Below are 1,153,433 nucleotides of genomic sequence, written 5' to 3' on the forward strand. Positions count from 1 at the left end.
GTACTGTATTACCTACACAAAGACAATTTCCTTCCTAAAAGAAATTCTTCTCCCAGCAGATTAAAAAAATTTTTTTCCTCTTCTGGTATAAATTGTTTTGACATGGGCGAAGAGATCTTGCACCGTGAGAGCACCAGGCACTCGGGAACAGGGAGATAGAAAGGGCAACTCAGAAGGAAGATTGGCGAGTAAAAAGAGAAAAAAGAATCTAAGGAGAGTTTGCCTACCTCAGTTTCCCTCTGACCACAGGCCATGTCACCAAACACATTTAAATCTGCCTAGGGTCCAAACACAGAACATGCAGCACAGGTATAATCTCTTCCCTGTCTCTACAAACTTTAAATTTTGCCTAACCTCAAAAGGCAGGATTTTATATCGTCTTGCTGCTTTATTTCCTTCTGCAGTTAAATATACTGGTATAAGCTGTGGGAGCAAAACCTGGTAATTTCATCTAGTGGTTATATCTGTGTTCTCAGTTTCTCCAAAATTAGAAATGTTTCTTGACATCGTCTTTGGGCTTGAACATATACACCAGCCATTTCTTTCCCTGCTTTATCCTCTATTCCATTCTTTTTTTTTTTTTTTTTTGCGGTATGTGGGCCTCTCACTGCTGTGGCCTCTCCCATTGCGTAGCACAGGCTCCGGACGCGCAGGCTCAGCGGCCATGGCTTATGGGCCTAGCCGCTCCACGGTATGTGGGATCTTCCCGGACTGGGGCACAAACCTGTGTCCCCTGCATCGGCAGGCGGACTCTCAACCACTGCGCCACCAGGGAAGCCCCCCATTCTTATTTAAGAAGAATATTATACAACTTTGCCAACTTGTGGCGGGTGGCAGGTGGGGGGTAAAGAAAACCTAATCTTTTAGGAGACCAGACCTGACCTGGCATTATCAAGGCTCTGCCTGTCTCATTTGCTCTGAAGTCTGATTAATGAAAATATCCATGTTCTTTCCACCTCCAACTTGCTGCAGCAGTATCCTCTTCCATATCCATCACTGTCTAATGGCTTACAGGATCACAGACACACAAAATCATTCCTTATTGTAGTAGAAATCTCTCCACCAAATGGTTTTTTTGTAGTAACTATGAAACATCACAAGTCTTTAAAATGGCTTTCACATTCTGCTCTGAGCTGTAAGAACCACCTTTTCCCAAGATTCTCTGCATGAATTTGCATTAATCCCCATGGCAAATAGGACCTCTGCACTGCTTACAACACTCTGAGAAGGTTGTTTACGTAGGCACAAGACATGGATGTAATGAGTGAGGAGGAACCTGGCATTCTTGGGGCTTCGGTTGGGGATGCCTGCTTGGAATTATTTCTTGTTCATCCATCTGAAGGACCCAAGAGCTCCTAAAATTTTAGGTGTGGAGTCTATGTTTCATTTTCTGATATGTGCAGAGTTCTCGATCTGATCTCAAGCAAGCATTTTCAAAAATGAATTTCGTTCCAGGCACTGGACTGCAGGCTTATTGTAGCAGGTCTCCAAATATGGTGGCCATCAAGTCCTTCCCATCCTGCAGGTGCATGTTGCTCCTCACTGGATGAGATGGGGCTTATCTCCCCTCCATTGAATCTGGCTGGCCCTTTGAGTTGCTTCAACCAACACAGTGTAGTAGAAATGACACTGTGCTAGTTCTAGACCAACTTTTAGTAGGTCTGGCAGTTTTTGCTTCTTTCTCTTGGGAGCCAGCTGCCAAATAGGAAGTCCAGCAGCTCTGAGACTATCATGTGGAAAGACAGCCCAAGTTCTAAAATGGTGAGGTGAGAGAGAGAGAGTGCTAGCTAGCTAGCTGCTGTATCATCCTCACCTGTTCCAGCCACCATGGGGTGTGAGATATGGGCTTGAAGAAGCCATCTTGGATGTTTCAGCCCCATGGACACCACATGGAACAGAAGAGCCACCCAGCTGAGCCCGGCTTAGATTGCAGAATCGTGAGAAATCATAAACCCTTCTTTTAAGTCACTAAGTTTCGGGAAGGTGTGTTGTGTAGTAGCAGATAATGGAAACAGTGCAAAATAAGTATTATTTCATTTAATCAGTATAACAACCAACCCTGTGAGGTATGATCTGCTTCCTCCATTTCACAAATGAGGAGACTGAGGTTTTGAGAATTACATAACCTGCCTCATGTCACACAGCTAGTAAATGGCTGAGCTGGCACAAGATCTCAGGCTTGCTTGATTCCAGAGTCTCACGCTTGACCAAAACGCCTCTCCATGGAGAATGAAAACTCCCATGTACGTGGTATATGATAGGGGTGTTCTCTGTTCAAAGGAAATCTCTTAAAATGCTTGGATTAACAGATGCTCTTAGCTCCTGACTACCCCTTCCCTTCATGCTTCCCTAAAAGAACCCCCCATGTCAGGCTTTTTATGACGATGGATAGCGGCCATGTGAACCATGTCTGGGGGGTGACAGCTGCTGACAGGGACACAGAGGACAAGAGGACAGCTGGGGAAGGAGGTAGCATTTGTTGAATAGCTACCATGTGCTGCTTGCTGTACGTGACTGACTGATTAAATCCTCAGGCAATCTAATAAGGATAGCATAATGATCTCTGCTCTACAGATGAGAAAACTGAGATGCAGAGAGGTTAAGGAACTTGCCCAAAGGAACCTAGAAGTAAATATCAAACATAGGATTTGACTGCAGTCTGTCCAGCTCCAAAGTCTGCAGTCTTTCTGATCCAATCAAAACTAAAGACTTGGACTTACACCATATGTACAACTTCAAGATTTTTCATGTTGGAGGTGAGGGAGTTTCCGGTTTTTATGATTTATTTTTCAATGTCCTACTTTTTTTTTTTTTTTTTTTTTTTTGTGGTACGCGGGCCTCTCACTGTTGTGGCCTCTCCCGTTGCGGAGCACAGGCTCCGGACACGCAGGCTCAGCGGCTATGGCTCACGGGCCCAGCCGCTCGGCGGCATGTGGGATCTTCCCGGACCGGGGCACGAACCCGTGTCCCCTGCATCGGCAGGCGGACTCTCAACCACTGCGCCACCAGGGAAGCCCCTCAATGTCCTACTTTTGTCAAAGCCAAAAGCCAACCCGGGGGGTGGGGGGTAAAATCAGAGGAAAAGCAGTGGCACATTTCAAAGAAAGACAAGTGAGAACTAACTGAAATACAAACCTATTCAGGAAAGCCAAAAACAAACAAACAAACTAAATAAATAAAATAAAATAAATTGCCACAAAAACAAAACAAAACAGAAAAACCTCTTGGTTCTGCCTCCTGCGATAACCAGGTGTAGCAGGAGTGCTGAGCAGGGGCTGACACTGGGCAGCAGACAGATGCAGCAGCAAGCTGTGAGGCCGCGGGCTCACACGTTTCTCTCTACAAACATCTTTAGCAGAGACTGCTCATTGCTGTAGTGGGTTTCTAAGGAATTCTAAATGCTTTGAGAAGTCAAAACCACCTCTAAAATTTGCCCCGTACACATTACGGCCCCTCCAAGGTGCAGCTGCAAAAATTCCGGGGTCCCCCAGAGCATCCAGGGCCCTGTGGAGTCACCTAGAGTTTCTGTCTACTTAAAGGAACGTTGTCACTGCCTCCTGGGACTTAGTCTGTCTGCCTCTGTGAAGGTGTACACACTCTCACACCTGACAGGGCTCACAGCATGCTGCCCCTATCAGCAAGCCAAGCACTGTCCTAGTTTCCCTTGGGTTCCCTGGTTACTTAGGAGTCAGCCTGGATAGCGTTTCTCTCTCTCTCTCTCTCTCTCTCTCTCTCTCTCTCAGAATACAGGCTGTGGTGACCACCTGAATATTGTTTGTGTTCTGTGCAGTCTACCGTGTGTGTTCTTGCATTCCATTTCCTCCTGCATGTGATCCCAACACACAAGGGACTCAGGCATCTTTGGAATGCTCCCCCTTACTCAGACACACAGCAGGTGTGGAGGCTCTGGAGCTCTGCACTGCCTCGGTGGGCTTGCCTTGGGAGGAAAAGCAAGACAGCCACCCAAGGGCTGTGTCTGGCCCTGGTCCTCAGCGTGGCCCTCTCTGGTCTCTGGTTTCCTCTCGTTACGACCAGGAGGCTGCAGCAGGACTCCTAAGGAGCCCTCCGTCCTCTGACATGCTAAGACCAGATAGTCTTTTTCCCATTAGCAGATTGCCACATTGGGGAGGACCTCTTCCCCTTCAGCTCCTAAAGGCTCAGCCCTGCCATGTTCATTTGGAGAGCTGTCCTCAGGGTCCTCCTGGGAGGAGCAGTGCATGGGTGTGTCTGTGAGCTTGTGTGGACTTTGTTCCCCATACACAGGACTCTCTGGCTATTTACACGTCAGTAGGTAAGCAGGCGCACATGTGAGGCTGGCTTAGTAATTAGATACATGGCTGGTCCTCTCTTTTTTTCCCAAGTAATTGCAGCATCTGGTTTTCCCCAAGAATAATTCTCCTGCTAAAAAGTAGAGGAGAGGAAAAGACCTTATCAACCCACCCACATGTGCTGGTCGAGCTGCTAGAGAAGAGGCAAATTAAAAGTCTCGCTCTGTAATTTTGTTTAAAGCAAAGCAGCAATAAGCACCCTGTTGCCACCCCTCTCCCCACCTCATAAATGCTTCTGGAAGCTTTGGACAACTGGGGCTTATGAGAAACTGACTGAAAATATTTTTGGAGCTATGAAGTCATCTGTCATACCACCAGGAGGATTGGATCTAGGGCTTCTGGCTCCATGACCGTGTATAACACCGTATCTTTCTTGCTTCTCTGCACACTGAGCTGTAAGATCGTGTTTATTGTCCTCTCCACAGCTGCCTGAAAATGATCTATGAAACTGTCTGAAGAGGTTCTTTGGTCGTCACTGCAAAGCAAGGCTCAGGTTACGGCTGAGCAGGCAGACACATTCTCAGGTTAAAAAAGATAATGAAGGGAAGAGAGAGGACATGGGATCAGTCATCAGGAGAGTGACTTGAACAAGTCATACAATCTTTCTGAGCCTGAGTTTTCGTGTATGGAAAATGGGAACAGGATATATATATATATATATATATATATATATATATACACACATACACACACACATACACATACATATATATATATATATATATATACACACACACACGCACACACATATACACATACATATATATATATTTGCCTTGCCTGTCTCACAAAGTTATTTTTAGGGCTCAAGTAAGGTAGACAAAAACAATGTGTGAGGTTTGAATTAGTATAGAAATATGAGATGCTGTTATTCGGCCCAGTCATATTACAAGGAGAATTCTCAGGATAAACATGGAGAAGAGCCTGTCTTGACTGGGTCGGCTCAGAGTTACTCTTTTAAAGACCCTGGTCTTAATGATCTTTCCCAAGGTATAGGTTGATTTATTTTCTTCCTCTGTAAGGAGAGAAAATGCATACCTAGGAAGGCTCATAAAACTCCTAGCCCTAGGTCTGTGAGAGGCAGAGCAGGGGCAGGAACATCTTGAAGCTCTGGCTGATTTGGGATGGTCCCCAGATGGCAGTTTTGGTGGTTTTATCTCCACTAAGGAGGAAGACACTCATGTGCAAGTGTCTTATCTCATTCTCAAAGTCATTCTTCCCTTATGCCAGTATACAATAGGTATTTGTTGAATTGTTTGATGAGACTCTAAACAGAGCAACACAAAATAAAAAGCTATTGGGAAAAGAAGATAGAGACCAAGTTTTAGATAAAGACCAAGTGTAGGGTGTTAGCGTTCTCCACCCAAACTGATGAATCTCATAAGGAGCTCATGCATCTTTGAAAGCAGAACTGCCTCAGATGAAAATATACTCGAATCAAGGCACTTCAGAGTTGGAAGAGTCTTCAGGGTCCCATTTCATAGATAAGGAAAATAAGAGGAAGAGATTTGGCCAGAATGACCCAGAAGATGAAAGGTGGAGCTAAGACAAAAACCCAGGTTCTCTATAACCATTATATTGCCAGTAAACCCAGGACTGTAACTTCTTCAAAAAGTGGCAAACGTTCCAGGCCCATATTTACAGTTCTTGATCCAGAACACCAAGCTATAGCTGATTTGTTGAGGCTCAGTCATACCCTTTCATCCAACCAGATCCCAGGGTCTGGCAGGGCAGACTACTGAGGCATCATAGGCAATGGAAATATATCACAAGGCTGGCAGGGACCTAGAAAGGCCCCGAAGAATGCAACATAGAGCCCGGACAGGAGGTAAAAGGACAGAATATCCAGGAAGAGGATGAACGAGTAGCAAGCTGTCTTGGCAGGAGGCTGAATGGGAGAAATATGGGAAGACAGAAGAGTGTCACAAAGGTGGCACAGGATGGGTAAAAATAAGAAAATTCCTGAGAGACTAAGGCAGGGTGGGGGGAGAAAGAAAGCCAAAGCCAAACTAGAAGTGGAGTGTAAAATATCGGATTGGTTCAAAACAAAACAAAACAAACAAAAAAAACCCCAAACCCAAAGGGATGCCCCTGGGACAAGGAATGGAGTATAAGGCCAGCACATGTCTCATGTGGGTGGAAGAGAACACCTGGCCTAGAACCCCATTAAATATCTTAGGATCCGGAAAGGACTGGTCTCAGAGTCTGGAGGTGGTAGTATGTAGCTCCAATCATGGAGTCTAGAAGACTGCAGGAGGTGAGAAGGCAAATGGGTCCCGTTCTTCTGTGTGTTGTACCCCAAAGCTATTTCATCCAGAGAGTAAGGAAATGAGACTAAAGGCAGATGAGTTCATGCATAAAAGTTTCTAAAACATTTGTGTCCAAAACACATTCTTTTTTAAAACTGAGAAATAGTGGCAAAAGATCTAAGGGCTGGGGCCCTTTTTTATAGACATTGCGCAGATAGTCCTACAGTGGACAGCAAGGAAGGGAAGGCAGAGCTCTAGACACAGCCCTGGTTGGCACTGGAGGAAAACCAAGCCACTAGGTCTCCTCCTACTTCCAATCCTCAGCGTATTTTTGGAAATACATGGTGTAGTCAAATGACCCATTCTCATAAAGATTTGAGCCTTGAAATCTTTGACTTTATTCACAGCTGGACTTGGGCCTAGGGTGACCATCGCTTAAGTGATTCCATGCCTCGGGGAGCCTAAGTTGGGGCTTTCATGTTCAAAGGAAAGGAAAGTCCATTGAAGACTTGGAATATGGACTTGCTCTGATCTTCATAGTCTTCAGTTCTCACAGCTGAAGCAAGGCTGACTTTAAAAAGGTGACTGTGTTATCTTCCTCTCTTCCCCCACCACCCATATTATCGGCTGTTCAAGGACGGAGGAAGATGCGACATAGGATGGAGGAGCTGTGGCCGCACTGGCAGAGTTTAACTCTTGGGCTTTCATAGATTTTCTTCTTGACAGGCAAACATCTCCTAAGACGTACTTTCGTCATGAAAAGCAAACCATGTCAGCTGAAGCTTTCAACTGGAGTCTGACGGTTAGACTTGAGATAAAAGAAAAAAGCTTTTGAACTTTGTATTCAGCCAGCATAGTCTGAAATTCACAATGTGCACAAATTCAGAGGAGGGTGCAAATTCTTTCCTTTTATTGAGAGAATAGTGGTGTTATTAACCATTGTCCCAGCTCAAGACATCAAGATGGGCTGGTTTAGTTTAGCCCAAGAATAAGTTCTAACATTTGGAGGAGTCACACTGGGCAAGAAGTATGTCTGCACCGCTGATGAATGGCATAACACTGCAGGGTAGGGAGATGGTGCAGACACAAACACAGTTATGAAAAATTAATTAACAGTGCTCCTTGTTATTTTGTGATAAGACTATGCATGTCAGGTGGGTGACATGAAAATATAGTTGGTCGGGGGGCAGCCCAGGAGGTCCTGGGGAGGTGTAACTAGTACAGACTCTTGAAGTTCACTCCCAGGGGAAGGGGAGCAGTGCTTCCTGTGGCAGAAGATGTGACAGAAATGAGAAGATTAAAGTCTAATTGAGCACTCACTGTGTGCTAAATGTTGTGCTAGGCACTTAGACATCCCATTTATGAACTAAGCAATGTTATTGCCTAGTTTACAGAAATGGAAACTAGTAGTTTAGAGAGATAAAGGACTGTTAGAGCTTGTATCCCCCAGCCCTGAAGGCCTGGAGCTCTGGGCTAGAGTTGCCAACCAGAAGTGTTTATGCCTTGCTCTGGGAAACAGCATTCACCTGCCAGCCTTTACCTGCCCAGATCAAGAATGCTGCTTTAACTTGGACAGAGAGTGAGAAGCTTCCTGTCAGCACCAAGCACCATGCCCTGTGGGAACAGCTGGCATAACTGACTCAACTGGATTGGACTGGCAGATGCCTGCTTCCAGGCCCTTGAGGTGAACTCACCGTGCTGCTTCTCTCCATGCCTGGCTTGGCTCTGCAATGTTGAAACGCTTGGGATTCAGCTCCTCTGCCTCCAGCATAGCAGCTTCTGTGCTCAACTCCTAAAGTCCACACCTTTCCGTAACCTCAAGAGTAACCTAGGGTATTTGCCTTAAGGGCTGCTCCTTCCCTCTTCCTGTATTGTCTTACAATTAAATGCAACACCTCTGTCCCCTCCCAACAAGTGGGACCTCTCACCTGTGGGCAGCAGTATATCCTGGGCCTTATTGACCTGCTTATGGGACACTCTGGCTTGCTGCTGGGCACAAGTTGGGCTGATGGTAAAAGACACCAGTGAGTGTGATCAGGAACCACTGAAGCAGAGGAGGAAGGGATGGGGTTCAAAGTGGTGGGAAACAGAGTGGTGAGGGCAGGTTGGGTCAAACCACAGACAGTGTGAAAGGCCAGATAGGGGATTTAGATATTCAGCAGGAGGACTTTATCAAAGGTGTGATGGTATTAGTATTACATGATCAGGCTGGAAGGGGGAGAGACTGGAGGTACGAGAATGATGAAGCAACTGACATAGCAACCCAAGACTGAGACCATGTGGCTCAGAACTAAGGTTTTCTTGTTTTGTTTTGTTTTGAATTAATCCCATTACCCTCTACTCCACCCAGCTCACACCAGTTTGTGTATTCCAACTAGTTTTATTTAAACAGTGTGTCACCAAATCTCTTGGATTCACAGCCAACAACTCCTATTTCCTTTGTCTCTGGAGGTAATTTGGTGTGATAGAAAGAATATCTCAAGAGTAATTCTTTGCACTGCCGTAATCTGACTGCTGTTTTTTTTTTAATTTTTTAATTGAAGTATAGTTGATTAACAATATCATGTTAGTTTCAGGTGTACAGCACAGTGATTCAGATATATATATATATATTATATATATATATTCTTCATATATATATATATATTCTTCAGATTCTCTTCACTTATAGGTTATTACAAAAAACTGAGCTGTGCTATACAGTAGGTCCTTGTTGGTTATCTATTTTATATATAGTAGTGTGTGTATGTTAATCCCAAGCTTCTAATTTGTCCCTCCCCTGACCTTTCCCCTGTGGTAACCATAAGTTTGTTTTCTAAGTCTGTGAGTCTGTTTCTCTTTTGGAAATAATTTCATTGTATCTTTTTTTTCTTTAGATTACACATATAAGTGATATCATATATTTATCTTTCTCTGACTTATTTCACTTAGTATGATAATCTCTAGGTCCATCCATGCTGCTGCAAATGGCATTATTTCATTCTTTTTTTATGGCTGAGCAGTATTCCACTGTGTATATATGCACCATATCTTCTTTATCCATTCATCTGTTGATGGACATTTAGGTTGCTTCGATGCCTTGGCTATTGTAAATAGTGCTGCAGTGAACATTGGGGTGCATGTATCTTTTCAAATTATGGTTTTCTCCAGATAAATGCCCAGGAGTGGGATTGTGGGATCACATGGTAGTTCTATTTTTAGTTTTTAAAGGAACCTCCATACTGTTCTCCAAAGTGGCTATACCAATTTACATTCCCACCAGTAGTGTAGGAGGGTTCCCTTTTCTCCACACCCTCTCCAGCATTTATTATTTGTAGACATTTTGATGATGGCCATTCTGACTGGTGTGAGGTGATACCTCATTGTAGTTTTGATTTGTATTTCTCTAATAATTTTTTTAACATCTTTATTGGAGTATAATTGCTTTACAATGGTGTGTTAGTTTCTGCTTTATAACAAAGTGAATCAGTTATACATATACATATGTCCGCATATGTCTTCCTCCCTCTGCTATATTTTGGAAGAGTTTGAGAAGGATAGGTGTTAGCTCTTCTCTAAATGTTTGATAGAATTCGCCTGTGAAGCCATCTGGTCCTGGACTTTTGTTTGTTGGAAGACTTTTAATCACAGTTTCAATTTCAGTGCTTGTGATTAGTCTGTTCATATTTTCTATCTTCGTGGTTCCGTATCGGCACGTTGTGCATTTCTAAGAATTTGTCCATTTCTTCCAGGTTGTCCATTTTATTGGCATATAGTTGCTTGTAGTAATCTCTCATGACCCTCTGTATTTCTGCAATGTCAGTTGTTACTTTTCCTTTTTCAGTTCTAATTCTACTGATTTGAGACTTCTCTCTTTTTTTCTTGATAAGTCTGGCTAATGGTTTATCAATTTTGTTTATCTTCTCAAAGAATCAGCTTTTAGTTTTATTGATCTTTGCTATTGTTTCCTTCATTTCTTTTTCATTTATTTCTGATATGATCTTTATGATTTCTTTCCTTTGGGGATTTTTGGTCTTCTTTCTCTAATTGCTTTAGGTGTAATGTTAGATTGTTTATTTGAGCTGTTTCTTGTTTCTTAAGGTAGGATTGTATTGCTATAAACTTCCCTCTTATAACTGCTTTTGCTGCATCCCATAGGTTTTGGGTCATTGTGTTTTCATTGTCATTTGTTTCTAGGTATTTTTTTGATTTCCTCTTTGATTTCTTCAGTGATCTCTTGGTTATTAAGTAGTGTGTGGTTTAGCCTCCATGTGTTTGTATTTCTTACAGATTTTTTCCTGTAATTGATATCTAGTCTCATAGCGTTGTGGTCAGAAAAGATACTTGATACCATTTCAATTTTCTTAAATTTACCAAGGCTTGATTTGTGATCCAAGGTATGATCTCTCCTGGAGAACGTTCCATGAGCACTTGAGAAAAATGTGTATTCTGTTATTCTTGGATGGAATGTCCTATAAATGTCAATTAGGTCCATCTTGTTTAATGTATCATTTAAAGCTTGTGTTTCCTTATTCATTTTCATTTTGGATGATCTGTCCATTGGTGAATGTGGGGTGTTAAAGTCCCCTACTATGACTGTGTTACTGTCAATTTCCCCTTTTATGGCTGTTAGTATTTGCCTTATGTACTGAGGTGCTCCTATGTTGGGTGCATAAATATTTACAGTTGTTGTATCTTTATCTTGGATCAATCCCTTGATCATTATGTAGTGTCCTTCTTTGTCTCTTGTAATAGTCTTTATTTTAAAGTCTATTTTGTCTGATATGAGAATTGCTACTCCAGCTTTCTTTTGATTTCCATTTGCATGGAATATCTTTTTCTATCCCCTCACTTTCAGTCTGTATGTGTCCCTAGGTCTGAAGTGGGCCTCTTGTAGACAGCATATATATGGGTCTTGCTTTTGTATCCATTCAGCCAGTCTGTATCTTTTGGTGGGAGCATCTAATCCATTTACATTTAAGGTAATTATCGATATGTATGTTCCTATTGCCATTTTCTTAATTATTTGGGGTTTATTATTGTAGGTCTTTTCCTTCTCTTGTGTTTCCTGCCTAGAGAAGTTCCTTTAGCATTTGTTGTAAAGCTGGTTTGGTGGTGCTGAATTCTTGTAGCTTTTGCTTGTCTGTAAAGCCCTTAATTTCTCTGTCCAGTCTGAACGAGATCCTTGCTGGGGAGAGTAATCTTGGTTGTAGTTTTTTCTCCTTCGTCACTTTAAATATGTCCTGCCACTCCCTTCTGGCTTGTAGAGCTTCTGTTGAAAGATCAGCTGTTAACCTTATGGGGATTCCCTTATGTGTTATTTGCTGTTTTTCCCTTGCTGCTTTTAATATGTTTTCTTTGTATTTAATTTTTGATAGTTTGATTAATATGTGTCTTGGCGTGTTTCTCCTTGGATTTATGCTGTATGGGACTCTCTGTGCTTCCTGGACCTGATTAACTATTTCCTTTCCCATATTAGGGAAGCTGTCAACTATCATCTCTTCAAATATTTTCTCAGTCCCTTTCTTTTTCTCTTCTTCTTCTGGGACTTCTGTAATTTGAATGTTCATGCGTTTAATGTTGTCCCAGAGGTCTCTGAGACTGTCCTCAATTCTTTTCAGTCTTTTTTCTTTATTCTGCTCTGCAGTAGTTATTTCCACTATTTTATCTTCCAGGTCACTTATCCGTTCTTCTGCCTCAGTTATTCTGCTATTGATCCCTTCCAGAGAATTTTTAATTTGATTTATTGTGTCGTTCATCACTGTTCGTTTGCTCTTTAGTCCTTCTAGGTCATTGTTAAACGTTTCTTGTATTTTCTCCATTCTATTTCCAAGATTTTGGATCATCTTTACTATCATTATTCTGAATTCTTTTTCAGGTAGACTGCCTATTTCCTCTTCATTTGTTAGGTCTGGTGGGTTTTTGCCTTGCTCCTTCATCTGCTGTATGTTTCTCTGTCTTCTCATTTGCTTAACTTAGTGTGTTTGGGGTCTCCTTTTCGCAGGCTGCAGGTTCGTAGTTTCCATTGTTTTTGGTGTCTGTCCCCAGTGGCTAAGATTGTTTCAGTGGGTTGTGTAGGCTTCCTGGTGGAGGGGACTAGTGCCTGTGTTCTGGTGGATGAGGCTGGATCTTGTCTTTCTGGTGGGCAGGTCCACGTCTGGTTGTGTGTTTTGCGGTGTCTGTGGCCTTATTATGATTTTAGGCAGCCTCTGTGCTAATGGGTGCGGTTGTGTTCCTGTCTTGCTAGTTGTTTGGCATAGGGTGTCCTGCACTGTAGCTTCCTGGTCATTGAATGGGGCTGGGTCTTGGCGTTGAGATGGAGATCTCTGGGAGATTTTCGCTGTTTGATATTATGTGGAGCTGGGGGGTCTCTTGTGGACCAGTGTCCTGAACTTGTCTCTCCCACCTCAGTGGCACAGCCCTGATGCCTGGCTGGAGTACCAAGACCCTGTCCTCCACATGGCTCAGAATAAAAGGGAGAAAAAAAAGAAAGAAATAAAGAAGAAGATAGAATAAAATGAAGTAAAATAAAATTATTAAAATTAAAACTAAAAAATAATTATTAAGAAAAAAAAATTTTTTTAAGGGATTAAAAAAAACCCCAGACAGAACCCTAGGATAAATGGTAAAAGCAAAGCTATACAGACAAAATCACACACAGAAGCATACACATACACAGTCACTAAAAGAGAAAAGGGAAAAAAAAAATATATATATATCGTTGCTCCCAAAGTCCACCTCCTCAATTTGGGATGATTCGTTGTCTATTCAGGTATTCCACAGATGCAGGGTACATCAAGTTGATTGTGGAGCTTTAATCCGCTGCTTCAGAGGCTGCTTGGAGAGATTTCCCTTTCTCTTCTTTGTTCACACAGCTCCCGGGGTTCAGCTTTGGACTTGGACCCGCCTCTGCGTGTAGGTTGCCTGAGGGTGTCTGTTCTTTGCTCAGATTGGACGGAGTTAAAGGAGCAGCTGATTCGGGGGCTTTGGCTCACTCAGGCCGGGGGGAGGGAGGGGTACGGATGCAGGGGGAGCCTGCGGCAGCAGAGGCTGGTGTGACGTTGCAGCAGCTGGAGGCGCGCAGTGCATTCTCCTGGGGAAGTTGTCCCTGGATCACGGGACCCTGGCAGTGGCCGGCTGCACAGGCTCCCGGGAGGGGCAGTGTGGATAGTGACCTGTGCTTGCACACAGGCTTCTTGGTGGCGGCAGCAGCAGCCTTAGCGTCTCATGCCCGTCTCTGGGGTCCGTGCTTTTAGCCGCGGCTCGAGCTGTTCTGTGGAGCTCCTTTAAGTGGCGCTCTTAATCCCCTCTCCTTGCGCACCAGGAAACAAAGAGGCAAGAAAACGTCTCTTGTCTCTTCTTCAGCAGCTCCAGACTTTTTCTCGGACTCCCTCCCGGCTAGCTGTGGTGCACTAGCCCCCTTCAGGCTGTGTTCACACAGCCAACCCCATTCCTTTCCCTGGGATATGACCGAAGCCCGAGCCTCAGCTCCCAGCTCCCACCCATCCCGGCTGGTGAGTGCTGGTCGGCACTGACCTTCTGTGCGGGGATCTCTCCGCTGTGCCTTCCGCACCCCTGTTGCTGTGCTCTCCTCCGTGGCTCCAAAGTTTCCCCCCTCCGCCACCCGCGTCTCTGCCCGCGAAGGGGCTTCCTAATGTGTGGAAACCTTTCCTCCTTCACAGCTCCCTCCCACTGGTGCAGGTCCTGTCCCTATTCTTTTGTCCTTGTTTTTACTTTTTTTTTTTTTTGGCCCTACCCAGGTATGTGGGGAGTTTCTTACCTTTTGGGAGGTCTGAGGTCTTCTGCCAGCGTTCAGTAGGTGTTCTGTAGGAGTTGTTTCACATGTAGATGTATTTCTGATGTTATTTGTTGGGAGGAAGGTGATCTCCGCGTCTTACTCTTCCACTATCTTGAAGCTCCTCCTCCGGAAATGCACTGCGATCGTCTGTACTTCAAAGAACTGGACTCAGCACACTGTAGTCACGTGGTTGTAGGTAGGAGGCCTCAGTTCCTTGCCACATGGATCTCTCCTTAGGGCTGCTTGAGTGTCCTCATGACATGGCAGGTGACTTACCCCAGGATGAGTGATCTGGCCCGCAGTCCCAAGGACTGTTGCAGCTTCGGCTGGTGGGGCCCCTCCAGAGCCAGCAGCCTCAGTGAGGTCGCCCTCCCCTAGGTCTCTGGGGCAGTTTAGTGACAGCGGAGGGAAGAGACCCCGAGCCAGGAGTTCCAGCTCTGCGGAAACGCAGGCTCCATTCTGGGCGCAGGGGGTGGGACCGCCTGTATTTCTCTAATAATTAGCAGTGATGAGCATCTTTTCATGTGCCTGTTGACCATCTGTATGTCTTCTTTGGAGAAATGTCTGTTTAGATCTTCTGCCCATTTTTTGATTGGGTCATTTGTTTTTTTGATATTGAGCTATATGAGCTGTTTATATATTTTGAAGATTAATCCCTTGTCAGTTGCATCATTTGTAAATATTTTTCCCATTGTGTGGGTTGTCTTTTCATTTTGTTTATGGTTCCCTTTGCTGTTCAAGAGCTTTTAAGCTTAATTAGATCTCATTTGTTTATTTTAATTTCCATTACTCTAGGAGGTGGATCCAAAATGATATTGCTGCAATTTATGTTAAAGAATGTCCTGCCTATATTTTCCTCTAGGAGTTCTATAGTATCTGGTCTTACATTTAGGTCTTTAATCCATTTTTAGTTTACTTTTGTGCATGGTGTTAGAAGAATATTCTAATTTCATTCTTTTACATGTAGCTGTCCAGTTCTCCCAGCACCACTTATTGAAGAGAGTATCTTTTCTCCATTGCATATTCTTACCTCCTTCATCATAGATTAATTGACCATAGGTGTGTGAATTTATTTCTGGGCTTTCTATCCTGTTTCATTGGTCTGTATTTCTGTTTTTGTGCCAGCACCATACTGTTCTCATGACTATAGCTTTGTAGTATAGTGTAGAACTAGGGAGCTTGATTCCTCCAGCTCCATTTTTCTTTCTCAAGATTGCTTTGACTGTTTGGGGTCTTTTGTGTTTCCATACAGATTTAAAAAATTTTTTGTTCTGGTTCTGTGAAAAATGCCATTGGTAATTTTTTTTTTTTTTGCGGTACGTGGGCCTCTCACTGTTGTGGCCTCTCCCGTTGCGGAGCACAGGCTCCAGATGCGCAAGCTCAGCGCCCATGGCTCATGGGCCTAGCTGCTCTGCAGCATGTGGGATCTTCCTGGAACGGGGCACGAACCCGTGTCCCCTGCATTAGCAGGCGGACTCTCAACCACTGCGCCACCAGGGAAGCCCCGCCATTGGTAATTTGATAGGGACTGCATTGAATCTGTAGATTGCCTTGACTAGTATAGTCATTTTGACAATACTGATTCTTCCAATCCAAGAACACGGTGTATCTTCCCATGTATTTGTGTAACCTTTAATTTCTTTCATCACGTCTTATAGTTTTTAGAGTACAGGTCTTTTGCCTCCTTAGGTAGGCTTACTCCTAAGTATTTTATTATTTTCGATGCAATATTAAATGGGATTGTTTTTGTAATTCCTCTTGCTGATCTTTTGTTGTTAGAGAACTAAGGTTTTTATACAAGGAGTGGAGAGGCAGAGATGTAAGCAAAAATCTCAGGAATAACACACAGCACTTGGCTTTTGACTCTGTAATAAGGAAAAGGGTTTTCTCACAGTAATACACTTTATTAAAACATTTCACGTCTTCAAAAAGGGACCATGCAGTGTAAAGTCACCTCCACCTTCAGGCAAGGCTTCACTCAAGTCATCCCAGACACAACTTTTTATTGCTAATATTCTCCCACCTCTCTAGAGGGTTTCAGTGTCTCCCAGCCACTGATAGCAGATGTTCTGATATTCTCCCTGCACAATGGAAGCATGTTAACTTTCTCTTGGCTACGATGTGGCTGCAGGAGGACTGCACATCACTTAGATAGGGTTCTGCAGGCCCTCACCACCAATCTTGGGCGACTTGTAGCCACTGGCTGGCTGATCCAGAGTTACAAAACCCCAGTCCCCTTACCACCAGGTGGGGCCAATTCTGTGGTTCAATTCACATTCCAGATCAGGGATATGGAAGGTCAGACTAAAGTGGACTCCAGCTGAGACCACATCTCTGCTTAGTTCTGCCCCACCCCCTTCTTCTTCCTTCACTCTTCTTTTCCTGAGAGCTTTCCCCCAATAAGTCACTTGCACAAAAATCCCCATCTCAGGCCCTGCTTCTAGAGAACTAGAATTAAGACAGCTGGGGTTCAAAAAGGGTTAATTCATAAGAACTGAATCCACACTATAGGTTGAAGCATGTCCAATTTACTAAACAGAAAACGTAACCATAACGAACCCATGCTTGTTGAAATCCACTGAGATTTTGGAATCGTTTTTTACACAGCAATATCGCAATATAAACCTAGCTATTAAGGCAACCTCTCCAAGCTTTGGTTGGTTTCCATCTGTAAAATGGTACCAACAAGTACCTATTTCTTGCAGACCCTAGCTCCTTGGAGCTCCTGGATCCATGGGTTTCAGAGGAAATAACTTCTCTAAAAATGCTATGCACAGTGCCTAGCACAATGCCTAACAGCAAGGGATTCATAAATGGTGGATTTATTAGCATCAGTAACATTAATACAAGATTTACCCACTGGGTCCTTTTCAATGACTATGGTATACACACTCCGTGGTGAGTTCTAGTTAATCTATGGCCATGGTTTTATAAAGCCAGATCCACATGACACCACAATCAACTGGGCTCAGATGATAATTGCTCTCTGAGCTGACAACATTTTAACTTGAATTTCCTTTAGTATAGCAAGTGAAGACTGTGTGAATTGCAGGTGCTAAAATCCATTACCAAATCACTCGGTCTGAGATCTGTGGGTCAAGGGAATACACTACCACGATCCCTACACATCATTAAAGAGCTGGTTTTCTCAAGAACATCAAGTGAGAAGAGTAAGTTAATGAGAGCAATAATAGGCTTCCAAATGAAAATTCAAGTTTTGAGAATTAGGTCATCCTAAATGGAACTCAGAAACCTGGATCTAAAAATAGACTAATTCCATGCAGGGTAAGAGATGAAGTTTTGGGGCCTGTGTGAGGCAGAAAGTTAGAAGTGAGACCCTTGCCTAAAGCCGGGATCCTCAGATATCCCACGCTCACACAGATGATTTGATGGTCATTTTATGTGTCAGCTTGGCTGAGTCACAGTGCCCAGATATGTTGTCAAATGTGATTCTGGATGTTTCTGTGAAGGTGTTTTCTCGATGAGAGCAACATTTAAATCAGTGGACATTGAGTAAAGCATAATATGAGTGGGCCTCATCCAATCAGTTGAAGACCTTAATTTAAGAACAAAGGTTGACCTCTGTAAGCAAGAAGGAATTCTGCCGGCAGATCACCTTTGGATTTGAACTGCAACTCTTCCCTCGGTCCCAGCCTGCCAGCCTTCACTGAAGATTCTGGGCTTGCCAAGCTTCCACAATCATGTGAAGGAACTCCTTAAAATAAATCTCTCTCTACATACATACACATCCTGTTGGTTCTGTTTCTCTGGAGAGCCCTAATACAAACAGTGAACTAGAGAAGGTCTACTTACCATCAAAGGAAAGTGACCAACTAGCTTAAATCTCTCTCAACTCTCCTCTGAATGGAAAATATTCTCCTTGGGAAATTTGCATCCCCGGAGTTCCAGCATATGGGGTCCAGGTTCAAATTTATCCCAGGATGGGACTTCCCTGGTGGTCCAGTGGTTAAGAATCCGCCTGTCAATGCAGGGGACACGGGTTCGATCCCTGGTCCAGGAAGATCCCACATGCCACGGGGCAACTAAGCCCATGTGCCACAACCACTGAGCCCATGCGCCTAGAGCCTGTACTCTGCAACAAGAGAAGCCACCGCAATGAGAAGCCCGTACACCGCAACGAAGAGTAGCCTGCCACTCACCACAACTAGAGAAAGCCTGCACGCAGCAACGAAGACCCAGCACAGCCAAAAGAAAAAAAAAAAAAATTTATCCCAGGAGACTCCAAACCAAAAAATTAATAAAAAGTGATCCTTGGTAGGAAACATCTCTGAGACGTTTGGAAAGAAGCAAAACTAAAACCCTTTGGGAGAGATTCCTCCTACCCCAACTTAAGCCACACAGGGCACCCACAGATGTAGCCCACCCAACCTGAACTTACAATTTCAAATTATAAAACAAATGCTCAAACAAAACTCCGTGAGCCATGATTCCATGAGGAGAATCAACCAACAGCAGATTTGGACCCTTAAGAATTTCAGATAATAAAAGCATCAAATTCAGAATATAAAATAAATATGTTTAAAAGAATTAAATAGAGACAGTATAATTTACAGGTTAACTCACTGAAAAGTTTGGGGCAAGTTATATAAAATCTCTGTGCCTGAGTTTCATTATCTGTCAGTGGATCCCTGAAATCTGCATTTTCACCAGATCCCTAAGGGTTCTAATGCATATTCTGTCTTGAGACCCACTACCCTATTCATACTGGATCGGGAGCTCCATAAGACATCAGATATTCTCCTGCCTTCAGGAGGGAGGGTCATCCTTTCCATTGCCTGACCCACCCTCCTCTCACCATGTACACAGATAGGAACACTTTCCCCTGAGTAGAAGAAGCAAGAGACTCTCTGTGGTACTTTTACTACATGCTTAATGCCACCAGGAAAGATGCCATTATGTTTGATAGGGGACCTTTGTTACCAACCATCTCTGCTTGAGGATAAGTGAAGGAGGTGAGCCACTGGATCAAGGGCACAGGTGGCCTTAGACCCAAGTTACAGGAAGAGTAGCATTTAATCACCACTGCTGCTTAGTACAGCAGGGACCTGACTAAATTATGTTACCATAGTAAGGTGCCAGGAGCTGCAAGAAGGGGACCAATTGAGGTACAAATTTGAGGACAATATGGCAAGAACAAAATGGTCATTACTGAAAGCCGCCCATGTAAGTCCTGACCCTTCAACAAAATATGGGGAAGAAGTGGAAGAGGGAACACCAACCAAGGTGGTTCACATTAGAAATAACCTGGTTATTTTTCCTAAGGAAGATGATGGGAAAACTGTCCCCATATGTACAAAGTTCAAGTGTAGGTGGGCTCATTTGGCTGGGGAGGGGATATGGGGAGTGTTTTCTGAGAAGGTGGGTCTGATGATGGACTCCCCAGGGATGGTAGCAGGAAAGTCAAATATGAGTTGGAAGAAGACGCAGGCAGCCACAAGAGAGGGTTGGGTCGGGGAGCCAGGGAGGCAAAGACTTTCCCATAGCTTCAGTTAACACCTGTGTGGTGATGTTGGAGCCTCATAACACTTGCAGGGTGACCCAGAGGTGAACAAGAGACAGAATAATGAGGAAATCACACCCTGGGAAACAAAGCACAAAGCGGGTGAGCAGTTCATCTAGGGGCCAGGCTAAGGCACACACCCAAGGAAGTCAGGGAGTCCCTCCCCAAGTAGTGGGTGGTGTGTCTACCTAATGAAAGGAATTCTGTCCTGGGGACACTGGGGACACAAACAGATCACAGGCAGAAGAAAAGGTAGCAGGAACTGATTATTCTACCTGGCTTTACATGTTGACAACTATTTCTCCTCCCTTTCCTTTGTCCCATTAGTGGGACACAATCTGCTCTGGGAGTGGAGGACACTTCCCACCTCCAGGATGGAAAGCACATATCTCATCACTTGCTGGCAGAGTTTGAAGAGCAAGCCCTCCCTGGCCCCAAGGAAAGGGGAACCAGTTTTTTGGTTGCTAAATGTTTGAGCTCTAGGTTTTGACGAGCCAACTTTCATTGTGGAAGAAAAGAAAATAGGGCTTTTGTATGGAAGAAACAAGAGTGTAAGTCGGAACCCAAAGGAAGACTGTGGGAATAGGAGCAACAAGTGGTCCTGGATGGGGTCTGGAAGCTCAAGATACGCCCTCTGAATACCGAGAGGAGAGGTGGGAGGGAGCTTAAGACCCCCAGTTTATGATGGTGGTTAGTGATGCCCTCTTTACTTTGGAGACATTACAGAATTAGTCCAACAATCCCCAGACCCTAGTTTTATACCAAAAGAAGACACCTCATTAGCCATTCCAGGATATGAATGACATGGCCATGATACCAGGGCAGACAATCTGTTCTTTCATAGCAGGTCACTGACAATATCTACGCTCAACCCAGGCTTGTCTAGGGGAGCGCATCCAGACGAATGACAGACATGAAACCTACTTGTAACTTTACCTCTTCAAAGGAAACAGCACAGTAAAATAGCATCGAATCCCATGAATCAACAATCACCCCAGTAGAGCCCATCAATACGCAGACCACCTTAGGCCTCTTGCACTTGCTGTTCCCTTTGTGGAGGATGTATGGTTCCCGCTCTCATTTCATTCCACTCTCTGCTGAAATCTCAGCTCCTCAAAGAGGCCTTGCAGGGCCACCCTATCTGAAATAGCACTACCCTCAATTCTTTGTTTGTTCTTGCTATTTGTTTATTTTCTGTTTCTCCTTCTAGATTAGCTTCAAGGGGGCAGAGAATTTGTCTATTTTGTTCACTGCTGCATCCTCATTATCTAGTACAGTGCGTGGCACGTGGTATAGTCAATATTCGGTGAATGACTGGTCCATCAGGATAGAAAAATTTAGCCCCTCCATAAATAATTCAGTTAAAACATACATGTATTCCAAAGGGGTTTATTTCAAGTCAGTAAGATATCATCCCAGGCTAGTATGACCCTCCACGAGCTAAAGAAAACCAGATTTCCCACTAAACCAGACTTCTTCTAGAAAAGAAAAAGTGGTCTGGGAGCCTGAATTACCTGTTGGATTACTCCATCAATTAATCTATCAGCCATGAGTTTCTCTTTGTGTGGTTGTCAGAGCTCAAGAACATCAATCAGCTGATGCCTGTCACTGTTCCACAGCAAGGAAATAGGGTTTGTCTTGTCAATTCTGTTCTTCCCTCCATTGTTTTCCTTCTCTAATTCAAATGTACTTTTATTTCCTTATTTTAACTTAAATACAAGTATAATGTAAAATATACTTAATGCAAAAGTGTATACAGTAAAGAGTAAATTTCCTCTTAACCTGGAAGACACTTGATCTCCCTCGTCAGAGACATCCATTGGCATCTCATTGTGGTTGCAGTTTTCATTACAATGAAATTAATCACCTTTTCATGTATTTTTGGCCATTTGGACATCCTCTTCTCTAAATGACTTGCCCAAGTCCCTTGCCTGTTTTTTCATTGGGTTGTATGCCTTTTTCTTATTGATGTATAGTACTTTATATTCCAGATACAAGTCCTCTGTCAGTTATATGTGTTCCAAATGGGTTTTCTCCCACTCTGTGGCTTGCATTTCCATGTCCTTAAAGGTAATTTCATGCTCTTAAAGGTGATTTTTATGAACAAGTTCTTAACTTTGAGTCCTGTTTAGTAATCTTTTCCTGTAGGTCAGTGTTTTCTATGCCTTGTTTAACCCAAGAGGTGTGAAAAGTTCACAATAAAGGGGTGAGTGGAAGAGCCAGGGAGGCAAAGACTTTCCCGCACTTGATTTTGAGTTTTGAAACTTGAGTTTGAAGATAAGTATACATCTGTGAAAGCATCACCATAATCAATGCCATAAATGTAACCATCACCTCTAAAAGTTTCCTACTACTGTTTTTGTGATAAGAACATTTAACATTAGATCTACCATCTTAACAAATTTCTATTTCATTAATTACTATGTGTTTCTCTATTATTTCCTTCCTCCAAGATAATGAATATATTTTCCTATATTATCTTCTAAAGAGTTTGTTGTTTTGCCTTTCACGTTTAGGTTTAAATCCATCTGGAATTGATTTTTGTGTATAGTACGAAGTAGGGATCCACTTCATTTTTTTTTTTTCATGTAGGTATCTCATTGTCCCAGCACCATTTACTGAAAAGTCTTTTTTCTAATCCTCTGCAGTGCCATCTTTGTCATAAATCAAGTATCTATACATATACGGGTTTGTTTCTTGGTTCTCTGTTCTGTATCATTGGTGTATTTGTCTAGATTTTTACCTTAGTTGTCTGTACCTCAATAATTAAACCTTTATAATAATTCTTGTCATCTGGTACAGCAAATCATCCTGATTTATGTTTTTTTCTTCAAGAGTGTCTTGGTTATCCTTTGCTCTTTGCATTGCAATAGAAATTCTAGAAAGAACTTACTAGTTTTCATGGAAAGAAAAAACACTCATATTTTGTTTGGGATATCAAATCAACAAAAATGGATGGCTTTTATGGTCTTGAGTCTTCTAATCTATGAACAAGGTATGCCTCTCCTATACATATGTATATATATTGGCATACATATATATGCCTCTCATGTACGTTATCTATCTATCTTATACATTACAGAATGGAAGGAAGAGCTGAAGAATGAGATTTCAAAGAGGATGGGAGCTAGGGCACACCAGGGATCTGGGGAGCAGGAAGTAATGTAGTTTTTACATTACTCTGTTCAGAAGTCACATTCCAAGGAGCAAGTATCTCATTTATGTCAAGTGCCTGCCTGTCTCTTGGCCAGGAGCGGGTAGGGCAGACTGGCTTCTCAAAAGCAAATTCAGAGGCTTTTATCAAAAGATTTGGGAGTAGATGCTGGGCAGACAAAAATAACAGATGTCTACTACAGATACACAAAGAAAAATACAGCAGGAGGGACACAGGAGCATGGAAGCAGAAGAGAAAGAAAGAAAAGAGGAAGGGAATGAAACAGGAGAGGTAGGTGGTTTGGACCAGTGTGAGCCATTTGAAACGGTAGAATATGCCAAAAATCAAGAAAAATAACTGAAGCTTTTCCTCTGCGCAAGGACAGTGTATGACTTTGTAAGTCTCCATGGGCCCCCTCCTCCATTAAAAAATATTAAAAATTATATTTTATGACAGTGCTGGTATAAAGACAAATACAAGCTGGATTTTTATTATATCTTTTTAATGATTATGTTCATTCTTTTCTCTGATCTTAGAAGAAATTCAAATTAAAACATTTTCGTGGGCCCCTAAAAGCATCATGGGCCCCAGGCAGTGGCCTAATACGTGAGTCAGCCCTGCCTCTACGCTTTTCTGACCTTCTTCCACCCCTCCTCAAGATGCAGCATGCATCGCATCTACCATTTCTATGCATGTTGACTGTAGCACCTGTGGCACTTCGCCTGCGGGCTCTCTCTGGCTTGCTGGAGCTGGCTTCGTCTGCGGGAGGGAGGGCTGGAGTTGCTGGGGATTTGACATCCTTATCCAGCAGCTATTAACCTATAAGTAATGGTGGTGTGTAAATACCCCAGCTCCTTACCCATCAGGCTGGAAACGCAGAGTCACTAAGGGCCCAAGCAGGATTAAGCTCTGGTGTCCCAAAGTGGCTACTTATTTGAATATGGATCTTTCATTGGTTGCTTTTCTTCCCTATTTTAATTCTCCGCTCTCTACCAGAGGTTCCTGGCGTGCGCTTCCAAATAAGCCATTCACACTCAAATTCTTGTCTGGGGGCCTGCTGATGGGAGTACCTGAATTGAGACACTGCTCTTCAGGGTACCTTGGATTTGGGGACAAAACTCACTAACATGCTAACCGTGCCACCAAATGGAAAGGGTTGGTGCTTTCACTCTGTAGAGAGGGAAAGAACAAAGGCCCACCAATTATTTTCTTACAGAGTGGCTACCTACTTGAGGGGTGGGGGGGCGCTTGGATATTTTCTTGGTTGACTGTAGTGAGAATATTATTCCAGAGGTTTTCTTGGTCATCACACTTTCTTAGCCCAGGAATTTTCTCTTGTTTCAATTTCATATAAAACCTTTAGCATTGGCCAAAGAATGGTAGACCATTTAATTCAATCAAAGCCTGGTGAAATCTTTCTTCCTGGTGTTGGGCTGACTGAATCACTTAGTTTATATAAACCAGAAGCAGCAGGGCAGAGCACTTTGACAATATGAAGGGTTATGGAAAGGCTAATTCATATTAACCATCTGAGTTATGTTTTCATTTGCTTTAATGTGGTGCATTTGGCCACAGGGGCAGGAGGCCTCATGACTGCCCTTCAGAATGAAATTTTAAAGGAATGTGTGTTTTTGGAAAATCACTTTTCTGTAACACATCCAGAGTTCTTTTAAAGATGCTTTAGCTTGCAAAACTTCAGTTGTAGAGCCATTATTTACATTATGAGCCAAGGCAGAGTGCTTGGGAAACTTTGGAAGAGACGAATCTAGAAGAATCATACACATTTTCATGGCATATTCACTGATGGAACTTTGGAACAAAGGTGCTTTATTCTTTCTTTAAAATAGCTCTTATGGTTTCCCCCACATTTGATACATCTACCGTTTTCCTCTCCAGTGTCCCTAAGAAGTCAGATCACACACAGCATAATGATTAATAACATAAGCTTCAAACTCAGAAAGATCCAGGTTTGAATCCTGTGTCTATCACTTATATGTGACCTTGGACTAGTTACTTAACCTCTCTGTACCCCAGCTTCCTGATTTGAAGAGTGGAAATAATTATACCTACCCTATAGACCGATGAGCTTAGTGTTAGGATAAAAAATAATGCATGAAAGTGCTTAGCAGGTACTAAATACATTATGTACTAAATATTATTATCTTTTGTTGCTTGTTTTTACCCAGTGTTTCCTTAACTTGAGTTTTTCTGCCCTTTTGATAACTCCTTTAGATCATTTACAATGTCCTCAGTGAGTACAAAGCTGCTTCCACTCAAGGCTGGGGTAGTCCTCTGTAGATGACCATCTGATGTAAGATCTGAAGGTACAAGATCTTGTCCACAGGTAAATTTCACCCAGAAGCCTGATTCCTTGCCCACCATGTCAGACACTCTTTGGGATGGCATGACTAGTGTGGGACTTGACCAGGTCAGAAGCTATGGTCTCTGACAGGCCACTGAAAGCATGAAAACGGGTAGCCTAGCTGGGATTTGAAGTTTTGCCTCGACCTTCTCACCTTTGTGAAGGCAAGGTAATTAGGTGAGACAATCAGCAGAGGCCTGAAGTACTGAGAGGCAGGAAAAGTAACCTTCACTTGTGGTCAGGGACCCCCAAATACACAAAACAGGGCACATGAGGTGAAGGCAAGGGTAGACCGTGTTCAGAGTGGTCCAAAGTCCAGTGGGATGACCATTCCAGGTGACTGTGAACTTCGGCATCCTAAATAGTCAACGCAGATGACCCAGAAGCTAAAAGTAATAACCACATAAATAGTATCACACTCCATTGGTCGTTTGTTGTATGGTTTGCAAAGCATGTTCATACCCATTACTCCCATACCTCACAGAGTGCTGATGGGAAGCTGTTGTCATGGTCACCAACATCCACGTCTGTTTCCTGGGCAGAGATGCCAAGGTAGAACGGGCATTTGGGAGTAAGAAAACCTGGGAGGGGGGTCCCCACCCCGGCTGTCCTACTTCTTAGGGAAGTGACAAGGGCCAGCCACACAGCCAACTGAATCTCAAAAGATTTATCTGTAAAGCGAGGACATAATAATGTCTATCACAGAGCTGTTGGGAGAATCAGTTGAGGTAGGGTATGTGAGATACTTCATAAACTTCATAGGGCTTTGTACATAGTCTGTTATTTAAGTGATGGTGCTTAGTCCAGGGCCTAGCATGTATCAAGATCTTAATATTGAAGTTTCCCCAGAGACAATGAGACAAAATAGTGTGAAATTCCAAAGCCAGATCCCTCATGTAAAAATTACAAAGTAGGGAATTCCCTGGTGGTCCAGTGATTAGGATTCTGCGCTTTCACTGCCGAAGGCAAGGTTTCAGTCCCTGGTCGGGGAACTAAGATCCCGCAAGCCGTGAGGCGCGGCCAAAAGAAAAAAATTATAAAGAAAATTGTCAACAATAAATGCCGGAGAGGGTGTGGAGAAAGGGAAACCCTCCTGCACTGCTGGTGGGAATGTGAACTGGTACAGCCACTATGGAGAACAGTATGGAGATTCCTTAAAAAACTACAAATAGAACTACCATATGACCCAGCAATCCCACTACTGGGCATATACCCTGAGAAAACCATAATTCAAAAAGAGTCATGTACCAAAATGTTCATTGCAGCTCTATTTACAATAGCCGGGACATGGAAGCAACCTAAGTGTCCATCAACAGATGAATGGATAAAGAAGATGTGGCACATATATATACAATGGAATATTACTCAGTCATAAAAAGAAACGAAATTGAGTTATTTGTAGTGAGGTGGATGGTCCTGCAGTCTGTAATACAGAGTGAAGTAAGTCAGAAAGAGAAAAGCAAATACCGTATGCTAACACATATATATGGAATTTGAGAAAAAAATAATGTCATGAAGAACCTAGGGGTAAGAGGAATAAAGACACAGACCTACTAGAGAATGGACTTGAGGACACGGGAAGGGTAAGGGTAAGCTGGGACTAAGTGAGAGAGTGGCATGGACATATATATGTACACTACCAAATGTAAGACAGATAGCTAGTGGGAAGCAGTAGCATAGCACAGGGATGTCAGCTCGGTGCTTTGTGACCACCTAGAGGGGTGGGATAGGGAGGGTGGAAGGGAGACGCAAGAGGGAGGAGATATGGGGATATATATATATACATATAGCTGAGTCACTTTTTTTATAAAGCAGAAACTAACACACCATTGTAAAGCAATTCTACTCCAATAAAGATGTTTTAAAAAAAGAAAGAAAGAAAGAAAATTGTCAAGAACTGGTTTCAAAACTCCTGAGTCTTCTCTCACCCACCACTCTACTATATTTTGTATAGAAAATACACAAATATAGTAGAGAGTGGGGAGAGAGAATTTTGAAGGGGCGTGTGTGTTTATTTTTGGAGAGAGCCGTTGCCATGACATGAGATGTCTCACTCCACTTACGGGAAGTGCTAGGAAGTGCTACTTTTGCCTCAAATGTAGTGGGGGGGTTTCCACGGGGCCACTCAGAACGCTGTGACATGCGTGGCCTGCATTGGGAAGTGTGGAAGGAAAGGTCAGTGTCTTACTGCACAGCTGAGAGAGACAAAGTGGCCCATGGCGGCAAGACTGAGGAGACAGAGTTGGGTGGAAGAGGGCTCTGCAGAAGAAAGAGTGGGGTTCGCTTGGGCTCCTCTGAAGAGAAGCCCCAGGAGCTGAGGGGGAATGCTGGATCTCTAAGGGCTGTGGAAAGAGCCTCAGCTGACTCTTGGAAGAGAGAAACATCTGTTTGGAGGGAGACAACTCCCAGTGCAGGGCTAGCAGGAAGCCTCCAAGGAGCCCACAAGAGCTCCCTGAGAAAAATGACCAGCTCCAGACATCTGCCAGGGCAAGAGAAGACAGATCTGGTCCTCTTGACAGTCAAGCGGGATTTCCTCTGCCCCCACTCCTCTCTTCTCCCACTGCTGACCATTAAACCAAGAGCGTTAAACCAAGCACGAGACCTTTCTGAGGGGGGAGTCTTGTGTAACTGCACGGGGCACACAAGATGCTGCTGCTGCTGGCCCTAAGGGATCTCTTCCGCTAGCAGGCACTCACAGAGGATGCTGAGATCTGACTGCCATTCACAGAGGTCTTCCCTAGGCTGCACCTCTCAGAGTAGGCTGAACAAGTGTCAGCCAACAGCTTTCCTCTACCTCCTCCAGGTGGGAAACTGAGACGACTGGTGCCCCTGGGAGCAGGAGAACCCCAGGAACACAGGAAGATTCTCAGCCCAGCAGAGTGGCCACGGGTCCCAGGGCAAAAAGAATTCATTGGCAAGATATAGCCTCCATAGAAGAGCCCAGGGATGGCTGGAATGTTCTTCAGTCATGGGAACTGCAGCATGAATCTCAGCTCACAGCATGGGCCGCTGGGCATAAACTGTTTAGGATTTTGTGGGCTGGTAGTTAAAATCCTGGCCAGATTGTTTGGGGAGGCAGCCATATCGCCTATGGGTAGACCATCCTCCTGAGAGGCTGAAAAGAGCAAGTCTTTCCAAAAGGTAAAAGAATTAGAAAAACAAGGAGTGAGCACCTCAAGGGGCCTCCTGCAGTGTCCTCTCCCCTTTAACTGCGCCTCCCTATGTGGGTTGACTGACAAGAGTCAGCTCAAGGGAGATGGTGAGACTAAATAATGTCATTTTGGCTCCTAATCCCAACTACGTCCCAGCAGCTCCCGAAGCAGAAGAAAGGCTCTGGTGGCTGGTGGCTGTGCTTCTCTTACCCCTCCATCATCCTGAAAATATGGCCTTGGAGGCAAACAATCCCATTACAGCAAGGAAGACCTGCCTGGCCACCCTGTACCCAATGGATGCATTTACCTGTCTAATGTCTGCGTTTCCCCCTGTTAGTACTCTCCACGATGGCATGGGCTGTGCCCATTGGGTTTCTCATGGTCTTGAGTGTACGAAACATGTCTCAACTGTCTGTTGAATAAATGGATGAATTTAAAGGAGACAGGTGGCAGAGAGCCTAAGTCCAGGATCCTTCAAAGGTCTGGCTATATCTCCACTTGTCTTAGGTTACCTTCCTGAGAAACAGAGCCTGAAAAGGTGATTGCGGGCGTGTGTCTTGAGAGTATGCTGTCGGGGGAAGGGGAGTGGGGGAGCCAGATGGAGCAGAGGACAGAGCAAGGAGGAAGCGTGCTCAGCTGGAGACTGCTTTGGTCTGACCCCGAGGGAGCTCTGGAGCATGAACTGCACCACAGACTTGTCTCACCCGGTGGTAAGGGGCCGGCCTTTTGTACCCCCATGCCAGTGGGTCATGGGCTGCCCACTGCCCCCTGATGGGGAGGTGTGACCTCCCAAGGGAGTTCTTTGGCAGAGGAAACAGGTGTGATCCTTTAGCAGCCAACACTGACAGTAGCTGAGAGATGGTTGCACCAGCCAGTCTCCATTCTCCCACCCCACGCTCACCCCCTCCTCCGGCAGGCATGCCTGGGCAGGTGGGTTCCAAGGTTTAAATTCTCAGAATATGAGAAAACTCTGCTTTGGTCCGCTAGCCTAAGCCACATTCACAGCCTTAGGGGTACTGGTGCTTTCCCAGTGATCACAAAAGGGATGCTTTGTCTTCCGTTTGGCTGCTATAGTCGTTTTGAACACAGAGGACTCTGTCCAAGACCCTGGAGGGGAGATGCGGGGAGTTGGAGGATTACCAAAACCTTACCCTCATTCCCTGTTAGATACTGCCCATGTGGAGAGCGAGAGGTATGTGATACAGAGAAGAGTCAAAGTGACTGAAAGGCTCAGCTGAGAGATGCCAGTAATGGATGTCAGCTCCCAGAGCCCCTGCCGAAACCCTCCTCTGACTTTGAGCGGCACTCAGATTAAAATCCAAACTTCACACAGCACACCCTGCCTCATCTGCTCCCTGCCCACCTCTCCCACCTCCTCTCCTCCCATTTACCCTCTGTCATACTCCAGCAGCCCAGCATCTCTTCTGTTTCACAAACGGGCAAATCCCGTTGCTGCCGTGGGGTCTTGGTGCTTGCTCTTCCCTCCACCTGAAGTGCTTTTCTTCCCGATCCTCTCCCTAGAGAGGCCAGTTTTTTTGTGTTTTTTTTTGTTGTTGTTGTTGATTTTGCGGTACGCGGGCCTCTCACTGTTGTAGCCTCTCCTGTTGCGGAGCACAGGCTCCGGACGTGCAGGCTCAGCGGCCATGGCTCACGGGCCCAGCCGCTCCGCAGCATGTGGGATCTTCCCAGACTGGGGCACGAACCCGTGTCCCCTGCATCGGCAGGCGGACTCTCAACCACCGCGCCACCAGGGAAGCCCCGAGAGGCCAGTTTTGATCGCTGTCCAAGGCAGTCCACACCCCTAGCCTATCATCACCTGACCCATCACTCCCTGGCATTTCTCATCTTCATTTATTATTTGTTTATTGCGTTCTCCCCTCCCCACCCCCTCTCCAAAATGCAAGCTCCATGAGAACAAAGATCTTGACTAACTTACCCACGGCTCACTCTAACTCCAGCAACTGCATATAGGAAAGTCAGGGAAGGGAAGTATTTGAGAGCAAAGGAGGAAGAATCATACATTATATTTGGTGGAAGTTGAGAAGTTCCAGCGAAATATGTGGATAGAAATGCCCAGGAGACAGCTGGAGAGGCCTGGCTAGACCCAGGGGAGAGTTGGAGTCTGGGATATATATTTCAAAGTCCTTCCCATAAAGCTAATACCTAAAGTCCTGGGTGTGGCTGAGAAGACCGCTAAGAGCAGAGCCTTAGGCAACACCTACATTCTGGAGATTTGTTTTATCGCTGCCTAGAATGTTCCTCCACCTGCCGTTAAGCATCCCTCTCTAAAAACTGAAGTTGCTGCTAAGAATTCCTTCCCTCTTTTCCCATGTTTATAGTCCATGCCCTGTTGCAAACGCTGAACAGGCACTGCAGGCCCTCTGGAAGCAGCCCTCTCCTTCCTGGCAGCCGACAGGAGGCTCTCAGGCCAGGCTGGCCCCTTGGTGCTCTGCATATGGAAGTTCAATTACCATCAATGGGAGGCCCATCTGTGGGGTAGGGGCAGAATACACAATGGAGATTGGTGCACCAGATAGGAGCCCGGATCAAAGAGGAGCCCAGAGTTTCTGAAGTCCTTTCATCCTTCCTGATGAAAGGTGATACATGAAGGCAAAATTATCATGATTATTTCATTGGGTTCCAGTTGGAGATGGGCTGTAGCTCACCAGAGTGGACAATAGCCAGCAGCCTGCAGGGGTATCTCTGTAATACATACAGACAGGCTGTACACAATCTGATGTGTGTGTGTGTGTGTGTGTGTGTGTGTGTGTGTGTATGTGTGTTCAATAATACCACCTAAACACTTTTTATGGTCAAAGAAGTCCTAAAGAGAATCACAGACTTGAATTCCCCGAGTCCTACAGATACAGACATACCATGAAATATACATATTTTATAAATGTGTATCAAAAAAGCCCTAAAGTAGGGGGGTAGAGGAAACAGTAAGGACATTTGGATTTGTCAGCGTCTCTCCAGAGAGAGCCCTGAGGATATACCATTCTTAGAATAAAGCTTTCATTTCACAGTGTATCAGTGAGAAAATTAACAAGCTCCCTTCGTCCTGTTCCATAATTCATTCTCTTTGTTTTAGATATTGAGCTTGAGCTGGTGACTTAAAACCATGAGAAATAGCTTTTAAATACAGATCTGGGCCTGGCAGTTTTGCCTGGCCAGTGATGGAAGACCAACTTGTCCTATCAGTAGCTGAGATGGACATCATGTCACTTTGTCATCCAAATTCCTTTTCGATTTAACTCCACGTCCTTCACTGGTGTCAGCTGTGGCGCGGCAGAGGACGTGGTTTCTGGGCTGAACATTCTTCCTGCCATCCCAGTGTTACTACTGTGGCTGGATTTAGAGGTCCTTAGCTTGAAGCCAGGATAAGACACAGCAGCGTGTGTGAGTCGGGGAGGGAAGAGCTTTTTCAGGCCCTGTGTTTACCTGACCTTCCACCCAGCTTTCCCTTCCTCTGGGAGAAGCTGACTGCTGTTTTTGGCAGCTCTGCTTGCCTGGGGAAAGTGGAAGGCCACAGGAAGGTGGCAGCTGAGGTAGGGCTATAACGGCAGGTCCCCAGGGTGGGTCATTCACTGGGCTGACAATCCAATTGATGGTTTGGGGCCTTGCATTAATTTGGGTGCTGACATCCTGGTGACAGCAGCAGAGGGAAAGTGAGCCAGAGAGCAGGGATGGGAAACCCTGAAATGACTCCCTTAAATGATGGTTGACTTGTTGTATGACATCACACCCCCAAGGCACAGGGATGCTGAGGTATCAGGTGGGTGGGCTGGGTACCTTTCTCTTTAGTCTATGGCAGCAATAGTATTGCACAGAGTCAGCCTGGTGGTTTCATCATCACAGGGCTTTGTCCTGCTGGGTCTGGATATCCATTATTCTAGATTCCGTTTTCCCTGCTTATTTTTTTTATTCCAGTAGAAATAGAGGGCTTTCTCCCCGCAGTCATGCAGGAGAGATACAATGCAGAGGTGTTGCCTCTCAAAGGACATATCAGACTCTTGAAGAGAGTATAACAGGTTTAAGTGGGTCAGATGCCATGCCTCAACAGCTTCTCCTTGATCCTCTAATCTCACTTCTGAAGATCAAGACCTAGCCAGGTTACCTGGGGCAGGAGCCCCACGGTACCAACAGGGCTTGTCTTCTGGAAGGTTGAATAATCCACCTGCCGTGCCATTCCACACTCAGCTTGAGCATCTGACCATGGTTTATAAGTGTGAGCTACTGTTTTAAGATCAACCAAAGTCATGCCAGGGAAATTCTGTCCTCTGGGAAGAGAGCCACAATGACCAGGCCACCACAAAACCCCATGAACACCAAGAACCCTCAAGATGAAAGAGTCCCATCTAAGTGAGTTGGAGGGAGCAAAGACAAAGAACACTACAGTTCTTGGGCTAAGAAGTGTAGGAGTGAGTTTTACCTCCATTTCTAGCAACTGCTACACACACACACACACACACACACACACACACACACACACACACACACACACACACACACACACACACACACACACACACACACACACACACACACACACACACACACACACAGTCCCTTCCAAAAATGCCATGGCTTCAAAGAAGAGACAGCTGCCTCCCTACCCCTTCATTCATCACCTGCTTGCTGTCCTCAGACTGATAAGACAAATCCAGATCAAATTACCTGGCAGCTGGGAGAGCTATGAGATAAGGAAATGCAAACTCAGTAGGAGTTCAATAGAGTAGCAAAGATCAAACTGTGTATTAAATTTTCTGGGAACTAAAACCTCGTTCCCTCTGCAAACCTAGGGGAGGCATCTCAAATCCCTGAGCACCAAATAGGGTTCTTTGGAGAAAAACAATGCCTTCAGCTTCTACTAGAGAAGTTAAGAAAACAGAGCACTGAGAGACCAGTCCATTCCCACTGGGCCAGATGATCAGAGAATGAACACAAAAGGTAGAGACGAACATTATAAAGGAGCTGAGTGGCCAATGGCTAAAGAAGCTTTGAACAGCAGAAAGAACACTGGACTGAGCAGGAAACTTGGGTTCTTGTTTTAGCTCTCTCACTCTCTCTCTCTCTTTCTCTTTCTTTCTCTCCCCTCCTCCTTGAAAATGCACTCAAACCCATCAGGGATTTAGTATTTTTTGTAAAATGGTGGGGTGGAGATCTCTTCCAGCTGAGATCCCTCTGACATGAAGATTTTTAAATTTTTGTTACCGTAATCTTCATAGGGTGTTCCATCTGATGGCTTACCCTTTTGACTAGGGCATTTTCTCAGCTAAACCTCAAGTTTTGGCTACAGAACACTCCAGAGGTGCTGTCAAGGATTTAACTTTTCTCATTCAAAACCACCAGCTTTGAAATTGAGTTATTTGTTAGTGAGGTGGATAGACCTAGGATCTGTCATACAGAGTGAAGTAAGTCAGAAAGAGAAAAACAAATACCATATGCTAACACATATATATGGAACCTAAAAAAAAAAAAAAGGTTCTGAAGAACCTAGGGGCAGGACGAGAATAAAGACGCAGATGTAGAGAATGGACTTGAGGACACGGGGAGTGGGAAGGGTAAGCTGGGACGAAGTGAGAGAGTGGCATGGACATATATACACTACCAAATGTGAAACAGATAGCTAGTGGGAAGCAGCCGCATAGCACAGGGAGATCAGCTCGGTGCTCTGTGACCACCTAGAGGGGTGGGATAGGGAGGGTGGGAGGAAGACGCAAGAGGGAGGGGATATGGGGCTATAAATAGCTGATTCACTTTGTTATACAGCAGCAACTAACACACCATTGTAAAGCAATTATACTCAAATAAAGATGTTAAAAACAAACAAACAAAGAAACCCTACCTGTTTTCTTTGGGGTGTAGCATCCAGACATGAGCTCTCAAAATAGCAGTGATCTAAGGAAATTTTGAAGCGTGATGAAGATACGCTGTATCTTATTTGTGGTAGTGGTTACACAAGTCTCTGCAAGTGGTAGAAATCATAGAAGTATACAAAAAAAAAGGTGAAGTTTTTGGTATGTAAATTTAAAATATATAAAGGAAAAATTGTCAGTGATCCTCCAACATTAAATCAGGCCAAATTCCTAGTGAGATGAGCTCTCCTCCTTTACCAAGAAGCAAAAAAAGAAGAGTGCAGGTGTGGTAGAGCGATCACATCTATGGCTCGAATACCTCACTCCTTCCTTCAGTCATGTACTTTGCCATGACCTCTGATGACCTCCCACTCTCTCTTCATCCAGCCATGTGACTTGCTTTATCCAATGGGATGTTAGTAGAGGTGACACAAGCAGATGCTTGACAGAGCACTTACACATTTCCGTTCTGCTTCTGCCTTTTGTCACCACCATGACAACATACCCAGACTAAGCCTGCTTCGGTTCTGTGATGCTTCCAGCTCCTTCCTGAGTCAGCGCCTTCACATATGCTCTTCCTTCTGCCTGCGTGATCTCTCTCCCACTCCTGCTCTTGATTCAGGCCACAGCTTAAATGCCACTCCTCCAGGGAGGTCTTCATGGATTTCCCATTCCGAAGTAGGTAACCCCACTTTTTCTTTCTCGTAGCATCATATTTTTATCTTCAAAACCATGATCATAATTGGTAATCACTTGTAATTATTTTTATTTGCCTCCCTACTGTCTGAAATCCCCACCAGACTATAAGGAACCAGTTCTGTATAGCATGGCACAAGACACACTGTAATTGTTTAATAACTGTTTATTGAATAAATGAATGAGGTTTGGAAACAAGGCAGGGGAAGAGCAAGACATCCCCTGGTTAGGGGAGTAGCCCTCTGGCCCCACATGGGCACCCGGGATGCAGGATGTGTGCCAATAGCTCGACTGCTGTCACACTACGGCCACTGCCTTTGTCTGACTCAAGGATGGGCCTGGGCCAAGTAGTTATGGTACGGCTCCAGAAGACAGGGGCACATCCTCCTATAAAGCCACAAAGGGCTAAAAATGTTAGGCTTTGAAATGTTAAATCATTCATAAAGCATTACCTGAAACCCTTCTTGTGCCCAACTCTACCTCCCAGTATCTGGTTGCTTTCTTCCTTCCTTGAACCCAGCTGTCTCGTCCCAGCATCTTACCATCCACATTCAAGGCAGCTGATGACTGTTAAGTGGAAGTTTCCAGCTAGAATGTTCATTGCTGGGGTCCTTCTTGCCTGGTTTCCATTCCAGCTTCCGGGCTCCTAGCCCTTGTCTCTGTCTGTGATTTTGGCCTCTCTCCTGTCTCTGGGACTTGTGCCGACACTAAGAAGCCTCACCTTGAACTTGGTCACTCCCTGAGGTCACCGCTGGCCTGGTCTCAGGGGTGAAACTGGCTGGAGCTGCCAGTGCGGCTCACCGAGGCTCTGAAGTCTTGTGCTGCGTTCCGGCCAACGCAGATGATGTCCAGCGCTGCTCCTGGCGGACCATCTGTACCAATGGTTCTGGCCTAAACTGGCGCCACTCTCCCTTCTGTCCCGTTCCTCTCGTGCGCCTCACAGTTCTGCCTTCCTTAGCCTTCATTAAAAACAAAAAGAAAGTGAAAATCAATGGGAAACCTTAGGCTTCCTAGTATATAGGTTTGTTTTATTCTTTTTTTTTTTTTTTTTGCGGTACGCGGGCCTCTCACTGCTGTGGCCTCTCCCGTCGCGGAGCACAGGCTCCGGACGCGCAGGCTCAGCGGCCATGGCTCACGGGCCCAGCCGCTCCGCGGCATGTGGGATCTTCCCGGACCGGGGCACGAACCTGCGTCCCCTGCATCGGCAGGCGGACTCTCAACCACTGCGCCACCAGGGAAGCCCTGTTTTATTCTTTTTATGCATTTACCTAGAGGTGGGAATGGCTTAGAAGCCTGGACCTTTCTCCCTGCATTGATCCTAAAGCCCTAGGTCTCAAATACTCTTCAGGTTGGGTTTGAGAGAACTGGAAGACAAGAAGACAATCTGAGTAACTTAGACTTAGTGAAATTGAAATAATTAAACATCGAGCATTGGCTAAGCTGCATTTTATGGTCAGAGAAAAATTGTTAGAGCCAGAGGGGCATTCGATAGTGAGAGACCTAAAGTGACTGCAGGGGAAAGAGCCTGGAGTTATCAGAATCCTTTTGGCCACCAGCAGCCTGGATGATGTCCTCTTCCTGCCTATCGGGAGCTCTCACCCTCTCACCCTGCCCACCTCTGCAGGGCTGAACTCAGGCACTTTGTAGGAAGACTTCAAAGACATTTTTACAAAAAGCGATATCATAGAGCCCTTATATTTCAGGAGAAAAGAGCTCCTCTGGAATTGTCAACATTTCACACATCTATGCAGTCACACTTAGGTACCAAAATAACAGAGCAACAGAAATAGAATTGCTGAACTGTGACCAACACAGAAAGTATCCATACTTTAAATACTGGACATTGGACAACTTCTGTGTTTAACTCCTCGGCTTAGACACTAGGAAATAGTCAATCCAGTGTGAGTGTGTTGAGACTGATGTGGAAGGAGGGTCTTCATGTTGAGGAAGTGAGAGGAACATAGAACCAGGACAAAAGAAGAAGAGGTCCCAGAGGAGTAGCCAGTAGACCCCCCAGGGGAGTGAAGTCTACATATATTTTGTAATTTGCCTACATGACTTTATGTATTTTAATTAGAACATAATAGTGAACTTAACATGTGCATCTGAAATAGAACTTTAAAAATAATCAAAGTAGAGTTGATTTACAGTGTTGTGTTAGTTGCGAGTGTACAGCAAAGTGATTCAGTTATACACATATATATATATATTCTTTTTCGTAGTCTTTTCCATTATAGGTTATTACAAGGTAGTGAATATAGTTCCCTGTGCTATACAGTAGGACCTTGTTGCTTATCTGTTTTATATATTGTAGTGTGTATATGTTAATCCCAACCTCCTCATTTATCCCCCCCCACTCCTCCTTTCACCTTTGGTAACTGTAAGTTTGTTTTCTATGTCTGTGAGTCTCTGTTTTGTAAATAAGTTCATTTGTATCATTTTTTAGACTCTACATATAAGTGATATCATATGATATTTGTCTTTGTCTGGCTTACTTTACTTAGTATGATAATCTCCAGGTCCATCTATGTTGCTGCAAAGGGCATTATTTCATTCTTTTTTATGGCTGAGTAATATTCCATTGTTTGTGTGTACCTCGTCTTCTTTATCCATTCATATGTTGATGGACATTTAGGTTGCTTCCATGTCTTGGCTATTGTAAATAGTGCTGCAGTGAACATTGGGGTGCATGTATCTTTTCAAATTATGGTTTTCTCTGGATATATGCCCAGGAGTGGGATTGTAGGATCATATGGTAGCTCTATTTTTAGTTTTTTAAGGAACCTCCATATTGTTCTCCAAAGTGGCTATACCAATTTATGTTCCCACAAACAGTGTAGAAGGGTTCCTTTTTCTCCACACCTTCTCCCGCATTTATTATTTATAGACTTTTTGAAGATGGCAATTCTGACCAGTGTGAGGTGATAGCTCATTGTAATTTTGATTTGCATTTCTCTTAAAATTAGAAATGTTGAGCATCTTTTCATGTGCTTATTGGCCATCTGTAAGTCTTCTTTGGAGAAATGTCTATTTAGGTCTTCTGCCCATGTTTTGATTGGGTTGTTTGTTATTGAGTTGTATGAGCTGTTTGTATATTTTGGAAATTAAGCCCTTGTTGGTAGCATTGTTTGTAAATATTAAGCAGAATTTTTTGAAGATGATGCTTTAGTGACTCCCAGTTAGTGGTTCCAAGTGTATGCAGTTCAAGCACAGCAGATGGGCAGTTCAGTGGGGTACTTTGGAAGTGGATAGTGTCTTACGCCATTCATTTTTTGTTTTTTAAATAATTGATTTTAAGAAGATATTTATTTATTTATTTGACTGCACCGGGTCTTAGTTGCAGCATGTGGGATCTTTGTTGCCGCATGCGGGATGTTTTTAGTTGCGGCACACGGGATCTTTTCAGTTGTGGCATACGGGATCTTTTTAGTTGTGGCATGTGGGATCTAGTTCCCTGACCAGGGATCGAACCCAGGCCCCTTGCACTGGTAGCACGGAGTTTTAACCCGTGGACCACCAGGGAAGTCCCTATACCATTCTTGATACCATCTCAGGGAAGCAGCAGCCTTCCAGACTGCTCCCGGATAGGGCCGACTGCTCAGAATACTGAATATCGCAACTGGGATTCGTTCACTGAAAATGCTAACCCCCTGTTCCAGGGAAGTTGACTTTCAGTCACAAGGGGTGCTAAGATCAGGGCCCCGTGCCAGGGGGAGAAGGGCCTGAGTGCCACGCATTCATCTGAAGGGCAAGGTCTCTGGAGGCCATTCCATGGGGCAGAGGCAGAGTCCTTGCTCGGGTAGGGGTCTCCTGAGCCACGGCCTTGTCTGGGACTTGGGTGCCCCTTCCCCCCATCCTGCTTGTGCCTTCCCTCCCCCCTCTCTTAGTCACCAGGCATCTAGAAAAGCTCTCTCCTTGTTTTATCTGGCAGAACCTTGGGACAATCATTGGACTGGGTTCAACTGGCCAGGAAACCAGAGCCCACAGAAAAATGCCTCATGACTCCTGCCAACCCCCCGCTCCCTGCAGGCCCAGTGCCGGACAAACAGCCCTGCCAGCCTTTGGATTTGTGAGGGGAAGGACATTATGTATGTGGAAGCCACAGAATGGAAGTTGTGTACTTTTCGGGGCCTGCATCAGCCAGTGCAGTGCTGCTCCCATTATGTGGCTCATGAAAGGGTTTTCACCTCCTGGGCTGGAAGGGAGTTGGTCCGTCTGCAACAAAGGCGTTTGCCTCTGTGGCTTTTGAAAAAGAATGTGTGTGCTTGTCAAAACAGAACTTTCCTGCATACTTGGAAGAGGGGGCCTGTCTGCCTGCCAGAAGGGAGCGAGGCTCAGTCTGGTTAAATAGGGAGAAAAATTCCACTGCGCAGGCCCATTAGCCACTGCCCGGCACAGCCTTCCTCTCTCACAAAGACAGTTGTTCACTGTTGCACAGCTGGCTTCCCCAGCAATTTCCCACTGACTCCGTTTGCCTCGGTCTGGAAGCTGGAGGGCTGATGAAGCCATGAAGCGTGAGTGTTTTCCTGACCACTGGAAGGAAATAAAACTTTTCTCCATGGTGGATGGGAGCCTCCAGGCTTAGGGAATTGTGAGTACGGTGTTGGTACTCACAGCGTACTCTTGCGTTGCTTTTCCAATCATTTTTTTCTCCAATGTGGGCTGCTGTTATCCCTGTGATAGTGGAAAAACTGAGACACAGAGATGACTTGCCCCAGGAGCTGGAGAAGGGCCCTGGAAACCTGCTCGTGGATTAATCAGCGGATTGTGACAACGTGGCCCTGCTCCAGAAGTTTGCTATGGATTCAGCCTCCCAGTTAGTCACCAGAGCCAAGTTCAGGGCCCAAATCAGGGATGTCTCTAGGAGCACCAATTTCAGTACCAATAAACAACACCAATTTCTTCTGTAAAGGTGATCTGACTTGGGTGTGATTGGCAAATATTCCCTTCCAGTGTCTGATAGCCCATTCCCTTGGGGGCTCCAGATTCCCAAGGGAGTCTTCATAAAACTCAAAATACATCCCGAAGAAGGATCCCAACTCCTCTATGAATGGATCAGGTTTCCATAAGACAGGTCTGCACAATAGACCGTTTGTGACTCCATTTGGATTCTGAGCCCCTGATTGTGAGATTTGCATCCATTTAATTTGAGAGGTTGGGTTAATTTTTCCTAACAAGTGAAAATTATCTCCCCAGGTCCTGAGTAGAAAGAAAGCAGGCAAGCAGAACTTGGGCTAATCTCACAATCGCCTCGTTCTCTGCAATTGCAGAAGCATTAGGCATTGAGATACCAGGGCCCTCGAATATCTGCCTGAATTTCTGGAGATGCGAATAAAAGTCTTAGCCGGATGGAGGACGTTTTTTGCATCTAGTTCCCAAAACTATAGTTGTGAGTTCTGGGACAATAATTAAGTATTATTGCAGCTAGGAATTCTTGGTAATCAATTTATGCAAACTTGCTTAAATGTAGCTGGGAATTTTTAACCAAAGCATGCAAGTTATTTATTGGTATCAATAACTTACATCTGTGAATGTAGTTGCTTTGTTTTTAAGAACATGGCTGACTCCCTACAGCTCTGAGGATAACTGTGTAACACAAGCACCTGGTTCGATGCCATGTACTATTTCACTCCAAGCAGAACTTTGTCATGGCTCCAGAGGTTAAAAATCAACAGCATGGCATAATGATAAATCTGGACAGTAAATGAAACTTAAGGGCTTCCATGGTGGAGCAGTGGTTAAGAATCCACCTGCCAATGAAGGGGACATGGGTTCGAGGTCTTGTCCAGGAAGATCCCACATACCACGGAGCAACTAAGCCCGTGCGCCACAACTACTGAGCCTGCGCTCTAGAGCCCGCAAGCCACAACTACTGAACCCGCGAGCCACAACTGCTGAGCCCGTGTGCCACAACTACTGAAGCCCGCGTGCCACAACTACTGAAGCCCGCACACCTAGAGCCTGTGCTTCGCAACAAGAGAAGCCACAGCAATGAGAAGCACGCGCACCGCAACAAAGAGTAGCCCCCGCTCACCGCAACTAGAGAAAGTCTGCGTGCAGCAACAAAGACCCAGCGCAGCCAAAAATAAATAAATTTATATTAAAAAAAAGAAACTTGAGGACAAGTCTCCTATGTTATACCTGCTGATCTCTAGGTGGTTCAGCTGTTGGGGGTACCCGGTGGTTTATCATGGTTCTAGGGCTAAATCTTAAAGTTAATGGTAAGAACCTACAAGTGGAGCCAGATTGTGATTCAAGAAAAGTATATAAAGTTTAAGAAACTTTATGTATTTAATAAGGATGTAAGCTAAGAAGTTGCCATGGGAATTATGTCTCCTCATATAATGCAGTTGGAAGTATACAAGAACATTCCCTAAGGAGTATTCTTGCCAGAAAGAATTAAACCTGGATTTAACCAAGCATCTGGACATAACTATCAGTTTATAGGAAATCCAGGAGATAGAGGAACTTTCTAAACAACATTACTGAAGAAGAAAGAAGCCCAATTTAAAAAAAAAAAAACAAAAAATGGGAAATTCTATGGGACAAAGGACTGGATTTCTCCAATATATAAATGACACTGAGAACATGAGAGAGGAGAAACTGTAATAGCTTAAAAGAAACTTAACAAACATATTTATGATCCAGCAATCCAGAAGAAGATACATGCACCTCAGTGTTCATAACAGCACTATTTACAATAGCCAAGACATGGAAGCAACCTATATGTCCATCGACAGATGAATGGATAAAGAAGATGTGGTCCGTATATGCAATAGAATATTACTCAGCCATAAAAAGGAATGAAATAGTGCCATTTGCAGCAACATGGATGGACCTGGAGATGATCATACTAAGTGAAGTAAATCAGACAGAGAAAGACAAAGATCACATGATATCACTTATGTGTGGAATCGAAAGTATGACACAAATGAACTTATTTATAAACAGAAAGAAAGTGCTGCAAGAGTTGCAGCTTTCCAGCAAGGGAATCTTGAAAGCTTGCGGCTGCCTTACTTTGTGATAAGGGGAGTGGGTGTTCGAAGCAGCAGAGTGAGCACAGAGATTAAGGCAGATGGGCGCTGCTGGCTCGTGAGGCACTGGGCAAGCCGCTACTGAGGGTGGCCTAAAAGGCTGATCACTGCTGAAAGACTAGCATCACAAGTCCAGAATCACTGCTGTCTCCCCCCACACTCCTGTCCTACTTCTCACCCTCCCTGCCACTCATCCTCAAACATATATTGAACACCCAACACAGTGTTTCCTGGGGAAATAGAAGGAGTAAAGCATATTGCCTGCTCTTAAGGAGCAGGCACCCTAATACACAGAGAATGGGAGAGTTACTTAAATAATGCAGACCCCTAAGCATCCTTGCCCACTTCAATCCACTGATCTTCCAGAGCGTATTAGTGGTAAATCATGGTGGCCACATGGAGATGTGAGGATAGGAGGGTCAGCAGTGTTCAGAGGGCCTGGGGACACTGACCGCAGCAGCTGCTTGGGAATGCCGGTCAGGCTGAGCTGTAGCTCCTTGGCCAGAGGCTCGACCTTGCTGGACTTCAGTCTGCAGCCCTGGGACCATGTAGTCCGGAACGGCCTCCAGCAGGCATGTGGCACACTCGTGCTGGCAGCAGCCATTCCTCGTGATGTGGCTCCACACTCCTGGTTGGCCGAGTGCCTTTGAAAGTATATTGCTATTGGCTCCTGGGAATAACCATTTCAAACCTCCCAACTCCATGCCACTGTTCCCTTCCTGCCTCCTCTCTTGACACAGGCACAGACCAGGTAACCTCTGTCCTTCCCTTTGCTGTTCTTCCAAGAACTTGTGATCACTTGCAGCTCAGCTTCGTATTGTCTCTCCCACCCCTTCTCTGTAATCGTTTTATTTGAAGGGCTCTAAACAATTGTTTGGGCTAATTGCAAAGGATATTTGAATGAGGATAAGTCTCTGGTGAAAGAAAAGCCGTGGTTAGAGAATGTTTTGTTCAGAAACAATCTTGTTCCTCTAAAGCATGTGCAGTTCTTCTACCTTCTTATCAGATAGCTCCAAATCTAGGTCACACCTGTCAGATGGGTGGCTTTCAAACTGGCCTCCCTGGCATCCCAGGTCTCTGCAGAGGTGCTGAGGGGCCAACACTGGCCGTGGAAGAGGGTCAGATGGTAAGAGGACATTTGAGCTTGCAGGGTCCCACAGCCCACCTTCACCTAAAAGAGCTCCCTTTCCTTCCGTTATGACTAAGACGAAAAAAATATTTTTTCCCTGTCTAAAAAAACAAAGTTCAATAGGTAAATATTCTGGCTCATTGTTGATTTACATACAGCCTTTGCTAAAGAGCTTAAAAAATGATTCCCTAAGGTGTCTGAACGTGCCGCCTGCATTTTTGTTTAATCTGTTTTGTTAGCAAACCTTTCCTTCATAGCTCTTATGAAGACAAACCAGCCCAGTCCTGTGTGATTTTATATGCATTTACAGAACTGGGGGACTTAAAAGTAATTACATTTTCTGTAGTCAGTCTTTTTCCCAAGAGGTTGTTCATTATCACCAATCAGGCTACCTTCCGTTATGGCATGCCCTTGTGGCTCACCGTGCCTGCCCGGATCCAGGATAGACATTAAGAAGCCACCTGAACACAGCAGGGACTGTGGGGGAAACAGTCTCTCATTGGCATGAAACCTGACCCATTTCCTACTGGAAATCCAGGTTGATAAATTCAGGTGGGCTTCCCCATGCCCTTCCTCGTTCCTCATACTCCAAGAATTCCCGCAGCAAAAGGCCAAGCAACCTTTGATAGTGACAGGAAAAGTGGCCACGCCATCGATCGTGAAGGAAATCCCAGGGAAGCAGTGGGAGCTGATCACTGCCTTCTTGTCACCATTTCCAATAAAAACGATGGCAAATTTACTGCCTCATAACCACAAAGTAACTTCACATTTCAGAGTGGATAGACGAATTGTGGTCGCCGCCATCTCTTTCTGTGGATTCTTTAAGACTTGAGGGGAATGTATTAAATGGAGAAGAGGACGCAATTTAGGGATGCAGAAATGACATTCTGACAACTGTGGTATTCCCAGTGAGGAATCAGACGGCCTCATCCCCTGGCCAACAGCTGGGGACAGTGTACTCTGTTTTATGTCAACAGATATTTAGGGAGCACCTGCTCCAAGCAAATTCCTGCGCTCTCACTAAGGAGCCACAGTGATAATGAAAGACGTGGTCCTGTCCTCACAGAGCTTGCAGTCTAGTCACAGAGCACAGTCTATTCAACAAGTTATAAAATATAAAGCATAAGGTGTTAATGCCATGAGGAAAAATGACACATGCACTAGAGAAGTGCTGAGGTTGGCACCCAACCCTGACGTCTAGACTAGAGGGTGTGAACCAACCACCATACCCCTACATTTGACTTGGGCCACACTGCTGGGACGCTGGTAATACTACAGCCCCTTCCATGTAAATGACAGCTGTGTAGGATGGAAGATATGGCTCAGCGGACACTGGAGGGGGCGATACAGACCACCTAGATGGTGGTTTACTGGTTCCAGGAAGTGCAGACAAGATGAATGCCACTTACACAAAGGAAGAAAGGACGGTGGTCTGCTTGGCCTGATTTTGAGACTGAATAAACTCTTGATTCCAAAATATCATTGAAATAAAAGATTTGTCCTGTAAAAAATAATACCTTTGTAAGGGTTAGCATATTGGATTGATTATGGGCCAATGGAACATTAACATGCACAGATGTATGGAGCTGGCAGGTTTGCTGGGGAAAATGTGTCACTCAGCCATCCCTGCTGCTCCCCTTCGCGACCTCATCGTGAACCTTAGGTCCCTGATTTCTCCATTTTCTTGCGTAAATCATTCTTTCTCTTCATATTCTGCATCCAGCTAAGGATTAGATGCTGTACCCAGGGGAGTTTACTAAAAGTTACAGAGAGGTCTTTTTTTTTTTAATTTGCTCCAAATTATTTTATTAGAAGTTTTATATAAAAAACAGAAGATACATGTGTGTTACATTGTATAATGCGTTGAAAATGTGTATGTTGTAAAGCAACTATACTCCAATGAAATTTTTTTTTTTTAATGAAATTTTTTTTAAAAAAGCATGTGTATGGTTGTAGTTTCTCTACAAAATTAACCAGCCATGATGGAGTTAAGAGTTAGAGTAAATATATTCATATTTTTTGAATACTTCAAAGTACAAAAACAGAGTTAATTTTTTTTAAAATTTATTTTATATTGGAATATAGTTGATTAACAATGTTGTGTTAGTTTCAGGTGTACAGCACAGTGATTCAGTTATACACATACATGTATCTATTCTTTTTCAGATTCTTTTCCCATTTAGCTTATTACAGAATATTGAGCAGAGTTCTCTGTGCTATACAGTAGGTCCTTGTTGGTTATCTTTTTTAAATATAGCAGTGTGTACATGTCAATCCCAAATTCCCAATCTATCCTTTCCCCGACCTTTCCTTCCTGGTAACCATAAGTTCATTCTCTAAGTCTGTGAGTAAAGCAGCGTTAATTTTTAAGTGCAAAGAAAGCTTATAATAAAATAGACTTTAAAAATTACAAATACAAATCTGTACATCAAGGATATTCCCAAAACAGGAAACTAAGTTAGGCCTGTGGGAAGTGAAGTCTTTAGGAGTCAGGGATATCTCTCTTTTTTTTAAAATTTATTTTATTGAAGTATAGTTGATTTACAATGTTGTGTTAATTTCTGCTGTACAGCAAAGTGATTCAGTTATACATATATACATATATATATATTCTTTTTCATATTCTTTTCCATTATGGCTTATTACAGGATATTGAATATAGTTCCCTATGCTATACAGTAGGACCTTGTTGTTTATCCATTCCGGGTATAATAGTTTGTGTTTGCTAACCCCAAACTCCCAGTCCACCCCTCCCTCACCGCCCCCCCATAGGAGTCAGGAGTATCTCATATCTTGCCTCTCTCCATATCTTAGGGACTGTGTTTTTCACCTGTGTTTCCTTCTACCCATCTTCTCCCTTCTCTCTCTGCAGATCTGCTTCTTTTAGCAATGGGTTAACTTTCTCATGGGTTAACTTGGGACTCTAGTCCCAAGTCTGTTGGGACTCCCAGTGCTCAGCAAAGGCCAATAATGTCCACCTCTCCATGTCTTTTGGCCCAAATCCCCAAAGTAGAGGTTTTGATGACTCTCCATGGGTTGATGGTGAGCCTGTAGTCAGGCCTCAGTTGGGTCAGGTGCCCACCGTGGCCTCCCGCCAAGCAGGGAGGTAAGATCACATGATCCAGGGACTTCCCTGGTGGTGCAGTGGTTAAGAATCGCATGCCAACGCAGGGAACACGGTCCGGGAAGATCCCACATGCCGTGAGCAACTAAGACCGCGTGCCACAACTACTGAGCCTGTGCTATACGGCCCACGAGCCACAGCTGCTGAGCCCACATGTTGAAACTGCTGAAGCCCACGTGTCTAGAGCCTGAGCTTTGCAACAAGAAAAGCCACTGCAATGAGAAGCCCACGCACTACACGAAGAGCAGCCCCCACTTGCCGCAACTAGAGAAAGCTTGAGCGCAGGAGTGAAGACCCAACGCAGCCAAAAATAAATGAAAATTTAAAATTTTTTTAAATCCTTTAAGAAAAAATAGATCACATGATCCAGTTCATACAAGAGCACATACTGACTATGTACTAGTCAGCTCAGTAACACAGAACAAAGTAACACAGACTAGGTGGCTTGAACATCAGAAATTTATTTTCTCACAGCTTTGGAGGCTGGAAGTCCAAGATCAAGGTGTCAGCAGGTTTGTTTCTTCTGAAGCCTCTCTCCTTGGCTTGCCCTTGGCGGCCTTCTCACTGTGTTCTTACGTGGTTGTCCCTCTGTCTGTGTTGTCTGTGTTCCAGTCTCCTCTTCTTGCAAGGACACCAGTTACCTTGGATCAGGGCTCACCCTAATGACCCCGTTTTAATTTAATTACTTCTTTAAAGGCCCCATCTCCAAATACAGTCACATTCTCCTTGCACTGGCTGCTAGGAAGAACTAAGGGAAATTTTGTTCTTTTTTTTTTTTTTTCCCTTCATTACACAATTTCTTCACATCTTTGATGTCCTGTACTGTAGGTGTTTGTGTATACCACTGCAAATCTGGGGTTGTTTTTTTCTTCCTTTCTTTCGCTTTTGAATGAGAAACGTTGCTGCAGATTCGTCTGTGCTCTCCAGCTTCAGCTGGCGGCTGTGATGCACTGATCTTTGCAGGCAACAGCATCCCAACCTCCTGAGATTCTCTTGGTTTTTCTACCTTGGAGTTTCTCCAAGGCCACCAGGGCTTACTCATTCCACACAAGCACAGCCCAGAGGGTTAGAGGGGCGGCGGGTTGACATCCCCAGGAGAAACCTTTATTCAAAGGAGGATGGGAATTGGTACAAAAATGTCCCATCCTCCTGTTGGTCAAGTGGACAGTTCTGAGGTGCATTCTACACAATTCCATAGAGAGTCCCCCGAAAGACTACTCCAGGTACCCACAAAACAACCAGTTTATATTTGCTTCAGTCCCTCATCTTTTATTGGCTTGTCTTCTTCCTCTTTTCTCAGCCTCCCTATTTCTTTCTACTTCCTGGAATCACCTTTCAAAAAAACTGTTAGCATGGAAGGCTCTGTTTCAGGCTCTGTGTTGGGGAGAACCCAAACCAAAAGAGAAATAAATAAATTACCCAAAAAAACCCTTTTTTTCTCATCCCGTTTTAGAAAATGTTAAATGAAACAGCATTATGCAAAAAAGAATGTCAATTCAATGTGTTTGGCTGTGAAAATGGCGTTGAGATTGTCCCAGCAGGTCCCCATGCCAGGCACAGGGATCGTACTCTCTCAGCAGTGAGGGGTGTGATGAGATCCTGGAGTGAGGCCAAATAGTCACAAGGGACAGTGGGACACGTCGCTGCCTGCTGGGTGCAGAATCAGACAAAAACCACTGAGGGTTGGATCTCCTTCTCAACTGCAGGCCTGAAGACACATGTATATATACATGCCACGCCATTCTACTAAGGAGAATTACATTAGAATAAATGGAAAACGAACAAATACGAAACTTGAAAGGAAATAAATTAGCTATTTATTTCCACATCTAGTCACTTTGTACAAATGTCTGGTACGATGTAACACTCTCCCTTCCTTTTCTATGAAGAAAATTTCCACAGCATTTATTCCCAATGGTGTGATGTACTTCCTGTTGTGATTTGTGAGCTATTCACACCAACCTGATGGTTTGCTTCCAATTACAACTTCCCTTTGCACCAGGCAGCAGCAGTTATGCCCTGTAGGATGGGATGGGATGTGACGGCTACCGGTGGGTGCCTCCTTGCTCTGAGACCATCCCAAACCCCCAGTCTCTGGTTTAGCCCTATGGACCCTTGAGCCTCAGAGATTTCAGTCAACACCCGGAGGCGTGCTCACCCCAGCACGTTTGGTGCTATGAGGGCAAAGGCCCTGCTCCTCGGGCAGAAGCGCAGAAAGTGGCTGCTAACAGGAGTGGGTCCTGAGAAGGACCAAGGCCAGACTTCTCCAGGATACGTAGCCAAGGCAGCTTTCCACATGAATAGAACACAGATTAAACGTGGCCGATGGAGTTTGGCTCCACATGATCTCGTTACAAAAAACGAAGGGAGGGGCTTCCCTGGTGGCGCAGTGGTTGAGAGTCCGCCTGCCGATGCAGGGGACACGGGTTTGTGCCCCGGTCCGGGAAGATCCCACATGTCGTGGAGCGGCTGGGCCCGTGAGCCATGGCCGCTGAGCCTGCGCGTCCGGAGCCTGTGCTCCGCAACGGGAGAGGCCACAGCAGTGAGAGGCCCGCGTACCGCAAAATAAAAAACAACCAAAGAAATGAAGGGAAGTTGAAATTGAGGGAAAGAGGAAGGAGATGGTCCAGGAAGAACCGTGGGCCTCTTGCAGGGGGTGCTGTGAAGCAGGAAGGAAAGCACTGCCAGCAGAGACCTGGATTCTGTCCAGGCTCAGTGTCCTCACCTGTCATGGCAGGGTTTGTACCAGTTCCTCAAAGTCCTGGCCCGCATCGCAGGGCCTGGCCCATGGGAGACACTCCAGGCTCTGACGCATAGATTGAGCCAAATCCGGCGTCACAGGAGGGTCAGTGTTGTTTGACTGTGGCCCTGGCAGGAGGCAGAGGAGGAGTGGGTGATGCAGGGCTCAGTAGGAGGGGCCCCCACTGGCGGCTCTGCCTGGCAAGCTTCCCCTGGATTTCCCTGGGGACTGTCTGACTCAGCAGTCTCCTAGGGAAGCCTTGCCTTGAAGAGATACGAGCAGGGGTTGTAGAAGGAGAGCCAAGGCTGTTCGCTGCAGTGAGCACAGAGGAATTGTTTCACTCCACCGAAGACAGGGCTTTCCATGCCTCCTACTGAGGCTCTGGCTTGTGTGGAATGAGAGGAAGCCCCGCCTTCTTCCCGCCTGTGGCTGGAGCCAGGTCCCACGAGGGACCCTCGACCTGACTCTGGGTCAAGCCGTTTGCCTGGCTGATGTGGCAACACACCCCAAGGTGAGGTTCCGCAGGGAAGGAGGGGTCTTAACTCCAGGAAGTTCAAGGGTGGCAGGCTAAGGGCTGGAGAACCCCCAGCAGAAACACCTAGAGCAGCTCGAGGGCAGTGCAGGAGAGCGAGGAGGCTATGTAGAGGATGGGGCTTGGTTCTGGGTAAGGAGGCACCGTTCGGCTTGGGGTGAGCGGTCTCCCAGGGAAGGAAGAGACCCAGAGCTCTTGGGTCACTGCAAACAGGAAAGGGAGGTGTTGAAATCCAGGCGGCTACCATCAGTGGTCATGCCCTGTGACCTTGAGAAAGCGGGTCACCATTCTGAGCCCCTGAGATTTCTCCCAAAGTAAAGGGAATGGCGATGGGTCACACAACTGCCAGGAGCCCACCTGTACTCAGGAGGGCAGGTGCCCGGGAGACGTGCTGCCTCCCGACAGACAGACAGACACACACACACACACACACACACACACACACAAGCTCCCTGGCGCACATACACACACACACACACACACACAAGCTCCCCGGCACACGCGCGCGCGCGCGCACACACACACACACACACTCTCTCCCTCTCTCTCTCTCTCTCTCTCTCTCTCTCTCTTTCTCTCTCTCTCTCTCTCTCTCTCTCTCTCTCTCTCTCTCTTTTCTCCCCGGCCAGCAGAGATCAACCACACAGCTCAGAGAGAGAGCAGCCTGGGCAGAGGTGGGACAGGACCACGAGGAGGCTGCATAGCCCAGCACGGAAGACCAGATCCTTGAAGATGTCAACCAGCCACTCTCAAACGCCTGCTTTAGTGGAAGGGGGTTGAAGCTTGAGTGATCTAAAAACCAAGTGGATAATCTAAAAACACCCAGCTATTTATATTGGAATTGTAAATTCAAATGCATACAATGTCTCTCTCTGTTCCTCTATCCGCATAAATTGCCATTCATCCCAGCCCCTCCCCCTTCTACTGTTGGAAGCCACCAAAAACGCATCGTAAAGTATTCACATAATAGGATGCTCCTCATCGAATTCCAGAAAATATGATCATCTAGAACTGAGTTTACCTCTGCTGCAGACATAAACTGTAAAACTCATCCTTGATCCCACTTCAGACATTTATACCTGCCGTTCCCTCTACCTGGGAAATTCTCCCCTCAGAGAGCCTTGTTCCTTCTGATTATTCAGGTCACTGCCCAAAATGTCACTTCCTCGGAGAAGCCTTCCCTGACTAGCCAATCTAATAGAATCCCTCACCAGCCCCCCAAATCTGGTCACTTTCTATCCCTTTACTTTTCTTTTTTTTTTTCATATGAATTCTTTTTGTTTTTTATCTGTTTACTTGTATATGCCTATCTCCCCCCACTTAGAATGCAAGCTCCAGATATATCATTTTATTCTAGACTTTTTTCCTTTAGCTCATTCATTAATACACCCATTCACTGAACAAATATATATTGTGTTCCAGACCCCGTTTTGTTTATCTGAACAGACAAGGTCACATCCACAGTCCTTTTCAAGACAAGTCTCTCTCTCGGTAGACTTAATCACTGCCATTTTGAGTATGTGACCTGCTGTGGGACATCACCCTTAAAATTTCTGAAAGCCCTTCTGTCTGGCTGAGTGGACTTACCAGGGATACCTTAATTTTTTCAGCATTTCATAACCACATCTTTGATTTGATCTTACCTTGAGGTCATGTATTAATTTGATCATCTTTTCCTCACTCAAGAGGCTAGAGAGTTGTAATTTTTCACATTAAGTCTTTCCATATTCCCTCTAAAATTGGCTTGCAAACTGGCCAGTTCTCTTTTGAGTCCATTTCTTTCTTGTGGTAACTTACCATGTATAGCTAGTAAGAGCCAGCTGACACTTTCAACATTCTGCCTGGAGATCCTTTTGGACGTGCCCAAAACTTCATTTTCTATCTTCCAGGTTAGCACAGGCATTTATCTGTTATTCTCCCCATGATAGGCACCCTACTGAGCCTTTTGCACAGCGTATTAGTTTCCTTCGGATGCCGTAACAAATTACCACGAAAGTGGTGGTTTAAAACAACAGAATTTTATTCTCTCACAATTCAGGAGGCCAGAAGTGCATAATCAAGTTGCTGGCGGGGCCACGCCCCCTCTGAAGGCTCTAGGGGAGGATCCTCCCTTGATTCTTCCAGTTTCTGATGGCTCTTGGCGTTCCTTTGCTTGTGGCAGTGTAATTCCAACCTCTGCCTCTGTCTTCACACAGTCTTCTCTGACTCTCTGTATCCTGTCCTCTTCTCATGAGACTATCAGTCATTGGATTTAGGGTCCACCTTAATCCAATATGTTTCATCTGCAAAGATTCTATTTCCAGATAAGGTTACATTCTGAGGTTCCCAGTGGACATGAATTTGGGAGGGACAGTGTTCAACCCTCTACCCATGAGGATTATTACATATCATTATTTCCCTTTCGTCAATAGGAAAGCTGAGATCCGGGGAGGGGGGAGATATTACTTGCCCGTAGCTTTCAACCGCCCAGTGGCAGTGCTAGGTTGTGGACTCAGCTCAGTCTGATGCCGTTGCATGCATTTTCTACTATGCCATTCTCCTTCTAGAAAACCAGTCTGCAAACTCAAGTCTAGAGAGTTATGGTATCAATAGTCATCTACCCATTAGCCCCAGACCTGAGGCAAAAGATCAGAATGGGGCTGTCAATTTATTTTTCATTTCAGATATGATATTAGTTCTAGGAGGACGATGAACTCATCCGTGTTTTGTAAGTGGAAGCAGTCATGCCATGTACTGCAGTTCTGTCCAACCAGGTCCAAGCCATCCAACCATCACACAGAGGTGGGATGCCAGGGACTGCTCTCCTTGGGGGGTCCCAGTTCTAACTGACCAGGTGACCTTAAGCAGGCTACTTTTTTGGGCCTCTGTAACAGAAGGGCTGAGCATTGGGAAAATGTCTTCACTGCTGGCGTTTTTCAAATGTATACAACACACTCATATAGTTACAGGAAAATGTCCTTGCCCGTATGTGTTAATATTTGCTGAAGTGTGGGCAGGGTAGTACCAAGAATGTGCTTACCATTGACTTTTCACCCCCAAGTTAATAGTTAACGTCTCCTTGTTTGACTCTGTTGCTTGTTAGCTTTGGTCAGAAAGAAAAATTTTGAAATACCAAATGGAGCAGCTATAACTTTCTTTACTTTTACTTGGTATGGTTCATTTCTGCCAAGTTAGTTTAGGAGAGCTTTTCAAAAATATGCTATTTCCAAAATACAGTATACCACTATGCTATTTACCATTTAAATCTTGGAACAGGTGTTATGTGTTCAAAACAGAAGACTTTTCTTTATATACTTGTGGTGTTTGTAAAAGTTAGAGACACCTTTTGAAGCAATCTAGAGAATCATTCTTTGTAGGTAGCTCAGTAAAGATCTGTGGCAGTGCTGTGTGCTGGGAACACCGTGAACTTTGGGGTCACATACACCTTGGTGTGTATTCATGTTCCCTGACCCACTGGTCGTGTAACCTTGGGCAGTTCACATAACCTCTGAATCTCAGTCTCATCTGTGTGCACCTCAAAATAGTCACTTTGTGAACTTATTGGGACTTTTTTTTTTTTTTTTTTTTTTTTTTTGGTGGTACGTGGGCCTCTCACTGTTGTGGCCTCTTCCATTGCGGAGCACAGGCTCCGGACGCTCAGGCTCAGTGCATGGCTCACGGGCCTAGCCGCTCTGCGGCATGTGGGATCTTCCCGGACCGGGGCATGAACCCATGTCCCCTGCATCGGCAGGCGGACTCTCAACCACTGCGCCACCAGGGAAGCCCTTTATTGGGACTTTTAAAGGAACATATACAAAAACCTGGCACATAGCAGGAGCTGAGTAAATGTTACCCTCCTGCCTCCTTTAATCAGCTCTTTTGTTGGGTCAGGGTCTGCCATTTTGTAGGAGTTTGAGATTAACAGATATACACCACTGTATATAAAATAGGTTAAACAGCAAGGACCTGCTGCCTAGCACAGGGAACTATGTTCAATATTTTACGATAACATATAATGGAAAAGAATATGAAAAAGAATATATATATATGTGTATGTGCAACTGAATCACTTTGCTATACCCTTGAAACTAGCACAACATTGTAAATTAACTATGCTTCAGTAAAAAAATTAATATTAAATAAAAAGGTCTACCATTTTAAAAATGTGGTTAGGACTTTAAAGTCCCTAAAATTAAATTCCCTTCTTTTCCAAGTCTACTAGTGAAATGGAAAAGGCCCATCTATTTTTCTCATTCCTGTTAGGCCTCAGGGCAACATTCTGGAGAAAACCCAAGCCACATAGAATGTTTCTTCCCCACTCAGGAACGTGTCTACGTCTGAATCTCTGAGTTTAATTCAGCATCTGCCTCACCAGTTACCTACTGTGCTCCTGAAACAAAAGGAACACAGTGAAACTGGCAGCAGGCTCACTGGATAAATCCTTGTTGGAACTGGAGGGCATTCTGTCGTGGAGGCAGCAAACGACCATAGCCTGCTCTGGTGTCCAGCTCAGATAAAGTGTGTCCTGTTCAGCGCTGTGGGCACATCTCCTCTTGGCCCTGCACAGAAGTGACAGATGCCCATGGTCGTGCACCAGGGCTTGGTCTGCCAGGGGAGCTTGTTGAGAGGGGATGAGACTGTGGAGGGAAAGCCGTCAGGGGATGAGGCACTGTGGATAAGGTCACTGTGTGTAGAATCCCAGATGATGCTGCTGGGGCAGAAGAATGGACCAGATCACCTTGGCAGGCCTTTCCAGTCCCAATAGCAGACATGAAACAAGCCTTGGTGGGCTCTCCCACATGCTAGCTTCTGTGCCTCCAGCTGGAGGAGTGACGAGAAACTAGAAACAGCTCCTCCCAGAAGGTTCCTATTTAGTGCAGGAGACAGCCTGGTAACCATTCAGTGCAACAAGGCAGAGCAGAGGCCTCTCTTGTCCATGGAAGGAGGAATGCATGGTCAAGGGCAGGGCCTCTGGAGCCTGACAGCCTGGATTCAAATCCTGCCATCACCACTTCCCAGTTGTGTGACCTTGGGCAAGTTAGCTGACCTCACAGAGCCTCAGTGACCCCGTCTGTAAAATGGGACGATAAGAGTACTTACCTCGTGGGGTTGTTAGAAGATTAAAAAAGTATTTTTAAAGCGTTTGGCACATCATGTAAGCACTTTGGTGTTAAATTGCAAATAATCCTCAGGGAATCCACTGTCATTATGGGCTGAGACAGAGACCACTTTTTCCAGTCTGAAATTCAAGGCACTGAATATATAAGCAGAGCTTTCACGATTTATAAGCATATACTCATGAAAAGTCTTACAGAAGGTAGAAACATTAAGGCATGTTTGTATTTAACAGATCGCCTTTCACAGACAGAATCCAAGTGTTTGATATTAGCACAGTGTCTGTTTTGCCACTGATTCCTTCTAGCAAAGGCTAACGGGGCCTCTTCCATCTTGGGGAGAGCTAGAAGCATCCCCAAGTCTTCAGCATACCTCCCCAGTTATAAGTAAGGATCGTGTAAGAAAGAACGGTGTGTGGTGAATCTTGGGAACAAAACTGGGAGACTCAGTGATACAGAGAGAGCCGCATGGGCGGAAACCAGTGCTTTCCCAGGCTGGCTCTCCCAGCTTCCGGGTTAGTCGGCTTCCTGTTCCTAATGTTCCCCTGCTTCCACTCTACCCGTCTTGAACCCCACACCAGCATGGAACACGCCCTGAGCACGTACGTGTGTATGTATGAGAGCATGCACATATGCTTGTGGGCATGTGGGCACACACACACACACACACACACACACACACACACATGACAGGGTTATCTTTCTCTGAGGAAATGACATTGCTTCTGACTAGATTTAAACAGTCCCCCACTGAGGCCCTGAGGTCTAGAAACCAAGCCGTATCTCCTACACACCACTGGTCCACTGCTTGCACGTTCTGACCTTGTCAGCATGTCCTTTTTTCCAGCCCAATACCCTCCTCCCTGACCAGGAGACAGAATTTCCCTGGGCTTCACAGGACACAGCCTGCAGTCACCCTCTGCCTCCATACTGGGAACCTGACCAAACCAGTTCTAACCATTGGGACCTCACCCAGGGTAGATGGCCAGGCAGCCCTGAGCACCTGTCCAGGTGAAGGGGCATCACTCTGCCCCTCTGCAGAATAGCCTCTCCTTAATCCCCACATTCAACCATTTTCCTCCAAACTCATTTATAAACAGCACTTACCCCTCCAGGGAAGCATCCCATGGTGTGCAGTGACGGAGGTATGGACCTTGAGTCAAAGACTGTTCTAGCTGTTGACACCTTGGGGAGGTCCATAAACATCTGGGTCTTGATTTTTCCCTGCACATGTTAAGTATCCTATAAAGTTGTATAGGAGGAAACACTGTAAATTTTAGGGGAAACAGTCCTTCTTTGCCCTTTCTGTTCCTAGACCTCCTCTTTTTCCACCCTTGCCCCTCACACCACTTACTCTCCGATTCAGAAACAATATTTTCATTAATCGTCAGTTCCTCTGGCCACGTATTTCTGGCTACTGATTCCACTGTGATAAGTTTATATGAGCAGTGAACGATGGAGAGTATGAGACTATGAGCTTCTCAAGAGCAGGACTGTGTGCTGACCACCCCCCACCCCCGTCCCTAGCAACGTACCTGGTTGAGTGAATGAATGAGCAAATAAATGAATGGATGATGGGTTTCCTGCTTAGTATGGGAAAGTCGTCCCACGCCAACCAGACCGAAGACTCTGTCTGGTAATGTGACTGCAGAATCCCACAAAGATGAGCTCCGTCGCAGAGACCGACAGAGATGGTGCGACGCAGAGATGCCCCTGCTTCTGCCCTGCACATTCTGACCCTTGCTGCCCTCTCCCCGAGCCAGGACTCTTCCCAGAGTCCACCATTATGGCAGGCAGATGCTCCAGTCAGACGTGAGGGTTATCTTCACCCACCTACCCACCATCATGGAGTCCTAGTGATCCTGAACACCAGAACTTCTCTCTCTCAACCGCTACCACTATTTTTAGCCATCATCATCTCTTTCCTTGTTCACTATACAGTTCTAGACCTCCCAACCCCTCCCTGCATTTGTTCAGCCAGAGTAATCATTTTACAGTGAAAGCAGGTCATGCCAGTTCCTTGCTGAAAATTCTTCAGTGACTTCCCACTACACTTAGAACTCCAGATAAAGTTTTTTTAAAAAATTTTATTTACTTATTTATTATTTTTGGCTGTGTTGGGTCTTCGTTGCCACACGCGGGCTTTCATCTAGATGTGGTGAGTGGGGCTACTCTTTGTTGCATTGCGCGGGCTTCTCATTGCAGTGGCTTCTCTTGTTGCAGAGCACGGGCTCTAGGCACGTGGGCTTCAGTAGTTGTGGCACAGGGGCTTCAGTAGTTATGGGCTGAGCTCTAGAGTGCAGGCTTCGTAGTTGTGGCGCGCGAGCTTAGTTGCTCCACGGCACGTAGGATCTTCCTGGACCAGGGCTTGAACCAGTGTCCCCTGCACTGGCAGGAGGATTTTTAACCACTGTGCCACCAGGGAAGTCCTGAGATAAAATTTTGAGAATAAAATCAAAACTCCTTTGTAGGGCTTCCCTGGTGGCACAGTTGGTTGAGAGTCCGCCTGCCGATGCAGGGGACGCGGGTTCGTACCCCGGTCCGGGAGGATCCCACATGCCACGGAGCAGCTGGGCCCGTGAGCCATGGCCGCTGGGCCTGCGCGTTCGGAGCCTGTGCTCCGCAACAGGAGGGGCCACAATAGTGAGAGGCCCACGTACCGCAAAAAACAAACAAACAAAAAAACAATTCCTTTGTACAGTGTCTAAGAGGAATGCTTAAGTGCTGTAATAAATGGAATAAAAATTATATAATGGTTGAAACACAAAAGAAGGTTACTTCACAGTACCATACCAGTCCATGGTGAATGGCCCTAGTAAGCCAGCAGCTATCCCCCAGGATTTAGGGACCAAAGTGCCTTCTGTCTTGCACTCCAGCATCTTTGTCTCAAAGACATCTGCTTCTAGCTGGAAAGATGGGAAAGAGGGCATATGGAGAAGGTGGACCTGCTTCTTCAAAGTCTTGATCAAGAAATGACGTGTATCATTTCGATTTGTAGTCGGATGGCCACATCTAAATGCAAGGGGCTTGGAGATCTAGTGGAGTCCTGACTGGACAGCCTTTTCCCAGGAACAAGTCTGTACTCTGGAAGCATGATCTTTGATGGGAGCTGGCCATCTCTACAACATGGGGCACGCGGGGCCACGAATCCTCTGGTCTGCTTTTCCTGCTTCATTTGAGGCCACCGACATACCTCTCACGCTCAGTGGCTACTCGTTTCCTTTGTCACCGGATCCTACTCTCTAGCTCCCTCAAAGCACACCCACCATGACACCCTCCCTTCAATTTCTTGAGCACACCAGCCTCTTCCTGCCTCGGGGTCTTCACACATCTTGATCTACTGCAGAGTTCTCCTCTTCCTTCTCCTTCCACCCTTCTGATTTTGCTGGGCAAACTCTAACAGTTCCTTTCATTTCAACTTCAATGTGTCTTCTTCAGAGAGGCATTCCTGACCTCCTCCACATACAGACTCATATCCGCCTATTATGGTGTCTCATGGGGCCCTGTTCTTCTTCTTCCTAACACACATGTAGCTAGAACTTTCTTCGTGTGGAGCTTTGTCAATGCTTATTTTCTCTTGCTAGACTCCCTGAGGGCAAGAACCTGTTAGATTTGTGCATCACTTGGGTTAAGCTTTGGTTATATACCCAAGGACCGAGGTCAGCACCATAATTACTTGTTGTATGAATGAGTGAGTAAATGCCTTGTTTTCAGGATTGTGAAATTAAATTAATTAAGGTCAGAAGACAGGGTAATCTTGTATTTATTTAGCATTTATCGTATGCCATCACTTAGCTAAAACCCTTACATTATCTAATTTCATCCTCAGACCAACTTTTCAAGAGAGGTATCTTTGGCCACTTTCTCTATGAGGAATCTGAAGCCCATGGTTCCCAAGCATTTTGCTGCAGTTCAGACAGCCAGAAAGTGGTGAAGCCTGAGTTCATGCCCACAGTACCAGCTCCTAAAGCCCAGGGATCACTAGGGTTTTAGAGGGAGTGTCCTGAAAGAAAATTTGACCAGCAGGAAGTTCAGATCAAGCAAACTGCTTTAGGACCAGAGGTCTTAGCCCACTCCCTGCCCTCTCAGCTAAATTTTCTTTCTTTCTGTGTAGGCAGGTGCTGTAGAATGAGTTTTTCTTTCTTTTTTCTTCTCTTTATATTTAAATATGTGCTGGTCAAATTTAAGTATTTCTATATTGCCACCCACTTCACCCACATAAACTCTCCCATCCATGTCTTTCATGTTCCAGGAAGTACACATTCTAACAGGACCTTTTGCTATGAAGTGTGTCCATTCAGAAAAGCAAGTAATAGACAGGCACAGGCTTAGGCATTGAGGCCTGAGCGCTGAGAGGCCAAGCAACTCTGACTCTGTGTCACGATTTCCCTGGGGCCCCAGGGTCCATACACAAAAGAGGCGCTGGCTGAGGGGCAGAAAAATATTACCAAACCCCAAAAGGAAGAAAGAAGGACCTGTGGCATAAAAGCAGTATTTTAGTATGAGTCATCCTGTGGGCAGCTGCTGGACAATGTTCTCCAGCAGTGAGTTGGTAGAGGTAGCTGTCGGGATTTAGAGTCTTCTCATCCTTTTTTCTTTTAGTCAATTAAGAAGCTAGAATCAAGGGCTTTCAATGAAATGCCAGCCTCAAGAAGGCAAGGTATATTCCCTTAGAAAAGACAACTTAAAATCAGAGACCCAGTTGGATGCTTCTGTTGGTACCTAGCAACGCTCATTCAGTTGCCTTGTACAGAGAATGCCTGAACACGTAGGCGTGGAGACATAGGGGCATGTTTTGCACTCAAGAAGTTATACTTCTATGAGTCTACCCCATATGCCAACCATAGTGGGATGTGGTAGAGCTCAGACTTCATTCATTAGTCCATGAATAGGTATTGAGTGCCCTGGGATGTGCCTAACATTTTTCTAGTGCTGGAATTTGATACTCAGTTTTCCAGAAATCACACTGAATGGTCTGGATACGGTAGTTCTCATAAGAATCTGTGACCCGTACAGAAGAGAGGTGTATGGGACTCGTGAGCTTGGCAATGGTACCCAAGCATACTTGAGGTTACAGTGGGACGGAATACTTTCAATGGCCATGATCCAGAAAATCTGTATGTATAGGCCATAAGTCAAATGTCTGATCACCCTCCCTGGCCAAATTCCCCTTACTTCCTTTCCCATAACCTGCCTGATGAGAAGTTTGAAAGGATGAAATAGCAAAGACACAGGTGTGCCCAGATCACAACTGGGCAAAGAGCCTGTAACAGGCCCTGAGAGTTTTCAAACAGACTTTTTACTGTGAAATATAGTTTACTCAACTACTAGATTAGATAGAGTCCAGAAAAGAAAAGGGGGGCACACTCAAATGGAGTAACTGAGGGGAGTGTAAGGAAGGATGGTTTTTGAGGGTGTGGACAGGGTTAGGAAGCCAGCATGGGCCGGTGAGGCACCGGAGGCTAGCAGCCATGGGAGCCTTTGCCTTCCCAGTCCCGAGGTGGCACAGGGAGGGGTGATGACCCGCACAAGAGCCGTGGCCTATGGAGGAGGACTGCAGCCCCTCAACCTCCCGTGCCTCCTACAGCGACAGCAGACAGAAAGCAGGGGTGACGGAGAGCCTGCTGTCAGGGTTGGTCTGCTGGGAAAGGCAGTGGAGACTGCCCAGCATACTTGCTAATCAACACCACCACCGTGGAAGACATTTGTGTTGCCTGATTGCTTGCAGTGTGGTAGGCTCTGTGCTGGGCGCCAGGAAATTCATTCTCTCATTTTATCCTAAGGTCAGACGGTTGAGTCCCATGGGCTTCTCCTCACAGCTTGTGGATAAGGATCAGATCTGAAAACTCTTGGAGCGCCAGAAGCAAAGCAGTGTTATGTCCATGGGAGGTAGGAGTAATTATTGTGGTCCAGCTATTGGAAAAATACAGGAGCCTCAGAAAAGAACATGGGACGTGGGGGGACACTGTTAACCAAATAGCTCTCCCTGTGTCACTGGCAGGCACAACCCCAGGCCTGGAGTCCTGGATTCTGGGCTCCAGTTCTGCCCCTAACAAATTAGACAACCTTAAGTAAATTATTTCCCTGACTCTGTGAGTTTATGAGAGCCCCATCTCCTTGCCCACCTAGAGGCACGCAGCATTTCAGTTCCCAGCAGTTCAGTTCTGTTGACAAAGAGTGGGTGAAATGAATTCGTGTCACTTCCCAGTTTGGAGTTTCCAAAATCATCACACTGTCGCAAGAGCTAAATTAGTCAATCAAAGTCCAAGTGAGTCATTAAATTAACACCCCATGAACTTATGCTCCTCACTTGATTCATTAGACAGTTTACAATTTTAAACACCATTCCTGGGGAGGAAAGCTAAAGCAGGGCTTGTCTAGAGATTTCTACATTACTTTCTGGGGTCACCTGACTGATTCATATACCCTGATGTTTTTAACACGTTGCTCCGTTCGCTGACCCTGTTGTCAGGCTTAGTAATTTGTGGTGGAAGTAAAGGTGACTTTCTGTAACTGGAATTCCATGCCTACATGGTATTAGAATTTGGTTACCCAGTTAGAATTAGGTTGCCCCTGGCACTGGATCTTTGAAATAGTGAAGGGCTGGAACTCAAATTCAGGGAAAGAGAGCTCACATGCTCCCGAGGCGGGGCGGGGTGGGGTGGGGGGGTTGGCGGCTGCCAGCCTTGTGATTCTCACAACTTGTGTTAAGTGACCAGAATCATATTCCTTCACCCAAAGGCTTGTTCTCATGGACAGTGCATGCAGTGGGTACCGGGCTCCCCAGGTGATGATTCATGAGCTGGACGGGGAGTTAGGAGTCCAGAGCTCTGCTACTGACCTGCTGTTTATCTAGCACGTGGGACGGGAAAGTCACTCCTGGCTTAAAAACCTGTTAAGTGTGCAAACATCATATGATATCACTTATATATGGAATCTAAAAAAAAAACGATACAAATGAACTTATTTACAAAACAGAAATAGACTCACAGACATAGAAAACAAACGATGGTTACCAAAGGCGATAGTGCAGGGGGCTGGGGGGTTGGGTGGGGAGATAAGTTAGGAGTTTGGGATTAACAAAACAAAAACAAAAACAAAAAAACCGAAAAGCCTGTTAAGTGTTTCCCATTGTGCTTTGGTGGGAGCCTAGCATCCTATCTAGCTTCGCTGACCTCGCTCAGTGCCACCTTCCACTGCCTTGCTCTGCACTGGGCATCGGATCTTGGCCCTCAGAGCCCTCCCCTGCCCTGCTCAATGCCACAAGTACCCACCATGCAAACTGTGCATCTTAGGATTCGTCCCCGCCTTGCTCTGCTTCGAGTCATGTCTCTGCATCAGCTGCATCTTCTTCGTGGGTCCAGCTCACATCTGGGCTCTGGCAACACCTCCTCTACCTTTGCTCCTCTGGCCCCTGAGGGTGATAGCAGCTTCCCTCTGTTGATGGTCTCTGGGCGGCCTCAGTGTCTCCCGGGTGCCCTTTCAGCTTTTCTCCTCCCTCTAGTCCCTGCACAAAATTCCTGGCATGGGATCTGTCTTCCTGTCTGGACCCTTCTGAGACACTGGCCTTCTTTTTGTTACTTAAATGGCTGTGCTACTTTCTCCTTCATTTGTCCCCTGCAAAGATCCAAATGGCCCTACACTTCTCGTCAAGACATCCCTCCTTTCTTGAGCCTGGCCAGCCCAGAGCTGCTTCAGATTCCTGGAGATGGGTTTCTTTCCAAATCAGGCAAGGCCCTGGAGCTTGAGCCCAAGGTTACATGGAGCCAGCTCGCTTCTACCTTCCTGAATTCTGAAAAAGCCCAGAGGTACCAGCACCTGCATGAAAGGTCACTGCTCATTTTTATCAAACCACATTGCTCTGCACGGCTGGACTGCGGCCTTCAGTCGGGATTTCCTGTGTGGCAGATTTTCTCTCCTCTTGGATAACAGTGATATTTGCTGCGAGTGTCTAATAGAGCCTGAAATTACCCTGGCAAGTTGTTTACCCTTTTCCAGAGTGGCACTAGGCTCTGTGTGCTGTTTATCTAGCACTGTTATTTTGTTTTTATTAAGTTAGCCCTGGCACTTCCAAAGTGTGTGATAGGCTCTGTAAATATTTTATTAGCCTTCGTAATTAGTTGTCACATCTCACGCCGCTGCTGGGAAGTGGGTCAATGTGACTAGTCCCCGTTTTACCACAAAGGTGGAAGAGAGCCACCCGGAGATGGGAAAGAGGACTTAAGTCTGGGGGCAGAGGGTGAAGCTCCTCCCTCCAATGAAAGGCAGGAACTTTGCTGGCTGGAGTTGATAGGGGTTTGATAGTCCAAATTGTGGACAATGAGAGTAACGCTCTGTCACCTGCAAAATGGGTCGTGATGCCTCTACAGGGTGTTGGGAATTGGGTGAGAAAATATAAGAAAAGCAGATGGTACACAGACAAGTCAGCACACAGTAGGCACTGATAACACCAGTTCCCTTTGCTCCGTCCTTTACTCTCTGCCCCCTTTCATTACTACCCCCAAGGAGGCTTGATTTATTCAGCAGTAGAGTGGACTGCAGGAGGGGGCTGCAGAAATAGCTCCAGTCTGTGATGCGTGTATTCTGAAAATGAAACCTGAAAAATCTCTTATTGAAGAGGATTTATTTTCTTTGTGGTCAAGTAAATGCTAAGTTTTAAACATGCTTTCCAGGGTAAAAAAAAAAAAAAATTATATAGAGCTATTAAATGAACTTGTTGGTTGTGATATTTAAATCCTTTCTACATTGCTTATTTTTAGGTCCTTGATATACCAAATAATGACAGAGTTGTAATAAAATCTACTATCATTGTGATTTTGTTAAGTTCTCCCTGTATTTCTAGGCATTTTTGTTCTATGTATTTTTAATTTTCTTTTTAAATACTTTGTTTTTCTGAATTAACAAATGCAAACTTTCCTGAGAATGTAAATAATGTTTATGTTTAAAATATTCATCATTATGTTGAATTTAATGTTATCTTAAATGTTCTAATTCAACCTAAAATCACAAATTTAAAACAAATATTTAATACACATTTTATTTTTGAGTTCCAATAAAACTTTATTTACAAAGACAGGTAGTGGGCTACATAGATAGATAGACAGATTAATAGGGATAGAGATATATACATGGATATATATAAATAGAAAATGTTAATACATATTTTAAATTTACGTTAAATTTGAGTTAAATTAGCCAAATTCTCATATTATGCATACCTAAAATGCCAAATATAAAATGATTCCCTAGTGGGAAGCAGCCGCATAGCACAGGGAGATCAGCTCAGTGCTTTGTGACCACCTAGAGGGGTGAGATAGGGAGGGAGGGAAGGAGATGCAAGAGGGAGGAGATACGGGGATAGATGTATATGTATAGCTGATTCACTTTGTTATAAAGCAGAAACGAACACACCATTGTAAAGCAATTATGCTCTAATAAAGGTGTTAAAAATAAATAAATAAAACCTGGCTAAGCACAGAAAAAATAAAATCAAATACAATGATTCCCTCTTTTTTTTTTTTTTTTTTTTTTGCGGTACGCCTGCCTCTCACTGTTGTGGCCTCTCCCGTTGCGGAGCACAGGCTCCGGACGCACAGGCTCAGCGGCCATGGCTCACGGGCCCAGCCGCTCCGCGGCATGTGGGATCTTCCCGGACCGGGGCACGAACCCGCGTCCCCTGCATTAGCAGGTGGACTCTCAACCACTGCGCCACCAGGGAAGCCCAAAATGATTCCCTCTTAACAAAAAAAAAATCAGTAGAGTGATTTTTATTCTCTTAAGCCGTTATATCCTTAATTCTAAATCTTACTGTGGTTTAAAGATGCCTACGTATTAAAGAAGTTAAATTCTGCTCCAGGTAACCAAGGTTATTTCTTATTAGAGATTTTTGCCAGAACATGAAACCTGGAGCCACAAAACCCAGCACAGTCCCTCTCTCTACCTGTCATATGGAGCCCCTCTTTAGTGGGTTGAGCCATATGAAACTGGCATGATGTCAAAGATGTTCAGATAGTAGTTCAACTTAATGAAGAGCTTTATATCATGGGCTTCAAAACACAAAGAAGCAGCATCCTTATAGCTCTTGTTACCTAATTATGTAAGAACCGTGTGACCTGGAGAATTAGGTAACAAGAGTAACATTTGAGTGACCTTGAGCCGTCTTTATGAAGTCACTTTCAGGAGGTCATTGGACATTCATTTTCCCCTGACCCAGGGTCAGACAGTACCTTCTAACTTTGGTGTACCCACATTTCTGTATTCTTTACTGGTACAATTAATGAATCAATAATAACCAATATGATAGCAGCGTGAGTAATGGGATCCAATAGACAATACGTTCTATCCCATTTACCTTCATATCCAGTTTTCAGTCCGGAGATATTTATCCTCTCCAGAGGTTATTGCTTCAGTCTTCCCTGGCTGCCCATGCTTGACCGTCAGCCTTCTGTGGAGGGCTGGGAGAGGAAGACTGTGGAGAGGTCCCCCTGCTTAGCACACACGCTTTCCCTTAATTCCCCTACCAACCTTGACTGTGTCTCGTGTCCTCTGCATTGAGTCTTTCTAAGTCAGCCTACCTAGGAGGAGGCAGGTTCCCACTGAGGGGGCTGTTCCGTGACACTGGCACGGAGGAGAGTATAGCTAATCTGCAGACATCTTTAACCGGCCCCCCTGGTTCCAGCTCCCAGGGCCTCCCTGCCCTTTGCTGTCCTTGGCGTTTTTGAGTCCAGATTCTGTAGAGTGAATTGGCTCTACCGTGCTTCACCCACATTTTGATTTCCAAACGTCTGTTGAATGCTTTCATCTGTTGCTGTTTCCTTTCCTGTTTCTTTGACCTCTTGGGGGGGTTTCTTTTTTAAAATTCATTTGCAGTCATTTCAGTGGGGTCACAGGAGAGAGAAGTAGTGTGGTCAACTTAAACTGGATGTCCATCCTTTTTTTTTTTTTTTTTGTGGTACACGGGCCTCTCACTGTTGTGGCCTCTCCTGTTACGGAGCACAGGCTCCGGACGCGCAGGCTCAGCGGCCATGGCTCACGGGCCCAGCCGCTCCGCAGCATGTGGGATCTTCCCGGACCGGGGCACGAACCCGTGTCCCTGCATCGGCAGGAGGACTCTCAACCACTGCGCCACCAGGGAAGCCCAGTCCATCCATTTTGATTTTACCCTGTGCATTAAAAAGAGTTCTTGCTCTCTGTTCTTTCTAATCCTCTCTTTAGATCTTTAGTCTCATATGACTTTCTTTTCGTGTAGTTCTTCCACCATGAATTCTTCTTAGATAGGATACTGAAAGAGCTTCCCATGCCACATGGTAAATAAGTGAAAAGAGCCTCATACCAATGTGCATCCTGTCAACTTATGTGAGTCACCCACGTGATGGAAAACATCCAGCCAGTGCCTAGGCCAAAAATCCAGGCTGGTCAGCGCCCCCTTCATCCAGGTCTCCCCTGCGATACTCAACAGCTGGTTCACACTAAACTCGCGGCTCCAGCCACGACACCTGTGTACGTCTGAAAATTCAGCTGCCTCGGCTAAGGCCACCTCCTCACCCCTCTTCCAGTCTTCTTTAAGGCCTGGCTCAGACTGTACCCTCAGCAGCGAGCCCCCTTTCCGTTCCCCTTATGGGGATGAGTCTCTCGCCGGCCCTTTTCCCCTCACTGCACCCCACTTTATGAGCAGAGCTGCCTCCGCCTCCTTGCTGGACTCAGGGCAGGAAGCACTGCCCACCCGATACACACACCCGTTAGCTAGCTGGTGCCTCACAACGCAGGGCTTGCTTCATAGTCTCGCTCTATCTCCCTTTGTTTCCCCTGCAGGTTTCTAGTACAGGTCTTGGCCCTTCTCTCCAGAGAACAATGGACATTCAGTCATCTGTCCGTGAAAGCTTCTCAGGAACGCTGCCTGGGCAGCCAGAGGGAAGGGTTGCCCCACCCAGTGGGTGACTCCAGCCTCCCACAGAGCCAGGGGCCCCCGGGTCTGAGCCACCAGCCTTGGACGGTCTGGAGACCCACAGACGCATCTCATGGGCCTGTAAAAACCAGACTGGCTGGGGATCCTTAACCCGCTGGGTGGGTCCACAGTGCAGAGCTCACCTCCTATCCACCATCCTGCAGGAATCATGAGAAAAGCAATGGCTGAAATGACACAGCAGAAAGAGAAGGGCCACACCAACCTTTGATTAATAAAATGCTCAGTAGATAATCAATTCCAAAGAAATTATATAAATTACCCTGCCCGGCCCCCTCCCGCCAGGCCTCTCCCAAGAATATTGCAATAAATCTTTGCAAAGTATCTAAGAAATTCTTCCCGGTCCCTGGAAAAATCCCTAAGTATAATTTCTTCTAATGCCAGGAGGATGGTTTCTGCAAAAATTGTAGGATTTGTTTCTCTAGGGGAGGGAGTCTCACAAGAACTCTGTTGAGTCTGATGGCTTTGGGGATGCCTGAGTGCTTGCTTCACGATTTAGAACTAGTAACCAATCCTTGAGGCAGGTATTATCATCCCCACTTTACAAATAAGGAACCCAAGACTCAGAGAAGTGAAGTGTCCCACCCAGAGTCACTGAGGATTGACGCTCAGAACCTGGGTCTCCACATCCCGGGCTCTTTCTGCCATCCCAGGCTGCTTCCATGATGGGTGAACAGAAGAGGAAGGAGAGGCCAGAGACTCTAGCTTTGCCCCGCCCGCCCCGCTACACTTCTCTGTGGTGGTTCTGAACTTCCAAAACACGTGGACCATGACGTGCACCTCTAGGGTACTTCACCACTGCCCTGATTTCTCCTGTGTAGAGCATTGGACTAGAGGCGTTGTTAGACCTTGGACTGTCCTGCTCAGGGAAGAAAATTGAAGGCCACTGCCCAGTGTGTGACATGGCTCCGGAGAATTTGTTTCAGTCCTCAGCTTCAAAAATTAAAATCTTCTAATCTGAGACTTAGCTTTTGACCTCTAACAAGGAGAGTAAATAAGCAAACCCAGACAACACAAGCACTGCACAGAGTCACAGAAGCCCAGTCTAGCATTTTAGCAATTAGGGGTACTTGTCCATAAAGCACTTAAAAATCCATTTAGACCGTCCAAGTCGGTTCAAGCTCTTTAATCTTGGATAAAGTAAACAAGACTGTTTTTAAGTTGGTTGGGGTTTTTTTTTTTTTCTATTTTAAAGCAAGGATACTGGGAGAGAAAAAAATAAGACATTCAAGGCCAGACCTTTGGACCCCAGTAATGTACAACAGCTGCAGAGGCTGGTCAGACCTCTTGGTGATATTTTCAGCCTGCCAACGCCAGCTCACCCTTTCATAGATTGAAAACAACACGTCTCCTTGAAGTACACTTCTCTTTTCATTTGTGGCTTGGAACTTCCTAAGGGCAGGGCCCAAACATTATTCTGCACCCCACAAAGTGTAGCTCAGCCCGTGGGGTCTCAGCAAATGCTTGCTCACAGGCTGACCGTTGGAAGCAGCAGGCTGTGCTGTCACCATTCATCACTGGCAATGAACAGATCTCACCATAGCCCGCAGGCACCCCGCTCTCCAGCCAACCAGCTCACTTCCAGTTTTGAAAAGCTTCAAGCTACTCCGTGCCCCTTGTTTTGCACACTTTGCTTCTCCACCTGGAGCACATTGTCAGCCTCCTGCCCCCGCCCCATCTCTCTCAGCTGAAGGGGCACCTCAGAGGAGCTTTTCCTGATCTCCTTGGGACTTCCCTGGTTTATCTTTCTGCTACCAGTCTCTTGGCAGTGAGTTCTGGAAGGGCTACTACGTATTTCTCGGCGTTGATCTGTTTAATGTCTGTTTTCCCCACCAAACTCCATGGAGGCAGGGACAGCAAGTGCTCTATTCCCTGCTGTATCCCCAGTGCCCAGCACAAAGCCAGCCAGCGTGGGGACTGAGTGGAGTAGAATAACTTAGACATCAAGAGCACCAGGTACACAAATCTCAGCCTTCTCCCTTCCAGTCGAAGGTCGCAAAGTATAACGTGCCCTTTAACCAACACGGCCCAGCCAACTGATAACTCAGCCAAGGCCACAGAACTCCCAGTTCAGAGGGTGTGGCTCGCAAGGGGCTGAGGAGAAACGCTGTGCACTCGTGGTCGGAACAAGGTGCACCTTTACAAGGGAATTCCTGAGAAGAGGAGGTGGAATGTGGCCAGAGGGTGGAAAGCCATGCCTATTGCCACTCGGAGAAGTTGTTCAACGGACCTGCAGTCACACCTTCACTCCTCTGAATTCCTGTTGGACTGCAGACATACCTGAGGAACGTTCCACCCAAAGGAGGAGAAGTTGGGTGTCTCTCTCCTGGCTTTCATCCTCCACAGGTTGATGTTGGCTCCGGAGGTTTTACCTCCTCACACTCGGAGGCTGTGCTTGTGCGAGGGCTCCCCGCTTCAGAGTTGGCGCCGTGGCAGGGACACGGGAAGATTCGTCTTGCATTTGAGCTGGATGTTGTCATGTGAGCCCACACTGAGTTTCCATCAGAGCTGCGGCTGAATCGTAGGTGGGCTGAGCGAGTGTGTCACAGGGTACCAAAAGCATCGGATACCACCGTACTGTCCCTCTGCATCTCCTGCTCCCCGCTGTGCCTGCAGGTGCAGTGATCACCAGTGGATCACCCAGAAGATTGATTAGTGAGTCTAGCCCAAAGGACGTTGGCATGGAAGGTAGCTGCCTTTCTTAGGGCTCCCTAAGGAAGGGACCGCCCTCTTCCATCTTCCTTCTGACCGCTACCTTTGTCGTATCCCCGCTCCTGCAGGACACTCCCACGTGATGGAGAGGAGAGTCAAGCTCAACTGGCCCCAATGGTAGAAGACAACTGCTGTGTAAGAGAGCATTTCGGGTGACCACCAAAGAAGGTGGCAGAAAATTCTCTGACCTTGCCTAGGATGTCTCCCCTGCCCCCCTCACCTGGTTTGCTCATACCCGGCCCTGGGTCAGGAGAATCCCCAGGCTGAGCTCAGTGCCCCTGTGCTAACCTGACTGGTGAACTTGTCACATGTGTCCCTGTGCATTCACTGGTCTATCCCCTGTGTGCACCAGGAGCTCGTTGAGCATCACACTGTGTCTCATTTCTACACCCAAGACATAGTGTCGTGCTTGGGACACGCGGGTTCTCTGCAAACCCTTGTGGAGGCAAAGCAGAGAAAGAGGGAGGGAGGAGGGAAGTCCGTTGCTAAGAGATAAAATGATTCACTAGTATCCTAGTTGCCAAAGATAAGTCATCTGACCCATGTGGGGAATTCCCAGAACTAACCATTTAAAGCAATACTTGGCTGAAATCTGTTGCAAAATACAGCCCTGACTTAGGCACTTATTTTTGCCTTTATTATTTTTTAAAGAAAGAGGTGCTCCAGGAGCCAGTGACTCAGACCTCCAGGTGACTTGGCTGTGGTTTCTTATGAGTCAGGCTTACCAGACAGTTGAGGACAGAGGTGAACAGGAAAGAGGCCGAGAAAAGCCAGAGAAGCAGAGAGAGTCAACACAGACGTCGAGGAGGCTTCCGGCAGCTCTCTCAGGCCAAAGGGCACACAGAGTGAGAACTCCAGACACTCACAGACAAAGGGGTACAGCTGATACCACTTCAGCTGGAAGATTCCCCTCAGGTAGCCACCCAGGAGGACGGGTTGTAAAGGCCCTGGGGTTATGGCCACTTCAGGTGGGCTGCTTCTCATTTATTTCTTCAGGTAAAGAGAAAAAACAAGATGTGAGCACCGATACTTTCATTATCTGTGGATTTTCCCTCCCTCCTCGGATCCCTGCATCCTTTCTCCCACTCTGACATCTTGACAATCCTGATATATGCCGAATATGAACTGATTAACATCACTACGTGAAAGGAGAGAAAGAAAAAGAAAAGTTGACTAAAGTGCAAAAGCACAGAGACAAAGGCAACTTTGAACAGAAGAAGCTGCCACAACCCTGTACCTCCGCCGAGCGCCCAGCAGCCGTCCGGGCTCGTGTGAGGTAGCCCTCGGGATGTTTACCATCTAACGCAACTGAGCGAGCAGAAATGTAAGAGCCTCTAATTGTACAAATTGCTGAGTGTTGCGCACAGGAAATAACATATTACCTTTGTAATTCTATGTACAGTGTACAAAGCACTTTCCCCACACACCCCACAATCTAACAATAATCCGGAAATTATTATTACTATTTACGGACACAGAAACTGAGACACAGAGAGGTTAAGTGACATGGCCTCATTCACACACCTATTACCAGGTGGATCCTGGCATTGAACTCAGGTTGTCTGGGCCCAAGACAAGTGCTGTTCCCTGGACCCTGCAGCAAATTCCCACCGGCTAGTCACCTATAGTCTCCCTTATCTCACCTTTGTCTCCTGAGCAGAGGTGTTTATACCGGAATCCCAGCACGTCAGTGACAATAGCAGATAATATGAAACTTGGAGAAACACCTGCCATAGCCAAAAAAGAGCCTGGTTCTGATAATTCTGTTTAACATCTAGAAGAAAGAGAGTGAACATTTTAGGTGGATGTATAAAAGAAGCTAGAAAGAACTTGGAGGTGGTTGGGTATTGCTTAAAGGTCACTGAACACACAATGCTAAAATTGGGAGAATAAAGCTCAACAAGGGAGATAAGGGCTCTTCCGGAGCTGGGAAGAGATCAGGACCAAAGATACAAGGATCCAGAAGCAGGTGAACCAGAAGACATCACGCACAAAGCTCCACGTGCTGCACTGGGTACTCAGCCCCTTCCGGTCCTCCTGGAGGGTGCTGGGTACCATGGGGCCTTTAAGAGGAATGGGGTCCTAGCTTAGGGCCTGGTGCCCCATGTTGGACTGTCCGTACTTACACAGGATTGTTGTGGAGAAGAGGAGGTCTGGTGTGCTCTAAGGCCACTACAGAGGCAGTATGAACGCATGCTGGGGTCAGCAGGGCAGCTGGGGCTCTACCAAGATGCTGGGCCAGTCAGCACAAGAAAGAGAGCATAAGGATGGTGTGTCTCTTGGAGGCTGGGACACCTAGCCGGCCGCTGGTTTTACACAGGCAAATGCCAACAACTCTCAAATGTCTGTTTCCAGCTCAGACCTCGCTCCCCAGCTCTAGACTCATTAGGTGACGTCACACACTTAGATATGTCATCAAAATCTCAAACTTAGGGCTTCCCTAGTGGCGCAGTGGTTGAGAGTCCGCCTGCCTATGCAGGGGACACGGGTTCGTGCCCTGGTCCGGGAAGATCCCACATGCCGCAGAGCGGCTGGGCGCGTGAGCCATGGCCGCTGAGCCTGCGCATCCGGAGCCTGTGCTCCGTAACGGGAGAGGCCACAACAGTGAGAGGCACGCGTACCGCAAAAAAAAAAAAAAAAAAAAAAAAATCTCAAACTTAATTTATTTAGAATGGAACTTGTAACCCATCTCTCTCAAATCGGTTGCTCAAGCCAGACTCCGGGCATTGTCCCCCGGTTTCTCCCTCCTCCTCCCTCCCACATTGAGTCCATGACCGTGTCCTATTGCGCTCCCAAATCCATCCATTTTTTTTCACCTCCAGGGCCATCTCCCTAGTCCTAGCCCCACCACCTCCCACTCAAATCATCTATTTCCCACACATATATACTCTGCTATCACAGAGCAGCCAGAAGGACTCCGACTCCCTCCATCTCTGCATATTTTGCTGCCCCGCCCACAGAGAAACAAGTAGGAACGACCAGGATTGGACAGGCACACGCTCTGATCAGTGGGGTGTTGCCTTTGGGATAAACCACTCCCACAGAAGCCCTCCTTGCTCTTCTACCTCGAGAGTGACCCTGGAAAGCCAGGGGACGGGGAGTGGACTTGGGCTTCTGAACGAGACAGGTGTCCTTTAATTCACAGCTTTGCCCCTCACTGTCTGGGTAGCTTTGTGCAATCTACCCAACTCTCTTGAGTCTCTGGTGCCACTAAGAAAGGGGTCCTGGTATCAACTTCATGGGGATTTTGTGGGCATTAAATAAAAATCACAGAAAGAAAGCCCTTCATTCAGGGGTCAGCCCATGGTAGATCCCTGTTGGTAGGCTTGGTATTTCTAACTTCCTGCCCACTGGGTTCTCAGGCCTGAGAAAGGAGACACTATAATTAGGCTGTTCTGCTGTGGAATTCCTCAGAGCCTCGTGCCTCTCTTTTTTTCCTTCTATTGTCTCTCCCTTCCTTTCCCACCCACGGTTTGAAGCTGACTGTTCTGTCTGCAGGAAGTGTGTTAAACGAGACAATGTTTGTGTTCTCGCCTCATCCCAGGGCTTTGCTGGCATTTCTTCTCTTCTGGTCCTTGGGGAACATCAGAAATGTGGTCAGATGTGCCTGTGGACCGTGTTAACAGGCACAACTCACACAGTTGTTAGAAGAGAAATTTCATGTGCAGAAAATAATATGAGTGATGTATTCACACAGGCATGGAATTTAGAGATGCGGGTCTGGGTCCACTTCCAGCATTGTTATTGGCTGTGAGCCCTAACCATGCTACGTACTGTCTTCAAGTGTCAGTGCCCTCATCCGTAAGACTTTCAGGATTCTGATTAGAATAATGAGAGATAGTGTTTTGAAAATTCTGGACAAGGTCAGTCACATTGCAAATGCTTGATAAATGAGCATCTAACATAGCACTTGGCATTGGAAACACATAGTGCACAGGCCCAGTCTAGCCCACTACCTGTTTTTATAAATAAAGTTTTATTGGGGCACAGCCACACCCATGCGTTTACATATTCTCTATTGGCTGCTTTCATGCTACAACAGCATATTCGAGTGGCTGCAACTTCCTGTCAGTTCCTTTGTTTTCATCTAGAAGCTAGAGGTCTGCTGCAGACCCAGGACACGATAGCTATGATGGTTATGGGGTACCTCCAGCAGCTGCTTATTTAATGTATCAGTTGGGATTAAATTCAACTACATTAAAAAAAATTATAGTGGCTTAAACATGGTAGAAGCTGACTTATCTCTCATATAAAAGCTTGAAGATGGGCAATCCAGGACTGTTCTTTCCTATAAAAGACTCAGTGACCTGGGCTCTCTCACCTTGCCACTTGCCCTAGAATGAGACCTTCCTTTTCACAGTCCAAGATGGTGGTTGAAGTTCCAGCCATCACATTCTCATTCCAAGTAGCTGAATAAAGAACAGGATAAAGAAAAAGGAGCAAAGTGTGTGCAACAATTCTTTTTAAAGACAGTTCCCTGCAGCTGCCACCTGACACAACTGCTCTCGTTGTTCTCATGGGCACACTTAGCTGTAAGGGAGGCTGGAAAATGGAGCGTTAATCCAAGTGACTATATGCCCAGATGAAAACTGAGGGGTTCTGTTTACTAAGGAAGATGGAGAGAACAGATATTGGGGGAAAGCCACGCGGTGTGCATCCCTTCGGATTGCTTTAGCTATAAACGGCCAAAGCCCAGCCTTCAATGGTTTAAGCTACTAGGACTTTTATTCTTTAATTATCAAGAAATCCAGAGATAGAGTGTTTAAGGTTTGCCTCAGGAGTTCCCCATATCATGAAGCACCCATGCTTCCGTGCTGCCTCTTCAGTGTGCTGGCTTTACTTCCCCGGGTGTGGTCTTCCGGTGGCAAGACGGCTGCTGCAACTTCAGGCATCAGATCCCCATACCCTGCCCCAAAGGGAGGAGTGAAGAGGTAGTGGAGAGGGCTTCCTTCATGTGTTGGAGTTCTTGTATTCCCCCAAAAGTTCCTAGAAGCTTCCCCTTCCATCTCCTTTGCCAGCCCTTGTTCTCATGACTACCTCTGTACCAATCACCAGCAAAAGGAAACGGGCTTGCCATGATTGGCTTACACGACCTGCTGCCTGAACAAAATTAGGACTCTGTTAACAAGGAAGAAAAAGGAAATGAGCTGTGAGTAGAAATGCACTAGAACGATCCACTATTATCTGGGAGGGGAGTGAAATATTAATTGTTTCCCTCCTGCCTCTAGGAACCTGATAATTTGATTCTTCCCAGATGAAAGGCAAGGAGTAAATTGAATGTGGATCATATTCTCAAGCTTCTTAGAGCTGCTGTTTATTATCAACATGTTTTGTATCATTACAAAATCTGGAATTAGAGGTGAAATCTGCTCCATAAATCTTTAGCTTTCAGCTTTCAGTTCAGTATGCTGCAAGGTGCTGCCTCCACAATGCTCAGAGCTATTTTCAGGTGGATGTTCTGGACAGAAAAGCAGCTTCCTAAAAATAGTTTTGCAGTGGCAATCCTACATCTCCTGGAAATGATGCACCTTATCTTGTCGATAGGGTCTGCAGTCTTAAGGCAGGGCCATCCACCCTAACCCTAACCAGACTGCTGGTGATCATGAGATTAAATTCCACTCCACTGAAAATAGTGCTCAGCCTTCCAGCAGAGCCGAAACAATACTTTGCAATGTTACCCATCAAGCAGGATAATTGAGAGGAGCAATGAGCAGACCACCCCTGGATTTGCAATGGAGAGCTGGAAGCTTAACATAATAGGCAAGTTGGCTCACTCAGATTTTATCCAGATCCTTCCCCCAGAGGAAAGAAAAAGGAAAGTGATGTTCCTTTATTAAGGTATAATTGACATGCAGTAAACTGCACATATCAAAAATGCAGTCTGGGGCTTCCCTGGTGGCGCAGTGGTTAAGAATCAGCCTGCCGTTCCCTGGTGAAAGACAAATATTATATTATATGCTAATACTTATATGTGGAATCTTAAAAAAATGATACAAATGAACTTATTTATAAAACAGAGGGCTTCCCTGGTGACGCAGTGGTTGAGAGTCTGCCTGCCGTTGCAGGGAACACGGGTTCATGCCCCGGTCCGGGAAGATCCCACATGCCATGGAGCGGCTGGGCCCGTGAGCCATGGCCGCTGGGCCTGAGCGTCCGGAGCCTGTGCTCTGCAACGGGAGAGGCCACACGGTGAGAGGCCCGTGTACCGCAAAAAAAAAAAAAAAGTGGTTGGACCAATTAACATCCCAACAGCAGTGTCTGTGAGTCCCATTTCCTTCACAGCCTCAGCAACACTTTGCAGGGTAGACTTTTTTAATTTGATACATTTTAATAGATGTATAGTTTTATGTCATTGTGGTTTTCATTCAAATTTCCCTAACAACTAATGATGTTGAGAATCCTCTGGTGTGCTCATTTGACATCTATACATCTTTTTTTGGTGAAGTGCCTGTTCAAATCTATTACCCACATTCGAATCTTTTGCCCACTTTAAAAAATTGTCTCATTATTAAATTATGAGACTTCTTTGTATATATGACATATAAGTTATTTATTAGAAATATATCTTGCAAATACTTTATACCAGTCTTTGGCTTGTATTTTTTTTAATATTTATTTATTTACTTGGTTGCGCCGGGTCTTAGTTGTGGCTTGCTGGCTCCTTAGTTGCGGCACATGGGCTCCTTAGTTGTGGCATGTGAACTCTGAGTTGCGGCATGCATGTGGGATCTAGTTCCCTGACCAGGGATCGAACCCAGGCCCCCTTCATTGGGAGCACAGAGTCTTAACCACTGCGCCACCAGGGAAGTACCTGGCTTATATTTTTATTCTTCCAACAGTATCCTTCTAAGAGCAGAAGTTTTTGGGTTTTGTTTTTTAAAAATTTTTGTCTATTTATTTATATTTTGGCTGCATTGGGTCTTCACTGCTACGCACAGGCTTTCTCTAGTTGCAGCGAGCGGGGGCTACTCTTCATTGCGGCACACGGGCTTCTCATTGTGGTGGCTTCTCTTGTTGTGGAGCATGGGCTCTAGGCATGCGAGCTCAGTAGTTGTGGCTTGCAGGCTCTGGAGTGCAGACTCAGTAGTTGTGGTGCATGGGCTTAGTTGCTCTGCGGCATGTGGGATCTTCCTGGACCAGGGCTTGAACATGTGTCCCCTGCATTGGCAGGCAGATTCTTAACCACTGCACCACCAGGGAAGTCCCTGAGAAGAAGTTTTTAATTTACATGATGTTAATTTTATTAAATTTTATTTTTTGGTGTCATATCTGAAACATCTTTGTCTATCTCAAGGTCAAAAAGATGTTCTATTTTTTTTCTCCAACTTAATATTTTTAGGTTTTTCATTTAGATCTATCATCCATTTTGAGTTCATATTTGTATATGGTACAAGGTATGGACTCAAGTTCATCATTTGTATGTCTGTGTGTGTTTTCCAATTGTTAAATACACTTTATTGAAAAGACTAATCTTTCTCTATACTACATGCACCTTTATTTAAAAAAAATCAATGGTCCACATATGTATGGGTCAGTTTCTGGACTCTCTCTCTCTTCTGTTCCATTGATCTCGTTGTCTAATTTGAGACCAATACCACATTATCTTGATAACTGTAGCTTTATTAAGTCTTGAAGTCTGGTAGTGTTAACCATCTAGTTTTGTTCTTTTCCAAGTTGTTTTAGCTATTGTAGGTTCACTGCATTTCCACAAGAATTTTAGAATCAGGATGTCATTTTCTACAAAAAGCCTACTAGAATTTTAATAGAGATTGTTAAATCTGTAGATCAATCAAGGAATAATATTAATCTTGACAATGCAGAGTCTTCCAACCCATGAATAAACTTTAGCTCTCCATTTATTTGGGTATTCTTTAATTTCTTTAGCAATGTTTTATAGTTTTCAACACACAGACCTTTTCACATCTTTTGTCAGATTTGTCCCTAAGTATTTTATAATTTTTGGTGCTGTTGTACATGGCATTTTTACTTCAATTTCCAATTGTTTGTTACTAGTAGATAGACTTACAGTTGATTTTTTATATTGATATTATACCATGCAGATTTGTTAAATCCATTTGTTAGTTCAAGTCGATTTTTTGTACATTGTTTTGGATAACCTGTGTAGACGATCATGTCATTGTGAGTAAAGAACATTTTATTTATTTTTTCATTCCAATTTACATCCCTTTTATTCCTTTTTTTTTTTTTTTGCCTTTTTACTTTGAGTAAGACCTCCAGTACAGTGTTGAATAAAAGTTGTGAGAGCAGATTTTCTTGCCTGCTCATACTTCTCTAGCTCTTTTTAATCTCTGGTTGCTCACTTTAGCTCCCATCTTACCTATCTTAACCTCTCCTTCTCCTTAGCCATCGTCGATCTCCTGGTGTTTGATTTGACCCTACCCATGATCTGTTACATTCCACCCTAATTTCTTTTCTAGATAGAACTTGACTCTCTACTTATGATACTGTTCCCATACAGACTATATTCCACATATCTTTTGTGTTTTGCCAGCATCCCAGACCTGATGTTCCACAGAGGAGAAACCCGGTATAGACAAAGCGGGACTCCAACAACTAAAAGTTTCCACCACCACTTTACAGGTTTTCAAAAAGCTGGAGGGGGCATATTCTTTAACAGGTCCTCCGAGAGTAAGGTGTAAAGCGAGAGCACGCCCTAATGCGGGTGTTTGTAGTTCAACTCATTCATTCCCTGTGAGAGGATCTACCTGGGAAACAAGTCATGAGGTTGCTTGTGGCAGGAAGCCAGAGCAAAGGGAGGAAATTAGACAGTAGAAATAGCCAGAACTGCAAGAAGCTGGCATACCTGTCGTAGTTGGATTCCCCATAGGCAGACCCTGAGATGAGGATCTGATGAGGGAGTAGGGGGTACAGGACCCAGAAGGGCAGGAAGCTGAGCTGGGAGTGATCTCAAGCAAGGTCCCGACCAAGACGGTCTCAGCCTGACCCCGCTGAGAGCTCTGGAATGTAAGTTTTGTTCTGGAGTGGAAGGGGCACCTCAGAAAAGAGAATGGGCTTGAATCCACCCACACCCATTAGTCACTGGCTAAGGGCCACGGTGGAGAAGCAAACTCCCAGGAGCTCCCAGCCTTGCCTTCGGGCAGGCCTGGTGGGTTGCAGCAGCCTGAAGGAGCCCTCCAGAAAAACGCTGCACGCCAGTGCAAACACAGGGCAGGCAGGGAGCACACGAGAGTGGTAGAAAGGGGTCTGAGGGCATGTGGACAGAGCACTGACGTGGTCCACATGCACTTATTCCAGTAGAGGGTACAGGCCCGAACTTACAGACGGCCTCCCATGACCAAGCATAGCTGCCAGGGCTACCAGCTCCCCACCTGTGGCTCTTTACTCCACCACTCCCGGTATGGATGTGGTAATGGGAGCTCAGCGCCTGCGTCTGTTACATTCCAGCCCTCAACTTCTGCTCTGGTCTGCTTTGTGTGGTCCCCACATCTCCATCAGAGTGCATTTACTGGTGTGACCTCACTGTCAGTGCATCAGAGTCAGACCCCCAAACCCGCGCCCCCAGGAAAACTCAAAAGGCCTTCTCTGTGTTGCTGCCACTGCCTCCTTAGGATCCTCTCTGCACCTGTAATTTGCTTGAAATATTTCAGTCTTTATCAACTTGGATGGAAAGCCAAGCTCCTTTACCCATTTCCACAAAGAGCCCACTGATGCCCAGGGCTCAGCGGGGGTTCAGCTGACCTAACTGACCTTGTGGGGAATACAGGGAAGGCGCCACAGTGCAGAGCATAGCATCCTGCCACTTCCTTTTCTTCTCTCTCTACTTCCGTCTGGGGATCATGGGTAAGTCCTATTTTGGGCCCTGCATGGCATATTCTGAGGCTTAAGCTTGTCCTTGGGCTCTCCACGTCACCCCAGTGGCCCATCAATATATTCCTTCCACATAAATACAGTGCTCGCGCTAGGAGGAATTATGGGGCATAACAAGCTTCTTTCCACAAGCCTGCTTCTTAAATGGATTCCTTTTTCTTATTTGTGTGTCTTACCCTGGTAGATTCTTGCCCCGTCATCATTATGTATGAATGTATTTATTTCCTTACTAATTTATTTTCATTTCTCTGTCATTGTTCTAGACATGTCTCTTATAAATCACTTATGTTTGGATCAACCTGGGACTCTTTGCTTTTATTTATTATCGTATTTGATATGAAGATGGACATAGTTGGTCTTATTTCTTTCATCCTAGTTTATGTAATCTCTTTGGGATTTTTATGCCTCCTTGCCTTTTTTTCTTCCTATCTTTGGCCAAATGTTTTGTGTGCTTGTTCTTTTTACCCAGCGATTTGAAAGTTGTTAATTCTGTTTTTAATGGGTTGATGGTTACCCTTATATTTCAAAACATAGTCGCTCCTATGTCCTTTTATCAGTGTCAGGAATGCTACAGGCCCTGCTGACCCTCTCCATGGAAAGTGAGAGACCTAGTACACTTGCCTATCTTTCCCACCTATGTCCACCTCCAACTTCCCAAGATTTTTTGGTATAACCTTGGCTTTCAAATCGAAGCTAATGATATTGTTTAATTATCAATCTTTTTCTTTTCACAATTATTTTTATATTTGCCTTGTTTCCTTACAAAATTAAATACTGAATTAATTATATTTAATATTGTATTTAAATATTTTATTAATTATTTAGACAATAATTCAACTTTTTTTCTATTAAGCAAGCTTCTTTTTTTCTTTGCCATTATATCAATAGTTTATTACAGGGCTTCCCTGGTGGCGCAGTGGTTAAGAATCCGCCTGTGAATGCAGGGGACACGGGTTCGAGCCCTGGTCCCACATGCCGCAGAGCGGCTAGACCTGTAAGCCACAACTACTGAAGCCCATGCACCTAGAGCCCGTGCTCCGCAACAAGAGAAACCACCGCAGTGAGAAGCCCGCACACCGCAACGAGGGGTGGCCCCCGCTCGCTGCAACTAGAGAAAAGCCCACAGGCAGCAACAAAGACCCAACACAGCCAAAAATAAACAAATAAATAAAATTTTTTTAAAAACCATAGGAAAAAGAAATAAAGTAGAGAATCACACTGAATGCTTAAAAAAAAAGTTTATTACATGATATTGAATATAGTTCCCTGTGCTCTGCAGTAGGACCTTGTTGTTTATCTATTTTATATATACTAGTGTGTATCTACTAATCCCAAACTCCTAATTTTATCTCTCTCCCCTTGTGGTAACCGTAAGTTTCTTTTCTATGTCTGTGAGTCTATTTTTGTTTTGTATATAAATTCATTTGTATACTTTTTTAGATTCCACATGTAAGTGATGTCATATCACATTTGTCTTTGTTTGACTTACTTCACTTAGTATGATAATCTCTAGGTCCATCCATGTTGCTACAAATGGCATTATTTGATTCTTTTTTATGGCTGAGTAATATTGCATTGTATATATATATATAGCACATGTTTTAACTCTATCATTGCTCACCCCATTTCTTTCATATTTTATTTTCCTCATGCTTGAGTTCTGTATTGTGATTTGTTTCCAAGATCACTGGACTACTTTTTGAGGAAACAGGATGAAGGAAAAGGAGTGAGTTACATCCTTCCGGAGACCTTGTCTGTCTGGAAATTCCTCCCCCATTTGCCTGGCCCCAGAATCGTTGAGTTGCTATCTGTAACATTGCTTCATTTGCTTCTGATCAAAATAATGAAATAATGTCAGCGTGATCATTTTGTTTTATCTACGTGGTTACTTGTAAGATTTTTTTCTTTATTCTTAAATTTTTAAAAAATGTTCCAGGATATTTCTAAGTGTGTGTTCTTTCTTTATTTTAATTTCTCTGATACTTGGTAAGCCCTTTTAATCTAAAGATTCTAGTCTTTCCAGCTCAGGAAAATAGCTTTTATTACACCTCCTGAACCATTTTTCTTGACTCTTTGCTCACGATCTCAATCTTTTTACACTTACAGGAAATCTTTGTACCTTTCTGAGTAATCAGATAATTTATCAAACCATCTTTCAGAATCAATGAGTCTCTTTTCTGCCTTATCCACTATGCTATTCATGCTGTCCGGAATGGTTTTCTAAATTAAAGAACTCATGTTTCTCATCAGAAAGCAATCTACCCTGATTTCAGATTTCCCCCTTTTCCACAGTGCAGTGTCCTCTTGACTCTTACTGAGAATGCAAATTAGAGGGTTTTGTGTCCTGGGGATGCAGTTCCCAGGTTGTTTTCAAGGCTGCAACTTGCCGGAAGCCTGCCCGTCTTTAGCCCCTGCAGGAGGTCTGGGGGTGCTTGTGTCAAACATGGCTGCCACTGTGCCCAGGAGATGGGGACAACCAGCTGGGGAGAGACGCATGCAGTGGGAAGGTTCACTGCAAACTGAAAGCTTCTGTTCACAACACCCAGCAGCCCCAAGTTTTCTGGAGTCCTCTAGTCTTCTCTTAGGACCGCTGGCAACCTTAGGCAACCTCATTTAATTAACCGTACCGATCACACACACGAGGGCAGGTGGTGCGCACCACAGCCACTCGCTCCATGTGATGGGCACTGGTAGTCTGCTCAATCATTCATTCATTCATTCATTCAATATTTATTGAGCACCTCTTTGTACCAAGTCTGGTTCTACACATTGAAAATATGATGGCAAAGTTGGTTCTATCCCCCCATAGTGCTTTTATTAGAGTGGGGAGATAGTGTACAATAAATAGATGATATAGTATCAAGGAATTATAAGTGCTATGAAAAATAAATCCAGAGTAAAAGCCTAGAGAAAGAAAAAGTGCTATTTTGGTAAAGATGGTCTGGAAAGGCCTTTCTTAGGTTTATTTGAGCAGCAACTAGAATAAAGTGAGGAAGTGAGCCCGGAGGCTGTCTGGGGGAGGAGCAGTCCAGGTGGAGGGGAGAGCAAGTGGAAAGGCCCTGAGGTGGGAGAGCAGTGGGTCTTCCTAAGGGAAAGCAAAGAGACCAGTTTGGCTGACACTGCACAAGGGAGCACAGGGACAAGTTGTGAAGGGCAGCATGCTACATGGTACTTGCTTTATTAGTCCCACGTGCATCTGGGCCATTCTTGGGCTTCTTATGAGAAGGCTACATCCTTCAAGATGCAAGGCATATCCCTTGGCCAATCAGGGACATGCCTTATAGCAAATAGCGTCTCAGCAGCTCAGCCCCAGCATGTGGGGTTGGAATTACTCCTGCTGAGCCGCAAGCGTGGTATCTGCTGTGATGAATCCTCTGGCCACCAAAGGGCCCCACCCCCCGTGTCAGCCTTTCACTCATAGCATCGTGTTGGGCCAGCCACCCACCCTCTGGTGTCCACACGCCTGGTGTTAAGCTTCAGGCTTCTTGGCCTGAGCCCTGAAACTGCTGAGGATCCACTACACCCTTGCTCTGGAGAGGAACCACGTGTGCTGTGCACTGTGGCTTCAGCAGGCGGTAGTTAGCTTGGTTAGTGGACTCATCTCCCCATGGGCTCAGCCCTCTCCAGCTTAGAGCACCACCTACTGCCTCTGCTCTTTTGGACTCTCCTAAGGTCTACCAAAGTCTAGGTCACCCTGGCAAGCCTCTTGCCCTAGAGTCCTGTCCTTCACCCCAGCCCTCATTCTTGCCATTCTTTCCTAGCCTTCTCTGCCTCCTCCAAGCCTGTGTGTCCCACTCCGAGCCAGCCTGAATTTCTACAACTGGGCACCTACCACCCTCACTCACCCTGCTCTGCATTCAGGCTGGGTGATATAAGGGGATGAAGCCACATCCAGATCTTTTATAAGCAAAGAAACTTGTAATTAAGGGGAAACACAAGGTAATTTTTTCAAAGGAGAGTTACTAGGATTGAGCAATCGTGTGCCTCCCTCTGTCCCAGCAGACCCAGCCACTGAATGACCTTTCTTAAAGGTCTGGGCCTTTCTGAAAGTTTTGGTTTATGTCATACAGAGGTCATACACACCTTGAAATTTTATAACTCCAATATTTGCTTGAGACTACTGTTGACAAGAGCTTACATCCTTTCTCAAACTAAATAGATGGATAAATATCTATTGATTTATATCAAGATAGATTTATGTCAAGAAATTCTGCCTTTGCACTCATTTTGCAGAAATCTATATGGATTTCTCATCAAAATCTTTTGACCAGTCTTGCTAAACGTTAGAATCTTTTCCAAACCACCTGGCATATTATCAAATGAGCAACACCTAGGTGAGTTTTAGGGTCAACATAGCACAAAAATTGTCATCTATAGTAATACAGAGTTTTCTCTTCTATGCCATTTTTAAGGAGAAGACAAGGTATTTCTATAGCTTACAAATAAACTGATTTGCTGAGACAAGTTTCATTACTTGCCACCCACCTGCACCCATATAGGCACCTGTCAATCAGCACAATCTACACTGTAAAGCCACACAGTTAATAGTATTAATTGATCATCCTGTAGGCTGCGTCTCAAAGAAGCTAAGTCCAATGTAATGTGAGACCAGCACGGCAGGTGGCTCAGGCACATCTCATCCGGCACGAACTAGTTGATCTCTCCTATGCCTTACAATCTGATATTGCCAGTAGCAACAACATAACGCACTTGCAGAGACTCAGAAGTGCCTTCAAGGTCTGTCTTGACTTTGTATCACCTTCCAGAAAGGATGGTCTTCATAATAAGTCCATTTGGCTTGAACTGATTCAACGATTGCTGTGTGTGGAAGAAAAGGATCTGAATCAAAGGATCCCCAGGTAGGCTGGAAACTTGTGTCTTGTGTTTGGAGCCAGCCCACCATGGATTATGAAAACTTAACCTTTGATGTCACAAACAGCAGCTGCTTTGACCAGTTAACTTTAGAAGATGAATTGACCCAGGATGTTCTAAAATTCACAACATAAGCAGTAATTTCTCAAAACGTTTTCTTGGTAGTAGAAGGGGCACAAATTATTAATATCCAACTTAAACAGCAGTAGTTCACAGGCTACAGATTCCATGTGTGAAATTTAAATCTCTGAGCAGTGACTGATGGTGCTGGGAAAAGTGCACCTTCAGTAATCCCACAACTCCAGCTGTCCTAGTCTTATTTAAAGCAGGGACCGTGAGAAACCCTAACTTAGCATGTGTTTTTGTCCCACTGAGGGCAATGTAAGCAAAGTGGAGATCCCAATAACAGCAATAATTTACATTTCAGTGGCACAAGCCTGCGCCTCGTGCAAAAAAATCTGTCCACACCCTGCTCCTCCAAACTGCAAAGGTCACACATATGCTCTTGAATAGTTAGTTGCCCCTTCCTCCTCTCTGGTCCCTTCATTGATGCTCACCAATCAGGAAGCCACTTAAAGGTGGTACCACCACTGCCTTCCTTCCAGGAGGACCCCGTTGTCTTCGTTTGGTTTCCCCCAGACAAGGATTCAAGCAAAATCCGAAGTGCCCATTCACATCTCTTGTCCGCTTTTCTATAACAACAACTATTTCTTCTTTTTTTTTTTAACATCTTTATTGGGGTATAATTGCTTTGCAATGGTGTGTTAGTTTCTGCTGTATAACAAAGTGACTCAGTTATACATATACATATGTTCCCATATCTCTTCCCTCTTGCATCTCCCTCCCTCCCACCCTCCCTATCCCACACCTCCAGGCAGTCACAAAGCACCGAGCTGATCTCCCTGTGCTATGCGGCTGCTTCCCACTAGCTATCTACCTTACCTTTGGTAGTGTACATATGTCCATGCCTCTCTCTCGCTTTGTCACAGCTTCTTATTGATCTGAAAAACACAGACACATATACACACACATACCTACTCTGGCTAATAATCCCTTTTGTATCAAATACGTTGCAAATATTTCTTCTGCCTGTAACTTTTGCCATCTAACTTTGTTTATGGGATTATTTTTATTGTTGTTCAGAAATTTTATATTTTTATAAGGTGAAATTTCTTTATTTCCCACTGCTGTGGCTTTTTGGAGTCTGTTTCTTGCTTATGAAGGCCTTCACCCAAGCACTGTTGGGTTATTTTTAATGAACTGTCCCGTGCCTTATTCTAATAGCATTACATTTTGTTAAGTTTAAATTCTTAATCCTCTTCACTTATATTTCTGTGCATGGTGTGGTGTAGGAGTATGATATTGTTTCTTTCCAACACCTTTACTGAATGGTCCAATCTTTTCGCTACTTTTCAGCAAATCCTATTACAGAAAGATTCAACTATAAGTATACACCCACACAGTGAGTCCCTGAATGTAGAATACTTGCAAACTATTCTGAAAATACAGTCCATATGTAAAGGCTAAATATATGAATACGTAACTAACATTGTGTAATTATTTCTTCATCTATTCCCCACCTTATTCCAGAAAGAATCGTGCCTAGGGTTGTGCATTAGAAGTGGCCAGTGGAATATACTAGCTGGGCTGAGTTTGCATCATCTCCAGCTCCTCCACCGAGCTCTTGTGTGTGAGGCGTTCTCAGAGGTCCTGCCCTGGGGGGACTTGAACTGGACAGGCTCTCATTGCAGGAACTTTCTGCTTGGCTTCCTAGTATATTCAGCAAGTGCATGGAGCAGTCACAGAAAAAGAGCCAAAAATGTGTCCTTGGCTGTCATTGGGTGAAGCAAGTAGGGGAAGGGCCGGGGGGACAGCAATTTCCTTTTCATTTTGCCGCATGGGGCTTTAAGGGTAGGAAAAAGGCTTGGAGCATGTCACACTGATCCAGGAGGCAGAAAAGAGAGCACACTGTGAGGCAGAGTCCCTGCTGGCTGAGGGTAAAGAACAGCCCAGGAATGCTTTTCCTGCCCTGGGCCAGCTGCACCTGCTATATTTGGGATCAGTCTTCTGGAGGCAATGCCTCTGCAGGATTCACCCAGGGAATTCCTGGGAATTTCCACCCACTTCCTCTCCTCCAAATGGCAGCAAGTGGCTTTTCACCCTAAGGGCATTTGTGTTTGCATTTGGGTTTAGGATACATTGTTAACTTGCCCAGGCTTCTCAGAGAATCCGCAGTCACAGCCGTCAGCGTCTTTTTAGGAATGCAAGTGAAATTTCCTTGAATGTTCTATTTTGTGTATGTGTGTGTGTGTGCGCGCGCGCGCGCGCGCTATTTTTTGTTTACTGTCGTTTTAAAAAAAAAATACCATGTTGAATGTTTGAGGGCAGTGACTTCGGTACTAATTGCAGACATATAAGAAAAGGAGAAATAGTCATGCAGACAAATGCACCTAATAGATGAGATGTTGGTGAGAGTGTGCCCTGTGGGGCTCAAAGGGGGAGGGAGGGAACATCTTCAAATTCACATTGGGAGGAGGAGTAGGGGGTAGGTCAGGAAGGGGGCTCTGAGGAGGTGATCTGGTCATGGTTCTCACTTCCGTTGTCTCTGCCAGGGAGGATGCTCACCCTGTATTTCCTGCCCTAGCAAAGCCTTTCCTGTTAATACCACCCTTTGTTGCAAGACTTGCAAGCAGACCGTATCTGCAGCCTGCGGCAGCCCTTGGGACATCTGAGCCCGCCTCCAGAGTGCCCCTGCTCTCCAAGCCTGCAAGACAAAGAGAGGTGCTCTATAACAGCTGTGATCATGAGATGAAGGGGAACATCCCTGACCCCTCGCTTCGAGGACCCCTTTGGCAACAGTGGAGGGAGCTTGAACTCTGAGGCAGACACCAACCAGGAGCTCAGCAGGAGGGTCAGTAATAACGGTTGGAAGGGAGGGGCCTAGGAGACGGCTATTGCATAAGCACACTGGGTAGGGGCTCTGCATTAAAGATCACTCAGAGGGTTGATTGCAAAATGAACAATGATAAATAAGTGTGCAGTTCAAATGCTGTGCCAGAAACTCTATAAATTCCCTCCGTTCCCCCATGCACTGTCGTTCCCATTTTACAGATGATGAAACTGGGATGCAGAGAAGCTCAGGGGCTAGTCAGTTTTGAATTCAAACCCATGTCTTCTCCCCACAAGTTCCTGCCGCTCTACTGCACGTGGGGATACAGGATTATATTGCAAACCAGCGGTTCTCAGCCTTTCCTGTGCCGCCACATCGTCTGCATTCCAAGGCTCGCACATCGGTGACTTCCCAGATTTCACACAGGGATTCCTCACCAGAAACGCAGAGAGGAGGCCGTGTCCCCACCTCCACCCCTCTGCAGGGAGGCCCATCAGATACAGAGGGGGCCGTGTGCCTGGTTCACACTCCCCAGAAATTCCAAACTACCCTCCAGGCCACTTGAGAAGCACTGATTCAATTAAGCTAATAGATACAGGGCAGGTGACTTAATTTCTGCCCACATAACGGCCATTTCCATTCCCAGGGACAATTTTGGATTAACACTTGACACTCCCCTCTGCGAGCTTTTATTCCTTGTTTCCTTTTAATGTGGGAATTTATCAAAGGACTACCTTTTCCATCTAGAACATTGACATTCAGGGCCAATGGAGGTACAGATAGTGGGGTAAGAGGAGACAGGGACTCTGGGGCTACCTGGGAACAGAGAGTGAAGAATTTAAAGACCGAAAAAGGTGTGAGTTGGGTTGGAGGCAGGCTCTGCCACAGTGACAGGAGAACAGGAGGGCCCCGCAGTAGATGATGATGGTGTCCCAGCCACATCCCCTCCAGTCCACCCTGGAGGATTCCTGCAGCCAGCTAATGGCCACTTGCTGATGGCTTCCTGGGCCTCTTGGCCTGAGGGCATCCTCTGTCCATAGGCATGTGCTGAGTCCACATTCAGATCAGGCAGGAAGGACTGGGGAGTAAAAAACACCTCAGAAAATCTTTCAGCCAAGGAGGAATGGGAGCTAGTGAACAGAAACTTCAGTTTCCTCTGCCTTGGTGAGAAATTCTGAGGTATGTTCTACACTGGTTCCCAGAGGTCCCCACAGAGGTGACATGCCATTAACACCCCCTGAATTGTCCTCTTTTCCTTCCCTGTATCACTTCCCCCTCCCACATAAGCCACCTGCACCCAGGTTTTTGTCTTAGAGTCTGTTCTGGGGAGACCCAAATGAAGACAGGCACCTGCTTCAACACTTTCAGCCCAAGCCCTTTCTCAGGCTTCCATTCCACATACCAGGTGCCTCCAGGACACCCCATCACATCCCCCCCAGACGCCTCATCTTGCAGTGGGAACTAACTTCTCCTTCCTCTGCTGAGTCAACTAATGGCATGGAAGTTCTTTTCTATGATATCACCTCCCCCTGACCTCAGATTAATTCCAGTGACCCAATTTGGACAGAGTGAAAGCTAGAATCGGGTCTTTTGCTCGTGTACTGGAGGAGAAAAATCTCTCCCTTCCAGCCCCAAGAAATGCTGGTTGCCATTTGTGAGGGTGAAGACAGGTCCCGCTAAGAATGGCTGATGCTGACCTACTAGAGAATGGACTTGAGGATACGGGGAGGGGGAAGGGTGAGCTGTGACAAAGCGAGAGAGAGGCATGGACGTATATACACTACCAAACGTAAGGTAGATAGCTAGTGGGAAGCAGCCGCAGCATCGCACAGGGAGATCAGCTCGGTGCTTTGTGACTGCCTGGAGGGATGGGATAGGGAGGGTGGAAGGGAGGGAGATGCAAGAGGGAAGAGATATGGGAACATATGTATCTATATAACTGATTCATCTTGTTGTAAAGCAGAAAAAAAAAAAAAAGAATGGCTGATGCTGTTGGGGCCCCCTTACCCCTTCATGGGCACCAGCCACTCGCCACTGCATCTCTGCCTATGGGCTTTCTCAAAAATCTCAGAAGACTGCATTCCCTGAGTGCCAGGGAATGAACACTCCCTATGAGCAGCCCTCCGCGGAAGGCTGGTGGAGTTGTTACCTTGCCCCTCGAGCAGGGTAGCACTGAAGTGTGTGTTCTGCATGGTTTCCAGAGCTTCTCAGTGGGATCCAGCTCCAGGCACCCACAGTGAGAGCTGGCTTGATGCCGCCCCTTTTTCTGGCTGTCTTCCCTTCTCTGTGTCACCTCCCCGCATCCCCACTTGTACTTCCTGCATTTCCCAAATGACATTCAAATCCCTGCCTTGGGATCTGCTTTGGGAGAACCCAAATTAAAAGGTGACAACTCCGAGGACAGAGATAAAATAACAGAAGGGGGGGCAAACCTATTCTTTGTCATCCTTTGAACTCTCGATCAAGCAGAGCCTGAGGCAATATGTTGCTTTTTATTTTTTTGCCTAAACAAATCTGATTTTGTATGTGTGTCAGTTGGAACACTGAGTCTAATAGATATATCTAAAGTCCTGCAACTGCCACTGAATATTCCAGATCCTTCACAAGGCGGTCCCAGCCTTAGGTTCTCCAGTGTTCTCTTCTCACCCTCCCCCATCTCCAGTCACAGACCAGACTGGGCTCCTTGCCGGTTGCTGAAAGCCTTCACATCCTTTCGGAAGCTAAAGCCATCCCAGCCACCCTGGTGCACGATCCCCTTCCCTGTTGGACCAAACACCACTCAGCTCGCAGAGCTCTGTTCTGAAGCCTCCTTTGCTCCCTCCTGCCAGACTAAAGCCTCCTCCATTTTCTGGTAGGATATGATTCCTCCTTCGTGGCCCTTTCCACGTTCCTCTCATGTTTGTAATAGGAAGAAAAAATCTGCTCATTCAATTAACCAGCTGTCTTAGATGGGGGTTCTGGGGTGCTGCTTTTTTTCTGTTTCTTGGTCTGGATACTCATCATTCACCTGTGTTCACTTTGTGAAAACTTGTCACACAGTAGGCTTCTAATGTGTACACTCTCTGCCTGTATGCTGTATGTCAACAAAAGAGTTTATTGAAAGATAAAATATCACAGCTCTCAAGTCCTCCTGGCAAAGAGAAAGTCCTTTTTCTCCTGAGGACTATGATACATTTCGTTGTACAACTTTGGGGTTAGGAGATGGGTGAATGACTCACCCGGAAAGAGGGAGAAAAGCCTTGGAGCTTCCCTGAATGGAGAAGGGGTGGTGAGAAGAGACAGAGTGGGAGGGGGACAGCCTTACTTCCGTAGTGCCACTGCTACTCAGCAGATCTCAGCTGTCAATGCACATCTAAGCTCGAAAAATGCAGGAGTGTATATTTTTCTGGACTGTGGTAAAGTGGCTTAATTCCAGGTGTCTACTGACACGGTGAAATGTGGTTAGCACACTTGGTTCAGTAGCTGGCAGTAAAGAGCCTGGAGAGAGAGTGCACTCTAGATTTAGCAGTTGTCAGTGGGAGGACATCGGTTATATGGGGCCAAGAAATTGGTGGTGAAGCAAGTTCAGTTCCTATCACAGGGGCATGGGCATAATATAGTTATCTCAGTGTGGCTTTTCTCCTTTATCGTTCTCTCAATTTCTTGAGGTTGAAGGCAGCAATTAGATGTATAGATCAGTGGATGGATGGATGGGTGGATAGATGGGCAGATAGATGTGTTATCTTTGTAGCTGCCCTCTTTCCTCAGCTCTAAGCATGCAGAAGGTACTCAATAAATTTCTTTTGGCATGAATTAATGGAAAATTGAAAAAGATGAGGGACTTGGGATTTCTTGGATAACCCAGAATTCTCCTACTGTAGAAACAGCCTAACAGTATATAGAGAACACACATTTTCTAATTGAAGAGCTAGGTTAAAATCTCAGTTTTAACACTTACCGCTAGTTATGCAACTTTGGACAAGTCACAACCTCTCTGAACTTCAGTTTCTTCACCTACAAAATAGGTGCCTGAGGAAAGAAGTACTTTTATAAATTGGAAAGTGCTTTTTTCAGATTTCTACGTTGGGAGGGTCGTTTTCAGGACCTTCCTTCTAAGATGACATAACTCACCTGAATGGTGTAAATTCTCTGTCCCCAGATGCCTCTCCCACCTGTTTGTTGGCTCTGGCATCATCAAGAGTGTCGAAATGCACATGGTCACTGATTTAAATTCACACAGAGGTGTGATTTGGGACAGATTCATTCATTCAGAAAGAGCAACTTTTCTTTGGTGGGAGGACACTGGGAATTTCATTGGGGGTGGGGAGAGGATGCAAGAGAAGGGCTTTATTTCAGACCCATCAAGAAAGGGAACTCACGGGGCTTCCCTGGTGGCACAGTGGTTGAGAGTCCACCTGCTGATGCAGGGGACACGGGTTCATGCCCCGGTCCGGGAAGATCCCACATGCTGTGGAGCGGCTGGGCCCATGAGCCATGGCCACAGAGCCTGAGTGTCCGGAGCCTGTGCTCCGCAACGGGAGAGGCCACAACAGTGAGAGGCCCACGTACCGCAAAAAAAATAATAATAATAAAAGGGAACTCACGCCTCCTTTGTTCTTCGTCACTGCTGCGTGCTATTGTCATTTGTGTTCCTATTTTGTTGAAGTGGGCAGATGTTACATGAATTTCAGAAAGGAATAAGCCAGGTGTGTCTTCTCAGAAGTAACGCCTGCAGGAGGAGCACCTGGGCCCCCTCCTCCAAGCCCTGCACAGTGCAGGGGGTGGGGGGCATGATGTTTGCCAGATGCACCCCCTCAGCCTCCCTGCAGGGCCCTACCCAGTAGTGGGCCGTTACAGTTATCCTGTAGATCAGGCCTTCTGGCTTGGCAATGGCTAAGAATTCCCTGACAGTTTTATCAAAAGGCAGATTCTGGTTCAGAGGGTGGTGGTGGGGCCTAAGACTCAGCATTTCTGACAAGCTCCCCAGATAATGCTGACACTGCTGGGCCATGGCCCCTACTTTGCTTATCAAGGCTGTAGATCCTTGTTAAATTAACAAATGAATACGTGAATGAATAATAATTTATCATATTGCCATTGTGTACATCAGCCCCCAGCTCTTTCATCCGCTAGGAGACGCTTACCTGTCTACCCCTCCCAGGAAATTGCAGCCCGTTCCTTAGAGCCAGCTGTCTGACCGGAAGCCAGGATCCGTCTTCAGCCACATGGTCCCGTCTCTGCTTTTGAGCAGCAGCTGCGTACCCCTCAGTCTTTCCACCCCCAGCCTGTTCCCTGTAACTCACCAGGTAGCATTTGATGTGAAGATGAAAGGACCAGCACACCTGGGTGTCTGCCCCACTCTTCCAGCTCCACTTCCTCAACATCAATCACTCCAACCTTCTCATTGATCCAAATTCAAAGCTGGGCTACCCAGCTCTCACTGCAACAAATTCTGGTTCGCAACTGACCCCGAGGCCAGCTCTGCTGCCCCAAGAAAAGGTGGTGGGGCCAGTCAAGTGGTCACTTCCCTCTGGGGACCAACTCAATGTCCAGCTGACTGTCATTTTCTTCCTAAGACCCCTGGTGCTGCATGGGGAGTATCTGGGAATGGGAAGGGGAGGACCCTATGCATCTTCAGGGTGTGCTTTGCAGTACACTGCCTGCCAGGTGGTCGGCCTCAGAGCAGCCTGCTGGTACGTGTTCTGTTCCCAATCCCTGGTGATAGGATACGTTACGTGTTGAGTAGTATCAGGCATGAACTAAAGGCTTAGCCTCTTGTTTTCAAAGCTTCTTACTGCACAAGAGCCTTCTTCAGAAGGAATTGCTGAGGCCAAGAACACCTCTTCATGTCCAACATCAACCAGATTTTCGTCTTTTGAGTTCCTTCTGCTGCATCCCCCTGGGCATGGGGAGTGCTCTCTTTCTGGAGGACTTTGGTTCCCTCTGAACACAACTGATGATTCTTGAGGACATTTGGAAGTCAAGAGTTCAACCCATATTTACTGAGCACCTAATAAGTCCCAAGGACAGCCATACTGCTGAGGATACAGTGGTCAAAAAAACGCAGACGCCCCTGCTCTCCTAGAGCACACATTCTACTGGGCAAGGAGAGAAAACAAACAAGTCATTAAATAAATAAGGTATTTAAGTTGGGGGGAGACACGATGTGACTTATGTTTTAAAGAACACACTGGCTGTTACATGCAGAAAGAATAGAGGGGGAGGGGCACAAAGACCAATGGGAAGGTCATTCACCAGAGAGCTGATGGTGGCCTGGACTAAGGGAAGTGGCTGGATTTAGACGAAACCTCCACTTGGTGGCAGCTTTATCACCCTACCCCCTGCAAAGATGCCTTAGTGCAGGAAGTTACCAGCCCTAGACCCTCACTGCCTAGAAGCTGGTAGCTTTTCCCAGCATCTTGACACTATGAGGCTGTCCCCCACCATCTGAGTGCAAAAAATCCAACCTCCGGCCACAATCCACCTTTCTCCTGGCTTCTTCTATTCAAACCAGGAACAACCAATAAATAAGCATCAAAATGCTTTATTAGCACTAAATATTTTGTCTCAGTCTTAAACTGCCTTAAAGTTTGTAGCTGAATGGGAATCTGCTATTTCCTAAAATGTATTCAGTCCAGTTTTTCCAGGTCTGGACCCTGAAGGTGAAGTTTCTGAGTGGAGAGCTGCTTGGCTTTCTCTATTCCTTTATTGTGTCATGTGACTGAAACCAGTGTTTGCTGACAGCATGTCATTTCTGTCCCTGCCCTTCATGACCACTGGGCTCAGCAATGCCACTGTTATTTACAGAGACCAAACCCCATTCCAAGTTTCCCTGGTGAGGCAGTCATTGTGAATGGTAGGAAAATAGTAAGGTGGGTGGACCTGTGACCATTTGTATTACTACGTTCCCTGATAGCTTTTTTTCTTGCTACTTCAGGATAAGGTCTGAAGGGCCAGGGGGATAACAGAAACTCTAAAGCGGAATTGCCACACCCTCACAACGGGGAATGGAAGTGTTTAAAACTGTGGAAGCCTTATCTGAATTGGAGTTAAATCACTTGAATGTTGATAAAGGAATTAATGAGGAAGATGGGATTTCCTGGAACTCTTGACAATTTTCCTCTTTTTTATAGACTCTTAGTTTTGGAAGGAATGAACAAGCCTGATTCTCTCATTTCAAGGAAGAGGAAAGAGAAGCCCAGGGAGAGAAAGGAACTTGCACAAAGTAAAACAAATTGGTGTCTGCCTTAGCCAAGTTTACTCCCCAACGCAGAACCTGGGGCCTGGGCTTGCACAGTTTGGGAAATGATCCTAAGAAATAGGAGTGGGGTGCTGGGAAAAGGGAAGGAGAGAACACCAGCTTCTGTCCCTGCTGGTCAAGGGTTTCCCTGTGGGATGCTCACTCCCTGTACTCCTGGCTGTGGGCATCAGAGGGGCTCAGCGGATATCCCAGCTGACCCAGAACAGTCAGGATGCCGTTGAGGAGGTGGTGAGGTGCTCCAGGGTTTCTCTACAACCCCTGACCATCACTGACCAATGGGGAAGCTGTGGCCACTGGCCATGTGCACAGGGTGAAAGGCAGCTTAGAATATGGAATTCAAATGCACAAGTATTAATGCTTGTTGTGAAATATTGCCTTTCAAATAGGACTGCCAGTATTCCAGACTATGGAAAGATAAAGTACATATTCAGCAATACACAGGAACATCGAAATGGACGATTTCAGCCATGACTCACTCCGTATCTCAGATATCTGTCTACTCACTGCTGTTCACTTGTTGGGGCACACTTCCCAAGGTTAACACTTCAGATACCAGGACAGAGCAATCCTTTCTCATTCTTTTCTTTGATCACTCAGAATAGGGGACTGATAGCCCAAGTAAGCTTCAGCAGAGTCCAACAGTCCTCCAACTTTTCTCAGCTCATAACCCTCTTCATTGGCATGAAGGATCCCCTCTCACCTGTCACCTCAGAAGATCCAAACAGAATAAATGAGGATGAAACTTCCTTTGAGAACTCACAAGCCCTTTCCTCAAACATCCACATCGTTATAATGATTTCATGAAGTTCTTAAGCACTCAGAATTCATCATCTTCAATTAACGGATGTGTAATAGGAATATCTGTAAACTTTTTAGGAATGGGTAGTGTCTTTTTATTTCACAGCTAATGGAGACTTCATTTTTGCCAACCAGAGGACACAGCTGACCTCACCCACTTTTCTCATTTTGCACTTGTCTCAAGACCTAAAATAACAACAGATAACTTAAGCCATTCCATCTTTTGCCAGTTTTGACCATGAGAAAGTTCTTCCTGTTACTGAACTAAACACCGTGACCTGGTTCTACCTCTTGGGGCTACACAGAAAAACTCCAGTGCTCTTCCCGCATTGGTAGCCATTTTCATGTCTGAAGGCAATCGCCGTATTCTCTGTTATCCTAGACTTACCTTCTTCTGACACAACCACCTACCAGGGTACCAGCCTATCCTTGAAAATCAATGCTACAATTGTTTCGAAGAAATAAAAGCCTTTTTTTTTTCTTTTAAATAAACGTATGTATTTATTTTTGGTTGCGTTGGGTCTGAGTTGCTGTGTGCGGGCTTCCTCTAGTTGCAGCGAGCCGGGGCAACTCTTCATTGAGGTGTGCGGGCTTCTCACTGCAGTGGCTTCTCTTGTTGCAGAGCACGGGCTCTAGGCACGTGGGCTTGAGTAGTCGTGGCTCGCGGGCTCAGTAATTGTGGCTCGCAGGCTCTAGAGCGCAGGCTCAGTAGTTGTGGCACACGGGCTTAGTTGCTCCACGGCATGTGGGATCTTCCCAGACCAGGGCTCGAACCCGTGTCCCCTGCACTGGCAGCCGGATTCTTAACCACTGCGCCACCAGGGAAGTCTGAAATAGAAGGTTTAATGGGGGTGAGCTTAAATATATTATATCATAAATTTGAGGTCTGAGAGCACTTCCTACATCCTTATTCCACCTTCCCACTCCAATGAAAATGGAGACTTGGGATGTCATTATGATGACATTGTGTGGTTAGCTGTTTGAGCAGCTGGTTTATGGTTCATGATCCTTTACGGTACAGTTTTGAATAATGCAGTTAATCCTAAAATGTTATTAAAACATCAGATTAGCTCCTGGGACAGTACAAGGTGACTTGGTCAGTTGTTGTAGCACAGAATGCTGAATGCAAAAAAAGAGGGCTTACTGCTGCCACCATGCAAGGGCTCTATATCAAACTCTCCTCTCTCTTTTAGGAGGTGTCAAATTTACTTATTTATGTATTGACCTGAGCCTTGCCCAGTTATAAGAAAACATTTTGCAGCAACTTACATAAATATATACATGATTTGAAATAATGTCAGTGAGAAGTGTGGACAAAGGGAAAAATCAGAAGTACCAGTGGGTGGGTCAGCGCAATGAGACTGACCCAAAGGCCAGTGAGACCTTTGAGAACCCAAAGGTCTTGTGCAGTTGAAAGGCCCTATGCAAATTGCACAAATTTGGGTCCAGATGTCTTGAGGTCAGAGGAAAGGGAATCATAGCCATTAAGGAATGTCACAGGCATCCCTGAAAAAAAAAAAAAGCCAAGGGATGAAAAACAGAACTACATATTGCTTATATATGCATATTGTTTAAATATATGCTATTTAGTTAAAGGGTAAAGACATAAATACATATGTGGAAATAATAACTACACAATGAAAGAGGACAGTAACCTCTAGAGGAGAGAGAGTGACAATCAGGGATTTTCTTGTGGAAACGTCAACTATGTTAAGAATATCTTATTTCTTACGTTGAATTATGGGTATAGATGTTTGTTGTGCTATTCTTTGTATTTTCCTATGAGTCTGAAATATTCCACAGTGTGTATTTTATTCTGACTGTTATGGAAGCAAGAATGGAGATAGTAAGATCACTAAGGAGGGTATTAAAGTTGTCCAGGGGAAAGATTAAAGGAAAATTGGACTAAACCAAAGACAGTGTTGTTATAAAGGAAGTGGACAGATTTGAGCTATGAATTTGAGGTAAAGCCAACAAGACCTGCCAGTGAATTGCATGTGGGGTATGAGGAAAAAAGAAGAATTGAAATTAACCAAGTTCTTGGCATCATAAACGCCATGGAGGGTAGTGACATGTGGTACTATGGGGATGACATAGAGGGGATATTTGGGACTAGGATGGGGGAGGGTGTGGTCACCAGTAGTTGTCTTTGGACATGTGAAGTTTGAGATGTCTAATAGACAAGCATGTGGAGATGTTGAGTAGATGGTTGAATATATGAGTCTAAAATTCAGAGGAAAGATCAGGTCTGCTCATTAAAATTTGAGAGTCATCAACACATACATTTTATTTACATACATAAGACTGGAGGAGACCACCAATAGATTATGGACAGAGAAGGATCAGAGAAAGAGCCTTGGTCATTCCAACATTTAGAGATCTGGAAAGAAGCAGCAGCCAACTAAGGAGACTGAGAAAGTGTGGGCAGTAGGATAGGAAGAACATAAGAAGAGTGTGTTATCTCAGAATCAGAAGAAGTCATGTGTCAAAGAAGAAGGGAGCAGTGGGGATGGATCAAATACCACTGAGAGGTTGGGTGAGGACAGAAAATTGGCCTTCACCTTTGGCAAGATGTAGGTCAAAGGCAACCTTAGTACAAGCCCTGTCAGTGTGGACTGATGAGACTGGGATGTGGCTGGAGTGACTGAAGTGAAAATGGGAAGAAAGGAATTTGAAAGATTGGTTTATACTCAAATATTTCAGTGAGTTTAGCTGTGACTGGGAACAGAGAAATGGGAAAGCTGAAAGGACATGCCAGATCAAGAGGGTTTTATCTGAGGAGGGAGATACTGAGGTATGTATGTATATGTGAGATGACCCAATTGAAAGGGAGAAAGTGTCAATGCAGGACAGAAAGGGGATAATAGCAGTATGCAAATCCTTGAGTTTAGAGGGGATGGGATGCAGGGTAGAATGCAGGGCTTAGATAGGAAGGGACCCAAGTTTTTCATTATAACAGTGAGGTACAAATACAGACAACATGGCAGACCAACAGGTGGAAGACAGAGTCGTTCACATCTAATTAAAGTTTTTCTCTGTGAAGTTGGAATTGAGGTCCTAGTTGAGATTAAGAGGTGAGGGGCTTTTGGAGCCTTGAGGAAAGAAGAGAAGAAGTAAAGCTTCTGTTTTTGAGGGTGGAAAATTACATTTATTGGGGAAGAGTAGTAGGAGTGTCTGGAAGGGTTGCGTGCCCATATGAGATCTAAGGTCATAAATTTAAAGTGATTTAATGTAATTTTCTCCAGTAATATTAAGCTTCCTGGGCACAAACATAGAGTAAGCATAAAATTGGGTTTAACCAGGTTGTTTTTCCAGGAGTAATTATGAAGGGAGTGAGGGACAAAGAGAGTTTACAAGGGATGGTCATACTGTGCCGTCCATGTAACTTAAAGTGGGTAGGGAGGGAATTAGGCAGTGAAAGATGGTGACAAAAGTTAATGTCAAAGATTTAGAAGTTTCAATAAAGTCAGATATTTTCTGCCGTGAGAGAACCAGAACAATGAGACAGAAAGAAAGGTGGTGATGATAAGATAGTTGGATGTTTAAAATGGAGAATTTGGTCATGATTCATTTGTTATGGGTGACAAATTCTAGACTAGAAAATGACCATGTGAGTTGGGTGGCTGAGGTTCAATGACAAAGAAATCAACAAAACTCACAGCTATCTAAAAAGGTATCGACTACTTGATAAAAAGAATAAAAATTAAACTTAAAGCGCTAAGTGATCTCAGCATGGGAGATTACTGCAGTGGGGTGGGAGGGAGATGGCAGAGAGACTAGGAAAATAAAAATATGCCAAAGTTATGTTTTTATTTGGAGAGAGGACATAAACATTTATGAACTTTAAATATGGATAGAAGAATATGTTTAACTATTTTTATTTAAAAAGTAAAGGTAACTACTAGAAGGTGAGAAATAGTATATAATTTCTCAAGTCTTTAAGATGGAAAAGGATCAAATAAAATGCAGTCACTCCACTTGAAACCAGAATCAGGGGAAGAGAGAACACATAAGATGTTAAATACAAAACTGAAATAAGATGGCAGGAAAAAGTTTGAAATTGTATATTTCAAATTTGTATCATCTACATTTTTTTCCTTGATCAGATTTGCCAGAGGTTTATCTTTTTGTTGGTGTTTTCAAAGAACAAGTTTAAGGTTTATTGATTATTCTTTTTTTTAATAATGAATGATATTATACTCTTTACTGTAAATTCCATATAGCCCATTGATACTCACAGAATGCTTTCATTGATCTAAAAAAAATTTTTTTTGAATTTATTTACTTGGCCGCGTCATGTCTTAGTTGCAGCACGTGGGATCTTTGTTGCAGCACATGGGATCTTTCGCTGCGGTGCGCGGGCTTCTCTAGGTGCGGCGCGTGGGCTTCTCTCTAGTTGTGGTGTGTAAGCTCCAGAGCGCGTGGCCCCAGTAGTTGTGGCACGTGGGCTCTGTGGTTGTGGCACGCAGGCTTAGTTGCCCCACGGCATGTGGGATCTTAGTTCCCCGACCAGGGATCAAACCTGCATCCCCTGCATTGGAAGGTGGACTTTTAACCACTGGACCACCAGGGAAGTCCCTTTATTGATCATTCTTTCTTTTGTTTTCTAGCCTTCAACTTCTTCTTTTATCTTTATTAAATTCCCTGACTTCTTTAGAACTATTTTGTAGAGCTGTTGTATAGTTTTCCTGGTAGTATGTTTTGTCATTCTCAATACTGCCTTCACATCAAGTCTAGTTCCCCATGTGGCTGCAAGATGGTGACTAATGGCCTTTGGGACAATATGCTTCCTTGTTCATACTCACCAGGAGAAAGTTAAAATACCTCTTTCTTTTTTTGGGGGGGGGCTTTAAAATTGAATGATTGATTGATTTTTAAAACTTTTTTATTGAAGTATAGTTGATTTACAGTATTGTATTAATTTCAGGTATATAGCACAGTGATTCATTTATATATATTATCTATCTATCTATCTATCTTTTCAGATTATTTTCCCTTATAGGTTATTACAAAATATTGAGTATAGTTCTCTGTGCTATACAGTAGGTCCTTATTTGTTATCTATTTTATATATAGTATTATGTATATATTAATCCCAACCTCCTAATTTATTCCTCATCCCTCCCCACCTTTCCGCTTTGGTAACCATAAGTTATTTTTTATGTCTGTGAGTCTGTTTCTGTTCTGTAAATAAGTTCATTTGCATCATTTTTTTAGATTCCACATATAAGCGATATCATATGATACTTGTCTTTCTCTGTCTGGCTTACTTCACTCAGTATGATAATCTCTAGATCCATCCATGTTGCTGCAAATGGCATTATTTCATTCTTTTTATGGCTGAGTAATAGTCCATTGTGGTGTGTATATATATATATATATATATACACACACACACATACATACCACATCTCCTTTATGCATTCATCTGTCGATGGACATTTAGGTTGCTTCCATGTCTTGGCTATTGTAAATAGTGCTGCAGTGAACATTGGGGTGCATGTATCTTTTCCAAGTATGGTTTCCTCCGGATATATGCCCAGGAATGGGATTGCTGGATCATATAGTAGCTCTATTTTTAGTTTTTTAAAGGAACCTCCATACTGTTCTCCATAGTGGCTATACCAATTTATGTTCCCACCAATAGTGTAGGAGGTTTCCTTTTTCTCCACACCCTCTCCAGCATTTATTATTTGTAGACTTTTTGATGATGGCCATTCTGACTGGTGAGAGGTGATACCTCATTGTAGTTTTGATTTGCATTTCTCTAATAATTAGCAAAGTTGAGCATGTTTTCATGTGTCTTTTGGCCATCTGTATGTCTTCTTTGGAGAAATGCCTATTTAGGTCTTCTGTCCATTTTTTTTTTTAATTGGGTTGTTTGTTTTTTTGGTAATGAATTGTATAAGCTGTTTGTATATTTTGGAGATTAATCCCTTGTCAGTTGCATCATTTGAAAATATTTTCTCCCTTTCTGTAGTCTGTTTTTTCATTTTGTTTATGGTTTCCTCTGCTGTGCAAAAGCTTTTAAGTTTAGTTAGGTGCCGTTTCTTTATTTTTGTTCTTGTTTCCATTGCTCTAAGAGACAGATCCAAAAAGGTGTTGCTGTGATTTATGTCAGTGTGTCCTGCCTATGTTTTCCTCTAGGAGTTTTATAGTATCTGGTCTTACATTTAGGTCTTTAATCCATTTTGAGTTTATTTTTGTGCATGGCATTAGAGAATGTTCTAATTTCATTCTTTTACATGTAGCTGTCCAGTTATCCTAGCACCAGATATTGAAGAGATTGTCTTTTCTCCATTGTATAGTCTTGCCTCCTTTGTTTTAGATTAACTGGCCATAGGTGAATGAGTTTATTCCTGGGCTTTCTGTCCTGTTCCATTGGTCTATATTTGTGTTTTTGTGCCAGTACCATACTGTTTTGATGACTGTAGCTTTGTAGTGTAGTCTGAAGACAGGGCGCTTGATTCCTCTAGCTGCACTTTTCTTTCTCAAGATTGCTTTGGCTATTCAGGGTCTTTTGTGTTTCCATACAAATTGTGAAATTTTTTGTTCTAGTTCTCTGAAAAATGCCATTAGTAATTTGATAGGGATTGCACTGAATCTGTAGATTGCCTTGGGTAGTATAGTCATTTTGACAGTAAAATACCTCTGTTTTAAATCTGATTGGACCAACTGGGACCACATGCCATTCCCTCGACTAATAATAGATGCCAGGGGCTGCATGTACTACTTGGAATGAATCAAGATTCCTGTATGGAATTAGGGGTTGGGAAAACTTGAACAAAATCAGGGTTCTGTTGGGAAGGAGGAGGAAGAGAAATGAATGATGAATAAATAACCAGTATTATCCGCTACAGTGATTGTAGCTATGGCCACTCACAGACAAACTGAGCCTCAAAGGGATTAAGTAAATTACCCAAGATCACAGAACAGTCACGTGATAGATAGGGTCTGTGCCATAGCCCACACACCACCCTGCCAAGCAACACTGAATACATTTTGTCATTCAGTAGCACAGTGCCACTCAAGTGGTTATCACCTCATTTCTCATTAATATTAACATGACAATTAGCTAATAAGGCAAAGTAGCAATGAACTTGCTCTGATCATCTTTCTGTGTAAGCAACTTCTGGTTATCTGTTATACAGAACACATTATGCTACTTTTCTCTCCCAACTTTTCCTTTTATGTTAAATATATGATTTTTATCCTCAGAAGGGGGATTATCTCAGAGCAGAACTGGCAAGGTTAAACACTATCTATAAAACACATTTCAGCTATGCCATGAAATGAATTACATAATATATCAGCCATCTACCTGGCTTTCAAAACCCTGCAAATGCATTACTGTTCAGTATGGGTATTTTATATTTTGCTTCCCTTCCCATGAAGGTAAAAATGACTTTGGTTCTTAGGAAGTGAAGATATATTGAACGGGTTAAGATCAACACAGTTCCATTTCATTTAGTCTCCACTAAAATTGCAAGGAGTGAAAATAGAGATTAAATTTATTTTACTATATATTGCCTCATTTGAACTTTAGTAAGGCATTAGCTTCTAAAGAAAACCCTCCCCCTTCCATAATCTCTTATTGATGGCATGTTAGGGAAATTGCCTTGGCTTTATTGATTCTGAGCTATGAGGTACAATGTACTCGGCAGCGTGTTAAACTGAGACAAGTGTGCTGGGCTGGCTGCAGCTGGAGGGATGGAACTTGCTGACACTGCGGCACTTTGACCTACCCAGCACCCACAGCCATTCCATCCAGAGGGCGAACTGATGGAATGTTGGCCCCGTCACAGCCTTCCCTCCACAGCCTTGCTTTAAAAGAGGGAGCCCCAAGGGCTTCCCTGGTGGCGCAGTGGTTCAGAGTCCGCCTGCCGATGCAGGGGACACGGGTTCGTGCCCCGGTCTGGGGGGATCCCGCGTGCCGCGGAGCGGCTGGGCCCGTGAGCCATGGCCGCTGGGCCTGCACATCCGGAGCCTGTGCTCCGCAACGGGAGAGGCCACAACAGTGAGAGGCCCACGTACCAAAAAAAAAAAGAAAAAAAAAGAGGGAGCCCTGCAAGTACAGGAGACTCGTGACATGAAGAGGAAACAGAAGGACAAGACCCCCCCACCAGCTGAGGCCCTCCAAGTATCCAGCTTCCTGGGGGGCAGGAAGCCCCTTCAGATGTCTCCCCAGGTGGCCCAGAAGATGTGTGTCCTAGCCAGGCTGCTTAACTTCTTGGAACCTCAGAGACTTCAGTTGTAAAGTGGTTGCAGCAGGGTGAAAAAGGTTATTTTGGCTGGCACCAGCATCCCTTTTACATATTTGTTCAGGAAGCGTCTGTGATGGGCCACGCTAGGTAAGGAGGGAGATACCCCCAGAAAATGGTCTGCATGGCAACAGTGAGGCAAGGTGGCAGCTAACACACCGTGCACCAAGAAGGTATCAGAAGTGTGTGGGGATGGAAGAGAATCACGTGAGCCGATGGAGATGGGACCTGGAGATGGGAAGAGAAAGGTGGTGGCTGGGCTGGTGAAGGCCGGGTTTTTAGGATCAGGAATATCCAGTATCATCTGATGTTGTTTGTAAGACAAAGCCATCTGCTGCTCCCAGACTTGGATAAAGTCTACCACTCCCACGAAAAGTAGTTCAAGGAGGGAGGCCAGGCATGGGGAAGAAGATGAGTACAGAGCACGGAGGAAGTGGCCCTGGAAGGCAAGTGAGGGTGAACACAGGAGTTCAGAAGTGTCATAAGCACCTAGGCCCGGGTCATCACAGACATCTCAGTAAGGGGAGTGGCCTGGCACAGGGGGAAAAGCATCTCTGTTTAGGTGTCAAAGGATAAACAGGTCAGTGGATATCTGGGCTATGCGGGAACATAACTCCATACTTTGCAGGGTTGAAGTGAGGCTTACATTTAATGACTGACTTTTCTGATTCTAACTCCCCCTCCCTGCTCTCCCACCTCTCATTCTTTTTGAAGATGGGTCCTACTGGGGGTAAGCATTATTCAAGAGCTGCCCAAAGCCAAGAGAGGCAAGATTAAGCTCCAAGGACACCATGGTGGCTACCTCATGATCACAGGAGTGAGTCTTCGATCGCTCTGTCCTGTTCCCCAGTCCTCACTCCTGTTCCTCTCCCTTGTACAAACTTCTTATCCATCTATTACACGTCCCCCGCGTCCCCCGCCCCTCCGCCACCCGGCTCTTACTTAGCCTCCCACCTAAAAATCCTCACTGAGCCTCCTGGTAACACTCTCCACCTCCGGCAGCTCAACCTGGCCCCCAGGACCCACCTCCCCTCTTTTGCCCCTGCATCCTCTGGCAACAGGCCCCAGGAATTAGTCAACAGCAACATGTACCCATCAGAAAAGCCCTACATTGTTACTATTCTGACTGATTCCCACTCAGTGCCATTGGGTCCTAAGGCCCCGGTGGGTACACAGCTTACCAGCTGCCTTCAGGGATGTATATTCAGAAATGAGAAGGTTTATCTTCAATTGAGGATGCCTTGGGCTGTCAAGTCACAGCTGGTCTAGAAAAGCTAAGTGTAGAATTGTGAGCACGCTAATCCCCCTCACTCCCCAGTTTTCATTTTCATTCCCTCCCCAGAACCTCCCCCTCGCTTGATAACCAAATGACCCAATGAAAGAAAGCACCATGGTAGACCCTTTGTCTATAAAGAGGGATTGTTACTTTTGTGAAAACGGACACAGAAAGGGACTGAAGGAATGACATAAAGGGTAGAGTATCTGCCACCTGTCTAGGACTATGCGTTTGGCATTGACAATGCAGACTGACCTTTACATGCTGCCCCTGCCAACCGTCTCCAAAAGAAAGAGAAGGCTCTCCATCACCTTGTATGTTCTCACAGCCCAGCCCAGTGTCTGGCACAGAGAAGAGTGTCAACTGTCCCAGACCATCCCAGGCTAGGGGGCCACCAGCTGCTGAATGAGTGTGTCTACCTCTGAGGACCCCCAAACCACGGATGATGCCTGCCCAAGCCTGACAGAAGGGCAGTGTCCCTTCCTTCTGAACATGATAATGAATTCACTTTTTCAAGACTGCGATCAGAGCAGAGGGACTGCCTTCCACGGCTGTACTCTGGGTATTGCGCTAAACAAGACATTCCTTTTTTCCCCATCTTAGCAAAAAGTGGAGGGAGTTGAGGTTGGGAATGATAAGGGTCAGGGAGAAAAGAAGATGATGTGGGCGGCAGAAAGCCCATCCTATCATGTACGTGTTCAGCAAATGGGTGTTGAATAAACTTCAACTCGAGGTGACACTAGACATTATATAGGTTATGGGCCAATGGCTCAAAGGCCTCCAGTGGAAGTGAGTGCAGCCGGCCAGTGAGATACGTAATGAGGGGCTGCTGCTCCCAGGAGGGCTCGTGCCCTTTCTAAGAGCAGTAGCCTCTCCTCAGCACCAGGCAGTCATTGCCAAGCAGTTATGAGAGTCCCCTGTGGCTAGATCTTCCTATTTTTTTCCCCCAAGAAAGGCCACAGGAAAATTCAGAAATGTGAATTTTCGTATAAAAATACCCATTTTGAAACATTGGAAGTCAGTTCAAAAATTTCAAACACTATACCAGTCAATACATCTTCTCACCAGTCTAGTCCCATTGTTTGATGCAGAACAGTGGTTCTCAAACTCAAGTAAGCATCACAGTCTGTCACAGCACTTAGTGAAACAGAGATTGCCGGGCTCCACCGCCGGACTCTCTGAGTCAGCAGTTCTGGGCTGAAGCCTGAAAGTTGATTTTCTAACAGGTTCCCACGAGATGCTGACGTGGCTGGTCCTAGGACCACACTATGAGATCCACTGCTGTTGTTGGTCACTAAAGTTGTCAGCCTTCCTTTCTGCCCCCGTGACGTCCTGCTGGCTGGAGGGGAAGGGACCTGCTCTCTCCTTCAGGGCCCCATATGAAGCAAGTTCTGTGAGCGACCTCTCTCTATGGAAAGAGGGTGTTTCGGTAGAGAGAAACACCCTCTCTCATGCTTTCAGGGCGTGTTTTTATTGTATCTTTTAAATTTTATTGAAGTATAGTTGATTTACAATGTTGTGTTAATTTCCACTGTACCACAGAGTGATTCAATTTTATATATGTATTCTTTTCCATATTTTTTCCATTTGGTTTATCACAGGATATCAAATATAGTTCCCTGTGCTATACAGTAGGACCTTGTTGTTTATCCATCCTACATATCATAGTTTGCATCTGCTACCCCCAAGCTCCCACTCCTTCCTTCCCCCCCACCACCTCCTTGGCAACCACAAGTCTGTTCTCTATGTCTGTGAGTCTGTTTCTGTTTCGTAGATAAGTTCATTTGTGTCGTATTTTAGATTCCACATATAAGTGAGATCATATGGTATTTGTCTTCCTATTTCTGACTTACTTTGCTTAGTATGATAATCTCTAGATCCATCCATATAGCTGCAAATTGCATTATTTCATTCTTTTTTATGGCTGAGCAATAGTCCGTTGTATACATATACCGCATCTTCTTTATCCATTCATCTGTCGATGAACATTTAGGTTGTGTCCATGTCTTGGCTATTGTGAATAGTGCTGCTGTGAACATAGGGGTGCATGTGTCTTTTTGAATTATAGTTTTGTCTGGGTATATGCCCAGGAGTGGGATTGCTGGATCAGATGGCAACTCTATTTTTCGTTTTTAGAGGAACCTCCATACTGTTTTCCATAGTGGCTGCACCAATTTACATTCAGGGCATGTTTTTAAACTAGGAGCACAAGGCTCTAATCTGGGGGCTCTTTCATTTCCTGATTATATTTTCCTGACGAGGTCTGCAGCCCAAGCATCACCCTGTCTTCTCTGAGTCTCAAACCAGAAGATGTTCTCCTGGAGAATCTTAAGAGCTGCGATGCCAACTGCATTTGATCATTATTAATATTAGATAAAATCCAATATAGGTCCTCTTGGTGTCAGGGGTTTTGCAAGGTTTCTCCAATTGCCTGGAGCTTAAAACACATTTTTAACCTGTTCTGCCTTCAGAGAATCAGTTCCAGCTAGGCCAGGGGAAATTTAGAAACCACTTGGGTTCTCACTGGCGCAGGAGGGCACATTTCTGCTAACTCAGGAGGCATGGAAGAAGCAGCACATGTTTATTGCTCCGAGATGACGTACTTACCCAGGATTTTCAGTATGACTTGAGTCTTTTCAAACCTGGAATCACAGAGCTGACCAGATCTTCTCCCCAACACAGGCCCTGAGTAGCAAGCAGTAACCCCCCTTCCTCCCATTTCTGTGGAGAGGTGCTAGATTGCTAGACCAAGTTTATAGGGTGGCCCAGAAAACTAGAGATGAGGAATCTGCTGTCCTAAAAGACCTACAGCTAGGGCCCCAAGATGACAGCTCACACGCACCTCTCATCATGATGGATCTAAGAACTTAATCCCCCAAGTTCCTAAGGCCCTCTCTCTCATCCCCAGTGCCTGTGTGTCTTGTCCTAGAAATCTCCCAACACTTCTTCACTGATAAATCATAAAAATGGAAGACTAGCAGGCAAGTCTTAGGGTAGCCATGCACATCAGTGGCATCTGGGAAAGCCTACCACCTAGGGCAGGATGTTACAGGGTAGGTGAGCATTCGCAACTCTAAATATGGTGGCTGCAAGGCTGGGCCTCTGAGTCTGGTGGGTTCGACTGGAGAAACCTTAGGCTCAGTTCCTCTAACTGAAGAGGGAGGTTCCTGGCCTGGACCTTTACGGATGAAATCTAGACCAGGAAGCGTGCATAGCCCTGCCGAGATCCTAATTTTGGCAACTTGCCACCGGTTCCCAGGCTTCCCGAATCGCTCACCTCTCACCCCTCCACCACCCTCTCTGGCCTTAGTTACGTCTCTGCCCCCTTTCACTTGGGGTCTGGGGCTTGTGTTTCTGGCATTGTTTATTGCACTGAATCCTTCCTGCTACATCTCAAGCTCATTCCCCCTGCCTGAAATCAGGAATGCTAGATTCATTCGAACTATTAAGAGCCCTGAGCCCCATCTGTAAAATGTGTATAGTGATAACTGAGGATTAAATTGGACAGTAGCCTCCAATTTCTTGGCAACCGTGAGTAGGTACATATCAGAAGATAGGCAGAGGGGAGGCTTGCTCTTCTAGAAACAGTGATGGAGTCACACTAACCAGCCACATCCTTGCCTTGTCGCCATTCCACTCAAGTGGCTCTCCTCCAAGGGTCTGAGATCACGGGATAGAGCCTTTCTTCTCCAGGTGTGGCAGACAGAGCAGCGGCCTGGACATCACCTGGACACTTCTTAGGAATGCAGACTCTGGAGCCCCTCCCCAGACCACTGACTCAGAACCCCGGGTGTGAAAAGCCCTAGGTGATCCCCGTACACACTGCAGCCTGAGAATCGCTGGGGAAGGCCCTTCCCTTTCCTGTCCTCCCCCAGCACATTCACTCACCTCCACTGGAACGCTTAGCACATTTGCTGCAAGATTTACACTTCATTTGTTTGCATCTAAGAAAAGAATGGTAGCCCAGAGCCAAGAAGGGATGTGGAGATGCACAGATCACGGATTGGGGCTTAAACCCAGCTGTGTCAATGACTAGTGAGGGGACCTTAGGCAAGTAGCTTCACCACTCTTTTTTTTCAATTTATTTTATTGAAGTTTAGTTGATTTACAATGTTGTGTTAATTTCGCTGTACAACAAAGTAATTCAGTTACACACACACACACACACACACACACACACACATATTCTTTTCCATATTCTTTCCATTATGGTTTATTATGGGATATTGAATATAGTTCCCTGTGCTATACAGTAGGGCCTTGTTGTTTATACATTCTATATATCACAGTTTGCGTCTGCTAATCCCAAACTCCCACTCCATCCCTCCCCCAACTCCCTCCCCCTTGGTAACCACAGTTCGGTTCTCTGTGTCTGAGCTTCACCACTCTTGAGTCTTTATTTCTCCACAATGAAGCAGATCATTTCCACCTCACAAGGTTGTTGTGAGACAAAGGAGTTAAAACATCTAACTCTGTGCCAAGCACACAGTAAGCATGCAAAAAAAAAAAAAAAAAAAAAAATCCCCAAAACGTAGCTTAGGGCTTGGCATGCAGTAATATTTAGGAAATTTAATTGAAATGAATTGAGCTGAAGTAGGTTGACTTTTGGTCTCCAACGAAACACAATGTCTGCATGAGGGGGAAGGAGTTGCAGAAACTTTGATCTCCCTGCTTGTTCTCGTTTCTCTTCCCCTTGATGGTTTTCACATCATGTCATCAGCTGTCCACACGTAGAAGTATTTTTCCCTGCCTTGCAACAGTCAAGGGGATGGATGGAGACGCACAGGGACAGAGAGCAGAGCCAGAGGCCAGGTGGCCTTGGCGTTTGGAGCTCACAGGCCGACCTCCAGACCTCCAAGCAAGTGTAGCAAACCAGTGAGGTGTGCCAGGTTCAGCCCTTGCTTCTGTTTTGTTTGGCCTTTACAGGGTTTAACTTTTAAAAATTACTTGAAGACTTTAAAAACTCTGCAGAATTTAGGGGAAAAAAATCTGACGTTCTGGCTTTTCTTAAAAATACTGGCATCAGGCTTCCCTGGTGACGTAGTGGTTAAGAATCCGCCTGCCAGTGCAGGGGACACAGGTTCGATCCCTGGTCCGGGAAGATCCCACATGCTACGGAGCAACCAAGCCCGTGCGCCACAACTACTGAGCCTGCGCTCTAGAGCCCGTGAGCCGCAACTACTGAGCCCATGTGCCACAACTACTGAGCCTGCGCTCTAGAGCCCATGCTCCGCAACAAGAGAAGCCACCGCAATGAGAAGCCCCCGCAACGAGAAGCCCACCCACCGCAACGAAGAGTAGCCCCTGCTCTCCGCAACTAGAGAAAGCCCGCGCACAGTAATGAAGACCCAACACAGCCAAAAAAACAAAAACAAAAAAAACTGGCATCCCTCAACTCCCACTGCCTGGGAACACTTGACTGGAGCTGAGATTGGCCGCTCTCCGGCAGGGCCTACCCTCTCCACTTTGTCACAGTCCACACCCTTCCCTCTGGTCACACTTCACCCACATGTGTCCCCTGTTTGGCCTCAACCATCTGTCTTTCTGGGCTTTGAATAAACTGGGTCATCCTCTTAAGGGTCAGATCCAATATTTGATGTCTCTCACTATTTGAGCACTTAGGGAATGCCAAGATTTTTGCATAATTTTATCCTTACAGTGGTTTTGTGAGGTGAGTCCCATCTAATGGATGAGAAAAGTGATGCTAAGAGAGGTATATATGTGGCCCCTAACCACACAGAGGGCAGAGCCAGGACTTAAACATGGATCTGGGAGACCCCGTGGTTCCTAAGCCCTTGGCTATAGGCTTAGCTTCATATATGTGCACATAGAGGGTTGCAAGATGTTAAACCAAGTGAGTCAGCTCTGGGGGAGGCAAGAGAATTCTTGGTTGAACCACAAAGTGACTGTGAACTATAGCCCTCCACACCCCACACCCCGGATCCCAGGACTGCCCATGGCTGCCTCAACGGCACCAACCCCCGAGGCACTGTGACACAGGTGCATCAGAAAGAAGCAGTGGTTTAAAGCGCTGTAGTTAAAATACCTGGCCTTTGCAAATTTTACAAAAACGTGGGAATGCTTTGTTAGGACCTCCTGTGGCATTGGAAGGGCTCATGTAAGTGGAGAGATCTAAAGCTTATGTTTATTTAGTTTCACAGCGATCAGCCCCGCTTCCAGCTGCAGGTGACAGAAAAGCCAGCTCAAAGTGGCTACAAAAACAAGGAACCTCACTGGCATACAGACCGGAAATCAGAAGCGGGTGGCTTCAGGGGTGGATCCCGCAGTACACTGGGGACCCCAGGGTCTTTCTGCCTTCCCTCTCTGCCTCCTAAAAATCAGCTTCATCCTATACCTGGATCCCCTCTGCTATGGAGATGCCGTCAGGGGCCATGTGGCTGTTCACCTCCTCTAAGAGTTTTCACAGAATCTGCAGCCACCTTCTCCTTATGGCTCACTGGTCCAAAATGGGTCACTCGTTGGTCCTAAACAGATCACAGGCCAGGCCACTGGGATTACTTGCCCCTGGAGTCGAGGTCAAGGCCCCAAACCTCATTGCTCCTCCTCCGTGAGGGTAGAGGCTTATCTTCAAGTGATTGCTGGAGTAAAGAAGAGGCAGTGTCCACCTCACTTTAAGGATAACTATACAGGATGATGAGGCAAATTGCCAAGCTTTTGGGGGGAAAACATGCAAATAGTTAGACCCAGATCAACCTTAGGTTAACAGTCAATCAGCAAGCATTATTGAACTCTTACTGTATGCTTAGATGAATACCATACCACCAATTCCTTTTTGTAAATTGTGGTTAGATATACATAACACAAACTTACCACTTTCACCACGTTTAAGTGTACAGTTCTGTGGCATTAAGTACGATCGTGTTGTACAACCATTGCCGCCATCCATCTTCAGAACCTGTTATCTTCCCCAGCTGAAACTCTGTACCCATAAAACACTAATCGCACTTCTATGAGGCACCTAGGGTCATCAAATTCACCAATTCCTTTTAAGCAGATGCCCCTGTTTACATATCACTGCTCACACAATAGAGAAACGAGCACAGAATTGACATTTTGATTCACTCATTCACTCATTCATTCATTCAAGCCAGCGTTCCTAAGCATCGACTACAGCAAGGGGCCCCAACCCCTGGGCGGTGCATCGGTGTTGGTCCGAGGCCTGTTAGGCACCAGGCCACGCAGCAGGAGGGGAGCGGCGGGCCAGCGAGGGAGCCCTACCGCTCGCATTACTGCCTGAACCATTCTCCCCCCAACCCCGTCCGTGGAAAAATTGTCCTCCATGAAACCGGTGTCTGGTGCCAAAGAGGTTGGGGACCGCTGGACTACAGAATAATTGCCTTCTGTTGCTTGATATGAACTATAGGGGGACAGGAAAAACATAAAAACGCCTCAGTAACTTCTGAGTTACATTTTTCACAGGGCTGTAGGAGAGCTGGCAACAAGGAGAAAGGATGTATTTTTGAAAGGATAAAGCCCCCTTATTATAGTATTACACAAAATTCCTGCTGCTACAGTTTCCTTCAGGAAAACTCCAGGCGCTGCCAGTACCGGCTAGGTAAAACAATGAAGACATTCTGAAGCCCTGTTTTCAAAGCCAAGAACAAGCTTCAGGAGTGTGAGGAAATGTCACCATAAAAGTCTGGAGAGATGGAGGCGTCCTGGAGACCACACCGACTGAGCTTTTATCTGAACTATTGTGTCATGCACACCCTGCCTGGCTCTCCTCAAAGATGGAAGGGGGGGCCTTGCAAGGGAAAATCCTTTTCCTACTCACTTCTTAAATGCCAATGGCTGTTTGACTATTGGACTGAAAACACTCAAGGTCAGGAATTTATAACACATTTTTCCGTGTGTATGTGAAACAGAGGCACCCATGTTGGTCCTTAAGTGTCCTCCCAAAAAGACGAAGTTACGTGGGTACCCAGCTTAAGTGAGATCTAGGACGGGCTTTCTCAGTCTCTGTACTCCTCACACTTGGGTCCAGATAATTCCTTTTTTTAAATAAAATTTTTTAAAAATATCTATTTATTTATTTATTTGGTGGCGCCGGGTCTTAGTTGCAGCAGGCAGGCTCCTTTGTTGTGGCACATGGGTTCCTTAGTTGTGGCTTGCCGGCTCCTTAGTTGTGGCATGCGAACTCTTCGTTGCAGCATGCATGTGGGATCTAGTTTCCTGACCAGGGATCGAACCCCAGGCCCCCTGCATTGGGAGCATGGAGTCTTAACCCACTGTGCCATCAGGTAAGTCCCGGGATCCAGATAATTTCTTGTTATGAGGGGCTGTCGCATGCATTCTAGGAAGCTTAGCATCATCCTTTACTACTAGATGCTGGTGGCACTGCCCTGCACCCCGCACGCACACAAGCTGCAGGTGTAGCAGCCAGAAGCCCCTCCAGTTGTTGCCAAATGTCCCCTGTGAGTAGGCTTGCCAGATTTAGGAAAGAGAAAGGGAGGAAGGGAGGAAGGAAAAAAGGAAAGAAAGAAAAAGGATGCCTAATTATATGTGAATTTCAGGTAAGCAAGGAATCATTTTATTATAATATTTGGGACATACTTATACTGAAAAAGTACTCATTGTTTATCTGAAATCCAAATGTAACAGGGCATCCTGGATTCTATCCGGTAACCCTACCTGGGGGGCAAAATCACTTGCAGTTGAGAACCACTGCTTAGGGTAACCAGCAGCCCTGGTTTGACCAGGGCTGTCCTGGTTTTAGCACTACAAGTCCACCATCCCAGGAAACCCGTCAGTCCCAGGCAAACCGGGACCGTTGGTCACCCTGGAAGCTCCACACTCAATCTTTTTTGCTGGTTTCAGCTTTCAGGCTCCCTCAGGTTCCCCACAGCCCTTGGGAGACGCCAGTGCTTTCGGTGGGTGGAGAGGCTGCACTGCAAGCCTGACAGGGCTCTCCATGGGAGCTACTAAATGGTCCTATTTCTGCTGAACTGTTGATTCGCAAACACATCCAAAACATTACCAATAATGGTTCGAGTCAGCCTTCAAAGTGGCCCATTGATTTTGATGACCTCAGAGTAGATTATTCTTCCCAGAAAAAAAATCCATATCCCAGACATTTCATCTTAAATAGCCCAATGCCCAGAGCTAATGGGACTTCCCCACCACCAGGTAGTGAGACTATAACTGTGCTTTGGTTTTCCTTTAAATCCTCAAGATGGAGTTTTTGTGGGGTGTTGTTGCCCTAATTCAGAGTTATATTGACTGGTCTTTCCCTGCATCCTGGGCCGTTACCAAACAACACAGATTTTTTTTTTTCCTGTCATTTTATGTTGGGCAAGACAGCAAAGTGAGGTAGGGGGAGGGGTAGAGGGAACAAGGGTGTTCCAGAAGATTCTTCTGTACTAATGTATCTACTGCCCCCCATGGTGTTTCTCAGTCCACTGCAGATCCCATACTCCACTCTTTATAATTTTTTTTCACAGAACTCTGGACTTTAGACAATATGAAAAGAAAATCCATTTTTGGTTTCTTGAGCCCATCAGGTTCCTAGTCACTATAATGGCCGCCTGACAACTGTGTTAGTTGGTGGTGTATGGGGGTAAAAATAAAGTGTTCTTTAAGAACTTGGAAATGAGGGCTTCCCCCAAGAATTTAAGTGAAAAAGTTTGTGTTCAATGGCTGTGACTAATTTGGTAAATGTGCTACTGAGAAGTCTGGGAACACCCCACACTCCCATCAGGACATCTGGACGTAGTCTCGGAGAGGCAGGATGCAGCGTGATCACAGTGGTGTCCTGGAAGCCACCCATACCAGTCAGGAGGAGCACTGTGCACAGCTCTGCCTACTGGTAGCTTGAAATCAGCCTTGGTTGGAATATTTATGCTGTGGAACTTGGGAAGTTCTACAAATCAAGACTTTCTTTCCTGGAGAGCCATGTGTTAAACACTTACTAGCTGCGCCATTGAACGGAAGGATAATTAATTCCTAGAGCCTGGCCCATTGAGTTTGACCATGTCTGGAGAAGCGTATTATAAACAGCCTGGAACTGAACTAGGAACTTTGAACCAGGAGGCTTGGCCATTTTCTTATCAGTACCTAGCCGGGGCCTCGCCCCTGAAGACACATGGCCCCATCCAGGTACCCGGGCTATCTGTTGATTTGCTTCAGGCTTCCTCAGGGACCTAGTGAATATAATTTGGCTTTCCAAATTTTGGGTTATAATTTGGGGTTATAATACTGGCCAGTTGTACTTCTCATTTTATTTTAATTAATTAATTTTAAAAAACATCTTTATTGGGGTATGATTGCTTTACACTGTTGTGTTAGTTTCTGCTGTATAACAAAGTGAATCAGCTATATGTATACATATATCCCCATATCCCCTCCCTCTTGCGTCTCCCTCCCACCCTCCCTATCCCACCCCTCTAGGTGGTCACAAAGCACCGAGCTGACATCCCTGTGCTATGCGGCTGCTTCCCACTAGCTATCTATTTTACATTTGATAGTGTCTGTATGTCAGTGCCACTCTCTCACTTCGTCCTTCTCATTTTAAATTAATAAATCAGCAGTCCAAGCCTGCATATCCATCTTGAGAGCATGAATATTTCCCTGTGTAGTAATCAGATGCCCAGGTGTTGGAAGGAGTCAGATATCCTGGATTTGAATCTCAGCTCTGTTACCTTCAGGCAGTGTCATCTGGAGCACATTGTTCTCAATGTCCTCCCCTCTGTCCGTCCCCCGATGAAGCCCCAGCTGTCCCATCTCCATGAAGTTTTTACCTACTCCAGCACACACTGATCACACCGTTCTCCAAACCATTTATTTTGTTTTATTTCTAGTCTTGTCTCCACCAGCTAAAGCGTATGATGCTTGAAGACAAGGACGGTGCTTTGTGTGACTCTTTTATTCCCAGAAAGACCTGTCCCTGTGCTGTCCATGGGGTAGATGCCTGATAAAAGCTCATAAATGGTTATTTAATTACTATAGATGCTTGGGGATGTGCCAGGTAGAGTACGAGGTATGTTTCACACCATCTCACTGAAAACGCCAAGCTCCCCATTGCCCATGGCATGCCCTTCCCTTATTTCTCACCTTAGTGGATGCTCTTGTCTCAAGGACATGACGACCCCCAACTCTATCAGTTCGGATGCTTTGGGATACAAAGAACAGAGAGCTCCAGCTCACCCATGGCTTCAACAATAAGCAAGTCCAGAGGCAGAATAGTCTGAAGTGGAAACAGATCAACTGCCAGGTGATACTGTGGTTAGAGACTGAGGGACCCTCCGTCTTACCACTCAGCCATCCTCGATGCCAAACTCTCCTAGGGGTGAGGGCCAGACAACACATCAGTACCAAGCGGTCCTGGCAGAGTCCACAAGGAGGAGGGCGCTATTTCTCTCACTGAGTCTCCTTCCTAGGAGATGGTACACCTTCCCCAGACACTCCCCCCACCCCATCCTCCCCACTCTCCATCCCACCTCAACAGACACAGACAGACGCACACGCGCGTGCGCGCGTGCACACACACACACACACACACACACAGGCTCTCCCTCATGTCTCATTGGTCAGAAATGGATAACATACCCTTTACTTAATCAGTCACTAGGCACCAATGACCCCTGCTGAACACAATTACCGCTCTTCCAGACTCTGCTGGCTCTCCCACCAAACTGGGGGAAACAACTTTCTTTTCCCTCATCTGTAAATCTGATAAAGTAGTGCAAAAATTCCTTTGAATTTTCAATGACAGGAAGTGTACAGACGCTGTCAGTGCCCTGTCAGTATTTTTTGGACCTTATTATTGCAATATATGACAAGCAACTTCAAACCCCAGTTTAGCTCAGGCGGGAGCTCTTCCCGGTTCCCTGCATCCTAAGCTTTGGAGCAAAAGTCACTCATGGCCACCTCTCCCAGATCATAACCCTCCCTGGGGCCATCCTGACACCAGGCCTCAATCCTTCATCCCCCAACTCTTGGGGTCAGGTGCGCTTCAGAATGTAGAATGTATTTTGGAAGGGTAATGTGGTACACATACCCCATCTTACACAGCACTCCCAGTGGGCTCTAGGACAAATCATCATCAGTGGCATTAATATTTTTGTAGCGGCATATATGCATATTCACACCAAATGAGATCCATAAAGTCTGTAAATAGCTTTCCCCGTGTGTAGGTCAGATATTTCTGGCAAATGAGATGTTAGGTCAGATTTTGCTGCCGTTTAGATTATAATTAACTTTTGGTTTTCAGAGCATTTTTGGATCTTGAGATTTTTTTTTTTTGCTCTACACGGGCCTCTCACTGTCGTGGCCTCTCCCTGTTGCGGAGCACAGGCTCCGGACGTGCAGGCTCAGCGGCCATGGCTCACGGGCCTAGCCGCTCCGCTGCATGTGGGATCTTCCCGGACCGGGGCATGAATCCGTGTCCCTGCATCGGCAGGCGGACTCTCAACCACAGCGCCACCAGGGAAGCCCTGGATCTTGAGATTCTGAATAAGAAACTACAGATCAATAGGAACAAGTTTTCACAGCAATATGTTAACATTTGGAAAGTAAGTGAACTCTGGCTCTCACTCGGGGTGAGACCTCACCAAGTCCTATTTGTGAGAGCTAAGGTGGAGCTAGAGCAGGCTGCACCCTGGGCTGCAACAGTCCTATGACCGGCTGTGTTACCACGGGGTTGAGGGGAAGGGGGTTCCCTGTGAAGCCAGAAACCACTGTAAACCAAGGAGTCAGCCCGCAAGAAGGTGACCAAGGCAGTCCTCACGGAGGCATATCAAGGGCTGCATCTTAGGGACAGGTATGGGGCCAGCATGGTCAAGGCTTAGGCTGGGAACAAGGCAGGGGTAGGAGGACTGGACATTCCTATTTGGGACTGGAGGCAGGTCATCTAGCTTGGATGGGTGAGCCACTGGCTAGACCGGACTTGCCTCCAGAAGGCTCAGTGAAGAGGGGCATTTATCGCCTGGACGCACAGGCTCTGGTCCTCTCCCATGTGAAAGGATTAGGTCATCAGATTAGCTAAAGGCAGGCCAGCCTCAGGGGACGGGAGAGTGGTTTCTTCTGCCTGAACCGCTCTTAGTGGCATATCCAGAAGGTATGTTTTTACACATACTGCAATCTCTTATCCATCAATTATTAAAAAGCTAAGTGACTTTACTCTCCAGCTGTCTTCTCTTCCCATCAGGATATAATTCAGAAGGTAGACAACTTGGGTTTGATTGTTTTACATCCAGGACTCAAACCTTAGCTTTCAAATCCTTGTTCAAATCCTGAGCAGCAGGGTGCACAGGGAGGCCTCCAGTGATGGAGCAGAGATAGAACAGAGATACAAGGCAAGCAGGCAGGTGGGGTCATGTCATCCGACCATCCTCAAGGCGACCCATTTACCTGGGGGCTAAGAACCTCCTGGCAAAGGAACTTGAACAATGCCAGAGTTCTGATACATAAACAAGGCATGTTTTGTGACCTGAAGGTGAGTCCCGTGAGGGCTTATCCACAGAGAAGCACCAGGCAGATTGCAGTTGTCACACCAATAATAATAGCAAACACACACACAGCCTCACTGGGGCCAGGTATTGTTCTAGTCATCTTACATAAGTTAACTCACTTAACCATTAACAACGTCCCAGGGAAGTGCAGCATATGTTTTGGGTGTCGCATCATGGCTCCTCATCTCACCCCGGATTTCAGTCCAGCTGTGGTGGGGGACTCCTCCTTGGACAGGACCCCTCGGGCGCATCCCCACACTTGACCTTCTCTACCTCCGCAACCCACTGAAGGACAGGATGGGGCAGGTAACCCAGAGCACCCCGTCCCGGCTCCGGGCAGCTCTCCACTGAGGGGGGCGGGGCTAGGAGCTGTGGATAAATGCTCTTGCCCCCCTCCTTCAGGAGGACAGTTCCGGGGGGCTCTGCACACTTCTCGGACCCCGATAACGCACCCTCATGATGGGCCTTCCCTCCTTCCCAGCTCATCTTCCTGCCCCCTCCCTCCTGCTTCCTGGCAGCACTTTCCAAACCAACAACCCACACCCAAGTCCCTGCTTTCAGGGAGATCCCAACCAAGACAAATAGATACCATTATTCCGTAGGTATTATCATTTTACAGATAATCATTCCACTCTAAATATTTGCTGCTGACCGAATGAATGAATGAATGTGAGGTTGGGATGGGAGGAGAATGATTTGAAGTGGGTGTGGCTTGTAGGAGTAACTAAACTTGCCCTCCCACTAAAATTAGACGATCTTAGAGGCGCAAGCAGCCTTGCTGCGCGTCCCCTGTCACAGAGCATGGCTGAGGGGAGCTAATCCTCTTCTCTCCTCATACAGTCAGTGGCCATGAGGGCCGGAGTGAGCTACAGACATCTGCTTCTGAAGGCCTCTCCTGGGGGAGGACCAGTGGCCCTGGAGGACCTTGGGCTTGAGAGGCAGTTGTGGTGGCCTTGGGGGACTGTGTAGCTGCAGGTGCCTCAGTCTGGCAGATGGGGGGCAGGTGTTAGAGGGGGGACTTCCAGTGCCACCAAGAGGGGCTGCCGGTTGCCGCTATGGAGAACTGTATGGAAGTTCCTTTAAAAACTAAGAATAGGGCTTCCCTGGTGGCGCAGTGGTTGAGAGTCCGCCTGCTGATGCAGGGGACATGGGTTCGTGCCCCGGTCCGGGAAGATCCCACATGCCGCGGAGCGGCTGGACCCGTGAGCCATGGCCGCTGAGCCTGCGCGTCCGGAGCCTGTGCTCCGCAACGGGAGAGGCCACAACAGTGAGAGGCCCGCGTACCGCAAAAAAAAAAAAAAAAACTAAGAATAGAGCTACCTTATGATCTGGCAAGCCCACTCCTGGGCTAATTCAAAAAGATACATTCACCCCTATGTTCATAGCAGTGCTATTCGTAGTAGCCAAGACATGGAAACAACCTAAATGTCCATCGACAGATGAATGGATAAAGAAGATGTGGTGTGTGTGTGTGTGTGTGTATATATATATATATATATATATACACACATACACACACACACACACACAATGGAATGAAATAATGCCATTTGCAGCAACATGGATGGACCTAGAGATTATCATACTAAGTGAAGTAAATCAGACGAGTATTGCATGATGTCATATACGGAATCTAAAAGAATGATACAAATGAACTCTTTACAAAACAGAAATACACTCACAGACATAGAAAACAAACTTATGGTTACCAAAGGGGAAAAGGGGGGAGGGATGAATTAGGAGTTTGGGATTAACAGATACACACCACTATATATAAAATAGATAGATAAACAACAGGACCTACTATATAGTGCAGGGAACTATACTCAATATCTTGTAATAACCTATAATGTAAAAGAATCTGAAAAAGAATAGATATACCTATATATGTATAACCGAGTCACTTTGCTGTACCTCTGAAACTAACACAACATTGTAAATCAACTCTACTTGAATTAAAAAAAAAAAAAAAAGAGGGGCTGCAGGAGAGTGTCCACCCATCAAAAGTCTGGATGGGAGCACTGGGGTTTCTTAGTGTGGCCAGCAGCACTGACAGCAGGCCTGGGCTTAGCAAAGGATGGTGACAACACAGTGACCAATAACCAATTACCTGGTCTGACTCATAATCCCACTAAGCTGTTTTTGGAGACGCCCGGGAGAGCCCTGAGATGGGGCTTTGCAAAAGACTGGAATTCCTATTAACAGTTAATGTGGCATAATTTTTCCCCATGACCAGTGAGGCCTAGGGACAGTCGGTTACAATGCTCTAATGTAAAGAAATACACCTTGAGGTCCTCACGCAGCCCTCATTGACGGAAGCGTTACCACTGTTTCAGAAGATGGGCTGCCTAGGCTAGAATTTCAGTTCAGCCACCTACTGGGTGTGTGTAGGGACATGTCTGCAATACATTTGCCTTTTTTGTAAAATTGATATAATATTCCTAATTGCCTGGGAATTTGTCATGAGGATTAACTGAGTTTCTGCATTTAGGGCACTTAGCACACAGAGTAATCGCTCAATACCTGTTAGAGAATATTCTTACCGTCAGCACCCAATTTCTCAATTCTGCCCCCAGTTTCTCAGTTCTCAACTAAAGCTATGTTAGTGGATTTTGATCATTTTATTTGGCCATCCAGTGTCTCAACCGCCTTTTTATTTGGGGAGTCTCCCACTTTATGAGTTCTCGTTGTCTTGGGTGCCTGCCACCCATTGTATACGATGACGGTGCCAGAAACTGGAATCTCCAGCAGACTTTGCAGTCAGGGCACAGGCCACCTGCAGGACCCACCAGCCCTGTGCCCACACTGGGCTTTGACTCAGGAGCTAGAAGCAGGAATGATGGAGTTCTTTCCCTCCCTCTCTGCCGCAGGTTCAAGTGTGTGGCACAGAGGTGGCAGCAGTGCCACCCAGGGTTCAATGGTAGCAGCAGAAGCTTCCCCAGCCCCCTTCTGCCCCCAGGCTGGGTGTTGCTCCAGGCTGCTTATCCCCCAGATCAGGCGTCTCCCTTCCAACGGATTTTCTAGCTGCCCAGTGTCCTTTCCATGAAGCTCTCTTCTGCTTCAGTCAGCAGAGGTTGACTTCTGATAGCCATAACTCAGAACCACTGCAGTGGAACCCAGCCACAGCCTGGCGCTCACGGCGCTTCTCCCCGTCAGTGCCTCACTGAGTCGCCAGCAGTCTCATATTTCTAAATCGCAAGCCATTGCAAGCCACGGCTCACGAGGCCCTGATGGCTTCTTGCCTGCGTTACTGAGACAAGTCTGCCCTCAGCCCAGCCTCCACACTACAGTCAGAGCAATGCTTACAGGACACAGATCCGGACCCACCACCCCTCCTTCACTGGCTCCTCAGGGTCTTCAAAGTACTAAGAACATCCAGTACGTCCACGGTCTGTTCTGACCACCTCTCCTTGCATCTCCTCTCCCCACCCAACCTCCACCCCCAGCGCACAAACGCCCACCTGGACAGACACACCATGTCCCACTGCCTGTATCTCACAGAACCTGCCAAGCACTAAGTTCTCCTCATCCTTTATCTGGCCGTGGATTAATTTTATCCTGAGATAACACAGGAAGAACACGGGCTTGGAATGAAAAGACTTGAGCGCAGATTCCAGCTCCACCCTTGACTTCTTTATGCAGAGGCTTCTTCTTTTACCTTCCAGAGATTTTGCAGTGATCAGCCAACACATCTGGCTCAGGGGAGCACAACAAGATACAACAGCGGGAGCTCAATAAATGCTAATTCCTTCTTTCCTCCTGGTGCAGAGTCAGCCCAAGCCTCTCACCAATTTCTTCTCCAGGGAAAAGGCCTCGTGGGCCCACCCAGGCTGGGCTGTGATGTGCAGCTCCTCATTAAGAGATGTAGAGAGGCTGGAAATAAAAAAGCTGCAGCAGAGGATACAGTGGGGCCGCCTCTCTTGTGTCCTTTGCAATCACACGTGACCGTGGGGAACAGCACCATGAACAGGGCACATGTGACAGTAACACAGGCCAAATGCAGATGCCCTTCCAGAAGTGCCTTAAGGTGGCGCAGTGGCAGTCCCTTCTTCTTCTCCTTTTTTTTTTTTTTTACTAATCGTGGCAAAGATTTGTCCAAAAAAAAAAAAAAAAAAATCACATAGCAAAGGAAGCCAAAGGAATGTTCATGCCTGTCCTTAGAAGCCACATATATCTATTTTTGGTTCCCAGTAAAGCCCAGTACACTGTAATTAGTATAATAACATGCTCTCGTCATAAAGACAGATGACACAGTTGACCCCTGGTCCCCATCTGGACACAGGACGTGTGCTGTGGGTTGTTTTGTCAGCTGTGGACTTGGATTACTTATCGGTACCCTCTCATCTAGTTTGGACTGGGCCCAGGCATTTGCACGAAGATAGGGAAAGATGAGTGCGGGGTCAGCTAGACCTCCGAGGAAAGAATGGGTACATGCGGAGTCTGGGGGCATCATGGGTGAGATTCGTATGGAATTTGGCCAAGGAGTCACTTCTGTGAAGACCAAATGGCTCCTGACCCCTTTAGGAATCAAACCCTTCACCTTGGCTTTTCCACCTGGGACTGGTGGACTCCATTCAGGCTCCCTCCCCAACTGCTTCCTAGTCTTGGGAGCTGACTTGCCCTTGGGGCCACCCTTCAGTACACTCTGAAGTCCAGCGTCCTGGTCAATGTCAAATATGTACTCTCAGGCCAGCCTCACTGAACACAGTAAAACGCAATTACCCATATGTGGGCAGCCATAGAACACTGTTCGCTGCTGCTCTTACCCCTCCACAGAATACGAGTCCCCAGACTCTTCTCATGCCTGGTTCTTTCTTACTGTTGCATCTTCAGGCATCATTTCCTTGGGGAGACTGTCCTGGCCACCTGGCCACCTGTCGCACTTTCTCCTCTCCCCTCTCCCTTGCTTGAGTCTTTGTGACACCACCACTGTCTCAAATTATTTATTTATTTGGTTGAAGTATAGTTGATTTACTATGCTTCAGGTATATAGCAAAGTAATTCAGCTATATATATATATATATATATATATATATATACACACTCTTTTTCAGATTCTTTTCCATTATAGGTTATAACAAGATATTGAATATAGTTCCCTGTGCTGTATAGTAGGTCCTTGTTTATCTGTTATATATAGTAGTGTGTCTGTTAAACCCAAATTCCCAATTTGGGAATGAACAGTGTGAGGACCCATCAAGAAGAAACGGTATCAGGTCACCTCAGGTGTAAAGCTTTCTGAATACTCTCCCTTGAAAATAGATAGCATTGTCCAGCCACCTGGAACCTTCCCTTCCTGGTCCCCCCAGCCTTCTTGATTGTCTCTCTGGTTCCAGTCTGCTCCCCTCCCACTTTGGACTGGTTCCTACCACCAAGTGATCTAGGCTTTCCAGTATTACATTTCAATGTTACAACTCTTTGGTCCCTGGCGACCCTTGAGTCATTTGTCTCTAAGCCTTAGTGTTATTTTGCCAGCCCTGGAGAAAGTACAAAGAAATCTCTTACCAAACCTCATTGTCCTCACTTGTAAAGGACAGATGATCTCTTAGGCCCCTTCAGGGCTAATCATTCCTCATCCCAAGAATGGCTCGTCCAACTGTGAGCAACCTGATATAAGCCTATCAACATTGGATACTCCTGTATGTGTGTCTGTGTGTGTGTTATGTATAAACATGTAGAGACAGTTATGTATATACACATAACAGCCATCTTCTATAAAAGCCATCGCAACCTACAATTATAAAGACCTTAGTCATGCACATTGTAGCATTCGGTCTTTATAATAAACTGAATATAGGTGGGCAGGTGTTGCTACTCACATCCAGATCTTCTGACTTTGAGGCAGTGATGTCTTTGTGATCCCACGTTGCATTCCTGGTAAGCAGAGGTGCTGGGAGTGTATGTGCCTCAGAGAGAACAGGTAAATGGGGCACTCTTCTCCCAAGTTCTCTGAGCTCATATATCCCTGTAGTTAAGAGCTCGGACTCTGCATCAGATAGATCTGAATTTGAATCTTAGCTCTGCCATTCAGTGGCTGTGTACTCTTTTTTTTCTTTTAATTGAACTATAGTTGATTTACAATGTTGTGTTAGTTTCAGGTGTACAGCAAAGTGATTCAGTTGTGTATATATATGTGTGTGTGTATATACACACACACACACACATATATTATTTTTCAAATTCTTTTCCATTATAGATTATTACAAGGTATTGAATGTAGTTCCCTGTGTTTACCTATTTTATATATATTAGTGTGTATATGTTATTCCAAACTCCTAATTTATCCCTCTGCCTCACCTTCCCTTTGGTAACCATAAGTTTGTTTTCTATGTCTGTGAGCCTGTTTCATAGATAAGTTCATTTGTGTCATATTTTAGATTCCACATGTAAGTGATATCATATGATATTTGTCTTTGTCTCTCTGTCTTACTTAGCATGATCACCTCTAGGTCCATCCATGTTGCTGCAAATGGCATTATTTCATTCCTTTTTATGGCTGAGTAATATTCTGTGGTATATATGGAGCACATCTTCTTTATCCATTCATCTGTTAATTGACATTTAAGTTGCTTCCATGTCTTGGCTGTTGTAAATAGTGCTGCTATGAACATTGGGGTGCATGTATCTTTTCGAATTATGGTTTTCTCTGGGTATATGCCCAGGAGTGGGATTGCTGGGTCGTATGGTAGTTCTATTTTTAGTTTTTTAAGGAAGCTCCATACTGTTCTCCATAGTGGCTGTATCAATTTACATTCCCACCAACAGTGTGTGGAGGGTTCCTTTTCCTTCACATCCTCTCCAGCATTTATTATTTGTAGACTTTTTGATTATGGCCATTCTGACTGGTGAGATCAAGTTACTTTACTTCTCTGAGGCTCAGTTTTATCCTCTGTGACGTGAGAGAATTGATTATATATATATATGTATGTGTATATATATATATATATATATATATATATCGCAATGTAGTTATGAGGATTAAATGAGTTAGTCCATGGAAGTGCTTAGCATAGACCTGGTACACAGAGCCCAATAACCAATATTATTATTATTATTTTTGTGTGTGTGTGGTACGCGGGCCTCTCACCGTTGTGGCCTCTCCCGCTGCGGAGCACAGGCTCCGGACACGCAGGCCCAGCGGCCACGGCCCACGGGCCCAGCCGCTCTGCGGCATGTGGGATCCTCCCAGACCAGGGCACGAACCTGCGTCCCCTGCATCGGCAGGCAGACTCTCAACCACTGCGCCACCAGGGAAGCCCCAACAATATTATTATTTTGATTAATATTGATATTAACATGTACTGATTCCCAAAGTGTTTCTTGCCACATATGTTCAGAATAGTTTTAATTTTTAAAATCCAGTAGCAATACATCATTCCTAGTGGAAAGTATGAATCTGAGGTGAGGTTAGATGAGCAAAATCAGAAAGGACATTTGAGAAACCTGATGGCAGGAAAGGCACCACCTCATGTAAAATTCTGTGGTCTTCCAGATTGTAGTAATGCCCATGATTCATGCATAACTAACACAGAGCAAATCGTGTGTCGATAAACAGAGCTGCCCACAGGAATAGTTGACACATCTCTTTAAAGGAGCACCAATCCATAAAAGGCCATAAATAAGAATGAACAATAGCAAGAACTTCAGCTTTCCACACAGGACGCATTTCCTGCACGGGGCCTGCTCTAAATACTTAAGGATCCACCTGGAAATGGCATCAGGCAGAAGCGGGGCCTGCAGCCATGTCAGTCCAAGTTACCTTCAACCCAGCTCCTTTGCAGTCAAAGGTTTGGGGTGAATCTCCTTCCGTGTCCCAGATAACCAGCTGCCTGGGCAAGGTTCCTGAGGGAAGACCTCTCCCAAGACCTGAGTGAGTGAAGCATTTGTCCCCACATGAAAGGGTTAACTAGAAGGTTCCCGATGGAATTCACTTCTCCAACGAGCCCACAGAGGAGTCTCAGTCTTTTGGGTTTGGTTTTTAAGTGACTGTTGAACTTTCATCTCCCACAGCCTCGAGGAGCCTTCTCTCTGAGACATCTGGTCCTTCCAAACCTACTGTATCTTTTAGATGTAAATGAGAGAGTGAAGGTTTAAGCATCTTAAGAGGAGATCCAAAGACAGACATAATGGACCCAAGTAAGAGCTCTGGCCCAAGACTGGGGAGCCCCGAGTCCTGACTTTGCCTCTTGCCTGAGTGATGTCTGTGACACAGCATCCACCATCCAGTCAGGGTTAAGGTTAGGGCCAGGGTTTGCAAGCTAGGTTGACCCTCCACCTGTGGATATGCTAAGGGAGAATGCAAGTTTCCAGGGAAGGGAGGGTTCAAGGACCCTGAAGCCCTTCATACCCTAAAGTTCTGCTTCCCTTCCCTTCCCCTTCCCTTCCCTTCCCTTCCCCTCCCTTCCCCTTCCCCTTCCCTTCCCTTCCCCTCCCTTCCCCTTCCCCTTCCCCTTCCCCTTCCCCTCCCCTCCCCTCCCCTTTCCCTTCCCCTTCCCCTCCCCTCCCCTCCCCTTTCCCTTCCCCTTCCCCATCTATTAAATGTGGAGCCTGGGCAGACCTCTCTAGGCCATGCATTCTCAACGGGAGTGCTATCACCCACAAGCGGGCAAAAATTAGTTCTTAAAGGGGGGCTTGAAAAAATTCTTAATCCTTATATATAAAGCACGGATATACATGCACTATGGAAATAGATGTGCAGTCCATAGCATAAGTGTTAATACCACACTTGCAGCCTGTTTCATTGCTTGGGGTTCCACAGAGGGTGGATAAAAGAGGTTCTCCCTTTTTGTAAAGCCCCAGGTCTTCATCAATCTAAGGGGTCACCAGACACCCTGACTCTCCCACCGAGTACTGTCCTTAAGCCAATCCTCTGCTCACTTCTTTAAAAAGTGTGCCCGGGTCACTGAATGCCCTGATGTTTAGCCCTGGAACTGGGAATGGGATCTGTCCACGGCACCACCCAGCGGAAGCCATCCACCATCAGACAGATAGGTTAACTCTGGGAAGACACACTTAGCACCTTTAGCAGGCAGGCTTTCCCAGGCAGAGCTCTGTCAACTCTAACCACTTCTGAAGCAGGGCCTTATACTTGGGGGTAGCCGTTTATCATCCAAACAAGGGTAGTTCTAAGAGTGAAAGTGGGTGCTAGTAATAAATACATCTGGACCCCAGGAGTTCCTGGGACCGTCCCAGGTGAACTAGGATATATGATCAGCATCCTGAAACATGTCAATGAAGGAGAGTCTACAACGATCTCATCATTCACCCAGGACAAGAACAGATGGCCCAGGTTGGCCATACATGGGGTCAGTTTTGGTTGTCACGTTGACCTGGGGGCATCCTGGCATTGAGTTAGTGGGGGCCAGAGATACCAAGTGCCCTGAAATGTACAAAATAGTCCCAGAAGACAAGGAATTGTCTGTCCCCAAATGCCAGTTACTACTGAGAAATGTTGATTGATACGGTAGGATAATAATAATTTTAAATAATAATAGAAAACTCAGGATGACAGTCTCAGATGCCTCCAGGGCCAGTCAGGGATTGAAGGATTTATGCCCCTTCCTAAGACATTCAAATTAAAGCCTTTAAAAGACACTATCAAACAAGATCTTTTAGGCACCGAACTTGGCACTGAATTTTGGCTTCTCTAGACTGTGGCCTTTTAATAAAAGTTTACTGATCAGCAAAGATGTTTATGATATATTAAGTGAAAACAAAAGGCTGCTAATCAGTATGATCCCATTTTACACATACACATGTGTGTATGTGCGTACATGCATACATACATGTATTATCTCTTCATGTATACACACATACATATATACGGAGAGGTACTCACACGTACGTATGATGTATATCAGTGTGTATATATGTGTGCATATGCAAAAATACTGGAAGAGTATGGAATGAGATAGAGGGTAGCAAAAAGACTAGATGACTCAAAGCTGAAGTGTTTTCCTCTTTAAAGTTTTCTAGAGGTCTGGGGAAATATGGAGGTTTTTAGCAGAGATCGGCAACTGCTCAGGACAGAGGTCCCCTGGGAATAGTCTATGAAAAGCAACAGCAGCCACAAGTGTAGGGTCTGTGCCTGCGATTGTCATCACGTCCCAAATGATTTTTCCTAACCCTCAATCTGACTTGTGATGGACGTCGGTCCACACCCCTGGGCACAGCCTGCTGGCCCACAAGAATTGGAGCAATATTGCGGGTGTGGGTGTAGACCAGTGGGGAGCAGGGGGGACCTGGCTGCAAACGAGCAAACCATCCCCCATGCACGTGCTCTTCTGCTAGGAAAACACGTGCCCGGGCCACCAAGACAATCACTTCTAGGCTCCCAAACAGGAAGAAATTCACTAAACACTACATCACCAGCACAAAGCACAGAGAAGGTTTGCCAAGAGCATGGCCCTGTCCTGACCAGGACAGCAGCAGAGTCGTTAAGGGCAGGACCCATGGTTTCTGGCCAGGGGCATGATTTCTGAGGCGGGGGTGGGGGTGGGGCTCCAGGGGGAACCCCCACCTGCCTCAGGCCTCCTCTGATGGCTCTAAGATAATCTGAACCCACGCCTGTAGCTAGCAAGGAGCACTGGGACTGTCTCCTCATTCACATAGGAAAAGACATCTTTTTCAAGCTCAGCTATGCTAGGCCCCATGCCTCCACGATTTCCCCCACCCTTCATAATGACCCTACAATGAGATAGGCCCATCACAAGTACTATCTCATTTAATCCTAATAGTGACCCTCTGAGGCAAGCATTATTGGCCCCATTTTACTGATGAAGAAACTGAGACTCAAGGAGATTAAGTCCCGGGACTTCCCTGGTGACGCAGTGGTTAAGAATCTGCCTGCCAGTGCAGGCTACACGGGTTCGATCCCTGGTCTGGGAAGATCCCACATGCCACAGAGCAGCTAAGCCCGTGAGCCACAACTCCTGGAGCCCATGTGCCACAACTACTGAAGCCTGCACATTCTAGGGCCCATGTGCCACAACTACTGAGCCCGCGTGCCACAGCTACTGAAGCCCGCGCTTCCTAGAGCCCGTGCTCCGCAACAAGAGAAGCCACCACAACAAGAAGCCCACGCAGCAAAGAAGAGTAGCCCCCGCTCGCCGCAACTAGAGAAAGCCTGCGCGCAGCAACGAAGACCCAACGCAGCGGGAAAAAAAAAAAAAAAAAAAAAAAGGAGATCAAGTCCCACAGTGAGCCAGTGTTAGGTTTCAGGTCTAGACATGTCACTGCCATGGTCCTTACCTTCCCATGCTCACCCATCATGGCACACACCTTCAAGGAGTGGCGGAAGGAGCTCAGGTGGTAGTGTTGTGGGTGGTGTAGCCATCGCTGCTGGTTCTCATTGGGGATAATGTCCAAAGATGAGAGGGGCTCTGGAAGTGAGCATTTGGAGACAGGATATAAACTGATCACCCAGTTTATCAGCTGTGCCACTGACCTAGACATGAGCCAGAAATTTTCCCCTGTAATGGCCAGTAAAATTAAGTTTAAAGGACAATGGCATTTGTTTGCAGTGAGAGCTAAGTGTGGGGAAAGGGACCCACATCACTTTCTCTGACTCTCAGATCCCATCCAACTTTGTTAAATGATGTATTAGTTATCTATTCCTATATAACCAACATCCTCAAAGCGAAGTGGCTAAAACCATGCCATTTATCTAGCTCACAATAGCATGTCCTGGCATTTGGGACTGGGTTCAGTGGGTGGTCCTTCTGGCTTTGGCGAGGCTCCCTCGTGCCCCTGCAGTCGGCTGCAGGTCAGCTGTAGGGTGGCTTTGCTGGTGGTCACTGTGCTCTCATATTTCTGAGGCCTGTGCTGGACGACTGGGCTGACTCAGCTCTTTTCCACTTGGTCTCTCATCATCCAGCAGGCTGGCCTGGGCTTGTTCACATGACTGGACAGGTTTCCAAGAGAGAAACATCCACAAAGCTTCTTGGATCCTAGCTTCAGACCTGTCACAGTGTCACTTCTGCCACTTTCCGTTGGCTGAAATAGGTCATGAGGCCAACCCAGATTCAAGAGGTAGGGAAAAAGGCGTCATCTCCTGATGGGAAGAGCTGCAAAGTCATTGCAAAGAGGTATGGTTATATAGAGAGGAATAATTATTATGGGAGATAATGTAGCACAACTGGCTTAGCATCAGCCCTGTTAGTATCCACGTCATGCTTCCCCAGGAAGGTGCTCACTCCTGCCCGTCCCTATCCAGTTCAGGTTATCCTGAAGAGCCCTAACCAGATAGATGCATGCAGTCCTCACCCCATTTTCTGCCTTGTATCTAATAGGCTTCTTCAATTCTTCCAGAAACTTGAGGCTAGGGACACTGTCTCTCTGCATGCACACCCAGCTAATCAGGGTAGGACAGCCCATTGCCTCTCGTTTGAAGGACCTGACCTCAGCTGGATCACAGTCTATTTCTTCATGAGCTCATTCTCTTAAAAAAACATTTATTGGGCCCCTGTGATATGCCTGTCAGTGTTCTGGCATCTAAGAATATAAGGAGAAAACTAGAGCCAGTTCCTGCCCTCATGGAGTTTACAGCCTAGTGGGATAAACAGATACAAACGAAGACCATTTTCTTCTGTTGGTTTAAGTGGAGTGAGAGAAATGAATGCAGGGCTGTAGTCCAGTAAGACTTGGAGGATAGAGGAGGTAGGGCAGGCTGACACCTGAAATGAATCCTAGAGGTGATGAGCTTTGGGAGGTGCTATGTGGAGAGGGAATGTCACAGGCAGTGAATAAAAGTAGGAACCAGCAGGATGTGGACTGGAAACCAGAGCTCTTCATCTCACTGGAGCACAAGGCACAAATGAAGCTGGAGCTGTGGGCTTTGTGGGCTGTGTTGAAGATGTTGGATTTACTGCTGAGTGCAAGAAGGCTGGAGGGATTTAAGCATGAAATAATTGGAATAATCTGTATTTTATATCATCCTGATTGCTGTGTAGGAAATGTGTTGGCATAGGAAGCCGGGAGGGAGGGGGTCACTTAGGAAGTGATGGTAGTAATTCTGTTGAGAGATGAAGTGACTTGGATTTGGGGAACGGCAGTGAGCATGAAGAGTTGCTCTTTCCGATACATACTTAAGAGGTAGCAATGGGCAGAGCTTGTAGATTGATTGGCTAAAAAGGCTGGAGGAGGGGAAGTCAGGTTGACAATGTTTCCAGCTTAGGGGAGTGAGTGTAACTACCAACAGAAGCACAGAACATAAGAGAAAAAGCAGGCTGCAGGAGATGGTGGTCGGTGTGACCCAGCGTGAGTTTTGAGGTGTCTATGGAACTTCTAGACGGAGGTGTTGAGGAAGCAATCGGATACCTTAGAATTGAGCTCAAGAGAGGACTGGAGTCATTGAGCTACAGAAGAGTATGAAACCAAGAAAGTAGATTAAATTAGGGAGAGGGTGCAGCATGGAAATAAAAGGAGTGTTTAGGAGGACCCTTAGGAACAGCAACATGTAAAAGATTTTTGGAAGAGGAGGAAGTCATGAAAGAAAATAGAAGGAACAGCTCATGAATGAAAAGGAAGAAGCAGCTGGAAGAGTATGAGGAGAACCGGGAGACTTCAGTGTCAGTGGATACCCAAGGACAGCAAGTTCAAGGTTATAGGAGTGACCAGCAGTTTCCAATGCACTCCGGTTAGATGAAGAAAATGCTCAATTGATTTGGCAGTTGGAGAGGTAATCAATGAATTTAATTAATAATAGCAAACAGTTATCCAGTGTTTCTGTGTCCTAGCATCAATCTAAGCCTGGTATATGTATTTTTCAAGTAATCTTTACCACAACGCTTCAATTAATAATTGGTAACATTTAGTAAGTGCTCGCCATGTGTCATGGATCAGCTAACTTAATTCTTACACCAATCACATGAGGCAAGTTCTGTTGTCATCCTCATTTTTTTTTTTTTTTTTTTTTGCGGTACGCGGGCCTCTCACTGTTGTGGCCTCTCCCGTTGCGGAGCACAGGCTCTGGACGCGCAGGCTCAGCGGCCATGGCTCACGGGCCCAGCCGCTCCGCGACACGTGGGATCCTCCCGGACCGGGGCACGAACCGGTGTCCCCTGCATCGGCAGGCGGACTCTCAACCACTGCGCCACTAGGGAAGCCCTGTCATCCTCATTTTTAAGTAGAGTTAAATAGGCTTGCCCAAGGCTACACAACTGGTCAATGGTGGGGATGAGATTCAAACCCAGATAGTTCAGAGAGGCCGCACTCTGAACCACCGTACTATGATGCCTTTCATCATAAATATCATCTGCATTTCACAAATGAGGACACTGGGCCCAACATCACAGATTTCATACATCGCATGGCCAGGATTTGAACCCAAGCAGGCCCACTTCACAGCCCACATGTTTGTTACTGTCATACTACACAGTGATTAGCAAGCTTCTGCAGAGTAGGGAAATAAAATCCAAACCACAGAAGACTTAGACGTTTTGGGAGGGTGAGGAATGGAACTATAAGAATATCCCCTTAGAACCCTCCTGCACTGTTGGTGGGAATGTAAATTAGTGCAGTCTCTATGGAAAAGTATTGAGGTTCCTTAAAAAATTAAGAATAGAGCTACCATATGATCCAGCAATCTCACTCCTGGGCATATATCCAGAAAAAACGAAAACTCTAATTTGAAAAGATACATGCACCCCAGTGTTCATAGCAGCACTGTTTACAATAGCCAAGACATGGAAATAACCCATCCACAGACGATTGGCTTAAGAAGATGTGATATATAGACATGATGGAATATTACTCAGCCATAAAAAAGAATAAAATATTGCCATTTGTAGCGACATGGATGGACCTAGAGAATACTATATTTAGTGAAGTAAGTCAGATAAAGACAAATACTATATGATATCACTTATATGTGGAATCTAAAAGATAATACAAATGAATCTATATACAAAACAGAAGCAGACTCACAGACATAGAAAACAAACTTATGGTTACCAAAGGGGAAGGGGGGGAGGGATAAGTTAGGAGTATGGGATTAACAGACAAAAATGTAGTATATTTATTTACTATACATAAAATAAGCAACGAGGATTTACTGTATAACACAGGGAGCTATATTCAATCTCTTATAATAACCTATAATGGAAAATCATCTGAAATACATATATATATATATGTATATGTAGAGCTGAATCACTTTGCTGTACACTGGAAACTAACACAATATTGTAACTCAACTATATTTCAATTAAAAAGAAAACAAAGAATGTCCCCTTAGAGTGACAAAGTATTGAAGACACAGAGAGAAATGAAGTGGGCAGAGCTCTTCCAGGTGCAGACACCCAGAGGGCTATGGAAAAGACGGCAGTCCAGTCCCTCTGGCTGAAACATAGGCTCACACATGTGCCTGACCAGGATGCCGGAGCATGAGGACGCAGCTCCTTTCCTCCTGCCAAAGACATTGACCTAACCTCTGAAGTGGCCTTGATGGGAAACCTTGCTGCTTCCCTCAAGGGCCAGGCAATGTCAGCTCCTTGTAGAGAGTAAGAAGTATGCGTTGGCTCTCTGGAAGTGTTCACCCAGTGCACCAATTTATCTTCATTGAGATTCGGCAGTTATTTACTGCACTCCAGCTCTTGCAGCGCCAGCTGGAGCCAAACTTGGTCATCATTTCCTGCCTTATCCTCAGCAATTGTGTGTTACATTCCAGCTGATGGTACGTACACCGATATAAATTGTTCACCAATAAACATGTCTCTTAAGAGCCTTATTTATCTTTGGGAAGCTTCATGATATAATCATACGGATTCATCATGTCATATTCTGCCCTTAGACTTTATAGAAGATTCCCCATTAACTTTAATGGGGAAGGTTGTTAGGTGTCTTTCCGCCCCTCCCTCAGCATAGATCAAGGTTAGTGCATGGATAATAAAAGACATATTTTTCAAAAGGCCTACTGGGTCCTTTCTTTCCACCTCTTCAGTGACTGCAAGAGTGTCTTCTCCCAGGATCGTTTCTCATGTTTTGCCTTCTTCACGGTGGAATGATACCCCCCTAATAGACTTTTGACCTCAGTCCCCACTTCCCAGTACACACTGGTTTCATGCTAGGAAAAGCTTTCTGTCTTAAAACTCCAGAATGCTTCCTCTCCTCCACCCAATGCCTTTCTACTCACTGTTACCAGTGCAAATTTGTTCCCACTGCGCCCACCTAAAATCACGGCTAACCTTCTGTAGGTGCTCCCAGCTACTGGGTGGCCGTTTGCCCTTGGTCTTCCTCCATTCTGTACTCACCTAAAGGGTCTGATCCTTCAGGCTTCCTTCCTCAGTTGGAATATGTCACTTTCTACCTTCTGATTTTCCACTGGTTCATTGGTTTGTTTTGGAACTGGCTCTTACGTTAGGGTAAAGTTTAAGCTGCTATACCAAAAAGACTCCCAAGAAACTATGGCTTGGAAAAGATTGTGTTTTCTCTCTCATGTAACAGTCCTGATAGAAGTGGTGGCGGGCAGCTCTGTTCCACCTGGTCATCTCAGAACCTCGGTTTCCTCCGGCTTATTCCTTCTCAGTTCCCGGTTCACGGTCACAGCCAAGTCATCGGCACATCTGACGTCAATGTTTGAGCTTATGTGGTAAGAGAAGAGGGAAAATGTCTTCTCTTCTGTGTGGTGCTCACCTCAAGGTGATACTTCCACTCACCTCCCCTTGGCCCACACTTGCTCCCAGAGATGCATCTAGCTGCCTTGTGCCCAGTGTGAATTCTGCTACTATATGTGAGAACAGGGGACCGTGGATTTTTGTGGACCTCTGGCACTCTCCCCAACATCTGTGCACAGTTGGCTTGCTCAAAATCAAACATAGTTAAATGGAAATCTTTCATCAGAGTAAGATCTGTATTGAAGAAAGAAGTATAAACCAAAGAGCTGAGTGGTGTCTGCCACCACGTCTCAAATCTTCCTAAACTAAAACACTTGCTTTAAAGTTAATATAGGAGTGGCCTTAATAGAAAGAGATCATCCTTGGCTTCTTTCTCCCACACAGCATACCTGATCCATCAGTAAATACTGTGGGTTCTTCCTGGGCTATGTATTCAGAATCTAACCCTTCCTTCACCTCCACTACCAATCCAAACAACCATCAACTGTCTCCTGGATGATTTCAAAAGCCTGCTAATGATTGGAATTCTGCCCTCCTACACTTATATACTCAACATAGCAGCCAGAGTGGTCCTTTTAAAACATAAATCAGAACATGTCACGTCTCAGCTCAAAATTATCCAATGACTTCCATCTCAAATCAAGAGTAAAAGAGAGAATATTTACAGTGACCTGCAAGGCCAATATCTGATCTTATCTCTACCAGTCTACCCCCTACCCATGCCATCTCATCACTTACCACCCTTCCGCTCCCCAGCCCCTCCAGATCTGTTTCAGCTGCACAGGCCTCCTTGCTGTTTCTAAAACATGCCAACCACAACTTGCCTCAGGACTTTTCACTGGCTGTCCCCTCTGCCTGGAATGCCTTTCCCCCAGATACCATAGGGCTCCTCCGTCACCTCCTGCAGGACCAATGTCACCTTCTCAGTGAGATTTTCCCTGACCAACCCACACAAAATGGCAACACCACGTCCAGTTGTGTGTTGACAAAAGTTTAACAACAAGCTGTTCCTGAAGCGTAGAATTTTATGCTTGTGATGTCAACACTTCCACCATGACCAGTTTCAAGCTGCCACTGTGAGGTCACTGGACACGGGCTGGGGAGGGATGCACACAGTTTTCAAGAGATGGTGCAAGCCAGCTCCAGAACACCATTGCCTACATTTCCCCAGCATTCTCTGTCCCTTTACCCTACTTTAGCTTTTGTTTCCTTAGCACTTATCACTGCTTGTGATATTACTTGTCCACTTGCTCACTTGTTAATATTGTGTGCCCCAGTAAACTGTGAGCTAGATGAGGGCAGAGATTATATTTTCACTGTCATATCTCTACCATCCAGAATTCCTTAAGCACTCAGTACTATTTGTTGGAATGAATGAATGCATGGATGAATGAAATGGCAAAGGATATAGACAACTCCCAAAAGAGAAAGCACGTTATAATCAAATGTATGGAAAAGTGTTCTTTACCACTTGCACTAATTGTCCGCATCCGTGCTTGCTATCAGGAGAGGGAGGGATGCTGTCCAGAGGGCACGGGACAGTAATTCCTTAATTGAAACAATTGGAGGAGTTGACGAGACAGAAAACGTGCCATGCTAGAAGAATCCAGAAGAGAACAAAATCTGGCAGGTGCCAGGGGCAGGCAGGGAGATTCTCCCCAGCTTTAGGAATCAGTGAAAACAGATTCAGGATTAAGTTGGAGGCTGTAGGGAGGTACTAGAAAGTTAAGGCCAGCAGGGCATGGTGGATCGCTAGATCTTCGTGGACTAAAGGGTCAGAAAGAGGGAGGACTAATCCAAGAAATGTGATTGAAACAGATATAGGATACTATAAAAATTAATAATACAAATTTGTATTGCAACTGCCAATGTGAGAGAAGTTGGGAAGGAAATGGTACCATCATAGGCAGCTGGTGACGTTGTAAATTAGTTCAGTCCTTTTGGAAGATGATATGTTTTAAGAAGATAAACAATGTTCATACCTTTCAATCCTGTAAGCCCATCTCCTGTACTTTATCCTAAGAAAGAATTTAATAGAAGAAACTGACTATAAAGACATTCATACAGCAGTCACCATCAGAGCCAACGCTGACAATGATCTAAATGTTCATTAATAGGGAATGACTAAATAAATGATAGTCTAGTAACTCAATGGAATATATGTCATAAAGCTCTAAAAAATAATTAGGAAATCATAGAGCGACACTAATGACGCTTATGACATGATGTCGAGTGAGAACTAGACTACAGGTTGTAGACTACTGGTTGCAAATCTTTAAAACTATATGTAGAATATGGCTAAGACTGAAGGAGAATATGCAAAAATAATTGTGTTGGTGGAAAGGGGATTTTTTTTCTTTCTCTAGAGCTGACTTTACTAAAATTTTGATGTTAATAAGCTTTTGATAAAAGAAAATTACGTTTACATAAAGATGGAGTGTTGAGGTGTGGGGAGAAGACACCTCTCTGGGTGGCGAGTGGAATCCACTAGAGCCAGGAATTGCTGAGGAACACTGGGATGCAGGCCTTCTGCCCACGGCACCATCCAGCCCGGCCACAGCGAGCACTCCCATCTGTCCTACCTCCCGGTCTAGGGCTGAAAACCACTGGGACGTTGGGTTTGGATGGCCGCTTGGGGTTCTCGTGCTCGTGCTGCATTTACTGCCTATGAACAAGGAGACCAGCTTGAGACAATGAACTTCATGAGGACACTACCTGCCTTCCAGGCTAAACACTGAACACCAGCCCCAGGCTCCAAGGCCCGGGCGGGAAAGAACCAGCTTCCTTAGTTAGCAGCTGAGGAACCTCCTGCTGCCAGAGGAGAGCTGGGGACTTCTAGCAGCTATTTCATTAGTCTCCGAGCCTGCCTGCACCTTGCTTCTAGAACAACTAGAGTGCAAGGGCCAGAGGGGTATAATGTCTTCCTTTTGCAACGTGTCTTTCTCAAGAGCTCACTTTTCCAAACTCCTCCACACCCCACGATGAGAGCCGCATAATCTCACAGAGACAACGCTTGTCCAGGTCAGAGCATCTATGTCCCTCATAGATCCCTATGTCATCTATGTAGCAAAGCTACATTTAACATCCCCCATGAAAATCATTGTCAGCAATGTCAGCTTTTGCTTGAATCTTATCTACAGAAAAATACTCTCCAACTTCCTGTGACCATGCTCATTTGGAAAGCAAAGCAGTGTCTCACAGCTCGATCCACCTGAAATTCCTACTAATTTAACGCTTTACTACACCACTGCGGTTATACCATCCACATTCCCTTTCTTCCCGTTAAGTGAAGCAGAAAGCAATCGCACGTCATCACCACTGCCTGAGCCCCCGTGCTATACGAGGCACTGCCCTAAGCTTCATCCACCCGTTTAAATCTTCACAGCAATTCTGTGTAGGAGATACTGTTATTATCCCCATTTAATCGAGGAGAAAACTGAGAAAGAGCAAACTAAGTAACTGGGCCAAGGTCACACCACAAGTGGCAGACCTGGGATTTGCACTACTTTAGTTCAATTCTGGGACCTGGCCGTATCACCAATTCCCTGCCCTCCTGTACAGAATTATTGACACTACAGAGGAGAAGCACAGCATTCACGATGGAAAAGCCTCCAAAATTCAATTTGCCTTCGAAAATATTTCTGAGTTGCTGAGAATTCACTTAAACACAACCATAAATTCCCACGGATCATCTGCCTGTCTCGGGGGAGGCTGAAAAGCTTCCAGCAATGTCTCAACCCAGCAAAGAGCCTCAAATCCAGCCCCGTGCTCTGGGAAGAAAGTGGGGGGTCCCAAAGCAAAGCAGAAGTTTGGTTGTGAACCTTACACTTCTTTAAAAACAATAAAATTTTCAATTTTTTTATGTTGTTATTGAAGTATACTTGATTTACAATGTTGTGTTAATCTCTGCTGTACAGTAAAGTGATTCAGATACACACACACACACACACACACACACACACACACACACATCCTTTTTTTATTTTCCTTTCCATTATGGTTTATCATAGGATATTGAATATAGTTCCCTGTGCTATACAGTAGGACCCTGTTGTTTAACCATCCTATATATAATAGCTTACATCTGCCAACCCCAACATCCCACTCCATCCTTCCCCCATCCTTCCCCCAACCCCCTCCCCCTTGGCAACCACAAGTCTGTTCTCTATGTCTGTGAGTCTGTTTCTGTTTCACAGATAGGTTCATTTGTGTCATATTTTAGATTCCACACGTAAGTGATATAGTATGGTATTTGTCTTTCTCTTTCTGACTTCGCTTCGTATGATAACCTCTAATTCCATCCATGTTGCTGCAAATGGCGTTATTTCGTTCTTTTGTATGGCTGAGTAGTATTCCATTGTATAAATGTGCAACATCTTCTTTATCCATTCATCCATTGACGGACATTTAGGTTATTTCCATGTCTTGGCTATTGTGAATAGTACTGCTGTGAACATAGGGGTGCGTGTATCTTTCTGAATTATAGTTTTGTCCGGATATATGCCCAGGAGTGGGCTTGCTGGATCGTATGGTAATTCTATTCTTCGTTTTTTGAGGAATCTCCATACCGTTTTCCATAGTGGCTGCACCAACTTACATTCCCACCAACAATGTAGGAGGGTTCCCTTTAAAAAAAAAATCTTAATTAAACAAAGACGAAGAGGAAGTTTGACAACCCAGTGATTCTTATGGGCCTGAGTCACCCTGCCATGGGGCCCTTAACAGGACTTAACACAGAGAAGAAGTAATATCCCGACAGGTGGGAGAGGGGAGCACAGGTGGTCTCTGTGGAGGCAGGAGGGCCACCTTCAACCCTGGAGAGCTGTGTGCCGGCCTGGCAGCAGGAAGCCGTGGAATTACCAGCAGGACCCTTCTCCTCAGGGTCCCCTGGGGATATCACAGGTGTGGTTGGATCCTTCCCTTCAGCAGGTGGGAGGGCGATACGAAATTACGGGAGCAAAACACAGGTTGCACTTTCATTGTAACTTCACTTATACGTACAGGCTGATAAGGAAGGAAGAATACCCAGTTCCAGTCCTAAAAAACAAAGCTAATCACAAAACTTCCTGTTCCAAGACCTCTGCTATTTCCCAGTAACCTACAGGATAAAACTCTGATTCCTCCACTTGGCACGCAGGGCCCTTTCTGGTCCTAATGCTCCCTCCCTCCCTCCCCTGCTTTGACTCTTGGGACTGCACACTTCCCCCCAACCCTGCCCAGGCTACAGGGCTCTGTTCATCCACAAATACACTGATCTCTGCACCTGTGCCCTCTGCACCCCGTCTAGAAAGCCTGCCTTTCCTTTCTCTGTCCTACTACTTATTTTCTAAGGTCTGCTAAGTTGCTGTAACTCCCCAGCTCACTTCTCTTAACTCACCTTCTGCTTTCTGCTCCCCAGTTAGTCATCCTTTCCTTTGAGCTCCAAGATACACAGCGCCCAGCTTTATTTAAACAATCACTGCAGGGTGTTATAATTGTTGGTTGCCATCCCCATCTACCTTACTCTAGCAGGAGCAACCAGAAGACAGCCACGCCTCTCTCATCCTTATCTCTCACACCCCTTCCTACCTCCTTTCCTTGAGGCTCTTGAGGCAAACCTACGAACCTGTGGGGAGGATTCTTAAATCGGTAGGCAAGGGAATCCTGTGTCTAAATCAACAAGAGGAGTCTTTTAGAAATCTAGATAGCAATAGATAATTTTGGAAGGCGAGGCATAAGATGCTGTGTGCTAGGTGACTCAGGGACAGGTGACCCAGGAAATGACCCTGAGTGACGGTTCCTGGAGTGCAGTGGACACTCTCTGAACGGTGGTTGAAACCAGATTTTCCATTGGCCCTGATTCTTGTGTTCCTACTTGCAATCCCTTCCTAAGGGGACTGTAACTGTAACAATTTCCCTAAATCATCCACGGAAAACTCCTTTTAGCATAAAGGTTAGTTTTTCATTCAAGAAACTGGGAGGGGCTTCCCTGGTGGCGCAGTGGTTGAGAGTCCACCTGCCGATGCAGGGGACACGGGTTCGTGCCCCGGTCCGGGAGGATCCCACATGCCGTGGAGCGGCTGGGCCCGTGAGCCATGGCCGCTGAGCCTGTGCGTCCGGAGCCTGTGCTCTGCAACGGGAGAGGCCACGACAGTGAGAGGCCCGCGTACTGCAAAAAAAAAAAAAGAAAAGAAAAAGAAGAAACTGGGAGAATTGGAAAATATTAACCGGCCAGGTTGTGTCCCCCATCGGTGTCCCCGGCCTTGACTGGGTCTCTGCCACCCTTGTGCAGCCCTCAGTCCCTGGTTCTGGGAGCACTCCACCCCTCCCTCTCTCCCCGCGCCTCCTCACTCTGCCAGGATCTGCCAGGATCACTTACTGGGCCGGTTAGTTCAACCTCCCTGGCCACATGATAAAGGACAGTGTTCACAGCACCAGCAGTTTCTACGATTCAGGTCACTTTACTGAGTCATCTGTCCCCGTGTTATCAAACACATCTCATTCTGGCGCACTTGTTTCCAAAAGTGTCGCGAGATATTCAGATTTCTAAAAGGCTCCTCTTGCGGATTTATTTTAGGGTAGACACAGGATTACCTGGCCTTCTGGCTTAAGGATCCTCTTCATACTTTAATAGGGTTTGATGCAGAAGCTTCAAGAAAAGAGATAGGAATTGGCTTTTTCTGTCTACCCCAGGATATTTGCTTCTCTTAAAATAAATCAGCCCTGGAAATCAGCCAGGAACATCAGTGGAAACTTGCTCATTTGGATTCAAAGGGGCCTAAATGCCTTCGTTTCCCATTTCAATTTGAGGCCGAGAAGATGACCAGCTTCGCTTAAACAGAGGTGATCATCGTGGTCCTCCCCGCAGGAATCCTTCGTCAACCTGGAAGGCAGGAATCACTTATGAGTGTTTGTGTCTTAGGCATGTCACCTCCAAGGAATGATCAGCAAATCCTTTATGATGCCTGTGCTATGTTTCTTAGCTCCACTAGGATGTATATTCTAGCAATAACTCATTGTGGAGCATTCATATGTGCCATTCATGGTTATTCATGGACACTACCCATGTGTGCTGTGGTTAACATTTTTATAGCCTCCATAAGTCACAGCAAAAGGAGGCTACCCCAGTGCTCTTCAAACCAGTAGCCAGTTTCCATGTGTGACTATCTAAACTTAAATGAACTAAAATTAAAAATGCAAGTTCTTGTCCACACTCACCACACTTTAAGGGCTCAGTAGCCACATGTGTCTAACTGGCTGCTGTGTTGGACAGGGTGTGTTAGAGAAATTTCCTATAATGGCAGAGGTTCTCTCGGACATTTCCTAAACTACTTCTCTTTGGACACAGAGAACCTTTGTGTCGTGTTACCTTTCCACAAATCAATTCAGATTTGGAATGATGTACGTCCTGCAACTGTACAGAGCTATACAGATTGCGGAAGGGCTTGTCTGTGCCCCTCCAAGAGAGAAAGGGTGGCTTCCTCCAGCACCCATAAGCCCAGGAGCTGCTGGGAAAGGAGACAGGATGAAGTCAACACTTTGGGTGCTCCCAGCCCCCTGAGCACAGGAGATGATGGGAACTTGTAGTGCCCTGAAATGCTTAATGCTGCCGGGAAGCAGCAAGGTGCGTCTGTCTTTGTAATTCTGTGTGCTGCAGAGTGGGAGCCCCAGTATTCCCTGACATATTGGGCTTTAAACCTGTCACAGTAAATAGTCAGAAATTAATACACCAACTCCCCGACTCTGGCAGTGCAATTTGCCATCTAAATTGTTACCTTCCGCTGAGCGGTACGTAAACAAAACGAGCAGGTCACAGGGACTTTGCAGCGCCCCTGGCGCTTACGGGGAACAGGCTCTTCCTCGAGAAGAGCGAGGGGAAGTCATAGGGCAGGGAGTTGGCATTTCACAGGTTCCTGCTGTGGGCCAAGCAGGGGGCCAGGTGCCTAGCAGGCTCTGCCTCTCTTATCTCTACAACTGCCCTGGGAGGGAGGAATTACCATTCCCATCTTGCCAGGGAGGACAGTGAAGGTCAGAGTCATTTGCTCAAGGTCACAAAGCTGGTGAGTTAAGGAGTCACCCTCAGCCTCGGTGGTTCTGGCCCAAGTTTCACACTCCCCCACTGAATCAGGTCTTAGAACAGTTCTGGGGGGAGGAGTCAACATGAGGTGTGGGAGCTGTTCATTCGTGAAGTGGGACCCTGGACAGAGCCCTACCCACCCCCAGAGGCATTCGTTTGATCCTTTCTGTGCACGCTTCCCCCAGCAGTGGGTTCCTTTGGTTCCAGCAGCCATACCTGCCTCTCCCTAGGGAGGACTGTCTTTGGGCTGCCGCGGCACTCTGCTCACAAGAGCAAAAGGCTCCAAGTGCCTGGAAATTTCTGACCTCCCAGGAGTCCCTTAGCCAAGGACTGACTGGGGGCTAGGAAAGCCCACAAACTGTGAACTGTGACCTTCCAGAGCTCTGCCTGGGCTCACAGCCCTGCTCCCCCATCCCTCCCTCTGGGAGCACCTCCCTAACAAATCAGTTTCCCACAGATCCCTGTCTCAGGGTCTGCTTCTGAGAAACCCACTCTAAGACAGAGCATTTCTTTCCTGAAGGCAGCTGACTTGGATGTGGGACAGAGTTGATAGAGCAGCTCAGGTCTCTCCTCCTTCATTAGTAAGTCACTGGAGGCTAATACTGCTCTGTCCGTGTCTGCCAGAGTGCCGGCATAAGAATCTTTGCCTGGCTGATGAGTACAAACTGATAAAACGTGTACATTTGGATGTGTGACAAGTCAAGATTTGAACCAAAATCCAAAAGTGCAGACTTTCTCCTTTTTTCTGTAGTGAAATATAGGTGACTTATAATGTTGTGTTAATTTCTGCTGTACAGCACAGTGATTCAGTTATACATATATATACATTCTTTTTTAATATTCTTTTTCATTATGGTTTGTCATAGGATACTGAATATAATTCTCTGTGCTATACAGTAAGACCTTGCTGTTTATACGTTCTATATATAATAGCTTACATCTGCTAATCCCAACCTCCCACTCCATCCCTCTCCCAACCTCCTCCCCCTTGGCAACCACCAGTCTGTTCTCTATGTCCGTGAGTCTGTTTGTTTCATAGGTAGGTTCATTTGTGTCATATTTTAGATTCCACATAAGTGATATCGTATGGTATTTGTCTTTCTCCTTCTGACTTATTTCACTTCCTATGACAATCTCTAGTTCCATCCATGTTGCTGCAAATGGCATTATTTCATTCTTTTTTATGGCTGAGTAATACTCCATTGTGTATACGTACCGCATCTTCTTTATTCATTCATCTGTTGATGGACATTTAGGTTGTTTCCAAGTCTGGGCTATTGTGAATAGTGCTGCTGTGAACATAGGGGTGCATGTATCTTTCTGAATTATAGTTTTGTCTGAATATATGCCCAGGACTGGGATTGCTGAATCATATGGTAATTCTATTTTAGTGTTTTGAGGAACCTCCATACCGTTTTCCATAGTGACTGCACCAACTTATATTCCATCCAAAGGTGTAGGAGGACTCCCTTTTCTCCACGCCCTCTCCAGCATTTGTTATTTGTAGACTTTTTAATGATAGCCATTCTGACTGGTGAGAGGTGATACCTCATTGTAGTTTTGTTTTGCATTTCTCTAATAATTAGTGATGTTGAGCAGCTTTTCATGTGCCTGTTGGCCATCTGTATGTCTTCTTTGGAGAAATGTCTATGTAGGTCTTCTGCCCATTTTAGTTAATTGGGTTGTTTGTTTTTTTGTTGTTGAGTTGTATGAGCTGTTTGTATATTTTGGAAATTAAGCCCTTGTTGGTTGCATCTTTGCAAATATTTTCTCCCATTCCGTAGGTTGTATTTTCGTTTTGTTTATGGTTTCCTTTGCTGTGCAAAAGCTTGTAAGTTTGCTTAGGTCCCATTTGTTTATTTTTGTTTTTATTTCTATTGCCTTGGGAGACTGACCTAAGAAAACATTGGTACGATTTAAGTCAGAGAATGTTTTGCCTATGATCTCTTCTAGGAGCTTAATGGTGTCAGAACTGCAGATTTTTTAAATCTCACCCAAAAAAGTTGTCCCCTCTTCCCAAAGGGATCTTAATACAACTGGTATGTTCCATTCAACCAACTTGGGGTACAAATCAGTCATATCTCTTGTATTCTTTAATCACCCAACTCCCACCTTCCCACCTTATGTGGAAGAAAATTCCTCCTCGGCACCTTCTCTATCTCTGTCTCCCAATATACTTGGGCCTTACAGACTTAAAGAGGTCAGCCTTGCCTTGAAATGCCTGGTGGAGAGAGAGTGAGAGTCTGCCCAGTGTTGTTCCTGGTATTGCTTCTGTGGCTGCCACATGGTGTCACTGTTGAAAACTGGTCCCGCGGAGCTGGATGGATGCCCCTCCATTGGGGTCAGAGCCACACTGCCCCGCCGCGCAGGCCGCAGCCCAGCTCCAGGGGTGCCGTTCTCACACACAGCCACGTGGCCATAGGACACAAATATGCCATCTGCAGCTGGTACAGCTGTGCACAGCAGCCTCGCTCACACAAGCCTCCGCACGGCCTGTGATGCCCCAGTTTGGGCTCCAGGGTTGCAGTTCTTTGATTTGCATTCGTATGCTCAGCCATTTCCATCTGTAGAGTTGGAGGAACGTCCAGCTGCAGCTCCCCTCCCCACCCCTGCTCTCCCCCCGACTCCTCACGCCCACACACGCCAGCCTCTAGACCGTGCTGGTGAGCCTGGGTCAAGAGCCCAGGCCTCCCTTCCTCTGTGGTGAGCTCACCTTTGGGCCCTTTGGTATCCTCTGGCCAAGGGGCCTCAGGATGACCCAGTGCCCCATGGAGGTTCTAACCTATCTGAACATCGGCAGCTTGGGGCACAAGTAGTAATCTCCCCTCCACTCCCTAGTCACTCAACTCCCACCTTCCCAGCCCTCCTCCCAGGAAACCTGTTAGAGACTGGATTTTGTCCTCCTCAAAATTCATATGTTGAAATCCTAATCCCTCGTACCCCATACTGCGACCTTTTTTGGAGATAAGGCCTTTAAAGGTATCACGAAGGTGAAAGGAAGTCATGGGGTGGACCCTACCTTAGTGTGACCGATGGTGTCCTTCCAAGAAGAGATTAGACCATAGACCTGCACAGAGGAAAAACCATGTGAGGACACAGGGAGAGGGTGGACAACTACAGACAAGGAGAGAGGCCTCAGAAGAAAGCAACCCTGCTGACACCTTTCTCTCGGACTTTTGGCCTCCAGAACTGTGAGAAAAAACGTTTTTCTGTTGTTCATGCCACCCAGTCTGTGGTACTTTGTTATGGCTGTCCTGGCAAATGAATAGAAAGCCCCTTGCAAACTTTCCCACCATCTTCCCTCCTGCCAGCTCTGCCCCTCAAGGGGTATTGGGAAGAGCCAGCCTTGTTCTGACACAGGAGGTGTCCACTCTCCCCTAGGACGACACTGACTCATCTTACGTTTTTCATGATACGGAGGAACCATTCTCATGTTCAAGGTGGCTTCCCGTATTCCCGAGCCAGAGAAGGGCTAGCGGCTTCTTCCTCCACAGAGTTTCATTACTATAATCAAAGCTACGCAGCTACCCCTACCAGCAACCCACTCCCCAACTCGGGTCTAAGAGATTTTGTCTTGTGCTGTGAATGAGCCTTAGTGGTCCCAAAGCGATAGCATGGTAACGACACTACTTACTGCTCTATTTCACCTTCCAGAATTGGAGAGGGAGTCTACGGGGTGTTATTTTTCCCCAAAAAATGTAGCTGCCTGGAAGGAAGTCACTGCTCTCACGGAAAAGAACATGCATATTTTCTCCCTCACATTTAGAGCTACCTTGAACGCCTAAGGGACTTCCCCCAGAGAGGCAAAGCAACACTGGACCCTGGAGATGGGAGTCACTGCTAATTTAGTTCCCTGGGTCACATAGAAATGGAAGGAGGTGGCGAAGGGAGAGAGAGGCTGGCGTTTCCTGTCCGCTCATAGGGCTGCGGTACACTTTACATATCCCAAAGGCCATAATTATCTCCTGGAGAAGAAATTCAAATGACCCAGATAGTTAATTCAGTGAGATTGGCCCAAAAAGTATTTACCTAAAAGGCAGTTTGGTTGAAAAGAACATCACAACACAGTCAGGGTTTGCTTTCATTGCCTGAAAAATACAGGTGCCAGTTCTAAGGCTAAAGCCTAATGCAGTTAGGGAGGGAGGAGCTTTGGGAGTCTGGGAGGCAGACAGAGAGAGAGAGAGAGAAGGAGGGAGGAAAGAAAGAAAGGAGGGAAAGCGGGGGTTTTCATGACCCGGGAGGGGCTGTCCACGAACCCCTAGATCCTAGGAGTTCCCTCTGCATGGAACAAAGTGGAAGCACAGGAGAAGCTTATGTCTGGCCACCTCCATCTCCTTTTCTGTGTCCATCTCTGGCCTCCTAGGACCCCCTTACCCTGCCTCCAAGGGCCCAGGTTCTCCCCACCCCCATGACTGAGCCTCAGTCCCACAATGACCCCCTTCTATTTCCCTTAGTACATGGAGCTCAGCTCTGAGTCAAGAGCGAACTCGCTGGTGGAATTAATTCCCACAGCAGCTACTTATGCCCAGCACCAAGCTCAGGGCCCCCGGATGAGGGAAGGCTAGACGTGAGCCAGGCTGTCATTGGACAAATAAGAACATGGGACCGAGGTGCTCTACAAAAGCACAATGCTATTGACATAATGTATCCGGTTTGATACCTGAGGCTGAATAAGCCTTAGTTTCCTCCTTGGCAAAACGGAAATAGTAGGACCTCAATCGCAAGGTTGTTTGCAAGGGCTAATTGACAAATGCAAACATCTTGTGGATGTTTTCAAGTTTAGATTGAAGGAATCAAACTTATGTGGGACTGAAGATACGGGGCAAAGGAATGAGAGTAAGGAAGGAGGCCAGAGACCACAAGGGGCCCATCTGAGAACTTAGTGCATTTAGTGCTACATGGAGGACAGTCCATGGGCCAAACCAGAATCCTTCTACAGCCTCCTTGGGGTTCGGAGAGTAACCAGCGTCTTCATGTGTGGTCTGCACCTTCCCGCACATCGGAGTATTATAAGCATAGATTGGGGTCAACAGGACCCCTGGTTTCCACGTGTCAGTCTGGTCTTCCCAGTTGGAACATAAGCTCCTTGTCTCGCACAGGGCATCTCTGTCAGACCTGGGCACAGAGCTGCTACAGAGCAGCCCCTCAATAAATATTTGCAGACTGTCTGCCAGGAATGAGGCATGACTTAGGCCAACCACGTCACACACCTTCTGCCACCTCTTGGCCCGTGGCTGCCTTTCAGACCTTGATGCCCCAGACGGAATGCAACTTCTACCAACTGTGGATGAAAGAAGCTTCTCCTTGGTCCTCTGAGGGGAGGAAGAGCTATGGCGGTGTCCGGAGGGCTGCAGGGCCACATCGAGAGGCCCTGTGTAAACAGCACCGGCTCGGCCCTTCCGGGGACGTGGGGAAGGGTCAGGTGAAAGCTGACTTTCCTCGCTGGCCGGGGTATTGGCACCTGAGCCGTTCGCAGCAGGGCCCACGGGAGAAAGAGCGGAAGGGAGGGCAGGAAATCCCAGCAGAGCCCCACTCTCTGCAGTGACGTGGTGCCCTGGCCACACCCGGCTGCTCCAGCGGGGAAACAACTTCCTTTTGTGGTCTGACCCTGGCCGGCCACCAGGCCTTCCACAAGAGCCTTGTGATGTGCACTTCTGAAATGTGTCGGTGGCGCGGAATGGCATGTCTAACTCGTGTTTGATGCCCGTCTGCGTTTACATCTCTTTCCCACGCCCACGGATGCAGACGGGCTGTGTGTGGGAGCCGTGGTGTCCGGCCATCCCGATGCCTGACCGTGTGGCCGGACACACTTCCTTTTACCCTCAAGCTGCCCTCTGTCAGGGGTGGCTCCCTTGGAGGAGGACAAAGAGAAGGCAAAGGGGGCTATACTTGATATCAGCTGTTGGACGTGCATTAAGTCATTTTTAATCTTCACGACAATTTCATGAGGTGTTATGGCCCCCATTGTACAGGTGAGGAAACTGAGGCTCAGAGAGGTTACATCTTTGGCTCAGTAAAGTAACACAGCCAGAATGTGGCGGAGCAGCGACTCGACTCCAGCCTGTGTCCTCCAGTGACCAAACTCTGCTCAGACACTGGCCCCTCTCTTAGGAGGATCATTCTTCCCAGAATCTTTCTCTTTAAGGATGGAGGCGGCGGCAGCCACTGTCCACATTTCTACTGTCTGCGCCCGCCTCACAGATCACCGTCGAAAGCCAGAGTTTGAGAAGGACCAAGATAGGCTGGGTCTGCTCACTCCAAGTTCAGGGTTTGCTTCAAGGGCCTTTGACTTCATTTGGGTTGTTAATTCTCAAAGTATGTCTGTCAAAGTGCAGAAATTCCCGTGCTTATTCTTTTACCATGATTTTCTTGTTTCTCTGCTGTTTCTTGATTAAGGCAGCTCCTGCCTGGCAGTCCTAGAGACACATTTTGACTCTAGCAAGTTCCCTGGGGGGGTCTCTGGGCGACCCAGATGAGAATGAGGTGTGACGCTTTACACGCTGGTCACAGAGCCCAGCCCATTCACAGGCACTGGGAGGAAACAACTGTAACCACACAGACCCTGTCTTGGAGAGGGGGGTCCCCCCAAGGATTAGAACTGGAGGGCACCTGGGCCACTGGGAGGCCACCCCAGAAAGCTGCAGGCGAGCAGTAGGTGCAGTGGGATAGGGAAGGAAAGACAGACGATACAGGGGATGTTGATGGACAGGTCACCTCTTTGGGCACCTGGGGTGCCCTGGGAAGCTGTGATGACAGGCCTCAGAGTTGTGCCATCCAAGAGATGAGGCAGGTGGAGTGCTTATCCACGGTCGTTGGCTTAGGTCTGTTCCCAAAGCCGAACGCACTTGTGGTCAGAGTCCTCAGGCAGAGAGAGACACACGTGTCTGGGACCAGAACCTGCAGCAGGGGGACTGGTGAGCGCTGAGGGGCCCCCATGGTGGTGCCGCGCCAGACACTAGGAATGCAGGACAGAGGTCTTGCCCTCTTTTCCCATCCTCCTCCTTATGGGTGCAGATTTGCAAGATGCTATAGGAGGTGCTCTTGGTCACCTGGTCTGTCTGCATGCTCACCTTCTCAGGCATCACGGGCCAGGGAAGAAGGAATCAGGGTTCACTTCCCTGTTTGGGGGAATCTGAGGGGGATATAGATGAGGCACTTGGCGTTGTCATCAATGAAAGGGAAAAGAAAGAGGGCTGATCCAGAAATCCCTCAACGCACTGGGCACAGAAGCTAAGGCCTTGGTTGACCACCTGCCAAGGTGGAGGTCTGCAGTGAAAGCCTACAGTTTTCAGCCTCCTCCTGGGGGTTGTCCATTAGAAGCAAAGATGTGACCACAAGACAAAATCAACCATGGCTTCTCTTGCAAGCGCAGTGAGGGGCTGGGGCATAGGAAGAGGGCATCGTTGCAGCCTGGGGGCCAGTGCTGTATCTCATTCCTTCTCATTACCCAGCAATAAATCCATTGCCGGTCTTCCTCCTTCCCTCTGTCTCTGGGTCTGTCTGGCTTCTCTCTGCTTCTCCCTGTGGGCTTCTGTTCCCATTTGCACTCTCTCTTTCCCTCTCTCTGTTTTCTCTCTCTCTGTCTCTCTCTGTCTCTCTCTCATGCTCTCACTCTGTGTGTTTGCATGTGTGTGTGTGTGTGTGTGCCACTGGGTGTCTAAGATGTTCATCACCATCTCCTGTCTCAGCCCTCTCTCCTCCTTCTCTTTCCACCTCATCCCATCTCCTTAGGCTGCTTCCCCCGCCTCCTTTGGAGACCTGTGTACCCCACTGGGAAGGCTTGGAGTTTCAGCACCGGGAGCTGCATAAGTAACCAGCAGGAGGGCACAGGGCATAAGTATCCAGGTGGCACGCTGCCTGTGCAGGCAGTGGACCTGGGCCTGACAGCCTCATCCATTGCCAGAGGCTGCTCCCAGCGTCAGGCACCAGCAGCCTTCCCCTCCACCCGCCTCCTTTTAGCCATGATCAACATTTCAAAAGCGAACACACAGGCCTACAGTAGGTTCCTATAATTCACCCAAGGGTTGCGCCTGCCTGCCACTGGGAGACAAGCCGCATTCTTCTCTCTGAGTGAGCTATTTTTAAGACTGCTTCCCCCCCACCCTCGTTTCCAGTTCCCATTTCAGTCCAAGCACTGAATTAGATTCTTTCTTCATTTTGTAGGCTCCCCCTCTCTGTTATTATATAAAACCATTTCAGCCCTTAAGGAGTTGGCATCTGACATCCGCAGCTTCTGAATCCCTAGAACAGAGAAGGGAAGGAATAAACAGTAGGGAGGGAAAGAAATGTTCTGTTTCCGCTCCAGCAACATGAATCGTCAGAGTTAAATAGCAACAAAGTATTTGGTGTTAATCTTTAATATTCCCAGGAACTTGTCACCTCCTTCTTCAATCCCGGAGCTGCCGTTCTCCAAGTGATTCTGGCGCCTCTCACAAGATATCACACCTTCTATTATGCTCTAAAAAAAGTACCCACCAGAGGGGAGTTCGTGGTGATTAGACTGCCAAAAAAAGGGGAAGGTGCTCATTGCTATTTACAAGGAAATGACTGAAAAGGATGAGCCGCGATTCCTTTGCCGTCAATCTCGCCTATTTTAAGCAGACCCTTCCTGAGCTCATCCTCTGATGTTCCTCAGGCTCCAGAGCCAGCGGGTGGTGTTTGACAAATATCTAGGGATGCAGGTGACATTTGGGGGGACAACTAGGAGTCTGCGCAAGCTGGCAATTACAGAGTCATGAGTACACAGGTAGAGCTAAAGCCAAGGGAGCAGATAAGATAAATAGTGTTAAGGTGATCGTGCAGATGACCGAGGAAACGGGGATGTGACCAAGTCCTCTGGCACTTCTACATTTAATGATGGATAGTGTGAGACTTCCCTGGTGGCGCAGTGGTTAAGAATCCACCTGCCAACGCAGGGGACATAGGTTCGAGCCCTGGTCTGGGAAGATCCCACATGCCGCGGAGCAGCTGAGCCCGTGTGCCACAACTACTGAGCCTGCACTCTAGAGCCCATGAGCCACAACTACTGAGCCCGCATGCCACAACTACCGAAGCCCGCGCGCCTAGAGCCCATGCTACACAACGAGAGAAGCCACCGCAATGGAAAACCTCGTGCACGGCGACGAAGAGTAGCCCCCGCTTGCCGCAACTAGAGAAAGCCTGTGCATAGCAACAAAGACCCAACGCAACCAAACAAATAAATAAAATTTATATTAAAAAAAATGATGGATAGAGTAAGAGGACCCCAAAAAGTAGACTGAAAACCATTGGAGGTGTAGCAGAATATTGTGTCACAGAAGCCAGAAAACACCCTGGAGAGCAATCCTCCACCAGTGAGGGACCGGAGTTCATGAATAAATGCCCCAACTTCCTCCCTGGTGGACTGAGCCCCACTTGCCTACAGAGGTGACCTGCTCACTTACTCACCCTGGATCAGCTGCCTTCCCTCCCCTGTCCTACTTTTCCAAACTCCTCCTACCTCGATCTGCTTTGGGGGCCCCCTACACTAAGACAGGGCCTCGATAAGCACTCTGAGAGTGTTATTATGATGCTGTTTCTATGACTCCACACTTTGTTTAGGGCAGGCTAAAGTTGGAGCCTCCCCTCAGGGCCCCAGCCGCAGACTGAGGGCTTTATTACAAAACTCATAGGCCTGTATTTCCAGGTCACATCGTCCACGCTCCTGCCGGCTCTGGCTATGACTGATCAGACTACTCCCTAAATTTAAAGCCCCGTTGAGCTATGACAACCACCACCAAAAAAAAGGGAAAAGAAGAAAGAAAGAGAGAGAGAGAGAGAGAGAAAAGAAAGAAAGGAAGAAAGGAAGAAAGAAAGAAAATAAGAGAAAGAAAGAAAGAAAAAGAAAGGAAGGAAAGAAAGAAAGGAAACTCACCAGACACTCCTAAGAAAAAAATAAAATCTATGTCTCTGATGGCGAGGTCAGGAGATATTTTATTTTCACACATTTATGCTGTACCTTCACAGGCTGAACCCATGAATCTTCGGTCTTTATCTTGAAATATATATTAAATGGACATTAAACTGAGCGATAGTGATCCCTTCTTACAAGCGCCTCAGGCCTCATTGGGAGGAAGCAATTGGGAATGCTGGGCCCACGAGGCAGGAAGGCAGCTCTCCTGGGGATGCCAGGGGTGCTGCCTCTGGTCCATGGTGCAAATCCCACTGAGCACCTGCTGCCTCAGTTGATCCCCAGGAAAATCAAGCCACACAGGGAGCCTGGCCTTTCACTCCTCACTCTCCCCAGCATTTAAAGGAAGCACTGTTTATTGGAGTTGCCTTCCTGGGGACAGACAGTGTTGAGGCAAGAAGTTGCTTTGAGGTTGAACTTTAGTGCTTCCAATATTACCTCAACCTAGATCTGAAAGTTTGGCTTACCACGTTAAGTCTGTGTCTGTGTTCTAGAAAGATAAAGCAGGACAGAGAGAATGATGACGAGCTAAAGAATAAAGCCTACTTCATCTTGCTGCCCATTTGTGTCAAGAAAATTTACAGTGATTCTTAACCTTTTTGGGGTCAATGACACCTGAGGCACTGATGAAAGCTCTGGACCTCGTCCCCGGAAACATGCACATTTACCCAAACACGGGAAGTGCCGCCTACTGGCCCTCAGATGAAGGACCTCCGCTAAATAAGGAGGAGGACGAAGGGTGAAAGTAAGAAAGAACAGCAAGAAGAAAGAAAAGGGGAAAAGAAGGGGAAATGCTTGAATGGCACTTTACAGTTTAAAATCACCTTCACATATGTTAACTGGTGCTCGCCACAGGAGAACTGTGGGCCGGGTCTTTCGGCCACAGGAGGGGCTCCCAAGACCAACCTGGGGGCGGAATGGCTCCAAGAATCTTGGAAGAGGTGCCTCCAAGGTGAGATCCCAAAAGAGGAATCCACCAACCAAGAGGGGAAGAAAGAGGACGCAAGCCTCAGAGACAAGCAGGTGGAAAGGTCTGGAGGTAAGAGAAATGGAAAGACAGGGTGGGTTAGAGGCTATTTAGGCTTTGTTAATGATTCGTGACTGAACGGTTAAGGCTGGGTGAGGGGGAAAAGGAACACCAAGGCTCTGCTTGGTCAGCTGAGTGTAGGATGGTCATGGTCATGATTTTATTTTTTTCTTAGGAGTGTCTGGTGAGTTTCCTTTCTTTCTTTCTTTTCTTTCTTTCTTTCTTTCTTTCTTTCTTTCTTTTTTTTCTTTCTTTCTTTTTGTTTCTTTCTTTTTTTTCTTTCTGTCTTTCTTTTTGTTTGTTTCTTTCTTTCTGTAAAATTAATTAGAAAAATATTTATGAATTTTATAAATATTCTCCAACCATAAAATCATGACCAGTAGGCCTAGAAGAGACTTCAGAGAGTGTCTCGGCCAGTATCTTCACCGTCACCCGAGCGAGGCTGTAAAAAAGGGGGCCCGTTTTCCATCCACAGGCAATGAGGTTGCAGAGGTAGGGACCAGCAAGGTTGTGGAGAGAGTGAGCCGAACCCAGATTCTAGGACGTTCATTCACCAATGGAGTGCTGGATGGACTGGTGGGAAAAGACTGAAGAAAGATTGCAGGAAGAATGATTTTCCTTTAAGCCTTGGGAGCCAGAAGAGACTCAGTCCGTAACTGTGGCCTTCTGAGGGTCACATCACCACTGTGGGACCCCGTTGCTACCTGTAAAAGGGGAGATCTTGACATTTGTCTCAGAAGTTGAATGAGACAGCATCTCAGTGCCTGGCACATAGTAGGTGCTTCATAAACACTCACTTCTTTGTGACATCCCCAATCTGCCTCGCCACCCAGTTCACCTCTGCCTTCCTAAGTTTCTATTACTGGAACCACAGCTCCATGCACAGTTTTTCCAGCTCTCTAAGCCCACCGTCTCCAGTCCCCAGTTCAATCACTCATAACCCTTCTCACCCCTTTGCTTTCCTCCACGGGGCCGCCGTGTCTGAGAAGCATATAAATGTGCATGGCCGGGGATGACAATGCGATTGTCTGACTGGACGTTTTCGGGTCAACATGTAGAAGCCTGTAAAGTCTGCCTCCCACCCCATTTTAAGAGGACACACTGGCTTGGATCTGTTAGGAAGACTCCTCTAATGTATTAATTACGGCCCCACTAATTACACAGGAGGGTTTCTGGCAGCATTATGAGAAGGGATGGGCACCGAGCAGCCAGGAAAAGGAATGATGAGTTCGGCTTTTGCCTCACACTTAAGTCCAGTCTGAATTTCAGAAAAGACTTTCCTTTATCCTCTGCATACAAGGGATGGGATTTTCCAGCCTCCGATAAAACAGGCTTCAGGAAGAGCCAGGGGAAGGTCACTCCCACATTCAATGTCCGCTTCCTATTGCAGGTGCATTGCAATGCAAAAGAAAAATGGTTTTCTGAAAATTAAGGAAATGTGGCATCTGCTTTGCACTCACAAAAGGAAGAGAGGGCTTGGAAGCCCAGAACTTGGGCCCAGGACGAGGACCCATTCTGCCTGCCCTCACTACCCCAGGAGCTCCCCTCTGGATCCAGGACCCCCGTATACCTCCAGAAAACCCATCAGGCCCAAACTCCAGAGAAGCCAGCCCACCCCCAGGGAAACCATTATCCCCTGGGATCAGCAACTGAAGCCTTCCCAGGAGTGGTCAGCGACCACCAACTGCCAAGGGAAGGCCCCCAGGTCACCTGATTGTCTGTGCAAAGTGGACACCCAGAGCCATCCAAGGACAATCCACACCCACACCCCACCCCTCGAGGCTTTGGCAACTGCAACCGAGACTCCCGTCTGCTGCCCTGGACCAGAGACTCCTCAGGGAGGATGAATCTGTAAAAAATACGTGTGGCTCAAAACCACGTGGCATTTATTTATAAGGTGGTGCCAACAAATAGCTCATTTATCCTGAGAAAAAATGGGCCACCTGAGTGGCTTCAGCCTATTTGAAATAATCTAATGGAATCTTTTAATATGTTTAATAAGATTTTTAATAATCTAAAGAACACATGTTCATGGAAAATGAAAATTAAGAACTCTTGCACATAAATGACGCACATGTCCACAAAGGCACATGCCCAAGAATGTTCTTTGCAACGTTGTTTGAGATAGTCAATAAATAGAAGCTACTTAAATGTCCAACAAGGTGGAAAGGGTTGAGTAAACTAAGGTCCACCCTTGCAACATGGAAACAGGTTATTGATAGAGTCAGATGTAGAACAATATACACGGTATGGAAAAATTACTTAAAATTCCATGGATGGAAAAATTACTTTAAAAGTTTTTATGCATTTAGCACTATTTACTATAGCCTGGACATGGAAGCAACCTAAGTGTCCACTGACAGATGAATGGATAAAGAAGAAAGAAACAAAATTGAGTTATTTGTAGTAAGGTGGATGGACCTAGGGTCTGTCATACAGAGTGAAGTAAGTCAGAAAGAGAAAGACAAATACCGTATGCTAACACATGTATATGGAATCTAAAAAAAAAAATGGCTCTGATGAACCTAGGGGCAGGACAGGAACAAAGACACAGATGTAGAGAATGGACTTGAGGACACGGGGAGGGGGAAGGGTAAGCCGTGACAAAGTGAGAGAGTGGCATGGACATATATACACTACTAAATGTAAAATAGATAGCTGGTGGGAAGCAGCTGCAAGGCACAGGGAGATCAGCTCGGTGCTTTGCGACCACCTAGAGGTGTGGGATGGGGGGGGGAGGGAGATGCAAGAGCAAGGGGGTATGGGGATATACGTATGCATATAACTGATTCACTTTGTTATACAGCAGAAACTAACACAACACTGTAAAGCAATTACACTCCAATAAAGATGTTTAAAATAAAGTTTTTATGCATTTACAAACAGAGAAAAATTGTCTGGAAAGAAACCCACCTAATGGATATATGTTACCCCCAAGGAGGAGTTAGGGAGGGGTGAGAAGAGTGGAAGCCTTTGTTTTAGCTTATATACATCTGAATTCTTTGAAAGTCTTACTTTTCTAACTCGAAGAAAATGAGAAAACCCACATTAGCAATAAATAAAGAAAAACTATGCATAATAAAAACCTAGAAATAACTCTGGTTAGTGCATATGTCCTCTTCTAAGTTTTACTACACAAATAAGATCGTCTTCATAGCTTAAATTTGCCTTCAAACAATACCTCATGCACTTCTTTCCAAGTCAGTAAGCAAACATATTTTTAGGGATCACCTCATAGTCCGTTGCGTATTTAAACAATTCCTCATTAGTAAACATTTAGGTTGTTTCTAATTTCTTTCTTTTTCAAACAAAAACAATGCAGTAATGAGCATCCTTATTACTAGATTGTTGCACATAATCACAATTATGTCCGTAGAACTAACTCCTAGAAGTAAAAATTGTTGGGTGAAAAGGCATGAGTATTTTAAGATTTTTTTTTTTTTAGTAAATTTATTTATTTATTTTTGGCTGCGTTGGGTCTTCGTTGCTGCGCGCAGGCTTTTCTCTGGTTGCAGCGAGTGGGGGCTACTCTTCGTTGCAGTGCGCGCAGGGGCTTCTCATTGCGGTGGCTTCTCTTGCTGCGGAGCATGGGCTCTAGGCGGGCAGGCTTCAGTAGTTGTGGCGTGCAGGCTCAGTCGTCGTGGCTCGCGGGCTCTAGAGCACAGGCTCGCTCAGTGGTTGTGGCACACGGGCTTAGTCGCTCCGCGGCATGTGGGATCTTCCCGGACCAGGGCTCGAACCCGTGTCCCCTGCATTGGCAGGTGGATTCTTAATCTCTGCGCCACCAGGGAAGTCCCTATTTTAAGATTCTTAATGCATATGGTAAAATTGCCCTCCAGAAAGGTCACAAGATCTATAATCCCACGAAAACTCTGAAAACTGTAAATGCTTTAATAAGTTTAACAACGAAACTCATTTGGTGGCTCACCCTGACCTGAATGGACACGAGGCTATTTATGGCTTTATTTGTCCCACTTAGTATGAGTATTTGTACATTTCATGCAGACACATAAATGTATATATTGCCCTAGTTCCTACAGGGAGTGTTATATAATTTATACATCGTGTTGCTTTTCAAAAATCTGAAAAATTCTAAATTCCAGCCCACTTCTGTCCCCAAGAGTTTCAGGTAATGGATTGTGGACCAGTGTTAATTTATGCTTCCCCCGGCGGTGTATGAGAGGGCCGTTTTCTTCATGTGTTCACCAATAAGTTGTTTTCATCTTTGCCAACCTGATTTTTAACAAACTTAAATGAGGTGGGGCACTTTTCCCGAGTTTTCGGACCATTTGAATGCCTCCTCGCTTAGCCTGTCAGCTGCTGTCAGTAGCTCTGAGCTCCTCGGCTCTGGTGCCCCTCGGGGAGGCCTTGGGCTTCTGAGCCTCTGCACATTCATGCTGCTGCTGACCACCTCTGCACACCCCCTCAGGGACCACTGGCCCAAACTCCCCACATCAGCTCTTCCTCTGCCTTTAGGGGAAGCTTCTCACCCTCTGCCTCCTGATGTCTGGTTATCACATCCAGCAGGCTGGAAGGGTCACCATTCTCTTCTAACTCATCCAGTTATTGGGTGGAGGAGTGGTCCCACAGCAGAGAGACAGGACCCCTGGTAACACTATTACTATAGGAAGTTGTCTTGTTTTCAGGAGGCCTACGTCTCTGGAGGGGGTTGCTGGGTCGGTGTCGATTCTGCTGAAGCCTCACTCTGACCATAACCCACACCTCTGTCACTGAGTCTGACCCACCTTACCAGAGTCATTCTGCACATGGGGTGATTTTTTCTACCACTGTCATTTATACCAGTCCAAATGACCATGAAATTATAGATAGAGCCGTTCAGGGAGACTGATCCCAGCTGTCTGGCCCCATCACCTGATATCGCTGGGGTCCAGAGGGCTGGAGGAGAGCCAGGAGGCTGGCTCAAAGGAGCACCTGGGGGGAGATACTGGGGACAAGGTATACCAGCAGGAACAGGACACTGATGTCCAGGACCATGGACCATCATAGCTGCCCCAGGTATCTAGAAGCTGATGGCTATGCCTGCCTCACTAAAACACCTTTGAAGCAGAGGATCAGCCCCTGGCTGACGCATGCAGATGCCTGCCTCCGGCCCAAGCCCGGAGCCTGTCATGGAATCACCCGCAGGCTAGACCAAGGTATCGGGAACACAATCGTAGGGGCTCCAGTCAGAGATGCATCCCAGAGAGCACTGCTCGAGCCTGGGGAAGGGACATCTGAATCCCGATAAAGCACGTCCCTGAGAACCTACAGAAGCAGCTGCAGCCAGTGTAGACAGGAACCACCAAAAAAAAAAAAAAAGAGTCTTGACGCAGAGCCTTCAAGAAGACATGTGCAGTCATCCATGCCCTCAGGACAAAGCGTATCTGATGGCCCAAGACCACGTAAGCAGGCTTTGGGAAGTGGGCCAACGGGATATGCGGGTATTTCTAAAAGCAATGTATTCTCCTGGCTCTTAATCTGGGATACTAACTGGGTTTATACATTGGTCCTAGCACTTCGGTAAGCTATGTAAATTTTCTGTGCCTAACTTTTCTCATCTATAGAGTGGGGATAGTTATTAGGGTCAAAAGAGATCGTATGGGTAAGATACGTGAAACAGTGTCTGGTGCGTAGTAAGTGCTCAATAAATGTAAGCTGTTGTTGTTGTTGTTGTTTTATTGTTACTTTGAGTGGTTATTAATATCATACTAGATGAAGAGTAAAAATGTCCTTGATCCGGAGCCTCAAAGCTCGCTATGGAAAGCAGTAGAGAAAAGAACAAGAAACAAAGAAGGTGTCATTATCAAGGCTGGAGTTCTGATTGCCAGACCACAGGAAATCTCTAATTTCTTCTGGTTAATAAAATTAATATGAGATGATACAGAAGAAGGGGTTGAGTCCCAAGACAACAGAAAGGGAATACACAGCAACTGAGGGGACTGCAAGGAAACCCACCAGGACCCTGGTGGCTGGGCAGGCGAGCCCTTAACCTACAGGTGGAACTGCTGCCTGCAATCCCGGGGACGTGCAGGGGGAGGGTTGCTGGTGGCATAGGACAAGCCATTAAGAGGGCATGAGCATATGCAAAAAAGAGTAAGTTTAGAATGAGAACTCTTCTCTAAAACTGCAAAAGTTAAAGGCACTTAGAAAAAGTTGGAAGACTGAAAGGTGTTAAAAGAGGGCAGAGAGCTGAGGCATCTCCATCTTGCACGGGAATGGTCTTAGTAGGTGAAGTCTTTCCCCGAGAGAAATATGGAAACAAAGATAAAATGGATTCAGTGCTCAGTGTATCAGTGAAATGTCACAAGTCTCCATAATTTTTGCCTCTCCATGGCCAACCCTGAGCCCCACCCAGAATGTGCCTGGGTTGGGAGGGCTGGGGCCTGTGGGCTGAAGCTTCCCCCATCATGGAGAGGCAGTCAGCCTGGAACCCTGGGGAGGGGGCTCAGGGAGGTGGGGGGCAGTGGTGGGTCTGGACCAGGAGGGGCGCAGGGCTTGTTTAATGAACAAGCAGCCACTTGATCAATTTCAGGTGTTCGTTCTCCACTCTGGGCAGCAGGTCTGGGCTCTGTGTGGACAGCCTTGCCAACCACCCTCACCCCATGAAAGCCGGCCACAGAGACAGAGGAGTGTCTGTGGCCCGCTTACCAATTTTATAAGCGGCAGGACTTGACTTGTTGTTCTATAAATGTCAATTATGCCCACCCTTGGTAAAATTGGTAAGAAACATAACACCACAAAAAGGAGGAGGCTCTGATTCTGAAGAGATACCAACAGTGGCTCCAACCCACCAATTTTAGGATATAAAAGACCTTCTTAGAGTTAAGGGCATATCATCGAAGAGTTGCAAAGGATTATTTCAGGTTAACAAAATCCCTTTAGGAATTTCCAAGCTAGAGTTCTAAAATAAAATGGTGGGACTTCCCTGGTGGCGCAGTGGTTGAGAATCCGCCTGCAAATGCAGGGGACACGGATTCGAGCCCTGGTCCGGGAAGATCCCACATGCCACGGAGCAACTAAGCCCTTGCACCACAACTACTGAGCCTGCGCTCTACTGCCCGCGAGGCACAACTACTGAGCCCGCGTGCCACAACTCCTGAAGCCCGTGCACCTAGAGCCTGTGCTCTGCCACAAGAGAAGCCACCGCAATGATAAGCCCACGCTCCACAACGAAGAGTAGCCCCCGCTCATCACAACTAGAGAAAGCCCGTGTGCAGCAACGAAGACCCAATGCAGCCAAAAATAAATTTATTTAAAAAATAAATAAAATGGCAAAAGGGAGAGGGACACAAAACATTACTACTTATTTTCTATGGGTGTGGGTGTACACATATAAATACATGCACACACAAATACCAAAGAGTGAGTATTTGCTGAACGTTAATTCAATTTGATCTATCACTATGTATATGAACACAATATATAGAGAAAAAGGACTCTGGGAGCAAATATACCAAAAATGTCAATAATGGGATTGTGCAAGGTAGGATTCAGGTGATCATTTTCTTTTTTGAATTTTTCTCCATTTTTCAAATTTCCAATGTTTTTGGTTTTGTTTTCGTTTTTTAGAGACAATGTTAGATCTCAATGCCCTTGACCTTGACCTTGTACCTATGTATCCACCTTGTCCCGAGCAACCTCACGTGAGCCATGTGTGAGGAAATACAGCAACTAAGCCCAAAAAAGTCCTGCCGTGTCTTTCTCCCACTCTGATTGCTCACAAAACAAAAATGAATTTTTCCATGGTAACCTACAGCTGCCTCGGTTAGACACAGAGGCCACTGGCAACTTTTAAGTAGCAGCTTCATGCCCTGCTCCTCTTCATGTATACAACTCGAGAGAAAAGTCGGGAAAAGGTAGAGCACACTGTTGTGACTACGTCGGTTCAAACTGGCCATGGTTATCTGGCTGGTGAGATCAAAGATGACTACTATCTTTTTTCTTTTCACTCTTGTTATAATATGAATTTTTAAAATAATAACATGTATTGGTTATAGAGCCATATGAAAAAAAAATAGTTTTATTTTAGGGGGGAGAAAAAAGTAAAACCTCGTTGCCTCTCTATGCCCTCAGGAGAAAAATTCAATATCTTGACACAGCTTATACGGCCCCACGTGATCTTGTCTCTGATTATTCAGTGACATTTTAAGTATTTGGTGGAACCGTATGACGTTGCAGTTTTTCTTAGTCAAAAGTGGTCAGTTATTGGCAACTTTATTTGCTTGAGCTCACCCAAGGCCCTTATTCTCAACCCGATGCTGCTTCCTCGGCCTGCAAAACCCAACCCCTGCCCACCCCCATCTTTCCCTACCTCCCCTCACCACTTCTGCCTTGCTAACTCCTGCCTTTTCTTCAAGTCTTCTGGTCTCTCTGTCATTTCTTCCAAGAAGCTTTGGATTCTGGATTAGGCACCCCTCCTATGGGCTTCCCAAGCATCTGTCCTCATTCACTCAACAGATCATTATTAAGCACCCATTACATGCCCACCGAATTCCAGGCAGTAGGGACACAGTAATGACCAAGTCAGTGACCCCCTAGTCCTACTGTACTGTAGTCCTGTCGGGTTCTTATTTCTAATCTCCACTAAACCCTGAACTCTTCTAGGTCAAACTGCATGTCTTGTACACCATGAAACAGCCACAGCTCCATGTACCTGACACATAATAATCACATACTCATTGAATGAAAAATAAATGAATTACTCAAATTTATCAAAGTAGTATTTAACTGATATTATTTCTCTTTCTGTTCCAGTTTTTTTTTTTTTTTTTTTAAGGTTATTGCTCTCACGATTTATCTTCTGACAAAAGGAAACAGCTGATAAAAGAAGCCCTCCTTTGTTCTGGATTTCCTGGCCGGGGTCGCGCAAGTCCTGTTTGTTTTGACCGCCTCTGGAGTGCTTGCTGGGTGAGGTCAGGGAAGGGAAGGAGAACGCCGCCCGCCTGTTGTTGGAGCCACAGGAAGCCAGCTGCAAGCTCCGCTGTGTGGAGAGGAGGCGGGGGTTTGGGAGAACAAACCCCAGCCTGAGGAGAAGTGTGTCCTTAATGCCTATGCCAGCCTCAGGACCTGCCCAGCAAAAGCAGGCCATACATATTCAGGTCCCAGAATTGGAGGGCACCAGGGAAATAAAGACAACAAGCAGAGTCAGCACTTGCGAAGATCACAGAGCCAGGCAGCAGCAAAGCTGAGGGTCCAGCCCTAACTTGCGACCCCAAAGTCCTTGCATTTTCCTGGAACAGAGCTGGGGGCAGGGTGGGGGGTGGTATCTAAAACTCATAGCTCCTGGCTGCCATTCAAACTACATGACTTTGGGTGATCAACCCACCCACCGTTATTCACTGAATACCTATTATGTTCCAACACCTGTCCAGGTAGGCTGTAGTGGGAGAGGCAAATTCCCACCCTTGGAAATCCCCACGGTGGGAGTGATACGATTTGTGGCGTCCGTAAAGTTATGCAACTCACCTGGGTGAATCAGAGTCTGAGGCTCTGGAAGCCTTTGAAGGGGGAGGTGGCCTCTTCAGCCTGCCCCTCCCAGAAGCTCTGAGTTCAGTCCTTCCAACCTGAAGCATAGGCTCTGCTCCCTGAGTCCCGCCTCCACATGGTGGAACCTTTTACTTGTCTGAAGCATGTAGGAGTCCTGAGAACCCAGACAGCAGAGCAGAGGGGAAGGGAATACCCCAGTTGGCCATCTACAGTGGGCCAGGCCCTGGGTCAAGGCCTAAACACGCTATGTCCTTTCATCCTCGATTCAGTTCTTTACTGATTAAGAGACTGAAGCTGTAAAGAGAGTGGAGAGGACTGCGTTCTGGAGTGTCTGCTGCGAGCCCCCCAGGACTGTATTGCTTCCTTACATTCATTATGCACTGGCACAGGGATCCCAACCACACCTTCTATAACAAGTGGTCCAAGGCACTTCAGTTTGTCCATACTGGACAGCACGGATTTTGGAGAACATTTCCATCATCTCAGACAGTTCTATTAGACAGCAGTGAACTAAGCCATGAGAGCAGGCAGCTCATAAAAGCCCTTTTCCACCCCCTGCATCTTCTACTCTCATCCCTTGCAAAAGTGGTCGTGGAGAAGGGGATGTTGCAGCTGCTCAATAAATATTTTCAGAATAAATGGGGAAGATCTGGTCTGAAAAGCAAGAAGGAAGTGGCTGAAGAGGTGTGAGTAAGCCCGATTTAATTGAGAAAGGCTCACTACATGGTGGAGAGCTTGGGCAGACCGAAAGGTCCTTCCTTCGTCACCCATGAAAACACAGTAATGAATGGTGACATAATTTATTGGAGCAATAAAGTCCATACCTACCCATCACTCCTTCAGATGCCTCATGTCTGACTGTGGGCATTTGCAGTAAAGCATTCCATCCGGACCAAAGGGTGGTTAGCTCTGATGTGGGCAAGAGGGCCTGGTTAAAGTGAGAGCTAGGATCCTGGAGTTCCTGGAACCCAGTTCCTTTATGCTACTGATGGGGAAACTGAGGCCTCATCTATGGTCACACAGCTAGATGGAGGCAGAGCTGTTCTCCTGCCCACTTGCCACCCGGAATTCAGGCCAGCGTGAGAGCAGACGCTCCTTGTCAGGACAAAGGAGAAGGAAACTCAGGTGGCCAGAGAGCCAAGACTGAGATCAAGTTGATGAAGAAACCAGGAACAAACTAAGACAGTGGGTTGGGAACAACCCCAGAGCGGTAGGGTCGACCAGACGCACGCTAAGAAGGGGACGGCAATTGGAAGGAAGATCCAAGTCTAGCAGCATCCAGTGTTGGTGAGGAGGATGGAAATGGTCACTCTTGTACACTGCTGGTGAGACTGCCTATTGGTGGGGCCCTTCAGAGGACGATTTAACATTGTCTAGTAGAATTTAAAATGTGTATCCCTGTGACTCAGAAACCTCACTACTTCTCTAGGGAAATATTTGCCCATGTGCACAGAAATAGACATAAAACTTCATGGCAGCATTTCCTACGATCATGAGAAACTAGAAAAAACTTAGATGTCCAACCACGGGGATGGATCCATCGAAAGCAGTGTATCCACGCTAAGGGAATACTACGAAGCAATTAAATAGAGCATGGAGGGTCCATCCAGGGCCACCACATCACACACCATATCTTTGAATGAATTAGAATAGTCAGAGAAGGAGAGCCTTCTCTTTGGGTTAAGCTAGCAGAGATGGGCTGGGTTTCAGCCTCCCTCATGCCCTCCAGGCTGTGTTACCAGAGAGCGAGCTCTGAGTTCAGTCCTTCCAACCTGAAGGACCAGGTCAAATGGAAAAACAAGTTGTAGAATAGTGTGCAAAACAGAATGCCTTTAATAAATTTAAACACACATTCTTTATATTTTCTATGGGGACATAAATACATAGCATGCATGTTGATGAGTAGAAAAAGAACTAGGGGGTACACGTCTTCCTGCAATAGCTATTACTTCTTTAGTGGGAGGGTGGCACTGTTTGTCAAAGTGGTCTGTAATCTTATCCAAAGTGTTTTGCTTTAATGTTTCACAAGGAGAATGCATTTCTTTATCATTTGTATAATTAACTTTTAAATCAAAAACTAAAAAATGGAAAGTTGGGAAGTTGGGTTTTTGGGACAGAAGAAGAAATGTATGTCATCCTAGGTGACACTCACACCACCATCACCACTAGATTTAAAGGCATCTTGCTCCATGGGCCAAAAACCCACACGAATCCCTTCTGGACCTCAATTTGGAACTCAAGTTTCTAGGGTAGAGAGTGACAGAGTGCTCACGTTGGATGAAAGAGGTTTTTAAAAATCAGAGAAAAGTAAACCTAGTGAGACTCTCTCTTTTAGGTATGCTTGCAGGCAACCTTGGTGAGTTCAGCCTCAGAAATCCCAGCTTTGTCCTCAAGACTGGAAAATAACTGGAGAAAGTGGGGGAAGGAAGTGGGAGTCTCCCCTTTCCCCATCTTCTCCCGGAAGCAGCATTTCCCCCAAAGCAAGGAGTACCTCTGTGCCCCGGTGGAAAATGGTGAGACAGTCAACACAGTCAACTTAAGCAAGATCAAAAGAACCATCCGATGACTTTGGGGGGCTTTATCACAGTGAAAAGAAGGTGAGGGAAGTTGACTCGTCTTGAAATTGTTTTTTAATGGTTTGATTTCACGGTCTTCTTGTTACTTAAGTACCATTCATCTTCCTTTAAATCTCTAGTGGGAGCTTCATATGGCTTGGCAGCTCCATTTCCTCTCAGCCTACCAGATGAGACAAAAGGTCCACCGGTCACTTATCTAGGCAAAGCATATTCGGAGCCATTGGAACCTGCATCACCTGGCAGGCTGTACTGAACCAGAGAGAAATCAAGGCCCCCTTACCACATGAGAGTTGTGTAAGTTGACCCCTTCTTCCCATCCCTCCCCTACTGCCCAGTGTAGACCAGCTAGAAACATGAGCGATGGGAAATAAGGGAAAGGAAGACCATGTTTTCTCTCCCTACTAGTCCTTTGAGCCACAAGTCTAGGCAGCAATGGCAGAGGAGAAATCACAGCACTGGATAGAAGATTGGTGTTTTTATTAGGACCTGGCTGTATTTAATCACTGAAAGTGGCCAGAAAGTTGTGGACTGTGCTAAGATAAATTAAAGATCAAGAAAAGCAGATATCACAGAGCACAGCAATGGGGAGGAAAAACATGTCTCATGTTTCTATCTCTACCACACTGAGTGTTCCCAATGAACCACTTACATTTGGATTCTCTTAGTTGACCTATTTTTCCTAATCCTTTTGAGCCATTCAAAGCTCATTTTTATGTATCTTTTTAGGGATGAGAAACGAAACCAGAGCTCTCTGTCTCTCCCTTTGCTTTGCTTATATCTGCTTGGTTCATTCTCTCCCACAGCAGACAGGCTTTCTCCGAGTGGTAGAGAATAAGGCCACCTTCTTCTTCAACTTCAACTCCTTTCTGATCCATAACCCCTGGGACAGGGCCCTTCTCCAACTCCAACCGAAAAGTCTCGGAGACGGACCCTGATTGGTCTTGCTTGGGTCACATGATCCCCCAGCAAGGGGTCAGAGTCTTGTAACTGTCACACCCCCTCCCAGGTCATGTGTTTGGAGTTGGGGATGTGCAGTTCGTCAGAGCAGGGATGGGGCATGCTAGAACAAAGTACTGAGCAGGGCCCACGTGATTCTAATGCGCATCTTCAGTAAGTACAGCCTCCATTCTTCTGACATCTTGGAATTCTTGTCTCTCTACTTACTTTAAAAGGATAGTTTAAATCATGTGAGAGTTTAAAAAAAAAAAACAACTCCTTTTAACAGAATCAGGTGATTATGAAACACAATAAAAATGAGTGATAGAAATTTCCATATTTTAGCTTCCTCCTCCCTAAAAGTTATAAAGGCCCATTTGTAACAAAAGAACCTCCCTTTTGCCGTCCTTTTTCTTTCTTTTGACAATAACCAGGGCTCTTAGAAAAGACTCATTCTCTTATTCCGTGAAATTTTATCCACTTATTCATATTTCAAAATATTTGGAAAAGTTAAATTTAAGTAATTTTCTAATATCTAAGCAGGACCTTAAAAAGAATCCATTGCTCTTCAGTCCATTCCATACCCCCAGAGACCTCAAGTTTGGTCTTTAGTGCAAGGTAGCAAAGATTAACTACTAGAACTTCAGGGACTTTGGAGATGTACAGAATAGCATATTGCTAAACATCCCTCTTGCTTTTTGCAAGACTGATCTCAAAAGCTATGTCCTCTCTGACCAGCCACCCATTCCAACCTAAGTGGAACTGATCACGCCCACTTCTGTGTCCCTACCATTGTTCTGAAGTCTACCAATCATAACAGGAAGACTATCATGGTGGAGATAATGGGGGCTATGTTTATTTATCCCTCTCTTCCTTCCAGGCTGTGCATTTCTTAGGTTCGTGTCTGATTCACCACTGTGTCCTCTACATGCATTTGAGGGTGTGGCACAGTGGCAGTCTCTGGGGTGGATGGACGGATGATGAAGTTCCTCTTGACGCCGAGAGTGTAGGTGATTCATGAGTATGTGAGCCTATGGATGTGCTAGTGATTCAGGCCATTTTGATGTGGCATTTCCCCAAGACCTACAATGAGTGAATAAGTGACGTCCCTGACTGCAGAGGACCCCATCATCAATCTTGTGCCTCAAGCCGGCTCTCAAGGAGACCGAGTCGCTCTGTCCATCTTTGCTTTAGTTGGTTGTACAAGGCACAGCTTGGAGTGTTTCTCTGTTTCCTCGGCGGCTGTGGACCGCACCCGCAGTGTTCACCTGTGAAGCCTCTGCTAGAGCAGAACCAGCGTGCTGCCCCCCCCCCAGTAGTGCCAAGCCTCAGGGAATGCTGCCCTCCTGTCTCCCGCCGACAGCCAAGGCTCTGCAGAGCCTCAGAGGCGAGAAAGCAAAGCTCCCCAGAGGCCCAGTGCTCCCCGGCAGGCATCCCCAGGGATTCAGGGCAGGCAGAGAATTGTCTCAGGGGCGGGCTTCCCTCCCACTTGACTGTGGCTCTGTGCAGGGCACGGAGAGGGAGTGGGGCACTGTGTGCAAGGCCGGGGAACCAGAGGAGGGCTGACACTCCTGTGAGACTGCTCGGCTCCCCCGCTTCCAGCCCTGCACAGAATCTCCACATTGCTTCTCCTCCAAGTTCTCCAGAAGCAGTGGTCTCAGGAGGTACAGCCTGGACACCCCCCCACACCCAAGGACCTCGGGGTGGGCGGTGCCCTGCCATGCTGAGGCCACGCTGATTTGTAACTCAGCTGAGTTGACATCAAAGCCATCACTGTGCTCATCTAAGTTTTCTCTCCCTGGGCAGCTCATCCACAGCTGGAACTAACCACCCCAGTGCAGACTGTACCCACTCTGAGCCTGCATCTTCAGGGAGGAGCTGCCACTGGGGCCTCCCACAAGCACCCCAAACTCAGCATGTCCCAAAGCTCATCTCCCTCAAACCTGCTCTTCATCCTGCCTTGGGCAGCGTCACGTTCCAGCCAGAACCGTGAGAGCTGCTCTCCCCACAGTCCCGCTCCTGCACCCAGTCATTCACAAAGCACAGCTGATTCTACCTCTCGACTCACTCATACGCCTTCTCTCCTCGTTCTCCCTCTCCATTCCTGTTGCCCTGTTTCGTCTAGGTGGGTCATCTCTTCCCTGAGCAACTGGGGAGTCCACTGCAGGTCTCCCTCACCCCCTGCCTCCTGCCTGACTCTGTGGCCCTCTACAGACACCTGTGGGTGTACAATGTCTTCCCTTGTGATTTTCCAGAAACGTAATTCTGATCCTGCCACCCTCCTGCTGAAAATCTTTGGAAGGCTTGACCTAGCTTCCAGAAAACTCCAACTCCTCTGTGCTGGGCAGAAGGTTCTATTGATATTTGACCCCTCCTTTTCTCTTGAGCTCACCTCTGGTCAGTCAAATCCCAGGGAGAATGATAATTAGACAAATCAGTCACAGGGAGAGCAAAAGCCTCTGGGCCCATGGCTTTGCCCATTTTAAAGGTCATCCAGGCAGAGGCAGCCGTCCATGCGGGGGAGGCTGGTCAGAGTTGAAGGCTCCCAGCTGCCACTTGAAAGGGCAATAGCATTTGCCCCAATACCCTGTTCATGCTCCTGCACCCCTCAGGAGAGCGTCTTTCAGGATTCCAGGCTCCCAGGAAGCCTTATGTCTCTCTCCTCTGCCCACATCTGAGTAACGGGCTAATGATTGGTGTTCGCTAAGCTCCTACCGAATGTTCCAGGTACCAGGCTATGCCCTGGCTCATTTAATCTTCACAGCACCCCTGTGACGCAGTACAGTCGTTACCCTCATTTTACAGATGACCAACTTGAGTCGCAGAGGTCCAGTTGCTGCCCAAGGTCACATAGACAGAGAGTGGCAGAGCCGGGATTTGTAATCATGGGTATGCCCTACACTGCCAGGCCATGATGTTTCTTAGGTTCAGGAAGCCAAAGCTCTTCCAAGAGCAGAACGGGGAGGGCGCTCTACAGCGTGGTGTTTTATTCTTTTGTGTATACTTCTAGCACGGGTAATCAGCAGCTGATTTGGCATCTCTTCTGAAAAGATGCTTTTGCCCCCTTTGTGGATTTAGGCATCCCGTTGAACAGAAAAAATGCAGAAGTATCTTGGTGGTGAGTTGCAGCTTGGCCTACTGGAAGATCTTGTCTTGGCCAAATTTGGGGAGAAAAAGAGGAAGCTCTACTTGGTCACTCTGATCTCAGAGGCCGCAGGCAGGGAACCTCAGTTCAGAAAGTGACCTCCCACATGCCCAGAAATGAGTTTGATTGTGGATTTAAACCCACTGCCGTGGTTCCACCAGGGACAGGAGGAGGTGTGCTCTGCATCCCAGAGATGGCAGCTGAGAAGTGTGTGTCCTGTGTCTCCCCTTCAATGTGAAGAAAGCCTCGTCATCTCCTACAGATGATAGGAGGTGAGACCAGAGCCCACAGGATGCCACAGGGGAGGTCGCGAGAAGCACTGTATTAGGCGTGAAGACCGGCACTTGGGAGCCGAGATGAGATTTCAGACGTGGCTGATCCCTTAAAAAGTGAATCTCTCAAGCTTCCTGTCTCATCCTTATGGCTCTTCTACATCGATTTGGCTTTGGATTTAAGGTCAGTGAAAACATACAGCATAGGTTATTCAGAAACTGCCTCTAAGGAGGTGGCTGCTTCCTTCACAGTGGAAACATGGAATTTGACCTGTGTTCTTATCCCATCCTGGGCAACGCAGAGGAGCCGGGCTTGAGGATTGGGGATGCAGGAGCGGACCCTAACTGCGGGGCAGTCCACGCAGGGTGGATGTGTATTCCTGGCATTCAGGAGAATGATTTATGACTTCATTTTATGTTTTAATGCTTTCTGTCAGAATTCCAAGAAGCCATAGTGACTGATGGGCAGCACAGAAAGAGGAAGAATGCTGTAGTGGAAACAGCCCAGATGAATGTTTAAAGTGAACAAGCAGTTGTTCAGCAAATGTCTGCTGAGCACCTACCATAGCCTCCTCGCTGATTCCCAGGGAAGCAGAGTTCAGAGCCACCCCCCCCGCCTTGAAGGACACCGAAGGCTCTAGCAATGCCTGACCTCTCTGGCAGAATGAAGGTTGACAATCCTTCTAACCGGGGTGTGGGGAGAGAAGAGCGTCTTAGAGGAGCCCTGGTTCATGCCAACCCCACCCCAACCAGCAGTGAAGCTTCAGAAAAACTGAGCCGATGAGCTCACCCAGGGCAGAGAGAGACAAGACACAGCTCTTTGCTCTTTCCGGGTTCCAAATCCTACACAGCCCCGAGCACACACCAGTTAGACGCGATTCTGGCCCCGCTGATGTCTGCCCGACCTCATCCCTCTGACACCAAGGTGTTCTCCCCACAGGCTACCCAGAGCCTCCTGCAAAACAGCCGAGAAGCCCCGCCTCGAGGAGCTTGGTGTCCATGGCGGGCCCTCCGCCCATTTCCACTCTCTACTCCAGCCTCTCCTTTGAAATAAATGTATTCAGTACAGCGGTACAAAATGGATGAAACAGTTGTTTTTAAATGATTTCATGCCCCTCCCAAAGGCACTCTTTTGTTCTTCTGTTTAATTTTTACATCACCTTGGCAATAACAAACTCGAGGGCGGATTCATCAAAGGAAACTGATAATTGCTAACTGTACATTTTATTTGGTTCATTATTTTGTTAACACCTGATTCCGAAAAATACTCCTTCTGAACAGGGTGGAATCTGAACAGGGTGGAAGTGGCATAAAAATGATTAGCAACAAAGAGCTCCTTTTTTGCATAGAAATAGGTTCATTACCTGCCAGCTGCAGTAAGTGTGTGGGACTTGCCTTGTGGCAGCCAACAACATCTATCAAGCACTTTCCACCTGCCTCCAGGTAAACAAACACCTCATAACCTAAGGGCTTGTTTCTGTTTTGCTTTGCAGAAGCGTACCCGTATTGTCCTGGTTGGGATTCCAGATGGGAGGAAAATAGTACAGTACCAGGGACAGGGGGTCGAAAAGTGGACCTGGGGCAGCCCCGAAAGGGCAACAAGGTGTAGGATGTCCTAAGGGTTGGTTGGGGGGAGCATACTGGGAGACCCCTGAATCACTGAGAGCAGTAGAAAGTGTGTGGGATTCATTCCACGTTTATGAAGTACTTCCTATGCTCACAGTCAGCAGCAGAATTCAAATGTATGTAAGTAGTGGGTAGTGGGTACCCGTGGATGCCTCCCAACGTTTTTCAATGCCTTTACTGTGTTTGGGGAAATTCCCTGGTTCATGACTGCCCCCCTCCCGCCCCCACCCAATGCAAGTGAGAAGCTATTTAGAATGCCTCTTGCCCAGCTGCTATTGCTTCTCAGGTGCAGGCACGAGATAGCCTTCACCAACCTGATACCCACAGGAGACTTCGATTGGGAAGCTAATGCCATGAAGAATTTGGTGGTGCGTGGAACCCATTCAGCTGAGCGAAGCGGCAGAGTATCCAGTTCCCTGTGACAAAGGTTCCAAGGAGCATCCCAGCCCCAGACTCGGGTACGTGAACGTGATATTTGTGTCCAGGGATGTATTCTATTTGTGATAGAATCTGGCCACTGTTTTTTGCCGCTGGGCGTTCAGGTTTGTTCCTCTGGACCTCTCAGATTCTCTGAGTTACCTGATAATGCTTGAACAAATTCCTTTTCTGCCGAAACCGGCTAGAATGAGTTTCTGACATTTGCAGTTGGGAACCCACTGTGCTCATAGCTCTATATGCTGCAAATGACAGAAGCCCAAAGGACATTTGCTGCGTTGTGAAACCGAAAACATCCAGGAGTATGTAGCTTCAGATATGGTTAGGATACATAGACTAGGTCCAACTACGTAATGTGCAAGGCCCAGCACAAAATGAAAGTGCAGGACCCTTTTTCAAAAAGTATTACGAATTTCAAGTTGACGATGTAAGAGCATTAAACCAAGGGTCCTTCTAAGTGCAGAGCCCTATGTGACCGCACAGATTGCATTCCCACAAAGCTGGCCCTGCTCCAGGCCCCCCGTGTTTCTCTCTCTACATCTTGCTTCTGTCAAGTCCCACCTGACCCCTTGCCTGCCCACGCACTCCAATTTTCCAGAGGGAAAGGCTGGATTCACACAGTTAAGACTCGGAGACCAGTTGTACCCACAGTGTGCCTAGGCACGCTAACCACCAGCACACGGATTAGCCGTGGTATGTGGACTCTGGTCTTAGGTCAGGCCCCTGAAAGTAGCCTCTGCTGTGAGGATCCCTGTGCAGGGGATTTCTAGAGGAAGTGCTCCCAGGGGAGACCTGTAGGGAAGCAGGGAAGGGGAGGAGACTAAGCAAAGGTGCGTTCCCCCGCAGTGACCCTCGAAGGGGCCTTGCCTCATCCCATAAGGCAGGGGTCCCCAACCCCCAGGCCGCGGACCAGTCTGTTAGGAACCGGGCTGCACAGCAGGAGGTGAGTGGTGGGCGAGCAGGTGAAGCTTCATCAGCCGCTCCCCATTGCTCCCCATCACTCACATGACCGCCTGAACCATCCCTCCCCCCCCCCCCCCGTCTTCCTTGGAGAAATTGTCTTCCAGGAAACCGGTCTCTGGTGCCAGAAAGGTTGGGGACCGCTGCCGTAAGGGGCTCTAGAGTGTGAGTGAGGCCTCAGAGTCGTCTCCACCTGGCATTTCAATGCTCCCCGTGTGCACCCATCAGTCATTGATTGAGGGCCACGCCCCGTGTGGGTGGGCACATCTCTTCCTAGGCACTGCTGGCTCTCTGTGCATACGGTTCCTATAGACTGAGGACCAGCTGCTAAAAAAGAAACACAGGTGCTAGCTCTTGGAGGTCAACACCAAAGTGAGGGGAGGGGTCCCAGGCATTCTAAAGCCCTGGATTCAATGACTTCCCAACATCCTGACCCTACCTGCAGCTGCCCTGAGAAAATGCTGAGGTACACGACCCCAGAATTCCACTGGGAATGTTTGTGTGTGATCCCTCCTGCCAGTGAATCAGGAAGTAGCAGGTGACGGGCAAGTGGTGACCAGAAGACTATGTGTATTTCTGAGCTTTTATTTACCCTAACATTTTAAAAATTAATCTTAGGCTACGTAAGTAAGTAATACAAAACTCAGATTCCCTATTTTGAAATGAATGAATTGCATAACAGTGTTTTGTAAGAACTATGTGAGCTTCTGAGTCTGTCACAGGAACAAATTTTGCACCAACTCTGCTCATCTATTTTGACACCTGCCCTTAGTCCCAGGTGATTCCTATTGGTCTTGAGAGATGCATATCATTAGATTCATTAAGGATGGGATCCTCTAAGAATAGGATTAATTATTAACAATCAAATATATGAATACAGTTTTATAACAGCTTTGTTGAAGTACAATTCACATACCATTCAATTTCCCTATTTAAAGTGTACAATTCAGTCATTTTTAGTATATTGATAAAATTGGGCAACAATCACCACAATCAATTTTAGAAAGTTTTCATCACTCCAAAAAGAAACCCCCATACCCATTAGCATTCTTTATTCCCACTAAGGATTTGGAAAAACCTTAGTCCTAAGCAAAAAATATTTAGGGCTGGTGGACCATCCCTCTCGTTCCTAATTTCAGGAACCATCCAGAAAGCCCTCTGGGAACAAATAGCTCTGGAAAATCCTCTGTTATCTACATGCACTTGGGAGAGTCATGACTTCGATTGCCTTTCTGACTGCCAGACTCAGGGACTGAGAAACAGAAGAAAGGGAAAGGCTATATCAACAGAAAGAAAGGGAAAGGCTATATCAACTCAATCAAGCCATGCCAGTAGGTCCGGCCCGGGTCCAGTCCAAGAGAAACGTGAACATTTGCATCCCCAGCTACCGTGAGAGCAGCAGTCCCCTCCAGCACACGAGGCAGAGTTATGGCCTGTTTCTTTCCTGAACACCGAGAGGACCTCAAGTCACTTCCTAAAGAGGTCTTGCATCTCCAAATTCCAGCTTGGAGAAAACAGGGCGTTCCTTACACAGGAAGCTGGCCATGATGGCTGACCCAGTTTATACACTTCTGTTCCAAAAAAAAAGCCGCCTTTTAGGAGAAGAAAAGGGTAACGGAGCACCCAGCTAAGCGTGTTAGAAAATCTTTAAGAAATAAATTGACAACGTTATTAAGGGATTTATGTCTGACAAAACATTTTTTTAAATTCTTGTAACTGAGACAAAGAGTTTAGAAAAAATTATCTATGAGCCCCAGGGTTATTAAGTCAATTAAACATATACCTGCATGTAACTTTGCTGTAATAAAAGTCCTGCCCAGAGTGTGGTGTTACCGAGTGAGGTACACTGAGTAAACACTCATTTGAAGACCTTTCCGCTGGAACATAAGAGTAAGGCAGTGAAAAGAATATATGTTCTGAACATCACATCGGCCCCATTAGGAGGGCTCTGTGATCACATTATTATGTGCTTTGTCTTCAGAGACTTCCCTGTCTTTTTCACCCATAAGCAGAAGAAGTCCTCTCCCTCTCATTATCAGGCTCCCAGGGCCCGTTCTCTCTGATGTGCCTCCCTCCCTCACTTTGGAGCTCGACTTCCTTGAGATCTGTCATTGTCACCTTTATTATAATGGAGTCTTACAATCCCACAGCTAGTGACACTCAGGGGAGGAGTATGCTGATGAGGAAGGTGGGGATGCCTGGAGGAGACGTCTGTGATGGAAGTTTCCACAGAGGCGACACTGCAAACAGGCAGGAAGAATGAAGGTCTGGTAGGGAGATGGGCACTCCACCGCCCAATTTTCCTCCCGTGGTCTCGTGCAGGAAAAAGGAAGAAAGGCCGTGGAGGGTATCCATGAAAGGGGACCCTGTGTTACTTTAGTTGCAGCAGGCAGGAATATTCTCTTCTCAGGTAGAACAAGCAGAGTCTGGTACACACAGAGGCAGATGAGTAAACAGACAGAGGTGATGCATTTTCTTTGTGGCATCTGTGGGCAAAAGGAGCTTAAAAGGCCCGTGGGAGGAAGGAATGATAGCTGGTTTCCTTTTCTCTCGTTGAATAGAGCCTCTGATTCAATGGTAGGACAGTTAACCAGGCCAATAGAACATGATGGGCTTCTTTCATTCCAAGAAGAGACTAGCCCTCCATGGGTGTTACTTAACTAGAAGAAGGTCAAAGATCACTGAGTATGATTCACCCACATTTAGGGGGCAGAATTGACCTAGAATGTCATAAAAAAGCACCAAAAGTGCAAGAGCAGTATTTTTAGAAGCACACCTAAGGGATGGCCAAACAGAAAGGCAGCAACACATCAAAAAAAAAAGGTTTAATCCTTCTAATTTGTCCACTTTGGCCAAAACAACAGAATTTAATCAAGTTCATATGCAGATGTGATTTGGGTGACTTATTTAACACTCTATAGATGAATACAGATCAGGTCTGTCTATCTATCTGTCTGTCGGTCTGTCTATTTTTGGTATTTTTCTCCCTAAGAGTGAATAATTATCAAGACAAAAATAAATTTAAAATGTACACCGCAACATCCCGAGTTGCAAAAGGACCCCACAGATTTATAAAATCGTTTGTGGCACTCTCAATCTTTTTCATTACTTTTCGAGGCTGCAAGGAAAAACACACCGCACTCTTGAGGAGACATCCGGTCCAATAGCGTATGAAAATGGCACACAAGTTGCTCTGCCATTTTGAAGAGAACAAAAGGGAAAAAATGAAGAGTTGTGGGAAAGGAAGAAAATGTTACACTATCAGATGAGATCAACTATGGGCTCAGTAAGAAAAAGATACAGGGGAGTTATTGCAGGTAGAAACAGCCTGCAGCGGGAAACTCTTCTGCTACTAAGGGTGGTAAAGGCCAACTTAAGAGGAAAGCCAAGAGATCTATAATCATCTACAAGAGGAAATAGGTTGGGGCAGTGAAATAGGACACCTCGCTCAAAGTAATCCAAGGGCAGTTTCAGGGTGATTGTGATTCTAGGAGAGATCACAGTGCAGGAGAAGCATGATGAAGGTAATAGTTGATGAATATCCACTAGGATAAATTCCAGTGGGTTAAAGATGCAAGCTAAAGGTTTTTTTTAAAGATTTATTGGAAAACATGGAATTCTTCTATAACTTGGAACGGAGGAAAGCATTTCTTACTATGACTCAAAATACAGAAGAGACAAGAGAAGATTGATTAATTTGTCTACATAAAAAGTAAAACTTCTGAATGGCAAAAAAAAAAAAAAAAAAGAGAAGGAAGAGAAGGAGAAAAGAAAGCAGAAAAACAGAAGAAAAAGGACAACAAACTGGAAAAAATATTCATATTGCAGACAAAGAGCTCATCTTCCTATTATGGAGTGATTTTTATAGAAATTGAAGAGACTAACAGACAAAAGATTTGACTATCAGTTCACAGAAGTAGAACTAAAAATAGCTCAAATGAATGAATATGTGCTCAACTTCACTCACAAGAGAAATGCAAATCCAAATGACATTGCAATATCATTCATACAATTCCAAAATTTTGATGACAGGCTGTTCAATTGGGTTCTCCCAGAAGCAGGCCCTGAGATGAATATTTCAGTGTAGTAGTTTATTTGGGAGGTGAGGGCAGGAAACACAGGTAGGGAAGTAAGGAGGAAAGGGAAAGGTGTTATGAAGGGCGTGTTCTGAAGCCAAGCCTGGAGCCCAGTTGGAGAACCGTGGGGGACAGTGCAGAACACATTCCACGGTTATCCCCTCTAAGAACGGGAAGCTGAGGTATTTATCCACCAACTCCCTTACCATCATTGGTTGATGGTTGCTTGTGGAGAATGAACTCTCAGGCCTTTCTGCCTTGTCCTTCCCCCAGGCTCACACACAGGTCAAGCCTGTTTCCTGGAGCCAGAAAGAAGCCCTGGGGCAGAGTGGCAGCTGGTCTAGAGAAGACCTTCTAGCGGGTGTGGGTCAGGCAGGGGAGCATCTTTCCCCACACTCTCCATCAGTGAAGCTCCCAGGGCACAGGCTCTCTCTCATTGCTGGTGAGAACAGACACTGTTACAACACCTATCTATGGCAATTGGGAGTGCCAACTAGTTATTGGGAATCTAACAGTACCTAGTACTGATTCCGCCCTCCCGGTACATATACCCTTTGACTCAGCAGTCCCACTTCCAGGAATTTATCCTACAGTTAAGATTTGCACCTGTCGTAAATGACACACGTGTAAGATGATTTATGCAGTGCTATTTGTAATGACAAACTCTTGGAAACAATCTAACGTCCATCGATGGGAAGGGGAGAGTTAAAATGCAGCTTTTTAAAAAAGTATAGTTGCTGTACAATATTATATAAGTTACAGGTGTACGATATAGTAATTCACAATTTTTAAAGGTTATACTCCATTTATAGTTATTATAAAATATTGGCTATATTCGCCATGTTGTACAATATATCCTTGTAACTTATTTCTTACATGATAGTTGAACCTCTTCCTCCCCTACTCCTATGTTGTCCCTCCCTGCTTCCCTTTCCCCACTGGTAACCACTAGTTTGTTCTCTGTATCTGTGAGCCTGCTTCTTTTTTGTTATATTCACTAGTTTGTTGTATTTTTTTAGATTCCACATAGAAGCGATATCATACAGTATTTGTCTTTCTTCAGCTTTAAAAACAATTGAGGCAGTTCTCTGGGTAGTGGATGTGGTGAGATTTCCAAGATACGTTGTTAAGTGACAAAAGTAAAGTGCAAGAAGATTATACTATCTTTTGCGTAAAAAGGGGGGAGGGTAAAAGGAAAATAACACAAGGTCATGTTTGTTTACATATGCACAGAGAAAGTGGCGGGATACGGAAGAAATAAGAGAGTTAAGGTGAGGGTTGTGGTGATGGTAACTTGTGGATAGGGTGAAATATATTTAAAGTATGTGAATCTATTATTTGCTTCCAAAATAAATTTAGAAATGCTGATGAACGTGGAAATCTGAGGGGCATGGAATTAGGTAGCACTTTTTTATTCCATGTTACATATTTCAGATTTGTTTGACTGTTGTACATGGTGCCTGCGTTGCTTTGCAATGTGAAAGGATACTGGAGATATAGTGACTAGATGCAAACTAGGGAGATAGATAGACAACAGTCAAAAATACATTATGGGGCTTCCCTGGTGGTGCAGTGGTTAAGAATCCACCCGCCAATGCAGGGGACACGGGTTCGAGCCGTGCTCTGGGAAGATCCCACATGCTGTGGAGCAGCTAAGCCCATGCGCCACAACTACTGAGCCTGCGCTCTAGAGCCCGCGAGCCACAACTGCTGAAGCTCGCGCACCTAGAGCCCGTTCTCCGCAACAAGAGAAGCCACCGTAATGAGAAGCGCGCGCACCACAACGAAGAGTAGCCCCCCCCCCGCTCGCTGCAACTAGAGAAAGCCTGCGCAGCAACAAAGACCCAACACAGCCAAAAATAAATGAATTTATTTAAAAAAACACATTACAATGGAAATGCTTATCAGAGCAAGTGTTGAACTTAAGGAATAGAAAATGACTGGCTGGCTAAAGCAGAAAAAGAATGTATTGAAAGGCTATTAGATAATTCACAGAATCACCAGGAAGGTAGAAGCAACAGGCTCAAAATAAAAGCTGAAGCCCAAGGAGGTGAGGAAACAATACCCACAGAAGCATCTGATGAGGTCACTGTTGTCATCGCCCTCACTGCTGTCCCTAGGGGAGCAGGAAGTCAGGCCAGAAGGTTCAAGTGAGCCACAAAGATATGACAATTTTTAAATGTCAGAGTAAGGTATGGGGCAGGTCACCAGGCAGAAATGTCAAAGCAGATGACCCAGAACTGAGCGTAGTGAGGACGTGAAAGGGATGAGAGATCGAGGTTGGAGGCAGATCATTGAAGAGAACGTCAGAGGGGCTGTTGTGGAGTCACTCTGTAGCCAAGGGAGTGGCAGACTGTTCTGGCGGGGGAGCTGCCCAAGAACCCTCAAAAATGTCCACAACAGGGCCACCTTTAATCATTGGCCGGGCCCAGAGAGCAAAAGCCAGTTGACAACAGTAACTAGTCTGTTAAGAAATACTACGTTCCTCTTACCTTTCCTCATGGCCGCAACCCCAGAAGGGTCAAAAACAGCAACTGGGTGGCGGGGAGGACATGACGGTGTGAGGCAGGAGTCAAGCCACCCTCCTCGCAGCCCTAGCTGGGACGAGGGGAGAATTTTTACCTTCGACTGAAGATGGAAGTGTTAAATTGAGACCGTGTTTTGCAACGTAGTGACCAGAAAACTTGGTTAGCTGACAAAGACCAGGAAAGTCACGGGCATTCATTTCATGTGGCATCCAATGGTAATGGTGGGACCACCCCTAAGAAGGAGGCTTAAGGGGGTGTCAGGTTGGGGTGGACAAAATAAAGTTGCTTTTAAGATTAACCATCGTAGATCCGGTAAAGTGACAGTTGCGTAGAAAGTGGACATTACTGCTGCAGTCACTGAAATAAGTAAATCTGCTTCTTCACGTCATGCGCTCTAGTTTCAAAGTCCCAAGCAGAGAATCTGATTGGCTGAGCTGAGGCATCATGCCCATGATCCAGCTCCACGGCCCATACGCTACCTGATGAATTCCCCTAATTTAGGAAAAGGGTTCAGAAAGTGGATGGATAAAAACTGACACATAGGCACTATAATGGGAAGCTGTGCATTCACATCTGATGGGTACGTGCTGGAGGTGGGGTGGGGGAGGGAGGAGAGGATTCCAAGAAGAGTAACATAGACCCTGCCCTCAATGAAGCGGAGTCCTACTATTATAGCAACTGCAACCTACAAGTATCTCACTTTCATCTAAAACTTTATAGTTTAAAAAGTTCTTTTATGTCTATACATTTGCCCTTGACAACAACACAGTGAGATAACTCCCCAGTGTTCAACATGGTGCCTGGCATGTAGTAGGTATTCAGTAAATGTTTGCTAAATGGATGGAAAAGTAAAGGAATGTATGAGTAAGGAAGATTCAAATCCAGTGGCAAAAGTACCGCCTTTGCAGTTGGACAGTCTTGTTCAGCAATGCCCAATGGAACCGATGATGGCTCTTTATTCATGCTGTGCAATATGGTAGCCAAATGTGGCTACTGAGTGCTTGAAATGTGCTAATGAGACTGAGGAATTAAAATTTAATTTAACCTTATTTTATTTTTTTTTTAACCTTATTTTATTTTAACTTTAATTCATTTAACTTTAAATAGCCACCCACAGCTAATGGCTACTGCACTGGACAGTACAGAGTTCAAATTCCAGCTCTGTGTATCTAGCTTATAACCTGAGCAAATGGATGTCACCATTTGGATTACTGTGACTCCCGCCACCACTGCTGTTTCTGCCACTACAGAGGGGATGCCAGGACTCAGAGAGGTTAAAGAGTCTGTCCAGGTCACTGAACTAGTGTACCACAGAGTGGGATTTGTGTTTCTTGTTTTCATTCCTGCAGTGGCTTCCTCATTACCAAGTTAAGCAAGGGCCCAAATACCCCAGAAGGGCATGAAGAATCGTCTGTGCACTGAAAAATGAGTCTTCCACGTATGTTTGTGATTAGTATTCACATTCATGTAGATTCCACAGTGATTAATAAAACATAAATTTGTTTAAAAGACTTACTGATTTTATAGTAGCTTTTTGTCATCATGCAGATTCTTAATCAACAGATACTAAAAGTACAGCGACTATCATGTGAGGTATCTCAGAATCTTTTGACATTGAAAAGGCATCCTCATCCTCTTTGTTGAAAATGTCATCAACACCCCCTTCTTTTATTTATTTATTTTTGGCTGTCAGGTCTTGGTTGTGGCACGTGGGATCTTTCATTGTGGCGGGCGGGCTTCTCTCTAGTTGTGGTATGCGGGTTTTCTCTTCTCTAGTTGTGGTGCAGAGGCTCCAGAGCACGTGGGCTCTGTAGTTTGCGGCACACGGGCTCTCTCATTGAGGCATGTGAGCTCAGTAGTTGTGGCGCTTGGGCTTAGTTGCCCCGCGGCATGTGGAATCTTAGTTCCCTGACCAGGGATGGAACCCGCGTCCCCTGCATTGCAAGGCGGATTCTTTACCACTGGACCAGCAGGGAAGTCCCCAACACCCCCTTCTTAAAACATAGTTAAAGAAAGAAATGGGATACATATCCACATACACAAAAGAGTTAAATACCAAGAGAAGATGGTGATGCAAGAGACCCCACAAACCAGTATATATTCTAGGTACATTTGCTAGAAACACAAATGGTGTTTTTTTTTTTTTTACCAAAGGGGTTTATTTGAACTCAGTTAATAGAAAAGATCAATGTGTAATTTCCAAAAGGGTCCTGCAACAGTCAGCAACTATGATAAATAAAGCTGAGGTTAGTTTTAAAAAACAAATTGCACACATTCAGAATAGATGAACAATGGTTTAAGGCAGATTTTGTGGAAGATTTCATAGTTTTAGAAGAGTGGTCCTGAATAGTGGGAATATAACCCAAAAGGTGCCCAGGAGGATCTATTGGGATGAGGAAATAAAATACTGCAACTCCTATACTGACTTTTTATCTTAAAAAAAAGAAGCCGAGCTTCATTGGTATTTCATATATGTATTGACAGCAGTACCTGTATATGATTTAAATAAATAGACATCTAGAGAGCATATGCTCAAAATTTTTTTTACTAACCAGACTGCATAATTTGAAATCTTTAGACATTTTTGTTTTAGAAGACAACAAGCTCAGGATAAACCTGTGGTATGATGTGATTATTAAAAACAAGGCAAAAGTTCTATCATCTTAGCTATGTTAGTTAGCTTTTCCCGTGTAACAAACCACCCCAGAGCAAGCTGGTTTACAACAATCATTTTCTACTATTTAGAACTTGCACAGTGTCCCTTGTTCTGATAATGTAAGAATAAGGGTTCTGAAAACTAAGTCTTACGAGGAAAGGTTGAGAGATTTGGCATCATGATGCCAAACATTCACAGGAAAGAGGAATATGTGTGTTAGACACTTACAGTCTTGATTTCTTATAGCTTAGATTCTAATACAGTTTATAGGGGAAGGGTAATATTTTGAATGGATGATCCCTTAAAGCAACAGAAATTAAAGCATTTTTTCTTTCTCTAATTGATTTCATAATTATAGAACTATATGATTTCACAGAGTTCCATTTGTGTGGAACGACACAGTCGACTAACATCAAAATTACTGGAAAATCCCAGAGGAGATGGATATATTCCATACTTATCAACTTTTCTCATTTTTATCAAAGAATTGGCTGTTTCTCCTCTTTTTATGAGAAAAACAATACAGCCTTTGTTTCTGTTTCTTTCCCCCCTAATTCAGATTCTATAATCATAAATTCAAAATGTGGGCAGATTTGAAAGTGGATTGTGAAGAAAAAGCTTTAGCATAAACAAAAGAAAGATGGAGTAAAATGTATGTCCGTCACTGCATGAGAAATGGTGTGACAAATACACGGTAATTTCGTCTAGAGAATGGTGGTAACTCAGAGCATTGCTGTCCACCTGAAAGAATATGTGAAGTAAAATATATTTAAAAGAAAACCCGTGCAAATGCAGTGTCCCTTCTGGATACAGCCGGAACAGTGTTCTGTTTGAATAATTTTATATCCTCTCCTAGAAATAAAATTTCTGCAAAGTTAAAGCAAAATGCTATTTTAAAAAATCTATGCATTGTTTAAGAAACTATAGATCTAATTTATTGTAAGATTTAGAATTAAAATTTAAGATCATCCAATAAAGTAAATTTGAATAAACAATATCCTTGAAAATTTAGATCAATGGTCAAATTTATATTTTTTGACTTTTAAACAAACAACAAACTGAGGCTGCAATGAAAACAGAAATGTCATTTCCTTCGGTAGTATTATTGGGAGAAAACTCAGAAATGACTATATCCCTATGCTAAGAGAATTTTTTTTTTTTTTTGGTCAAGTAGTTAAAAAAATCAATCTATATGTTCCTCCACTTTTCTAGGCTCAAAGTTATTTTTTGCTGAGTGGTGCAAAATGGAAAATGGACATTTGCTTCTGGCACTGTGACCTTCCCCAGGCCCTGTCCATGCTGCCCTGTCTGATGCGGTGTATTTCTGGAACACACTTGTGATATAACCAGCAATCATTCTCCATAAACACTCAACTTGACAGCAAGTGAGAGTAAAGAAAAAGTCTCTCTTTCACATCAATGAAGAGTGCCACACTATAAACACATTTCCTTTTTTTGTAAGAGAGGTGATTTTTTAAAAGATTAATCATCTTTAAAAGATGGGCTACAGCTCAACACTGTTATTTTCCTTCTGGCTATACACGTGGATACACTAATTTTGGTTTTAAAACCAATGGAGCTGATTTTTAAAAAGAAATCTATAGCTGTTCCATACGTTTTCCAGCTAAGACCCAGCATCAAACTTCCATATGTTTAAGAAAGCTATACCCTCCACCTGCGTACATACACACTCATACACATAAACACCCGATCCAACTCCACTGTTATCCACTGATGACTAAACCATTTGAGATAGGTTGGTGGGGGACAGGGGGGGAAGGGGCTGGGGAGGATTTTTTTTTTTTACAATAGGCACGCCTAATATTTACTGAACAAGACGTTTTGCTCTGTATTCTTTTAGCATGTGGGGGGACTCATCATTTTATTTAGACTTTATATGGCATGGGTTACTCAGTTCGCAGCAGAGGCACCTGCAGCAAATTAATTTGTTGTAGCACATTAATTATCTCATAGCTTCTATTTAGGCTGCAGCTGTTGCTATTATGTTAATAATATTTTTTATCACCACTGTATACAACAGGTTATGGCAATAATAGAAATATCTCTTTTTTTGCCCCCCCTCCCTGTTGTTTCCATGTTTCTGTGTCAGAAGGGAAGGCTGGGAGAAATTTAGGCAAATTAAGCCCCAAAGCACACTATAATTTTCTATTTCTGAACCGATTTGTGAGAGAATGGGTAACTGAAATTAGCAAAGAATCACCCCACACAAAGATGGCGCGTGCAGAATTTGTGAAAGCGAAAAAGAAGACGAAGGAGAAGCAACAGAGGGACGGAATACTGCAGTGCTGGGGTGGTGAGTGTTTGGATGGGGGCGGGGAAAATGCTGCAGTTTTCATGAAATAATAAGGTGGGGGAAAAAAGGCATACAAAGAGTAGGTTTTTCATTGTTTGTAAAATATAAACACAGATGAATTCTGTCTTTGGTTTGTTCATGCTTTTCACTCTGCACAGCAGGGATGTTCTTAAGAAGTTGCCCTCTGCGAAATTTCACTAAATGGGAACCGTGGACCCTGCATGATGGGATTATAATCACACCAGCCACTCCTTTTACATAATTTTTTGTTTAAGATCCAGTAAGACTCCCTGTTTTTAATATATATAAAGCAATAGACCTGGATATGTCGATAAACTGAGGGTTTGTGTCCCTATAGCCTAGTGCAAGCTAAAACAAAAAACCAGTGGTATCACATCTACAAATCTCAATGGATTCAAAAACAATATGAAAATTTTTAGCTGACAAGAACATGTCTGCTGCCTGCAGTCCCTGCAATAGCTCACCATGTTGCCTACTAACCGAAAGATCAAAAATTATCGATTTCATGGCGCTGCGTGCTCTGGAAAGAAAAAGCTACTTTAAAATTTGCATTGTTTAAGAAAGGAGTTAAAAGAAAAGAATCATTTTTTTCCTGAACACTTTGGAATGTGAAAATGGCTTGTTTTAATCTTATCCATGATTTACTATAATTCTATTATTTTTAGCAGCTGGAGTCTAGAAATGATTTTTTTCGATGAATTTAGGATTTTGTCGCAGTATACATCTGCAGTCCCAGAATCCTCCGGTAAGTTAATCCTTCTTTCGATGGGAAACGCCTTTAACCTTCTTGTGAATGAAGTATCTGCAACCATTTTGAAATTTTTAATAGGTGTGTGTGTGTGTGTGTGTGTGTGTGTGTGTGTGTGTGTGTGTGTATTTGTGTATGTGTGTGTGTATGTTTGGGGGAGGTATGTCTCCAAAGCATGATTTCTTAGCAATGCAGCGGTGTTTGCCTTAGTTCTTAGAAACATTGAGAAACATATACCTTTGTGCTCTTTGAATATGATGGACGATGTCTCCATTGCTTCTCCTTACACCTTCTATGGTAGCCATTAAAATGTACTTCCTTAGTATGGCAGAGACTCTTGTGTCAAGCCAATGAAGGCCTGGAGAACACATAACTCCAAGCATGAAAAGTGTTCCTGGCATAGCTGAAGCGGCCATGAACATAACTACCACTGCTGCTGCCGCCGCCACCACCATGGACATCGCCTCCCACCACCTTCACTGCCCCCCCTCGTGCCGCAGTGCACACCAGATGCAAGCTTTCCATAGTGGCTCTCCGCCGAATTTGCCCAGTGGGTTCCTAGATGACTTCTGTGTGTAAGAATAGCTAACCATGTAGTCTGACAAGAGGTATTTACAACTACTTAGTCTGTTCAGCTGGAAAGAAATCAAAAGATAACACTGAACCCTGAGATGATGGATTGCAAATCAAAAGCCCCAATCCATAAACAGCCCACTTGATGAACTGCTAAATGAAAAGCTGATTCTGATTTTTGTCCAGTGTTTGCAGGTTGTTGAAAAGAAATCTTTTTGAACGAGCCGAGCCTTCTTAGAGAGTCGGGAGTTATTGTTTATAAATGCATGGAATATTATTTAGTCTTACCTTTCTGCTGGGGGAGGATTCTTCCCAAGGAGATTCAGATTGTCCACAAGAGACCACACCCTCGTTTCACTGTTTTCTACTGTTTCTGTTTCTTTTCAAGGAGGGCTTCTTAACAATTCCAATTACACATTCATTTAAGGATCCTCATCAAAAGGAGCCAGGCATCCATTTCTCTCTAAAGGAAGCTCATTGTCTTAGTGTTCAATAAATGTTTAATTAGTGGATTTGATAGAGTTAACTGTCCCAAAAAGGAACGGGCCTTCTTTGCAATGCTGCCTTGATTAATGTTTCTGTCGGAAGTGCAAAAACAATCTGGGCATTTCTTTCTTTGCCTAAGGTGATTCAAAAGTATGTGTTTTAGTGAAGGGACGCTGTACCTTCAGGCTCCATGGAACCACTGCGGGATGTGCCAATGGTCTGAAATCATGACAGGTAATACTTCCTCTGTTAAACCAGCTGGAGACACTTTTGGTTTCCAGGAACACAGCCTGAAATTTAGAACCATTTGTCCTCTGCAGTTTCACAAAATGGATTAATTCACGTCAAACCCAAGTGGCTAGCTCTAGAAGGAAAAGGTGTAAAAAGATAACCAAGTGTTTTTTATGAACTATATTGCCCAAGGTCAATTTTTAAAAATCATTTTTACAAAATCACTTATTTCACTAACTCATCAGGTATTTTGATGCTTGTATTTCTTGTTGGTTTAATGTTAATATTTGTCTTCATTTCAGAGAAGTTATTCATCTCATATTTTTGGTGAGGCAATTGGAACAATTTCTATCTTGGGGATAAGCAAATAAAAATTTTGAGCAATTTGTTAAATTCAACTAATTCGTCTTAGAGCTAGTCACCCAGTAATTCTTCAGTACACTTAGATGTGATGGGAAAAATAGCTTGCTGCAAATTTTACATTTCCTTTACTAACATGTGTTTGCTTAAAGTATTAACTAGAGATTTTAAATATTAATTATAAATTTAGATTAAGATATCTAAATTATAGAAAAATGCTTCAATTATTTTGGCATCTAAATAGAGAAATACAAACCTAGAAGAGTTTTTATCCTTTCGATGTTCTAATGGTGCAGATATTTCTTAACCAGTTTTAATAGTGTGCCTTATTCAGCAAAACCAAACCAAACCTGAACACAGAAGAAGGAAACGTCTGTTAAAAAATTACTCTGATATTTATTAGTCATCTTATTTTAAATATATGACTTTAATCAAATCAACTGCATATTCTTTAACTGTGTACATAAACATTAAAATTGGGGATCAGTACCTGAAAAAATACCATTTACACTTTTAAGTTTATATTAGAAACACTGCTTTGATGAAGTATCTTTTTCCTTTCGATCTGTTCAAATTATGACCAGATGGTTAACTGCAACCATCCTCTACTCTTAATTCTACAGAACTACTAGCAAAGACACAAATGAGAAAGTCATTGTAGACAATGGATCTCACTGAACATCATCTTAGTCTGTGGACTTTTCCCACTGCAGGGCCCCACGTATGCTATGGTGATAGACAGCAGTTAACATTACCACGGTATATAATAAAAGATCTTTAAGATAGGGGGAAAAATTGAATTATTTAAAGAACATGTTGCCCCTGAAGCATAGCTATGCGTAAAACTACATAACCTACTCCATAAGTGAATGAGTAAGACGGTTTCCTGCCAGTACCTATGTATAAAGACCTATTGTTTGCATGCATTAATTACAGAGATAAAAGCCTCAAGATAACTTTGTTGCTTTTTGTACTCTCTCCATTGTTTTGGAGGAAAAATAAGCATACAACAACAGACTAGAGAAAGTGAATCGATCATAATTTTTTCAGCTTTGACAAATGCCAATCCTGCTGGATTACAATGGAGACATTTCCAAGGTAAATGAAGAACCAACTTCAACCTATTAAGACGAATTCGAAAATGTTTTTGAAGAATAGAAAATGCGTTTTTAAAAATTAGAAGCTGCCTAATCGATAGCTCTTTCCATAAACAACATACTTGGATTTCTTAAATAAGTGATACCCTATAAATGCACCTCCTCCAAAGAAAAATCCTCGCCACCACCACAAAAATCTATTGATACTTAGTAACAAAGTGGAACCAGATGAAAATGGAATCTGTAAGAATTAACCTAGTTGGCAGGGCTCTAGAGCTAGTCCATTTCTATCAGTCATTTGTTCACAGTAGGGACTCATCAGGACTTGTTGAATTGCGGGCTAGGCGCCTATCCTAACGCGAGTTCACAGCTTTCGGGAGTGGGGAGAACCGGCGGCTCGGCCGGGTACTTCATTTCCAGATTCGGGGTGAACAGCCGGTAGGAATGCGAGATCCACGATCCGGACCGTGGGGGGACTCTGGGGCTCTTGGCTCGCCTGCGAGCCAAGTCCTGCAGACAGCCTGGGGCCCAGACCGCAACTACGGCGGAAGCACGAACGCGCCGGGGTCCCCTGACCGGGAGCCGGGCGGCGGCGGCGCCCAGCAGCGCCCGGAGCGGGCGGGCCCCGACCTCATTCCCCGCGCCGCCGGCGCGGCCCCGGTCCCAAACTTCCGCCCTCCCGGGACCTGTGCCTCCTGGCCCGCTCGGCCCCAGAGGGCCTGGGTCCCGATGCCGCCTCCCGCGAGCAGCGGGCAGCGCGCGGCCAGCCCCGCGTCCGCTCTCACGGCCCGGGGCACGCGCGAGGCGGGACGTCGGGCTCGGGACAGTGGAGAGTACCAGCGTTCGTCCTCTCCCCAGCCTACCCCGGCTCGCGGGGGGCCCCCGGCCTCCCTGACTCGGACCACGGCGCCTTAGCAGGCCGCTCTCCCGTTCCGCACGGCGGGGCAGCCGCCGGCCTCTACCCGGGACAGCGTCCGGAGAGGACGCGTGCGCCCCGCCCCTGCCCCGGGCGCGCAGACGGCGGCGGGCTGCTCCGCAGAGCGGGGACTACTTTCCACCGCCCCCCCTGCGCCCCGCCCCTTGTCCTCGCGCGGCGGAACGCTTCGCGCTGCGCCGCTGGCGGCAGGATACAGAGGCTCCTGCGCGACTTATAAGAGCTCCTTGTGCGGCGCCATTTTAAGCCTCTCGGTCTGTGGCAGCCGCGTTAGGCCGGCCCCGGGAGCGGAGAGCGAGGGGAGGCGGAGACCGAGGAAGGTCCGAGGAGCAGCTCCGTTCCTCGTCGAGCCGCCACTGCAGGCCGAGGACGGTCGGACTACCGCGGCGGGAGGAGCCTGTTCCCCTGAGGTGCTTGGGCGCTCCTTTCCTTACCCTTCTGGGGCTGCTCCCACTCCCGCTTCGGAGCCAAACTTCGTCGCGGGCGCGCGGTCCCGGCGGCGGCTGGGAACCGGGCCCAGCGCAGCCCAGGGGCCCCGGGTGGGGAGCGGGGGTTGCGGACTGGGGACGCCGGAGAGGCGGCGGAGGCGGGCCGCGCTCGGGGGGTGGAGGGCGGCGGCCTGGCCCGGTTCCGGTCGCGCCGCTCCTAGGGGGCCCGGGGGGCACCGCTTTCGGGGAGGGGGCGCCGCGAGGGCGCGTCCTGGAGCTCGGATGGCCGGCGGGGTGTGGGGGGGAGTGCTGTGGTTTCTGTCCGGGGCTCCGGCCGTGGCTGAGTTTGGGGGAGGGACCCTGCGCCTCGGGATGCGCCGGGGTGGGGGGCGGGGTGGGGACGGGGGACTCCGCCTTCCCGGCCTCCGCGGGCAGTTGGGGTGCGGGCGCTGGGCCTGGGACGCCACCCGAGGTCCCATCTCCAGGTTCCCCCTTTCGTGCTTAAGGACGGATTGTTAGGATCGTTAGTATATATATTTTTTTAATGCCCTGCCGGTGTGAGTGCGCTTGTTTAAATCGAAGCAACTTTAAACCTTAGAGGATCCAAACTATTATTGCAGACGGTGCGATGCGCCAGGAGGGTTTGCACAGATAAAAATCCATATCTTGCACGTATATTTTCTTGTACGGTGCAGGTGGGTGAAAGCGGCGTGCAAGGGAGGTCCTGGGAAAAATAAGGGCGAGGGCGACTGGCTTACTGGCTCTTATCAAGTGACCCATGGGATTCAGCCTCTGACTGCTTCGAAAATTTTGTTCGTGGAAATTCTTTATTCAGATAGTTTCATGGCAGCTAAACTTGATTTTGAGAACACTTTCCAGCGGGTTGAATTTTACCCTCGCTACGAAATTGCCCGAAGGAAATTCAGGCGTTGCAACTTCGTTCCGTGTTTTGTCTGGGGAGAGGACTTGGAACAGAGACTTTCGAAGTTCAGTTCTTACAGCCCGCTTCTGAATCCGCTAAACTTGAAAGCTTTGGCAGTCGGATGTAGTTGTTTCCTTCGTTTTCTGTTCCCTGTTGGAGGGAGCATTGTCTCCTACTTTGTATCTTCCAGACATCTGTGGTCTCCCCTCCCCCCCGAGTTTGTGAGTGGTGAATGAAGGGAGACTGGCCTGCTGGTATGCAGAGGTCGGCAGAAGGAAATCGAGGAGTGGTTTTAGTGAAACGAGAGCTTTGTGTCGTGAACAGTGGTGGCTTAGACTAGACAGCAACTTGAAGAGACGGCTAGCCTTTGATAAAGTCTGGGCTGCTGTTTTTTAGATCGCTAAGTTATAAAGTATTTTGTCTGGAACTTGGGAAGCCATTTCATTATTGTCCCTTGGTGTACATTAAGTACCTTTAGCTATCTTCCTGTTAACTTGTCTTCGTCCTAAGAAATAGTGGACATAGCTTGAAATGTTATTTATATAATGCTGCTGTTTAGTATCTGCTTAAATTAGTGACGTAAACTTCTACTTGGGAGGCTCACCGCCCCCCCGCCCCCCGGTGTGAACTAAGGCGGCTGCTACATTTATTTTACTTTTACATTTAAACCCACAAATATCTGGGTTAAAAAAAAAAGTACCATTAAGGTTTGAGAATATCCTTTCACAAAATTTGATTAAGTTGTGCCCAGTATTCATTACTTTGACCTGGTCTTTGTTCTGAAGGCCATGTACAAGGCCCTAAAGTGATTGCAACAGTAGCTTGAAAAACTTCCAGAAGACTATTCTATAGGATTAAAGGAATGCTGAGACTATTCAAGTCTGAAGTCCTTGAGGGGGAAATTAAAAAACTGCACTAGAAAGTTTAGTATAGTATGTAACTTAGAGCCCTTGTGGAGTTCTAGGCCTGAGATTCTCCCAGAGGCTAGAGCAGTCATTTAAAATCACTTTCAGGAAAAACCAATTTAAAAAAAAAAAAGTGGTTAAAAAAAAAAAAAACATTTAGCAGTGTTCAAGTGTCAGTAAGTGTTCAATAATTTTCTTTCTTTTGAAATGTTGTCTATTTCCTTTACCAAGGTAATTATGTAGAAAAATGTAGATTCCCATATTAAAACTGAAACTGAATTGAGCTTCCTACTGTTACTAGTGATGAAGAGAATAAAAATTATACATATAAATGAAGTGTATTTTTGTTTTCATAGACACTTCCCTCCTCCACCTCCCCAAATGGGAAAGGGAAAATATGAAGTAGGCAAATTTCTCTAAGGGTGTTTTGAGATTTGGTTCTTAGGAAAACTTTATCTGCAGATATCCTTTTTTATTGTTGGGAGGGGTGGAAAGAGGAGCGTAAGTATTGTTGAAACTAGGAACATGGAGAATTCAAAAGTTTGAATCTCAGTCTTTTATAGTTACAAGTAGCAGTGAACTTAAAACCACAGAAATGGAGTATATGTAGTATCTTCAGCCAAATGAAACTTTTGTGTTCTTGAAATGAAACAATATACATCTGTCCAGTTATAATAAGCTTTTATTTCTCTTTTATGGTTTACTAGTTGCTGATAATAATTGTAGAGGAGGAGGTGGTAAATTTTAAGTTTGTACTTTGAGCTTGGTTGGAAGCGTGCTTGATTGCCAACCCAGGGCAGAAGGGATGAATGCATTTAGAGCAGGACAGACTTCTAATAAAAAGTATTGGCAACTCTTTCGTGCTACATGTTGACTTGTGACATTGGTTGTGAAAACATTAGTTGTGTTAACTTAGTTGTATTCTTGTAGCTCTCTCTTTGTTGGGAATATGGTATCTTTAGTTGAAACACCTTGACTAAAAACATTTTTATACCATAAAAGTAAATAGTAAAACATAGACTAGGAGCTACTGTTTGCTGATTAGTCCAGAGCATGTAGCTGTTGCCTCTTGTACCCTCATTGAGAGGATACTGAGTTGCAGAATCAGTTCTCATTCTTTAACAGACTATTGTTTATGTAATACTTTTCTAATTGTGGTGTGATAGAGTAATAGGCTAAAATAAGTACTTAAGTTTCATGAAAGGAAAATATATGATTTGTATTGCTTGCAAATGAGTAGGAGTTAACTTGTGTAGTTTTTCATCACTTAAACTCTGGAGAAAGTTCTTTATTTCCTCTGTTTACTTAAGAATGCTGTTTTTGTGTTTTACGCAAGTCTGAGCTTGACCAGGTTTGAAATCTAGATACTTCTGTTGAGGCCTGAACCCTGCCTGTATCCTTGAAGTATGTATTTAATCTGCTTTCTCCCTAAGGAAAAAGCAGCTCTTAATAGACAAAGTCAATCACATTAGGAACCCTTTTTAGAGTTTAACTATCTTTGTAAGTTTGTTAATTGTGGGCATCTCTTCTTTTAAGAGAGATTCCCTATCCCCAAAGTCTCCCTCAAACTTGATGCAGTTGAGTGAGAATAGAGTTAGGGCATGTTATTGCATGCTGCGGTCACATTGAGTGCCCTCCAGTGGATATAATGCCAGTGGTATTTTTTTCCCCATCAAGTTTGCGTGGAATATATTTACAAACGGTTTTGATGGGAAAGCATCAGTCAAGGAACGTTTTGAATTCTAGAATAGCTTATTTATATTATTACTGCTAATTAAAAGATTGTCTTGAGAACATGTCATCTCAACCATTATTTGCAGGAGAAAGGTCAAAGTTAAGTTTGGGGTTAAATTTTATTTGTTACTTAAAATAGGAAGTTCTGCTTAAATATATCATAATTATAAACCAAAAACTCAGTATAATTTTGGGGTAAATGATCCTCATGTCTAGCCATATTAATGAATTACAGAAACTAAAATTCTCAGAAGAAGTTAACAAAGAAGTGAATTGTCAATTTGTCTAAAATCTCTTATACAGTAGAACATGAGTAAGTCTTCAACTTGGTTTTATTTTCAAGGAATATTATGTCTGTGTTAAGAACTGGATATCAACAAAGCTAGTTGAGTCAACTTACGTGAACTCAAGAGCACAATGCCTAGTGACTATAGGCATTTGTGTAGCATATACATTTGTAAAGTGCTGTGATGCACAATACCAGTATTTTGACCTTTAAAACTTTCAGTAAAAACCTTTCTCCACACTCCTATGTTAAAAGTTCTTGCTGTTTCTATTAGTATCATTATTTTATGAAAATACTTGTTTTAAATCAGATTCTGATTAGTAACAGGAAGAAAGCCCATTTAAAAATAGCTTTTAGGGACTTCCATGGTGGCACAGTGGTTAAGAATCCGCCTGCTGATGCAGGGGACACGGGTTCAAGCCCTGGTCCAGGAAGATCCCACATGGCCGCAGAACAGTTAAGGCCGTATGCCACAACTAGTGAGCCTGCGCTCTAGAGCCCGCGAGCCACAACTACTGAGCCTGCATGCCCTAGAACCCGTGCTCTGCAACAAGAGAAGCCACCGCATTGAGAAGCCCGTGCACTGCAATTAAGAGTAGCCCCCGCTCGCTGCAAATAGAGAAAGCCTGCGCGGAGCAACGAAGACCCAGTGAGCCAAAAATAAATAAAAGCAAACATTAAAAAAAAAATAGCTTTTAGAAGTCAAATGGTCATTTTATGGAAAATTCTCAGTTTAGAAAAAAAAATTTTAACTTTGTATATTTTCCATAAATAGGTGCTTGAAATGAAATTTAAAAGTTGATTGAGTAGGGAGGGAAAATGACTGTTATCACTTACTGCTCTATTTTGCTCTTGGAATTTAGTATATTTTTGTGGAAACATTGATAATGATTTTTGACTATTTAAGAAATGTATTGTTATACTTTTTTTTAATAGATTTCAAAAAATTATTTATTTTTGGCTTTGTTGGGTCTTCATTTCTGCGTGTGGGCTTTCTCTAGTTGTGGCGAGCGGGGTCTACTCTTCTTTGGGTGCGCGGGCTTCTCATTGTGGTGGCTTCTCTTGTTGCAGAGCATGGGTTCTAGGCGTGCGGGCTCAGTAGTTTTGGCTCGCGGGCTCAGTAGTTGTGGCTCACGGGCCCTAGAGCGCAGGCTCAGTAGTTGTGGCACACGGGCTTAGTTGCTCTGCGGCATGTGGGATCTTCCTGGAACAGGGCTTGAACCTGTGTCCCCTGCATTAGCAGGCGGATTCTTAACCACTGCGCCACCAGGGAAGTCCCTGTTATACCTTTTTAAAAACATGAGGCAAGATTGCCTCAGCTGTTTTATATAAATGGTTATTTCAGAATGGGTTGTGATCCCTCATAAAGCATCATGTGTGGAATAAGTAATGTCTAAGTCCATAACTAGTATTTGCATCATTTACTGTCTGTAGGTCAAATAGCTTCTATTCCAGTTTTCCAAGATTTTTATGAGATGAGAGTAGATTTGAAAGTTCTCCTGAAAACTATGTACATCTTACTTAAAAAAAAAAATTCTGCCTGTTGAGGACCTAATTTATCTCTTGAAATAGGCTGCTTGTCTTCATTTATATAGCATGCAACAATTTGACATTCAAGATAAGTGACTAAAGTAAGATTGCTGTCACAAACCATATAGGATTGATGTTGCATCACAGTGGGAATAACTACTCAGTGTCTCCAGGGCCAGGCAGGTATGGACTAACTGGGACCCTGTGAACTACGACAAATTGGGGAACACATGTCCTATCTAAGCCAGTCTTCAGCTCCAGCCATTGTGTGGGAAAGTAGTTCATGTTTCCACATCATCTGAATTTTTTTTCCCCTAAGAGAAGCAGGAAATCTGGATTAATGTGCATCCCATGATTTGCACACATTGGTGAATGAAATTCGTGTTTTGAGACACTGTAACACAAATTAAATACACCTGTTGGCAGGATCTGCCAGTTTGTGACATCTGCAGTAGTCCATTTAGAGTATAGTTTTTTTATAATGATGATTCTACTAAATGATTGAAGGTAATACGATTCTCCGGGTGTGTATGCATCTGTATCTATGTATACATAAGTATATATATGTATAACTTAGGAAGTAAGATTTGTTAAACTATTAGGTTCATATTTGGCACTTGAAAAATGCCTTGTATCAATTGATTATAGATTAGGAACTTAAAACAGGTTCATATTACTAACTTTGTGAAATCTGGGAAACGTACACTTATAAGTTTAGGAATTAAGATGGGTTGGGTCAAGGAAAAGGAGGAGAAATAACGTGTTTATTACTTGATCATCTTAAGTATAGTTTTTTAAAATGTTTTCTTAAATGAGGTCTCAAAACTTAATATTTGAAGGTACCTAAAATGCTGGGCAAATTCTGGCTGTGTGTACACAATCATGTCAGCCTGAAATTTTATTGATGGCGTTAACTCATGTCCTGGTTTTCAGCCAAAGTCTGCATTTCTGTGATAAACTATTATCAGACTAGATTTAAAACTGAAAAGCAAAGTTTAGGTAATGAAAAATTAATTGAATATTAGTTTTATTTAAATTAATGGCTTACTGCTATTTGGTCAGAATAAATTTATGCAGGCAATTAAGTAGATACTGGTTAAATCTTTTGCTGCTAGGGCAAGGTTTTTCATTTCCAGAGTTTGGAAAGTTAGGTATTTAGTTTTCTGACTACATGTTTAAATGGCAGACTATGTCTGGGCTGAAAACGCAAAACATAGGCCAACATTGGTTTTAAAAAAAATCTGAAAATAGTGCTGTAGACTGCAATTGTTTTTATATGATATGGTATAGAATGCAAGCCAAACTGATCAGTGGACTTTTCACAAAACATTCATCCCAAGGTGTTCACCCCTTGGCCTGTTCCGCAATCCCCATATAACTTTACAGAGCCACTGTAAAGTTTCTCTTGTAATAGTCCAGAAATTTCCTGCCCCTGATTTCTTTTGAACTTGTTGAAAAGGCCTCCCCCGCAACCCCCCCCCCAAAAATAACAGTTTGAAAAGTATGAATAGCTGGATGATGCTGGTTTGAAACTGCTTCATGCAGTGCCATTTTGCTCCCGTTTCTTTCCATCTATTAATTTCTTCACTAATATTCCCATGGTTTTACTTGTGATTTCATAACTTACATGTTGCTGGACTGATATTTTCCTTTTAACTGATGTAACAGGTGTGTTAAACAATTAGTTAAAAAATTGGGGGTGAGGGAGATATTTTTAACCTGTTTCAGTTCTTTGAAGTTCATCAGTCCTCATGGCATACGAAGGATAGCTGTGATAAATCTTATCTTAAATGCTGGTAGCTGATCTGACTTGGAACAAAAAGATGTGCACATGTTAAAGGGTTAGTTAATAAGTTTCTTTTATTAACAGGGTTTTATGATAGCTGAAATAATTGTGATATTTATGTACACACACTATTGTACATTATCCATATAAAATTGTGAGAAGTTAGATTTACTGCAGACTTTCTCGGGAATGCATTTTGAAGATGATCTTAATGATTGTAATTTGCTTCTCAGGGAGGGGGTCGTAAAAGCTGCCCCCCTACTTTATAGTATAATTAAGTGGTTTGGGGGTAAGGGTGTAGGGAGTGAGTCTGTCTTTGAAGTCTTCTGTATATCAGATGAATGACCCATGTGTAAGGGAGGAACAAGGGTTTCTTGCAAATATTTTTCAATCCAACTAACTATGGAGGTTTCTAAGTGGAGTTCCATTCTATTGTGTAGAAAGTGCTGAGGTAGACACTTCAAATCTTTCCTGAGCAACTGAAAGAATGTAGCAATGTCAAACATTACTTTATACCCAACAGTTCATTTAGATACAAAAGTAGACACTACATAAATGTTATATAGGAAACATAGTATGCTGACATGGTACTCTTTAGATAGATTCTTATTAGTCTTTCTGGTACTTTGCTTAAAGTTGTTTTACCTAAAGTTTGTTTAGTTTTTAAATTATTTTATTTTTTTTTAATTTGATATCTTCTCTTGGAAAAGCCATATGAGATATGAGTGAGGTTTATATCGTTGTAGCTTGTACTTATGAATGTCCTCTGTGATCCATTTACAAGGTGAAACTCATATCTGATAGTTGTCCTCTATAGGTCACCGTTTCCTGCCTTAATTCTGCTGTCATTTTTCCTAGGTCCGAGTCAGAGTGCCAGCCAGTCTGTTCCCCATAGAATGAAAAGAGGCTAGAAAGTTTAACAGATTAGAAATCTGGGAGTCACTCATAAGACAAAGTAATGATAGTTAAAATACTAAAACTGGATCTTTTTTGTAAGAATACTTACATTCTTGAATCATGCTTGAAGAATGCCCTGACTATATGCCAAAGAGCCTTAGGTTTCTCCTTATTGCCGTTACACCCCAGATCATATTACATTTCTCTAGAAAGTGCTAAGACAGAAGACTGTTTAACCATCTCTTTGCTCGTCATACTAGTCCCCTTTTCCCCATCAGAAGCTAAATAAGTAGGAACTCCTTCACCTTCTTATCATCAATCTGCATGGATGGAGGGTCCATCTTTATAAAGGAGTAAGCATTATATTCTGGTCAGAGGTCAGTCCTAACACATGCCTTATGTAGGACTTTGTTTCTTTAGTTATGCCTCACTCTTCTGTATGTATTACCCGTATCCCTCCACATTTGAATCCCATTGCTGTTTTTGGTCTCCATCTCCCACATATTATCATCTCCTGAAGTCCATTCATTGTGCCTTCTGGAACTCATAGTCCTTAGCAAATCCTTTTTATTGTCTATCTGTTCTGGGAATGTTTCCTTCTCTTTCTTGCTCCAGCTGTAACCTAACCTCTCCGCTGATAATGCTACTGACTTTGAAACTCTCTGAAGTGGTAGATGTTTCCTCTTCTTGCACACCTTTTACTGGTGAATGAAGAGGTAGAGTAGATGTCTTCCTCATTATCACTTCTTGACCATTCTTTTCCAAAACTTTAAGCTTTGACTCTTATGCCATCAGATTATACCACCCACTACCCCTCCTCATTTCAGTCATCTACCAACTTTCCTGGGTCATTCCCCTACTTCCTTGAATACCATTATCTCCTGGCTCACTGTCGTCTTTATTTCTGTCATAATTCTTGGTTCTTGGTGATATCAATATCCATGTGGAGCAGTGCTGCTCAAAATGTCACCTGGTCTGTGAACTGTTTGTTACCAGTATGAATTGCAGTAAGGAGTTTGTGCCAAAATGTAACTCACCTGTGTTGCTAAGTTCAGTGTTTAGTTCAGCTGGCTTTTTTTGGTACCAAAACTTTTTTGATGAAGGAAGCAGTATGTTGGTTTATATAATCTGGCACAAGCTCCTTAGGGTGTCGTGGTCTGGTACTTTGAGTAACACTGATGTAGAGGATGCTTCCGCTGTTCTGACCTCTTAGTTCCTTGATGTCCTCTCCTCCAGTGATCTTATTTTTCCATCTGATTCAGCCACCCCAGTACTTCAATTCAAACAGCCTTTCAGCCCCACTGAAACTTACACTGTCTTTCTAAGCTTTTCAGTATCCCTCACCCTCACTTCTACCCAACTGAAATTTCATGTTGAATCATAATCACTTCCTTATATACACTCTCAACAACCTTGTCCCTCTCTGATTTCATGTCCAGTGGTCCTTGGTCTCTTAGTTCACCCCTCTTTATGACTGTATCTTTTTCCTCTCTCCTCAAACCTCCCCAAACCCACTCCCCCATCCTTGCTTTCATCTATTTCCCTTGCTTTCTATTTCACAAAGCATATTGAATAATTGGAAGAATTCCTGTATGCTTCCACATCTGTGACTGTGCCCTTTACCTTCTCCTCTGTCATCATGGACAAACTGTAGTGTTCAGAGATAAGGACAACCAGCTCATTTCTATACTAGATCCCGTTCCCTCTTGATCTCAAGAATACGACCCTGTCATTCTCCTTCTCTTGCATCATTGGTTTTTCCTTCTATGAGCATACAGACATGATATTATTTGTCCCATTTAAAACAAAAAAATCTTTTCTTCCTGTTTCCCCTTTCATCCACCCAGTCTGCTTCTTTTTCGAACAAGACACTTTGAAACAATTGCTTGGATACACTCTCTCCCCTTTTCTTTTCAGCCCCTACCAGTGACCACCATTTTATAAATCTCTAGTCCTCATCTCACTTAACCTCTCAGTAGCATTTGGTACAGTTGCTTGAGACACAAGTTTCCCTTGGCTTCTAGGCCACCGCATCTGCTAGCAGGTTTTATTTCTACCTCACTGGTGGTTCCTCCTTAGTCTTCCTTGCTTTTTCTGTCATCTCTGACCTCTATGTTGTAGTGGCTGAAAATTTAGTCCTTGGACCTCTCCTTTTTCATTGTGTAAATACACTCCAGTCTCATAGCTTTAAACATGGTATTTAATCTATTTGCTCATGGCTTCCAGATTTATATCCCTAGCCTGGATTTCTCCCCTGAACTATAGATCCTGATAGCCAACTTTTCCCCCAACATTTTGGATGTCTCAGAAGCATTCTCAAATGTAATATCTAAAACTGAGCTCCCAATTTCTCTTAAAGCTGCTTCTCTTAGTCTGTCCTAAATGGAACTCTGTCTTTCCAGTTACTCACACTTAAAACCTTGCTGTTCTTGACTGTCCTTATCGCACCCCATATCCAAACCCTGTCTGAGAATTGTGTCTGCTCTCCTTCTAAAATATGTCCAAAATCTAGGCATTTCTTACCATGCCATTTCATAGCCTTGCTGTCCTAATCTTTTGCCTGGATTACTGCACAGGTCTTCTAACTGGTCTTCCTGCTTACACCTTTGTTCCCCTTAAACGTATTCTCAACACAGTGGCCAGAATAATCCTTTTAAAGCAATAGATCATATAACTTCTCTGTTTGAAAACCTCCAGGGGCTTAACCGTCTCATTCTGTAGAAGCACTAACTCCTATGTGTTTGGACTACTCTCTTTATCACCTACTCCTTTCCTCCTCTCACTCTTCATAGAAATAAAACTGAAAGGAGATAAGAAAGAAAGAGAGGAAACCAGTAAAATAACTACGGCAATCATCCAGGTGACAGATGGTGGTGGCTTAGGTTAGGGTAGTAGCAGTAGGCACAGAGTAGCTAGATTGGAGGAATGCTTTGGAGTTAGAAACAATAGGCTCTGCAAACTCAGTAAAAGTGCAGTTCTTCCCCAACTTCCTATCTCCTATCTCGCTTTATGTTTTTCCTTAGGCCTCATCACTGTCTAACATGATAGATATTTTACCTTTTTACCCCCTTTTTCTTAGCCTCCTAGAACATAAGCTCTAGGAAGACAGGGATTATTGTCTATTTCCTTACTGTTTTCTTCCCAGTACCTAGAATAATAGTACATAACTAGATGATCAGTGAATATGTGTGGAGTGAATGACTTTTAAATCTTTTCACCTCATTTTGGATCTTTCCCAATAGCATACAAATATATTCCATCTTTGCAGAGGTGGTTCCTTCCTGTCATTTATGGCTCATGTCAGATTGAGTTCTTCCCTCTTCACTCATTTTCACTTTATTATATTCTTTTATTTAGTTTGTGGCACTTAATCATACTCTGAAGTAACATTTGTTTACTCGCTTGTTCTTTCCCCCATCACTGTCTTTTTCTGATTTGTATGCCTGGTACTCAGAACAGCATCTGGAAGTTGTAGGTGCTAATAAATACTTGTTGAATGGGTGAATATTCTGGAATTGGACGACCTTTGTTTTTTTCCAGCTAATGCCCCTTTAATTTCTCTGCTCCCTTTCATAGTCTGAAAGAGATATCCTATGGATATGGTCTTCATTTTTCATCTCCTATTCCAGTGTGTGTTCTGCTTTCATTATTTCAGTGAATGTGCTCTTGCTGAACTCACTGTTGGACCTCCATGCTGACCAGTCAAAGAGATACTTTTTACCTTTAGTCTTGCTGGATCACTCAGCATTTGGTGCATTTTTTTTTTTTTTAACTTCCCTCTGGAACCGCAGTGTCCAGTAGAACTTTCTGTGATGGTGGAAGTGTTCTCCATATGTGTGGTCTGATACGGTCGCCACGAGCTACATGTGGCTCTTGAGCACTTGGAATGTCACTGATGAGCTAAATTTTAATAAAATTTAAATGTAAATAGTCATGTGTGACTAACGGCTACTGTATTGGACAGCGCAGTTCTAGAAACGTTCTCCTTTCTTACATTGCACCAAACTCAGTAAGTATCACAACCTAATTGCTCGAGCCAAACACCTAGTAGTCATCTTTAATTCCTCTCATCTACTTTAATTTCTCTCATCTACTGCAATCAGTTCATCAACCAGAGACTCTTTTCTATCTCCAAAGTATTTCTCTAAGCTAGCTACTTTTTGTTCCTAGTGCTGTTACCCTAGCCTGAGCCACCACCATCTGTTACGTGGACATTGCTATAGTTGCTTTACTGGTTTCCCTTTTTTCTGTTCCCCTTTCAGTTTTTTTTCATTATAGCCAAAGCCAGTTTTGAAAGACTCAAATATGATCTTGTTATTCACCTGCTTGTAACCTTTTATGGACTTCCAGTGGCACTTAGAGTACAAAATACATTTTTTAACAAAGGCTGTAGAGCCCTACATGATCTGGCTATTTTCAGTCTCATCTCATTTTAATCACACTTTCCCACTTTAATCGAACCACCGTGGTCTTAAAAGATGATGGGGTCCTGATGATTGTGGGCTTCTGCACATGTTTTCTTGTTTCTGGAATGTTCCTGCTCTGCTCCTTACATGCTGGCTCTTCTGCATCTTTCTTCAGGTTTCAGCTTGAAAGTTATCCTCACAGCTTAAAGGTACCCTTGAAGGTTACCACAGAAGCCTGTGGCCACTCTGAGTAGGGCCTTGCACTTGTCCTAGTGTCATTTCCACTCCATTCTCCCACTTGTTACTTAGTTATACACTTATCACTCTTTGTAATTGTTTATTCAGTTGTTGTCTGTCTATCAAGCATGCAAAGACCACATCTATTTTATATCACCACTGTGTCCCCAGAATCTATTACTCTTCTTGGTATGTAGCAGTTGCATAACAAAATTTGAATATATGAAATCTTTACATTGCATTTATGCTATTGGTATTGCTATATCCTGGAACTATGGAATAAATGAAAGAATTGTGGGAGAGATTTCTTGTGGAACAGAAAATCTCTTGATTAAATCACAATTTGGTAAACTGAGAAGATAATATACCAATTGGGCATTCTTATATAGCTCCAGGTTATGACTTATTTATTGGTGTATTTTTGGACTCACAATAGAACAGAGATTTAGAGTTCCTTGAAGTTCTTTGTTTTGAGGTAATGGAGTCACATTTTGAAAATAAAAGTTTCCTAGCTTACCCTACTTTCTATAATATTCTACTACTCTTCCTAAATTTAAGAGAGCCTCATAATTAGGAGACCTACTGCTATGGTAAGGCTGTCAAAAGCAGCAAGATGTCCTTCTGCTTGGGAGAGTGCCGTAAACTTGATATGCGTCGTGTGGGGCAGAAGGTTGCTAAAGATTAAGTTAGAATATGTGCTGTCTTAATGAATAGATGCTTTGCAAGGAGCTGATGTTAGGGTTACTCTGTGGAGTCAGGTTTATGTTTTGGGTTTTTTAGCTTGGGTTACTGACTAATGTTATATATAGAGTTGAGTCATATAGTTTGTCTACAGCTGTAGCCCTTTGCTCTGAGGGTAGCAGCATCAGCAACATGTATGGCACTTAAAAAAATAATACGGTGCCAAGGTTCTATCCCAGCCCTACTGATAGAAAATCGTGGGGATGGAACCTGGTAACCTGTGTTTTTAAAGTTCCAGGTTAGAGCCTTTGGAAGGATCTGTTTGCCAGTTTAAAGGGCTCTACAAGCAAGCTTGAAGATCTTTTTAGTAAAACACAATTTTAAAGGGGGAAATTGGATGAAGGCAGTCAAAAGGTACAGACTTCCAATTATAAGATAGATAAGTACTAGGGATGTAATGTACAACATGGTAATTAACATTGCTTTATGTTATATATGGAAGCTGTTAAGAGAGTAAATCCTAAGTTCTCATCACCAGAAACAATTTTTTTCTATTAATTTTGTATCTGTATATGAGATGATGGGTGTTTGCTAAATATACTGTGATAATTGCTTCATGATGTATGTAAATCAAATCATGCTGTATATCTTATACAGTATGTATGTCCGTTATATCTCAATAAAACTGGAAGAAAAAATTATAAACTCTGGAAAAAAAATAAAAATAACTGTTGGAAGGTACCAAGAGAGCTGCAAAAGAAGTTTGAGGAGATGTGACCCATGAAAGAAGGGAAATACACTCCCTGGGTGACATCTATATTTCTAAGGCTTCTCTAATGAGAACAATCACCAGTGTTTCTGGTGCAGTACAACTAGAACTCATGAAGTATCAGACGATGGAGCTCAGGGTTGCCAGGATGGCTGGAAGTTGAGTTGGGGGGTAGGTAGATTCACAGTGGAGGGAGTCCCAGAGGGGAGCTTCAGAATCTGTACATAACTCCCTTCAGATCCTCGGCCTACCCCAGAAGTGTGTGTGTGTGTGTGTGTGTGTGTGTGTGTGTGTGTGTCGAGGGGTGGGGGGTGGCAGCTGCAGGGAACTCATTTTAAAGCAATACATGGAACACTGAGAAACATGAGCAGAGATTTCAGCTTCCACCCTCACAGTGAAGAAGAGTTTGGAGCTTGGTCCTGCCAAGTTAGGGGGTCTTGGTAAACACCTCATGCTTTTCATTTGAAACCAGAGAAGGGTCACACCTTAGGAGTAAAGACGTTTCCCAGGATTAAGGTAATTTACCCTAAATCTAAGGGTAAAATCTGAAATAGATTCCTCCTAAGAAAGTGTAAAACCAAGCTCCGTAAAATTAAGGTGATTTAACTGCCTTAAAGAAGAAAACTCAACAGTCTTTAGAAGACTCCGGAAACCAGAGTCTCCACAATATATCTAATACACAATCTATAATGTATGCAATATACAATCAATAATTACTAGACATGTGATAAGAAAAAGTCGCCCAAAGTCAAGAGAAAAAAAATGCTGAAATAACCCAGATGTTAGGATTTGCAGACAAAAGTAAGACAAGAGGAACAAGACCAGCATATAATTTATAACAGCTATAAATGAACAAACATGTTTAAAACAAAGACTCTCCAACTGGGTTAAAAAAGATAACACCCAACATGATATTCAATGTATGAGGCACATTTAAAACAATTAAAACAAAGATTCAAAAGGTGAAAGAGAAGTAGCAAAAATATATCAAATGATATATAAATAGCAGAAGTAACAGTATTTGTATCAAAGTCAGTTTGCTATAAGAAATTTAAATTCTTTGATAATCTGTACAGTTTTACAGAATTTGGTATTATATCTACATCCGTTGATATCTCTGTGATACATTGTTTAGTTAAAATGCTTTAGAAAACACATTTGGTATGAAGATATGTAGTACAGTAGACTTTTTTCTTTTTTTTTTTTTTTGCGGTACGCGGGCCTCTCACTGCTGTGGCCTCTCCCGTTGCGGAGCACAGGCTCTGGACACGCAGGCTCAGCGGCCATGGCTCACGGGGCCAGCCGCTCCGCGGCATGTGGGATCTTCCCGGACCGGGGCACGAACCCGTGTCCCCTGCATCGGCAGGTGGACTCTCAACCACCGTGCCACCAGGGAAGCCCCGTACAGTTGACTCTTGAAGAACACAGGTTTGAACTGCATACATCAACTTAAACACTTTTTTCCACCAATAAATATAGTGCCTGTATTTTGATTTTACAAATCTTTTAAGTGTGAGGAAAAGTTTCTGTTGGATTAGAGATCGCAGTATGTGGAAGAAAAAAACGAGGGTTTGAGTTTTGATTCTGTCCCATCCTTGGGCGAGTCATTTATCAGTTCCTTTGTATCTGAGGCAGAGATAGCAGTATGCAGATTTTCTACCATGTGGGGGCTAGTGCCCCTAAAACCCCTGTCGTGTTGTTCAACGGTCAGCCGTGTATATATCTTCAAAAGTGTTCATTGAGCACTTTCTGAAAGTACCAGGTGTGTAACTGTTGAAAAATTAGACTAAAATGCATAGAGAGAAAGTTGAAATTATTAAGACAGTAATATTCTTCATATTCCTCTGTATAAAGGTATTTATTAACTTATAATCAGAAAAAATATATATATATACACTATTGGGGGAAAAGTAGATGAAAAATCATTCTCTCTGTGACAGTAACACTAGAAATTGTTTCTAGAGAGTTAAAAAATAATTCTAGGTAACTCATAATTTCTGTGTCATCATAACATCCTCTGTAGACACTGTCTCCATTGGCCAAACGTGCGGGTCTAAGTGATATTAATAATGATCATTAATTAATAACAACAACAGTGGCTAACATTTTTTATGGGGGGAAGAAAAAGGCATATTGAAGCCATGTTCTAGTTTGGCATATACCTGATCTTAATGGCCTGATATGTTTTTCCCAAACAAATGGACTTGATGTGGCTTTCATATGTCATTTGGTCCAGTTTCATTTTTTTCACACAGCCTGCTTTTGAAGATACTCCTGGGAAAAAGGTGAGTGACTTCTCTTAGTAACCTAGTAGCCCACTTAAAAACCCTTTCTGTTGTTGATCTTCACATTTAGGTTTAATGTACTTAATTAAAATGTAAACTCACTTGCCTTTCGTTTGTACTTAGTGAAAGTAATAAATAGATGAAGGGTTGGCCAACTGCTGCCTTCCACCTGTTTTTGTATGGCCTGAGAACTAAGAATGATTTTTATACTTTTTAATGGCTGATAAAAATCAAAAGACAGATAATATCTCATGACACGTGAAATTTACAAAATTCAAATTTGCACTTTCCATGAATAAAGTTTTTGTTTGTTTGTTTTTTGCGGTACGTGGGCCTCTGGCTGTTGTGGCCTCTCCCATTGCGGAGCACAGGCTCTGGACGCGCAGGCTCAGTGGCCATGGCTTACGGTCCCAGCCGCTCGGCGGCATGTGGGATCTTCCCGGACCAGGGCACGAACCCGCGCCCCCTGCATCGGCAGGCGGACTCTCAATCACTGTGCCACCAGGGAAGCCCCATGAATAAAGTTTTATTGGAACCTAGCCATGCTCATTAGTGTGCATGTTGTCTGTGGTTGCTCTCTCACTACAATAGCAGAGTTGAATAGTTGCTACAGAGAGCTTAAGGCCTGCAAAACCCTGTAATATTTACTGTCTGGCCTTTAACAGGAAACGTTTGCTGACTTCTGTTCTAGATGGTATACGTTGTTCACAAATGAATCTTTCGTGTTCGTAAAGGCATTTAAGAAGTCTCAGGTATATATAATTGTTGGCTTTCTAAGCCTCTATATTACATTTTAGTTGTTCTGCCTACTTTTAGAACATTTTTCTTGTTTTTAGCACATTCAGTCCATCAAGTATTTAAGAGCTTAATGTGTGCTAAGCACTTTGGAAGCAGTGAGGAGCTAAAGGTACAGCCCCAAGACTTCTCAGAGTTCACATATTGAGCTTGCTTTTTCTTTTCTTTTTTTTTAAAGATCAGTGTGCTGGTATGGTGGGGAAGGGGAACTCTTATAACAAGTGGAGAAGAGGAAGGTTATTGTTATGGGGTAAAAAGCAATGCATTTAAATTGCTTCTGGAAGTCTTTGATTCCCTTCCATTAATTCTGCCTGTAGCCTGAATTTAGAGAGTAACATGTAGAAACTTCCTTGAAGTAAAATCTTCCATTTCTTTGGCATAATGTACTCATGTTTGAAAATCCTGCATTTTCTTGTCAGCATTTTTGCTAGGCACAGAGTCAAAATATGGAGTATGTACTGATTCAAATCTTAGAAATATTTTAAAATTTTTTTTTTTGCTGTGGTTACTGTTTAAAGAATGTAGTTCTTTAGTATTACTTATGATACTTTTATCTAAAAGTTGCTAATCCTTCTCTTGCACTTAACTGCAACAGTGATTGTTAAATACTAATAGTGTGTAACTTTGGGGTGGGGATGGGATAAATGATTTGATTGAAAGGGCATGTGACTGAGCTAAACAGACCTGGATATGAGTTTTAACAGAGCAGTTTAATAGCTCTACTCATATTAACTGCTGCTAGTCATTTTTTTCATCTGACGATTTGGGGGAATGTTATCTACTTTATGAGGTTGCTTGGGAAGATTCCATTACTTTGTGATGCAGTTGATTTTTAGAATATCGCCGCTTTAGTAGAATAAGAACTGAATGAAAAATCTGTTAGATTAAATTACTAAAAATAGAAATTTATTGATATAATAAAATGACATTTGCCTAAATATTTTAAAAACCTACAGTAAGTTTGATTTCTTTGCTTTTAGAAAACATTGGTTATTTTTCCTAAGAATGTCTCTTTTTTAAGCAATTTCTTTGTGCCTTGAGGTGCTAATGGTTGGCTGAGTAGTTTCCACATTTCTTTTGCAGAAAGTCCATTTTATAGGCCACTTAGCTTTTATGTTTAGAAACATTTACTTAATGCTGTATATCACTGGCTAACATAGAGTGGGCTAAATGATAGATATTTTCTTGGGCAAATATCGTTTCTAATACCGATGTATTATTTCTATACATTTTCTTTGCAAATGCATGCAAAAATGTCTATTAAAAAGTATGCAATGCCTTGCATATTAGATATATGTTGAATTTTTTCTATGTATTCTTTTTAACTTTTAACGGCTTCATAGTAATTCTCTAACCCTCTCAACGTGGATGATTTACAGTAGTCTCCTAACTCTTGTCCCTGCTTTGCTTTTGACCCTCGTGGTCTTTTTTTTCCATATAGACACTAGAGTGAACTTTAAAAATCCTAAATCACAGGTGTTAGTTATTCCAGTGGCTTCCCAGTATGTACCCTTATCCATCTGCTCCCTACCTCTTTTCATGGTTCCCTGATTTCTAGTTATACTGGTGACCTTTCAGTACTGTTTCCCTACAGGTCTTTCCTTCCTTTGCATTGGTTTTCTGCATGGAGTGTTCTGCCCCATCTTCACTTGGCTAGCTCCTCCTTCTGTGCTCCTGTCGCTTCCATCCTCATCACTCACTCTTACATAGTGTAGCCCTCCTCCCCAACTAAGTCACTCTATTCTTACCTTGTTTATTTTCTTCACGGCAGTTCTCACTCTTCAAATTATCTTGTTTTTATTGCTTAACTCTCTAATAGTAGAATGCAGGCTTTCCTAGACGTATGACCTTGACTCTCTCTTATTCACTGTTCCTGCAATGCTAGTAACGTAAAAGATACTTAAATATTTGTTGAAGAGATGAATATACATTCCATTCAATGGACACATTATTTTTTATTCACTCCCTTGTTGATGAGCATTTGGGTAATTTCCAGCTTTTTCTCTGTGAATGCGTCACTGTGCAGCCCCTTGGCATGCTTCTGTCTGTGAATATTCTGCAGAGTACATTTCTATTATAAAATTGGAATTTTTATGTGAAAGTGTTTACACTTATATTTAATGGATAGTGCCAACTTACCATCCAAAAAGTTTCTGCTAGTTTAACTATATCCATCTCAGCAGTCGGTATTATCTTTTCAGTCTTACCAGTCTGATAAGCAGAAATAAATGAGTTTAAACCTTTTGCATATGTTTATTGCTTACTGTCTATTTTTCCTTCAGTGATGGTTCCTGCCCTTTCTCTGCTGTACTTATTGTTTTCTCCTCAGTTCTTTGTGTACTATGGATATTAGCCTTTAATCATATTTCGCTTCTGGTGTCCAATATGTCATTTTAAAAATTACTTTATACATGGTGGTTTTTTGCTTGGGATTTTAAGGTTTTATGCACACACACAAATTATCCTATCTTTTTGATTTCAGAGTTCCAAGTCATGCTTATGTTGGGCTTCTTACCATGGTTTTATTTCCATATATACCACCCTTGTATAGACCATATTTTATCCCATTGGTATTTTTTTTTAACCTGTAAATATTTGGCATATGTAGGTTTAATTTTAATACAGTAAGAATGAAAAAATGGTATTTTATAAGGAAAAGTCCCTTTCTCCTAATACTATTAATCAAGGAATCCAGCTGTCTCCCACCAGTTGAAATATCACCGTTTACATTTATTAAATTGCTACATTAAGTCTGGGTGCTTACTGATTACTGTAGTCTCTTAACCATTCCTACCCCCTATAAGGTAATTGTTAATTGCTTTGGCTGTTGTTTTATAATGAATTTTAGTATCTGATAGAATTGGTCCCTTATCGTTATTTTAGTCTTTTTTCTATTATCTTCACACTTCCGTTCCAAATGAATTTAAGAATCATTTTCAGGGGCTTTCCTGGTGGCACAGTGGTTGGGAGTCCGCCTGCCGATGCAGGGGGCGCGGTTCGTGCCCCGGTCCGGGAGGATCCCACATCCCACATGCCGTGGAGCGGCTGGGCCCATGAGCCATGGCCGCTGAGCCTATGCGTCCGGAGCCTGTGCCCTGCAATGGAAGAGGCCACAGCAGTGAGGCCTGCGTAACGCCAAAAAAAAAAAAAAAAAAAGAATCATTTTCACTCCTAAAGAAATCTAACTGAGCATTTTCTTGGGAATACATTGAATTTATAAACTAAGAGAAAACTGGCATCTTTATATAGTACAAAAAAATTCTAGTCAAGGATAAGACAGCTCTCCTTTAATTTTGTATGTACCTTTTTTTGTTGTTTTTATTGTTGCAATTATGAGTGAACTCTTTGTGATTATGTTTTTCTGACTGTCCTAAATGTATATAGGAAACTAGTTTTTATATAATTTAATAACTTTCATTAAAAATTTGGTTGAACTGTGTTTTCTGTGCAGCTTTATCAGACTGTAAAATCCACTTAAAATGGGTATAAAAGTGTCTCTAGAATGTTAAAAAGAGTGTCCTCAGTATAAAAGTATTTAGCCAGTCATCATTTTGTGAACTTTGAGAAACAGAATTTTCAGTTTCAAGATGTAATGGAAACAGATCCTCCCACATAACTACAACCCCTAGCCTTTTAAAATAGACTTGTATGTAGGCTGTTTAGCTTTTGTGACTGCTACCTTTTCAAGGAGATGGACATGCTTATTTTATTCTCATATTCGAGACTTGAGTGTGTAAGGATTGGCTGATTTAACAAAAGTTTCTATAAAATATTCATGTTGTTTTTGGTAACTCCATTTTAATGAACTTCAAAAGATTAACATACAAAAGTGTTTTAAAATCATATTTGGAGTTTAAATTATTTTATCTGAAATATTGATGTATGGCTGTTTTCTTATTTTTATTTAGCTATTTTTGCTATGCAGCGTGTAGAGATTAATGTAATAAACACTCATGTACTCACCACCCAGATTAACAGATGTAATTTTGCTGTTTTTTTTTTTTTTTTTTTTTTTTTTTTTTTTTTGCGGTACGCGGGCCTCTCACTGTTGTGGCCTCTCCCGTTGCGGAGCACAGGCTCCGGATGCACAGGCTCAGTGGCCATGGCTCATGGGCCCAGCCGCCCCGCGGCATGTGGGATCTTCCCAGACCGGGGCACGAACCTGTGTCCCCTGCATCGGCAGGCGGACTCTCAACCACTGCACCACCAGGGAAGCCCTTGCTGTTTGTCTGATTAAACACACACACACACACACACACACACACACACACACACACACACACACACACACACACACACACACACACACACACACACACACACACACACACACACACACACACACACACACACACACACACACACACACCCCTAAAGAGTTGAAGCCATCTTTAATATCCTTTTGCATACTATGCCTTTTGCCCCTGAGTATTAAGAAGCTGGTGTGTATTCTTTGTACTTTTACTACATAAACAATATGAAGTGTTGGGTTTTTTTTTCAACTTGCATAAAATTATATTTGGAAATTATAAAAATGTGCCTGTGTCGATAAAGGCTATTCTGTATGTATTTTGAAATAGCTGTATTTTAAAATATCAATCTTACATGCACACCAGTGTTCATAGCAGCACTATTCACAATAGCCAAGACATGGAAGCAGCCTAAGTGTCCATCAGTCCATCAGCAGATGAATGGGTAGAGAAGATGTGGGGGGTGTGTGTGTTCGTGTATATATATATATATATATATATATATATATATATACACGAACACACACACACACCACACATACATACACAGTGTGTGCGTGTGTATATGTGTGTGTATATATATATATATATATATGCATGCAATGGAATATTACTCAACCATAAAAAAGAATGAAATAATGTCATTTGCCACACCATGGATGGACCTAGAGTTTATCATACTAAGTGAAGTAAGTTAGAGAAAGACAGGTATCATATGATATAACTTATATGTGGAATCTAAAAAAATGATACAAATCAACTTATTTACAAAACAGAAACAGACTCACAGAGATAGTTACCAAAGGGGAAAAGGGTTACCAAAGAGGAAAGGGGAGGGGGAGGGATCAGTTAGGAGTATGGTATTAACAGATACATACCACTGTATATAAAACAGATTAAAAACAACAAGGGTTTACTGTATAGCACAGGGAGGTTACAATATCTTGTAATAACTTATAATGGAAAAGAATCTGAAGCTGTACACCTGAAATTAACACAATATTTTAAGTCAACTATAGTTAAAAAAAAAGGAAAATTAAAAGAAAGAAATTAAATTGAAAAAGATCCGTCTTTTTGGTAGCTTATATTAGTATAAGCTGGAGAAAAACAGTTTCTACTTTTTGTAGTAATTTGTTCTTAGAGTGGAAAAAGTGAAAATTTGTCTTAAAACATTTTTTTTTCCCTGACAGATCAGAACTATTTTAGGATTGTGTTTATTGACCAGAGATGCTGTGTGCAGTTACTCATCAGTGAGAGACTAATGATGCATCATACATGTAAAGTATATTGCCATAATTGAATTATTTTAAAGAGTAAAATCATATTCTCAGACACACGTAGTTGGTTTAAATATACTATATCAGCAGTTATTCAAGTGACTTCTTAGGCATGACATATACATGTACTGCATAAAAATGTTAAAAGGACGACATAAAAATCTGGCAAGACAAACGGCTACAAGTAGGGGAAAAAATTAAGCATTCAGTCTTCTCAGAATTTGGAAAAACTTGTAGGGTGGGGTGGTGGTATATACATTAGATGGGTGGACATAGCTATTAAAAGTTGTCCGAGGGCTTCCCTGGTGGCACAGTGGTTGGGAGTACGCCTGCCAATGCAGGGGACACGGGTTCAAGCCCTGGTCCATGAAGATACCACATCCTGTGGAGCAGCTAAGCCCATGCACCACAACTACTGAGCCTGCTCTCTAGAGCCCTCAAGCCACAATTACTGAGCCTGTGTGCCACAGCTACTGAAGCCTGCACACCAGAGCCCATGCTCTGCAGCAAGAGAAGCCACCGCAATGAGAAGCCTGCACGCTGCAACGACTAGTAGCCCTCGTTCCTCACAACTAGAGAAAAGCCCATACACAGCAACGAAGACCCGGCGTAGCCAAAAAAGAAAAAAAAAAAATTGTCCAAGATAACAGTTGATGCTTGATAGGCCCTTGGTAAGGTGGTCACTAGTACAATGCCTTCTTTGAAAACTGTATCAATTTATGCTCCATCAGTATTTTGGAGCTATGTATCAAAAGCCTTAAAACTTAAACGTTCTTATTCTTTAACCCAGTAATTGAAGCAGTCCTTAGGTGGAAGGGAGGTGGAAGAAATTAAGAGAACTATTTATATGCAAAGATGTTTTTTCAGTGTTGTTTGAATAGCAAACTAAATAGGAAAGACAAACTAAATATTCAAGAATGGGAGGTGTGGTTAAATTATAGTATAGACCTATGATACAGTACAGATAATATTTGGTAAGGGTCTGCAACACAAGGAATTGGCTTTTATATTTTTATATTTAAAAAAAACACCTAACAGTAAATTTTTTTTTTTTTTTTTTTCCCGGTACGCGGGCCTCTCACTGTTGTGGCCTCTCCCGTTGCGGAGTACAGGCTCCGGACGCACAGGCTCAGCGGCCATGGCTCACGGGCCCAGCTGCTCCGCGGCATGTGGGATCCTCCCGGACCAGGGCACGAACCCCTGTCCCCTGCCTCGGCAGGCGGACTCTCAACTACTGCGCCACCAGGGAAGCCCCTCCTAACAGTAAATTTAACAGAATACCAAATACAACAATGTCATTATTATGGGAATGCCAAAGGAAAATACCATTTTATACTAAGCATATATTATTTTATGGATGAGGTAGAAGAGACACTAAAATGAAAGAAGGAAAATGATCAGGAACATCCTAATTTTCCCTAGCCGCAGACAGTTCAGATTTCTAATGGCCATTTTTGTACCTACATATTTAAAGATAATACCAGGAGTATCAATCTAGGTGTTTCAGAGGAGCGCAAGTGTCATTAAATGTTTGTTTTTTATTGCCCAGTTTGGGGAAGACCCCTCCCAGGACATGGACTGTCTCTCTCTCTCTCTCTCTCTCTCTCTCTCTCTCTCTCTCTCTCTCTCTCTCTCTCTCTCTCTCTCTCTCTCTCTCTCTCTCTCTCTCTCTCTCTCTCCCCCTCCCTCCCTCCCTCCCTCCCTCCCTCCCTCCCTCCCTCCCTCTCTCTCTCTCTCACACACACACACACACACACACACACACACACACACACACACACACAGCTGAGGAGTAAAAGCAGAAAGGAAACTGGAGTAAGTTGTGACTTAAAAGTGTTAATGTTGAATAAAAAGTGCTGAGACAGGAAGATTTGAGGAGACTATAAGTTTTTAAATGGCAAGGTATTAGTAGTGACAGTTAATAAAAATGCATATGTATGTGCTTTTAGATTTACAAAATAGACTTTAGTAAGAACTTTTTTTCTGATTCCTGAGAGTATATCAAGTTTTTCGTGCACTTTCTTACTAGATTCTTGGAAAAGTTAATTGTTAGCATGAACAGCCAGTAATCTATTATAAACTGGTTTTATAATCTGTTTTATAGCAAAGTTACTTCTAGTTAGTAGTACTCAAACTTTGAAATCCAAGGTAATTAAGATAATTTTGTGTTGATGGGTGATATCTATATTGTGTCAAGATTTCTCATGTAGATTTTGACTGAAGGCCACTTAAAATACAAAAGGTGAAGTAGAGCCCCCCAACAATCATTTTGAAGTTAGCTCTAAGGCTAATCTTTTATAATAATGTTGTGGTATGTAAGAAAATATCGTTACTTTTTATAGCCACATAATGTACTAATGTATGTAATTTATGTATGTAATTTACTTTAAAATCATTCTGTAGGAAGGCATCAGTATGGCACAATATTAATAATTGTTAAGTATAGGTGATGTGTGCATTATAAAGTTGTGTCCACTTTTCTTCATATTAGAAAAATTTCATAAGAAAAAAGAAAAACCTAGCATGCTTAAGTAGTCTTGTTAGAAAAGCTGAAGGAAAAATTACTCATAGTAATACCTCATAGTAATACTTTGAATAAGGTACGGTGTAGGATGAACTTTCTCCTTAGATTGAAATTATATGTAATGGATACATATTTTTCTAAACCTTATAGAGTTTAAGTCAGAAATAGATGAATTTTGAGGTGTTCTTTACAAAATATATAATTGGAAAAGAGTATATGTTAAGCAAAAAGAGAAAAATAAAAGGAAGTGTGCATGTATCCATTACCTCATTAGACTGGATAAGTTGGTGATCCCCCAGCACCCTGTTTCTTTGTCAGAGCACCACTTGGTGGTGATAAAGCTGTCAGGACACACAGCATTCTAAATGTAGTCTATAGTTGTGGTCACTTGCATCTGGGAACATTTAGTACTTCATTTTTTTTTTTTTTTAATCATTATACTCCCTTTATCTTGATTGGTACATAGTGGACTTTTCCTCATTTTTGTTTCTTATAATTCTTTTTGAAGTTGGAGCTTTGATCCCCTGAGTTGATCCTCTTGTTTCTTCTCTTGTATTCTGTGTGTCTTTCTCCTTTATCCTCTAGGAGTTTTTCTCAATTTCAGTTATCTCTTGAACTTTTTATTTATTCTCTCCAATTTTTATGAGGGCAATAAAGTGAAACATTTTGTTTCCCTCCCCACCTTACCCCGATTTTAAAGTTTTGTTTCTCTGGAGTCTGGTTTTCCTTAAGTCTTTGATAAGCCTTAGTTAATTAGGAGCTCTAGGCCCTTAATGTATGGCAGGGGGTAGTAGAGGAGAGCCAGCCCTTGGGCTGAAAGCTCTGCCAAGAGGAAGAATAAGGAAAGCTTTCCTTTGGGGCAAGATTCTGCCGTAGTTCTCTGGATAGGAAATTCAATTTCTTCAGTAAATATTTCTCAAATTTTAGGTAAATTTGGATTTGTCTGCAGATCAGTGTAGGGGTGAGTTGGTATATACTGCTGCTTATGTAGATCCCCATTTTCATTCCTACTTTTTACTTCTTTACTTGCTGATTGACACTTGGCCTCCCTCACTTCAGAGGGTTGCCGTGAAGAGCAAGAATAATTTTTATGTATGTTGCATAAGTTTGAAAGTGCTATAAAAAAATAATAGTACTAAGACGTCCCCAACATGCAAGTAGATATTGTAAGTTTGGAACATGAACTTGCTTTTTTCCATAAAATCATTATAATCTTGGTCAAGTTACTAGGTCAGCCCACATAAGTAGATTTTACCCAGTAATATGGCTAATATGTTTTGTCTTTGTCTCAACAAGGAAAAAAACACTATTTTTTTTTCTTGATGCCAGGTACATCAAAGCACTTGTTAAACAGCTGCACCTGTAGATGTGACTAGTTGGTTTTTGAGTCCTGTGGCATTGGCCAGAGGAGAAGCTCAGTGTAAAACATGTTTTAAGTCCCCTTCCCTGGAAATATATTGGGAGCTGGAGTGGGGAACCCATTTTTCAGAGGGGTGGAGAAATGGTTAAATAGCCATTCTCAAAGATAGGCAGAAGATGCGAAGTAAAATACAGCCATCAGTGGACAGAGAACCTGGGTTTCTTCCATCATAGTATTTCTCAGCATACGGTCTGCAGATCACTTTCTGCATCCTTAGAATGTTCATTAAAAGTGCAGGTTTCTACACACCCCTTCCCATCCTATTGAATCGAAACAGTAAACACATAATCCTACTTAGTACATGATTTTAAAATTCCTGTTGACAGGAATCACCTTTATTATTTTCTGTCCTTCACTTTGCCTTGTAAGTAAATCGTCAGTTGTTCCTACTGTGGACGATAAAACAATTGTGTCCACAACTCTTGTCAGCTTTAGGTGTCAAGTGATCTTCGTGGTTATAAAAATCTAGTTTTGGAAGAGCAAATCCAGGAATAATCAACACATGCTTCCTTTACATAGAGAAAATAGGACTTCAGAGTACAGTTTCCAACTGCATTGTATTAAACACATTTAAACTTTTTTGGACACTGATAGAAAACACAGTTCACACTTAAATATCTTAGTCCACGTTGGTAATTTACATCTAATTTTTAATTTGTAGTGCAAGAGGAACTTGTTTGGGGCAAACTATGTAATAAAGGAAGTTTTGTTATTAGGAATATCTAGAGACCATGAGCCCTTAAACTGGTCTCATTTGCAAATAGCTCCCTGTGTAATTCAGTGTTTTCCTGAATATTACACAAAAATGCCAAAATGCAGACATAAATTAGATGCTAAGATTTTTAAATATATATGTGAATGATTTTTACATTGATCAAAGCATTCACTTGTATTTATAATAAATCATTGCTATAAAATTGAACTTAGAAAAGTTTGATTAAAATGGTGCTTTTAATTTGTGTTGCAAACTTTAATTTGAGAAGTAATTTTACTTCTTAGTACAAAATCTGAAATCTACTGTTCTGATCCAGTCACCACACATAAAATACCTTATGAAGTTATTTTAGATGGCATTGTATTATATCAGAAAAGAAAATAGTAACAATTGACCCGTTAAATGAAAATTTGGTGTTTTTTTTTTAAATTTGGTGTTTTTAAAATCCCACTGGACCTCTATTGTCCAAAGAAGCCCTATGAATTTTTCAGTGAAAGAAATTAAAAAGGGAGAGGAGAGGACTTTTGGAACTCAAGGAGGAGTTGATTTTGAATAGCTTTTTTCCCCTCCCTGGCTTTCATTTGTAGAGTGCTTATGCTTTCTTTGTCATCTTCAGTAATTTTGCTTTTTTGACATCCTGTTTATCTGTAATTTATATTTCTCCTGAAAAGAGGTGCTTGTTAAAGAGAAGTTTTCACTTAGAAGTTTGGCAATGATAGAGCTGTGGTTGAAGTGTTTGGAGGAGACCATGAGGTCCGTGTTTCACTATATCACATGGTAAAAGACGACTTGGGGCTTTTTGTGGATGTAGTCCATGATGTTTGACAGGCCATCCTAGTGACTTACGAGTATTAAAGTCAAACAATTTTAAATCCTAATGACTTTGATTAATTCTTTTAGGGTCTCTGAAGTACACCATACTACGGTTTTGAAAATCTTGCGTGGACAATGGCTACCCAAGGTTTGTATCATAGTCTTTAGTTACTGAATTGGGGCTCTGCTTCATTGCCATTAACCCAGTCTGGCTCAGATTCCCCTGCTTTCCTCTCTCCCTGCTTACTTGTCAGGCTACCTTTTGCTCCATTTTCTGCTCACTCCTCCTAATGGCTTGGTGAAATAGCAAACAAGCCACCAGCAGGAATCTAGGCTGGATGACTGCTTCTGGAGCCTGGCTGCAGTACCATTCTTCACTGATTCAGTGAGTAACTGTTAGGTGGTCTCCTAAGAGTACAGAGTTTTCATCACTGAGCTGATCCTGGCCATCATTCTCTTATCCTTGGCTGTCTTTCAGACTTGACTTTATTTCTAAAAAGATTTCAGTGAGTCATATCGTAGATTTTTATTTTCTAATTAAGGTAACATTTCCCTGGTAGTAATACTAGTGCTGTTTGATTTTTATAGCTGACTTGATGGAGCTGGACATGGCCATGGAGCCAGACAGAAAAGCAGCTGTTAGTCACTGGCAGCAACAATCTTACCTGGACTCTGGAATCCATTCTGGTGCCACTACCACAGCTCCTTCTCTGAGTGGTAAAGGCAATCCTGAGGAAGAGGATGTGGATACCACCCAAGTCCTGTATGAGTGGGAGCAGGGATTTTCTCAGTCCTTCACTCAAGAACAAGTAGCTGGTAAGAGTATTATTGCCTTACTGAAAGTCAGAATGCAGTTTTGAGAATTAAATAGTTATTCTAATAAAAGTTAGTGTGTAATAGCTTAAATAAAATGGTGTGGTAAAGAGAAGGGAGTGATTGCAATATCACCTTGACTGTTTAGGATAGCAAATACTTGGTGAATGCTGAGCTGTGGATAGTGAGTGTTGAATTTACCTTTTCCAGATATCGATGGACAGTATGCAATGACTCGAGCTCAGAGGGTACGAGCTGCTATGTTCCCTGAGACATTAGATGAGGGCATGCAGATCCCATCTACACAGTTTGATGCCGCTCATCCCACTAATGTCCAGCGTCTGGCGGAACCATCACAGATGCTGAAACATGCAGTTGTAAATTTGATTAACTATCAAGATGATGCAGAACTTGCCACACGTGCAATCCCTGAATTGACAAAACTGCTAAATGATGAAGACCAGGTAAGTAGTGACATGGCTAGCTTTTTAATCTGCTTTGAAGGAAACTCCCAAGGAAGTAGTCTTATAATATCTACCCAGTATCAGTATTTGAAAACTGGAAAATGACGTCTCTTAATTCCTGTACATTATAGGTGGTGGTTAATAAGGCTGCAGTTATGGTCCATCAGCTTTCTAAAAAGGAAGCTTCCAGACACGCCATCATGCGTTCTCCTCAGATGGTGTCTGCTATTGTACGCACCATGCAGAATACAAATGATGTGGAAACGGCTCGCTGTACTGCTGGGACCTTACACAATCTTTCCCATCATCGTGAGGGCTTGCTGGCCATCTTTAAGTCTGGGGGCATTCCTGCCCTGGTGAAGATGCTTGGGTAAGAAAACATGGTCAGAATGCTCCAAGCTCAGAAGGAGAAGAGTGCAATCACAACATTTCTGATGAGACTTTTTTCTTCTTCCCAGTTCACCAGTGGATTCTGTATTGTTTTATGCCATTACGACTCTCCACAACCTTTTATTGCATCAGGAAGGAGCTAAAATGGCAGTGCGTTTAGCTGGCGGGCTGCAGAAAATGGTTGCCTTGCTCAACAAAACAAATGTTAAATTCTTGGCTATTACAACAGACTGCCTTCAGATTTTAGCTTATGGCAATCAAGAAAGCAAGGTAAAAGAATTGTACTGAATGTGGTTGTCATGGAGCATGGGAGACCCCCAATGTCATGTCCTTCTATGGATTTTGGCAAATTCATTGTATGCCTCACCCTTTGTATGTATCCTAGAAAAGTTGGACATCTCTATTTCTTTAAATATTTGAGTTGTCAGTATGTAATGCACTAATGCTAGGTGATAGGGATATAGCATGCATGCAAGCTTCTCTTAAAGCTTTTATTCTTGGGTGGAAGAGAGACACTGAAATAATACCCTAATTACTATTTAATTCGTGTGTTAGGAGGAAGTAAAGGGGCTATGAGAGCATGTAAATGAACCAGACCCTCTTTTGAGGGTTCAAGCAGATTTCTTGGAGAAAGTGATAGTTGAGTTTAGCTCTTGAGGATAAGATAGGATTGATTAAAGGTGAATGAAGGTTAGGGAGAGGAAATGGCATCTTTGACAGTTCTGCTGAGGGAGGAGCAGGGCAAGGTTTGGAAATTCAAGAAATGCAAAGAGTAAGGAAGAGGAAGTGTGTGAGGTGAGACTGTTGAGATAGGGCAGATCCTGCAGGGCTTAGTGGAACATGTTAAAAGAATAATGGGAAACAGTTTTTAGCAGAGGCCTGAAGTGATGAGATGTGTTTTCAGATCGGGGTAGAGTCAGGAGGTGGGGGTGTGCAGGGGAGTAAAGGGCAAGAATGACTATTTTATGCTGTCTCTTTTTGAGGTGGTTATGATTAGGAATAGCAAAGAGCCAGATCATTAAGAGTTTTTAAGTGCCCATTCTGGTTCACATTTTCAGTCAACATTGGCTTTGATGTAACTTGTGTATCTGGGCATTACTGTTTCATACCAACATGGTGTTTGGTTGTTTTTGTTTTTCCTTTTACTATGATCGTGTGGGAAGAAGAAAACTGGGCCAGAGTTTATATATTTTTGGGAGGACTGGGGTGCATGAATTTGAGTGAAATGTACAAGGAGGGGTTAAATAGGGCCCCAGTATGGGGGTCTAGCTAATGACGACCAGGAATATATTTAAGTCATTAAGCTGGCTGAAATTCTTGTATAATAAAATAGGTTGGTAATAGTAGCTTTTCTCAGGCATTTGATCAAGATTCCATGACTAACAATATATATGCATCTTTCTAGCTGATAATTTTGGCTAGTGGTGGACCTCAAGCTTTAGTGAATATAATGAGGACCTACACCTATGAGAAACTACTGTGGACCACAAGCAGAGTACTGAAGGTGCTCTCTGTCTGCTCTAGTAATAAGCCGGCTATTGTAGAAGCTGGTAAGTATACTTGTCAATTCTGGGTTCTCATGTTTGCAGCACGTGTAGTTCTAATTAGATTACCTTTCTTAGGAAAAGGGTGATAGAACTGACGTTAACAGGCTGAAAGTAGATGGTCCTATTCAGTTTGAAGCCAAAGTTGCATTCAGACAAAGTGTATGTTCTGCTAGACACCTTCTTTGGTGCTATGCAAGCCTAGTTTAGGCAGTGTTCATATTACCCATCAAAAATGATGGCTAGGGGCCTCCCTGGTGGTGCAGTGCTTGAGAGTCCGCCTGCCGATGCAGGGGACACGGGTTTGTGCCCCGGTCCGGGAAGATCCCACATGCTGCGGAGCGGCTGGTCCCGTGAGCCACAGCTGCTGAGCCTGCACGTCTGGAGCCTGTGCTCCGCAACGGGAGAGGTCACAACGGTGAGAGGCCCGTGTACCGCAAAAAAAAAAATGATGGCTAATACTTGGCTTGATAACAGCTATTCCAGAAATACCTGGAATGTGTGCAACAAATACAGACTTATTTAATCAGAATCCCTGGAGTGTTGAGGTGACAAGAGAGTCAGTAGGCAGCTGGAAATGTATGGGACTGGAGGCCTAGGAATCTTGATTTTTAGAAGTTCCCTAGGTTATTCTGATGCTCATTTGTTTATTCTGAAAATATTCAGCCCCTGTGTTTCAAGCACTGTAATAAGCACATGGTATACAATGGATAACAAAATAGGTATGGTCCCTGTATTTATTCTTATAGGTGGTGAAGGTGACAAAAATATGCAAAAAGATGGAGTGATCACATTGGAATGAATGTTACAAGAGAAATGAACAGCAAGCAAATAGTGATACAGAATTAATGGGGAGGGAAGGGGCTTCCTTGAGAGGGGGAGATGTTAAGTGAAATTGCAGAATGAGAAGGTGTAAGCTATATGAGAAGGATTAAGTGCCTTCCAGATGGTCCTGAAGGTAGGAAAGAAATTGTTGAGTTCTAGGTGCCGAAGAGAAAGTCTGTGTAACTAGAACCTAGTGAGTAAATGGGATGAATAGCTCAGGATGAGGGTAATGAGCTAGAGCCAGGCAGGGCTATATTGTGCAGGAGTTTCTAGGTCCCTGGAAGATGTTTATTCATGCTTTATTCCAGCTTTGGAAACACAGGTGTAGAATGCTTAGGTCAATTTGAAATACTAGGTGGGATCCAAATCCTAAAGGGCTCCTGAAGGTTATGCTAAAGCATTTGGTCTTTATCTTTCTTTTTTTAAAAAAATTAATTATTTTTGGCTGCGTTGGGTCTTCGTTGCTGTGCGTGGGCTTTCTCTAGTTGCGGCGAGCAGGGGCTACTCGTCCTTGCGGTGTGTGGGCTTCTCATTGCGGTGGCTTCTCTTGTTGCGGAGCACGGGCTTTGGGCGCGTGGGCTTCAGCAGTTGTGGTGCAAGGGCTCAGTAGTTGTAGCTCACGGGCTCTAGAGCACAGGCTCAGTAGTTGTGGCGCACAGGCTTAGTTGCTCTATGGCATGTGGGATCTTCCTGGACCAGGGCTTCAACCCGTGTCCCCTGCATTGGCAGGCAGATTCTTAACCACTGCACCACCAGGGAAGTCCCTGGTCTTTATCTTATAATGAGAAGCTATTGATGGCTGTTGAGCAGTGGCACAGCATCACAGTGAGGTGTTGGGAATATTAATACTAGCATCGTATGACAGTTCGAATGACCAAAGGCAAGCAGGCCAGGCCACTGGGATGTGTTAACAGGCTTCTAGGAATAAAGTCATTAGATATTAAAAATACATAGCAAAGGATGAATGTTATTTGAGTTGACATATTCAAAGTGACTAAAGATCAGTAGGTAGCTGGCAATGTATGCTACTGGAATGCAAGGGAAGACTGGGCTGGGATAGAGATTTGGGAGTTGCCCTCTTAATGTATATGAATAAGGGCTACAGGGAAGAGGCGGGGGTGCCTCTAAGCCATCTGCACCGGACTTTTACCCTGGGCATGCTGAATCAGAATGTGTGTGTTTAAGTCTCGCAGGCTATTCTGAGAGGCATCTGGAACTAAGATCCACTCTCTTAACAGTGGAGGGAGGGAATGAGATCTGAGGGGAATCAAGTCTTTTTTTTCTAAATATAATTTTAATTTTTTTAAAAAAATTATTTATTTGGCTGCGCCAGGTCTTAGTTGCGGCACGTGGGATCTTCGTTGTGGTGTCAGAGATCTTTTAGTTGGGGCATGCGGGGTCTTTAGTTGCGGCATGTGAACTCTTAGTTGTGGCATGTGGGATCTAGTTTCCTGACCAGGGATCGAACCTGGGCCCCCTGCATAGGGAGCATGGAGTCTTAGCCACTGGACCACCAGGGAAGTAGCATCAGCTTTGTGCTCTCTGTTAGCAGCTGGAGCTACTGTGAGGAATGAACGAGATAGGGATGATACTGTCTTACTGTAGGGGTGGTAGGCTAAATTATAGTTGTGATAAATGCTGTGAAGGGAAAAGTACAGGGTGCCGTGAGAATTATAGCAGGTAGACCTAACCTAATTGAGGAAATAAAGCAGACCTGAAAAGATAAACAAGGAGACAAGGGAAAGTACATCCCACTGCATTTAGAAGTGATGTCGGTAGCAGAGAGATGGTAAAGTTAAGCCAGTGTGTGGGGAGTTGAGCTTCCATTTAGACTCCTCTGCCAGCGTAAACGTCCTTCATTAGGGTCCTAAAATGATGGAAGGTTGTGAAACTTGGAAGCACATCTTTTGAGTCAGTGTCTTTTATACAGTCCGAGACATTAAGCATTCTGGTGCCTTCTTTTTGGATTGTTCTCACCCCATGAGTTTACGTAACTCCTTCAGGTCTTTGCTCAGATGTCACCCTCACACTTAGGTGACCTAATTACCCTACTTAAAAATGTAGCCCCCTCCTTTGTCTTGTGTTATGTTTTTTGTAGCACTTAACACCATTTGACACACTGTATAGTTTTAGTTTACTAGTTGTGTATTTGTTTATTGTCTGCCTCCAAGTAGACCATGAGCTCTGTGAAGGTGGGAATTTTAGACTGTTCTGCTCACTGGTATAGCTCCAACTCAAAACAGGGCCTGGTATTAAATATTTTTGAAATAATTGGATGAAGGAAATAAGTAATAGGAATATTACCTACAGGGGGACTGTGGAGAGAATGAAGGCTTTTTCCACACAGGGGAGGAACAATAGATATTTGACAGAAATTGTCACTAGGTGAGATGAACTGGAAGAGAAAGGGAAACTGAGCAGCATTGTAGAAAATGAAAGGAAATAAAGGACTTCGTGGAGGGGATAAGCTTCGGCAATAAAGAGGGACACCTTCTAAGACTAGAGAAGACACTTTGTACTGATACGACTTGTGAGCTAATAGCCATCGCCTTAGATATTTTTAAATCTTTTTAGGTGGAATGCAAGCTTTAGGACTTCACCTGACAGATCCAAGTCAACGTCTTGTTCAGAATTGTCTTTGGACTCTGAGGAATCTTTCAGATGCTGCAACTAAACAGGTAAATTCTGAGTAAACTGGTGCCTTAATGAAAAGAGTCAAGCTGAATATGTCCTGAGCGTCTGTTTTCATCTCCATAGGAAGGGATGGAAGGTCTTCTTGGGACCCTTGTTCAGCTTCTGGGCTCAGATGATATAAATGTGGTCACCTGCGCAGCTGGAATTCTTTCTAATCTCACTTGCAATAATTACAAGAACAAGATGATGGTGTGCCAAGTGGGTGGTATAGAGGCTCTTGTGCGTACTGTCCTTCGTGCTGGTGACAGGGAGGATATCACTGAGCCTGCCATCTGTGCTCTTCGTCATCTGACCAGCCGACACCAGGAAGCTGAGATGGCCCAGAACGCTGTTCGCCTTCACTATGGACTGCCAGTTGTGGTTAAACTCCTACATCCACCATCCCATTGGCCTCTGATCAAGGTAAATTGTCAGTGAAAGTAGAAGGTTGCAGAATTGAAAATGAACTGCCTCTGACTATTATTAGATGGCTGTCTAGGCACCGGGCATTGGTAAGTAGGAGTTGTATGCTTTAGTAAATAGGAAATATGTCTGGGATGGAGGTGAGGGTTTGAAGTGTTTCTGTAGTCAGTTTTACTTTCAAGTGATTGTGATAGATGTAGTGTGTTAGGAATTTTAGGGTAAGAAAATGGTTTTGTTGAGTTGTTTGCCAGTTCTTTACTCTTCCTTCTTTTCTGCAGGCTACCGTTGGATTGATTCGAAATCTTGCCCTTTGTCCCGCAAATCACGCACCTTTGCGTGAGCAGGGTGCCATTCCACGACTAGTTCAGTTGCTGGTTCGTGCACATCAGGATACCCAGCGCCGTACATCTATGGGTGGAACACAGCAGCAGTTTGTGGTAGGTGAATCTTAATAGTGACATCTGGCTATTTAAAAGGAATGCAAAAATCCATAAGATTCTGAACTACTGAGGTCATTGGCTCCCTCCATCCTCCTGCCTGCCTGAAGGGCTGCTTGCTATTGACTAAAAAAACTGACGTGTCTCTGTGGCTGCATAGAAGATAAGAAGGAGTAATGTGGCCCCTAGTGGTATGTCCTTTGACATGTCCTTAACATCGTTGCCTCCTCAATCGTACAATGGGGGTGTGGAGTGTGATTTACTGCTTTGGGGTCTCATTTAATCCATACAAAAGGTTCACATCCTTAGGAAGTAGCAGAGCCATAATTTGAATCCAAGTCTGTCTGATTTCAGAGTCTCTTATCCCCCACTGCAGTTCTACCTATAAATGTTTAACGTACCTTTTACTAGCTCTTCCAAGAGTGGTTTAAAACTATTTCCCTCGACTTAACGAATGCCAACAAATTACAAGACTAAGTAGTAGCATTTCTGGGATCTTTACCTATAATCTTAGCCTGAAACTTTGATGTCAAGTTTGCAGTCTTAAAACTAGCTTCATTACAAGTATCTAAAGACACTTCTGATTCCTCAGAATGTGTTTTAAGACTCAGACCTTCAAAGATTCTCTCGTATTTAATCAGGTTACTTTAGAGAACAAGACTTTACAAGAACAGATCTTGAGACTCTGATTGCTAGTTGTGATATGGATGCACTCATTAGGAGGCTTTGCCTTTCTCTATTCATTACTTTTGGTGTTGGCCTGTCTCCATGAGGTGGCTTAATAGAATGCAAAGGGTACCTTTTAAAATCTCTCTAGGAAGAAAGGAGCTTTTGTGTCCTTATAAAAATGAAGTTGAATATAAAAGCTGCCGCAAGTAGCAGAATTATGACCTTTTAAAAAACTCAGATAGAGGGAAAGGAGATTGTAGTTATATTTTGCAAAAGCTAACTTCCTTCTCCCGTATAGGCTATCAGTTGAATAGTCTTGGAGGGGGTGAGTGGATTTTCTACTGGCAGCTCAGTAGAATTTTAGCAGTTGGTGATAAAACTTTGCTAAGTTTTCACCAAATACACATAGATGTACAAAGATAGAGGGAGCATCTGAAGGAAAACACTGACATAGTCTGCACGTTACTTTCCCATCTTTGTGTATCTTTTCTTTATATATCCCTTTACCCAGAGTGATTGGTGCCCTGACTGTAAGAAAGTTATCTTTGGGATTCAGAGGTATATTGAAGCTGTGCTTTGCTGTGCACAGTACCGTGATGGGGGAGGGGTGCTGCTTGGAATTAGTGCTGACAAGAGGCCACTTTCAGAAAGTGACATTCAACTGAATGGAGTCCACCTTCATTCCTGAACTAATTAATTGCAAATTCGGGGGAACTTTGGGTTTATAATGTGAATAATCTAGTAATTGCTACTCAGAACAGAAAGCCTTTCAAGTATATAAACTTTAGAGAGGACAATGCCCTATTTATTAACCATATTTCTTTTGGTAGGAGGGGGTCCGCATGGAAGAAATAGTTGAAGGTTGTACTGGAGCCCTTCACATCCTAGCTCGGGATGTTCACAACCGAATTGTTATCAGAGGCCTAAATACCATTCCATTGTTTGTGCAGGTATGTTGCTTTTAAGTGAGGTGTTCTAGATTCTGTGTGTCAGTAGAATTTCAGGATTTTAAAGATAAGCAAAATATCAGGAAATTAGAGACCAAAATAGGGGCACCAGCATTTAATTTTTCATCTACTATCACCATTTCTAAAATGGCAGTACTGCCCATGCTTCCTGTTCAAAGTATAAAAAATAGAATCTCAGTGTGTCATGTCCTTTTAGTTGAATACATTTATGAAAAATTCCCTTCGTTTTTCTTGGGCAGTAGAAGGAGAAACACTGGGACTAGAACCTCAAGAAAGGAAGGAGACTTTCTACTCCACCTTTAGGGTTGCTCAGTTTTGAAGGGACGAAAGCTGGTCTGGGCTGCTAGAGCACAGGCCTCCAGCCACCTCTGGGTCTTCCAAGTTTTAGCTTGAATAAAACTCTGAAGAAAAGGTTCATAGCTAAAAATGCTCTAGAAAACCATTGCTCCTGAGCATCACTCAAGAACATAGATTTAGAGTTTATGATTTAATACAAGCGGTACAAGTACCGCTTACACTCTGAATTGGGAGTGTTTACAGTGCAGTGGGTGCTTGTCATGTTTTAACTTTAGGCTTAATTAGGTTTTGGGTGTATGTTTTCTCCTTAGCTGCTTTATTCTCCCATTGAAAATATCCAAAGAGTAGCTGCAGGGGTCCTCTGTGAACTCGCTCAGGACAAGGAGGCTGCAGAAGCTATTGAAGCTGAGGGAGCCACAGCTCCTCTGACAGAATTACTTCATTCTAGGAATGAAGGTGTGGGTAAGTAGGAAAGGAACCAGAGCCTTTAGCTTGTGTACAGTGACCCCCAGCTTCTCCTCAAGGACCTTTATTCCATCCTTCTCCCAGCAACATATGCAGCTGCTGTTTTGTTCCGAATGTCTGAGGACAAGCCACAGGATTATAAGAAACGGCTTTCGGTTGAGCTGACCAGTTCTCTCTTCAGAACGGAGCCAATGGCTTGGAATGAGGTAGGCAGCGTGAGCACGTTTATTTGGCTGTTTGCTAGAGCAGGTATAAGGCGGTTTGTGGTTTCCTCTCAAACCACTCAGTACACGTTCATTTGCACTGACTGTGTCCTTGGCTTGAATATTCATTCTTTACACTCTTTTAGCAACTGCTGTGAGGAAAAACTACAGCTTTAAAAACAGCCTATTCAGAACAAACAAGTTAGAATTTCCAAGGGAGACAGATGAAAAAGTTAGCAGATTAAAGAACATTTTTCAAAAGATTGTTAGGAAAGAGGCAGTCTATTAACCACTGTTAGTTGGAGGTCGGTTTATCAGTACTTCTTAAAAAATGCTCAATTTTTCACCTACTTTTCTACTTGAATTTCTATTAATTTGTTCAGTATTTGTCCTCAGTACAGTTGTTCATTGAAACAGTAGAACCACCGTGAAAGTTTTTTCAATTATGGTACATAGTCATAAAGTGAATTATATTTGTTGAATGAAAGGAGAAAGATCCTGTATATTGTTAGGTGGAAAAAAAAATAAAGCAAACTGCCCAATAGTGAGTAGTATGTTAGTTGGCTGTTTAATAGGCAATCTTAATATGTTCCATCTTGAGCTCTGAACTTCCTCACCCACTCCCTTTCTCCAGACCTCTCCTCTCACAGTTAATGGCAACTTCGTTCTTCTAGCTGCGCAGGCTCTAAAAGTCTTTTCATATAACATATCCTGTCAGCAGCTCCTTTTGGGGGTAGACACTTTGCCTGTTTTGTTTCCTGTTATATTTCTAGCACCAGGAACAGTGCCTGGCACGTAGTAAGTACTTAATAATGTATACTTGTGGAAAGAATAAATTAGTATTTTTAATACTGTGTGCAATGGGAAAACATGTTTCTCTAGGTATCTCTAGGTATCTTTGAAGGGTAGAGTTTGAAGTATTTCTGTATTGTATACATCTGTGTTTCAAAATAATTCTGCATTTTCTAAGTATTTCTATAATGTTTGAGTTCTTTATTCTTTTCATAATCTGAAAATAAGTATGTTTTCAAAATATTGGACAGTATGCTTTGAGTTGAGAATTTTCATTTTGCTTCTTTGCTTTATACCTGTTTATCTAGACTGCTGATCTTGGACTTGATATCGGTGCCCAGGGAGAACCCCTTGGATATCGCCAGGATGGTATGTGTCTCACATTTCTTGATTATCTCCAGATCAAGCTAAAGGTCCAAAGCTTTATCAAAAGAGCTGGTTTGCTCATCTGGGAAACCAGTGTTGGCAGGAAAGTAGTGGTAGCAATTAAAGGCAGTTCTTAAATTCTAGAGTCAGCAACAGTATCTTTATTGGAGCACAGGGAATTCTGAGCCACACACTGAGCAAGCAGTAGGATCACACCAATAAATATGTGTCGCTACTGCTAGGCCTCCGCAGTGTAGTGCAGGATGTTACAAGTCGCCTGGCTTTTTATTCAGTTTTTTTTTGTTCAGAGAACCCATAATACCTGTGTCTACAACCCACCCAGGAAGTGAGAGTATGGAAACTTCTGTCCCCAAGCTCAGCTCTGGGACGGGTATTTACATAGTTAGCTTCGCAGAAAACTCTTAAAAATACAATTCAAACCTGGGTAGTGGCGAGGGGTAGACCACTAGCAGCTGTAACTATTCATATTAAATTTATAATCTTACCTGGTTTCTCCTAGTTAATAAACCACTGAAGCTTACAAGCTTCTTACCTTCACAGGTACATGTAAGTGTTAACCCTTAATACAAAACATATAAAGCTTTCATTGGAAACTGGCACATTTTGTTTGTACTTTTGTGGGTGTCGCCTGGACTTTCTAACAAACAGATTACAGTTGCCGGACCTCCTTGTTATTGCCTTCACCTCCTGCCATGACTCCTTGATGCCTAGGTGTCACACACAGTAGATTGCTTGCTGCTGCTCCCCCCCTCAGGAACCTGTCCCTGCCTGGGTAAATGCCAGAGGCCCAGGACTAGAACCTGCTGGTCTGCCTCTGGTGGAAACGGGCTTTGTGTGGCCTCGTGGGTGGCCTGGCACTGGCACTTAGCTGAAGAAAGCCAGACGCTGAAGAGGTTAGACAGCAGCGCTTTCTGACAAGCTTGCTGCCCTTGGATGTCCCTAACCTTAGTGTTCACTTCTCTGTCTTCTCTCTCTCTCTCTCTCTCTCTCTCTCTCTCTCCCTTACCCATTTCGTTGCTACCCCTGACTCTCCTAGATCCCAGCTATCGTTCTTTTCACTCTGGTGGATACGGCCAGGATGCCTTGGGTATGGACCCCATGATGGAGCATGAGATGGGCGGCCACCACCCTGGTGCTGACTATCCAGTTGATGGGCTGCCAGATCTGGGGCATGCCCAGGACCTCATGGATGGGCTGCCTCCAGGTGACAGCAATCAGCTGGCCTGGTTTGATACTGACCTGTAATCATCCTTTAGGTAAGAAGTTAAAAAAGCCAGTTTGGGTAAAATACTTTTACTCTGCCTACAGAACTTCAGAAAGACTTGGTTGGTAGGGTGGGAGTGGTTTAGGCCTATTTGTAAATCTGCCACAAAAAAAGATACATTGAAAGGAGATGTCTTGGAACATGTGAATGTTCTCAGATTTCTGGTTTGTTACGTGGTCATGTGTGGAAGTTATTAACTTTAATGTTTTTTGCCACAGCTTTTGCAACTTAATACTCAAATGAGTAACATTTGCTGTTCTAAACATTAATAGCAGCCTTTCTCTCTTTATACAGCTGTATTGTCTGAACTTGCATTGTGATTGGCCTGTAGAGTTGCTGAGAGGGCTCGAGGGGTGGGCTGGTATCTCAGAAAGTGCCTGACACACTAACCAAGCTGAGTTTCCTATGGGAACAATTGAAGTAAACTTTTTGTTCTGGTCCTTTTTGGTCGAGGAGTAACAATACAAATGGATTTTGGGAGTGACTCAAGAAGTGAAGAATGCACAAGAATGGATCACAAGATGGAATTTATCAAACTCTAGCCTTGCTTGTTAAAATTTTTTTTAAAATATCTGTAATGGTACTGACTTTGCTTGCTTTGAAGTAGCTTTTTTTTTCTTTTTTTCTTTTTTTTGCAGTAACTGTTAGTTTTTTAAGTCTCTCATAGTGTTAAGTTATAGTGAATACTGCTACAGCAATTTCTAATTTTTAAAAATTGAGTAATGGTGTAGAACACTAATTCATAATCACTCTAATTGTAATCTGAATAAAGTGTAACATTGTGTAGCCTTTTTGTATAAAATAGACAAATAGAAATGGTCCAATTAGTTTCCTTTTTAATATGCTTAAAATAAGCAGGTGGATCTATTTCATGTTTTTGATCAAAAACTTTATTTGGGATATGTATGGGTAGGGTAAATCAGTAAGAGGTGTTATTTGGAACCTTGTTTTGGACAGTTTACCAGTTGCCTTTTATCCCAAAGTTGTTGTAACCTGCGGTGATACAATGCTTCAAGAGAAAATGCGGTTATAAAAATGGTTCAGAATTAAACTTTTAATTCATTCGATTGTGTCACCTTTTTTTCCTTGTCACTTAGTGGTTTGCGAGGGTAATAAGTTATTTCACTATGTGTCTTCCTCAGGATGAAGTTGAATAAACTTAAGTAATGATGGAAAGAGCCTTACTGCTAGTAGACGGAATTGTTTGTTTGCCAAGCCTCTTTAGCACTTACCCCTGGGTTAAATTGCACCAAAAGTGTTTCGGCCTTGAACGTTGATTCTGAGCTTGTGTAAGAAGAGGGGGGAGTCCATCGTCTCCAACTGAAGGAGTCTGGGCTTAGAGCCTATGGCCAAGACTCCTTCATCCTGGCTGCAGCCATGTGTATAATCCTGCCCACGTGACTAAAGGCATCTAGTTCTTCGGCTTTCAGTTTTGTCCTGTGTTGCCCAATAGGCATCCCCCACCCCAGACTCCATCACATGGTTTCATTCCTTTAAGGTAATAATGAAGAATTACTCACCTGGATTTGGACTTCAAGCACCTTCACAGAAGTGTGACTCATTTGGAGCGGGGAATTCCTTCAACTCCACTTTGAACTGATAGTTAAGATGGTTTACCTGCCGATGTTTATCTGAACATATCAGAGAGAACTAGAATGGGCCTTCTTCCATGCTCTCTGCCAGGTGAGCCTGTCATCCTGGTGGTAGGTCTGACAAGCCTAGTTCATCCCTGAGGGCAGAGTCAGTAGAGCTGTTCGTTAGAACTTGTGTTTTGGGCTTTAAAAAGCATGGAAGTGTTTTGTGCTTAGGGAGGGCTGTTTGTGATTTACTGTGTATTTAAAAACATGTATTCAGTACCTTTTTGTTGGATGAGGACCCTTTGAGAAAGCTTTATAAATTCTTCCCTGTGGTCTAAGATGTAATTGGGATTGGAGAGGAAACATTTGTGTACCTGGTGAGGGGGCAGTTGTGCCTCCAGTGCATGACCCAGAGAACCAAGGCAGCATTGCATAACTATTAGGTAGGCTAGAGCTATTGGTTAGAGTGAAGATCTCGAGAGAGTTCAGCTTTTAACATAAGGAACCACAGCAGGGTGGTTTTTTTTTTTTTTAAAACCAGAAAACATTCCAGAGCTTTGCCTAAAATCATTATCGTTTTGAAGTTCCATGTAAAAACTTTACATGAAGGTTAATCTGATTCAGCAAAGGTAGTTCTGCAATGCACTTAGAAGGACAAAGAGCCAAGAACGGCAGAGACACTTGTGAAGAATAAGATGACAGGAGGACTTGTTCTGTCAGCTGTCAAGGCCTAACTGTAAAGCTAGAGGTGGTTGAATTTACACTGTTATTGGCATGTGTGTAGAAGTATACACTAAGGGAACAGAATAAGATGAAGACAATAGACACTTTAAGGGTAGCATTGGAAGTCAGTGTGCAAAAGAGGGACTTTTTAGTAGAAGTGTAGAACAGTTAGGTAGCCATTTGGATAAAACTGAAATTAATGCAAGAAAAAATCCATGCTCAACAAAATATCAGAAGCCCTCACTGGAAGCCCACGTGGCCAATAATTTGCAAGAGAATGGCCGCAATGCAGTAAAAGACCACAGCTTCAACACAATAGTATGGGTATATCTCAAATATGATACTGAACAAAAGCAAGTCACAAATGCATGCCGTAGGACTGCACTGGTGCAAAGAGAAAGGCAAACTGTTTTAAGGAGATCATCCAGAGATAGTAAAACTAAAAAGCAAGAAAATTTAGATTACCACAAAAAAACAGAATAGTGGTTACCTGGGGATGGAGGTGCGTAGGACAGCTGATCCCATTGCAGTGACCACCAGTGAGCTGAAAAATGAAGCTTTTCCATGTTGGATGAGGTGTTCTAGACATGAGGCTTTGATCTGGTTATTGGAATCCTTGACAGTGAAAGATCTTGAGATAAATATGTCTTGATTAGTGTAATAAAAACGGAAGATCCGAATCGTGCCATATGGTTTGTAAACCAGCAGAGAGCTGAGTTGCTCCACTGCAGTTGTTTTGTTCTACTAGGTGAGAATCTAACTGCTTGCCTTGCTTGAGTGAACACCCATCAAATGCAATTAGAAAATAATGGGGGCGGGAGGCTGAAAAGGTAGTGCTTCCTTTTTCTTATTCACCAACGTCCTGTGTGGTGTCCACTCCACCTCCCCACCTCATGAGTAATCTACAGGGGGGTGACTGGCCTCCTCTGCCACCTCAGCATCAAGCCTCTGAGAGGCCAGAGGCCAGGTGTGAAAGGCCAGCCTTCTTCCAGGTCACATCAGGACTCCACACCGCCCTGGTCCTTATTCTGGGCCAAGGCTGGTGCTTGTTGCCCCTTCCCTCCCTCGGCCTCCTGGAAGCTTGAGGCTGTTGGGGCCAAAGCCTCCTGAAACTCAGTGAGTCTTGTCCCCACCCCACTCCAGACAGGTCTCCCCAGGGACCAAGCCTCTTTGGGCTTTTGTAGCTTCTTGCCGCCCCCTTCCCTACCAGTTCCCTCCTGAGGCTCCTACCTCAGCCCCTGCATAAGTCCATTTATCAGAGAGATTTATTTCTACATATTTTTCTGTTGTTGGAGGAGGGAGAATAAAGGGCATTTTGCTTCAAGTGGAGGCAGGAGAGACCCAGGTCCTCTCACTATCGCTCACTATGGACAAAAGCCTTAGCCACCAGAGCCTCCACTTCTGAGCTGTCCCACAGGGCTAAGAGCTGCCTTGCATTCACAAAATTGACCTCAGAACCTCATGAGGTAATAGGGGAAACCTCATGATACTATGGGAAACAGGAAGAGCTAGACAAGCCCAAAGAACCGTCAGTCAGTAAATTCTGTTGCTGCGTCCTACAGAGCCACTTGCTTAGCTGCCAGATGACTGTCAGTTCCTCTCAGGATACCCTCCAGGCCAGAGTCACCCCAGATAGATCGTCACAGAGGGGTAGCTCACTGGGCACCTACTCTCAGGCTGTAAGTTGAGGCAAGGTCTCAAAGCTTTGGGCCTGTTGTTAGGGAAGGAAGGCAGCCTGGTGCAGCCACTCGCTGGTCCGCTCTGCTCCGCTCCATGCAAGGCATGCTCCTGCTGCCTCCTTTGCCCCCTCACCCTGCAACTTCAGTGATGCCATTCATCCCTGGGGGGCTCAGCCGACAGACTGCATGTAGCCAATTAGCAAACAGCTAAAGCTTGGAGGTGGTGGGAAGAGGGCGGCCGGTAGTTACGTGGGTCTGGGCCTCTGGTCACTGCGAGAATCCTGAGAGCTCTGATGGGTGGCTGGGGCCCAGGGCTTCTCAGAACTGGAGCCGGGGAAGCCACAAAAGGGTATGGGCCTCTCATGTGGGGCAGGGAAGGGCACTGCTCTCCGCTTCCCTCTTGTCTACTCAGCCAGACTGCTCATGTCCCCTGCCTCAGCTCATTAGGATTGGGGGTGCTGCTTTCCATAAGGCACCTTTGTGAGAAGGACAAAAAGGATCCCGTAACTCCAGGAGGACACAGCCTCACGCCAGGGTGCAAAACTTGGCGTGGGCTAGCTTTAGCGCCTGTCACCCTGGGCTGAACACCCTTGGTGGGGTACTAGCCCTGCTTGGGACCATCTCCTCCTTGCCCCTTGCCTATTCAAATACGCCTTTCCTCAAAGAGGCGAGGCTGTGGGACTCAGGGCCAGGCACGGTCCACTTAACGTGGTTCTGGAATGTTAAAACTTTCCTCCTGTTTCACCTTAAGCAGCAAAGACTCCTCCCTGCTCAACTCAAAAGGGCAGAGAAAGACGAATTCGATGGCTCTGAAATACCTTCTGGGGGACTCTAGGTCCAGAACTCCAGGGTGCTTCCCCTAAGCGCTGAATGAAAGAGGAGGGAACAGATTTTCTGGGAAAACAGGGAGAACTGTGCCTGTTCCCTGGACCAAAGTGGCAAAGCAACAGGAGCTGAGGGCCAGGCCTCCAGCTGCTCCCCATCAGCTTCCCCCACCCCAGGAACAAATCCAGCCAGGCCAGGGCCACCTGGGCACACAGCCTGGTGATGGGCACATTGCCCAGCAGGACTTCCTGTGGGCAGTTAGGAGGCTATGAGAGCAAAGGACACTGCCTGCTCCTGGGTGGGGATCCCCCTTACACCCCTGCTACTCAGCTCAACTCTAGACGTCCCACTGGCAGACACACAGGCTGCGGAGTCCGAGTCCCGAGTTCAGCCCAGCAGTGGGGCCTTGGGCAAGTGGACTGGCTCCTCTGAGCCTCAGTTTTCTCACCTATGAAATGGAGATAAGAAGGTCTGCTTGGCAGGTGGTGAGGTTTAAATTAGGTAAGTGACATCCATGCCTTTGGCGGAGGGGGGCACGGAGCTGCTGTGTTCGTTACAAAGCCAAATGGAAGCTGGCACGTTCCCCAGATCACCGCGGCAAAGTGGGCCTGTTGGCGACAGTGTGCCCAGCTTCCCGTGATGCGGTAGGTGTGGGGCCGCCTTTGTGCCCCTGTGCCTCCTGCTTCTGCGTCCCCCGCCCATTCCCCCCACATAGGGGCTGCTGCCTGGGACAGAAGCCCATCGGCTCAGGCAGTGTGTGTCAAGGGGCAGATCCCCTCTCTCAGCAGCCCAGAGCACTGCAGCTACCGATCTAGTCGAGCCCTTTCATTCTGCAGGTGGGGAAACAGAGGACCCAGAGAGGAGGCCAAGGAATGTTCTCAACTTGCTCACCTGGTTCAAGCTGCCCACGGTCCAGCCCTCCCTCCCTCAGTACAACAGTCCCAGCCCCTTTCCGCAGTGTCCACCCAGTATTTTCACAGGCTTGACTCTTACACAGGGGGCACTAAGGGCATATGTGTGGGGAAGAAGCTGGAAAGGCTTCGAGGATAAGGGGGGGTCACTGGTAGAAGTTGGGGGTGTGATTCTACCTTGATGCCATCATCCCATCTAGATGAGCAGATCTTCAAGGAAGCCAGCGTTCCTTGAGCGTTTTGCATTCCTTTAGGCAGAGTTCTAACCACCTGTTCCTGTTAGTGCAGTCTTGCCCAGTTCTCCCCAAGATTCTTGGAATCACTTCATCCCTGAAATGAAGAAAAGCCAAGCAGGTAAAAGTAGGAGGACGAGAAGAGACTATAACTTCCAAAGGCTTGCTCTGGAGCTGTAGCTGGGAGAGCATTCCTGCCTAGTCCTGCCTGTTAAATCTTCTCCAGAGAAGAAAGATGCTTATAGACGCTGGCAGGCCTAGACTAGCACAGGCAGTGCAGGCTTTAGCAGAGGCCTACCTGGCCCACACAGGGAAAGAGCATTCTGAGAACAGCTAGCAAACCTGGGGTTCCCAGATGCATCACACATGCACGGAGGAGGTCCATTCTGAGTGGGTTTTCTAGGGTCTGGAGTTAGATCATCTCAGCCAGAGGTTCTGGGTTCAGCTGACTTTATTAGATCCAAATAGAGCTGTAGGTGCCACGTGGTGAATGTGTGTAGCTGAGGGTGGGTGCCGCAGAGTGGGCTCGTGCTAAATGCCTTCTTGCCTAGTGTCCAGCAGCTTGGAGGATCTCCAGGGCCAAGGAAGCCACTGCACTGTTGGCCGACGAACTGTGAGAAAAACCAAAGTAGAGACATTTAGGCATCCCCAGGGTAAAATGCTCTGTCTTCCAAAGGGGCTGGCCTCTTTTGCACCCGAGTACCTGATGGACCAGCTGCTTCCCAGAGCTGCCCCTAGCATCATCTTGAGAAGCAGAAACAGCGTTTGCAGGCTCCAGGGCCATGAGGTGAGGACCCCGAAGCCCACAGTCCCACAGGGGCTCAGCACTGGCCCTGCCACCCACCCCTCGACGTCTGAGCCCACTTTGGCCAGGTGCACCGATGCTGAGCTGTGAGGGCAAGTCAGGCGGACGGCAGCCAGAGCCTGCTGGCCCGAGGCCCACAGTGAGCCTGCCCGGCGCCTGCCTGCAGCTGACTTGTGCCATCCAGCAAAGATCCCAGCTGCTGACACTCCCTGCTCCATGCTGCCCCTTCCTGGCCAATCAGCCAGAAGCTTTGGGTTTCTTATTCTCATAGGTGTGGATGTGCAATTAAGAGCTTCAAATGGAAACTTCGTTATTGGAGCAACTTGTTTGAGACACATTTAAACCTGTGCCTTAACAACTGTCACCAAAGAAAAGAATGGCGCACAGCAGTGTGCCTTGAAGTATAAAATTAGCTGATAGCACACCCTTCGCTACACAGAAATACAGCTGTTGCCAAATGCCAGGGGGCTGCATAAAAGAGGTGGGTCGCAGGGGGACAGGACTGTGGTCGGAGATGGTGCCATGCATTCCTGCTCTGCGCATCAAAGGCCCCTTTGAGGGCTGAGGGAATGCACTTGAACTTGGCCTGCTCCCGGCTGAGACCAGGCTACCCGGGTGGAGCCGTGCTGCCCGCTCCGCCTGCCAGAGCAGCCCTTGGGGGCCAGTGACCGGCAAGGAGGACACACCCACCTGGCAGGGCCCCATCAGAACTGAGAATGCTGCCATCCAGTCACTCTTTGTCAACATGAGAAACCCTTTTTCTGGTGGGGCCATCCGAACAAAGCCCGAACAGGACAATTTCAGAGCAGCAGCCTGTCGGCCAGTATGAGATCTGCCTGGTGTAGACGTGTTAGTTGCTGGAGTGACACGTGTGGGTATGGAAGAGGCCATCAGCCTCAGGGAGGCTCGTTTTCACATGCTTGGTCCAAATTTGGGTCCAGCGCTCCCAAACTGGTACAGCATGAAGATGTGCCGGCCTCGGACCCAGCTGGGGGGCGGGGGAGTCCCACACAGGCAGGCCGTGGAGAGGAAGGGCTCTCAGCAGCTCCCCACTCAAGTCCATGCCTCCCGGTGGCTCTCCCACCCTCTGCCAGCACACATCTGCTCTGCTCACAGGGGCCTCATCTCAGCTGTCTGCACAAGGCCAGGGTCCCCAGGTATGGTCATCACCTGCTCCTCACAAAAACCAGGCTAGCGGAAGGCCTGTGGCCCAGCCCGGGGAGCCAGTGTCCGTGCCTCACACACCACAGGGGCCACCGGGCTGAGCAGGGGCCCCTCCCATCAAAGTCAGCCTGTCCTTCCCCTCAGCTCACAGTAACCACGGGTAAGAACTGACATCTTTGGCTTAAGCTACAGAGTAAAGGGGGTGGGGTAGGCCAGGAGGCGCTGTCCCCTCCCCACCCAATCCAGGATTAATACAACAAGGCTGCATGGAGCTGAGCCTTCGCAGACTCACCTTCCCAGCAATACCTCAGCCGCATATGCTCCTCCAACTAATACAAAACCCCAAACACCAGGAAGCAGATTCCATAGAACCTTGTGGCCCTGAAAACAAACTACCAGGAATGCCGTGCACCACCCCGCGTCCCGCACACCCAGCGAAGGCCAGGTACCCCTTAACAGGTGGGGCCTCCTCCCCAGGGCAGGGAGAGCAGCTGCAGCTCAGGGGCCACCACGCCCTCCGGCCGCCTCCCTCAGCTCTGGGGACAAGGCACTCACCCGAGTCATTTAATCAAGCCCCTGAACCGCCCCCAGAGCCCACCTGCCAGGCCCTGGCACTGTCACATGCAGTGAGCCATTACACAGCACACCGGCTGCCTAAAGGGTGGATACCTGGGGGCAGTTCTCTCTTTATTCCCATGCCATTTTTCTCTGGTCACGTGGCACTAACATTTTAAATGACTCGTCAGCCCTACCTGCCCCCCCCAACCCCGGAACCGCCTCTCCAGGGAGTGCAGGGGTGTGTGCGGCAACGGCAAGAACCCTCCCAGCGCCCTCACTACACCAGTATCGGCGTCACCGGGGGGCTGGCAGAGAGGCCGGTTCCTCCCTCCACAGGGTGCAGCGTGTTCCGGGTGACACGGCCGTCCTGGTCTCGGCACCTCACTTCCAGGATGCTCTAGACGTACTGACTGTGAAGCTGAGGACTGAGAGGCTGACCTAACCTCAGCTTCTCAGTGTCAAACTGTTCTAGGCGTTCAAGTTTTCCCTCTGACGGCAGCCGGGGCTGTAGAGTGGGCCTCCAGACCCTCTGCAAGGTGGTGGTAATGGGGCCTCTGGCCAGGCTGCTGCGGGGGGCACGTGTGCACAAACAGGTACTGCTTTTCTCATGAGGTTCATCAGGTCTCCCACCTGGTCATAATCTGCTCCCGTCGCCATCTGTAGATGGGAATACGGCCTCCCCGCGCTGCAGGGCCGGGATGCTCTTCTTTTCTCCCTCCCGTTACCTCTCCCTGCCTCCACAGTGGGGACTCCTGGGGGGTGGGGGGCAGAGTGGCCCATCCCACACTGGGAGGGAGGGATCTCAGTGGGCAGTGTCAGGCGGGAAGGTGACGGTCCCTGGTGTGTAGGGGAAACCGGGAGGCGGGGGAAGAAAGAAGAGCGGAGAAAAGGAATGCCAGGCTATTTGCTGAGCCCAGGTACGCTCTGTGCTGCTCCTCCCACAGCCCTCCTGGGCCTACGTACCCCCCAGCCGCAGCCAGCCACTCCAGAGCCCGCAGGAGGCTGCCCGAATTCTTGAGGCTCTCCAGGTGCTTCTCATTGGAGGTGATCTGCAAGGGAGGGAGAGGAAAGCGGTCGGCTGGCCCATCCCTGACCCATGATCCGTTGGACGGGCACCCTGAGTCTCAGGCCACCAGTGCTATTGGGCAGTGAGCGCTGAGCCCCAGTGCGCTGCTGACCACGGAGGCAACCCTTGGGGTGAGCAGGAAGGAGTCCTGCTGCAGCTGGAGATGCGCCAGGGGAGGATGGGGTGCCTCCCGTAGGTCCCTCAGGAGGGTCTGTGTTCTGGAAGCCTGAACATTTCAGTTAAAGCACATCATGGGTGAACAAACTTTCCAGTTGTCGGTTCCGGGACCCAGTGGGCCCATGCGTCCCAAGCCCGACACAACCTCTTTCATATGGACAGAAGGATGATGCTGGGCTCCCGTGATCTCAGGAGCCTGGGAAAAGAAAGAGGCACTGGGAATCAAACTGGTCACACCCTCACCCGCGTACCCTGGGAAGTGTGCCTCTGCCAACGGCCACCGGCCCGGGAGACACAGAGGAGGGACACTTGGGCACCAGAGGCAGAATCATCAGCTCTCAGGGCTGGAAGGGACTCGGATAGGTGCTGACGCAGCCCAGGCTCCTGGAGACCTCCTAATTCAGCCCTTCGGTAAAACGAGTCCATGCCCTACGAGGCAGAGAAGACTTCAGGAATGAACCTTGATTCTGCAATTCGACTGTTTCTCTTAATTCACCTTTCATGTCCTATTTTTATCTTTGATATTTAATAAATATTTTCTAATAAACACTTGTATGGAACTTCACATTTCAGAAGGCTCTGCAGTTTCCTGTACATTTTCTCACTTATCCCTTTCAGTAGCCTCACCTTGCAAGGTAAGCATGTAGTGTGTTTTATAGATGAGGTGACTGAAGCTTAGTGAGATTAAGGGACCAGTACGGCAGTACACAGGGAGCGTGACCCTAACGCCACATGAGGCTGGAACCAGGCTGGCCTCGGCTGTCCCCACCATTTTCTGTCTTTCCACTTGATCATAGCAACCAGGGCTGGATTATCATCTCTGTAGTTCTCAGGGAGAGGCTGAATATTTCTTAAGCACTCACTCATGGTGATAGGAAGGTCACAGGGGTAGTTAGACCTTCATGTGGCCTGTGAATTGCACGTGAATGAATGTGCACCTCCACTGAGGCCCTATCCCGCTTCCTGAGTGTGCCAGGCCCCGGCGGCCAGCTCGACTGCATCAGGTGTCATTTCTGCAAAGATTTGCATCTTAGAAGAGCTGTGTGTAAATTTGTTCTGAAATTACACCCCACTTGATGAGTTCAGAAGGCTGCTGTAGTTCAATTCTGTCTGAAGCAAGCACAAACTTACCCTGAAAGGGTCCTCAGTGAGGATTCCCATCTAATTTTTCTCAAAACCCTGCCTCATACAGCTCAGTTGAGCTACATCCAGACTCACTGCCCTGACCAGCCCTACCGTGGGATCGTGGGTAAGAGGCTGTGCTCCAAGTTGCAAAGAGATAACAAGACTACATTCACTCACGAGGCTAGTTGGAAGGTGCAAACAGAAGAAAACTATGTGATCAAAGGGAGAGACGAGAATAGCACCGTGTGCAGCTGACATAAATGCAAGCATAAACAAAGCCAAGAGAATTCATTGAAAACTATGTGATTTGGCCACTTACCTGAACTCTTACTAGCAACATCAACTGTTGTTCTATCAATATGAGTTAATTAGAAAATAAAAATTTTAAATAATATCAATCAGAGGTTCTAGTTCTGGGAAAGACAGAGAAAGCACATGCCACCCTTTCCATGTAAAGCCTGAACAGGATGCACAGCGCAGCTCTCTCAGAACACTGAAAAGTAAACAACACTGGCAGGTTGGGGAAGGACCCTGAAACCGAAGCGCCGTCTCCCCTCTCCCTCCAGTACAGACCACCTTGAACTCAACACACCCAAACCCCAGAAGTGGGGCACACGAGAGAGCCCCAGGAGAAGCCAGGCTTGAGGAATGGGAAAGGAAACTTGGAAAAGCTCAGAGAGATTAGATGAACCCCCCTTTCCTTTTCCTCAGTTCTCTCTTGCCCCAGGCCCCAGGCAATTCTGTGGTGGCAGTGGTGGCAGCAACAGGAGCCAACAGCCAAAACTCTTCTCTCTCTCTCTGTTCTCACAGTGTTTGGCCCCGACATGACAGTTGTGGAGGTTAAGCAGTCTGTGGCCAGACAGAAAATGGGAGACCAGGGAGCCAGAAAGTACTGGGGAGATAATAACAGGGAAGAGCTCAAGAAAGCAACCCCATAAAATTATTTATGAACTTCTAGGCTCACCTTCAACCTGTGTTGGTTAAAGTAAAAGGTTAAAAAAGATACACCATACAAACAGGAATCAACAGAAAGCTAGAGTGGCTGTATTAATATCAGGCAAAGAAAACTTTAGAACAAAGAAAATTATCAGGGATAAATAAAGACATAGCATCCTGATAAAAGGGTTCTCTCACTCAGAAGATAAAACAATAAATGTGTATGCATCTAACAACAGAAATTTAAAATACATAAAGAAAAACTGATACAACTGAAAGGAAAAACAGACAAGTCCACAACTGTAGCTGGAGACGTCAAATAACTCTTATAGTAACAGATAGGATGAGCAGACCAGAAATCAGCACGGATATGGAAAAGTTGAACAACACCGTCATCCAACTGGATCTCATTGGTATTCGTAGAGCACGAAGCCCACCAACAGCAGAATTTACATTTTCTCCCGAGAATCCAGGAACATTCACCAAGGTATACAATATTCTGGGTAATAAAACAAATATTTACTAATTTAAGAGAACTGAAATCATATAAATTATATTCTCTGATCATCATGGAATTAAACTAGAAATAAATAACAAAGATAACAAAAATATCTCCAAATCACTTGGAAGTTAAACAACACACTCAAATAATCCAAGGATCAAAGAGGACATCCCAAGGAAAATTAGAAATGATTCTGAGCTGAATGAAAATGTCAATACAGTATATCAACGTCTGTGGGGTGCAGTTGAAGTAGTGCTTAAAGAGAAATTTATAGTACAATACTTACATTAAAAAAGAAACGTCTCAAATCCATAATCCAAGCTTTCATGTTAAGAAACTAGAAAAAGAGCAAAACAAACCCAAACCCAAAGAGGGAAGGAAAAACAGAGCAGAAATAAGAGTAATGTGGTAGATGTAGGCCCAAATATATCAATATCTAAATTTACCAAGTACTACAAATAAAAGATTAACTAACATTGTTAGATTAGATATAACCAAAATAAAACACAACTACACGATGCTCACAAACATACCTTAAATATAAGAGCACAGAGCAACTGAAGTTTAAAGAACGAAAAAAGAGACGCCACACAAATTGTAACCAAAGGAAGTTGGTATAGCTAATATCAGACAAAGTCGACTTTAAGCCAATAATTATAACTAGGAATAAAGAGAGACATATCATATTTATAAAAAGATCAACTGGGCTTCCCTGGTGGCGCAGTGGTTGAGAACCTGCCTGCCAATGCAGGGGACACGGGTTCGAGCCCTGGTCTGGGAAGATCCCACATACGGCGGAGCAACTAGGCCCATGAGCCACAACTACTGAGCCTGCGCGTCTGGAGCCTGTGCTCCACAGCAAGAGAGGCCGCGACAGTGAGAGGCCCGCACACTGCAATGAAGAGTGGCCCCCACTTGCCATAACTAGAGAAAGCCCTCGCACAGAAACGAAGACCCAACACAGCCAAAAATAAATAAATAAATAAGTTAAAAAAAAAAAAAAAAAAGATCAACTGACCAGGAAGATATATCAAGTCTAAATTCTAAACGTACCTAATAACAACCTCAAAATCTGTAAAACAAAAAAATGACAGAACCAAAGTGAGAGTTACACAAATCCATAATCATTCTGGGATATTTTTCAATCTCTCCCAGTAACATGCATATGAAAATCAGAAGGGATATGGACGTTTTATACAACAAGATTAACAAACCTGACCTAATCGACATATATAGAAAAATTCATCTAACAACTGCAGAATATATGTTCTTTTCAAATGTCCATGGAAACTTTTCAACATACACCACATGCTGGGTCATAAAGCAAGTTCTGACAAATTTCAAAGATATAAATCTAACAAAATATGTCAGGATCTATATGTTAAAAATTATAAAATGCTGAAAAAATTTAAAAAAAACTAAATAAATGGATATAATGTGTTCATGAATTAGATGACTCAATATAGTAAAGATATTAATTTTCCCAAAATATAGGTTTAATGCAGTTTCTATCAAAACCCCAGCAGGATTTTTTGCAGACCCACACAAACAGTATCAAAGTTTTGACAAGCGTGCAAAGGTAACTGAATGGGGGAACATGTTTGAACAAATGATGCTAGAACAAATGGACATCCATATGCAAAAACATGACCCTAGGAACATATCTTAATACCTCAAATAAAACATCATTCAAGGGAATTCCTGGGCGGTCCAGTGGTTAGGAGTCCACGCTCTCACCGCCGAGGGCCTGGGTTCGATCCCTGGTCTGGGAACTAAAATCCCATAAGCCGTGAGGCATGGCCAAAAAAAAAAAAAAAAAAACATTCAAAATGGATCATGGATCTGAATGCAAAATGTGAAACTATACAACTTCTGGAAGAAAATATAGGAGAAAAGATGTGAGACCTTGGGTTTGTTCATGAGTTTTTAGATACAACACAAAAGCACAATCTCTGAAAGAAAAAAATGGACAAATTGGACTTTATCAATGTTAAAAACTTTGCTCTTTATATATGTATGATGGAATATTAATCAGCCATAAAAAGAATGAAATTTTGCCATTTGCAGCATGGATGGACCTAGAGATTATCATACTAAGTGAAGTAAGTCAGAGAAAGACAAATATATGATATCACTTACATGTGGAGTCTAAAAAATAGTACAAATGAACTTATTTTAAAAACAGAAACAGACTCACAGACATAGAAAACAAACTTATGGCTACCAAAGGGAAAGCGGGGGCGATAAATTGGGAATTTGGGATTAACAGATACACACTACTATATATAAAATAGATAAACAACAAGGATTTACTGTATAGCACAGGGAACGATATTCAATATCATGCAATAAACTATAATGGAAAAGAATAAAAAATATAGATATATACATATGTATGTATAACTGAATCACTTTACTGTACATCTGAAACCAACATTATTGTAAATCAACTATACTTCAATTTAAAAAATTAAAAAATAAATCAATAAAAATTTTTAAAAAGCCTTTGCTCTTTGTAGAAGATTGATAAGAGAATAAGACAAAGCACAGACTAGGAGAAAATATTTGCAAATCACATATCTGATAAAGGACTTTTATCCAGAATACATAAAGAACTCTTAAAATTCAGCAAGAGAATAACCCAATTTTTTAAATGGGCAGAAAATCTGAATAGACACTTCATCAAAGAAGGTATTATAGATGGCAAACAAGGACATGAAATGATACTCAATATCATTTGTCACTAGGGAAACACACATTGAAACTACAATGTAATACCACTACACACCTATTAGAATGCCTAAAAGTCATAAAACTGACAATAACAAAGGCCAGCCAGGATGCAGAGTAACAGAAACTCTCATTCATTGCTGTGGGAATGCAAAATGGTACAGCCACGGTGGAAGACACTTTGGCAATTCCTTATAGAATTGAACGTAGTTTTACCATACGGCCCAGCAATTGTACTCTTAGGTATCTGCCCAAGAGAAATGAAGACTTATGTCCACACGAAAACCTGTGTGCAAAAGTCTGTAGTAGCTTTATTCAAAAATCACTAAAAAGAAAAAGGAACCGAGACGTCCTTCAACAGGGAAATGGAAAAACAGCTAGGAAAGCCTTCATGCCTTACTTGGTATATAGGTCTGACTGGATTTTTAATGAGATATCAGTAAAGATAAGTCTGGATAATTTTTGAAAAGATAAGACTTTTAATTTGCCTTGCTAAATTATTTTGCCCTCTGACACCAATTTCCTAGGATTAGTCAAGCTTGTAATGTTAGGATTTTAAATGACTTTGAAATAATCCTTTGGAATGAGTGACTCCTTCCTCCCAGAGTCTGGGCTCCTCTTTGGCCACCAGAGGTTATAAATTATGATGGGTACCGACCTTCTTTTAGAAACATCCCACTGTATTTATCAGACAGTGTGGCCTTTACCCTTCTATTTTCTCAGTACTTAAACTTTGTTAAACAGCAAATTGTGGGTCTGCTCAAAAGTCATCCCACCTCCTCCTCTCCTGAGTTACCTAAGCAGAGAACGTTCTGGGCTCCCTGAGACCCGTCCTTCATGAGGCAGGAGGGAAAGTGACACTTGTCCACTGAGATACTGAATTCACGGCTGAACAACTGCTGGAGAATTTCTCGTGGCTCTGATGACAGTAGTCAAGAGCGAGCACTGCAGTGACTCTCTAAGAAAATAAATAATGCAAGAGGACACTAGCGAAGAGTGTCAACACAGTACCTTCCTCCTGTAGTTAATATTTTCATTAGAAGTCACTTCCATTAGCCAAGACAAGGAAACAATTTTATTTTGCAATAATGTTCTATAGCAGAGGTTCCTGGACCTCTAAGAGTCCATGAGTAGATTTTATTATTTCAAAACATCAAATGGCAGGTGTCCATTTCCTGAAAACTAAGCCATGCCTGCCTCACATTTTTCCTGCTCCTAAGACACCTGACTTGTAGCTGGATGGCTAAAGTCAATCAAAATGGAAACATGAATTATACTAAATACATGCAGTTCACCTGGTAGACAGGCATCCATTCAAAACATTGGGATCTTTAAGGGAAACACCATAAAAAGGTTGGGAATTTGAGCTTAGAATTAAGATCAACTTGGAAAGACAATTCCTCCATCTCTGTTTAATTGAGGGGATATGAAAAAGCAGATGATGGACTTTGGGTAAATATGCTACTTTATTCAACCTTCTGCTACAGTCCCTTGAACGTGGGTTGTGTCAATGAGCATTCAGGAATCACTGCGTAACCAAAACACTGAAAGGAGAGGCTGGTGTCCTGCAGAATCATCCCTCACGTTCCCACCAGGCTCACAAATCGTAAGGTAGTGGCTTTTTTTTTTTTTTTTAAACACACCCACCGTCCAGGACAGAGTGTGGGCTGGCTCCTTTCCGGATTTCAGCTTCCCAAACGCAAACTACCAAAAGAAGCCATCTCAAGCCCTCGGTAATGACAGGAGCCTGAACTTGGCAGCCTCCTCAGTGTGCCCGGGGGAGCTGAGGGGAGACTAGGTCTCCCGGGGCACAGTGGCCACCGGGGGACAAAGCCAGGCCTGGTGCCAACATTCCTCAGCAAAGGCCTTAAAAACGCGTTAAGTCAGAATGTACTTTACTTCGTATCATCGTGATACACTGTGAGTTTATGCCCATGAATCTGACTCACAGCATCGTCCTCCTGCAGCTCGTTAAAGCTCCGCTGCCAGCGTCTCTGGTTGGAAACGGTTTCACGTGTGGAGCTCCGTAGCCGTGAGTGAGGCAGGCACAGGCAGGCCGCCGGCCTCTGTTACGAGCGTGTAATAATACGTGTCTGTCTCTTCCCTGATCCCGAATGTGTGTGGCACGCCGCCGCCAAGTTAACCTTAGTTTTCTAATCGTGAGTTCCTCTAGACAGGCCCGGGCAACACGGACAGACCAGAAAAAACCCAGCAGACGGAGCTGACGAGAGCAAGCGTGGCCCAGGTGCTCCCCGGTGCTTGTTGTTACAGACACACACGGGAGGATTATTTTAATTCCGTGGCCTTCAGATCTCATAAATACGAGTAAAAACAAGCAGGTAACGATGACGACTCTACTTCAGAGAGTTTCAATTTCAAAAATAAACCTGTCCATCGAGCCCCTTTATTTTGTTCTCTTAACATATACTTTGTCTTCTCTTCAGTTAAGGTTTTTGTTACTTCAAAGCCATTTCTACCCCTTGCACATCGAGACACGCTATCCCCTTGCCGTCTGATGCCAGGCTGGAATCCGGGAAGAACCTCTGGTCGGCGTGATGGAATCTGGCCGTCCCTCCCCGCTTTCCACCTGGCGCTCACTCTGGGTGTCTCCAGAAATTTCCTGAGCTGCCTTTCACATCCACATGTAAAGCAAGACTGTATGAACACAAGCTGCTCCGCATCCAGGCCCGTGTGCGTCTTCCATGAGTTGCTGAATGCGTCCGGGGTGGAAGGGAGTAACTCTCGTGCACGGCCTTTGGCTGCCTCATGGCATCTGTACCTTCCCGGGAGTCCATTTAGAAATGTTATATTCCTCAACAAAAGGCCCCCTTCTGACCCAGGCTAGTAATCAGGTGGATGATCTGAAGGAAATCTAGAGGCATCCCTAAGAATGCCTGTCAGTAGATCTGCTGATCACCAAGGAGTGAGGGGGTCCAGCTGGAACCTACACCGGGGCATCTCGAGGGCAGAGGTGTGGGCCTGTGCATGAGGCAGGCCCAGTTCCAAAGCCTTAGTCACCCGGATTTGGCCCAGATCCTGTGAACTCAGGCTCTCTGCAGGGAGACCGAGACATTACACTGAACCTGGGTGGTATCGGGCCAGAAGCGGCACCATCTTTGCATCCAGGCGGACTGCTACGGAGGCGTTCTTCCACGCGCCGCATGGAGCCCAGTGTAGCTTTAACTCACAGGGAGACCCTGGCAGCACAGAGGCCCGGGAAGACGGTGGCGTCCGGATACAGTGATTCCTCAAGTTGAAGAAGGCTGAAGAGGAAGAAAATAGCTGAGCTCCTCTTGTTCAAAAGCACCCATGAGTTTCCATGCCGAGCATTCAAGGAGAACGGGGAGGGGAGAGGGTGGGAGGATGCGCAGGGCGTTCACCAACATGCACAGTCAGAGCTAAGAAAACCTAGGTTTCAGGTAAAAACTGTCGTGATTCACCTTTGTCTATAAAACTAACTGAGTCAGCAGGCATTAGAGCAAAAAGAGCTTGGAATTTGGTTCAAGAAAGGAAACCACCATTTCGGAGCACCTGTTATGTGCCGGAACAGAGTTAAGTGCTTTCAAATATGTGATCTTTCTGACGACCATGAAAAAGAAGTATTCCTAGGCTCACTTTACAGAAGAGGAAACGGAAGCCAGCAGGGCTAATGTGACTTGCCCAAGGTCACCTGGCCAGCAGGCAGTGGAACTGAGCTAAGACCCAGTCTCCCCACCTTCAAGATCCACGTGCCCTTCCAGAGAGTCCGTTCCATCCTCACGTCTGCTAAGCACACTGCTCAGCTGTTGGCCGACTGGCTGATTAATAACCATCAATGGCCGAGAGACCGATGACACGGTGTTTCACTTCAGGCTCCACTGGCTGCACGCCGGTGATCTAGTGTAAAGGCTTACCAACCGTGCTGCTTGGTGCCCCCTGCCACCCCGGTAGATCGTCTGGCACCCTTTGCTCCCCTCACTGTTGCTGTTGTTGATCCCCATCATTTCCAGTGGGAGCAGGGTCCACAGAATCGCTCTCCTAGACGGCGTCAGGGGTTCCAGGTCTTGACCGAAGGAGTCCCTGGATCATATGTACTTCCAGTAAACACATCCTGATGTGCAGACCACCACGCGCTTCACAGTTTCTCTTAGCGCCTGGCGACCAGAAGGCTTTTCTGCATCTCTCCTCACACCCTCAGGTGGAGGGCTGTCCCTGCTGGGGATGGGACGTGAACTTACAATTTGTGTACCATTATCTCCTGTTCTCTTCACAATAACCCTGCGAGGAAGGTCTTCTATGACTTCACATTAGAGATGGGGTGAGGCTGGCATGGAGACCCAGATCTGGCCAACTCGCTCCACCGCCCTCCCTGCCCCCGTCGCCGTGCTGCCCTTTGCCGCCCCCATAAGGGTCTGGCTGCAGAAGCAGCGGCACAGAGACAGCCAGTGGCCACTGGGGAAGGCGGGAGCTGACACCTTCCATGAGTAAGGAGGAGGCTGCCATTCTGGCCCAGGGGGAGCCAGCCCCGGCTTCCAGGAGCCCAGGTCCCGTAAGGAATGGCTTGGCCTGCCATGTTTAAGACTGCAGTCTCTAGAGCCGGGGTCAAATTGGGGAGCACTCTCCTCTCATCTGATCTTTCCAGATTTGGAAAAGCAGCAAAAGCAAAGGAGGACAGATGGTGGGCAAATAGTTACCAAGTGGCATGGGCGAGCTGACCTTAGTGAGAACACGCCAGTGTGGAAGGATTTTCTTCTCTCTGTTGACCTTTCCTTCCTCTCCTCCTGGGGTCTGTACGCTCCCCAACCTGGCCCGACACCTCAGTTCTCCTCTCCAAACTCCCGTCTGTACCTGTGGGCACCTGCTAAATCCAGAGCTCATGGAAATGACATGCTGAGGATGTAAATGCTTTTCTTTTTCACCCCGTAAGACACAGTTGCTTTCTAGAAGAAAATTATCCGTATCTGCCCTCTTCATTTTAGGCCAGCTAAATGAAGCTCTCTTCAGCTCTCTTCGGGGCAGTAAAAATGCCCTTAATGCTTAGAAACTGTTCATAATGACATCAGCTTCTGGCCATTCCATCCAGTAAGTTTAAAATGTTGAATATAAATATAGCTGGTTTGGGAAATCTCTTAGACCTGATCCAACTAACTACAACAGCCAAGTCCAAAATAAGTGAGGAAAAAGCAGTTTTAATTGGCAAAGAAATAGGATTGTGGATCTCTTGTGGATATAAGAATAAACTGTAAGTTGGCCCAAAGAAAGTTCTGGGGAAACACAGGATCAGACCGCACCATTTTCCCCAGAGGACCTGATCCAAGTGCTTAGAAAGGCAAACACGATAGAATACGTTTCCCAGTCAGTGGTGCTAGGATGTCAACTGCGGGATGTGTCTGGAATCAGTTCCTCACAAGAGAAAACACCCAAGATAGTAACTGTCCTGTGATTTGGTAAGTGTGAGAACTTAGGGTAGTAAGAAGTGAGGAACTATGTGAGGAGATATTATGGGACCTTGACCCAAACAAATCTCAGCTGATCCTCAGGAATGCTCTATGGGGTCACACTGAGGGGTCTATTTGACAACGCAGTCCTTGAATTTGTGGTGTGGGTAGGGTGTGTGTGTTAAGGGCGGGGCTTTGAGGTGGAGAAGTAGAGAGCGGAAGTGGCTTATTCAGTGCCTGCTTCCAGTCCTTTTTCTGAACTTTCTATTGGATGGTGGGGAAAGGGGCGGGGGCAAGTGAGTGATATCAGGTCAACAAGGCTTAATAGGTCCCCCCAGTTTCCTTCTTTCCCCAATTCCTCACTCGACCTAGTGAGGATACTGTCGGCCACTAAACCACGCTGCTGTGATCCAGCATCATAAATAAGAACCATCAGGAAAACGCACACCTTGTAATGTTAGGTAAAGAGCAGAAAATACAAAAGCAATGTGTGGATCGTGACTGCGATTATGTGAAATGACGATGGGGACAGGCTCAGTTTGAGGTCTCCAGCGTTACCATCCTCGCTCCCAAGGCCCTCAGGTTAGTGAGAGGCGGGCAGAGAAGAAATCACAGTCTGACACGAGCTGAATACACATGAAGGCTCTTTCTGCAGCAGTAAAGGGTCTGACAAATCTTAGTTAGCATGATTCTGTGGTCAAGAAGACAGGGTGTTGGGAATCCCCTGGCGATCCAGTGGTTAGGACTCTGCGCTTTCACTGCCAAGGGCGCAGTTTCGATCCCTGGTTGGGGAACTAAGATCCCGCAAACAGCATGGCGTGGCCAAAAAAAAGAAGAAGACAGGGTGTCTTGACCACCTGCTATATGCCAAGTCCTCTTTAGTTAGATTCTGGGGATATAGTGTAGGATGGGTGTCAAGGCAGAGCTTCCACTGTGAGAAACACAGTTAAAATGTAAACGGAATATACTTAAAAAACTAAAAACAGAGTCACCACATGATCCAGCAATTCCACTCCTGGGCATATAACCAGAAAAGATGAAAACTCTAATTCAAAAAGATACACGCACCCCAATGTTCTTAGCAGCACTATTCACAATAGCCAAGACATGGAAACAACCTAAATGTCCATCGGTTGATGAACGGATAAAGAAGATGCTGTCTATGTATATACAATGGAATAATGCTCAGCCATAAAAAAGAATGAAATAATGCCTTTTGTAGCAACATGGATGGAACCGGAGATGATCATACTAAGGGAAATAAGTCAGACAGAGAAAGACTAATAGCATATGACATCACTCACAGGTGGAATCTAAAAACTGATACAATGAACTCATTTACAAAACAGAAATAGATTCACAGACAACAACAAGCTTGGTTACCAAAGGGGAAAGGGCAGGGAGGGATAAGTTGGGAATTTGGGTTTAACAGAGAGAGAACCACTATTATATATAACAGATAAACAACAAGGACCTACTGTATAGCACAGGGAACTATATTCAAGATCTTGTAATAACCTATAATGGAAAAGAATCTGAAAAAGAATATACGTATGTATGTATGTATAACTGAATCACTCTGCTGTACACCTGAAACACTGTAAATCAACAATACTTCAATTAAAAAAAGAGTAAACAGGATAATCTGAGACAGCGGTGGGCGTCAGGAAGAATCAAGCAGGGGAGAGGGGAGAAGAGAAAGTGCGGCGGGCGGCCGCGTGCCCAGGACAGTCTCCCCGAGGAGACGACGCGTGAGGATGTGACGGTGAGAAAGAACCAGCCACGAGAAGAGACTGGGGACCCGTATTCTGCGGAGGGGAAGAGCAGCTGTCACGCGGGTCCTAAGCGGGGAAGGACCCTGCTGGGGACCTGGAGGTGGCAGACGCAGGGACCCGCTGGAAGCAGGGAGCCAGTGAGCAGGGGCTGCAGAACCGGCCCAGGGGGAGGCGGCAGGGCTCAGCGAACCACACCCAAGGACTCACCGGCCAGCACCCTCCCTTCTGCTGAGCCTTCGACTAAGCACAGACGAGATGCTGCCGGGCCTTTCGTCCCGGACAGCAGAGCCTGCACGTCAGCAGAGGTGAGGCGTGGGTAACCGCCGGGGTGAGGGTGCTGACGGACCTTTCCTCGCAGGCAAAGCACCTAAACAGACCCTTGGCGGGGAACGAGAGGAGAGTCTGCATCCTAGCCTCTATGCTATGGAAACAGAGCCCTGGAGATTTCTATCAGAAATAAAGCAATTCAAGGACTTTTCCGAGAAGAGGAAGGAAAGGCAGGCATGGAGAGCTTAGATCTGAAAAACTGCTAACACGGATTACATATTAATTCTCGGGGGGCGGGCATAAATTACTGACCATTACCAGCAAGCTTGTAAACAGACTTAGTAAACGAGTGTTTCATTTTTTGGTAAGTGACCACTTTCGAAACACACGGTGAAACTGTCACCTAAATGAGCGAAGTCTTCAACCTCCTCCTGAAACACACATGTCACAGGTGGGGGGAAAGGTCAGTTGGTCGTGGCCGGCTGTAATTTCTGCTTATAGTCACACGCTGCGCTGAGCAGAAGCCCCTTGGCTGCCGTGAATCCACTGAATTCACAAGTATAGAAGGAGCCTTGGGGTTGGGTCTAGTACCTTGTCACCACAGGCCCTCAGGGCCGCCACGACAGAGGACTCCAGAGGCATGGAGTTGGGATTTGTAAGTTCCGACAGAGGGTCTCGGGGGCTGGAGACTGGACCAGAACACTCAGCCTGGCCTCCAGCCAGGAAGGCAAGTGAGGGGCCGCTCAGGGCTGGCGGGCAGGTCTGCAGACACAGGCAGCCACGGTCAGCAAAAGCGTGGCCGCGGGGAGCAGCCTGCTTTCTGAGGGACTCCGTCACCTCAGCAGCACCCTCGACACCCATCCGAACAAGGCAGACACGGTCGGGCGGACCTAAGAGTCTACTTACTTCTTCTGCTGTCTTGCACTGTCCTCCAAACGTTACCTTATCCTCTGGGACTCTCTAAGGAAACATTAGGGGCTGCTGAAATTTCCTCGGACTGATAACACCAGGAGGGAAATGAAATGGGAAGGAAAATTAAAGCACATTTGGTTGATATAATTAAAACCATCAGGCATCAATTAGTCCAAATTTAGGCCAGACATTGACTGCTGAAAATTCCCCTGGTGGCTCTTATGTTTGTTGAGGGACTTGATCAAATACTCCATTTGGAAATATTTTACCGATGACCATTTTTAGAAAATGAGCAGCTCCTTTGAGATCTCGGGCTCCCCTCCCACAGGCCAGACCACCGCTGGAGGGAAATCTTTGTGAGGCCCTTTGAGAAAGGCTAGTCCCACAAGGGGGAAGGGGCCTGGTGAAGTTCCTGGATTTTCACCTCAGAGAGACAGGTCAGCCGTCAGCTGACCCCCAAAGCATCCGTTCTGCACAGCTGGGTGATGACAGGGTGTGTGCATGTGCGTGACAGGGGGTGGAAAACTCCCAGGAGAAGTCTGCCGACCCAAACATTCCCGCTCTGGGCGAACCTGATGGACCGCACAGGGCCAAGCAGAGTTGGTACGTGCAGGAAACAACTTCCCCGACAAGTGTCCAACTGGCCTCGGTTAAAATTAACTGAAACGAGGTCTTGGAGGCTTCCGGAGCAACATCAAAGAGCCTGGGTATTCCTCTACGGAAGGGTCTGGCAGGCTGAGGTGGCCGACCTCTGCAGGCTCCGCCCTCATCCTTGGGCGGCTGGGCCCCGGTGGAGGCGGGGCACGGGGACAAGGAGCCGGTGCTGGTGACAGGACAGGGTTAGGGTCCTGGACTCAAGGGAGCAGTGACCACTCGTGCGGCCTCCTTCCGGGTCACCCTGAGCACTTTGATAGGGACGCCAGAGCTGTGGTGCAAGTGAGTCTCTAGTGGGTGGAGGTCTAGAAAAGCCTCAGGCTCTGCCTGCGCGCCTTTCTAGAGCAGACGGGACACAGAAGGGGCCTCGCAGAGTCGGGCCCAGAGCTCTGTGACCAAGAGGGCCTCCCCCTCGACCCAGGCGAGTGACCGTGGGGGGATTCTCAGAAGTGGGTGGTTTGCCCACAGACAGGCTGGGCCGTGGTTTCTCCACGTTTTCCTTAATGGCTCCGAGTACAAGGTCAAGCTTCTTAGAAGCCAAAGAGCATCGCCCAAGAGGAAACCGTTCGGTGCTTTCAGATGAGGTTGAGTATTCATGACTTAAAGTGCCTCAAGGACCCTAGTTCAGAGGCAGAAGTATTCTAAGGAGGTTTTCACTGAGCAGAGACAGGAAAATAAACTGAGACAGAGAAAAGCGTTTCTTTCACTAGAGGGGAGGAGGGGGAAACTTGCTCAAGCGTCCACAGCGCTGAGGCTGAGAGACCCTGGGTTTTGGATCCTGGCTGAGGCGGATTATGCTGCCGTCTCAAGTTATGCTAGGATGTCTGAGGAAATTCAGGAGGTTACCTCTCCTTTTTTTTTACATATGAAGCTAGGTCTTGGACCAGCCTTTGTTGTGATACACAATGGCCTTCCTTCTGCGGTACCTGGGTCTGTGACCATCACTGGGATGTATCCCACCCGGAATGCACGTGTGCTGCAGGGCCCTCCCAGGCTTCCTAAGGCAGAGCGCCCCCTGGCGAAGCATCCTTGAAACCCCACGCTCCGCCATCCCTGAATGTGGCCCCAGAAAGTACAGCTTTTGCATATAGCTGCTGCCGGCCCAGCAGCAGTACCTCAGATGCAGCTCACAGAGGCCAGCCCCTGAGCTGCTCTCTGGACCAAAGTGCTCACCAGTTACACTGACTGACTCAACCAATCCAGGGGAGATGTTTTATATCCAGACCAAACCGGCACTCGGCTATCACTAGGTATTTCTTTTTTTTCCCATATGACCAACATGAGTGAGAGTTTAAGTTAAGCAAGCTTTATTATATTCCCCTGAAATTAGTTTTGTATGAGTTTTGGAATGGATCAGGATTCTGGAAAAAGTGCGACGGGCACGACGTTCTTATTTTGTATTTAGAGGATAATCACTCGATCACCATTCCAAGGTATCCCTTGGAAACGGATAATCCTCCTCAATTAGCTTCACTAATAATTTCAGTGCAAATCCACGAAAAGAATAAAGGCCACGGGCTGTAGGAATTTTCCATGCCACTCAACATGTCCTTTTACAGAAGATCCTAGGAACAGTTACTGGGCCTAGGATAGATAAATGAGTTCCAGGAATTGATGGCCCTCTGCTAATGCACAGTCTCCCATATCTGGATGAGATGGCTTCAGGGGAACATAGGCTCCCTTAATTTAGGGCTATTATGAGGCTACAGTCCATTTCACCTCATGACAGAATAGCACCACGATCCATTGTTACCTTGATGGGATGCTTTGGTTCATGATGGTGAAACATGAGTTAAGACCTCAGGGATTCTGGGACTGTTTTAAGGAAATGCAACTTTAGGCAGATTATCTACATACTGGACCTTCATAGGATTCCTTTAAATAGTACAATCTCCATGCCTCTTAGAGTTATTCAAATGGTAAACATTTGATTTTACACTTTCGTATAACGTTAAATTACTTAGTAAATAGAAGTATAGAGTAAAGCCCTTGAACATAACTGTAGCTGAAAGGGTGCTGGGGAACATCCTGGACTCTGCGGTGGCTCATCTTTTTTCCACCCTCAGTACTTTGTGATGACACTACCTCTAGTTTGAAGGTGCGATGAAAACACTATTTATCAGTATGAACTGTTATATGTGAAAATTATAGACTTTTCTGTACTAGGTGAAATATACATATACATTAGAATAAACACACATATACACATCACTGTCAGCAGCCCAGGATAATGACAGACCAGGCTGTTAGCTAACGTGGAGGCCAAGAGGTCACTCAGAGAAAAAAGGATCTGTACACAATAAAAACTACCTCTTCAAATAGCAGGCCCAAAGTCCAAAAAAAAGAGGTGAGGATGAGACAGCCAGAGGGGGGAGGGTCTGAGGGCCAGGACTGGACATTCAGGTAAGGTACTCACTCCACCCATCATACTGCACCCAGCTGAGGGCCCATGACCTTGACTGAGGGCTCCACCTCCCCACCTGTCCACTCCTCTCCCTACAGAACCCAAAGAATCGCTCTGCACTTCTGTGAGGTCTCAAGTCCTCAGAGTGAGAAAGTATAAACAAAGATCTTGAGCCCCTTCCCTTCCCTCCCTATGTCTTTTCTAACTTTTGTTATTTGTCTCTGAGTACACAGTGATGGGGGGGAATCAGTGCTCTAAAGCTCAATCTTCTGCTGGTCCTTCCGAGATCCAAGGTAGCCTTGTGGCAACGCCCTGTTAGTAGCAGCTGGTCATGGCAGGAGCGAACAAATACTGAGCACTTACTGTATGCCAGGTACTGCTGTTCTAAGAACTCACAAATGAATTAGCTCATTTAAGCTTCTAAGGGTTAAGTGCTATTAAAGTTCCCATTTTATACATGAAGCGATTTTGGCACAGAAAGTTTATATTTCTAAGGAAGCTATTAAAAACCTTAAATAGAGAAATAGAAATTCAAATCCATAAAAATGACAAAATCTGAGAATAGAGTGCATTTTTGTCTTCTATTTGTTTCTGCATTATTAAAACAACTGGCAAAATTTACTGTAATAATTTTTTTTCCCTAAAATAAACATCTTTCTAAATGGTTTCTTTTTAACCATCTGTATCACGTGCAGTTTTTACCTAATTGATATAGGACTTATAAAACTATTTTTTTTTACATTTTCTACATCCTTTTTCTATATTTTATCACTTTCATTCTGTCTGCACATATTAATTTTTAACAGCTTTACTGAGGCTTGATTGACATGATAAACTATACAAACAGAAGCTGTACAGTTTGTTAAACTGTACATATGTATACAGCTGTATATATGTGAGTATATAGTACATATGTATACAGTCGTATACATACGTGTATATGTACACGTGTTGTATACCTATGTGACGCAAACACCACAATCAAGATGGTGAACATACCCATCACCCTCAAAAGTTTCCTCCTGCCCATTTATAATCTCTTCCTTCTCCTCCCCACTCCCCCCGCCTTATCCAGGTGACCACTCATCTGCTTTCTGTCACAATATGCTACTTTGCACTTCATGAAATTTTATATAAGTGGAGTCATCTAGTACATATTCTTTTTTGTCTAGCTTCTTTTACTCAACATAATTATGTTGAGATTCATCCATATTGTAGCCCGTATCGCTAATCCTTTCCTTTTTATTACTTAGTACTTCATTGTATGGATATACCAGTTTGCTTACCCAATCACTTATTATAAAGAAGTTTTAACTGAGTTTTTCTTTGTCATTTGGGAACCAAAATAATCACACGTGATACAATCTACAATAACCAGTTAGAAAATAAAGAAAAGATGACAAATGCTATGAAATACCTAGAGAGGAAAAGTAAACTCACAAAAACTGTGCAAGACTTATTGAGAAAACTGAAAACTTCTAAAGGAGATTCAAATACGAGAAGAGAAATTACATGCTCAGGGATGAGAAGAAGATACAGAAAGACGTCAGCTCTCAGGGTTCACCTGAAAATCCAATGCAACCCTTATCAAACGCCAATGAGAGTTTTTTGGATGGAATTTGATATGATTCGAGGTTCGTCTGGAATAGAAAATATACAAAATACCAAGGAACCATCCCAACAAGCTCCTCCTCTCAAGTGTCCAGAGCAGTCCCCTCTCCTGACAGCCAGCAGCACACGCAGGCCATGGCCCCAGCCACATCCCTTCCAAAGTCCCCCTCAGAGAGCCACTTCCCAGCGCACCCCAGGATCATGGTCCTGGCAGGGCAAAGGCGTTAGGATCTTGGGTACAGCCTGTTGGGATGGGAGCAGTACTTTAATTGTCCAGACCGCTTTCTCTCTTCTGGACTTTTCTTTGGGTGTGGTTTGGATGAGGTTGATACCCACTCTTTCCTTCAGGTGTGGGCATACGACCAAAGCCTGTCTAAGAAGTCCCAGTGGAAGGTCACCCAAGCCAGGCCAATGAGATTCAATTCTAGGATACTGGCTGTTGGGTAGGACTGTTGTATACTGTCTTTCAGGGATCACTATCTTTCACTGCCTAATGCCCAGTGTCTTAAAAACCACTGTTTTATTGCTTATTATATACTGTTTATATATATCGTGTTGTTGTTTCAGGCGAGAGGGTGTATCATGTCCTATTCTTCCATCTTGCCCTAAAGTGGAAGTCCTCATGTACTACTTTGTAATGCTTACACATCCAAAATTTATCTAAACATTTCTCTATCGCTGGATACCTAGAACATGTCCAGTTTTTCCTTTTTTGTGTGCACATGCATTACTTTGCAGTATATTTTAAGGTTGTACAGCAACATGGATAGCCAATAATACACTGATGTTCAGTTACAGTGGTAACAGTTTTCTTCAGAAAGCACAGATTAATTAGCTTTTTCTAAAAAAAAAAGCTCTAAGGACTGACTCATGCAGTTAAAGATGCGTAGCAAACTCAGAATCTTAAATTCTTATTTGCAAGAATCTTTTGGCACAGATATAGCCAAATTAATTACAGGCCTTGGCCTAGACTACATGACTATACCTATACTGAACCAGAATAAAAATCCTGGTGGGCTTGATCCACTGCAGTTTGTTTAGACTTCTGACACTTCAGCAAGCAGTGCAGCCACTTACATCCCATGCAGCTGTGCTCCAGGCTGTCGGAATTCCTCTGCGCCCTGTATCTCATGGCTTCATGTGCCTAGGACTCCTACCTACCTGGTAGCAGGGAAGATGAAGGGTGATGGGAAAAGAATGCCTCTATCGTAGCTCTGCAACTCTGATAACCTGGATGCGGTGCCCTGTCCACTAACACTTCTGTGTGGGAGTGCCTGAGACAGCTGGGCCCTGCACTGCCCACTAAACTGCCTCAGAGGCCCAGAGTCCAATGGGGTTGAAGTAGGGTGAACTAGGTCAACTCAAAGCCCTCACAAGAAAGACATGGGCCCACTGCACAGCCTGTGGTGCTCAGTGAACGTCCTGCAAGAAGAACTTATATATTACTTCCTATAACGGATATTAGGACAGTGATGGGACAAAGCAGAGTGACTGCCGTGTCATTCGCTATCTGGACTTCCGGTTGGCGCAGCTCTGCTCTTCACCTCCTGCCAGGGTAGAAACAATTTGCTGGTTGCAAAGGACAATTTAATAGCGCTTTGTTAGGGGCTACAATAAAGCATGGGTATGGGTTCTGCTTTTGAAAAGTATTTGTCTTCTTTGACTTGATATTTAGGTGATTTTGAAGCAAACCATTAAGTACACAGAAACAAAACATTAGATCAAAAGATCAAACTTAAAAAGAATGCCTAGAAGATCAAAGCCTCCTGCGTATCTTCTCTTGCACGAGTATCTAGCAGAGGGAGAAAACATTTCTTTTGAGAAATACTCTATTCAAAGAAAGATTAGAATCCGGCTTTAAGAGAATGGCCAAAGGGCGGAGAGAGAAAGGGTGGGGAAGAAGCAGTAATGGCATTCGGAGCAAACCTTCCGGCTACTAGTTCAGACAAGTTGGTGTATCCGTCAAATGCTGGAAAGCTCAAGAGAGGATAACTCAGCTGCTGGTGAACCCGCTCAGAATCTTTCCCAACATTGGTGGGGTCCACGGTGATGCCATTTGCCCAGGAAACGTAAGGCTCTGCTGTGCCCACCGACCAAGACTGACTCAGCTGCTGCTGCCACCAGCCTACAGGCAGAGCAAGTGGGTAGCAAGCTGTCCTTGCTGGGCATGGGCCTTGCCACAGCTGTATTTTAGGAAGGGACCTCAATGCAGAAAGGACTGAGAACCAGCCCGATTCCAGGATTCTACAATGGCAGAATATGTAACAGGTGAGACTATCGTCGATCCACAAGAGCCTGGTTTAGTGTCTGGGGGGAGCAAGTGAGCTAGGGAAGGTATCTGTGAATGGCAGACACCTGCCCTACTGGCTGACCACACACTGTGGATTTCAACTCACTGACTAGGTGAATTCTCTCATTCTCCTACAGTTGTCTGATGATGGTAAGTGTGGAGCGGGCTTAGAACCTTTAACCAACCACAAGTGAACAAAAGACGCCCTTCCCAGAGCTCTGGGGAAGCCCTATGCTCAGTTACCTGGCCTTCAAGACAGTCCTTCACTTCAGGTGTCATCTGTGTTCTCCATCTGGTGCAAGGCTCAAAGTTTTAGACTTTCCCTTGCTTCTTTGGACCATCCCAGGTCAAAGCCCTAGCCCTTGCCACCTTCCCTTGGCTGACAGCGGAGATCAGAGGATCACAACAGGGGTTAGAAAAAGAATAAAGGCTCGAGGCAGACTCCCTGGAAGGTCAGAGCTGAACAGCACTTTGTCCTCCTCCTTTTTTTTGCAAAGAATTTTGACAGAAACTTGACTACATAAAATCAAATTCTGCTCGGAAACCACCAATACGAACAGAATCAAAAGGTAAACGAGGGACTTCCCTGGTGGTCCAGTGGTTAAGACTCCACGCTCCCAATCAGGGGGCCTGGGTTCGACCCCTGGTCAGGGAACTAGATCCCGCATGCCACAACTAAGACCCGGCACAGCCAAATAAATAAATAATTTTTTAAAAGGTAAATGAAAAACTGGGAAAATAGTTGCGACATAGTTCACGAAGAGCTCCTTTCCCTAGTAAAGAGCTCCTAGAAATCAATAACAGGGTCAACTTTTTTAAAAATGGGCAAAACATACAAAAACACAGTTCACAAGAAAGGAAACTCACATGGCTTTTAGACAGGAAACCGTGCTTAGTCTCACTTACAGTAAGTAAAATACAAATGAAAACTACAGCAAAATACCATTACCACCTCTCTGATTGGCAAAGATAAAACAAGTGGGGGGTGGGTGGGAAAGAGAGGTGCAGTGTGCAGAGTCAGCTGCCATTTGTGTAAAAAGGGAGGATGACGGACAGTCAACATTCCCCTCCATAAAGCATCTCTGAAGCAATGCCCAGAAAAATGATCATTCTGGCTGCCTCCAGAGAGGAGAGTCTAGTGATTGGAAAACAGCACTGGATGAGAGATTGTTCACTCTACATTCTTTTCATCAACTGAAATTTGAACCTGAGATTGCCTTAAAGCTGAACTCATTTTGTCAAGAACTAGGGAAAGAAGGTCTTTTCTGGGACCTCGTTTTGATGGACAGATGTACGTGCCATGCTGAACAAGACAGACTGTATCTTCAGAGATCGATATGGTACAATTTCCTTTAAAAAGATAATAGATCGGTGCATTATGGTTTGTGAAGGTCATTCATATGTTATCTTCTTGAATCCTTGAAATAACCCTCTGAGGTGGGCAATATTTTTAGCTCAGCTTTTCAGAGGGGGCGAGTGCGGCTCAGAGTGGCTTCCTTGGGCCCAAGAGGGAAGTTCCAGAACCTGGATTTGGCCCTAAATTAACCTGGAGTGTGGCTCAGAGCGGCTTTCTTGGGCCCGAGAGGGAAGTTCCTGAGCCTGGATTTGGCCCTAAATTAACCTGGAGTGTGGCTCAGAGCGGCTTTCTTGGGCCCGAGAGGGAAGGTCCTGAGCCTGGATTTGGCCCTAAACGTAGCCTCACGAGGCTGCATTTTTAGCTCTGCCCAGCCCAGGACCTCAGAGGCCACGAACCTGCCCTAAGCTGAGGCAGCAGCGGAAGGGGGAGCGAGCGAGGGCAGCTGGCTGGCTGAGGCGGTGACGAGCCGCAGAGGGTCCCGCTGGGGTGTAGCCCCAAGGCCCGTCCAGGCCTTCAGGAGAGGAGGCAGGGCCCAGGCAACACCTCAGGCTGCAGCCACAGCCACGGCTAGGGAGGCAGGGAGGCTGGCGTCTGGTGAAGAAAGGTGGCCCCGAACACACACTCAGAGCGGGGTAGGAGCACAGGTTTGCCCAAACTGCAGGGCATCTTCCTTCTACCCCAAGCTCAGGCCCTCACACGCTCGGGGCTGCCTTCTCTCTCCACACCAGCCCTCGCTGCCTCAGGCCTTCAGCCTCTCTGAAGACCTCAACCCTAGGAGTGACAGTTCATCCAGGAGGCTTTCCATGGATGTCCATCATCTTTACCCAACCGTGATTCTCCGGGGACCCAAGACAGCAAGGCCTGGACTATCTGTCTCAGGGTCGGCCTGCTGCAATTTCACCTGGTAATGCGCTGTTCACTGTGTGTGCAAACCGCTCACAGAAGATGGCAGAGGCCGATGCGCAAGGTACTCCCTGCACATCGAGGGCCTGGCGGTAACTCCAGGAGAAGCAAGAGTTTTTCTCTCAACCAAATCCTCCCAGTAAGAGCCTCAAACCTTCCTAGGATGATATTAACATCCGCCAGAGTCCAAATATATGAACGAGAGCCATCTGTGAACGGGAAGTTATTGCACCGGAACCAAAGTCACGTTTACTCATAAAGTTTAGTCCAGTGAATTTTATTATTTATCAGGGCTACACGTGGGGACATTTGGGGGCAGAGTATGTAAGTCTTGTTTTCTTAAACTAGGTTGGACCTTCAGTTGGCCAACAGATGCCATGAGTCTGTGTAACATAATGTGACTGGGTTAAGTGTCTTCAGAGTTACCTTCAGGGTGCTTGGAAAGACCTAAAGGGAACACAGTGATTTTTTTGGACAAAGATAAGAATTATACTAAAATTCAGTTTGAGTCTGGTTACTTTGTATGTAGCTTTGTGGGAAAACTCAACTTCAAGTGATTTCACAAACAGAAAAAAAAAAATTGAAATACAGCATGTGTGATCATAACAAAGCCAGCTTCCACTTTTCCCTTCCTAACCGAGCCTCCGGGGGACAGGAGGTCATTTCTGACTGTCTAAGTGAATCCTGGGAGCTGATCGATCGCCAGCCAGGACCCTGACCTGAATCTAGTCACTGAGACTTTAGGGCAAGTCTGCTGGGAGCTTCTTGGAAAGGGTCCCTTCTCTAAGACCTGGGCAGGAGGTGGTGAAACTCTGGAGGGTCGGTCTTGGTATGATCTGAAGCTGCGGCAAATGTCCTGCTACAGCGCAAGAAAGCAGCTCGTAGAAGGAGGGCAGCTGCACAATGAGGGGCAAGCAGAGCCTCGGAGCCTCGTGCAGCTCCGGACCCCCTTCCATGAGATGTAACACACCCACTCCCTGCTTGCACTGTTTGACTTGGGGTTTTGGGTTTTTTTTTTTTTGCGGTACGCGGGCCTCTCACTGTTGTGGCCTCTCCCGTTGCGGAGCACAGGCTCCGGACGCGCAGGCTCAGCGGCCATGGCTCACGGGCCCAGCCGCTCCGCGGCATGTGGGATCTTCCCGGACCGGGGCACGAACCCGCGTCCCCTGCATCGGCAGGCGGACTCTCAACCACTGCGCCACCAGGGAAGCCCTGACTCGGGGTTTTTGTGACTTGCTGATAACATAACTACTAGTACCTAATACATGACGCCGAGAACGCTTTGAGGGGCCTTAACTTATCATACCCCAAGGGAACGGCAGCCAAAGACCGGCCAGCCCCACTCACGCACCTGCCCGGTGGCTGTGTTTACTCGGAGAAGGACCCTCCTCAAAGTAATTCTCTGAGTGGCCATCATTTCCAACCTAGTCTTGAAATGTTGATGGTCAAACCTTTGGATTCCCCTTTGTTCTGGTTCACAAGAGAGCAGCGTCTCCCCAGCCGGGCCTCCCCATCTGACTGTCGGGGACCCACAGCACCAAACACACTGGGTGTGGAGGAGGCTCCGTGTCCGAGGGCACCGTGGGGGGAGCAGGTGAAGCAGCCAGGCCACTCCTGAGGCTTTCGACCTTTTGCGAGTATAGCTGCATCTGCCACACATTTACACATTTTTAGTTAACTCATTGAAATTGCTTTGTTTCGTTACGGCTGTTGTTATGGCAATTATAAACCACATACTTAAAATGTTCTTGCCTCTGGAATAATACACCATCATCTGAGTGCAAGGACCATGGAAAAATCATGGCTATTGCTTGCCGAGTTTACCGTTTCAGGCGTTTGAGGGAGAAGACACAGTGCACTAGAACGACTGGAATAAATGCTTAAATCCTCAAGGGCGACTCAATACTCAGAATTCTTAATTAGATTTTATAATCATCTGTACCCAAAAACCATAACAATAATCATCATCACTTCCACAAAATTCCCTCAGAAATTTAGCATTATTGAAAATAGCCACAAAATACAAAGTGACTTTAATATGACTTGGCGACTCAACACAAACACATTCTACTGACAAAAGGCCAAGGCTGAGGTGAACGTTCGCCAGGATGAAAGCCTGAGCGGTATCCCCTGGCACCATTCCGAGCCTCAGGTCGAAGGTGGCTGCAGGATCCAAGGTTGATAGAGCAGGAGGAATCTGGGGGCATATTCATCCAAACTCTCCTCGTTGTACAGAGGTAACAGAGCTCAGACTGGAGGGCAGAAGCCCAAGGAGGAGAGTGAGTCAGTCTAACACCTGGCACTGGGCCCCCGATGTTCACGTTCTCCGTTAATGCAACCTTACTTTGGTACAAGACCTGGTAAGGTCTCTGCCGTATGTTATTATAGGGATGACGTTGATGCCGGTTATGGTGGTGGTGGTGACGATGACAGCTAAGCTTACTGAAGATTTACTATGTCCCAGGCACTTTATACGTATGAACTCATTTAATCAGACAACAGTTGGATGCAGAGGCATGATTATGACCTCCATTTAACAGATGGGGAAACTGAGACAGGGGTCAAGTAACTTCCACCCAGCTGGAAAGTGGAGGAGTTGGGATTCGGACCCTCACATTCTGGCTTCCAAGCCTCTGCTCTTACTCTCTAGGTGATATTGCCTTTCGCCTAGGCTTCTGCCATCCTCCCTGGCTTCCACTCCTCAACGAGCCCTTTCTGGCTGCGTGGTGGTATTAGTGACCAGTGGGCTTGCACTGGGAACGGTTCGGGGAAGCCCAAGGAACTGGACTGAGTTCTGTTGCTGAGATACCGAGTGGCTGGGAGGCAATGTCATAAAGCACGTACCGGGTGCTGCCCAGGATTACTCGGGCTCCTCTAGGTCATGAGTTCCCTGTGGGGAAGGCCTGTGGCACATGTAGGCCATTTCCTGATACTCTGGACCATCGGTACCCTTCTAAGCTCTTGCCTGTCACAGCAGGGAACCCCAGAAACTACAATCGCCAGGCTCCCTTTCCAGCTGACGGCGGATTCGATTTTGGGGGTGAGATCAGTCAGGCCGAGAGAAGCCATGATTCGCTGGGAGCAGCACAGGTGGACGCCAGGGGATTAGCAGAGGGCAGGTGTGAGATGGGTGGAGAGGGCCTCATGGTAGAGGCGACACTTGATCTGCATCTTGAAGGATTAGATGCAGTCTGTGAGACGGACAGGAAGCAAAACGACTGTCTGTGGAGAGGACAGCGGGAACCAAGGCATGACAGTGTGAAGGGCGTGGTGAGTCCAGGACCATGGGGCCAGCTGTGCCAGGCTTCGTGCGCCATGTGAAGGAGCCTGTACCTGTCTCTGTGAGTAGGAGAGAACCATGAGAGTTTCGGGAAAGGAAGTGATCAGATTTGGTTTGTAGTAATGTGACTCCGGGTCAATATGGCCAGCAGCAGTGAAGGGGGGAAAGTCCCTCCTTTTGTCGAAACGCACTGAAACGCAGGGTAGCACACAACCAAAATGACGAGGAGACACAAAATTCAGTCTGAAAGAGAGGGAAAGGATTCCTAAAGGGTAGTGGAGAGCAGGGCGGGAAGCCGAACCCTCCAGGGATCTTGACCAGGGTGCCCACCACAAGGGCGGCTGTAGCACCAGCCTGGTGGGCGCCCGAGGTTACAGGCCCCAGACTTGCTAAACCAGAGCTGAGCTCCTTGGCTGAGCTGGGAGTCAGGAAGGTGTGTCCTGCCTCTAGAACAAGCACAGAAATCTCTGCCCAGCAGCGGGGGACCACGGCGGGGAGGCGGCCAGCTCAGTGCCATTGGCGCAAAGAGGAAGAAGCAGGAGACATGAGAGGCCTTTGCTGGGGGCTGACATTTACGCTGGGGCCTGAAGGAGAACGGGAGGCCGCCACACGAGGAGCGGGAGGAAGAGCAGGGCATCAGAGTGTCGTGAGCAGAGGGAACGCCGCGCCTAACGGCTCTAAGACCACAAAGGGCCTGAGCAAAAAGCCGGGGTCTCCACGGCCAGAAGCTGATCACTGCGGGGAGACGGGGCCCAGGCTGCAAAGGGCCTTGGGGTGACATCCAGATCGAGGCAGAACAAGCAGAATGGGGGTCACAGAAGGAAGGAGGAGGAAGTATCAGGTTGGGGAAACGGACAGTGAACATAGTGGTAAGACCTAATCCCCCAACTTTGCCCAAGCACAGGCCTGTCACGCTTCAGACCTCTGCAAATGGGGCCTGAGACGGTGAGGGGGCCATGCCCCAGGGGCTACCGTGTACCAGCTCCCTGCCGGGAAGGTGCTCTCTCCTTGCCTCACTAAAGCCCATCCATCCTGCAGGGACCCCATGTCTCCAGAAACTCCTCTGCCTCTTACAGCCTCCGTGAGTCCCTGCCGTGCTCTCGCCTGCACTTATTTGCTGTTTAGCTTTCCCGTGTGTGCTTTGCGATCCTGGATTCCTTCCGGACCCCTAGCTCCTGACTCTCTGTAGTCACTGACGCCTGGCACCTGCAGGGGGTGGCTGCTTCCCGCTACCGTCACTTGGAAAGCAGAACAGAGGGTGTGCCTCAGCTTTTTGATTCTGAGACTGATGCCACACCACAGAAGGGTCCCACAGAGTTTCCCAGCATCTTGCACTGGAAAGGAGGAGACCAAAGGCTGCCGACGTTGAGCCCTCTTTAAAGGATTGCCAGACCTTCCTTCCTCAGAACACAGGTCTAATCCAGGGGGTCTCAACCCTTGTTACACACCAGAATCACCTCCACAGCTTTGAAACACACAGGTCTTCAGGTTCCTCCAGACCCAGCACATCAGAATCTTCGGGGACTAGGGGCCAACACTTTCTTGAAGCTCCATAGGTTAACAGCCACTGAAATCAACTGAAGGCAAAGAAAAATTCACACTATTAACTGATGTGTTTTCTCCAACACCTGAGGTGCTTTCTGATGGACCACTGCTGCTTTGCAAAGCAAAGTACCTTGCCAAGCACAGCCTCTCGCACCGTAAGAGGCTGAGGCTGGCCAGGCCATCAGAAGTTCTTGGATGGGCTAATGCATTATCATATTGCAGAAGAGCACGAACTTCAGCTCATCATCCCAGATGCAAAGGACACGAACGATGCTCTCTTGGCAATGTAACGTCCACACCGGTAGCACCTATAGGTCGAAGGCCTAACACAAATCAATACCTCCCCAGTCAACAATTAACTAGGCAGAACTTCACCTTATGGGTTTACAGCAGGCAAAAAACGGCCCATCTCTACGGAGGACATTGCATCTATCACTGGATTCTGCTAATGAATGGAAGAATCAGATCCCAAAACGGTATCATACAACACATACAGCAAGCGATATTCAGCTTAAAATGCAATGGATGAAAAATAATATTTGGCTAATACAGAAACTTCAAACCAGAAAGCTGCTGAGATACTTTTAAAATTGAGCTTCTGTGTTTGCTGATGGATGAACTATTGAAGTTTTTCTGTCCATAAGGAGAGTGAACATTGGGACTCAAAACCCAAAAGTAGTGGCTTTTGCTAAGAATTTAAAGATAAAAACTGAAGAGTTTAAAAGCTTTCTATTCAACCCCATATTGGTCAGTCCCCAAAAGTCAGAGAGAACTTCAACACTATGCCCTGTCCACTCATGTTTTCCTGTCTTTAACATAAATAAATTCACCAGAATTGGTGCTATTTGGAAATATTTAGATCTTCCTATTCTCATTTCTCCCTCTTAAATCAAAAAGAAAATAAGATTTGATCTAGAAATAGGAAATAAGGGTCCCAGCTTCCATAGCTATGCCCTCTGTTATTGAAGATTAAATCAGTTAACAATTAGGTTCTCCTTCTCCAGACTGTATATTAGAGGAGTGAAAACACCGGGAAGGTTGTAAACTTTCATGCATATTAGGAGTCCTCCAATCAGAGAGGGTCAAATGGAAGAAATATTCAAAATACGTAAGAAATGGCATGGCAAGGGACTGACCAGCCAGGATGCACACCATGGCCCATCCCAAGTGGTGCTTGTTTGGGTGTTTGGGTGGGATCTCAGGCTGGAGTAAAACATCAGGTTTGGAATAGCTGAACTCTTTAGAGAATCACCGAGGGTTGGGAACCTCAACAATTCAATGAGTTGGTGGCACAGAACATTTACAAAAATGGCTGCAATGATTTTCCCCTCTGTATCTACACCCCCGACTACGTGACTCTGCAGCTCCTCCCATCAAGAGGTAGCGTCTATTTCCCGCTCTTGAATCCAGGTTGGCCTTCTGATTTGCTTTGGCCAGTAGGATGTGATGGAAGCCATATGGTACCAGTTCCAAGCCTAGGGTTCAAGAGGTTTTGCACACTTCCATTCTCCCTCTTGGACCTCTAAGAGAACAAGCCCGGATTAGCCCGCCGGAGAAGAGGTCACATGGGGCAGAACTGGCCCAGCTCTCCCAGCCAAGGCTCCAGATATGTGAGACAGCCCAACGGTCCTGCAGAGCCACCTACCTGACCTGCAGCTGAGCAGGGATGCACGAGAGGCCCCAGAAAGGCCAGCACCTCCCAGCCTAAATGGCTGACTTGCAGAATCATGAGCTATGACTATGGCTCTTGTTTTAAGTCAAGTTTCGGTGCGATTGGTTAATGCAACAATAGTTAACTGATGCAACTGGGGGTGGGGTCTCCCAGAAATTTAGATGGGGAGATTTTTATGTTCTGTGATTCTCTACTCAAGAGAAGTAGTTTGTAACTCTAGTGAACATACGCTTTTTCTGTTTCTTTTCTTCCAACCATTATAGCCCATACCTTTTCCCACATTGCTAACCTGTATTTATTATAGTAATTTCTGACTATAAAATACTGCACTGAAGGAGTATAATATCATTTATCTAATCATGCCCATGTTGACGGGCTTCTGGATTGCTTGTAACTTCCAAGAATTATAAATGATTTTTTACATAAAACGTTTCCCATGTTTTGGATGATTTCTTCAGGATAGATGCTTAGGGACAGAATTATCGAGTGCAGGTTATTAACAAGAGTACAGCCCTGAAACACGCCATCAGATCCTTTCCACAGGGGCTGAACCAATTTCCATTGACATGAGCAGGGTTTGAGCACCAGTGTCATCACACACTTGCCAAAACTGGATTTATTTTTAGGAGGTACACATTTAGCAGATGAAACATTGAAAACTGGGAGCTTTGGTTACATTTCTTTGAGTGGATGAAAGCCTGGGGCAACCACAGAGCTGTCTGATTTATATACCACTGGATAAATGAGGTTGGCATAAGATTTTGAAAATGCAGAGAATTAAGGAAGAGGTAAATGTTACTTAGATATTTATTTCTGGGACATTTACAGCAGCTCTGAATTGTGAGAACTGGTGGGTATTGGCGTTTCAAAAAATGAGTTTTTAGAGGAGGAAGCTTCATCGCTACAGACACAGTATTTGAGTATGTACGTATGTGTAACTTTGCTCTACATGTATGTTTTTAATGGGCATTATTTAACATAATCATAAGGATACAGAATCTTGCAATCAGTTTTCACTGATTTTTGTATTAAAATTATCCTGTGATTGCAGAACCCTTCCCAAATAACATGAGCACAGCTGGGAGAAGCTTTGTCTTAATTTGAGGATGTCCACACACAGCCACCAGACAGCCTGGTGAGGGCACTGGACACTTCCTCACCCAGATGGTGACAAGAAAGCACCACATAGGTCTCAGCTAGGAGAATGCTATGCTGACATCCTCCCAGGCATGATACAAGTGACTTGTGGCTAACAGTAGTTAGAGCACTGACATTTATAAAAGAATTAATTTTCTCTTCTTAGAAAACAGATTAGAAACCCAAGGTTACCACCTAGAAATATTACATTCACCTTCTTGCATTCTGGAAGGCTCTTTTGCATGGCAGATTAAGGGGTGGGTTATAGCTAACGCTCTAGGAACTCAGCCTAACCTTCAGCTTATCACATCCATGCAACAGCAAGGAAATCCCAGAAGATTCTGAGCCTGTGCACATGCCTCGCCAAGACCAAGTCAATACCAAGACTGGAAGGAAAAGTCAAATACGCTGGTGGACACGAGTCTGTGTGTCTAATAGGCATCTCAAGTTTAACATATTGAACAAGTGAACACCCCATCTTGCTCTCCAAATCTACTCTACCTGCAGTCATTTTTGTCTCCTTTCTCTCTCTCACGCTCCAAATCCAATCTGTTGGGAAATCCAGTTCTGTCTCCAAAACATTTCAAAAATCTGACCACTTCGCACCACCCCTGCTACCACCACCCTGGGCCGAGCCACGATTGTCTTTGTTCTTGAAACTGTAATAAGTGATCTGACGTTACCTTCCACTGTTCTCCTCCTCCCTCTCTCTTCTCTATCCACACTGGCCTCCCCTGGTGTTCCCTGAGCCCGCCAGGTTTCTTGCTGTTCCATGAACCTCCTGGTTTTTGAGTAAGTCAAGTACGCTCCCGTCTCAGGGTTTTTGCATCTGCCGTTTCCTCTCCCCGGGATTCTCTTCCAGACACCTACACGGCTCACTCCCTCACCTCCTTCAAGTCCTTACACAAATGTCACCTTCCTAATTGCAGCCAAACCCCTTCATACCTTATACTCCCATTCCTTTGTGAATTGCCCCCAGCACTTAGTATTTCCTGCTACATTGTAGAATTCATAATACACTGTATAATATAATGTCCTGTGCTTGTTGCTGTCAGCTTCCCCCCGACTAGAATGTAAAGTCTACAAGAGCAGGGATTTATGTCTGTTCTGTTTCACTGATGCATCCCCAGATCTTGGAACAAAGTCTGGTACATGGTAGATAAGTATTTGTTCAATTGACTTTTTTTCCTCCCCTTAATTTTAGACCCTGGGATCAGGGATAAGAAAGAAACTGTGAAACCTTCAACTCCAAAAAAGGTCCTGTTAATTTGGAGCCTTGAAACAATAAAAGATGGTATTACCAGTGCGACAATCCAGTGCCGGGCATGGCGCAGCACTTCTGGCCTCTGATGGACGATAGAAAAGCCAGAAGCTCCGGGACGCATTAACTGAACGTCAGTCCCAGAACAGTTCTTGAGCACAGATCTCACAATACCGACGGAACACTTTCTGGACTGAACATAATAAAATTTTGACCATCTCACGGATTTTAGGGGCTTCTTCTGACCTAGAATAGCTGGGATCCAAAGTCACAATAAGGAAGTAGCTGAACCCAGACTGAGGAGGAGGGTCTTGGAAGTACGTGGTGTGACTGGCTCAGGGACTTGCCCAAGGTCACGTCCGTACTGATGGAACAGGAGCCAGAAAGGGTCCGAGGAGGCTGCTGTATTTCACTCCGAAATGCAAAGGCGTGATTTCTGAATCATTCATTGCCCAGGGACCATCAGCACTGCCGGCTTCCTTCATTAGTCAACACTGTGCTGAGCGAAGTGGGGAGAAATTGATACCTGCAGGGATGGTGCCGCTGATATGAAGAATATTATACTAAGTAGATTTCTTCTCTCTTAACCAGTTGGCATTTCTTTTTCACTTTAAGTGAAATGCTATTCAGTCTTTAAAAATGAGAGGAAATGTGCATTTCAATATGATGACAATACAGTGGACTGAATCTTGCTGAGACCCAGGATACCTACTAATTAGCTCCGAGTCACCCACCAGGAACTGATATAACACATGATCACTAACTTATTTAATGGTACAGAGACAGCTGAAAAGATTTTACGCCAATCCTAACTTACTTAACTTTTAGCCAGACAACAGCTTAAGCACTGGGTAGAATGGTCGATCATGATGTTCTGCAGAAACAGGGGTGCTGTGTTTACAATACTGCAAAGGAATGCATCTGGGTAAACTCATTTTTAAGTATCTATTAATACAAATGAAAAAATGTGAAAAACATAAAATCAAGAGACTCGTTGCCATTTAATAAACATTGTCAGATATCACTAAAAGATCTCATAATCAAAATACTTATAGGGACAAAACATGTCTGTGAAAACTAACTTTGAATCCATGATGAATGTAACATCTGTTGGCAAGATGTACTCTATTTCTAAGAGCTATTTGATGTTGATTACCTATAGTAAAACTCAGTTCAAGGTTCTAAAACAATCTAGGCCTCTTGATTAATAAATATTTTTATAATATTAATTCATTAAAATTTCTATTTAAGATTGACACTGAAGCCCAGGCTTATCTGATGACAAATGGCCAGGCTGAAGATGTCAGAGTCAGAGCAAGAACAGAGGGAAATTAGAATCATTCAAAGCTCTTGGATGAAGAACGTGGGCATTTTGTGTGTTCTCACAGGAAACTTTTTTTGTTTTAACATCTTTACTGGAGTATAATTGCTTGACAATGTTGTGTTAGTTTCTACTGTACAACAAAGTGAATCAGCTGTATGTATACATATATCCCCATATCCTCTCCCTCTTGCATCTTCCCTCCCACCCTCCCTATCCCACCCCTCTAGGTGGTCACAAAGCACCGAGCTGATCTCCCTGGGCTATGCGGCTGCTTCCCACTAGCTATCTATTTTACGTTTGGTAGTGTATATATGTCCATTTCACTCTCTCACTTCGTCCTAGCTTCCCCTTCCCCCATGTGTCCTCAAGTCCGTTCTCTACGTCTGCGTCTTTATTACTGCCCTGCCACTAGGTTCATCAGTACCATATTTTTAGAGTCCATATATATGCATTTGCATGTTGTTTTTCTCTTTCTGACTTACTTCACTCTGTATGACAGTCTCTAGGTCCATCCACCTCATTACAAATAGCTCAATTTTGTTTCTTTTTATGGCTAAGTAATATTCCATTGTATATATGCGCCACACCTTCTTTATCCATTCATCTGTTGATGGACACTTAGGTTGCTTCCATGTCCTGGCTATTGTAAATAGTGCTGCAATGAACATTGTGGTACATGACTCTTTTTGAATTATGGTTTTCTCAGGGGATATGCCCAGCAGTGGGACTGCTAGGTCATAGGGTAGTTCTATTTTTAGTTTTTTAAGGAACCTCCAATACTCTTCTCCACCGTGGCTGTATCCATTTACATTCCCACCAACAGTGCAAGAGGGTTCCCTTTTCTCCACACCCTCTGCAGCATTTATTGTTTCTAGATTTTTTGATGATGCCCATTCTGACAGGTGTGAGGTAATACCTCACTGTGGTTTTGATTTGCATTTCTCTAATGATTAGTGATGTTGACCATCTTTTCATGTTTTTATTGGCAATCTGTATCTCTTCTTTGGAGAAATGTCTGCTTAGGTCTTCTGCCCATTTTTGGATTGGGTTGTTTTTTTGATATTGAGTGGCATGAGCTGCTTGTATATTTTGGAGATTAATCCTTTGTCAGTTGCTTCGTTTGCAAATATTTTCTCTCATTCTGAGGGCTGTCTTTTCGTCTTGTTTATGGTTTCCTTTGCTCTGCAAAAGCTTTTAAGTTTCATTAAGTCCCTTCTGTTCATTTTTGTTTTTACTTCCATTACTCTAGGAGGTGGGTCAAAAAGGATCTTGCTGTGATTTATGTCATACAGTGTTCTTCCTATACTTTCCTCTAAGAGTTTTATAGTGTCTGGCCTTATATTTAGGTCTTTAATCCATTTTGAGTTTATTTTTGTGTATGGTGTTAGGATATATTCTAATTTCATTCTTTTACAAGTAGCTGTCCAGTTTTCCCAGCTTCCCACTCATTGAAGAGGCTGTCTTTTCTCCTTTGTCAAAGATAAGGTAACCATATGTGCGTGGGTTTATCTCTGGGCTTTCTATCCTGTTCCATTGATCTGTATTTCTGTTTTTGTGCCAGTACCATACTGGCTTGATTACTGTAGCTTTGTAGTATAGTCTGAAGTCAGGGAGCCTGATTCCTCTAGCTCTGTTTTTCTTTCTCCAGATTGCTTTGGCAATTCGGGGTCTTCTGTGTTTCCATACAAATTGTAAAATTTCTTGTTCTAGTTCTTTGAAAAATGTCATTGGTAATTTGATAGGGATTGCATTGAATCTGTAGATTGCTTTGGGTAGTACAGTCATTTTTTTTTTAATTTTTATTTGTATATATATATTTTTGGCTGTGTTGGGTCTTCATTGCTGTGCACGGGCTTTCTCTAGCTGAAGCGAGCAGGGGCTACTCTTCGTTGCAGTGCGCAGGCTTCTCATTGTGGTGGCTTGTCTTGTGTACCACAGGCTCTAGGCATGCGGGCTTCAGTAGTTGTGGCATGTGGGCTCAGTAGCTGTGGCTCGTGGGCTTAGCTGTTCCACGGCATGTGGGTTCTTCCCAGACCAGGGATCGAACCTGTGTCCCCTGCATTGGCAGGCGGATTCTTAACCACTGTGCTACCAGGAAAGTCCCAATATAGTCATTTTCACAGTGTTGAAACTTCCAATCTAAGAACATGGTATATCTCTCCAGATGTTTGTATCGTCTTTGATTTCTTTCATCAGTGTCTTATAGTTTTCTGCATACAGGTCCTTTGCCTCCTTAGGTAGGTTTATTCCTAGGTATATTATTCTTTTTGTTGGAATGGTAAATGCGAGTGTTTCCTTAATTTCTCTTTCTGATTTTTCATCATTAGTATATAGGAATGCAAGAGATTTCTGTGCATTAATTTTGTACCCTGCTACTTTACCAAATTCATTGATTTGCTCTAGTAGTTTTCTGGTGGCATCTTTAGGATTTTCTATGTATAGTATCATGTCATCTGCAAACAGTGACAGTTTTACTTCTTCTTTTCCAATTTGGATTCCTTTTATTTCTTTTTCTTCTCTGATTGCCATGGCTAAAACTTCCAAAACTATGTTGAATAAGAGTGGCAAGAGTGGACATCCTTGTCTTGTTCCTGATCTTAGAGGAAATCCTTTCATTTTTTTCACCATTGAGAATGATGTTGGCTGTTGGTCTGTCATGTATGGCTTTTATTATGTTGAGATAGGTTCCCTGTATGCCCACTTTCTGGAGAGTTTTTATCATAAATGGGTGTTGAATTTTGTCAAAAGCTTTTTCTGCATCTATTGAAATTATCATATGGTTTTAATCCTTCAATTTGTTAATATGGTGTATCACAGTGGTTGATTTGCATATATTGAAGAATCCTTCAATTCCTAGGATAAACCCCACTTGATCATGGTGTATGATCCTTTTAATGGGCTGTTGGATTCTATTTGCTAGTATTTTGCTGAGGATTTTTACATCTATGTTCATCAGTGATACTGGCCTGTAGTTTTCTTTTTTTGTGACATCTTTGTCTGGTTTTGGTATCAGGGTGATGGTGGTCTCGTAGAATGAGTTTGGGAGTGTTCCTCCCTCTGCTATACTTTGGAAGAGTTTGAGAAGAATAAGTGTTATCTCTTCTCTAAATGTCTGATAGAATTCCCCTGTGAAGCCATCTGGCCCTGGGCTATGGTTTGTTGGCATATTTTTTTTTTAATTTTTTAATTTTTTGTGGTAAGCGGGCCTCTCACTGCTGTGGCCTCTCCTGTTGCGGAGCACAGGCTCCGGATGTGCAGGCCCAGTGGCCATGGCTCACGGGCCCAGCCGCTCCGCGGCATGCGGGATCTTCCCGGACCGGGGCACGTACCCGCGTCCCCTGCATTGGCAGGAGGACTCTCAACCACTGCGCCACCAGGGAAGCCCTGTTGGAATATTTTTAACCGCAGTTTCAATTTCAGTGCTTGTGATTGGTCTGTCCACATTTTCTGTTTCTTCGTGATTTAGTCTTGGAAGGTTGTACCTTTCTAAGAATTTGTCCAGGGGCTTCCCTGGTGATGCAGTGGTTAAGAATCCACCTGCCAATGCAGGGGACATGGGTTTGAGCCCTGGTCCGGGAAGATCCCACATGCTGCGGAGCAACTGAGCCCGTGTGCCACAACTACTGAGTGTGTGTTCTAGAGCCTGTGCTCCGCAACGAGAGAAGCCACCACAATGAGAAGCCCATGCACCGCAACGAACAGTAGCCACCACTCATCACAACTAGAGAAAGCCCATGTGCAGCAATGAAGACCCAACAGAGACAAAAATAAATAAATTTATAATTAAAAAAAATAATTTGTCCATTTCTTTCAGGTTGTCCATTTTATTGGCATATAGTTGTTTGCAGTAGTCTCTCATGATCCTTTGTATTTCTGCGGTGCCAGTTGTTAATTCCCTTCTTCCTTTCTAATTCTGTTCATTTGGGTCGTCTCCCTTTTTTTCCTGATGAGTCTGGCTAATGGTTTATCAATTTTGTTTATCTTCTCAAAGAACCAACTTTTAGTCTTATTCATCTTTGCTACTGTTTCCTTCATTTCTTTTTTCATTTATTTATTTATTTATTTTTGCGGTACGCGGGCCTCTCACTGTTGTGGAGGCTCCGGACACACAGGCTCAGTGGCCATGGCTCACGGGCCTAGCCGCTCTGCAGCATGTGGGATCTTCCCGGACCAGGGCACGAACCCGTGTCCCCTGCATTGGCAGGTGGACTCTCAACCACTGCACCACCAGGGAAGCCCTTGACATGATCTTTATGATTTCTTTCCTTCTGCTAACTTTAGGGTTTTTTTGGTTCTTCTTTCTCTAATTACTTTAGGTGTAAGGTTAGGTTGTTTATTTGAGATTTTTCTTGTTTCTTGAGGTAAGACTGTACTGCTATAAACTTCCCTGTTAGAACTGCTTTTGCTGCATCCCATAGGTTTTGGGTTGTCGTGTTTTCATTGTCATTTGTTTCTAGGTATCTCTTGGTTGTTTAGTAGCGTATTGTTTAGCCTCCACGTGTTTGTATTTTTTACAGTTTTTTTCCCCCTATAATTGATATCTAGTCTCACAGCACTGTGGTTGGAAAAGATGCTTGATATGATTTCAATTTTCTCAAATTTACCAAGGCTTGATTTGTGATCCAAGATGTGATCTATCCTGGAGAATGTTCTGTGTGCACTTGAGAAGAAAGTGTATTCTGTTGTTTTTGGATGGAATGTCCTATAAACATCAATTAAGTCCATGTGGTCTAATGTGTCATTTAAAGCTTGTGTTTTCTTATTTATTTTCTGTCTGGATGATCTGTCCATTGGTGTAAGTGGGGTGTCAAAGTCCTCTACTATTATCGTGTTACTGTCAATTCCCCCTTTTATGGCTGTTAGCATTTGCCTTATGTATTGAGGTGCTCCTATGTTGGGTGCATAGATATTTACAGTTGTTATATCTTCTTCTTGGATTGATCCCCTGATCATTATGTAGTGTCCTTCCCTGTCTCTTGTAATAGTCTTTATTTTAAAGTCTATTTTGTCTGATATGACTGTTGCTACTCAAGCTTTCTTTTGATTTCATTTGCATGGAATATCTTTTTCCATCCCCTCACTTCCAGTCTGTATGTGTCCCTAAGTCTGAAGTGGGTCTCTTGTAGACAGCATATATATGGGTCTTGTTTTTGTATCCATTCAGCCAGTCTGTGTCTTTTGACTTCAGCATTTAATTCATTTACATTTAAAGTAATTATTGATTGGTATGTTCCTATTAGCATTTTCTTAATTGTTTTGGGTTTGTTTTTGTAGGTCTTTTCCTTCTCTTGTGTAGGAAACAAATTTTATCAATAGAAGTGCTATGAAGAATGCTTGGCTAATGGAGAATTGAATAGACGTATTTAAAGAGTTTGAGTATCGGTTTAAAGTATGTTCAGCTTTCCTCTCTGAGATAAACGGAGTTTTCTCCAGCTCATGATTGAGTGGACACAAAATGATATTTGAATCAAGACTCAGTTGCTTAAGCAAGCTAGTACACAGGGATTTTCATATGTCTTGAATCCAGAATAAGAGAGGGAACAGGGATGACGGTGGAGGCCAGCCTACCATTGTGGCTTTTAAATGTCTAGTGGCCTTTTTTTTGGCCACACGTGGAATCTTAGCTCCCCTACCAGGGATCAAACCCATGCCCCCTGCAATGGAAGCGTGGAGTATTAACCACTGGGCCACCAGGGAAGTTCCCCTGGTGGCCTTCTGAAGAAAGAATATGCAAGAATAGCTGACAGGAACGATGCAGTGAGATTATTCTCTGAATAACCAAGTTTGTGATCAAAAGAGATAGTTTTATGAAAACTCAGCATGTTGTGATGAGCCATTTACTTTAACTATTTTCAAAGTACTTGAAATATTTAGAATACTGCTCTGTTGTAGCACAGGTTTATTTACTTCCCAATTATTCTGCCAGAAGTTCAGATTCCAAGTTGCAAAACAGTCCTTATTTAAAGTGAACATAGAATTTTTAAATGAAGAAAAATAATAAAAAGCTATGATTCTAAATTAAAAAATCATGATGAATGTCTGTTGGGGAATATGGATAATTTCAAACATTTCAGTGATTTACGTTAGCAAATCAGCTATCTTTGGCTCTCTCTATGTCAAACTTTAGATAAACAAGTTTATTTAAATATTTGAAAATCTAAATAATTTATCCCTAATTCAATGCAGACATCATAAGAGAATTTCATAATATTAAAGTGAAGTTTTTCTTAAAATGAAGTGTACTGAAACAGTCCATAGCAAAAGATTAGAAGACAGAATTATGCATTTATGTCAGAAGGACCAAAATCAGTATCGTATTCAAAATTCATAAAACGTCAAACATTCAAATATAAATGAGCAAATGTTATCATTATTCTTAAGTCATTACAATTTTTTAAAATGACAGCATTGGCTCTGATAATGATAATTTGGCTCATAATTGATTTTGACACTGTCTTCTTCTCAGGGTTCAGGAGAAAAGAGCTGCCTATTCTTGAAGAACATTTAAAGAACTTCCAGTTCAGGAGCTTACACTGTGATATTTTATTCTCCCTAAATCAAGATTAAATCATTGAAGATGTCATAGCAAGAAGTAAAAGTCTAGGGAGGCTATTAACAATTTAGCATTTCTAGTTCATGCTGGAGTGTTAATTCCACTTCCCAAAGAAAGCGGGAGAAGTGGTAATCATTCAGATTAAGATCCTGTGACTGCAGAACTGTGCCACCACATTTATATTAGAGCACATTTGGAGTAACGTGCAAATGTCTCTCCATGGAGGCAGTGAAGTGAGTGAGGTGTCAGCTTGATTTCTCCCTAAGTTATTTCTTCACACTAAAATACAGAAGTGATTCACAAACAGAAGTGAGTTTCTGCATATGTGTCTAGCAGTGTCCTCTGAGATAAGGGGTTCTCTGGGCCAGGGACCAGCGATGGTCTTTAACACCGCAGCTGTAAATGTGTCTTTTCTGCACTGTAGTTTCCTTCTGACATGCTCAAGTCTGTAACTCAGGGTCACCTTGGGTAGCAAGCTCTGTAGCTACACCTGTGCTCTGAGGTATGCCAAGCTGGGGAGGACAGCAGCCTGCAGAAGTGCCCGGGACTGAAATTGGGAGCTGCGTGGCAGAGAATAACGAGAGAGGTGACAGCCAAGAGGTGTTCAAAATCCCCAAGAATACCCAGAAATACCTGGGAGGGGGCCGGACAGCCAGTAGTCATGTCCAATGGATGCTCTGCTTGTATTTGTCACTAAAGAGACGGACACATTTGAAGGCCTGAAAAATGTGAGTAGGGGGTACTCAGTATCACGTGTAAAACGGTGAAACATCTGCCCGGGGTTTCCTTCTTCAAGAGAACGTGGTCTTGTTGGCTCAGTAGAAACAGGAACTTTGAACGTGGATAAATGTAACCCTTGGATTCTTCCTTTTTAGTAGCAAGCTGCCGAGATCAACCCTGGCTGACTTCAGCAGAGAAAGACATCGGGGCTCACGATTCTGGGGGGAGCTGGAAGCCTTGAGGCTAAGCTTTCAGGGACAAAGCTCACACCAATTGCCACCACTGCCACAAGGGACCCCAGCCTACACCACGTTCTCTGCTGAGTGGGAAGCTCGTTATCCTACAGCCATGGCTAGCAACAGCCCCGCTTCTTCTTGGCAATGCCACTTGTGCAGTGAGGGAGTCTGAGAGATAGAGCTGAAATCCCCACCTGCAGCCCAGCTGCAAGGGAGGCTGGAACAGGAGTACAAAGTATTAGCATTTGAGGCAGTCTTGGCAGCTTCCTGCCAAGAGTTACAAGGCGGGGAACATTCCCCTAATACGGAGAGGGGTGCACATGCTGGGCCATCAGAATGACAGGGCCAGGCCCAGGGGGGAAGATTTCTACAGCCCTCTGTAAAGGTGGGTCCCTTTGTTTCATTTAAATGAATTAATATTTTTCCTGATGATAAAGATGCCTTGTGAGAGACTTCCATTCCCAACGTTAAGGCCTAGACCAAAAATTCTCACACTGTAATAGCCTAGATGTGCTGATAAAATATAACCCACATTCCCTTAAATAAACAGCTGAACTAGCAAGGAAGTAAGGGAAATCCCCAGTGGGAAAACACAAGGAAGAAATTAAAACCTGGAACAGGGGTGGCCACCTGAGAACATGCTCATTTTGGTACACACAAGCTTGAGTTTCCACTTCCCTTCTCATATTTATCGAAGGTCTCACTTTCCATCCTCACGTGCTGAGCAAACTCAATCTCTTTATTAATCTCATTGTGAACTAAATCTCATTGTAGAGAAAAGTTCTTGGATTGGCACCAATCTATGGTTCATGCTTTGAGTAACACTGCATTTAGACTTTGTTGAAGTAACTATACCTGTTAACTATTTAAAGATGATTACTAAATAAAAGAAACAAAATGTATCTATTTTTCAAACCAGTAGAAGAAGGAAAAAGGTATATATTTATTTACTTCTCAATCAGTTTACTAGAAGCCAGGAAAAAAAAAGGGAAGGGGAAAGAATCAGAAAAATACAATAAAATGGCGGAAAAAATTAACTCTAAATATGATCACAATAAATGTGAACAGAATAAATGGACTAGTTACGAGACAGAGATTGCCAGATCAGATAAAAACAACAGACGCAAGAGGGAAGAGATATGGGAACATATGTATATGTGTAACTGATTCACTTTGTTATAAAGCAGAAACTAACACACCATTGTAAAGCAATTATACCCCAATAAAGATGTTAAAAAAACAACAACAACAACAACAAAATCTAACTTTATGTTATTCAAATGAATAACAAATGAAACCTACCTAAAAGCACAAAAGCAGAGCAAGGCTGAGAGTAAAACTAAAAATGAAGTAACAAGTATGATGGTAATTTATGTTTCAACTTGGTTAGGCCACAGTACCCAGACATTTTGTCAAACACTATTCCAGATGTTTCTGTGAAGGCATTTTTTTAGATGAGATTAACACTGAAATCAGCAGACTTTGAGTAAAGCAGATTACCCTCCATAATGTAGGTGGGACACATCCAATCAGTTGAAGGCCTTAGTAGAAAAAGACTGACCTCCCCAGAAAAAGAGGGAATTCTGCCAGCAGATTGCCTTTGGACTCCACCCGCAACTTCCATGGGTCTCCAGCCTCCTGGCCTACCCTGCAGATTTTGAACTCACCAAGCCTCCAAAATTGTGTGAGCCAATTACTTAAAATAAACCTCTCTATATACACATCTTATTGGTTCTGTTACTCTGGAGAACCCTGGCCAACACAACAAGCAAACAAAGGGTAAAACAAACCTTAAGGTAAAAAGCATTAGGGGGGACATAGGAATAGAGGACTAAGAGGTACAAACCATTAGGTATAGAATAAGCTGCGAGAATATATTGTATAAGATGGGGAATATACCCGATCTTTTATAATAACTATAAATGGAGTATAACCTTTAAAAATTGTGAATCATTATATTGTACACCTATAACTTATATAATATTGTACAGCAATGATACTCCAAATAAAAAAACAAGGATGAAGATGAGGAAGGCCTGAGCACATTGATAAAAGAACAGTTCTCTAGGAAGTTTGCCAGGAAGCTAACAACTGTGATGTGCATATACATAAACACTACAACCCTAAATATACGAGTAGAAATGAACAAATTATAAGGAGATATTGAAATCTACAATCGCAGTGAGAGATGTCTATCATGCAGACGAAAACATTGGGAAGATGATAAAGACAGGAAACGAACAGAACTAACAAGATAAATATACCGGACACACATACAATTCTGTATCCTTATAGCTAAAGCGTAGAGTTTTTTTCAAACACGTGAAAAAATGACAAAAATTGACCACAAAGGATAGGCTCAATGAATAGCTAACAACTATTATCAGCAAGATGGTATCTTCTGACCTATGATACAATTAAAATAGACAAAAATAATTAAAAGATACTTTAAAAAATCATAAATTTTGAATATTTAAAACATACTGCTAAATGACCAAGGGTGAACTCATGGAATACAGACTGTATTTAATGGAACACAGAACGTATTTAGAACTAAAAAAGAATAGAAGGACTACATTTGAAATTTGCAGTTTTTAACTAAAGGGCTACTGAAAGGATAATTTAAAGTCTTAAGTGTTTTTATTAGAAATTAAAAGAAATTTTAAAATTAGTGGGAAAGATGCTGAAATTATAAAGAACAGCAACGGAATGATTAACACAAAGCAAGGAGAGTGGTTACACTGAGGAAGAGAGCAGAGTATAGCACAAGGGATTCCGAGGGGCTGAAAATGTTCTTTTCCTAAACTGCATCATGGTTACCCATCTGTTTGCATTATAATTATTCTTTAAATTATGCAAATATGTTTACATGCCCTCTGTCTGAAAGATATTCTACAATAAAAGAGTTAAACTAAGAAAACATTTAAGTTAAAAGTGTAACAGAGAGTTATCCAAAGAATAGCGAAAAAACCAAAATCCAGCTCCATGCTCTTTATGAGATACTTCTAAAACAAAGGCATGGAAAGGTTGCAGGAAAAATGTGGAAAAAGACCAACCAGGAAAGTAATAATCAAAGAAATCTAGTGTAACTATATTAATTTAAAAAATAGACCTTAAGATAAAAACCATTATTAGGGATAGAAGAAGTTATTACAGAACAATAAGGTTTGAAATCACCAATAACATAAAACAATTCTAAACTCGAATGTACCAGTAAAATAGTGTCAAAATATAGGGAGCAAAAACTGATAGAACTAAAGGGAGAAAAGGTACAAATTTACAATCTGGCTGATAATCAGACAGATACAAAATTTAAGTATAGAATATTTCATCAAAATAATTAATAAGCTCAATTTAGTGAGTATATATAGAGCTTTACACCCAACAAGTGAAGCAGGCATATTCTCCTAATGCACATATAAAACATTAGTGATAACACACTAGGCTATAAAGCAAGTCTCAAAACTTTTCCAGAATTAGGATCCATACAGATAAGGTCCTCTGACCACAGGACAATTCAATTAGAAGTCAGTAACAACAAAACAACCCAGAGATTTGGAACTCCAAAACCTCACTTAAAAGTAATTCATGATCCAAAGAAGGGATTATAATAAAATTGTTAAAAAGTTTAGATCTGAGTGATAATGAAAATGCTATGTATCAAAACTTGTAGAATTGTGCAAATGGCCCTAGGAGGGATATTTATAGCCCTAAATGATTATATTAGAAAAGAAGAAAGGCTGAAAAGTAACAAGCTTATCATGAAAATTATTCAATAATAAATTAGAAGCAGAAAAGACCAAATCTAAAGAAAATAGAACTGTAGGAGCAAAGATGTATGAAACAGAAACAAACAAACACACAAATCAACAATGTCGAGAGATGGTTCTTAAAGACCAATAGAGTAGACAAACCTCAGGAGAAAATGAGAGAAGACAAAAAATACCATCAGGAATCAAAAGAGGTGCATAATTACAGATACAGCAAAGACAAATAGCAAGGCACTCAGTGGCTATGTGTCCCATGGGTAAATTATTCAACCTCTGTAATACTTTGGTTTCATCATCTGTCAATTAGGGTTACCTAAAGAACCAATCTCACATGATTGTTGTGAAAATTAAACTAGTTAATGTATGTAATATGCTTAGACCCATCCTTGGCAATAAAAGTGATAACAACTATTATATCTAGTGCTCACTAAACGTTAGGGGTTGCTCCCATTGTTGGTACTTACTTGTTATTTTCCCTTAGCCAGTTGGAGTATTTTATTAGTATTTTCTAAGAACATCTTTTGATTTTGTTGATCTTCTCACTTATTGCATTATTTTCTATTTCATTAATTTCCACTCATATCTAGCATTTCCTTCTGCTTTCTTTCAGCTTAATCTGTTATTCTTTTACAAGCTTCTTTAATTGAACATTCAACACATTTATTTTCAATGTTTCTTGTTTTCAAAATTTGTTTTTAATGCTAAAATGTCCTTCTAGCTAGCTAAGGCACTAAAGTACTGCCTAGGTTAAGCTATGTAATGTTATTACTTCAATCCTATAGTAGTTTTAAAACATGCCCAGGAGTTCTTTGATAATCCTTCTATCAAAAGATGGAGTCTAATTTCCTGCTTCCTTCAGCCTGACTGACTGAGCTCAAGTGGAGAGAAGTGATGGTGAGTGACTTCTGAAGCTAGGTCATAGCAGGAGATACAGCTACTGCAAGGCTCTACTGAGACGGTCATCCTTAGAACAAGCCAGCAGGTTCTGGGGAAGCCCAGGCTATGTGAAGAGGCCGTGTATAGGTGTTCCAGCTGACAGCTACCATCCACTGCCAGACACAAGAGTAAGCCTTCAGATGATTCCAACCCCCAGCCTTTGAGGTGTACCAGCTGATGTCCCGTGGAATAGAGGGGCAGAGACATATGACTTTACTAAGTCTAAGCCACACTACAGACCGGTCAACAAAATAAATGCTATATTTTTAGGCCACTAAGTTTCAGTATGCTTTGTTTTGTGGCAACAGACAACCATAACTGTTCTAAATATTTTTCATTTTAACATTATGAAATTCTTTTAAAGACATGAATTATTTAAGAACATGTATATTCCATAGTTTCCAAACAAATAATGGTAGTGGTGATGGGATGGTTTATTTTATTATTCATTTCTAATTTAATTTGACTGTGGTTAGCAATGTGGTCTGAGGATATTATTTATTTTAAATTTGTTAAAAAATTTTTTAATAAGCTGTAAGTGTAATTGTTCCATATGTCCCGTAAAGAATACATCTTTGCCTGGTGCAGGCTTTCATACATATATGTATTTGTGTGTGTGTGTGTGAATATATATATATATATATATATACACACACACACACACACACACACACACACACACACACACACGTACAAATATACACACACTCACACACACACATATATATATGAAAACACTGATCTAATGAAAATTATATGTAGGTCTACATTAGATGAGTAGTTTTCAAAGTTTTTGTTCTCAGGACCCCTTACATTTTTAAAACTGGAGGGCCTCGAAGACATTTTGTTTATGTGGGGTATATTTATCAAGATTTACTGTACTAGAAATGAAAGCTGAGACATTTAAGAAATATTTATAAATTCATTTAAAAATTATAATAATAAAACCATGCATATTAGCAAATGTTTTACTTAAAAATGCATTTTTTAGAATAAGAAAATTTAGGAACAAGAGTGGCATTATTGGGCTTCCCTGGTGGCGCAGTGGTTGAGAGTCAGCCTGCAGATGCAGGGGACACGGGTTCGTGCCCAGTCCGGGAAGATCCCGCATGCCGCGGGGCGGCTGGGCCCGTGAGCCATGGCCGCTGAGCCTGCGCGTCCGGAGCCTGTGCTCTGCAACGGGAGAGGCCACAACAGTGAGAGGGCCGCGTACCGCAAAAAAAGAAAAAAGAAAAAAAAAGGGTGGCATTATTTTACACTTGAAAATTCTTTAATGTCTGGTGTATTAAAAGACAGTTGTATTCGTATATCTGCTTCTGCGTTCAATCTGCTGGGATATATTGTTTTGGTCGAAGTACATGAAGAAAGTTCAGCCTCACACAGATACAAAATTGGAAAATGGAGAAGTATCATAACTGTCTTTCCAGGGAACTGTGAATATTCTTCTTTGATACTACTCCAAAATACAGCAAGTGTCAGTTTCTTAAGGATAACTGACATGAAATGGAAACCGTTATCAGTAAACTTTTCATACTCTATTATGTTGAAATTGATCAGTTTATCATGCACTTAAAATAGGTCTTTTACCACATAAAATTTTGTAATATCTTGTGCTTGTCATCTTGAAAATACTGTTCTACTGAGTTGTAAAGATATGCCCAAATGTTGACACATTTCATTGTTTAATATTAAAAAAGTCATACTCATTAATATCACCACTGATCTCATCAGAAAAGTCTTTAAGTATCGGGAGGCTGCCAAACTCTCAGTGGCGATTACACATTTCTAAAATTCTAACTTTTGCTTGAAAACTGAATTTTTTGGCAACAAATGTGTTGTCTTTTCCAAAGTGCCTGACTTCTTTCATTTTTGAGAAAATGACTGCCAAATGTTTGAGTCTAATCAGTTTGTCATTAGTTGTTCTTTGGAGTAAATATGGTATTCCTGACTTCCGGAATGGCAGTATGAGGAGCTCCATGGACCCAGTCCCAGCAAAACAAGCATAATTGGTAGAAATTGTTTTTTAAAGGTGTCTAAAATTGTCTTAAGGGCATACAACAAATGAAGAAACAATTATTAAAGAAAACCCCCTAATAGTATGAACAGTGAAAGTCTGTGGCATTTCAACCATGATCCACTTAATCTCTCACCCTTTCCACCTCAGTATGATGGAAACTCCACTCCAGGCTGGTGCACCAAGAATACAGGGCTCCCTTTCCTGCCAGTTCCCGCTTAAGGGCTATGATACTCTCCTAGGAGGAGCAAGCCACCTGTGTTTCTCATCCTGTCCAACTATGTGTTGCAGAGGCTAAACTCTAGACAAATACAGCTGAGAGGCTGGGGGCTCCCTTCCTCCACCCAGCTCCCACTCAGAGAGCAGATGCTCTAACATCAGGTGTGGCACACTGAGAATACTGGTGCCCAGATGGCCCTCACCCCTGTTTGTTCATAGGGCAGAGGATCCACCCTGGAATACATAACCTGAGAAGGCCAGAGACTTCAGCCCCCACCTGACGCTGCTCACAAAACAAGGGTGTCACTGTAAGAGAAACTGGTCACTGTCCCCTCCCCCAGCTCCAGATTTGTGGCTCAGAGATTTTGCCCAGGGGAAGAGGCAGGATTTAAGAACCAAGAACGCCAAAGCTCTTCCCACAGGAACTGACTTTATTTGGAACGGAGTGTGAGGAAGTTCAAGGCAAAGGATGCTCTCAAAAACAAATAAGCTTTTGGTAGTAAGCAAGCAACAGGACGTTAGTAGCTTCATCATAGCAACAACCTAAACTGCAGGCCAGCTTCTTTACCAGAGAGAACCAAGGAAAGAGACGGCTTAGAGGAGCCCTCCTGGGGTCAGAACAAATCTCAAGACCGGCCTCAAAAATTCCCTGCAAAGGGGCCCAAATTTAATTGGATCAGACTGTGAGCAATTTCTTCCCAGAGCATTTTGAAAACAAAGATAGGACGTGGCAATTAATAAAGGCTAACAGTTTGATATGATACCAAAAATGCAGACAGCTTATTGGAGAGATCAGGGAAAGAGATAGAGAGCCTACTGAAATCATGATCATCTCAGGGTGACTGTGCAATATATCCAAGGTTGCACTCCTGAGAAAGTTTCATGAGAGGCTCCATGCTGTTGAGATGGTGAGGAGAAACAGACTCCACTACAATAACTTGCCAGTCACTGAACAAATAAACTAGCAACAACAAACTCTGAGGGAAGGTGGACCAGTAACCAGAGTTGCTACAATATATTATCTTAAATATCCAGTTACCAACAATAAATTATGAACATGCAAAGAAACAGAAAAACATGACCCAAACAGGAAAAAAAAGGCAACAGAAACCGTGACAGGGCCCAGACACTAGGTTTAACAGACGTAAACTTCAAAGCAGCGTTATAAATATGCTCAAAGATGTAACAGAAACCATGATTAAAGAAGTAAAGTATGATGACAATATCTCATCAAATAGAGAATATCAATACAGATAATTTTTTAAAAAAAAATTAAATTCTGGTGTTGAAAAGTACAAAAATGAAACAGAAAGTCCACTAGAGACCCTCAACAGATTTCAAAGGGCAGAAAAAAGAATCTGTAAACTTGAAGTTATATCAACAGAGAGACTATGCAATCCAAAGAACAAAGAGAAAACAAGAATGAAGAAAAATGAACAGAGGACTTGACTGCCAAGAAGGGAGAGGAGAAAGAATCTGAGCTCACCTCCTTTCATGGGCACACCAAAATTACAAATATTTACAGAACAACTATTAGTGAAAAAGACTGGAACCTATGAGAAAAGATCTTCTACAATCAAAGATATAAAGAAGGAATCACAACAAGATGGGTAGGAGGGGTGGAGTAGCAGTATAGTCAAGACCCATAACCCCGGGTGGACAATACACAAATGGGAGAATAATTATAATTGCACAGGTTTTCCCCAAGGAACAAAGGGTCTGAGCCCCACGTCAGGCTCCCCAGCCTGGGTGTCCTGCATCAGGAAGACAAGCCCCCAGAACATCTGGCTCTGAAGGCCAGGAGGACTTACTTTCAGGAGACCCACAGGGCTGTGACAAATAGAGACTCCACTTTTAAAGAATGCACACAAAAATCTCACACACTCCGAGACCCAGGGCAGAAGCAGTCATTTGAAAGGAGCTTGTGTCAGAACTACTTGCTGATCTTGCAGAGTCTCCTGGAGAAGCAAGGGGCAACTGGAGTTCACCCTGGGGACATAGACACTGGCGGCAATGAATTTGGGGAGCTCATTCTACCACATGGACATTGGTGCTGACAAATGGCATCTTGGAATCCTCCCTCTGGCTTATTAGCCTCAGGACCCAGCACCACTCCCACCCACCAGTATGTAGACACCAGTATTGGGATGCCTCAGACCAAGCAACTAACTGGGTGAAGACAGAGCACCACCCACCAGCAAATAGGCTGCCTTAAGAACCCCCCTGAGCCCTTAGCCACTCCTGGACATGCCCTGCCCATGAGAAGGTCCAGGACCAGGACCTCCAGGAGCCAGCTACACAGAACTAGAATATTTTCCACAAAACTAGAACAAATAATTTTAAAATCTGTATGGAAACTCAGAAGACCCTGAACACCCAAAATGATCTTGAGACAGAAGAACAGAGCTGGAGGTATCAGACTCCCTGACTTACGACTCTACTACAAAGCTACAGTAATCAAAACAGTATGGCGCTGGCACAAAAACAGACACATAAATCAATGGAACAATATAGAGAGCTCAGAAATAAATCCATGCACTTATGGTAAATTACTCTATGACAAAGGAGGCAAAAATATACAATGGAGAAAAGACAGTCTCTTCAATAAGTGGTATTGGAAAAAATGGACAGCTATATATATATATAATAAAATTATAACATTTTCTAACACCATATACAAAAATAAACTCAAAATGGATTAAAGGGGCTTCCCTGGTGTCGCAGTGGTTGAGAGTCCGCCTGCCAATGCAGGGGACACGGGTTCGTGCCCCAGTTCGGGAGGGTCCCGCATGCCGCAGAGTGGCTGGGCCCGTGAGCCGTGGCTGCTGAGCCTGCGCGTCCGGAGCCTGTGCTCCGCAACGGGAGAGGCCACAGTGGTGAGAGGCCCACACACCGCAAAAAAAAAAAAAAAGGATTAAAGACCTAAATATAAGTCCAGAAACCATAAAACTCCCAGAAGAAAACATAGGCAGAACACTCTGACATAAATCACAGCAACATTTTTTTGGATCTGTCTCCTAAGGCAAAGGAAACAAAAGCAAAAATAAACAAATGGGACCTAATTAAGCTTAAAAGCTTTTGCACAAATATATAAACAGCTCTTATAACTCAACATATTAAAAAAAAACCAATTAAAAATGGGCAGAAGACTTGAAAAGACATTTTTCCAAAGAAGACATACAGATGGCCCACAGGCACATGAGAAGATGCACAACATCACTAATAATTAGAGAAATGCACCTCAAAATCACCATGAGCTATCACCTCATACCTGTCAGAATGACTACCATCAAAAAGACCACAAATAACAAGTACTGGTGAGGATGTGGAGATAAGGCAACCCTTGTACACTGTTGGTGGGAATGTAAATTGGTGTAGCCACTGTGGAAAATAGTATGGAGGTTTCTCAAATAATTAAAACTAGAAATACCATATGGTCCAGCAATTTTACTCCTGTATATATAACTGAAGAAAATGAAAAGTAATTTAAAAGGCTACATGGACCCCAATGTCCACAGCAGCACTATTTACAATAGTCAAGATATAGAAGAAACCTAAGTGTCCACCAACAGGTGAATGGATAAAGAAGATATGTTACACACACACACAAACACACACAAAAATGGAATACTATTCAGCCACAAAAAGAATGAAATCTTGCCATGTGCAGCAATGTGACTGGACTTGGAGGCTACTATGCTAAGTGAAATAAGTCAGACAAAATCAAATACTGTTATGATATCACTTACATGTGGAATCTAAAAAATAAAACAAACTAGTGAATATAACAAAAAAGAAACAGACTCAGAGATACAAAGAACAAAGTAGTGGATATCAGTGGAGAGAGGGAAGGAAGGAGGGGCAAGATAGGGGTAGGGCTGGGGTCCCCAAAGCCCTGTTAGGAACCGGGCCGCACAGCAGGTGAGCGGTGGGCGAGTGAGCAAAGCTTCATCTGCCGCTCCCCACTGCTTGCATTACCGCCTCAACCATCCTCCACACCCACTCCCCACCACTGTCGGTGGAAAAACTGTCTTCCACGAAACCGGTCCCTGGTGCCAAAAAGGTTGAGGACTGCTGGGGTAGGGGATTAAGAGGTACAAACTACTACGTATAGGGACTTCCCTCCCTGGTGGTCCAGTGGGTAGGACTCCGAGCTCCCAATGCAGGGGGGCCGGGTTCTATCCCTGGTCGGGGAACTAGATGCTGCATGTATGCCACAATTAAGAGTTCGCATGACGCAACTAAGAAGCCTGCATGCCGCAACGAAGATCCTATGTGCCACAACTAAGACCTGGCGTAGTCAAAATAAACAAATAAATATTTTTAAAAACCCACCACCATGTATAAAATAAATATGCTACAAGGATATACTATATAGCACAGGGAATACAGCCAATATTTTCACAGTAACTATAAATGAAGTATAACCTTTAAAAATTGTGAATCATTATGTATGCCTGAAACATCATATTGTATATCAACTACACCTCAATCAAAAAAAGATAGAAATCAAACTTCTGGTTACCAAAGGGGAGAGGGAAAGGGGAAGGGACAAATTAGGAGTGTGAGATTAAGAGATACAGACTACTGTGTATAAAATAGATAACCAACAAGGATATATTGTACAGCACAGGCGATTATGGCCATCATCTTCTGATAACTTATAATGGAGTATAATCTGCAAAAATACTGAATCGCTGTGTTATACACCTAAAACTAACGTAATATTGTAAACCGGCTATATTTCAATTAAAAAAACAAACAAACTAGTATGTGTGCCCCCTCCCCACAGCTGGTGTGCCAGCTCCATGAAGGCAGGACCTTGTCTTTTTTGGGTTCGTCATATGCCAGCATCTACAACAGCCTCTTGTACATAACAGGCACTCAAATCTTCGGTAAGTGAATGAGTTAACATCTTGGAATATTTTCCTCTTCTTTTGCTCTTCGCCCATATATTTTTCTTTGACATTTTAAAAACATAGTATATCATTTTCTAAAAACATTAATACTCTCCTTAAACATTCAAAGGTTTGAATGATTGAATATTTTAATGTAAAATAGGCAATTACATCTACTCTCTCAGCAATTCAAACTCGCTTCTGATTTTGAAACACTATCATTTCACTTTTTTGCTGTCCCTGTACAGCTGATTATTTATAAAGGTAAATAATCTAACACAAGGGTTTGCTAAACTTCTGTGATGGAAGAGGAGGTGACATAGCCCAGTTCCAGCCTGATGTCCCCCTCCCTCCCCTCACACTGACCAAGACACAACCACCATTTTTTTCTTGGTCAAATACACATCCTTCTAAATAAAAATTTACTGATTTTATCATAGTAGGTACCTCAGGATAAACAGCTGATGCCGAACAGAATTGCAATTCTGATGGAGAAATTTATCGAAATACTCCAGAATGTGTTTTGGTTTATCCTGCAATGCTATCTAAACCACAGACTGGGGCTCTGCCACTCACTAGAGTAACTTCCCATGATTACAGACAAGAAAGACTTAGTTTCTGGTCCTGAGGTTGGGAAAGCTGCTGCCAGCTCCTCTCTTTTGATAGCTGTTTACTGTTAACTCACACATGCTGCAGGGAATCGTCACTTGACCTCCCTTCTCCTGTGGATGTAGTTTTATTGACCTTTTAACTAATGGGTATATCCTTTGCTATTGTCCCAGGGGTTAAGGTAAATTATTAATGTTTTAAGGCAAAAATTGCTTACAACTCTTTATCTTGCCTCTTGAGCAAATCCTAATGAAGGAAAATATAGGTGAAAAAAGTAAGATGGACAAAAAAACCCTTGTTTTTGTTCTTCCATTCCATGAGTGATAAATGGTAATAGATGAGATTTTGTTTCTCTGGCATAGAGAGTTGAGAAGATATTTTTAAAATGTGGGTCTCAAAACATAATTTCAGTCTGTAGATTAAGTTTGAGGTTATAAATTAAGAAGTACACATCTGTTTGAACTGTGTTGTTAGTTTCTTTTTTACATTTTTATTTTATTTTTTATTTTTATTTTAACATCTTTATTAGAGTATAATTGCTTTACAATGGTGTGTCAGTTTCTGCTTTATAACAAAGTGAATCAGTTATACATATACATATGTCCCCATATCTCTTCCCTCTTGCATCTCCCTCCCTCCCACCCTCCCTACTCCACTCCTCTAGGTGGTCACAAAGCACCGAGCTGATCTCCCTGTGCTATGCGGCTGCTTCCCACCAGCTATCTATTTTACGTTTGGTAGTGTATATATGTCCATGCCACTCTCTCACTTTGTCCCAGCTTACCCTTCCCCCTCCCCGTATCCTCAAGTCCATTCTCTACGTCTGCATCTTTATTTCCGTCTTGCCCCTAGGTTCTTCTGACCATTTTTTCTTTTCTTTTTTTTTTTAGATTCCATATATATGTGTTAGTTTTTAAAAAATGGTTGTTTGCATATTTTCATAAAAATGAATACTTGGGTTTGGTCTTGAATTCAGTAAGTAGGCACAGTTATATTTAGTTTTTACTTCAAAACTGTAGCTTTTTAAGTATAAATATAATAGTACTACGAGAAATGCCACAAATGAAGATTTGTTTATAGCTACCTAATCCTGAAACACTTTAATGAGAATCTTCTCTGTAGTTAGGGTACTATGCACGATGCTGGTAGAAAGAAAAGTCCAGGGTTTGTGACGTGCCCCGAGGCAAATCCTGATGAACAGGGCCAGCCAGCCACCTGAGTCATCTCAGAGTGACAGCGGCAGGCAGTCGGCCGTGTGGTCTGCGTGGTCAGAGCAAATCTAGAAAAACTATTTGGACACTGTTGTTGACATTGTGTGTCCAACTGTGGCTTACAAAGAAAATGGGCAGCGTTTGGAATGAGGAGGTCTTAATCAGCGACGTCCCCGTAACTGGTAGAAGATGACTGATTCATTTAGAAAACTTAATTCCAGGATGTGTTAATTTTGTTCTAAAAAGAACTGTGTAGGACTCAGTACCACTGATTCTACTATGATGGATTTTGAGGAATAAAGGATCGCGTCTGAAAAGATATGATTAACAGTAACAGGTCTATGAAAATGAGTTTAGATAGTGCTTGTGGATTTCTAGAAATACATCCTTTTTTTTTTTTACTTAAATGCAATATTAAAACTAGTACAAGATGGCCCCAGAGACATTTAAGTGGCCATGTGGAGACTGAGGCAGCCTTGGGAACGGACCTGCAGACTGTTTCTGGTGTCTGTGGGCATCTCCTCTAGGGTGGGGTGTCTGTGGACTAGTACAAGGGGCTGCTTGTGACAGCAATTTATACTGCGAACCAGGTGATTTCCATCATAAGAGCTACTAGGACACCTCGTTTCCACTGAGCTCTCAATGGCTCAAAAGATTTAAAAGCGCTTTTCATGTCATATGCGCATGGTTTTCATAACTCAAGAATGAGCTAGCTATTTACAATAGCCAGGACATGGAAGCAACCTAAGTGTCCGTCGACAGATGAATGGATAAAGAAGATGTGGCACATATATACAATGGAATATTACTCAGCCATAAAAAGGAACAAAATTGAGTTATCTGTAGTGAGATGGATGGACCTAGAGACTGTCATACAGAGTGAAGTAAGTCAGAAAGAGAAAAACAAATACTGTATGCTAACACATGTATATGGAATCTAAAAAAAAAAAAAGGTTCTGAAGGACCTAGGGGCAGGACAGGAATAAAGACGCAGACGTAGAGAATGGACTTGAGGACACAGGGAGGAGGAAGGGTAAGCTGGGACTAAGTGAGAGAGTGGCATGGGCTTATATACACCACCAAATGTAAAATAGATAGCTAGTGGGAAGCAGCCACATAGCACAGGGAGATCAGCTCAGTGCTTTGTGACCACCTAGAGGGGTGGGGTAGGGAGGGTGGGAGGGAGGCAGAAGAGGGAGGAGATACGGGGATATATGTATATGTATAGCTGATTCACTTTGTTATAAAGCAGAAACTGACACACCATTGTAAAGCAATTATATGCCAATAAAGATGTTAAAAAAATAATAATAAAGCTTTACTGCCCCCCCCCAGAAAAGAATGAGCTAGATGTTTAAGTGCTATCAACCTGGGGAGAGCCCAGATCAAAAGGGAGAACCTGCAGGTCTGTGGCTCTTTCAAAATCTAGGTTCTATTAAACAAGGAGAAACCTTCGCAAACACTGTTTTTACTAGCCTAAATATATCCTGGTATGTGATCAAAGCAAGTACATCTCCAATCTGCCAAGGAAATGCCATATCACCGTATTCAATGTTTAAACATCTAACATTTATTGTTTACCATGCACCTGATACTTTTCTAAACACTTTTATATATTAGGTCACGCAAGCCTCCTAAAAGCTATATGAAATAGGTATTGCTATTGTACCCAATTAACAGATCTGGAAACTGAGGTCAGAGAGGTTAAATAAGTCTCCTTAAACCACTGAATTAATAAGAGGTGGAGCCGGAGTCACTGAATTAATAAATGCAGAGCCCAAGCTTTTATCTACTGATTCCATAATGGTTTCTTCATACATTTAGATACAAAACTTTCCCATAACTTAGTAAAACTCAGTAATGATATAAATACGTTATATTTCAAATGTTTAAGGGTTTAAACGAAAATAAACTTGAATTTTCTTTAAATTATGAAATAGGCCATATGTGATTAGAAAATCTGCTCTTTGAATTCTCATTCCAGCTCTGCTGCTTACTGGTTACGAAACTTAAAGGAAATTCTCCTAGTGGTTTTGAGCCTGTTTCCCCAACTATAAAAGTATAGATTTCTTGGGAGAATTAAGGGTCATATACATAAAGCCTCTATCTCATTGTGGGCACTCAACAAAAGGCAGCCATTATTATTATGAGATAATCTAGTGCAAACTCCTATGTAAACCATGCTATGTGAATCCAGAGGGTATCACTATCACTACCCTGAAAACGACGATGAATGTGATTATACAAGTCAACTGCTGGAATTACAGCCGAATTTTCAGTAACAGGGAGAGTTGTTGGGTCCCCTGGAGCCTCACGCACCTAGCGTAAATTCCTCCAGTGTCTGTGGGACAAAGAGGACACTCGCTAACCTTGCCCAGCTCCACAACCCAGGCTGGCCACTGAGAACAGCTTTCGCTGGCCACGGTCCTGGACAAAAATGCTTCTCAGTTGTTTTTTGGTATTTTTTTTTTTTTGCGGTACGCGGGCCTCTCACTGTTGTGGCCTCTCCTGCTGCGGAGCACAGGCTCCGGACGCGCAGGCCCAGCGGCCACGGCCCACGGGCCCAGCCGCTCCGTGGCACGTGGCATCCTCCCGGACCGGGGCTCAAACCCGTGCCCCCCATATCGGCAGGCGGACTCTCAACCACTGCGTCACCAGGGAAGCCCACTTCTCAGCTTTGAACAGGCTTCTGAATTGATCCTGAGGCCCATCCTTCAAATAAGGCATCTAGGCTGCTTCAGAATGAGTTTGAAGATTCAGTAATTTCATGCAATTATATCTCACTGCATTTTTTTAGGCCTGGAAACAGTCCATGGATCTTAACTGCCAGGTCTTCCTGGTTCTTACTTTTTCCCTTTATAATGCAGCAAATTCGGATCCTGGGAAGGTTTTTCCTCCCAAGATTTCACGATTCCATTACTACTTCAGGGGGCCCCTTTAAAATAAGATGAGAGGTAATAATTAGGGTCGTAACAGCCTCGGAAAACCCTTTTTTAGTCTCCAGTGTCCTTTAGAAACTCAGCATTAGTGTGCAAAGAGCTGGGGTATAAAATATTCAACAACTCCTGCATATATAGAAGCCTTGCTCCCTCCCACCCAGTGAGACTCCCACTCTAAAGGCTGGGTTGATGTTGCAGGTAAATTTTCCGTGACGCTCCCTTTGCTCTAAGTCCCTTATGTGAATTTTTGTGGACAGTGTTTCTTAAAGCGATGTACCTGATACAACTGGACCCACTGTAAGGTAGTAGCTCTCAAGGTAATAGCTACAGACCACCTGCATCAGAACCACCTAGAACTGGATAAAAAGCAGAGCCTGACCCCAGACCTAATGAACCAGAATCTTTGGTAGAGGTCAAGAATCTGTATTTGTTCAAAGCTCCCAGGTGATTCCCATGAACACTAAAGTTTGGGAACCACTGGTTAAAGAAATGACGGATGCTTCCTTCTGGCCAAATCAGCCAATGCTCAGCGTACTTGCTAGACTACATCACAAACATATTAAAACTCGAGTCAAAATTGTTGCTTCACTCAAAAAGAAACAGAAATAAATATATACCGAGGATTTACAGGATGACACTTTGAAAATTAAGGTGAGAAGGACACATTGTAGGTAGTTATCTATATGATCTGGATAAGGGAAAGAATTCTTAAGCAAGGCTCCGAAGGTACAAACCAAAGGCAAACAGCTGATATTTTTTTCTGGTTAACGAAGCACATCACAGGCAAAGTGAACAAGCATGACAGGCGTGGAGATAATATGTGCCATCTTTAGATCTAAATACCCAGAACATATAAGCGATACTTGCAAATCAACCAGAAAAGGCCAAAGATGCCAACAGAACGATGAGCAAAGGATAGAAATAGAAAATTCACAGAAGCACTTGTTTGCAGAGAAACACAAATTAAATTTACGATGAGCTATTACTTGACACCCGTCAAAATGGATATCAGTGCCCAGCAAACAGAAAGTTGGGTAATACCGAATCCCGCAAGGATGTGCAGAAGCCGAGAACCCTCAAGAGCCACTGTGGACGGGTTTAACCGGGTGCGGGTCAAACCTCTGTCAAATCAGGTCAAACAATCTTTCAGTACTTTTTGAAAGACAGCCTGCCCATGCCCTACGTTTGGTCCTGTAAGTTCATCCTGGATCTGTACTCCAGATGCAAAGAACTACAAGTACATATAGTAACATGAATGGAGTTTTAAAGTACAGCGTTGCGGAAAAAAAGTTTTTAAAAAAAACATTATCAATAGTACAGTGTCATTTGAAATGCACCCACATACATACACATAAAAGAGCTCTCTGTGCGTGAGTGGAGATTGGAGAAGGAGAAGAAACAACTAAATCCTGGCTCCTAGCTGAGTAACAGCAACAAACAACAAAAAAGAGTGGGGAAAGTAAGTCTCTCTAGACGGAGAAACTTTAAATTCAGCTCTGAGACAAAGAAATACACATTTTTGTTAACCAGGATTTACAGTATTGACTAAATACTCCAGCGGTCTCAGCACTCCTGTGCTATAGAAAGTTAATTCTCTATTGGCCGGCTAGGAGCTGACTGACATTCAGGGATCCTGCAGCCATGCATATGGCCCTGCCTACTTACTACCCACCAGGCAGGGCTGGCTGCACCTGCAGGTTTGCCGAGAGTCCTCTTCCCCCCAGCACCCCCTCCCCAATCTCACCCCCATGAGCGCTTGCAGGAGGTGTAAAAGGCAGATAAGGTGATGGAGAGGCATTTTTACTGTCAACAAAAAGTAACAAGCAAAATAACCGCAATTCAAGAGGGAACAGATGGACTTTAGAATTTAAAAAAATAGAAAAAAAAGAAAAGATTGGAAATGTTTCCCCTTTCCTGTGGGCGGTACAGGTTAGTTACTTCCCTGGGTTCCTAAAGCGGGGGAGGCAGCAAGGCCTACACCTGGTTATCTTGAGCTGCTTCATGATCCAGCAGCATTTCAGTTCTTTGGCTTTGAGGAATGATGACTGTCACTGCAGGTTTGGCTCAGCAGGAAGGCAGGCAAGCCAGAGATCGGGGTTCAGAGGCTGCAGCTATTTCATCTGGGGCCGCAGCATCAAGAAGGCAGTCCTTTCTCTTTCTTTCAATTCAGCAAGCAGGTTCTGAGAATCTCTGGTGTGCCTGGCCTGTGCTGGGGACACAAGGGGACACACAGAAGATGGAGGCCTGGCTGCCGGGGAGGAGATAGCTAGTTAGTGTCACTGTATCTCCTACTGTGCAACAGTCGTCAATCCCCTGCAGAATAAGAAGGCTAAGCTGAGTGAGGGGGGAACCACTGAACATCTTATGAAGATCCTTTAGCAAATTCAGTGCATTTACTGAGTATCTACTCTGTGTGCAGAGCTACACAGAGGCAGTGTGATATAGCAGAGCAAACATGAAAAGGTTAATAAGAACTCAATAATCAGAGACAACAGGGCACAGAGAACTACCATCAGGTACAGAGGATTAAGTGTCGGGGGAACAACCATTCAGTGTGCAGACAGCAGAGGAGGGGGCTGACAGCTATTGAGAGAGCAGAAATGGCAATGGGTCTTGAAGGATGGACGGGATTTGGGCAAGTGGAAAGAACAATGGGGGAACAGTAGGCGCAAAAGCAAAGGCTTGAGGTGAAAGGCACCCTCTGTCTCTGGGCCTCTACTCGCCAGCATTTTTCTCCTCACTTCATCAAAAGCAACATAAGGACATCTTCCTCCTTCACCCTGTGCACCGTGATCTCAGAAGAGCCTCCTTTGGTTTTCTTGTTTTCCAACCAGCATATCATGATAAACTGTGCACGTTTCCCTCTTGCGTGATGGAAATCTTTTTTTTTTTTTTTTGGCGATACGTGGGCCTCTCACTGTTGTGGCCTCTCCCTTTGCGGAGCACAGGCTCTGGACGCGCAGGCTCAGCGGCCATGGCTCACGGGCCCAGCCGCTCCGCGGCATGTGGGATCCTCCCGGACTGGGGCACGAACCCGTGTCCCCTGCATCGGCAGGCGGCCTCTCAACCACCGCGCCACCAGGGAAGCCCCGTGAAGGAAATCTTGTACTAAAACTATAGATCGGGAAAACATTAGCACCGCGAGAATAAAAACAAACCATCATCCTTCCAAAGGAGGTAATTACCCAGCCAAATGAGATTATCTACACAGGGAGGGAGAAGGGAAGGGCCAGCAGGGCTGGTCCTCTTACAGTGGTAAGAAAGTCCCTCATTTCTTCACAGCATAAACTATGATCTTCTGATGGCTTAAATGATATGCTTTTCATTAAAGAACCACTTGAACTGTACACTCAGCCCCTGGTGACTATAAGATGGCTATCGTGGCAATATTCTCCCAAGAATCCCCTAGGCAAAGCTCTCTATCCAAAAAGTGACAATATCAGTTTGGTCACTCAGAAAAATGACATCTAAAAGAAGCCCAGGGGCTTCCCTGGTGGCGCACTGGTCGAGAATCTGCCTGCTAATGCAGGGGACGCGGGTTCGAGCCCTGGCCTGGGAAGGTCCCACATGCCGCGGAGCAGCTGGGCCCGTGAGCCACAACTACGGAGCCCGTGCGTCTGGAGCCTGTGCTCCGCAACAAGAGAGGCCGCGATAGTGAGAGGCCCACGCACTGCGATGAAGAGTGGCCCCCGCTTGCCACAACTGGAGAGGGCCTTCGTACAGAAACGAAGACCCAACACAGCCAAAAATAAATAAATAAATAAATGATATTTTAAAAATAAAAAAAAAATAAATAAAAGAAGCCCAGGAGGTGGGAGTGTCCTGGGCAGCTGGAAGAATTAAGATGGACTACGTGTGGATTAGAGACAGAAACAACTTTTCAAACAATATTTATATTTAAATATAAATTATTCACTGGTTTCTTAGAAGAAAGATAAGAGTTAAACTCCAATTAAGTATAAAAGAGAAATCAGATTTTATGTGATGTTATGTAAAGCAGATACTTTCAATACAAATACTTATCCATTCAGTAAATTCAAGGATTTATGTCACTGTCTTGGTTGAAAATGATTTTCAGAGACACGGAAATTGCATGTGAGGAGCCAAGTTCCTAGAACTGAGAAGGTGTTTTTAATGAAACAATGGATTTTATTTTACATACTATACATACACACACACACACACACACACACACACATACACCCCTAATTGTATGTGTATACGTGCACGTGTGTATGTCTGTACACATCTATATAGATAAACGTATATATTTATATAGACATATAAAATAATGCTTTTATATATGTCATAAAGTAAAGCCAGGTCTTTATCATACTCCAGGAAAAATCACTGCACACAGTGATGAAGCTCCTGTACCTCCCACTAACTGGGACTGTTTGCTTCAGCACAGCTGGAGCTCCCCAAGAACACACTGCTCTGACCCGCTCTCTCATTCTTTCTGCAGGCAGCAAATTCACAGCATTCTGGTCACGAGAGGTACCATTATACCTCACAAATCAATACGGACAACTCCTCAAATTCGATTCCTGAATACAAGTTTGCAGCTAATTCCTGCAAGAATTTCATTATTAACTGAAGTGCACTTTAGAATCTGTGATTGAAACGCCTGCTGGCTACAATTCTCAATTCTCCTCTTCAACTAGATTACCCTACATTTGTTGGAAAATGTATTAACCTTAAGTTAAAGAAAGTTCCATTTGCGTGCTTGTATATACACAAGAACACGCATATAGTGGATTACATTATATCCTCCCTCCTGTGTTGAAAAAAAAGTAAAAAGAAAAATATTAGGTCAATGGCAGACTTAAGGCAAAGAAGCTTACAGTCAATAGGGTACATGTTTGGGGATTCTGGAATAAAAGAAAAGCTCACATGCAATCTATTGGTGGTCATGTGCGAAGTCCATTTGACAGAAGTTGTAAGCTGTTTTTAATGAAGTGTCTTCTTCTCTTTCTCCCTAAGTCACTTCACGCTGATGGGTAGGATGGACAGTTTAACTGCTTCAAGGTCATTTAGACATGGTCCTCTTTGACAGCGCCTGATGCTTTGGAGGGACACAGTAAAGGCCACAGAGGACAGGGGCACCATGAGCCAGACTAGCAACCAGAGGGACCCCTGCCAGAAGTCACATAACCCCTCTCCCCCCCGCTCATCCCATCAAGAGCAGGGCCTTTAGAACACACTGGCAGATGTTTTAGGTAAGGGCTCCGGATTGAATGCAGTCCCTTGACCAACTAGTTTAGCAATAACTATATAAAACAGCTCAGTGTTTGATAACACTGCATTTATATGTTAGGCTCTCTGACTTGGTGTTTCCAAGCTTTTGATAAGGTGGACCAGCATAGAAGTTTTGCTTTGGGGGCGGTTTATTTATTTTTGGTGAAATGAGAAAAAACAATTTTTGGAATTAAACCCCTGGTTTCTAGAAGGGGAAGAAAAAGGACAATCTAGCACCTTCTACCTTTATCCTCACATCCTGAGCAACCTGCTGGAAGAAGATGTCTTGCTGGACAAAGTCCACAGGGGACTTTGTTCAGAAGGAAATTGCACCAAATCCCTGGCCTATTTAATTTACCTCATTATAGCACGGGCACTTTTTAATCATGCCAACAAAGTGCTTCGATGATATTTCTTTTTTTCTTTTTTTTTACATCTTTATTGGAGTATAATTGCTTTACGATGTTGTACTAGTTTCTGCTGTATAACAAAGTGAATCAGCTAAGTGTATACATATATCCCCATATCCCCTCCCTCTTGCGTCTCCCTCCCACCCTCCCTATCCCACCCCTCTAGGTGGACACAAAGCACCGAGATGATCTCCCTGTGCTATGGGGCTGCTTCCCCCTAGCTAGCTATTTTACGTTTGGTAGTGTATGTATGTCAATGCTACTCTCTCACTTCGTCCCAGCTTACCCGTCCCCCTCCCCATGTCCTCAAGTCGATGACCATTTATAACTTGCTTTTCCTTGAGATATTTTTCTCACTTCTCTCTATGGAATCTCTACTTCCGTTCATAGCCATTTGCCCTCGCACTGGCACCGGGGCCCCGGCCACTCGCCTTCTCTGTCATCTCCAGCACACTCCCCTCCAGGACCCACTAAGAGAAGCTGCTTCAGAATTCCCAATTATGAACATAATTGACACCTTTTCATTCTGGAAGAGACCAGTAGTCACCTTTCAAGTGCAGCAATTATGGAAATAAGACACGCAGATGTGTAGTAATTTCATAATAACTACACACCTATGAAGTACCAGAGGAGGCCATGAGGTTTCCAACCTGCTTAAGTATGCAGTGATGCTAATTAGCATGATAACTTGTATTTCTGCGGCGCCATCCTGCCCCAGCCACCTAAACTGGCATCAAGGCGTACAGTTAACAGTCACCGATGAAGAGTGACAACATTCAGAACACAAGAGGGATCTTTTTGGAAAGGAACACAGGCAGAGGAAACCTTAGGGCATGCTGGCATTTCTTTTCCTGTGGAAAAGGCTCTCCCACCGAGTCAGAGGCAATGGGGCAGAAATGAAGTTCAGACTTCTCCCTTCTTCACGTCTTAGAGGATGAAGATAATGGAGATGAAGACTTGGCACGTCTGAGCCTGAGCGTGGGGAGAAAGGTAGATATGCCAGACACCAGAACACTGCAGGATGCAACGTGATCTGGATAATTCAGGATGGTCACCCGAGGAAGACGTAACTGAACAGGATAAATGCGGAATTCTGCAGCGAACGACAAAGGAACCCGCTCCTACTGAACAGGATGGGGAGTTGAGGCTTCACAGCGGCATGTGTAAAAAGGCAGTGTTTGCACACTTCCAGTCCACAGAGTGATACAGTTTCTACAGATGGAGAAGAAACCATCACTGTCACTAAATTAAGAACTGTTAGAATCAGCAAGAGAGTGGGCCAGCTCTGTTCTCTATTGTCAGACCACAGACGGAGAAGCACATTCACTCTGGGCCCTGCATTTTCAGAGGGATGCTGACAAACGAGGCAGCAGACAAAAGAGACCAGAGGGGTGGAGGGTCTGGAAACGAGCATGTAGCAGGATGAGCAAAGAAACAGTTCTGAGGAGGAGAGGCGGGATGCTGAGAGAGCAGAGATGTGACTGCAATATACAGAAGTTTCTGGAGTTTTAAGAGAGGTTGGACTTAGTTTTATTTTATTACCAGTGAGCAAAATTAGATTCCATTGGTGGAAGTTACAGAGAGGAAGTTACACAGAAGGCCTATATGTAAATCCAACATAAAGCCTTGAAAGATGCTGAGCTTCCTGATACGGGATTTACTCAAATAGAAACTAAACAATCCCTTATAGGTGGAGGAACTAACTGATCCTGGGCAGAGGTGAGGGTGAGGCTGCCCCTGGGACTCGGCCAAGGAGAGCGAGGCCTGCAGAGTAGGTGGATATATGGTGCTGAACAAACCAGAAGACCACAGCCAGGTTCTCAGGTGGGACGGACACACACAATCTTCCTTGGTTCCCCTTTATTTTACCTCTTTAAAATTTTTTTTAATTAACGTACAGTAAAATACATGTTTCTGTCACGGAGAATTTTGGCATGTAAATTGCACGTTTACCGTCACCACAATCAAGATATGGTACAATCCCATCACCAGAACTAATTCCCTTCTGCTGCCCCTTTTCCCAAACCCTGGTAACCACTGATCTCTTCCCCATAGCTCTGTCATTTTGAGAGTGTCAGATAAAGGGAATCCTACTGTATGGAACTTTTGGACACTGGCTTCTTTCACTCAGCACAATGCGCCTCGGAGATGTGTCCGAGTTGCTGTGTGTGTCAACAGTTGAAATTCTTAAACAGAGGATGCTGGGGAACATCCAGTGGCTATTTTGGCTACTTTGAAATCTCTGGTTTTTCAGGTTTTCCAAACTTCTTGGCTTAATCTGGGGAGCAGTGAATCCAGTTCAAGAAAATTATAATATCTGGTGCCTCTAGTGATCTTTTTCTTTCTACTGCTGTTTAATTTTGAAGGAACCTGAATTCTAAAAAAAAAAAAAAAGTCACATGCTCACTGTAAGAAACCCACATACTACAGATCAATTCATATATACATGGATAAGAAAAGGAAAATTTCCCTCTACAACTTTCACCTTTAGAGGAATACGCTTTAATAATGTAATGCCTATTCCTTATAAACTCTTTTCTAAACTTATTTAGTTACATATATTCAGTATTTATAAAAACGGAGTCTTACTAAAAATACAGTTTTATAACCCAATACCACAAACATCTCTTCCTATCAATATATATATTTCCACCTCATTATTTTTGTGTATTGCATGGTATTCTATTATACAGATAGACCAACATTGACCTAATAGGTCCCCATATTGATGAATATTTAGATTATTTCCAAGTTTTCACTAACGCAATGTAACAATAAACACGTTTGTTTATATATCTTCGGGTTTAAAACCATTTGAATGAAAAAATAAAGCTCTCCATGAGAAAGGGTATTTATTGGAAGAGCATATTAGATTTGAAAAATGGTATTGCATTAAGGAATAAAAATACAGAAACATACAGGATTATTAAAACACAGGCACCAAGATTAGAAGTTCCCAACGTGTACAAGCATGAAGATGTTTCAGATTAATATCCCATTACTTGGCCTCACCTCCACAGCCCCAGTGGTTTCTCTTTAGACAGTTAAATGTGCTTCTCCCCTGAAGCTGAGAGCTGTTTCCTGCCACTGATGTTACAACCCTGCCGTCACTGAGCTTTCTGGACTCAAGTGTACTAGAATCAATGCCAGAGACATTAGAATTTGCCAGCACAAGGATGCTCTGCATCTCTCGGATCCCTGCATGCCTATTTCCTCCTTGTTTCATTCAATCGACTTCTCTCTCCTCCCCACAAGCCTCCTGGGACTGCTTTTGCTTTCCCAAGGAAATGGATGCTATACTGACTTCTTTTTTTATGAGTTTCATGACTTATCTGACAATCTGAGCACATCTGGACCTTTCCCGAGGCTGGCCACTGCTCACACATTGTCCCAGTTCCTCAGGCAATGCTTACCTAGGCAGTTTTTATAGGCAAAACCAGTTAAGTAGGTCTAAGTATTCTCCTACTGTGCTACAAACCCATCTGGGAATGAGGGTTCAGGGACCACGGCTGGGCATGGACAAGCAATGATGCTGTAAGAAGCTTGTGGATCATCAAGGTGAGGGGTGACTGGAGAGCTAGAGGCCCAGAGCCAAGTCACAGGCTAAGAGACCCATTTACCCCTAAGGCATCTAAAAACTCCAAAGAACCCTTTGGCCCCAGTACTCTGTGGCTTAGAAGGACTTTTACGCCCATAATTTCACTTGGGCTCCGTAATAGTTCCAGGCAGCAGAGCTAAGCCTATGAAAGCAGTCCAGCCAGAGCCAGGGAAGGAGCCTGGAGTTCAGGGTTCTTACTAAGCCATGCTGTTATGCTCACAGTGGCTAAAAAGGTCATAGAGAAACGAGGTGAGGAGGCCAGAGGGAGACCAGAAGGAATGGTCCATCTGCCAGGCTCTGTAGGGAGTCACATGAGATCTGCAGCTTAGCACTTGGCATTGCAGTTTCCCAAAGACCAAGGAGTCTGCTCATGTAGCGCATGCACGCGTGCACACACGCATGCACGCACGCACACACACGCACACACACACACACACACGGGCTATTAGTAAACTCCATAATGAACTCTTTCAGGCACAGGCCGTTTGGGTGAAAGAAGGGAGTTGCCCCCAGAACGACTTAGGTAGATGTTAGTTCTGCAGGTCGGGCCTGCAACCATTCATTAGGGTAAGAGATCTAGTTAGTATGGACTGTGTCAGGCAAGACTGTCTACCGAGGGGCAGGGAGCTCCTCCGGGCCAACAGTCGAGGAAATGGTACAGCAGTGATGCATGTAAGGGACTCATCAAGCGAGCAGAAACATTTGGGCGAGTCAATTCAAACTGGGCATCTACTCCACGGTTCTTGACAGCTAATCTACTCCAATTACCTGAAGAAAATGGAGTGTTCTTGGGATAATAACATGCACAACTATAGAATAAAACCTGACTGTTTAATATTAATTCCTTGCCTTTAGATCCTTGGGAAAAAAGTAAAAACATGAGGAAAAATGTCTACCTGAGGTTATTCCTATGTTCTTCTTTTCTCTCCACATCCCCAACCCCAGGATAACAAAAGTGTCACGACGTCATTTAGGATTCCTCGGTTTCTCCTTTTTCTATATTTACTTACACACGTTCCTAAGTATTTTATAGATTCAAGGTGAAAATGAACTTTTTCTCTGCAATCCGCTTCCCTCATCATTAACACCTTTGCCAAGCCCACAGAATAGAGCTCTAAGGCTGTTTAAGGCAAATTTCTAAGCACTTTGTTTCATCCATTTGTATTTAATGAGAGATACCTAATAATGCAATTGGTCTCTGTTTGGTTGACTGTCAATAACTTCAGAGTCTTCCTTAGTGCCTTATATAGAGCAAGTGATCAGTGAATATATTTTAATATGGAATGAGTAGATATATGATTAGAAAGAAATACATCAAATTATAACCAATAATTTATCTGGGACTATGGTATAATTTTTCTTCCCTCTTAAGTGTCTTTCCAAGTTTTCTATAAGCTAAAATAAATAGCTTTTAAAGAGAAAGTAAGATGTAAGAAATATATGGGGTAGCAGTACAAGATAATAATTAAAAGAAGTAAGATCTTGGGATGTTGAATCTTAAAAGCTCACGAGTCTTTCTTCTGCACCCACCGGAAATCTGAGCATGACCACTATATGGCCTAGAGGACAAGGCTGATTCCTCCAGTAAGTACAGATTCTCCAGCCAAGAGGGAAAAAATAAAACACAAATCAACAAGCCTACATTTCCATTTCAAAGCCGATCAACTCCAGAGGCACCAGTGACAAAGCGGATCTGAGGGCCACATCAACATCTGTGAATTCCAGTCAAACACTCAAGTGATTTTAGGAAAAATTCTGGAGAACAGTCAAGTCCAAGCAAGAAACCACTTGATTTCATCATGATTAATGACACTTAGTGCTACAAAGCGACAGTATTTAGAGCTACCCATCTTCCCAACATCAGTCTTGGTCAGAAGCCAGAAGCCTTAGTTGCTCAATGGAATAAGCCTGTACTGTGCTGCTTCGGCAGGCCAGATGGTATATAGCAAGCAAGGTAATAGTTTAAGAGCCTTTCTTTAAGAAGGTTGGTATTAACCTTTAAACCAATTTTAATCAATCTTCAAAAAGATTTTCTAGTCATCTCAGCTGAAATTTCTGAAACAAATCTTTTTTTTTTTTTCTTTCTTCAAGCAAAGCATCGTGCATTGAGACGCAGAGGGCAGGAAGATAACACACTGCTGGATGACTTATGCATGGCCATGATAAATCCAGACAGCGTGAGAGAGAATCTTTCCTGAAGGTCCCATTTCAGACTGTATCAGAGACAGAATAAACTGTGAAGACATCATCCAGAAATGTTTCAGATCAAGTCACTAAATTGAATCATGCAGACAAGTGTGACCTGGATAATTTCAAACTGCAGACTGATTGCCAGTGGCATCTATGGAAATTAATGTTATAATAGTAAAACCCGATGGTGTACACAACCTCAACAGACCTGCATTCACAGAGGGGAACTGGTGATTCAGTCACCACTCATTTCTATTTGTGACTGTGACGCCTTTTACTTCCCTTTAAATGGAGATACACTAAAAATCATGGAAAAGTTAGTGCTGAGAAGTCGGATAGACAATCAGAATTGGGGGATCTGTACTGGGCCTCTGCCCGGGGAAAGAGTTGAAATCAGCAAATGTTTCATACTCACCTTGGCCTGCAGTACTGTTTCTTTGCCTCAGTGTCTGGTATTTTTAAAATTCTGAAATCTTTCATATCTTACCTAAGGGTAACTAAGGGTAGTGTCATCTTGTGATACTTTTCTTTTTCTTTCTTTTTTTTGCGGGGAGAAGTTGTCAGAAACAGATCCTGTAGTTTCCTTTTATCATTCAGGCAGTTTGAACTGAGCTGTTTTATTTTTCATCTATGTGCTGTAAAGGACATATAAACAGTTGGGATGCTGGCTATTCAGGTCACGTATAATATAAGATAAATCATGATTGGCAAACCTGGTAGCACCTCAGTGGAGAACATTAAGAATTCAGACTCCTGGGCTGACCAGAGATTGTGATTCAGCGGGTCTGGATTGGGGTCTAATTGACTCCAAAGCAGCTGGGCCATGGATTGGCACTTGAGAACCATTGATCTAAGTGAAATACATAGTGCCAAGTTATTAAAGCTTCCAGGCCTGGCTTTCCCATTTTAATGGCCAGGTGCTATTTATTATAAAATGGTAAGATCTTGAGAGAGAATAAAAGTGAACAGGATAGGAAAACTGAGGAAAACACACACACACAATGGCAAAACTGAGGGTAGGAGACAGTCACATTTGCAAAATCGCTTCTTCCCTTCTAGTTGTTTATTAGAAGAGTGTTGCTATGGTGATAGGAAGAGTGCGGAATTGGAGGTTTGTGAAAGGGGTTGCAAATTGGAGAGAGCTTAACCTATAGAAATCTTTGTTAAAATTATTGCTCTGAATTGGGCTGACAGGCTGCCTCATCCACTCTCATTTGGAGGTCTGTCAAGTCTCTTTCGGTTCTATTAGCCACTGTGTTCTTTGTTTTCCTCCGTTACACTGGAGGGACCCAAAGCCTTGGCTACAAAGAAAGGGTGTCCCATCTGATATCCTAGGTTCCTTTCAGCTCTAAATTCTTGGACCTCCATCATGACTTCGGGGGATTTTTTTCAAGGGCTGTTTTTCTGCGTAGACCATATATTTATATAAATATGAATAAATACAGACATTTTAAAATTGGTAAACCTGCTTTAAGCATCTTTGGAGGCTTCATGCTTGTCCATAAATATATATAACCATGAGCTGTGGAGAGTGACGCTAATGTGGGCTCTGCAGGTGCTTCTGTCTGCTACTCTTCCCTCACTCAACTTCCACATACTCTCCAAACAGGGTGGCAGGAAGTCCCCTTGTGTGGCTACATACCATTTAAACAAAGAAAAAGTTCTGGGTCTTTGAAGATTACTGCCTAAGAAAGATATCTGAGATGTGTATATTAGTATCAGAATGGATGTGAATTTTGTGGAAAAGAATTAACCACAAAAAAGTTTCACTTTTTTTTGTTTTTTAAACTTATTCATTTTACTTATTTATTTTTGCCTGTGTTGGATCTTCATTGCTGCACACAGGCTTTCTGTAGTTGCGGCGAGCAGGGGCTACTCTTCGTTGCAGTGCGTGGGCTTCTCATTGCGGTGGTTTCTTTTGATGCGGAGCACGGGCTCTAGGTGTGCAGGTTTCAGTAGTTGTGGCTCACGGGCTCTAGAGCACACAGGCTCAGTAGTTGTGGCACACGGGCTTAGTTGCTCCGTGGCATGTGAGATCTTCCCAGACCAGGGCTCGAACCTGGGTCCCCTACATTGGGAGGTGGATTCTTAACCACTGTGCCACCAGGCAAGCCCAAAAGTTTCATGTTTAGTTAACTTATGTTTTAATTCACCCTTTGAAGGAGTAAAGATCAAGATTCAGATAAAGGGGGAAGGAAAAACTGAACAGGGTTCTGGAACGTCACAGCTGGAGGGGAAAGGGACAGTCAAAATGATGACTCTTTTCCTAGGGACAGAGAATTTAAAGTAGGATGAAAATTTATAAAGTTGAGAGTGAAAGGTCAACAAAGGGAAATTGTTATTTACATGAAACTGATGGTTATACAAGTGACAGAAACAAAATTTTGACAATTCTAAATTGATTTTTTAAAAGGTACTTTTAACAATGGCACAAGATTCTTTCTTTATAATTGTGTTCTTTAGAATGAGTAATTAAGTTACCAAAAAAAAATAGTAGTTAGCTTACTTATTAAGAGTGGAGTTTTACTCCCAGCTAACAAAAGTCCAGGACCAGATGGCTTCACAGGTGAATTCTAACAAACATTCAGAGAAGAGTTAACACCTATCCTCCTCAAACTATTGCAAAATAGTGGGGAGGAAGGAATGCTTCTTCACTCATTCTATGAGGCCACTATCACCCTGATATCAAAACCAAACAAAGATATCACAAAAAATAAAATTACAGGCCAAGATCACTGATGAATACAGGTGCAAAAATTCTCAAACAAATGTTAGCAAACCAAACTCAGCAATACATTAAAAGGATCACACACCACAACCAAGTGGGATTTATCCCAGGGATGCAAGGATAGTTCAAAATTTGCAAACTGCTCAATGTGATACACCACATTCACAAACTGAAGAATAATAACAGATGCAGAAAAAGCATTTGACACAATTCAATATCCATTTATGATAAAAACTCTCCACAAAGTGGGTATAGAGGGAACATACCTCAACATAATAAAGGCCATATATGAAAGCCCACAGCTAACATCATACTCAACAGTGAAAAGCTGAAAGCATTACCTCTAAGATCAAGAACAAGACAATGATGTCCACTCTCGCCACTTTTTTTTCAACACAGAATTGGAAGCCCTAGCCTCTGCAATCAGACAAGAAAAAGAAATAAAAGGAATTCAAATTAGAAAGTAAGAAGTAAAATTGTCACTGTTTGTAGATGATATGAGGTATACACAGACAATCCTAAAGATGTTACCAGAAAACTACTAGAACTCATTGGTGAATTCAGTAAAGTTGCAGGATACAAAATTAATATATAGAAATATGTTGCATTTCTATACACTAATGAGGAGCTATCAGAAAGAGAAATTAAGAGAAACCCCATTTACAATCATATCAAAAAGAATAAAATATCTAGGAATAAATCTAACTAAGGAGGCTAAAGATCTATACTCTGAAAACAGACACTGCTGAAAGAAACTGAAGACAGAAATAGATGGAAAGATAAACCACGATCATTGATTGGAAGAATTAATATTGTTAAAATGACAGTACTACCCAAGGCAATCTACAGATTCAATGGAATCCCCATCAAAATACCAGTGGCATTTTTCACAGAATTAGAACAAATGATTCTGAAATACATATGGAAACACAAAAGGCCCATAATAACCAAAACAGTCTTGAGAAAGAATAACAAAGCTGGAGGTATCATGATCCCTGATTTCAAATTACACTACAAAGCTACAGTCAGCAAAATGGTATGGTACTGGCACAAAAACAGACATATAGATGAATGGAACAGAATAGAGAGTCCAGAAATGAACCCACACCTACACGGGCAATTAATTTACAACAAAGGAGGCAAGAATACACAATGAGGAAAAGACAGCCTCTTCAATAAATGGTGCTGAGAAAACTGTACAGCTACATGCAAAAGAAGCAAATTAGACTACTTTCTCACACTATATACAAAAATAAACTCAAAATGGATTAAAAACTTAAATGTAAGACTAGAAACCATAAAACTTCTAGAAGAAAACATAGGCAGTATGCTCTTTGACATCAGTCTTAGCAATACTTTTTGGATATGTCTCCTTGGACAAGGGAAACAAAAGCAAAAATAAACAAATGGGATTACATCAAACTAAAAAGCTTTTGCACAGCAAAGGAAACTATTGACAAATAAAAAGGGAGCCTACTGCATGGAAGGAGATATTTGTAAACAATATAACCAAAAAGGGGCTAATATCCAAAATATAGAAAGAACTCATACAACTCAACAGTAAAAAAAAATCCTATTAAAAAATAGGCAGAGGTTCTGAATAGACATTTTTCCAAAGATGACATACAGATGGCCAAGAGGCACATGAAAAGCTGCTCAACACCACTAATTATTAGAGAAATGTAAATCAAAACTACAATGAGGTATCACCTCACACCAGTTAGAATGGGTATCATCAGAAAATCTACAAGCAACAAATGCTGGAGAGGGTGTGGAGAAAAGGGAACCCTCTTGCACTGTTGGTGGGAATGTAAATTGATACAGCCACTATGGAGAACAGTATGGAGGTTCCTTAAAAAACTAAAAACAGAATTACTATATGACCCAGGAATCCCACTACTGGGCATATACCCCGAGAAAATCATAATTCAAAAAGACACATGCACCCCAATGTTCATTGCAGCACTATTTACAATGCCAGGTCATGGAAGCAACCTAATGCCCAACGACAGACGAATGGATAAAGAAGATGTGGTACATGTATACAATGGAATATTACTCAGCCATAAAAAGGAACGAAATTGAGTCATTTGTTGAGACGTGGATGGATCTAGAGACTGTCATACAGAGTGAAGTAAGTCAGAAAGAGAAAAACAAATATCGTATATTAATGCATGTATGTGGAACCTAGAAAAATGGTACAGATGAACTGGTTTGCAGGGCAGAAACTGAGACACAGATGTAGAGAACAAACGTATGGACACCAAGGGGGGAAAGCGGCGGGGGGGTGGATGTGGGGGTGTGTTGAATTGGGGGACTGGGATTGACATGTATACAATGATGTGTATAAAACTGATGACTAATAAGAACCTGCTGTATAAAAAAAACTAAATTAAAAAACTAAATTAAAAAAAAGGCAGCCTACTGAATGGAAGAAGATATTTGTAAACAATATATCCGATAAGGGGCTAATATCCAAAACATAGAAATCATACAACTCAATAGTAAAAAAAAAAAAAAAAAAAAAAAAATTCCAAATAAAAATTAGGCAGAAGATCCGAAAAGACATTTTTCCAAAGAAGATATACGATGGCCAAGAGGTCCATGAAAAGATCAACATCACTAATCATCAGGGAAATGCAAATCAAAACGACAATGAGATATCACCTCACACCTGTCAGAATGGCTATTATCAAAAAGACAACCAATAACAAGTGTTGACAAGGATGTGGAGAAAAGGGAACCCTCATGCACTGTTGATGGGAATGGAAATTGGTGCATCCACTATGAAAAACAGTATGGAGATTCCTCAAAAAAAAAAAAATAGAACTACAATACAATCTGGCAATTCTACTCCTGGGTCTTTATCCAAAGAAACAAAAACACTAATTCAAAAAGATACAAGCACCCCTATGTTCCCTGCAGCATTATTTACAATAACCAAGATAGAGAAGCAACCTAAGTGCCCACTGACAGATGAATGAATAAAGAAAATGAGATACATACACACACACACACACACACACATGCACTCATGTACACACATACAGTAGACTATTACTCAGCCATAAAGAAGAATGAAATCTTGCCATTTTTGACATGTATGGACCTAGAGTGTATCATTCTAACTGAAATAAGTCAGAGAAAGACAAATACCATACAATTTCACTTATATGTGGAATCTAAAAAAAGAAAACACAACAAACGTAACAAAATAGAAACAGAAGAGAACAAAGAGGTAGTTGCCAAAGGGAAGGGTGCTTGGGGGGAGGAATTAAGAGGTACAAACTTTCAGTTACAAAATAAATGAGTCAGAATATAAAATGCACAGTGAGGGGAATGTAGTCAATAATTACATTATGTCTTTGCAAAAAAAGAGATAATTTTTTAAAAAGACAGCTAAAAAACAAAACAAAAAAAGAGTGGACTTTTTAATTAGCTTAATTTGAGTTAGGAACTAAGGCTCAGGACGTTTAATGCTGGTTAACTCCACAGTAAGATGATCTGAGTGTAAAGAATTCCATTTCATGACCTGGGACAGGAGAACTGATGTCATCAGTGACTCTGAATATTCATCAATCTCTGTTTTCTTTTATTTAATAAATTCTTAAGTAGTTAAATGAGAATATCTTCATCTTTGTATTATCATCAAGTTTAACAGCATTGGAAATTACTAAAATATTTCTTGGTGGTAGCTGATGTTTCTTGGGGACAGACAAAAGATATACAAGAAAGAGTATCATAAAATGAAATACTTTTTCCCTTTTGCAAAGAAGTCACAACCACTAATGACACAAGATGTAAGAAAATTATGGCCTTATAAATTATTAGAAGGTGTATACGCAAAGAACTATTTTGTTAAGGAATACTGTACATAATGCTGACTTACACCATGGAAATTGGCAGTTACAAAACAGGTGTGTCTTGGAGGCATGAGGCATTTAAGAGAGTTGAATGTCACATGCATGAGGACAGAAAGAAAGAATGTATTTGGTCTTTGAAGAGCACCAATGTTCTTGTCTCACATTATTTCTTATTTTAGATAATTTTTAAATGTCCATTCTGAGCCTCTAAAGGAATATGCAAAAAATGAAAAGAACCCAAATAAAAAATGCTCTACATTCTTATAAAGAAATACTTAACCAGAAAATAGAAAAAAAAAACCCAAAAACCTTGTAAACCTTTTCTAGAACAAGGCTGAGAGAAAGAGAGAGAGAGGGATAAAGAGAGAAAGAGAGGTGCTACATGGAGGAAAGAGGGAACCAGTTATGCCAGCTGACTGCATAGTATTTGCCACAAAGAAGGTGAGCCTGTCCTCCACCCAGACTCACTCAGCTCCCCCTGGAGACCAGGTAGGGAAGGCGAGTGGGAGAATCAGGGCTCAGCTTGCTGCCCCTGTAACACGCAGCATCCCAGCCTCAGGCACTCCCAGCGGGACCGCCGTATTGTTACCAGGAAAACCCCCACTATAATGAAACTGCCTCTGGAGGACGACACTTTCTGTACAAAAGAAACTACCGACAAGAGCTCTAGGAAAATAACATGCAGTAAAGGGTCCTCCACACCAAGTTTAAAGCTTGTAAGAAAACGTAACAGAAAATGAAGGTGGGAGAACTTCAAGCCCCATCTGAAGTCCAGGGGTCTTGCTGGGCTCCAGCTTGAGAAAGACAAAGTGGTCAGAGGAGTGTCCTATGGATGTCTGTCCCATGTTGCTTCTGCACAAGCACAGAAGCCACTTCTCTTCACCAGCTCTCAAGGAGAAGTCAATGTACTGAAGGTTTAAGAAGTGAACTTGCCGGTACAGGCAGGTGTGGGGCTGGAGGAGAAACTGCTATTTCACTGCAAAGTCCACCCACACTCCCCTTTACAAATGCCCGTGGGCTGCCCCTTCTTTGGCCAGGCCACTAACTGCCCCAGGTAGGCGTCCAGCGTTTGCACTTACAGAGCCCAGCAATGGGTGGGACCAGGTAGGATGGGGTCTCCGGGGAGCCTGGGAGACGGGGAGTCAGGACGTCCCCGCCGTCTGCCTGCAGCCTGAGGGATGCCTGGCACAGGAAGCCGTGCGGCTACAGCCCCACTGCCAGTAACCTGCTGGGAATGACGGGGGAGAATGAAGCTCTGCTTGGACTTGAGGACACGGGAAGGAAGGGGAAGCTGGGGCAAAGTGAGAGAGTAGCATCGACATATATACACAACCAAGTGTAAAACAGCTAGTGGGAAGCAGCTGCACAGCACAGGGAGATCAGCTCGGTGCCTTGTGACCACCTAGAGGGGTGGGATAGGGAGGGTGGGAGGGGATATGGGGATGTATGTGTGTATGTGGCTGATTCACTTTGTTGTGCAACAGAGGCTAGTGCTGTATCGTGAAGCAGTTATACTCCAATAAGGATCTATTAAAAAAATATCAACTGGGGAGGGGCTTCACCACAGCTCCAAACACTTTATTAAAGACGCTGATGACATTAGCTCTGTGTGAGAAGTCCTCTCCAGGTCACTACGCTTTTCAAATGTCATCCTACTGGACTGTCACACAGTCTTTCTACTTGGGCCTTAGCCCCACTTTCCAGATGGGGAAAGGGAAGCTCCGAGACACTGCAGGCCACATAATGAGCCAACGGTAAATGCAGGTCTCAAATCCATGTCCTGTAACTCCAAATCCTGATGATGATTTAATTTTTATTTTGAATATTACATTTCTGGGCTCTAAAATTCTACTACACAGTATATATTTACTGTGTTTATTTAAAAATACGAAACTAGGCAATTTTGGGAAAATAAAATTGACACTGTTTTGACAGAGTCCTTGTATGGGCCTGGGGAGGGGGAGGGGTTTGGGAATAAGAGTAGCTGTCACCCCTCTCTGTCACTGGGGGTATCTGGAAGGGCCTGGGTGAAGAAGGGGGCTCCTACGTTCCCAGTTCTGGGGGGCGGGGTGCGGGAAGGGCTGGTATCTGAGGTCACATCAACACCAGCCATACTTGCCAGGATAGGAAAAACGATACACACACACACACACACACACACACACACACACACACACACGTGTGTGTGCACAGATGCAAACACAGCCATGCATTCACATAGAATTGTGAAGTCTTGAGGCCCAGAATTCACCACCATTATCACCACCAAGAGCTAAAATTTACAGTTTACAATTCCCCCTTCATACAATGTCCTCACTTCATAAGGTGGAATTATCAAAGCCACTTAGTCTGTCTCAACCCGGACAGTAAATCCAAATCTGGTTCCTCTCCCGCAGTATGGGCTGCGGCCCAGCCCCCTGGGTTTGCCATCCTAATAGAATCCCAGGACCTCCGGCAGCTCTGGATATGGCGGCCCTTGAAGTTCGGCGACTAGGGGACACAGAGAGCCATGGGGAGAATGTGTGAGCCTTTCTGTCTAGCCTCGTCTCTGAAAACCAGAGGGAAAGTTGATGAGGGCTAATCAAGTTCTCACAGCCCCACACCCTCTCTTCTCTCAAAGGCAGAGAGGATTCTCAAATGGAACAAAGCAATTTCTTTGCCAAGAAAGCTTTTATGTTCACCTTCAAAACAGCATTTCTGCTTTGCAGAAAGAGCCCATCAGAGAAGCACCTTCTTTGAGAGGGAGGAAGTAAATAAGAAGAGAGAGTGTGTCTGGGGCTCCAATTTTTCTCCAATAGGATCTGAGTGCCTCGACACAAGGGTACCCACACCCGGAATTCCAGTTTCCTTCCCCTGACTGTGCCCAGGCCTGTGGAAGTGGCAGGATGACCTGCTGGACACTCCACTGCTCCGAGATCAAGCTCGGAATGTGCTGGCCACGGCAAGGCAGGAATCACCACAGCATTCCTAAGATTTATAAGGAAATTCCCAGATGCTGGAGGAAAAACACCAAATCTTCATTTCTGGATTATGTGGGCTCCTCATTAGCTGGCCTTGCCCGTGAGGAGCTCTCTTGACCCAAACATCTTCCTCACTGGCCTGGCTACAAATTCCCTCCACGGCTCACCCCTCTGTTTAAAACTTGAAGACTGCTGTTAACATACCACTGTGATCTGATGGAATAATAACCCTTATGAAAGAAATCCCAGTTGCCTGGATAGGAAGCCCTCAAGGGCCCCAAGGGGACTCCAGGGAAGAGAGACCACGTGCTTTGGAGGAAGAGCAGCAGGCTGGGGGTGCCAGCTGGGGGCAGGGGCCTGGAGTAAGATTCCAGTAGACACATCCGGTGCTCTGCCCAGTCCCCTCGGGTCTCTTTTCCCAAGTCTGCAGAGCACACCCAAGGGCCTGCACTCCCAGTGGGCTGCAGTACCTGGGGAGTCACATCCCACGGGATACCTCTTGCCAATGACTGACTGGAGGGCCACGGACAAAAGCCCAGTCCCCTGGTCTCAAGTGGGGACCAATTCTGATGCACAACTTACATTCAGTGTCCCCTGTGGAATCAGGAGGAGACCACCCTCCTCAGAACTCTGCCTGAGATCCCACTGTTGTTTGGCTTTCTCCCCTTCCATGTCCTGTGTCTCCCAACCCCTTATAGGTTTCACCAGGGAGCACTTCCTCAGTCAACTCCTTGTACCCGAATCCTCATCTCAAGGTCTGCTTCTGAAGAACCCACCCTAAGACAGAGTTCCTGACTGCAAAGGACCAGTGGAATGGGGCTCCTCGGGTGAAGTGGGAGCAACACAACCTACATCCACTCTTCAATTTTCGGTTGGGGGCCCCTCTTAGAGCAAAGGTGGGAATTATACTTTGAATTTAGAATTCTCCAAGCAGCTAAAGGAAAACAGTCCTTTCTGAACACAGCAGCTTTGCTTAACCAGTGTATTTAATCACGTTCAGAGCTCAAGACCCACCTAGCGTCGTTGTCTAACACTTGTGGGCAGCAGGGCTGGGAAAGGCTGCTGGTTTCTCAACAGTGATTAATATTATTTGCATAAATTTGTAGAGGCACTTATCACAAAGAAAGTCTCCACCTAAGCAGTGCATGAAAATCAGCATAATATTAACCAGAAGAGGAAATTAAAAAGGAAAATGTCACCAGAAGTTTCAGCTTATCAATCTTCATTCTTCCCCTTTAACACTGTTTCACTGCTGCTTATATCACATTTGCATAATTAAATTGCTGGGAGCGTGGGTTTTAATTTGGATGGAAAGTATATGTTATTTCTACTGTGTAAAAATTATTTGATGTTTGGGTTTTTAATGCTCACTCTTCAAATTACTAAAGGCAGAAAAATAGTTTTGTTTTTCTGTGTTTTTTTTTTTCCCACAACCTATTTGACCGTGAGGTATTCAGATGTTGCTAGAAGGTTACAAGTACAGAAGTTAAGATGAAAGTAATGCAAACAGGCCTTGAGGAGGTGACATGGCGTCAGGGGAGCGCCCAGGTCAGCCTGTCCATACCCCAGCCCCTTATTTTGGTTTTGCCACGAATTTGCTGTGTGACACTGGGGTGGGGGCCATTTCTCTCTTTCTCACTCATCCATCCATCCATTCAAGAAATATCTACTGATGTCCACTCTGGGCCAACAAGGGGTTAACTAGACCTACATTGTAATATAGTAGTGACTAGCCGCATGTGGCTATTTAAGTATACATCTAAATTAATTAAAATTAAATACAATTAAAACTCAGTTCCCCTAGACACATTAGAAGTACTCAAGGGCTACCTATGACTAGTGGCTGCTGTATTGGACAGTATGACATAGAACATTTCCAACTGCAGGAGATTCTACTGGACACTGCTGAACTGCACGATTGCTCAAAGTCTTTACATTGCAAATGTTCTGTGATTAAAATGATGCGAAAATAAGCCCAAGTTCATACTGGTAACCACGCGCAGTGCAAGGCTGAAGTTTCTGCCATTTTCTAGGCGTTCCCTGGGAGTCTTTTATAGAACTGGATGGGGCTGAGGTGGAAACACAGGGGACAAAGGGACAAGTTTCTGCTCTTGAAGGACATCAGAGCCCAGTAGAGGAGACAGACACATGTACCAACGATACGCTGGGGTTGGGGGTAAGAGGATGGTTCCTAGGCTGAGAATAGGACCAGCCTCCTCAAATTTCCAACTGGAAGCCTGGCTGTTGTGTCATCCCGTCTGGGAACGTCCCAGGCTGGTGTCATAACTGGTGCTCCCTCTGGATTAAGAGCCTATAATTGTTCTTCAACATGTGAGTTCTTAATTCTCCTGCAAGTACTGTGGTTATACCATGAAGGTGTTAAGAGTCTTCAGCATAAGCAGCAAGAGAGGAACAAGGAGACTGATATGGGATTTACCTCCTGTGGCCAGGCCCTGTGATGGTGTGACAGTTTCCATTACTTTCAGCAACTATTCACTGGGCCTTGGCCATGCGACTTGATCTGGCTTCACAGTGGGTAGAGATATTTGTATCTCCTTGATTTGGGCCTTGACCATGTGACTTGATTTGGCCAATGGGATGTTCGTGGACGTGACACAAGCAGAGGCCGGGAATGTACTCGCATGGTTGGGTTTGGTCTTTTGTGCTTCTGCCACTGCCAGGAGAAGGCCTTGTTCCGACTGGTCCACTGGCCCTGAGGAATGGAGCGGGGCTGAATCCAACCTGTGGGCTGGGCCAGGCCTGGCTGAGCCTAGTCTAGATCAGAGAAACCCAGATGACCTGCCATCATGGGATCAAGAAATAAATGCTTATTGACGCAATGCTACAGAGTTCTGGGGTAGTGCGTTATATCACCGTGCTGTGCATTACTGACATAATAGCTGATCATTACAGATGGTGACAAAAGGCAGGGCTAGGCCCGTTTCAGAAAAAGTACAGAGAAAGTACTGTGATTTTGTTTGGGAATTGAGCTCTTTGGAGGAGCTGGCCTGTGGTACCACATTAAGCACAGACCAGGGAAGCTTGGACAACCACAGCCCCACAAGTGAAAGTTTACCTACGCCATGGAAACCTGCCCAAACCAGAACAGCAACCTAAATAAAGAGAGAAAGCCTGATGTTGGAACCATCACTATCACTATATTGTAACTTTGATTTCACAAAAGACAGAGGTGCCTAAGCCATGCTCACAGAGCACACTATATGCCTCTACTGCAAATTCTTTATAACTGACAGGGGAAGGGGAAACTTTAAAAATAACCTCATCCCTCAAATCTCCTTTCTCTCCTACCAACGTTATCAACAGGTATCCCTAGGGATAACATCACCAGCAAGTAGCCATGTCTGGCCCAGGAGAACAGATGAACAGACAGGTATGAATGGCAGTCATGAGCCACTCTCCTCACCCGTCCCACACTCTTGGTCCACTCCCAGCGGGGCAGGCACCCCTCTCATCTCTGTCCCTTGGGCTCAGGACTACTCTTCCTGAGAATCGCTGGAGGAAGTTGGCTGTATCTCCTGGTGGAGGCTACAAGGGAGAAGGACAAGACCTAAAGCATCTGCAAAATCATCTCAAATATCAGAAGAACATCTCCTGAAACATTTATAAACAAACTATATTAAAAGCTAAGAATGCACAAAAATTTAGCAGATGTGTTAAATTACGTAACTTTTTGGAGAAAAAAACTCAAACATGGTTTGTGGTAAGACGTGGATGAAATGGAAGAAACTGCCATGATGGTTTAGTAAGTTTCTCTGCCTCCTTTTCAGTTCTTGGTCGATGCTGAGTAGAGAAGCGTATGGGGAGAGGATGTTACTGAGGTGAGGGTTCAGAATGAAGCTTCTCCATTTGCGTTTTCGTGCATGGGGACAGGCCAGCGCACCCAGTCACATCAGATGTGCACGGCCACAGGCCACTTCACATCCCGGGGAAAGGGATGGGCGTGGAGAGGAAAAGGGCTGCCTGAGAGGCTAATGGACTTGCACCACAATCTAAAGCTTCCATCTCGACTTTCTACTGAGCTGAGGCTTCTCACAGCTTTTCCTTGTCTGTGTTGCAATCAAAGCTGATTTAGAGGCCCCTAATAATTAGGATGTTGCTACTGTTATTAGACCTAAAGTCATATCAGAAATACGCAAGCGGCTACTGTCTAATAAAGAGTCAGAGGAACAAAAAAGCAAACCACTGACAAGCTGTGGTCTTGTTTTAATTTGCATCCTTATGAGCTCCTGTCGCATTGTGATTGTCCGTAACAATGAAAAAGCCTCTGTCACTGTGGAAGCTTCTCCCATAGCCTAATGCTAATTATCTTTTTCTTTCCCACCCGGGGCCTCGTGAGATTACTGACGAGACATAAATGGGAAACAAGGAGCCGCAGCAGGGCTGATGTGCCCCTCTCTTTGGTCTTACACAGTTTACGTGAAAAACAGTGACTCACTTAGACTGTATTTTGGGCATCTTTATATTAGCTTTATATGTTTTTAAACACTTTAATCAAGATCATAGTGGTTAATGCCCAAATTTGATAAGCTTGTATATACTTTGCCACCCGTATTCTTTATTATAACAGCATCGCAGCAACTGTTGAAGTTGGGCTAGCTCTGGGTAGAGGGTAAACCTTACTTCAAGCAGCTCCTCAGAACAATACTAATGCTGAAAGTCCTCCCTCCCTCCCTTCCTCTCTCTTCATGTGAAAGAGAGAGAGAGACAGAGAGAGAGAGAGACAGAGAGAGAGACAGAGAGAGAGACAGAGAGAGCGAGCACGCCTGCAGGAATCAGAGGAGGGCAGCTCTGGGTGCTCTTCTGTGATTTGGGGCACGTAAGTCCAGAGGTCCTCAGTGTCCCTACACAAAGCACAGGCTTGATCCAACCATCCCAAGAGGAAGCAAGGTGGGTCCCGTGGGCACCTGTGTCTGCAGATGGCAACCTCCCCAGCCAGGTTTCTGCCCAGGGCGGCCTCCTCACCCGACCGCCTGGCCTCACCTGTTGGAGGCCCCTGCTCCCCGCGGACCCTGAGGTCTGTAGCAAGGCTTCATTCTCGTGCTCAAGAGCTGCCCTGAGGGGGTTCAGCACACTTGGTTGCATATGACTTGCACCTGTGTCGTATGCTTTCTCGTGCTGTATTTTTCATAACTTAGTACGAACCTCTCTTCCCCACCAAGCTGTGAGCTCCTTGCGGGCGAGGGAATTTATTTTTTTTAACTGATGCTTTATTCCCAGTGTCTGGCTCAATGCCTTGCAGGCATTCGATTCTCTCTCTTTCTTCTTCCTCCCTTCTTTCTCTCCTCCATTCTTCTGTCCTCCCTCCCTCTCGATGTCAGGGAGTCTTCTACGTATGGTCCATGCACTCTGCTAACTGCTAGTGGATGTGAACAAGACAGTTCCTCAAAGACCATCCAGTCTACGTGCAGAAACGAAACACAATAATGCCGTGAAATGCTACACTGGGGTAAGCCCAAGATGCTACCCAACTCGGGTTAGAAAAGGCTGTAAACTGAGCCTGCAGAGACAGCAGGGGTTTGCCAGGGGAAGAAGGTGAGTACAGGAGGTAGAGCTGGGAGGGAACAGAGCTCCAGGGACAGGGAGCAACTCAAAGGTGAACAAGAGTCCGGTCAGCGAGGGGAACTGTCAGTGGCCAGAGTAGCTGCAGTGAAGGTACAAGGAGGGAGGAGGGCGAGGCAACACTAGGGAGATGAGCAGAAGTCAGCAGGGACTTCAAAAGCCGAGTTCAAGACTCCGGGGTTTATCCTGAGCGCACTGGGGACCCGCTGATAGGCTCTCGGCAGGGCAGGAAGGTGCTTTCACGAGGCGCTCAACCAGTATTTACCGAGCGGATTGCCCCATGCACTGAGGACATGCTTTCACTGGGACGGTCCATACTTCTTGTCACCTTCAACATGACACACCGCTCACGTTTGGACACGTCATGACATCGGTACTTAATTTTATCAGCTTCTTGAAAGTTCGTATTGTCTCTTTCTTGTACGTGTCTCACAACTAGATTTCCTCTTCCACAGCATTGTTCCCAACTTTTTTGGCTACTGAAGTCCTTAGCTCTCCTTCTCTGCAGAAGGTGAGTTCCGCAAGCACCCACTCAGCGCTCCTTTTAGTGCCCGGAAAATGGGGCCCAGGAGGCGCATCTACAGCAGACGTGGGGAGGGAGCAGGGGAGGCTGAAAGGGGTAGAAGAATCCTGACATTGAATGGTTTCAGGCTTAGTTCAATACGTGCAAGCTTTTGGATGACGTTCATTTGCATCGTGGCTGACTTTTCGCAATAACCGCAAAATGAATAAGGAAGAAGTACATTTTCACGTATGCCGTGGAAAAGAAATCTTAGGTAAAATAATTGAAAAAGATGACAGCAAGCAGAGATGCTATATCCTTGAGTTCTCTTCTCCTAAAATAATTCACTTAGAAAACCATTTTCCAGATATTTTTGAGTATACGGCATTGAACGTGACAAGGGTGTGAGTCAGTCATGTGGATTTGGGGGCTCTGTCATGTATAGACTCAATGCTTTTTCTGATGAGCTTCCAACTTTTCTAATGGCTTAAAAATAACCTGTAATACATGAGTCATTACTCAGGATTATCTTCAAAGAACTCCAATTACAGAATTTAGTCACTGGAATCCCCCCTTTTTAGACACAGGGACAAGTATTTAGGTAAAAAAACAACAACAGCATAGGATTCACAAGTAAAGATTTATACTTTTTTCTGAATAGAACTAAATGAAAGTGCTATCCCTGCAGCTCTGGCTGAGTTCAAAGGCACACAGTATCGGCTTTAAAGTCTATCCCAATAGTAGATTCAGTCCAAAGTTACACATGTTCTAACTAGACTTGTGTGTCTACTGCTTTCAAGTCTTCAGCATGCAAAATGCTTCTTTATTTTTGGAGAAATCATAAAAGAGAGAATTCTAACTTTGCATATTTCTAGTTTAGAGTTCATAGTCTGAAAAAAAAGGGAGAATTGACAGCCTATAACATTGCAGGAGACAAGACATATTTCTCCCAGCTCTCAAAAATCAGGCGGTAGACAAACCCCTTCCAGATCAGGCTCTGATTCATCTTGGCAACTTCATTTCTTCCTCTTCCCTTTCATGCATTTAACACTCCATCTAGAAAAGGGAACCCTCCTACACTGCTGGTGGGAACGTAAATGGGCACAGCTACTATGGAGAACAGTATGGAGGCTCCTTAAAAAACTAAAAATAGAGCTACCATATGATCCTGCAATCCCACTCTGGGGCATATATCCAGAAAAGACAAAAACTCTAATTCAAAAAGATACATGCATCTCAATGTCCATCATCTCAATGTTCCATCTCAATGGAACCTAGAAAAATGGTACAGATGAGCCAGTTTGCAGGACAAAAGTTGAGACACAGATGTAGAGAACAGACATATGGACACCAAGTGGGGAAAACTGTGGTGGGGTGGGGATGGTGGTGTGCTGAACTGGGCGATTGGGATTAACATGTATACATTGATGTGTATAAAATTGATGACTAATAAGAACCTGCAGTATAAACAAACAAAACAACTAATACTAAACTTTCATTGGGTTATTTGTATGGAAATATGTTAATATAAATGTTTCAGACATCACATGAAATTTCTAAAACTCTTATATGTTCTGGTATAATGTTATAAGTCATAATTCTAGTTATTACTTTAAAATGTATATCTCAGAAATAACTAAATTTCCTTGTCAATTGCATTATTATGAACTTTCAACAAATCTTTAACCGTGGTCATTTTTAAGTCTTTTGTCATTTACAGACAGCTCTGGGTGTACTCTGATGCTTTTGCAAATATGTTCCTATAAGAGGGTTTCATCTCCAAGGAATTCATGGAAAAGACTCTGACAAGTACAGGTTTCTGGTAACTGACTGTACTGCTGAACTGAATGAATAAGCATTTTCAGAACTCTAATGAAAAACTGATGAACTCATAAAAGTGCTAACAAAAGATCAAGATAAAAAAATTAATTACATGGGACTGAGTGAACTGATGAGGATGATTATAATTTTTGTGACTTTCTGTTTGAATTAAAAAAAAATCCCACAAAGACTCAGAGGCAAAGAATATACAAATCAATTTTCACTGCAAAGTAAAGGAGCTGTTACAGTGGAGGATTCCTGGGCTGAATGTCAATATTATGACATAGTATGAGTGTGTTTCGTGTTTGGTAATTGCAATCGTTGCTTTTGTTGTGGTCATCCATTTACAATGCTTGGTGTCAGTCTATTTATCTCTTGTAAAAATAAAATACAGTGTGTGTGTATGTGTGTGTGTGTGTGTGTGTACACATACACACAATGGAATACTACTCAGCCATAAAAAAGAATGAAATAATGCCATGTGCAGCAATGTGGATGGACCTAGATATTATCACATTAAATGAAGTGAGTCAGACAGAAAGACAAGTATCAAATGATATCACTTATATGTGGAATCTAAACAGAATGATACAAATGAATTTACTTACAAAACAGAAATAGACTCACAGACACAGAAAACAAACTTATGGTTACCGAAGGGGAAAGAGAGGGTGGGAGGGATAAATTAGGAATTTGGGATTAACATATACACACTACTATATATAAAACAGATAAACAAGGACCTACTGTATAGCACAGGGAACCATATTCAATATCTTTTAATAACCTATAATGGAAAGGAATCTGAAAAAGAACATATATATGTATGTGTGTATATATATATGTATAACTGAATCACTTTGCTCTACACTTGAAGCATTGTAAATCAAGTATACTTCAATAAAAAAATTAAATTAAAAAAACCTCCATCTAAAACTTCCTTTCCTTCCCCCTACATGGATCTCCCTTTTCTGCCTCCATACTCTTTCTCATGCTGTTCCCTGTATCTGGAATGCTCTTCCCCCTATATCAGCACGCCTACATCATACATGAATGTTTCAAACTCATCTCAGATACCACCTAGTATCTCCAGGAAAAAAAGGAGGCCCTCGTCCCAATGGAATCATTGCAGCGCATGGACCACATGTTGCCTTGCTGTGCCACGTACTGTGGGCTCATTGAGGGCAGCGTAAACCCACGGTAACCCCTAGTGCAGAGGCTGATTTACCACAGGCATCAGTACCTGTTCCCTATATGAAAAATAAGGTATCAGAAAGTTATGAACAGGCAGATTTGCTGATTTAATACGTTAAAAAACTAAATGGGGATTGAGAGGAGGCAAAAAGAAAGACAAGGTCTCAAAGGCAAAAGGATGACGTTCTGGTACAGGTGTAGCACTGACCACCAGCAAACACAATGCGGCATTTCCGGGTCCCTACACAAGGTGTCCTGGAGACAAGGTAATGGCTACCACTGAGTGTGTCTGTGACATGCTGGGGTTTCTGCAAGTGTTTTCTTTACACTATTTTATTTATTTCTCAAAAACAATTCTAGAATGTACGTTTTATTATCTCTGCTTCGCAGAGGAGAAACGGGGGTCAGAGAGGCTATGTGAGCTCAGGGAGGTCCAAACAGCTGAAATTTCTTGTCCTCCAAAGCCTATGTCCCTCTCCTTATGCTGCCCCAAGATCATCATATTCTAAGAGAGAGAAGTGTAACTGAACACACACACCAAGCTCCAGGAAAACAAGGGTAAATGTACACATCAGGGCTTCCCTGGTGGTGCAGTGGTTGCGAGCCTGCCTGCTGATGCAGGGGATATGGGTTCGTGCCCCGGTCCGGGAAGATCCCACATGCCGCGGAGCAGCTGGGCCCGTGAGCCATGGCCGCTGGGCCTGCACATCCGGAGCCTGTGCTCCGCAACGGCAGAGGCCACGGCAGTGAGAGGCCCGCATACCACACACACACACACACACAAAAAATGTACACATCAAACTCTTCAGAGCATTGTTAGTTTTACAGCAGGAAAAATCACAAGAGGTCAACAGAAGCTCCTCACATTGGCATAATACATCACACTTCCCAGAGAGCTTCCTTCCATGCCCAGTAATCTACTCATCTATTACGTTCAGCATAATCTGAATTAGAAGGTATGAACATGGCTTGGCTGTGCCCTCTTGGTGCTCCTCTTACGCCAAGACTCAGAAAGCTTGCCGACTCCAGAGAAGAGAACATCTTCCGTAAGCTGACCCCGAACCAAGAGACCCAAGGAACCAAAGTGCCCTCCTAAAGCTGTGACCTGAGTGGTTCACTCTTCCCTAAGTCAGTCTCTAAGATACAGGTGCCAAGAGAGACGGGCCACATCTGGAAGACCAGTGGATCTCCAGGGGTCAGGCCATACCAAAGGCCACACGAGATGGAAGGCTGAACTCCTACTGAATTTACCTCATACCCGCCCCTAGTGTTATCATTTATAGAGCTTAGTTTTCTCACAATAACAGAACATCCCTCCATCTCTCGTCCATATCTAATATAGCTCCTAGAAGGCAGTCACAGACTCTTGTGACTTGACTGGGGCAAAAGAAGCACCGGCAGAATAATGCACGCTCAGAAGCTGCAGGTCTCTGGGGTCATCCTTAAGGAAGTCTGATTTTCTAGGTTGGTTCCTGAGAGCTGGCCTCTAAGTCCATTCAGCTTGGGATGACTTAAGCCAAACTCCTCTCCTCCCAGCCCCTATGCCTGAGTCTTCCTCAGGGGCCAGTATGGAACTTCCCCATTCGCCAACACCCAACATTTCTTGAGCAGACAGATGAGAGGGACCCGTAGTGGTAGTACTGGTAGTAGTATTACTAGTAGAAGTATTACTAGTCATATTAATAAGAAGCAGCTTCAAAGTCCTGTCCCTCATGTAGAACTGAACTCTAGGAAAGGCAAAGGCAGGCTTTAGAATGGCAAAACAGGAACAGGGTCTTTTCTACCCTCATCCCATTTATCAAATATAAACATAAGGCCAATTTCCCCTTGGAGCTCTGAGCACACATACAAGGCATACAAGTTTCTCCTTGGAGGGGTCTCGCTATGGAATATAGGGCCCAAGGTACTTCATCTCTACTTTCAATGAGACAGAATAATTTTCCTTTATGTTGGTTTTTCCTCCATAAAAGGAAGTATCACCATGGCACCACTGTCAAGGTCACACATATCCTTCTGAAAAGTAAGACCCAGATTACTTTGACCATCTTGCCATTATTAATATGGACATAAATTCTCTGTGCTATTTCATGGGTATATTTCCAGGCACATGGTATATATTTTATAATTTAGTATTACATTATGATAAATGTGATTTGAGTCATTCCTTCATAAACACAGATCTTGTCCATATTTTATGCAAACCTACTATTCATCATACTTAGCGCCCTCATATTTAACCTAAGAAGATAATGAAAGTGTAAGCTGAGAGAATCATTTTATAAAATTCTAACGTGGCTGTTTCTCTCTCCCCTATAGAGCCTGTCCTTGACCCTTTGTTTTCTATTTTATTTTTCTTGTTTTTTGTTTTAAGTCATGGGCCTTTTTAAGGCTAAAAGTCATGGATCCATTCTCCAGAAAAATGTGCATGAACAGAAACGCAAGAGTTTTCATGTAACTAGTTATATTTCATTGCAAGTTTATTTCTTTAAGATGAATACAATGTAGAAATAATCTGTATAAAGTATTATATATCTTTCATTATCCTTTTTATATGCCTATTGTGCATATAAACCAAAAAGTAATCCTGCTTCAGAATAAACTTCAGTTTGAAGGCTTGCTGTTATATTTAGCTTCAGTAAGAAAGTGAGATTATGGCAGAGTGTCTGATAGCCAGGGGTGTGTGTGTGTGCGTGTGTAGGTTTTTACAGTAACCAAATCTAGGCTCGCATCAAGCAACTCCAGAATTGTGTAGTATTCATGGCTCACTCTTTACTACGTCTTTCAAGAAGTGTCTCTGTGTTTGGCAAGGTCTGCCTCACTGGAGCTGCCCCTGTCATCACAGAAAAGATCCAGAAGTTTGAATTTCCATTTTAAAGTCTCAAAGGAGTTGGGTACTGTCGCCAGACGTCTGCAGATTTCTTTCTGTAGAGGAATTAACGAGACTTGGTCCTTTTGGAGGGTGAGCAGCAGGGCCTCTTCCTCCCCCACAGGGAGGTTCACGAGGTATCTGCCTCCACCCGGCTTTTCCACAATGAAAGCTCAGTCAAAAGAACTCAGCGTTTCTCAGGAGCATCAGTGATGGCAACCGTAGGACCTTGTAATGAAAGATTCCCCTCATTCATTTGGCAAAAGCCAAAACAAAACTTCTAAGTGTGTCACATGATCAATTTCTCCCTTCCAGATGGCTCTCAGAGTGAGCGGCCACCTTTTTCACTCCCAACAGGAGTGTTCTGGACGGAAGATGGGCCAAACCACCCAAGAGTTGTCATCTGGACAGCCAGCAAGCCTCTGGGCAGGAGAGGGGAACTTCACACCGTGTCACCACTTGACAAACCCCTTCAGAAGCTGGTGATTCAAGGCCTTGACTCTCCTAAACGACAACTTAGGCTGGCAGGAAATACTTCTTTGGGATTGTTGGTGGAAGGCCGGATACCAGAGCCTGTGGAGGCAGAGATTAATGGCCCTTCCTTCTTCGCACAAGGAGTCAAACCAGAAGCTCTTTGGTTGAAACCACATGCATCCAGTTGCAGCTGATAAAAAGTGGCATAATCGCCAATTTTTCCAGGATATATTTTGAAATAATTAGAAATTTCAGGCATTCCAGAGTGGATGGTATTTGACAGGGCACTGCTTCGTTCTTTCTCTTCTTATTCCAGCTACAAGCTGTAGACACGTCCCCACCTGCCACCCACGCCCCAGGATTGCTACAGGAGCCTTACGGACTGCCTAAAGATAAACTTAGGACATATCCAAGTTTCTGCCTTTTCAAACATAGCCAACTTCCGTACCACCTAGTGAATCTCCACGCCAGAGGGACAGGTGTTCCTCTGTGTCCAGCATCAGTCACCCAAGTGACTGCTGGGGTCACCCTATCCATGGGGTACAGGACCCGACCTTCCCTCCTCTATCCAGGTCACCTTCTAGGACATGCATTTTTACCAGGGCAATATTGCTCCCATAGGGGTAGAAATTGGCTTTTGGCCGGGGACAGGACAACACCTTAGTTATTACAATGATTCGTGTCCCTCCAAAGGACCACTATATATATATATATATATATATATATATATATATATATATATATATACACACACACACACACATATATATACACATATATATATACACGTATATTCGTATATATGTATGTATGTATATATATAAAATATCTGTGGTATTTAAATTTTATAGGGAGAAGCAAATAGGAAAAATGTCTTAAGTTTCCTTGGGTACAAAATGGCAAAAGAAAAAAAGACAAACACTGCTCCAGTGTATGTGAGGGGGTTGGGATGTCTCTAGACTGTTCCCATGTATAGCTATGTCCTCACACTCTTACTCGGCTGCAGGCATCCTCTGACTCAGCTCCTACTTACCACCTGGATTCGGGGACCACTGATTCCCTCCCCAACAAGTGCTCCAACGGTCACTGTAGCCACAAAGGTGAGATCACACCCCACGCTGCCCCTGCCAGGGTGCACACTGCTCCCACTTCCTTTATCCCTCCAGGCACAGCTTTCTTGAATAATATTTACAACAGTATTTACTGAGAGTATGAGAAAGGATTTGCCATTCAAAACAGAAGACTTAGGGCTTCCCTGGTGGTGCAGTGGTTAAGAATCCGCCTGCCAATGCAGGGGACACGGGTTAGAGCCCTGGTCCGGGAAGATCCCACATGCCGTGGAGCAACTAAGCCCGTGTGCCACAACTACTCAGCCTGCGCTCTAGAGCCTGCGAGCCACAACTACTGAAGCCCACGCGCCTAGAGCCCGTGCTCCGCAACAAGAGAAGCCACTGCAATGAGAATCCTGCACACCACAACAAATAGTAGCCCGTGCTCGCCACAACTAGAGAAAGCCCGCGTGCAGCAACGAAGACCCAAGGCCACCAAAAAAAAAAAAAAAAAAAAAAAAAAAAGAACACTTAGAAGTCTGTATCAAGTTTTGGTGTCCCTCTAGGGGATTTAGCTGGTCTCCTGTTAACCAGTGCTTTCCCTGCGCCCTTCATATCACTGGGACCCCTCTCTCTCAGGTATACGCTCATTCTCCCCATGCTCTGATTCCAGGCTCAGGACTCTCTGGCCACCAAGAAGAAGCCAAAAGTACTTAACACCACAGTAACCTCCCCTCCCAGAAAAGTGCTCTTTTGACTGGCCCAGCAGAGCAACTTAGCAGTCCTCTTTGCTTAACCTCCTCCTTTAGACTAGGTTCCCAGCCTCTGCGGAGCCCAAAACCCAAACAGGAAGCTGTGTGGCACGGAGGAAGGCAGATGACTCAGGGGATCTTACCTAAGGTGCTGGTTAACAGGGGATAAGAAAGCTCTTGAGGTCAGACAAGGCCAACTCACAAGAGAACAGGGTATATGCATTTTCCAGTCCCAAGCAAAACAGATCAGTAGCGTCTTCCACTGGGTCAGAATGGTGCCCATGGGCCTCGACATCTGCCTCCTACTCTTTCCTTCCCGTGCTTTTCCTCAACTGGACTTGCCTTCAAGGCCAGCAGTATCTGGTGGCCTTCCTCGTTGGGCTTAAAGAATCTATGAAACCATCTGACTTTGCCTCTCCCAGGTATACTGTTTCCTGCTTACTCTATGAAGTTCTAAGCTTAACACCCATTTTTGCTGAGTCTCCCCATCTTAGAAGCCTCTCTGGACATCAGGTCAGGTTCCCACAGGCTAGAACCTGCAGGGCCTGGCTCCACTAAGCAGTGACCTACTTCACTGAATACAAACCCAATAAGGCTCTCAGAAGGCCAGGGAAATAGGCACGCATCTCTATTGGCGTATTTGGTTAACAATCCGTTAATAAGAAGTCAAGCACTATGTGCCTCAAGTAAATTGGAATCATACACTATTTGTCCTTTTGTGTCTGGCTTATTTCACTTAGCATAATTTTTTTAGGTTCATCCATGCTGTAGCATGTGTCAGAATTTCGTTTCTTTTTAAGGCTGAATAATATTCATTGTAAGGATATACAGAAAAAAAAAGTCAATCACAACTAAAGCAAAACAACGTTCCATCTTACTTCCATAGAAGTAACTAACGTAATACCTACTACATTGGTCAAAATAATGCTAGATGAGGTAGCAGATAGTCCCTAACACTCTTTCACCTAAACCTCAGGGGCTTAACACCCTAGAAGTTTATTACTGTCTCCTTTAACAGTTCAGTGCAAGCTTCAAAGGTGACCTGATGCCTCCGAGGCACATGTTCCTTCCATCTTGTGGCCCCACTGTCCCACGGGGGCCTCACAGCCCTGTGTATCCAACTGGCAAAGGGGAAGAGAGGTGATGGAAAAGACACCTTTGCCTCCTAAGGAGCCTCAGCTCAGAGGCCACACCTGTGCTCACACCCCATTGGCTAGAACCCGAATGCAAGGGGTGCTGGGATATGTAGTCCAGTTGTGAGTCACATGAGAGGATGACTATGGCTGGCGCATCACTGGCTCCTGTCACCCTCCTTCTCCCGTCAGTCCACAGTGGCTGAGCGGAGGCTGTGCTGGGGTCGTGACCTCATGGGGAGGGGCCTTATGAGACCATGAGGACCAATGCCCTTTTATTGAAGGCTTGAGTGACTTAGCAGAGGCTGCATCCATTACAAACCAGCCTCCCTGGCTGTTTCCGGGATGTCCATGCTGAATGGTTTTCAACCAGCTACCTTTAGACCTCATTTGCAGGTAATTCTCATCTTTGTTTAACTGTTTCTTGATTTCACCTTCTAATTACAAACAATGTGTGGTAACAGGCCTCTTGCCTGTTAAGACTGGGAGCTCTTTGAGGTCAAGACCCAATAGAGTGCTCTTTTATTGTACTTTATCTGCTCTTAAGTGAGGGAACCAAAGAGAAGCTTAACCGAGGCCAACTTATAAAAGGGTCCTGGACGCTCAGGAAACGAAGGCCCCACTGTGAGACACAGCAATGAAACTCTGAGGGGTTCAGGCCAGCCCACCAAAGAACCTGTGTTTACTACAGTATAACTTGTTTTCCAAATCTGTATTCATGCAATTGCAGACAGGAGCTACCGTGCAGTGTTGTCTAGGTAAACACTTGCCTTCTGTTATACTGTGGAAATCCAGAATGGCTTGCTGACCCCACTCCTACCTTGTGGATTCCCTTATCCCCAGTGATCTGGATCATCTTCTTTCCTTTCCCCTAACACATGCATCAAATCACTGCCCTCTTCCTATTAGCTTCATCATTCTTCAAGGAGTTGTTCTCAGCTCCCTACCACGTTGGAAAGCCGCTAGAAAACTCTTATTTGCCAAGGAAGTAACAGTGCTAAGGGCAAACACAACACGTTTTCCAAGAGTGCCTGCCTATTAATGAGAGCTCGTTCCCCAAAGAAAGATCTCTAGTGGTGGAATTTTAGGAACTGATGATGGTTTCAGGGAGGACCTGAAAGGCAGAGATACTCTGAGGTGAAAAGGCATTCCTAATACTCTTCAATCACCCCCAAAACATGGTAGTTTTTGGTCCATCCACACCTAAACTTGCCCTGGAAGAGAGATCCAGCCCTGGGTTAAATCCCCACCTCCAAGCCCAAGAACGCCCTTGGGCGTAGCTAAAGTCCTGCAGAACCTGACATCTGCTTACAGCCCAATTATTGCACCCATCTTGAAGACTTGGTGATGTTTTTTGGTGTCATCATCGCTACGGATACATTCTTAATAATAGAGATTTTGGGGTAGAAAGTCTTCAGGGAAATATTCACAAATCAATCAGCACTTCCTTATTGTAAGAGAGCTGATTGTCAAGACTGTTGTTCGGGAAAAATATTTTAGAAGGTCTCAAATCAAACTGTATAATCAGCACTCATGTTTTATGCAAATTAGAAGATATATTCTTACACTGCATCATAGGAACTAATCTGAGCACCACAGCTCAGAGAAAGCATTTGCCACCCAAAATTTAGAACAATAATTCACAGTCCATGGAACGGCGCATCACCACAGATTAGACTTGTTATAAATTTATAATGATTTCATATAAAAACATTACATTTTAATAGTTTCAAGAAATGACAGGGTAGGGCTGGTATAAATGTTTAACTAGCAGTGTCTCACACTTCACACTTTGTTTATTTCATTACTGGGTATGCTAAAATGAAACCGCTAGCTTGAAAAATGTCATCAAATTCAAAACAGAAAACTTATGAACAAAAACTCTTGGTAAACCTGATTTCTAGCCCTGAGGATACCCCACAGCCTCTTTCAGGTAAACACCTGGATATTTCATTTAACTCTCCAGTAATTTTTCCATACAGGTAATTTTTAAAAATCATTCTTACTTGGGTAAGATGAATAATAGGCCATGGCCCTCGTAATTAAATTTATGTTCATATTGAAGGCTACCACGCAGGGGTCCTGTCCCTTCGTGTTCTCTGTGCCGAACTGTTCATTGGCTCTACTGTGACCTTACGTGTATTTCTATAAAGGAAAGAGGATCGCTCAAAAAAACATCAGGTCTTGTTAATAGGTGATTGAGCTGTGACAGTCACTGGGATGTGTCAGACACACAGACGAGACCTGAAGCTGCCTGGCAGAAACGCATCTGACTTGTTATTGTCGGGTCTGCCCTATTATCAGCTAGTGCCCTTTCTCTTGATACTCCCTTTTGAATTCTTAGTGGTTCTGACCTTTCTTTTCTGATACAATCACTCACAGAAGTCCGAGAATGCGGTGGTATTCCAAATCACAGCATGGTAAACTATACACTTGCTATTTATTAATTGTAGACGAACCAGATTTAAAACTCCACGCCATACCAGCCAGTGCAAAAGGGCAGCTGTGGGACAGTATGTTTAGTCGGACTCCCTTTTCTGGGATTTTTAACTTTCTTAGTCATTTCTGCAACATTTGAATGATTATGACTAAAGGTCTGATGTTACCTGTACAATCAGCAAATAAAATAAAATAAAGATTGAATTTTGTTAGCTAAGAAAACAAGAATGTTCCTCCAGTCTAGGTGGTCCACAAGGAAGATAGGGTCAGTGTGGAAGGTAAGGTGATACCAGGCAAAGCCCATGAGAGCCAGGAGCCTGAGGGGTAGCTTCAAGTGGCAAGGGCAGGTCCCAGGTAGGGGACAAGGCAGGAGCTGAAAAGAAAGGGGCAGGGCTTCCCTGGTGGCGCAATGGTTGAGAGTCCGCCTGCCGATGCAGGGGACACGGGTTCGTGCCCCGGTCTGGGAAGATCCCACATGCTGCGGAGCGACTGGGCCCGTGAGCCATGGCCGCTGAGCCTGCGCGTCCGGAGCCTGTGCTCCGCAATGGGAGAGGCCACAACAGTGAGAGGCCCGCGTACCGCAAAAAAATAAATAAATAAAGGGGCAGCGTGGGAAGTGGGATGCAGAGTAGAATATGGCCTACCGATTCAGGCAGCAGGTTGCAAACACCCCATTCTCCACCTTTGGGAAGCTGGAACTTTGAAGGTGGCTCAGGTCCAAGCTCTGAGCAGGGCAGGGAGAGAAAGGCCAGCAGCAGGCAGGAATTGGGGATGTAAGTAACCTATAAAATCGAAGCCCCCTCCACTTTCCAGGCATCCTCTGCAACCCTGGGGGAGTGCTGGACCCTATGGCATATTTTCCTTGGAGATTAAGGGAAATGGTGACCCTAAAAGCTTGGGATATGTGACGACATTTAGGTAAACATTTGATCCTCATAGTAGCCTACAGGCAGATGCTTTCATCTGTAGTTCATTGATAAAACAAAGAACGTTTACGGAAGTTAGGTAACTTATCCAAGGTTTCCCAATGGCATAAACAGGGACTTATACCTAGACTGGAAATGAAAGCCTTGTCTCCTCATGAACCATATCTTGGAGGGAAGCAGCTCTGAGCCAACTCTGAGAACGTCAGTGGTGTGTGGGCAGAACGTTCCTCTGAGCGTGGTGCACGGAGCTGGCAGGAAGACCACAACCGCCTTGGGGTGGGTGGGAGCCAGTGAGATGAAACCACAGACTGCATTTGGGCTACTTCCCTCACTGTCAGCTTCTCGGAGCGGGACGGCTCAACAGGGCAGGGCTGAGAGCTCCCTGGGACTGGAGACTTATCTGGGTTTGCCCATCATGCTTTGCCCGATGCCCAGCACAGAGCATGGTGCAGAGCAGGGCTCAGCGCGTTTGCTGAACACCTTTATGAAATGGGAGTGGCTTGGGTATCAGTCTGCAGACCAACGATCCAACATGCCACCCACTCTCCCTTACGTCGTCCCCCCGACAGGAGACATGTCAATTTGATGAATGCTCACTTAATTCAGGCTGCTGTGGCTGGTGTCACGGCAGATCCAAAGATAAATAAAAACAACAGAGCTGACACTTAGGTAGTACCTCGCAATGTGCTAGGCACTGTTCTAACTGCTTTTGCAGAAGTAACTCATCTGATCTTCACAATAGCGCTACACAAAGAGAGTATTATTAGAATCCCATGCCACAGATGAAGACATTGGGACACTGCAGGTTAAGGAACCTGAGGTCACAGGGCTAGTAAGTGGAGCTACGTTTCAAATGAGCGATTTTGGCTCTGGAGTCCTGGCTGCTTATCATTATGCCACGCTGCCTCTTACCCGATCTCTTGCCACAGGGCATGTGGGGGCAAACACACCACGAAGTAGTGGGCTCTGCAGGACAGCCTGTGGCTTGAGTCCAGCCAAGGAGGAACAGGTGCAATGTTTATAAAAACCATTCATTTATCCAAACAAACCACAGGCCCAGTATAATTCTGTGTGTGAGGGACACAGAAAAGATGCTAAAAACAGACCTCATAGAGCTTATATCTTAGTGACGGAGATAAGCAATAGAAAATAAACAAGCAAACAGACAAGACACCAGCAAACGATGAGTGTAATGGAGAAAAAGCAAGCTGGGTCAGGAGGCAGAGGGCACAGAGGCAGGGAAAGGGGTGTCTCGTTCACTGAGGCTGCCCAGGGAAGGCCTCTCGGTCCAGATGACACCTGAGTCAAGACCTGAAAGGAGGTGGGAAGCCATGTGGGATTGGGAAAGCATCTTCCAGAGAGAGAGGCCTTGAGGTACCAGCGTGGCTGGTGTGTTTGAGGAGCAGCAAGTATGTCTGGATTGGAGGCAGCAAGAAGAAAGGTGGCAGGAGGGATGCTGAGATGTGCCGGGAGTGGAGGCCAAACTGTGAGCGCCTTGCAGGTGAGGAAAGGGCTGTGACTTTCCTCTGAGACAGGAGCCGTACTTCACTCGGGCTTTAAAAGGATCGCCCTGACGGCTGTGTTGAGAACAGCCTGTGGGGCGGGGACGGGGACGGGGGGGCACTGGTAAAGCAGGAAGGCCCGTTCAGGCAGTTATCATAATTGACATGAGAGGTGATGGATCAGCACAGGGGAGGTGGAGGTACTGAAAAGATCAGGTTCTTGATCTGTGTGGACGACGGGGTTGGAGCGAGATGGGGAGAAGTTAAAGATGCCTTCACTTGTTCCCCTGCTTCCTTTGGGCCCCGCTCAAAGGCCGCCCTGCTGGAGAAGCACTCGTATAGCCTGTGCAAGGTCTGACCTGACACACCTGAAGCTGCCATGGCTGAGATGGGGAGGGTGATGGGGCAGCAGGCTTAGGGAAGGAAGGCCACAGGACATCTGAGATACCCGTGGTCGGCTGAGCAAAGATGGGGAGCTGGCTGCCGACGCCATCAGATTCAAGTTCAGGGGTCCCGGGGGCTGAGCTCCCTGAGAAGCAGACGCAGATGGAGAGGAGTGGGCTTAGGGCGGAGTTTTCAGCGCCGCAGTGTTTAGAGAGACCAGCAAGGGAAACCAAGAGGAATGGCCAGCGTGTCAGGAGGAGAAGCAAGAGTGTGTGGCGTCCCAGAATCCAAGGGAGGAGTTTCCTCAAGGAGCCACCAGCTGTGCCAAGGCCGAGTGAAAGGAAGGCCGAGAACTGCTGTTCACAAGCCACCATGCTCAGGGCTGTTTTGACGGAGGGGTGCGTACGGAAGCCTGACTAACTGGATCCCAAGGAGCTGTGCTGGGACGGGGAGAGAAATGCGGCAGCTAGGCAGAGATGTGGGTACAGAAAGTGTTTTCTCCTTTTTAAAGATGGCTGATGTGACAACGTATCAGTACACTGACGGGACTGACCCCGCTAAGGGGAACATTGTGATGCAGGAGATGGAAGGGGAACAGACGATGCAGGCACATCCTTGAGCAAGAGGGAGGGGACGGAGGCCTTGGCCTCCCCCGCAGAAGAGGAGGGAGGTGGCGATGTCGGGGTGGGAGCCTGTGGCAGTTCTCTCCAGATCTAATTTCTCAGCGAAGTGTGAAGAAAAATCATTAGCCGAGAGAGAAGATGGAAAAAAAAATGATGGGTTTGGACATCTTTTAAAAAGGTTTGAAAGAGAAAACAGTAAACTAAGAGTCGACTGAGAGAAAACCCTCATTTGATGAGATACAACTCAGGAAAAATAGACAAAATTATCAAAAGTACCAATTCCTTCTCCTGTTGTTTGAAAAGTGCTCTGGGACACAAATTCATCTTTTCCTGGGATCAGGGCTGACACGGGCCATCACCTAAGGATGCGGGCGACTGAATCCATCAGAACTTGTTGCATACACTCCAGAAAACTGCTTAGAAGCTGGAAAGCTGTACTGTTGAACATACATCATTATAAGGGATTATTTTATATTACAACATTACCATCAGTTTTCATATCCTAGTGTGATTAAACCTTTTTTCAAAGCAGCATCTTATTGGGTGGTGGTTACATGAGTCTTTATTATTTTGTTCTCCACACGTTTCTGTGTGAGTGTGTAATAGCAATAATGATAATAAAATGCAGCACCTTACTCAAATTCTGATATAATAGATGTGTATTACATGCAAGTTTCTGCCATAATATCTTTAAAGGTAGATTCTAATGCTTTGGAGTTGCTTCTAGGGAAGGTGGTTTATATTATGGATTTATATCATTATGAAGTAAGAGCTTCAGCCTTCTTGTAAAAAACAACAAAATAACTGAGTAAGCCTATACTTGGCGTTTCGCTGTTTGAAACATTACACAGGTCACTGTCTACTCAGAAAGGAGCTCAAAATAGTCAAACAGAGATTAATTTGTGTTTAGAAGAGTTTTGCTGATAAACATTCTCTTACTGCAGTCTAGTTTCCTGAGACACCATCAGTTGAATGCCTCAATGAACCAGAACAGCCCACTTCCTGGGCCAGAGCAGACAGCAGAGGGTTAATGATAGTAAGGTGATTCATTTCAGGTGTGAGGTCCTACAGGCAAAGACCTGTGGATTAAAGAGCATGAAAAATGCAGCCCCTCCAAGTACTGCTGCCTGAAATATACAGAAAGTTCCTAGGTATGACAGTGCTAAATTATTTGGGGATTTTTTTTTTTTTTGAGAAAAGACAATTTAAAGAGAAAAGACATTTGGGATTGAATTAGAGGCTGACATATTCAGGCTACTGATAAAGCAGAGATCAGTTAGGAAGAGTCACATCAGCAACACATTTACAAAAACAGGTCCCTGGAGGATTTTGCCCATTCTTCCTTTCCTTTTTTCAATTTTTAAAAATTGTGGTAAAATACATGTCACATAAAATTTACCATCTTAATCGTTTAAGGTGTACAATTTCTTCCTTATTTGCAGTAAATATAATACAATATACACTACTTATGATGGTTAAAGATGTTAAATTAAAATATCTGGATTCAAATCCTCGATTCCCCACATACTCACGGGGCCTCCTGTGCCTCAGTTTCCCCAACTGGGGAAATGGGGTGTTCCTATCTCCCCTCATAGGGTGGCTCTAATGTTTTCCAGGTCAGTGACTCAGCTTAGTGGCCAGCCGAGAAAACACCCAATACACGTTGGCTGTTATATCATTATGAAGAGGGTGGTCAAGACAGTAACTTTGAAGAAAACCGTTTCCTAGTCTTTAGAGTCATCTGATTAACAGTGACAATAACTGGAAGGTCCCTGCACTTAGCAGCAGAGAACACTCCAGCTTTACGATGGCTCAGAAGCTCCGGAGAACAGAGCCCCACTCTGGCTGCACTGTCCCTGGGAGGTTACTGTGCAGTGATGCAGAGTCCGCCAGCCCGCCAGCCTGCAGCCTTTGTAGTGGTAATGGAGGCCGCCAGCCCGTGCACCACCTCGCAGTGGACTCTCCCAGGAGTGCGGCCCATCCTCAGAATGCCCCGGGGCCACTGATGAGACCCATACCAGAGGCCCAGCTCTCAGGGGCCATGCAATTAAGCCTAACAAGGCACAAGGAGCTCCTTGGGGGGCACACGGAGATGCCCACAGTAATTGGCCACGGGCCTCTGGTTCCCCAGGGGTGAAGGATTACGTGCTGGCAGCAGGGAAGGGCCAAGGAAGGGTCAAGACCTTGAGGGAGGCCAGATGGGATCACCTCGCTTCATGCATAAGTCATGAGCAGCCCTGGTGACTGCTCTGTGCTTTCCTGGGCGAGACAGATCCCTAGTTCAGCGAAGCAGACGGCAGACGCCTTCCCTGTGCCGGGAGACTGCTGGGGCCCAGGCTTGCTTCCCCACAGCTGACTGTAGCTGCAAGAAAGCTGACTTCCGAGCTCTGGGTTCTTGCAGAGACAAGCAATGAAAACACGTGCGTCATGCGGTATGTGTTCTTATTCGGCTGCCGCTGAACCCCTCAGCAGGAGGTGTGTATCCCTGACAGGAAGGATGCATTCTCAACCAGAAAAAGCCTTTACTGAGCAAATAAGAAGGATGTGAGTGTACAATCTGGTAGGCGTGTATGCCTGGATCCCGGATATTTAGGAAGACACTTGCCATTTCCAAAATATGTATCTGTGTGTGCGCGCGTGTACGTTAAGTCTTTTATCGGTGGCTTTCTCTGTGCTGTGACAAGGGATGCACTGCACTATGATAAACCCTTTGCGTAACTATCTCCTGTAATCCTCTATTAAGGGCCCTACCAGGTAAATTAGCACTCAGCTCTGAGATGTTAAGTGACCTGTCCAAGGACACACTGCAGGTAAGGGACAGAGTGAGGTCTGAACCTGCCTGTCCATGTCCAAGTGTCTTCCCTTAATCCAGTCACTGGTGCTTGACTGTCTAAAAGGGCTCACTCAGTACCCCCCCGAACCCATGTCCCAGCCTCTGCACCTGAACTGATGGATCAGCAACAATGCTGGCCCACCTGCTCTCCGCCAGCCCCTAAGCTGGGCCCTTTGCCCTTGCTACTGCATTATTAATGCATTAGCCGGAGGATATTACCATTTTAACAGATTTTTTAAAAAACTCTCCTACTTTCCGCTAGCCTGTTTCACAGCTTTATTTAATCAGTATTCTCTTCCTGATATTTCTCTCCTGGTGTTGCTCCAAGTCTCTCCCCTTGTGAATTCTTTACTAGATAAAATAGCCTTTAGAGACAGAAACCCTGAACAGTTACGTCAATTTTGAATGTCATTATCATTTTCAAATAAGAGAAAAATTAAAATAAGAAATAAAAAAGATTTTTAGAAGTTGATGTCAGTAGGTCTTCCAGAAATAAATGGACAGACACAAATTAAGAGTTCCAGTCTCAAAAAACAAAAGAGTTCCAGTCCCCTTCCCAGCAAACATAACTGAAAGTATCTGGAATTGGCTAAAGACACACTGGGTTCTGAAAAGGGCATCTCTCAGACTCAAATCTTGCTTACGGCTCTGCTAACCACCCATTCTGGATTTTCAGAAGCCACCTCTAGACCATGCTAGAACCACCTCTAGAACCACTTGGGGACCACGTTAAAGCACAAATTCTGACTCAACAGGCATAGGGTGGGGCCTGAGATTCTGCATTTCAAATAAGCTTCCAAGTAATGAAGCTGCTGAAGGTCTGGGATCACGTTTTGAGTAGCAAGGGCCTAGAGGTCCTGTTAACTCCACCACACCAGGAAACTATGCCCAAGGTGGCACTTTTCAGTATTTTCACTAGACTCAGTTCTGAATCCAAAAGTGCTTTTTCAAAAATAAACAAATGGGACCTAATTAAACTTAAAAGCTTTTGCACAGCAAAGGAAACCATCGACAAAATGAAAGACAACCTACTGCATGGGAGAAAATATTTGCAAATAATATGACCTATAAGGGGTTAATATCCAAAAATATATAAACAGCTCATACAACTCAACATCCAAAAAACAAACAACCTGATTAAAAATTGGGCAGAAGACCTGAATAGACATTTTTCCAAAGAGCACATGCAGATGGCCAACAGGCACACGAAAAGATGCTCAACATCGCTAATTATCAGGGAAATGCAAACCAAAACCACAAGATATCACTTCACATGTGTCAGAATGGCTATCATCAAAAAGACCATGAACAACAAATGTTGGCGAGGATGCAGAGAAAAGGGAACCCTCCTACACTGTTGGTGGGAATGTAAATTGGTTCAGCCACTGTGGAGAACAGTATGGAGGTTTCTCAAAAAACTAAAAATAGAACTACCAGATGACCCAGAAATTCCTCTCCTGGGTATATATCCAAGAAAACCTCAAAACATTAACTGGTAAAGATACATGCACCCCAATGTTTATTGCAGCATTATTTACAATAGCCAAGACATGGAAGCAATCTAGGTGGTCATCAAAGTGTTCATCATGAATGGATAAAGAAGATGTGGTGTGTGTGTGTGTGTGTGTGTGTGTATATGTATATATACACATACACGCATGTATATGTATGTATGTGTATACATATATAATGGAATATCACTCAGCCATAAAAAAAGAATGAAATTTGCAACAACATGGAAGGACTTGGAGGGTATTATTCTATGTGAAATAAGTCAGACGGAGGAAGACAAATGCTGTATGACATCACTTATATGTGAAATATTAAAAATACAACAAACTACTGAATATAACAAAAAAGAAATAGACTCAGACATAGAGGACAAACTAGCGGTCACCAGTGGGGAGGGGAAAGAGCGGAGAGACAATCCAAGGGCAGGGGAGTAAAGGGTACAAACCATTATCACAAAACAAGCTACAAGGATATATTATACAACACAGGGAATATAGCCAATATTTAAAAATAACTATAAATGGAGTATAACCTTTAAAAATTATGAATCACTGTACTGTACACCCGTAACTTATATAACATTGTACATCAATTATGCTTCAATTTTTTAAAAGTGCCTTTTGCTGAATCATCTCGGTATCTGGTCTGGAAAATCTAGCTGTCCTACCAGGGCCTGTCGTGAGTGAACACTTCTTCACATCACAGTAAACATTAACACTTGCTTCATTTAAGACCAAAAAGAAGGGAATAGATATCCACTTAGGCACATACCCTATAAGCAAAGTGCTCTCCTGTGGAGGATGTGGGGAAACTGTCCACAACTGAGGGTTTCATCACCTTCTCTGTGCCAGGAGGGTGTTGAATGTGGGTGGATCATCAGACCTGCTAATATACTGTTCCCACGAAGAGCTGTGGGGTTTCCTGGACCCATCTGCCACAATTCGTAACATTTCTCTCACTCTGTGCTCAGAAAGAATTCTTCAAGTTGGTTTCATAAATAATTCACTTGGCTTTTGTCAGTTTATTCCGTTATTCAATCCCTCTACTGGGTTTTAAAACTGGAACGTCATGTTTTGTTTTACGGATGCGATAATCTTTGAAGTCTCTGTGAGAATACTAATTAGAATTTTTTTTTTAAGTCTTCTTTCTTATATTTTTTTTCCTGTGGCCACTGGCTTTTCTGGTTCACCTGTGGCCACTCTTTGGCCACAGACTTTCCTCAAATGTCCAGCAATTCTTCTTTGTCTGCCCATCTTTCGTAAAATGAAGATCTAATGAGTGAGGACTGGTACCTCAGGAATTTGTAAGATCTCACTTTGATTTCCTTGGGGAAGCTGCTCCTGAAGGATGCTGCTGAGAGCTATGGGCAGCCTTGCCCTGGGGTGAGTGAGAGAAATGTAAGAAAAATGAATGAAGACTTAACTTCAGAGAAGGAACAGGATGGAAGGTTGAGCACCCACTTTGGCGGAGGGCAGTGGCTCTGGAGGACCAGGGCAGCCCAGCCTGGAATTCAGTTATTCTTGTGCCCACCACAGGGCACCCTAGGGAAGACCCTGTGCACAGTGAACAGCTCCAAGGTGTGGGCTGGGCCTGGGCTCTGCCCTTCCTCTGAGCCTCTGCTGTTCCTGAGATTCTTCCAGAGCGTCTCAGCATTTCTGCTTCTTTCCCTATGGCGGTCTATGGTTTCCTAAATTCTGAATAGTCTTTCTGTTAAACTAATTGTGTCTTGTAGAAACTTCCCAAATTAGGCATCTATCACTGATACCTTTCCTTGTTTCCAGTGAGGTTGAGCATTTTCACTTATTTTTATACCTATTTTGATCATTTCAATGATTTTGGGAGGCAATCAAGGTAAACACATGAACTTTTTCACCATCATAATTTAAAATCTTAACTTGTTTAGAAATTGTATGTCAATATATGTGTATGTGTTTATGTGCATATGTATATACACATAGATACATATATGTCATCTGTGTGTCTAGAAAGAAATAAAACATTAACTATGGTAATGTATGGATTATAAGTTTAAGGGTGACCTTATTTCCTTTTTACTCTTATATATTTCCCAAGTCATATTCCTTTTTTTGGATGCCGTTATTTTTTATAACAAAGTCACGTATCATAAAATTCACCATTTTAAAGTGTACAATTCAGTGGTTTTTAGAATATGCACAAAGGTGTATAATCATCACCACAATAGGTTTCAGAACACCTTCATCATTCCCCCAAACCCCGTATCCATTAACAGTCACTCTCCCTTCCCTTTTCTCTCCAGCCCTTGGCAACCACTACTCTTTCTGTCTCTGTAGATTTGTCAATTCTGGTACATATTTCATAAAAATGGAAACACACAGTGTGTGGCATTTTGCATCTAAGTTCTTTCACTTAGCAAAACACTCTCACGGTTCATCTATGTGATAGCATGTACCAGTACTTCATTCCTTTTTATGGCTGAATAATATTCCATTGCATGGATATACCACATTTTATTTATCCATTCATCAGTTGACAGACATCTGGATTGTTACCACTTCTTATGACCAATGCTACTATGTATGAATTTCATGTGCAAACTGTGTATTACTTTTATAATTAAAAAATACTGCTTTAGAAAAATTACAAAAATATTTTTTCAAAAACAGTAAATAAGTCAAACTTTTCACTAATGTAGACTGGCTTTGTTCCTATTACTCAAAAGCATTTGGTTTTACTGTACTCTTAAGACCTGTCTAATACCTGCAAATACTTGGATTTAATAAATTATCTAGGAGTAAGCAGACATTCTTGCATTAACTGGTGGTCAACTGATAAGTTTACCCCTTTTTTTCAACATGGTGAAAGTACACTTATGTATGTTGACAACTTCTATGGTATTTCTAATCATTATATCAGAAGAGTAGGTCTTCCTTTTAAGAATACCATCTTAGAATATATTTCATTCTGTCACGTACAACATTCAGAAGGCAATACTTGTGCAATGAATTAAAAACCTGCCCAGACAGTGAAAAAAAAAAGTCTATGTTGCCGCCCACTCATGGAGTGCAACCTTTAGAAAGGGATTATTTCCATTACATTTTCATCAGGGACTGGCAAAGAAAAGTATATCATATTATTACAGAGCCTGGAAATGAAATGACTTCCAGGTTGCTAAGCAACACAGTAACGTTAAAGGCCCCAGGATCTGTGATCTCTAGAGACACTCTCAAATTTCATTAAAACCTTCTCATAACCATCACACAAAAAGTCCATGTGGAGTTTATAAACAGACTTTGTTTCTTGACATAATAATGAAGGAATTTTAAAAAAAGCAAATGGCATCAAAACTTCTGTGGTACTTAAAACCAAATATCTTTGTGACCCAATTAATGAAACCTACAATGCTTCTTGGGGTTTAAAGAAAGAAAGTACTATCAGTTTATAGTAAATAAAAGTATTTAATATCCTGAAAAAAATTATACTGTGTAGAACTAAAGAACTTTCTTTGACAAAAGGATAAATCTGTTCTGTGTATAAATCAAGAAGGGAGGCGAGGATAATTCGAAATGAGAGTCTCAATCATTATTTGCTTCCAGGAGGGTCATGACAGTGGCATGTTTGCAACTGAAATAGGAAAGCAAGATGCTACGGGAAATAATTCTCAGGAGCACTTTCAATACGTTTCCTTTAGCAATGTTGTTAGAAAAAGCTAATCCCCGAAACAGAAAAAGTTATGACAGGTCTCAGTAACAACCCCTGAGATACTTGTCTAGGATTTTTGGCTCAACTCCCTAAGATGTCAATGAGAATTGGTCTCTGTACCCCACATGTCGGCCACCTAACCTCCTCATCTATCTCCTGAAGTCCTAAGGAGAAATACTAGAAAGAGATCGTGTGGGTTTGCTCAGGCTTACTCATCCACCCCACAAATCAAAACACTGAAAGATCAAAGTAAACGTCTACTGACATAGATCAGAAGGGTCATTTATTGTGATGGTTAATTTTAAAGGCAAATTCTTAAGCAGAAACTATGCCTGAATGTGGGATCATCAGATTTGCTAAGCTGAAAGGGTGATTACAGAGTGGCAAAGGGTTCTTATTACCCAAATTTTTATTTTCAAAAACCCAGCCTCCAGGAGCTTGGGGCATGAATATGTTTACTGATAAACTGATGGGTGATTCTCTCTCATGTACACACATACACACAAACACACACACACGTGTTCAGCCAGGCCTAGGCACAATGTTTCTTGGTTTTTTTAATTAGCATATCTGTGATATAGAAATCAACTGCAAAGGGAAAATTCAAATCTTACAAAAGATATGGGATTTCATTAAATCATTGCCAGTAATAGTGGAAGAATTACATAAAGTCTCTTTTTTTAACACCTTTATTGGAGTATAATTGCTTTACAATGTTGTGTTAGTTTCTGCTTTATAACAAAGTGAATCAGCTATACATATACATATATCCCCATATCCCCTCCCTCTTGCATCTCCCTCCCACCCTTCCTATCCCACCCCACTAGGTGGTCACAAAGCACCGAGGTGATCTCCCTGTGCTATGCGGCTGCTTCCCACTAGCTACCTATTTTACATTCGGTAGTGTATATATGTCCATGCCACTCTCTCACTTCATCCCAGCTTACCATTCCCCCTCCCCGTGTCCTCAAGTCCATTCTCTATGTAAGTCGGAAAGAGAAAAACAAATACCATATGCTAACACATATATATGGAATCTAAATAAAATAAAATAAAATAAATGATTCTGATGAACCTAGGGGCAGGACAGAAATAAAGACACAGACATACAAAGTCTTTGAAGAGGGAAGGTCTGACAGATAGACAACACCGGATGGTCACCAGCTAAAGAAGAGAAAAATCTCTTCAAGTGTGAAGAAAGGGCAGGAACTTCAAAGGGGAATACTAATTTGAATAGCAATGGAAAATTAATTAAGACCTTAAACAGTTTTGCAAAAAAGACCGCATTTTATGATGATGCTGAGAAGGTTAGATATGAAGGCTGTTACAATGTGCTACCCTGCACTTTTGAGAATATGAAAGATGACACGCAAAAATGTCTAGAATTGCTGGTACAGCCCAATGTGATGGAGGAAAAGGGCCCAGCTACAGGCCGCCCTGGCAGGGTTCGGGTGGGTTCTGCCCACTCAGAGCAAGACAAGCCCTCTGTTGATTCTCGTGGGCAGAGAGACGTGGGGTCACCTCTGTCCTGGCTAGAGTCAGGAGAAGGCCCAGAGCTCTGCAGGCACCAGCAAGGTCCCTGCCTCCTGCTCACAGCCTCATGCATCCTGTGGGCGCAATCTCAGTCGGGACCAGTCTCCAGCACCCACACTTCATCCTAGTTTACCTTGATCACAATGCAGAGCCCAGGTCTCCCAGGTCACCCCTCTTCCCCTGGGCTCACACCCACAGTGCTCTGTACAGCCCTTTCTCGGGTTCCTTATTCACGGAGATGGCTCCGTGGTCCTCCCTGCTGCTTCCTGATCATTCCCCCCCTCTCCTCCATTACCCACCAGGTTTTTTGTTTGTTTGTTTGTTTTTTTGTTTTTTTGTGGTACGCGGGCCTCTCACTGTTGTGGCCTCTCCCGTTGCGGAGCACAGGCTCCGGACGCGCAGGCTCAGTGGCCACGGCTCACGGGCCCAGCTGCTCCGTGGCATGTGGGATCTTCCCAGACTGGGGCATGAACCCGCGTCCGCTGCATTGGCAGGCAGACTCTCAACCACTGCGCCACCAGGGAAGCGCCCCCCCGCCAGCTTTAAACCTAATGTCGCCAGAGAATACCGCTTGCTACTCTTCCCTGCTGCAGCTGTGGATCACTGGGTTCCCAGCTCACTGTCCTTGTCCCCAGTGCCACTCTTGTCACAGTGCCTGGTAATATGGCCGTCCATAGAGAGGGTCCTTCTAGTACCACTCAGGTCTCTGGCTTTCCTTCCCATGACCCTGTCTTCCTCCACACTTCAGACACTCACTCCTGTGGTTTTACTCTAGATCTGGTTTTTGCCATTAACTGGCAGCCTTCCAGAATCCACATTCAAACAGCCTATGTTCTGATGACCACCTCTCACCGTTTCTCCCTCCAGTCCAGACTTCTCTTACTTGGAATTCCAGACCTGTAGATCCAACAGCCAACTAGACATTCCCACTTGGATGGCTGACAGGCATCTACCCATAACCTGTCCCAAACACTGCTCGCGATTTCCCCTCTTCCCCCAGACCAGCTCCTCCTGAGTTTTGGCCATCTAGGTTTTAGGCTGGGCCCAAACTGGAATCATCTTTGACTACTGTTTGCCTCACAGCCCATATCCAATCTGCTGGCAAATTCTACTGGTTGTACTGTCAAGATTTATCCAAAACATAACCGCTCCAAGCCATGACCAGGACTCCCCAGGACTGCAATAACCTGTTGGCATCTCTCACCCCTCGCCCGCTTCAATGACCGCTCTCAGCGTGGCAACCAGATCGCCTCACCCTTCTGCTCAAAACCCTCCACAGCCTCTCGTCTCACTCAGGATGAAGGCCAGTCTTTGCAAGGATAACTTCCTCCCTCCACCAAACCCTTCTCTGTCATCTCCCTCACATCTTACATATCTATTTCTTGTTCATTTTGCTTTGGACACACTGGCTTCCTTGGGGTTCCTGGGTAGGCACCTGCCTTGCAGACTTAGCAAATGCTGTCCCCTGTCTAGTGTGTCTTGCTCCAAATCTCCCCCTGGCTTCCTTCAGGTCTTTACTCAGATGTCATCTCGGTGAGACCTTCCCTGGTCACATCATCCAGGGCTGCAGATGTCCCACTGTACGTCCTATCTTTCTTTCCTTCTATATGTTTCTTCTTAGTGCTTTTACTATCTAAAATATCAATAGTTTATTTAATAAATGCAGTTGTCATCTCACTCTCCCTGGTAAGCTCCAGTAGAGCAGGGATCTTAGTCTGTGTTGTTCGCAGCTCTATCCCCAGCACTGAACAGGCACTGCATAACTACTTGCTGAGCGAGTGGTCACTCTTAGCGAAGACTTTTTCCGCACAGGCTTACAAAATGCGAAGTGACCCATTATAAGAATGTCTTCATAATGTTATTAAAAGACAAAATCAATGCATTTAAATAAATTTCAGTTTTATTTCTTGAGATCACGCCCCAGCCACACATTTTTTCATTATTTACCACAGTTGTTAGGCGGCCAGTTTAAGTGAATTTACATGAAGTGGTGGTTAGTTTTCCAGTATTACTTATTCCATAACAAAAAGGAACCCCTGTGTTGCAAAATCATACACCTAAACTTGGTCAAGTATTTCTGTTGATCAATTTCAAAACACTTGCTTATACAAAACAACAATAAGAGGTCATAATTCACCTTTAAATTAAACTTTTCTAATGGCTTGAATTTAAAATACTCTCTCAGATAAATATGTAAAATATCAACTGAGAGATTTTTTTATCTTCAGCTTTTCCCATGATTATTTAAAAACTGAAAACCCAAAACCCAACTCTGGTTCTTTGTCATATACAGTATAACAACTTGAAAACAACCCTTTTGAGGAAAGGAAGATATTCCTATGAATATATAATGTAGACATTATTCTTTTAGCGGACAGAATTCATTTATTAAAATTGTTATAGATTATACAAAGGAAAATTGCATTTAAAATATTCTTTTAAATACAAAAATTAGAAACATTTAGTACAGGTCTTCCTAAGGAAAGGTCCTCCAGAGCAATTTTCGTTGCTCTCTGTATCCACAAGGAAGTAAACGTGTTCATCCTAATTTTTAACATGCTTTGAATGTCCACTATTTTAAGAATGGTTTTGTTAAAAGCATGTCATGGGCTTCCCTGGTGGCGCAGTGGTTGAGAGTCCGCCTGCCGATGCAGGGGACACCGGTTCGTGCCCCGGTCCGGGAAGATCCCACATGCCGCGGAGCGGCTAGGCCCGTGAGCCATGGCCGCAGAGCCTGCGCATCCGGAGCCTGTGCTCCGCAACGGGAGAGGCCACAACAGTGAGAGGCCCGCGTAACTCCAAAAAAAAAAAAAAAGCATGTCATTAAAAAAATCCCACATTACCAAGAGAGTCTAGAGCATTCTGCACAGCAACAGCTGCACAGTGGGCTTGATGATGGTCAGAATGATCACGAAGAATCAGGAAAAGTCCACAGTTACTTGTAATCACTATCACTTGAACCAGATAATAAGTACCTATAAATGAGAATATTCAAAGTTTGAATAAATAAATGATCCCTCACAGCTTCTTCCCCTCCTTGGTCATGAGGAGGATACAAAACATAAAACAAATTCCAAGGACCCTTAGCTGTTTACTTATAATTTACAATGGGTAGATTCTCAACAAACTAATACTATGCAAGAAAGCAGTAGGTCTTCTCTCTTTTTGAGGGATACCTGTTCTCAAGGATAGCAGATTGGTCCTTTCCACAGTTTAAAAATTAATGCTTAAAAATTAACTATTTCTTTTGCTCCATCACCATTAGCCCAGTTTTTATAGTCTTTTCTTTAAGAAGTTGTGGGGAATACAGATCTTCACACAGTGCCAAAGCATCTCTGTGAGGATTACTTAGTGATCGCGAAGGGAAACATGTATCTACCTGATGGAGAAGCAGAAGATAACCCCTTAGCCAAGCAATCAAACTTAGCATCACTGAAAGTGGGGCAGCCTAGCATCATATGCTTCCTGATGGGATACAAGATTAGGGGCCGTTACCAGTGAGATACTGTGACCAAAAATGCTGTGAGGAAATATTCATACTATTTCAGACTGTTGGGCATTCTATCAGACAACTGACTCAGACTCTCCAAAAAGTCAATTTCTTAGGGGAAAAAAAAGGCAGGAAGACTCTTCTAGATTAAAGGAGACTAAGAAAGCAACAAATTCAGTATGTGAGCCTTGACTGGAACATGGCTTTTTTAAAAAAAGCTATTAAGTCGTTTTTTAACTAGGAAAATTAAACATGAATTGGGTATTAATGATATTATGAAACGTTATTAATTTTCTTGGGTGTGATAATGTTATTGGGCCAAGTGTCATGATTCCTTTGCTTTCACATGATTTAAAACACACACGTAGAAATAAAAAATATCAGGGTGACAACATTTTGTGTGAATAAAGTACATACGGAGACTTGAAAAATATGGTGAAATGATAACAATTCTGAAAATAATTCTTGATTACACAGGTTCTCAATCATATTACTCTTTCAACTTTCGAGTGGTTTTGAAACCTTTCATAATAGAAAGGTGGATAAAGATACCATCCTTGGCAATGGGAACGGAAAGAGGAAAAAAAGACTCATGAGAGAACGAATTTTATCTGACAGAAGAATTTCAGGAGGCAGGTAGGGAGCTGAATCTCTTGAAATAAGAAGTCAAAACAGAAGGGAAATTATGCTGCCCAGGGCCCGCAAACATCAGACTGAGAAGGAGGACAGGAAGGTGCTCAGCCTGACCTTGAGGAACCTCCATGTGGGAAGGGGCAGGGGAGAGGGCAGATGCACACAGGAAATGTGCGCAAGAATGAGACATGTTCAGAGTGATGAGACATGTTGCACATCCTCAGGAAACCCACGGCAAAGATGCACATACTTCCTCTCTGAGGTGGATGTGGCTTCACTCACAGAAACACAGAAGTTTCGGTCTTGAGAGCGACTGGCTGTAAATGACCCTATCCCACTGGCCATAAGCTTCCTGATTTTATCTTGCTCAGAATCTCAGGAATGTTCCCTCAGGGAACTAAGGAAAAATTTTTCAGCAAGATGTTTCTTTTCTTTGTTGGAAAGATACAACCAAATTAATCGAAGAGTTCCCAATTAACTTGTGAGTCCTACGGCAATCGTGGGCATAGATGCTCATCCAGTGTAACAATAAACGGTGTGTGTGGATTCAGGGAAAGATCCCTCTTGGAAACTCCTAAGAGCATCCTCTCAGAGTCTCAGGAAAACGTTCTAAGGGACGAGATTTCACAAAACTTGATTACATTTGCTTTTTACTCCTTTGGGTACATAGTGTTTCTCTAAACATTTTCACTGGCTTCACAACAATCTCCCCACTGCTTTCCCTTTAGGAAAATAAGTCAAGAAAAGAAGGCCTTACCATGAGAAAAATAAGCTAGGAGGGAGAGGTATCATTTTGCCTTCTTGTTACACCTCAAGGAACAGTTCTTTACTTTTCTAATAGAAATTAGGTCCCTTCTAATTCTACATCTACAACTCATCCTGCTCCTAAAATAGAAAAAGAATGGCTGCAGATTTCCTAGTTTCCTCATTTGGTCTCTTCAGAGCTTTAAAAACTCTGTATGTGGAGAAATGCTATTACACTGATTTTCAGCAACACAACATCTCTGCTCTCATGGGGAAAATGGCAAGGACCAGGGGACCTACATGAGAATTTGGAAGAAAAATGGTGGCGAGCATAGCAAGATTTTCTGAAAGCGGCAGGGTAAAGGGTCCCCAAGGGATGGATATTTGTAATAATCTTTAATACTAATCACCCTCAGAGAGCGAGCCCAAGCCCCACTGCTGCCACCTCTGCTGTACCAGGTAGATGGGTGAGCGGGCAGGTGAAAGGAGTTAGCAACCTCAGCGTGTTATGACCACCCTCTGCTTTCAGAGAGCAGTCAGTTTTACAGAACAAGTTTGTGGTGGCTTGTGTGTAGTCAATATTTTGAGTGTTGGAGTAAAGCTAGCTTTAATTAAGTGACAAGCAGCTGATCCACGATCATTACCCTGAGAAAACTCCCACTGATATCAAGTTTAAGGGACAGGTAAACCTGGCAGCAACCGGAAGGATCTCCATCACATTTTTAAAGCCAGAGTACAAAGTATAATTATAAAACCACCAAACATCCTGGTAAATTACAGTACATAATTAAATTCTCAAGTTTCCCCAACATTTTCTCAGTGTTCTAAATGCAGACTAAATAAGAAAGAGCACCCTAGGGGCAAAACATATCCCAACCCCATCAGCACAAATTAAACATCTTATTTCTTTCATCTGTTAGTGAAAATTCTGCTTTTAGAAAGTTACAGTCACAAGATTGGGAGCTGAAACAGATATTTCAAGAAAGGGCCTTTTGTGTAACTCACAGGAAGGAATCTGCCACATTATTCCTAAGATGGCTCTCTAATAACCACAGTTTACCGGTCATGGACACGCTCATTACGTGGCCTTAGAAACTGTAGGGCAAGGGTATTTTGGGGTTGCCCTCTCTGAAATCATCCCGGCTTGCTCAGCTTTGGGGAAAGAGGCACTCCTCAATCAGGGCTTAAAAAGAGACAGTCTCACAGAGTAGAACCCTCTTGTTTTTAGAAATGCTCCAAAAGCGATTTACACATTCAGTGCAATCTCTATCAAAATTCCAATGGCATTTTTCAAAGAAATAGAACAAACAATCCTAAAATTCGTATGAAACCACAAAAGACCCCAAGTAGCCAAAGCAATCTTGAAAAAGAAGAACAAAGCTGGAGGCATCACACTCCCTGGTTTCAAACTATATTACAAAGATATAGTAATCGAAACAGTATGGTACTGGCATTGAAAACACACAAATATATCAATGGAACAGGATAGAGAGCCCAGAAATAAACCCATGCATATATGTTCAATTAATTTTTGACATAAGAGCCAAGAATATTCAATAGAGAAAGGTCAGTCTGTTCAATAAATGGTGTTGGGAAAACTGAACACATGCAAAAGAATGAAACTGAACCATTATCTTACAACACACACAAAAATTAACTCCAAATGGATTAAAGACTTGCACATAAGACCTAAAACCATACAACTCCTAGGAGAAAACATAAGCAGTAAGCTCCTTGACTCTGGTCTTAGAGATGATTTTTTTAGATCTGACACCAAAAGCAAAGGCAACAAAAGCAATAAACAAGTGGGACTACATCAAACTAAAAAGCTTCTGCACAGTGAAGGACACCGTCAACAAAATGAAAGGCAACCTACCTAATGAGAGAAAATATCTGCAAATCATATGTCTTATAAGGGAATAATATCCAAAATATATTAATAGAAAGAGCTCATACAACTTAATAGTAAAAAGGCAATCTGAATAAAAAATGGGCAGAAGACCTGAATAGACATTTTTCCAAAGAAGATATATAGATAGCTAGCAGGTACATGAAAAAATGCTCAACATCACTAAACACCAGGGAAATGCAAATCAAAACCACAAGGAGATGTTACCTCATGCCAGTCAGAATGGTTATTATCAAAAAGACAACCAATAACAAATGTTGGCGAGGATGTGGAGAAAAGGGAATCCTTGTGTACTGTCAGTAGGAATGTAAACTGGTGCAAACACCATGGAAGACAGTGCAGAAGTTCCTCAAAAAATTAACATTAGAACTACCATAAGGCCCAGCAATTCCACTTCTGGGTATATATCCAGAGAAAACAAAAACACTAATTCAAAAAGAAATATACACCCCAATGTTCACTGCAGCATTATTTACAATAGCCAAGATACGGAAACAATCTAAATGTCCAATGATAGAAGAATGTATAAAGAAAATTTGATACACACACACATACACACACACACACACACACACACACACACATACACACACACACACTGGAATATTATTTGGCCATAAAAAAGAATGAAATCTTGGGACTTCCCTGGTGGTGCAGTGGATAACACTCCATGCTCCCAATACAGGGGGCTTGGGTTTGATCCCCGGTCAGGGAACTAGATCCCACATGCATGCCACAACTAATAGTTTGCAATGCCACAACTAAGGAACCCATGAGCTGCAACTAAGGAGCCCACCTGCCGCAACTAAGTCCTGGTGCAAGCAAAAAAAAAAAAAGAAATCTTGCCATTTGTGACAACATGGATGGACCTTGAGGGAATTATGCTAAGTGAAATAAGTCAGACAGAGAAAGATAAATTCCCCATAATCTCAATTTTGTGTGGAATCTTAAAAGAAAAAAAAATGGAAAGTAAAAGCCAAGCTCATAGATACAGACAATAGATTGGTGGTGAGGGGTTGGGAGTGGGTACAATGGGTGAAGGGATTAAAAGGTACAAATTTCCAGTTATGAAATACGTAAGTCATTGGGATGTGATGTACAGTATGGTGACTATAGTTAATAATACTGTATCGTATAATTGAAAGTTGCTAAGAAAATAAATCTTAGAAAAAAATGTATAACTATTTATGTCAATGGATGTTAGCTAGACTTACTGTGGTGACCATTTTGCAATATATACAAATATCTTGTACACCTAAAACTAATATAATGCTATATGCCAGTTTTGCCTCAATTAAGAAAAAAAGAATTGCTCCCAGAAGGAGTGTGCACTTAATAAATGTCCTTTGAGGTAGGTCCTTAAAGAGCTTGTCTTTACCTCCTTAACTTCTTATAATCAGAAGGCTGCATCTAACAAGCCTCCTTAATCCAGTTACTGATTCAGGTAACAAATCCAAATTGCTCCCTGCCTCTCTATCAAGTCTGGCTCCCCCAGGCCACCGAGGAGAGCCTGAGACGCCAGCCCCCTTAAAATCACAGGAAATCTTTGCTCACATTCTTTCTATCTCCCAGGTTCCCATCCTCTATGCATCTACCTATCCAATCTCACCCCCTTCTAAGAAACTTGGCAGGGATAGTGTGGAGGGGACCGAAGCATCAGACTGGGGAACAACTAAATGCCTTTTAAGGTCCCTCTCATTCTCGCCTGTGCATCTACAAAGCACTCAAATGAGCTCACAATATACACTGAAGAGCAAAAATGAACAATTGCCAATAACAAAAGTAGAGATTTTATAGACATTTCTTACTCAGCTCAGTGGATACTTATTAAATACCAATTACATGCCGGGCACTGTGAGAAAGCTTTATTTCACCGTAAACATAATTTGAATTCAATTGAGATGCTACCACTGTCCTTTGGTTTCAGAGACCAGAACTTCCTAATTCTAACAACGGTGTCCGAACTCCAAATGTTTGGTACCCTCTGGCCTCTCCTGGTCCATTTTTTATGTCTGTCAGTCTAGCCCTGTGGATTTTGGGGCCATGATTCAGGACGTGCTTCTTCCCGGTTCATGCATGGATGACCAACACATCCTTCTACACACTGCTCAAACACCATGTCCTGGCCAATCTCCTCCCCAAAGGGAATGTTTCTGTGGAACTTTGCTGGCTCCTCTAGCGTGGCACTGATTGCATTCTGCTTTATAATGAAGCTGGCGTTTCTCGCTCGCTCCAGTTAGGGATCCCTGAGAACAGGCAGCAGGAAGAGCATATCCTACTGTCTTAGTTCCCCCAGTGTAGAGGATGTACATAGTAATAACTATTATTTTCCCATGAATGAAAGAATGAATCTCTTCGGTGCCTTCTAGATCGAAATTCAGTCAGGTTCAGCTTAACAAATGCCCTCAGAGTCCAGATCAGTCCTGGACAGAGCAGCAGCAAGGTGGCTAGCTACTTGGCAAAAGCACAAACTAGGATCAGGTCAGCTTGGCTGGTCCCAGCTCTGCCGAGTCCTAGTTGGTGGCCTTGCGAGTGTTACGTAAGCTCTTTGAGCCTTAGCTTGTAACCTATAAATGGAAGCAGTCACTGGAGCTGACGGCTAAGGTAGCTGTGAAGATTAAATGAGATAATTCACCAGAAGAACTTAACACAGTTAGAAGCATCATCTGCTGACCACCTTTCATGGGCTAGACACTATAACACGCTGAAAAAGACCACATCACTACCCTGAACAAGGGTAATGTGAAGGTGAGAACAGACGGTAAGCTGACAGTTACAAAACAATGGCAACCACGGAGGTGAGGACAGGAAGTGGCGAGAGAGAGGGGAAGGACCACATCAGTCGGGAGTGCGCGCTGGCATCATACAACTCTGGGTCATCTGCTGCTGTTTCTCTCCAAACGTACTGAACTCAGTACTAAGTTTAAGCAGAACCGAGCCTCAGGATAGGCAAGTTCAAGGCCCAGAATCCCTGATTGTGTGTTTTGCACCACTTGAACCCAACATTGACCCATCCATGGCTAATTTAGAAAGTTTTCAGAAGATTATATAAAGCACTTATCACAGATGGCTGGTAAACTTTATATTATGTTTACTTTACTACAATTAAAAAAAAAACAAGCAGATGAGCAGAACCAGAAACTACTTCTATTTTCACATACACAGATAAAGTCACTTGGATTCAACTTTTCTTCCACCAACAAAACCTACCTGGCCCTATATGTGGCAGGTCAGAAACTATAAGGAAATCATTTCAGACAGTAAAGTAAACTAAAAGATGGTGTAATCTGGTTACTTTGACCAAGTTGGGGTCTAACTGTTTCCTGCATGATTAAATTAACCTGGTTTTTAAAAATGATGTAATTTATTCCAAAGATAGGTCCATAATCTCTCTGCAATTCTAAAATCTAGAAAGCTCTGAAAATCAGAACTTTTTTTCTTAAGTTTGGTTCAAAATCATATTTGTTGGCAAAACCTGACCTAACCCACGTGGGGTCACATATAGTTTTTATTTACCCACTTGGTGTGAATGTTCATACACTTTGCAGCAGAAATATTACCATGCTTGACGACGGTACCACCCCAGGTGACTGCTGTGGAGTCATATCATATATAGTATAAGCACCATGCCCAAAAGATCTGGAAATTATAAATTCCAAACTAAATCTGGCCCTAACATTTTCAAATACGAGATGGTGAATCTCTATAAAATTAATTGTATCAGATGTGAGGTCAATATCCCCAAGCTTTCGTCATTCTGTGCCAAACACACGATTCTGCCACATGTACGTATCACTCATATTACCATATTTTCTAGTACTTGACCTCACATCGACTCACCAGTTTTAAATGAACAAAACTATTTTTTGAAAGAAATATCTTATCTCTACTGAAAAAGCTAGTCATCTGAGAGGCTTCCTCTCTGTTAAAAAGGGACATTCTGAAGGATTCGAGAGGTGTTAAAGACACAGTAGTACCAAATTGAGACTTTCCCCTTAAATCATCAGAAAGATCAAAATAAAATGGAAGAGGAAATATTTGCCTTACTACGTGATTCAATGTCATCTAGTGCTAGGTTGGAGTACCATGCCCAAGATCTACTTTCCCCAGAAGTATTTATCCTACACTTTGGGAGGCTCGCTTAGATTGTGTCATCATCCGGTTACTCAGGGAATGACTCCACTAGACAGGAAGCACTGCTGCGGTCGGGAGGTCTGGCCGTACAGAAGCATAATGTAGCAGCGAGGAGGGTAACTCCCTATCTCTGTTCTAGTTCTGTCACCCATAACCTGCTGTGTAGATTTAGCTGGGTCACGTACTGCAGCTGTCTATCAAACTAGCATAAAAACTGTCTTGAAGGCAACTCTCTGGAGCATCCATGGCCTCCACTGCCAAAGGACCCCTCAAGATAACTGGATCTAGAAGTGAACACAGACTGACAAGCCAGAACACGACACAGACTAACGGGACCTCCACTCCTCGACTAACTTCCACAACAGCTGCTGTAAATAACGGCCTTCGAAAGCAGCAGAACAAGATCTACTGGAAAAAGAAAATAAGTCAGTCTTCAAAAGTTCTTTCAAGTAAACATCCGCTATTTGTATTTTTTAAAATAAAATAAACGGGGCGATGGACTTCCCTGGTGGCTCAGTGGTTAAGAATCCGCCTGCCAATGCAGGGGACACAGGTTCGAGCCCTGGTCCGGGAAGATCCCACATGCCGCGGAGCAGCTAAAGCCGAGCACCACAACTACTGAGCCTGTGCCCTAGAGCCTGCGAGCCACAACTACTGAGCCTGCGCTCTAGAGCCTGTGAGCCACAGCTACTGAAGCCCGTGCGCCTAGAGCCCTGTGCTCTGCAACAAAAAAAGCCACCACAATGAGAAGCCCATGCACCACAATGAAGGGTAACCCCCACTCGCTGCAACTAGAGAAAGCCCTGGTGCAGCAACGAAGACCCAACGCCGCCCAAAAATAAAATAAAATAAAATAAATAAATAATAAATGGGCGAAAGGGAAAATTTTTCCTACAGTACCGTACTGGGGGTTAGAAACGTTACGAGTTTGAAAATCTCCCTTTTGCAACCATTAAAAAATTTAAAAATAACAACAACACATTGACTTAATGAAGTGATCAAAATTAACATCACCAGTAAAGGGCAAACAGACATCATAAGCCTCTGGATCTGATGGATTGAGAAGGACACAGTGTTTCTTCTGGGGCTTACCTGAATCCAATTGTCCAGAAAACATCAGAGAGACCTACATTGAGGGACAGTCTACAAAACATCTGGCCCGTTCTTCAGAAATGTCATGAAAGACGAAGAAAGGCTGCAGAACTATTCCAGATTAAGGACACACATCTACTAAAATACATGATCCTGGACTGGTTTCTACACCAGAAAACAAGCTATAAAGGACATTATGGGGACAGCGGACAAAACTGGAATACAGATGGCAGATTAGTAAAAGATTTGTATCAATGTTAAATTTCCTGGTTTTGATAACTGTAGTTAAGTAACAGAACATCCATTTCATTAGGAAATACACACTCACATACTAAGGAGTAAGCAAGAACAATGTGTCTAACTTACTCTCTCACAGTTCGAGAAAAATACTTGTACATGCAGATAGATATGCAGAATATGATAAATGTTAACAGTAGGTGACTGCGGGAAAAGGTAACTGGGAGTTCTTTAATGAAACTAGGTCGAAAAAAATGACAACTCCCCATCTACTGAGGGAGGCCACTGAGGCCACCCACCCAAGCCCCAGTTTCTGTGTGGACTCACCATTCTTCTGAGAATCCTCAACAGAAGCTTCTGCTCCTTCGGGTCCTCTTTGGACGTCAGTAAATTAGCAAAATTCTCTGCATTTTCGGGAGACAGGCTGTCTGGGTTTTCTCCTCCATACAACTGAACCAGTATAGACAGACACTTGGATGAAACTTCAAAAATTTCAGGATCCTCGTTAGGAAGCTGAAAATTAATAAATTGGATGACTTAAGCTTAACTGAAGATGGTGTAGGTATTCCTCAAGAACCACAGTAAAATTTGGCGTAACAGATAAAATGTCAGTCTGAGTACAAAGTTTAATTAAAGGAGTATTTTTTTGAATGGATCTTTTTCAAAATGCATACAGTAACTCAAACAAGGCTAACAGCACAAAATCAGAAGGAAATCCTGCAGTCCTTTCTTTAATCCATAGTGATGAACGACCTGTGACAAGCAAAGGACCAACATATATTTTATATGCATATGTATATATGCATATATTCATACAGGTGTATGTGCATCTATAGGTGTGGAAACACTTTGATTTTTCCGAGGCACAACACTTACATTCTTGTTTACTTGTTTAGGAAAATCCACTTTCTAGAAGATATTAAGAAACAGACAAGGTTGAACTTGTCTGTTTCCAAATCATTATTGACTAAACAGGCAGAGAGAAAGCATTGTTTCTGTATTAAAAGGTATATTATGAAGTAATAATCATACCATAAGCATTTTAACCTTTTAATGTTTTATTTTATTTCTAATAGCTTTGTTGAGCTATAATTCCTGTGACATACAATTCAGTCATTTAACATATATCTGCCATTCAATGGTTTTTAGTATTTTTCAGAGTGGTGCAACCACCAACAGAGCCAATTTTAGAATTTTTTCATTACCTGAAAAAGAAACCCTGTACCTTGTAACCACTAACTACCTTCACATCATCTCTTCCTCTCTACCCCCAGTCCCTGCCCAGTGCTAACGTGCTTTCTGTCTCTCTGGCTTTGCCTATTCTGGACATTTCAGATACTTGAAATCATACAAAATATGACCCTATCTGACTGGCTTCTTTCGTTTAGCATGTTCTCAAGAGTCATCCATGCTGCAGCATGTATCAGTATTTCATTTCTTTTTATTACGTAGTAATATTCCACTGTATGGATATACCACATTTTGTTTATCCATTCATCAGTTGATGGACATCTGAGTTGTTTTCACCTTTTGATTAGTATGAATAACACTGCTGTGAACATGTGTGCAAACGTTTTTGTGCAGACAAGCATTTGTTTCTCTTGGGTATATACTTAGAAGTGGAGGTGCTGAGTCATGTGATAACACTATGTGTAACTTTTTTTTTTTTTTTTTGCAGTGTGCGGGCCTCTTACTGCTGTGGCCTCTCCCGTTGCGGAGCACAGGCTCGGGACGCACAGGCTCAGCGGCCATGGCTCACGGGCCCAGCCGCTCCACGGCATGTGGGATCTTCCCGGACCGGGGCACGAACCCGTGTCCCCTGCATCAGCAGGCGGACTCTCAACCACTGCGCCACCAGGGAAGCCTATGTGTAACTTTCTGAGGAGCCGCCAGACTGTTTTCTAAAGCTGCCATTAGCACCAGCAATGCGTGAGGTTTCCAGTTTTCCCACATCCTCACCAATACTTGTTATTACCTATATTTTTAATTACAGTCATCCTAGTGCATGTGGAGTGGTAACTCGTGGTGGTCTTTCATTTGTACTTCCCTGATGGCTAATGATGTTGAAAATCTTTTCATGTGCTTATTGTCCATTTGCATATCGTCTTTGGAGAAATGTCTATTCAGATACTTTGCCCACTTTTTAAGATAGGTCATATGTCTTTTTAGAATTGAGTCTAAGTGTTCTTTATATATTTTAAATACAAATCCCTTAGCAGATATATGATTTTCAAAAATGTTTTGCCATTCTGTGGGTTGCCTTTTCACTTTCTTGATAGTGTCCTTTTTTAAAAAAAATATTTATTTATTTATTTGGCTGCACCAGGTCTAGTTGCAGCATGTGGGATCTAGTTCCCTGACCAGGAATCAAACCTGGGCCCCCTGCATTGGGGGCACTGAGTCTCAGCCACTGGACCACCAGGGAAGTCCCTTGATAGTGTCCTTTGAGGCACAAAATATTTTTTATTTTGATGAAGTCAAATTTATCCATTTTTTAAAAGATTCTTTTGATGTGGACCATTTTTAAAGTCTTGATTGAATTTGTTACAATATTGCTTCTACTTTATGTTTTTTTGAGTTTTTGGCCACAAGGCATGTGGGACCTTAGCTCCCCGACCAGGGATTGAACCCACACTCCCTGCATGGGAAGGCAAAGTCTTAACCACTGGACCACCAGGGAAGTCCCTATCTGTTCCTTTTATTCCTTGTGATTTTGGTGTCAAACCTAAGAAACCATTGCCTATTTCAAGGTCCTGAGATTTAAGCTTCTTCTGAGAATTTTTATAGTTTTAGCTCTTACATTTATTTTTAAGAACTTTATAGTTTCAGCTTTTACATTTAGGTCTTGATCCATTTTGAATTAATTTTTGTATATGGTATGAGTAGGCGACCACCTTCATTCTTTTGCAGGTGAGTAAATCTTATTTTGAGATATTTGCAGGTTCATATACCATTGTAAGAAACAATACAAAGAGATATCACACATACTTCACCCAACTTCCCCAATGGAAACACCTTGCATAACTATAGTACAAGATCACAATCAGGAAATTAACATGTATATTAGGGCAGCCACTCCTGCTTTTTAAAAATTAATATTTGCATGGTATATACTTTTCAAGCTTTTACTTTCAACCTGCCTGTATCATATTTGAAGTGAGACAACATACTGTTGGACCATGTTTTGTTATCCATTCTAGTCATCTCTGTCTTTTAATTGGTGCATTTAGACCATTTACATTTTTATGATAAATATTAAGATGCTAGGGTTTAAGTCCAACATGCAATTTTATTGTCTTCTATTTATTTCCCCTGTTTCTTATTTTTCTGATTCCCTCTCTCTTTTTTTTAACCTTCCTGTGGGTTACTTGAACATTTGTTTTATGTTTTCATTAAGTATTATTAAATTCTCTTTTATTCCCAATATTATTTTCTTAGGGTTGCCATAACAAAGTACCACAAACTGGGTGACATAAACAACAGAAATGTATTACCTCGCGGTTCTGGAAGCTAGAAGTTCAAAATCAAACAGCAGGACCCTGCTCCCTCTGAAACTCATAGTATGAATCTTCGCTTGCTTCTTATGACTTGCTGGAAACTTCTGGCATTTCTTAGTTTGCGGCTGCATAATTCCCATCTCTGCCTCCACCATCACATGGCTTCCTCCCCGTGTGTGTCTGAATTTACACGGTTGTCTTCTTACAAAGACACCAGTCATATTGGATTAGGGCCCCCCCCTACTTGAGTATGACTTCATCTTAATTAACTACATCTAGACCATCAGTATTTTCAAATGAGGTTTAATATTCTGAAGTGCTGGGAGTTAGGACTTCAACATATCATTTTTGTGGCGGACACAATTCAACCCATTACACTTCCTATCAACTTTCTTTTGTGCTCAGCTGTTTATTCACCTTGGTTTCTCTCCTTCTGGCTGTTATGCTTCCCCAAATGTCTGGTGGTCCTTGGCTTTCTAGTCTATGAATGAAAGATTGGTCAGATTATTATAGGCAGCTGGCTTCCATTTCCTTTCCATTTGTATATGTCTGATTCTTCAAGTTGCCTCCTCTGCCTGTGTTCTATGATTTCCTCAAGCTCCACAATGCTTCTCTCTAGGGCATAACCCCAAACTAGAAATCACATCAGATAGTTCATTCTCTTTACAGTGCAGTTCTTGACCTATTATGTTGCAATAAAGCAGAGCAAAATTAATAAGGGAAGGGGACTGACAGGCCTGCCTGTTCTAAATGTGCATCTTCAATTAGCCTGGTTAAGTGCCTAGGGCCTCCATCAGTTTTCCACTCTGAGTTTATAGATCATCTGCATCTGTTCCTACCTTCTGGTTAGTTTCTTCCTATGTATGTTCTGGGTGATAGGTTTCTTCACTGTATTTCGATTCAGTTCCATCTGCTTTCTATCATCTAGTAACTGCACAAAATTTCTTTTCCACTAACAGCTTCTCCTTCCATTCTCCCATGATTGTAAGATATTTAATCCTTTCTCTATTTTCATAGCTTTTGGGTAGTTAGTGAGATAGGAACAGGCATTCATGCTTCTATTTCAGTCTGCTTTAACATTTCTTCAGAGTTAGTTTTGCTTCACTGTTGAAATGATGGGAGGATGCTTATCATAAGTAATAATTTCAAAGATGGCTTATTTCTTGGATCCTTGTAAACTTGATAATGTTTGTGTTTTGTTTTGTTTTGTGTGCCCTGCCCCACCACTACCAAAAAGATTGTGATGGTATAAAAATCTTTCCATCTTCCCTGGACTAACAGGATAAGATTATACCCAAGTGCTTGCAAAAACAAACTAGCAGAAAAATACACGAAACAATGGTTTTTAAGACACTAGACTCAGGTAATGTAGGACAGTGATGCCCAAGGGATGGAGAACAATTGAGGTGAGCTCTACTCTTGTCCCAGGTCAGAGGCTTACGAGGTCACCAGGCCTAAGCACAGGGACGGCAACTGAGGTGGAAACCAGCAGATAAAAATTTTAAGTTGAGGAGACAGAGTGAAAAGTCTCAGAAAACCAAAGCAGCTAGAGTTCATAGGACAAAGTACCAGAGAGAAGAGAGCAGGCCAAAGCTCACTCTGAAGACACAGGTAACCTGGATAGCACTTTATCCATTAGAGAAAATGAATTTACGGTTAAAAACCTTCCTACAAAGAAAACTACAGGCCCAGATGGCTTTATTGGTGAATACCAAGTCTATACAAATTCTTCCAGAAAGCTAAAGGAAATGGAAACTTCCAAACTCATTCTATGTGGCCAGTATTATCCTGATACCAAAACCAGACAAACACATTCCAAGAAAAGACAACTTCAGTCCAATAGCCCTTATGAATATAGATGAAAAAATCTTCAGCAAAGTGTTAGCAAACCAAATTCAGCAACATATTAAAAGTATTGTATACTATGGCCAAGTGGGATTTATCCTAGGAATGTAAGGCTAATTTAGCATCTAAAAATCAATGTTAGGTGCAATATTAATAGAATAAAAGACAAAAATTACAAGAGCCTTTCAACAGTCATAGAATAAGCATTTGACAAAATTAAAACCCCTTTTAGGATAAAAAAAACTCAACAAATTATAAATAGAACAGAACCTTCTCAAATTGATAAAGGATATCTAGGGAAAAATCTACAGCTGACACCATACTTAATGGGTAAAGAGTGGATTCCTTCCCTCTAAGATCATGAACAAGATAGACGTCCATTCTTGCCAGGTCTATTCACCACTACATTGGAAGTTCTAGCTAGGGCAATAAGGCAAGGAAAAGAAATAAAAATCATCTAGAAAGGCAAACCCTATTTGCAGATTACATGATCTTACATACAGAAAATCCTAGAGAATCCACTTTTTTTACTATAAAAATAAACAAGTTCTGAAAGGTGGTAGAATAAGAGATCAACATACACTAATATGTATAAAATAGGTAACTAATGAGAACCTGCTGTATAGCATAGAGAACTCTACTTAATGCTCTGTGGTGACCTAAATGGGAAGGAAATCCAAAAAAGAGGAATACACGTATACACATAGTTGATTCACTTCGCTGTATAGCAGAAACTAACACAACACTGTAAAGCAACTATACCCCAATAAAAAAAAGCAATTGTATCTCTATACACTAGCAATGAAGAATTTGAAAACTAAATTAAGAAAACAATTTCACTTATAATAGCATCAAAAATAACAGAATATTTAGAACTAATGTCGAAAGAAGTACATAACTTGTACACTGAAAAGTGAAACATTCTTGGAAAAAATTAAACAAGGTACATAAACGGTAAAACATTCCATGTTCAAGGATTGGAAGAGTTAACATTATTAAGTTGGCAACATGCCCCAAACTGATCTACAGATTAAAAGCATTCAGAGTTGCAGCTGGATTTTTTTTTTTTTTCAGAAATTGATGATCCTAAAATTCATATGGAAATGCAAGGGACTAAGAATAGCCGAAACAAACTTACAAAAGAAGAATAAATTTGGAGGGATCACATTTCCCAATTTCAAATTTTGCTACAAAGCTACAGTAATCCAGTAAATGTAGTACTGGAATAAGGACATGCATAATGATCAATGGAATAGAATTTAGAGCCCCTAATTAAATGCTTACATTTATGGTAAGCTGATTTGCAACAAGAGTGCCAAGACAATTTAATGGGGGGTGGTGAGAAAAATGGTCTTTTCAACAAATGGTGCTGAGACAACTAGATATCCATACGCAAAAGAACGAACTTGGACCTGTACACCACACCACATCCAAAAATTATCTCCAAATGGATCAAATACCTAAATACAAGAGCTAAACATATAAAACTTTTAGAAGAACACATAGGAATAATTACACCTTTGTGTCCTTGGGTTAGGCAATGGTTTCTCGGGTATGACACCAAAAGCACAAGCAACAACCAAAAAAATTTTGATAAACTGGACTTCAACAAAATTAAAACATTTTGTGCTGTAAATGATACCATGAAGAAAGTAAAAAGACCACCCACAGAAAAAGGGAAAATTGCTATAAATCTAATACCTAATAAGGGACTTGCATACACACACAATATAAAAACTCTTATAACTAGTAATAAAAAGACAAATAACATAATTTTTAAAGTGCAAAGAAAATAGACATTTCTTCCCAAAAGGTATACAAATGGTCAATAACCACAGGAAAAGATATTCAACATCATTAGCCATCAGGGAAATGCAAATCAAAACCACTAGGAGATACCACTTCACACCCACTAGGATGGCTATAACTAAGAATACAGACAATGACAAGTGTTGGTGAGCGTGTGGGGAAACTAGAACCTTCATACATTGCTGGTGCTGATGGCAGCTTTGTAAAGCACTCTATTTCCTCAAAAGGTTAAACTGACTGATCATAGGACTGAGCAATTCCACTCTTAGATACATACTCAAGAGAAAGAAAGCACATTTACACAAAAACTTGTACACAATTGTTCACAGTAGCCTTATTCAAATTAGCCAAAAAGTGTTAACAACTCAAATGTCCATAATAAATGGATAAGCAACTATGGTGTATCTATATAATAGAATATTATTTGCCAAAACCAAGAACGAAGTACTGATACATGCTACAGACATGAATGAATCTTGGAAAAAACATCATGCTAAGAGAAAGGCCACATATTATATAGTTCCATATATAAGAAATATCCAGCATAGGCCAATCTATAGAAACAGAAAGTAAATTAGTGATTGACAAGGGTCTGGAGGGGAGAGAATGGGGAGTGACTCCTAATGAATATGAAATCCCTTTCTGAACATTCAGACGAAGATGTTCTGGAATTAGATAATGGTGATGGTGCACAACTCTGAGAAAATACTAAACAGCAGTGAACTGTACACTTTACAGGGGTTAAAGGTACAAATACTTCCTGATAAATCTTTTTTTGTTTGTTTTTTTGCGGTACGCGGGCCTCTCACTGTTGTGGCCTTGCCCGTTGCGGAGCACAGGCTCGGGACGCACAGGCTCAGTGGCCATGGCTCACGCGCCCAGCCTCTCCGCGGCATGTAGGATCCTCCCGGACCAGGGCACGAACCCGTGTCCCCTGCATCGGCAGGCGGACTCTCAACCACTGCGCCACCAGGGAAGCCCCTGACAAATCTTTTTTAAAAAAACAATAGCAACTCTGCACAAAGTCTTCAAGAAAAACGAAGAGGAGAGAATACTTCCCAACTCATTTTCTGAGACCAACATTACCCTGATACCAAAACCAGACAAAAACAGTATAAAAAAGTAAACTACAAAACATGAACACAGATGCACAAATTCTAAACAAAATTATAGCAAATCAAAGGATAATGATATTAAAAGGATAATAATAATAAAGGAACAATAAAATATTAAAAGGATATTATATTATCAAACAAAATATTAAAAAGATAATAAGACAATACATCCTGACTAAATAGAGTGTATCCTAGGAATGTAGGTATGTTTAAGGTTCAAAAAAATCAGTCAATGTAATAAATCATATGTATTAATTTCCCAGGGCTACCATCATAATAAAGGATCACAAACGAGGTGGGTTAAAACAACAAAAATTTATCTTCTCACAGTTTTGGAGGCTAGAAGTCTGAAATCAAGGCAGAGCCATGCCCCTTCTGAAGCCTCCAGGGGGGAATCCCTCCTTGCTTCCTCCAGCCCCCAGTAGCCCCAGACGTTCCTTGGCTTGTGGCAGCAGAACTCCAATCTCTGCCTGCATCGTCACACTGCATTCTCCCTGTGTCTCTGGCTCCATATGGCCATCTTCTTATAAGGACAGCAGTCATGATGGATTAGGGAGCCCTCACTATTCCAGTATGACTTCATCTTAACAAATTACATATACATGCAATGAGCCTATTTCCAAATAAGGTCCCACTCTGAGGTACTGGGGGGTTAGGATTTTAACACATATTTTTTGAGGGATATAGTCAACCCATAACACCATAATAACTAAAAAAGTAAAACTATATGATCATCTCAATAGAAAAAGTATTTAACAATATTCAACACCTATTTCTAACAAAAACTCAGCAAACAAGGAGTGGAAGGAAACTTCTTTAGCCTGATAAAAAATATGTCAGAGACTGAATGCCTCACCCTGAGATCAGAAAGATAGATAGGAACATCTGCTCTCGCCACTTCCGCTCAACATGGGAGGTTCTGGTCAGCACAGTCAGGCCAAAATAAATTAATAAATAAAAGGCATCCAGATTGGAAAGGAAGACTTAACTGCTTATTTGCAGAAGACATGATTCTCGATGTAGAAAATCCAATGGAATTCACAAACAATCCACTAGACCCCATAAATGAGTTTAACACAGTTAACAAAAACACTAAATGGAAAAGAGATACGTGCACTCCAATGCTCATAGCAGCATTATTTACAGTTGTCAAGATATGGAAGCAACCTACATGTCCATCAACAGATGAATGGATAAAGAAGATGCAGTAAATAAATAAATAAATAAAAATAAATATATGTACACACACACACACCCCCCCAATGGAATACTATTTGGCCATAAAAAGAATGAAATTTTGCCATTTGCAGCAATATGGATGGACTTGGAGGGCATTATGCTCAGTGAAATAAGTGGGACGGAGAAAGACAAATACTGTATGATGATACCACTTACACGTGGAATCTTAAAAATACAACAAACTAGTGAGTATAACAAAAAAGAAGCAGACTCACAGATACAGAGAACAAACTAGTGGATACCAATGGGGAGAGGAGAGGGAGGGGCAATATATCAATAGAAGTAGGGGATTAAGAGATACAAATTATTAGGTATAAAATAAGCTACAAGGGGGACTTCCCTGGTGGTCCAGTGGGTAGGACTCCGTGCTCCAAGTGCAAAGGGCCTGGGTTCAATCATTGGTCAGGGAACTAGATCCTGCATGCGTGCCGCAACTAAGAGTTCACATGCTGCAACTAGGAGTATGCAAGCCATAACTGAGAAGTCCACATGCCACAACTAAGAGCCTGCATGCCGGAACTAAGAAGCCCACAGGCTGCAACTAAGAGCCCGCATGCTGCAACTGGGACCTGGTGTAGCCAAAATAAATAAATAAATAGATAAATAAATAAATACTAAAAAATAAATAAATCATTTTTTAAAAATAAAGTAAGCTACAAGGATATACTGTACAACATGGGGAATACAGCCAACATTTTACAACTATAAATGGAGTATAACCTTTAAAAATTATGAATCACTATACTGTATTCCCATAACATTATATAATATTGCATAGCAACTACACTTCAATAAAATATAATTTTAAAAAATTTTAAAGGGAAATAATCACATGTGAGTATATCTGCATGTACAAAGTTATTCATTGCAATGCTATAAGTGAAAAAATTATGAACAGTCTAAATGTCCAACAGTAAATAATTATAATATGTACTCATAAAAAAACAATATCATGTACAATAACATCTAAAAAATTCAAAGATTTAGGGATAAATCTGACAAAAGATGAAAGATCTGTACGCTAAACCCCACAAAATACTGCCGAGAGAAATTAAAGAGGATCCATATAACTGGAGGGATATATCTTGTTCATGAGTGAGAAGACTCAATTTTGTTAAAATGCCAATTCTCCCAAAATTAAGACTAAATGTAATCCCAATCGAAACCCCAATAGGTTTTTTTTTTTTGGTAGAAATCAACAAACTGATTCTAAGTTTTTATATTATACATGTATATATTAGTTGAAAGAATAATATTACCTGATTTCAAGACATTATTATAATGCTGAAATAATTAAAACAATATGGCATTGGCATAAAGTTAGACACAGATCAGAGCCCAGGAACTAGACCCTCACAAACACAACTGAGTTTTGACAAAGGTGCAATGGCAATACAGTTGAGAATATAGTTTCAACAAATGTGCTCAAACAATATGCAGAAATATAAACTTCAATCTAGACCTTTTACCACGTACCAGAATTAACTCAAAATAGTTGATAGCATGTGTCAATTCTAGGGTTAGCTAAGGTAGCTCAGAACCACCAAGGAACATCCACAGTAAATGAAAGAAGCCAGAATCCTCAGGAATCCCTGAAACTCAGGAATCCCAGGTTCTTTAAAATATATATATTGATAGACCTAAATATAAAACCTACCCCTGTAAAATTTCTAAGAGAAAACAGAGGCAAAAACTTTGTTGACCTTAGATGTGGGAAAGATTTCTTACATATGATGCAAAAAGTGCAATTCACAAAAGAAAAAGAAAAAGGTAAAATGGACTTCATTTAATCAAAAACTTCTCTTTGAAAAACACTGTCTAGTTCATAAATGCTCAATAAGGGGTAGATAGTACCACCACCACCCCCATTGCAAAGGATTCCTTTAACGGAGACCCATAAAAAAAGTGTTCTTTCAGATCTAAAAACTAGAATATGTTTTTTGCCCCAAAGAACTCTCACCCCACTACTCACCCCACTTACTGGGCAAGGTACATCTTGTAAATGATTCTATTCTCATTTTTGTCTTGCAGCCAGGACTCTTAAGGCCAAAACCATGGCCCAACTTTAGCAATTATATTAGACTTCATATTTGTATAGAAACTTCACCCTATCTTACCTTCATTGTTTTCTTCACGTTTTCTACTTAGGATTGCCAGCCTTTTTTTTTTTTTTTTTTAAAAGGACACCCAAGTTAAGTTTGAATTTCAGATAAACAATTTATCTTTTTTAGTGTAAGTATATCCATTTGGCATCTTGTAATTTACCGGACAACCCTAACTTGATAGCAAACATTCTCATTAGCAAACTCAAATGCTTTGTGAGAGAGATAACAAATATAAATTGGATATATCTCAAAGTAAACTTATACTTCAACTTTAAAAACTGTTTTAAAACAACTGAAAATCACGGTTGTACTGTTTACTTCCCTTTACTCAACCCGCATAATACAATGCAGCATTTCAAAACCTTTCTCATATTATATTCTATTTTTAAAATATTGCCTAGTACAGTGTTTTGCCAAAATTATAAGGGAATATTTATTTTCAGAGAAGAGAATATATTAATCAAGAAAGCAAAAAAGGAAAACACTTAGTAATACAAGGTTTTCTACCCCTTTGATATTATTTAAACACCTGGAGAAAAGATTCCCTCTGTTTTACCAGGACATCTTTAACAAGATTTCACATTAGGCCATGAATCCCTGTTCCTCTTCATTTTAATACATCCCTCCTGCCCAAACTCAGCTGAAGAGGCAGCAGAAAAGAGCATTAAGCTGATGAATGGTGGTTAATTCCTTATGACAGCGCCCCGGAAACACTGTTGACCACAGCCTTGACACTGTCCCCTTCCCCTGAGAAATTATCCTTACTTCTTGGACACCCAGGCACATTATATTCCTACATGTGGAAATTTTGAGGGAAGAAAACCTGCCATTACCATTACTGATTCAGTTGTAAGTCTATATATCATAGACTAGAGTACCAGGGTTTTTAAAAAATCCAAAACTAAGTTGAAAGTCACTGGTAGGTCAAATCAGCATCGACTTCTGGGCCTCCTGCACTGCCCTGACTAGTTTCATAATAAACTTCACATTTTCCTCATCAATAACTAAAGAATGGGAAAACATAGCTCATTTAAAAAATTATAACCAGTCAATATAGAAGGAGATTTAACTAATTCTACTGAAGCACCAAAGTTGCAGAAACCATAGAGGGTAAATACGTCAACACCGACTGTTAAGATGCTAGGGTTCTGTGTAAAAGCTTTGGCCTGATCATATGTCCCTTTCTGCTATTTTTCTCTCTCTCCACTGTAGACATTCAGGTGGATTCTGCTTTTGTCATTGGATGACAGAAAGATGTTCGAGACAGATACCCAAGAAGTAACCAAATGTTCCATTATGCTTCCACTTGTGTTCCCTACAATTTATTTTCCACACAGAAGCCACAGTGATTTTTTTAAAAACTTTAATCAGATCATCTCTCCCTTCTGCTCAAAACCTCCGAAAACTTCTCAGCGCATTTAGATATAGTCCAAAGGCCTTGCTGTGGCTGACAAGACCCTGTCTGAGCAACGAGGCAGCATGACTGGAGTGAATGTGGTAGAAGAGGCTAGACAATGAGGCCAGAGAGGGCAAGATGGTGCAGAGCCGGCACAAACCTGAGTCAGATCCTCATTCACTGCTTGAACCACCATGGTCTTAGATAGTCTCGTGGTGATATTGTAGGTAGCATTACAGGATATGTGAGTGGAGTTCCAGGGACGGTCATGGCTAAAGATACAAACTTGGAAATCCTCCTTGTATAGCCACCACTGAAATCAAGGAGTTGAGTGAGATCACCCGGGGAGAGCGTGGTAGCCCAGCCCTACACTGCAGTGTGGAGCTTGGAAAGCTTCTCTTCAGGGAAGGCTCAAATCACTTCTACCACCACCCTCCTCAGAAAATTCAGGCAGGCGTTACTCTGGGGTACTGTCTGATTTCTTCTCAGCTTCGACTTCTTTAGGAAAAGTCCCGGCATCATGTTGGAGGACATGTACTAGGGCTACTTGGTCTTCTGTATGTGGAAATTGGAGAAAAGCGTAAGAGGGATCAAGTGCAGAGCTTTCCTCATACAGACTTTTGAAAACATCCCTATTTTCATCTCCTCCCCAGAGGCCAGAGATGCTGTGGGGTTTCAGTGGGAAGGCCAATTCCCACTACCCTGCTGGCAACCCCGCAGGGTGTTTTGGGGCCAGGCTTCCTCTGCCTGTTTAATCCTTCTACAGGCTTCCTTCTATCTCCTAGAAATATGTTGAAATCTTAATCTGCTACTGACTCCCATGTTCCCTTTCTCTTCATTGTTCTACCTTTATTCTTTCTTGAGTTCCTGCACTTTTCCTTTAAAGGCGTCTTGTGAGAGACAGGGGATGGACGTGTGAAAAGTGAGAACAGTGAAAAGAGACCTTCCTGTTCAAGATTTTCTTCGTAAATCTCATATTTATTCCACAGGACCATTTTAATGAAGTAAAGAGTGTGCATGAAATTATGATTTAAAATTACTTAAAATTTGTAGATGAGTTTGGGAAGAATCTGTATTTTTAAATCTTACCACCAGGTACCTGCATGTCTCTCCATTCATTCAAGGTCCTATCTTATGTCTTTGAAAATGTTACACAGTTATCGTCATATAACTTGCATTTTCTTGTTACATTTAGTTTTGGCCTTTTTGCGGGGGGCAGGGGTGTGGAGTTCTTTTCACAGAAAAACTTCTAACAGATTAATGCCAGTATAAAGAAAAGCTCTTGGTTTTGGGGTATTATGTTTTAAGCCACCAACTTACTGAAATTTGCTTTTAGTCCAACAAGTTTTTTATTTCAATCTTTTCTTCCCTAGGTATAAAAACCTTAGCAACTGAAAGTAATGGTCATTTTTAGACTTAATATTTCTCTTATCTTACAGCATTACCAACAACACATCTCCCTCCCCCCGCCACTGCTGACTACTTCGGGACAGTAGAAGACATTCCTCTTTATTCAATTTTTTTTTTTTTTTTTTTTTTTTTGCGGTACGTGGGCCTCTCACTGTTGTGGCCTCTCCCGCTGCGGCGCACAGGCTCCGGACACGCAGGCCCAGCAGCCATGGCTCACAGGCCCAGCCGCTCCACGGCATGTGGGATCTTCCCGGACCGGGGCACGAACTCCTGTCCCCTGTCCCAACCACTGTGCCACCAGGGAAGCCCTCTTTATTCAATTTTAATGAAAATGCTTTCAATGCTTATTTTAAATACTTACAATTAATTTCTAGAAAATAACTTTCAACATGTTTGGAAGATTCACTCTATCTTAAATGGAGTTTTTAAAAATGAAGACTGGTTTAGCTGAACTAATTTTTAGCACTGATTATTATGATCATGTTTTTATTCTCCTTCAATTTCTTAAAATATTAAATTATGCTTTTCGAGTGCTTGAACTATTCTTGAATTCCTGGATAAAAACCTATTTGGTTACAGTGGTCCTTTAATATACTGCTAGATCTGATATACCTTTTTGAAATTTTCTCACCTCTGTTAATAAGTAAAAGTGATCTTCATTTGTTCTGTACTATTTTAAAGTAGGTTATGGCATTAGATTTATTATAGCTTTATGAAAATAAACTAAAAAGCTTTCCATCTTTTTCTGTACTCTAAATTATTTAAGTAGTATAGAAGTTGTCTATTTGTTGAAAATTTAGAACTCACTTGTAAAACCACCCAGACCTGCAATGTTTTAATGATAGATCTTGTAGATGCAAAATATCACATTATTAGAATCTGGTTGTCTGGGTTTTTGTTTTTTTTTTTCTATATTTTAAGTTTTTTCTTTTGGTAGTAACTAATGCAATTCTAGTATCTACCCTTCAAATTGGCAGCCCTTCTAACTGTTTGTGAAAGAAATCTTAGCAGAATAATAAAGAGGAAAATGTTCCTTCTTTCCCTGCAGTTGCAGAAAAGGAGAATCTATTGTATATCATAAAGTAGTCCTTGAAAATATCGTTTCTGATAACGGAGTCTCATAAGACATCTAGAAGGCAAAGAGGGTGATCATGTCCTCTGTAACCAACGTGTAACTTTTAAAAAATAAATAATTCTGATTTTTACCTTACCTAACAACATTTGCTTTCGTGATAATACCTAAATTGACATCTGTGAATTTCTACATGGTATATACACTCATAACATCTCCGTTGGATTGCCATATCCTTCTTTTCCACATGCTTGTGGTGAAAACAAATTTAGACCTTGTGGATTCCTATTTAAACAGTTTGAGAGACATATTATTAGATGATCAAATTTACATCTTTTAAAGTTTGATATTTTTATCTATTCTGATGCCAATTTTGGTAATTTTTAATTTTCTATAAAATCATCTACTTCTCTATACAAAGTTAATGCCTTAATGTTACACACAGTTTCCATTTGTGTGGCTATATTTCCTTTCTCTTTCCCAGTGCTACAGCCATGGGATCCAAATTAATATAGTTAGTGAGACATCATTCTTACCTGTCAAATGGACAAAATTTTAGAAAGACTCAGAAGATGTAGTGCTGAAAATGTAGGAAAATGAGTATATTTATACACTTTTAATTAGAATATAAACTGCTAAAATCTTTTGGGAAGCCATATAGCAATTAATATTTATTAAAATTGAAAAGTACCTTTTAATCTAGCCATCTCACTTCTGGGTGCTTATCTACCAAAGGAAATACAGAAGTACCTAAACCAAAACAAAGATGTGTATTGTATTATGCTCCTAATAGCAAATAAGTGGAAACAACCTGACTGGCCATGCATCAGGAGATGTTTCAACTGAATAAACAATAGTACATTCACACTATGAAATACTGTGAAGCTATTAAAAAGAATGAGATCTTCTACTAGGCCACCATCACCTTGATACCAAAACCAGACAAGGATGTCACAAAGAAAGAAAACTACAGGCGAATATCACTGATGAACATAGATACAAAAATCCTCAACAAAATACTAGCAAACAGAATCCAACAGCACATTAAAATGATCACATACCATGATGAAGTGGGGTTTATCCCAGGAATGCAAGGATTCTTCAATACACGCAAATCAATCAATGTGATACACCATATTAACAAAGTGAAGGATAAAAACGATATGATCATCTCAACAGACGCAGAAAAAGCTTTCGACAAAATTCAACACCGATTTAGGATAAAAACCCTCCAGAAAGTAGGCACAGAGGGAACTTACCTCAACATAATAAAGGCCATATATGACAAACCCACAGTGAATATCATTCTCAATGGTGAAAAACTGAAACCATTTCCTCTAACATCAGGAACAAGACAAGGTTGCCCACTCTCACCACTACTATTCAACATAGTTTTGGAAGTTTTAGCCTCAGCAATCAGAGAAGAAAAGGAAATAAAAGGAATCCAAATCGGAAAAGAAGAAGTAAAGCTGTCACTGTTTGCAGATGACATGATCCTATACATAGAGAATCCTAAAGATGCTACCAGAAAACTACTAGAGCTAATCAATGAATTTGGTAAAGTAGCAGGATACAAAATTAATGCACAGAAATCTCTGGCATTCCTATACACTAATGATGAAAAATCTGAAAGTGAGATCAAGAAAACACTCCCAGTTACCATTGCAACAAAAAGAATAAAATATCTAGGAATAAACCTACCTAAGGAGACAAAAGACCTGTATGCAGAAAATTGTAAGACACTGATGAAAGAAATTAAAGATGATACAAATAGATGAAGAGATATACCACGTTCTTGGATTGGAAGAATCAACATTGTGAAAAAGACTCTACTACCCAAAGCAATCTACAGATTCAATGCAATCCTATCAAACTACCACTGGCATTTTTCACAGAACTAGAACAAAAAATTTCACAATTTGTATGGAAACACAAAAAACCCCAAATAGCCAAAGCAATCTTGAGAAAGAAAAATGGAGCTGGAGGATTCAGGCTCCCTGACTTCAGACTATACTACAAACCTACAGTAATCAAGACAGTATGGTACTGGCACAAAAACAGAAATATAGATCAATGGAACAGGATAGAAAGCCCAGAGATAAACCCACGCACATATGTCACCTTATCTTTGATAAAGGAGGCAGGAATGTACAGTGGAGAAAGGACAGCCTCTTCAATAAGTGGTGCTGGGAAAACTGGACAGGTACATATAAAAGTATGAGATTAGAACACTCCCTAACACCATACACAAAAATAAGCTCAAAATGGATTAAAGACCTAAATGTAAGGCCAGAAACTATCAAACTCTTAGAGGAAAACATAGGCAGGACACTTTATGACATAAATCACAGCAAGATCCTTTTTGACCCACCTCCTAGAGAAATGGAAATAAAAACAAAAATAAACAAATAGGACCTAATGAAACTTCTAAGCTTTTGCACAGCAAAGGAAACCATAAACAAGACGAAAAGACAACCCTCAGAATGGGAGAAAATATTTGCAAATGAAGCAACCGACAAAGGATTAATCTCCAAAATTTATAAGCAGCTCATGCAGCTCAATAACAAAAAAAAAAAACAACCCAATCCAAAAATGGGCAGAAGACCTAAATAGACATTTCTCCAAAGAAGATATACAGACTGCCAACAAACACATGAAAAAATGCTCAACATCATTAATCATTAGAGAAATGCAAATCAAAACTACAATGAGATATCATCTCACACCAGTCAGAATGGCCATCATCAAAAAATCTAGAAACAATAAATGCTGGAGAGGGTGTGGAGAAAAGGGAACACTCTTGGACTCCTGGTGGGAATGTGATTTGGTACAGCCACTATGGAGAACAGTATGGAGGTTCCTTAAAAAACTACAAACAGAACTACCATATGACCCAGCAATCCCACTACTGGGCATATACCCTGAGAAAACCATAATTCAAAAAGAGTCATGCACCAAAATGTTCATTGCAGCTCTATTTACAATAGCCAGGAGATGGAAACAACCTAAGTGTCCATCATCGGATGAATGGATAAAGAAGATGTGGCACATATATACAATGGAATATTACTGAGCCATAAAAAGAAACGAAATTGAGCTATTTGTAATGAGGTGATAGACCTAGAGTCTGTCATACAGAGTGAAGTAAGTCAGAAAGAGAAAGACAAATACTGTATGCTAACACATATATATGGAATTTAAGAAAAAAAAATGTCATGAAGAACCTAGGGGTGAGACAGGAATAAAGACACAGACCTACTAGAGAATGGACTTGAGGATATGGGGAGGGGGAAGGGTAAGCTGTGACAAAGCGAGAGAGAGGCATGGACATATATACACTACCAAATGTAAGGAAGATAGCCAGTGGGAAGCAGCCGCATAGCACAGGGAGATCAGCTCCGTGTTTTGTGTCCACCTAGAGGGGTGGGATAGGGAGGGTGGGAGAGAGGGAGATGTAAGAGGGAAGAGATATGGGAACATATGTATATGTATAACTGATTCACTTTGTTATAAAGCAGAAACTAACACACCATTGTAAAGCAATTATAGTCTAATAAAGATGTTAAAAATATATGCTATCTTGTGTTTAAAGAAAAAAATTTTTTTAATTAAAAAAACGAGATCATTTTTTTAAACATCTTTATTGGAGTATAATTGCTTTACAATGGTGTGTTAGTTTCTGCTTTATAACAAAGTGAATCAGTTATACATATACATATATTCCCATATCTCTTCCCTCTTACATCTCCCTCCCTCCCACCCTCCCTATCCCACCCCTCTAGGTGGACACAAAGCACGGAGCTGATCTCCCTGTGCTATGCGGCTGCTTCCCACTGGCTATCTTCCTTACATTTGGTAGTGTATATATGTCCATGCCTCTCTCTCGCTTTGTCACAGCTTACCCTTCCCCCTCCCCATATCCTCAAGTCCATTCTCTAGTGTAAATGCTGACTTGGAAAGATGTCCATACTATTGCGATAAGTAAGAAGAAAAGCAAGTTACAAAATATCTATCCTCTGGTACTATTTTTAGAAACGGAAGCTAAAACAATACAAGAGAAAAACAATGATACAAACGCATGTGATTGTAAGCAAAGTAAAAAGAATGCCAGGACACACATCAAATGTAAGCCATAGTTACACTGGAGGTAGTTCCTGGTTCGGGGAGGGGAGACTTTAGTTTTACTTCTATCATTTCTATATTGCTTGGAGTTGTTTTAATGGGCTGATGGCATATTTTGTAATTCAAATATTTGAAGTAAAGCTGTCTTCCCTACCCCAAAAATTTTAAAAAGGGGAAATTTCCTGGGTACCCTCTGTAATGACCCTCACAAACTGTCAAGAGGTAAACGCAAGAATCACTATGACGAACGATAATGGCTGGAGAAGATGTGAAGGGCTAAGGCTGCATTTAACAGTTCCTGCAACAGACCATCATGATTTCTTATGACTGCCAAATAATGAACAAAGAAACTCGAATTTTTTACTGTTTGGTTATAAGATTCAAAAATGTGGACTTCCCTGGTGGCACAGTGGTTAAGAATCCCCCTGCCAATGCAGGGGACAGAGGTTCGAGCCCTGGTCCGGGAAGATCCCACATGCCATGGAGCAACTAAGCCCAAGAGCCACAGCTACTGAAGCCCATGTGCCTAGAGCCCGTGCTCCGCAACAAGAGAAGCCACCGCAATGAGAAGCCCGCGCACAACACAATGAAGAGTAGCCCCCGCTCGCCGCAACTAGCGAAAGCCCGCGCACAGCAACCAAGACCCAACTCAGCCAAAAATAAATAAATAAATAATAATAATAATAAAAGATTCAAAAATGTATTACAGAATTACATGGATTAGAATTCTGCAAAAATTACTGTTTACTGAATCCAGGATATCAAAAAACACCTGGAGTTCTCTCTATGCTAAAATAATCCCTTTCTGAAAAGCTCATATCTAAATAATACAGGTTTGAGGTAGAGAATATACCCCAAAGGAAAATGTATAGGAGATAATACATTTATCCCTAAAAAGGGTTTTTATTTCCATTAAACGAATGGATATTTTATAGTAAAGTTACCAGGCTAATAAAATTAAAAAAACATTTCCTTACAGTAAAAAACTTATGAAACCAGGCAATTTTTTACAATTGGGAGAAGAAAATTCTCTGCATAAAATGGTTAATTATAGTTATGGCTTTATTATCTAGACATTAAGCATAAATTCCATACGGTAAAGTCTCAGCTTTACAACTAATGGTTCACTTATTCAAAGAAACTGATCCAGAATTAAAATAAAAGTGAGATTGTTTGTCTGAAGTTTTATTCTGTGGGACTTTGTTGCCCCCAAAGCAGCTTTACTGGGAGGCTCTGCCCCTTGTACCTTCGTGATCTGTGAGACACTGCAGGGCACACTCGCTGGAGATGAAGTGGCAGTTAGGGCAGCTTATTTTAGAGCTACAATGAAATTGTTGGAAATACCCCTGGGTACATTATTTCAGCACATTAATGAGGCTATTCACAAAGAGTTTATTACAATAAGAGAGATGTTTATTAGATCCGTAATATGATTACAGAACATGCTGTATGGGAAGGACCTCTGGGAGCTATAGGCAGGATAATTTTGCAGGCATTAAACAAAACAAAAAAGCCAAACACCATTATCAAAACTGCTAACTTCACTGTACCACAGTTACGGGTAAATATCCACATTATTTTTCTGCTTCAAAAATGATGCACCGGCATGCTTTCTGAAGTTACATGAAATCAAAGGGCTTTTTTCCGGGTGGCAAAAATAAAACAAATTCAGGGTGTTTACTGCTCATCTTAAATATGGTCTGAAGGCACCTGGGAATTGCATTTTGAGGTTGTAGCCGTAGGGGTTTTTGCATCGCATGTTATTGTACTACTGAGTAATAAAGATAATGCCGCCACCAGTATGGATACAACAGAGAGAGAAAAGCACACTGGTGGTGGGGGTTACTATGTGCCAAGTGCCGTGCCAACAGTTCTTCACACACTGTTCCTTTAGTCTTCCCAACAACCCCGTGTGGTGTTAAAATTTTCCTTTTTTTGACATGGAAATGGAGACTTACTAACTTGCCCAAGGTCTTTCATCTGGGCAACCAATGAAGCCAACACAACCGTAATTAAATTAACTGGTGTTCAGGACTTCCCTGGTGGCGCAGTGGTTGTGAAGCCGCCTGCCAGTGCAGGGGACACGGGTTCGAGCCCTGGTCCGGGAAGATCCCACATGCCGCGGAGCAACTGGGCCCGTGCGCCACAACGACTGAGCCTGCGCTCTAGAGCCCACAAGTCACAACTACTGGAGCCCGCGCGTCTAGAGCCCATGCTCCACAACAAAGAGTAGCCCCTGCTCGCCGCAACTAGAGAAGGCCTGCGCACGGCAATGAAGACCCAGTGCAGCCAAATAAATAAATTAATTAATTAAAAAAAAAAAAATTAACGGTGTTCAGAGGTGACCCAACTCCATCATGGAAATGCCACTGTGCCTTGCCAAACAGCCTCACATGGACTGTCAAATCAATCAGATATCACTGTTTTGTTTCCCCTTTTTAAAGATGTAACCATTTTCTTTTTGTTGCTGTTATCTATAAATGCAGAGCTCCGCGTTATTAGGCTATTATCCCTGTTGAAGACAAGTAACAGCAGTTTCCACAGTTTAAAAATCTAGCATACACTGTACGAGGCCGGGATATTTAAAGACCAGCACTGACAAAGTAAAACGCAATCAGTATGACCTTAAAGTAGACATAAAATACCTATATACAATACACACACACACACACACACACACACACACACACACACACATAAATATATATCTCAAGTTATCTGTTATCCATCAACACCTCGCAACTTTAAATGGAATTTTCTTCATCACCCCGCATGTCTTGAGTGTGACTGTGATTAACCAATGGAGAAAAGGTGTCTTTCCACAGAGGAAACCAGCTGAAAATGCTACTTTCTCTGGAGGATCACATAATGTAAAAGCAAGGCTCTTCTGTGTAACCCCTGGCAGGATATGTCAGAATAGCTCTCCTACTTGGAGGCTACTACTCACTTCCTTTTCTATGCTATAAAAGAATCACTATGGTTTCATCCCCTTCAGTTTTATTAGGAAAACATCCAATTAGGCCAAAGAGATGCTATTTTCATAGGACATGTTTTCCTATTATCTCTTAGGACACAAACTGCTCCCTATTATTTAATGATTGTGGCACAAAGAATAAATATAATCAATTATATTCAAAGAAATGGTATTTTCATAAGATATGCAGGTGCTACTCCCACTTATCTAATAATTATATGGCAAAGGATACAAAACAAAAATCTTAATAGTACTTGATGTTTGAAATCTTTTACAAATACACCACCCTGTAGATGTCCACCCTTCTCCTTACAACAAAATAATCCTGACTAAATCAAATATCTAAAAGTAGAAAACAAACAAACATGAAAGTACTAAAAGAAAATACAGGTGAATATATTTATAGTCTTGGAATGAGAAGGCCTTTTAAAAGATGACATAAAATTCAAAAGTCATAAAGAAAAACACTGATGGGCTTCCCTGGTGGCGCAGTGGTTGAGAGTCTGCCTGCTGATGCAAGGGACACGGGTTCGTGCCCCGGTCCGGGAAGATCCCACATGCCGCGGAGCGCCTGGGCCCGTGAGCCATGGCCGCTGAGCCTGCGCATCCGGAGCCTGTGCTCTGCAACGGGAGAGGCCACAACAGTGAGAGGCCCAAGTACCACCAAAAAAAGAAAGAAAAACACTGATAATGTTGACTACTGAATGAAAACTACCTTTATAGCTAAAGTACCAATAAAAATTAGAAATACAAAGAGAAAATAAAAAAGTATATTTGTTATGACAAAATTATAAACTTCTTAATATACAAAGAATTTTTAAAAATCAATAGAAAAAAACTAAATAGAAAATAAATGAGCAAAGATTACACTAAAGCAATTTATAGGAAAAAACACACAAACGGCTAACAAACCCACAAAAGATGCTAAATTAAATTTAAAATGAAATAAATACAAAACACCAAAGACATACAAAATTTCAACTATAAGAAAAGCAAATGATGTAATTTCATAAAACTCAGTATCAGCAAGGCTGTGGGGAAACAGGCAGTCTCTCTTTTAGTGAGAATGAAAACTGGTTCTCCACCTTTTAGGATAGCAATTTGGTAATATATATCAAAGTTTAAAATTTACAACCCTTTCAGCTAGTATATTAGACAGGATTCTCCAGAGAAAGAGCCAACAGGAGATATATAATTATGCAGAAAGAGATGTATTATGAAGGACTGGCTCCCATGGTTATGGAAGCTGAGAAGTTCCATGATTTGCCATCCATGAGCTCGAAGTTCAGGAAAGCTGATGGTATAGTTCTTCTCCAAACCTAAAGGCCCTGAAAACCAAGGGAGCCAATGGTGTAAATCCTAGTCTGAGTCTAAGACCCAAGATCCAAGAGTTCTAACATATGATGGCAGCAGATATAAGTCCCAGCTCAAGCGCAGAGCAAATTGACCTTCCTCTGCCTGCTTTACTGAGTCTACTGTTCAAATGCTAATCTCTTTCAGAAACACCTTCACAGGCACACCCAGAAACTACGTTGTCACTATAAGCATTAAAAACAAACAAACAAATGAAAACTCAGAAGGGAGCTGTTCTACCCATACATCAGGATTACCGTCTCATGTTTCATTTTTCATTTGCACTTTCTGGCATCATGTATGTGAGTTTCCAGCATAAAAACATAATACATTATTCTATTATTATTTTATATTTTGGTACTTTATATTTTCCCAGTGTTAATGCTCAAAATGTTTTGAACTGATTTTTAAACAATAACTAGTACAGGAAAGAAGAGGTTAGTTATTAAATATTCAATTTATTTTTCTCTCAGTGATAAATTAAGAGAAACTGATCACAAAGTTACACATTGAATTTTCTGTATTTGCAGTGTTCCTGCATGATGGATTTTGTAATTATCTGGGCCTCCACATTCCAAACAGCTTTGAGGTTTCATTTATGTGAAATGTGAGTTTCCTGTTTTTGCCTCAAGTGTATCTTTAATTATGTGCTAAACCACACTTACAAAAAAAGTTGTGAGTTGAAAATTTAACCCCTCCATTCACACTGACAAAAAGAAAGCCAGGAGAAGCTTAACCAAACAGTTTATACGCAAATCTACTTCTCTGTAAAATGAGTGTTTGTCTACTGCATTTGAAAGTGTATAGTCCAAAAGGCATGCTCTTGATGGTAGAATGATGACAGGAAATGAATTCTGCATGACAAGTCTTTAGTGATGTCATACTGTTGTTCCCGAAGATGGCTCAATTTCAAGGACAGACAGAAACTATGGAAACCTGACTACTAATGACCCTAGGGAATCGAATGAAAATAAAAATAAAAATACCTATTAGAAGGTACACACGTAGGCTTAGAATCCACACAACGATACACCAATTTCTAAGAAGTATGCTAATGAGTTCAACTCAGTCAAGGTTGATGATTCTCAATTTGTTTCACCAGATCATGCAGACATGGCCCCAAATAAGTCTAAAATTGCTAAGATTCTATGTGAGAATAAGTCATAACTTTGAACTAAATATGAATACAATTATCTTTTGGCTCAAGTGATACTTAAAAGTAGGAACATGGAACTGCATGTAACCAAGATTCCTTGAGAATTTTTTTCTGAAAAATACTACACCTTTTCTGATACTGATACTAGGTAGTTTTCATTATCTCTGGAGTGAATTTTAAAATGACAGAGATTGAAGGGACCAGCAGAGCTCTTCTGGTCCAACTCTTCTGACCTGTAGGCAAGACATGGTCATTTTAACTCCCTGGTGAACCTTTCAGATAAATTGGATGAAAAAGGTGCTTTTTACACACTGTGTCAATTGGCTGTGCTGGGTCACTGGAAAAGGACATGTTAGGGTCCATCTGCCCAAAATGGCCTGCTTGGGAAGGGGGACCAGGTAGTCATGCTCTTTGACAGTAATTAGAAAGGAGACCCAGGGGCTGCTGCTAGTGACACACCTACTCAGGAAGGGCATCAAGAATGGAATATTACTCTGCCATAAAACGGAATGAAATAGGGCTTCCTTCGTGGCACAGTGGTTAAGAATCCACCTGCCAATGCAGGGGACATGGGTTCGAGCCCTGGTCCGGGAAGATCCCACATGCTGTGGAGCAACTAAGCCCAAGCACCACAACTACTGAGCCTGCGCTCTAGAGCCCGCCAGCCACAACTACTGAACCCACGTGCCACAACTACTGAAGCCTGCGTGCCTAGAGCCCCTGCTCTGCAACAAGAGTAGCCACCACAATGAGAAACCTGTGCACCTCAACAAAGAGTAGCCCCCGCTCGCCGCAACTAGAGAAAGCCCACGCACAGCAACGAAGACCCAACACAGCCAAAAATAAATAAATAAAATAATTTTTTAAAAAAAAGGAATGAAATAATGCCATTTGCAGCAACATGGATGGACCTAGAGATTGTCATACTAAGTGAAGTAAGCCAGACAGAGGAAGACTAACATCATATGCTATCGCTTAAATGTGGAATCTTAAAAACAACGATACAAATGAACTTATTTGCGAAACAGAAATAGACCCACAGACATAGAAAGCAAACTTACAGTTACCAAAGGGGAAAGGGGGCAGCGGGGTGGTATAAATTAGGAGTCTGGGATTAACATATGCACAGTAGCATATATAAAATAGGTAAACAACAAGGACTTACTGTATAGCACAGGGAACTATACTCAATATTTTGTAACAACCCATAAAGGAAAAGAATCTGATAAAAGTATATATCTGAATCACTGTGCTGTACACCTGAAGCTAACACAACATCGTAAATTAACTATGATTCACTTTTTAAAAAATAGGAAAAAAGATAAAAGAATATTTTTTAAAAAAGAATTACGATTAGCAAATCATCACAATGAATGTAGATCAAAAAAATTTCATTTGCTTTTTTCTAAAAGAAATTACTATTCTTATCATTTCATGGATGTAGCACAGGTGCCCAGACATGGAACTTCCTGAGCCTAAAGTAGAAGAACAACATTTTAAAATTCAACATAAACTTTTATGCTCTACTGAGACATACCTAGCTGCTTATTTTGGAGGACCAAAATATAGTTTAGTATAGCATCACAGAGCGAATTTATTGCCACCGGAAATCCAACCAAATCGTTCTTCGTCTCCATTGAACAGAACAGTATGTTGACCCTCACTGGCAGAATTAAAGAGTGAATTCTGTTGTAGCAGCTACTGTGAGAAACTTAAGAGTTGCAGAGCTGGTGAATATTTATGAAGTTTTCCTACTGTGCTGGCCACTGGCAGAGATAGTGGGAGAGATACACGCTTCTGAATCATTCAAGAAGCATGGAGTACCCGTCAGATCTGACTCTGAGAATTCGAATCCTAAATTTAGAAGAAAAAAAAACCTCACTGTTTACTAAAAATAAGGTGTATTAGGAAAAACGTTCAAGATTCTGAAGCTAAAATTACAGTCCAGATACAACTCTCCACCTGATGGACAGAATGTCAGATATCTCTAGAGAGGAAAGAGCTGGCACTAAGCTGCTTCCTTGCTTTGCTTCCATGCCTTACATACTATACTCAGGGAAAAGCAAGAAGACCCCTTGGTTCCCACTGATGCAGGGTGAGAGCTGCCTCTGAGGCCAGCTTCTGGCCACTCTTGAGGGAAGAATGTTTCCAAGGCTGAGGCTGAATGTCACCTGTCCTGTGCCCTCTCGGGAGGATCCTTGCCCCACCTCATTACACTAAACCTTTCTGATTTATGACTCACACCCTAAATCAAAATTTTAATAAAAAATTGTCGAGAAATATCCTGTTAAGTCCTTGGTATAAATCACTCTACCCTCACTTCTTTTTGTGTCCTTTATACACACATACAAACAGCATGATATAAATCAGCTCGTATTACAATTTTGTAACTAGGTTTTGGCACTTGTTATATCTCATTCATGCACCCCACAATTATTTACTGAGAGCTTGTGATGGCCAACCACTTTGAAAGGGTGGGTAGTAAGGCTGGGAACTAAACAGACAAGTGACTTTCAGTCAAGATAGTATGTGACTTCAAATTTTGCACTACTACCTCCATAATAACTACAAGAAGAAAAAAAATTATACGATACAAATATCTTTGTGGACCAGAAATGAAACAAACACACGGAAGCTTGAGGTTCAAAAGCTGTTAGAAGTATCTATACCAACTAGGATCTCCAATACAACTGGGGCCACACCCCATGTGGAGCTAGGACAAAAGTCAGGCACAGAGTGTGAAATGCAGGTTGGGGTTCCTGTCCACAAAAGGAAGCTGAAGAAGCTTTTCCAGCCTTGGGGCTTCGGATAATAAATGAAGCTGCTCTACTGTTGAAAAGAGCAGCAACAGAACCTGTGCCAAATCCCCTGCAGGCTCGATGTCTGGATTTGTGGTAAATCCAGTATCATCATGATATTGGAATTTGGGGACCCAGAGCAGAGTCAAGGTAACCATAATATCACTAGATAGCAAGGGGCTGGTGCAGAGAAAAAAAACAGCAGCATCACAAAAATACAAATAACATCCACTCCTAATGAGCCTGACTAGGAAGGAAGCCTAAAATAGAGAAAGAGAACCACTAAACACAACGACTACCGGGTGAATTCATTCAGGAAGAAATGAAAATAATAGAGTAGCCTCAAAAGGACTTATTTTTAACAGTTTCCTTGAAGCATAACTGACATGCCAAAAAACTACACATATTTATTTATAACATACAGCAATCAAGGTAACAAACATATCCACAAACTTCAAAGGCATCTTTCCACCAATGCCTCACTATTTTGATTATAGTAACTTCATAGTACATCTTGACATCAAGTAGTGTCAACCCTTCAACTTTGTTTTCTTCCAAAGTTGTCTTGGCTATACTAAGGTTCTTTGTATTTCATGAACATTTTAGAACAAATTAAACAATTCCTACAAAAAAAAATATCATGCTGAAAAAATTCCCAGAAACACAAAAGCAACCAAGACTGAATCATGAAGAAGTAGAAAATGTGAAGAGAACTGTAACTAGTAAGGAAATGGAATTAGTAATCAAAAATCTTCTGCAAGTACCTCTGCAGACCACAACAGCACAGAGCCTAGGTGCTATCTCCTGGCACGCACATGGGGCTGGCTCCTCAGCTACACGTCAAACACCAATTCTGCTGCCCGTGCTGGATGCCAAGTGAGATAATGTGATTTTTTTAAAAAATAGTCTCCTATTTTCCTTTCTTTCATTTATTTATTTACTTATTAACATTTTTATTTATTTATTTGGCTGCTTAGGGTCTTAGTTGCAGCACACGGGATCTTTATTGCGGCATTCGGGACCTTTCCTTGCAGTGTGCGGTGTGTTCGTTGCAGCGCATGGGCTTCTCTCTAGTTGTGGCATGCGGGCTCAGTATTTGTGGCACGTGGGCTCCAGAGCGCATGGATTCAGCAGTCGCAGTGTGAGGGCTCTCTAGCTGTGCCGTGAAGGCTCCAGAGCGCACAGGCTCAGTAGTTGCAACACATGGGCTCTCTAGTTGTGGCGTGCTCTCTAGAGTGCACGGGCTTAGTTGCGCCACGTCACGTGGGATCTTAGTTTCCCAACCAGGGATGGAACCCACATCCCCTGGCGGATTCTTAACCACTGGACCACCAGGGAAGTCCCTACTTATTTATTAATTTTTTTGGCCACACCGTGCAGTTTGCGGGATATTAGTTCCCCAACCAGAATTGGAGGGCTTCACTGATGAATTCTGTTAATCATTTTAAGAAGAACTAATACTAATCCTTCTCAAATTTTCCCCAAAAATTGAAGAGAAGGGAACACCTAACTTGTTCTATGAGTCCAGCATCACCCTGATTCCAAACCCAGACAAAGACAGTATAAAAAATAAAACTGCAGATCAGTATCCCTAATGACCACTGACGCAAAAATCTTAAAATTCTGGACAACCAAATTCAGCAGCATATTAAAAGTATTAAACACCATGAACAAGTGGGCTTTATTCCTGGAATGCAAGGATGGTTCAGTATATGAAAATCAATTAATATAATACACAACAATAGTACCCAAAGCAATCTACAGATTCGATGCCATCCCTCTCAAAATCCCAATAAAGTTTTCTGCAGAAATAGAAAACCCCATCCAAAAATGCGTATGTAATTTCAAGTCACCCCAAATAACCAAAACCATCTTGAAAAAGGACAATAAAGCTGGACTCCTTGATTTTAAAACTTACTCTACAATGATCAAACCAGAAGAATGACATACAGACTAACTGAAGAGAACAGAGATTCCAGAAATAAACCCACACATATATAGTCAAATGATTTTTGACAAGGGTGCCAAGACCATTCAATGGGAAAGGATAGTCTTTTCGTCAAACGGTTCTGAGAAAACTGGATACCTACGTTCAAAAGAATGAAGTTAGACCCTTACCTAACACCATACGTGAAAATAAACTCAAAGTGAATGAAAGACCTAAGTGTAAGACCTAAAACTATAAAATTCTTGGCAGAAACATAGGGCAAAATCTTCATGACACTGCATTTGGCAATGATCTCCTGGATATGACACAAAAGGCACCAGGCAACAAATGAGAAATTAGGCAAACTGGACTTTATGAAAATTTTCAAAAAGTGTGCGTCAAAACACAATATCAACAAGGTAAAAAGGCAATCCACAGAATGGCATAAAGTATTTTAATAGCATATATTTGATAATGGGTTAATTTTCAGATTACACAGTTTCTAATACTCGACAGCAAGAAACCAAACAACCTAATTCAAAAATGGGCAAAGGATGTGAATAGACATTTCTTCAAAGAAGATATCCAAATGATCAATAAGCACGTGAAAAGGTGCCCAATATCACTAATAGTTAGAGAAAAACACATTAAAACTGCAATGAAATACCACTTCTATGCTAAAAGAAATAAGCCAGTCACAAAATGACAAATAATAAATGACTCCACATACACGAGGTACTTAGAATAGTCAAAATCACAGAGACAGAAAATATTGGGTTGGCCAAAAGTTTTGTTCATTTCCCCCCATAAGATGGCTCTAGCAGCATTTAGTTATCTTTAACTTCATTGGAAACAATTTTGTTAGACCGTGTGTGACAGCTGTCATGTCAGCGTGCATTTAAAAAAAGACTTAGCAAAATTGGTGGATTTTTGTGTAGCCATTTTAATATTGAAGATGGAAGAAAAAAGGGAACATTTTCGGTATATTATGCTTTATTACTTCAAGAAAGGTAAAAACACAACTGAAACGCAAAAAAAGATTTGTGCAGTGTATGGAGAAGGTGCTGTGGCTGATCGAACACGTCAAAAGTGGTTTACGAAGTTTCGTACCAGAGATTTCTCACTGGCCGATGCTCCACGGTCAGGTACACAAGTTGAAGTTGATAGCAATCAAATTGGGACATTAATTGAGAACAATCAACGTTATACCACACAGGAGACAGCCAACATACTCAAAATATCCAAATCAAGCGCTGAAAATCATTTGCACCAACTTGGTTATGTTCATCGCTTTGATGTTTGGGTTCCACATAAGTTAAGGGAAAAAAATCTTCTTGACTGTATTTCCACATACGATTCTCCATTGAAATGTAATGAAAACGTTTTGTTTCTAAAACAAATTGTGATGGGTGATAAAAAGTGGATACTGCCCAATAACGTGGAATGGAAGAGACTGTGGGGCAAGTGAAATGAACCGTCACCAACCACACCAAAGGCTGGTCTTCATCCAGAGAAGGTGATGTGTATATGGTGGGATCAGAAGGGAGTCCTCTATTATGAGCTCCTTCCAGAAAACCAAACGATTAATTCCAGCAAGTACTGCTCCCAGTTAGACCAACTGAAAGGAGCACTCGATGAAAAGTGTCCAGAATTAGTCAACAGAAAACACATAATCTTCCATCAGGGTAACGCAAGACCACATGTTTCTATGATGACCAGGCAAAAACTGTTATAACTTGACTGGGAAGTTCTGATTCATCCGCCGTATACACCAGACACTGCACTTCGGATTTCCATTTATTTAGGTCTTCACAAAATTCTCTTAATGGAAAAAAGTTCCATTCTCTGGAAGACTGTAAAAGGCACCTGGAACAGTTATTTGCTCAAAAAGACAAAAAGTTTTGGGAAGATGGAATTATGAAGTTGCCTGAAAAATGGCAGAAGGTAGTGGAACAAAAGAGTGAATACGTTGTTCAATAAGGTTCTTGGTGCAAATGAGAAATGTGTCTTTTATTTTTACTTAAAAACAGAAGGCACTTTTTGGCCAACCCAATAGAATGGTGGCTGTGTGGAGCGGGGAAGGGATAGTTACTGTTTAATGGGAATAGAGTTTCAGTTTTACAAGATGAAAAGAATTACAGAGGTGGATGGTGGTTATGACTGCACAACATTATGAATATATTTAATACTACTGAACAGAGCACTTAAAATTGATTAACGGGGTAAATTTTACGTTATGTTTATTTCATCACAACAAAAAAAGAGAAAAAATTCAAACAGCCCTTCTTCCTTGGCCCAAATCATGTAGTTAGTTATTCCCTCCACAGGGCCCCAGGGAACCTAGAAGCATAGCAAAAGAATTTCTATATTGTACTGTGGGATAAATTGGCATGTTTGCGTACCCAATGGCTGTTCTTTGATCTTACGCATGATGTTTATGAAGGTATACTGAGGATCCTGTATATTATTATCTGCAGAGTATATGCTGGATCTCTGTAATTCAATAACTTTTTGTCAGGAGGCTACAAGTTTACAGCCAAGAAGAAATGCCAAACACTTCACTAAAAAAAAAGTTATCCAGAGGATATTACAGGAGATCAACATAGGAGATGCTAGGTGAGGACTGCAATCCTACCCAGACTGCAGAGGGACAGCTTTCCGGTGGCCAAGAAAGGCATGGTTAATATGAAAAGTATAAGCCAGGCTGAAGACTGGCATCTTTGGCATATAATAAGGAAAACCTTAAAAACAATTCTCTCTCATAAATTTGAAAATACTTATTTTAATAGGGGAAAAGGAAGCTGCAGCGTAATTTTTATAGCAATTAATTATCTAGTTACAAAACTCATCTGGGATACATATCCTGGCTTTGTATTTTCTTGAAAAAGAAAATATTTAGGGGCTTCCCTGGTGGCACAGTGGTGAAGAATCTGCCTGCCAATGCAGGGGACACAGTTCCGAGCCCCGCAGAACAACTAAGCCCATGTGCCACAATTACTGAGCCTGCGCTCTAGAGCCCGCGAGCCACAACTACTGAGCCCGTGCACCACAACTACTGAAGCCCACACTCCTAGAGCCTGTGCTCCCCAACAAGAGAAGCCACTGCAATGAAAAGCCCGCACACCGCAGTGAAGAGTAGCCCCTGCTCACCGCAACTAGAGAAAGCCCGCGTGCAGCAATGAAGACCCAACGCAGCCAAAAATAAATAAATAAAATATATTTATTTTAAAGAAAAGAAAATATTTACATCAAACAACTACCCTGCTTTGTCTTTTCTTCAGGAGACATAGTCAACTTGTTATATATTTTATTAGCCATATTCTTACTCACACTACGGTTACCAATTGAGGGTTCAAAGAGCCCCTTGAAATTCTGTATTGTGTACAGAACTTTGCATATAGGTGAGTCTAGGCATTTTTCCCGGAGAGTCTAGATTCATCAGATTCTCTAAGTAGTTCACACTCAAGACAGACCGAGAGGACTTCCCTGGTGGCGCAGTGGTTAAGAATCCGCCTGCCAATGCAGGGGACATGGGTTCGAGCCCTGGTCTGGGAAGATCCTACATGCTGCGGAGCAACTAAGCCTGTGAGCCACAACTACTGAGCCTGAGCTCTAGAGACCACAAGCTACAACTACTGAAGCCCGTGCGACTAGAGCCCGGACTTCGCAACAAGAGAAGCCACCGCAACGAGAAGCCCACACACCGAAACGTAGAGTAGCCCCCGCTCACCGCAACTAGAGAAAGCCGGGGTGCAGCAACGAAGACCCAAAGCAGCCAAAAATAAATAAATTTATATTAAAAAAAACAGACTGAGAATCCGTCTTATACCCACAGTTCACTATGATTTTATAGTGTAAACATGGGTCATAAATTATGGGTTGACAGGTTTCATGCTCCCTGAAGGATAAGTATGCTTACTTTCACAGGACCCTATCTGGAAAGAACCTCAAAAGCTAACAAGTTCACCCTCCTTCCTTTAGGTAAAATACCTCTACAATTACCCAAGTCCAGTGAAAACTAAAAGTCTGCTTATTTTTCCCTGTGGGAAAGCAATTCCAGCACCTCATTCTGTAACTTATCACATTTTTAACAACCACTGTAAAAATTTATCTTTGGTCTGTATGTGCTCTAGTTGAGGCCCTCAATAGCCTTATTACTATTTTTCTTCACTGTATACACAGCTGTAAATGTGTATTAATCTTTTCCAGAGAAGACATATTGTTTGTCGCAGGCCATTTTTAAACCTAATGACTCCAGTGGTAAATGTGTATGTACACAACACAGTTCACACACTTTAGGCAGACATCTGGCCAATGTACTAGAACCTAAGTGTGATCAAGTTACTAGTAACAGGAGTTCAGAGTCCCAAAGGCTGGGGAAAATATCTCAGAGGATACACTGCAGCAAGAAGGGGCTCTCCAGCTATTTCTGGCAGCTATAGTGTAGGCCAGAAGTACGGGTGTCGTGGCATCCGGTGGAGGTCTGACCTTACCGGGGGCCCACAATATTGGGCCCCTCTGCAGCCCTCATCCTAGCCTGGCCTGTGATCACAGCTCCACTGCTCTCCCTAGTGGAGACTGTACATTCCAGGCTTTCCCGAGCACTGGCACCCCGACTCCCCCTACTTGCCTGCCTCTCTGGGTTCGTCTCCTGTGGTCCTCCCTACACAGACATCAGACCCTCCAGGCCTCCCACCACCAGCAGCGGCACCCTGCCACCCTCTGTGCGTCTGCCCACTAGCTACGATTCACCGGCACTCTCAAGGGTTGCTTCCTGCTTCCCAGGGATTGTGGGCGGGCTCTGGCCTGGGCAACCCAGCAAATTTGCCCACTGTCCTGTGGGCTGTAGTCACACCTTCTCCAATGAGGTCTGACCCACAGCCTTGGGGAAGAGGTATCCCCTTTCAAGTTTGTCCTTCCTGAGGTACTCTCCCTCTCCCTCAGCTTTCGGATACCCTACAGAGTTCTTTTTAAATCTTACATTTACTCGTCAGTTATAGCTTAATAATTCTTTATATTGAAATTCTTTTATTTAAATCACTATGTGGTTTGTCTTCTGATGGGACCCAGACTGACGCAATCACAATGTCTTTGACTGTGCTCATCGATATTTGCTAACAGTGTATTTTTATTGTTTTTATTTTTCCTTCTAGTTTAAGTATATTACGGTTAAACAATGTGGTCTATACAATTCTTACTTATTGGAATTTATTGATATGCTTTTAACCTAACGCATGGTGAACTTTTTAAAGTATTTCCAGAAAATTGAAAAGAAGGCACAGTCTCTATTTTCAGGGTAGAGAGACAGATATACTTCTATTAGATTAATCTTACTAAAGTTTTCATATCCTCTATACCAGGGGTCAACAAACTTTTTCCGTAAAGAGCCAGACAGTAAACAACACAGGCCTGTGGGCTACAGAGTCCCTGTTGTAACTCCTCAACTCTACCGTCAAGATGCAAAAGCAGCCATAGACAATTGTTTGTGTGGCTGTATTCAATAAAACTTTACTTACAAAAAGAGGCAGTGGGCCAGAGTTAGTCCACATGCCTTAGTTTGTCAACTCCTGCTCTATATCATCATTTTCATCCACTTGGGTCGTCAAGCAATGAGAAAGACAGGTTAAATCTCTTGATATTACTGTACTTTTTTTTCCCTATATGTTTTGGTCTTTCCCTGTATGTTTTGGTCCTTCTCTGTTTTTATAGTTCTATGTTCTGATATTTGACGCAAAAAGGTTCATAGTTATTGTATCTTCCTGTGGATTTTACTCCTTACCACTGTACAGTCCTTCTCTTTGTCCTGATAAAGGTTTTTTGTTTTGCATTAAACCTTACGTCTAATAGAGGAAAACATTTAGAAAGAAAATATACAATAAGACAATAAAATTAAGACCAAAGATAAGTTTAAGAATAAATCTAATTGGAATAAATTCAACTATTAAAGCAAATCTCAGGATGTGGCAAACACCAAAACCCTGTCTATAAGATACATATGTGAAATAGTGTCCTAGAAGTTTACCTGAAATAGATTCTTCAACTGCCTTTAAGCTTTTTTTATTGTTTAAATCTTATATGCTATTAATATAAGTGTTATCCTACATACCATATATTGCATCAGTTATATTTAATGGGGATGTTTTGAGTCTTTTATATGTCCTTAAAGAGTGCATGATTTGGTTAGTCTTTCCTCTGTTCACTGGAGCCCCATCTATGTCCTGCATATTTCCAAAATATACAAACAGCTCATACAACTCAATAACAAAAAAAATAAACAACCCAATCAAAAAATGGGCAGCAGACCTAAAAAGACATTTCTCCAAAGAAGACATATAGATAGCCAACGGGCAAATGAAAAGATGCTCAACGTTGCTAATTATCAGGGAAATGCACGTCAAAACTACAATGCGGTTCAGTTGATCCAAGTCTCCATTGGGTTCTTTTCACATACTCAGTAGTCTTGTGCAGTCTCATCTGTTTTCGTGTAATTTCACTTATTTCATTCTATTTCTATGGAGACTGTGGTGGATATGCTCTAGCTCTGTCTGCGCTTCTGCATTTCAGGGTAGTCCTGCATGCCAAGTAACCCTAAAATATCTTTTTGAAAGAGAACTGATGCCCACAATGGATTTCTTCTTCCTTCTTGGAATTCATTTCTTGATTTTCCTTTTTTTTTTTTTTAACCTCACATCCATTAAGAAGAATTTGAGGCTCTGCCTTACTTAAATATCCACTTAAATGAACGATTAGCCACCGCATATTAAAGTAGAAATTTAGTATTTCCAGACTAAATAATCTTCTGAAATTTCTTTTGGTTCTAGTTTTGAAAGGAATCAAAAGAGCATAGCAACTCAAGACATCATGAAATTCAAATAAAATCACTTCACCCTCTGCAACGACCTGAGACACACAAGCAGGTGTGTGAGCTCTTACCAGCGGGATAAGCAGGCTGATAAGGTCTGTCAGAGGCTTGCCGAGCAGCAGCAGGTCTTCTGCGGCCTGCGTGTCCCCTCCAGAGCCGGACTTCTGTGCCTGAACAGGGGGAGGAGAGAGGAAGGGGGTCTTGGAGATTAGTCAGTTTGGCCGTAGGAGACAGGTCCACCCAGTCCCAACAGATGACGGCGCAGAGGAAGCAACTGACCTCAGGCCCCTGAAGAGAAGTTATGCTCGGTAATCACGTGACAGAGCACACACACTGCCACCAGCTGAGGCCACAGAGGCGGATCTGGGTGGACCCCAGATAAAGCAATAACCAGGGCTGTCATTGGAGGGATGATATTGATGTTCACACACTGCGGGTGGTAAAGCACTTTATCTTCCCAACCATCCTGAGACGAGGTGCAGTTATCCCCATTTTTCAGGTGAGAAAACTGAAGTTCAGAGAGGTTGAGTAGTTTGTCTAAGGTCCCACAGACAATGGGTGACAAAGCTGGAGGATGAATCCAGGCTAAATGCCTCCAAATCACACAAGCTCACCTCTTCTGGGCACTGTTATACATACACATTATATGACGCAGACCAAATGCATTCTGCTGTGCTTTCCTTCTCTATATGCACACACCTGCTCAAATAACATCTAGAATATTTATCGAATGAACAGGCTTTGGACCACTGCATGAAGAAGCTTCAGATACAGGTCTATGTTGCTTAGGAAGTACACAATGGAAGTAAGAATTCACAAATGAGTGGCTTTAAGTGTGTCTTTCCCAGGAGTTTTATAGAACTGCCTCATTTCAGAGAAGATTTCTATCATAGAGATGAATAATTTTATACTGAGAGAAGGCACTGATTATTTACTGTATTTGCTATAGCACATACACATTTCATTCGCATACACCCTCTCTGTTTTTAATTTCACTCAGAACAAAACTACTTTTAGGTAATGACCTTTGCCAGAGCCTTTTTAAAGCAGGCTGCCCCGCCTTAGGTCACTAACCCTCTCATAAATGCCAAGGTTCCTTCTGCCTTCGGGCGTATGGAGAGAATTTAAGTGGCGCACTTTCCTTCGTTCAAAAGGAAAGAAAAAAAAATGGATGTTGTGGAAAATCAGACACCTTCCTTTTAACAGCTTGCACCTCTCTGCAGCCAAGGGGGACAACAATAATTGGTAGCTAGAAGTTTCCTCTCCCCTCTCCCCTCCCCTATCCCTACCTCAACCCCTGGCCTCTGTTAGAGAGGTGAAATTTCCTCCCAGAAAACAAACGCGTAGCACTACCCTAGGTCTGAACCTTTCTGAAGTTCAGCTGTTGATCCTGCCTTCTGAAGCACCATGTGAGGTGGAATATCGGCCTTTGCACATTAATATGTTATCCTTTAGAGTAGACCGACTGTCTCTTGGGAAAAATAAGGCAGTCTTGCAAACCAGCACCTAGGCAGGGAGGGGCATGGGGCCACTGCTTCCTTTCCAAACACACATAAGCAAGGAGACACGGCTACAAGCACAAGCACACACTGTGGGACTCTTCCCGCCAGGATATCCAGTGGGCCTCCAGACCCTCTACAGTCATTTGTTATTGTCACCAAGAAACAACCTGACCCAGCCCGCCAGTATTCGGGTACCACCTCCTTATAAAGATGCCAAGCGTTCCAGAAAGGGAATGCTATAGCTTGCACAAGAGGAAGGTGCACATCAGGAATGCATATGAAATTCAACTGTCCTCACAAAAATCCAGGCCCACAGCAGAAACTCTGTGCGCCAAGGGGATCACGTGTGGGTAGCCGAGCAATGAATACAGGGGCCTGGCCAGCCTCTCTCAGGGTCTCTCCAGCTCCCCAACGGTATACTCTCCAGAGTCAGCCTCTCGATTCCCAGATACCTTACGTGTGCATTCTGCAAGGGGCTCTTTCCACAGCAAGAAAACCCACCTCTGCCGTGATGTTGCTACGGTCCTCCCTGTCCAGTCCTCTGCCTTTGCCTCTGTCCCACTGATCCCTTTCAGCAACTCACTGCCCCAGTCCTTGCTGGCTGGTAACCAACCCCACTCCTGGCCATTCATGGTTCTTGGCTCACCCAGCTGTTACAGCCTGGGCAAGAGGAGAGGGCAGCCTGAGTTGGATGCTAGCAGTAGTGCTTGAGGCAAAATCTAAATTATTTGCTGACAAATTAAACGAGGAATATGAAAAAGGGAAATCTTAAGAATGACCCCCAGGTTTCTAGTTTGCACAGCAGGATGAGAGGGGCAGGAATTGCTGGCAGGGGAATGGTTTGGGAGGTGAATCCTGAGCTCCGCTTTAGACATGTTGAATTTGAGGGGACTGTGGGGCATTCTAGTGGTCACGTTTAGGAAGCTACTGAATATATTAAGTACGGATCTCAGACGAGAACTCTAGGTACAAATATAAATTTAATAGCTGTAAACATATAAAACATGGGCATGTCAACTTATGAGCCATATGTAATATTAAATGGCATTACAGCATTACCCAAAATGAGATAAGGAGATACAGCTAACTTCTTGGCACAAGAAGAAAGGCCAGGAAGAATATAACTCTATTACATCTACCACTGCTACATGAATCTAGTGCACAGGGGGCAGGTCCTCAACAGAGCTTTGTTACATAAACACAGAGGTACGGCGCCTATAGTGAACAAGAGTCAATTCCTCAGGCAGCTGCTGCCAACGTCCTAAGCAGGTTCAAGCACAACAGAGCACAACGTGCAATGGTGTGGCCTAGACAATTCAAGTCAACACTCAGTGCGCTCCCCAGACACCATCACCCACATGCTTGCCATGCACAGATGATACGACTCAGTCCCCACTCTGTAGAACCCCACGGTTTCATTAAAAGAATGGCGTGCTTTACGATGGAAAACAGTATGGAGGTTCCTCAAAAAACTAAAAACAGAGTTGCCATATGATCCAGCAATATCATTCCTGGGCATATATCCAGACAAAACTATAATTCCGAAAGATACAGGCACCCCTATGCTCATAGCAGCACGACTTACAGTAGCTAAGACACGGAAACGGCCTAAATCTCCATTGACAGATGAATGGATAAAGAAGATGTGGTACCTATATACAATGGAATACTACTCAGCCGTTAAAAAGAATGAAATAGTGCCATTTCCAGAAACATGGATGGATCTAGAGATGATCATACTATGCAAAGTAAGTCAGAAAGAGAAAGACAAATACCATATGATAGCACTTATATGTGGAATCTAAAACACAACACAAATGAACTTATCTATAAAACAGACACAAACATAGAGAACAGACTTGTGGTTGCCGAGGGGGGAGGAGTGGGATGGGGGAGGGAAGATGGATTGGGAGTTTGGGATTAGCAGGTGCAAACTATTATACATAGAAGGGATAAACAACAAGGTCCTACTGTAGAGCATAGGGAACTATGTTCGATATCCTGTGACAAACCATAATGAAAAAGAATATGAAAAAGAGTACACATATGCATAACTGAGTCACTTTGCTGGACAGCAGAAATGAACACAACACTGTATATCAACTATACTTCAATAAAATTTAAAAATAGAAGAAGAAGAATGGCAAGTTTTCAAATAACTGCACTAAAGGCAGAGTGTGAAAACTGCCACAGTGGAGGAGGGAATAGAGGAGCTGGGGCGGGAGTAGGAAAAGGTGACACAAAGTCACCGTTTGGATGGTGGGGACGAGGTCTGCAGGGAATGACGTGGACAGCCGGTGTTTCAGGTGCTGGAATCACGTGAGGAAAGGCCGGGAGTGATAAGGCACCGGATCCATGTGGAAAATGCCAAGGTGACTGTTTGGCGTGTGCATGGGCTGCGTGAGGGCTGGCGGACGAGGCTGGAAAAACCACCCTGGGGCTGATCATATGAGGCCTTGACCGTCTTGCCAAGGAGTTAGAAAATGATATGTAGATAGTGAGATGTCATCGAAGTTTTCAAGGGCAGGAGAGAAACGATGAGGACCACAGACTACAGCAGACAAATCTCACTTGCACTCAGCCACCAGACAGGGTAGCTCATGGGGGACAACAATAAGGGCAAAGTCTGAGGAGTCGAACTGGTAACTCCAAGGGATACTGAAATAGAGACTGTAGCCCCTACCCTGGCAGCCTTCACGTGAGTGTGAGATCAAAGACGACTCAGGGGCCACATTTCAGTCTTCCAGGCAATGCCGACACACCTGCCGACCAACAGCAGTTAAACCGTCCTACTACCAGAGTAATGTATCAAGCTGTCCCCCATCACTCCAGAAGTGAGAGACAAGGCCCAGATTGGGAAGTCAGGTGACCTGGATTTTAATATTGAATATTTTCTTTCCCTAGCCCCCAAACTTGGTAACATCCCCCGCCGCTGTTCACTCTGCAGGACCCTGTACCTTCCAGTGGTGAGGCATCGCAGTGTATTAAGATGATGATTTGCTCCACTATTTGGGTATTGACCGTCATACCGAAATGAAGCTCCCTGACACTTAACACCCTTCTTCTCTTGATTGCTGCCAAAATCACAGGTGCCAAGCCCTGGGCTAGGCTCACAAATGCAAAATAAAACCATAAATTTATACCTCGTAAGCCTGCTAGGAGTTAGTTCACTCCGTAGCTATGAACTGAGTGCCCTCCCATGTGCCAGGACACAGAAACGAAGAAATCACGGCCCCCGGGAACCCTCTGGAAACAGGAAGGGGAGGTGAGCACCTTTCATCTTGTTGCTATTAATAATACAGCAACCATTTATCGCTTACCTTCCCTGGGCCAGGTATACTTAAGGCACATCATATTTACATATCTTGTATTCTCTCATTTAAGTCCCCTGCTGAGTACTTAGCATGTCTACTTTACAGACAAGGAAACTGATACTCAGACAGGTCAAGTAACGTGCCCAGCGCCTCACAGGTAAAAGTGACGTGGCTGGGGGCTTCCCTGGTGGCGCAGTGGTTCAGGGTCCGCCTGCTGATGCAGGGGACACGGGTTCGTGCCCCGGTCCGGGAAGATCCCACATGCCACGGAGCGGCTGGGCCCGTGAGCCATGGCCGCTGAGCCCGCGCGTCCCACAACGGGAGAGGCCACAACAGTGAGAGACCCACGTACCGAAAAAGAAAAACAGTGACGTGGCTGGGATTCAAATCCAAGGTGTTCCAGCCTGCAAGGCCCAGGTGCTCCCACCACACCAGTGAGACCTGAGCATCTATTTGTCTCTGCTTCCACAACTTTCACACACAAACTCACAAGGTAGGTTGGGGATAGAGACTGGACTCCTAGCAGAGATTCTGACACCTCCCTCCCCTACTCCTCACCTTCCCAGTACACATTCCTGCATCATATCCCTCTCCTCCCTGAAAAAGAAAACCGCTTCATAAATCTAAGCACTATTACCATTTTAAACACTGGCAACACTCAGCTCTTCTACTTTCGAGAGGTTCCTGTTAAATGCAGACATGAGCTTTGAATGCAGAAGAATCCCAGGTGTGCAGACAAATGGAAGAGGTGACACGCTTTGGAAAGAACTTTCAGCTTAGTGTTCTAGAAGGATGTGTCGTTGGTGCCCACTCCATTTCTTTTCCCAACCTTTTCCCTAATTCAGTCTCAAGGACCCTACCTCTTTCAGACTGACACCAGGTATCATGTAGATCAAAGTTGGTCATCAAGGTCAAAAGCAATACTTGGCAGATATTATAGGGAAAGATTTAGAAAGATGAGAGCAGTAAAATACAAAGTGGTGCTGAGGGCTTCCCTGGTGGCGCCGTGGTTGAGAGTCCACCTGCCGATGCAGGGGACACGGGTTCGTGCCCCGGTCCGGGAAGGTCCCACATGCCCCGGAGCGGCTGGGCCCGTGAGCCATGGCCGCTGAGCCTGCGCATGCAGAGCCTGTGCTCCGCAACGGGAGAGGCCACAACAGTGAGAGGCCCGTGTAACGCAAAAAAAAAAAAAAAAAAAAAAAGGGGTGCTGAAAAAAATGAAAGAATAAAAAACAGTGATCTATTGGTACACTAACAAATTGAAAAAAATAATTAGAAAATATTTTGTACTAAGGAGTTTCCTTTTAAACACCCTACCTGATCACTTGAAATAAAAGAGGATTTCTATGTTCTGGAATTTAAAGAATTTTTAGACTTCTGATCCTTTTTATCCACAACCTACACAACCTTTTTTTTTTTTTTTTTTGCGATATGCGGGCCTCTCACTGTTGTGGCCTCTCCCGTTGTGGAGCACAGGCTCCAGATGCGCAGGCCCAGCGGCCATGGCTCACAGGCCCAGCCGCTCCACGGCACGTGGGATCTTCCCGGACCGGGGCACGAACCCGTGTCCCCTGCATCGGCAGGCGGACTCTCAACCACTGCGCCACCAGGGAAGCCCCACAATCTTTACAGATTGATATCATCAAAGCATCTTGTGAGAGTAACTATCAACGACACCTTGAAGAATTACGTAAAGCTACCACTGTGGAAACTGAAATAAGAAACAATGCTCTCGATAACTTAAAAGGACCAACTGTATAGCACAGGGCACTCTACTCAATACTCTGTAATGACCTACATGGGAAAAGAATCTAAAAAAGAGTGGACCTATGTGTATGTATAACTGATTCACTGTGCTGTATAGCAGAAACCAACACAACAATGTAAATCAACTATATTCCAATAAAAATTTTAAGAAAAAGAAACAATGCTCTCTGAAGAGACACTTATTAGAAAAGAGAGGGAAAACTAAGAGAAATCCATAATTCAGGATTCCATAAGTACTTAGCCAAGCTTTACTGTTCATTTAGAATATGTGCAAATAAAAACAGCAACGTAGTCCAAAGGCCATTTTCATCTACTGGCTTTACAAGTTTGGGTTAAAACTTATTGACTAACTATCATCTTGGTTGAGGGGATCTTGGAATTATTTATTAAAACACACAAGACAAGCTACATACTTCACCACCTTAACTGCGGGTAAAAGATAATGATGAATAACAGACACTAAACCGGGGTCTAGCGATTCATTCTTGGGTGTGCTACTGTGACTCCTGGCAAGGTAACAGAACAGTCTGCTTTCAACATCAACTTCTGCATCTATCCAAGCCAGGATGCTACCATTGATATACCATCTCTTGCAATTTTATTGGGATTCTAAATATAACAGTGAATTCATATTGGCTGTGTGCTATCCCATGATCTAAGTATCAGCTGACTCAATTCTTTAGAGAAAACATGAAAGGAGATAAGCATGTGGTGGTACCTAACAAAGAAAGTACTGCTCAGTGAACTCACATGCCCTTCCTTCCTCAGAGCACGATGCCAGGTTACAGTCTGGGGCTACCTGACTTTTCTATAGCCACTAAATATTGGGGTGGCCAAAAGATTCATTCAGTTTCTCCATAAGATGGCCCTAGTGGCACTTAGTTGTCTTTAACTTCATTTGAAACAATTCTGTTAGTGACAGCTGTCATATCAGCGTGCATTTAAATAAAAACTTATCGGGCTTCCCTAGTGGCGCAGTGGCTGAGAGTCCGCCTGCTGATGCAGGGGACACGGGTTCGTGCCCCAGTCTGGGAAGATCCCACATGCCGCGGGGCGGCTGGGCCCGTGAGCCATGGCCACTGGGCCTGCGCGTCCAGAGCCTGTGCTCTGCAACGGGAGAGGGCACGACAGTGAGAGGCCAGCGTACCGCAAAAAAAAAAAAAAAAAAAAAACTTATCAAAATTGGTGGATTTTTGTGTAGCCATTTTAATATTGAAGATGGAAGAAAAAAGCAACATTTTCAGCATATTATGCTTTATTATTTCAAGAAAGGTAAAAACACAACTGAAACGCAAAAACAGATTTGTGCAGTGTATGGAGCAGATGCTGTGACTGATCGAACATATCAAAAGTGGTTTACGAAGTTTCATGCTGGAGATTTCTCGCTGGCTGATGCTCTGCGGTCCGGTAGACCAGTTGAAATTGAGAGCGATCAAACGGAGACATTAACTGAGAACAATCAACGTTATACCACACAGGAGATAGCCAACATACTCAAAATACCCAAATCAAGCGCTGAAAATCATTTGCACCAACTTGGTTATGTTCATCGCTTTGATGTTTGGGTTCCACATAAGGGAAAAAACCTCCCTGACCGTATTTCCGCATGCGATTCTCCATTGAAATGTAATGAAAACGTTTTGTTTTTAAAACAAATTGTGATGGGTGATAAAAAGTGGATACTGCCCAATAACGTGGAATGGAAGAGACTGTGGGGCAAGTGAAATGAACCGTCACCAACCACACCAAAGGCTGGTCTTCTTCCAAAGAAGGTGATGTGTATATGGTGGGATCAGAAGGGAGTCCTCTATTATGAGCTCCTTCCAGAAAACCAAACGATTAATTCCAACAAGTACTGCTCCCAATTAGACCAACTGAAAGCAGCACTCAATGCAAAGTGTCCAGAATTAGTCAACAGAAAACACATAATCTTCCATCAGGGTAACGCAAGACCTCATGTTTCTATGATTACCAGGCAAAAACTGTTACAGCTTGGGTGGGAACTTCTGATTCATCCGCCATATTTACCAGACATTGCACCTTCGGATTTCCATTTATTTAGGTCTTCGCAAAATTCTCTTAATGTAAAAAATTTCCATTCCGTGGAAGACTGTAAAAGGCACCTGGAACAGTTATTTGCTCAAAAAGACAAAAAGTTTTGGGAAAATGGAATTATGAAGTTGCCTGAAAATGGCAGAAGGCAGTGGAACAAAAAAGGGTGAATACGTTGTTCAATAAGGTTCTTGGTGCAAATGAGAAATGTGTCTTTTTACTTAAAAACTGAAGGAACTTTTTGGCCAATCCATCACATCTCTAGCCCTCAAAAACCATCTTGCAGGGGGCCTGATTCCTCTAGCTCAAAGCTACAGTAATCAAGACAGTATGGTAGTGGCACAAAAACAGAAATATAGACCAATGGAACAGGAGAGAAAGCCCAGAGATAAACCCACGTACATATGGTCACCTTATCTTTGATAAAGGAGGCAAGAATATACAATGGAGAAAAGATAGCCTCTTCAATAAGTGGTGCTGGGAAAACTGGACAGCTACATGTAAAAGGATGAAATTAGAACACTTCCTAACACCATACACAAAAATAAACTCAAAATGGATAAAGACCTAAATGTAAGGCGAGACTCTATAAAACTCTTAGAGGAAAACTATGACATAAATCACAGCAAGATCCTTTTTAACCCACCTCCTAGAGAAATGGAAATAAAAACAAAAATAAACAAATGGGACCTAATGAAATGTAAAAGCTTTTGCACAGCAAAGGAAACCATAAACAAGATGAAAAGACAACCCTCAGAATGGAAGAAAATATTTGCAAATGAAGCAACTGACAAAGGATTAATCTCCCAAATATACAAGCAGCTCATGCAGCTCAATATCAAAAAAACAAACAACCCAATACCAAAATGGGCAGAAGACCTAAACAGACATTTCTCCAAAGAAGATATACAGATGGCCAACAAACACATGAAAGGATGCTCAACATCACTATCATTAGAGAAAAGCAAATCAAAACTACAGTGGGGTATCACCTCACACTGGTCAGAATGGCCATCATCAAAAAATCTACAAACAATAAATGCTGGCTGGAGAGGGTGTGGAGAAAAGGGAACCCTCTTGCACTGCTGGTGGGAATGTCAATTGATGCAGCCACTATGGAGAACAGTATGGAGGTTCCTTAAAAAACTAAAAATAGAACTATCATACGACCCAGCAATCCCACTACTGGGCATATACCCTGAGAAAACCATAATTCCAAAAGGAGTCATGTACCACAATGTTCATTGCAGCTCTATTTAGAATAGCCAGGACATGGAAGTAACCTAAGTGTCCATCAGCAGATGAATGGATAAAGAAGATGTGGCACATGTATACAATGGAATATTACAGCCATAAAAAGAAACGAAATTGAGTTAGTTGTAGTGAGGTGGATGGAGATAGAGACTGTCACACAGAGTGAAGTAAGTCAGAAAGAGAAAAACAAATACCGTATGCTAACATATATATATGGAATCTTAAAAAAAAAAAAAGGTTCTGAAGAACCTAGGGGCAGGACAGGAATAAAGATGCAGATGTAGAGAACAGACTTGAGGACACGGGGAGAGGGAAGGGTAAGCTGGGACAAAGTGAGAGAGTGGCATGGACATATATACACTACCAAATGTAAAATAAATAAAATAGATAGCTAGTGGGAAGCAGCCACATAGCACAGGGAGATCAGCTCGGTGCTTTTTGCCCACCTAGAGGGGTGGGATAGGGAGGGTGGGAGGGAGACGCAAGAGGGAGGAGATATGGAGATATACGTATACGTATAGATGATTCACTTTGTGATAGAGCAGAAACTAACACACCATTGTAAAGCAATTATACTCCAATAAAGATATTAAAAAACAAAAAAACAAAAAACCATCTTGCAATTCCACATTATCAGTCATAACGGAAAGCAAGTGTGAGGGTTTATGTGTTGCATATGCATGTATATGTATGTGTGTATCTATGCACATACAAACACATTATGTGTGCGTGTGTATGCGCACCTAAAACCTCAATCCGCTGCTGCTCGCTAGCTAATCCATCCTGTTGGGGATGGGCTGGACTGCCATCTCTGGACAGGAAAGACTACACTCCGCCTGGCCAACCTCACAGTCCAAATGATCTCTGGGTCGCCAGCAGTTCCCTAATGAGTACTCACCAATTCTTTGCTTGGGCCTCTCCTGCTTTCCTTTCAGACTTCGTGTTCAAATCACCTGTCCTTGACACTGGTCACCCAAAGATGGCTAATAAATATGGTATTCCCTCCCTATGGAATAATATGTTCTTTTCCAAAAATAAAGCCACATTCAAGGAAGATTAGAGAAAAGAGAAGGAAAGGGAAGTGGGACGTGGCACGGGGTTGTTCAAGATGGGGAGAAAGAGGTCCTCTACCTGCAGAGCCAGTCGCACGACCCCGGAGGTATAGGTCAGCATGCTGTGCAAAATATCCAGCAGGGAAAATAGCAGGGCGGCTGCCATCTCGTTGTTGTTTTTATTGTCCACATCCAAGCACAGTGTGGCAGTTTCAGTGAACAGGTTACAGACATGATGGACCAGTCCTGGGGGTAAATAGGAGAAGGGTAAAACATTCATCATAAAATATAAAAAAACGGGTCACGTAAACCCAGCAGAGCAGGCATACACAGTCTACGTTGCATAAACTCTAAACAGTCCTTCAACTGTATTTGTACCAGGTACACTTGGGAAAGGTTTCTAAAATGCAGGTTCCCAGGCCACACGCCCAGAGAGTCTGCTCAGGAGCCTGGAATGAGGCCTGGGAATATACTTGTTAAAAAGCTCCCCCGCTGATTTTGATGGAAGCGTTCCCCAAATTACACTCTGAGAAACACTATACTACATGGACAGGCTTCCAGGGATGGAAGACTCCCTGACACTGCACAGTGCTGTATGCAAACATCCTGTCCCCAGGTTCTGTTTAAAGGTACAGTTCTTCATGGGGTGGCTCAGAGACCACAAGTGAACTGGGGATCTATCAAGGATGGAAAAGTAATTGGGTCACCTCCAGAGGCTAAAGAAATGAAGTGATTGTTTTCACATGCATTCCAAAGTGTACGATAATGATTTTAAGCAATGTGAAATCGAGAAATTGCCAGGTCTGTCTCTGCAAACTTCATATTCACACTGTGGCTGGTCTTCATCAACTTGCACTTTTTTTTTTTTTTTTTGCGGTAGTCGGGCCTCTCACTGTTGTGGCCTCTCCCGTTGGGGAGCACAGGCTCCAGACGTGCAGGCTCAGTGGCCATGGCTCACGGGCCTATCCACTCCGCAGCATGTGGGATCCTCCCGGACCAGGGCACGAACCCGTGTCCCCTGCATCGGCAGGCGGACTCTCAACCACTGCGCCACCAGGGAAGCCCTCAACTTTCACTTTGATGTAGTTTGTTATGACCAATACATTTAAGTTGGCATTTTTATTATTATTGTAACTCAGCATTACATTTTGAATTCCCAAAATGATTCAGATGTAAACGTGGTGAAAAGACAACATGAAATGTTATAAACCGAAACGGTAAGGGGGTCCTTCAGTATCAACAGATCTCAATGTTCTAGAAAAAAGTGAATCTTCGACTATAAATATTTTACACAAGCAGATGGGGAAAAAAACATGGTAAGGAAGGAAGACATGTGTTGTAAGCTGGACCTGCAGTCCACTTATTTATTGGCCCTGCAATCCACTGGTCGCTAGTTCTCAGGACAATCGGATGGAAACTCTGCCAGGCACAGCCATCCGACCTTTGGTACCTTTCCCAGACACTGCACACGGTCATTTTCAGTAAACCAATCTAGTGTTCCTAGACAAGTGCAAAGTAATTAGACTACAAAAGCAATTAATTTTATCACTAAAGGCAGAGGGAAACCAAAATTACAGAGCATCATTCAAAGTTGTAATCCTTGCGGCAAAAACCGGTATAAGCTACAAAGCTGAAAATAAACACACTTGAAGGGAAAGTTGAATGAATTATTAGCAAAATTTCTCTATCAAGTGACAAGGTTTCATAGCACAAATCATCGATGACACATAGTAAAGAAAAGCAATTATTAGGACACATGCATTACACCGACAGGCGTTCTCTTCTGAGTTAGCATGCATCCCTCAAGTGCACTCTATGAATCGGCACTTGGCGTTTGTGAGCTGCAGGTAGGATAGAAGGGCTTTAAAACGTAGTATGTGGTAAACACATGCTGCAAGAGAGATGTTCTCTTTTGGGGGGTTCATGATTACTTTGTGACACATCATGCTGATGGTCAGAGGTGCAAGGGACCCAGCTATGTGAACAGCGGTCCTTCAGAAGGAGGAGGTGGACCCCTGGATACCCATCTACATGCTGCTTGATTCAGACGAAACAGCTGATGAACAACTGTGCTCTTCCTGATCTTTATTCAGTTTTCAAGCAAGGAGCACAAACAATGAACGCGATCGAATCCATGCTGGGCTGGCAAGCCTTTCCAGCCTGTGAAAAAACAGGCAACAAACACCAAGCTCTGACATTACACTTGGAAGTCACCTGCTGTCAGGGAAGGTGCTCATATGAGATTAGAAATGAAGTGCGACCTAAATATTTCTTCATAACAGTGAAAATGCCAGCAAAGTCCATTAATACGATGTTACATGGCCTAGCTCAGCCATATAGTCACTGCTCTTCACAGACAGAACTTTCACTTCAGATGAAAATACAAGTTTTTCTTGTTTAAACATTTTATTATGAAAACAAAGAAAGTCATGAGAAATTTCAGTAAAATGAATCCCTATCACCCTCTTTCATAATTATCAATAGTTTGCCAATATTGTTTAATTATCCCCATCTACTTTTTTTTTAGTATTTTAAAGCAAATTCTAGATATCATCTTATTTCTCCTGTAACTGCTTCTGTAAGTCTCACAAATACCTTTTTTTAAAAAACATAACCACAACGCCATTACCACCTAATACAACTAACCCTCTTCTTAACATACTCAATATATCATCTGCGTTCAAAACTCAACTGTCACCAAAAAAACTGTCTTTTTTTTACAGTTCATCTGTTTGACTCAAGATACAAAGCAGGTCCACACATTCCATTTGGCCACAGATCTTAAGTCTCCTTCAACCTCTAACAGCCCTCTTCCCCACCTGCAATTTTTCAGGCCATTTATTTGTTGGAGAAATGAGAATATTTTTCCTGCAGATGTTCTTGTTGCGTTGTTCTTATATCCCTGCATTTCCTGTAAACTGGTAATTAGACCTAGAGACTCAATTTAATTCAGGTTTGATTATTTTGGCAAGAATACTTGGAGCTGGATACTGTGTATATCCTGTTGCATTATATCTGGAAGGATGTACTGTCTGGTTGGTCTACTCTTAATGATGTTGAAATTGACCCATGGGTTCGCGGGTTGTTAGCCTAACTCATCCAGTAAAAACTTCCACATCAAACGTTATCTACTAATGACCAATGTCCAGTTGTATTATTTCTTTAGACATGGCAATACGGAATTTCCAAATTCCGTCATTCCTTGTATATTTTTTCATCTGCTTTTCTTCTATAAAGAACCTTCCTTTATGAATTTATTTTGCTATCATAAAATATGGTTTGTAAAGGAAAGGCAAGGTACATGCTTGATAAATGTTTCTTTGTTATCATTCACCAGCTTTCACAACAATGATTTTGGAGTGTTTGCAAGTCCAAATGGGACCGAGGTAGGGGGGTGGGGGAAGCTAGAAATTACCAAGGTTACTGATCAGTTCACTTTGGAGCATCAATGTGAATATAACAGATTTTTAAATAACATATTTTATGGATTTTAGTTGATTTCAATCACTATTATTTTTATGCTAAACTTGTTCCATCTTTGGCCACTGAGAGCCCCTTGAAAGTGACCTACCTTCTACTAAGATAATATGGCTCAATCTCATCTTATGAATTCCTGCCTAAGACTGCATTAGCTACCTCTCGAAGGAGTCCCGGCTTCTTTTAATGAGACTGGTATTTAGAGACCATGGTCTCAGCACTAGAAACACTCATTGCTACTGGGTCACTGATTCAGTGGACAGAGATAAGAAGTATACATCTTTCAGACAGAAAAAAAATAGTGAGTTCATGCAGATATTTCCAATTCCACACTCCAGAAATGGAACCTCATCTCTAAGCAGCAAGGGAAAAAAGACAAATAACATACAAGGGAACTCGCATAAGGTTAACAGCTGATTTCTCAGCAGAAACTCTACAAGCCAGAAGGGAGTGACATGACATATTTAAAGTGATGAAAGGGAAGAACCTACAACCAAGATTACTCTACTCAGCAAGGATCTCATTCAGATTCAATGGAGAAATCAAAAGCTTTACAGACAAGCAAAAGCTAAGAGAATTCAGCACCACCAAACCAGCTCTACAATAAATGCTAAAGGAACTTCTCTAAGTGGGAAACACAAGAGAAGAAAAAGACCTACAAAAACAAACCCATAACAATTAAGAAAATGGTCATAGGAACATACATATCGATAATTACCTTAAACGTCAATGGATTAAATGCTCCAACCAAAAGACACAGACTCACTGAATGGATATAAAAACAAGACCCATATATATGCTGTCTACAAGAGACCCACTTCAGACTGAGGGACACACACAGACTGAAAGTGAGGGGATGGAAAAAGATATTCCATGCAAATGGAAATCAAAAGAAAGCTGGAGTACCAATACTCATATCAGACAAAATAGACTTTAAAATAAAGACTATTGCAAGAGACAGAGAAGGACACTACATAATGATCAAGGGATCAATCCAAGAAGAAGATATAGCAATTATATATGCTCCCAACATAGGAGCACCTCAATACATAAGGCAACTGCTAACAGCTCTAAAAGCGGAAATCGACAGTAACACAATAATAATGGGGGGACTTTTAACATCTCACTTACACCCACGGACAGACCATCCAAAGAGAAAATTAAGGAAACACAAGCTTTAAATGACACAATAGACCAAATAGATTTAATTGATATTTATAGGACATTCCATCCAAAAACAACAGATTACACTTTCTTCTCAAGTGCGCACAGAACATTCTCCAGGATAGATCATGTCTTGGGTCACAAATCAAGCGTCAGTAAATTTAAGAAAATTGAAATCATATCAAGCATCTTTTCTGACCACAATGCTATGAGATCAGAAATGAATTACAGGGAAAAGAACATGTAAAAAACACAAACACATGGAGGCTAAAGAATACATTACTAAATAACCAAGAGATCACTGAAGAAATCAAAGAGGAAATCAAAAAATACCAAGAGATAAATGAGAATGAAAACACGACAATCCAAAACCTATGGGATGCAGCAAAAGCAGTTCTAAGAGGGAAGTTTACAGCTATACAAGCCTACCTGAAGAAACAAGAAAAATCTCAAATAAACAATCTAACCTTACACCTAAAGGAACTAGAGTAAGAAGAACGAACAAAACCCAAAGTTAGCAGAAGGAAAGAAATCATAAAGATCAGAGCAGAAATAAATGAAATAGAAACAAAGAAAACAATAGCAAAGATAAATGATACTAAAGCTGATTCTTTGAGAAGATAAATGAAATTGATAAAACATTAGCCAGACTCATCAAGAAAAAGAGGGAGAGGGTCAAATAAATAAAATACAAATAAAAAGGAGAAATTACTACAGACACCACAGAAATACAAAGCATCCTAGGAGTCTACTACAAGCAACTCTATGCCAATAAAATGGACAACCTGGAAGAAATGGACAAATTCTTAGAAAGGTATAACCTTCCAAGACTGAACCAGGAAGACACAGAAAATATGAACAGACCAATTACAAGTAATGAAATTGAAACTGTGATTAAAAGTATTCCAACAAACAAAAGTCCAGGACCAGATGGCTTCACAGGTGAATTCTAACAAACATTTAGAGAAGAGCTAACACCTATTCTTCTCAAAGACTTACAAAAAATTGCAGAGGAAGGAACACTCCCAAATTCATTCTACGAAGCCACCATCACCCTGATACCAAAACCAGACAAAGATACTACAAAAAAAGAAAATTACAGACCAATATCACTGATGATTATGGATGCAAAAATCCTCAACAAAATACTAGCAAAGAGATCAAGTGGGATTTATCCCTTGTATCCCAGGGATACAAGGATTCTTCAACATAAGCAAATCAATGTGATACACCATATTAACAAACTGAAGAAGAAAAACCATATGATCACCTCAATACATGCAGAAAAAGCTTTTGACAAAATTCAACACCCATTTAGGATAAAAACTCTCCAGAAAGTGGGCATACAGAGAACTTACCTCAACATAATAAAGGCCATACACGACAAACCCACAGCAAACATCATTCTCAGTGGTGAAAAACTGAAAGCATTTCCTCTAAGATCAGGAACAGAAAAGGCTGCCCACTCTCACCACTATTATTCAACATAGTTTTGGAAGTGTTAGCCAAAGCAATCAGAGAAGAAAAAGAAATACAAATTGGAAAAGAAGAAGTAATACTGTCACTGTTTGCAAATGACATGATATAATACATAAAGAACCCCAAAGATGCCACCAGAAAACTACTAGAGCTAATCAATGAAGTGGTAAAGTTGCAGGATACAAAGTTAATGCACAGAAATCTTTTGTATTCCTATACACCAATGATGAAAAATTTGAAAGAGAAATTAAGGAAACACTCCCATTTACCACTGCAACAAAAAGAATAAAATACCTAGGAATAAACCTACCTAGGGAGACAAAAGATCTGTATGCAGAAAACTATAAGACACTGATGAAAGAAATTAAAGATGATACAAAGAGTTGGAGAGATATACCATGTTCTCGGATGGAAAGAATCAATATTGTGAAAATGACTATACTACCCAAAGCAATCTACAGATTTAATGCAATCCCTATCAAATTACCAATGGCATGTTTTACAGAAGTAGAACAAAAAATCTTAAAATTTGTATGGAGACACAAAAGATCCCGAATAGTCAAAGCAGTCTTGAGGGAAAATAATGGAGCTGGAGGAATCAGACTCCCTGACTTCAGATCACACTACAAAGCTACAGTAATCAAGACAGTATGGTAGTGGCACAAAACCAGAAATATAGATCAATGGAAAAGGATAGAAAGCCCAGAGATAAACCCACATGCCTATGGTCAACTAATCTATGACAAAGGAGGCAAGGATATACAATGGAGAAAAGACAGTCTCTTCAATAAGTGGTGCTGGGAAAACTGGACAGCCACATGTAAAAGAATGAAATTAGAACACTCCCTAACACCATATACAAAAATAAACTCAAAATGGATTAGAGACCTAAATGTAAGGCCAGACACTATAAAACTCTTAGAGGAAAACATAGAAAGAACACTCTTTGACATAAATCACAGCAAGATCTTTTTTGATCCACCTCCTAGAGTAATGGGAATAAAAACAAAAATTAACAAATGGGACCTACTGAAACTTCAAAGCTTTTGCAAAGCAAAGGAAACTACAAACAAGACGAAAAGACAACGCTCAGAATGGGAGAAAATATTTGCAAACGAATCAATGGACAAAGGATTAATCTCCAAAATGTAGAAAAAGCTCATGCAGCTCAATATTAAAAAAACAAACAACCCAATCCAAAAATGGGCAGAAGACCTAAGTAGACATTTCTCCAGAGACTATATACAGATTGCCAACAAACACATGAAAAGATGTTCAACATCACTAATCATTAGAGAAATGCAAATCAAAACTACAGTGTGGTATCACCTCACACCAGTTACAATGGGCATCATCAGAAAATCTACAAACAACAAATGCTGGAGAGGGTGTGGAGAAAGGGGAACCCTCTTGCACTGTTGATTGGAATGTAAATTGATACAGCCACTATGGAGAACAGTATGGAGGTTCCTTAAAAAACTAAAAATAGGATTACCATATGACCCAGCAATCCCACTACTGGGCATATACCCAGAGAAAACCGTAATTCAAAAAGATACATGCACCCCAATGTTCATTGCAGCACTATTTACAATAGCCAGGACATGGAAGCAACCTAAATGCCCATTGACAGATGAACGGATAAAGAAGATGTGGTACATATATACAATGCAATTTTACTCAGCCATAAAAAGGAACAAAATTGGCTCATTTGTAGAGACGTGGGTGGATCTAGAGACTGTCATACAGATGAAGTAGGTCAGAAAGAGAAAAACAAATATCATATATTAACGCATATATGTGGAACCTAGAAAATGGTACAGATGAACTGGTTTGTAGGGCAGAAATTGAGACACAGATGCAGAGAACAAATGTATGGACACCAAGGGGGGAAAGTGGTGGGGGGCGGTGGTGGGATGAATTGGGAGATTGGGATTGACATGTATACACTCATATGTATAAAATGGATGACTAATAAGAACCTGCTGTATAAAAAATATAAAATTCAAAAACAAAACAAAGCCTTCAAAAAGGAACACAATTTAGATCTTTATTAAAAAGGCAAAAAAAAAAAAAGGCAATGTATTTTCCATGTTTTACTTAAATTATATTGCATTAGTCATTTGCAATCATAGTCGATATGGAATTTTCCTTTGGGGGTTTTCATGTTTGGGTTTTAGGAAAGGACCCCCAATATATGGCTAATCTCTGAATAAATATTTTAACATTCCTAAATAAATAAATAAAATAAAAATTAAAAAATAATTCAGATTTTGGCCACAGAAGTGACACTTGGCAACTGACAGTTTCTCTTAGCAAATGATCATGGGATAAATGGAATAAATGCGACATGGATGGTGTCAACTGACAGATGATGTGGGTTTTAAAACTCTCTTTCATGTATGTTGAACTGACCTTAAGTAAGCAATAATTGGAATAACTGAAGTCCAAATATCATGTGTATCACAAGTAGCCATATTTAGACACTTGCGCTGTCATGACAATGACAATCAGAGAGAGTGGTGGCATTATAAAGTTCCAGGGACACCAGTGATAAGGGAACTTATATCCAGAATACGTAAATGATTCCTAAACTCAATAATAAAAACCCAAAATACCCAATGTTTAAAATGGATAATAGACTTGAACACTTAGTTTACAAAAGATATGTCAGTAAGCACATGAAAAGTGTTCAACATCATTAGTCATCAGGAAACTCCAAATTTACAATGAGATACCACCACACTCAAACAGGAATAATTATAATGAAAAAACTGACAACACCAAATGTTGGTGAGGATGTAGAATGACCAGAACTTCCATATACTGCTGATGGGAAACAGATGGCATTTTTTTATAAATTTAAATACATATGTACTACATTTCCTAGCAATTCCACTCTTAGGGATTTATCCAAGTAAAATGAAAACATATGTCCACAGAAAGACTCATTAGACCTGTGTTCAAAATAGCCCCAAATCGGAAATAGCCCAGGTGTCCATCAACAGGAGAACAGATAAACAAACTGAGATATATTCATACAATGGAGTACCACTCAGCAACAAAAAGGAATGAACCACTAAATCCCATAATAACATGGCTGAATCTCAAAAACAGGGCTGAAAGAAAGACACCGGGAACAAAAAGAGGGTATATAAACTCAGCTGTATGAATACGTTTAAAGAAAACTCGTCTATGTTGATTGAAACAGAATAGTAGCCGCTTCTGAGGGAAAGGAAGAACAGAACTTTCTAGGGTAACAGAAATGTTCTATACTTTAACGAGGTGTTGGTTACAGGAATGTATGCATTTTTCAAAAATGACTGAACTGTATATATAACATTTGTCCCTTTCACTGTATATAAACCAAACCTAAATTTTAAAAGAAAATCAGTTGGGATAGACTGAGAGAGGTCGGAGGAAGTTAAGTGAAGCAGGAAGTGTGGTCTCTGCTGGGATGAGAGCAGCATTTACTGAGCACCTGCTTTGTGCCTGGCACTGGACTTTTACTTGGCCTTTTACATTTAATATCTCACCTGAATTCTCTAACAGCTCCAGGGGACAGATGCTAATATCTCCACTTTCTAGAAGTGAAAACGAAAACTCAGGGGATTTAAGTAACCAGTTCAAGGTCACAGAGTAAGCAGGAGTCACAAAGTGATCTGAACCTGCATATAACTCCAAGGTCCATTTCTGTCAATACCACAGAGCCTCTGGGAGCAACCAGTGGGGAACTGAGACCAGAGGTCAATGAGGAAACCTCTGCAGTTATGCCATGACCAAGTGCTGGTGAGGTGGGAAGAAAGGAGGGGGCAGAAACATCCCTCAGCAAGTGTGATTTGTGACTTCCTGGCAACAGTGAGGTGTGGCCAAAAAGCCTCAGTAAGAGACAGGAGAACTAGACCCTCACTGGAGGAAATGGGCAAGCGAGTTTCCCAGGAACTATAATGTACGTTAGTTTTCAAGACACACTGGGTTTGAGATAACATCCAAAAGCCAAGGCCCAAAGGCTGCTGGAGATAAAGGCCTAGAAACCAGCTAACAGTCAGATCGGAAAAAGGTGGGAGACGACTGGAGAAAGTGGAAAAGTTCCCGAGGACGGGCAAGACAGAGGCCCAGAGTTAAAGACTGAGAGATGAGTAGGTCCCAGACAGGGGAGGAATTTACAGGGGAGATGGAGGCAAAGGTGCCAACATAACAGAGAAAGAGCCATAATAACATAATGCCACAGACATCAACAAATGACCAGAATCAAACAGAAAAAGGGCGTCAAGGGTATCCAGCTGACACAGTTCAAAGCCTGAGAAAAGTTCACCGATTGGGTCACTTCCAGGTTACTGATGACTGTTGTTGGTAAAATTTGTTAGGTCCTGTGCCCTGAAGTCAGACTTCAAGTTGCCAGACCTTCCTTGTTACATTTTCCCACATACCATGTAGGTTTTGACATATTTGCTTCCATGCTGTCCAGAATTTCCCCATAGAGGGAGTTAGGAAATAGAGTTTCTTGGAAGGCAGGAGAGCTTGGACTGGCATTTGCATAAAGCTGACCACACCAGTTGTCCACATCCTCTGTGGGAGCAAAGGAGGCAGCCTGTTGGTCCCCTCACCTCACCCTACGGAACCTGAGGATTAGACTGTTCAAATAGGCAAAGCTCTGTGAATGAGCTAACACATGATGCATTTTACTAAAGTGAAGGCATAAATCTAAGGAGGTGGCGAAGGGGAGGAAAGGAAGTTAACATTCCCTATTTCTGTACTTTCACTCTCCCCAGTCAAGAGAAAGACACTCCACCTCCAAAGAGACTGAATGAAGTTCCAGGATACTGCCAGGCTGCGTTCTCCGGAGTGAAAACTTTCCAAGGGATTCACCTGTCAGCAGGCACGTGTGTATGGCTCTTTTCTACCTTCCCCTGCCCCTAAGAAGGCTAATGACAATACAGCAGAGGCAGAGGCCTGAGCTCCTGGGAAGGGCCCAGCCATTTCTTTTGTTGCTGTCTTGGGAGGGGGTTTCTGCTCCTCTTCCCTCAACCAGACCCAGTCTGAGATACACTAGCCACCTGTGGCTAAGGTCAGCTCTGCTCCAGACCCTCAGGGCAAATGCACAGCCCCTTGCTATGTGCCCTGGCCCTCCCCTCGGGCTAGCTGGCTTGCATCTGTGTGCAAGGAAGAGAAGGCTCTCCTGCAGGAGGGTGTTGAGATCCAAGAGTGAAGTTCTAACGCCGAGGCAAATACACAGGAATAGCAACAGCCAACTCTGTTTCTAGGCCAGCAGATGGACCTAGTATAGGAAGTGGGGCTAAGGGCGGTCCTCTATGGAGACCAGTATAATGAAAAGGGTTTCTGTGCATTGCTTGCCTGTCATCTCCCTTAGAGATGCTGTACAAAGACATTTGGGATAGCGTCCTAGTACTTCCCAGTCCTCTGGCCAAATGCCATCTTAATACTCCATCCCAGCATCTCTAAAAGAAATCAAAATTCATTAAGTCATAGAACACAAGAACTATTTTACATGAATCATAACCAACTCTTCAAAAAAAAATCCAAGAATTATTCTGTGTTAATTATAAGCAAATCTCTAAAGGGGTCATCCCCATAAGTTATTTTCAAGCGTTTCATATTCCAGAAATATTAATGTGCATGAGCTGTTCCCAGCTTTGGTCACTGTGTCCTTATTATAACACTACTTTCTCAAAATCTGTTGGAGCAGAGAACTAATATAAGAGTACACTTTGAAATTCCAAGCTTTTGAAAGTACTTTCCATTTCTATCATTAATGATTTGAAAACAACACTCTAAATCCAAGCATAAGCTCCCCAGATAGAGGCTTCCTTGCAGATAATTCTACTTTTACATCATACAAACATGTGGTCATTTCCACTAGGGTTCATTAGAGTCAACCTAAACAGACAATCCGGAAGAGGAGTAAAAAAGCATCTGTACAACTCGATGTGGGGAAATGGTTTTGTTTTTCCCAAAATGATCAACGCTTAACCACCAAAACCACCAAAGTCACATCACATCAGCTGAGTTAAACGTCTCCTTTTAAATAGAACAGCATGGAGGGTGAAAGGGGCAATGCTGTCCTGGATACACTGAAGGGTAAACGGAGGCACCTGTGAACGGCATGGGTCCTGAGCTTAGCATCCCAGCAACCATTCCTGGCCAAAATTAAGGAGCTGACACACACACACAGAAATGACCCCAAACGAAAACACATCCAAACATCTCTGAGGTTAAGAATTACTGAACCATCTTAGTGTCAGTCTTTGCCTCTGTTTTTCCAGCCCGTTTATCTGTGTCCAACCTGCCTGCACAGTCTGGCATAGGTGCTTCCTAAGAGGCCCTGGGTGTCCACACAGTGCCCGGTCCCAGCCCAACCCCCACCCCAGCCTTCATCCTCCTCCCGCCATCTGCTCTCCCAATTCTGTTTTTTTTTTCTTTTTTTTTTTGGCCATGCCGTGTGGCATGCAGGACCTTAGTTCTCCGACCAGGGGTCAAACACGCGCTCCCTGCAGTGGAAGCACGGAGTCTTAACGACTGGACCAGCAGGGAAGTCCCTGCCCTTCCAATTCTGCATGCCTCTGCCCTGAAGCTTTGGTGTCCACTCTCACCTAAAGCCCTCACCCTCACACCTGTCCCTCCCAAACACCGAGGGCCCATGAGAGTTTGGCTTTCCCCAGTCAGGAGAGGAACACTGAACAAGTCTTGCTAGATGAGGATGACTAGCCAATTCATAATTCTGTGCTCTGAAATTACTAACTCATTGAACCTGAAACGGAAAGTATGTCATAGGCTGGGACCTCTCAAATATGACAGACACTAATGTTTAAATGACATTTTTCTTCCGAAAACCTGAACGGACTCTGTATTCAGGGCATTCATTCTGAATTACTTTCCAAAGAAAACTTTGTCTATGGGAGTATCTTAAAAACAAACTCACTCCAGCTCCCCTGAGTCCACAACTCTCCCTGGATTCTCCTGTGACTAGCACAGAATCACTTAGTTCCACAGATAAAGAACACTGGACTGAATTATTCCAGGTGTATGATTTATCCTGGCCACCTGTCTCAGGGGCTGCAATGCCCTTTTCTGGTTTAACCAGAGGTCCTGAATTTTAGCAACACATAAACCTATTTCTGTGTGGCCAGAATGAGGCTCTAGTTGCATACTTGAGAGGTAAAAGTTTTGGACAGAACGAACTCAATTATAAAAACCATTGAAAGGAGCAGCTTAACACGTAAAGGATTTATGCACTGAAGATAACGTGAATTTTAATTACTCAGAGACAGCTAAGAGAGCATAGGATTAATTTAAACAAATATACCTGGAACAATTTTGGAAAGTGAGAATATGAAAAGTAGAAGTGGATGCTAATTTCATACCTGAAATTTATAATACAATGTTGTTTATGACTAAGTAAATTTTATTAACTCAAAGGTACAGAAACTTTCCAGTTTTTATCAGGAAATTAATGGGTAAAGAACAATGAATCATACACGTGCAACGCCCAGGAAAGCGCTAGAAGAGAGTGGAGTGGAGGAGCAGGGAAGGAAACCCTCCTGGGAGGGAGGGAGACTCCTCAGCAGCAACACAGCCCGAAGTCCACTCCCCAAAGCCTGGAAGCTTTGTCTAATTCCGTTCCGACTACAACGCAGCACTTGCTGAATTATGAAGGGGCTTCTGTGAGCTGGGCCCTGTGCTAGAGATGTGCTCTTGAAGGCCCAGAAGACCTTCAGTCCTTCCTTTTCCTTCCCCTGCCATCCATCTCCCAGCTGGTGGGTAAACGTTCAGGAGAAAACATGCGTCAGTCACTTAGCCAATGGTTCATTTGCAATATGCAGAGCTCATATGATGTACATTTCATAGTGCCAGACAATGGGGGAAAAAACTCAACAAGTGGCTCCTTCTTCTCAAGGCCCATTAAAAAGATATCCACATGGGATACACATCACAGAATAAAAGGTCAGCTTGGTGCTATCTGTCAGAGACCAATGATCGGTGGGAGGACAGGGGAAGGAGGGACTAAAAGTGGCCTTGGTAGGACATGAGGGTTTGGATAGGCAGGAGGGAGGCGGGGCTCACTAGTTTTGGTCAAGAAACACGAGAAAGATTTCCAGTTGGGATTTGAACATGCCGTGGTCAAGCAATTGTGTGAGGGCTAGAACACAGGGCCTGTGAGAGGGCGGCTGCAGTCAGATTCCCAAGGCAGAAGACCCTAAGTTTTATCCTATAGGCAATGCAAAGTGGCAAAGATTTCTCCCATTGGTTTCTTATTATAAAAGCGATATAGGGCTTCCCTGGTGGCGCAGTGGTTGGGAGTCTGCCTGCCAATGCAGGGGACACTGGTTCGAGCCCTGGTTTGGGAAGATCCCGCATGCCGCGGAGCGGCTGGGCCCGTGAGCCACAATTACTGAGCCTACGTGTCTGGAGCCTGTGCTCCGCAGCGGGAGAGGCCGCGGTAGTGAGAGGCCCGCGCACCGTGATGAAGAATGGCCCCCACTTGCCACAACTGGAGAAGGCCCTTGCACAGAAACGAAGACCCAACACAGCTATAAATAAATAAAATTTAAAAGCGATATATACTCATTATGGACAAATTCACATTTTGCATTTTTTTCTTACACTCTGTAAATATTCGAATAATACAGATATATGTATTTGTATATAAAATGTGTGACATAGAGAATTAAAACTCCCCAGACATTCCATTTCCTTAAAAATCACGATACATAAGGGCTTGCTATGGATTCTTTCGAGGCATGTGAAATATACATAAACACACACACACATACATGCATGGAACAGATTCTATGGCTTGCTTTTTTTCACTGAAGAATCTGTCAGAGACATCTTCCCACACTATATAAAGTGCTTACTTGTTCTTTTAAATAACTAGATAGTATCCCATTTTTTAAATAAAATTCCATGATAAAGTTAATCCCAAGAAGGAGAAGCCGGGAAGTTTAGATATCGCCTGGCCGCTGTATGCTCTGCGCAAGGTGACTGTGTCCCCAGCCCTGTTTTCTTCCCCTGGAGTTCCAGAAGCAGGGCAGGGAAGGAGAGAGCCACATCTCTCTGGGGAACACATTTTAACATTTGAAACAGGGGAGTGGCAGTGGTGATGCGTCATCTCAAACAGCAAGGATGCAGGGCTATAGCAAGAATGAAAGGGAAAGTGATGGACAGAAAAGAGAAACTGGGGGGAGAAGGGCTTCGGGTGTCACATTCGGGCCCCTGGTTCTAGCTGTTTCTGGGGCCCAGGAATGATTCTGCCTCGAGTGCCATCAGACACCCTTGGACTCGCAGACCTTCCACTTTTCATGTGGCTAGTTTGAGTCAAGCTTCTGATACATGCAGGTAAGAGTCCTAACCAACACAGGAGACTGGGAATTCTTGTTTTTAAGTCCTCTTTTAACTGGATAGATTAGCAGTTCCCCAACTGTCAATTTTCAAGTTACTCAGTCATCTTCAAAAAATCCTTTCTTGACTCCATGCGTTATCCCCGTCCTACTTCCCTTTCTTTCAATCTGCATTTATTTATTTATTTTTATTTTTGTCAGTCTATTGCAGCCCCAGGTCATCCTCCTCTCCGCAGAGGCAACTAGTTTTACTTGATTATTTTTTTATCTCTGTATCACTAAGTAACACACTTGCAGTTTTTTAGCTTTAGACATTATCTGATGACTTCCTACCACGCAATAATGAAGATGCAGGGCTTCCCTGGTTGCGCAGTGGTTGAGAATCTGCCTGCCAATGCAGGGGACACGGGTTCGAGCCCTGGTCTGGGAAGATCCCACATGCCACGGAGCAACTGGGCCTGTGAGCCACAACTACTGAGCCTGCGCGTCTGGAGCCTGTGCTCCGCAACAAGAGAGGCCCGCGCACCGCGATGAAGAGTGGCCCCCGCTTGCCACAGCTAGAGAAAGCCCTCGCATAGAAAACAAAGACCCAACACAGCCATAAATAAATTAATTAATTAAAAAAAGAAAATGAAGATGCAGCTCTCTTTCCCCACCCCAACTCACATGCACACAATTCCCACGCCTCATCCCCCACTATGATTATCTCTTACTTTTAATCAGATTGATGTTCAGTGATTACATTGCTATGACTGTAAACGCTATTCCTAAATAAATCATATAGAAAACTATGATTATTTTTCCTATCCTGGGAAATTTCTTGCTTTCCCTGGAGTTAATAATTTAACTCTTATTTTAATAATTTTAAATTTTTATAATTATTAATGATAAATTATTAATAATTTAATAATTAATTATTAATAATTTCAATTTTAATAATTTGACTCTTATTTTAATGGCATTTTGAGACTGTGGTAGGATAAATAATGCCCCCTCTCCCTAAAGATATCCACATCCTAATCCCGGCAAACTGTGAATATTACCTTATAATGGCAAAAGGGACTATATAAATGTGATTAAGGATCCTGAGATGGAGAGATTATCCTGGATTATCCAAGTGGGTCGAATGTAATCACAAGGGTTCTTAGAAGAGGGAAGCAGGAGATCGGAGATAGTAGTAGGAAATATGGTGACAGAAGCAAGAGGTTGGAGTGATGCAAGGGAGGGGCCACAAGCCTAGGAATACAGCAGCTTCTAGCAGCTCTTCAACTTGGGTTTTCAAGGCAGGAAAACAGAAACCTCTAGAAGGAACGAAGCCCTGCCAACAGATGGCTTTAGACTTCTGACCTCCAGAACTGTAAGAGAATACATTTTTTATGTTGTTTTAGGATGCTAAACCTGTCGCTTTGTTAGAAACTAATACAAGGAGGAAACAAAAGTAATTCTATTGGCTTAGTCTGTCGTCTTTACCAAGAAGTCCTCAGCCACTGTTCCTACTGATGAGACATACCTGCGTTTGCATCAGCTGATAGACCAAAACCTTAGAGAACCCAATCTGATAACATTAGAGATGTTCTATAGTCATTACATTGTTCTGTAGGAAAAGCTTATGAATTGGCTCATTTCTGGTTGGCCAAATATGGAGAGGGAGACTATATCATTCAAATTATAGCAGAGAAAGCACAATGGACTGACAGCCTGGAGACACATATCCTGGTCTCAGCCCTACAGAACCTAACAGAGTGACTGTGGTCAACTCTCTCCTTCTTACTGAGCCATAATTTCCTTACTAGAAAATGACGATGAAGGAGCACTGTGTGACACCTGAGGTTTCCTTTAGCTCTGATACTTTGTAATTATAAGTCAGAATGTGGCAAATGAATATCGTGTTCCTCTAAACCTACTAAACCGCTACATGGAAAATTATTTGCAGACACTTCAATAAAGATTCACGATAACAAACTGTGACTGTTAGTAAAATAAATAAATAAATAATAAAATAACATCAATACTCTAAACTAAAAGCTAGATATTAGAACTAGCCAGAGATACAGTAATAATAGCAAAAACCTAGATGGCTCTTATCACGTGCCAGGTACTATTCTAAGTGCTTTAACAGATATCTAACCAAAAAAAAAAAAAAAAAGTCTCCGTAACAGCTCCATTTCACAGATGATGAAACTGAGGCTGAGAAAGGTTAGATGCCTTTGCCAGGGCCATCTGGCTCCACAGTCTGTGCTATTACACACTATGCAAGATTGCTTTTCTGTAACTGAAATGACTGAAAAAGGAAAAAGAGGAAAATAAAACTATTCAGTCTAATAAGTGAATGCAAAAAAACCCCCAGATTTATTTTAAAAGATGTAATTAGGAAGAGATAAGGATAAGAAAGGTAATGGGGAGGGCTTTACATAGCAAGTTGAATCTCTCCCACTACTAGAGAAATAGAAAGGGCTAAAGAAGAAGTGTAAACAAAAAGAAGGGCTAGAAAACTGCCATGGCACCAAGACACTCTGCCTTGAAAATCAATCTACTTCATTAAAATCTTATTTTGCGGGCTTCCCTGGTGGCGCAGTGGTTGACAGCCTGCCTGCCGATGCAGGGGACACGGGTTCGTGCCCCGGTCCGGGAAGATCCCACATGCCGCGGAGCGGCTAGGCCCATGAGCCATGGCCGCTGAGCCTGCATGTCCGGAGCCTGTGCTCCGCAACGGGAGAGGCCACAACAGTGAGAGGCCCGCGTACCGCAAAAAAAAAAAAAAAGAAAAAAGAAAAACTCTTATTTTGCAAAAGCGATTTTGGCATTTGTACACAGCAGGTCTATTATCCCACAACAGTCTTCCACGTCAGTGACATCTTTCCACATTAGTTAATTAACAGATGCCACTCACAGAATGAGCCTATTCTAGCTGATGGTGCAGGAGACACAAAGCAATATTAGGTATTCCACACCAGTGCTGTCAAGTAAACGACAACAATCAGCAGGGAATGTATATCCTTTTCCATTTTCTGGTGGAGAAAATAAACATTAGGAAGAATTTCTTTTTTTTGCATTTTTAATTTTTTTATTTTTTATTGAAGTATAGTTGATTTATAATGTTGTATTAGTTTCAGGCTACAGCAAAGTGTTTAATATATATATATGAATATATATATTCTTTTTCAGATTCTTTTCCCATATAGGTTATTAAAAAATATTGAGTATAGTTCCCTGTGCTATACAGCAGGTCCTTGTTTATTTGTACTTAGCTTTGATGCTTAACAACTGCTGTGCTTGTCTTTATATGAAGCAAAATATCTTTACAATAGTATTCTGCATTCATGCCAAAACCCAGCACTGCCCAGCGATTGCTGCGGACTCTAAATGAAGAAACACTGAATGTCGAGCTTGCAAATGCAGTGTTAGGAAATATCAGCATTGTGGCAGCCATCACCATTCTCCTAGGTCTCCACCTTGAAATTCGGAGCTTAGCATGGATCCTCCCCCATCATTCTTTTCAAACATCTAATTGAATAAATTCATCAAGATTTTTCTAAACAGTTATTGGAATTTGTTCTTCTTAGTGATAGCTCTCACTAGATCCTCAACACCTGAACTTAAGTCCAAAAAAAAAAAATCCTTGAGCACCTGTCAAGTACAAGGCAGCACTCCTGATGTTTACAGAGGCACAGGCGGAGGGGTCCCTCCCTCTGTGGCTTGGGTAAGTGGCCACAAATCAGGGATGAGGAGACACTACACAAACACATCTAACCCAAAGCAGAAGATGTCAAATGCCACCAATGAAGTGACATGAGATGTGAAACCAGAGAGACTGCAGAGCCGGTCCAGAGGATCAGGGAAGGATTCTCCTGGGGCCATGTCTTCTTTCCGGCTGACTCTCATTACAGCCAGTTGGCCTCAGGGTTCCTTTTCACCTGTCTGGCCAAAATCCTCACAAAGAATTTTATATGTAGCTTTTATATATCGAATTTCTGAAAAATCTGAAGTCACATTGGAAATCAATTCAAGCTATAAAGGAACTTGCAAAAAACTCACTTAAATATTAATGTAAACGATGAAGCTGGCAGAAACAACCATAGAAGAAAATATATGAGGAATACTGGTTAAAAACAGAAAAACGTAATACTCATTCTTTACCTCCTTACACTTGACCTCTTCATGGCTCTTGACACATTTGACCTCCTGGAAATGCTGCCGCCTTCTCGGCTTACAGGATACCCCACACTTCTGGGTTTCCTCCCTGTTCACTCCTCAGTTTCCTGAAGCTCTTTTGTCCTTCACACCGCAATCAAGGTGTGTACTTATCTGATGAGTTGTCTGTCTTCCCTACTAGACCATAAATTCTACAAGAGCAGGAAACACATCTATTGGGGCTATTCCTATCTCACCTAAGCCTAGCACAGTCCCTGGCTCATACTGGGTACTCAACAAACTTGTGTTGGGTAACTGACATTACAACAAGATCAAAGAAGGGCTCATTCTAGAAATTCATAGCTGATTAATCATTAGAAAAACCATTAATAGAAGACACACTTAACAGTGTGTGGGAATAAACAAATATTACCCAAATGAGAACAAGCAGAGGCTATTCGGAGCTTGCTGTAGCAAAGGAGTCAGCTAGCATCACTTGTGTTTGGCAGAGAGTCAAAGGCAGGCAGGCAGGAGAGAGACAGCTGTATAGTGAAAAGACAGAATTCGCAAACACACTGATTGGAGGCTGTTGGCATGGGGAAGCTGGAGGTGGGTTAACTAAGAGCAAGGTACCTTGTCATTGTCTGGGGGAGCATATTTGACTTTCTGTGGCTGGTCCTGAGTTGGAAGCAGGGGAAAAAATTAAGGAAGCCGGCAGTTCCTGACCAAGTCCTGACCGATTTGGGCCAAATGCTACAGAGGTGATGGTCTGGCGTCCTGGAATGGCTGCTGCAGAGGTTGTAGGTCAGAAGTCTATTTTCATATAGGATCTGACCACTGTCCATTTATATAACTGGCCAATCAACAATAGAGGCATATGCATTCAGGGCAGGAACAAGGAGAGGATGCCCACTCTCACAATTTTCATTAAAAATTCTGTTGGAAAACAACAAGGACCCACTATATATACAGCACAGGGAACTATATTCAATATCTTGTAACAACCTATAATGGAAAAGAATGTAAGAATATATATATGTATATATGATTCAGTTTATACATACACACATACACACACACACACACATACACACACACACACATATAACGGAATCATTTTGCTCTTCACCTGAAACTAACACAATGTTGCAAATCAACTATACTTCAGTTAAAAAAATAAAAATTCTGTTGGACAATCTAGCCAAGGCAATAATAATAGTTAACTACTTTCATAGTTAAGAGGCTTCTTTAAAAGCCTATGTGGGGAGGGGACTAATGAGATTTGAAACCATTAAAAAAGATGAAGTAGAGCTACATGTACTGATAGAGAAACATGTCTACAGCATAGAATATGGAAAACCAAGTTAATAAATAATACATACAGTATAATAGCATATATACTACAGGCATTTAGGAGTAATTTTTTTTATTAAACACTTCCTAGTTTTTCAGCACAGTGCTGTTTTACACACTTTATCTTTACACACATCTCATCTAATCCTCCATGGTCATCCAGTTATTATTCCCATTAGTTTGCAGATGAGAAAGTGGGGACCTCCCAGAGAATTGTATAAGTAAGGCGTAAACCAAGGCAAGCTAACTCCAGACCTGGATTCTTCCTCACTGTCTACTTCTGCTGGGAAAGCTCTACGTACATGGATAACCCAGGTCACCTGGGTTTGCTTTTAACTTCATACACTTCCTCATTATATAAATTTTCATAATGAGTATATGTTACTTTTATGATTGGAAAAGATACAGATATTTTACATCTTATAAAAAATTAAATTGTAAATTGACAGCACTTTATTTTTTTTAATCATGATCTGAAACTTACAAATTTGTTAGCAGTGAGTAAGGCTTCTGTTCAGAGTTCAGTTTGAACCTTTGTAACACCAAGTAAACTTGTATTCCATTCTGACACTTTCGAGAGGTTTGTTCCACCTTGAAGAAAGTTTCAAGTGTCTCAGCTGTGAGGAAGCTTGATACCAAGAAAATAAATACTACTTGGAAGCTTGTGAGACATTTAAGTACTGGCTTTGCTTATCTAATTGGGATGGCTTTGGTACAGGAGCATGTGAAAGTCAAGGAGACAGAAAATGGAGCTGAGAAAATGACATACTCTGGTCATACTTCCTGGAGGTCTCAGAGCAAAAGCAGTCTCATTCCTACTGACACAACACTGTAAATCAACTACACTCCAATAAATTTTTTTAAAAAAGAGAGAGAGAGAAAAAACGAATGTTATGGGGGAAAAAAAAAAAGCAGGACTGCTATCCCATACACTTCTGCTTTCTCCAAACCTTCCACCCACTTCCCCCCCCCCCACTTCTGAGTTATTCAATTTCACTTAAGTTTCCTTCCTCTCTCCCTTTCATCTGTTGTTTTCAACTAAGCCAATTTCTCAATCCAAAGGAAACCTCCCATTGGCTTTGGCTTTTGTGGTCCCTCAAAATTACCATCCCTTTTTTGTTTTTGTTTCTTTTTTTTTTTTGCGGTACACGGGCCTCTCACTGTTGTGGCCTCTCCTGTTGCGAAGCACAGGCTCCGGACGCGCAGGCTCAGCGGCCATGGCTCACGGGCCCAGGCGCTCCGTGGCATGTGGGATCTTCCCGGACCGGGGCACGAACCCGTGTCCCCTGCATCGGCAGGCGGACTCTCAACCACTGCGCCACCATGGAAGCCCTATCTCTCTTTCTTTTACAGACAGTGTAGATAAGTCTGTTTCCTTCCTACTTTTTCTACTGTTAAAGTCATCAATAGAATTTTCAAAAAGTACTTCACTACAAGCACTTTAGCATTTGATCATCTATTTTCAACAATGGCTTATTTCTCACTGCCCTGCTGGGTTCTCTGTCACTCATCACCAGTTGGTTGGTAAGAGAATATTTCATTGGGCACAAGGGGACAGTTAACAGGATCTTTCTGAAGACTGGGAGTATCTAGATGGTAGGGGGTGTTATGCTTTCATTCTCTTGCTTGGCCCAGTGGTTTCACAATTAATAGGTGGGTCTCCTCTGGTAGTGGAGCCAAATCCTACTAATAACGTGATGACCCAAAAGCCAGCACCATCACCCTTCCTGGCATAATCTTTTCTCCCCCTAAGCCCCCCCAATACATGCTTTGCCTCTAAGCTTCATCTCCGTTGGCACTACGTGCAAAGTTCTTATTTCTAGTATAAGAAATGCATCTACTTTGCTGCTAAGTTTCCAAAGCATTCAGCACTAACACTCTGATATCCAGTAAACACAAGTTCTACTATGGAGGAGTTATTCAACTGATAGCTCTCAAAGGAGACTGTCCTTCAGATGTCACCTCCCACCTACCTTGGCTAGCAAAATTCTAATCATTGTATTCTAACTATAAAGACTAAAACATATAGTATTAATATCAATACACAAAGGGTATGACTAGGATTATTCTAACATATGAATACTTTCACTTCCCCAACTTTACATGTTAATTCGATTCAGAGGATAGGACTCCCTGACTGACATCTTTAGGAAAAGGTCAAAGGCATGATGAATTTTCCTGAGATTTGAAACCTTGGTAGCAAGGCTATCTCTTCCCTCTCCGCCCAAATGCCTGTGCCGTTTTGCCGTGTCTCTTGAATGACCCTGTATGCTACAGCAGTTCCTGTCCTGTTCCAGTTTTGGCTTGTATCACCACATATCTACAATTACTGTTTCAGCCTCCTGTCAGTTCTCTCTGCCTCCAATCTCCATCCCACAAGTGGGGCAGCCTAATCTTGGCTCAGTATCACTGACGTAATGTCCCTTCACTGCCAAGAGAGAGCCCGAGCACTGTGCCATCACCTACTTGACCAAGTCAGAGTCCAATCCAGCATTCAAGGTCCTCCACACCCTGCCTACCAACACAGACCCACCTGTCAAGCCAGGATGCATATTCTCGGCACCCTGCACCTCCTCCTTCACTCCTACCTCTGACCTCTGTTCCTGCTGTTCTTTCAAGCCAAGGTGGTCTTTCCTCCTCATCTTCCCAACAGCCTCCACTTCACTCAAAGTGCACACTTCCACTCACCTCCTTCTCCTTTGAGAGCTTCCATTTATGCCTTCCATTTTTGAAATATCATCTTGTAGTACTACTTATCTTTTCACGCAAAATGTTTCTCCCCAACTCGACAGCAAGTTCCTCAAAGAAAGAAATTATAATGGAATGAAAAGTACATTTAAAAAATATTGGAATATATATAGTTGAATTGAACAGGGTGCTTTTTTTGTGGGTCCTTTAATGCTTATCATGGTGTTTGAAATACATTCAGTACTTTCTGAACGAATAAATGAATATGTAAATTAATTTAGATGAGAGGGACAATAAAATCACTGGTGCTTGAGGGTATGGACTACATCTTCTGCATCATATACCCAGAGTCCATCTCAGTGGCTGACATCTACCAGTGCTCAACAGATATCTGTGTGACTGACAGTGACAAAAGTAGACAGAGACAGGGAACAGCGTTTAGATGAAGGTTATGAATATCACAGATTAAAATTTGTTGCAAAAAGAAAAACATTCAGTGTAAAAGAGTAATAGCCACTTAGAAGACGGAATTGAAGAGACAATCGCATTTACAATAGCAACAAAAGAAGATGAGATACTTAGGAATAAATGTAATGAGAACTCTGCAAGGTCTATGTGAAGACACGCTTAAAACACTATCAAGGGACACTGAATCAGACAGATAGACAAATGGAGAGTCATAACGTGTTTTTAGATAGAAAAACTCAAAATCATAAAATTTTGATGCTTAAATTAATCTATAACTTCAAAGTAACTGAGATAAGAATAAGCACTCAGTGTGTTTTCTGAAACTAGACAACCTAATTACAAAGTTATCATGGAAAGAAATCAAAATAGCACGGAACCTTTTGAAAAAGGTAAAGTAACTAGAAGCGAGAATTATCCCAATCAAACATTTAAATACATAACTAACAATACTACAAAAATTAAGAGTTTAGCACTGGCATGTGAGTACATAAACTTGGAGGGAAAAATGAAGAGGCCTGAAATCCACACAAAAATACACAGAAATGTAATATGATTGCATTTCAGATCAATGGAGAAAAGACGGAACATTCACTTAACAGTACTGGCACTACTGAGTATGCATAAAATAATAAATCCTACTCTCACAATTTAAAATCAAATAAATTCCAGGTGAATCAATGATTTAATAATCAAAACTGAATTCATAAAAGTAACAGAAAAAAATAAAAGAGAACTTTTAATTTAGAGTTGAGAAAGCATTCCTCATATAACACAAAACCCAAAAGCCATAAAAGATTTATAAGTAATATTTATAAAAATCTCATATTTCTGTACTAAAATGCAAGATTAACAAACAACATTAAAAGTCAAACAAGAAAATAGCAAATACCTGCATAACATATGGTGGGGTCAATGTTCATTTATTGTAAAGAACACTGACAAGCCAATAAGAAAACACTAAAAACACAGAAGAAAAGTGCTCAAAGGAAACAAACAGATATACCTTTTGAAGAGAAGGAAACACAAATGACTCGAATAAAGGATGAGATACAGATAATAAGTAAACTTCTAATTTAAAACAGACTGAGGAATCTGACATCCAGTCGTGATGGTATAACTGGTATCAAACTAGTCCTTCTACCATAAATAATGTTAAACCTAGACAAAATGAAAGACACAACTGTTTTTCAGATGTGAGACAAGTAGTACAGGATTCTGATTCCTGAAGAGAGGGAAAACGCATGAAATGAGCTCTATAATCACACTGGCATTCTTCCCAAAAGAACTTTCCAGACTAAGCACAGGGTGATGGGGCCCAAGCAGAGCATCGCAGACTCACTTTGCTGAGGAGCAGGAGACTGAAGCTAGGGTTTGCTGAAGCAGCTAGAATTTGCCAGGGAGACTAATGAAGAGGGTGGAGCTGTCCAGAAAAAAAGTTTCAGATCTGCAAGAATTAGGTCATTGGGCTTCCCTGGTGGCGCAGTGGTTGAGAGTCCGCCTGCCGATGCAGGGGGCACAGGTTCGTGCCCTGGTCCGGGAAGATCCCACATGCCGCGGAGCGGCTGGGCCCATGAGCCATGGCCGCTGAGCCTGCGCGTCCAGAGCCTGTGCTCCGCAACGGGAGAGGCCACAACAGTGAGAGGCTCGTGTACTGCAAAAAAAAAAAAAAAGTTTTAGAGACCTGCTTAGTGGTACCCTAAAGTCTTCAGCCAAATACTAAAATGTTCACTGGATGAGATTCCAGGAGATGTGATAGAGAACAGTACTTTGGAAGTTGTAGGTTGAATGGAGAGTGTGAAAACTGCACAGAGCTGGGAGACAAGGAGTTCTTGTCAGAACTCCAGAGAAAGGAGACCTTGTTAAACACACTGAGTATTCAACTGAGACCTTAGAAAAACCACACCTTACTAATAACCTGTGGTAACAAAAATTTAAAACAAGCCTTGAAAGAATCAAACAGAACCACCAGTAAATAAAATGACAGCCAGTACAGAAGTCAACATTCTCTAAAGGAAGACAACAAAATTCAGATTCACAATACAGCCTCCAGAACTGCCACCAGGCAATGAAAAATATGCAAAAAGTCATGGAAATGTTATCCATAACCAAGAAAAGATACATCAGAGACACCAAGATGACACAGGGTTTAGAGCAGCAAATAAAAACATGTTGAAAGACATAAAAGAAAATATGATCATAATGAATTAACAGTAAGAATTCTTTAAGAAATAAAAACTAGGACTTCCCTAGCGGCACAGTGGTTAAGAATCCACCTGCCAATGCAGGGGACACGGGTTTGAGCCCTGGTCCAGGAAGATCCCACATGCCGCGGAGCAAATAAGCCTGTGTGCCACAACTACTGACCCTGTGCTCGAGAGCCCGTAAACCACAACTACTGAAGCCCACTCGTCGCATAGAGCCCGTGCTCTGCAAGAAGAGAAGCCACCACAGTAAGAAGCCCGCGCACCACAACCAAGAGCAGCCCCCACTCGCCGCAACTAGAGAAAAGCCCGTGCGCAGCAACGAAGACCCAACGCAGCCAAAAGTGTTACGTAAGTTTTTAAAAAGTCAGATGCAAAAGACTATACTCTATTGTATGGTTCCATTTATGTGAAATGACCTGAAAAGACAAATCTCTAGAAACCAAAAGCTCAGATGGGAAATCGGGCCCAGCAAAAAACCTACCCTAAATCTCATGCCTCTGTATTATACTGTGCTATCAAATTTAATGACAATTTAAATATCAAGCTGAATTAAAAATGACTCGGTTACATGTTCTTACCATGGGACCACTTCATTCATCCATTCTCTCATTCTCTTGCTAATACTTTTATTGAGCAAGGAACTCAACTCTTACAGGTAAAGTGCAATTGAACACTGGTTTTCAAAATTTTTTTAACTGATGAAAACTCTTTTGCTATGAAATATCATGAAGAACCCTAATATACAAAACAGCTGAGAGTAGAGGTGCACTGTTGAAGAGAAAGATGTCTTGCTTGTGATCTATCCTTAAATGCCCCCTTCCAACCATGCACTTTCCCCTTCTGGTGGCCTGGGCAATTATGAGACGACTACATTAAAGTCTGAAGTAAATAAATACTTGCAAAACCTCTGAGGCATCACAGTGGAATACTAATGTTTCTTGGCAAGGGGCAGCTTTTTTCCTGTGTGTAGGACAATCCACTGCAAAATGCAAGGGGTAGGAGTTTAAAGATTTTTTCAGTTGTCCAGTTTCACTTTTGGCTTTAAATATCTGGCAATAAACAATTAATGTATTGAAATTTTAATTAATGGACTAATTCCACAAGAGCTTGCTAGCTTTATGTTGATGGAAATGGCACGTTCGTGGGGGACAATAAGATAACATCAGCACGGCACAGTAGGGTAAAGAACAAGGTTGTTTTTGACCAGAGACTCCCTGCCTACGAACCCACCACCCCAGTCCTACCCACCTGCGGCCAGAATGACCAAGTTCTCCAGTCCCTGTAACCCACAGTGTACCACGTGCTATGGCCCAGCGTCTCCTGAGAGGTTTCACCCATCTCTCTGCATAGAAGTTTCCTACATGGGGATTCAGCTCCCCACAGGAGCACCTCCAGACAAAGGTCCACTGGACGTTTTGTAGTTGCCTGACGTTGTTGCATAGCCCTATCTGCCTCTGCAGAAACGTTTAAGCTCTGATATTTGTTCTGCTAACTTTATTTTTAGCTTTGAACTATTTGCCTAACACTTATTAATTAATTCTTCCATTCTATTGCTGCTTTCATTTGAACTCCCTGAGTTGAATACATGGCCCATTTATCTTCATTTTTCTTATTTATTAACAAAAGAATTCAAACCCATTAACTTCAGTCCAAGAAGAGCTTAACTGAAAAAACAAAGTGTGAATATATCGTTTTTCCTGAGCCATTATTTTCTAAATAATCTGTCATTGTAGTTCCAACATTTTACTAGATTTTGTTATTTTGATGTAATCAAAATATTGGCATATAAATTATGAAGCATAATAATAAAATGCACACAAATGTTACACTGAACTTAAAAATTCACCAACTCCATTTAACCTTCCTCGATAATCCTCCACAGATATATCCACTATTCTGGATTTTGAATGTTCTATTCCCTTGCTTTTGCTTTCACAATCCTATTATTTATACGTATCCCTAAATGTATTGTTTAATTTTGTTTCTGAATTTTATAAAGTTGGTTATTATACTACACATAGAATTGTGCAGCCTACTTTTTTTCTCACTTAATATTTATTGGTGCATATAGCTAGGAGGCATTCATTTCATTGCTGGAAAATATTCCAGTATATGGTTTTATCACACTGATAAATCCATTTACCTATTGATGTTCATTTGGGTTGTTTCCATGCTGCTATAAATATTTTTGTACATTTCTCTGGGTTCACACATGCAAGAACTTCTCCAAGATATATCTGTAGGAGAGAAATTGCTCAAAGGACATACAAATATTCGATTTTACAAGATAGTGTAACTATTGTCCACAGTCGAGTCATGACTGTAGACACCCATACACAGTGCTCACTTTGATCCATTAACTTTAGCAGTAATCTAGAGCCAATCTAATAGTATAAAAATAACTCGTTGAGAATTTAATTTGTATTTCCTGATTATTAAAAAGACTGTTATTTTCATATTTATTTGCAATTTCATATTTATTAGCCATATATCTGTTCAGTAAGCACCTATTCATTTCTTTTGCTTAATTTTCTAGTGGACTGTTTGTCTTTTTCAATTCTCACTGAATTGTGGGAGTTCTTCATATACATGGGAAACTAATCCTATACCAATTAAGTACGTCAGAAACAGCTTCTGTTTATGCTTTGTCTTTTCACTTTGAATATGGTGCCTTACGATGAACAAATTTTTAAAACCTTAAGGCACTCAACATTTCTTCTAAAAGTTTTACAGTTTACTCGGTTTTCTTGTTCGTTCGTTTTTCTCGGTACGCAGGCCTCTCACCATTGTGGCCTCTCCCGTTGTGGCCTCTCCCGTTGCGGAGCACAGGCTCCAGACGCGCAGGCTCAGCGGCCATGGCTCACGGGCCCAGCCGCTCCGCGGCATGTGGGATCTTCCCGGACCGGGGCACGAACCCGTGCCCCCTGCATCGGCAGGCAGACTCCCAACCACTGCACCACCAGGGAAGCCCTAGAGTTCACTCTTTTGTATTTTAAATATATAAAACATCTGGACTTGATTCTTGTGAATGGTATGAAGCAGAGGCCCCATTTATTTCTTTATCCTAGGAAACTATTATCATAGGACCATTTATTGAATATTACATCATTTCTCCAGAGATCTGGAATGCTACTTCTGCCACAGAACAAGTAGGGCTCTATTTCTAAGCAACCTTTCTGTTCCATGGGTTTATTTGACCATATCTGAACCAAAACTCTGCTGTCTTAATTAGTAGAATTTGACTATACATGGCCTTTCTTCTTTGATATAAAGCTTGGAATCAGATAACCAACTTTCAAAAATCGAAATCAAAACACTGATAGTACACTTATTTTAACTGTACTGAGTTCATTGACCAATTTGGGAGACTATTAGTACCTCTGCTATAGTCAGGTCTTCTAGTCCATGAATAAGACAGATCTCTCCAACTGTCTTCACTAATGTCATTCAATAAAGTTTTATAATTTTCCACATAAAGGCCTTGCACATAGATTTTTAGATTAATATACTGGGACTTCACTTTTTACTGCTAAATATTATATTTTTATATATAGAAATAATTTTTATATATTAATCTTAAATTGAGCCAACTTGCTAATTCCCTTTATTTCTAATAATTTTCTTGTAGTGGCTTTCCATGTAGAAAATTATATCTATAAATAGCAACAATTTGTTTCTTTAAAATTGTTATACTTTTTATATTCTTTAAACATCATTCTGTGCTGGACAGGGGCTTACTGTGTCTATGGGCAATAATCTTGTTCCTAATTTTCAGAAGTAATGCCTCTTAGGCATTATCTTACAATTTAGGTTTGCTGGATATTTTTGGTAAATGCTCTATAGCAAGTTAAGGAAGTCTCCTTCTGTTTTTATTTGGCTAAGAGCTTTTTTTGGGGGGGTTCCTTTTAATCTTAAAGGGGTGTTGAATTTTATCAAATGGCTTTCTGTATCAATTGTATTTTTTTCCTCTTTAGTCTGTAAACGTGGTTAGTGACATTTTATAGATTTTTCTAATGCTGAACCATTCTTAGATTACTGGATTAAAACCTATATGTTTACACTGTATTTTCTCTTTCATATTTCACTGAATTCTGTTTGCCATTTATGTTCATACATGAGACTGATTTGTAATTTTTTGTTAATGTATTGTCCTAGGCTAGTTTCAGTATGAGATTAAACTGACCTCACAGAATGAGTAGGGGATAATGGAAGAGTGTAAAGTTGAAATTATCTGGCCTTTGAACTTTCGGTAGAACTCCCATGGAAAACCATCTGAGCCTGATTTATTCTTTCTAGGAAGGTGACTACCTATTCTACTTGGTCTGGAACACTACTGATTTACACATATTAAACAAATATTTTGAAAGTACTAGATTTGGATGATAAATTATATACTCAGTCTAGTTCTAATACAATTCAGACTTTCTACCTCTTGAATCAAGTTTGGTAAGTTATCTTTTTCTAAGAGTTTTTCTATTTTTCTATGTTTCCAAATTTATTGCCATAATATTTCCATAATATTCTTTTATTATTTCTTCAGTCACTGCTCTTTTTTATTCTTATCACTATTTATTTGTACCCTCTGTCCTTTTTCTGTTGAGGCTTTCTTGAGTTTGATCAATTTTATCAATCATTTCAAAGACCTATGAGTTGCCTTTGCTGATCTTCTCTACTGTATTAACGAACTTTTCTGCTTCATTAATTGCTGCTCTCGTCTTTATTATCACCTTCCTTTGGGTTTTTTCCTTTTCTTTTCTTTTTCTAACTTCTTAAGTTGAATCCTAGTTCATTAGTTTTCATCTTATCTTTTTTTTTTCTACTGAAACCATTTAAGGCAGTGGTTCTCAATCCTGGCTGACACCCTGATATTTAGAAAATAGCAATGCCAGGGTCCCAATGTACAATAACCCTAATTTCATTGGTCTAAGGTGGGGCCAGGGTATCAGCTTCCTTATTTTAGTCTTTTTATCTCTGGTGGTGGGAGGCAGGAGAGATGGTGTAAAGGGCAAGGAGAAGCCAAGCTGAGCAAAGGTAGGAAACGTTTCTTCAGGAATCAGGGAGATGGAGTGAGGGCCCTCATGTTCCCTGTAGCCAATCTCTATGATCAGGTCAACTCAGAAATTCCCAGAAGTGCTGGTGATGTCCCTGAACTCTCAGTCCAGCACATTTTTTAAAAGACGAAACTACAGACACACAGAAAATTAGCAGCTGCATGGGCCTGAGAGTGGGTGAGAAAATTCACTGCAAAGGGGCACAAGGAAACTGGGGAATATGTTCCATATCTTGATTATGGTGGTGGTTTCACAACTGTACACTCATCACATTGCATACCTAATTAGTGTATTTTATTACATGTAAATTATATCTTAATAAATCTGGTTAAACACACACACCAAATCTACGCATCGACTGCCTTAAAAATGCAATGCTTACTTTGCTGTACAGCAGAAACTGACACAGCAGTGTAAAGCAACTATACTCCAATTATAAAAAAAAAAAAAAAAGCAATGCCTTTTGACATAGAAATACACCAGACTGATAAACTAGCCTAAGAAGAAAATACCTGCATTTTTAATGGACTTTTCAATAGTTGCAGAAGTTCAGAGAAGGTATGGGCATGGTAACTAATCAGCTAATTAACGAAGAGAACAGAAAACACTTAGCCCCATATGACTGTGAAAAGGAATCCTACATACCGAAGACTAAGTTAGAATTATGAATGTCAGGTGCCCAGAGCCTCAGTCTTCTAGAAGCAAGGAAGCCTTTTCTCAGCAAGTCACCATTTAATTTTGTAACTCTCACAAGAAACCAGGTTAGTGCAACAAAATCTCAGGGAGCGGGACATCGCTTAAGATGTAATTGACGACCCGAAGGACCATCAGTGGCTCTGCCACAGGGAGCACAAAGGCAAATAACAAAGCCAACAGAGATCAAACTTTAGTTGTTAACAAACTAAATATATGTAAAACGTTTCAGAGATTATTTACACAAATAATCATGACATCAGCTCTTCTTTACACTGTGGGGGACACCAGAAGTGCTGGTGATGTCCCAGAACTCTCAGTCCAGCACTTTTTTTTCTTTTTTTTTTTTTTTTTTGCGGTACGCGGGCCTCTCACTGCCGTGGCCTCTCCCGTTGCAGAGCACAGGCTTCGGACGCGCAGGCTCAGCGGCCATGGCTCACGGGCCCAGCCGCTCCGCGGCATGTGGGATCTTCCCGGACCGGGGCACGAACCCGTGTCCCCTGCATCGGCAGGCGGACTTTCAACCACTGAGCCACCAGGAAAGCCCCCAGCACATTTTTTAAAAGACAAAACTATAACTGGTCTGGGGAAGAGGAAGAGGCATTGGTTTTAGAGCCTGCAGATCACAGCTGTCTCATCTAGTTTTGCAGGTACCCTACCTTCCTCAGGACCTCCTCACCGACACTAAGGAATCAGACTAGAAGAGCTCCAAAGGTCCTGTCTGCCCTAAAAATCTCAGAAAAATTCCTGCTAATGTCACAGGATAACTAATTTTTATTTGTTTGTTTAGAAGTCATTTATTTAGGTTAGAATGTTGAAAAAGATTAAAGACACTGAGTTCTGAACTGGCTAAAAAATTAACCTAAATAATGAGCTTTTCACATTTTATCTATCTATATGGCTGCGCCGGGTCTTAGTTGCAGCATGCGGGATCTAGTTCACTGACCAGGGATCAAACCCGGACCCCCTGCCTTGCGAGCGCAGAGCCTTAGCCACTGGACCACCAGGGAAGTCCCTTTTTCATATTATATTTAACTTAAAAATATAACATATATGTAATTAGTACACATGCTTTATGAATCATTTGGTTTTCTTTTTCTTTTCTGGTTTGTTAAGAAGAAACCTGATGATTAATAGTTGACATCTGAATGTTCTAAAATGACATAAAACAATACCGTGTTCTTCTGAAAAAAAATCTGAATTTTACTCATGACATAAATACATTTTATTTATTTATTTACTTACTTATATTTTTGGCTGCATTGGGTCTTTGTTGCTGTGTGCAGGCTTTCTCTTGTTGCGGAGCACGGGCTCTAGGCGTGTGGGCTTCAGTAGTTGTGGCTCGCGGGCTCCACTGTACTAGATGTGGCACACAGGCCTACTTGCTCTGTGACATGTCGGACCCTCCTGGACCAGGAATCGAACCCACGTCCCCCGCATTGGCAGGCGGATTCTCAACCACTGCGCCACCAGGGAAGTCCCTCATGATATAAATACATTTTGAAAGCAAGGATTCTGAAAAGGGGAGCTAGAGCTAGAAATACTGAATTACAGAGCCTCACCACTCACAACTAGTCATTTGAATCACTGCTTTGATTTCAGCAATAGGAAAGGCCATTTTGGTTGAGTCAAAATAGACAAAAACAAACAGAAGAAAAACACCCCATTGAAGTAGATATGTTTTTTAAATTCTTATTTTGGGTCATTTGATTTTGAATTAAGACCGAGGTATTCAGTTGGTCAGCTAGAGAATGCTCATCCCCTTCACAATGATATGATTTTCTCTTCCTTTCCTCACGTCTCTGCTCAAATGTCATCTTAAAAGAGAAGCTTTCCCCAATCTTCCTGTACACACTCCCATCTCGCACGTCCTACCCCTTTATTCATGTCATGATCTGACATATATTTGACACACAAATTATTACTGTCTCTCTCCTTTAGAATATAATCACCGGTAAGACAGGGGCCCTTGTTTTATCCATTGCTATGACTGGTGCCTAAAAAAGTAGTTGGAATTAGTCATTCTCAACAAATATTCAAATAAATAAACGTTTGAATGACTACATGAACGGAAATAAAAGCGATTTCTGTTATTTTGGACTATAAAATGGCTCAGGTCTTCCGAGTGATGTATGCAAATATGGAAGTGTAGAGCATAACTCTGAATTTCATTTTCCATCAATGTCTCATTACCTACTGATTAAAGCTGACAAGCTGCAAAGGGAGACAAATCATTATTAGATCCCAACCTATCATCTATAACAACCTAAATGTAACTAATGATACATTTTATTATACATAATAGCTTTTAGAGGAAAAAAAAATATGGCCACAATCTCACTGTAAAAAATTTTTGAATGAACTCTGCTCTGTATTTGAACATAGCTAAATATATGGCTATACTTTCATTTCAAAATGTAAATTATAAACGTACATTTAGACATACGGTTTCATTTGTAGAAAGGTCATCTAATCATGAGTTGTAATATAAAATTCCACTGAGTTGTTGCTTTCTATCATAGATATGTGTGTATGTGTACATACACACATACTTTTATATACACACACATATACATATATTTTTTTACACACATTCACACACACACAGTCCCTTAAAGGGAAATGATCATTTTCTCAGTGACATTTATGTGCCATATTAATTCTCAATATAACTAAACAATGATGATATTATCCCCATATTACAGATGAGGAAGCAATTCACACATGTGCCCTAGCTGAGTGCACAAGGTCACACAGCTATTATGTGGTACTATCAAATGACAAACCAATCTGACTTACTGAATCTAAGGTAGGCATATACTCAGTGTTAACCTACCATCTGTGTATACAAACAGTAATAGATTTTTTTAGAAAAACTTTTTATTGATATAAACAAAAAAAAAGTGTAAATATCATAAGTGCACAGCTAGATGAAATTTCCCCAACTGAAAACACCCATGTAAAGAGCCTGCAGCTTGAGAGAGAAAATCACCATTACCCAGAATCCTCTTATTCTTCCGCCAGACATTATTCTCCTCCTCAAAAGTCATTACTGCACTGACTTCCAATTTCAAGGATTAACTGCCTGGTTTTGTAGTCGGCAGAACTAGAATCACAAGTTATGCTCATGAGATCCATTCACACTGTACTAAGAGTAGTTGTAGTTCATTATTCTCGTTGCTGTGTAGCATTACAGTGTGTGAATATGCCAAAGTATATTTAAACATTCTAAAGTTGATGAGTATTTGAGTAGTTTCCACTTTTCTGTAATTATAAATATTGTACTATGAACATCCTTGTACATGCCTCTCAATAACATCTTATAGTTTTCAGTGTAGACATTTTGCCCATTAGACTTACTCCTAGTTACTTGAATTTTGGATGCTACTTATACACAGCAAGTCTTAAATTTTTGGTTTAAACTTGGTGGAAACATGATTGATTTTTTAATATTTATATCAATTGATTTTTATATTGACCTTGTCACTGGTAACCTTGATAAATTTTCTTATTAATGTCAATAGCTCAGAGATTCTTTTGAATTTTCTAGGTTCACATTCATGTCATCTGAAAATAACAGTACTTTTATTTCTTTCTTTCCAATTCTTACACATCTATTTCTTTTTCTTACCTTCTTGCACTGGCTAGGACATCCAATACAATGTTTACTGATAAAGTGATGATGATGAATATCTTTGATTTATTTGAATCCCACGATGAAATTCTCAATGTTCTAACATTGAATATGACATTTTGCTTTAGTTTTGGGGGTTTTTTTTGAGATATTCTTTATCAAACTAAGGTAATTCCCTTGTAATCTTAGTAAGCTAATGGTTTTTAAATTACAAATAGGTGTTATATTTTGTCAAATGCATTTCTGTAGTGTTATTCTTTTAACTGTCCACATAGTAAGAAAAACTAAACTAGAAATGCCTGTCTCCCATAAATAGTTTATTTTTCCTCTCAGATTAATTTTCTTGCCTTCCAACACTGAGTCCTTCATTATTGAATCATTTCCGTGTCTTCTGTTACTTAAGCTAGTGTTTTTGTTATTTTAGACCACAGGCCAAAGTGATCAACTGGAGTGTGACAAGAAATATAAGAACTTAACTTATAATTATTTTTACCAAAAAAAATAACAAAACTGGTATTTCCACTGGATCTATGCATCACTTTGCTGCACAAAGAGAGTGGCGCTTGGTTATCCAGAGGGAAAAGAGTGAGCTGCAGGACTCAGGGAGAGTGGGCAATCCCATGGGTTTTGTAAAATTCCAGGGACTGGGACATAATAGCAGTTCATGTGTATCTGGTTCAATGGATGCACCAACTATATTATTTAGTATTAAATTATGATCAAAAGGTAAAGTACTGGACTTCCCTGGTGGCACAGTGGTTAAGAATCCTCCTGCCAATGCAGGGGACACGGGTTTGAGCCCTGGTCTGGGAAGATCCCACATGCCGCGGAGCAACTAAGCCCATGCACCACAACTACTGAGCCTGCGCTCTAGAGCCCGCGAGCCACAACTACTGGGCCTGCGTGCCACAACTACTGAAGCCCGCGTGCCTAGAGCCTGTGTTCCGCAACAAGAGAAGCCACGTTAATGAGAAACCCGTGCACCGCAATGAAGACCCAAAGCAGCCAAAAATATTTTTAAAAAAAGGTAAAGTATCTCACTCCTGAAAAAAAGTGAACTTGAAGTTAATACTAATAATACAAACAAAAGTTCAGAACAATTCTGCTTCCTACACTTTTCCTCAGCTACAGTATGATGCTAAAAGCAATGACAACCTAATCAGTCCTGAAAAGAAGTCAGTTTAAAAAACTAAAATTCTGAAAGCTACTATAGCAACAAATCCTGCAATGTATTTTATCCTGATATTTTCGCTAGAAATTATATGATTATGTTAGTTATATTAACTCCCACCATCATTGGAAAGAACTTTATGCTAAGCACCTACAATAGAAAAATAAAACTGTTTCATGTGATTTTCAGTCTAGTATTTCTCAACATTTTAGGAAACAATGAAAGATATACAGAAGCCTCTTTGAGGTTTCATACTTGACAGTATTTGAATGTATACTATTTATGGAGCATGAACTTTGTACAAGACAACATCCTGACCTCTTTACGCTCATTCATGTACTATTTGCAACAACCCCTATACTGGACACTGTAATTAAACCTATTGTTACAGGTGAGGCCACTGAGGCACAGAGAAGTTAAGACTTGCCCAAGGTCATTGTGGATATAAGTTTCAGAACCAGGACTTAAACCCAGGCAACCTGGATCAAGAGAGCCCACTCTCAAACACTACGCCAGCGATGGGGTTAGTTTTTTAAAAACAACACCAATAAAAAAAAAAAAACAAGATCTTTAAAATAGGAATGTCTTTATAATATTTTGTAATGAGATGTATAGAGTGATCATTGTTAATGTCATGACCAAGATCTTAAAAGAGCTGCTAAACCTGAAAATGACTTACACAGTTTTTTCTTTATAAAAAGAAACTTGCTAAGATTTTGTGTGGTAACAAGTAAGTTGTCAGTATGCTATCTAGCAGATGATTACACACACACACACACACACACACACACACACACACACACATCCCTTCTTAACACACTCTTCACCTGTCCCTTCAAAGTGAAAGAGAAGTTTTAACATTGAGTGAAAAAGTTAACTACTATAAAGAGAGCATTTTGAAAAAGGATGTTTGAAAAAGTATACAGCATCATCTGATGGAGTTTTTCTATAGCATAATTTGTTCTAATATCTGCTGAAAATCCTCAGATATATACCATAAGAAAAATTAAACAAAGAGAAAACGTCTTTAAATGAATAATGCAGAAGATAAAAAATGAACCATGACCATTTTATCACACCATACACAAAGAGTAATTGGAGATGTTTCATAGGCCTACATATAAAAGGAAAATAATAAAGCTTAGAAGAAAGCATAGGAAAACATCTTCATGACTATGGCACAGGCAAAAATATTTCAACAAGGCACAAAAAGCATGAACCATAAAAATATAAATTACAGTAAGTCCCCTACAAATGGACCTTCAAGTTGAGAACTTTCAAAGATGCAAACGTGCATCTGGTTCCAGCAAGGAAGCAGAACCATCAACGTCAGGCATGAGTGAAATTGCAGCTTGCCCTCTGTCTCCTATTGCTATGGCCCTTCAGCTCTACCATCTCCCACCTCCTCTCCCTCCTCCAGTCAGCAACTCTTCTTGCCTGTTTACTCGTTGCCAGCCCCTGTTGTACTGTACTGTAAGATTAAGAATGTTTTCTTTATTTTTTGTTTGTTTTTTATGTACTATTTGTGTGAAAAGTATTATAAATCTATAACAGTACAGTACTATATAGACGATTGTGTTAGTTGGGTACCTACGCTAATTCTGTTGGACTTACGAACAAATTAGACTTACGAACGCACTCTCGGAATGGAATTCGTTCATATGTAGGGGACTTACTGTATAATTCATTAAGAACATTTGTTCCTTAAGTTTATCACTGAGGGGTATAAAGGCACACTATAGAATTGAAGAAATTATTTGCAATACACATATCCAACCAAGGACTCCTGCTTACAATATATAAAGAAACCTATAACTCAGTAAGAAAAACACAAGTCAACATTAGAAATGAGTGAAAGACATGCGAGGCACAAAAGAGGATATCCAAATGGCCAATCAATATATAAAAATGTTACAAATTTAAAACACGAGATATTACTACACACCAACAGAAAGACTAAAATTAAAAAGACAAAGACCAAATACGTAGAGCAACTGGAATTCTCTTACATTGCCAGTTTACGTACAAATTAGCATAACACTTGAGAAAACGGTTTGGCAAAATCTATTCAAGACTAACATGGCTTCCCTATGACTCAGCAATTCCACTAGTAGATGTATGTATGTAGGTATGTGTGTCTGTGTGGGTGTGCATGCGTGGTTCTGTATGTTTCTGAAACAAATGAGGGGATATGTGCACAATAAGATATGTACAAGAATGTTCAGGGACTTCTCTGGTGGCACAGTGGTTAAGAATCCGCCTGCCAACGCAGGGGACACGGGTTTGAGCCCTGGTCCGGGAAGATCCCACATGCCGTGGAGCAACTAAGCCCATGAGCCACAACTACTGAGCCTGCACTCTACAGCCCGCGAGACACAACTACTGAGCCCACGTGCCTAGAGCCCGTGCTCTGCAACGAGAGAAGCCACTGCAATGAGAAGCCCACGCAGGGCAACAAAGAGTAGCCCCCGCTTGCCACAACTAGAGAAAGCCTGCGCGCAGCAACGAAGACCCAACACAGTCAAAAATAAAATAAATTTATATATAAAAAAAGAATGTTCACAGCGGCTTTATTCATAACAGACATAAACTGAAAGCAAGCCAAATGTATAGCAGTAGGAAAAGAAAGAAGCTGTAATGCATTAGTACAATGGGATGCTAAACAGAAATTTTTTAAGTTAAAAAAAACACTTATAAAAGAACCAAGGTGGATGAGTCTCACAGAAATTATGCCATGAAAGTAGCCAGACACAAAAGTGGATATATTTCTATTTCTTTTATATGAAGTTCATGAACAGACTAAAGTAATCAATGGTGATAGAAATAAGAATACTGATTGGCCCTGGATATGAGCATGGGCTGGGAAGAGATAAGAAGGAACTTTCTGGTGTAGTAAAAATGTTCTTTATCTGGATCTATGTGTTGGTTTTATAAGTTTATACATATGTAAAAATTCATTAAGCTGTATGCTTAAAAATTATGTAGCTTATTACTACATGTTAAAACTCAGTAAAAAGTAAATGAGATAGGACCAAAAAATGGAGGCTATTTTCACACCCACTTAAATGTTTTCCAAGCAATTCTTATAGAAGAATGTGATGTGTTCCAATTAGTTTGTAAGAATAGGCAATGTTCTGGGAAAATGAAATTTTACTAGACGAATTATTTTTTTAATTAGTTGCATAACTGGCATACGGTTTTGAAAATAAGTATAATTTAGGAAGCAGAGTCAATGGTGCATTTTCTCCACAAAGATCTGTGCACTGTGATGAGGTTTACTTTTCAGCTGTAACAGCCATTAAAACCAAGTATCAAAACTAATCAAACCAGAAGAAAATAAAAAGATAAACCACAGACTGGGAGAAAATATTTGCAAAACACATATCTGAGAAAGGACTTGTATCCAAAATACGGGAAGACTCCTTAGAGCTCAACAATAAGACAACAAACAACCCAATTAAAAAACAGGCAGAGGATCTGAACACATACTTCATCAAAGAAAATACACACAGATGCCAAATAAGCATATGAAAAGATGCTCCATATCGTACATCATTAGGGAATTGCAAATTAAAACAAGACACCACCACAAACTTATTAGAATAGTGAAAATCCAAAACACTGACACCAAATGCTGGTGAGGATACAGAGTAAAAATAACTCTCACTCATTGCTGGTGGGAATGCAAAGCGGTACAGCCACTGTGGAAGACAGTCTGGGCCTTGCTTACAAAATTATACATAGGTTTACCAGACAATCCAGCCAATTCTGCTCCTTAGTGTTTACTAGAACGAGCTGGAAACTTAAGTCCGCACAAAAACCTGCACACAGATACTTATAGCAGCTTCATTCATAATTACCAAAACTTAGAAGCAACAAAGGTATTTTCAATAGGTAACTGGATAAACAAATTGTGGTAACCCAATGGAATACTGATAGACTATATATGGTAGGGACTTCCCTGGTGGTCCAGTGGGTGAGACTCCGCACTCCCAATGCAGGGGGCCCGGGTTCGATCCCTGGTCAGGGAACTAGATCCCACATGCATGCTGCAGCTGAGAAGTCCTCAGGCCACAACTGAAGAGCCCGCATGCCACACCAAAGATCCCATGTGCCACAATTAAGACCCGGAGCAGCCTAAATAAATAAATAAGGTAAATACAATGGAATGTTATTCAGCAATAAAAAGAAATGAGCTATCAAGCCACAAAAAGACACAGAGGAACCTTAAAATGTATATTGTTTGGTAAAAGAAGCCAGTATGAAAAGGCTGCATTTGGATGCTTCCAAACAGATGACATTCTGGAAACGGTAGAACTAGAAAGATATTACAAAGATCAGGGGCTTGGGGTGGGAAGGAGGGAGAGATGGACATGTGGAGCAGAGGATTTTTAGGGCAGTGAAACTATTCTGTACGATAATGTAATGGTGGATACATGACATCATATACCTGGCAAAACCCACAGAATTGTATAATATAAAGAGTGAACCCTAAAGAAAACTATGGATTTTATATAATAATAATGTATCAATTGGTTCAATTATAATAATTGGTTCAATTATAATAAATATAACACACTAATGAAAGATGTTAATAAGAAGGAAACCCGTACAGGGGAGATAGGGGAGGACAACATACAGGGGCCCCTCTGTCCTTTCTGTTCAGCTTTTCTATAAACTTCAAACTGCTCTAAAAACTAAAGTCTACTAATTAAGAAAGATAAACTAAATCACCAACTGCTCTATCATAAAATGCTAAATCACAATTTCAAAAATAATGGAGCATATTTGATTAAAATCTAAAAGGCATTTCATACCATTAAAATGAAGGAAATGAGCTTAAAATAATGTTTATTTTATTTGTATCTAATTGTAAGGGGATCCAAAGAGCCTCTCCCTTCCCCCAGCCCACCAGGACACACAAGCACCCCTGTAGGTCCAGACTGTCTTGGGGAGGAGTGGGAGCTGGATTTTGAAAAGACTGCAGAGTGATTTATGATCGGGCCATTTTAAACCAGAAAAGAATTAGGCACATTTAATTGGGAAGTCCACGTTTGAGGACTAAAGCTTCAGGGTTTTTCTGTGTGTGTGTGTGTGTGTGTGTGTGTGTGTGTGTGTGTGTGTGTGTGTGTGTGTGTGTGTGTGTGTGTGTGTGTGTGTGTCTCTCTCTCTCTCTCTCTCTCTCTCTCTCTCTCTCTCTCTCTGGTTTTGCTACACAGTTGTAATGGGGGCTTGTGAAAATGTTTACATTGGTATATATTTGTACATTTTTGCCCCTTCAACAATATATGAGTCTACAGCATCATTGGCTACATACGTTTTACCTTAAGACACTTCAACTTTAAAGTAAAATAACCCCTCAGGCCAAAACCAGGTTCCACTTTCATGTTGCCATTCTGAAAGCTCCTCCTATGGGCTCCCAGGATGTGGACGACTGGTTTTCCTCAAGGGACATTCACTTTGCCAGGTAGAGACCCTGATTCAGAGTTGTTCAAGGACAGACACCTTGGTCTTTAGAAAACATGCCATCTTGGGTCCTACATCTTATTACTGTAATTACTGTCATTATTTTTATTATTGGACCTATTCTCTCTCCTATCACCTGATCCTCTCACAAGCACACACCATATGCAATGATCTTTAATTTTCAAGTGCATTTGCTCATTCATTCTTTTACTGATTCATTTAATAAATATTTCTTGAGCAACAATGACATGCCCAGTGTTGTGCTAGAAAAATCTGAATGAGTATCCCTTTACCCAATAACAAATACCTGATCAAGCTGTCTGAGTCAAAACCCTTTGGATTGGCCACCCTGTCAAGACATGATTAGGAGGACTGAGAATTCCACCAACCTGCTTACTACTTCAATTTCAGAAAATGGACCTGTCCCCAAACAATTACTCTTTCTTCTTTATTTCAAATATAACAACTCCTCACTTTTTTGATTATTTGAAACCTATCTTTAAAGTAGGTATCAAGCTTTCCATACCAGTTACATATCAGAGAACTAGGGTGAATGCCATCCCCAGATAGAGAGCTCAGCTGGTGGAAGCCCAGGATTAAAGAATGCATGGCTTTATTCTCTGGGCAGAGATGTCTTTTCTTAACACTGGCCAGATATCTGTATCTATATCTATATCTATATCTATATCTATCTATATATATATATATGGCATGCCACTGGTCACCAAGGACATCAAGAGAGAAGATACTGACCCATGTCTTTAAAGGAGGACCATGAGTCATCAGTAATATTACCCTCAAAGAAAGAAGGCAGTGTTCCAGTCAATTTCATCAACAGCAAACAAAACTAAAGCAAAAGCTTGGTTCCAAATGAGAGGCAGAAGAAAATACCCAATGGTGCTTTGACCAAACACCTGCAGTTCTGAAGATGGAGGTAAGCCAGCCCTTGGAGAAGGCATAGGGAGCAAAGGGGCTCAAGTTACAATCTCTACGTCTCAGGGTCATCCCAGCTGCTTTCCAGCTTGGGGAGCCCAGGGCAAGTTTCTGCACCTTGTTGGCCTTGCTTTCATCATCCGTACAATGAGCGGTTTTTGAATAAATGATTTTCAGGAATACTCTATCTCTAAACCCTCTGTGATTCAAAAAAGGGTGACTGAATGAAATTGAAGGAAACAAAACCCAAATCAGAAGAATTGTTTCCAACAGGAACGAAGTCTTCTGGGCATGGTGCAGTGGAAGAGCTCTTAGGAGGGAGGGGGGGACAAACTATAATGCCCAGACTCAGTTACGGTAGAAATTGTTAACAGAATGAGAAACAAAAGCCCTATGATTTATTCAGTTATTTATACCTAATATCCAAGAGATACCTAAAGAAAAAAACTGGATTAAATCCAAAATTTGGTGCTTATATAGACAGAAGATCATACTGTCTGCCAATCACTCATTTATGTATCTGTAAATGGAAAGAGCTGATAGCTTACATTTTACTGAAAATGTTAACACTAAATCATTGCTCTTTGGGGACTCATTTTTTAATTGTGCAAAATTCTACAGGCTTTAACAATAAGATGCACATTAAGACATTTGAAATCTAAGTGATCTCTTGATATTGGACTGAAAGTCAAAGCAGTGGACCACAGGACAAATAGAACACTTCACCCATGAAGGTTGACTATTAGCTTTCTTTCATGGTCTGTAAACGAGTTATTAAACTCCTCTATAAAGTTTTATTACTGTTCTAATCCCATTAATAACTGTCATCACTTTCAATGGCCTACTGTTTGCTGAATATGTCAACAATGTGCTGCAATAATGGTCACCTGGCATTTGATTTTTTTCTCTAAAACTAAGGATATAAAAGAGAAGGCGTTAGACACACTGTGCAACACTGATTATATCATTTAAAGGAAAAAAGAAAGAGCCAGATGTTAGCTGTCTCTCTTTGTACAGGTATAACCTGCTTGACTCCACATTTTCGTCTTTAGTTCCTGAGTGTCAGCAGCCTAGACAGGAGGGAATAAAAGTAAATGTGTGTTTCAGCACATTGGGAAAGCACTTAACAGAGAAAACAATTTACATCTTCATAGTGTTCTTTCATTACGTTAACTTCTCCTCTGCTTTTCATCTTAGAGGTTGTAGGAATATTTGCAAACTACTGGCAAGTATAAGAAAGAATCACAGAATCTCTAGAGCTGTCAAGGGGCTCTAGAGGCCCTCAGCCAACCTCCCATCCACACTGGAATTGCTTATCTGTTTGGTCTCCCTTGAAGACTGGTGGCACTCACTTTGTCCAGAAGCCAACATCTTTCTACTTAAGTTTTCAGACCCTTGGACAGAACTGTCTTATGCTGAACAGGAAGTGGCTGCCCTGGAACTTTCCCTAGGACCCAAAGTCCTGCCTACTGGAGCAACTCACAACATGAACCTCCTCCCGTTTCCCAGGAGAGGCAGACACATTTGCAGACAGTGCTGGAAGCTCTGATTAATCATCTGGCTTACAAGCCAAACATCCCAGCATCCTCTGCACTCCTTAGAAGGAATGGTTTCCATTAGCCTCTCCACCATGGATGCCTAAAGCTAAGGAGCCTCTAGTTTTACCTGCAACGTTTCTTTAATGTTTAACCCAGAAGTAAACTCAACATTCTTCCTTATACAGACGAGTCATTTGATGCCCCACAGTTGGGCCATCAGACAGTAGTCCACCTGCTGAAAGCAATGTGGTCGAGAATTTGAAGTTGAAGCACATGTGAACATATGGGGAAAACAGGGACAGGAAAATCAAAGTACATTCATGGAAACCTTAATAATAAGACATGGAACAAACACAAACAATATAAGGAACACTTTACTCATTTTAAACATTTCATACACTATAATTAGTAAAATGGGAACTTTAATATTTATTTCTTTTACGTGGCTCATGTTTGATAAGAATTTTTCAGGATCTTCTGATCCTCCAGTTTCAAGGAAGTTACTTCCAAAGTGGAGTTAATATCTTGCAAAATACATACATACTAAAAAAAAATTTTTTTTAATTTAGTCTTTGATGTCACAATAGTTGCTATCTGCAAAGTATTTGTGCTCTTCTTTCCAAACTGTGGAATCTTTGCTGGAAAGTGGCTGCTCAGCCCGGCTCTCCATTCCCCAAACTCCTTGCGTCCTCACATAGCCCAGACACCAGTTCTCACCCATGGGATGTGAGCAAGAGGGACATGTGTTATTTCCAGCTGGATTTCTTTGTTGATTGTGGTAAAAATACATATATAACATAAAATCTGCCACTTTAACCATACAATTCAGTGACATTTAATACATTAATAATGCTGTGTAACCTCTGTCACTATTTCCAGACCATTTTCACCATCCCAAACAGAATCTCTGTACCCATTAAATAAAACTCCCCATTTCCCCCTTCTCCCAGCCCATGGTAACCACTATTCTACTTTCTGTAAAATATAAGTAAAATCATACATTATTTGTCCCTTTGTGTCTGGCTTCTAATATTTAGCATAATGTGTTCAAGGTTCATCCATGTTGTAGCATGGATCAGAATTTTATTCCTTTTTATGGCTGAATAATATTCCACTGTACATATATACTACATTTGTTACCCATTCATCTGCTGATGGACATGTGGATTATTTCTACCTTTTGGCTATTGTGAATAACGCTGCAATGAACATTCACACGAAAGTATTTGTTTGAGGCCCTGTTTCACTTCTTTTGGGCATATACCTAGGAGGGGAATTGCTAGATCACATGGTAACTCTATGTTTAACTTTTGAGGAATCACCATACTGTCTTCCACAGCAGTCATACCATTTTACACTGCCACCAGAAATGCATGAGGGTACCAGTTTCTCTGTATCTCAACAACACTTGTTATTTTCCTTTTTTAAAATAAATAGTTGTGATTCTAGTAAGTTCAAAGAAATATCTCATTATAGTTTTGATTTGCATTTCCATAATGACAAATAATGTTGTGCATCTTTTCATGTTCTTATTGGCTATTAGTATTATTTTTTGAGAAATATCGATACAAGTTCTTTGCCCCTTTTTCAATTAGTTGTTTGATTTTTGTTGTTGTTGAGTTGTAGGAGTTCTTTATATATTCTGGAAATTAATTCCTTATCAGATAGATAATTTGCAAGTATTTTCATCTCTAGCTGGGGTTCTTGAGAACCAGGTTGTCTTCTCCACTATATTACTCTTCTGCCTGTTGGATGCAGAGGATTCAAAGACCCAGGAGAATGACAGATGCATGAAATGGAATGAGATGAAAGAAAGCAGCCCACTGACCAGGAAAGCCACAAATTCTACTATTATACAACTGATATACTTCTTTTGTGTTAATCTACTGAAATTTTGGTTCTTTTTTTCCCACAAGCTAGCATTACCCAACTTAACAGTTGTCTGTACAAATGTTCACAGCCTACTTATATCATCTAAGAGTTAATTATCTCCATCTCCAAGATGTCCTCTCTATTAGTGCCTCTTAATTATGGTCTCAGGCCTTCCCTGATTAGCCTCTCTGTTTTTCAATTATCACAGACTAACATCATCATCATTTTATGTAGCCAGATTTATCTATAGTTCTGAAATTCCTCCATTCTTCTTTCTGTAAATGAGATATTTTCCATCCTAAGCTCTTAGGCACCCCTATTTCTTTGTAACTTCTTAAGAACTATAACTCTGAGTATAAGCTTCCAGTTATAAGATGAATAAGTTCTAGGGATCTAATGTACAGCATGGTAATTATAGTTAATAATGCAGTATTATATACTTGAAAGCTGCTAAGACCGTAGTACTTAAATGTTCTCGCCACAAGAAATGGTAATTATGTGGCATAATATAATTTTGCAATATATGTGTATCGAATCAACAGTGTATACCTTAAACATATACAACATTATATGTAAATTATATCTCAATAGAAAAGGAAGGAAGCAAGGGAGGGAGGGAGGGAAGGAGGAAGGAAGGAAGGATCCCACAAATAAATATTAATTATAAAAAAAGAACAACAGCCAGTCAGAATGGCCATCATTAAAAAGCCTACAAATAATAAACGCTAGAGAGTGTGTTGAGAAAAGGGAACCCTCTTACACTGTTGGTGGGAATGTAAACTGGTGCGGCCATTATGGAAAGCAATATGGAGATTCCTTAAAAAACTAAAAATGGAGTTACCATATAATCCAACAATCCCATTCCTGGGCATATATCCAGAGAAAACTCTAATTCGAAAAGATGCACCCCAATGTTCATAGCAGCACTATTTACAATAGCCAAGACATGGAAGCAACCTAAATGTCCATTCACATATAAAATGGATAAAGAAGATGTGAGATATATAAACACACACACACACACACACACACACACGCAAAATAGAATACTACTCAGCCATAAAAAAGAATGAAATAATGCCATTTGCAGCAACATGGACGGACCTAGAGATTATCATACTAAGTGAAGTAAGTCAGGCGAAAAAAGATAAATACACAATACCACTTATCTGTGGAATCTAAAATATGATACAAATGAACTAAATAAGTTCAAAACAGAAACAGACTCACAGATAAAGAAAACTTATAGTTACCAATGGGGAAAGGGGTGGCGGGATAAATTAGGAGTTGGGATTGAAAGATGCAAGCTACTGTGTATAAAATAGATAAACAACAAGGTCCTACTGTATAACACAGGGAAATATATTCAGTATCTTGTGGAAAAAAACTATAATGGAAAAGAATATGAAAAAGTATATGTGTGTGTGTGTGTGTGTGCGTGTGTGTGTGTGTATATATATATACCTGTATAACAATCACTTTGCTGTATACCTGAAATTAACACAACATTTTAAATTAACTATACTTCCTTTTTTTTTTTAAAAAAGGGCTCTGAGATCATATTTGTGAATTTTTCAATACACTGCATTGTAACCTACTTGGAGCAGTAAAGTTTAACTCATTTAAAATGCCTGATACTGTCTTAGAATCTAATATCTTATCTTGGGCTTCACTTTTCTCACTCTAATGATCTGCTTATATGGTCCCATGCGAGGACCACTCAGTTATTTTTAGTACTTATTTTTAAATACTTATGCTAAGTGTATTAATTATACATGACAAATCTACATATATGATCATTTAATCCTCCAAACACACATATGAAATAGGTACCATTATCCTAAAGAGATTAAGACCCAAAATATCTCACCAAATAAACTGTAGACTCAGGATTAAACCCAGCTATTTCAATGACCATACCATATTACTTTCTTCCACTCACATGCTAACTTCTCAAATTCTTCCCTAAATAATGGACTTACATATTTCCTTTTTCTGGGAAGATAACTTCAAACCTCTTTGAGTAGCTCTTTGAGATATATTTATAAGAGGTACAACTCATTGTATGCTATTTCCTGACACTATTATAGATTTGCACTTTCTATTATATGTCCCTCCTTCCTATTTTTAACATGCTTTTAATCTGACCTAGCCAAAGAGCTTGTTAAATGTCTTTTCTTTTATTAAAAAACTTTTTTGGTAAGTTATAATATGGCTTTGATATCTCAGAGTATTTCAGATTAAGAAGCCTAAGTGAGCACTGGTGACAAGACTCTTGGGAAGGGGAATAAAGACATTCCATATCAATGAAACATTAAAGAAGGAAAAGTGGACAGTTCAATCTATTTAACACATAGTTCTCCATATTTCAAGATTAAGGTCAGACAAAATGAAGGAAGCAAAAATAGAATCACTGCTTGTAAGTTTGCAGCTCCCAAAAACTGCTCTGCAAAATCCAAGATTATGTTCTCAGTTTCTACCAGTGGTTTTCGTTGTGCTCCAAAGCAACAGGATCTGCCCCTTGGAGATTAGTCAGCTGGATTCCAAAAGTGAGGAACTGGGTAAGACCTGGGTAAGCAGCCCGAATTTTAACCATTTTGGTGGCCTTAAAAGAACTCAGCTTCTACTGTCTTACGTATATCAGGTTCTGAATAAACATACGTCGAGGGAATAAATATATGAAACACATCACTGCAGATGAGGTCTGAAGTCAGACAACACATATGGCATAGGGCATACTGCGGCTGAGACTGTGGAACGTGAGCCCTACTCTTAGCCACTATCACTCACTCACTCACTCGCTCAGTGCATATTGAGCGATGACCACGCACCAGGAACTGTGCAGGGGATGCAACTGTGAATGGGACAGGCAGGTTCCTGTCTCCGTGAGGCTTTCATTCTAGCAGATGGCATGGACATTAACCAATTAATTACATAATTCATATTTTAATTAAAATTGTAATATGTGCAACAAAGGAGAATATGGGATATCAAAGAAGGCTTCCTGGAGAAAATGGTGTTTGAACTGAGCACTGAAGGAAGTAATAAGGTAAGAAGGGTGGGGAATGGTACGTGGGATGGCATGCGGTGGAAAGCAACACAGTACCTGACAGAACCAGAGACAAGGTGACTGTGGCTAGAGCACAGACAAAAGAGGGAAAAGTGGCTTGAAATGAAGTTGGTGAAATAAGAGCTATTGGTTATGTTAATGATTCCAGTCTTGCTCCTAAGAGCAGCAGAAAGCTAGCAGACGGAGTGATATGATAAAATGTGCCCCCTAAAATGATCATTCTGGCTGTCGCTACATGAAAAATACATCAGAGAGTTCTCATCTCCTTCTCCAAGATTCTTCTGTTCCAAGATCAGTCCTCCACAAATCATGAAAAAAATGTCAACATCCTTAACCTTTGGGGAAATGCAAATCAAAACCACGTGCGATACCACTTCATACCATTAGGATAGCCATAATAAAAAAGGACACTTAATAACAAGGGTTGGAAAGGGTGTGGAGAAACTGGAACCCCCCATAACACTGCTGGTAGAAATTTTAAATGGTGTAGCCACTTTGGAAAACAGTGTGGCAATTCCTCAAAAGATTAATAATAAAGTTACTATATGACCCTGAAATTCAAGTCCTAGATATATGCCAAGAGAAATGAAAACATATGTCCCCACAAAAACTTGTTCATGAATATTCACAGCATTCACAATAACTGAATGATGGAAAAACCAGATGTCCATCAACCGATGAATGGATAAACAAAACGTGGTATATCTATACAGTGGAATATTATTCTGCAAGAAATGAATGAAGTCCTGAGATATGCTACAATATGGATAAAACTTGAAAACATGATGCTAAGTGAAAGAAGCCAGTCACAAAAGACCACATATTATATAATTCCATGTATATGAAATTTCTAGAACAGGTAAATCAATAAAAACAGAATAGATAAATGGTTTCCTAGACAGAGGGGATTGGGGGGATGTGATGAATGACTGCTGACCGGCATGGGGTTTCTTTCTAGGATGAAAAAATGTTCTAAAACTGACTGCACAACTCTGTGAATACACAAAAAAAGAAAACCCACTGAACTGTACCATTTACATGGCTGAGTTGTAAGGTATGTCAATTAAATCTCAATAAAGCTGTTTTTAAAACAGTGACTAAAAGGTAGAGGGAGTCCAGGAACAAGCGACTATCATTCACCCAGACGCATCCTCCCCTTCCCCATTCTTATTCTTCCTTCTCTCACCTCTTCATCCTTTGAATGGACTTTCAAAGGGATGCCCAGTAGTGACCCTGGTAACAAATCAATGGCCAACCAGGAGTCCAGGAGAAAGTACAGGGAAAAACCATCAATACCACAGTCCTAAAATTGGCCCTCAATGCTCTCCTCCAGTCTTTCCTGATCGCCAAAATACTCAGGATTAGAGGTGAAAAGAAAACTGGGACCAAGTACGGAGTCCACTGGCCTGAAGTAGGCCAGAGACAGGAACACACCTGAGAGAGGAAGAAGAGCGAAGGCTGAAATAAAGAAGGCAAACCCAGGTGAAAGGTGGGACTGAGAACATCACCGGAAAATATAACAGGGTCCAAATAAACATTTTAGGATTCTGCAACACTGCTTCTGTTCTCTGCTGTGATTTATTCCATACGACTGTCCAACTGGGGCATCTGCGCCAACTGAGCAAGTGAAAGATTCTTGAGAGCCCCCCTCTGCCCCCCATCTCTTGTAGGTCTCATACAGGGCCTCACTGAGACCCAAATCCTACAGCATGGCTGGAGGGGAATTAAGACAGCATTGCCTATTCCTATAAACAAAACAGAATCCAAAACTAATTTTAGCTTCTCGATTAACTAACAAGAAAAAATGATCTTGATTCCCCGGCTGTATGTCTCCTGCCTCCCTTCCCAATCCACTCTCTACCCTTCCCCACCCAGCCCTGGGTGCCACGCAGGGCCCAGGAAGCTGTCTTTCAGGACTGTGGCGCTTATGTGGGGAAAATATATACCTTGCTCAGCCTAATGAGGTATATATTGCTTACCTTTGTATAAAATTCACAATATTTGGCAGATATATTTCAAAGGTTTTGCAATTTTTAAAAACTTCACTAAAAATGGAGTTGTACTTTTGCTCTATTTGGGTCTGGGAATGTAGATGTAAAATTAAAGTCACTTTTTTCCTATTACCAGAAACATTCAAAAGGGCCTTTAAAAATCAAATCTTTAATTCATCTAGCAAGTCATTATTATTTCCCAAGGATGGTACCAAATAGTGGTAATAATACAGCTATTTGTTGGGAGTCCTTTATTTATTAAGCACTTTACATATTGATACATTATCTCATTTAAATCTTACCAACCCTGCAAAGAAGATTTAAGCTCTATTTTATTGATGAGGAAACCAACTTCACGGTGCTACTGTAAGGACAGAATAGAATGATGGAATTTCAGATCTCCATAAATTTTCACTTTCTGAAAGGAAAATTAAAATAATGTACTCCCTCAGAGAGCAGGAGGTATAAATAACGATCAGACAGGAGACTGACCACAGCCCATAGACAGACATGCCCTTGAGAAGCACAGACTGGCACAGTCTAGGCTGGAGGTCACTTAATACTACTATACCCTGAAACCACTCTTCAAATGACTGCCTTCGCAGGTCAATGTTTTTTTATGATTTTCTGTTAGAGCTTAGGTCTAACTGTATACTTGAATTTATCAATGGAAATTTATAGACACAGGCATTTACGTATAAAGAATTCATCTTACAGCCCACTTGTTAGGGAGGGTTTTGTTAACTACAGCATCTTTCCTGACAGGTTTCAGAAGTCTTTAAGACTTCATTTACCTGCATAGTACCTGAATGAGTCAAGTAATACTACAGCCACTTTACAAGTAGGAAGCCAAGTAAATGCGGAAAAGGGAAAAGTATCTGCTTTTTCTTTGATTCACTCAGTACAGTAAACTGTTGGTTCATATGAGTGGCAAGACAAGAAATGAAAAGATACACTTCGTAGCAATAGAAACTGAAAGAGAACCTTGTATCTTACCTCGCAATTCCATTAAAGGAAAATATATCTAGTTCAATGAAGGCTTTTCCAGATACCTAGTTTTATATCGTACCCGCATGCAGCACTGAAAACTAATGCTGCAGTGTGTTCTTGTCCGAGAAGGAAGATATAACCTGAGATTTAAGTTGGGATCCTTGTTTTCCTCAAGTTTTAGCACAAGCCTATCTTTATCCAAGTATTAGCTTAACAGAGAAGGGTTCTCAAAGCATCTTTAAGAGAAAAGAAAAGCCAACTTGACATCCACCTTATACTATTCTTAAATGAAGTCTGGTAATATTATCTTACTGAATAATGTCATGTCAAATTCAAGAAATGCCCACTCTATGTTCAGCCTAAGTTCAATATTTTTGAGAGCATTCATATCTTATACATTTCCCCTATATTCACTTAAAATAAGAACAATTTTTAAAACTAAGAGCTGGATTATACCTATTCGTCGCATAAGAATTTACTTCAGATTCAAAACTTCATGTAGATATGTTTAAATACTCTTTGAAGCTAATAGGGGCAGTTTGTTAATGCAAAGTTTTCGTGATACCAAGGTAGTGAGAAATCAGAAAAGTTCAAGTACATGATGAAAATAACTGTTATTTAAACATACAGAAGTTTCTCAGGTGACAAGATTTTAAATTAGATTATTTGGGACTTCCCTGGCAGTCCAGTGGTTAAGACTTCACCTTCCAATGCAGGCGGTGCAGGTTCGATCCCTGGTTGAGAAGCTAAGATCCCACATGCCTCGCGGCCAAAAAATCAAGACATAAAACAGGAGGAATATTATAACAAATTCAATAAAGACTTAAAAAAAATAAATTAGATTATTTGTGCCTTTTCTTTTAACATTAAAATGTAAGCATTTTGCTAAGTGAAAGACGCCAAACACAAAGGCTTCATATTATATGATTCCATTTATATGAAATGTCCGGAATAAGCTAATCCACAGAGACAGAAAGGAGTTAGTGGTTTCTGCGGGAACGAACGAATGGGAATGACTGCTAAGGAGTACACGGGATTGTCTGAAGTCATGACAGTGTTCTAGAATTAGATAATGGAGATAGTCCCACAACCTTGTGACTACACTAAAAAGCAGTGAACTGTGCACTTTAAAATGGTGAATTTTGTGGCATGTGAATTACACCTCAGTGTTTAAACCTACACATTAAACAAGTGAAATTTCACTAAATACAGAAGAGTTAAGCATTTTCTAGAACTATCTTGGAGATAACATTAAAAAAAAAAATCAATCCTTGGGACTTCTCTGGTGATCCAGTGGATGACAATTCACCTTCCAAGGCAGAGGACGCCGGTTCGATCCCTGGTCAGGGAACTAAGATCCCACATGCCACGGGGCAAATAAGCCTGTGCACCACAACTACTGAGCCGGTGTGCTCTAGAGCCCGTGCGCCACAACTAGAGAGCCCGTGTGCCCCAACTACTGAGCCTGTGTGCTCTGGAGCCCGAGCACCACAACTAGAGAGCCCATGCACCACAACGAAAAGTCCACATGCCGCGACGAAGATCCTGCGTGCCGCAACTAAGACCCAATGCAGCCAAATAAATAAATAATTTTTAAAGCAGTCCTAGCTCCCCCATCACAGAATCTTTAGGCATGGAGACCACAGGAACTGCTGATAGGTAGAACAGGGCATTCAGAAAGATGAGGGTGCAGGAAACTCACGTGAAATGCTTGAGACCATTAAGGAAATTAAGCCATAGCAGTCAGGGAGTCACAGTCAGGGGCCCTTGTTTGGTAAAAGACTACCATGCTTACTTTGGTGACGTTGACCATGGCCACTGAATGCATTTAAGGATTGGGAAGACAACCCAGAACCAAGCAGAACTTTAGAAGAACCCAACTTCACTGGGGTCCACGGGAGTTACCCCAACTTAGGCAATTTGTTAATGTAAGAGTTTTCACAGCTTACCCTAGAGCTTAGCCCACAGACAAGAGAGTCAAAATAACAGATTTTTGTTTTTGTTTTAATTCACTGAGTTATGGGGTGGTTTGTAATCCAACAACAGCCAAATGAACTTGAAATAAACTCCATCTAGAATGAATAGGTATAATTGAATAAATCCCCTCAATAAAGGACAAGTAAAGTGAACACTGAAATCAAGGAACACCAAACATTGACAGATATGTTAACAAGGGATGCTATAAATAGTTACACAGGGTAGTAAAGAAATACACATGCCTCTTATCAATAGTTAGCTGAAAAAACTCAATACAATATTTCTGGCATCTTAAATGTAAAATATTATAAGATAGCAACTGTGATATTACTACAGTCTAAACTTTACTTGCATACTGGAAGGTATTTAATTCCTCCTATAAGTAACTGAAATAACAAATGGTATCTAAGGGACTTCCCTGCTGGTCCAGTGGTAAAGAATCTGTCTTCCAAGGCAGGGGACAGGGGTTCGATCCCTGGTCGGGGAACTAAGATCCCACATGCTGCGGGGCAACTAATCCCATGTGCCACAACTACTGAGCCTGCGCACCTCAACTAGAGAGCCTGCGTGCCGCAAACTACAGAGCCCATGCGCCCTGGAGCCCACGCACCACAGCCAGAGAAGAGAAAAAACAACCCACACGCCATAACTAGAGAGAAGCCGTGTGCCACAATGAAAGATCCCACATGCCTCAATGAAGATCCTGTATGCTGCAACTAAGACCCTATGCAGCGAGAGGGAGGGAGGAGGGAGGGGAGAGGGGAGGAGGAGGGGAGGGGGAGGGGGAGGGGGAGGAAGAAGGAAGGAAACAAATGTTGTCTAAGTAGTCCCAACAGGGAAAACTAGAATCAACTAAGGTAAAAATCACAGATAAGCCAGTTTTAGTTCAAGGTAAAGAAACACTTTCTAACAATTAGAATTCTTCAAAGGATGGAGTGTGCTGTTCCTGTGGAAAAAGCGCTTTGTAATTCCAGACCCATTCACACAGCAATCCCTCAGGGTGACAGCAAACAAGAGTCCGGCTCTGTGTGGGAGCTGAGTCTATACAGCAAAGATTTTCCAACCTGGGTTATCATTAGCCTCACCTGGAACCGTCCTCAGTCCCACTGCTTCCCAAGCTACTGGTCTAATCTTCACAAGTCAACCAAGATAGAGGGGTAAGTAGGTAGTCAGTAATTACCAACCAACTTCCTAATCCTCAGTTCAAATTGAACTGCAGTCTAGCCATGTTTCCAAACAGCTTTTGACAAAAATGACTCTGTACTCCCCGAAGGCACCAGCCAGTTCTGCTGGCTTTTCCGCGTGTCTTGCCCAGTGTTTCCTCTGCTGCGGCCACACTGGCCTCCCCACTGTCCCTCTGACCTGCCAGGCAGGCTCCCACCTAGGATTCACACCTACTGTTCTCTCCGCCCACCTTCCCTCAGGTTTATCCCTATGGCTGCTTCTTCACTTCCTTCCAGCTTTTACTTAACAGCCATATTCACAGTGAGGCCTTCCTTGGCTCCCCAAGGTAGGATGTCGACCTCACTCCCATCCAGACACCTCATTCCCCCTTTTTCTTTTTTGACTCCTTCAGTATTTATCACCGTGTAACATCTAACTTTATCTAATGTAAACTTCTTGTTCGTTTTTTTGGTTTGTTGTCTATTTTTTTCCACCAGAATGTCTGCCCCAAGGTAGAGGTCTTGCCAGTTTTGTCCATTGCATATTCCTTACACAGAGAACAATGCCTGGCGCACAAATACTTGTTGAAAGACTGGATGATCTAGATCAGGGTGGAAAATCATCTGTTTTGTAAATAAATGTTTACTGAAACACAGTCATGTTCATCCCTTTATGTATTTATTGTCTATGGCTGTTTTCCTGCTACAAGAGCAGAACTGTGTAGCTGCAACAGATTATGGCCGACAAAGTCTAAAATATGTAAAATCCGGCTCTTTACAGGGTAGTGTGCCAACCCCAACTGCGCCAGTCATGGTGTCATGTAACGCTCTGGTTCTAAATGTCTAGGTAACTATACTAAAGACGGCCATGGATTCATTGCGGCTCTTCTCATCAAAGACGGAGCCTCTTTCCCTATCCCTAGACCCAGGCTGGCTTAGTGATTTCCTTCAGTCAATAGCACGTGATGGAAGTGACAGAAGATTCCCGAGCCCAGGCCACGAGGGTCCTTGCAGCTTCCACGCAGACTCTTCTTGAATGCTGCCACCACGGGAAAAAGCCTGAGGGCGCCTCCTACACACACACACACACACACACGCACGCACGCACGCACGCACACACACACACACACACACACACGAGCGAGTCCAGCTGACACCAGCAGAGCCCAGACTGTGCTGCCGACCCACGGAAGAGTAAGCAAATATTATTTTAAGTCACTTAGCTTTAAGGGGTGGTTTATTATCTAACAAAGGCTAATTGACTCAGTAAGATGTATTTATTATGATTTTTAGACTAAGCCCTTAGGGCAAATATTCCACTTCTTCTTCACAAATCCTCACACTACCGTGAAGGCAGTGGCCTCTTTCTGAATATATTCATTTAAATGTAATTTTCGGTTACTTCTTAAGTTGAATCATAGTTTAATAACTGAATTTTACCAGTATGTTGATGTGAAAATTTCAGAGTAGTTTTGGGAGAGTCTGAGTTAGTTACTGTACAAGAGGGGTTGGCAAACCACGGCCAGTGGGCTGGCCACCTAATTTTTTAAAGAAAATTTATGGACACAAGGTCATAACCACTCATGTATGCATTCTCTGTGGCTGCTTTCCTGCTATACTGGCAGTATTGAGCAGTAGCGACAAAGATCATATGGTCCTACAAGCCTAAAATACTCACTATCTCGTCCTTTACAGGAAAGTTTGCCAACTCCTGCTCTGTGACATCATTTTGAATGTTATTCTTAAATATAAAGGAATCTAAGAGAGCTATCAAGTACACCTTCAAAGCCCAAACAGCTCTCATAGTGATTTTCTGGTCTCTTGAGGAAACACCGATTTAGGCAGTTTTATAATAAACCTAGCAAGAAATGAGTGTTTTGATTTCTGACACACCATAAACCAACAGGGACAAACAATTTCCTTAAATGCTCCTTTGGAGGTGCTACAGTTTTTTGGCTACTGCAGTGTGTCATGTACATCCATTATGCTGACAGCTCTGCTGGTAAAACTGAAGCTGGAATTAATATCCATTATCAAAAGGTCATTGCACCGAGATGAGCCGGCAGCCCATTTTAAAATGTTAATAACTCTAACACTTTTTTCAAATATAAACAAAAGGTCTTTGTTTTTTAATTCTTTCCCTAAACGTTTCATTTAAAAATGAACATGTTTAAGCAAAACACCTGAATTATACAATGCACCTGCATACTGGAGATGTGTCAATGACTCTACTTCTCAGAGTTTGCATACTTTGTGGGATGCCTACCAGGTGGCAGACGCTGTACGGAGGTCCTCACATATATTACCTAGCACACCTCAGTGAGCCTAAGATGCCAGTGATCAGAAGGAACAGTATTATTTTATGTACCACTAAGAACGAAAAAACGCTACCAATTACATGGCACACGCTTTATCACTTAGAACTTCGTCTTACACTCAATGCAAGTGCTCTGAGACTTATTTTGATATGAATTTTCTCATATATTGCCTTTATAATACATAAAAAAGGAAATCTAAGTAAAATTAATCGCTTGAGTTTTTCTAAAAAATTCTTCCCATTTGGAGGCTGACTCGTCTCATTTGTCAACTCGGAATCACCAACGTCCACGTTGCTCCGTAAGCTTTGTTCCATGAGAACACGGATGCAAGAGAGCACTGCAAAGCATCTCTCCTGAGGTCTCTGGGTTCACTTCCAGGGCACTCACACCCAGTCCACAAGGTTCAACACACACATGTCAGCAGCAAAAACTATATCAGGACTGCCATGTGGATAGCAATGGTTGAAGTACTTATTTCAGAGATATTAAAATGGGAGGGGCAAAAAAATGTATGCCTTAGAATTCATTCTACCACTGGATGTTAGTGTGTGGTCTGAGGATGAAAGTCAGTTTGACACTGGCCTAATACAGCACCGTAATGAAGCATTTCAAGGCAGGAATAATCATTTCTACTCCATCTGCAGTACAGCTCACTTATATTGGGGTGATTTTTTAAGGTATTAATGTTACAAGTTAACTATGTTTGGAAGAGGGAATTTAATTCCATATGACAAGTAATGAATACATAAACCAATGATTGAGCCAGAATTGATCCAAAATAAAAATTAACAAGAAGACTTCATTCAAGCCAACCATATACATTCAAGCCCATACAGTGGCAGATCATTAGTAACTCTTCATGTGGCCATGCTCCACTGAATCTTAATACACTCTGGGTTGGCAAACACCCAACAGCTCTTTTACCCAACTTTGGAAAAATCAGCCCACACATTTAGTAGCCAAAGGGTCTGGAAAGCAGCAGAGTATAACGGAAAGTCAGACCTGGTGTTATCTCTGGAGAATGAAATCAGACTTTCTGCAGCCACATGGGCCTCGCCTCTCCTCCCCTCTAAGCTCCCCTAGCAAGGGCCAGGAAGGAGATCCCAACCTCGGTGTACTCCTGGAATCCCACTACCCTTCCTCACCCCACCACACTTGCAGCCTGACCACCCTTCTCAGCCTTAAGACCACCTGGACTCAACATGCCCTCTGTCCCTACTCATGCTGTCACAAGAAGCTCAGGACTCCCAGTCACTCACAAATAGTAGAAACAGCAAGAGGATTTGTGCATCTCCTTTCAGAGGCCACATCCCATCCCTGCCCAACCTCTGAACCCCTTCCACTGTGATATTTGGAGCTCACAGTCAGTTATCAGCTAAATCCCTCAAATCATCCACTTCTCATCTATATGTACCTTTTATCTTGCTACTCTACCTGAAACCTGCCCCTTTTACAGCCTTGTCTCCTCAGCAGGACCTTCAAGTGATGGATACTTCTTTGTCCACTCTGTCCGCATTTAACACTGGGCCTTAGTGGTGTCGCCTTCTACCCTATTGCTGCTTCTAGACCAGATGTTGGCAAACTTTTTCTTAAAAGGCCCTGAGGAAAATATTTCAGTCTTTGTCTCAACTACTCAACGCTGCTATTATACGACAAAGCCAGCCATAGACAACATGCAAATGAATGGACATATCTATATTTCAACAAAAATGTATTTGTAAAAGTAAGCAGCCAGCTGGCAGGCTATAAGGTACTGAATCTCAGATCAAAAGTCTGTCCCACCTACTTCCCCTCCTCCAACTGCCATCATCCTAGATCACCCCTGCCGCCTTATTCTCTGAGCTCAATTTTACACTAACACTATTCTTCCCATAATTACTTTTGTGATGTCCACTCCACTCCACAAAACATGGCAAGGGGCTAGATATTATGAGAACTGAAGCTTATCCAGTTGGGGAGTGGGGATAGGCTGTAAGAAGAAAAAAACTATGAATGTAAACTGTCCCTGCATAAATGAAGGCCCTTGACACTTAAGCTTCGTGTTAAATCCGCCTGTGCTTCTTCCGGTGCTCCAAATCTAACAGTCCGCTGAACACAAAATTTCAGTAGATGCCTTCCATTGTCCTTCCATGCCTGACCTCTCAATTCCCTAAGATTCTGTCTTCTAGGATTTTTTCCTTTATCCTGCCTTGGCCATGCAATCCCATGCTTTCATGGGCTAGTAGCTGCAACCTCTGGAATCTCAATTTCAGGCACCTGACTCCTCATCCACTCTCTCAGCTGGCCAATAGGGCTACTAAGAATCTTACAGGCATTATTCCACAGTATCCTGATTCTCAGCCCACCTTAGAGAGGAGAATGTTTTGAAGGATTCATGGGTAGGCTTTTTGTTTAATGGAATAAACTTCAATAAGATTTACAGGAAACTAACAAAGTTTTTGCTAGAATTATAACGTCAGAAGAACCACCAGCTTGGATTAAAAAGGACAGGGATAATTCATTTTCAGAATGAAAAGAGGTATTGGGGCCCCCTAACTTCTATGCACAGGAATCAGGCTGAAAAACCTACTAAGCTATAAATACGGGTCATTCTTATGGAAAAGGAACAATGATTCAGATGTTTTAATAGTTTAAACAATTTTAATAGTTTGCCTTTCTAGAAATTGCATCTAAGTTATCTAATTCACTGGGATATAGTTAGTTTATAGTATTCCCTTAAAATCCTTCTTATTTCTATAAGGTCAGTAGTAATGACGTACCTATCCGCAAATTAGCTGATTCTTTCTTCTGCCATTTCATATCTACTGTTGAGAACCTCTCGTGAATTATTCATCTCAATTATTATACTTTTCAACTTCAGAATTTCCATTTGGTTCTTTTTTATAATGTTATCTCTACTGATATTCTCAACTTGTGCAGACATCATTTTCATGCTTTCCCTTTAAATCTTTAGACGTGGTTTCCTATAGTTCTTTGCATGTATTGATAACAGCTGATTTAAAATCTTTGTCTAGTTAATCCAACATATGGATCTCCTCTGAGATAGTTTTATTGACTGCATTTTTCCTGTATATGGGCCATACCTTCCTATTTTTTATTTTTTTGGGCATGCTTTGTAATTGTTGATTAAAACTGGATATCTTAGATCATATAATGTGTAAACTTTGGAAATCAGACCCCCCCCACACACACACACACTAACGGTTTTCAGTTACTGCTGTTTTGTTGTAGTTAGTTCAGTGACTTTCCTGTGCTAATTCTTTAAGTCTGTATTACCTGTAGTGTCAAGCCACAGAAGTCTGTGTCATTTAGCTCAGCACCCAGCTAAAGACTGGCCAGAGATTTCCTTAAATGCCTTGAATCAGTAAGTCTTCCACCTTTGCCAAGGGGCTGTGTGTGTGTGTTGGAGAATGCCTCCAACATTTAGGCACTTTACAGCTCCAGCCAGAGAGCCTTCTTCTCTTCTTATAGAGACTCATCAGTTTTTCTTGAATAAACATTCCTTACATTGTTGCAAGCCTATAGTAATTTGGTAATTTCCAGAGCTCACAAAGTTTACTACCAAACTTTTTTTTCCAGTGTTTTTGTTACTTTCATGGCAAGATAGGTTTATGGGGGTCATCAATGTACCCATTCTGGAAGCCTGCCTAGTAAGTTTTCTTTTAAAGAATTTCAGAGAAGAGGGAAAAAAAGATACTCTTTTCTAGTTAAGCCCTGCCTTGTATATTTTATTTCTTTCTGCAGATCTGAGTTTCAGTTTTCATCTGGTATCCCTTCCCTGTATCTTGAAAAGTTAATTTAACACTTACCATTAGGCAGAATATTCCCCTTCCTTTCATTTATCTGAAATGTCCATATTTCACCTTCACTTTGAAAGGATATTTTCACTGAATATAAAAATCTAGGTTGGCAGCTTTTATTATGTCAACACTCAAGGTATTTTTCTGCTCTTCTGGCCTCTACTGCTTCTGACAAGAGATCAGCCATCATTTGTATTGCTGACCTCCTTGATGTGTCATTTTTCTCTGAACACTTTCAAAATTTTTATCTTCAATTTTCAGAAGTTTGGATATTGTGTCCTTAGGTAGTTTCTGTTTTTCAGTCTTGCTAAGGGTTTTCTTAGCTTCTTGGCTCTATAAGCAAATATTTTCACCGAATGTGGGAATACTTTGGCCATTATTTATTTAAATTCTTCTTCTGCCCCATCATCCCTCTTCTGTTTCTGGGATTCCAATTACACATATATTAGAATGCTTGATTACTGTCCCGCAGGTCACTGACGTTCTTTCATTTTTTAAAAATCTTTCTCTTTGTTCTTCAAATGGGAAAACTTTACTAATCTTACAAGTTTAGTTACTGTTTCTTCTGCAGTTTTTGATCTGCTAAACTCCAGGGAAGTTTTCATTTCAGATATTATACTTTTTGGTTCTAGACTTCTACTTGGCTCTAGTTTTTCATAGATTCCATTTCTCTGATGAAATTCCCTACCTCTTTTCTCTTTGGCCTTGGATATATTTATAATAGTTGTTTAAAAGCCTGATCTACCATTTCACAATATATACACCTACCGAATCATCACACTGTATACCTTAAACTTACACATTGTTGTAGTTCAGCTGCATCTTTAAAAAGCTGGAAAAAACTCTAACCAAAAAAAAAAAAAAAAAAAAAAAGTGCAACACATGAAAACTGGTACAGATTCCTGGTTTTGAGCTTTTCAGAATTTGGGATGATTTTAGGAAGTACAAGAATGCCAAGACCACATGAAATCACCTTGAATAATACAGTGAGAGCATTACTCTCCTTTCAAATCTCCTGATTGTCAAGAAAGCATCAGTTGGGTGCTAGGGTTATCTTACCTCTCTATTATTTGCTAATAAACATTTTTAACAGATAGGAAAAAAGTGCCTGATCAGTAATTCCAACATCTGGGTGATCTTAGGCTTGGTTTGAACTGACATTTTATTATTATTATTATCATCATCATCATCATTATATCATCATCATGGGCCACATTTTCTAGCTTCTTTTTCATGTACATTAAGTTTTGGCTGTATACTTGTCACTGTGGATAATACGTTGTAGAGAGTGTGGGTTATATTGTCATCTCTTAAGTGGTATTTTGTTCTAGCAGGCAGTTAAATTCCTTGTGAATCTTTTGACCCTAAGGGATTAGTTTTATTATTTGTTAGGAAAGGTCTATAGTGGTTTAATCCTTAGTCCTAGGACATGGTCGAAACTCTATGGCAGGTCTAGAGTAGCCTTTAGTTTCAGGCTGGTGTAACTTTACTTAGGTGCATAGCAAGGTTTCTTCACTGGCTAGGATGGAATTCCTACATCTCCTATCACTGCATAATTTCTGCTAGGATGGAATTCCTGTATCTCCTATCACTGCATAATTTCTGCTATCTCAATTCAGTTCAAAAGAAGAGAGAAAAGAAGAGAGAAAACTTCCTTTAAAAAAAAAAAGAAGCAACATAGCAATGACACCAAAATCTAGCAAAAAACAGTATTTTTTAAAAAGAAACAGGAAACGAAACTACAGACCAATCCCACTTATGAGTAGCAATGGAAAATCCTGAATAAAAGATTAACAAAGAATTTAAGTAGCACAATTAAAGAATATTATATCACAATTAAGTGTGGTTACTGACTCAAATGCTGGGATGATTTAATATTAGGTAATCTATTAAATATAATCTGTTACATGAATAGATCCAAGGAAAAATCATTTGCTCATTTCCAGAGATGCCAAGAAAGCACTTGACAAAAGTCATTATTTATTCTTGATTACAAAACATAAAATTTAAATAGATACGTACTTCTTAAACAGAACAAAAGATTCTGAGGTAATACCAAGGTATCCTCTACCTCATTCTCTTTGAATCTTGCAGTTGGACAAGAGAGAAAAAGTAGAACTATAAAAGTTGAAAAGAAAGATGGTTACTAATGGTTATTATTATATAACCAGAAAGTAAACAGAATCATTTAGAAACGATTACTATGGAAAATAATAAGAGAATTAACCTAGGAACAAAGTGAATAAATAGAAATCAAAAACACATGCTAAAAAAAATAACTGAAAACTATATTGACAGAAAATTCCTTATTTCTAACAGCAAGCAAAAAAGGATGGGAAGAAACCTGGGAAGAGATTAACAGCAAGAAATGCATATGGCCTATATAAGGAAAACTATAAAGAAACAAAGTCAAACAAATGGGAAAACATAACATACTCTTAGGTCCGAAGACAACCAATCTCATGTGACTTGATGGAAGTACAAATTGGCATGTTACTTACACCACCTTGTCAATATCTATGGAAATTACAGATGCATATACCCCTTGATCCAGCTATTCTAACCCCAGGAATTTACCCTATAGATAGCCCTGCTCCTGTGTGAAGGTATGCATGCATAAGGTTATTCATTGCAGAACTATCTGTAACAGCAAAAGATTGGACATTACCCATATCCATTAGAGTACTGGTCTATTCTGACATACTCATAAAACAGAATAGGATGCTGCTGTATAAAAGAATAAATATTTCTATGCACTAAAATCCCTCAACTGTTGGCAATATTTATTACTACTGGGAATGTACATTTTTCTTAGGGGAGGAAAAAAATACTGCCAACATTTAAATATAATGACCACATAGAAACAAAACTCTAAATTCTTGGGGGAAAAAATCAGAACAGGGACTTAATGATCTTATCCACTGACTGATCTCATTCAAGTCTTATTTTTATGAACATTCAAATGAAAGATTTTATTAATATAAAAGTAGTAGACATTATGTTTAAAATGCAACAATATTCCCAACTTGATCTATAGAATCAATGCAATCCCAATCAAAGTCCAAGCAAGTTATTTTATTAGTATCAACAAACTGATTCTAAAGATTATATGAAAAGGCAAAGACCCAGAACAGCCAACACAATATTGAGGAGAAGAACAAAGTTGAAGGACTGATGCTACCCGACTTCAAGACTTACTATAAAGCTACAGACATCAAAGACAGTGTGGTACTGGTGAAAGAATAAGCAAATAGATTAATGGAACAGAACAGACAGTCCAGAAACAGACTCACATAAATATAGTTAAAAGATCTTTGGCAAAAGAGTAAAGGCAATACAATGGAGCAAAGACAGTCCCTTCAACAAATGGTGCTGGAACTAGACAGCAACATACACACACACACACACACACACACACACACACACACACACACATAAAACCTACCTTATACCTTTCACAAAAATTAACACACACACACACACACAAAACCTACCGTATACCTTTCACAAAAATTAACACACACACACACAAAACCTACCTTATACCTTTCACAAAAATTAACTCAAAATGGATCAGACCTAATTGTAAAAAATTCAAAACTATAAAATTCCTAGAGGATAACATAACAAGATGACATCGGGTATAGTGATGACTTTTGAGATACAACACCACAGACAAAATCCACAAAAGAAATAACTGATAAGCTGGACTTAATTAAAATTGAAAACTTGTCCTCTGCAGAAGACAATACCAAGAGAATCAGAAGACAAGCCACAAAACTGGGTGAAAATACTTGCAAAAGACGGATCTGATAAAGGACATTTGTTCAAAATATACAAAGAATTCCTGAAACCCAACAGTAAGAAAACAAATAACCCAATTAAAAATTAGGTTAAAGTTATTAGCAGAGATCACCAGAGAAGATATACAGATGGAAAACAAGAATATGAGAAAATGCTCCACATCATATGCCATCAGGGAAAGGCAAATTAAAACAATGAGCTACCACTACACACCTATCAGCATGTCCAAAATCCAGAATACTGACAACACAAACTGCTGGCAAGGGTGCTGAGGAACAGGACCTCTCCCTCACTGTGGGAATGCAAAACGGTACAGCCACTTTGGAAGACAATTTAGCAGTTCCTTACAAAATCAAACAGTTAGTGTATGATTAGCAATTGCACTTCTTGGTATTTACCTAAAGGAGTTCAAAACTTAAGTCCACATGGACATAGAGTCTGTCATACAGAGCGAAGTAAGTCAAAGAGAAAAACAAATACCGTATGTTAACACATATATATGTAATCTAAGGAAAAAAAAAGGTCATGAAGAACCTAGGGGTAAGATGGGAATAAAAACACAGACCTACTAGAGAACGGACTTGAGGATACGGGGAGGGGGAAGGGTGAGCTGTGACAAAGTGAGAGAGTGGCATGGACATATATACACTACCAAATGTAAAATAGATAGCTGGTGAGAAGCAGCCACATAGCCCAGGAAGATCAGCTAGGTGGTTTGTGACCACCTAGAGGGGTGGGATAGGGAGGGTGGGAAGGAGGGAGATGCAGGAGGGAAGAGATATGGGAACATACGTATATGTATAAGTGATTCACTTTGTTATAAAGCAGAAACTAACACACCACTGTAAAGCAATTATACTCCAATAAAGATGTTAAACAACAACAAAAAAGGTGCACACAGATATTTACAGCAGCTTTATTCGGAACTGCCAAAACCTGGAAGCAACCAAGATGTCCTTTGTTAGGTGAATGGATTAATAAACTGTGGTACATCCAGACAACGGAGAATTATTCAGTGCTAAAAAGAAATGAGCTATCAAACCATGAAAAGACATGGAGAAACCTTAAATAAACAGTACTAAGTGAAAGAAGCCAATCTGAAAAGACTACCTACTGTGTGATTCTAACTTTATGACATTCTGGAAAAGGCAACACTAGGGAGACAATAAAAAGATCAGAGTTTGCGGAAGGCAGGGGTGTGAAGAGGCAGAGCACAGAGGATTTTTAGGGCAATGAAAGAAAAGACACCGTGTAATACTGTAATGATGGATATATGTCATACATTTGTCCAAACACATAGAATGTACAACACCAAGAGTGAACCCTATTGTAAACTAAGGACTTTGGGTGACTAGGATGTCAGTGCTGGTCTATCTTTAGTAAAGAACATACAACTTTGGTGAGTGATGTTGACAATGGCGCAGGGGTTTTATGGGAGATCTCTGTACCTCCCTCTCAGTTTGGTTTTAACCATAAAACTACTCTAAAAAAATGAAGTCCTTAAAAAGTTTTTCATTTTAATATTACAGATATGCATAAAGTGCAAAGTAAAGCCACCCTCAATTCATCCAGTCTCATTTTCCAAGGTGCTTTTGACCATATATGCTTTCATTTTGATAGGCACAAATAAGTCTAAATACTCTGCTTACACTCTACTTCTTGGTTTCTCATCTGTAAGGAGTTTGTATTGATTTTGTGCCATGAAGGACAATGAATTAACTCAGAGAATCTATCACAATCTAACGACACTTTCCATTTTTGCTGGTAATGTAGCATTATTTGTACACCTTTAAACATCTATTTTGATTGATCAACTTTAAATAGCACTTCTTGACTCTCTACTAGGTAAAATGAGGAAACTTACAAATAGGCAAAATTCAACACAATCAAAAGATGAAGTCTAAGAAGCATTTACCTTGTTCATAAAGGAGCTTCATATTCAGATCTTTGCAGGTGACCAGATTGTTGAGCAATGCAACCACACTTTGCATGGTGTTACCCAGAATGTTCGCCTGATGTTCCTGCAACAGACCACCATTCCATCAGAACAGTACAGAAATAGCATTACATCATAATAAAGACAAACGATCAAACGACCTCCATCCCTGCATTCTTTTACAAGGTTGAATGATTATCTTTCTGCACTTGGGTGAAGCACACCCCTCTGTGGCAAGGCCCCATCAGTGCGTTAGGTGAGCGGGAGGCAGTACGAATCGCTCAGTGTCAGCACTGCTGCATGCGGTCCCCTGCCCACGCACTGAGGGACAACCACATAGCCCTCTGTGCTTTCAAAGGGCACCAAAGGAGTCAGAGAGATCAGAGACCAAGTACGTGGAACTTAGGAAACCACATGAAAGTGATTTTGAGATCACAGAAGAAAAACTTCTGAAAGAAATAATTTCTGCAGTTTGGAGAGTAAACTGCTGTTCTCCTTCTTTAGTCTTACACATTGCTGGTTATGTCGGATATGACTTATTGCATCACTGCTTCAGTGTAATAAACTACACTTGGGACCTGAAAAAGTGAATTTTGCTTTCCCTAACGCTTTGCATCATACAGCAGGGAGTAACTTCGGCCTTCATTTCTCATTGTAAAGACACAAAAGACAACTTCTTTGTAACTTTTAAGGGATCTTAAAAATAACTTGGGGCTTCCCTGGTGGCGCAGTGGTTGAGAATCCACCTGCCAATGCAGGGGACATGGGTTCGAGCCCTGGTCCGGGAAGATCCCACATGCTGCGGAGCAACTAAGTCCGTGCACCACAACTACTGAGCCTGCGCTCTAGAGCCCGCGAGCCACAACTATTGAACCCGCATCCCGCAACTACTGAAGCCCCCATGCTTAGAGCCCGTGCTCCGCCAACAAGAGAAGCCACAGAAATGAGAAGCCCGTGCACCTCAATGAAGAGTAGCCCCCACTCGCCGCAACTAGAGAAAGCCCATGCACAGCAACGAAGACCCAACACAGCCAAAAATAAATTAATTAAAAAAAATAACTTGCTTTAGTTTTGTTTCCTATTCACTCTTCTGAATTTTTAAAAAATTAAACAACTAGCACTGATTGTGATTGAAACTATAAAATTTCAAATACTATAAAAATAAAGTCTTTAAGCTCCAGGACTAGGGGAGGCAAGCCAGCTGCACAGAGTATAGAAAGAATGGAGGCACTCGCTCTCAGGACTGTGCCAATGCAAGCACTTGCTGGAAGTGAGTGCTTCTAGGCGGCTAGCTTGTCCCACACTAGCCCTGGCCCCGCCCCTTGGTCACTCTGTTAATAACGAGTCCTATCCTAAAGAGTTATGGGTGTATCAATTTAGTAGACTCCATCCAGACCCTTTCCTATTCATTTTCTCCCTCTCTCTCTCTCTCTCTCACACACACACACACACACACACAGAATACATGGTTTGCTCTGTTATCTAAACATAAGTTATATCATATTTATTAAGTCACTCAACAAATAACTAATGAAGACCTATTATGTACCTGTTCTAGGCACTGTTCTAGGCACCTGAGAGAACAAAACAAGGTTCCCTGTCCTCATGGAAAGAGACAACAAACAACAGGCACAGGGACTTCCCTAGTGGTCAAGTGGTTAAGACTCTGTGTTCCCAAAGCAGTGGGCCCAGGTTCGATCTCTGGTCAGGGAACTAGATCCCGCGTGCCCCAACCAAAGATTCCGCATGCCACAAATAAGACCCGGAGCAGCCAAATAAATAAATAAATAAATACTAAAAAAAGAAGAAAAAAAAGCAGGCACAGTAAGTAAGTAAACTGGACTACGTGTTAGAAGATAACAAGTGCTATGGTAGAAAAAGAAAAGAGCAGAGCAGGAAAGGAGGGTTGGGAGTTCGGCAGTGAGGCTGTCCATCATTTTACATGGTGTTGTCAGGGTGGGACTCATCGAGAAGGTGTCATCTGAGTGGAAATTTTATTTTACTTTTTAAATGCTGAAGGATCTTAGAATTCTTTGGACTTAGTTTTAATAAAATTTTCTTTTGACATAATTTTAGATTTACAGAAGAGTTGCAAAGACAGTGTAGAGAGTTTCCATATACCCTTCACCCAGATGTTCCCTATGTTAACAGCATACCCAACCAAGGTACACTGATCAAAACTCAGAAATGGGACTTCCCTAGTGGTCCAGTGGTAAAGAATCTGCCTTCCATATTTCACAGACCAAGAACAAAATATTTCACAATTTGTATGGAAACACAAAAGACCCCGAATAGCCAAAGCAATCTTGAGACAGAAAAACGGAGCTGGAGGAATCAGGCTCCCGGACTTCAGACTATACAACAAAGCTATGGTAATCAAGACAGTATGGTACTGGCACAAAAAGAGACATATAGATCAACGGAACAGGATAGAAAGCCCAGAGATAAACCCATGCACATATGGTCACCTCATCTTTGATAAAGGAGGCAAGAATATAAAATGGAGAAAAGACAGCCTCTTCAATAAGTGGTGCTGGGAAAATTGGACAGCTACATGTAAAAGAATGAAATTAGGGCTTTGCTGGTGGCTCAGTGGTTGAGAGTCCACCTGCCCATGCAGGGGACACGGGTTAGTGCCCCAGTCTGGGAAGATCCCACATGCCGTGGAGCGGCTGGGCCCGTGAGCCATGGCCGCTGAGCCTGTGCGTCCAGAGCCTGTGCAATGGGAGAGTCCACAGCAGTGAGAGGCCCGCGTACCGCAAAAAAAAAAAAAAAAAAAAAAAAGAATGAAATTAGAACACTCCCTAACACCATACACAAAAATAAAGTCAAAACGGATTAAAGACCTAAATGTAAGGCCAAACACTATCAAACTCTTAGAGGAAAACATAGGCAGAACACTCTATGACATAAATCACAGCAAGATCCTTTTTGACCCACCTCCTAGAGAAATGGAAATAAAAACAAAAATAAACAAATGGGACCTAATGAAACGTAAAACCTTTTGCACAGCAAAGGAAACCATAAACAAGACAAAAAGACAAGCCTCAGAATGGTAGAAAATATTTGCAAATGAAGCAACCGACAAAGGATTAATCTCCAAAATTTACAAGCAGCTCATGCAGCTCAATAACAAAAAAACAAACAACCTAATCCAAAAATGGGCAGAAGACCTAAATAGACATCTCTCCAAAGAAGATATACAGATTGCCAACAAACACATGAAAGAATGCGCAACATCATTAATCATTAGAGAAATGCAAATCAAAACTACAATGCGATATCATCTCACAGCGGTCAGAATGGCCATCATCAAAAAATCTACAAACAATAAATGCTGGAGAGGGTGTGGAGAAAAGGGAACCCTCATACACTGTTGGTGGGAATGTAAATGGATACAGCCACTATGGAGAACAGTATGGAGGTTCCTTAAAAAACTAAAAATAGAACTACCATTTGAGCCAGCAATCCCACTACTGGGTATATACCCTGAGAAAGCGATAATTCAAAAAGAGTCATGTACCACAATGTTCACTGCAGCTCTATTTACAATAGCCAGAACATGGAAGCAACCTAAGTGCCCATCGACAGATGAATGGATAAAGAAGATGTGGCACATATATACAATGGAATATTACGCAGCCATAAAAAGAAACATAATTGAGTTATTTGTAGCGAGGTGGATGGACCTAGAGTCTGTCATACAGAGTGAAGTAAGTCAGAAAAAGAAAAACCAATACTGTATGCTAACACATATATACGGAATCTTAAAAAAAAAAAAAGGTCATGAAGAACCTAGGGGCAAGACGGGAATAAACATGCAGACCTACTAGAGAATGGACTTGAGGACACGGGGAGGGGAAAGGGTAAGCTGAGACAAAGTGAGAGAGTGGCATGGACATATATACACTACCAAATGTGAAATAGATAGCTAGCGGGAAGCAGTCGCATAGCATAGGGAAATCAGCTTGGTGCTTTGTGACCAGCTAGAAGGGTGGGATAGGGAGGGTGGGAGGGAGGGAGACGCAAGAGGGAAGAGATATGGGGATATATGTATAACTGATTCACTTTGTTATAAAGCAGAAACTAACACACCATTGTAAAGCAATTATACTCCAATAAAAACGTTAAAAAAAAAAAAAGAATCCGCCTTCCAATGCAGGGGACACAGGTTCAATCCCTGGTCAGGGAACTAAGATCCCACATGCCGCGGGGCAACTAAGCCCATGATCCACAACTGCTGAGCTCACGTGCCTCAAGTAGAGACCCTGCGTGCTGGAAAACTACAGAGCCTGCACGCTCTGGAACCTGCATGCCGCAACTAGGGAGAGAAAACCCGCATGCCACAACTAGAGAGCAGCCCGCGCACCACAACAAAAGAGCCCGCATGCCTCAACAAAGATCCCGTGTGCTGCAACTAAGACTTGACGCAGCCAAAAATAAATAAAATAAATAAATAATAAATAAATAAATCTTTAAAATAAGAAACAAAACTAGGGACTTAACACTGATACAAAACTAACAGTGGAACTACAGACTTTATTCAAATTTCATATTTTCCACTAGCATCCTTTTCTGTTCTGGGATCCAATCCAGGATCCCATATTGCATTTAGAATTAACTCATTTTTGCAATACATATTTACTAAGTGCCCACTGTTCTAGGTACTTGGCTTATGTCAGTGAATAGAAGAGACCAAAAAAAATTTTTTTTCACTAATTTTTTTTAAGAAACAGCCCTGCCCTTGCGGTTGCCCTGTGGAGTTTACCTTGAAGCAGAGGGGGAAGACAACATAGTAAATAATTCCATGGTATGTTAAAGATGATACACACTACAGGAGAAAACAGAACAGGGTAAAGTGGCTTGGGAGTGCCGCGGGGGAAGGCTGCAGTTTTAAACAAGGCATGTAAGGCATACCTCCTTCGGAAGGCAGCGCCTGAGCAGGTTTGGATTTACTCTTTATGCTGCCAGGTTCTGTTAGCTAGTTTGTTTTAGGGTAGTTGAATCAATGTTCTTCAATGTTATTGGCCTATGAGTGACATCCTCATCTGATTTTAGTATCAGTTTCACGCTAGCCTTGTCCATCCATTTTATTCCACAAATAACTTATTGTGCATCTATTTCTGGGTGATGTGGTAGAACTCACTAATAAGAGCAACTGGGCTCAGTGTATTTTTACCGGTAGATCTTTAAATATTTTTTTGAAAAACATCTTATACTCAGGAATGTACACACTGACACAATTTTATTTCCATTTTCCAAGAAAATCACCTATAATGTCCAAGTTTCCAAGCGTATTGTAATAGAACCGTACACAGCAGTCACCAGTCTTCACCTGTCTTCTCTGAACCGACTGACATCACCTTTTACCTGCCTCCTCCCTCTTTCTTGTTGGTCAGACTCACCAAAGCCTTGCCTATTTTATTGGTCTTTTCAAGGACCCAGCTTTCCGTTTTACTCAAGAATCTACATTTGTGACTTCGAGTTAGTCATTACAAATGTACACGATTTCCCACTTCCCCCTCCTACATATGCAGGAGGATGACACTTCCCTGCCCCCTCATAATTCGAGATGCCCATAACTGGACTTACTTTGGCCAACTAGACTCATCTGGGCAGACGCTTTAAGGGTCAGAGAGGGCTTCGCTGTCCTGTCTTTCCTCTGCCCTTAAGACCAGTGATGGTCTAGACGGTAGAGGCTCCAGTAGCCCAGGTCTCAGAATGAGGACGTGCAGCAGAGACACCAGGACTCCCCTGATGAACACACGGCTTCCAAAGCGCACCAAAATACCAACACGGCATCAGGCTCTGAAACTGCAGTTAACAGACTTGTACATCCCACCAACAGGAGCCACCTGATTTCATGAGTCTTACCATCTATATCTTTAATACAAGCCAAAAGGTCTGCTTTCCAAATACCACTGGCTGAAAATTTATATTCTTTAGAAACACAGGCTTAAGAGTGGATGTTGATGCTTGATGCTATTAGGCTGTGAGTTTCTCTGTTTTACCTTTACAGATAGATACACAAAAGGTCATTGAAAGTATAAGTGAGGGAGAGACATCAGACGAGCCTAAACAGAAGACTTACTAGCTGCGGGGCTGGCAGCCGGGCCCGGGGGACAGCCGAGCCCGTCAGCGCCACGCCGGCCATTCCCCGACATGCTGACAGTGCCTTGCATTGTGGTCACCATAAAATAACTCTCATTGGCATCCAAGCTTAATAAAAACACCTTCATTCTGCTCAAAAAGGGCAATCGATAGATACGGAGAAGCCAAACTGAACAGCCTCAACCATATAAAATTCACTGACACCAGCTTAAGAATATTAATGTGGAAGCAATGGGCTGCCACCAATTTCATCTAATTATTCTTACAGTTGGTTGGAAGGAAAGGGTGATTAATAAGCACGAAGATGACGTGACATGTTACTCATGATAAAGTAACTAACGATACACAGGAAACCTGTTCTTGTGAAGAATAAAGACACTAACAAATCTCTTCTTTTGGTCCCATTTGGTAAAATAACACATACCACTCCTGGTTCAAAGGCCAGTCTGTCGGCAAATATAGGTCAGTTTTACTGGAGATAAATCCATTGTTCCTTCCATATACATGTTTTTATGATTAAATGCACCTTTTCTGTGCTCTTGGCAGTATTTCTGGCTCATTGCAAAGCCAATACTTTGGTTTTTCCTTGTGCTCACAGAGCGACAGCCACCTGCTGATGTAGGCATTTCCCTTAAGTACAAAAGCCAAGTTTCCAAACCTCCGTTATCCCTGAACACTAAGAACCCAGGACCGTACCCCAGCCAACCAGGTCCTGAGACTCCTGGCCTGGAGTTTCCAGAATCACTGCAGAAGGAAGGGCTCTGCCAGCCCCACTACTCAATCCGCAGAGGGGCATAAAGGTACACTCTGTCAAAAGCCCCCACTAACCTTATCACTGGAAACACTCAGGGCACCATATTTGATGCAGAGAATAGAGACCAATAATCCTACAACCAGACTGGGAGGCATGATTCCTTTTCTATTCTAGCCATTATTCAAAACACTGTTGTGTTTTAGTTTCTTTGTTGTTGATTTTCAGACCATTCATAGACTGAACTTTGTTCTAAATAAAGTAGGAGCATTATTAAGATTATATTATAAAATTGTACTTACTTCCTCTTCCTTCTTGTAGGTATAAATGTTTATTACCTAGTATGAGGGAGGGAGACCATGGAACAGAGTCACTGTTCCTGCTCAAGATGACAACATGGTTCTCTAGGGGGAACCTAGACAGTTATTGCTGTGGCCTAGATCATAACTTCCCCCAGAAAGAATGCTAAAGACAGGCGAAGAGTAGTTGAGAAGGTATAAATGTGAATTAAGCAATACTTCTATTATTTTCTATCAAATTGAATTATTTCATTTCTCTTAGCAACTTTATTAAGATTTGTTCTTGCTGTTCACAACCATATTCATGGCCCACAGGGGATAAATTATGCTTTGAAAAACATCATATTTACTTTCAAAGTCAGAGTAGAGAATTATATGAAGGGAGAAACCACCAGGGTAAACATGTGGGACAAGGGTTCTTCCTGGGCCCCTGGAAGACTGATGTAAAGAGGAAAGGGAACCACAAATTTGATTCAAAGACCTTGGGTCAGAGCTGGAGGGAAGGGAAGATGCTGATTAAAGGCTGTGTCTTCATTAGATGCTCCTCTAAGACAACCCCTCTCCCTACAAAGTCTACCTGAGCCCCAGGGTGAAAGGACTGTAAGAGAAGCCTAGGTAAAATCCTGGTGTCTTTTTTTTTTTTTTCTTTAATCCCCATGGCTCACTAATAAAGAAAGGGGTCCACACCACTGGCACCCCAACACATGGAAGAAAAGTGGTGTGCGGAGAGAAGGAAGCTTTTAATGACCTGCAACAGGGTCTCTGGCACAGGGTCTGGGGCCCAGGCACCAGCACCTTCTGTGCTGATTGAAGCAGAGCTGCCACGTGGGCCCGAGCCAGGACAAGGCAGCACTGACAATATACTGATAAGGTACTATGTGCCATGGCCTCTACCCCAAGCATTCTATCTCATTTAATCCTCACCAAAATCCTGAAGTGACTACAGTTCTCCCCTCTTTACAGATAAGGACATTGAGGTTAGCGAGATGAAGTGTCACTTGCCCAGGATCACCCAGCTCCTCTATTGTGAAGCTGGGATCCAGTCTGTAGGATGGCAGGGGTCCCTAATCACCAAGCGACGTTGCCTGGTGACCACATTAATGGAGCAGGAGAGCGGAGGGTGGGGTGTCAGGGTCACCAGTCAGCACACCCCCGGTTAGCCAACATGACCTGAGGACCCACGGACCTAAAAGAATCCAGAGGCAGGGGTGGAAAGAGGCACAGACATACTGATTTGGGGCCGCTACTGTAATGTTGCCCTCCGTCTTCGGCTACAATGTGACCAGCCCTGTGTCACCACCACTGGGAACTCCTGGCTTCACCAGAGCCCTTAATACAGATCATTTGCTGTAAGACATGCAACCCGGGAAGCAAGATGTGGGTATTAGGCAACTAAGGAAAGGGAAGAATGGGCATACTACCCCCAAGGATGAAATCACATACTGGCCCCACAGTCAACAGCCACATGATTGAGACGCTCAGTGGCAGTGTAGGCTTGACGGGTGAGAAAGAAAGCCGAGCTCACAGGAGAAGCCATCACTGCTGTCCTACAAAGACACCCAAGGCGATCCTACTGCACTTTAAGATTATGACAAAAATCTTTAACTCCTTCATCCACAGCCCAATAAGCAAGGCTGACCTAATTTGTGTGCCCAACGCCACAGTGTACGGACATTTAACAAACAGGGCACTTGAGAGTTCTAATAAAACATAGCATTTGCCAGTAGAGATAATTAGAATGGAAGCCACAAAATTCTAGTGTTTGGCAACATAGATGAAACAACTTCATTAAAATGTACAGCTTCAGCAAATGAAAGGTAGGAGAGCACTGGACCCTGAAGAATCAGCCTTCTCGAAACTAATTGCTTCAGTGCTTGAAGAGGACAGCTCTGCAACACCAAGGGCACAGCAAGGAAACACCACTAAAAAACGATCAGCCTTCCCAAAGTGCTTTCACTGTAAACGGAGCATTATACTTGACGCTAATATCTGACGATGGAAACGGCACTAGAAGACTCCAGATGTCCAGATGAAAAAGTGGGGCTGGGGTCTGAACAGTCCAGGTAGGAGATACCTTTAACGATCAAAAATAATAATGAACTGTGGCAACTCTCTTCCGCCCTTGGTGTGGGTCGGGATTCAAAAGACAACACATTAGAAGACAAGAACCGATCCTACAAGGTTAGAGAGAGCACCGAGAGAACGAAAAGCAGAAGCACACACAAGTGATGCACACGTGACATCCACGATCTCTTAGAAATAAACACACAGCATATCCCATTCAACACACATTCACATTACCTTTCAGGGGGAAAAACTTACGTTGTTCTGCAAGCTGCCCCTGTACTGCACATGTACTTGCACTTGGTACAGATGTGCTGCCCCAGGACGTAGTGGGGTGTCCACTCACTCTCCTTTTCATACGTTCTCCTGCGTGCCCAGAATGCTAGAGATCTGGAGCCTGCAGAATCGAGCCTTCAGAGCACCCAAACCACATGAGTACATGCATGCAGAAGAGGACACTTTCATGTTATTGATTTTTCACAAGGCTGTCCCACAGGCAGCTCAAACTCAGTGGAATCTAAACTGAACTCAGCTCCTTTCCCCTCACACTTTCTCCTTTTCCATTTTCCAATTCAATGAACGACCCTCCAATCTGCCCAGCCACCCAGTCATAAATCTTGGAATCACCCGGGACTGCTGTCTCTAGTCTCATCTCCCACATCCAATCAGCCATGACAGTCCCGTGGTTCTCCCCGAGCCCCTCCTGAATCTGTCGTCTGCTCTCCAACCCCATTGCCACTGCCCTCTTTGGCCGGGGCCACCACCGTCTCCTAAAGGTATCTCTACCTCCGGCCTCACCGTTCTGACTGCTAACCAGCTTCCTCTTTCTAAAGTGGCAGAGATTAGGCTCCACTCTCAGGACTGACATCGGGGGCCGCGAGCCTGGGGAGTGAGTGTGTCGGAGTCTACAGTAGATCCAGGGTGGAGGGAGGCCACTGTTTCCCACAGTCCAGTTTGTGTCCAAAGTCCCAGTGGGATTCCAAGGCCTGAAAGGGGGAGAAGCCACAAGAACCAGGAGATGACAGAGCAAGGGCACTGGAGCTCCAAGGCTTTCAATCCCAGAGGAGCATTGCATTATGAGTTCGAAATAGTCTCAAGACTTATCGAGACAAATACTGACCCCTGGGGGTGAGAAACAGGGAAGGAAACAAACTGGATTAAACGGCAAGGGCACAGAGTGATTTAAAATGAATTCACTCATAAATATATATATGGGATTTCCTGGGAAGAAAGGCCAGGATGTAGGGGTCCAAAGTGGGACTGTTTGGGGTATGAGGAAATTGGTGCTGGGGTAACCGCTACTGGGCCTTTGCTCTACCAGCTGTGAAGAAGTTAACCAGCTCCTCTGCCCTGTGGTCGGGGTTTTGTGGGGCTGAGCAGGCTCTGAGGAGACTCCAAGGGCCTGGAAATGTTCTTCTCCAATCTGTAGCCAAAAACATATGATGCTCTCACCCTAAGGGCCTAGAGGTATAAAATTAAGTCCTTTCTTTTATTTAGATCTCCCTCCATCCTTCTGGTTAAACACACAAGAGAAAAGAGTTTCAAATTGTTTTTAAATTTGACTGACAAACATGGTAGAGCCCCTCTGGCAGCAAACACAAGTTATTATCAGCAGTACATTCCAGCCGGCGCGGAAGGGAGCCTGGCTCGGCCGGTGCCACCTGTCAATCAGTGTGCCAGCTCGGCTCCTGAAGCCCAGTCCTGTGCAACACCCACGGCAGGGCACTGTGGATGCCCTTCCGGCAGGTTAACTGTGTCACTTGGCTTCCCCAGCCGTGCCCTTTCACACTATTTAGGCTTCCAGCAGGAAGCTTCCGTCCTCTGGCTCCCAGCAGGGCCCTAGGCCTCACGGCAGGCGTAGCAGGCCCGAGCCAACACTATTCAGGAGGGAGAACCCTGGCCGTGGAGCCGAAGGGAAGCTGCCAGGACCAGTGTCCCCAGGGATGGACTGTACCCCTTTCATGTGTCTGCCTGGAGTGTTGAAAGACAGGCCACTCTGGCCCACAACACACTCTCTGAGCTAAATACAGGCCTGAAATAGCAGGGACAGATGAGAAAGAGAAAATACAAGTGTGCATCCAGACACAAAACCCCTCCTGCCTTCTCTTAGCATCCCTGCCAACGTGCAAAGTAAGAACAACAACAACAGAGATGTGGATGGAGATGTGGATGGACCTAGAGACAGTCATATAGAGTGAAGTATGTCAGAAAGAGAGAAACAAATATTGTATATTATTGTATATTATTATATATAGTATATTATTGTATTATTATATATATATAATTATATATATTATTTGTATATGAGACAGTCATACAGTGAAGTATGTCAGAAACAAATATTGTATATTATTATATAATTATATATATTGTATATTATATTATATATATGTATATATGTATATACATATATATGTATATTATTATATATTGTATATTATTATATTATTATATATAATATAATAATATATTATATATTATTATATATATTATTTGTATATAATATACAAATATTGTATATTATCTGTGGAATCTAGAAAAATGGTACAGATGAACCAGTTTGCAAGGCAGAAATAGAGACACAGATGTAGAGAACAAACGTATGGACACCAAGGAGGAGGGGGGGATGAATCAGGAGATTGGGATTAACATATATACACTAATATGTATAAAATAACTAATGAGATCCTGCTGTATAGCACAGGGAACTCTACTTCACTGTACAGTAGCAACTAACACAACATTGTGGAACAGCTATACCCGAATTAAAAAAAAAAAGAAAAGGAAAAGAACAACAACAACAATAAAAAAACAACATTAAAGGCTTGGCAAACTCATATTCCTTCTTAAAAATTCAGGCCAGATGTTGTCTGCTGAAGCTGGGGTGCGGGCAGGCACGAAGGCTGCCCTTCTCACGTTGGACGGCGTTTCCATCACCTTCCCGTGCTTGCCTTCATCACAGCACCTACCACATCCCTTAACTGTTGTTCATCGATTCCTCGGCCAGTGCCAAGCCCCTTCAGGGAAAAATCAGGACTTTTAGCCGGGTCTCCAGAGCCTAGGTGCAGTGCCCAGTATGCAGTGGCCTCTGGTAAAATAAGGAAACGCTCAATGTCGCTTATACGAACACAGCTTGGGAAGGGATATACAGCTTGTGGGATGCTCTTTCGAGAAATGAACTTGTCAGCAACTAGAAACTGCCTTCAATGAAGCAATCAGTAAATATTTATGGAGCGCCTAAAGTTTGCTATTTAAGGGTATGAAACAGAACTACAAAAGGATAAAAAAAAAAGACTTTTCTCAAAACGTTTTCAACCAGTATCTATTTACATCTGAATAATGTTTGCAATAAGTGATGCATTCAGATATTTTGACTTAAAATGAAACACATAAAATCTCTCACCTGCTACATATTTGTCAAGTACTCATGAAGCACTTGAATCAGCATGGAAAATGTACACTCTAAAATTCTGAAAGACGCTGACAGTTTTAATGGGACCCTCCGTTAAAGATAACTGCTCACAAATATAAAGAAGTGTCCTATTCTAAAGAAAGAAAATATTACAGAAGGCAAAAATGAATGAAAAGATCAATACACAGAATTAGCACAAGACAGCTTTCAATTACAGCTATCGTGACTGTGGGAGTTGGCAGTTTTTGCAGTGGGAGTTCCCCAGGCGTTGGTACTCATGGTTCCAGTCCCAAAGCAGAACCAGTAAAACCTGCAGGAAAAAGATATTACCGGGAAACGACTGGAAGTTTACTTAAACCTAGGGTTGCAAGGCACATAAAGAAATGGTGCAGTAAGTGAAAAAAAAACTGGGCTGAAAAAAACATAAGAGCTCCTTGGCCTGCCCCAAAACAGCTGGCAAGCCTGGAGCAAAGCAAGAATCATACTACCAGACTTTGGAAGAACTGGAGAGGACTTTCTATGTCAATCATTTGATTTTAAAAATAAAGAAATCAAAGCCCTGAGAAGGGAACATAAGGAATAGGGCCAGGACTTCAACTCAGAAGTGCATCTTCCTTTTCCATTACCTCACTTTGCCCTCACGATTCTAAAATTCACATCAGGGAATGGATAAAGAAGATGTGGTACAGATACACAATGAAATACTACGCAGCCATAAAAAAGGATGAATAATGCCATCTGCAGCAACATGGATGCAACTAGAGATGATCATACTAAGTGAAGTAAGTCAGAAAGAGAAAGACAAATACCATATGATGTCACTTATATGCAGAACCTAATATATGACACAAATGAAACTATCTACGAAACAAAGAGAATCACAGATATAGAGGCAGACTCGTGGTTGCCAAGGTGGAGTAGGGGGGTGGGGGAGGGATGGATTGGGAGTTTGGGATTAGCAGGCGCAAACTATTATATACAGAATGGATAAACTAGGTCCTACTGTAAAGCACAGGGAACTATATTTAATATCCTGTGATAAACCATAATGGAAAAGAATATGGAAAACAATGTATATACATGTATAACTGAATCACTTTGCTGTACAGCAGAAATTAACAAAACACTGTAAATTAGCTATACTTCAATAAAAAAATAAATAACGATCATATCGAGGTATGCAGAGTCAAGGAGGTAACTTTAAAGATGGATACAAATTTTGTGCACACTGGAGTAGTGCTTTAAGTATTGCTCCCCAGGGCTGCAGACTCATTTGTCCTTAGCATCTTCTTTGATAGGTCAGCTCTTATCCCTGAACAGGTAGGTGAGATAGCGTTGGGGAAATGGGAAAACCTCAACATAATGCCTACTGACCCCCATGCCTGGGAAGCACATACTTTCTGGAGCTGACAGGATTTTTTCAACCAGTTTTTGTTGCAGAGGGTTATCTCTAAAGAGGTGATAGGAGAGCCTAGCCATCTCATAGAAATGTTAAACAAGGAGCACCTTTTCCCAATAAATGATTCTGAGCAGGTAACAAATCAGACATCAGGGGAACTGCAAACACATATATGTGATGTTTAAAAATCAGCAGCATCTAAGGCAGCCCAGATCTCTGTCACTCTCCCTAAAATTTGCTGCACTTGGTATTTTATGCATGATCACACTTTTGTTCTCAATCTCCATAATGGAGGGCAGTTTTCCTTTTCTTAGACTCTACTTAGATAATAACAGTTATATTTGTTGGAACGTTCGATAAGCTCATTTTTGGCCACACGACGATAAAAACTATAACATCTTGGAAAACAAACTGGCTGCAATGTGATAAAATCATCTCAGGAATTTTTCATTTCCTAGATGATATTTTGTGTTCTTACTAGTATTTAAAAAATTAAATGGAATTGGAAGATTCCCTAGATATAAGCATAAACTGGTCAATGTTAATGTGGTTCATGCTGGACAACCACAGGGGGGATCAAGGTGTATTTTGCTGGGAAAAGGTTTGAGAAAAAGGATCAATAAACCTGCAGGGCATGGGCTGGGCAAACAAGAAGAGTCACGAGACTGACCAACTTGACCATGGGAGAAAGTGACCATATACTTGCCAGGGTCCATTTCTGAAGTTGAAAAGGGAAATGACAGTTTAAATTAATTTCTTATGCCAAACGAGGCAGTATGTCTAAGAGCCTTGAGACATCAGTTGACCCTCCCCTTTAATATCTATTCTGGGACAAACACCCTTGGCAGCCTTGGCTATAGGTTAGGCATCCAAGACTCATCTATGGAGTGCCCATTTGGTCGCGGCACTGTTTCTGCATGAAACCAGCAGTCCCACCAGTTCCTGAAAAGTCCCTTGAGCTCAGGAATGAGCAAGTGAGGAGGAGGGAAAAGGGAAAGCTATGGTGTTTTCATATTTTTAACTCCTGTATTTCAATAAATGAACTTCAGCTTGAAGAGCTTAGATGTCAAGTTGGCATCATTAAATTTTCCTCATGCAGGTCTGAGAGAAAACCAGAAATCAGAACGAGTGCTAAGAATAAGGGGAGGGAGGAAGGATGGAAGGGAGACAGACTACGGAGGGAGAAAGGATGGGAAGGAAGAAAAGAGGGTCAGAAGGATTTTCCCCAAGAGGAAAAGTCAGCCCAGTAGGGCTGAGCTCAGGGAATAACCTCCCGTCTGCAGGTGCTGAATCAAGAGGTCTCTGCATCCAAGGCAGCTGTTCACCTCCGTCTGGAACGAAAAATGAGGCAGAGACCTAGCACACATCCAGCCACTGGGTGCCTGCAAAGAAATGCTGACCAGTGTTTCAGAGGGAGGTGCACACAGACAGAGCTCTTGTTCCTACACGGTACCACTGTCTACTGTCAGCCCCCAGGGGACCCCTGCCATTCTCAACAGTCAGGGAGCAGAAAAGCAAGAGGAAGTGCTTTTTAAGTCTGGGCACTTTAACTGTTCTCTTTAACTCTGGGCACTTCCAGCTGTTTCTGGATTCGTGGAGCCCTCCTTTTGGGTTGCTTTCTTGCTACCACACTCTCACCTGTGAGTAGAGTGATGGTGTCAGAGCCCCTCCTGCATGTGAAATTTTTTTTTTTTACTTTACATTTATTTCTTTTTTGGCTGCCTTGGGTCTTCCTTGCTGCGCGCGGGCTTTCTCTAGTTGCAGTGAGTGGGGGCCTGCATGTGAATTTTGATGAGCTGCAAATGACTAGATGCCTGGTCCCCTCGGGCTGACTGGCTGGCCGGGAATCCTTCCTCCTGTTGGGGTGCATGATAATGAATGGTGACGGCTGTCATGAGCTTGTGTTGGTGTGGGGTGAACACAGAAGGGGTGTTGATCCCTAGGCGATTGCCCTGAGCTTCACAGGCATAAACAGCCCACTCCCGGAGGACTGGACTTTATCATTCGCCAGTCTTATTGGCTAAACTTAGAATCTCATCTCTCAGGGCACAAGTAGCAGGTTAAGCAAACCAATCAACCAACCAAAACCTGTTGAGGAAGCAGAAGAAATAATTCACGTAGCTCCAGTTCTGAAACGTTGCACGTCTCTGTGCTCTGAAGTTCAACAAAACATGCGGGTTCTGCTCCCACCAGGGATCTGCACTCCACCAAAGAGAAAGGCCGAGAGCAATGCCTCTAGGCCACATCGTCCAACTCATTGTCACCAGATCCAACATGGGCAGAGAAAGAGGCAAAACCTCGGGCAGCTGGAAACACGTTGTCTAAAGCCATACAGATGACAGGGAGACTTTCCCCTACAGCAACTCAGAGGGGCAGAGCGGCCAGATGCATCATTTTGCATCAGCTGCCTTATCCAGGTGCAGGGCTGCGAGCTCCACTGGAAGCAGTAGCAGGGGTCTTTTGTGGCTGCAGAAATGGGTGCCCAGAGAGAAACGATCTACTTGGAGACTCAAGCTAAGATCCTTTTCTTCCCTAACATCCTTTGATGCTATACCCGATGCTGTGTCTTTCCCAAATGAATCTCTGAATGAGAGGTTAAACAATGTCAAATTACATAACAATTTCTAAGCTTTGTGACTATAGTTAAACGAAACTGTTCTGCACAGTCTCAAATATTTATCTGTGGGTTGTGGCAAAGATCACTTAAAAATAAGTTTTAGCACTAGATTGGTATCCCCCCGTCTACCCCTCCACAGAATGCTCACTGATCAAACCCAAGAACAATATAAAGTCGTGATATAATGTGAGGAAAAAAGTCCTCAGAATCCTGCCTTTCTTCAGCCCCCTAGAAGAACCCCAAACAGCAGAATCTAGCTGAGTTACCATCAATGCCAACCTCACCACATAAATTTTGGAAGGGAGGGAGAAAAAGAGTATGTTTATGAATTACTGTCTGCTGAATCACAGGGTTTTATAACATAGAAAACAAACTGACTTGGACAGAATAAATGGATGGCAGCTAAGACCCCACACTAAAAAAGCAAAAAGGTCTTAGTGTGAAATTGCATAAATTTAAAAACACACAAACACATACACTTGCACAGACATACACAAAACTCTTTACAAAGTACTACATGAACAATTTGTTAATTATTCATCACTTTCAGTAGTCTGCCCAACTGATACCCTGCTGTATTACAGAAAATAGAGTATATAATTTTGAAGAAGGTAAAAAATGAAAAATCTCCTCTGCACACAAGTGAATGTCACTCCTTCAACAATCTGTACTGAAGAACAGCACATGCCAGGCCTGCTCTAGATCCTGATGAAGCGCCCCAAACCTGCCCCGAGATACCTGCCATTGGGGAGCTTCCCATCCAGTGGGTGGGCGGGGCAGACAGTCAGAACAGGCTAAGGGGCAGCACAGCGTGCCAATCAAGGCAAGCCCTACTCTAAGTATCCCAGGGAATGAGACCTTGGAGAACTGAGATGATGAAAGAAGATTTTAGGAAGGAGACGGGAACGGACCTGGGAAGGAACCTGGAGAGGTCTAGAACCTGAGGAAAAGCAGAGACCCTGCAACTTAGGAACATGCAGTTGAGAGACAGAAGACGTTCCAAGGGCACACTGAGGCCGGTTACTCTCAACACTTGGCTAAGACTTTTGGAACCCACACTAAATCCTGGTTTATAGTAAATGCCCAGGATATTAATTTCTTGGGGATTCAGTGGAGTTGAAAGCAAACTAGACATCCACTGTCACTATGACTCATGGATCTGAGTTACATCATCTCCGCACAGAGTGGGCAGGAGTGGCACCACGTCACCCTCGTGGTCAACTCCACAGGGGTCACTCCCTGCCAACCTCGCTCAGCTCACCTCTGAGCAGCCTTCATCACCTGGCCTCCACACCTCCCTTACTACTTTTCACTTGGCCCTGCGGGCCTCTGGGCACTGACTTCAGACTGAGCCTGAATGCACTAGGCTCTACCTCTCTGGCTGGAAAGGCCAGTTCTCACTCCTTAGTTACAGCAAACAGAGGGGGCAAAAACTTCTGGAGGTTTTTAAGGCGTATGGATTCTTAACTATCCTTCTACCATGAGTAGAAGGCTAACACTGATTCTGTTATTATCTACAAATATGATGTAGCTGTGGATATCCTTGAAGGCAAAGGGCTAACCAGAAGGATTCTTAGGAATTCTCAGAGCCTCTGCACTTTAGGGACAGTCATCAGTAAGTCTTAGTTCTCTTTTCAACTATAAAACCAAACTTCTTTTGTATGAAAGCTCTCAGATAACGATACATACGGCTTTCAAGAGATGAGGTCAGAGGGCTCTCCTGGTGGCGCAGTGGTTAAGAATCCGCCTGTCAATGCGGGGGACACAGATTCGAGCCCTGGTCCGGGAAGATCCCACATGTCGCAGAGCGACTAAGCCCGTGCGCTGCAACTACTGAGCCTGAGCTCTAGAGCCCACGAGCCACAAGTACTGAAGCCCGCATGCTCTAGGGTCCGCGTGCTGCACCTACTGAGCCCGCGTGCTGCAACTACTTAAGCCCACACACCTAGAGCCTGTGCTCCACAACAAGAAAAGCCACCGCAATGAGAAGCCCGCACACCACAACCAAGAGCAGCCCCTGCTCGCTGCAACTACAGAAAGCCCAGAGGCAGCAACGAAGGCCCAATGCAGCCAAAAAAAACCAAAAACAAAAAACAAAAACATAACCACACATGGTGATTATGCCTAAAAAAATTTTTAAAAAAAAGAGAGAGATGAGGTTAGATGGAGGATATACGATACTCTGGATGTGAGATGCTAATATCAAATAGCAAAAATGAAAGAACAGCATATTACTGGCTATTTTTGTTTTTTAATGGAACTCACGGCTTCTATGTGCTCCCCAGAAATGCCTCAGACTTGTGCTGTGGCTGGAAGCCTAAATGAGGTTTCAGAAAAGATAATGGAGCTTTAATGGTGGAAACAGTAAGAAAATTAAATCTAATCATGTTCCATTAAGCATACTCCTAGCTCCCACTTTTACTGAATTATTTTATTATGATTTTACCTCTGTCTATTGAAACAACCTTTTACAGCAATTTGAGTTGCAAGCATAAACAAGTCTCATTTAATAAACCCAGTGGGATTAATAAGATGAGACGGATCATCTAAAATTTTACTCATTCTGCAATGAGGAAGTAACCATTCAGAGAGATGAATACTTTGTTTTATATTTACTTCAGAGGAAAACATTACACTCTGATTAGAATCCTGTTCAACAGTAACGTATTACCTGCTAGAGAGACTATCTCCAACCAGGCAGCTCCTTCTAGACCAGGCTTGAAAGGGAGTCACAGTCATCCCCACCTCAGCCGCTGGTGGGTTCCACACTACCAGCCACCTCACCTCCTCAGGACTTAGCCCCCATGCTTGTACTCCTCCTACGACTCTTTGATGGACTGGTACCATGTTCCGAGTGTTTTGTTACTACAAACTGGAACTGCCGGACTGTTTGCTTCCAGCAAGACGCTCCCGCATAGCCATCTAGATGTGAATCCTTGAGTACATGAGTTGTGAACAATCACACAATCTGTCAAGGGGCAGGCAAACGACTGTCAACAATCATGCGATCTCTCATGGAATGCCATAGAGGAAGATGGGAGAGGGTGTTCATTCTGGTCTCTGCAGAGGACCGGAAGCACCTGTCAGAATAGGTAGGTGGGGTTTTAGATATTCTTTCCAAAGCATGTTTACTTGCAAAACGTGTCAGGATGATAAAGCTATGAAGCTTAACTAGAATCACCATTCGCTAATTAAATGAGTCTCTGGGCCAAATCCTCAGGGAGGCTATTAAGAAATAAAGGACTTAGTAGAAAAACTCACATTTAGAAAGAATGGTACCAATGGGAAAAGAGGTTGGGAGGGTGTTATATGATGAACAGACATAAATCCGTACCAACTTTCCATTCTAACTTTGTATTAAGGTCTGAAGAGAAAGAAAAAAAATTATTATTAAGGATACACTTACGAAACAACTTTAACTAGAGATCATAAAATGTAATAAGTTCATAATGATTACTAATATATAAACGCCCAATAACACAGCACCAACTCTCAGAAGTCAGAAGAAGTGAAGAGAAATACATGAAACCATACTAATAATCGGGTACTATATACCACCTCCTTCCATCTGAGATAGCTTATTAGTATGGCTATGCATGATAACTGCTCCATAAGCCATACCTTAGAGATATGTGTCAAATTCTGACATATGTACACAGAGTGTACACAAGCATATATTCATGAAAATTCAACAGAGCAGACACAAAGAAAACATCAATAAATTTCCCCCAAAATAAAAATTCTTCAGTGCAATTATCCAATACTATTAAGTAATTAAAAAACCAAACAAGCTTTTCTGAAATGCTATTTTAAAACTCTTGAGGGAAATACAGATCCAAATTGCAAAGTTCTATGAAAATAAGGATAATGAAAACAACGCATTAGTATCTGTGGAATACTGCTAAAGTTATCAGAGGAAAACATATAGCATTAGATACTACAACAATAAAAATACACACTCAGTTTTTAAAAAGCTAAGGAAAAAATGAAGTTACCAAAAGAAAGCAAAAGGAAATTCAAAAAGATAAAAGCAAAGTATAATGAATTAGGACACTTCTGCCTCTAGTAGGATACAATGGGTCACACAGGCCAATAATACCACCTTACAACTAGAAAACTCCAGAAAAATTACAAAATCATATTTGTAGAGATAACAGGGGGCTCAAAAGCACCAAGAAGTAACTGAACTAAAATCCAGAAAGTAGACAACTTTTCCAGGGTGAACTGACACTTCCAAACATTTCCCCCACTAGGGAACATTAACCTGGTTGTACATCTCCATCAGAGCTCTTGGATAACTAGATGCATTGTCAATGAGCAGTACTATTTTTTTTTCAATGCTTTTGGGTATATATACATCTTTAACATCTTTATTGGAGTATAATTGCTTTACAATGATGCTGTATAGTTTCTGCTGTATAACAAACTAAATCAGCTATATGTATGCATCTATCCCCATATCCCCTCCCTCTTGCACCTCCTTCCCACCCTCCCTCCCTATCCCATTCCTCTAGGTGGTCACAAAACACCCAGCTGATCTCCCTGTGCTATGCAGCTGCTTCCCACTAGCTAGCTATTTTACATTTGGTAGTGTATATATATCAATGATACTTTTTCACTTCATCCCAGCTTACCCTTCCCTGTCCCAGTGCCCTCAAGTCCATTCTCTACCTCTGTGTCTTTATTCCTGTCCTGCCCCTAGGTTCATCAGAACTTTTTTTTTTTTTAGATTCCATATATATGTGTTAGCATACGGTATTTGTTTTTCTCTTTCTGACTTACTTCACTATATGACGGATGCTAGGTCCATCTACCTCACTACAAATAACTCAATTTCATTACTTTTTATGGCTGAGTAATATTCCATTGTGTATATATACCACATCTTCTTTATCCATTCATCTGTCGATGGACACTTAGCTTGCTTCCATGTCCTGACTATTGTAAATAGTGCTGCAATTAACATTGTGGTACATGCCTCTTTTTGAATTATGGTTTTCTCAGGGTACATGCCCAGTAGTGGGATTGCTGGGTCATACGGTAGTTCTATTTTTAGTCTTTTAAGGAACCTCCATACTGTCCTCCAGAGTGGCCGTTATCAATTTACATTCGCACCAATAGTGCAAGAGGAATCCCTTTTCTCCACACCTGTTCCACCATTTATTGTTTGTAGATTTTTTGATGATGGCCATTCTGACCGCTGTGAGGTGATACCTCATTGTAGTTTTGATTTGCAGTTCTCTAATGATTAGTGATGTTGAGCATTCTTTCATGTGTTTGTTGGCAATCTGTATATCTTCTTTGGAGAAATGTCTGTTTAGGTCCTCTGCCCAATTCTGGATTGGGTTGTTTTTTGATATTGAGCTGCATGAGCTGCTTGTATATTTTGGGGATTAATCCTTTGTCCGTTGCTTCGTTTGCAAATATTTTCTCCCATTCTGAAGGTTGTCTTTTCGTCTTGTTTATGGTTTCCTTTGCTGTGCAAAAGCTTTGAAGTTTCATTAGGTCCCATTTGTTTCTTTTTATTTCCATTTCTCTAGGATGTGGGTCAAAAAGGATTGTGCTGTGATTTATGTCATAGAGTGTTCTTCCTGTGTTTTCCTCTAAGAGTTTTATAAAGTCTGGCCTTACATTTAGATCTGTAATCAGTTTTGAGTTTATTTTTTGTGTATGGTGTTAAAAAGTGTTCTAATTTCATTCTTCTACATGTAGCTGTCCAGTTTTCCCTGCACCTCTTATTGAAGAGGATGTCTTTACTCCATTGTATATCCTTGCCTCCTTTGTCATAGATTAGGTGACCATAGGTGCATGGGTTTATCTCTGGGCTTTCTATCCTGTTCCACTGAACTGTATTTCTGTTTTCGTGCCAGTACCATATTGTCTTGATTACTGTAGCTTTGTAATATAGTCTGAAGTCAGGGAGCCTGATTCCTCCAGCTCCATTTTTCTTTCTCAAGATTGCTCTGGCTATTCGGGGTCTTTTGTGTTTCCATACCAATTGTAAAAAGTTTTTGTTTGAGTTCTGTGAAAAATGTCATTGGTAGTTTGATAGGGATTGCACTGAATCTGTACACTGCTTTGGGTAGTATAGTCATTTTCACAAGGTTGATTCTTCAAGTCCAAGAACTTGGTATATCTCTCCATCTGTCTGTATCTTAATTTCTTTCATTAGTGTCTAACAGTTTTCTGCATACAAGTCTTTTCTCTCCTTAGGAAGGTTTATTCCTAGGTTTTTTTCTCTTCGTTGCGGTAGTAAATGGGATTGTTCCCTTAATTTCTCTCTCAGATTTTTCATCGTTAGCGTATAGGAATGCAAGAGATTTCTGTGCATTAATTTTGTATCCTGCTACTTTACCAAATTCAGTGACAACCTCTAGTAGTTTTCTGGTATCATCTTCAGGATTCTCTATGTGTAGTATCATGTCATCTGCAAACAGTGAAAGCTTTACTTCTTCTTTTCCGATTTGGATTCATTTTATTTCGTTTTCTTCTCTGAGAGCCATGGCAAAGCCTTCCAAAACTATGTTGAATAATAGCAGTGAGATTGGGCAACCCTGTCTTGTTCCTATCTTAGAGGAAATGGTTTCAGTTTTTCACCATTGAGAATGATGTTGGCTGTGTGTTTGTCATATATAGCCTTTATTATGTTGAGGTATGTTCCTTCTATGCTCACTTCCTGGAGATTTTTTATAATAAACGGGTGTTGAATATTGTCAAAAGCTTTTTCTGCATCTACTGAGATGATCATATGGTTTTTCTCCTTCAATTTGTTAATATGGTGTATCACACTGATTGATTTGTGTATATTGAAGAATCCTTCCATTCCTGGGATAAAACCCACTTGATCATGGTGTATGATCTTTTAATGTGTTGTTGGATTCTGTTTGCTAGTATTTTCTTGAGGATTTTGCATCTATGTTCATCAGTGATATTGGTCTTTAGTTTGTTTTGTGACATCTTTGGTTTTGGTTTCAGGGTGATGGTGGCATCATATAGTGAGTTTGGGAGTGTTCCTCCCTCTGCTATATTTTGGAAGAGTTTTAGAAGGATAGGTGTTAGCTCTCCTCTAAATGTTTGATAGATTTCACCTGTGAAGCCATCTGGTCCTGGGCTTCTGTTGGAAGATTTTTAATTACAGTTTCAATTTCAGTGTTTGTAATTGGTCTGTTTATATTTTCTGCCTCTTCCTGGTTCAGTCTTGGAAGTTTGTACTTTTCTAAGAATTTGTCCATTTCCTCCAGGTTGTCCATTTTATTGGCATATAGTTGCTTGCAGTAATCTCTCATGATCCTTTGTATTTCTGCAGTGTCAGCTGTTACTTCTCCTTTTTCATTTTTAATTCTGTTGATTTGCATCTTCTCCCTTTTTGCTTGATGAGTTTGGCTAATGGTTTATCAGCTTTGTTTATCTTCTCAAAGAACCAGCTTTTAGTCTTATTGATCTTTGCTATTGTTTCCTTCATTTCTTTTTCATTTATTTCTGATCTGATCTTTATGATTTCTTTCCTTCTGCTAACTTTGGTGTGTTTTTTTTCCTTCTTTCTCTAATTGCTTTAGGTGTAAGGTTAGGTTGTTTATTTGAAATCTTTCTTGTTTCTTGAGGTAGGATTGTATTGCTATAAACTTCCCTCCTAGAACTTGCTTTTGCTGCATCCCATAGGTTTTGGGTCATTGTGTTTTCATTGTCATTTGTTTCTAGGTATTTTTTGATTTCCTCTTTGATTTCTTCAGTGATCTCTTGGTTATTTAGTAGTGTATTTTTTAGCCTTCACGTGTTTGTATTTTTCACAGTTGTTTTCCTGTAATTGATACCTGGTCTCATAAGGCTGTGGTCAGAAAAGATACCTGATACGATTTCAATTTTCTTAAATTTACCGAGGCTTGCTTTGTGACCCAAGATATGATCTATCCTGGAGAATGTTCCATGAGCAGTTGAGAAGAAAGTGTATTCTGTTGTTTTGGGATGGGATATCCTATAAATATCACTTACGTTTATTGGTCTAATGTGTCTTTTAAAGCTTGTGTTTCCTTATTTATTTTCATTTTGGATAAACTGTCCATTGGTGAAAGTGGGGTGTTAAAGTCTCCTCCTATATTATTGTGTTACCGTCGATTTCCCCTTTTATGGCTGTTAGCATTTGCCATATGTGTTGAGGTGCTCCTATGCTGGGTGCATAAATATTTACAATTGTTATATCTTCTTCTTGGATTGATCCCTTGATCATTATGTAGTGTCCTTCTTTGTCTCTTCTAATAGTCTTTATTTTAAAGTCTATTTTGTCTGATATGAGTGTTGCTACTCCAGCTTTCTTTTGATTTCCATTTGCATGGAATATCTTTTTCCATCCCCTCACTTTCAGTCTGTATGTGTCTCTAGGTCTGAAGTGGGTCTCTTGTAGACAGCACATATATGGGACTTGTTTTCATATCCATTCAGCCAGTCTGTGTCTTTTGGTTGGAGCATTTAATCCATTTACATTTAAGGTAAATATCGATAGGTATGTTCCTATTACCATTTCGTAATTGTTTGGGGTTTGTTATTGTAGGTCTTTTCCTCCGCTTGTATTTCCTGCCTAGAGAAGTTCCTTTAGCATTTGTTGTAGAGCCAGTTTGGTGGTGCTGAATTCTCCTAACTTTTGCTTGTCTGTAAAGGTTTTAATTTCTCCATCAAATCTGAATGAGATCCTTGCTGGGTAGAGTAATCTTGGTTGTAGGTTTTTCCCTTTCATCACTTTAAATATGTCCTGCCACTCCCTTCTGGCTTGCAGAGTTTCTGCTGAAAGATCAGCTGTTAACCTTATGGCGTTTCCCTTGTATGTTATTTGTTGCTTTTCCCTGCTGCTTTTAATATTTTTTCTTTGAATTTTTGATAGTTTGATTAATATGTGTCTTGGCATGTTCATCCTTGGATTTATCCTGTATGGGACTCTCTGTGCTTCCTGGACTTGATTGACTATTTCTTTCCGATGTTAGGGAAGTTTTCAATTATAATCTCTTCAATTATTTTCTCAGACCCCTTCTTTTTCTCTTCTTCTTCTGGAAACCCTATAATTCAAATTTTCTTGCATTTAATGTTATCCCAGAGGTCTCTGAGGCTGTACTCAATTCTTTTCGTTCTTTTTTCTTTATTCTGCTCTGCGGCAGAGAGGGATAAATTGGGAGATTGGGACTGAAATATACACACTACTACTATATATATATATATATATATATATATATATAAAATAGATAACTAATAAGAACCTACTGCATAGCACAGGGAACTCGAGTTACTCAATACTCTGTAATGGCCTGTATGGGAAAACAATCTAAGAAAAGAGTGGATATATGTATATGTACAACCGATTCACTTTGCTCTACACATGAAACTAACACAACATTGTAAATCAACTATACTCCAATAACAAAAAAAAAGAAAGAAAGAAAGAAACAACAACAAGTCAGGAAAAGCAATCCATTTCAAGCATTCAGATGGTCTCTCCCTTAAGATATTTGCCTTAATATGTTTGCATGTACATGAGGCATTAGATGTGAGAATGAGGCTGGGACATTCTGAAGCATAGAGCTGAATCTTCCAGTCTTACAGAGCTGAGGGGACAAAGAACTAAGAGGTCTCAGTCAAAACATCCAGGAAAGCCACACCTAAAGAACAGACTGTACCAAAGTTAGAACGGAGTCTTAATAAGACAGCCCTAACACAGCTTGCTTTCTGACTGGATTAAGTTGATCCACCCCTTACCCTAAATGCCTAAGAAAAAAAGGATCTCGCTTTGATGGAAAATATACTATCTGTAACCTCTACAGTTATTACAGAAACTACTGCTACAATGACCGTGCAAGTTAAAATCACACAAAGTGACCTTAATAATTAATGGGAAAAAAATATAATTGTTGCATGACCTTTAAAATTTGTTGTCGAAACATTCAAAACTCTTATTATCAGCTATGCATGTAGAGGGGAATTTTTAATCCCTGATATTTACTACACTGTCATTTGAAACTTTAGAAACATTGAGAATTAAAGTGTTTTATTTCATCGCTGTAAAACACCAACAAACAACAGTTTGAACAGTACTTGTGTTTTCCTCATCATATAACTTATAAACTGATCATCTCTTCTATGCTTTGGGGAATTGTCATACTCATTTTCTAACATTTTATCATTTGCCTTTCCATGTTGTGAAATATCTCTGAGAGCTCCCTTCATGCTATTGTTTAACTGATGTCACTTCCTCTGGGAGATCTTAACTCTTTTCAGCACAACCACCTTCCTCACTAGTGTCAATACATGCACCTTTGCTGAGTTCCTCTGGCTGCATATATAGACTTCCTGGAATGGCAGCAGGGGTCAACATTCCCACAGATTTTTATTCTCTAATTCCATTTACATTTGATTAAAATTTTATTTCCAGCATTATCACATTTCCTTTCTCTGCCGAACTTTTGTCTTTCAATCTCTTTTTCAATTATCCACATTTGTGAAATGTCCTGTGGGTTTATCACTGGAAGATGAGAAGGAAACACAACTACAGATTTTGCTGTCTAAGCCTGAACAGAAACACCGTGACAAATCACCAACAGACTTTGAAAGAAGCGATGTGATAGGCCACTCATTGTGATGTGCATCTGTTATTCACTTAGTGACTTGATTTAAAAAGCTAGCAGTGAACTGTATACTTAATGCAATTACTCACAGTTTATATACCATGGTAAGTGAAACGTGAGCCATGTTTCTAGGAAACTGGAGTTACTTAACTAAACCACAGTAGTTGAAATTCATGCATACTAGAACCACACAAAGAAATTTATTAGTTCATATCTAAAACAGAAACGATGTATAGAGAGAAAGACACATAGAAACAAACACAGAAATACACTAAATATTAACTATGATTATCTCTGGGTATGGGGTTATACCTAATTTCTATTTTCTTCTTTGGGCTTTTCTGTGTATTTCAGTTTTCATACAATGAAGATCTAAATGTAACACTTGTACAAAAAGGAAAAGCAATCATTATATTTAAAGGACAATACTAAGTTTTTTAAACTGATGATGTAGGCTGTTACCATTTCCTGGTGTAGAACATATATAATTTTTTTTTTTTTTCCGGTACGCGGGCCTCTCACCGCTGTGGCCTCTCCCGTTGCGGAACACAGGCTCCAGATGCGCAGGCTCAGCGGCCATGGCTCACGGGCCCAGCCGCTCCGCGGCATATGGGATCCTCCCGGACCGGGGCACGAACCCGCGTCCCCTACATCGGCAGGCGGACTCTCAACCACTGCGCCACCAGGGAAGACCAAACATATATAATTTTAAACTCATACAAAACACCGGAAATCAGAAAGTGCGTATTTTTTTTCACAGTTTTCCTTAGGTAAATACTGATCAAACGTCATAGGGACTATTTCATCTAAGTGCCAGCAAATATTTTCTAGTTCGTTTTGTTTTTCCTTTTCCAATGAACAAACTATCACATTTTCTTCCTTTTCCCAAGTTCTTTGACTCCTATAGCAGTGATGGGTTCTGTAAATATATTTTAACATTTAACCAGGGGGGAAAAGTCATAGCTCATTTCCCTAAATATTTACCTTATTAAAATTATTTGGCATAAATTATTTCTCCCCAACAATATAAGTGCAACGAGTTTGCCCAAGAAAATTTCAAAGGAAAAATGTTGATGTGTACATGTCAATAATTATGCAGATGTGTATAGAGTTTGTACACACATGGTGAAAGCACAAAACAACACAGTAAGTGAAACAAAAACTTGCACTACCCTTAGCTTGGCCTAGGAGTTTATCAAACTCTATCCATATATTATGTGAAGTGTTTTACCTTTGAATGGCCCCTTAACTTGAAACATAAAAGAGGAAATATTAATACATGCAGAAATAAGTGTATAAAATAATATTACCATTAAGTTGATTACTTACACAATTGCTTTCTGGTAGGCACATTAACATTCCCACCCTAGTTTTTTGGTGAGTGTATTTTTCTTAAGTGTATTTTTCTTAATTTTTCTTAAGCAACTAATAACTAATATTAATGACACACAAACTAACCACACACAGAAAAAATATATTCAGTTGACACTGAGTCATATAGAACCATACATCTGCACTGCAAAGTGTGAATGTTGCCACAGGTCACTAAAGTCCAGTTTTGTTTTCACTTTTCAACTGAACCCAAGCCATATATAATACATGCATAATACAAGCCAAATTGCATGACTCAGTTGACATTTTTTATTTATTTTTTAGGGGGGGTGGTTTTCAAGGATTAACCATTAGGACCAACAATTACTCCATATAAGTGGGAGGTTAATGTCTTATCTATTAGAAAACAATATGGGGACTTCCCTGGTGGTGCAGTGGTTAAGAATCTGCCTGCCAATGCAGGGGACACAGGTTCGATCCCTGGTCCGTGAAGATCCCACATGCCGCTGAGCAACTAAGTCCGTGCACCACAACTACTGAGCCTGCACTCTACAGCCCGCAAGCCACAACTACTGAGCCTGCACTCTAGAGCCCATTAGCCACAACTACTGAGCCTGCGTGCCCTAGAGCCCATGCTCCACAACAAGAGAACCCACTGCAATGAGAAGCCCATGCACCGCAACAAAGAGCAGCCCCCGCTCGCAGCAACTAGAGAAAGCCCACCCACTGCAATGAAGATCCAATGCAGCCAAAAATAAATTTTAAAATTAATTAATTTTTTTAAAAAAGAAAACAATGTGGTCCTCAAAGTAGCACATCAATTCCAAAGCCTCATCATAAGAAATCCATTACAAATATTGATATATGGAACATTCTATGAAAATACTCAATGGAAAACAGTCTTCCTGGAATGACATCATTCATCCCTAGGATATAAACCATTCTGTGGCTAGGCTGACCTAAAGAAAAGCATGCGGCATAATAAAAAAAAGGTATGGAATTTTATTTATAGATCGGTTTTGGAAAGATGCCATACATAATGCCAATCTCAGTAGAACAAAAGGTTACCCAGTGATATTCTCTCTATCTCCCTGCTCATCTTGGTTTCCAATGACTAGTGTTTCATATAATGGATGCTTCCATTTCTCTCAGAAACAATGGGTTACGTAACGATTCCTTATAAGAAACAATGGGTTTGTGTTACTAAACTTCTTCTTGTGGACCCAAATTGCCTAGGCTCTAATGAGGAAAGTTTTCTGAAAATAAAATCTCTGAAAGTCCCTGCAGAGAAGCCAGACATCTTGGTGCCTCTCCTAATCCATTCCAGTAGGGATGATAATAGCAGTGGAGGAGGAAAGGGTAACCCTGGAAACTCAGCATTTTTCTCTCCCCAAAAGGAACTGGCACGAGGGGATAGATTTCAATGCCTCAGCTCATTTGAGTAAAGTCATTGTTACTCATTAAATATGTAAGGCTAACAGAAAGGATACAAATGAAAATTAGAAAAAGAATGTGGAGACTGACACATTATTCTCATTTCTACATTTATAGCATAATTATTGAGCATCTATTCTGTCACCAGCCTTGTGCTAATCACGTTCACACTACAATTTCATGTCCAATGAAGACTCGACCTGCAGTGGCCGTAGAGCTGAGTCATCATAGTGTGAAAAAGTAATTCCTCATATCCCACTAAGAGTCTGTTCATGGCTCCTTATAATAAAGCCAGAATTTATGGAATTGAAACAACCTTAATAGAGATGGTCCAGTTTTTTATTTTTCTATAGAGTTGGGTTTTAGTAAAAATGTATAATGATACTAAAACACCTGAAGAAGAAGAATGAGGAAAAGATTAAATGAAAGTCTAAATTTTTAAGTGTGGTACTTTCACTACAATAGAGGTTAAAACAATTAAGCAGGTGAGAAAGTTTGCGAAGAGACCTGAGTATGTATATACCTTCACATCATGTTAAAAGTGGCTTTTTCCAAACAGTAGAGATGGATGGGCTACTTACAAAACAGTGCAGAAATGAATATTTAACAGTAACAGAGGTAGCAGACTGTTAATGGTTAACAGTACAAAACTCCGGAGCAAGACAGAACTGACTCTTACCATCCTGCGACCTTGGGCAAGTACTTAGCCTCTCCCTGCCTCTGCATTCTTCATGGTAACAATGAGGCAAACTACTTCATAAGGTTGTTATGAGGATTAGAAGTTAATATGTATAAAGCACCTTGTATATACTAAACGCCCTAAATATGTGTTAAATCATTAAATATTGGAGAAAGACAATTTCAGATCTTTATTTTAAATCATACTCCAAAGCAAATTTTAAGTAGATTCAAAAGTTCAATGTTAGAAAATAAGATCACAACCGTAAAAGAGAGAGAAATGTTGTTCTAATTAGGAGCAGGGAAATTATTTTAAAGTCTAATATCAAAACCAAAATCTTAAAGTATATAGATGTGACTCCAAAAGTATCTGAAATGTCTAAGATCAACAAATACGACTAAGAATCAAATGACAAACAAAGAAAACATATAGGTCATATGTGATAAATTTAATGTAATTAACATATAAAGAGCTCTTATAAATCACTAAGAAAATGATAAATATGTATATTGAAAAATGGGCAAGGCCATGAATAGGCAATCGATAGAAAAACAAATACAATTTCTAGTAATGTCACTCACTCTTCCAGGTGCTGGGGTTTCAGTGCTGAATGTGACAAAGAGGTCCCTGCCCTCATGAAGCTTAAATCTTACTGAGTGAAGACACAAAACTGACAAATAAGCAACAAAACTATCAAAAAGTATTAAGGGCCACATTAAGAATTAAAATGGTGTGATCTGATAAACAGTGACTAAGTAAATACCGGGTCAGTTGGGGGAAGCACCTCCCAGACGAGGTAAGATTTAGACAAACTTGAATGATAAGTGGATACCAGCCATACCAAGGTGAGGGGAGAGCATTCTAGGCAAATGGAACTTTACATAACGGTCCCAAGTGGATATCAGGTCGACAAGCTGGAGAAACAGGACAGCCACTGTGGCTGAAGCAGCTGATGGGGCAAGTGGTGAGGGGTGCAAGGAAGAGATGATGTGGACTTTGTGAATCCGAGTAAAGAGGCTTGGTTTTCTTTTCAGTGGGATGGCAAGCCCTGGCAGGTTTTAAACTGGAGAGGGATATATCATTTTCATTTTAAGAAGGTAAAATCTGGCTGCCATCTGGAGCACGGATAGTAAGAAAAAGAAACCATGAAGCAGAGAGATGAGTCAGGCAGGACACATCGCAGCAATCCAGGTGAGATATGACAGTGAGCTGGACAGGGTGGTGGTAACAGAGATGGAAAAAGTAGGCAAATGGAGGTATGTTTAGAAGAAGAAGAGAATATAATCTGGGATCGTCCTACATGGAGGGAGAGAGGTATATTTTACGGAGATGGAGAAAACTACAGAAGCAACAGTTTGGGTACGGGTGAGGAAGGGCAGTGGGCACAGAATCGGAAAACCTCTTTGCCTAGGTGAAGTTTGAGATACCTTTAAGACACCTATGTGGAGATTTCAAATGGGCAGCTCAACACAAGACTCTGGGCTCCAAATGAAAGACCAAGGTTGAACATAAGATTTGGAAGTTTGCAGCAGACACAGATAGTGTTATCAGATTACAGGTGGTGCACAGATGAGATGACACATGGCACACTCTAAAGGACTCAGCTGAAAACGCAGAGTGAAGGGACTCTCCACAGATGCGTAGGCAAGCTGGAGAGAGCCTGCAGGGGTGCTGAAGCACCCAGGGACCAGCAGTGGCTACTCTTAGGCCCGAAGTGACGAGGGTTAGGGATCGTGTTGCCACAGCCCCAGAGGAGCTGGAGCCACAGAGGAGGGGACCCCAGACAGGAAGTGCAGTTATAAAGGAATTCAGCCACCGCCAGGACGGCCACCAGGCGGGGAGGTGCCCTCAATCACGCCAGCACCTCCTTCTGGCAGAACCCCAAAGAAGCCAGAGGCTAAGGAAACCAGGTGATGTAGCTGGTTGGGTCGGCCTCCCGGGGCACTGAGCAGGCTAAAAATGCAGTTTGTTCGTCCTAAAAAGGGCAGTCAATGGAGAATTACTAATGCGATGGTATTTGAAGCTACGGACATGGATAGATTTACTTACGGCGAAGTATGCAGATAAAAAAGAGAAGGGGTCCCAAGACAGGCTCTGCAGCGCCCTGTATCTTCGAGGTCAAATACAGCTTGAGGAGTCTGCAAAGGGGCCTGCGAAGCAGGAGCTAGGGAGGTGGGAGGGAAACTGCAGAGGGTGGGGCCACAGAAGCCGAGGCCGAGAATGGTCTCAACAAGGGAAGGCAGGCAATTTTATCAAGAGCTGTTTTCAGGTCAAGGAAGTAACAACAGAGACCACGGGATGTGCAAGTGTGAAAGTCATTGCTGACATTGACAGGCACAATCTCAGTAAAGAAGTGAAACAAAAACCTACAGAGTAGCTGAGGAAACCGCCTAAGGTAAAAAAGCGAGCATCAAAGACAACTCTTTCAAGAAATTTAGCTATGAGGGTGCTAAGAGAAATTAAGTAGTAGCTTGCAGAGGAGTGTGGGAAGAAGAGCGTGTCTACTATTTCATAACAAGAGAGCCAGAGAAGACAACTGCTGAGAGAAAAACCTTACAAAGGCCAGAGGGGGTAGGCCCAGAACACAAGTCGAAGACTTGGTTTGCCATCGATAAAAGGAGGGTTATTCTAGTCATTCCACCAAGGGGACGGTGGGAGAGAAAGAGAAGGAGACGGGTGCACGTGCCTAGAGGTCGGCAGCTTTGGTGCTGGGTGAGCAAATGTTTCAATGAAGCTAAAGGCCGCTTGGTAGTGGGAGCTGTGGTTTGAAAGTGGGAACACACAGAGCACCACGGATTCCCAGTTGAGATTTAGTCAGTTAAAGAGAAACCGGTATAGTCAGTATGGTTGTGTTTTTCTCCAGCAGATTTTAATTTATCAGGTTAGGGTTGATGGAAAACAGGAAAAGAGTTGGGCTTAATAAAAGTCGTGGCTGTGACAGGTAAGGAATGGGGGGGGCGGTAAGGGAACTGGGGTCCAAGGGCATGAGACGGATACATCACGGAGCAGAGAAAGGCAAGTGAGGACATAAGGGACGGGCAGACAGTGAGAATGGCGGCATCAAGGGTCTGGACACCCCCATGAGGCGGAAGGATTCCTGAGAGAACCACAGTAGGTGAGCTGGAAGGACAGGAGGGGCAGTCAAAGTGGGCTGCTTGGAGTGAGACTGTGAAGGGAGTTCCCTGATGAGCGAGGACAAGGTTAGAAATGTGTCCCCCAGGCTGGACACACGAGGTATGTGCAGGGGATGGAACAGAACATCAGAAGTGAGACAGCTGAGGTATACTGATGGCCATCTACACGAAAACTGAAGTTACCAAGAATGATGACAGCAGTAGACGTGGGAAGGAAGAAAGTGAGCCAGGTTCCAGGAAAAGCTCTCTCAACGTGAGCACTACTGACATTTGGGGCCAGGGAGGTCTCTGTTGGGGCCAACCCTGTGTACTGCATGCTACCATGGCATCCCTGACCTCCACCCTCGAGACAGAGGTAGCATCCCCCCCGAGTGTCTCTTTGCAGCTCCCCGGGTGGGCGGCCAGGCCTGAGAACAGGCCACACCTGCAGAGTCCTCGATTAAGAGTCAGGGGTAAAATCCTCTGAGCGCCCCTGTTCGCAGGCAGCATGGAGGTGACTGAGAAGGGAAGTCCCACCCAGAGTGGACACCCAGATGTTCTGGTATCTCCCCACCCTCTGGTGGGGCACCGTGGAAAAGCCTTAAGGGACATATGTCCCCACGTGCCATCCAAAGCCAACCCGCGAGCTAACTCTTCTTCTGTAGCTGGGCCTTCCTTAAGGATTCTTGAGGCAACTCAACAGGATCCAAGAATTCTTTTCTCTGTGTGGACCAAGGGAGATACATTGGCACAACATACCACGTGGCAAAAAGGGAAAACCAAAACGTGCCTCTTGACATGTATTTCCCTAAATTAAAAAAATAATGACCACTTCCTAAAAAAAAAAAAAAAAACAACTCTTTTCTAAGCATTCCTTTCATTACTGGCAATCCCTGACTTCCCAAAGGACCCAAGCTAATAACCCTTAAGAGTTCTAAGGCCCTTGAGGGCTGAGTGGACCCACCAAACATTACAAGTATCCCCAACATGCAAAACCAATGAAAGCAGATTCGCCCTGGTCCCAGCTGACCTCAGCACCCCACGGCTGAGCAGCCTCCATCGCAGGGAGAAAGGCCTGGCCTGGCTCCAGCTGCAACCCCCGGCATCTATCTAAACAGTTTACAGCACTGCATACTTTCTCAACTAAACCCTCTAAAATATTAATTGTTAAAAAGTAGCTCAACTGGAGCTATGGAAAACTATAAAACATTTTATAGTGAAGTAAAATAAAATTCCAGTGATTCAACAGATACAGAGCCTCTCAGGAGACCAGACGGGGGAGAGAGACGTATGTGAGCAATCTCCCAGAGCACATGAGTAATATATTTCAAACGAAAGCCTGTCATGGAGAGCAAAATGAATCATTTTTACAACGAAACCTAGAAACTGCCGTAGTTATTTGGTGCGGCAGGAAGTATTCACGTGTGAATCATGTGGGCAGCATCAGAATAAAAAGAGGACATTTCTTCTGCTTCGACCAATTTAGATCAAGAATCGTAATGTGAGTCTTAATCTAAGAAAACATCAAATATATGTGGATATTTGTATCACTTACCAAATACACCAACACAAAAAGACCCAAGCAGATTTCCAAGTCAGTCTCAGTTGCTGCTTCTACAAAGACTACTCTGTGATGTTCCTCATGACTGTTTACAAGATAGGCTTATCATAAAATACAGTAAGCGGTGTTCCCTTAGTATTCCATTATTGCTGTAACAAATTAACCACAAACTTAGCAGCTTAACACAAAAGTATTATTTTACAGTTCTGGAGGTCAGAAGTCCAAGGCGGGTCTCACGGAACTGAAAATCAAGATGTTGGCAGGGCTGCATTCCTTCCTGGAAGCTGTCTCCTTCCCTTTTCCAGCTTCTGCAGGCCACTGCATCCCTTGAGCCCCACCTTCCGCCTTCAAAGCCACCCGTGACCGTGAAGTCCTGCTCACATCTCTGAGGACTCCTCCTTGCAGAGTTAAGGACCCTGTGATTACACTGGGCCCAGGGGGATAAAATCCAGATCATTTCCTTATCAGAAGGTCAGCTAGTTAACAGCCTTATTCCACCTGCAACCTTAAATTCCCGTTGCCCAGCAACCTAGCATGTGCGTAGGTTTCAGGAATTAGGATGTGGACATCTCAGTGGGTGGAGACAATATTCATAGGTAAAACCTCTCAACATCACTCCTACCCACAGCACAGGAGAGAATCGACATCAACATATAAAAAGACTGCTCAGAAAAGGCATTTTCAAAATGGGAAGGTTAGTGAATAATAACTACTGGTTAATATCTACAAAAATAATCTACTTAACACTGCTTGTTTTACTCACGTGTTGTAAAATGTGCTTTGCACACAAATGGCTCCCGGGTAGATACTTCTAAATTAAATTGAACCATGTCAGATCCTTGGTTAATATTCTTCTGAGACTCACAGAGGACAAGAAGCAGAGTCTGAACCCCTTGGCAGGGGTGTGGACCCCAAGCACCTTCCTTCCATCCACCACCACTCCCCCTTACACACTCACTCGACCGTGTAGGTATTCACTGAGCACCTACTATGTGCCAGTCGGTGATCTGAGTGCAGGGATACGATGGCGACCAAATATGACATAGTTCCTGCTTCACGAAGTCAGTAATCATGCGGTAGACTTTTAATCAACTAATCACACAAAACAAGCATAAAACTGCAAAATGACAAGTGCTATGAAGAAGGACAGGGTTTTGTGAGCACCTGTGACAAAGGCCTCTCACCTGGTCAACAGAGACCAGGTGATCCTCAGAAGCGACAGCTGGGAAAAGAGACGAGGACTCACTGCCAGTTTACCTTGGCAGGAGAAGAGAGTCATCCAAGCACAGGAAGGACAGGCACGCCTGCCCTTTGGGGAAGGGAGCAGACAGAACAAATACACACTTCTGCTGGTGAATATGGTCCAATGTGCAAACTGCAACACTTCTTGCTCAGCCCAAGTGTGCTTCCCTCCTGGAAGGGGCGCTGATCACCCCACAGCACGGAGTTGGCCCACTGTGTCTCTGTTACAATTTACACCATTCTGTGTTATAGCTTTCGAGTTATGTCTGCCTCCACAGTAAACTGTGAGCTCACTGAGGCCAAGATCTGTGTTTCATTCTCCTCTCTAATCCCAGCAGTGCCTGATGACCAACTGACTGAACAACAATGATGGTCACAGGTCACACCCCAAAACTCCACATGATACCACTTTCCACTTCTCTCCCTGACACACACTCAGGAAACAGATGTAGCTCAGGTTGATGCCTGTTATTTCTCAGAAGGAAAACTGATAAATGGATAAAAGCACTTAAATCAAGAGACCAGGACAAGAACAAAATAATTCTAATGAAAAGAGAAAAAGGGGGCTTCCCTGGTGGCGCAGTGGTTGAGAGTCCGCCTGCCGATGCAGGGGACACGGGTTCGTGCCCCAGTCCGGGAAGATCCCACATGCCGCAGAGCGGCTGGGCCCGTGAGCCATGGCCGCTGAGCCTGCACGTCCAGAGCCTGTGCCCCGCAACGGGAGAGGCCACAACAGTGAGAGGCCCGCGTACCGCAAAAAAAAAAAAGAGAGAAAAAGGAATGATTAATGATTTTTTTAAAATTAATGTAATAGAATACAATCAGTTGAATTGGTAAATAACCAAGACCTAGTGATTTGGGAAAAAAAGCATTAAACACTATCTTAATGCAGACAAAATGAGAGAAGTCACAAATATACCAAATTAGGAAGAAAGGTAAATGTCCAATATGAAAAAAAATATTTACACGATGTACTTTAATAAATAATGGATTGGATATTCTAGACAAATTCAAATTTCCAAAGTAAATTAAAGAAGGAAAAAAAAAAACCCTGAAGAGCCAATAACCAGGGGAGAAATTTTAAAGTTGTCAAAAAGTAATTAAATGAGGAGAAGAGATAAATCTCCTGTATAGAAAATTCCAAATAATTTACTTAGATACTCTGCCCTCAAGAAGGTGGAACTTAATCCCCAACCTCTGAGTGCCTAATGACTTGCTTCCAAAGAGTAAAGTATGGAAATGGGGGGAAAAGTAACTTTAGAGGAACCTGACAAAGTCCAACCACATAATCAAGGTTAACACACTCAGTGACAGGTCTTGTTGATTGCCTGTACCCTTGATATGATGTGATGAAAACAGCACCTTTCCTCTGTGGTATTCCTCCCCCAAGCCCATAACTATCTCATCATGAAAAAAAAATTGGACATACTCGAATTATGGGATATTCTTCAAAACACCAGTAACACTCAAAACTGCCAAGGTCATCAAAAACAAGTAAAGTCTGAGGAAATGCCACAGCCTAGAGAAGATTAAGGAGACATGATAAGTAAATATTCAAGTAATCCACAGGAAGGCAGGAGAAAGAAAACGGAGAAAGAACCAAAAACAAAAACAAAAAAGGAAAAACAGAAAAATAAAATGGCAAACTTAGTATCTAACATCAATACTTACATTAAATATAAAAGGTCTCAATAAATCACTGAAAAGACAGATTTGAAGAGTGGATTAAGAAATAAAAATGACCCAACTATATGCTGCCTACAAGAAACTCATTTTAACTATAATGATAAAGAGAGGCTGAATATTTAAAGGATGGAAAGGGACATACCTTGCAAACATTTATCAAAACAAAGCAGGTGTGGCTATATTGATATCAGAAAACACAGACTTTAGAGGAAAGAAAATTAAAAGGAACACAGATATTACATAATGACAAAATTATAATGATAAAATGACATGATGATTCAAATCACCAAGAAGACTTAACGATCCTAAATATGTATGAACCAAGCAACAGAGATGCAAACACACGGAAACACAAACTGGGAGATGAGAAAAGAGAAAGAAACAAATCCATAATTATAATTAAAGACTTCAACACCCTTCTCTCCTCAACTGATAAAATAACTAGAAAGAAAATCACAAGGATATAGAAGTCAACACCACCATCAACCAAAACAGTCTAATCAACATTTATACAACACTTCAACCAATAACAGCAGAATACATATTCCTTTCAAGCATCCACAGAACGTAAACCAAAAGACCATATCCTTGGCCATAAAACAACCCTCAAAAAATGTACACAAATTGAATGATGCAGAACATGGTGTACCAACGTAGATTTTCTGCTTTTCATACTGTACTACAGTTAAGTGTGCTACAACCACTGGGGGAAACTGAGCACAGTACACAGGACCTCTCTGTGCCACCTTTCCAGTTTCTTGTGAAACTATAGCTATATCCCAATATAAAGTTAAGAACAGTAGTAGGCCTGACATGAAAACTACAGACCGATTTCATACATTTACAAATACTTAAGTAAAAACCCTTCTACAAGTTCACGTATTAAATCTAGCACGACATTAGAAATAATAATGCATTATACCTTAACTATATAATAGAGCCACGTAACACCTAAGGCTACTCTGTGCCAGATGACAGGCGAGGCTACAGAGACAGGTGTGGCTCCTTATTCTCATAGTGCGGACGAGGTAGAGAGGTGTCTGAAATTCAAAGGATGAGATGCACTCAGCCATGCAAGGAGACGGGAGAAGAACATTCTGGGGAGAGGGACTAGTAGAAGCAAAGGTCCTGAGGAGGAGAAAAGGAGGCCTATGCGTAGCCTATTCAGTAAACTGAGCTGTCAACATGATGACAGCACAGTCAGGAAGGGAAAGTGAGGATGACATGAGGCGGGACAGGAAACCACAGTCAGATCATGCAGGGTTCGGAAGGAATTGGATCTCATGATGTAGGTGATAAGAAGCCACTACAAATAGAAATATGCGCTGAAAGGTTCTCACATAAGACACGGAGTGGTGTGACGTACACTTCCATATTACATGGAGGATTTAATTCTGAGACGGAAGAGAAAATGCAATGTCTGATGCCCATACGATGTGACATATAAAGATAGAGCATAAGTGTGCTAGAGATGAATAAAAATGGATGAAACGACCAGAAGATACCTAGTATTCACGAGTCATTAAACATATATAAGACATCTGGGCCCTAAATGTTCATGATACACTAAATATTAAACTAAATACTAAAATAGCAGATACCAATACATGAAGTTTTAATTAAGCCACACATTGGTGACATCTACTCAGGTGTGTTCTTTGCTTAAGAAACACAAATAAAACCCATGGATGGTCAGCAAGTTCACTGGCAAGTACAGCCAGGGCCAACTATACATGTCGCTCCAAGTATGTGCTGTTGGCCTGAGATACTTTCCATCGGTGGGAACTGTTCCTCAGACGCAACTCTGAGGAAGGCTGATGCAGCCTGGGGGTGCGGGGGGAGAGCATACGAACACACTGTTCCTCAGGATTCAGGTGGAGTGTACTTCACTCTGCTTGCACCCTATTAAAACGTGTTAATTTACCCTATGCCTTACTTCTCACTATACGCACTTAATTGGGTCAATAAATCACGTGATGTGAGTTTTTTTATTTGATCTGTGATCCCCTATGTCCAATGACCCTTGGTTACTTTGCCTGGTAGTATATTGGGAGGTAATCATTACATCAGGGTAATTACCTACATGATAGTAGGCAAACTGAGGTAAATTAAAGATGCATATTGTAAACCCTACACCAACCATTAAAAGGTAAAATACTCAACTGATATAAAAGATGGCTGGAAAAGACAGAAATAAATGAGAAAGAAGAACAGAAGATGCGACATGAAACTAGTAGTAAGATGGTAGATTTAAATATTTTTAATGAAAATGTTCTAAACACCTCCAAAAGAAGACTAATATTTTAAGACTGGATAAAGAGGTAAAATCAAAGTACATCTATCTCCAGGAAAACACCTTTAAATACAAAGATGTAGACAGGTTAAAAGTTAAGAGATGGGAAAAGATATGCCTACTAACACTAATCAAAGAAAGCTGCATGGGCTTCCCTGGTGGCGCAGTGGTTGAGAGTCCGCCTGCTGATGTGGGGGGTGCGGGTTTGTGCCCCGGTCCAGGGGGATCCCACATGCCGCGGAGCGGCTGGGCCAGTGAGCCGTGGCCGCTGAGCCTGCGAGCCCGGAGCCCGTGCTCCGCAACGGGAGAGGCCGCAACGGTGGGAGTCCCGTGTACCGCAAAAAAAAAAAAAAAAAAAAATTAAAAGAAAAAGAAAGCTGCAGTGGTGATACTAACATCAGACAAAGTGGGTTTTAGAACAAAGAATATTACCAAGGAGAAAGAGGAGCATCTCATAATGATAAGGAGTTCCATTCCTCAAAACGACACATAATCCCAAATTTAATTTTTACATGGAACGACAGAGCTTCAAAGCAGAAAACAAAAGTGATATAACTGAAAGGGAACTAGCCAAAGACACAATTTTAGCCAGAGACACTATTACCCCTCTCTCAGTAAGTGACAGACAAGTAGACAGAAAACCAGTAAAGACACAGAAGACTTGAGCGACACTAACAACCAACTTGACTTAATTGACATTCACAGGACATTCCAAGCAACAACAGCAGTTACACATTCTCCACAAGTATATAGGAAACATTTACCATAGACTGGGCCATAAAACAAGTCTGAAGAAATTGCACAGGATGCAAATCATACAAAGTATGTTCTCTAACCACAATGTAATTAAGTCGTAATCAATAAAAAATACATTTGGGCCCCAAATATGGGAAAACTAACTAACAGACTTCTAAATAATCCATGAACCAAAGAAGAAATCACAAAGGAAATTAGAAATTATGTTGAACTAAATGAAAATGACATAAAACATATCAAAATTGAAACTAGGACAGTGCTTAGAGAGATATTTATAGTACTAGGTGATTACAGTAATAAAACAGAGAAGTCACAAACTGATGACCTCAGCATCTCTTAAAAAATCAGAATAAGAGCAAAAAATGAAACCCAAAGGAAATAGCAGAAAAGGTGTAATAAAGAACAGAAATTAATGAAAAAACAAATAGGAAAAACAATCAATAAAACCAAAAGCTAGTTCCTTCAGAGGGCAAATAAAGGCAGTAAACCTCCAGCTAACTAAATTAGAAGGGAACTAAAAAGAGAACACTCAATTTTTCATCACTGTTCAAAAAAGCAGTATCAGAAATGAGAGGGAGGCATCACTATAGATTCTCAGACACTAAAAGGATAATAAGGTAACACCATAACAACTTCATGCCAATAAATCTCACAGCTTAAATGAAATATACAAATTCCTTGAAAGATACCAAAAGAAATAAACTGAATAACCCTCTATCCAGTAGTGAAAATGAATTTGTACTTTAAAAGCTTCCCACAAAGATAACTTCAAGCCCAAGTGGCTTCACCGGTTATTTTTACGAAATATTTAAGGAGAAAATAAATACCAATTCTAAAAGAAAATTTTTCCCAAAAATTTGCAGAAGAGGGAACATGTTCCAACTCGTTCCCTGGGACCAACACTACCCTGATACAAAAAACAGAAAAAGATTATAAGGAAAGAAAACTATAGAACAATATCCTTCATGGACATAGTCACAAAAATACTTAAAATTTTTACTAAATCAAATCCAGCATTATATATTAAAAAAATACAGCATGATCACATGGGTTTTAACTCCAGGCGGCAAGACTGTTTTAACATACAAAAATCAATCAATAAATTCACCATATTAAAAAATGTTTTAAAGTGATTACATGATGATTTTAAGAGATAAAGAAAAAAAATCCATCAGTGAAATCTCTCAGCAAACTAGGAATGAAAGGGAACTTCTCAACCTGCTAAAGGATTCTAACAAAACCCAATGGTTCAAATCAGACATAATGCTTTCTCCCTAGGAAAAAGTAAGTATGCTCAACAAAAGAAGCCAGGGATTCATTAAAAAAAGAAAAGAGTCCATCCCTTATTACTAGTTTATATAAAATTCTAGGAAATGTAACCTAATCTATAGAGACAAAGTAAATTAATAGTTGCTTGGGACAGGAATGGGGGTAGGGAGGGATGGGTTAAAAATAGGCACAAGGAAATGTTGGTGATGATAGGTATGTTCATTCATTATCTTGATTGAATATTTAGGTAAAAACTCATCAAATTATATTGATACATTTAATATATGCAGCTTACATATGTCAATACAGACAATAAACAAAATACAGTGAATGAATGATAAATATGGCATTTCAAGTCACCATCATGATGAATTACATCAACGAACACCACTGAAAGAATTTGGTGATGATGAGAGGGAGGTATGGGGAAGAGAAAAGCTGGACTTGTAGTCGTTCCTCACAACAAAGTTATTTTGGAGCAAAGCTTTAGGATTTAATGATAAAACCATAAATGTATAGAATAAAAGATGGATTAATACTTTATAACCTTGTCGAAGAGAAGTTCTTTCCTAACAGAAGCTATAAGCAAAAAAACTGATAAATTTGACTCTGATATTAAAAAGCACACGGGTCAAAATACAAACAACTGACAATTTAAAACAGCCGTCCCCAACCTTTTTGGCACCAGGGACTGGTTTCGTGGAAGACAATTTTTCCACGGACCGGAGTGCGGGGATGGTTTGGGGATAATTCAAGTGCATTACATTTATTGTGCACTTTATTTCTATTATTATTACGTTGAAATATATAATGAAATAATTGTACAACTCACCATAATGCTGAGGCTGAGCTAAGGCGGTAATGTGAGCAATGGGGAGCAGCTGTAAACACAGATAAAGCTTCACGCACTGGCCCACCGCTCACCTCCTGCTGTGCGGCCAGGTTCCTAACAGGCCAAGGACCACCGGTACTGGTCCGTAGCCCAGGGCTTGGGGACCCCTGATTTAAAAGACCAGTAACACTCAGTTGTGAGTATGGCAAGGCAGGTGTTGTTTTATACTACTGCTGCGTGGGGAATTTTATATTACCACTCCAGAGAGTAATATTAAAATACAAAAGATGTATATACTTTGGTGTAATATGCAACTTTTAAGAACGTATCCTATAGAAACTCACACAGATGTACAAAGATATTCTCTGTTCAGTGCTGCTCATATTAGCAGAAAGTTGGGGGGGTGGGAAACCTGAAATGTCCGTCAGTGGGGATTGGCTAAATAAATTGTGCTAATACAAAAAATATTATATGGCCATCAAATAGAACAAATAATACATATGGGTGTACATACATACATACATACACATACACACACACACACACACACACACACACACACACACACACACACACACCCTGCTGCCATGGACATTGTAAAGTAAGACAGATATAAAATATATTATTTAGTAGGGTCCCATTTTTTTAAAAAAAAGAAGAGAGAGATAATACATATGTGGGGGACTTCCCTGGCAGTCCAGTGTCTAAGACTCCACACTCCCAATGCAGGGGGCCTGGGTTCGATCCCTGGTCAGGGAACTTGATCCCACATCCTGCAACTAAGAGTTCACATGCTGCAACTAGAGATCCCGCATGCCGCAACTAAAGATCCCGTGTGCCGCAACAGAGATCCCACATGCTGCAACTAAGACCTAGTACAGCCAAATAAATAAATATTTTTTTAAAAATACATACATGAAAAACAATGAGGAAAATATGCATCAAGCTGTAGGCTGTGATACTATGGAAGAATTTCCCATTCTATCTTAGACATTTCTGTACGATCTGAACTTTTTACAAGCACGTATTGTTTTTGTTGTCAGAAAAAAATAAACCAAAAAATCCTGAGTAATAACTTGCCCTTACTGGCATCTCATCATAGTGTTTCTCCAATTTGGTACCTCTAATAAATCCAAAACGCAATTCACTTGCTAGAGCTATTTAAAAAGCTCTCCTTTCCCCATAAATCTGTAAACTGCTTTACTGCATCAGATTTCCTGGCTCAGCTTGAAAATCCTTTGCAGCGAGGGGGTAAGCACATAAATTCTGCTTTTTCTTGCTCATCCAAGAAAACAAACGCAAAGAGCATCAAAAGCAAATGCTAGTAGATGTTTGCTGCTTTAATCAAAACTAGTAACTTTTTACTGATATTTCCATATTCTCAAAAAAATGGGTATCTCAATAATTTTGTTCATGAATAAACTTATGGGGTCCTACATTACTGAGGAACTTTCAGATAACATAACATTCACTGGTCATATATTGAGAATGAATGATCACTGCTTTTAAACTTGGCTCTTCCAGTACCTCTTTGTATATACCACAAGCTACCTCACCTTGTTCTATCTATCAAAGGACCCCAAACACACAGGGCTTTGGAGTAGTGAGAATGGGCAAGGCCTGATGACCACAGTGGGCATTTTAACAGAAGCCTGAACCCAAAGTTGACCAATGGCCAATCACTGGGCATCCTCATATATTGCAGAGTTAGGAAAGAAGTAAAATTGAGTGGTATCACTAGTCATGGCCGAAATTCAGGGGAGCTACAACCACACTGCCTTTTGTGAGTACATTATACTGAAGAACACTGGCGCTTCCTACCGTTTCATCTTCCAATCCACCATCAAGGGGCGAAAGGTCAGCTGTGATTGAAGAAAGGGTCTAAATATAACAGCCATGCCTCACTTCCCTCACTTGTTCACTAATAAATCAAAACGTACTGAAAAACCAAAAGCAGGGAGGGCAATGTGCTGGGGACAAACGCGGTTTGGTTGTACATAGAGCAATTTCCTCCTAAAGCGAAAGTCACAATGTGACTGAGGGTACAAGACAGGAAATCACCTACTGCAGCACTATGCAACAGAAATATAATGCAAGCCACGTATTTTTAATATTCTGAAAGCTGCAGTAAAAAAAAGAAAAAGATAAAATTAATTTTAATAATATTCCATTTAGCCCAACACACCCAAAATACTGCCATTTAAACATGTAATCAATACAGGAAAATTAATCAGCTACGTTACACTCTTTTTTCCCTTGGAAATTTGGTATCTATTTGACACTCTGAGCGCATCTCAATTCAGACAGCCACGTTTCAAGTGCTTGTTGTGCTATATGTGGCTACTGGCTACCATATTGAAAAGCGCAGGTCTGCAGGAGAAATTTAATCAACAGCACAGGCAATGAGATGAGTGCAGGGGGACAGGCTCACATAAGTACCTAAGATTCACAGCCCTTCAAACAAGAACACCGCCTCTTCTTCCAGTACTATACTAATTCTTTCGCTTGTTCAAAATTTAATCCAGTGTTTGTTTTCTCTTGATTCTCCCTTATAACACCTTATTGGACCATGCGCCTCTTTTCACTGGTCTGTAACTCATTCTTGTTGAGGTTTCATTTATTTGCTATGCCCTAATTTTACACTTACTTCTTCACAAGTCTAATCCCACGATCAATTAAGAATAAAACCAAAAAAACACAAAAGCTTAACACTCTTAGAAAGTACATTATTTGACATCCTATCACTTTCTACTTCTACGGTTTGTAACTAGACCATCTCCTTACAGAGAAGGAAGAGGGAATAGTACCTGTTTCCTCAAAGTGAAGCCCAGGAACTAGAGCAGAACTAGAAACAAGAATGATGATGATATCATGCAAGATTACACTGACTTGGGAGAAGCCCTATGTAACACACTCCCAATATATGCTCTGTGATTGGCCAAAGATATCCTAAGCCCTGTTTTAGCATTTTTTCAGTGGATATAACATGTAGTTTTTATCTTAATACAGTCCATCTTCTTTCAAACCATTTGGGCTGATTATGCAGTAACTAGTCATGCTTGAGTCCAAGTATACTGATAGAAGTTAATTTTACTTAGCTTCAACCCATTTATTCAGCTAACCAGATAACATTGTATTGATCAGATCAAAGCCATTAGTTCAGCTGCTGTATGGGCAACTTCACTTCATTCAATCCAGTATCAATACATTGCACACTGGCCCCAGAGAGTTATTCTGTAAATATCAGTTTACAGAACAGATCTGCGCAAATCCATCTCCTTCCTCACCCCCACTGAACAAAACACTTCGAAGTACATACTTTAATGGCAGTGTGTTAGCAGTGTATAAAACCATCTTCGTATACACCAGGAATTGGTTATAGAGCTCCATCTTACAGTCTACAGAATCCCTGACAGGTATCCACGTAGACTGAAGATTCAGATTTATCCCCTGCATCCAGTAAGTACTCTTTGTGTAACTTTTAAAGTACCTTCCTGAGTCAAGCATTTTGAAATTTTAATCAAATCATGTTTTCTATTTTAGCAACTCATGCTCAAGTGCAGAGCAGCACTTATTAATGGCATATTGGACACAAGCATGCAGACGCTTAAACTTATAAGTAACTTGTCATTTTAACGCTGAGAACCAATTCACATTAGATGGGCTGCAACTAGAATGGAGCAAAGTAATTTTAGAAGCCTGATGAACGCTCAGGATTGGAAACATTCCTTAAATGTGATGAGGCTACCAGTCTGTACTACTTTGGTATTTCAGGGACTAAATCCTTTAGGTTCCAAAGGTTGGTAAAGAGGCTCTTTTCTAAATATACAGTTGACTTGGAAGATTTACTCAAGCTTGCTTCAACTGCTATCCTCGAGAACTGTTAAAACAATATAATTGTCAAACTCGTGTGCTGTTAATCCCACTTTTATTGTTAACATTTGCCAATGAGATTGCTCTTTAATTGTCTGCTCTGGAATAGACACATAAAATATCATGACAGCAATATTTTGGCACATATTGGAAAATCTGCTATGAATATAGATTTTTTTTCCAATAAAATACAGGTTGCCCATATTACTTGGCATTAAAATGATTTACGGAAGTAGGTCAAAACATAAACCACTGAAATAAAATGAAGAGAGATTAGAGTTATAGCAAAACCCAAAGGCTGATCCATCCAAATTCATACTTAAGACACATTTCAAAGCAATATCTACTCTTTGGAAAGTGGCAAAGGAGAAAGAAGAATGTTTTCCATCCTGCTTGCCAAGCAACTCTGCACTCAAAAATCAAGCCACCAGGTCCTCCTATGATTGACTTTCTCCAGGAGCCCACATTTATTGAGCAGATCCAGACTGCCTCAGAGTCATAGACCCTGTATGTGGGCTGTATGTGGGAATTGAGTCAGCTAAAATCAATGCAGGCTGCCTGAGCCTCCACTCCCCTCAACACAGCTGCCTTGTGCTGCCAGTGAAAATGCGGTGTCTGCCAGGGAAGCAGCACCGAGCTGCTGTGACAGCTCCCTTTTGTAAGCTATCAGCTACCTGGTTCTTCCCACCGCTTGGCCTGCCAAGAGTGGGGACACTTGCAGCTGGAACACAGGATTAAAAACATCCTGCCTGTTCTCTGGCCTGAATGTGGTGTTAGAACTCCTGGACCCTTAGATGAGATCTCTGAGACCGGCTCTATCTTTTAAGCTCCCTTCCCACAGTCCCTTTGGCTGATGTCAAAAGCCTCGCTGATGGAGTCCTGCGGGTGACTCCCAGAATCCAGCTTTCAACCCATTTCAAGTTTCCAGTATAAGCCCATGATCCTAATCCTGATCCTCTCCCAGACCCAACCCCAACGGCCAGGCAGCAGAGGGGCTCAAAAAGTCTTCTTTTAAATAGAGGATCCTGATTTTTTTTAATTTTTAAATTGGAGTATAGTTTATGTACAATATTATATAAGCTACAAGTGTACAAGATATTGATTCACATCTTTTCAAGGTTATACTCCATTTACAGTTATTATAAAATACTGGCTATATTCCCCATGTACAATATAGCCTTGCAGCTTATTTTATTCATAATAGCTTGTACCTCTTAATCCTCTACCCCTATATCGCCCCTCCTCCCTCCCCTCTCCCCACTGGTAACCACTAGTTTGTTTAGAGGACTGTGATTCTGAAGAGCATAAATTATTTGCAAAGCCAACAAATAAGAAAGAACCACAGTATAAAGCCCTGCGGGAATCTGGTCCCAAACTGCTCACTCCCTACCATCTCTCCACGGCCCTGGTGCAGGCACATTTAAGTACTCACCACCCCCAAAGCTGGAATGTCCCCTCTCCTCACAACAAGCCGCTCAAGGCCCTTGTTCAAAGGTTACTTCTTCTGTGAAACTCCTCTCCCTACACGGAGCAGAGCCAATCACTCCCTCCCCTGGAGTACACAGTATTCTCTTTCTCCCTTGAGAAACCTCCTACCAAACAGGATGACAAATTTAGAATTCTGCTGCCTTCATTTTCACCTCCCTCCAAGCCTGCAGGAAAGACATGGAAGCTGACTGCAATTCCTGCCCACCAGAAGAAACAGCTTTGCTTTGTAATGAAAAACATCTAGGAGAGGATGTCTTACACTGTGGGTAAGAGCGTATCATACGAGGAACTCTAGAAAACAACGATGTTATAAAGCCCACTATCAGGCTCTAAGTACATCAAACCGAAGATGGAAAACAGTTATGTGCTAAGAGTGAAGAAAAAAATCATCAAGAGGTCACAGTGGACCACCAGCTAAACGAGTCAAATGCTGTTGTGTTTTTTAATGAGTGGCTAAAAGACACAAACAGTAGCCAAAGGGTCTCGTACAATCTTTTCATTACGTCTCGTTCTGATCAAACCATTGCTAGAAGCTGCTATATATATACGCCAGACACCACCTAGGCCCTTGAACTTAGAAACCAAACCCAACTGAAGTATACACTGTGTTTTCTTGAATCCAGGAATCCATCAGTTCTAAAATACACCATTATTTTATCAAGCACTAAAGAAGAAAAATGCTGCCAATTAAACTATGGCATGGTTTCTTATTACTTAGAATTTTCATTTTATTTTTATTGAAAGAGCTCTTTTAAACTTAGACATATATTTTTCTAATATATCGTTCTTGGGCACTAATAAAAAGAAAAATAAAACTGAAGTGAATTGGTTAAGGCAATGACAACCAGGTCACCTGGCTGAAAGCAACAGTAAAATGTCATTGGTTTGGGAAGTATAACCTGGATTCAGAAATGTTAAAATATGAGGGGGAAAAAAAAAAAGTACAGCATAGAATCTATAAAATATTATGTCTAGCTCGGTGACAAAAATTTAGAAAGGACAAGGTAATAGTTCATAGGATAACTGCTACAAAGATACTTCATTGATTAAAAATGTATTTATACAGAGAAAGAAGTAGTGATCATTCAACTCAAGAAAGTCAAAAATAGAATAGAGATTCAATAATGTTTTTCAAATACATCAAAAGTCCTGTCCCAAAAAGCAGTGATTTCCAACTGTTTTTTTTCTTTACTTTTTCTTAGCAGCAGGACCTCTTTTCAAAATAAGGGCCTACAAAACACTTGAGCATGGAGCTGTTCCGGCAGGAGGAAAAGCCTCCTCCCAGAAATGCCTCCGAGGTCACAGGGCTCAGGACAAGTTGAAATCCTGACCTGGAAAGTATATGTCACTTCTGCGCACCCGCAACAACAGCTACAACACAATGACAGGGGTTTCAATGGTGGCATTAATCAGTTAAACATTTGCGCAATATGAAGCCTTGCTAGGTGCTTGTTATACAAAGATTCATCACGTATGGAGGGGTTTTGGTAACATACAGGGAAGAATTTTCCATGTGTGGGATTTTAGACCTTGAGATGATTGCCAAAGGCTGGGTAGAGAGCTTTCTATCAGTCACAAAAGGAGCTGTATTGACCTCAGCAGGTCAGAAGCCCTCCTGGCACAGCAAGGGGATGAGTCACATCCATGGGTTTAAGGTCCAGTCTAACTCCAGCTCTCTCTGTCTGCAGCACCAAGTCTCTTTTCAAGCGCAAGCCAGAGGTGGCTGAATGTGGACAGCTTTGGCTCCTGCCCCCTGCCCAACCGTGCAGCCGAACCCAACATTAACGGCACCCGTGGCCCTCCAAAAGCAAATCCAACTCCACAACGAATTAGCAAGTGATGTATGTCCTACTGAAGGTGGGAGATGCACATACCACTGGGCAAAGCTTAAAAATCCCCACTAGACAGCTGATGATCTCCATGGTTCTTCATCTCCTTTTCTCCCTTTCTTCTCCTGATACTGTCTCTAAAATCCCCTTTGACTATCTGAAGCAATACAATCCTCTCAGCATGGCAGCTCTGGGTCGTCTTGTTGTCACTTGAGCGTGCTTTGGGAATACTACGCATGCCCACCCCTACTCCCCGCCTAACTCAAATAGCTCAGCAAACCCAACAGCTCTCCACCAAAAAAAGGGCGATCTGCAGCTAAGAAAAATAATGTTTTTACCATACAGCCCTATCAGCACACAAACAACTTGTAGATTAATAATTTAGGATGATTAAACAGGGCTAATCTTCCATTGGCAGGGTTAGGGGACAATAACAGCTATTGCTCTACTGATGACCAAGGCAGGCTCGGCTGATCTGACTGCGGACATGTCCCCCTCCTTTGTCCCTTGCACTGTCAGTCAGCTATGGAGGGAAACATTTTGGTAAAGGGGGGACAACCCACTCAGGTACAAGAGAACACTTCTTTGGCTAAGGGCACTCCCTTGCTATAAGTACCAACTGAGTTTTCAGCCTAATTCTCAGATTTCTATTTAGTATAAATAGGGATTTATCAGAAGTGAGAAAAGCCAACCCTACGTCCCATTTTATTCTCTACACATAGGAACCAGAGAGGAAAGGTTTTCTTTAACAGATGGTTTTCAATCAAGTTGTGTTCTATGAATGGAAAAAATGGTGTACAGAAGCTAAGCTATTCTACGTTCTGAAGAAGACAACTTCTGCCCATAAGCATAAAATTGTTGATCTGACCCAGTGATGACAAAGTCAGAGAGCTTCATGGTGAAAATCAGAAAATTCATATTGAAGCACAGTGATCGTCATTCTGCCCTTCCTCCACAAACCAACCTCAGATACAGTATTCTTTCTATATTAGATAACATATTTTTTAACTTTATAGAAATAAAATGCAAAGGATTTTCAGAAAGAGGGCAGGTCATTAAACAGCATCCCTACACAATTTCAGAGCTGGACAAGAGCTCATACAAGGAAACTGAGGCCTAATAAGGTTAAGTGACATGATGGACACACAATCCTTCTGGGCAGAGTTAGGGTTAGAACCCAACCAAACAACGTGGTCAAAAAAACTTTAAAAACTTTTAAATTTCCCTTGAATTTCAGACGCACATTTCTTCTCTTACCAGAATTACATCAAAAATGCGGGGGATCAGTTTGCTTTCTTCCACAAGTCTGTTAAAAAATGAAAAGATAATTTATTAATTATTTTAAAATTATTTAAACTGCTACCCTGATATGGAGCATTGCAGCCCCATGTTTTATTGCTTAAATTCTGTGACTGAAAAATATTATGACTAAATACTCATTTTAATACACTGAACTACATCTAAACACAAGAAATATGAGGCTTCTTTGCAAATGACTATTAGCTTAGCCTCACTGGACTGTAGCAAGTAAAACCTCAGACTGATATTTATAAATGTAAAATTTTATTAAAGTTCACAATTATTATAAAGACTGTCAAAATAGGCAATGCCAGTTGAAATAATGTAACCAATCCTCCCTGTAGTTAAATTATTAGCATGCCACACTGTAATCTTTCATATATGCCTCATTAGTTATCTTCTCAGCCTTAATGATTTAATGTACAATGATTTTTAATGATCTTTAAAAAAGGTAGACATCAATCACTCAATAGTTTCTAGGCACTTTCTCTCATCAAACCTAGTTATAAATTGTCATCTGTTTGTAACAGAAGAATTTTTTCATGCTACTTAAGGGAAAATAGCCTTGATTCAAAAGTGATGGTTTTTTAAGGACAATACTTCAATCTCTAAATATTCCTTTATTCCAGGGGTCAGTAAACTTTTTTCTATAAAAGGCCAAATAGTAAATATTCTAGACTTTGCAGGCCACACAGTCTCTATAGCATCTACTTACCTGTCTCCATAATGTAAAAGCAGGCATAAATAATACATAAATGAATAGGCATGACTGTGTTCCAATAAAATTTTATTTATAAAAACAGGCAGTGTCCCATATTTGGCCCACAAGCTATAATTTTCTGATCCTGCTCCAGTTTAAAAAAAACAATCAGATTCCTTAACTTGATTAGAATTTACTTTGTAGGATAAACTACAGCACTTAAGACAAGCATGTTGTTTTCGTTGCATGTATGTGTTGTTTGTCTATTTCACAGAAAACGCCAGGAGGACAGGAAGGGAATTTATCGCCTGGCCTCCCTAGAGCTTGTTTGCCTATGATAATACATTGATGAAAGAAAAGCCTATGAGATTAGCCAAAAAAAAGATCACAGTGTTTTACAAATATCTGTTAAGGAAAAGTGAGATACAGAGAGAAGTCTCAGAGACTGAAGCACTTAGAAAGCCCTAGCTCAGTATCCAGCAAAAATAAACGCGATGATTTCTGTAGTCTCGACATATTAGAGGGAAAAGGTTTTGACTACAGATATTAAATTCATTTACATTCTCTCACTTTCCTGGGCAACTGAAGGCTCAGATGTGAGGATGGAGCTCCTTATACCACGCCTGGGCAGGACAGGAAATGCACAGACTCAGGACCAAGCGCAACTTTACGTCAGCACATTCTTAATCCTCTTCCTCAGCTTCCTAGATGTTAACCACATCGTTTGCTAAATAGGTCTTTTTCAATTTTTATGATATATACTTTTATTAGGCCCAGGCTGAAAGAGCCAAGCACATACATCTCCAAGTGGCCCTAGCAACCACAGCCAAGAAAGTCACAGGGACACAGGCACCACTGCCTCCCCAACGGTACCTAGAAGTGACAGCTCCCTGTATCACAGTCTACCCCAACATTCAGATCCAGAAGCAGCCACTCACAACACCAGCCTCTCTGTGATGGTATTTTAAAATACATTCTATTACTAACATATGATTACATAAACGACCTTAATTCTTTCTTAAAAATTGCAACTAGTTCGCCTCCTGGTCTCTGCATGACGAGCAGGCTGGCCTGCACTACCTCTTAAGTCTCCTTCAAGTTCTAACACTTCGATCCTCACATTCTTCTGAACACAATCAACCAGAAAAATTTCGTTCTTTGATTTGACTAACACATAATTTAGAGCCACATCTGGTAAATATAAAGGGAACTCAAGCTAAATAAAATCACTTTTAGTGAAAAAAAAGTTTTTTCTATGACATTTTCTGTGACTCGTGAACTAACCTCACACGTAATCCCAAAAGCACTCTAAAGCAGGTATGGGACAACGGTGGCTGCATACACTTACAACTATCTGAGGCAGCATTTTTCCAGACCATGGGAAGTGACTGATAAGTGGGCAATGAGTTTACTGGCTATCGAGTAGCATTTTCTTAATTTAAAACAATACAATAGAAAATATTCAAGGGTGTCACACACAGTATTGTCCGTGGCATTTTTATTTCACTTATGCGTCTGAATACATGTACTGGGTAGTGACATAAAATGCATTTTGTTTTATTGTGAGTTGTATATAAAATATCTGAAATCCACAGATTTTAGACTGCTTTAGAGACCATAGTTTTCAATATGTTCTTAAATTTTGATTTTAAAAAATACGTCTCCTTACTTTAAGCATCTCCTTTCATATCATCATAAGTCCAATTAGTAGCTCGGTTCTCAAATGATCAACCCTTGATATGCTCTGAGTAATGGAGCTCTCTTGCTCTGACCTGGTCCTCTGGGGAGCAGCTCCGGTGCTCAGGCCTCTGTAGAGCAGGGAGGAGGAGGCTTACCTCTAAGCAAAGTGGATGTGGCCGGTTCTCAGGGATTTATTCAGGCAGCAGGTCTTAAGTCATCACAGAGACTTTGGAAAATCATGACTCAAAAGGCTATCTTGGGCTTCCCTGGTGGCGCAGTGGTTGAGAGTCTGCCTGCCAATGCAGGGGACACGGGTTCGTGCCCCGGTCTGGGAAGATCCCACATGCCGCGGAGCGGCTGGGCCCGTGAGCCGTGGCCGCTGAACCTGCGCGTCGGGAGCCTGTGCTCCGCAACGGAAGAGGCCACAACAGTGAGAGGCCTGCGCGTACCGCAAAAAAAAAAAAAAAAAAAAAGGCTATCTTATCCGGGGGCTCTGTTGTGGTTGGCCCCCATGATTTAAATGACCAGTATCATCTTACTACGAGTCTGTTATTTCCTAAATTTGAAAAGAATGAAATTTCTATGGTTTATAGACAGCCTGAAGGACAGGAAGGGAAAAGATTTATCTGAATTTTTTAAACCAAAAACAAAGTAGAGATCTTTTTGAAATTATCCCAAATCTTCAAAGGATTGTGAAGCTAGTAACTGTAGCACAGTAAACTTTTCTTCCTTTATGTTAGCCATCTAAGCACACTGTATTTAAGTGATTCCAGATGATTAAATTGAAATATACTGCCCTTTCCAAATTCCATTCTTGGGACTACTTTACCTTGGGTTTTTTGTTGGGGAGGGGCGGTTCTTCTTCCCCTTAACAGTGTAATTTAATGATAAGATTGTACATGGTGAAAGAGTTTTCCGTAAAGGTTTTATTACAGGAGATTGACTGAGACTTTGTATATACGTGGTTTATGTTATTAACAAAAGAGGTGCTGTTTGAATTAGAAAATTTTGAATGAATTTATGAAAATCTTTAGGATACATTATTTGGCATTCTAACTCCCTCCTGTTCTTAATGTAAATGTTGCCACTGGTATTGGGAAATTTTTAAAAATCTATTTATTGATAAATTATTGATAATTTTTAATTGATAAATCATTTATTGATAACATTTTCATGTATTTATTAATGCTTGATTACTCATTTAAAATACCATGTATTTAAATTCTGATAAATACTTAGTTGAGATTTATCTCTGGAAGCTATGAGCACAAATTTTAAGAAGATTTTTTCACAAAATGTGCTAAATGATTACCAAAAAGATTAAAATGTATACTTTAAATAATAGGTCAACACTTTTGACGTAAGAAAGAACGATTGCGTTCGAGGTAAAGTTATTAGCAGTGACCTATGGAATCATGGCGGCCTTGCTTTTCTCTATTTTCTGGCACAATTACATTTCATATACTTTGAAAATAGGGCTAAATATAAAGTAAGCCTAGCAATATTTAGATATAAAAGACTAGTTGCAACACAGGAAAAATTGGTACAGGGAGATCACTCCTGTTCTGTTCAGAGAGCTATTAACACTTGGTTGGGTTGAATTTCAAACCATTATTAGCATTCTTTAAAATTTTCCTTTAAAACTTAGGAGAAGGTACAGGGAGAGGAAGGCAGAGGATCTCCACCTGCTCTTTGCTCAGTTTTGCAGGACAAAGAAAATGGTCCCCAAAATCAATAAAACAGGCCTACGGAGACATAGGGGTCTACCCATGGAGCTGCACTGTCTTGAGTTTGCTTCCTCGCTTGAAGTTTTTATCTACCCCTGGGGTAGTGACCATACACAGGAAGAAGGGCCACAAGTCTAGAGCCAAAGGTCCCAACAGTCAACCCTATCCATCAGGCACAATGTCCTCCCCAAAGGGCTTCTCCACACACTGTCTCTGCATTTCTGGAATCCATCTGGTCATACAGATCTTACTTAGTACTGGAGACATTTCTTCCTGGATACTATCTCAAGTTATGATTAACACTCTTGAACACTTGTCATGGGCTAATCTTATAACTCAAAATCGATGCCTTTAAGCTCAGTCAAGTCAAATAGCTTGACAGACAAATATCATATGATATAGCTAATATATAAATGAATCACCTTGCTGTACACCTGAAACCAACACAACATTGTAAATAAATTATACTTCAATAAAATTTTTTTTAAAAAATGGCTTGACATATACATAACCAAACATAAAAACAAAATTCAACTTCTTTCAGAGATATATGCACAGGACACAGAGGACTAGACGTGGGGAAAACCTAGTGAGCCCAGACTACTGAAAAGAGGTGCTCATCAGCCTTGAAAGACAGGGGATTGGCCAGCTGCAGTGTGTGGAGGAGCCAGGTGTGCCTACATGGATACAATGGTGAGGATAATCGGAGAAGTCTAACTAGTAAAGGGACAATGTGAAAGATGGAGCAGAATGATGTAGCCTTGACCGTCAGGCTTAGAAGTTTGAATTGCACCCTAAAAGGATGGGAAGACTGACGAATTTTAAGCTGAAGAATGACACCGTTGGATTTGCTATTCAAACTCCAGTCTGACAGTAATAGGAATAAAGGAACTGGTGAAGCAGTGCAGCCTAGAACATTGCTCCTCAAAGTGTGGTCTGCAGACCAGAGCCAGTCTGCAAACAGCCCACATCTATGACACTATAACGACAGAAACTGGAAAGATTAAGTTTTAATCTGTTGGATCTAATGATAAAAAATTTAAACTTTGTGGCAGCTTTGTAACAAGGCCCCAGCAACATATGATGACAAACAGAATACCTGCATAGTCTCAAAGGACCTATCCACAAGGTATTTACAGGGGGGAACCCTGGCAGGGAGCGCCTTCCCCAAGGAGCACGTTTCCCATCACCAGGAATAAGACATACTGACGTCATGTACACCCTGATATCACACACAAAGGAAGGCACATCATCACTTCTGGGGCACTCTTGTGAAAAATGCATAACCCTAATCTAACCATGAAAAAATTAAAGCAAATTTGAGGGGCATCTTGCAAAATAACTACCTGTACACGTCAAAAGCGTTAGTCATGAAAGACAGGGAAGGGTGAGAACTGTCCCATATTGGAGCAGACTAAGGAGACCTGAAAACTAAATGCACTATGGGGTCCTAGATTAGACCCGGGACCAGAGAAAGGACATTATTAGGAAAACTGGCAAAACTGGAATAAAATCTGCAGATCAGTTAACAATATTACATCAATGATAATTTCCTGGTTTTGACAACGGTACTATGGTTCCATAAGATGTTACCATTAGTGGAAGCTGGGTGAAGGGCATATGGAAATTCTCTGTAATATTTTTACAACTTTTCGATAAGGCTAAATTTATTTCAAAATTTAAATTTCTTTTTTTTAATGGCTCCCCAATTCTTCAAGTCTCCTCTCTTTGAGAAGTGGGGCCTGTATCCTCTCCTCTTGAATCTTGGCAGGTTTGTAACTACTTTGACCGACAGAGTAGCATAGCAGTGACACTGTGTGTTTTCTGCTTCTATTCTGTCCTTTTATAATTTCGCTTTCATAGCATTTTATTAAAATGTTTATTCTGGTTATCTGCTGCTGCATAACAAACCAATCCCAAATGTAGTGCCAGAAAGCAGTAAGTACTTTATGACACTCACTGATTCTGTGGGTCGTGAATTTGGACAGGGCACAGTGGGGATGACCTGTCTTTGTCCCCGATGTTTGAGGCCTCAGCTGGGAAGACACAAGGCCGGGGTTGACTAGACCAGCTTAGGGGCTGTAATTATCTCAAGGCTTCTCATTCACATGTCTGGCATCTGGGCTGCGATGACTCAAGGAAGGCTGTTAATTCCGTTGACTGGATCACCCAGTACTGCCCTCTCCATGTGGCATGGCCTCTCAAAGCATGGCAGCTGAGCGCCAAGGAGGAGCCTTCCTAGAGAACCAGGCAGAAGCTGCATGGCGTTTTCTAACAGCCTTGCAACACAGGGCATCACCTGAAAATGGTAAGAGGTTATAAGCCTGTCATTAAGGCCAGCCCAGACTCAGGTGGAGGAAACTAGAGCCTCCTGAGAGAGGGCGTGGCATGGTCACGTGACAGAAGAGCACAGGGACGGGAGATGTTTTTGCAGCCATCTGCACAATCTGCTCCGGTATTGGTCTGCAACACACTGGAATTTCAAACACTGTTTCTTCACCAGTTTGAGCAACACTGGTCTAGAAGCAGAGAGACCAGTTAATAGGCTACTACAGGGACGCAAAGGAGACATGACAGAGGCCTCATATTAGTTTTCTATTGCTGCATAACAAATGACCACAAACTTCATGGCTTAAAGCACACCTGCTGATTAGCTCAAAGGTCTGTAGGTCAGAAGTCTAGCTCAGCATGGCTCAGCATCTGCTCAGAGTATCAAAATTCTGGAATCAAGATGCCAGCTGGGTTAAATTCTCATCTGGAGGGTGGAAGGGATCCATTTTCCATCACTGGTGACAGAACTCAGTTCCTTGCAGTTGTAGGACTGAGGCCCCTATTTCCTTGCTGGCTGTCAGCTAGGGGTCCCTCTCAGGTTCTAGAGGCCACTCACACTCCTTGCCACGTGGCTCCCTCCATCTCCAAAACCAGCAACGGAGAATCTCCTCCACGTAGAATCCTTCTCAAGTTTCAAATCTCTTTGACGTACCTGTCTCTGACCTCTAGACCAGATTTAAATGGCTCATATGATTAGTCAGGGCCACCCAAATGATCTCCGTATTTTAAGGTTAACTAGTTTGGGACCTTAATGACATCTGCAATATCCCCTCACAACAGGACTAAGTTAGTGTTTAACTGAATCACTGGGAGAAGATGGGCTTGGAGTGTTGAAGGTCATCTTAGAATTCTGCCCACTACAAACTTGACTTTCCCCCCACCCCAATTCCATCTTACCCCCGCCTCCTTTTTTTTAATAATTCAGATTTCATTCTCTGAATTAAGCTGCTTCTGGCCAACTTGTGTACAAACCCAAAATAGATGCTGGACGTCTGTTAGCTTTCCAACAACGTTGGTTAGGAGTTTTAGATTTCATATTTGTTAATAACTGACTGCTAGACTACACACAAAGCTTTTTTGTTTCTTATGGCTCACCTAATTTACCAGTCTAGTGGACCAACAATAGTCATTTAAAATAAAAGGTCTCTAACATCAAGCTGAATTTCAAATTATTGGTTCAGTGAATCAACTTCAAAAGGAAATGGTTTCATAATGTTTACTTATGGCATGATATTATGTCTGTCTTGAAAGCAAGAATATTTGTAAGGTTTTTCCTTGAAATGTTTGCCTTTGCTTGCAATGCTTGCTAATCCTCTTGCAGAGAACTGCAGAAGTCTTACCAATAAAGGTACACGTATAAAGACTTATTTTTCCCCAAAAGAAGGGGCAGGGTTAAGATTTGAGCAGCCTTAGCACAGAGAATTTCAGATCTAGTCATTTTACCAACATCTACAGAATCCTCCTTAGGATAGGCATTCTACTTATTCCCTGAGGAAATTTGCACCCCAGTGGTCACAAAACATAAACAATATAAAAATAACTTAATCCAAGTTATAAAGTTGACTGCTTCATTTGCTGAGAAAGTGTCAGAATTAAGCTAGCACACGAGCTATACCAGAATGTACCTCTGATGTACAAAAATCTCCCACTGCCTAAAACAGCATGAAAAAGATATGAATTTCAGTAAGAGACATTTTGCTTATGTATAAAGCAAACATTTTCCAATAGAAAGGAGGTTTTAGGTGGAAATAGAAGAACTTTACATTAGCAACTTTCAAAAATGCTTTTCTACCTATTACCTCAATAGATGCCCAGTACAGCCCTGTGATAATCCACATCTGTTGAATGAATCCAGGCAACAGAATGTTTCTATCACAGAAAGTACAGAAGGTGAGAAGGAAGAACAGTAGTCAAGAGGCTCTCCACGCAGTGTATCGCTCATTGACAAGACATCTCTGACTCCTTCCAATTCTAGATGCTGTGATATGCCTGAAAGTCCCGTTCTGTCCTCAGCTTTACACAAACCGTCCCTGCACAGTCAATGCTCTTGTTAACCAGCCAAGGGCTTTGGCCCCGCCTCCCCACATCCAGCCCAGGGCTTTCTGTTCTGCCTGGGTCCTGAGCCCTCATCTTCTGTCTTTCTGAACCCCGTGGCTCTGCAGCTGGCCTCCTTACTCTAAAAATTCACTGAATCCTTGGCACTTTCTCCAAGACATGATTCTGTATGGGTCCCACAGCTCCACATGTTGAAACCACAGGTAAGAAGTGTGCTCATCCTTGCAGGACTTGGGAGGGGAAGGAACAGAAAGAAACGCAAGTCAGTAAGAGAAAGGATTGGCAGGAACACAGGTTCCTAAGAGGACCACTAGACTGTCCACGTGGCATTTCTTTCCTCCTATGGACATGAGCCCGGTACTAAAAAACAGTAATTGTATATAAGATATTTAAAGTTTATTTTCAATTTAATGAACCTTATTCTCTATGGCCCCTTTTTGTCCTGTTACTTAGTAACATGCAAGAGATTTTTGTTTTGGAATCCACTTAAAGTCAAGCTAAGATTTTTCCCTTTTCTCTCTCATTCAGCCAATAAACATTTACTGAGTACCTATTATTACTGAATGCAATGCATTGGGCCGAGAGCTATATCAAGTATTATAAGTGCTACGACAGATGTCTATAAAGGGTACAGAAGGGACAACAGAAATAGCCTCTTCTATCTGAGATGCAGAGTAAACGTGGATTGCACAATAACTATGTGAAAAACATGATTCCCAGTGCTGTCCATGTGCTAGCTCAGTGGATTCTAACAAAGAGAAACCATAGGGATGATGATGATGATTAATTCCTTCTTTTATTCAGATGAGAAACTGAGAGACAAAGAAATGATCGAGAGACAAGAAGTGGGGCTGACATATAAACCCAGGCAGCTGACATGAGTGTCCTCACTGCACAGAGTAAGTACTGCTCGAGCTGAACCTTGAAAGAGGAGTAGGTTATCTACAAGTAGTGGATGGAAGACAGGGTAGAAGGGGAGGGAGGACAGCTAAGAATGAGTTGTGCCCTGGGCAAAGGGAACAGCATGAGAGAAAGCAAAAACATGATGACTCATTAAGGACAGAGAAAAGGTGAGTTTATTGAATAAGTGGAAGAAGTAAGGAGAAGGTAACAGAAGATCAGGCTGCGGACTTCCCTGGTGGTCCAGTGGTTAAGAATCCATATTGCAATGCAGAAAACACTGGTTCAATCCCTGGTCAGGGAACTAAGATCCCACATACCGCGGAGCAACTAAGCCCGTGTGCCGCAAACTACAGAGCCCACATCCTCTGGAACCCACGCACCACCACTAGAGAGAAGCCCGTGCACCTCAACAAAGAGCCCGCACGCCGCAAGGAAAGATCCCGTGTGCCGCAACTAAGACCCAATGCAGCCAAAAATAATAAGTAAATAAATAAAGTCTGCATTAAAACATAATAATAATTTTTTTAAAAGATCAGACTGGAGGAATAAACCAGGGCAGATCACAAAAGATCTTGCTATCCATGCTGAAGAACTTCAACTTATTTGGTAAACTCCACCCTACAGGCCAAACCCTGCCACCAGCCAGTATCTGTGTGGCCCACGAGCTAAGAAAAGTTGTTAGGTTTCTAAATGGTTGGAAAAAAATCAAAAGAAGAATATTTCATGACATATGACAACTGCATGAAATTCAAATTTCAGCTTCCATAAATAAAGTTTTATTGGAACACAGCCATGCTCATTCATTTACATATTGTCCATGGCTGCTTTTACACCACAATGACAGAGTAGCTGCAACAGAGACCATATGGCCAGCAATGCCCAAAGTATTTACTACCTGGCCTTTTGCAGAAAAAGTTTGCTGAGTTAGCACATGTCCCTGCTCTAGGTGACTGGGTACCACTAAGAGAAGGATTAGGCAAAATGATGCCATCACCAGCTTTACCTTTTTACAATGATTATTCAGGCTACAGTGAGAGGATGGACAGAATGCAAAAAGGACTGGGAACAGGAAGGTCAGGTAGCTGCCAATGACCACTTTCAAGATAAGAGGTGATAAGAACCAAAGCAGGAGTAAATAGGAAAAGACCAACGAGGTTGTATCAACAGGACTTGAAAATCTATTGGATGCAGGAGAGACAGAGGAGGAAGGAAATTCAGAATGACTCTAGGTGCTTGACTTGTCCTACCTGGAGGCCACCGCCATGACCGCCACCAGAACAACAAACATCACAGCAAGGGATCTCATCTATGGAAGCTCCTATGCAATAATGCACTGGGCTTAGGGCTTCACCTCTTACTTAATCCTTACCTTGAGGTAGGAATGAGTAACCTATTCTATAGAGGAGGACACTAGCATGGAACCTTATCCAAGGTACACAGCTAATCAGTTTCAGAGTTCATGATTTTTAACTGCTCTAAGATACAATATTAAGCTAACGTATGGGGGAAAGGCTAGTTTGGAGAAGAAGTGAGTTAAGTTTGGAAAGAGGAGTAAGAAGTGAGCGGAGGACAGAAACCCATGGAACACCAACATTTAAAGAGCTAGCAAGAAAAAGAAAACCTGGAAGTCTCAAAAGTTCACAGGAGGTAGGAAGCAAGGACGTCAATGGGAGTGGAATGGAAAAGGGTCAAAAAGAACAGCTTAACACTCAGCTCAACCTCCTTGATGTTCAGACCTTCGCTTCAGTCCCAATTCCTATAAACTGTACTTTCATTACGCTGAATAATTTCAGTATCCCCAAGCTCATTTCAGGGGCTACTTCTAAGATCAATCCATGATACTATGGTACTAACAGACAAAAATAGAAAGTGACGATCAACTTGAAACTACTGAACCAAAGGCTACCTTGCTGACCAGAAAAACCGTAAGATGGATTAGATTAGAGACTGTCATTCACATTTTAACTTTTGATAAGAACCACCAGCCTGTGTCTCTGTGTGTATGTGTTTAACAAATGTATTTTTTCTTGATTATAGAAAATTATCAAAAACCATAATAATTGTATGTAGCTATTTATATAAAATTTTTTCTATAAAATATATAAATACGGAGGCATAAAATATAATACACTGAATGTTACGTTCGGGAGAATAGCAAAGCATTACAAATAAAATATTATAATGCCAGCACTCTAAGAAAATAATAAGTTTTAATGTATTATTTCCTTGTTTTTGGATTCATATAAGACATGGGACCAACCTCATCATGAAAATAATAGCTACCATTTCTTGTACATGTACTCTGTGTTGCTTGGACAGCCATGCCTTGTTTAATGTGTAATAACCATAGCTGAGTCCATTCTACAGAGGAAAACACTGATGCTTAGGCTAGTGAAGCAACCTGCTCACACTCACTCACAAGCCAACAATAGATCCGGGGTTAGAACTGGAATCTGCCTATTTTAATAGATCGTTAGGTGTATTATATCACAGTAGAGGATGAGAGAAAAACTCAAATCATCCTACATATATTGGGATTTTTTAAATGTATTTAAAACATTTCCCATGTTATCACATATTCAATTAAAGTATGAGTTCTCATACCTACATACTTTTTTTGTTGTTGTTATTAGGGTCAACTTTTTTTTCTTTTTTTTTTAATTGATGTACAGTTGATTTACAATGTTGTGTTAGTTTCAGGTGTACAGAAAAGTGACTCAGTTATACATATATATATACACATATATTTTATATATATATATATATATATATATATATATCCTTTTTTAGATTCTTTTCCCTTATAGGTTATTACAAAATATTGAGTATAGTTCCCTGTGCTATACAGTAGATTCTTGTTGGTTGTCTATTTTATATATAGTTGTGTTTATCTGTTAATCCCAAACTCCCCTCCTTTCCCCTTTGATAACCATAAGTTTGTTTTCTATGTCTGTGGGTCTATTTCTGTTTTGTAAATAAGTTCATTTAAATCATTTTTTTAGATTCCACATATAAGCAATATCATACAATATTTGTCTTTCTCTGTCTGGCTTACTTCACTTACTATGATAATCTCTAGGTCCATCCATGTTGCTGCAGATAGCATTATTTCATTCTTCTTTACGGCTGAGTAATATTCCATTGTATACTTTTCTACCCTACATTGTATTTAACGAGTCCTCTATTGATGGACCCGTTTTCCCCTTTTTTTTTTTTTTGCGGTACGTGGGCCTCTCAGTGTTGTGGCCTCTCCCATTGCGGAGCACAGGCTCCAGACGCGCAGGCTCAGCGGCCATGGCTCACGGGCCCAGTCGCTCCGCGGCATGTGGTATCTTCCCGGATCGAGGCACGAACCCATGTGCCCTGAATCGGCAGGCGGACTCTCAACCACTGCGCCACCAGGGAAACCCTGTTTTCCACTTTTTACTGGTATTCTTTAGGGAAAAAAACAAATGTAATGGTTAAGGAATCGTGTCAAATGAGTTCAACTTCTCATTCGATCTTCCTAGCTCTGCACACATAACTCCAAGCGTTACTTTCCTCCCGTGTGATACCACTGCCTACTTCCCTTCCTGATGGTAAGGAGCAAATAAGGTTGTGCCTGTGAAGCACCCAGCCCTGCCTGTTACATACAAAGCTCTCTGTAAAGACAGATACCAGCTGTCTTTACTAATATTGTTGTTGCTGTTTTAAATCATGTTTTAATGGACATTCTTGTATATAAGTATTTGTGTATATCTTGTACTATTTTCTTAGGATGAATTCCTAGAAGTGGAATCAAAGGCTACATTTAAGGTTTAATACATACTGTCAGTTTGCCTGTCATAAAAGATGTACCAATTTATGACAGTGTATGTTTCACTAGCCTCTGAAGGAGTGCTATTTTTTTAAAAAACTCTACCAGTTTGATGTTTTTTATCATCGTAGTGGAATTTTCTTTGATTACTAATGAGGGGGGCTCTTTTTTTTCATGTTTATTTCAAGTTCTTTGTCCATTTGCCCTTTGGGCCTACCCTTCTTTAGAATTTCAAGATAACTAATGAAGTCTGTCCGTAAAAGCTGACCGTTATGTTGACTTTGTAAACAGCTGGTTTAAGCAGGATGTATGAGTACAAGCAGAGAGATGCACACACAAAAATGGTGCATTCTGAGGGTACAAGGTATCTCGGAGGCATTTATCTCCTTGAAGAACCAGGGTTAGTCTCCTTCACTGCCTGGGTTGTTTTCCTCTGTAATCTAGCTATGGTAAAGAATACTAAGTAATAACACATGTTCGAGATGGTGATAAAAATGTGCCAAGGAAGTCGCAGAACATTATTTGAAACTCAGACCACTGTTTAGTCTGGCAGCTCTCATGCTCTTTAATTACATGACAAAGGCCCCGTCTGTACAGCAAACACTGTAATATATTCTGACCAATAACTGTCATCATATAAAATCAGAAGACCTGACAATGGAAGAGGGGTGGTGTTGAGACAAGAGGACTGAATTGGTAATCTGTGCTTTGTGCCTCATGTTACATTCCACTCGGTTGGATTTCACTTTGTTCTACAAAGATGACTGACAGTGACAGGTGTATGTGATGGATTCAGACAACGCCTGGCTTCATCAACAGTAGATTAACAACAACGACGAGTCTGCAGCATAAGTACATTGCTAATTCTAAAATGGTCCATTACCTTGGTAAATCACCAAAAGAAAGTGCAAACATGACAACAGAAATATGAGGCTAAATCTTGCCAAAAATTATCAAGGGACTTATTCTTTCAGACTTCAGAAGGTACACCAATCATATCAAAAGACTTTGTTTAGCTGTTATTTCTACAGTTAGGATGCCATGATGGTTCGCTGGCTGTAATAACCAAGTAAACAAAGGTTCCTAAATTAACTATGATTCATAAAGAGACCTAATAACTGTATAAGTATGAAATATAGAAATGTTTCATTGCCAATGTTATCTTTTCCCTTTTGCCACCGTTTTCAGTGCTGCACTTTTTTTTTTTTTTAAATGAAGGCTCTTTTAGTGACTTGGTGGGCCTCTTCAGCCAAGTCATTTTATTTATTTATTTATCTATTAATATTTATTTATTTGATTGTGGTGGGTATTAGTTGTGGCGGGCAGGCTCTTAGTTGTGGCACGTGGGCTCCTTAGTTGGGGCCTCTGAACTCTTAGTTGAAGCATGCATGTGGGATCTAGTTCCCTGACCAGGGATCGAACCCGAGCCCCCTGCATTGGGAATGTGGAGTCTTATCCACTGCGCCACCAGGGAAGTCCCCAGTGCTGCACATTTTAACACCATCTGAAGTAAAACAAATTTGTTTTACAAGTACAAAATAACCAAAAGGCATTAGCTGATGAGTCAAAAAAAATCAAAGACGCCAATAAGAAAAGTTGGAAACTCCCACCAAGCAAAGATAAATAAATGCATCAGTCAAAATAAACATATCATACATTAATATTCTGGTCTGAGGCCACTGGTTCAACTGTCATCTTGACATATTCCTTAACGAACCAATTAAATGAAGATGTTAATCTGATGGTAAATAAACAAATAATTTAAAGAGTACTCCTTTTAAATCCTAAAGATAATGATGCCTATGGTGGCTGGATAAAGAAATGGAAAACTGTTTAGTATGGTAAAGAATAAAGTAGATTGCTCTGATGGCATACCCTATGTGTAAATGAGAAATCAAGTGTTCCACTGAAGGATATCGATATTTAGACGGCAATGGCTTACGAAAGCTACTGAAGGTTTTGGGTTTACCAATGCCCACGACTGCCATCTAGCCATGGACACTGACACTCTCACCCTAGAACTGTCCAAGGGGAAGGTCTCATCTCTACTGGCACACAGGCCACTTAGAGCTTTCACTTCCTCATAGAACTGGCAGGAAAAGCTCACTGCGGACTCACACCTGTAAAACTGTTGGCACAAAACCCAGAGAAAGCTTTCTCTACGCGACTGACTCATTCCCTAATAATGACTGGTGAATTGAGGAGCCTGCCACTGAATTAAGCCCAGTGTTCAATTACTTGGGAGGCTTGGAATGCAGTCCCAGAATTCGCATTATGTTCTGACAGCCCAGGCTAGACTCTTGCGCTAAAAGAACTGTGGTATGTGAGCAGTACTATCTTCCCAGCGCTTTCATGTCATCTCTACTATGGCCACAGAGTCTGCAGAACAGTCTCTGGCTCTGTCTAGGGGCGTATGAAGCCTAAGGCTCTTGACAGTGAACAGCTGAGGAGGAGATGACCAGGGACCTATGGGCTGCACACACTGCCCACCACTCCAAGGTTCCATCAAGCTGCACCAGGGAAGACATGGAGAATCACAGGCCCAAACTGTGTCTCTAATGCTTAAGTCTGAGCAAGTAATGAGCAGGTGATAAAATATGGCCAAGGGCATAGTACACCTGAGATTTAACCAACATTCTGTGGTTAGATATGTTTCTAGGCAGAAGATATCTACTCTAGATAGAAGACCCAGGCTAAAAAACACCTCTAAGCAGGGCTCCAGAGAGGACTGAGCTCTGTCCTACCTCAAAGAGCTAAGAATAAATAGTAATTCTGAACATGCTTAAACAGTTTAATAAGGGAAATATAACGCATTTTCCATAGAGAAAATAATGTCTCAGTAATTTTTTAAAACGCAAGTATAAAAAGAGGAACTCATAAAAAATAATGACCACAATAATCACAGTAATAGTTACCATTTTACTCTCTATCTGAAAGTAGGAAACGAAGGATAGTAACAAATGGCAACAGCCCCAAACAGAAATATGTAGACAACATTGAAGCTTTAGTACAGTTCGTTTTTATAAATAGTCTAAAAATAGGAACACAGAACATAGTTTCCAGTTACCCAAATAAGAATTCAGTACCTTGACCACTCAATTCAATGACCTCATCACTTCCAAACTCTTTTCTAATCCCCCCTCAGGCACCCAGCTTCTAGACTGTTTTATGACTACTAATTGCACCACTTCAAAAGTCTCACTTTCAAGCATCCCAGAGGCAGAGCATCACTTCCTAACTTCCGGGCTCAATTACCCCTGCGCCCATGCACTGGATTCTAACACCTCTCCCTTAGGGAGCACTGCAGGGGCTACCCACCTAGGAGGCAAGGATATCAGTCTAACAAGGCACTGCTCACTCTGTTGCTTCATCAGTTTTACCCTTCCTATGAGATCAAGGGTTGGGAAATTGTTCCAGTTGAGGGCCAGAAGTAAATACTCCTGGCTTTGCAAGTCATGTGGTCTCTTTCAAAACTACCCAGCTCTGCCACTGTAGCAGCCACAAACAATAAATAAATGAATAAATAAATAAATGAATCAGTGTGGCTGTGTTCTGATAACATTTTATTTACCAAAGCAGGTGCGCTGGATTTGGCCCCTAAGCTGTAGTTTACCCACCTCTGCACTAGATCATCCTCATCAACACAGAAGCATCACTAAAATATTCAGAACGACAAAATTGCTTTGATCCTGTATCTCCCTCCAGCTCCCCATTTTCCAGCTCTGCTTTATAGCAAAACTCTCTTTAGAATTACTGATGTTCCCTGTCGCCACCTCATCATTCCCTTCTCAGTGAACTCCACCAGGCTTTTGCCCCTGAATGCCACCAAAAATAACCCCTAAGAAATCACTCCTCTTGCCAGCTCTAATGGTTAATTCTCCATCCTCATCTTACCTACACTCGCAGCAGCATCTGACACTGTTGTTATTCCCCTCAGCTGAAAGTTGCAGAAAATCAGAGGCTTGCTTCTTTAATAATGAAGCTAGCATTAATGCAGCTCGTCACCTCAATCTTGTATGTTGTCACCTTCCCAAAGAAGCTCGTTATTAACCACCCTCTTGAAAACAGCTGACCCCAGCCCATCACTCTCCATTCTCTAACCCCGCTTTACTGTTCTGTACACCACTTACATCACTAGCTGAAATCATGGGTTTTTTAAATTGATTTCCTTGTTTATTGTCTATTACCCCCATGCATTCATAAGCTCCATGAAAATCAGGACCGTGTATGTTTTGTCCAACTCAGAGAACACAACTATTTGTGAGGTGACTCAGTGAATGAACAAATAATACTAACTTTTCCTGTAGGTAGAAAAATATCAAAGCTGATTCTGCCCTGAAGTTCCATAATTCTACAATGGAAATGAACTGTAAACCTTCAAGAGACTTTGTGAAGAAGAGAAAAGAAACAAATGAACTTTCTTGTGGGCAAGTAAGGAACTACTTCAAGAGGAAACGTTAGGGGGCATTCTGTTAAAAATCCCTTAACGTCTATTTAAATAAAGAAGGAAGGAACTGCGAATTATTGTTGATTGTAGCCCCCAAAATGCCAGGGACTGCTCTGACCAAAGACTTCAACTAAATGCTGGCTTCCAACACGACAAGTGAGTGGCTCAAGCCCAGGCATCATGTGACCAAAGACACATCAGCATGTTGGGCTCTTGGCCAGGCCCTAGTTGCCACTCCATAAGGAAAGTTGTCACTGGTCCCATGAGAATCAGAGGAGGATAACTGGAGTGAGTAAGCCTCCAGCATACAGGGTTGCTATGGGAATACAGATTCAAGAGATTAAGTTGTTTCTAAGGACCGAGATAAACAGTCTCAATGGACCCAACTGATCCCCATACAGTAAGGTTAGGCAATAAAGTGTGTACCAAGTCACCAGGAACTTAGGGGAAATCTCTGTGATGATGAACAAGATAATAGAAGAAAATAAGCAGAAGTATTACTACCACTTGCACCAGGAAAAACTCACGTAAGAGTTTTTTATTTCCTGAAAAGATTTAAAAAAACATCAAAACAGATTTGGATCAATTACTGTTGATCTTCCTCACAAAGCACTAAGGAAAACAGAATGCCTTGGATCAAACTCCTAAGGCTTTAGATTGGTGTCCTTCCATAATTCTATCAGAAGACTGGGATGGATGGAGAGAATTAATTTAATACCTACTCCATGAGTGCTTACCTAAAGACTTACGTTAGGGGCTTCCCTAGTGGCGCAGTGGTTGGGAGTCCGCCTGCCGGTGCGGGGGACACAGGTTCAAGCCCTGGTCCGGGAAGATCCCACATGCCACGGACCGGCTGAGCCCGTGTGCCGCAGCTGCTGAGCCTGCGCTCTAGAGCCCACGAGCCACAACTACTGAGCCCATGCGCCACATCTACTGAAGCCTGTGCACTCTGGAGCACGTGCTCTGCAACAGGAGAGGCCGCCACAGTGAGGGGCCCGCGCACCGCAGCGAAGAGTGGCCCCTGCTCACGGCAAGCGGAGAGAGCCCGCGTACAGCGGCAAAGATCCAACACAGCCAAAACTAATAAATAAATAAATAAAAATAATAAATAAAATAAATAAGTTTATTTAAAAACAAAAGACTTACATTAATTCCTGTAGGAGACAGGATGATGCGTTATATCATAATTAACATAATAAGGAAGGATTTCAACCCTGTAAGTGTGGTTTAAGTCATGAGCAGAGGAGGGTTCAAAATCCAGGAGAGTGAGGGAAGGCACAGGTCAGCAACCAGGATATTACTAACCAGAATTGTGCCAAGAGCTGCCTCAATGATAAAAATAGAGAGAGAGGAGTGCCAGAACCTAACGATGATGGCAGAGGGAAACAAAGGAGAATCATGCGTGTGCTATTATCAGATCCACACGACACTGAAGACAAGTATGTTGAGGAACTGGACCACTCTTACAGGTAAATGTGACACAAAGAAACTTAAAACAATCCTATTTCAAAATCCACTGTGATATTCACTTGGGTGTCTTTTAAAATGTGGCTCTGCTGGATAAGTACAAACAACAGGGGACTGGGAGGTCTAGATCTGAAACCTGATCTTCTTAGCATTGACTACGGTGTCTGGGGCACACAAATTCCCTCTGGGGCCTCACTTTCCTCATGTTTACACATGAAGACATCGGCCCAGGATACTAATTATGTCTTTTTATTCTGTATTTTTGATTCTTTGACATCTTAAGATCTTACTAACTCTGGGGGGAAGGCCCCTCCCAGGGCCAGACAGTTCCCAGAGATAGCAAACTACTCTCCTTTGAGCTTGCCTTTCCTATGCAAGCCAACCAAACCCCCAACAGCCTCCTTTACATGGAGCTCTTAAACTCCAGGCCACTGTTTCCCTGCCCTGACCATCCCAGGGCCAGGTACCAGCTAAGCAGAGATAAACCCCACACCTCAGAGCCCACTGAAATGATTCAAGAAGCCACTCCTAAGCCTGCTCACCCACTCCTACCCTTGTCAGCTACAACAAAGGCTCTGGCCCATGTTCTCCTCTTCCTTCCTCTGCCTCCCGACTGCCTCTGTTGCTTCCCCACGTGGCTGCCCGTGGTGTGGTGTGCTCCCTCCTCTCAGAATCTGTGAGTGTAACACACCCTCTCTTTGAGGGCAGTCATTTCCTGGTGTGTTGATCTCAGCAATCAAGAGTAATTTTTTGTTAATGTACATTTTAATGATCTCCCCAAAGTCCCATACAGTGCTAATGTTCTAATATTTCTCTATTCTCATGAATAAAGACAAAAAAGTTGTACTCCTTCAGTTCAGCAGTCAGGAAACATGCTCTGAAAAGGGCTAGAAAGTATATCTTTAGGCTTTGCCAGACGCAAGTTCTCTGTGCCTCAAATTCGTCTGTGTCTGTAGGCTGCACAACTCTTTTTTTTTTTTTGCGGTACGCAGGCCTCTCACTGTTGTGGCCTCTCCCGTTGAGGAGCACAGGCTCCGGACACGCAGGCTCAGCAGCCATGGCTCACGGGCCCAGCCGCTTCGCAGCATGTGGGATCTTCCTAGACCGGGGCACAAACCCATGTCCCCTGCATCGGCAGGCGGACTCTCAACCACTGCGCCACCAGGGAAGCCCACTTAGGCTGCACAACTCTTTAACAGCATAACCCCCACTCTTACCTCACAGGCCCTGGCCCTGTGGGCCAGAGCTTGTGAATCTCTGTTTTAGACAACCAGGGAAAGCCTACAGATCAGGATGCCTTGTGAAACACAAAAAGCTTTACTGAACCCCTACTAGGATTTACCAGCACTCTATTGTACACAACTGGGGAACCACTACTTTTAAAGGTGTACAATAAACTCTAAGTGGTTGCCTTGTAAATGTCACACTAAAAAAGCAATCTGAAACCATACACTTCTGACCCCGAAATAGCTGCTAAGTATTCATGTAACCATGAATTCACATCTGTGTTGAAAGAAAACAATGAGAAAAGATTCCTTTGTTGAAATAAGCATCCTGTCTAAAGTCCAGGGGTCACAAACTCAACAGGGTCACAAATCAAAAAATCGTTTACAAGGAAAGCAGACAGACATCCTAATACGTGTGTATACACTCCGGATTTCCCTACAACCAGACAGTATAACATAAACACATCCATCTATAAAATCTTCCATAAGAATGTAAGATGTTTTACCTTCAAAAAATAGTTAACAACAGTGGGAGATCTATCAAGATGGCAGAGGGGGAGGATGTGGACCTCGGCTTCCCCCGCAAACACATCAAAAATACATCCACATGAGGAACACTTCTCACTGAAAGCTAACTGGAAACTGGCAAAAAAGACTTCTGTACAACTAAGGCTGGGATAAAGATCCACAAGTAATTGGGTAGGAAGGGAAGAAAAGCAATCAGGCTGGGGCCTGTGCCACTGGGAGGGAACTCAGAGGAGAGGGGAAGATACACGGGTGGAGACCCGCCCTGGGGAGGGAGTGCTGTGAGCCACAGATTGGGCCCCAACCCTGGGGTCCTACACAGGGGAGATGAGCCCCCTTGGCTGGCTGGAGGACCACTGGGACCGACAGGAGGGCTGTGGGAAGCCTGGACTCCACTCCTGCACAAGTGCATGCTGGCTCGTCCCCGAGGCAGGATGGAGAGTGCAAGCTGAGGACTGCTCTAGGGGAGTGGGCGGCTGTGAGGGACGAAGGGGACTTGGACTCACTGTGTCTGAGCAGAGCAAGGGAAGCAACTGCCGGTGCCTCTGCAGGAGGCGCACTGGAGACAGATCGAACCTCTGTCTGCAGCTGACATGAGCCAAAAGCCCCCACGGGACCCCTTACTTCAGCACTGCCTCCTCTGGGGCAAGGGTCCCAGGGCACAGAGCAGGGAAGGCACATGCTTAAAGGCAAAGAGCCAGCTCCGGCCCGACCGTTAGGGCCTCTGCTCTACAACCTGGGATCAGACCCTGCCCCTGTTAGGTGGTGATGGCCACTGAGCAGAGGGGTGGTCCTGCCTCACACCTGGCGCCAGCTCTAGCCCCTCCATCTCCAGCTCCACCCCCACCTAGGAGAGAGCTGCCAGCACTCACTGATGTGACTTGGGTCCACGTCAAATCCAGATCTCCCACGAAAGGCACTGGGCACGCGCAGTCTACACAGGGACACTCCCATATAAGGACAACACTTCAAGACAGCAACCTCTAAGTGTTTCACCTAAATTTACAGAGGCAGAGTAAGTTAAGCAAAATGAAAAGGCAGAGAAACAGGTCTCAATTGAAAGAGCAAAAGAAAACCCTCTTCTTTGCACGTTGTAATCACCTGGTGAGCTTCAAAAACTACTGATGTCTATGTCCAGCCTTAGCGATTGTGATTTAATTGGCCTGGGATATGGCCTGGGTTTTAGACTTTTTAAAAGATCCCCAGGGCTTCCCTGGTGGTGCAGTGGTTGAGAGTCCGCCTGCCGATGCAGGGGACACGGGTTCGTGCCCCGGTCCGGGAAGATCCCACATGCCGTGGAGTGGCTGGGCCCGTGAGCCATGGCTGCTGGGCCTGCGCGTCCGGAGCCTACGCTCCGCAATGGGAGAGGCCGCAACAGTGAGAGGCCCTGTGATGAAGCAATTCCACTTCTCATTATTTATCTTATCCATATATATACACACGTGATGAATAATTAATTCATTATTAATTGTAGCCTTGTTTTATAATACCAACAGATTAGAAAAACATAAATGTTCACCAAAAGGTGACTTGTTAAATAAACACAGAATATTCATAAAATGTAATACTATGTATCTGTTTTTTTTAAAAAGTACAGATGGTATGTGAATTATATCTCAATAAAGCTGTTATACATATTTTTGAAAAGAAGTATAGAATGGTGCAGTCAACATACTACCATATATGTGAAAGATAATATACACACACACACAAACTGGTCAAAGGGTGGCTATCTCCTGGGGTGAAAATATGCTTTTCTATGTAAACTCTTTCAAATACTGAAATTTGAAATGTGTTATATATTAACTCTTAAAAAATAAATTTTAAAAATTAAAATGAAACTTAAAATCAGTCTGGTCATATCATTCTCCAGGCAAACAGAATTTTTATAAGCTAACATTCAAAGGGGCATGAGGGAACATTCTGGAATGATGGAAATACTTTATCTTGATAGCGGTGATGGTTGCATGATTGTGTATGTTTCTCAAAACTCAGAGAACTGCGTACCTAAAATGAGTGAATTTTACTCTATGTAAGCTTAGAGTAATAAACCTGACTTAAAAAAAAAAAATTTAGGGCTTCCCTGGTGGCGCAGTGGTTGAGAGTCCGCCTGCCGATGCAGGGGACACGGGTTCGTGACCCGGTCCAGGAAGTTCCCACATGCCGCGGAGCGGCTGGGCCCGTGAGCCATGGCCGCTGAGCCTGTGCGTCCGGAGCCTGTTGCTCTGCAACGGGAGAGGCCACAACAGTGAGAGGCCCGCGTACCGCAAAAAAAAAAAAAAAAAAAAAAAAAAAAAATTAAAAGCTTACATGACAACCAGACCTTGTCAACAATGCTAGTAGGAATGTAAATTGGTACAACCAATTTGGAAAACTGCTTGGCAGTATCTACTGGATCTGGGCAAGCACAAGCTCTGTGAGACAGTATTTCCATTCTAGAAGGGATACACAATGGAGACACGTACATGGATTCACAAGTAGCATACAAAGTAACAGCCATGGTCACGCTACTCACGACAGCAAAAAAAAATAGGAATAGTGCAGACACTGTTAGAAGTAAAACGGATTAGTGCCCTGTAACGTATTTGTGCAATGGAAAGCCAAGCAGGAGGTGTTTCAGTTTGAAGGGTGGCATTGCCAAGACCAAGGACTGATGGCAAAGAACATGAGCAAAAAGCAAAATACAAATGGCCCTTAACCATATAAAGAAATATTCAACTGCACTCATGAAAAGGAAAATGCAAATTAAAATTACAATGAAATAACCTCTCATCACCCTGGCAAAGTTCCAAAGTTTAACAACAAATTCTGATAGCAAGGTTGTAGGGGGCCAGGCATCCTCAAACATGTCCTTTGGAGATGCAAAATGGTAAAGTCCCCACCATAGGGCAAGTTGGCCGAACCTGAAAACAAATTTTAAGTGCATTTATCCTTTGATACACAAATACCATATCTAGGGATTTAGCCTGTAAGACGTACATGCATACATACAAAATGAAGTATGAACATAAGATTATTCATTCTTTGCTCTATCACTAGATTAGAAAGAACTCAAGTCTATCCATTAGACATTAATGAGACAAAGTATGGTATATCTATACAATGGAAGAGTTTATAATTGTAAAACACAACGTGGAAGCTCTCTATGTATCGACATAGAAACAAAATTGGGGAAAAAAGTCATAGGGTAGAAAAACATACATAATATGCTATTTGTGTGTGAAAGGGAGAGATGAGAAAACACACAGTCACATTAGTTTGCCTTTGGACATAAAAGGAATAAAGCAGTCAGCCGTAAGGGATATAATGGGAAGATGAGGAAAGACCACAGTGGGGAGAGGAAGGAACAGGTCTTCTCGGTATTATCTTTTTATATTGTTTTTTTCCCCCAAATAGAAATGTATTACCCATTTTGAAACGTTGCACTTAAAATTCGTTTTTGAAAAAAAAGAAAATCCAGTTAGGGAAATAAAAAACTTCCTTTCCCCCACCCCCTGCTTCAAGGTATATGAATGGATTTTGCAAAATGCACACAGGTTGCTACGGCCTGTGGGATCTAGCACCTGCCTTTAGAAGGGGTTGGGGAGAAGAGAGCGGGTGGGTGGAAACAGGCCTTTAATGCTTTGCTCTTGACCTCTGGAGCCCCAGCCAAAATCGACATGGGACAACTCTCATTTTAATATCCTGTTTCAAGAGAAAAGGCAAACAGAGGAGAACAGTGAATACAGAAAGAGACCCTACAAAAGGCAAAGTGGTATTTAAATGGGGTTTGGGGGTGATAAACAATTTCAGTTTACAAAATTGTTAGGATATTTTTGTAGAGCAGTATTCAAAATGTATCTTGCCCTTTCAAACCCTTACATAGTTGTGCTTATTATAGCTATAACATAACTTAATTTTAAGACCATTTTTCTCATTTTAAAAATTATTTGCCTAGGCAGAAATCTTTGTGTATATATGAGTTTTTCTCTTGAACAGATAATTAGAAGTAGAACTGACAGTTGAAGGCTGTGAACCTTTTACTATTGAATTTAGTGAATAAATATTAAGAGGTTCGAGTTTATCAGTAGATAAGTGAATGCAAAATGAAATGAAATCCCATTTTCATCCGTAATTTTGGCAAAGATATTGCCAAGAGTGTGAATAAATACTGATACAAAAAGATCTTCAAATAATTTTGATAAATGAAAAGGCAAATTTCAGAAAAACACATACCCAATGATACTATCTATGATTTTTTAAAAAAACTGACCACCACAAAGCAAAGCTATTTAAATTCAGTATATACATACTGAATTTAAATAGCCCCCCAAAAAGTTCAGGAAGAACACTCACCAAAATAATAACAAGTATTAGCCCTGGGGGAGAGACCTGTGCAGCAGTGGTGGGGAATGAGGAAGCCCAGGGGACCTCTTGATCATAGTGTTGGAATTTAATACAAAGACAACATATTCAAGTATTAATTATGCAAGGAAAACAAAGAAAAAAGTTTATAAAAATTAATCCATTGAATTCTGCTTGTAAACTAAAAAAAATAATAAACTGACTTCTAAACCTAGTGTCTAACCATTTTAAAATAAAAAGGTTATAGGTCATCAGTTATCTGTTTCCATCTCACTAGGTTTTTTCCCTCAATATGAGGAAATTCAGATGAATTTAATAAAGAGTTGGCAAGAAGAGAAAGTAGCCTGAAAACATGCCACATCAATGAGCAAGAGTCAACATAAAAAAAAAGGAAATGCAATCTGTTCAATCTAATGAAAGGATAAAATCAGTATACATTATTCCCACTTGGTATCAAAGGTCCAGAAAAGAAACAACTATCTGAATTTGGCTTTAACTCCTAACACAGATTCACGCTTTAGACATAAACTTCTGTAGGAATAGAGAATGGTGCCTTCTGAGTGAGAAATTCAGAAGGCTCATTGGACAGACTTTTAAAAGACTACAGAAACACAGGATTCAGAATTGCCAACAATATAAAGGGTTAAGTGCTCCCCAAATTCTTTTGCAACCTGGAACAGGGAGTACAGGGTAATGTTTATATGTCACTCTCTGGAAACAAATGAGGCTGCTCACAGCAGGACATAGGCCTGAGAGCTGTGACAGGCCCCACACTGTGGCTGACCTGAAGACCCAGAGCACCGGGGCAGCCCTGCGACTGGGTCATGGCATACCCCGGGCCCTGGCACACCCCTTGCGAAGGTTGTCTTAGGTCAGCCTTTCACTCAATACAGATACTCTACAAATAGCCTTTCTTGTTCAGCACTAACAATATGATGCTGGCTCATCACTATGCAGGACTTGTAAACAGAAGACCAGGTGAAATCCAGGTGGTTGGGACTGTACGATTTAGTTCTCTGAGAAAGATCAAAGGGAAACTCTACAGGTGCACTGCACCTACAGGTACAGGATCCAAACCCAAAAGGTCCTCACACATCATCCATACAACCAAAACTAGTCTTCTTGTTTGAAAGCAACAACTCTTCTCTTGCCTTTCTGCAGAGTTGGGTGCTCTCTGACAAACCGTTCTTTGCAAGTGTGAAGCAGCTGCTGCTACCCTAGGCAACTAGCACTAAAAAATTTGGTATCATCACAGGTAGGGTCTTCAATAAAGACAAAAAGCTCTCCACTACACAATGAAAATATGTCAACTAAAAAAATAAATAAATAATAAGGACTTAACTGGTGGCGCGCAGGTTAAGAATCCGCCTGCCAATGCTGGGGACGCGGGTTCGAGCTCTAGTCAGGGAAGGTCCCACATGCCACAGAGCAATGAAGCCTGTGCACCACAACTACTGAGCCTGCACTCTAGAGCCCACGAGCCACAACTACTGAGCCCACGTGCCACAACTACTGAAGCCCGTGCGCCTAGAGCCCATGCTCCACAACAAGAGAAGCCACCACAATGAGAAGCCCATGCACCGCAACAAAGAGTAGCCCGTTCGCTGCAACTAGAGAAAGCCCACACGCAGCAACAAAGACCCAAAGCAGCCAAAAATAAATAAACAAATTTTTTAAAAAAAACATTAATTCTAAAAAAAGCAGAAAAATTATAGTCTATAAATACTACAGAGATTTAATAAATAATTGTTCAGTACAATGAGGTGAGAACTGACTTTTTAGAAGTATATGTGTTTATTTTTGTGTATGGTGTTAGGGAGTGTTCTAATTTCATTCTTTTACATGTAGCTGTCCAGTTTTCCCAGCACCACTTATTGAAGAGGCTGTCTTTTCTCCATTGTATATTCTTGCCTCCTTTGTCATAGATTAGGGGACCATATGTGCATGGGTTTATCTCTGGGCTTTCTGTCCTGTTCCATTGATCTATCTTTCTCTTTTTGTGCCAGTACCATACTGTCTTGATTACTGTAGCTTTGTAGTATAGTCTGAAGTCAGGGAGCCTGATTCCGCCAGATCTGTTTTTCTTTCTCAAGATTGATTTGGCTATTCAGGGTCTTTTGTGTTTCCACACAAATTGTGAAACTTTTTGTTCTAGTTCTGTGAAAAATGACATTGGTAGTTTGATAGGGATTGCAACGAATCTGTAGATTGCTTTGGGCAGTAGAGTCATTTATATAAAAATAAACTCAAAATGGATTAAAGTCTAAATATAAGGTCAGACACTATAAAACTCTTAGAGGAAAACATAGGTAGAACACTCTATGACATAAATCACAGCAAGATCCTTTTTGACCCACCTCCCAGAGAAACAGAAATAAAAATAAACAAATGGGACCTAATGAAATTTCAAAGCTTTTGCACAGCAAAGGAAACCATAAACAAGACGAAAAGACAACCCTCAGAATGGGAGAAAATATTTGCAAACAAATCAACGGACAAAGGATTAATCTCCAAAATATACAAGCAGCTCATGCAGCTCAATATCAAAAAAACAAACAACCCAATCCAAAAATGAGCAGAAGACCTAAACAGACATTTCTCCAAAGAAGATATACAGATTGCCAACAAACACATGAAAGAATGCTCTACGCCACTAATATTAGAGAAATGCAAATCAAAGCTACAATGAGGTATCACCTCACACCAGTCAGAATGGCCATCATCAAAATATCTAGAAACAATAAATGCTGGAGAAGGTGTGGAGAAAAGGGAACACTCCTGCACTGCTGGTGGGAATGTGAATTGGTACAGCCACTATGGAGAACAGTATGGAGGTTCCTTAAAAAACAACAAATAGAACTACCATATGACCCAGCAATCCCACTACTGGGCATATACCCTGAGAAAACCATAATTCAAGAAGAGTCATGTACCAAAATGTTCATTGCAGCTCTATTTACAATAGCCAGGAGATGGAAACAACCAAAGTGTCCATCATCGGATGAATGGATAAAGAAGATGTGGCACATATATACAATGGAATATTACTCAGCCATAAAAAGAAACGAAATTGAGCTATTTGTAATGAGGTGGACAGACCTAGAGTCTGTCATACAGAGTGAAGTAAGTCAGAAAGAGGAAGACAAATACCATATGCTAACACATATATATGGAATTTAAGAAAAAAAATGTCATGAAGAACCTAGGGGTAAGACAGGAATAAAGACACAGACCTACTGGAGAACAGACTTGAGGATACGGGGAGGGGGAAGGGTGAGCTGTGACAAAGCGAGAGAGAAGCATGGACATATATACACTACCAAACGTAAGGTAGATAGCTAGCGGAAAGCAGCCGCATAGCACAGGGATATCAGCTCGGTGCTCTGTGACCACCTAGAGGGGTGGGATAGGGAGGGTGGGAGGGAGGAAGATGCAAGAGGGAAGAGATATGGGAACATATGTATATGTATAACTGATTCACTTTGTTATAAAGCAGAAACTAACACACCATTGTAAAGCAATTATACCTCAAAAAAGATGCTTAAAAAAAAAAAAAGAACCATGTACCACAATGTTCATTGCAGCTCTGTTTATAATAGCCAGGACATGGAAGCAACCTACGTGTCCATCAACAGATGAAGGGATAAAGAATACGTGGCACATACATACAATGGAATATCACTCAGCCATAAAAAGAAATGAAATCGAGTTATTTGTAGTGAGGTGGATGGAGCTAGAGACTGTCATACAGAGTGAAGTAAGTCAGAAAGAGAAAAACAAATACCGTATACTAACACATACATATGGAATCTAAAAAAAAAAAAAAAAAAGGTTCTGATGAAACCAGAGGCAGGACAGGAATAAAGACACAGACGTAGAGAATGGACTTGAGGACGCGGGGAGGGGGAAGGGTAAGCTGGGACAAAGTGAGAGAGTAGCACTGACATATATACACTACCAAATGTAAAATAGATAGCTAGTGGGAAGCAGCCGCATAGCACAGGGAGATCAGCTCGGTGCTTTGTGACCACCTAGAGGGGTGGGATGGGGTGGGTAGGAGGGAGACGCAAGAGGGAGGGGACAAGGGGATATATGTATACATATAGCTGATTCTCTTTGTTATACAGCAGAAACTAACACAACATTGTAAAGCAATTGTACTCCAATAAAGATGTTAAAAAGAATAAAAGTATATGTGTATTTTCTCTTTAAAGAATTTATAATTTTAAAGCATAATGAATTCCACAGTATGCAAGCTCTAATAAAGAATAAAAATATGAGAACATGACCCAAAACACCACAGATGACAGATACTACAAACCATAAAACATGAAAATTTACCACTTTGGTAACTCAAACATAAGCCTTGTAGAATCTCATCATCTTTAACAACATTTTCAGAACACAGAAAACTCACTTTCTAGATGAGAAACAAAGAAAAGAAAATTTGAAGTGACAGTACCTGGTAAAAGTTGGGTTGTGTTCAGTCATGGCAACTAGCAGCTTCAGAGCATATGCTGGTACGGGGTCAGGCTCCGTGAGGATGTGCTCGTACCTGAAATGACAACGTGATTAAAAAACACTCAGTGCTTTTGTCACTTAACGTTTCCTCTGAACAACAGAAACAATATTCCATGTTTTAAACGTGTGGAAGAAAATAGATACTGAGATAAATGTAGGAGATATAGGACCGGCACTTGCCAATGGTGGTGATGAGACTGACCTACCTCACAGAGCAGGGATGTTGGGAAAATTCAATGAGACAATGCAGGTAAAATGATTAGTATTGAGCTGCACACACAGCAAGAGGCCCAGAAACATTAGGCATTTGTGTCGGGTGTCGCAAGACCACCCTCACATTCGGGGATTCTAGAGGACTCATGAGACTCACATACAGTTGTATTTATAGTACAGACTTTGTACAGCAGCACAGCAAGGGCACACAGCTGAGTCATAAGGGAGACAGACACAGGTGGAGGCTGGAAGATTCTACGTCCAACCTTCTTATCCTCTCTCCCTCCCACGAGCAGTCACACAGAGCACACTCTCCCCCCAGCCACAAAAACGCAGCATGTGTGCGTGATGTTACTGCCCAAGGAAGCCCATTAGACACTCAAGTGACCAAGGTATTTATCATGTGGGGCTGGTCGCATAGGCAACCTAACATGTATCAAAAATCCCAGACTCCCAGAATGAAAGCAGGCATCCAGCATAAACCATACTGTCTGCACAAACAGTCTGGACACTGTGCACTACCCTCATCAATTAAACACTGACTGGCAGCTCTCTGAGAGCCAAGTTCCAAGATGGCAGCCAAGGCCAACCTTGCAAGCAGGGCTTTCTCAGGAGAGCAGGCTCAGACCTGCTATGTCAACTCTTTGCTGAATGGCATTCTTATTAATACTTTAGAACCTGAAATGAAAAGTATTACCAGAGAGAATAAAACTCAAAATGTCTTCATCCAAAGTTTCCACTGCGCTCCCATGTTATTTGCTAGATATAGAGCTGGCCTGTATACTGTGTGTGACCTACTTAGGTTCAGCTATCCAGTAAACAACACCATGTAGATGCTCAATTAATAAGCACCAAATGAATGAATGAATAAATGGACAAACTAACCAATCAACTTTACGACTTAACTCTCCAGAACAACCAACTAACAAGGGAGCAGAACATCTCCAAAAATCCAAAATGTGTATTTAAAACTCCATGACACGAAGCAGATGTTTTATCCTCTAGAGAAGAGGGCCCCAGGCTCTCACTCAGAGCCTATTTAGTCTCATTTTGGAAATCATTACATAACAAGCTTAATTATGCAGCCTCTAAGCCCACAGTCCTTAAAAAAGGAGCCAATAAAGGGAGGAGAGGGACTATTACAGAAAGACAACCCAAGAATTACAAGAAGTGGGGCTTGAAAGCATAGGAAAAACAAAAGAAAGCAAACCCAGGAACTCCTAGCAGAAAGCAGTCCAGGGAGCATTTAACGCAGAGGAAGCAGCCGCTCATCCCCCAATGGGACCTGAGGGCCCATTACACACCATAATGTTCAAAACGGGGGTAGTGAGTCAAGAAAATGTTAAACTGGGTAGAACACTCTGTTTAAGGGGCCAGGAAGTACCATATTTTAGTAATTTTTCTGATGAAATATTTTTAAGTTACAGCAATTAAAGATTCACCCATGTACGACAAAGATAAAAGACAAAATACCAATCGTTACTAAATAAAATATTAACAAATAAAAATCAAATTGAGGAAAACCAGACATTTTATCATACGAATAAAACAAAAATCAAGGAACATCTTTAGAGGTGATAAAAATATATTTGTGAAATTAGCATACAATTTGAAATGTTTTTAAAAAGGAACAACTCAGCATTTTCCTTTTCTTAATAGTCTTATAAAATAAAAAGCTCTTATCATCCTCAATTGGGAGCACCCAAGACTACCTTTAGGTTCAATGATTTGCTAGACAGACTCACAGCACTCAGAAAAGCTGTTATGTTCCCGATTGCGGTTTATTACAGAGAAAGGATACTGGTTAAAATCAGCAAAGATGAAAGGCACATAGTACAGAGTCCAGGAGGGACCAGGCAACAAGCTTCTAGCTGTCCTCTCCCAGTGCAGTTGTGTGGACAGAGCTTAATCCTCCCAGCAACGAGGCGTGAAAACACGTGTGAAGTACTGCCAGCCAGGGAAGCATTGGCGTCCAGGGTTTTATTAGCGGTCAGTCCCTTAGGTGTGGAGTGCCTGTGTGGCTAACCTCTGTCTCCAGCCCCTCCGAGGGTCAAGCTGATATGGTGTGGCCCAATGCCCCGCCTTAATTCACACTGTTAGTGTGAATTATCTGGCATGGCTCAAGGCCCCAGGGATACGGACTCTCTTATCAGGAAGGATACTCCAAAGGCTCAGAAGGACTCTCCCAGAAGGGAGTCAAGAGCCAGTTTCTTCATAATGTGCAGGGTTTGAACCACCCCACACCTGCTGAGCTAAGCGTTTACAGCACACATCCTTAACAGGGAAACGGAGGCACTGCTGAGTTTATAGTGAGGCATTAAAGTCCGAGATGAGAGAAGAATGCACTCTTCCACTGATGACTGGTATTCGCAAATTGTCAGCCAGAGAATTTCAACAGAAGTAGGAGGAAGAAGCTTCTTTAGGAGTCACTCACATACCCCAGATGACCAGCTCCCCTCGTCCCCACCCCCAGACTTACTGGAATCACTGAGGAAAGGACCACAAAACTATGAATTTTAAAAAGCTGCCCATGGGATGTCCTTACTCACATGCTTGTATAGAAAGCAGAGAAGAATATATGGACAATTAGTTAGAAATATAATAGAGAAAACAATCTCCAGAGGACTGAAAAATATGAAATATTTTTAAAGGGACTTAAGAATATGTAGAACCTACATTTAAAAACAAAACACTGATGAAACTTTTACTGTCTGAAATACAAATGTGTTGAGGTCGTTTGAAGGTTATCTAACCTTGAAACAGGAGGGAAGGATGAAGCTTGTACCAGCCTAACGCGTAACAATTCTCCCAAAGAATATTGCTATGTTTTTCCCCCCTTGGAAAAAGGGCAAATTTTATAATGGATATGTTTAGAATAGAAATATTGATCTACTGAACATATTTTAGATAGGTTTCTAATGGTCAGCAAGAACTAGCCAAAAGAATGCTGTGATTTCTTAAGCTTGTCTTTCTCAAGAGAGAGAATGCAACTGAGCTGATAGTAATTGTATTTTGCACTCCTCTGAATAAGACTTGGCAGGAAAACAAAACAAAAAAGATAACGCCAGACTCCTGATATGGCTATAAAGGAGAGTGTCCAGTGAGGAACTGGCCCACTTGGATGGACGGAGGCTGGAGACGAGCCCTCCAAGTGCCCTGAGCCTGGCCAGAGACTGCGATCGCTATCGACATGAGAGCATGCTGTCCAGATAGTGTCCCAACACCCTTCTCTTCCACTTCTAGGATCCTCCCCAAATAAGGGATCTTTGCTAGGTCCCAAACAGCTGAAAACCAGGCAAGAAAAGCCATTAATACTAAATTCTCTATCCAAGAGGAGAGCAAAGTGCTAAAAATCACATATTCAGGGATCCGAGGGATAGACTCTTCTCTACCTCCTCAAGCGCCTGGAGTAACCAGTGTCAAGCAGGTAGGCTGGCAGAACATTGAAACAGGCTACCTAGATAACTCTGATTATTGTGAGGAGTTATTCTGGGGGTGTGACCAAAGAACTGGCCACATGGAAAGAAGTGCCTATTTCACTGAGGGAAACGGGAGGCACCATATCATGAAAAGGTCCACTCTGCTGGAATTAAACCCTAAACTCACTTTTCACATGTCAATGGAGTGTACTCTGAGAATCTGGGAGGAAAGAGTGATTCCAGGATATCCAAGGAATTTTTAAGGACAAATACAATGAGGAAGAAGCTGCTACAAGAAAAGCTAAAGTACTTTACAAAACCACTAGAATTGTTAAGTGTAGCGTGGGATCAAGAATAGACACACAAATTAAAAGGAAAGAAAGGTGACCCAACATTGGACAAGAAAGAGTCATCACAGAAAGGGAGACAGAATGGTCAGGCCATATCTTAAGAAAATGTGTCATCAATAAATTAAAAATTCAAGTACCAATTTTTAACTTTGTTGAAATACTAAAATGAGTAAATATTCACATATTCTTAGGTGAGAAGGCCTCTATAGCATGACAACAAAGAGAAATGAATCCAAAAAATATTCACAGTTTTAAAGTTTTTAAGTAGTAAATGTTTCTCAGTGGCAAAACCACCATAAACAAATCAAATGCAGGAAAATTTATTTGCAGAATATTGGTATATTTTATACATTCTTAATATATAAAGAGCTATTTGCAAACCAACAACCATCCCACCAAAAAAAAAAAAAAAGTACAAAATCCACCTAAGAAGAATATAAATGGCCAACAAATACGGGGAGAAAATTGTCAGCATGATGACTATCTAAAGGAATGCAAGCTGAAGCTACTAAGAGTACAGAAAAATAGGCAGTTTCATAAACAGAAGCTGGTAGTATACACCGTTTGTCATCTTCAAAAGAAAATTGTCAAAACATGTCAAATGCCCTTAACATGTATTTAATTTTCAACACAGTGGTTCCACATCTAGAGATTCAACAAAAGGAAATCAGTATGCACCCAAAGATGTAGCCCTAAAAATGGTCTTTGTAGCAGTACATATAATGGTGAAATACTGGGAAAATCCTACATATTTACTAACCAGGAATTGTTTAATGATTTTAAAACATTTATAAATGTAGGTATAGGTAAGGAGATTACAAGACAGTCAATAAAAGAGTGTTATATAAGTATAGATACAGATATTCACAGTATGATGTCTGGGGGTAGGAGGAAGACACAGGTTCCAAGGAGGAAATTTCAGAAAGTACTAAGTAAATCTCACCAGGAATGGAGAAACCGTATAGTGGAGAAGGCAGATGTTAACATAAAATGGTAGGCAAGAGGCAAAACACTGAGAGCCTTGAATGGCGGGGTAAGAACTATTAATGTTATTTTCTGCAACCTAAAGGTTTCAAGGTTTCTGAGCAAAGGAAGCTATGAGGAAGGCATTATGTTAAAATGCATTTGTAATAGTGCAAGGTGGATTCCAGGCTTAAAGGGTTTAAAGGAAGGAGATGTGTGAGGTTAGATAAAGAGAAGGCTGCCAAACAGCAAAAGCATGGAGGTGAAATCTACCTTCAGAGAAAGTTGCGGACTTTCCCTGGACTGCTATGACAAAGGAGAAGATAGCCTACTCTTTTGGGCATTTTCTGTACAGGTTCTTCCAAAATTTGCACTAGGTGATATCTTGAGTCAACTCCAAAATTTTATGAACTGAGAGAGGGCATAAATCAGATAAATAGTTGGTATCTTGAGACTTTCCAATCTTGTGTTTTTATGTGACCTAAGTTCTACACGACACTCTATTGTCTTGCATGGATGCATAGATACTTAGGCATATCAGTAGTTACATGGATACACAGTGGATGGAGAAATAAACAAATGGTGGGAAGACACATATATACATACATATATATATATATAATATTTTTTAAGTGAGAGAAAGATAAGTAAGACTTCAAAATAAGTATTAAATATAATTTCAGATAGTAAGCCCTAACGTCTGGGCTTCTTCGATAGAATCAACAGCAAATTTTCATTATGAAGGCCTGAAAGGCTAAAAAAACCAACCAAACAATGACTTCACTAAAGCAACACTTAAGGTTTATAAAATATTATCCAAAGAACTGGAGCACTAGAATTATTCTGATTCAGAAGGATGAAAGTACCTTTACCTTTACTCTAACTCCCAAATTATCCCAATTCAGATTCCCATAGGTTGTACCCCCAAAAGAGGAAAAATCACTCCACCTAAATGCACTGATTTAGGTACACACTCAAAACATAAAAGGATTAAGTAAAAAGAACAAAGTGGAACTTTCTTTTGGTGCAAAAATATTTAATTAAATATTATCTGCAAAAAAAGAAAACCTTATCTAAGGAATGGCCAAAAATGAAATACTCCTATATATTCTGATTCCCATCAAAGATGGTCAAGTTCATGCCTATTTTAACATAGAATACTTGTAGTTAAGGGAGACAAAGATGCAATACAGAAACATCTGGATGTCCTCTGAGCCACCAACACAGAAATCAGGTAGTGAAACTCATGACTTTTGCTGGATATTATTTCAGAGACATCAACTCTACAGTGTGTTGCAACTAACCAAATCCATTTATAAATTCAAATTTCTAAAAGGAAATACAATTCTAAGCTGTCAAGGATACAGTCCTTTCTGAGATTTTAAAAAACAAAGCCTTAATAATTTATGAAGTCATTATGGCCCTGATGATTGTACAGGTCACAAGAGAATTGTTAAAAAAAAAAAAAAAGAAAGACAGCACTCACTTTCCCCAGGAGAGAAATGCTGAATGTCCTACTGTCATAAAAACACTGTAAACACATTTATATCAGCGTGATCTCTTTTCAATACAAAACACTCAAAGCTAAAGAAAAAGATGAAAACAGAACAAAACATGTCGCAAAGTGGTTCCAGTCTACCAAAGGCAAATTGCTCAGCGCATTTTTTCCCCACGGCTTGCTGCCTGGCATAAAGCCTTTCCTGACTATGCTATTGAAATAAAATAAAATAGGCACTCCCTCCATTTCCCCTTGTCGATTTTTAAAAAAAAGTGTAACCTAGAAGTTGAGAATTATGTTTTATTTGGCAGACTTCTTGAGGACTTAAGCCTGAGAGGCAGCCTCTCAGGTCGATCTGAGGAACTACTCCAGAGAAGTAAGGGAGGAGCCAGGATATACAGGAGTTTTTGCAACAAAAACCAGGCAGGTAGTCGGAACATCAAAAGATTACTGTCAATTAAAGAAAAACCAGGCACCTCAAGTGAACGAATCTAGCACTTTTCTCTGTATGGGAAGATGCAAAAGTCTGGGCTGACTGAAATCATTCCTTTGATATGCACCTTAGCTATCTGGGGCCAGTGTCCTGCTTTTCTCCATCCTGAATCCCCCCAGGGTGCACAGTCTGGGGTGGTGGCAGTGGCTGAGGGCTTGATGGCCACAACATCCTTTGTTTACTGATACGGCAGGTGTCATTCTCTACCTACTTACCCCATTTTCTGTATTTTCTTCAGAGCACACACAATTAACTGAAATCACCTTATATATTTATTTACTGCTTTGTCTCACCCAATATACTGTAAGAACACCGAGGGGCAAGGATTCAATCTTTCTCACCACTGTATTCTGAGTTCCTGGCACATAGAAGTCACTTGATATATCATTTATATGATAAATGGGAGAAAGGAGGGAGAGGAGAGCAGAGAAAGGGTTTTAAACCTCCTGTGAACAATCACACAAGGTAGTTCAAATTACATTATTTACATTTGTAGGAATATTAGAATTTCCTCTTCCCCAAGAGTAGTGATGTGTTTCCTGAGTGGAGGATCTAGTCCTGTTTATAGCTAAATACTGAAAGAGCAATGCTCTCCCCTTACGTAACAAGTGTCAGAAGAAAAAGTTCAAACAGTCAGCAGAGGACTCCTTTCAATGTTAAGATTTCACTGATAATGACTTTGATATAAAACTTCTGAGAGATGCTGCTTTTAATTAATAAGGTCACTCTGGGCTTAAGTTCCATTAAATATTGCCTCTTCTCTTCTGCATGAACCTTTAAAATTCAATCTTATCTCTTTGCTGGAAAAAGTCACGGCAATTTTCTGAGTATATGTGGTTTATCTTTCTTCCCAGAAAAAAACTTCTCCTCATTAACCATACAGATAGCAGTTACGTTCCATTTCAACTATCTTGAAGAAAGGAGGAGAAATGGAAAGCAGGAAGGGGAAGGAGGAAGGGAGGGCACACACACCAAGTCAATGGCAGAGCCAAGATTTGAATACAAATACATTGTAATCACAAGATCCACATTACCAATGAACACTACTACCAGCTTCAATAAGCATATGGTTTTCTCAAGCTGGTGGCCAAAGAGGAAGTCAGAGTAATGGCAAGCATGAAGGGGATTTGACAAACCACTGTTGACGTGAAGATGCAGGGGCCACGTGAAAAGAATTACGGGCACCTAAAAGAACGTGAGGCAGCACAGAAACAGTGACTTTGGTCCTGCATCTGTATACTGGGATGAATGATGGCCCCCAAAAGATATGTCCAAGTGCTGACCCCCTGCGAATGTGACCTTATTTGGGAAAAGGGTCTTTACAGAAGTAGGTAAGGATCTTGAGGTAAGATCACCCTGAATTTAAGGGTAGGCCCTAAAGATAATGACAGATGTCCTTACAAGAGAGAGGCAGAGGCGATTTACAGATGTAGGTAAGGATCTCGAGGTAAGATCACCCTGAATTTAAGGGCAGGCCCTACATATAATGGCAGATGTCCTTACAAGAGAGAGGCAGAGGTGAATGTCAGGCAGACACACAGGGGAGAAGGCCATGCGAAGACAGACACAGACTGGAGAGATGCTGCCATAAACCCAGGATGCCCGGCAGCCACCAGAAGCTGGGAGAGATGAGTGGATCCACCCTCAGAGTCTCAAAAAAGAACTAACCCTGCTGACACCTTGATGTCAGACTTCCAGCCTCCTAAACTGTGAGAGAACACATTTCTGTTGTTTTAAGCCGTTAGCTTTGATATTTATTTAACTTATACTTAAACATTTATGACTTGCAAACTTCTACAGTTAAAAAAAATGATTAATTTATGAAATACCTGGCTCTACCAGACAATCCATTCCACAAAGGCAGAGGCTGTGCCTATCTTAGTCATTATTAGAAATATGCCCATGAAATAAGATGGATACAGTTAGTATCAGTGAATGAACGGGCTGATGAAGAGAGAAAACATTTTCTCCCAAGCTTATTTCACAGAACTCTCACATACAGGTTTCTGCTAGAAATAAGCTGGTCTGCTTACTGCCCACCACTCTGCCACTTCCACACCTCTGCTTACCCCATTCCTGCCTGGGGTAGCCACGCCTCTTCCATCCAATCATACCCAGGTTTCAAAGTCTAACTCAAATACCACCTCTCTATATGTGGTTATTACATAATCCTCCACATACAAAAGGCACTAAACAAATGCTTGTAACTAAACTTCATCTCTTTAGAAAGCAAAGCATGCACAGTGAGAAGGGGTAACAGTTCTTTGATATTCACAATTTATATAGTAAGCCATTCACTCATGTTATCTATGATAGATGGGGTGATGCGTCAACTTGACTGGGCCACAGGCCACCAACGTTTGATTACTGGTGTGTCACCAAACATTCTGGGTGTGTCAGTGAGCGTATTTCTGGATGAGATTAACGTTTGAGTCAGTAGACTGAGTAAAGCAGATTGCCCTCCCTACTGTGGGTGGGCCTCATCTAATCCACTGAAGACCAAAATAGAACAAAAAGACTAAGTAAGAAGGAACTCCTCCTGCCCCACTTCCTTGAGCTGGGACATGGGTCTTTTGCTGCCTTTGGTCTTGAATGGAAACATCAACTCTTCTTGGGTCTCCAGCCTGTCAGCTTTCAGACTGGTACTGGTAAGTATACCCTCAGCTCTCCTTGTTCTCAGGCCTTCAGACTCAAACTGGAACTATACCATTGGCTCTCCTGGGTCCCAGCCTGCACACTGCAGATCTTAAGACTTCTTGGCCTCCATAATCATGTGAGCCAATTCCTTATAATAAACCTCAATCTCAATCTCAATCCCTCCCTCTCTCTCTTTCTCTCTCTCTCTCTCTCTCTCTCTCTCTCTCTCTCTATATATATATATATATATATATATATATCCTATTTGTTCTGAGAACCATAACTAATACTTATTTTAATATGATATTTATTCTTACAACTGAATTTTCATTCATATCACACCGCAGTTCTGAAAAGCACCTGGAACAGAGGTATTACATGGTATTTAACAAAATTAAATTATTGTGCTCCCTGAAAATTTTGTAACAGCCATTAGAAAAGACATCCACTCTTTTCGCTAGAATCATCAACCAGGAGCCACTTAACCACCAAGTACAAAGAGCTTCTTTGAGAACAAAGCCACATAGATGTAGGCAGAGAAGAGATGGTAAGAAAGAGACATACACACAGTACTGTAGACATAATTCAAACCCCTGAATCCAGCTATATTTGACACCAGCACAAGTCTCTGACTTCTTCATTATGTGAGCAAATAATTACTTTGCAAATTAGTCTGAGTTAAGTATTACTGTTTGCAAATAAAATCGTCTTAACTGGGGCTTCCCTGGTGGTGCAGTGGTTGAGAATCCACCTGCCAATGTGGGGAACATGAATTCGAGCCCTGGTCCGGGAAGATCCCACATGCCGCGGAGCAACTAAGCCCGTGTGCCACAGCTACTGAGCCTGCACTCTAGAGCTCATGAGCTACAACTACTGAGCCTGCGTGCTGCAACTACTGAAGCCCGTGCACCTAGAGCCCGTGCTCCGCAAGAAGAGAAGCCACCGCAACGAGAAGCCTGCACACCGCAACAAAGAGAAGTCCCCGCTCGCCGCAACTAGAGAAAGCCACGTGCAGCAATGAAGACCCAACTCAGCCAAAAATAAATAAATAAAATAAATAAATTTATTAAAAAAAAAGAAATCGTCTTAACTAATACAACACTTACAGGTGAAAAGATTGTCACCTTGGCTTTACCCAAAGTATTTTTTAAGGTCAAAGAAGGATTAAAACTTTAACAAAATTAAAAGGATCGACGTTAATATGTCTATTTGCACATTGAAGCAGGTTTTATATAGCTCTTATAAACTCTAGAAACTTCATTATTCTTAAGCCATTATATGCACATACTCATTGAAGAACATGAATTTTCCATTATGAGCATTTCTAAACTTATTAATTACCAAGAGCTATCTTCAAAGACCAAATTCCTTGTCAAGGTTTCTAGTTTTCCAGTATCAAAGTTAAATGAATTCATCATTTGTATTTCATTTTTTTAAATTTTTTTACATAATACTTATTGAGCCCTTACTATATATGCCAGGTGGGCACAATCATCAGCTTCTATTTAATGGCCACTTCTATGAAGTATGTAGTATTACTATCACTGTACCATTACAATCTTCATTTTAAAGTTTAATAGGAGGGATTACAATGTTCCTAATAATAACAGTAGTGGTGCTACATATTTGTCAAGAACGTACTATAGGGGATTTCCCTGGTGGTCTAGTGGTAAAGAATCTGCCTTACAATGCAGGGCATGTGGGTTCGATCCCTGATCAGGGAACTAAGATCCCATGTGCTGCGGAGCAACTAAGCCCGCCTGACACAACTACTGAGCTTGCGCTCCTCAACTAGAGAGCCCACGCGCCCTGGAGCCCGCACGCCACAACTAGAGAAGAGAAAAAACAACCCACACGCCACAACTATAGAGAAGCCCGCATGCCTCAACGAAGATCTCGCATGCTGCAACTAAGACCCAATGCATCCAAAGATAAATAAAATAAACAATAAAAAAAGAATGTACTATGTCCCACTGTACGGAGTGCTTTACAAGAAGTATCCCACGTAATCCTCATTTCTGAATCTTTTAAATTAGGTACTATTATCCTCATTTTATAGATGAGGAAACTGAGGCTTAAAGAATTAAATGCAGAGCCAAGACCTGCACTTCACATCAGAATCAGTACACAAGGTTTGAAAACACTCCACACCACATCCCAATAAATCCCATAACATTATCCAAAGTGCATTTCAAATTGCTTAATCAAAACCTGAGCTCATCTACATTACATTTGTTCTTGAGTTGCCATGTGGTTTACATTTGTGTTTTCCTCTTTAATTCCTCATCTCTGGAAAAGGTAAAGATGCCCATTAAAGGAAATACATATTATTTATGATAGCTCAAATGAATAAAACAGGAGCACTAAAATTATAGATTCAATACTTTTTATACTACAGACTGTTCCATAAGTGGGCAGACTTTAGAAACGATGAGATTTTATTTCAAATGTGCATCAGTGCTAACAAACTATTGTTAAACTGAGAAGTCTTGCTGGAGGAAATCCTGTCCCTCTTGGGGGACATCTCAGGTCCTGAAAAATGCTTCAGCACAAGTCGTCGGGTAGCAGATAAGATGGCACTGATAGCATTAATTAACCCCATGAAACAAGATTGGAATCTTATATCTACCCACATTAAGTACAAACCACACATGCACACACGCATATATAACAAATGCAACCAAAAATATATTCATTGATAGTTTATCACTGAGAAAGCTCCACATGACAAAGTTTAATTGTTTTTCATTTAGATAATCATTTTCTTACTCTGAGTATCAAAAGTATTCTTACTGTATGTATTACCAGGAGTCTCCCTGAAGCCAACTGCAGAAGCACGGGAAGCAAAAAGAACCAAGGGGCTAGCTTGTGAATCAAGCCGTCACAGGTCAAGCTCCCGTCAGTCAAGACAGGCTCCCTCAGCTGGGAGAAGGGTTGTCACACGCTGGCTACACACTTCATAAAATATACCTTCCTAAGCCAACAAGGAGTGGTTGAGCTCTTCGGAATATAATTAGGTCTGGTTTCTATATTGCGCAAAAAAAAAAAAAGGTTTTTTAATAAGAACAGATCTTGAGAAGTTTAACAAATATCGGGGAGCATCTGGTGGAGCTGCCATCCTTGAAAACTTGCTGAACTGACTCAGACTGCAGGCCAGGCCCTGAGGAAGCAGGATCAGGCACGCGCTTTAATGCCTGACGCGCTTTCCAACATTTGTTTAATTTTATAAAAAATTTATTTAATAGTGATACGTGGCATGCACTTTTTTTAAGCTTCAATTTTTTTAACTTCAACTTTTTTCTTTGATAAAATTTACAGTGTTGTCTGAATTATAAGGTGCCATTTTAGAGCTTAACATATTTGCACTGGGTGCTCTTAGCAGTCATCCTATTATGTGTGTGCTGTGTGAACAATGGAGTAAAAGGAAAAACATACTCCCCTTCTGTTCATTAATACTCATTAACTGTTCTGCCAGCATCCCTCCCCCACAAAAAAACATTCTGTTTTTAACTCAACTTAATTTCCATTCCAAGAGTTTGGAGGGGAGGAAAGGAAGATTTCTTTCCATCTCTATTATTTCTGAGTAGGTCCAGGAAAAGTCCCAATTTTATGTTCAGGAGTCTTGTCATGTGGACCTTGAATAATAAACCTTATCCCTCTGGCCACAAACATTTTTAAATCTGCAAAACTCCAGTCATGTCCCCTGGAGAAAACAGATAAAGTTCTAAATGGATATTTTGAAGATGGACTGAGATTCTCCTGCATCCTGTGCAGCATAGTAGTTACTGCCTCTCTTTCTAGACCTCTTTTACAGCGAGTGCATAAGCCCCCGGACAAAAATATAAGGTCCCTGCGATCCCGAGCCCATCATTGGACCTCGTCTGCCAGAAGCATCCTGGGCACCCTACACTTCTCTGCCTGAGTGCAGTGCATGGGACTTACTGGGGAAGTAAGACATCTCTAATGAGAGCCAGAAGACTGCTGTCAGAATCGACATTCGCCTCCTTCTTGCCATCACCAACCTCCTGGTTCACGAGCAGAGATGTGGTTTCTGAGAGCAGCCGCAAGCTGAAGAGTCTCCACTCCACTTGAAAGAAAAAAAAAATGCCAAGAACGTGACCACATGGAGATAGAATGAAAACAGAATGTGTAACTGATGGAATTCTCACTGATGTGGTCACACTTACCATTCCCGCTTTGAACCAAGGAGACCAAGGGTGGCAGGATATAATCAACCACCTAAAAGGAAAGACGTAAAAGACTTGGTTCAAATCCCTACAAACAAAAAACTGATATTGTTAGCGAACTCAAGTCCGTGTGCCTGACACACAGTGAGGCCAAACAATACCGAAACATCAGAGTTTGGAGCGGACAAAGGTTTATTGCAGGGCCCCGCAAGGAGACGGGTGGCTCTTGCCTTAGAAACCCTGAACTTCTCGAAAGCTTTGAGCAAAGCCCTTTTACAGGAAAGGTGAGGGAGGGGCAGGGTTAGTTGTTGGAAGCTTCTTGGTGTCAGACCCTTTGTTCCTGAGGTCGGGTCACGATGTTGCTGTAAACGTCCATCAAACAAATGTTAGTCTCTGTTCTGACAAGAAGGGGCAAGATCTCAAGGCTCAACTTTCGCCCACCGAGGTCCAGGCCTCGTTAAGAGGAGGGCTCCCTGCGCGGGCCGGTCACCCTGCCCGGGAGCGCTGGTCCAGCACCCAGCCCGGGTCCTCCCGCCAGAGCCTAGCCCGGCTGAGGAGGCAGATCTCAGCTGGCGGCGCCCTCGGTGCCAGGTCCCCAGGGCCAGGTCCCCAGACCCCGCCCAGCCGTCATCCCTGAGGGAGCCAGGCGCCCAGGACCCAGCCGGCCCTCAGGCTGCCCAAATCAGGAGCCGTGTCCCACGCACTGCTACCCACGGAGACCACCGCGACCGCCATTAGGTCGTGGAGGCAGGGATGGGGTAGAAGTTTGCCGCTGCCTCGAGGCCGAGCCTGGACCGTGGGCGGCCTGGCGAGGGCTCTGGAGCCCTGCAGGACACAGTCCGCAGCCTGCCCCCAAGGCCCCCAGCTCACCCGCTCACCCCCAGCTCACCCAGAGGGCCTGGAGGGCCCCAAGGAGAAGCCAGCCACGATCCGTCTCTCACCGCACTCTCTGCTACACGCAGACCACTGTGAGGCTGACTGTTGGGGGAGCAGGACATCTAACCACCCCACTAAGGGTCACACGCTGTCACTCGCACCCGCTCCACCCCTATTACAATATCAACCACTACTCATGCCTTTTCCACTGACAGAATCATTAGTCAAAGGAGTGAAAAAAAAAGCAACAGCTAAATTTACCCAGGATTTAAACTCTGCATGACATTTAATAAACCACCAAGCTCATTTAAATCTGAAAAAGTCCTCAGGTCAAAATGACATTATGGTCATCAAGACAGTAGTTTATCAAAACCTTCAGAGTTTATGAAAGGATCTTTAGTATATAATACAAACTCTGGTTGGCATGGGTTGACATTGAACCGTCAAATAAAGATATGTAAGCTGGTGATAATTAGTCGAGTTTAAAGTAAACAACAATTAAAATGTTGGAGGAAAAGGAGATACATAATCCTCATGTTTTTGCAAATACATCAAAGCGCTCTGACAAGTTAATCTTGGTGACTTTTAGAAATAGATTCCAAAGATCTAAACCCATTACACAAACCACCTCTACGATTTTCTAGTTATATCAGACAGAGCACAATCAAACATGGTTTGCAACCTACTCCAAAATAACAAATTTACCCCCCAAATGAAAATGGATCATGAAGAAAGGACAAATCATTTCCACAGTGTAATTCTGAAAACTACTATCTCATTTGGTGAACTCTTTTGGTGACAATAAACAAAATTCCTGTTGTTTATAGCTGAACTGATTCCTGATCCTAAGATGTGTATTTGCTCTCCTCACCACACTGACAAAAGGGCAGGAAAAGCGGTCCATGGCCCAACACCACCCTCTTGCTGTCCAAACCAATGAAAGGATACCCTACACAGGTAAGGATCTCCACACATGGGTAGGGGTCCGTCAGTGTTACCCTGTTCTAGCTCCACTCCACAAAATAAGTTTACCGTAACATTATATCTAGATATTTGTACCACAACCCTAAGAACTAGGGATGTTTTGTTTACCCTCTTCCATTAAGTGACATCACATCACTCAAAGCATAGACATCAAGCTTCACTAAGGAATTTTTAGAACTCTAAACTCCCAGGTACATCAAAAGCAAAAACTATGCAAAGAAGAGAAATACATCCCACTATCAACCGCTATCAACACGCTCAACATCTATCTTGAAGGTTTAAGAGAACATATTAAGAGAGGAGTGGGACTGAAATTATCTACATGTCCAACTCAATAAGTTCGAAAACCAACAATTAGGCATGGTCCAAAAAGCAAGGCTGTCAGAAGATGAAGAGACAAAAATCAGTAGTTTTCCAATATGCCTACAACCACCAAATAACATAATTAGAAAAAGATACCATTTACAACAGTAATAAAATTCTAAGGTGTCTACGACATCATGACTTTCATAGAAATATATATATATGTGTGTGTGTGTGTGTGTGTGTATATATATATATATATATATAAAAAATATGTATGACAGCCATCGATGGACTTCTGAAAAACAGCTTGAAAGCTGTCACAACCACGCTCACAACAAGAAAAAAGACAAACTGAAAATCAGCAACTCTTCTCAGACATACCAGAGACTTCAAGTCACAGGGCAAACCAGCTGTCCCCCAGAAGTGAAGAGACAGGCAAAGACAGAGAATCATGGCTTAACAGGAGCAAAAACCACCAGCGGAGCCAGCAGCTGGAGCAAAAACATAAAGGGTAACTGACTAATTGCTGGTGTCTGAGCAGAAGAGAGAAAACCTCCTTCAGGCCCTGCGTGCACCTGCACCTGACAACGGGGAGGGGGGTGAGGTGAGAAGCACTTGTGAAGTTCACAGCCCAGGCACACATGCTCAGAAGAGGAATGAAACCAAATCAGAGGGGCTACAGAACCCTCCTGCCCCCACCTCACCACATCAATAGGGCTCCTGTGTAATAACAGGATTACAACAGAGAGCTGCTTTATTATAAAGACACAGGCTTTATTTCAGAAGGAGCTATTAGGGAAACCCAAGACAACAGGAGAGACAAAGTAAGGACATTATGGGGAATTTTAGCCTCTGAAACCTACAGCTACGGCAAACAGTAAACACAGCCTGGCTCTTAGCCAGATAAACATAAAACTTCACACTAACGGCTCAGTGATCTCAGTTCATTTTACCTGATACATCATGCTGGAGTGAAATATTTGAAGTGCTGAGAGAGAAAAAAAACACCACCCTAGAATTCTGAGTGAAATTATCCCTCAAGAGTAAAAGGAAAAATAAAGACTTTCTCACACACACAATAACTGAAGAAATGTTTTGCCAGTAGACTTGCCTTGCAAGAAATGTTAAGTTTTTCAGAAAGAAGGAAAATGACATAGGTCAGACACTCAGATCTATACGTTAGAGAAAAAATAAATGAAGGTAAAATATAGTAATTGATGAGAAGCCTCAGAGAGGTCAACTCTGTGCAAATTAATCTGTAATTCCAATAAAAATAAATATTCTAACGAGGTTTGCATGAACTCCTCATACTGATTCTACAATGTATTTGGAAAGGAGAGGGTCAGGAATAATGGAAAATTTTCCAAAAAGCATGAGGCATATTTGGTTCACCTTCTCAAGTTTCCAAGTTTACTGTGATGGAAATAAACATGATGGCACAAGCAAAGGGGGAGACAAAGAGATTCATGGAACAGAACAGAGAGCCTAGAAACAGATACATATGGGAACGCAGTCAGTAGCAGATAGAGTACTACCAACAGTGGAAAAACATATAGACTATTCACTGAAGGGATAGGTACAATTTAGTTGTCTATTTGGTAAAAAAAAATATCATAATGTTAAAAAAAAAATTACTGGAGGCTTAAAGATCTAACAGTTAAAACAAAAGCTCTTAAAGGAAAACATGAGAGAATGGCCTTTGTGTTATTAGAGTAAGAGAAGGCTTTTTAAATGATACCTAAAAAGTACAAACTGAAAGAAAATACTAACAGGGACTTCCCTGGTGGCGCAGCAGTTGGGAATCTGCCTGCCAATGCAGGGGACACGGGTTCGAGCCCTGGTCCGAAAAGATCCCACATGCCACTGAGCAACTAAGCCCGTGCACCACAACTACTGAGCCTGCGCTCTAGAACCCGCGAGCCGCAACTACTGAAGCCTGCTCGCCTAGAGCCCGTGCTCCGCAACAAGAGAAGCCACAGCAATGAGAAGCCCACACGCCGCAGTGAAGAGTAGCCCCCGCTCGCCATAACGAGAGAAAGCCCGCATGCGGTAACGAAGACCCAATGCAGCCCAAAATAAATAAATTTATTTTTTTTAATACTAATAAATTTGACATTGAAATGAAAAATACTCGTAGAAGATGAGTCCTCATAAACAAAATGAGAAGAAAAGCCATTGGCTAGGAGAAAGTTCTGCAATCCCTATACCTGACAATGGATGAATATGCAGAATACATGAACAGGGGACCCCCCAAAGGAGACTACCTAAATAGCCAGTAACCATATCGAAACTACTCAACTCCACTAATAATAATCAGAGAAATGAAAGGTAGAACAAAACAGATACCAATTTACACAAATCCAGTTAGAAAATCACATAATACCAAGACTGGGGGAAATGGGTACTCACATACCACAAAAAAAAAAAATCAGTAAATCAGTATTTAACTTGGAAGAACAATTTCACAATACCAACCAAAGCTGAACATGAACACAGCATACAACTCAGCAATTCAGCTTCTACGTGACATATTTAAAAACACTCACTGCAGATCTGATTTCAGGAGCGAAAAGAGAGTGAATAAATCATTACATTTATACTTCATTATTTAATGAAAACATCAACTTGCAAAATGATACAGGCAGCATGACACTGTGTATCCTGAAACAACACCTATAATCTTAAAATACATACTAAATGTAAATTTCTGTATTAAAAATGTATTTCGTAAGTCTTAAAAGAAGAAATCTATTTAATTATAATATTATTTAATTTTTAAATTAACACAGTATTCCTCTGAATAAATCAAGGCAATTATAATAGCATCCCAAGATGATACAAATGTAATCCTTCCAACTGAGAATGATCCTTGAGAAGAAGTAACAGGAGGGTGGTAATGGAAAAATAAAATGCTTTTTATAATACGTAAATGAAGAATACAAGAAGGTTTAGAACATTATCTGACTATTCACCTTTAATTCATATTTTTGGTGAGCAATGACAGTTGACTACTTTATCAAACGAAAGCTACCCATTAAGACATGAACTGAAAAATGAAATTACACTGAAAATATCTGCATGCTTAGCCAGTCAAACCAGGCAAAGGATATAAAAACTGAACAATTTCATTAGTTTTATTTATACTCTATTCAATAACTACAGAGACTGAAATAATAAATGGTGTTCAGGAAAAGACTGTTGTTTTTTAAATCCTCACAAGAAAAAGGAGACCAAATATCTTTTGGCAAAATGTTCACTTAAAGTTACATATACAATGATTCCAGCAAAAAAGACAACATGAAAATAAAACATTTAAAATGTTAGTTACTTCGGAGATGAGAGCAAAGAAACATCTTTAGTTCCTGGAGTAGCGTTTAAGGCAGAAAATGTAAAGAAAATGTAACAAAGGAAGTTAAAGAAAATAAACCATTTCAATAAATTCCCATACAAATCAGAAGGGTATCTACTCTCAATAAAATGCAGGAGAGGGCTTCCCTGGTGGCGCAGTGGTTGGGAGTCTGCCTGCCGATGCAGGGGACACGGGTTCGTGCCCCGGTCCGGGAAGATCCCACATGCCGCGGAGCGGCTGGGACCGTGAGCCATGGCCACTGAGCCTGCGCATCCGGAGCCTGTGCTCCGCAACGGGAGAGGCCAACAGCGGTGAGAGGCCCGCGTACCGCAAAAAAAAAAAAAAAAAAAAAGCAAGGGAAAAAAGTCTGTATAACTGACACATCCCAACATTTACAAACATTAATTGTGTGTGTATATAATACATATACATACACACACAAACATAAAATAAATGATTTAGATGAGCTCACAGTATGTAGGTAAGGGGATTTTTATCACCACCACTCTCAGAACTTAATAGCTACTAAGGGCCAGAAGGGAAATGAGCCCATTTACAAATATGTATACACATATGTATAAAGTAACTAACATTATATAAATTGGGATGTGGAGATAAAAGCCAGCGTTTCCTGGAAGAGGTTGGGTTGTATTTTATTGTTGCTGCCACTGCCTTTAAACTGAAGAGCTGCCAGAAGTTAGATTTAAAGGCCTAGAGATCCAGGCGATGACTTAGGCTTGCTTTCTTCTTTTTCTGAGATATTTAGAGTAATTTACTCTGAATTTAATTTGAAAACATTCACATGAGAATTAAAACAATCATCCAGACATACAATTTGCAAGATTCCAGTCAGAGATGAGAAAGGAAGTCTAAATTGAGAGACTGTCTCAAGATGACAAATGAAGCAAAGTTCTAGCCTCAGCCTCCGGCCCCAAATCTCTGGAGGTCACAGGTACTCGCTCACAGAAGGGGACTGCTGCAAAATAAAAGAGCAGCTCCAAGGGTGCTCGAAGTGATCTGGGGGCACAGGGGAGAACAAACACAGGAAAAGGCTCTTGCAACCACAGTAACGATGGTTACTTGGGCCCAGGAGCAGGGCAAATTTTTTTTTAAAAATATCCTGACAACTATATTTCAGTACAAATGGTTTCCTATATAACCCTGTGCATTTTATTTAATTTGCTTTATGCATTTAAAAACACCATTCTTAGAAGGAGTCCGCAAACCTCGGCAGACTGCCCAAGGCTTCCAGCATACAAAACACAGGAACAAATGAGTTCAATGCCAAGAACACCACTCGGCTGGGCTCAGGGGTTTCTTGAACCCTTCCAAGGGTGGGCCACCTGTACAATATTTCTAGCTAATCCACATCTCTTGCAAAAAGGACTAATTTCACCGAAGGAAAAAATCTTTCTAACAAAAGTATCATCAATATAAAGACACCTCACAAGTGTGAACTTCTGATCAGAGTTTTTCAAATGCTAACTAATCACCCCTGGAGGATGTATTCCTGAAAGTGTACTTCACATACAAACTGACCTCTCCTAGGACAGAGATTAAAAGTAACTCACGCAAACAGACTCACAGACACAGAAAACAAACGTAAGGTTACCAAAGGGGAAAGGGTGGGGAGGGATAAATTAGGAGTTTGGGATTAGCAGAGACAAACTCCTATATATAAAACAGATAAACAACAAGGACCTACTATATAGCACAGGGAACTATATTCAATATCTTGTAATAAACTATAAAAGGATCTGAAAAAGTATATATGTGTATGTGTGTGTATATATATATATCTGAATCACTTTGCCATACACTAGAAACTAACACAAAATTGTAAATCAATTCTACTTCAGTTAAAAAAAAAACTAACTCATGCATATAATTTCACACCTCTTGTGAAAGGTTAAGTAGTTTCAAGTAAATGACACTAGGTTTCTCAAAATAATACTCAGAGAAACCATAAAATGACTTATGAAATCGTTTCACACTCCTCTCCCTTTGTATACATGATTTTTTTCTGCCTATAACACCCACTCCTCCCACAGGAGCCCATCAGGAGTTGATTCCTACGTGCCTTCAAAATTTAGCTCAAGAATTGCCTCCTCTAAAAAATCATCTCCAGACCCTGTTAGACTGAGTAGGGCTCGCGGGATGCCCCATGCGTACCACCAACACAGTCCAATCAACTACGGCGGTCCAATCTTTGCTTTCCATATGGGTCCCTTCCTCTCAACCAACACTGAACCGATTCAGAGCAGGGCCTGATTCTAGCACCCCAGTGTATTCTCAGTGCTTCATTTAAACAGGTGGTTTGCAAAAGGCACTTATTATGAATATATGAGTAAACAAAATACTTAACAAAATACTTAAGTGTTTTCTGTGTCCATATTCTGTGTCATATTTATATACCTCTATTCATACTAATTTATCCTATTAATATGAATAGGATGTAAAAAAAAAAACTTTGAAACATAAAAGGTACTTGTCCTATAGAATGCTAATTTCTCAAAAAAAAAAAAACTCATTTGATTTTGTATCCTAGTTGTCAGCTGCCATCACCCCAAACTTTGAGCTTTAAAAGGAAAACCCTTAGCCCTGCAAGCTCTAAGAAATCTAGTATCCTCTCCAAGATTTATAGGAATGTGCAAGGGCTTATTTACTTTCCATGATTCATTGCCAATGCTTGAGTTTTTACCTCACTGACTCTAGTATTTTATCTGCTTTTCACCTTCTCCTAATGTTTGCTTCCAAGAGTCTGAATATACAAATGAACAGTGGTCAGACTATTTATGACAAAAGGACTCCAGCCGCAACCTGTGCAGGAAACAGCATGGAAGCCACATTGTAACAGCTGCAGCCATAAACTCAGAAGGGTGAGGACTTGGTCGATAACTGCCAGCCTCACTCTTTTTTGTACTGTGTCCCCTTTGACTCAAGACCAACCAGAGAAACCTAAATATGCTCTCCTATCCAAACCAAACTACTGAGCCTGCGCGTCTGGAGCCTGTGCTCCACAACAAGAGAGGCCGCGATAGTGAGAGGCCCGCGCACCGCGATGAAGACTAGCCCCCGCTTGCCACAACTAGAGAAAGCCCTCGCACAGAAACGAAGACCCAACACAGCAAAAATAAATTAATTAATAAACTCCTACTCCCAACATCTTCAAAAAAAATAAAAAGAATGATTATCGATTAATCATGCTGCAGAATGTGTGATTCAAAAATATCACTTGGGGAGTGCGGTCTGACCCATGATGAACCTCAATCTGCATTTTGAGAAGTCACATGAAAATGGTATGCTTTTTTTTTTGCGTGTATCTTTTTTTTCCATCTTTATTGGAGTATAATTGCTTTACAATGTTGTGTTAAGTTTCTGCTGTATAACAAAGTGTATCAGCTATATGTATACATATATCCCCATTTCCCCTCCCTCTTGCATCTCCCTCCCACCTTCCCTATCCCACCCCTCTAAGGTGGTCACAAAGCACCGAGCTGATCTCCCTGTGCTATTTTACATTTGGTAGAGTATATATGTCCATGCCACTCTCTCACTTCGTCCCACCTTACGCTTCACCCCCCCACACACTGTTTCCTCAAGGAAAATGGTATGCTTTGATGACAACCCAATGCCAAATGGCAATAAAATAGATAACAATGAAGAAGAAAAAAGGACAAAAACCTAAAAACTCTCTTTACCAAATCACTTCCAAGTCACAGTGAGGAATCTAGGATGACAAAAATCTGATACAGCTTATGACAGAGAAACTCTTCTAACCCTTTGAACTGGCATGGTTTGCTCATTGGTACTAGGTCTCCTTGTTAAAAAGAAGAGACTGGAACATCTGAGACAATAGACTGAGAGCCCTTTTGCTGCTGTGGAGTTAGATGATTTGTTCATCAGTGCCTTCCCCTTCTAGAATCTTCCACAGAACTTATAAACAACATGTACACCATTTAAATAAATACCACTGTAACTCTATGCAATGTCCCTGCATTAATGACTTTTCTCTATCATAAAATTCCACCATTCATTACTCTTTTTAGTTGCAGAGGTAATACACCTATATGGAGCAATCCAAGGAATTTTAATATTTAATGCTAGTGGTATTGCTTTCTTAAATAAAGATATTCATATGTGCTAACGGTCATTTCACGACATGTCATAAAAACAGAGTCATTCTGAACTCTTTTTGAAAATGCAGATTCCCAAGTCTAGGGACTTTTTTATTTCTGTGCTCAAAAACTGGGCCCCTCATTCAAAAAACATGTGTCTGCATATGCACATTAATTACTACTAATGGTCCTCAACAACATGGCTCAGAAGAAATGAATGTCTGTGAGGTAGGGATGCTAAAGACAGCTCTAAGACCTTCACAAATGCACTGAAACATGTAAATTACACTCACGCTAAACCATATTTCATTTGTTCTTAAGTAAAGCCACTGATGCCCAAGATGAAGATTTGTTTATAATTTTAAAAACTTCTTTTCCATTTTAAGAAAGGTTGAACATGAGATACTGAAGTTCAGCAGCTTTAAACTGTAAGTAACCATGTGCCCACATTTAAATTTTCTTATTTCACAAAGAATAAAGCAACAATCTTATAACCTATGGAAAGTGTATTTCTAAACCTTAATCATTTATAATGAAAGTATGCTTTATACTCTTATTTTTGTAGAGGGTGTTTTTTTCTTACTTTAAAAAAAATTTTACTGATGGAAGTAAATAATTTGAAAATGGAAGTTTACTATTCTAAGCACTCAACTAAAATTCCTATTCTACCTTTGAAAATTAATCAGCAGTTCCTTCATTTCAGCAGACCTTAAAAAAATCTGGTACATCTGACAGCACAACAATTACATGTTCACACCAACTGCAAGTCTCCTTACCCCACACAAGGCACTGTCAGGTGTCCAGGAAAAACGTGCCTAGAACATGACCTCTACCACTGCTAATGGCAGAGCAGATGATTCAGAAGGCCCCTTTTGAGGAGAACAACTAACTATAAAAACTAGACACAACACTGTTTAAATCTTCTTTACAATATTAAGTGCTTAAAAAGATGTTAAGGAATTCCCGAGGCCACATCAGGTTGGCAAAATTTCAAAAGTCTGACAATACACTACTGGCAAGACTGGGGAGAAACAGGTCCTCTGATCACTGCTGGTGGGAAAGCAAAATAGTAAACCCATGTGGAAGGGACTCGGGAAGTATCTAGCAAAACTACATACGCATTTATCCTTTGATCCCACAGTCCAGGAATTTGCACTGAAGAGACACCTCCAACAGAAGGAAACTGCACATGCACAAGGTTATTTGTTTGTGATTGAAAAGATTAGAAACTACCCAAATGTCCACACATCAGAGATGGGTTGAACAACCTATGATATACACAAACATGACGGAGTGCTACACTGCTCTTATGAAGAAAGAGATGGAATAATTTCCAGTATCCATACTAAATGAAAAAGCAAAGTGCAAAAGAGAAAATATAGTATGTTACTTCTTGTATAAGGAAGAAAGGGGAAATAAGAAAACGTTATCTCTACAAAAAGAAACACTGAAAGGACAAGCCAGAAAACTAGACTGGTTACCTATAAGAGTAGGGAGGGTATGATGGAATGGTGATGAAGTGAACAGGCTATATACCCGGGGGGGAGAGGGGAAGGGAGTGATGCTGCTCTGAATATGTCTGTTTTTACGGCTTTTACTTTTGGAAGCATGCTAACCTTCTACATATTCAAAAAATAAAATCAATGCGCTTCCCTGGTGGCGCGGTGGTTGAGAGTCCGCCTGCCGATGCAGGGGACACGGGTTTGTGCCCCGGTCCGGGAAGATCCCGCATGTCACGGAGTGGCAGGGCCCGTGAGCCATGGCCGCTGAGCCTCTGCGTCCGGAGCCTGTGCTCCGCAACAGGAAAGGCCACAACAGTGAGAGGCCCGCGTACCGCAAAAATAAATAAATACATAAAATAAAAAAATCAAATCAAATCAAAAAGCATAAGAAGGGAAGAAAAGAAAACCTAAAATTGAAAATAAATCAACTATATTTCAAATGAATATTATTCAATATGACCACACTAAAAGGGAAGACGGGGCACTAATCCAAGTATTGACTGTACACCCCAGCCTTGCTTGGGTGACATCTGGGAGGGGAGGGGAGGAGGAAATTCTGCAAACAAATCCTGATTTCATGAGGTTTGTTTTTGTACTGGTCTGGATAAAGCAATTCTGCAACAATTTCAGACATATTATAACATTAAGCAAATGAGGAAATGTGCTGATGTTGCTGGAAGCCAGAATTTTTACAAAGGAAGAAAGGACACAAAAAGATGGAATGGGGCAAGGCAAGAAAGAACCATGTGGGGATGAACTGGATTTGAAGACACTGGTGTGAACTCATGATTTCAAAATATGTTTATGTGTGTGTACATGTATATGTAAGTATGCATACAAGTGTGTCCTCTGTGTGTTCATACGTGTACTTACATGTATATATTTCCTAGCTCTGTTTCTTGGAAGGGTCTAGAAGCTAAGACATCCCAGGAGACAGGAGACATTTAGCGCCCTGATTGTGGTCTCTAAAGCCATTTCCCACAAAAGGGAACCAGGGCTTCTCAAAGAAAGGACTGATTCTAGAGCCAGGGCAGGTTAGTTACAAGCTGAGGCAAGAATACTTTGCTGTGACACAAAGTAAAAACTCACTCAAAAAATGAGAGGGTATGTCACAAGGACAGAGGAGCCAACTTGAAAGGCCAAATCTGATATAATTAGAGCACCAAAATAATTATAGTAATGAAGCCATCGAAAAAAATAGGAATTTGTGGTAGACAGAATGATGGTAGACAGAAAGATGTCCACACCCTTATCCCTGAAACCTGTTCATTTGTTACCTTACACAGCAAAAGGGATTTTGTAGATGTGATTAAGTTAAGGAACTTGAGGTGTTTATCCTGGATTATACAGGTGGGCCCAATGTAAAATCAAAGGTCCCTGACAAGAGGGCCAGAGTCAGAGAAGAAGATGTGACAACAAAAGCAGAGGGGAGAGAGAGAGAGGGGAGAGAGAGATTTGAAGGTACTACACTGCCAGCTTCAAAGATGGAGGAAGGGGTCACAGCCAAGGAATGCAGGCAGCTCTTAGAAGCTGGAAAAGCCAAACAAACAAACAACCAGATTTTCTCCTTAGATCCTCTAAAAGGAACACAGGTAGGCTGACATCTTGCTTGTAGCCCCAAAGACCCATTCTGTACTTCTGACCTACAGAATTCTAAAATAATAAATCTGTGTTTTTTTAAGCCACTAAATTTGTGGTAATTTGTTATAGCAGCTACAGGAAACTAATACAGAATACAAGTCCATGTCAATGATACATAGATATGCTAATTCATATCAGTTAACTTCATTTAAAAAATAGGCTTAAAAAAATAGGCTTACATTAAGCTCTAAACATTTTATTAGAAAAAATTTTCCATATCTATGTAAACTTTTTAATATAACACAAAGATGTACTAATCCTAAGTATATAACTTAGTTAACTTTCACAATATGAACACACTCATATTACCAGCACCCAGATTAAAAAAAAAAAAAAAAAAGGCACTTCCAGGACATTTTGGACAAAGCCCCCTTGTAAACCCTTAATTGCCCCAAGGGTATCCACTAACCTGACCTGTAACTGATTAGTTTTCTCTGTTTTTAAACTTAATGCAAATCGATCATGTTATTTCGTATTTGTTATCTTTGTCACAGATTAACTTTGTGAGATTTATCCATGTTCTTAAGTGTAACTACAGATCGTTCATTTTCCTTGCTGCATAGTATTCTATTGCATGACCAAATCATAGTTTACTTACCCATTAGATTGTTGATTGGCATTTGGATAGTTTCCCATTTGGGGCTATGAGCATCCTCTGTGTGTATATGGGTGAACATATGCTTGCATTTCTGTTGAATGTATATTTATAGGTGAAATTGCTGAGTCATAATGTATTTATGTTTACTTTCAGTAGCTACTACCAAACAGGTTTCCAAAGGAATTGTACCAACTTACATTCCCACTAGAAGTTTCTGAGAGTTCCATTTGCTCTACATCCTCACCAACTCTTGGTACTAACTCAAAACTTTAGTTTCATTCAAGTTAAACTACTCAATGTTTATTAGCCTCCAGCCTTCAGTTTAAAAACTTACAAAAGGACAGGCTTTTCATTAAAGAAGGTATTATGGCTTAGCTTAAAGCCATGGCTTAAACTTTTATGGTTTTTCAAGTTTAAACAGATTATATTTTAGGCAACTTATGTATATTACTGTTAGAAATTTCTAATAAAGAATCATCTTTATTTTCCCCTTTGCTATTAATAACATTTTTTTTGAAACCACCATGAATGGGAACAAATTCTCTGTACAAACCAAATCATTATGGTATTTCTAACTGCTCTGCAAGCCACACTGATAATTTCCAACTATGAGGCACTAAATGATCTCAACTATGGGAAAAAATGTGAGCTAACTATCTGTGCTCGGCAAGAATTAAATGCATGTAACCACTTCCATATAACAAAGTACTGACCAGTACCCTTGAAGACAGTTTGTGCTAACATTTCCAACAATGTGATGCCCTTTGCGGTGCTGGATCTTCAATTTCACGTGTTCCAGTCATGCTCAACAAGAGGTAATTAGAGGGTTTCCCATGAGTTACAGCATTAAAAAAATAGTTTTTAGGAAGTCCATGAGTTACAATGATAGCTTTCCTATAGTAACACAGGCTGTCCTTGCAATGATTATTATGGTAGCACTTCATGATTAGAAAGTAAACTAATTAAATGTCTAATATAAGTATAGACATTTGTAAATACTGGATCTTAACAAATTATCCATGGGGTTACTGCTCATTAAGGAAAAGAATCAATAAGCAACACTCAAGCAAGTAGTATCTCAATGGAAGACTGAGAAATCATTGCTAAGAAAGTGACCATAACAAACAGGCTTTCTGGCAATAGTGGGTATGATTATTTGGATTAATTCTCTCACTGAAAATTCACAATGAAAAATTGCCAGATAAAATATCAACAGACAAAACCTTAAAATATTTAAGACCTGAAAAGGCAGTGGGGGAGACTTCCTACCAATTTCTGAATGAAAGCCTTAACTAGAGAGTCGAGTAGAACATATGAGCATGGAACTGATAGTGCTCTGGAGGCATTTACCAATACCACAAACACAAGGCTCCAATGGAGGCCAGTGGGACCAGAGAGACAGGGGTCTGAGCTCACGTCTGCCCAGCGTGTGGAGTTTTGGGAGTCTTCTACACGGAGCTGGGCACTTTGGGGCGGGTGTGGGGATGATACCCTCAGAGTTAGGAAAACCAGAGCTAGTCACCAACCCCTCCACATAAATTCACACTCCCGGGAACTGCTGAGAAGGCTGCCCTGAGAAGTTATGCTCTCAGACCTACGGTCTCAGGAATTTTCACACTGGGTACAAATGACCGTGGTCTGAGGTAGCCCTGGCTGGCAGGGCCCCAACAAACATGAAGCCTCTTGGAGGAGGGAACATCCACACTAGGCTTGAGGAAATGCCCACAAACAGATTTCAAGTCCTATGACCAACATGCAGTAAACGTTAACAAGGTGTGCAAGAAAACAAGACGAAGTGGGTATGAGCAAGATATAACAGACACCACATCACAGTCTTCTGACACTGAAATTATGAGACACTGTAAAATAACTACATCTAACAAATGTGAATAAACAAAGCACAAACTGGGAAATAACTATAAGGAAGAGGAAATTATAAAAAGCAATACAGTAGATTGAATAAAACAGACAAGCAGAATTTCTAGTGACAACATAACTTCTACACATGAAAAACAACCAAAATTTAAAACATTGTGGATGTATTTGGCACCAGACTGAACACAGAAGACAGAAACAGAGCAAAATTAACCACAATATAACTGAGAGAGAAAGGGTGAAATATGCAGAAAGACAGTAAGAAGTATAGAAAATACAGTGAGAAAGTTTAATATACACGGGATCTGAGCTGCTAAAAGGAGACGGAGCAGGGGAGAGAGAAGATAAGCAGAGATGAGGGTTGAGAATTTTGCAACGTTGAAGAAAAAGGGACAATCCACAGATTCAAAAAGTACACAGAATCCTCAGCAGAATATACAAAAAGAAGTTCATATTTAGTTATGACCAGTGAGTGTATAGAAACCAAAGGCCCTCCCCCCTCCACCCCAGAAAAAGTCTTAGGAGGAAACAAGGAACAGAGAGACAGCTTATCTTCACAGGAAAAACCAACTATCAGTGAACTTCTCAATAGCAACAACCCAGAACATAAGATAATGAAATAGTATCTTCACAGTACTAAACAACAACAAAAGTAACTGCCAACCTAGAATTCAACACTCAGGAAAAAAAAAATCTCCCTCAAGAAACAATGACTTTGGGACTTCCCTGGTGGTCCAGTGGTTAAGACACCGTGCTCCCAATATAGGGGGTCTGGGTTCAGTCCAGGGTCAGGGAACTAGGTCCTGCATGCTGCAACTAAAAGGTCCCGTATGCCGCAACTAAGACCCGACGCAGCCAAATAAAATAAATAAATATTTGGGGAAAAACAAAAAGAAACAATGACTTTATCAGACAGAGTTTGCCACCAGCTCACCCACCAAAGCAAAGGAAAACTGTGAAGGATGAATGTCAGTCAGAAATAAGTGAACCCAGATGGAAGGACTGAGAAGTAAGAAAGAAAGAAAAGCAAGAAAAGTAGTAAATATGGGGGCAAAGGCAAATGAACATATTATAGTAGTAATAATGAGTATTCTTTTATCATTTCATAACAAAAGGGAGTTAAAAAGAGAGAGAAACAAGACAGACTTTAAAATATCAAAAAATATATATATATCAGGTAAAAGTTACATATATATCATGAGAGGACTAAATGGAGTTGAGTAGGCTACGGCCTGTATTTTACTTAAAGAAAAGATCATTTCTTTTTAAGTTCAGCTTTTGCTACCAACCTTACATAGAGAAAAATATGCAGAAAAAAGTTAGCCAAAAGAAAAGAAAGATAAGAAAGTAGAAGTAGGAAAAGAGAAAATATGTACGACAAAGCTTGAAAGAAGATGGTGGAATGAATCTAAATATACTAACAATTACAGTAAATGTAAATGGAGTACATGTTCCAGGGAAAAGTCAAATTAGATTTTTTTAAGTACTATATGATATTTACTTGACACTGATCTAAACATAAGGACAGAGAGATGTTGAAAGGAAAAGAATGAGAGAAGATGTATCAGGAAGCAAGCAGGTATGATTATATTAAGCTGGGATGAAACAGATCTTAAGACAAAAACATTACTAGAAAATAAAGGTCACTTTACAATGAGAAAAAGGTCAATTTCATAAAATGGCATAATAATTTTAAATTTGCATGCACCTAATAATATGGCTTCAAAATATATAAAACAAAAACTACAGAACTACACAAGAATAAACAAATTTATAATAGCCTTAAAGGAGATTTAGAAACACTTCTCTTAGTAACTTCTAGGACAAACAGACAAAAATTTAAAAAGATAGAAAAGATTTGAACAAGATAACTAATAAATTTAACCTAACAGACATGTATGCACCTAAGAATTGCAAAATACCTATTCTTTCCAAACACATACAGAACATCTACCAAAAAGTTTTGTAATGGACTATGAAGCAAGCCTTAATAAATTTCAATAGACTGAAATTAGAGTATTGCTCTAACTTCAATGCAATTAAGTCAGAAATCAATTATTAAAAAAAACTAAAAAGTGCCCATATGTTTGAAAATTTATTTATCTTAATAACCCATGAATGAAAGCAAATATTTTAACTGAAATATACCAAAAACGCTACATACCAACATTTGTGGAATGCAGCTAAAGCAGTATTTAGGAGGGAGACACAATCTTCAATGCATACGTTAGAAAGGAAGAAATATTTTTAAAAATCAACTATTTATCTCAAAAAGTTAGGAAAAGAATGCAGAATAAATCCAAAGAAAGGAGAAAGGAAGCAAACAGAACAGAAATTAACAAAATTAGAACAAAATTAAGCAAACAGAACAGAAACTAATAAAAGAGAAAAGAAACATATAGTATGTAGATTAGCAAAACCGAACACTGGCTGGCTCTTTGATAAAGTCAGTAAAACTAAGAAACCTCTAGTTAGATTGTCCAAGAGAAGAAAAAGAAGGAATAACAGTAAATAGCAAATATTTTTAAAGGATATATTATTAGATTACACAAACACTAAGAAAAATTGGCAAGAAAATACTATGAACTTCTTTATGCCAATAAATTTGAAAAACTACACAAGAAAACCAAAATCTTAGAAAGATGTGGACAAGCATGTCATAAAAGATTATTCCCAAAGGGCCAGTAAACAGCTGAAAAACCACTCAGCCTCATAAGTAGTCTTGACTATACAATTTAAAACTATGGTGACACATCACTATACACCCATTCATTTAAAAGGCTGAAATAACAAGAATTGGGAAGAATGAGGACATGAGGTCCTGCAGTGCTGGTGTGAAAGTAAACTGGTACCCCCTCTCTGGAAAACACAATGTCACTTTCTAGACAAACTGAGTTTGCATATTTCCTATAACCACTAATTCCGTTCCTATGTATGTACCCCAGAAATAATGCATGCTTATGTGGAGCAAAATACATAAACAAGAATATCTGTAGCAGTATTGTTTGTAAATTCCAAATACTAGACATAGCCTAATGTCTATCAAGGATAAATAAGTAAACTGTGATATTTCATATACTCAGGTTTCTACAATAGGACACTATACACTCATGAAGAATAAAAGCACAAAGATACTTAACAACATGGATGTTACAAACACTGAGCAAAAAAAGCAAGTCACAAATGAATACATACCGTATTGAAACAAACAGCAAAAGCAGGCAAAACCAGCCTATATTGTTTAAGAATGCAGGCACAGGCCCACAAAGGAACGCACAGGCATGATTACTATGAAAGTCAGGACAGTGGTCCCCTCTCCAGGGAGGAAAGGATTTGTGACTGAGGGGACTTCGGGGCTCAGAATGGTAACATTCTGTTTTGTTTTTCTTTTTTAACTGGGTGGTGATTTCTTGAGCACTTGCTTTACAACTAGTCATCAAACTACACACACGTTAATACACTTTTCTGTACTTTATATTTTATAATAAAATATATTGAAAAGAAAACAACCATAAAGGGCTGGTAGACATTTCCTACCCTCAAAAAATAATTATCCCCTCCCTCTCTCTTGAGAATGTATCATTAAAGTCCTAAGCTGCCATGTAAGAAGTCGGGCCACCCTGAAGTCTCCCTGCTGGAGACACCCACAGAGATGGAGAGAGATGCCTGCAGAGTCCCAGCTGGAGGCAGACATGTGAGGGAGTGACCTTCAGATGATTCCAGCCCCAGGCACCACTGACTGGAACCTCCTGAAAGACCCTGACTGAGAACTGCCTTGCTGACCTAAGTCAACCCCTAGAACCAGGAGAGAGAATACGAAAATGATTGCTGTGGTCCTCGTCTTACCTGGCTCCTTTTCTTGAGGGCTTTCTGCTGATGAGAACGTAGTCACAAAACTTTCCTCCCTCCTCTAAAGTCATCGCTCAGCTCACCTAAGGATGACCCTAAGGCATAGGTTCTCAAATGGGGGCAATTTCGCTGCCCAGAAGACATCTGGCAATGTGTAGAGACCCTTTCGGTTGTTGCAGCCGAGGGGGGCTGGACTGGGTGCTACCCTCATCTACTATGTATAGGCCAGGGATGCTGCTAAACATCTACAATGCCCAGGACATGCCCCAAAGCAAGGAACTGTCCATCGCCAAATGCCCATAGTCCAAGGTTGAGAAACTCTGTGCTAAGAGTCTTCGCTGTTGGTTACAACCAATAATCAGGCAAGGAGTAAGAAGGAGCACACTGGGGGTAAGGTGTGGACCAGAAGGGAAAGAGAATAATGAGCAAAGAACCACCAAAAACAAGTCAACAAGGAAGGAAGGGATTTCTTATGTTCATCCTGTCAAGGGGCAACTTTTCTCAATGGTTATTTCATGTGAGGAACACATACGAACCAAGCACATGTAAACTAGTCTCTTTATATACGGAATTACCAAGTAAACAAAGAAGTATCTTTCTCCAAAGTTGCCAGAACTGACCGTAGACCAATAGTCTTTCAATAAAACAGGATACTGTATCACTGCTTCAAAAGTCGACAGGGTGATCTTGATAAATTCTTCTGATGCCATCAGTCCTAGAAATACAGTTAATTATTATAGATGTTTATTTATATGTCCAGAATCATAATATCAGAATACCTCAAGTACAGATGTAAAATGTCGCATGGTCTACTCACCTACAGCTCCATCTATGTTAGTTTCTCCTGAGTCTACTGATTTAATATGACTCTGTAAAAAATAAAAACGTTAATAAATAGAGATTTTAAAATAGCTCTGATATAAGAATCATGCACAGAAAAAACTGAATATATGATCCTACAGATGTTCACCATGATGAACTCCAGGCAGTAGGAATCAAGTGATTTTTATCTTCGCATTATATTTGTCTACAGTTTCTAAATTTCATGGGATAAGTAGGCATTAATTTCTTTATCCAGAAGCAGAAAGATAATATTTTTAGAAAGTCTCTTGATGGAGTTAATGCACAAAAGTCATTAGAAATTTTTTTTAAAACTTGGATAATTCTACACTACACATGAATGGTAACTGCAAATAAATAATATTTATAAGACAGTCCTTAAAAAAACAGTAACATTTTGCCCAAAACTCTATATTCTTAATGAAATAACTCATAGAAGGCATTAAGTACTATATACATATTATGAACACTATAATCATAGCTTTGAAACATGATCATATGAATAGTATGTATACACTATAAACTATTATCATTTTTAAATATACAAATCACTACCAGTGAGACGAAAAGTTAAAATAAAATCAATAGCAATATAAGCACAGAAAGGTCAACCTGGTAAAGTGAGGATAATCCAGTTGACACATAAACCATTTCCAACGTGCCACACTTACTCACGCAGTACATTGGGACATTAGTGAGGATGGCACTGAATCAGGAGCAACAGTCATCTCAAAGGGAGGTCAAGCTTTAGCTACCCTGAGCATCAGTACTGCATCAAGATGCAGCAGTTAAAGGCCTGTCTTCAAAATTCACCACTGTTCTGAGACCCTCCTACATACTTTGTACCCCGACCCCAACTCCCTTAACTGTGCCCCACACACCATGCCCATGCCTCCCTGTGGGATGACCCCCAACAATGTTTCAGAGGCAGGCCTGAGCAGCTCAGCTGTGAACAACCTGGGGTGAACCTCCCAGACCCCAAGTGAGTGCTCCGAACAGAAGGGGTGCTCTGTGAACATGATGTGAATGAAACCATCACTGCCCCGGCTAATAACAGGCGGAGCACCTGTGCTGGTGATGCACGGAGACACTGCAGCTGAGTGCCTGCCTCTAGCTCACAAAATAATACATATATCATATTTTAGATACGATAACAAATAGCAAATAAAATATAAGATAGCCTTGGAATAAAAACTAATTATGTCAGCAATTAGCCTGGAGCGGAAAATATCAATAGATCTTATTATAATCCAATGATTTTCTTAAAATTTTTGGTACATATAAAAGACTATAGAGTGGCCTTGTCCCCATGGCGAACCAGAGCCACCCCCCTACTTCTGCAGGAGACCCTCCAACACTAGTAGCATGTGGGATCTTAGTTCCCAGACCAGGGATCGAACCTGCAGCGCCTGTACTGGAAGCGCAGAGTCTTAATCACTGGACTGTCAAGAACATGAGATTTTTTCCCAATCTTTAATGTGAGAACTAGGTAGAGCTTCTGGAGGTAAAACCCACAAAGTGTCCCCTACCTTAGACTGAGCCCCTAGGAGTTTTCAACTCTCAAGCTAGTTCATGCTGACTCTCCAATAATTCATCACAATCACTAAAGTGTTCCTACCAGTTTATTATGAAACACACAATCAGGAAATATATCAGTTTGTTTCCTTTAAAAAATGAGCTAGAGATAGCCTCATCCACCAGAGGGCAGACAGGAGAAACAAGAAGAACTACAATCCTGCAGCCTGTGGAACGAAAACCACATTCACAGAAAGACAGACAGGATGAAAAGGCAGAGGGCTATGTACCAGATGAAGGAACAAGATAAAACTCCAGAAAAACAACTAAATGAAGTGGAGACAGGCAACCTTCCAGAAAAAGAATTCAGAATAAAGATAGTGAAGATGATCCAGGACCTCGGAAAAACAATGGAGGCAAAGATAGACAAGATGCAAGAAATGTTTAACAAAGACCTAGAAGAATTAAAGAACAAACAAACAGAGATGAACAATACAATAATTGAAATGAAAACTACACTAGAAGGAATCAGTAGCAGAATAACTGAGGCAGAAGAATGGATAAGTGACCTGGAAGACAGAATGGTGGAATTCACTGCTGCAGAACAGAATAAAGAAAAAAGAATGAAAAGAAATGAAGACAGCCTAAGAGACCTCTGGGACAACATTAAACGCAACAACATTCGCATCATAGGGGTCCCAGAAGGAGAAGAGAAAGAGAAAGGGCCCGAGGAAATACTTGAAGAGATTATAGTCGAAAACTTCCCTAACATGGGAAAGGAAATAGCCACCCAAGTCCAGGGAGCGCACAAAGTCCCATACAGGATAAACCCAAGGAGAAACACGCCAAGACACATAGTAATCAAACTGGCAAAAATTAAAGACAAAGAAAAATTATTGAAAGCAGCAAGGGAAAAATGACAAATAACATACAAGGGAACTCCCATAAGGTTAACAGCTGATTTCTCAGCAGAAACTCTACAAGCCAGAAGGGAGTGGCATGATATACTTAAAGTGATGAAAGGGAAGAAACTACAACCAAGATAACTCCACCCAGCAAGGATCTTATTCAGATTTGATGGAGAAATCAAAAGCTTTACAGACAAGCAAAAGCTAAGAGAATTAAGAAACACCAAACCAGCTCTACAACAAGTGCTAAAGGAACTTCTCTAAGTGGGAAACACAAGAGAAGAAAAGGACCTAAGAAAACAAACCCCAGGGCTTCTCTGGTGGCTTAGTGGTTGAGAGTCCGCCTGCCAATGCAGGGGACACGGGTTCATGCCCCAGTCCGGGAAGATCCCACATGCCGCAGAGCAGCTGGGCCCGTGAGCCATGGCCGCTGAGCCTGTGAGTCCGGAGCCTGTGCTCCGCAACGGGAGAGGCCACAACAGTGAGACGCCCACGTACCGCAAAAAAAAAAAAAAAAAAAAAATGTGAAAAAAAAATTTAAAATACGGGAAAATAGTTATGATACAATGTTAAATGGAAAAAAGAATACAAATCTATATATACTCAACATAGTTTCAACCACATGTATTGGTATAAGTCATATACATATCTTATATATACATACGTAGATTTCTACACACAAATGCATATACATGAAAACACTAAGTAAACAACAATATGTTAACAATGGTTGTTAACGACTGATAGTTATAGGTGATATTTTTCTTCCAATATCACTATAATTTTCTACATTTTCTTTAATAAGCATATATCTTATAAATGCTTGAATTCTCTTTTTCAGTCTATAACTAAAACAAAAAAGACTAACAACGAAATAACATAATAAATAATAAAAAGAGGCACTGTAAGCTTTTCGTAATAATTTGGCTGAAATAATTTCATAAAATTTCAACATGGGCACATAACTTTGGCTGAATAAATATGGATTTGATGTTGAAAAGAGTTCATAAAAAGATGTCTTTTGACTTCAATAAATCTACTTAAATGTCAATAGCTTACTTAAGTAAAGAAAGAAGAGGGAGAACAGTGTTTATAGTATGATCTTTCTATATAATTTTTTAAAGAATATATAGATAATATACAAACATAGATGTGAACAAAAATTTTCGAGGAAGAAATCACGGGAACCACTCACAGAGGCTCCCTTTGGGGAGGACTACTGGCCCAGGAGGTACGCTTTCACTATTCATTTTCTGCTTTTCTGCACTGTTGGAATTTTCTAGCTATGCACATGCATTCATTTTTTTTCTGTTTTAACAGCGACAAGGGTTTTCTAGATGGTGAAACTATAGGGTTCTTTCAATTTATTTTCTTCCTTATACTTCCCCAGTTTAATTTAAAAAAGAAAATCCCTACTGAATGTTTCATTGATTTACCAATTTAAATCTCTTTGGATCTATTCCTTCTTTTTCATTCTCAGTGTAATAGGAATTAATCAGGTGAGAGTGAGGACAGGGCAGGAGGCATTGCAGATTCAAGGAGAGGAGGGAACGTATGAAGAGTCATCTAGGTGAGCGTGAAGGTGTATAAATTAGGAAAAGGAACTAGATGTCCCAGTCTGCAGAGAGGGCTTGTTTGAGATGAGCAGTCATGAATTTAAAGTGAGACCAGCTATTTTCGTCGTGTTTTCCTCTAGCCATACTTAGTCACTCAAAGCAGGGGTGGGGTAGGTAGAGAATTAAACTGAACGAGGACTTGGGTTTGCCAGAGGAGGACAACGGAGGAAGAGACAGGAGAGGGATTACGGGTGTGTGTGGCAGGGATAGGGGTTGAACCAGGGACTCTAAGGGGAGTAAAGAGAAAAGTCACTGGGCCCAGGGAGGGCAGGATGGTGAGTGCAAAGTGGTAAAAGGCCAATTTAAGTCTCAGAGGAATTAAAAGGCTGTTGGAGATGGGGAGCAGGGCTAGAGAGCTGAAAATTAGGTGTGGGAGCCAGAGAGCAGTGACGCTGAATATAAGGCCATGGGTGGAGGGAACTGAGGGAGGGAAAGACAAGCTCATGGGGAGAGAGGTGGTTGAGGAGCTGAGAGGCTGAGATGTTGGAAGGATCCTCCCTAGGGATACCCGATTCTCTAAGAATGACAGTGAGCCCAGTGCTAAAAGACTCTGAGCGAGAAGCAATGACCCAGAAAAATCTGTAGATGACCACAGTACATGGGGCATCTTCTAAGGGCGTGAGCTTCAAAGCTGGGAGTTTAGCAGGGGAACAAATAGGATGGGCACTTACTGTGGGGCAAAAAAATGGCCCTATCTAGAGAGAAAAAGGGAAAGCTGTGTCTCCAGGGCAGATCAGTGCCCTGCATTACTATCCAGTACTTCAGAGAAGCTGAGAATAAGCTCTCAAAGCAAGGTGGGTATATCAATTCGGGGTCTGTATTAAAAAAAAAAGAAAGAAAGAAAGAAAAGAAAAGAGAAAAGGAAAAAACCTTACAACAAGAACATTCGTGTGGCAATGAGTAAGTATATAGTCAGCAGAAACGAACACACCATTGTAAAGCAATTATACTCCAATAAAGATGTTTAAAAAAATAATTATATAGTATATTTTTAAAAAAATACAGGAGTACACTCTCTCTGCTTTATCTGCTACAAGTGAAGTCACAATCTATCAACAAAACAACATTCACTTAAAATAAAAATCTGCAGGGAATTCCCTGGCAGTCCAGTGGTTAGGACTCAGAGCTTCCACTGCAGGGGGCACGGGTTCAATCCCTGGTCAGTGAACTAAGATCCCGCAACCTGCACAGTGCAGCCAAAACAATAAAATAAAATAAATAAAAATCTGCAGAGGGCAGGAGTATGTCTTTTAATAATCATCCCAATGCCCAGGATGAGTGAAGATTTATCAATGACAGAGATTGTAATTATATTCTTATGTGAAAAATCACAATAATTTTATCATTTCTTTCATTTGAAAATCTGAATTTTGATGTCTTTTTGTAGAAAACTATAACCACCACACAACCACTGTACTTTTATAAACTGATGAGGCCAGAACTTAAGAACAAAGTCCTCTTCCTCAGCTCATTAATCAAGAGCACTTTCAGAAGGACACAAGAAACACAGTGAACATAAGGATAATACACATCATGAGTTCTCAAACAGATTTCCTTCCTGTCATTACTTCCTGTTTCTCAGCCCAATTCAACGGAGGCTGGAAAGAACTACAGTGAAATTAACCACAGAACTTCCTCATAGCACTTCCCTAGATGCTTCCCTGCTAAAAGTATCCCTAGGTACTTTTTTTTTTTTTTTTAAACTGGAGAGGGAGGCAGATACAATGGCACATTGCTTCTGCCAATAAGAAGTGAAAATAGAAATTATCAGCTATGTAGTTCTCTTTGGCCTGGACCCTTTGAAAGCTTAATAATGGTTTAAAAGTGCCCTGTTAAATTGCTTCCAAACACTTGCCTCTTTAAAACATAAGGAGACCAAAACTTCATTTTACTTGGGGAAGAAGAAGTGTTTACAAAAAGTTAATTCCTCTACTCATGCCTCCATCTAAGAAGTACCCTGGATTTTTCTACCAAAAAGATAAAAGATGTCTATAGGTTAACAGGCAAACCATGCCTGGTGCCAGTAGGAAAACTGAAGCCAATGGGAAACACAATTCCAGTGCCCCCTCCGGCCTGTGCCGTCAGGAGCCTTCTAATGAGGGGAGATCATACCACCTGAGGCAGGCCAGCAGTTCCTGGAGAGCTCCTTCAGCAGAAGTCCAAGTATACAGTTACTAAAGGTGGACCAAGCTTGGATACCTCAAATTAAGGTGTATTTTTTAAATATAAAAGGACAACAGGCCTGCCATAATACAGTAGCTACTCAACCAGACATATTTTGAGAAACACTAAAACTAATATTTACCTCCAGGTAGAACAGCAGGGCTTTCACAACACCGTGCTAAGTGTATACACATGAATGGTCTGGTCCCTCAGGCCACCAGGACGGGAGAAGCACTGTGCTCTGGCCAGTTCCACAAAGCCATTCTGCACACTGGCCTACAAACATTTATAATTGTGCAACCTTCCCACCACCACCCCCCCAGAAAAAACAAACCCAAAACCTCTCAAACAACTTCAGGAAAGCCTTGCCTATGCAAAATGTAAAGTAATTCTTTTAAAGCAGAAAACTCAAGAGGCTTTACTGTGCAAATGAACACCATGAACTTCTAAGGGGCTGTAGGCTGCCGGGGAGTTGCCTATGCCTCCGGCACCAGAGGGGCACTGTGACTTCAACAGTATTTGTGGCATCTTCTGAGTAGACTGTGAATCAACTCACAGAAGCAACATCTAACTCTCAACGGTTCATCATAACGTACACTAGAGCTGGGTGGGTAACTAAATCCAGGTCCTTGATTTTAGCCAATACTATTCTCCCTGGACTAGTGTCTCATCAGTGCCATCAACACCGAGTAAAGAAAGATGAACACACAGCTAAGGCCAAATAACAGATGAGGTAAGAAAAACAACAAAAGATTTCCAGGACTGGCCATGACTCAAACCAGGAAAATGGTCCAAAGAGAGCCAAAAGACCTTTTTCATTATGTGTATGAACTCGCAGTACTTGAGCGACATTATCAGGGAAAAGACTGCTAAAGAATTTTCAGTATCACAATTACCTTTGAACTAGGCAAGTTGTTTTCTATGCCCTGAAAGTGCTTTTGTTAAGAAAACCCATACAGAGCCCTACAGAACACCCCCAACCTTCAAAGGGTACACCCACCCCTGGGAGAAGAAGATGAGGAGGTCCTTTCTCAGTGGAAGCCGATGAGTTACATGGAGCAGATGAGGTCTCCCTAAAGTCCACAAAGACTTTTATATTGGAGGACTTTTATATTGGTAGTTCCTTGAAAACCTAAACTGTACTCAGTTAATGTAGGCCCAGAAAAGTACTACACATGAGAAAAAATAAGAGAATGAACACAATTATATCTGTCCCAAACGATCACTGTGCCAAAATATTCCAAGGTGGGCTACAAGGGCAAAATTACTCTTTTCAGGCATCAATATGTTAGTGCAGTGGAGTTACAAATATAGAATTATAGTTCTGTTAAAAATGATGCCCACACTGTCCTTTAAAACGATTAAAAAGCAAATTAAAGGAGGTGGCAGACAAAATTCTAATAATTTTCAAATTCATGAATGTACTAGGAAAATTATGTGCTTTGTAGAATTCAGGACTCAAGGATGATAACACTTTGAAAATGAGTACAAAAGGACCCGTACTGCACTGACTAAACACACTGCTTACAAAAATCAGTGACCTCTCTTCTCAACATTCATACTTCAAAACATCATACTTCACCGTATGATGACTCTTCTAGAAAACTATATTCTCTCTTGTGGGTGGCAATCATTTTTTTTTTATTCCAAACAAGCAATAAAATTGAGATGTTTACTTCATTTTAACTAGATACCTATATGACATGGCATTTTGAAAATCTCCGTTCACTGTTTATTATTAATATCAAAGTAAGACCGAAGATGCTGTGTGACCCTTTGTACAGCTCCCCATTTTATCAATAGTACATACTGTAACTATTCCAGGCAAGGGAAAAAGATAACATAATTCACAAGCCACAACTTGAACAAAGAGGCTATTTTTTGTGAGCAAAAATCAAAGTGAAAGATAATATGATGATTTGTTTTTCATTGTTACTCATCTCTTCAAAATTAAAGGCAAGATTAAATTGAGCTCAAAAAAAAAAAAAAATTGAGCTCAAGTTAGAGAAGTACCATCACAAAAAGAGATACTGCACAAAACTCAACAATGCTAGCCAAAGTAAATGACGATGCTATATTCCCAGAATTCCATTTTTTATATATGTATAAATCTGTTCTCTTTCAGATTCTTTTCCATTATAGGTTATTATAAGATACTGAATACAGTTCCCTGTGCTATACAGTAGGCCCTTTCTGGTTATCTATTTTCTAAATATTACTGTGTATATGTTAATCCCAAACTCCTGATTTATCCCTCCCCCACCTTCCCCTTTGGTAACTATAAATTTGTTTTCTATGTCTGTGATTCTGTTTCTGTTTTGTAAATAAGTTCATTTGTATCATTTTTTTTAGATTCCACATATATGCAATATCATATGATATTTGTCTGTCTGACTGACTTTGCTTAATATGATAATCTCTCTAGGTCCATCCCTGTTGCTGCAAATGGCATTATTTCATTCTTTTTTATGGCTGAGTAACACTCCATTGTATATATGTATCACATCTTCTTTATCCATTCTTCTGTCCACGGACATTTAGGTTATTTCTATGTCCTGGTTGTTGTAAACAGTGGTGCTATAAACGTAGGGGTGCACATATCAAAGTGTATCAAAGTGCACACTTTAAATATAAATATATTAAAATTTTTAATTTATTATTTTAAATTTTTTCATGATGTTTAATATTAAAATCTATGAAAATGTTTTCTATGGACTTATTTACGCTACTTTGGTCTGTCTCTGAACAAAGTGCATTATCAGGAGAGAATGTATTTTTCCTCCAAATGTCAAATTTTCTTACAGTCAACAGATAAAAATACAAAAAGGTCACTTCCCTAGAGACAAATAAATACCACTAAGACTTTAAAATTACCTCATTCTGACACCAAATCCCACAAACAGTAGACAGCCACATTTTTATTAGGAACGTGAAGAATTCAGCATTACTCACAAGAATAGTTCCGTAACTGAAAAGGAACTCTTCCGTTACAACTTGAGGTCGAAATACCTGTGTGACGAAAGTTTCCACAGATTAAATCCCGAAAGCCATGTACAAAAGAAAAATGAAAATGTTTTGTCTGAGTTGATGTTTCTCAGCTCCAGTTTACAAAGAAGGGAGTCACATTTATATACATTTTTTCCAAACAGGATGATACCTGAGACGTTACGAGGTGAAGCACTATAGGCATGAGGGGGAGACACATCTTCAGCTGCTTCGCTTGAACTGTGGATGGGTGTTTACGACCGGAAACGTTAGCCAAGGCGTTCAGAATGTCACCTGCGAAGCACACCCCAGAGCACACGTGAGGTTAGAGACCACAGATACTTAGGGACCACTGGTTGTGGGTTGAACACTAATGGGATTGCTGAGTGAGGCAATTAATCTCCAAATAAAAGAAGTGGGTAGAAGCTGCATTGTTTTATTCACAACTCTTGACATTACAACAGAAAGTTGTGGCCTCTGGGGTCAGGATGGATATAAAATTGATCTCTCACCTAGAAATTTAAAATAGAAATGATTTTTTTTTTTGCACTTGCCAAATTTCAACCATGAGCACTCATTACTTTTGTAAACAGAAAAAAGTTATTAAAAAATTACAAGTGAACAGATTATAGATCAGAATTTTTTAATAATAGAACAGGATGGTAGTTATAAGATATCAATTCCTAATACTTCTCATTGGATGGCAAGTCCAATAATAAATAAAACTTGTTTGTTGGATACCTGAATCCCTCATCTCCTAAGATAGGATGAGTCAGGTAATAAGAAACTCAACTATCAATTGACCAGCTCATGGCCTCTGGTTTGCAGATTTTAAAAAGGTTACAATCCAAATAAATTTTGAAATGCTCTATTTTCAGTCATTAACAGGCAAAAATCTCCCACAGTATTAGTAAGGAGCAAAAAGTTACTGTCAAATCTGCCATGAAGATATTTTCATTACTTTGACTTAATATTCTGAATTTCTGCATCTAAATATCTTTTACCGTAACGGGTTGGGTCAAATTTAACATTTTAAACATTTCTGGTTTATAGCTACATCTGCTGGAAAAGCATGGAATGAGATTTAAACTAAACGTACGCGTACGCATTCCTTAGATTATTTTCATGTCTGTAAATAACAGTGGAATAACCAATTTTGTTAGCTGTAATAAACATCCTTTGCAAATCATTATTACTTTCATCTTTTATTCAGACCAAAGAAAATTTCAAACATTGAACTTTAATATCAAAATTCTCTAATATTAAATGTTAATGCCTATGCATTTAAAATTTTTTTAACAAAAAATAAATTTGTGGCTATAACCTGAAGGAAAAAGCTTTTCTTCAGAATTATGCAGAGAGAAATCTTGAGAAAAGTTACCTAAAATGATAGCCTAAGTCCAATTTTAACCAATTAAAACGCTTTCCTTCTATTTTCCAAAACTGCGAGATGACACTCAATGTAACCGTTAGCCTGCTCATTGCCTCATTCATGTCACTGATACAAAATAATTATGAAAACAGATAAGGCACATTCAAATTTTGAAACTACACATTCAAGACAAAGCGTCATTGCACTCGCCTGAAAAAAAAAAAACCAGCAAGAACAAGAAAAGAACGGATGCCTAAATGCCAAGTCGCAGAAAGGTAAGCAGCAAGGGGCCTGAGGACGAGGCTCCAATTTACCAAGGATTCGTGGCAGTTCCTGCACGATGTGACAGGTGAGCAGGTCCAGGCATTTGGACAGGTACTCATTGCCGCTTTGCTGTTCCTTGCCTGGAGTGGTCTTTCTGCTGTCTCTCTCGATGTACATCACCAGTCTACACACAGCAAAATGCAAAAGATTACCTCTCATGATAAAAACAGTTGATAGCACCTGCCTGAACATGCCACCAAGGCAAGTGTTTCCAGGGGGCACAGTCCCCATCTTGTTGACATTTACATTTGGAGCAACTTGTCAAGCACAGTCTATTTTTGTCTTCGAAAAATCGAAACATTTATGCAGAGAGAAAATAAGGCAACTTTGAATCTCTCTGCCAATGTATTACAAAACAATGCCCTGACTTCATTTGCCTCCGGCCCATGAAAGGAAACCACATTCTTCAGATGACAGATGAAAGGCAAACAAAAGCGACTGGAGAGAAGAGGGCTTTGGTGTTCTGAAGATTCAAAGTAGAACCACAAGTTGTCTGCACTTGTGTTGGTCATCAGTCTTAAACTTGCTCTGAACCCCAGGCAAGTCACATAAATTCCAGTTCTTTCATTAAATTGTGTATATAAATCCAAAGAAAAAGTTTCATTTCAGCACTGGGTGATATAGATAGCAGACACTATCTGAACATCTGGATTTCACATGCCCTTTTGTCCACTGGTTTTATGAAATCTGTCTCAATAAACTTATTTCTTCTTCAAACCATTGGCATTTATTAAATATTAATCTCTGAACCAACTGCCTCCAATCCAGACTAGGGGACATACTGAACCATCAGTCTGGTTACTTAGGGTATTGTTGAAAAGTTTTAGGCCCACATTTCCTTCCCTTTGCTGGACCCACTCCCCAAGTTCCTAGTCCCCGAAACCCTAAAAGGCAATGAGTCCCCTGACTTCAAAGGCCCCTTTACAGCAATCTCCCTTGCTGGACTCCCTTGCCATTATCCATCTCTCCAGCTCTGTTGCAATCACTCATCCCATCCAACTTCTACTTCTCAGAACTTCCAAAAACTCCCACTATAAACCGGAAAGGGGTGGTTCTGGACACAATACACATACTTAACGTACACTGAAATCTTAACACTTAGCATTTACGTGGTTCTCTTAGTAGATTTATGCAGCCTTTTGCCTTCCTGCTTATTATTTTTTGGAGCCCTATTAGTAAAACACCTGGGAATGAAACCAAATCAGAAGTTTGGTTAGTTGACACCTGTTCCATCAGCCCAGCTAAGGAGGGGGACCAGAAAATACCATCTTCCTTTTCGGTTCCCCAAGATGGGTCGCGATATCTCCCTGCCCAGTCTCGCCATCTGCTGAACAGCTTTTCCAACATTAAAGATTCCGGCATTTAACTGCATCCCCTCCAAGCTAAGTATTACAAACATGCCCTCTGACCATAATCTGCTCTTATTCCTACTTGCACGATCTTCCACTGTGACAGTTCTTCAGCCTGCTGGGAACTTCCACTAATTAAATCCATGACATCTTCTCCCAATCCATCAGCACTCCTTCACTTACACCCTTGCCCTCTTTCTTTTCTTTGCACCCATGTAGCCAAATGATTTGGATGAATCCAATGATCTATACACTTTCTGTACATCTGCAGAGAGGCTGCTCAAGTTAAATATGGGGCAGATTCACTCTATTGTAAATGCACGTCACCAATACTCAGTGGCACTGGACAGTACCAGCGACCCAACTACATTTCACTGGTCGACTTATTCAGTCTATCTTCAAATTTTTCTTCTCTTTATACCCTGAAATTTCCATCCTCTCATGAGACTCTCGGTGAGTGCTTTTGCCTCCTACTGTAGAGAGAAAATAGAGAGCATCATGAAAAAACTCTTCTTCCTAATTCTCAGTTTACTGTGCGTCCTATCCTAGGCTCCGTTCCTCCCATCACAACTGCAGACCTCTCTCTCCTTCCAACTGTGCTTTGGATCACATTCCCTTCCACTTTCTCAGAACCTTAAAACTGCCAATTAGGGCTTCCCTGGTGGCGCAGTGGTTGAGAGTCCGCCTGCCGATGCAGGGGACACGGGTTCGTGCCCCGGTCTGGGAAGATCCCACATGCCGCGGAGCGGCTGGGCCCGTGAGCCATGGCCGCTGAGCCTGCGTGTCCGGAGCCTGTGCTCTGCAACAGGAGAGGCCACAATGATGAGAGGCCAGCGTACCGCAAAAAAAAAAAAAAAAAAAAAACTGCCAATTACTCATTTTCTGCTTTTATATATTCACTCTCTCCCATTTAACAGAACGCTTTTCACATCCTTCTACAAACTGCCCCGTTGCCTCTCTCTTCCCTTTCTCGGTAAAACCTCTTAAAAGAGAAATCTACACCTTGTATCTCCATTTTTCCTCCTAACTTCCTCAACCCACCACAATCTGCTCTCACTCCCACCACTTGCTCTGAGGTCACCAACAACCTCCATGACATCAAAGCCAATGGACACCTGTCTGCCTTCACCTGTCTGAACAATTCAGCAGGGTTCAATACACCTGCCACTCCTGCTTGTCTACACATCATGACAGCATACAGTTCTAGTTTCCTTCTCTGTGTCTTTTGTTGGTTCATGGTCCTAAATGCTCAAATCTATCAAAACTCAGTTCTGGGTCCACTACTCTTTCCTTTGTACCCATCTCACACAGGTCATCTCATCCCCACCCATGATTTAATTTACCACCTATCTACACAGACATTTTCCAGTCACCTATGTACAGCCCAAACCTGGTGTCTCAAGCTACAGACCTGTACATTCAACTGCTGACTTGACTTGACATCTGCTTTTGCTTGTCTCAAAGGCATTCCTAACTCTACAGATCCCCAAAAAACACCATTATCATCCCAACAAAACTGGTTGTCTTTCAGAATATAATATTCCACCATACAGCGCCACTCTCTACCAGCCAGACACCCAGGAGTCATCCTTCTCACCTCCCTTTCTCTCACTTCCCACACCAAGTCAATCATTAAATACTCCTTAAACCATTACACTTTTCCACTCCTCACCAAATGCAAGCTTCCAAATTCCCTTCTCCTTCTTCTCCGACCAGAGCCTCCTAGCTGGCCTACCTGCTTCTACTCTAACCCTTACACACCTTACATCTAAACTGATCTTGTCCACCACCTTGCTCCCATGTTTAAAACCCTTCAGTGGAACCCCACTCTTCTTAACATGGGAGTTCTTAACACTCCTTATCATAACTTACAACACTCTCAACTATCTCTCCAGCTTCCACTTGCTTTCTCTCCCCGGCAGTCATACTGTTCTTCTTACAGTCCCTCAAACTCAATACCTCCCCCAGCAACAAGGTACTGCCTCTCTGCCTGCATGGCTTTTCTCTCCGCTCCTTGCCAGTGAACTCCTATAATTTTTCATAATTCACTGCAGTTTTCACTGACTTCTTAAATTAAACCTATGACATTGTCTCATAGCATTAAGGCCCTTACCCAACTGCAATTTCTTGATATATTTTTTATTATCTGATAATGTTTGTCTTTCCAGTAAATTTAAAAATAGCCAAGGGCAAGGACTGTATCTGATTTTTCTCACCACAACATCACTGCACTTACGGGCATAGTTCCTGACACAAAATAAGGGCTCAATAAACATCAGCTGAATAGATACATATGGCTGTTGAGATTGCTGTAAGACTTTACCTAGTTCTCTACATCAATTCCTTGGTCCTTATTTCCCCCAAGGCCTTTTTCTTAATTCTACTGTTTGATTAGACTGCTGGATCACATAAGAAGTAAAAAAATCTTCTGCTTAGGAAAAGGTACCATGAGCAAAACCAAGAGACAAATAAGTTGGGGAAAAATATGTCCCCCATTTGGTCATCAATAGATAAATGGATAAAAAAAGATGTGGTGTATACATGCAATGGAATTATCATTGCTTTGCAACACAAGGATGGAACTTAAGGACATTATGCTAAGTTAAAATAAGCCAGACAGAGAAAGATAAACACTGCATGGTATTACTTATATGTGGAATCTAAAAAAAAAGTCAAACTCATAGAAAACTAAGAATAGAAAAGTGGTTGCCAGGGGTTGGGGTAAATAGTGAGAAGCTGGTATAAGGGTGCAAAACTTTAAGCTACAAGATGAATAAGGTCTGAGGGTCTAACGTAAAACCTGGTGACTATAATTGAGAACACTGTATTATACGGTTCAAATTTGCTAAGAGTAAAACTTAAATGTTCTCACCAAACACAAAAACAGAAAATATGTGACGTGACGGATGTGTTACCTAGATGGGAGGATCCTTTCACAATGTATGTCTATATCAAAGCACCACGATGTACACTTTAAATATCTTATAATTCTATATGTCAATTATATCTCAATAAAGCTAAAAAATTTTTAAGACAAATTGGGAAAAAACATTTCCAATTCCTATTAAAATACTTGTATACATATGACACACAGCAAAAATTTGAGGTGGAAACTGTCCAGCAAAAGGGGACTGGTTAAATAAAATACAGTCCACTGCTACAATGTAGCTACCAAAAAAATGAGGAAGCTCTACATATATTTTGGGAAAAACGCAAGGTACGTTAAGTAAAACAAGCAAAGTTCAAAATAGTATGCTGTTGTGTAACAAGAGAGGAATATAATCTATACTCACTTTTGCTTGGATTTAAAAAAAAATTCTGGAAGGATGAATAAACTAGTAATAATAATGCTTTATTTCGTATGGTGGTAATCTGGGGCTGTGGAGCATGAGGTGTAATTTCTTACTTTTTGAATTTTTCTGGATTATGAACCATGAGTAGGAGTTATCTATTCAAAACTTAAGCTAAAATGTTTTGAAAACATGAAGTAGTATCATTGTTCTACACAGCCAATTTTTTAAAAAAATTTTTAGGTGATGTAACGCTCAATTACACAGGATACGCTACCAGGTGATAAATGCTGAGTGCCCTGCAAACAGACTACCACTTTCTGTAAGAGCTATAGACCTCCATCTTCTCACTGTGCCAAGAGTCAGGCTGACTTTAAAAAAGAGGTAAATCAACAGCAATACCACACCAGTACCCCAAAACTTTATTACGGCCTGTGCCCCATTATGATTTCTAGGTTATTTTTCTCCTTTCCTCAGTAGGGTCATTCTTTTAACTTGATAATATTGACAGAGATTTCAACAAATCTGGCTATAATTCCCAGCCCTAGCACTTTCTAACAGCGTGATCTTGAACAAATCTCTTAAGCTCACACAGGCTCTGGGTGCGCAGGCTCTGGGTGTGCAGGCCTGGCAGCCATGGCTCATGGGCCTAGCTGCTCCACGGCATGCGGGATCTTCCCGGACCGGGGCACGAACCCGTGTCCCCTGCATCCGCAGGCGGACTCTCAACCACTGCGCCACCAGAGAAGCCCAAATTTCTTAAGCTCTTTAAAGCTTCAGTTTTCTAATTATAAATGGGATGAACTTATTTACAAAACAGAAACAGACTCACAGACATAGAAAACAAACTTACAGCTACCAAAGGGGGAAGGGGAGAGAGGGATAAATTGAGAGTATGGGATTAACAGATACACACTACTATGTATAAAACAGCTAAACAACAAGGACTCACTGTGTAGCAGAGGGAACTATATTCAGTATCTTATAATAAACTACAGCAGAGTTGAAAAAATATAGATATACATATATATGTATAACTCACTTTGCTGTACACCTGAAACTAACACAATACTGTAAATCAACTAGACTTCAATTAAAAAAAAAGAAATGGAACCTCAGATGTCCCACTTCACAACACTGCCAAATGGTTTCCCAAAATGGTTGTCCCAGTTACTCCCACCAGCAGTGTACAAGTCCCCCTGAGCAACCACCTCACCAATATCTAGTAGTATCCAATTTTTACTCATTTATATCTTGTGGTGTTAATGTGAACTTTAGTAATTATTAATATGGTAAGCATATTCTGTTACTTCTTTGTTGTTCATATTTTCTCTTTTGTGCAATACCTGTTCCGGTCTTTTGCACATTCTCCCACGGGTTATTGATCTTTTGTTATTGACTTGGAGGCATTATTTATATGATCCAGAACTGTCCCTCTTCCCCTTCCTTTTTTTTTTCTCTTCTTTCTCTTTCTTCTCCTTTGAGTGTCTTTCACACAGAAGTCTTCAATCCACTGGAAACCGATTCATCATATGGATTTCAGAAGAAATCTAATTCCACTGTTTTTCCAAGTAGATAACCACTTGCCCTGGTACCATGCATTGAAAAGATACTTCTAAAAACTAAGGGTGCAGTTATCAAGACAGTATGGTACTGGCACAAAAACAGAAAGATAGAGCAATGGAACAGGATAGAAAGCCCAGAGATAAACCCACGCACATATGGTCACCTTATCTTTGATAAAGGAGGCAGGAATGTACAGTGGAGAAAAGACAGCCTCTTCAATAAGTGGTGCTGGGAAAACTGGACAGCTACATGTAAAAGTATGAAATTAGATCACTCCCTAACACCATACACAAAAATAAGCTCAAAATGGATTAAAGACCTAAATGTAAGGCCAGAAACTATCAAACTCTTAGAGGAAAACATAGGCAGAACACTCTATGACATAAATCACAGCAAGGTCCTTTTTGACCCACCTCCTAGAGAAATGGAAATAAAAACAAGAGTAAACAAATGGGACCTAATGAAACTTAAAAGCTTTTGCGCAGCAGAGGAAACCATAAAGAAGACCAAAAGACAACCCTCAGAATGGGAGAAAATATTTGCAAATGAAGCAACTGACAAAGGATTGATCTCCAAAATTTATAAGCAGCTCATGCAGCTTAATAACAAAAAAACAAACAACCCAATCCAAAAATGGGCAGAAGACCTAAATAGACATTTCTCCAAAGAAGATATACAGAGTGCCAACAAACACATGAAAGAATGCTCAACATAACTAATCATGAGAGAAATGCAAATCAAAACTACAATGAGATATCATCTCACACCAGTCAGAATGGCCATCATCAAAATATCTAGAAACAATAAATGCTGGAGAGGGTGTGGAGAAAAGGGAACCCTCTTACACTGTTGGTGGGAATGTAAATTGATACAGCCACTGTGGAGAACAGTATGGAGGTTCCTTAAAAAGCTACAAATAGAACTACCATATGACCCAGCAATCCCACTACTGGGCATATACCCTGAGAAAACCATAATTCAAAAAGAGTCATGTACCAAAATGTTCATTGCAGCTCTATTTACAATAGCCCGGAGATGGAAACAACCTAAGTGTCCATCATCGGATGAATGGATAAAGAAGATGTGGCACATATATACAATGGAATATTACTCAGCCATAAAAAGAGACGAAATTGAGCTATTTGTAATGAGGTGGATAGACCTAGAGTCTGTCATACAGAGTGAAGTAAGTCAGAAAGAGAGAGACAAATACCGTATGCTAACACATATATATGGAATTTAAAAAAAAAAATGTCATGAAAAACCTAGGGGTGAAACAGGAATAAAGACACAGACTTACTAGAGAATGGACTTGAGGTTATGGGGAGGGGGAAGGGTAAACGGTGACAAAGCGATAAAGAGGCATGGACATATATACACTACCAAACGTAAGGTAAATAGCTAGTGGGAAGCAGCCGCATAGCACAGGGAGATCAGCTCGGTGCTTTGTGACCGCCTGGAGGGGTGGGATAGGGAGGGTGGGAGGGAGGGAGACGCAAGCGGGAAGAGATATGGGAATATATGTATGTATATAACTGATTCATTTTGTTGTGAAGCTGAAGCTAACATACCATTGTAAAGCAATTATACTCCAATAAAGATGTTTAAAAAAAAAATTTTTTTAATAAATAAATAAATAAAAAGGGATTAGATTTCAGTAAAAAAAAAAAAAAAAACTAAGGGTGAAGGAAAAGGAGCAAAAGTACAAATATTTGGCAAAATCTGATTAAAAAGTGTTTGATTTTTAGATTACCTCCTCTACCCAGTGAATCTAGGTGACTACTGCCAGACTTGCACACAGGTGGAAGTCTGGAGATGTATTCTCTAAAGAAAGTCAAACAGAAAGTTTCTAGACTAGGAGAAAGCAAACCAAGTCAAAGAGGGAGCCACCAGGGGAATTCCCCTTCGGTCCAGTGGTTAAGACTCTGTGTTTTCATTGCCGAGGGCACAGGTTCAATCCCTGGTAGAGGAACTAAGATTCCACAAGCCACATGGCACAGCCAAAAAAAAAGGAGGTGGCCACCAAACAAAACCAGAAGACTAGGTGAATTTCTGCACAATGAATACTAGAACTTCCAGCCGCCTTCCCCAGGGTGGCTCCCCAGACCCAGGCAGCCAGGTCCCTGCCCTCCAGGCTGACACCTGCAACGCACTTCGGTGAAACTAACTGGCCCAAGAGAAACACCCTAGAGATATTGATGCTAAAGTTCATGTCAAAATGCCCATAGAGATGATCTTGGTGTGAAGCTCAAAGTCAACAAAATCCGTCCATGCGTTGAGTACTTCTAGAACAGGCTGGCATTCCCTCAACTCTTCAACCACCAGACTAAATATTACCAGTTATCTGAGAGCATGCCTTCTTTGTTTGACATTACATTTGCAGATCTTCGTCTACATTCTTTTTCCTTGCTGTGTGGTATTCCAGTGTGTGAATATACCACAGTTTATTCATTTCACTGTTGATGGACACTGGGGCTATTTCAATTAATGAATATGGCCAAGCACTTCTTATGCTGAATGCATGGAAACATTTCTGTTGGATATATGTTTGGAAGTGAAATTGCTGGATCATAAGGTATGCCTAGCTTCAGATTAATAGGCATTGCTGATGATCAGTTTTCCAAAGTGATTAAGTCTATTTACACTGCAACAGGCAGGTATAAGAATTTCAGTTGCTCTACATCCTTGCCACAATTCTGCATTATCAGGCTTTTTAATTATAGCCATGCCTCGGGACATCCATTGGTATTTCATTGTGACCAAAGTGCATTTTCCTGATGATTAACATATCTTTTCAGGTATTAATTGGCCATTCAAAGAAAACCAATTCTGTAAAGTTCCTGTTCAAGTCTGTGCTCAGTTTTCTATTGGGTTATCTGCCCTTCAGTTGTTTATATAGTTTAGTTAAGAGCCCATGTCGATTATGTGTATAGCAGATACTTTTCCCTACTCTATGGCTTCTCTTGTTACTTTCTTAGTGATGCATTCTGATGAACAGAATCTCTTAATTTTAAGGCAATCCAATTTATCAATACTTTCCTTTATGACAGTGCTCTTGTGTCCTGCTAAAAACTCTTGGTCTACTCCAAGGTAATGAAGAAATGTTCATGTGTCTGATCTACTGGAAATTTTATTGTTTTATCTTTTTACATTTCAATGTGCAATCTACATGAATTAACTCCTTTGTACAGTGTAATTTAGAGATAAAGGGGTTTTTTTAATATTGATGCCAAAATGATCCAGCACCATTTATTGTTAAAAACCATCATTTCCCCACTGTTTTCTTCTATGTCTCTTCTGCTCTTCTCCATATTTTCCATCCTTTTGTCACTCTCCATTGATCCCAGATGATTTGAGTACAGTATATTAATTCTCTATTCAGCTGTGTCTAATCTGCAGTTAACCCAATCCACTGAGTTCTTCCTCTCAGTTACTGAACATCCACTTTGTTTGTCTTTATAGTTCTAATTGTCTACTGAAATTCTCCATCTTCCAAATTCTTTGAATATACTGATCGTAGTTATTTTAAGGTCTATATCTGATTAACTCCATTGTAACCCCTGGGGATACTGTAGTTTATCTCATTTGGTTTTTGTATCATATCATCTTATCTTCTCATACGTCTGATTACTTTCTGATGAGTGTTAGACTCTATCCACACAGTCTGTGAACAGTGGAAGGATATTTTGAGGCCTAGGGTTAGACTTCCCGAGACAGGATTTACATACAATCCTGGATCACCTTAACCCAACCAGAGATTGAGATGATTCAAAAGTGGTTCTTTCCCTATGCCTGGAAATCCTCCATATAAATAACAGGGTTGCCAGAAACAGAGGGCAGGGAAAATGGAAATGTTTATCTTTTGGAAATCAGAGTATACAAAAGAAATCCCATCAAAGTTTACAGAGTATAAAAAGTAAATTCACACTTGTCTCTAAGGAATCAATTTTTTCTAAAATCTGTATTATCTATTACAAAATTTAATAATGTGCTACTTAATTACAACAGTATGAAATACCATTTCTTTAAGGCAGAAACTACTCACTTTTCAACCACTAGCACAGACTGTTAACACATAAGAAAATATCTATTACCTCTGCTGGGAGAAATAAAAGACTGAAGGGATCCATATAATATATTATAAATAATATATTTATAAATAATATAAAACTCACTCTAGAATGATGCTTCATTTCTTCATGCCCTCCCTGACGCCTTCACATTACAGGATGTGTTTACACAGGCTATAGTAGAATAAATTGACTTTACTGACAGTGGAACATTAGTTAGTAAAAGAATTCACATTCTATGAAGGAAATAAGATGTGGAAACATTTGAGGGTAGTGTCCATAAACACTTCAAAATTGTTTTACGATGGAACTGCAAATGTTATTTCTTAGTGGTCTACAAGGATATCAAGTTAAAAAGATAAACAATCTGAACAGTAATCCAAGTATTATTGAGATGGGGGGAGTCTGGCAGTGGAAGTGGACTTCGGGAACAGATTTGGTTCGTTTATGGCAACTTGAAGATTCCTCTCGGGCATGCCATTGAATATGTTAAGATAATATAAGGCTGGAGTGTAGAGAGGTCATACAGGTGCATATCAATAAACAGATGGGATTTGAAGCCACTGGATTAGGTGAAATCACATTAGGATAGCAATGTAAGAGAAACAGAGGGCCCAGGAAGATGCAGAAGAGGGAGAAGCAGCAAAGAAGAGACTGAGGTGGGACAAAAGCAAAGAATGTATGCTAACTTCCTACCATGAGCCCTGTAACTACAGAGGCAAATTCTGGTTCAAGTTGGCCAACTGAACCCAAATATTATACTTCCCTTTTTTTTTTTTCTTCACATTCCCAAAGGAGATTCACATTATCCCGAAAAACAGGAAATTGCACCATTCATAGCCAGAACCTTCAAAGAATTTCCTAAGGATGATGGTGCAGATATAAGTGCATTAAGGGAAGGCCCAAGCTCACATGAAGGAAAAACGTGCCTGGGAAGCAAGGAGAACCCCAGCAGAACCCTAAGCTCTGAATGGCAGGGGAACAAGTTTACACTTCGAAGCTGATACGAAGAGGTGAGTTTCTCAACGCTATGAACCATTTTTTTAAAGGAACTAGTATCAGCAAACGTGGAACAAAGGCCATGGTAACTAAGAGGAGAGGGGTCACAGGGAGACTGAAGGAAAAAGCAAAGGAATGACGTCATGAAAGTGGCATTTGAGGAATATGAATCTGGTAATGGCACAGATAAAAGATGAGAGAGGAAGTCAGCCAGGAGGGCAATTAGGAGTTACGAGTATGCAGGTGAACAGGAGAAACAGAAGGGAGCTCAAGAGCAGAGAAGAGCTGGCTACCTGGAAATGGTGTGAACCGCAGACAAGACTCCACCAGTCTCTTACTGAGAGGATGGCACATTCACAAGGTGAGAAATCAATTATACGGGGTTTAAACATGAAGAAGCCACACCCCCTGCTTTACCTTAATCCAGGTTCCTCCAGGACGCCCTCACCCCTGCCCCACCCCCATTCCTACCCCCCTGAGACATCCTCCCTCCCCTTCTGGTCCTACTGGGCTCGGTGCCCATCAATGGACTACTCCACTGTCTATTTCTACTGCAGATCTCCCCATGTGCAGTATGATGCTGACATGAGATGCAAACTGTGGCTAATCTATCCCATTTGGATTCACCCTGGACCACCTCACAAACAGGTCCTTGTTGAGACCATATACCATTCCAGAAAATCAAGACACCATGCTTTTCTTTGCTTCACCTCAATCTAAACCCATTTTTATCTCTCTACTGCACATCCTTTAACTTTTAAGTGTATCTTCCCCCTTAAGGAGAAATTTGTAGTTTAAATATGGGATCTTGGGAGGGAGGGATAAATTTGGAATTAACAGATACAGACTACTATGTATAAAATAGATTAACAACAAGGACCTAATGCATAGTACAGGGAACTATATTCAATATCTTGTAATAACCTATAATGAAAAAGAATCTGAAAAAATATATATATGTATATATAAATGAATTACTTTGCTGTATACCTGAAACTTTGTAAATCAGCTCCACTTCGATAAATAAATAATAAAATATTAATAAAAAAATAAATATGGGATCTTCAGCAAACTCATCATCCAACACTTCTGTCTGTAATGAAAGCTACTGTCTCTTGGGTTATGATGGTCAGGCTAGAGTCAGTTTGGGCCCAAATTCAAATTACACTGACACACCACATGTATGGACCTACTCCATGCTTATTTCTTCAGCTCCTAAATTTATAACTGGAATAGACATACTTGGCAACTAGCAGAATCCACACATCGGCCATCTGATCTGTGCAGTGAGGGCTATTATGGTAAAAAGGGACAAACAGAAGCCCCTGGCATGTCCCCTCTCTAAAAAAAGATAGCAACCCATATCCCATATCCATAGAAAACCAAGTCATAGGAATGGATACCAACATCAAAAACTTGAAAGGTACGGGGATGATAAAATCTACCATATCCCCGTTCGCCTGTCTGGTCTGTGAAGAATCTTAGAAAATGACTGTGTGGATTATTCAAAATATAAACAGGTTGTGACTCCAACTGCAGCTGCAGTTTCAGGTTTGGTACCTCTACTGGAGCAAATCAACATCGCCCTGACGTGGTACTCGCTACCGACCTGGCAAAGGCTTTGCTCTATGTATGCATCTGGAAGAACCGCCAGCACGTGTTTGCTTCTTACTCGGGGCAAACAGTAAAGTTCACTGCCTTGCCTTTGAGCTATGCTGACGATCCTGCTCTTGGCCATCAAAACAGTCCGCAAAGATCCACATCCTCTTGATGGCCCACCAACATCACACCTGTACTTGCACACTAGCACTTTGATGACATGAGGCTGACTGGATCTGAGAAACAGGTAGCAGCAAGCACTTTAGCTGGCCTAGTAAAACATGTGAGAGACAGATAAACCCCATAAAAATCCATGGTCTGCTAGTCCTCAATGAAGTTCCTAGGGCTCAGTGGTCTACAGCATGTTGGGCTATCCCTCCAGGTCAAAGACAAGTTATTGCGTCTTCTACTGATTATGACCCAAAAAGTGGGCTTTGTGAACTTAGGAGGCAATACATACAAACCACCTTTGAATGTGTCCCTCTGACTCATTATCTGAGAGACTCATAAATTTAATAGTTTTTAATGGAATTGGAGTGAATAAAGACTCTGCTGCAATTCCAACTGCTCTGCCATATGCCGGGCCTTATGACCTAGCACGTCTACTGATATTCTCGGTGCCTGGAAAATAGGGGTGATGCATGGAGCCCCAGGGAAGCATCAATAAGTGAATCACAACCCTGATCTTTGAGTCACTATATTCTGAACATTTGCGTCCTCCCCAAAATGTACATTAGAATCCTAACACTCAATGTAAGGAAGGCTCCTCATCAACGATGGCCTAGATTCTGCCACTCCAGCCAACACGAGAAACCAGTGCTGAGCCCTCAGCCTGGCCCCATATCCTGGGGGGAACAGCCAGTCATCTAGCAACAGGTCGGTGTACAAAAGGGGCAGTAAACTCTCCTCGCTGGAATAGTTATACCCTGAATATGGACTCACTGTCCTTGCCACATGCTTCTGCCAGTGCCACTAAGTAGAGACTTAAGAAATACCTCATTTATCATCATGATAATCAATGTAACACTATATCTGATCAAGGAACTTATTCATAGCAAAAGAAATGTGTTAATATGCTCAAGCCCACTAAATCTGCTCATTAGCGAGTATACCGTCACCCAGAGGCACCTGGCTTGATTGAAAGGAGGAATGGCCGACCGCAAACTCAGTCGTGCTGCCAGCTGGGAAACAACACAACGAAAAACTGGGTCCTACCTTACAATAACAAGTGTATGCTTTGAACCAGTAAACAAAATATATGCTTTTGCCTTCCCCACAGTCAAAACACACAGGTCTGGTAATCAAGGGGTAGAAGTGGGAGTGACTGCCTCTCGGTATTATACCTAAGAGCCCACTCACAAGATTTTTACTTCCAGTCTCCATGACCCTGAGCTCTGCTGGAATGGGTCCAAGGAAGAAAGATTTCCACCAGAGGACATAGCAAAAATTCCATTTTGGGGGATGAAGAGGATTACTCTACTGATTAAGAGTGAGGGATTCATGATCACCAAGGGAATATTATGTTGCTGTCAAACAGTGCAGACTGGGGCTACCCAGGAGATTCTCTGAAGAGCCTCACGGTACTTCCACATCTAGAAGCTAAAGTTAACAAAAATCTAAGCAACCAAGAAAACGGCTGGTTCAGGTCCTTCAGGTACTTGACATCCCCAGAAAAGTACGAATCTGTGATTCAAGTTTATTTATAACAGTGGAACTTCTGAATCATAAGGATTCATGATACACATTTTTAAATGCCCTCAAAAAGGTAACCTCACCTACTGGCTAAAAGTTGCCCCTGTAACTGTACTTTGGATATAAGATAGTACTTTGGATATAAGACAGTGCAAGGTTTCTTCCCTTAATTTGACATTATGATGGATAGAAACAGTATTTGGTTATCATTTTAATTTGCATTTCTCTGATTAGACTTGAAGCTGAATACCTTTATGAATCTTTTTTACAGTACACAGATTAACTCTGTGTTATATACGATGCAATAATTTACAGATTTTCTTACCATGAAATTTTATTTATGATTTGCGGGGGATATAAAAGTTTCTAAACTATATATAGCTAAACTATCACTATCTCCTTTCATGGTTTCTTTCAACCCTTTTCTGCTCAGAAAAGCTCTCCTTGCCCATATGTAAACATATTTTCTTCCAGCTGTTTACAGTTTCTTTCTCATATATAATTCTTTAATACATCTGGAATTGACTTTTGTATGGTATAAGCTGAGAAAACATTTTCCCACACAGTTAACCAATTATACAAAGTAAACGTTTCCTTTTTTAAAAAAAAAATCTTTCTTTTAACATCAAAGCAGATATTTCCCCCACTGATTACCATATTAATAGCAATGCTATGGGGAAACAAACAAAAAAAAACCTCTAGGAAAACCTGATCCATCAGGAGGCATTGACATTGCAGGCTCACAGCAAACCTACACAATGAACTTACAAGACCATTCATCCCTCAAAGGGTTATCATTTCTAGAGACACACAAGACCCTATTTTATCTCCTGTCATTTTCAATATGAGTATGAAATCGTTTGGAGAAATAGGTGAACACTTGGGGGCTATTATATCATTTTTATCTAACCCTGACAGCTCAATTTCACTGCCTGTTGTACTAGATAGATTTGAGAGCTGACATCATAGAAACCGTGCTGAAATTTAATCCATAAAAGGCTGATGGTGATGATGGTAAGCAGGAAAAAATATCTACATAATGTAGCAAAGGTTATCGTGGGCTCCTGATATGAGGTTTCAGTTCTCCAGCAGACAGGCAGCATCACGGTTAGCTCGGAAACACAGCTGCTAGCGGAGTTTCAAGGCACAGGTGTGGAAGGGAGAAGAGGTTGCTATACAAACTCATCACAGAGAATTTTGACATCTCGCTAACCTGAAGTCTGCCTCCCTTTCGCATACCTTTATATTCAACATTGCATTTTATATGCACACTAGTGTAATACCTGGGCTGCAAAGCAAAAAGGAACAAATACCAACCATTCTTCCACAGTCTGGACTGGCTACCTATGTGATTTTGAAAGTAATTTATATTATTAATTTTAATCTACAAAGCCTAAATAAATCTGAGTTTTGACACACATATATCCCCATATCTCCTCCCTCTTGCGTTTCCCTCCCACCCTCCCTATCCCACCCCTCTAGGTGGTCACAAAGCACTGAGCTGATCTCCCTGTGCTATGTGGCTGCTTCCCACTAGCTATCTATTTTACATTTGGTAGTGTATACATGTCCATGCCACTCTCTCACTTCGTCCCAGCTTACCCTTCCCCCCACCCCGTGTCCTCAAGTCCATTCTCTACATCTGCGTCTTTATTCCTGTCCTGCTCCTAGGTTCTTCAGAACAATTTTTTTTTTTTTTTAGATTCCATATATATGTGTTAGCAATTTTGCTTCTTGACCCGTAAATCCTAAAACATTTACTCTCTGTTTCCAGGAGAAGTTTTCTAGTTCCTAACCTAGATCCATCTCAGCAATTCTAGGATCTCCCCAGTATCCTACAACAAGTAAAAAGCCAGATCGAGAAATAGGCGATAAACCGTATGTTCAAGAGCACGGACCAGACAGTTTCAAAAACGTTAATCGAGAAGCAACAAAGGATGAAGGGAGGGGCTTCCCTGGTGGCGCAGTGGTTGAGAGTCCGCCTGCCAATGCAGGAGACACGGGTTTGTGCCCCGGTCCGGGAGGATCCCACATGCCGCGGAGCGGCTGGGCCCATGAGCCATGGCTGCTGAGCCTGCGCGTCCAGAGCCTGTGCTCCGCAATGGGAGAGGCCACAACAGTGAGAGGCCCGTGTACCGCAAAAAAAAAAAAGGATGAAGGGAACCTGAGGTGCATCAGAACAGCTTCTCCTTTTAGAGGAAGGAGGTGAGACCCAGAGACAGTGAGAGATCTGCCTAGTCGAGAACCAGTCCATGTACTCCTGATCCTCGCTCTACCTCTTCCTCCGCTTTTCTAGGCTGCTCCTCTGGGCTTTCAGCTACTCATTCCAGAAGCTCAAACAAATCAGAACTATGACCAAACCACCAGTCAAGAACGCCTTGCAAAAATGTAAACCAAAACCAACTTTAACACCCTGCCTTGGACTGTACTCAGATCTAGGAAACTCCAAGCACTTCCCAACATCCTGCTTCAGTGTTTCCAAGCTGAGGTGACAAGTGAAACATTAAACCCTTGGAAAAATCTAGGAAAACAATTGTGAATACCAGGTACATAGGGGCCAAGAAATACTACTAATAAAACTAATAAACAGGGGTCAAATTGACATCATTGGTGAAACTGTCAGAGAAAATCTTACCGTGCTTGACAGCTGAGCAGCAGCATCTCGTGGTTATGAATCAAAATATACAGAAGAACCAGGAAGGATTTTGCTCTGATGGATGTCGAGGGGCTGTCCAGTAAACGGATAATTGTAGAGACAAAATCCTGTGGGAGATGTTAGAATATTTTTTGAGAAAACATGAAATAAATAGAGCAGTCAACTCTGAGGGTCAATAGACTGTAATAACCAAACAGATAGCAGAAAATAAAATAATATGAGCTATTGCTTTTGCATTTTTAATTTGTGCTGCTCCCTATACCAAGTTATTAATATGTATGATCTCATTTAAACCTGAAAAGAAGTTATGAAGAGTTGATAATATTATCCCTATTTTAAAGAGGAAAAGGAATCTTGAAAATTTAAGCACTTTGCCCCAATTCACAAAATTGAATTCAAATCCAGGCCAGGCAGATGACAAAGCCTGCTTCTTAACCCCTCCATCACACGACTAGAAGCGTAGCAATAAATAACTAGAACTGAAAGTCACAACTGCATGGAGGCATCAACTTCTGAGCAAACCTGCACACACAGAGATCACGTCTCTAGTCTACACAGCTGAGGTCCTACAGACATAAAATAAAAACAACAGCCAGGGCTTCCCTGGTGGCGCAGTGGTTGAGAGTCCACCTGCTGAAGCAGGGGACACGGGTTCGTGCCCCGGTCCGGGAGGATTCCATATGCCGTGAAGCGGCTGGGCCCGTGAGCCATGGCCGCTGAGCCTGCGCTCTGCCACGGAAGGGGCCACAACAGTGAGAGGCCCACGTACAGCAAAAAAAAAAAAAAAAAAAAAAAAAAAAAGCCAGTATGGGACACAAAAGAAAAACCTATATTTCTATAACATTCTTTAATTAAAGGTTTAATACAACACAGAGGAATAACTGTTGACAAGTATTAGTGTCATTTTCTAACAGACAGATTTGTACATCACTTCAGGTGCCTATTGATATGCAAAAAAAATGGAATACACACACACAGCGTTAATGAATGTAAGTAGGCAGAAATACGGAATCGTATTGTTAGCAAGATGGCTACAGAGAGCAGGAACGTTAAGTTCCCTAGAGTCCTTGACAGAGGTAAGCACCTAGCAGTGACACTGTGTGTCCAACGTAGATGTAAAAAGCTCAATTTTTTGCCGAAGTTCTTTCACATTGAGTGCTATATTGTCAGGCAGGAAGAGCTTACACAGCCAGGTATATGCTTCTATTTAAGGATGGAGATATACCTATACATCTGTATAACTATTTATCTGTACCTCTGCATCAGGCTCACCTAGATCCTGAACCAAATAAACTAATTCATCAATTGGAGTAAAAAACAGAATCAACACCAAGGTGCCTTTGAGTAACAGATCTGTTTCCACCTTTCCAGTCGACAGTAGAAAGCCCATTTCCCCACAGTCAGCTCCCAAGTTCTAATTTATACACTGTGGTCCAAGGACCCAAACCACAAATCTGTTTCCCACATTAACATTGCTCCCACACATCTACGTGCCTAATTCCAAAACCATTCAAATACCCACTAGCCATGGACTTAAAAACAGTTCCAGATTACAGAAGACTCAGAAAAGCTCTCCTCACTATAAATGAACAAAAAAGAATTGCATAAACAAGGTAAGATAATTGTAGCACATTTTACGGATAAATTGCTAAATTTCTTGATATATAAATATCACTAACAACAACACAAAAAGAACTAAGGGAAATGAAAATAACTAAGAGTCCTAGAGACAACTGAAACCTCTGATCTCTTCTACATGGAACATTATCCCAGAATAATTTAAGACATTTCAAAATGTACAGAACACAGGACGCAAGTTTCATATAAAGCTATTCTAAGAAGGCAACAAAAAGTGAGAATTAAAGTACTTCAGCCAATGAAGAGTCTCCAACACCACCCAAGCAAAACAAAAAAATGAAACAGAGGTAATCTGTAATATAACAGCTCAATCAGAAGGAAGTATCATTAAACAAGCATTTATAGACATAAAAAAGGTCCAAAACAGTTAGCTATACAAGAAAAGAAAGTATAGACACTATGCCTTAGGAACACAGATGCAAAAAAATCCTCAACAGAATATAAGCTGAATCCAGCAATATATTAAAAGTATAATACATTACACTCAAGTGGGATTTATCCCAGGAATTCAAGACTGGTTCGATATGTGAAAATCAATCAGTGTAATTCACCATATTAATAGATTAAAAAAGGAAAACCACACAATCACATCAGTTGATAACAAAAAAGCATCTAACAAAATTCAATATCCACTCATGATAAAATCTCTCACCAAACTAGGAATAGAAGGGAACTTCCCCTGTCTCAAAAACATCTAGAAAAAAACCTACAGCAAACTACTAAATGTTCAAAGACTTGAAGCTTCCTCCCACCCTGAAACTGGGAATTAAGCAAGGCTGTCCCATCATTCATAATTCAATATTTTGCTGAAAGTCATAGGCAGTGTACAATAAGGACAGAAAAGTAAAAGGTATTCAGATTGGAATGGAAGAAATAGTATCAGATATCAAGACAATATAGAAAAGCCCAAATAATCTTAAAAAATTCTAAATAAGTGAGTTTTAGCAAGATATGATATATCTGTATACACTGGAATTTGTACATTCCAGTCATAATGAACAACTGGAAAACAATTTTTTTTAAATAGCTACAACAACAAAAACAAAAGAAATATAGGTATAAACCTTAAAAAGTATGCCAAGAATCTGTACACAGTAAACTACAAAACAGTAAGAAAAAATTTTTAAGATATAAATAAAAGACATTATCTGTTCATGTATTAAAAGACTCAAGATAGTTAATATACATATCAATTCTCCCCAAACTGACTCATAGATTTAATGCAATTCCAATCAAAATCCCAGCAGGATTTTTAGTAGATACAGACAAACTAATTGTAAAATTTATACGTAAAGGCAAAGCAACTAGCATAAGCACAACAATTTGGGGGGAAAAAAGACAGGAGAATCACACAATGGTTTTAAGACATTTTAAAAACTACAGTAATCAAAACAATGTGGTATTGACAAAATGACAGACACACAGACTAAGGGGAAACAGTAGAGAGTTCAGAAATATTATAGTCAATTGGTTTATGACAAAAGTACAAAGGGAATTTTGGAAAAAAGTTTTTGCTATAAACAACTGGATATCCACATGCAAAAAAACTAAACTTCAACTCACACCTTGCACCATATACAAAAACTAACCCAAAATGGATCATAGAATTGAATGTAAAATGTAAAAACATAAAATCTTAAAAAGAAACAGAGGAGAAAATCTTCATGACCTTAGGTTAGGAAGAATTCTTAGATATAAACCAAAATTGCAATCCATAAAAGAAATAATTGATGAATTAAACTTAGAATGTCTCCTCTGGGGAGGACACTGTAAGAAAAGATAAGCCACATACTAGGAGAAAGTATTTGTTACCAGAATATATAAAGAACTCTCAAAACTCAACATTAAGAAAAGTATTTTTCAGGACAAAATATTTAAACAGACATTTCACCAAAGAATGTACACAGATGTCAAATAAATGCATGAAAGGATGTTCAACATCATAATCATTATAGTTCAACATCATAATCAACACAAATTAAGATCACAGGACACCACAACACATTTATTAGAAGGACTAAAATTAACAATGACAAGTATGTGGAGCAACAAGAATTCTACGTACACTGCTTCTGGGAACGCAAAATGGCACAATCATTCTGGAAAACAGTTTAGCAGTTTCATAAAAATGTTAAACACAGGGACTTCCCTGGTGGCGCAGTGGTTAAGAATCCGCCTGACAATACAAGGGACACAGGTTCGAGCCCTGGTCCGGGAAGATCCCACATGCCGTGGAGCAACTAGGCCCGTGCACCACAACTACTGAGCCTGCACTCTAGAGCCCGCAAGCCACAACTACTGAGCCCGCATGCCACAACTACTGAAGCCTGCGTGCCTAGTGCCCACGCTCTGTGACGAGAAACCACTGCAATGAGAAGCCCACGCACTGCAACGAAGAGTATCCCCCACTCACCACAACTAGAGAAAGCTCCGTGCAGCAACGAAGACCCAATGCAGCCAAAAAAAAAAGTTAAACACATATCTATCGTATATGCCCCAACCACTGCATATCATTTCACTTAATGAAAACTTATGTTCACAGAAAAATCTACATGTAAAAGTTGATAGCAACATTACTCATAAGAGTCAAAAATTGGAAACAATCCTTAAGTCCCTGAACAGGTACATGGATAAATAAACTGTGGTATATCCACATAAAGGAATAGTACTCAGCAATCAAAAGGAATGAACTAACGGTACACACAATAATACAGAGGAATCTCAACTGCATGATGTTAAGTAAAAGAAACCAGTCTCAAAAATTACATACTGGGCTTCCCTGGTGGCGCAGTGGTTGAGACTCCGCCTGCCGATGCAGGGGACACGGGTTCATGCCCTGGTCCAGGAAGATCCCACATGCGGCTGAGCCTGTGAGCCACGGCCACTGAGCCTGCGCGTCCAGAGCCTGTGCTCCGCAACAGGAGAGGCCACAACAGTGAGAGGTCCACATACCGCATATAGGATCCCACTTATATAACATTCTGGAAAAGGTAAAACCATACGGGCATCACTGAATGCCAGGGACTGGGATGGGACATGGTTTACCTAAAAAAGGGAGCAGCACAAGGTCATTCTTTGGGATGTTGGAATAGTTCTGTATCCTTCTTATGGTGGTGACAAGAGTCTATGCATGTGTTAATCCTCGTACAACTACACTCCAAAAAAATATGAATTGCATTGTGTATAAATTTTATATATAAATCAATACATATAAACACACAATCAGGCAAATTCAAGCAAAAACGAAAGCAGAAAGTTTGTTACTGATATACAAAGAATTACATAATGATTTTTCCTGATATATAGGGTAGAATTTAGGCCCAAAAGAAGTAAACAACATTTTTAATGCCGAAGGCCACCATTCACAACACATACACAACAGTATTGAATACAGTAAGGAAGGTTATGCCTCACATAGTATAGTGAACACCTTTAAAAAGTGAAGACTACAGGAGATGGAAGAAGGAATAGAAGACTTAATCACACTACTCTCAGTCCAAGACTGTCATGAGAACAAAAATAAGGATATAGAAGACCTAAATAACATAAGTAAAAGATTAGATATTATGGGTATGTATTAAAATTTAGACTCAAGTAATAGAAAATGTACCTTTTTCTTAAATATGAAATGTTCCTTTAAGGTACCTACATAATAGGTGATAAAGAAAACCTTAATAGAATCCATAAAGTAAAAAGTAATGACTGTAATGATCACAGTGCTGTAGAAGTAGAAAGTAAAAAAAAAAATCAATATCCAAAAGGCCCTTCTACCTGGAAAATTTTAAGACACTCTATTAAACAATCCTTGAGTAAAGGAAAAATGCAAACCAAAATTGTAGAACTTAAAAAAAAAATAGTAAAAACACTATATAGAAGAATCTATAGGATACAATTAAAGCAGTCATCAAAAGAAAATGTGACCTGCAAATACATTTGTAAATTAAAATGAAAGAAGAGTGTGAAATAAATTCCCAACACAAAAAGCTGTAAAAAGAACAAGGTAAAGCAAAATGAAGCAAAGGGAGAAAATAAAGATGCAAGCAGAAACTAACAAGGTAAAAGGAAAAAAAGGAAAATGATAAATCCAAATGCTGCCTTTGAAAAATATCAACAAAATAGATAAAGCACTCACTAAATTAATCAAGAAAAAGGGGAGGGCTTCCCTGGTGGCGCAGTGGTTGAGAGTCTGCCTGCCGATGCAGGGGACACGGGTTCATGCCCCGGTCTGGGAAGATCCCACATGCCGCAGAGCAGCTGGGCCCGTGAGCCATGGCTGCTGAGCCTGCGCTCCACGACGGGAGAGGCCACAACAGTGAGATGCCCGCGTACCGCAAAAAAAAAAAAAAAAAAAGAAAGAAAAGAAAAAGGGGAGACAGCAAAGATACACAAAAAGAAAAATTACCACTGCCTGACCTCAATTTAATGGTGTAAAAAGTCAGCTATGTTATGTATAGAAGTAGTTCATAATTTATTGCTGTATAATATTCCATGGTGTGAACACAGAAAAATGTATATACCCATTTACTCTTGGACATTTGGGTTGTTTGGAGTTTGGAACCACAATGAGTAAAGCTGTTATGGACATTCTTATACGTGTCTTTTAGTAAACACATAAATATGTGTTCTGAAAACACTGGATAAAATGAAGCAGCAGCTTAATATAGTGGTAAAGAACTTGTAATCTGGAGTCAAGAAACCTGAGTGTGAGTGCAACAGTGCTTGACAGAATAGCATGTCGGAGATGATTACACACACACATTTCATAGCCTTGACATAATGACTGAAGACGTTTGTCCAACTAGATACTAGAAAATATCATAAGGCATAAAGCTGCAAGAATTCCATTTTTGAAATTTGTATGGAAAATACAAATAAAACAAAAGAAAGAGCAAAGCATTCACAAGTATATTTAAGACTTCAGTAAATAAAAAAGATAAAGGGCAGACTATTCATCTAATGATATCCTTACTTTACTACCTTTACCAGAAAGACTCTCAACAGGTTGTGAAAATTTTAAATAACGGGGGAAAACAAACTTATGATACTATATATCTGTCAAAATAAATATGCAACCTTGGAAAAAGTATTTGAAATATTTGAAACTTTTTACAAAGAATCAATATCTTTAGGTATAAATAACTTTTACCAATATAACTTTTATGAACACTCTAGTGTAAAAAATTACAGAAACAAGCAAACAACAAATAAAAGAATTCTAAGCTGCCTACAAGCAAATAAATCATGTACCCTAACTAGTAGGCAAAGAAATACAAATTTAGAAAGAATAAGAATCTGTTTTAAAACAAAGCAGACTAGCAAAGATGAGCTGGCATGGTCATGGGTAAGTGGATAAATCTCAAATATAGCTCATATGAGAGTAAGTGTTCAACCTTTCCTCCAGCTGGTAGGAAAGTGAGTTGTTACTTCTCCAAAGCCTTAAAACTGTTATTTTCTTCTGACACAGTGGTTATATCTTAAGAATTTTAGCCTAACCAAGTGATGAACAAAAGAGCTTTGAGAAGAAGAATGCTCATGGTAGTACTGTTTATAAGACAAACAAAAATAGAAACCACCTTAACATTCCCAAAACAGGGAATTTGTTAAATCCCAATTGTAGAAAAGATTGCATCTACCCATATCCAGTTTTACCTTCTTTCATTACAAACACTAATGATGCATGTGGGGAGGGCAGGTGGAGAAGGAAAGGGAAGTCACCGAAGTGACACTACATGATTTCCAAAGCCAGCTCTGAAAGGCCATGCGGCTTCTGCCTGGTTCTCTTGGGACACTCTCTCTTGGAACTCAGCCACTACACTGTGAGGAAGCCCAAGCAGCCTTGAGGGGCCCATGTGGAAAGCAACTGAGGCTCCCAGCCCACAGCCCAGTAAGGTTCCCAGGGAACAGCGAGCACCAACTTCGCAGTCATCTGAGTGAGCCTTCTGGAAAGTTTATTCTCCAGCTCCCACTCAATCTCTCCCAACCTTGCCCAAATTACAGATTGGTGAGCAAAGTTAAATTACTGCTCTTGTTTAAGCCACTACATTTTGAAGTAGTTACACAGCAAAAGTGAAATATAGCTTAAGCATATAACAAAAGAGGAAATTTTTCCAGGCGCAACGAAAGTTTCGTACAGCAACGGTCATAATTTTAAAAACACAGACATGTCACTAAGAAGTGATGATAAGGTCTACCGTATTTCTTATTGACGGAGTGTTATGCAGCCATTACTAACAATCTGGCAAAACTAAAATAATGCCTATTATTTTGAGTGAAACAAACTAGCACAGCAAATACCCGAAGATAAAAGAAACTGCATACAAGATTTGTTTCTAACATAGTAATTCCAAGTCCCTTAGAAGATACAATATACTACAGACTCTAATTTTGGATCTAAACCTACAAGCATCTTGTGCCCTAAATAAATTCTCATTTAGTCATTTCAGAAAAACTAAATGAACAGTACTGACTGACTCCCTAAAACTAACTGCCCAGGGCACCATATTTAATCTTAAGCAACATGCACCAGACCTCTAGAACAGTATTAATCTTACAACACTGAGGAGGGAAGATTACAGGCTGCAGGCAAAGCCTAGTGCCAAGGATGAATAATCAAAGCTACTTCAGAGAACCAAAAATGACCTCGGGTCACTTCAGTTTGCAATCCACTATGTATTCAGCTTTGATTTAAATTCATCTTGCCATTTGGCTCAACATAACTAAATTTTACACGTGGAGAAAAAAAAAAAAAAAAACAGAAGCTGTTTAGGTCTATAGCCCAAACCACGGAACAACGAGTTCATGTCCAACATTCAAATGGTTCTTGGCAGTGATTTCAGAGCGGACATACCTACGTAATGTAAAGATGGCGTGATGAAATGTTCACAATGTGAGGAACTGGTCGAAATATATGAAGCTTCCATCACAAAGAAAATGATAATCTTGATCAAAAGTAAGCAAAAGGATAAAAACCCCTCCAGTACATATCATAAGGACAAAATTATGAGATAAATAAAAAATAATGATGATGTAGAGAACGTCCAAGTTATTTATTTCTCAAGAGGTAAAACTGATCTGTTTCAATCAACTGTCACAGGTGAAAATCAATGAGCACAGCCTGGCCATCAAATGATAATAGCCTCAAAAAAAAAAAAAAATCATGTGGATAATACACTGACACGATTTTCCCATTTAAGGTTGATGGAAGTGAAAAATGTACTGATTAAATCTAAAACTGTTTTTGGTTTACACTTTCCTTAAAGAAGTTTAGCCAAGTAGCTTAGTAAAATGTTTCTTATAGACACATTTATTAGCGTAGACAAAAAAATGTCAATACAAACTCATGTTATTAAAATGCATAAACTAATTACCATATTTTAAATTAGCAACCACTGAGTCAGGATGCCTAGTGACTTTGTGAGAAAAAAAAACCTGAGCTGAATGAGCTTTCAAATTTTTCAAAGTTTTCTATGCATGAAATTTCATAGTGATCTTCCATAGTACTTCCAAACAACATAAGCGGTCTGCACCTTCCGGCTTATTATTAATCACTGTTGTGCTACTTGGTCAAAACATGAAACCTGAAGCAACAGCTCCAGTCAAACTAGACTGCTAAAATAAAAATGGACAGCAGCTCCTGTCAAAACTAGCAAATAAGACAAAAATTAGAAAGGCAGTATCCGTAGTCAGTAACACCCAGGAGGAAATCATCTTACCAACGAGCATGAACAAACCCACCTGTGAAACACGGTATGACTTTAAAGAGTAATGTTTAAATTGTTAAGTGACCCCAAAGCATATGAAGTGCAATGTATGCATCACTGATTATGCAGTTACAAAGTACATTCAAGGTCACATACCTCAAAAATAAATAAATAAATGAGGCAGATGTTTGAATCTATGTAACTTGTAAAAAAGTTGATGTGAGTATACTATGCTCAATTAATTGAAATACAGCAGAGTAGGGTTCCCGGGGTTTTATATATTTTCAATTTTCTAACATCAAGAATCGGGCACTGGGTTGTTGTTTTTTTTGTTTTGTTTTGTTTTGTTCTCAGTACACGGGTCTCTCACTGTTGTGGCCTCTCCCGTTGCGGGGCACAGGCTCCGGACGCGCAGCCCCAGCGGCCGTGGCCCATGGGCCCAGCCGCTCCGCGGCATGTGGGATCTTCCTGGACCGGGTCACAAACCCGTGTCCCCTGCATCGGCAGGCAGACTCTCAACAACTGAGCCACCAAGGAAGCCCTGTTTTGTTTGTTTCTAATTTTTATTTTAATTATTTATTTATTTTTGGTTGTATTGGGTCTTCGTTGCTGCACGGCTTTCTCTAGTTGCAGTGATCAGGGGCTACTCTTTGTTGCGGTGCGTGGGCTTCTCACTGTGGTGGCTTCTCTTGTTGCAGAGCTCGGGCTCTAGGTGCACAGGTGTCAGTAGTTGTGGCTCGCAGGCTCTAGAGCACAGGCTCAGTAGTTGTGGCACACGGGCTTAGTCGCTCTGCGGCACGTGGGATCTTCCCAGACCAGGGATCAAACCCATGTCCCCTGCATTGGCAGGTGGATTCTTAACCACTGCGCCACCAGGGAAGTCCCACATTACTTGGTCTTAACTTACTCAAACATTTCTTGGTTGTCTAAAGCTCATCCTCTGACAGATTCCTCAGGAAGAGTTCATGGGAACTGATCTCTTCCATGTTCATACACCTACCTGTGGTCTCTGTAACAGAACACCCAAGATATTGAATATAAAATCCTTGATGAGAGACTCTGGGAGGAGCAGCTAAGATAGTGCTTAATTTTACTTAAAAGTTTATCCTAAAGGAATAATTACAGATGCCCATGTGAAAAAATTTAGCCATAAGAATGTTCTCCCTGGCAAAAAAAGGAAATTTTAAAATGTGCAGTAGTGAACTGCTGGAATGCATTGGGATAACTTCACATGATGGAACGTCATAACACTTTAAAAACAATATTGAAGAGTTATACTGAGTTAGACACACAATCCCAACATCACTGAATAGGAAAAATATGAACAAACAGTATACAACTGATCCAATTACTGTAAAAAGATGCTAGTAGCATGTGTATGTGGCAGCAGGGAGAAGGAAATTCGTGAAGGTCTGTGTATGTGTACACATATACGCACAATAAATATGAATTTGAAAGATATATATCAAAATTTTTAAAGAGATTATTTTGGGATGGTTAAGCAGTTTATTTTAGTCTTCTGTATTCTGTATCTCATATATTCTGGATTTTCAATACTAAACTCAAATTCAAAAAAGTTATAAACATAATCTGATAAAAATAAATTAAAATGGCATTAGCTACTTTAAGTTTGTAGATATTATAATTAAGGGAAATTGCAATGACCGCATCCAATACCTGTCTTCCTAGTAAAATGGCAGGAAACACCTTTATGCACTCCCAAACTCCTCCAGCCCCAGATCTTCAAGATCGAATATTTGTAGGACACATTAATAAGCTTGGAAGAATGAGAAAAATAAAACTACAAAGTAAACCAGGAATTCTTTTTAAAAAATCAGTTTACAGGGCAAAGATTAGTAAATAAACTCACACCTAACTTACAAGGTTTTCTCTTATGCCTGGTCAGGCCTTCCAGAAGCTTCTCGCTGAGAGTCACTCAAGTATCTGAATTGTGAAAAGGTTATCAATTCCCTACATCTAGTGATGATGCAAGAATTACTTACAAAGGACCATCTACCATGGGTACAGAAAGTATCCTTTTAAGAGTTTCATTTGTTTTTTCTTTTTTGAAAACAGGGTAGAAAAACAGTTTGTCACTTTTTGTTTTGCCCAATTTTCCTATTTACTTGAATATGCAGAACACATGATTTGTAACTCAAAAGAGTTCCCTTGTCACCATAGCTGTGAACACTTTTCACACCATCACAAGTAAATTGTACTCTCATCATCTACCTTTCCAGAGAACAATTTAGCATTGTCTATGCACAGCCTTCTCAGTGTGCATAACACCTGTGGTGATCTACTAGCAGCAGACACAAAGTTGTATGTAGGGCTTCCCTGGTGGTGCAGTGGTTGAGAGTCTGCCTGCCAATGCCTGGGACACGGGTTCATGCCCCAGTCCAGGGAGATACCACATGCCGCGGAGTAGCTGGGCCCGTGAGCCATGGCCGCTGAGCCTGCGCGTCCAGAGCCTGTGCTCCACAACAGGAGAGGCCCCAACAGTGAGAGGCCCGCGTACCGCAAAAAAACAAAAACAAAAGTTGTATGTAAACAGGATGCTTACTGCATCAGGGTGAGTGCAAACCAAAAAGTCAGAGGAAAACAGGTCAACAGTGGGAGAAGGGTTAAGTTACCATAGTGGCACAAAATGAAAAATTATATAGTAATTTTTTAAATGTTCCTATGGTATATTTAATGACATATTCATGAAAATGATAAATCGACACATTTTTATCGTAATTGTATAAATGTATGCATAAAATTCATAGACATACGGACCAAAGGCTAAAAAGAGATAAACCCACATGGCAACGGTAATTAGCTCTGGGTAGTGAAATTACAGTCAATTTTGTTTTCTTCTTTAGGTTCTACTACATTTTCTGCAGTAAATAGTAATTTCTCTTATTTAAAAGGAATGGCATGGGCCTCTTTTGGGGACTGAATTTCAACAACAAAAAAATATCACCATATAGAGGCATCAATCCCCCCAAAAAAACAGGCTCAGTTCTTTCTCCCTGTCCAGCAGGAAGCAATAAGCCTGGTATTTGTTCCTGGGTCCCTTCCTCTTTCACTCATTCTAGCCCATTAACAACCAAGCACTTGAAAAAAACACAATTAGCAATACTAACATTGGTAAACCTGCCCCTAAAACACACACCTATATACAAATATTTGTACTTTTCTTTAAGTAAAAATAAAACAAAAAACGAAACCCCTAAGGCCAGTATCACAGCCGTACATGAGCCGGGTCTTCTTCCTACCGCTCAGCCTCTTTCTATGTCCCCTCCTCACTGCTCACTGCGTTCAGCACTGCTGGCCTTCCTTCTCCTCCCAGGTCTCCCCATGACCCCTCACACCTCAGGAAAGCTGAACTACAAAGTTCTTCCTGCTGAGGTTCACACAGCACACTCCTTCTTGTCACTGAGGGCTCAGCTGGAACATCACCTCCTCAGAGAGGCCCTCCCTGACTTCCCTCCCAGCAAACGGTGTCTGGCTCCGCTCCCTGCACACTTCCCCTTGCAAGACACTCTATCAACATCATCCTGTGTAATGCTCTTCAGAGCGCTAACACTATCCAAAATAATTCTGTTTCCTTGTTTATTGCCTGGCCTAAGCATCAGCTTTAGCATTTATAAACTCCATGAACTTGACAAAATCACTCAACACACTAAGTCTCATTTGAGAACAACCCAGGGTTATAAGTCACTAAGTGTCTGGCCTATAATAAATGTTCGCTATAATAATAAATTGTTTTAATTAAAAAAAATAGAACCTTACCTTTTAAATGACAATTCACTGTATATTACTGAGTGGCCATAGGTACATTTTAAAGATTATAGGACAAGACAGAAAAGATGCAGAATGGTTAGAGGCCTCAGCACCTGAGGATCAATATATCACTGAGTTTGCTGGGTTTTCTCTCTGCCTCATACATCCCAGATTGGGTGCTGGATAATCCAGGAGCCAAACAGCACACAAACACAAATACACAGGAAAAATCAGCTCTCTCAAGCCAAAGGATCAGGAAAGGGGCAGCGTGGAAAGACCAAAAACATTAAGACAACAGCTACTCTACTCTAGCCGAACACCACGGAAAGACGATGGCCCCTTCAGCAAGGGGCAAGAGGAGTGACTAGCCTCCTACCCTCACGTGACTGTAACAAGGCACCCCAACACTCTTCCCTGCCAGGGAAATAGAAAGGACCAAGAGAGAGCTGGGACTTTCATCCCAACCCAGCAATAACAAGGCCCCCTGGCCCCAACCATGGTATCAGTAGAGATACTGATGGGACGCCTGGACCTCCACCCATTTATAGCAGCAATCACGTTCCCCTCCTTCTTTCTGCTGGGATGGCATCAGAGGAGGCAAGTGGGAAGCCTGCAACTTTACCACCTTCCACCAGGAATGGGGCGCCCACCCCTACCCAACCAGTGTCAGTGGAGGAATAATGAGGAGCCCTCCCCCTACCAGCCAGGGGGGCATAGGAAGAAGCCCAGTGGAAAGTCTGGATTTCCACCCTTGCCCTGCAGTAAGGAGGGGCTCTACCATACCCCTCGGGTGTCAAGAGAAGTCTACAGGGGAACCTGGACTTTCACCCCAACCTGGAAGGAACAAAGCATCACCATCCTTCCTCTGCCAGTTCGGTGTCAGAGGAGGCCTACTAAAACAGAAGATTTAAATAAAATCCAGAGTCTTAAAACATAACACCCAAAATATACAATGGATATACAGCTTCTGCTAAACAAGTTGACAGAGTTCTGGAGCTCTGTTTCACAACAATGTGAATCTACTTAACACTCCTAACTGTACACTTAAGAATGGTTAACAGGGCTTCTCTGGTGGCGCAGTAGTTGAGAGTCCGCCTGCCGATGCAGGGGACACGGGTTTGTGCCCTGGTCCGGGAAGATACCACATGCCGTGGAGCGGCTGGGTCCGTGACCTATGGCCGCTGAGCCAGTGCATCCGGAGCCTGTGCTCTGCAACGGAGAGGCCACAGCAGTGAGAGGCCCGTGTAACACCAAAAAAAAAAAAAAAAAAAAGAATGGTTAACAGTAAATTTTATGTTTTAACCACAATTTAAAAAAAGTTTTTAAGTGCCAATATTAGTTAAAATCAAAAGATTATTTCTCATTTAATACATGTAATTATTCAATCATTTATTTAAGATACATGGGACATTAAACATTATAAAACAAAGTCATATTAATTAGTGCATATTCTTTTACTACCTTTGTGAAATATCTTAAACTCAATAAATCCGAGAAAAATAAAACTCTCAGCCTCTCTTACCACAATTTGCATAGCAAAACTACTCAAGTGGTACTTTTTCTAATACAATGACTTGGAAAATTTAATAGCAAAAAATTAGACACAGACTATACTTTCTCTGAGGCTCAAATTTCTTCACAGAATTAAATCAGATTAATTAAAGGCAAAAAATGGATTGCTTTCTATTTTGACTTTCAAGATCAAGTTTATTATGTAAGCCTGACAATTATTAATTACTGAAATTTTTAGTTTTATAAAAAACCAAATTTAACGTGTTGCATTTCATGCAGGAGAAACATGGCAAACACTATATTTAAGTGGCCCCATTCCATACTTCCTAACAGTGTTACCTTCACCATGTTGTACAAAACTCCAATTTGACAGTTATCTCCCCTCAGAAAAAGGGTAATTGGTCCAATAAGTATAAAGAATACTGCATACTACACTACCCTCATGAAGGTTCATAATATACATGAGCACACGAAAAAGTGGAAAAGGTTGTACAACTGAAAATATGTCTGACTCATTGCTTTCCAAATGGGTATATAACCATGGTCCACTTTTTTCACCTGTTAACACCTCACTGAACACTAATGTTCAAGGGCAGGGATTCTCCAACCATAAAGTTCCAACAAGTCCTCAAGAGACCTCATTAAAATGTCAATTCTGATTCAGCAGGTGTGGGTGGGGCCTGAGGGTCTGTGTATCCAACACGCTCCCAGGTGATGCAATGTTTCTGGTCCAGGGATCACTCCTTAGCAGGCACTAGAGAAGACACTTTGAGGAAAGCTACTACAGGGACTTCTTTGTAGCTATGTAGTTTTCTGATACGAACTGAATACTTACAAACTCTACACTCCATAAAATAAAGGAATATCAAACGATTGGAAGGAGACTAAGTTAAAAACAAGAGAAAGGGAGCTCTGAAGGTTATGTGTACTGGCAGGGTATTAGGACAAGGAAAGGAATAAAAATGAATCAGGGCAAACAGAGAATATAAAGGGACCCCTCCTTAAGGCAGGCAAGGGATATGGGAAAAGAGATGACGGCTGAGGACAAGGAGGCATAAGAAATATTAGCATGTAAGAAGGACTCATAAATTTTCTAACTTTTCATTACTAAAATGGGACACGCAGGCAGATTTCTATTTTAATCACTAAAAGAGTTTATAACAACTTCAGATGAATGCCCTGTGGTACAGAGGTTTGGCAAAGTTCAAAAGGGCCCCTTGAGATGAAAAATAAATTCTACAGAGATACATTGCTTATTGAGCCACTAAAATTGTAGGAGAACACAACAATTTTTCAAATAGAGTAACAGGTCAAACCTTTTCTTGGATTAGCCTCTGAAGATGAATCCCACAGGACAGCATAGCACTGAATAAGGTCAACATGTACTGCTGGACTCTGCAGATGGCAGAGGCCAGGGAGTTTATTACTGAGGTCAGTCCCACGTTCTCAATAACATTCTGGAAGGCAGTAGGAGAATGGCGAGTGACTCTACACAAGGCCTGCAGGGACAGGAGAACAGATCCATCAGACTACTCCAAGCCCATGAACCAGTCTCCCGAATGAGAACAAATACTTCTGTGGAAAGGAGTAGAAGGTGTTTACCTTGCTCCTTCATTACTTACCTTGGCATAAGAAATTTGGGCAATTTCAACACAGGTAAAATTAAAACAATAATCCAGCTACCAATACTTAAGTTGCTGTAAAACATTAGAAACTCTTACAATGATCATATGCATTATGAGTTAACTAAAATGAGAAAATAATTCATGAGTCTACACAGAAAAACTTTAATAAAAAACATTAAGATAAGCCTTCTTTGTGCAGACACTAAGCTAAGGGTTGAAAAATAGTCATAAAAGTATTTGTTTATTGTTCAGTATGTAAAAAACATGATCTGAGAATATCTGAAGACTACCTCATTTAATCCTTCCAAATAACATACATGAAAGGTATTATTATTAACCCCATTTTATAGGTGATAAAACTAAGGCACAGAATATTTAAGTAACTTGCTCAAAGGCGTATAGCTAGTAAATGGCAAAGCTAGAATTCAAACCAAGGTAATCAGACCCCTGAGCTACTCCTCAACTGCTCATAGACTATCAAAGGTGAAACTTAAAATTAATAAACTAATAGAATTTAATGTGTTGTAACAGAAATGGGCTCAATTATGCTTGGAAAGGCAGGAAAAGCAAGTGAACAAAAGCTACATAAGGAAAATGATAATTGAGTCGGTTTTCGAAGGTGAGTGGGAAAGTAAGGTGAAAAAGTAAGTAAAGAAAATTCTAGCCAGAGAGAAGAGGACAAGTATTCACATGGAGACACAAAGAGCAGAGCAGGTTCTCAGAAGGGAAATTTGTCTGATGTATCTCTCAGGTGAAGGACAGAGAGTAGTAAAGAAGGGAAAATGATGACCCATCTATTGAAGAGACTGTCTTTTCCCCATTGTATATTCTTACCTCCTTTATTGAAGACTGATTGACCATAGGTGCATAGGTTTATTTCCAGGCTCTCTATTCTGTTCCATTGATCTATGTGTCTGTTTTTGTGCCAGTACCATACTGTTTTTTTTGTTTTGTTTTGCTTTGTTTTTGCGGCACGCAGGCCTCTCACTGTTGTGGCCTCTCCCGTTGCGGAGCACAGGTTCTGGATGCGCAGGCTCAGCAGCCATGGCTCACGGGCCCAGCTGCTCCGCAGCATGTGGGATCTTCTCGGACCGGGGCACAAACCCGTGTCCCCTGCATCAGCAGGCAGACTCTCAACCACTGCGCCACCAGGGAAGCCCACCATACTTTTTGATTACTGTAGCTCTGTAGTATAGTCTGAAGCCTGGGAGTGTGGTGCCACCAGCTTCATTCCTTTTTCTCAAGATTGCTTCGGCAATTAGGGATCTTTTGTGGTTCCACAAGAATTTTAGGATTATTTGTTCTAATTCTGTGAAAAATGTTGTATTTTGATAGGAATTGCATTAACTCTAATAGATTGCTTTAGACAGTATGGTCATTTTGATATTAATTCTTCCAATCCAAGAGCATGGGATACCTTTCCATTTCTTTGAATCATCTTCAATTTCCTTCAACAGTGTTTATAGTTTTCAGAGTATAGGTCTTTCACCTCCGTGGTTAAGTTTATTCCTAGGTATTTTAGTATTTTTGATGTGATTTTACTTTATTTTTTAATTTTAAATTTTTGGCCACATGACATGCAGGATCTTAGTTCCCCAACCAGGGATCAAACCTGCATCCGCTGCAGTGGAAGCTTGGAGTCTCAACCACTAGACCACCAAGGAAGTCCCTTGATGTGATATTTTTTTAAATTTCTCTTTCTGATAGTTCATTATTAGTGTATACAGAAGCAACAAATTTCTGTATATTAATCTTGTATCCTGAATCTTTACTGAGTTCACTTATTACTTCTAATAGTTTTTTGGTGAAGACTTTAGGTTTTTCTATATAAAGTATCATGTCATCTGCAAACAGTGACAATTTACTTCTTCCCTTCCAATTTAGATGATGCCTTTTATTTAATTTTCTTGCCTGATTGCTACGGCTAGGACCTCCAATACAGTGTTAAATAGAGGTGGTGAGAGTGAACATCCTTGTCTTATTTCTGAATTTAGAGGAAAAGCTTTCAGCTTTTCACCACTGAGTATAATGGTAGTGTGGATTTGTCATAAATGGCCTTTATAATGTTGAGATATGTTTCCTCTATACCCACTTCAATGAAAGTTTTTAGCATGAAGGGATGTTGAATTTTGTCAAATGCTTTTTCTGCATCTACTGAGATTATCGTGTGATTTTTATTCTTCCTTTTGTTAATGTGGTGCACCTTACTGATTGATTTGCAAACGTTGAACCATCCTTGCATCCCTAGAATAAATACAACTTGATTATGGTGTATGATCCTTTTTTCATACTGTTGGATTTGTTCTGCGAATATTTTGTCGAGAATTTCTGCACCTATGTTCATCAAAGATATTGGCCTGTTATTTTTTGTAGTGTCTTTGTCTGATTTTGGTATCAGGCTAACAGTGGCCTCACACCTGTCAGAATATCTATCATCAAAAGGTCTACAGGGACTTCCGTGGTGGCACAGTGATTAAGAATCTGCCTGCCAATGCAGGGGACACGGGTTCGAGCCCTGGTCCAGGAAGATCCCACATGCCATGGAGCAACTAAGCCCATGTGCCACAACTGCTGAGCCTGTGCTCTAGAGCCCTCCGGCCACAGCTACTGAGCCTGCGTACCACAAATACTGAGGCCCGCGCACCCTAGAGCCCATGCTCCGCAACAAGAGAAGCCACCGCGATGAGAAGTCCGCACACCTCAACGAAGAGTAGGCCCCACTCGCCACAACTAGAGAAAGCCTGTGCACAGCAACGAAGACCCAACACAGCCAAAGAAATAATTTTAAAAAAAGGTCTACAAATAACAAATGTTGGAGGAGATGCGGAGAAAAGGGAACCCTTGTACATTATTGGTGGAAATGCAAATTGGTGCATCTGCTATGGATGTTCCTCAAAACTCTAAAAATAGGACTACCACATGACTCAGGAACTCCACTCCTGGGTATATATCTAGAAAAAAATGAGAACACTAATTCGAAAACATAGATGCACCCCAATGTTCACAGCAGCACTATTTACAATACCCAAGATACGAAAGAAACCTAAACAACAGATGAGTGGATAAAGAATATGTAGTACATATATACACAATGGAATACTACTCAGCCATAAAAAAGAAGGAAACTGCCATTTGCAGCAATGTGGATGGACCTAGAGAATATTATGCTTAGTGAAATAAATCAGACAAAGACAAATACTGTAATGATATGACTTACATGTGGAATTTTTAAAAGTAATACAAACCGATGTGTATAGGAAAACAGAAACAGACTCACAGATACTGAAAACAAACTAGTGGTTACCAGACGGGAGAGAAAAAGGGGAAGGGGCAAGTCATGGGTATGGGATTAAGAGATACAAACTTATGTATAAAATAGATAAGCAATAAGGATACAGAATATAGCACAGGAAATAACAGCATTATCTTGGAATAGCATTTAATGGAGTATAATCTGTAAAAATACCGAATCACTATGCTGTACACCTAAAACTAATATAATATTGTGAATCAATTATATTTCAATTAAGAAAACAGATTTTATTATTTCAGTCAATATTATTTCAAAGATTATTCAATCCCTGGATTAAAAACAGTAAGAGCAGTCTAAACAGAGCCCCTAAAGATCACGCTACGATTAGAATTTTTCAAGGACATTTAGCGGTCTCCCTTAAACTGGCTTCGAGACAATGAACAGTAAGTCTCATTAGCACTGTAACAATTCTTAGAGAGGCTTGCACAGCACAACTGACTTCCTATTGATATAAAATCCCTACGCAATCATAATGGGGATGTTTCTTGATACAAGGTTTGTCCAGACTGCTTCTAAGTGTATTCAAAGCAACATGAGGGCAACTGGAAGTTCTCCTCTACAGAAAGCTGCTCAAAAGCCTAACCTACCTTCCATTTTGAAGAGCTCACGCAGCAAATAACTTTTAACCCATCACTTCTGCATATCAAACACAGCTGAAAGCTCACAGAAGCTTAAGAGCACACGAGGGCTTGTATTCTCCAAATCAAAAAAAAATTAAATCTCAAGATAGACCTTCAGTGATTAGGTTTTGAAATATTTACTTAATAAAATAGAGCTTGAGACTACATTTTAAAATTGGAAAGAACACTTCCAGTTCAAAATTCACTTCAAAATTTGCCTCCAAAAGGACATTGTGTTACCTCCAGAATCTGTGACCATCTATTTATTAAAAGCAACGTCTAAGAAAGAGATTAATTCAAAACTGAAGGCGGCATATCTATTAGAAACATGAACACAATCACCACGGAATAAGTTTAAGAACCATTTCTTTTCTGTCTTTTGAATGATTTTTTCATGTCATATGAAAATTACATTGGGAACTTTTTCAAACTAGACACACTCTCATCTGACCTCTGAGATCTTAAGACACATCAGAACAGGGGCAGGGGGTGGAGAGAGAGGAGGAAGTAGTCAGTGTTGTTGAAAAGCTCCCCTCCAACCCCAGTGAGAACCACTGCCCCGAAAAACTCTTCACTTTGTCACCTTTCCTCTCAGCACTTCAGTAATTATAATTAGCCCAGTAACCTCCCTCACGGGAGCCATTCTACTCAGTCTAACTCTAAAGGTTTCTCTCGTTCCCACTGTGGCTCATACAGAGATTCCCTGTATCCTAATCATTCTAGGAACCCTTTTATGCATTCAATACACTTCCCAAGTCAGGTCCGCTCCCTTCAACAACTAATCCCTAAGCAATGGATGCCACCACTCGTGAGCGGGAAGGATTCATTAGCCATCTTTCACTCCAAGCCAGGCCAGTGTTTTTCAAGAGCTCCAAGGTCTAGGGCAGTGGTTCTCGAACTTCAGCAGGCATTAGAAGCACCTGGAGGCTTGTTAGAATGCAGATTACTGGGCCTCTCCCCGCAGAGATTCTGAGTCAGCAGGTCTGGGTCAGGGTCCAGAAACCTGTGTTTCTAACAAGTTCCCAGGTGATGTTAATGCTGGTCATCTACATCACACTGGTCCAGGGGGACTCTATGGGGCCAAGAGATGACTAGGAGAAATGGGTCAGAAAATCAGTGACACAGGCAGTAGGCACAGACTGGTAACACACGGAACAAGGAGCAAGTTGGTGACTCAGCACTGATGACACCATCCTCCAGCCTTGCTCTTGCAGCCATCAAGTCAACGGATATCCACCGGGCACCTACCACACGTGCTCGGGAGGGAACAACGGCAACAGGGTCCCTACCTTCCTAGAACTGACCTCCTAACAGGATGTATGATGACGTGCATACATAGGTTGCATAAATACAGCTGTGTTGACTGCTATGACAGAAAATACAAAGAGACACGAGGGGCAAGAAACATCCTGATGAAAGAGGTAACATTTAAGCTGAGAACTAAAAGATGAAGAATCGGCCATGTGAAAAGCCGGAGGAAGGCATCCTGGGCACAGGGAATAGAAAGGGGAAAAGTCTTGAGGCCGAAGAGTGCTTGGAAATTCTTGAAAATATCAGAACATGTGTGTCATTGAAGCACAGTGAGTGAGGGAATGAGTGTTAGGAGATGTGACAAAAGAGGCAGGCAGAGGCAAAAATCACCCAACATCCTGAAAGTCACGTGAAGAATTCTGATCTTTATCACTAAATGGGTATGTTAACCTCCAGAGCACATTCCTGAGAGGTTGTTATCGGAAAAGAAACCAAAAAAGAAGTTCAGCTCTGTAAGGCGTGCTGGGGAAAATTCAACTGTCATCCCTCTAGGAATCTGTGTAAAGTGTCTTCAGGATGTGTATGTTCAGTTTCTATATCCTCAACCTTTAATGAATCTTCTTAAGGCAGGTGAAATTTTCTTAAGATTATGATGTTAGAATAACGTTGTTTTAGGATCCCCAAACAATGATCTCATACTGTATTCCCCATTCTATTATTAGCAGGACCTTTGTGGCCTATTTCCCCTTGTAGCCCAAGTAAAGAAGAACGTTTAATGTTATCAACCTCCTGCCCTCCACTCATGACGTGAGACAAGAGGCTCCATACCAACCTTTGCAGGAAAAGTCCAAACCTGCAACCAAAGACCTGGCTTCAAACTGACAGAAAGATGAACAAAACACAGTCCTGGCTTTCCAGGAGTTTACAGTCTATAAGGGATTATAGTAAAATAAGCTAGCATAACTGATTTACCCCACAAAATGTGCTAATTGCTTTAAACATTAAATTTTATCCTGAAACTCAAAGCACTTGCCAATTCTTAACTTCTACCTAGTACTCTGTAGTATTTATCTAGTATTATCGTCCTTTAAAAAAAAATTTTTTTTAAGATGCTGAAAAGTTTTAGCAGAGCAGTAAGAAGAGGAGATGTGATTTTATGAAGTTCACCCTGTATGCAAAATGGAACTAGTGGAGCAGCAAACTGGCCGTGGGAGACCAGTTAAGGCCACTCCACTGGTCTCAGTGAGAGATGGTGGTGGCCTGGATTATGGAGGCAGCAGCAGAGCTGCAGAGAGAGGCAGACAGATCTGAGCAGTATCTATGAATTAGAATCAGAGGACAGGTTGACTGGCTGGATGTAAACAGCGAAGGGGAAGGAATTAGGGAAGATAAAGCAACAAAAATGATACCTAACCCTTTGTTTTCCTTAGTCTATCTTCCCTTACCTTCCCCTCCCAAGGGCAATACATCAGATTCTGAGGAAAGAGGTCAGAGGGGAATGGGAGCACTGAGCACAAGTGGCTCAGGACACACTCGGCAGTGACACGGGAGAAAGAGAATGACATAGAGGCAGCAGCCAGAGTGGATGGAGTCTGTTACGCTGAATGAATAAATTAACTGATTGAACAGATCAGTAAATATACTGAGAATAACTGAAACCAGGTTTCTGTATGAGATTAGATTTACAAACACAGAAAATGGGAAGGCTAAAAAGAATCCTACGTATGGGATTCAAATTGGAAGTATCAATATGAATGCATGAGTTTTGTTCCAAATACCCACAATGATGATATAAGAACAATTCTATATGCGTGCGTATTATGAGTACCTATACTTTTTTCTAGCTCTGAATACTAAGAAGGCCTGAAAACAATAACACCCCATAGCAATAAGCACAGCACTCAGATCGTGGTTTCTAAATACCAAAGGTCCCTTGGAGAAATGATTGGTTCCAGGGCTGACAGAGCAAGTACAAAAGTAGCCCAGAAACTGCATGGTGTCAGAAAGTACGGAAGTGATCGATGACAGAAATAGGTCAATGGGGGCTTCCCTGGTGGCACAGTGGTTAAAAATCCACCTGCCAATGAAGAGAACACGGGTTCGAGCCCTGGTCCAGGAAGATCTCACATGCCGCAGAGCAACTAAGCCCGTGTGCCACAACTGCTGAGCCTGTACACCACAACTACTGAAGCCTGTGTGCCCAGAGCCCATGCTCCACAAGAGGAGCCACCTCAATAAGAAGCCTGAGCACCACAATGAAGAGTAAGTAGCCCCTGCTGGCTGCAACTAGAGAAACCCCGCGCAGCAATGAAGACCCAATGCAGCAAAAATAAAATAAATAAATAAATTTATTTTTTAAAAAAAGAAATAGGTCAATGTGACACAAAAGCCAGCTTGTAAGGCTTCTAGGATGATCTGAGCATCCAAACAATAAATAATAATAGTGGTAATAGTAGTATCACATTACAATTCATTGAATAAAATAGGTATCCATGGGGCCTCCCTGGTGGTGCAGTGGTTGGGAGTCTGCCTGCCAATGCAGGGGACACGGGTTCATGCCCCAGTCTGGGAAGATCCCACATGCCGCGGAGCGGCTGGGCCCGTGAGCCATGGCCGCTGAGCCTGCGTGTCCGGAGCCTGTGCTCCGCAATGAGAGAGGCCACAGCAGTGAGAGGCCCGCGTACCACAAAAAAAAAAAAAAAAAAAAGGTATCCATGATCATAAGGATATAAATACACACATACGTGTGGGAGAAGGGAAAGAGCTTCTTTAAAATAGAATTCCAACCAATACCAAAGGCCTGTTTTTGTACAGCTCATGAGAACAATGTACAATGGTTTTTACATTTTTAAAGTGTTAAAGAAAACAAACAAAGAGAATATGGAACACAGACCATATGTGGTCATCAAAGCCCAAGATACATATCATCTGGCCCTTTATAGAAAGTATTTGCCAATCTCTGATATAAAAGGAATGAAACAGATGGTCATCATATGGCAACCATCACAGAGGCATATGCTACAGGTAAGGGTCCTCAATGATGTTAAGGAGGTTTAACGGGAAAACACTATATAGACCCAAGTTGAGCCTTGCCCTACAAAAGACAAGCCCTGTGTCCTTTAAACCTGTAAATGACATGAAGTTCCCAGAAATGCTAGGGAACTGTTTCAAACTGAAGGAGACTAAAGAAATATGAAAACAATATATAACATATGATACTGAACATGATCCTGGAGCAGAAGAGACATTTTGGAGGAAATCGGAAAAATTACAGTCAAAAATTAATAAATTAGATGAACACTAAGAACAAAATATAAAAAGCCCAAGATCAAAGAGTGAAGCTTAATGTGTCAAACGAAGAAAGAGCTAGAAGGTGTGAGACTTGGGTGGGAACAACTGGAAAAAAATCTCTGCCAAGAAAAGAAATCATGCTGAGCATAAAAATGAAAATGATAATATAAACCCAATTAAAGCAAGGTTTTTTTTTTAAACGTCCAGGATTAAAACGAATGCCTTAAGATGTGACTCAAAGATGCCTTGAGAAAGTTCACTGGTGTTTTTAGGACAGATACCAGATAGGGTTGAAGAGAAAACAGGCCAGAAAGGAGCAAGCTTGTGGCAATAACCCTTTAAAGAAGTACGGCTGGGGTGGGGTGGGGTGGGGTGGGGGGGACAGGGGGAGGAGGGATGGAGGTACCTCCTAAGAAACTCTGGATATGTTTTTATGTGTGTCTTTTTATTTTTAATGTGGTAAAGAATACCTGAACACTGATTAGAAAGATCTAGTACACAAGGAGAAGGTAAGGATTTAGGAAAGAGCAAAAATAACCATTTGAGTTGAGACTCTCAAAAAAAGAAGAGATGGAAGAATCATGGACACGTTTGTCTCTGACAGGAGAAGGGACAGTTCATCAGCTGTAACAGGAGAGAAAGAACTGAGGCAGGATAGTTGTGGATGCAAATAGGTCCAAAGATGTGTAAGACAGACACTGGGATAATTCCCGCTGGATGTCTCCATTTTTCTCTGGGAAGTATTTACTGAGGGGGAAGCCATTTACTGAGGATGCAGGAGGGAAACCATGGGATTGGAGGGTTAAGGAAAGAGGATAAGGTCTGAAATTGGCACAGTGAGAAGCACAAGAAGGAGGAGACTAGAGAAATACAGGGAGGGTACCAGATAACGTTGAGAGTCCAGATAACACTGGTGATCAAAAAGAGTATATAAATAAATCACATGAGAAAGGCCTGTATCTGTTCAACCGACTATTAAATTGATACAACCAGGTTAACACATCTTCATACATAATTATCCTTTACATCAAGTCATTATAACCATGGAAGCAAAGCAGTAGACAACCAATCAAAATACAGAAACTGCAAAATCACAGATGCTTGAACATTAATATGAATTCACTTGAACCACATGATAAACCCATTTAACATAAAGTCTGAAAGAGGGAGCTAACAGGAAAAGTCAAGGGACACTAGAAATATACCAAACCAAATCCTGCACCCTAACCACTGTCATGGTTTTCCACTATCACCTCCAAATAGTTTTTGAAACTGTAATTCATGGTCATACAAGATCCTATTGGAATCTCCTGACAGTCCTCCTGCTTCAGGAGAAAATCAAATTACTGTTCTCACCAACTGTTACTCTGAGATTTCTACCTATCCAATGAAAGTTACTCTGTATCTAGCACAGTTCTTCAAGCTTGGTATTTAAATACATGCAAATATATCCCCAAAAGATGCTCCATCTTACCGATATTGCAGTTATCCTAAGAGAATCAACGGTAGAATGTTTGAATAGGTACCATAAAACAGGCCCAGTTTCTCCTGTAATAAAGCCCTGGGCCTGAGCAGAAAAGGTAGTGCAGACATTTTCAATAATCTTTGCTGCCATGTGATTCACAACACGTTCTTCCTAGAGAGAGAGAAGGAGTAGAAAACAATGAGAAAATTAAATAGGTATTATTTAGGATGAGAAATATATACACATCATTTCTTCATAATCACTGCTTTATAAATAAAGCCCTGATACCAAGAGTGCCCCTGGATGTGTTAGGTGTTTTAGGAGGTGTGGTCATTTTTTCAGGCTATTATAAAACGATTACATTTGGTTAATCACTAAACCTAGCATAACATAATTCTCCACATATTTCAATAAAAAGGCTGAAATAATCTGGAAAATACACAATTATAGCTTACAGCATAACATAAAAACTGGAAGATAATTTTAAAATCATAAGGAGTATGCAGAACAATCTTTAGAAATTACTCAGGGCTGGAAATAATTAGTGTACCAATAAGCTAAAGAACACCTGAATACAGGGCATCAAGGAAAGCCCGAAGAAAGAGATTGCACCAGTGGTGTGACCAAATTAACCCTTAGACTAAAGGCTGTTCTGGATTGTTCTAACGATGCTTAAAAGTCTCAAAAAGGATCAAGCTGTTTCCAGGTAACTTAAATGAGTCCAAGAAAAAGCACAAAAGTACTTAAAAGGCTGTAAAGAAACAAAAGTGCCCAACATAAAAATCACGACGTCTGACATCCAATTAAATTCACACACACTAAAAAGCAGGAAAATATGACTCATAAAAAGAAAATTTAATTAAGGGAAATGACACAGGTGACAGAATAAGAAAAAAGTATTTAAATGGCTACTATAAATACAGTCCATACACTCAAGAAGAAAGAAAGAAGCATAAGAAATAGAAAATTAAAAAATGACCCAAATCAAAGGGCTAGAGATTATAATGTCTTATATGAAAAATACACTGAAATGGATTAACATATTAGGCTCTGCAGACTCAATGATTAGTGAAGATTAGTGAAGACACAACACTTAACAAAAAAAAAAAGAAGAAGAAGAAGAAAGAAAAAGAAAAAAAAGAAACAACTATCCAAAATAAACACAGAAAGAAATAAGACTGGGTAAAAAAGAAAAAAGCATTGGAACATCAGTGAACTGTGGGACAACTTCAAACAACCTAATGTATGTGCAATGAGAATCCCAAAAGGGGGCAGAGGGAGGCAGAAAAAATATTTGTTTGAAGAACTACTGGCTGAAATTTTTTCAAATTTATGAAAATTAATAATTCACACTCTAAGAAACTCAATGAACCTCAAGTAGAAAAAAGAAAAGTCACACCAAGGTACATCATCATCAAACTGCTAAAAACCAGTAATAAAGAGAAACCTGTAAAAGCAGCTAGAGTAAAAAGACACATTATGTAGAGATTATCTAACACATAACCTAACAAAAATAAGGATGACAGGAGACTTCTCATCAGAAGCAATGAAAACAAGAAGACAGTGGAACAATCTTTAAAGTACCAAAAGAAAAAGAAAAAAGATAACTGTCAACCTATAAATCTATATCCAACAATAACACCTTTCAAAAACAAAGGTAAAGGGCTTCCCTGGTGGTGCAGTGGTTGAGAGTCCGCCTGCCGATGCAGGGGACGCGGGTTCGTGCCCTGGTCCGGGAGGATCCCACGTGCCGTGGAGCGGCTGGGGCTGTGGGCCACGGCCACTGAGCCTGTGCGTCCGGAGCCTGTGCTCCGCAACGGGAGAGGCCGCAGCGGTAAGAGGGTAAGGGACTTCCCTGGTGGCGCAGTGGTTAAGAATCCACCTGCCAATGCAGGGGACACGGGTTCAAGCCCTGGTCTCGGAAGATCCCACATGCCACGGAGCAACTATGTGCCACAACTACTGAACCTGCACTCTAGGGCCCATGAGACACAACTACTGAAGCCAACGCGCCTAGAGCCTGTGCTCCACAACAGGAGGAGCCACCGCGATGAGAAGCCCTAACACCGCGATGAGAAGCCCTAGCACCACAACAAAAGGTAGCCCCCGCTGGCCGCAACTAGAGAAAGTCCATGCGCAGCAACAAAGACCCAATGCAGCCAAAAGTAAAAATAAATAAATAAATATTAAAAAGTAAATTTAAGAAAGAAAGAAAAGGGACATTCTTAAAAAAACAAACAAAAAAAAAAAAACAAAGGTAAAAGTGAGGAAAATAGGGACAGGTTGGTAAAAAGGTACAAATTTTCACCTGTAAGATGAATAAAGTCTGGGGATGTAATGTAAAACAATGTGACTCTAGTTGATAACACCATATAGTATAATTGAAATTTGCTAAAAGAGAAGAATTTAAATGTTCTCACCCCAACCCCCCAAAAAGGTTAACGGGATAAAACATGAGACGACTGATGTGTTAGCTCAGTGGGGGAATCCTTTCACAATGTATGCATATATCAAATCATCACTTTGTACACTTTAAATATCTTACAATTTTATGTCAATCATACCTCAATAAAGCTGAAAAACAATTTAAATCCCTATCTCTGATAAAACAGACAAAAAACAATCAGCATCAACATAGATTTATATCTATATCTATCTATCAGATTAACAAGCTTGAGCTACTATAAGAAAAAAAGCACATCACCCAACAATGGCAGAATTCACCTTTCTTTCCCCCTAAGTACATATACATACTGAGCCATGAGAGAAGTATCCACAAATACCAAAGATTTAAAATCATACATATACCACTCCCTCTAACCACAATACCATTAAACAATAAAAAGATAAATAGAAAAAACATAGAGACAGGTATTAAATGAGAAAGAAACAAAAGAGGTGTAGAATTTGTTAAGTTTACAAAGCATGTAATGGGATAAAACAGTTAAAGGAACATGAAAATTTACAGAGAAACCGAACCAATATAAATCGTAGAACCCCGTGGAGCTTCCCCCTGAAGATTAGCTGCCGCAGGAGAAGAGGAGGTATAAACCTCACCCTAGCAGTGAACATACCATACTTTGTGCCTCTTAGCCCACCAAGTCTCTGGAAGCTGGTCTACTCCCTACTCAGTGCAAACTCAGGATCGCTTCTTTGTGCTATTCTCAAAGGTTTGCTTCAAGACACATTAGGTAACTCCATACTTAGTACTGCATCCTACTAATAACAGCATTCCTAATATTATGAATAGTGATATTAAAAGGAAAAACACAAGAAACCCTGCATCATTCCTATTCCACATACACGTTGCTCACTTTCACTACATAAAGGCGAGGAGAACTGTGCGTACCCACAGAGAACCCAATGTTGACGGCACACACATTCTTTATTAGGAAGATTAAACTTAAACTGTGACAGTTACAAAAACAGAAAATACAGCTGTACATTTTCACTTTTACCCAGTATCAAGAATTTTAACTTCTCTCTCATTTTCGTTAACTAGTGTCTAAAAACACTTCAAAGATAATACATATAATGGCTAACACCTCTATACATTCTAATTCAAGCCCCATCTTTTCCTAATTAAATACAAGCAATTTACCAATAGTTTTCTTTTTTAAAAAGCACTAAAACTGAAAGTTCAATTTCCTCTTAAAAGAATTTTGTTACATCAAAATTATCTAACAAGCTATTGTTCAGAAATGAATAATAAAGCCAACCATTTATGTTTTGAACCTCACATTTTAACATATGCCAGGTGTCAGTTCAGCACCCATAATTATATACAGACTATTATGCAAGCTATAAAAAAAAGGTGGTTGATTAGATACAAATGCATAAATTAATCTCCTCTAAACACGTGGAAACACTCTTGGTACTATTTCCAGCTTCTGTGCGCACTGTACAGGAGGCTGCTACCTACCCAGATAAAAATAACTACCTTCAAGAAAAGCCAGCTTTCTCAGCCTCCCTATTCCATTCACATACAGAACATATGCCATCTAAGTTCAATGCCAAATATTCCTGAGATCAATACAGCAATGATACCAAGGGGAGAACTGCTCTTTGCCATTGTCTACAATAGGTCAAAGCAATGGAATGGAAAGCTGTCAAAGAGGGCCCAAGTCAGAAGCATGTGGAAGATCAACCAACACAGGTACCTTTCCTTATACAAAACATCAGCTGCGGCCCCAGGGCTTGGCCAGTATCAAACTACTCAAGAGTGGCACACCTGGGACTGAAATCCACATCCTCTGACTCCCAGCTCAAGGTCTCCAAAATGCCAGCCCCAACTCTGAAACGATGACTCAGTGTCATCATGGGTACCTTTTCTTCTATACTGCCACACTCTTTTTAAAAGTTATACCAGATCTTCCTTTTTGTGTGTGTGTGTGTGTGTTCCACCTTAAGTCTCTCACTCTAAATACTTCCCCTCTTTCCACCTGAGCGTTTACATCTGTAACAAGATCAAAGGCATTTGACTCACATCTCTATTACCATTGTTAAAATTATAGAAATCATAACAGGTTGACCTGTTTGGAAAACAAGGTTATAATCTCTTAGGTAACCTTTTGAAAAAGAGAAAACCTACTGAAAACTATTTAAACAAACTCATGACAGCCCCAGTGTAAGACTATCTTCTTCTCCCTAAGTGGATCTCACAGCATGCCACAGGATAAGGTAGGTCTGTGGGCAAATAACTTTGAAAACATCGCATTCGATATGCGCCCATGGAGATTCATAATTAAAAGCTCTGAAAAAAGTAAATAAATAAATAAAAGCTCTGAAAAGTACTAACTACAAACAAACGAAACTATTCAACCTTGTTTAACCCAGTGTGTCCCAAGGTATTTGACTGGAAAACCCTTAAAACACGTCTGAATTTCCCATGGCAAAGCTAGTTATCTATGCACAATGAACAAAAACAATATGTATAATTTAAAACTAAAATTGTCTTCTAAGAAGTCTACATATCAATTAAAACAAAAAAGTAAAATTCCATTCCGCTTTTCTCTCAATGCACAGATTAAAGGGAGGAGAAAAGGGAGTACAAACCAGAATCAACGGCCCATGTCCAAAAAGGTACATTACTAAGTTTTGAAAGTGAAAAAAGAAGTCAATTAAGTTAGGCAAAAAAAATCTCAATATATTTAAGAACAACAGAGATGGCACAACAATGTGAATGTACTTATCTATATACTTAAAGGTTAAGATGGTAAATTTTATATTAAATATATATATTACCACAATTTAAAAACATACAAGAGAAATAGAACAGACCACATTCTTGATCTATACAGTAATGCAACTTTGTTATTGCAACAAAAGAAAAAAGAGGCAATAAAATCCCACCCACTTGAAAAAGTTTAAACCATCTCATAAACAACCCTGGACCAAGATAAAATTTTAAACTAGGGATTATCTATAAAATAACAATAACGGAAACACTACATGTCAAAACAATGGGATACAGCTAACACTAGGTTGAAAGTTAATAGCCTTAAATGTCTTAGTAACTACACAAGAAAGAAAAAGGAAAAAAAAAAGCAAATGTAGTTACAAAACAACAATAAATGGCATACTGAACCAGGGATAAAAAAAAATTTTCTTTCCGAATAAATGAAGATAGGGCAGTGTCTTAATCATTTTCGCCTTTCCTGTGTCCAGCCAGTACATAATATGTTTCATAAATGCTACCTGTAAAGAACGGGAGCTGTACATGAGAGAGTTACCTTAAGCAATGAATTAAATACATTAGCTGAATGTCATCAGGAATTCAAAGGAACTTCAATCATCTTATTCCAGTGTTTTCTAAACCAAATGTGTCATTCTCCTTTTAGTTTTCTCACTGAGTATGCCTTCCATTTTCACTAATATCAACCAATTCTCCTCAAATTTATTCATAGATATATACTCTCAATCAACATCCCAACAGGTGAACTTGCATGTAACTTTTAGAATCAACTTTTTAAGTAAAAAGGGACCAAAAAAGCTAAGAAACTCATGAAAAAGATTAAAATGGTAAGAAAAAACGCACCTCTATATTTTTAAATTATTAAAAATAAATACTATTAATTTAGACAGCATGGCACAGATAATAGGCCAACAGAACTAAATAAAGACAAGAGACATGCACGTTGACATGACAGAGGTACACTGCAGAGCCATGGGGCGAAGAAGGACTTTTAATTAAGTGATGCTGGGATAACAGATTATGTTTATTTTAAAAAATAAAACTGGATCCACACATAGCACCACACACACAAAACAATTACAAATAGATTAAACTTCTAAAGGGAAAAAGGAAAAATAAAACTTTTAGAAGAAATATGTAATAGACCATCTTAATGAAGTTGGAGGAGAGAAGCTTTTCTTGAGATATAAAAAACACAAATAATAAAGGGATGGATTGATAAATTTCTATTCAAATTAGGAACTTCTGCTTATCAACAGACACTGTAAAGAAAATGAAAAGACCAAACACAAATTAGAAAGTATCTGGGATACACATAAACAACAAAAAGTTAATACCCAGAATACATTTTTTAAAAATTCCTATGGGTGGAGTACCATGACATCTGAATTTTTTTCAAACAGTTCAGAAAATAAATGAATGAATGAATAATAAATACACACATATGGAAAGATATACACACACACATATTACAACAAAGCAAAGAGGACAAAACGTTAACAGTTGAACCTAGGTGATGAAAATAGAGGTGATCATTATAGTTTTCTTTCCTTTTCTAATACTTGAAACATTTTATAACAATAGGCTGGGTGGGTGGGAGGGTGGGAATGAAGGTGTGCAGAATTCCTACAAAGCAACAGAAAAAATTAAGACAATCATTTTCAAAACAGGAAAAACTACAGAAACCAAAATAAATAGAAAAAGATTGTCATTATCATTAGTAATCAGGAAAATGCATATTAAAACTACTTTGAGAAACAATTTAATGCCCACGAGACTGACAAAAACTTAAAAGTCTGACTATATCAAATGTTCAAGAAGATGTGAGTTAATGGATACTCCTATACACTGCTGGTGTGAGTATAAACTGATACACACGTGTGTCTCTGAGGCACACATCAACAACATACTATTCAGTGGTACAAACACTTTACACAATCAGCATGTACCAATCTCAACCTAACTTTAAGCAAAAAACTTAAGTCTCAAAAGAACACAGTGCCAGTCCATTTATAGAGTTCAACATTTAGACTCAATCAACGTAATATTTAGCAATACAATCAAAAAGGGAAACACTATAAAGAAAAACTTGGGAAAGTAAAAAGAGAAAACAATTAGAAAACCTTGGGAAAGTTTATCACCGAACTCAGAATAGTGTTTACTCTTTGAAAGAAAGTACAAATTGCAATCCTAGAGGGAGACAGAAAAATTCTCTAAGCAACCAGTGACTTTCCCTTGGCGTTTTTTGTTTGTTTGTTTGTTTGACTGCATTGGGTCTTCGTTGCTGCGTGCGGGTTTTCTCTAGTTGAAGCTAGTGGGGGCTTCGTTGCAGTGCACGGACTTATTGCACTGGCTTCTCTTGTTGTGGAGCACGGGCCCTAGGCTTCAGTAGTTGCGACACGCAGGCTTCAGTAGTTGCAGCACGCAGGCTCTAGGACACAAGGGCTTCAGTAGTTGTGGCCCACAGGCTCTAGAGTGCAGGCTCAGTAGTTGTGGCCCATGGGCTTAGTTGCCCTGCGGCATGTGGTATCTTCCTGAACCAGGGCTCGAACCCATATCTCCTGCATTGGCGGGCGGATTCTTAACCACTGCACCACCAGGGAAGTCCCTCCCCCCTTTTTTCTTAAATAGAGTAAGTGGGTCAGAGTGTGTGCTTTTAACCATACTCCTACATTTCATATACTCTTCTGTATATGAGATACATTTCACTATTAAAGAACCTACATTCAGAAATACCAGTAGGGGCTGGGAAAACAGTTTTCTACATTAAAAAAAATTTTTTTTTAATCACTGAAGTGGCTTAAAATTTTTTTACCTCAACTATGTCCTGAATACATTAGACAAATATGCTAAAGAACTGCTACAATTGAATTATTTTTGTAAGGATAGAAATCCTTTTTTAGGGGGGATGATCACCTCTGAATTTATTTAATAGGGACAATATTAGTGTACATGCTGCCAAAGCATACACTTAAATGCTTTTCAAACATATAAAGTTTTCATAAATTAGAGAGTTCTGGACTTTTCTCCCTCTTAAAAGTATACAAGACGTGTCATACATACCAAGACAAAAGGCAAGTGTGTATATTAACTATATCATTAGCTACATCGCTATTTTACAGTTATTATTTGTTAACAATACACATGTATATCAAACACTATTCTTTTTTTTTTTTTGCAGTATGCGGGCCTCTCACCATTGTGGCCTCTCCCGTTGCGGAGCACAGGCTCCGGATGCGCAGGCTCAGCGGCCATGGCTCACGGGCCCAGCCGCTCCGCGGCATGTGGGATCTTCCCGGACCGGGGCACGAACCCATGTCCCCTGCCTCGGCAGGCGGACTCTCAACCACTGCGCCACCAGGGAAGCCCTCAAACGCTATTCTTTACAGTATGTACTCAATGAAAACACAGGAGGGGGTGGGGAGGATATATTTAATAAAGGATACCACCTCATGGATTAGAATTGATCATCTTTTTACTAGGCATTAATCTAAGTTTTATAAATTAAAGACACAAAGTTTTAAAAATTTCTTTACACCATTTAAAAAATTCCTAGAAGACTCCTTTCTCCTTTGAGCTCCTGTATTTTATTCTTTTGCATGAATGTACTTGACAGATTCCACTTTATATTTTTATCTTAGCTCCCACAACAGGTAGGATCTGTGCATGAATAGAAATTCCACCTTCTTCATCCATGTGCCCCCAGGTGTGCCTAGCTTGAGGCCTTGAATGATAAATCCAAACATGTCTTTTGACTACAGATAAAAATAACTTAATTCTCATATTGTTGATAAAGTAAAGAATACTGGCTTCATTCACATCCCACAGTGACAAATGACTACACAGTTAACCCTACAGGCGGGTAAGTGTTCACACCTCCTTTCTGGATCACCAGGGGAAAACCTTGCAGAGATTTTTCTACACTTGGGACATCATTCCATTACCATATAACGCATGAAGTAATGAACTCAAAAGAAAGATGTTTATTCTGACATGTGTTTTTTTCATTCCTTAAGGAATGTTTTTAGCTTATGGCTCTGCCTTGGGTGAAACAATGTCAAGGTTTAAAGCAAACAGAAAAATGCCAACCTTCTAGGTCAGTCACTAAATCCTCTACACAATTACACACAGGAGCTACGTATTCAGGTTGGTTGTTTGGCCAGCTGGCTGGTTTTCAGCCATTAACAATAGCATGAGAAGGGATGCGAATAAATTGAAAAAGAAAAAAAAACCCACATCACATAATAATTACTACTTAATATTAAAATCAACAGATACTAGTGGCAGCTTCCCCGTTTCTGAACCACAAAATGGCAACCTGACAAGATAATCACAGGGATGTTGAGGTTCGCAGAAAATTCTCTGCATACACCTTGCCTGTTAAACTGTTGTATTGATAACTTTAAAAGAGAGGGGAGGATTAAGTATATGTTATTGAGAACTAGTTAGGTTGTTTATATTTGCTATCACCTCTTAAAAAGCAAGACATTTAACCGAGTGAATGAGAGTTGGTTCGTTTTTACACTTGATCCACTGTAGGTCCCCGGCTCACAGTGGCTTGTCGGCACTGCTTAAATTCAGGAGCAATACAGTGCTCGGTTGACAGGCTCCTGCACTGCTGCAGGCTACAATCCTCACACAGTGCCTGAAGGGTTATTACAATTGCAAGCGTCTACAGAGGACAACAAAGGAGGCTTACCCCTTCCCGAAGGCACCTCATTAGCACCGTGTATGCAGCCGAGGGAACAGCCCAGCATTCTCGGGGCTTCTTTTTTTTTTCTTCCTAAAATGAAGTGGAAGGAAAGGCAGTGAAGCTAATAGCACAAAAGATATTAACCCTTTCAAGAAAAAAGCTCGGTTTCATATATACAAACTTCCTAAAACTTCTTAACATTCTATTGAAAGTACAGCCTGACAATTATGACCTGATGAGGGGTCTTTTACTGCACTGTACATACAAGGTATTTCTTCTGTTTCTCATTATGTTGTATATGATGTTGATAAGATCCCCTCAGCAGTAGCTAGATGGAAAGAACTAAGAAATGACAGTATGATCTGGTCGATAGAGAAGCCATTCCACTGATAACTGTAGGTGATGATATAGCTACTCCTACCTAAAAGGTATGACATTATCTGTAACGATTTGAAAGCACAGAACACACAGCTTTGAGTAATATCTCCGGATAATCCACAGGAACTAGTAAAACTCAGGATGCTACCTAGCAAGACAAAGCTCAATAAAAGTCAACAATTAGGATTAGCGGGTACACTGATTTTAATAACATCAGGAAACATTCTTTCACAGAAGAACCAAATTAGAGAGATAACCGCAAGAACACTCCTGGAACCTATGAAATAAAATCACAAACTAAACCAGGGGCCACAGAGAAAGATGCAAAACAATAATCTCTTTATAGCAGAAGAAATTCAGCTCTGCTTAGAATGTTTTTTTAAGATTGTTCAAATGTTAGAGCTGGTACCTTACTGATCCAAAAGTATTTAATACCCATGATGAGAATCGTGACCCATTAAAACTGTACCCTTAATCATGGAATTCCACATACGGTCATAATCTAGACATTACCATCCAGAGCTGCTCCAGCCCAAAAATCGTGAATTCAGCACCCAATTCAACTTCCAAACAACTTTCCTCCCTTCCAGATCATTTATTCAGGAGGCCCACCACAACCTTTCCTTAACATCACTGGACCCTGCTCCCCGACTCCCCTCCCCCACCCCTTCTCTTTCCCCCAGTCTATCCCCTACCCTCCCTGACAGCCATTTAGATTCCTGGTCTATCATTTAATCACTCTTGCCAAAGGCCTGAATGACCTCACCCTCTGGAGTGCCCTTGTCCTGGGCCCGGGGAAACTCAACCTTAGAGGGAGCCAGTGGCTTGCTTTCTCCAGGCCAGCGCTCAGACAGCTGGGCTCTTGGAGGGGTGACACCAAGAACACAGAGTGCACAAAGGACCCAGGATCAGTTAAGCCCAGGGACCTTCCACGTCACGCTCCAGGCCCGTCTCTCTCTCTGACCAATTCCCTCTCCTAAAGGACCACAGTATTTCAACCCCGTGGCCCTGCCATCACTTCACCTACTTTTCCTCCTCCGCGTAGACCGTGGAAGTGATGAGAGAGGAACTACTACCTCACCTCCACCTGCAGCGAGCTGCTGCTCATACCCAGTGGTTACAGCAGGACAGGCTCCTCCACCCCTTCCACGTGGGCCCACGAGCCCGTTCCCACCCTGCTTTCTTCAGGGTCACGAGGGTCTGGACCATCCCTTATTGCTCCTAAGTGCTCGATGCCCTGTCTCCACGGGATCCCTTCCATTTCCACTAGAACAGACTCACTGTCATCTCCCATTTTCAGATGTGCTGTGAGAACTACATGTAGATGTTTTTCCTTTTTTTTTTTGGCTGGGCCACATGGCATGTGGGACCTTAGTTCCCCAACCGGGGATCAAACCCATGCCCCCGGCAGTGGAAGTCCCCTGGAGGTGTATTTTTGATGTCTTTGTGGGAGAAAGTGAGCTCCACGTCCTTCTGTTCCGCCAGCTTGATCTGGCCCCCTGTTGTCTCCCATTCTCAAAACAGCCCCTCGCCCCTCCGCTCTTTCCCACAACCATCCTAAGCTTTACGTTCACTTCCTCAAGTGTCCTCACCTCCCCCTAAATCCTCAACACGCTGCCGTCTGACCTCTTCGGCCTCACTCACTCCACATTAAATAAATAAATACACAAAACAGCTCTTGTTGGGTTACCGGTGACTTTCGTGTCACTCGAGACAGGGGACTCTGTGGTCCTCTTTCTTGGACATTCAGCCCTATTGACATTCTCTTTTCTGAAATGCCCACTCCTCTCCTAAGTTTGCTCCTGCTTCACTTACTCTCCGTTAGGATCCACACGCCTCTCTTACCATCCTCCAATCTATTCTCCGCATTTAAAGCAGAGTCATCTTTGTGGCACTTAAATCAGATGACACCCTTACCCTTCTTAAAACTTTATCGGCTTCCCCTTGCCCTCAGGATCAAGACCCAGGCATCCGACTTGGCCGAGGAGCCCTCCATGGTCACGTCCCTGCCAGTCTCTGCAGCCCTACTTCCTGCTCATTCCCCTCCAGTCCCATTGGCCTTGGTGCAGTTCGTGAGTGGAAAAAAGCACCTACTGTGTGCCAGGAACTCTTCTAAACAATAGCCACACAGCTGTGAGCAAGAAAGATAAACGTTCTGTCTTAATGGTATTTAGTGGGGGACAAAGTTTTTTTTTTCATTAAACAAAATAAACAAGTCAAGATAGTGATGAGCGCTATAAAGAAAAGCATAGCAATGGATAAACAAGGTCCTACTGTATAGCACAGGGAACTATATTCAATATCCTGTTATAAAACATAATGGAAAAGAATATTAAAAAGAATATATATATATAAAAAACTGAGTCACTCTGCTGTACAGCAGAAATTAAACACAACATTGTACATCAACAATACCTCAATAAAAAAACTTTTTTAATTGAAAAAAAGGAAGAAAAGCACAGCAGGCTAAGGGGTTAGAGGAAGACTGTAGTCAGAGGGGCTCCATCTCACATTGCTCAGGGCCAGAAGAAGGCTCTCTGCAGGGATCCACGTGAGCAGAGAGAAACTGTAAACATCTAGGGGGAAAACAATGCAAGCAAGAGGAACAGCAAATGCAAAGGTGTGGAGGCAGGATCAGGGTATGAGGGGTTTCATGGAACTGTGGGGAGGGCAGTGCGCCTGGGAGGCGGAAACAAGTAAGAGGGTCATGAGGGCAGAGGTCATATGGGGACTGGGGAGGCAGCTCACAAGAGCCCAGAAGGTAACTGGAGATTTAGCTGTGACAACCGGGAAGACAGGAAGCATGGGAGGGCTCTGAGGAGTGACAACGGGAGAGTCTCATGGGTTTAACAGGCTCACTCTGGCTGATGTCTGGGGAAGACTTCAATGGACACAAGAGTGAAGCAAGGAGATCATCTGGAAATGATTATGGGCTGGACAAAAAGGACAAAATATAAGAATACCTGGCCCCAATGTGATACGTATCCTTGACAAAAGTCAGAAAAAAAAATACGTAAACTATAAATGTGTTGCCTCATAATATCCTCGTCAGAATCACAGTCTGGTCTTCTGTTCTCATGCTTATAACCTTAGGGTGTTACTAGAGAATCAAAAGGACAGGACTTAGGTGTCTACATTATATACGATATGCATGTATGTACGTATGTGTGTGTGCGTATACATACATCACTTCAGGTCAGTCTCACTACGTCAGCACTGACCTGACATGTTAAGGTTTACCTATATGCTAAGTGACAACGCCACAAACAGCCTTATCTCATGAAATATTAGTGACTTGTGTGGGTCCAGGGACATAACTTCCTTTTCTGGTTTGCTATCATAAAATGTGGTCAAATGGCATGGCCACAGAACCATCCCTTTATTAAAACAGCCTAGCTTACATCCAATTAAAGTGAGAACGAAGGGAAATGATTCTCTAGATCTACTTTTAGAAACAAACAGAAATATGATTCTGCATTATTCCACTTATATAAGACTCTACAAAATGCAAACTAGTCTATATGACAGAAGGCAATCAGCGGTTGCCTGGGGGTGGGGAGAGGGGCAGGAGGGAGGGGTAACAAACGGTGCTGAGAAAACTTTTGCAGGCGATAGATATTTTCATTATCTTGACTGTGGTGATGGTTTCACAGATGTATACATATATTAGCACTGATCAAATTCTAATCTTTAAACGTGTGCAGTTTATGGTATGCCAATTATACCTCAATTAAGCTGGGGGGAAAGGTAAAAAAAATGGGACACATGCCCCCCCCAGAAATTGGACTAGACTCCCACCCATGATAAGATGGCAGACCACACTTCCTGTGGTCTGAGATACCTGACCTTTCTTCTAAGGAAAGCAGTTTTATTCTGTATCCTTAAAATGCCTCAGAGAGCTGACAAGAAATCAAAGAATAATCAAGCCAAAAATTAGCTGCAAGCGTGAAGGGATAAACAGAGCACTGAAGTTTGCTTTTATTCTGAGGGCCTGCAGAACTTGGTAAATTTGAGCTTTGATGTCAAGGCCTCCAGGGCCCAAGGTAAGAGTAAAGTCAATATAAACTCTCCAGCCCCGCCCCCGAAGAACTGCAAGGAAAACTGTCTTTCACAAAACTCAGCACACAAGAGAATGTTCCAGTGCAAGAGGAGGAGGGAGGGAGCTCTAAGTACTAACTGAGAAAGACATCCATATTAATTATTAAGAAATAGCTCCAGTGTATGTATCGCCATACACTGTTTTTAATACTGTGTAACTATTAAGTGAAAAAAGTTGCTCTACTTGCTATATAAAATGAGACAAAGTAAGAATCTACATTTCTAATCGCTCATTTGTGCAAAACTAATGCTGTAAATATAAGTAAGAAAGTAATCGTAATGGTTATTTATTGGGGAACTACACAGATGGGGGACAAAAATAGAAAAGAGACCCTTCTCTGTATACCTTTCTATACTTCCAAGTTTTCTAGTTTCATGAGTGTGTTATCTCTTCAAAATATAAAATTACCTGAGAATAAACTCAACCAAGCTAAATTTTGTACAAGCTAAATGTACAAAAGCTTTATGAGTGAAATATATTGGGTTGGCCAAAAAGTTCATTTGGGTTTTTCTGTTAAGATGACGAACTTTTTGGCCAACCCAATAATTTAAATGACTTAAATGAAAAATCTTTTAATATAAATATATGAAAACACCATTTTTGTGTGCATTAAAGCACAACATATCATAAATGTGCTAATACTTTCCTCATAGATGCAGTACAATCCCGAACATACATTAGAAGACTCAAAATCACAAAGACAGCAGTATTTCTGTATAGTCAATGCAGGGTTCAAAAGATGATTTCAGAACTGGACAATCTGATTCTAAAATTTATTCTGACATGTAAAGGGCCAGGAATAGCCAAGACATTTATGAAAACGAAGACTAAGGAGGTGAGATTTGCTGTACAGGCTATCAATACTAAGCAGGGAACTAAATGATTTTAAATACTGATGTTTTATAGTAATTAAGTTAACTGCCTTAAAATGATGATCATCCAGAAAGTCAATTTAGATACTAAGGATACTCAGGTTATATAACATTTAAGCAAGTTCTAGAAGCAAAACATAAGTACAAGGAGAGAACTTTTGATTAACTTGTAACTTACTGGTACTCATTAAAACACTCAGAGCATCACATGAAATGAATAACTCATAATTTATCTATATCTATTCAATATATTCCCAAATATAAGAAGTCAAATTCTGCAGTCACACATTCTCATGCCATGTTAAGAGCTATATTTACACATATTGTTTTAAATAATAATGGCGCTTGTACACTGGGAGAACCAACAGGACCCTCCTGCATGAAGGAGTCAAAGATGGCAGCAACCTAGGAAGTACTTTGGGGACTCTGGTCCACTGGTTTTAAAATACAGCCTGAGAATCTCCTACACTTTAAAGAAAAAGAGGCACTGGGGGAGAGGGAAGACAGACAAGGAGAGATAGAAGAAGAGTCAGAAAGACACTGAGAGCCTCTCTCCTCCAGAGGTAAAAATTTTCCTAAATTCCTTAGGTGTGCTCAAAGGGGCAAAATCAAAAACCTTTGATTTTGATATCCGCCATGATATGTCAGAACACATCAAAGAACAACAGAGTTAACCAGACAATCTTACCTGGATGGCTATAAGATAGATCAGCTCCCCCAGGGTTGGTAAAAGGCACTGTTTTAATTTGCTGTTCCTGAAGTTTTCCCTAATTAATTCGGTTAAGAGAGTAATTGCCTGAAAAGAGAGGGAAAAAGTCTATTATTTCACGTGTATCTCTTGGTTCTTTAGCCTATATGTAACAGGCAAGACACTCTACAAAATTCACCTTGCATTTTTAAGAACTGGTTTCCAAATTATTTTCAATATACAGGCCTTATTCCTGAAGGAAAAAAACAGGAACTCTCCCAGACGAAGATACAAATACACCCAGTGAAATAAACTTACAGCACTTATCAGGTTACCAAGCATTTTCACTATATCGCCAATCTTCTGTGAGGGAACCGTTGCTCTATCTTTAAAGCCAGAAAACCTAGGCTAAGAGAGTTGCAGCAGCTTGCCCCCAAGCCATCCAGTCCACTTGGAAACCAGAATCTGAACACAGATTTTCCCATGCCAGATCCCTGGGATGCTCCAGCGCACCCCAGTTTGAAAAATTCTTACACTGCATGAAACTTTTAAATGATTCCTTCAAAAATACAAGTGGGGCAACATTATACCAACATTCCACTATAATCCACTTTGAAATCCGGCAGCATGTTTTATCAGATCTAGTTAATTTCCTAGGACTCATGCTGAGAAAATCCCATGTGCTCCATGCCAGAATGTATGCCCCAGAACACAGGCTAATCAAATGATACTGTGACCATGAAGTAGGGTATAATGGTTTCAGAATGATACATATAGAATGAGATGGGGAAAAATTGCATATAAATAGTGTGAAGCATTGCTCCAAAACAGTGCATGCAACTGAAAACATGGTGCACAAACAAGATGATTTCTTACTGTGACAAGATATAAGTTTTTAAATTGAACATATATCAAAACATTAGGTCTTACAGCTAAAACTAATACAATGTTATATGTCAATTATATCTCACTTTAAAAATTAGTTAAGGCTTCCCTGTTGGAGCAGTGGTTAAGAATCCGCCTGCCAATGCAGGGGACACAGGTTCAAGCACTGGTCTGGGAATATTCCACATGCCACGGAGCAACTAAGCCTGTGAGCCACAACTACTGAGCCCACACACCTAGAGCCCATGCTCCGCAACAAGAGAAGCCACGGCAATGAGAAGCCCGCGCACCGCAACGAAGAGTAGCCCTCGCTCACCACAACTAGAGAAAAAAACCCGTGCGCAGCAACAAAGACCCAACGCAGCCAAAAATAAATAAACAAAAAATAAAATAAATTTTTTAAAAAAAGTTTAAAAACTGAAACTGAGCACTTTAAAACTTTCAGAGCAATTTGACAGATGCTACAACATCCCAGCATGTAATCACTGGTCCCGTATTGTAAAACAAGAGTGTGGACAACTTGGAGTTACACATCAGGGAGCCGCACAATAGTCACGCATGGGAGGAACACTTGTTGATGTGGGTTTTTATGAACAGCTTTATTGAGTTACAACTGACCTACAATGTGCTGCATTTTTTTTTTTTTTTTTTTTTTTTTGGCCATCCGTGAGTCTTGCAGGATCTTTAGTTCCCTGACCGGGAATTGAACCCAGGGCCACGGCAGTGAAAGTGCCGACTCCTAACCACTGGACCGCCAGGGAATTTCCAGAGCTGCATATATTTAAAGTGTACAATTAGATATGTTTGACATATGCACATCCCAGTGAAATCACCACCACAATCAAGACAGCAACACCCCCAAGTGTTTCCTCAAGTTCCCCTGGTAATCCCTCCATTTCACTAACTTTCTCTCCTCCCACTGACTTCCTTTCTGTCATTAGTTGGCATTTTCTAGAGTTTACGTTAATGGAATCATATACTACGTATTCTTATTTGTCTGGCTTCTTTCACTTAGCATAATGCATTTGAGATTCTTCCATGTTGTTATGTTTATACAGAGTTCATTCTTTTTCATTGCTGAGTAGTATTCCCCTGTACACGGATACCACCTTGTGTAACTCCCACTACCCACTGCCTTACACACAGTGAATCCCCCATATAAAGTGGTTGAGGAGGAAAAAGGAATCATATACATCACATTAGCCCTTGCAGGTCACTTCTACACACAGTCTTCCTTTTCCTTCAACCTTTACTGATCATCCACTAGTATTACCTTGAACCCGTCTGAAATTAACAATGTTCAGCCTTTTCCTTTTACCTACAAAAACAGCAATTTGTCACCAGCATACCTGTCATAAAAGAACGGAAAAAGGAAGTATTCTAAAGAGAAAGGAAATTATTTAAAAAAAAAAAAAGAACCTTGGAAAATCAGGAAGGAAGCAAAAACATGGCAGGCAAAAATACAGATAAATACAATAGGCTTTCCGCCTCCTATTAAGTTTTCTAAATTATGTTGGATGGTTGAAGTAAATGTTAGGAAAATGCTTGATTTGGTTCTAAATGTATTTAGAGGATATATTTAAGACAACCATATAAAAATGAGGGAGGTGAAATGTTGAAAAGGGAGGTAAGTTTTCTATACTTCACTTGAATGGGTAAAATGATGACACCACTAGACTGATAAAGTTATGTATAATATAAATATAAACAATGTTGTTTTTTAAAAAATCAAAGACAAGCTAAATAAATGAAAAGATGTATTTGTGTGTGTGTGTGTGTGTGTGTCTGTGTATTTTATTTTCTGTACAATATGATGCTTTGACATCTTAAAAAAACCTTTCTGGCTGGGGAGAGAATGACCCTACCCTCCCAGGGCCAGCCAATTCTTAGAGGTAGCAAAGGCCCAGGAGAGCATGTCTTTAATATGCAAACTCGCCAATCCAGAGCCATACCTCCTCTATCTGGCCCTTATACCTCAGGAGGCAATATTCTTCGTCTTCATCATCCCAGGACCAGGTACCATGCAACGAGAGACTCTTCCTATAGCCCAAAGCCTGCTGAAATTATTCAGACTAGCCAATTCTAAGGTGTTTATCCTGCCTCGCCTTTCCCGTGCAAACCCCAATAAAGACTATGGTTTAAGCACTCCCCTTTTCTGCCTCCTGACCACCTTGGCGTTTTTCCATATGGCCCTGTATGCCATGCCTGTCTCTAGGACCTGTAAACATAATAAACTTTATTTTCCTGAGCCTCTCCTCTCTCTACTCTTGTGGCCACTCCTGACTGACCATCTCATAAATGAATACAACAAGGAGATATACTATGTTCATATATAGTAAGACTCACGGTAAAGATGTCAATTTCCCCCAAACTGACAGCTTGGTTTATTGAAATTCCTATCAAAATCCTAGCAAGATTTTTTTGGTAGATATCAATAAGATTATCCTACAATTCATGTGGAAAGCAGAAGTGTCAGAAGAGCCAAAACAATTTTGAAAAAGGAGAATAAGGTGGTTGAAACTGTTCCACCTAATTTCAAGACTTATTATACAGCTACAGTAATCAAGACTGTGTGGCATCATCAGAGAAACAGGCACTCGGATCAATGGACCAGAAGAGAGAATCCAGAACTAGCTCCATACAAGTATGGCCCACTGACTTTTGACAAAGGTGCAAAGGCAATACAACAGAGGGAAGTCAATCTTTTCAAGAAATGTTGCTGGAGCAAATGGCTCTCCACAGGAAAAACAAAAAGGAAACATCAACCTAAGTCATCTGACACTTTATACAAAATATCAACTCAAAATGGATCATGGATTTAAATGTAAAACAGAAAACTAGAAGTAAAAAAATAAGATAAAGTCTTCAGAATCTAGGTAAAGAGTAGATTTGATACCAAAAGCACAGAGACATTGTACCAAAGAAGCTATACAACTGGCAGATAAGCACATGAAAAGATGTTCAACATCACTGGCTATTAGGGAAATGCAAATTAAAACCACAATGAGACATCACTACACACCTATCAGAATCGCAAAAATAAAACAGAGTGACACTACCACCTGCTGCTGAGGATGGAGAGAAACTGGATCACTCATACCATTGCTGGTGGGGATGTAAAATGGTACAGGTAGGCTGGCAGTTTCTCTAAAACACAAATGAACCACTGAACATGCAGCTACCAGAGAACCCAGAAACTCATCAGCATTTATCCCAGAGAAATGAAGACTTTCATCCACATACAAATCTGTACATCAATTTTACAACACCTTTATCTGTAACTAACCAAACGGGAAATGATCCAGGTATCTTTCATCAGGTAAATGGTTAAATAAACCGTGGTACAGCCATACTAAGGAATACTATTAAGCAATAAAAAGTAACACACTGTTGGGACTTCCCTGGCAGTCTAGTGGTTGGGACTTCATCTACCAATGCAGGGGGTGCGGGTTCAATCCCTGGTCGGGGAGCTGGGGTCCCACATGCCTCGCAGCCAGAGGACCATGACATAAAACAGAAGCAATGTTGTAACAGGTTCAGTAAAGACTTTAAAAATGGTCCACATCAAAAAAAAAAATCATAAAAAAAAAAGTAACAAACTGTTAACACGTGCAACAACCAGGATGAAGAGCCAGAGAATTATGTTAAGTGAAAAGAAGCCAACTCTGAAAGGTTACAGACCATACAGTTCCATTCATACATCCTCAAAGTGACAGAAGTACAGAACTGGAGAACAGATTAGTGGTCGCCAGGGGTTGGAAGGAGGGGCATGAGACAGAGGGAAGAGGGTGTTGTTATAAAGGGCAATAAGGGTGATCCTTGTGGGGATGAAACTGTTCTCTTCATTAACTATCTCAGCGTCAATATTCTGGTTGTGATATTGCACGATAGTTCTCCAAGATGTCACTATCGGGGAAAACTGGATGAAGTATACCCAGTGTCTCTCTGTACTATTTCTCACAACTGCATGTGAATCTACAATTATCTCAGACTAAAAGGTTTACTTCTTTTCAAGTCAACCTCATGCTAAATTTAAAATCCAGATCCAACTTTCTGCTTCACAAAATTCATAGCAGGGACATATAGCCTGTCTCCATTTTATCATCCACTGGCATTTTGTATCAGTAAGCATCACAGGAAATTAAAAACATTTTAATGCTGCAGACCCTTAAAGAGATAAAACTGAACTGCCTCCAGCATAAAAGAAATTGCTTTGGAGCTCAGTGTCTTGTAAATTGACAAACATCATATAATCTATGCCAGTAATGCCACAGCAACATGACATCTCACTTGCAAAAATTAACTTTGGATACCACTAAACAATACACAACAAATAATGTTTCCCTGCAATATTATTTGTATAGATTTTCCACTTGTTCTATAAAACTATAAAGAAATATTAATATTAAAAAGGAAAACTGTGGGCTTCCCTGGTGGCGCAGTGGTTGAGAGTCCGCCTGCCGATGCAGAGGACACGGGTTCGTGCCCCGGTCCAGGAAGATCCCACATGCCGCGGAGAGGCTGGGTCCGTGAGCCATGGCCGCTGGGCCTGTGCGTCCGGAGCCTGCGCTCCGCAACGCGAGAGGCCACAACAGTGAGAGGCCCGCGTACCGCAAAAAAAAAAAAAAAAAAATCCACCTGCCAATTCAGGGGACATGGGTTTGAGCCCTGGTCCAGGAAGATCCCACATGCTGAGGAGCAACTAAGCCTGTGCGCCACAACTACTGAGCCCGTGTGCCACAACTACTGAAGCCTGTGCTCCGCAACAAGAGAAGCCACCACAATGAGAAGCCCACACACTGCAACGAAGAGTAGCCCCCGCTCTCTGCAACTAGAGAAAGCCCTTGCATAGCAACAAAGACCCAGTGCAACCAAAAATAAATTTATAAAAAAAAATTTGCCTGGCCTTCTAACATCGAAACTAAAAGAGATTTAAAAAATGGGATATTCAAGTATTATGCTACTATTGTGTGCGTTTTTGGAAAACCTAAGGAAAATTAGGGGGTTGGTGGGGGGACTCTTATTTCTGGTATCTATGCTTTGAGGCATATCTACGCCATCACTGGTTCTATTACCCTAATAGAAACTATCCTTCTGCAACCACGGGCATGATGGGTTGCTTATTTCTAGTAATAATTTAAGATGGTAATGCTATTTCCTAAACTATTTTGAAATCAAAGCCCATTTTACAACAACTCTGACAAAGTGAAGCCAGGCCTCTTTTGGCTTTATCTGAAATCATCAGATCGACATTAAAAGGTCAAATGTGCTTCAATCTCACATACCCTGGACTGAGCCTCTTAGGCAGAAAGACAGGAAGATGATGAAACAAGAAGTTCTGCAGTTATAAAACTAATATTCTGAACTTGCAGAAAGAGTTTGCTTGCTCTTAACTCTCAAATTATAGTTTTTAAATGTCCATGTTAACGGTTATACAATTAACAGCTACAAAGAGAAACTGAACTAAACTCCAGACCCAGTGTTTTATTAGGCCAAAGGGACATTTTTGAAACCCTATACAACTATTCCCAAAGGGAGATACAGCAAAAGCCATCACAACAACAGAGTCTTCTAAATTAGATACTGTTCAGTACTCCTCCCCAATCCCTGAAGTAAGAGGCATTCCACAATCTCAAATGAACAGAGAATTCCAATTGATACCACTTTGCCCAGCCCTTTTCTTTCTTAGAACACCATTTTCAATGTCCCAAACAGAGCTCGGGCACATAAAAGAAGAGCCCCATAATTCTTTCTTCAATTTTATTAAATCTTAGATTTCTTTGGGTATTGCATTTCAGATCTGTAGACTTGAAACTTCAAGTTCTCATTTTCACAAGTGTTGGTTTAAAAAGTTTGAGAGAGAGAAAACACACTAGACAGAAGGAGAAGGCTGAACAGGCAGGAACAGAAAGATGGTAAACCTGTTTGAAGAAAAAAAAAATTCTGTATCTAATAACTAAAAATGTTGTTGCAATGTGGCAACACTGTAAGAAGTTCTCCTTGGTGATGTCTGGATATCAAAGTTTTAACATTAGCGTCTATACGAAAAGACAACCCTCAGAATGGGAGAAAATATTTGCAAACGAAGCAGCTGACAAAGGATTAATCTCCAAAATATACAAGCAGCTCATGCAGCTCAATATCAAAAAAAAAAAACCCAATCCAAAAATGGGCAGAAGACCTAAACAGACATTTCTCCAAAGAAGACATACAGATTGCCAAAAACACATGAAAGGATGCTCAACATCACTAATCATTAGAGAAATGCAAATCAAAACTACAATGAGGTATCACCTCACACCGGTCAGAATGGCCATCATCCAAAAATCTACAAACAATAAATGCTGGAGAGGGTGTGGAGAAAAGTGAACCCTCTTGCACTGTTCTCGGGAACGTAAATTGATACAACCACTATGGAGAACAGTATGGAGGTTCCTTAAAAAACTAAAAATAGAACTATCATACGACCCAGCAATCCCACTACTGGGCATATACCCTGAGAAAACCATAATTCAAAAAGAGTCACGTACCACGATGTTCACTGCAGCACTATTTACAATAGCCAGGACATGGAAGCAACCTAAGTGTCCATCGACAGATGAACGGATAAAGAAGATGTGGCACATATATACAATGGAATATTACTCAGCCATAAAAATAAACAAAACTGAGTTATTTGTAGTGAGGTGGATGGACCTAGAGTCTGTCATAGAGTGAAGTAAGACAGAAAGAGAAAAACAAATACCGTATGCTAATGCATATATACGGAATCTAAAAAAAAAGATGGTTCTTACGAACCCAGGGGCAGGACAGGAATAAAGACACAGACGTAGAGAATGGACTTGAGGACACGGGGAGAGGGAAGGGTAAGCTGTGACAAAGTGAGAGAGTAGAGTTGGCATATCTACACTACCAAATGTAAAACAGATAGCTAGTGGGAAGCAGCTGCATAGCACAGGGAGATCAGCTCAGTGCTTTGCGACCACCTCGAGGGGTGGGATAGGGAGGGTGGGAGGGAGACGCAAGAGGGAGGGGATATGGGGATATATGTATACATATAGCTGATTCTCTTTGTTTTACAGCAGAAACTAACAACATTGTAAAGCAATTATACTCCAATAAAGATGTTTAAAAAAAATAGCATCTATGGATGTAAACTTTAATCCCTAATTCTCTGCATGTTAATTGGGTAACTACGTGGCATCAAACTCCTAAAAGTAAATAATCAGGGAGAAGTAAGGACTGCTATCTTGTCACTTCCCTGTCAAGGCCTAAATGTAAACAAACAACCTGTAACTGATGGAATTTTTTCTCTTAAAGATTATGAACTGTCAGGAAAAGCAAATAAAATGCATAGTAAATTTCTCAGTCTTTTACAGCCGTAGAAAAAGTTTGGAAGTAGTAGGTACACAAACGTTATCAAGTTCCTGGATTTTTTTTTTAATTAGATGTCAACAAATTCCAACTGCAAAAGAATGTGTCATTTTTTTGGTCAACAGTCACCCAATCCCTCTTCCTAACATCACCCAACTTCCTTTTGAAGAAATACCTCTCCTGTACTGTGCTTGGTCTGTGGGATGACAAAGCAGGCGCTGTGTGGGAAGCCCTCCAAACATGGAACCTGCAAGGGCCCCTGGCTCCCTTCAGAAACATCTTTCCTCCCACAGCCAAGGCTCTTGCTCAGAAATCTGAACCTTGAGTCGGGTGACAGAGAATAAAGGAACAGCTGAAGTTCACTCATTCCTTCTAGCAATGGTCCCAAGCAAGACTCCAAGAGGGTCCTGCTCCAAAGGCCCTCTGGAGCTCCCAGGTCCTGACTGTTCCAGACCTCCTCTTGGAGTCTCTGACCTTGCTCATTTCCCCTAATAAATACCCTTTATGCTTAAGTTAGGCAGAGTCAACCTGCAAAAGCGGTAAACAGTACTTGCGCCGTCCAGTTCCCCTCCCTTCCTGGACACACAAAAATACTTCCCAGCTCCCCTGGGGTTGGGTGGGGCCATGTGAGTAGTTCTGACCAACTGGCTGGGTAGAAATGATGTATGTACACCTACGTGCAATTTTCCCTACTCTATTCCCCTGACCCAGGAAACACGAAAGCGTCCTGCTGAATGGAGATGCCACGTGAGCTGGAAGCAGCCTGGAATGCTGCCCTCAGAGCCACCTAGGCCTGCAGCAAGAGAATTTTAAGCCTCTGAGATTTTGATGGTCTCCATTACCATATCTTTAGCTAGTCATATCCTGACTGAGACACAGCGCTAATCATCCAATTCACAGAGACCACTCTAAGGATACATAGGAATGATAACGTTTTCCCATTTTAAAAGAATCACTGACAAAACAAGTCAGTAAACTACTGCACCCGTATCTTAGGGTAAAAGACCATTTGTGCGGCAGCTAAGATCTGCCGTCAACATTTATATCATGGAACTGACACCAGTGTCGCAAAGCACCAATCACCAGAAAAGCTGTGAATGAGAAGTATACTGAGAGATCTTGCTATACAGGTTAAGAAATTCAATGTCAAACTGCAATAAATCTGTAGTTCAAAACCTGATTAATCATTAAACTTCTTTTGTCCATTTCTGGCAGATGGCAGACAAAATATCCTAAAGATTCCTCCCATGGAAAGTAATTGGAAAATGCCAGATAAAATAGTTTCAAATATCCTTACAAAATGCATAGCTGAACTGGCAAAAAATTAAGGAAATCTCAAAGACAGAAACTTAAAAAATATTCAAACAGAGAGAAAACAAGAAAATAAAGAAATAGGTAAATATTCAAGACACTTTAACCCTGCAGGCGTGTAGGTGAATCTTTGTGACCTTGAAATGACCTTTTGAAATGGAACAAGACACAAACTCTAGGGCTTACACATGGTGTGCTATCACACAGGAAATCATTCACCTTAAGTTGGTACCCCAAGGATGTACGAATAAGAAGTGAACCAGCCTGCAGGAGAGGGCAGTAAGGAACCTCAAGACCTTGGTACTGAATGAAGCAGTGGGGAAAAAAAAAAAAATCTTCCCTGAGAATCAAAACAAAGCAGGTCTACAGGGCTTCCCTGGTGGCACAGTGGTTAAGGATCCACCTGCTAATGCAGGGGACAGGGGTTCGAGCCCTGGTCCGGGAAGATCCCACGTGCCAAGGGGCAACTAAGCCCGTGCGCCGCAACTACCGAGCCTGCACTCTAAAGCCCGCGAGCCACAACTACTGAGCCCATGTGCCACAACTACTGAAGCCCACACACCTAGAGCCCGTGCTCCACAACAAGAGAAGCCACCACAATGAGAAGCCCGCGCACCGCAACGAAGAGTAGCCCCCCCTCTCGCCGCAACTAGAGAAAGCTCGCGCTCAGCAACAAAGACCCAATGCAGCCAAAAATAAACAAATTAATTTTTTTAAAAAAGCAGGTCTGCAGCTCACAGTCACAATGCCTCTCACCTTGGAGGCCAGAGGTTCAAACACCTGGGAGTTTCCTAGCTTGACCAACTGAAATGTGGCCTTAATGATGGCCTTTAATTAATGAGGTCAAAACGCTAGGATTTCACCAGCATACTGCAGAGCACTGGTTCTCAACTTTTAGTATGCAACGGAATCACTGAAGAATCTGTAAAAACACAGAAGGCTGGGCCCTGCCCTCAGAGCTTCTCATGCAGTGGGCCTGGGGTGGGCACTAAGAATGTGCAACTCTAACGAGGGGCCAAGAGATGCTAATGCTGATGGCCTCAACCACACAGAGAATCACTACTGCAGGACTCCAGTGTCTGCACATTCGACTCACCTGTGAAGCTTTAAATACTACAGCCATCTGCATCCACCCCCAGAGATTCTGGTTTAACTGGTCTGGGGGATAGCCTGGACATGAGAATTTTTAAAGCCCCCCGGGAATTCTTATGAGCCACTAAAGTTGAGAACCACTGCTACAGAGGACAGAGTCTGAAAGCTCAGGGAACTGGAAACATTGGAATGGTTCTGCAAAGTGCAATCTGCCCAGCCATCCCCCTAAACCACCTCTCCTGGGAGGGCCTAAGAAACATGCCTTTGGGGGGGTGGGCACCAGCGCCTCTGAGCAGCTCTGCAGCGGGATCCTTTATAGGTCAGAAATGACAGTGGGAAGACACACTGACGATGGAATTGGGTCTGATCACAGAGGGAGCAAAGGAATTTAGGGATAGCAAAGACCAATGGCAGCACTTAACTGTACAAGTGCCACAGTGAGTCACAGGGCAATTTGGTGATCAGAGTATTCTGACCCATTAGAATCTCAGACAGTGGTAAACTGACCATCAAATCAGCCTACAAAGGTGATACTTGACATATAGTAAGAAAATGTCTGGGTCTATTTGGGCAGAGACCTAACAAAAAAACCCGTAACAAGGACTCACAGCCTCTTATCCAGATCCCACGCCCAAGCTGGTTCACAGACCCAGAGCTCCTGGACTAAGCTGAAGTCCCCTTGAAAGAGACGCCTACAAATTGGCCACAGGTAAATGCTGTGAATCTGTCCCAGCACTCTGCTTCCCCAGAGGGTCCTCAGCCATTTACCATGACTGAGCACTGGGGAAAGGGAAGTGCTCAGACTCTCTGAACTTATTAGATACTGGCTCTGAACGAGGGTTGACCTCTGAAGCCCTAAGGTGCCACTATACTCCAGGAGTCAGAGGAGGAGCTTATTAAGGCCTGGGGCTGCGTGGAGTCTTAACCAAATCCATCTCACGTCTGTCCAGTGGGCCCACACACCTAGCCCTGGTTATTTTCCTAGCCCAAGAACATACAGTGAAAAAAGATACTAATTAGCAGGATTCCCACAACAGATCCCTATTTAGAGTAGGAAGGACCAAAGTGGCAGCAACTAGAACTAGAAAACCTCCCCTGCCTGCCCACCTGATGACAGTAAACCAAAAGCAAATCATATCCATGGAGATCAACGAGTAGGGATCAGTGCCATTAAAGACTTGAGAGGTGTCGGGGCAGTGATTTCTACCACATGCCCATTTAACTTCCTGTTAGGCCAGGGCAGAGTCCACTTGGGTCATGCAGAATGACTACAGCTTTTGCAAATCTAATCAGATGGCAATGCTGATTGTAGCTGCAATTTTAGATGTGGCATCTTTACAGAAGCAAATCAATACAGCCCCTGGTACTTTCTTTTCTATGCCAATCAGTGTTAAAAAAAAAAAAAGTTGTTTCTACTTGCTGAATTGCCCCTATATCAAGTCTCCCACTCTGTCATAATACGGTCCAGAGGGACCCTGATCATCTTGATACTCTGCGGGACAACATGCTATTCCATTACACCGATGATATTATGCTAACTGGACCTAGTGAGCAGCACCCTAACTTACATGCCAGAGGGTAGGAGATAAATCCTGCCACAAGTTCACGGTCTATTAACATTGGTGAAGTTCCTAGGAATCCAGTGGTCCTGGAGCATGTGATTACGTTCCTTCTAAAGTGAGACAGAATTTGCTACACCTGGCACTACCCACCACGATTAGGAGGTCCAATGATTAGCGAGCCCATCTGGACTTCAGAGGCTCCAACCATTTAGTGATCATTGATAAGGCTGCCAGTTTTGAGAGAGGCCCAAGGAGGAGTTCTGCAGCAGGTCCAGGCTCTTCTGCCAGACCCAGCAGACGTGTCGTATCACTGTCAGAACTGACTGTGGCAGAAAGGGATGCTACAGAAAGCCCGTGGCAAGCCCCTGTAGCAGACTCATAGCACAGATGACCCAGATTTTGGAATAAGTCTTGCCCTCCCCTCTGCCGACCGTCATTCTCCATTTGAAAAGCCATTCCTGGCTTGTTGCTGGGCCCTGGCTGAGACTGAATGCCTGCCTCCAGATACTTCGGGACCTGATCTGCCCATCATGAACCGGATGTTGCCATAAAATTGGTTACGCACAGTAGCATCTTATTTTAAAACTGAAATGGTACATAGGAGCTCAAGCCAAGCAGTTTCACTCATTCACATTCCATATGCAGGCAGCTCGGACTCCCATGGTATCTGCTGTCACTGCTCAGCTGCCTCGCCCTTCCTCAGCCCATCCCCGTGACTTTCTAGGGAGTTCTACATTTCCTCCCTGCCAGGACGAAAAAGCATAAATAGACCTGGTGCACACATGGATCTGCATGGTACTTCGGCACCAGTACCAAGTGGATGGCCACTTCAGTGCAATCCCACCCAAAGGTGGCCCAGAAGGACAGTGGTGAAAGGAAATCCTCTGAGTGGGCAGGACTTTGTTTATGGTAAATGTACATGCACTGCCCAGAGAGAGATGGACTTAGGGATGCATCTGTACCAACTCAGAAAGCAGTAGTTAATAGGCCTGCCAGGGGGTCAAATACTTAGAAAGAAAACAACTGTACCAAAAAAAAAAAAGTCTGGGGGAGAGAGGTATAGATGGGCTCTTGGAATGGGAACAGAGTGTAAAGACATTCACAGCCCACCATATAAATGCCCACAAGAGGGCATCACCAGTCAGCTGGAAGAGCAGAACGATCCCGCGGATGCCAGGCAGCATCTTTCACCAGCTCCACTGGTGCTCGCTCAACGAGGCCATGTACAAAGAACGTGGGGGAAAGGACGGAGGCAATGCATAGGCTCAACAACATGGGCTTCTGCTCCCCAAGGCTGACCTGGCTACTGCCACTGCTGGGTGCCCAACCTGCCATGAACAGAGGCCAATACTGAGCCATGATACAGGTCCATTCCCTGGAGGGCCTGGCCGGCCGGCCAGCAGCAGGTTCACTACACTGGAACCCTCTGATCATGGAGGGGACAGCACTGTGCCCTCACAGGAAGAGATGCCCATTCCAGGTACAGATCAGCCATCCTTGCCCCTGCACTTGTGCCAACTCCACCATCCACGGTCCTGCCCCTTTCAATCAGCCTCCCAAACGCATCTCCTTCTGGGCTCCAGGAACCACATTCATCCCAACCCACTTTTTTTCTTTTTCTTTTTTTTTTTGTTTGGTCACACCACACAGCATTTGGGATCCTAGTTCCCTGGCCAGGGACTGAACCCAGGCCACAGCAGTGAAAGTGCCAAGTCCTAACCGCTGGTCCGCCAGGGAGTTCCCCAACCCACTTATTCCTTCGGGACCGAAAGGTGAGAACAATTCTACTATTACCAACCCTGGAAAACGGCACCATCCCTTGTACTCAATCACCCCTTTGTAAATAAACCATCATTGAATGATCCCAATTTGAGTGTGCCACAGGGTAGGGAGGGTGAATGGTAGTCCCCTTTGAAAAGCTTCACTTTCCAGTTTTTCCTTATCACCTTGTGAAATCAATTAATACTGAAAATGACAGGTTCACCCCAATAGCTGGATTCATCCTTTCCACCTTGGAAAGGAATGGTGGAACCCCATATCGTACACTTAGACTGACCAGTTAATAAGTTGTCAGGTTTCATTTTGGGCAATGGCCTTTTAAGCCTTCACAAACTACTGGTTTTATAGTTTTGAGTTAGTCTTACTCAAATTTTTTAAAAAGTGAAAGAAACTGCTGGAATCACCAGGGACACAGAATTCATACGTCATCTCAGTATCAGAGAATCAGCCTCTGAATCCCACTTCTTGACTACTCCTCAAGCATCGATGTACACAGATGGCAACTGGGTGGCAGAGGCTAAGGAGAGGGGTGCAAAGTAGACACTGGCAGCCTGCAGAGGCCTCCAGCGAGAATCTACCTACGGTGACGAGAACAGCAGTGCTGCCCTAACACGTGCCTTTTTACCAACATAGGGTACTACAGTCACAATTCTTGGCGTCCATACCAGAAAGAGAGGCATATACCCTCCTCCCACTCTTCTCTGCTTCCTTCTGGCGACCACAAACTAAACCTGACACAGACAGAGGAAGAGGCCATTCCAGGCCAGGCAGAAGAAACCAAGCCAGACATATATTCCAGGTATGGCCACACGGTGGCAGGTCCCCTCTTCTGTATCTAATGTAAGCATCTACTGGGGGGCAAAGGAGATATTTATTTATTTATTTATTTATTTATTTATTGAGGGTTAAATGACATTTTACTTGGGAAGAGCAGAAGACAATCATGCTCACGACATAAATGTTTCCTTAAGAGGTCAAGTTACCATTGTCCTTTATTAAAATTCTTTTCGATGTATAATAATTTAAAAGTTATGGCACAAAGACATAGCTCCAATACTGTAGTTCTGAGCTTGCTATATACAACTAGTATTATTTACTTGTCACAATATTCCTTTTTTTTTTTTTTTTTTTTTTTTTTGCGGTACGCGGGCCTCTCACTGTGTGGCCTCTCCCATTGCGGAGCACAGGCTCCGGACGCGCAGGCTCAGTGGCCATGGCTCACGAGCCCAGCCGCTCCGTGGCATGTGGGATCTTCCCGGACCAGGGCACGAACCCGTGTCCCCTGCATCAGCAGGCGGACTCTCAACCACTGCCCCACCAGGGAAGCCCGTCACTATATTCTTAATGTCATCTTTTCCACACTCCTCAAATAGAAATATAAGGGAAGCTCATTTTTAAATTGCATTTTTCTGCTTCAGGAATCAGCTCTCATTTCGTGTTCTCTGCAATTCTTTCCATCACCAATTCTCTTCCCATGTTTCTTTCATCTAACAGAAAATTAAATGTGATGCTTTGCTAGGTTCCCAAGGATTACTAAATTATATCACATTCAAATATATAAGCCTCACAACCGCTGTCCTAAAAATATTATAACAAAGGTATGTTCATAGTCCAGGTAAAATGAGCATAAAAATTAGTCAGAGCAGCAAACACAGAGGCTGAAAATTGTTCTACAAGATGTCAGGTAAGAAATTAAATGAATTCTATTATTATAAGAAATTAGGAAGCATGCCTTTTAAATATCCTTTGATGTGAGATGTTTAATTTGTATGCAAAAGTGATTCAAATATGGCAATTCCCCAAACGATACGCACTTCAGCACCATGGCTTAATATAATAAACCCAGAACGTTTCACTTCGTTCTACACAAAGGTATGAATATTATTCAACCCTTGCTTTATTATTTAACAAATTTGTCTCTCATGCTGTCCATAAAGTAACAGAAAAAGAAGTTTGTTTAGCAGAAAGTTACAAGGGCAAATTCACTGAAACTAACCACGAGGAAGAATTATAAATGAGAATCAGTCCCAGCTCAGGCCCTCAAACAAGCCAGAAACGGTGGCGCAGTGCCTGGTGTGAAAGATGGCGTCTTACAGCCACTCAGCACAGAAACTGCTGAGGATGCTACATGAGGCAGCAGTGGGGTACAAAGCACCCTGCGGGGCCATCTGATACCTGTGAAAAGGGGGGAAATATAAGCCCAACAAGGTAGAGGTAGTTTTTTCAGGAAAGCACCTAGCACCATCAACAAGAAAATCCTGCTCAAATGCAGGTTTTAGAAAGAAAAGTATTCACAAAAACATGGCTAACTAATTCATTAAGAGCTCTTCCCACCGGCAACATTTTGACTAGTGCTCTGTGTTTGGCCGTAACACAAACCCTCACACAGGCGGCACTGTTGTTAAGCGAGTCCTTATGGTGGGCCAAATTTATCAATAGCACTTTATCCAAAGAAGAGAGAGATCGTTTTCCCTGAGATTTACGTGGAAAACCTACGTCTCTCTCTGTTTCCTGTTGCCCTGCCAAGCAGCAAACATCCTTAGCCGAACTCAAAGTGTATTCTGAGGCTGGGTGAGGCTGCGTTCCTCCTCACTCCTGCTGATGCTCTCACACCCTCTGTCCTGACCAAGGGCCTGTGATTCTGAGTCTCCCATCATCTTATCACACTGTCCTCTCTCCTCAGTGCCCTTGGCTACTGACCCCCCTGTTCATGCTTCTTGTCCACTGAGGACACGGCTTCCTTCCTGGCTCACCACCTTCCTCCCCACCTATACTCCTGTCCTCACTTTCAGCCAAGTGGATGTCCCTATGGGAGACACACTGGAACCCTGACCACACAACGGTCCCTTGAGCTCATAACACTTGGTCCCTTGACCTGTTCCTCTACCACGACTCATCCACAGTCACACCCAGAACCCTCACAGTATCCCCAATACTTCTCCAATTCAGACAGCCTCTCACCTTCACTCATACCTCTCTCAAGCTTCCTTATTCAAAGCCCTTCAGCAATATTCCTTTAAACACCCAAGCCAATGATCCCACCACCTTCTCACAGTCTTTCTTTACATGATTTCCTACATAGACTGGGTTCTGAACAGAAAAGACCTAAAACTGTAAGGCCTTAGGCAAGAGGGTTTGGAAATGACCACTCTCTCCCCTCAACAGACTCAAGTCCTCCCTTAATTAAAGACCCAACTATCTTCTGGAGAACATCACACAACTAGGCAGATTGTGATAAACAATTTAAGGTGAAACAAACCAAACTTGGTTTCTGTGTAGCTTTATTCTCTTTCCCATTCTCTGAAATGACAACTTCATATCTTCTCCTCCACCTCTTTCTGGTGGTGACCTTGAGGTACTCCATTGTCAGAAGCCATTAGATACAAGATCCCTCATTCTCCCACCACCAATCATACCCCCCACTCCACCTCCATTTATTAATCCTTTCTTCCTGTGACAGTGAATTGTGTCCCTTCTGATTTAAGGACAATTACCCTGTTATCATTCATGCTATGTTGCCCATCTTGTACTTTCTCATAAAGCTAAGTAAACGTGATGCTGAGTAAATATAAACATATATCAATGTATATACTGTTATATATGTGTACATACACATACACACACACACACACACACACTAATATATGGGCAGGGTGGTGGCTGAAATCACCAATGAACTCATAGAAGCCCAGAGCTGTTTGGAGCGGAAGGTTTTTTATTAATGTATTCACACACATAGGGTTCTCCAAATTTTTCTGTCTTCTATCAGTTCCAGAAAGTTGTGTTATTCGGACAACTTGTCCATTTAAGCTGTCAAGTAAGTAGGCATAAAGCTATTCATATGACCCCCTTAGTACCCTGAGTGCTGGATCTACTCCCTTGCTGTCTCCCTTTTAGTCCTGACATGGCTTATTTGTATTTTCTCTTTATTTTCTTTTGATCAATTTGGCTACAAGTTTAATAAGTTTATCAACATATGAACTACCAGTTTTACTGGTTTTTATATACTTTTACTTCTCCAGTTCATTGACTTCAGCTCTTATTTTTTAGTATTTCCTTTATTTTAATTGCACTGGGTTGAATTTGCTTTCCTTTTCCTAAACTTTTTTTTTAATAAATTTATTTATTTATTTTTGGCTGCATTGCGTCTTTGTTGCTGCACACGGACTTTCTCTAGTTGCAGTGAGAGGGGGCTACTCTTCATTGTGGTGCACGGGCTTCTCATTGCAGTGGCTTCTCCTGTTGCAGAGCATAGGCTCTAGGTGCGTGGGCTTCATTAGTTGTGGCACACAGGCTCAGCAGTTGTGGCTCGTGGGCTCTAGAGCACAGGCTCAGTAGTTGTGGCACATGGGCTTAGTTGCTCTGCGGCATGTGGGATCTTCCCAGACCAGGGCTCGAACCTGTGTCCCCTGCATTGGCAGGTGGATTCTTAACCACTGCGCCACCAGGGAAGCCCTAAACTTCCTAAATTGGAACTTAGAACATTCTTGATTTCTCATATAGTGGTTCTCAAAGTACAGTCCTGGAACCAGCAGCAGTACAAAGTCATCTAGGAATCTATTAAGATACAAATTGTGCCCCACTCCAGTCCTACTGAATGAGAAACTCTGTAGGTGAGGTCCAACAATCTGCATTCTAACAAGCCTTCCAGGCAACTGGGATATGTGTTCGGCTTTTCATAGCTAGTGCTCTACTCTGAGCATTTAAAGCTGTGGACTATTTCCCTCTCACTCCCACTTCAACAGCATCACAAAACTCTTGATGTGTTAGGTGTCCATTATCATTCAGTTTAAAATTTACCTAAATCCTCTTCAGAGTTTTTCATTAACACATGAGTTACTGTTGGTGGGAATGTAAACTGGTACAGCCACCATGGAGGAGAGTATGGAGGGTCCTTGAAAAACTAAAATTAGAGTTACCACTGTGATCCAGCAATCCCACTCCTGGGCGTGTATCTGGAGAAAACTAATTCGAAAAGACACATGCAGCACTATTACAATTCACTGCAGCACTGCTTACAATAGCCAAGACATGGAAACTACCTAAATGTCCATCAACAGAAGAATGGATAAAGAAGATGTAGAATGTGTATACAATGGAATATTACTCAGCCATAAGAAAGGAATGAAATAATGCCATTTGCAGCAACAGAGATGGACCTAGAGATGATCATACTAAGTGAAAGATATGATATCGCTCATACATGGAATTAAAAAAAAAGATACAAATGAACTTATTTGCAAAACAGAAAGAGACTCACAGACATAGAAAACAAACTTATGCTTACCAAAGGGGAAAGGGGTGGGGGATAATTTAGGAGTCCAGGACTAGCATATATACACTCCTACATATAAAACAGATAACCAACAAGGACCACTACAGCACAGGGAACTATACTGAATATTTTGTAATAACCTATGAGAAAAGAATCTGACAAAGAATAGATATATATTATGTATAACTGAATCACTGTGCTGTACACCTGAAACACAACAGTGTCAATCAACTATACTGCAATAAAAATAAATCATGAAACTGATGGAAAAAGAGGGAAAAAAATGAGTTACTCAAAAGTATTTTGCTTAATTTCTAAATATTTGAGGGATTTTCTAGATTTCCTCTTATTAACTTCTAAATTCCATCGTCATCAGAGAATATATTCTAAATGATTTTAATCCTTTGTTGTTAAGATATGTTTAATGGCTGACTTTATGGTCTTAGTGAATATTCAGTGTGCATTTTAAATGAATGTAAATATTTTACAGTTGTTCAAATTAGTATTCTATAAATGTCAATTATTTCAATTTCATTCATATCATTCAAATCTTCTGTGTTCTGACTTTGTCTTGCTTGTTTAAAAATTACCCAACAATAACAGATTTGTCTACTCCTTTTAGTTCTGTCAATTTTCCCTTCATTTATTTTAAAGTGCTCTTGGTTGGTGCCTACAAATTCAGGATTGTTAATGTTTTCTAATAAATTGAAACTCTCATTATGAAACACCCATCTTTATCTCTAGTGTAACTCCCTTACTATATACTTTGTTATTAACATAGCCATGCAGCTTTCTTGTTATCAGTGTTTCCATGGTATATCTTTTTCCATGTTGTTAGTCTATCTTCATGTTTAAAGTATGGCTTATGTAACTACATATAGCTAGGTTTCTCTTTCTAATCCAGTATGACAATCTGTGCCTTTTGACTCAAGTATCTAGGCCACTGAACTTTAATGTAATTATTAATGTGGTATGGTTTAAGTCTATCATCTTGCTATTTGCTTTCTATTTGTCCCATTTGATCTTTCTCCCTTTAATCTTCCTTTCCTGACTTATTTTTGATTATTAATTTAGAATTGCATTTCATTTCTTCTGCTGACCAAATTAGCTATAGCTCTTTGTTTACGTTTTTACTGGATACTCTTCAGGTTACGATAGCATCCGTTAAGTAATCACATTTCACCTTAAATCAACATTACCTATTTCACATACAATGCAAAAACACATACAATGTGTACATACAACATAATATACACATAAAATATAGAATGAGATAGAAAAAAATTTTGATGGGATAATTGTGGAAAATTTTCCAAAAGTTTCTGAGGTCCTTGGCTAACTTGGAGGCTGTGTGTGTGCGTTGAGTGAAACTCCCTGGACCCCAGCAGAAAGTAGTGAGTGAGAGGTCAAAGAGGAGCAGGAATTTCAACAGTTGCTCAGTGTGCTGGGGAGATGGAGTTTGGAGGTCAAGTCCCACCAAGTTAAGTGGTGGGACTCAGTTCCTTGATCCAGGAAGACTGTTGGGTTCTACTTGAACTCTGTTCCCCTGTGTGAACTCAGAGCGCCTGCCTGAAGATAAGCCAGTTAAAAACACAGCTCACACAGTTTCCTTTCTTTCAAGTTGTGCGTCCCCCCTAGCTTCTACCTACTTCCGTTTTTATATTCTGTCCAGATTCATTATCATTATTGGCAGAAGCTTCTCAACCATGACCAGAACCAGAACTCCAACCCAGGTCTTATTTTTATGTTAATTTCTCAGTTGGGAAGAAGTATAAATGCATACTCCAAACATTAATGAACTCAAAAAACCATGGTTACAAACTTATATGAAAACTTTTTTTAACCTTTCTAGAGCTGAAGATAAAATCAACAAGCTTGCTTGTTATCTCCCCGTGTAGATAAATGGATTGCTCCTTTTTTTATTCTCCCTGCAAAATTCCCCTGTTACTACAGGGATAGCTCTTCAAGAGCCTTAGTTCCAACTAACGCGCACTGGGGAACCGAAGGCCTCATCTACTGTTCTCAGGTTCTACCAGATCTCAAAATTAACAGCAATAACCACCACCCTGCTCTGCCTCAGACAGCCTCAAAGTCTTACCATTTCAGATTTCAGCTCCCCATTTCTGACTTTCGAGAATTTCCCTTTCTTGTGCATCTAAGTATTTTACAAATCTTTTTGTTACACTTTATCCTGAATTTCTAGGTATTTATTTTGCTGTGGGAGGATTTCCAGGTAAGTTTTTATAATTAGAAAACCAAAGATTTCCCTTGTGGTCCAGTGGCTAAGGCTCCGTGCTCCCAAAGCAGGGGGCCAGGGTTTGATCCCTGGTCAGGGAACTAGATCATGCCGCACCTAAAGACCCCGTGTGCCACACCTAAGACCCGGCTCAGACAAATAAATAAATAAATAAATAAATAAATATTTTTTAAAGAAGAAAACCATACGTTATTTTATAATTAGAAAAAAGCATAATAAATGCTACATGGGGAAAACTCTAGGTAAAAACAATTTCATTTATGTACATAAAATACGTACATCCCCAAAAAGTGCAACAAGTATCATCTGTTCTTCAAAACAGCTGTAAGTTGGAAATGAGGACTGTGGAAAATAAGGACCATGACTGAGCTTGCCATGTGCAGTTGTTCCAGTAATGAAAAGCTACAGCATGCAAGGCGCCGGGACAGCGGAGGAAGTGGTGCAATTGTGCAGCTTAATAGAGAGCAAGAGCCCAAAGTGGAGCACGCTACACCACAACCTCTAAAACAGATGCCAGAACAGCCAACTGTCCCTAAATACAGTTCATCATGTCCCGTGTTTAGAGTTCCACAAGTACACAATGTTCAGAGAGAACTAAGTTGAATAACGCTTCAAATCACCATATATCTACTGCTTAACATAAAGTTCAAGTCTAAAACCAATTCAGGAGAAGGCTGAATAACAGCGTCAATATTCTTAAATCAAGAATTCAGAGATTTCATCTTTTGAGCAACTAAATCACAAGATGTGATTATCTTACCAAAAAAAAAAATTAGGACACAAAAAGCAAAATAAACTTGAAAATTAGATGAATTTCAAAACAGCAATGGCAATAATAATGTTGCATAGCACGATGAACTTAGTGAATTAATCTGTTGAAAATGAAATGAGAAAAACGCAATGGCAATTAACGACAGCTAATACATTAACATGTCATGAACTAACTAAAATTGTGTATTTCAGTTTAGAAAAAGGTTAAAACAAGCGAGTTACAATCTCTATAACTTCAAATTATTTCCTTATTGTATACTTAACTTGGCACTGAAAGTGACACTGCAAAGGAAAACGATGTAACTTCACAATGGAGATATACGGCATCACCTCTTTAATCACGTGATCCAAGTAAGTACAATTAATAGGGTACAAACACCATATGCTTCCTGATATGATGAAATATGAAGCACCCAACATCACCTATGATATAGTCTTACAAAAAAAAAAAAAAAAAAACTTTAACCTGAATCTAATCAAGCCTCCAAACCTAACTTACAGTTTATAGGAAATGCAGGAACTAGAAAATCAAGTTTCATGATACTAAGAAAAAGCAAGTAGACAAATGTGGAACATTCTACAAGACAACTGGCTTGGGCTTTTCAAGAACTCAATGTCATGGGGGGAAAAATGGGGAGACAAATCCAGAAGAAATATTAGCAAAAAGAATCCAACAGTGCATTATAAAGATGTTACTACATCATGACTCAAGTAGAGTTACTTTGAAAAATGCTAGGGTGGTTTAATTTTAGGGTTGCCACTGATATAATCCACCTATTAACAGAGATAGGAATAAAACTCATCAATCACCTCTATAGATATCATATAACCAATTCAATACTCACTCATGTTAAAAATAAAGAACTTGGTAGATAGTAATTTAACGTGATTTTATACCAAAACCAAGTATTAATGAGAATACAAATCACTGAAAATTCTCTTTCATTGGTGAAAGGATTTTAAGTTTATACAACTGTTTTGGAAAACAGTTTAGATTACCCTCTAAAGTTGAACATACACATACCCTATGACCTAGCAATTCTAACTCCTAGGTTTATCTAACAGAAAGTTCACATAAGTGCATCAAAATGTTTTTACAAGATTTATTTATAATAGCCAAATATGGCAAACAACTCAAATGTCCATCACTAGTGGTGTGATACTGTAAAGGAACTAGACACCTAAAACAAGGATGAATTTCACACATGACACGTAACAAAATAAGCCAGATACCAAAGAACACGTCATATGATTCAATTTAAATAAAATTCAGAAACAGGCAAAATAATCACAGTACCAGAGCGTATGGTAGTAGATACCTTTAGAGCAAAGCGAGAGACTAGCGATTGAGAACCAGAAGGTATGGTAGTAGATACCTTTAGAGCGACGGGAGAGACTAGCGACTGAGAACCAGAAGGTATGGTAGTAGATACCTTTAGAGCAAAGGGAGAGACTAGCGATTGAGAACCAGAAGGTATGGTAGTAGATACCTTTAGAGCAAAGGGAGAGACTAGCGATCGAGACAGGGCACACGGGGTGTGCTCGTGAGCTGGCAATGTTCTATTTCTTGAACCAGTGGCAGCTTCCTGGGTTTTCACTTTGTGACATTTCAGTGAGCATGAAATTTATGTTTTGTACACATTTCTGTATATTTGTAACTCTTCAGTAAAAAAAAGCATTACCATCTTTGATTCAAAAAGAAAGCACAAAGCAATCCCTAAATCTGTAATGCCAAAATATGTAATACAAATTGAAAAATATACATAATTATATATCATACTGGTGACAGAAGTACAAAGTAAAGAATTATTTGAATTGACCTGAAAACTCAGTATTTTGACTGTATATATCACCTAGTGGATTGTATCCCAAGGACCAAAAAAACCAAACCAAAACAAGAATATCTTAAACAGCACTTTGTAGTTTTACTGTTAGGAATAATATGGTTATTATTTTTAAACTATTTAATCTAAACTATAGGTTAAAGAAAATAGGCATGTTAATGTCATTAGCAGCTAAGACTTTCAGTTTATAAGAAATTAAAATTTTAAATAAAAAGGTAAAAACCATAATTTTAAATGTGAACTGGAAGTATAGGTACGAAAGAACTTGTGACTTTTCTCTTTAAGAAATATTTCCTAGCTCTCACCCACGAAAAGTTCTAAAAGAAACGACAATCCCAGCAGCAGTGAGCACCCCTACCCAGACTGCATTCTCGAAGCACCATTTTCAGCTAAAATTAAACAAGGTTCCTTACAGAATTGACTTCAGAACTAGGGCTGACTTTTCCCAAGAACAGTGAAATCTTGTTGACAGGAAGCAAGTAAAGTATCAGACACAGTAGTAGGCTCATGTAGAAAGTAGAGAGGAGCAGACTAGAACGGTCTCCCATTGGCCTGAGATGGAACAACTTTAGCACCCAAAAGACTAATGACTGCAACAGACTGAAATAAACATACATATGTAAATCCATAATTTCTTAATATAAAGAAAATCTCATTGGACAGATTAAGACAACTAAGGCACCAACTTATTATTCTGAATATTGGTCTATAAAGGGCAACAATCATTTATCCTGCCTTTGCTAAACAAACTGTATTTTAGGATAACCAATGAGCTGATATGGGAAAGCTCTTATGTAAGGAAAACTCCCAGCTGTAAATGAGAAAGGAATTACAGAACGAGAAAATGATCATTTTTGCAACCCTAAAGGACTAATGCAACTAAGCAATGATCATCAACGGATGCTAAAACTACTAAGTATGAGAGTGATGGGCAAGTTCATAACCACAGGGCTGACCACACCTGAAGCCAGTGAGCAATCAAACACCACCAGTAATAAGGAGGCAACCGGACATTATTATACACACCTCCCTATGAGGCAACAGGAAACACACAGCACCAGGTAGGGGGAATTCCTACCCTTCCTCCATAAAGCAACTTGAATCTAATCAAGGCTCTACACCTAACTAGCAGTCACAAGAAATACAGGTGAGAGAGAACCATGGCACCAAAAGGACAGAAGAAAGTTTCCAACGTTCCAGCTTTGGCTAAAACAAATGACGATTTGTCTTTGATAAATAAATGGCACTAAAAAATAATAGGAAAATGTTTGAAATTAAGGGACTTAAGAGTCAACGTTATCTAAATGCAGTATAGGACCTTGTTTCAATCCTGGTTCAATGATAAAATACAAAATGACATGTATGAGGGACTTCCCTGGTGGTCCAGTGGTTAAGAATCTGCCTTCCAATGCAGGGGACGCTAGTTCAATCCCTGGTCAGGGAACTAAGCTCCCACATGCCGTGGGGCAACTAAGCCTGTGTGCTGCAACTATTGAGCCCACGTGCTCTGGAGCCCATGAGCCATAACTAGAGAGAAGTCCACTCACCACAACAAAGAGCCCACGTGCCACAACTAAGACGCGACACAAAAAAAAAAAAATGACATGTGTAAGATCATCAAGAAAACATGAACACTGGGTATTAGATGATATTAAGAAACCACCGTCGATTTTGTTGGGTGTGATAATGGTATTGTGATTGTATTTTTTAAAAACCTTTTCTGTTAGATATATGTACTAGAGTATTTAAGAGTATAATATGATGTCTGGAATTTTTTTTTTAAATACTATAGCAAGGTGGTGGTGGAATTCCCTGCCAGCCCAGGGGTTAGGACTCCACAGTTCCACTGCAGGGGGCACAGGTTCAATCCCTGATTGGGGAAATAAGATCCCGCACACCACGTGGCACAGCCAAAAAAAAAAAAATTATAGCAAGGGGAAGGGAAAGGAGGAGGGGGAAGACAGAGGGAAAAGAACAGAGAGAAGGAATGGGATAGGGAGGGTGAGTGAGAGAGAGATAAGACAACAGACGAACAATATTAGTAAAATTCTAATAATTGTTGGAATTGATAGCTCATTATTTCAGTCTACTTTTATATATGTTGACATTTTCCATAATAAAAATGTTTAATGAAGGGATCAAACTAGAGTGTCTATTAATATTCCTTCCAGTTCTAAATTTTAAGGCTCTATATTTAATTTCATAAAATATATCCACTGCATGCTTAAGACTACATATATATAGGATAATATAACATTTACTTTAAATTATTACACACAAGAACCACAACAAACCACAACAGGGTGGTAAATGTGATATCTAGGAAGAAAAGTTTAAGAAGCTGGCAATATTCTTCTGTAGAAAAGACAAAGAAGAATTGAATAAATGCTTCTAAATATTCAATATATACAAGAGATCATGACCAACTCTTTTCTGTAGCCATTGATGATGGAATAGGATGGAAGGGACTTAAATTGTATCATAAGGATAGTAAAATGGATTTTTCTCCATCTCTTCTTGTCTCTTAGTAACAAATTATACTGCCACACTTTCCCACCATTCTTATAATCATTTATTAAATCCTTTAACACTGACTGAATATTACTTGGCTGGCTAGGCACTGTGGATTACAGTGATGAATAATAAAATGAGATCCTAGGGCTTCCCGGGTGGTGCAGTGGTTAAGAATCCGCCTGCCAATGCAGGGGACACGGGTTCAAGCCCTGGTCCGGGAAGATCCCACATGGCGCGGAGCAACTAAGGCTGTGCACCACAACTACTGAGCCTGCGCTCTAGAGCCCGCGAACCACAACTACTGAAGCCCGCGCCTGGAGCCTGTGCTCCGCAACAAGAGAAGCCACCGCAATGAGAAGCCTGCGCACCGCAACAAGGAGTAGCCCCCGCTCTCCACAACTAGAGAAAGCCCGCCTGAAGCAACGAAGACCCAACACAGCCAAAATTAATAAAACAAAATGAATAAAATCTATCTTTAAAATGAGGTTCTGGGCTTCCCTGGTGGCGCAGTGGTTGGGAGTCTGCCTGCCAATGCAGGGGACACTGGTTCGAGCCCTGGTTTGGGAAGATCCCACGTGCCGCGGAATGGCTGGGCCTGTGAGCCATGGCCACTGAGCCTGCGCGTCCGGAGCCTGTGCTCCGCAGCGGCAGAGGCCACAGCGGTGAGAGGCCCGCGCACCGCAAAAAAAAAAAAAAAAAAATGAGGTTCTATAAAAAAGAATGAAATCATGCCATTTGCAGCAACATGGAAAGACCTAGAGATTATCATACTAAGTGAAGTAAGCCAAAGACAAATGTCATATGGTATCGCTTATATGTGGAATCTAAAAAAAAGAAAAATGATACAAATCAACTTATATACAAAACAGAAATAAACCCACAGACATAGAAAACAAACTTATGGTTACCAAAGGGGAAAGAGAGGGAGGATAAATTAGGAGTTTTGGATTCATATATATACACTACCATATATAAACTAGATAACCAACAAGAACCTACTGTATAGCACAGGAAACCATTAATATTTTGTAATAACCTATAAGGGAAAAGAATCTGAAAAAGAATATATATGTATGCATAACGGAATCACTTTACTGTACACCTGAAAATGACACACTATATCAACTATACTCCAATAAAAAATAAAATAAAATTTAAAAAATAAATTACTTAAATAAAATAAAATAAGATTCTATGCCTTTAAAATGCCTACAGGATCTTCAACCATGAGTTTTATTGTCTGCTGGTAGTAAACCTACTGGAAAAATCAGAACGCGTCTCACACTTGAAATTTTATTAATGATTTACTGAAAAACTATGTATGAAGACACAACTGTGTTACAGAAAGCTGGTCTCAAGAGTTCTGAACCTAAGGCTCATCATAGGGCCTCCCAGGAGTCCAAATCTCCTGGAATGACTGCATTGCTCCGGAGAGGCTGTCATGGCTTTCATTAATCTCAAATGGTAATTATTGCCAATGGACTGGAACCATATTTCATGCAGCAGAAACTCCAAAAAACAGGGAAAAGATGAACACAGTACCAAATACCTGCCAAGCCTACTTCTGCCCGAAGTTGTAAAATAAATTCTTAACTTGAAAAACTTTGTTTCCAGTGTTTGAGCGCCCTCTAGTGGCTGTTTTAATTGTTACAGCCAATTGGTCATAGGAATTAATCAAGAACTAAAAAACGTTAAGTAGTAACAGAATAAAAAAAAAGATGGCATCACAAAGGAGCACCTGACACAATTTCAAGTTATTCTGTAAACTCGTCATTATCCAACAGAAAATAATTCACAGTATAGTATATTCATAATTCAAAAGTTTCCTAGGTAGTTAAATATACACTTGCTTTTTTAAATTAAGTATGATTTTTCCCAAGTTTCATTTCAAATTAATAAAACATCAGCAAACACCCAGAGAGGGAAAAGTGAAAGAACAGAGTACACAAGGACCTCAGGAATTAACACGCACCTCCTCCTCTCAATGGAGCATCAGGAATGCAATGGGTTTTTTTTGTTTTTGTGTGTGTGTGTGTGTGTTTGTGTGTTTGTGTGTGTGTTTGCGGTACGCGGGCCTCTCAATGTTGCGGCCTCTCCCGTTGCAGAGCACAGGCTCCAGGCTCCGGACGCGCAGGCTCAGTGGCCACGGCTCACGGGCCCAGCCACTCCGCGGCATGTGGGATCTTCCCGGACCGGGGCACGAACCCGTGTCCCCTGCATCGGCAGGCGGACTCTCAACCACTGCGCCACCAGGGAAGCCCAGGAATGCAATGTTTAATAAGGGACAGCAACAGGAGCTGGGGAAATACTTTGAGAACACAGAGTACCCAGTCTCTGAAGAGAAGAAAGCACTGGCCACAGAACTCAACCCGAGTGAGCACGGGGACAGGTTCAGCTCAAGAACTGCTGGGCCAAATGCTCCCAGTAGCCACAGCCGCAGCAGCAGCAATTTCCAGGGGGACCAGGCCACAGGCATGGAGCCAGGGGTGAGCTGATGCCTTCTGCCCAGACCTGCCCAGTTCCTGTGGCAGAATATACTATCCCATCAGAGCCACGGGAGTCCCAAGCACGAGGACTTGGGCAGCCTCTCAGCTCCAGCCCTGCCTTCTGTTCTGTCTTGCCCAGACTCTGTGCCTCAAGGCAGCCCTCATCTCCAGACCTTCCATGACTCCTACCTACGTATGCGTCTCCCTCATCACCTCTGGCACCGAGTGGGAGCTGACCCTCTAAACAAGAGCCATCACAGCCCCAGGACATTCCTGAATGTATAGATCAGTCTTGCCCAGGGAATGTCCTACTGATGTCTAGGCAAACTATCTATGACTGTGAGATTCATCCCAGCGTATTTCCCAGTGCTGAAAGGATGAACTCATTTGCAATGCTATGCAGCATTCCACTGTGGGAATGCGACATACTTTGCCGATTCTGCTGTTGATAGACACGTGGGTTGTTTCAAATCTCGGACTGTTACAAATCATGCTGGCAATATATATTCCTGTACATGTCACTTGTTACCCTGGGTTACAGGGTAGTGACGTGCTCAGCTTTCAGAGATCAAGCAGTTTCCCAGAGCGGCTCCGCCCATTTACTTTCCTCAGCAGCATGTGAGCCCTCCTTCTGCTCAGTATTTTCACCAACACTGAGGACTGTTAAGGCTTTTTAATTTTTGCCAGTCCAGTGCCTGTGTTGAAATTTCATTTCGGATTTACTTTTCATATTGAATACTAGAATTTATATTGGCCAGAGTTGGTTATTAACGTCTGCCTTCAAATATCATAGCAATCGGCAGATCTATCAACACTCTTCAAAATCTATCTGTGGAAAAAAAAAAAAAAAAACCTCGTATCCAGAATAAAATCATTTTTTACTCTTTCCACCACTACAAACCTGGTCCAAGTCACCACCACCATCCCTCATCTGAACTGCCACAGCCCCCTAAACTGGTCTGATTCCACCTTGCCCCCATCCTTGTAACAAAGTGATCCTTTCCAAACATCGGCCACACCACGGCACTCCTCTGCTCCAAATCCTCCAATGGCTTCCCATCTCATTCAGACTAAAACCCCAAGCTCTGACCATGGTTTACAACAAGGTTCTGGATGGCCTGGCCTCTGGCTACCTCACTAACCTCATCTCCCCCATCGGTATCTCATGCTCAGTTCCAGCTACATTTGCCTCCTCGTTGCTTCTCGAAACGTGCCAATCACTTATCTACCCCCAGTCCTTTCTTTTTTTCTTTTTACTTATTTTTATTGGAGTATAGTTGCTTTACAATATTGTGTTATACTGTACCGCAAAGTGAATCAGCTATCCGTATACACATATCCCCTCTTTTTTGGATTTCCTTCTTATTTAGGTCACCATAGCACTGAGTAGAGTTCCCTGTGCTCTACAGTAGGTTCTCATTAGTTATCTATTTTATACATAGTATCAATAGTGTATATACATCAATCCCAATCTCCCAATTCATCTCACCACCACCCTTTCCTCCTTGGTATCCATACGTTTGTTCTCTACATCTGCGTCTCTATTTCCACTTTGTAAACAAGATCGTCTATACCAATTTATTCAGATTCCACATATATGAGTTAATATACGACATTTCTTTTTCCCTTTCTGACTTACTTCACTCTGTATGACAGTCTCCAGGTCCATCCATGTCTCTACAAATGACCCAATTTCATTCCTTTTAATGGCTGAGTGATATTCCATTGTATATATATACCACATCTTCTTTATCGATTCCTCTGTTCATGGACATCTAGGTTGCTTCCATATCCTGGCTATTGTAAATAGTGCTACAATGAACATTGGGGTGCATGTGTCTTTCCCGTCTAGAATGTTCTTCCCCAGCTGAGGGAACTATTCCCTCAATTCCCTCAGGTCTCTGCTCAGCCTTCCCCAAACAGCCAATCTCTAAACCACCGCTGCTGCCACCTCATCATTTCCAAACCCTGCTACATCTTTCCCACTGAAGTTATCACCACCAAATTTTATACATTTATTTGTTTATTATCTCTCTCCTTACACTGGAACACAAGCTCTGCAAGAACAGAGATTGCCATCTATTTTTATAAAATAAGCACCTAGATAGCACCCTGTACATACACAGGTACTGACAAATATTTGTTAAGAATAAGAGTATCGTATATATGTCAATGCCACTCTCTCGCTTTGTCACAGCTTACCCTTCCCCCTCCCCATATACACTACCAAACGTAAAATAGACAGCTAGTGGGAAGCAGCACATAGCACAGGGAGATCAGCTTGTGCTTTGTGACCACCTAGAGGGGTGGGATAGGGAGGGTGGGAGGGAGACACAAGAGGGAAGAGATATGGGAACATATGTATATGTATAACTGATTCACTTTGTTATAAAGCAGAAACTAACACAAAGCAATTATACTCCAATAAAGATGTAAAAAAAAAAGAATAAGAGTATCAATGCCAAGAATGAAATGGATTATCAGTGCCAAGAATAAAACAGCATCTATGAATTCCTTCTAGAACAAGACAAGAACTTGCCTGGAACGACGGTCTTCCTGCAAGTAACACAGGCCATACCCACAAGAGGTACTCCGTAAGTGTTCAATTCGTAAAAGAACAAGAAAGAACTTGCTTTTTCCTTCTCCATTCCCTTCTCCCCTACCTTTTCAGACCCTCTAAAACAATGCAGAATTTACTTCCATGCTACTATTTTTTAAGAATATTTATATTCTTTTTCAAGAATCCATTCTTTCCAGATTATATTTCACAACAGTAGCAGCTATTATTTAGACTTACATTTAAATAGATTCATTGTTTTTATTTGTTTCTCCTTTACATTATCTTAAAACTTGGGTGGGAAAGTGGGTGTTGAGGTTGGCAGCTCCTCAAGTAGCTTGCTCAAGTAAATTTTTTTTAGAAATGTTGGTGAAATTCAGATTGAGTTTCTGAAAATGTCTTCTGGCCCCACAAGTAGGCAGTAAAATGGACGTAACAGAGAAATTTAACATCACATGACCTCCTAAGTGTCGATCCATTTCCACCATTTTCTTTATCTTCTAGCCTTTAGTGTTACAGAAAAATTAAAAGTAAGTCTAATTTGCTTTTATTTGCTTATAACCTGGGTTTTAGATTTTATTTTTATCTTTGAAATTACAAATTTCACCAGGATAGGTCTACGTATGCATTCTTTTTTTCAATGTTTTGCCTGACATTTGGTGAAAAACCTTTCATCTAAAGATGTGAGTCTTTCTTCAGCTCAGGGTGAAATTTTCTCCTATTATTTTTCATTTCTGTTTGCTTGGATCTCTCCTCCTGGAAATCCCGTTTGTGTTTATCTTAGTTAAGTGCTGTCCCATAGAAATAGAACTCAAGCCACACGGGCAATTTAAAATTTTCTAGTAGCCACATTAAAAAATAAAACTAAAAATTTTAATATTTATCCTAATATATCCAAAAATACTGTTTTAGAATGTAATCTTAAAAAGAGTGGATATATGTATTTGTATAACTGATTCACTTTGCTGTACACCTTAAACTAACACAACACTGTAAATCAACTATACTCCAATAAAAATTTAAAACAAAAATGTAATCTATAAAGAAAATTACAGGTGAGATACTTTACATTGTTTTTTTTTTTTCATATTGAGTTTCCAAAATCTGGTGTGTGGTCTCTACTTGCAGCTCATCTCAATCCAGACTTGCTGCTTTTCAAGTGCCTAGTAGCACTTTTGGCTGATGGCTACCATACTGGACAGTGTAAGAGATGTTCTGCAACTGTCTTCCGTGCCTTTTTAATTCATGATTCTTATCCTTTTTTTTTTCTTCTGAATCCTAAGAGAATTCATATCCTACTTATCTTCAAATTCACTAACTCGGCTTCTAAGGTACCCAGTATCTCCTACTTACTACTGCATCTACTGAATATTTTAATTCAGTCATATTCTACACCTTCAGGGGCTCTTTCTTCATGGCACACTGTTCCCTCCTATTTTGATTATCCAGGAATGTCCTCTAGAATGTCAGGACTTGGTCTTAGAATTTTCATCAAGTTCTCTCCCATCTCCTGCAGCAAATCCGTTTCATTGGAGACCCTTTGCTCTGAGTCATCAGAAGGAGCCTCCACTCCTGAGCTCCTAAGTCTTCTCCTCTTCTGCCTAAGTGTCACTGCCCTATCTGCTTGGTCTTTTAGATAAAAATCTAGTTTACAGATCTCTGATAGCCAAGCTGGGTACCATCAGTGATCATATAGGTCACAATTCATTTTTCTTGGTCACAAAAAGAAGGAAAAGTTTAGACTTAGTAACATTTTCTTTAGTAGCTCAGAGGTCTAATAATTGCAGGGAATGGGGACGGAATCATAAGCAGAGGAAATGCACAGAGCACAAATTAATCTCCCATTTGCTTCCACCTAGACAGCCCAGGACTAGTTGGAATACCATCCCAGCAACTGGCTACGGTACTGGACAGCACAGATACAGGACAGCTTCCTTCACCGCAGAGAGTTCTATTAGACAGTACTTGGCTAAACAATTCTTCTCAAAGCCCCAAAAACCAAACTACCAGGTCTGGCTCTACAAAAATCCCTTCTTTTTACCATTTTCTCCTTCCTTCAGGAGTTCTGCCCTTCCCCCTTAACAGCCTTGGTTTTTCTCACCTATTTTGACTCAACACTCTCCTAGTCCAAGGGATAAAAATCTACTGCCAGTTAAGTGCAGTACACATTAACAGGATAGATAGAAAGTAGTTTTTAGTGTTTAGGAACATTCAAAAAGGCAGTACAGGGCTTCCCTGGTGGCGCAGTGGTTGAGAGTCCGCCTGCCGATGCAGAGGACACAGGTTCGTGTCCAGGAAGATCCCACATGCCGCGGAGCGGCTGGGCCCGTGAGCCATGGCCACTGAGCCTGCGCGTCCGGAGCCTGTGCTCCGCAACGGGAGAGGCCACAACAGTGAGAGGCCCGCGTACCACGAAAAAAAAAAAGGGCAGTACAATGGTAGCATCCACTTCGTGGGACTTGGAATTACTGGTTAATTAATAAGGGCTTCCCAATATTGGTATTTGAAAGAAATGACTGATTCAGTTGTCCCTCAGCATCTGTGGGGAACTGGTTTCAGGAACCCCACAAATACCAAAATCCACAGATGCTCTTATATAAAATGGCCTAGTATTTGCATATAACCTATGCATATCCTCCCACATACTTTAAATCATCTCTAGATTATTTATACTACCTAGTACAATGTAAATTTTATATAAATACTTGCCAGTGTGCAGCAAATTCAAGCTCTGCTTTCTGAAACTTTCTAGAACTTTTCTTCCCCTAAATATCTTCAATCCACGACTGACTGAATCCACAGACTCAGAACCCGTGAATACACAGTGCCGACCACATTTGAAAATACCTTTAGTGCATGCCTGGCAGTTAAATACTGTCACTATTGTCAGAAATAAATGACAACTGGTGGGGATAAAAACACTAAATTCAATGTGAAAAACCCAAAAAAATTTTAATTTGAAGTTGAGCTGGGCTTCCAGTAGAAAATAGTTATAATAAAATGTTGAGCAGACCACATGAAAACTAGTAATGAAATAAACCTTATCCATAAATTATTGAAATGCAGTAATGATGACTAGAGTCCACAAGCCTTGTAATTCCACCACACCACCTTTGACAACAGACTACGCTGTAAACGAGCGGCTGTGCTGAAGTGTACAGGCCTACTGAGGTTATTTTATAACAACTGCCACAATTCCACACTTAACACCGATGAATGCTGCATGTTCTAAAATCAAGAACAATCTTTGCCATTCGTAACATTTCAGTAATAAAAGAAATTACCTCAATAACAGGTGTATTTTCCTGGAGCTCCGTTGTGTGCGAGGCCAGTAAACCAATCAACCGAGCTACCTTGGCCCTTCTGTAAACAGAGAGAAAATGGGCTCAGAAGTGGAGAGTTAGGACCAAGGAAACCAAGCCCAGTTAGTCACATTACACAACTGTAAGCATTAACATGAGATAGAAGTGGAATGAGACAGGGTGAGCAAACATTCCTGTACATATATGGTCCAGAGAAACGTTCCCTTGTGTACACAGGGAGACCTGAACGCAATGCCCTCCGTAGCACCATCTGTAACAGTGACAAAAACTGAACAAGTTGTGCTTTAATAGTGAAATTGAAAATAAAAATTTTTTAAAGTCTCTGCTTGTTTTTTTTTAACATCTTTATTGGACTATAATTGCTTTACAATATTGTGTTAGTTTCTGCTGTATAACAGAGTGAACCAGCTATATACATACGTATATCCCCATATCCCCTCCCTCTTGCATCTCCCTCCCTCCCTCCTTGTGCTATGCCGCTGCTTCCCACTAGCTATCTATTTCATATTTGGTAGTGTATATATGTCAATGTTTCTCTCTTACTTTGTTCCAGCTTATCCTTCCCCCTCCCCGCATCCCCAAGTCCACTCTCTACATCTGTGTCTTTATTCCTGTCCTGCCCCTAGGTTCATCAGAACCATTTTTTTTTTAGATTCCATATAAATGTTTTAGCATACGGTATTTGTTTTTCTCTTTCTGACTTACTTCACTCTGTATGACAGACTCTAGGTCCATCCACCTCACTACAAATAACTCAATTTCATTTCTTTCTGTGGCTGAGTAATATTCCATTGTATATATGTGCAACATCTTCTTTATCCATTCATCTGTCAATGGACACTTAGGTTGCTTCCATGTCCTGGCTATTGTAAATAGTGCTGCAATGAACATTGTGGTACAACTCTTCTTTTTTTTTTTTTGTGCAGTATGCGGGCCTCTCACTGTTGCGGCCTCTCCTGTTGCAGAGCACATGCTCCCAACGCGCAGGCTCAGCAGCCATGGCTCACGGGCCTAGCCGCTCCGCAGCATGTGGGATCTTCCCTGACCGGGGCACGAACCCATGTCCCCTGCATCGGCAGGTGGACTCTCAACCACTGTGCCACCAGGGAAGCCCACATGACTCTTTTTGAATTATGGTTTTTTCTCAGGGTATATGCCCAGTAGTGGGATTGCTGGGTCATATGGTAGTTCTATTTTTAGTTTTTTAAGGAAGCTCTATACCGTTCTCCATAGTGGCTGTATCAATTTACATCCCCACCAACAATGCAAGAAGTTTCTCTTTTCTCCACACCCTCTCCAGCATTTATTGTTTGCAGATTTTTTGATGATGGCCATTCTGACTGGTGTGAGGTGATACCTCACTATAGTTTTGATTCGCATTTCTTTAATGATTAGTGATGTTGAGCATCTTTTCATTTGTTTGTTGGCAATCTGTGTATCTTCTCTGGAGAAGCGTCTAATTAGGTCTTCTGCCCATTTGGGGGTTGTTTTTTTGATATTGAGCTGCATGCGCTGCTTATATATTCTGGAGACTAATCCTTTGTCAGTTTTTTCATTTGCAAATATTTTCTCCCAGTCTGAGGGTTGTCTTTTCATCTTGTTTATGGTTTTCTTTGGTGTGCAAAAGCTTTTAAGTTTCATTAGGTCCTATTTGTTTATTTTTGTTTTTATTTCCATTTCTCTAGGAGGTGGGTCAAAAAGGATCTTGCTGTGATTTATGTCATACAGTGTTCTGCCTATGTTTTCCTCTAAGTTTTATAGTGTCTGGCCTTACATTTAGGTCTTTAATCCATTTTGAGTTTATTTTTGTGTATGGTATTAGGAAGTGTTCTAATTCCATTCTTTTACATGTAACTGTCCAGTTTTCCCCACACCACTTATTGAAGAGGCTGTCTTTTCTCCATTGTATACTCTTGCCTCCTTTATCAAAGATAAGGTGACCATATGTCTGAGGGTTTATCTCTGGGCTTTCTGTCCTGTTCCATTGATCTATCTTTCTCTTTTTGTGCCAGTACCATACTGTCTTGATTACTGTAGCTTTGTAGTATAGTCTGAAGTCTGGGAGCCTGATTCCTCCAGCTCCATCTTTCTTTCTCAAGATTTCTGCTCTACTTATTAGTAGACCAATGATTTTATACGCAAGTAGTCAGTAATTAATATCAGGATAGTGAAGCATATGTGTATATAGTCACTTGAAAAGAAATTTTTACAAGTCTAACAAATCTTGTAAAAATACTTTCAGTGAGGTGCTTGTTTCATTACCCAGCAGAAAATGAAGTATTAAATTATAAAAGTAGTTTTATAACGAAATATAAATTATTAAATATCACTTCAGGTGATTTGGAAAAGTTCACTTCACAGAGAAAATTAGTTTTGATAAGACTTTTTTAATTGGAAAAAAAATGGTTGAGTTGATTATAACTGTACTCTTACTTAGTAATGCTTGCATTGCATGTTCCTCATCCAGAGAGCCTCTACTTTTCATATGCGTAAAATAAACTGTGCAGAACCCGTGGAGGGAAACAAATCACACTCAGAGAAGTACCACAGGTAAGTGTTCATGTTGTCAGAACTCTATCATACAGAGATAATTCTTATGGATTTCAATGCTTCTTGGATTAGCCATTTAAATCTCTAAACATAAACAGATTAAAGAAGTCCTAGGCATTTCTATGATTAGCATTCTGCCTCTGAGTAAGAAGATTATGTTTTAAAAGTAATGGTTTTGAAAAAGATTTGGCAGGACACTGGCCCAAAAGTTACAAGGAAAAGCTTCCAGTCACAGCTCTGTCACTGACCAGATACGGGACCACAGTCAAGTCAATTACACTTCAGTTTTGAATTGCTTAAATGTGTGCAGTTTAGAAGGTCAGATGGATTAACTTCTAAGTTTTCTCACAATGTAAAACAAATGCTATTATCAAAAACTCACTAATGAATTAAAGGATGCAAGGCAAAAACTTATTTATCTCAGTTCAAAGACAAGCTCAAAATACTTCAGAAACCTTGAAGCACTTTTTCAATCTACAAAATTAGATAATGGCAACCAGATTTATCCAACTAAAAGAAAAATGTATCAGGACATGCTAATTAAATATTTTTCCCATTCTCACGAGAAGCAATTCCTATCAGAACTAGAGAAAACACCCTCCTTGAAACTCCTACAGTTTTAAGTTGTAAACTATTTAAACTAATAGTGACACTATTTCTCAATTTATACCAAATACTTACATACAACTATATCTATATGTAATGTCCTCACAAAACTGGCTCTGTCTCATAATTCAGAATTCTTCTTAAAGGTCACCATTTCGGGTGCCCCTCATGACCCATTACGCTGTAGCTCAGAACATCCCACATCCATAACAGCACACAAAGCTGCAATGGCCAATAAACCTTCGTGCGATAACAGAAACATTCCATGTCTACATTGTTCAACACAGTATCCACCACATGCATGTGACTATCCAGCACTTGAAGTATGGCTGATGCAACTGAAGAAATATATATATGTATATGTATACCCACACACACACAAAATTTACTTTAAGGAACTAGTTTATTTTTTACTGAAGTATAATTGATGTATAGTATTATATAAGTTACAAGTGTACAATATAGTGATTCACCATTTTTAAAGATTATACTCCACATATAGTTATTATAAAACACTGGCTATATTCCCTGTGTTGTACAATATATCCTTGTAGCTTATTTTATACAAATTAGTTTGTACCTCTTAATCCCTTACCCCTATCTTGCCTCTCCTCCATCCCTCTTACTGCTGATAACCACTAGTTTCTTCTCTATGAGTCTGCTTCTTTGTTATATTCACTAGTTTATTTTTCAGATGCCACATATAAGTGATATCATACAGTATTTGTCTATCTCTACTTCACTTAGCATAATGCCCTCCAAGTCCATCTGCGTTGCTGCAAATGGCAAAATCTGGTTCTTTTTATGGCTGAGTAGTTTTCCATTGTATATATGTACCACACCTTCTTTATCCATTCATCTGTTGGACATTTAGGTTGTTTCCATGTCTTGGCTATTGTGAAGAGTGCTGCTATGAACATTGAGGTGCATTATCTTTTCAAATTAGTGTTTTTGTTTCTTTCAAATATATATCCAGGAGTGAAAATGCTGGGTCATAGGGTAGTTCTATTTTTAGTTTTTTGAGAAATATGGAACTAGTTCTAAATTTAAATAACCACATGAGGCTTCCCTGGTGGCGCAGTGGTTAAGAATCTGCCTGCCAATGCAGGGGACACGGGTTCGACCCCTGGTCCGGGAAGATCCCATATGCCGCAGAGCAACTAAGCCCGTGTGCCACAACTGCTGAGCCTGTGCTCTAGAGCCCGCGAGCCACAACTACTGAAGCCCCTGTGCCACAACTACTGAAGCCCGTGCGCCTAGAGCCTGTGCTCTGCAACAAGAGAAGCCATCACAATGAAAAGACTGCGCCCCGCAACAAAGAGTAGCCCCCGCTGACTGCAACTAGAGAAAGTCTGCATGCAGCAGCGAAGACCCGATGCAACCAAAAATTAAATAAATGAATAAATAAATTAAAATAAATAACCACATGCAGCTAGTGGCTACTGTATTAGAGCAGATCTAAAATGTTACAGTTACTTCTTTGTGTGTTTAATAAAACAGACTATTTATTATCCATCTCCCCCACTAGCCCACAAGGTCCATGAAGGCAGGCTGCGAGCACTAAGACAGTACCTGGCATGGTCCCTCAGTAAATGTTTGTTGAATGAATATAATATCAACATCAAAACAAAGTAACTAAACACATTAGTAGAAAATGGGTGGGTAAAAATATGACTGAATAAAGGTAAACAAAATTGGAGCAGGATTTTCAACGTAAATATCAAAGCAGAATTTAAGGCTAAAATCATTAAATGAGGAAATGATTGTTTGAGGACTAAAAACAGTATGACCTACAAAGGATGTAAGCTGTGAGTCATTACAAACCATATTAATAAAGAATACTAATATATATTATTATATTAATAATAATAAAGAATAAAAAGTAAACCCAATAGTAGTGGGAAACTCCAATCTACCTCTCTCCCAAGCACAGCAAGAAAGCCACAGTGAACACAAACATACAAGCATCATAGTAACAGATGTATATATCAAGCTCTACAATCTAAACTCGGACCACACTTACTCAGTGGGAGGCTGTATAGGATGGTGTTCAGGACTCTGGAATGAAATGTCCTGAGGCCAGTCTTGGCCCCATGGTTGGGGCGGGGGAGGAGAGGAACCCTGGGTTAGTCACTCCTCCTTCATGTGCCTGATGACTTCATGGTAACTAGGACTAACAACAATATGCACCTCACCAAGTTACTCAAAGAGTCAAAGATAATCCGTGTGAAGAAATTACCATGGTGTCTAACATTTAATATGTGCTGAATGGGCTAGCTATGATTACCACATTATCTACTACATTCATGACATTTTCTTTTTTTCCTGCGGTACACGGGCCTCTAACTGGTGTGGCCTCTCCCGCTGCGGAGCACAGGCTCTGGACACGCAGGCTCAGCGTCCATGGCTCACGGGCCCAGCCGCTCCGCGGCATGTGGGATCCTCCCGGACCAGGGCACGAACCTGTGCCCCCTGCATCGGCAGGCAGACTCTCAACCACTGCGCCACCAGGGAAGCCCCATGACATTTTTTTAATGATTTTTTTGTTAGAGCACAAAGATAAATTCATAGAATTCCCAAAGGCAGAAATTATACAGGACATATGATGATATAATAAAAGTGAAATAACAAACATAAACCAAAAATCCTAAACGTCTGTAAATTTAGAAGCACTTCTGTATAGCTTAGAGAGCAAATGAAAAATAAAAATGCCCATTAGGGCTTCCCTGGTGGCGCAGTGGTTGAGAGTCCGCCTGCCGATGCAGGGGACGCGGGTTCGTGCCCCGGTCTGGGAGGATTCCACATGCCGCGGAGCGGCTGGGCCCGTGAGCCGTGGCCGCTGGGCCTGCGCATCTGGAGCCTGTGCTCCACAACGGGAGAGGCCACAACAGTGAGAGGCCCGCGTACCGCAAAAAAAAAAAAATTGCCCATTAATCACAATCGTGTAAATAACACAAATCAAGAGACTGTCATACAGAGTGAAGTCAGAAAGAGAAAAACAAGTATCATATATTAACGCATATATGTAGAATTTAGAAAAATGGTACAGATGAACCAGTTTGCAAGGCAGAAATAGAGACACAGATGTAGAGAACAAACGTATGGACATCAAGGGGGGAACGCGGGGGTGGGGGTATGAACTGGGAGATTGGGATTGACACATATACACCAATATGTATAAAATAGATAACTAATAAGAACCTGCTGTATTTTAAAAAAATAAAATTAAAAAAAAAACTTTACGATAGCAGACGGGACACTGACACCCACTTTTCTGTTCCCTCAAGATTCTGCTAAAAGAAAAGAAGTTTATAATTAAATAACTGGAGACAGAAAGAAGGGCTGAAAGTAGACCAGAATGTTTGAGGAAATCCTAGATGACACACTTAGATGGAATTAGATAGAAAATGGAGAGAAGAAATTCCTGTCTAAGAACCACAGGTAAAGACAGGTCTTCCCAACAAGCCTCAGAGGCTTGGAATAAAGTAAAACAGAAAGCAAGGATGAGTCATAGACAATCATCAGATTAGAGAACTTCACAATGAACAGGTGAGCCAATTAGGTCCTGCCTCCTTCCCATCTCCCTCCCTGATACACAGAATAAACCCTCAGTTCTGGCCTCCAGGGTAAAAATGTAAAATTATCCCTGCAGTGAGCAATCTACTCTGGGGTGGGATACAAGTATGGATGTGGAGAACAGAGAGTGGTCCTCCCCACCAGATACTAGAGCAAGGAAGGAGGTTAATGGAGGAAAGCCAGCCCCACCCCAAAGAAAAACCCAACCTGGAAACTGACGAGGCCTCCAGCCTGCCTACCTGCTCCTTCAGCTAGGTGGGCTCCCAACATACAAGCCAACTAGTCAACAGGCATCATCCACTCACAGGCCAGCCCTTTAAAGAAGACGCTGTTGGAGAAACAGACTAAGAGAACCATAGGGGAAATGTGTACTGCCAGCTTCTATGCTGATCAATTTAACCATTTATTCATAATATAAACTAAGTACCAAAGATCACCAAGCATTTGAGGAACCAACAGCATTAAAAAGCAGGACCATGATGAAAACAAAGTGACCCACAGGTTAAAAAGAATAAAATTTTTATAATCCTAATGTTTAACCTTAAATATTAGTCACAATATTTAACCCTAACTTCTATTCCAAAATGGAATTTTTATAATCCTAAACTTTATCCTCAAATTCAAAAGTACATTTTAAATCAAATATAGGCAGCTAGGAAAAAGGACCAATCAGAGAACAAATGAACAAAAACTTGAAAATATGACTGCTGAAATAAAATAGATTCTCAGTAAAATGAGCAAGGATAAGTATCAAGCTTGAAAACTCAAAGGTAAAATCAGGGAAGAGCAGTAAAAGAGAGTTTGGCAGTTCTTCAAAAGGCTGAACACAGAATTACCATATGACCCAACAATTCCACTACTAGGTATGTACCCAAGAGAAATTAAAACATATGTTCACATAAAACCTTTATACACATGATCAGAGCAGTGTTATTCATAACAGCCAAATGTGGAAGCAACCCAAGTGTCCATTAAGAATGGATACATGAAATACGGTTTATCCATACAATGGAATATTATTCAGTCATAAAAAAGAATGAAGTGGGAATTTCCCGGTGGTCCAGTGGTTAGGACTCCCTGCTTTCACTGAAGGGGCCCAAGTTCGATCCCTGGTCAGGGAACTAATATCCCACAAGCCATGTGGCACAGCCAAAAAAAATGAAGTACTAATACGTGCTACAACATGGATGAACCCTGAAAACATTATGCTAAGTGAAAAGATGCCAGTCACAAAAGATCACATTTTGTATATTTATATGAAATATTCAGAATAGGCAAATCTATAGACAGAAAGTAGGTTAGTGGTTTCCAGGGACTGAAGGGAAGAGGGTAACAGGTACGAGATCTCACTGGGTGATGAAAAGTTCTGGAATTTGATAGTGGTGATACATGCACAATTTTGTGATTACACTAAAAACCGCTAAACTGTACAGTTTTAAAAAGTGAATTTCCATCATATCAGGAAACTAAAAAAGAAAAATCACATGATCATATCAATATATGCAAAAAAAGCATTTGACAAATTCCAACACCCATTCATGACAAAAACTCAGTAAACTAGGAATAGAGGGAACTTCTTTAACTTGATAAAGACTATCTACAAAAAAATACAGCTAACATCATATTTAATGGTGATAAACTCAAAATTTTCCCACTAAGATCAGGTACAGGGACTTCCCTTGTGGTCCAGTGGGTAAGACTCCATGCTCCCAATTCAGGGGGCCCAGGTTCAATCCCTGGTCAGGGAACCAGATCCCACATGCATGCCACAACTAAGAGTTCTCGTGACACAACTAAGAAGCCCACGTGCCGCAACTAAGAAGTCCACGTGCCGCAACTAAGACCTGGCGCCACCAAAATAAATAAATAATAGTTAAGGAAAAAAAAAGATCAGGTACAAGACAAGGACATCACCTCTCACCACTGTTCCTTTTGAATATTACACTGAAAGCTCCAGGTAATGCAATAAGACAAGAAAAGGAAACAAAAGGCATACAGATTGGGAAGGAAGAAATAAAACTGTTTGCAAATGAAATGACTGTCTATACAGAAAATCCTGAAGAATTAACAACAAAAAATCCTCCTGGATCTATTAAGTGATTACAGCAAGGTGCAGGATACAAGGTTAATATATAAAAGTCTTACCAGCAATAAACTTGTAGAATTTGAAATTAAAAACACAATATCATTTACATTAGCACCCAATAAGTGAAATACATAGGAACAAATCTAATAAAATATGTATAATATCTATATGAGGAAAACTACAAAGCGCTATTGAACAAAATCAAAGAAGTAAACAAGTGGAGAGGTATTCCATGTTCATGAATAAGACTCAATAGTGTCCTGATGTCAATTCTTCCCAAATTGATCTGTAGATTCGATGTGATTCCACATTGTCAGTGTGGATACTGACAAACTGATTCCAAGGTTTATATGGAGGCAAAAGATCCAGAATAACCAACAATACTGGAGAAGAGCAACAAAGTTGGAGGACTGATGCTACCTGACTTCAAGACTTACTACAAAGCGACAGTTATCAAGACAGTGTGGTATTGGCAAAAGAACAGATCACTGGAACAGAATCGAGAGCCCAGAAATAGACTCACATAATCAAATGATCTTTGACAAAGGAGCAAAGGCAATACAATGGAGCAAAGACAGTCTTTTCAACGAATGGTGCTGGAATAACTGGACATCTACAAGAAAAAAAATGAATTTAGACACAGACTTTACACCCGCTCACAAAACTTCAACTCAAAACAGATCACAGACCTAAGTGTAAAATGCAAAACTATAAAACTCCTAGAAGATAACATAGAAAACCTAGATGACCTCGGGTGTAGCAATGACTTTTTATACACAACATCAAGGGCATGATCCATGAAAGAAATAATTGAGAAGCTGGACTTCATTAAAATTAATAATTTCTGTTGTGCAAAAGAAATGTTGAGAATGAGAAGATATGCCACAGACTGGAAAAGAATATTTGCAAAAGACCCATCTGATAAAAAACTGTTTTCCAAAATATACAAAGACCTCTTGAAACTCAACAATAAGAAAACAACCTGATGAAAAAATGGGCCAAAAACTTGAACAGACACTTCACCAAAGAAGATATACAGATGGCAAATAAGCATATGAGAAAATGCTCCACGCCATATGTCATCAGGGAAATGCAAGTTAAAACAACAAGATACCACTACACACCTATCAAAATAGCCAAAATCCAGAACACTGAAAATACCAAATGCTGGCAAGGATGTGAAGCAACAGAACCCTCATTCATTGCTGATGAGAATACAAAATGGTACAGTCACTTTATAAGACAGTTTGGTGATTTCTTACAAAACTAAATGTACTCTTACCACACAATCCAACAAACAGGCTCCTCGGTATTTACCCAAAGGAGATGAATACATATGTCCACATGGATGTTAACAGCAGCTTTACTCATAATTGTCAAAACTTGGAAGCAATCAAGATGAGCTTCAGTATGTGAATGGTCAAATAAACCATGGTACCTGCAGACAATGGGATACTTCGCACTGAAAAGAATGATCTATCAAGCCATGAAAAAACATGGAGAAACCTTAAATGAATGTTACGAAGTAAAAGAAGCCAATCTGAGAAAACTACATACTTTATGTTTCCAACTACATGACATTCTGGAAAAGGAGAAACTATGAAGGTAATAAAAAGTTCAGTGGTTGTCAGAGGGATGAATAGGCAGAACACAGTAGATTATGGGGGCAGTGGAAATCCTCTGTATGATACCACAGTGATGGATACACATCGTCATACATTTGTCCAAACCCACAGAATGTACAACACTAAGACGGAATTGTAATGTAAAGGATAGACTTTGGATGATTTTGATGTGTCAATTTAGGATGTACCACTCTGGCAGGGGATAGTGATAATTGGAGAGGCGATGCATATGTGGGGGCAGAGATATGTGGGAAAACTCTGTTCCTTCCCCTTAATTTGCAGTGAACCTAAAACTGCTCTAAAAAATAAACTCAACAAAAACCAAGAAAAGGTGAATTTTTTGATATGTGAATTGTATCTCAATAGAAGAGTGAGAAAGCAAAAGAAAATTAAGTCAATAGACACTAAATTTGGGCTTCCCTGGTGGCGCAATGGTTAAGAATCCACCTGCCAATGCAGGGGACACGGGTTCGAGCCCTGGTCCGGGAAGATCCCACGTGCTGCGAAGCAGCTAAGCCTGTGAGCCACAACTACTGAGCCTGCGCTTTAGAGCTCATGTGCCACAACTACTGAGCCCACGTGCCACAACTACTGAAGCCCGCGCGCCTAGAGCCCATGCTCCGCAACAAGAGAAGTCACTGCAATGAGAAGCCCATGCACCACAACGAAGAGTAGCCCCCACTCGCTGCAACTAGAGAAAGCCCGCACACAGCAACAAAGACCCAACGCAGCCAAAAATATAAATAAATAGGCAAGCAAAAAAAAAAAGAGAGAGACACACCCATCCTACAGGAGTTTCAGGAGCAGAAAAAGGATGAAATAGAGATGAGGAAATCGTAAGGAAATAGGAAAGCAAAAGAAAGGTTGCAGCATTTAACAGACCGACTGGCAAAGCAAATTAGTAAAAAGGGATACCTAGATACATTCTAGTAAAAGTTTGCAAGCCTGGAATATAAAGAAAAATTCTTTTTTCACTGGAAAACAAAATCAAACTAGTCACATATAAGAGGAAGAAAAAGTCAGGTGGGTCCCTGAGTCTTCCAGAGCTGCAGCCCGCACACGAGTGAGCAACAAAGCAGCATGGCACAGAGGTGAGTGTGGCCTGAAGGTGCAAGAAGGTCTCATTCAGCCTGTTATGCCTGAGCCCCAAAACCACAGGCAGAAAGCTTCAAGGAAGGAGGAACTCCAGAAGCAGAGCCTGAGAGATATTCTATTTAAAAAACAAAACAAAAAACTACCAAATAATGAAATCCCATCAACCAAGAAGTGAAGTAATTCACAAATGGAGAAACTGTATTTTAAAAATTGACGATGAGCATTTACTTTATTGAAGTACCAAACTATACTAAAAATTAGAAAAATCCTTCCTAGAATATAAATATCAAAGGACCCTAAAATAAACCTGAGAAAGAACAAAGTTGAAATCACATATTCTGATTTCAAAACTTACTACAGAGCTATGGTAATCGAGACACTGTGAAACTCACATAAAGACAGATTTATAAACCAAGGGAATAGAACAGGGAGCCCAGAAACAAACCCTCAGCATATACAGTCAAATGATTATCAACAAGATTGCCAATACCGTTTAATGGGGAGAGGACAGCCTTTTCAACAAATGGTGCTGGGAAAACTGGATATAAACGTAACAAAAGAATGAAACTGGACTCTTACTTAACACTGTATTAAAAAAAACTAACTCAAAATGGATCAAAAACCTAAATGTGAGCTAAAACTATAAAACCCTTAGAAAAAAACAAATGAAAAGATTTATGACATTGGTTTTGCAGTGATTTCTTAGAACACTAAAAGCACAGGCAACAAAAGAAAAAATGAAAAACTAGGTTTCATCACAACTTAAAACTTTATGCAAAGGGCACTATCAGGGTAAAAAGGCAACCCACAGAATGGAAGAAAGTATTTGTCAGTCGTATGTCATTAATATCTAGAATACATATAGAACTCCCATAAATAAACGACACAAAACCCAGTTAGAAAATGGGCAAAGGACCTGAACAGACATTTCTCCAAAGAAGGTAAATAATGGTGCTCAACATCAGTAATTAGTGAAATGCAAATCAAAACCGCAATGACATATAACTTCATACCCATTAGGAGAGGTACTATTAAAAAAAATTGAAAAAAATAAGGGTTGAAGAGGATGTGGCGAAATTGGAACCCTCAAGCATTGCTGGTGGAAATGTAAAATGGTGCAGCCACTGTGCAGAACAGTTATGATGGTATCTCAAGAAGTTGAACATAACATTATCAAATAATCCAGCAATTCCACTCCTAAGTATATACACAAAAGAACTGAAAGCAGGGACTCAAACAGGTATATTCGCACCAATGCTCACAACAGCACTACTTGCAACAGCCAAAGGTAGAAGCAACCCGAGTGTCCATCAACAAATGAAAAGATAAACTGTGGCATATACACATATGGAATATTATTCAGCCTTAAAAAAGAATGAGTCTGATACATGCTACACCACAGATGAACTCTGAAAACATTCAGGTAAGTGAAATAAGCCAGACACAAAAGGACAAATGTATGATCCCACTTATATTAGGTACCTACAACAGGGAAATTCATAGAAACAAAAAGTAAAACAAAGGTTTTCAGGGACTGGGATGAGGAGGGATGGGAGTGACTGGTTAATGGGGAAGAGCTTCTGTTCGGAATAATGAAAAAGTTCTGGAAATTGACAGTGATCGTGGTTGCACAACATACGTATCACAATATACATAATGCCACTGAATTATACACTTAAAATGGCTAAAATGGTAAATTTTGTTACATATATTTTATAATAGAATTTTAAAATTAAAATATTATGCATTATCTGTGAATTATACCTCAATAAAGTTGATTGGCAAAGGCTATAAAATTTGATAAGTATTCACTGTTAAAAGTTCTAACAAAACAGCATTTTTACACACATTGACTGGGAATGCATGTTGATATCATGTTTCTATAGAGCATTTCAGCAATTTATGAGAAGTCACAAAAATATCTATTGCCCTCTACCCATTCATTCTAATTCTACAAATCTGCCCTTAGGGGAGAAAGGAAAAATAGGCATGAAGATTTAAGCACAAAATGTTCATCAATATATTATTTACAATATTATAATACTATCCAAAAATAGGGAGGGGTAAATAAAATGATCAAATATTCATAGCATATAAAAAGAGGCATACCATAAAAAAACTCAGACAAATTAATTAGTGACATTAAAAGAATACATGTTATAAAGTGGAGAAACATAAAAAGTTATATGTTATTTTATTTTGTTTTTCTATATACTGAACAAAGCCAAGGAATAAACATACATACTTCAACAGTGATTGTCCCCCAGCTAAGTTAAAGACCCTTATCATATGCTATCAAGGTGATATGACCCAGGACAGAGAAGGCCTCGCTGGAAGAAGTAGTATTTGAATGGAGAAAGAGAGTAAAAGAAGGCTCCAAGCATAGGGCTTATCTATCCATATTTTCCTCAAATAAAAACTGTTTTACAATTAAACTTAAATCTAAAAAATGGAAAAAAATAGTAGTACCTGGAAAGGATTAAGAATGTCTGTTTTTTAAAAATCAGCAGAGGGCACCCTATTCAAGGATATAATTTGTTTTAGCCGATGTGCTAAGATTTTTTTGTTGGTTTCTTTTACAGTGAGCATACCACAATCCTTCTCAAAGTTTAACATGCCCAAAAATGATCTAAAAATCCTATTTTGTAACGCCAGATTTTACCTTGAGAGAGTAACATTAGAAGATGCGTAGGAATAATTATCCAAAAAAGCATTTTGTGAACACCTATTGTTTCCCCTATATTTTGGCAGCATGGAAGAATAATTACTATCCTACCACTGGCACATTTTACAAAACCCCTTCACATTCAAGTTTTCACAAGCTTCTCAACAATAATACAAGATAAGTAGGATTGATAACACCAACTTCCAAACCCCCAAAATACACTGAGTACCCACTAAGAACCAGGCACCGGGCAAGGTATTTCATACACCTGCTTCATTCAAAATTTAATTGTAAAGAATATATAAAACTGAATCACTTTGCTGTACACCTGAAACTAACAACATTGTAAATCAACTATACTTCAGTTAAAAAAAATTTGATTGTTACCAAAAATCTATGAAGTTGATACACTATCCCCATTTTACAGATGAGTAAACTGACACTCAGCAGTTATAATAATTTGCCTGGGGGCAGATTTGCGATCTACACCCACATCTGTCTGAATCCAAAGCACTTTCATCATCCCACAAACAGTACCCCAGAAGCTGAGACTCGGAAAGAGGTAATCAATTATCTGACCAAGTCTCATTGGCAACCAGAGCACAGAGCCTTCTTACACTTTAATGAGCTTTTCACCAAGTATGCTGCCCTCATATAAGCAAGTACACATCCTTCCATCAGGAGTTTACAGAACACAATCTCATTAGATTTTGTAAACCATCTTAAGGAAAGATAAAGTGGCAAGGGAAAACGCCTTAGAAGCATAACTAAATTAAAACACAGGGATAATTGTAAAGTATTTGATAAAGAATATTCAAAAGAGTAATCATTAATAAAGCTTCCAGATGTAGTTTACATAACCTTGGAATTATATTTATAATATTAGAATAAAGACTATTTTGAAATCTTTTAAATGGACAACTGGGATGCCTATAGAAAGTGCTATGATTCAGGGTCATCATTACTTTAGACTATTTCGTGATAAGTATTTAGGACTATGTGCTTTTGATAAATATGTATGTTTTAACTACTTAATATAATAATTTATTAAGGTGTAAATATTACTTACCTATCCCAGTTTGGAGCTATTCGCAGATGCTGGGTTAGCAATTGGAACTAGAAAAAAAAATTAAGATGTATTTAATTCATGAAATGACACAGAAAGTGACCATGACCACTAAGTTAACAAATCAAACCAGTATACACATGAAATGCAAAGCCTGCACCAAGGAAATTAACTACATTCAGTGTTTTTGCATCTTTGTAAATATAAGATAAAAATAAAAACTAAGAATAAGAACATTCAGTTTCTCCAACTGAATTCTATTCCCTAAATATGCCTCTGCCCCTCACCCCACAAATACATACCAAGTACCAAATAAGGAACTGTAATACTATCCTGGAAGAAAATGAACTTAAATGTTTTCAAGCCAGTTCCCAAACAAAGGCCCACAAGGGAAAAGGCCCCAGACCACTGTAACTCCTTTCTGAGGACGACTTCAAAAGATCTGCCAAGTTCCCATGGTTTCATCGATGAATCAAGACGGTCCAAGAAATATCTCCAGGGGAAGAAGGAAAAAGAAAAGTCTTAGAGACTCAGTTCCCCGTTCAGTGTCACATCGGAAGCCTTGGAATTTACCAGGAAGACCCAGTAAAAAGAGCCCTTATTCCACGTGGGCAGCTCACTCCAGCAGCTGATGACAAGACCTCTGTCTTATGATTTCACAGATGAAAAATACCTTACAACTACTACAAATTAACGTAAAATGCAAGCTGAGTGTTACCAAAGGAGTTGTTCAAAATCACTGTCGATTCAACTGCTTTTAGATCTAAGCATTAAACAGAGGACAATTCTGGCAAACCTATCATCTTGATGAGTCACTTTTTTTCATTGTAATTAAATCATATTAGTATTTTAGCGCTTGTTTTAATCTCTACAGAAATAAAAGAGTTATGTGCAGAAGGAGAGCTGCAAGCCCGTGATAGGAGGAGTCTTTACTTCACGACTTAACTACGTACCAGGGGTGAGTGGAGGAGCCTGGTGGCCACCTCCCTGTGCCCGGCCACCACGCACAAGTAGCAAAGGAGATTCAGCTTGGCTCGGGAGGCCCCTGTGCTCTTCTCGGGGGAGTCGATCTGTGAGCACACTTGTTGCAGAAAGTCATTCCAATCTTGGTCTTCTAGAAATACTAATTTATCCACTGCAGAGGAAAGAAAATATTAAAAGTGGGGACCATGTGAAAAAGGACTGCTGAGAACATTACAAGAAGAATAAAATGGAACACAGAATTTCAATACCTAAGGGGAGGGCACACAGAAAATTATAAATTTACACTGTCAAAACCAAAAATACTCGAAAGACACCACTACTTTTATTTGCTCTTCTATGTTCATCTCTTTTTCTCCCCATGGAGACGGTTTGCACTATGTCAATGGAAACCTATGCTTAAAAAAAGAAGGTAGATGCCTAAATTTAGGAGAACGTTCTTGCAACCAAGAACATAACAAAATGCAAACTTAAATAAAACTGTACTATGGAAAAAACAAGATACCCTTTGCATAAATAAAGCAACCTAGCCTTGAAGTACTGGAAAAGCCAAAATTTCTACAGATGTTATAAGGTCCCAGTGAAATTACTAGTAAACATAACCAGGTTAATACAAAGCTGAAATCATCTGGGAGTCCCACCTCCAAACCCCTATACAAACAAAAGACAAAAACTGGGAAATGAAATGCCAGCTAAAATTAACATAGTTTCACCTAATCTCTATATTTAAACAAAATAAGCTATAACAATAATTTCCTAAAATAATTCAAAGTAAAGGGGGAAAGGGACGGAATAGTATTATTTTGAGATAATTTTCCTCTAAGTTTTCATAAATAGTGCTTCTACTTGGAACAGTTTATTTCAATTTGAACCTATGTTGTTTATTTTGAATTTACTTTGATTTGATTTCAAATCGTAGATTCTACTCTATGATGAAGAATTCTTCCAGATCTAGTTTAACAGCTTAAAATATAACTTATCAAACAAAATACATCAAAGTTTAAGGTATAAGAAAAATTCTTATACTCACCCTAAGTAAGACTCTGTTAGGGGAAAGGGAATGTAACAATCAACCTTTAAGTATCTCCAGTCCTACATCAACCCCACAAAAGTGAACCAACCATCTGACCCTGATCTCAACTGCCCCACTCCCTCAAGTAGAATCTCGATTCTTCATTGTGGTTTCCAACCTTCTGTACCCATAAAAGCACCATTAATGTTGGAAATTCAACTGGCTTTACAAGGGAAAGGACAGGAGGAGGGCCCACCCGTTCAACAGGAAAACTCGCCCAGTTTCATAGGAACTTTCCCACTCACAAGACTACTGAGCAGTCTACACCCAGCTGAGTAAGGTCAAACGCTGGCTCAAATGGATTACAGGTTGTTAATAATTTATACAGTGTCTCAAGAATATAGCCAGTTGGCAAGAAAATAAAAATTTAACTATTCATAAATAAAATATTCCATTTGCTATTAAATTTCATATTTGTATTTGTCCGCCATGAATCTATGTGCTTGATAAGCCCTTTATGATCCTACCTGAATGTGCTGGTAGATGCAATATTTTTGGATCATATTTAATTGGTGGTTGTTTCATTATCTGTGGTTAAAAAAACAAAACAAAACCTTTTAAGATGGGTATCTATCTCCTGATATGTCTCCTATATCAGATTATAAATCAATGAGGACAGAAAAGAACACTGTAAAATTTATCACCAAAAAGAATAAGCATTCAACAAAGCCCCTTCAGATTAAAATATACAAATATAGGTAATAATGCATAAAATAAAATCATTTCAATTGATATCTTCAATAAAATAAAGCATCATGGAAAAGGGTCACCCTATCCTGGCTTACTCTTAGGCTAATTTACCTCTAGGTTAGAAATTTATTTACTCAACAAATATTTATTGGATACCTGCTAGGGTGAGGCACTATGCTAAGTGGGATACAAAGACATGATCCTACTGCCACAGAGCTGACACACTGGTTAGAAAGATAAGACAAACATCTGTGAAACAACAGAAAAACATAAGATATTTAAATTAGAATGCAAAACAGGCGGGACATAATTACAGACAAAATACTTCAGAGAAATGTTTCTAAAAAGATAGAGAATCAGAAAAGACTTTAGGTTGATGTGGTCAGGGCAGGGTTTATGGAAGACCTGGAAAGTGGCATGAGGTCTTGAAGAGTGGTGAGGACTTGATGACTGAATTGGCAAAGATACAACTTCATGAATAGGAAAGCACACGATTTCCTTGAGCAAAGTGAGGAAAGTGTATAGCAGCTGGATCCATGAGTTTGGAATAGCTGGGGTACTTCAACATGACACTTTTAATTAAAAAATTCAACCATCTAACTTCCCTGGTGGCCCAGTGGTTAAGAATCCTCCTGCCAGTGCAGGGGACACAGGTTCAAGCCCTGGTCTGGGAAGATCCCACATGCTGCGGAGCAACTAAGCCCGCGAGCCACAACTACTGAGCCCGAGTGCCACAACTACTGAAGCCCATGTGCCTAGAGCCCATGCTCCACAACAAAGAGAAGCCACCACAATGAGAAACCCGCACTCCGCAATGAGGAGTAGCCCCCGCTCGCCGCAACTACAGAAAGCCCGCATGCAGCAATGAAGACCCAATGCAGCCAAAAATACTTAATTTAAAAAAAAATTCAACCATCATTTCTATGTCTAACTTCTCCAAAACCTCTCTATAGAGCATCTTTTAAACTTCTGCTGGTAGTATTCTCACCAAAAATGCATATCCTCATTCTAATCATGAGAAACACTTAGGCAAACCCAAATTGAGGGACATTCTACAAAATATTAATACCTGCCCAGTACTCTTCAAAGTGTCAAGGTCATGAGAGACAAGGAAAGAATATGAAATTACCACATGACTGTGAAGGACAAGGACAGATTGGAGCAAACTAAGGAGGCACAGAAACCAACTGTAGGGCTTCCCTGGTGGCGCAGTGGTTGAGAGTCCGCCTGCCGATGCAGGGGAAACAGGTTCGTGCCCCGGTCCGGGAAGATCCCACATGCCGCGGAGCGGCTGGGCCCGTGAGCCATGGCCGCTGAGCCTGTGCTCTGCAACGGGAGAGGCCACAACAGTGAGAGGCCCGGGTACCGCAAAAAAAAAAAAAAAAAAAAAAAAAAACCAACTGTAACATGAGATCCTGGAACATAAGAAGAAGGGCACTGGTGGCACAACTGATGAAATTCAAATCAGCTCATCAGTTAACAGCACTGTACCAATGTCAATCCCCTGGTTTTGCTAACAGTACTGTGTTCCTGTACAATATTAACACTAAGAGAAGCTGGGTAAAAGGTATACAGGAAGTCTACTATTTTGAACCTTTAAGTCTAAAATTAGTTCAAAATTAAAAGTTAAAAAAAAAAAAACTTCTAAGGTTTCCCAGAAACAACTAAGTCTGGTTATAAAAAGAAAGAAACACAGAATATGGTCAAAAGATAGCACAAATTGTTCTAGAAGTTCCACTGGGAAAATACCCTGTTACACATTAAATTTGGTATAATATACAGTTACTCTGCCAGATACCTGAATGCATAAAAAGAGAGCTCCATTATGACAAATAGCTGAGTAATCTATATTAAATGTTGTCTATCTAGTAAATAAACATTGATCTAAGAAGCCTTTTGTTCCAAACTATAGAAACTTCCCCAGTGAGATGAAACAGTCATAAATTAATAAAGAAAAAAACATTTTAAAAAAAGGAAGAAAATAAAAATGCATAATGGGTGGTGAAATGTGTGTTGGAGCTGGAAATCAACAGAAAACAGAGGAACTGAGAAATTAATTTCCTTTTCCAAGGAGAGTACTCATCATTCCCTAATACAGTATTATATTCCAAAGATGTGAAGCAATGAAAATCCCACTGGGTTAGAAGTGCATTGTAACCAAGACTCCCCAAGCTCCCCGTGTCTCCCCATCATCTGCCCTACAATCCTGACAACCTATGAGAGGTGTGGTCTCCCTGTGATCTGCCCACCCACCCCAGTCTGGTGAGCGCTGCTCCCTGACATCTGCCTTCACAGCACATCAGCGAGGAGAATGTCTGGAGTAATTCACCTAAGTAAGTATGGAGAAATGAAGGGACTGAGGCTAAGGTCTGAGGTCTAGAAGTCAGCAGCCACTCTCCAGCTCATGTACTCTCCAGCTCATGTACTGACAGGCAGAGCTGCTGCAAAGGGGGAAGAAAACTTACCCTTCCAGTGAAAGAGTGACGCAGGAAGAGGAGAGGGTTACAGAAGGGGTGAGGGTTAGGAATATAGACACGTGGCAAGAAAGAAAGAAAAGCAGACGACAACAAGAACAGGAGAGAAAATAAGGCAAAGGAGGGACTTCCCTAGTGGTCCAGCAGTTAAGGCTGCGCTTCCGGGCTTCCCTGGTGGTGCAGTGGTTGAGAGCCCGCCTGCCAATGCAGGGGACGCGGGTTCGTGCCCCGGTCCGGGAAGATCCCACATGCCGCGGAGCGGCTGGGCCTGTAAGCCATGGCCGCTAAGCCTGCGCGTCCGGAGCCTGTGCTCCGCAACGGGAGAGGCCACAACAGTGAGAGGACCACGTACCACAAAAAAAAAAAAAAAAAAAAGACTGCGCTTCCACTGAAAGGGGGCGTGGATTCAATCCCTGGTCGCGGAACTAAGATCCCGCATGCAGCATGGCCAAAAAATAAATAATTTTTTTAAAAAAGGAAAATAAGGCAAAGTATACTGGGAATGAAAACATCACCCAGATTTCAGCCCTCGGTTGTTAGGGTGCCTTCCCGCACCTTCGGATTGTCAATAATTGGGGTGATGACAAGATCTGAGTCTGTGTAGATAAGCTCTCTCATCCGGGTCTCCAGGTCCTGCTGACTCAGGTGTCCACTTGTAATCTGAAACAAGAACAAAAATTAGACCCAGTTTCTGTGACTAGTGAAAAGCTTTGAGACGGAGCTAGTAAGATGCTGAGTAGACCCCACTGAAAAAAGTCACCTGAATCAATGGACCTCCACTGCTATTCAAAACACTTCCACAGACAGTCTCATCTGATCTTCACAAAACTCCTAAATCTAGTGTATCATTATTCCCATTTTTACAGATGAAAAAAACAAGGCTCAGAGAAAGTAACTGACTTGCTCGTGTTTACCACAATGGCTGGTTAGAACTAAAAAACAGATCTTCTACAGTTTGATGTTCTAAACTATGATGAGACAAATTGGTCTTTCAGTTACCAGCAGGGTTGTTATATTTCATCGACCAAAAATCAGCTTATTTCTGCTTTACAGAATATTCAATATGAAATTTAAATTACAGCATAAAAAATTTCAAGCTGAAGTACTGACCTGTTATATAAGTATTAAACACCCACATCTTTACAAATCCTAGTTAAAGCGGAATTGACACATAATGAAAATGAATAACTAGATGTTCCCCATCAGTTATTCAATATGTTTCTTTGTGCTCTCCTTAAACTTTTTTTTTTTTTTTTTTTTTTTTTACGGTACGCGGGCCTCTCACGGCTGTGACCTCTCCCGTTGCGGAGCACAGGCTCCGGACGCGCAGGCTCAGAGGCCATGGCTCACGGGCCCAGCTGCTCCACGGCATGTGGGATCCTCCCGGACCAGGGCACAAACCCGCGTCCCCTGCATCAGCAGGCGGACTCTCAACCACTGCGCCACCAGGGAAGCCCAAAACTCAACTTTTATTCCTAGTGCTATGCCTTAGTATTTCACATCAGACAAAAAAAAAAAAAAAGAGGATTTATGCATTAAGAACTTCCACTGAAACTTTGACCGAAAAAATGCTAACCAGAAAATCAAATCAGTGAAGTGAAAGGTTAAGTAGAAAAGGAAATGATCCAAAACTAAGGTAAGGGACAGAATAATTAGCTAACAAAGTTCCTGGAAACCACAACAACCCTTCTTCAACTTAGAAGACAGACATATTAAAAACACATGAAGAATAAGTAAGGAGGAACTTTTGTAAAAAAATATGTTAAAGAAAATTTAAGAACATGGACTTTCAAAACAGATAAACTTGAAAGAAAAGCCAAAATGAAGTCAACTGAAAAACTTTTACAATAATCTAAAAATGAGTAAGGTAGACCAATTAGAAAATTATATGTAGAAATTAATTTCATATACATAAAGTGAATGTATGCACAAAAACAGGTTATAAAAATACAACATCCCATTCACAATAGCAAAAAATAAGCTGTTAAATAAAATGCTCAGGAATAAACTAATCAAAAATTGCAATGAGGGCTTCCCTGGTGGCGCAGTGGTAGAGAGTCCGCCTGCCGATGCAGGGGACACGGGTTCGTGCCCCGGTCCGGGAAGATCCCACATGCCGCGGAGCGGCTGGGCCCGTGAGCCATGGCCGTTGAGCCTGCGCGTCCAGAGCCTGTGCTCTGCAACGGGAGAGGTCACAACAGTGAGAGGCCCGCGTACCGCAAAAAAAAAAAAAAAAAAATTGCAATGAGGTCCTACATATTAAATGAAAAAATTAAGTCATAAAATTATGTTCCCTTGTTTATAAATGAACACATAAGGGCTTCCCTGGTGGCGCAGTGGTTAAGACTCCGCCTGCCAATGCAGGGGACACGGGTTCGAGCCCTGGTCCGGGAAGATCCCACATTATGCGGGGCAACTGAGACCGTGCGCCACAACTACTGAGCCTGTGCTCTAGAGCCCGTGCTCCGCAACAAGAGAAGCCCCTGCTCGGCACAGCTAGAGAAAGCCCATGCGCAGCAACAAAGACTCAACGTAGCCAGTAAACAAACTTAGAAATTTATTTTAAAAAATTACAAAACATAAGCTCCCTTATATAATTAGTGCTTAAATATTCTCAATAAAATAATTACATACACTCCTCCACAATAAACATCTGGCAGAAGAAATTCAACATCTGTCGCATTTCAGAATGCATTTTTTACTTTTACACTGATTTTCTATCTCACATATAACCAAACAATTATTAGCACAGTGAGATTTTATTACAACCTATTTACATTTCATTTCAATACAAAATTAAGTTTCACATGGTTCGAATGCATTTCACATTACATAAAAAATACAGCAACAACTGCAATAAGTACAATAAATGATAACTTGGCAAATTTTTTACTTCAAAATATTTCTGCATTCAAAAAAACTATGATTGAAAGGAATTAAAGAATAACTAAATAAATAGAAAGACATCCCATGTTTGTGGAAGAAAACTTTATATTGTTAGCATGGCGATACTCCTCAAATTGACCTAGAGATTCAACACAATTGCTGTCTCAATCCCAGCTGGCTTCTTTGCAGAAACTGACGAACTGATACTAAAATTCATATGGAAATGCAAGAGACCCAGAATAGCCAAAAACAAAAAACTCTGAAAAAGAACGAAGTCAGAAATCATACTTCCTAATTTCAAAACTTACTTAAAAAGCCACAGTGATTAAGACAGTGTGCTAGTAGCATGACGAAAGACATATCAATCAATGGAATAGAACTGAGAGCCCAGAAGTAAACCTTCACATTTATAGTTCATTAATATTCAACAAGAATTCCAAGACATTATTTAATGTCTTGGGAAAGAAGAGCCTTCTCAACAAACGGTGCTGAGGCAACTGGATATCCACATGCAAAACAAAGAAGTTGGACCCCCTACCTCATGCCATATGCAAAAATTAACTGAAAATGGATTACAGACCTAAATGTAAGAGCTAAGCATAGAAATAAACCTTTATGATCTTAGAGTAGACAACTGTTTCTTAGTTATGTCACCAAGAGTGCACAGGCAACAACAAACACACAAAAAAGAGAATTTGGTCTACATCAGAATTTAAAACCTTTGTGCTTCAAAGGACACCATCAAGAAAGTGAAAGGACAATTCACAGAACAGAAGAAAATGTTTATAAATCACATATCTGTAATATATAAAGAACCCCTACAACTCAATAATGGGCAAAAGGTTTGAATAGACATTCTTCCAAAGAAAATATACAAATGGCCAATAAGCACATGAAAAGATGCTCGACATCATTAGCCAACAGGGAAATGCAAATTAAAACAACAGTGAGATATAATTTCACACCTACAAGATGGCTGTAACCAGAAAGAGACGATGCAGCACTATTCACAATAACCAAAAGGTTGAAGCAACCCAAGTGTGCATCAAAAGATGAATTAATAAATTGGTACATACACACAATGGAATATTATCCAGACTTAAGAAGGAATGAAATTCCTGATACACGCTACAACATGGATGGATCATGAAGACATTATGCTAAGTGAAATAAGCCAGATACAAAAGGACAAATATTGTGTGATTCCACTTATATAAGGTTACTAGGCAAATTCATAGAAGCAGAAGGTAGAACAGTGGTTGCCAGAGGGTGGGGTTGGGGGGAGGGATGGGTAGGGGGGAATGGATAGTGGTGATGGTTACATAACAGTGTAAATGTACTTAATGCCACCAAACTGTACACTTAACAATGGTTAAAACGGTAAATTTTATGTAATGTGTATTTTACCACAATTTTTTAAAAGACATAATAACAAGTTTTGGTGAGGATGTGCAAAAATTGGAACCCTCATACACTGGTGCTGAGAATGTAAAATGGTACAGCTGCTTTGGAAAACAATTTGGCGGTTCTTCAAAAGGGTAAACAGTTACCATATGATACAGCACAGAACACACACCCACACAAAGATGTACACAAATGTTCATAGCAGCATCGCTCAGAATAGCCAAAAGGGGAAACCCGTCCAAATGTCCACAAATGAATGAATGGAAAAATAAAATGTGGTATATACAACAGAATATTATTGGGTAGTAAAAAGGAATATAGTATTGATACATGGTACAATTTGGATGAATCTTAAAAACATTACATTAAGTGAAAAAAGCCAGTCACAAAAGATCACATATTTCATGATCCCATTTATATGAAATGTCCGGGATAGGCATATTTATAAAGACAGAAAGTAGATTAGTGGTTGCCTCAGGCAAGAGGGTAGAGAAACTGGAAGAAAATAGGAGTGACTGCTAATGAGTACAGGGCTTCTTTGCAGAATGATGAGCAATCTAAAACTGACTGTGCTGATGACTGCATAGCTCTGGGACTATGCTAAAAGCCCCTGAATTATACACTTTAAATGGGTGAATTATATGGTGTGTCAATTATATCTCAATAAAGCTGTTATCAAAAAAACACCTATGAAGCACCTCTCTCTTAAGAGTACTTACTAGAAAAACCAGTGATAATCAAGGAAGATGACTCAGTTGTAAATTTGGCAATTAAAAACACAGTTCAGAGATTAACTTGCAATTATTCTTCTGAATCCCTGTATCCTACACAAAAAGAAAAAAGAAAATTCCATCTCTGCTTACTTTGGTCAAGGGAGAAGTCTTCTGTGGTGAATTCTGAGTCATAGCCTCACCAGGATTTAATGCCACTGCAGTGCTAGTTCTTGGAGTCGGACGAGAACTGAAAAGTACACACCAGTTAACATTACTCACATTTCAGAAACTTTATCCTGTTTACTATTTTCTGGGTTAAAAAACACATCTCATGAAAAACGGCAGAATATGATGATTCTATGTGACCTCGTTAGATTTTAAAAACTTTAAACTCTAATTTGTGTTTATGACACTAATTTTTTTAAACTGTTTTCAAAGTAATTTCCTGGGTAATTGTTTTTTTTATTTGGAGCTTCTATACTGTATACGGTATTTTCTGTTTTAACCAGAAACCTAAAAAAAAGATTTTATTTTTTTAATGTCTGCTGATCTAGGCAGGATTAACATAATAAAATAGAACAGATATTCTACAGAGCATAGACAAGGTTTACAATTTTATTTCATAAAATGTTTGAAATGGAAAATTACCTTGGTACCTACTTAAGCAACAAGTTATATTCTGTATCTATTTTTAATGATTCCTCCTACACTTATCGATGGCTGCCATACTCTGTGGACCACTCCATTACACCCACATCTCTGATTTTGAGTTTTCTGCATTTTAAGAAATTCTTCCATTCAGATCATTACGGTCTCTTTTAATGAATTCCTTCAAATTTCCAAATATCACCCCTTCTTCATCTACTTGCCTTTTTATTCATTCATTAAACGAGGACTTACTTAGGTCATAAAATATACCAGAGATTGTACAAAATTTTTTTTTAAAAACTGAATTTAAAATGCCTAAGATATATATAAATAAATTTAACATGCTTTATATTTAAATATGAGTAAAACAAATCAGGAAATTTTAGTTTATCATTATAACCCCTATGTCATGAAATTAAACTATTTCTCTATGAGACTAAAACTATAAATAAAATATAACACAGTATTTACACATTAATAGAATTTTAAATACACTGGTCTTAGTCACTTTAAATACCATTCTGATTTTATTATTTCAATGATTGCAAATATTGTTTAAGCCTCCCAGATAAAGCGACATTTAAATAAAATCACAACCTGTCCTTTTTCTATAAGTCTTTATCTAAATAAAGCTGGAGTTCTGAAATTTTAAATTCAATTTTATTTGAAGTAGAAGTACAAAATGAAAAAGTTTTAATTAACCCTTATAGATAGGAAAAATAAGGTGGTTTGGTTAAAATTTTTTAAAAATACGTAGCGACGTCTACATTCCATTGGCCAGCACTTAACAGTAACTTTGAAAGTAGAGAGTGAGACTGGAATTTGCATTTCTCCCTGTCCTTTATTTCTGTGTAACATGGTTTACCAGCCAGACAACAGACACTTGAAGAAGATTTCACTTTCATCTCCCATGGATCCCTTATTGCTCTGTCATTTTACATACCTGAGAAGAAACATGGACTCATTCAACTGACCCCCAAGAGTGCTCTTAGGCCGCAACTCAGATGGATTTTCTGTGGCAGGAAGATAAAACAATATCCATCAATGAACAAAAATATGAGCAGGGCACGATGAACACAGAGATTTAAAGAGAAAGGTAACGCAAATTAGGAACTCTCAGAAATAGCATTGAGTTCAAGAGTGCCAGATGAAAGCTCACCTAGTCTGAACGAGTGACTGAGCTGCTCACCACTCTTCTCCCCTTTTGCTTGTCCACAATGAGGGCTCTTGAGAAGCTCCTTGGAATCTTGTGACCCAGAATACTCCAGGTTTCTGCTGTTCAACGATAGAAACCCAACACAATCAAGCTTACTACTGAGCTTTCTGTAGAGTTTTCTCTGTCAAACAAGAGGTTGGAAAAGATACTTAAACTGCACAGGACATTTGGCAAAACTACTGAGTTAGAGGGAGTTCCCTGGTGGTCCAGTGGTTAGGACTCCACTCTTTCACTGCCAGGGCCTGGGTTCAATCCCTGGTCGGGGAACTAAGATCCTGCAAGCTGTGTGGCGTGGCCAGAAAAAAAAAACAACTAGCGAGTCAGAAAAGTAATATTTTTCATTGAGTAGCTAAAATGAGCACTTACTACATGGTAGGTATTGTACTAAGAAGCCTATAAACCTTATCCCTGAAAAATAAGTAACAGCAGGCAGATCGGAGAAGTAAACCAGAACTCAAGATATCAATGAACCAGTAGTGAGTTTCCCTTTTATTTTTTTCCCTTCCAGTATTGTTCGACCTGGACTCAAAAGCAGTGAGTAGAGACAGGAGCCCCAAGAGAAGCCCTCTATTTCTGTTCCAAGGAACAGGAAATGGGACCCCTAAGGGTCAGAGCAGTGGAAACACCCTAGTTTTTTGTTTGCTCTTTTGCTTTTGCTTTTTCCATTTTGTCCTTCCCCAGCCTGCAGGTAATCCTGCAGCAGCTACAGGGGACAGTAGCCGCTTCTGGCCAGTGCCTAAAACCCTGAAGGAGGAACATTCTCTTCTCTAGCCAGAGTTATGACCCCCAAGAATGTGAAGCAAATCCCTGTCGCTCTGTTCTCTTTTTTCTCCTCTCTCCTTGTCCTACTGCTACTTGGTCCCAAACACATCCATCAAGACATAAAAACTATAATACACCATGACTAAGTGGGGTTTATTGTGGGAAGGCAAGGCTGCCTCAATATATGAAAACCACTTTATGTAAGAGCCCATAATGAGAGTCTAAAGAAGAAAAACCACATGATCATATCAAATGATACAGAAAGAATGACAAAATTTAACATTCATTCAAACTGAAAAGGGGAAGCTACAAAAACCTTCAGCTCATCATATTTAACAAGTAAAGGCTGAATGCTTTCATTCTAAAATGAGAAACCAGGCAATGTGTTCATTTTCATCACTCCTCATTCATTACCTTACCGAAAAAGTCCCAGCAAGGGAAGTAAGGCAAGAAAAAGAAATAAAAGGCATACAGATTAAAAGGAAGATGACAAACTAAGGTGAAAGGTGTCCTGGGATTTGCTGACACTGATGGACCAGGTCCTAAGCCCAGGTTTCTGTACTTTTCAGAGTCTAATACAATGTGAAAACATAGTTGAAGCTCAATGGATCACAGAAACCGAAGTTTGGGAGAGACCTTAAATAGAATTCAGACTTCTCTATCCAATACACTGAATTTACAAGATCAAAATTAAGAATCAGACAACCACTTACCATCGAATGAATGGAGGAGAGGGGGAGTCAATTATCTGGACTTTGCCTCTATTCATCTACTTCTCACCTTCTTCTTTTCAAAATACCATCACTTTGGGACTTCCCTGGTGGTCCAGTGGTTAAGAACCCACCTTCCAACGCAGGGGACACAGGTTCAATCCCTGATCAGGGAACTAAGATCCCACATGCCGTGGGACAACTAAGCCCAGGCGCCACAACTGCTGAGCCTGTGCACCACAACTAGAGAGAAGCCTGCGCACTGCAACGAAAGATCCCACGTGCCACAACTGAGACCCAACACAGCCAAAAATAAATTAATTTTTTGAAAATACCATCACTTTTATAACTTTCCTGGGCTAAAAAGATTTTATAATAAAAGTGAAGTGGATTAGCCAGGATGAACTAGGTTATACTGTGGTAACACAAAATCCACAAATCCTAGAACTCAGAATCTCTTAGCTTTATGTCTCACTCAAGCACATAGCCACTGAAGGCTGGCAGGAAAGCTATGCTCATCATGGTCACTAAAGACCCAGCCTGACAGCAACTCCACGTGGACATTTCCTTCCCAATTACTTCATTAAGAGAAAGAAATGTGGCACATCCCACAGTGGCCCTTTGAGTTTCTATCCAGAAATAACACAGGTCACGTCTGCTCACATTTTATTAGCCAAAGCAAGTCACATGACTGCACCTAACTTGAAAGGGGAAATGACATCCTACCATGTGCTGACAAGGTGGGAAGCCAGCTGAACACAATGAACAAAAAATAATGACGACCATACTAAATCCCTGCCTGGATAAACAACTGACCAGAAAATGAGCAAAATCAAGAACACAAAATGTCATGACTGAACTCTTTAAGCAAACCTTAATTAAACACATGCTTGATTTTCTCCTATTATGAAGGCATAGAAATTCACGTCATTGATGCTGCAAAAATAGAATAGCAAGGGTACAAGTGTTTAATAACCATGCCCCACACACAAAAATAAGCTTATACTACCTGACACTGGAATCCTCGTTGCTTGAGTCCTGATCTTTTCTAGTGAAAGCATCCTTCCAAAATGAATGCTGCAGTAGTCCTGCCCAAGTTAATCTTTATAAAACATAAATGTTAAAAATCTATTTTAACATGATTTACCATGGAGAATTCCCAGGACATGCCCCAGTTACATAGATCAGATTTGTTTCACACATTCTTGTTGGAACTTCACTTTTAGAAGTTCATTCAGAAAGAAACAAGATTATCAACCTCATGACTATATCCAGAGTCACGCTTCTCTTTAGAAGTCAAAACGTTATCTAACTAGTTCACCCACTTTAAAATGACTTCAGGCCATATTTAAAACCCAGACTCACTAGCAAAGCATCAAATTTTACTACTAGTAGATTATACCTGAGGGGAATTCCCTGGCAGTCCAGTGGTTAGGATTCCATGCTTCCACTGCAGGAGGCACGGGTTCAATCCCTGGTTGGGGAACTAGGATCCCACATGCCGCAGAGGCGGCCAAAAAATAAATTAATTAATTAAATAGATTATACCTGAGGTATACTCAAACTCAGAATGATTAAGCTCGACTAAAATTTTAAAACAAAAAAGTAATTTGTATCTGATTCATTTAATCGTTCAAAATTTCCATACTGAAATAAAAACTACCTTGATCAAAATTAAAACACAAATGTAAAAGAGAGAATTTGCAACCACATATAATATTCCTTTTATACAAAGGGCTCCTAAAATTCACTATTAAAATTACCAATAAAATGGATTTTTTTTCATCCATTAGATTAGCAAAAATTTATAAGATCAACAAAACCCATTGTAGGTAACAATGGCGGGGGGAAGGAAATTTCTAATGCTGGAGGTATAAACCCACCCGTGTTCCTAGGATGCAGCAAATGTGTCAAACTTTTTACTGTTCTCAGCCTTTGGCCAGCCACCCCACCTTAAGAAAATTATCCAAAGGTGATAACTGCCTAAGTGAACAACAACAACAAAAATAGGATATTTACTGTTAGCAGTCAGTGTATATGATATTCTAAATCAAGAAAACTCTCAATGTTGTTATTACAGGTTATTACATGTACATTCAGCAGCCATTTAAAATAACCAAGCAAATATATAGAGAGAAAAAGACTAGATTATGGGGTGGTCTCATGTATGCAAAAAAGTATTTAATATGGGATATAAATACGTGGAAATGTGTCCTAAATAAATCCTAAATAAAGTAAGTTAAATTAAGTATATTTATATCTTATCCAAATATGTCTGGGAAGGTATCCACTAAAATAACGTTGATCCTAAAAGCATTCTATTGTAAGCATAGGAGTGTCTTACAACTTATACGAGAATCAACATTTTCTTCTGCAGTTTTTCGGTTATATTTAATGAAGATACATTACATGCTACACTAAATTTATTCTTCATTTTATACCCTGAAGCAGAGACCCCAAATGCTTGCCTAAAACCCCTAGATACCTAGTGGCAGAATCAGAACCTAGGTTCTCTTGTCTCCCAGGCCAGGGAGACCCCCTCTTCACTCCCCACTCCCTCCTGCCCTCCCCCACTCCACACCATAAGGATTTCTAACTTCCTGCCATCCCTGCAACACAGAAAATTCACACTGTGCCTATTATCCTGTCACTTGATATTCCCAGTATGACAGGATTATCATAAATCACATCGCATTGAAATATTGCTCCGTTAGTCGTTATTACATTTAGTATCTTGGCAGTGTCATCCCTAGTTGAGTAGGCTAAGACAGTTTTAGCCTGAAATCCACAACGGGGGGGCAAAAAAAAAAAATGTACCTCTTGGATTTGGGAGTTACAAGAAAATCTGTCAACCTATGAGGCAACTATTTGCTACATTAAAAGAGTTAAAACTCCTCATGATTAAAAACACCTGTAAACCGAGAGCAGCCACTCAGTGTAAACTCAGATTTCTTTTTTTTCAAAAAAGATAATTTGAACAGTTCTTTCTATATTAAGACCGGTACAGTGTTAGAAGTACACTAAAGGCAAAAAGGATTCCAGTCTCTATTCATGTTAAAGTACTACCCATACATACCTTTTCTGAGGATCTTTTTGAAGTAAACCATCAAGCAAATTAATAAAATCTGAAGAAGCTTTAGGACGAGAAGAATCTATACACAAAGTAATACCCAAAAAAGAAAAAAAGTGATAAGTAGCTGAAAACACACCCTACATCAACATCATAATAATAGTATTTTAAGCACATAAATTATTTTTAAGAGAACACTGAATACATAGTAACAATTACAGTCTTCATTTAATGCCAGGAGAGGGCTGGGGGGGGCAGGACACAAAAATTAAAAACTTTTCCCTGGACCACAAAAAATATGAATCTCAAAAACTAAGTTCTGACTAACCTCTAAACTTTCTCTTTACTGAACAACCCCAGTAAGGACCACCAGCTTGACAAACTCATACCCTTGGTCTTCAGCTATTAATTACGCCTCATTTTCTGACCATTTTCTCTTAACTTGACCAGCTTTGCTTTATAATATACTATGATTAGAGTACTTGCGATCTCTCTTTATTTTAAAGATTTTTTAACAGGAAAATAACCATCACAATATTATGACAATGTCCAATTCCATTAATCTCCAAGTGTTTTGTCTTTTTATATTAGAAAGATACATACCATGGTCAAATTATCAGTCTATCATTAAAAGAAGTGGTCATGAAGATAACGGCCAAAGCCATCAGAACAGATGGTGCTATCAGGCACTGTGGCCACAGTCTGATCAAGATCCCTGTGAAATAATTACGCTTAGGCCAAAGTGGTATCTTGACCAGACGTTTGATACCTTCATTCTCAGATTTCTCTTCCCTACATAAAAATCTTTAACTTATTAGGAGAAAACAATACTCAGTACTATGAGTACTTAAAACAACAGCAAAAAAAAAATCAGAAGTCATCATTACAGGAGACAGGAAGGACTGATTTCTACGAAAACTAAAACAAATAAAAAAGAAATGCTTTTTGTTTTAAGAAATATAGACCATTTTCAAAATATCGAGAGTTGTTTTTTTCACCAAGGATGATTCTTAAAATATTGAAAATATTCCGTATTTCTATTCTTTCCATTAATTACTGAGGATTCTTTTTTCTTTAAAAACTCACAACCTTACTTTTCATAAAGTCCTGTTTTCATCTTTGTGAATTAAGAGTCACATCTTTTGAGTTGTGTAGCAAAGTGTTTTATTATGTTTGTACCTTCTTTTTCTTTTCTTAAAATTGTTAATGGTAGACCTACATTAATTACACTTTGTATGATTAAATTGCCAACACTTTAAAAATACAACCATATCTAGCTTAAAAGACTTTAAAAGCTTATCTGGGTAGCATTCTGATTCATCAAGATAAGCACTGAGAAACACCTTTTTGTTCCTCTTCAAGCACTAAATAGAAATAACTACATGGGACATGACTACACATTAAGTAAATGGTACACACACATGAACACACCAAAAAAAGACATAAAAGTTTGAGTTTCTTAAATCTTTGAACCAGACTTCTTCTGATATAGGAGCACAAGATAATTTGTATTTTTAAATGAGGGAAAGTCTTAGTAGTACTTTGTTTTCCATTTCAGTATCTTTTCAAAAATAGCAAAAGGAATGTTAGCATTTCTAAAAATATCAATTTGTGACTATTTAGAAAATATAAATTTGAGGGGTTATGAATCAATACGAACACACTTTGGGGATAAAAGTGCACCTTTAGTCCACGTAAGGAGTATATTAACTGCATTTATAATAAAAACATCCTACCTTTTGGAATAGGTGGCAAAGGATCTTCATAAAAAATCTTTTCAACTAATTCTGAGAAACTTTCTGAGAAGAACGGAGGTTTTCCTGAAATCATGTGAAAACTTGCAAAATTAAACAACAGTTTGCTGTTACCAGTAATTCTTAATAAATCTCAACTACAGATAGTTCAGGATTGCATAATTTACAGGAAAAAATATGTATATAGCAATAACTAATTATTGAATGCCTAGTACATACCAGGCACACTGTCTATGTATTTTTATAGTTGTGTAATTCAAAATTTATCAACCTAACAAATACAAAATTCACTTATAGACAACCATGATCCAATGGCTACATGGGCCACTGGATACATCTGATAATTCAGTCACAGGTACCTTTACAAGACTTTCTACTAATAATCAGTTAGACACATCAGTTAGGCATATTTCAACATTCCAAGTGATTATCATGAAAAATACCTCCATGTCAAAAGTTCCTACAAATCTGCTTATGCCTAGACACCAAGCAAGTCGGTCAAAATCAGTACATAGAAAATCTTAGGAAAACTAGCTTTTTCACATCTTATAGGTAAACTCTTTGGAAACGCCAGATGTAACCTTTGTGTGTGTGTGTCCAGCTCTGATTTTAAACTGAACCAGAAAGTAATCACCTGAAAACATTTCATAGAGCAGGCAGCCCAAGGACCAGAGGTCACTGGTAATGGAGAAGTCAGTACCCCTCACAATTTCTGGAGCTGTATAGATAAGAGATCCTAAGAACAAGGGAGAAAGGACAGCTTTGTTAGGCGTTTGTCCTGTTCGCAACACAAATCTACCTAGGAGAGACCAGGTGAGGTGAAAAAAGATGGGAGAACACGCACATAAATATAATTTCATGCATATTTCACATTTTTTTAATGTTTTCTAATATTAAGGTCCCACTTCCCAAGACTATGTGAGAATATATAAAAATACAAAGATTTTGAATATTCACCTGAGTAAGAGGTGTGGCACATTGAGGTGCATTCTTTTTTTAAATTAACAATTCAAATAGCTGAAAGAAAACAACCTTTGATTGTAGTATTTTGAATAGGATAGGTTAAGTTATGCAGCAGTAAGCACCCCAAATTCCCACTGACTTAACCACACAGGTTTTCTTATAACTGAAACTACACATCCCTCACAGGTCAGCCAAGGGACCCCGACCCTCACAGTCAGTCCATCCAAGACCCAGGCTTCATTTCAACCATGCTTCCTCAATCACCAAGGCATGGGCAAAGAACGTAGCAAATTAAACACTGGCTCTTAAAATTCCCAAAGAGACTCGCATCACTTCTACGCACACTTGGTGAGCTTTGGCAGGGAAGATGCAACCCTACCATGTAACCAGAAGAGGAACAGAACAGGACCTATTTGGTGAACAGCACTAGTGTGTATCATGTACACTTGATACAGAGTTTAGTATTACATAGAAACACCAAATTCTAGAGACAGAAAGTTCCCTTGCTTACTTATGAGAGCAGCTGAAGCCTGGAAGGTACTCTAACGTCCTCTAAGTCACAGAGCTGGGCAGTACCAGAGCACTCGCCAAAACCCACAGCCTCCCGTCTTCCAATGAGAATGTTCTTACCGTGAAGTGAGTAATCACCAATCCCTTGGAAAAGAGGTTAATATGCGCCCATCATGGGGACTGTTCTTAGATTAAGCTCAGAAGTAATCGAGTGTCACTGCTAGAAACTGACATTTCTTCACAACACAGCCCTCTTCCCCTTACAAAAGGGGAAAATTGGGGGAAAATTTCAAATACACGTTCCTGAAACATCTTGCCCTCCTTGGTTTCTATATAAAAGCATAGTCCATAATACTCATTTTACTCATAATACTCATACTCATTTTCATAGGAGGCCACGGAATGATATTTGGGGATTTAGAAAGCCTTCTTCCTGGGCGTGAAATCTTACTTCAAGACTGGCCCTGCAAGTTAAAGTCCCTTGCTCATATTTATGGGGCCTCTGTTAACCCGCTGCTCCCCCCCACTCCCCACCCCTTTCCCTCATTCCTCTCATCCACGGCCATATGACCACCAAGCCCAAGGATGCCACTCTCTCTCTCAGTGCCCTTTGCTTCCTGGTGAGTGTACCAGAGCTTCGGTGGTCCAAAGTCTCAAGTACATACACCAGGAACTTGAGGAAAAGAGATCTTTATCACTTCTATCAAAAGTTCTGGTATAAGAAATATGACTTCACACTCTCCCCTCAAGCACAGCAATCTAACAGCCCAGGCCCCATCTCACTGACAAAACCACCTCCCAAGGACGCACCCTTAAAAATCTTCCTTACTTGCAGAAGAATATCAGCTGCTCAACAATGTTGAGTATCTCCTGAGCCACCAGTGTATGCCAGACACTGTTCTAAGTGCTGAGAATACAGCAGGAAGGGAGACAAAACCCCCCTCCTTATGTTCCAATGTTCTAAGGATAAGGCTTTGTCAGAGGTTCCCTGCGCCTCACACGGCATTAGAGCCACACGGAAAATGTAGGCCCTGGACAAAACCATCCGTAAATCCAGACTTCTCCTGATCATTTTTAATACATTTTTTGACTGGCAACATAAAAGGTGGACATATTATCTCCTAAACACGTGACTTGGGCGGCCCACAACTAGAGTTCTGACCTGGAAGTTCTCCACGTACCTTTGACTCTACTTTTCATGTTTTTCTTCAGTACATTTTCCCCGCTATCACCTCCTCCTTCTTCTGCTGCCACCAATGCAAAGAATTCTTCCAAATTTTCACCTTCCACTTTGGCCAAGCAAAAATTACTAAACTTCAGTGTGCCAGGCCCTTCCAAGAGTATCTATAAAGGTTAAAAAACAAATGTGTTTAGAAACAAATTCTATTCAATTTGCATTTCCATCCGTACCTCTTATAATCTCACTATAGAACTCTGAGTGTTGGTTTTCTTGCTTCATCACAACTTAGAAAATTAAATGCTTACAAGTTTTTAGAAAAAGAAGCCAAAGAAACATAAATCCAACATTTGACTAGTAATAGAATCAAATATTAAATTGTCCCTTCTCAGATGTAGATGAAAAACACATCATTTAACCAGAGGGAAACCTCAGTCTTTTGGGAAAGATAAAGAGGAAAGTATATGAAACAAGCTATACTCACCTATTCTCAGTGACAGTTGAAAGAGGATTTGGAAGCCCACTTGTCCTAGGGGTTGTTCATTCAAATGAGGACGTATGATTTAGGGTTAAGACTAGGGTGTTGAAGTTAGAGATCTAATTTGAGCCCTAGGTCCACCACTTACTGGCAGTCTGACCTGCAGACTTTACTTAACCTTTGTAAATCTGTCTCTTCACCTACAAAATGGAAAAAATGATACTTAACTCTTCGGACTGTTGTAAGGACTGAGGTTATACACGATGCAGAGGGCTTCTGACAGTGACTGGCGTGTGTTAAGTGCGCAAGTCTGCTAATATAATTTGTGATTGGAAGTTATCTGTTGATTGTTGAAATCATACCTTTATCTCTTCCTCCCTGGCAATGGATCAGGGGGCTTTCTTGGTCCTTAAAAGCAATTTAAGTTTACCCTCAGCTTCTAGTCACAAATACTAAGGATGTCAGTTAGTCTACAACAGTGATCTTTAAACTTCTTTTTTGAGCGCCTGGAGGCCTTGTTAAGAAAAACTACTAGTCCCTACCCTGAGAGTTCCTGATTCAACAGGCCTGGGGTAGGGCCCAAGAACCTGCATTTCTAACAAGTTCCAGGTAATGCTGATGCTGCTGGTACAGGGAACACACTTTGAAAACCACCGGCAGGGGGCAGATAAAAATTTTAAGTTAGTAAATATTTTGGACTTTGCAAGCTGTAAGGCTAGTGTCCTGACTATTCAACTCTGCAGCCATTGACAATACATAAATGAAAGGATGTGGGTGTTCCAGTAAAACTCCATTTACAGAAACAGTCATCCTGCCGGAACTCTGCCAACCCCAGTTCTGGAATAAAAGTAACCTTACTTATCAGCCTGAAGCTCCTAGGTTATAAAGAGCTGATACTAGACCTCACTAAAGAGCTCCCACACAGAGGTTGGTACGTTATAGCCTCTAGGCTTGTACAAGCATGAGCTAGGAGAGGTTTTTATGTTTCTGAACAGTTGGAAAAAAATGAAAATAAGCTAATATTTCTTGACATGTGAAAATTACATGAAACTGACATTCCAGTGTCCATAAAGTTTTATTGAAACAAAGGCACACCCATGCATTTACATATTGTCTATACCTGCTTTCAGGGCTGTAATGCAGTTAAGTGGTTGTAGTCTTGACACAAGTATATGAATATTTCAACAAGAACTTCTATTTGTTATACAGAATTTTTACAGAGCTTTTTGTAGGTTTAATTAGGGTCTTATATAGATGGCCTAGAAAAATGTTTAACAAGGAAATATTCAACTTTTCATTTCATTGTGTTCACATTAACAAAGGAAAAGAATTAGCAGCTCAGACCAGTAACACATACAATCCCTAAGAAAATGTCCTAAAAGTTTAACCTAAATATAATGCATAATCCTCACAATCTCCCTGAAATATCTACTTCCACACCACAGGCAAGAACACTAAGGTACAGAGAGAGAGAAAAGGTAACTTGTCCAGGGCCCACAGCTTCTAAATATCAGTGTTCATGTGGCTCAGGCTCGAAGCAGGTTTTGTGACTCTACTGCACTGAAGCACGTCTACTTATGGTTAATTAGTTTTACCAGAAAAGAAAAATATTTGATCCATTATATCAGGAATCATACATACATAACCAAGAATGTCATCATCAAACTAAAATAATGGCTCATAACTGTGTACTATAATTTAAGAGCGAGGAATCTTATTTTACAGACCTGTTGAGCTCATCATTCACCATATACCTCAAGAGCAATGATAATTACTCAAAGAACCCTGAAAGGAGGGGAGACTTCACTTTCTAAAAGCTACTTCAATAGGTAGCTAAATAGGAACCTAAAATATAGTACTATGTACTTCCTTTGGTTTAAAAAAAAATGTTAACTTAAAATTTCAAGATGTTCTATATCAAAATTGTATCTAAAAATAAAAACATCTTTGAGGAAGCCCTATGAATTGAAACACAAACAGGAAACCCAAACTTTCATGAATTACCTTCCCAGGAGAAATGTCACAAAAGAGAATGCCAAGTTGATGAAGATGATGTAATCCAGTAATCAGGTCAATCCCAAATTCTCTTACAACATCTTCTGGGAGGTTTTCGTCTTGAGCAATAACCATTTCTAAGGAACCACCTGCAAGTTGATTAAAATCACCCACTTTAACCCACCAATATTACACAGTGCCTCTGGGACGTTCCATGCTGGGACCTGAGCATTAAAACATGATCAAATCAGTATACCTGGACAGTCTGGCAGGGGAAACATACATGTTAACAAACAGTGGTCCAAGCACCGTAAATGGAAACCTCCACGCTCCAGAGCCAGCTCAGGGAGAATGACTGCTCAGACTGTAAGAATAGTCAATAAATAAGGCAGTGGGATGAAAGGAGAATCACTCTGGTGCTGTGATTTCCACTCCAGATCCCTCAGGAAAGAAACAGCTACAAAAATTAGTGTTAAATACTAACCTAAGCTGTGCACTTTAATCACACTGTGCAAAGTACAGTTATGTTTACTCCTGTGCAAAGTTAGGGCACATTCTACAAGAACTGCATAACAAAAAAAGGTGCTCTTCCTTAATAGTTAGAAAATCATAAACTCTGACGTACACCACTGATGAAATAAAAGGCCAATGGCAGACACACTGCAAATTCCATTTCTATACCCTACCAGGGTCCCACTCACATCTCCTATCATCTAAGTGCCAGAAACAAACTTTTTTTTTTTTTTTAGGGTCAAGATTATAACAGGAGTCAAGTTCAGAGAAAGTGAAGTCTTAGCTGGCATCTGAAAGTTCAATCAGAATTAGTGCGATGAAGGTAGGAGTATTTTGGGGTCTGTTCATTTTGTTTGGCGGGTGAGGAACCGTTCCAAACACAGGCATAAATTAGAGTTAGGCTATTACAATGGCCAGGGGTCACAAATAACAGCTGAAGCAAAAAGTAAAACAGGTTGAGTGCCCTGATTACCTCAAAAGTATGTACATCTCATGAAAGTAATTAAACCACAGACTCCTCCTACTGATTCAGAAAAATAAAAGGCAAATAAATTATTCCAAATAACCTCTTTAATGATTGCATTAAATTCTAAGTGCCAGTATGTAGGAGATTCATAAAGCTATAAATATATTTCATCTTAATATTTAATGATTTATTATTACTCAGTGTATAAATAGAAGTATACTAACCATGGTACTTGTTACATTTTTTCCTGAAGACACTGCAACTGAAAGCCCAGATAATACAGTATCTATGTATTTAGTCACCTTTCTTCCTGTATATAGTCCTAGAAAGTTATAGCAAGCAAGAGCTATAACATGTTATCTCTAATTATTGCTAGGTGGTGGTATTTGTTGATTCATCTTTGTATTTTTCCATATTGCTTAAGTTTTTAAGAGCAAGTATCCTTTGCATAAAAAGATAAGCACTTTATAAACTAATTAGCTAATAGCTAGTTGACCTAAAATACTTTGTTTTTACTGAATGGGAAAGCTTTTTTGATCAATAATCACTAAAAAATATTTCTAAGTGTTATATAGGTGATTTAGCATTATTTTATACCAAAGTAAAGTTAACCCCAAATTGAATTTTACATGTCTTCCTCTTACCAAACACCTTTACCCTTTTCCAGTCCCTAGTATCTATCAAGCAATAGGTGTTCAAGTTAACGTACTCAATAGTATCAACACTGCTTATATTTGTAATAGAAGAAAAATGGAAAATAGCAAAAACTATATCAGGGCTTCCCTGGTGGCACAGTGGTTAAGAATCCACCTGCCAAAACAGGGGACACGGGTTCGAGCCTTGGTCTGGGATGATCCCACATGCCGCAGAGTAACTAAGCCCGTGCGCCACAACTACTGAGCCTGCGCTCTAGAGCCCATGAGTCACAACTACTGAGCCCGCGTGCCACAACTACTGAAGCCCGCGAATCTAGAGCCTGTGCTCTGCAACAAGAGAAGCCACCGCAACAAGAAGCCCACTCACTGCAACGAAGAGTAGCCCCTGCTCGCCACAACTAGAGAAAGCCCACGCACAGCAACAAAGACCCAACACAGCCAAAAATAAATAAAATAAAATAAATTTATAAAAAAAAAACTACATCATATGTTTTTTCAAAACTATATATTGTGGCTACAATCGTAGCACTTCTTACATGATCTTACCTGTGCAGAGTTCCACAACTAGCCAGAGATGATTACTGGTTTCATACCATTCATGAAAAGTTACAATATTCTTGTGTTTAATTTCATGGGTGAGACGAACCTATAAAAACACACAGCATTCACACTAAAATAAAAAAGTTCTTAAATCCTTGCATCTATTAAGAAACACCTAAATACACAACTGGGAAATAAATAAGAAAACACTGGAATTTATTCAGTGGAATTCTATACAGACATTAAGAATGATGGTTAAGAAGGCTGGTGACATGGAAAAATGCTAATTCAATATACAGTCTTTAAAAACAAACAAAACCTTGTACAAAAGTTTTGTGTATTTGTGTAAATTAACATCACAAAAGAATATTCATAGGAAAAATGACCAGAAGGTATACATCAAAATAGCTGCCGTTATGAGAAGAATTACTCGTGTTTTTAAATTCTTTCTACTTCTCATTTTCTATCTCTTATATTAAGTACCCAGTACTTTCATAATGAGGAAAAAAGAAATAATTTTAAAGGAAACAAAAAAAACCTTTAAGTAAGAATAACCTAAAGGCTCAATAATACAATAATAGTTAAATAAGTTGTATATTAATAATTATTATTAGGCCAACATTAAAGTATTTGTTGAATTTTATAACATGGAAAAATGACGTTATAATGTTAAGTGAAAAAAGCAAGAAATAAAATTATGTAATACCATGATTAGAAAATTTTTTAAAAGCCCATAGAAAAAAAGACAAGAAACAAACCAAAAATAACAATGATTGCCTTCGGGTGATACAACAATGCTGCTCTTTCCTTCTATTCAGTTCTTTATATTCTCAAATTTCCTATAATGACAGTGTATTACTTTTTTCCTATAATGACAGTGTATTACTTTTACAATATTGAAAAGAACTCTCAAAGCCTTCTATTTTCTTTTTCAGCATATCCTTAGTGAATTCTAATGTTAATTCACCTAGATTCTTAAAAGAGGAATGATTACAATGAACATACTGATCTTAAAATGTACATTTCCATTAGATTATAAGAATACTTATGCACCAAAAACAAGAGTGAATTCAAAACTCAACAATAAAGATGCAAAAGCCTGTCGTTTAAAAACGCTAAGTTGCTTCTGGAATTTTTGCTTTCTCCCTTTAAAATTCCCATTAAATATAGGAACTAAAACCAGAAAAATGTATGCGAACCATCAAGACTCAGAATTGCTGATGACTAACTTACCAAAGTGCTTTGCACCCTTGCTTTCTGATTTTCTTTAAAAAAGAAAAAAAATTACAAATTCTACTGTCACGCAACACAGGCTAACGGGCCCATAATTAGTAGAAATACAGAGCTCCCTGTTTTAGAAATGGAATTTGGGGACCTCCCTGGTGGTCCAGTAGTTAAGACTCCATGCTCCCAATGCAGGAGGCCTGAGTTCGATCCCTGGTCAGGAAACTAGATCCCGCACGCCTCAGCTAAAAAAAAGAAAAAAAGATCCCATGTGCCGCAACTAAGACCCGGCGCAGCCAAATAAATAAATAAATATTAAAAAAAAAAAAAAGAAATGGAATTTGGCACACTCTAGGAACAATTAGGTGGGCTCATACTGTACCAAAAATAAAGGAGAATGAATCTACATGACTTAGAAGACAGATGAGTAGAAAACCAAGCATCAGAGTGACTAAGAAAGAATTTGAAGAGCACCTTGTAATAGATCCCTAATATAAGGCCAAGAGAAAATGTGGAGAACCCTCAGTGAGCAAGTTTAAAGGGATCTCTGCTGATTCTGGCACAGAAAAAGGAAGGTCCTAGTGAAAAAATAAAAGAGGTACAGAAATCCCGACAGAATTCAGGCCACAGCACACCCCTCCGGACCCTCCTGTACACTCAGTACATGCCAAGTACCCACTCTTCCAGACGCTGGGCTGCCAATCTCACCCTCCACCCTCACCGCAACCACCCATCTGCAGCCTGCGCTGGCCAATGCAGGAGATACAGTGGCCAATACTCACCACAGATGGCTACTGTGCTCTTTTGAGGAGCAGTTGGTCTGAGCTGGGACGAGCCCCAAGTGTAAAATACACACCAGATGCTCAACACTTAACATCAAAATTAGAAAAATATCTCGATAACTTTATACTGGTTGCACGCTGAAATAATAATACTTTGTATATACTGGATTACGTAATATATATTAATAAAATGAATTCCACTGATTTTTCCTTTTTCATCGTAGATACTATGAACTTTAAAATTAGATTTGTAACCACAAGGACTTCCCTGGTGGCGCAGTGGTTAAGAATCCACCTGCCAATGCAGGAGTCACAGGTTCGATCCCTGGTCCAGAAAGGTCCCACATGCTGCGGAGCAATTAAGCCCACGGGCCACAATTACTGAGCCTGTGCTCTAGAGCCCGTGTGCCACAACTACTGAAGCCCGCGCGCCTAGAGCCCATGCTCTGCAACAAGAAAAGCCACCACAATGAGAAGTCCGCGCACCACAACGAAGAGTAGCCCCCGCTCACCGCCTAGAGAAAGCCCTCACACAGCAACGAAGACCCAACACAGCCAAAAATAAAAAATAAATAAAAATGTCTGTAACCCCCATTATATTCCTACTGGACAGCATTGCTAGATTTTTTTCTTTTTTTTTTTTTTTCCGGTACGCGGGCCTCTCACTGTTGTGGCCTCTCCCGTTGCGGAGCACAGGCTCTGGACGCACAGGCTCAGCGGCCACGGCTCACGGGCCCAGCCGCTCCGCGGCATGTGGGATCTTCCGGGACCGGGGCACGAATCCGTGTCCCCTGCATCGCAGGCGGACCCTCAACCACTGCGCCACCAGGGAAGCCCTATATTTTTTCTTTTTACTGATAACTGTATTCTCTCCAAAATCTCTTCCACACATCCTAGTCCATGACCACCACTCACTCACTTTCCAGCTCACTTGCTCTAGTACTGCTATTCCAGTTCAATTCAACCCTCCACACACTCTGCGTACACCCAAGGCACTTAAGCAGACACAAACCACGCTGACTGAGCTACCTTCCACTGATGATTCCCAATCTCAAATGGCCCCAGCTGGTCTGTTCTCCAGGTGACTAATTCACACCTTTTCTTTACTCTTTTCTAGAACACTGCCTTCCCCTTCCCCCATCTCCTAACTGAAGACTTAGATTTTCACCTAAGAGAAATTCCTCATGTTCCCAGCTCCGAATCTACTAACTACTGTGCACCTTGCCCCCCATATACCTGTCTTCCCTTAACTGTTCACACGCCTTTCAAAAGCCAACACCTCCTCATGCACATGAGGATGGCTGTTTTAACAAACAAAAACCAAACCAAACCAACCAAAAAAAAAAAACAGAGAAAATAACAAGTGCCTGCAAGGATGTAGAGAAATGGGATCCCTTGCACTGTTGATGGGAATATTAAATGGTATAGCCTCTGTGGAAAACAGAGTGTATATTTCATGGGCTTGGACAAATACGTAATGACATGTATCATACAGAAGAGTTTCACTGCCCTAAAATCCTCTGTACTCCGCCTATTCATCCTTCCCACTCCTCCCCCCGCCCCCCAAACTCTGGTAACTACTCATCTTTTTACTGTTTCCATACTTTTGCCTTTTCCAGAATGTCATATGGTTGGAATCATACAGTATGTAGCCTTTTCCGATCAGCTTCTCTTACCTAACAACGTGCATTTAAGGTTCCTGTGTCTCCTTGTGGCTTGATAGCCCATTTCTTCTTATTACTGAACAGTATTTCATTGCATATATGTAGCAGTTTGTTTATTTATTCACTTACTGAAGGGCATCTTGATTGCTTCAATTTTGAATAAAGCTACTATAAACATGTGTGTGCAGGTTTTTGTGTGGACATAAGTTTTCAACTCTTTTTGGGAAAATACCAAGAGTTGATTGTTGAACTGTCCAGAACTGTTTCCATCTTGCAGAACTGAAACTTTATACACATTAAACAATGACTCCCCATTTCCCCTTTCCCTGGTCTCCGGCAATCACCTTTGTACTTTGTTTCTGAAAGGTACCTCGTATAAAATGGTGATGGCTACACAGCAATATGCATGTATTTAATATCAAACTGTATACTTAAAAATGGTTAAGATGATAAATTTTATTTTATGTGTATTTTACCGCAATTAAAAAAAAGTTGGAAAAAAAAAGCTAGACTTGGTCCAAGGAGCCTGGGCTGTAAAGTTGGTACAGCTATTGCAAACCCAAGTCACTCTCACCCAATGTCCTTCCTTTGGAAAGCTTCATAATCATATACTAAATTTAAAAGTAAGTGATCTAATAGAGTATATTTTCCCTCTTACAAAAACAAACAACAAAAACCTAAGTTGCTAATTACTTGGGTATGTTTATTAGTCATTATTCAGGATTGGTGGCACTACAGAGAAAAGGCTGCCCGCTCCAAATTGAAAATGTGCCATTTGCTATAGTGAGTTCAATCGCTTCTGTTTACATACTACTTATTCTATCTGATCATAACTCTGTCTTTTCCCAAAGGGAGGGAAACATACTTGACTTACCCAATTGGTTATTTCAGGCCTCTTGCACTTATCAGTACAGAGAATAGCTACAAAATTGATTGTTCCCTTCCGTCGCCCTTTGTAGACAACTGTCTTGCTTCCTCTGCCAATCTCTTCATACAGAATGAAGTTTTCCATCTCTGGGCTGACTTCTCACGTTTGATGAAATGGCAGCCTAATAGCATCTCTAGCTCCTAAAAAGTAAACAAAAATGGCACTTAAAAATGCAAGCTTGGGACTTCCCTGGTGACGTAGTGGTTAAGAATCCACCTGCCAATGCAGGGGACGCGGGTTCAAGCCCTGGTCTGAGAAGATCCCACATGCCACAAAGCAAATAAGCCCGTGCACCACATCTACTGAGCCTGCGTTCTAGAGCCTGCGAGCCACAACTACTGAGCCCGTGAGCCACAACTACTGAAGCCCACGCACCTAGAGCCCATGCTGTGCAACAAAAGAAGCCACCGCAATGAGAAGCCCACGCAACTAAGAGTAGCCCCCACTCACTGCAACTAGAGAAAGTACACACACAGCAACGAACACCAAATAACAGCCAAATAAATAAATAAATTTATTTTTTAAAAATGCAAGCTAGTTGCATGATTAATTAGCCTAAGCTATTTAATATGTAAATAAATCTAATAATTCTATAAATTCAAAATATTCGCCTACAAATGTTGAATACAAGTCTTTTTCATAGAATGAAAAAAAGAAAAAAAGAAAAGAAACAATTCACAAACTAATATTCAACGCCCTAGTCACAAGACTTTAATAAAAATAATGAAAATGACAGCTATTTCCAACACATGGAACAAAATCAGGGAATGAATGAGATTTCAGCCAGTGTATCTTGATACCTCTCTTACTTTCTCTGTTACACTGGAAAGCACTTTGTGTCAATATCTGTATAATGAATGGGGTAATATGCCCCACCTAAACCCAAATAATGAGAAATGAGACAATGTCTGTGAATACACTCCATAAACAAATATGGAATGATACTACATCTATCTAATCCGTAAGGACTGGCGTCAATCCAAATATTATTCGAAGCAAATAAACTACTGGCTGAGCAAATGACTGGCTCCTGGGCCAAATCCAGCCTGCTGCCTATTCTATAAATTAAACTTAGTTGGAACGTAGCCACACTCAATCATTTATATATTGCCCAAGGATGCTTTCAGGCTACTATGGCAGTGTTGAGTAGTTGTAACAGAGACCCTATGGCCTGCACACTCTCTAAAATATTTACTATCTGGCCCTTTACAGAAAAAGTTTGCCAACTCCTGTTTTAAATCAAGCATTTTTTTTTAAAAAACATACACATCATTATCAAGGATAATGAGTTCATTTTCTTCGCCAAGAAAAATCCGCTAATATTCATGAGTGAATAACAATTTGATGTAGTCTTTTACTAATCTAGTTTTTTGTTTTTTTCTTTTTTCTGCGGTATGCAGGCCTCTCACTGTTGTGGCCTCTCCCGTTGCGGAGCACAGGCTCTGGACGCGCAGGCTCAACGGCCATGGCTCACGGGCCCAGCCGCTCCGCGGCATGTGGGATCTTCCCGGACCGGGGCACGAACCTGTGTCCCCTGCATCGGCAGGCGGACTCTCAACCACTGCGCCACCAGGGAAGCCCACTAGTCTAGATTTTTAATTAAAACTGAAATAAAATAATGGACTTGATATATTAAACATATTTCCAACATAAAGTTATTTACTCAACCAAAAACATCTTTTAAAATGGCATCTCTTTGAGAGGATTATACATGCTCGACTACATAAAACTTCCCAGAAATTATTCAAGCAGTAAGATATCCTCTTTAAAAACAGCTTATGTTTCTGTATGGTACCCAGGAAGTCAGAACATAGCAAAATCCCTATGAAACAGAACATAAAAGAGCAATAAATTAATGGGTATGGGGTTTCTTTGGGGGCAGATAAAATGTTCTAGAATTAGATAATGTGGATGGTTGTATAACTTTGTAAATACACTAAAATTCAGTGAATTGTACAATTTTAAAGGGGTGAATTTTATAGTATGTGAATTTTATCTCAATATTTTTACTGAGGTATAACTGACATATAACAGCGTGTAAGTTTAAAGGGTACAACGTGTTGATACATTTATACATTATAATAGTGTTAAGTAATGCTATGATGGTAACCATCTCATCACATAATTATTTCTTTTTTCTGGCAAGAACATTTAAGATCTAGTCTCTTAGCAACTTCGAAGTACATAGTACATTTTTGCTATGCTCACGATGATGTACATTATATCTCCAGAACTTATTCATCTTTAGTTTATAAGCCATACAGCAACAGACAGAGGAGCAAGATTTGGCCGGTAGGCAATAGTTTACTGACCCCTATCTTGGTATAGGAAACCATTAATCTAAGAATCTAGGAATAACTCTATGATTCCAACTTCCAGTGAAATTAAAACTTACTGCAAGATGGGAAAAATTCTACTATAAAAACTTATAGGCTCATGGACTTCCCTGGTGGTGCAGTGGTTAAGAATCTGCCTGCCAATGCATGGGACATGGGTTCGAGCCCTGGTCCAGGAGGATCCCACATGCTGCGGAGCAACTAAGCCCCTGCGTCACAACTACTGAGCCTGCGCTCTAGAGCCCGCGAGCCACAACTACTGAGCCCGCGTGCCTTAGAGCCCGCGCACCACAACTACTGAAGCCCACACACTCTAAGGCCCATGTGCAGCAACTACTGAGCCCATGTGCTGCAACTACTGAAGCCCATGTGCCTAGAGCCCGTGCTCCGCAACAAGCCACCGCAATGAGAAGCCCGCACAAAACAAAGACCCGATGCAGCCAAAATAAAAATTAAGAACACTTATAGGCTAGTAATTACATTTAGTCGTTTGGATTATAAACCTGGTATCTAGATCAAATAAGAAATCAAACTATTAACAGCGAAATTTCTAAATTCTAAGTAGAAAAAATGTGGGACAGTTTTGAATTTAAATCAATCAAACCCAAAAAAGGTACAGATAATATCTATCTATTTTAAGAAACAGTTTTACTAAGTCCCTTTTACATTCCTCTCCTCCCTGAAACCCACTCATTAAAAAGAACTGTAAAAAATTAACAAACATGTATAACTGAATTACTCTGCTGTACGTCTGAAATTAACACAACATTGTAAATCAACTATATTTCAATTAAAAATTTTTTTTGAATTAATAAACAGAAACGCAGGAAGATAGCATCCACTTCCTAAAGCTTTTTGGCCTTAAAGGGACATAAGGTCACCAAAGAAAAACTACAATTTGCCCAAACCCAGGTTTGATATTTAGGGCATCTAATATCAGAAAAAGGGCTATACCTAGACCCAGATAGACTTCATGGCAGCCTACATTTCCCAAAACCAAAACTAAGCCCCAGCTGTGACGTTTTCTCAGGCTAGTTGGTTACTGCAGAAATTGGATCCCAAATTTCTCTTACTGCCAAATCTCTACATGTTTTACTCAACAATAACAACCTCAACCCCATCTTTTGAGAAGGACAAGACACAGCCTTCAAGGCCTTAAAATAGAGTTTGATGAACCTACCTGCCCTGGGCATCCCCATTATCATATTCCCTTTTTCTTTTTTGTATACGAAAAGGAAGAGCGTGCCCTTGGGGTAGTCACCCAAAACCACGGAGACCACCATCAGCCCAAAGGGTATTATAAACAGCAACTGGACCCTGTGGCACAGGGATACCCCTTTGCCTTAGAGCCATTACAGCCACTGCCCTTTGGTTAAGGCCACTGGGAAAATCATGCGGGATCCCGTTTAACCATCTGTACCTCATGCAATAGAGGCTCTCCTAAATTCTCATTACACTCAACGTTTATCAGCTGGCCTCCTCACCGCCTATGAAATCCTTTTGTTAACTGCCTCTCCCATAACTCTTTTATTGTTGTAATAACTTAACCTGGCTACTCTTCTCCCCTCCTTCACCAAAGTACCTCTCCACACGAATCACCTCATGGTTCTATAGGAAATTCCACTGGGTAAACGTGACTTCTCATGGTTCACTGATGGTTATTTTAAAGGTGACAATGGCAAATACTGTGCTGGGTATGCTATTGCAACTCCTTTTGATGTTGTTGAGGCAGCATCTTTACCTACGGCTAATTCAGCCCAACATACTGAATTATACACCCTTACAGGGGCTTGTAGTTTAGCCAAGGACAAAAGTGTCGATATTTACACTGACAGTAGATATGCTTTTAGAGTAGCTCATGATTTTGGAATGTTGGGGCTTCTTTACTTCCAGTGGAAATAAAATTTTAAGTGGCCCCTATGTTCAGGAATTATTGAATGCAATACTTTTACCTGCCGCTTTAGCTATTAAGATTCCAGGGCATTCTAAGCTTGACTCTCTGGAAGCAAAAGGAAATCACCTTGCTGCTATTTCTGCAAGGAATGCTGCCCTTAAAGGGACCAACGGCAGCCAAACCTTTGTCATGGTCCAAAGAGATATTTCTCCAAATGATAATTTAGAAAAACTGGCTAGAAAGGCCCAACAGTTGGCCTCAGAAAAGGAAAAAGAAGATTAGAAATTCAGGGTGTTCCCTGGTGGCGCAGTCATTAAGAATCCACCTGCCAATGCAGGGGACACAGGTTCGAGCCCTGGTCCGGGAAGATCCCACATGCCACGGAGCAACTAAGCCCGTGCACCACAACTACTGAGCCCATGTGCCACAACTACTGAAGCCCGTGTGCCTAGAGCCCGTGCTCCACAACAAGAGAAACCACCGCAATGAGCAGCCCGCGCACTGCAACGAAGGGTAGCCCCCGCTCGCGGCAACTAAAGAAAGGCCACACGCAGCAACGAGGACCCAATGCAGCCAAAATTAAATAAATAAATAATAAAAATAAATAAAAGAAAGCTGCCTGCTGACTTGAAAAAAAATTAGAAATTCAGCAACTGTTGGTTTGATAGAACAGAAAGCTCTGGTTTGAACTAAGTAACAACAGTCCTATGGGAGACCAAGATCCCCACTCCTCACCACTGTACATGCATTAAAGCATCAGTCTACTGACAAAATAAGAGCCTTCATGAATCAATATTGCTGCGCAAACATTAAGAACGCCACAAAAGGTGCCTCCCTCACTTGTCAAAATACAACCCATGTAGGCCTGTGCGTACTGCCCCGGGACATTTTCATCTGCATGATGGACCATTTGAGGTCTAGCAAATGGATTTCATAAAACTTCATCTAGTGAATAAAGTATGCTTTAGTCACGGTCTGTACATTTTCACTGGACTTCCCTTGCAGACAGCCTACTGCCTCTTAACGTGGCTAAAGTCCTTTTGGAAAAGAGTATCGCTACTTGGGAAACTCCTCTCAAACTTCATAGTAATCAAGTAACCCATTTCAGAGGCCAGGTGCTTCAACAAGTGTGCACTGTTCAGCTGGTTTTACAACACTTACACTTTACTTACCATCTTCAATCCTCTGGTTTAGTTGAACGTACTAACAGCATTATGAAGACTCAATTGGCAAAATGTGTAAAGACCCTCCAAACACCTTAGCCAAAAGCATTGCTGTTGGTTCTTCTAAATCTCAGATCCACCCCTTTTGGAATTCCGAAACTCTCAACCTTTGAGATCATCACAGGACACCCAAAGCACTTGTCCCCTGCTTCTTACTACCCACAATTAATAAAAGGAGAGATACTCCAACATTGAAAGGTCTAATTGTCTCCATTAAAAATAACCATGATGGGCTTCCCTGGTGGCGCAGTGGTTGAGAGTCCGCCCGCCAATGCAGGGGACACGGGTTCGTGCCCCGGTCCGGGAAGATCCCACATGCCGTGGAGCGGCTGGGCCCGTGAGCCATGGCCACTGAACCTCCGCGTCCAGAGCCTGTGCTCCGCAAAAGGAGAGGCCACAACAGTGAGAGAGGCCTGCGTACCGCAGGAAAAAAAAAAACAAACCATGTTTTGGTAGGGCGGTCTTTTTAAATTTACTTATTTATTTTTGGCTGTGCTGGATCTTTGTTGCTGCGTGCGGGCTTCATCTAGCTGCAGCAAACGGGCTGCTCTTCGTTGCAGTGTGCCAGCTTCTCGTTGCGGCGGCTTCTCTTGTTGCGGCTCACGGGCTCTAAGCACACGGGCTTCAGTAGTTGTGGTGCACGGGCTTAGTTGCTCCGTGGCATGTGGGATCTTCCCAGACCAGGGCTGGAACCTGTGTCCCCTGCATTGGCAGGCAGATTCTTAACCACTGCGCCACCAGGGAAGCCCGGTAGGGCAGTCTTTCTACCATGCACCCTCAGGACACGAAGACCTTAAGCATCACACCTTGCAACCTGGAGATTTCATTTACTGGAAAAGACACTTCCAGAAGAACTGTCTTCAGCATCACTGGAAAGGCCCCTATCAAGTACTAGTAACCAACCCTTATGCCACCAAACTCCAAGGAATACAACTCTTGGATTCACAATACATCTAAAGGAAGCACCGCACTCTGACTGGACCTGCACATCCTCTGGTGACCTGAAAGTAAAGATTTCCCGGAATTGAAGCAGACAGTTATCTGATGAGACAGCTTTCCCAAGATATCCAGATCAGAGCTGCTGGAAGGTTGCCACTGTTAGGCTGCACCCCTCAGGCCTGCAAGCCTTGTAGCTGCCAAGCCTCGAAGAGCCCAGACTCAGGGACAGAGACATAAATGGCTTACTGGACAGAGGATCTTACATGCCTGAAGCAAGGTCCTGGAGTGACACCCCACCGTGTATGGCAGACAGCAGACAGGACACGGCAGCACTCTTCACTACTCAAGGGAGGAGGAGGCTACCATTTATGGGGGTGGGAATTGACATCAGATGGGCTCATCAGTTACCAGGGACTAATTAACCTCTATAATTAAGATGATTGGATAGTCATGTGAGTGAAGCAGGGACTGGTCAAGCTGGGTGTGTACAGAGAGCAGAGAACAGCCATTTTGAATGGCCTAACCAGACAGTAGCCAAACCTTTGATGATGGCCTAAGACTTCAGAGGCTCGCCAATGTCTATCATCTTGACAACATATGGATTTTAGATTAAAAGTGCCTGAGAGTTCTCCCCCCTACCTTTCCTTGTTACTTGTGACCTTAATAGGTTTCCCATCTGTGCCCTTTCCCTCCAACTTGAGACACTACACCCAGGAAAGATACTTCCCGACACTGAGGGACAAAGAGCCCCTGAAACTAGAAAACCTGACTCTTGATCAGCAATGCTTTCAGAGAAAAATCTTGATCAAAATGGAGAAGTGTAAAAAACTAATAAACAGAAACCTCAATTAGAGTCAGAAGACCAGAAGCGGGGAGCTCTCATGCCCTGCAAAGATAGCAGAGCCCAACGAGAAGAAGAAAGATTCCTCTTCTTTGCTGGCAAGGACTCAACTCAATGAAAAGCCATGGATTCTTTGTTTATTACAGCCCTCCCAATTTCCTTTTCATCTCCAAAAAAGCTTTCGCCTTCCCTGCCATGCTGGGGAATTGCACGGGGGCTTGTCATGGTTACACACCCTGAACTGGGATTCCCTGCTGATGCCAAATAAACCCATCTTTCCTGGAGAAATGTGTGCCAGTCTTTTGGTTCAGGTAAACAGAACCAGTGCTGAGTCCTGACCCACTAAAATGCAGCCTTAACAGGAGTAATTATGTGGCAAAAAAAATCACCAGATACCTTAATTAAATGTTCACGAATTGGTACATTAGGATACATCAGAATAAGATGTTGAAATAATAAGTTTTTATGTAAGATGAGTAAGTGATTCCTTGAAAATAAGGTTTTAGGCCACAAAAAAAAAAAATCTTAAAATTTTGAATTTGAGTCAGGCCAAATTCACGTCCTCAATCTTTCACTGAATAGAGGCACCTGAGCAGAGCAGGCAGCTGAAATTAACAAAACACACCAATTACAAACTGGGTTTAGACGAGCGTTTATTACCTGCCGCACTTCCCGATTCTGAGAGCTCAACTTCCTTAGGCTAAAATAAGAATTGGATCAGATGGTCTTCTAAGTTTAAGTTATCTTCCAAATTTGAAAGCCCGTGACTAAGATTCTTTTTGACTCACTCCAGGGATGTTCCTCACCTTAGACTTCCTAATATGCATTTTTTTAACATTTGTAACCTCAACTTGTAAAATGAAACACAAATACAGAAAAACCCACAAAATAAATGTATACTTTAATGAATTATTGTAAGAGAGACATCCTCGTAATCATCACTCAGGTCAGGAATAGCACTTTGCCAGCGACCCCAGAATCCCTTCCCTGAGCCTAGGACCATAACAACTCCTACTCCCCAAAAGTAATCACTCTCCGGACTTTGATGCGTTTCTTTATAGTTTTCTCACTGTAGTGTGCATTCCCAGACACCAGAGTTTAGTCTTCCACATTTTCTAAAAGCATGGCGCTTTTTTAAGCCTCTTTTAATCTACAAGTTCACCTAGGTATCATCTGAGAAGCCAGAAGTCAGAGGAATTCACACATACGAGCAACTGAAGCATTTAAGATTCAGCGGACAGAGCCTACATTCAACAAACTCTGAAACGGTTCAGGTGGTAACAGCACGCTGGTAAAGACATGAGTGAACCCTCCTCTTAATCATCCCCACCTTCAAATCATTAACTCCCTCTCTAGCAGCAATCAGCAACACCAGGAAACTCGATAGAAATGCAGATTCTCGCCCTGGGCCCCTATCTACTGAATCAGAAACTCTCGAAACAGGGTCCAGCAATTTTGCGTTTTAACTCGCCGTCCGGATGCGCGCTACCTTTGAAAACCGCAGGCGAAGTCAACCTTTCCCGAGGGCACAAAAGGCGGCGGGCACTATGCTAAGCACTAAACAAGCGCTCCTCCTCGCAACACTTTTCGGACCAAATCAACTGCAAGCTTTGAGCGTGGTCTGACGTCGAAAGTGTAGGCTCTGAGTCTCTACGTAAACACCCTCTCCTCCCCACCCCAAGTAGATCGCGGCCAGCGAACTGGCGGCTTTCACTGCCTCCCCACATCCACCGACATCAGTCAGCGAGGCCGGCTTAGAACCCGGAAAGCTAAGTCAGCGTTTTAAGGTATAAAACTTCGAATACGGGGCGTCTATAAAGCGCGTCTCCCGAACCCAGGTCTAGAATAGGTGTCCCGCGTACCCTGAACCAAAAGTTGTGCGGGGTTTAACACAAACACAAAGCAGAACCCGAAGAGAGAGGGGGCGCTGAGGGCACAGGGTCCACGGAGGGAGGGAGGGTGGTGGGCAGCTCCCCTGCAGGCCTACAGTCTCTCCAACAAACGCTGAAAGACACAGGAACCCACATTAAAAACGGCACTACAGCTCACCTTCCAGCTCTGTGGGGGAGAAGCCGCAGGTCCACTGGAGGCCTGCCGCCAGTGCGCGCGTCTCGCCCCCGACCCCTTAGGACGAGTCCACTGGCCAAAAGCCAGGGGCGAAGCAATGGAGCAAGGCCGATAGCGTGAGGCCGTGCAGGTCTAGCACCCCTCTGTGTTTGCATTCGGCCTGCCCGTCTCCAAGGCAGCACGCAGAACGCCGGAAGGAGCGCAGGGCGCTGATTGGCTGAGCAGTTTCGCTTCCCATTGACTGGGGCCTGGAAGTGACGTCGCCTCGCGCCCAGCGTTAGGACGAGTCCACCGATCTACCCTAGGTCGGGGTAAAAAGTGCAGGGCTCAGAGCGTCGGCGACCGGCCTTGCGAGTTCTGCACCCCTCCGCGTTTGGATTAGCCCATCCCGTTTCCAGGGCAGCACGCCGAACGCCGGAAGGAGCACAGGGGCGCTGACTGGCTGAGCACTTTGAGTAGCTATTGGCTGGGGCCCGGAAGTGGGCGGCAGTGTTGGGGAGTCTGTCCATCCGAACTGTGTGTGGGGACTGGGGGCTTGGGCGGGTGGAGGAGAACTGCCTGGGCGGTAGTTGCATAGTTGGTGGCAGTGGAGTCCTGGGCCCTCGTCATTTCTTCCTGCACCCACTGTCCTCCGTTTCCTTCCATCCTTTTTCTTTCTGACGCCCTCCAGAGTTCAGGTGGACGTGACGACATAATCCGGATAACGAATGGCCCCTCGAATAGCTTCCTGACCCTTTAGAAAAAAGAAGGCTATGAATTACCTTCTTTCTTGTACTTGAGAAAACAGACCAGATTCCCTGATCTCCAGTTGGCTGCTTATGACTTTCAAAGCTCCACGTTCTCAAATTCCAACCACCAGAAACGTTAACACCAGCTCCTCTCTTCCATGCGAGTTAGCGCAGAGATTATCAACTTTGGCATCAGAATCATCTGGAGCGCTGGTTAAAACAAGCCCGCCCACCCACAGAACTTCTGATTCTGTAAATCAGGACGAGGCCCCTAATTTCGCATTTCTATCAAGGTTCCAGGTGATGTGGATATTGCCGATAAGGGACCACGCTTTGCAAACCTTTACGTGTAGGAACCGTGCCTCTCTCTGATCTCAAGTTAACCACGTCTCCTATTCTTTGACTTCTAACCCTTCTTGCCTTCTCAGGAGTCTTACATTAGCCATTATTGTCAGTTTTTTGTATTTAAGAGAATTGATGTAGAAAAAAATTCCTCATCTATCACTTCCTAGTTAATCAAGACATACAATGAAATATCAGCTAGTTTATTCCGAGTTTTGACAGCCTACGCGTTCATGTCAGAAACGATACCAAATCCTGGTGCTTCTTAGCCTAAGTTCTTTGGATGCCTCCAGGGAATACATAAATCTGCCAAGGCAGTTAAAATGTTGTGTGCATGTGCATTTTTCTGGGTGGAGAGTCCATGGTTTGATCAGATTCTCAAAGGTACCAATGACCCAGAAAAGTTTAAGAACTGCTATAGATAATTTTAAGACAATATCACAAACACAAGCTAGAGAGTACTTGAAGGAAAAACTCACCCCGCTCAGTGACAACCACTGGACCAAAAGTAGGACCTCAACAGGCATTAGTTCAATTTCAAAAAATAAAAAACAGCTGAGTGCTGTTTAGGTTCTTGAACAGGGCAGAGCTGAAACACCATGTTCTTAATTGCTTCGATTCCTGGGCACTTTCAGGGTGACCTTTGCCTTCACCTTAATTTTAGATTTTCCTTCTCATTATAGTTGGTAAGAATGAATCTGACATGAAGGATACCAAATGCTGAATTACATGCAACCTCTTCCTCTCAGAAATACCTTCTGCTTCCTCTTCCTACTGTCTAGATTATCATAAAGAATCTCTTCATTCAGTCACATACAAAGTTCCTTCGAACAAAGCACTATGTTAGACATTGCAGAGGAGAAAAAATCACTTATTGGTTATCTTTCTTCATTCGAAGAAGCGTGCAAAATAATAATACATGTAAAGTTAGGCAAAAAAAAAATTAGGGAAAGGGCAAACAAATTAAGAAAATTCACCTGGATCCTGGATAGAAGATACAACAACAAAAAAATACATATTTTGAAGGCTCTGAATGATGGTAAGTGTGCAGAATGGGCCCTGAAATGGGCTTTGTGTATTCTAGCTGCTATTAGAGAGAAAATCTTAAATCTTCACTGGCTACACAGTAAAAACAAACCGTTTAGTCAGGAAAAATTTATTCCTGAAATAAATGCATCCTCGACGTCTGTAACATGTGCTGTGAAACGCTGCACTGTTGTAAACACTATGAGTTCATAGGCGGATTCCTCTTCATGTTCGCTCCACATAAGCAGATAACTTTACCCCATTCAATGCCGCTGGCCTCTTCAGGAATGGGTATGCTTCAGGGCACTCAGCCCTCTTGGTCTGTTTAGTCTGGGGAAGCTTTCAGAGTAGAGGCTCAGCAGAAAATCTTCCATTGACCCTGCTACACTTAGGTCACAACTTTTAATGATAGAAGAGCTTTAAATCCAGGTTTATCTACCATGAAAAATACCTGGAGTGTAGTTTTTCCTTAAAGCCAGTTAAATATGCAGCACCTGTGTTGAAGAAGTTCACATATTCTGGGCTTCCCTGGTGGCTCAGTGGTTGTGAGTCCGCCTGCCGATGCAGGGGACACGGGTTCGTGCCCCAGTCAGGGAAGATCCCACATGCCGTGGAGCGGATGGGCCCGTGAGCCATGGCCACTGAGCCTGTGCGTCCGGAGCCTGTGCTCCGCAACAGGAGAGGCCACAACAGTGAGACGCCCACGTACCACAAAAAAAAAAAAAAAAAAAAAGTTCACATATTCTTATGACAACTGGGGAACCTGAGAAAGATGCTCCACTTCTACTCAGAAGGAAGCCAAACCAGGACACTTGTAAAAGGCTATAACTGTCCTAACAAAATAATTTGGACTCATGATTCAAGGAACTGAACACATGAATTTACTATGCAGCCTCCCAAATCCTCACTAAAATGACTGAATCAGAACTTAAACCAAACTTAAGAACAAGGAAAGAAATCATCATCAGATGGAAAATCTGAGGCTTTTCCATCTGGAACACAGAAAGCACTTGGCTTCACATAAGCAGAGGATCTATAGCAGAAGTAACCCCAACTCAGCCACTAACATGTGAGTCTCTGGGCATTTAATCCTCGTCTTGGTAGTGGATGAAAGGAATTCCACCTCTGCTACCAACTGACTCGAAACTCTGGGCAGTGTCTCTCTGCCCTTGCTTCTGCTTTCAAGATAAAAACTTGGAAGTACTTTGTTAATGACATGAATAAAGGACTTAGAGCATTAGAGGATAGAGAATGCCTTCTGAACCTTGTGGCCCTTCCTGACCAGAATGATGGCAGTAGCTAGTGTTCTCATCTTTGGTGCAAAGATTGGAAGGTTCCTTGCTGGGAAAAGAGATTTGCCCAAGAGAAAATACTGACATCTGGCTTAGGCAAGTTCTCCCAATAAAAGAGCTATTTCAGTGCCTTGACACAAAATGAAGCTTATTCATCAATAAACCCTCAAAATGTGCAATAAACACTGAATGAGCCTTTTAGTGCCTTACCCTTGCATGTGAACACATAGCCGGAAATATCATGATATACAAGAAAAGACTCTAAAGGCAAAGATTAAAATAAGCAAACGAATAAAGCAACTCAGAGGAAACAAAAACAATGCAGAGAGCAGACTAAAACTTCACAATTATAATTAATAGCCTTATAGACGTGAAAAGGTGTAGCATCCATAGTTTGCATTATCTTTTTTCTTTAAGAGATATTTAAGAGTTACGGTTTTGTTTGGTTTTAATTAACAAATTTTGCTGTTGTTGCGGTTGGCCTGTATGTTATTTGGCTTTGGGGGATTTTTTGAAATTTCCTTTGTTGTCTAATCAGTGGTTACTATTTTTAAATGTTCCACAGGAGTTTGAAAAGAAGATTTTATTTGTTGGGTTTAAAATTTCATATGCATATCTTCAAGCTTATTAACTGGCATGTTCAAATCTTCCAAATCCTCTTTTTACGTTGCTTTGTCCTGCTTGCTCTGCCAGTTCCTGAGAACCATTTTGAGAAGTTACTTGTTATGGTTGTGGATTTGCCAATCCTTTGTTGTTAGGTTTAGCTCAAGGACAGTGAGCTTAGAAAAATAACAACAAAATGATCCCCATGGAAATAGAAGGAAAGCATTAGTAAAGATAAAAACAGAAATGAGGGCTTCCCTGGTGGTGCAGTGCTTGAGTCTGCCTGCCAATGCAGGGGACACGGGTTCGTGCCCCTGGTCTGGGAACATCCCACATGCCGCGGAGCGGCTGGGCCTGTGAGCCACGGCTGCTGGGCCTGCACGTCCGGAGCCTGTGCTCAGCAACGGGAGAGGCCACAACAGTGAGAGGCCAGCGTACCTAAAAAAAAAAAAACAAAAACATAAAAACAAAAAAACAGAAATGAATGAAACAGAATGGGGAGGTGGGGAGGAATCCACTAACCAGGGATATAAACCGAGAGGGCAGGAGATGGTTTCTATGATGTTATTCCAGGTTGTCATTTCCCCAGAAAACTGGACACAGGCTGGCCAAGGTGTCATGGGGTTTCCAGCCCTCCCTTCAGGGAACAGATTCTCCTGGAGACAGAAGCTGGAGTCCTGGAGCCTCAGGACTGCTGCGCCCCATCACTTTGGAAGACCTGGGAGGGAGCATCATCATCCTTCCAGCACCGACTTATTCCTGAAAAGCCAAACACCACCTCCCTCTTGGATGGGGGATTTTCAACCTTATAATACTAACCCATTGCCCGTAAAATGTCTGGCCTCCTAGGATGTTTTTTTCCTTTAATAACAAAATTAATCACTCTAACATCCACCGCACATACTGTGGCAACTCCTGGATGAACTAGATTTCCAGTGAAAATGTATTTTTTGGTCACTTCTTGCAACAAATTTCTTAATGGTTGGTCCCTTCCGACCGTCTTATCTCCAGCACATCCTGTTCACCTCTGGCCCTGACTCCCCTCATGTACCTGACAGTGCTTTCTTCTTCTTCCTTCCCCAAAGCCCACGTTACTGTGTGAAACAGGTTTTACTGAAGTTGTGGCAACAACAGAGGGAGGTTACAACCCAGAAGGAGAACAACTGAAAAGTGTTAGAAACAGACTCACAGACATAGAAAACAAACTTCTGGTTACCAAAGGGGAAAGTCGGGGAGGGATAAATTAGGAGTTTGGGGTTAAAAGATACACACTACTATATATAAAATACATAACCAACAAGGACCTACTGTATAGCACAGGGAACTATACTTGGTATCTTGTAATAACCTATAATGGAAAAGAACCTAAAAAAGAATATATGTGTGCATATGTATGTGTAACTGAATCACTTTGCTGTGCACCTGAAACACAACATTGTAAATCAACTATATTTCAATAAAAAATTTAAGTGAATGTTAGACATGATGCTTATAAGGGTGTTAGAAAGCAGGCACCTTCACATTGCTGATGGGAGAGCGATCTGTCAATATCTATCAAAATAATAAATGCACATCCCCATTGACCCAGAAATTCTACTTCTAAAAATTTATCCAGTGGATATATTCTTACATTTGCAAAACAACGTACGCACAAAAGTATTCATTACAGCCTTGTTTGTAATTTTTAAAAATTGGTAACAGCTCAAATGTCCATCAACAGGAGACTGATTAAATTAGAAATGAATTTGCTCTTTGTGCATTGATATGAAAATATCTCCAAGACTAATGATTAAGGGGAAAAAACAAGGTGCATGACACCGAGTGTAGTAGACTACTATCTGTGGAAAGAAAAAAAGAGGGGCAAGAATATACGTCGCTCATATATAAAAGAGTAGACCCACCATCTCCTGAAAGATGGACGAGAAACCAGTAACTACTGACTCCGTGGAGGGGAAGTGGGTGGATGGGTGCAGGACTGGGTATAAGAGATGCATTTTGAACAGTTCTAATTTGGAAGCACACAACTGTACTACCTATTCTATCCGTACACCATGTAATTTAAATGAATATATGTTTAAATTATATTTTATATATGTGTGTACTTTATACATTTATAATTTAAATGGACAAAATGGAGTGTGGCCCATCTACAGCCTGCAAGTTTTCTTACCTCTTCTACTCATCCAGGACTTTACCTCCCTTTCTTCCTTGTCCTCAGGGGAAAATTGTAAGTCTTAGCATGTTATCTGTTGGAGCATCTGAGCTCTCTATCCATTACTCACCTCCCTCTAGACAGAACTAACCTAATCTAACCTTTCATCATCAGCGAAGTCATTGAGGAGTTTGCCTAAACAAATGTCGCCCACTCCTGACTTTTACCTTTAGCAGTGCAAAGAATATGCAGATTATTTGAGTTCAGATTTTTCTCTTACAAATTACTAGGTCAACCTCCCTAACAGTCTCTGATAGGGGAGAGGAGAGGCACACTCTCCTTGTCCAGAGTAAACGCCAGTTTCTTTTCCTCTTTCCTGATACATAGTTAACACTGAAATGAACATTTTTATACATCCATCTTGGTAAGTATCTCTGATTTTTTGCCTGAGAATAAATTCATATGTGATGGGGTGGTGCCAAAAGTTTAACACTTCCTTTGTGATTTTTAAAAAATTATTTTTAACCTTAGAAAGGCATTTCCCACATGGAGATTAGTTATTCACCTGTTTTTCTACTTGTTTCAGTTTTGGGTATCAGATTACTTAGTCCATCTGTAATTTGTTTTGATGAACATTGGTAAATTAGGTTATAACTTTATTACCCCTCAGAATAATTAACCAATTATCCTAGCGCTAAAATTCTTCCTTTCTTCGGGAATCTGTAGTGCCTCCTTCATTCCAGACCAATTTTTTAATAAGCACATTGAGGTTTGTTGCTAGCTTATTAAAGTTGCGCCATTGAGTTCTCCATTTTTGAACCAGTTGGAGATGGTTCTTAATCCCCTGGGTATTAAACGTTAATAATAGAGAAGAAAGAAAAGTTATCGCAGAGAATGAAGGGGCAAGGATGACAAAAGATACGGAGAGGGAAAATGGTTAAGACAAGGCAGTGCGGTGTGTGTGACTGGGGGTCATTTCGAGTCAAGGCATTGAGCTGTCTCACGGCCTGGCTGTAACTAAAGAACCTCAAATTATGAGAGAAAAGTCTGGCATCGTGACTGCCTGGAGTTGGCAATAGTCTAGGAGCAGGGTTAGAGGAACCATAGGTATCATCTGTCCATTCATTCAACAGATATATATTGAGGGCCCACTATGTGTCAGGTACTACATTATTAGCTCCTGAGGCTAAAGCAGTGAACAAAAAAATGGAATTCTGCCTCCTTGAGCTTACTGGAAGGAGAGAGAGAAAAATATTGTCCCTGGAGTAGGATATGTAGACAGTGGGGGTGATGCATCTTGTTTCCGTTTCTTATTGAGATAAGCATTGTAGGTGATTGTCAGTTTTTGACAGCTCAGAATATTAATCTCCTTCTTATATTTGGGTTGTTGATCACTCCCTTAGGTTGAGTTGCCTAGAAGTGGAACCTGAGAAGGGGATTCTTGTGCATGTGATTTACTGGGAAAGTGCTTGTAGGGGGAGGGCAGTGAGGGAAACAAGACAGGGCATGAGAAGAGCTAAGCAATGGAGACTACAATAGGCCTGAACCCACAGGGAGCCTGGAACCAAAATTTGCACCCCAGAGCTGGTCCCACCTTGAGGCAAGGGTGTCACTTTAGAATGCCTGTAGCAGTCAAACTGTGATTGCAGGCTACTAGGGACGGGCAACCTAATTTCCAGGGTTGAGGTTGTTACAGTTAAGGTAAGAGTAAATTTCAGAAGAAGGAAGTGAATGGAGGATGCGCACACTAGCCAGGCTAGAAAACCTGGGCGTGAAATCAAGAACATGTACTACATTCACCATATGAGCATTCCACTGGCTTTAACCCTAATCCTAAGTATAATGCTGGGACGTAGCCCTACCTCTGCCCTACGGCTCTTTGTCCTAAGGTTAACAAATAACCGAAGCCAAGCCCAAGCCTAAAACTCACTCTGTTGCAACCCTAGACCTAACCTTAACCCGAACTCTAATCTTTGCCCCAATTGTAACACTGGTGTTTATGAGTGAAATTATATGATGTCCGGGACTGGGATTTGCTTCAAAATAATTCAAGGGATGAAGGGATTGTGTGAGGATAGAGATAGATCGGCTCCACACTGATAATTCTTGAAGCTGGTGGTGAATACATCGAGCTCACTCTATGATTCTATTTTTTTTTAATATTTATTTATTTAGCTGCGCTGGGTCTTAATCACGGCATGCGGGAGCTTCGTTGCGGCATGTGGGATCTTTAGTTGCGGCATGTGGGATCTTTAGTTGTGGCATGTGGGATCTAGTTCCCTAACCAGGAATCGAGCCCGGGCCCCTTGCATTGGGAGCTTGGAGTCTTAGCCACTGGACCACCAGGGAATTTCCTTTGATTCTATTTTTATATTTGAAAATTTGTATAATATAACTTTTTTTAAAAAACGGCTGATTTTATTGGTGGTGGCTGTTAATCTTGGAATTTCTAAGGATGAAGTGAGGCCCCTAGGGATATATTATCAGGATCATCTCTTTAAAAAGAGGAAGAAGAGGGCTTCCCTGGTGGCTCAGTGGTTGAGGGTCCGCCTGTCGATGCAGGGGACACGGGTCCGTGCCCCGCTCCGGGAAGATCCCACATGCCGCAGAGCAGCTGGGCCCGTGAGCCACGGCCGCTGAGCCTGCGCGTCCAGAGTCTGTGCTCTGCAACGGGAGAGGCCACAACAGTGAGAGTCTCGCATACCGAAAAAAAGACGAAGAACTAAGAAGAAATTAGAGAAGACTGGAACACTTAGAGAAAAGTGGTTTTATTGAAAAGTGTTTTCTCTGATTTGTCCCAGGATTTTGCCTAAAACCCATGTCACAGTGGGCACCATAGGATTAATGAAACTTAATACAGTTTTCTTCCAGTAAAATAGTTTCTATTTGATTATCCAGGACCCTTAAGAATCTAGATTACTATAATGAGGGGAAAATAGTGTCTTGTTATCCATAAAACTAAAATCTCACAGATACATTATTCTGCTTTTCTACTCTCAGTTCTGTGCAATTTGTCTATTCTTATGACAGAAATAACCCCTTAATTACTGTCACTTTATGTCATATTTTGCTTTCTGGTCAAAATTAGTACCCCTTGATTGTTTTTTTAATTGTCATATATAGTCTTACGTATTTTTTCTTCCATATGAACTTTAGCATATATTGTCATTTCCTTAAAATAAGATTTCTTTGGCATTTGATTGGAATTACATAAAATTCACGGATTAATTTGGGGATAAATGACATATCACAACATCGAGTCTTTCCATCTGGTTAACTGGGCTAACGTGTAATTACTATCCGCAGGTCTTAGTCAGCTCTAATTAAACATGACAACCTTATATTAGCTGTGCTCAGGCAGACAGTTGGGGGGCCTCAAAGTGGCATTGGCTAGTGAGATCTGCAGAGGCAAGGGGCCTGCAATGGGTCATTTAGAGGCCCAGCACAAGAAGTGATGAGAATAATGGGATGGATTTTTGGAAAAAGTGAAGTTTTCAGGATCCTCAGGTTTACTGGGGGGAAGGGCACAACTCCTTGCACCCAGGCCAGATGTGGCCTCAGGTTGTATGTGAGCTGACTGAGAAAGGCCGGTGTACAGAATTTGAGGACACTGCTGCCATATTAACAGTCACCTGTGCTTTCTCTTTATTTTTTCTTTTCTTAACTTATTGTGCTTTTTTTTTTTTTTTGCGGTACAAGGGCCTCTCACTGTTGTGGCCTCTCCCGTTGCAGAGCACAGGCTCCGGACGCGCAGGCCCAGCGGCCATGGCTCATGGGCCTAGTCGCTCCGCGGCATGTGGGATCTTCCCAGACCGGGGCACGAACCCGTGTCCCCTGAATCGGCAGGCGGACTCTCAACCACTGCGCCACCAGGGAAGCCCCCTATTGTGCATTCTTTTGTTGTATTTTTGCCCTTCCCATTACTTTCAACTTTTTAAAAATCGTGTTCTCTTGGGTGTGTCTTTCATGAACACCAGAAAGTTGGACTTTGTTTTTTCACCCTGTCCGAGAGTCTTCTCTTTCTAAAGGAGGATTTACCTTTTAATGTTTCCTCTGACCATCGGTTACTCATTGCCCTTATTCTTGTCATATTTTGTTTTGACTTTATCACTGTTCCCCTCTATTGATCTGAATGTTCTACAGCTATACTTCAGTTTCTCTAGGAATAACCCCTAATATTTAAAAAAAACTTACCTTTCTCCATCAAAATCATACCTTACACAGGATGAAACCTTTAGACTGATCTCCTTTCTCTATCTTCTTCCGTCTCCCATAACGGTCCAGACTTTGCAGAAATTATATCTTAATTTCAAGTCATTCATTTTGTTGACATTTAAATAATACTGTTAATGGAAATGGCTGTTTAATAACCAATACATTAAACATTCTCATCACATTATTAAAAATTATTTAGACCTTAAATTATACCAATTTCAATGTTTACCACTATTTTTGAAGTAAACTTTTTAGTTTAAGATAGTTTTAGATTCATAGAAAAATTGCAAAGATAGTAAAAGTGTTCCCATATGACCAACACTCAGTTTCCTCTATTATTCATATCTCATATTAGTGTGGTGCATTTTTTTTTTAAAGTGTTTATTTATTTATTTTTTGTGGTACGCGGGCCTCTCACTGTTGCGGCCTCTCCCGTTGCGGAGCACAGGCTCCGGACGCACAGGCTCAGCGGCCATGGCTCACGGGCCCAGCTGCTCCGCGGCATGTGGGATCTTCCCGGACCGGGGCACGAACCCACGTCCCCTGCATCGGCAGGCGGACTCTCAACCACTGCGCCACCAGGGAAGCCCAGTGTGGTGCATTTTTCACAAATACTGATAATGAAAAAATATTGATACCTTATTAACTAAAGTCCATATTTTATTCAGATATCCTGAGTTTTTGTTCCAGGATCTTATCCAGGACACCACATTACACTTAGCTGTTGTGTCTCCTTAGGCTCCTCTTGGCTGTGATAGTTTCTCAGATTTTCCTTCTTTTTGATGAATTTGACAGTTCTGAAGAGTACTGGTCAGATATTTTTAGAATGTCCCTCAAGTGAGAATTTTATAATATATTTCTCATGATTAGACTGGGGTTGTGGGTTTGGGAGAGGATGACCACCGAGGCAAAGTACCATTCTCATCACATCATATCAAAATTACATACTATCAGCCTGACTTATCACTGTTGAAAACCTTGATTGCCTAGCTGAGCTGGTGGTTGTCAGGTTTTTCCACCGTACAGTGATTTCTTCCCCCTTTCTATGCTGTACTCTTTGAAGAAAGTTACTATGTGCAGTCCACACTTATGGACTGGGGAGTTGTGCACCACGCAGTTGAGAGTAGAGATCTACACACTTTATTTGGAATTCTTCTGCGTGAGAGGTTTGTCTCTGCCTCCCCATGTATTTATTTATTCAATCATTTATCTCTATCAGTGTGGATTCATGGCTATTTATTTTGTACTTTGGGTTATAATCCAATACTACTTTATTTTGTGGTTCATATTATTTCAGCTTTGGCCATTGGAAGCTCTTTCAGTGAACTCCTGTGCCCTTTGACATACCCTATCACTGTGGGCTGGATTGGGTTTTGTGTTTTGAGCACTTCTTACCTGCTGGCATTCCCAGATGCTCCAGGCATATATTGTATTTTATCATCATGTTTTGCGTGTGAACGATTACATTCTTTATTTGTGTTCATTCTTGTTTGTTTTCCTAGAGTACATCCTCAAGTAAGATGACGTCTTGTTTTAAAGAAATACAAATTTTTTAAAATTTTAAGGGTAAATATTAAAGAAATAGAAATAGTTTGCGAAGCTTTCAAACCCATTGAGAGGGGGAGGAAAAGAATCAATAAAATGTGTTCCATCCAACAAGCTTTTGAAATAGAGGGGAAAAAGGGAAACAATGACTTAATCAAGTTTCTTCGAATAGTGTGTCATTTTTTCCTGCTTGGCACTGGGATGTATGACCTTGAAGGCTGCTTCAAACAAGGTTTCTGAATGGAAGCTGACTCAAGTTTGACTTTTCAGGAAAAAGATTCACGCTTTCTTCAGAATGTCCAAGATGCTCAGACGTAGGCACTCCTGCACTTTGCCCTGGGCTTTGTGCTTTTGTTGGCAATAATGTCATCCCATGTGATGAGGTGGCTTTTGTGTCCTGTCCCGTGGGGTGATTCAAGTAAAATGAAAGGAATGAGCGTTTCGTTCCATTCCTGAAAGTCCTTCTTTGTGTACTCAGCTGACAGGCCTGGCATCTTCCTTTAAGAGACTGCTGCTGCTGCATCCTCCATTTAATTGGTCCATGAGGGGTGGGCTTGGGAGGAATAAGTTAAACTGTGTCTCGCCACCTTATTCCATCATTTAACTCAGCTGTGTCTTTGCCAAGTTAGTATACCCTACATGGAGTTAGTTTCTTTTCTTTTTTTTTTTTCTTTTTTTTGCGGTACGCGGGCCTCTCACTGTTGCGGCCTCTCCCGTTGCGGAGCACAGGCTCCGGACGCACAGGCTCAGTGGCCATGGCTCACGGGCCCAGCCGCTCCGCGGCATGTGGGATCTTCCCAGACCGGGGCACGAACCCGTGTCCCCTGCATCGGCAGGCGGACTCTCAACCACTGCGCCACCAGGGAAGCCCTGGAGTTTGTTTCTTATTGGTTCTTTATTCCCAGGGCCCAGTCAAAAAAACAGGAATCTATTCATATTGGGCCAATGGCTTTATTTTGCTAAATGCGATAAATTTAGTAACACCAGGAGGAAATTTTTCTACTTGATGGTGCTGAGCAGTGCAAGATTGTTACTTTCGTTTTCTTCTCAGAGACCTTGCAGTGCGGAAACAGCTGACCCTGCCTCTCCTCACCTCCCTTCTACTGTGACATAATCACAGAGTGGCTAAAGAATTTTCTTTGAGGCTCTTTTCTTTGCTTTGACGGCTTCCAATATAATCTGTTCTGAGCGCAAACACTAACTAATGTGCGTAATACTCATGGCAGGATAGGTGTCTTAGTTTGGGTTCTTCCAGAAGAAGATCCAGAGCTATGCAAGCAATTTATTTGGTGATCCCAGGAAACATAGGCAGGAGAGAAGAGAAGTGAGACAGGGGAAGGAGGATAGCCAATGAAGGATGTTTAATCAAGCAAAACTAACTGGAACTTAATCACATGGAGGGATTCTGGCAGCCAGCATAAAACATACATTGCCCTAAGGGACAGAGGAACTTCTGGTACAAGGTCATCGATTCCCCAGAACTTCCAGGCCACTGTACTGAGCAGAGCCGCCTTCAGTGCCCAGGGGAGGCAGACAGTGAAAGAGATGCAGGGGCTGGCAGCTGGTACTGGCTGCACGAAACTGTAGGGCCACAAAGGATGTGGCTGGAGCCCCAAGAGTGTCCCTCAGAGCAGGTTTTGCTCCATTCTTATTAACAAGAAATTATTTCAGATGTCATAACACAGTATGATGGTATGATGATGCTTGTACCTTGCCAGATCCTATGTACTGGCATCTTTCATGAGTAACAGACGGCAACCCTAAGTCCTTACAGTCATGTGACCGAGCTGGGCCAGTCATATAACTTCATGCTTCCTGGTGAAGCATAAAGTATAGTAAAACCATAAGCTAATAATTTTAACTGATGAAGCAAATTTTCTTGATAATTTTCAAAATAGCACAAAACAAATGGAATAAAAAATATATTTTGTGCATGTGTCCATTTCTCAGACCCCCCCCCTTTGGCAGAAAATGCTAGCTGAGCACCAAAATCTATTTTCCCCTTCTTCTTTGTTGTTCAGCTAGACTGTATTTCCCAGCCTCCCTTGCAGTTAAGTGTGGCTATGTCAGTAGGAACTCTGGCCAGTGAAATTTGAGTGGAAGTGGTATGTGTGCCCCTGCCAGGCCTGACTCATAAAACCTCCTCCACGCTCTTTACCCCAGCCCCTAACTGAGATGGCCAGGCCCAGGGTGACCTAAGACGGCAGAGCCAAAATTAGCCCAAGTCCTTTAATAAGGTATGAAACAATCTGGAATTACTCTAGGCTGTTACTTGAGCAAAAAATTGGCATTGTGTTCAGCCATTATAGTTTAGTGTTACCTATTATATCACTTTAGTCCACTCTAATATTAATTAACCCCAACACCTACCCTGGGACCCCCATGGACCCTGGATGAAGAATCCTTGTTCAGGGGAAAATAAAACAAAACATATACCCACAGCACTAGGAAACAAGCATCTAGGATAATATTAGCCACACTTAAAATATATACCAGAAACTCAGAAAGGCATATACATTTGAAAAGATTTAGATAGGAGCACCTAGAGAATTAAAATAGCAGAGGTAGTTTTCTACCAGGCTAAACCGAGATTAGGACTCTTTAGCTTAGAAAGAGGATTAGATGAGCTCAAAGTCCATGAAAGCCGGAGGTTTAGCCAGTGTCAACAGAGTCATCCAATGAAACTGTAGAGTCCTAGAACTTGGAGATAAGAAGTCCTTTTCTACCATAATTAGAAAGTAATGTGGGACATTCATTACCCCAAGGATAATAATGTAGATCTTGAAAACAAATACAATCTAGTAGGTTTTTGATAGGTGGTCACTTCACAGTGGGCTGTGAAAAGACAGCTAAGAATGTTCGGGACATATCCTCAAGATCTCTTAAGTTTGATATGAAAAACAAAAATTACTACATTTTCCACCCCGTAAACAATAAAATGTTGATCTTTGGTTAGATTCTGAAGGCTGGATCATTCAACAAATATTTATTGAGCAATTACTATGTTCTAGATATTGTGCTGAGGATACATCTGGGAATAAGTCTACCTCATGAATCAAGAAAGTGGAGATGGAAAATAAACAATAATAAATGTTATAGTATTTTTAAATGTGCTAAATAAGAAAAAAATAGAGCAGGGCAAGGGAAGTGGGATGCAAAGGGAATAGAAGTGGCATTATTAAATGAGATGGTTCAAGGAGGGGAAGGGTATTCCAGGCAAAGGGAACAGAGCCAAAGTGCTGAGGTGAGAGTGTCCCTGGCACGTTCAAGAAACAGCAAGGAGACCATTGGAATGAGTGAGTGAGTCGGAGAAAAGAGGAAAATGAGGTCGGGGGCAGACCATGTAGGTCTTATGGGCCATTGGGAAGACTCTTGCTTGTACTGAGAGCACTGGGGAGCTTTAGAGTTTTAAAAGAGGAAGGCTGGGATTTCCCTGGTGGCGAAGTGGTTAAGAATCGGCCTGCCAATGCAGGGGACACGGGTTCGAGCCCTGGTCCGCGAAGATCCCACATGCTGCAGAGCACCTAAGCCCGTGCGCCACGACTACTGAGCCTGCGCTCTAGAGCCCACAAGCCACAACCACTGAGCCCGCGTGCCACAACTACTGAAGCCTGCGCTCCTAGAGCCTGTGCTCCACAAGAGAAGCCACCACAATGAGAAGCCCGTGCACCGCAGTGAAGAGTAGACCACCCCACTCTCCACAACTAGCCGTGGGCAGCAACGAAGACCCAACGCAGCCAAAAATAAATAAATAAATAAATAAATAGATAGATAAATAGATAAAATAAAAATAAAAGAGGAAAGCCATGATTTGACTCACATTTTCCAGAACATTGGCTCCTGTGTTGACAATGGACTGTGGGGGAGATGGGGGCCGGGGAGCAAGCAGGGATTTAGGAGGCCCTAACAGGAATCTGGGAGAGGTGACGGTGGTTTGTAGTAAGACGGAAACAGTGACAGTGGTGAGAAGTAGATTCTGGCCTATATTTTGAAGGTAGAACCTACAGACTTGAGGACAGATTGGATGTGGGGTGGAAAAAAGAGAGAAGTTATAAATGATTACAAGGTTTCTGGCCTGAGCCACTGAAACCTAGGAGCCTGGAAGAGCAGAAATTGGGGAAAGACCAGCAGTTCAGGTTAGGGCATAGAAGGCTGAAATGCCTATTAGACATCCAAAGGGCAGCGTCAGGTAGGAAGTTTGTTTATAAACTTCTGGAGTCTGGAGTTCAGGAGGGAAAGTCGGGGCTAGAAGTATAAATTTGGAAGCTATCCATGCATAGCTGGTGTTTAAAGTCTCAAGATAAACACCAGATGCAATAAAGAAGCTATTGGTACTAATCCATTTTATTTTCCTTCTAAGGAATCTGTGAGCAATGCATCGATATTAATGTCTTAATTATAGGATTCCTTTCCCGCCCCAATCCTCACCTCTCCATTCTTCCCATCTTCCGAGACAGAGGTTGATTCTCCTTTATATGCAGGGAACAAAAGCAATGTGTTTAATTAGTCATAAGAGGCTAGAAACCTGGAGTGGATTCTGACCTTGTCAATTGTATGTGACTTTAAGTAAGTTAATTAACTTCTCTGAGGTTCAGTTTCTTTATCTATAAACTGCAGATGATAACAGCTACCCCACAGAGTTACTGTGAGGATTCAATGAGCTGTTATTATGAAAGCATTTAGTACTGTGCTTGGTACATATATGTGCTCAATAGATGTTAGATTAAAACCCCAAGATAAGACATTCAATGATAACGTGAATGTGGATATAAGGTAGTTGGACCTTTGCTCTCATTCTGGAATGGTGGCAGGTTCAAGTTCCCTTACCTAAAACTCTTCTCTTACCAAAACCATCACAGGCCCATGGTCTGGCTCTTCCTCAGAGCTCCAGCTATCGAGAGTCTCTGTTGCCTCTGGGTCTCTGTCTCATGCTGCCCCCTCCCCTTTGCATGGTTGGCTCCTATTCCTCTGGGTCTCAACTTAAGCGTCACCTCCTTAGACAGGTCCTCCCAGACCAAGTAATCTATCCTAAATCTGCCTACTACCTACTTCTAGTGCCTGCATCCTTTTCTTCATAGCACTTGTCACAAGCTAACTCAATGTGTGTATGTATCATGTTACCTGACACCTCCCCTAGACTGAAAGGTCCAATGAGGCCAGGACTATACCTATTTTCACTATACTGTCACCCTAGCCTATCCAACACCTGGCACAAATAGACACATACAGACACAAATTGTTAAAAAATGACTTATGCTCCTATTTTTTTTTACAACGTCTTCTATTATCAACCTGAGTTAGTATTTCAACCATTCCGTATGTATTGACTGGGCATCCATTATGAATCAGGCGCTGGGAAAGCAACAATGAATAAAGCAGACAAAAATCCCTGCCCTTAGGCTGCTTTTTTGCTGGTGAGTCAGCCATCATTTTATGCATGTATGTCCTGTGTCATACTTGCTTGGTTTACTTCTTTGCTCAGCAACCACTTGACCAATGAGAGGTAAGAGCTGGTGGATAGATGTATCCTCCTTTTGTCTTGCATTCTATGCAGTTCCTCAGAGGGCCCCCCAGTGGGACTGAGCTCAGTTGATCACAGAGGTGACCACCTAGATTAAGCACCCTTGGATGGGCTTTCTCTCCCTCTCTGTTTTGTGTGGTCCTGGTTCCTTTTCCCATCCCTGTTCCATGGGATCACTTACCAAAAGTGATCACTGCCCTCAAGCCCTTCTCCAACACTGCTTTTGAGGAGAACCCGAGCCTACAGAGTTAATAGCATTTTAATTCTTTTGTCAGATCATTTTCTACATTTCCATCTTGGGTCCTTTGCTGTATTTTGTGTTCCTAAAGGTCAGGGATCAGATACGGGGTTTTTTTTGCTGTTTGTTTTGTTTGTATTTTCCCCCAGTTAATAATTCAGAGCCTGGCAAATATCAACAAACGTGTTGATTTTGATTTGATTTGAAAAAAAGGAAAGAATAGCATGGCTTTCTGTGGCTCAAGGGAGGCCAGAGTGACCTTTTAAAAAAAATTTTATTTGCTTATTTATTTATTGGCTGCATTGGGTATTCGTTGCTGCGCACGGGCTTTCGCTAGTTGCGGTAAACGGGGGCTACTCTTCGTTGTGGTGCCCCAGCTTCTCATTGCGGTGGCTTCTCTTGCTGCAGAGCACAGGCTCTAGGCGCGCGGGCTTCAGTAGTTGTGGCTCCTGGGCTCAATAGTTGTGGCTTGCGGGCTCTATAGCGCAGGCTTAGTAGTTGTGGCACACGGGCTTAGTTGCTCCCAGGCATGTGGGATCCTCCTGGACCAGGGTTCGAACCCGTGTCCCCTGCATCGGCAGGCAGACTCTCAACCACTGCGACACCAGGGAAGCCCGGCAGGCGGATTCTTAACCACTGCGCCACCAGGGAAGCCCAGAGTCACTTCTGGTGCAGAGACCTCTGCTAACACTGGATGAGGCTGGGACCTACCAGGGCAATGACTGTTTTCTCTTCTGTGTGCCCATCCTGCCTCCCTCCCAGGGCCCTGCACCCTTGACTTGCAGCAGCGGCAGGTTATCAGCATCTCCAAGTAGCTCAGGGCCCATGGCTGGGGGGAGGGGCTCACTCACTCCAGGCGTTCCGCTTGCCACCTGTTTCCTCCAAGCTGGGAGTACTAGAGGGAGATTGGCGCCTCCTCCTCCTGAGCGGGATCCACATGTCTGCCATCTGGTGCTGGAAACCAAATGTCAAGACCCTGCTCCCACAAGGCCACTGTCACACTCCAAACGGGTGAATGAATGACTTCAAAATTCTGTACCAAACTTGACTAAATCTCATGGATATAGAGAGTGACAGGCAGCTGGTAAAGGTGCAGAGACCATTGCACATGTTCAGCAGACAAGAGTTGTAGTTATGGGTCTACCACTAATTTGATGCTCCTCTGGTCATGTACCACTTTTCTGCCCGCAGTTTCCTGAAAATGAGAAGGTTGGACTAGATGATCTCAAAGATCCCCCAGCTCTAGGATTCTTAAATTACAGAACTGGTAGGAACCTGATCTGTCAGTTATACTTCACATAGCCTTTTTTTTTTTTCCTTAAACCCTCGCTGTTGGTAACAGCTCCATGTCTGCTCTAAACCCACTAGGAGTCAGCTCCAGCACATTTGCTCTTTGAATTCCCAGGCAGCCATGCTCATCTATGTACACCTGGAATATGCTTGATCTCTTTTTGTGATTGAATTTCTTTTTCTTTTTTTTGGCCTTGCCACGTGGCTTGCAGGGGTCTCAGTTGAACCCTGGCCACAGCAGCGAAAGCCTGGAATCCTAACCATTAGGCCACCAGGGAACTCCCTGTAACTGAAATTTTCTTTTATTTTTTAAGAAGATGTTGGGGGTAGGAGTTTATTAATTAATTTATTTATTTTTGCTGTGTTGGGTCTTCATTTCTGTGCGAGGGCTTTCTCTAGTTGTGGCAAGCCGGGGCCACTCTTCATCGCGGTGCGCGGGCCTCTCACTATCACGGCCTCTCCCTTTGCAGAGCACAGGCTCCAGACGCGTAGGCTCAGTAGTTGTGGCTCACGGGCCTAGTTGCTCCACGGCATGTGGGATCCTCCCAGACCAGGGCTCGAACCCGTGTCCCCTGCAGTAGCAGGCAGACTCTCAACCACTGCGCCACCAGGGAAGCCCACAATTGAAATTTTTAATGGGATAATTGGAGATTCACATTCAGTCATTAGAAATAAAACACTTTGCCCAATTTCCTCAATGATAACATTTTGCAAAACCTTCATATGGTATCACAACTAGATACTGACATTCATACAATCGGCCTTACTCCATTTCCCCAGTTTTACTTGTACTTATGTGTGTCTGTGTAAGTTCTATATAAATTTTATCACCTGTTCTAAAGCCACAAGCTCTAAAACCACAAGGATCCCCTGTGTTGTCTTTTTATGACCACTTCTTGCCTTCCTCCCACCTCATCTCTTCTCCCACTTGATGGTTTTTCAAAATCTTTTTTTTTTTTAATATTTACTTACTTATTTATTTAGTTGCACCGGGTCTTAGCTGTGGCAGGCAGGCTCCTTAGTTGCGGCTCCAGGGCTCGTTAGTTGTGGCATGTGAATTCTTAGTTGCAGCATGCATGTGGGATCTATCTCCCCAACCAGGGATCGAACCCAGGCCCCCTGCATTGGGAGCACGGAGTCTTATCCACTGCGCCACTGCTCAAAATCTTTTTATTTGGAAATAATTTCAAACTTACGGAAACATTCCAATACGCCCTGTACCCAAATTCACTGATTGTTAGTATTCTGCCCATTTACTTTATCATTTTTCTATCAACATTTTTTTCCTTAATCATTTGAGGGTAAGTTGCATACAGAATGCCCCCTTACCCCTACACAATACTGCAGTGTGTATTTCCAAGGATAGGGCTATTCTTACACATGAACATAGTACAAATTATCAACATCAGCGAATTTAACATTGATCCAATACTTTAATCTACTCTCAGGATTCCAATTTTGTCCACTGGAATGTCCTTTACAGGGTCCCCTCTCCCCAAAAGAATCCAGTCTAGGACGAGGTATCACATTTAGCTGTCATGACTTTATAGCACTCTTTAATCTGGAACATTTCCCAAGCCTTCTTTTGTGACATTGACATGTTTGAGGAATACAACTCCTGCCCCCTTTTAATAGATATTCTTCATTTTGGTTTGTCTGGGGTTTCATTATCATTAGATTCAGGTTATGCATTCTTCCTGGAAATACTGCATAGGTGATGTGTTCTGAGGACAAGATATCCATCTGCTTTCATTAATGATGTCAGTTTTTTTTTTTTTTTTTTTGCAGTATGCAGGCCTCTCACTGTTGTGGCCTCTCCCGTTGGGGAGCACAGGCTCCGGACGCACAGGCTCAGCGGCCATGGCTCATGGGCCCAGCTGCTCCATGGCATGTGGGATCTTCCCGGACCGGGGCACGAACCCGTGTCCCCTGCATCGGCAGGCGGACTCTCAACCACTGCGCCACCAGGGAAGCCCAGTGATGTCAGTTTTGATCCTGGTCAAGGTGCTGTCTCCCTGTGCCTTTATATATTGAATATTTCTCTCTTGCTACTAATAAGCCTAAACCACCTATGGGAAAACACATTAATCCAGGCAAATGTCTGCTCCCCAGTAAAGTCTCCCCTAGGGTGAGTATCCATTGATGATTCTTGCCTGACCCAGTCTCTGCTATACACTGACTCTTCCAGTACTGGAAACCAGGTTTTCTATGGTTTAGTTTCCTTGGGTCTTCGGTTCTGGTCTGAGTCTTCTCCATGTCCTCCCAATGTCCTCTATGACCTTTGGCCAGGGACTAGCCCAACGCTGTAGACTCAGCAGCCTCAAGTGGAAATGAGGTCATGCGTGTTGTTCCCCGTTACACCGTCCACCGGTCATTTGCATAATAGAGTAGCCTGTGAGGACTTACTTCCTGGATCGTTTCCTGATCCGCCACACACCTGTCCTCCTCCCTTACCCTTTGGTGGCATTTTGTTCATTCATATTCCCCCCACCTCCCAGCTCTGTCCCACCCTTATTTAAGACTAAGGATTGCTTTCCTAAGGGACGGCCCGGCCTGCAGGAACGAAACGTCTGGACTTCTGTATTCTCGGCAAACAGCCTCCGCGTGAGTTCCACCCTGCCCTTAGACTGGCTGGACGGGCACGGAGAAGTGCTAGAAGTAAATAAGCGGTCGCGGCGGGGGTGGTGGTAGTGGTGGTGGTGGTGTGTGGTATCTTTTCCCGACTCGGGGTATTTCGCCGGGGACTTCTCCAGACCCAAAGTCGCAGGAGCGGGTCACCTGCCAGCGAGGTAGGAGGGGCTTGGCTCTGGGCCGCTGGGACGCGCTCCGCCCGGCGGGCGTCCTGGAGGTGGCGGCGCGGGCCGGCAGGCGGGGCCGGGGGAAGGGGAGGGCTCGGCGAGCGTCGGGCGGTGACGGCAGCGCGGAGGGGAGGTGCGAAGCGCCCGCCCGCCGAGAGCCATGGCGAGAGGCCGCGGCGCGGCGCCCGCATCAGTGCCCCGGTCCACAGCAGCGCCCCCGCCCGCCGCCCTGGGGCCCACCCGGCCTCCGCCCCCGCGCACCCAGAGCCCCTGACGGCCGCGCGCTACGAGCGGGACGCCCCCAGAGAGCGGCCGCGCGCGGGAGGGCGGCGCGGGAGGGAGCGCTGGGGTTCCCGAGCGCCCCGACGAACCCCGCGTCCGGAACCTCGTACCCCGAGCCCGGGAGCGCAGAGTCGGCGGGCGGGCAGAGGAAGGAGGAGGAGGCGCCCCAGCCGAGCCCGTCGCGTGCGCCCCGGTGCCGCCCGGCCGGCTGCTGCGGAGGGAACCGGAGCCGCCGGGCGGCCGGGACTCGGCCGAGGACAACGAAGAGGAGGCGGCCAGGAGAGCCAAGCGCCCGGGCAGCCCCGCGCCGGAGGCCCCCGGGATCACGCCTGCTACGGGGCCGCGCTTCGTGCGCCTCTCGAGGGTAAGCCCGTGGACCGCTGACCCGTGCCTCAGGCGCATCGGGCCCGGGGGTGGGTGGGGAAGGACACGGGTGTCCCGGGAGTGTGGATGCGTGGTGTGGTAGCGGCGAGAGGCAGGGACCCTGAGGGGGCTGCCCCCCTCTGGCATCGGCCGCACCTGCGGGAGGCCCTGGGGGGCTCAGGAGGGTGCCAGTAGTGCATCGTATCGGTCACGCCGCGTGGCCTGGATTCCGGGCTCCGGCACTCCGAAGTGACAGTGAGGCGACCTTCAAAGAGTCCCGAGCTGAGCGAGAGCTGAACCCCGTTTGCCACTCACCCGCAAAACGAATGTAAACTACATATTCTGAGAGTGTTTCGGTCGAGACAAATGGCTTTTAGGACTCCTCCTTTCCGTCCTGAGAGTTAACAAGTTCACTTTGTCACTTTTTTGACCTGAGTTTTTCAGTTCTTTTCGAATCTCCAAGGTCAGCCTCCTGCAGGTAACAAGAAACTTAATGAAATGGATTGCTGCTTCTTTTGTAACGTTGTGTTTAGGGAAGTACAGGTCAAAAGCCCGGCCCCGCTGCTCTTGGGGCTGGCGCTGGATGGCCCCTACCCGTTCAGTCTACGTGCTGTAGAACCCTTCGCTGCACTTGTTCAGAAACTGGAATCAGCGCCCACTTTGAGCGCCTCCTAAGTATGTCTAGGCCTCTGATTAAAAAATATTCTTTCCCATAAGCTTCCCTAGAACTTTGTTTGCTTCAAACAAATGTGTGGACGTTGTCAGTGTCTGCGAGTGTATAGGCCGGCTGGGTACCCTTTCCGTGGAACATCTTTTGGTTATGGGGTGGGGGGGAGACAAACCCCAGGGAAACTAGGAACAGGGTCCTTTCCGGTTTCCAACTACAAGAGCAGCAGAGAGGGAGGTGGCCGACTGAGCGGTGTGGGCTCTGGGCAGGCTGCATTGGGAAGGGTGTCCCAAGTTCCAGTGGAGGATGACAGGTTGGCTGGCAGGTTCAGAGTTCGACCTGGAGTGACAGATGGCACCCTCCTCTTGGTTTGGAAAGATCAGTCTTGTCTGCGCTTTGACCTCTGGCCCCAGCTTTATCACAGAGGTGCCCAGACAGTCATGGGCTGAGCCACCTGGAGCGCTGAGCCGGGCTCAGGGATGATGCTGAGCTGCGTAGAAAGCCCATGTCTGTGTGCAGCAGGTTTGGCAAGGGTTGGGTTTCAGCTTGGCCTGAGCACAAGCCGTTTCCTGTTTGATTTCCCAGGGACCTGTGGGGTTTGGTTTCCCATCCCCAGCTCTCCGTGGAGGGTGTCTCCACTCTCGCTGTGTTGCCCACACTCCTCTCTGGTGTGTTAAAAAAGGACATTGGCCTTGGAGTGGGGAACCTGAATTCAGATTCCAGCTCTTCTCTCTCTTTGCTGGCTGGGTGACCTTGGGCCCTTTTTTAACTTCTTTGACTTGGCTTCCCCCTCTCTGGGATGGCCCCCCTAAAACAAACAAAACCCAAACAAACCTCACTGGACTGTTGTAAGGATTAAAGAGTGTTTTGAATGAAAGTGTCTGTAAAAGTTTGAATGACCTGGGAGGATTTTCAGGTCTCGTTCCAACATGACTAGATTTGTGACTTGGGAACATTTTTGAGCCCTAACAGGGATAAGATAGCAGATATAATAGCGGTTATTTTCCTTCTTATAGATTTATTGTGAGGGTTGAATCAGATCCTGTAAAAGGACTTTGAAAATAAAATAGCATTGTTCGCATTCCGAGGAGTTCCTAAACTTTCAGTTTCCAAACTAGCAACATTTTACTGTTTGCCATCTGATGTGGACTTTCTTCTGAGCCCCTACCCCTGACTTTGCACATAGTAGGTCTCTGTAATTGTTAGATGAGGCTGGAATTAACCCTCTGGGCTTCCCATCTTGACTGCCTGCTCCCAAGATGGGCAGCAGACCTTGGGCTTTCTCTGCCCCATCAGCTGTTGGTGTTTTCGTACACTTGGTTATTCTTTGGCACCGTACAGCCTGGAAGACAGCCGAGGAAGGCAAGCAGGTTGGTGGCCGCTTTTCCTGAAGGGGCAGTTCTTTATTTCTCCTATAGGGCTCCAATGAGAAAGGCATTGGAGGGTGAAGAGTTCATTTAAACTCACTGAGGGTTGCAGATATTAAATCAAGCCTTTCACCTGTCTTGCAGCTTGATAAACTTGAGGATAATATTACAGTGGCCAGCCTGTTCAAATATACGATTATATGACCCTTGGTTTTGAAAATGAACCCTGATCTGTTTAACTCATCTGTATTTGGTATGCATCATGATTTTTGAGGGAGGACAAAGGGATGGTTCTTTTTTTTTTTTTTTTTTTTTTTGCGATACGCGGGCCTCTCACTGTTGTGGCCTCTCCCGTCGCGGAGCACGGGCTCCAGACGCGCAGGCTCAGCGGCCATGGCTCACGGGCCCAGCCGCTCCGCGGCATGTGGGATCTTCCCGGACCGGGGCACGAACCCATGTCCCCTGCATCGGCAGGCAGACTCTCAACCACTGCGCCACCAGGGAAGCCCAGGGATGGTTCTTTTAAGGAGATTCAGATGTTAGGGAGAGAACTATCTCCACCAAGCCCAAGGCTCATGTGTGTTCTTAGATTTTATCTTGGGTGAGTGTCTGTTGTATAGAGATATACTGTGAATGGGTCTTCTGGTTCCTCCCCCACTCTTTTTTCTTCTTTTTGAATAAATGTTCCCTATTTTGACTTGCCTTCTTATTAGGTGTATCCAAATGGAGGCCACCTGCACTGTTGAAAAATTCAAAGCTTTAGCAAAGAGACAGTAAATAATAGCATATGTGTCAATCTAGATGCCTCTGAGCTACATATAATACCAAATGATGTGTAGCTGATTAAAGAAAGGGTTTAACATGTGTTTATGAAGGGCTGTGTGGCTTCATTATTCATTGAGAAGCCTATTTAATTATGTGTTTGTTAATACTGCACCTGAGGTAGAAGAGGGTGGAACTGGGTGGGAAGCGAGCTCTTAAAATCCTTGTTTGTGCTTCTAGTCTGGCATTCTAGGAAAGACTGCTCCCAGACTCACCTGGGTGGTGGTGAGAAGCACTGTAAATCTCTCTGAAGACTATCTAGGGGCAGTGACCTTTCAGATGGCCACTCACAGCCTTGAGAAAGTCTTTTGGTTTCCGTGTCTCAAGCTAGGAAATGGATTCTCTTCATGCTTCGGAAACTTGCCCTCATAACCTTCAGGGCAAAGGAACCCTGGAAAGGGGGATGGGGGAGCTCAGCCTGAGATTTCCACGACTTTTCAGTGTTACTTCAGCAATTCCTTTTATTTTTGAAATTAATTAGTTAATTTAATTAATTAATTTATTTATTTTGGCTGTGTTGGGTCTTTGTTGCTGCTGGCGGGTTTTCTCTAGTTGCGGCGAGCGGGGGCTCCGCTTTGTTGCAGTGCACGGGCTTCTCATTGCCGTGGCTTCTCTTGTTGCGGAGCACGGGCTCTAGGCGCGTGGGCTTCAGTAGTTGTGGCACACAGGCTCAGTAGTTGTGGCACAAGGCTCAGTAGTTGTGGCACAAGGCTCAGTAGTTGTGGCACACAGGCTCAGTAGTTGTGGCTCGCAGGCTGTAGAGCACAGGCTCAGTAGTTGTTGTGCATGGGCTTAGTTGCTCCACAGCATGTGAGACCTTCCTGGACCAGGGCTTGAACCCATGTCCCCTGCATTGGCAGGCCGATTCTTTTTCTTTTTTAATTGTTTTACAGTGGTGTGTTAGTTTCTGTTTTATAACAAAGTGAATCAGCTATACATATACATATATCCCCATATCTCCTCCCTCTTGCGTCTCCCTCCCACCCTCCCTATCCCACCCCTCTAGGTCCTCACAAAGCACTGAGCTGATCTCCCTATGCTATGCGGCTGGCAGGCAGATTCTTAACCGCTCTGCCACCAAGGAAGCCCTCAGTGATTCCTTTGATGTAGAATGGAATGCAGGATTCATCTTACGTATTTTAGTATAAAAATGCTTTAAATTGCTGCCTTGAGTCAAAAAGCGCTCAGGGAAGATGCACCTTATTTTCCCTGGGGCTCTGGGGGCTCCCCACAGCATAAGCACCTGTACCCCAGTTTGACAGTCTTGGAGCTGGATTATTTCTAGGATCTCTTCTAGTTCCAGATTTTATGATACGCCAGGACACTTCACAGCAGAAGGTAATCTTCCCAGAGGAAATGGATTTTGTACTGACATCTGAAAAGGATGCTCCATTTTTTAGGGGAAATAGGTATATGAGTAAATTAAAGAACCACCAGAATATAAATTATCTGGATTTGAATGTTAAGGAAGACCCTGCTCGGGGTATTCAGGGGGCTTTGAAATCTTTTTTTAAAAAAAGAATTAGTTGAGGGACTTCCCTGGTAGCACAGTGGTTAAGAATCCGCCTGCCAATGCAGGGGACACGGGTTCGATCCCTGATCCAGGGAGATCCCACATGCCACAGAGCAACTAAGCGCATGAGCCACAACTACTGAGTCCACGTGCCGCAACTACTGAAGCTCGCATGCCTAGAGCCTGTGCTCCACAACAAGAGAAGCCACTGCAATGAGAAGCCGGCATACCACAACCAAGAGTAGCCCCACTCACCGCAACTAGAGAAAGCCTGCGGGCAGCAACGAAGACCCAATGCAACGAAAAATAAAAGAATTGAAAAAGAAAAAAAAAAGAATTAGTTGGAAATAACTGCGAACATGTGGAGTAAGTGATTTGACTTTTTCTGATGAGTATCCTTTAGCGTACCATTCAGAGCCCTTCCCTCTTTATTGTACTTCTCCTAATGCCTAGGCTTAGTTAGTAGATAGTGTGATTATGTTGACTAAAAAAATGCCACCGTTGTGCTTTTGCCTTCTGAGATGGCCCACACTCTGGAGTTTGTTTCTCTCTAAATAAATCCGCTTCTAACCTATCACTTTGTCTCTCACTGAATTCTTTCTGCGATGAGACATCAAGAACCTGAACTTAATTAAGTCCTAAAACCAGGTGTGTGACCTCAGTTAGAAGACTGTGGAGGGCTTCCTGGTAGTGCAGTGGGTAAGAATCCGCCTGCCAATGCAGGGGACACGGGTTCGACCCCTGGTCTGGGAAGATCCCACGTGCCACGGAGCAACTAAGCCCGTGTGCCACAACTAATGAGCCTGCGCTCTAGAGCCCATGAGCCACAACTACTGAGCCTGCGTGCTACAGCTACTGAAGCCCGCACGCCTAGAGCCCGTGCTCTGCAACAAGAGAAGCCACTGCAATGTGAAGCCTGTGCACCGCAACGAAGAGTAGCCCCTGCTCGCCGCAGCTAGAGAAAGCCCGCATGCAGCAACGAAGACCCAACACAGCCAAAAATAAATAAGTAAATAAATAAATTTATTTAAAAAACAAAGAAGACCGTAAAAAAAAAAAGCCAGTCTACTGACTTGTGTTTACACAGATTAGCTATTGGTAAATTCTACATTTGATAACATAGATGCAGGTGTATTTGCAGCTCTTAAAATAGGTACTGATTAGAATAGGAATATGAGATTTTATTTTTTCTTCTCTCTCCAGGTTTGGAGAGAAGCATCATCCATGCATATGGAGAACCAGAGGATTTTCGAGGTTCTCCATCAGTTCCTCTGATGTTTTGGTAAAGTCAAAAAAGTCCTTCCAGGCAGTTCTTTAATATCAACAGCATATACTGTGGGTGGGCCTGGATTTTTTTTTTTTTTAATGGTAGCATCCTGCAAGCTCTCAGTTTTTCAGTTTTGCAAAAAGTAGAGGAGGCATGATCTAGTGTATGCTCACCTCCTTTTATTATGGTCCTTCCCAAAAAATTTCCAGTTTGTGATGTGGCCAAAGCTAAAATGTCTCCCTAGAGTGTTGAAAATAGTTTGGCTTCACTTGTATTATTGAATCGTGCATTTTAGCCAAGAGGAGCAGGTAAGCAATGAATGCAGAAGCCGTCCTCGAGTTTCTGTTTGAGGACGATGGGGAAACTTTTCTTGGGGAGTGGGGAGCAAAAATTTCTTTGACCTCCAGGAGCATCAGTTGTCTTCAGTATGATGAGAAAAGCTGGGAGTGAGTGACTGCAGATGGCTTGGCTAATTATGCCAAAGTGACAAAGGGTCCAGATTCATGGTGGAACCAAGTGGCTGTGGCCTGGGTGGAGAATGGCAGTGGGAGGAGGGTGATGCTCATTAGAGGGAGAGCCTGACTGTTGCTGTTTCTGCCTGATTTTGGTCCCTGCTGTCATGGTTCCAGCTGATCGCAGGAGTGTAAGGCCTTATTATTCAATGTGTGGTGGGTCGGCCTGCAGCCTCAGCATCACCTGGGAGCTTGTTAGACCTGCAAAATGGCAGACCCTGCCCGGGACCTGCTAAATCTGAATCTGCATTTTAAACACGTCCCCAGGTGGTATTAATCGTTAGACATTCCTTCATGGTTACACAGAATGTTCTTTTCAGAAGCACAAGGCCAGACTTCTCGTATGTTGGGAAGAGTAAGTAGCCAGCACACACTTGCTCCCTGCGTTGCTGGGGAGAATTGGTGCTCAAAGCTGGATTCAACCCCTTGCCCTCCACTGGAAAGAAAGGGGCTGGGGTTTTCAGAAAAGATTGCTGAATCCACTCTCTTCCCAACACCCACCTCTTCCCTTCCTTCACTTGTATGCAATGAACTGTATAATCGGAGGACCCAAGAGGGAAGGGACAAAGTGTCATTCTAAATCAGTAGTGAGAAAAGCAGCCCAAAATTTAACCAGTGGTTTACCCTCCCTACCCCAACATTGGGAGGTGTTTTGAGTTCTTAAAAATATGCCAGAGCGGTCATAGGCAGTTCTCAAATTCTAGCCAAGTAGTTGAAATGTCCATTCACGTATCCATCCATCTATCCACCTACTTATCCACCTACCTACCCTTTGAAGAGTAAATCTTAAGTGCTGGCTCCTGTGTACTGTGAATATGGGAGACCACAAGAATGACAGAATGGGAGCCAGATGGAAGGTGAGTGGATCTGACCCCAGTATATGTAACTTTCTCCTCACCTTACCATCTTCCCTCCTGCTTCCTTAGCAGGTGCAGCGCCACGGGGCTGCCGTGCCCCTTCCATAACCTCCTGTGGGGTGTGGGAGCAGATAACCTATCTTTGCCAAATTCTGTTTTTCCCTTAGAGGTGCCCAAGTCCTCCAGTCTGAGAGATGAAGGGAAATCCCTAATGCAGTGACCATTTTTGTTTCTTTAAAAAAATTGTGGTAAAGTAAATATAACATAAAATTTACCATTTTAGCCATTTTAAAGTGCACAATTTTGTGGCATTAAGTACGTTCACATTGTTGTACAAATATCACCACCATCTATTTCCAGAACTTTTTCATCTTACCCCAGTGAAACTCTGTACTGAATAAACACTAACTCCCCATTCTCCCCCTCTCCTCAGCCCATGGCAAACACCATTCTACTTTCTGTCTGTTATGAGTTTGAATATCTAGCAACCTCATATAAGAGGAATCATACAGTATTTGTCTTTTTGTATCTGGCTTATTTCACTTAGCATAATATCTTCAAGGTTTATCATGTTGTATCACGTACCAGAATTTCATTCCTTTTTAAAACTGAATGTTATTCCATTGTTATGTATGTACCACATTTTGTTTACCCATTCATTCATCTTTGGACACTTGGGTTGCTTCCATCTTTTGGCTGTTGTGAATAATGCCGCTGTGAACATGGGTATACAAACAACTGTTAGAGTCCCAGCTTTCACTTCTTTTGGGTATGTATCCACAAGTGGAATTGCTGGATCCTATGGTAAGTCTGTGTTTAATTTTTGAGGAATCACCATACCGTTATCCTCAGTGAGTGCGCCATTTTGTATTCCCACCAGCAGTGCACAAGGGTTCCAATTTCTCAACATCCTCACTGGCACTTGTGATTTTCTGTTTTATTAAATTTTACTTTATGTATAATTAATTAATTAATTATTTTAGCCACACAGCATGTGGGATCTTAGTTCCCCGACCAGGGATCAAACCCATGAGCCCTGAGTTGAAAGCATGGAGTCTTAACCAGTGGACCGCCAGGGAAGTCCGATTTTCTGTTTTTGTTTTTGTTTTTTATAGTTGCCATCATAATGGTTGTGACATGGTTATTTCAAGTCACTTTTCTCCCTTAATTCTGTTATCCTCCCAGCACTAACCATGGTCTTTGCCTTGCTTTGAGCTGTGGGGAATTCCTGAGAAGTGGTTGGTAATAGGAGTTCTTGCTTCAGCCCTTGCTTTTGATTGCTGCTCTGGGAGCATCACATTTAATTTACTTAGCAAGTGTAGTGGGATTCAGGTTAATAAGGTTTCTAGACGCTACTAGTGTTTTAGGGTCTCTGTGTTTATGGTCTTTGCCTCCATTTTTCCCTCACCTTTTTTATTTTGAATGGACATTGGAGTGTGTGAGTTGGAGGACCAAAGAGGATAAAACAGAAGGGCAACTCAGGAAGACAATCCATTACATCTTGTGATTCTGAATACAGGGTTCAAACAGTGAATTTGGTTTTCCCCTTGGACCTTGACTTTCAGTGGGGGTGGGGTGTTGGTGGTCTGACACTGGCAGAAATCTGGCAGCACGGTTAGAATGGCAAGGGCCTTTTTTTTTTTTTTCTCAATTAAAAGAGGAGTCCAAAGATGTGGGCCTTGCTTTCATTGGAGAATTTCAAACCTGGGAAGAAAATTGGAGGTTTACTTAAACTAAAGGGACAGGCAGATTCTTGTCGAGTTACGAAATTGGAACAAAGTTGGAATTGGTAAGCTTTGTGATGGGGGATTAAAAACACCAAACAAACAAAAAACCAAACCTATGATTCTGGGATAGCAGCGTAATGATTTAGAGGAAAGGTGGGGAGCAGGAAAATGAGCAATTTGTTACATGTATGACTCACTGGTGCTCTGTGAGTGCTACATTTGGGTGCAGAATTTCTGAGACAACTGGCTTACTGGCTTTCACTGCAGAGAAGAAAAGATTGTTATCTGGACGGTGGGTATTTCATTTCAACCTTTGTATCTAGAATGTTTTCAATAAAAGGCTGAGTACTATGGGAATTGTAAAATTTTGCTTTATGGACCTGAGTAGTGTATAGCCTTGTTTTTTTTTCATTTGTCAAAAAAATAAAAACGTCCAGATTTAACAATGTGTCTGGATAAGCTACCATACTGTTGATGTGTTTGAAGCCGTGTTCCTTTTTTATTCCCCACTTCAAGATTGGTGCTTTGTCAGGGCTAGATACTGTTGAACCCAGCAAAGAACTGTTTATGATAGTGAGTTCCTGAATCATTACCTTATATGATAACCTCATATAGTTATTTAAGAGGGTCACATGAATTAATATGTACGCTTAACTCAGTAAGCATTTTGTGTTAGCCATTATTATTGTTGCTGTTATTGAACTCATTATGATCCATTCATCCACAGATAATTTTGGAGCACATATCTGTGCCACGCCCTAGGGGTGTGTGCTGGCCTTCATCTTTGCGATACTAACAGGAATAGCCCCCACGATCTAAGGCAGTGATGTAGGCTGTGGTTTTTGTTCATCTGACAACTGTCTTCCCTCCTTCAGCTGAGGAGAAAGGGTTAACTTTGCAAGAATCCCAAGGTATTAGAGAAATCCCTTTGACTTGATATTTGGACACAAATATCAAGACATTTCAAAGGTCTCTTAAAGGGAGAAGTGTAGTTTGGTGTTCAAATTTTGAGAAAATACCTTTCTATTTGAGAAAATACCTTTCTATTTGAGAAAATAAGCAGAATATTCTTATTACTACAACAGTAGATAAGGAATGACAAACAGATCATTGGGAAAATAGGCTAAAGTGCTGGCTAATGCAGTGGATGTGTTTATACTATACTTGCAAGGTAGGAAAATAGTTTGTATTATTAAACGAGGAGTTACTTTACAAGTACAAGAGGAATGTCATAGCAACTATTGAATGTTACCATGAAAAACTTTTTATTTTTTGAAAAGTTTTATTGGAGGGCTTCCCTGGTGGCGCATTGGTTGAGAGTCCGCCTTCCGATGCAGGGGACACGGGTTCGTGCCCCGGTCCGGGAAGATCCCACATGCCGCGGAGTGGCTGGGCCCGTGAGCCATGGCCGCTGAGCCTGCGCGTCCGTAGCCTGTGCTCCGCAACGGGAGAGGCCACAACAGTGAGAGGCCCGCGTACCACAAAAAAAAAAAAATTAAAAAAAAACAACAACAGAGTTTTATTGGAGTATAGTTGATTTACAATGTTGTGTTAGTTTCAGGTGTACAGCAAAGTGAATCAGCTATATACATGCATATATACACTATTTTTTAGATTCTTTTCCCATATAGGCCATTACAGAGTATTGAGTAGAGTTCCCTGCGCTACACAGTAGGTGCTTATTAGTTATCTATTTTATATATAGTCATGTGTATATGTCAATCCCAATCTCCCAGTTTATCCCTCCCCCCTTTTCCCCTGGTAACCGTAAGTTTGTTTTCTACATCTGTGACTCTATTTCTGTTTTGTAAATAAGTTCATTTGTACCATTTTTTTAGATTCCACATATAAGTGATATCATATGATATTTGTCTTTCTCTGACTTCACTCCATATGGCAATCTCTAGGTCTATCCATGACATGAAAAACTTTTAGCTGGGTAAGTCTCTTGATACTAGAAGAGAAATAATACTCCTATGGAAGGGAAAAAAGAAAATAAATATTCCTGGGAGTTTGGTTATCTTACAGTCAGACCTTTATCGTTTATGATATACTGGATTCTCTATTTGGCAAGAGGCAGCAAGACAGAGAATGACGAGGATAATCGAGTCTCAGAATTTCCCTCATAAACTCTGAAGCTGCAGCTACATTTGTTCACAAGGGCGGAAAAGGGATGCAGTTTGTAGACTTTCCTAAGAGCAAGCCGTGGCAGGGCAGGGGTGTCGTTTAGGGGAGGTGGCTGGCTTTCCCTTGGTGAATGTGCCCAGGCCAGCGTGTGGTCCCAGGCCTCATCCACCTCCTGGTTGACTGAGACCTGCAGTGAAAGCCCTGGCTTTACCCGGGGAGAGAGAGCGTGGTGACTTCACCTGGGGTCGTAAGTGATATTGTAGGTGGAAAGAAGTGGATTCCTTTGAGTGATGTTGAGGGGATGAGCCCTGCTCTTCGGGGAGATGGTGGTAGGATTTGGGGGAGGCGGGCAGAGTCAAGCCTGGGGCCAAGATTTCCACATTGGATTAGCATCAGTCAGTTGTGTAGGGGTGAAGTCCTGGAGGATCCTATTGTGAATGTGCTGAGTTTGATGTGCTCCTGAGATTTCCAAGGGGAGGTATTTAGGGCAGTGGGACATCTGGGGCCGATGCTCAGTAGAAAGATCTGAGTGTGAGGTCAGGGTCTGGGGGCTAACCCCGTGTGGACAGTGGGGATACCACATGTAGAAGCACTCACAGAGATTGACCAGGAGGAGATCAGAAATGCTGGGAGAGAGTGTTCTTGTGGCGATAGGTGGGGTTCATAGGGTCCCTCTGCTGTGAGAGGCCAAGGAGGATAAGGGCTAAAATGTTCTTTGGGTTCGTTTGTACATAATAGGTGTGCATTTACTTGTAGAGTTGTATCACTCGCTTCTCCATGGTTCAGGAGAGATGCTGGCTTGGCCTTGTAAACATCTTACAGTAACACGTTGACTGTAAGAATTCCTTTGGTCTTCATGAATGTGTTCAGGTTTCCTTGCCAGGCATCATGTGTGTTTGTCTCACATGTGGCTTGTGTCCATATTTTTATGACTTCCTGAAATAATGAGCTCTGAATTAGAGATTTTTCTGCGCTTTCTGACTCACGTACATCTTACTTGAGGTTTTCCGGTTTGTACTATTGGAGCCGTAGAATCGTGCTAAAATTGGAATTAGAAATCACTTGTTTTAGCAAAGATGCTTCTGCAGCCCCACCAGAATGGACAAAATAAGAAATTTGACAATATCAACCCCTGGTGAGAATGTGGAACAGCTGGAATCCTCATGCACCGCATGCAAAGAAGAACAAACATTGGGAACATTGGCAATATTTACTAAAGCTGAGCGTATATATTATGACCCAGTGATTCACTTCTGGGCATGTACTCAGCAGAAACCAGTGTTCTTTACTTAGTTCATAGCAGCTTTACTAGCAATAGCTCCAAACTAGAAGAAGCCCAAATGTCCATTAATTATTGCTGACTGTATACACAAATTGGTATATCCACACAACGGAGTACTACTCAGCAGTACAAAGGAATGAAATACTAATCCATGCAACAAATGGATGAAAGTTCCAGGCAAAATATTGAGCAAAAGAGACCAGACACAAAATTATACACTGTAGGATTCCGTTTTCAAAAGCAGGCAGGGAATTCCCTGGCGGTCCAGCAGTTAAGACTCCGCGCTTCCATTGGAGGGGGCGCAGGTTTGATCCCTGGTTGGGGAACTAAGATCCCGCATGCTGCGTGGTGCGGCCAAAAATAAATAAATGAAACAAAAAATAAAACCAAAAAAACAGGCAAAACTATCCTGTAATAAGGATCAGAATAGTGGTGGTTACCTCCGAGGAAGTATTGACTGTATAAGGTGTATATATGTAAGTAAAAATTAATGGAGCTGAATGTGTAAGATAATTAAAGATTCTAGTTAATTTGGCCACTATTAGATTTTAATGCAACATGATGTAAAATATTTATTCCACAGAATTTAACTGTGCTCGAACTTGTGGCTTTCATACCAATCCCCCGTCCCCTTGGAGTCATTTAGAACACACACACATACATACCCCTAGTAGATGGTCCGTAAGGCAGCTATTGTCCAGTCTCTGACAGGGAGCATGGGTGTTTATTCTGCTTCATTGGCTCACCCAAGGTGTATTGTTATTATTGTGGGCTAGGACCTCGGCTAAGTTAAAGTGACTGAGGCACTTGCCTACAGTACAAAATTTAAGGGCGGGGGAGTTGCCAAAAAATTTAAGTAATCAATATCAATAGTATTTTAGTGCAATATTTCAAAAAAAATCTAAATTAATGTAAAGAAATCAGTGATGAAAAAAATCAAAATTTTAAATAAAGACAGAATTGGTATTACTGAGTTTTCTTTTTGCCTGATGCCCAAATACAGCTTGGCCAGGTGTACTGTTATGGGCCCGAAGATGGAGCCAGGAGGAGTCCCTAAGACTTGAGAACCATAGACTTGACCTTGGATGTATAACCTAAAAAGAGTGAAAGTGGAAGGACAAGGTTGATAAAGAATATACTGATTCTGTTAATGCTTTTGGTGTTTTGCGAACGGAAACAACTCTTATTTTTGGAAAGGATTCTCAGTTTATTAAACATTTCAACAAAAGGGAATAATGTATAAAAGTGGCTTATAGTCCTTAAAATACCATAATTTTTCTTTAAATTTTTGTGAATTTTGCCATGTTAACTTATGGCAGGAGTGGCGTTGGTGTTATAAATCAAAACAGGAAGTTGTCAAGGCTTAGATAACTTATTCATGGCATTAACAAGGTATAAAACACTGTCTTTTGGTGTGTAACAGTGTTTAACAGTAGGAAAAGTTAATGATTGCCCACCTTTCAGCTAATCATGTGATTGCTGTTGATATAATTACCTGGTAGGCAGGGATAGAATCATGTAATTTGCTAGCCTCAGTACTGCGTGCTTACAGACATCCATGGTATTGTGTGTCCCCAAGCGCGGTTTCTGAAACGTGGCCTCCTTTGTCTTTTTCTGGTGAATAAGCCCCATGTATCATGTCCATTGGCTCCTCACTGTGCTTGGGATGTGTTGCTCGGACTGAGAGACAGAGATCGCAGATTTTTCAGCTTCTTCCAATTACTATGGATACGGTGTCAGGGCCAACTGGAGTCTCCTCTCTGTCAATTTCCAATAGGTTTCCCCTTAGAAGTTGAAATCCTTGCCCATCCTGATGCTAAGGTGCCCTTTGTTCAAGTGCCAGAGGGCCTTTAAAAGTGCACTGTGATGGGAATTGGTTTCAAAAAATTATACCAGCGAGGGTTAAAACTTCCCAAACTTGTAAAGCTTCACTTCTTTGTTCCCATGCCCCAGCACCCTCCTTTCCAATTTTGTGTGCATGGTTTCCTCCTAGTTACAGGCAGTGATGAGTGGGAAAGTCAAGCTGGCCGAGAGCCTCCCTGTCAGAGACAGTGAATCGCCAGAGATCCTGGAGGGGCCTGTACCCTGGCAGAAAGGCCCACGTGGTGGCATCCTGGCCTTTCCTTAAATGTGGAAAGGTTTTTCATTTAGGAGTTGCATTTCTTTAATAGATATTGGGCTTTTCAGACCTTTTCTTCCCTCTGGTGTTGGTTTTGGCAAGTTGCCTCTTTCAAGGAGTGTGTCCATTTCATTTAAGCTGTTGAATAATTTATTGGCATAACTATTGTGCTTTTAATGTCCAGAAGATCTGTAGTGATGTCCACCTCTTTTATTTCTGATATTTGCCTTTCGTGTTAAGAACCTCTCTGTTCCAAGGAGCTGGGGGAATCAGAGTAAGTTAGCTCAGGAAAACGGGTGGGGGTGATTTCAGGAAAGGGAGGGCGAAGGCAGTGGAGGAAGGAGAGCCTGGACGTGGGGGAGGGCAGGAGGCGGGCCTGGGCCAGCCCTCGGCCCCTCGTTTCCCCGGAGGAGCCTCTGAGGAAGGAGGGTCACGTGGGTGGTGAGCTCATTAGGCTGGGGACACCAGCTGTGCTATTATTAAGGCTTTTAAGGTCCCTGGCAGATGTTCTTAGGCGGAGTTCCAGCCTCTCTCACTTCCCACATATGGCATAATACAGTACATGGAAAAAAGAGCGACTCGGAAACAAATAGCTTTTCCATGAAACACATTATTCCTTTTTTCCCATGAACTTTTTCCTTTTTTTTCCCTCTCACTGTCACTCCCTCGGTGTCATTTTCTCTCTCTCTGCTGTTCCTTCTGTCTCTCTCTCTGTTTTCTCTCTGTGTGTCTTCTCTGTGTCTTTCCCCCTCCCTCTGTCTCTCTCTCTCTCTTTCTGTGTTGTTTTCACTCCCCTGGTGCTCCCTCTGTCCCTCCCTTCCATACTTCCTTATTTTCTCCTTTTAGGCCCTTTTATTTAACCCTGTGTGGAACTAGAAAAAGACACAGTAAGACAGGAAGAAAGTTTGCCCATGTTAGGGTAAAAGTGAACCTTGGCATTTCTAGAAAGTATAAGGAGGGCAGGTAAGTCCGAGGGTGAGGCTACACTGGAGGTTGTTTGGCCAAGTGTCCGTTTTAAATGCCCTCTTCATTCCTGTCGCACAGCGGTGGCTGCAGGGCCCCTCTAAGCCCGAACAGATCGATGAGCTGGCCTGGAGCACGGGTAATTTTTGTTTAGTTTGGCACACGATTTGTGCCTTGTTGGTTCTGCTGATGACCTCTCCTGCATTTCATTGACCAGCTTTTATCAGCCAGCTTCCACATGGCCCTTCCCCCTTTCCCTTTCTTTTTATAGTAACCTACATCTCAGCTTGGGATCACAAGATAGAATCAATATCAAATTGACTTAAATTATTGTTCTAGGAGCCTGAATTTCTGCAGGAAATGTGCTGTTATAGGATATGACCTCAATGTATATTCTTTAAAGCTCAGAGTGATGCAGGCTTCATTATAGAAGTTTCCTCGTGTTTATTTCAAAGTGTTGATATTTTGAAATATTTATATTAATTTTGTAGCTATGACACAGCATTATATTCTTATTTCAAAAATAATGAAATAATATTTTCGTACATTAGCATCTTTTCTTACTCTAACGATGGCTATAACTCTCAGAAGTAGATCTTAAGAAAAGTTTCTGTAACCTAGGCATTTTTCTTCAAGAGAGAGTAAATATAACTATTGTAGAAAAATACTTTTTTGAATTTAAAAAAGTATTTAGTTGCAAAAAAGGTAAAAAAAAAAAACCACACCCCAAACTCCAACTATAGAGTGAGATCATCATGAGAAAAGTGATACTGAACTGGGCAACTAATTATTCGCATTGATATCTCTGCCAATTGAGAGGATGGGAAAGAAAAACAGGAACAGTCTCTTTTCATTTTCCTAACTTTATCTGGAGAAGAGGAATCTTACAGACTGGTGGGTGCAGGTGCTGGAGCTCCGGGCTGTGGGCAGAGATGTGTACATGCCACATCCGATGTATTTGCTGAGTGGTTCACGTTTGCTCCAGAAAGGTGGTTGGTTCTGATTTCATCGGCCTTCTGCAGGTAAGAGTCACCTTTGGTTGGAGTGAGGGTGTTCTTGGCAGGGTAGGAGCTGGAGGTCTCCTTAGAAGAATGATTGCTAAGCATGTGTTGAGTGGCTTCTCTGGGCCAGACCTTGAGATTTGACAGTAAATAGACAGTCCAGGTCTGGGGCCAGGCGAGAGAGGCGCAAAGGTTGTGGGTAAGAAGAGACCCAGTACTGGTGAGGGGAGGGGAATGAGCCATGGGAAAATAAGGAGGCACAGAGTGCCAGGTAGGGCAGACAGCAAGCGCCCAGGCCTCTGCAAGAAGGCCAGTGTGGCTGGAGGGCAGCACCCCCCTGGGTAAGTGGACACGGATGGGGGATGGTCAGCACAAGCCTGCATCTCACTGGCCTTCCGGGCCCTGGTCGGGAATTGAAATGTTAATCCAAGTATGATTGGAAGGAAGCTGCTGGAGGATTCTGGACAGGCGAGTGACATGAATTGATTGACTTTTTTCACCGATCCCCCAGCTGCTGTGTGGAGAGCCAGGGTATGGGGGCAGGAGTGGAAGCAGGGAGAGAGGAGAGGTTGGTACAGGCCTAGGGAGAGTGGTAGCAGCTGAAGGCCAGTGGAAGGATGTGTTGTGGCCCGGTGGCTGGCAGTTCGGGACACCTGGCCCTGGGTGAGGGAAGCCACGAGCAAAGAAGATCTAGTGTGATGCCTTCAACCTTACATGTATTCTAAGTGGAATTTTTAACATCACAAAGCATTTACACAGTTTAAGAATCCTGGTGTTAAAAATCGTTACATGCAATTTGTTGGTCAAGTGGTTGGTAGGGGCACTGGGGTTTAAGTTTTCCCAACACCAAAGCAATGAGTGGAGGCATCCTCATCTCAAGCTGGAGCTAAACAGTGAGAAGGACGAGAATGCTATTTTCTTTTATGGCTGAGAAACGACGCTTCGTGGCAGAAGTCAGAAGGTGCATCTCAAATCAATGAGCATGAAGTAACCACTGAACAGATGACGAAGAGACAGAGGAGCAATATGCCTCAGAGCATAGTATCAATAACAATTGATGATTGTTAACCTTAGGAATATGGATTTTCAAAATTGAAAAATTTCCGGGATTCTTAAAGGGCTCGATAATATTGTCTCAGTGTAAGTACACATATTTGCTTAACCTGTGTCTGGAGACAGTGCCCTATTGGAACTTGACCATTTTATTTCTTATTTTTCACGTTTTTTTAATTGAAGTGTAGTTGATCTACAATGTTGTTAGTTTCTAACGTACAGCAAAGTGACTCAGTTTTTTTTTGTATATATATACTTTTTCAGATTCTTTTCCATTATAGTTTATTACAAGATACTGAATATAGTTCCCTCTGCTATAGGGTAGGACCTTGTTTATATATTTTATATATAGTAATGTGTATCTGCTAATCCCAAACTAATTTATCCCTCCCCCCACACTTTCCCCTTTGGTAACTGTAAATTTGTTTTCCATGTCTGAGAGTCTGTTTCTGTTTTGTAAATAAGTTCATTGGTATCATTTTTTAGATTCTGCATATAAGTGATATCATGTGTTATTTGTCTTTCTCTGTCTGACTTACTTCACTTAGTATGGTAATCTCTAGGTCCCTCCATGTTGCTGCAAATGGCATTGGGAAATTGACTATTTTAAAAATGCTTCTCTCATACATTAGACTGGGGCTATCTGAAGGTACGTTTCCGGTTTCCTTATGATGGATGTGGATGATAGCATTTTCCCCCCAGGGAGGATCATAATTTCAGGGGCCAGGGAGGTTAAAAAAGATTAAACAGCTGATCCAAGGTTTATCATTATCACTGTTGCTCACATCAGCAATCTGAGATTATTTCCCTCCCCGCAAGGCTGGCCTTGAGGCGTGGCACAGGGGAGAAACTAAACACAGCCACAGCTCCTGAGAAGTGAGGGGACTCGGCTGGTGCACCGCAGCCTTGGAGGGACTGAGCTAAGAATGCTTAGCAGGTTCCCTTGTAAAGCAGGTGCTCATGCTTCAGGTGGGTCAGAGGCTGAGGTTATGGGTAAAGAATTTGAAGGGTGCATTCTCTTGGAATCTGAAGTATTTGAGGACAGAAAATCATGCTGCTTTCTGGCAGAGTTGTTTTGTTTTTTTTTTGTTTTTTAAATCACCCTGAGACGGTGGCACCAATATTTTTTACCTCCCTAAAAAACTGTAGTAGGCCGCTGTCCTCCTAAAAATGAAGATCCATTGTCATTGGAATTAAAACGCTGGCTGCTTTGTTTGGAAGTGTGGGAAGGAAGGGATTTTTCCTGTTGAGTAGGGTCAAGTTAGCTCTTTTAGAAATATAAATTCCAGACTAGTGTTTCCTTAAAAACAGATATTTCAATGAGTTTATTCTGGAACTGTTAGCACATCATGTTCTGGGCTCTTTTTAATGGGCTCTGGGTAATTACTGTGGCCTTCCATCTCAGTGAGTACAGTGAGCCATTCAGGAGGACAGGTGGTCGCTTATTAGCCACCAGCGGGTGGCCCCTGACCCCCTCCTCCTCGGAGATGGTGTGAGGCGCAATTAGAGAACCCTTGCATGGGCATATGTGATTGCTGGGGCATAAATAATGCAATCTACCCTGTCTTCTCTGTGAATGTGGTGGGCACGAGCTGATTTGATGTTCAGAAGCCGGAACCTCATATTCTGGGTCCAGCACTGTGACCCTGGGCGAGTTCTTAGCCAATGAGCCTCGATTTTTCCATCTATAGAATAAGACTGTGTAGTGTGATTGCAGGGATTAAAAGAAGGGGATGTATAGGAAGGTTTGCCTTGTTCTTGCTGGTTGGCAGCATGTAGCAGGCATTCAGTGAAGAAGCTCTGAGCCCGTTCCTTTGGGGCTGGTGAGTTTCGGTGTATTATCCCCTCCTTCCTCCTTTCGGCTCCCGGCCTCACTGCCTCCTCCAGGGAAGACTTAAGCATTTGACTTCAGGTCAGCTTCCCCGACCTACTTCTGAATCATTCTGGATTCTGATGACTCACCTAGCACCTTGCCTGTCTCCCCTCCAGCAGTGGCTTCTCCACCCTGCTTTACCCACTGCCCCGGTCACAGCTGGACTGTGTCATCTGGAGTTATCTGTTCCACCTCAGATCCTAGGCGTAACGTCCCTGCTCTCTGAACTCCAGTCCTTCCAGCCTTTTGCACGCATTCCTTGCCCCCTCCAGGTTCCTGGCTTCTCCCCTTCCACCCTATCTTGTCTTCACTGAGTACCTGTTGTCCTTCCTTGGTGCCACCTGGCAGAACTCTGCCCCTGCCTTTTGGGGATGGCTGGAGAAATTATATAATCACCTGTCACCCAGCGTGATGACCGTGTAAAAGCAGCTTCAGCCGGGCCATGGGCTCTGCCCAGCGGTTCCCTTGTTGTTCCTTGGGCTTCTCTCTGCGTTTTGCTGCAGTGACTGATCTAGACTTCCCATGTCTCTTTCAAATACCTAAGTGCTTGCTTTCAGTAGATACTTTTTTTTTTTTTTTTGCGGTATGCGGGCCTCGCACTGTTGCGGCCTCTCCCGTTGCGGAGCACAGGCTCAGCAGCCATGGGTCACGGGCCCAGCCGCTCCGCAGCATGTGGGATCTTCCTGGACCGGGGCACGAACCCGTGTCCCCTGCATCGGCAGGCAGACTCTCAACCACTGCGCCACCAGGGAAGCTCAGTAGATACTTTTAACAGAGTGAGCAGGAGACAGCAGCCTAGCTGCCCTGCAGCCTTCATGCCCGGCCGGCCGTGGGAGTGCCTTTCTCTTGTCCTCCCTCCTGTCACGTGAGGGAAGGACCCTCTTCCTGCCTGAGGCTGATCTGTGCCCTCTTGTTGTATCGCATCCTCTCCCACCTACTCAGAGCTGGTGCTTGTTGATCGGCCCTCCTTTCTGTCTCTTAGGAGAGCATCATCTATCCGTGGACCCCACCCACTATCCTATAACATACTCAGTTCTCTGCCATCTTCCTAGACCCCATGTCTTCACCCCCATTCATAGCTTTTCTCTTCTTCGCTGCCAGTCTCACTGAAACGTCCTTTCCTCTTCTTTCTGGCCCTATTACCATTGGGCACCTGAGCCCATGATTCCACCACCACCAGCACAGTGAATTTGGTGCTAAGCCCGGAGCACACCTTCCAGTCCTGGCGTTCTTGACCTTTGACAGCACAGACTGCATTACTTGCATCGTTTCCATCCCAAAACACTCTTTTCCCTTGGCTTCTGGAAAGCTACACCCTCCTTCCGCCACCCTCGCCCTCCTTCCGCCACCCCGCCTTGGCGGGCTGCAGCCTCCTCTGCCCCCGTGTAGCCTTTCAGTGGTGGTGTCCTCAGGGTGTGTCACCTCAGGTGAGCACCTTGCCTTGTACTTTGCCCCTACAGGCCACCACACCTGTGGCCTCGGTTCCCATCACAACCCAAATCTCTTCTCCTGAGCTCTGGACCCATTTACCTACCGGCTTGCGCACCGCACACCTCCGTGTTAAGATGCACAGACACTGCCCAGCTCATTACCACCGCCAGTGCCACCACGTACTCCCCCTCGTGCTCGCCTTCTCCCCGCCATAAAAAGGGTCTGCCTAGTCACGTGGAGGGCACCACTGTTCTCAGCTGCTCAGGCAGGAACCTGGACCTTTTCCTGACTCTCCATTTCTGTTATTCCCTCCCTTCTGGGCAGTCGCCTCCCAGATCTCCCTTAATGCCCTGCTAAGGCTTGGCCGCTCCAGTATTTTCTCTACTCTGCTGCTAAAGTGACCTTTCTAAAGTGCAGATAGAATCCCATCCCTCCCCTGCTTCAAACCCATTCAGGAACTCCCCATGGGGCCAAAGAGGCTGCTGCCCCTCCTTCCTTTGCTGAAGCCATTCAGAGCTTTTTCAGTTCCCTAACTGAGCCATGCTTTCTTCCTCCTCTGGGACTTTGCCTCTGCTGTTACCTCTCCTGTAGAGGACCCCCCCGCCCGCCCCCCCCCAATCTCTGCACAGCCTGTTCTGGCAGCCTGGCTAATTCCCACTCACCTTTTCGTTCTGACCTGAGATTGGCCTCGGAAGCCTTTCCTGACACCAGGTTACCCGTCTGTATCAGCAGGTTTTTTTCCAGTGGCCTATCACTGCTGTTATTTTTGTCTGTGGCTCCTTGATGGTAAAGAGCATTGTGCAAGGCTTCAGTTGGACAGTGGAAGGCATGCAGACGTCTGACTCGGCATTCAGCTCTTGACCCAAAGGGCCATTCCTGTCTGTGTAGTATAGGGGACAAAACTTGCTGAGATAGTTACTCCCCACAGATTGCAAGTTCCACAAGGGCAGGAGTTTTTGTTGTATTCATTTTCTGCTATATTCCCAGGACTAGGGGGGCACATAATGGTGCCTGGCACATAATAGTTGCTCAATAAATATTTCTCGAATGACTGAAGGGCAAAAGTGAGCTTTCCAATCTTAACTCAGTTGGTTGTCATGGTGCTGGTTTAAGTTGCTCCGTCCCTCCGCCAGGGTGATAGAAGGGCATGGGTTTGGAAATAGCAGCCGGCCTCACAGGAGCCGACTTTCTCTGCAGCCTCCCTGTGCTCTCTTTTATCACACATTCACAAGTTGTAGTCACAAGAGCCATGTAACAGAATTCCTGGGTCATGAGATAGCCGTGGCTGCTCTGACTCATGTCGCAACTGGGAAAAATTGATGTGTTTCTGGTCCTGAGAATTAGAGGCAGTGTCTCCTCACTTTCAGGCCAGATCTGTCTCTGGCTATTGAAGTGCCTTTTAACCTTCTGGGGAGCTTATGCTCCTTTGAAGTTAACCTGGCAGAGTGCAGTAGATAGCGCTGTGGAACCATGGAGGAGAGCCGTGCTATTGTGGTCTGATACAAACAAAAGTTACTTTGATAGTTTTAGGAGTTAAGTAACTAATTAGAGAAGGGTCTTTGTCATTCTTTTGTTGGACAGATACTTATGGTGTGCCCATTTTTTGCCCATTTTCTTTCTTTCTTTTTTTTTGTGGCAGCGCCGCATGTGGGATCTTAGTTCCCTGAACAGGGTTCAAACCTGCGCCCCCTGCATTGGAAGCACAGAGTCTTAACCACTGGACCACTCTTGCCTATTTTCTTTTACGATCTTACTCACTGGTTTATGGGTTTTGTTTCCAGCCTTTCCCCTAAATAGAATGGAAGCTGCTGTAAGTCAGGGACGTCATATATCATGTGAACTGGGGATGCTCAGGAACTAGCAGAGTGCCTGGCACAGTGTTTTGTTTTGTTTTTTTCAAATAGAGACAGTTTTATTTTTCCTTTCCTACCCATGCGCCTTTCATTTCCATTTCTTGCCTTATTGCACTGGCTCAAACTTTCATCGCTGTGCTGAGTAAGTGTGGTAAAAGGTGACATACTTGCCTTGTTCCTGATCTTAGGGGGTGTGATGGTCAGTTCAATGTGTCCACTTGGCTAGGCTGTAGTCCTCAGTTATGCAATCAAACACGCATCTAGCTGTTATTTTGAGGGTATTTTGTAAATGTGATTACAGTCCATAATCAGTTGGTTTTAAGTAAAGATTACTCTAGATAACTGGCACAGTGATTTTGTTGAATGAATGGCAGGTACAATGCTGGGGATGGTGAACAGACACACAGACCTGCCCCCCGGAGTCTACAGTATGGTTGTGTACATGGACATAATGCAATTTCACAAACAAATGTGAAGTTGTAACTGTGACCATGAGGCCACTGTGCTTGGAGGGCTATCATAGGAACTTGTGGCTTAGGGAGTTTGGGAAGGCTCCCCTGAGGAGCCGAGAGCTAAAGGAAAAGTACCCAGTCAAACTGAGGGGACAGTGCCATTCAGGTGGAGGGAATAGCATGTTCTGTGTTGGGAGAGTGTGTTAGAGGAACCAACCCGAGCAAGATCTAGATAATCTCTTTCAGCCTCTAGAAGTGGGCTCTAACGCTTCTTCTTTCTTTTTTTTTTTGATGTTGGGCAAGGTATTTCATTTTATTTATTTTAATAGATCTTTATTGGAGTATAATTGCTTCACGATACCATGTTAGTTTCTATTGTACAACAAAGTGAATCAGCCATATGCATACATATATCCCCATATCCCCTCCCTCTTGAGCCTCCCTCCCACCCTCCCTATCCCACCCCTCTAGGTGGTCACAAAGCACCGAGCTGATCTCCCTGTGCTATGCTGCTGCTTCCCACTAGCTAACTGTTTTACATTCGGTAGTGTATATATGTTGATATTACTCTCACTTCGCCCCAGCTTCCCCCTCCCACCCTATGACCCAGCAATCCCACTACTGGACATACACCCTGAAAAACCATAATTCAAAAAGAGACATGTACCACAGTGTTCATTGCAGCCCTGTTTACCATAGCCAGGACATGGAACCAACCTAAATGTCCATCGACAGATGAATGGATAAAGAAGATGTGGCACATATATACAATGGAATATTACTCAGCCATAAAAATAAACGAAACTGAGTTATTTGTAGTGAGGGGGATGGACCTAGGGTCTGTCATACAGAGTGAAGTAAGACAGAAAGAGAAAAACAAATACCATATGCTAATGCATAAATATGGAATCAAAAAAAAATTGTACTGATGAACCTAATTGCAGGGCAGGAATAACGATGTAGACATAGACAATGGACTTGTCTCTTCGTTCTTTTTTTTTTTTTTTACATCTTTATTGGAGTATAATTGCTTTACAATGGTGTGTTAGTTTCTGCTTTATAACAAAGTGAATCAGTTATACATATACATATGTTCCCATATCTCTTCCCTCTTGCGTCTCCCTCCCTCCCATCCTCCCTATCCCACCCCTCTAGGTGGTCACAAAGCACCGAGCTGATCTCCCTGTGCTATGTGGCTGCTTCCCACTAGCTATCTATTTTACGTTTGGTAGTGTATATATGTCCATGTCACTCTCTCACTTTGTCACAGTACCCTTCCCCCTACCCATATCCTCCAGTCCATTCTCTAGTAGGTCTGTGTCTTTATTCCTGTCTTACCCCTAGATTCTTCATGACATTATTTTTTTCTTAAATTCCATATATATGTGTTAGCATATGGTATTTGTCTTTCTCTTTCTGACTTACTTCACTCTGTATGACAGACTCTAGGTCCATCCACCTCATTACAAATAGCTCCATTTCATTTCTTTTTATGGCTGAGTAATATTCCATTGTATATATGTGCCACATCTTCTTTATCCATTCATCTGTCGATGGACACTTAGGTTGTTTCCATCTCCTGGCTATTGTAAATAGAGCTGCAATGAACATTTTGGTACATAACTCTTTTTGAATTATGGTTTTCTCAGGGTATATGCCCAGTAGTGGGATTGCTGGGTCATATGGTAGTTCTATTTGTAGTTTTTTAAGGAACCTCCATACTGTTCTCCATAGCGGCTGTACCAATTCACATTCCCACCAGCAGTGCAAGAGTGTTCCCTTTTCTCCACACCCTCTCCAGCATTTATTGTTTCTAGATTTTTTGATGATGGCCATTCTGACTGGTGTGAGATGATATCTCATTGTAGTTTTGATTTGCATTTCTCTAATGATTAATGATGTTGAGCATTCTTTCATGTGTTTGTTGGCAGTCTGTATATCTTCTTTGGAGAAACGTCTATTTAGGTCTTCTGCCCTTTTTTAGATTGGGTTGTTTGTTTTTTTGTTATTGAGCTGCATGAGCTGCTTGTAAATTTTGGAGATTAATCCTTTGTCAGTTGCTTCATTTGCAAATATTTTCTCCCATTTTGAGGGTTGTCTTTTGGTCTTGTTTATGGTTTCCTTTGCTGTGCAAAAGCTTTGAAGTTTCATTAGGTCCCATTTGTTTATTTTTGTTTTTATTTCCATTTCCCTAGGAGGTGGGTCAAAAAGGATCTTGCTGTGATTTATGTCATAGAGTGTTCTGCCTATGTTTTCCTCTAAGAGTTTGATAGTTTCTGTCCTTACATTTAGGTCTTTAATCCATTTTGAGCTTATTTTTGTGTGTGGTGTTAGGGATTGATCTAATCTCATACTTTTACATGTAGCTGTCCAGTTTTCCCAGCACCACTTATTGAAGAGGCTGTCTTTTCTCCACTGTACATTCCTGCCTCCTTTATCAAAGATAAGGTGACCATATGTGCGTGGGTTTATCTCTGGGCTTTCTATCCTGTTCCATTGATCTATGTTTCTGTTTTTGTGCCAGTACCATACTGTCTTGATTACTGTAGCTTTATAGTATAGTCTGAAGTCAGGGAGCCTGATTCCTCCAGCTCTGTTTTTCGTTCTCAAGATTGCTTTGGCTATTCGGGGTCTTTTGTGTTTCCATACAAATGGTGAAATTTTTTGTTCTAGTTCTGTGAAAAATGCCAGTGGTAGTTTGATAGGGATTGCATTGAATCTGTAGATTGCTTTGGGTAGTAGAGTCATTTTTCACAATGTTGATTCTTCCAATCCAAGAACATGGTATATCTCTCCATCTATTTGTACCATCTTTAATTTCTTTCATCAGTGTCTTATAATTTTCTGCATACAGGTCTTTTATCTCCTTACGTAGGTTTATTCCTAGATATTTTATTCTTTTTGTTGCAATGGTAAATGGGAGTGTTTTCTTGATTTCACTTTCAGATTTTTCATCATTAGTGTATAGGAATGCAAGAGATTTCTGTGCATTCATTTTGTATCCTGCTACTTTACCAAATTCATTGATTAGCTCTAGTAGTTTTCTGGTAGCATATTTAGGATTCTCTATGTATAGTATCATGTCATCTGCAAACAGTGACAGCTTTACTTCTTCTTTTCCGATTTGGATTCCTTTTATTTCCTTTTCTTCTCTGATTGCTGTGGCTAAAACCGCCAAAACTATGTTGAATAAGAGTGGTGAGAGTGGGCAACCTTGTCTTGTTCCTGATCTTAGTGGAAATTCTTCTTTCTTAATGATAACAGTGGATAACATTTATTGAGCATTTACATGGATTATAGCATTTTATCCTCACAGCCGACCCCCCCCCCAGAGGTGGGTTCATGGAAACCAATTGGAGGTTGCCCAGCCGGCAAGTAGTTTTCTGCTTACTTTCTCTGGCTAGAACTTCCAGGACAGTGTTAAAGAGAGATGGCAAGAGTGGACGTCCTTGTCTTGTTCCTGATCATAGGGGAAAACATTCAGTCTTTCACTATTAAGTCTGATGTTGTCTGTACGTTTTTCATAGATGCTCTTTATCAGGTTGAGGAAGTTTCTTTTTATTCCCAATTTGTTGAATGTTTTGTCATGAAAGGTTGTTGAAATTTTGTGAAATGCATTTTCTGCATCTCTTGAGCTGGTCATATGGTCTTTGTCCTCTATTTTATTAATATGGTATATTACAATAAATGATTTTCAGAAATTGCCTCACTACGTTTTTATATTATTTTTCAGAACTGCCATTAAGTGAAAATACCTTTTCTTTTCAATGAAATAGACACTTCTTAAGAGAAATTGTGCTTGAAAAATTCTTTTTCATTGAACTAAAGTTCTTTGTCCTTTTTCTTTTGGAAAAAGAACCCATAAAAGTGATTGCTTCACAGTATATGTCCCAGACAAGGAATACAATTCTTAACTTGGATGGCGAAAGGGCTGTTCTACTCTCTAGGGCTGATTATGTATCCTTGCCACTGCTGTGATTACTGTCTTTAATATTGAAGTAGACCCTGACCTGTCATGGTCTGGAAGTGCTGCTAATTATACTGATCTCTTTGTCTCATCTTTTAAAAAGAATGATGATCCTGGGTTCTTATTACCAGAGGATGTTGGTCTCCTTTGTAAAGAATTCATTAGGAAGGATGCTTATGTGGAATTCGATCCTGGGAACTCTGCTTTACGGTTCTTGCTGACCTTTCCTCCCCTTTTGGGGTAAGGATTAGTGTATCGGTGGTTGTTATTGTGGGTTTATGGGCAGCAGCTTGGCAACCGTTTCATGGAGCTCAGCTGTCTCATTTTTTTTTTTTTTTTTTTTTGGCTGTATGCGGGCCTCTCACTGTTGTGGCCTCTCCCGTTGCGGAGCACAGGCTCCGGACGCGCAGGCTCAGCGGCCATGGCTCATGGGCCCAGCCGCTCCACGGCATGTGGGATCTTCCCGGACCGGGGCAGCATGAACCCGTGTCCCCTGCATTGGCAGGCGGACTCCCAACCACTGCGCCACCAGGGAAGCCCTAAGCTGTCTCATTTTGTCTTTGCTTTTAGTTCTCCTCGTGCCTGTCCTCTTCTCTCCCCTCTATCTCGCCCCTCTTCTCCTGTCTTTTCCCCATTTCTCTTCCTCCTGTCTCCTCCCCGTGGCCTCTCCTGCTGGTCCCTCCTTCATCCCTCCTCCTCTCCCTAGTTCCCTCCTCCTGACCCCTGCCCTCTCCCTTCCCCCTTTGTCTTGGGAATCCTTTGTCCTTGCTCTGACCCCAGCACCCCTGTAACTGCTCCAAACCCCCAGCCCTGTGGGCGAATCTCTCCAGCTTTAGATGGATGTTGTCTTTGGCTCTTTGCCTGTGGGTTTTACCAACGCGAGCCCCTGTGTCCTGTTTTCTCCATGGAGGTGGGGAGTAAAGGGGATCCCAGGGTCCATGATCTCAGACAGGCTGTGTCTGCAAGGTCTGGCCGTTTCTGAGCCAGTCCCTGGCTTTGCTCCCTGTGTCTCCGGTTCTCACACAGTGGCCTGCTGAGGGAACAGGAGCCCCTCCCCGCTCCTTCCCCAGGGGACTGGGATTTGGAAGAGGACAATGCTTTGGCCTCTTAGAGCTCTTGATAACTTGATGGACAGCCTTCTTCCTGGCCCTTTAAAATGCCTTTGGTTAGTGGGAGGCTGTATAGTTTAAATAAAGCAAAATGATGACTGTGATCATAGTTTAGTGTTTTGAAAATGGAAACGCGAGCGTTCCTTGTCGTCTGGTTGTGATTCTTTGTGCTGATCTCCGGAAGTGGATTGGTATGGGATGAAAAGTGTGGCCCGTGACCAGCTAGTTCTCTTGACTTGCTGGAGTCCAGGTGTCCCTGTCCCCTGGCTTGGGTACAAACCCACCTTTCAGGTGGCCCCAGGCACTGGGTTGTTGTAGATTGTGGACCATAACACTGATGCTGGAATTTTAAAATACTGCTTTTTCATTACTCCAGTGTCTTCCTCCGTCACCCCCATCTACTCTTAAGCCTGTTTATTTTTGTAAAAAAAACCTTTTTGTTTTATATTAGAGTATAGCCAATTAACAGTGTTGTGATAGTTTTTTATTTTATATTGGAGTATAGCCAATTAACAATGTTGTGATAGTTTCAGGTGCAGAGCAAAGTGACTCAGGCATACATATGGCTGAGAATGTATCCATTCTCCCCCAGATTCCCCTCCCATCCAGGCTCAGGCTGTTTTGTTTTTTTTTTAAAAAGGTCGTTTGCATCTCATTTGTGTTATGTGGAAGGAGTTTTTCTCTGTGTAAGAGGGCAACTTTCCTAGAAAGTAGAGTCGATAAATTGGATCTGCCAGTACAAGTTTCGTCTTGCGGTGCCAAGAGCTTGGGCTCTGGGGCCAGACCGCCCAGGTTCTAGCCCCCTCTACCCCTTGCCAGCCGTGTGATCATTTCCTAAGCTTCTAAAGTTGCGGTCTCCCGCTCAGTAGGACTGAGATGGGGTGCTTTGTTCATCAGGTAGTGAGGGTGAGGGGAGGTGCTACAGGTTCAGTGCTTATTAATAAATGCTATCTATTAGTTATTACAAATATTTAGTAGCAAAGGTCAGCTGGTCAGCCACTGAAACAGCTATGAGCCTGCTGCCAGTTTTCTTTCTGGGCTCTGTTTTTTCACTTGAATTACATGATTTCTCTGGATTTTTAAGTTAGCTCAGTTTAAGAAACTCAAGCCATAAAACCAGTTTCCTTGAAGAAAATAAAATCTTTACCAGCTGATGCCTGTGTGTTTCTTTAAAAAGATTTCCTGTGACAAAGCAAGAGAGTGGCACGGACATATATATACTACCAAACGTAAAATACATAGCTAGTGGGAAGCAGCTGCGTAGCACAGGGAGATCAGCTCAGTAGCACAGGGAGATCAGCTCGGTGCTTTGTGACCACCTAGAGGGGAGGGATAGGGAGGATGGGAGGGAGGGAGACGCAAGAGGGAAGAGATATGGGAACATATGTATATGTATAACTGAGTCACTTTGTTATAAAGCAGAAACTTGCACACCATTGTAAAGCAATTATTCTCCAATAAAGATGTAAAAAAAAAAAAGATTTCCTGTAAGATGTGGCAATTTTGAAATGTGATGATTAAAATTTCTCAAAGCAGAAACCTATTGCTACCATAAACTTCTGCTCATGAGAACACACTTTATAGTATATTTTATCTCTATAAATGTATACCTTTTCATTTTATAACCTTATTTAGAAGCTGGACTCATCTTCACGTACAGGAAACCCACTGTGGAAACTGTTCCAGGGTAGAAGTTTTAAAGGTGGAATCACATTGTTATTTAATTCATTTAAACAAAAGCTGAAGTTTCTCTGTGAGGTTGGGTAGTCATGGGTCTAATCTGGGATAAGGAAGATCAGATACCCTTTACCTAATGCTAACGCTTAAAGTGAAGATGGGGCCTCTGAGGCCCCTGGGCTCTCCATTCGCTGCCGTGGTTGGGCCCCAGACTGGGACCCAGATCTCAGCCCAGCCTGCGGTGTTCTGTGATCCTGAGGACTTGGCATGTGTTTTCCACTTAGCCGAGGCTCCTTCACCTGGAAGGGCTGGAAATCAGGCCGTTGTGCTTAATAAATTGGAACCCTGCACAGTGTACTCTTTATTTAGACGTTCTTCAGAATTGTCATAATGGCCCGTTACATATAAAGGTAATTTAAAAAATCTGTTTGTTGGAGCTTTTGGTTGTGTGAACTTCAGGTAATTGAACAGTTCAGTATATAAGCAGAGCACTTGTGCCTGCACACCTCTGAGCCTGCAGAGACTGGCCCTCTTTTCCTCCCTCCCTCCCTCCTGTACCAGGCTGGTATCTGAGCCAGTAATGTGTGTTCTGGGGCAGTGGTCTCCAAACTGAGTGGCAAACAGATAAGAACTGCGGACTCACTTGGGTAGCGTTGCATCACTGGAAGTGTGTGTTTTGGCTGAGCAACTGTTACAGTTTTTTTGTTTTTTAAAAAAATTTCTTTTATTATTATTTTATTTTTGGCTGTTTTGAGTCTTTGTCGCTGCACGCGGGCTTTCTCTAGTTACTGCGAGCGGGGGCTACTCTTCGTTGCGGTGTGTGGGCTTCTCATTGCGGTGGCTTCTCTTGTTGTGGAGCACGGGCTCTAGGCGCGCGGGCTTCTGTAGTTGTGGCACGTGGGCTCAGTAGTTGTGGCATGTGGGCTCAGTAGTTGTGACACAGGGGCTTAGTTGCTCCGTGGCATGTGGGATCTTCCCGGACCAGGGCTCCAACGCATGTCGCCTGCATTGGCAGGCGGATTCTTAACCACTGCGCCACCAGGGAAGTCCAGCTGTTACAGTTTTATTTCTTTTTATTGATTCAGATCTGCCATAGAGCACATCTGGGGAAAAAAAAAATCACACGTAAGTTTTGCACTAATCTGGAACTCCTAAGAGCCCCTCAGAAGGCCATAGCTTAGGAAGGCAGGCTGGAGTTAGGTGGCTCCACCGGCAGGTGTGGGTTCTGGTTGGTTGCTTCTGTGCTGCCTTGCCTGGCTGCTGGTACAAGACCTTCCTGCTCTGGAGGAGTTTGTGGCTCAGCTGACCAGCCAGGAGGATAAACCAGCTCTTGCTGGAGTTCCCACTCCTGCGAAGATGGAATTCAGAGGATGTCTACTGCATGCTTGGAGCCCGTCTAACGGGGGGAAGATGGGTCAGTGTGTTCACAGTTGTTATGCTTGGATTTAGGCTAGAAGGTGCAGTGTCTGCTGCAATTTACAGACTTGTTTTGGGAGGAAGAAATAGAAATGTTCTCCCTTAAAACTAACTGCCAATCATAAATCCATAAAGCACCAATGGGTCATATTTCTGGTGCTAATTGAGTAGTTTTCTCCTCGTTCCCAGTAAATGTATGCTTTTTGATTGTCAGTTCTGAACACTGAGTTTTGGTATTTTCTGAGGGTCTTAAAATAACTTTATTTCTTGTTCATCAGGATCGCCTTTTCCCCCTTCTATTCCTGTGTTCTCTACTGCCTGGCGACACCCCAGTGACTTATTTGGAGACCTTTTTGTGATTTGCAGCTGCGCTATGGCCTCGTGATACGATAGCTTACTTAGCGCGTGCCCAGTTTTTGAATTATTAGATCTGCAGGTTCCGTCAGAAGCAGGGAGTAATCATTGAAGTCCAAACTCACAAGAATTTAAAGGAGGTTACAAAGCAAAAACGCTCCACCCCAGGTAGGGCTCTGAGGGGCATGGCATCGGCCCTGTGCTGGAGTTCAGTGTGTTGGTGTCTTAGGGATGCGTCTGGCTTGAAATTAACCTTTTGGTTTAGAACAGTGGCCCTCCTGCTGGTCCCCAGCCAGCAGCGTCAGCTAACCTGGGAGCTTGTCTGAAATGCAAATTCTCGGGCCTTACTCCAGACCACAGAAACTCAGGCTTGGGACCCAGCAATCTGTGTTTTCGCAAGCCCTCCAGAAGGTTCTAGTGCACGCTAACTCGTTCAGATGATCTTGTAGACACACACAGAAAAGTCAGTTGTTGTGGGTTTGGGGTTTAGTCCCAGAAAACTTGGAAAGCTATCCCCTAGGGAGCCGTCATCTCACCTGAGGCTTCCTGAGGGAAATACCCCTGGAGCGTCACTGCTTAAGGCTGCCTATGCCATTGTGGAGCAATTTCAGCCTCTGATTTGGGAAAGTAGCCAAGTGGACCCAAAGCATGATTAAATCTGGAAGGAAAAAATAACTTGTCTTATTGTACATGATGTGAAGAACTAACAAGGTCTGTGTGTGTGGATGCTAGTGATAACAGCAGTTGGCATTCTGGGGGTTCCTTCCAGTCTTTATTCTGTGTGCATATGCTTATGAGATGTGTGTTTAACCTGGCTGAGCTCACACTGTATGCATTGTTCTCCCTTGTCTCCCTCTGACCCTCCCCCCCCCAATCATGCAAGAGCCGCGGACACCAGTGTGCTAAGGACTGGGGTGGTGAGGGGCCTCAGGATTTGAGTTCCCGTTGTCAGAGTTCCCTGCATCCTAAGCAAATCGGGGGCCAGGTGCACAGGCCCTCAAGAAGTCATTTTCCCATGGCATTTGGTGGTGTTGGTGTGCCTGGCTCCTCTCAAGCCTTCTGTTAAGGGGGAAAGGCAGGGGGAGCCGGCTGACCGGCCACTCCACTGCCATTTAGATTCCCTGACTCTGCAAGCTGGCTGAATGTTGCTTTTTCATGTGCTGCCTGGAATAAAGCCGTCGGATTCTTTCCTCCCGAACAATGGCTGTTTTTATGAGTTCTTGCTTCTCCCAGGCAATGCCCCATACAATGAAATCTTTTCTTTTCCATTTGTTTAAGCTGGTGGACCTTATGGACCCCATCTGCTTGACTTTTAGTGGACGTTTACAGTTTGTGTAGTGTGATAGCTGAGCTCATCCTTTGCACCTAGAGAAAGAAAAGGTGGATGATGACCACCCCCCAACCGCCCATCCCTGAAAAAAAAAAAAAAAAAAAAAAAAAAACCCGAACACTCTGCGAGAGAGAAAATACCACAGTCCCATTCAGAATTAGGGATCACGTTGGTGGCGAAGGAAGAGGGTAAAAGAGGACCCTTGGGGCAAGTGGCTGCTTTCGAGGGTCCTGCTAAGCCTCTCCTCTCCGTGAGGGAGCTGGGTGCACTCTGCTTGGCCCCCTTCTGTGGTGTGGTCTCCTTTCCTCCTGGACCCGGGTGAAGACTGGAGAAATCCTGTCAGAAGAGCCACTGCCTCCCCGCCGCCACCCCCAGGATCCAGGCCCACAGGAGCCCTGGCAGGGGCCTGCTCTGAGGCAAGTTCACACTGACCCTGCTTGACCTGCCTGGGCAGGTAGAGCAGGCCTCAACTGGCCCGAGCAAAGAGGTTCTCCAAATCCAGGGACACTGCCTTCCCTGCCTCCTTGATTTGTCTTTCCTGAGAGAAATGAGACCCAGTCCCTGTCTGCTGAGGGTCCCCTGTGCCTTTTCCATGACCAGCAATGGATTTACTGCTCGTCTCACACAGGTGGGAACCAAAATCTCTCTCCCTGAAGACAGCCTACTCTACCCTGACACTTAGGTAAGCTGTGACAGAGATATTGGGAAAGGTCTGCTTTCAATTTTTGTAGAATTTTCTCTAAACACTTGGGCTCTTCCTGAATCTTACCTCTGTTCTCTAAGACTGGTTTTGTGGGTGTTGAGGATACGGGGGAGGCAGACACCTGTCCTTAGGAAGCTGACGTTGGGGGGTGTGTGTGTGTGTATGTGTATGTGTGTGGAACTTGTGTGTCTATAATAGTAACAGTAGTAGGGGCTTCCCTGGTGGCGCAGTGGTTGTCTGCCTGCCAATGCAGGGGACGCGGGTTCGAGCCCTGGTCTGGGAAGATCCCACATGCCGCGGAGCAACTAGGCCCGTGAGCCACAACTACTGAGCCTGCGCGTCGGGAGCCCGTGCTCCGCAACGAGAGAGGCCGCGACGGTGAGAGATGCGCGGACCGCGATGAAGAGTGGCCCCTGCTCACCGCAACTAGAGAAAGCCCACGCACAGAAACGAAGACCCAGCATAGCCCCCCCAAAAAAAAAAAATTAGTAACAGTAGCTGCTGTTTATTGAGGGCTCATATGTGCCAGTTACTGCGCTGAGCACTGAGTCAGCGTGATCAATGATCAATCCCGTGGAGTGAATGACCTCCTTCAGTCTTCCTTTGGCTGCAGGGTCAGGCCTGGCTGGCTTCATGGCCCACGCTGCTGTCCTGCCTTGTCCTGGCCCCCAGCCTGGTACAGCCAGATACCTGCTGCACAGTGAGAGCCTTGCAGGCCAGAATCCGGAGCTTGGGTTTTATTTAAGCAATGATGAGAAGCTGTGGGTAGGTTTAAGCAGGAGTGTCTGAAATAACTCACCCCAGGTCACCTGCTCACCAGTTGTACAGCCAGTCCCACTCCTCACCTAGTGGCTGGAAGAAGCAGCATTATATCGGAAGACTCCATTATTTCCTATCAAAATGGCCTTCTGCTGTTTTATCACCATCATACCTGTTCCCAGCATGGTTGAACTGTTTGGAAGGGAATGTTACAATTTATGCATGGTGCTAAGTGGAGGTGACTTGGTTATTTTATTCGCTGAAGCAGATACAGCCAAGTCAGCAAGAGGTCAGTCATTCCCTGTCTTACAGACTAATCATTGACGTGATTATCTTTGAGCATTTGTTCATAATACGTCAACTGTGCATACCCAAAGCCATAGACTCATGGAAAAATGTTTATTTTTCACATTGTCATATAGCGAAATAGACTTTTTTCTTTTGGCATCCACTTCTGTGAATTTTAATACATGTATAGAGTTGTGTGACCACCACCAGGATACGGAATAGTTTCATCACTCCAAATTGTGCCTATCCCTTTATTGTCGTCCCTTCCCATAGACTTTAACAGCTTTAAAAAAATGGTTCTATTGAGATAGAACTCACATACCATACAATTCACCCCTTTAAAGTGTAGAATTCACTGGTTTTTAGTGTATTCACAGAGTTGTACAGCCATCACCATAATCAATTTTAAACACTTGCATCACCCCAAAAAGAAACCCCATACTCATCACCACTTCCTCCATATTTCCCCCAATCCTCCAGCCCCAGGCAACCACTAATCTGCTTTGTTTCCTTGGATTTGCCTATCCTGGACATTTCACATAAATAGAATCATATAATATATGGTCCTTTGTGTCTGGCTCCTTTCACTTAGCATGATGTTTTCGAGGTTCATCCATGTTCTAGCATGGATCAGTACTTTATTCCCTTTTATTGCCATATAATATTCCCTGTGTGGATATATACCACATTTTGTTTATCCATTTATCAGTTAATGAACTTTTGGATTGTTTCCACTTTTTGGCTCCTATGAATAATGTTGCTATGAACATTCATAGGCAAGATTTTGTGTGGACATATATTTTCATTTCTCTTGGGTAGATGGGAAGGAGTGGAATTGCTAGATCATATGGTGACTTTTTGAGGAACTGCCAGACTGCTTTCCAGAGTGGTTGCACCCTTTTACATTTTCCCACAAGCAGTGTATGAGGGTTCCAGCACTTGTTATTATCTTTTTTTATTTTAAAAACAATTTGTTTTTATTTATTTTTTTTGATTAATTAATTAATTTATTTATTGGCTGTGTTGGGTCTTCGTTGCTGCGCACAGGCTTTCTCTAGTTGCGGCAAGCGGGGGCTACTCTTCGTTGCCGTGTGCGGGCTTCTCATTGTGATGGCTTCTCTTGTTGTGGAGCACGGGCTCTAGAGCACAGGCTCAGTAGTTGTGGCGCATGGGCTTAGTTGCTCTGCGGCATGTGGGATCTTCCCGGACCAGGGCTCGAACCTGTGTCCCCTGCCTTGGCAGGCAGATTCTTAACCACTGTGCCACCAGGGAAGTACCTTATTATTATTTTCTGATTTTAGTTATCCCAGAGGGTATGAATTGGTGTCTCACTGTGGTTTTGATTTGTGTTTCCCTGATGTCTGTTGATGTTGGGCACCTTTTCATGTGCCTATTGGCCATTTGTGTCATGCAAACCTTTGAAATGATTTTGTTTAATTGAAATATACCTGGGGTTAAGTATCCTGCAATAAATGCTTACCATATTTCAACATAAATAGAAATATACCCTTTTCTCTTGTATCATTGATTTTTAAAATTATAGATAGTATATCTGTTAACTGACATTAAATAGTTTGTTTAACCCAGGTGAATGTTAGAAATTGTAAAATCAAAAGCATTCTTTTTTGTTCTATTCACTCAGAAATCTTGTAGAAGCAAGGTAAGAAATCCTGCTTTTTAATGTCCCAAATGCAACATAATAGTATGTGTTTTTCGTATCTTAAGCTTTAACTGTGTGCCACATGAGGATACAACATGGAGTACTTGGGATGTTTTTTTTTTTTGAAAATCACAGTGCTTACTTTTTTCTGGCCTTAATTGTAATAATAGACTGCTCTATATCCTTTCTAATATACTTCAACATCAACTTTTCTGTTTCCAGTACTTGGGTTTTAAAAATAAGAATCTCATGTGAGAGACAAAGTTAAGTACCAAAATTGCCTCAGTTGGAGGAGCCAGTTTGATACGGATTTGAGCCAACCTGTAACCTGAGTCACGCACAGCTGCTATTAATAGGATGGGGCCTGGTGAAGGGCACCTTCTGCTGCCTCAACCGATTCAGATTAAGCAGCTTCCCAGCCAGCAGTGACCATGGAGATGGGAAGTGGGGCACTGGTGCATTTTACGATGCAGTAATTAAAATCACTCTGAAACCAGTAAATTACCCTTTGGTATTTAGACTGCCTGGGATATCCAGTGCTACTTTGAATATCAGAAAAATGGAATATTCTTATGCAAATGTGGCTTTACCATAAGCTCCTGGAGGGCTAGAATCCAATTCTGGGCAAGAGTTTTCAAGACACAGACTGTCAGCAGATTCACAGTCGTGCTGCTTGAATGAATGAATGAGCAAATGAATGATGGGAGTAGCAGAAACCGATTGCCAATTCACATATCCGTCTTCTACTACCCTTTCCTCTTTCCTAACAGAATCCGGATTTTGTTCCACTCTTTAGCCTCCTGCTTTGCCACACCTGGAGCTGGGGGAGGGGGAGGCATGAGCAGGCATTGACTGGTCCAGGCCCATCACCGTGGTCCCATCCCTTCCCATCTCTTCACCCCCCCTTCCCTTTCCCCCCACCTCTTCGCCCCCATTTCCCCCACCCTCCACCCCCAGTGACCATCACCCCCATACCCTCCATCCCCCCACCCTCTCCCCACCACCCCCCGCCATGGTTTTGACACGGGCCGTTGCAATTAGGACCAGTCTGCTTCGGTCTCCTGAGGAAGGTTCTTGTGGGTAAGAAGGAGACATGTGAATACTGCCCCTCTGCTTCCCCTGCGCATTGTCACGTCTTGGTGTTTGTTGTCCCTTTGCGTTTGGGAGAGTGGAGGCAGGGAGGCACCGACAGTGTGGGAAGGCTTAGGAACATAATAAGCAGTTGACTGCCTGTCCTGCAGGTGGGACTCCGCTTAGCAATCTCACTAGTGTATAGCTGCAGCCTGCCATCGGGGAGGGGGGGAAACGTCTTAATGTCAACACTAAACAGCCACAGAATGTCAGGTGTGTTTTGCAGTCCTTTGGGGACCTGATCAGCTTCATCTCCTTATGCAGAAGGAACCTTTGGAAACTGGAATGATATGCTTCAAGCCTTCAAGTTGACCTAAAGTTTATTTATTTATTAAAAAAACCCTCTATTATGGTATAATTTTAGATTTACAAAAAATTTGCAAAGAGAGTGCAGAGAGTTCCCACACACCCTTGATCCATCTTCCCCTGATGTTAACACGTTACATACCCATCGACCTTCAGTGGTGGGTTTATGTGTACATATGCAGGCAGTTAGAGACATATGTGTGTGCGTGCGCACGCGCGCGCACACACACACACACACACACACACACACACACACACACAGAGCGTGAGAGAGGCAGCTCTGTTATCTGTCAGTCCTTTGATAGCTCATCACCCTCACACCTCCTGGTTACAGCATGGACTCTGGCCATGGCAAGAGCAGGCAAGGAGCTACTCTGAAGCTGCAGTTCCAAAGCGGGAGATATGGGGAGAACAAGCAGCTGTCTGGAGAGCTCTGGGTATCATGTGAACTCAACGCCACTGGAACTTTATTTAGTAGAAGATTGGCGTGAGATCCTTAATATAGACATCCCAGCTATCATGTGAGAATTCCATTCCGCTCAAGTACAAATACAAGGGAATCTGGGAATGTTCGCTTTTCTCATGCTAAGTCATCTCACTTCTTTTCCATCTCATTTCTGACTCAGAAGACCAACAATATGCATCCATTTATTAATTTATGGATCAGGAGCAACAAGTCCGAAGCATCCATCCTTCCATCCATCCGTTTGCCTAGATTTTAACTTTATTCAGTAGTATTTTGCTCTGGAAGTGATCCAGATTGCTTTGGAAGGGGACATTCAATCCAAATGATGACAGCCATTGGCACTCACTCTGGGGCTTAGGAGGGAACGCACGCCCTTCTAACGCCGTCCCCCCAGAACGCAGCTGTCTCTCCTGGAGACTGGGACAGCTGCTCTGGCCAGGGCCACACCGCTGTGGCAGAAGGGGACGATGAAATTGCAAGAGGGGCCATGGCTGAGATCCTGCTCGTGTGGGTGCTGCGGGAAAATCCTACAGCCGACAAGGTTTTGACAGTGGACAAATCACTCAGCTTCTAATCTGTCTACTTTCCTGTGGATGAATGGAATCTTCTGAAAGCTGGAGTAGAACGCTGCCAGCTACATAGAAATCTCTTATTTTCTTAGAGGACTATTGGTATTACAAAGCACTGCCCTATTAGGGGAGATGCAAACAAAGTACTTTAATGCTTTAAATTCCTTTTGGCTAAGAATAGATTTTTTGAATACTTTATTTTTCCCTATCAGGGCCAATTTTAGAAAAGTAAAGCTTGCACTCCCATGTTAAAAAAATTCCAGTTACGCCTTTAGCATTAAAAAATGTATCTATATACTTGTCTCAGAGACTGTTTTTTGTTTAACCTTTCAGAAGCTACAAAACCAGCTTAACTACAATACGATTATACTGCTGTGCCACTGAACAGACTTTCTATTTGAGTAATCACACTTCTGAGGCTTGCTTACTTCGGTATTTTTTTTCTTTTCGCTGACCATGTATGCTTACTTGTTTGTGAAAAACCATCTGGGTCCATACTGTCTATATGCCTTAAAACAAGATATTTTGCTATTGAGGAAGAGCAAAACAGGGCCAGGTCTCTAACAAAGACTGTTCAGTCTGCTGCGAAATACAATTTTCATCAGTGAAGGTTCCATTTCATCGGGAAACAGTGGTGGACAGTCCTTCTGTCCTGCCAGCTAGATTTCCCTGGGACCCCCCTCTGGAGGAGTTGTTCTCCAGGCGCTGCAGGCTAGAACTAAGGCATGTTTTTCTTACTGAGGGAAGGGGCTGTGCACTTTCACGCATAGCCCTTCCTACAACCGCCTCAGAAGATGAATGGCATTTTCTCTACGTTTTAGATGAAGAAGGTAACCTCAGAAAGTTGAAGAAACTCAGGTCACATGGTTAGTGAGTAAAGTCAGAATTCCAGGCCTGATTTTCCAGTCCGAAATCCAGCACTCATTCTCCTAGCCCAGGGCTCGACAAATTAAGTCCTGTAGGTCAACTCCATCCCCCTCCAACCTGTTGTTGTATATAAACTTTTATTGGAACACAGCCATACCCATTTGTTTGCATATTATCTACGGCTGCTTTCCTGCTGCTGCGGCAGAGTTGAATAGTTGTGACAGAGACCATATTGCTTTCAAAGCCTGAGATATTCACTCTCTTTCCTTTTATAGAAAAAATTTGGCAACTCTTGTCCTTGAGAAGCATTAAGGTTCTTTGTGGAATCAGACTTTTCTTGCAGGAAAGACTTGGTGACTTTGTGAGTTCTTACTCTTTTGATGTGGACCGTTTTTGAAGTCTTTATTGAATTTGTTACAATTGTGCTTCTGTTTTATGTTTTGGTTTTTTGGCTGCGAGGCATGTGGGATCTTAGCTCCCCCTGCATTGGAAGGCGAAGTCTTAACCACTGGACCACCAGGGAAGTCCCAAGTTCTTACTCTCTTGTGAGCCATATGGTGAACGAAGAGAAAGCAGGCAGGGGCAGCACAGCTGTACCTTATTGTCCGAGGGGAACGATGCTGTCTTTACATATAGGAGTTTATACAAATCTGGGCTGGGCTCCAGATTCTTGCCACACTCCTGTGGAGAGGTGGAGTCTGTTTCTCTTCCCCTTGAATCTGGGCTGGCCTTGGGACTTACTGTTACCGGTAGACTGTGGCAGAAGTGACACTGTGTAACTCTCAAGACCGAGTTTAAAGAGATCTTCGATTTCTGCCTCATACTTTGAACGCTCCTGCCACCACTGGAGAAGCCCAATGGTGGAAACAACATGTTTCCACATGAGAGAGAGGTCCCAGTCTTGCAGGCATCGCTGCCAAGGTGCTAGACATGTGAGGGAACTCATTTTAAATGCCCTAGCCCTTGTTATCATCTGATGCAACTTCGTGAGAGATCCCAAGTGAGACCAGAAGAAGAACCACCTTGCTGAGCCTCTGCCACACCCACAGAAATGTGAGAGATAGTCAGTCGTCGTTGTTTTTAGCAATTATGTTTTGGGGTGGTTTGCTGTATAACAGTAGATAACTGAAACACCCCAAGACCAAGGTGAGATAGGACCTGGGGGACATGCCACAGAAGGCTCCTGGATTGGGTGGTGGTGACACATCACAAAAATGTGAATTCTCTCACAGACAGTCCCAAGTCAGTGCAGGAGGACTTTTGAGTTGTGAAACAGTTTTCTGAACTTGCTGAGTTACCTGAATGTAATTCCTAAGAACTCTTAGGATGTTCTCAAGTGGAATCTGGGAAGCTACCGTGTGATTCTAGACTAATAAGGACAGGATGAATCTTGCTTTATTATGAACTTATCATGGAAAAGCAATTGAAAAGTAAAGATGTTAAGCAGCTTACAGAATGTTTCCTAAAATACTGAAGTTAAAATATTTGTGCTAGATTTCTTATGGGAAATGAAAACGCTTTTCTGAAAATGATCTATGAATTGATTTTACCTTAGAATATTAAGGATATATTTTCAATGGGTTAAGTAGCCACATTTTTTTCAGTAGTTACGTTGGGTAAAGGCCGTTTGCTTTGATATTGTTTGAGTCTAATCAGAGGTCACAGAATTGTGGAAATTCTAGAATAGGTTTTAGAATAGGTTTTAAAATACATGTCTTTCTGCAGATCTGAATTGGCAGTGTTGGTTTATACTGAGTATTCCTGACCTCCAGGCCATGAAGCTCTCACGTCAAAGCCCATGGTTACCTTTAAATCATTGAGCATCTCAGGGTGAACTTGCAGCCGAGAGAATGTCTGCCATGGTGGATTATTTGCCTCTGGACAAAGGCCGAGCTCTTTTTAGCATGCGGTACGAGGCCAGGGCCACCTTAGTGTACGATTACATAGATTACAGTGTGAGTAGTAGCCCCCCGGAGCTGTGTGCTGAAGTGGCCTGCGTCTGCACTCGCCTCTCCACCTTTACTCCCCAAATCTTAAGTTCCACCCACGTTGAACTTTTTTACGGTTTTCTTGTGCCTTCTGCCAAAAATGCCTTCCCTGCCCTTCCAACTAAACTGACAACTCCCGAACCTTGTTATAAACAACACCAATATATTTACACACTGCACCCCAAATAATTTAAAAATTGGCTACACCCATACCACTACCATCAACAGACCTACTATATAAAATTCAAGATTTACTTTTTGCAGTTCTTTTTGACCCTTAGAGAATGTATCTCATTGAGTACATACAAGAGTATTGTATGCACTAGTGACATTGATTGATGCTTTCTTTTCTTCTGAGTGCTAAGGTTGCCAAGGTTGTTACCGTTTGCTCTCTGGTTATGTCCATTTCTTTCTGTTTATATTCAGTGTTAGAGTCTCCATCTTCATTGGCTTAACTAAATTTTTAGATTATGTAAAACATTAACATGATCCAAAGTCCAAAGTGTAGGAAAAGCTCTACCCAAAGGTGGCTCATGACCTTCTTAATCTTTCACCCTTTTCCTACCCACCCCCAAAGGTAATCCATTTTCCATTGTTAGTTTATTCCTTATTTCTTTTTGTAAAATAAATAGCTACTTATGTGTGCATATTTTATTTCCCTTTTTCCTTGTAGAGAAAGTAGTAACCTTTTCTTTTTCACTTAGCAGTATATTCCAGAGACTGTTCTAGAATCAGTTCACGGAGATCTTCCTGATATATTCTTTTGTTTACTGCGGCGTAGTATTCCATTGTTTGGTATAAACTCCTATATGTAAACATTGAGGTTGCTTCCAGTATTTTACTCTTACAATTAATTTGTGTCATAATGAATAACTTGGATTTTTAAAAATGTTTTCCTGTGTTTTACATATATCTTGTTCAGTTTACTTCTGAGTATTATATTTTGTTGTCGTATTTGGCGTTTTATCTTCCATTGCATCTTCTAACTGGTTACTGATGAAGGCTGTTGATTATTGTGCACATTGTTACATAGTCGTGGAGATATTAGAGTAGTATAGATATAACTTTGTTGCCAACCTTATTGAGAATGCTGCTGGCATTTCCTCGTGGAGTAAGGTGTTGCTATTCATGAGTGAGGTTAGTCTCTAGTTTACATTTTTTTGTGCTGTATTTATCTGGTTTAGGTGTCAGTGTTTTTTTTTTAAGATTTATTATTTATTTTTATAAATTTTATTTTTGTTCATTTATTTTTGGCTGCGTTGGGTCTTCATTGCTGTGTGCGGCCTTTCTCTAGTTGCAGCGAGCGGGGGCTACTCTTCGTTGTGGTGCGCGGGCTTCTCATTGCGGTGGCTTCTCTTGCTGTGGAACACGGGCTCTAGGCACACAGGCTTCAGTAGTTGTGGCATGCGGGCTCAGTCGTTGTGGCTTGCGGGCTCTAGAGCGCAAGCTCAGTAGTTGTGGTGCATGGGCTTAGTTGCTCCGCGGCATGTGGGATCTTCCCAGACCAGGGCCCGAACCCATGTCCCCTGCATTGGCAGGCGGATTCTTAACCACTGCGCCACCAGCGAAGTCCCTATTTATTTATTTTTATTTTATTTATTTTTGGCTCGGGTCTTAGTTGCGGCACGCAGGCTCTTCATTGTGGCATGTGGGATCTTTCATTGCGGCCTGCTGGCTCTTCGTTGTGGTGCACGGGCTTCTCTCTAGTTGTGGCATGTGGGTTTTCTCTTCTCTAGTTGTGGCGTACAGGCTCCAGGACATGTGGGCTCTGTAGTTTGCGGCACGCGGGCTCTAGTTGAGGCGCGCAGGCTTAGTTGTCCTGCGGCATGTGGGGTCCCAGGGATCGAACCCAACCTGCATTGGAAAGCGGATTCTTTATCACTGTACCACCAGGGAAGTACCTAGGTGTCAGTGTTATATGTGCTTCATAAAAAGAAATGGATTTCTTTTTTATTTCCTTTGCTCTGGAACAATTTAAGTATAATTGGGATTATCTAGTCTTTGAAGGTCTAATAGATCTCCTGTAAGATTCTGATTGTAAATTGAACAGTAGAATTTGTTGGAGAAAATTCTCATGATGTGAAGTTTAAGGATTTCTTAAAAATTTTTTATGTTGGGTTATATGTCACAATTGTAAGTATAAACAATAAGCTAATCAGAACTCTACCTAAAACCAATCCCCTTTCCGGAGATTCTTTTTAACTGGAATTTTGCAAATGACATTGACATATAAAAGGAGATCTGCCAAGACTGGAATCATTCTGTATTAGTGGAAGCAAAGCTATTCCAGAATGTTGCCCCCTTTTTTTCCTATAGAACATGCTAACAGAGGCCAGGTGGATAACACAAAGGGATGAGATCAACTGGGTACCAGGTACTAGGGAGTGGTGGGGACTTTGGCACATTGGAGGGCAGCTGCTTTCTAGGTCCTGACCAAGTGTTACTTGTCAGCAAAATCTCACGAATGTGAGCCTCAAGTTGCCGGATCTCCACATTTATCAAGGGGGGCTGAGCAATCCAGACTTTTGTGTGTGAAAACTTATGATTTTTAAGACTTGGCAGTTAGTCCAAAAATTAAAAACACAGTGTAGGCAAAGCATAACACAGTTGTAAAAATGTGACCCCATCAGTTCCCCTGAGGCCACGTGGGTGGTGTTGTTTTAAAACTATGAGCAAGCTGTCTTAGCTGGGTCTGCTGTTCAACTTTAAGTTGTGAAGAGGAGCTGTGAGGTGTGTCAGACCCACCAAGGCTGTGCAGAGATGCTGCTTGCTCTGTTCTGGAAATATGATGGAGAGACAAAGAGACAGCTTGGCTTGCTAAATAAAGCTGCATGTGGGTATTGGTCCCTCTGAGCAAGGTCATCAACGGTCAGATGTGGTGCCTCTGTGGGGCCTCCCACAGTTGGCACCCTTGGGGGTGGTGTCTGGCGGGGACTAGTGAGGCACCAGCCCTCTTCTGCTTGGGGATGACTCAGTCCTCCCTGCCCCCTTCCCCCCCGGCTCCCCGCCATCCAGTTCCTAGCTGGTGTGTTTCCTCCTTTCACTTCCTGTCTTGCTGTTGCCTTTATGCATTGTACTAACCATAATCCCTCACCCTAGTGAGATCCAGCCATCCCAGGAAGCTCTGTGACTGAAGGCCCAGCTGTCAGTGTTCACTCAATGTTTGCATGGCTGTTTTGACGAGTTTCCTAGTAACGGCCCTGTTAATTTCAGTCAGAAAGACTAATGGAGTGCCTTTTTCTGGGGGAAAAACGTGCTTCCTTCAGCCCATTGGTGGCTCTGATCTCTGACCTCACTGCTTCCTGGGATATTCTTATATAGAGACTTCGGGCTTCTGCTGTCAGTACCACACATTCCTAATTATTTGTGCTACTTCATGAGTAATTCCAAGGTCTGTTTTGGATTACTTACTGAAAGTGGATGATAAAAATTAAGCTAAGGTTTCCCATTCCTTTCTGGTAATTTCCAGATGCCTGCATTAGTGCTTTATAGAGAATTTGTTCTTTGCCGTCAGGCTGGTTTAAGTCTAGAATCTGACTTTGAATGTGGACCAAGTGGAACCCACTTGCCTCTCGGGGGATTATTTAGAATTAATAAAATCAGGAATGGGACACTTTTTTTTACTACACAGGTGCCTGAAGTAGGAATTGTTGGCTGAAGGAACTTTTATGTGCTACAGTTTGTCTAGAGAATTAGGAACTTAAGGGCTTTATTGATTACGGTTAAGCACTTTTATTGAAAAGAACAATGTTTGTAGCTAAGTAGCTGTGTCCAAGCTGAGATGTTTCTTCTCACTTGATCCTACAGTGAAGTCAGTATACAGTGACAACTTGTTTCCATAGCTGCGGAATCTGTTTTCAAAAACACAAGGCTATGATTTCACTGTAGGTTCAGGGCACACTGAGAAGCTCATATGGAAATGGAAATGAAGCTTTCTTCAAAACACAATTTAAGGACTTCCCTGGTGGCGCAGTGGTTAAGAATCCACCTGCCAATGCAGGGGACATGGGTTCGAGCCCTGGTCCGGGAAGATCCCACATTTCCTTCTCATTTCCTAATATGACAGATGACTCAGTGGAAATCCATTGTACTTTATGTCACCACAATTATCGTGGTGACTAGCCTATCGTGTAGTTGTGGTTAAGATAGAACAGTTGGGTTGGTTGTGTTCAGTAGGTTTGAGCATAAAGGGTGAATCATTTAATTCATTCTACACTCGACTTTTACTATGTTCCAGGCACTGGGGACACAACAGTGAACAAAACAGACAGGAGTAAGTTTTTATTTTACTCAGTTTCTGCCAATACTATAGGAGGCATGGAATTTAAATTATGTGTGCTTGAACTTTTTATAAAGTCTGATTGTAGTAGGAAAGTGCCTGTTGAAATAGGGCGCCCATTTCCCCAGAAGGTTAACCCCCGCTTCTGGGGAGTTTTCTCAGAGGTCTGAGCAGAGGTGTGATTTATTGAGCATTTACTAAGGGCTTAGAGGACATTTGACTTTAGTGTATTATCTCCTTTAATCCCTGTGAGAGCCCTGCATCATTAGGTACTATTATTATTTCCCATCTTATAGATGAGAAAACTGAGGCTTGTAGAAGTTAAACTGACCTGCCCAACATCCCATAGTGACTAATGTCCCCAGAGGGGTTGAACTTGCAGTGGATGTGCTTTAGGAAATGGCATTTGTACCTCTGTGGCCATGGTGAGGAAATGTGCTCATATCCAGGCTGTTTAAACGTGTGGGCTGGTAGGACGGTGCAGCGGTGCTGAAGCGTGGAGAGGTGAGGGCTCGATTGTCGTGCTGGAGGACAGCCAAGGACCTAATAACGAGGGGTAACAGGGCTATTGGGTGTAGTTCTGTGGATGGGAAAAGGATGCCTGCGGAGATGAAATTCTACTGGAGATACTCTTCAATATTTGTATGTGTCTCATTTTTACTGAAACAGAGACACTATATTCTATACCCTGTTTGGTGACCTGCCTTTTTCCCACTCAGGCTATCCCGAGTACCTTTTCTTGGCTTCCGTGGGTTTCTCTGCAGCATCATTGGGAATGGAACATGTACAGACCTGTTATATGGATGGACCATGTTTTATTTCATTGAAATCCGTATTATTAGACATTTTTTATTTTCCAGTGTTTCACTGTGACGCAGTGCTGGAAGAGGAAAGTTCAATCTCTGTGCACCGTTATGACTTTTCCTTAGGAAATAATTGTAGAAGTGGAACTGCTATTTTTTTTTAAAATAAATTTATTTATTTATGGCTGCGTTGGGTCTTCGTTGCTGGACGCTGGCTCTTCTCTAGTTGCAGTGAGCAGGGGCTACTCTTCCTTGTGGTGCACAGGCTTCTTTCTCATTGCGGTGGCTTCTCTTGTTGTGGAGCACGGGCTCTAGGCGCGTGGGCTTCAGTAGTTGTGGCTTGCCGGCTCTAGAGCACAGGCTCAGTAATTGTGGTACATGGGCCTAGTTGCTCCGTGGCATGTGGGATCTTCCTGGACCAGGGCTCGAACCCGTGTCCCCTGCATTGGCAGGTGGATTCTTAAGCACTGAGCCACCAGGAAGCCCCAAGTGGAACTGCTTTTGGTGCGTACTCCCGGGTGTGAGTGACCTCCTTACCCACATGGTCAGAGGCACAGGTTATAACTAGGGGGAAAAGGTGTGCATGTGGGATAGACAACAAGAGAGTATCTCATGCTTGTTTTCATTTTCATTTCTCTGATTACTTGTGATTTCTCTCCTGAAAACTATTATTGAATTTTCTCTCATAATGATTCCTACATGAGTATTTTTATTGGGGAGGTTAACATTTTTCAGTGTAAAATAATCTTCATGGTTTCTTTGAAAGCATTTGTCTTGAAATCGACATTCTCTTATAATCTTAAAATTTTCTTTTTCATGTACGATTGCTCCTTTTTATGTCCCAACTGGTTTTGAAAATTTTAGATCTACATAAGTGGTAAGAGAACAATACCATGAACTAAGTTGATGTTGTCGTTACGCATTTATTGGCGCGTTTGCCATGTGCTGAGGCATTAAACACATTTGGGTTCAACACCGGCCCCGCCTCTAGGTTCTTGGGACTGTGGGGCGTTGCCTCCAGCCCCAGTTTCCCCATTGGCAACTGGAGGAGGGCCATGACGCAGGCCTGCAGGCTGCCCTGAGTTTTAGGTCAGCATTCCCTGGGGTAATGTACCGGGGCCTGGCCGGGCTCACGGTCACTGCAATAACCGGGAAGCATTCGTGTTCTTTTCCTTGTTGGAGTCATTATGATTTTTTTTAAAGCCAGACTCCACCCGGGGAGTGAGTGCGGTAAAAGCCGGGACCCAAGAAGGGGTCCCGTACAGAGAACTGTTCTCTTTCCCTCTCTTCCTCTCTCACCCTTGCCCCGCATTCCCAGGCCTCTTCCTCACTCTGGTTATTATATTACCTTTATCCTTGAGCGTGACAGCTCCGCAGCCACTGTTCTGGCTGGGTGAGGTTTTATCACTAACAGGTCTCACGTACTTGCCTTCCCCGTGGATCCCGACTCTCTCTCTCCCCGTTTCTTGCACCCCACGCCCCTTCGAAGTGACAGCACGTGCAGTGTGGGCTGCAGGGCTTCCTCATTTAAAACATCTGAGTCTTCTCAGGGCAAGTTTTCCTCTTCAGAGCAACCGCTTTCCAGCCTGGAATCACAGAGATTTCCAACAAGCCACCCCACAGGGATTTGGGATGAGCTTCCCACTCCTGCTACACCCTGCCCGGCTTTGGCCAGCCTCTAGGGTTCCTCCCTGGACCTGGGAATGTGGAGAGGACTCTGGTGCAGATCAGGGTTTTCTGATGGGGGTTCGAATTGGGGCAGGGAGCGTACGGGCCGTGACGCCCCACCAAGAACCGCCTCCAGCCTGCCTGCCACCTGCCAGGGTGGCTTACGCTCTCCGGCTGGCAGAATGAAACGTCCAGAAGCTGCTGTTTGTCCCGACTTGGTTTGGGAGCACAGAGCGGCTCTGTCGGCCTGGTATGCTGGGGAGGCCTGTCTGCAGAGGACTGTGCTGTAGTTACGGCTCCTACACTGGCTTGTGCTACACGGTGCTCCCTGAATGTCTTGTTCAGCTTTTAGGGTCTCTTAGGTGACTCAGGTCTCTTAGGTCTGCGCTGGGCTCGGGCCAGCTGCTCTCACTGAACTCGCTTTGTGCTGCAAGACGCATGAAGGTTCCGCTGGGGATGCAAGAGGAGAGGCAGGCTGTCAGTGAGGCTCTGCAGCTCAGCCTCACAGCGTGGTCTCCTTTCCCCGGATAGGGAGCTATTTATGGCACATTATAAATCTGCTGCTGCCAGCCGGAGAGACAGGGACTGTTACGTAAGGCTGCCAGAGCGCGCTGCCTTTTTATTCTCCTTTCTTCCTTATTCTGGGAGAGGGCACTGGGTTTACAGAAGGCAGCATGGCTGGGCACTTCAGTGCTCTGGGTTGTAGCAGAATTATTTTTGGCAACCGGGGAATTTGGTCACATGACACTTTTCATTCAGTGAGACCTGACCGATGAAATGGCTTTGTCCTTACTTCGTAGGCATCTGCAGGGGGCAGTGCCTTGTATTGGTGGGTTTGCTTCTGTCCTCAGCACAGTTTAGAAAGAGAAGGCTGAGTTATGGGACTAAGCTGGGTCGGAGGCATTTTTCTCCACTTGACTTGAGTGATGGAAATTTTCTTTGAATGATTCTTGATTAAAAAAAAAAATCGGAGGGATTCACCTTCAGAGCTAGAGAACAGTATGGCCTTAAGAATGGCGTTTACTTCACACGTGTATGTTGGTGTCCGTGGGTGCTTGTGTGTGCCTGGGCATGAGAGCCTGGGAGAGAGAGAGAGCAAGGGAGGAAAGACACATGTGAGGGCACCGCACTCGTCTTGGGCTCACGTGATGGGAGCACTGACGCACCTGTCCGGTGCCCGGGTCAGGCAGACGTGACAGACACAAGTGACAGGCGCAGGTGTTGGGCATATGTGACGGGCACACCCGTGCAGCCCCCATTCCGTGCTCAAGTTCTTCCCTTCAATCATGCTAGTGGAAACCTTGACAGTATCTGCCTTAGTCTCCAGCTGTCCTGGCCTCTCCTTTTTTAGGAACCCTCAGGCGTGCTCATAGGACTTCACAGAGAGCCCTGATTGCCGTCCTGGAGACCATATGGCATCTCCTTTCCTGTGCCTTTGGTTACCTCACGTGGCTCCGACTTTCTGGCTGTAGTGGCTGATATCAGCTCCTCCGAGTATTCTTCCTCATTCTGTGGGTGGTCACACATGCCCTCTCCCAAGATGCTCCTTCCTCTTGCAGCATGGTATAGCAGTAGTTGACATTTTTGAGTAAATAAGAAATGCTTCCCGTCATTATCTGAGATGCTTCTGCCATTATCTGAGAGAAAACTTTGAGCAAGTCGCTTAACGTTTCCCCACCTCACAGAATGAGAACGGTTCTACCAAGCTATGGCATAGATTTATTTTACGGGACAAATGGCGTTACACGTGTGAAAGCCCACAGAGAGCAGCATCGTCCTGTAGGGCCAGTGGCTGCTTCTTGGCGGTCCTGCTCTTTCCTGACACCGTTGCTGCAAAACTGCAACTCATCTCCTCCTCCTCCAGCTGTTCAACTCTTACATGATCTTTTCTACTCCTTAGCCCCTTGTCCCGTTGGCCAGAAAAGTCAGATGAAGTGGGGAGTGATATGATGGAGAAGTAGGAGAAGAGAAGACCTGCACAGTCGCCCATCAGCTGTCCGCCAGCCCTACATGGTCCTGGAGGTCAGACCCCCATCTTTGGGCTGTTTGGGGTGTGCATATTTCTTTTTTTTTTAACATCTTTATTGGGGTATAATTGCTTTACAATGGTGTGCTAGTTTGCTTTATAACAAAGTGAATCAGTTATACATATGCATATGTTCCCATATCTCTTCCCTCTTGCGTCTCCCTCCCTCCCACCCTCCCTATCCCACCCCTCCAGGCGGTCACAAAACACCGAGCTGATCTCCCTGTGCTATGCGGCTGCTTCCCACTAGCTATCTACCTTACGTTTGGTAGTGTATATATGTCCATGCCTCTCTCTCGCTTTGTCACAGCTCACCCTTCCCCGTCCCCATATCCTCAAGTCCGTTCTCCAGTAGGTCTGTGTCTTTATTCCTGTCTTATCCCTAGGTTCTTCATGACATTTTTTTTCTTAAATTCCATATATATGTGTTAGCATACGGTATTTGTCTTTCTCTTTCTGACTTACTTCACTCTGTATGACAGACTCTAGGTCTATCCACCTCATTACAAATAGCTCAATTTCGTTTCTTTTTATGGCTGAGTAATATTCCATTGTATATATGTGCCACATCTTCTTTATCCATTCATCCGATGATGGGCACTTAGGTTGTTTCCATCTCCGGGCTATCATAAATAGAGCTGCAATGAACATTTTGGTACGTGACTCTTTTTGAATTCGGGGTGTGCATATTTCTTATACAGGCTTGAGTGGTCTCAGTGGGGTCTTCGCTTTGAGTTCCTTTGCCTCTGTTATGGCAAGAGCATTGTTTTGAGAGACAGTGGCTAGATGCAGGAGAATGATCATTGGTCGAGGACCCCATGAAATATCTGATTCTCCACTGGACTTCGAACAACTTGAAGCACATAAGCACAATACACTCAGAACTGTAATACAGCAACATCTTTGGAGCCATTCAAATCTAGGTTCACATCCTGGGTGAGTAATTTAATCTCTCTGAGCCTGTTTTCTCTCCTGTAAAAAGCAGATACGGATATTACTTCATAGGTTGTGATCCTTAAACGAGATCATGCATGTAAATGAACAAGCCCAGTGCCAGACCTGTAGCTCATTTTGCAAGGAGCGCTGGGGCTCTCTGCACTTTCAAAAAGCACATGTTCGTCTTATCACCATGTAAGCAGGCAGCCGTTTGCTCAGAGAAGTAGCTGTAAGATAGCATCAAAGCAAATAGCCCTGGCCAGAGAGGGGGGATCCCGGGTGCTAGTCATGCCTTAGTCAAGATCCTTTGCGAGCGTGTCGGCCTCAAGCAGGTATCAAGGTTCTGGGGTGCTCACCCTGATTTCAAATGGCTCTTTTCCTTTAGGACTATCCACAGCCTGCAAGTTCCTTGGCCTCATGTGATTATTCCTAAGATAGAAACAATGTGGTGAAAAAGTGCCTCCATTGCATGTCCAGGTGCTAAATGCTTGTGATCCCTAAGGCGGGTCTGCAGACTTTTGATTCGGTCTCAGGCCTGCCGTCCTAGGCCTGGCAGCCCATTTCCTTTCACTGTGTCTGCTTCTTCCGGCAGCTTGTCAACCATTGGTCGTACCCACATTTTATAGATGAGACGTCTTGGAACCTGACCCGGGACTGCAGTCAGTAGGGGGTGGCTGGGCTGGGACTAAACCCAGTCCTGTGTGGTACCCATCGTTGGATCTGAGTCATCTTGCTCTGGGGCTGAAAGGGCCTGGGAGGCTGTGGGCTGACCCTCGTCTGCCTTCTCACTAGGCTTGGGGCTAGTGGGTGCTTCTAAAGCATACTGTGCCTTTAGAACCGAAGGCCCTTGTGGGCGGCAAAATTCTGAAGTTGTTCTCTCAAGGCTCCTGTCGCCTGGTTCGTCAGTCAAGTAATGATCTAGGTACTGCTATGAGGGGACTTTGCAGGTTGAATTAAGGCTATTGGTCACATGACTTTAAGATAGGGAGATGGTCCTGGATTATCTGAAGTGTGATCACATGAGCCCTTAAAAACAGAAAAGGACAGAAGAGGAGACTAGAAAGATGCAGCAGAAGGAGAAGATAGAGTGTGTGAAGGATTCGACATGCCTTTGCTGGCTCTGAGATGTAGGGGTCGCATGCAGGGACTGGAGAGAGGCCTCTAGGAGCCCATGGAAAGGAGGAAAGGAGGAGAAGGAACACGGGCAGCCTCTAGGAACAAAGACCAGCCCCCGGCCAACAGCCAGCGTGGAAGTATGGTCTTCAGTCCTGCAACCACAAGCAACTGATTTCTGCCAACAACCTGAATAAACCTGGATACGGATTTTTCCCCGGAGCTCCAGGAAGGAGCGCAGCCCTGCTGACGCCTCCGCTGGAGCCCGGCGAGGCTCGTGTCAGACTGCTAACCTATAGGACTGTGACTTGAAAAATGACTATTTCAAGCCACTAAATTTGTGGCAGTTTGTCACAATAGCAATAGAGGGCTGATATGATCCTGGAGAACAATTTGTCCCTTTTTGAAAACTTTTGCTGCACTGGGACCTGTTTGTTCAGAATTGCTGAACTGTGACAGTAAGTCAGTCCCCCAGATACATTGGCTGCCTCTGCCCCCCAAACATAAACCTTGAAAGCGCAGGCACCTGGCTGACCATGGAGGGGGGGTCACCCAGCACGGGCTTCTCCTCGTCACCTGTTGGGCCGCCAACCCCGAAGCTCTGTTCTGGTTTTCTCCCGACAGCCTCTGAGTTTGTCCTGGAGGAAGCTCCTCCTTTAGCCCTTGGGAAACAGGTGATCTGTGTTCACAAAGGGCAGCTCTGTCTGCACAGTATCACTTGGCTCTCCTGCCAGAAGTTGCCTACACGTGGGTGGCAGAGGGTTCATGCTAATAGCACTGGGGCAGTGGGGGAAGGGCTGACGAGGACACAGAAGCCCTCCTGCAGCTCCACCTGCCTGCACTTGGGGTTCCTGGCATGGCTTATCTGGAAGGCCACTGGCTTTTTGTTGCTCATTCAGTCTCTTCTTTGTTCAGATGGGGTGGCTGAGGCCCAGAGGAGTGACACCATCCCCTCAGTGTCACACAGCTCTTGGAGTTTTTGCTCAGGTTCTGAACCACAAAAATCCCATGCTGGAGGGGAAGGAAATCGTGCACACATGTATTCTGTCAGCAGCAAACTGCATTAGCCTTGAGCAGCTTGGTCAGTACTCTTTGACAGCCTAGGGGCCGGAATCTTGATCACAGTTGAGGAGAAGAGTGAGGCACCGGACCTGGGCCAAGGGCCCCAGGCGAGAGGCAGGAGATCCCTCTCAGCTCAAATGCAAAACAGCCTGCCTCCTTGGGTACTATTTCCTGCTTCTTTTCCTGGTACCTCTTTTGCTGAAAATTTGACCAGGTTGCAGAATTTCTCACTCCTCTGCGAAGAAAAGTCTCTCCTTCCCAAAGGCTCCCCAAGCAGAATCGATAAGACAGAGGCGCTTTCATCTCTCAGGGCCATCCACTCTCACTTTGCTTAAGCCTCGTTTGTTCCCTCTGCCTGAAAGAAGCCTTTTGCTTGGTGTGCCAGGGTTGGCCAGAGCCAGAGAGCATCCAGGGCTGTGGCTGCTTTGTTCCTGAACCCCGTGTGAAGCCTTGGAAATGCCTGCGTACATTAGAGTGAGGGGCAGTAACCAGGTGCCAAGGATTGTTTTCCCATGGGGTTCCCATCACTTATCTCAGTTCAGACCTGGATTCCCCCCTCCTGCTGGCTCTGTGACCTTTGGAAAGTTACTGAACCTCTCTGAGCATTCTTGTCCTCAGCTGTAAAATGGAACTGGTAACAGTACTCAGCTAAGAGAGAGGTGACCAGCGGCAGGTGGTAGAAGTTAGAGGTTCCAAAGCACTTGACATAGTATCTGGCGCACACCATAAGTCTCAACAAAAGTTGATACTGTTAAGATTTTACAATTGTGCGCTGCCTTACAGAATACTGGTGTGGGAAATTGTGAAAATTTAGGAACATGCAAGGGTCACTTCTCTTAGACAGTAAATGAATCATTTTGAGGGGGAGGTGACCACTTTGAGAGTGTGTGAACTTGGAAGGTTGCTGTGTGCTTAGCACTGTGCTGGGTACATTATTTGCATCTGTGTCCGTAATCAGTTTAACGATCCGAGAGGTGTGGGTATTATTACCTCAGAGAGGAGGAGACTGAGGCTGGAGACCTACAGGAACTCATCTCTCTCCTCTTCACCCCGAACGATGTTTTGGGGTCGTTGACGCCATGTGCTAGGCGGTCTCTCCCACAGTGGATGCTTGCCTTCTCTGCGAGTCTGATCAGATGCCTGGCTCTGTTTATTTCTGATCCTTGAGCTGTTAGAGATCCTGAGTTATCAGCAGAAAAAATGCATTATGAATAAAAACACTGACAAACAGTTGTCCTAGGAAACTGAGTCCTTAACGATGTCCTTCTGAGCACCACTCAGCACTCCACGGTCCCTGGGTCTCCTCAGAGGGTACCTGCTGTGACTCTTTCTTCTAGAAACTGGATGAGGGACTTGCAACCCAGATTTTGAGTGGTCTATAAATGAGGCTTCCTGATTCCTGAATTATTGTATATGGATGATCTTACACGTTTAATCATGACATCACATTTGGTGTCTGTTGATCTGTATTGGAAAGGATGAAGTGCGGTTCATTTGAGGCCATTCTGAAGGGCCCATGGGAGGGGGTCTGCATCCCCGGAACACCTCAGGAGTGTTTCAGAAAGTTTCCCCATTGATTTCTGTGAATCTTCAGGGTTAGCTGTGTGTAATTTGGGAGTTTTGACCCTTTGGTTCCTGTATGGATCATAGAACTACAGCTTCGTAGCTTCAGGAAATCCTCAGGTCGTTTGGACCAAACCCCTTGTTTCATTCATTATTATCTATTCTGCAGATATTTACTCAGTAACTAACAGGTGCTAGGGCCAGCCCATGCTTTCAAGGAGCTCCCACAGCCTGTGGGAGAGATGAGTCCTGGACAGGGGGTGATGAGGGCATGGAGGTTTGCCAAATACAGAGAAGCTTTCCCCAAAGTCTGTTCCATGAAATAAATGCCATGGGACCAGGTATCCTGTGGCAAAAGGTTTCGTGATATAATAGGTTTGGAAATGTTGGCCTATGGATGTTGGCGGAGAGTCCAGAAAGGTGCCTGATTCCGAGAGTCTGGAAATGATACTTTCAATGATAATGATTATTTTGAGAATGTGATATGTACCTGGCATGGATGTAAGTGCCTTATGTGGATAATCTTATTTTATAAAACCCAGCGATTTGGGCGGGCCATAATTTATAAACTGCTTTTGTATTGATAGAGATTTAGATTATTTCCCACTAGATTTTCATGGGCTAAAGATTGATCTTTTTACTTCAAGAAGGGTTTCTCAGTGCAGTGGAATATTATCCAGGCTTTAAAAAGGAATGAAATTCTGACATGCTGCAACATGGATGAACCTTGAGGACATTATGCTAAGTGAAGTAAGCTAGTCACTAAAAGAGAAATACAGTAGGATCCCTCTTATAGGAGGCACTAAGAGTAGTGAGTTCATAGAGATACAGATAGACAGCATACTGGTGGCTGCCCCGTGCTGGCAGGAGCGGAAGTGGGGCATTATTGGTTAACGGATACAGAGTTTCATTTCTGCAAGATGCAAAGTGTTCTGGAGATGGGTTGTGCAACAGTGTGAATGTACTTAACACTCCTGAGCTTAAAGATGGTTAAGATGGTACCTTTTATGTTATGTGTTTGTTTTTAACCACAATAAAACAAAAATACTGTTTTGGCAAAAAAGGCATACGGTGAGAATTAAAATTCACAAATCATGGGATATGATGGACTTCAAGTTGGTATGCATGTCAATGCTGAATATACACATCTGTGTGCTTAATTATTTTAACTGGGGTTTGAGATGAAAAAAAATCAATTGGAATAGTTTTGTTCTACTTTAAAAAAAAAAAAAAGAGGGCTTCTCAAGCTATTGGCTTTGCCAGTTGATGCCCATAAAAAGGGAACTTTGGACTTGAATGTGATTGCTTGAGTTCCCCTTGAGGCTTGAGTGAGCACGGGCTGGTGTCTCTAAAATTTGTTTTTTTGAGAAAATGTTTGCACTTACTTGAACTATTCGGCTGTGTTTCTGAGTTAGTGTGTGAGAGCTGTAAGTTGAAGCAAAGGTACTAGGAGGAGGGACAGTAGTGATTTGGGGCTGGTGATCGGGATTTAGGCCAACTCCCTCATTTTATAGAAAATGAAAGCAAACGTTGTAAAATCCATGATTGAAGTTCTCTTTAAGAAATCTTTATGTTTTTGACCCTTTGTTTTAAAAACCACATTGATTGGTGGGGACAGATGGTTACTAGACTTATGGTGATCATTTCATAACGTATGCAAATGTCAAATCACTATGTAGTACCCCTGAAACTAACAAAATATGGTATGTCAATTATATTTCAATTAAAAAAAACCCTATTGATTTCAGGGGGACAATGGCATTTTACCAAGGGAGAAACTATTTCAAACTTTTGTGTAAGGATCATATAGACTGCGTCGAAGTACAGATTAAAGAAAATTCGAATGAGGGTCCAATCCATTAATGAGTTTTCAAAAACTCAAATCCCACATCATCTCGGGGTCCTTATTTTAGAGCCCATGTTCATTACCTACCATTTCTCTGTGTAGAGCATCCTTCCACACTGATCAATTCATATCTGCTCTGAGACTTCCTTTTAGCAGCTGCAGAGTTCACATCTCTGTGGCTGCACCGTAATTGGCTCCGTACTCTCTGTTACGTGTTAGCTTGTTCTTAGCCTTTCACTGTGATAAGCGCCCTTGGTCTGTGCATCCTCGGGCCAAAAAGCCACATGCATTTAGCCAAGCTGCCCTTCTGAATTTATTACCCATCTCTCCACTATAAGTTTCTTAAAAGTCTTATCAAATTGAGCCTTGTTATAGTTTTTAAATCTTGGTCAGTCTGATAAAGAGATTTTTCTGGATCACAATTAAGGGTCCTGAAAATGTTTGGTGTGTGTGTTATGTCTACTTCTTTTCTGGGGAGGGGAGAGAATCTTCATATCCTTTGCCCATTTTTCTTCTTTTAAATGTCCCTGGTTTAATTTCACTGCCGTGCCTACTTAGCTTGTATTCGCCACCTCTGAGTTCTTTTTGTCCATCTGTTTAATAGTGATAGCTCACAAGGTGTGGTCCGAGTACCTGCAGCTCCTCGGGAAGAGTGGGGTCGTTATGTCTTTAAATATCTCAGAGTACCCTATAACAATAGCTTAATTGGTTCCCTTCTGGAAGGTCTTCTAGTCCACGCCCTCAGGCCTCTGCTGCCCACAATATTTTGGGAGTTCTTGAGAATTCCAGGCTTTTTCTTACTGGGCGGCTTCTCCGTTTGCCTGTATTTGAATCACTGAGGAGATGCTGTTGATACAATCCTGTTTTTTATCTCTGGTTCCCTATCACTTTTCACCAGGGATGTACAGGCTCCCGCACCTCTTCCTACTTTATATTTGTGTGTTCATTTTAATGAGGGCAGGGAGTTTATCACCATTTACAATAGGAACTCTTGGTGTATTTTGGTAAATAACTTCATATTGAGGGCTGTAGTTTCCCTTCATCACTGACTGCACCATGTTGAGTAAATCTCTGTTAACTTTCCTTTTTTCTCTTTTTTTCTTATGTAAAAAAAAAATGAACTGTAAATATATCATTACTAGAACAATAATTCTCAAACTTTCTTGGTCCCAGAAAAATGATTGAGGATCCCAAAGAGCTTTTGTTCATGTGTGTCACCTTGATTTACATATATTGTATTAGAAATCAAAACAGAAAATTTTAAACCACAAGGATTCAGAAGTACACATTCCCTTCGTTAACCTTCAGAACAAAGGTATCATCACACATCATGGAAATCTCTGGAGAGCTCCATTGTACCATCTATGAGAGAATGATAGTGAAAGTACCTTAGAAAATCATTTTGACCTTGCAGACCGTTTAAACTGGTCTCAGGGAACCCCAGGGGTTCTCAGGCCACACTTTGAGAACTGTCCTGCTGAAGAATGTTTCTCAGCCTTTCTGTCTTGTTCATAATGGCCATGTTTGGCATTTTTTCTGGGTATATGGGTGCATACCTACAGTATGTGGTATGTGGAGGTGGGCTGGGAGGAAAGGGGCGTAGCTGAATTGAAAGTTAATGTCTAAGGCAGTAGCGCTCTCCTGAACCGTGTGGAGACATCTCTTGCATGTAGGTTTGCTGTTACTGGAACCAAGTGGGGTTCTCAGTAGCCTCTGCCATGCACCATCCCTTTTTTAGCAGGTATTTTTTAGGCCCATCCAGATTTTACACGGGGGTGTGGACCCTGGGTCAGGCTGATGTTGCTGGAATGGCCCCTAGGGACAGTGACCTGCTAGTCCCCAGACCCTTAACCTGCTGTCCTTAGATTCCTGAGAGCCTATGAATGGGCTGATTTTCCTGAACCTGCGTGTGTTTTTTTTGGCATAAGGTCTGTAGTTTGCATCATATTCTTAAAGAAGTCTTCTAACTTCATGCTGTAGCTTAAGGTTGCGGCATGCCTTCAAGCTCTTGGAGAGTTGAGAATATACGGTGGTTGGAAAGGGTTTAAGAGAGGTATCACATCTTACATAATTCAATATACAAAAAAAAAGATGGCTTTTTTTTAGAGGGGTGCATGTCTTCCCCAGGATGCTCGTGCATAGCTCTTCCCACACTCCACGTGGCTGCCAGGTGACCTGGGTGTGCTCATTTCAGGGTAGGTGCCATCATTTTAGCTGTGGTCCAGTCTGTTGATTTGCTTAGAGCTGCTTCAAGACAGGTTTCAGTTAGTAAATGAAGCCACACGCTCTGTATTTTGTTCTGCACTGGGACCTGATTGGGTGAATGGAACTTCACTTGCAGTTCTTTCATCGAAACTGAAGAATTCAATTGGAAGTACCTTGGCTTGAAGGAAACAGAATTTACAGTCTGATCCCACATCATCTCGGGGTCCTTATTTTCTGAAGATTCTGTTCTTTTTTTTTCAGAGACTCTTAGTCACTGAGCTCCTCTCTCTGGATTGTCCCATAGATTCCCCGTGAGGAGCCGCTGCTGGTGTACCAGACCTCCTGGGGGCCGTCTGCCCGACTGCCCCTGACTCCGGCAGCGGGGTCCCCGATGGCAGTGGGCACCTCCCCGTGAAACCTGCCAAGCTGGACGCCACAGCTCTGCACGACGACACTTTGGCCAACTCCGTGCCCCCTTCGGAGGCGTGCAACCATGCAGTCCTAGCCTGCAGCCCGGGCATCCCTGAGGAACACTATGTAAGCGAGGCTGTGGAAGATGCTCCCGGCTGCAGAGGGTACCGGGATGCCTGCACCATCACTGGTAAGGGCGCCTCTCCCTGCCAGGGACGGGGGAAGGCAGTGAGGACCGGGGAAGGCAGTGAGGACCGGGGAAGGGTGGGGCCGTAGGAGTGGGTCCCGGGGAGGGATGTGGAGAGTGGGGAGGGACTACCGAAGTGCAAAGAGTCTTAGCTTTGGAATCGTGAGACTGGCCATCCAGAACTGACTTGTCTGAGATGAAGACAGCGCCTCATAGAACTGTCGTGAAGGTTAAAGACGGGATCACTGAACCTTGAGCAGCGTCCCTGGCCCGTAGCGGGGCTCAGTGTAGCTTGGCCCCCTGCCCCTCTCTCTGAGGCTCAGTTTCTTCAGACATAAGATAGGTGTAATGGAAATAACATGCCATGATGCTGTGGGCTGCAGCAGTGGGGAACTCCCTGCAGCACCGTTTGTACACTGTCTAGTTTTGCACAGACAAAAACTTTGTCGAGTTTTGTCAGTCATGCCTTCCCAGTGTCTTGAGAACCGGGCGCTCATCCCCCAGCGCACTGGCAACATCTGCTATTCAGGCACATTGTAACGGAGCTCTCGTTTGTGTCTTTCCTCAAGGGATCATTGAGACCACTGCTTGGAGCCCTCACAGGAGGGGGCTCTGAGTGGGAATGGTGTGTAGTTTTCCCCTGTTCTCTCTCCAGTTAGGCATTGAGGGCCCCCAGCCCCACCCCACGTCAAGAGCTTCCTGGGTGTGAGGGGCTTGGAGGTGCCGGGATCCCAGCTGAATGCCTGGGTGCTGACCCCCTGAGCTCCCGATGGCACCAGGGGCCTCCCCTCCACGTGTGCACTAAATCCTACTGCTGCTTGCCTGTGCCCTGAAGGACACGCTTCCGGCCCCCGCCCTCTCTCTACTACACCATCCGTTTCTCCTTGTGCCTGGATCTTCCCTGTTAGCACAAAAGCATGCTATCGTCGCTCCCTTCTTAAAAAGAATCCTTCTTTGCTCTGCTTTCCCTGCAGCTAGCGCCTGTGTCTCTGCTCTTCGGTTTGCTCTGTTTTTCCTCCTGTTTTTCTCCTGTGTCTACCGCGAGCAGGCTTGTGACCCCACCGTGCCCCCAGTGCTGATGGCCTCATTCGGTTCAGGGGTCCATCCTTAGCCTTTTCAGCAGGAGTTGACACGGCCGACCACCCCCTTCTCCTGGAAATACGGTCCTCCCTTGGCTTTGGGTCCCGACCTTGCTAGCTGCTCCCCTCTGGGAACTTTGGGGGCCCCGGGGCTCAGCCCTTCGCTCTCTCGGGTAACCCACGCCCTAAGTGATCTCACGCGGGCTCCGGGATTTAGAATCTGCTTCTACGCTGAGCACTTTCCAGTGCCTGTCCTCAGACTGGACCTTTGCCCCGAAGGCCAGATGTGTCGGTCTGACTCCACATAACAACACTTTCACTTGGACGCCTGTTGGGCATCTCTGACTAACTTGGCCAGAAATGAACTCCTGATTTCCCCCTCCACCTGCTTTCTTTGCAGTCTTTCTAAATGGTACTTACATCCTTCCAGTTGCCCAGGCCAGAAGCCTTGGAAGCATTCATGACCTCTGTATTTCTTTCAGACCCTGGTTTGCTGGGAAGTCTGTTGACTCTTTGCTCCCAGTGTGTCCAGAGTTTGACTGGTTCTCACCAGCCCCACAGTAACTACCCTGGTCCAAGCCACCTTCATCTCACGCCCGGATCATTGCAGTGGGCTCCTAACTGGGCCTCCTGTTTCCCTTCTTGCCTCTGTGCAATCCAATCTCTGCCCAGCCAAAAGAGTGGCTTTTTAAATACAACGTCAGGTGGTTTAACTCTTGTGCTCCAAACCTCCAGCGGGCTCCCTTCTGACCGTGGCCTAAGTGACAGGGCTGCCTGTGCCCCTTTGACCTATCTCCTCTTCACTCACTCCATTCCGGACACACTGGCCTCCTCACTAATTCTTGGATACACCCAGCACATCCCACCTCAGGGCCTTTGTTCTTGCTGCTGCTCAGCTCCTGGATCACCTTAACCCTAGATGTCCTCCTGATTCCTTCTTTACTTTCTCCAAATGGCGTTTCCTTAGAGGCCTTTTGTGACTCCCCTGCATAGAGGGTGGTCCACACCCCCCTTCCCCATCTCCCTTACCTGCTTTAGCTGTCTCCCCGTACTTAGCCGTGAGTACTACATGTTTGTATTTCGTTGACCAAACTTGCAGTAGAATAGAAACTCGCTAAGGGCAAGGACTTTGTGCACCGCCGAGTCCCAGGGTCTGAAAGAGCGCCTGCCTGTGGCCAGTGCTCAGTAAACATTTGCTGAATGAATGAGTTGTGTCATTTAATTAGTACTGCATCCCCATTAAATGGAGACTGTTGTCCTGTTTTTACAGGTAAAGAGACTAAATCAGGAAAGGTTCAGCATCTGGCCTAAGACCCTGAGCTCTAAGGGGCGGGGCTTGCGTGTAGGTCATGACCCCCGGGGTATGCGTTCCCTGCCACCTGCCCCCCACCCCCCACCAAGGAATACTGTCCAGTTGGGTGGGGACGTAGATGAGTGAGTGGAGATAGGCTGTGCAGAATGGTTACACCAGTGATAAGCACAGCACACGGGAGAGCATCAGGGAGGGTGCCTGGGTGAGCCTTGGAGGGGAGAGGATCCGGGAGACTAGGAGGGCTTCTCGGAGGAGGCAGTGTCCCAACTGCATCTTCCTTTGTCTAAACACGTGAGCTAATCACTGGGATTCTAGTGGCATCTGTGCCAGTGAAATCCGGGAAACATTTAGCTTGTTAAAGTCGTTTCGCTTTGAACATGACAACCGAGGGCAAAGTAACGGCAGAATCGCAGTGCTGAAACTTCAGAGGCTATGGGGCATGGTAACTGGGGGTTCTTTGCGGGAACGTCTGTAGCAAGCACCATAGGACAGCTGAAAAGCAGCTCAGTGCTGTCACGTTTGGCAGTGGCTTGGTAAACAGGAGCGTAAACACAGACACTGTTACGTGTTGAAGGTGCAGCTCGACAACGCAGAACGCGCTCAGGTTAAAGTCTCATTTGTCGGTCACTGAGAGGAAGACACAAAACAGAAAACATTTCCCAGAGATCTGGAGTTTCTCCGAGAATGCGTATGTGGACTCCAAGGGCTTTGCCAAGTGCCGTCCTGGGAGACCGTTTGGCACCCGGCCTCTAATAAATCCACGCCACCCACAGTTCCTGGGGAGCGCTGAGATGAACAGCAAGCTTTTTGTTCCTCTTTAATTTTTAGGCAAAGCCCAAATGCCCGTCACAAAGCCCTGCTCCCCCTCTCCCTCCCCTTATCCTCAACCTAGGGATATCACATTTTGGGGTGCGTCATTTTCTTCTTGGGGCAGTTTAACGAGATGAGCCGATAGGGTGCCCATGCTGCCTCTAGTTACGTAACCCATTGTGCTTCCAGGGCAGCGAGCAGTCTTAGGATTTGCCCCAACAAGCAAGCTCAGAGAACTGCTGAGTAGGTGCAGAAGCTGGCTGTGCTGAGGTGCTGCCTGGGTTGGGTTCTGATGGGGGATCGCTGTTCGCTCTGAACTGCCGTTGGAGTTTCTCTCTGCACATGGCATTGGTATTTCAGTTTGAGCAGCCCGTGAGGGCCCAGCCTCTGCCAAGACTCTGCCCAGGCAGGCTCATTCGGACAAGCTCACGTGGTAAGTGTGTTTGCCCGGCATGTCCGCTGTTGCTTTTCTTTGTGAAAGTTGCGGCCGGAAGGGTGAAAAGGCCACGGGGAAAGTTGTTTCTCTCCTGTTCTGTTCGGCTTGGCGGGTTGTCCTTGGACCTGGGGTGGGGAATTGCAGTATCGAGTTATTGACAGGCTGCTCACCCCTCAGCCCCTCATCCAGGCTCAGGGGAGGCAGGTGACCCCTGCAGGGCCATGAGCAGTGGGTCTGAGTTGGGACCGGCCTTCTGGACACCACCTTGCTCTTTGAAATTCTCTGCAGCGGCTGACCACAGTCTCTGAGGCCCCTTCTGGCCTCTCCTACTGATTTTCCTGATCCTGTGTCCTATCCTGGTTTCTTAAAGCTTCACCTGGTGTCTGGGTCAGCAAGGAATTTTTCAGGTGAAGAACAGGGTCAGGCAGGGTGTCTCCCCCGCTCCTTCCCTCTTTTCTGCCCCACTTTTCTTTTTTTCTGTACTAAATGTGCTTGGCCCTGTACCTCCATCCACACCCCGGTGACGGCGAGCTTGCTAATCAGTTCTGCTCTGGCTTGTCTCTTGATGTGGGGCTGACGTTTCTCCTCACTTCCTCCAGGCTGATCAGAGTCTGATGATTGGTGACCCATCTGGTGTCTGTCCTGTCTATATGCTGTTACTCACAATCTGCTGGGCCACAAACCAGTGAGTTCCTCAGCGGCATGAGCTCCTCTTGCCCTGTTCTTCTCAGTTTTAGGTTTCAAGACAGATGAGACTCTGGATGGGAGATAATGGAGATGCTGTGGGGTGTGTGTGTGTGTGTGTGTCTGTGTATTTAAAGTATTTTCAGGCTTGTTCAATAATTCTGTTCAACTAGCATCTGTTCCAGGCCAGCTTTTTGCTGGTGTCCGTAGATGAGCTCTGGCCTCTCCCTCAGAGCCCTGGAGGTGGGCAGAGGTGGAAATGACTCGCTGTGACCCCGGACAGGATTGCTGCCACTATGCTTATGGGAACTGTCCTGTCTGGTGTCCTTGTCATCACAGGGCCACCATTTCAGATTTGTTCCTTTTCTGTCACTGATTTAAAGCCATCAGAGTTGATTTGTCCTCTGAAAACATGCTCAAATAAAAGTATTATGGACTTCTTTTATGAATTGAATGTAAAATCTTGCTTGTCAGTTCCTGTCTAGAATAAAATTTTTACTGTGTTTTCCATTGAAAATATATGATGTGAATGGTACTTACTTGGCTGGGTGAAACAGAAAAGAATGGACAGTGAAACATCTCTTCTTTCACAGGGAGAGAAAACGTGAATTAGAATCTAGGGAATTACAAGTTTTTTTCAAATTTATCATTTAGAAATGTTCTTTGCTTCTTCTCTCAGTGGAATGGCCCCTATTTAGCAGTTGGTTTGTTTTTGCAAATGCAGTGCAGGATCAGTTATGCTGATTTTAGAGGTAACACTTAATCTTAATCTTAACACTTAATCTTCAGCAAAACACAAAACATTCGCATTTGCCTTTTAAACATGCTGTAAATGAGATTGGGAGTTACCAGCTGACCTTGCTTCTCCATTTCTCATCCTTAGGTGAGTGGGTAGAATGTTTATCACACAAGGTTTTGACATATGCTGTAAAATTTAGTTAAAATGTATTAGTAAGATTCTTGACATGTGATTGGGAGGCTACAGTTGCAGGTGCCTGCTGTATTTTTATCCTCCTAATTGGTTTCGTTCTGAATTTGAAGCAGGTTTTTAATGCACCTAATGTATTGGTGTTAGTCCTTGCCTACTTTAAACCATTTTAGGAAGCTGCCAAATAATAAATTACAAGAAAAGTAAAGAGTAATCTTATTAAAGAATTGATCAGGGGTGCTTTGGTCCCAGCCACAAATAGTATTCCTAAGGGTGTTCTTTTAGATGCCAAGTTTTCATAACGGATTTACATTAATTTGTTTTGCAAGTATTAGAGCAAGTGTCACTTCACACACACTTCGTTCAAGATGCTCTCTAGTGGGACTGGAGCGGCCAGATGTGGGCCTCTGCCGTCAGCACCCTGTTTGTCCCACTCTGCGGAGGTTTGCTGTAGGGGCTTCCCAGGGATTCAGCAAGAGAGGGTGCTGGGTGTGCCCTGCAGCTGGGTTTGGATGTTCTCCCAGTCACACAGTTCACTGGTGACTCTGGGACTCACGGCCCAGAGAAACTTGACTTTCTTCTCTGACGTCTGATCTTGTGTGAACATTGACAGACTTGAGCAAATCAAGTGAAACTATTATGAACAGAAACTTTGTAACTGTAATTAGACCTGGAACAAATCAAATTTCATAAATCTTGTATTAGGGCTTTCCTGAGAAAACCGACAGGAGATAGATATATATATATATATATATAAAATATTACATATATATATCATACTATAAGGAATTGGCTTACACAATTATGGAGGCTAACAAGTTCCAAGATCTGTAGTTGGCAAGTTGGAGATCCAGGGGAACCAGTGGTGTAATTCCAGTCCAGAGATTAGCAGGCTCGCCATCCTAGGAAGAGACAGTATTTCAGTTTGAGTCCAAAGGTAGGAAAAAGCTGATGTCAGCTGGAGAGCAGTCAGGCAGGAGGAATTCTGTCTTACTCGAGGGAGAGTCAGCCTTTTTGTTCTCTTCAGACCTTCAGTGGATTGGATGAGGCCTGCCCACATCATGGAGGGGAATCTGCTCTACTCAGTCTACCGATTTAAATCTTCATCTCATCCGAAAACGCCCTCACGGAAACACCCAGAGTAATGTTTGGCCAGGTATCTGGGTACCCCATGGCTCAGTCAGGTTGACAGCCATCACAGATCCTAGCAACGGCTGACACTTATTGAGTAGTTGCTCTGTGCTTGGCAGGCTTCCAGGCACTGCTCTGGAAACTCACTTTTTTCTCAGCACGATCCTGCCAAGCAGGTACTGTTACCACCCTCACCTTTAAGGAGGTGCAGAGTGGGGTGGCCTGTCCTCTCATGGAAACCAGGCATCCTTGGGTTTACAAGCCAGTAGTGTTGTTTTCTGACCCTATTTAACTTCCTTCATTGTGGATTTTTCTCTTCTCATAATTTCATTTAACTAGGGTTTTAAATGATGAAAGTAACACATGCAAATGGTAAAACTTAGAATTGTACCAAAGCATAGTCAACGTAGGGTAACAATCACTCGTCCATCTGTACAGTTTAACCATTAAAAAAAATCATTCCAGGAAGTTTTTATGCCCATAATTCCTTTTCTAGAAATACACAAATGGGACCATACCATATACCCTAATCTGCATTAAAAAAATTAACTACTACTTATGATTGTTTCATTACAGTACGTAGAATATTGCCTTATGCTTTGCAATGGCTCTATAGTCACTCGTTTGGCTGTATCGTTATCATCTCCATTTATTTAAACCAGCTGTTCTCAGACTTTTTTTTTATAACAAACATTGTGTAGTTCCTCCTTTATTAATCAGAAATTAATAGGTAACGAATCCCTCTAAACACATCATCTTAGAAGAACCAGTGTAATGCCTTACTGTAATGTAAAGGAGAAACTAAATTAAAATGATGGAGCCTGGATTCTGATTGTAGGTGTGTGGACCTGGCCTCATTAGGGTATGTAGTGAGCAGGCAGGCACTGCCCCTGCAGACAGGGTTGCTGTGCAAGTAGCAGCTATGAGGGCAGGGAGTTCATCATACTCGCCACTCAGTGGCCAAAAAAGAGCCTCTGTTTTTTGTCAGTCCCCTCTTGACGGATGCTTTAAGTTGTTTCCAGTGTTTGCTCCAAGGAACAGCGTTCTTGTGTGTACATCTTTCGGGTCACTTATCCTGCATGTCTGTCGGCTAACAGGAAACGTGCATTTAGGATTTTGCGTGCATCGCAGCACGGCCCTCCAGAGAGCCTGCACCCATTAGGTGCCCAGCATCCACGTGGGGAAGTGGCAGTCTCTGAGTTTGATCAACTATTTTCATCATGGTTAATCAGATAGTCATAAAAAACGGTATTTCATCTTATTTTGTTTCTTTTTAATTGTGAATGAGTCTCTGCCTCCTTTCTATTTCATTTTCTGCAAACAACCTGTTTTTTGTCTTTGCTCATTTTTCTAGTGGGTTGTTGGCCTTTAAGAGGTATTCTTGAGATATCGTTGTGTGTACAGAGGGTAGGGCGGTGTGCCAGGTTGAGATTCTTTTATATTTCGGAAGAGGAAAAAATGTCTTGAAAATAGTTACACAGATAATGATTTAACTATGACTATGTTTGATATTCACAGAAGTACAGGGTGCTAAGAGATTGTGTAAAGGGGATTTCTGAAGTGGCATTTCTTTCTCTTTTCTTTGGCCACGCCACGTGGCTTGTGGGATCTTAGTTCCCTGACCAGGGATCCAACCCAGCCCCTTGGCAGTGAAAGTGCAGAGTCCTAACCACTGGACCACCAGGGAATTCCCTGAAGTGGCATTTCTAAGAAGGTTTCTGTGGGAAAGTAGTCTTGGCAGAAATCTGAAGGATAAGTAGGAGATAGCAGGAATGGGGGGAGGGAAAGAGCATTCCAAGCCGTGAAAATAGCGTGAGCAAAGGTCCTGTGGTGGGAAGATACTGTGATAATAGTAGCTAACATTGATAGAGCACTTATTATGTGCTAGACACTGTCCTAAACACCTTTTGTGTCTAACTTCGTTCAATTCTCATCTGTTAGTTATCTCTCGCTGTGTAACAAACTTCCGCAAACCTTGGCAGCTTGAAACAGCAAACATTTATAGTTTCACATATTTCTGTGGGTCAGGAATTGAGGAGTAGCTTAGCTAGGTGGCTCTGGCCCAGGGTCCCTCATGATGTTGCAGTCAAGGTGAAAGCTTGCACTGTGGAAAACAGTCTGGTAGTTCCTCAGAAGGTTCAACATACTAGTTACTGTTTGACTTACCAATTCTACTCCTAGTTACGTAAAGAGAAATGAAAACGTAATTCCACACACAAAACTTTATGGGAGTGTTCCAAGCAGCATTATTCACAATAGCCAAAAAGTAGAAGCAACCCAAATGTCTATCAACTGATGAATGGGCAAACAAAATGTGGTATATTCATACCATGGAGTATATATAGTTCAGGAATAAAAAGGAATGAAGTACTGATACATGCTATCGCATGGATGACCCTTGAAAACAGTGTGCTCGTTGAAAGAAGCCAGACACAAAAGGTCACATGTGAAATGTCCGGAATAGGGAAATCGAATAGAGACAGGGGCCAGCAGGCTTTCTGGTTCCAGGGGACGCTCTTGGAGAACTTTTGCTTTCAGTTTTCCTTTCTTCTCTCCTTTGCTTCTTTCTTCCTCTCGCCACTGCGTCCCCCTTCTTCTCTCCACCTCTTTCTTTTTCCTCCCACTCCTTTTCTCTCCTCCGTGCTACCTGTTCCCCCATCTCCCTACTCCTTCCCTTCTCTCCTTCCTTTCCCTGTGTTTCCCCTCCCCCACTGCATAAAAAGAAAGTTACAGTTTTTAATTTTTTGCCTTGTAAAACAATTTGACAACGGAGGTGGATCTCGGTTGGTGAAGACTTGGTAAGCCTCGCCGTCCCGTTCAGTCAGAACCTCTTAGGTAAAGACAGCAGGTTACAGGGAGTGCTGCGTCAATGTTCTTTGGTGTTTTCCAGCATGTGGGAGACGCGAGGTTGGCCTGTTGTAAAGCTGGCCCTTTCCCTGTAGTGTCTTAGGTAACAGGCTTCCTGTGATAACGAAGGGCTTTGTAATGCTCATTGGGAAACACAGGGGTTTGTCGTGAAGGTGTGAGCTTGCAGGTGAGGGGATGGAGGGAGGAGGGCCTGTCTCACTCTGCCTGCAGTCCCTGGGCAGGACATCTTCTGAATTCTTGGATGGAGGTAAACGTGCTGGGAGAGGAATGGAGTGAAGAGGAGGCTTGAAGGCTGGAAGTTCTGGGAGTCTTCGGGAGGGAAGTGACCTCTGGGAGAGGAGGAAAGGAGAGAGGACCAGCCCGCCTCCGCTCTGGGCAGCTGGAAGTTACCCTAGTTTCCCGCCCAGGGAGAGGCTGTTTCAGACCCTACCCAGCCCATCAGACCTCCTTCCCTGGCACCCCTGGGCACCGGGCTGGAGGAGGAGATGGGGTGCCGAGCGCGGTGAGCCTGGGAGCCCACGGCATTCTAGGGCTCTCTGTCTGCCCATCATGCTTTGTGATTACCCCTCACCCCCCGGAGCCCAGCTTCAGGGCAGAGTAAGGTGGACTGTTGGTTTTGTGCAGAATTGGGTTTTGTCCTGTGGGTGCCGCGAAAGTACCACAGAGGGAGGGAGGGAGGGAGGGAGGGCTGTGGGGTTGAAGCTGCATGGGAAGAGGCGATGGAGGCGATATGGGGGATCAAGGGGAGGGGGTCTTGAGAACTGTGAGGACTGGGGGTTGTGGACAGGGAGGGAGATGTGTGGATTTCAGATTTCAGAGGTCGCTGGCAGAGGGGGAGCATGGGGTCCAGGAGTTGAGCGGTGGGGAGTTGGACGGTGTTTGGCTTGGAGGTGATGTGCCCATCACGTCATGGGGATGATGACTGCAAGCCTGATGCCGCAGGGGGACGGACTGGGCAGTGGACAAGTGAGCACAAGCCAGGGGCAGCGTGAGTCTTGTCGACTTCAAAAATATTCACAGCCTAACAATTGAGGGTTATGTTTTATTTGGTGGGAATTTTTAGGACTTCAAGCCCAGAGGCAGCACCTCAAGTAACCCTGAGAGAACTGCTCCAAGGAGGCAAGTGGGGAGCCAGGTTATATAGAAGTTTTGCAACAAAGGGCAGGTAGTCTGAATGTCAAAAGAGTATCATTGGGGCATCCCTGGTGGCGCAGTGGTTGAGAGTCCGCCTGCCGATGCAGGGGACACGGGTTCGTGCCCCGGTCCAGGAAGATCCCACATGCCGCGGAGCGGCTGGGCCCGTGAGCCATGGCCGCTGAGCCTGCGCGTCTGGAGCCTGTGCTCCGCAATGGGAGAGGCCACAACAGTGAAAGGCCCGCGTACCACAAAAAAAAAAAAAATATATCATTATGGGACTTCCCTGATGGTCCAGTGGGTGAGACTCTGCGCTCCCAATGCAGGGGGCCTGGGTTCGACCCCTAGTGGGGGAACTAGAGCTCGCGTGCATTCCGCAACTAAGAGTTCGCATGCGTGAGGAAGATCCTGTGTGCTGCAAGGAAGACCCTGTGCAGCCAGTAAATAAATAAATAAAATTTAAAAAAGATAATTGTTAATTAAAAAGAAACAGATATCCCAAGTTAAGGAATTTAGCACTTCTCTATGTATGGGAAGATGAAAGAGTCTGGGCTCACTGAAGTCATTCCTTTGATAGGCACCTCAGCTATCTGGGGCCAGTATCCTGTGTTTTCACATCCTGAGTTTCCTCGGGGCTCACGGTAGGGAGTGGCTGCAGTCTGAAGGCTGCTAGATGGCAGGTATTCTCTTCCTTCCCGAGTTCCCTCAGGGCTCGCCAGCTCACTGTCTGGTGATGGCTGCAATCGGTGATGACTGTGACATCCTTTGTTTACTGATATAGCAGGCAGTATTCCATTTTTCAATCTCAAGCTAGCAAGGACTTTTTTTTTTTTTTTTTGCGTTATGTGGGCCTCTCACTGTCGTGGCCTCTCTCGTTGCGGAGCACAGGCTCCGGACATGCTGGCTCAGCGGCCATGGCTTATGGGCCTAGCCGCTCTGCGGCATGTGGGATCTTCCTGGACCAGGGCACGAACCCGTGTCCCCTGCATCGACAGGTGGACTCTCAACCACTGCGCCACCAGGGAAGCCCTAGCAAGGACTTTTTAAGGCAGGTGGAAGAAAATGACCTGGTATGGCCAGAGGAGCCAGAGATTGCCAACACGAAGCCCAGACCCCCGGAGAGTCAGCTTAGGGCAAGACTCGAATTTTCCTCTTCCAGGAGGTTTTCAGCGCTAAACTGGATTTTGATCCACATGATGGACCGTGCGTGTGGGTCATGTTCTTGGTGGGAGAGAAGGAAGGTCTTGCTTCTTAATGGTTAGAAACATGATGATGAGGCACAGCCGATGGGCACGGGAACTCTGACCTCCCTTCTCTTCTTTTGGTAGGAATTCAGTTCTCACACCCAAACCAACACGTTAGATTTCAGTGTGTCTGATAACTATACTTTTTTTTTCGGTGTTGAAAAAAACCTCACAACAGACAACTCAGGTTGTCGTTAACTGTAGGTTTGAACTCCATTGCTCAGTGCTGTTTCATTTCTATTTAAGGAGGGGTTTGTGGAGAGTAGAAATGGGAAGGGTCAAGTCTGAGTCTGAGGCAGGCCTGGAAGTACTCTCTTCCCTTTGTCTGGGACCTGAGGGAGGGTGTGGGCCTGCCCAGGTGCGGATGCAGCGCCACCTAGTGGGCCAGAGGAGCACTAGCAACTGGAGTTGTACCCTTAACCTTGAGACCAGACACCTGCAGTGCCCTGGGTGTGCAACTTTTGAAAGGGATTGGAGGAGAGAGGAGTTACTTGTCTAGAGAGTATGACAGGTAGGGCCGGCAACTTTAGATGTGTAGAACAAAAGAAATCTGCTCCCATCTCTTCTCCTGCCTTGGTCCATCCCACCTTTATTTTATTTTATTCCCATCTGCTATTTGCTGGAGTTAATTCCAGGAGTTGTTTTTTTAAGGGAGGGTGTTATGAAAACCAAGAGTGGCCACATCTTCCTTGCTTAGACTACTTGTTAGGAGATCCTGATGGTGATGGAATGTCAGTCCTATGCAGTGAACTTTTTCCTCCTAGTTATCGGTGGCCGTACTTTACATGCTTTTAAATTGGGTGTGTGTAGTAGTTAGGTTTTGCTGTAGAAATGCTGGGTAACAAACAACTCTCAATTTCACTGTGGCTACTGCAACATTTACTCCTTGCTCTTTGTCTTAAGTTTCCATGCCTGAGCTTCAGTTCAGGTCTGCTTCACTTGTCTCATTTGAAGATTTGGGATGACGGGCAGCAGCTGTGTAGGGCCATGTTCTTCTCCTGGCAGGGGACAGGAGCTCAAGGGGACAAATGTAACCACACAGGCACAGTCAGAGCCTCTGACTGGACGTGCAGTAAGTGACACATTCCATTGGCCCAGGGAAGTTCCATGGCCTAACTCAAGGTCACTGAGTTGCGAAATGATACTTCCTTCAAAGTGAGCCATAGCAAGGGTGGGGAATGAGGGAAGATCAGCCTGGATTTTAGGAGACCCTCAGGTAGCAGTAGTGGTCTTGAATGGCACAGGCATGTAGGCGGTCTTCAGGAAAGCCCCTGAAGTGGTGTCAGTGACCTTTAAGCCCTTTGCCTAGTCTCTTAGCTCTGCTGGGCTAGGGAACTCAGTGGGGGTGGGTAGGGGAAGGACCTGGGCTCCGATGGCCTAGAGTAGGGGCTAGCAGACTTATCCCTAAAGGGCCGGAGAGTAAATATTTTAGGTTTGTCCGTTCCGTGGTCTCTGCTGTTGTAGCTGACAGCGGCCACAGACAATACCTAAAGGAATGGGCGGAGCTCTTTTCCAATGCAATTTTTATTTATAAAAACAGGCAGGGGGCCGAATTTTACTGTGGACTGTAGTTGGTGGACTGCTGGTCTAGACCTTCAAGCCCTGATCTGTATCAGGACTTCAACTTAACAATAAGAGAGAAATATCCCTTTTTAGCTGAGAAGCCAAAAATAAAAATTCAAAGGGCTCCTGTTGGGTCCAGTAATAGCCCATTCCCCTCAGCATTGTTAAGCCGTGAACAGTTGTTCCATTATCGTTGGAGTCTCCAGGCAGCCAGAGTTTATTGTTTCTAAGCATGAAATCTCATTTTGCTTGACCCATTTTCAGTAGAAATGGCAGTGAAGGGTACTAGAAATTCCTTGGGCTTTCCTAGGATGATAGGGAAGGTGATTTAACCTTTTGGATGGATTCAGATGCGTCTTTCATGAACAGTGTTTGGCAGGAGATTTGGAGATATGCCCAAGGGTGGTAGGTGTGCCCAGAGACCTTTTTTCACATTCCTTGTGGGGTTACATTTTTGGTGTGTGAGTAACCGCTTCATTGAGATAGAATTCACCAATTTACAGTGTATAATTTGGTGGTTTTTAGTACGTTCACAGGGTTGTGCAATCATCGCCACAGTTAATTTTGGAACATTTTCATCACCCCAAAAAGACACCCCAGGCCCTTTAGCTGTCACCCACCAATACACTCACATGTCTCCCAGTGTGGCTGCATTTTTTTTTTTTTTTTTGCGGTACGCGGGCCTCTCACTGTTGTGGCCTCTTCCGTTGCGGAGCACAGGCTCCGGACATGCAGGCTCAGCGGCCACGGCTCACGGGCCCAGCCGCTCCGCGGCATGTGGGATCTTCCCGGACCGGGGCACGAACCCGTGTCCCCTGCATCGGCAGGCGGACTCTCAACCACTGCGCCACCAGGGAAGCCCTGCATTTTTAATAAGCTTTCAGAGAGTCGCTTTTTGGTTTCTGCTGTCCTTGCTTTTCTTGGCTCATCCCTGGCGTTGGGGAGTTGAGCAAGGAATCTTGAGTGGTCACCCATGCTATTCAAGTGCGCACCTCAGAGGAACTTTAACTGCTCCTGACACTTGTGTATCATACATACGTCACCTGATGAGATAACTTTAATTTTTTTTCCTTTATTTATTTATATTTAACAAAGGCTTATATTTCTTCATGTGTATTCTTCTTTGTAGGAGGTTATCCTTTGTAATTTTCTACATTTTGAGTTTACATTTGTGTTGGTTTGAAACCTGGTTCAAGTAACGTGGAATCGTTTCACGCCCAGGTTTTATTGTTTCATCTGTTTTAACTGTTTATTATCAGGCTGTAGTGATCTGTTTTTGGATGAGTTTGAAATCTTTTAATATCCAGATGATCTCATGTGATGTTCTGAAAAAGTAACTATTGTTCATTTATAAACAGAATTTCCTGTTCCGGAAGTTAGTTTAGATTAACAATAAGACAGTTGACTGCATTGAATGGTAGAGGCACAGCAGGAATTTCGGGTTCACAAAATTTTGTTCTATTAATAAAATAAAGTTTCTGTGATTTGGCACATAAGTCTTTATCTCAAAGTTTATCCCTTATGCTAACTGACTTCCTTTGTTCCTTGGTAAGGGCTGACTTTGGGGAGGAGAGGATAGACAGAAGGATTGGGCCCTGAACTCTGGTGGCTGCTCAGGCTGCCTTGAAGGTCTTTGAGAGTCTAACTGTAAATATTGGGTGTAAATGTTTTTGGAAACCAGAAAGCAAAGGTTAAGTGTAAAGAGTTAATAATTTGAAAACAGGAAATTGGATCTGAACCCCCAGATTAGAGCAACACAACCTAAGAGGGGGGAGGAAGATTAGTGAGGTGAAGTATAAGCAAGTTATCCTATTTTTGCTACAGATAATGAGAGAAATACAGATTTACCTCCTAGTAATTTAAAGGTAACTACCTGTATCAGCAAGGCTTAAGCTTAGCTGCATAGAACAGTGCCTTCACCTGATAGGATTTATTTTTCTTTCACGTAAAAGAAGTTCAGAGGGAGGCTCTGCAGTGCTGGTGTGGCCCTCCTGTCCTCAAAGGCCTGGGCTCCTCCTGTCCTTCATTTCCACCATACTCGTGGTTTCTATCCTTAAGGTCACCTCATGGTCTTAGAAGGCTGCTGAAGCTCCAGCTATCATGTCCAAGTTCCAGGCTGTAGGAAGGCAGCCTTTGGGAAAGCCTCACCATTCCATTGCTTAAATCTCAATGGCCAGAACTTAACGCTCTTGGTCATACCTTGCTAGGAGGGAGGCTGAGAAATGTAGACTTCCCAGGTCTTTGATACTAAGGAAAGTAGGAGAGTATGGGTGGTTGGGAAGCCACTAGCAGTGTCTACCATGCCTCTTTGATGTGATATCATAAGGTGTCATATCTTAAAGATAGAGTGTGAACCTTCCAAATCAGTGTTTCCTTGTCTTTCACAACATGACCCCCATAAGAAAATGATGATATTTGCATAGCTCAAAGGGTAAATGGTGGGCTTCCCTGGTGGCGCAGTGGTTGAGAGTCCGCCTGCCGATGCAGGGGACATGGGTTCGTGCCCCGGTCCGGGAAGATCCCACATGCCGCGGAGTGGCTGGGCCCGTGAGCCATGGCCGCTGAGCCTGCGCGTCCAGAGCCTGTGCTCCGCAATGGCAGAGGCCACAGCAGTGAGAGGCCTGCTTACCGCAAAACAAACAAACAAAACAAACAAAAGGGTAAATGGTGATGGTAACTCATAGCTGGAGGCCACCCTGCCTAGTGCCTGCCACCCTCTATTCCCAGCACTTGGAGGAAACTCAGCCCTAAATCACTAGGGAAAAAAAAAAAAAGAATCTGGTGACACATATTCTATAAAACAAAAGACAGGTAACTAACAGAACCTCGAGAGTAGAACCACCAGGAGGCAGGACAAAAGTAAGATGAGTGACGTCTGACATTTGAAGACAAAGTCTCTGAATGGGTCAAAAGTAAAGCTTTAGCGATGTGCTATGTTTTAGGAAGTCTCAAAGCAAAATACTCAAGAGAGTGGAAGTTGGGAGGAGGAGGAGAATTTAGAGAAAAGAGAGTTACGTGGAAGAATTATTTAATCAGTGAGGCCAGAGGGCCAGAGGCAGCGTGGGTGGTGGCTATGGCCAATGGGTCCAGACTCTGCGTGAGAAAGCCAGGTCTAATACTTACCGCGTGATGTGGGTCCAGTTACTTAACCTCTGTGCCTTAGTTTCCCCTTCTGTAAAGTGAGGATGATAATAGTCTCCACTCTTAGGGCTGTTGGGAAGTTTAAATGAGTCAGTGGAGATAAATGCTTGCAGATGGTAGCATCCATAAACATTTGCCATTATTATTGCTGTTGTTTGTTATCCTTGTAAAAAGTACAGCTGGATCCCTATATAGCTCCTTCAAACCCAATAAAATCCAGGTGATTCAAAGATAGAATGTTAAGAATGAAGCCATAGAAGTGCTGGAAGTAAATATTGCTGGATATTTTAGTAATCTTGAGATGGGGAAGGCCATCCAAAGGCTAGGATTACAAAGAAAATGATCAAGGGGAGATTAAGAGGTACAAACTTGTAGTTGCAAAACAAATGATGTACGGTATGAAATGTACAGTGTGGGGAGTATAGTCAGTAGTTTTGTAGTATCTTTGGTTGGTGACAGACTGTGACTAGACCTATCCTAGTGATCATTTTGAAATATATAGAAATATTGAATTACGATGTTGTGTAACAGGAACTAACATAGTGTTGTAGGTCAGTTGTACTTCAGAAACAAACAAGCAAAAACTCATAGAAACAGAGATCACATTTGTGGTTACCAAAGGGGGGGATGGGTGCTTCGGGGGAGGGAGCGCTGGATGAAGGCTGTCAAAAGGTACAAACTTCCAGTTATAAGATAAATAAGTACTAGGGGTGTAATGTACAACATGATAAATATAATTAACTCTGTTGTTATATATGGAAGTTGTTGAGAGTAAATCCTAAGAGTTTTCATCACACGGAAACATTTTTTTCTCTCTCTTTAATTTTGTATCTATATGAGGTGATGAATGTTGCCTAAACTTATTGTGATAATCATTTCATGATGTGTGTAAGTCAAATCAGTATGCTGTCCACCTTAAACTTAATACAGTGCTGTAAGTCAATTATATCTCAGTAAAACTGGTGGAAAAAAATTTGACTGCACAAAAATTAAACTTTATACAGGCATTCTTGCTGTAGCACAATGTATTTGCTTCTGAAAAACTTTGTGTTCTACAAAATGGGACACTAGAAAGAACAGGAGTTATGTGACTTTGTAACCAGAACCAACAAAAACCGTACATTGGGAGATAACATGAGTAGAGTGGTCATCTTTTATTTATTTTAAAAAAATAATAGTAAAACATACATAACATAAAGTTTACCATTTTAGCCTTTCTTTTTTTGGCTGTGCTGGGTCTTTTGCTGCGCGCAGGCTTTCTCTAGTTGAGGCGAGCGGGGGCTACTCTTCACTGCGGTGCGCGGGCTTCTCATTGCGGTGGCTTCTCTCGTTGTGGAGCACGGGCCCTAGGCGCGCGGGCTTCAGTAGTTGTGGCTCGCGGGCTCTAGAGCGCAGGCTCAGTAGTTGCGGCGCACGGGCTTAGCTGCTCCGAGGCATGCGGGATCTTCCCGGACCAGGGCTCGAACCCAGGTCCCTTACATCGGCAGGTGGATTCTTAACCACTGCACCACCAGGGAAGCCCGATTTTAGCCATTTTTAAGTGTACACTTCACCTTGTTGTGCACACATCACCTCTGTAAATCTCCAGAACTTCATCATCTTCCCCAGATGCAACTGCACCCATTAAACACAGATTCCTCTTCGCCGCTCCTCCAGCCCCTGGCAGCCACCTTTCTGCGTTCCGTCTCTGAATTTGATTCCTCTAACAGCCCCCACAGGAGGATTCAGAGTGTCTGTCCTTTTGTGACTGGCTTGTTTCACTTGGTGTAACGTCCTCAAGGTCCATCCATATTGTAGCTTATGTCAGAATTTCCTTCCTTTGTAAGGCTGAATAATATTCCATTGTACATATCTACCACATTTTGTTATCTGTTCATCCACTAATGGACCCTTGGGTTGCTTCTACCTTCTGGCTATTGTGATAATGCTACTATGAACCCGGTGTACAAATATCTGGTCACGTCCCTGCTTTTACTTCTTTTGGGTATATACCTGGAAGCGGAATTGCTGGATCATATGGTAATTCTGTTTAACTTTTCAAGGAACCTGGTTGTGCATGTTTTTAACTTTATCAGGTATGTACTATAAACACACTTATGTATTTTGCCCTTCAGATTTTTTGGATTCCGCTCGCATTTTTAATCCCATATGGGAGATTACTTGTTTGAGGGTCATGGCAGAATTTTGGTTCTCCAAACATGCTGTCAAACCGTTTACTGCAAGTGTCGTTCCAATTTCCACCAGCTCCATCTGTCTAAACACTAATTCAGCTGTGAGCGCATTAATTACAATCACACTGACACTGGCTATTTTCATGTAAATATTTTCGCCTGGTAATTTAATAATTATAAGATATATAATATGTACGCTTTTAAGAGAAATTATCAAGAAAACTGGAAAACCAAAGTATTTTTTTCTATTTATTTCCTAGTAAAACAAATTCAAATGAATATTAATCCACCCCACCCCACCCCATTTTTTGAGCATTTTCCTGCAGGTTTAACTCAAAATTAACACATTAATTTTTCCTTTTAAAATAAAATTTCTGTGCAGTTCTAGCTTTATGTCTTAGTGTTAGAATCAATCTATCTTGTAACGTGGTATCGTCTGCTTTTGTAGATTTCTGTGCCAAGCCCATTGGAGTCACTATTTCTGCAAAACACTGCAATCAGTTTGACATCCGGGGGCCTCCATAGCAGGGTTCTTCTGACTTTGCTTTGTCCCGCCTCTTCCTGCCCTCTGGTTGCACAACACGCTGGCGAGTCTGAGTGGACGGGGCCACATTCAGTTGCACGAGGCGGCACTTCAGCCTTGTGTTGGAGACCCTGCTCGTGAAGGCGGCCGCTGGGCGGCTCGGCCGTCTCCGTTTGTGCTGCTGTCATGGGGAGCTGGTGTCGTGTGTGATCAAGCCACCGCTCAGAACCTGACACCCCATCTGTGTGGAACTGAACCGGGGTCATTGTTTATCCTGTTTCTTAGAAAGAGTCACTTCTGGTGGCAGGTAAGGCCACGGCCCTTCCAGCGTCAGGTTTTGTTTCTCTCTCTGAATCCTGATTACCTTGGCCTCTCTGCTTCCATGCGAATGTCTCTGGAGACACTGGTTACTGCTCACAGCGAGGCCTCAAGGAAGAGAAGAGAAATCTTGTCCCCGTCATGTCCTTGTGGGGCTGGAATGTGAGCAGGAGGTAGTGTGTCGGGAGGTGAACTCAGGATGGTGGGGACAGGAAGGCATCGGGAGACCTGGCGTCCGGTGCCAACACTGCTCAGCCACGAGACCTCGCCCAGGTCCCCGCACCTCTGGCAGGGCCTCAGTGTCCCCTTCTGTAAGTGGCAGGGCTGGGAGAGGCTGGCTTGGGTGTGAGCTCACGCCAGCCCTGGGGAGGGGTCTGAGAAGTCTCGGGTGGAAGTGGGGAGAGTGCAGGTGCGTGGGAGGGACGCGCGAGGGGACCACGTTGCCCTTTTAGACCGTTTGAACGTTGAGCCACAGGCCTTATTTATCAGTTTTTTTTAAAGAAAGCAAATTTAGTTAATGGAAATCACAAGGGGCTGTCAACGCTCAAATGTTGATGGGCGAGATCCCCCTGGAGAACTTGACGTAAAAGCCAGCTCCTGGATCCCACCCTCATAGATCCTGGCACAGAAGGTCTGCGGTAGAACCGAAGGAGCATATAAAGAGCCCATTACAGAAGTGCTGTCTGCCCCGGGGCACCATCACCCCAGGCTCAGTTCTCGGGAGGGTCCCCCAGTTCTGCTGAAATGCCCACAAACGAGTGAAGGGAGGAGAAATGCTTTCTTGCAGGTTCCTTCCCTAGGTGATCCTCTCAAGGGGCCGCAGAGAGTAGCAGCGAGTCGTGTGTGGATTAGAGTTGGGGGGACGGTGTTGGGGGGCAGGGGTGTGTGTGCTCAGTCACTTCCTAGTGGAATGACTTGGGCTCCTCGTGTAACCTTTGGGACCATGGTTTCCTGGTTTGTAAATGTGTTCCTGCCCTTCACCCTGCTCTGCCTGCTGGTTTGTGAGAGTAAGTGAAATGCAGGAATAGATACAAGTGGTTTGTATCGTTCAGCAAAATGTTTATTGAGCATTTTACTGGTTACCAGGCAAGGTGCTGGGTAAACAGTGGAGAATGTCAGCCTGCGGGGTGGTCCTGCCGCTTCCTGAGGCTCCTGGTGCGGGGGGCCATGCAGCGGACCGTGCCTCGGTCTCACGTCTGTTACTGGCTGCTCTGTGACGTTCAGCCACCTCCTCAGCCTCTCTGAGTGCAGCCCTCTTCTATTAAATGACGAGCCAGTGATTTCTAGTTCTAAAGGTCCCTTTGTAGTTGGTGAAATCACAACTTTTGTGGTATTCTAGAGAATAATTACTAACACTGAGTTCCCCGACGAAGCTTAGGTGAGGCTCTTAACTATGTGACCCTATGATAGAGAAGAATTTTCCAGAAGGACGTCTGGCAGATACCAGTTGCAAAGTATCAGGTGTGTCCCTGGCACCAGTATGGCCTGTGTGTGAGTCTCTGAGCCTATGCCCTTTAATCCTAGTAACTCCAGAAAAAGGCGTTGTTTCCAAGTCTGTACAGAATGATTTGCAGGCGGCTGAGTAGGTGAGCTGTCTCGTCTTGTGAAGACTTTAAAACATGGCTGTGGGTTTGCAGTCACTGCCAAGGTTTATGGGTAACGACAGGGGCTTAGGACCCTAGCCAGAACTTCTTCAAGCGCGGGCTGGGGTCACGTTCTTTGCTTGTCACCTTTAGTGCAGTCTGGAACCTTCTCCCAAGGCCCAGAGTTAGACACCAGGATGGGAAACCCCGGCGTGCAAACCGGAGGCACATGTGTTTAATTTGACCTCAGGTATTTACAGAATTCTCAGCTAGCGTCCAACATTTAAAAATCAGGGAATCTTATGTAAAAATACGGATCCCCGCCCTCTCAGAAGAAGTCGGCATATCCAGGTGCTATGGGCCCCCCTCGGTGGAGGCGGGGTGTGCTGGGAGTGGCGGCCACCCCCAGACACAGCCTGGTGGCTCAGAGACATTTTGGGTAGAAAAAGAGCTTTTCTGCAACCTGATGCCTTTGTTCTACAGATGGAGAGACAAAGTCCCAGATAAACCAAGACGCGACTTGCAGGTGACATGGCGAAGTTGGAGGCAGGGCCAGGGCTGGGAGCCCGTTCTCCAAACTCCTGGAGCAGCTCTTGCTGCATCCAGGGCCTCAGGCACTTGCCAGCAGGTGGCAGTCGTGGTGCTGGCTGGCCTGCCTCAGGGTCTGGCTTTCCTCCTTCCTCCTTTCCTGTGCCCTTCTGTTCCTCTCTGACTTTGATTTTGCCAGATTTTCTCTGGCCAAGCTTTTCCCCTTTGTCCAGCACTGCACTCTCTCCTTCCTTTTATCCTCGCCTCTCCCCCTGCTGTTTTTCCTAGGATCTCCGGAGCCTGGGGGAGTGTTCAGGATACTGTCCTCCTCTCCCTTGCAGCTCTCTGTTCTCCTGGGCCCAGCGCCCTCAGCTCCTGTGTACAGGCAGAAGGCCTAGAAACCCCAGTGGAGCTACCCCCCGCCCATCTGGAGGTGGCCACCACTCAGAGCCTATAACTGTGTGGTCCTAGGTATGCTGGCTTTTTCCAACAGGCTAGGGATCTGTATTTCTGCATGAGATTCTCTGATTTTTAAATGTTGGACACTAATTTAGAGCTGCAGTCTCTGCTGTAAAGTGTATGCATCATCTGGGACGCCTGGCACGTTTCATGAACCTGGCGTGTCACCTTTGCATCAGTGCAAATGCTTAGATGGAGGGGGTCTCCTTCAAGCCCCCTCTGGGGGCTATGGATCTAGCCCAAGTCAGGTGGAGAGTAGACATAGCTGGACCTACAGCCCCAGACCCTCAGGGCCCTCTCCCACCTCCCACAGCCCTCAGTGAAGCCCCCATCCTTGGACAGGAGGACCCGCTTCAAACCTTATGCCTTGGAGAAAGCTAGGAAGGGTTATAGCTCTGAAGAGATGAAAAGAGGTCTTACATTCTGCTCCCAGGGTGGTGCTATAAGAATGCTGGACGTTGGATTGGATTTGCGTTTGCTGAGTGGTTGAGGCGACATTCACTTCCCCGTGGGGACTTTCCTCTGTGCTGGACGGAGATACTGAGTGAGACTTGAAAAGACATGGACACTAGATGGCTCCACCTCCCCCATGCTAAAGGCTGGGTGTTTGTCCGACTAGGCTTGCCACCCGTTGCTGATTCTTCCTCCCTTTTTCCCATCATTCATCCAGCGCTTACGGAGCACTTCCTGTTGCCCAGCGTGATGCTGAGGGCTGGGTTAGATGTTAAGGGGTAATTCAGAGCTCCTCCCCAGGGACTCTCTGTTAGAAAACGCATGTCACATTGTAGTGAAATAATCTCTACTAAACACATAGCCAGAGGGGAGAGGTCAAGGGAAGCTTGAAATATGGGGTGAATGTGAGTGATATTTTGCAATGGAGTTTGCTGGCAGGGAAGGGCATTCCAGACAGCTAGAACAGCTGGTGTCCAAACCAAGGTTTGTGCAAAAATGTGTTTGGAGGATGGCAAAAAGTTGGTGTGGCTTCACTGAAGGGATACTTGAGAAGTGGCTTTAATAAGGTAGATGTGTATTTCTTTCTCTCTTACAAGTCCAAGTGGTAGATGGCCCAGGAGTGCTGCCCCTATCCGCTTGTCCGAGGCACCCAGGTTTGCTCTGGTAACCCCCTAGGTGCTGCCTTTACTTATACAGTTGAAGGCGTCTCCTCCAGCACCACCCCATCTCTGCATTTCGACAGTTGGATAGGGTCTGACTCGGAAGTTCTGTTTACATCCTGTTAACCAGGCATGTGGACTGACCTTACTGCAAGGAAAGGTGGAAAATGTAGTTTTTAGCTGCGTGGCCACGTGCCCAGCCACACCTTCGGGGTGACTTTACCGAAAGAAAGAAGCAGAAATTGGATATCGGGAAGCAGTCAGTAGACTCTTGTCTTGGGAAAGTGCGGGCTGAATCATGAAGCACTTTATAGGGAGCTGGGAGGTTTTTAAAGCAGGGCAATACTGTGATTTTAAAAGTGTCTTTCACAGATGGAGCCAGCATCCATGGGGCTGTTGTAATTGGAGAAGGGGAGGATGCTGAGCCTAAGTCCACCCGACTTGCCTGGGTGAGCCTGGCCTTCGATGGTTTGCCAGGCTGGGGGTCGGTGGGTTCCGGGCTGCTGTTGCTGTCGATCTGCCAGAAGCCATGGACCTTTCGGGGCCTGGGTTCACTCAGGAGGTGGATGCCCTTCATTTGAGACTTACCCGAGACTACATGGTATATAGCTTGTTAATAGTGTGAGCTGGAGCAGTGGAGAAATGATGACCGTAGAGAGCATTCAGAGGTTCCTTTCCTCCAGGTGAGGCCAGCAGTGCCCTTTCACGCACTGAGCTTGAGTAAGCGGCAGGGGTGGGGGTGGGTTGGCAGACAAGCTACTTCAGTTCTTGTCTCTACTTCCTACGCTCTGGAAGGAAAAATCATCCAGACACCTCCCTGATTTGTCAGTGTGTTTAGTTGGACACCTCTACCATACTTATGAAATCTGTACCTGTTGAGAACGAAAACTTCCTGTTGAGAATAGCCTGGGAATCCCCCAGCATTTCTAGTGCTCTCGCCTGGGAGACGGGCAGCAGATGGCAGAGGGAAGGGCACAGCTCACAGTCAGACGGCTGAGGCTTCTCGTACACAGTCTACCACTTATTTAGCCAGGTGACCTTGCCCTACAAGATATGCCACAGCTCCTGTGAATCAGCTTCCTCACCTATCAGTCAGAGCAAATATTAGCTACGTCGCGGGTTGCCGGGAGGGTCAGAGAATGCACTGAAGGCTCCTGGCTTGGTTCTTGGCACGGTGAAAGCACTCCGGGGGAATTCTCAAAGGCTCTCATATTATGTTTACCCAACCTCAGGCCTCAGATGTGTCTTCTCCATGTGGCAGAGGTGGTGTCCCGCTCCACAGGGGGTCCTTGGGGCCCCTAGCCCTGCAGCCAGGGTCCAGGAAAGCTCCCTGGGCAGTCTTTATAATCGTCTCCTAATTCTCTGGGCCTGCCACACAGCTGAAAACTTGTTGACGTTTACATGGCGGGTCACATTACGGAAAAATCAAACATTCAGAGTTTTTTAAAAAGGCTTTTTGACACAGCCTCACCTTTGGATACTTGATCTCGCTGGTCATCATACGCTTTAAGGAAAACGATACCTCTCGGGCACAAGGACCCACACTGTAAATATGTTGACCTTCAGCCCTGGGAGCCTGGAAGGACAGGGGAGTCTCAGCGTTTGAGCAGCTGCCAGTGTGCTCACAAGTAACACGGTGTTCTTAGAAGGGATTTTATTTTTATTTTTTGGAGTCCGTTGCCTTTCCCACCACCAAATGGCAGTGACACCAGAAGATTCTAGCCTGTCGTGTGGGAGCGTCACGCAGGAATGTGTTGGTACCCTGCCCGTTCTCCTAGGGACAGGCTGGCGTGGGCTTCTGTGGAGCAGATCTATGGTTAGCCAAGAGATGCCATCGTTTGGGTGTCATCCCTCCTTGACCCTGTATCCCCTCAGCCAGATGCTCGTCATTTTATGGTTGTGAGGCCTCACCTCGAGATGAGCTTTGTGGGAACTTACTCCCCACTCGACTGTGAGACGAGGAAGTACTTCCTTAGTTAGGAGCTCAGCTGGAGCCTTTTGGAGGGTGTTTTGTCGTTGGTGGGAGATGATAAAGAGATATGAGACATCTTCTGCCTTGAGGTTGGGCTGCTGGCCCTGACCGAGGGGAGGGCATCTCTCTGTTCTCCGCAGACCTTTGCAGAGTGTCTGAGCAGCTCCAGCCTGGTGGGGGCTGGCTGAAATGCCAAGTGCGCTGGCTGTGACATTTCCCACATGAGACAGAGAATCCTGAGCGTTCACATGTCCCCCTCCAGTCCCCAGAGCTCCAAGTAAAATTTGAGATGTCTTTACTTTCCACTTATAACTCTTTCCACAAGCACTTGAAAAGCCATGTGGACTTCCTGAGTCGAAATGTCCTGCAGTGAAGCTTTATATGTTGAGTTAAGCAAGAACGGTTAGCGTGGAGTGGTAGGAGGTTTGGGGGGGGGGCAGCTAGCAGGTGCTTTCCCTGGGCTCCTGCCCCAGAAGGGGGGAAGTTGGCCGCTGAACGCTCTCTTTACCTGTGATTCCATAATTTTTTTGGCCGCCGTGCAGCCTTCTTATTAAATACGAAGGAGATGGGGATTTTGGTAAGTCTCTGGCATAGCCCTTCTTCTGGGCAAAGGTGTCCACATTCTTCCTGAGGAAGACAGGTTAATACTGCCTGGTATGCTCAAAACACCATTCTGTCGGGGGAGAGGTGGTATTCGAGCTGTGCCTTGACGGAGGGGCACTTGTTGGTTTAATGGCTGGAAGCCCCATGAGGATACAAGCATTGCAAAGGCAGGACCATGACTGTTGCATTTAGCATCGTGTCTCCTGTGACTGTGGGACTCAGGATGTAGTTGGATGGTGATGGATGGATGGATCGGTGGATGGAAGGAAATGCAGGAGGATGAACAGGTGAATGAATGAATTAAACAAAGGCAAAATCTTATCTCTGTGGAGACACGATTTGAATAGTGGCAGGAAGAAGTTTGGCATATTGGTGAAATTATAACTGGTTTGGCTTAATTGTAGAGTCATTGAGAGAATGGCCAGAGAAAGGGTTGGAAAGAAAGACTTAGCCCAAATGGTGAAAGCACAAGAAATTTGGCTTTACATCACAGAAAGTGGGCAGCTAAACAAGCAGGAACTATTTCAGGTAGGTCTGGCAGTAAGCATGCATAACTCCTAGTTTCAAGAGTAGAATTTAAATTGGAAAAGGATCTCTGATGTGGCCTCATCTGGCCTCTCTGTGCTGCGGGTAAGTAGCCAAGACACTGGCTGTAGGCCCCAGGGTTAGGCCACCAGCAGCGGCGGGGCCACCACCAGGTCGGGCTTTCATCTCTCCATCTTGTCCCCTCCAGACGTGTGCAACAGCACTGATCTTCCGGAAGTTGAGATCATCAGCCTGCTGGAGGAGCAGCTGCCCCATTACAAGCTAAGAGCTGACACCATCTACGGTTATGACCACGACGACTGGCTTCATACCCCCCTCATTTCTCCAGATGCCAACATTGACCTCACGACCGAGCAGATTGAGGAGACGCTGAAGTACTTCCGTGAGTGATTCCCCTTTCTTGTGATGCCCTGTCCTCCTTAGCCATGGCCGCACGTGAGCGCTTGTCCTGGCCGCTGCATCTTGCAGCCTGCCATCTGTGGAAAGTACTTGAAGAAATGCGGCTGTGGGATTTAGCCCCATAAAAGGCCTTGACTTTGAGTCTTCTGGATAGAAATGTCAGAGTAGTGGGGACAAGGATGAGTTTTCATTTAAACCAGCTTTCTCTTAACCATATTGAAGAATAGAAAATGCTCCCACGTTCGCAGGGCAGAAATGGAGTCACAGATATGGGGAACAAACGTATGGACACCAAGGGGGGAAAGCGGGGCGGGGGCGGGCAGTGGTGGGATGAATTGGGAGATTGGGATTTACATATATACACTAATATGTATAAGATAGATAACTAATAAGAACCTGCTGTATAAAAAAAAATAAATAAAATTCCAAAAACTAACTAAATAAAAGTTTACTAACAACAACAAAAAAAAAGATGGAAAAAAAAAAAAGAAAATGCTCCCAGGGACTTCCCTAGCCAGGGCCAAAAAAAAAAATGCTCCCATTTCCTTCCATGTAAATCCTTAGAAACTTGCGTTGGAGAGGAGCTTGTCTGCATTTAAAACCCAAGGTATTGGGAATCTCTAGGCTGCTCAGTGTTTATAGGACATAGCCTGACATATCAAGGCTGCTGATTTCTGTGTGAAAGCCCACTAAGCTGGTTATTCAGGAGAGGCAAAATGTTGCTGCAGCAGCAAACTGGTCCTGCCGTGGGCTGCAGAGCTGACACCTGTTAGGGTGAGCAGTACACTAGGTGGGGCTTCTTTCAGTGTGTTTGTGATGACAAGGATGTGAAACTTGATTTTGCAGGTTTGAAAAATATACGATAATTTAAAAAATTCACACCAGTGATATTGCTTTTTTTGTTTTTAGATTGAGGTCTAGTTGATTTACAACATACCAATGATATCTCTGATGTTCACTCAAGATGTAATTTTGATGTAATTTTTCTCTTTAGAAATTCACGGCAGCCCTGTGAGATTGGGAAGACCAGTTCTCTTTTGTTTTGACCCTCCTGACTTAAAATTCAAGTTAATTTGAACCTAGTCTAAATTAGTGATGTCACTTTGAAAGTGACATCATTTACATATCCATGTATCATTGTGTCACCTTTAAAAAAAAAAAAAGAGTACAGCAGTCCTGCTTCTACTTCGAGATAACTTGGTTCAAAACCGACTTATTCAAAATAAATAAATAAATAAATAAAGTGGGGGAAAAAAACCCAGCGTTTTGTGCATCTGTGAAGTTTTCTGTAATTATTTTTGCTAATACAAACCAATCTCCAATATTCTTGAATTTGTGAAGTCATTAATAATAAACAAGTCGAACTTGCAAGTTTCTTCTTTAGCATGTATCTGGGCTATTTTCACATTTTTCTCTATTAGATATTAGTAAGGAAGGAATTTTGTTTAAATTGGCCTGTGTTTTTATACTTCATGCAAACCCTACAGTCTGTTTGTGAGCACTGCAGACGGTCAGTTTTGATAGGAGTAAAAATAGAATAGTCTACACCAGGGCAGAGATGAAGCACATTAGACTTGAACTAATGGTCAAGTTGACGCTTCAGAACTTCCAGTGTATCTTGTAGCCTAGAGGAGGCTCATTACAAGTCACTTTTGTTTACTCACGGTATCTGTATGCCCAGGGACATGTGGTATTGTGTGGAAAACCGCGTCCTGGGTGACCTCCCTGGTAGGTTTCGTATTTGGTTTCTCCAGACTGCTTCACAGTAGAATTCACAGCAGAGTTATTTTTCCAGAAATCCCTGTGTGTTACTTACTCTTCCTTAACAGACCCTCCTATGATCCTGCAGGACTCCGCTTGGCCATTTCTGCTGAGGGAGGCTGCCGGGTCCCTCATACACACACTGATTAATCACTTACATTCACAGTATGATTGGAACACCACCCAAGGATAATACTTCACTGTTGTCAGAGACCTTTCATATGAATTGGCTCATCTCATCCGTGTAAAATGTCTACAGTTTGGGCCAGGCTGATTTTATTATCAAAGAAATTGAGGTGTGGAGGGCTCATAGTATTTATTCCGTAGCACTGATCTATAGCTTCTAACATCCTTTTAACAGTATACTTGAACAGACATTGTGGCTTGTTATTATTTGTTTGTTTTGCTTCTAGTGATATATTTAAAGGAGAGAGAGAAAAAAAATCCTGCTGGATTTGGCAGTGCATAACACAAATTATAATAAAATTAGAAAATCAAAATAAACATTGAGCAGAGATTCCGAAAGTTCTTAGAGCATGGTTGCCTTCAAGTCTAACCTTAATTCTGTATTTTCTTCTGTGGTACGTGCGCTTAGAGCAAAGTGGGTATTTGCTAAATATCAATTAAATGAACGATCAAGCGTTAACTCTTAACTTAAATACAGCGCCCTCTAGAGCAGGGCTTTCAAACTGAGGTCCTGGGACCCCCAAAGAGTCTGTAGAGAGAAATTGGAGTTCTGTTAACTTGTAAAGGAAAAAAAATTACATGCTTAATTTCATAAACTTCTAACTGAAATGCAGCACTTACTTTCATTGTGAACATAGACAAAACAAAGCACAGTGGTATTACCAGGGCCTGTGACTTTGCCACCAGTAGAAATCACAGATATTTTCATGTCATGCTACAGAAGAAGCAGATACAGAAGAAATAAGGTCTTTACTCATCACTGCTTTGAAATTACATTCATTATTAGATGTGCTGATCTTGTTATTTAATGTGCATTGATAAAGAGGCATGGATATCGCAGACTTCTTTTTGAAGTTTTAATAACTGCATTGACATACAATTGGTTTCCTATGTAGTCCTTTGTATTTTATTTTACGTCTCTAAATCTTTTGTCTGAGGAGGGGTCTGTGAGCCTGGCCAGACTGGCCCAGGGGTCGGTGGAAGCAGAGGTTAGGAGCCCTGCTCTGTACCTGGTGTCCTTTTTGGATTTCATCTGTTTGTTTGCATGTGTAACCCAGGACACGCCATGGTTCACACCACTGAGACTCACCAGCGTATTAAATCAGTTGTGAGGTGTGTGGGAAGACAACGTAAACCTTCCTTTCATTTTAGATTTATTTTCTGCATCAATCAGGGCAGTGGTTCTCTTTGGGAATCAGGGTAAGTGGTTCCCCAGGGGGTTCTGATACGCTCCCCCAGGTGAGAACCATTGGACAAGAGGGTCACCTACACCATTGCTACACAGATCAGAGTGGACACCTTGGGTGCGATAAAACTCATCTCCCTTTCCTACATGTCATCCCCCAGAGGAGAGAAACGATGCTTTGCCTTTTAAATCTGGCCCTCACCTGGCTTGTTAAGAAGAGGCAAGAAAGCTTTGGGTTTCCACCTTTACCAGGTGGTAGAATGACCTTTTCAGACAAATTTCAACAGTCAAGTGGATTTTCACTCCTGTTGAGTCTGAGAAACACAGAAAATGAAGATGACCCACACAGCAAATGTACCCATAAATACGGAGCATTTAGGACTCGATGGTGCAACAGGAAGAAAGGATAGTCTCACTGTGTGCCAGGCACTGTTTTATTTTATTTAGTTATTTTTGGCTGCGTTGGGTCTTTGTGGCTGCACGCGGGCTTTCTCTAGTTGCGGCGCGCGGGCTTCTCGTTGTGGTGTCTTCTCTTGTTGCGGAGCACGGGCTGTCGGTGCGTGGGCTTCAGTAGTTGTGGTGTGTGGGCTCAGTAGTTGTGGGTTGTGGGCTCTAGAGCGCAGGCTCAGTAGTTGTGGCGCACGGGCTTAGTTGCTCCACAGCATGTGGGATCTTCCCGGACCAGGGCTCGAACCCCTGTCCCCTGCATTGGCAGGCAGATTCGTAACCACTGCGCCACCAAGGAAGCCCCCAGGCACTCTTTTTAATGCTTTACAAGTATCTCATTTAATTCTCACAGTGACCTCTGAATAAAATCGTCTTGCTATCCCTATTCTACAGATGAGGATACTGAGGCTCAGGGAAGTTCAGGAGTTTGCCCCAAATCACACAGCTAGTAAGGTGGGTTTCAAACCTAGGTTGTCTGGTCTCACTTTATGTCTTAATTAGCCATTCTCTCAGAGAAGCTAAATAAGAAAAAAATTCTAGTTTAGGAATAAAACACATTTAGTAAACGTGAAGAAAGCAAACCCTCAGCTTTAGAATATGTCAGTAGCTTATTTATTTATAAAAATGTGTCCAACATATTCAAAATTCATTTTCTTTCACTCAAGGTCACGGTCCCAAGTGAAAGTTAGCCTGATGTAGCTTAATTTCAAGATGAGGTTTCCTTCTTCCCTGTGATTTTTGCCCCTGTGTCCTGTGGTCTATAGGTTATGCTTCCCTGAACTCAAGTGGAGATGACTCTGTGTGCTGTAGATTTTTCTAGTCTCATAACATTTAGTGGACACCAGCCATGAGGGTTGCCGTGTTGGTATGTAGGTAGTTACGCCTCCTTCTGATTCCTTTTCTAAGAGCACTGCTTTTTGTTAACTTTTTGGTTAAGGAGCATTGGACGAGAGAAGAAATCTCTCTCTGTATCAAGTGCAAATGATCTGCTGACAACTTCACCTCTGAGTTTATCTGGAACAATCCTTTTCCTAAGAAGAGAAGGTTATGAAGCAAATAAGAGTTTCAAGATATCATCTCACTGTTTGCTTTTGCTGTAAAGTATGATTAATGAATCAGTCAACAGGTATTTATTGAGTGCCTGTTATGTACCTGTAATCTTTCATGAGCTTGACTTGTTTGAGTTTCAGCTGAGGTTTTCTGGCTAAGGAAGCAAAGACATCTGATTATTGATTTTCTTTCATTACCTAACCAGGGACTTTGCACCAGGTTGGGCCAACACAAGATGCCCTTGAGGCCTTCCGTTGGCATCCTGCACTGAGTTGTCTACCTTGCTTGTGTGGGAGGAGTGAATGGGGTCTGGGAACCTGCATGTTAAACCGGCTCCCCGTCCCATTTTAATTTTGTAACATTTAATTTAAACAACGGCAAAAAAATCAAAGGCCGTTGATCTAGTCCAACCATTATGGTACAGCCCATGTCCACTTCATGTTCAAATAGGCCAGAGTCCTCAGCCCAGTGCCTTGTATTAAATAGGTGCTTCTTAAATAAGAGAAAATGGAAAAGCATCTTCTTCAAATTAAAAAACAAGTTTTTCTCTTTTCTTATCTTTTTTTGTAAAAACAAAGCAAAATTAAAAACAACGTACAGAATAGAAAGATGGTTTTGTTTGTTGCCCCCTTCCAAAGATTGCCTTCATCTAACTAAAATCGTAAGTGAAACAAAAATAAAGGCACCACAATATGCACTGAGCCTGTGCAAATTAAAGGGATCAATAACACACAATGCTGACCTTCTAAAGGGAGGGGTCAGAAGTTATATGAGATGGTGACCTAAGAGAAAACACTGTGTGCGTGCGTGTGTGTGTGTGTGTGTGTGTGTGTGTGTGTTTGCGGGAGGGGTGCCACGTGAAGCACTGACAAACATTGTGGTAGGTGGGGTTGAAAGAAGGAAGGAAAGGTAAAAGATGGGAGTCAGGGGAGGTTGTACAGGGCATGGAGAAGGGATCTAATCGCCAGAGAAAACATTTCATTATCATTTGCTAACAAAAATAATACTAAAATGTATACATTATAATATATTTATAAATAGTTGCCGTGAGTTTCTCTCACGTAAACGCCCACGTACTGGTTGTGTCCTTTCTGCTGCTCTCAAGACCTCAGGCAATTTTGTTTCCAGGTGAGGACCTGAGTGAGCCCTGGAATTGTGTCTTCTCCCCTCTCTTGCTCGCTCCTCCTGTGAGCGGGCTCTTCCTTGGGCCCATTTTCATTGCTTTTAGCTACACAGAGGCCTGCAGGGTCAAAGATGGAAGCAGAGAAGCTCTGGCTGCACCATCACTCCCCACATGTCAGCGACACGCGGTCAAGGCGCTGCCTCCCCGCCATTCCCCTCCAGGCGTGGGCCTGGGCACCAGGCGTCCGGGAGAATTGAAGGGGCTTATCTCTGAAGGTCCAAAACAGCCACATCCGTGCAGGGTACCGACCGGGACCAGGAGCCCTGGGCACAGTGTCTGGTGAGCAGGGCAGCCAGCTACTTATCCCAGTGAGCAGATTACCCGGTGACCCTTAGGCCTACTTTGTCACCTGCCACCTGCCAGCTTTCACTCTTTCTCATCATTCCAGATTCCAATGCTGATTTATCTTTGCTTTTTCTTTTAAGAACAGAAATGCTTGGCAAGCGATTCTGTACAGATTGACCGTTTTCCTTTTCATGTGAATCCAGCATGTCTAAGACAAAGTTGGAACGGACTCAGGTGGGAAATTGACATGACAGCTCAGCTTGTAGCCCATCCGCCCCTCCTGGGTGATGGGCTCAGGCCGTAGTGGTTCTGAGGTACGGTTTGTGTTCTGAGCTTCTGGTTTGTGTTTTGAACCCTGTGACGTCTGCTACATGACCTGCTGGTCCCAGGCGTGAGATGCCCCGTGCAGCCCTCCCAGGTTGCAGGAAGCAAACTTGGAACCGTGCAACATATCCGAACTCTGTTTCTTCTCTGTATCCTTCTCAGATGTATGAGTGATTTTAATGAGGACTGCATCCAGGCTGGGGTGCACTTGAGTCTGTAGGTCTCTGTTGGGTGCCGTCTCCTGCCTTTGTTCTGTCCCCACCTTCTCCCTGGAGGTGGGACGGGTGCCTGCTTTTCCTGTGCTTGAAATGAGGTGGAGATGGTTTGGGAGGGGGTAGTTGACAGCAAGCTGTTCGTTAGCAGCCTGCCTTCTGCCACAGAAGCTCAGTGGCTGGTAGTGGCAGTGTTTTAAAAAATTAAGATCAGAAACTCATCTTAATTTGCAGTTATCTGCAAACTCATAACTGCATCAGTAGTAATTTAATCCAAAATTGTTAGCATTTAGTCATTTTTAAAATGGATTGAATAACTTAAAAATTCTTATATGTATATATATATGCATATGGGTCTATTAAATTGTGTATGTGTATATGAATACTTATGTGTTCACACAACTAATAATTAGAAACTCAGAAATTTTATTAAATTCTTTTACACATTTAACTTTGATTACAGGTTTATTTAATTAGAGTTTTCTTAACTTTGCAGACCAAATCTATTAGAGTCTCTTAAATGCTTACAAAAGACAATATATAACTAACTTTGCAGCCCAGGATCTGATCCTCCTCCTACCTGGGGGTAGTTGTGGCCACAACATGAGGTTTTTCTGTTCTTCTACCTACCTCCTCATTCCATATGCGGTTGGCTTATTCATAGCCACCCTACTTAGAGAAATGTTCATACAGCGCTTTATAAAAGGTATTAGTGCCAGAAAGAGAACAGTCATACACACCCGCCCTCCCCTACTTCTTAAGATGGATTAAAAATGTCTCTCTATTATTTTCCCCTTTCCCTAAGGCAATATATCAGTTGCCTTGTTCACTTGGTTGCCCTTTTTATTTTCATATTCATTGATGTTTGTGGCCTTTACAGACTCATCCCCTTTCCTTTAACTGTTATTAGCTATCTTTTCTTTTTGGTGTTCGAATTATCACAAGCGGGCTGGTGATGTCCTTTTAAGCAGGTGCCTATACCTTATCAGTTCTACCCCAGACCTTTTGGAATGGTCTTTTGCTTTTGTGCAACATGCTACTGCAGGCCTGTCTTGAATTTTCCTGCCCAAAGACGTGGAATCAGCAACTCTCCAAGGAGCTCTGTCAAGATTTAACCCAAATCTGGGCACCAGAATGTTGCTGTGCTGGGGCTGGGTGGAATAGTGTCCTAGTTGGGCCGCTTTCTTGACAGAGCTGACAATACAGGCCTACCTCGTTTTACTGTGCTTTGCAGATAACTGCATTTTTTACAGATTGAAGGTTTTTTAACGAACAAATCTGTCAGCACCATTTTTCCAACAGCATTTGCTCACTTTGTGTGTCTGTGTCACATTTTGATAAATCTCTCAATATTTCAAAAGTTTAAATTATTATTATATTTGTTATGGTGATGTGATGAGCGATCTTTTTTTTTTTTTTTTTTTGCGGTATGCGGGCCTCTCACCGTTGTGGCCTCTCCCGTTGCGGAGCACAGGCTCAGCGGCCAGGGCTCACAGGCCCAGCTGCTCCGCGGCATGTGGGATCCTCCCGGACCGGGCACGAACCCGTGTCCCCTGCATCGGTAGGCGGACTCTCAACCACTGCGCCACCAGGGAAGCCCGTGATGAGTGATCTTTGATGTTACAGTTGCCAAAAGATTACCACTTGCTGAAGGCTCAGATGATGGTTAGCATTTTTTTTAGCAATAAGTTATTTTTAAATTAAGGTATGTACATGTTTTTAAGACATAATGCTATTGCACACTTAATAGACTACAGTATAATACAAACATAACTTTTATATGCACTTTGAAACCAAAAATTTCATGTGACTTGCTTTATTGCGATATTTGGTTTATGAAAGTGGTGGTCTGGAACCAAAAACGCAGGATCTCTGAGGTATACCTATAGAATTTTTTTTAACATCACAAAAAACACATTGGTAATTTTAACTTAACTCTTACTCTCCTGATCATTTTTAATATCGTTCTTAAAAATATCTTTTCAATTTGTTTTCTCTGTGCGATGCCAACTTGAGCTATCTCCTTTAATTCTACCCCTTCTTTTTTTTTCTTTCAAATTTTATTTGTAAATACTCCTTGACTGTTTTCTCAATTATTTTTTTTCTTTTAAAGAGACAGCCTTTATTTTAAGGATTTTTACATTGAAGACTTCAAAAAGTGGTAGGTTTTTAGAACTTATTGACCCGTATTTAAAAGGAACTGTTGACAAAGATTCGCCAGAAATAATCTGAACAAACGGGAAAATACAGTTAATACTACTGAAACCTACTAAAATAATTCCAGGACATATGGTTTATCCGACATAACGATACCTCTAAATGCTGTCACTGATATGAAACTGACTGCTTCTTTTCTAAACGCACAGTGGTATAATTAACAATATTCAGTCACTTCTGTTCTTTCCTGAATATATAAAAGTTAAAATACCAATTAAAAAACTAATATATTCTTCTCTTTAAATGTTTCTTACAGATACAATTTCAATATTTTCATTAAATAGTGGTGTGGTTTAAGCGATTTTTCATTCACAAGTCAAACAACAATCCACCCAAAGGGAACTGAGAGTCTATAGGCTCATAGTGCAAATAAAGAGTTCGCGGATGCAGCCACTGACCTTTCTAAAATACAAAACGGATAAAGTTCTTAGAGGATACATTCAGTAAGCTCTACTAAGCAGCTGGCCACAGAACCAGAACATTTAATCATTTTCCTGGTGATTTCCGTGGGACCCCAGATGTTTCCAAACTCAACTTGAACTCTCATCTTAGGCTTTGTATTTTGCTTTCCCAGTTTCGCTAATGACAAACATGATTCAAATTCCTGAAGTATTCATTGTAGTCAAGGGCATATCCTACAACAGACTTGTCTGGAATTTCAAATCCAACAAAGTCTGGTCTATATCCAGCACTTCGAGGGGTCCTTTTCACCAGCAAGCTTGCAGCCTTGACCATCTTTGGATTATGCTGCTTGACCAAGGAAAGCAAGGTTTGCATTGTTTTGCCAGTGTCAATTATATCGTCAACAGTCAAGATATTCTTCCCAGTTAAAGTTGAGAGATCATCTCCACCAATTACTTTTATGTCACCTGTTGACTGGTCATGACAGTAGCTCTTCAGTCTGATGAAATCTACAGTCATAGGTCTAGATCTATCACTGTTTCTGTTCATTTGATGTTATCCAGCAGGTCAACAAAGAATTTATAGCCCCCCTTGAGCACACAGAGGGCCACAATGTGATGGCCTCCCATCTCCTTCATCACATCTCGAGCCAGCCGTTCCGCCCTGTCCATAATTAGTCCATGAGGAATAAAAACCTTTTCCGAATCCTCAGCATACTGATTAGGTCTACAGAATAAATCTAGGTCATAACCTGGTGCATCATCACTAATCACGACGCTGGGACTGCGGGTCGCCGTAATGGAGCCGGCTGGCGTGCGGTCTGAGGGCCGTCTGGGGAGGAGAAGCCGGCGGCTGGCCGAGCAGGAGGCGGCGGCGCGGCGGGAGGCGTTGGGAAAGCAGAGCGGCCCGCCCCAGCGCTCCGGCCGCCGCTGCTCAGAGCCCAGGCCTGTTTTCTCAATTATAAACAGAAAAGGCTTTGGAGGTGGTTGGTGCCCGGTTTGGATTCAGTTGCTCTTGGTTTTTGCTGAGTGATCCTGGCCAAGTGAGTTCAACTTTCTGAGCCCCCTTTCCTTGTCTGCCCAATGAGGGGGTATTAGGTAGCAGGGGTCTGAGGCGTGAGTGAGCTGTAAAGGGCTGTTGTCTGATGTGCAGTCAGCATTTCTTAAATAGTGTTGTGTGAACATGAGGGTGAGTGAGGGGGTCTTCTCTGAGGCTGCTCCTGGGACCAGTCCCGATTCCTGATCCTCCTGGGGTGGGGCAGTGATGGGGGGGAGCCCAGGAACATCGGAGGAGGAGGTGCTTTTTCAGCTGCAGTAAGCCTGGGCCAAGGGAGGGCTGTAACTCTCTCGAGTCGTGGGAATGTTGGAGGAAAGTGTGGATTTGAAGGCAGAGAAACCTGTATTTTAACCTCGGAACCATCTCTGCAGAGTTGTGGATGGATTACGGCATCCTTCTGAGCCTATCACATGGCAGTTTTGGTATAGAGGTTCAATTTAAAATTTGCTCAAGGCCCATAAAGTTCACCCATAAATGATGCTGTTTCCTTATTCATACACATTCTGCTTTCTTTCGCATTTTCTGAGAAAGTAAATTGGGAGACTTCCCTCGTGGCGCAGTGGTTAAGAATCTGCCTGCCAATGCAGGGGACACATGTTCCATCCCTGGTCTGGGAAGATCCCACATGCTGCGAAGCGGCTTAGCCCGTGCGCCACAACTACTGAGCCTGCGCTCTAGAGCCCACGAGCCACAACTACTGAAGCCCGTGCGCCTAGAGCCCGTGCTCCGCAACAAGAGAAGCCACCGCAATGTGAAGCCCGCGCGCCGCAACGAAGAGTAGCCCCCGCTCGCTGCACCTAGGGAAAGCCCGCGTGCAGCAACAAAGACCCAACGCAGCCCCAAAAAATAAATAATTAATTAATTTTAAAAAAAAGTCAATTGGGTATATGCAGTCTTCGGATTTGTTGTAAGTTGTGTTCAGTAATTTGTAAATGGCCTCACCCCACCCCCAGATTACCACTTCTGCTCATTACTGTGAACTCAATGCCTTCTAATGAATTATGCTGGGAAAAGCTAATAAATGACCTTTCTACCTCATTTCCCTAATTACAGCTTAGAAAATTGTACTCTCTTTTTAATTGCTCATACTGGCTTGTTTCCTTTTTTAAGGAATTAGAGTGATGAAGATGATCCCAACTAACATTTATCGCAAACTCACTTTGTCCCAAGGCACTGTGCTAAGTGCTCTGCCATGCATTAATTAATTAACGCCTCGCCCCATCTATGCGGCAGGTATAGTCACCCCATTGAGCAGATAAGACTCAGGTGTCTAAGAAGTCACAGAGATGGGAAATGAGGATCCTGGACCAAACTTCAGGCCGCCCAACTCCAGAAGCTCTGCTCTTAGCTATGAAGCTAAACTGCCTGCCATTAGTTGACCATCCATCCATCCATCCATCTGTTGATTTTTTGCTTTTATGGTGATGTGGGATGAATAAAATATTTTTGAAACTTGTAGCACTGTGAGGTAAATGGGCCCAGCCTTTGTTTAAGGGGTTTCTAACTGCACCTAACTTTTCTATGATGCTTTGTGGAGTTTGCATTTCCCGTTCCTTTATTACATCTTCATTTTGAAAATTAATATTGGACTCTCCCCGCCCCGAATATTGGATTGAACTTGTTGAACATGCTGATTTTGGGGAACCTGTTAACTGTTGATCGGTTTATTTATGAGGCCTATAATCATCTTTTTAGAAACACCTTAGGGAACTTTAAAAAAATAAAGTCTCGGAAAACCTTAGGACACCAGCCCCAGCTCACCTGTCATGAGGAATGACATCTGAGAGGTCGCCTAGTGGTTTGCTGTGGGGCTCTTGAGACGTGCCATCATTGCCAGGAAGAGGCATGATAAGGACCAAAGGGAGAGATGAGATATGTTCAGATAATGGGGGCAGTTACAGTAGGAATTAAAATCATTGGCTGCTGACTTTAATTAGGTGAATGTCCTAGAAAATTTTAAATGTGTATCCAAGTTAGGGTCTGAGGAGGGCGCGCGTGCGCGCACGCGCGCGCGCGCGCGCACACACACACACACACACACACGCACACACATACACACACACTGTAAAATCTACCCCCCACCCCAATCTGTCTATTCCATTGAAGAGCCTTGCCATCCAGTGTAGTCTGGGGACCAGCAGCATTGCTATTATGTGGGCGCTTGTTAGAAATGCAGAATCTTGGGCCCAACTGCAGACCTGCTGCCTCAGAATCTGCACTTCAGCAAGAGCTCCAGGTAATTCACATGCACGTTAAAGCCTGGGAAGCCCTGCCCTAGAGGGATGCCTTTTCCTCCAAGTTCATTCACTGAGGTATCATATGCCATTGGAAGGATAAAGGGAAATTGTCCCCGTTTGGTCACTGTGGAAGGAAAGAAGCTTGCCCTCCCAGTGGTGGTTGAAGAGTCCTTTTATTATTACTCGTTCACAAATTATACAGTCTTGAGTAGAAAGTGAAGAGGAAAACTGAATCAAGGCCACACTTGTTGCTGTTGCCACCAACAGATGGTTACAGTACCTGGCTAACAGGCTGGTGAGGTTCTGTAGGTAGTTCTGCTTTAGGGCAGTGGTTTTCCGAGAGAGAGTTTGCTCCCAAGGGTCATTCGGCAGCATCTGGAGACATTTTTGGATGTCACATCTACAGAGAGAGAGGGTGGTGCTTCTGGCACCTAAATGGGTAGAGGCCAGGATGCTGCTAGAGCAGGACAGCGCCCCGCAACAAAGAATTATCTGACCCTAAATGTCAGTAGTGCTGTGGTTGAGAAACCCTGCTTTGGGGAGTGAGTTTAACTTATAGGAAGTCTCAAATCTGTTTAATTATCCCATTACTCATTTAAAAGAAATATCTCAAACATGCCAAACACTTAGGACTCATAAATGTTAACTTCACTTTTTTTTTAATAAATAAAACGTTACCGATGCATTTATAAGTACAATTTCAAAGTCCCATTCCTTCACTCTTTCCCCAGAGGGAACCACCTTCCTGAGGGTGGGCTGTTTCCTTCGGGTGTGTATTTTTGTACCTTGATTACACATATAAATGCCCATGAAAACAGCCTATTGTATTGCACGGGCCCCTTTGTAATGGCTTTCTCCTCTATTTGTATGTTGCAGGCTCTTTTTCTAGGAGTTTGAGCAAAGGCATGAGCAGAGAACAGGACTGTATCTAAATGAAAACGTTTCCATTTTCTAAGTATTTTACATTTCCTTTAGGTGGTCGTTAAAATTTTTAAGAAAACGTGCTTAATGTTTAAAATCAGGTTGAGGAAAGAAGTAATGGTTGCAGATTTTTAAAGGTGGCCTTTTCAAATGCAGATTCTGTAGTGACCCAGAATTAAGCAAATAAACTTGTGCTGACATTTGTTGGAGGGTACGATGGTGGTGAGGTCCCTGGTGCTGCCCCCCTTTTCCACCTGCACCCTCCTTTCTGCCAGTGCGGCACCTCTCAGCCCCTGCTCCCAGCATCCTTGGAAGACATTTCCTCCATCTCTGCATCATTTTTCAGAGCCGGCCTGTTTCTATGGCAACTGTGAGATTGAAAGATGAGCGGGAGCGGGAGGCGAGGCTGGAGTGAGACCTCAGGGTGGTGGTGTGTGTCCCTGACGTCACCTTCTGTGCTTCTGGATAGGACGATTCTGGCTACTCCCATTCAGGCCTGCTGGCTGGTGCCGCTTTATTAGCGGGGCTGCCAGGGTCTCTGATAGCTCTGCAAATTGCCTTTCTTTCTGCTCCTCCGACCCTCCACAATTTTTCTTTTCACTGCCCCTTTTCTGTTTTGGCTCCAGACTGTCATTAAGAATGCACAGCTTAATTCTGGCGTGTTTTGGGACGCTCTTCTGCCCAGTGTTTTGGAAGGGCGGGGAGGCATGGCAGCGTTTCACTTGACGTCGATGGCGCCGTGAAGTGCATTCTCTCCTCTGCAAGAATACTGACTATGCAGAAATTTATCGAAGCGGATTATTATGAACTAGACTGGTATTATGAAGAATGCTCGGACGGTAATTATGACTCCTGCAGAACAGAGCGGGGATGTGTAGGGCCATTGTCTCCTTCGGGGGAGGGGGTGTCCTGGAATCTTCCTGGGGAGACGGGAAGAAGGAGGGCCACGGGACCAGCACCGCATGGCTCTGACCCTTGCGAAGGCATGGTGGAGGAGACAGCAGGTGGGCAGGGCTCGTGATTGTGGGAGGCTCCTTGGCAGTTTGGAGGTGGTGTTGGTGTGTGATGGGCTTGTGAACATCACACTTCAGTGTGATTGGATTCTCTCTGGGGTGATGCGTGTGTGTGTGCGTGTGCGTGTGTGTGTGTGTGTGTGTGCGCGCGCGCGCGCGCGCAAGTGGAGATGTGGTCCTCGTTAGGGTTCAGGGACTAGTGTCTTCAGGAAGTGGTCCTCTGCCCTGGGAGAATCCACCCTTTTCTGAGCCCAGACTTGGGGGCACAGGGGAGGCTGGAGAAAAGGCAGAAGCAGCCTCCCACCTGGCAGACAAGTCAAATGAATTTTCCTTGTGGGCTCCCAGAGATGGGGGTGGGAGATGTTGGGAGGGGCTGGAAGAGCCTGTATCCTCCGCTGTGTGTGCAGGGAGGGTGTGGCACATTCCAGAGGAGACTGGGTGGAGTTTATGTGGCTGGATCGGCCTCAGGAGGTTCTAGGCATCAGGAAATTGCACTGAGGTGCATTCTCAGGCTACAGGGGAGGAGCCTCGGGCTCCTGTGCTGTTCGCGTCAAAGTGTATATGACACAGTTAACCTGTCGTCTTTAATTTCTTTTTTAAAGTGACTCAATCTATGCCTTTACGTAGACACACACAAAAAGGACACAATTAATATATATACTTAGAGGGTCCATTCCCCCAGTGATGATACGTTCCCAGCCTCACACGAGCCAGTAATAGGTAAGGTAACTATCTGGTTTTTAATTGAATCTGGAGTTTCAGTCTCTCTAACATGACTACATTTGATTAACCTGAATGATGTAACAGGCTGGGACCTGACCTCATTAGTAAGCTAAGAACTACATAATTACCTCGTTATCTGCTGATTTGTGCCTTGACTATGGGCTGCAGGAAAAGGGCCAAGAGCCTTTCTTAGTGGGGGTGAATGGATATTTAAATGTGCTGAGAAACTTCCCTAGCTGAGCCCCACCATCCCCAAGCATTAGATGAAGACCTTGCCATGTTGAGTCCCTGTGCATCTTTAAACATCCTGAGTAATGATGATGGTGGGCAACTTCCAGGGTCATGAGGGAAAAAGATGACTCAGTTTTTTCTCTTTTGGGTATATTATTCTTGAAGCAAGTTCCCATCCTATTACCCAACTCCAGGAGGCAATTATAGGTGTGCTTCTTTTCAGAATCCATCATTGACCTCTTGAAGTTTTCTTGGTGATTTGTGACTCGCTGAATCCTCCATAACTTTTTAAAGTATGGACCACAGGGTCACGGAGCATTGGTTACAGCAGAGGGCCTGTCTCACAGCCCGGGGATGCACTGGGTGTGGCCATGGCTCCCACGGAGCCATCCTGGAAGTGAGGGAGGAAGGTTTCTTACTGTCTTGACCCAATTGCGACACCGTCCAGCTCTGTTTACACCCTTGTCTGAGGAAATGAAGCCAGTCACTCTCGGTGGTTAATCTGAAGGGTGAGAGGAGGCCTGCTCTTATCTGAGTGTCTATCGGAAGGATTTTCTTACCCAGCCATTTCTCGGTTGAGTCTTTTGGCCCCGAGGCAGCCAGATCTCTCTTCTTCCAGCAGAAAAGGAAAATGGAAGAAGAGGCAGCTCATCTGTCCAAGGGTAAATAAATGTTGATTGCAATTACTGTCGGAATTACGTTGAGTAAAATACTTGCCTTTATCCTCCATCCCAATTTAGATGAAGCAGAGAAGGCCACTGGGACGGAATTTACTGTGGCAACTGACATTTTCGTAATCCCCGTTACATTTCGTTTTAAAGATAGTTAAGGAAAGCAGGGAATTAAAGGAATGGAAGCTCAGAACTAATCTGGTTTAGGAAACCCCACAAAAGGGGGTGGAATTCAAGAATATGCTAATGTTGTCGTTACTTGTTTATACGTGTCTAACTAGGGTTCTTTCCTGACCTCGGCAGGTTAGTCTGGAAACGAAGGCAATTTGCCTTTGTGTTTATGCATCTTTAAAATTGCAAATCAGTCTTTGAGTAACCCTTTCATCTCCTGGTCCGGAACTTCCTGGTGAGGAGGCCAGGTAGGAGTTAGACACACAGCGTTGCTTTGTCTCTCTTATTATTTGCCATTCGAATCTTTAGTGAGGGAAGCTTCTAGGGAACTTTCCATACTAATAACAAAAGATAAGTCATATGTTTTGAAAAAGATGCAAAATCATCATTTATGTCAGAGTTACCGACTCGCACTTAAATTGCAGGGTGAGCACCGAAAAAGTAATACATATGGGTGGGAATATAGATTGCAGGATGATTAGAGACCCCTCTTTTAAAGGTGGAATTAAGAAATGGCTGCTTTTCTCTTTCCTCTTTGAGGTTTAGGAGAGCTTTATCCAGTCCACTGATTGTATCCTTCCCCCTTAATCAGTTTTAGTTGTGGAGTCTAATACTCTGTGTCCCCCACTACCGCCCAAACAAGGGGTATGGGGCAGGGGCTTAGAATAGTAGGAAATTGGAGGGGTTGATTGCCCAATACCTTAAGGTAATTTTTAGAGGTTTGAAATAGCTAGCGATCAACAGAGTACAGCAGTGGTCTTTGCAGAATTTTCACACATGTACTCAGTGTTTACCATTTAAACTCTAGCATCAGAAAGAGTGGATATAGGTATATGTATAACTGAGTCACTTTGCTGTACACCTGAAACTAACACAACACTGTAAATCAACTCTACTCCAATGAAAATGAAAACAACAACAACAACAACTGTAGCGTCAAACAGGGTCCTGGTTACCTACGTTGGCTGTGTCCCACCTCTCATTGCAGGAACCTCTAAAAGCTGGCAAATAATGGCAATCATTCGCTTATTAAAAAAGCAGATTCCCAGACTAACTCCAGACCAGGAGAGGCCCTGAGAAATCTGAATCTTTAGTGCATGCTTTCGGTGATTCCTTACATCAGGTGTGTTTGGGAAACTATGCCAGTGTGAGTGGAGACCATTCCTGGGCACAGGGGTCTGGAAGATAATTCTTTATGTCTGTCACGAAATCCTATGTTGTTTCTTGGCTACACTGGTCACTTAAAAAAAGTATGCTTATAAAGAGTGTGAGGCTTTTTTAATTTTCAGAAAGGCTTGGGTTCAATTATATATGTCCCTAAGTTAAAGAAATGGAGTGCACTTTTTTTTTTAAAAGAAGATGTTGGGGGTAGGAGTTTATTAATTAATTAATTTATTTTTGCTGTGTTGGGTCTTCGTTTCTGTGCGTGGGCTTTCTCTAGTTGTGGCAAGCGGGGTCACTCTTCATCGTGGTGCGAGGGCCTCTCACTATCGCGGCCTCTCTTGTTGTGGAGCACAGGCTCCAGACGCGCAGGCTCAGTAGTTGTGGCTCACGGGCCTAGTTGCTCCGCGGCACGTGGGATCCTCCCCGACCAGGGCTCGAACCCGTGTCCCCTGCATTAGCAGGCAGATTCTCAACCACTGCACCACCAGGGAAGCCCTGGAGTGCACTTTTGTAGTTATTCTAGAAATAGGTAGAATGCCAGAAAAGAGTGCTGGCCTGGAGTCTGCCTTTGGGGCCTGTTTTGCATTCTGCATGGCTGTGTGGTGTTAAAAAGCAAAACTCAACGGATAAATATAAAGATCAAATTGGCTTTCTTCAGCGATTCATGAATTGAGCAGCATCCCGTCTAGCAAGTAGAAAGGATCTCTGAGGAGCTGTATAAAATGGAAGGCTTTTATAGACAGATGGGAGCAGGGACAGGGAAAAAGCAGATTATCTCTCTTTCTTTGGGGGATGGATGGGGTCTATCGGGCAGATTACCTCATTACTGCTGACCGGGAAATTCCAGACGGACTGGTTAAGACTCCATTCCTGGGAGAGGCTGAAACTGCGTTTAGGTCAGGTATTAAGTCTTGGTTGGCTGCCCTGGGGCTTAGCACGAGCAACTCCATTTGGGGCCTGTTGTTTCTTTTTACCAGTGGTTGGGTACATCCTGGGACCCCAGTGAGCCTCTGTCAACCCAGCTTTCTCATCTGGCAAGTGGGGGTAACTACGTTGGCCAGAACCATCGCGAAGGAGGGTAATGCGTGTAAATAAAGTAAAAACTCTTTGTGATCGGCTAAGTGCCAGGCCAGTGCTTAATTTTATTTTTTCAGAAATAGTACTAGTTATTAAGTTCTTTTTAAAAATCCTTTCAAAAGGTAATTGGTATTTTGAACAAGGTATCGTATCTTGGGAATTCCCTGGGGGTCCAGCGGTTAGGACTCCACGCTTTCATGCTGAGGACGCAGGTCCAGTCCCTGGTCGGGGAACTAAGATCCCACAAGCTGTGCAGCGCAGCCAGAAAAAAAAAACAGGTGTAGTATCTTGACCACCTGTTTCTTGCTGCAATCTCTTTTGTAATCATCCACCGTCGTGTCCCCTTTTACAACATTATAGGTTTGAATGTCACAGCAGGAGGTGGTCTAATTCATACTGGTTTTATAAATGGGGACACTCAGGCAGATTGCGCAGTGGTTGTTTTTAGGACTTCTTATTCCATAATGAAAATCCACAGCATGACACACAGGTGGCACGGGTGCTGTTCCCGGACTGCAGTGACCTCTAAAATGTCACCCAGGCTCAGGGTGGCTGGTTTGCGAGCGAAGTTTTGTCAGAGGTATTTTAAGCATTAATTGAAAAACTGTTACTAGGCTTTTGAGATGCTTTTCTAACTTTCCTGCACTTGTGTTCAGACATGTAAACAGGCCCCATTTTTCATGTGTGTTTATTGTGGGACGCACCATTGGAGGTAGAGGCTGACTTTCCCTTTCCAACTCAGCAGTCTTCTGAATGGCTGTTAAGATGATTTAAAAAAAAAAAAAAGAACTAAATGTAAATGTATGACGTAGCTGTACATTTTTATCAGCAACTTTGGTAAAGCAGAGATAACGTCCTCCCTCAGATGTAGAAGCGGAGGACTAGAGGACTGGTGAGAGGGCCAGAGGGAGCTTAGAGCCCAAGTTTTCAGAGCTTTGTGTTTCTCATTTATTTTTTTTAAATAGCATAAGTAAGGGCCTTGGAGAAGTGACCCTCAGTGACGGGCCACCCTGCTCTGTACAGGCAGAGAAGTAAAAGGACAGGGAGGCTCGTGGAGAGGAGCAGAATGCATGGGATACAGAGGGGAAGGAGACTCCTGGCAGAGGGTGGGGGGGGGGGTCAGCGGGAACAGGTTGCAGGGGAAAAGCAGGCCAAGCTGGCTGAGGAACATCAAGTTCATGTCTGAAGACGAGGGGCATGCCTGTCCAGTGGGGCTTTCTGTGATGATGGAAACGTTCTGTGCTGTCCAGTTTGGTAGCCACTAGCCCCATGTGGCTATGGAGTGTCTGAAATGTGGCTACTGCCACTGAATTTTGGATTTTATTTAATTTTAATCAATAGAGATTTCAATGTAAATAGCCCTAGTGGCTCGTGACCACTCTCTGGGCAGCGGAGGGTGGACTTCTGTGGGGTGTGCAGAATAAATCTGGAGAGGACACTCACAGGAAGAGCTCCCTCTGATTGGAGGGAGGCGAGTGACACTTGCCTTCTGTGGCCTTGAACGTTCCCGGACGTGGGTCAGAACCTGTGCCCTGCCCCCCTGCTCTGGGCCACGGCTCTAGTCCTTACTTCTGGGACAGCACACACTGTAGCTGCTTGACTGTCTGGGGTGAGCTGGGCCACCCCCAGCTCCACCTCCCATGTCCATGTCCCATGGTCCATCCGTCACCTGGCACAGGGATTCCCGGGCTTTCGTGCTGGTCTTTAGGGGTCTGTTCTGCTTTGACTTTTGGAAAGCTGTTCTCTCAGAGAAGGTACACTTTGTCCCATCTCTGCCTTTAACCTTGAAGTGAATGCAGATGGGGATGAGGTTGGAGAATTCCCTCACACCCCTGCAGAGGGAGGGAGGGAAGGAGGAAGGGTTTGAGGTGGGGAGTACCCCGAAGAATGAGAGAAATGGGGTGACCTGGGGAGGCTAGGATGGTCTTGTGTTCACAATGCCATGTCCTAAATTTATCTTTTAATTTACATGTATATATATTTTAATTATATAATATATAGAGACTTGAACATCATTTGCTAAAGGTAGCCTAGAATTGAGTTAAAAGGTGAGTATAACCAACTGGTTATGAGTAAAATCACTTAAAAGTATTTTCAGATATATGAAATCAGCTTTTTTTTTCGTTTATATATACTACAGCCCCTCCCACTAGCCTGCACATCTTATAGTCAATCTGATACTCACCGAATGAATAATGCACAAAGTGGAGCTTCCTCCCTCCCTCCCTCCCCTCCCAGAGCTTCAGACTCACTGTCCTTTGCATCGAGTTAACAAGCCCCAATCGTTAAAGAACGATTTTTTTCCCCTGAGTGTCTGCCTTTATAAACATTGTATTTAAGGCTTATGAAGATTTTCAAAATGTGATTTTGAACTCCCTGCTACTGAATTTCTACTGACCCTACTTTTTTTTTTTTTTTTTTTTTTTTTTGTGGTACGCGGGCCTCTCACTGTTGTGGCCTCTCCCGTTGTGGAGCACAGGCTCCGGACGTGCAGGCTCAGCAGCCGTGGCTCACAGGCCCAGCTGCTCCGCGGCATGTGGGATCCTCCCGGACCGGGGCACGAACCCGTGTCCCCTGCATCGGCAGGCGGACTCTCAACCACTGCGCCACCAGGGAAACCCTGACCCTACTTTTTACAAAGAACACATTTTTATCATCCTAAAATGTAGCAATCATTTTCAGGTTCCAGAAAAGTAACCTGGCAACGAGTATGTCTCTAGGTGTTAATTTCTTAATAAAATCTTTATTCTATTCTGGTTTTGTATTTATAGACACTGGTCTGTGGTCTTCTGTTGGTTTTTATGGAGGTAGCGATTCAGTTTAGCAGACGTTTTTAGCCGACTTAGCAGGATCTGCAGCCCTAAGGATTTAAAGATGGACGAGACCTGGTTCCTGAACTTGTGCAGAGAATTCTTGCTGACGATCTGGCCTCTGCTAGAGGCCCCCTTGGTTACCTGAGGGAGGTGACTGGGCAGAGAGGTGGTGTAGGTCTCCTGGTATAGCTTTTAGGAGCAGGGAGACGTGCCACAGTGTAGCGGGGAGGTGGCTGAAGCCCAGGAATTGTAGAATGTGCCATGATTCTCTGAGACACCATTGCTTCAGGCCACCTTTCAGTGCGTTTGATGGAAGGACCTGCCATTTCACTGTTACAGGCAAAATCAAACAGTGTGGAGGAATTGGTAGTGAGATGTGCAATAAAACTTGATTCTTTTCTCAGGCAACTTTGCAAACTATTAGGCTGTAGATTTTTTTCCCCTTATCCTGCCATTAGAAAAGATCTTTATAAATTGGGCCGTGTATACACAGATGTAGGGTGAGAGTGTGATTTACAAAACGCAGTTTAAAAAAGAGCAAATGCAATGTATTATTACCAAGAAAAACTGGGGTGAAGTAAGCTTAATACAAGTAGTGCTCACTGCAGTTTTTTCTTTTCCTCCTGCTAGAAACCAGAATGATCTTTTCCTTCCCTCTTCAGCCCTGTGTCATGCTGTTGTCACGGTCAGATTTGTCTCAAGTTTTGAAGCACGCCCACAGGAACTCTCTCACCTGAGGGAACTGGGCAATCAGTCACCAGGGCATCTCCTCCGCCAGAGCTCCACCTTTAGACAGGTGTGCCTGCTTGAGGCATGGATGGTATTGCCCTGTGCAGTTGCTGCGAAACTTCCAGGAAGCTACCATTCCTCATTGCTTCTGGGGGAGCAAAAGTGGAAGAAGAATCTGGATGCAGAGAGCTGGCCCAAGGCCGTGCACCTGCCTGCTCGCCTTCCTTCTGACTCCAGAGCACCCGTTAGGGCCACCCCAGGGCTGGGCAGGGCTTTCCCATTCCGATAGGTGCTTCTCCCCCCCTCCGCCCCGCCTCCTTCTGTGGGAGCCACCCCCTTCCGGGTCGCCTGGGCGCCAATGGGCCAGTGGCCCTGTGCACATTCTCCACTTCAGCTGAGCCAGGGCTTGTCCGTGGCCCCAGGCAAGGCCCAGCGTGCGCCCCGGGGGCCTCGGCCCCAATGCCTCCTCCGGGAGGGCAGCCAGGAGCTCCTTCAAGGACCGCTCCTTTGGGTGATGTTTTGGCTTTGGGGTGACTTCAGCAATGTCCCTAAGAGATGTGGGAGGAGAAGAAGAATATTTTGAGTGTGACTGCCAGGGTGAAGAGAGGAAGCCCATCCACAAACAGCCTGAAACCCTGGACCTCTTGGAGGAGGGTAAATTCTGTTCTTTTTGCCAGTCTGATCCTTTCCCTCTCAGTGTCTATGTAGGCCTGGCTGTTTCACTGATCTCACAGCAGTCTTTTATTTTCGTAGTGGGGTATAAGGTCAAGTACACACGTCTTACGTGGCGAATGTAAAGCTGCCAGGAGAGAAGCTGCGTTTCCAGCATCCTGGGAAGTCCCCTTGCCCCCCTTTCTTTCTAGTTTACACTTCCTTCCTGGGAGACCACTGTCCTGACTTGTATCACCTTAGATTTGTTTTACCTGTTCTCGATCTATGTAAGTGGAATCAAACAGTGTGTATTATTTTGTCTAGCTTCTGTTGCTTAACCGAGATCTTTGAAATTCATACTTTTTTTTTTTTTTTTTTGCGGTATGCGGGCCTCTCACTGTTGTGGCTTCTCCCGTTGCGGAGCACAGGCTCCGGACGTGCAGGCCCAGTGGCCATGGCTCAGGGGCCCAGCCGCTCCGCGGCATGTGGGATCTTCCCGGACCAGGGCACGAACCCGTGTGCCCTGCATCGGCAGGCGGACTCTCAACCACTGCGCCACCAGGGAAGCCCTGAAATTCATACTTTTTGCAAACGTCGGTAGTCCCCCCGCATGCACACACTTTATGGCATTCCAGCACTCTGTTTTAAGAGTTTTCATTGTTTTCTTCTGACTGAATGGCTTTTGGTTGGTTAATGGACAAGAAACTGAGTCATTATTAAATAATACGTTTTTGTTTACTTTAGGAAATTGTTTATTTTAAAAAATTATTAATCACCAATTTGAAATAGGGATTTTAAAAAAGTTTGGAAATATTTCAAATAGAAAAGTACAAGGGCTGACATTGAAATTACCTGGGAACTCACCACCAGGCTGTATCAGAGGGGTGCTGCTTTTGGAGAAGAGGGGGAGTGTTTTAAATAAAGATACACCTAAATGCTGAGTGTGAGTTTCCTAATTGGGCTTTTGGGGCTTTCACTCACAGCCCGGAAAAAGGGATTTTTGGGGGGGTGTTGTGAAAAAGAATGTTTAAAGAGTGACTGCAAGAAGTTCTTTAGGTCTTGAGTAAAAGCAATCAAAAAACTTTTTCAAAATTCTCCTCTGTGATGGCCTGTTTTCATGTCTCAGAATAACTTTTTATTTTTTAAATGGTTTACAATTGGCTATATACTGAAAGTGTTTTTCTTTTGAGGTTACTGCCCTGAAAATATTAACACTTCACCAATAGGACAGTTAAAAGAGTTTAATTGGAGAAAGGGGGAGAGCAGTGCTGAAACCTTGCACCCCCTGCCTGGTCCTTTCATGAAAGAGATGGTGGAGGTGAAAGGAGAGAGGAGTGAAAGACCGACTGGGACTGTGCATTTGTTGGGTTCCTGGAAGTGATCAAGAGAAAGGCCTCCCTCTGCTCTTAAGAACTAGGGCCAGCCCACGTTTCACTGGATCAGCTCGTGTCCCTTGAAGCTGGGCTGCTCAGCGTGCATCCTGCGTACCCACATCACCTGGGAGCTTGTTAGAAATGCAGACTCCCAGGCCCCACCCCAGACCTACTGGGTCAGAATCTGCATTTTAACAAGACCTTCAGGGGATTCCTATGCACATTAAAGTATGAGATGAGCGGCTGCCTAAAAGCATAGTAAGATCATTTTTAAAATCAATTATTGAACCATATGATTCTAAAATGAAAGGTTTCACTAGGTTCTAGAGCAGTATCATATATCCTTGTCAAGAGAAGAAAAATCATATTGTATGTATTTTATGTACATATATCTATATATTTTGAACTTTTTTTTTTAAACTGATAGCCAGATGATGATGATACCAGTGTTTAGTATGTACTTGCCATGTGCCAGGCACCATTCCAAGTACTTTAAGTGGATTCATGCATTTAATCCTTAAAATAACCATAAGAGGTTAAGTACTGTTATCATTTTCCATTTCATAGACTTATAAGAGGAACCTTCAGCAACTCTTCTAAAGTTACACAGCTCATAGGTGACTTCAGCCTACATAGAGTGGCTCTAGGGCCCTGCATAGACTGCTCTTAGGTACTGTGCTAGCAGTTCTCAAGGTAGGGTCCCTACACAGCAGCAGCAGCATCACCTGGGAACGGGTTAGAAATGCACATTCTTGGGCCCCGCCCTAGACCTGCGGAGTCAGACATGCTGGGGTGGGACCCAGCAATCTGGGTTTTAACACACCTTCTGGGTGATTCCAGTGCACCTCGTCCTGTGCTGGTCCACATCTCACAGATGACAGGGTCTCTACTTTGGGATCACATTCGATGGTAGGGGGCGGGGGGCGGGGGGAACAGTCTCTGTATTTGCCATCTTAAGATAGACTGTTACATTTCTCTTCCTTGTCTCTTCTTTGTCCCCATCCAATTTCCCTCCTTTCTGTAATAAATTTTTTTTTAGCTGTCCTGAAGGTGAAAATAATATTTTCAGGACAGTAACTGCAAAACAAAGATACAGTTGCCCCTCGGTATCAGCCGGGGATTGTCTCCAGGACCCCCTTGGATACCAAAACCCACAGATGCTCAAGTCCCTTATATAAAATGGCATAGTATCTGCATATAACCTACACACATCCTCCCGTATACGTTAAATCATCTCTAGACTACACATGATACCTAATACAATGTAAACGCTATGTAAGTAGTTGCCAGTGTGGCAAATTCAAGTTTTGCTTTTTGGAATTTTCTCTTTTCTGAATATTTTCAATCTGGAGTTAGTTGAATCTGCATATGCAGAACCCATGGATATGGAAGGCCAACTAGACTTCATTGTCAACATGCTTAATTTTCTTTGTAAATTGAAATTCACTAGACTTGTTCCCGGCCTGAAGGAAGTCTGTGGCGTAGATCAGGAAGACAGAGGTTTGGTTTGGAAGGCTTGGTTTCTGTGTCCAGTTTTGCTGGAAGCCTGACCTGTATCCCAGAGCAAGATGTTCACTGGGTGGGACCCTGTTTTCTTCTGACCCTGTGAATAGTGAGAATATGTGCAAGACATGGATGTAACCATGTTCCCTGGATTCTGAGGTGATCTAGGTGGTTTTCTATACCACTAATGGTTCTAAAAGAGATACTTCTGATTGAAAACTGAAGGACAAAATGAGTTTGGGGTAACACTCATATTGGTAGCCATGGATACAGGAGACATTTGTTGTTCCCTCCCAGGTCACCTTGTGGGGGTGATAGGCTTCCCAGGGTCACCCGTTTAATCTTCAAAACAGCCTTTGAAATAAGCATTACTCCCATTTTGCACTCAAAGAGACTGAGGCTCAGATATGTCGTCCAGAGTCCCAGGGCCACAAGCACAGAGCAGGGCCCTCGCCCTGCCTTGGGGTCTGCCCTCCGCCACACCCAGGCTCTCAGCTAGTAGAGCCTCGGGCCCTTGCCTCCCATTACCTCACGTCAATCCTCATAACCCACAAGGCACCCGGAGAAGCAGCTTGCTTGGCTCACAGCTGTCAGAGGCAGTATTGCTCTTTCTGTCTTCAGGAGAGAAAATACCTGGGCTCTGTGTCTTCTGGTCACTGGAGGCTTGCGTTGTGCAGAAACTGAGTCGATCTCAAGTGATTTCTTACTGAGTGGTGTTCTTGAAGACAGACTTTGCTTGTTTTCCCCCATCCCGTCTGCTCAGGATGAGCTGGAGCGGGGGGAATCTCAGTGATGCTGAGTGACATGGTGGTCACACCCCCTCTGTGCCCGAGTGGCGGCACCTACACCAGGAAAACACTGGTGAAGAGTGGAGTTTTGTCATCACTCCCTTGTGGTTTGTGGCATGGCAGTTTCCCTCAGCTTTCTCAAGGAGAGGCCTGAAGAAGCCCGACTAATGTTTTTTCACCTGGACGCTTCTGAGGCTGTTACCCAATTGCAAGCTTGGTCACTCGGTTCCTGGCAGGCGTCATTCAGGATTGCCTTCGGGTGGCAGGATTTGAAAAGAGCATGTGGCATGGTCTGGGGTTTACTGAGACCGCGGGACAGCGCACGTCCCCTCCTCAGAGGCGGCTGCTGTCAGTCTTTCGCACAAAGGGCAGTTTTCAGGTGCTGAGCACTAACCAGTAATTATCACCTGCAAAAGCTGAGATGAAAACGATGGCCAACGTCCCATGTCCAAATTCTCCAGATGGTTCCAAGGTGAAGCACAAGAAGCAGTGCAAATGGAGCTCATTCCTCCAGTTTGAGAGGGACATCCTGGGCTGCAGGGGCAAGGCTGGGCCATGTGGGGAATGGTGCCGCGTCCCGCTGGTGGTTGTGCTGTCTTGTGGGGTGGGAATGTCCACCCCATGGAAAGAGCCATCAGGCCTGGGCCCTGCGGTCTGTATTGATTCAGCGTGGCCAGCAGCACTGAGTCCCTACAGGACTGTCTCCTGTAGGGTCACGTTAGAGAAAGGAGCTGCCCTAGCTTATCAGCACTGACCTCAGCACTGTTACAAAGGTCTCTCTGCCCATGGTCTTCATCACCTTGGTTTCAGCCTAGGGTTTGTTTGTTAGTATCCATGGCTACTCCACGCGGGCCTCTGGTGACGTCCCTTGTTCAGGGCGGTTCTCTTTCTGGGGTGGGGGTACCAGCATCATCCCAGGGCTGGCCATGGGCAAAGCTGACCCACAGTCTGTGCATTTTGGGGTCCCCTCTCTGCCCTGCCCTCTTGGGGCACCTGTCCCCCAGTCCCCAGCCATCTTGTGTCTGAACTCCCCAAGAGCATTTTGTCACCTGGTACTTCCTGCTTGTTCCATACGAATTTATACATGTGTCTGACCTTCCCAATTAGGCCTCGAAGTCCTCGAGGGTAGGATTCATGTGTTTACTCAGCTGTGGTTAAGGGCCCCAACTTGGGGGTCAAATAGAATCAGACCCTCTCATGATAGCTCTGTGACCTTGTGCAGTTTCATGTCTAAAATGTAGGTAATAGTATTACTTCCTTCCTAGGATGAGGATAGACCCTGAAGGCGGGGTCTACACCCAGCACCTAGACATCTAGCACTTAGAGTGCTGGGCACACAGTGAGCGGTCCATAAGTGAGAAACTTGGTTATTACCAAGGAGGCCTTCATTCAATGCTCTGGTGATGAATGGCCACCATAGGTCAACTCTGAGTGTTCAAGGTTAGGGAAGGGTGGATGGTTATAGCACCCAACAGACCAGGTTCAAGTACATGCTTATGTCCTGTCTGGCTTTGGACGAGTCACTTAGCCCCTCTCTCTGTCTCATGGTGTTTCACGGGGGTCATATTTGTGTCATCGGGTTATTCTGGGTTTTAAGTGAAATAATATTTGTAAAATGCCCATGGTAGCAGTTAGCATGTTGTAAATACTTAATCGTTATTTCCTTTCTTCTTCCCGGCCTCTTCAGTAACTTGCTTTGGTGCCCTGCTCTCAGACTACCCTGGCAAGGGGAAGTGAGCCTGTGCAACCGTCACACTAAAATTTCAGCTGATGGTGATGTTGATGGGCAGGTAAATGTAGCCAGAGCTGTACGGTCAGGTCTCTGCTCTTGGCAAGACACCTCGCGCCCGCCTCCCAGTGCACAGACCCAGCACCATGCAGATGCTGGTCGTGGCCAAACAGACCCCTCTTCGCGATGGACTGGGCTCTAGGCCGGCCTCTGCCACCACGCCGTCCCACAGACCGTCCCTGAAGCTGCCATGATAAACCAGCACCTTCCACCTAAGAGCGGTCGTAGTAGCCAGCAGCCTGCCCATTTGCTTCTAGCTTAAGACCACAGCGGCTTATTAGTTGATGCCTTTCTGTTAATGCAGCTTCTTTCTTCGCAGCTTTGTGCCTCATCATGTCTTTGTGTCACACTGGATTTGAACTTGACTGCCTCTTTCCAGATGGCTTCTTTTTCATGCAGGAAGCCTGGCGGGGAGGGGATACCTCCCCTTTCCAAGACACATGCTCCTCTGGAGGTGATGAGCTATACACCAGGCTTTTATGTTTTCACCCCTCTCTGGGCCCTCTGGTTGCTTAGAAATGAGCCTTTCTTTGCAAAGACTGGTCTGGGAGTAAAACAAAACCTTCCATTTTTTTTGAGCATCAACCATGTGTCGGGCCCCAAATGAATAAGACTCAGCTGCCATCATGTGACTTATACGGGTGGGAAGGGACCTGGGACATTTGTAAGAATTGGGTTCGTTATGCTTCTGGCCATTTTTGACGTGAAGCCATTTAAACAAGAATACAAAGCATTTGTTCTGCCTTTTTTCGTTTTGTTCTAATTACTGACAAATGAGCATTGTTTTTTATTACCAGGTACTGTGGGCCTCACCCTACTCCTGTACACACTTCAAGGGCTGCATGAAAATAGTTAGGTTTTATTTGTTTTTTAAGGCAAATCATGTGTGTCTTATGGGTCTTAGTAGTTAATACACTTGGGTTTTGGGGCCAAGTCTAAATTATTTTGAAGATAGATGTTGAAGGGCAACAGGCAAAGGAAGGGCATGGCTGAATCTCCAAGAAGTGGCTGTAACTTGGGAGAAGGGTGGAAGAGTAAAACTGGAGAGAGCTGGCTCTCGGTTTTCTTATGGACGTATCATGAAATTCTTCTGCCATCTGAGCAAGTATTTATGACAACTATCTCTGTGTAAAATAGATAGCTAGTGGGAACCTGCTATAAAGCACAGGAAGCTCAGCTCGCTGCTCTGTGATGACTTAGAGGGATGGGATGGAGGGTGGGGTGGGAGGGAGGTCCACGAGGGAGAGGATATATGTATACATATAGCTGATTCACTTCATTGTACAGCAGAAACGAACCCAACATTGTAAAGCAGTTATATACTCCAATAAAAAATAAATACATAATAAATAAAATAAAAAATAAAAATAGTCTAGTCTGTGTGAGATAGATGAGTACCTTTATGTGCCGTTCATCAGTGCTGATTTTTCGAATGGATGATTTGCTATTCCTAAACAGTTTTGCTGTCTGAGAACATTCTTGTGGCCGGAGGAAGGCTCCGTCATGGGATCGTGGAAGAATGTGTTTACCTTGTCATGTTATGGGGACGTGGCTGGAATATGGCATAGGTAGTTCAGGGATGCTTTTTTGCATGTTATTTGGTGGTAACTTAAAATATTGAGGTATAATTTACATACTGTAAAATTCGCCCATTTTAAGTGAACAGTTTAGTGTTTTTTAGTAAATTTACTGAGTTGGCAACCATCACCATAATTCGGTTTTGGAACATACACATCTCCCTCCCGTCAGATCCTTCGTGCCTGTTTACAGTTAATCCCCATTCCTACTCCTACTAATCTCAGGGAACCAGCGATCTGCTTTCTGTCTCTATAAGTTGCCTATGCTGGATAGTTAATATGAATGGAGTCATATAATAGATGGTCTTTTATGTCTAGCTTCTACTGAGCATAACATTTTTGTTTGTTTTGGACACCTTTTGGGGGAAGTGGATTTATTTGGTAGAGCTCCCTTGGTCAGAAGTGGAACTTCTATTTGAAATACTGTTCTCCTGGAGAGAGAAACTTGTGACGGTTTATTTTAGATTGAGTATCTAGAAAACTGGTGTTTGAAAAGTGCAGCTTGTGTTTGTCTTCCTGTTTAAAGAGTCATTTGTTATTCCTCATTTCTCGGAAGAGAAACCCAAGACACACAATTACAGGAGTTTGCCCAGGGCCTCATGACCTTGGTAGAGTCTCCTATGAAAACCTCAGCCTCAGGGCCACAGAGTCAGGGATCTGACCTACACCGCAGATGCTTTTTGCTTTCTTTGTGCTTCTTAAACTTTGTTGATTTGTGCTGACCTCAGCCTTCCCCTTGCGTTCTTTGTGGCTCCTTAGTTTAGTTCAGGAGCCAGACTGGCCTCGGTTCAGTTCCCGCCATATGCAACCTCATTTGCTGTGACCTTGGTCGGGTCCTTAACTTCTCTGAGCTTCAGTTTCCTCATCCATGGAGTAGTCATCATAACAGCGCCTACCCTGCAAGATTGTTCTGGGAAGTAAACGAAAGAAGCACATTAAATCCCCAGACATAGCAGGGCCTCCATAAATGTTAGCTGCTGCCCCTGCTAGGAGTCTTCTTTTATTTTGAAATTCGCCATTTGCGAGCTGTGTGACATTGGATGAGTTAGTTAACCTCTCTGGGCCTCAGTTTCTCATTTGTAAAATGAGGTTAATGTGAGTGCCTACCCTGTAGTATTTATTGCTCTGAGAAATAAATGATATAATCCATCTAGAGGGCTAAGAACAAGGCCAGGCTGTAGACAGCATGCTTTGGTAAAAGTAGGCTGCTGCTGCTACTAATTTCTCTTAAAAGTTACCTCAGGAAGGACCCTCTATTGTAGTCAACTGCATATTTTTTGAAAAATATTTTAAGTAATGTTTTCCCCATCAGTGCATGATCACTACAAAAAAAAATTTTTAAGCGCAAAAAAGAATATTAAAATTGGTAATTCTATCCAAATATCAGTGTTTTTAATGGCTTTGCTGTTTTCTTGTGTGTATTGTAAATCCGTACGCCCCCCCGCCGGTGAGATTATATGTATTTTGAAAACATAACTGGAATAATAGTGCACATGCTTCCGTAGGAGTTTTTCATTTCTGCCTCTGACTTCTGTAGATGGGCTCTGTCAAAGACCTCAGAACCTCCCGGAGGTTCTCCCTGCATCTTCTGCACCCCAAGCCTCCGGTCACTGTGTATGTGGTGACACTATGTGCCTGACTGGTTAATGCTGGAAAAAACCCTGGCCCAGGTGTATGTTTTATCGGGTTCAATTGTTAAAGCATGTTAAATATTTCTACAATTAGCTTTATAAAAGGGCGACACAAGGGGTCCTTGTGCTGGGGGATACAAGAAACTACACAGGCGATAACATCATTAGAGCTTAATATTCACACACACACATGCACACTCACAATCACACGTGCGCTCGCGTGCGCATTCAAGTAAAATGGGGAAATCGAGTAAGATTCCTGGATTGTAGCAATGTCAGTACGCTGGTTGTGAATATAGTGTTACAAAATGTTACTGTTAGGTGACACTTAAAGGGTATATGGGATCTCTGTGTTATTTCTGACATCTGCATCTGATTATCTACACGTGATTAACGACAATGATCTCAATTTTTAAAAAATAGCTTCAAAAATATAAGTATAATTTCCGTTTAATACAATCCCAGAGCAAAAAGCTGCTCTGAATCTTGTTCTCTTATGTTAGGGTGACATAGTACCAAGATTAGTTTAAAATGTAGCCTGGTTGTCTTTTTTTCCAGGAAAGCAGAGAACTTGATCCTTTGAGGAGAGCAAGGGGGACATTAGCTGGCCCTAGAGTCGCAGCACAAACTTCAACAGAGAGGCCTTTGTACCCGCCGGTAGATGACAGGGGACGCCATGCTCATCCTAGAGGGACCTGGCTAGAGGGCTCCCGGGTCTTGTCTGTACCGTTGCAGAGCATCACAGCTGTGCAGCATGAAAACCACCTCCTGTCCGAGGCACAGGAATCTCCACTTAAGGATTTCTTGTGACCTGGAGCTGATGATCTATTTAGAGCAATTTGAGCTGGACTCCATCTCCATCAAATTAAATTCTGGTTCAAAGCAACCCTGTACATCTCCCTTGCTTTTCCTTGTGGGAAGAGAAGGAAAATGCCTGAGGCAATGCTCCCTCCAGTGGCTGGAGGGTTCCTGCCATAAACTGGGTGGAGGAGAGGCCAGCAAAGGAACCTCTGCTCATCCCCCCAGCCCCCAGCTCTGCGGGCCCTGTGTTGGGAGGGTTTCAGATTTGGAACCAGATTTCAGGTCTCCTCCTTAAGCTAGAAAATCATTCCAACAGATCAGATTTCTCTGCGCTTACCCACTAGGATGATCTCTACTTGGATTTATAAAATATTTAGAGACCTATCGCTCTCCAGTTGCAGTTAGCCATTAGTAACGCTACTGAGTTTGGTTTAGCAATACACTTCAGTTCCCAAAGGCCTTGCATGGGCTGTGACTGCAAGTGGGTTGTTGTGAAAGCTAAGTCCTCTACGCTTAAAAGAATGATTTTCTAGAGTCTTAGTTATGAGGAGTTACTAACAAGTTATTATGTAGCCCCTAAGTGGCTGGTTTCAAAAAATTTTACACTTTGGCCCTAAATCCATTTGCTTTCACTCCTTCCTCCTCAGAATAAAACCCATGCTACCTTCATGGTATTTGGACTACAAATCAATTCCTTGCCATTGATTTAAAATAAAACCACCCTGAGACTTTTCTGGAGACTAAAACCTCCTTTCAGTGCACACCCTTTTTCTCCAGTGGAAGAACACAGTCCTAAAGTGGCCTGCAGACCGCCTCTTAAGGCCTCTTAAGCAAATGGCATATGTCATGAAATACCATATGTGAGAGTATTGGGTGGGAGTGTGGATTAAAAAAACAAAATCTGTCACCCTCGTTTTCACGGTTTGGAAACCGGTTGCATAGCCTTAGAAGGGTGGGCTGTGTGCCATTATGAAATTATCAGCTAAGGCTGTTTAATAATCATACCAAGAGCTGCTTTGGGAAGGACCCAGCCTATCCACGTAGTGGGGTCTGTACAGTGAGTGGGTTCGAGATCCTCTAGATCTTTCTGTCGGTTCATACCTCAGTCGCTGTGCTGCTGACCCACTTTGGTTTGCTGACCGTATACGAAGCCAGACCCCTTTCCACTCCAGCGCCCTGCCCTCAGCACCACCCCCGAGTGTGCACGTGCGTATGTGCACGTACGCGCACACACACACACACACACACACACACGCGCGGCGTCAAGGCTTTGCAGTGAACAGTAGACCCCTGCCCCCTCACCCCACAGCTTGAATCTTCTCTCTGGAACCGGGGAACAAAACCTGGTGGGGCTGAACCCAGCAAAACCAATCACCCTTTATGCCCAGTACGACTTTAGTCACTTTTTTAGGTGGGTTGTTTGTTTGGCAGGCTTGTAGCATCAGTAGTTTCATTGTCGTTTTTATTTCTTGCAGTTTTATGTGCTGAAAGAGTTGGCCAGATGACTAAGACATATAATGACATAGATTCTGTAACTCGGCTTCTTGAGGAGGTAAGTGATTTGGGGCAAGGCAAAGAGTCATTTATAGCTGATTATAATTTATATCAATTAAAGCATACATTACTATCTTTCTCGGTGAAGGATCTCAGCAACTGAGCCCTCTCAGGGTAGAATTCAGTGGCTTTATTTTATTTATCTTTTGAACTGAGAGCTATGTTGGCTTCTGTCACTGTAACTTTGTACGAGGTATTTTGGATTTTAAAAGGAATGTATTAATGACACAGAATAGGGTGGCATTTAAATGCTTGCTGTAGAATACCCTGTTTAAGATTTATAAACCCTTAAAATATATACTAATGATATATGTTAAGTGTATACAAAAAATGTCAGAAAAATACATCATTATCCATCTTTGTAATGTTTTAGTTGTATTTTGTTATGTTTTTATTTACATCAGGTTAAGGGAATATTATTATGCGGTGTCAGCATGGAAATAACCAAAACAAGCAGGGCAAGGAAAATTTAGGAAACGTGCTTGGGATTAGATGAGCTGCAGTTAGTTTAGAGACTATGCTTTTCTCAATTTCTTCTCAGCATTCTGTTGACAGTTGAGACTTAAGGCTCTGTGGTGGCCTCTGGAAGCAGATGAGTGTAATGTGTGTATCCCCATGCCTTCAACAGGTCAGAACATGGTAGGTTCTCAGTATTTATTGAATAAGTGCCCATCTTAAAGCACTACCTCCCACTCTCCCCACAAAATCAGACCTCAGATGCAGAGGTGCTAACCTTTTTTTTTAAAGATTTTTTTTTTTGATGTGGACCATTTTTAAAGTCTTTATAGAATTTGTTACAATATCGCTTCTGTTTTATGTTTTGGTTTTTTGGACCTGAGGCGTGTGGGGTCTCAGCTCCCTGACCAGGGATCGAACCCACACCCCCTGCATTGGAAGGCGAAGTCTTAACCACTGGACCGCCAGGGAAGTCCCAGAGGTGCTAACTTTTAGACCCTGGTTTCTGCTCTAGAATCTAGAATGATTTGGGGTCATGTGACTATTCATTGGCCCTTCTTGAGGAAGAGAGTAGAAAGATATGAGAGACACAGAAATCATCATTTTCAGCCAGTGGCAGAACAAAGTTGAAACGCAGGACCAAGCAGGAGTGTGGGACCTGAGGTTTTTTGGTGGGGGGCATCTTTTCATCCCTTTATTTATTTATTTATTTTTGCGGTACGCAGGCCTGCCACCGCTGTGGCCTCTCCCGTTGCGGAGCACAGGCTCCGGATACGCAGGCCCAGCGGCCACGGCTCACGGGCCCAGCCGCTCCGCGGCATGTGGGATCCCCCCCGACCAGGGCACGAACCCGGGTCCGCTACATCGGCAGGCGGACTCTCAACCACTGCGCCACCAGGGAAGCCCTTTTCACCCCATTTTTATGTCTCTCTCTTTCCCTGCGCTTTTCCCTTCTGCACATCCAGTGTTCTCCTACCTGCTCTGAGGGCTGGACCCTTCCAATACTCCCCTACCCCTACCTCAAGTTCCTGAGGGTTCACCTGCCCTGCTACACACTCCCCTCCCATTCTCCTGAAGGCCACCCACGGGTAGACCCAGTGTAGCTGAGACAGGGCAGGAGCCGAGACCCACTTGACCACCTGCATGTCAGGGAAGTTGCAAACTCCTCAGCCCCGAATAAGTGAGTTTAGATTTTTTGGCCATGTGACAGGGCCGTTGGTGAGGCATTTTAGGGCACTGGCCTTCTGGTGACTCTCCAGTTGCAGCCGTCTTGGCGGCTGGCATTAGTGACCTCGTAGGCTAGCTTGGTTGGCACCACCAACTTTTGAAAATAGTTTTTACCATGTTCCCCCTTCCTGCTGTGTCAGTTTTCCCCAACACTGTCCTGTTTCTAAATCCAGTCCTCACTCCATACGCAGGTAGTCTTCAAGTCTTCTGAGGGAGCTCCTACGTCTGTACCTTTATTATTTTTTTCCAAGGCCACCACTCCAGCTCCTGGAGCCCTGGCAGTGAGATCCGAGTTTTCTCTCTGCTGTCATCTTCCCTGCAGGTGCCACCCCCCCACGCCCTCTTTAATGACCTCGGCTTCCCGCGACACTCAGAACTCCTTGGCACGGCATTCAAGGCTACACACTTGATCACATTCCTGAATCCTCTTAATACTCATCACCGGGACCTGCCTCCTGCTCTCCCACCTGTGACCTTTTGCACCGTTTGGCCCCTCTGTCTTTTCTTGCCTTGAGTGTCATACTGCAGGGCTCATGGGGGATCTCTGAAGCTCTCACACTCCTCCAGCCCCAGGTAGTCCGTGCCCCAGCCAGCCCTGAGCTCGGGAGCCACCCTGTCATTCTGTTGGCTTTGTTCATTCAACTGGATTGGTTAGAAGTTTTTCCAAGGCGAGGACCCTGTTGGGTCCTGATTTCTTTCGCCCTTTTAATCCTGGAAATGATGGGCCTTTGATAAGTGTCTGCCTCTGTGGTCACGCTTAAAATTAAGGGTAAACTTTGAGAGCTGCATGTCGTCTGTGCATCATCTCATTAATTCTGCGATAGTTCTCAGAAGTAGGTGCCACTATTTCCCCCATCCTACTGTGAGGGGACCTACATTTGAAAGGACAGGCGACACCCGGTGGCTCAGCTGCCTTCCAGCCCGGGCCCTTAACCACTATGCACGTGGCCCTGTTGATTTTGGCTGTAGTTGTTTACTGCCCTGTTTATTTAGTTTTGGGGAGTACGGTGAGTTGATTGTCAATGAGACATTTTTACTTTAAAAACATGAACTGGATAACTTTTTTTTTAATGGGATGCTGCTTCAGTGAGTATCCATGGCCCGTGGTTCCTGGCTTCTGCCGGGTGTGAGCTGGCAGGGCTGGGTGAGGACTTTGCAGGGCCAGACCCGTCTCTGCTTGGATGTTTGAGGACCACGTCAGAGGAGCCTGGGACTCCAGCCCTGTATGGAGATCCTGGTCATCAACACTTCACAGCTCATTGCTTAAATGAGTGTCACTGTATCAAGAAGTATGCTGTCATCTTTAAAAAAAAAACTGAGTTGCTCAAAAGAATATTTGTGGGGCAGTCTCTTCAGGTGGCTCTTTGCCGTGCTTTTTTGTTTTATTTTTAACAGCTCACCATGGCCATGGTCTGTGTGCATCAGCGTGTTTTATATACAACGCTGTGCCTCTCCTTTTCCTGATAAGAATCACATCTGAGTTGCTGCCTTTCTTTGGAACTAGGCGGGTTTTCTGGTTAAAGTCTAATTGCCCCAGTCGCGTGAAGGTTGTGCCATGCTGTGCTTTTCTTGGCTTTGGTTCCGTTTCCTCTGGTCGTTTGCTTTGGTTTTGCACGGCTGCCGCAGGCAGGCGGGGTGCTGGTGGGATTTGCACGGGATGCCGGAGCACAGCCCTTGGCCAATGTGAAGAGTTTGCTTTCGGGTTAAAGGGGAAGAGGATTCTGCAGCTCGCCCTGGCTTCTGCTGCTGTTCGGAATTTACCTTTGGGCAAAGCTGTCTCCTCCCCAGTTACGGAGAGGGTTATTCCAGGAGCTCCTTAGTCATGCTTTTTTATCCCCAAATGGGTGAATGAGATGAGTCAGCTGCTCAGCGTGGGAGGCAGGCAGCTCTCCGTCTCTGGGGCCGTGCCAGGCGGCTCGAGTGTTCATGGTCATTGCTAAAAGGGGCTGAGACACAAGCCACAGTCTTTTTTAAAAAAAAAATTTATTGGAGTATAGTTGCTTTACAAGGTTGTGTTAACTTCTACTGCCCAGCAAAATGAATCAGCCATACATATACGTATATCCTACAGTGCATTAAGTTTTCAGCGAAACATAGCTGCGGAGAGGGAGCTAGGAGAGCCAGAATGAGCCCCACCTGACCGCCATCTCCTGGGGAATAAAAGAACCAGTTTTTCTAATAGCTGATTTCCCAATTGAGATTTATTTATGTCTCATTTTCTCACTGGAGTTTGATCCAGTGGTCATTTCCTAGCTGTTTTCCTGGTTTTCGAAGTAAATATTTATCACATGTTGGCTGGTTGTAAGAAATGAGACTCTTTTCATTACTGAAATTCTTTTTTTTTTTTTTTTTTTTTTGCGGTACGCGGGCCTCTCACTGTTGTGGCCTCTCCCGTTGCGGAGCACAGGCTCCGGACGCGCAGGCTCAGCGGCCATGGCTCACGGGCCCAGACGCTCCGCGGCATGTGGGATCTTCCCAGACCGGGGCACGAACCCGTGTCCCCTGCATCGGCAGGCGGACTCTCAACCACTGCGCCACCAGGGAAGCCCGATTACTGAAATTCTTAAAGAGAAACCCAGCTGGCCTTTTGCCTTAGAAAAACCAGAGACCTTCTGATGACTTTTTTGTTTAAGAATTTCATTTCATCTCTGAATATTTTTACTCTTCCTTTTTTTTTTTTTTTCCAGCAGAGCATTTTCTTTATGTTACTATACAGATTAGATTTTGGGTGTAGACACAGTGAGAGTTGTCCCCTCCGGAGGGCAAGGAGGCCCTCAAGTCTGAGATTTGACGTGTATTGGGGTATAGTGGGGAGGGCCTTCGTTGTCGAGCCCCTCAGCATTTGTTTCCTTCCCCTGCCTGCGTCCCATTCCTCTTGGGTTCTGGCCCCTGTGTGCCGTGGGATGCCTTCAGCATTCTTCACGTGCTCATCGGTGCCTTGCCCAGCCTGTCTTCATCATTATGATTCTGGCTTGATTCGTTTGCACTGAAATCTGCCTACGAAATGTCTGTGTGTGCTGGAGCTTAGCAGCTGGATTGCATGACGGCAAGCAGCACAGAACGGTAGGCAGTGAACCAGCGAGCATGAAGCACCTGCTGGGTATTCAGTCTGAGGGCTTGCTCTAGTAGAAAGATCTAACTGACTGGAGTGAGAGATTTATGGAGACCACACTTCCAAAGGGAAATGGACGGTGGTACTACAGTTTTCACGGAGAGTTAGCCAGCTGAAACCACCTGCACTAGTTGCTAATTTTGAGACGGCCCCTGTAGAAGTGGGTTCCCTCACACAATCCCTGTGGGTCATTTCCTCCCAGTACCAAATACGCACAACCGTTGTGTCTGAAAAGTAATAAAGGGCCGCTGAGATAAGGACCCTCCTTGGTAGACACAGTAGCCGGCACGGATGAATGCACAGAGAGGGGCGTCTCGGTTCGTTGGGCAGACTCACTGGTCCCCTTTGTTCCCTGGGAGGGCATGAGGGGGAGGCACAGATTGGGAAAGAGTTGGAGGAATTTATGGCTCACTTGACATGACACCCAGCTGGCTTCTGGGACAGCAGTTACAGGTTTCAGGACCATGGAAGACCTAGGGGAGAGAGACCATCATTCATGCAAGAGCTCCAGAGAGCCAAATCGCTGTTGGATTCAGTCCCCCCAAACTATGCTCTGACCTCCAGTGCTCTGCTCGTAATTCAGCCAAACTCCCATGATGAGCAAAGGAAGGTGTGCTACTGTTGCATGGTATAATTTGGTGGATATATAAAAAGTTAGAAACAAAAGATGCTTTTTGAAATATCTTACCACTCAATGAATCATAGCGCTAGAAGATTCTTCCAAGGGTCCCTCAGCAAGTCTGTCCGTCCACCCTACCTCATCTCGCAGACGAGGGAACTGGGCCCCAGGGATGTTGAATCAGAACCCAGACTCTCAAATTTTAGGGTAGAACGGTTCACCTGGAGCAGTTAAACTTTTGACGGGTACCTGCTATAAGAAATGCCTCTTAGGTTGTCGGTAAATGTGTGACAAGCAAAATTTAAGCATGAAGTGATAACCTTACTATGTGGAACGCACTTTGGTATTTCAGTTCTATGCTGTTGAATGTCATTTAAAACAAAATGGCGGTTGCCATGACTAAAATGCTTCTCAACCTACTGATGGTTTCTAATCTGTGTTTGGGATGAGTGGAAGCCATAAGACTACATGGTTATCAGAAGCGGGGATTCCTGAATCCCCAGCTTTTATCTGCTCAAAACCCCATGTCCCTCTTCTTCTGCTTTTTGACACCAGATGAGCAGAATAATTAGCGTAGGCTTCTAAAAGGATTTCATTTTCCGGAGTTCTCCCCCCCATGCCAATCCCCGCCTAAAAGTGAGCAAGCGCATCTACTCGTGATGGCCAGCAGTTTCACCAGCAAGGATCAGTGAGTCTGCATTTGGTGACGGCGTCCACCCCACTGTCCCCACTGTCAGGCAACAACTTTCCTCCCATAAAGGCAGCTGTATCTTTGTATGCCAGTAAAGATTTTCCTCTGTGCCCTGCTGTGCTCTAAATGTCAGCAACTGAGCTAACAGAAAATTCTGTCTGCAACAGTCTTTGTTTCTGAAGTAGGGCAATGTTATGCATTGTTTCTCTGTTTTTAAAGCTATTTTTTTAAAAAAATAAAGCCTAAGTAGCCTACCTTCCATAAGTAAAAGAAACATAACTGTATCCTGTTTTAGAGTAACTTTAAACATTTTTGTTTCATACGCGGTAAATCTAAGGAACTCAGTAAATTCCAGCTTAACCTGTGCCATAGAGGCTGCCTTGGCTATTTTAAGTGCACTTTGGAATTTCTGGATTCACTTAATCATTGAGCAAATAGTTACCGAGTGTCTCCCTGTGCTGGGTGCTGGCGATACAATAGCCCAGCCCTTCAGGTAGAGAGATAGGTTATCAAATGATTACACAAGGACCAAAAGCAGTTGGATAGAAAGGTTTTTGGAAGCATGTCTTTCCTGTAGGAAGAGACTTGTTTTCATTAGATCGGAAGGTTCCCTTTCATTGCTTGGGGCCCTGGTGGCTGAGTGAGCTCCTCTTTGAACAGGTATCAGACGCTGGTGCGTGGATGGTGAATTCGTTGATTCCCTTGTCCTTGCTGAACGCCCTTGTTTTCCTCAGTTGACCCTGAGTTTTGTGGGCTCCTGCTGGAAGCACGGGTTTTCTCAACCTCTGCTCTCGCTTCTGCCTTTCACAGAAAGAGCGGGATCTAGAGTTGGCTGCTCGGATCGGCCAGTCGTTGTTGAAGAAGAACAAGACACTAACCGAGAGGAATGAGTTGCTGGAGGAGCAGGTGGAACACATCAGGGAGGAGGTGAGGACCTGCCAGCAGGGGCGTCTGCAGGGGCTTGGGTGCCGCAAAAGGCGTGCCTGAGGAAGGTGATGATTTCACGGGATCCCGCTGGGGAAGGCCCTCCCCGGACATGGAGAGCTGCCTTCCTGCTGCCCCTCCTGTTCATCTGTGTCTCCTTCAGACAGTGTGGACGGGTCGCCCAGGCTGGGACCAGCCCTCCCATGGTCAGTAGGCCCCCAGTGTGGACCAGCTACAGCCCGTGTCCTCCAAGAGTCTAGATCATCATGGCAGCTGAGAAAGACACTCAGAGCTGGCTGAAGGGCACACAGGCTATTCCAACAATGAGCGGAGATTCCTGAGCCGGGGTGGGCGTTGGCAGGCGGAGAAGGAACTGCAGCCATTCTGCAGAGTGAGGCAGTGACTGCCCCTTCATCAGCACAATATAATTTTGTGTTTCTAAAACAAAACCAAAAATAGCCTATTGTTTTCATGATCGAAGCCCTACTAGGTTAATGATACAAATCTTGGTCTGTATCTTCAGCCCCATCATTATGGGGGGTGGGGGGCAGGGGAAGAACATTTTAGGCTTAACTTAGGGGCTGAGGTCTCAGAGGAGTGGCACTGGTTTTTTGGGAGGGATACGGTGTGGACGGGAGGAGGAAGGCTGCAGAGTCGGGCGGGTTTGCTACAACCAGAATTAGGAGCTTACAGCCAGGCCCCCCTTGCTAGTGTCTTTGCCATCATCCTAACTGGCCTTTTTTTTTTTTTTTTTTTTGCGGTACGCGGGCCTCTCACTGTTGTGGCCTCTCCCGTTGCGGAGCACAGGCTCCGGACACGCAGGCTCAGCGGCCATGGCTCACGGGCCCAGCCGCTCCACGACATGTGGGATCTTCCCGGACCGGGGCACGAACCCGTGTCCCCTGCATCGGCAGGCGGACTCTCAACCACTGTGCCACCAGGGAAGCCCCCTAACTGGCCTTTGAACAGTGAATCTGAACTGTGAGGACTTTGATTGGCTTTCCTTCTTCTCATTTCTTCTCCCTTATTTTCTATCAGAAACTTTCTTAGTGGGGGGGGCGACGGGGATGCCCTTATTCATGTCCCTAAGACGTATTCAGACTTTTTCCCTCATTAAAGATATTCCCAGCTATTGTTGTCTGGGTTTACCAGTCATTTAATGTGATGAAACAGAGTAGCCACTCGATAAGAAAACATTTTTTAAGGGTTTATTGTAATTTTTATTGATTTTTTTTTCCCCTTCCGGTGTTACTGAGATATAATTGATGTATAGCACTGTATAAAGGCAAGTTTTAATCCTGGGCTTTCTTTAAAAGGTGATGAGGTAAGATACGGTCGTGTTCAAGGAGAAATAAAGTTGACCCCTGCTCTCCCGGCCTCCAGCATCATGACCTGAATCTCCCTTCTCCCAAGTATGGGAGAAGGTCAGCCTGGCCCCCTACTTGGCCCCTTCTGAGCAGAGGGACATGCCATCAGGAACCAGTAAATGGTCACCCGTCGCCCCTCACGCGCTACTTCTCCAAGGTGCTGCCCTTGCTTGGGGCTTCCTTTCCTCATATAAAGTGCATCCTGCACTTGGGGGTGGAAGTGACTTTTTGTCCCCTTGGGAAACCTTGGAGTTTGAAAACTGTTTCCCCTGGGCACATCATTAAATGATCGGTCTAGGTGTTGAAGCCGCACATAAAGCTGGTTTCTCCATGGAAGATAAAATATATTCACGGTGTTGTGTAGGAAAGTTGGGATAAACTATAGACCCCAAATCAAATTAGAAACAAGAAAGAATTAAAACGATTATAATCCTCGCTCACAGTGCTGGTTGCCTATTCATCGGTTGCTGAATGGGGAACGGGCAGGTGAAAATCTTTATGGCTCAGGTTTATTTTAAACCTGAAGTATAAATAAGTGCGACTTGCAGAGCCATCCTTGCAGAGCAGTCGGTACGGCCAGTTCCTCATGGTTGCCTCTTTTCTTCCTGTATCGGGAATGCCTATCTTGTAGTCAGTCATTGAGTACAAAGCAAGGTCTGGCCAAGCTTGGCCAGAATTCCTGTGAGGGTGTAGCAGTCACAAGGTGGCGCTATGAGATTTTCCAAGCGGGAGAACAAGGGTTGCCGGGCTCGCTGCTTGTAGCTGCCCACCCGGAACTGACATCACCAGGGGTCCTGGTCCGAGATGGGATTTGGTTTTGGCAGAAGTGAATGGCCTCTTCCTCCATGTGGTAACATGGTCCGCTTCTCTGAGTGTTTTCCCAGCTGGTCATCCATTTACTTGCAAAGCCCCTCTGCTGTCTTGCTGCCCCCCCCCCCGCCCCAGCCATCATTCTAGCACCTTCTAGTCCCCTCTCACCTCTTCTTTGTACCAAAGTAAAAACTACAAATTTAAACAGAGGGATTTTTGCCAAAAAGTAATTGATTGTATTTTTCTTGAATGGGATCAGACTCAACCCTTTGTTTTCCTTGAATAGCACAAAATCGGTGGCATGCCTTCACTTTGAATAAGGAATTTAAAAAACGTTGTCAGTGAGCAATAAGTGTTTAAGCACGAGTGGGGATGCTGTCGCATTTAGAGAGCGCGTGACGGGCTGTGTTTGTGCAGGTGTCACAGCTGCGGCATGAACTGTCCATGAAGGATGAGCTGCTTCAGTTCTACACCAGCGCCGCAGAGGAGAGCGAGCCGGAGTCTGTGTGCTCCACCCCGTAAGTCACCCAAGGGCCTGTCTCTAGAGGCCAGAGCACTGGCTGGCTGTGGTCCATGTGCTTGGAGTTGCCTAGACAGCATCACCTTCACTGGCAGCACAGGTCAGCTGCTCTCAGCCTTCTGTAAGCCAGACATCTCTGAGTGCCTCCGACAGATGGATTTTCCTATTCTGATGGGACTTTAGTTTTCCTCTTCCTGGGTCTTACGGCTTATTTGTCAGTTCAGATTGGTTTGGCCTGGCTGTTAAGGAGTAACAGGCTGGACTCTGCATTTGGAGCCAGCAGTGCTGTGGTGGGTCCTTGGGGGGTGCCTGGGGGGAGGGGCTTCTCTGAGTCAGCAGAGTCTCCTATTAGGAACGTGAACTCTAGAGCCCGATGGCCTGAGTTCAGATCTTGGCTCTGTGGCTCGTGGCCAAGTTATTAACCTCTCTGTGCCTGTTTCCTCATTTGTAAAGTGGGCATAATAATAGTACTCAGTTCTTAGGGCTGTGAGCACTGAATGGGTTCATACACGTAGAGTACTTAAAATAGTTCTTGGCACATAGAAGGCATCCCAGATCGTGTAGGCTTCAAATAGAGTTGGTTCCCCCGAAACCTGAGACAAAGTGGCAGCAAAGGGTTGGGATGTGGCTCTGAAGTGTTGTAAGCCTGTGCTGTTTTCCTGGTGGTGAGGGAGCAGCCTGATGGGTCATTGTTACCCCTGCACCTTTCATGAGCTTTCCTTGAAACGGCCCTTCTTTGTGCTTCTCCATGGCTTGCCAGGTGGTCGGAGGAAATGCCTCCCTCCCTAGAAAGTGAACTTTCTCCCCCAGGTTGAAGAGGAATGAGTCGTCCTCTTCCGTCCAGAATTACTTCCATCTGGATTCTCTCCAGAAGAAGCTGAAGGACCTTGAAGAGGAGAACGTTGTACTTCGATCAGAGGTGAAGTGCACTCCCTGCCCTCGTCCCCTCTGCAAGGGTGGTGGTCCCGTTTTGCATGTCCGGTGAGAATAGCAGTGATTACAGCCCCGCCATCCTCCAGGGTGATGGTCTATGAAAGAGCCATGTGGACCTGGGGTCACAGCCACACCAAGTGCCCAGAGGGCGTGCCTCATTTATGAGCTGGGCATTGCCTTCAAAGGGCAGCACATACTGTCCGGGCTGCAGCAGACAGACTGGTGAATTATGCAGCGTGAGGCTGGGTAAGAGTGGCAAACCCTTCTCCTTCTGGGTCAGGGCCAAAGCTCCTGGAAAGCGGGGCCTTGCCGTGGTGGTCTCCAGCTCGGACGTAGAAGTGACTTGGAGGCCTGGTGTGAAAGCCTCGTTTTCACTTTACTGCAGGTCAGATGTGCCCTAATAGTACCCGAGAACTTGGAGACATATTTCTTAGACAGTTAACTTAAAAAGGTTGAACTGAGTGAGGCAGCTTGGAAACCCGTGCTTTTGAGTATTTCTGATTGGCTAGTCACTGTGGTGGGTACTTTGCCTTCATTCTTTTTTTAAAAAAAATCTTCACAACAAGGCTGGAAGCTGGTTACTCTGATTCTCATTTACAGTAGGGAAAACCGGGACCCAGGCTACTAAGTGTTTTGATTGCCGAAGATCTTGCAAATTAGTGAGCAACAGAGCCAGGGTTTGTAAGTCTCTGTGGCTCCAAACCCCACGTTATTTCCCTTCACCCACTACCCCATCCAGAAATACAGATGCATGCAAATTTGGTACTTTTTGTTTAATTATCAGTGAGTTTATGCTCTCTAGCCAGAGGTGTGGTACAGCCCTATCGATCAGGCCCTTGTCTGTCAAGTTTGGGCTGCATGTTCACCTAAGCTGGCCCAGGGCTCCCCAAAGTCCCTCCAGTAGGGCAGACCACCTGTCACCTCGAACTTGCCTCACATGTTGGGAAGAGCCTCATGTCTGGGCTTAACAGGATGCTCTTCTGCCTGAGGAAAGGGTCATTCGTGTCTCTTAGCCATCAACTCTTCCAGCCTCTTGTTTACCGATGGGAGACATAAGCCCAGTGCGACCAAGCTTTCTCTGCCAGGCAGTGGCTGAGCCGCGACGACAGTCCAGTTCTCCCCATTCTGAGTTCCAGCATCTGCCCCAAGTAAATGCTCTAGCCCCAGGCACACAGCAATTTGTCCCTGTGTCGGAGTCTTCCCCTAAAGCAAGCGGAGGGAATCTGATCCCAGCCACAGATTCCGGCTCCTGCATCTGGCTTTCAGGACCGTGGCATCTCTGGGGCCAGGACCTGAAGGCTCAGAGATACCTCTCTAACTGGGGCATTTTCTTGGGGCCTTCAGGTGTCTTATCTTCCCACCTTTTCAGCCAGGAGCAAAGCCATCCAGAGTCCGAGGGGTAGCTCTTGGGTCTCTGAACTTTAATGCTTTCATATTCTACCCTGTTTTTACTCAGCTGAATACAACAGGTCTAACTCCCACTCAGAAACTCAGAGGATGGTGCCCGGCACGTAGTAGGTGTGCTAAGTGTTAGCCATTCTTGTGGTGGTGATTATCCTTAGAATGCCCACGGTAGGCAGGGCTGTGTCATAGCCACTGTTTGGGTCACAAGGGGGTCCATGACTGTGAGCCAGGACAGACACACGTGAATAGACAGGTTAGCCCTTGCTGCATCCCCTAGGCTGTCCAGGTGCGACTGTGGGATCTCTGACCTGAGCCTTGTCCACAGGCCTGCCAGCTGAAGACGGAGACCATTACCTATGAAGAAAAGGAGCAGCAGCTGGTCAACGACTGCGTGAAGGAGCTGAGTATGGCCTGCCCCCCGCCCCTCCCGTCCCCCGCTTTTACTTTCCCCACCCGCCATCATTAAGACCAGACGGATTTGCATCCCCTGATAGAGTGTGGTCTTCCTGCCAGCCTGGGCTCAGTAGCATTTTTTCTGAAAACCAGAGGCCTCCCCTGATCTTGTGTGGCTCCCCTCACCCTCGTGTATGAGACAGCGGGTGCGGTGTTGTCAGCCATACATTCCCAGTCTCTCGCAATTAATTAAAATTAATTTTAATTTTGGCTTTCTGCTGGAATATTGGTTATCGAATGTCTGAGTTAGGTCCAGCATCGGAGTCCTGAGCTGAAGATGTGGAAGAACAGCCTTATAGTATCAGTAATTTGATGTGTAAACGTTGAGGCCAGAGTTCTCAGCTTTGCAAATACGATGTGCTTCCCCCCACCCTCTCCATTATAAGTTTACACGTTAAGACAAATGGGCAACACAGTATTCTGAGTGTCCGCAAAACACTAAGTCAATGAAACGCACCCTATGTTTAAACCTAGTCAAATGAGTTACGGCTCTGAATATGGGTTGAAAACGCCCAGGGGAATTGTGTTGTGCATGGCGATAGTTCCTTTCTAGAACAGAGTGCAGCAGGGGTGCCTGTTACTGATGGGGGTGTGTTCCTGTGTGGAACGTGCAGAATTGGCCAGAGGCGCCTTCTGTTTGCTATAGCACCTCCGGGCTGACTGCGAAAGCCTGCCCGATTTTCTCTGGGGAGGTGGCTCTGGGCAGTGGGGTGAGGACCCACACAGAGCCTGCGAGCTACAGCCGGTGGGCCGGTTCCTCCTCACGACAGACCGAGCCCATATAGGAAGATGGGGACTCTCCCTCCAAGCCATCTTCACGTGCCCTCTCCACTACTCCCCCCTGTCTTGTAATAAAGATGTTGTTTTCTTGGACAAACCACAAAGAAACCATTCTCTCTGGCTCTTGTGACTGTCGTTTCTTGGTCAAAGGGGACGCCAACGTGCAGATTGCCAGTATCTCGGAGGAACTGGCCAAGAAGACGGAAGATGCTGCCCGCCAGCAGGAGGAGATCACACACCTGCTCTCTCAAATAGTTGATTTGCAGAAGAAGGCAAAAGCTGTAAGGCTTCTGTTTCTCTGGCCGATGCAAAACTAGCTGTTCTGAGATCGAGAAGGGGCATTTACCCCAAAGACAGTGCCCTTTAGATTCATATTTTAGGAATTTGTGCCGTCCCTTTAGAGCTTTTGCTAAAGCTTAGCGGACTCAATAGCATAAAATTTGTTGCCCTGAATTGGCAAGGGGATCACATTTATCACCACTTACCTCCGAAGAAAAATCTGCAAATGAATAGAACTCTTTAAGAAAGGTAAAGGGGCTGTAAACAGAGAGTTTGGGAATTCAAAGTCTGAATGATCCCGTTTGGTATTTGTCCTTAGGGCATCTGTATATTCTGCAGTAGAACCTTGTCGCCTTTAGATTTAAGATGAAGCAGCGGAAAAACAATTAAGTTTCCCCACGTCAGGCCTTTGCTAGAAGCCTGAGGTGAAATGCTTCCAGAGAGCGGCTGTGACTGTGGAGGGGAGGGGTAAGCGATAGGGAATGAACGCCGACACAGGAAGTACGCTGCCTTCCAAACTATATAAAAGACAAAATTTTACTCCAGTATAAGATAAAATCTCCCTGTGGACGTGTGATAGGATCATAACGGATCAGGGAATAAGAGGGGAAAAGTTAGACTTTTCTACGTGTCTTAAAAGAGAAGCTGATTTCCCTTTGCCACGTTCTAGTGTGCAGTGGAAAATGAAGAACTTGTCCAACACCTGGGGGCCGCCAAGGATGCCCAGCGGCAGCTCACGGCCGAGGTGAGTGGCTCTCCCTCATTTCATCAGGGCCCCGGTCCCAGATGGGGTACATCAGCCTCCCTCCAGCAGGCTGTGTGGGTCCCGTCCATCTTAACAACCATTCTGATTTTGAATTGAATGTCATTCTTACTCCTAAGGCAGCTCCCAGTTGAGCTGACGCTGGTCGTGAGCACCTGGGAGGCTGGGCTGTACACCAGCCTGGAGCCCGGCGCTCACGGGCCCCCGACAAACGTTCCAATAAGGGAAAGGACACAGAGCACGCCATGTCAGAGGAGCCCCGTTCAAAGATGTGGCAGGAAACGAGGGAGTGATGATTCGCCCTCTCGTTTGTTTTCTCTCAGTTGCTCGTTAGTGTTTTAGGAGATTTCCGAGTCTGCAAGTAAAAGAAAAACTGTGCCTTGAGGACTCTTTGGCCTCAGGACACAGGGCAGCTGGTCCCCGTGGAGGGCGGGAGCCTCTGGTAGTGATCCTGGTGGGTGGGTGGGCGGTACCAGGTCTCACATCCCAGCCCTCTGCTCTTTCCTGGTGTCCCGCAGCTGCGCGAGCTGGAGGACAAGTACGCCGAGTGCATGGAGATGCTCCACGAGGCCCAGGAAGAGCTCAAGAACCTCCGGAACAAGACCATGCCCAACACCACGTCCAGGCGCTACCACTCGCTGGGCCTGTTTCCCATGGTGAGTGCCCGCCTGCTGCCTGACCCCCACTTCCCACCCTCAGGCCAGCGGGTGCTCCTGGAAGGAGGGCGGGTCTGGAGCTGAGCCTCTGCAGGTGGCTTCTCCTTTTGCAGCTTGGATCTGGATCCGAGGTGAGGGCTCGCGAGCCCAGCCCGTGGCTTCTTAACCACGTGAGACGAATTGGTCCTTTATTTTCCGTCCCTCTGAATCTGTCTTTTCTACTCCTGCCCTTGGAAGATAAATTTAGTAGGAACTAGGTTTAGTAGGCACCTCAGGTATTGGGAAGGCAGTCTACATTATTTTCCCCCCGAGCTTTTTAGCGTATGTGCTATTTTGGGCTCACAAGCGCATTCGAGAATTCTTAAATTGCCTTAAGCTTCCGCTGGTTCTTTGTATGCTTATTAACCGTTCTGGTGGCTTTCGCCTGATCTGTTTCGTGTTTAAGCTTTAGGGGAATGTGGTTGAGAAGGGGGCTTTCCAGGAGGCTGACCTCTCCCTATGGGCAGCACAGGGTGGTGCCCCTCTGCTGGTCATTTCCCAGTAGTATTTGGGGAACTTTCTCATTTTATCTTCTTCTGTCAGACTAGGGCCCCTTGAAGATGGGGACCATGTCTTATTTGCCCTTTCCTCCTTCCCTCTCTTTAATACTCTGCACCTAGCACAGTGCTTGGTATATTGTAGATATTAGATCTGGATGACTGGATCAACAGACTGAAAAGCAAACCACCAAGAACTTTTCAGGCTCTATTTCCATGCTTTGATGAGATACCAGTTCTCTCTGAGGAGAGAACTTTTGAGAGAAACTCCCCTAAGTGAAATAGGAGTGGAGGGCTGTATAAATGTTTGTGAAAGTTGGTCCCTTCCAAATTGACCTTTACTTAGGGCTCTTTTTTCTTCACAGATTCCCCCTCCCCATTGCAGACACTGTCACCCAACCCCTTGCTGTCTGAACCACTTTTTCTAAATCATGATCTCCTTTTCTTCTTTGATTTCGTATATAAAGTCAGGCTCTCTCTCTCCACCTGATTGAAATCTAAGGGAAACCAAAAAGAAAGACACAACGTAAATAAGTCAGCTTTCCAAAAGCAGATTGGTGATCCAGTGATTCCAAGAATCCCAGGGAAGGCAGCAAAGGACAATATATCCCCTGAATCCCCATCTAGAGCTGACTATGCTCGGCTCACAGACGGGCCCGTGTAGCTTTGTACACTCCCTGCCTCACTTTCCCTCCTTCCCGGTTTCACATCTCCTGGGGCTGTCTTGTTTCTTGCATGCCTGGGGTTCACTCTCCTGTGTTCCTGCTCTCAGGGACAGACCTGCACTTTAACGCTAAACCAGGACGTAAGAAAAGTTGAATTGAAAGTCTGCACTTGGGTTTCTTCTGGAGAGATTGATTCTCAGCGTTTATTATTTGCGGAGGTGGACCTTTTGTTTGCCCTTTTTCTGCTATTAGCAGAGCTCAGTTTTTGAAGACGGCTATTTTTAAAGTGCATTATGCATGAAAGGTATTTAAGGCAATCTAAAGCTTGCATCATGCCTGTGTCTCTGGAGCAGAACACCCGGCTCTGCCTCTCTTGCTCCCAGCCCTTCTAACGGCTGAATAAAACAGTGAGTAGCAGGTTTTGCTCGAGTATGTTCCCAGTTCTCTTGCGTTATGGCCAAGAGTTCTTAATCTGGGATCTACAGACAGGATTCAGTGGGCCCTTGAACTTCGAGGAAGGATGATATCTTATATGTTCATTAATCCCTAACTGTATTTGGTGTTTCCTTCCTTCATGAAGGTAGGTAACAAACCACAGCGATATTAGCATCCCCATGACTTTGTTATCCATCGAAATCACAGCTCTTTTCATAGCACATGTCAGTGGCCACAGATGTCCCAAGACACCACCTGTGCTAATCTCCGCTTCAGTCATTACCAGTCCTGAAACCTGATCCTGTGTGTTACTCTATCATACTTGCAGTTATTAATATTTTAGTAATTAACTCAGTATATCTGGCTTCCTCTTTAATCCTAATTATTTTATTCATTTAAGAACATTATTCTGAGAAGGGATCCATGCTCATCTCCAGATGGCCCAGAGGGGATCATGGCCACAAATGTCACAGACCTTGCTTGTGACTTTCCTTCAGAACAGCAGTGTCATTAGTAGTTTGGTATCTTGTTTCTCTTAAGTGGTATGAAGGTCCTTCCCTTGTGCAGAACTTGGAATGTAAACAGTATTAAGAAAAATAAACTAGTTTAAAAATTACAAATTCCAGACGAGAGCATCCCCAGTGGACTGGGGGGCCCTGGAGGTGGAAACCCTGGAGGAGGCCCCATGCGTTGTCAGCTGGGAAGCCACTGGCCACAAGTGACTATGTAAATTTAAATCACTTAAAATTAGTGCAGTTAAGAATTCAGTTCCGGGCTTCCCTGGTGGCACAGTGGTTGAGAGTCCGCCTGCCGATGCAGGGGACACGGGTTCGTGCCCTGGTCCGGGAAGATCCCACGTGCCGCGGAGCGGCTGGGCCCGCGAGCCATGGCTGCTGAGCCTGCGCGTCCGGAGCCTGTGCTCCGCAACGAGAGAGGCCACAACAGTGAGAGGCCCGCGTACCGCCAAAAAAAAAGAACTCAGTTCCTCAGTCACACTGGTCACATTTCAAGCGCTCAGTAGCCACCTGTGGCCAGTGTCTCCCATACTGGACGGTGCAGAAAGAGAACATTCCCGTCACCGCAGGAAGTTCTGTTGTTCGGCACGAATTTAGCCCTTCTCTTCAGGTTCTCCTAGGTGGTGTCCTCCTCTGAGGCCTCAGCAGGTGCTTTTTTGCACACCCTGGTCCTGTCGGCATCCACCTGCGTGAGCATGAGGGATGGTTTGTCAGGCCCCACTTCACCCAGTGAGGCCTGGTGGGCGGTTCAGGGAGAGGGGTACTCAGCAGGCCCCTCCGTTGCTGAGTCTGAGCTTGGGGCTTGGCCCGTGCAGGAGGTGAGAAGTCCTCAATGACTGGTCTTCCCCAGACCCACAAATTCACAACCTGGCTAGAGAAAGACGCAAGTGGAGTGTTCAGAGAACTGGCAAGGTCTTCATGTGTTTGCTGTCTCCTTGGGGAGGAGAGGAAGGATTCCTGGCGGAAGTGAGATGTGAGCCGGTTGTTAAAGGTGGGTGGGCCGCAGATGGTTGGCGGGCACGGGAGCTTTCCCTGCCGGAGGCCGGGGATCACAAGAGCAGAGCCCAAATGACAGCACCCATCCCTCTGGTCCTCCCCCGCAAGCTCTCTGCCTCTTCTTGTGGTCACTGCCACAGCTCCATGGTTTAGCCCAGGGAACATAGGGTTTGCTATCAGACCCTCAGTTCATAGAAGCCAAGGGGCTTTACACTCAGCTCCATGGGGCTCGCTCAGCCCGGCATTCTGCCCATGGCAGATGCTGTCACCCTGTGTTCCGAGGCCTCGGTTTATGCTGTGTCCAGGCTGTCTTCGCGCCTCTTCTAAAGACAGAGCACTTGAATTGCTGCTCACTCACTGTGTGTCTCCCGGCTTTTCCCAGGACTCCTTGGCGGCGGAGATCGAGGGAACCATGCGCAAGGAGCTGCAGCTGGAAGAGCCCGAGTCGCCAGACATCGCGTACGGCCTTGGTTCTCAGCTCCGAGGGACTGTGGGGTGGGCCTCAGATGCCAGCAGTGATCGCTGTGATCCTTCCGCAGACAGTCTAGACTAAGGGAAATTAGAGAATGCTGCTGACAGCCCCCGTCCTCCTCTGGTTGGGTTTTAAATATATATTATGAACTTGCAGAAAGTTAAGGAAGGACAGATGTACTTCCCATCTCTCTTCACACAGGCTCCATCTTGACACCACCGCTCATTTTTATCTTTCTTTTCGGTGGAAAATGTTACTTAAAAAAATTTTGACGTCTGTCAGGAAAAGAAAAATAAGATGCAATCTGAGATACAGAGGGCTCTTCGGGGGATGGGGTGTGAGCAAGGCTTCCGTTTCCTTTCTGCATACATACCGGCCTGTGCCATCTCTCTTCCTAACTTAAGACCTTGCACTTGGCCTGCTCAGAGGTGTAAGGAACCTGTGGATCTGATTTCATCAAGTTTTCTCTGTACCCAAATCCCATAGACAGAACTTAAACGGGATCCTGGAAGTGACCAGTCCCTAAGCCTTGGTGCATACGCGAAACCCTTTGCAGCCCAGAAAGAAGCAGCCACTATAGAAACATACCTACCTTTTTCTCCTTAAAAGAGAACAAATGAGCATCAAAGTGTGGTTCTGCTCTTAGAAATGGCAGTTTCCAGGAAATAAAAAAAGACTAATTTGGTGTTTATCATCTCATTATAGAAGTTTTTAAGACTAACTTTAAGTCTTACTTTTTTTTTAATATGAATGGTCAACAAAGACTCATTCTGCAAAAATTTATTGAGCCCTGTTATGTGTTGAGCAGTGAACACTGCCCTCCTGGAATTTGCTTTCTAGAGACTATCATGAGAGAAGAAAACTAGGTGGGAGACAAAAGTTACCATTAAATATATTTGTAGGGGCTTCCCTGGTGGCGCAGTGGTTGAGAGTCCGCCTGCCAATGCAGGGGACGCGGGTTCGTGCCCCGGTCTGGGAAGATCCCACGTGCCGCGGAGCGGCTGGGCCTGTGAGTCATGGCCACTGAGCCTGTGCTCCGGTAGGAAGCAGTGTCAACTTTAGGACACAACCATGTAGTGGAGCCCTGAATTCTGTGGGTATTGAGTCTCTTGAATTCCAACCAACACCCTAAGAAACACGTGAAAGGCACAGGGTGTCGGGTTGCTTGGGGGTCACAGTGGGCCAGCTGCCTATTGGCTTCCCAGTGGATAGTGTTTGGAGGGTTGAACTCCAGGGTCATTCCTGCATTTGCTTAGTCATGGATGATGTTGTGCCTTCTCCCCAGTCACCAGAAGCGAGTCTTTGAGACCGTAAGAAACATCAACCAGGTCGTCAAGCAGAGGTCTCTGACCCCGTCCCCCATGAACATCCCTGGCTCCAACCAGTCCTCGGCCATGAACTCCCTCCTGTCCAGCTGTGTCAGCACCCCCCGGTCCAGCTTCTATGGCAGCGATGTCAGCAATGTCGTCCTTGACAACAAGACCAACAGCATCATCCTGGAAGCAGAGTCAGCAGACCTGGGGTGAGCCAGCCAGGGTCTTTTATCTTTCTGCTTTGGGGACAGGTAGGGGGGATTGAACACAGGTTCGGTAATCAGAAGAAGGGGGGCTGATAAGAGTTGCCTGAAAAGTGTAGACCTTTCAGTTCTCAAATCTGTGATCCAGCCGGCTCAGCTTATGCTTATCTTGATGCTGCCGTGTTAACCAGTTTAAAGAGTTATAACAGGATGCACTGGAAGTCGGCTTTTCTGTAAAATGTTGGAGGAGAGGAGAAATGACAATTTTTTTCTGTTAACCTTTATCTGTTAGGTTACAGACCAGACATTTGTTTCATGAACCCCTTTGTAGCTTGGATTCTGAAAGGCTGAGGAGGACTCAGGCTGGCTCTTGTGAGCAGAATCTGGTTCGCTTCAGGAGGTGGGGTGCAGGGTGTCTGGCAAGTGCCCGCCACACTATGCATTACTGGGATGGGTCCTCTTCAGTGGTGGTCTGTCCCTCTCAGCCTGAAGTTCTGCAGGACCCCAGCACCACCGCCATTTCATTGTCCATCCTTTTCCTATGACTTCACAAAATTGGCTTTTCTGACTGATGGGTCAGACAGTTGGAAACTGCTCTATCAGAACTTTGGGTTTTTCTGGACTTTATCATTTTTCTTATTGAAGTATAGTTGCTGTACAATATTATGTCAGTTACAGGTAGGTGTACAACATAGTGATTCACAATTTTTAAAGGTTATAGCCCACTTAGAGTTATTATAGAATATTGGTTATCAGCCTGAAGAAGGTTTCTTCCTAAGGCATCATGAGGGAGATGTTTTGTAGGGGTTGGATTTTATGTAGTGTGTGCAAATTTGCAATGCACCTTAGTGCTCCCTCCTCACCTCCCTGAGGAAAAAAAGAACCAACAGAGGGAATTGTTATTCTGGACAGGCATTTGTTTCCCCATTTTAGCCTAAATTTCGACTGCCTTGGTTTCCTTAAAAGATCCAGCTGCCACCTGGAAACTAGCAGTAAGGCCGTTGTTGTCTAGCGCCCCCTGCTGGGTGCTCCGCGCTCACCCCCCCGTTTCCCCTCCTTCCAGAAACGAGGAGCGGAGCAAGAAGCCGGGCACGCCGGGCACCCCGGGCTCCCACGACCTGGAGACGGCGCTGCGGCGGCTGTCCCTCCGCCGGGAGAACTACCTCTCGGAGAGGAGGTTCTTCGAGGAGGAGCAGGAGCGGAAGCTCAGGGAGCTGGCGGAGAAGGGCGAGCTGCTCAGCGGCTCCCTGACGCCCACCGAGAGCATCATGTCCCTGGGCACGCACTCGCGCTTCTCGGAGTTCACCGGCTTCTCTGGCATGTCGTTCAGCAGCCGCTCCTACCTGCCCGAGAAGCTGCAGATCGTCAAGCCGCTGGAAGGTGATCACAAGGGGCCTCGGCCCCTCTCTGCCCTCCTCAGCGACTCTCTGTGGTCCCTGATCCACCACCGGAAAGCTGGCAACCTCTGTAACGCCTACTCCTTTTTCTTCCGAGATAGCCACCCGCGCTGCTGGTTTGAGTTCCTCTGAGTGCCCAGGCCTCCACCTCTCCCGGTGCAGGTTTGGAAATGCACACACAGGCAGCCCAGACTAACCTCCAACTCAGCCAAAGAAAAGAAAACGTGTTGGCGCCGGTTTTCCTAGTTCTCTTTCTCTTGCATTTAGGACCTTAGAAGTACAAATCTTTTGGGGAGGCAGAGGCGCTCCTAACATCCTCAGAGGTTAATCAGGACATGCCTGGAGGTGTGAGAAGTGTAGCCAATTGATACTTTGACTTCTCAAAAAATTTGGTGTCAGGGAGGGGGTGTGCAAAGCAAACGCTGTAAGTTGTTTTTTTCCAATAACCAGGTGAACGCGGTTTGCTATTTGTTGACTCACATGTTCCGCTTTGGTCTTCAAATAAAGAGGGTGTGGCTTTCCGCAGATGCAGTGTTCTGAGCAAGGCTTGTAGACCTCCACAATTTGGGGGCCGGGAAGGGGGTGGCTGTGGGGGCGAGTGAGTCCTGTCCCTCTTTAAGCCTGCCTTTTCCAGGGGCAATTCAGTTTCTAGTGTCATGGACACCCTAGATGATTAACCCCATGGAAAAACTCCCCTTTTTTCCTTCTTTTTGCTTTAGGCATTATAACATGTGTTCCCCTTACCTCCCGCTACCCTGCTGAGAGCCACTAAGTGCTTGTAATTTTCTTTTTTTTTCTTCTTTAGTTTGGAAACCCAAGAGAGTTTGAGAAGGTATTTCAGAATTCTACTATGTATCTAATGCAAAGCCAAATCAGAATTTCTGTAAGGCAGTATTTCTCACCTTTTTTTTATTGCCCTCTTTAAGAAGCCATTTTAGACATGAATTCCCAATCCCTCCCCCCCCAGAAAAGTTAATGCCATAGATATATGTGTTATATGTGTATCTGTGCCTAAAGAGAGTACAGTTATTCACCCCAGAAGACCCAGTTTTCAGCCCTGGGGGGCAGTATCACCCCTGTTAGGATGCATGCCGTAAGATGAGGTTGTACTTGTAAAAGACCCAAGAAATGCTGGATGCCATAATTCTCCAAAGGAAGGAAGAGGGTGGGCGAACATTCTTTTTTCATAATTACTTTTTAATTGTATAATTTAGGTCCTTCTTAGATTTCAGAAGAGGGATGGCTCATCCTTTTTTTAACTGTTTATTCAGTTGTAAGCTTGGTGATTGTTTTCTGATCCATAATTATGTCTGTTTTTCTTTCAATAAAATCTTCCATTTCTGCAATTTTACTTTTTGCCTTTCTTTTCTTTTTTCTCCTTTGTCTCTCAGAGGTCATTGGAATTTATCATCTCTATCTTGTCTGCTTTCTATATTTTACTTTGTGTTTCATTAGATCATCTAAGGATATGTTTTTGGATTCATTTTCCAAGCATTTTGTAGGAAGAGATTTTTTTAAAAGTTATTTTGACCAATTCATCCTTTTCTCTTTTAATCTTGTGACGTAGATAGCCGTAGTTTTGTGATAATAGAATAAGAGGAAATCCCATTAGATTTGCAAGATAAATTTCAACTCTAGTACCCTGCTCACCAGGAACCCATATCACTACCATTAAAAAGTCATGTCTTATCACTATGGGCTGTAAGGTATCCTCATGATAGAGATCTGTCCCTCTGGCTCCATTTTGTAGTGCTCTGACTTCTTAGTTGTTTAAAATACAACCAATATTTTTTTTCTTCCTCTCCTCTACAATTACTTCTGTGTTACCATGTTTAATTTGATATGGTGAAGTGCTGACATGGAAGTCTGCCTGATGCTGGGTTCATTACAGCTCTAACTGTGGTGTTGGATAAGTTACTTTACCTTTTTGAGTCCTGTTTCCCTTATTGTGAAATAGGGCTCACATCTGCCACACAAGATTGTGTCAAGGAATAAATGTGATGTGTTTTTATCGTGCCCAGCATCTGATGGGTGCTTATTAACTTGTAGGCTCCTTGAACTTGCCCCTATTCCAGTAATTCAGGTATAAGGGCTAGCCTTACCAGTGTTGAGACCTGGACCAGTATTTTGCTGGGGCCAGTGTTCTTACATCCTTTTTCACTGCCACCAAGAAGCTGATAGGATTCCCATGCTCTCCAGTGGCCCAGGTAAATGTACCTGTGGTGAGGCCCCTGGAGAATGTTGGCTGGGATCATAGCAGATAGCCAATCTGTGTCGTCCATCTGTGTCTCCCTTACCTATTTAATTAATCTTGTTATCTGCTCATTGGTGTCAGCCAAAATAACTGGGCTAGGTGTTTAAGAATGCTAGCACTCTTGTCTCTTCATCTTATCTTACACGTTTTAAGCAGGTAAAGGACAAACAAAATATTCAAACTAGAAAGAGATATATCAGCATTAAAAGGATGAATCAGGCAGTATTTTTCCCCTCTATTTTGCTGTTCCTTTCTGATTGATTATAACCAGATAGTATTTCCAAATATAAACAAGTTAATATGTAATTAGGGAAAAGCATACACTTCCAAGCTGTACATTATCCAGCAGGTTTAGTTCTAACTTTTAAGCCCTAGGTGCTCTGCTGACATACATGGATTTAGTTTTCTTCTCCTTTGGTGACATGAAAACCTTTTAGTTAGAACAGTGGGGTGTGGAAAGAAAGCAAACAGAAGGAAAGGGGCAGTGACCGTAATTACGTTTCTGCGCTGTCCACACCCTGCTCCATAGACCATCCTGGTGCCAGCTAGGAACATGAAGGTTCCCCTCTTTGCCTGCCTGACCCCAGCTTCATTCTCATGTGGGTGGGAGAAGGTGATGGTAATGGGAGGTAGCTAATAGTACAGCAATCCTCCTGCTTTGTGCTTGACAAATAAAGGAGGCCAGGAGGGGTGGGCACGGGAGGTGGTGGGGAGCTGGGGAAACGGGATAGGAAAGAGACAACAAAGGCTCTGAATAAGGCAGAACCCCTCACACTCCACCTCCCATCCACTGCCACACCTGGACCACCACGTTTGCTCAGGCCCTCAGAACCAGTCGGGAGTGGAGATGGTCCATGAGCTCCCTGCATGGCATAACTCACATGACAGTCGTGTTTACAGAGGTTTTCACCAATAGTCACTTTTGTAGAATAGAAAACACCTGTTTGAGAATTAGAACACCATTCACGTGTGTTACTGACCTGAGTTCTGAGGCTCACATTATGTGAGGCCTCCTCAGTGCTGTCTGAGAGGTGGTGCTTATGGTAGGAGGCTGGGCACTGGAGCCAGCCTGGGTTTAAAGCCTGGCTCTGCAGCCTCTGGCCAGTCACTTTACCTCCCTGCGCCCGGTTTCCTCATCTGTAACGTGAGGATGGCAGGGTTATCCTGATGACTGAGTCAGTAAGTGTAGGCGTCTTAGAAGAGAGCCTGGGCCTCAGTGCTCAGTAAAGGTTGGCTATTCCATGAGTAAAGGAGGCCTGAGGCGTGGGGTAAAAAGGCACGTGTTATGCATCTTTCCGCATAACCTTTCCATTGTAATCTCACTAGATTTCCTTGCTCTGCATTTTCAGGGAATGCAAAAAACTCCATGTACTTCTGTAGCCTCTTTAACTCCAAATAGCAACTCTCTGTAGCCTCATTTCTCTCTCGGACTCATGCATGGGGTGGGGAGAGGTGGGGCAACCTGTTAGACAGATAGAGAATGGAGGCCCACAGGACTCTTTTCCGGGCCCAGACCTCCAGCCTCAATGAGTTCTTTCCCGGTGCGTTGTAAACATCTAGAACCCCCTTCAGAAGGATGAGGAGATCTGCCACTTCCTTGACATGGTTCTTCACTTTCCATTGTGTTGACTTTCCCTTTAGTCCCCTTCCCAGCGTGGCCATGGCCACACTGCATCTGGGGATTTCTCATCTTCCTTCTAAGACCTGGATGCGCTGCCCCAAGCTGGGTGTCGTATTGCCTTGTTTAAAATTTCTCCCCAGTGCAGTTTTGTTGCCAGGAATGTGGACATGTGAACAGTGAACAGTGAACACACAAACCGGGGGCCCATTTTGGACTATGATGCGTGGAGGTCCCCAGGAGTGGCAGGAGAAACCCCACTGGAGGGAGAGTGTGCATCTCCTGGCAGGCCCTGGACGCCCACGGGGAAGCTGCCCTGCCCGCCATTTATTCCTCCATATTCTCACTGAGCCCAGGTTCCTGGCTAGTTTTCAGACCTATGGTTTGAGGAGGGAGGCAGGATGAGTTTACAGAAGGAACTGGGCCTTTAGCACTGAACCCTGGCTGTGCTACCGCTAAGTCAGTGACTCTGGAAGTTACGTAACTTCAGTGAACCTCTGTCTGTGAGGTGTGGATAATAATACTTAACCTTGCAGGGCGATTTTGAGGAGTGAGTCTAGGTGATACATGTTAACCAAGCTGCCCTGCTGGTACGCCTCCATACAGGGTAGCTTGTTAAAAAATAGTGCCGTGGCACCTGGGACTCAGGATCCCATGCACAGGTCTGTTTCATTATATGTACCTTGCATCTCTTTTCTTTTTTGCATTTAGAGTATTTTCTAGTTATATTCAATAGGTTGGGGTTACGTAGATTGCTATCGTACTTGGGACCCTTAAAACCAGGAGAGACACCTAAGTGTGTACAGTTTTTTCTCTTTTAAGTGGATTTGAAATTGCCCATTTGCAAAATCCTTTCAAGACTCCTCGGCCGAGACTGCCCCATGAAGAGTTATTTCCCAGCAGTGTTTTGGAGGCAGTGCACTCACTGGGCACAGCGGAGGGTCGGGGAGTTCAGTTACATTCCTGGACCACTTCCTGACCCCACTGCCTGCTTGCCTGCCTTTCACTTCTCTTTCATCGTGACTCCTGAGCTGCTGGCCCCTGGCATCCCTTGTTCCCCTTTCTGACGTTCCCCAGGGCATCCTGGTAGTCTGGAGGGATTCTTGCCCTCCCAACAGAGGATGCCTTCGGGAAACCAACAGTGAGTGTCTGGGAGTTCATTGAGAACTGTTCTCAAAGTCTCTCTGTTGAGCGTGGAATGTTATTGGTGTGGCTAGCTTCTTCATCTGTGGAATGGGGATAGAATGCCCACGGGCGGGGCACCCACAGTACCAGGGCCATGTGAGGGGTATTAAGTGTCCTAAGGGGGAGAAGGTTTGCTCTAGCAGATGGGTTGGGCAGAATCCCGGCACAGAGTAACATGCTAAAGGTGCTGAGATGTAGTGCCTCAGTAAATACACTTCTTAACCAAAGTTTCCTAAGCAGACTTGGTCTTGGAACACCTCTCTTTGGGAGCACCAGGTTTACCTTCCAGGTCCTCAAGGACGCACTCCGGTGTTATTACAGACCTTGTTTGGTGTCATCCGAGTCCCAGGCTCTGGTGTCAGCCAGGAGATGGGCTCCTCTGCTTCAGACCTCTGTGTGGACTTATGTGTTCTTAAATCACGTCTCTTTAAGCCAGTTCCCACTCCCCAAAGCCTGCAGCCTGTCAGGCTTATTGGCGGAATACAGAAAACCTAGGTAAAGGAGGTAACGGCCGTGCCCACCACTTCTCTGTGTGCTCCTTTAATTTCTTTTTGCTTTTCTCTTGTTGTGGGTCCTAGAGTTGGTTTGACATCGTCTTATTCTGCCTCTGCTCTGTCTTCCCTGTTCCCAGCTGTGTGTACTTGGTATAGAATCCATACACATTCCCCCCTCCCACCCCTCTTCTGTGCTTGCCTCGCTTATCTTTTCCTCTTCTATTTCTAAAGTGATTCTGTGGATTTGGGGGTTGACATCAGTTGATTAAAATAAAGAGTTTGTCACCAAACATCCTTGTCACATAGTATGGCGTTAATTTTACTTTGTAAAAAAATTGATTTTCCTCCTTAATTGGTGCCCCTTCCGGGCATGGAAGGGGATTAGCACCTGCTGCACAGCAGGAGGGGCAAGGGAAGCTCAATGGGTGTCCCTACCAGAGTCCACCTGTGGCACCCAGGGCCCCCTGGGGCTCACGCTCCGCACTGGAGGGTGGTGAACAGCCATCCGCTTAGACCCCCGTCCTAACCCTCTCTTCTCCCTGTCGCCCCCTCTGCCCTTTCTCCTGCAAGGTTCTGCCACCCTTCACCACTGGCAGCAGTTGGCCCAGCCTCACCTCGGGGGCATCCTGGACCCCCGGCCTGGTGTGGTCACCAAGGGCTTCCGGACGCTGGACGTTGACCTGGACGAAGTGTACTGCCTTAACGACTTCGAAGAAGATGACACAGGTGACCACATTTCCCTCCCGGGCCTAGCTACCTCCACGCCAGTTCAGCACCCAGAGACCTCAGGTGAGAGGTCCCGAGCACGCGTGACTGTCTCAGGCAGCAGAAGTAACCCGAGCCGGCCTCAGGCTTTCCCAGAGGAGATGCAGGAGCCGCCAGCGGCCGAGGAGGAGGAGGGGTCTGGTGAGGGCATCGCGATCACTCCTGTAAACCTGGCATCTCTACCGGAGGCAGAGTTCCGGGCCATTCTCACTTCTGTCCCAAGCGCCATCCGTAGTGGCTCTCTGTCTGTAGCTTCTGCTCGTCTGTGTGGGTGATGATGAAAGCGTTCCCACTGTGCGGTTCCGTTTTTTAATAGAGTCTGATGCCTCCTTTTGTAACAGATGGGTGCGGCTCCCTGCCCACCTTGGAGGTGCATGGCCCGGTGGGCTCTTAAAGGGGAGCAGGAAAGGCTGCTAAAAGGAAGTGGATTATTGCCCCCTACCCGCCCCGAGCATCAGCTCCCCCTTCCTGTTCTGGCTCTCTCCCCTTGTCTAAAAGGCAGCTTCTCGGGTCCCCTGGTGACTTCCAGACTGAGCTGAGCTGAGTTGGGCAGTTTTAGGGGCAATTATGAGTGCTGGATCGTTCAGAAGGTGAATGAGAGGATCTGTTACCTACACGATGCGTTAAAATTGGAAGAAGCCCAGAAAGTGTTCAGGATGTCAGAGATCACTTCATAGATCAGCCTGTTCCCTTTCCTAACTGCAGTGAAGGCGTTTGTGTTTTCTTTCCAGCTTATACATGTGTTCAAAGTAGATTTTTTTTTTTTTTTTTTTTTTTTTTTTTTGTGGTACGGGGCCCTCTCACTGTTGTGACCTCTCCCGTTGCAGAGCACAGGCTCCGGACGCGCAGGCTCAGCGGCCATGGCTCACGGGCCCAGCCGCTCCGCGGCATGTGGGATCTTCCCGGACCGGGGCACAAACCCGTGTCCCCTGCGTCGGCAGGTGGACTCTCAACCACTGCGCCACCAGGGAAGCCCCAAAGCAGATTTTTTTTTAAGTGTTTTAGCAATACTCCTTAATCCAGCAAACCCTGAGAGGATGTCAGTAAGCTTTTTTAGAGAGAGAACTCTAGATGGATCTGGAAAGAGCACTGGCTGATCTCTGTGCCCACCTCCCTCCACCCCAATATTAAAGATATGACCATGAGGTTGCAGAATGACACATCCTAGGCCTCACTGGGATGAAAAGCTTTGTGCCCAGGGCCCTGGCATCACAGGGTCACGTGGTTTACTATTTACCCCAGACTTCCTGGACCCCCTGGCTGCTTGGGCTGAGGGGAGAGACCCAGAAAAAGATGAATTAACCCAATGTCGTCATCCTCATGACATTCCCAAGCCACCAGATTTGAGGAGAGGCCGTTCATCTTTGTGACTGATAATTTTCGTTCCTGAGAGGTACAACACCCCCCATAGAGTACAGGGCAGGGGAGAGCTGAGGTTCATGGTGGTGTCTCCCATCCCCTGGCTAAGTTCACGCACCTCTGGCCAAGGAACTTTTCTTTTTTCTTTGACATGAACTTTAGAGGTATCATCAAGTAAAAAGGATAATTTAGCACCTGGGTTTATTTATGTCTTATTTTAATTTTTAGCCACTGAGTTACCAGATTAAGCTTGCAAGGGAATGAAAATGCACATTATCTAGGGTCTTCTCACTTAAGAAAAGGAACCCTTTTCCCTCCGGTACTGTTACCTCCCTGTGTCATCGGCCCTGGTGCCCCTCTGGAAGGCAGACCGTGGTACAGGAGTCACTGTGTCTGCTAATTTTGTGGCTGAAGGGGCAGGCATCGTGTTGAGTGTGGTGACCCCTCCCTGCAGCCTTGCAGGTGGATTAGAAGGTGAATCCTGTAAATTTAAAGAAGCACCATTCAGTTTCTCTTGGAGACGTTGTAGAGAAGGACTAAAGCTTATCAATTCAGCTAAGAATATCTCTCTGAGGACAGAGGGAGCAAGGGGACCAGTTATGAGGAGCTAAGTCCTAACCACTTTCCTTACCACACACAAAGGCGTATCCATTGCTTCTTCCCACCTTCCTCAAACCTGCAGCAAATCCATCCCAGCAACTTGGAGGAGAGGCACACAGACGTACAGTGGAAACTACAGAGGAGTCACAATGGTAGCGTGCAACCAGAAAGAATTATATAGATCGCTGAAGGTAATTTAGGGAAGGTCTGATCATCTCGGCAAAGGTTCTTTCGAGCTTATTTTCTGGGTAAGACTTGATAAAAGCTCAGTGCAGGAGGGAAAGACACGGACAACGATCTGGCTCTTTTTTCCCTGTGGGGAATGACAGAACCACTTTGATTCTAGGAATGTAAGAAGCACGTCACTCTACATACATCATCCCAGGGACCCTGAGTGGCATTACGCACACAATCTTGGAGTCACAGGCGACAGATAAGTTTCATTGGGAAAGCCTGGGGCTTCCTCTGTCTTGGAATTTGTACCGCCTGCTGGCCTGGTTCCTGCCTTGGTCTGCCCTTTCCTGTTGCCAAACAGCACAGTTCCAGGAGCTGCCATCTGCCTGGCAAGAGTTAGTAGGGAGAACCTTTGAAGACAGAAGGTGATTAACCTTTCTTTTTTAACAACTGGTATTATGGGAGGAAATTGGGAAAACTTGTATATTAGGCACTCTTGTCTAGAGCCTGCTCTCATGGAGAAAACATTTTGAGTACTGAAAAATATTTATTAATATATTTTAATGTATTATTGTGTCATTATTTGATTTTTATCATCCCATGTCTTTAAAAAGGATAAATCCTTGTTATATTTGTAAATAATTTAGATGATTAAAATGGACTATGTAAAACAATATTTAGATTACAGTTTTACTTTATTTCAGTAATATATTTTATGTTTTAATTCGTATAGAAAGTGCACTTTTATCAGAAATAGACATAATCTCGTACTGCCAGTGTTCTGAATGTTAGGTATTTATGTGTAGAGAAGAGGCTGCGTGTGGTAAAGGATTAAGGTCCGAGTTTAAAGTCACACAGTTAGGTCAGCAGATGGTTGGATGGACAGTCCAGGTGAATTATCGTGGATGCCTTGATTCTTAAAGGAGAGACAGAGGCAGGATTAAAGCAACATAGAAGAAAGCAAAGGTCAGTTTACTTAATGCTCATACACATGGAGACCATTTCCAGTGGGAGAAATATCCCAAAACAGGCTCCGATAAATCATGGCGGCCTCTCTGGCAGTGGTGCCGCAGTGGAGCTGTGTGTCATTTTTGAGGCTGAGCGTTGAAGGCAAAAATCACATTTGGTCAAAAGTGCCCTTGAAAATCCCTGAAGCTGCAGCACTTGGGCCCCCAGAAGCAAAAGCCAAGAACTAGCTTCTTTTGTAGCTTGCTTATTTGATACGTAGGTCCAGGCTCTGTTCAGGAGAGGTGACGTGAAGAGAAGGGAACAGCTGGTGGATGAAAGGAGGCAGACAGAAAGCTCGAGGAACTGTGTATCACTCCAGCCTCCTCTGGGGCAGGGGCTGGTATGAGCAAAGCCCTGGGTGGGCATCCTCTTGCACTGTCAGTCCCACTGCAGAAGCAGGACCCAAAGGGGCTTGTGAGGGAACGTTGGCCGTGAGGACCTGATGAATGTAGAAGGGAAAGTCTGATACATTCGATTCACAGACCCTCTGGGAAGGTTCCTTCTTATCTCCACCCAGGGAGTTGACAAAGAGATCCCACTCTAATGAGAAGATTTTTCAACCCCACCCTGGTGTGTAGCAGTGACAGGAGTTTGGTTATTACGGACAAAGCTGGGGTCTGCTCTCACCCCCCTGTATTAGGAGATGCTAAGGAAGCCCTGTCTCTTGCATCAAAATGTATAGTAAACCAGAACCAGGCCAGTGCAGCCCAAAGTGAAAAATGAATGAGGAATCACATAATTGACTAGTCCCAAACAGCACGGGGTCAACCCTGCTTAACATTTCCAGAACAAGCCCGCTTGCTGGAGTCGCTTTTTCTATGGAACCTCACCTCTGAAAACCATACAAGGGCACTGCCGTGCTCCAAGGGGCACCCACTTGGATTGTTGAGTGGGCGTTTGTTTGCACAATGCCTCTTCTAAAGTGGAGGGCCCTTGAGGCAGCACGTGGGTGCGGGTTGAGGTTCCGGTGCGTTGTCCAGTTGCGCCGCCTATTGACGCACGGGAGAAGTACGCTCTTGAACAGGCTCTGGTAGCACTAGCTGGATGATGGACTTGCGGCCGCTTAGCCAGGCCCGCTCCCCGCACCTGTTGCTGTTTGCCACAGGACGGACATGAAGGCAGAGGGCGCAGGGTCCAGCTTTGTTGGCATCCGAAGAATCCAAAGAGACTCTTGCGTTTGCCCTTTTGATATTTTAACAGCGTTCTAAAAAGTGATTTGGGGACTTTCCTGGTGGTCCAGTGTTAAAGAATCCACCCTGCAATGCAGGGGACATGGGTTCGATCCCTGGTCAGGGAACTAAGATCCCACATGCCGCGAGGCAACTAAGCTGGCGTGCCACAACTACTGAGTTCACGCGCCTCAGCTAGAGCCTGCGTGCCGCAAACTACAGAGCCCATGTGCTCTGGAACTGGCGGGCCACAGCTACAGAGCCCATGCACCCTGGAGCCTGCACGCCACAACTAAAGAAGAGAAAACCTACACGCCACAACTAGAGAGAAGCCCGGGCACCACAATTAAGATGCTGCATGCCTCAACAATGATCCTGCGTGCTGCAACTAAGACCTGCCGCAGGCAAAAATAAATAAAATAAATAAATATATCTTTTTTTTTTTAAGTCATTTTATCTCCTGAAGATACCCCAAGGGCCACCTGAGGGAATTTCTGGTCCTCTCTTTGCCATTCCGTGAGATTGTTCCTCTGTTAAGTCACTTTTTAGATGAAACAGAGTAGACAGCTTGGTGTAGGGGGACAAGTAGACTTTTTATTTTTAAAAATTTTGCAGGAAATACAAGTTGTACAGAAACCAGGAAGAGATCTTGTGATGTGGTTCACAATCTCTGTGCTAGAAACCTCACCAGTGCCTATGGGCTGGATGTCTGCACTGGGGACTCAGGGGTCCCTAGAGCTGCAGGACCAGACAGGGGCTGTATAAAAGAAATGCTTAAGAAGCGGAGGAAAAGAGTCACAGGCCCATGTTAAGCCTGGAACTAAGGGCTTAAAAATGTCATCTTGTAATACTGTGTAGTTTAATATCACTTTTATTTTTTAAAAAAGAAAAGAAGCTGTACTGCTGTATCTGAAACTGCCCTCGATTCCCAACCCGCCCCCCGAGAAAAACACTTGTTAAAGCCACATTAATCCCAAACAGCATTTATATAAATGGTGAAGCACACGGCAAACAAAGGTTTTATGGAGTTTTTCCCACATGAACTCATCATAGAACTTTTATTTCCAGAAAAATTCACATGCAGAGTTATATAAAGAAGTGATAGAAAAAGTCTTTAAAGCATTTTTCTGTGCCCTGAGAGTTTAGTTATTTAGGAAGAATTCTAAAACATTGCTTTAAAAAAAAAAAAAAAGGGCATGTAGCTGACAGGCAAAGATACGCGTCCCACCTCCACTGTGGTTACTCCTTGAGCAAAAACAACAAAGTCATTAGAAGCTGGTAAAAAGATGAAAAAAAAAAGTGCTGATGTTTGCAGGGCTTTCAAGCCATGCCTTTAAGCTGGATGGACAATGCTTTTACTTTCAATAGGTTTGTTTTTTCTTGGACAGAAAAGGTCGGCCGGTGGCTGCCACTGTTGCTGTGGTGGCAGCTACTAGAATTAAAGGAGGTGGGGGGAGTGTGTGTGTGTGTGTGTGTGTGTTGGTGAATGAGTTTATAGAAATGGCAGAGCAGATCCAAGTCGTGTGATGGTAGCTTCACACGACATGTTCAAATGAAGAAAAGGGGAAAAAGGTCAAGGCATTTTGTTTATTTTACACAAGTTGGCCTCTTCCCATGAAGAGAGGGAAAAGAATGTGGAAGGCTCTCAGTATGTCACAAAGATAAAACCCCTTTTTCCAAGATTTTGGGATGGGTTTGTCATTTTAAAGAAAATATTTTAATAAGTTACTTCTGTAAGCCAAAAAATAGCTTGGATGTGTAGCATGGCCAGCATTCCTCTGTCCTCAGAGATCCCCTTGGAAGCCGTGTGTGTGTGTGTGTGTGTGTGTGTGTGTGTGTGTGTGTGTGTGTGTGTGTGTAGGTCCCAGCTCCCCATAGAGTTCAGTAGGTACAGCTGCATCCTGACAGCTGTGTGGGTTCCCGGGAGGGTTCTTTTAAGGACGATCCTACGATGGCCTTTAGAGAGAGAAGTTTCTGGTCTCCCCGGCACATTCCCAGCCTGGCCTTCCCTGTGGGTGGGGGAAGGAAAGCATCGTTCCAATTGACCGACATGTATGAGCTCGTGTGAACAGATCTCATCACGTGGACGGCCAGGCTGCAAAGCCCAGTCACCCTGCAGGTCCCTGCCGGTATACCCAACCTTATCCGTGTTTCTTTCCTCTTCTCACCATTGGATCCCTGGGCTGCGAGGAGAGCACTGGGCTTTCCTGCCCATCTTCCCTGGAGACCCGAGCCTTCCCCCAAGCAGCAGTCAACCCGGTCTGGGTAGCACACTTGCAGATAATCCCCAGCGTGGTCTTCAGGGCATCCAAGAAGGAAGCCCCAACTCACTGGAGACTCAGGGCTGGGCCAGGGCTCCCTCACGACTGGCTGCGGCGGCAAGGTCCCAAGCACCCAATGTTCCAGTCAGTACCAGGCGCCATGTGCCCCCAGAGGAGCACAGCCAGTCAGAGCCATTTACCAAGTGCACCTGCTCTGGGCAGAAAGCACACCGGGGTCGGTCAGAGTGCAGGTGGGCAGGGGCACTGTCCCCCTTATACAGCCCTCCGAGACCCCACCTCAGCTGAAGGGTGTGTGCTTGCGTGGCACATTTTAAAGAACAAAAAATCTACACGGTAGCTACCTGTAGGCAGTTCACCAACGTAGACGGTCTTTAGTCAAGGATTAATTAAGTTTAAAGGTTCTCTTCGACAGATGAGAATTTTGTACCAGTTTCAGAACCCACGGCGGGAGGAACAAAGAAAAATAATAAAGGTTAGGGTCTTTTGAGGGCGTGAAATGCAAGTTCATTCCTAAATAAAATACTTGATGAAAGTACTTGTCAGTGTTAACACTTTTGGCTCACAACACTGCAGTCCTCCAGTCAGACCGAGAAAAGGAATGAGGATTTAAGTAGGAAGTCAGAACATTAAATCCCAAACCCCTGTCCTTGGAGGCCCCAAGCGAGCAGCATGCGGTTAACCCACAGCACCTAAGGCAGGGCTTTGGGGTGCAGTGGTGACTGCAGTAGTGAGCACTCCCACTGAGCCCCTGCTCCCTGCCTAGAAGACTCTGTCAGTGCCTCTTGCTTTGGGAATTTGCTCTCTCCTGTTCACAGAACTGTAGGAATCAGCCCCCAGCAGCTCAAGGAGCCTCGGGTGACTCACTGTCTCTGTTGTGTCCCAAGGAAGGGAGATGCTGCAGTGGCCCGGTGGGCAGTGGTGACTCGGAGAGCTGGCCGGTCCAGGCGTCCCAGTGGTATTGCGGAGGGGCCGAACCTCTGGCTTTGGCACTTTTGATCCTTGTTGTTGATTTTCCTTGGTCTCCTAAAGCTGTCCATCGCTTCTGGGGAATGATGACCTCTGAATTTTAGCAGCCTTTTCCTATTCCCAAAACCCATTTGCAATAAGATGGGTTTTGCTTCTGCTGATGCAACTGTCTCTCTAAAATGTCCATCTCACACTAACTGTTGCGATTGAAGATCCGATATATAATGGGGTGGAGAAGGTGAACACGTGTGACCTTTTGATTTGATATTCTGGCCATGTATTTATTTAAATGGGGTACACTTCTAAGTTTAAATCAAGCCTTGCTTTTGTTTGATTTTTTAAAAAAATGTTCTCTCTCTTTCAACTGTTCTGTCTTAATTACTTCTACTTACTGCACTTTTCTTTCCTCCCTCCCAAATAACCCCTCACGCCTGTTATTCGGAATGCTTTTCTCAGGTTTTTTGTTGCTTTTGCTTCTAGACCTTATTGCAATCAGAGAATCGTGATTGGTTGGTTGCCTTTTCTTCATAGCTTCTAACATTTTTGTTTTGCTTGCAGTCATTTCTCAATTATCTGAGTTCCTAAACCATTACTTTTTTGCTTGAGAAACAAAGATGCATAAAGGCTCTTTTTACGTGTGTTTTCCACCCCCCTCCTGCTTTGCCTGGAGCTCCCAGTGGCTGACAGTTTGCTCTTGTGGCCGTGGTGCTGGCTGCCATGCCAGGGGCCACGGGAGCCTTCCTTGACACAAAGACATGGATTGGACCACAATCATCAGGGGAAACCAGCCTTGCGTAGCTCCTGAGTCACCGCCACCATTTTTGTGCCTTGGCTGTGTCCTGCCTGCCTTCAATTTGCGTGTCTCCAATATGTTTTTGTTTGTTTGTTTCATCTGGGTTCTAGTTTTTTCTTTTCTTTTTGTTTTAAGATACAATCACCCGTGTGTGGATCTGTAGGGTCGGGGCACCGATCTCTTCTGGTTTGTTTTCCTTTTCCTTTTTGTCAAATCCAAGAGAAAACTTGCCATAAAGAGCTAGAAGATTCTAGTTCCAGCCTTTCGAATCTTCAGCGTGCTCATGGCCTCCGATATCCTAATCCGTTGTCTCCCAAGGAGGTCTCTGGGGGCTGAGAGGCTGCAGGGGTGGAGTGGGTGGGGAGGGGGGCTGACCCAGACCTCACCTTGCATGCTATTGGGAGCAGCATCATTTTTCCTTTTTTTCTCTCTTCTTTTTTTACATTTGAGTTATGAATGAGGATGACCTCTACAATCATGATGTCTCCCGTAGACTCTATTCCTACGTATCCCCTGCCGGCTTTCTGGTGCATGGTCCTAACGCTTCTGTGATTTACTTCGCTCCAGATCTTAGTCTTTCAGCTGCCTTAACAACTCTTTGGAGCTTTCAGAGGAAATAAGTTGAGGACCACTTGTTCTGTCTCATTTTCATCAGAAACCAGACATCCTAGAGATGGCAAGAAAGCAGCCCAGGGGGACTGGTGCTGCTTTGCACCGCTGTGTGTCAGCCCAGCCCAGGTCCTGGGACTTCAGCCCCACGGAGAACCCAGGCCCTGGGACTCCTGCCACGTTGTTGCTGAGGCAGCTGAGGCCCCATCTCCCTCCCTGTCGACCACAGACAGTAGTGGAGCCAGCTTCCTCAAGCCCCTTTTTGTGTAAACAGAAAAGGGAGCCCGTGAGCCTTGCCCTGTTCCCAGGCGCGAGTGCCCCTCCCTGCCCTGCACCTCTCCCCTCCCCTTGGCAGAGTTTGGCACCTACTTGCCAATGAAAAGAAAAGTAAAGCAACAAAAGAAGGAAGCCGATTTGGACCTCTGAGGAGGGAACCCAAATTTACCCCAAGGGCCCATTAGCCCTTCAAACTGGATCCACTACTGGCCAAAGAACGCTGATGGGAAACCCTGTCTGGACTGGGTTGGAAGCTGGAATTCGATGCTCTGCACACCAGTGCTCAAAAGTGTGGTTATTTTTGAGGGACCACCTTCGATCCAGAACATTTGCGTTTCACCTTCCTCGCCCAGATCCAGTTCACAAGGTAGCCCATCGCTTCTTGCATCTGTCCAGGGTCATGTGGGATTTTAACTTTTCTCATGGGTGTACTTGGATGCAAGGACTATATTTTGTTCCTCCCTTCCCCCCCCCCCGATTTAGCCCACCACCCTGGGAAGTGCATGTCACAGACAAACTCCACCTTCACCTTCACCACCTGTCGCATCCTGCACCCTTCAGACGAGCTCACGCGGGTCACACCAAGGTAAGGGACCCGGCCGGGGGGTGGGCAGGGTGGGGTGAGGTTGAGACACTCCCTGTGAGACTTAACGTTGAGGAAAGCCAAAGTAGAGAGGCTCCTTCAAATCTACCCCTAGCCAGTGGAAGCATCTCCCAAGCACTGCAGTCGCCTGTTCTGAGTCCCATCTTTTTTTCTTTCTTTCTTTCTTTTTGCATCAAGACCCCTATTGATTCAGATCCAGCGCAGATAGAGAGACCTGGACCCACTTTTAGTTGCTCTTTTATTGGCCGTGGAAGATTCTTACGTCCCTTCTCAACCAGCTGAAGTTTAGGGCACTACCACAGCCCCTAAGTCCAAGTTGTTGGCTTTTTGCCCCGAAGTTTGTCAGTCGAACGTGTTCTTTCACAGAATGGAGTTACTGAGCCCTGTGGTAGCACTTATGCCTCTGGCGATGGCCCCAGGGGCCATGCATCACAGCCACCCTGTAATGACCGAAATGATAAAACTTGAATGGAACCACATGCCCAGCGTGGTCCATTTCCCTTGGGCACCTCCGAGAAGTGATAAGAGTTGGTACCATAGGACGAGAGGACTTGTATGGCCTGGGCGAAGGGGGGGGCAGTCTGCTGGCTGGATTTCAGAGCTTCCAGTAAAAGGGAAAGTGGTCTCCCCCAACCTGGTAGCGTGACCCCATCAGCTGATTTCTCTGTGGTACGAGGTGGCAGGGTGAGTGGAAGGTAACTTACGGGAGAGAGGCGAGCAGGGCCAGCTCGGAGGGAGCAGCTGCCCCAAGGAGCACCTTCAATGATGAATAATTCTCCGCAGGTCATGTGAGGAGGACGACGAAGCAGCCCCAGGCCCCGTTGAGCTGAGAGCAGATGTAGGGCAGAGAGTGAGCCCGCGGGCGAGGCAGGGGGTGAGAACACCACCAGCAGGGCCCCGTGAAGGAGCTGTGTGTGCACGCGTGGCCGCCACTAACCCACGATGTAGGCGTGGATGTGTCTCTGATTGTGCCTGGCTAACTCGGCCTTGACAACGGATACCCCTAACCTGTCTAAATGCCCCAGTCACTCCGAGTGTCAGCACTAATACAGGTCTAACCGAGGTTCTCACCGGAAGGGGACCTCGAAATTTTAGCTTGTCTCTCCGTCTCCCTTCCTGCCTCTGGAGAACCCGGCTTCCCTATCCCTCAGCTTTATGTTTGAAGAGATCGTGTTTAAAACCACTGGACAGAGCTTCGCCCTGGGAGAGGCTGGCATCCTGGTGCCCTTCTGACTGTAGCCGTAGGACTCGGCACCACACTCCTGCCTTCTTCTCTAAGTCCTTCTGGCCTCGTCAGAGATGAAAAAGCCTGAGAAGTCAGTAGTAAGAAAAGGCTTTTTACCTGAGTTTGAAAGAATGGCAGCTTGAAACAAAATAGAGAATCTCCCTAGGAATGGCTCTGTGAACAAGATTTTAAGTCCAGATTTTTGGGGGGCCCTCTATTGCTTGTAGATCAATTTTGTAGAATTCCACCTGTGCCTTTTTTTTTTTTTTTTTTTTGGCGGTACGCGGGCCTCTCACTGTTGCGGCCTCTCCCGTTGTGGAGCACAGTCTCCAGACGCGCAGGCTCAGCGGCCACGGCTCACGGGCCCAGCCGCTCCGCGGCATGTGGGATCTTCCCCGACCCGGGCACGAACCCGTGTCCCCTGCATCGGCAGGTGGACTCTCAACCACTGCACCAACAGGGAAGCCCCACCTGTGCCTTTTGAAGAATCCACCTTTTAACCTTAGGAATCTGCTGTGGTTTCTAATCCCATGTTCCTCTGAGTACTCCCGACCCATCAGCATCCCCAGTCCCGAGCTTGTGTGAGACAGGCCTGTTCTGGGTTCCTCACCCTGTGCAGACTGGCCGGTGGTGAGGTCACCTGAGTGTGCAGCCAAGTGATGCCTCCGCTTGTACTTGCCCTTGACCTGTCCCTCCTGCAGGAGGGGGCCCTGCTCCACTCATTCCAAGGACCTGCTCCAGAGCCCATCCCCTTCCTCCCCTTTCCCTAAGTTGGTGCTTTGTCCAAGGTATGTGGCCTGTCCCCTGTCAGGCTGGGGAGAGAGGGCTCTATCCCCCGGCTCCCACGGACCACCCAGCTGCCTGTTCCCAGGGGCACCTGCAGCCCCTGCTGCGTCCTTTGGCAGGTGCCAGGGCAGAGCTCATGAGACCGTCAGGAGGGATGTGTTTTCTGTGCCGCTCAGTTGCTCATCCAGCAGCAGCTCAGGGCCTCTGTGCCTGGGTGGCCTCCCTCCATCCCTGAAGCAGTTGTTAAAAGTGGATCTCTCCTGGTTTTCAGGCAGACAGCAGTGCATTCCCCGCTGCTGCCCCTCTGTTATACCTTCTGCCCTAACTCCCTCACTGCTGGATACCAGCTTTTGGAACATAGTGGGTCCTCAGTCAGCATGACATGAGTAGACGAAGGAATCTTTCCACTTTTGCTTTAGTAACCAGGTTTCATACACCGAGTGGGCCTTTTTCTAGGTGGTTCCATAGATGAAGATCTGATAATACGTGACGTGGCTCCCTCTGTCCCAATAACTCCACTCATCAAGGTGGACTTGGGCACCCACGGGAGAAGGACTAGAGGGCAGAAGGGTGCAGAGGAAAGAACAGGTGGTGGGAGTCAGGAGGCCCGGGTCTGCTGCTGAGTTGATGGGCACCTTCAACCTCAGTCTCCCCATCGCCCTAGGGTCCTCCACCGAGATGTCCCACCTGCTTCGGCCATTCCCAGGATAAACTCCCATATCGCGTAGCCCTGGTTAACGTCTTGCCTCAGGGAAGCGGCTACTGGGAAGGAGGGCAGGAATCTGAGTAAATTTGGTAGGGACAGAAAGCCTCTCTTCTGAAGGCCTTCCTCCCCTATCTTTGGGGTCACTCAGACTTGCGTTTAAATCCAGGGTCTTCCACTGAGTAGCTGAGTGTGACGTTGAGTAAGTCACCTAAGCTGAGCCTCAGTTCCCTCACCTGCAAAGGGGGCCGTTGTACCCACCCTCTAGGGCTGAAAGAGGGAAATCACATGCAGCTTCCTTAACTTAAACCACGTCCCCACTTCGGGGAATCCATGGCCCCTTTGGTGAGAGGAACAGCAGACATGGAAAGAGGCACCTGGGGAGCCTGGGCTGGGGGAGTCCCCTTAGCATGTCCTAGGCCTGCGCTGCACCCCGGCAGGCGGCTGGCCACGGCCTGCTTCCTTGGCGCTCACGGGCGTTTTCTGATCAGTGACCTGTCCTTTCTTACCAGCCTTAACTCGGCCCCGACTCCAGCTTGTGGCAGCAGCAGCCACTTGAAGTCCACGCCGGTGGCCACGCCGTGCACTCCGCGGAGACTGAGCCTGGCCGAATCCTTCACTAACGTCCGTGAGTCCACAACCACCATGAGCACATCCCTGGGGCTGGTGTGGCTGCTGAAGGAGCGGGGCATTTCCGCGGCCGTCTACGACCCCCAGAGCTGGGACAGGGCCGGCCGGGGCTCTCTCCTGCACTCCTACACCCCCAGGATGGCCGTGATCCCCTCTACCCCGCCCAACTCGCCTATGCAGTCGCCCATGTCTTCCCCGCCCTCCTTCGAGTTCAAGTGCACGAGCCCTCCCTACGACAACTTCCTGGCTTCCAAGCCAGCCAGCTCCATCCTGAGGGAGGTGAGGGAGAAGAAGCCTGTCCGGAGCAGCGAAAGCCAGACCGATGTGTCTGTCTCCAACCTTAACCTCGTGGACAAAGTTAGGAGGTTTGGTGTGGCCAAAGTGGTGAACTCGGGGCGAGCCCACGTCCCCACCTTGACTGAGGACCAGGGACCTCTCCTCTGTGGGCCCCCGGGCCCCACGCAGGCCCTTGTCCCCGGAGGCCTGGTACCTGAGGGCCTGCCCCTTGGATGCCCCACTGTCACCAGTGCCATCGGCGGGCTCCAGCTCAACAGTGGCATCCGACGGAACCGCAGCTTCCCCACCATGGTGGGGTCCAGCATGCAGATGAAAGCCCCCGTGACGCTCACCTCGGGCATCTTGATGGGTGCTAAACTCCCCAAACAAACTAGCTTACGGTGAGGCTGGGAGAAGACCCTTCCCCTAGAGGAAACCAGTCTTGCTCTCCCCTCCCTCCCCTCCCCCTTCACTGCGCACGCACGCTTCCTCTGCTCTCCTCTGCCCATCCCCTCCTGAGCTAGACAAATCAACCTCGTGCCTAATGGGGGCAGAGTGGAGACTCTGTAAAATGTGTACATAGGACTTGGAGACCTGTATCTGCCCCGCCCTTCCTTCGAATCCCACGGGAAGCACCCCGGCACCGACATCGCTCTCTTGAGGACTTGGCCCGTGCTGGCCGGGGGCAGGGGCAGCCCGGTGTCTTTCCTCCTTCTTTCCTTTGAGAAGCGTTGAAACCCCCACGTGTGTTCTTATCCCATGGATAGGAAACCAGTGAAGTGGCTGGCTGCCAGAGCCACACATCCTGAGCTGTCACGTAGCACAGTGGCTGTGCCGCCTCGTGTCACTGGGCACCTCGTCTCACCCTCCCTGTAAGAGCGTAAGGGGCCTCCGTCCACTGCCACGTGCAGCTGCTGTAGCTTTCACGATGGGAGAGCTGTTCTTTCTTTCTTGGGTCCCAGCTTCTTCAAGACCATCACGGCTCGGCCCCAACGGACGGTCGCTTCTTTTCTTGAGCTGTGACTTTTTCTTCTCATGCCTTCAACCTGAATTCATCCCTCCGTGTTTTGTAATCCACCGTCGGGCCAGACGTCTGACCTGAAAGAGAATGTATTTACACTCCTGCTGCCCCGTTTGGCAGCCCCTGTGTGTTCTGTGTGATTTGTTTTCTTTTTCTGCTTTTTTTTTTTTTTAATATATGCAGGGAAGTAATGGTACTAGATGGGAAGTCGCAGTGAATGTTCTCTCTGTGGTTCTGTGACACCAAAATACAAGTTTCAGACACACCAAGCCACTCATGAGATAGCAGCTTATTTCTGGGACCCAGTGTCACAACCAAATTAAGACCAAGGCGATTTTAACAATAGGATCATAAGGAAAGGGGGTTGGGGAAAGGTGGTGGATGAAATTTTGTCAACAGTAAAAGAGAAGAACCACGGCCAAAGGTAACACCAGACTGGTTCACAGAGAAATGAGGCTTTGGCGGTCCTCTTGTTCTGGTCCTTGTTCTGGACCCTAGACTGGTGAGCCTGCTTTCATGTCTGTGGTCTTCTTCTGCAGCCGTTCGATGCCCTCAGAACACGTTTTGCCCTCTTGTTTCAGAACAGAGCGGTCCCCAAAAGCCCTTTGTGTCCTTGTGCCACTTTTCATCCTTAGGAAAAGGTAGAGGTGTTGTGAGAAGAACCATGAACGGACAGGGAGTCTGGTCCCATCGCCGTCACTGACTCAGTTTCAAACTTTTATTTATTATTTGTGTGTGCTGTATTTTAAACAAACATCTTCTGTCCTCTCCAGCTCGGTCACGGTGCGCCTGCGGCTTTCCAATCCAAGCAGGTCATTTATTTATTCTGATCTGAGGACTGCACTGCATATCACAGTGCTCTGTGGCCATTTCTTCCAGACATTTATGGAAGGATAGCACCATAGGAAAATGAAATTGTCATTTGCACCCTCCATTACCCTCCTCCCGCCACCCTTGGCAAAAGACGTATCCTTCAGTTGAGTGAGTGTGACCTTACGTCCACTGAAGATACTTCGAGAAAGTCCCCAGGAGCAAGCTTTGGTCCCATGATTTCATGCTATTTATTCTCTGAACACGAGGATGTTGGTTAATTGTGTTTTCAACGCTCCTCGCTGTGGTATGTGTGCACTCACTGCAAGGAACTTATATCTTTTTATTTGAATGTATTTTAAAGCCGTAGGTAGAATAACAAAGGAATATTAAAACCATGGATGGAACGGACCATTTTATGTATTCAGAGAGAGGGGCCACCCATCATCATAAAGGAAATACCCGTGTAAAAATCAACAATTCGGAGGTTGCAGTATTTAGTATAGTTAATAAATGATCAACATTGTGCACCCACTACCAAAAAGTGTGTTGTAATGCATCCAAAATCAACAATTAAATTTTATTTGCTAGTGAGTACCAATAAAATAAGTTCAAATGATGGAAAGCACACTGCTATTCTGATTTGTATTTTGTTCTTTTCATTGAGGAGACAATCTCTATGAAAGACTTGAAGGTATGCAGCTCTTGGGGGAACTGAAACGAAAGTCATATACTTCTGTCGTAACCCACCTTTCTTTTAATGTAATACATTCCCTTAGATAACCTTCCAATCAGAACCTGAAGCTCTTTCTCACTTTTCAGGGCTGCATACTACTCCACCACATGCACATGCCCACTGTGAATACATACACACCCCCTTGGACCTTTAAGTTAATTCCAAATTTTTGCTCTCACAGCACTGTAATGAAAAAGCCTTGCGTATATGTAATTTTCCACATACATGAGCATATCTGTAGGATAAATTCCCAGATAGATGTTGCCAAATTGCCCCCCATAGAACTTGTTGAGACTTAAAAACCAAGCACAGTGGAGGATCACCATATGGAGAACAAAAGGATAAAATAAAATTTTCTGCCACCTTAATATTTGGGAGCAGTGAAATCACACAAGCAAACAGTAGTGGGTGGTGGCGGCATGGATTTCAATCAAGTGCTACCATTTGGTAGTGGTGTGACCTTGGGCAAGCCACTTCTGTTTGGGTCCTCCATTTTTTTAACCTGTAAAATGGGAATAGTAATACACCTTAGGGTTGATGAGCTGAGGGAGATGTGTTTTGAACATCTGTGGGACATGGTGATAAGTGATCAGTTTCTCTCATGGAGAAACTGTTAATAAGAGAGGGATGACCCCAAACATGGCATAATAAGGCCTATTTCAACAGAGAATTGAAATAGGCTGGTGTGAGAGATGGGGTGGCTACGTTGGGCAGTCAGGAAAGGCCTCTCCAAGGAGGTGGCATTTGAGCCAACCATGTGAGATCTGGTACACGGGCATCTAGGCAGAGAGAGCAGCTGGTGCAAAGGCCCAAAGGTAGGAAAGCATGTGGTGTGTTTGAGGAACAGAGAGAAGGTCTGCATGGCTGTGCGCCAGTAGAGAAGGGGAGCATGGTTACGGCAGAGAAACCAGTGTCACCAAATGGCCCTTCTGATCCCCATGTTTCCCAGTCACTTTGCAGCGGGCAGGGCACAGGACTAGTTCTGGCCAGTGAGCTGTGAGCAGAGAAAAGTCCATGCATGATTTTCTCTGCTCTTCTCTTGCTCTGAAGCCACATGTTGAAATGATGGCATCACACGTTGGCTGAGCCACCATTATCCTGGGTCTCTGTGTGGACCAGACTCCCTGCCCTCTAGCATTTGACGTACGCTCTGAAGGAGAAACCAACTTTTGTTGTTAAGCCAGTGAGGTTTTGGGGTGCCGCATCAGAATCCCAGGGGGTAGGGTCCAGGTATGTGTTTCACCAAGCCCGGCAAGGGGTCCTGGGGCTCACTAGGCTCTGAGAACCACCGTGCTCCATCAGGCGGAGTTCGGGTGGGAGTCCTGCCGTGGGAGGAGTGGGTTCCCCTCCCCAGTGTCTCCCTGTCTCGGGCTCAGGGAGGCCAGACAGCTGTAGCTGTAGCCACCTTGCTTGAAGTGGAGAGAGAGCGTGGGTGGGTTAATCTACCGGCTGGGGCGGGGAAGGCTTTGAGGCAAGGTGACCCTGGATCTGGGTTTCCAGGACGGGCAGGATTTGCCAAGTGGGAAGGGCATTCCAAGGGGAGGAGGGATGGGAAAAGGAGCCTGGAATGCATGCTTCTAAGTAGAATGCTGAGTAGAAGGGACAATAGAGTTAGAAAAACCACAGTTTTGCAAAACTAACTCGTTTAGACAACAGTGGATGCTAAAACTATTGGGTAAGAATTTGTTAGGTAGCAGGATATTTACATACATGGTACCTTCCCATAGAATGTTTATTAATTTTCAAAGTGCTGGGGAGGTACCTTTGCAGTGGAGAAACCTGTCGGGCACCACTTTAAACAAGTTATCAAACTGAACATTACCCAAATGGGACAAACTGGTATCAGGTACCACTCACGTGTGATGTCCTGGGAAGGACACAGCACTTCTATGCAGCTGTTCCAAAAATGCAAAACCTGAATCATGAAGTTGACAAATTGACGAACCCAAATTGAGGGACATTTTATAAAACCATGTACCTGTTCCCTTGAAAAACATCAATGCCATGAAAGAAAGAGGAATTGTTCCAGAATAAAGGGACAACGAATGCAATTCATGATCCCAAATTGGAAAAGATGCTATACGAGAAAAGATTGGGATGATCGGAGAAATTTGAATATTGGGAGTATATTTTAAAATATTGTATTAATATTAAATTTCCTGAATTCAGTCCTTGTACTCTATGTGAAAGCATGTCCTATTTCCTAGCAGAGACTAGCCAAAGGGTTAAAATAAAGGGGATTGCTGCCTCTCTGCAAGTCACCTTCAGATATTTCTTGCAAAAGCAAATAAGAATTTTTTTTAAAGGAAGGTGCAAGAAAAGGAACCCTCAAAAGGTGGGAAGCACCCTCGTACTATATGTTTTGTAAATACGAAAATGAATGCGTTCTTCCGTCTTGTGACTGTGGCAGAGGGTTGCTCGAGGTGGTTTGGTTTTCCCCTCCCTGTTCTATGACGAAATTCCTTCTGTGTATCTGAGCCCTGCCCCCTGCCCAGGGAGCTTGACCGGAGGGCACCATGGCCCAAAGGGAAGTCCCTGAACCAAGTCCAGGGTCCGGGGGAAGCCCCAGATGAGTGTGGGGATCCAAGGACAGGCAAGCTCATTTCCTGGGGGGATTGAGAAAGTGGAGATGTTCCAGAACCCCTGCGCAGCTCCTCACCCCCATCACAGGGCAGTGACCACAGGGAGAGTAGAAGTGGCAGCAAGTGGGTCTCAGTGGAAGGATCTGCAGGAGGTCCCGAAGCGTCTAGCGCCAGGCAAATGTGGGACTCACTTCCAAACATGGCCTGGGAGCAGAGGCAGGTATGGCCCGGGGGCTTCCCAACAGGATAAAGGAAGTGGACATGTGCCTACCCCAAGCTCGAATGAGAGCCGGTGCACAGAACTTAGATGCTTCCTGGGGAGAAGTTGGTGGAGGTAGAAAGTTATTCTGAATTACCTGAAGTGATTGGGAGATCATAATAGGGGTTAAGTCAAATTTAGAAAAAAATTAATGTTTTGCACGTTTGGAAAACACCATATCCTGGGAGGATTTATTTTCTTTGGCCTGTAGAGGGCACTTGGAGACAGCAGAAGACCTGAAGGAACCTGCCCTGATGATCTAATCCTAAAATCAGGCGGGTGTGCTTTTCCCTGGAAAGTAATCCAAGGCAGGCAGCTGTCCTAGTAGAGACACTGAGGAAGGTCATGAGGCCTGGTCTAAGTTCACCAGGTAAACCCAAGGCAGGCATTCACAGCGAAGGGCATGACATACACACAGGTTTGGGGCATTAGTGAAAAAACTGAGCGTAGAATGGGGAGGAAACCACCTCGAATATCCTCTTGCCACACCCAGGAGACAGAGGAAAGCACCTTTTTTTTTTTTTTTTTTTTTTTTTTTTTTTTTTTGTGGCCTCTCCCGTTGCGGAGCACAGACTCCGGACGCGCAGGCTCAGCGGCCATGGATCACGGGCCCAGCCGCTCCGCAGCACGTGGGATCTTCCCGGACCGGGGCACGAACCCGTGTCCCTTGCATCGGCAGGCGGACTCTCAACCACTGCGCCACCTGGGAAGCCCGAAATCACCTTTTTAAAATAGTTTACAAAAAAAATTCTATGGTACGGTATTTCCATCTTTTGAAATTAACCCACCCCACTTTTAATACATCTTCCTTTTAAAAATAATCTTTATTCTTTATGATTGAATCCAGAGTTGGAGGAAGTATCTGTTCAGAGAAAGCAAGCAAGACGGGAACCTGGGGAAGCCGCATTCTGAGGGGAGGCACTGCCCTGCCTTAAGGAGCCCGACTTTGAGATGAGACACAGCCCTGCCTCAGGGAGTGCGAATCTAAGGGGAAAAGCAGCCTTGCCTTGAGGGAGCTGCATTCTGAGAAGAGATGCAGCCCTTCCTCAGGGAGCCCCACCATGAGGACACACAGCGCTGCTCTCGAAGAGCCATAGTCTGAGGGGGGGAGATACAGCCCTGCTTCAGAAAGCCCGAGATGAGGGGAGACACAGCTCTCCCTGAGGAAGCCCCAGTCTGCGGGAAGGGACAGCCCCGCCTCAGGAAGCCCCCCTCTGAGGGGAAACACAGCCCTGATTGCAAGGAGCCCAAGTCTGAGTGGAGACACCTCCCTACCTCAGGGAGCTCCACTGTGAGGAAACACAGCCCTGCTCTCCAAGCACCACAGTCGGAGGGGGAGATACAGCCCTCGCTCAGGGAGCCCCACTCTGAGGGGAGACACAGTCCTGACTTCAGGGAGCCCCAATCTGAGGGGAAAAAACAGCCTTGCCTTCAGAGAGGTGCGTTCTGAGGGGAGATACAGCCCTTCCTCAGGGAGCCAGAAAATCTTATGGAAGAACAGCCCTACCCTCAGGGAGCCCCAGGCTGAGGGAAGATACAGCCCTGGCTCAGGGAGCGGGAAGCTGAGGGGGAAGAAGAGGCTTGCAATCAGGGAGCTCCATTCTGAGGGGAAACACCTCCCTAAGTCAGGAAGCCGCACTATGAGGGAACACAGCCCTGCAATCCTTGAGGATCACAGTGAGGGGGAGACACAGAGCTCCGTCAGGGAACCCAGATCTTAGGGGAGACCCAGCCCTGTTCTCAGTGAGCTCCAGTCTGAGAGGTGACACAGCCCTGCTGAGAGAGCCCCATTCTGAAGGGAGATACAGCCCTTCCTTAGCCCGAATCTGAGGGAAACCCAGCCCTGGCCTCATGGAGCTCCAGTCTAAGGGGGAGACGGCCCCGTCCTCGAGAAGCCACAGTGAGGAGGTGGGGATACAGCGATCCTTCAGGGAGCCGGAATCTGAGGGGAGACACAGAGCTGCCTCAGGGAGCGCAAACAAAACTGAGGATTAAAACAGCCTCGACTTCAGGGAACCCCATTCTGAGGGGAGGTACAGCCCTTCCTCAGAGAGCCAGAAACTGAAAGAAACACCGACCTGCCCTCAGGGAGCCACAGTGTGAGGAAACACGGCCCTGCTCTCAAAGAGGGAGAGAGAGATCCCTGCTTCAGAAACCCTGAGTCTGAGGGGAGACACAGCTCTTTCTCAGGAAGCCCCAGTCTGAGGGAAGATACAGCCCCGCCTCAGGGAGCCTCAGGCTGAGGAGACACAGCTCCACCCTTGAGGAGACACAGCTCCGCCCTTGAGACACAGCTCCACCCTTGAGGAGACACAGCTCCGCCCTGAGGAGACACAGCTCCGCCCTTGAGGAGACACAGTGAGGAGGAGACGCGGCACTTTCACTGTTTCGCTGGCCCTGGCCGGGGTCAATCCCTAGTCAGGGAACTAAGATCCCTCAAGCCATGAGGGGCATGGCCAGAAAGAAAAAAGAGGAGCTCTAGCCCTGCCTCAGGGAGCCATACTCTGAGGGGAGACACAGCAGTGACTTCAGGGAGCCCTAGTCTGATGACAGAAACAGCCCGGCCTCAGGAAACCACTCTCAGAAAACACAGCACTGCTACTGAGGGGCCACATTCTGAGGGAAGACACAGCCCTGCCTCACGGTGCCTGACTACGAGGAAAAACTGGTCTGCTCTCGAAGAGCCCCCGTCTGAGGTAAGACAGAGGGCAGGGCAGAATTCCACAGGATTTTCTAGGGCCAGGCAGCTGCAGCACTGGGGGGCCGTCGGTAGCAGAGACTCCCAACTGCAGGCTAAAGTTTACGGACATTATTCAGAAGAGAAAAGCCACAGGTGTGTCGTTCTCCCAAGCCCCCCAGTATATAAACCCTTGGTCCCCCCAGGGGCTTCTATGTGTCACCTGTGACACTAAGGCCCAGAGTAGCAGTGACAGCATGTGACCCCTGACTCTCCTGGTTACCTGACGTCCAGCCACCGGTGGCCTTCACCACCCTTGGGCTACTAGTCTGTGACTGGAGAAGAAACTGCATTGCATGCTCGGATGTATGAGCGGCTGACCCACCACAGAAACGGTTGCTTGGCTCAGGAACTGGGTAGGAAGGTACCTCCACTCCCGTCACCTCATATCCAGTCTCTGGGCCCCACTGAGGCTGCCCTCTCAAGGCCAGAGTTCTGACCAGCAGATAACACTGGGATGAGTACAAGGGTCTTAGCCAGGTGTCAACAGCCAGCCAAGCCCCTGGGACTTTAACAACATGTACTGTGCTGCTTCTCAGCCCTCAGTGGTGAAGGATTGGCTGGTTGGTTTTGTTTTTTTGTTTTTCTGATTTGCTTGTAACCAACCACCTTTTTTTTCACATCTTTATTGGAGTATAATTGCTTTACAATGGTGCGTCAGTTTCTGCTGTATAACAAAGTGAATCAGTTATACATATACATATATCCCCATATCCCCTCCCTCTTGCGTCTCCCTCCCACCCTTCCTATCCCACCCCTCTATGTGGTCACAAAGCACCAAGCTGATCTCCCTGTGCTATGCGGCTGCTTCCCACTAGCTATCTATTTTATATTTGGTAGTGTATATATGTCCATGCCACTCTCTCACTTGGTCCCAGCTTACCCCTCCCCCTCACCGTGTCCTCAAGTCCAATCTCTACATCTGCATCTTTATTCCTGCCCTGGCCCTAGGTTCTTCAGAACCTTTTTTTTTTTTTTGATTCCATATTTATGTGTTTTTCTCTTTCTGACTTACTTCACTCTGTATGACAGACTCTAGGTCCATCCATCTCAGTACACATAGTTCAATTTCGTTTCTTTTTATGGGTGAGTAATATTCCATTGTATATATGTGCCACATCTTCTGCCAGCACATTCATCTGTCGATGGACACTTAGGTTGCTTCCATGTCCTGACTATTGTAAATAGTGCTGCAATGAACATTGTGGTACATGACTCTTTTTGAATTATGGTTTTCTCAGTGTACATGGCCAGTAGTGGGATTGCTGAGTCATATGGTAGTTCTATTTTCAGTTTTTTAAGGAACCTCCATACTGTTCTCCATAGTGGCTGTATCAATTTACATTCCCACCAACAGTGCAAGAGGGTTCCCTTTTCTCCATACCCTCTCCAGCACTTGTTGTTTGTAGATTTTTTGATGATGGCCATCCTGACCAGTGTGAGGTGATACCTCATTGTAGTTTTGATTTGCATTTCTCTAATGATTAGTGATGTTCAGCAACCTTGCATGTGTTTGTTGGCAACCTGTATATCTTCTTTGGAGAAATGCCTATTTAGGCCTTCTGCCCATTTTTGGATTAGGTTGTTTGTTTTTTTGTTATTCAGCTGCATGAGCTGCTTGTAAATTTTGGAGATTAATCCTCTGTCAGTTACTTCATTTGCAAATATTTTCTCCCATTCTGAGGGTTGTCTTTTGGTCTTGTTTAGGGTTTCCTTTGCTGTGCAAAAGCTTTTAAGTTTCATTAGGTCCCATTTGTTTATTTTTGTTTTTATTTCCATTTCTCTAGGAGGTGGGTCAAAAAGCATCTTGCTGTGGTTTATGTCATAGAGTGTTCTGCCTATGTTTTCCTCTAAGAGTTTGATAGTTTCTGTCCTTACATTTAGGTCTTTAATCCATTTTGAGCTTATTTTTGTGTATGCTGTTAGGGAGTGTTCTAATCACATACTTTTACATATACCTGTCCAGTTTTCCCAGCACCATTATTGAAGGGCTGTCTTTTCTCCACTGTATACTGTTGCCTCCTTTATCAAAGATAAGGTGACCATATGTGCGTGTGTTTATCTCTGGGCTTTCTATCCTGTTCCATTGATCTATATTTCTGTTTTTGTGCCAGTACCATACTGTCGTGATTACTGTAGCTTTGTAGTATAATCTGAATACCGGGAGCCTGATTCCTCCAGCTCCATTTTTCGTTCTCAAGATTGCTTTGGATATTCGGGGTCTTTTGTGTTTCCATACAAATGGTGAAATTTTTTGTTCTAGTTCTGTGAAAAATGCCAGTGGTAGTTTGATAGGGATTGCATTGAATCTGTAGATTGCTTTGGGTAGTAGAGTCATTTTCACAATGTTGATTCTTCCAATCCAGGAACATGGTATATCTCCCCATCTATTTGTATCATCTTTAATTTCGTTCATTAGTGTCTTATAATGTACTGCATACAGGTGTTTTGTCTCCTTAGGTAGGTTTATTCCTAGATATTTTATTCTTTTTGTTGCAATGGTAAATGGGAGTGTTTTCTTAATTTCACTTTCAGATTTTTCATCATTAGTGTATAGGAATGCAAGAGATTTCTGTGCATTCATTTTGTATCCTGCTACTTTACCAAATTCATTGATTAGCTCTAGTAGTTTTCTGGTAGCATCTTTAGGATTCTCCATGTATAGTATCATGTCATCTTCAAAAGTGACAGCTTTATTTCTTGTATTCCAATTTGGATTCCTTTTATTTCCTTTTCTTCTCTGATGGCTGTGGCTAAAACTTCCAAAACTATGTTGAATTATTCAACATAGTGGGCAGAGTGGTGAGAGTGGGAAACCTTGTCTTGTTCCTGATCTTAGTGGAAATGCTTTCAGTTTTCCACCATTGAGGACGATGTTGGCTGTCGGTTTGTCATATATGGCCTTTATTATGTTGAGGAAAATTCCCTCTATGCCTACTTTCTGCAGGGTTTTTATCATAACTCGGTGTTGAATTTTGTTGAAAGCTTTCTCTGCATCTATTGAGATGATCATATCGTTTTTCTCCTTCAATTTGTTAATATGGTGTATAACGTTGATTGATTTGCGTATATTGAAGAATCCTTGCATTGCTGGAATAAATTCCACTTGATCATGGTGTACGTTCCTTTTAACGTGCTGTTGGATTCTGTTTGCTAGTAGTGTGTTGAGAACATTTGCATCTATATTCACCAGTTATATTGGCCTGTAGTTTTCTCTCTTTGTGACATCTTTGTCTGGTTTTTGTATCAGAGTGATGGTGGCCTCGTAGAATGAGTTTGGGAGTGTTCCTCCCTCTGCTATATTTTGGAAGAGTTTGAGAAGGATAGGTGTTATCTCTTCTCTAATTGTTTGATATAATTCACCTGTGAAGCCATCTTTCCTGGGCTTTTGTTTGTTGGAAGATTTTAAATCACAGTTTCAATTTCAGTGCTTGTGATTTGTCTGTTCATATTTTCTATTGCTTCCTCATTCAGTCTTGGCAGGTTGTGCATTTCTAAGAATTTGTCTGTTTCCTCCAGGTTGTCCATTTTATTGGCATAGAGTTGCTTGTAGTAATGTCTCATGATCTTTTGTATTTCTGCAGTGTCAGTTGGTTACTTCTACTTTTTCATTTCTAATTCTATTGATTTGAGTGTTCTCCCTTTTTATCTTGATGAGTCAGGCTAATGGTTTATCAATTTTGTTTATCTTCTCAAAGAACAAGCTTTCAGTTTTATTGATCTTTGCTATCGTTTTGTTCATTTCTTTTTCATTTATTTCTGATATGATCTTTATGATTTGTTTCCTTCTCCTGACTTTGGGGTTGTTTTGTTCTTCTTTCAGTAATTGCTTTAGGTTCAAGGTTAGGTTGTTTTATCGAGATGTTTCCTGTTTCTTAAGGTAGGATTGTATTGCTGTAAACTTCCCTCTTACAACTGCTTTTGCTGCATCCCATAGGTTTTGGGTCGTCGTGTCTCCATTTTCATTTGTTTCTAGGTATTTTTTGATTTCCTCTTTGATTTCTTCAGTGATCACTTCGTTATTAAATAGTGTATTGTTTAGCCTCCATGTGTTTGTATTTTTTACAGATCTTTTCCTGCAATTGATATTTAGTCTCATAGCATTGTGGTCGTAAAAAATACTCGATACAATTTCAATTTTCTTAAATTTACCAAGGCTTGATTTGTTATCCAGGTAGGATCTATCCTGGAGAACATTCCATGAGTACTTGAGAAAAATTTGTATTCTGTTGCTTTGGGATGGCATTTCCTATGAATATCAATTAAGTCCATCTTGTTTGATGTATCATTTAAAGCTTGTGTTTCCTTATTTATTTTCATTTTGGATGATCTGTCCATTGGTGAAAGTGGGGTGTTAAAGTCCCCTACTATGAATGTGTTACTGTCACTTTCCCCTTTTATGGCTGTTAGTATTTGCCTTATGTATTGAGGTGCTCCTATGTTGGGTGCATAAATATTTACAATTGTTATATCTTCTTCTTGGATCGATCCCTTGATCATTATGTAGTGTCCTTCTTTGTCTCTTGTAATAATCGTTATTTTAAAGTCTATTTTGTCTGATATGAGAATTGCTAGTCCAGCTTTCTTCTGATTTCCACTTGCATGGAATATGTTTTTCCATCCCCTCACTTTCAGTCTGTATGTGTCCCTAGGTCTGAAGTGGGTCTCTTGTAGACAGCAGATGTATGGGTCTTGTTTTTGTATCCATTCAGCCAGTCTGTATCTTGTAGTGGGAGCATTTAATCCATTTACATTTAAGGTAATTATCGATATGTATGTTCCTATTCCCATTTTCTTAATTGTTTTGGGCTTGCTATTGTAGATCTTTTCCTTCTCCTGTTTTTCTTGCCTAGAGAAGTCCTTTAGCATTTGTTGTAAAGCTGGTTTGGTGGTGCTGAACCCTCTCAGCTTTTGCTTGTCAGTAAAGATTTTAAATTCTCCATCAAATCTGAATAAGATCCTTGCTGGGTAATCTCGGTTGTAGGTTTTTCTCCTTCATCACTTTAAATGTGTCCTGCCACTCCCTCTGGCTTGCAGAGTTTCTGCTGAAAGATTAGCTGTTAACCTTATGGGGATTCCCTTGTGTGTTATTTGTTGTTTTTCCCTTGCTGCTTTTAATATGTTTTCTTTGTATTTAATTTTTGATAGTTTGATTAATATGTGTCTTGGTGTGTTTCTTCTTGGATTTATCTTGTATGGGACTCTCTGTGCTTCCTAGACTTGATTAACTATTTCCTTTCCCATATTAGAGAAGTTTTCAACTATAATCTCTTCAAATATTTTCTCAGTCCCTTTCTTTTACTCTTCTTCTTCTGGGACCACTTTAATTCGAATATTGGTGCATTTAATGTTGTCCCAGAGGTCTCTGAGACTGTCCTCAGTTCTTTTCATTCTTTCTTCTTTATTCTTCTCTGCAGTAGTTATTTCCACTATTTTATCTTCCAGGTCACTTATCGATTTTTCTGCCTCAGTTATTCTGCTATTGATTCCTTCTAGAGAATATTTAATTTCATTTATTATGTTGTTCATCATCGTTTGTTTGCTCTTTAGTTCTTCTAGGTCCTTGTTAAATGTTTATTGTATTTTTTCCATTCTAGTTCCAAGGTGTGGGATCATCTTTACTATCATTATTCTGAATTCTTTTTCAGATAGACTGCCCATTTCCTCTTCATAGTTTTGGTCTGGTGTTTTTTAACCTTGCTCCTTCATCTGCTGTGTGTTTTTCTGTCTTCTCATTTTGCTTATCTTACTGTGTTTGAGGTCTCCTTTTTGCAGGCTGCAGGTTCGTAGTTTCTGTTGTTTTTGGTGTCTTTCCCCAGTGGCTACAGTTGGTTCAGTGGGTTCTGTAGGCTTCCTGGTGGAGGGGAGTAGTGCCTGTGTTCTGGTGGATGAGGCTGGATCTTGTCTTTCTGGTGGACAGGTCCACGTCTGGTGGTGTGTTTTGGGGTGTCTGTGGCCTTTTTACGATTTTAGGCAGCCTCTGTGCTAATGGGTGGGGTTGTGTTCCTGTCTTGCCAGTTGTTTGGCATAGGGTGTCCAGCACTGTAGCTTGCTGGTCGTTGAGTGAAGCTGGGTCTTGGTGTTGAGATGGAGATCTCTGGGAGGTTTTCGCCGTTTGATATTACATAGAACTGGGAGGTCTCTTGTGGACCAGCGTCCTGAAGTTGGCTCTCCCACCTCAGAGGCACAGCCCTGACTCCTGGCTGGAGCACCAAGAGCCTTTCATCAACATGGCTCAGACTCAAAGGGAGAAAAAGTAGAAAAAAAGAAAGAAAGATAGAGGATAAAATAAAATAAAGTTAGATAAAATAAAATAAAGTTATTAAAATAAAAAATAGTTATTAAGAAAAAAATTTTTTAGAAAAGAAAAAAAAAACGGACGGACAGAAACTTAGGACAAATGGTGAAAGCAAAGTTATACAGACAAAATCTCACACAGAAGCATACACATACACACTTACATAAAGAGGAAAATAGGAAAAAAATAATATATCTTGCTCTCAAAGTCCACCTCCCCGATTTGGGATGATTCATTGTCTATTCAGTTATTCCACAGTTGCAGGGTATATCAAGTTGATTGTGGAGATTTAATCCGCTGCATCTGAGGCTGCTGGGAGAAATTTCCGTTTCTCTTCTTTGTTCGCACAGCTCCTGGGGCTCAACTTTGGGTTTGGCTCCGCCTCTGCGCGTAAGTCGCCTGAGGGCGTCTGTTCTTCGCTCAGACAGGACGGGGTTAACGGAGCAGCTGATTCGGGCGCTCTGGCGCACTCAGGCCGGAGGGGCGGGAGGGGCATGGAGTGCGGGGCGGGCCTGCGGCGGCAGAGGCCGGCGTGACGTTGCACCAGCGTGAGTCGCGCCGTGCGTTCTCCCGGGGAAGTTGTCCCTGGATCACGGGACCCTGGCAGTGGCGGGCTGCACAGGCTCCCGGGAGCGGTGGTGTGGATAGTGACCTGTGCTCGCCCACAGGCTTCTTGGTGGCGGCAGCAGCAGCCTTAGCGTCTTATGCCCCTGTCTGGAGTCCGCGCTGTTAGCCGCAGCTGGCGCCCGTCTCTGGAGCTCCTTTAAGCAGCGCTCTTAATCCCCTCTCCTCACGCACCAGGAAACAAAGAGGTAAGAAAACGTCTCTTGTCTCTTTGCCAGCTCCAGACATTTCCTCGAACTCCATCCCGGGTAGCCGTGGTGCACTAAACCCTTCAGGCTGTGTTTACACCGCCAGTCCTCTCCCTGCGATCCGATGCGACCGAAGCCCGAGCCTCGGCTCTCAGCCCCCGCCCACCCCGGTGGGTGAGCAGACAAACCTCTCGGGCCGGTGAGTGCCGGTCGGCACCGATTCTCTGTGCGGGAATCTGCCCGCTTTTCCCTCCGCACAGCTGTTGCTGTGCTCTCCTCCGCCACTCGCAGTCTCCGCTCACGAAGGGGCTTCCTAGTGTGTGGGAACCTTTCCTCCTTCACAGCTCGCTCCCACTGGGGCAGGTCCTGTCGCTATTCTTTTGTCTCTGTTTATTGTTTTTACTTTTGCCCTACTCAGGTGCGTTGGGAATTTCTTGCCTATTGGGAGGTCTGAGGTCTTCTGCCAGCGTTCAGTGGGTGTTCTGTAGGAGCAGTTCCACAAGTAGATGTATTTCGGATGTGTCTGTGGGGAGGAAGTTGATCTCCGCGTCTTACGCGTCTGCCATTTTCCTCAACTCCTCTATGTGGGCCCTGTTGTGTGAGGTGGTTCCTGCTGGGTTCCTCACCTTTTTTTTTTTTTTGTCATTTTTTTAAAGTAAAAATTGTATTGGAATACAGTTGATTTACAATGTTGTGTCAGTTTCAGGTATACAGCAATTTGAATCAGTTATACAAATTCACATATTCATATTCTTTTTGATTCTTTTCCGATATAGGCCATTATAGAGTACTAAGTAGCGTTTCCTGTGCTATACAGTAGGTTCTTATTAGTTATCTATTTTATATATAGTAGTGTGTATATGTCAATCCCAATCCCTCAGTTTATCCCTCCCTCCCTCCCCCTTCCTGCCTGGTAACCATAAGTTTGTTTTCTACATCTGTGATTTCTCAATACCTTTTATTTTATATATTTATTTTTTTGGTACGCGGGCCTCTCACTGTTGTGGCCTCTCCCGATGCGGAGCACAGGCTCCAGACACGCAGGCTCAGCGGCCATGGCTCATGGGCCCAGCTGCTCCGCGGCATGTGGGATCCTCCTGGACTGGGGCACGAACCCGTGTCCCCTGCATCGGCAGGCGGACTCTCAACTACTGCGCCACCAGGGAAGCCCTCATTACCTTTTATTTTACTTTACATCTTTATTGGAGTATAATTGCTTTACAATGGTGTGTTGTTTTCTGCTTTATAACAATGTAACTCAGTTATACATATACATATGTTCCCATATCTCTTCCCTCTTGCATCTCTCTCCCTCCCACCCTCCCTATCTCACCCCTCTAAGTGTTCACAAAGCACCGAGCTGATCTCCCTGTGCTATGCGGCTGCTTCCCACTAGCTATTTCACGTTTGGTAGTGTATATATGTCCATGCCACTCTCTCGATTTGTCACAGCTTACCCTTCCCCCTCCCCATATCCTCAAGTCCATTCTCTAGTAGGTTTGTGTCTTTATTCCCGTCTTAACACTAGGTTCTTCATGACATGTTTTTTTTCTTAGATTCCACATATATGTGTTAGCATATCTATTTGTCTTTCTCTTCCTGACTTACTTCACTCTGTATTACAGACTGCAGGTCCATCCACCTCACTACAAATAACTCAATTTCGTTTCTTTTTATGGCTGAGTAATATTCCATTGTATATATGTGCCACACCTTCTGTATCCATTCATCCGATGATGGACACTTAGGTTGCTTCCATCTCCTGGCTATTGTAAATAGAGCTGCAATGAGCATTTTGGTACATGACTCTTTTTGAATTATGGTTTTCTTAGGGTATATGCCTAGTAGTGGGATTGCTGGGTCATATGGTTGTTCTATTTGTAGTTTTCTAAGGAACCTCTATACTGTTCTCCATAGTGGCTGTACCAATTCACATTCCCACCAGCAGTGCAAGAGTGTTCCCTTTTCTCCACAGCTTCTGCAGCATTTATTGTTTCTACATTTTTTGATGATGCCCATTCTGACTGGTGTGATATGATATCTCATTGTAGTTTTGATTTGCATTACTCTGATGATTAATGATGAGTTTTCTTTCATGTGCTTTTTGGCAATCTCTATATTTTCTTTTGAGAAATGCCTGTTTAGGTCTTCTGCCCATTTTTGGATTAGGTTGTTTGTTTTTTTGTTATTCAGCTGCATGAGCTGCTTGTAAATTTTGGAGATTAATCCTTTGTCAGTTACTTCATTTGCATTATTTTCTCCCATTCTGAGGGTTGTCTTTTGGTCTTGTTTATGGTTTCCTTTGCTGTGCAAAAGCTTTGAAGTTTCATTAGGTCCCATTTGTTTATTTTTATTTCCATTTCTCTAGGAGGTGGGTCAAAAAGGATCTTGCTGTGATTGATGTTATAGAGTGTTCTGCCTTTGTTTTCCTCTAAGAGTTTGATAGTTTCTGGCCTTACATTTAGGTCTTTAATCCATTTTGAGCTTATTTTTGTGTATGGTGTTAGGGAGTGTTCTAATCGCATACTTTTACATGTACCTGTCCAGTTTTCCCAGCACCACTTATTGAAGAGGCTGTCTTTTTTCCACTGTATACTGTTGCCTCCTTTATCAAAGATAAGGTGACCATATGTGCGTACATTTATCTCTGGGCTTTCTATCCTGTTCCATTGATCTATATTTCTGTTTTTGTGCCAGTACCATACTGTCGTGATTACTGTAGCTTTGTAGTATAATCTGAATACCGGGAGCCTGATTCCTCCAGCTCCATTTTTCGTTCTCAAGATTGATTTGGCTATTCGGGGTCTTTTGTGTTTCCATACAAATGGTGAATTTTTTTGTTCTAGTTCTGTAAAAATTGTCACAGGTAATTTGATAGGGATTGCATTGAATCTGTAGATTGCTTTGGGTAGTAGAGTCATTTTCACAATGTTGATTCTTCCAATCCAAGAACTTGGTATATCTCTCTATGTATTTGTATCATCTTTAATTTCCTTCATTAGTGTCTTATAATGTACTGCATACAGGTCTTTTCTCTCCTTAGGTAGGCTTATTCCTAGGTATTTTATTCTTTTTGGTGCAGTGGTAAATGGGAGTGTTTCCTTAATTTCACTTTCAGATTTTTCATCATTAGTGTATAGGAATGCAAGAGATTTCTGTGCATTCATTTTGTATCCTGCTACTTTACCAAATTCATTGATTAGCTCTAGTAGTTTTCTAGTAGCATCTTTAGGATTCTTTATGTATAGTATCACGTCATCTGCAAACAGTGATAGTTTTACTCCTTCTTTTCTGATTTGGATTCCTTTTATTTCCTTTTCTTCTCTGATGGCTGTGGCTAAAACTTACAAAACTATGTTGAATTATGGTGAGAGTGGGCAACCTTGTCTTGTTCCTTATGTTAGAGGAAATGGTTTCAGTTTTTCACCATTGAGAACGATATTCACTGTGGGTTTGTCATACATGGTCTTTATTATGTTGAGGTAAGTTCCCTCTATGCCTACTTTCTTGGGGGGTTTTATCATAAACGGGTGTTGAATTTTGTCGAAAGCTTTTTCTGCATCTATAGAGATGATCATATCGTTTTTATCCTTCAGTTTGTTAATATGGTGTATCACAGTGGTTGATTTGCGTGTATTGAAGAATCCTTGCATTCCTGGGATAAACCCCACTTCATCATGGTGTATGATCCTTTTCATGTGCTGTTGCATTCTGTTTGCTAGTATTTTGCTGAGGATTTTTGCATCTGTATTCACCAGTTATATTGGCCTGTAGTTTTCTTTTTTTGTGACATCTTTGTCTGGTTTTGGTATCATGGTGATGGTGACCTCGTAGAATGAGTTTGGGAGTGTTCCTCCCTCTGCTATATTTTGGAAGAGTTTGCGAAGGATAGGTGTTAGCTCTTCTCTAAATGTTTGTTAGAATTCGCCTGTGAGGCCATCTGGTCCTGGGCTTTTGTTTGTTGGAAGATTTTTAATGACAGTTTCAATTTCAGTGCTTGTGATAAGTCTGTTTATATTTTCTATTTCTTCCTGGTCCAGTCTCGGAAGGTTGTGCTTTTCTAAGAATTTGTCCATTTTATTGGCATATTGATGTTTGTAGTGATCTCTCATGATCCTTGGTATTTCTGCAGTTTCATTTGTTACTTCTCCTTTTTCATTTCTAATTCTGTTGATTTGAGCCTTCTCCCTTTTTCTTGATGAGTCTGGCTAATGGTTTATCAATTTTGTTTACCTTCTCAAGGAACCAGTGTTTGGTTTTATGGATCTTTGCTATTGTTTCCTTCATTTCTTTTTCATTTATTTCTGATCTGATCTTTATGATTTCTTTCCTTCTGCTAACTTTGGGTTTCTTTTTTTATTCTTTCTCGAATTGCTTTAGGTGTAAGATTAGGTTGTTTATTTCATATTTTTCTTGTTTCTTGAGGTAGGATTGTATTGCTGTCAACTTCCCTTTTAGAACTGCTTTTGCTGCATCCCATGGGTTTTGGGTTGTCTTGTTTTCATTGTCATTTGTTTCTAGGTATTTTTTGATTTCCTCTTTGATTTCTTCAGTGATCACTTCGTTATTAAATAGTGTATTGTTTAGCCTCCATGTGTTTGTATTTTTTACAGTTTTTTTCCTGTAACTGGTATCTAGTCTCATAGTGTTATGGTCAGAAAAGATACTTGATACGACTTCAATTTTCTTAAATTTACCAAGGCTTAATTTGTGACCCAAGATATGATCTATCTTGGAGAATGTTTCACGAGCACTTGAGAAGAAAATGTATTCTGTTGTTTTTGGATGGCATGTCCTATAAATATCAATTAAGTCCATCTTGTTTAATGTATCATTTAAAGCTTGTGTTTCCTTATTTATTTTCACTTTGGGTGATCTGTCCGTTGGTGAAAGTGGAGAGTTAAAATCCCCTACTATTATTGTGTTACTGTGGATTTCCCCTTTTATGGCTGTTAGCATTTACCTTAGGTACTGAATTGCTCCTATGTTGGGTACATAAATATTTACAAATTGTTATATCTTCTTCTTGGATTGATCCCTTGATCATTATGTAGTGTCTTTCTCTGTCTCTTATAACAGTCTTTATTTTAAAGTCTACTTTGTCTGATATGAGTATTGCTACTCCAGCTTTCTTTTGATTTCGATTTGCATGGAATATCTTTTTCCATCCCCTCACTTTCAGTCTGTGTCCCTAGGTATGTGTCCCTAGGTCTGAAGTGGGTCTCTTGTAGACAGCATATATACGGATCTTGTTTTTGTATCCATTCAGCCAGTCTATGTCTTTTGGTTGGGGCAGTTAATCCATTTACATTTAAGGTCGTTATTGATATGTGTGTTCTTATTACCATTTTCTTAATTGTTTTGGGTTTGTTTTTGTAGGTGTTTTCCTTCTCTTGTGTTTCCTGCCTAGAGAAGTTCCTTTAGTATTTGTTGTAAAGCTGGTTTGGTGGTGCTGAATTCTCTTAACTTTTGCTTGTCTGCAAAGGTTTTAATTTCTCTGTCGAATCTGAATGAGATCCTTGCTGGGTAGAGTAATTTTGGTTGTAGGTTTTTCCCTTTTATCACTTTAAATATGTCCTGCCACTCCCTTCTAGCTTTCAGAGTTTCTGCTGAAAGATCAGCTGTTAACCTTATGGGGATTCCCTTGTATGTTATTTGTTGCTTTTCCCTTGCAGCTTTTAATATTTTTTCTTTGAATTTAATTTTGTTTAATAAATTTATTTATTTGTTTGTTTTTATTTTTGGCTGTGTTGGGTCATCATTGCTGTGTGCGGGCTTTCTCTAGCTGCAGTGAACGGGGGCTACTCTTCGTTGTGGTGTGTGGGCTTCTCATTGTCATGGCTTCTCTTCTTGCGGAACATGGGCTGTAGGCACGCAGGCTTCAGTAGTTGTGGCATGTGAGCTCAGTAGTTGTGGCTTGCGGGTTCTTGAGCACAGGCTCAGTAGTTGTGGCACACGGGCTTAGTTGCTCTGCGGCATGTGGGATCTTCCCGGGCCAGGGCTCGAACCTGTGTCCTTTACATTGGCAGGCAGATTCTTGACCACTGAGCCACCAGGGAAGCCCCTGAATTTAATTTTTGATACTTTGATTAATATGCGTCTTGGCATGTTTATCCTTGAATTTATCCTATATGGGGCTCTCTGCGCTTCCTGGACTTGATTGACTATTTCCTTTCCCTTGTTAGGGAAGTTTTCAACTATAATCTCTTCAACTATTTTCTCAGATCCTTTCTTTTTTTCTTCTTCTTCTGGGACTCCTATAATTCGAATGTTGGTGTGTTTAATGTTGTCCCAGAGGTCTCTCAGACTGTCCTCAAATCTTTTCATTCGTTTTTCTTTATTCTGCTCTGTTGTAGTTTTTCCCACTATTTTATCTTCCAGATCACTTATCCATTCTTCTGCCTCAGTTATTCTACTATTGATTCCTTCTAGAGAATTTTAAATTTCATTTATTCTGTTGTTCATCACTGTTTGTTTGCTCTTTAGTTCTTCTAGGTCGTTGTTAAATGTCTATTTTATTTTCTCCATTCTATTTCCAATATTTTAGATCACCTTTACTATCATTACTCTGAATTCTTTTTCAGGTAGACTGCCTATTTCCTCTTCATTTGTTTTGTCTGGTGGGTTTTTACCTTGCCCCTTCAATTGCTGCCTATTTCTCTGTCTTCTCATTTTGTTTAACTTACTGTGTTTGGGATCTCCTTTTCACGGGCTGCACGTTCGTAGTTCCTGTTGTTTGTGGTGTCTGCCCCCAGTGGGTGAGGCTGGTTCAGTGGCTTGTGTAGGCTTCCTGGTGGGTGGGGCTGGATCTTGTCTTTCTGGTGTCTGGTGATGTGTTTTGGGGTGTCTGTGAACTTAGTATGATTTTAGGCAGCCTCTCTGCTAATGGGTGGGTTTGTGTTCCTGTCTTGCTAGTTGTTTGGCATGGGGTGTCCAGCCCTGGAGCTTGCTGGCTGTTGGGTGGAGCTGGGTCTTAGCGTTGAGATGGAGTCTCTGGGAGAGCTCTCGCCGATTGATATTACGTGGGGCCAGGAGGTCTCTGGTGGACCAATGTCCTGAAGTTGGCTCTCCCATAGCAGAGGCTCAGGCCTGACATCAGGCCGGAGCACCAAGACCCTGTCAGCCACATGGCTCAGTAAGAAAGGGAGAAAAAAAGAAAGAAAAAAAATTATTAAAATAAAAATAATAATTTAAAAAAAAGAAGAGAGCGACCAAACCAATAAACAAATCCACCAATGATAACAAGTGCTAAAAACTATACTAAGATAAACATAAAAATCAGAAACAAATCAGTCATGGACAGCAGACTCCAAGCCTACAGTTGCTCCCGAAGTCTGCCGCCTCAATTTTGGGATGATGAGTTGTCTATTCCACAGAGGCAGGGTACATCAAGTTGATTGTGGGGATTTAATCTGCTGCTCCTGAGGCTGCACAGAGAAACTACCCTTTCTCTTTTTTGTTCGCACAGCTCCTGGGGTTCAGCTTTGGTTTTGGCCCCAAGGTCTGTTCCAGGACAGAACGGGGTTAAAGCAGCGGCTGATTAGAGCTCTCTTGCTCACTCATGCTGGGGGGGGGGGTATGGTAGTTATAATTGGAATGCGGGGCAAGCCTGCGGCGGCGGCAGAGGCCAGAGTGACATTGCAACAGCCTGAGGTGCACCGTGAATTCTCCCGGGAACTTGTCCCTGGATCACAGGACCCTGGCAGTGGCGGGCTACACAGGCTCCCGGGGGTGAGTGGATAGTGACCTGTGCTTGCACACAGGCTTCTTGGTGGCTGCAGGAGGTGAAATGCTCCTTAGCGTTTCATGCCCGTCTCTGGTGTCCGAGCTGATAGCTGCGGCTCGCGCCCATCTCTGGAGCTCGTTTAGGCAGTGCTCTGCCTTCTGTGGGCAGACAGGGAAGGAATCCCCTCTCCTGGAGCACCCTGAAACAATGGTCTCTTGCCTCTTAGGCAGCTCCAGACTTTTTCCCGGACTCCCTCCCGGCTAGCTGTGGCGCACTAGCCCCCTTCAGGCTGTGTTCACGCAGCCAACCCCAGTCCTCTCCCTGGGATCTGACCTCCGAAGCCCGGAGCCTCAGTCCCAGCCCCACCCGCCCCGGCGGGTGAGCAGACAGGCCTCTCGGGCTGGTGAGTGCCGGTCGGCACTGATCCTCTGTGCGGGAATCTCTCCGCTTTGCCCTCTGCACCCCTGTTGCTGAGCTCTCCTCCGAGGCTCCGAAGCTTCCCCGCTCCGCCACCCGCAGTCTCCGCCTGCGAAGGGGCTTCCTAGTATGTGAAAACCTTTCCTCCTTCACAGCTCCCTCCCACTGGTGCACGTCCCATCCCTATTCTTTTGTCTCTGTTTTTTCTTTTGCCCTACCCAGGTACGTGGGGATTTGCTTGCCTTTGGGAAGTCTGAGGTCTTTTGCCAGCGTTCAGTAGGTGTTCTGTAGGAGTTGTTGCACGTGTAGATGTATTTCTGATGTATTTGTGAGGAGGAAGGTGATCTCCACGTCTTACTCCTCTGCTATCTTGAAGGTCCCCCCTGGTTTTGCTTTTTAAGTTGATCTATCAGGGGGCAATATTTTTTGTAACATGTTATAATGATAAGTTACAGAAAAAAATAAAATTAAAAAATCCAAAATGCAAGACCAACTTCTTAATTACTGGATTCAACAGACATTAAATTACATTTCCAAAGTACATTACATGCACTCATTGGAACTTAACATTTTTAATAACTTGGAATTGTTTTTCACTTCAGCATTCCTCTGCTCAAATCTGGAAAGCGTGAGGCGCTCACTAATTAGAGGTAACCATAGCTACCAAGTTATCTTTAAAATACATCTAAGATTTCCTTTTTTTTTTCTTGGTTTTAATTCTACAAAAAGCATTTCATTTGTCGGTGGTTCTTGTTCTCTTTTCAGTTTCATTGAGTGATTTTCCAAGCTCTGGAGCCTTTTGGCAGTCATATTCAAGTTCCAATGTTAAGATAAAATAAATCACCCATTCTTAGAATAAACAGTCTGAGGGCCTGAATTATCTGGTTTTAAAATTTCAGCTGACTAGGTGGGTTAACCAGCAGCTTGGCAAAGAGAATCCTGCAGATTTCAATGTGTTTCTCTATGGAGAGAAGCTGGCACCCACAGGAGTGGTTGTTTTAAAAAACTGTCCACTTGAGGGCATTGTCATCTTCTGTAGAGGAGGAATCGATGCCCATTTCTTCAGTTAGCTAAGTTACTGAGTATGAAGAATTTCACTGATACCCAGATTCCAATGCTGCAGTGATGATTAGATGTCTCTTTGGGACTGGCTCCTGGGGCAGCTGCCCAGCTGTCTTGCCCCTTAATTCAGCCAGCTCTGCTGCTCTCTCCCAGCCTCTGAATATTACCTGCCATCATTCTTGGAACATTATACTGGGCTTTTGTGAATCTCCCACTGGAGTTCTTGGTTGCTGTACCTGCCACATCAGTATAGTGCCTGACACACAGGTGCGCTTCCCTGAGTGCTGTCGGGCTAGTGTTGTAACAGTCCACACGAGGTGATGCCAGAGAGCGGTTGAATCCTTTCCAGAATGGAACTTGGAAAAAGATCAAACACTTTGAGTCACTCTGGCTACAGTCCAGAGGTGTTAGGGCAGGTAAGGCTCGAAGTCTTGCCAATTCTGCCCGCTTCCATGTGCCCAGACCAACATGTGAGCCGTGGAAAGGAAAGGTAGAGAAGTTGTTAGTCTTGGAGCTTAGATTAGATGTAACATCCCACTTGTCACTAATCCCATTTGTGCTGTCTTGGGATTTTCCAAACCGGAAGCCTCTTGGGAGTCACAGTAAAGGATTCAAAATTAAGAGAATAAAATAAGCCACCCAATCTTAGAGAATAGGCTGGTGCTGTGAATGACTGGGTTTTTAAATTTCAGCACATCTGAGATAATAGTTCATCAAGATCCTAGAATTTCAGCGGAAACTCCCAGGCCCTGGTGGGCAGGGAGGAGGCAGGGACAGTCCCTGAAGGCTATGAGTGGGGTCTTTCTTGAGCCTAACGCAGCTGAGGACCAGAAGTGGGGTCTGGGCCACAGACACCTCCAGGAGATGCCCCTTAGTTCTGGCTCGAGGAGTGAAAAAGGGAATTCCTAATGGCCAGAGAGCATGAACATTCCCTGTTTTTTTCTTTCTTCTCTTTCTTTCATGCCACAGCCCCCAGGCAAACACATGGCTGCTGTGGTAGCAGTCAGTCACAAGCCTGGCCAGGGCCAAAACTCTAAGGAAGGGGAAACTTGCTCTTGAATCAGAGGAGCTGTGATCCCAAGAGGGTGGAGTCAATCCCCATTGCTTTTTTTCTCTCTCTATTCTTCTGTTACTTGGAGCTGAACATGGGCCCAAACGTGGCAGTGTGTGGCAGAATAGGGTAACCAGAGCCCCAAGTTTTTGGGTGGAGGACCAAAAAGGGGAGCCCCAGGGAACTGGAAAGTACTGGGGAGATCGTAGAAAGGGAGTAGCTCAGGAAAGCAACCCCATATAGTCCTTCAGGAACTCCAGGGCTCACCCCAAGCCATGCATACTTGAATCTGGTCCTAATTAGCATATCAAAGGCTTTGAGAACTAAAGTAACACATAGACCACCATCTACTTCCCAGACTGGTCACTGGGTGGTGCCCAACTGATATGGAACCAAACAGCAGTATGCCTTCCTTGAAAACTGAACTGACCACCGTTCTTTCCAATGTCTGTCCCCTTTGGGGCTGCATGTCCTGTTGTATTGGGCCACCTGCGGCCTTTGCTGGATAAAACCCTGGGTTCCTGGGGGCCTCAGCCAGGAGGTCCAGAAAAGCTGCTGTGTGATGGCTGGTGTTAGATGACCCCTGGACATCCCTTTGGACTAGTTCTCTCTGCTTATCCCAGCAGAGACCCAATAGAGGGAGTGGCCCACGAAAAGAGAGCTTCTGCTCTGGGTAACTACCAGATCCCCCAGAACATGCCCGGCAATACATCTCTGGAATACAGTGAGACCCAAGGGGTTGTAATCACAGACTCTTTTCTGTACTGTCGTGACTCCCAAGTGTGGTCCAGGACCAGATATTACCTGGGGGCTTGCTTAGACCACAGCCCAGAACTGCTTAGTCAGAATGTGCAGTTCACCGAGATTTCCAGGTGACTCATACCCACTCCAGAGTCTGAGAAGTGCTAGAGCGATGGAGGTCACGCTAACCTAGGAGCCATATGCCCACAAGTCTGTGAATTTCTTTAGCTGGGGAACCACGGGCTAGTCACTTGCATCTCTCAGAGTCTGTTTCCTCATTTGTAAAAGGACAATAACCTCTGTGCCACAGGGCCATGGAGAGGTCCAATACATATAAAAGTGCTGACCAGCGCTGCCCCATTATTTGTTTAAAGGCCAAGAGCACCCCCAGAGAAACCCTGGTGTGGGATGGAGCTGGCAGAGAACACGCCGTGGGGATGGGCTGATGGAAACCTCCATCTCCAGCTGCCTCTCTGGGATTCACCCAGACAAACGAGTAGCACTATAAGCTGGGCAGGGTTTTTTTGCAATGGTGCCCCACTGGGGCCCAGGGCCCAGGGCTGACACAGAAGGCCCTTTCACTAGCTACCTGGCCTGAAGTAGAGAAGCCAGCTCTATGCCTGACCCTCATTTCTCAAGCCCTTTCTGGGACCATCTACCACAGGGATTCCTCCTTGGGACGCATACATCAGGAATCCCTCCTTGAATGTTCTGAGGATTAAAGGACCCTTTGCCCTCGGTAGAAACAGGGAATAAGGGGCAGAATGAAATCACTTTAATAGCATAGCAACACTTTAGGAACGGGGAGTGTGGGTCACAGATGAGGGAAACATTTTGTCTTCCACTTGTACATTTGTGCTAAGGTGCATGGTTACATTGGACAACGTTACAGACAGATTTTTCACATTGAACACTTAATAAATAGATACTTTAAATGTCAGACGTCAGAGACAACGAGTTATGAGCGTGATTGTTTTCTTATTCTGCCTCTTCTGAGTCAGGAGTTTGCTTCCTGTTGTGCTGATGAAGGCTGGGTCTTCTAGGAGGTGTATTCATACTCCTCGGCACTGCGCCGGCCGAAATCCATCCAGCCAGTGTAGTCCCGGTCACTTATCCTGTGGCTGGGGTCCAGGCTCTGCAGGTTCTTGATTACAGACATTCGGCCAGAAGGAGCTACAAGGGGCAGAGAGGAAGGAAACGGGACCATTATATCTAAGAGCATCACATGTTCAGTTTGTAAAGGAAAACAATAGAAAAGGCCAGACAATAACATAACACGTACCTTCTGAAAGGTATCAAAGAGGTATCAAGATAGTGGGACTGCTGGGCCAAAATCTAAGCGAGGAGAAGGACCCATGTCTGTTTAACTGGAGACAGGGTAGTCTTTTCTAGTCGTGGGTGTGGTTTGCGATCTGTATGAATTTAGGTGAATTCATTCACTCTCACCTTTCACAGCTGGGACCTGCCTAGGTTTTTCTACTCCTAGGGGTGTTTTCCCTTATGTAGCTGGCTCTCAGCAGGTGCTAACCCAGGATTTCCCCAGTACTACCCACTTCTAAAGTTTACACCTTAATATCCCTGAGCCTGCCTGACCCTTTTTTTTTTTTTGCGTTATGCGGGCCTCTCACTGTTGCGGCCTCTCCCATTGCAGAGCACAGGCTCCAGACGTGCAGGCTCAGCGGCCATGGCTCACGGACCCAACCGCTGCGCGGCTCGCGGGATCCTCCCGGACCGGGGCACGAACCCGTGTCCCCTGCATCGTCAGGCGGACTCCCAGCCACTGCGCCACCAGGGAAGCCCCCGACTCTTTTTAAGGTAATGCAATTACGATATTTTGATGTTAGGATGTTTTTTTAAAAATGGAATCCCGTCCCACTGCTAGATAAATACTGTTTTAAAATTATTAATTTGAAAGCTACCTTCTCTTTTAAAAAAATGGTATTGAGAAAAAGGCACACCATCGGATTAAAATCTCAGCACCTCAGTAACACTCAAAGAAGGGCGGGCAGAACAAAGTGGTAATTTAATTCAGCCATTTTGACCAAAATGCAATAACTGAACCTGAAATGGGCCCTTAGGGATGGGAGTTAAGTTCTTAGGAACAGGGTGAGTCCAGGAATGATTCGCGTTGAGTGGATAGGGCCATGATGAGGCATGTGACGGTCCTGGCCTACGGATCACACAGAGTGGTCTCCTGGGTAGGAAATGAGTATCGTGCCTTCTCTTATACAACCTAAGGGCCAAGAAAGGTCCCTCAGGGACCTCGACGGGCAAAGCCCAGGTGGCTTCAAGGGCAGAGGGGTGGAGGAGCACTGGATGGTTCCTGTTGTATTGGGAGCCACCGTGGTCCCACAGCTGACATTGAGCTCTTCTGTACAAGGCTGCCCTTGCCAGCTCCTGCCCACAGGCTGCATCGAGTCAGACCATGGCTTATTCATTGTTGACAGTGCAGAAGCAGGTATTCTGTCTTGTTGGATAATCAAATAAAGCTAGCTAAATTAAAAACCATAAACAACCCTACAGAGCAGGTTATATCCCCACCCTTTCTTCCTCTCCCCTCTCTCTTCCCCCAACCCCCGCTCCATTAATTCCCAACTTTGGAACTAAGCGTCACCCCAGCACATTCCAGCCCCTTTGCAGGTATCCCCAGTCTACGCAGAGGAAAAACAGCCCCTGCTGTTTAATTGTTCAACAACTTTCAGGTGAAATATTAGTCCTTGCATTCAGCCAAACTCTCAGACCCAGTTATCTGTGCACAGTCACACGGCAATATGCCCCATCCTCCTGCCTGTTGCTGCTGACGTACACATGGTTCTGTGCGTTTACCAGGGTCCTCACTCACTTAGTGGACACAGAGTAGGCACTTACACCTGACTTGCACAATTGAAGGTCCGGGCTCCTTGAAATTTTAAATCTTGTAAAATGGACAGTACAGCTGGGAAGCTGAATGGCTTCCAGACGTTCCAGGGAGGGCAGGACTTGAGTAGACGCTCACCCTGATGCTGCCTAGATGTGGTACCTCATGTAGGTCACTCAGTCTTCCAGAATCCCAGCTTCCACACTGACACAAGGAGGATAATAGACCTTACTGTGCAGGGCTGTTGTGAGGATGAAGAGAGACAATACAGATGTAGCACTGGGCTTTGCTGGACTTGGGGAAGGTGTACACTAACAGAATTGCTTCTCCTCAGATCATGGAAAGCTCTACAGACAGTTTCTAATGATAAACTCTTGAGCACTCCCCAAAGGGTGCGTTTTCTTGTTTGGAATCTTTAAGCATAATATATACTATAGTTGAGTAAATATTCACTGTCATCTCAAAATGTGTAAAACAGTCAAAGAAACTCTATAGATGTAGATACTTATTTCTAGTTCATATTTGTCAAATAGAAGAGCATGATTATTTTCTAGTTACTGCTGATCCTGGGTGTTGGCAGCTAAAGTTCCAAGTGACGGGTATTCCCATATGAGTTTGTGTGTCACGGCAGGCTGAAGGCAAAGGGCTGAGAAGAGGCACCAGGAAGGACCTTCCAGCTAAGATCTGTGGTTTAAAGCCACTGTCGAGTGTCAGTTCTAGGGAAATCATCTGGTAATTGGCTTTTTTACCCACAACTGTTTCTGGTGGGTCTTTCTTGAAGGTATGAAGGGGCTTCCAGATTATGGTCAATGAAAAGCCTACGATATTTCAGACTGGCTGCAATTCAACCCATATCCAAGGACAGATACTAAACTACTTTTAGGCAGACAAACAGCAGGCACCCCCCCAAATTTTCAGATGTTCTCTGTCATCTGACTAGTATTTCCACATCTTTCAGTTTAATTAGCAGGAAAGCAACATAGAAGATGGTAGTTGGGACAATTTCCCAATGAGAGGATGAAATATAACAAGTCATCTTCTATTCTTTCCTTCTGAAACCCCCTGGTAAAAAGGTCCCTTCTCACCTTCGTATGGAATTACAGGAGATTCTGGAGAGCCAAGCCCTTTATTTTCTCCCCATCTCATCAAGCCACGAGTTAAATTTCAAATCCAGGTCGTGGCACAACAGCAGGTTAAGAGAGCCTCATGGGAATGGAGCCCACCCCTCCCCCTCCCAGCAGCTGTGGTTTATTGTCCAGCTGTGTTGGTCCAGTTTAAAATACCGCTCCCCAGTCAGTGTGTTCGCCATCAGTATCACTGTGGATAAAGGTGGTAGGAAAAAATCTGCCCCAATCCAAATCATGATTTCCAGGAATCCTAGAGATGAATAAGCCTCCCTCTGAATCTCAGAAAGACCCGGAAGGGGCCGAGGGGAACCCACCCTCATGCCCTTTTTACAGAGGAGATAGCCAGGCCCAGGAAGGGGACAGGGCTGTCCATATGCCACTCAGCTACTGAGCTGCTGAATCACCTTATTCCTGGAGAAAGACTTTGAGGCTGAGAAAAGTGTGGCTTGTTTAGCTCCTGCTGGAGGCAGAAGGGAGAGACAGGGAGGCGGCCTGCGTACCTTTCCGAGACTGCTGGATGTACCTGGCCAGCAGCGCGCCCAGGTGCGCTCGGGATTCGTCGTCCACTCTCCGCACGGCCCTCAGCTGCCTCCGCGGGGCTTCGTCCTCCTGCTGCGCCCAGGGGCCCGCGGGGTCCGCGGGAGGCACGGGCTGCGCCAGGGCGCCCGCCGCCAGGACAGCCATCAGCACGCACAGGCACAAGCCACCGTTCATGGCTGCGGGGAGCAGAGGGGAGGGGACGTGAACGAAAAGGTGGGTCCTCCGCGGGTTCTCGCGGAGGGTCGGGCCCCCGAGGTACGGAGAAGGGGGCTCAGTCCAAACACGCGGGGCTCGGGACCCGCAAGGCAGGTGCAAGCACGAGGGAGCCGTGACCCCAGCGCGCGCGTCCGGGCTCACCGCGCTCGTCTTTGGGGGGAACCACAGCCGGGGCTGGGCAATGGTGCAGGGGAAGGAGAGAGAGACCCTGTCCTCTGCCCTGTTTAGCAGAAGGAATGTCTTCTGTTTTCCTTTAGTTTGAGGAAGTGTTACAGAGTGTCGTCTCTCTCCTCCTAACTGGAAAAGCAAGAGATTAAAGATAAGTGAAAATTATCCTAAAGAGAAGACTCTGTGGGAGAAATGAGACCCTTGAGGAATAGTAGCACCTTTCCAGAGAGCTAAGAAGCTTCCAATAGGGAAATAAATGGTGAAAAACCAAGAAGCACAGTTTAAAATGTGGGAGCAATAAATAAAAGCCACATCTTTCAAGTTTCTTCAAGGTGTACATGGGAACTGGCAATAAGCCACTACGCAAAGCACAGGCAGATTTTTTTTTTTAAAGAAAGTCAGAAATCTGCGCTCAGTCATCGGGCTTCAGCCAAGCACCGCTGCATTTTAGATCCGCCGGCAGAGAAAACACGCACGTTTCTATCCCCCAAAGACTTGAATTTCCCTGCAGTATTCAGAAAAGGAATTTAAATCTTGAAACCTCTCGGTAGTTTATTTGAGAAGATTGCAAAGTAGACTGCCCCGATGTGTAACATCTAGCAAATCGCAATTTACATGCTCATCCGAGCCAACAGACAGATACTCCGGCGTTGCCTGCGCGAGAGAAGAACAAAGCCGGCGAGCAGAAGTCCCTAAAGCAGCTCTACCCACCCGCACTGTCCTTTCTGACTACAAGAGATGTCTTTCGAGCTGTCGGAAAGAAGACACAGAAAACAGAAAAATGAAACGGAAGGGGCACAAAGGTGAAGACACCCTTCTTCACTTGGATGAAGGACACTTGGCACCTGGATCCCCCAAAGCGGGGAACCTACCTTCGGAACAGGACACGACCGGCTTCGCGTTCCTGCCAGAGCAGCGAGGGAGCCGAGCCAAGTTCCTGGTAGGCGGGCAGGAGGCTGCCTCTTAAATAGCCCCGCCCGAGCCGTTGGCCAGTCATCTATTTACCCAGCGCTGACGCAGCCGGGTAGCGACACGTGCTCAGAGGGCGGCAACCGGGGCGACAAAAGATTGAGGTGGCTGCCGGGAGAGAGGGGGCAATGGCCCAGCGGAGCCGGGTGGACCTGGCCCAGGCGGGGTGTCCGGCGTCAGCCCCGTCTCTGTCGGGAGAGCTTCCTCCCCAAGCCGGGCCCACCCCCTCTCCCTTGCCCATTCCAGCTCGAAGCTCCCCCTCTCAGGGCGGGAGACCTAGGAATGGGGACCCTCCTCCGGGATGGAGAAGCTGCCCGCGCGCCTATAGTCCACTCGGGGGACCAGAGGGGCCAGAAGGGAAACTGGGGGTGGGGTGGAGGGGACGCTAGACCAGGCTGGGTGTCAGCAAAGTGTAATTCTGAGATGGAGGAAGTGTCGGCCCCGCTTGGAGCGTCCCAAGCAGCTCTGGTCTTTTGACCCGAGAGTGGGCTTCCTCCGCGGGGGAGGGAAGAGGGGTCTTCACTTTGTTCTCAGCCGCATGAAAAGCCCTCGAAGTTCTCCAGGATTCCGAGGGCAAGGGTTCCCGGGTCAGTGAAAGGGCTCGGCTACGGCTGGCTGTTGGCGTCCTGGGCCCCGATTCACATAGCTGTAAAAGGAGGATGACACCACTGGGCTTTGCCTGGAGTTTGGGAAAGGGCTGTGTTTTCTTCCGAGCGGAGCTACCTCCTGCCCGCGGTGGCCGCGGCTCCTTGTGGCCAAGTGGCGTCAGCGAGTGTCCCCCAAATCCTCCCAGTCCCCATTCCCCTCTGGCATCGGCATCCGCCACTCCCACCTTCCCTGAGTACCCGAGCTCTCACACCTGGCCCGGTCCCCGCCGGCTTTGAAATAAGGACCTCGCCCCTCGTCACTCCACCACCTGGTAGGGACACGGGTGGCGCCGCGGCCGCTGTGCGCCCTTCCCTGCGCGGTCGCGTCCCTGGCTCCGTAGCTAGGCGACCCCCAGCTAGTGCGCCGTAGGGGTCTACATCCACCTCCGCCTTGAAGCCGTTTGGGTTAGAGTCCGCTAGTTGGTGCTCCAGTTCGCCGCGTCCTGCAAAAGTCACTGACAACCCCATTTCACCGTCGGCAACCTAGGCGCGAACAGGAGCAGCGCCTGGCCGAGGCTCCTCCACAGACCCCTGGAGCCTCAGCGCACCGAGGCCTTCCAGCCTGGGGCTTGGGGGTCGCCACCCATCCCTCGTCCCCTCCCGGAGTCCTCCACTCCTCCCCCTTTTTTCCCTCCCGGAGAAAGATTTGGAAGTGATTCTTTCAAAATGGGAATCTGTACTCAGCTCCCGGGACGGTGGGACTGTAGGGATCGAAGTGGGTGGGGAGCCGGCGCAGGGCAGGGAGCTTGGCGGGGAGCCGCCTCTGGTTGCCGTCCCCCTTTCTAAACTCTAGAAGCTGCTGCATTTCTGCAATCTAAAGGCAACATTTTTGAAACAGAGCTGCAGATTAGATGTTTTCCAGTGGTTTTCCCACGAGGCTGCTGTGTAGTTCAGTTGGGGAAACTCGTTTGATTTGTGACTGTGGCCAAGAAGTGTCTGAGAACACAAAAGTTGTTATAGAGCATAATCACCTAAGGCAGGGGCCCCCAGTCCCCGGGCTGCGGACCGCTAACGGTCCGCGGCCTGTTAGGGACCCGCGGCAGAGCAGGAGGTGAGTGGCGGGTGGCGGGCGAGCTGGTAAAGCTTCATCTGCCGCTCTCCATGGCTCCCCATCGCTGGCATTACCGCCTGAACCGTCACTCGCGTTACTGTGTGAAACATCCGCCCACCCCTACCCCCGTCTGTGGAAAAATTGTCTTCCAGTAAACCGGTACCTGGTGCCAAAAAGGTTGGGGACCGCTGACCTAAGGGGCTTGTTGAAACACCTCCCAGAGTCTCTGATTCAAGTAGGTCTGAGGTAGAGCCCAGGAATCTGCATTTCTAACAGGTTCCTTAATGCTGCTGGTGGTGCTTCCCTGACCACACTTAGAGACCCACTGCTGTAGACTTTCCTTAGGGTAAGCCAGTTACTGAATTCCCTTCCCTCCATCCATTTAGTTAACATTTATTGAACAATTTTCCTTGTGTCCTGTCTGTCCTCTCCTCATTTCCTCACTTCTGGTATCTGGGATCATCTCCCGAATAAACCACCTGCCCCCAAGCTTTTGTCTAATTTCAGGATAATACTGCTGAAGATACCAACTGTCTATCAGGCACTGTTGGGTTACAACAGAGAGAAAAACAGGCAAAATCCCTGCACTTATGGTGCTTCCATTCTAGTTGGGGAGACAGATAATAAGCAAGAAAAATATTAGCAGGTGCAGTAGGTGATGGATGGTCACAAATGCTTAGGAGAAAAGTAGAGCCGGGCGAGGGTATGAGGGGGGTTGGGCAGGGTATCTGCATGAACACGTGCAAACCCCTGCTTGAGGTCCCTCTGTGAGGGTCTTTGACATGTAGACCTCACTGCTCATGTTAAGGTGAAATGGTTTTTCTTCTCAGTACGAATAAAGACCAGGGGAGTTGTAATGGAATTTTACATTGTTTGGAGGTTCTTTTTCTATTTTCCCAAGTGTGAGATGGCAATTAAATTTTACTCTTGTCTCAGGAAAGGAATAGAAAAGGGCAGAGCCCTCTCTGTTGCCCCCACCCCAGCCCCAGCCAACCTCTTATCACTGAGTGAGACTCACAGCTGGGACTCAGATGCCCCATGATGTGGAAGGTCCCTAGCTTCATGCAGGGAACTGAAAGGGTGGGAACCATATCCAGATGTGTCATTGGAGAGAGAGTAGAGGTGAGAGAAAACCTATGACTGTTTATTGGTTTGGAATCTAGAAATTTCCATCTGATTGTGGTGAAAATAATTTTAGTGAGGTCCCATTCAGAGTTGGGGAGGCATCCCCAAAAGCAGTCCCTGAAACAGGAATGTGATCGTTTCCAGGTAGTATCTCAAAGACGTGGGAAGTATCTCAAAGATATATGTCCATTTTGCTTTTGTACAGAACTTAGTGGAATTTCCAGGGACCTACTAGAGACTCCTACTTTATTATTCATGGAATTTAAACTTGTTACAGTGATCCCCATTTAAAGGAGGTCAGGAGAATGTTTGCTGTGATTAGAAATGTGTTTGAAGGCTTCTGTTTGGGACCTTGAATTTTTTTCTCTTAACCTTGTATTAGAAATGCCATTATTTGCCCTGGAATTTTCCAAAGGCCCACATAACCAATGTCATCTGCCATTACATGAAGCAATTTGACAGAAAAGAAAGAAGTAGCTGTGGTCATGGTGAACAGTTTCCTGTTCCTAATAATGAGTTCCCTCAGAATCTCTTGTCTTAGTTCAGATGTTCACAGAAGCAAGGCTGAGACAAGCACCTGGGTGTAGGGAGATTACTTGGGAGTGATCTCAAGGAAGCAGGAGTGAAGGAGCAGGGAAGAGACAGAAGAAAATCAAGTGCACGTTAATGAGGGGGTTACTGCTGTGGGCTCAATCCCGCTGAGGTCTCTGTGAGATAACCCAAGGCACACACATCATAACCAGCACTCCCGAGCCTGGGAGGAGAGCAGTTGCTCAGTAGATGTTTAACTGAACTCTTCATCTATACGAACATCTCATCTGCCAGTACGCCAGAGGACAGGAGCCATGATTTATTCTCCCAATGCAAGAATGAACCCGGACACATACTAAGTGATCAATACATGTTCACTGAGGAAACACCTCTTAGTTTAGTTGACTGGATTTACAAGACATATAGCGGTGAATGAAAAGCCATTGGTTGGCCCTTGGCTGGGTCATGGACTCCCAGATAGCCACAGGAATTGTTTGTAACACCATTTCTTTCAGCCATGGATGTAAGAGCCACCAGAAGTGGGAGGTCGCCTCCTGAACAGGTGACAGGAAAGAGGAGAGGTCATCTCCCAGCCCATTGATCCCCACATGCAGAATGAGCCTTTGCTTTTCAAGCTAATACTGAAAAGCCAACAGGAATTGTAGTTGCCGGGGAAACCATCCACCAGTGTCTCCAGGCCTGTCTTTTGGGTCACTTTCCTTTGTAGAAGTTTTAAGAGCAGCCTCTATGGCCATAATTGGGAAAAGTTAATGAACAGGGAGACTTAAATTCTTTGAGGGGCAGTCTGAAGTCTTTGAGGTCCTGCTGATCCAGATTCCCTCTGAAGCGGGCCCCTCATAGCAGAGGACAAGCAAGTGTCCCTGCAATGTCCCGGCCTCCAGCAGAGACATGTCCCACCTACCACCCGGGCTGCTGGTCAATGGCGGCTGTTTCTCCTACTCCAAATTAATGCTTGAGGACACAGCTGTTCCTAGACAGCCTTATCAGGGAAGGCTCTTAATTTTAGAAATTAGAGTGGTTTGAATAGGTATTAAATGCACATAATTCAAAAATTTAAAGGTAGAGAAGGGTATATAGTTAAAACTAAGTCTCCCCCTTGCCCCTGTCCTTCCCTAGAAGCAAGGACTGCTTCTAGTTTCTAGTGAATTCTTCCACAGAGAGTCCACGGGCATACAAGCAAATCAATTAAGTGTCAAACACACACACACACACACAGACACACACACACACACACATATAATTCCTACTTGGAAGCACACAATACGTAATGTTCTCTGCTTTACTTTTTTCACTTAAAATATATATTGGAGGTCACTTTGTATTGTTGGCATAATTCTACCTCTGTTTCTGTAGAACATTCCACTGGATGGATGTGCCTTAATTCATCTAGCCAGTGCCCTACTGATAAAAATTTAAATAGTTTCCAATATGTTCCAATTATAACTGAGGCTCCTTGAATGTATACCATTCTGCTCATGCACACTTTTACCTTTGGGATGAATTCTTAGAGGTGGAGCTGCTGAATTAAAGAGTATGTACACTTAAACTTTTGGTAAATATTGCCAAGTTACCCTTGGGGCAATTGTCCGCACCTGTCAGTAGGGCAGCATGTTTATCTTTTCTTGCTTATTAATGCTTCAGCTCCAGCTTCTTGGCCACCTCCTCACTGCCTGAGAACACTAGGTCTGAGGTGGTGGAGAGCTGACCCCACTGAACCCGCTGGGTTTTATCTTCGGGTCACCGTTCTGTTTGAGTTCCTGTGGCCTGTGCATGTAGGGGGCAAAGGGTGGGTGATACTTCTCAATGCGGCAGATACTGCTCTCTAGGTGACATTTTGGAAATTTATGAGGAATTTTGGGGTGAGCACGGTAATAGGCAGTGCCTACTGGCATTTGGTGGGAGGGGGCCAGGAGGCAGGGTGTCTGGCAACCTGCTGGACGGACAAGCACATGATGTTGGATGACCCCCGGTGATTCATGTGGGTGAAAATCTTATCTATAATTATTCAAGCCTAGAAGCTCCTCCTCACCAAGCTACTGACCATTGGGCCTGACCACGGCATCCCATTTGCACTAGCTTCTCCTGGACAAGCCTGAGACCTGAGGGTGGAAAGGGAGATGTCAGATTTCAGCGCAGAGATGGGCAGAGCCAGCTGAGGTGCTCCAGAGGTTCAGGGTTTTAGGAGAAGCAAGTTTGGGGCTACTTTGCCTAGGGATGATGTTGAGCAATGTGCAAAGGGCGTGTCGACGGGAAAGGGAGCAAAAGGAAAAGAGAAAATCATTCAGTGCTAAAAAAAAAGCAGAGGGAATTTAACCACGAAAGTAAAAGTTCTATTTAGATTTTCACGACATCCATTCCTTAAGGAATGGCAGGAACCTGCAGCCTGTGCGGAAATTGGCAGCCCGGAAATGAGGATCTGTGCACAGATTTTCCTAGCACCCATGATGATGAGTGAAGGAAGGGGTTTGTTTATCCCATTCTGAGACTTCCCTGGAGACGCTGGCGACAGACAGGCCTCCAGCTGAGCGGGGAGCGTCAGGGTGCTGGGCCCAGGGTCGCCGAGGACGTGCAGAGGAGTGAGAATATGATGGTGGCTGCCAGATTGGGTTTCTTATGTAAGTTTCTAGAGCTTGGAGTGGGGAGGAAAAAGAGACTCAGTCTTTAAGCAAGAATGTTGACTTATATTTTGAGTCCCTTAGTTTGGGACTCCCTGTAAACAGACCCTGAGACAAAGTCCAGATGCAGGTGGTGTATTTGGGAGGGCATCCCAGGAAGCTGAACTGAGAAGGTGGGGAAGAGAGAAAAGTCGATACAACATGGGTTAAAGAACAGGTTACTGGGACTTCCCTGGTGGTGCAGTGGTTAAGAATCTGCCTGCCAATGCAGGGGACACTGGTTCGATCCTTAGTCTGGGAAGATCCCACGTGCTGTGGAGCAACTAAGCCCACGTGCCACAACTACTGAAGCCCGTGCACCTAGAGCCCATGCTCCACAACAAGAGAAGCCACCACAATGAGAAGCCTGCACACCGCAACAAAGAGTAGCCCCTGCTCGCCACAACTGGGGAAAGCCCACATGCAGCAACGAAGACAGAATGCAGCCAAAAATAAATACAATTAAAAAAAAAATAATAAAGCAAACAATGTCTTAAAAAAAAAAGAAAAAAAGAACAGGCTACTGCTGGGGCCCACTGGGGTTCAAAGAAGCTGTATAGAAATCACTTCAAAATTTTCCCACTAGAGCGTTTATCCATGACTCCTATGTCCTATTGTTTGAGGGTTTCTGTAGCAAGTGTGAAAGAGGGAGACCTAACAGGCAGAGAAGAGAGATGCAGGTATTCGGCGTGGGAAGCCATCAGCTGGTACAGGAAGTGTCCCCCACAGCTGCAGGTGAATTCAGGGAGACAGAGGGGATATCAGGCGAAACATCAACAGCGGCTCCTGCAGCCCCTAAGTGCAAGTCTCAGGAAAGACCCCATTACATTCTTGAACTGTGAAAACACACAAATCTCCCTATTTTCTTCTTGTTTGGGGGGGAACATGTGCACCAATGTGTACAAATATTTTGACCTGGAGAAATGTTCAAGGAATATGTCCTCTTTCATGGTGGGCGCTGTTCTCTTTCTTCTCTGACCCTGGGAACTTCACGGTGAGAATGGTATTAGTTCTGAGTCTCAGGTCTCACACCCACTGTCTGTGTCACGCAGAGCAAGCCACTTTGGTTTCACGACCCTGCGTTTGCACAACCAACCAAGGTGGGGAGAAATCACTTCCTAGAAGGATGTAAACCGTCAAGGGGATAAACCTTAGCCATGTGAGGTGAGGGCTCGGGGACAAGAAAACTCGCACCTCCAGCCCTTTTCCACATTCAGCAATTTGGGGAACAAAAATATTGACCTCAGAATGAGATACTGAGTAGGACACGGCCCCTGGAAGGGAAGAGCAGAGGTGAGAGGAATCTTGGGAGTTTTTCAGATCCAGGGCTCCTGAGTTCTATCAGTTACTTGGAGAACAGCAGCTCCACTGATGTCAAAGTGACAGAGAACAGCTCTCAAGTCCACTGAAACCGTCAAGTTTTAGGAGGTTTATTCTGGGCTCCCTGGGGACGACCCCTTGTATAACAAGATGCTAATTTTAACGGGAAATCATGGATGCAGAGAGCAGGAGTGAACGTGTAGCTATTTCTTGGCAACCCTAATTGCCGCAAGAGTTGCCAGGCTGCTAAAGGCATTCGCCTGTGCTGTACACACAGCTGGGAAATCAGAAGCGAGGAGCTGGGTTTGTTACCAGCCAAAACCCTGGAACTCACGAGGCAATCTGCTCTCCTTGAGAAGGTACAGATGGGTCTCAAGGATTTGTCTGGAGAAATGCTACTGATTTCTTGGCTGTGGTCGTGTTTCTTTTTCTTCTGCCCATAACAATTTGCTTTCTTGCTTTAAAAAGGCCCATGCAATAGGCGCTGTGATTGGAAAGAACTTGCCTTCACAGACCAGGCTCTCACGTATTAGTGTAGGTGCTTCATCACATGCCATGGGTGCCCTGCGCATGTCTCTTTAGCACTTACTTTCCTGTGTGGGTTGCTCTGACTTCCAGCTCCCAGCCCCCATGACTCTTTGCCGGAGTGCTCTCTCTCATAGAGCGGAACCTGCTTCAAGGGCTAAGGAATGAATGCCCCGAGGAGCAGCCCTCAACCAGCAACTAGTGGGAAGTGGTGACCGCATACCTCAGCTCTCTCATGCTGAACCATGTTCCATGCTGGCTTCATAGGTCCCTAGCACAGTTCAGCCCTAATGGCCCTTGGTGGTATCATGCTCAGTAATGCACCCTTTATTGGCTGCCTTCCCTGACTTGTCTCACTTCCTTATTTCCATCCCTGTGCTTCCTGGGATCACCTCCCACATTAACCACTTGCCCTCAAAGTCTTTGCTTAGGGTCTACTTCTGCAAAAACCCAAACTGCAATGGTTGAATTTTCAGCTTCCATCAACCTGAGTCATATTCCAGGGTTAAATGTATTCCTCCTGCTTATTACCCCTGTCCATGGGCTATAAACTTCTGCTGGCTATGTGGCTAAGAGACCTGCACAGTCCTGGGATGCTGTGGTTAGTACGGTGTCGTGTTGGCTTTGAAGAGTCTACTTCTCCCAGGCATCAGGGGCTGACGCGTAGATGCGAACATGAGGGTTTATCTTGGCAGGTTGCAGAAGCTTCCTTTTGCGCACGTTGGCAAAGCATTTGCTGAATATTTCATGGCCCCTAATCTGCAGAGGTGGCCTCAATCCAGCATCCAGACTTTCATGCTTTCTTAGGACCATCAAACCACGGGGTAACTCCCAGGTATATATTTCCTTGAGTCTGAATGCCATGTTTTGGACTAATCATTCTCCATGTGGAGTCCATGGATCCATCCCCTACTTCACAACCATCAGGGATGCCTATTAAAAAGGCAGACTAGGGTCTCCTCTCAGACCTACTGCATCAGAACCTCTGGAGATGAGTTAGATGTCTGCTTTTTTAACAAGTTCCGGAAATGTCTTGGCTGGGTTTCCCAGAGGCCGATCTGAGTGATGCAGCAGACAGTGTTCCCAGGGAAGACTGGTCGAAGAGTGAGGGAAGCAAGACAGGGATGGGGAAGCCAAGGCAGGGTGTGATCCCAGAGAAATCCCACACAGGATGGCCTCCACTTGATCCTCAGGGAAGTTCTGGCATTTAAGTTATATCTCAGTGATGTCCCTCCTTGAGGCAAGGGGGCTGAGCTTTCATAGCTGCACCCGTCAGTCATTGGCTGAGGGCTGTGTGGGCACTTCCGGTTTTCTGTAGGTGCAGGCAGAAACTCCAGTAGCCCGAGCACAGCCCTCTACATAAAATCACAAGTGGAAGCCATTAGAAGCAACAAAACTGATCCACCTTGGCAGAACACAGACCGTGTCCACGTATCTGTTGATTCTTATTTGAAATCGGGATCTTGGACTAGAATTAACTCCATGGAGTGGAGATGGTGATAGGAGTCGGGCGGGGGATGGAGGGTGCTTTGGGGAGTGTGGTTGGGTCAGACAATTCCGGATGGGCTTGGCTGTCCAAGCCAGCTCCTTTCGAGATCTCTCCACCACTGAGATGTGCAGATGTGCCTGATCAGTCTTCCTGGTTGTCTAATGGGTAACTTTTAATGTACAAGCATGCACACATGCCATGAGAGTAAACATAATTGGATGAAACCTTCAAAGGTTTTTCTCCCTTCTGTCTGCTGGAAGGGAAAGAGGAGGCCCAGGGCTCTTTTGCCAAGTTCCTTCCCTCCCCACAGATACTGCAAAGGACATCCCAATGCCTTACGGGGTTTCACAGTGGAGAGGTGGGTGTAATTACTTGAACAATAGGTGAGAGTCACTTCAATGGCTGTATTTTTAAGCAGATGCCTTGGTGTCAAGCACTAAGACTGTCCTGGGAAAACCAGGCTTATTATTATTTCTTTTGAGTGGGGGAGGGGTTATGTCCACATAAAATAAATATATTTTTGAATCGTAATGAAAAGAAAGTGAAGAAAAAGATTTTGACAAAATTCAACACCATTTATGATAAAAACTCTCCAGAAAGTGGGCATAGAGGGAACCTACCTCAACATAATAAAGGCCATATATGACAAACCCACAGCAAACATCATTCTCAATGGTGAAAAACTGAAAGCATTTCCACTAAGGTCAGGAACAAGACAAGGATGTCCACTCTCGTCACTATTATTCAACATAGTTTTGGAAGTCCTAGCCACGGCAATCAGAGAAGAAAAATGAATACAAATTGGAAAAGAAGAAGTAAAACTGTCACTGTTTGCAGATGACATGATACTATACATAGAGAATCCTAAAGATGCCACCAGAAAACTAGTAGAGCTAATCAATGAATTTGGTAAATTTGCAGGATACAAAATTAATGCACAGAAATCTCTTGCATTCCTATACACTAACAACAAAAGATCAGAAAGAGAAATTAAGGAAACAATCCCATTCACCATTGCAACAAAAAGAATAAAATACCTAGGGTTAAACCTACATGAGGACGTAAAAGACCTGTACTCAGAAAGCTATAAGACACTGATGAAAGAAATCAAAGATGACACAGATGGAGAGATATACCATGTTCTTGGATTGGAAGAATCAACATTGTGAAAATGACTATACTACCCCAAGCAATCTACAGATTCAGTGCAATCCCTATCAAATTACCAATGGCATTTTTTACAGAACTAGAACAAAAAATCTTAAAATTTGTATGGAGACACAAAAGACCCCGAACAGGCAAAGCAATCTTGAGGGGAAAAAACAGAGCTGGAGGAATCAGACTCCCTGACTTCAGACTATACTACAAAGCTACAGTAATCAAGACAACATGGTACTGGCACAAAAACAGAAACATAGATCAATGGAACAGGATAGAAAGCCCAGAGATAAACCCACGCACCTATGGTCAACTAACCTATGACAAAGGAGGCAAGGATATACAATGGAGAAAAGACAGCCTCTTCAATAAGTGGTACTGGGAAAACTGAGCAGCTACGTGTAAAAGAATGAAGTTAGAACACTTCCTAACACCATACACAAAAATAAACTCAAAATGGATTAAAGACCAGACACTATAAAACTCTTAGAGGAAAACATAGGCAGAACACTCTATGATATAAATCACAACAAGATCCTTTTTGACCCACCTCTTAGAGTGATGCAAATAAAAACAAAAGTAAACAAATGGGACCTAATGAAACTTAAAAGCTTTTGCACAGCAAAGAAAACCCTAAACAAGACAAAAAGACAACACTCCAAATGGGAGAAAATATTTGCAAATGAAACAACGGACAAAGGATTAATCTCCAAAATATATAAACAGCTCATGCAGCTCAATATTAAAAAAACAAACAACCCAATCAAAAAATGGGCAGAAAACCTAAATAAACATTTCTCCAAAGAAGACATACAGATGGCCAAGAGGCACATGAAAAGCTGCTCAACATCACTAATTATTAGAGAAATGCAAATCAAAACTACAAGGTATCACCTCACACCAGTCAGAATGGGCATCATCAGAAAATCTACAAACAACAAATGCTGGAGAGGGTATGGAGAAAAGGGAACCCTCTTGCACTGTTGGTGGGAATGTACACTGATACAGCCATTATGGAGAACAGTATGGAGGTTCCTTAAAAAACTAAAAATAGAATTACCATATGACCCAGCAATCCCACTACTGGGCATATACCCAGAGAAAATCATAATTCAAAAAGACACATGCACCCCAACGTTCATTGCAGCACTATTTACAGTAGCCAAGTCATGGAAGCAACCTAAATGCCCATCAACAGAGGAAAGGATAAAGATGTGGTACATATATGCAATGGAATATTACTCAGCCATAAAAAGGAACGAAATTGGGTCATTTGTAGAGACGTGGATGGACCTAGAGACTGTCACACAGAGTGAAGTAAGTCAGAAAGAGAAGAACAAATATTGTATATTAACGCATATATGTGGAATCTAGAAAAATGATATTGGTGAACCGGTTTGCAGGGCAGAAATAGAGACACAGATGTAGAGAACAAAGGTATGGACACCAAGGGGGGAAATCGGGGGTGGGGGTGGTGGTGGGATGAATTGGGAGATTGGGATTGACATATATACACTAATATGTATAAAATAGGTAACTAATAAAAAAAGAAAAGAAAAGAAAGTGAGAGCAGATAAATTTAGGAAAGGAAGCAAGGAGGATGCCAGGAGCTTCTGGACCTTGTTCCCACCCTCACACACATTTCTGTTTGTTCCTCAGAGCAGCCACTTCTCAAGAACACTCCTCAGAAGGGCTTGACATTGAGATCAGTGAAGCCTCTCTGTAGCTAGAACCTGATTACTGCGAATGAAAACACGCTCTTCCTTTCAGGGAAAATTTACAGAGTAGAACTTTATATGGGGCAGTGACCAAAATTGTCTGATGGTTTGTTGTCCAATCTGGAAGGTTTTGACAGTGGAAATTCTGGCTGCTGGATTATTTCATGTCTGTCAGGGCTTAGAAGCTCTGAGTTTTCTGGGTCAAATCAACGGTGATTTTTTTCTCTCTCTCAGTCTATAGTTCAGGTTCTCATGGGCTCATACTGGGGCTGTTATCATAGCCTCTAACACTCCCCCCTCCTTCCCTTCCTTCCAATATCAACTGCTGCATAACAAATCACCCCAAAACTAGCTTTTTCTGGCAGTGACCTCCACATCCCCCTGCCTCTGCAGTTTCCCCACCTGCATCTATCCACTGTCTGTGTGAGATCTGGGGCCAAACCAGAATAAGGGCATCTAAAGAAAAATATTTCTCTGACCAGGTGTCCCCCATTTTAAGCCTGGATTCTCTCCTTCTTCTTGGTTAGCTGAAATTTACAATTACCTTTCCCACTTGGAGCCAAAATGTGGCCCAAGAACACCTGGGGGCATATTCTCCTACCCCCTCTTAAGGCTAACATTAGCTTAAGGGACTGAGTACTGGAGAGCTGGTAATCTTCACTTTGGGGATGGTGGCAAACCAGGTATGGACCAAAGCTGTTGTGTTTGGAAAATGGGGTACCAGCTGCGCTTTTCCCCATCCTCTGGGATAGGACACCTACTGCCAATAGTGGGCTCGCTGTGCAATCAGAGGTGTGAGTTTAGCATTAATTCCTCACCTTGTTAGACAGTCCCTTGGATGGAGCACGATTTTTCATTGAGATGGCAGGATATAATCGGAAGGGGGATCTTAGTTCCCCCATCAGGGATCGAACCTGCACCCCCTGCAGTGGAAGCGCAGAGTCTTATCCACTGGACCACCAGGTAAGTCCCTGTTTATCATATTTTATCAATTCTAAGATGTAGATATTTTTTCACGTTTTAACATTTGAAATCAGGCATCTCACAACTGCTGGAGACTAGATTGCTGTAGTTGTTCACATTGATATCGCTTCACCTAAGTAATGGCATTGTTGCGTGTTGAGTTTAAACACTATTTTCATGTCTTTCATAAGGTTACGCTACAATTTGGCATCAAAATAAAAGGTTCTTCTGTGTTTCTTTTACACAGAAACAGCAGTAAGACCTAGATATATTGTCAGTGAAGCAAATATTCATTGTTGGAGAAATGATTGCAATTCCATATTTTCTCAGCAAACGATAGTCAAGGGCTTAAAGTCATCCTGAAATCTCTGTCCTCATACACTGCTCCAACCAAGCCTAAGCTATTATTTTTTTCTCTACTTGGCAATCAGGATACAGAACAGGGCAGAGGAAAGGACACAGGCATGCAGGGTTTTTTCTTTTCTGCTTTTTCTGAGTGGAATAACTTTGCAGGAGGACAAGTCCCTTCCCTTAGGTATGAAGTTAGGACTGGTTGAATGCCCACTCACATCATGGAGGCACTGGGTTCCCACAGAGGATCCTCATGGGAATGGAGCCCATACGTGATAATCGGAATACCTCCTTGCTAGGTAGGAATGCACAGGTCAAATAATCATGGTACCCACCTCACCACATATTTGTGTGTGCACGTGCAGGAACACACACACACACACACACACACACACACACACACACACACACACACACACACACACACACACTTCTTTCTCTTTCCCTTACCCTGTTGTTGTCCTAGTTGTGTTGATGAGGAAGTAGCTCATACATCAGAGTCAGGAGAAAGGGGATGCAATTGTGCATGGATTTAAGAAAAGCATTTGATAAAAACACAATTCTTAGCATAGCACAGAGTGACATCAAATGTGTATAAATTCACATTTTAGGAGGTCTGGATAACCTTCCTTTGTATATAGCACAAGTGTCATTTTATTAGTGTAGTCTGTTTAAAAATGCAGTTCTAAAAAGCTGTCCTAGGTTTTGGGGAAAGAAAGAAATTTGAGGAACATTTTCTGATGTGTCTCCCTACCAAAATGGTCTGATTATTTCTACCTGCCCTTTAGGGAATAGACTTGGAGAGATTAGAGTACTTGTCCGAGGCCAGAGAGCCAACAGATGGCGAAGCAGGGACCAGGGAAATGGGGGGTCAATGGTAAAAGTAGAAGCTTTAGCACAAGCTAGACTTGCTTTCAAATCACAGAAATATCAGCTAAAATTTCCTTTCTCTTAAGTGGAATAGCACTGAATAAGGGAGGGGGAGAAAGAACCTCAAATTACAGACTTTCTGAGAACAGAAACCTCAGGCATATAATAGAAGATGATTACAGGTGCCCCTTTCCTCCATGAATCTCATCACTATATGTCTAAGTCTTCCAGGTCAAGGCCAAGAAAAATGACATTTCATTCATCATCACTTCTGCCCCTCTGAGCTACTTCTTCTCTGTGAAGGTCAGGTTTCTCTGTGCTCCGAATGAATCACAAGCCGACATCGTTATCTTACTGTGAATGGGGAGGGCAGTCCAATAGCCTTTCCTCCTGCTGCAGAAGCAAGATAGCACAGGCAGAGGCAGGGCAGTAGCCCTCCTAGCAGAGTTGAAGTATCTCCTTTTCCCCCAGATGAATGAGAACTGTGGAGGTTCACAAGAGAGAAGACGAGTTCTGTGACCCTCCAGGAGGTAGCAGGTGGAGAGAGTTTTATCCTCAGGCAACAGCCTTCTGGTATGATGCTAGCAATTTCTCTTCCTCTTTCTAGTGGACCATGACAGCTTCCCAGAATGCCATCTCCTCTCCCATTCTGCTAGCAGAGCTCCTCTTTACTGTGGGGAAACCAACTCATGTGCTTTGGATGGGTCTGTAATTCCCCTCCTCACCTACTCCCTCATGGGTGGGCCATGGCAGTAGGTATGGCCTTTCTCCTGGCTGCAGTGATTGGTTCCCAAATCAGCACTTAACCCAAGCAGAGCCAATCAGAGTTCCTCTATAGGACTTGATATATTACCACTGAGGGAGCTGGCTTGTCTTTATCTAGGATACAGTAGGATCAGTAGGGGCCTTTGTAATCAAGAGCTGTGGGTGGTTGCAAAAATGCAGGAGTCTGCCTGAGAATTCAGCCAGTACGGAGGACTGAGAGAGAGAGAGACAGGAAAGAGAAAAAGAGATGGACAATGCTTTTTTTTCCAATACTAGTGAAATTTTACTAGCGAGATTCTTTTTTTTTTTTTTTTCCTTGCGGTACGCGGGCCTCTCAGTGTTGTGGCCTCTTCCCTTGTGGAGCACAGGCTCCAGACGCTCAGGCTCAGCGGCCATGGCTCACGGGCCCAGCCGCTCCGCAGCATGTGGGATCTTCCCGGACCGGGGCACGAACCCGTGTCCCCTGCATCGGCAGGCGGACTCTCAACCACTGCGCCACCAGGGAAGCCCACTAGCGAGATTCTTAAAATTTACATGACAAAGAAAATGCAGAATGCCTGTAATCATAAGATGTAAGCCTTAGGAAAAATGAGCCGTTCATTTCTTTTAGGACCTTTGATAGACTATTTAATGGTACATAAAAAAAAAAAAGAGCAAACCTGAAGAAAAGATTTATGTTCCCTTCCAGTGCTGATTTATGTTAACGATGCTCTGATTCCTTCATATTTTGGATTTTCACTCCTGTATCCATCTGTGCCTGAGAAGACCTACATCTGGATTCCCTAGTAATGGTAGTCAGTAAATTCCAATTCTGTGCCAGTTTGTTTGAGCCAGGCTTTTGTCACATTCATTTCAGTCTGAACCTTGACTTCTATCAAGTCTGTCCTGCCTTGTTTATCCAGGTGAATGGAGGAAGAAGCATTTATTCTTGGGATAGGAAGGGTATTTGTGATTACAATCAACGACTCACGCCACTCCTTGCAAAAGGCAGCTCAGACGTGGATACACGTGTTCATCATCGTCTTCTCCTCCCTTCTACCTTGCCTTAGAGCGAAATGCAATTGGAGCCTTTGCTGAGGAAGGCTCTGGAGGTGTTCTAAGATGATCAGGGTCCTCATGTTCTCTCCCCACTGCTCCCCCATGAAGGGGATGGAGAAAAGGGACTGATGGGGACTGATTTGGAAGAGAAAGCCTTAGATTCCCTTCCCTTTAACACAGCTGGGATGCTGCCGGGAAGGAGACACTGGGTGAACCCCAAGGCACCTCGACAAACACATTCAGAAAGGAAAAGGCTGAGTCATGGCCTTGAGGAGGTCTTGGTGGCGGTGGTGGTCCATATATCTGAAGCTGAACGTCCTCTTCATAATATTCATCTAGGAAATGTCCATTGTACTGCCTCTCCAATGTCACAGAGTGGCGCACGCCCAGCTGAACTACAAGGATGAGGCTCTCTGGCAAGGACAAATTGCAATTGACTTAATTTCTCTGAGCTCCATTGACAGTGAACTGGTTGCATGATTACAGGGAACTAAGGCTGTCTTACAAAGCAGGGCTTGCTTAGGATGTTACTGCTGTGGTTTCCAGCTCTGGGGACTGGGGAGACAAGCTATTGACTGAGGGATTTTGCTTTCCAAATCAGTAAACCAAGGCGTTTGAAATTAGGCAAGGTCTGAAGGATGTTGAACTAACAGCTAAGAATTTATTAAATAACTTTATTGAGGTATAGAGTACAATAAACAGCACATAGAGTATACAGTTGGATCACTTTTGACCTATGTGTACACCCTTGAAGCCATCACAATCAAGACAGCAAACATTTCTATCTCCTGCAAAGTTTCCAAGTATCTCTTCCCACCTTCCCTCCCAAGCCCCAGGAAACCATTGATCTGTTGTCAGTATAGATTTGTTTCCATTTTTTAGACTCGCTAATAATAATTTTAAAGTGAGTTGAAAACAGTGTTTAGATAAGACAGTGCTGCCTCCTCAAAACAAATGGGGAAAGCGCCCCTGAACTGGTGGAGTTGGGAGCAGATACCCTCTCTGCCCAACAATAAATTCCTAGATGTTTTCCTCTCACTGTCCCTTGAGAAATGAGCCATAGGCTAGCCCAGGGGGTGGCATGTGTTTGGAAACTTTGCAATAAGAGTTATCCAAGTAGAGCCAAGGCTGTTAGGTCGATGCAGAGAAAGATGAGGGGGGCGAGATGGCCAAGGGACTGATCCAAGGCCCTTCATTTTGCCAAGATTAGAACCAAAGAGACTAAATTTATTCTGAAACACAAGGAATGTAGGAGGAAGCCTTTAAATGTTAATGTCTCTAAACAATGGAGCAAATTAGCAGAAATGGCTAACTAGCTCTTGGGGCAATTATCATTATCACTGAGGTTTTTTTTTTTTTTTTTTTTATGAAGGGCTGGGATGTTGCAAGGATAGGATAGAAGGGGGAATTAATTGTAGCTGTCGTTTACTCATTTTCCTTGCTCAGTTTATTATATTTCATAGAATGAATATATCGTACAGTTTATTCTGCTAATTGTCATTTGAGGGTTTCCAGTTTTTGGCTACTACCCGTAATGCTACCAGGAAAAAAGATAAATTCTCATCTTTCTGAGTTGAAGTAGCCTTGGTCCGTCCAGTCTAAAGGCAGAGGAATGGACTACAGACATCCTAAATCTTCATCCAGATCTGATTCAATCATAAAAAGTTTTACAGTGTTTTACATAAGCATACTTTGAAGAATAGCTTATCAAGTGAACATTTAAAAGTGTCTGAGCCTAACTTGATAAGCTCCATTTTGAGATTATGAACAGAAAGCCTTTGTGTTGAGAAAGGTCAGCAATGAGCAGATCCTCTGATGTAGACATGGGTCTATTCACCCACCTGCTCCCATGTGCTTGCCCTGCTGCTAACCTGGGCCTGGTGATGGTGTAAACTTGACCCCCCACTGCCATGAAGTAAGCTACCTTTGGGACATAATTTTAGGCTCAGAGAGAGTAAAAAAGCATCATTAAAAACTGATAAGATTTGGACTTCCCTGGTGGTGCAGTGGTTAAGAATCCGCCTGCCAACGCAGGGGTCACGGGTTCGAGCCCTGGTCTGGGAAGATCCCACATGCCGCGAGCAACTAAGCCCGTACACCACAACTACTGAGCCCGTGGGCCACAACTACTGAAGCGCTCGTGCCTAGAGCCTGTGCTCTGCAATAAGAGAAGCCACCGCAATGAGAAGCCCGCATACTGCAATGAAAAGTAGCCCTCACTCGCCGCAACTAGAGAAAGCCCACACGCAGTAACAAAGACCCAATGCAGCCTGATAAATAAATTTATTTAAAAAAAAACTGATAAGATTTACATCTACAAATAAATCATGCTCATTTCCCCCCATACATTTTCTCTCAGGCCATTAAAACTTGATGGATCGAATTCTATTGTTGAACAAATATCATCTCCCATATCTTGGGACTCTTCAGTATTTCAGAGATACAGGTTTATCGATATGTGCTACCTGAAAAATCATTTTGTTTATCTTTTATAAAACTACATTGCAATTACATTAGAAATTAATGTCAAATGAATTGGAAATCAATTCATCTGGGGAGGTCGTGGTGCATGGGGTGAAGTACACAGAAATCATTAAAGATGGGAAATCATCCTCATTGTGGTTTTCTCACATTGTGAACTGAATGTGTTTGCATGTTCCCCCCAGCAGATCCCTAGGCAAATGCCACATTTGTTTTTAGGTTCTTAGTTCCTAACCTAATGTCTAGCACATAGTAAAAGCTAAGTAAACATCTATTGAATGGAGGAATGAATGAACCAGAGTTACTACTTTTTAAAAAATTAATTAATTAATTAATTTGGTTGCACTGGGTCTTGGTCGCAGCAAGCGGGCTCCTTAGTTGTGGCATGCGAACTCTTAGTTGAGGCATGCATGTGGGATCGACTTCCCTGACCAGGAATTTAACCCGGGCCCCCTTTATTGGAAGTGTGAGTCTTAACCACTGCACCACCAGGGAAGTCCCCGGAGTTCCTACTCTTGAACATTCATATTATTTCCAGTGTTTTTTTTTGTTTTTTTTGTTTTTTGCGGTAGGCGGGCCTCTCACTGCTGTGGCCTCTCCCGTTGCGGAGCACAGGCTCCGGACGCGCAGGCCCAGCAGCCATGCCTCACGGGCCCAGCCGCTCCGCGGCATGTGGGATCTTCCCGGACCGGGGCACGAATCCGTGTCCCCTGCATCGGCAGGCGGACTCTCAACCACTGCGCCACCAGGGAAGCCCCAGTGTTTTTTTTTTAAGGAGGTAAGGGCCTAATTTCTTCGTGAATAGATCTTTTTCCTTTAAGTTCATTATTCTCTTAAAGCATAATTCCATGAATTAGATTATTGGATTAAAGAATGTCAATATTTTCTTATCTTTCTTATATATATATATATTTTTTTTTTTGCGGTACGCGGGCCTCTCACCGTTGTGGCCTCTCCCGTTGCGGAGCACAGGCTACAGACGCGCAGGCTCAGCGGCCATGGCTCACGGGCCCAGCCGCTCCGCGGCATGTGGGATCTTCCCGGACCAGGGCACGAACCCGCGTTCCCTGCATCGGCAGGCGGGCTCTCAACCACTGCGCCACCAGGGAAGCCCTTTCTTATATATTTTTAAAAGTGCAAAGGAAGAAGTGAAACTGTCACTGTTCGCAGATGACATACTGTATATAGAAAACCCTAGAGAAAATCCTAAGTTTTTTGGTGGTCCAAAAAACTATTAGAACTCCTCATCAATGAATTCAGGAGAATTGCAGCATACAAAATTAATATACAGAAATCTGTTGCGTTTCTATACACTAATAATGAACTATCAGAAAGAGAAATTAAGAAAACAATCCCACTTACTGTATGAGTAGCTAATAGGGAAAGAGTGAGAGCTTGACACCTGGGTGGGAAACATTTTGGTGGCTGAACCCAACAGTCTTGAATCCCCAGATTCCCTTGAACTTTCCTGGCTGTCAAAAGCAACTGCCTCCCTCTGCCAGAGGAGATGGTCTCCCCTGGCCTGGAGATCATGTTGACCTCACTCGAATTGGTGCTTCACAAAGACGTACTAATTCTCTTCAAGAGCTGCCCAGCCTGAAGGAATTGGGAATTCAGGATGACGGGTGTTGTCATGACTCCCTGTGAGCACTGATGACTAAGGACCAAATAGGGTTCCCCTACCCCAATGCCTTGGCGCCGTGCAAGACCGGTGATTGTGGGACCACCTAGAGAGTGGGGTTTCCCAGGAAGGACTGAGGTTGTTTTTCCTGTAGCCCAGCAGAATGGGGACTTGAGTGAGAAATTAAGTAGAGTCATGGGATACAAAGCAAGTTTTAGTTCTTGAATTCTTTATTTCAAAAGATGAAACTTATGCTTGTCACACACCCAAGGACATTAAACTTCCCCTCTCCTGCCCCTACTCCATCCCACCTCCTTTCCTTGCACATGGACTGAGACGGGGTGAGCTGACTGCTATGTTCCATCTGGTTTGCACTCACTCCTACATGCTTGCCCTCAAACTCTCCCCGTCCTGTACAGCTGTGTGCTTGGCAAAGTGAGGTCAGATGAAGCCCAAAACCATGGCAGAGAGAGGCTAATCCCCTCCCTGAATGCCACTGGACACTTGCCAAAATGTGGCTTTTGGGACAGACAACCCAAATAACGTTCTAGGACCATTTTTCTGAATATCAGAAAATTATTTAAGTGACAAATAGAAATTAAAGACTTTATTCAACTTAGGCACATCAGAGAGTACCTAAAGGACAGGTGACCCTGGATTAAACCACGGTCAGGGTTTTTATAGGACGGGAGAGCTGAACACGTGGACGTGTGGTTTGGGTTTAGGCAACAGTTTTCGCCTTTAATAGCAACTCATGGTTTAAAAGTCACTCCTGGTTTTCTGCCTCTTGCTCATGTCATCAGTGCAATCCCAATACCATCATCAGTATAGTATATCCCAAGAAGCATTTTTGTAAGCCATGGCTTATCCTCTAGTCAAGGTTTCCAGCATGAGGGAGCTATATAGCGAAGAAATAAGAAAAAGGGACAAGGTTAGAAGGCAAGGAGGAAATTGGAGGGGTCCCTCTCGTGCAGGTTTTAGTTCTTCTACTCAAGAATCACAGATTGCACCACAAATGAGAGCATGCAAATGCCCCTCACCTGCAGTGTTCTCCTGCCCCCATTCTTGAAGGTCATCACTGCGGATCTTCCTATAGGCTCTAACTTCTCCCCCCATCTGCTCAGGAAACATCCCTGTCCCTCTGCTCAGACCTAGGGGCATCCTTTGTGACCATCTTTATTGGGACCGAAAAACAATGCTCACCTCTGTAAGGCCCAGGGACAGGTATAAAGATCCTGGGACTCTGCAGCCCTGCCTAGCCCAGCCTTTCCCTGTCAGCCTCTTGTCACCTTCCTGGCCTCTCTTCCTGATGTGTAAGGACACTGCTTAGCCTGCCCGTCCTGCTGGGTGAACTTCACCATCCTCTCCTGTTACCTCAGCCATCTTCCCATTTCTGCAGCGTGCTCCCCAAGGCTGGTGTCCTGGGCCGCTCTCTCAGGCTAGTTGGTGGTTCCCTCTGCTGGCCCGTCAAGCCCTCAGGTCACCGCTTCTACCAGCCCTGCCCCCTTTCCTCTTTTCCTGGGAATTCTCTATCAAGGGTGTGGCAGTTCCATCTGGAAAATCCCAGTTGCCCTCTGGCAGATGTCTACATCAGCCTGGCCCTTGTTTCTGGTGATAATGAAAAGGTAGCCATGGAGATGCACCTGTGGGAAGCCCTGGTATGGACCTTAGAAATGCTCCCTCCCCCTCAGGCCACAGAGGCCTTCCATCTGCTGGAAGAGGAGATACCACCTCCTTTTCTAAAACAGAGATCTGGCAGCACTCTTCAGGCCTCCATTTAATTTGACTAGCATGTCTTCTGGAAGCAGAGGACGATTTTTGGATTCCCTCAAGCTCAGTCTGTTTACCCTTGGCTGTTTCAGGAATGAGGAAACTTAACCCCATCCTTCCTGGATGACAGGCATGGAAGTAATTAAGACTGTGACGTTTCCCTGTTGCTTTGTCCCTTTCCTCCGTGGTCAGAGGTGTGAGCAGGGCCCCAGTTAATACACAGGTGAATTTTTACACGGTACCACCATGTTAATCTTAATAAAGGGGTGAAGTTATATTATCAAAGAAGAAGATTTGTTTTTCAATCAGGGCTCTATAATCATGCCATAAATGTTGCCTTCCCTGACGCTCTCATTCAGTCACTTATTAGGTAGCAAACTCTTACTGTTTACCTACCACATGCAACAACTGTGCCAGGCATTAGGGATAAAAAGGTAGATGAACATGGACATTATCCTGGAATTTCATGGAAGCACACTTTTTTTTTTTTTTTTTTTTTTTTGTGGTACGCGGGCCTCTCACTGTTGCAGCCTCTCCCATTGCGGAGCACAGGCTCCGGACGTGCAGGCTCAGCAGCCATGGCTCACGGGCCCAGCCGCTCCGCGGCATGTGGGATCTTCCCGGACCGGGGCACGAATCCGTGTCCCCTGCATCGGCAGGCAGACTCTCAACCACTGCGCCACCAGGGAAGCCCAGAAGCACACTTCTAAAGGGGAAGATGGATTTAGAATTACACCCTCTGCCCAGGGAGGCTGTAGGGGGAAGCATCAGAATCCCTCTGGGGACTTGGAGAAGTCTTCTAGGAAGAGATGAAATATAACCTGAATTTTAAACACATTTGGATGTAGCTAGATAAAGGTGGGAAAGGAGAAAGTCATGGGCATTTTAGATGGAAAGAACAGCACCTGCATGAAACAACTTGGCTTTTCTGATGTCTGAAGGCAAATTTGGTATTGCTAAAGCCAAGGATGCTTGTAAAAAATGGCAGGAGGTGAGGTAAGTGAGTCTAGATCATGGATTTGTTTTAGGGTTAACCCAAAGAGTTCCTGAGGAAACAAGCGGTCATCAAAATTTTGCAGGCAGAAGAGTGACATGGTGAGCTTTAGGAAAACCATTCTGACTGCAAAGAAATGGGGAGTGAGATGGAAGTGAAGGAGCCCACTTGGGAAGCAAATCCAGCCATCTGGCTACAAGGAAATGAGAACCCCAACTGAGACAGTGACAGTGGGGATGGACAGAATGGGGCAGATCTGAGGTGTCTAGCAAGTAAAGTTGACAAAACTCAGTAACCAACTGATGGTCAGAGTGAGTAAAACAGAAGAGTCTAAAACATTCCTGGGTTCCTGGAATGACTGACTGGGTTGAAAGGTAATTTGTGGTAATTTCCTACAGTAATCCTGGGAAACCAATACAATGGTGAATTAAGAGTTGGGCTTCTTATTCTTGGTTGTATTAGTTATCTACTGCTGCATAACAAATTACCGTGAACTTACTGGCTTATAGTAACACACATTTATTATCTCACATTTTCTGTGAGTCAGGAATTTAGGACATTCTTAGTTGGGTAAGCCTGTCTATAGTCTGTCATGACACTGTGGTCAAGATGTTAGCCAAAGATGCAGGATTTTGAAAGCTTGATTGGAACGGAAGGAACCACTTTCCACTTTCAAAATAACTCAACAGACGAATTGAGTTGATGAGATGAGAGAGAGACCAAGACAAAAGCCACAGGCTTTTCATGACCCAATTTCGTAAGCTACACACTTCTCCTTCATGTTATTCGTTAACAGCAAGTCACTAAGTTCAGTCCACACTCAAGAGGAGAAGAATTAGACTCCACCTCTTAAAGGGAAGAGTTTCAAAGAATTTGTAGACATATTTCTTAAACCATCACACTGAAGTATCTGGGGGAGTTCCTTGTAGAGACACCCAGGGGACTTTTGGCTCCATTGGGCCTGAAGACTAGCAAACTGGTCTGGGCCGCAGACACGGCTTTGTGATGAAAGGGAGGACCTAAGAGGTCTAGAAGGACAAGAAGCTGCAGTCAGGTAGTTTAAGGCTTTAGAGTTAAAGCAACGGCAGGTTATGCCAAGTTCTAGGGTGTGGACATGATGTTATTCCTAAAGCATTAGGTTGAACTGTATAAAATGACTGATTTTGTAGGTCAGGAGCTACATATGGTTCAACATACGTAAGCATTGATGGAAGTCGCTAAAGTAGAGTTTTTGAACTTGGTTTCAGGCTGAAGACCCTTGTTTGTATATTCTCTGTCCTTCTAACAAAAGGACCAGCTAGTTTTCCCTTTTACTCTTTTGTGTTTACCTTATCTGACTGCTCATTTGCTTTCAGAAAGCTGGCTGTCGTGCTGGAATAAGTGGATCTTGTCTGCCTTGGTCCTTAGAAAACTTTCTTTGAGCTTTCCCCATTTCAGTTGGGTCCCAAACCATGTGATTGAAAGGTTTCTGTATGTCAGTCCATGTGATTGCAATCTAGGAGCTATCACTCCTAAATTGAGAGGCAGAAATAAAATTTAAAGACTGTTTCCTTCACAAACATATTGAAAATAATTACTTTTAAATGGCAGCAAAATGCATCCCTGGTGTCTGAACCAAAGTTAGTGTGTATATTTTGAGAGCTCCTGCTAAGCTGACTATTGCATTTGTTGGAAATTGCACTGAAGGGAGGAACGGCATTCTCCTAGACCAGATACTAAAAGAAAATCACCCCAAAGAATTATAATATCCTTCATATCTTATTATTTTATGGACTGATGCAAGTAGCTTCTTTCTGTCCATCAAAGGCTTTATAAATGGCATGGAAAATAAGTACCCCATGGCCAGCATCTATTAACAAGATGAGCATTCTGGGCACACTGTTTCAATAACTCCCACTGGCTCCCAGAGGTATAATTAGGGTTGAATTTCTCATGAACGCAAACATCATATTCTTTGTCCACTATCTGTGCTTTGTGCTTGACTATTTCCAGCGCTCCACTCAGGAAAACAGAAAGGGAGAGAAGAGAGTCATGTCCTCAGCAAAAGGAAGGGATTCTGGGGCTTGCTGTAAGTGTCCCTCAGGCCCTGCCATGCCACTGGGGCCACTTCCTGACCAGGTCTGCCCACTTGAGCTCACGCTGAGGTCGGATGAGGATTCAGCAGCCTCCTGGAGCTGAATCTCCCCAGCAAGACTTTCAGGCTTTGAAAAAAAACCTGAAAATGTCCTGAAAATATAGGAAAAAAAAAAAGAAAATATCTTTCATGTTTAGTCCCGAATAGACTTACTTACTCCATAATTTTTAAGACATTAAAGGAAAAAAAAGTGACATGGCTGCAATTTATTTTTCTGGACCGATCTTTTTCATCCTCCTGGCTTATCCAGTGGGGTCGTATCTGGTCTGATTTGCTGTCGTACTGGAAATGTTTTGTTAATGGAAATCAACAGCCATTGCCTCCAGAAGAATCTTCCTAAAATATAAATCTAATCATGCCATTCTCCTACTTACCACCTTTTGGTGGTTTTTTATACTATGAAAGAAGTCCAAGCTCCCCAGCACAGCCTGTGAGATCTTCATGATCTTCTTCTAACGGTCTCCATCCCCATTTCCTGCCTTTCCTGTAACAGGCAACCTACTCTCCTGCCACTTACAATGATTTTAAATTACTGACTGTTCTCTAAATGTGCCTTTCTTTTACACAATCCTGGGGCACAATTTCTGCTCATTCTCCAGCTGGCTAAAGAATACGTCAAAAGTTAGGTCACGTTCTGATAAAATAGATATGTTTCAACCCAAAGCCAGCTTCTTATTTAATGGGGAAATACTGAAGATGTTCCTGCTAAAGATAAGAACAAGGCAAGAAAGAAATTGTTGCCACTGCACTTTAGCATCAGAAAGATAAAATATCTAGAAGTAAATTGAACAGGAAATGTGTAAACCTTTATGTGCAAAACTCTGAAACACTCCTGAAAGTCAAAAAGGCAGGCCTAAACCAATGAAAGATATAACATATTCTTGGATAGGAAGACAACATCATAAAGATTTAAATCCTGCTCAAATTATTTAAAGAATTTAATGTGGTCTCTACAAAAACACAAAGCTTTCCTCCTCCCCCCACCCCCGCCCCCCAGGAACTTGCAAAGATAGATATGAAGTTCCTATGGAGAAACAAAAAGGCAAAATTGGCCAGGAAAACCATGAAAAAAGAAAAATACTGGAGAATATGGTATAGCCTTATCATATATTAAAACATACTAGAAATCCTCAATATTTAAACTAATTGGTGCCTGAAGAGACAGACCAATGGAGCACCGTAGAAAGACCTGGAGTAAGACCCAAGTACATATATCAATCCAGTACAGGATAAAGGCGGTGTCTCAAATCAGTGGGGAAAATGGGATGTGTAATAACTGGTTTGAGACAACTGGCCAGCCGTTTGGGAAAAGATCACACTGGACCTATACTTCATATGTATAGTAAGATAAACTTCAGATAGATCAGAGATCTACATGTAAAAAATGAAATCATAAGTACTGAAAGAAAATATGGATGGATTCCTTTAAACACCTGAAGCTGCTTTTTTATTTTTATTTTTTAAATAAATTTATTTATTTATTTATGGCTGCATTGGGTCTTCGTTGCTGCGCGCAAGCTTTCTCTAGTTGCGGCGAGCATGGGCTACTCTTTGTTGCAGTGCGTGGGCATCTCGTGGTAGCTTTTGTTGCGGAGCACAGGCTCTAGGCGCACGGGATTCAGTAGCTGTGGCATGCAGGCTCAGTAGCTGTGGCTCGCAGGCTCTAGAGCGCAGTCTCAGTAGCTGTGGCCCACGGGCTTAGTTACTCCACGCATGGCATGTGGGATCTTCACGGACAAGGGATCGAACCCGTGTCTCCTGCATTGGCAGGCGGATTCTTAACCACTGCACCATCAGGGAAGTCCCCTTGAAGCTGGTTTTTAAGCTAAACTATTCTTGCTTAATGTGAAATTCTCTCTCATCCTTCTGAAGTTTTATTCTCTTGATTAACTGTGCTTCCTCGGGTGTTCATTCTTCTCTCTGCTTCATTAGTGCTCTCTTACGTGATCTTGACTTTTTCAGGTGTTTTGTAAATTTTGGTTGTGTGTTCATTTTTGCATTTGAGTTGTCCTGAAAGCTTGTCTGTGTGTGTGCTATTATTTGCCACAGTTTATCATCACTGAAGCAGGCAATGGGTGACATACAGCTGCCTGGGGAGAGTCCAGATTTCTGGATTTGGGGACCACTGGTTTCTTTCTGAGTCATTGGCCGGGAAGGATACTGCCTGCCTGGTGACCTAAGCATCTACACTCCCTTCTCCCTCCTGAATGCTGACACTTCTGTCACCTACTAGTAGCATAAGCAGTGGAAGGTGGGAGATGTTTTGAACCACCTATCTGCTTCTCCTGTCATATCCCAGCCAGAACCCCTTCAGATCTCTGTACCCACCTCTCCCCACCTCGGAGCTCCCCCTAGAATCCCTTCCTCCTTTTTGAGTCCTTTCCTTTCCATATTTTGGAATTTGGTTTCCTCCTTCAAATCGATCCCATTGGCCTTCTGACTTTCAGGTATTCTCACAATGTCCACTAATGGCATCATCTCTTGTTTTCCAAAATAGTTATGGATTTTTAAAAGATACATTTTCTTGAATTTCTTGGGATTTAAATGAGGAGACTGCCGTGGATACGTATAATTCTCTTGATCCAAGGTTATACTTTGTAAAAAGTATAAGCAGGCAATTAGGCCGCATTGACAAAATTGTCCTTGGGCTCCCAGAGTAGGAATGGAAACTGCAAAATTAGGATCTGAACTATTTCCCATTAATGATCCTAAGACTGCAAAGGAAGGACCCTAGGGAATCATGGTGTTCTCGAATCCCATTCCTGTCAGGGATTCCTCCGTCATCCATTGTAATAACAATGACCTGGTTGCCATTCCGTGATGCTACTGTTGGCTGGAAAACATTCAGATCCGTAGTGCTCAGAATCTAAATCAATCCCATTGATCATAAGATAATAGATGATTCCAAGTCACAACCCATATACCTGGTAATTGCCACTTTATCCAGGGAAGACATCTTTAAACAAGCTTTAATAAGAATGTTAAATGTTTTGCAGGTAAGAGCTTGAGAGTTACAAATGGGAAGCAGTCATCATGGTGGAAAGAGGTTGAATTTATCTGCAAACTGATAAGGGATCTGTGTGGTACAGGAGAAATTGCCCATGAAAGCAGTAGAGGTAATAAGAATACCCACACTATTCTACCTTCCCCAGCTCCTCTGAGAAGGAGTACTAAACAGTATCCCTCACCACCCGTGGGCTCCTCCTGCCTGGTTCCTGACCCTACAGAAGATAAGAGAGGAAACCTCAGCGCTGAGAAATTCTCAACTTCATTTGCTGGTGGTGCTGGAACCTGGGTGAGCTCCTGGGTGAGCTCCAGGCATGTCGCCAAACTTTGTCATATTGGCTTCATCCCAAGCTTCTCAGGCCAGGGCAGGTGAATCTACCCCAGTGGAGCTTCTCAGCATCCCAGGAGTATGAGCAGCTGTTACATAAAAGTGGTACTTTTATCTAAAATATCAATTTTTTCAGAAAGGTTCAGGGGAAAGCATCACGGTTTTATGTAAACAAACATAGACATATTATGGAGTAGAAAGCAATCTCACCATTAATTTTTAAGATAAAATACGAGATGTCAAAGAAATGTTAGAATTATGGAGGGTGGCTTTAGGCTCTCTGTCTTCACAGCTTTCATAGTATTTATTTGATTCTCCTCTTACCTTTTTTCTTGAAAGTTTCACTGGAAGAGTTTGGGGAGCCACTGGGGCAGATACTGTAGACGGACTCACTCAATACCCACCACACACTTTCCTCTTCTGCTTGGCTTCTGGTCCTGCAGCCTCTGAAAAACTAAAAACTACATTTTCCAGATTTTTTTGTAAGTAAGGTTTCCTAAGTTGTGCTGAGCTAATGTACCCATATGAGACTACCTGGAATCAAGGACAAAGGTGAGTTGTCTGTGGTTTCTAGAACAGTGCCATGGTGCCCTTCTCTTGGCTACGGACCTTATCTCTCCTCCCCCTACCCCTCCCTGCAAAGATAGTGTAAAGAGCATAGATAAAGACCCAGTTCTCAGTATGGACTTGCCCCTACTTATCTTCCTGAAATTGTCTATTCACTCATTGTTCAAGGAAATACCTTAAATCCATTCACTTGGAAGTACCGAGGCTGTAATCTGCAGTCAAGATCCAGGAGAGAGAGGATGAACTTCTTAACCATCAGTGGTCCTCAGATTGGGCTTCCCTGGTGGCGCAGTGGTTGAGAATCCATCTGCCAAGGCAGGAGACACGGGTTCAAGCCCTGGTCCGGGAAGATCCCACATGCTGCGGAGCAACTAAGCCCATGCCCCACAGCTACTGAGCCTGCACTCTAGAGCCTGCAAGCCACAACTACTGAGCCTGTGTGCCACAACTACTGAAGCCCGTGCGCCTAGAGCCCGCACATTGCAACAAAGAGTAGCCCCCGCTTGCTGCAACTAGAGAAGGCCCGCGCGCAGCAACGAAGACCCAATGCAGCCAAAAATAAATAAATAAATTTATTAAAAAAAAAAATGTCCTCAGATTGAAGAGAGTGAATAGATTCCAGAGGTGTCCAGGAGACAGAATCAACTGAGCATGGGGACAAAGAAGTGAGGGTCAGAGTGATGACAGGTGGGCTTTTTCGTGTGCCTTTCCCGTATTCATTATAAGTGAATAGTGCTCACTTTGCATCTTCAGGACCCTGAGCTGACTGCTTAACTGTGTATAATATTTTTTTTAGAGAAAGAATACATGGTTGCTGAGTTTAGGCAGCATCTAGGTAGGAAGTTTTCTCCAAAAACCACGCTTTTAAAATTTAAGCTGGTAAAGAATTACTAAGTTCAGAACCTGAATACAGCAAAGCAAGGAAACGGAAATGAGAAAAATTCTGTTTCCAGGCACTGCTCTGTGCAGTTTTGATGTATGCAAGGGGTAAATAATATGTGGGATCAGAGGGAGAGGATGACCATTTATTGAGTGTGCCTAGCCTTGGGCCAGGTGTGTGCTCTCAAGTAATCCTCCCAATAACTTGGCGTTACAGGGATCACCAATTGATCAGTCAATCAGTCAATTTATCAATCCTCAAATACTCTTTGAACTCTGAGTCCAGGGCTTGGCCATACAGAGCCAGACCAGCCTAGATCACAGGAGTAGACCCAGTCCCTCTACAGCCAGAGAACACAGCGGTTGTGGATTCGCTGCTTCTCTTCCTCCTCTAAGTCCCCAAACCTGCAGGAACAGGTCACACGTTCCAGAATGTTTCTGACTTCAGGAAAAAACTCACTGGGAGGTCCCTAGGATTAGCCAGTCTTTGGGGAACTTTACCATCCCCTCTCCCATAACTGCCGACAGCCCCTCAGCAGGCCCTTCCAAATAAACCATCTAAGTAAAAGGAGTGCCCTTGTTATGCAAACAATTATCCTTAGCTTACCCTTACTCCCCCTACCTCCCCAGTCAGCTCATGGAGAAATTCTGAAGCCATAGCAGTAAGCAAGTTGGGATGGCTCAGGACTATTTTATTGTTCATTTTCACTTCTTAATTATGGAAAATTTCAAATACATATAAAAGTAGAGAAAACAGTATACACAAATTCTCGTTTACCCATTACTTGCATCTATTTTCATTTTTATGCAAATCCCAGGGAGGGTGCTTATCACTTCATTAGTAAATCATGCAGTAGATATCTCTAAAATACAAAGATTCTTTTATTAGAAGCATAACCACAATACCATTATCAACATCAAAAATTCTCAATAATGATCTAATATCATCTCACTTATGTTTATTTTACTCATTGGCACTTTTCTACAAAAACAAGCATTGCATTTCCGTCTTTCTCTTCCCTCTCCTGGCCTGGAAGCAGCCCCCTGTTGCTCAGGTAAATCGCCTGGCCCAGCTATACAGGTGTCCCCATTTACAACCCTCCCCGTGTGACTCTGGTCCAGGGACAGTCTTTCATTCCCTTACTTGAGGTTGTTTATTATATTTAAGGGAAATTCTAAGTTGCTTTCAGAGCTCTCAAGCTGGACAGAAAATAATTATAACCAATTTGAAATTCCAGCCCTGATTTCAAGATCCCTCCAGGGTATTCATTATTTTATTTTCACCGTGAGCTTTAAATATTGGGTCCTTTACTTAAAAGGCACCCTTGGGTTTGGTTTTTACCAACAGCCCAATAAGCAATTCCAAATTCTGAAGTACAAAACCAACGTTATTTAGAACAGCTTGTTAGCAAAAGCCTCCTGCAATCAGGCTGAGAAGCTGGTCGGAAAAGAAAACTACGCAAAGGCCTCATTCACTCAACTGTAACTTACGTTGGGCATCAACGACATGTATATCTGGCATTACATAAGGGCTGCGAGGAAGTCCCTGCTTTCAGGGACTTTTCACTTTAGTTGAGAGGTAAGACGTTTGCACAAATCAGATGACTAACACTCACGGGCAATCTAAGGGCTAAAGGAGCAGCTCAGATCATGGTCTGAGCACTGTTCCTTCAAGCTGCAGTGGACTGGGCAGGTTCCTGGGGAGGAGGGAATTGTGCCCGGGAGGCTGGGACAGTCTGGTGGGAGCAGAGGTGTCATAGGGGGAGGGGAGGGACAATGGACACCACAGGACAGTGACAGTGAGACTGGGAATAAGTGGTGGGTTTCCGGCTCCAAGCTGTGGGGTGAGTTATGGTAGAGACCAGAGCTCTGGCAGACAGGGTGAATGTCTGGAGGTCAGAAGCTAACTTCTGAGTACAGGAGCCAGGTCCAAAGCCAGAGCAAGCAGAGCCCAGCATTGGAGGACAGTGCGCCGGGTCAAGGTGGGAAAAGAGACCTTGGGAGAGCCAGGTTGGGGTGCAGGAAGAACTGGCCCCTGACCCCCCACCCAGCCAGGAACGCCTGCCCTGACTGGTAGCCCTCAGCCCAAGGGCGGAGCTTTGTGAGCCCTTCCTGCTGGCCTTGAGCTCCACTGGGTTCCCAGGCTCTGTCCCCTCCCTGACCTCTGCTGACCCAGACCTTTGTCAAAACTCCTAGGTTCTTGCTGTCCAGTCTCCCACCCAGCACCCCGAGTCCCTGCTCTTGCTGGAGCCCTGGATGGAGACCTGACTGATTTAGTGCCTCCCTCTCCTCCATCTTTTTTTTCTTTTTTCTCTTCTCCACCTTTGACTGACCTGGGACTCCTCCTCTTGCCTCCTGAGTTTAGGCACCTTGCCTTTTCTGTCCATTTTTGCCCTTCTTTCTGAGCCTGACCACTGCCCCTCGGTCCGCAGCCCTACATCTACTTCATCCTCACTTCCTGACAAACTCAAACTGTGTCATTAAATTTTAACATGAAATCTGCTCTAAAGTGAATTTTAATAAGATGATGGTGTTTGGTCTAAATAAGAAAATGGGCTTATTGAGTGGTCCCTGCATGGCCAGCCCATGGCACCTTTGACAGACAAACATGTGGATCTGGTTTTCCATGTCACCCTACACTTCTCTGGAGTGAAATCAGAGCTTAGTACTGTTATTTCAAATGTACAGGAAGGAAAGTATTTTTCTTTTTTCATTAACTTTTGAAAATAGAAGCTCCTGAGCCAGATAATGCCTTAGATTTCTTCCAGCTTAAACGTTTGTTTTTATGGTCTTGCTTCTGCTAAATTGAATAACTTGAATAAATTTCACATAGCTTTTCAGAAACAAACAGGGTTTTGCGTAAATTTTTATCCTCAGTTCAAGTATTCCATGGCTTTAATGAGTTCGCTCACTCTACACTTTATGTCTGAGCATCTGAGACATTTTCTTTCTTTTTTAAAAATAAATGTACTTATTTTATTTATTTATTTATTTATTTTATTTATTTTATTTTTGGCTGCGTTCGGTCTCTGTTGCTGTGCGGGCTTTCTCTAGTTGCACTGATCGGGGGCTACTCTTCATTGCGGTGCGCGGGCTTCTCATTCCAGTGGTTTCTCTTGTTGCAGAACATGAGCTCTAGGTGCACGGGCTTCAGTAGTTGTGGCTCGCAGGCTCCAGAGCACAGGCTCAGTAGTTGTGGCGCAGGGGCTTAGTTGCTCTGTGACATGTGAGATCTTCCCGGACCAGGGATCAAACCCATGTCCCCTGCATTAGCAGGCGGATTCTTAACTGCACCACCAGGGAAGTCCTGAGACATTTTCAAGTAAGAAGCTGTGGAGATTGAAATAGTTACCTCTGCAGCAAAATCAGCCTCATGTTACAGGCCATCCTGTGACTATGAGCCCCAAGACACTGGGGTCCCATCCATGCTAATCCCTGGTGAGGAGTGGACTCAGTACAGATGTTTCTCAGGGCCCAGCACACCTGTGTGCAGAATTGGCCACCTCTTACCCACACTGAGGTTTATGTAGCTGAGAAAATTCTGGAAGTCCTGTTCAAAAGTAGAGTTGGAATCATAGCCAAGGTAAACTCTACAAAAACAGATTGCCCATCTTGCTATACAAGTCTGGATATTTTCAATTATGAGAGAGAGAGAGAGAGAGAGAGAGAGACTCAAAATAAAATTTATTAAGCAAAAGAATTAGTTGGTTGGCATAACCAAAAAAGTCCCGGGAGTATATGGCTTCAGGCATGGCTGAAGCAGGGGCTCAGATAATATCTACAGGAAACTTTCTCTACCTTTCTTGTGTTTGCTTTCCTTTGTGTTGGCTTCATTCAGAAATGACAAATATGACCACTAGCAGTTTCAAGTTTTTATTCTACCAGCTTAACATCAGAGGTAAGAGACCGACTCTTCACTTTTTGTAAGAGCTTTCTTGAGATATAATTCCCATATTAAATAGCTCACTCTCTTAAAGTTCACCCACTTGATAAGTCAATGGTTTTTGGTATATTTATTCACAGAATTATTCAACCATCATCACAATCAACTGGGAGCATTTCATCATCCCAAAACAAAACTCTATATCCTTTAACAGTCATCCCCCTTCCCCGGAGCTCCCACCTCCAACCCTAGGCAACCACCAATCTACTCTCTGTTTCTACTGCTTTGCCTATTCTGAACTGTTCGCATAAATGAAATCAAACAATGTGTGGTCCTTTGTGACTGTCTTCTTTCACTTAGCATAAGGCTTTCACGGTTCATTCATATTGTAGTATATATCAGTATTATATTATATTCCTTTTTATTGTCTAACAATATTCTGCTGGATGGATATACAACATTTTATTTATCCATTCATTAGTTGATGAACATTTGAGTTGTTTCTAATTTGGGGCTATTGTAAACAATGAAGCTATGAACATTTGTGCACAAGTGTTTGTGTGGACATATGCTTTCCATTTCTCTTGGGTATATACCCAGCAGTGGAATTAGGGGGTCATACGGTAATTCTATGTTTAACCTTCTGAGGAACTGCTAGACTGTTTTCCTAAAAGCCTGCACAGTTTTACGTTCCCATCGGCATCGTTTGAGGGTTTGTTTCTCCACATCCTCAACAACACTTGTTAGCTGTCGTTAGTCACACTAGTGAGTGTTAAGTGGTAGCTCATTGTGGTTTTGATTTCCTTGGAAAGGAAAAGGGGTAAGGAGACTTCTTGAGAGGCAAGCATCGTCATTCCGGACATGAAGTTTGAACTTAGAATTAACTGAATATTTACACAAAAGAGGCATTCAGATCAGAAGAATTTGATTAAAAGAATTCATTACCTTTAATTGATAAATGTAAATGTTTTCTGCCCTCAGAGGGAAATGACTCTGAAGCAAGATATGGTCATATATATTTCTCATATATATCATACAACACACGCACACACACACACACACACACACACACACACACACACAGATACATGCATACACACACACAAAATTACATTTTATGCCTGAGTTTTGGTGGATAAATATTGATGCAGCTACATTTGACACAAATGATGTACCAGACACTTGATTAATATAATATCATTCAAATATCTTATTTTATAAATTAAAAACAAAAACAAGCTGACACCCAAAGCTGGTAAGGGACAGAAAATTGGAGACAGGTCTGGATCTTCCAGTTTCCTGACCAGTGCTCTTCCCACCACACTACATGCCCATCCTCTGAGTCCTCGGGGTGCTCTGTTCCTGGTTGATATGCTGAGTTGAGTTTGATTCATTTCTAATCATGGAGCACTGAAAGGTACAAAATTGCATAGAAATAAAAGCCTAGGATGATGACAGAAACAGTGATGATAAATGCTAACTCTTTTAGGAGAAAGTGTTCCTCATTTTTCTGTATGGATAATCAACTCCCACAGGCCATTGCATGAATGTACTCTTTGTTTGGGTCTCCAGCTTCATGCATTATGGAAGAAGATTGTCGATGTGCAGATTGCAGGGATATGGCTCCTCCAAAGCAAAATCAACACTCAACTCAACAACCACCTACAAACAGCTTGTAGCCCTATAGTCCAGGGCTTGAAAGACAGTAAAAATGAATCCATGATAAGGGGCAGGCTTATCTTCAGGGCCTCACGTCCAAGGGTGAGGCTGAAGGAAGGAACCCCACCCTGGGTTATCACCTCACATTCTACAATCCCCTGGGTTTCTTAGCAAAAGAGAAAAGCAACTGCTAAAGCAGCCATCACCCAGGCGACAAGGAGTCCCGCCCTGATTCTACGTGGAGTTTACCTGGTACATGTGTGCACTCAACTCATGAGAACTGGCCCCTCTTCCCTGCACACTTTCCTACCACATCTGGAGAAGGATGGCTTGCAGGATTAAATGCTTTCTTTTTACTTAACTAACATCCCATTTTTAGATAGATATTTTTTCAAATTTCTCCCTTTTTATAAACGCTGCTGCATGAACAAACGTCTTTGTAAATAAGGACATCACGTTACTCTGTCAAAAGATGCTTATCTGTTTACCATTTTCAATATGTGGCCAAATTGCTTTCCAGAAAGGTCTTCTCTATCCTCATTCCAACAGTGTATCCAAAAAGCAGATATTCTGTATATTTGACCATCCAGTAGAATATCATTTTTAAAATTCTTGCCATTCAATAGGCTAAAAAAATGCTTTCTCGTTATTGTTTTAATATATTTCCTCAGTTGCTAATGAATTGGGACATTTTTTTCATTTGTTGATTGGCCATTTGTGGTTCTTTTATGAATCGCCTATTCACGTTCCTTGCTCATTTTTCACTTGGAATGCTCATCTATTCCGCATTGATTTGCAAGACCCTCCATCCAATTTTAATGAAAAGTTTAAATTCCTGGTGCAGCTGTCAGAACTGCTTATGGCTGCAGTTCTCTGCAGATCTAATTGTTTTAATAAGTCTCACTAATGACTCAGTGGTTAATGAAGGTGTAGATCTGATTGTGGGAGCTTAGAAAAGCAACGTAATTAGAAATGTCCTCTCCCGATCAAAAGGCCCAACTATATTTATCAGTTCAACTTCCTACTTTTTTTGTCTATTTTGAAAAATACATTTAAATGTATCCCTCTGGTCATGGCAGGGTGGTGGGGAGGGCATGAGGACCGTGTCTGGCCGTTATATAACCCTCCAATTATTTTAGGGTCTTATTTCCTCTTTTAGTTTTCATATTTTGTCTTGAAAAGGGAAGCTTCAGATTCTCAGGTTCATATCTGCCTTGGCTGCCTCTGGAACCGGGAGTGAGGCTGTCACCTAGCAACCAGCGCTCTGCTTATAGAAACCTAAGCTGTGGCCTGGCCAAGAGGGGAAAATCACCAATTGGAATGAAAAGTTTTAGCTTTGAACTTGAGAGCAGCCAGAGCCACAGCACTGCGTGAGAAGGAAGAGCCAAGATCGTTTTCCCAGGGGAACCCTAGGCTCACTGAGTCCTGAGGCAGAGTTGGGGTGGGGCGTGGCTTCAGGGACAACTTCTGGGAGCTTTGATCCCCACTCTGAGGGGTGACCAGAAGCTCAGTATTTTCAACTTGGGTGCCGCAACCCCTGAGTGATCTGAGACAGGTAGCTGAGGCTCTTGGAACACTTGGTGCTCCCCAGTGGCCAATACTTGGGAGCCACAGGGCTCAAAGCTTCATTCAGGAATGTGGGTATGCAATGAGGTATCACCTCACACCGGTCAGAATGGCCGTGATCAAAAACTCTACAAACAATAAATGCTGGAGAGGGTGTGGAGAAAAGGGAACCCTCCTACACTGTTGGTGAGAATGTAAAGTGATACAGCCACTATGGAGAACAGTATGGAGGTTCCTTAAAAAACTAAAAATAGAACTACCATATGACCCAGCAATCCCACTACTGGGCATATACCCTGAGAAAACCATAACTCAAAAACAGTCATGTACCACATGTTCATTGCAGCATTATTTACACTAGCCAGGACATGGAAGCAACCTAAGTGTCCATTGACAGACGAATGGACAAAAAAGATGTGGCCCATATATACAGTGAAATATTACTCAGCCATAAAAAGAAACGAAATAGAGTTATTTGTAGTGAGGTGGATGGACCTAGAATCTTTCATACAGAGTGAAGTAAGTCAGAAAGAGAAAAACAAATACCGTATGCTAACACATATATATGGAATCTAAAAAAAAAAGTTCTGAAGAACCTAGGGGCAGGACAGGAATAAAGACGCAAATGTAGAGAGTGGACTTGAGGACACGGGGAGGGGGAAGGGTAAGCTGGGAGAAAGTGAGAGAGTGGCATGGACATATATACACTACCAAATGTAAAATAGATAGCTGGTGGGAAGCAGCCACATAGCACAGGGAGATCAGCTCCGTGCTTTGTGACCACTTAGAGGGGTGGGATAAGGAGAGTGGGAGGGAGACGCAAGAGGGAGGGGATATGGGGATATATGAATACACTTAGCTGATTCACTTTGTTATACAGCAGCAACTAACACAACAATGTAAGGCAATTATACTCCAATAAAGATGTTAAAAAAATAATAAAATAAAAGGTGTGAAAAAAAAAAGAATATGGTTTTTTAACAACCTCCATACTGTTCTCCATAGTGTTTGTATCAACTTACATTCCCACCAACAGTGCAAGAGGGGTCCCTTTTCTCTACACCCTCTCCAGCATTTATTGTTTCTAGATTTTTTGAAGATGGCCATTCTGACCGGTGTAAGATGATATCGCATTGTAGTTTTGTTTTGCATTTCTCTAATGATTAATGATGTTGAGTATTCTTTCATGTGTTTGTTGGCAATCTGTATATGTTCTTTGGAGAAATGTCTATTTAGGTCTTCTGCCCATTTTTGGATTAGGTTGTTTGTTTTTTTTGTTATTGAGCTGCATGAGCTGCTTGTAAATTTTGGAGATTAATCCTTTGTCAGTTGCTTCGTTTGCAAATATTTTCTCCCATTCTGAGGGTGGTCTTGTTTATGGTTTCCTTTGCCGTGCAGAAGCTTTTAAGTTTCATTAGGTCCCATTTGTTTATTTTTGTTTTTATTTCCATTTCTCTAGGAGGTGGGTCAAAAAGGATCTTGCTGTGATTTATGTCAGAGTGTTCTGCTTATGTTTTCCTCTAAGAGTTTTATAGTTTCTGGCCTTACATGTAGGTCTTTAATCCATTTTGAGCTTATTTTTGTGTATGGTGTTAGGGAGTGTTCTAATTTCATTCTTTTACATGTAGCTGTCCAGTTTTCCCAGCACCACTTATTGAAGAGGCTGTCTTTTCTCCACTGTATATTCTTGCCTCCTTTATCAAAGATAAGGTGACCATCTGTCATACAGAGTGAAGTAAGTCAGAAAGAGAAAAACAAGTACCGTATGCTAACACATATATATGGAATCTAAGAAGAAAAAAAAAACAGTCATGAAGAACCTAGGGGTAACATGGGAATAAAGACACAGACCTACTAGAGCATGGACTTGAGGATATGGGGAGGGGGAAGGGTAAGCTGGGATGAAGTGAGAGAGTGGCATGGACATATGTACACTACCAAACGTGAAATAGATAGCTATGGAAAGCAGCTGCATAGCACAGGGAGATCAGCTCAGTGGTTCGTGACCACCTAGAGGTGTGGGATAGGGAGGGTGGGAGGGAGGGAGACGCAAGAGGGAAGAGATATGGGAACATATGTATATGTATAAGTGATTCACTTTGTTATAAAGCAGAAACTAACACACCATTGTAAAGCAATTATACTCCAATAAAGATGTTAAAAAAATACTTAAAAAAAAAAAAGGATGTGGACATGAAGGCTGCTTCCTGGGGGTCCAGCCTTATCACCTGGGTCTGAGCAGTAATGTTTAAAACCACCTGAGGGTCTCCCATACCATGAGGCTTAGGGGGGGGATTTTAGCACTTCCAGGGCATTCCCCAGGAAGTGGAGTTCTGAGGAGAGTAGGGGGCTCTGGCTGGTGTTGTAATCCTACAGACAAACGGCCCCTATTTGGTAGTTATAGTATCTTTCCTTGAAAAACCACCCTCCTCTCCCCCACATACATACCCACACCCCTCATGGATTCCCACCTTCTTAGTTTTCCTTCTCTTTCTCCATGGACTTGCTCTGGCCAACAGAATATTACTGAGCTTGACAGGAGCAGAGGTCTCAAATGTCCTTCTGTGGTTGGTCTTACTCTTCTGTTCTCTATTATGAAAAGACAAGTCCCAGCTAGCCCCAGGTCCAATGAGAATGAGGAGGTGTGTATTGCACAACCTGAACTTAGCCGTAGCCTGAAACAGAGCCATCCCAGCCAACCCCCATGCCCAGAACAAGAAAAATGAAAGGTTGTGAGTCACTGAGATTCGAGGACTGTTTGTTGAGCAGCTTTATTGCAGCAAGACCTGACTAATACACTGCTCTTTACTCCTACCACAATTTTCTTCTAGATGTTCTGGTGCCTGCATTTTCTGAGGCCTGGTTGGTCAGCTTTCCTTTCAGTTCTGCAAGCTTCATTGTATCCTCCTGATAAATTCTTCTCTTTGCTAAAGTTAGTTGGAATTGATTTCTGTGGCTTGTCACACAGTCCGGATTGTAGAACTCATGGGCCAAGTCTCCTCTGCAGCGTTGCCCACTCCTCGGGCTGAATTCAGAAGCTCTATCATATGATCTGAATGCTCCATTCCAGCCTTTCCCCACCATCCTTTCTTTTTCAATGGCCTCTGCTGCTTCCAACTGAAACAGTATGTGCCCCGGACAATGTCAGGGGGCTTTGTACACAGTTGCTTTGCCTGGGTCATCCTCTTCCATCTCCAGAGGCAGAAGTCCTGTGCACCTTTCAGGACTTCACCCAAACACCATGTCTAGGTTCTCCGGGCATCCCCTCTCCCCTCTGCAATACTGGAAGCAGTTGCCCCTAGTCCGGAGGCAGCTTACCTTCCTTTACGAGCTGTATGGTTTATTCCCTTACCAGGGTGGACTCACTGAGACCAACACTCAGGGGGAGCAGAGGGAGCCCAAGACCTTTTCCATCACATTCATCCCTGTTAGTCACTTTCCAGTGGCATTTGGGGTGCCACTGACGCTTGGGATTAAGGGTCTTGTAGTATCTATTTTTGTATCCATGGTGTCAAACTCAGAGCCAAGAACAAAGGTATACTCTAAAGAGCTTTTGGTTGTTTGACTGCAGGCATGAACAAATGTCCATCTTTTCTAGAATCTCAGGTCAGAGCAGGCACATAATACAAATAAATTTGGGGCCAGTGATGTGCTTCCTTCTATCCTGAGATGGGACATGGCTATGATCTTATTTACCCTGTCCAAGGATGAAGTTGGGTCTGGGGTCAGCCACGGGCCAAACCTTATGGGAAAACATCTGAATGAGGCACCCAACACAGAATTCACTCAAACCTTTCTGCTGCAGTTGAGGGGACCATGGTGGCCTGCGCTCATGGCTTCAGCACATGGAACCCATGAAACCAAGGTCCAGAGTGGGGAAGCAAGAAACCAGAATTCACACAGAAAATAAAGGGAAGCATGGGAAGTAGAAGCGCAGACTCCAGAGTGTTTGTCCTCTATTTCTTACAAAGAGTGACAGACAAGAGAGGGTCCAAGCTGGGTTTTTCCACTGGGTCTTCCTACACAGCCTGGGGAGGGCATCAGCATCCCTGTGCCAACCTCCACAGACACAAAGGCTGCTATTCCGTGCCCAGGAGCATTCTCAAAATAATAGTGCTGCCTGCCTCTGTGGGCTGGAGCCAGCTGTCTTGGTACACTCGGTTCCTGAATTACAATTTCCTGCTCTTTACTTGTGGTGATAATTGGTATCACAGTAACTGGTCAACCATGCCCACTTGTTTCCTGGTAGCTGAGGCTTGAACAGGCAGGAGAGACATCCAAGATGGAAGGAACCAGGTGAGTGTCTTGTGATGGGACAGGCAGGACTGTTGGAGCCAGAAAGATCTGAGTTCCAATTCTGCCTCTGCCACTTGCTGGCCCTGTGGCCTCATTTTCTCACTTGAAAAGTGGGAGTATTAAAAACATTCACCCTGGGGAGCTGACGTGAGGTGAATAAAGGTGGTCAGTGAGTATTATCTTACTCTGTAGAATAAGAAGGAGGGCGGTCTCAGGCTGGGCTCCCCCAGAAGCAGACCCTGGGCCAAGGAGTTTATTTGGGAGGTGATCTTAGGGAACACCAGGATGAGAGTGGGGAAGTGAGTCAGGAGAGGGAATGTTTTAATGTGCAGCCTACCCCTGTGAGCAATTGGAGTTCAACCCCTTTGGGACCTCTGGAAGGCAGGTGGAACACACCTCAGATTGTCCCTCCAGGAAAGGGTGAGGAAGTTGGAATATTTATCCACCCCAGTGACCATCCACCATTGGTTGAGGGCTGCCGGGGGACTGGGCTTAATTTCCCAGCACAGCTTGCTCCTTATGCCAGCTCAGTGGGTGTAAGTAGCCAGAGAAAGCCTTCTTTGGGCAGCAGGTTGCCGCTGCTGGGGACATCATGGGGTCCACGTGGATGGGAATGGTCAGGGCAAGCCACCCACAGTGTCTGCTACAAGGCAACACAGCTCATCAGGAGAAGTCAGATCTGTCCTATCAGGTCTGAGCTTGGGCTAGAATTAGGATGCGAAACCTAAAAGTCAGGAGCTGGTGCAGGTGGCCCTGGGAGGTGAGGAGTGAGCCAGGAATGAGGTGAGGGGTCCTGGACATTTGTCATCAACTGTCCTGGAGCCCCAAGTCTTGTGTTCCTGGGCACTAGCCACAGTGTGAGGCAGGTTAGCTTTCTCTCTGCCGGGATGACCTGGGACTATGTTGAGAGATTTTCTCAGTCTTTTCAAAACATAAGGGTCCCTGTTTCCCACACATACCCTCACTCAGCACTCAGTACCAGCTCTTTAGATTCACCCCAAGCATGAGAGCGGGAGAGAGCGTGCATGTGTGGGGGATGTGTGTGTGTGTGTGTGTGTGTGTGTGTGTGTGTGTGTGTGTGTGCAGGTCCTGGGAGGACTGCCTGGAGGACGACCCCTTCTCGCATCGAATACAGTGATTGCAGACTGGGCTGAGATGAATAGCACAATAAGAGATGGGCAACATGGAAGGGGCAGAGAACAGAATTAAGGAGCCCTGTGCAGGAGAAACGGGCTGAATTCTGTGTGAATCCTCTCAAGGCGCAGCCTCCCTCAAAGGCCAGTGGATAACAGTATCTGGAGATGCCTTACGCTGTCTAAGTCAAGTGTCAGAAATTCCCACCCGGTTTGGATTTGAACGGATTACTTGGGTTCCCTGAATGCTTTGCAGACAGAATTACAGAGACTTTGTGACTTCCAAATACAAGTATAATGAAATGAGAAAGTAACATCAAAACGCCTCGCCATTCTCATGGAAAAATCACCCAGGAAAAGAGCTTTTAGGGGACTTCCCTCCGGTGGTTAAGACTCTGCACTTCCACTGCAGGGGACACAGGTTTGTTCCCTCGTCAGGGGAATAAGATCCCGCAAGCCGCATGCTGAGGCCGAAAAACAAAAAAAGGAGCTTTTAGAACACAAGTTTCATTAGAGTTTTCCTCAGAGTTTATAAATACAGGTACTGATGATAATCATTATTATCAATGATAACAATCACTATTGCTATTTTAGCAAGCACCATTTCTCGAGAATCTCCCATGTGCCAGTTATCTTGATTTTTGTATCTTATTACATTGAAGCCTCACAAGAATCCAGATATGAGGAAACAAAGGCACCAAGAGGTTAGTTGATGTGCTCAAGGCTGCACAGTGGTTAAGTGGTAGGGCTGGGATTCAGCACCAGATTTCTCAAGTTCCAAAGCTTGCTCTTTAAATTCTTCACTCCATGTACAAGGTGATACATTTGAAACTGATTTCCTTTGAGTGGTAAAATGGTATTCTTGTAAGTATTGAGGTCATTTCTTGACCGTTTTATCTACTCTTTATCATAATCAGAATTTACAGAATTCCCACAGCCACATGGAATCCATGGTGTTGATTCGACTTCCAGACTTGGTGATGATTCCATGCCAACCAACTGACAAGGCTGCAAATTTATAGACCAGATCCAGCTGCAGATTTGCTTACATTGGCCTACACGGTATTTAAAAGTAATTTGAAGTTACACTTACGGCTTGGGAGATTTGATATCAAAATCAAGATTTCCAGCTCTTTGTGAATAATCAGAGGATCTACAATGCTGATGGCAGCTCCCTCTTCTGTTCACCGCAGTCCCCACCCATCTCTAATGCCTCCCTATCTTTGGTGCCAAGTGACAGGAGCCAGGTAGCATCACACTTTGCACTCTGTTTTTTCTTAGAGTGCATTAGATTTTTCTAATTCCTTTACCCCCGCAATTGTTTTCTCACCTTCCTGGCCTCTGTAGGCATTTGAGGTTTTGCCACTTAAAAATCAGCTTCTTTAGATGAATTCAATGCAATGGTTATTTGATACTCCCTATTATCCATTTAAAAATTAATAAACAAATTCCTCTTTAACTGTTTAAAAAAGAAAATCAGCTTCCCCAGTTCGGTTCTTTAGAGACACCAGGAAACCATCCTAGGTTTACTGTCCTCTCTCCTGTGCTCTTATCCTGCTGAATGGCACAAAGACACCAACTCACCCGCGAACGAGCCTTTTTAAAATTGTGGATCTCACACGAGTTACTGTGACCTCAGGCAACTTCCTTAACTTCCCCAGCCTCTGCTTCCCCATCTGGAAAAGGACTCCAGGTCACTTAACGTGGGCAGTTAGGCAAAAGGCAAGTCAGATGCTCAGTTCGCTGAAAACACTGAGAGCCAGTCTGCCAAATGAGCGAGTCACCAAGTCATTTGATTCTTTGAAGTATCCTGTTTCCGTTGATCAGCTCTTGTCTTGTCCCCATATCAGGATTTTACGGGATAGTTAGCTCTTGTCTTCCCCAGCTCTCCACTGCTGCAGCTGGAGACTGGAGCACCAAATAGGGGAGAAGATTACAGGGGAGAAAGGGGATTAAAGAGAGGCAGGCTGGGGCGGGGACTGGGGGCGATGCAAAGAGAGAATACATTCATGAGACTGTGTTCTTTATTATGAAGACTCTCATGAATACATTATCCTTATGAATAAGAAAACATGAATGAAGAATACGCTCATAAGAATTCTCCTTATTAAAGAATATATTACTCTCCTTTCCCTCCCCCTCCCCCTCTCCACCCTTAGGCTCCAACAGCAGCAGCAGGAAATGGGAGCAAGGACACTCTGAATGTTCCTTTTAAATGCTGCTATAAAGACATAATGAAAACTTCAATTAAAATGAAATGATTAAACAAAAGAAGTGAATTTATCAAAGTTGCCATTCAGCCTAGTGGGAAATATCCTGGTACTTTCCTCATTGGAACACTGAGAAGATTAAGCGAGATGATGATTCTGAGGGCCACAGCATAGCACTCCATACACAGGGACTATTGTCACACTGCTCAGAATGGTGCTACCGCCCAGCCTGCCACCCAAACCTACGACCTGAGTCAGCCTTAACTCCTCCCTCCTGCCCACCTTCAAGTCCAGTCCAAACCAAGATTCTATCTGCATGGTGACTATAAGAGACCCCCGAGGGACTTCCCTGGTGGTCCAGTGGTTAAGACTCCAGGCTTCCACTGCAGGGGGTGCAGGTCCCATCCCTGGTCGGGGAACTAAGATCCCATGTGCCACATGGTGCAGCAAAAAAAAAAAAAAAAAAAAAAAAAAAAGAAGAGAGAGAGAGACCCCAGGGAGCATGGGAAGGAAGGAATTAAGGATGTCTTGAGACTTACACCAGAAAATCAGCTCGTGATCAAGTGAACAGAAATGCAGAGGCCCCAGGCCCACAATGGAATCACTCCTTCGCAGGGAGAATGGGTCCCTTAGTGAAGGCTGATGAAACAGGGAAGCCTGAAGGAGAGGCAGAAGTTGCACGTTGGTGGGGTCTGCCCACCCACTGCCCAAGAGAGAGGCTGGAGCCATTAAAATTTTGCTTTCTGAGTTCATGTTCACCAAGGCACCATCGGATAACCTGGCTTCCTGAGGAGCAATGCCTCCCAGGAGAGAATGTTCTCACCCCACTGCTGCCAACCTCCAGGCTGCTTGAAATTAGTAATTTTCTTTCTGGTTTGTTCTCAGGTCCCGCGTGGGTTATGTTTATTCAAGCATCAACAACTTCTGGGACTGAAAAGATTCAATCTCTGAGCTTACACGGCTGGAGGTAAGAACCAGATGAGTGACTCATTCTCCAGGGTCAGTGTTCCCTGGTGGAGGCCTCTCTGTATGGCCAGTACCAGGACCCCAAATGTGATTGAGGGCTCTTTCCCCTAGTAGCCTCAAGCACCTCAACAAGACATCAGGTCTGGGGCAGAAAGTAGGACCCAGTATTGCTGCAAAACAGAATCAGGTTTGAAGTTCCCTGTGAGGCACCAGCAAATGTTCTTGATCAGGACTTAAGGCCTTTCCTAATAGTGTTGGAGAGGAAGGGGGAAAGTTCTTCCCCAGATTAGCCTTAAAATCGAATCAAGGAAAATTTTGTTGCCTAGATGATGGCATATTAAAGTGTTTAGCAAAAGCAAGAATTTATAAAAAATTGTCCCTGATCTATAAGAACTAGGGAACTTAATAAGTCTTCCAGGATTTTTAGCCAAGCTTACGATATATCATACTGAGAAATTGCATTAGTGTGTAGATGAGATGGGCAGAGGGCTGTGGGCTCCTGAAGCAATAGGACAACACTCCAGGGCATTCTTGTGGTAATGAGTGTGTCTCTCCCGCGTAGGGAACCCAAGAGAAGGAAAGGGGGAAGGGAGACGAGGTACGTGTTGCGTGTCCTGATGACCTACTTTGCGCAGACACAGGGCTGGTAACCTTGACTGTATAATAGCATCTCTTTGAACCCTCACTGTGTAAATCATTTGCTGTTTGTTTTTTTTTTAAATCTCCATCATATTAAGTTCCTTAGGGTGTCAAATGAGACAAAAAGCAGTACTTACCGTGTAAATACTGCTGGATCCCGCAGAGTAAAAAGGAACAGCCAACCCAAGGCTGGAGAAGGGCAAGATCCAGGGACAGGTCTGTGGACTCAGCAGTAGGTTTGCTGATGACCTCTTTGGTGAACTGACTTGTCCGTGACTTAGCAACCCAAGGTCAGCCCCTCAGTTCGAGGGCAGAGAACATGATGGCCATAGCCAAAATTGGGTTCTCCCACATGTCAGCCAGGGATGGCCAAGAGGGTGGAGACGTGCAGTGTAGACAAAACCTGTGAGGGCTCATCCACGCTGGATCTGTGAGCTGTTGTTCTCAGAGATGCCGTGGTGGCAAGGTCCCCAGGTTTTCCAACACCAGCTCCTGGTGTGATGCTGTCAGATCACCATGAGTGCGTTACAATGAACGCTCGTCCCTTTCACCACAAAACCTACTTTGCTCTTTATATTATGAGCTTATATAGCGATGTAAAAATTAATAATTAAAAGAAACAAACTGCACTAACTTAAAGTTTTTCGCTGCAATAAGTACTTAACAAATGAACCTAATTAAACCAGACCTCTCTGAGGATTTGTACCATCCTTTTTGTCTCTTTTCAAGTAAATGAATCTTTCCCACTGAGGAAAAGATGGTGTCGTGAGCAATACTCCTGCTTCTTTGTTTTCCCTGGGGTTGGAGGAGCTGGGGGCCTGGGAGGTACCTGCACCAACAGGGTTCCAGATGCAGTTTTGGTTTCCCCACTGAGCTACATTTGCAGAAATTTAGAAGGCAGAAGGGTGGTAATAGACATTCTCCATCTCACAGAAACTGGTGCACATTGAGAATCCACAGGCCAGAGTTCTTTGCAGCAGTTATGACTCAGTAGATAAAGGGCATGGCCTAGGAATTACCATTTTAACAGCCACTCCAGGTGATTTTTATCATGACACAAGTGTGGAAACATTGCAAGTCACCACGCTGCCTTCTCTATTGATTTTCCGTAGCTGAGAAAGTTACTTCATCTCCTGGGGCCTCAATTTCCAGCCTTTGACTTGGACACTGTGATAGTGACCCATTATTATGTGCCAGTTGCCTAAAACGTCTTCAATGCAAAGTCTTTAATTAAAAAGCTGGAGACCCGATTTTCCAGCTAATGAATGGGATGGAAAATTAACACCACTACTGTACCAGAGTTTGGAGGGGCTGTGTGGGGAAGCTCTAGGTTTTGGGGAGATACCCATTCCATCTCCATCACTTACCAGGCTGGAGTAAAGCTAAGTTATTTAGCTCCTCCAACCTCAATTTCTCCACCTAGGATATAGTTATGATTCATACCTTCATACCTACCCTGTAAGATTTTGCAAGTTCTGAAAATACTGCATGTAAGGGCCTATGTGTACTATTTGTAAAACTGGCGTTAATATGGTAGTTGCTGGTGATAGAATAGTAACAGGAATCATTGTTAGTGATATTTTGAAACCTAGCTTTGATCATTCTGTAAAGCAGACAGGGAGATCTGGCCCTGGGATGAGTGCTCATCGTAACGCCCATTATCAGTGGCTTTGAGAGCAACACGCCAGGAGCTGGTGTTGGGAAACCCTAGAGAGGCCGGTCCAATCAATACACTAACATTTGCTTTGTCATCAAGCCTCATGCCCATGTTGACACAAGTGGCCATTAGAGGACGATGACCAGCCATGGCAGAAGTAATGGGCTGGAAGGAGGCGGCAGCACGCTGGATGTGGCACTTGAGGAGATAGTGTTTTAATCAATTGTAGGTGGTCATTAATGTCTGGGATAAGGTTGGCTTGAGGTCAGGTGTATTATCGCACGCAGACCCAACCTCGGAAACAAATGTGGGTTCCCAGCTCAAGAAGAAAGGGGCTCTCAAGGTCTCAAAAGCTTCTCAATGACCTCAACAGCAAGGGAGGCCACCAGCAGGAATTTTACTGTACGATTCATGCTGTGTGGGCAGGAACTATCAAGTACCCTTTTCTCTAGAGGTAGGGGAAGCCACCCAAAACCAACTGATGAAGCTAATCAGTCAGTACTGAGAATGATGAAAAGTTCTGCCCCTGAAATTCTAACTTGCAGCTCTTTCTTCTCCTTTCTGAAAATGACCAGGAAGCAAACAAAAGGAAGGGCTGACTTGCTCTCAGTGTTGCCTGCCTTTCAGGTGGCCATGATTCACTCATATTGTTTACTTTCTGTCTAGATTGACCGGAGAAACAAGATGGGCTTATATACTTTATAGTTTGTCCACTAAGTGGATACGGTGCAGTTGTTAAAAATGGTTCTGGGATCCCTGTCCTAGGCATGGAAGTTTTAGACCACGAAATATTAAGTGAAGAAAGCAAGATACAGAACTGTATACACAGTAGTAGTTCATGTTTATAAGGAAAAAATGTGCCCACACCCACCGTGAAGTTGGGAAGAGCACACATGAAGAGATTGACACTAACCATCACCGCGGCAGGGTGCCCCCAACTGTGTCTACCTAACAATAATGAAAACTTCTGCTTCTGGTGGGGGGATGATGAGCATTTTAAATTTCCTTCCTTATGACTCTCTGTACTCTCTGAGTTTTCCTTATGAAATGTATGTTGTTTCGTTTTAAAAGTGCAGAAAATGAAAAGGGGGAAGCCACAAACAGGCACTACAGCATTCTTTGTAATGGTTTAAAAAATGGCTGTAGCTAAAAATCTGACAGTAGGGGGAAAAGTTAAGTAAAAGCTGGTGTATTCATCCAATGGCATGTTAACTGGCCTTAAGATTTCATTCTGAAGGCTCTAGCCTTCAGACAGGCTCTCTAGGGCCACTTCCATTCTTTCCCTCCTGTACAAGGGTCCCCCATCATAGCTTGGGTTCCCGCAAATGAACTGGCTTCCGAGGAACAGGTCCTCTGCTGCTACTACTGCTTCCATGTCTCAGGCATGTGCGCCCTGGAAGCCCAGACTGTCACCTGCTGCTCCACTCCGTGCAAGGATTCTGTGAGCCACGAAGCTTTGGAAATAAACCCCTTTCTTCTTAAAATGGAAATACATGTAGGGAAAGGTTCACTACCATGCTCTTCCTTTCTAAAAAGTGAGGTACAAAACTCTCTCTAGAGCATTATCACAGCCTTGTTGGAAAAGAAGAAAAACCCCAATCAGAAAAAAGACCGAAAGGGAATGCAGCCAAAGCATGACAGTGACTGATTGCCTTTGGCTTCTAAGATCACAGGAGGACTCTCCTTGTTTATGTTTCTGTCTTTTGCACAAGTTCTCTAATACAAGTATGTGTTGACAAGTTTTTAAAACTTAGCATTTCGTAAGAAAGATCAACTGTCACTGGAGTCTCTCCACAGAAGTGCAGAGAGGATTTTTGTGGTCTCCTCCCTGCCACCTGGGTGTCCCAGTGTGGACACCGTAGCTGGAGCTGGGAGTCCTGCTGACACTGGCGTCTCTTCCTCTCTTCTTTGACTCCCCTTCCCATCCTCTGTATCTTTTCTTCCTTTCTCTATTAATATTGACATTCATGGGCACGTCTTATTTTCCAGATGTTTTCCTTCCTTTGAATCCTCCACCTGAGATTAAATACTAAGGAAGCGTGATAATGGTAAATAATGATTTTCATCGTAACAATCACAGTATAGTAGGACAAGTGGAGCCCTTTGAACCAGGTTGAATAGTGGTTTATTCTGCATCCTGCATCCCTGCATGAAGCAAATTTTGCCCTTTTCCACCTGGAGCCATCAAGCAGTGAGATAATCAACGGGATGAGTGAAGGCAGTGAACAGGAGAGCATCTTCACTAGGAAGATGCCAGGGGCAAGTGCAGCGAGGGCTTCCCAGTAGCTACGGCTTGCATCCGTCCAACCACCGCTCCAGAGTGTCAGAGTCCTGGCAGTTGAGGATCCAGGAGGTCCTGCGGGGAGGAAGGCCAGGGAGAGAGAACCGGAGGGGGCTCCCCATACTCACAGCTCGGCATCTCCAGGGAGCTCAGCCCCCGCTGGCCAATTTAAACCCACTGCCTGGCCCCTGGGACATGTGAGTGGGCACAGTTCTGAAAGCTTTCTTGCATCCCAAGTATGTCTCTCTCGCTGGCTGGCTCCACCACCCGCTGGCATGAGAGCTGGTGCTTCCTCCATCCTGCTCACGACATCTCCCCTTCCCGTAAACCCCACACTGCAAGATGGAGAGGCTGAGCTGTGAACTGCGAAATCCTTCTCCAACCCTGCAAAGCATTTGTAGCTTCTCTGAAGTGAGCATCAGAGAAGCTCTGTGACATGTATGGTGAGTACTGGGCAGATCCTAGTCCTGAAACTGGAACACTTGTCCCACAGCCGTGGCCTCTTGTTACCTTTCCATGCACCTGCTTCACCCCTCACCTTCCAAAATTCCTTCCAGCTCCTCAACCTTTGTCAGCTGGACTGAGTTTCTCTAACCTTTTCTCCTGGTCCCCCAAACATGACCCTCCTATTCCCAGCCCCTTGGCCAGAATCCAGACCCCAGGTCCTCCTCTCCCATCCTAGAAGTGGTGGGGGTCACCAGGCCACTGCAGGCCATTAGACATCAGTTCGTCCCATCCCTCGACCGGGCATGAAGCTTCATGAGTCTTCCAGGGTAGGGGGTCACACAGTTGGAGAAGGGGCGGTGACCCCCTGGCCCCTCATAGCTACAGAGCAGCAGGGAAAACACACACAGACGTATTTTCAGAAATTGCAGTGCCCTCCATAGCCCCTGGCAGGCACTGCAGAAGGGACTCCGCGGGGAGGCAAGTGGGGGGAGCCTGGGTCTTCTCCCTTCCTGTCCGCCCCAAGTTCCACAGAGCAGCCTGATCTGAGCTTTGGAAAAGCCATGGCGGCTTATTAGCTTAATGAGAGCTCACTTCACTGGAAATCCTGAGCACGTAAGAGACCTTGATCAGACTGGCCCAACACATCTCTACTTAGTGCCATACAATGAAGATGGTTTTGGCTCATTAGTGCTTGCCCTAGGGGGTCAGCCAAGCTTCCAAATTAATTGGAAAGTCAAGACTATGCATGAAAGATATTTCCAACACCCAGAAGACAGTTAACATTAACAAGAGGATTCCCACTTTAAAATGCAATCTATTAAATTAGTGAGAAAAACAGGTTAACGAATAAGGGGTGTTGAGACCACCGACCAGCCGTTTGAAAAATATGAAGGTGGATGCCCTGTCTCACTTTTTAATACCAAAATAATTTCCAAGAGGGACCAACATTTAAGTATAAAGCCATGACAATTCTATTTTATAATTTATTTAACAAAAACTTAACATAGGGTATCTTGTGCCAGGGACTGTTCTGATATAGAGGGAAACATGGCTTGATTTCTTTAGAATCTTTCATCTTAATCTTGGTTGCTATACACGTACAGTCCCAAACCAGTGGGACTTGATGAGTGGGTGAAAGTCATTAATACAGGCTACTTACCACGCTCCCATTCCTCTTTTTCCTTTTACAATTTTCTTGGCACATTCAATTGTCTCCTTTAAATTTGGATTCAGTAAAGGTGTGAAAGAAGAAAATGAAGTGGAATGATGCTGTGTCACCACTTGGCAGCTAAGTCAGAGTGATGTCAAGGAAGCTACCAGGGGCTCGCGTTAGAGAGGCTTCCATGTGATTCCAAGAATAAATCTATCCCTGTATTTTTCTCAGACAACACTGGGAAGTAGCAGGATGTGGTCATCTTTTACTAAATCTATTGATTTTTTCTTATAATCCTTATAATGATATTTTCATTAAAAATGTATATGATGGGGACTTCCCTGGTGGTCCAATGGTGAAGAATCTACCTTCCAATGCAGGGGACATGGGTTTGATCCCTGATCGGGGAACTAAGATCCCACATGCCGCGGGGCAACTAAGCCCGCGTGCCACAACTAGAGAAGAGAAAACCCGCACGCCACAACTAGAGAGAAGACTGTGCGCTGCAAGAAAGAGCCCATGTGCCACAACTAAGACCCGATGCAGCCAAAAAAAATGTATATGTATAGTGAATATCCTGTGCTAGGCTATAGAAGAAGCAGTGGAGATAGAATGAGAAACACAATAAATCCATCTCTGCCTTCATAACGCCTACAGTCTGGAAGGGGGTAGATAAAGATTATAGTCAATTATAATACAAAGGATACCTGGAACCATGGGGGAATGCAGCATTGAGTGGGGACACCTAATTCAGAGTTGAATTAGGGTCAGGGAAGGGTTATTGGGCCAAGAGACATCTAGTGGAGTAGGTAAGGAAAAGGGGTTGAGGACATCACAGAAGGAAAACTGTTCCAGGCAGAAGGAACAGCATGTGAGAGGGCCCAGAGGTGCCCCTGAAGAACCAACATGTCTATGCATCCATCCTTCCATTCCCTCCTTGGACCGTGGAACCAAGACCTCCCACATGGGACCCCCTCCTTCTTGCCCGCACTACAGTCTCCCCCCTTCCATAACCTAGTCCGATTGCTTCTCCTTAAAACATTATTTCATTGCCCCCTTGTTGCCCGGAAAACAGAACCTCAAATCTTTGGCTTAGTCCAACTTTGCCCAACGTGGCTTTCCACTTCCACTGCTTTCCTCCACGACCCCACCATTCAAGACATGTCAAGGGGCAGGAGGCAAAGACAGTGCCAACCCTGATGGTACCGATACCCACAGCTTGGGGGTCATGCACAGATCCTCTTCCCAGACTTTGTTCGCACTCATCTCCCAACCTGCATCTGCTCATCCAAAAGTATAGTCCTTAGAAGTCTGTCACTGACCACCTAGCCCACTGTGCCCTCTCCTCTTTTCTGAATAAAACGTCACTTTGATTCGGCACTTATCTGTTATCTACATGCATACAAACATACTGACCTGCATAGTATGCACGCATACATACATGTATCAGTCCTAATGCCCAACTATCTTGTAAATTCTTTAAATAAAGGAAAATTGTGTTCATCAAGCACCAGACACCATGCTCAGGACTTAAAACTTGTAGAGGCCTTGTGGGAGCACCCCTCACTCCCCTCCCCCCCAAAAACCTCATCCCTATTCTGACCTGTAGCTCATGGATTAGTTTTGCCTGTTTCTAAACTTTATATGTGGGTTCATATAGTACGTACTCTGTGTGACTACCTTATTTTATTCAACATTATGTGAAATTTATCCATGTTGTTGCTTATAGCTGTAACTTACTCATTTCCATTAATGTGTGATTAGAAAAAAAAAGAACATATTTAGGAAACCATTCCTTCATGCACTTTGATTTTTAAAAAGAGTCTCTAAATAAGAATATACCATGATCTATTTATCCATTCAATTGTTGATGGACATTTGCTCCAGTTTTGGGGTTTTATTAAAAAAAAAGCTGCTAAGATCAAATAAAATAAAATAAAAGCCTTGTCAGGTAGGTACTATTATTAACTCCATTTCCTTTTTAAAATTTTATTATTTATTTATTTAGTTTTGGTTGCGTTGGGTCTTCGTTTCTTCACGCGGGCTTTCTCTAGTTGCGGTGGCTTCTCTTGTTGCGGAGCATGGGCTATAGACACGCGGGCTTCAGTAGTTGTGGCACGTGGGCTCCAGAGCACAGGCTCAGTAGTTGTGGCGCATGGGCTTAGTTGCTCCATAGCATGTGAGATCTTCCCGGACCAGGGATCAAACCCGTGTCCCCGGCATTGGCAGGCGGATTCTTAACCACTGCACCACCAGGGAAGTCCCATAACTCCATTTTCTAGATAAGAAAACTGAGGCTCAAATCACATAACTAGTGATTATGTGGAGGTAGAGCCAAGGTTCTGTCTGCCCTCAAAGCCTGTGCTTTTTCTGTTCCCCACCCTGCCTGACAGGAAAACTATGCAATTCCTCTGAATTGCCCCCAGTACTTAGCACAAGGTCTAGCCCCTCTAGATGGTGCCTTGTGAGTCCTGTTGGCTTGTGGTTACAAATTCCCAGGGAAGACTGTCTTACCCCTTTTGTTAGAGTGTCTTCCCTCTGGAGTTTTCTAGCTCATCCCTTTCAGCTGACAGGGTAGCTCTCAGGGCTCTCAGGTCTCTTTGGACGTTGCCAGTGCGCCTGCGTACTTGCTCAGACCCTGTCTACACAGTGACCTCAAACCCCCAGGGTCATCATCGGCTTCAGTCTTCACTTACCTATCTGCATTCTTGCTCCTCTCTTTAGCCTCTAGGGATTTCTTACTTTCTTGCCAGTTCAGCTAGGTACTTTAAAAGATGGGGGGTTTTCTGGTTTTGTTTTTTTACTTTTTTACATTTTATCTAGTGGGAGGGTTTTTCAAGATATCTAGTCCACCGTATTTTCATCACAGCACTCAGTACCACCTCTATTACAGATAATTGTATTGGATTCTGGAGATAAACATATATAACCTTCTTATGAGACATAAATTACAGCCCATCTTCTCCCGGTGATCACTCTGCCTGTCAAAGTGGCAGCCTCCGCTCCCCTTGAAGAAGAGTGTCTTCTATATCAGGCCCAGCCAGAGCCCTCTGCCCTCACCCGTCAGGCTCCTCCCTGCCTCCCCCTCTGCCCACCTGCACGTGGGTCTCCATCGCTGCGTCCCAGGCTGCCCAGCCTGACTCACCGCAGCCCCTTCTCCTCGCGGACCTTTGGCAGTGCAGTGCTCTGCTTGGCCTCCCTGGGGTCCACCCTGGATTTGGTTCAGCCCCGTCTTTGCCGGGCCCTCCTTCTCTCAGCTCCAAACTTGTAAGCGCTGGCCAGCCCTCTGAGCTCAATGCGGCCGCCCCCGCGGGCCCCAGGGTGGAAGGAGGGAGGGATCTACCAGAGCAGGACACGTGGCAGCAGTTCTTGCCGTGGTCACACCGGTCACGGTTGCGGATCTGAAAGAAGCCGTAGCCGGTGTAGTCACCGCGCAAGCTGTCGTAGGCAGCAGTGGGATTGAACTTGCTCTCAAAATAAGTCAGGCACACCCCTAAGATGGAACGGGAGGGGTGTGGCTCAGAGGAGAGCTGGGGAATCCTCGGCAGGGGGCAGTGGGAAAAGACGTGAGGAGTGGGGCTGAGAGGGGCTACTTACAGTTTTCGAGGCTGTAGCCCTCAAAATCACTCAGGCCTCCTTCGTGGAGCTTTTTAGCCACCACACAGCGCCCCAAGACAGCAGCGCCACTTGGAACCACCAGGTACCCAATGAGGCAGGGCACCATGGACGCCTTCATCCTCTCCAGCTCAGGGTGACGGCCGCCAGGTGAGTGGATGGAGTCACAGGTAATTCTCACCGAGATCACTGGGACTCTGGCCGAAGAGAAGGGTGCTGTGGGACTGGGGGTGTGCAATTCAGGGATGCCCTCCTGGCTTAATCACAATACCTCTTCCCATCCTAATTCTGTGTTTCGTGTCACTGCAAACCCGTGGTACCCAAGGCCCTGCCTCTCCTCCCCTTCACCTCCTGTTTTCTCAGGAAACTGCTCTCTCCAAGGTCTCCTTCCCACCCCCCACCCCCATTCTTTCCCTCCAGCAAAACCCAGTGGATGCTTCTTCACACTCATTTCTCCTGACAGTAGATACAGATGCTCAAATGCTTTTTTCCTCTTTACTGTGAAAGCAGAACTTGTTCATGAAACACATTTTGGAAAATAGAAAATGAGAAAAGAAAAAAATAACTCATCACGGTCCCACCATGATGAGCACAACAGCCACTGTCTGTTGAATTATTTCCACCATTGCCGTTTATCCTGGAATATATTCTGAGCTGTGGTCTACAAACCAAACTCCAGTGACCTTTTCTCTCATTGTCCTCACAAGGAGACCTGGTCCAGCCCGGACCTGCCAGTGATGAGCTGGGTCGTCATTGGAAAGAGCAGAGAAGTCTCTTAGCCTCACAGCACCTCTGCTTTCACTCCTCTCTTCCTCTTGTTCACCTTCACACCGTCACAGTCACCTTGCACATTTCTTTGTACCTGCCCATCTCATTCCCACCCAGGTCCTTTGCACCTGCTATCCCTTCTGCCTGGAACATGATTCCCCCAACCACCACAGAGCTTGCTTTTTCCTGTCATGGTCTCAGCTCAAACAAGCTCACCACTTCAGATAGGATTGTCTGACCACGTCCCCATCCCAGAAAATAGTTTTCATTTTCTTCACAATGTAAATAAATTTCAGAAAGTTCCTCGTTCATTTGTCTACCTCCCATACCAGCGTGTAAACACCAGGCATGCAGAAAACTGGCCTGTCTTGTCCTCTGCTTTAGCCTCAGAACTTAGAACAGAACCTGGGGCACGGTAGGTGCTCAGTGAATCTTTGATCAATGAATGAATGAATAAATGATTGAACAAAAACCTACTCTTCCCAACAGGACTGTCATCGGATGAGCAATAAGTGAATGTGCTGATGAGCATCTCCTGCAGCTGGGAATAGTCATGCCTGTCCCAGTTCGTGCCCACTGTACACCCACTTACCATCCTTCTGCGGGCCCTTGGCGCCTCCTCAGGGGAAGGGTAGAGCAGCCACTGCAACAGGCTCGACGTTTATTGCAGGAAAGTCGCTCTGTCTACACTCCGCTCCCTGGATTTTTCAGATGTCATTTCCTTGATAACCCGTTTGCCTTCACCCAAGAGCTTCCAAACCCTAAGTCCTTCTTCGTGACCTGCTCTTTTAGAATCTTTTCTATGACATCAGTTGCTATGCACCAGGGTATTCTGAAACAGGGAGGGGTTGGTCACCAGCACATTTGTATTAGTTTTCTATTCCTGCTATAACAAGTCACCTCCAGCTTAGCAGCTAAAACAACACAAATGTATGAACTCAAAGTTCTATAGGTCAGAAGTCTAACAGGGCTCACCAAGCTAAAAGCAAGGTGTTGGAAGGGCCATGCTCCTTTCTGGGGGCCCTAAAGAAGGATCCACTCCCTTGCTCATTTGGGCTGTTGGCAGAACACAGTCCTTGTAGCTGTAGCACCGAGATCTCTGTTTCCTTGCCAGCTGTCAGCTGAGGGTCATTCCCAGCTGCCAGGGGCCATCTGCATTTCTGGACTCTACCTCCTTCCTCTAACTTCAAAGACAGCAAGGGTGGGTGAAAACTCTCTTTCACGCTGAATCTCATCTGCCTCTCCTTCCATTGTTGCATCTCATGGACTCACCTTCTGCCTCCCCTCCTGCTTTTAAGGACACATGGGATTACACTGGCTCGCCCAGACTCTCCAGGATAATCTCCCCATTTATGTCATTTGGAGTTACCCCCAAACAAGCTTCTGTCAGTGGGCCTGGACTGGCAGAGTCAGGGTATGTTCATTTCTACTATGGGGCACGCACACGCTGCTTCTGGGAGGTTTTCCAGGGGAGCGGCCCTGGCTGGGTCCTGGGATCCCCAGAAGTTCTGATGCTATAATCACTCTCTCAGGAATAATGTATCAGCCTCCATTCCTCACTTACTATGACCTAACTGAATTGGCATGAGGGGAGAAAACTGTGGCCTTGGGAGTCAATATCATAAGTGCTTATTGTCATCTGGACATTCTCTAGGTTCCGGGAGTGGCGGGGATGTGCGTGCCCTGAGGAAGGCGCACGGTGGGACCATCCTCTCCTGCAGCCCTAGAACCTGATGTAGTTTCCTTCCCTCCCTGGCCTGTAGTAATTACAAAGGGGGAAATGTGCTTTGCGTGGAGAAGTCTTGACAGCACCACTGTAACCAAGGTGTCAGGCTTGGCACTGACAGTAGTGGGATGGCCTGACATTACGTGTCACTCGTGCCCTACGGGGGAAGCTACACAACATCACACTGGCCCCTCACATTCTGTTCCCCAGGCCTGGTGACCCAGGAAAAGGCATCAATCATTAAGCTCCATGGTCCTGAGTCTTCCAGCAAAGCTGCTAGGATCCCTCCTCCCACAAGTGGAGAACACCTGCGTATACACGAAGGCCACCTTTAGCCCCAGAATACAGAGATGTGCGCATAAGGGGGCCCCTGCCAACTGTTCCATCACAGCTTTGGTTATTGCAAAGATCATTTGTCAACTATAATCCAACTGTAAGATGAATTTGGCTGCTTCAAGTCCCAAGTCCACTACAGGAGCCAGGATCCCTGAATTGGGGCCGGGATCAGCCACTTCTAAGTCGGGGACAGGGAGCCAGCCCTGAATCCCTGAGTTTCACCTGCTCTCGCAGGGCTGAGCCCTCTCGGTTTGCCCCAGCCCCGGGCTCTAGCCGGACTTCTCCCGAGCCTTCCCCAACAGATGGATCTCCATCTGCTCCTCAGACATCACCCGATAACACAATCTATAATTACGTTTGTATCTGTGTCAATATCTGCATCTATATCTGTACAGCGTCTGCAAAAAAAAAGAAAAAAAAAAGGCTGGAGACAAGAAAAGAGGCTGGCTAGCCAATCCTACAGACACTCAAAAACATGCAAGGTAGAAGTTCCCTTTGAAATGATCTAGTTTGCCTGTTCTCAAAACTGTTTCTTGCCAGTGAAGCCAGTGTCATGCAGAAACCCTTGATGACAGCTCACCTTCTTTGCTGCCTTTGCAAGTGGCCCATAGGGATGATATCAGGGCTTGAGGAAGATGTAACCAGTTCATCATGTTATTCGTATCTGAGTAAGGCAGAAACAGGACCAGGTCCGGAACTCAGGGCTTCTGCGCCCAAAGAAAGAGGTCTGAGAATATATTTTTGGTCATCCAGCCAAAACCATTCCTCCCTAAAAGAACCTCCGTGGTGGGCAGAGAGCCCTGAATTGGGCAGGACCCCTGTCTCTGGCCTAGGGGTGGGTGTATGACCTAGTTCTGGCCTGTAAGATGTAAGGGGAAATGCACTGAGGAGAGGGCTCCTGGGAATGATTTCCTTTTGGTAACAGACACAAAGAAGGAGAGAGTCCCATTCGAGCCCACCCTGCTTCCCCTTTGAACTCAGCCTCACGAGGGATGCTGCTGCCATTATTTGACATTAGGGGACCTAGAAAATGACACTGATACCAAATCAGAGCCTGATACCCCTGATCCCTGAATCACTATCAGCAGTCGCCCATCTCCAGACTTCTTCTTACGCGAGAAAAGCAAAGTTCTGTGGCGTGAGCCCCCTTTTGTCAGGCAATGTACCTTCTGCCGAAAGCATCTCTGACAGATTAAAGGGATTTGTGTAAATCTGCCACACGTTTATTTTCAAATCCAAGCATTTCTAGCTGTGGTGTTGCTTCCCTAGTTTGAAAAGATATTTTTACACTTCAGCTGAAACGGCATCAGAAAGAAAACAGCCCCACTTTTGTGTACTCACTGAGGGGTTGTCTGAGGCAAAGTGTGTTCGCGGAAAGGGAGAGGGGAGAGGAGGTGTTTTCTTCTATGAAAATTTTTGTTGTTGCCCATGTAGGACAAAGCCTCCTTCGGATGCTGAGATGGAAGGAGAAAGACTTCAGGCTGAACAGAGAGAGACTCTGAGCAGGAAGCAAGCAGGGGACACATCACGACTTTAAGTGCCGGCATCGCAGGACGGAGCCACCGTTAGGGTCCGGGAGCTTATGGGCCCACATTGCAAAGGGGATGAGGAACCCAGCAGGAACCACTGCAAATCAAAGGGCCCTCATCACAAAGAGGATGAGAAACCACCTCACACCAAAGTTCCCCCATCACAAAGGGGATGAGGAACCCAGCAGGACTCACCTCACACCAAAGGGCCCCTATCACAAAAGGGATAAGGACCCTTTGTGATGTGGGCCTTTTGGTGTGAGGTGGTTCCTGCTGGGTTCCACATTCCTTTTGTGATTTGGGCCCTTTGTGGTGAGGTGGTTCCCGCTGGGTTCCTCATCCTGTTCGTGATTTGGATTTAGTTGTGAGCTGGTTCCAGCTAGGTACCTCATACCCGTTGTGATGTGGTCCCTTTGGTGCGAGGTGGGTCCTGCTGGGTTCCTCATCCCGTTTGTGATGTGGACCCTTTGTGTCAGGAGGTTGCTGCTTGGTTCCTCCTCCCCTTTGTGATGTGGGCCCTTTGGTGTGAGGTGGTTTCTGCTTGGTTACTCTTCCCCTATGTAATGTGGGCTTTTGTTGTGAGGTGGTTACTGCTTGTTTCCTCATCCCCTTTGTGATGTGGGCTTTTGGTGTGAGGTCGTTCCTCTTGGGTTCCCTATCCCCCTTGTGATGTGGGCCCTTTGGTATTAGGTGGTTCCTGCTTGGTTTCATCCCGTTTGTGATGTGGACCCTTTGGTGTGAGGTGGTTTCTGCTTGGTTACTCTTCCCCTATGTAATGTGGGCTTTTGGTGTGAGGTAGTTCCTGCTGGGTTCCTCATCCTGTTTGTGATGTGGGCTTTTGGTGTGAGGTAGTTCCTGCTGGGTTCCTTACCCCGTTTTTTTTTTTCATTTTTTAAAAAAATTTTTTATTGGAATATAGTTGATTTACAATGTTGTGTCAGTTTCAGATACACAGCAAAGTGAAGCAGTTATACATATTCATATATTCACCTTTTTTTAGATTCTTTTCCCATATAGGCCATTATAGAGTACTAAGTAGCATTCCCTGTGTTATACAGTAGGTCCTTATTAGTTATCTATTTTATATATGGTAGTTTGTATATGTCAATCCCAATCTCTTACTTTATCCCTTCCTCCCTCCCCCTTCCCACCTGGTAACCATAAGTTTGTTGTCTACATCAGTGTATTCTCATTACCTTTTATTTTTATTTTATTTTATTTTATTTTACATCTTTATTGGAGTATAATTGCTTGACAAGGGTGTGTTAGTTTCTGCTTTATAACAAAGTGACTCAGTTATACATATACTTATGTTCTCATATATCTTCCCTCTTGTGTCTCCCTCTCTCCCACGCTCCCTATCTGACCCTGCTAGGTGGTCAAAAAGCACCAAGCTGATCTCCCTGTGCTATGCGGCTGCTTCACACTAGCTATCTATTTTACGTTTGGTAATGTATATATGTCAATGCCACTCTATCAATTTGTCACAGCTTACCTTCCCCCTCCCCATATCCTCAAGTCCATTCTGTAATAGGTCCGTGTCTTTATTCCTGTCTTTTTTTTTACATCTTTATTACAGTATAATTTCTTCACAAGGGTGTGTTAGTTTCTGCTTTATAACAAAGTGAATCAGTTATACATATACATATGTTCCCATATCTCTTCGGCCTTGCGTCTCCCTCCCTCCCACCCTCCCTATCCCACCCCTCCAACGGTCACATAGCACGAGCTGATCTCCCTGTGCTATGCAGCTTCTTCCCACTAGCTATCTACCTCACATTTGGTAGAGTATATATATCCATGCCTCTCTCTCGCTTTGTCACAGCCTACCCTTCACCCTCCCCATATCCTCAAGTCCATTCTCTAGTAGGTCTGTGTCTTTATTCCTGTCTTACCCCTAGGTTCTTCATGACATTTTTTCCCTTAAATTCCATATATATGTGTTAGCATACAGTATTTGTCTTTCTCCTTCTGACTTACTTCATTCTGTATGATAGGCTCTAGCTCCAACCACCTCATTACAAATAGCGCAATTTCGTTTCTTTTTATGGCTGAGTAATATTCCATTGTATATATGTGCCACATCTTCTTTAACCATTCATCCAATAATGGACACTTAAGTTGCTTCCATCTCCTGGCTATTGTAAATAGAGCTGCAATGAACATTTTGGTACATGACTCTTTTTGAATTATGGTTTGTTCAGCTGGGTCATATGGTAGTTCTATTTGTAGTTTTTTAAGGAACCTCCATACTGTTCTCCATAGTGGCTGTACTAATTCACATTCCCACCAGCAGTGCAAGAGTGTTCCCTTATCTCCACACCCTCTCCAGCATTTATTGTTTCTAGACTGTTTGATGATGGCCATTCTGACTGGTGTGAGATGATATCTCATTGTAGTTTTGATTTGCATTTCTCTAATTATTAATGATGTTGAGCATTCTTTCATGTGTTTGTTGGCAGTCTGTATATCTTCTTTGGAGAAATGTCTATTTAGCTCTTCAACCCATATCACAGTTTCAATTTCAGTGCTTGTGTTTGGATTGTTCATATTTTCTGTTTCTTCCTGATTCACTTTAGGCACGTGCATTTCTAAGAATTTGTCCATTTCTTACAGGTTGTCCATTTTATTGGCATAGAGTTGCTTGTAGTAATGTCTCATGAACTTTTGTATTTCTGCAGTGTCAGTTGATACTTCTCCTTTTTCATTTCTAATTCTATTGATTTGAGTCTTCTCCCCTTTTATCTTGATGAGTCTGGCTAATGGTTTATCAATTTTGTTTATCTTCTCAAAGAACAAGATTTTAGATTTCCTGATCTTTGCTATCGTTTCCTTCATTTCTTTTTCATTTATTTCTGAAATGATCTTTATGATTTCTTTCCTTCTGGTAACTTTGGGTTTTTTTGATCTTCTTTCTCTAATTGCTTTAGGTTCAAGGTTAGGTTGTTTATTCGAGATGTTTCCTGTTTCTTAAGGTAGGATTGTATTGCTATAAACTTCCTTCTTAGAACTACTCTTGCTGCATAGCATAGGTTTTGGGTCGTCGTGTCTCCATTGTCATTTGTTTCCAGGTATTTTTTGATTTCCTCTTTGATTTCTTCAGTGATCACTTCATTATTAAATAGTGTATTGTTTAGCCTCCATGTGCTTGTAATTTTTACAGATCATTTCCCGTAATTGATATCTAGTCTCATAGCATTGTGGTCAGAAAAGATACTTGATACAATTTCAATTTTCCTAAATTTACCAAGGCTTGATTTGTGACCCAAGATAGGATCTATCCTGGAGAATTTTCCATGAATACCGAGAAAAAATTGTATTCTGTTGGTTTTGGATGGCATTTCCTATGAATATCAATTAAGTCCATCCTGTTTAATGCATCATTTAAAGCTTGTGTTTCCTTATTTATTTTCATTTTGGATGATCTGTCCATTGGTGAAAGTGGGGTTTTAAAGTCCCCTACTATGAATGTGTTGCTGTCACTTTCCCCTTTTATGGCTGTTAGTATTTGCCTTATGTATTGAGGTGCTCCTATGTTGGGTGCATGGATCGATCCCTTGATCATTATGTAGTGTCCTTCTTTGTCTCTTGTAATTATCTTTGTTTTAAAGTCTATTTTGTCTGATATGAGAATTGCTAGTCCAGCTTTCTTTTGATTTCCATTTGCATGGAATATGTTTTTCCATCCCCTCACTCTCAGTCTGTATGTGTCCCTAGGTCTGAAGTGGGTCTCTTGTAGACAGCAGATGTATGGGTCTTGTTTTTGTATCCATTCAGCCAGTCTATATCTTTTGATGGAAGCATTTAATCCATTTACATTTAAGGTAATTATCGATATGTATGTTCTTATTCCCATTTTCTTAATTGTTTTGGGCTTGTTATTGTAGATCTTTTCCTTCTCTTGTGTTTCTTGCCTAGAGAAGTCCTTTAGCATTTGTTGTAAAGCTGGTTTGGTGGTGCTGAACTCTCTCAGCTTTTGCTTGTCTGTAAAGATTTTAAATTCTCCATCAAATCTGAATGAGATCCTTGCTGGGTATTCCTGGTTGTAGGTTTTTCTCCTTCATCACTTTAAATATGTCCTGCCACTCCCTCTGGCTTGCAGAGTTTCTGCTGAAAAATCAGCTGTTAATCTTATGGGGAGTCCCTTGTGTGTTATTTGTTGTTTTTCCCTTGCTGCTTTTAATATGTTTTCTTTGTATTTAATTTTTGATAGATTGATTAATATGTGTCTTGGCATGTTTCTTCTTGGATTTATCCTGTATGGGACTCTCTGTGCTTCCTCGACTTGATTAACTATTTCCTTTCCCATATTAGGGAAGTTTTCAACTCTAATCTCTTCAAATATTTTCTCAGTCCCTTTCTTTTTCTCTTCTTCTTCTGAGACCACATTAATTCGAATGTTGGTGCGTTTAATGTTGTCCCAGAGGTCTCTAAGTCTGTCCTCAGTTCTTTTCATTCTTTTTTCTTTATTCTGCTCTGCAGTAGTTATTTTCAGTATTTTATCTTCCAGGTCACTTATCCATTCTTCTGCCTCAGTTATTCTGCTATTAATCCCTTCTAGAGTATTGTAAATTTCATTTATTGTGTTTTTCATCATTCCTTGTTTCCTCTTAACTTCTTGTAGGGCCTTGATAAATGTTTCTTGCATTTTCTCTATTCTATTTCCAAGATTTTGATCATCTTTACTATCATTATTCTGAATTCTTTTTCAGGTAGGCTGCCTATTTCCTCTTCATTTGTTAGGTTTGGTGGGTTTTTACCTTGCTCCTTCATCTGCTGTGTGTTTTTCTGTCTTCTCATTTTGCTTATCTTACTGTGTTTGGGGTCTCCTTTTTGCAGGCTGCAGGTTCGTAGTTCCCGTTGTTTTTGGTGTCTGTCCCCAGTGGCTACAGTTGGTTCATTGGGTTGTGTAGGCTTCCTGGTGGAGGGGAGTAGTGCCTGTGTTCTGGTGGATGAAGCTGGATCTTGTCTTTCTGGTGGACAGGTCCACGTCTGGTGGTGTGTTTTGGAGTGTCTGTGGCCTTTTTACGATTTTAGGCAGCCTCTCTGCTAATGGGTGGGGTTGTGTTCCTGTCTTGCTAGTTGTTTGGCATAGGGTGTCCAGCACTGTAGCTTGCTGGTCGTTGAGTGAAGCTGGGTCTTGGTGTTGAGATGGAGATCTCTGGGAGGTTTCCGCCATTTGATATTACGTAGAGCTTGGAGGTCTCTTGTGGACCAGTGTCCTGAAGTTGGCTCTTCCACCTCAGAAGCACAGCACTGACTCCTGGCTGGAGCACCAAGAGCCTTTCATCAACACGGCTCAGAATAAAAGGGAGAAAAAGTAGAAAGAAAGAAAGAAAGATAGAGGATAAAATAAAATAAAGTTAAATAAAATAAAATAAAGTTATTAAAATAAAAAATAGTTATTAAGACAACAATTTTTTAGAAAAAAAAACGAACGGACAGAAGCTTAGGATAAATGGTGAAAGCAAAGTTATACAGACAAAATCTCACACAGAAGCATACACATACACACTTACATAAAGAGGAAAAGGGGAAAAATAATATATTTTGCTCTCAAATTCCACCTCCCCAATTTGGGATGATTCGTAGTCTATTCAGGTACTCCACAGATGCAGGGTATATCAAGTTGATTGTGGAGATTTAATCCGCTGCATCTGAGTCTGCTGGGAGAAATTTCCGTTTCTCTTCTTTGTTCCCACAGCTCCTTGGGTTCAGCTTTGGGTTTGGCTCCGCCTCTGCGTGTAAGTCGCCTGAGGGCGTCTGTTCTTCGCTCAGACAGGATGGGGTTAACGGAGCAGCTGATTCGGGCGCTCTGGCGCACTCAGGCCGGGGCGGGGTGGGGTGTGGGGGGAGGGATAGGCACGGAGTGCGGGGCGGGCCTACGGCGGCAGAGGCCTGCGTGACGTTGCACCAGCGTGAGGCGAGCCGTGCGTTCTCCCGGGGAAGTTGTCCCTGGATCACGGGACCGTGGAAGTGGCGGGCTGCACAGGCTCCCGGGAGGGGTGGTGCGGACAGTGACCTGTGCTCGCCCACAGGCTTCTTGGTGGCGGCAGCAGCAGCCTTAGCGTCTCATGCCCGTCTCTGGAGTCCGCGCTCTTAGCCGCAGCTGGCGCCCGTCTCTAGAGCTCCTTTAAGCAGCGCTCTTAATGCCCTCTCCTCGCGCACCAGGAAACAAAGAGGTAAGAAAACGTCTGTTTTCTCTTTGCCAGCTCCAGACTTTTCCCCAGACTCCATCCCGGGTAGCCGTGGTGCACTAACCCCTTCAGGCTGTGTTTAATCCGCCAGTCCTCTCCCTGTGATCCGACCGAAGCCCGAGCCTCAGCTCCCAGCCCCCGGCCACCTCGGTGGGTGAGCAGACAAGCCTCTCGGGCCGGTGAGTGCCGATCGGCACCGATTCTCTGTGCGGGAATCTCCCCGCTTTGCCCTCTGGACCCCTGTTGCTTAAGAAAATTTTTTTTTTTTTTGCTGTACGTGGGCCTCTCACTGTTGTGGCCTCTCCCGTTGTGGAGCACAGGCTCCGGACACACAGGCTCATCGGCCATGGCTCACGGGCCCAGCCGCTCCGCGGCTTGTGGGATCTTCCCGGACCGGGGCACGAACCCGTGTCCCCTGCATCGGCAGGCGGACTCTCAACCACTGCGCCACCAGGGAAGCCCAGAAGAAAATGTTTTAGAAAAAAAAAAAACGGACGGACAGAAGCTTAGGATAAATGGTGAAAGGAAAGTTATACAAACATTTTTTAGAAAAGAAAAAAAGAAAATGGGCGGACAGAAACTTAGGACAAATGGTGTAAGCAAAGTTATACAGAAAAAATCTCACACAGAAGCATACACATACACACATAAAGAGGAAAAGGGGAAAAAATAATATATCTTGCTCTCAGAGTCCACCTCCACAATTTCGGATGATTCGTTGTCTATTCAGGTACTCCACAGATGCAGGGTATATCAAGTTGATTGTGGAGATTTAATCCGCTGCATCTGAGGCTGCTGGGAGAAATTTCCGTTTCTCTTCTTTGTTCGCACAGCTCCTGGGGTTCAGCTTGGATTTGGCTCCGCCTCTGCGTGTAGGTCGCCTGAGGGCGTCTGTTCTTCGCTCAGCAGGACGGGGTTAAGGCAGCAGCTGACTCGGGCGCTCTGGCTCACTCAGGCCGAGGGGAGGGAGGGGCACGGAGTGCGGGGCGAGCCTGCGTCGGCAGAGGCCTGCGTGACGTTGCACCAACCTGAGGCGCGCTGTGCGTTCTCCCGGGGAAGTTGTCCTGGGATCACGGGAACCTGGCAGTGGAGAGCTGCACAGGCTCCCGGGAGGGGTGGTGTGGACAGTGACCTGTGCTCGCCCACAGGCTTCTTGGTGGCGGCAGCAGCAGCCTTAGCGTCTCATGCCCGTCTCTGGGGTCCGCGCTCTTAGCCGCAGCTGGCGCCCGTCTCTGGAGCTCCTTTAAGCAGCGCTCTTAATCCCCTCTCCTCGCGCACCAGAAAACAAAGAGGTAAGAAAACGTCTGTTTTCTCTTTGCCCAGCTCCAGACTTTTCCCCGGACTCCATCCCGGGTAGCCGTGGTGCACTAACCCCTTCAGGCTGTGTTTACGCCGCCAGTCCTCTCCCTGTGATCCGACCGAAGCCCGAGGCTCAGCTCCCAGCCCCCGGCCACCCCGGTTGTTGAGCAGACAAGCCTCTCGGGCTGGTGAGTGCCGGTCGGCACCGATTCTCTGTGCGGGAATCTGCCCGCTTTGCCCTCCGCACCCCTGTTGCTGTGCTCTCCTCCACCACCCGCAGTCTCCGCCCACGAAGGGGCTTCCTGGTGTGTGGAAAGCTTTCCTCCTTCACAGCTCCCTCCCACTGGTGCAGGTCCTGTGGCTATTCTTTTGTCTCTGTTTATTCTTTTTACTTTTGCCCTACCCAGGTACATGGGGAATTTCTTGCCTATTGGGAGGCCTGAGGTCTTCTGCCAGCGTTCAGGGGATGTTCTGTAGGAGCAGTTCCACAAGTAGATGTATTTCGGATGTATCTGAGGGGAGGAAGGTGATCTCCGCATCTTACGCTTCTGCCATTTTCCTCAACTCCTCTATGTGGGGCCTTATGTGTGAGGTGGTTCCTGCTTGCATCCTCATCCCCTTTGTTACGTGTGCCCTGTGGTGTGAGGTGGTTCCTGCTGGGTTCCTCAGCTTTTTCTTTTTTTTTTCATTTTTTAAAGTAAAAATTGTATTGGAATACAGTTGATTTACAATGTTGTGTCAGTTTCAGGTGTACAGCAATTTGAATCAGTTATACATATTCATATATTCATCCTCTTTTAGATTCTTTTCTGATATAGGCCATTATAGAGTACTAAGTAGCGTTCCCTGTGCTATACAGTAGTTCCTTATTAGTTATCTATTTTATATATAGTAGTGCGTATATGTCAATCCCAATTTCTCAGTTTATCCCTCCCACCCTCCCCCTTCCTGCCTGGTAAACATAAGTTTCTTTTCTATATCTGTAACTTCTCATTACCTTTTATTTTATATATTTATTTTTTGGGTACGCAGGCCTCTCACTGTTGTAGCCTCTCCCGTTGCGGAGCACAGGCTCCAGACGCGCAGGCTCAGAGGCCATGGTTCATGGGCTCAGCCGCTCCGCGGCATGTGGGATCCTCCCAGACCGGGGCACGAACCCGTGTCCCCTGAATCGGCAGGCGGACTCTCAACCACAGCACCAACAGGGAAGCTCTCATTACCTTTTATTTTATTTTACATCTTTATTGGAGTATAATTGCTTTACAGTGGTGTGTTGCTTTCTGCTTTATAACAATGTAACTCAGTTATACATATGTTCCCATATCTCTTCCCTCTTGCGTCTCTCTCCCTCCCACCCTCCCTATCTCATCCCTCTAGGTGTTCACAAAGCACCGAGCTGATCTCCCTATGCTATGCGGCTGCTTCCCATTAGCTATTTTCCGTTTAGTAGTGTATATATATCCATGCCACTCTCTCAGTTTGTCACAGCTTACCCTTCCCCCTCCCCATATCCTCAAGTCCATTCTCTAGCAGGTCTGTGTCTTTATTCCCGCTTTACCCCTAGGTTTTTCATGACATGTTTTTCTTTCTTAGATTCTGTATATATGTGTTAGCATATGGTATTTGTTTTTCTCTTTCTGACTTACTTCACTCTGTATTACAGACTGCAGGTCCATCCACCTCACTACGAATAACTCAATTTATTTTCTTTTTTGGCTGAGTAATATTCCATTGTATATATGTGCCACATCTTCTCTATCCATTCATCCGATGATGGACACTTAGGTTGCTTCCATCTCCTGGCTATTGTAAATAGAGCTGCAATGAACATTTTGGTACATGACTCTTTTTGAATTATGGTTTCTCAGCGTATATGCCCAGTAGTGGGATTGATGGGTTATACGATAGTTCTATTTGTAGTTTTCTAAGGAACCTCCATACTGTTCTCCATAGTGGCTGTACCAATTCACATTCCCACCAGCAGTGCGAGAGTGTTCCCTTTTCTCCACAGCTTCTCCAGCATTTATTCTTTCTACATTTTTTGATGATGCCCATTCTGACTGGTTTGAGATGATATCTCATTGTAGTTTTGATTTGCTTTACTCTAATGATTAATGATGAGTTTTCTTTCATCTGCCTGTTGGCAATCTGCATATTTTCTTTTGAGAAATGCCTTTTTAGGTCTTCTGCCCATTTTTGGATTGGATTGTTTGTTTTTTTGTTATTGAGTTGCATGAGCTGCTTGTAAATTTCTCAGATTAATCCTCTGTCAGTTACTTCATTTGCAAATATTTTCTCCCATTCTGAGGGTTGTCTTTTGGTCTTGTTTATGGTTTCCTTTGCTGTGCAAAAGTTTTTAAGTTTCATTAGGTCCCATTTGTTTATTTTTATTTCCATTTCTCTAGGAGGTGGTCAAAAAGGATCTTGCTGTGGTTTATGTCATAGAGTGTTCTGTCTATGTTTTCCTCTAAGAGTTTGATAGTTTCTGTCCTTACATTTAGGTCTTTAATCCGTTTTGAGCTTATTTTTGTGTATGGTGTTAGGGAGTATTCTAATCGCATACTTTTACATGTACCTGTCCAGTTTTCCCAGCACCACTTATAGAAGAGGCTGTCTTTTTTCCACTGTATACTCTTGCCTCCATTATCAAAGATAAGGTGACCATATGTGCGTGCGTTTATCTCTGGGCTTTCTATCCTGTTCATTGATCTATATTACTGTTTTTGTGCCAGTACCATACTGTCTTGATTACTGTAGCTTTGTAGTATAGTCTGAAGTCAGGGAGCCTGATTCCTTCAGCCCCATTTGTCGTTCTCAAGGTTGCTTTGGATATTCGGGGTCTTTTGTGTTTCCATACAAATGGTGAAATTCATTGTTCTAGTTCTGTGAAAAATGCCCGTGGTGTTTGATAGGGATTGCATTGAATCTGTAGATTCCTTTGCGTAGTAGAGTCATTTTCACAATGTTGATTCTTCCAATCCAGGAACATGCTATATCTCTCCATCTATTTGTATCATCTTTAATTTCTTTCATTAGTGTCTTATAGTGTACTGCATACAGGTGTTTTGTCTCCTTTGGTAGGTTTATTCCTAGATATTTTATTCTTTTTGTTGCAGTGGTAAATGGGAGTGTTTTCTTAATTTCACTTTCAGATTTTTCATCATTAGTATATAGGAATGCCAGAGATTTCTGTGAATTAATTTTGTATCCTGCTACTTTACCAAATTCACTGATTAGATCTAGTAGTTTTACGGTAGCATGTTTAGGATTCTTTATGTATAGTATCATGTCATCTTCAAACAGTGACAGCTTTATTTCTTCTTTTCCAATATAGATTCCTTTTATTTCCTTTTCTTCTCTGACTGCTGTGGCTAAAACTTCCAAAACTATGTTGAATAAGAGTGGTGAGAGTGGGCAACCTTGTCTTGTTCCTGATCTTAGTGGAAATGCTTTCAGTTTTTCACCATTGAGGATGATGTTGGCTGTCGGTTTGTCATATATGGCCTTTATTATGTTGAGGAAAATTCCCTCTATGCCTACTTTCTGCAGGGATTTTATCATAACTGGATGTTGAATTTTGTTGAAAGCTTTCTCTTCATCTATTGAGATGATCATATGGTTTTTCTCTTTCAACATGTTAATATGGTGTATCACGTTGATTGATTTGCATTATTGAAGAATCCTTGCATTGCTGGAATTAACCCCACTTGATCATGGTGTACTTTCGTTTTAATGTGCTGTTGGATTCTGTTTGCTAGTAGTTTGTGGAGAACATTTGTATCTATGTTCATCAGTGATATTGGCCTGTGGATTTCTTTCTTTGTGACATCCTTGTCTGGTTGTTGTATCAGAGTGATGGTGGCCTCGTAGAATGAGTTTGGGAGTGTTCCTCCCTCTGCTATATTTTGGAAGAGTTTGAGAAGGATAGGTGTTATCTCTTCTCTAAATGTTTGATAGAATTCGCCTGTGAAGCCATCTGGTCCTGGGCTTTTGTTTGTTGGAAGATTTTTAATCAGTTTCAATTTCAGTGCTTGTGATTTGTCTGTTCATATTTTCTATTGCTTCCTGATTCAGTCTTGGCAGGTTGTGCATTTCTAAGAATTTGTCTATTTCCTCCAGGTTGTCCATTTTATTGGCATAGAGTTGCTTGTAGTAATGTCTCATGATCTTTTGAATTTCTGCAGTTTCCGTTGTTCTCCTTTTTCATTTCTAATTCTATTGATTTGAGTCTTCTCCCTTTTTATTTGATGAGTCTGGCTAATGGTTTATCAATTTTGTTTATCTTCTCAAACAACCAGCTTTTAGTTTTATTGATATTTGCTATTGTTTCGTTCATTTTTCATTTATTTCTGATATGATCTTTATGATTTGTTTCCTTCTCCTAACTTTGGGGTTGTTTTGTTCTTTCAGTAATTGCTTTAGGTTCAAGGTTAGGTTGTTTATTCGAGACGTTTCCTGTTTCTTAAGGTAGGATTGTATTGCTATAAACTTCCCTCTTAGAACTGCTTTTGCTGCATCCCATAGGTTTTGGGTCGTCGTGTCTCCATTGTCATTTGCTTCTAGGTACTTTCTGATTTCCTCTTTGATTTCTTCAGTGATCACTTTGTTATTAAATAGTGTATTGGTTAGCCTCCACGTGTTTGTATTTTTCACAGATCGTTTCCTGTAATTGATATCTAGTCTCATAGCATTGTGGTCGGAAAAGATACTTGATACAATTTCAATTATCTCAAATTTACCAAGGCTTGATTTGTGACCCAAGATAGGATCTATCCTGGAGAATGTGCTATGAGCACTTGAGAAAAATGTGTGTTCTGTTGATTTTGGACGGAATATCTTAAAAATATCAATTACGTCCATCCTGTTTAATGTATCATTTAAAGCTTGTGTTTCCTTATTTATTTTCATTTTGGATGATCTGTCCATTGGTGAAAGTGGGGTTTTAAAGTCCCCTACTATGAATGTGTTACTGTCACTTTCCCCTTTTATGGCTGTTAGTATTTGCCTTATGTATTGAGGTGCTCCTATGTTGGGTGCATAAATATTTACAATTGTTATATCTTCTTCTTGGATCGATCCCTTGATCATTATGTAGTGTCCTTCTTTGTCTCTTGTAATAATCTTTATTTTAAAGTCTATTTTGTCTGATATGAGAATTGCTAGTCCAGCTTTCTTTTGATTTCCATTTGCATGGAATATGTTCTTCCATCCCCTCACTTTCAGTCTGTATGTGTCCCTACGTCTGAAGTGGGTCTCTTGTAGACAGCACATACATGGGTCTTGTTTTTGTATCCATTCACCCAGTGTGTATGCTTTGATGGAAGCATTTAATCCATTTACATTTAAGGTAATTATCGATATGTATGTTCCTATTCCCATTTTCTTAATTGTTTTGGGTTTGTTATTGTAGATTTTTTCCTTCTCTTGTGTTTCTTGCCTAGAGAAGTCCTTTAGCATTTGTTGTAAAGCTGGTTTGGTGGTGCTGAACTCTCTCAGCTTTTGCTTGTCTGTAAAGATTTTAAATTCTCCATCAAATCTGAATGAGATCCTTGCTGGGTAATCTTGGTTGTAGGATTTTCTCCTTCATCACTTTAAATATGTCCTGCCACTCCCTTCTGGCTTGCAGAGTTTCTGCTGAAAGATTAGCTGTTAACCTTATGGGGATTCCCTTGTGTGTTATTTGTTGTTTTTCGCTTGCTGCTTTTAATATGTTTTCTTTGTATTTAATTTTTGATAGTTTGATTAATATATGTCTTGGCGTGTTTCTTCCTGCATTTATCGTGTATGGGACTCTGTGTGCTTCCTGGACTTGATCCTTTCCCATATTAGGGAAGTTTTCAACTATAATGTCTTCAAATATTTTCTCAGTCCCTTTCTTTTCCTCTTCTTCTTCTGGAACCACTTTAATTCGAATGTTGGTGTGTTTATTGTTGTTCCAGAGGCCTCTGAGAATGTCCTTAGTTCTTTGCATTCTTTTTTCTTTATTCTACTCTGCAGTAGTTATTTCCACTATTTTATCTTCCTAGTCACTTATCCGTTCTCCTGCCTCAGTTATTCTCCTACTAATCCCTTCTAGAGTACTTTAAATTTCATTTATTGTCTTTTTCATCATTGCTTGTTTCCTCTTTAGTTCTTGTAGGTCCTTTTTAAATGTTTCTTGCATTTTCTCTATTCTATTTCCAAGATTTTGGAAAATCTTTACTATCATTATTCTGAATTATTTTTCAGGTAGACTGCCTATTTCCTCTTCATTTGTTAGGTCTGGGGGTTTTTTACCTTGCTCCTTCATCTGCTGTGTGTTTTTCTGTCTTCTCATTTTGCTTATCTTACTGTGTTTGGGGTCTCCTTTTTGCAGGCTGCATGTTCGTAGTTCCCGTTGTTATTGATGTCTTTCTCCAGTGGCTACAGTTGGTTCAGTGCGTTGTGTGGGCTTTCTGGTGGACGGGAGTAGTGCCTGTGTTCTGGTGGATGAGGCTGGATCTTATGTTTCTGGTGGACAGGTCCACGTCTGGTGGTGTGTTTTGGGATGTCTGTGGCCTTTTTACGATTTTAGGCAGCCTCTCTGCTAATGGGTGGGGTTGTGTTCCTGTCTTGCTAGTTTGACATAGAGTGTCCAACAGTGTAGCTTGCTGGTCGTTGAGTGAAGCTGGGTCTTGGCGTTGAGATGGAGATCTCTGAGAGGTTTTCGCAGTTTGATATTATGTAGAGCTGGGAGGTCTCTTGAGGACCAGTGTCGTGACGTTGGCTCTCCCACCTCAGAGGCACAGCACTGACTCCTGCCTGGAGCACCAAGGACCTTTCATATCACGGCTCTGAATAAAGGGAGAAAATGTGGAAAGAATGATAGAGGATAAAATAAAGTTAGATAAAATAAAATAAAGTTATTAAAATACAAAATAGTTATTAAGAAAAAAAATTTTAGAAGAGAAAAAAAATGGAGGGACAGAAACTTAGGACAAATGGTGAAAGCAAAGTTATACAGGTAAAATCTCACACAAACATACACACTTACATAAAGAGGAAAAGGGGAAAAAATAATATATCTTGGTCTCGAAGTCCACCTCCCCCATTTGGAATGATTCATTGTCTATTCAGTTATTCCACAGATGCAGGGTATATCAAGTTGATTGTGGAGATTTAATCCGCTGCATCTGAGTCTGCTGGGAGAAATTTCCGTTTCACTTCTTTGTTCTCACAGCTCCTAGGGGTTCAGCTTTGGTTTGGCTCCGCCTCTGCGTATAAGTCACCTGAGGGCGTCTGTTCTTCGCTCAGACAGGATGGGGTTAAAGGAGCAGCTGATTCGGGCGCTCTGGCTCACTCAGGCCGGGGGGAGGGAGGGGCACGGAGTGCGTGGCGAGCCTGCGGCGGCAGAGGCCGGTGTGACGTTGCACCAGCCTGAGGCGTGCCGTGCGTTCTCCTGGGGAAGTTGTCCCTGGATCACGGGACCCTGGCAGTGGCGGGCTGCAAAGCCTCCTGGGCGTGGTGGTGTACAGTGACCTGTGCTCGCCCACAGGCTTCTTCGTGGAGGCAGCAGCAGCCTTATCGTCTCATGGCCGTCTCTGGGGTCTGCGCTGTTAGCTGCAGCTGGCGCCCGTCTCTGGAGCTCCTTTAAACAGCGCTCTTAATCCCCTCTGCTCGAGCATCAGGAAAGAAAGAAGTAAGAAAACATCTCTTGTCTCTTTGCCAGCTCCAGAGGTTTCCCCGGACTCCATCCCTGGTAGCCATGGTGCACTAACCCCTTCAGGCTACATTCACGCTGCCCGCACTCTCCCTGCGATCAGACCGAAGCCCGAGGCTCAGCTCCCAGCCCCCGGCCACCCCGGTTGTTGAGCAGACAAGCCTCTCGGGCTGGTGAGTGCCGGTTGACACCGATTCTCTGTGCGGGATTCTCCCCGCTTTGCCCTCCGCACCGCTGTTGCTGTGCTCTCTTCCGCCACCCACAGTCTCCGCCCACGAAGGGGCTTCCTGGTGTGTGGAAAGCTTTCCTCCTTCACAGCTCCCTCCCACTGGTGCAGGTCCTGTTGCTATTCTTTTGTCTCTGTTTATTCTTTTTAGTTTTGCCCTACTCAGGTACGTGGGGGAATTTATTGCCTATTGGGAGGTCTGAGGTCTTCTGCCAGCGTTCAGGGGGTGTTCTGTAGGAGCAGTTCCACAAGTAGATGTATTTTGTATGTATCTGTGGGGAGGAAGGTGATCTCCGCGTCTTACGCTTCTGCCATTTTCCTCAACTCCTCTATGTGGGCCCTTATGTGTGAGGTGGTTCCTGCTTGGATCCTCATCCCCTATGTGATGAGGACCTTTTGGTGTGAGGTGGTTCCTGGTGGATTCTTCACCTTTTTTTTTTCATTTTTTAAAGTAAAAATTATATTGGAATACAGTTGATTTACAGTGTTGTGTCAGTTTCAGGTATACAGCAATTTGAATCCATTATACATATTCATATATTCATCCTCTTTTAGATTCTTTTCCGATATAGGCCATTATAGAGTACTAAGTAGCGTTCCTTGTGCTATAAAGTAGGTCGTTATTAGTTATCTGTTTTATATATAGTAGTGTGTATATGTCTATCACAATCTCTCAATTTATCCCCCTCTCCCTCCCCCTTCCTGCCTGGTAATCATAAGTTTGTTTTCTACATCTTTGGCTTCTCATTACCTTTTATTTTATTTATTTTTTTGGTACGCAGGCCTCTCAGTGTTGTGGCCTTTCCCGTTGCGGAGGGGAAGGGACAGGCTCCGGACACGCAGGCTCAGAGGCCATGGCTCATGGGCCCAGCCGCTCTGCGGCATGTGGGATCCTCCCGGACAGGGGCACGAACCTGTATCCCCTGCAACGGCAGGCGGACTCTCAACCACTGTGCCACCAGGGAAGCCCTCATTACCTTTTATTTTATTTTACATCTTTATTGGAGTATAATTGCTTTACAATGGTGTGTTGCTTTCTGCTTTATAACAATGTAACTCAGTTATACATATACAGATGTTCATATATCTCCTCGCTCTTGCATCTCTCTCCGTCCCACCCTCCTTATCTCACCCCTCTAGGTGTTCACAAAGGACCGAGCTGAACTCCATATGCTATTCCGCTGCTTCCCATTAGATATCTATTTTACGTTTGGTAGTGTATATATGTCCATGACACTCTCTCAATTTGTCACAGCTTACCCTCCCCCCTCCCCATATGCTCAAGTCCATCCTCTAGTAGGTCTGTGTCTTTATTCCCGTCTTACCCCTAGGTTCTTCATGATATGTTTTTTTTCTTACATTCCATATATATGTGTTAGTATATGGTATTTGTCTTTCTCTTTCAGACTTACTTCACTCTGCATTACAGACTGCAGGTCCATCCACCTCACTACAAATGACTCAATTTCGTTTCTTTTTATGGCTTAGTAATATTCCATTGTATATATGTGCCACGTCTTCTGTATCCATTCATCCGATGATGGACTCTTAGGTTGTTGCCATCTCCTGGCTATTGTATATAGAGCTGCAATGAGAATTTTGGTACATGACTCTTTTTTGAATTATGGTTTTCTCAGCTTATATGCCCAGTAGTGGGATTTATGGGTCATATGGTATTTCTATTTGTAGTTTTCTAAGGAACCTCCATACTGTTCTCCATAGTGGCTGTACCAATTCACATTCCCACCAGCAGTGCAAGAGTGTTCCCTTTTCTCCACAGCTTCTCCAGCATTTATTCTTTCTACATATTTGGATGATGCCCAGTCTGACTGGTGTGAAATGATATCACATTGTAGTTTTGATTTGCATTACTCTAATGATTAATGATGAGTTTTCTTTCATGTGCTTGTTGGCAATCTGTATATTTTCTTTTGAGAAATGCCTATTTAGGTCTTCTGCCCATTTTTGGATTGGGTTATTTGTTTTACTGTTATTGAGCTGCATGAGCTGCTTGTAAATTTTGGAGATTAATCCTTTGTCAGTTACTTCATTTGCAAATATTTTCTCCCATTCTGAGGGTTGTCTTTTGGTCTTGTTTATGGTTTCCTTTGCTGTGCAAAAGCTTTTAAGTTTCATTAGGTCCCATTTGTTTATTTTTATTTCCATTTCTCTAGGAGGTGGGTCAAAAAGGATCTTGCTGTGGTTTATGTCATAGAGTATTCTGCCTATGTTTCCTCTAAGAGTTTGATAGTTTCTGTCCTTACATTTAGGTCTTTAATCCGTTTTGAGCTTATTTTTGTGTATGATGTTAGGGAGTATTCTAATCGCATACTTTTACATGTACCTGTCCAGTTTTCCCAGCACCACTTATTGAAGAGGCTGTCTTTTCTCCACTGTACACTCTTGCCTCCTTTATCAAAGATAAGGTGACCATATGTGTGTGCGTTTATCTCTGGGCTTTCTATCCTGTTCCATTGATCAATATTTCTGTTTTTGTGCCAGTACCATACTGTCGTGATTACTGTAGCTTTGTAGTATAGTCTGAAGTCAGGGAGCCTGATTCCTCCAGCCCCATTTTTCGTTCTCAAGGTTGCTTTGGATATTTGGGGTCTTTGTGTTTCTATACAAATGGTGAAGTTTTTTGTTCTAGTTCTGTAAAAAATGCCAGTGGTGTTTGATAGGGATTGCATTGAATCTGTAGATCCCTTTGCGTAGTAGAGTAATTTTCACAATGTTGATTCTTCCAATCCAGGAACATGCTATATCTCTCCATCTATTTGTATCATCTTTAATTTCTTTCATTAGTGTCTTATAGTGTTCTGCATACAGGTGTTTTGTCTCCTTAGATAAATACTTTATTCTTTTTGTTGCCATGGTAAATGGGAGTGTTTTCTTAATTTCACTTTCAGATTTTTCATCATTAGTATATAGTATATATATATATATATATATTAGTATATAGTTTATAGTATATAGGAATGCCGGAGATTTCAGTGAATTAATTTTGTATCCTTCTACTTTACCAAATTCACTGATTAGCTCTAGTAGTTTTATGGTAGCATGTTTAGGATTCTTTATGTATCATATCATGTCATCTTCAAACAGTGACAGCTTTATTTCTTCCTTTCCAATTTGGATTCCTTTTATTTCCTTTTCTTCTCTGATTGCTGTGGCTAAAACTGCCAAAACTATGTTGAATAAGAGTGGTGAGAGTGGGCAACCTTGTCTTGTTCCTGATCTTAGTAGAAATGGTTTCAGTTTTTCACCATTAAGGACGATGTTGGCTGTTGGTTTGTCATATATGGCCTTTATTATGTTGAGGAAAATTCCCTCTATGCCTACTTTCTGCAGGGATTTTATCATAACTGGATGTTGAATTTTGTTGAAAGCTTTCTCTGCATCTATTGAGATGATCATATGGTTTTTCTCCTTCAACATGTTAATATGGTGTATCATGTTGATTGATTTGCGTATATTGAAGAATCCTTGCATTGCTGGAATAAACCCCACTTGATCATGGTGTACTTTCGTTTTAATGTGCTGTTGGATTCTGTTTGCTAGTAGTTTGTGGAGAACATTTGTATCTATGTTCATCAGTGATATTGGCCTGTGGATTTCTTTCTTTGTGACATCCTTGTCTGGTTTTTGTATCAGAGTGATGGTGGCCTTGTAGAATGAGTTTGGGAGTGTTTCTCCCTCTGGTATATTTGGAAAGAGTTTGAGAAAGATAGGTGTTATCTCTTCTCTAAAGGTTTGATAGAATTCGCCTGTGAAGCCATCTGGTCCTGGGCTTTTGTTTGTTGGAAGATTTTTAATCACAGTTTCAATTTCAGTGCTTGTGATTTGTCTGTTCATATTTTCTATTGCTTCCTGATTCAGTCTTGGCAGGTTGTGCATTTCTAAGAATTTGACTATTTCCTCCAGGTTGTCCATTTTATTGGCATAGAGTTGCTTGTAGTAATGTCTCATGATCTTTTGAATTTCTGCAGTTTCAGTTGTTACTTCTCCTTTTTCATTTCTAATTCTATTGATATGAGTTTCTCCCTTTTTATTTGATGAGTCTGGCTAATGGTTTATCAATTTTGTTTATCTTCTCAAACAACCAGCTTTTAGTTTTATTAATCTTTGCTATTGTTTCATTCATTTCTTTTTCATTTATTTCTGATATGATCTTTATGATTTGTTTCCTTCTAACTTTGGGGCTTGTTTTATTCTTCTTTCAGTAATTGCTTTAGGTTCAAGGTTAGGTTGTTTATTCGAGATGTTTCGTGTTTCCTAAGGTAGGATTGTATTGCTATAAACTTCCCTCTTAGAACTGCTTTTGCTGCGTCCCATAGGATTTGGGTCGTCGTGTCTCCATTCTCATTTGCTTCTAGGTACTTTCTGATTTCCTCTTTGATTTCTTCAGTGATCACTTCGTTATTAAATAGTGTATTGGTTAGCCTCCACGTGTTTGTATTTTTCACAGATCGTTTCCTGTTATTGATATCTAGTCTCATAGCAGTGTGGTCGGAAAAGATACTTGATACAATTTCAATTATCTCAAATTTACCAAGGCTTGATTTGTGACCCAAGATAGGATCTATCCTGGAGAATGTTCTATGAGCACTTGAGAAAAATGTGTGTTCTGTTGATTTTGGACGGAATGTCTTAAAAATATCAATTAAGTCCATCCTGTTTAATGTATCATTTAAAGCTTGTGTTTCCTTATTTATTTTCATTTTGGATGATCTGTCCATTGGCGAAAGTGGGGTGTTAAAGTCCCCTACTATGAATGTGTTACTGTCACTTTCCCCTTTTATGGCTGTTAGTATTTGCCTTATGTATTGAGGTGCTCCTATGTTGGGTGCATAAGTATTTACAATTGTTATATCTTCTTCTGGGATCAATCCCTTGATCATTATGTAGTGTCCTTCTTTGTCTCTTGTAATAATCTTTATTTTAAAGTCTATTTTGTCTGATATGAGAATTGCTAGTCCAGCTTTCTTTTGATTTCCATTTGCATGGAATATGTTCTTCCATCCCCTCACTTTCAGTCTGTATGTGTCCCTACGTCTGACGTGGGTCTCTTGTAGACAGCACATATATGGGTCTTGTTTTTGTATCCATTCACCCAGTGTGTATGCTTTGATGGAAGCATTTAATCCATTTACATTTAAGGTAATTATCGATATGTATGTTCCTATTCCCATTTTCTTAATTGTTTTGGGTTTGTTATTGTAGATTTTTTCCTTCTCTTGTGTTTCTTGCCTAGAGAAGTCCTTTAGCATTTGTTGTAAAGCTGGTTTGGTGGTGCTGAACTCTCTCAGCTTTTGCTTGTCTGTAAAGATTTTAAATTCTCCATCGAATCTGAATGAGATCCTTGCTGGGTAATCTTGGTTGTAGGATTTTCTCCTTCATCACTTTAAATATGTCCTGCCACTCCCTTCTGGCTTGCAGAGTTTCTGCTGAAAGATCAGCTGTTAACCTTAAGGGGATTCCCTTGTGTGTTCTTTTTCCTTGCTGCTTTTAATATGTTTTCTTTGTATTTAATTTTTGATACTTTGATAAATATGTGTCTTGGCGTGTTTCTCCTTGCATTTATCCTGTATGGGACTCTCTGTACTTCCTGGACTTGATTAACTATTTCCTTTCCAATATTAGGGAAGTTTTCAACTATAGTCTCTTCAAATATTTTCTCAGTCCCTTTCTTTTACTCTTCGGGACCACTTAATTGGAATATTTGTGCGTGCAATGTTGTCCCAGAGGTCTCTGAGACTGTCCTCAGTTCTTTTCATTCTATTCTCTTTATTCTGCTCTACAGTAATTATTTCCACTATTTTATCTTCCAGGTCACTTATCTGTTCTTCTTCCTCAGTTATTCTGCTAGTAATCCCTTCTAGAGTATTTTAAATTTCATTTATTGTGTTTTGCATCATTGTTTCTTTCCTCTTTAGTTCTTGTAGGTCCTTGTTAAATGTTTCTTGCATTTTCTCTATTCTACTTCCAAGATTTTGGATCATCTTTACTATCATTAGTCTGAATTCTTTTTCAGGTAGACTGCGTATTTCCTCTTCATTTGTTAGGTCTGGTGGGTTTTTATCTTCCTCCTTCATCTGCTGTGTGTTTTTCTGTCTTCTCATTTTGCTTATCTTACTGTGTTTGGGGTCTCCTTTTTGCAGGCTGCAGGTTCGTAGTTCCCGTTGTTTTTGTTGTCTTTCCCCAGTGGCTACAGTTGTTTCAGTGGGTTCTGTAGGCTTCCTGGTGGAGGGGAGTAGTGCCTGTGTTCTTGTGGATGAGGCTGGATCTTGTCTTTCTGGTGGACAGGTCCACATCTGGTGGTGCGTTTTGGGGTGTCTGTGGCCTTTTTACGATTTTAGGCAGCCTCTCTGCTAATGGGTGGGGTCGTGTTCTTGTCTTGCTAGTTGTTTGGCATAGGGTGTCCAGCACTGTAGCTTGCTGGTCGTTGAGTGAAGCTGGGTTTTGGTGTTGAGATGGAGATCTCTGGGAGGTTTTCGCCGTTTGATATTACATAGAGCTGGGAGGTCTCTTGAGGACCAGTGTCCTGAGGTTGGCTCTCCCACCTCAGAGGCATAGCACTGACTCCTGGCTGGAGCACCAAGAGCCTTTCATCCACACGGCTCAGAATAAAAGGGAGAAAAAGTAGAAAGAAAGAAAGAAAGATACAGGATAAAATAAAGTTAAATAAAATAAAATAAAGTTATTAAAATAAAAAAGTTATTAAGAAAACGATTTTTTAGAAAAAAGAAAAAGGACGCACAGAAGCTTAGGATAAATGGTGAAAACAAAGTTATACAGACAAAATCTCACACAGAAGCATACACATACACACTTACATAAAGAGGAAAAGGGGAAAAATAATATATCTTGCTCTCAAACTCCACCTCCCCAATTTGGGATGATTCGTAGTCTATTCAGGTACTCCACAGATGCAGGGTATATCAAGTTGATTGTGGAGATTTAATCCGCTGCATCTGAGGCTGCTGGGAGAAATTTCCGTTTCTCTTCTTTGTTCGCACAGCCCCTTGGGTTCAGCTTTGGGTCTGGCTCCACCTCTGCGTGTAAGTCACCTGAGGGCGTCTGTTCTTCGCTCAGACAGGATGGGGTTAAGGGAGCAGCTGATTAGGGCATATTGGCTCACTCAGGCCAGGGGGAGGGAGGGGCACGGAGTGCGGGGCGGGCCTGCGGCAGCAGAGGCCTGCGTGACATTGCACCAGCTTGAGGCGCGCTGTGCGTTCTCCTGTGGAAGTTGTTCCTGGGTCCCGGGACCCTGGCACTGGCGGGCTGCACAGACTCCCGGGAGGGGTGGTGTGGACAGTGACCTGTGCTCGCCCACAGGCTTCTTGGTGGCGGCAGCAGCAGCCTTAGCGTCTCATGCCCGTCTCTGGAGTCCGCGCTGTTAGCCGCAGCTGGCGCCCGTCTCTGGAGCTCCTTTAAGCAGCGCTCTTAATCCCCTCTCCTCACGCACCAGGAAAGAAAGTGGTAAGAAAACGTCTCTTGTCTCTTTGCCAGCTCCAGACATTTCCTCGAACTCCATCCCGGATAGCCGTGGTGCACTAACCCCTTCAGGCTGTGTTTACGCCGCCAGTCCTCTCCCTGTGATCCGACCGAAGCCCGAGCCTCCGCTCCCAGCCCCCGGCCACCCCGGTTGTTGAGCAGACAAGCCTCTCGGGCCGGTGAGTGCCGGTTGACACCGATTCTCTGTGCGGGATTCTCCCCGCTTTGCCCTTCGCACCGCTGTTGCTGTGCTCTCTTCCGCCACCCACAGTCTCCGCCCACGAAGGGCCTTCCTAGTGTGTGGAAAGCTTTCTTCCTTCACAGCTCCCTCCCACTGGTGCAGGTCCTGTCACTATTCTTTTGTCTCTGTTTATTCTTTTTACTTTTGCCCTACCCAGGTACGTGCGCAATTTCTTCCCTACTTGGAGGTCTGAGATCTTCTGCCAACGTTCAGGGGGTGTTCTGTAGGAGCAGTTCCACAAGTAGATGTATTTCGGATGTATCTATGGGGAGGAAGGTGATCCCCGCATCTTACGCTTCTGCCATTTTCCTCAACTCTATGTGGGCCCTTATGTGTGAGCCGGTTCCTGCTTGGATCCTCATCCTCTTTGTGATGTGGGATATGGTGTGAGGTGGTTCCTGCTTGCATCCTCTTCCCCTTTGTGATGAGGACCTTTTGGTGTGAGGTGGTTCCTGCTGGGTTCCTCACCTTTTAGTTTTTTTTATTTTTTAAAGTAAAAATTGTATTGCAATACAGTTGATTTACAATGTTGTGTCAGTTTCAGGTATACAGCAATTTGAATCAGTTATACATATTCATATATTCATCCTATTTTAGATTCTTTTCTGATATAGGCCGTTATAGAGTAATAAGTAGCGTTCCCTGTGCTATACAGTAGGTTCTTATTAGTTATCTATTTTATATATAGTAATGCGTATATGTCAATCCCAATCTCTCAGTTTATCCCTTCCACCCTCCCCCTTCCTGCCTGGTAAACATAAGTCTGTGTTCTATATCTGTAACTACTCATTACCTTTTATTTTATATATTTATTTTTTTGGTATGCAGGCCTCTCACTGATGTAGCCTCTTCCGTTGCGGAGCGCAGGCTCCAGACGCGCAGGCTCAGAGGCCATGGCTCACGGGCCCAGCCGCTCCGCGGCATGTGGGATCTTCCCGGACCGGGGCACGAACCCATGTCCCCTGAATCGGCAGGCGGACTCTCAACCACTGCTCCACCAGGGAAGCTCATTATCTTTTATTTTACATCTTTATTGGAGTATAATTGCTTTACAATGGTGTGTTGCTTTCTGCTTTATAACAATGTAACTCAGTTATACATATGTTCCCATATGTCTTCCCCCTTGCGTCTCTCTCCCACCCTCCCTATCTCACCCCTCTAAGTGTTCACAAAGCACCGAGCTGATCTCCCTATGCTATGCGGCTGCTTCCCACTAGCTATCTATTTTACGTTTGGTAGTGTATATATGTCCATGCCACTCTCTCAGTTTGTCACAGCTTACCCTTCCCCCTCCCCATATCCTCAAGTCCATTCTCTAGTAGGTCTGTGTCTTTATTCCCGTCTTAACACTAGGTTCTTCATGACATGGTTTTCTTTCTTAGATTCCGTATATATGTGTTAGCATATGGTATTTGTCTTTCTCTTTCTGACTTACTTCACTCTGTATTACAGACTGCAGGTCCATCCACCTCACTACAAATAACTCAATTTCGTTTCTTTTTTGGCTGAGTAATATTCCATTGTATATATGTGCCACATCTTCTCTATCCATTCATCCGATGATGGACACTTAGGTTGCTTCCATCTCCTGGCTATTGTAAATAGAGCTGCAATGAACATTTTGGTACATGACTCTTTTTGAATTACGGTTTTCTCAGCGTATATGCCCATTAGTGGGATTGCTGGGTCATATGATAGTTCTATTTGTAGTTTTCTAAGGAACCTCCATACTGTTCTCCATAGTGGCTGTACCAATTCACATTCCCACCAGCAGTGCAAGAGTGTTCCCTTTTCTCCACAGCTTCTCCAGCATTTATTTTTTGTACATTTTTTGATGATGCCCATTCTGACCGGTGTGAGGTGATATCTGATTGTAGTTTTGATTTGCATTACTCTAATGATTAATGATGAGTTTTCTTTCATGTGCTTGTTGACAATCTCTATATTTTCTTTTGAGAAATGCCTATTTAGGTCTTCTGCCCATTTTTGGATTGGGTAGTTTGTTTTTTTGTTATTGAGCTGCATGAGCTGCTTGTAAATTTCTGAGATTAATCCTCTGTCAGTTACTTCATTTGCAAATATTTTCTCCTATTCTGTGGGTTGTCTTTTGGTCTTGTTTATGGTTTCCTTTTCTGTGCAAAAACTTTTTTTTTTTTAATAATTTAGGGGGAGAGGAGATGCAGAATAAACCCTTTAAAACACCCCTCTTTATTTTTTTAATTAATTATATTTATTTCTAGCTGCATTGGGTCTTCGTTGCTCCACGCAGGCTTTCTCTAGTTGTAGCAATCAGGGGCCACTCTTCATCGCGGTGCACGGGCATCTCACTATCTCGGCCTCTCTTGTTGCAGAGCACAGGCTCCAGACGCGCAGTCTCAGTAGTTGTGGCGCACGGCCTTAGTTGCTCCGCGGCATGTGGGATCTTCCCAGACCAGGGCTCGAACCCGTGTCCCCTGCACTGACAGGCAGATTCTCAACCACTGCACGCCTAGGGAAGCCCTGTGCAAAAGCTTTTAAGTTTCATTAGGTCCCATTTATTTTTATTTCCATTTCTCTAGGAGGTGGGTCAAAAAAGATCTTGCTGTGATTTATGCCATAGAGTGTTCTGCCTATGTATTCCTCTAAGAGTTTGATAGTTTCTGTCCTTGCATTTAGGTCTTTAATCCATTTTGAGCTTATTTTTGTGTATGGTGTTAGGGAGTGTTCTAATCGCATACTTTTACATGTAGCTGTCCAGTTTTCCCAGCCCCACTTATTGAAGAGGCTGTCTTTTCTCCACTGTATACGCTTGCCTCATTTATCAAAGATAAGGTGACCATATGTGCATTCGTTTATCTCTGGGCTTTCTATCCTGTTCATTGATCTATATTACTGTTTTTGTGCCAGTACCATACTGTCTTGATTACTGTAGCTTTGTAGTATAGTCTGAAGTCAGGGAGCCTGATTCCTCCAGCCCCATTTTTCGTTCTCAAGGTTGCTTTAGATATTCGGGGTCTTTTGTGTTTCCATACAAATGGTGAAATTTTTTGTTCTAGTTCTGTAAAAAATGCCAGTGGTGTTTGATAGGGATTGCATTGAATCTGTAGATTCCTTTGCGTAGTAGACTCATTTTCACAATGTTGATTCTTCCAATCCTGGAACATGCTATATCTCTACATCTATTTGTATCATCTTTCATTACTGTCTTATAGTGTACTGCATACAGGTGTTTTGTCTCCTTAGGTAGGTTTATTCCTAGATATTTTATTCTTTTTGTTGCAATGGCAAATGGGAGTTTTTTCTTAATTTCACTTTTAGATTTTTCATCATTAGTGTATAGGAATGCCAGAGATTTCTGTGAATTTTGTATCCTGCTATTTTACCAAATTACTGATTAGCTCTAGTAGTTTTATGGTAGCATGTTTAGGATTCTCTATGTATAGTATCATGTCATCTTCAAACAGTGACAGCTTTATTTCTTCTTTTCCAATTTGGATTCCTTTTATTTCCTTTTCTTCTCTGATGGCTGTGGCTAAAAGTTCCAAGACTATGTTGAATAAGAGTGGTGAGAGTGGGCAACCTTGTCTTGTTCTTGATCTTAGTAGAAATGGTTTCAGTCTTTCACCATTAAGGACAATGTGGGCTGTCGGTTTGTCATATATGGCCTTTATTATGTTGAGGAAAATTTGCTCTATGCCTACTTTCTGCAGGGTTTTCATCATAACTGGGTGCTGAATTTTGTTGCAAGCTTTCTCTGCATCTATTGAGATGATCATATGGTTTCTCTCCTTCAATTTGTTAATATGGTGTATCACGTTGATTGATTTGCGTATATTGAAGAATCCTTGCATTGCTGGAATACAACCCACTTGATCATGTTGTACGTTCCTTTTAATGTGCTGTTGGATTCTGTTAGCTAGTAGTTTGTGGAGAACATTTGTATCTATGTTCATCAGTGATATTGGCCTGTATATTTCTTTCTTTGTGACATCCTTGTCTGGTTGTTGTATCAGGGTGATGGTGGCCTTGTAGAATGAGTTTGGGAGTGTTCCTCCCTCTGGTATATTTTGAAAGAGTTTGAGAAGGATAGGTGTTATCTCTTCTCTAAAGGTTTGACAGAATTCGCCTGTGAAGCCATCTGGTCCTGGGCTTTTGTTTGTTGGAAGATTTTTAATCACAGTTTCAATTTCAGTGCTTGTGATTGGTCTGTTCATATTTTCTATTGCTTCCTGATTCAGTCTTGGCAGGTTGTGCATTTCTAAGAATTTGTCTATTTCCTCCAGGTTGTCCATTTTATTGGCATAGAGTTGCTTGTAGTAATGTCTCATGATCTTTTGAATTTCTGCAGTGTCAGTTTGTTACTTCTCCTTTTTCATTTCTAATTCTATTGATTTGAGTCTTCTCCCTTTTTACTTGATGAGTCTGGCCAATGATTTATCAAGTTAGTTCATCTTCTCAAAGATCCACCTTTTAGTTTTATTGATCTTTGCTATCGTTTTGTTCATTTCTTTTTCATTTATTTGTGATATGATCTTTATGATTTGTTTCCTTTCCTAACTTTGGGGTTGTTTTGTTCTTCTTTCAGTAATTGCTTTAGGTTCAAGGTTAGGTTGTCTATTTAAGATGTTTCCTGTTTCTTAAGGTAGGATTGTATTGCTATAAACTTCCCTCTTAGAACTACTTTTACTGCATCCCATAGGTTTTGGGTCGTCGTGTCTCCATTGTCATTTGCTTCTAGGTACTTTCTGATTTCCTCTTTGATTTCTTCAGTGATCACTTTGTTATTAAATAGTGTATTGTTTAGCCTCCATGTGTTTTTTTTTTTTTTTTTGCAGATCTTTTCCTGTAATTGATATCTAGTCTCATAGCATTATGGTCATAAAAGATACTTGATACAATTTCAATTTTCCTTAATTTTCCAAGGCTTGATTTGTGATCCAAGATAGGATCTATCCTGGAGAATAGATGTTCCATGAGTACTTGAGAATACTCCATGAGTATTTGAGAAAAATTTGTATTCTGTTGTTTTCAGATGGCATTTCCTATGAATATCAATAAAGTCCATCTTGTTTAATGTAGCATTTAAAGCTTGTGTTTCTTTATTTATTCTCATTTTGGATGATCTGTCCACTGGTGAAAGTGGGGTGTTAAAGTCCCCTACTATGTATGTGTTACTGTCACTTTCCCCTTTTATGGCTGTTAGTATTTGCCTTATGTATTGAGGTGCTCCTATGTTGGGTGCATAAGTATTTACAATTGTTATATCTTCTTCTTGGATCGATCCCTCGATCATTATGTAGTGTCCTTCTTTGTCTCTTGTAATAATCTTTATTTTAAAGTCTATTTTGTCTGATATGAGAATTGCTAGTCCAGCTTTCTTCTGATTTCCATTTGCATGGAATATCTTTTTCCATCCCCTCACTTTCAGTCTGTATGTGTTCCTAGGTCTAAAGTGGGTCTCTTGTAGACAGCATATATACGGGTCTTGTTTTTGTATCCATTCAGGCAGTCTGTGTCTTTTGGTGGGAGCATTTAATCCATTTACATTTAAGGTAATTATCGATATGTATGTTCCTATTCCCATTTTCTTAATTGTTTTGGGCTTGTTATTGTAGATCTTTTCCTTCTCTTGTGTTTCTTGCCTAGAGAAGTCCTTTAGCATTTGTTGTAATGCTGGTTTGGTGGTGCTGAACTCTCTCAGCTTTTGCTGTCTGTAAAGATTTTAAATTCTCCATCAAATCTGAATGAGATCCTTGCTGGGTAATCTTGGTTGTAGGTTTTTCTCCTTCATCATTTTAAATTTGTCCTGCCACTCCCTTCTGGCTTGCAGAGTTTCTGCTGAAAAATCAGCTGTTAACCTTATGGGGATTAACTTTTGTGTTATTTGTTGTTTTTCCTTGCTGCTTTTAATATGTTTTCTTTGTATTTAATTTTTGATAGTTTGAGTAATATGTGTCTTGGCGTGTTTCTTCTTGGATTTATCCAGTATGGGACTCTATGTGCTTCTTAGACTTAACTATTTCTTTTCCCATATTAGGGAAGTTTTCAACTACAATCTTTTCAAATATTTTCTCAGTCCCTTTCTTTTTCTCTTTTGGGACGACTTTAATTCTAATGTTGGTGCGTTTAGTGTTGTCCCAGAGGTCTCTAAGTCTGTCCTCAGTTCTTTTCATTCTTTTTTCTTTATTCTGCTCTGCAGTAGTTATTTCCACTATTTTATCTTCCAGGTCACTTATCCGTTCTTCTGCCTCAGTTATTCTGCTATTAATCCCTTCTAGAGTATTTTAAATTTCATTTATTGTGTTTTTCATCATTGCTTGTTTCCTCTTTAGTTCTTGTAGGTCCTTGTTAAATGTTTCTTGCATTTTCTCTATTCTATTTCCAAGATTTTGGATCATCTTTACTATCATTATTCTGAATACTTTTTCAGGGAGACTGCCTATTTCCTCTTCATTTGTTAGGTCTGGTGGGTTTTTACCTTCCTTCTTCATCTGCTGTGTGTTTTTTTGTCTTCTCATTTTGCTTATCTTACTGTCTTTGGGGTCTCCTTTTTGTAGGCTGCAGGTTCGTAGTTCCTGTTGTTTTTGGTGTCTTTCCCCAGTGGCTACAGTTGGTTCAGTGGGTTGTGTAGGCTTCCTGGTGGAAGGGAGTAGTGTCTGTGTTCTGGTGGATGAGGCTGGGTCTTGTCTTTCTGGTGGACAGGTCCACATTTGTTGGTGTGTTTTGGGGTGTCTGTGGCCTTTTTACAATTTTAGGCAGCCTCTCATCTAATGCGTGGGGTTGTGTTTCTGTCTTGCTAGTTGTTTGGCATACGGTGTCCAGCACTGTATCTTGCTGGTCGTTGAGTGATGTTGGGTCTTGGTGTTGAGATGGAGATCTCTGAGAGGTTTTCACCGTTTGATATTACGTAGAGCTGGGAGGTCTCATGAGGACCAGTCTCTTGAGGACCAGTGAAGTTGGCTCTCCCACCTCAGAGGCACAGCACTGAATCCTGGCAGGCGCACCAAGAGCCTTTCATCAAATTGCTCAAAATAAGAGATAGAAAAAGTAGAAAGAAAGAAAGAATGATAGAGGATAAAAAAAATAAAGTTAGATAAAATAAAATAAAGTTATTAAAATAAAAATTAGTTATTAAGAAAAAAATTTTTTAGAAAAGAAAAAAAATGGGCGGACAGAAACTTAGGACACATGGTGAAATCAAAGTTATACAGAGACAATCTCACACTGAAGCATACACATACACACTTACATAAAGAGGAAAAGCGGAAAAAATAATATATCTTGCTCTCAAATTCCACCTCCCCAATTTGGGATGATTCGTTGTCTATTCAGTTATTCCACAGATGCAGGGTATATCAAGTTGATTGTGGAGATTTAATGCGACGCACCTGGGAGAAATTTCCGTTTCTCTTCTTTGTTCGCACAGCTCCTGGGGTTGAGGTTTGGGTTTGGCCCCACCTCTGCGTGTAAATCGCCTGAGGTCGTCTGTTCTTTGCTCATACAGGACGGGGTTAAGGGAGCAGCTGATTCGTGCGCTCTGGCTCACTCAGGCCAGCGTGACGTTGCACCAGCCTGAGGCGCGCTGTGCATTCTCCCGGGGACGTTGTACCTGGATCCCGGGACCCTGGAAGTGGCGGGCTGCACAGGCTCCCGGGAGGGGCGATGTGGACAGTGACCTGTGCTCGCCCACAGGCTTCTTGGTGGCAGCAGCACCAGCCTTAGCGTCTCATGCCCATCTCTGGGGTCTGCCCTGTTAGCCGCGGCTCGTGCCTGTCTCTGGAGCTACTTTAAGCAGTTCTCTTAATCCGCTCTCCTAGCGCACCAGGCAACAAAAAGGTAAGAAAACGTCTCTTGTCTCTTTGCCAGCTCCAGACTTTTCCCCGGACCCCCTCCCGGGTAGCCGTGGTGCACTAACCCTTTCAGGCTGTGTTCACGCCGCCAGTCCTCTCCCTGCGATCCAACCGAAGCCCGAGCCTCTGCTCCCATCCCTCACCCACCCCAGTGGGTGAGCAGACAAGCCTCTCGGGCCGGTGAGTGCCGGTCGACACCAATTCTCTGTGCGGGAATCTCCCCGCTTTGCCCTCCGGACCCCTGTTGCTGTGCTCTCCTCCGCCACCCACAGTCTCCGCCCACGAAGGGGCTTCCTAGTGTGTGGGAACCTTTCCTCCTTCACAGCTCCCTCCCACTGGTGCAGGTCCTGTCGCTATTCTTTTGTGGGTCCTTTGTCTATTCTTTTTGCTTTTGCCCTACCCAGGTGCGTTGGGAATTTCTTGCCTATTGGGAGGTCTGAGGTCTTCTGCCAGCGTTCAGTGGGTGTTCTGTAGGAGCAGTTCCACAAGTAGATGTATTTCTGATGTATCTGTGGGGAGGAAGGTGATCTCCGCGTCTTATGCTTCCGCCATTTTCCTCAACTCCTCTATGTGGGGCTTTATGTGTGAGGTGGTTCCTGCTTGGTTCTTCATCCCATTTGTGATGTGGGCCCTTTGGTTTGAAGTGCTTCCTGCTTGGTTCCTCATCCCCTTTGTGTTGGGGGCTTTTGGTGTGAGGTGGTTCCTGATGCGTTCCTCATCCCGTTTTTGTTGTGGACCCTTTGGTGTGCGGTGTTTCCTGCTTGGTGCCTTATCCCCTTCGTAATATGGTCCTTTGTGGTGTGTTGTTTCCTGCTGGGTTCCTCATCCCCTTTGTGCTGTGGGCCCTTTGGAGTGAGGTGGTTCCTGCTGGATTTCTCATATCCTTTCTGATGTGGGTCTTAGGGTAAGTGGTACCTGCTGGGTTCCTCATTCCGTTTGCAATGTGGGCTTTGGTTGTGAGGTGGTTCCTGCTGTGTTCCTCATCCTCTTTGTGATGTGGACCTTTGGTGTGAGGTTCTTCCTGGAGCATTCCTCATCCCCTCTGTGATGTGGGCTTTCAGCGTAATATGGTTCCTGCTGGGTTCCTCAATCCCTTGTGATGTGGGGCTTTGGGTTAAGTGGTTCCTGCTTGTTTCCTCATTCCATTTGCGATGTGGGCTTTTGGTGAGAAGTTGTTCTTGCTGGGTTCCTCATCCCCTTAGTGATGTGGACCCGTTGGTGTGAGGTGGCTCTTGCTGGTTTCCTCGTCCTGTGATATGGGCCCGTTTGTGTGAAGGCTTCCTGCTGGGTTCCTCATCCCCTTTGTGATGTGGGCTTTTAGGGTGAGGTGGTTCCTGCTGGGTTTCTGATTCCCTTTGTGATGTGGGCTCGTTGGTGTTTCATGGTTCCTTGTTGGTTCCTTATCCCCTTGTGATGTGGACCGTTTGATGTGAGGTGGTTCCTACTGGGTGCCTCATACCCTTCTTAATGTGGGCTTATGGGATGACGTGGTTCCTGCTGTGTTCCTCATCCCCTTTGTGATGTAAGCTTATGGTGTCAGGTGGCTTCTTCTGGGTTCCTCATCCCCTTTGCGATGTGGGATTTTGGTGTGAGGTGGTTCCTGATGGGTTACTCATCCCCTTTGTTTTGTGGACCCTTTTTTGTGAGGTGGTTCCTAGTGGGTTCCTGATCCCTTTTGTGATGTGGGCTATTGTTGTGAGGTGGTCCCTGCTGGGTTCCTCATACGCCATGTGATGTCACCTTTTGTTTTGTAGTGGTTCCAGCTTGGTTCCTCTTCCCCTTTGTGATGTGGGCCCTTTGCTGTGAAGTGGTTTCTGCTGGGTTCCTCACCCCTTTTTGATGTGGACCCTTGGTTGTGAAATGGTTCATGCTGGGTACCTCATCCCATTTGTAATATGGGGTTTTGGTGTGAGGTGGTTCCTGCTGGGTCCATCATCCTCTTTGTGATGTGGGCTTTAAGTGTGATGTGGCTCCTGTGGGGTTCCACATGCCCTGTGTGATGTGGTCTTTTGGTGTGAACTGTTTCCTGCTGTGTTCCTCATATACGTTGTGATGTGAGCCCTTTGGCGTGAGGGGTTTCCTACTGGGTTCCTTATCCCCTATATGATGTGGGCTTTTCGTGTGAGGTATTTCTGGCTTGGTTCCTCATCCCCTTTGTTATCTGGGCCCTTTGGTGTGTGCTGGTTCATGCTGGGTTCGTCATACCTTTTGCGATGTGGACTCTTCTGTGTGAGGTGGTTACTGCTGGGTCACTCATCTCCTTTGTAATGTGGGCTTTTGTCGTTAGGTGGTTCTTGCTGGGTTCCTCATCCACTATGTGATATGGGCTTTTAGTGTGAGGTGGTTCCTTGTTTCCTCATCCCCTTTGTGATGTGGTTTCTTTGGTGTAAGGTGGTTCCTGCTTGGTTCCTCATCCCATTGGTGATGTGGGCCATTGGGTGTGAAGTGGTTACTGCTGGGTTCCTCATTCCCTATGTTTTGTGGGCTCTTGCTGTGAGGTGGTTCCTGCTGGGTTCCCCATCCTCTTTGTGATGTGATGTTTTGGAGCGAGGTGGTTCCTGATGGGTTCCTCATCCCCTTTGTGTTGTGTACCCTTTGGTGTTAGGTGGATCCTGCTGAGTTCCTCATTGTTTTTGTGATGTTCACTTTTGTTGTGAGGTGGATCCTGCTGGGGTCCTCATGCCCTTTGCAATGTGGGGCCTTTTATGTGAGGTGTCTCCAGCTGGGCTCCTCATCCGTTTTGTGATATGGGTTTTTGTTGCGATTTGGTTCCTGCTGGGTTCCTCATACCCTATGTGATGTCATCTTTTGTTTTTAAGTGGTTCTACCTTGGTCCCTCATCTCCTTTGTGATGTGGGCCATTGTGTTTGAAGTGGATCCAGCTGGGTTCCTCATCCCATTTGCAATGTTTGCTTTTGGTGTGAGGTGTTTCCTGCTCGTTTTCTGATTCCCTATGTAACGTGGGCTTTTGGTGTGAGGTAGTTTCTGCTTGGTTCCTCATCCCTTTTGCGATGTGGGCCCTTTGGTGTGAGGTGGTTTCTCTGGGTACCTCATCCCGTTTTTAATGTGGACATTTCGATGAGAAGTGGTTCCTGCTGGGTACCTCATCCCCTTTGTAATGTGGGCTTTTGGTGTTAGGTGGTTCCTGCTGGGTTCCTCATCCATTTTGTTATATAGGCTTTTAGTGTGAGGTGGTTTTTGATGGGTTCCTCATTCCCTTTGTGATGTGGGCCCTTTGGTGTGAGGTGGTTTCTGCTTTGTTTCTCATCTCCTCTGTGATGTCGGTGCTTTGGTGTGAGGTGTTTACTGCTTGGTTCCTCATCCCCTTTGCGATACGGGCTTTTGGTGTAAGCTGGCTCCTGCTGGGTTCCTCATCCCCTTTGTGATGTGGGGCTTTGGGTTAGGTGGTTCCTGCTTGTTTCCCATTCCTTTTGCAATGTGGGCTTTTGGTGTGAACTTGTTCCTGATGGGTTCCTCATCCCCTTTGTGATATGGGCCTGTTGGTGTGAGTGCATCCTGCTGGGTTCCTCATTCACTTAGTGATGTGTGCCATTGGTGTCAGGGGGTTCCTTCTTGGTTCCTCATCCCCTTTGTGATGTGGACCCTTTGTTGTGCCGTGGTTCCTGCTGGGTTGCTCATCCCCTTTGCAATGTGGGCCCTTTGGTGTGAGGTCGTTCCTTCTTGGTTCCTCATCCCCTTTGTGTATCGGGCCTTTTGGTGTGAGGTGGTTCCTAGTGGGTTACTCATCCCCTTTGTTATATTGGCTTTTGGTGTGAGCTGGTTCCTGCTGGGTTCCTTATCCCATTGCTGATGTGGGCCATTGGGTGTGAAGTGGTTCCTGCTGGGTTCCTCATTCCATTTGCGTGTGTACTTTTTTTGTGAGGTGGCTCCTGATGGGTTCCTCATCCCATTTTTGATGTGGACCTTTGGTGTAAGGTTGTTCCTGCTGTGCTCCTTATTATCTATGTTATGTGGGCTTTTAGTGTGACGTGATTCCTGCTGGGTTCCCCATCCTCTTTGCGATGTGGGCATTTAGTGTGAGGTGGTTCCTGCTGGGTTCCTCATCCCCTTTGTAATGTGGGCCCCTTGGTGTGAAGTGGTTTCTGCTTGGTGCCCCATACCCTTTGTGATTTGGGCCCGTTGGTGCAAGGTGGTTCCTGCTGGATCCGTCATCCTCTTTGTGATGTGAGCTTTTGGTGTGAGGTGGTTCCTGATGGGCTCCTCATCCCCTTTGTGTTGTGTACCCTTTGGTGTTATGTGCGTCCTGCTGAGTTCCTCATTCCTTTTGTGAAGTGGCTTTTGGTGTGAGGTGTTTCCTCCTCTGTTCCTAATACCCTATGTGATGTCATCTTTTGTTTTCAAGTGTTTCCAGCTTGGTTCCTCATCCTCTTTGTGATGTTGACCCTTGGGTGTGAATTGGTTCCTGCTGGATACCTCATCCCATTTGTAATATGGGCCTTTGGTATGAGGTGGTTCCTGTTGGGTTCCTCATCCCCTTTGTGATCTGGGTCCTTTGGTGTGTGATGGTTTATGCTGGGTTCCTCATTCCTTTTGTGATGTGGACTCTTTGGTGTGAGGTGGTTCCTGCTGGGTTCCTCATCCCCTTTGCAATGTGGGCTTTTTCTGTGATATGGTTTTTGCTGGGTTCCACATCTCCTTTGTAATGTGGGCTTTTGGTGCATGTTGGTTCCTGCTGGGTTCCTCATCCCCTTTGCGATGTGGGCCCTTTGGTGTGAGGTGGGTCCTTCTTGCTTCCTCATCCCCCTTGTTAATCGGGCCATTTTGTGTGGGGTGGTTCCTACTGGGTTACTCATCCCCTTTGTAATGTTGGCCTTTGGTGTGAGGTGGTTCCTGCTGGGTTCCTCATCCACTTTATGTTGTGGGCCTTTGTCATGAGGTGGTTCCTCCTGGGTTCCTCATCCACTTTGTGATCAGTATTCTTTGGTGTGAGGTGGTACTGCTGGTTTCCTCATTCTCTATGCGATGTGGGCTTTTGGTGCGAGGTGGGTCCTGCTGGGTTCCTCATCCCATTTGTGATGTGGACCCTTTGGTGTGAGGTGGTTCCCGCTTGGTTCTTCATCCCCTTTGTGATGTGGACCATTGGGTGTGAAGTGGATCTTGCTGGGGTCCTCATGCCCTTTGCGATCTGGGCCCTTTGGTGTGAGGTGGCTCCTGCTGAGTTCCTCATCCAATTTGTGATGTGAGCTTTTGTTGTGATTTAGTGTCTGCTGGTTTCCTAATACCCTATGTGATGTCATCTTTTGTTTTCAAGAGTTTCCACCTTGGTCCCTCATCCCCTTTGTGATGTGGGCCATTGGGTTAGAAGTGGATCCAGCTGGGGTCCTTATCCCATTTGCGATGTGTGCTTTTGGTGTGAGGTGGCTCCTGCTCGTTTCCTGATTCCCTATGTAATGTGGGCTTTTGGTGTGAGGTGGTTTCTGCATTGTTCCTCATCCCCTTTGCAATGTGGGCCTTTTGGTGTGAGTTGGCTCCTGCTGGGTTCCTCGTCACCTTTTTGATATGGGCTTTTTGTGTGAGGTGGTTCCTGCTGTGTTCCTCACCCCATATGTGCTGTGGGCCCTTTGGTGTGAGATGGTTCCTGCTGATTTCCTCATCCTGTTTGCGATGTGGACCCTTTGGTGTGAGGTGGTTATTGATGGGTTCCTCATCCACTTTCTGATGTGTACCCTTTGGTCTGAGGTGTTTCCTGCTTGGTTCCTCGTCCCCTTTGTGAAAGGGATGAGGAACCTAGCAGGAACCACCTCAAAGCAAAAGCCCACATCGAAAAGGGGATGAGGAACCAAGAAAGAACCATCTCACACCAAAGGCCCCATATTGAAAAGGGGATGAAGAACGCAGCAGGAACCACCTAACACCAAAAGCCCACATCGCAAAGGGGATGAGGAACCCAGCAGGAACCACTTCACTCCAAGGCCCCACATCGCAAAGGGCATGAGGAACCCAGCAGGAACCATTGCACAAAAAAGGGCCCGCATCACAAAGGGGATGAGGAACCAAGAAGGAATAACCTGACACCAAAAGTCACACATTACTAAGGGGATGAGGAACCCATCAGGAACCACCTCACAACAAAGGGCCCACATCACAAATGGGATGAGGAACCCAACAAGAACAAGCTCACACGAATGAGTCCACATCACAAAGGGGATGAGGATCCCATTAGGATCCGTCTCACAACAAAACTACACATTGAAATGGGGATGAGGAACCCAGCAGGAACCTTCTTGCACCAAAAGCCCACATCACATATTGGATGAGGAGCACAGCAGGAACCACCTCACACCAAAAGCCCACATCTCATAGGCGATGAGGAACCCAGCAGGAGCCACCTCACACCAAAGGGCCCACATCGCAAAGGGGATGAGGAACTAAGCAGAAACCACCTCACACCAAAAGCCCACATCACAAAGGGGATGAGGAACCAAGAAAGAACCATCTGACACCAACGGGCCCATATCGCAAAGGAAAGGAGTAACCCAGCAGGATCCACCAACACCAAAAGCCCACATCACAAAAGGGATGAGGAACCCAGCAGGAACCACCTCACTCCAAAAGCCATCATCATAAAGTGGATGAGGAAACCAGCAGGAACCACTTCACACTAAAGGGCCCACATCACAAAGGGGATGAGCAACCAAGCAGGAATCACCTCGCATCAAAGGGCCCATATCACAAAGGGGATGAGGTATCCAGCAGGAACCACCTCAGACCAGAAGCCCACATCAAAAGAGGGATGAGGGGCTTCCCTGTTGTAGCAGTGGGTGAGAGTCCGCCTACCAATGCAAGGAACACGGGTTCGTGCCCAGTTCCGGGAAGATCCCACATGCTGTGGAGCAGCTGGGCCCATGAGCCATGGCCACTGAGCCTGCGGATCCGGAGCCTGTGCTCCACAAAGGGAGAGGCCACAACAGTGGGAGGGCCGTGTACCAAAAAAAAAAAAAAAAAAAGGATGAGGAACCAAACCAACTAGGAACCATCTCACACTAAAGGTCCCACATCACAAAGAAGATGAAGAACCCAGCAGGAACCACCTCAAACCAAAAGACCACATCACAAAGGGGATGAGGAACCCAGCAAGAACAACCTCACAACGAAGGGCCCACATCACAAATTGGATGAGGAACCCATCAGGAACCTCCTCACACAAAGGGCCCACATCACAAGGGGGATGAGGAAGCCAGCAGCAATCACCTCACACCAAAGGGTCCATATCACAAAGGGGATGTGGAACCAAGAAGGAACCACGTCACATGAAAAGCCCATATCGGAAAGGGATGAGGAACCCAGCAGGAACCACTTCAAACCAAAGGGCCAACATCAGAAAGGGGATGAGGAACCCAACAAGAAAAACCTCATACCAAAGGGCCCACATCAAAAATGGAATGAGGAACCCAGCAGGAACCACCTCACAGCAAAAGCCCACGTCACTAAGGGGATGAAGAACCCAGCAGCAACCACCTTACACCAAAAGCCTATGTCACAAAGGGGATGAGAAACCCAGCAAGAACAAGCTCACAACGAAGGGCCAACATAACAAAGGGGGTGAAGAACCCAGCAGGAACCACCTCACACCAAAGGGCCCACATCACAAATGGGATGAGGAACCCAGCAGGAACCTCCTCACTTCAAAGGGCCAACATCACAAGGGGCATGAGAAACCAAGCAGGAATCACCTCACATCAAAAGCCCATATCACACATGGGATGAGGAATCCAGCAGAAACCACCTCACACCAAAGGGCTCACATCTCAAGGGGGATGAGGAACCAAGCAGGAACCACCTCACACCAAATCCCACATTACAAAGGGGTTGAGGATCCAACCACGAACCACGTCACACAAGAGGGCCCACAAAGATGAGTTGAGGAAAAGAGCAGAAGTGTAAAATGCGGAGATCACCTTCCTCCCCACAGATATATCTGAAATACATCTACTTGTGGAACTACTCCTACAGGACACCCATTGAATGCTGGCAGAAGACCTCAGACCTCCCAATAGGCAAGAAATTCCCCACGTACCTGGGTAGGGCAAAAGTAAAAAGAATAAACAGAGACAAAAGAATTGCGACAGGACCTGCACCAGTGGGAGGGAGCTGTGAGGAGGAAAGCTTTCCACACACTAGGAAGCCCTTTCGTGGGCGGAGACTGCGGGTGGCAGAGGAGAGCACAGCAACAGGGGTGCAGAGGGCAAAGCGGGGAGATTCCCGCACAGAGAATCGGTGCCGACCGGGACTCACCAGGGCGAGTGGGAGCTGGGAGTTGAGGCTCGGGCTTCAGTCGGATCGCAGGGAGAGGACTGGCGGCGTGAACACAGCCTGAAGGGGTTAGTACACCACAGCTAGCCGGGACGGAGTCCGGGAAAACTCTAGAGCTGGCGAAGAGACAAGAGACGTTTTCTTACCTCTTTGTGTCCTGGTGCGCAAGGAGAGGGCATTAAGAGCGCTGCTTAAAGGAGATCTAGAGACGGGCGCGAGCCACGGCTAACAGCGTGGACCACAGAGACAGGCATGAGACGCTAAGGCTGCTGCTGCCGCCACCAAGAATCCTGTGGGCGAGCACAGGTCACTGTCCACACCACCCCTCCCGGGAGCCTGTGCAGCCCGCCACGGCCAGGGTCCCGTGATCCAGGGACAACTTCCACAGGAGAACGCACTGCAGGCCTCAGGCTGGTAAAACGTCACGCAGGCCTCTGCCACTGCAGGCTCGCCCCGCATTCCGCATTCCGTGACCCTCCCTTCCCCCGACCTGAGTGAGCCAGAGCGCCCGAATCAGCTGCTCTGTTAACCCCTTCCTCTCTGAGCAAAGAACAGCTGCGCTCAGGCGACTTACACGCAGAGGCAGAGCCAAACTCAAAGCTAAACCCCAGGGAGCTGTGGGAACACAGAAGAGAAACGGAAATTTCTCCCAGCAGCCTCAGATGCAGCGGATTAAATCTCCACAATCAACTTGATATACCCTGCATCTGTGGAATACCTGAATAGACAACGAATCATCTCAAACTGTGGAGGTGGACTTTGAGGGCAAGATATATTATTTTCTCTGCTTTTCCTCTTTGTGTGAGTCTGTATGTGTATGCTTCTGTGTGAGATTTTTGTCTGTATAGCTTTGCTTTTTTAAAATTTTTTTCTTAATAACTATTTTTTATTTTAATAACTTTATTTTGTTTTATCCTACGTTATTTTATTTTAGCCTCTATCTTTCTTTCTTTCTACTTTTTCTCCCTTTTATTCTGAGCTGTGTTGATGAAAGGCTCTTGGTGCTCCAGCCAGGAGTCAGGGCTGTGCCTCTGAGGTGGGAGAGCCAACTTCAGGACACTGGTCCTCAAGAGACCTCCCAGCTCTATGTAATATCAAATGGCGAAAACCTCCCAGAGAGCTCCATCTCAACACCAAGACCCAGCTTCACTCAACGACCAGCAAGCTACAGTGCTGGACACCCTATGCCAAACAACTAGCAAGACAGGAACACAACCCCACCCATTAAGAGAAAGGCTGCCTAAAATCATAAAAAGGCCACAGAAACCCCAAAACACACCACCAGACGTGGACCTCTCCACCAGAAAGACAAGATCCAGACTCATCCACCAGAACACAGGCACTACTCCCCTCCACCAGGAAGCCTACACAACCCACTGAACCAACTGTAGCCACTGGGGACAGACACCAAAAACAACGAGAACTACGAACCCACAGCCTGCAAAAAGCAGACCCCAAACACAGTAAGGTAAACAAAATGAGAAGACAGAAAAACACAGCAGATGAAGGAGCAAGGTAAAAACCCACCAGACCTAACAAATGAAGAGGAAATAGGCAGTCTACCTGAAAAACAATTCAGAATAATGATACTAAAGATGATCGAAAATCTTGGAAATAGAATAGATAAAATGTAAGAAACATTTAACAAGGACCTACAAGAAGTAAAGAGGAAACAAGCAATGATGAAAAACACAATAAATGAAATTTAAAATAGTCTAGAAGGGATTAGTAGCAGAATAACTGAGGCAGAAGAATGGATAAGTGACCTGGAAGATAAACTACTGGAAATAACTACTGCAGAGCAGAATAAAGAAAAAAGAATGAAAAGAACTGACGAGAGTCTCAGAGACATTTGCGACAACATTAAACACACCAACATTCGAATTAAAGTGGTCCCAGAAGAAGAAGAGAAAAAGAAAGGGACTGAGAAAATATTTAAAGAGATTATAGTTGAAAACTTCCCTAATATGGGAAAGGAAATAGTTAATCAATTCCAGGAAGCACAGAGAGTCCCATACAGGAGTAATCCAAGAAGAAACATGCCAAGACACATATTAATCAAACTATCAAAAATTAAATACAAAGAAAACATATTAAAAGCAGCAAGGGAAAAACAACAAATATCACACAAGGGAATCCCATAAGGTTAACAGCTGATCTTTCAGCAGAAACTCTGCAAGCCAGAAGGGAGTGGCAGGACATATTTAAAGTGATGAAGGAGAAAAACCTACAACCAAGATTACCCAGCAAGGATCTCATTCAGATTTGATGGAGAATTTAAAATCTTTACAGACAAGCAAAAGCTGAGAGAGTTCAGCACCACCAAACCAGCTTTACAACAAATGCTAAAGGACTTCTCTAGGCAAGAAACACAAGAGAAGGAAAAGATCTACAATAACAAAACAATTAAGAAAATGGGAATGGGAAGATACATATCGATAATTACCTTAAATGTAAATGGATTAAATGCTTCCATCAAAAGATACAGACTGGCTGAATGGATACAAAAACAAGACCCATATATGTGCTGTCTACAAGACACCCACTTCAGACCTAGGGACACATACAGACTGAAAGTGAGGGGATGGAAATACATATTCCATGCAAATGGAAATCAAAAGAAAGCTGGAGTAGCAATTCTCATATCAGACAAAATAGACTTTAAAATAAGATTATTTCAAGAGACAAAGAAGGACACTACATAATGATCAAGGAATCGATCCCAGAAGAAGATATAAAAATTGTAAATACTTCTGGACCCAACATAGGAGCACCTCAATACATAAGGCAAATACTAACAGCCATAAAAGGGGAAAGTGACAGTAACACATTCATAGTAGGGGACTTTAAAACCCCACTTTCACCAATGGACAGATCATCCAAAATGAAAATAAATAAGGAGACACAAGCTTTAAATGATACATTAAACAAGATGGACTTAATTGATATTCATAGGAAATGCCATCCAAAAACAACAGAATACACATTTTTCTCAAGTACTTATGGAACATTCTCCAGGATAGATCCTATCTTGGGTCACAAATAAAGCCTTGGTAAATTTAAGAAAATTGAAATTGTATCAAGTACCTTTTACAGCCACAATGCTATGAGACAGCATATCAATTACAGGAAAAGATTTGTAAAAAATACAAACACATGGAGGCTAAACAATACACTATTTCATAACGAAGTGATCACTGAAGAAATCAAAGAGGAAATCAAAATATACCTAGAAACAAATGACAATGGAGACACGACGAACCAAAACCTATGGGATGCAGCAAAAGTAGTTCTAAGAGGGAAGTTTATAGCAATACAATCCTACCTTAAGGAACAGAAAACATCTCGAATAAACAACCTAAACTTGAAACTAAAGCAATTACTGAAAGGAGAACAAAATAACCCCAAAGTTAGGAGAAGCAAACAAATCATAATGATCATATCAGAAATAAAAAGAAATGAACGAAATGATAGCAAAGATCAATAAAACTAAAAGCTGGTTCTTTGAGAAGATAAACAAAATTGATAAACCATTAGCCAGACTCATCAAGAAAAAAAGGGAGAAGACTCAAATCAATAGAATTAGAAATGAAAAAGGAGAAGTAACAAACTGACACTGCAGAAATACAAAAGATCGTGATACATTACTACAAGCAACTCTATGCCAATAAAGTGGACAACCTGGAGGAAATAGACAAATTCTTAGAAATGCACAACCTACCAAGACTGAATCAGGAAGCAATAGAAAATATGAACAGACAAATCACAAGCACTGAAATTGAAAATGTGATTAAAAATCTTCCAACAAACAAAAGCTCAGGACCAGTTGGTTTCACAGGCGAATTCTATCAAACATTTAGAGAACAGATAATAGTTATCCTTCTCAAGCTCTTCCAAAATATAGCAGAGGGAGGAACACTCCCAAACTGATTCTATGAGGCCACCATCACCGTGATATAAAAACCAGACAAAGATGTCACAAAGAAATAAAACTACAGGCCAATATCACTGATGAACATACATGCAAATGTCCTCCACAAACTACTATCAAACGGAATCCAACAGCATATTAAAAGGAACGTACAACTTGATCAAGTGGGGTTTATTCCAGCAATGCAAGGATTCTTCAATATATGCAGATTGATCAACGTGATACACCATATGAACAAATTGAAGGAGAAAAACGATATGCTTATCTCAATAGATGCAGAGAAAGCTTTCAATAAAATTAAACACGCAGTTATGATAAAATCCCTGCGGAAACTAGGCATAGCGGGAATTTTCCTCAACATTATAAAGGCCATATATGACAAACCAACAGCCAACCTCGTCTTCAATGGTAAAAAACTGAAAACATTTCCACTAAGATCAGGAACAAGACAAGGTTGCCCACTCTCACCACTCTTATTCAACATAGTTTTGGAAGTTTTAGCCACAGCAATCAGAGAAGAAAAGGAAATAAAAGGAATCCAAATTGGAAAAGAAGTAAACCTGTCACTGTTTGCAGATGACATGATACTATACATAGAGAATCCTAAAGATGCTACCAGAAAACTACTAGAGCTAATCAATGAATTTGGTAAAGTAGCAGGATACAAAATTAATGCACAGAAATCTCGGCATTGCTATAGACTAATGACGAAAAATCTGAAACTGAAATCAAGAAAACACTCCCATTTACCATTGCAACAAAAAGAACAAAATATCCAGAAATAAACCTACCTAAGGAGATAAAAGACCTGTATGCAGAAAATAATAAGACACTGATGAAAGAAATTAAAGATGATACAAATAGATGGAGAGATATATGATGTTCTTGGATTGGAAAAATCAACATTGTGAAAAATAGCCTACTATGCAAAGCAATCGACAGATTCAATGCAATCCCTATCAAACAACTACCAGCATTTTACACAGAACTAGAACGAAACATTTCACAATTTGTATGGAAACACAAAAGACCCCGAATATCCAAAGCAACCTTGAGAACGAAAAATGGGGCTGGAGGAATCAGGGTCCCTGAATTCAGACTATACTACAAAGCTACAGTAATCACGACAGTATGGTACTGGCACAAAAACAGAAATATAGATCAATGGAACAGGATAGAAAGCCCAGAGATAAATGCACACACATATGGGCTCCTTATCTTTGCTAAAGGAGGCAAGAGTATATAGTGGAGAAAAGACAGCCTCTTCAATAAGTGGTGCTGGGAAAACTGGACAGCTACATGTAAAAGTATGCAATTAGAACACTCCCTAACAACATACACAAAAATAAGCTCAAAATGGATTAAAGACCTAAATGTAAGGACAGAAACTATCAAACTCTCAGAGGAAAACATAGGCAGAACACTCTATGACATCAAACACAGCAAGATGCTTTTTGATCCACCTCCTAGAGAAATGGAAATAAAAATAAACAAATGGGACCTAATGAAACTTAAAAGCTTTTGCACAGCAAAGGAAACCATAAACAAGACCAAAAGACAACCCTCAGAATGGAAGAAAATATTTGCAAATGAAGTTACTGACAAAAGATTAATCTCCAAAATTTACAAGCAGCTCATGCAGCTCAATAACTAAAAAACAAACACCCCAATCCAAAAATGGGCAGAAGACCTAAATAGGTCTTTCTCAAAAGAAATATAGAGATTGCCAACAGGCACATGGAAGAAAACTGATCATTAATCATTAGAGTAATGCAAATCAAAACTACAATGAGGGGCTTCCCTGGTGGCACAGTGGTTGAGAGTCCGCCTGCCAATGCAGGGGATGCGAGTTCGTGCCCCGGTCCGGGAAGATCCCACATGCCGCGGAGCGGCTAGGCCTGTGAGCCATGGCCGCTGAGCCTGCGTGTCCGGAGCCTGTGCACCACAACGGGAGAGGCCACAGCAGTGAGAGGCCCGTGTACCACAAAAAAAAAAAAACTACAATGAGATATCATCTCACACAGGTCAGAATGGGCATCATCAAAAAATGTAGAATCAGTAAATGCTGGAGCAGCTGTGGAGAAAAGGGAACACTCTTGCACTGCTGGTGGGAATCTGAAATGGTACAGCCATTATGGAGAACAGTATGGAAGTTCCTTAGAAAACTACAAATAGAATTACCATATGACCCAGCAATCCCAATACAGGGCATATACCCTGAGAAAACCATAATTCAAAAAGATTCATATACCAAAACGTTCACTGCAGCTCTATTTACAATAGCCAAGAGATGGAAGCAACCTTAGTGTACATCATCGGATGAATGGATACAGAAGATGTGGCACATATATACAATGGAATATTATTCAGCCATAAAAAGACACGAAATTGAGTTATTCTTAGTGAGGTAGATGGACCTGCAGTCTGTAATACAGAGTAAAGTAAGTCAGAAAAAGAAAGACAAATACTATATGCTAACACATATATATGGAATCTAAGAAAGAAAAACATGTCATGAAGAACCTAAGGGTAAGACGGGAATAAAGACACAGACCTACTAGAGAATGGACTTGAGGATGTGGGGAGGGGAAATGGTAAGTTGTGACAAATTGAGAGAGTGGCATGGACATATATACACTACCAAACGTAAAATAGATACCTAGTGGGAAACCACCCCATAGCACAGGGAGATCAGCTCGGTGCTTTGTGAACACCTAGAGGGGTGAGATAGGGAGGGTGGGAGGGAGAGAGACGCAAGAGGGGAGACATATGGGAACAGATGTATATGTATACCTGAGTTACACTGTTATAAAGCAGAAAGCAACACACCATTGTAAAGCAATTATACTCCAATAAAGATGTAAAATAAAATAAAAGGTAATGAGGGCTTCCCTGGTTGCACAGTGGTTGAGAGTCCGCCTGCCGATTCAGGGGACACGGGTTCCTGCCCTGGTCCGGGAGTATCCCACATGCCGCGGAGCGGTTAGGCCCATGAGCTATGGCCGCTAAGCCTGTGCGTCTGTAGACTTGCTCCGCAACGGGAGAGGCCCATGTACCAAATAAATAAATATATAAAATAAAAGGTAATGAGAAGTCTCAGATGTAGAAGACAAACTTATGGTTACCAGGCAGGAAGGGGGAGGGACGGAGGGATAAACTGAGAGATTGGGATTGACATATACAAACTATACTATATATAAAACAGATAACTAATAAGGACCTACTGTATAGCACAGGGAACGCTACTTAGTACTCTATAATGGCCTATATCGGAAAAGAATCTAAAAGAGGATGCATATATGAATATGTATAACGGATTCAAATTGCTGTATACCTGAAACTGACACAACATTGTAAATCAACTGTATTCCAAAAAAATTTTTACTTTAAAAAATGAAAAAAAAAAAAAAGGTGAGGAACCCAGCAGGAACCACCTCACACCAAAAGGTCCTCATCACAAAGGGGATGAGGTACCAAGCAGGAACCACCTCACACCATATCCCACATCACAAAGGGGATGAGGATCCAAGCAGGAGCCAGCTGACACGTAAGGGCCCACATAGAGGAGTTGAGGAAAATGGCGGAAGCGTAAGACGCGGAGATCACCTTCCTCCCAACAGATACATACAAAATACATCTACTTGTGGAACTGCTCCTACAGAACACCCACTGAACGCTGGCAGAAGACCTCAGACCTCCCAATAGGCAAGAAATTCCCCACGTACCTGGGTAGGGCAAAAGTAAAATGAATAAACAGAGACAAAAGAATAGGGCCAGGACCTGCAACAGTGGGAGGGAGCTGTGAAGGAGGAAAGCTTTCCACAACCAGGAAGCCCCTTTGTGGGCGGAGACTGTGGGTGGCAGAGGAGAGCACAGCAACAGGGGTGCGGAGGGCAAAGCGGGCAGATTCCCGCACAGAGAATGGTGCCGACCAGCACTCACCGGCCCGAGACGCTTGTCTGCTCACCCACTGGGGTGGGCGGGGGCTGCGAGCTGAGGCTCGGGCTTCGGTCGGATCGCAGGGAGAGGACTGGCGGCGTGAACACAGCCTGAAGGGGTTAGTGCACCACGGCTACCCCGGAGGGCGTCGGGGGGAAAAGTCTGGAGCTGGCAAAGACAAAAGACATTTTCTTACCTCTTTGTTTCCTGGTGCGTGAGGAGAGGGGATTAAGAGCGCAGCTTAAAGGAGCTCCAGAGATGGGCACGAGCCGTGGCTAACATCGCAGACCCCAGAGACGGGCATAAGACGCTAAGGCTGCTGCTGTCAGCACCAAGAAGCTTGTGGGCGAGCACAGGTCATTGTCCACACAACGCCTCCCGTGAGCCTGTGCAGTCCGCCACTGCCAGGGTCCCATGATCCAGGGACAACTTCCCCGGGAGAATACACGGCGCGCCTCAGGCTGGTGCAACGTCATGGTGGCCTCTGCTGCCGCAGGTTCACCCTGTCCTCCATGCACATCCGTCACCCGGCCTGAGTGAGCCACAGCGCCCGAATCAGCTGCTCCCTTAACCCTGTCCTGTCTGAGAGAAGAACAAACGCCCTCAGGCGACTTACACGCAGAGACGGAGACAAACCCAAAGCTGAACCCAAGGAGCTGTGCGAACAAAGAAGAGAAACGGAAATTTCTCCCAGCAGCCTCAGATGAAGGGGATTAAATCTCCACAATCAACTTAATATACCCTGCATCTGCGGAATAACTGAATAGAAAATGAATCATTACAAATTGGGGAGGTGGACTTTGAGAGCAAGATATATTATTTTTTCCCTTTTCCTCTTTATGTAAGTGTGTATGTCTATGCTTCTTTGAGATTTCGTCTGTATAACTTTGCTTACACCATTTGTCCTAAGTTTCTGTCCATCCAGGTTTTTTTTCTTTTGTAAAAAATTTTTTTCTTAATAACTATTTTTTATTTTAATAACTTTATTTTAATCTCCTTTATTTTATTTTATCCTCTTTCTTTCTACATTTTCATCCGTTTATTCAGAGCCGTGTTGTTGAAAGGCTCTTGGTGCTCCAGCCAGGAGTCAGGGCTGTGCCTCTGAGGTGGGAGAGCCAACCTCAGGACACTGGTCCTCAAGAGACCTCCCAGCTCTACGGAATATCAAACAGTGAAAACCTCTCAAAGATCTCCATCTCAACACAAAGACCCAGCTTCACTCAACGACCAGCAAGCTACAGTGCTGGACACCCTATGCCAAACAACTAGCAAGACAGGAACACAACCCCACCCATTACCAGAGAGGCTGCCTAAAATCGTAAAAAGGCCACAGACACCCCAAAAACACACCACCAGACGTGGACCTGTCCACTAGAAAGACAAGATCCAGCTTCATCCACCAGAACACAGGCACTACTCCCCTCCACCAGGAAGCCTACACAACCCAATGAACCAATGTAGCCACTGGGGAAAGACACCAAAAACAATGGGAACTACGAACCTGCAGCCTGCAAATAGGAGACCCCAAACAAAGTAAGATAAGCAAAATGAGAAGATAGAAAAACACACAGCAGATGAAGGAGCAAGGTAAAAATAAACCCAGACCTAACAAATGAAGAGGAAATACGCAGTCTACCTGAAAAAGAATTCAGACTAATGATAGTAAAGATGATCCAAAATCTTGGAAATAGAATAGAGAAAATGCAAGAAACATTTAACAAGAACCTACAAGAAGTAAAGAGGAAACAAGCAATGATGAAAAACACAATAAATGAAATTTAAAATACTCTAGAAGGGATTAATAGCAGAACAACTGAGGCAGAAAAACGGATAAGTGACCTGAAAGATAAAATAGTGGAAATAACTACTGCACAGTAGAATAAAGAAAAAAGAATGCATCGCTTCTCGGCCTTTTGGCTCAGATCAAGTGTAGTATCTGTTCTTATCAGTTTAATATCTGATACGTCCTCTATCCGAGGACAATATATTAAATGGATTTTTGGAATTAGGAGATGGAATAGGAGCTTGCTCCGTCCACTCCACGCATCGACCTGGTATTGCAGTACTTCCAGGAACGGTGCACAAAAAAAAAAAAAAAAAAGAAAAAAAAAAGAAAAAAGAATGCAAAGAACTAAGGACATTCTAAGAGACCGCTGGGACAACATTAAACACATCAACTTTCGAATTAAAGTGGTTCCAGAAGAAGAAGAGAAAAAGAAAGGGATTGAGAAAATATTTGAAGGGATTAAAGTTGAAAACTTCCCTAATATGGGAAAGGAAATAGTTAAACAAGTCCAGGAAGTACAGAGAGTCCCATACAGGACAAATCCAAGAAGAATCATGCCAAGACACATATTAATCAAACTATCAAAAATTAAAAACGAAGAAAACATATTAAAAGCAGCAAGGGAAAAACAACAAATAACACACAAGGGAATCCCCATAAGGTTAACAGCTGACCTTTCAGCAGAAACTCCACAAGCCAGAAGGGAGTGGCAGGACATATTTAAAGTGATGAAGGAGAAAAACCTACAACCAAGATTACCCAGCAAGGATCTCATTCAGATTTGATGGAGAATTTAAAATCTTTACAGACAAGCGAAAGCTGAGAGAGTTCAGCAACACCAAACCAGCTTTACAACAAATGCTAAAGGACTTCTCTAGGCAAGAAACACAAGAGAAGGAAAAGATCTACAATAACAAGCCCAAAACAATTAAGAAAATGGGAATAGGAACAAACATATTGATAATTACCTTAAATGTAAATGATTAGATGCTTCCATCAAAAGATACAGACTGGCTGAATGGATACAAAAACAGGACCTATATATGTGCTGTCTACAAGAGACCCACTTCAGACCTAGGGACACATACAGACTGAAAGTGAGGGGATGGAAAAAGATATTCCATGCAAATGGAAATCAAAAGAAAGCTGGACTAGCAATTCTCACATCAGACAAAATAGACTTTAAAGATTATTACAAGAGACAAAGAAGGACACTACATAATGATCAAGGGATCAATCCAAGAAGAAGATATAACAATTATAAATACTTATGCACCCAACGTAGGAGCACCTCAATACATAAGGCAATTACTAACAGCCATAAAAGGGGAAAGGGACAGTAACACATTCAAAGTACGGGACTTTTACACCCCACTTTCACCAATGGACAGATCATCCAAAATGAAAATAAATAAGAAAACACAAACTTTAAATGATACATTAAACACAAGGTTTAAATGATACAATTAAGATGGACTTAATTGATATTCATAGGAAATGCCATCCAAAAACAACAGAATACAAATTTTTCTCAAGTACTCATGGAACATTCTCCAGGATAGATCCTATCCTGGATCACAAATCAAGCCTTGGTAAATTTAAGAAAACTGAAATTCTATCAAGTATCTTTTACGACCACAATGCTATGAGACTAGATATCAATTACAGGAAAATATCTGTAAAAAATACAAACAAACGGAGGCTAAACAATACACTATTTAATAACGAAGTGATCACTGAAGAAATCAAAGAGGAAATCAAAAAATACCCAGAAACAAATGACAATGGAGACACGATGACCCAAAATCTGTGGGATACAGCGAAAGTAGTACTAAGAGGGAAGTTTATAGCAATACAATCCTACCTTAAGAAACAGGAAAAATCTCGAATAAACAACCTAACTTTGAACCTAAAGCAATTAGTGAAAGAAGAAAAAAAGAACCACAAACTTAGAAGAAGGAAACAAATCATAAAGATCATATCAGAAATAAATGAAAAAGAAATGAATGAAACGATAGCAAAGATCAATAAAACTAAAAGCTTGTTCTTTGAGAAGATAAACAAAATTGATAATCCATTAGCCAGACTCATCAAAATAAATAGGGAGAAGACTCAACACAATAGAATTAGAAATGAAAAAGGAGAAGTAACAAATGACACTGCAGAAATACAAAAGATCATGAGACATTACTACAAGCAACTCTATGCCTATAAAATGCCAACCTGGAGGAAACAGACAACTTCTTAGAAATGCACAACCTGCCAAGACTGAATCAGGAAGCAATAGAAAATATGAACAGATAAATCACAAGCACTGAAATTGAAACTGTGATTAAATCCTTCCAACAAACAAAAGCCCAGGACCAGATGGCTTCACAGGCGAATTCTATCACACAATTAGAGAAGACATAACACCTATCCTTCTCAAACTTTTCCAAAATATAGCAGAGGGAGGAACACTCCCAAACTCATTCTACGAGGCCACCATCACCCTGATACAAAAACCCAACAAAGATGTCACAAAGAGAGAAAGCCTCAGGTCAATATCACTGATGAACATAGATGCAAATGTCCTCAACAAACTACTAGCAAACAGAATGCAACGGAACATTAAAAGGAACATACAGCATGATCAAGTGGGGTTTATTTCAACAATGCAAGGATTCTTCAACATACACAAATCAATCAATGTGATACACCATATTAACAAATTGAAGGAGAAAACCCATAGGATAATCTCAGTTGATGTAGAGAAAGCTTTCAACAAAATTCAACACCCAGTTATGATAAAAACCCTGCAGAAAGTAGGCATACACGGAATTTTCCTCTACATAATAAAGACCATATATGACAAACTGACAGCCAACATCGTCCTCAATGGTGAACAACTGAAACCATTTCCACTAAGATCAGGAACAAGAAAGGTTGCCCACTCTCACCACTCTTATTCAACATAGTTTTGGAAGGTTTAGCCACAGCAATCAGAGAAGAAAAGGAAATAAATGGAATCCAAATTGGAAAGGAAGAAATAAAGCTGTCACTGTTTGAAGATGACATAATACTATACATAGAGAATCCTAAACATGCTACCAGAAAATGACTAGAGCTAATCAATGAATTTGGTAAAGTAGCAGGATACAAAATTAATGCACAGAAATCTCTGGCATTCCTATACACTAATGACGAAAAATCTGAAAGTGAAATTAAGAAAACACTCCCATTTACCATTGCAACAAAAAGAATAAAATATCTAGGAATAAACCTACCTAAGGAGACAAAAGACCTGTATGCAGAGTATTATAAGACACTGATGAAAGAAATTAAAGATGATACAAATAGATGGAGAGATATAGCATGTTCCTGGATTGGAAGAATCAACATTGTGAAAATAACTCTACTATGCAAAGGAATCTACAGATTCAATGCAATCGCTATCAAACAACCACTGGCATTTTTCACAGAAGTAGAACAAATAATTTCACCATTTGTATGGAAACACAAAAGACCCCGAATATCCAAAGCAATCTTGAGAACGAAAAATGGAGCTGGAGAAATCAGGCTCCCTGACTTCAGACTATACTACAAAGCTACAGTAATCTCGACAGTATGGTACTGGCATTAAAACAGAAATATATATCAATGGAACAGGATAGAAAGCCCAGAGATAAACGCACGCACATATGGTCACCTTATCTTTGATAAAGGAAGCAAGAATATACAGTAGAGAAAAGACAGCCTCTTCAATAAGTGGTGCTGGGAAAACTGGACAGGTACATGTAAAAGGATGGGATTAGAACACTCCCTAACACCATACACAAAAATAGCTCAAAATGGATTAAAGACCTAAATGCAAGGACAGAAACTATCAAACTCTTAGAGGAATACATAGGCAGAACACTCTATGACATAAATCACAGCAAGATCCTTTTTGACCCACCTCCTAGGGAAATGGAAATAAAAACAAAAATAAACAAATGGGACCCAATGAAACTTAAAAGATTTTGCACAGCAAAGGAAACCACAAACCAGACCAAAAGACAACCCTCAGAATGGAAGAAAATATTTGCAAATGAAGCAACTGACAAAGGATTAATTTCCAAAATTTACAAGCAGCTCATGAAGCTCAATAACAAAAAAACAAACAACGCAATCTAAAATGGGCAGAAGACCTAAATAGACATTTCTCCAAAGAATATATACAGACTGCCAACAAACCTATGAAAGAATGCTCAACATCATTAATCATCAGAGAAATGCAACTCAAAACTACAATGAGATATCATCTCACACCAGTCACAATGGGCATCATCAAAAAATGTAGAAACAATAAATGCTGGAGAAGCTGTGGAGAAAAGGGAACACTCTTGGACTCCTGGTGAGAATGTGAATTGGTACAGCCACTATGGAGAACAGTATGGACGTTCCTTAAGAAACTACAAATAGAACTACCATATGACCCAGCAATCCCACTACTGGGCATACACCCTGAGAAAACCATAATTCTCAAAGAGTCATGTACAAAAACGTTCATTGCAGCTCTATTTACAATAGACTGGAGATGGAAACAATCTAAGTGCCCATCATCCGATGAATGGATAAAGAAGGTGTGGCACATATATACAATGGAATATTACTCAGCCATAAAAGGAAACGAAATTGAGCTATTTGTAATGAGGTGGATAGACCTAGAGTCTGTCATACAAAGCAAAGTAAGTCAGAAAGAGAAAGACAAATACCATATGCTAACACATATATAATGGAAATTATGGGGCAAAAATGTCATGAAGAACGTAGGAGTAAGACAAGAATAAAGACACAGACCTACTAGAGAACCGACTTGAGTATATGGGGAGGGGGAAGGGTGAGCTGTGACAAAGCGAGAGAGAGGCATGGACATATATACACTACCAAACGTAATGTAGATAGCTAGTGGGAAGCAGCCGCATAGCACAGGGAGATCAGCTCCGTGCTTTGTGACCGCCTGGAGGGGTGGGATAGGGAGTGTGAGAGGGAGGGAGACGCCAGAGGGAGGAGATATGGGAACATATGTGTATGTATAACTGATTCACTTTGTTGTAAAGCAGAAACTAACACACCATTGTAAAGCAATTATACCCCAATAAAGATGCTAAAAAAAAAAGCACACAACATAAAGTGGATTAGGAACCCAGCAGGAACCACCGCACACCAAAAGCCAACATTACAAAGGGGATGAGAAACCCAGCAGGAACCGCTACACAACAAAGGGCCCACATCACAAAGGGGATAAGGAAACAAGAAGGAATAACCTGACACCAAAAATCACACATCACTAAGGGGATGAGGAACCCATCAGGAACCACCTCGCAACAAAGGGCCCACATCACGAAGGGGATGAGGATCCCAGCAGGAACCTTCTCACACCAAACGACCTCATCACATAGAGAATGAGGAAAGCACCACCAACCACCTAACAACAAAGAAACATCACCACAGAGGGGATGAGGAATCCAGCAAGAACAAGCTCAGACTAATGGGTCCACATCACAAAGGGGATGAGGATCCCATTAGGATCCACCTCACAACAAAACCGTACATCGCAAAGGGAATGAGGAACCCAGCAGGAAACACTTCACACCCAAGGGTCCACATCACAAAGGGGATGAGGAATCCAGCAGGAAACACCTCACACCAAAGGCTACACATCACAAAGGGGATGAGGAACCCATCAGGAACCACCTCACACCAAAAGCCCACATCGTAAAGGGGATGAGGAACCCATCAGCAAGCTCACACACCAATGGGCCCATATAACAAAGGGGATGAGGAAGCCAGCAGGAACCACCTCACCCCAAAGGCTCACATTACAAAGGGGATGAGGAACCCAGCTGGATCCACTTCAAACCCAATGGCCCACATCACAAAGGGGATGAGAGACCAAGGTGGAACCACTTAAAAACAAAAGATGACATCACATAGGGTATGAGGAACCCAGCAGGAACCAAATCACAACAAAAACCCATATCACAAAACGGATGAGTAACCAAGCTGGAACCACCTCACAATAAAAGCCCACATCACATAGGGGATGAGGAAACCAGCAGGAACCACCTCACACAAATAACACTCATCACAAAGGGGCTGAGGAACTCATCAGGAACCACCTCACAACAAAAGTGTACATCGCAAGGGGAATGAGGGACCAAGCAGAAACCACCTCACAGCAAACGGCCCACATCGCAAAGAGGATGAGGAACCAAGACGGAACCACCTCACACCAAAGGGCCCACATCGCAAAGGGGATGAGGAACACAGCAGGAACCACCTCACAGCAAAGCCCAACTTACAAATGTGATGAGGTACCCAGCAGGAACCAACTCCCACCAAAGAGTCCACATCACAAACGGGACGAGGAACCCAGCAGGAACCACCACGCACCAAAAGCCCACATTACAAAGGAGATGAGAAACCCAGCTGAAACCATATCACACAAAAGCCCACATTGCAAAGGGGATGAGGAACAAAGCAGTAACCACCTCACACTGTAGAATCCACATCACAAAAGGAATGAGGAACCCAGCATGAACCAGCACACACCAAAGGGCCCAGATCACAAAGGGGATGAGGAACCCAGCAGGAACCACCTCACACCGAAAGCCCGTATTACAAATGGGATGAGGTACCCAGCAGAAATCACTTGACACCCAAGGGTCCACATCAAAAATGGGATGAGGAACCAAGCTGGAACCACTTCAAAACAAAAGGTGACATCACAGAGGGTATGAGGAACCCAGCAAGAACCAGCTCACAACGAAAGCCCACATCACAAAAGGGATGAGGAAGCAACAAGGAACCACGTTACACCAAAGAGCCCACATCACAAAGGGAATCAGAAACCACCTCACCCTAAAAGCCCACATCACAAAGTTGGTGAGGAAACCAGCATAAACCACCTCACAACAAAAGCCCACATCAAAAAGTTGGATGAGAAACCCAGCAGGAACCACGTCACACCAAAAGCCTACAGAGCAAAGGGGATGAGGAACAAATCAGAAACCACCTCACACCAAAAGCCCACATCACGTAGGGAATCAGGAAACGAACAGGAACCACCTCACACCAAAAGGGCACATCGCAAATGGGATGTGGACTCAGCTGGTTCCGCTTCACACACAATGGCCCACATCACAATGGGGATGAGGAATGAAGCTGGAACGACTGTAAAACAAAACATGACATCACATAGGGTATGAGGACCCCAGCAGGAACCACCTCACAACAAAAGCGAACATCACAAAAGCAATGAGGGACTCAGCAGGATCCACCTAATACCAAAGGGTACACAACACAAAGGGGATGAGGAACCCATCAGGAACCACCTCGCTCCAAAACATCACATCGCAAAGGGGATGAGGAATCTGGCAGGAACCACCTCACACTAAAAGCCCACATCACAAAGAGGATGGGGAACCCAGCAGGAATCACCTGACAGCAAGAGCCCACAAAACATAGGGAATGAGGAACCCAGCAGGAACCACTTCACACCCAATGGCCCACATCACCAGGGGGATGAGGAGCCCAGCAGGAACCAGCTCACACCAAAAGCCAACATCACAAATGGGATAAGGAAGCCAGCAAGAACAAGCTCACACGAATGGGTCCACATCACAAAGGGGATGAGGATCCCGTTAGGAACCACCTCACAACAAAACTGCACATCGCAAAGGGAATGAGGAGCCCAGCAGGAACCACTTCACACCCAAGGGTGCACATCACAAAGGGGATGAGGAACCCAGCAGGAAACACCTCACACCAAAGGGTACACATCAGAAAGGGGATGAGGAACCCATCAGCAAGCCCACACACCAATGGGCCCATATAACAAAGGGGATGAGGAAGCCAGCAAGAACCACCTCACACCAAAGGGTCCCCATCCCTAAGGGGATGAAGCACCCAGCAGGAACATCTTCACACCAAAGCCCACATCGCAGATTGAGGAAACCAGCAGGAACCACTTAACCCAAAGCCCCACATTGGAAACGGGATAAGGAACCAAGTAGGAACCACCTCGCACCAAAGGACCCACATCACAAAGGGGATGAGGAACCAAGCAGGAACCACCTCACAACAAAAGCCTACATCACCACGGGGATGAGGAATCCAGCAGGAATCACCTCACCACAAAGCCCCACATTAAAAATGGGATGAGGCACCCAACCAGAACCACCTTACACCAAAGAATCCACATCACAGATGGGATGAGGAACCCAGCAAGAACCACCTAACAACAAAAGCCCACATTACAAAGGGGATGAGTGACCCAGCAGTAACCACCTCACACTGAAGAGTCTATATCACAAAAGGTATGACGAACTCAGCATGAACCAGCACACACCAAAGGGCCCACGTCACAACGTGTATGAGGAACACAGCAGGAAACAGCTCACACCAAAAGCCCACATCACACATGGCATGTGGAACCCTGCAGGAACCACATCACACTTAAAGCCCACATCACAAAGAGGATGATGGACCCAGCAGGAACCACCTCACACCAAAACCCCACATGACAAATGGGATGAAGTACCCAGCATGAACCATTTCACAACCAAGGGTCCACATCATAAAGGGGATGAGGAACGCATCAGGAACCACCTCACACCAAAAGCCCCCATCACAAAGGGGATGAGGAACCAAGCAGGAACCACTTCAAACCAAAGGGCCAACATCAGAAAGGGGATGAGGAACCCAGCAGGAACACCTCACACCAAAGGGCCCACATCACAAAGGGATGATTAACCAAACAGGAACCCCCTCACACCAAAGGGCCCACATCACAAAGGGGATGATTAACCAAACAGGAACCACCTCACACATAAGGCCCCACATAGAGGAGTTGAGGAAAATGGCGGAAGCGTAAGACGCGGAGATCAACTTCCTCCCCACAGATACATCCGAAATACATCTACTTGTGGAACAACTCCTACAGAACACCCACTGAACGCTGGCAGAAGCCCTCAGACCTCCCAATAGGCAAGAAATTCCCCACGCACCTGGGTAGGGCAAAAGTAAAAAGAATAAACAGAGACAAAAGAATAGCCACAGGACCTGCACCAGTGGGAGGGAGCTGTGAAGGAGGAAAGCTTTCCACACACCAGGAAGCCCCTTCGTGGGCGGAGACTGCGGGTGGCAGAAGAGAGCACAGCAACAGCGGTGCGGAGGGCAAAGCGGGGAGAATCCCGCACAGAGAATTGGTGCCGACCGGCACTCACTGGCCCGAGAGGCTTGTCTGCTCAACAACAGGGGTGGCGGGGGCTGGGGGCTGGGAGCTGAGGCTCGGGCTTCGGTCGGATCACAGGGAGAGGACTGGCGGCGTAAACACAGCCTGAAGGGGTTAGTGCACCACGACTACCCGGGATGGAGTCCGGGGAAAAGTCTACAGCTTGCAAAGAGAAAACAGACATTTTCTTACCTCTTTGTTTCCTGGTGCGCGAGGAGAGGGGATTAAGAGCGCTGCTTAAAGGAGCTCCAGAGACGGGCGCCAGCTGCGGCTAAGAGCGCGGACTCCAGAGACGGGCATGAGACGCTAAGGCTGCTGCTGCCGCAACCAAGAAGCCTGTGGGCGAGCACAGGTCACTGTCCACACCACTCCTCCCGGGAGCCTGTGCAGCCCGCCACTGCCAGGGTCCCGTGATCCAGGGACAACTTCCCCGGGAGAACGCACGGCACGCCTCAGGCTGGTGCAATATCACGCAGTCCTCTGCCGCCGTAGGCCCGCCCCAAACTCCATGCCCCTCCTTCCCCTCCGGCCTGAGTGCTTCAGAGCGCCCGAATCAGCTGCTCCGTTAACCCCATCCTGTCTGAGCGAAGAACAGACGCCCTCAGGCGACTTACATGCAGAGGCGGAGCCAAACCCAAAGCTGAACCCAAGGAGCTGTGCGAACAAAGAAGAGAAACGGAAATTTCTCCCAGCAGCCTCAGATGCAGCGGATTAAATCTCCACAATCAACTTGATATACCCTGCATCTGTGGAATACCTGAATAGACTACGAATCATCCCAAATTGGGGAGGTGGAATTTGAGAGCAAGATATATTATTTTTCCCCTTTTCCTCTTTATGTAAATGTGTATGTGTATGCTTCTGTGTAAGATTTTGTCTGTATAGCTTTGCTTTCAGCATTTGTCCTAGGATTCTGTCCGTCCGTTTTTTAATTTTTGTTTTTAAAAGTTTTTCTTAAAAACTATTTTTAATTTTAATAACTTTATTTGAGCTTACTTTATTTTATTTTGTCCTCTTTCTTTCTTTCTTTTATTCTGAGCCGTGTGGATGAAAGGCTCTTGGTGCTCCAGCCAGGAGTCAGGGCTGTGCCTCTGAGGTGGGAGAGCCAACCTCAGGACACTGGTCCTCAAGAGACCTCCCAGCTCTAAATAATATCAAATGCCGAAAACCTCCCAGAGATCTCCATCTCAACACCAAGACCCAGCCTCACTCAACGACCAGCAAGCTACAGTGCTGGACACCCTATGCCAAACAACTAGCAAGACAGGAACACAACCCCACCCATTAGCAGAGAGGCTGCCTAAAATCATAAAAAGGCCACAGACACCCCAAAACACACCACCAGACGTGGACCTCTCCACCAGAAACACAAGATCCAGCCTCATCCACCAGAGCTCAGGCACTACTCCCCCCCACCAGGAAGCCTACACAACACACTGAACCAACTGTAGCCACTGGGGACAGACACCAAAAACAACAGGAACTATGAGCCTGAAACCTCCAAAAAAGAGACCCCAAACACAGTAAGATAAGCAAAATGAGAAAACAGAAAAACACACAGCAGATGAAGGAGCAAGGTAAAAACCCACCAGACCTAACAAATGAAGAGGAAATAGGCAGTCTACCTGACAAAGAATTCAAAATAATGATAGTAAAGATGATCCAAAATCTTGGAAATAGAATAGAGAAAATGCAAGAAACATTTAACAAGCACCTACAAGAACTAAAGAGGAAACAAGCAATGATGAAAAACACAATAAATGAAATTGAAAATACTCTAGAAGGGATTAATAACAATAACTGAGACAGAAGAACGGATAAGTAACCTGGAAGATAAAATAGTGAAAATAACTACTGCAGAGCAGAATAAAGAAAAAAGAATGAAAAGAACTGAGGACAGTCTCAGAGACCTCTGAGACAACATTAAGCGCACGAACATTCAAATTAAAGTGTTCCCAGAAGAAGAAGAGTAAAAGAAAGGGACTGAGAAAATATTTGAAAATATTTCCCATATAAGGGAAGGGAAATAGTTAATCAAATCCAGAAAGCACAGAGAGTCCCATACAGGATAAATCCAAGAAGAAACACGCCAAGACACATGTTAATCAAACTATCAATAATTAAATACAAAGAAAACATATTAAAAGCAGCAAGGAAAAAGAACAAATAACACACAAGGGAATCCCCAATCCCCATCAGTTTCTGCTGTACTTTCAGCAGAAACTCTGCAAGCCAGAAGGGAGTGGCAGGACATATTTAAAGTGATGAAGGAGAAAAACCTACAACCAAGATTACCCAGCAAGGATCTCATTCAGATTTGATGGAGCATTTAAAATCTTTACAGACAAGCAAAAGCTGAGAGAGTTCAGCAACACCAAACCAGCTTTACAAGAAATGCTAAAGGACTTCTCTAGGCAAGAAACACAAGAGAAGGAAAAGATCTACAATAGCAAGCCCAAAACAATTAAGAAAATGGGAATAGGAACATACATATCAATAATTACCTTAAATGTAAATGGATTAAATGCTCCCACTACAAGATACAGACTGGCTGAATGGATACAAAAACAAGACCCATATATGTGCTGTCTACAAGAGACCCACTTCAGACCTAGGGACACATACAGACTGAAAGTGAGGGAATGGAAAAAGATATTCCATGCAAATGGAAATCAAAAGAAAGCTGGACTAGTAATTCTCACATCAGACAAAATAGACTTTAAAATAAAGATTATTACAAGAGACAAAGAAGGACACTACATAATGATCAAGGGATCAATCCAAGAAGAAGATATAACAATTGTAAATACTTATGCACCCAACATAGGAGCACTTCAATACATAAGGCAAATACTAACAGCCATAAAAGGGGAAAGTGACAGTAACACATTCATAGTAGGGGACTTTAACACCCCACTTTCACCAATGGACAGATCATCCAAAATGAAAATAAATAAGGAAACACAAGCTTTAAATGTTACATTAAACAAGATGGACTTAATTGATATTCATAGGAAATGCCATCCAAAAACAACAGAATACAAATTTTTCTCAAGTACTCATGGAACATTCTCCAGGGTAGATCCTATCTTGGATCACAAATCAAGCCTTGGTAAATTTAAGAAAGTTGAAATTGTATCAAGTATCTTTTACGACCACAATGCTATGAGACTAGATATCAATTACAGGAAAAGATCTGTAAAAAATACAAACACATGAAGGCTAAACAATACACTATTTAATAACGAAGTGATCACTGAAGAAATCAAAGAGGAAATCAAAATATACCCAGAAACAAATGACAATGGAGACACGACGACCCAAAACCTATGCTATGTAGCAACAGTAGTTCTAAGAGGGAAGTTTATAGCAATACAGTCCTACCTTAAGAAACACGAAACATCTCGAATAAACAACCTAACCTTGAACCTAAAGCAATTACTGAAAGAAGAACAAAACAACCCCAAAGTTAGGAGAAGGAAACAACTCATAAATATCGTATCAGAAAAAAATGAAAAAGAAATGAACGAAATGATAGCAAAGATCAATAAAACTAAAAGCTTGTTCTTTGAGAAGATAAACAAAATTGATAAACCATTAGCCATACTCATCAAGATAAAAAGGGAGAAGACTCAAATCAATAGAAATGAAAAAGGAGAAGTAACAAACTGACACTGCAGAATACAAAAGATTATGAGACATTACTACAAGCAACTCTATGCCAACAAAATGGACAACCTGGAGGAAATAGAAAAATTCTTAGAAACGCACAACCTGCCAAGCCTGAATCAGGAAGCAATAGAAAATAAGAACAGACAAATCACAAGCACTGAAATTGGAACTGTGATTAAACATTTTCCAACAAACAAAAGCCCAAGACCAGATGGCTTCACAGGGGAATTCTATCAAACATTTAGAGAAGAGATAACACCTATCCTTCTCAAACTCTTCCAAAATATAGCAGAGGGAGGAACACGCCCAAACTCACTCTACGAGGCCACCTTCACCCTGATACAAAAGACAGACAAAGATGTCCCAAAGAAAGAAAACTACAGGTCAATATCACTGATGAACATAGATGCCAATGTCCTCAACACACTCCTAGCAAACAGAATCCAACAACACATTAAAAGGAACGGACAACATGATCAAGTGGGGTTTATTCCAGCAATGCAAGGATTCTTCAATATACGCAAATCAATCAACGTGATATACCATATTAACAAATTGAAGGAGAAAAACCATATGATCATCTCAATAGATGCAGAGAAAGCTTTCAACAAAATTCAACACCCAGTTATGATCAAAACCCTGCAGAAAATAGGCATAGACGGAATTATCCTCAACATTATAAAGGCCATATATGACAAACCGACAGCCAATATCGTCCTCAATGGTGAACAACTGAAACCATTTCCACTAATATCAAGAACAAGACAAGCTTGCCCACTCTCACCACTCTTATTCAACACAGTTTTGAAAGTATTGGTTACAGCAATCAGAGAAGAAAACGAAATAAAAGGAATCCAAATTGCAAAATAAGAAATAAAGCTGTCACTGTTTCAAGACGACATGATACTATACATAGAGAATCCTAGAGATGCTACCAGAAAACTACTAGAGCTAATCAGTGAATTTGGGAAAGTAGCAGGATACAAAATTAATGCCCAGAAATCTCTGCATTCCTATACACCAATGATGAAAAATCTGAAAGTGAAATTAAGGAAACACTCCCATATAAAACTGCAACAAAAAGAGTAAAATATCTAGGAATAAACCTACCTAAGGAGATAAAAGACCTGTATGCAGAACATTATAAGACACTAATGAAAGAAATTAAAGATGATACAAATAGATGGAGAGATATAGCATGTTCCTGGATTGGAAGAATCAACATTGTGAAAAATGACTCTACTACGCAAAGCAATCTACAGATTCAATGCAATCCCTATCAAACAAACACTGGCATTTTTCACAGAACCAGAATAAAAAATTTCACAATTTGATGGAAACACAAAAGACCCCGAATATCCAAAGCAACCTTGAGAACGAAAAATGGGGCTACAGGAATCAGGCTCCCTGACTTGAGTCTATACTACAAAGCTACAGTAATCACAACAGTATGGTACTGGCACAAAAACAGAAATATAGATCAATGGAACAGGATAGAAAGCCCGGAGATAAATGCACACACATATGGGCTCCTTATCTTTGCTAAAGGAGGCAAGAGTATATAGTGGAGAAAAGACAGCCTCTTCAATAAGTGGTGCTGGGAAAACTGGACAGCTACATGTTCTATGCGATTAGAACACTCCCTAACAACATACACAAAAATAAGCTCAAAATGGATTAAAGACCTAAATGTAAGGACAGAAACTATCAAACTCTCAGAGGAAAACATAGGCAGAACACTCTATGACATCAATCACAGCAAGATGCTTTTTGATCCACCTCCTAGAGAAATGGAAATAAAAATAAACAAATGGGACCTAATGAAACTTAAAAGCTTTTGCACAGCAAAGGAAACCATAAACAAGACCAAAAGACAACCCTCAGAATGGAAGAAAATATTTGCAAATGAAGTAACTGACAAAGGATTAATCTCCAAAATTTACAAGCAGCTCATGCAGCTCAATAACTAAAAAACAAACACCCCAATCCAAAAATGGGCAGAAGACCTAAATAGGCATTTCTCAAAAGAAAATATAGAGATTGCCAACAGGCACATGAAAGAAAATTCATCATTAATCATTAGAGTAATGCAAATCAAAACTACAATGAGATACCATCTCACACTGGTCAGAATGGGCATCATCAAATAATGTAGAAACAACAAATGCTGCAGAAGCTGTGCAGAAAAGGGAACACTCTCGCACTGCTGGTGGGAATGTGAATTGGTACAGCCACTATGGAGAACAGTAGGAGGTTCCTTAGAAAACTACAAATAGAACTACCGTATGACCCAGCAATCCCACTACTGGGCATATACCCTGAGAAAACCATAATTTAAAAAGAGTCATGTACCAAAATGCTCATTGCAGCTCTATTTACAATAGCCAGGAGATGGAAGCAAGCTAAGTGTCCATCATCGGATGAATGGATACAGAAGATGTGGCACATATATACGATGGAATATTACTCAGCCATAAAAGGAAACGAAATTGAGTTATTTTTAGTGAGGTGGATGGACCTGCAGTCTGTAATACAGAGTGAAGTAAGTCAGAAAGAGAAAGACAAATACCATATGCTAACACATATATATGGAATCTAAGAAAGAAAACCATGTCATGAAGAACCTAAGGGTAAGACAGGAATAAAGACACAGACATACTAGAGAACGGACTTGAGGATATGGGGAGGGGGAAGGGTAAGCTGTGACAAATTGAGAGAGAGGCATAGACATATATACACTACCAAACGTAAAATAGATAGCTAATGGGAAGCAGCCGCATAGCACAGGGAGATCAGCTCAGTGCTTTGTGAACACCTAGAGGGGTGAGATAGGGAGGGTGGGACGGAGAGAGACGCAAGAGGGGAGACATATGGGAACAGATGCATATGTATACCTGAGTTACACTGTTATAAAGCAGAAAGCAACACAACATTGTAAAGCAATTATACTCCAATAAAGATGTAAAATAAAATAAAAGGTAACGAGGGCTTCCCTGGTGGTGCAGTGGTTAAGAGTCCATCAGCCGATGCACGGGACACGGGTTCCTGCCCTCGTCCGGGAGTATTCCACATGTCGCAGAGCGGCTGGAACTATGAGCCATGGCCGCTGAGCCTGCGCGTCCGGAAACTGTGCTCCGCAACGGGAGAGGCCACAACAGTGAGAGGCCCGTGTACCAAAAAAATAAATATATAAAATAGAAGGTAATGAGAAGTCTCAGATGGAGAAAACAAACTTATGGTTACCAGGCAGGAAGGGGGAGGGAGGGAGGGATAAACTGAGAGATTGGGATTGACACATACACACTACTATATATAAAACAGATAACTAATAAGGACCTACAATGTATAGCACAGGGAACGCTACTTAGTACTCTATAATGGCCTATATCGGAAAAGAATCAAAAAGAATATGAATATGTGAATTTGTATAACTGATTCAAATTGCTGTAGACCTGAAACTGACACAACATTGTAAATCAACTGTATTCCAATACAATTTTTACTTTAAAAAATGAAAAAAGAAAAAAGGTGGGGAACCCAGCAGGAACCACCTCACACCACAGGGCACACGTAACAAAGGGGATGAGGAGCACAGCAGGAACCACCTCACCCCAAAAGGTCCTCATCACAAAGGGGATGAGGTACCAAGCAGGAACCACCTCACACCATATCCCACATCACAAAGGGGATGAACATCCAAGTAGGAAACAGCTCACAGATAACGGCCCACATAGAGGAGTTGAGGAAAATGGTGGAAGCGTAAGAAGCGGAGATCACCTTCCTCCCCACAGATACATCCGAAATACATCTACTTGTGGAACTGCTCCTACAGGACACACACTGAACGCTGGCAGAAGACCGCAGACCTCCCAATAGGCAAGAAATTCCCCCACGTAGCTGGGTAGGGCAAAAGTAAAAAGAATAAACAGAGACAAAAGAATAGTGACACGACCTGCACCAGTGGGAGGGAGCTGTGAAGGAGGAAAGCTTTCCACACACTAGGAAGCCCCTTCGTGGGCGGAGACTGCGGGTGGCGGAGGAGAGCACAGCAACAGCTGTGCGGAGGGAAAAGCGGGCAGATTCCCGCACAGATAATCGGTGCCGACCGGCACTCACCGGCCCGAGAGGCTTGTCTGCTCACCCACCGGGGTGGCCGGGGGCTGGGAGCCGAGGCTCGGGCTTCGGTCGCATTGCAGGGAGAGGACTGGCGGCGTGAACACAGCCTGAAGGGGTTAGTGCACCACGGCTACCCCGGATGGAGTCCGGGGAAAAATCTGGAGCTGGCAAAGAGACAAGAGTCGTTTTCTTACCTCTTTGTTTCCTGGTGCGCGAGGAGAGGGCATTAAGAGCGCTGCTTAAAGGAGCTCCAGAGACGGGTGCGAGCCGCGGCTAACATCGCGGACCCTAGAGACGGGCATGAGACGCTAAGGCTGCTGCTGCCGCCATCAAGAAGCCTGTGGGCGAGCACAGGTCACTGTCTACACCACCCCTCCTGGGAGCCTGTGCAGCCCGCCACTGCCAGGGTCCCGTGATCCAGGGACAACTTCCCCGGGAGAACGCACGGCGTGCCTCAGGCTGGTGCAAAGTGACACCGGCCTCTGCCACCGCAGGCTCGCCCCGCACTCCGTGCCCCTCCCTCTCCCCAGCCTGAGTGAGCCACAGCGCCCGAATCAGCTGCTCCCTTAACCTCGTCCTGTCTGGGCGAAGAACAGACGCCCTCAGGCGACTTACACGCAGAGGCGGAGCAAAACCGAAAGCTGAGCCCCTGGGAGCTGTGCGAACGGGTAAGGGAAACGGAAATCCCTCCCAGCAGCCTCAGATGCAGCGGATTAAATCTCCACAATCAACTTGATATACCCTGCATCTGTGGAACACATGAATAGACAATGAATCATTACAAATTGAGGAGGTGGACTTTGAGAGCAAGATATATTATTTTTCCCCTTTTCCTCTTTATGTAAATGTGTATGTGTATGCTTCTGTGTAAGATTTTGTCTGTATAGCTTTGCTTTCAGCATTTGTCCTAGGATTCTGTCCGTCCGTTTTTTAATTTTTTTTGTTTTTAGAAGTTTTTCTTAAAAACTATTTTTAATTTTAATAACTTTATTTGAGCTTACTTTATTTTATTTTGTCCTCTATCTTTCTTTCTTTCTAATTTTTCTCCCTTTTATTCTGAGCCGTGTGGATGAAAGGCTCTTGGTGCTCCAGCCAGGAGTCAGGGCTGTGCCTCTGAGGTGGGAGAGCCAACCTCAGGACACTGGTCCTCAAGAGACCTCCCAGCTCTAAATAATATCAAATGCCGAAAACCTCCCAGAGATCTCCATCTCAACACCAAGACCCAGCTTCACTCAATGACCAGCAAGCTACAGTGCTGGACACCCTATGCCAAACTACTAGCAAGACAGGAACACAACCCCACCCATTAGCAGAGAGGCTGCCTAAAATCATAAAAAGGCCACAGAAACCCCAAAACACACCACCAGACGTGGACCTCTCCACCAGAAACACAAGATCCAGCCTCATCCACCAGAGCTCAGGCACTAGTCCCCTCCACCAGGAAGCCTACACAACCCACCGAACAACTGTAGCCACTGGGGACAGACACCAAAAACAACAGGAACTATGAGCCTGAAACCTCCAAAAAAGAGACCCCAAACACAGTAAGATAAGCAAAATGAGAAAACAGAAAAACACACAGCAGATGAAGGAGCAAGGTAAAAACCCACCAGACCTAACAAATGAAGAGGAAATAGGCAGTCTACCTGACAAAGAATTCAAAATAATGATAGTAAAGATGATCCAAAATCTTGGAAATAGAATAGAGAAAATGCAAGAAACATTTAACAAGGACCTACAAGAACTAAAGAGGAAACAAGCAATGATGAAAAACACAATAAATGAAATTTAAAATACTCTAGAAGGGATTAATAGCAGAATAACTGAGGCAGAAGAACGGATAAGTGACCTAGAAGATAAAATAGTGGAAATAACTACTGCAGAGCAGAATAAAGAAAAAAGAATGAAAAGAACTGAGGACAGTCTCAGAGACCTCTGGGACAACATTAAATGCACCAACATTCGAATTAAAGTGGTCCCGAAGAGAAAAAGAAAGGGATTGAGAAAATATTTGAAGAGATTATAGTTGAAAACTTCCCTAATATGCGAAGGAAATAATTAATCAAGTCCAGGAAGCACAGAGAGTCCCATACAGGATAAATGAAAGGAGAAACATGCCAAGACACATATTAATCAAAGTATCAAAAATTAAATACAAAGAAAACATATTAAAAGAAGCAAGGGAAAAATAACACACAAGGGAATCCCCATAAGGTTAACAGCTGATCTTTCAGTAGAAACTCTGCAAGCCAGAAGGGAGTGGCAGGACATATTTAAAGTGATGAAGGAGAAAAACCTACAACCAAGTACCCAGCAAGGATCTCATTCAGATTTGATGGAGCATTTAAAATCTTTACAGACAAGCAAAAGCTGAGAGAGTTCAGCACCACCAAACCAGCTTTACAACAAATGCTAAAGGACTTCTCTAGGCAAGAAACACAAGAGAAGGAAAAGATCTACAATAACAAGCCCAAAACAATTAAGAAAATGGGAATAGGAACATACATATCAATAATTACCTTAAATGTAAATGGATTAAATGCTCCCACTACAAGATACAGACTGGCTGAATGGATACAAAAACAAGACCCATATATGTGCTGTCTACAAGAGACCCACTTCAGACCTAGGGACACATACAGACTGAAACTGAGGGGATGGAAAAAGATATTCCATGCAAATGGAAATCAAAAGAAAGCTGGACTAGCAATTCTCACATCAGACAAAATAGACTTTAAAATAAAGATAATTACAAGAGACAAAGAAGGACACTACATAATGATCAAGGGATTGATCCCAGAAGAAGATATAACAATTGTAAATATTTATGCACCCAACATAGGAGCACCTCAATACATAAGGCAAATACTAACAGCCATAAAAGGGGAAAGTGACAGTAACACATTCATAGTTGGGGACTTTAACACCCCACTTTTACCAACGGACTGATCATCCAAAATGAAAATAAATAAGGAAACACAAGCTTTAAATGATACATTAAACAAGATGGACTTAATTGATATTCATAGGAAATGCCATCCAAAAACAACAGAATACAAATTTTTCTCAAGTACTCATGGAACATTCTCCAGGATAGATCCTATCTTGGATCACAAATCAAGCCTTGGTAATTTTAAGAAAATTGAAATTGTATCAAGTATCTTTTACGATCACAAGGCTATGAGACTAGATATCAATTACAGGAAAAGATCTGTAAAACATACAAACACATGGAGGCTAAAAAATACACTATTTAATAACGAAGTGATCACTGAAGAAATCAAAGAGGAAATCAAAAAATACCTAGAAACAAATGACAATGGACACAGGCGACCCAAAACCTATGGGATACAGCAAAAGTAGTTCTAAGAGGGAAGTTTATAGCAATACAATCTTACCTTAAGAAACAGGAAACATCTCGAATAAACAACTTAACCTTGAACCTAAAGCAATTACTGAAAGAAGATAAATACAACCCCTAAGTTAGGAGAAGGAAACAAATCATAAATATCAGATCAAAAATAAATGAAAAAGAAATGAACGAAATGATAGCAAATATCAATAAAACTAAAAGCTGGTTCTTTGAGAAGATGAACAAAATTGATAAATCATTGGCCAGACTCATCAAGATAAAAACAGAGAAGACTCAAATCAATAGAATTAGAAATGAAAAAGGAGAAGTAACAAACTGACACTGCAGAAATACAAAAGATCATGAGACATTACTACAAGCAACTCTATGCCAATAAAATGGACAACCTGGAGGAAATAGACAACTTCTTAGAAAAGCACAACCTGCCAAGACTGAATCAGGAAGCAATAGAAAATATGAACAGACAAATCACAAGCACTGAAATTGGAACTGTGATTAAAAATCTTCCAACAAACCAAAGCCCAGGACCAGATGGCTTCACAGGTGAATTCTACCAAACATTTAGAGAAGAGATAACACCTATCCTTATCAAACTCTTCCAAAATATAGCAGAGGGAGGAACACGCCCAAACTCATTCTACAAGGCCACCATCACCCTGATACAAAAACCAGACAAAGATGTCACAAAGAAAGAAAACTACAGGTCAATATCACTGATGAACATAGATGCCAATGTCCTCAACACACTCCTAGCAAACAGAATCCAACAGCACATTAAAAGGATCATACACCATGATCAATGGGGTTTATTCCAGCAATGCAAGGATTCTTCAATATACGCAAATCAATCAACGTGATACACCATATTAACAAATTGAAGGAGAAAAACCATATGATCATCTCAATAGATGCAGAGAAAGCTTTCAACAAAATTCAACACTGAGTTATGATAAAAACCCTGCAGAAAGTAGGCATAGAGGGAATTTTCCTCAACATAATAAAGGCCATATATGACAAACCGACAGCCAACATCGTCCTTAATGGTGAAAAACTGAAACCATTTCCACTAAGATCAGGAACAAGACAAGGTTGCCCACTCTCACCACTCTTATTCAACATAATTTTGGAAGTTTTAGTCACAGTAATCAGAGAAGAAAAGGAAATAAAAGGAATCCAAATTGGAAAGGAAAAAATAAAGCTGTCAGTGTTTGAAGATAACATGATACTATACATAGAGAATCCTAAAGATGCTACCAGAAAACGACTAGAGCTAATCAATGAATTTGGTAAGGTAGCAGGATACAAAATTAATGCACAGAAATCTCTGGCATTCCTATGCACTAATGATGAAAAATCTGAAAGTATGAAAACACTCCCATTGCAGCAAAAAGAATATAATATCTAGGAATAAACCTACCTAAGGAGACAAAAGACGTGTATGCAGAACATTATAAGACACTAATGAAAGAAATTAAAGATGATACAAATAGACGGAGAGATATAGCATGTTCCTGGATTGGAAGAATCAACATTGTGAAAGTGAGTGAGGAACCCAACTGGAAACACTTCACACCCAAGGGTCCACATCACAAAGGGGATGAGGAACCCAGCAAGAAACACCTCACACCAAAAGCCCACATCGTAAAGGGGATGAGGAACCCATCAGCAAGCTCTCACACCAACGGGCCCATATAACAAAGGGGATGAGGAAGCCAGCAAGAACCACCTCACACCAAAGGGTCCACATCACTAAGGGGATGAGGAACCCAGCAGGAACAACTTCACACCAACATCTCACATCGCAAACGGAATGAGAAAACCAGCTGGAACCACTTAACCCAAAGCCCCACTTCGGAAACGGGATGAGGAACCACGTAGGAACCACCTCACACTGAAGGACCCACATCATAAAAGCGATGAGGAAGCAAGCAGAAACCACCTCACAACAAAAGCCTCCATCACCACAGGGATGAGGAACTCAGCAGGAACCACCTCACCCCAAAGGCCAACATTACAAAGGGGATGAGGCACCCAGCTGGAACCACCTTACACCAAAGAACCCACATCACAAAGGGGATGAGGAAACAAGGAACCACCTCACACTAAGAGCCCATATCACAAAGTGGATGAGGAACCCAGCAAGAACCACCTAACACTAAACGCCCACATTACAAAGGGGATGAGGTACCCAGCAAGAACCACTTCACATCGAATGGTCCACATTAAAAACGGGATGAGGAACGCAGCAGAAACCACCTCACACTAAAGGGCCCACATCGTAAAGGGGATGAGGATCCAAACAGAAACCTCCTCACACCAAAAGCCCACATTATATAGGGAAACAGGAAACCTGCAGGAACCACCTCACACCAAAAGCCCACATCACAAAGGCAATGAGGAACCCAGCAGGAGCCAACTCACACCAAAGGGCCCAAATCGCAAAGGGGATGAGGAATAAAGCAGAAAACACCTCACACCAAAAGCCCACATTACATAGGGATTCAGGAAACCTGCAGGAACCACCTCACACCAAAAGCGCACATCACAAAGGGGATGAGGATCCCAGCAGGAACCTTCTCGCACCAAAAGCCCTCATCACATAGGGAATCAGGAAAGCAGCAGGAACTACCTAACACCAAAGAACCGTCACTAAAAAGGGGATGAGGAACCCAGCAAGAACTAGCTCACACTAATGGGTCCACATCACAAAGGGGATGAGGATCCCATTAGGATCCACCTCACACCAAAAGCCCACATTGTAAAGGGGATGAGGAACCCATCAGCAAGCTCTCACACCAACGGGCCCATATAACAAAGGGGATGAGGAACCCAGCTGGATCCACCTCAAACCCAATGGCCCACATCACAAAGGGGATGAGGGGCCAAGGTGAAACCACTTCAAAACAAAAGATGACATCAGATAGGGTATGAGGAAACCAGCAGAAACCAAATCACAACAATAGCCCACATCACAAAAGGGATGAGGAACCCAGCAGGGGCCACCGCACACCAAAGGACCCAATCACAAATGGCATGAGGACCCCAAAAAGATCCACTTCACACCCAATGGCCCACATCAAAAAGAGATGAGGAACCAAGCAAGAACCACCTCATGACAAAAGCCCACAACATAAAGTGGATTAGAAACCCAGCAGGAACCACCTCACACCAAAAGCCAACATTACACAGGGGATGAGTAACCAAGAAGGAACCACCTCACACCAAAGAAACCACATCACAAAGAGGATGAGCAACCCAGCAGGAACCACTTCACACCAAGGCTGCACATCACAAAGGGGATGAGGGACCCATCAGGAACCACTCCACAACAAAGGGCCCACATCACAAAGGGCATGAAGAACCAAGAAGGAATAACCTGACACCAAAAGTCACACATCACTTGGGGGATGAGGAACCAAGCAGGAACCACCTCTCACCAAAGTGCCCACATCACAAAGGTGATGAGGATCCCAGCAGGAACCTTCTCGCACCAAAAGCCCACATCACATAGAGAATGAAGAAAGCAGCAGGAACCACCTCACACCAAAGGACCCTCACCACAAAAGGGATGAGGAACCCAGCAAGAACAAGCTCACACGAATGGGTCCACATCACAAAGGGGATGAGGATCCCATTAGGATCCACCTCACAACAAAACCGCACATCGCAAAGGTAATGAGGAGCCCAGCAGGAAACACTTCACACCCAAGGGTCCACATCACAAAGGGGATGAGGAACCCAGCAGGATACACCTCACATCAAAGGGTACACATCACAAAGGGGATGAGGAACCCATCAGGAACCACCTCACACCAAAATCCCACATCACAAAGGGGATGAGGAACCCATCAGGAACCACCTGACACCAAAATCCCAGAGTGCAAAGGGGATGAGGAACCCATCAGCAACCTCTCACAACAACGGGCCCATATAACGAAGGAGACGAGGAAGCCAGCAAGAACCACCTCACACCAAACGGTCCACATCACTAAGGGGATGAGGTTCTCAGCAGGAACAACTTCTCACCAAAAGCCCACATCGCAAACACAATGAGGAAACCAGCAGGAACCACTTAACCCAAAGCCACATATCGGAAATGGGATGAGGAACCAAGTAGGAACCACCTCACAACAAAAGCCTACATCACCTCGGGAATGACGAACCCAGCAGGAACCACCTCACCACAAAAGCCCACATTACAAAGGGGATGAGCACCCAGCCGGAACCACCTTACACCAAAGAACCCACATCACAAAGAGGATGGGGAAACAAGGAACAACCTCACACTAAGAGCCCATATCACAAAGGGGATGAGGAACCCAGGAAGAACCACCTAACACCAAACGCCCACATTACAAAGGGGATGAGGTACCCAGCAAGAACCACTTCACATCGAATGGTCCACATTAAAAATGGGATGAGGAACCCAGCAGAAACCACCTCACACTAAAGGGCCCACATCACATACGGGATGAGGAACACAGCAGGAACCACCTCACACCAAAAGCCCACATCACAAAGGCGATGAGGAACCCAATAGAAGCCACCTCACACTAAAGGGCACACTGCAAAGGGGATGAGGAACGAAGCAAAAACCACCCCACACCAAAAGCCCACATTACATAGGGAATCAGAAAACGAGCAGGAATCACCTCACACCAAAAGTGCACTTCGCAAATGGGATGAAGAACCCAGCTGGATCCACTTCAATCCCAATGGCCCACATCACAAAGGGAATGAGGGACCAAGGATATGAGGAAACCATCAGAAACCAAATCACAACAAAAGCCCACATCGCAAAGGGCATGAGGACCCCAGCAAGATCCACTTCACATCCAATGGCCCACATCACAAAGGGGATGAGGAACCAAGCGGGAACCACCTGACACTAAAAGCCCACATCATATAGGGGATAAGGAACCCAGTAGAAAACCCCTCACACCAAAGGGCCCACGTCACAACGTGTATGAGGAACACAGCAGGAAACAGCTCACACCAAAAGCCCACATCACACAGGGCATGTGGAACCCCACAGGAGCCACATCACACTTAAAGCCCACATCACAAAGAGGATGATGGACCCAGCAGGAACCACCTCACACCAAAACCCCACATGACAAATGGGATGAGGTACCCAGCATGAACCATTTCACAACCAAGGGTCCACATCAAAAAGGGGATGAGGAACCCAGCAGAAACCACTTCACAGCAAAGGGCCCACATCACAAAGGGGAAGAGGAACCAAGCTGGAAACACTTCAAAACAAAAGGTGACAACACATGGCGTATGAGGAACCCAGCAGGGACCACCTCACAACGAAAGCCCACATCACAAAAGGGATCAGGAACCCACTAGGAACCACCTCACATGAAAGGGTCCACAAAACAAAGGGGATGAGTAACCCATCAGGAAGCACCTCACACCAAAATCCCACATTGCAAAGGGGATGAGGAACCCAGAAGGGGCCACCTGGCACCATAAGCTTACATCACAAAGGGTATGAGGAACACAGGACGAACCACATCACCCACATTAAAAAGGGTATGAGGCACATTAACAAGGGTATGAGGCACATTAGCCCACATTAAAAAGGGTATGAGGCACCCAGGAGGAACCACCTCACATCAAACGGTCCCCATCACAAGGGGATAAGGAACCAACAAAGAGCCATGATACACCAATGAGTCCACATCACAAAGGGAATCAGAAACCCAGCAGGAACCACCTCACCCTAAAAGCCCACATCACAAAGGGGATGAGGAACCCAGCAGGAAACAACATACCCCAAAGGCCCATATTACGAAGGGGATAAGTCACCGAGCAGGAAACACCGCACCCCAAAGGGTCCACAACAAAAAGGGGATGAGGAACGCATCAGGAACCACCTCACACCAAAAGCCCGCAACACAAAGGGGATGAGGAACCAAGCAGGAAGCACCTCACACCAAAGGGCCCACATCACAAAGGGGATGATTAACCAAACAGGAACCACCTCACACATAAGGCCCCACATAGAGGAGTTGAGGAAAATGGCAGAAGCGAAAGATGCGGAGATCAACTTCCTCCCCACAGATACATCAGAAACACACCTACACGTGGAACTGCTCCTACAGAACACCCCCTGAACGCTGGCAGAAGCCCTCAGACCTCCCAATAGGCAAGAAATTCCCAACGCGCCTGGGCAGGGCAAAAGTAAAAACGGTAAACAGAGACAAAAGGATAGGGACGGGACCTGCCCCAGTGGGAGGGAGCTGTGAAGGAGCAAAGGTTTCCAAACACTAGAAAGCCCGCTGGCAGGCGGAGACTGCGGGTGGCGGAGGACAGCACAGCAAAAGCAGTGCGGAGGGCAAAGCGGGGAGATTCCCGCACAGAGAATCGGTGTCAACCGGCACTCACCGGCCCGAGAGGCTTGTCTGCTCAACGAACGGGGCGGCGGGCTCTGGGAGCTGAGGCTCGGGCTTTGGTCGGATCATAGGGAAAGGACTGGCGGCGTAAACACAGCCTGCAGGCGGTTAGTGCACCACGGCTACCCGGGAGGGAGACCGCGGAACCGTCTGGAGCTGGCGAAGAGACAAGAGACGTTTTCTTACCTCTTTGTTTCCTTGAGCGCGAGGAGAGGGGATTAAGCGCGCTGCTTAAAGGAGCTCCAGAGACCGGCACGAGCCGCGGCTAACAGCGCAGACCCCACAGACAGGCATGAGACGCTAAGGCTGCTGCTGCCGCCACTGCCAGGGTCCCGTGATCCAGGGACAACTTCCCCGGGAGAACGCACGGCGCGCCTCAGGCTGGTGCAACGTCACGCCGGCCTCTGCCGCCGCAGGCTCGCCACGCACTCCGTGCCCCTCCCTCCCCCCACCCCCCCGGCCTGAGTGAGCCACAGCCCCGAATCAGCTGCTCCCTTAACTCCGTCCTGTCTGAGTGAAGAACGGACGCCCTCAGGCGACCTACACGCAGAGGCGGAGCCAAATCCAAGGCGAACCAAAGGAGCTGTGCGAACAGGGAAGAGAAACGGAAATCCCTCCCAGCAGCCTCAGATGCAGCGGATTAAATCTCCACAATCAACTTGATATATCCTGCATCTGTGGAATACCTGAATAGACAATGAATCATCCCAAATTGGGGAGGTGGACTTTGAGAGCAAGATATATTATTTTTTCCCCTTCTCCTCTTTTTGTGAGTGTGTATGTGTATGCTTCTATGTGAGATTTTGTCTGTATAGCTTTGCTTTCACTATTTGTCCTAGGGTTCTGCCCGTCCGTTTTAAAATTTTTTTTGGTTTTTAAAACTTTTTTCTTAATAACTATTTTTTATTTTAATAACTTTATTGTATCTTACTTTATTTTATTTTAGTTTATCCTCTATCTTTCTTTCTTTCTACTTTTTCTCCCTTTTATTCTGAGCTGTGTGGATGAAAGGCTCTTGGTGCTCCAGCCAGGAGTCAGGGCTGTGCCTCCGAGGTGGGAGAGCCAACCTCAGGACACTGGTCCTCAAGAGACCTCCCAGCACTACGTATTATGAAACGGTGAAAACCTCCCAGAGATCTCCATCTCAACACCAAGACCCAGCTTCACTCAACGACCAGCAAGCTACAGTGCTGGACACCCTATGCCACACAACTAGCAAGACAGGAACACAACCCCACCCATTAGCAGAGAGGCTGCCTAAAATCGTAAAAAGGCCACAGACACCCCAAAACAAACCACCAGACCAGAAAGACAAGATCCAGCCTCATCCACCAGAACACAGGGACTACTCCCCTCCACCAGGAAGCCCACACAACCCACTGAACCAATTGTAGCCACTTGGGACAGACACCAAAAGCAACGGGAACTACGAACCTGCAGCCTGCAAAAAGGAGACCCCAAACACAGTAAGATAAGTAAAATGAGAAGACAGAAAAGCACAGCAGATGAAGGAGCAAGGTAAAAACCCACCAGACCTAACAAATGAGGAAATACGCAGTCTACCTGAAAAAGAATTCAAAATAGTGATAGTAAAGATGATCCAAAATCTTGGAAGTAAAATAGAGAAAATGCAAGAAACATTTAACAAGGACCTACAAGAACTAAAGAGGAAACAAGCAATGATGAAAAACACAGTAAATGAAATTTAAAGTACTCTAGAAGGGACTAATAGCAAAATAACTGAGGCAGAGGAACGGATAAGTGACCTGGAAGATAAAATAGTGGAAATAACTACTGCAGAGCAGAATAAAGAAAAAAGAATGAAAAGAACTGAGGACAGTCTTAGAGACCTCTGGGTCAACATTAAACACACCATCATTTGAATTAAAGTAGTCCCGAAGTGAAAAAGAAAGGGACTGAGAAAATATTTGAAGAGATTATAGTTGAAAACTTCCCTAATATGGGAAAAGAAATAGTTAATCAAGTCCACGAAGCACAGAGAGTCCCATATAGGATAAATCCAAGAAGAAACACACCAAGACACATATTAATCAAACTATCAAAAATTAAATACAAAGAAAACATATTAAAAGCAGCAAGGGAAAAATAACACACAAGGGAATCCCCATAAGATTAACAGCTGATCTTTCAGCAGAAACTCTGCAAGCCAGAGGGAGTGGCAGGACATATTTAAAGTAATGAAGGAGAAAACCCTACAACCAAGATTACCCAGCAAGGATCTCATTCAGATTTGATGGAGAATTTAAAATCTTTACAGACAAGCAAAAGCTGAGAGAGTTCAGCACCACCAAACCAGCTTTACAACAAATGCTAAAGGACTTCTCTAGGCAAGAAACACAAGAGAAGGAAAAGATCTACAATAACAAGCCCAAAACAATTAAGAAAATGGGAATAGGAACATACATATCGATAATTACCTTAAATGTAAATGGATTAAATGCTCCCACTACAAGATACAGACTGGCTGAATGGATACAAAAACAAGACCCATATATGTGCTGTCTACAAGAGACCCACTTCAGACCTAGGGACACGTACAGACTGAAAGTGAGGGGATGGAAAAACATATTCCGTGCAAATGGAAATCAAAAGAAAGCTGGACTAGCAATTCTCATATCAGACAAAATAGACTTTAAAATAAAGATTATTACAAGAGTCAAAGAAGGACACTACATAATGATCAAGGGATCAATCCAAGAAGAAGATATAACAATTGTAAATATTTATGCACCCAACATAAGAGCACCTCAATACATAAGGCAAATACTAACAGCCATAAAAGGGGAAAGTGACAGTAACACATTCATAGTAGGGGACTTTAACACCCCACTTTCACCAATGGACAGATCATCCAAAATGAAAATAAATAAGGAAACACAAGCTTTAACTGATACATTAAACAAGATGGACTTAATTGATATTCATAGGAAATGCCATCCAAAAACAACAGAATACAAATTTTTCTCAAGTATTCATGGAACATTCTCCAGGATAGATCCTATTTTGGATCACAAATCAAGCCTTGGTAATTTTAAGAAAATTGAAATTCTATCAAGTATCTTTTACGACCACAATGCTATGAGACTAGATATCAATTACAGGAAAAGATTTGTAAAAAATACAAACACATGGAGGCTAAACAATACACTATTTAGTAACGAAGTGATCACTGAAGAAATCAAAAAGGAAATCAAAAAATACCTAGAAAAAAATGAGAATGGAGACACGACGACCCAAAACCTATGGGATACAGCAAAAGAAGTTCTAAGAGGGAAGTTTATAGCAATACAATCCTACCTTAAGAAACACGAAACATCTTGAATAAACAACCTAACCTTGAACCTAAAGCAATTACTGAAAGAAGAAAAAAACAACCCCAAAGTTAGGAGAAGGAAACAAATCATAAAGATCATATCAGAAATAAATGAAAAAGAAATGAACGAAATGATAGCAAAGATCAATAAAACTAAAAGCTTGTTCTTTGAGAAGATAAACAAAATTGATAAATCATTAGCCAGACTCATCAAGATAAAAACAGAGAAGACTCAACTCAATAGAATTAGAAATGAAAAAGGAGAAGTAACAAAACTGACACTGCAGAAATACAAAACATCATGAGACATTACTACAATCAACTCTATGCCAATAAAATGGACAACCTGGAGGAAATAGTCAAATTCTTAGAAATGCACAACCTGCCAAGACTGAATCAGGAAGCAATAGAAAATATGAACAGACAAATCATAAGCACTGAAATTGGAACTGTGATTAAAAATTTTTCAAAAAACCAAAGCCCAGGACCAGATGGCTTCACAGGTAAATTCTACCAAACATTTAGAGAAGAGATAACACCTATCCTTATCAAACTCTTCCAAAATATAGCAGAGGGAGGAACACTCCCTAACTCATTCTACGAGGCCACCATCACCCTGATACAAAAACCAGACAAAGATATAACAAAGAAAGAAAACTATAGGTCAATATCACTGATGAACATAGATGCAAATGTCCTTAACAAACTACTAGCAAACAGAATCCAACATCACATTAAAAGGAACGTACACCATGATCAAGTGCGGTTTATTCCAGCAATGCAAGGATTGTTCAATATACGCAAATCAATCAACGTGATACACCATATTAACAAATTGAAGGAGAAAAACCATATGATCATCTCAATAGATGCAGAGAAAGCTTCCAACAAAATTCAACACCCAGTTATGATCAAAACCCTGCAGAAAGTAGACATAGAGGGAATTTTCCTTTACATAATAAAGGCCATATATGACAAACCGACAGCCAACATCGTCCTCAATGGTGAAAAACTGAAACCATTTCCACTAAGATCAGGAACAACACAAGGTTGCATACTCTCACCACACTTATTCAACATAGTTTTGGCAGTTTTAGCCACAGCAATCAGAGAAGAAAAGGAAATAAAAGGAATCCAAATTGGAAAGGAAGAAATAAAGCTGTCACTGTTTGAATATGACATGATACTATACATAGAGAATCCTAAAGATGCTACCAGAAAACGACTAGAGCTAATCAATGAATTTGGTAAAGTAGCAGGATACAAAATTAATGCACAGAAATCTCTGGCATTCCTATACACTAATGGTGAAAAATCGCAAAGTGAAATTACGAAACCACTCCCATTTACCATTGCAACAAAAAGAATAAAATATCTAGGAATAAACCTACCTAAGGAGACAAAAGACGTGTATGCAGAACATTATAAGACACTAATGAAATAAATCAAAGATGATACAAATAGATGGAGAGATATAGCATGTTCCTGGATTGGAAGAATCAACATTGTGAAAATGACTCTACTACGCAAAGCAATCTACAGATTCAATGCAATCCCTATCAAACAACCACTGGCACTTTTCACAGAACTAGAACAAAAAGTTTCACCATTTGTATGGAAACACAAAAGACCCCAAATATCCAAAGCAATCTTAAGAACGAAAAATGGAGCTGGAGGAATCAGGCTCCCTGACTTCAGACTATACTACAAAGCTACAGTAATCAAGTCAGTATGGTACTGGCACAAAAACAGAAAGATAGGTCAATGGAACAGGATAGAAAGCCCAGAGATAAATGCACACACATATGGTCACCTTATCTTTGATAAAGGAGGCAAGAGTATACAGTAGACAAAACACAGCCTCTTCAGTAAGTGGTGCTGGGAAAACTGGACAGGTACATGTAAAAGTATACGATTAGAACACTCCCTAACACCATACACAAAAAAAAGCTCAAAATGGATTAAAGACCTAAATGTAAGGACAGAAACTATCAAACTCTCAGATGAAAACATAGGCAGAACACTCTATGACATAAATCACAGCAAGATCCTTTTTGACCCACCTCCTAGAGAAATGGAAATAAAAACAAAAATAAACAAATGGGACCCAATGAAACTTAAAAGCTTTTGCACAGCAAAGGAAACGACAAACAAGACCAAAAGACAACCCTCAGAATGGGAGAGAATATTTGCAAATGAAGCAACTGACAAAGGATTAATTTCCAAAATTTACAAGCAGCTCATGCAGCTCAATAACAAGAAAACAAACAACCCAATCCAAAAATGGGCAGAAGACCTAAACAGACATTTCTCCAAAGAAGATATACAGACTGCCAACAAACACATGAAAGAATGCTCAACATCATTAATAATCAGAGAAATGCAAATCAAAACTACAATAAGATGTCATCTCACAGCAGTCAGAATGGCCATCATCAAAAAATCTAGAAACACTAAATGCTGGAGAGCGTGTGGAGAAGAGGGAACACTCTTGCACTGCTGGTGGGAATGTGAATTGGTAAAGGCACTATGGAGAACACTATGGAGGTTTCTTAAAAAACTACAAATAGAACTATCATATGACCTAGCAATCCCACTACTGGGCATATACGCTGAGAAAACCATAATTCAAAAAGTGTCATGTACCAAAACGTTCATTGCAGCTCTATTTACAATAGCCCAGAGATGGAAACAATCTAAGTGCCCATCATCGGATGAATGGATAAAGAAGATGTGGCACATATATACAATAGAATATTACTCAGCCATAAAAAGAAACGAAATTGAGCTATTTGTAATGAGGTGGATAGACCTAGAGTCTGTCATACAGAGCAAAGTAAGTCAAAAAGAGAAAGACAAATACCGTATTCTAACACATATATATGGAATTTAAGGGGAAAAAATGTCATGAAGAACCTAGGGGTAAGACAGGAATAAAGACACAGACCTACTAGAGAACCGACTTGAGTATATGGGGAGGGGGAAGGGTGAGCTGTGACAAAGCGAGAGAGAGGCATGGACATATAAAACTACGAAACGTAAGGTAGATAGCTAGTGGGAAGCAGCCGCATAGCACAGGGAGATCAGCTCGGTGCTGTGTGACCGCCTGGAGGGGTGGGATAGGGAGGGTGAAAGGGAGGGTGACGCAAGAGCGAGGAGATATGGGAACATATATGTATGTATAACTGATTCACTTTGTTGTAAAGCAGAAACTAACACACCTTGTAAAGCAATTATACCCCAATAAAGATGTTAAAAAAAACCCACAATATTAAGTGGATTAGGACCCCAGCAGGAACCACCTCACACAAAATGGCCCGATTAACAAGGGGGATGAGGAACCAAGAAGGAACCACCTCACAGCAAAGGGCCCACATCACAAAGGGAATGAGGAACTCAGCAGGAACTACTTCACACCAAGGCCCCACATCACAAAGGGGATGAGGAATCAAGAAGGAATAACCTGACACCAAAAATCACACATCACTAAGGGGATGAGGAACCCATCAGGAACCACCTCACAACAAAGGGCCCACATCATGAAGGGGATGAGGATCCCAGCAGGAACCTTCTCGCACCAAAAGCCCTCATCACATAGGGAATCAGGAAAGCAGCAGGAACTACCTAACACCAAAGAACCGTCACTAAAAAGGGGATGAGGAACCCAGCAAGAACTAGCTCACACTAATGGGTCCACATCACAAAGGGGATGAGGATCCCATTAGGATCCACCTCACACCAAAAGCCCACATTGTAAAGGGGATGAGGAACCCATCAGCAAGCTCTCACACCAACGGGCCCATATAACAAAGGGGATGAGGAAGCCAGCAAGAACCACCTCATACCAAAGGGTCCACATCACAAAAGGAATGAGGAACCCAGCATAAACCATCACACAACAAAGGACCCAGATCACAAAGCGGATGAGGAACCCAGCAGGAACCACCTCGTACCAAAAGCCCATATTACAAATGGGATGAGGAACCAAGCAGGAAACACATCACAACAAAAGCCTACATCACCACGGGGATGAGGAACCCAGCAGGAATCACCTCACCACAAAGGTCCACATTAAAAATTGGATGAGGGCAAGTGCCCATCATCGGATGAATGGATAAAGAAGATGTGGCACATATATACAATGGAATATTACTCAGCCATAAAAAGAAACGAAATTGAGCTATTTGTAATGAGGTGGATAGACCTAGAGTCTGTCCTACAGAGTGAAGTAAGTCAGAAAGAAAAAGACAAATACCGTATGCTAACACATATATATGGAATTTAAGAAAAAAAATGTCATGAAGAACCTAGGCGTAAAGCAGGAATAAAGACGCAGACCTCCTAGAGAACGGACTTGAGGTTATGGGGAGGGGGAAGGGTGAGCTGTGACAGGGCGAGAGAGAGTCATGGGCATATACACACTAACAAACGTAGTAAGGTAGATAGCTAGTGGGAAGCAGCCGCATGGCACAGGGATATTGGCTCGGTGCTTTGTGACAGCCTGGAGGGGTGGGATAGGGAGGGTGGGAGGGAGGGAGACGCAAGAGGGAAGACATATGGGAACATATGTTTATGTATGACTGATTCACTTTGTTATAAAGCAGAAACTAACACACCATTGTAAAGCAATTATACCCCAATAAAGATGTTAAAAAAAAAAATTGGATGAGGCACCCAACCAGAACCACCTTACACCAAAGTATCCACATCACAAATGCGATGAGGAACCCAAAAAGAACCACCTAACAACAAAAGCCCACATTACAAAGGTGATGAGTGACCCAGCAGTAACCACCTCACACTGAAGAGTCCACATCACAAAAGGTATGATGAAACCAGCCTGAACCAGCACACACCAAAGGGCCCGGATCACAAAGGGGATGAGGAACCCAGCAGGAAACACCTCACACGAAAAGCCCACATCATATAGGGGATAAGGAACCCAGTAGGAAACCCCTCACACCAAAGGACCCATGTCACAACGTGTATGAGGAACACAGCAGGAAACAGCTCACACCAAAAGCCCACATCACACAGGGCATGTGGAACCCCACAGGAGCCACATCACACTTAAAGCCCACATCACAAAGAGGATGATGGACCCAGCAGGAACCACCTCACACCAAAACCCCACATTACAAATGGGATGAGGTACCCAGCATGAACCATTTCACAACCAAGGGTCCACATCATAAAGGGGATGAGGAACCCAGCAGAAACCACTTCACACCAAAGGGCCCACATCACAAAGGGGAAGAAGAACCAAGCTGGAACCACTACAAAACAAAAGGTGACAACACATGGCGTATGAGGAACCCAGCAGGGACCACCTCACAACGATAGTCCACATCACAAAAGGGATCAGGAACCCACTGGGAACCACCTCACATGAAAGGGTCCACAAAACAAAGGGGATGAGTAACCCATCAGGAAGCACCTCACACCAAAATCCCACATCGCAAAGGGGATGAGGAACCCAGAAGGGGCCACCTGACACCGTAAGCTTACATCACAATGGGGATGAGGAACACAGCAGGAAACACATCACCCCATAAGCTCACATTAAAAAGGGTATGAGGCACCCAGTAGGAACCACCTCACATCAAACGGTCCACATCACAAGGGGATAAGGAACCAACAAGGAACCATGATACACCAAAGAGCCCACATCACAAAGGGAATCAGAAACCCAGCAGGAACCACCTCACCCTAAAAGCCCACATCACAAAGGGGATGAGGAACCCAGCAGGAAGCCTTCACACAAACGGGCCCATATCAAAAAGTGGACGAGGAAACCAGCAAGAGCCACTCACACCAAAGGGTCCACATCACTAAGGGGATGAGGAACCCAGCAGGAACAACTTCTCACCAAAAGCCCACATCGCAAATGGAATGAGGAAACGAGCAGGAACCACTTAACCCAAAGCCCCACATCACAAGGGATTGAGGAACCCAGCAGGAACCATATTACGCTGAAAGCCCACATCACAAAGGGGATGAGAAACCAAGTAGGAACCACCTCACACCAAGGGGCCCACATCACAAAGGGGATGAGGAACACAACAGGAACCACCACACACCAAAGGGCCCAGATCCCAAAGGGGATGAGGAATCACGCTAGAATCACCTCACAACAACAGCCCACATCACAAAGGGGATGAGGAACACAGCAGGAAACAACACACCCCAAAGGCCCACATTACGAAGGGGATAAAGCACCGAGCAGGAAACACCGCACACCAAAGGGTCCACAACAAAAAGGGGATGAGGAACGCATCAGGAACCACCTCACACCAAAAGCCCGCAACACAAAGGGGATGAGGAACCAAGCAGGAACCACTTCAAACCAAAGGGCCAACATCAGAAAGGGGATGAGGAACCCAACCAGAACAACCTCACACCAAAGGGCCCACATCACAAAGGGGATGATTAACCAAACAGGAACCACCTCACACATAAGGCCCCACATAGAGGAGTTGAGGAAAATGGCAGAAGCGTAAGGCGCGGAGATCACCTTCCTCCCCACAGATACATCCGAAATACATCTACTTGTGGAACTGCTCCTACAGAACACCCACTGAACGCTGGCAGAAGACCTCAGACCTCCCAATAGGCAAGAAATTCCCAACGCGCCTGGGCAGGGCAAAAGTAAAAACGGTAAACAGAGACAAAAGGATAGGGACGGGACCTGCCCCAGTGGGAGGGAGCTGTGAAGGAGCAAAGGTTTCCAAACACTAGAAAGCCCGCTGGCGGGCGGAGACTGTGGGTGGCGGAGGACAGCACAGCAAAAGCAGTGCGGAGGGCAAAGCGGGGAGATTCCCGCACAGAGAATCGGTGTCAACCGGCACTCACCGGCCCGAGAGGCTTGTCTGCTCAACGAACGGGCTGGCGGGCTCTGGGAGCTGAGGCTCGGGCTTTGGTCGGATCATAGGGAAAGGACTGGCGGCGTAAACACAGCCTGCAGGCGGTTAGTGTACCACGGCTACCCGGGAGGGAGTCCGCGGAACCGTCTGGAGCTGGCGAAGAGACAAGAGACGTTTTCTTACCTGTTTCCTGGTGCGCGAGGAGAGGGGATTAAGCGCGCTGCTTAAAGGAGCTCCAGAGACCGGCACGAGCCGCGGCTAACAGCGCAGACCCCACAGACAGGCATGAGACGCTAAGGCTGCTGCTGCCGCCACTGCCAGGGTCCCGTGATCCAGGGACAACTTCCCCGGGAGAACGCACGGCGCGCCTCAGGCTGGTGCAACGTCACGCCGGCCTCTGCCGCCGCAGGCTCGCCACGCACTCCGTGCCCCTCCCTCCCCCCACCCCCCCGGCCTGAGTGAGCCACAGCCCCGAATCAGCTGCTCCCTTAACTCCGTCCTGTCTGAGTGAAGAACGGACGCCCTCAGGCGACCTACACGCAGAGGCGGAGCCAAATCCAAGCTGAACCAAAGGAGCTGTGCGAACAGGGAAGAGAAACGGAAATCCCTCCCAGCAGCCTCAGATGCAGCGGATTAAATCTCCACAATCAACTTGATATACCCTGCATCTGTGGAGTACCTGAATAGACAATGAAACATCCCAAATTGAGGAAGTGGACTTTGAGAGCAAGATATATTATTTTTCCCCTTTTCCTCTTTATGTAAATGTGTATGTGTATGCTTCTGTGTGAGATTTTGTCTGTATAGCTTTGCTTTCACCATTTGTCCTAGGGTTCTGTCCGTCCGTTTTTTAATTTTTTTTGTTTTTAAAATTTTTTTCTTAATAACTATTTTTTATTTTAATAACTTTATTGTATCTTTATTTTATTTTAGTTTATCATCTTTCTTTCTTTCTTTCTACATTTTCTCCCTTTTATTCTGAGCCGTGTGGATGAAACGCTCTTGGTGCTCCAGCCAGGAGTTAGGGCTGTGCCTCTGAGGTGGGAGAGCCAACCTCAGGACACTGGTCCTCAAGAGACCTCCCAGCTCTACGTAATATCAAACGGTGAAAACCTCCCAGAGATCTCCATCTCAACACCAAGACCCAGCTTCACTCAACGACCAGCAAGCTACAGTGCTGGACACCCTATGCCGAACAACTAGCAAGACAGGAATACAACCCCACCCATTAACAGAGAGGCTGCTTAAAATCATAAAAAGGCCACAGGCACTGCAAAACACACCACCAGACGTGGACCTGCCCACCAGAAAGGCAAGATCCAGCCTCATCCCCCAGAACACAGGGACTACTCCCCTCCACCAGGAAGCCTACACAACCCAATGAACCAACTGTAGCCACTGGGGACAGACACCAAAAACAACGGGAACTATGAGCCTGCAGCCTCCAAAAAAGAGACCCCAAACACAATAAGATAAGCAAAATGAGAAGACAGAGAAACACACAGCAGATGAAGGAGCAAGGTAAAAACCCACCAGACCTAACAAATGAAGAGGAAATAGACAGTCTACCTGAAAAAGCATTAAAAATAATGATAGTAAAGATGATCCAAAATCTTGGAAGTAGAATAGAGAAAATGCAAGAAACATTTAACAAGGACTTACAAGAACTAAAGAGGAAACAAGCAATGATGAAAAACACAATAAATGAAATTTAAAATACTCTAGAAGGGATTAATAACAGAATAACTGAGGCAAAGAACGGATAAGTGACCTGGAAGATAAAATAGGGGAAATAACTACTGCAGAGCAGAATAAAGAAAAAAGAATGAAAAGAACCGAGGACAGTCTGAGAGACCTCTGGGACAACATTAAACGCACCAACATTCAAATTAAAGTGTTCCCAGAAGAAGAAGAGTAAAAGAAACGGACTGAGAAAATATTTGAAAGTATTTCCCATATAAGGGAAGGGAAATAGTTAATCAAGTCGAGGAACCACAGAGAGTCCCATACAGGATAAATCCAAGAAGAATCACGCCAAGACACATATTAATCAAACTATCAAAAATTAAATACAAAGAAAACATATTAAAAGAAGCAAGGGAAAAACAACAAATAACACACAATGGAATCCCCATAAGGTTAAGAGCTAATCTTTCAGCAGAAACTCTGCAAGCCAGAAGGGAGTGACAGGACATATTTAAAGTGATGAAGGAGAAAAACCTAAAACCACGATTACTCTACCCAGCAAGGATCTCATTCAGATTTGAAAGAGAAATTAAAACCTTTACAGGCAAGCAAAAGCTGAGAGAGTTCAGCAACACCAAACCAGCTTTACAACAAATGCTAAAGGGACTTCTCTAGGCAAGAAACACAAGAGAAGGAAAAGATCTACAATAACAAGCCCAAAACAATGAAGAAAATGGGAATAGGAACAAACATATTGATAATTACCTTAAATGTAAATGAATTAAATGCTCCCACTACAAGATACAGACTGGCTGAATGGATACAAAAACAAGACCCATATATGTGCTGTCTACAAGAGTCCCACTTCAGACCTAGGGACACATACAGACTGAAAGTGAGGGGATGGAAAAAGATATTCCATGCAAATGGAAATCAGAAGAAAGCTGGACTAGCAATTCTCATATCAGACAAAATAGACTTTAAAATAAAGATTATTACAAGAGTCAAAGAAGGACACTACATAATGATCATGGGATCGATCCAAGAAGAAGATATAACAATTGTAAGTATTTATGCACCCAACATAGGAGCACCTCAATACATAAGGCAAACACTAACAGCCATAAAAGGGGAAATCGACAGTAACACATTCATAGCAGGGGACTTTAACACCCCACTTACACCAATGGAAAGATCATCCAAAATGAAAATAAATAAGGAAACACAAGCTTTAAATGATACATTAAATAAGATGGACATAATTGATATCCATAGGAAATGCCACCAAAAACAACAGAATACAAATTTTTTTCAAGTGCTCATGGAACATTCTCCAGGATAGATCCTATCTTGGGTCACAAATAAAGCCTTGGTAAATTTAAGAAAATTGAAATTGTATCAAGTATCTTTTCTGACCACAGTGCTATGAGACTATATATCAATTACAGGAAAAGATCTGTAAAAAAATACAAACTCATGGAGGCTAAACAATACACTACTTAATAACGAAGTGATCACTTTAGAAATCAAAGAGGAAATAAAAAACTACCTAGAAACAAATGACAATGGAGACACGACGACCCAAAACCTATGGGATGTAGCAAAAGCAGTTCTAAGAGGGAAGTTTATAGCAATACAATCCTACCTTAAGAAACAGGAAACATCTCGAATAAACAACCTAGCCTTGCACCTAAAGAAATTAGAGAAAGAAGAGCAAAACAACCCCAAAGTTAGGAGAAGGAAACAAATCATAAAGATCATATCAGAAATAAATCCAAAAGAAATTAAGGAAATGATAGCAAAGGTCAATAAAACTAAAAGCTGGTTCTCTGTGAAGATAAACAAAATTGATAAACCATTGACAAACCATTGATAAACCATTAGTTCTTTGAGAAGATCAACAAAATTGATAAACCATTAGCAGACTCATCAAGATAAAAAGGGACAAGACTCAAAACAATAGAATTAGAAATGAAAAAGGACAAGTAACAACTGACACTGCAGAAATACAAAAGAAAATGAGACATTACTACAAGCAACTCTATGCCAATAAAATGGACAACCTGGAGGAAATAGTCAAATTCTTAGAAATGCACAACCTGCCAAGACTGAATCAGGAAGCAATAGAAAATATGAACAGACAAATCACAAGCACTGAAATTGAAACTGTGATTAAAAATCTTCCAACAAACAAAAGCCCAGGACCAGATGGCTTCACAGGCGAATTCTATCAAACATTTAGAGGAGAGATAACACATATCCTTCTCAAACTCTTCCAAAATATAGCAGAGGGAGGAACACTCCCTAACTCATTCTACAAGGCCACCATCACCCTGATACAAAAACCAGACAAAGATGTCACAAAGAAAGAAAACTACAGGCCAATATCACTGATGAACATAGATGCAAAAATCCTCAACAAACTGTTAGCAAACAGAATCCAACAGCACATTAAAAGGATCATACACCATGATCAAGTGGGGTTTATTCCAGCACTGCAAGAATTCTTCAATATACGCAAATCAATCAACGTGATGAACCATATTAGCAAATTGAAGGAGAAAAACCATATGATCATCTCAATAGATGAAGAGAAAGCTTTCGACAAAATTCAACACCCATTTATGATAAAAACCCTGCAGAAAGTAGGCATACACGGAATTTTCCTCTACATAATAAAGGCTATATATGACAAACTGACAGCCAACATCATCCTCAATGGTGAACAACTGAAACCATTTCCACTAAGATCAGGAACAAGACAAGGTTGCGCACTCTCACCACTCTTATTTAACATAGTTTTGGAAGTTTTAGCCTCAGCAATCAGAGAAGAAAAGGAAATAAAAGGAATCCAAATTGGAAAAGAAGAAGTAAACCTGTCACTGTTTGCAGATGACATGATACTATACATAGAGAATCCTAAAGATGCTACCAGAAAACGACTAGAGCTAATCAATGAATTTGGTAAAGTAGCAGGATACAAAATTAATGCACAGAAATCTCTGGCATTCCTATACACTAATGATGAAAAATCTGAAAGTGAAATTAAGAAAACACTCCCATTTACCATTGCAACAAAAAGAATAAAATATCTAGGAATAAACCTACCTAAGGAGACAAAAGACCTGTATGCAGAATATTATAAGACACTGATGAAAGAAATTAAAGGTGATACAAATAGATGGAGAGATATAGCATGTTCCTGGCTTGGAAGAATCAACATTGTGAAAATGACTCTACTACGCAAAGCAATCTACAGATTCAATACAATCCCTATCAAACTACCACTGGCATTTTTTACAGAACTAGAACAAAAAGTTTCACAATTTGTATGGAAACACAAAAGACCCCGAATATCGAAAGCAATCTTGAGAACGAAAAACAGAGCTGGAGGAATCAGGCTCCCTGACTTCAGACTATACTACAAAGCTACAGTAATCAAGACAGTATGGTACTGGCACAAAAACAGAAATATAGATCAATGGAACAGGATAGAAAGCCCAGAGATAAATGCACACACATATGGTCACCTTATCTTTGATAAAGAAGGCAAGAATATACAGTGGAGAAAAGACAGCCTCTTCAGTAAGTGGTGCTGGGAAAACTGGACAGGTACATGTAAAAGTATACGATTAGAACACTCCCTAACACCATACACAAAAATAAGCTCAAAATGGATTAAAGATCTAAATGTAAGGATAGAAACTATCAAATTCTTAGAGGAAAACATAGGCAGAACACTCTATGGCATAAATCACAGCAAGATCCTTTTTGACCCACCTCCTAGAGAAATGGAAATAAAAACAAAAATAAACAAATGGGACCCAATGAAACTTAAAAGCTTTTGCACAGCAAAGGAAACCATAAACAAGACCAAAAGACAACCCTCAGAATGGGAGAAAATATTTGCAAATGAAGTAGCTGACAAAGGATTAATCTCCAAAATATACAAGCAGCTCATGCAGCTCAATATCAAATAAAAACAAACAACCCAATCCAAAAATGGGCAGAAGACCTAAATAGACATTTCTCCAAAGAAGATATACAGACTGCCAACAAACACATGAAAGAATGCTCAACATCATTAATCATTAGAGAAATACCAATCAAAACTACAATGAGATATCATCTCACACCAGTCAGAATGGCCATCATCAAAAAATGTAGAAACAATAAATGCTGGAGAGGCTGTGGAGAAAAGAGAACACTCTTGCACTGCTCTTGGGAATGTGAATTGGTACAGCCACTATGGAGAACACTATGGAGGTTTCTTAAGAAACTACAAATAGAACAACCATATGACCTAGCAATCCCACTACTGGGCATATACGCTGAGAAAACCATAATTCAAAAAGAGTCATGGGCTTCCCTGGTGGCGCAGTGGTTGAGAGTCCACCTGCCGATGCAGGGGACACGGGTTCGTGCCCCGGTCTGGGAAAATCCCACATGCCGCAGAGCGGCTGGGCCCATGAGCCATGGCCGCTGAGCCTGCGCGTCTGGAGCCTGTGCTCCGCAACGGGAGAGGCCACAACAGTGAGAGGCCCACGTACCGCAAAAAAAAAAGAGTCATGTACCAAAATGTTCATTGCAGCTCTATTTACAATAGCCCGGAGATGGAAACAATCTAAGTGTCTATCATCGGATGAATGGATACAGAAGATGTGGCACATATATACAATGGAATATTACTCAGCCATAAAAAGAAACGAAATTGAGCTATTTGTAATGAGGTGGATGGACCTGCAGTCTGTCATACAGAGTGAAAGTAAGTCAGAAAGGGAAAGAGAAATACCGTATGCTAACACATATATATGGAATTTAAGGGGAAAAAATGTCATGAAGAACCTAGGGGTAAGACAGGAATAAAGACACAGACCTACTAGAGAATGGACTTGAGGATATGGGGAGGGGGAAGAGTAAGCTGTGACAAAGCGAGAGAGAGGCATGGACATATATACACTACCAAAGGTAAGGTAGATAGCTAGTGGGAAGCAGCCGCATAGCACAGGGAGATCAGCTCGGTGCTTTGTGACTGCCTGGAGGTGTGGGATAGGGAGGGTGGGAGGGAGGGAGACGCAAGAGGGAAGAGATATGGGAACATATGTATATGTATAACTGATTCACTTTGTTATAAAACAGAAACTAACACACCATTGTAAAGGAATTATACCCCAATAAAGATGTTAAAAAAAAAAAAAACTGGAAAGGTCCTGGGTGAGGAGCTTCTAATATTGTACTTCCCAGCATACATGAGATACACAGGCGATGGAGGCCTGACTTCCTCATCCCTCCAGCCGCCACCATGGGAAGGAACAAGCCGCATAGCCAGCCTGGCCTATGGTTTGGGGGATTCAGGCTGAGTTGTCTTCAGTCCCTCCATCAGGTCAGAGAGAAAAGACAAACACTGGTGAACCCACTACCTCCCCCAGCAAGGCCTTTTGGGGCAAAGGAAGACCCATTTGAGGCCATGAATCGAAAAAACTCACATTCACACCCATTCCATACTCATACGTGCACCTTTCTGCCTTGAAGGAAATTGCTTTCCATTTGAAGAGTTGTTGTGAGCACAGAAAAGATGAGTTACAATCTAGAAGTCTGTGCCCAGTGCCAAAGCAGACGGGCCCACGGGAAGGACTGTGGTGTGGAGACTGCCAGAACCTCTCCTGGGGCCCAGGCTCTGGGGGCATGGCTTACGCTGGTCATGTCATTTTATGCTCCTGACAGCCCTGAGAAGGGGCTCTATTTTACAGAGGAAGACCCAACGCTTTCAGGTTCAGAGTAACCTGCCAAAGTTCACAGCAATAGTGAGTGGTGGACCCCAGGTCTGTCTGACTCCAGAGGCCATCCTCTTAAACCCACGCCCTGCTGCTTTTGTGCTCCAGGGACAGAAGACCTGGGTGGGTCCTGATACTGCTGCTTAATAGCTGTGTGACCTAGGACAAGAAACTTCACTCTCCAAACCTCAGTTTCTCTGCCTGCAAGATGGGGCTAGAAGTAGTGCTGACCTCATCAGGTTATGTGGAAAGTTCTAATCCGTAGTAAGCTCTCCATGAATGCCAAGGGCAATCCAGGAGTGCAGTTCAGAGGTGGTATAAGCGAGCCAGACTGATAGTGAGGGGAGCTCACAGGCAGAGGCTGAAGGCTGGGGCATCAGCCCGTTGGATCTCAACCCTGGCTGTACGTCAGAATCATCTGGGGAGTCACACCTCAAACCAGGTAATTATGAACATCTGAAAGTAGGACCCAAGCATCGGTATTTCTGCAGATCCTCAGGTGACTCCAGAGTGCAGACAGAGTTGAAAGCCATTGGCCTAGCCCTTTGCTCTTAGACGTGAGGACCTTTGATAAGCATGGGTGTCACTGGGAGCATGTCAGAAATGCAGAATCTCAGACCCACCTCAGATCTGCTGAATCGGAATCTGCATTTGAGCAACATCCCTGGGTGATTCGTGTGCACATTATTTTTTTTAATTTTGATTAATTAATTTATTTATTTGGCCACACCACACAGCATGTGGGATCTTAGTTTCCCGACCAGGGATTGCACCTGTGCCCCCTGCAGTGGAAGCGCAGAATCCTAACCAATGGACCGCCAGGGAAGTCCCTTGTTTGTACATTAAATTCTAAGCATCCCTTGGCTGGCCTGTGGGTCACAGATGGGGGAAATCAGCAAAATGCCAGGCTATGAACCCCATTAAAAGCCAAAGTACAAGTGAGGGGGGAAATGAGGGGCGGCTATTTAGAGCAATCATTCACGGATAACCTCATCTCCTGGCAAATGCAAAGGGCAAGGGCAGGGTAGGTCTCTATATGTTTAAACTTCAATGAATCCACGATCGCAGACACTCAGGAAGTCGGGGATTCTACCAGCCGCCCAGTGTTTGCTCATCCACCACTGTATCAGCCAGAGGACTAACATTATCTGGTGTCAACAATGCATGTAGCCTGGGATTAGCAGGAAAATATCAGCCTGCATGAAGCCTTGGAATCATGATAGGGAAATAATTCCCAAAGGGCCTTTTCCTCACCCAGAATGAGCAGCTCTTCATCGATGGGCAAACAGGGGCTGCTGAGGCAGGGTCTGAGGAGAGTGGGTGGTGGCTGGGTCCCAGCAGGGCTATGAGCTCAACCTCTGTGACAGAGCTCAGGGCAGCCTCTGTTGTGGCCCCAGAAACAGGACTTTCTTGGGAGGGAAAAGGGGTCTACAACATCTGGAACCTGAAGGAATGATATAAAGTAGATTTTTAAAATAAATCTATTTATTTATTTTTGGCTGTGTTGGGTCTTCGTTGCTGTGCACGTGGCTTTCTCTAGTTGCGGCGAGCGGGGGCTACTCTTCGTTGCAGCGCGCGGGCTTCTCATTGGGGTGGCTTCTCTTGTTGGGGAGCATGGGCTCCAGGCACAGGGGCTTCAGTAGTTGTGGCTTGCAGGCTCTAAAGTGCAGATTCAGTAGTTGTGGCTCATGGGCTTAGTTGCTCCGCGGCATGTGGGATCTTCCCGGACCAGGGCTCGAACCCGCATCCCCCGCACTGGCAGGCGGACTCTTAACCACTGGGCCACCAGGGAAGCCCTATAAACTAAATTTTAATCAGTATTTATTAATTCTGGTAATCCCGATGGGTTCAACGTATTTGATAAAAGGCAGCTGGAAAGCAGATTCTACATCTTATACTGAAAGCATTCAAGAAGACTGTATAAACACGAAGACTCAGTTTTAAAAAGCAGTTCAGTCTGGTTCAGTATTCACCGTTATCTTAGCAGAGGCAATTCTTTGGGTTGGCCTTTGATAATCTAATCAAAGCTATGGATCCTCTCTCTAAAAAAATGGACATAGGGCTTCCCTGCTGGTGCAGTGGTTAAGAATCCGCCTGTCAATGCAGGGGACACGCGTTCGAGCCCTGGTCCGGGAAGTTCCCACATGCTGCGGAGCAACTAAGCCCATGCGCCATAACTACTGAATCTGTGCTCTAGAGCCCATGAGCCAGAACTACTGAAGCCCACGTGCCTAGAGCCCGTGCTCCGAAACAATAGAAGCCACCGCAATGAGAAGCCTGCGCACCGCAACGAAGAGTAGCCCCTGTTCGCCACAATTAGAGAAAGCCTGCGCACAGCAACAAAGACCCAATGCAGACAAAAATAAATACATTTTTTTAATAATGGACATAAACACAAACTACCTACACAAAGTACTGACAACTTCAGGGAATCCACAGACCCCTGAATCACTTCCTTGAATCCATCTTAGAGTGTCCTGGAGCAGACCAAAATGGAATTCTGCTGGTTTGCTTCCCACCATTCATTAGCACTTCTGATAATGCCACATTTATTTCTTTCGGGGTCCACCTACTTCCAGTCCCTGTACTCAAGGTTGGAGCATGTGACATGGGGCTGAACCACGCAGTGCATCCCATACTCCTGGCTACAGTGGCTGGTCAAGGGATAGACACATGAACCCATCTAGGACCAAAAAGTCTCAGTGAAAATTAAAGGAAGGCCATTTACTCTTTCCTATTGATGTGGAACAGGAATGCTGTAGCCACAGCAGCGAGGAGCTGCCAGTTGCCATCTTGGGATCACAGGGGAGAGTCTTTGTGCTAATGGACTCAACACAAAGAAAGCAGAGCCCAGAAATTATGAGAGAAACCAGATCCTGAACCCGACATTTCAGCCTTGAAGTCCTGTCATATCTATCTTTGGATGGTTTAGTAAATAAAACTGTAAGTTCGGGCTTCCCTGGTGGCGCAGTGGTTGAGAGCCCGCCTGCCGATGCAGGGGACGCGGGTTCGTGCCCTGGTCCAGGAAGATCCCACATGGCGCGGAGCAGCTGGGCCCGTGAGCCATGGCCGCTGAGCCTGCGCGTCCGGAGCCTGTGCTCCGCAACGGGAGAGGCCACAACAGTGAGAGGCCCGCGTACCACAAAAAAACCCCAAAAAAACCGTAAGTCCATGCTTAAAGCAGTTTGAGTCACATGCAGCAGAAAGTGCTCAGATGAATAATCTTCATTAACTCACTGGACAGCCTGATGGCCCTTCATGCAGCTACCAGTTAAACAAATAATGTTCACTATGCAAGTGTTCTTTATGACTTGTTTCGGCCTTTCAGTTTCAGGAAATCTCTTCATCCCTACAGTTAATCCTCTGCTTATCCCAGACTCCTGTATAAATAAACCCTTTCCGATACAAGTCTCCTTCACTTACACGTACCAGTGATGTTTATCAGGTACCACAGAATTGCACATTGTGATATCATATTACAGCAGGTGAATCGTGTACGTCTGATTAAAGCAGCCTAACCCGCGGTCCACATTCTGGACCTCAATACTTAACAACACAGGTATTCTGAAATCAAAAGGTTCAATGCTATGACTGTCATTAAATGCAACTTTAAGCAAGATCATTCTCAGGCCTCAACCATACGCATGTCATTGTTTTGCAGATTACAGAATGGTGATTTCTAGCAAGCCAGAGTGGAAAGAGCCTTCAGCCACCCAGACCCCAGATTTAGGTGAATTCTCTTCAGCCCTGTGAAAAACGCTGTGCCATGCGATAAAGCCAGGCAGACCTGAGATGAGATTTGGCTCCTCCAATTTACTAACTCAGGCTGCGTCCGAGTCTCCGGTTCCCCATTTATAAAAATGGATGTATTCACTGCTATATGTAAAATAGATACACAACAAGGAGCTACTGTATAGCACAGGGAACTATATTCACTATCTTCCATTAACCTATAATGGAAAAGAATCTGAAAAATTATAGATATATATTTATAGGTGTAACTGAATCAGTTTGCTGTACACCAGAAACTAACACAACACTGTAAGTCAACCATACTTCAATAAAAAATAATTCGTCAAGCTTAAGATTTTAAAACTGCACTGTGTGTAACTTATACCCCAATCTTTTAAAACACAGACTAATATACATACATACCATAGGCACATTATATATGCACACATATATAATATATATGTATGCATTTTATATATAATATATACGTCTGTATGTAGCTATTTTATAAATATATGTATTACATACTACATACATGTTACCATTTCCAAGTCTAATCAAGAAATTATTCTTTTGGCTACTTTTTTTTAAAGATTTTTTTGGTGTGGACTGTTTTTAAGTCTTTATTGAATTTGTTACAGTACTGCTTCTGTTTTATGTTTTGGTTTGGTTTTTTTTGGCTGTGAGGCATGTGGGATCCTAGTTCCCCATCCAGGGATCGAACCCACACCACCTGCACCGGAAGGCAAACCACTGGACCACCAGGGAAGTCCCTCGGCTACTTTCACTCCTGGCGGTTTTGAGTTTTGTTTTCCTCAAAATCAGTCTCCTTTTCTTCTCTTTAAATTTTGATTTTATTAATAAGATTCTACTGTTGGCAAAAACATATTTTAAGCTTTTAATTTTATCTATCTTCTAAATAGATGACTCATCTGGAGTCATATAGTACTACTCTCAAATACACCAGGGATCAAGCCCATTTTGCCCAAACACACTGCATAACCTTCCTCCTTCTGAGATCTTGCCGCCTCCCCAGAATCCACCAGAAGTGGGCAAGGTCCTCTTTGTCTCAGACCTCCGTGCCTTCACACATGCTGTTCCCTGTGCCTGGAAAACCGTTCCTTCTTTCTTGGCATGTCTGACTTCCACACATCCTTCCAAACCTAACCAGCCTTCTTGGTATCCTCCCCCTTTCCTTTACCTGCTTTCCATACATGGCCTCTGTGTCAGAATTCTTCTCACTGAACTCTGTCTGTTTTCAACTCTGTGAATTTCTCCAGCTCATCTCCAGAGACATGTCTGCATGGGCTTTACTTCCCCTTCCATTAGTGCCCAGCAAACAGAGGGGCCGCAGTTTGTCAGAACATGACCCCGCAAATGGATAGAAAAACCTTAAGTTCAACTGAAACATAACAGTTTTACAGGGCTTTCATAAATAAGAAATTTCCAATATTGCAGAAGTTCATCTGGAGACTGAGGAAATGAAGTGTTCATAAAAACAAAAGTGCTGTGAATGCAACGGTGTAAGTGAGAAGCTTCTCTTTTCTATGAAAACTAATTGCCCCCCACAGGCTGATGGCAAAAAAAGGAGCAATGAAGGATGCCAGAATTATTTATAAAGATCTGGTTGCTGTGGCTTTGATAAATTTAACATGCAATGCCCTACAGAACCTCAACCCCAGTGGGAGCCTGTTGCTTCTGTGATCACAACTTGAGATATGTTTAAGGTTCTGCCTCGGGCTGGGTTTCAGAAACATCAAATGCCTGAATTTGTGTGTGTGTGTGTGTGTGTGTGTGTGTGTGTGTGTGTGTGTGTGTGTGTAAAAGAAGTCATAAACGCTTTGGAGAACTAGAGAACTATTTGGAAATATATCTCATCAGGGACTGCAAATCTTTGAAATATCTATTCCAAATCCCCACTCATTTTTTCCTCCATACAGCTCCTGGGTAGAAAGACACAGAAGACCTGCTTTTGTGAATTTAAATACAGGCTTCCTAGAAATCTGGTGGATGTTAGTGATTCTTGGGGATAAACAGATAAAAGCTCTGAGTAAAAACCTCGGTTCCACCCAAGATTCATGATCCCAGAGATGTATCCAACTCATCTACCTTCCTCCACGTTGCCACCAACTCCAGTCCTCTGGGGCTTTCCTCCAAGGTGTGAAATATTTTTAGTAAATAAGTTGAAAGAAGAGGAAGAAGGAAGTCAGGTGGAGGTAATCATCATCTGAGCATCTCTGGACCCTCTCCAGGTAGCTCTGGGAAGACAGAAATGTTAACAGGGTCTGAAAGTAACATCTCTCCATAAATTCATGGCAAACAGCATTTTGCTACTTCTGATTCTACTCTACTCTAATGGAACTCGGCTCTACGAACCATGAAGCTCCCAATATCCAGGCAGGAGGACAAAAGGAAAGGAAACCCTGAGTAGTTGTATGATCTTGGTGCCTGTTTAGAAGGATGTTAAAACGGGGCTCCTCTGGCCTCAGTTTCAGAAGATGCTTCACTATGTTAACCACAAGATAGCCAAGCCAATCTGAGACACAGCCTTCCCATACACAAACTTACCAAGTAAGTGGGAACCCTCAGCTGGATCAAGGATGTCAAACAAGATGAAAGCATGGAAAGAGATATGATTTGAGGAGGAATTCTTTGGAGAAAACTGTGTTGGGACTTCAAGAGTTTAGACGGAATGCTACGTCCATTGCTTTTGGTCTAGAGAGAGGGCTTCAGTGGGAATATTCAGAAGGCTTTTGGGTTCTCTGAGCTGGGGAACAACATGGCCTGGAGTAGTACTCCTGCCTGGGAAACCAAGGGTGCGTGTGTGTGTGTGTGTGTGTGTGTGTGTGTGTGTGTCCTGTGGACCAGATGTGGGCCCTGTTGAGTCTTATTGAATTATATCTCGATAAGGCTGTTATTTTAAGAGAAAGAGAGAGAAAGAAAGAGAGAGAGCAGTGGGATACCTCAGTCTTTGAGCCAAACAGGCCTGTGCTGATACCAGCTCCATCACTTACTGGCCATGTGGAAATCTCTCGAAGCCTCTGTTTCCTTACCTGTAAAGTAGGAACTTAAATACCTACTATACAGGCTTATTGTGAAGACTGAGTAAGACTGAATAAGATCAGGTGTATGAAGTAGGAACTTAAATACCTACTATACAGGCTTATTGTGAAGACTGAGTAAGACTGAATAAGATCAGGTGTATGAGCTGCTAAATATGCTGTAAGAATACAGGATAGAGCACATAATAAGTGGATGCTAATAGTAATATTAGTAATAGTATTAAAGGATGAGATGTGCTTGGCCTCAGAGGTCTTTTCATTCACTCATTCACTCATTCATTCATTGAGTGAATACATACCAAGGGCTACCCTGTGCCTGACAACGTTCACAGCACTGGGGATATGGCAATGAACAAATCAGGAAAAAAAAAAACCCTACAATGGAATCCTATTCAGCCAAACAAAAAGAATGAAATTTTGCCATTTGCAGCAACATGGGTGGGCTTGGAGGGCATTATACTAAGTGAAATAAGTCAGACAGAGAAAGACAAATACTGTATGATATCACTTATATGTGGAATCTAAAACATACAACATGGGACTTCCCTGGTGGTCCAGTGGCTAAGACTCCGTGCTCCCAATGCAGGGGGCCCGGGTTCGATCCCTGGTCAGAGAACTAGATCCCACATGCCACAGCTAAGAGTTCGCACGCCACAACGATGATCCTGTGTGCCGCAACTAAGACCCAACGCAACCAAATAAATAAATATTAAAAAAAAAAGTACAACAAGCTAGTGCATATACAAAAAGAGGCAAACTCACTGTTATAGAGAATAAACTAGGGTTTACCAGTGCAGAGAGAGAAGAGGGGAGGAGCAATACAGGGGTGAAAGAGAGGGAGGTACAAACATTTGGGTGTAAGATCAGCTACAAGGATGCATTATACAACATGGGGAATACAGCCAATATTTTGTAATAACTGCAAACTTAAAAAAATTATGTTATATTTTATTTTTATTTTAAAATTTTATTGGCATATAGTTGGTTTACAATGTTGTGTTAGTTTCAGGTGTACAGTAAAGTGATTCAGTTATACATATACATATATTCATTCTTTTTCTGATTCTAAAAATTATGTTTAAAAAACTCCTGGTCTTGTGGAGCTTACATTCTAGAAGGGGGAGAAATACTACACAGACAGACAGACGTGGCAAATATCAGACAGGGACGGACGAAGGCCTCCAGGCCTTCTCAGAGCAGCTCATTTTCAGGTTTTGCGTTTCAGCCTTTAAATGAGGTTTCCCTTGAACCCATAATCCTCAAGGCTACAATCCTCAAGTTTGCAAAACTTCTGCCCATGGTATTCCCAAGACACTCCAAGCTGCATCTTGGGGCAAACCTGGCATCTCAGGCATAACTATTCTTTCCATATTTGATGCTAATGACCTGGCTTAAAACAGGCCCTCCGGAAATAGAGACACAGATGTAGAGAACAAACGTATGGACACCAAGGGGGGAAAGCAGCGGGGGTGGTGGTGGGATGAATTGGGAGATTGGGATTGACATATATACGCTAATATGTATAAAATAGATAACTAATAAGAACCTGCTCTATAGCACAGGAAACTCCACTTCTCTGTACAGTAGAAACTAACACAACATTGTAAAACAATTATACCCCCCCCAAAAAAACAGGCCCTCTTACAAAATCGATGTTCCCGTCACTTTCAAGAGAAAGCTATACTTCCCAGCAAACACAGTTCCAAGTAGTCATCGAGATTCCTGCTGATAATAGGGCCTCATGTCTCTCTGATTCAGTCTGGATCTTTCAAAACGCCTTGATTAAATTTGGCTCTTCTGAAATGTCAGTGGCTTTGACTCAGGAAGTGTGAATTCTCAGCAAGTCTGCCAAGTGTAGGACGCTTCCCTTCATCACACATTCACTTTCTTCAGTGACTGAGGCCTGTGTCTTACACAAATGAGTGCATTTTTAGCCTGATGGCTGAGGAAGAACTCTTTCCAGAATTAAATTCCCATTTCCCTTTGTCTCGCAGGCTCACTGTGCCCTGTGGGGACGTCACGCCCAGGTCCCCTCAGTCTCCTGAGCCTGGCGGTGCAGGTTCCCAGCTCACTGGGCAGCGATGTTTGAATGACAAGGGGATGTTGAGGCAACATTACCGGGAGGGTGTCCTTGGCTGTGATAAAGCCCTTCTCAGTTTTCAGAAGTCTCTGCAGGCTCCTCTGTCTTCTCTCCCTCCCGAGCTCATGGCAGAGAGATGGGCTACGATTCTCTGATGCGATGCATTTGACCGATAGAACAGACACAATGACAGTCCCCTCTGGGAAGCAGCTCCGAGAACTGACTGCTGTATTTTCTGACAGGTGACAAGGGAGGAGGATATGAATGGACCAGGTACACCTGTCCTTTAATAGCCTGACACCTGGAACAACCAGCACCCCAGTGGCCATGGAAACAAAGAACAGGGTTGGGATGGGAATAGGGCTGAGACTGGGGAGATTTCACTGAGACCCTCTGTGTGTTGCTGGGGAACACGTGGAAATATTAGCTGCATCTCCTCGTGTGTCCTTGTTCTTTCTTAGCCCAATAGCTAAGACCTCCCACAGGGGCAGGATGAGAGAACAAGAAACTCAAAACTTTGGCTCGACTTTTAAATGTCAAAAGTCATTCTGAGTTGTAAGAAACTGAAGGACTTGGCATGAAATTTACAGATCATCTAGAAACTTTGAAGACTTGTGATAGCTCAGAGCCAGTTTTCCCTGCCCCAAAGGAGAGGAGGGTCCCAGGATTAAGGAAGGGACAGCCTCTGGGGGGTCATGTGGGCAGTAAGGGAGGTGGACACTGGGGCTTTCCCTGGAAATGGCGTTGCTCCTCCACCACCCGCTATATGGAAACTGCGGGGCATTTCCTAGGGACCTAGGGACCAGGGGGATAGGATAGGGACCTCAGACAGGCATGGGGTCCACGCCTAAGGTTGCAGATAAAACACAATACTAGGGACAGACTAAAAAATCACTCATTGTTTACCTGAAATTCAAATTTAACTGGGTGACCCGTATTTTTACTTGCTAAATCTGGCAGCCCTACTACTGGGAGAATCTAAAAGGCCCCCTCACTCTGAGCTTGAAGAGGGAGACACAGGCAAGGAAGGGCCGCAGGACACAGCAGCCTGGGGTGCATCGCCACCCCGTGACCAGCAGCAGGGGAAGGAAAATGTTTGGTCTGCATCCCAGGGAGCCCCAGAGCCAGCCTCTGGGTAAGGTTTCAGAAATCAGATGAGGAGAACACAGCCGCCACCTGCAGGGACCCCTTTCTTCAGAGCACCAGAGCAGACTGATGGTGGGACTCAGACCAGATTTTCTCACACACACACACACACCCCCCACACGTGTGCCTCTGTGCAAAAACCCCCCATGGATCAAGCCCTGTGCCAGTTGGTGCACTTTTATGCTTAATCCTTTCTAAATGCGTTATTCTTTCCTTTGTCAGCCTCTCTACCCTTGCAACTACCCCGTAAGGTAGGTGTTTTTTATCTCCATTTTCCGGATGAAGCAATATAGACAAAGAAGTTAGGTGAGTATCCCAGAGTCACCTTGCTGGCAGGTGGCAGAACTGAGGCGTGAGGCCGGCTGTTTAGTTCCGGAACCCGCACTCTCAACCTCCATGGGCTTGGCCTAAGGAATTCCGGAGCAGGAGGACGCTGTTGCAGGTCTATGACTGAGGGCAGCCCGGGCAACGACACTCCCAGGACTGTGGAGAACGCCAGCCCAGACCGAAAGATGCTCGGGGTCTCCAGCCTTCCCTCCTGTCAGCCCTGGCCTCCCGGGAATGCAGGGATACACAGGACACAGGAAGGAGGATTAAGAGATGAGCTTTAGGGCTTCCCTGGTGGTGCAGTGGTTGGGAGTCCGCCTGCCGATGCAGGGGACATGGGTTCATGCCCCGGTCCGGGAGGATCCCACGTGCCGCGGAGCGCCTGGGCCCGTGGGCCATGGCCGCTGGGCCTGCGCATCCGGAGCCTGTGCTCCACGGCGGGAGAGGCCACAGCAGTGAGAGGCCCACATACCACAAAAAAAAAAAAAAAAAAAAAAGATGAGCTTTAGACACTGAGGATGGGAACAAAAGGGAGTAATGGCCCCAGAAGAGAACCAGCAATGCCTCCCTCACAAACCCCCACATACTCTAAGCCAGGACACAGAGACCCTCTGATCTGGAGTGGAAGGAATTTGCAGGGGTGGTGGAAGCTGTTCTCTCCAGGTACAAAAGACATCAGTGCCTTGTAGGAGACTCTCCCAACAGAGTCTTAAGTCCCCAGGTCATGAACTCTGGAAAACTGGCAAGGATTTGGGGTGACCTGATCATGAAGCATCTGTCTTTGTATTTCTTCTGATTTTACTATCTTCCCAACACTCAGTCTCTGCCACAGGCTGTGGCCAATGACAGTCATGTGGGAGTAGAATGTAACACACGTTGGTGTTAGACGTGGAATAGCATGATGGTTAGGTAAGAGAGGCTCTGAAGCCAGCCTGCCTGTGTTCAAATGCCAGCTCTGCTGGGTGACATTGGACAAGCTCCTGACCCTCTCTGTGCCTCTGTTTCCACATCTGGAAAATAAGGACGATAATAGCACGTGCTTCACAATCTTTCTGAGGAGCAAATGAGACAATATATGTAAAGATCTTAGAGCAGGCCTGAAACATAAAAGCCCTCAAGAAGTTAAGATTCTGGGAGAGTGGGGCTTAGTTTAAAAGCTGCTGCAGTGACACAATTAGTTTTGAGTCTGAGGGAGGAAACTGAGGCACAATTCTAGCCCCTTGTCCACGGCCTGGAGTCGCTAAGTAGCAGAGCAGTAATTCCCGTTTTATCTGGATGGCTCCAAAGCCGGGGCTCCATTCCTCACATCCTCCTCTTTCTATTTACATCAAGTAAACTGGGCTGAGCGGCGTCCTGAGGCCTCAGGAACTTGGCGCCACTGCCACCTGGTGGTGATGCTGCCACATGGCCCGAGGCTGGGACTCCCCACTGAAGGCAACCAGAGGTGAAGAACCGAGGACTCCCAAGGAGCAGCTTGACCAGTGAAATGAGACAGGTCCCCAAAGTCTCTCTGGAAACCTTGTCCACAGGGAGCTCAAGATTCTCGAGATTAGAATCTCTCTTTCTTGAAAAGGCTCTTTGAGCAAATGCTTGCCAGGGTCTACATGTGTGATTAGTTGTTTAATCAGATTAGCCAGCTCTTGGGCAGGAGAAAAGTCAGGGGGATGGGACATGGGACAGGTAAATTTTGATGGAGAAGATGCGTTCAGAAGGACTTAAAACATAAGCCTCACCTAAAGAGGTCAGATTTGGGCTTCTGCATATTCACAATGGAGGTGCTTAGCATGATCCGAAGGTGGCCTCCCTGAACAGGTTGGGCTCTGGTGGGGAGAAGGGGTGCAGCACTAGAACTCTTTCCATTTCATGTGACAGAAGGCCAGCAGACACTGGCTTAGGCAAAGAAGGGAGCTGTATCTCAGACACTAAAAAGTCCACAGGCAAATCGGCTATAGGTACCTGCTGTATAGCACAGGGAACTCCACTTTGCTGGACAGTAGAAAATAACACAACATTGTAAAACAGCTATACCCCAATTTTTAAAAAAAAAAAAGGTTTCAAGGGAAAAAATGTCTGCCTTAGGTGCATCTGGATGCAGGGACTCAAATAATGTCAGCAGATATGTCTCTCATCATCTCTTGGGTCTGATATCCTTTGTCCTGGCTCAAATCTCAGGCAGGTCAGTGTGGCCACAACAGCAGCAGGCTTATGTTTTCCTGGCTTACTAGCAGAGAAAACACACTTTTTTCCCAGAGTTCTGGCAAAAGTTCCAGGGTTGGTGCTCACTGGCTCAGCTTGAGGCATGTGACCATCAGCAAGGCTCTCACTGGTCAGGCCTAAGGCATGTACCTGCTACTGGAGCCAGAGTAAGGCTGACCCCCACTGCACCATTGAACCATGTGGGCCAAGAGTAGGGGAGCAGTAGTTTCCACCCCAGTAATCAAGACGGTGCTACCAGAAGGGCACGTGTTCTGCATGGATATATTTTGCACCGTGACGTCAGGAGGACTAAGGAAGAGTCCAATAGCTGAGTGGCCAGCATGTGCCAGGCCAGAGCACCCTGGCCATGATGAAACACATCCAGCCCCTCCACATGGAGGGAAGGCCACGACCCCAACCCTACTCTGGTCGCAGATTAAGGGATCCTCAGGCCCAAGCTTCCCCATGAGTTGATGCTTCTCTGAGACCAGCGATGGGACATTTCTTTAATGCACACAGTTGTGTACTTTCCTGGGGCAAGGCCTTTCTCCTGGTCCTCTGATGGTGCCCAGTTGTCCTCAAATGTGGCCTTGGCTCTAGCCTGCAAGGCCTCTACCCTCTACTCCCTTCTTGCTCCCCAGCTGTAGGTTACACACACACACACACACACACACACACACACACACACACACAATCCCGCCTCCACCACCAGTTCCAGACCTCCCCTCCCTGGTGCTCCGGCCCCTTCAGAGCACTGTTCCCACTGAGCCCCACCTCTGGGCTGCATCACTCAGAGAGCCTAAGCCCAGCCTGTGGCCTCCACTCACACCCTAACTCATCCGTGCAGAAGATTCTGGTCTCCTCAACCACTCTGAGGGCTCCAAGGGCAGGGGCTGAGCTTCCTCCTTGCCTCCTCACCCCTTTCAAGGCAGAGGACAGAGATGTCTACACACCTCAAGGGTGGATAAATTATCTCATATCTGGAGCAAATTATCTCATATCAAGAGGCAAGAGAGCCAACAGCCAATCCAGGGTGGCTACCCAGAAGCAGCAACGGGTGTCAGGATTCACTTGGGCTGCAGCAGAACTGTTTAACTTGTCTGGGCCCCTGGCCCCATCTTTCTGGGCCCTGTCCCATCCCAGGCAAGAAGAGGCCGAGGGCAGGGCGAGCTGACAAGTGACTTGGGCCTGAGCAGGGTCAGGATAAAGGGGAAGTAAGAGAGAGGCATGGGCAGCTGAGGCTATTTTTACCCAGATCTGAGCAAAAAGAAGTGTGGGTTGCTCTGGCCAGTTAGTCCCATCCCCTGGTGCCTGGCCACAAAGTCAAGAGACCCGAGAGCAGGGCTGTGTCTCCCCTCAGGGCTGTGTCTCCCCTCCCGGGCTCCGTGAGGCAGGGCTGCGTCTCCGCCCTTAGACTGGGGCTCTTCGAGGGAAAGGCTGTGTTTTTTCAGAGTCATGCTCCCTGATTTAGGGCTGTGTCTCCCCTCTGACTGGAGGTCCTTGGGGACAGGACTGGGTCTCCCCTCAGAGTCGGGTTCCCTGAAGGAGTGCTGTATCTCCCCCTCACTGTGGCTTCTCAAGGGCAGGGCTGGGTTTCCTCAGAGTGAGCTCCCTGAGCGAGGGCTGCATCTCCCCCTCAGACTGTGGTTCTTTGAGAGCAGGGCTGTGTTTCCTCATAGTGGGGCTCCCTGAGGTAGGGAGGTGTCTCCCCTCAGTCTGGGGCAGCACCCACTGGACTGGGAGCCAGAGGGAGGGATGGGAAGAGGACAGGCAGAAGTGAGAACTTCCCTCAGGTGTCCTGGAGACTCCCAGCCTTGAGGCCCTGGCCTCTCTCTAGGGACTGTGGACTTGGAGACTCAGGCACTGCCTGACGGGAGCCAGCCACACATCCTCACTCCCTGTGACAGGCAAGGTGAATTGGGGTCAGAAGCCAGGCTAGGCTGATGCCCATATTCAGAAGTTAGGTATGATCCTGGGGTCATGGGTCACTCTGGATTGAGGCCCATGATCAGGATCAAAGGTTAGTTTTAATTGAGACCCATGATAAGGGTCAGGGGTCAGGTTAGAGGCAGGGATCAGTCTAAGATCATGTGTAACTCTGGGTGGAGGCCTTAGGTCATTAGGGATCAGCCTGTGATCAAGGGTCAGATTTGGCCTAGAGTCAAAGATAGGTCTAAGCAGGAAAGGCTTGCTGGAGGAGCTCCAGCTCTCTTGCTACCCAATCATCACCACTCTGGGCCTATCATCCCAGGTCTTCCCAGAGGCAGTGACTGACATGGACTCAAGCCCTGAAGCATGACAAAGTCTCCCCTGAGAGATGTGTGGAGGAGGGCATTCCTGACAGAAGGAACAGCACAGGCAACGCCAGGGAGGCATGAAAAGAGCTTGGTGTTCTATAAGGCAGAGCCCAAGGCTTGGGCAGGAGTGGGGAAGCGTATCCAAGACCAGACTAAGGAGGGGCTGGGGAGAGCTTCCCTCAGAGCCTGTGAGAGGGCAGCATTAGAATCCTGGGACAAAGGGAGGGCGGCGTCAGCTATGGGTTTTAGGAAGACTCATTCACTTATTTGTTCATTCAATAAACACCAACAGAGGGCCATGTGCCAGGCACCATTCCGGGGACTTGAGATACATTGGGGAACAAAACATCTGCAAATCCCTGCCCTCGTGGAACTTCTATTCTAGCAGAGAGAAACAGACAATATGTGTAATAGAGTATGTTCACAAATAACTAAAGGACATTGCAACTTAGGAGGTGATAAGCAGAATGGGGAAAAGATGTAGACAAGGTGAGGGGGCCCAGTCCAGGATTCGGAGGGGAGGAAGCAGTTTAGAGTATGAAGTAAGGGAGTCAGCCTTAAAGAGAAAGGTGAGGAGCTATGGTGATACCTGGAAGAAGAGCATTCCAAGCAGAGGGACCTAAGACCCAAGAGCAAGAGTGCGCTAGGAATCGGAAAACAAACTTACGGGTACTAAACGGGAAGGTGGGGGAGGATGAGTTAAGAGTTTGGGATTAACATATACACACTACTATACATAAAATAGATAAACTACAAGAACCTACTGTAGGGCTTCCTTGGTGGTGCAGTGGTTGAGAGTCCGCCTGCCGATGCAGGGGACGTGGGTTCGTGCCCGGTCTGGGAGAATCCCACATGCCGCGGAGCGGCTGGGTCCGTGAGCCATGGCCGCTGAGCCTGCGCGTCCGGAGCCTGTGTTTCGCAACGGGAGAGGCCACAGCAATGAAAGGCCTGCGTACCGAAAAAAAAAAAAAAAAAAAAAAAAAGAACCTACTGTATAGTACAGGGAACTACATTCAATATCTTGTAATAGCCTATAATGGAAAAGAATATATGTATAACTGAATCACTTTGCTGTACACCAGAAACTAACACAACATTGTAAATCAACTACATTTCAATTTTTAAAAAAGAGTGGGCCAGGAATGAGTTCTTGGACTAGCAGGGAGGCCAGGGTGGCTGGAGACAAGAGTGGGAGAAGCAGAGGAGAGGTAAAGGGGAGGTGATGGGGGTCTCACTCAGGATTTGTAAGCACTTTGAACTAAGGAGCAAATCACCTCATTTATGTTTTAAGATGTGTTTTAAAATAATCAGTCTTAGAGAAATAGTTAAATAACACCACAGAACGCAATCACCAAAACTCCGACTGTGGGAAGCCAGTGAACAGGACCAGTCCAATTTCTTCCAAGGAGAACTTGTGAGGAAAGGAGAGGCAGAGAGATGAGGGAGCCTCTATATTGAATTATAATATGTGAGCCTTATTTAGACAAACAACTGGTAGAAAATAAAAGTATTTATAAGGCAAAGAAAGAAAATTAAATAATGACATTATTTAACGCTGTTAAGGAATTTTGGCAGGTGGGGAGGTGTGGTGAGCATAAAAATGGTATTATGTGATGATAGTATTGTGGGTCTTTTTTTTTTTTTTGAGTACTTATCCTGTAGAGGTAACTACTGAGTTATATTAAATATAAAATGATAGATCAGTGATTTGATTTAAAATGATCATGGCTGGGGTGGGGACACAGAGAAAACAAAGTGATGGGGGATACGTGGGAGTTCATTATGCTATTTTATCCACTTTGTATATTTTGAAGCTTTTCTTAACAAGTTAAAAAACAATAATACTACTCAACTTGCCTGCTGAGGTTGGAGAGTAGGAGGCCAACACCTTGATTTCCACAGAGGACCTAGCTAGACCATATCTGGACTTCTGACCTACAGAAAATATGAGGTAATAAATGGGCGTTGCTTTAAGATGCTAAGTTTGTGGTAATCTGTAACACAGCAACAGAAAACTAATACAGTTCCCTTATCCCTTTCCCCTCCCTTGCCTTACAGAGAGAAAACAGGACTTAGACGTTTATCTTTCCTGGACATTTTTTAGACTTTTTCTATATATTTTTGTATCCATAAAAGTTACATAGTATTGTTTTCAGATTTTAAGTTCTATATAAGGAACACTGTATTGTACACCTCATTCTGCAACCTGCTTTTCTTGCTCAATACCATATTTTGAGATATCTATCCCTGCTGGGAAATGTGGTTCTAGTTGATTTTTTTGTTTGTTTTGACAGCTGAATGGAACTCCTGAGGGAAGGGTGTTCAGGTCTTCCACTCTGACTGTAGATTTGACAATTCATCCTTTTTTCATGTATCTTGAGGCTATATCATTAGATGCTTAGATGTTCATGATTATTTCATCTTTTTGATAGATTGAATGTTCTAATAGTACGCACTATTCCTCTTAAATTTCCCATCTTAAATTCTCCTCCTTTCACATTTACTGTGATGATTAATGTTTGTGATTATTCCTGATATCTGATTTTATGCTTCTATGTATCATGTATTCTTGTTTCTAATCTCCCACATTGACGGAGTTTTCTTTGTGTTATTTTTCCTTCTTCTAGTTGTTTGGGAGTTCCACTGAGACTTCCATCTTTTTCTGTCGATAGCCTTAAATTTTTAACACACACAGTAGTCTCTGATGGCATCAATTATGTTACTTAATCCCCAGGTCTGTTTTGTCCCGTTGACATAATCTTCCTTGTCCAGAATTTCTGTCCAAGGCCAGCTACACAACAATTCACAGGAACCCGGGGCTGGGAGTGGAGAGGTGAGCGTGGGAACTGAGCTCTTCTGTGGACCTAGGCTGAGCTCCTCCTGGGGTCGGGGTGCTACAAGGGCCACAGAGTCCATTGCCTCAGGAATGAGCTCTGAGACACAGCCCGGTGCTGGGGTCCTGGGCACCCTCCCTGTGACTCATTCCCTCTCTGCCACTAATCACCCAGAGCCTTGCCCCTAACTCAGCCTCCTCCCAATACACGCTGGCCACGCCCTGTTCTCAGACCCGGCTGGGAGCAGATGCGTCTGTCCTGACTCACACCCATACACAGCACACACACTCACGTGCTCTTATACACGGACACACACACGCACATGCGCACACAGATACGGCAGTAGGCATTTGACCAAGAAACTGTGGCTGCTGTTAGAGAGTAAATGGGGGAAGCGGGGAGTCCTCACCTCTGGAGTCTCCCAGACTTGCTGTACCACGATGCCAAGCCGCATGATGACAGACCGCTGACCCCCTCATAATGAGCCCTGGGACTCTGAAGAAAGGAGCTCCCTCTTAAGTCGTCCCTGTCTGTGCCCAGAATAGGCATTCCCCAAGGGTAGGACCTTAGGCTCCTCTTTCTCTGTCTCCTGGAGCAGGAGCTCTCCCCCGGCCTTCATTTTCCACGCCTCAGTTTCCCCCCTGTGGTAGCCACAGACATGCCTCACTTGGATCTCCTGTCAAGAAAGAACGTGCCATTCAGCTGTGGGGAATGCAGTGAGCTGACAGGCTCTCTGAGTAGCGCTTTCAGGATGCACCACAGCATTTGAGGTGAGGGTTCTGCTCTTCCTAGATGGCCCCCAGACACTGACTGTGCAGAGTAGGGTTACTAAGGCGTCCACGTGTCACCTTTGCTCTGCAGCTCCGGGTCAGGCTAGCAGAGGCTCTGTCAGAGCTGGGTCGCAGTCTGAGGTTCTCCCTGCTGGGTCCTGCCTTTTCCTCCTTTGTCTTTCACAGGGCCCCCCTGCCATCCAATAAACTTCCGATAATACTAACTCCGTCTTAGCATCTGATCACTAGAGGGCCTGAACTGATGCGCCTAGAGTTGGCACCATCACCTCCCCTCCGCCCCCTCCCTCCCGAGCTCTAAGCCCAGCCTCCAGGACCAAGGAGTGATGCTGGCCATTTCCAAACCCGTCCCTGGGCTTCATTTCCCCATCTCTCAAGTCAGAACAATTCTCCCTCCATCACCTGCACTCCCATGAACTCTTGTTTTTTAGCTAGTGCAGCTGCAGCATCACCAGAAGATCCCTCCAGTGACCTCTTAAGCAGTGACAGGCTGTCCTAGAGGGGCAGCCAATGTCTAAGTCACTGCAACATCCCCAGTGCTCATCAGAGGGCCAGGTCAGTGGAGGTGGTGATACAAGAGGGAGGAAGGAATGCTACTCACTGCAAGCAGTTACAGAAACGATGAAAGGAATATTGCTTCTTTAAGCAACAGGCCTCTCCTGCCCTCCACCAAACCATGGCTTGGAGTTAAGAAACATCTTCTCACAGGAAGAACCGGCCCCAAAGAAGGAGAGGCCTGGGGAGGTGATGAGCACCTCTTATCCTTGGAGCTGCCAGCCCCACTCGATGAATAAAGACCTAAGGTGTCTTCAACTCAGAAGCCCAGAAAGGGCAAATCTTGCTTGCATCCACACAGAAATGTGGATGGCTCCGGAAGGGGCATCCTGAGCAGTGACTCCCCAGGCCAGGTCCCTGCCAAGGAGGCCAAGACCACACCGTGGTCCCCAGCTGCCCTTCCCACTCCACTGCAGACCTCACCATCATTGAGTTCCTCAGCTGGGAGCCTTGAAGCAGTGAGTGCACGACTCAAGAGGTGGGAGAAGGACTGGGGGAGGCAAGGTGGCACCCACAGCAAGAATGAGGCAGGCAGCCAGGAAGCCACGCAGGCTCCAAATGAGTAATTGCCGACTCTTTCCTGCCTCGCCTGTCATCACGGGGGAAGGCAAGTGACTCTGCCTCTCTGTCTTTCCCCCCACCTTCTGCACCCCTCTGTTTCCCGCATCCAGAAGGGAGGTGGGGCTTGGGCCAGAGACTGGAGACTGGTTCCAGGGATCCAGGAGGAGAGACTTCAGAACAGAATACCCTTGGAGGAATCCATTCAAGAGGACATGGGGGAGCAGAGAGCAAGAGGTGGCTGTGGCCCCCTCCCCAAACCTGGACTGATGAGGCAAAGGTCAACTCCAGAGGGACTTGGGCTTTGGGGGCGGGGGATGGAGAATGGAGATCCAAGTCACTGTTTCCCACCCCCTCAAATAGTCTGTCTCTGTGCCCCCCCCCAACACACACACACCTCCTGTTTCTGATATCCCACTCCCACCCCAGAAGCTTTCCCAGATCATCAGACAGGTGAAAGGATGGTTTTCTCATCAGATTCCAAGGACTCCCCAGGAGTAGGCCCCCAGGTGATCCCCACAGTGCTTCAGGACATGCGGTAACAATTTGTCAAAACAAGGTCAAACATACTTTGTTGAATTGTTCAGGTATTGGTTTGTTTTTGCTATTTTCTTTTTCCTGCTTCTTTTACTTCTGAAGTTGTTTTGTGACTTTTGATAGGTAAGGAAGGGTGGGTCTCCCAGGAGAACAATTCTGAAAGAACAAAGAAGTAATTTTCATTGCAAAGAATCTGCATGGAAACTATTATTCCTCAGTCACCCTGGGTGCAAGGGCATCCAGGGGCCCTGCCAGTCACTCTCGCTGCTTCCAGCCTACCCACGTGTAGTCCTCAAGCTAAGGAGGGGGTGTCGTGTGGACACCCTCCAGAACAAGGGGAGAGGCAGCCACTCCCAGCTGAGAGCCTTAAGATTCCCACCCCTCCTCCATCTGCCCCCTTCTGGGCCTGGCCAAGGGTCACTTGGCAAAGTGGGGTCTGGCTCTCTCCTATTCCCCAATCCTCACCTCCCTCAAATGCACCCTCAAGTAACCAAGATACTTGTCCTCAGAGAGAGCAGAACTTTAACAGCCCAAAGGACATGCTTTAATGGTGGGATTTCATCAGCTTTCCGCAGCTGATCAGATGGGTGTGTGTGTGTGTGTGTGTGGGTGTGTGTGTGTGTGTGTAGAGTGGGCAAAGGTTTATGAGATCCAAAGCTCATGGATTTGCCATTCATATCTAGGATTCCTGGGTCACTGTGCCAAGCAAAGGCGACTTTCCAGAATGAGGACAAAATTCCACTGCCTTGCTAGAGCACTGAGGCCTGAGAGGGAGTAGTGGCAGGGTCGCAGGGGGAGGCAAGGACCTCTGATTCCTGAGCCTAACCTGGCCTCCAGAAGTGAGAATGGATGAGGAGATGGCTTGTGATTCTTCAAACACTTCCTCCCCTGAGAAAGCGAGTTCAAACCCCAGAATGGCCAGGGCAAGGGCATCTCCACAGTTCTCCTGTCTGGGGAAGGGCTTATGTCCAGGCTTACTGATTATATCTGGAAGGAGGTAGAAATTTGGAGGGAGTACAATAGCTCCCCAGGTCCTCCTCAGGCAACAGGTGCCACTGTCTTATATATCTCTGTGTCCCAGTGCAAAGCGCAGAGCCTGGCACACAGCAAACTCTTAATGATTGTGCAAGGGAGGGAAGGAGGGAGGGAGGGAGAATAGGAAGCAAATGCTAGCACCCCAAATAAGCCGAAATCGAGGAGCGGCTCGGCGCTCATCCCTTCCTGGCTTTCCCTTGTCTCTCCATAACTCCATCCTACCCGTAGAAGGTCAGCGGCCCGAGTACCCCGTGCTGCAGGGAGGGAAAGCAGGGTGCGCCCGCAGGGAACTCTGACGCACTTGCTGATCAGCCAGAGCCTGGAGTAAGACCTCCTTCAAGCAGCCGCACATTCCGCAGGCGCCCAGGGACGCGCAGCCCTCTCCGCCTCTCCACTGAACATCGCCTGCCCTCATCCCCCTATCACAGTCACCCATCAGCCACCCTACCCCACTGCCACCACCGCCACCTCCAGCCTCGACTGCACCAGTCTCGAACCCTCGGAAAGAGGGCAAGGCAGCCACCTGCATTTGGTCCACAAGAAGGCGCCCTTCCAGGGCGCGGAGCCAGTGAACCTGCCCCTTATTCTAAGGAAGAATAAACCGAGCTCTGAGGATGCACGGTGGAGGAGGGCTGGCCCGATGTCCCCCGCCGAACCTTGGAAGTGAGGCATCAGAGGCCGGCTCCGAGCCTTTCTCTGTATCTCAGTTTCCCAGTACGTAAAATAGGGAAGGCTGGAGGAGGAGGGCTCTGGTTGTTTTAGGTCGGAAGAGCGCAGACCGGGCCCGCGCGCTGGCAACAGACCTTCCCTTCCCGCGTGGGGGCGCTGGAACTTCAGCTCTGCCTCCTTCCCGAGGTGCCCCGGCCCAGACGCGCAAGGGAGCGGACTCGTCATCCTTCCTGAAGCACGACCCCCCGCCCCCGCCTGGTCGTGAATGGTCCGGGAGCCCAGCCGGTGCCGAGCGCGCCCTGCCGGGTCGCCGGGGCTCAGGGGAGGCACCAAGGAACCCGGCGTCGGGACTCACTCGCGCCCTAGCTTCCCTTAGCCTGGCCTCTCCGGCGCGAGGGATGAGTTGGGGTGACTGAAAATGGATCAAACAGTGAGCCCCACCTATCTGGGGCACTTGCAGCCCAGGACCCTAGGCAGGTCGCGCCCTCAGCCTAGAGGATCAGAAGTGATTTGTGCTGTCTCCTAATCCGGCCCGCCTGCACCAGCCCTCCGAGGCGCAGAAGTGGAAAATGGGGAGGCTGGCGGGGGGACCTCCTAGAGGAGGTGGCTCTGAAGTTGGACGAGCAGAGCGCCCTGGGGTGGGGCTAAGGGGGCGTGTGGGAGTGGGAGATCGTAACCTGGCGCTTGGAAACGTCGTGAGCCAAGCAGGAAAGAATGCGACGGTTTGGGTCTCCCGAGGATGCGGTCCGAAGGGACGAAGGCCTGCCCACACCTCGCCTCTGAGGACTGACGTGTGAGACTGGCGGAGGGAGCGCTGGGACACCCGACTCGCCGGGGCTTCCCCCAGCCCCGCCCCACACCTGCGCGGCCGCCCCGCCTCTGCCGAGCCATTGGCTGCACCCGCCGCCCGTCAGACGAGCCCCCGGGGCCCGCCCTCGCTCCGAGCGGGGCCTCTTAACGCAGGGGCACCGCAGCAGCGCCACTCTGTCAGTCTCCCCAACGTCCGCTGCGCGGTACGCCGCCCATCCGCCCGCCCTTTACCGGCGCCGGGCCGCCCGCCGCGGACCCGGGGCGGACCATGCGCCCTCCTAGACCTCCGCCCGCCCGCTGGCTCTGCGTGCTGGTCGGCGCCCTAGCCTGCGCCCTCGGGCCAGCGGTGAGTGTCCGCCGAGCCGCCCAGAGTCCCGGCAGCTGGGGGTGGAGCGAGGGTGACGGGAGCCCAGCCGTGTGCTCAAGTCTGTGTGGAGGGGATAAGGGGCGCGGAGCACCGTGTCTCGCGTCCCCTGCGCCTCAGACCGGATCTAGACCCGAGGGCGGGGTGGGGTCTCCGTCGAGCCTAGTCCCTTCCAGCGCTGTTTGGAGGCCGCTCAGCGCCGGGATCTGGGACACCGGTGGAGGGGAGACTGTTAAGGGCGGACTCCAAACTTGCCTTCCGTGTAGTACCTGTGGGTTGGGGAAGTCAGTGGATGCAGGGTCGGGGACTGTGGGCCACTGAAATGGAAGGTCTGCTAGACAGGAGGTTGGAGGCAGGCTGTGAGGGTCGTCGTTGTGTGCTATGCCCCACCGGAGGTGTCTGTGGGGCATTAAGCTACTTGTAGAAGTGACATTCAGCAGCAGACCAAACACGGAGGACCCCGGGACCCGGGAAGGGGCTTTTGGGATCAGGTGGCTGGCAGGCAGACCCTTCTGTGCCCTCCCACTGAGCAGAGCTGAAAGGTATGGAGCTCAAGGTGGAAGGTGGTGGGCAGTAAGGATTTGGAGTGGTGTTTCTCAGGGAGGGCCAGACATGTGCATGGGGAAAGCTAACCAGGGAACAAACAACCAACAAACAGTGGCCACCCTCTTCCTCCCATTTCTGCTTCATCTCCATATGGGTGTGTGTGTGCCCCTGGTGCATGTGTGCCCTCGTGCCCCATGTGTGGGTGTGCCCATGTGTGTGCCTGGGGGTGTGGCTTACCTGGGCTGCAGGGCAGATTCTGGTTGAGGCAGGAGATGCATGAGTCATCTCTCTGTAAGATCAGGGAAGACCTGAAGACTACCCAAGCCCATTTTACAGATGGGCAAAGTGAGGCCCAAAGATAACAGAGCCACACCTGTCCCCCACCCATCAGACCTGGGCTGAGGTTGATTTCTTTCTACCCTTACCCCAGGACTTGAGGAATCTGCAGTTGCTGCTTGGGCAGGACCTAAAACCTGTGGGTTCCAGGTCTGGCACCAGCTCCAAGTTGGCTGGTGGGTGGATGGAGTATATTGGTCATCTAGTTTCTTCTATCCCATGATTACCTCCCTTACCATCACCTCCACCAGGGCAGGAATCTCTGTTCCATCTAGCTAATGTCTTGCACACTCCGGGATGGGGTGCTCATCGTTTGTCCTGGGAGCAGGCCTTAAGACAATTGGCATAATTCCTCTCCTACCACTGATGGCCGTGGTGAGACCCACCTCCTGAGCACTCAAAGCCCCACCAAGTTCTGGCCCTGAGGCCGTAGCTCTGGCACCACTTACAGCCTCTCAGTGTCACAAAGCCTCCAGGCCTCACCAGCAACCCTCGGGCTCTTCCACCCTTGGGCTCCAACCACTCAAATTCTCCCTGGAGGGGCTTCCCTGGTGGCACAGTGGTTGAGAGCCCGCCTGCCGATGCAGGGGACGCGGGTTCGTGCCCCGGTCCGGGAAGATCCCACATGCCGCGGAGCGGCTGGGCCCGTGAGCCATGGCCGCTGAGGCTGCGTGTCCGGAGCCTGTGCTCCGCAACGGGAGAGGCCACAACAGTGAGAGGCCCGCGTACCGCAAAAAAAAAAAAAAAAAAAAAATTCTCCCTGGATGAGCCAGGGATCTTGAGACCGCCACTGGCACCCCATTCTCCCATCCCTGGAGGCTTCTCAGCCTAGGGGCAGAGTGATTTCAGTGGGGCCCCTTCTCGTGCAACATCTGCCCCCCACCTCCTGAGAAAGTCCAAAGCCTGGCTCTTCCCATGCCTACCCTCCCCTGTTCTTTCCACATTTTGTTTGGTTAGTTCCCAACTTGAGCTGCTCCTCCAGAAAGCCTTCCCTGATTGCTCCAGCCCACTCAGCCCTTCCCCCTCTGACCCCACCCTTCAACCCTACTCACCTCCCAGCCTGGGCTCTTTTGACCATCCCATGGGATCAAGGGCTAAGGTCTCTCACCCTCCCATGTTCCCTACAGCCCAGTGCAGCCCAGAGGGAGAAGGGACTCACCCAGGAGTGGATGAGAGCAGAGGGGACTCACCCAGGAGTGGATGAGGGCAGGCTGGAATGAGGGGCCCCCATTTCCCTCTCTATTTCTCCCTCCTCCCCACCAGCCAGCACTTGCTCCCATAAGGAATTGACACCAGGCAATCCTACTCCAACCAGACTTGGCGGGGGGGGTGGGGGTGGCAGGGGTGGGAGTACGTTACCAGAGTCATAAAATGGTAGCTGCAAAGTTCAGTTTGAAAGCCCAAGGCCTTATCACTCCTGTTTATGGAGCCCTGACCTCAGTCTGTGAAGAGGAAATCTCTGAACAGGGAAGCAAGAAAAGGAAAGAAAACCTCCAGTGTCTCAGAAGAGGAAGTCCGCCCCAAGACCACCCTCCAGGCCTTCCACTACTCGCACCCCCTGGACAGCAGGCACAGGGGCTCCTCACTGGTAGCAGAACTGCTCAGGCCAGTACCCAGCCCAGAGCAGGGGCAGGAGGTGTCATAGAGAAGGAGCAGACCCACGCCCTGCCCTGGGAAGATTCTCCAGTTGGTAGGGGAGAGCTGAGCCAGTGACCCAGGAGAACCAGCCCAGGTGGGTGTGGGGTGCAGCTGCCCAGAAATGGGGCAAGGGTTGCTGAGAGGAGCAGTCAGGGAAGGCTCCCTGGAGGAGGAAGAGCAGTCCCTGAAGAGTTCAGCCAAATGGTCCAACCTTCCACCTGAGACCATAAAACAACCTCTGTTGGCAGGACCAATGAGCCTGACCCCAGAAAGTGGAGGAAGCCCTCAGCTCCCCCCAGAGACTGGGGTGGCCCTGGGCTTGGGGGACACTTGGTTCCTCTGATTCTTCTCTGAAGCGGGTTGCTGGCCATCTGCTCCTGAAGGCTTCACCTTGCCGTAGGCATGCTGCCCCAGCCCTCTGCTTCCAGCTGCTCCAGAAGCTGTCCATGGCTACCCAGCCCTCCCGGCCCCCAGCAAGCCACCCTATGGGCTTTAAGAAACACAGCTACAGAGGGGTCAGGTCTCCTCCTTAAGTCAAGGGACAACGTCAGTTAGGCCTGCCCAGGGCTCCCCAGGGACTGCGCTGGAAGAGCGAGCTCCCTTCAGAGGTTTCCACCCTCCCATGCTCCCCTGAGTCTCCATCTTTCCTGACGTTTCTAGAGCTTCCATGATAAGGAGCCTGAGCTGGGTCCTCCCCTCACTCCATGGCAATGGCCAGTTGACCTGGAGAGCATGTTTCCTTTCTTTGGAAGGGCCTCTGTTTCCCCATCACAAAAGGGAGGGTGAGAACCCTTGGCCCAAGATTCAAGAGAAATGGGAAGAGAGGCCAGCTCCACCCTGGCTGGGGCAGAGTCTTCCCACCCACCCACCCCCAGCATCACGACTGACTGTGAAATGGGCTTGGCCATCCAGTCAGGACTTCAGTGAGACTTGAAGGAGGTGAAAGTGCTGTGTGACCTATGTGACAGGTCTTTCTTTCCTCTTGATCCCCAGCTTGGGAGCCCTAGGGACCCTTCTTCAGCCCTCTCTTGCCCCCTTGCCCAGGGGCTTCCAGGGCAGGCGGGAGTACTGGGGACAGGGAGTAGTGCTTCCTCATGGGCGGCCAGACAGTTTGGGGGGTGAGGCTCCAGGCCCAGGCAGGCAACGGATGATGGGCCTCCCTGCACGCAGGCAGCCTCATGGCAACCCAGCCTGGGTGGAGCCTGCCACTCGCAGGGGCCCTTTGCTGTGACGCCCCTGGACGTGGATGCAGGAATGGGGCCAGGGGACTAGACAGAGCCCTGTCCCTTTCTCCCTGCTCTTTGTCATCATCCTCCCAGACTCAGCCCTCCCCTCTCTGACTTTCCCAACACAAAGCTGTTCTCATTGCACCCAGGAAAATGTACAATACATGCAAACTCTCCCACATACCTTCGATGTATTTCAGAAGAAAAAGAAATACAATTTAATCTTTCCATCACATTATGGGTTTTTTTTTAACTTTTATTGTGAACATTTTCAAACATATTTTTTTTAAGTGGAGTGAATAGTATAATGAACATGGAAATACCCATTTCTTGGAGTGATGTCAGCAAAATGGCAGGCAGTATAGGAATGTCCTGTGTTTGTCCACTCCCAATGTCTAGATTTGAAAATTATTAACCTTTAACCATTACTATTTGCATCATTTGCTTTTTTTGGCCAAACTATTTTCAAATACATTATAGACATCATAGAACAAATTATTTTAAGATGCATCTCTAAAATCAAAGGATATTTTCCTATGTAACTATGATACCATTATCGCACCTAACAAAATTAACAGGGATTCCTTAATAGTTGATATTCAGATATCCCCCAGCAGCATTTAATCCAGCATCACAAGATGAATGGTGATATTATCAAGGTGGGAGGGTTGCACCTACTACGAGGACCTTTCCTGCCTGTGCCATGATGGGACTGTACAGCGAGCTGGCAGGTGGGTGAGGGGATGAGCAGGAGGCCTGGAGCAGGGTGGGTGGGCAGGAAGCTGGGCTTCACTGGACAGGGCCCAATCTTATATGCACCTCCTCTCATGTGGTTCATGATGTGAAGGTCCATATCTCCCAGGACATGCCTCCCACCATCTTAAAAACAAGTTTTTCCTGCCCAGGGGGTCATCAGAGGAGGAGAAGAGGTCACCAGCCGACGTATCGAGGAGTCATGGCTCCCTGTGTCGGTGCCCTGCTCTCTGCTGGTGACCCGACATCAACATCACCCAACATCACCTGTGTTTGAAACTGAGTGTCTTTCCCCAGTGGTGCCCAGGATGACTTTCAAAGGACAGAGGATTTAAACCTGAGTCTCTGCCGCCCCGGCTTTGCTGGCCATTCTTGTGGCGATCCTCTGCAAAGAAAGCCTGTAAGGCTTCATGCCCCTCAGTAAACCTTGCAAGAAGGGCCTCTTGAGGGACCAGGCTTAACCCCAGGCTGAATGCCTTTGCTTGCATTCTCCTAATAATGAGAGCCCTTGCCCTGGTACCACCCTAAGCTGAGGAAAGTTCTTTCTTGCCCCAAACCCAAGCCTGCATCCCAAGCCCTATGTCTCCACTCTTTTTCTTACCCCCCATCCACCAACACCAATTCTCACTCCATCCTCCTACCCCTGCCACCACCAGAGCTCAGCCTTCCCCAGGACTTGCAGAGACAGGAGGCTTTGGACTATTGGCAAAAGGATGTCAAAATACAGGGAGGGGGAGAGAAATCAGACTGCAGTAGGGGGTAGGGGAACCCAGGCTTGAGACCTCTCCTCTGGAGGGCACTGCTGCCACTTGTCAGTGGGCAGGACATTCAGACTGCCTGGGGTTCCGCAGGGCATTCAGGCTGGCGCTAGGCTGGGTCCGGGCATAGACAGCAAGGCAGCCAGGCATGAGGGGCTGGGCTGGGCTGGGGCTTTGACAACAGCTGCTAACCCTTGGCAATCCCCTCGTGTCCCTTACATGTGACCCAACACAACCCTGGATGTAGGTGGTGCTGTCATTGTCCTCATTTTACAGGTGAGGTGAGGTGACTTGCCCAAGGTCGCCCAGCCCGAAAGTGGCAGACAGTATGATTCCAGAACTTGTGGACTTAACTAGGCTCTGCTGTCTTAGAAGAGGAGCTACTTCTTCCAAAGTGGCTATGGCATGTCATGTGACGCCCTGGGACTTTAGAGGCAGTTTTCAATTAGTGAAATGTACAAATCTGAAGTGATGGCTCAAGGAATTGTCTCACACGTGTGCACCTGTGTAGCCACCACCCAGATCAAGCTATTATACATTCCCATCAGCCCAACAGACTCCCTTGTGTCTCTTCCCACTAAGATGATAATTTCAACTTCTTTTAGTGCCCTCTGCAAAGCCAGGAGCATGTTTCTCCTGTTTTCCATGACTGCTGGATCCCATGATTTACCTTACCTTCCTATGCCTGCCCCCATTCCTTCCTCCTTTTACTCCTTCTCTCCTCTCCCCTTCACCTCCTCCTTGGCTACAAGATCTCCATCTCCTTACCGATTCAAACACAAAAGCCAAAATGAAGGGGACAGCAGGGGAAGCTGGGTTGCAGTCCTGTGTGCCTTTGATCACACTGCTTTCTCTCTGGGTCCTCAGTTTCCCCTCATGACTCTTTGTTGCCCCCTTATTTCAGTGGGGGGCAGGGAGGAGCTTAAATAAATCGTGGGATACGGGATGGTAATGGGAGGATGGTAAATGTGACCCTCCCGAGCCCCCGCTCGCTACTCCCCATTCCCCAGCTTGTTCCAACCATCCCTAGCAGGGAAAAAAAAAAAAAAAAGAGCCCTCCTTTGACAAACCTCAGAAGCGCAAATCATCCATGGTGGCCCACAGTGCTTGGTAATTTACAGGCAGGAAGTTCTTTCTGCTGTCTCACCTATTCCAGCCTGCTGCAGTTTAGACCCCTCTCACAGACTAGCTGCTCCTCAGAGGGACTCACGCGCACCCACCGCCCTGCTTCTGTCTCCCGTGGCTTCTCCAGCCATAGTTCTCTGGCCCTGGGATGAAGCTGGAAGTTCTGATTCAAGACCGGTAGCTGTGGTCTCAAGCTTCCCTTGAGGGGGTTGCGTATGGCCCACAACACCTGAGCTGGCCTCACCCCGTCTCTCTGAGCCCCTAGCATCTAAGAGCTACAACTCTCAGCATCTTCACCCTTTCCCCCAGAACCGCAGCCTTTGCCCTATATCTCAGGCAGCCCCACGTCAGGAAGAGGAAGCAGGGCCTCTCCCAAGCCCCTCACGGTGGGAATAAAAAGGAAGAGGCCTACTGAGCAAGTGGAATTAACAAGACTTGGCTAATCCACGCCCCCAGCCTGATACTCAGGACCCTCCTACAAACCCCCAGTCAGTCACCTCCCACATCCGGCCAACAAAATGGCAGGAGACACAGGATCAGGATTGAAGGAATGCTATGGACTTCTTCACTCTTGCCTGAGTCCCTTCTTTCGGGCTCAGGAACTGCTGTCACACAGAAGGTATTGGGGGTCCAGTCTGGCCTGAAACTCTCATCTTAAACCAACTGCAAGGTGAGACTGACTTTGAGGCCTGCTTCCTCCTCTCCACGTGAGGTGGCAGGAGGCAAGTTGGGAGACCTAGGCAGTGGTGGGATTAGGAAGGGTCTTGAATGCCAGTTTTGATGTCTGGGCTTTGACTCCTAGGACCATCAGAGATTTGATGCAGGAGAACGAGGATGGGGATACACAATTTACAAAGATCCCTCAGGTTGCAGGTGGTGGGGCTGAAAGCTACTACACTAGTCCAGGCAGAGCTGATGAGGCCTGGCCCCTGCCTACGTCTCCCAACTTGTCTCCTGATGCCTCCAGCGCCCCTTGCTACAGCTACATCGGGCTTCTTGCAACCTTGAATGTATTAGGCATTTTCATGCCTCCACGCTTCTGCACACACTGCTCCTACTTTCTGGAATGTTCTTACTCTACCTCTAATTGTCAAACTCTTACACAACATCAGAGGCCCACCACTACTGCTCATTCTCTGTGAAGCCCACACACCAGCTCTATCCTCCCCTGGAACCCTTCCCTGGGACCATTAGACTTGGCTACATCTGGCTGGGAATTTTCTAATTTTGTGTGTCTGGAGTCCAGATGGAAATGAGGATGTTTAGAATAGGGAAGTATGTAGAAGAGGAAGTCCATAGTCTGCCCAAATTCCTCAGTGATAAGGGCTAGAGACAGCTGTCCTGGCCCTGTCCTCCAAAGGGCAATGGCTGACCAGATGGCCCAAGACAAGGCCATGGAGAGGGACTGATGCAGTCCAGACCAGTGGCCAGAGACTTAGGTCCCTCTGGAAATGTGCATTGCTGAGTGACCTCCAGTCCCTCTTTGGGTCTCTATTTCCTTTACCCTTCTCCAGATGGGGCCCAGCACCCAACTGTGGTGAAAGCAGAACTCATCCTCTAGACCAGTGGTCCCCAACATTTTTGGCACCAGGGACCGGTTTCGTGGAAGACAATTTTTCCACGGACAGGGTGAGGTGGGGGTGGGGGAGATGATTCAGGCAGTAATGTGAGTGATGGGGGGGATGATTTAGGCGGTAATGTGAGCAACGGGGAGCGGCGGACGAAGCTTCACTCGCTTGCCCGCCGCTCACCTCCTGCTGTGTGGCCCGGTTCTTAATCCTGCAGCCCAGGGGGTTGGGGACCTGTGCTCTAGACCACCCTCACTTTATTGAGAGATACCCCCAGGCTCCCAGGTTATCCCAAGGGCTCCTGCCCTTCCTCTACACACTGCCTCTCAGGAGAGACACTGTGGCTGTGCTGCTGGGGGAGCAGAGTTGCCTAGAGAAGGTGACCCCACACCCCTTCACCCTCAGAAAATAGCAGGCAGAAGCCACCAGGAGCCCTATGATGCCCTCAGTGACTGGAAAATAACTGTGTCCCGGCAAACAGCATGGCCATAGCCCAGCCTTAAGAGGGCTCAGCAAATGAGGGCATCCATTGTCCTGTCTTCAGAGCACACGTCTGGACTCCTGGTTACAAGGACAGAAAACTCAACGGGCTTAAGCCGTACAGAAAGTTATTGAGTCATGTTCCTGGAAGCAGGGCTGATTTCAGGCATGGCTGCGTTCAGGGGCTCAGACAATGTCAGGAGGATCCAGTTTTTCTCTACCTCTTTATCCTTCCTTTAACTGTGTGGCTTCATCATTGTGCTATACTTGGCAACAAGGTGGTGGCAGTAGTTCTAGCCCCTGCGTCCTTTGAGGTTTCCAGTCCAGTGGGAAAGAACAAATCCACTTGCCTAATTGCTTAATCCAAGGTCCCAGGAATGAGCTTCCTGGCTCTGAGGAGCCTGAATTAGGCCATGTGCCAGGGACTATGGCCAGGAACACTTTGACTGGCTTAAATCTGGTCGTATATTGATCCCCTGGAAGAGGGTTCATCAGACCCCCATAGACTAAGAGTGGGGAAGGACGTGGTTTTCCAGGTAGAGGTGAGGACATGGCGTCAGAGTAAGGTGAAGGATGGTAGAAGGCAGCAACACAGATGTCTACTGCTACCCATTCTGCTTTCATGTTGTGGGGTGATGGCAGCTGAAAATGGGCAGGAGAAGCAGGCCAGGCCAGGGGAGAACCAGAAGGCGGAACAAACCCTGTTGCTGGAGGACAACAAGCTGGGAAGTTACCTTGGGGAGAAACATGCTCCAAGCAAGCAAGAGAGACCAATGGTGGGACACAAACTGGGGTGGCCAATCCCTGGGTTCCTCTCCCAGAGGCCACCTCTGGGATTCCTCTGGCCACCCCTCTTCCCATGCCCCAGCAGGATGAGCCAGACACAGATCCCTTAAGACAAAG

The 1,153,433-nt window shown here is 43.4% G+C and overlaps 6 protein-coding genes, 1 long non-coding RNA gene, 1 other non-coding gene and 1 pseudogene across 25 annotated transcripts in view; 5 read left to right on the forward strand and 4 right to left on the reverse strand.

Moving 5' to 3' along the window:
• Positions 1 to 189,402: 189,402 nt before the first annotated feature.
• On the forward strand, positions 189,403 to 231,501 carry CTNNB1 (catenin beta 1). 2 transcript variants are annotated; one of them, XM_060162228.1, is made up of 16 exons: positions 189,403 to 189,572; positions 217,910 to 217,970; positions 218,411 to 218,638; positions 218,846 to 219,099; positions 219,231 to 219,469; positions 219,558 to 219,759; positions 220,895 to 221,039; positions 224,433 to 224,536; positions 224,616 to 224,954; positions 225,233 to 225,391; positions 226,891 to 227,010; positions 227,637 to 227,787; positions 227,875 to 227,996; positions 229,094 to 229,154; positions 230,209 to 230,428; positions 230,890 to 231,501. In XM_060162228.1, exons 2-15 carry the CDS (start codon positions 217,958 to 217,960, stop codon positions 230,415 to 230,417), a joined length of 2,346 nt encoding a protein of 781 aa, XP_060018211.1. In that variant the 5' UTR covers positions 189,403 to 189,572; positions 217,910 to 217,957; the 3' UTR covers positions 230,418 to 230,428; positions 230,890 to 231,501. The 2 variants fall into 2 exon arrangements, with proteins under 2 accessions (XP_060018211.1, XP_060018209.1); XM_060162226.1 differs by having other exon boundaries at positions 189,404 to 189,572; positions 230,731 to 231,501.
• A 5,316-nt stretch (positions 231,502 to 236,817) lies between these two features.
• ULK4 (unc-51 like kinase 4) lies at positions 236,818 to 743,027 on the reverse strand. The gene is made up of 36 exons (XM_060164074.1): positions 742,838 to 743,027; positions 738,300 to 738,399; positions 736,128 to 736,267; positions 733,650 to 733,812; positions 731,630 to 731,731; positions 730,978 to 731,061; positions 729,248 to 729,323; positions 727,181 to 727,273; positions 724,643 to 724,758; positions 724,427 to 724,496; positions 722,986 to 723,082; positions 718,388 to 718,492; positions 715,136 to 715,196; positions 713,569 to 713,750; positions 712,619 to 712,665; positions 697,308 to 697,386; positions 662,317 to 662,424; positions 656,286 to 656,369; positions 646,402 to 646,563; positions 636,144 to 636,326; positions 620,189 to 620,316; positions 602,979 to 603,112; positions 601,465 to 601,586; positions 601,260 to 601,316; positions 592,083 to 592,134; positions 591,886 to 591,980; positions 572,168 to 572,219; positions 571,923 to 572,067; positions 558,349 to 558,441; positions 528,644 to 528,692; positions 476,722 to 476,827; positions 409,092 to 409,258; positions 398,143 to 398,241; positions 361,719 to 361,904; positions 239,875 to 239,960; positions 236,818 to 236,995 (listed from the first exon to the last, which is right to left on the reverse strand). The coding sequence occupies exons 1-36, from the start codon at positions 742,973 to 742,975 to the stop codon at positions 236,932 to 236,934; spliced, it is 3,825 nt and encodes a 1,274-aa protein (XP_060020057.1). The 5' UTR covers positions 742,976 to 743,027; the 3' UTR covers positions 236,818 to 236,931.
• A 31,054-nt stretch (positions 743,028 to 774,081) lies between these two features.
• LOC132527119 (uncharacterized) lies at positions 774,082 to 825,739 on the forward strand. The gene is made up of 3 exons (XR_009542861.1): positions 774,082 to 774,587; positions 824,713 to 824,834; positions 825,540 to 825,739. It is a non-coding gene; the product is annotated as an uncharacterized LOC132527119 (long non-coding RNA).
• Positions 825,740 to 833,895: 8,156 nt separating this feature from the next.
• On the forward strand, positions 833,896 to 938,183 carry TRAK1 (trafficking kinesin protein 1). 17 transcript variants are annotated; one of them, XM_060162244.1, is made up of 17 exons: positions 837,617 to 837,795; positions 860,494 to 860,688; positions 894,353 to 894,429; positions 901,347 to 901,463; positions 904,055 to 904,155; positions 904,968 to 905,076; positions 906,820 to 906,898; positions 907,878 to 908,008; positions 908,677 to 908,751; positions 909,288 to 909,425; positions 912,955 to 913,031; positions 914,330 to 914,566; positions 915,624 to 915,940; positions 922,079 to 922,414; positions 931,993 to 932,095; positions 932,897 to 932,987; positions 935,340 to 935,476. In XM_060162244.1, exons 1-17 carry the CDS (start codon positions 837,705 to 837,707, stop codon positions 935,343 to 935,345), a joined length of 2,280 nt encoding a protein of 759 aa, XP_060018227.1. In that variant the 5' UTR covers positions 837,617 to 837,704; the 3' UTR covers positions 935,346 to 935,476. The 17 variants fall into 17 exon arrangements, 16 of the variants coding, with proteins under 16 accessions (XP_060018225.1, XP_060018220.1, XP_060018222.1 ...); XM_060162246.1 differs by having other exon boundaries at positions 837,619 to 837,795; positions 922,079 to 922,297; XM_060162247.1 differs by having other exon boundaries at positions 837,619 to 837,795; positions 922,079 to 922,234.
• LOC132527378 (hypoxanthine-guanine phosphoribosyltransferase-like) lies at positions 870,105 to 892,754 on the reverse strand (annotated as a pseudogene).
• A 24,605-nt stretch (positions 938,184 to 962,788) lies between the features above and the next one.
• CCK (cholecystokinin) lies at positions 962,789 to 967,825 on the reverse strand. Its single transcript, XM_060164075.1, has 3 exons — positions 967,766 to 967,825; positions 966,470 to 966,685; positions 962,789 to 963,158 (listed from the first exon to the last, which is right to left on the reverse strand). Exons 2-3 carry the CDS (start codon positions 966,681 to 966,683, stop codon positions 963,025 to 963,027), a joined length of 348 nt encoding a protein of 115 aa, XP_060020058.1. The 5' UTR covers positions 966,684 to 966,685; positions 967,766 to 967,825; the 3' UTR covers positions 962,789 to 963,024.
• Positions 967,826 to 1,018,163: 50,338 nt separating this feature from the next.
• LYZL4 (lysozyme like 4) lies at positions 1,018,164 to 1,023,494 on the reverse strand. The gene is made up of 4 exons (XM_060163906.1): positions 1,023,356 to 1,023,494; positions 1,023,102 to 1,023,251; positions 1,019,765 to 1,019,843; positions 1,018,164 to 1,018,233 (listed from the first exon to the last, which is right to left on the reverse strand). Exons 1-4 carry the CDS (start codon positions 1,023,492 to 1,023,494, stop codon positions 1,018,164 to 1,018,166), a joined length of 438 nt encoding a protein of 145 aa, XP_060019889.1.
• Positions 1,023,495 to 1,076,740: 53,246 nt separating this feature from the next.
• On the forward strand, positions 1,076,741 to 1,076,931 carry LOC132528310 (U2 spliceosomal RNA). The gene has a single exon (XR_009543188.1). It is a non-coding gene; the product is annotated as a U2 spliceosomal RNA (small nuclear RNA).
• Positions 1,076,932 to 1,143,926: 66,995 nt separating this feature from the next.
• VIPR1 (vasoactive intestinal peptide receptor 1) overlaps positions 1,143,927 to 1,153,433 on the forward strand; it is a 30,361-nt gene continuing 20,854 nt past the window's right edge. Inside the window, exon 1 of the mRNA XM_060163907.1 lies at positions 1,143,927 to 1,144,082. Coding sequence (XP_060019890.1) covers positions 1,144,005 to 1,144,082 — 78 coding nt within the window. The 5' untranslated portion in view covers positions 1,143,927 to 1,144,004. The remainder of the gene's footprint in view (positions 1,144,083 to 1,153,433) is intronic.

The sequence above is a fragment of the Lagenorhynchus albirostris genome, chromosome 10, assembly GCF_949774975.1.
Source record: "Lagenorhynchus albirostris chromosome 10, mLagAlb1.1, whole genome shotgun sequence".
Classification (NCBI taxonomy): Eukaryota; Metazoa; Chordata; class Mammalia; order Artiodactyla; family Delphinidae; genus Lagenorhynchus; species Lagenorhynchus albirostris.

Excerpts from the sequence above, each read along its gene's own strand:
- CTNNB1 (XM_060162228.1), top strand. Across the intron at positions 227,011-227,636 it reads CCATTCCATTGTTTGTGCAG|CTGCTTTATTCTCCCATTGA; the intron begins GTATGTTGCTTT and ends TTTTCTCCTTAG. Across the intron at positions 227,997-229,093 it reads AGCCAATGGCTTGGAATGAG|ACTGCTGATCTTGGACTTGA; the intron begins GTAGGCAGCGTG and ends CTGTTTATCTAG.
- ULK4 (XM_060164074.1), bottom strand. The coding sequence starts at position 742,975 with ATGGAAAACTTCATTCTGTATGAAGAGATTGGCAGAGGAAGCAAGACA. Across the intron at positions 736,268-738,299 it reads AGTTGTGGAACTCTGCACAG|GTGGTTCCTTAGAAATGGTT; the intron begins GTAAGATCATGT and ends ATCAACTTGCAG. Across the intron at positions 718,493-722,985 it reads AGACTTCTCCCTTGACCAAA|ATTACAAGTGGACACCTGAG; the intron begins GTAAGCAGAGAT and ends TTCTTGTTTCAG.
- TRAK1 (XM_060162237.1), top strand. The coding sequence starts at position 837,705 with ATGGCATTGGTATTTCAGTTTGAGCAGCCCGTGAGGGCCCAGCCTCTG. Across the intron at positions 904,156-904,967 it reads GAGTCTGTGTGCTCCACCCC|GTTGAAGAGGAATGAGTCGT; the intron begins GTAAGTCACCCA and ends TTTCTCCCCCAG. Across the intron at positions 932,096-935,339 it reads CTCACGCGGGTCACACCAAG|CCTTAACTCGGCCCCGACTC; the intron begins GTAAGGGACCCG and ends CTTTCTTACCAG.
- CCK (XM_060164075.1), bottom strand. The coding sequence starts at position 966,683 with ATGAACGGTGGCTTGTGCCTGTGCGTGCTGATGGCTGTCCTGGCGGCG. Across the intron at positions 963,159-966,469 it reads CATCCAGCAGTCTCGGAAAG|CTCCTTCTGGCCGAATGTCT; the intron begins GTACGCAGGCCG and ends TGCCCCTTGTAG.
- LYZL4 (XM_060163906.1), bottom strand. The coding sequence starts at position 1,023,494 with ATGAAGGCGTCCATGGTGCCCTGCCTCATTGGGTACCTGGTGGTTCCA. Across the intron at positions 1,019,844-1,023,101 it reads CTGCCACGTGTCCTGCTCTG|CTTTACTGAATCCAAATTTA; the intron begins GTAGATCCCTCC and ends CTTCTTTCACAC. Across the intron at positions 1,018,234-1,019,764 it reads AAAAGAGGAATGGGAGCGTG|GACCTCCTGGATCCTCAACT; the intron begins GTAAGTAGCCTG and ends TCCTCCCCGCAG.